The following is a 1,008,982-nucleotide window of genomic DNA, read 5'->3' on the forward strand; positions in this document are numbered from 1 at the left end:
AAAGGTCAATTTGTGTATCCCCTGCAAGAAAGAGTAAAATATTGATCATTAAGATGATGTGGTTTTCATGGTTAAACAGTTGACAGTGGATGTGCTATGTAAGATGTGAGAGTGAAGATTGCAGCAACACTAATCAAGGTGTGTGAGGGGGTGGTGGAGCTTTGCATGGTCAGTATAAGGTCTGACTGATAGACTGTTTGTTTGTAGGTCACCAATGGATTCACTGACCCTGATCACTCAGGAGGCCATTTAGTCTCTTGAGTGTCTTCATCCAAACGCTCAGGGCAAGATTCCTGCCACTGACCCCCACAGAGTTCCACTTTTACTGCCTTGTCATCATTTCTCTGGAGGACTTCTTGCACTATTTCATATGATGTCTGAGCCTGTAGCTGCCATTATACACCTTCCCTTGAAGAGGTACAGATTAGTAACTTCCTTAATAAACAGCGCAGGCTGGCTTTAAGTCATGCTCACTGCCGACAGAAATCATGATAATGAGCAAACAGCATGAGGATGCTGTGCTGACAGTACTACACAGAATAATTAATCATACGTCATCGCCCCTGTGCCTGACCCCAGGAGCTATGCAATTTAATCCTTCAGGTGGAAATCCTCCGATCGATAGAACCACTAAAAGAATCAGCGGAAGTGGAAAACAGGACAGCTTACAGCTGAGAGGACAAAAAGCTGGACAAATCTAGTCCCAGACATCGACCCACACTCGCTCAATCAGCTGCTGGGGAAGTGGGCAGCGGAGGAACAGGAGACAGCTGTACTCCCTGTGGACTGAGAGTAGCAGCTCATCTATGCTTATGGAATCTTTCTTTCGAGAGATATTCAGCCTTCATTCCATCTTTCTCTGCAACACTGTGACTGAAATCAGAAATACCCAGGAGAGTGAGGCCATTGGCCTTCGATCAACCCCTTCACAGTGGTCCAGGAGAAAGAAAGCTTTGTGTCAGAACCCAAGTGTGAATTGTTCCAAGTTGTTTCATTTGTTTTATTCATTCACACGATTTGGGCATCGCTGGGCAGGCCAGCATCTATTGCCCATCCTAAATTACCCATAAAATTCAACCACATGGCTGTGGGTCTGGAGTCACATGTAGGCCAGACCAGGTAAGGACTGCAGTTTCCTTCCTGAAGGGATATTCGTGAAACAGATTGGTTTTTCCATCAATCATCAACAGATTCATGGTGATCATTAGACTCCTAATTCCAGATTGGTAATTAATTCCAATTCCACAATTTGCCTAAAACCAGAAGCTTCTCATCGCATGATATTCATTTCTCCCCACTCACCATTCAAGTACATTTAAAGGATAAAAAAGTGGACCTTCTAAGTTTTGCATAACTTCTGGATCAGGAAACTATTATTTTAATGCCTGTTATCCAGCTCCCTAATCATAGGAAAGGTAGGTGGGGAGCTCACAGCATTGTCACCCGTATCTACACGGGTTGTAATTGTAGCAGGGCTCAGCAGGTGGATTCCATGGCCTGGGGTGACCTCTGTCCCTCCTATAAATAGTATCATTGGGGTCAGCTGGAGAACACCCTTAGTGTTGCTATTGTGGGCATTGGTTAATAAAAGTTGAATTGTCTCCCGGACCATTGCAACAGGCATGTGTATGTGTGAGTTGTGGCAGACATTCATTAAATTATAGACATGCATAACTAATTCTCTCCACAGAAGGCTGTGGGATCTGCAAGTAACCACTTGTAAAACTGATAAGAAGGCAGAGAAAATACGGATATGGGAGAACAATGAAAGAAAAATGGAAAAGTGTAATAGTATATTTATGACACTCGACTGCCCTTTGTAACCCATGAGAGAGCTGCATCTTACTCTTCGCAATTTTAGCAACTAGAAATCTCATTTGTCAAATGTTGACAGCTCTGGTTTCGAGTGGATGACGTGTTGGTACAAGGAGCTGAAAGGAAAGGGAGAAATACATTCAGGCAAAAAGGTGGAAGGATCTGCTCGAGTCACTGACAGGATCTGCATTCTCAACACAGGGCACTCTCTGGTAACAGGCCCAGCTTTCTCCACGTGACACAAAACATGTTCAAGTGCCTGAGGCACCTGTCATCCTCAAATAAGCTCAAAAACACTGAGACAGCTAGTAAGCAGGACTGGTAAGATTAATTGTGAACAGTCCAGTAACAGTTTAAAAATAAATAATTAAATACTCTCAAGGTGGGCGGGGTCTTCGTGACATATTGTAACAATGTAAGAATGTTTGTAATATTCAGTGGAGGAACATTGCATTGATTCCATTAAAATCATTAAAGATTCAGAATATTGCATTACTATGCAATTGAATCCATTTTTTGTACTGCTTTTCAAATGTTGTTGTGATCTCTGGGTGAAACGACAACTTGCACACGCATTTTACTCCCTGGAATTCCTCCACCCATCCTCCTCTCCTGAAGATGGCAATCTAACCTGGGCTGGTGGTTATATGAGCTCTTTGCCTTTCTTTGCCGAACTATTCTTCATCCAGGCCCAGTAACCACGGGCCATTTTACACTTTTATCTGAACCTAATCCTGACTAAACATGAAAAGGGTTTATCCATTCAGAAATATCCAGCAATCTATCCTTTGCAGTTTGCAACTGCCTTTATGTCTAGGTATTGTACTAGCTGGTGAGGAACTGGACTCCATACTGATATTTACTGCCTCTCTAACATTGTATTTACCAGCCCTTGTGTTCTGGATGTCTAAGTAAAGATTTATGGAAGAAAACAGCCTTTAAAATGAGAGTGCTAAGATGTAAACTAAAATTTCCAATCACAGACAGTTATGGATAGCAGCATGAACTCAATTATTCTCCTCACCCTGTAACCAGAGTGGTTTAATTTCAAATGGACTGTGGTGTGTTGCACCCACCTTTTTTTCTCTTAAACTCAATTTTTAGATCAGTTTTTACACTTGCAGCAAACACTCTTTTTTTGTAAAGACTGTAACTTTATATTTTTCATTGCCGGCGAAATGGGAAAAGAATTACTTTTAAAAAAAGATCAAGGTTTGTGGAAGGGATTTTAAGAGAGTTACCAGCAATCATTGAACAAACAACAGCATTAACAACACTTACAATCAGTGGAGAAAGTTTCGTTGCAGACAAACTGGAGCAAGGGTGTGTGTACAGAATAGGACAAACAGAAATCGGTTCTGAGGAAGGGTCACTGGACCCAAAACATTAACTCTGCTTTCTCTACACAGATGCTACCGGACCTGATGACTTTCTTCAGCAATTTCTGTTTTTGTTTCAGATTTCCAGCATTCACAGTTCTTTGGTTTATTGAACAAAATGGGAACTGGCAACAAATGGTTGCCTGTCAACAACAAGTGATTGGCTCCCAAGTAGCTGAACAGCTTGTGGGTATGAATAGCATAGGCATAAGCCTTTGGATCTCTAGAAAGGGAGGCACTGAGCTGGTGTTTATAGTAAAGGTACAAAGCCAGAAGGAAGGAGTTTACTTTCCCTTACAAGTTACTGTAAATTGTTGCTTTTAATCAATATGTCAGAGACTTTGTAAGTTGTGAACCAGTTGCACTGTGACTCCTGCAAGGAAGTGTAAAACACTTAAGGAGAGAGGGAAAGAGACAAATCATCAAACAGCAAGTCCTGACAAGCCAAAAGGATGATCTCAGCAAATGCTGTGGACAGGGACCACTAAGCGATCTTTCCAGGGTTTCCCTCAACCGATAACACCATGTGTCTGACGGCATATGAGTGTAAGAGGGAGTTAGTGTTTTAATTAGTATATGTCAATGGCTCATAATTGTTTACCTGTAACTAAAATCTGCTTATTTGTAATAAATAGCCATTCTTGTTAAGTAAACCTGGTCCATGGTTTCTGTTAACCTGGGCCGAGGTAGGAACTGAAGAATGGACTTAGGAGAGCTAGAAGGGGGCATGAAAAAGCCTGGTGGGTAGGATTAAGGGAAACAACAAGGCGTTCTACACTTGCGTGAGGAACAAGAGGGTGACCAGAGTGAGGGTAGGGCTGATCAGCCATAGTGAAGGGAACTTATGCCTGGAGTCAGAGGAGATAGGGAAGGTCCTTAATGAATAATTTGCTTCAGTATTCACTAATGAGAGGGACCCTGTTATTTGGGAGGACAGCATGAACCTGGCTGATACACTCAAACAGGCTGATGTTAGGAAAGAGGAAGTGCTAGAAATTTTGAAAAACATGAGGATAGTTCCCCTGGGCCAGATGAGATATACCCAAGGTTACTACAGGCAGCGAGGGAAGAGATTACTGCACCTTTGGCGATGATCTTTGCATCCTCAATGTCCACTGGAATAGCTACAATGATTGGAGAGTGGCAAATGTTATTCCTTTGTTCAAGAAAGGGAACAGGGATAACCCTGGGAATTAAAGACCAGTTGGTCTTACATCGGTGGTGGGCAAATTATTGGAGAGGATTCTGAGAGACAGGATTTATGATTATTTGGAAAAGCATAGCTTGATTAGCAGTAGTCAGCATGGCTTTGTGGGGCAGGTCATGCCTCACAAGCCTTATTGAATTATCTGAGGATGTGACAAAACACATTGAAGGTAGAGCAGTGGATTTAGTGTAATAGATTTTAGCAAGATGTTTGATAAGCTTCCCCATGGTTGGCTCATTCAGTAAGTAAGGAGGCATGGATACAGAGAAATTTGGCTGTCTGGATACAGGATTGGTTGGCCAGTTCTGAGGGTGGTAGTAAATGGAAAGTATTCAGCCTGGAGCTCGGTGATCAGTGGTGTTCCGCTGGGATCTGTTCTGGGACATATTGCTCTTTGTGATTTTTATAAATGACTTGGACGAGGAAGTGGAAAGATGGGTTAGTAAATTTGCCGATGACACGAAAGTTGGTGGAGTTGTGGATAGTGTGGAAGGCTGTTGTATGTTGCAACGGGACATTGACAGAGTGCAGAGCTGGGCTGAGAAGTGGTAGATGGAGTTCAACCTGGAAAAGTGTGAAGTGATTCATTTTGGAGGTGGAATTTGAATGCAGATTAAAGGGTTAAAGGCAGGATTCTTGGCAGTGTGGTGGAACAGAGGAATCTTGGGATCCATGTCCATAGATCCCTCAAAGTTGCCACCCAAGTTGATAGGGTTGTTAAGAAGGCATACAGTGTGTTGGATTTCATTAGCAGGGGGATTGAGTTTAAAAGCCTCAAGGTTATGCTGCAGCTCTATAAGTCCCTGGTTAGACCACACTTGGATATTGTGTTCAGTTCTGTTTGCCTCATTATAGGAAGGATGTGAAAGTTTTAGAGGGTGCAGAGGAGATTTACCAGGATGGTGCCTGAACTGGAGGGCATGTTTATGAAGAAAAGTCGAGGCTTTTCTCAGTGGAGTGAAGAAGGATGAGAGGTGACTTGATAGAGGTGTACAAAGTGATGAGTGGCATGGATAGAATGGATAGACAGAGACTTTTTCCCAGGATGGAAATGGCTATCACAAGGGGACATAATTTTAGGGTGATTGAAGGAAAATTTAGGGGAGATATCCACAGAGAATGTGTGTGCATGAAATGCACTACCAGCAGTGGTAGCGTCAGATACATTAGGGACATTTAAGTGACTCTTGGATAGGCACATGAATGATAGTAAAATGAAGGGTATGTAGGTTAGTTTGATCTTAGAGTAGGATAAAAGGTCGGCACAACATCGAGGGCTGTTCTTTGTTCAAAAAGGCAGGTAAACTGAGAAATATTGCGCAGTTTGAAAAAAATCTTTAACCTTGTAATAATTCCAGGAATTGCAGGCCTTGATTTTCAGTGCACTATCCCAGCGAAGTTTGACACTCCTGGATTTAAATCAAACATACTTTTAATTCACATTCAAGTAAATAGAGAGGAATTCTCATGATTGTCAGAGTCCAGAAAGTTAGTGATCAGCTCTTTACTGTGGGATCCCAGTTTCAACATGGCTGACAGTAGGAGGAGCAGACAAAGGCACAGAACAATGGTCTTGGTTATTAGGGAATTGGTCAGCTTTGCAGGTGAATAGAGTAGCTTTCTGGGAAGAGGATTCAAGGTGATTTGGACTTGAAGCAGGCTTATTGCTAGCCAGGAGACTGGTAGTGCTGTTACAGGCAGGTCAGGTTCATAGTAGCTTACCCAAGATCCAGAAAAATACCACATTAAAACTTTCCAAAGGTCAGAGGGTCATGCCATGGACACACTGAAGAGTCAGTTTCAACTGAAGAAGAGTCATATAGGGCTCAAAACATAACTGTTTCGCTGTCCACAGATGCTGCCAGATTCTCTGAGATTTTTCAATATTCTCTGTTATTATTCTTTGAAATTGCTGTTGGAATTTTACAGAATATCATCAGCTTGCACCATATGGTCAACAGCAGCCATGTTTAATGGCCAGAAAGGTTCATTTTTAAATAGACAACACAGTAGAGGTTGATTGAAACAGTTTTTTAAATTTTGTTTGTCTTATCAACATGACAATATCAGAAGACAAATAAAAAGGTGCTTGACTTTGCAACAGCAAAAAGTGATATCCAAAAAAGAAAGCGTTTGTACCTTAGTAATGTGGAGGGCAGCAGGAAGAGGGGTTGACAAGGCATTGTTAGATGACAATGCCATGGAGTGGGTGCAGAGGAGATACGCTGGACATGGGAGGGAAGAGCAAGACAGACTAACATGGTGTACCATGGCAACAACTCTCCTAGGAGAAAGTGAGGATCGTAGATGCTGGAGATCAGTCAAAAAGTGTGGTGCTGGAAAAGCACAGCCAGCCAGGCAGCATCTGAGGAGCAGGAGAGTTGATGTTTCGATCATAAGCTCTCACAGCTCTTCTGACAGGGGTAGGTACAAAGAGTAGTAAAAGCAACAGCTAATGTAGTATCAAGCTGACAGTTTGTATAACTGCCAGTGTATTTCAACTTACATTACTAATTCAGTTCAAAGACTGAAGCTGGGACGTCTGTTTTAACGCTGCATCAGGTATTCACTGAGAGATGGGGGAGTAGGTGTGGGGTTAAGATTGGGGGGTTGGTGCAGGTTTAACATTCTAGAAATTGTCTCCCTTTCCAGGTTACCTCATAACAATAATCACACTTTTGCTTTTGACACAAGAAGTCCATTTCACTAGCAAACTTTCCCAGCCATCATCTTTACACAGCTCAAGGTTACGACTGTGTTGGCGTGTGGCCACAAGGATGTGGTTAATCTTACCTTACAGCACTCCACAACTGTCGTTCACATTGACCCACAACTACTTGGCAGGATTCATAAATTGAGTGGAATTGTCTATTGCTGCCTAGCCTTCACGCAATGCTGTAATAGAACATCTCGGATTTTTGTTTATGTTAGTTCCAGATAGGTGAGTGTAACTAAAAAGACAATGTAATTCACCCTAAATAAGGCAATGGAATTCAAGTGATAGGCAGTGCTGGGGCATAAGTCAATAACCTTCTTTCATAAATTTGTGAGAAATAATAAACCATATAGATAAAATTTTAACCCTCCATTTTACCCACCACAGATGCACAGTGGCAACATTGTGTACCATGTTAAAGCTGGGCTGCAGAATCTCACCAAGGCCTCTTCAGCAGAATTCTCCAAACCCACAACCTTGAGCAGCCAGAAGGACTAAGGCAACAGACCCAGGGGAGCACCACCACCTCCAGATGCCCCTTCCAGGCTGCGCGCACACCATCCTGACCAGGAACTAAAACTGCTGTTCCTTCAATGTCTCTGTGTCAAAATACTGGAACTCCCTAACGAACACCATATCATCTGCAGTGGTTCAAGAAGGTGAGACATCACCCAAAGGCAATTATGGATGGGCAGTAATTATGGAAGAATAAAAAGGGAGAAATGAGAGATAATGGTCCAGATATTCTGAGGAGAGTCAATCACAATCAGCTGCCACTCCAAACCTACACTTTTTTTTAAAGAGTTGAGTTCTTAAACAAAAATCAAGCTGGGAATTCTGATTGCATCTTTTTTAGAAATGTAGAGCATGCCTGAAATCAAACCATTCCCCCATAGTTCAGGTAGACAGGAAACCTCAAACAATGCCCCTTTTCCAGCAGGAAGTGTGCGGTTTTCTGTGATTTAAAAGTCCAGCAGAGCTGGCCTCTTTGCCAGTACCTGTGAAGGGCTATGTGTGTAGTTAGAGGAGCAATTGGTGCTGAGATTAAGGCCCAATGTTACCGGATGGGTTAGGGCTAATTGCATAGGGTGCCAGTTGGGTAGAGTTTCAGGTGACTTGATGCCCAGGTGGATAGAGTGCCAAGTGGATAAGGAGCCAGGGTGAAGCTGGATGGGGTTGGGGGTTTTAGGGTTTTATGCTGGAGGATAGATGGGGTATCATTTGGTGCTGGGGGAAGGGTGGTGGCTTCCTTGATGGAGGGTATGGCTTCATGTCAGATGCAGCAGTGAGCAGTGGAGTTCAGATTCAGTGGCGGGGCAGGGGGTGTCGGATCCTGAGGTAAAGGGCTGGTAGGGAGGGGAGTGGTCAGGAGTTATTGGATTGGACAAGGGCCATGTTCACAGATACCCAGGGTTCAGGCTGATGTGTGAAAATGTTTTCCCTTCCGTCCCTTTTATATCTTTCCACACTCACCCTCAACCTATGCCCTCTAGTTCTGGAATCCCCTAACCCAGGGAAAGACTTGTCTATTTACCCTATCCATGCCCCTCATGATTTTATAAACCTCTATAAGGTCACCCCTCAGCCTCTAATGCTCCAGGGAAAACAGCCCCAGCCTATTCAGCCTCTCCTTATAGCTCAAATCCTCCAACCCTGGCAACATCCTTGTAAATCTTTTCTGAACCCTTTCAAGTTTCACAACATCCTTCCAAGAGGAGGGAGATGAAAATTGCACGCAATAATCCAAAAGTGGCTGAATCAATATCCTGTACAGCTGCAACATGGCCTCCCAACTACTGTACTCAATACTCTGACCAATAAAGGAAAGCATACCAAACACCTTCTTCACTATCCTATCTAACTGAGACTCCACTTTCAAGGAACTATGAATTTGCACTCCAAGGTCTCTTTGTTCAGCAATACAGGACCTTACCATTAAGCATGTAAGTCCTGCCCTGATTTGCCTTTCCAAATGCAGCACCTCACATTTATCTAAATTAAACTCCATCTACCGCTCCTCGGTCTACTGGCCCGTCTGATCAAGATCCTGTTGTACTGATGTACTTCGTTGTCACTACATCTCCAATTTTGGTGTCATTTGCGAGTATACAAACTATACCTCCTATGCTCACATATCATTTATATAAAAGACGAAAAACAGTGGACCGAGCACCGATCCTTGTGGCACACCACTGGTCACAGGCCTCTAGTCTGAAAGGCAACCCTCCACCACCACTCTCTGTCCTACCTTTGAGCCAGTTCTGTATCCAAATGACTAGTTCTCCCTGTATTCCCAGAGATCAAACCTTGCTAACCAGTCTATCATGAGGAGCTTTGTCGAATGCCTTACTGAAGTCCATATAGATTACATCCACTGCTTTGCCCTCATCAATCCTCGTTGTTACTTCTCCAAAAAACTCAATCAAGTTTGTGAGACATGATTTCCCACGCACAAAGCCATGTTGACTATCCCGAATCAGTCCTTGCCTATCCAAATACATGTACATCCTGTCCCTCAGGATTCCCTCCAACAACTTGCCCACCACCGACGTCAGGCTCACCGATCTATAGTTCCTTGGCTTTCTTAAATAGTGGTACAACGTCAGCCAATCTCCAGTCTTCCAGCACCTTACTGTGACTATCGATGATCCAAATATCTCAGTAAGGGGCCCAGCCATCACTTCCCCAGCTTCCCATAGAGTTCCAGGGTACACCTGATCAGGTCCTGGGAATTTATCCACCTTTATGCATTTTAAGACATCAGTACCACCTCCTCATTTTACAAGATGTCACCATCTATTTCCCACATTCTGTAACTTCCATGTCCTTCTCCACAGTAAAAACTGATGCAAAATACTTGTTTAGTATCTCCCCACTCTTCTGCAGTTCCACACATGGGCTGCCTTGCTGATCTTTGAGGGTTCCTATTCTCTCCCTACTTAACCTTTTGTCCTTAATGTATTTGTAAAATCTCTTTGGATTCTCCTTAACTCTATTTGCCAAAGCTATCTCATGTCCCCTTTTTGCCCTCCAGATTTCCCTCATAAGTATACTCCTACGGCCTTTATACTCTTCTAAGGATTCATTGATCTCTCCTGTCCATACTTGACATATGCTTCCTTCTTTTTCTTAACCAAACCCTCAACGTCTCTCATCATCCAGCATTCCCTATATCTACTAGCCTTGCCTTCCACCCTAACAGGAATATACTGTCTCTGGATTCTAGTAATCTCATTTCTGAAGGCTTCCCATTTTCCAGCCGTCCCTTTACTTGCAAACATCTGCCCCCAATCAGCTTTAGAAAGTTCTTGTCTAATACCGTCAAAATTGGCCTTTCTCCAAGTTAGAACTTCAACTTTAATATCCAGTCTATCTTTTGTCATCACTATTTAAAAACTAATAGAATTACGGTTGCTGGCCCCAAACTGCTTTTTCAATGACACCTCAGTCACCTGCCCTGCCTTATTTCCCAAGATTAGGCAAAGCTTTGCACCTTCTCTAGTAGGTATATCCACATACTGAATCAAAAAATTGTCTTGTACACACTTAACAAATTCCTCTCCACCTAAACCCCTACCACCCAGTCTATGTTTACAAAGTTAACTCCCCTACCATAACCATCCCATTACTCTTACAGATAGTTGAGTTCTCCTTACAAATTTGTTTCTCAATTTCCCATTGACTATAGACCTATAGTACAATCTATAGTGCAATCCCAATGAGGTGATCATCCCTTTCTTATTTCTGAGTTCAACCCAAATAACTTATCTGGATGTATTCCCAGGAATATCCTCCCTAATTACAGCCATAATGCTATCCCGTATCAACACCTCCTCACCTCTTGCCCCCATTTCTATCCTTCCTATAGCATTTGCTTTCTGTGGGGGCTTGATGTAGGTTAGGTGAGTTGAGAGGTTGGTCAAGTTAATAATTACCCAGGAGTTAGACTCTGTTTTTAATTGTCTAACTTTTCACGTGTAACTATTAGCTTAACTGAAGTGGAGCCTCTAAATTATCTGCCTTGAATAGAGCTTTTTCCAGAAGGTTCCATATACACAAGAATTGCCCATTGGAAACTTTGCTTTCCCTGACAATTGTCCATGGATTTGGCAGTGCACACAGTCCCTGGGCACAATGCCAGTCTGCATTGCTCTATCTGACTTGTGGAATATCTGAGTCTGGGGTCAACAGCAATCTGTATTTACACAAGGGACACTCACATCCCTTAAAAGTACGAAATAGATCTGACACGTGACCAGGAAAGATTCAAGGAATTTCATTACCATCGTGCTGTCATGTAAATTTCCTTCTCTATTTGTGGGCTGTGATTCTCTTTCTTGTCTAGTTGTACTGAAGGAGTTACTGCCTGGCCTACTCTCTGGGTCTGACGGTGATGGGTAGTATACTGGTTTGCCAGCAGTCACCTGTCGTAACCCAGCCTTGACTCTTCCCATACAATACTCCCTTTCCCCTGCTGAGGGACATAATGTTCCTGCTCAGCAAAGCAGACTGAGAACTGAACAAAATGTCTCTCAAGGTTACATCTTGTCCCTGCTCTGTGCCACCAGGATTAATCTGCTGAAATTCAGCAATCTCAAACAAACAGCTACTCTAACCTGGACTTTGTTACTTGCAGCCTTTTAAATGCTGAATAATTAAAAAGTATCAGCTTTGGCAAAGGGTCAGTTAGACTCGAAACATCAGCTCTTTTCTCTCCTTACAGATGCTGCCAGACCTGCTGAGATTTTCCAGCATTTTCTTTTTTGGTTTCAGATTCCAGCATCCGCAATAATTTGCTTTTAAAAAGTATCATGTCTGGCTATTCCTATGCTTAACAAAATTTAACATATTAAAAATTCTTCAATTAGAAGTGACATTGGTTTAGAAACATTCTAAATTATGTCTCTCTCTCTCACATGATTATCCTATTTGAATTATGTTTATTTTACTTGTTCATTTGTTCCTGAACAGAGTCTAAGGTGAGCTGATTGGGTGAGTAGGGCATTTGCTCATTCCTATACATTTTTGCCCTCACATTTTATAGATTTCTTCCCCAATTTGTTCAATCTTAAATCAATGGACCGAATCTCATGATCAAATTATAGTACTCCAATAATGTTTTGTCGAAACAGTTCACATTTTGCTTCTGGGAAGTTTGAATCAAAATGTAAGAATTTGGGGATTCAACTCTTTGCACCTTTGTCTGAAAAGACCAAATAATGGACTTGTTTATATGGACAGGAACATGATCGCTCCTCAAAATGAAATTCAATCCCCATTCTTTAAACTTTGGTTTATATTTTATCAAGAAATAGTGAGAATTTGTGTTTACCAAACACTTCACATGACTTCAGAATATCTCAAAGAGCCACTGAAGTATTTTGGAAGCGTAGTCCTCATCGTATTGTAGAAAGCATGACAGCCAATGTACACACAGCAAGAATCCACAAAACCAGATAACCCCTTTACACGAACAGGGAATGCTGGGAATACTCAACAGGTCTAGATAATAGCTGAAAATGTGTTGCTGGAAAAGCGCAGCAGGTCAGGTAGCATCCAAGGAGCAGAAGGATCGACGTTAATGCATGAGCCCTTCTTCAGGAAAGAAGAAATGTGTCCAGCAACACATTTTCAGCTCTGATCTCCAGCATCTGCAGTCCTCACTTTCTCCTCGAAGGTCCAGATAATAGCTGAGGAACACAGTTGAAATTTCAAATGAGAGATCCTTCAGATGTAACAGAGGAGAAGAGAGAGGGAAAAGGAGGTGTTGAAGGGAGGACAGAAAGGGAATGTATGACATCGAGTAGATGGCCGGAATGTTAAATAGACAACGTAATCATTAGCAGCACCTTGCAGTCTGTAAAACAGGTGCTGTGGATATGATCCGAAACTGTGGAACTCATAGTTAAGTCTGTGAAGCTGAAAGTATCTCATTAACAGACAAGATTACATTCCTGAATATTAATTGGAATGGTGTGGTAAGGCAAGGACAAACTGCTTGGAGTGGGAAAAGGATGGAGAATTAAAACAGCAAGGAAGCTTCCCACTAAAGGCCACACTTGCAGACTAAATGTAAGTGTTCAGCAAGGCAGTCACCCAATGCATGTTTGGTCTCCCCATTATAAAGAGACAATTTACTGAACAGAAAATACAATAGATGAAATTGAAAGAAATACAAATGAATTGCTGATTCACCTGGGATGAGAGTTTGGGGCCTTGGAATAGTGGGAAGAGAGAGGGAAAAGAAGTGTAGGTGAATCTCCAGTGCTCACATGGGAAGATGCTGTGGGAAGGGCAGTAGGTATTAGGGTGATGGACAAGTGAACCAGAGACTGTTAGAGGGAATAATGTAAAATGAGATAAAGGCAAGATGTGTTTATTTCCTGATGGCAAAAATGATGGCTAATAGGTACAAGGCAGAGACAAGGGGAATATTATTGTGGTTCTGAAAGGGAGAAGAAGGGATGATTATAAGGCAAATTGAATAAACACACTCTGGGGCCCAAGCTGTCAATCTTGAAAAAAGATATCAGAAACACTGTTGTGGAATGTGGGATCATCTCAGCTGAAGCAACACAATGAATACACCAGAAGAGTGGAATTGAATACTTCCAGAAGATGGGATGGGAGGAAGTGTAATCAAGGTAACTGTGTAAATCTGAGTTAAAAAATCACACAACACCAGGTTATAATCCAAAAGGTTTAACTGGAAGCACACTAGCTTTCTGAGCGCCGCTCCTTCATCAGGTGATAGTGGCACAAGGAGCGGCGCTCTGAAAGCTAGTGCTTCCAATTTAACCTGTTGGATTATAACCTGGTGTTGTGTGATTTTTAACTTTGTACACCCCAGTCCAACACCAGCATCTCCAAATCGTGTAAATCTAAGGGCTTGTTTGTTGGTAGTCTATTTCCAAGAGACAGAGAGGTTAAAGGTGGCAATGGAAGAGATAGCTATATGAAGATGAGAGAGAGAGTGGAAATGTGAAGCTATTTTAATTTTTCTTGAGGTGAGAGCAGGATATTCTGTCCTTCTCCAAAGGCGATGAAGTCAGTGACATTCTGGAAAATGATAGCTTGTTGACTGGTGGTGAGGCCTCAGGCAAGTTAGGAGGCAGCATCAGAGAACTGCCATTCAGAGCGACAGTCACCTCATCTTGTCTGGGCATCTTGCCCTCCCACAGCCTCCAATCTCATGTTCCTGAATCTGTTTTTAGCATTGTCTGAGGGATAACATTGACCAGAATACTGGGAAGATCTCTTCTGCAAAATAAGTATTGTGGAATTGTGTGTGACTAGTAAGAGGGCAGCTGAGAGTTTGTATTAGCCAAATGATGACCCTTCTGATGATGCAGAACTCCTCAATGACAGTCTGGAACTGGTGCTAAATTCTCTGGAGTCAGATATAAATCCACTGTCAAGTGCAACTACTAGTAATGAACCATGGATGACACAACACCACCAATTCAGTAAATACAAGACACAGACAATATAGAAGAAACCACAGAGTAAGAAATTGTCAGATTTCAAAGATTGTACACAGCGCCACATTGTTATTCAATATCTTCTCAATTTCTACAGGGTTGTGAATACCTGAGGATGATTGACCAAGAATCAGTTGAGCATTATATTAACACCTCAATCAGACTTTATGGGTGGTTTCATTCTCTTTGGTTGTAGATATTTTTTAATCAACCTGTTCAGAGATGTTATTACACACCTCTGGAGCAGGTGGGACTGGAACTTGGGTGTCTTAGCTCAGAGGTAGGGACACTAATATAACCCAACAACAAATTTGATTAATATACAAGACAGTAACTGTCAACCTCTCTGATAGGCAGTGTCATTTCCACTGAAGCATTAGCTACTGCTACAAATTTACCAAAAACATATTTGCACAGAACCGTCAGTGATTTTGTAGCCTGTTACATACTGTAACATTTTAATTGCCTCAAAATTGACTTTTATTGACTTAATTTCATATTGTCAAACCTTTCAATTTCCAACTACTCTCTACAATAAACCCATTTGACATTCCTACCACTGTATCTCTTCCTGTTACAGACTCTGCTGAATTATGAAAATCAAACATAACATTGTAGTTTGGATTCATGGAAATGAATGTTACCAAATGGCCATACATCACAAATCAAAACTAAAGGCAATCTTTACATTGCATGCCTCTCAAACTATTAACGGAATGGATTTGTTGGGGGAAATATATTTTTTGTTTATAGTATTTCTTATAGTGACATAAAAATATTGGCATCTTAATTTAAAAACTGTAGTGAGTCTGACTTGTAAGTAGTAAGTAGTTCTGAAAACACAGTGCAGTCAATGCATCATATTTTATGCAGAATTCTGCGTAGTATATACACAGAACTTTGACAGATGAGAGCTCTGGCATTTCTAACAGTAGGTATTTGGCAAAGTCCTGTCCTCACCTTTTAGCCTCAGGCTCTTTCCGACTGTTTCTGGGGACATTTCCTAGTCTGACATGTACAAGTGCAACAAGCCTTATTTACCAGACCCAATCAATACAGTAACATTTCCATAGCTAGCCATGAGTCACAGTGTAAGAGATTTTGGGATTGGCAGATGTGATCAGCTTCCTTTGTGGCTTAGAGGATTTGACTCCACTCATCTGATGCTTGGAAGATTACAAGATCAACCAGCAAGCACAGCACCAGTAATGGAGTCACCTTGAATTGTCAAGACCCTAAACCCTGGAATAACATTCCCTACACTCCCCACACGTTGGACCTCTCTTTTCTGCTCTAACACACTCATTAAACTGTCTCTTTCTTTGACCAAGCTTTTGTTGATTTAACTTAATATTGCCATATGTGGCTCAGATTTTAATTATATAATGCTCCTGTAAAGTGCCTCGAGGCATTTCAATATGTTAATGATGCTATGTAAACACAAGTTGCTTCTATTGCCACAGAAAAGGTGTGATTTCATTAAAACCCAGCCAATGTGTGATCATCACAAAAATAATCATTATGCTTGTGCTGACTTTGTGGGTAGTTATCATGATGTATTTTTAATCTGTCAGTCAACCATCACCCCTATCGTTTCAGCTTGGCAGGAATGTTAGTGGATGACTGTGAGGGACTCCATGTGCTGTTGAAAACTGTCTCACAGCATCTCCAAGAAAGGTGACAGGAAACGGACCTTGACCAAAGTAAGTGATTAGGAGGGGAGACCAAAATGTTTACCAAAGAAGCGGGGTTGAACCTGGGGTTGTAAAGGAACAATTGAATTAAAAAGGTAGCGAAGACTCACAAGAATAATTCTAGATTACAGAGCCTGGAAAAATTGAAACCTCAGCTGACAGAAATTGGGAAAATACACAGGAGGCTAGAATGAGATAATGGAAAATCAGAATGATAGGTAAGGGCTGACAGGAGATTACTGAGGTTAAGAGGTGAATTCTTGGAGGCGGTGAAAATCCTTAAAATATCTACATCTGTGAAGAGACAGAGGTAAGTTTTCAAGGCTTATGATCTTTATTTGGAACCCTAACTCTTCTTTTCTGCTTAGGTACTGTTATGGTCCAGACTAAACCCCCTCAAAATATATTAAGAAAATGGCCTAAACCCCAACTTTTTATTATTTTTAAGGGGAAGTGTAAGGTATTGTGCTTCAGATACAATTTGATTGATCTCATCATCAAGCTTGAAGCAAAGCACACTTTATTCTTACACTATAGTTAAAATACTGACAAAAGCATGAAGAATTGGAATAGCTTAACTCTATTGGAAAACTTAACAGAATAATAGATTTAACTATTAAACATCAAATGTTCCAATATAGTGAATCCCATAAACACACCATTGGCAAAGGCAAATTCAGTAAAGCATATTGTCTCACATGAAATTCTCCTGTCCTGGAGGAAAGAATATGAAGAGAAAACTCAGAGAGTGAGCGAGAGTGACAGTGAGAACTCTAATGTTTTGCTTTAGCAGGGAGATAGAAAGCAGCTTCTGAACTCAAAAGCCACTGAAAGCGAAGTTAAAATCCTGGTTCTATGGTAGATTGATCCCACTCACTCATGCTTCTGTCTGCTTTTTAAAATAAAAACAAGGCTAGCTACATTGCTGGGCATGGAGCAGACAGCTCGACTCCAAGCTTATAACACTTACTTTCAAAAGAAAAATGACTGAACAAATCCTTCTTAAAGGGAAATCTCATAACAGTACTGTATGATCTACTGCATATTTCCAGCATTTTCTGTTTTTATTCCCAATTTCCACTAGCATTTTGATTTTTTGGTAAAGTGATTATCCTGATAACTCCAACTGCCCATCAGCTGAGCTATCTCCATTAAGACATAAAACTGTGTTCTGGTTGGGAGAATACAAAACCTCTAAGGTTTTAAAGAAAGTCCAAATGCTAAGGACCGTATTGAAAGATTGAGATGCTCTTGAAAATATAGTGCATGTATTATATACACCTGAAGGTTGTGCAGATTGTATGCCTCAGTTATGGGAAGAAACTGCAAGGTTTGACGAATGCTTGTCAAATTAGTTGCCTATACAATGTTAAACACTGATTAATAGTACACTGGATATACAGTGTTTTGCCCAAAGCAAGCAGACTTCAGTCTGTAATCTCTGTCATAATCACATTGCTAATAATCAACATATTTGAAACAATTACAGTGGTTCCTGCGGTCAGAACCATGTTAGTAACAGACCATTATCTCCCTCCCATGTCGTGACATGTTTGAGACATCAAATCTTTACGATGCAATCCATGATAAATACAACCTAAATGTAGACACAATTATATTAGTTTTCTGGTTTTAACCTACTTTATAAATATGCTGTGAAGTTATCTGATTGGGTTCACCAATTAGGCTCTGTCATGTACCATTAACACATGAATGTACTGGCTCAGATGTGACTTATGTTTCCAAGATGTTTATCTAAATTTCAAGTGCTACCACTAATAAAATGCAGTGTAGTTTTAATTTGTATGGTAATTGAATAATTAACCATTTCAGTTGTGGAACACAATCCTAAATATGTGGCTTTGATTAAATGAGTGCCCTACCACCAACTGCCAATGCAATTTCTTGAAAGTAAGTGCTTTTCTGCATACCTCCATTACAACAGAATATCATTATAAAACCAAAAGGCACAGGAGCACACATAATTTACTCAACCCTTTAAGTTAGCTCTACCATTTGTGGGCGGCACGGTGGCACAGTGGTTAGCACTGCTGCCTCACAGTGCCAGAGACCCGGGTTCAATTCCCGCCTCAGGCGACTGACTGTGTGGAGTTTGCACGTTCTCCCCGTGTCTGCGTGGGTTTCCTCCCACAGTCCAAAGATATTCAGGTCAGGTGAATTGGCTATGCTAAATTGCCTGTAGTGTTAGGTAAGGGGTAGATGTAGGGGTATGGGTGGGTTGCGCTTCGGTGGGGCAGTGTGGACTTGTTGGGCCGAAGGGCCTGTTTCCACACTGTATCTAATCTAAACCATTCAATAAGATCGTGGTTGATCTGATAACCTCCAACTCCACTTTCCCGCTTTCTCCCCCAGAACTGTTGATCCCATTACTGATTAAAAAGCCGTCTATTTCAGCCTTGAGTATACTTCATGACCCAGCCTCAACAGCCCGTTGTGGGAAAGAATTTCACAATTTCACAATCCTCAAATAAAAATTCCTCATCGCTCTCCTAAATGTGCAACCCCTTTTCTGGGATTAGACCTTTCCGAATCTACTCTGTCAAGTCCTCTCAGAATCTTGCATGTTTCATTAAAGTCTCCTCTTGTTCTTCTATATTCCAATGAGTACTATCTTATCCTCATAAGATAGTTTCTCCAATTCTATTATCAGCCTACTGAACCTTCTCTGTACTGCCTCCAATGCTGGTATATCTTTCCTTCGATAAGGAACTCACAAATTGCTCACAGTATTCCAGTTCTGGTCTGACTAGTACCTTGTACAGTTTAGCAAAACCTCCCTACTTTTCCATTCCATTTGATGTAAAGGCCAACAGTTCATTTGCCCTTCCTTATCTCCACTGAACTTCGATGCTAGCTTTTCATGATTCATGGACGAGGACTCCCAAATCCCTCTTTTTTGTACCTTTCTGTAGTCTTTATCTACATTTCCTCTTTAAATTCATACCATGTTTCCTGTAATAGAGATTCAACATTAATTCTCTCTCTCTCCCTCTCTCATTTGTTTACTAGCTTTCCCATTAGGGAAGGAGGGTCATGATCAGGAGGATGTGATAACGTGCCCCTGTTGTGTATTTTTCTTACAAGGCAAAGTAAAGCCAACCACTTTTTATAAAACAAAAATGCTGGTGAACAAAATTTTACTACTGGTTGAGAGTGCTGAATTTTCATCTATGGTTACCCTTTAGTTACAGTTGATTCTCAATCATGCACTCAATATTAAGGTCTTAGAGCATTAGAAGTTTGTCTTAGCAGCTCTGCAGGAGTGCAAAGTCATCTTCACAAGTTGGAAATAAAACTAGAAGACCCGTGTCACTTATCACTAGTCTGTGAACAGATGGTAATGACATTATAGCAGAGATATTAGCTGAGAGCTTTATTGGTACCATGCTCAATTTATAATTAAACATTCAATATAGTGGGTGATGGCATTCCTCAGTGGAAATCACCACAGTCTCAAAGGATCATTAGCTGCTCCCTTATTCGAGAAAGACAACTGTGAGTCAGTTGAATCTTAGGCTCACCATGCTTCAAGTGAGATTGAGATGTGGGATCTTCATATTGACTTCAGCCAGTAAAGGAATTGAAACTGCACTACTGTCCAGCCAACTGAAATAATGTCCCTCTGTAATCCAGCAGATCAGTTAGTAACTGCACAGGTTCAACTTCCACACCATGAAGGCCCTGCATTCTCAAACTCACCCCTTACCAGAGATGTGGCGACCCTCAGGTTAAACTCACTACCAGTTGCCTCTCTCCGTAATGAGACAGCACCCACTGGGTCTATGTGATTTTCACTCTTTTTGATTCTACCTGAGCGGGGAAGTATGCAAGTCCTCATTTTGGATCAGGCTTCTCTGTTAACAGTTCAAATCCTGGATCAGGGTCTCCAACACAATATCAGAGAAACCTAGTGCTGTTTTTGGACCTTTTCCACCCCACTGTTTCCACAGTGCAAGCGGACCTGCTCTTTAAGAGATGCTGTCTACTTTTAAGTGACACTGACTATCTTTAAGTACCATTAGGAAAGTCTGATTTCCTGCCACCTTTTGCCCCTACCAGGCTAACAAATAGCTTGGATAGAATGGTCTGACTGAATCACTATAATGAGGCCCCATTAACATGTGCTGTCCAGCTTGTGCCTCAGTTTTCTGTGGAATTGTTCAAGCAAAAAGTAGTTTCTAAGCCTTAAATCCATAGAAGGTAAAATCAGAGTGTCTTTTAACCCTCTGAAATTGAATTCACATACAGTCTGCAAGAAAATGCACTCACTATAACCTCTTCACCATGCACAGACTTCAAATTAAACTGTTGAATTCCACAGAGTAAAATCAGAATTCCACTAAAAGCTCACTTTACCAGTCTGGAAATTCTCAAAGTATCAACTTGTTATAGATTTATTTTTGTTGTGGAAATTGCCCTCTGGATTAAAAGTGTATTAGATTTATGGAAACTGTTCCCATAACCAATCTGAAGTTACAGTGAAGAGAGCCAGTTGTAGTTATGAAATATGCACTTTAATAGATATTGACAGATCTGAAAGTAAATCCTTGGATCATAATGGTCAGGACTGAATCTACAAGTCTCATACAGCTGGGACTCATTCAATGGTAGCTGGGTTGATGTTGCCAAGGCTACTAATGATTAGTTTTACAGGCAGTCAGCTGGCCATACAATGCGGGTCATGCTTTTTTTTTGTTTTGGGACAACGATTTTTGGTTTGTTTTGTTTCATTAATTTCTAAGATCTTCCTGGAGTCCCAATCCACATCCTGACTGAAAGAACTGGCAACTTACACTCAACACAAACAGAGCCACCCTTAACTAACCTGCAGGAGATCTGGGAGTGTGCTCTTAGACAATTTAATTTGCTATGGCTCACTTATGCCTTCATTAGGATTGCACTTATATTTATCTGAATCTTCTCCTAACGGCACTGGCTAAATTGGAAACTCAATATGTGGGATGACCTACTGTACTAAACAGGAGCTCTAAAGCATTGCCTCACTTATAACCGTCAGTTTTTTAATTTAATTATTTTTCTTATAATTGGTCAATGTTGGCAAGGGTGTATTTACTGTCCATTTGTAGTTGATGAGAAGGTGGTTGAGGTTTTTTCTTCTCGTTATTACATTCTTCTCACAAAAGATTCCAGGGCCTTGAATTGAGTTACAGAGGTAGTAAGATTAGGTAAAAACAAAACAGGAAATAGGGCTTCCAATAAATTAAAGTGTGGCACCTTTCGAAAATGCAGAAATCTTTACACATCACACTGTAATGCCAACCAGGTTTTCAAATATATGTAGTAGCTCGAATCTATAACCATCTGACCTAAATGCAATTGTACTGCGCTTGAGCCAAGTTAGCACAGTAAGGTTTATTATGCAGGCAGAAACAGAGTGGAAGAAAGGAATCCCACTCTTGGCTCTGAATTTTGATCCTTCTCTGGAACATATCTTTCCCGTTGGCTGCCACTTTGTTTCTAGCAGCCCAGCCACCAGATGGGGAAATCACAGGGACAAAGTTACATCCTCACACTCTGCAGTGCAGCAACATGCTGTCTAACTGGATGAATTGCCAGATTATTGCACACAGTTTTCAGCATAAAATGTGACATGATAGAAACAGGTCATTCAGCCAAACTGGTCCATGCTGCATGCTATGGTTCACACAAGCTTCACCTTATTTGAACTTATTGTTCTGACATATCCTTTTACACTTTTCCCCCAGAGCTTTTGCTCTTTCTAGATATATTCATTCCAGAGCTCCCCTAAATCCACCTCTGGTTTATAGTGTTAAAAATATAAATAAGCAATTGTAAAGGACTAATATTGGTTAGTGTTCAAGTCAAGTTTGCAACTTCAACCACTTTAGACTGTGACAATTGCCCAAAATAATTAGTAACGGTATAGCTGGATCAATTTCAGTAGATCTGCTGTACCCAGAGATAGCACCAGTACTGTAAAATAACTGAGCCAACGCTTTTTTAATGTCACTGAAGTATTCAGAAGTGCTAAAATGTGAGAGGTAAATGTGCGTATAATATCTAATCTTTATAAGAAAACAGATATGCCTCAGAACAAACCATTTTTTTTTGTTCTCATTTTTTTCGTAAAGGAGTTAAATCAGTGTTTTCTCCATTAATTTGTCAAATCTGCTGAAATTATACTTCAGAATATTCTGCATTTAAATATTTAAATGGCAGGGTACAGTATATATGAGTAATATATAAAATTGAACTGATAGGAAAGATGGAAATGATGAATTTGGGTCAAATTAATTTTCATTTTAATTTTTATAGACACATTAGCAAATTCATGATTGAGATTGTAAAAATTAAAATAATTCACAAAGCTAAAGTACAATTATTTATTTCTGTCCATGGAGAACAAAAGCTAACAGCACTGTTACCAACTAACATCAACGCGAGTCTGGCCAAATATTAAGTTTGAAAACTTGTAATAATCTTTGTCACCTTGTTGAACTTGCTGTAGTCATTAAAATAAGAAACCCCCCCCGAGTCACACTATTAGCTGCTATCTGATTATCTGTTGATAAGTTTTTAAAAAAAACATTTATTTTAACATCAGGTCAACAATTAAAAACATAAAGGAATTCAAAGGAAAGACTGTCACTGCTTACAATACATTTGGTACAGTCACAGACCATCACCACTCGGGACACTGGCAAACTGTGCAGAGTGTAGATGCATGTTCATTTTAAACAATGGACTTCTGTCTGGGACATTAATGTCAAGGCTTCATGTTACTCAGCCGGATATCTCGTTCCAGCTCAAACTGCCGATGATCGACTCTGTCCAAGAAAGCTTTCCGTTCGATGTATCTGAGGAAAGAAAAGTTATATATTAATTTTACTCATATTGTACATATATAAATGTACAAGGACAGCTCAATAAGATTTCTATAACTGGGTTAGTGCAGAATAAACCAAAAATTGATAGCAGCAGGAATTGCTGGAAAAGCAGGCTGGACAGTGAAGAGAAAAAAAGATGGGCTAATGTTCCAGATACAATCAATGCTGGTGACCCTATTGTGGATTTTCAGCATGTCACCAGGTTTTGTTTTCATTTTCAGCGCTTGTACCTTTCTGTCTGATAAGAAATGCACTTCTAAATCATTTGGCTTCTTTAATCAAATGCTTAAGGCACAAACATCATCTCATGACACTGAAGATCAGTATCTCAGTGTTTGAAACATTTTAATTACACAATATTAGCTACAAATTCAGGTCAACATATTGACTGTATTTTAAATCAGTTTGGATGAGGAGGCAGGTCTGTACCCCCTGTTGACAGACAATAAACATTGTTTCCCAGTCATCCAGCAGCATGCCTCCCCATGTCCAATTAAAACTCACTTCTTTCCCATCCAGATCTGACCACCACCCCTTGCCAGCATCCCATCCTCTTTTCATATGCAAATCAGGCTTTGACTAGGTCCATCTGTTACTTTAACTGGAGTATAAGCAGATGACCTGATGGCGATCCTGACTGAAAACAATAAATTCTGGAGATCACAGCTGGTCAGACAGCATCCATGAGGAGAGAGAATAAGCTAACATTTCACATCGAGATGGCTCACCTGCATCTGCACTAATTTGCTCCTGATGGCTTTTCTGTTCGGTCAAACATATTGGAACCTGGATTGTGACTCAGAGGCAGTCCAGAAAAGGCAAGCTACAAGTCTTTCAATTATCTTTTTGTATAGGGTAATGGCTCCAAAAGAATTAATGTTGAACTCTATTGAGCTCCATTGTCATGCAGTGCTTGGATGGAGAATGAATTAGTCTTGCACAAGGTCCAGATGCAGACAAACATGACAACTCTGGCTTCTGACAGCTATAAATCTGCCTAAGTAATGTTAATGGCACCTATTGCCATTATGTAATACACCAAACCTTTGCTCTTGTGGCAGTATCCCTACCTTTGGATCAAGAGAACCAGATTTAAGTCCCACTTGCTCCAGAGATGTACAATAATGTCTCTGAATGGGTTGATCCAAAAATATCTATCACACCTTGCACATATGGCACCACGTTGGTGTCTCTATCTCTGGAGCAGAAGGTCTAGATTCAAATCCCAAGTGCCACAGTGATGTGTCACAACATCTCTGAACAGGTAGATTAAACACAAATTACCACCCCATTATGTGAAACAAGTGCCTCTTGTTAAGACTCTACAGTGGTCTATTCTCTGTCACTGATGATTAGAGAGGCCTTAGAACGAGTGGACTGTGGAGGGGGTCACAGTACCTGAATATCTGCCCCTGTTCCGGAGTTATGCCTGTGGTCATGTGTTCATTGAGAGGGAGCATGTGGTACTTACTGGCATGATAAAGGCCTTTAGAGACTGGTGGCACTGTAGGGGTTGTCACCCCGGTAACAATACTTTGGTTTGAATTCGATGAGTTTCTGTTTCCATTTTATAAGTTTCTGTCGATCATTAAGATTTTGTTTTTGTTACACTGCCCCACTAGGGGCTGTCCAGCTTGTTTAAGCTGGTTTTAGAAGACTGGAAAAGGGAAATTGGTGGCTCATTTCTTCCTAATGCCACACAAGGGTGGAATCGTATAGGGGCCTTAACAACACAGACTACAGCGGCCCAGTGGTTTGCATGACTGCCTGACAGTGCCAGGGACCTGGGTACGATTCCAACTTCGGGCGACTGTCTGTGTGGAATTTGCACATTCTCCCCTTGTCTGCGTGGGTTTCCTCCGGGTGTTCTGGTTTCCTCCCACAGTCCAAAGCTGTGCAGATTAGGTGAATTGGCCATGTTAAATTGCCCATACCGTTCAAGGAATGTGTAGGCTAGATGCATTAGTCAAGGGAAATGTAAAGTAATGGGGGAGCAGAATGGGTCTGGGTGGGATATTCTTCGGAGGGTTAGTGTGGACTTGTTGGGCATAATGGCCTGTTTCTATACTGTAGGGATTCTATGATATATGCTGGACTCAATAGACATCTTGCCCAATTTTCTCTCGATATTGAAAGCAACCCACTGCATCTTTTATAGATTTACTGAGTGGTGAGGAGAGTTTCTTGCTAGACAGCAGCAACTTGCCAATTAAGGGAGATTGTTATTTACTAAATGCCTTATTAATGGTCCAACTTGCCTCATCAGTATTCCCCTTCCTACGTGACAAAACTTGACAAGCAGGCTCGGCGCCGAGAAGGCTCAGTGTGCAAGTCAGAGTGGGTACACGGCAATTTCAACTTGCCTTTGGCTGTGAAGAGCCTCCATATAGATCAGCACCAAAACAGCAGCTCAGGGCATGATCCATGAGCACCAACTGCATGCACCCCTTGTACTTGGCTAGTGGCGTTTGATATCTTAAGATGTCATTCCAACACCTACAGTATCTACCACTTACCTGCGCGATGGGAACTCATTTTAACATTTCTAAAAATTCGCTCATGGGACATAGGCGTTGCTGGCTGGCCAGCATTTATTACCCATTCCTAGTTGCCCTTGAGAAGGTAGTGGTGAGTTGCCTTCTTGAACCACTGCAGTCCATGTGCTGTAGGGTGACACACAATGCGTTTAGGAAGGGATTTCCAGGATTTTGGCCCAGTAACAGTGAAGGAAGAGCAATATTTTTTCAAGTCAGGATGGTGAGTGGCTTGTAGGGGAACTTGCAACTATTGTATTCCATACATCTCTGACCTTCTCCATCTAGATGAATACGTAGAAGCCAGTGTTGGACTGGGTGGACAGAGTTAAAAATCACACAACACCAGGTTTTTGTCCAACAGGTTTATTTGGAAGCACTAGCTTTCTGAGCGCTGCTCCTTCATTGGGTGATTGTGGAGCATAAACACCCGATGAAGTCGCAGTGCTCTGAAAGCTAGTGCTTCCAAATAAACCTGTTGGACTATAAGCTGGTGTTGTGTGTTTTTAACTTTGTCTAGATGAAAGTGGTCATGGATTTGGAAGTTGCTGTCTGAGGACCTTTGGTGAATTTGTGCAGTGCTCGTTGTAGACGATACACACTGCTGCTACTGAATGTCGGTGGTGGAGGGAGTGGAGGCTTGTGGATGTGGTGCCAATCAAGAGGCTGCTTTCTCCTAGATGATGTTGACATTCTGAGTGTTGTTGGAGCTGCAAGTGAGGAATATTCCACCGCTTGTATAGTACAATCTGCCTATAAAGTATGTAAGACTACACTTTTCACTGTACCTCGATACACTTGACAGCAATAAATCAAATCAAATCACACTCCTGACATGTACTTTGTAGATAGTGTACAGGCTTTGGGTGTGAGGTGGTGAGTTACTTGCCACAGTATTCCTGACCTCCAACCTGCTCTTGTAGTCACTGTATTTACATAGTGAGTCCAGTTAAGTTTCTGGTCAATGCTAACTCCCTGGATGTTTATAGTGGAGGATTCAGTGATAATAGTGCTACTGAATGACGGGTAGCAGTGATTAGTTTGTTTCTTATTGGAGATTGTCATTGCCTGGCATTTGTGTGGCATGAATGTTAATTGGCACTTGTTATCCCAAGCCTGGATATGGTCCAGACAGTGCTGTGCTCCACACAACTACAGCAGGCAATGAAACAATGTGGTGGATGCTGAGGAACTGGGGAATGAAAGCAGGCTTCAAAGGGTGGTAACAAGGACATTGGGGTGGAGGAAACTATCAATGAGCATGATAGAGCTCAGTTGCATTGGGCAGCACAAGCCTGACATAACCTCACTGACACCCAGATCCAGTGGATGAGAACTGGGTGCAGCAGATCATCATAAAATGTTCAATAGGCTTTGGCATGATGCCAGCATTTTGATTTGTGTTGTGAGGGGGTGACGTGAAATCTCTACTCCATTTGTTTGTGTTTAGTAGCTGTGAATAAAAGTCTGGAATTGACCAATTGCTTGTCTGTATGTGTTATTGCCCCTACTGGACAATGACAAGATGCAGGTGTATAGTGGTCATTGGGACCAGTATAGTGTTAAAGTACCCATTCGAGACAGCTCAGGGAATCCCTGATGGACTCGACCTGTCAGCCTCTTTTGGTTGGTCCCAGAGATCGTACTCCGTGGTAATCTGGAATATAAAACTCTTACAGACAGTTTAGTTTAAATTATTACCTTTATTTACCAATGGCATCAATGTTACACAATAACATTGATCCTTATAAGCCAGGCTTGAGTTAAGGTTCTAAAACCATTAGCAGAGTTGCGGTGCCAGCTCTTACCCCAAGGGCGCTCTCAGGCTACTCCCCTTAGTGCTGCAAATAAGCTGTCTTCAAACAGAAATATGTACTAAAATTACATAAGCAGCAATAAAATGGCAAAAGTTTGCAGAGGAAGAGAAACTCATTGACAAGTCTGTGTATACCTGACTGATTAAGCAGCATGCACATCAAAGTGGGAAACCTTGATCCAGTCAGGCCCCAAGTGGCTGATTCCTTTGCCTAAATAACCTTCCCTTTTAACAATACATCATAACGAGGAACTAGTCTAAACTATGTGGAAAGGTCATGAGGTAACCTCGCTCAGCTAACATGTCCAGTATCATTGTCCTACAAAATGGCCTTTTCTTTTAAAATCATCTTGGTTTCCCAGAAAGCAAATTAAATTCATAACCTTGCCAGATCTCGAGCTCCAGGGAACAACACACAAACATTCAATCCATGACAAGCCAGTGTTCACTCAAAATCAGACCACAAAGAGATAAACTTTCCACCAGCATCCATTCTGTCTGTCTCTCTCTTGGTCTCTCTCTCTCTCACTCAGTGTCCCTTGAACTCTTCAGTGAATGTAATTTACAGAAGAATGTTTTCTCTTTCTCACTCACACATAAACATCTTCCAATCTCCTTACTATGTCGTTTCAATCTTAATGTCTTCCTAGCCTGTAAGGGTAATGAGACATTCACATTCCAGAACAGTCAAGATGAGGGAGGTGAGCTTCATAAATTTAAATCTGCTCAGACTGGAATACATGAAAATGTATCAGGATTGTTCTATTACACGCATATTCCACTCAGCTTAGTAAATTACAATTTTTTTTCCTGTTGAGTATGGGTTTTGTTAAGAGTCTTCAATAATAACCAGAATTTTTCGTAATTCAACATCTCACTGTGAAATAAACGCGCCTCCAGCCCCTGGGGTGAGAAGAAAGTACTGCCACACATTCCACAAGTGAACAAATGTTGTCATCTTATTTACACCGATCCATTAACACTATGATCAGTGGTCCCCAAATCTTCTGAACAAAAGCCCCACCCCACCACAGTCAAGCACTTTCTCACATTTCCTTAGCAGATGTGTACCATGTAAGGCTACAAGCGTTCTCAATAGCAGTGATCTAGAGAGGGTGCTTCGAGGGTATGTAGCTGAGAGCAGGTAAACTGTGTGGCGAGTGACTAGGGTGAGAGAACAGGGTTATACATGTGAGGGAGTGTCACTCATGCATGGCTCTGTGGCTGCTGTGTCACTGTGCTGCTGATGAGGGGCCACACCAGACTGCGAATAAAAGAAAAATATTACAGATGCTGGAAATCTTAGTTGTCTAGTTCTGAAGAAGTCATACCAAGCTCAAAACGTTATCTCTATTTCTCTCCACAAAGGCTGTCAGATCTGCTGAACTTCTACAGCATTCTTCAGACTGCAAATGCTTATCAGTTGCATAGCACATTTCAAAGATGACATGGGTGCATAGGACGCTAGTCGTTTGAACAGTATCTTCTAAGTCGTAAGTTCTGAAACGGTGGTAAGATGGAGTTGAAATGAGATGGGAGGGACACCATAGGGGAAGGGCAGGTAGTAATAGTGCCAAGTGTGGTAAGATACAGCAAGAACTCTTGCCAGAACTTCCAAAAAAAGGACACATTTATACTCAGCCACGTTCAGTAAGATTCAAGCCTAAGTCTCAATGTTTCTTTCTTTCCTCTTCTTTTGGAAAGGAAGCAACTCATGTTGCTAGACAAGCAGATCAGCCAAACACAGGAGCCTATAATTCCATATGGTTCCACGGATGAAGACTAATCAGCAATCTGCAGTGGAAACTCGGGTTGACTTTTTCTCTGCCTAACTCCAGATAGATTGATGTAATTGCATCATCCCCACCAGTAGTCCTGATGAGATTAGTTAATTCAGCTGGACCAGTGAATGACCCCGAAATTGTCTTGGCGTGTAGGACTCAATAGCACATCACACGGTGCATTCACTCACCAAGAGCCATTTAACTTCAATTTCTAGGATAATCAACCTCAGTCTGTCAGGTAGAGACTGAAATCGGGCATTATTAGGATTAAGAATGACCTCCATAAGAAATGTTCATGAGAGAGAATGTGATTCAGTAAGTGAGAAAGAATATGTCATGCAGCAGCACTGTGTGGGACTCACATGGTTTTTTTGCCAGTGATTGCACATGCTCAGTAATTAACACATTTCACAGGAGCTTTCTTAAAAGACAAAACCACCATTATTCCCAATATTCAATGTGTGTGCTGTGCTATTGATATGTTTGCGTTCAGGATATAATAAGTTCATCTTTAGCCCTGCAGGAACTGATCTCGGCAGCTCGAATTTTTAGCTACAAGATAAGAATGTTCAAAACATGTATAACAACAAAGAACCGAACCCAAGCAAACACTATAACCTCCTGCTGAGTTAATTAAAGGATATCTGATGATGAAAGCAGATTGAACCAAACAAAAGGGGGTCCAGCAGGGCAAACAGAGGTTGTACAGTGTATTCGAGGCGAGATGAAATTAAGGGCAGCATTTTAAGATATTGAGAGGAGATAGTGTCTTTGCTAAAAATATTTTGATTTCAAAATACAACCCTTTATAATATAATAAAGGGTTTTTTTTAAATGCACAGGTCAATTAAATCTTAAATCAATTCACAATATCACACCACAATATCCATTCCGAAACAGAACTTTCCAAGCAATTCACCTAATTTAATTTTCCCATTCTTTCATTTCAAAGCTGACTAACATTAATTTAATAACCAAAAGACATGCATACATAGTGTGTTCTTGTTCAGGAGCTGACATATAAGCCTGATGTAACATCAATTCATCCTATGGAGAATGAAACAAAACACCTACAGTAAAAACTGGTGTGCAAAGGCAGTGCTTTTGTAGCGACTTTGTTGGCATTTGGCCTTCTCTGGAGCAGCTCCATCCCGGATCTATCACTTGCAAAGACTCAAGCACTTTCCCTTCTTACGGTACCCTCTTATGCTCATATGGCATCGGAGAGGGAAATGGAGCTTTGAAGCTTTTTCAAACCTGCTCACAGATTTGTTTTTATCCAAGCAATTTCTAATCACAAACGGAAGACATTGCTGGTATTTTGCTAAAATTGAACTCCGAAATCCAAAATACTCAGTTAAATGCCAGAAAACTCTGATCACAACTCTCTGCTCTGTAAATTTAACAGAAAAACCAGAGCTGTTTTACTCCCTCGGATATTTTTTCATTTTGCTACATTTAACAAATCACAAAATCACTCCCTCTTCAGGAAGAGAATTGAGATGTTGTTCTATTCCTGAGCTTATGTGCCATTAAACAAATCGGATGTGTGCAAGAGAAAGGGGCTGACCGAGGACTAATCAAGATCTAATTCTTCTTTTAGATTTCCAGATTGAGATTGCAGAATCTCAACCTGACACAGTCCCACATCAAAATACTCAACAGTTCAGAAATGTCCCACCCCTCATCCAAAACAGCAGTGATTAAAAACGGTCTAAAGTTTCTACAGATCCTGACAAGACAGACAAATAAATGGTAAACAGGGACAATGGCATGGATTTTAAAATTATATCACATAACTTTAGGAAGTTAAAAACACAGAAATAGTATGATGCAAGCAGAAAATGGTTTGTGGATGGCACAACAGTTGCCCATCAGCCCTTTACAAAAATCACCACATTTCTACCTTTCCTCTTTATAACCCCCATTGCTTCTTTTGCAAAACACTTTCTAAAGTTAAAAACAGAACAAAGCAGAGCTACCACTGTTGACAAATGAACATCCAAAAATGTAACTAAACTATGCAATGCAAGAAAATTGCAGGTGACTCTCGATCCAAAATGGTTGTTTTCAATAGTAATGATGACAGGTGTAGGATGATTTCCCTCAAATCGTACCATCAACAAAGAGGGGAAAAAATTGAATCAACTAGTCTGCCCACTCCTGATTACTATACAGTGAGTGAATCCTTTTGGGAAACATGCATACTAACAATGGACCAAGGCCAGATCAGGTTTGGCTAGGTAAACCTTCATGACTGAATGGCTTGCTGATATTCATCACCTTGCTTTCTGTATAAACAATACTCACATATGAGATCATGGAAGATTGCTGTCTCCCAGCAAGAAAGAGTGCCTTCGGAAGGAAGAAGATACTTTAAACTATGTAAAGCTATAGTTAACATCATGTCACCACTGTAGAATAACATGATTTGGAGATGCCACAACCACCTGATGAAGGAGTGGCGCTCCGAAAGCTAGTGTGCTTCCAATTAAACCTGTTGGGACTATAACCTGGTGTTGTGTGATTTTTAATGCAGATTAACATAGTCACATAATTCACAACAGGATTATTAATGGAATTATATTGCAATTCTAACTCAGAATCAAAAGGAAATTAAGAAACTAGCATACAATCAACACAGAACAATACACATCAGAAACAACATGAAAGAAACCTGAAAGAAAACAGCACTGTAGATGATTTCTCCAGTGACTTCTGTTCTTGTTTAGGAAACCTGATTGTTTATTTTCATCCTTAAAATCTCTCTTAGTACTCCCACCAAGAGCCTTCAAGTATCAATTTTGAATACATTATCGATAAAATGCTTCTTTTGATGTCTGTGACAAGAAATATTTTTTAATGCATGTATCTGAATACAATTATTGTACATGACATTAGACCTCACAAAATGGGAAGTTCATATGGTCAGGTAATTTCACATCACATAAAAACATTGTGTGTATTAAGTAACAATAATCTGCACTAACAGCAAATCCTCATCAGTACAATCCTAGGGTGGAATTCCATAGCTTCCAGGGCTATTGGCCAAGAGCTAGAAAATGACTTTTCAGTTGTTGCTGACAGATTGATTTTCAGATCTGAGAAGACATCAATAGTTTGCATTTAACACAGAAAAACAGCCTATGATGCTTCACAGAAGACATCATAAAAAATTGTCAGTCACAAAAGGAATTCAAAGGACAGACAGCTGAAAGCTTTAAGATGAGCAAGTTTTAAGGAGTGACTTAAAAGGAGACCGAGTTAGGGAGTTTTAAGGGGAATTCCAGAACTGATGGTCTATGGAGCTGAAGAGTCAACCTCAATGGTGAAGTGTTGAATGTCCAATGCTCATTCTACCCATAAGAAGGTGCCAGTCCCATGAATAGTGACACTTAACCTTGAGAAGAAGGCAGGGGGAAGCTAACAAAATAAATATTTAGATACAACAAAACCGAAACAGAAAATAATATTCTCAGAGATCAATTACTGAAGGTGAATCACTGAACATGATCCTTTGAGGATAGCAGTACATTTTTAGAAGTCTAATTACTTTGTGTAATCTTTTTTGTTTTCAATTAGTTTTTCTTATACTTCTGTTCGAATGATTAAGATGGCCTTTAATACTAAGAAGAGACACAGTTATGAACTGTGGAATGCTCGGACATTTCATGCATGAGAAATGTGTTCATGGCCCATTTGTCGAAAGATTAGAATGGAACACTTCTCTGACTGTATTTTCTAATTTTACACAAGAGTATCAATAGCATATCACTGGCAACACCAAAATATCATAACATTTATTCATGTGTTATCATAGCCTCCAGGGCTATGGATCAAGAGCTGGAAAATGGGATGAGTGTAACCAGATCTTTGTTGACCAGCATGGACATGATGGGGTGAATGTTCGCCTTCTGAGATGTAAACACCTATGACAAACATGTCTATCAATTGGCTCTCTTCATTTATGCTTCCTGAAAAAAGTAAACCAATCATAATAGTTATTGCTCAAAGTTACATGAAACATGAACAATGGGCAACGCACAAAACTTGCATTTTATTTATCGAATTGCTGGTACATTATCCTTTTAAAAAAAACTCACCTACTACATCAGCAAACATTTGATCATCATTGTAGGTGGTCTCTACTTTCAACTTTTGTTTTCCTTCCCTGTCCCTAATCGTTGCAAAACATTTTTCCCCTCAATTCTACAGCACTTGCCTTTCCTGAACCAATGCCTACTGAGCATGTTTACAACTTTGGTCTGGCTGCAGACTTGATAGTTGAAGCCTAATCATTAAGTTATTAACTCTGTGCATGAACATCAATACCTTCACGTCGAGGACAGTAAGGATAGCTTTGTTTCATCAAGTACATCTTGTTGGTGTTTCAACTATCAGCACAGGAAAAACAGGTGCAATGCTCAAAGAACAGCTGGGAGTTTTAATGTTACCCTCAAAACTGGGAAGGACAGAATGTAAGAAAAACAGCCAGCATTCTTCTTTCAATTTATAAGATGTGCCTCCCACTGAAAAGTGCCCATGACAAAACAGTAAGACCAGAATGTGTTCTGGCAACATTGCCCTCCCATTCTCAAGCAGTTAATACTCAGTATCCAAGTACACAGGAGAAATAATTTCTCAGCAGGGTGCTAAGAACACTGGCATACATTGAACAGTAACAGACAGTTCCATGAGATATTTGGGAGAATCGTCAGAGCAAGAAGGACGAAAGCTCCACAAGGAATACTGTAGAAAAGATGGGAAGCTTTAAAAATTGTAAAAAAGTTAACCAGCTCATTCATGACGGCAAATCAGAATGATTTTTAAAATTCGACTTCAATAGAAGTCATCAAATTATGCGGCATATCAAAGCATGTCCCTCCAGGATGAGACCCCATCATTTACAGTTGATAATCTCATCAAATATTTATTACTCAGCAAGCAAAATTGAGTTTCATAATATGCTTCAAATTTATTTTACACTAGTTAGATTTGCTGCTACTGTTTTCATTAACTTTAAAACAATGTTGATTATTTGCCTCATTATTTCATACATCTTGATAATGTCCCACTTATCCTCTCCAGGACAATTTGGGCCTCTCTAACGTTTACACTTGAAGTTGGTCTTTTGTACCTTTCTGTATCTATCCAATGGTGCACTTGATTTCAATGGCATGGCAAGCAGAAGTGAACACTTTACTCCAAATGGAGTCTGAGCAGTACATTGTACAGAGTTAACATAACCTCTGTTGACCTAAGTATACAATATTGTGCTGAAACAACTGGGAGTGAGAACAGTTGGCTGACTAGGAAGAAATAGAATCTGTACTGAAAGATTACAATGAGGCAAAGTTTACTCTAAGGTACGGTGCAATCTGCAGAGTTCATCTCTTATTAACAATCAGTCCAGTAAGCATAAACTTGGGAAAGGAAATCCTGAATTTTGTTTGAGATTATAATCTCCATGGGGCTTCCTTTTCCCAGGGTTTAAGGCATAATAGAAAACTGAATTTTTGGGATAAGTCAATTGAAGGAGAGATGAAAATGTTATCCCTTTGATTTGGCAACTTCAAATAATGATTGTGAAGGCAATTTCTCTTTTTGAAGTGGCAATGTCTGTTGCAACAGACTATCATGTCACAGGCGTGCTTCGAAATGAGTCATAGGGCTGGAAGGCCAAAGATGGGGAGGAGACTGAAGAATCAAGGCTTCTATCTCTTCTCCAAACCATTGAAATTTCAAATAATGAAAATAACACCAATTTACAACAAAAATGTAAGCGAGATTCAATGGCAAAAACTTAAAAGATAATCTTTGTCTTTCCCTCAATTTTTTTCTCAGACTCTTTAGTATTTTAGAGACGTAGAGATATACAGCACAGAAACAGACCTTTTGGTCAAACTCGTCCATGCCGACCAGATATCCCAACCCAATCTAGACCCACCTGCCAGCACCCAGCCCCTATCCCCCCAAACCCTTCCTATTCATAAACCCATCCATATGCCTTTTAATATTGCAATTGTTCCATCCTCTACCACTTCCTCTGGCAGCTCATTCCATACACGTACCATCCTCTGCGTGAAAAAGTTGCCCCTTAGGTCTCTTTTATATCTTTCCCCTCTCACCCTAAACCTACGCCCTCTAGTTCTGGACTCCCCAACCCCAGGGAAAAGACTTTGCCTATTTACCATATCCATGCCCCTCATAATTTTGTAAACCTCTATTAGGTCACCCCTCAGCCTCCGACGCTCCAGGGAAAACAGTCCCAGCCTACTCAACCTCTCCCTATAGCTCAACTCCTCCAACCCTGGCAACATCCTTGTAATCTTTTATGAACACTTTCAAGTTTCATAATATCCTTCTGATAGGAAGGAGACCAGAACTGCACACAATATTCCAAAAGTGGCGTAACCAATGTCCTGTACAGCCGCAGTATGACCTCCCAACTCCTATAGTCAATACTCTGACCAATAAAGGAAAGCATACAAAACGTTTTCTTCACTATCCTAACTACCTGTGACACTACTTTCAAGGAGCTAAGAACCTACACTCCAAGGTCTCTTTGTTCAGCAACACTGCTTAGGGACCTCACCACTGGGGTGGCACGGTGGCTCAGTTGTTAGCACTACTGCCTCACAGCGCCAGGGACCCGGGTTCAATTCCTATCTCGGGCAACCGTCTGTGTGGAGCTTGCACATTCTCCCAGTGTCTGCATGGGTTTCTTCCGGGTGCAGGTTAGGTGAATTGGCAGTGTTAGGTACATCATTCAAAGGGGAATGGGTCTGCGTGGGTTGCTCTTCGGAGGGTTGCTGTGGACTTGTTGGGCCGAAGGGCCTGTTTCCACACTGTAGGGAATCTAATTATTAAGTGTATAAGTCCATCTAAGATTTGCTTTCCCAAAAGCAAAAATGCAGCACCTCATTTTATCTAAAATAAACTACATCTGCCACTCCTCAGCCCATTGGCCCATCTGATCAAGATCCCATTGTAATCTGAGGTAACCTTCTTCGCTGTCCATTTCACCTCCAATTTTGATGTCATCTGCAAACTTACTAACTGTACCTCTAAAGTAGTGGACCCGCCACCAATCCTTGTGGCACTCCACTGGTCACAGGCCTCTAGTCTGAAAAACAACCCTCCATCACCACCCCTTGTCTTCTACCTTTGAGCCAATTCTGTATCCAAATGGCTAGTTCTCCTTGTATTCCATGAGATCTAACCTTGCTAACGAGTCTCCCTTGGGAAATCTTGTCAAACGCCTTACTGGAGCCCTATTCTCTCCCTAGTTACGTTTTGTCCTTAATGTATTTGTAAAAACCCTTTGGATTTTCCTTAACTTTATTTGCCAAAGCTATCTTACGTTCCTTTTTTGCCCTCCTGCTTTCCTTCTTAAGTATACTCCTACTGCCTTTATATTCTTGTAAGGATTCATTTAATCTAGCCGGTCTATACCTGACATATGATTCCTTCTTTTTCTTAATCAAACCCTCAATTTCTTTAATCATCCAACATTCCGTATACCTACCAGCCTTCCCTTTCACCCTGACAGGAATATACTGTCTCTGGTCTCTCGTTATCTCATTTCTGAAGGCTTTCCATTTTCCAGCCGTCTCTTTACCTGTGAACATCTTTTGCATGTTCTTGCCTGATACTGTCAAAATTAGCCTTCCTCCAATTTAGAACTTCAACTTTTAGATCCAGTCTATCCTTTTCCATCACTGTTTTAAAACGAATAGAATTATGGTCGCTGGCCCCAAACTGCTTCCCCATTGACATCTCAGTCACCTGCCCTGACTTATTTCCAAAGAGTAGGTCAAGTTTTGCATCTTCTCTAGTAGGTACACCCACATACTGAATCAGAAAATTTTCTTGTACATACTTAAAGTCTCTCCATCTAAACCTTTAACACTATGGCAGTCCCAGTCTATGTTTGCAAAGTTAAAATCCTCTACCATAACCACCCTATTATTCTTATGGATAACTGAGCTATCCTCACAAATTTGTTTCTCAATTTCCCGCTGACTATTAGGGGATCTATAATACAATCCCAATATGGTGATTATCCCTTTCTTATTTCTCAGTTCCACCGAGGTAACTTCCCTGGATGTATTTCCGGGAATATTCTCCCTAAATACAACTGGGATGCTATCCCTTATCAAAAATGCCACTCCCCCCCTCTCTTGCCCCCCCTCCCTTTCTTCCCTTCTTCTAGCATTTGTATCCTGGGACATTAAACTGTCCATCCCTGAGCCATGTTTCTGTAATTGCTATGATATCCCAGTCCAATGTTCCTAATCATGCCCAGAGTTCATCTGCCTTGCCCTTGGTTCTATTGCATTGAAATAAATGCAGTTTAATTCATTAGTCCAACCTTGTCCCTGCCTGCCCTGACTGTTTGACTCGCTTCTTTTCTCAACCATACCAGTCTCAGATTGATCTCTTTCCTCACTATCTCCCTGGGTTCCACCCCCCACCTTAATAGTTTAAATCCTCCTGAGCAGCTCTAGCAAATCTCCCTGCCAGTATATTAGTCCAGTTCTAATTCAGGAACAATCTGTCCTTCTTGTACAGCTCACTTCTACCCCAAAAGTGATTCCAATGATCCAAAAATGCGAATCCTTCTCCCATACACCAGCTCCTCAGCCATGCATTCATCTGCTCTATCCTCCTACTCCTACCCTCACTAGCTCGTGACACCGGGACTAATCCAGGTATTACTGCTCTCAAGGACCTCCTTTTTTATTTCCTGCTGAACTCTCCATATTCTCCCTTCAGAATCTCATCCTTTTCCCTTCCTATGCTGTTTGTTCCAATGTGCATGGAGCTTCGGAGGCTGAGGGGTGACCTTTTGGAGGTGTACAAAATTATGAGGGGTATAGATAGGATAAATAGGCAAACTCTTTTCCCTGGGGTCAGGGAGTCCAGAACTAGAGGGCATAGGTTTAGGGGGAGAGGGGAATGATATAAAAGAGACCTCAGGGGCAACTTTTTCACGCAGAGGGTGGTACGTGTATGGAATGAGCTGCCAGAGGAAGTGGTGGAGACTGGTACAATTGCAACATTAAGAGGCATTTGGATGGGTATATGAGTAGGAAGGGTTTGGAGGGATATGGGCTGGGTGCTTGCAGGTGGGACTAGATTGGGTTGGGATATTTGGTCAGCATCGACAGGTAGGACCGAAGGGTCTGTTTCCATGCGAAGGGTCTGTTTCCATGTTGTGCATCTCTATGACTCTATGTGTACAATAACCTCCTGCTGGTTGGTCTCCCCCTTGAGGACATTCTGCAGCCTCTCTGAGACAACCTTGATCCAGACATCAGGGAAGTAACACACCATTCTAATGTCTGTCTGTGTCTCTGACTACAAAGTCTCCTAACACAATTGGTTTCTTGGAACGAGACATACCCCTCATTGCATTAGAGCCAGTCTCAATACCAGAAATTTGGCTGTTTGTGCCACCTTCATCTGAGAATCATTACCCCCTACATTTTCCAAAACAGCATACTTGATTGAAATGGGAATGGCCACAGAAGATTCCTGCACTACCTACCTACTTCTCTTACCTTTCCTGGAGTTAACCCATCTATGCGACTTTACCTGCAACTTTTCTCCCTTCCTATAACTGCCATCCATCACATCCCCTTGCTCTTGTAAATTCCTTACCGCCTCTAACTGTCACTCCAACCGATCCATTCGATTTGATAGGATTCACAATCAACGCCATTTATTGCAGATAAAATCCTCAGTAACCTGTAAACTCTCCCTAAACTCCCACATCCAACAAGAAGAGTATATCACTCTATCAAAGGCCATTTTTGCTTCTTCCAATCTGCAGGCCCAGAAAATAGCACCATCTTATTCCTCTACAAAACACTGCTCCAGGCTAACTTAATACTTATGGCTTTTTTAAAAAAAAAGTTTAATCAAGAGACATTTCTCAATAAAATATATAATCAAGAAATAACCCACTCTACACACTACTACAGACTTACAGCAAGGCCACACATACGACTTTTCAACTTATTTGTTTCTGTACTGTGAAATCTCCCAAACAGGTTTCTCCAAGATCAGTTGTGAATTTCACTGTTTGATAATTTTCTTAGACGCACTCCAATGTTCAACAATACATGAATTCAACAGAAAAGGCAGGAACTGTGTACATTCACTGCTGTATTAGTTAGCAGTGTGGGTTTCTTTCTCTCTCCCTCACATGCACAGACCATCTGCTGCCTTTATCTGTTCCTCTCCCTTTTAAAAAAGTGTTGTTATTTTGACTTTTTTATTTTCCCAAAGTTCCAAAACAATGCAACAGCATATAAAAACAGTAATTGCTGCTCATGGAAATTTGAGTTTCAGATTACTAGATCATACATCAATCTTGGAGACATTGAAATGGAGTTCACAAATATAAGACAGGCATGCCAGGTACTTTTGGAGAGTAAGGCTGCATGGATTATATTTTCCTTTACACACACTCCTGATTGGTTGTACCTCTAATACTTTATCTCATACTCTTTCCAAACCCTTGAACTTCTCTTCTGTCTGCCTCTTTTCTCATAGCTCTTCTCCTAGCTTTGTTAACCAATATAAAAGCAGATATTTTTCAGGATTCGGAGATGCCGGTGTTGGACTGGGGTGTACAAAGTTAAAAATCACACAACACCAGGTTATAGTCCAACAGGTTTAATTGGAAGCACACTAGCTTTCGGAGCGACGCTCCTTCATCAGGTGATTGTGGAGGGCTCGATCGTAACACAGAATTTATAGCAAAAATTTGTAGTGTGATGTAACTGAAATTATACATTGAAGAATTGATTGTCTGTTAAGCCTTTCATCTGTTAGAATACAGTGATAGTTTCACTTCTTTCATGTGTAAATCACAAAACCCCTTTTTTTAAAGTTGCATTCTCGGGTTAGCTGTTAAAAATGGTGATAGCTAGACAATATGTTGAACGTGTTAGACCCCTGTGTTCTCTGTCTATGACCTGATGTTTAGATTGATTCTAATCTAAAAAGTGAGATAACAGAGTTTTACATAAATTCATGCAGTTTTTGAGTTCAGAGTTCTACATGAATGTATGTAGTTTTTGAGCAAAGTGCAATGTAACTCTGCAAGTACAAAAAAATTCACCGCACAAAATATATGTGTGCGTGTGGGTCTTTGTCTGTGTGTGTGTGTCTGTCTAAGGTGGGGGTTGTGAGTGTGAGAAAGTGTGTGTGTGTGTGTGGTGAGTGCAGAGTGTCTTAAGTCTGTGAGTGGGTGCATGTGTGGGAGTGTGTGTGTCTATAAGGGTGTGTGTGGGTGTCTGTGTGCACGTCTGTGTGTACCTGTGTCCGTGTGTAGGAATATCTGTGTGTGTGTGTAGTGCAATGGTGAACACCTGTAATGTGACATGAACCCAAGGTCCTTGGGTTCATGTCACATTACAGGTGATCACCATTGCACTACACACACACACACACACACACTCACAGACTATAACGGGCGGCACACTGCTGCCTCACAGCGCCAGAGACCCGGGTTCAATTCCCGCCTCAGGTGACTCTCTGTGTGGAGTTTGCACATTCTCCCCGTGTCTGCGTGGGTTTCCTCCGGTTGCTCCGGTTTCCTCCCACAGTCCAAAGATGTGCAGGTCAGGTGAATTGGCCATTCTAAATTGCCCATAGTGTTAGGTAAGGGGTAGATGTAGATGTAGGGGTATGGGTGGGTTGCGCTTCGGCGGGGCGGTGTGGACTTGTTGGGCCGAAGGGCCTGTTTCCACACTGTAAGTAATCTAATCTAATCTAATAACCTGATGTTGTGTGATTTTTAACTTGATATTTTTCAGATACAGTCTGTTCTGATATAACATGATTGTTCTGTTCCCGTGCGATCCTGTGTTATAAAAAATGATCGCGTAGTAGCAGCACCATTTAAACTAATGGGACCAAAATCACGTAATAATCAATACAGGTCAGGAAAGTTCACGTTCTACAAATAATGGTCTAAATTCTTCGATGGCTTTATAACCAACTTGCTTGGAAAAAACACGCATGATAGCAGAACCAACTGTATCCTGAAAAATGGGGATCACTTGTATGCAAAACTGCAGAGAGACAAAGGCTGGGGAATAAAATATTAAGCTCTGCATCACCTCACTTTCCCTATCGGGCAAAACTCAGACGGGTAAATGATATAGTGACACATTCGTCTGAGAGGCACGTTTAATAAGGATGCTAATTTCAAAATCCATCCTTTTTTCATTGAACTGCTCCAATTCATCTCATTATATCATACAACATGCATTCGCAGCAAAACTATTTTGAGTATCAAATTGGCTGAAGGAAGATACAGACACATTTACATCTCAGGTCCTTTCTGCATCGAAGCAAAACCTGCTTTGCAATCTGATGAGGAGTAGCAGCTGCATGTTTGTAAAATCATTTTTTTTGCTGCAGGCCATTCCACCTTAAACACTTAAAAGGATTGACACTGTACTTGATCATCTTTTTACAAAAAAAGCAACACTCAAAATGTATTTTTTTTTTGCTGTGGTTTATTTCAGGACATGCATTAAAGAATATTTTAAATCCTACCTCAGAATCCAGTTACCATTCTTAAAACACAAGTTTTGCATAAATATTTGATAGAAAAGCTGTGAAAATGGTAAAAGTCATTCAAGACTCAAAGAGCAGCACAAGGTTTAACATCAATTAACCTACTGAATATAATGTAAATTAACTGCATCTGATTAAAATGTCAAATTAATTTTTATGGTCTGTTGAAAACTGCAAACCAAATTATACAAGTAATAAAAGAATTTTAATTGAGAGTTGAAATGAGGGCACTGCTGTTGCTTCCCTTTATGCACTGTTCCCATTGCTCCTCTTGTCCTTTTTAATGTTCAGTTTCCATTGTATCTGGTTATTTACCCTGCACTGCCATCACTTTCAGATATTTGAAATCTGTGCTCCTTCATTCCTCCCAAGGTCATTAGTAATTTTCTCCCTTACACCTGAATTGGTATTCTAAGCAGCAGCGACCATGTGAGGACAGCTTCTGCGATCAGAATTTCTCCTGCTCCCCCAAATAAAGTCACCCACAGATTAGCCCAATTAATTAGTTTGTTTCAGCTTCATCGGCGCACACTGTGATTCCATATTTTGGTCAGGTGGGATGTTGATATCTGATTGCAGCAGCTGAAAATGGTAGTACTATACACTTAAGGAAGGTGACTGGTGGAGAACCTAAAGTGGTCCCTATGCCAAAAAGCGGATGAAACCGCTGCTAAAGAATGTACATCTCAGCAAAATAACTACCGCTGAAACACTGGGACAACCTCCTAATACAGATTCTATGCAATAGGTATATTGAGGTGAACAGAACGAATGAGTGAAATTGCCACTCAATAGGTAGTGACAGAATGTGTGCAATGTGCTTTCATGACTGAGCAAGTGTGCCAAGTGAGCTGGTATAAAAGGCCTCCAATAAAATGTTTACTCGATCAATACACATCAAGCACTGGACACAGAACATATTATAAAGTTAACAATATATTCTGGAAAGCATTGCCCTCAATGCTCACTAACAACATCCTCTCTGCCCATCTCATCAGTGAAACTCCCACTCAGAGATAAAATCCAAAGCTTTTGTTCTACACTTTCATCCTCTTATCAGCATTCCTCTAATTACTTGCAAAGGCCACCTGAAAGTTAAAAATCACACAACACCATGATATAGTCTAACAGCTTTAATTGGAAGCACACTAGCTTTTGGAGCGCCGCTCCTTCATCAGGCAATCACCTGATGAAGGAGCGGCGCTCCGAAAGCTAGTGTGCTTCCAATTAAAGCTGTTAGACTATAACCTGGTGTTGTGTGATTTTTGACATTGTACACCCCAGTCCAACACCGGCAACTCCAAATCATGACCTGAAAAGTAACTTGCATAAATGGTGGATGTTTTCAGCAACAGCCTGTAGGCCAACCAGTGGTGGTTTTATATCAACACTTAGTGAATCAATGGCTGTAATGGGGACACCATAGGGAATTAGACATGGTAATAATCAGTGTACATGCACCATTTTGTATGCATTAATGACCTGTGTACAGTTAAAAATAGTATCTTAGAATATATGGGAAACAACTTCTTCCATTCCAGTGTTCACTCCATCCCAAAATTTCATAGAATACAGAGTCTATTCACCCAATTGCACAAATTTTGTTTCTGCCAACAAGGGACACTCTGATTTACCTCAGGGATTGATGGAAGATAAACTAGAGCATACTTCTAATTATTCAGTGAATTATAAATTAATTATTTTAACACCCATTAGTTTATGCTGGAACACCAAAGTGATAGGCAGTATCTTGGACAGTGTTACCAAGCAGCACTTTCTGAGCAATGGCCTACTCCAGATGCTCAGTTTGAATTCTACCAGGGCCATTTAGATCAAGACTTCAACTCAACTTTGGTCTATCACAGAGCTGAAGTCATATGCACAAACATTCACTCCCTCCAACTGTCACACAGTTACAGCAGTGTGTACCATCTAAAAGATGCACAGGTGAAATTCACCAATGCTCCTTGGACAGAAGCTACCAACCCACAACTATCACCATCTAGAAGGATGAGGGAAATAGCTGCAAGGGAACATGACTTCCAAGACACATACCATCTTGGAATTAGTGGGCCGGGTGCTGGCAGGTGGGACTAGATTGGGTTGGGATATCTGGTCGGCATGGACAGGTTGGACTGAAGGGTCTGTTTCCATGCTGTACATCTCTATGACTCTATGTTTCTCCAGTATGACTGGGTCAAAATTGTGGAACTTCTTCCCTAACACTGTTAGGTTACCTATAAATGGACTGCAGCAGTTCAAGGAGGCAGCTCACCACCACATTCTCAAAATGTTGGCCCAGCCAGTGAAGCCACATCCTATGAACAAACAAAAAAAAAGTGAAGCAAGAATGACTATCATTAACATTGATGTTATACTAAATGCTGCCTTAATGGACCTTTGCAAAAGTTTTGTTAATTAAATCAGAGGAATATTTTCCATTAGTTAGTGTTAAAATTAACACAGATGAAGATGACGGAGGTTGTTAGAGGTCTATCAACTCACCCCAGAACATTATTGTAGAAGTTCCTCAGTGTCATATCCGAGGCTCAAACATCTTCAGTTGCATGAACAATGATCTTTACCACTCATAAACCTTCAGATACTGAAGCAGTTGGTACCTACTGACAAGACCTGGGCAACATTCAGTCAGGCCTGATAAATGACAAGTAGCCTTCAAGCCACGCAAGTGTTATGATCACAGCTGATGATACTACTGAATAACTCAGAACCTAGAATGAAATCTGGTTTGTTAGATCATACATTGTTTTTGTTTTAATGAGATGGCTTTTTATCAAAACACACAGATTGGGCACCAACAATAAGACAGAAGTTAATTGTAAAAAAGAAATGAAAAAATAGAATAAACTGAACTATTTACATCATGTAAGTTTGAAGATTTTTGAACCATATGGTAAAATATAATCCTATTAAACAAAGAACAACAGAGCACATGAACAGGCCGTTCAGCCCTCAAAGCCTGCATCCACACATTTTGCCCTTTCATACTAAAACTGTCTTCGCTCCCAGGATCTGTATACTTCGATTCTTATTCCTATTCATGTATTCGTCCAGGTGCTTCTTGAACTTAGAAGCACTCCTTTACAGTCTCACACCAGAGAGAATTCGCATCTTTAACAAATCTATAGGGCTAAATTTAACCATAGCTTCAATTCCCCTACATTGAGAATCTTAATAACTTCTTCCTTAAGCCTTCATATAACAGAGCTTAGATTTTCTCCACTTCAAATAACCTCTTCAGAATTTTAACCAAACTCTTCTAACTGCAACTTTAAAACTAAATTTACACTTTAGTTTATACTATATCTGAATACTTCTAAACTACCACCTTCCTTCAGGGACAACTATCTTAGACACCCAGCTTTAGCCAAGACGATTGCAAGACTGGGCCACCTGAAAAGTCCAGAAGCACTTCATAGACACGGGCCAAATTCATATTCAAGCTTTAAAATAAATGCTATTAAAATATATGTAAATCACACAACTGAGATCTCACAAGCGCCAGGCAATGACCATATCATGTGAGACAGAATCTAACTGGCTCTCCTTGACATTCAATGGCATTACCACATCAACAATGGCAATGACCATCTGCACATATTAGCTTTTAGTCTGGAAGGGACAGTAAAAACATTAAGTAATAAAGCGATGCAAGTTCAAGCTTAAATGATATCAGCATATTCCATCTGGAATGGAAGATGAATTGTGGTTAGAGACAAAACAACTGCAGATGCTGGAATCCAAGTTAGACAAGCAGGAGGCAGGAAGAACACAGCAAGCCAGGCAGCATCAGGAGGTACAGAGTCAATATTTTGGGTGTATTCCTTCTTCAGGGCTGTGGGTGGATGTGAGGGGAGCTGCAGATGGGTTTTTTGGGGGGTGGGGGGGGGGGTGGTGGCGTGGTGTGGATGTTGAGGTTGTGATAGATGAACACAGAGGGTACAACCTGGTTAGTCGATGTGAGGAATGAATCCAGTTGGTAGCTAGAAGGAAGGGTAGATCAGATGAATGGCTGGCAGGAAGAGTGGCAGGGAGGGAGAGGGAAGGGGCTGGGAAGGGAGTCGGGGTAGGAGGTTACTTGAAATTGGAGAACTCAAATGTTGAGTTCTCCGGGATGTAGGCTGCCCAGGTGGAAGATGAGTTGTTCCTCCAATCTGATTCGTTGTGGCAATGGAGGAGGCAAAGCATATTTATGTCGGAGAGGGAATGGGAAGGGGAATTAAAACGGGCGGTGTCTGGGAAGACAGGTCAGCCCCTAGGGGCCGGCTCAGATGCTCAGCAAAACGTGCCCTGAGTTTAACTTTGGTCTCTCTGATGGAGAGAAGACCACACTGGGAGCACCTGATGCAGTAAACTAGGTTGGAGGAGAGGCAAGTGAACCTCTATCTCACCTGGAAGGACTGTTTGGGGCCTTGGATGGAGGGGAGGAGGGTGATGTGCCAGCGGGTTTTGCATCTTTTAAGGTTGCAGGGCAAGGTGCCTGGGGATTCGGTGGCGGGGGGGGGAGATTGTGGGGAGAGTGGCCCGAAACAAGAACTGTCAAAGGGAACAATCCTTACAGAAGGCAGAGAGGGGTGGGGAGGGGAAGATATTCTTGGTGGTAGGGTCTAGTTGGAGTTGGTGGAAGTGTTTAAGGATTATGCGTTGGATGTGGAGAAGGGTAGGGTGGTAGATGAGGACAAGGGGGACCCTGTCTATTGCGTTTGGGGGGGGGTAGTTAGAGCAGTGGAATGGGAAATGGAGGTGGTGTGACAGTGGGCTGTCTGGATTTCAGAGGGGGGAAAAGCATGTTGTTAGAAATAGGTGGACATCTGGGATGCTTAGGAATGGAATGTCTCCTTGTGTGAGCAGATACAGTAGATGCAAAGGAATTGGGAGAATGGGATGGAGTTCTCACAGGATACTGGGTGGAAGGAGATGTTGTCCAGTTAGTTACGGGAGTCTGTGGGTTTGTAGTAAATGTCTGTCTAAGACTGTCATCAGAGATGGAAATGGAGAAGTAAAGAAAGGGGAAGGAGATGCCTGAGGTGGACCAAGTGAATTTGAGGACAGGGTGGAGGTTGTGGACGAAGTTGATGACCTGCTCCAGCTCAGCCTGAGTGCAGGATGCTGCACTGATGCAGTCATCAATGTAATGGCAGAAGATTAGGGGGGCAGTGCCTGTGTATGTGCTGAAGAGGGACTGTTCAACAAAACCAACAAAGAAGCGGAGCTAGGGCCCATCTGAATGCCCAGGGCCACCCTCTGGATTTCGAGAAAATGGGAAGAGTTAATGAGGTATAAATTGTGCATTGGGAGCAATAACTGGAAGAAAGGAAGTTAAGCCTGACTGAACTGTTCTAAACAGGTTGAAATTGTGTATTTAAAATAAAAAAAATCTGCTAAGTTTGCAACCACAAAAAAACAATTATTTGTATTCATAGTCCAAACCTTTTATGCTTCTAGCATTTACTTCTGATGCAGGATTTTTGCATTTCCAACAAGTTTTAGTTTGCTCCCTTAGGTAAGATTTTCATTAAGCAGCTAGCAAATTGTTAGTAACTTCCTTTATCCAAATGCTTGAGAATGCATTTAATGAGCATGGTAGTTTGTCTCAACTAATATTCACACATCCTTGATCTAACAAATCAAAATAGTGCACATAAACTTAAAAACTTCCATAAACCATGGTGAATAGTGAGGCCCTGATTAGCAGCATGTCTTGACAAGGTCTTTCCCCTGGAGTGGGGAAGTCTAGAACTAGAGGGTTTAGTTTTACGATGACAGGGGAAAAATTTAAAAGGGACCTAAGGGACAATGTTTTTCACACATGGAATGAGCTGCCAGAGGAAGTGGTGGAGGCTGGTACAATTACAACATTTGAAAGACATCTGGATGGGTTTGTGACTAGGATGGGTTTCGAGGGATATGGGCCAAGTGCTGGCAAATGGGACTAGATTATGTTAGGATATCTGGTCGGCACGGATGAGTTGGACCGAAGGGTTTGTTTCTGTGCCGTACATCTCTATGACTCTATGGTACAGAGTAAAAGTAATCAAAACAGTGTTAAGAAAAACATTTGACAGTGTTGTCAAATGTTAATTGTATGGGCCATTAATGACCTGACCCGTGGAAGGAAGGAGCTGGCTTATTTCTAATTATCTCTGTACACTTCCTGTAAAAACAGACTTGCAGGATACAGTTATCTTCTAGACAATGTGTCATATTTTTATTTAAGTATCAAGTGACCAAGTTCAAACAACTGCTATGCAGAAGCCCATTTGGTCATCATCAACTGCAGTTTACTTTTTCCAAATTTTCTTTGCTTCAAGTCCATGGACAATGGTCCATATGGCAGTACAATACTTTGAATGCAGGCAAACTCGCAATACCTACTCACACGGCTATTCTTCATATTCAAACCTAAAGTTCAAGTGCAGCAGGTTGTGGAAGGTTAGTCTATTACAGCTGAACGCACTGCTGGACCCATCAAACCTTCACATGCACATGCTCTTTAGTAAGTGGAATACAACAGTTAGAAAAGGAACCATGACTTGTTTTTCTCTGTCCTAGCACAGGGAAATCAGGGTCAGTGAATGTGGTACAATGAGATTCATGTAAATCATGATGGTGTACCTAACCACATGAATCAAATATAAAAAAAGTTAAAAATCATCAGATTATAGCTGAAAAGGTTTATTTGGAAGTACAAGCTTTCAGATCGCTGCTCCTTCATCAGGCAGTTAGTGGAATAGGATCATAGGACACAGAATTTATAGTAAAAGATCATAGTGTCATACAACTGATGCGATATATTGAATCAACCTAGATTGCTGTTAAATCTTTAATGTTTTAGAATGGGGTTGCAGGTTTGATTCATTAATATATAAATTCCAGAACTTCTTTCAAGTCACATTCCCGCGATAACTTAAGATTTCATTAAAAAAATGTGACATCTCAGCTCAGATAATGCATTAAAGTGGGAGGTTAGGGTCTGTATGTATTACAATCTTGAGTTAGATTGGTTCTATTTCCAAAGTAGGAATTTATAAAATATCACATGGATTATAAAAAAATTTTGACTGCCTACACATTGTGTGCTTTTTGAACAAAATATAATGTACCTGCAAATACAATTCTGTAAATGCAAATTCACCCCCTAGATTTAAGTGCATGCATGTGCATGTTGGGGAGGGGAAAGAGTGAGAATGTGATAGAGTGTGTGTGTGAGTGTGAAGGAGTATATCCCTGTGAGAGGGTGTGCACATGGGTGACAGTGTGGGGGGAGTGTGTGTGTGCTTGAGAGAGGGTCTGTGTGAATGTCAAAGTATGTAAGAGTGTGTGTGTGTGTGTGTGTGTGTGTGTGTGTGTGTGTGTGTGTGTGTGTGTGTGTGTGTGTGTGTGTGTGTGTGTGTGTGCATATAGTGCAGTGGGGTCACCTGTAGTGTGACATGGACCCAAGGTCCCCTTTGAGGCCATCCTCATGGATACGAACTTGGCTATTAACCTCTATATTGTCGCATATCCCGAAGACCACCTTGGAGGACGGTAACCTCCAAGATCCGATGCCTAATGTTCCTGATCGCTAAAGTATTCCCCAACTGGGAGGGAACATCCTTGTCTGACAATCGTTATGTGGTATCCATTCATCCATTGGTGTAGTGTCTGTTCGGTCTCGCCAATGTACCATGCCTTGGGGCATCCTTGCCTGCAGCATGTGAGATAGACAATGTTGTCCATGTCACATGGATATCTGCCATACATGTGGTGGGTGCTGTTCTGAAGGCTGGGTAGTTTGCTGCGAACAATGGTTTATTAAAGATTTGACCGTTATTTAAAGGTGAGAATGGAGGCGTAGGGAAGGCGTAGAGAGGTGCTCATCCTCATTAATAATGTGTTGCAGGCTGGAAAGATCATAGTGTAGTTTCTCTGCTCCCAGGAAGTATTGGACAATGAAGAGTACCCTATCAGTCGCATCCCGTGTCTGTCTCCTGAGGAGATCATTACGTTTTCTCACTGTGGCATGTCGGAACCGGCGATCGATGAGTTGGGCATCGTATCCTGTTATAAGGATGTCCTTGAGCATCTTCAGGTGTCCATTGTGTTCTTCCTTATCTGAATAGTTCCTGTGTATGCGTAAGGCTTGTCCATAGGGAATGGCTGTTTGAATATGTTTCAGGTGGAAGCTAGAGAAGTGCAGCATCATGAGGTTATCCATGGATTTGCAGTAGAATGAGGTACTGAGGTGCCTGTCCTTGATGGAGATGAGTGTGTCCAAGAATGAGACAGATGCTAATGAGTAGTCCATTGTAAGTCTGATGGTGGGATGAAACCTGTTGATATCACTGTGTAGTTGTTTCAGTGACTCCTTGCCATGGGCCCAGAGGAAGAAAATGTCATCAATATATCTGGTGCATATTGCTGGTTGAAGGTCCTGTGCAGCAAGGAAATCTTGTTCAAACTTGTGCATGAAAATGTTGGCATATTGGGGTGCAAATTTGGTCCCCACGGCTGTTCCGTGTGTCTGGAAGAAGAACTGGTTGTCAAAGGTGAAAATGTTATGGTCAGGGATGAAGCAGGTGAGTTGTACGATGGTGCCTGGAGATTGGCAGCTGTTGGTATTGAGTACTGAGGCTGTTGCAGTGATGCCATCAACATTGGGGGGAGAAGGTGATGGTATAGAATGTCAAAATGTCCACTGTAACAAGGAATGTTCCTGGTTCAACTGGACCATGGATGTTGAGTTTCTAGAAGAAATCTGTAATGTCACTACAGAAGCTGGGGGTCCACGGTACAATGGGATTCAAGATGCCCTCGACATAGCCGGAGAGGTTCTCACACAAGGTTCCGTTGCCTGACATGACAGGATGGCCACGTGTGTTGGCTTTGGCCATCTTCAGACAGCAGTAGAAATCCCCTATGTGAGAAGTACATGGGATGAGAGTGCGTAGGAGCTCTAAAGGACTGGATCTAAATCTTGATCAATGTGTTTAGTTCACAGGTGTGTTCTTTGGTTGAATCGGTTGGTAGTTGCCTGTAGTGTTCCTGGCTGTTCAGGTGTCAGTATACTTCCTTGCAGTAGTGCATTATAATCTGAATGACGATGGCTCCTCCTTTGTCTGCTAGTTTGATGACAATGTTGTAATTGATTCTGAGGGCATGGATGGCATTGCATTGTGATCGGGTGATGTTTTGCTCTACCTTGTGAATGTGGCTGATGAATCTGGCGTTTACACATTTCCTGACAGTTTCAGCATACATCAAACCCAGGGCAGTGGCCCTCCAGAGGAGTGTAAATCGACCACGATGGATCACTCTAATGACTGTTCCAGTTTGTCGGTTGTCTCATCTGGAAGAATTCACGGAGTCTCATTCGTCTGATGAATCGCTCTGTGTCTGCACAAGAGCAGCTGTTTCAATACTGGTGGCTTGCCTTGGTTGAAGTCTCACAATCAGAGCAGTTAACACAAAACTCCAAGGTGCAGGAAACAGAGATCTTCAATCACATGGCTTAAACTAAGTAAAACTCATTCCAATCTCAAATATAAGCAAGACAACATGAATCTGGAATGAACATGTGAAGGTAGTAGTATTCAATACTACATTACCAAGCTGTATTTCACAACTTACATATGTAAATAAAGGAGTGTTACAGTAAAGAAGGAATGGAAGAGCCTTATTTATTGATAAGGAGCAAGTAAGTCTCCAAGACAATGTAAACGCAGGCGCTCTACAACCCACAGATACTCTGGGCTGGTATCTCAATGTGCAGTTAGAAGTACTGACAGAACACAAAATAAAGAACATGGCTGTGCAAGTATAAGAAATTACAGTATTAGACTCTCTTCAATCCAAGGAGGACACCACAGTGGAAAAAATACTCCAATTTACCTCACAGACAGAAATCAAGATCCAAAATTAGTCTGTACTGCAAGGAAACATGAAGACTCTTGTGACACTGTCAGATCATTAAACTCCAAGACTGCAATCTCAACCTCCCAAAAACCTGCTAAAACACTGAAAGAGCAGGAATCCTCACCAATCAAATTAGTTTGTATAACATATAACTCCAAATAGGACCACAAACATATCAAATGTTCAGCAGGGGGAGGGCTAAATAATAAAAAGGTAGTCAATTGGGCTAAATTAAAAAGTACTGTAAGTTAACAGCAAAAGTAAAGCAATTTAATCATGCAAAAAACCAAAAAGACATTGCAAAAGGAAAGAGTTTTAAAAAGTCATGGATAAGGAAGAAAAAATTGAAGGCAATTCCTTCAAGTGGTGAAAGACAGTCAAAACAATGTGAAGGCGCAAGGCTTTGGAATTGAATTTAAACTCAACACAAGAGCAGCGTGTAAATCTCAGAGTCAAAGCAGTTAACACAAAACTCCAAGGTGCAGGAAACACAGATCTTCAATCACATGGTTTAAAGTAAGTACAATTCATTCCAATCTCAAACTGAAGAAAATCTGACAAATTTGATCTCCAACAGATGCATTTCATTAGCTTGTACAATCAATAGTGATTCTCAAGGCCCTATTGCTAGATTACTTTTCTTTTTTTAAGAACAGACTCAAATAGAATTCTACGGCTCACTATAAATTGCTCTGGAGTCTCCAAGATATTTCTGCCAGTTCAGAATTGGAAAGATTTGATTTTTGCTTTGAGGATAATTGACCTGGTTATGGTCACCTTTAGTTAAAAGAACACAATGAAGAAATATCTCCACATCAACTTACTATCAATTTACAACATTGCTGCTGGTCAACTGGCAGTAACATCACATAAATTAGCAATGAACGCAACAGGAACTGGAGGATTTAATTGTCCGTTACTTCATTTTATAATAATTTCAGGAGGAAGGGTATGAAAAATCCAAACAGAAATAAAATTGGTTTTATGTTTTTAACTGATTCAGTATGTGAGAGGAAGCTATTACCACAGCTGTCTGTGATTTTGATTTCTATAGACTTGAAGAGATCATCACAATTTTGCAAGGTTAGGGAGTCTAAATCAAGATAATGACATTTTCCATATTAGTTTGACTGCGGAGATGTTAGCTGAGGCAATTATCTGCAGGCAGTCTAATTAAAAATGTGTGGAACCTATAACGCGTATGCTTATCACCACTTCAGCTTTGAGGTGTTGTGGTGAAATTGGCTTGCTCTCCATATTCTGTGGACTTAACTCCTCACTAAAGAACAATAGACTGTGATAGGAGGTTGTATCTTGGATATTAAGATAGGATCAAACCCTCTTGTTAGTATGAGGCATGAGTTGGTTTTAACAGATTAATGAACATCACTAGAATGGATATGATGGAAAGGCAATGGCAAACGTACAAAGAGCATATGGGTGAACTGTCAATAAGTGTTCACTCCTGTCTGGCGCAAAAGCAGGTAAGGTAGCCAAACCATGGCTTACAAGGAAAATTAGAGATGGTGTTAGATCCAAGGAACATGCACAAAAATTGGCCAAAAAAAAACAGTGGAAGCACCTTAGAATTTAGCAAGTCAGGAGAAAGGATTGATTAACAAAGGGACTTGACTGAGAAGGGGAAAGTAAAGCATGAGAGTAAGCTTGAGGAAAATGTAAAATCTTACTGTGAAAGTTTCTATATGTATGGGAGTAGAAAAAAGATTGGTGAAGACAAATGTAGGTCCTTTACAATCAGAAGCAGAGGAATTTATAATGAGGGGTGATCGACTATATACATACTTTGGCTCTTTATTCACAAAGGGGGATGCAAATAACATATCAGAAATGTTGGGAATAAGAGGGTTTAGTGACTGGGAGGTACTGAAGGTGGTCAGTTTTAGTAGGGAAAAGTTGATGTGAATGAAGGCCAGCATTTATTGTCCATAGGGCAGTTAAGAGTCAGCCACATTATTGTGGATCTTGAGTCACATGCAGGCCAGACATGGTAAAGATGGCAGTTTTAACATTGGTTTCACAGTCATCATGAGATCCTCAACTCCAGATTTTTATTAAATATAAATTCCACCATTTGCCATGATGGGATTTAAACCTCGGTCCCCAGAATGGGTGCCTGGATTAATAGTCTAACAATAATAACACAAGGTCATTGCGTCTCTAGTCCTCATATGAATTACTGAAGATAAGCATATAGGTGCCGTAGGTGGTAAAGGTGACATTTGGATGATTTGAGTACAGGAGCAGGGATGTCTTGCTGCAGTTATGTAGGGTCTTGTGTACAGTGTAGTCTCCTTATCAGAGGAAGGATGTTCTTGCGATGCAAGTGCAGAAAAGATCGACCAGACTGATTCATGGGATGGCAGGACTGATGTAATAGAAAAAGTTGAATTGGTTATAGATGTTTATAAAATCACGAGGGGCATAGATGAGGTGAACAGCAAAGGTCTTTTCCCTCAGGTCGGGGAGTTCAATAACAGAGGGCATAACGTGAAGGTGAGGGGACAAAGATTTAAAAGGGACCTGAGGGGCAACTTTTTCACACAGAGGGTGGTTTGTATGTGGAATGAACTGCCAAAGGAAGTGGTGAATGCAGGTTACACTTAAAAACATTTGGACATCTATATGAATGAGAAAAGTTTAGAGGGATATGGGCTAAATGCTGGCAAATGGGACGAGTTTAGTTTGGGAAACTTGGCTGGTATGGACAAGTCGGACCAAAGGGTCTGTCTCAGTACTATTTGCCTTAATGGTTAGGATTACATTCGCTGGAGTTCATTACAGTGAGGGCGGAGTTTCATAGAAACCTTTAAAATTTGAACAGGCCTAGGCAGGGTAATTGTATGAAGTAAATTCCCAATGGTGGTGAGTACAGAACCAGCGGTCACAGTCTAATGGTACGAGATAAGACCATAAGACACAGGAGCAGAATTAGGCCATTCAGCCCATCAAGTCTGCTCTGCCATTTGATCATGGCTGATATGTTTCTCAACCCCATTCTCCTGTATTCTCCCGTAACCCTTGGTCTCCTTATAAATCAAGGTCTTATCTAACTGTCTGAAAAACACAGAGTGGCTTGGACTCCACAGCTCACTGCGGCAGTGAGTTCTACTGATTAACTACATTCTGGCTGAAGAAATTCCTCTTCACCTCCATTCTAAAGGGTCAGCTCTTCACTCTGGTTATGCCCTATGGTCCTGGTCTCTTACACTAGAGGAAACATCTTCTCAAAATCCACTCTGTCTAGGCCTCTCAATATTCTCTAAGTTTCAATGAGATCATCCTCATCCCTCCAAATGCCACTGAGTACGGACCCAAAGTCCTCAATCGCTCCTCAACAGACAAGCCTTTCATCCCAGGATCATTCTTGTAAACCACCTCTGAACTCCCTCCAATACCAGTACATCCTTTGTTAGATACAGGGCCCAAAACGACTCTCAACATTCCAAATGCAATCTGACCAGAGCCTTATACAGCTTCAGCAGTACATTTCTGCTGTTATATTTTAGCCCTCTTAAGCTGAATGCTGAACCTGCATGTTAACCTTAAGAGAATCTTGAACCAGGGCTCCCAAGTCCTTTTGCACTTCAGATTACTGAATCTTTTCCCCATTTAGAAAATAGTCTACACCTCTATTCTTCCTACCAAAGTACATCACCTCACACTTTCACACATTGTATTCCATCTGCCACTTCTTTGTTCACTCTCCTAACCTGTTCATGTCCATCTGCAGCCTCCCCTCTTCTTCAACACTACCTGCCCTTCCAACTATTTTTGTGTCAACTGCAAACTTAGCAACAATGCCCTTAGTTGTGTTATCCAGGTTATTAATGTAAAACATGAATAGTTGTGGTCCCAACACGGACCCCTGTGGAACTCCACTAGTCCAGCTGCCATCCTGAAAAAGACCCCTTTATTCCCACACTCTGCCTTCTGACAGCCAGCCAATCCTCTATCCATGTTAGTCCCTTGCAGCTGACACCTTGGATTCTATCTTATTTAGTAGCCTCCTGTGCAGCACCTTGTCAAAGACCTTCTGGAAATTCAAATAGATCACATCCACTGGTTCTTCTTTGTCTAAATTGCTCATTACCTCCTCAAAGAATTGTAACTATTATCAGGCATGACCTCCCCTTGATGAAGCCGTACTTACTTTGCCCTATTCAGCAGGACTAGTTTAGTTTGGGAACATTGGCGGCATTGACTAGTTAGAACGAAGGGTCTGTTTCTATACTGTGTGACTCTATGATTCTACTTCACAATCTCATCATTAATAATGGACTTAAAACTCTTACTCGGGGGAGATCCAAGATGGCAGCGACCCAGCAAGTCTGAGGCTATTGTGCTTTTCCCAAGACTTGGGCAAAGTGGGGCCACCCGCCTTCACCACACTTACCAAATCATTTAAAATAGTTTTTACTTAATTAGTTGCTCAGTACTAAACTTAAACAGTCTAGTCTCTTGTAAAAATGACTAGGGGGAAAGGAGCCCGCAGTTCTCAGCAGGCAGGAGCCCCTCCCCCACCGCAGCAGAGGCGCCCGCAGCTGCCCCGGGGGACTTACCTACGGTTGCGAGTCTTGCGGAAATAATCGCCAAACTTGACGCCTTCATTGAAGAGTCCAGGAGCAGATGGAATCCACTCTCGCTACAAAAGCGCAACCGAGACATCAAGGAAATCGAGCGCCGAGTCGGAGGGGCGGAGCTAAAGGCCGCGACCTCCGAGACTACAGCAGAATCAGCTGTGGATCGGGTCCGGACTCTCGAACAGTGAGTCTGGACCTTAGAATCACATCAACGACATCGAAAAAATGTTCGTTTGCTGGGCCTTCCCGAACAGGAAGGAGAAGGCCAGCTTACAGCGTTCCTCAAGCAGTGGCTCCTACAGCTTTTAAATCTGGAGGCTGAATCAGGCCAGGTAAGGATAGAATGGGCCTACCGGGTTGCAGTGCGCAGGCTCGGCTTGAACCAGCACCCTGCCCGGTCCTGTTTCGGCTGCAGAGCTACAAGGAGGGGCGGATGCTCTAGGAAGCTTGCAGAAATCTTGGGAAAGATCCCCAAGCCATGATTTATAAAGGATCCAAGATTATGTTATTCCAGGACTTTTCCCCAACTTTGGTCCAAATGAGGAAGGCATTTGATGAAGCGAAGAAGTGTTTAAGGGACTTAAACATTCAGTACTCCTTGCGCTACCCAGTTACGCTACGCTTAAGCCATGAAGGGTCCGTGTACAACTTCGGATCGCCAGAGAAGGCCAAGGAATTTTTGGACTCTCTTAGATAAATTGTAAGAGTTAATTGATGTTGTTTTTCCCTCCCCCCACCCCGGTTTACCCCCTTTTATTCCTTTCATTACCTTACTGTTTAATATTATCTCTGGGGAGGTGGGGAGAGGGGTTTATAGAGTTGTTCTTCACTTAGCGATTTTCTTGCCTTTTGTTTAAAATATATATATATATTAGGGCGGGGCGTCTAGTTAATGTAGGTGGGGGGAGGTGGTTACCTTATCCTATTTTATCTCTGTCTTTAGGAGAGGGGTTGTTTTCCCCTGTTATTTTGTATTGCTATATTTAATTATTATTTGTTGAGACTGTAATTTTATAGTTATATATGTTCATACATGGTATTAACATTATCAAATATAGGTTTTTACCTCATTATCAAATATAGCCAGGTGTTGGTGTGGGTGGGGGGTAGGGTACTCATTGTTAACTCTAGCTCAGTATATTTGCATTTTCTTTATCCTATTGTGGGGTGCCTGGGTCAAGGGTGGGGCACTGGTTGGGAGAGGATATGATGGGCTTTTGGCAAGGAAGTGATGCCCCTTGGGAACAAGGGGGAAAATCTCCTTTTAAATATGTTTTATATTTTTTTATTTCGAAATAGTTTTTTATTATATTGATCTGAGTGTATTAAAGAGCCTTTATTTTTGTGAATTTTATATGCTCAATGCTCGGGATGTTTTGGATAGGGTTTCTTCTCCCGGGGGGTTTCGGACTTGCCCGGTGATTATGGTTAATCAGTCGGTTAAATGGTGCACCTGGAATGTCATGGGGAGTAATTCACCAATCAAAAGGAAGAAAATATTATCAAACCTCAAGAAAGAAAGGGTTGATATAGCTCTCCTACAGGAGATACACTTATTGGATAAAGAACACTTGAATTACGACAGGGAAGAGATTATTTTCCATTCTCTCTTTCTGTGCAAGGAAAAATACTTTGGTAAACTGGGTGGCTGAGGGCCTCCCTGGACTTTCAAATTGACACAGAATAATCATGGAATACATTACCCCTGACTTCCTTACAAACATGGTGTACCAAAAAACCAAATTATTCCATAAAATATGGCAGCCCTTTTTGAATTACACATACACAGATATTTCGGCCATCCTAATAAGGGCTTTTATTTAATTGAATTGGCGAACCTGGCTGGTCCGGGGCCCTTTGAGAGAGGAATCCTGCACGAATACGGGTTTTGTTACGATCTGATGTTAACACATTCCGAGCATGTATATCACTACCCAATTTCGGTGTTATCCGTTGTTTTTTTTTCTCTTGAATAATGTAAGAGATTTAATTATACATTCTAGTTAGTTGTAGGTTAGATGAGTAGTTAGTTGAGTTTTGGGTTTTTTTCTGTTTGATAGATTTTGGTTATTATTTATTTAAAATTTAATTGTATATCAATGTTTATACTTGGGTTTTTTTATTTTTCTTTTGTAAAAATTGTAAAAACATGTTAAATTTTCAATAAAATATCTATTAAAAAACTTACTCGGCGAAATTGAGGACTGCAGATGCTGGAGAGAAGAGTCGAGAGTGTGGTGCTGGAAAAGCACAGCGGGTCAGGCAGCATCCGAGGAGCAGAAGAATCGACGTTTCAGGCAAAAGCCCTTCATCAGAAATTTTACCGATAACCAGGGTTAGGCTAACCAGCATATAGTGCCTGAAGATAGGAAGTAGCGGGATGATAGGCTGGACAACATCCACTGCCATTGTTCAGTATTGCCAAAATCACCCAGACCATGTGAAGGGGTCTGAGAATTGAATCTTTAGGGAGTTTAACTATTGAAATTGAAATTTACTACCTTTGAAATATGCTTTGGCTGTCAATTATGTTTGAATTTTGTTGATGCTAGCTGGTTTGTAACAGGACAACTTTTACATTTTAACTGGCAGTTTCATTCCACTGGCACTACAAAGATTCTTTCAAAAAGTTATACATCGTGAGGGCTTGTAACATAATCAACTATAAAGAAGAATGGTCACTTTGGGAAGAGATTGAAAGGTAAAAAGACCGTTTAAACCACAGAGTCAATGACTTCAGGAAGAAGACCACTTATTAAAAATATATATTTTATAAGATTACATTACAGTGTGGAAACAGGCCCTTCGGCCCAACAATCCACACCGACCCGCCGAAGCGCAAACCACCCATACCCCTACATTTACCCCTTACCTAACACTACGGGCAATTTAGCATGGCCAATTCACCTGACCTGCACATCTTTGGACTGTGGGAGGAAACCGGAGCACCTGGAGGAAACCCACGCAGACATGGGGAGAACGTGCAAACTCCACACAGTCAGTCGCCTGAAGCGGGAATTGAACCCAGGTCTCTGGCGCTGTGAGGCAACAGTGCTAACCACTGTGCCACCGTGTCGCCCTCTATTGTAGAAGGGATCATCATAAATACAAAATACAACACAACCTCTACCTGAAGGGTTACCAAATCAATCACGTTTCATTTCTCATGTTGTTCTAAATCACAATATGTGTGCATTTTCATTCTTCATTATGAAGTAGAAGGAACAATGATTCAATTCTCTGTTTGAACAGCTGTATTGTCTGTACATGTAGTGCTGCAGGGCATGAAATCTCAGGGTGATGCTCCATGCACAGCTTACAAAAGCTTTCAAAACTATTTAAAACTGCTGAGTTTGAATATTTAGACAACATCCAGTCACAGCGGACCTGAAGGTGGTGCCCTAAAATTTTGATAAACTTCCAAAGAGGACTTCTGGGCAGTTAATTAGGAGCATGTAAGCAAAGAGAGAAGAATAAAGGTTCTAGTTACAAGAAAAACCACCGGAAATACTTCCCTCTTGGCAAGTAAACAGCAGCTTTATGACATTAGTTGTTTTTACACATAAACAACTAATGCAGTAAACCCTGAATAAACAACTAATGTCACAAAACCTTCAAGTCCTTGGATCAACACAGGAATGTATTTTCATTTAGATTTGTTCACAGGAACATAAAAATATATCAGGAAGAAAAACAAAGTATTTACATGTTCGCAGAAAACTTTGTAGCTCAGAAATTGTTCCTTGTTTTTAAAACATTTTTTTCGCTTGAGGATTTTTATTTCTGTACAGTCTTGGTAGGTGTTTCTTTATGTTCGGTTAAATGGCATTTATAAAGACAGGAATTATGCACTTTTTTAATGCTTTAAAAATATTAAAGTTTTTTATGCATAATTGTTATGTTATGAAACTTTAAGTTCTTAAATTCTGAGGTCAAAACGGGAAATAAAGTGACCCAGTAATGGAGATATCAAACAACAGTAACAGTGGAAACAAAGTACTGAGATTTTAGGGAAATATAAAGGCAAACAGTTGAGGAAGATGAGTTTCTGGTGGAAGAATCTAATGTGGTAGTTGCCAGGATGATTGGTGGCAAATATCATGTTGCAACTTTACAGAGACTAATATTGGAGGGAAAGTGAGGGGAGGAAAGGACAAAGTCTTTTGGAAAGTATAGACCTAGTGCAGATGCCAGCAGGGTGGAATGGCAGAAGGTAATTTACCCAAAATAACCCACTTCAAAACCCTATTTGAAGGAATAAATAAATGAAGATGCCTCACAGGTTTTATCAGTTTTATTCAGGTATAATTAAAGCTTGGGAAGCTGAGAGCTCCCCATAGTTTTTGCCATGGAAATATCTCAGCCAGGTTTGAATTGCTAACCAATCAATATTCTTTTGGCCTGTAGTATAAGGTGTCAATATCACTTGAAAGTTAGCATTCTTGTGTTGGCCCCGATGACAGCAAAGATAAAATACTGCAAGCAAATGCTGTCTTCTCAGCAATACTCAAGTTGTGTACCACTAAGCGACAATTCTGATATTCTGCTTTGTGTTCACAGAAAGCATGGGTTCAATGTACACAAACATACTTTTACATTTTGTTCTTCCTTTTCTCAACTGAGCACGTGGACAGCAACCTGCCCATTAGCTTCACTTTGGTGATCAGTGTCTGAAAATGTACACAATCAAGTTCAAAGTGCACTTTCAATTTAGTACAACGCAGTAATCAAGACCCTCGCTCAGATATTTGAAATTGCAACAAATTTAAATGAAAACAAATCTTTGAAATATCTCATGCATAATAATAATGTATTAACCTAATTTTGCAAATACTTTATTAGTTTAGTTCTGCAACCAAAAAAGCCTTACACAACAGGGGGATAAAAAAGAGCCTCAAGCAACACAAATAAAGCAAACTAGTGCAGGGTGATAGGAATTCCACTAACTCAGTGTTGTCAGTAGTTCATTAACTTCATGCAGGGTCAACAATTCTAAAATCAAGAACAAGCACAACATGATCAAGCAGTATTAATGCGAAATTCCAATTGGTTTTACACCAGTTGGCTGCAGCAATTACAGCCAGAGGTTGCTCTGCCTCCTTCCAAGCAAAGGAATGCTACTATAAGTCACTTTCCCTGCACGTCCCTTTCCATTATATTCTATTAATTTAAATTTAACTTCAAATAGCTTTTTTTGACTTCTTCCCGCAATTTTGGAACAGAAAATTACAATTAATATCCCAATAAATATTTTAACCATGACTTTAAAATTACTTTTTACAATTTCAATGAGGGATACCAGCAGTGGGGATGAAACATCATCTAGCTCCAGTAAACACGGTCAGACTAAATAAAGTGCTGCCTATTCTTATGTACTTCTACCATATCACACTTGGTCAAGTGGCTTTTCAGTGAGGTTTAGTGTAGAAGTAGGAGAAACCTTGCTTTCAGTGAGTCAGCTCCATGACAAATGGGTTATGACTGTGCATGTCTCATTGTCCACATACCAACCAATACAGAAAGAAGGCTTTAAGATCATTCTCAGCTCTGACAAGACTTTTCAATATTTGTGGAAGTAAAAAAAAATTGAAAACTGATTTTACTGAACAAAACAGCATTCTGAAATCACAAACAATATGTGGTACACTAATACATACCTTTAAACTATCAATAACTTCTGACAGAAAATGTGCCATTATATATAGTCATTGCAATGACTATATATAATGGTTATGACCAGGTGAGGAGGGACAGAATAACACTTGAATTCTCCAACTCCTTGCTTGAACCTCCTTTAAGAGGTTTCAGCTTTGGAATTTAAAAAGAATGCATTTTGTAATTCTGAAAGAGACCCACTATTTATGTGAAGTTGTGAAGAACATACTCAGACAGGTTTCCTCAGGTTAAGTAAAGGAGAAGATAAACTTATTGCTACAATTTTTCTGGCTAAGACTGAGTATTGCAAAACTATTCATATCGTCATACACATTCATCTGGGCCCACGGACACAAAAACATAGTTTTTAGAATAAACTAGGCCTACAATGAGTTTATCGTCCATGAAAGTTACAGCAAGGGCATCTGCGGTGGTGAGAGCAGGCAACTTGAGGTCTCCTGACATCTGTGGCAGCGTGGAGTGTAGGGAGATAGAGCCCAAACACAGAGGAGATTGAACTCTTGTGGGGAATGAGAGCCCAACATGGCTAAACACTTAAGAAGGACTGCAATGTTGAACTTTTACCTTTATTTCTTTATTTTTCTACTTAGGTACCTTTCTACTTAAGATGATGTTGGGAATGGCAACATTGTACACTTTTCACTATACTCCTGTAATTGAGTACATGTGACAATAAAATCCAATTCTAATTCTATACAGTTAGTGGTTTGTGACTGGTGTTGATGCAGTGAGCTCAATGTTGTGGTATTTAGTTCTCCTTAATAAAGTTGCATGGAATAGATTTCCACATTTTAATAGATCTTGGTTCACATCACTGACTTTCTGTCAGGGATGATCACTTTTACAGAAATGAACATACAGCTTCCAAAGAGGGGGGCTGGGGTGCGGTGGGAAGTTTCTCACCTTGTCTTCAGCTTTGTCCTAATCTCTCACATGCTTTGCAAGAAGTGCCTGAAGTATTGCTAATTTGGATATTCCATAAAGATTTAATTGGTTCCTGTCTGCAGCAATTATTGCTTCAAAACAAGTAATTGCATTTAGATACCTCACCTCAGAAACATTTGAAAAGCTTCTGGATGGTATTAACAGTAGGAGATTGGTCTTTCATGCTCCCCAAGGGTTTGACTGTCTGTTTTCATCCTACTTAGTAGAACACAAAATTGTGCAATCTCTAATAATTTGTCTACTTGGTAGCCTGCTTTATTTGAAGTATTGTTATTTGTCTATAGAGGGTTTTAAGTCTTTTCAACACAGGAAAAGGAAAATTATAAATGATGTCTTTAAGACAAGAAAAGAAATCCTTGTGACAACACTCAAAATAACAATTGATTGCTTTATTGGATGACCAATAGTGGAAATTTGTCTCTGATTCTGTGTGTGATGCAGGAATTAAAGCTGGTTTTATTTTTACTACAAACACTCAGAAGGCACAATTTCATTAAATTTCCAAGACACAGTACAAACATTGCTAGCTATAATAAAGTTGCATCTTTTAATCTAAAATTAAATACACAACTAAAAGATAAAGCCTGAAGCCATAGCTTTCAGGCACTGTAAGAGGTAAGCAAGTCAAAATTACTTCAAATAATGAAAAATAACCTTCAAGACAACTCAGAAGTTCCTATTGAAACAAGGCAAAAATTCCATCAGAGATTTGTGTCAAAGGCATATGTAAAAATGTCAAAGTACTTTTCACTACCAACAGTAACTTGTCCTTGTACTGTTCTGATCCTCAACACAGTCAAGCAAGGAAGATTAGAATTAAATACAGAAAGGTTTGAGGATTTCTTTCAATATATGAGGTTTAAACAATACCGAAATGATGAGCATCAAAGTTTATAAAACTCATTAAAAGTTGCTAAGTTTACAATGTGAAAGGAACAGCTTCTGAAACACCTGAGAACAACAGCATTACGCAAGGCAAAATAACAGTGAGGTAAACGTGAGGACTGCAGATGCTGGAGATTAGAGTTGAGAGTGTGGTGCAGGAAAGGCACAGCAGTTCAGGCAGCATCCAAGGAGCAGGAAAATCTATGTTTCGGGCAAAAGCCCTTCATCAGGATGCCCTGAAGGGCTTTTAACCGAAACGTCTATTGTCCTGTTCCTCGGATGCTGCCTAACTTGCTCTGCTTTACCAGCACCACACTCTCAAAAATAACAGTGAGCTAACCCATGGTTTGGATGCACACCCAGGGCAATCGTCAAGTGGGCAGATAGATTCAGGTCAAAACTCCAACATTATGAAATTCTGTTCTTTGTTAACTGTGCAGGAGATATATTGAGGTAATACATATGTCAAATGTAGATGAGGATAAAATAAACTACAGAGCAGATATCAGCCCCACTGTGTCAGAACTTTCCTGGCGATCATACGCAAGGCAAAATGATCTTACAGCACATAAAAACAAACATTGCTGGTTCCAAAAAACAAGTAAGATTTTTAAAAAACGAGGACATTTAATTTCTCCTTTCCCATGACTCTCCAATGCTCCTTAATCTTATTCTGCTCTTATTCATAGTTACACTAATATTGGTGCCATTGCCTGTAGTCTTTCTACTCCAACGTCCTCTCTTTTTGGACAAAACCACCTTTAAGTCATAGAATCATAGAGATGTACACCATGGAAACAGACCCTTCGGTCCAACTCGTCCATGCCGACCATATATCCCAACACAATCTAGTCCCACCTGCCAGCACACGGCCCATATCCCTCCAAACCCTTGCTATTCATATATCCATCCAAATGCCTCTTAAATGTTGCAATTGTATCAGCCTCCACCACATCCTCTGGCAGCTCATTCCATACCCATACCACCCTATGTGTGAAAAAGTTGCCCCTGAGGTCTCTTTTATATCTTTTCCCTCTCACCCTAAACCTATGCCCTCTAGTTCTGGACTCCCCGACCCCAGGGAAAAGACTTTGTCTATTTATCCTATCCATGCCCCTCAATTTTGTAAACCTCTATAAGGTCACCCCTCAGATTCCGACGCTCCACGGAAAACAACTCCAGCCTATTCAGCATCTCCCTATAGCTCAAATCCTCCAACCCTGGCAACATCCTTGTAAATCTTTTCTGAACCCTTTCAGGTTTCACAACATCTTTCCGATAGGAAGGAGACCAGAATTGTACGCAATATTCCAACAGTGGCCTAACCAATGTCCCGCACAACCGTAACATGACCTCCCAACTCCTGTACTCAATACTCTGACCAATAAAGGAAAGCATACCAAACGCCTTCTTCACTATCCTATCTACCTGCGACTCCACTTTCAAGGAGCTATGAACCTGCACTCCAAGATCTCTTTGTTCAGCAACACTCCCTCGGACCTTACCATTAAGTGTATAAATCCTGCTAAGATTTGCTTTCCCAAAATGCAGCACCTCGTATTTATCTGAATTAAACTCCATCTGCCACTTCTCAGCCCATTGGCCCAGCTGGTCCAGATCCTGCTGTAATCTGAGATAACCCTCTTCGCTGTCCACTACACCTCCAATTTTGGTGTCATCTGCAAACTTATTAACTGTATTCTTATGCTCACATCCAAATCATTTGTGCAAATGACAAAAAGTAGACGACCCAGCACCGATCCTTGTGGCACTCCACTGGTTACAGGCCTCCAGACTGAAAAACAACCTCACACCACCACTCTCTGTCTTCTACCTTTGAGCCAGTTCTGTATCCAAATGGCTAGTTCTCCCTGTATTTCATGAGATCTAACCTTGCTAATCAGTCTCCCGTGGGGGACCTTGTCGAACGCCTTACTGAAGTCCATATAGATCACATCTACTACTCTGCCCTCATCAATCATCTTTGTTACTTCTTCAAAAAACTCAGTCAAGTTTGTGAGACATGATTTCCCAAGCACAAAGCCATGTTGACTATCCCTAATCAGTCCCTGCCTTTTCAAATACATGTACATCCTGTCCCTCAGGGTTCCCTCCAACAACTTGCCCACCACCGATGTCAGGCTCACCAATCTATAGTTCCCTGGTTTGTCTTTACCACCCTCCTTAAACAGTGGCACCATGTTTGCCAACCTCCAATCTTCCGGCACCTCACCTGTGACTATCGATGATACAAAAATCTCAGCAAGAGGCCCAGTAATCACTTCTCTAGCTTCCCACAGAGTTCTCGGCACTGACCACTTCCTTGCATCATTCATGATTCACATTCTTATCGCACCTTGTAACTTCAATTCCTTTGGAATCCATTGCTGGGAAGAAACACGTCAAGTGACTTGCAATCTCAACTTTCAAAATTCCCAATATACTCTGAGTACTTTGTGTGAAACCCCTGCAACCTTCAATTTGCTCAACCACTCCATCTCCAACTTTGATGTGCCTGACCCCAGTAAATTTTAATTTCTTCGATTCCAGTTGTTCTTCCTGGTAAAGTCCAAGTCAAGGGGCTAAAATCTACAAGCCCCTTGATTTTGGCAAGTGGAAGGGAGGCATGCAAAGTAGGGTAGGTGTCCATTCCACCACCCGGGGTCCATTATGTTTAAAATGAGATCATTATTGATCAACAGAACTAGTTTAAAGCTATCAAATCTGTGCTCAACGTTTTATGTTATGTGAACCCATCACATTTTCATCTTGTGTTACAGAACAAAAGCAGCCTTAAAGTCAGAAACAAGACACTCTTTGATAATTTCCATGTTACACTATATCCCTGTTTGACCTTTCAGTATTTGGTATGATCATCCTCCAATGTGGCTATGCCATTTCCCAGCCCACTGGAACTCCAGCACCCCCTCCTCTTATAGCTGAATCCATTAACATTGACTCAGCCTATGGGAGCGTTTGGCCATTCCTAGTGGAAGTATCCCTTTAATCTCTGAAGACAACAATGAGCAGTTGTATTCAGTGTATTGCTTGGACAAGGATAAAGGATACAGCTAACTAAGGAAGTGAGTATAGTTGTTGTCAGCACAGTGTTTGACAAGTAAAAAGAAGAGCCATGACAACATCAGAGCACATACATTACTGCTGATAGGGACAGTAAGGACTGCAGATGCTGGAAGTCAGAGTCAATAGATGTGAAGCTGGAAAATCACAGCAGGTCAGACAGCATCCAAGAAGCAGGAAGGTCAACATTTCACGCTGAAACCCTTCTGATGATAACCGGCAGGTAACTAACCTCACTGAGCTGACATGGTCCCTGGGCTTCTCTGAACTCCAGTTTCCCAGCTGCATCGAACTATGAATGCCGCCTGTGGGCTTCCTTGAGCCCCAACTCTCAGCTGCACCAAGTAGCTCTTGGAACTTAAAGGAACCACCACCTCTTCAAAGCTAAGAGCAGCACTTTGGTTGCATGGAGCTACCTTCTCTTGGTCCTGACTTTATCTGCACCCCAATGTTTCTCAGTTACACCAAGCAAATAGAGCTTGTGGGCTTCTTTACCTCTATGCTCTGCTTCATTGAAGGTTTCTGGTGTTTTTGTTAGCCCTAACCCCATAGAGTGCACAGCAGTACACTTAGATGCATGCCATCCTTTTCAGTTTTCTCCTTGGCTGGCCAACTGATCTCTGAATCATTTTCAGTTGGATTGTTTGAGTGACCTATTAACACATTTCCAGGTTCCATTACTAGAGAATCAAATACAAATCAGCAATGATACATCCTGTGCCCGAATGGTACAACGGCTATATTTATTGGGATTGCCATCACGAGGTGGTGCAGCAATAGACCCATGCACTAACATTGCTTGGCAATGGCAAGGCAGGTGGCTGAAATAAAGATGTACTTCCTGTATAATTGCAATGCAAACTCAATAAAATCAACGGACACTTCACCTCCTGCTGCAATGATTGTTAAAACATTTCAAAATGAAACAGAAACTTTGAGAGAGGCAAAACACAGAAAACACAGTGGATCACTGAAAAAAACTTTGGGGAAGTGTAATCAGCTTTCTGGGTGCAACAGCCTGTCTTTTTAGCAGAAACAAACAAGCAGTTTAACAGTGTGTCCATATTTTCTACACTTGTTCAAATGCACCCTGACAAAAAAGGCTGTGTCTTGCAGTGAAATGATATCCTTGGCCCTGCCTGCGAGTAGGTGCCAGATTTCACAGTACACAGGAACACACAAAATGGGTAGGATCATTATTGCAGTGGAACTGTTAAACAAATTCTTCTAATTTTGAATCTGTTGTGACCATTACAGGAGATAACACCATAGTAGTACAAATTAGCAATGTTGTTGTGTTTGTACTTACATTTAACAATTGACTTTTGTAGTTGGAGTAAGTTAAATGAGCAAGAATAATTCCAGAGTAATAAGTTAAATGAGTAAGAGTAATAACACACACACCAAGCTTCAAGTCAGTTAAGATATTACCAAAGACTAATGAACTTCTCAAGTAAATACTAAATTGTGCATGTGTGGATGCATAGCGTGGGGGTGGGGTGTGTTGGAACACATTAAGAAACACAACAATTGATATGAACTTGATGGTGCGTTTGAACTTTGAAATACCTGGCAGCCAACCAAGGTGTTTGATCACAGAAACTGTGCTGTTATCTTTGTCTTGTTCTAGAAATTAGATCACTTTCCATTGGAACTTATTTTCAGCACTCACCCTTCTTTTCCTCGGTTGTAGATTGCAAGCTCATCACCAATCCCTTCCTTTTCTTTGAAAGCTTCCCAGTCGATCTTCGATTTTTCTAGGGTGCTCAACTTTTGTTTCTTTCCCCCAATCTTTCCGAGAACGCTACCTAACCCACTTTGCCTCTTCACTCTGCATTTAGAAGACAAACAAAAGAGAACACATAGTCAGAATACAGCAGCAGTGATGCAAACAGCACATCAGACACTGAAGTAATCATTCACTGTGCACCAAAATATCAGCCTAGATTTTGTGTTCAGTTTGCTGAATTAGGGTTGGAAGCCATAACCCTAACACCTTAAAGCAGAGTGCTTCCTCTAAGCCAAGTTTAACATCCAGCCATAGCCATACTAAATTGAAGATTGGCTCAAAATAGCTACTAAAGTAGCAATTAAGCAAACATAAAAAGAATATATCTCTTGTACCCCTTCATTGCTACCAGCATTACTTCTCAGTTTTTCTTGTTTTTATTGATGGTCTGGCTACTACACTGCAGCATCAATCTTGTTCCTTGATTGAAACAATGTGATCATGGCCAAATACATAAATGTGTCTTATTTAAAATATTTGTTTGATCAATTTAAAGTTTCGCAAGGAATATTAAGTAGCTACAGATAACCATTATGAAATACTTTTAGAAGTTGGCATTAAAGCAACTAACTTAAATCCATTTTATTGAAAAAGTACACCAGGGACAAATCCCAAAAGCATAAAAAAAAACCAATGCCCCAACAGAATAAACAAATTGAACTGATACTTTGTGCTCTGTCCAGGCCAATTCTGCCGACTTCTGTGTTACTGCTTGATGCTCTCTCATCTTAAAATAAAAATGCATTTGTGGTTGGTTCTTGCCAAAAGACACTGTCAGACAGATGAGGGGAAGTACGGGAGGGAATTGGAGAGGTACTGTTCATAATTTTCCAACTTTCCTTATATACAGGGCCAATGCCAGAGGACTAGAGTCATACAAATGTTACATTTTGTTCAAAAAGAAGTGTGTAAGAATAAACTGAGCAACAGTAAGTCAGTCAATTTAGACAACTACAATGTTTATAAAATCATGAGGGCCTTAAATAAGGTGAATAGACAAGGTCTTTTCCTCAGAATAGGGGAATCCAAAACTGGACAGCATAGGTTTAAGGTGAGAGGGGAAAGATTTCAAAGGGACCTGAGGGACATTTTCACACAGAGGGTGGTGCATATATGGAACAAGCTGCCAAAGGATGTAGCAGAGGCGAGTACAATTAGGACATTCAAAAGACATTTGGACAGGTACATGGATAGCAAAGGTTTAGAGGGATATGGGCCAAATGCAGGCAAATAGGTCTAGTTCAATTTAGGAAAGCTGGTCAGTTCGGACAAGTTTGGACAAAGAGTCTGTTTGTGTGCTGTATGACTAAGTCTGTGGGCAAGTTCCTATAACCAATAACGTGGGACAAAATAAACAGTAACTTTGATAAGGGTGAATTCATTAATAAAAGCAGTTAATTAAGGAAAATCAACGCAGATTTGTTAAAATCAGAGTTTGTCTAACTAACTTGAGTGAAATTTTGTTGAGGTAATGAGTTCTAATGAAGTTAGAGTTTCTGGTTATCTGATTTTAATCCACCACAATTTCACTATATATTGCACCCAAAGTAGTGTGGGATCATGTTCAAATAACGATCAGAATCAGTGAGTGGCGAAAACAGACTCTTTTATTCAGAAATCACAGCACTAGAATCGAGGTGGCAATAGAATCCTGAAATACAGTTCTTACAACAGCCACCTTATACAGAGTTCTTACATATATTAAAATTCCATTACTATAGTGTTACTTTTTTTTATCTATAGTACGCAAAGTTTTGAAGGGCTTCCTTCTGATCTGGGAGACAGGAGATGGGTTAAAAAACGTGCTAAATGCTGGCTGTTATTTCTGGTGGGATTAAGGATGTCTGTCTGGTTTGGTTGCATAACCAAGTGGTGTTGGTTCTTTTGTCTTTTAACACAGTAAATGTTAGCAAAAATACTAGGCCAATAGGCTCTAAATAAGTTAGAAATCGTACCTGTACTTAATAAAAGAATAAAGGATATTAAACTGATTATTGCAGCTGGGTTGTCAGATTTATTTACTATTTGCCGGTATGAGTTTCATTCATTCATGCAATTTAATGGAAGTGGTGTTTTGTAGGTTAGTTCCTTAAAGGGATAATGTCCCAGTTAAAAGGTATTTAACAGGTACTTACCAATTGGGGAATCTATTTAGGTCCAGGAGATACATGGTAAGGGCTGATTAATATTACAATATTTCGTGGAGACTTGATGGGGATGGCATTGTTGTGTATGCTACATTTGTTCAGAGGTAAACACAGCCTGTAGCAAGGGCTGATAAGGTATGAAAATGCAGTAAAATATAGCAAGCTGGTGAGTGAGTTAATAAAGATAACCTATAATATATTCTTTCATAACACAAAATCTCACAGTAGTATCCATAAATTAATTTCCAAATGACACCTATTCTTTTCCATGACCATTGTCAGGAGGTGAAATGTCAGGTAAAAAAAGGGTTCTTCCTACGGACTGACACTTTTCTATGATAGCTAAATATTTACCATAGTTTCATGTTTTTGCTTTCATTACAAATTCTAAAACTTTCAGCACCACATAGGACTCTTCAGAATGAGGAGACAACTTAATCATAGCCGCCCACTTAATCCATTTGTTCACTGAGTAAGATCAGTTTTGTCTCACATTTCATTTTATTCCATTTGCCTTCCAACAAAACTAGGGCAAGATCACTAACTCAAAAGATATGGTTACAATATGCATTTTAAACCTCTCTGATTATCTAAAAAAATTGTTATGGGCATTATGCAAATTATGAATGAGTACTATTTATTACTGAATATTGGTCACAAACATAAAGATAATTATTATTTAAACCATGGAAAGCATCCATCTCAATACAGCAGCATTCATGCTCTGAATGAGGATTTTTTTCTATAGCACATTCAACACTATAGCCACTCTGTTCACACATGTAAAAGGGAAAAAGATTTTGTAAATTCATCAGATCCATCTGCTACAACTAATGATTCAAACTAGAACCAATCCATTTGAATCTGATCATAACTTCTAACCAAACTGTCCATTGCTCAGACAGGCAGACCTACTTCAGTGATCAAAGCCAGCCAAAAGATTTTGGCAGCTGACATCCTATGACAATAACTTGTTAAACTATAAGCAGTTATCTCATGCTACATGAATGATAGGACAACAATAAACTACAAATCTCCATTCCTTGTTTGCAAAGATTGTTCAATTATTTGATAGAAAATGTAAGGATGAGAAACAATTTTTAGTATAACAATGATTTTTTTTATTCATATGACAACTTTGTAGGATGTTGTTCAAATTTAATAATGACACTAAAAAGAAAAAAAATACAAAAATGTTTAACTGTACAAGCTAAGTAACCTCTCAAAATGTTTAATGTTAAGTTTTTAAACAAGCTACAGGTACCAATAAACACAATGAATATGCCTTACTTGCAAACATATTTGCAAAGTAACTCTTTGCTAACATTCTAGCTAAATATTATGTCATAATACTGAATTTAAATATAATTCACTATGTTCTTGATGCACTAACAGTGATTTTATTAAACTTGAGATTCTGGGGAAGTATGGGAAGATTTCATTGTAATTCAGTTTATAAAGCACATTACGATTTTGCTACACATGCCATACCAAATAATTCTTCCTATCAGTCACTGGAAACAGCTGTTTGGAAATCAAATAAACAAGGTTTTTTGAAACCCATTAGAATTCTAGAATTACAATCAAATGTCAGCTCGGATCATTTGGTACAATTCTTGCTTTAAAGTCTGAAGATTGTGGGCTCAAATCCCATTCTAACTGTAGTAGAGAACGAAAGGAACACTAAATTATTGGATGTAGTTCGAGTCAACTGTCTTTTGTGGTTTTCCAGGCTGATATGAAAAGGTCCCATTATGAATAGGAGTTTCTTCCAGCATTGTGGATAAAATGCTTCCCTTAACTGTCACTTCACTACATACAAAATGCTGACCTGGTTTGCCTATGTAACAGTGACTGTAATCAAAAGCATTTCATTGCCTATTAGAGGATGCCTTTAGGATGTCTAAGACAATGGAAAAATGTTACATATATGTCAGTTGTGGATTGAATGTTAAAGACCTAATATGGATTCCTGCACCATGAATGCAGTTATACTTCTGCATTCAAGTAATGAGGAAATCATGGGAAACTCTATCTTTCCAAACTATCCCAAGTCCCACAAACTACCCTGAAAATGCACAAAACTTCACTCAGAATCAGAACTGTGGCTCTTTGATGTAACAGGCAACAGACTAGACAAAGGAAAAATGTGACACACAAAAAATACAAAACTCAGCCACTGAGTCAGCATGAGAGTGAAAGAAAAGATCTTGAAACACTATTACAAAGAGTTGGTTTCAAACAGTCAGGATGCAGGAATCATGAATGGCTCCATCCTCACTTATTTATGTAAAACCATCAAGTTAAAGACAGAATCTTAGAAACTAACATATGTTCCTCTAGTTTAGTTAGGGATTGAAAGTTCCACTTTACAAGTATTGATCAATATTCTTTAAGAAACAAACAAGGAAAGTAGAAAAATATTAAGATCCATTGAATAGATTCTCCAATTAAATTAGACCCTTAAGCTGATACATTAAAATGCAGCAAAAGTCTCTGCTGACAATAACGCTGTGTAGTAGCCCCAAGATCTCTGAAATAAGTTGAAATGAAGAATGATAAAGCTTGACAAACTCAAAAATGAAAATATATGGGTGAAGAGAAAAAAAACTGTTAAACAAAGTTGGATTTTTAAAAAACTTTATAAAAATTAAATTTATATTGCCCATGCACTTACGTATTTCAAAAAAGGGCAGAGGTGCGCATGAGCAGTTGTAATTTATCTCGAGCAAACACTTTTTACAAACCAATCCGCATCTTCAAAATATATTTTTTATCCCCCAAAAAAGTCTCAATCTCCACAGGATCAGCTCCTCATCTACCAATTTAACACATCTGCATTCTCAGCACCAGTGCACAGTGGCATCACTGCATATTATCTACTAGATGCAGCAACTCTCCAAATCCCCAAGAGGCCAAAGGCAGGAGAAACACTGGCAACTGCCACACATCTGACTTTGAAATTATATTGCTGTTCCTTCACTGTCACTGAGTCAAAAGCCTGTAACATCCTTCCTAATGACACTGTGGATGTACCTACATCAAATGGGCTATACATGGTCCAAGAACACAGCTCACTACCACCTTCTCAAGGTTAATGAGGAATGGGCAATAAATGCTGGTCTTGAAAGTAATGTCCATATCCTATGAATAAATTTTAAAAAAAACTTTCTCTGGTCTTGCTCTTTTATATCTGCTTTTGTTTTTATCACATATTGCCTCTGGCCATTCACTGCACTGTTTGTTCTTTCCATAACCTTCATATAGAAATCTGTTTGATATAATGACCTCTACAAAGCAGGAAAGGATTTTTCAAAAAACAAAGCAGTAATTTTGATGAAACACATATTGATTTAAAATGGTACATTGTCTGACTCACCATGAACAAATGCCATGAAAGCATAATATACTATACGAACAAGTTAACTCATATCATGCCCACAGGAGTTACTGAAACACTGGTCAAAGAAGTAGCATTTAACAAGGGGAAAGAGACAGTAAGGTTTATTAGGGGAGCTTGAAGTCCAGGAAGCTGAGTGCACATCCACCAAAGGAATGGTGTTTTACACAATGAATGAGTGAAATACCACGCATTGATTCAACTGACAAATCATATCACACATGGAGAGTGAGGAACTGGTCGTAAAATTAAGATATTCAAAATTTTACATACTATGGCTGAGACTGGTCTCTCTACATCAACTGCATTTTAAAAATAATTAATGTTACAGTGGTATGCAGCAATATGGAAGAGCTTTGATAAGTTTAAGATTTACCACGTACCTTGACAGCTGCACACTTAACAATGACAACTAAAGGCTAAATTTCTCATGTGATTCCAAAGTCTGCACAGTAAAATCCATACTCTCGAGAGTAATTTGTGATTCAAAATGTTAAAACCATCAGAAAAGGCTTCATAAGGTAAAACTACTTTGTTACAATAATTCTTCTGAACTACCATTTAATGACTGAACTTTACTCCAATGTCATGCTTGCGATGACTAGATTTGTCCCACTTTCTTTATGCCTTGTTGACTCTTAACAGTGTTTTAGAATGGTCATGGTGCAGAAAGAAGCTTGCTGATTTACATTGAATGTGTTGTGAAAACAGGAGTCAATTTAAAATGATCAGCCTTTTTTGTTCAAACCCTTTCATGGCCTCACCCTTCTAACAACTTGCAGCCCTATAACTCTGGTTTTTTGCCCTTCAATCACTTTCAACCATTGGATCTAGAACATAATTATACATAACTCAATCTTACAACCAGCACCTCGCCTTCCATGTGTGATGTGATTTGTGTCAGTTAGATAGTTGCATGGTATTTCACTCATTCATTGTGTAAAACACCATTCCTTTGCTACACCATTGGTGGATGTGCACTCAGCTGCCTGGATTTCAAGCTCCCTTAATAAACCTTACTGTCTCTTTCCCCTTGTTAAATGCTACCTCTTTGACCAAGGTTTCAGTAACTCCTTCTAGAATTCTCTTTGCTTCAAGTCAACATTTGTTTGATTAATCTTCTGCATGTATCTGGAATGTATTGCCACACTAAAAAACACATAAAATGTTTTTGTTGTTATTGGTTGAAATAAAACAAACTCCCAGAGTTGTTCATGTATTCTCTGCCAACACAAAAAACTCCTGGGATTAAAAATAGACCGTCCCCAGCGATATGTTACTTAGAAGTAGGATGTAGTTTTGGCATTCAAAAGATGCCAAGCAGGTTACTCATATCCACCCTAACTGATAAAAAAAATCAAAGTCAGTGCTATCTGCATCCTTCAGGCTTTCTGAAAAACCATGTCTAGTCATAACAGCAATAGCAAAGTCTGCACATAAACTACACTTCTGCATTCAGTATTGACTTCTGTTTGGGCATAACTCAACTGATGATATCTTGTGGGACAGCACATAGTCAAATGGATTCTTTTTAAGACAAGTAGACCAAATGAAAAACAATTTTTCTTCAAAACATTCTTCCAAACCCAATAAGCATGCGTTTATGTACCAGTCAATAATCTGTCTGAATCACTTTGCTGACTGACACATCAAAGCACTGTCCGGATTATGCTGATCTTTCAAGTTTGTATAGTGTTTGACAGACCATGTAAATGAAGGCAGTGAGCTGGATTTGAGCAAATCTAAGTGATTATGGTGATCTTGGATCTGAAGCCTATTTCACACTTCCCCAAAAATGTATACAGTTAGTCCTTTAGTTTACAAATAGCTGTGACAATAAACATCTGACACAGAGGAAGGCAAGTTAAAATTTGGAATGCATGCCTCAAGGCAAATCAATTAAATCGAAACTGAAAAAATCTGACAGCAGAAGCATATAAAATAATTTTTAAAAGATGTAACCATCTTTTAACTTCATAACCAACTTTTTCATTCACAGGTGTCACATGAAGGACAAATTGATTTTATGCCCATTTAAATGATTCCCTTATTCCATGGAATGGAATCAGGCATAACACTGAATGATTGCCATGAAGAGATTCTAAAGATTGTTTTTTTGTGATCTTTTAAATGATAGATAATATGAAGAGATAGACGGGGATATATTTGAGATGATAGATAATGGACTCAGGATAAATACTGTGTACTTCACTTTACACCCTGGAAAGACTAAACCATTAAGTAAACATGACTCTCATGAGCTACCACAATTCATTCCAATATTTCCAAGTTAAAATACAAATCAATGTTTCAGTTCAGTTGAACACTTCTGTGTAACATTGAAGGAGTGTTACACAGTCAGAGATGCCTTCTTTGAAATGAAATACTAAACTGAGACAATGCCATTCTTAAGAAACACTATTTGAAGAGAAGAATGGGAGTTATTCCTTGTAATCTGACCAGTATGTATTCCTTAGTTAACATTACAAGAACATATCTGATTGTTATTGCATTACTGTCTGTGGGAGCTTACGGTGCACAAGTTGGCTGCTGTTTTTTTCTATATTACAACTGTGACCAGTTCATTTGCTGAAAAGCAGTTTGGAACAGCCTGAAATCACGAAAGACCCTACAGAAATAGAAGCCTTGTTTTTTTACGGGATTGCAATGGTTTCTTTGACAAGCTAGACTTCAAAACTGCCATTTTCAACTACTTATGAAAACAACTGTACTGTTCCAGGGAGTAGCGGTGATCTATAAAACACATCTTCTACAAGTTGACAAAAAGTTCCACTAAGTAATGTATAGTCATTTTTGATTGTTCAGCGGATGTACTGAATGAAAACATATGTTGATATTTCAGATGTTCATCTCATTATATGTTACATTGGTTTCAGGATTTGAACATTATGAAACATTTTGTCATATTGAATACATATTTTATTTCTTTGGGGTTACAAATCTTTTTTCCTCATGCTCAATTCTGATGAAATGCCAACAGATTATATTTTGAAAAATATTTTTGGATGAAAATACTTGCATTTACATAATGTTCTCAGCACTTTCCGTTAATACCTTGTGTCTCAAGATAATTTCTATTGTTTATAGGAATACACAAAATCCCTCAAACACCAAACAAGTGATTAGATAAACTAATTTTGTTGGTGTTTATTGAGGGAAATGTTGGATCAAGCTACACGAAGGACTCTCAGCTCCTATACTTTTAGGAAGATTTATGTCTTCATTTAAATTCTTTATCTATAAGGAAGATCAGTGATTGAGTGGAAGGAGACAGTGTACGTTAACTGGAAGGTAATCTAATTGGCAAGATTAAATTTGTGGTATCGTAAGGGTCAGTGTTGGGTCCTCAAGTATGTATTCATTGCATCCATGGATAGGTTAATTGATAGAATGCAAAAATCACCACTCCAAATTAGCATACGACAAAACACAGGTGGCATTGGAAGCAGTAGAGATGGAATTATAAAATAAGTGTTAATAATAGATTCAATAAATGGGCAAATTTATGGCAAATCAATTTAAAACAGGCAAATATGAGGATATTCGGTTTAAACCGAAAAAGGTGAGAAAAGTGTACTTTCTCAATGGCGAAAAACCAGAAGCAACCAATATTCAAAGAGGCTTGGAAGTCCACATAAACAGATCACTAAAATATAATTAACACGTAGAGAAAACAATCAAAAAGGCAAATGAAATACTGGCCTCTCCATCCAGAGGAACAGAATACAGATATGTAAAAGTCATGCTTATTCAAAGCCCTAGGCAAAAGTGAGGACTACAGATGTTGGAGATTAGAGTCATGATTAGAGTGGTGCTGGAAAAGCAAAAGCAGGTCAGGCAGCATCCGGGGAGCAGGAAAATCTACGATTCCTGATGAATGGCTCCTGCTCGAAACAGCAATTTTGCTGCTCCTTGGATGCTGCCTGACCTGCTGTGCTTTTCCAGCACCACTCTAACTTTATTCAAAGCCCTAGTCCGACCACACTTCCTGTACTGTCAGCAATTCTGAACACACTCAAACAAACATACATGCACCTTAGAAGGAGGGCAATATAGATTCACGAGAATGAGACTGAACTCCACGAGTTAAGTTACTAGGAAAGAAACTAATAGAGTCATGGATATGTACAGCACAGAAACAGACCCTTCAGTCCAACTTGTCCATGCTGACCAGATATCCTAAGTTAATCTAGTCCCATTGGACAGCACTTGGCCCATACTCCTCTACAGCCTTCCTATTCATATACCCATCCAGATACTTTATAAGTTTAGTAATTGTACCAGCCTCCATCACTTTCTCTGGCTCCCTGAACTTAGATGGTTTTGGGATGATTTGTTTAAAGTTTTCAATTAATCAGAATAGACAATTTCTCCATATTTCCAGCTATTTGGAGTCAAGGGCCAGAGGGGTAGCATAAAAATTAGGGCTATTCTTTTGAGGACCATCATTCAGAAATACTTTTTCATACAATGGACAATGGAGGAATGGCTCTTAGTTTCTTTAAAACTATTTTATTTTGCTTAATTTTAAAAATAACGAACACTTTGTTGGATTGATGCCAGCTGAGCACAATTTCTGGAAAATTCTGATCAACAATGCACAAGGGGCAAAATCAAGCATCATCTTCCAGGAACAACATAATCCTTGAACTGGAAAGACTTTTCAGTCAAACCAATACAATGGAACATGAGATGAGGCGACTACTCAGTTAGTTCAGAACAAAGGAAATAACAAAACATTGTACCTGCGACAGTGGTAATAGTCTCAGCACTTAGATCCTAAAGGACACAACAGTTTTTGGTAAATGGCTTCAAAACCACCTTGTTAGCTGAGTACCTTAACGTGGAGCTTCAGATGTATGACTGAAACTGGTTTATTTGATTAGTCTTTAAGTGTACAGCTTCAAGTTTTTTCTTTAGTCTGCTTTTCTCAAGAACAAAGTTGTTTCTGATTTAGATTCCTCTCTTGAATCCGATTTTTGGAAAGAATTGTGTAGTTCACCTGAAAAGTGATCTAATTTCTTAATGCTGGTGTCATATCTGACCAGAGATGAGCTTAGGATCACATTCAACTAAGTCTCAGACCGCCTATTCCTACCTCCATGACATTTCTCAGATATAGCACATAGAGTCATTGAGTCATAGAGATGTACACCATGGAAAAAGACCCTTCGGTCCAACCAGTCCATGCCGACCAGATATCCCAACCCAATCTAGTCTCACCTGCCAGCACCCAGCCCATATCCCTCCAAACCCTTCCTATTCAAATACCTATCCAAATGCCTTTTAAATGTTGCAATTGTACCAGCCTCCACCACATCCTCTGGCAGCTCATTCCATACATGTACCACCCTCTGTGTGAAAAAGATGCCCCTGAGGTCTCTTTTATAACTTTCCCCTCTCACTCTAAACCTATGCCCTCTAGTTCTGGACTCCCCGTCCCCAGGGAAAAGACTTTGTCTATTTATCCTATCCATGCCCCTCATAATTTTCTAAACCTCTATAAGGTTACTCCTCAGCCTTCGACACTCCAGGGAAAACAGTCCCAGTCTACTCAACCTCTCCTTATAGCTCAAATCCTCCAACCCTGGCAACATCCTTGTAAATCTTTTCTGAACCCTTTCAAGTTTCACAACATCTTTCCGATAGGAAGGAGACCAGAATTGCACGCAATATTCCAACAGTGGCCTAACCAATGTCCTGCACAACCGTAACATGACCTCCCAACTCCTGTATTCAATACTCTGACCAATAAAGGAAAGGATACCAAATGCCTTCTTCACTATCCTATCTACCTGCGACTTCACTTTCAAGGAGCTACGAACCTGCACTCCAAGGTCTTTTTGTTCAGCAATACTCCCTAGGACCTTACCATTAAGTGTATAAGTCCTGCTAAGATTTGCTTTCCCAAAATGCTGCACCTCGCATTTATCTGAATTAAATTCCATCTGCCACTTCTCAGCCCATTGGCCCATCTGGTCCAGATCCTGTTGTAATCTGAGGTAACCTTCTTTGCTGTCCACTACACCTCCAATTTTGTTGCTGAGACTCTCATCCATGCCTTAGTTGCTTCCACATTTGTCTATTCAAATGAACTTCTGGCTAGTACTCCCTCTGTAAAGCTGAATACACTCAAAGGTTTGCTGCAATGTCATAGCGGCACTAAATCCCCATTCCTCTCCCACCCCATGCTTGCTGACATGCACTGACTCCCAATCAATGAACAAATGGCTTTTTAAATCTCTCATCCTTGTCACACCCCTGTGCATCTCTGCAATCTGTTGCAACACCATAATTCACGTATCAGCACTCATCTAACTTTGGCCTCCTGAGCATTCCTGATATTAATCTCCCACCACAGGTAGCTTTGCCTTCAGCTGCCTTGGCCTTAAGCTCTGGAATTCTATTGCAAAGTCATCTCCCTTTATTCCTTTAAAACATTGATCAAATAATAGAAATTTACAATATTGAAGGAGGCCATTTGACCCATCATGTCTGTACCGGCCCCAGGAACAGCTATCCAACTAGTCCCACTCTCCAGCCCTATCTCAGTAGCCTTCTAAATTCAATTTCTTCCAAGTATATATCCAGCTCATTCCTTAAAGCCCATCTTTGACCACACCTTTGGTCACATGCTTGAAAATGTGAAAGTGACCTGGTGTCATTTTTGTTTTATTAGAGTACTGAGAGCCATCTTGGGAAGTTTTATTATGCTAAAAGCGCCATATAAATGAAGATCTTTTTGTTAAAACTTCTTTTATGCCGAGCGATTGGAATGTGGAATCTGCTACCAAATGGAGTAATTGAGGTGAGTAACAGGTTATATATTCAAGGGGTAACTAGATGGAGAAAGTTATGTTGACAGGGTTAATCAAAGTAGTGTAGGAAAAAAAGCCTATGCGGAGCATAAATCACAGTAATAGAGCATGTGAAACAAACTCTATTTCTGTGCTGTTAATTCTACTGAGCATGGTCAGTGTTGCCCGAAAGTAGATACCTATTAACATAAACACTTTTGTAATTTGCCAGCAACTGTGATGAGGTACAGCTCTGAAATGAGATGAATCACTTGAAGGACACATGACAATGTAAAATCAATATTTTAATGATCTGATCACAGTGATGTAAGTTTGGGACACGTTATACAATTTAGCATCCAGATAGAGTTCCATAGGTGGAAGGTGGAAGAAGAAGAGTTATGCAGAGTTCTGTTCTCCATATAGAATTGCCAACTGTTCAAAATAATGTGCACCATATGCAGTAAAGAGGGTTAACAAAAATGCGTAAGATTAATTATTAGCTTGACATTTCTGATATAAAGATAGAAAATGCCGGAAATACTTAGCAGATCAGACATTTCGTCAAAACGGAAATCAGAAAAATGTTAGGGATGTAACAGGTTTTAAGCAAACACAGAAGCAGGGAAGGCAGGTAGAAGATCAAATGGGAAGGTTTGTGATAGGGAAGGCAGAAGAGATTGAATAGCCAAAAGAATGGTGGCGAATGACAAAAGATGTTAATGCAGGCAACTGGATGCTCAGGGTCATGTTGCAAATTGAAATAGAGAATGGAGTAAAGCTACCATATCTTTCTATGCTTGGTCTCCCCACAATTGTAGAAACAATTTCTTTGTCAGATAGAAATATAGTTCATTAAATTGGAATACATGTAAGTAAATTGTTTCATCCGGAAGGAATGCTTGGGGCTCTGGACAACTGAAAAAAGTGAAGGCAAGGGTTGCATCTCCTGTGCATCTCAGGAATGAACAAGGTGGGGTCATAGAGGGGTCAGCCCTTTCAGAATGCTGAAAGAGGATAAAGTGTGTTTGTGGTGGGATCACACTGGAGAAAAAGAAATGGCAGATCATAATGATGCATTGATGTGGAAGCTGGTTCGGTGACAGAGGAGGATAAGGGGAATCGAATCTTGGTCCTGGGGCGAGGGGAAAGGTGAGGGCAGAAGCTGGGAATGAGCTGAGTTGAGCAAAATGTAAAATGTATCAGATGGTTTGTCAGATCAGATGTGGAAGAGACAGAGTAAATGGGAGAATGGAATACAAGGAAACAAAGTAGGATAAAATATAAAAGAGTAGGGAGTTGGAAGTCAATGGATTTAGAGTGGATGCGCATTTTAGGATTTCCCTGCAATCTTTGGTTTGCTACACTGCTATACTGAAGTAAATAAACTGGAGGATCAGCATTTTATATTGTGATGCGGTACACTTTTAGATCATTATCACTGTCTTCTTTTTATCAATAGTAGACTGGAAGAACACAGCAAGCCAGGCAACATCATGAGGTGGCGAAGTCAACGTTTCAGGTGCAACCAAAAAAGGGTTACACCAAAACAATGACTTCTCCACCTCCTGATGCTGCCTGATTTGCTGTTTTCTTCCAGCCTCCTGCCTGTCTACTTTGGACTCCAGCATCTGCAGTTATTTTTGTCTCTAACTTTTTTTATCAATAGCAATTGGTAAAGATTCTGCAATTGCCATTTACACCTTCTCTAGATTCATCTTTCAGTTGTTCCATTCATGTTTCTTTTGCCTCTCAAAACTATCACCATTTAATCTCTGCTAGATTCTACTGTTGCACAGTCCTTTCACAGTTTCTGTATTTGCTTAAGTTGTATTTAAGTACTTACCTCAAAGCCAGCGGTCTTTTTTGCAGCAGAGCGCAGCAGGAGCTGGGTGGAAGGGAGGTCGGAGCACAGACTCTGTTGGGAAGGTTAGTGAGTTCTATTTAAGTAGGTGTGTTCTAGAACACACAGTGTGCTGCGTGCATGATGTGGGAGGTGGTCAGGGACACTGGTGGTGTCTATGGCTCCTATAGCTGTGGAAAGTGTGTACACATTCAGCTTCTAAAGGACCACGTTGCAGCACTGAAGAACCAGATGACCTCAGGCTCATCCGAGAGAACGAGAATTCTCTGGACAGGACCTTCAGCGAGGTCATTACACCTAGTATACCAGAAGAGAGAAGAAGGGAAATGCCGATGAGGAAGGAAGAGTTGATTCAGGTACAAGAGACCCCAGGTGAAGTATCTCTCTTGGAAACTGTCAAGACAGATGACACTGCCAGTCCAAGAGGAGGATAGGTCTGCCAATTGAAAATTGGCGTGGAGGCAGAGCTGAGGAGTCAGACATCATGCAGAGCCGTGGTAATAGGGGACTCCATAGTGAGAGGGACTGAAAGGGGTTTCTGCAGCAACAGGTGGGATTTGAGGATGGTGTGTTGCCTACTTGGTGCCAGGATCCAGGACGCCAGCGACAGAGTGCAGGGAATCCTCAAGGGCGAAGGTGAATAGCCAGAGGTGGTGGCGCATGTCGGAACAAATGACGTTGGGAAGAAGAAGAGGGACATTCTACAGCAGGACTTCAGAGAACCTGGAAGGTGGCTGAAAAGCAGAACTTCCAGGGTGGTTATCTCCGGTTTGCTTCCAGCTCCTCCGGCTGGAAAGGACAGGAACAGGGAGATAATGGACTTGAATGTGTGGCTGAGGAACTGGTGCAGGTAGCAAGGATTTAAATTCTTTCATCACTGGGGTATGTTTTGCAGTAAGGATAAATTATACAAGAGGGACAGGTTGCACCTTAATAGGTGGGGGACCAGAATTGTGCAGGCAGGTTTGCCACTGCAACACAGGTTGTTTAAACTGAGAAATGGGGGGGGGGGGGGGACAATCTGGAAATTTAGAAAGGAAGTTAAAGGGAAAGTGAGAATAAGAGAAGTTAAGAAAGACAACAGAATCAATGGAGCAGAAAACCCAAGGAGGGATCACATAGTATGGTAAAGTGAAACAGGGATTGATAGGAAGGGTGAGGGGAGTAACTAATTAAAAATGTTATATATGAATGCACAAAACATAAGAAATAAGGGGGATAAGCTTGAGGCTCAGTTGGAAATTGGCAGGTACAATGTTGCGGAGATAACTGAGACATGGCCTCAAGTGAACAGGGCCTGGGAAATGAATATTCAAGGCTACACATGCTATCAAAAGGACAGACTGACAGGCAGAGGGGGTGGGGTGGTTCTATTGGTGAGGAACGATATTCAGGATCAGAGTGGTGATGGAAAAACACAGCAGTTCAGACAGCATCCAAGGAGCAGGAAAATCAATGTTTCGGGCAAAAGCCCTTCATCAGGAATACAGGCAGAGTGCCTGAAGGGTGGAGGGATAAATGAGAGGAGTGTGGGGAGAAAGTAGCATAGAGATTGAAAGTAGCATGCGAAAGTCGGTATGGTGGAAGGTGGGCACAAGGGGGGTTCTGTCCTTGTTACGGTTGGAGGGGTGGGGTCTGAGGGCGGAAATGCGGGATGTTGACGAGATGCATTTGAGGGCATCTCCAAGCACGTGGGAAGGGAAATTGGGGTCTCTAAAGAAGGAGGCCATCTGGTGTGTTCTATGGTGGAACTGGTCCTCCTGGGAGCAGATACGGCGGAGGCGGAGGAATTGGGAATATGGGCTGGCATTTGTGCAGGAGGTAGGGTGGGAAGAGGCATAATCCAGGTAGCTGTGGGAGTCGGTGGGTTTGTAAAAAATGTCGGTGCCAAATCCGTCTTCATTAATGGAGATGGAGAGGTCCAGGAAGGGGAGAGAGGTGTCAGAGATGGCCAGGTAAATTTAAGGTCAGGGTGGAATGTGGTGGTGAAATTGATGAATTGCTCAACCTCCTCGCGGGAGCACGAAGTGGCACCAATGCAGTCATCAATGTAGCAGAGCAAGAGGTGGGGAGTGGTGCCGGTGTAATTATGGAAAATGGACTGTTCTACGTAGCCAACAAAGAGACAGGCATAGCTTGGGCCCATACGGATGCCCATGGCTACCCCTTTGGAGGAAGTGGGAGGATTCGAAGGAGAAATTGTTAAGGATGAGAACCAGTTCGGCCAAACAAATGAGTGTGTCGGTGGAAGGGTACCATTGGGGACATTGGGAGAGGAAGAAACGGAGGTCCTGGTCATGGCGGATGAAGGTGTAGAGGGATTGGATACACTGCCTTTATTCCTGATGAAGGGCTTTTGCCTGAAACATCGATTTCGAAGCTACTTGGATGCTGCCTGAACTGCTGTGCTCTTCCAGCATCACTAATCCAGAATCTGGTTTCCAGCATCTGCAGTCATTGTTTTTACCTTATCCATGGTGAAGATGAGACGTTGGGGACCAGTGGAACGGAAGTCTTGGAGGAGGTGGAGGGCATGGGTGGTGTCTCAAACGTATGTGGGAGTTCCTGGACTAGGGGGGATGGAAAATGTCGAGGTAGGTAGAAATGATTTCAGTGGGGCAGGAGCATGCTGAGACAATGGGTCGGCCAGGGTGGTCAGGCTTGTGGATCTTGGGAGGAAGGTAGAACCAAGCAGTATGGGGTTCTCATCCACATCCCGCACCTCCGCCCTCAGACCCCACCCCTCCAACCCATAACAAGGACAGACCTCCCTGGTGCTTACCTTCCACCCTACCAACCGTCGCATAAACCAAATCATCCGCCGACATTTCCGCCACCTCCAAATGGACCCCATCACCAGGGATATATTTCCCTCCCCACCCCTTTCCGCCTTCTGCAAAGACCGTTCCCTCTGTGACTACCTGGTCAGGTCCACGCCCCCAACAACCCACCCTCCCATCCTGGCACCTTCCCCTGCTACCGCAGGAATTACAAAATCTGTGCCCACACCTCTTCCCTCACCTCCACCCAAGGCCCTAAAGGAGCCTTCCACATCCATAGTTTTACCTGCACATCTACCAATATCATTTATTATATCCATTGCTCCCAATGCAGTCTCTTCTACATTGGGGAGACTGGACGCCTCCTAGCAGAGCGCTTTAGGGAACATCTCTGGGACACCCACACCAAATCAACCAAACCACCCTGTGGCCCAACATTTCAACTCCCCCTCCCACTCAGCCGAGGATATGGAGGTCCTGGGCCTCCTTCTCCGCCACTCCCTCACCACCCGACACCTGGAGGAAGAACGCCTCATCTTCTGCCTCGGAACACTTCAACCCCAGGGCATCAATGTGGACTTCATCAGTTTCCTCATTTCCCCTCCCCCCACCTCACCCCAGCTCCAAACTTCCAGCTCAGCACTGTGCCCATGACTTGTCCTACCTGCCTATCTTCTTTTCCACCTATCCACTCCACCCTCCTCTCTGACCTATCACCTTCATCCCACCCCCATCCACCCATTGTACTCTTTGCTACCTTCCCCCACCCTCCTCCCCGATCTATCATCTTCATCCCCACCCCCATTCACCTATTGTACTCTATGTTACTTTCTCCCCACCCCAACCCTCCTCTCATTTATTTCTCTACCCTTCAGGCACTCTGCCTGTATTCCTGATGAAGGGCTTTTGCCCGAAATGTTAATTTTCCTGCTCCTTGGATGCTGTCTGAACTGCTGTGCTCTTCCAGCACCACTAATCCAGAATCTGGTTTCCAGCATCTGCAGCCCTTGTTTTTACCTAGGAGAACGATATTCAGTCCCTTACGAGGGGGCACATAGAATAGGGAGATGTAGAGTCAGTATGGATAGAGCTGAGAAATTCTAAAGGTAGAAAGACCCTAAACGGAGTTATCTACAGGCACCCAAACAGTAGTCTAGATGTAGGGTGTAAATTGAATAAGGAGTTGAAATTGGCCTGTTGCAAAGGTATTACTACAGTTGTCATGGGGGATTTCAACATGCAGGTAGACTGGAAGTATCAGGATGGTACTAGATCCCAAGAAAGGGAGTTTGTGGAGTGCCTTAGAGATGGATTCTTAGAGCAGCTTGGACTGGACCCTACCAGGGAGAAGGCAATTCTGAATCTGGTGGTGTGCAACGAACCGGATTTGATCAGGGACCTCAAAGTAGGAGGTAGTGACCATAATATGATAAGATTTAATCTACAATTTGAGAGGGAGAAGGGAGAATTGAAAGTGTCAGTATTGCAGTTGTACAAAAGGAACTATGGAGCTTTGAGGGAGGAGCTGGCCAAAGTTCAATGGTTCAATACCCTAGCAGGGATGGCAGTGGAACAACAATGGCAGGTATTTCTGGATATTATGCAGAAGGTGCAGGATCAATTCATTCCAAAAGAGGAAGAAGGATTCTAAGGGGAGGCGGGGTGGCTATGACTGACGAGGGAAGTTAAGGTCTGTATAAAGATAAAAGAGAAGTATAACATAGCAAAGATTAGCAGGAGGACTGGGAAACATTTAATGAGCAATACAGGATAACTAAAAAGGCAATACGTGGAGAAAAATGAGACACAAAGGCAAACTGGCCAAAAATATAAAGGAGGATAGTAAAAGCTTTTTTATGTATGTGAAAAGAAAAAAATGGTTAAAACTAAAATTGGGCCTTGAAGACAGAAACTGTTGAATTTATTAAGGGGAACATGGAAATGGCAGAAGAGTTGAATAGGTACTTTGGATCTGTCTTCACTGGGGAAGACACAAGCAATCTCCTGGATGTAATAGTGGCTGAAGGACCTCGGGTAATGGATAAACTGAAGGGAATTTATATTAGGCTGGAAATGGTGTTGCGTAGATTGTTAGGTCTGAAAGCTGGTAAGTCCCTGGGAGCTGATGGTCTGCATCCCAGGGTACTTAAGGAGGTGGCTCTAGAAATCATGGCTGCATTGGTAATCATTTTCCAATGTTCTATAGATTCAGCATCAGTTCCTGTGGATTGGAGGGTGGCTGATGTTGTCCCACTTTTCAAGGAAGAGAGGGAGAGAGAAAACAGGGAATTATAGACCGGTTATCCTGATGTCAGTGGTGGGAAAGATACTGGAGTTAATTATAAAAGATGAAATTACGACTCATTTGGATAGCAGTAAGAGTATAGGTCAGAGTCAGCAAGGATTTACGAAGGGGAAATCGTACTTGATTAATCATCTGGAATTTCTTGAGCATGTATCTATGAAGGTGGACAAAGGAGAGCCAGTGGGTGTAGTGTACCTGGACTTTCAGAAAGCCTTTGATAAAGTCCCACATAGGAGATTAGTAAGAAAAATTAGGGCACATGGTATTGGGGGCAAAACACTGACTTGGACTGAAAATTGGCTGGCTGACAGGAGGCAAAGAGTAGTGATAAACGGGTCCCTTTTGGGATGGCAGGCAGTGACCAGTGATGTACACAAGGTTTGGTGCTGGGACAATATACATAGTTTACAATGTACATTAATGCAGTTTACAATATACATTAATGATTAAAAGTAATATTAGCAAATTTGCTGATGACACAAAGCTGGGTGGACAGATGCATGGCAGATGCAGTTTAATGTGGATAAATATGTGGTTATCCACTTAGGTGGCAAGAACAGGAAGGCAGATTACGATCTAAATGGAGTCAAGTTTGGTAAAGGGGAAGTACAATGAGATCTAGGTGTTCTTGTGCATCAGTCAATGAAAGCAAGCATGCAGGTACAGCAGGCAGTGAAGAAAGCTAATAGCATGCTGGCCTTCATAACAAGAGGAATTGAGTACAGAAGCAAAGAGGTCCTTCTGCAGCTGTACAGGGCCCTGGTGAGACCACACCTGGAATATTGTGCGCAGTTTTGGTCTCCAAATTTGAGGAAAGACATTCTGACTATTGAGGGAGTGCAGCGTAGGCTCAAGAGATCAATTCCTGGAGCGGCAGGGCTATCATATGTTGAAAGACTGGAGTGACAGGGCTTGTATACACGAGTTTAGAAGGCTGAGAGGGGATCTGGTTGAGACGTATAAGATTATTAAAGGATTGGACACTCTGGAGGCAGGAAGCACGTTTCCGCTGATGGGTGAGTCCCGAACCAGAGGACACAGTCTAAAAATAAGGGCTAGGCCATTTAGAACAGAGTTGAGTAGAAACTTCTTCACCCAGAGAGTGGTGGATATATGAAATGCTCTGCCCAGAAGGCAGTTGAGGCCAAGTCTCTGGATACTTCCAAGAAAGAGATGCAGAGAGCTCTTAAAGATAGTGAAATCAAGGGTTATGGGGATAAGTCAGGAACAGGATACTGATTGTGAATGATCAGCAATGATTATAATGAATGGTGGTGCAGGCTCGAAGGGCTGGATGGGTCTACTCCTGCACCTATTGTCTATTGTCTAAAACCTGTTGCATCACTGAAGTTTAACAATTCCGATTAAACTCCGTTTTCTCTACACTGTTGCTGTCAAACCTGCTGAATATTTCCAACATTAATCATTCTTGTTTAAGATGTCCAATATATTCACTTTATTGCTTTTGTGTTTCAGTTTCTGGGATTTGGAGATATGCTGTCAAATAAAGCTTCTTTGCCTATAACATAATAATCGTATATGAAATTTTTGAAAAACAGATCTCATGCTATTTGGGCCTTGTGTTCATTTCTACGTACAGCAGAATGCAGGAGGGCATGTCAGGAGTAGCACGAGGCATATCCAAAAATAAGGTGTCAACCCGGCAAAGCTACAACATAAGAGGACTTGTATGTCAAACCGCAGAAGCGGTATGCAGCAACAGGGTGAAGTGATTCCACAATCAATGAATCAGATCTATGCTCTGCAGTCTTACCAGATCCAGGCATGAATAGTGATGGACAACTAAACATTTACAAAAGACTTTAAAATTAACAGGAGATGGACACTCCACAAATATCCCCATCCCCAACAATGGAGGAATCCCAGCTTCATCAATGATCTTCCTTCAATTAAAAAGGGCAGAAGTGGGGATGCTCTGCACAACATTCAGCAACATTTGTAATCCCTCAGATATTGAAGCAGTCCGTGTCCATATGCAGAAAGATCTGCATAACATCCAGGCTTGGGCTAATAAGTGGTAAGTAACATTTGTGTCACACAAGTGTCAGACAATGACCATTTCCAACAAGAGAACATAAAATTTCCCTTTCACATTAAGTGTCATTACCATTGCTGAATACACACTATAAACATCCTGGAAATTGATATTCACCAGAAACTGAACCGGACCAGCCATATAAAAAAAAGTGTTGGCTACATAGGTATGTCTGATGCTAAGAATTCTGCAGTGACAAAATTACCTTGTGCCTTTCCATTGCCTGCCCTCTATCTACATGACACAAATCAGGAGGGTGGTGGAAAACTCTCCTGGATGAGTGCAGCACTAACAACACTCTAAATACGTGACACCATCCAGGACAAAGCAACCCACTTGATTGGTATTATGTCTACCACCTCCAACAGTTGTTCCCTTCACGACTAATGGATCGTGGCAGCAGTGTGTTCTATCTACAAGACGCACTGAAGTGACTCACTAAGGTTTCTGCAACAGCACCTTCCAAATCTATAACCTTTACCACATTGAATAAAAAGGTAGCAGATGCATGGGAACACCACTTCCACCTGCAAAGCCACTTTTCAAAGCCATACACATCCTGATCACTTTTCCTTCACTGCTGGGTCAAAATCCTGGAACTTCCTTCTTAACAAGTGTATCCCTGTGCTGCCAACATTACAGTGGTTCATGAAGGCAGCATACCACCACCTTCTGCAAGGCAATTAAGGATTGGTAATAAATGCTGGCCTCGCTGGTAAAGCTAACATACCACACACAAATTTTAAAAATGGCATTCAAACTTGCATTTCACTCCTTTTATAGCCTCATTTGAAAGAACCTGACAGTACACAGAAGGAAAACGTTACCAAAATGAACTTTCTGTATTTGCTCATTTTCCATTTGACGCAAGAACTTTACTTACTCCTAACGATTAACTTAATGGTAAAAAAATTGTTCCCATTTGTACAGGCATGCATCTCAAATGCACGCAAGAAAGAATCAAAACAGACTAACGCTTCACATCAAGGAGGAGAAGGCAAGTACTTTATGACGCAATGTCATTCCTCGGATAACAGGCAATGCATTGTTTTGCATGTGCGTATTCACAGTTCATTAGAAGGGATATTAAAGTTTACAAAGTTGATTATTGAAAGTAACATTTTAGAACATAGAATCAAAGGGCAAATTTTAATTATTTTCTTTTTCTAGCAGCCCAAATGGCCCATGAAATTAATACTTTAAATGTGTCAATTATAGTTCAATACTAAAATGAATACATTCCACAATGCAATGTCCTTCAAAATATTTTGAATATGAAAGGTTCTGATACAATGTTTTAATTATATTAGTTTACTATCGTTCATAACATTTCAGATTAGAACAAAGATTTAAAGAAATAAAAATCTCAGTACTTAAGAGTTGCAAAAGATTTTTTGTGGATTTTTACTCTGAATTTTACACATATGGATAATGTTACACGATGTAACTGGAATTTATTTTTATAAATGATTACAGATTAGCAAGGGAATGGCAAATTGAAAAGTCAACCCAGCATATTGTAAAGTATGAAAATACTTCTTTAAAAAAAGTAAGAGTATTTAAAAAGACTGTTTCAAAAGCCAACATTCTCAGGATAAAATTGAAGTAAATTTGGTAATATGTGCTTAGGATTTTAGTGAGTAACAAATACAGACTTGGTCATCAATGAAGGAGGTGAAGTTAATTTACTCTGTAGACAAAATTGATATTGTGATTGTTAGCAAATTGAGCAACTGCAGGTCTCAAAAAAAATCATTCTTTGAAACAAATCAGATATGAACTTGTAAAGAAAAAGATTTAAATTGATGATAGATAAATACATTTTTGAGCTTCATAAGGGTCCTTCTAGATCTCTTAAGAATGTTTGGAACCAACGATTATAAGTGATCTTTGATGGTTGTCACATGGAAATAAACAGGGACGAAAAGACCTTGAGCAAGCAAGACGTAGATAACATTCCTCATCAAAAAAGGTGAAACAAAATGTTGCCAGGTTCCTTTAATATCTTGAAAACAATTCTGTATTTACCTCAAGGATGACCTGGGAAGCCAGTCTATAAATAGTTTTAAGATTCTACTAATTTCACTTCAAAATTCCTCCAATGAAATATTTTATTTTGTAATCACTTGAATTTAGTATGTTTTATCAACATTAATGGTTAGAAATGCTTAGCAAGGGATGTTGCAGATCACATCAACTGAACAGCCTCAATCATTGAAAATTGAAGAGAATACCAAGTGAGTCACACGGAGTCTGTAACAAAAATGCAGCTGAGTTCGCACAAAATTGATCATTGTACCCATGATGTCAGCAGACTTCAAATATCTTTTAGGGAAAAAAAAATCTGCCACCCTTACTGGCCTGGCCTACACGTGACTCTAGACTCTCAGGATAGTGTGGTTTACTCTTAACTGCCCTCTTAACTGCAATAAGTCCTGACCTCAGTAGCCGAGCCCGGATCCCATGAACAAATACAAAAATTAATTTTTGAAGATACATCAGGTAGAGTCATAGAGATGTACAGCATGGAAACTGACCCTTCGGTCCAACTCGTCCATGCCCACCAGGTATCCCACTCCAATCTAATCCCACATGCCAGAAGATGAAGTTAAAATTGCCATGGGACTTTGAGAATAACTTACAGGGGCAACTCTAAGCCCTCAAGGTAAAATAGATGTATATGCATGAGGGTATGGGAGGCAGATGATCAACTCAATCTCTGGAAGCATGTCTCCATTGTAAGTACTTTAACAAACCAGTGTGGCTAATATGCTAGTTTCATTTCAGATTCAACATCTTTGCGGCAACTTTCCCAGGTCTTGAAAGGGAGATGGAGAGTCGGAAAACAGCTGGATCCAAAAATTCCTTTATTGCTCATGGTCCAACAAAAGCAGGACTGCTTCCTGAAGCTCTTAATCGCCTCATGACAGTACACCAGTGATCATTCCCATCCCTGGCCAATCTCACTTGTTATTAATAGGGTACTTTAAAGCTTTATGACTATACCAATACCAGATTTACAGTATATTAACCAAATCAGGGACAAGAGTCAATTTAAAAAATATAAGACAATCAATTGGTACAGTAAACATCATGAAGGGCTGGCATTTCTTTCAGCGAAGCTTATATTGATGGGTTCTTTTGTTTAGCAATAACTGCTTTAACTGCACTTTCTACATTCTTGACTATGCTGTTACAGTCTAAATAAAGAAAAAAAAAGTAACAAGAAGTCAGGAGCTTTTACATCTTTCTGAGATGGAGGGGTAACCAGTCATAACCTAGCAATTCGGCAGTCACTGCAGGATCAGTGAAAACCTGAAAAGAAGATTTGGAAGAAGATGGGTGTGACAAAGGGAAAACTGAGATAATATTACTTGATAAGCGGTCACTTGCCAGGTATGAAATGCTAGGACTGGTGTTGCTGATAGTAAAGCTGCAATTCCAAGACAAAGCCTTTTTCATGCGGCATGTAGAGGCCACAGTTTTCACACTGCCATTCAAACAATGTTGAAATCTTCCCTTGATTTCACCTGTCGAAATGATGGTCTAATCATTCATATGCAGATGATTAGTGAGCAAGGAAGAACTCTATTTGCCACTAACGTGGCTTAACCTTCTATGACCTTGCTTAATTTGAATTCTGTTCAAAGCCGAGTCTATTCAAATACTTACAATTGTGCAACTGATTCATCCATCTGAAATCTTTTGCACGCAGGATAAACAAATCACAGTAATTACATGACAGCGAATACATACCATTGTATCTTACATGGTAGCACGGAGATGGACAGAAAGAGGAATATTTTGGACATGTAATTTGCAAGAGGAACAAAAGGAAAGTGCAGTTCACTGGCATATGCAAATGGACCTGTGACAGGCAAGGATGAAGGGTGTGTTGCACAGGGTACTTGCCAACTGCAGCAATCAATCAATCAGCAAAACAATGTACTGCATGATTATTTCAGCAGATCAGATTGTTGCAAACATTCAGAAACAGGATTTACTGTCAGTCATTGGTACAGGGGCCGTAGGAACATTGGGGTATATCTTCCAAAGAATGGTAGCGAGATTGATACCCCACTCGTTTTTCTTACTTTACACAGGAGTTCCACATTTCATGTCTGGACTCTTGAGAAGCATGGGGTATGCTTGTTTTGGGAGTCTGCCATCAAAGCACAGAATTATCATTAAAGATCAAACCACACACCCTTTAGACAACACTAACTGCCAAATTCCAGGGTTTAAAGGTCCGAAATGCGCTTTACAATCTACAGAGAGAATGTAAGTATGAGAGAGCATAGAGTGGCAGTTAAGTAGTTGAATGATAGGGTGAATTTGAGGGTTGGGATGGGGGAGTAAGGGGTTTAGTTTTATAGGAACCAAAATGATAAAACAAAGATCTGCGGATGCTGGAGATCCGAAACCAAAATCAGAAACTGCTGGAGAAACCCAGCAGGTCTGGCAGCATTTGTGGAGAGAAAACAGTTAAAGTTTTGAGTTCAATGAACTTTCTTTAACTCTTCTGAAGAAAACACACTGGACACAGAATGCTAACTCTGTTCCTTCATCAGTGATGCTGCCAGATATGGTAAGTCTCTTCAGCAATTTCTACTTTAGTTGCTAGGAGTTTTAAAATCAGTCCAACTTAATCTGGGTAACTAGCCTAGTAAGTGAGTCAGAACTCTCAGAAGACTCTGACATTACATTGCAGTTAGAAATTTTTGGAGAGTTCAAGATACAAAGTAATTGCCCATTACAAGTTTAAACTTTCTAGGAAATTTCCGTGTGGTCAGTGTATTAGGAACTTCAGAGTAACCCTGGAGCACAACTCTCAATGTACATTCTACATAACTTTTGAAAAGTCAAAAAACCTGGACCAATAAGATTTGAAAGACTGGTTTGGTCTTTTGAAAGGTTCAGGATCACTGTATTTGCTACTCCAACAGTTTTAAGGGGCAGATTTGAGAAAACCTTTGGATGTAGGTTTGCTCGCTGAGCTGGAAGGTTCATTTCCAGACAGTTCATCACTCTATTAGGTAACATCTTCAGTGGGCCTCAGGTGAAGCACTGCTGAAAATTCCTGCTTTCTATTTATAGGTTTGGGTTTTTTTGGGATTGGTGATGTCATTTCCTGTGGTGAAGTCACTTCCTGTTCCTTTTCTCAAGGGGTGGTAAATGGGGTCTAACTCGGTGTGTTTGTTGATAGAGTTCTGGTTGGAATGTCATGTTTCTAGGAATTCTCGTGCGTGCCTTTGTCTGGCTTGTCCTAGGATGGATGTGTTGTCCCAATCGAAGTGGTGCCCTTCCTCATTCATATGTGAGGATACTAGTGAGAGAGGGTTATGTCTTTTTGTGTTTAGTTGGTGTTCATGTATCCTGGTGGCTAATTTTCTGCCTATTCACTATTACGCGATTGACAAATTGGGGACTCTGTTTCTAAAGCACAAACTTTTAAAACATGCATTGGCTATAACGCGATTACATCGCCAACACTTAAATAATGTTTCTAAAGCGCCACTTTGCTATAATGCAGGATTGCACAAGAATGCAATCATCACATTATCGAAGAACTACCTGGTACTGCTCCACAAAAGCCTGATTATCATATAAAAATATCTTTGTAAAATGGCTGAATAGGTTTTTTATCTCAAAATGACTGATCTATTTGCGGTCTTTAACATTATGATGGGTTTGATAGGGTGGAGAATGAAAATGCTGCTATACTCGAAAGAGACAAAAATTAGGGCCATAAAAAAAGTTAAATCGCTAATAAAACCTAATAGGGAATACGAAAGAAAGTTCTTCACTTGGAGAGTAATTACAATGTGAAACTTACAACAACATAGAATATTGAGGTGAATAACAGAGGCATTTAAGTGGAGCTTTTACTTTTCTTTCATTTAAGGGAAGTTAGGTAACCCAATGAGAGAGAAAGGTTATGTAAATTTTGAAAGTCATGCTAAAAAACTTAGATGAAAAGGGAGTGGCAGGAGTCCTATATGGAGCGTAAATGAGTTGGACGAAATCTGCTTTAAATTGTGTGCAACTTGTCATTAACTCTATGTGACACAAAAAGCATGTATTGCTTTGGGAATGGCTGACTCTTGTAGTCTTAGGCCTGTCAGTCAGTAAAGATACATAAAACGGGTGAGTGTATGACAAAATACTTCTCGTTTTCTCGAGGTGAAAGATTCATTGGGGAAGGGAGGGAGTTCTCAAACTTTTAGTTATCAGTGCCCTTTGTAATTGCCTGACCTCTTGAAGAGGAGAACTGGCACTCCACCCTGCGGAAATGACAGTGGAATTCAAACCATCACCACACCCAACATAAGTTGATCTCTTGAGTATCACCAATCTGACAGATCATGCATTTTCACGCATCATTGTATTTCAAAGTTAAAGAACTTTACTTTGCCCTATTTAAGGAGTCTTAAAAAGAACAACTTTGACAATTGTTGCTTTTTAAATTAACGGAGAACCTCAACAAAATTAAAGTGTGCTGCATGTTCAATCTCCTAAACTTGAAACATCTCCATATTTAAAAGTGCTGATATTTAATTTAAAATATTAATTTGCAGTAGCTTGGAAAATTGCATCTGAATTTTTGTGGTAAATTATAAAGACATGGAAGGACACAAAATATTTTGCACCAAAGTTTACAATAAGAATCTCATTGGAACTGATAAGACTTCTTAACACAGTACGATCAATCTAAGAAAAACTCTTTTTTTCCTCTTATTCTATGTTTCTCACAAAGTGCCTTTCTCAAATGCAAAGGTCTAAAAATGCATTTCAAGGGAAAGTCTTGACTCCTATTTTTAAGGTATAGTTTGCTCCCCCGTTTTTGATGTACAATTAACTAACTAATGTTTGGCAGTCAATTTTAACCTATTCCTCATGCCATGTACAAATGCAACAACAGGTTGATGATCCTTCTGCTCTTCCTTCCCTTGTTGGTTCTTTTTACAATAGCAATCTAAGATCAGATATTGAAGCAAATGGAGGGTTACGGACTGAAACTGGTATCCCACATCACTTCTAACCACTGGCCTGATAAACATGCTACACTATGTAGTTTGGACAGGGTGCAGCACAGTTAGAACAAAGCAGAAATATTAGAAATCATTTTAACCTAACTCTTCAAGGGAAGAGTTGTAAACCCAGTTTTGAGTTGGGTAGAACACCAGTATTACTAACTACCCAATACTGCATTCCGTTTGAGATGAAAGAAAAATGCAGGGTGTAAAACAAGTGTTGCACTCTCTGAAGCAGGTCTTCCATAGGATGGTTAAGATTAAAACAAGGGAATTTTTAAATGGAACTGACAATGAAACACTATCAAATACCTTCTGTCTTGCCCATTACTCTCCATGCCCCAAGCCACCATCCCAAATAGCAATTTAGAACAACTTGCTATCCAACTGAAAGTGAATTGCATGCTGAAGGTGGGCTGCAGCACTGGATCAGCATATGAGGTGAAGGGCAGAGGAACACAAATAATCCATTTAGCCCCATGAGCCTGTTCCACCACCCAATGAGATCACTGCTGGTCAGTGATCTACCTCCATACATCTGCTTGTGTCCAATAACCCTTCATATTTTTGACTGACAAAAATCTGCTTTAAAATCAATAATTGGTCCAGTTATCGAAGGCTGATAATGGAAGAATATTCCAAACTTCCATCATGCTTTGTGTGAAAACATGAATTTCTCGCCTGAGAGATCTGGCTGTAGTTTCAGATTTCTGAGTTAGTAAAAATAATTTCTGCTAATATACCCTAGCTGTTCCATTCAATAGCTTGAAAACATCAGTCAAATTACCCTTTAAATTCCAGGGAATACAACACAAGTTTGTCTCATCTCTCCAGAGCTTTTTATGCTTGGGATCCAAACATCATCCATCAAATATATGCTGAGTATCTTCCAATGTGTTTTTGAAGTCACAAAATTACTGTGTCATTCATTACTCAAATGGAGGCATAAAATATGTTCCCAACGTAATAACAGTGATTGTACTTTCAAGTAATTCATTGTGAAGTTTTCTGAAGCATTCCAAGGACATGTTAAGACACTAAACAAATGCAAGTCCATATTTGATTTTCAGTTTTGGTTACCATTTAGAGTAATACAGCATGGAAACAGACCCTTCTGTCCAACTTGTCCATGCCAACCATTAACCCCATTTGCCTATGTTTTGCCTATATCACTCTAAACCTTTCCTATTCGCATTTGAACCCTTAAATGCACATCATAACCAACATTCAATTTGTCAAGAGCGCTCACACAGGATTTAAAACCATGAGGTTATGCCCTAATAAAAACAGAAAATGCTGGAAATACTCATGAGATGTGAGAGCTCCTGTGGGTAAAGGAAAAGAGCTAGCATTTCAGGTCTGTGATCTTTAATCAGGACTCAGAGGTTACGCCAGCCCTATACATAAAGCCAATGGTAATGGTAGGACAAGTCATAGCAAATGCAGTTTGACCATTTTAAAAAATATAAGCAGAAAGAAATAAAAGTACAAGGGAATGCTGTATATAAATAATTGAAATTCAGGACAGTAATTTGTACAGTACTGTATTTCTCTCTTATTAGCCTAATGATATATTTACCAAGAAAAGCATAAGGTCATACTTCTCAATTCACAACTTTGTCTTTCTTCTGCTGTATTACAATGTTTTCAACTAACTTATTCAACATTTATGTCAAACACTAATTATAATTGGATAGTGGATTTAAAAAAACTACAATTGGCCCTTCAACTTCAAAGACTGAAGCTGATCATATAGCTATCTTTTCATTATCAATACATGAAAAAATGCAAGAGTGTGTTAAAGACAAACTAAATTCAATGCGCAAGGTTACATGAAAAAGGCAGGAGATTGGCACTGAGTTAAAATGCTCAGAAAGCTAATTAGACAGCATGGGCAAAATGCTTCCTTCAGCGTCACAGGGATTCTGAGATAAAAATTGAGCAACTTGCAATGAATGGATGATCATAAGTGTCAGAACTGGTGAATTCTAACCAAATATGGAGTAATGAGACAGATATGTGACCTGTTTTATCAATCTGATTTGCCCAGAAAAGGAATTATAAATGAGAACATTCAAAACACACAGGAGAACCAAGAATGTCCACAAGATAAAAGGACAATGGCTACATCAAAGCCCTGTAAACACGATGAACACGATTGCAAGAACAAACATCAAAGAGAGCTTTAGTGATCTGTAATCCAGGTATGCTGGAGAGGGGGTAGGGTAGGAAGAAAAACAAGATTTGAATTCTCTATCTCACAGAATAACGGAAGCTCGGTTTTGAATATGTTTAACACAGAGTATGATAGATTTCTGATCAGGGTTATGGGGCGAGTAAACGGTGCTGAAGTGTTTGATCATTCATCCATGACCATATTGAATGGTTGGGCAGGCTTGACAGGCTGAATGGCCTAGTCCTGTTCCCTAGTTCCGAAGACATCCACACAACTTTTGAAGGGAAAGTGCAGTTTTGAACCACCTAATCCCCAAGCTACAGAAATAGGGTGAGTAACAGAGGAATTCAAATGCAGTCATAGAAGCAAAGAATAATTCTATATAACTAAAATTTAAGTTATTTTCTGAGGTAAGTTGTTTGCAACTTATGGAGATCATGCCAATTTAGTTAAATTAAAGTGAAGGTCTTCCTGTTTGATTCAATAAAGGGATGTTCTTTACAGTCACATGGAAAATACATTCCCAAAAATTATGGATACCATTGAGAGAACTCACCTGTTGTCACAGAATAACAATCAGTTCTTGCTAATGTAGTTACCTTGGCAACAATTTCCCATTATGGACAAGAGATTATTTACATATCATCTAACTATAGAAGAGTTAACTTTAACAAACCATTACACCAACAAACTCATCAAAAAAATGAGATTTTACTTGCACTTGTCACCAACCACAGAAACAAAGTCCTGTGACGGGACAAGCCACCTTCCTGCCAAAATAGCATGTGAAGATTAATAGGTGTGGAAGGTTTGAATAAAGTGGATGAGCAATTTAACAACAATAATAATGTTTAATCTAAACAGGTTTCAGTGGTCTTCCTTTTGCTCTGACATTTACTTTGCCAATATAACTAGAACATAACCGTACAGAACTGAATATTTGTTCTGATCATTTAACAAAGTTCTTCTTTGTTTCAGTTATGATTTGTACCATGAAATACAGTGCATTGTTGATTCATTTGAAAACATCAATTACAGCTATTCCACATCTCAGAGGCAAAGATTAGCTGTGTTACTCGAGGAAGTTAGACTGAGGTTTAAGAGAGAACATTAGGTATTAATTAGTTGCAAAGTTTGGATGTATGTTCCCCATGTTTTCATGCCCAAAATTGTGCCTGTGTTGTACAAGTACAGCTCTGGTACAGATACTATAAAGTTTTGGGTGGATCTGTAGCACTGATGCAGGATTATGTAGCCTGGCAGATTGTGACCTCATGTCAGTGTGCGTAATGCCAATTTGACTGTAGCAATACCATTTTTGAATCTCAAATCATTGAGTGAATGCCCTCTTTTAGTTTGGCACAGCTACAGATGTTCAACTGCAGGAAGAACCCCACCAGCACTACTTAATGGAATCTTCAATTATTTTCTGGTTAGATGCTGAGTGATCTTTAATGGCTGTTTGAGTTACTTGAAGCACTTTGATGGCTTGTCCTGACACTGATAGTTGAAGTCTAAAGGAACTGGTGCAGCACATGTAAAAGGTGTTGGTTTTGACCTCATTGCTCTGTTTAGATGACTTGTAACCAGGCACAGATGCTGCAGTTTCTATCAGTCTTGAACTCCAGCATAAGAACGCAGAAAGACAACATAGAGTAGGCAAAATTGTTGAAAAGTGGGAGGAGGAGGAGAAGAAAGTTTCTGAGCAGGAGAACAGGTCCATATAGTTCTCAGAGATCAATTCTTCTCCCTCAGCAAAGAACAAGGCATCAGAAGCTTCTGCTTCACAGAGGAGATGTCTGCTAAAATATGAACTCAAGCTGTGGCCTAATTAGAGTTTTATAAGCTCTTGCCTAACCTTTCTGCTATTATAGACTATGTCTCAACTGATAAAGGCAAGTATTTTGTATGCTTTCTCAGACATCTTCACAGATCTGCAGTCATCAAGGTCCCGCACTTTCGCAGCATCCTACCATTCACGCTGTATTCCCTTGTTTTATCTGTTCTACCTACATCATTATAACACATTTCTCCAGACTGAGTTCCATTTGTCATTATTTTGCCCACCTGACCAGTCCACTGCCAGCTTACTACAGGTTCCTGCTTTCTTCGTTACCATCAAACACCTGTCCAGTTTTTGTAGTATCTCCAAAATTTGGAACTATGCTCTCCCATTTAAGTCTAAATGTTTTAAATATAACACAAAAAAACAAGGGAACTAATACTGAGCCTGACAGAACCTCAACAGGAACCGATTTCCAGTCACAAAGCCACCTGTTTACCATTGTAATTTGCTTCCCGTCAAAGACTAAATTTTGAATCCAACTTGCCACTTGGATCCTAAGGGCTTTTACTTGTCAAACCACTCTGCTTTATGGGACCTTCTCAAAATACTTGGTAAAATCCATTTTACATGCTGCCTGCATCAGAAGCATCAGGCGCTGGTAAATGCACTATTCCAATGCCTGTTCATGGTCACAAGAAACTTGCTTCCCACTATTTGCTTTGCCCTGTATCCACATGTTGATTCTGAAAGGCTGACGCCTGGAAGCAGATTGCCTCAGCGAAAGGGTGCTGCTTACTGACCTAAGTAGCGATAACAGGAAAGAGCAACAAAACTACTACATTACAAAAGAAATTAAAACCCACAGACCATCTTATTCAGTCGGCTAAGTGTATGAGTATGCAGGGCTCATCAAAATGTTTAGGAGTCTTCAAAACAAGTTACAGGGAAGTCTACAAGTGTAGAATTTCTATTTCTGGGACAGAATACGGTCTTCAAATTAAGATACACCCTAAGCCCAATACCAAGTTCATTAAAAACAATCTACTGACCCCATTTGAAGGCTTCTCTCAGCTTCCTTCTAGGTGCATCAAAGATGCTTTGGCATTGGCAGCATCTGTGAGAAGAAAGGAGAGTTCGAGTCTGGGATGAGTCACCGAACTTGAACATTAATTCTGCTTTCTTCCCACAGATACTGCCAGACTTGCTGAGTGTCGCCAACAATTTCTTGTTTCAGATCTCCAACATCCACCATTCTTTGTTTTATGTCACAGGATTGTCTTCTTCAGTCACTTGGAGCCAATTAGGCTGAATCGCCACTCTCAGTGGCTGATCTGCAGGTTTCATAATAGAATCAGACCAAATGATAAATTATCATTGGCTGTTTTGAAACACTGCAAACCTTGTTAAGTAGCAAAAAAGCAAATCTATCATAAAGACCTGGCTTGGAGCTGAATTTGCATAGCTAGATGACACTTCATGGTGACCCCAGAGATATCCCAGATATCAGCTAAGGATAACTGTCAGTTTGTTTTCAGATATCTGTCAAATATGGAGTGAGCCCTGAGTGGGTAGGCAGTAGGTTAAAAAAATGCATATGTATATAAACATATATAAAAGCCTTTGATTATCTTGGAACATTTGACAGTACGTTACAAGCAAAGTACTTTTTGAAGTGTAGTCACTGTCAAAAGAGTGCTACAATATCTTCACAAAAGGCATGGTAACGAACCTCAAATCACAGTTAAATAGATAGTGCATTATTGTTATCTGCTGACTTTAGTTCAGATGGACAGCATTACCACATCCAATTGGAATTCTACCAGTTGGAAGCACAAAGTTTTAGCAGTAGCTGCTTGCCTTTGTGTAACCTAATCATGGAAAGCAGTGAACCCTGGATAAAGTAGCGTAGGGTCCTTTTTCCAGCCTGAAGGTTACATTGTTCTGTTATTACCATCTCACGTTACTGTTTCCTCTTCAGTCTTATGATGTGCACTCATCTTGAATGTTGGAAGGACCTATGAAGGGCAGTGCACACAAGTACATAAATGCTGATATGGTGAGATTAGACAAATTAGCATTTCAAATGTGGACATAAAGTTGTTTTTGAGTTAATAAAGCCCTAGCTGGAACAGGCACTTACTTGTGTCAAACATTTGACAAAATAAATATTGACTGCAAATGCCCTACACAAATCCAGCTGCTGCTTAAGCAGCAGAATCCACACTAGATTTACAAGCAATGCAATGTGCACAAAGTGTAAGGACAGACTTTGCACATAATACTGATTAACTGTATTCCTGGGTTTATCAGTATGAACATTGCTGTGGTTATCACTGAGGGTGCCTTTTATCTCATTTATTCAATAGTCCTACAAACATTAACACAAATGCATTAATTGCTTACCAGTTTTGCTTTAAAGGTTCCACAGGTAGCTTTCTAAAGGTAGAAATTTCAACTGTATCGGACTTTGTTGTAGAAAAGGGATCCAAGGCAATACACTGTGGATTAGTCCTCCAATGAATTGGTTTGTAGGATTTACAAAAATTGTAGGCAACTAAAACAATAAAACAAATTGAATTTGCTCACACTGTCTCTTTAACATTTGGTACCACATCAACAAGGCCTCAGGTTGATCCTGGAATGTTACATCCCTAAAAGTAGGCATCCCTGTATTAAAAAGGGCAAGGAAAATAAAATGTGGAATTTTAGAGGGAGGTAGTGAGAGACAGCAACTATAGACTATTGTTGCATTTTTTAAAAAAACCCATTAGAGACTTTCTGTAATGCATTTGTGTAATGTGCAAAGTTCTTCGCACAAATGAAATATGCAGCACAGATTCAATGTAATTAAAAGATATGCAGGTCAGGTGAATTGGCGATGCTAAATTGCCCATTGTGTTAGGTGCATAACTTGCAGGGAAATGGGTCTGGGTGGGTTACTCTTCGGAGGGTTGGGCCGAAGGGCCTGTTCCCACACTGTAGTGAATGTAATCTAATCTAATCAAAACTTGTAGCCATTTTGCATATAGTAAGACCCCACAAATAACAATGAAATCAATAAGCAGAGAAAGAGTTGTTTTGGTGGTGTTGGTTGAGGAGAATAGTATTCAAGACACCAGAGTTCTTTGAGTAGTCCCACAGGATCTTTAATGTTCATCTTAGTGTTATACCTTATCCAACAATGTAGGACTGATTCACTAAATGCGTCAATCCTCAAGGAGGGCTTCAAATCAATTTCTGACCGGAGTTTGAGTGTGATTTCCTCAAGCACAGCACATCCTGCATTTTGCATCTGCTCTCAGTGTTCAATTTCATCTCTTAAGACAAGTGGTTTGCTATAAAAAGGTTAAACTCAAAATACAAATACGTAACAGCAAGTTTTGATTGTTGGTTGAAACAAAGCAAAAAAGCAATTTGTTTCATACATAAAGATGACTTATATAAGCTATAATTAATCGTCCTCAAACTCAACAACTAATCAACTCCACATTCTCTGTAGCATAATTACAAAGTGCATAATTAGCATCAATTTCACTGCATATTATAAAAAAAGATCCCCGTCCACTCTGTGCAATACTTTTGAGATTGGAAGTGTTTGAACTGGCAAATTTGATCTACCCGAGTTTGGTACTGGATAAATTAAAAATAAATAAAATCAATAAAGATAAAAGCCAAGCCTCTACAGTCACACAGAGCAGACGTCAGTGGCGAGGGGTGGGGAAGGGGGAGTGGGTACAAATCAATGTCAAGCAACATTAACGCTTCACTGGCTGCAATCTATGGAACACACTCAAGATATTGACAAAAGCAAATGGTGTTAGGAAATTGAAGAGAACCAGCAAGTCCTGCCTCACAATGCATTTCAACGGGAGTGAAAAATAACTTTGTTCCTTCAATGAAATATAATCTACTCATTTTCAATTTACCAATTTAAAATGTCAGCATATTTTCCACCAACTAAACTTTAATACTCAACATAGAACACTTTAAAAATGTCTTTGCCAAGCACAGATTCTGCCATTAATGCATTAAAATAAGGCAAGTTAGATTGCAATGGTATGTTGGAATGTGGCTTCATGTCCAGGCTGTCAATTCACTGATTCAATTCTTTTATGAGAAAGCACAAAGGGTAGAACACAATATCAGAGGAAAGATTCTACATTGGTTTGTTTTTGAATATTTCCAAGCACCCTGCTTTAAAATAGTATAGGAAAGAGGCTTAAGAAAAGGTCATCTGCTGATCAGCCCAAAAATCATTGATGATCATGGGAGAGGAAAACAGAAGTGAAAAGGAGAAAAAAAACGCAAAAAGATAATGTAGAAACACAGGCCAAACAGCAAGTTAATTAAAACAAAGAATCGTTAACACGAAAACTGAAGCTAAAACAGGAATTTTTGGAGAAATTCAGCAGATCCGTCAGCATTTGTGGGAGAGAAAACAGAGTTATCATTTTGAGTTCAATGAAACTTTTTTGGAATTGACAGTGGCTAGGAAAAGGTGGTATATCCGTTGAAACAAGCGGTGTGCATGGAGAAAAAAAGAATGAGCTGGTAGGTGGAGATGGAGACAGAACAGAGGTTAGACAAAGGAATGGAGGCTCAGTGCAACCTGGAAGAACATCCTATTTTTCACCTGGGGATCCTGCAGCCTTCAATACGGACTTCAAAAATTTTAGAACCTGAACACTTTCTTTAATGTCCTTTACCCAACCCCAACCACATCCCCCCGCCCCATCCCAGGTTCTGTCATGACGTGCTGCTTTCAAGACAGCCTATTTATGGCCTACATTGTCAGCTTTTGTTTCTATCTGGTTGACTATCATCCATCACTTTGTCTACCAAACTGGTTCTGTTGTCCTTATCCTTCTAGATGGTAGTGATTATGGGTTTGGAAGATGATATCTAAGGTGCTGTGATGATATTCTGCAGTGCATCTTGCAGATGGTACACACTGCTGTACTGTGCATAGATGGTGGAGGTACTGAATGTTTGTGGATGTGGTGCCAATCAAGTGAGCTGCTTTGTCCTGGATGGCATACTTCAACTGATGTTAGAGCACTCATCCAGGCAAATGGGAAGCATTTCATCACACTCCTGACTTGTGCCTTGGAGATGGAGATGTGGGGAGTCAGGAGGTGAGTTTCCCATTGCAGGTTCCTAGCCTCTGAGCTGCTTTTGTAACCACTGTATTTATATGGCTAATCCAATTCAATTTTAGGTCAATGGCAACCCCAAGATCAATGGGAATAGGTTAACTAGTATGAATATGCGACTGAAGTCTAGGTTAAAACAAGGACTGCAGATGCTGGAAACCAGATTCTGGATTAGTGGTGCTGGAAAAGCACAGCCGTTCAGACAGCATCCAAAGAGCAGGAAAATTGACTTTTCAGACAAAAGCCTCATCAGGAATAGAGGCAGAGTGCCTGCAGGGTGGAGAGATAAATGAGAGGAGGGTGGGGGTGGGGAGAAAGTAGCATAAAGTACAATGGGTGAATGGGGGTGGGGATGGAGGTGATAGGTCAGAAAGGAAGGTGGAGTGGATAGGTGGAAAGGAAGATAGGCAGGTAGGACAAGTCCGGACAAGTCATGGGGACAGTGCTGAGCTGGAAGTTTGGAGCTGGGGGGAGGTGGGGGAAGGGGAAATGAGGAAACTGGTGAGGTCCACATTGATGCCCTGGGGTTGAAGTGTTCCGAGGAGGAAGATGAGGCGTTCTTCCTCCATGCGTTGGGTGGTGAGGGAGCGGCGGTGAAGGCGGCCCAGGACCTCCATGTCCTCGGCTGAGTGGGAGGGGGAGTTGAAATGTTGAGCCACAGGGCGGTGTGGGTGATTGGTGTGGGTGTCCCAGAGATGTTCCCTAAAGCCATCTGCTAGGAGGCGTCCAGTCTCCCCAATGTGCAGGCGACCGCATCGGGAGCAACAGATACGATAAATGATATTGGTGGATGTGTAGGTAAAACTTTGATGGATGTGGAAGGCTCCTTTGCGGCCTTAGATGGAGGTGAGGGAAGGAGGTGTGGGCGCAGGTTTTGCGATTCCTGCGGTGGCAGGGGAAGGTGCCAGGACGGGAGGGTGGGTTGTTGGGGGGCGTGGACCTGCCCAGATGGTCACGGAGGGAATGGTCTTTATGGAAGGTGGAAGAGGGTGTGGAGGGAAATATATCCCTGGTGGTGGGGTCCTTTTGGAGGTGGCGGAAATGTTGTTGGATGATGTGGTTTATGCGAACATTGGTAGGGTGGAGGTGAGCACCAGGGGGTTCTGTTCTTGTCAAGGTTGGAAGGGTGGGGCCTGAGGGCGGAGGTGCGGGATGTGGACGAGATGTATTGGAGGGCATCTTTAATTACGTGGAAGGGAAATTGCGGTCGCTAAAGAAGGAGACCACCTAGTGTGTTCTGTGGTGGAACTGGTCCTCCTGGGAGCAGATACGGTGGAGGTGGAGGAATTGGGAATACAGGATGGCATTTTTGCAGGAGGTAGGGTGGGAAGAGGTGTAATCCAGGTAGCTGTGGGAATCGGTGGGTTTGTAAAAAATGTAAAAAATTGTAAGCACAAGCCTGGATATAGTCCAGGTCTTGATACATTTTGGCATGGTCTAATTCTGGAACTGAGGAGTTGTGAATGGTGCTGAACACTGTGCAGTCACTGGTGAACATTCCCACTTCTGATGATATTATAGAACAAAAGTCATTGGTGAAGCAGCTGAAGATGGTTAGGTCTGGGACACTTCTGAGAAACTCCTGCAGGTATGCCCTGGAGCCAAGGTAACTGACCTCCAACAACCATCTTCTTTTGTGCTAGGTCTGATGCCAACTAGTGGATAGGTTCCCCCAACTTACCATTCACTCCAGATTTGCTGGAGCTGCTTGATGCCCCACTCAGACAAATGTGAGCTTGACATCAAGGGCAGTCACTCTCACTTCCCTCTGGACTTCAGCACTTTTGTTCATGTCTGAATCAAGGCTATAAGAAGTCAAAAATGGAGTCTTTCTTGTGAAACTCACACTGAGTGTCAGGCAGCAGGTTGTTGCTAAGAAAGTGCTGCTTGAGAGAACAGTTCATGACCACTTTACTAATTATCAATAATTGACCAATGGAGCAGTAATTGGGTTTGTTGGATTGTTCAGCTTTTTGTGCACAGAACATATCTGGGTCATTTGCCACTTTTCAGTTAGATGCAAGCATTGAAACTGCGTTGTAGCAGCTTGGTAAGGGTCACACCCAGTTCTGGGGCTCAAGTAATTAATACAATTGCTGCAATGTTGTTAAGAGTCCATTGCAGTATCCAGTTTCAGCAGTTGTCTCTTGATACCATGTGTAGTGAAATGAATTGGCTGACGCATCGGTGATGCTGGCGATCTCTAAAGGAAGCTGAGTTGGATCATGCAATCAGCACCTTACCTAAAGTTTATTACAAATGATATTATGGAACAAAAGTCATTGGTGAAGCCTGATCATTTGCATTGGTGTATTGGGCTCTACCATCATTGAGGATGGGAATAATTGTGAAATCTCCTCTTCCAGTGAGTGTTTCATTATCCACCAATATTGCACAACTGGATGTGCGAAATCTACACAGCTTAGATCCGATCCTGTTGTAGAATTGCTTATTCCTGTCTTGTCATTTGTTGCTTATGCTGTTTGGCACACAGGTAGCCCTGTATTGTAGCCTCACCAGGTTGACATCTCAATTTTAGGTATGCCTGAAACTGCTTTTCATATGGTCTCTTGCAACCTTCAGTGAACCAGGGTTCCTCTCCTGAGATGATGTTATTGGTAAAATGGGAGATATGTTGGGCCATGAAGTTGCAGTTAGTTATAATTCTGCTGATGAGACCCACAGCACTTCTTGAGATTCTAGATTTGTTTGAAGTCTATCCCACTTAGCATAGCGGTGGTGCCACACAACCTGATGAAGGGTATCCTTAATTTGAAGATGGGACTTCATCTCTGCAAAGACTATGTAGTGGTCACTTTTATCAATACTATCATAGACAGATATATCTGCAGCAAGCAGATTGGTGTGGATAAGTTCAAGTGTATTTTCCCTCTGGTCGGTTGAGCAGCACAATCAGTTAATGGTGCAGAGTCATTCTTGGTGAAGGAAACTGAATTTGCCCACGAAGTACATGACAATCAGGAGATTTTCTTGTGCATATCTGATCTGATGCCATGAGAACTCATTGGGTCTGGAGTCAATGCTGAGGACTCCCAGGACAACTCCTTCCCAGTGTACCACTGGGCTTCTGTCTTGCCGGTATGTCAGGATATATCCGGGTGGGGTTGGTGCTGGTGCTGTCTGGGACACAAACATCCTCACAGATTCCTATCTTACAGATAATACCATGCTGCTACTTGACTGGTCTATGAAACAGTTCTCCCAATATTGGCAATAACCTCCACCTAGTATAAAAGAGGCCTTCATAGAGAAATAGGGTGGAGTTCTGTTGTCTACATCAGGATACTTGCCTGGTTTTGTTCCTTTTTTAGACTGACACTTTTCAGGGATTTGATACAACTGAATGGAAAGCATTTACAAGTAAACTGCACTGCTGAGAGTTTGAAGTCACATAGCAAGCCAGGCCAAGTAAGGACGGCAGTTATCCTTTAGGGAAGGAAAACTACTGTCATGAGCAAATTGGATTGGTTTTTATGACAAACAACGTTTTCACAGAAACCTTGTTTTGAGTTCAGGTTTCATCATCTGCCATGAGCATTTCCTGAGTTGCTGGATTTCTAGTCCAGTGACAACACTACTGCTCCATCATCTCGAATGACCAGGTGAAGGGATACATTCAAACAGGCAAAGACACAATAATGGCAAGTTCAGAAATTTGTAAAGTGCAAGGAAATTAGAGATAGGGAGGGAAAAAAGCATAAAAAAATTCAAAACATGGAGGAGAACTTTAATTTGATGCTGCCGATTTCGAAGCCAATGAAGGTCAGTGAGTTCACAGAGTGATTGGTGTGGAGGTCTCTGTTCAGAGTAAGATGAATGGGGAGAATTTGGATGAGGTGAAGTTTATGAAATTGGAGGACGGAAGGTCAGCCCAAAAAGCATTGGAATAGCCTTGTTCAGATGTGTCAAAGATATCATTAAAAATTTGAGACAGAGTAAAGGTACATGAGATGCAAGTGAACAGATCTTTTCAATGCTGAGGACATGGGCCAGAACCTCAGCTCAGCAATGGATTTCTGAGGATGTGAATAGTATACTGCAACCAGAGATAATAGACTGGGAAGCTCAGTGGCAAGAACTTTATGGTAGGGATCGAGAATAAGAAGCTCCAGTTCATTAAAATATTTAACCGAGCGGAATTGTGGCTCATGCAAGACTGGACACCAGATAAGCAGATTCAAAAGAAAAAGCAGAGAAGAAATCCTTTAATATGATATTCTAATCATCATCATGTATGAGTATTCTTTAGGGAATGTGCAGTGTGAAAGGAGAGAAAAATAAAAATAGAAATAAATCAGAAATTGCTGGAATAATAACTCAGCAGGTTTGGCAGTACCTGCAGACAGAAAGCAGAGTTTACTTGTCGGGTCCATTGACCCCTCTTCAGAGCTGGACCTGAAACGTTAACTCGGCTTTCTCTCCACAGATGTTGCCAGACCAGCTGAGTTTTTCCAGCTATTTCTGATATTGTTTCTGATTTTCAACATCTGCGGTTCTTTGGTTTTCTTGACATAAAAATAGACTTGACTTGTCACAATGTTCATACAAAATAAAGTTTGCATGAAGACAACATGAGTGAAGATCCAGCAACACAAGAGGCTAAAATCCATCCAAAGTTAGGCAGTCTGCTTGATTGGCTTGATGTTAATATCCCTCCTTACACCACTGATGCACACATTGGGAGCAGTGTGCACCAGTTACATGATGTACTGCAGCACCTCAGAAAGGCTCCATTAGCCAAACCCATAAACTCTACCATGCAAGAAGGTCAAGGGCAGATGATGCATGAGAACACCATCAACTGCAAGGTTCCCTCCAAATGATAGTACCTTATCCGGATAATAAGTACCTTATTTGGATAATGGTATCATCATTATCCAAATGATAATGACTTGGACCTTCACTGTCAATGGACAACATCCTGGAACTCGCTTTCTATCAGCTGCAAATGCACTGCACCTAAGCTCTGCTGTGGTTTAAGGAGGAGGCTAACAGCCACCTTTCTAAAGGAAGTTAGGGTTAGGCAATAAAGGCTGGACTAAATAGCATTGTCAACATCCCATAATTATATGCAGCAGATAAAGTTGTAAAATATATTTTGTTGTTATGTGGAAGTATTTTTGCAAAAAATTATGTAATTGACATTCTAACTTGCTCTATTTGTCAGTTATGGCAGGCAACTCCCTTCAGCTGAGAGTGAAAGCAGGACCAGAAGCATTTCGGCTGTACATTTACATTTCATATTCAGCCAACAGAAGCACCCTTACTTGTGCAGCGTGCATTTGTTATCTTTTATGCAAGGGTGATTATACAAAACCTCAATAAAGAGTTTCAAAACTCATTACAATTAATTGTTTGACAATAAATTATATGGTGTGTGGGGGGAGGAGGTATCAAAGAGAAGTAGGGTAAATGATGATGGGAAGAATGATAGCTCATGTCTTTAAGCACTCCATGTGAGAAAACTGTTTGTTTGGAACTAATGTGAAACACTGCTCAGTATTCAAGATAAAGCCTGAATGTTGGTACTGCCTTGCAGCCACTGAAATAACATCCCCCAGACAGCAGGATAACTGAAGGTTTGTCTAGGAATGCTACCCATTTTATACATTCATCACAGAAAAGTCTTTACACAAGTATTCTGCTGCACACTGTTTTGTTTAAATTCAGTGGCATGATTGCATTGGACTGTTTAGGCATAAACTTCTGCTTCAATGGACTGGTATTTAAATATAACTAAATCATCTTTTTCAGTAATCCTAATTCTCACGACACTGCTGCTGCTAGGTATTCTTGATTAACATTCATGCTGGAGTCTAAGGTTATATATTGGCATAGTAAACATCACTCCCTGTTCCAGCCAGCACACTTTTGATGAAGGTTGTGGACATCAAGTTGTTGACAACAAGCCAGATTCATACACATGCAATAATGCCAAAGCATTGCAGGCATGTACTAAAACAGAAAAGCCCTTGAGATCTTTTGTAGAGGGCAGAAATCCTACCAAAAGATCCAATTTCAGGTGAGGCAAATTTGGCACAGTGATATCAGTGGAAGAAACTGGGTTCACGAGAAGCTAAATGAAATGTGAACTGCTTCAGATGGGAGGAGAAAAGTGTCCTTAACATGTCCTTAATAAATGAAGATAATGGATATTCAATTCATTGATGTACTTCAGTACTTGTCAATTGAACTTAACAATAAGTCTGAAGAATCTTCAAGTATAATTTTAAAAAGTGGAGTTATAATCTTGATTTGCACTTCTGAAAAGCATTTTCCCTGCACACAATGCAGCAGTGTGTTCTGTCTGCAAAACGCACTGTAGAAATGTAGCAAGATTATTAGTTAGCGCCTTCCCAATTCAAAACCACTACCTCCTTGAAGGAAAAGGGAAGTAGAAGCAAGGAAACACCAACACCTGCAAATTCCCCTCTAGGCCACTCATTAACCTGACTTGGAACGGTACCATCATCCTTTCAGTGTAACTGGGTAAAAATGATGTAACCACCTTCCCAATGACATTATGGATATTCCTACACCAAGTGGGCTAAAGTGGTTCAAGAAGTTAAAAATCACAGAACACCAGGTTATAGTTCCACAGGTTTATTTGGAAGTACTAACTTTCGGAGTGCTGCTACCTGATGTAGAAGCAGCGCTCTGAAAGCTAGTGCTTCCAAATAAACCTGGACTATAACCCGGCGTTGTGTGATTTTTGAACTTTGTACACCCAAGTCCAACATCGGCTCCTCCACATCATGGTTCAAGAAGGCAGCTCACTACCACCCCCTCAAGGCCAACTAATAAATATGTACCCAGCCACTCTACAACTGCATATTATGAATCATTATTTAAAAATTACTGTGGTGACATTTTAAAAATCAGAAACATTATCACCAAGTGCTGGTGGGATCTAGAATGCACTCGCTGGGAAAGATAGTGGAGGCAGGACACTTCACAACCTTTAAAAAGTACTTGGATGAGCACTTGAAATGTCACAATATTTAAGACTAATGGCCCAGTGCAGAAAAGTCAGACTAGTGTAGGTAATACTGTATTTTGGGAGGTTCGGCCCTCAATGGGCTGAAGTGCCTTTTGTGTACTGTATAATTCTAACAATGATCCAAGTGGGGCTTTTTAATTGTTCAATTGAAAGCAGATGGTAAAAATAAGTGCTGCCACCCTGGAATTGAAAACAGCGGATGCAGCATAAAAAGGAGCTAAAGATATTTCTAATTAGTTCAGGTTTTGGTGGTGTATGTTTCCCTATTTGGGCAATGACAGTCAATACAAAGATTCCTAAAGCCAATGCACTGCTAAAGATGTTAGCATTCTGAATGGCTAGGTCAAAGAATCCTCATACAGTTCACAATGTGCAGCAATGCCCAACCAGAATCTCATCAGGATTAGTGAAGGATGTTTCCAGAATAAAACCAACTGCTTAACTCTCTGCAATTCTGGGAATGAAAATAAATCAACTTCACAGAGTCATAAAGTCAGAGAGATATACAGCACGGAAACAGACCCTTCAGTCCAACTCATCCATGCCGACCAGATATCCTAGCCTAATCGAGTCCCATTTGCCAGCACCTGGCCCATATCCCTCCAAACCCTTCCTGTTCATATACCCATCCAGATACTTTTTAAATGTTGTAATTGTACTAGCCTCCACCACATCCTCTGGCAGCTCATTCCGTACACGACCACCTTCTGCATGAAAACGTTGCCCCTTAGGTCCCTTTTATATCTTTCCCCTCTCACCCTGAACCTATGCCCTCTAGTTCTGGACTCCCCCATCCCTGGGAAAAGATCTTGTCTATTTATCCTATCCATGCCCCTCACGATTTTATAAACCTCCATAAGGGCACCCCTCAGCCTGTGATGTCCAGGGAAAACAGACCCAGCCTCTTCAACCTCTCCTATAGTTCAAATCCTCCAACCTTGGCAATATCCTTGTAAATCTTTTCTAAACCCTTTCAAGTTTCACAACATCCTTCCGATAGGAAGGAGACCAGAATTGCATGCAATCTTCCAAAAGTGGCCTAACCAATGTCTATACAGCTGCAACATGACCTCCCAACTCCTGTATTCAATACTCTGACCAAAGGAAAGCATACCAAATGCCTTCTTCACTATCCTATCTACCTGCGACTCTACCTTCAAGGAACGATGAACCTGCACTCCAAGGTCTCTTTGTTCAGCAACACTCCCAAGACCTTACCATTAATTGTATAATGCCTGCGCTGATTTCACGTTTGGAGGTTTGTCTTAGGTCAGACTGTCTGAAAGCTCAATAATTTTCTCACGTCAGTCCTGAGTAATAGTGTACTATGTTAATAAGAAATGTCTTTAAATTTTTTTTAATGGATGTGGGAGGGGTTGGAGTCACTGCTTGGGTGACATTTATTGCCCATGCCTAACATCCCTCAAGGAGGTGGTATTAAGCAGCTTTCCTTGGTGAGTACCCCCACATTACTGGTAGGAAGTGAGCTCTAGGATTTTGATTCAGTGACAACTAAGGAACATTGACATAGTTTTGATTCAGAAAGGTGAGAGACTTGGAAGGCAACTTCGAAGAGCTGGTACCCCAATGCATTTGCTGCTATAGTTTTTCTAGGTGATAAAAATAACAGGTTTGAAAGGTGCTGTTGAGGGAGCCTGGGTGAATTGTCACAATACACCTTGCAGATAGTATAAATTGCTACTATTCACAGTCCATAGTCAGTAATTGAGTGGTGGATTTTGTCCTTTTTGGGGGTAGGTGGAGATGCCCATCAGGCAGGCTGTTTTGATCTGGAACATGTTGAGCTTCTTGAACTTTGTTGGAGCTGCAACCATTCACGTAATTGAATGAACCATTCATTCAATCACACTACAAACTTTTGCCTTGTAAATGTGGACAGGGCTTGAGGAGTGAGGAAGTAAATTGGATTAGATTAGATTCGCTACAGTGGGGAAACAGGCCCTTCGGCCTAACTAGTCCACACTGATCCTCCGGAGAGTAATCCAGCCAGACCCATTTCCTTCTGAATAATGCACCTAACACTATGGGCAATTTAACATGGCCAATTCACCTGACCTGCACATCCTTGGAGTGTGGAAGAAAAACAGAGCACCCGGAGGAAACCCACGCAGACACGGGGAAAATGTGCAAACTCTACACAGATAGTCACCCAAGGTTGGAACCGAACCAGAGACCCTGGTGCTGAGAGGCAGCAATGCTAACCACCGTGCCAAATTACTTGCTGCAGAACTCGTAGTCTCTTACTTTTTTTTTTAAAGCTACAGCTGTCATATGGCAGTTCCAATCCAGTTTCTGATCAATGGTAACTCCCAAACTATTGATAGTGGGGTGGTGGCGGTGATGTTGGTGGAGAGTGGGGAGTGTATTGAGTAGAGGGGGTGGAATCAGCTTAAGGCATTTACATGTATAAAATAAAATGGTCAAGATTCTCTCTTGGCTGAAATGGTCTTTGCCTGGCATTTAAGTAGCAAGTAACATTTGCGCCACACATCAGTCCCTGCCTATATATAACCCAGGTCTTGGTGTATATGAATATGGGCTGTTTCAGTATCTGAGGAGATGTGATTGGTGCTAAACATTATGCAAGCAGAAGCAAATATCCACTTCAGACCTTCGTGAAGGGCATTAAAGAAGCAGTTCGATGCTTGGGCCGAGGACACTATCCTGAAGCACTCCTGCAGAGATGTCCTGGGTTTGAAATGATTGACCAACAACCACAAAGTTTCTTCCTTTGCAGTAGGCATGAGACCCTCACATCCAATTCCCATTGACTCTAATTTTGCTAGGGCTCTTTGATGTCACACATGATTCAAAGCGGTTATGATATAAATCACAGATCACCTCTGCAGTACAGCACAAGTTTTCTTGCCCATGTTTGCTCTGACATGATAAGACTTCCTGAGTTCTGGCATCCATGTGGAGGGCACTCAGGGTAACTCTCGCTTGATTTCATACCACTGTGCTCACCCCTGTTGAATCTTGTGGTTGGGACAGAATGTATCCAGAGATAGTAACGGTGACATCTACAACATAGTCATACCCTCAGAATCATACCTTATAATGTCAAGTTGTTGTTTGACCTGCCTATGGGACAGCTCTCCCAATTTTGGCACAAGCCTCCATATGATGGAAAGGATGACCTTTAGCAGTGTTGGAACTGCTATTGCCATTTCCAGTGTCTGTGTCAATTCTGGATTGTCCATCAGTTTCAATCCTTTTCATTAAAATCTTCATAGTTGTTTTACAAAATTTAAGTGGATAGCTTGGCCATTGGATCTGGAGAGAGCAGAGCATATTAAACAATGAGAGCAGATGATAGCGGATTCATACCACTCAAGCAAATTCAAACCAAGGTCACCTTAATAATATATTCTGGTGAGAATCGAATAGGTTAGGTTGTATTTGAGGTGCAGTAGTTTGTAATTCCTGTCCTTCCCAGTTATCGGAACTCCAGGTAAAATACTGAAAGTTTATTCCTCAATGGACTGCACTAAAACAAACACCTTGAACACTATGGGTGGTGAGCGCTCTTCAGGTAGACTTAAGATACCCACAGCAGTACATAAAGAGAAGCAGGCATAGTGCTCCAATATATCCTGGTCATTATTTATCCATTGGTTAACACCATGAAAACACCATGAGATCATCTGCTCATCACCACCTTGCTGTTTGTAAGACTCCGCTGTGCACAAATTCACTGCAGTGTTTCCTAGATGGTGCCCAAAATCTGTCACTTGTGACAAACAGGAGGAGAAACAATCACATACAGAACACTAAAGAAACTCAGCGGTCTGACGGCATCTGTGGAGACAGAAACAGTAAACAGTTCGAGTTTGGTATTCCATCGTCAGAACAGCTAGAATGAAGCTACAAATGTGAGAGATGGGCTAACTACTATGATTATCCAGAAGCCCTGGATGGAACCTGCTGCTTCCTTCTGCTGCAACAAGGGCAGCTCAGCGTCACTTCCTTTTTGACACAACGGACCAGAAGGGGGAGCATGTACCTATCTTTTATTAGTGATACCTGGCGTTTTCAAGGTCTAGCCACTATGAATGCACCTTGGCTTGTCTTGGTCATTTATCAGAGAGATGATTGGCAAAGTCCAAAGAGAAACTCCTGTTTTGTTGCCCCAATAATTTGGAGCCTAGAAGAGACAACTCATATTTCCCTGGTACTAGTAAAAATATCTATGGGTAGTAACTGATATCTTGATCATGTGTGATGATACAAGATGGGAGGAGGCTTATATGAATATACACACATATAAGCAGGGTAAAAAAAACTTTCCTCTTAGTACAGGGGTTAATTACCAGGAGGCATAAATTTAAGATAAAGGTCAGGAAGGTTAGAGGGGATACAAGGGGAAATATCTTTACCCTTAGATAGAGATTGTGGGTATCTGGAGCTCACTGCCCGAAGGTATGGAAGAGGTGGGAACCACTTAAACATTTAAGAAGTATTTAAGTGAACACTTCAAATGCCACAGCATAAAAGGTTTTGGACTAATTGCTGGGAAATGGGATCAAAGCAGATAAGTGCCTGATGACCATCACGGTCACAATCAGCCTTCAGGCCTCTTTCTGTGCTGTATTCCTCTATGAGTACAAAGCATAAGTGATGTCATAGTCCAGTTAGACTGAATGGACTATTTATGCTGTTACCTCTGTCCAATTCTATGTGAAAACAAACAATAATTGCATTCCTAAAGCACTTCATTGGCTGAAAATGCCTTGGACATCAAGGTTGCAAAGAGTACTATATAAAATCAAAGGTTTTTCTTTTGTTTTTACCTTCAGCTCCTGCAGGCTTTGTCTTCAGGTTTCTAGAATTCAACTTTGCATCTTTTACCACTTTCTCACAGTAACATTGATCATCCCTCACCATCCCACCCTTCCTCCCACAAACTCAGTTTTTCTAATTAGTGCACACACTGTTTTGTAGCACTCCTTCGAAATTTTGCCATCCAGAGTCGGTCAGGAATTCTTTTGGTAGCTTTGCCACGATCAGGAATTCCCACATCATTTTATAAAAACAAATACTTGAGACAATAGTCTCAATAGAGTATAAGTTCAAAGGATGTCGTGGGAAATGTAAGATACTTGCTTGTCCTGCCCCTTTCAAAGCAAGATTAAGTCTGCTTGTCTGGACATCCTGCTGTCATTTCTAAGTGTATTGTTTTTGAATTTGGACACCAGATATGTAGGTTACCAGATTACACATTTGGAACCTGAGGGAAGCCACACCTCATGTGAGGGGCAAGGTTCAGAAGTGGGACCTTCATGACTATCTCAGCTGGTATAGCGCACCCAGTCCGCACCGTTGGTGTCACTCTACATCGCAAACCAGCCATCTAGCCAAAGAACACACACATGCTCCATTTTTAAAAATATACTCCACTGTAAAAGTTTGTCCTGTTAAGTACCTAATAAAAATCAAAGTTAGAAGTTGGGTGGTTTGCAGGAAAGTCACGGAAAACATGCTCAAAACACACCTGTTGATTCACAAAAGAAAATGCAACATTTTTTACACTCAACTGTTTCTTCCTGTCTTACATTAACTTTCCAATCCAGTCTAATATCTGGCACTTAATTTAATAGAAATACCGAGGGGCAAACAAGCATTTTATTGTTCAACTTAGTCTTAAACCAGCAAAAAAGGTTTTACTGGGTTTCAATTAAGTATCAGTTGCAGATGCCCTAAACCATTTAGAGTTACCACAGCTGATATTTTAAGTACAATGACTTCTTAAGATCATAGTACAAAAGACTGATGAGAAACAATGAAAATCAAACAAGTGTCCCTAAGCTACAGAGGAAAATCGGAACCGAAATGTCAATTTGAAGACTTCAAATGATACAGATCAAATTGCAGAAAGTTATGGTTTAGAATTTTTCGTGAATAATAAAGTACTGTAACATGATGCAGTTGTAACTAGATGGATTTCCACAACCCCAGTTCCCATTTCCCAGCTCCAAGAGGTGTTACATAGTGATAAATTTCAGGACAAACTTTAACAGTATGCACCTGACCTTTATCAATTCAATAACAATATCTTCCACTCACATCTAGAAACATTCTAAGAATTAAGCCAATTTATGATCTTCCACATTACAAGCAGCTAATGGAATTCATAAAGCTGTGATTAACATATGGAACAGTTTGGCTGCAGTGAGTTTTAAAGTCGAAATACATTCACTGAGTTCTGATAAAAAAGTGATAAACTACACAAGATTTATGTAAGCAGTATTTACATTGAGATGATATTCTTAAATCATTTCTGTGACAGTGAATTGATCACAATCCATTGGTACCTAACACTAATATCCAGTCTTTAGTACTTCCAGATGATTACAAAGCTGCATAAACAGTCATAACAGTTGTAACAATGAATTTTGAGGAGCATTAGGTAAGAGGATATGTAAGAAATATGCCATAAAACTGATACAAATGGTATTAAACAGAGCAAACTGTAAAATGGGACACTGAGGGCCAATGGTAAATGAATGTTTATGGATTGGTGGGATGTAGGCAGTGAAAAGTCCATGGATTTGGGGTGAGAATGCTTTCATTTCTCATGTATATAAGTGGAGTTGGACATAAGCACCATTAGAGTAATATCAAAGTTTACCAATATTATCATGCTGAGGTGCAAGGAAGAATGACAGAAATTTCAGAGAATGCAGTTCACTGCAGGGAAATGTTAACATAATTCACTTTGAGAAAAAGGCAGTGTAACTGAACAAATGGTTTTTAAAGTTTAAATACGAGTGGGATAACAACATGTGGTCTGGAATATAAATCCTTAATAGATGGAATCACAGGTAGTAAAAGGTAATAAGGAGTCTGAGTTTTAGGCAAATGAGACATTGAATATAAAAACAAGAAAAGTGATGTATAGATTTTACAAGATATTAATTAGGCCACAGTTGGAGTTTTGCTTATGGCTTTAATATTCAAAACAACATCACAACTATGGAAAAAGTGAGGCGGAAAGCAAAATCAGAATAATACCAAGAAAGAGGTATAACAATAAACTGCCAGTCAACTCAAATACTGTTTCACCAGTTACCCTCCAAGAAATTAAAGGCCATTGCAAAAGTGTTCGTACAGCAATTGCAGCCCTCTCCTGTAAAAACTCTTTTATTCCACTTTCTTTGTTCCTTTGCAAATACTTATCCAGATCTACATGAAATTGTGTTAGAATCTCAACATTCATCAACTGATGCAGTGCAGCATCCGATATTCGGATTCACCGGTTAAGTTGGCGGTAGAGTAAGACGTTCCAGCCAGAGCTTCTCTGCTTGCCAGCTCCTCTTCCTCTTCCTTTTTGTCCCCTTTTGCAGCCCCAACAACTTTTAACCACCCCTGCCCCAACAACTTTTAACTTAAAGTACCCTATACGGAGGGATGGAGAACGGAGTCCAAGGGGCCGAGTCTCAGAAGCGAGCTGCAATCCGAGCCAGAGCAGGAACAGAGGGAGCGCGAACCGACATGTGGCCAGAGCACAGAGCAGGAGCAGACCATTGCGCAGGCCGGGCTCAGACCAGAGCCCAAGGAAAGAGCAGCACGAGTGCAGACCGGGTACGGGCCTGAGCCCAGAGCGGGAGCAGAGCGAGCGCAGGCCGGGTTCAGGCCAGAGCCCAAAGCAAGCTCAGGCCGGGTTCAGGCCAGAATCCAGAGCAAGCGCAGGCTGGGTTCAGGCCTGAGCCCAGAGCGGGAGCAGAGCGAGTGCAGGCTGGGTTCGGGCCAGAGTCCAGAGTCGGAGCAGAGCGAGCGCAGGCCGGGTTTGAGCCAGAGCCCAGAGCGGGAGCAGAGCAAATGCAAGCCGCGTTCGGGCCTGGGAAATAAGGCAGGGCAGGTGACTGAGGTAATAGTGGGGGAGCACTTTGGGGCCAGCGAACATAATTAGTTTTAAAATAGCGATGGAAAAGGATAGACCAAATGTAACAGTTGAAGTTCTCAATTGGAGGAAGACTAATTTTGACACTGTGAGGCAAGTACTTTCAAAAGCTGATTGAGTGCAGATGTTCACAGGCAAAGGGACGGCTGGAAAATGGGAAGCTTTCAGAAATGAGATAATGAGAATCCAGAGACAGTATGTTCCTGTTAGGGTGATAGGAAAGGCTGGCAGATGTAGGGAATGCTGGATGACTAGAGAAATTGAGGGTTTGGTTAAGAAGACGGAAGCATATATCAGGCATAGATAGGAGAGATCGAGTGAATCCTTCAAAGACTATGAAGGCAGTAGGAATATATTTAAGAGTGAAATCAGGAGGGCAGAAAGGTGACATGAAATTGATTTGGCAAACAGAGTTAAGTAGAATCCAAAGAGTTTTTACAAATATATTAAGGACGAAAGGGTAACTAGGGAGAGAGTAGGGCCCCTCAAAGATCAGCAAGGCAGCCTTTGTGTGGAGCTGCAGAAGATGGGGAGATACTAAATGAGTATTTTGCATCAGTGTTTACTGAGCAAATAGGGCCCCTCAAAGGTCAGTAAGGCAGCCTATGTGGAACTGCAGGAAATGGGGGAGATACTAAACAAGGATTTTGCGTCAGTACGGAGGAGGACATGAAAGGTACAGAATGTGGGGAAATAGACGGTGACATCTTGAAAAATGCCCATATTAGAGGAGAAAGTGCTGGATGTCTTGAAACGCAGAAAGGTGGAAAGATCTTCCCCAGATATGGACTTCAGTAAGGCATTCGACAAGGTTCCCCATGGGACACTAGTTAGCAAGGTTAGATCTCATGGAATACAGGGAGAACTAGCCATTTGGATACAGAACTGGCTCAAAGGAAGAAGACAGAGGGTGGTGGTGTTTTCCAGACTGGAGACCTGTGACCAGTGGAGTGCCACAAGGATCAGTGGAGTGCCACAAGGATCAGTGCTGGGTCCACTACTTTTCGTCATTTATACAAATGATTTCGATGTGAGCATAAGAGTAAGTAAGTTTGAAGGTGACACCAAAATTGGAGGTGTAGTGGACAGCAAAGAGGATTACCTCAGATGACAACGGGATCTTGATCAGATGGGCCAGTGGGCTGAGAAGTGGCAGTTTGAGTTTAATTTAGATAAATGTGAGGTGCCACATTTTAGGAAAGCAAATCTTAGCAGGACTTATACACTTAATGGTAAGATCCTGGGAAGTGTTGCTGAACAAAGAGACCTTGGAGTGCTGGTTCATAGCTCCTTGAAAGTGGAGTCGCAGGTAGATAGGATAGTGAAGGTGGTATTTGGTATGCTTTCCTTTATTGGTCAGAGTATTGAGTACAGGAGTTGGGAGGTCATGTTGCAGGACATTGGTTAGGCCACTGTTGGAATATTGCATGCAATTCTGGTCTCCTTCCTATCGGAAAGATGTTGTGAAACTTGAAAGGGTTCAGAAAAGATTTACAAGGATGTTGCCAGGGTTGGAGAATTTGAGCTATAGGGAGATGTTGAAAAGGCTGGGGCTGTTTTCCCTGGAGCATCGGAGGCTGAGGGGTGACCTTATAGAAGTTTATAAAATCATGAGGGGAATGGATAGGATAAATAGACAAAGTCTTTTCCTTGGGGTGGGGGAGTCGAGAACTAGAGGGCATAGGCTTAGGGTAAAAGGGTAAGATATAAAAGAGAAAAAGAGACGCAAGGGGCAACTGTTTTTACGCAGAGGGTGGTAGGGTATGGAATGAGTTGCCAGAGGAAGTGGTGGAGGCTAGTACAATTGCAATATTTAAAAGGCATTTGGATGAGTATATGAATAGAAGGGTTTGGAGGGATATGGGCCAGGTGCTAGCAGGTGGGACTAGATTGGGTTGGGAGATCTGATTGGCATGGACGGGTTGGACCGAAGGGTCTGTTTCTGCACTGTACATTTCTATGACTCTATGACCCGATCAGATGTACCCTAGAACTCTGTGGGAAGCTAGGGAAGTGATTGCTGGGCCTCTTGTTGAGATATTTGTATCATTGATAGTCACAGGTGAGGTGCCGGAAGACTGGAAGTTGGCTAACATTGTGCCACTGTTTAAGAAAGGTGGTAAGGACAAGCCAGGGAACTAGCCATTTGGATATAGAACAGGCTCAAAAGGTAGAAGACAGAGGGTGGTGTGAGAGGTTGGTTTTCAGACTGTAGGCCTGTGACCAGTGGAGTGCCACAAAGATCAGTGCTGGGTCGACTACTTTTCATCAGTTAAATAAATGATTTGGATGTGAACATAGGTAGGAAAAAATCTTGGCAGGAATTATACACTTAACGGTAAGGCCCTAGAGAGTGCTGCTGAACAAAGAGACCTTGGAGTGCAGGTTCATAGCTCCTTGAAAGTAGGGTCACAGGTAGGTAGGATAGTGAAGGTGGCATATGGCATGCTTTCCTTTATTGGTCAGAGCATTGAATATAGGAATTGGGAGGTCATGTTGCGGCAATACAGGACGTTGGTTAGGCCACTTTTGGAAGATTACATGCAATTCTGGTCTCCTTCCTATCAGAAGGATGTTACAAAACTTGAAAGGGTTCATAAAAGATTTACAAGGAAGTTGCCAGGGTTGGAGGATTTGAGCGAAAGAGAGATGTTGAATAGGTTGGGGCTGTTTTCCCTGGAGCGCTAGAGGCTGAGGGGTGACCTTAAAGAGGTTTACAAAATCATGAAGGGCATGGATAGGATAAATATACAAAGTATTTTTCCCCGGGGTTGGGGAGTCCAGAACTAGAGGGCATATGTTTAGGGTGAGAGGGAAAAGATATAAAAGGGACCTAAGGGGCAACCTTTTCACGCAGAGGGTGGTGTGTATATGGAATGAGCTGCCAGAGGAAGTGGGTGGAGGTTGGTACAGTTGCAACATTTAAAAGGCATCTCAATGGGCATATGAATAGGAAGGGCGTAGAGGTATGTGGGCCAAATGCTGGAAAATGGGACTAAATTGGGTTGGGCTATCTGGTCGCGATGGACGAGTTGGACAGAAGGGTCTGTTTCTGTGCTGTACATCTCTGTGAATCTATGACATTATGACTCTGTGACCAGCACAGACCAAAGCTGGGATTATCATCAAGTTTCTTAAATTCCAATAACCACTTGGTGTTATTGGAGCAAACCTTACGAGCATTTTACGATATAGTAGGTTAGATTTTGTAAAGATTTACAGAATGCTCAATTCCATCCTCTCCTCTTATTTTACTCCTTACAGATTCCCTAATTCTACACCTCGAGAAGAGACTGCCTGTATTATCCTTAAAAGTCAAAACAAAATGCTTTGTTCCCAAACAGAAACATCCTCGTGTCTATTCAAAAACTGACAAAAACCACTTAAAAATAGAAATTGGCAGAAGGATGGTCTTTGATCCTTGATCAACCTCTATTAAACAGTATGAAGGGAATGAATAGGATAATTATGATATTAAACATTTTGTGAAAAGCTAATCATTTAATTGCCAGTTGGAACCTTAAAAACAAACGCCTACCAAAGGTCACCTGATTTTTCTTGTGCATTCAATTGCAATCATCCAGATGAAGGAACCAGACTGTACACAGTTGAAGAATGATCATTAAAGACACATGAAATTCAGAGATTCGGACAATGTAGCTGAAGCTTATGTAGATGAAAAAATTCACAATTTCACTATTGCCAGCAGGAAGAATTTCTGCAAAGACTGCCGTCTAAATACTCTCTTGGCCTAATAGTTCTGAACAGGACGGGTTGGACCGAAGGGTGTGTTTCCATGCTGTACATCTCTATGACTCTATGAATCTAGTAGAAAGTCTCATTGGGAACAACTGAGGACCAGGAAATCCCTGGATGATCAATCCAGGCCACAGCTCTCAACTGAACTAACTCAACAGCATGACAGAGTTAGGTCTCTCTCTGCCGAAAAGGCATCCAGCATTCTTAAAGTGATATGCCCACAGAACCAGTAAAGAACAGGGCTCGTCACATGTTTTCTGAAGCGTCTGTACCTACTGAGTCACCGTACAAAAGCAAGCTCCAACACATAAACCATTGCAGCTACTAATTCTAAATTCAAGTTTCAACCCCTTCATGTCAGAAAGAGAAATTTCCAAAAGCAACAGGGCTACAATGATCTTTCAGGCTAATCTTTCATCTTACCACACATCTTTTACCCTTAAACTATCCAAGTCTTGGATGAGCTATAATTTAGAGTCATTTAGACCCTTTGGTCTAACCCGTCCATGCCGACCAGAAATCCCAATCCAATCTAGACCCATCTGCCAGGACCCGGGCCACTTTCAATTCAAAACAAAAAAAGAGCACAACAATGGTCTATATCACAAACACCATTTCCTAGCCATTTAGTTCTTCTCACCATTGCTGGCCTCTCAAGCTGAATGTTCTTGGCATTCCATTTGACCCAGAGTTAAGATTCTGAACTTATATACTGCAAATTACAAAGATCACCTAGTTCCACTTTCCTGACACTGCTGGCTCTCTGTCATTATTTCAGTTTTCCTGCTGTTGAAATCCTCATCAAAACTTTTATTACCTCAAGTCTTGACTAACTGATGACCTTCTAGTTGGCCTCTCATCTTCTAGCTTTGCTAAGTATGAGCTGATCAAAACCTTTGCTTCGTGTATCCTAATCTGCACACTAAGTCCCACTCGCCCATAACCCCAGTGCATATAGAGCAATAATAATCCCCAACAACTTTTGAATTTTAAAATTTATGTCCAAATTTCATCATTCTTTCTCTTCCCCACTCCCAACTCTAACATCTCCAGTCTCATAATCCTCCAAACACTTGGCACTACTCTAACTCAGCCCTGCTGTGCATCCCCAAATCCTTCACCTCAGAGTGACTAATCATACCTGCTATATGTCTACTCCCAGAGCTCTCAAAATCCCTCAGTAAAACTTGCTGGTGTCCCAACTACCTCTAACCTTACCACTTTGATCAACATCTCCTCCTTTGACCATCTCAGAATGTTTTCTTACGTTAAGGACCTTGTAGAAATGAAAGTTACGCCTGTTATCATAAATGCTTTGTTTGAAATGTTGATATACAGAACAGCTTATTCAATATTTGTTTTTTTCACTTCAATGGGTGGAACATCATATTTAAACTGAGGTCTATATTAAATTGTGCACATTTGTGATATTGTGTAAGAACTCACTATTTCAAATAGGCAACTTCAAATAATGAAGAGTTTAAAATCAGCAATTCATCAAAAAGTACAAATAAATTATTCTTAACTGCACTCTGGATGCCAATTTTATTGAAGTCTAATGGACAACAAAGGTTTACTCATCATTTGATTAACACTGCATATCAGTGACATAACCAAAATACTTAGCTCACACTCTCTTTGCTGAGTTTTAAACTTGGTCAGGTTATAATACATAATCTTTAATCTCAAAAGCATCGGTCTTACTCTTGAATTAATCACAGGAAAAATGCCGTCAGGGGTCACAGTATGTTTCAAAACAATCAATCTCTGTTTATTTTGGACTTCCTTACATTCAAAAACGGAAGGAACTGTGCTCCTTCTGCAAATTATATGGTCAATATTATTTAAGGATTTGGCTAAAACTTTTCCTTCAATAGAACACTTTAGATTGCCCTTTCAAATTTTCACAATGCAAGGGGATCGACAAAACAAAATGAAGTTTGGTTTTCTGTGCTAATGAAAATTAAAAGTACATGATGCTTAGATAATGCAAATATATATTGAACTGAAGCCATTTTGAACCTTCTGCCTCGAACTAGCAATTTCTTTGACTCAGATCCCTACAAAAATGCAAAAAATAGCAGAGATACTGGCAAACAGTAGAAGATACAAAAAATAGTAAAAGGTGATAGAACTGATAGTAGGAAGTCAAAAATGGAGCATGGAGAGAAACTTGGAAACAAAGAAAAGTGACTGTGCTTTTACAATAACATTAGAAAAAAAGGAGGGTGGTCAGAAGTAAAGTGTAAGTATAGTGATATTGTCAGAGAAAACAAGGAAATGGCAACTATTACATATTACTTGGCACCAGCAATTACACAGTGAAGAAAGAAGACAGCCTACTACAGATTCCAATACTGAATCGGGGACAGGGATTTATCAAAATTAATTTTATCAAAAACAGAAAAAAAATGAATGGCACTGAATGGTGACAAATTCCCAGGAGAGATGACTACCACGCCAAACTTTTAAAGGAAGCACAGTGAAATCTTACTGCTCACATGGGGCGCAACCCAAAGTATGTTGTCATCAGTTGATAAAAATCACTATGAAATTAGCGGACTGTGCAAGTTTTTTTTGCAATTTGTTTACAATGGTGGTTCCAGCTGATCTATCACCTTTTGCTATCCTTTGTATCTTCAAGGAATCACTTCCTTGAACAGCACTGGTGGAAATGTCCCATCATTGCATTAAAAAGAAAAAGAATTGTATTTATAGAGCACATTTACAAAACGTCATCATTACACAGCTAATCAGGTACTTCTGAAATGTAGTCACATCAGTAATCACAGCTACCAATTTTCACACAGCGAACTTCCATAAACAGCAATATGAAAATGACCGGATAATCTTGGATAGTGATGCCGATTTAAGAATAAACGTTAATCAGGACAATGAGAATATCTCCTCTTCAAAATAATGCCAAGAGATATTTACATCCAACTGAGAAAGTAAAAGGGACTTTGATTTGACATCTCAACCAACAGACTGCACCTCTAACTGTATCAGCTTCTCGGCACTGACCTGGAATTTAAGACATGGTTTGTCGGCTCAGGTCCAGTCAGTTGAATTTGAACCCAGACATATCTGACTCAGGCGAAACTGCTGCTAACTGAGTAATGATTGTCATTTTGTTACAAGCATTGGGTTTGATGGATTTCCAATCATTGTTTGGTGTGTTCTTCTTTAAAACAGTAAACACTATAAATAATTTTGATTTGTTGGGATTCATATTTAGGAATTGCAAAATAAATTGAAAAGTTATAGGATTCCAGTTTTCCCAAATAAACTATTTTGAAGAATATTCCATTATTAAATAAAATGCATTTGACAAAGCATAGACTTTCTAGACACTGTAGATGTCTGATGAAGGACTTAGGCCAGTAATGTCGATTATCCTGCTCCTCCGATGCTGCCTGACCTGCTGTGCTTTTCCAGCACCTCACTCTCAACTCTGATCTTCAGCATCAGCAATCCTCACTTTCTCCCATTGTCGAGACCACAGACCAGTTTCATATTGTGTACATAATTTAAACTTACTAGTACTGTTTGTGCATCTTGAAACACAAGCCCCTGTAATTACTATAATGCACTAACATTCCACCATTGGATTTTCTCCAGAAATAACGCAGGTGTCTCAGCCTGAGTCAATAGCAGTTTTATCTTGCATTTGGCAGTAACATAATGTGAACTAAAAGCCACCAGCATTTCTGAAGTTCTGCTCAATGAAAGTACATTCCACTATCACTATTTGGTTTCAGAAGAATGCTTTTGTTTAGAATCCATCCCTCAAAATACTCTTCAAGCAGTCTGGGAACCTGAGTTGCCTATGTTCAGTCTTGAGCGTTCCTTGAATCATAATAAATTGACAAGCTACTTGAAGTAATGTATGAAGTAATAATATTAATGGGATTGCTCCAAAGAAGATTTAGGAACAAATCAAAAATGTTGAGTAGCTGCTGTTATTACCGGAGTGGTTGAAGAAAGCCATGTATAGCAAACTCTTATTTCCTTAAGAAACTTAAATCAAACAGATAAAGATAAATCTATCAACAGGAAAAAATAAAATTATTCCAATTACGTTTGTTTTAAGGCAACTTATTTTCATAAGAGTGGTTGATTACTGCAACACATGTCCCAGAAAGAACCATACAGATAAAATATTACTGAAGTATTAAGAGCACAATACATTCATCCACTTAGTACACATAGGAACATTACAATAAGAGGTTTATATGATTGTTATAAGGAGATCTTGTGGCATAGAGGATGGCAAACTTTCCTCTGAGATAGAAGCCTTGGGTTCAAGTTCCACCTAAGGCTTGATGACCAAAGACAATTAGTTCAAACTGGTTGAGCAACAACTTACAAAATTCTTCCAACATACAATTATAACAAATGGCAAGAGGAGACCCCGAGTCAGCCATCAGATAAAAAGAGAGCTGTTGCCTCTACCATAACTTTCCATAGGTGCGGAATATATCACACAGTAAACTTGCAAGTTGTCACAGCAGCTCAGATCCCTTGAGTGAACTGTAATACACCATTAACAAGACTGTTCTATTTGTGGACTGCATCCTTCAGATAAAATCGAAGGGATTCTGTGACCTGCCACATAGTCTGTTTGACAGCAAGCCTAGATGGTTTGATTGTTAGAGGTTAAGGAGAGCCCTGCTTATTTTACTGCAAAAAATAAAGGTGCAAGACTCTTGGAGGGAATGACAGCAGTCTGTGTGGTAACAGGCTGAAGGGCTTCAAAGTTCCAGAGAAGCACTGAGAATGTCCAGTCTTAAGTAGTTGTGCTTTAAGCAGTCCATTCAGTTCCATGTTAAAAAGAGAGTTCATCTCTCAAGGATAGCTAATTTACATTTCAACTTGGGTACAAGGCCCAAATATTTCATAGAAACACAGAAAATAGCAGAAGTCAGCCATGGGACATGGAAAGGTTGGAAGTAAACCCTCAGAAACCAAGAATCATGTCACGCAGAGGGTGGTACGTGTATGGAATGAGCTGCCGGAGGAAGTGGTGGAGGCTGGTACAATTGCAATAATTAAAAGGTATTTGGATGGGTATATGAATAAGAAGGATTTGGAGGGACATGGGCCGAGTGCTGACAGGTGGCACTAGATTGGGTTGGGATATCTGGTCGGCATGGATGGGTTGGACGGAAGGGTCTGTTTCCATGCTGTACATCTCAATGACTCTAATTCATGATTGGACTGGAGAATTGAACATTTTCCTAAAGGGGTGTGCACGATGTACCTCAAGATGAGATTTTTCAAATGTGCTGAACATTCTCTTCTGTAGATTGAAGCATAAGTTGCCTGCAAAAATAGTATTTAGTTAACAGTACATTTTAGAAAAATGTTCAATTCCTCCCGAATCAGTCCAACATGATTCTTGGTTCCTGAGGGCTTACTTCCAACCTTTCCATGTCCCAGCTTGGAGACTTTTTAAACTCAGAACTGTCTTTGATGGGGTGAGTTTTCCTGAAGACTTCTTCCTCCAGCTAAAGTTAGCTAATATCTTCAACCTCTCTAAAAGTTTGGTGACAGTAAACATTTTAAAATGTGACATTTTATCTCATTCATTCAGTTATCATCTTGAAGTTTGATTTACTTTTTAAAGCACTATAGATATTGTAACAACATGTGGGAATATTCATTTTTTGGATGGAAGGATAGCTAATTGGTTTGATTAAGAACACAAAAACAGAAGGAGGTTATTCAGCTCCTTGAGCCTCTTCCAACATTTAATGGGATCATGGCTGATTTGTGGCCTAGCTCCATATACCTATCTTTGGACCATATCCTTTAAGGCTCTGCTTATCAAAAATGTATTCATCTAATTTACTTAAATTAGTCAGTCTCAGAATTAAAACTAATATAGCATCAAGTGCCATTTGTAGAAGAGAGTTCCAAAACTGTGCGACCCTCTGCATGTGGAATTGCTTCCTAACATCTCCCCTGAACAGTCTAGCCCTTATTATCAGACTAAATTACCTAGTTCTAGAACTTTCACTTCTCATCAGTTCAGGACACTACTTTGCAAACTTTTTTCCAACAGGACCCCAGTTTCAAAATTCAGACCTTGAGAGCTGTTGTGAGCTAATGAGATACTGTTGTCCTGTGGAGTAGGGAGTAGGGAGCATCTCCTGCTCAGCAAAGTGGGTGTTGCTTCAGTTTTTCAGTGAAACAGGATGGCTGTTTCAGTTGATTATTTGATCGGACAGGAGTTAATTGTGTCTCTCCCTTCCTTGTCCAACTACTGCTCTCTTGAATCCTCATTCCCTCCTTCGCACCCATCTCCTCCTCCTTTCACTCCCATTATCCTCAAACTCCATCCCTTCACCCACACCCACCAAATCTACCATTCCTTTCGACGCCACCAACTCCATCCTCCTATCGTCCCTTTTACAGGGCAGTTGTTGAAAAGACAGACAGAATGAACAATGAACATTTCATACAGCTTATTACAAGCATATGAATTAGGAACAGAAGCAGGGCATTCAGCCCTTCAAAACTGCTGACATTCAAGTCGATCATGGTTAATATGTTTGCGTTCCGAATTAGATATTCCCATTTATCTCTGATATACACAGTGGGCAGTTAATTAGGTCATGCTCTCCAGTAGAAAAAGACAAATATTTTAAAAAACAGGCCTTGCAGTTTTCAGGGATTAGTCTGAGCTCAGCAGCAGCCACTGCTGTTTCAGAGACTGTGATTCTAGAATGTTGGCTTGCAGTCCCAACTGGGGGTAACAACCCACAGTTTGGGAAGCCCTCCTCAAGGAAAATTCTGACTTGGCTTTGCATACACCAGGGAACATGTCGTTTGGTAGCAGGCTATATTTGTGACTCGCGCACCATACATCTTATTCCAAACAGTTGACCAGAATTTTAATTTTATCTCGTTTAAAATTACTTGAACTTATTCCAACGGTGTGCTTCAACTGGCACTGGACCCAACACTGATGAAGATTGTGATTCAATGGGGAACAAATTCTCAATTAAGATAATTAATCACAAGTGGAGCAATATTCTTGCTACCCTGTCAAGGTAAGCATTTTGATTGTGCACAGAAAATGCAGACGCTACACCTTCCTGCCCAGCTGCAGCCTAACTCTATTTCCCAGATTGTGTATGGCACAGCAGCAGATGCAAAAGGTTTGCAAGCTCTCTAGCTCAAGTGAAGGATGGCAGGGCCAGACCAACCGTTACCCTGGAGGGACAAATCCACTTCACACAATCATGGAAATGGGGGAGAAAACTGCACATGACTGCATATAAGAGAGAAGAAGAATGTTCCAGAAAGTATACTTTCAATTTCCCTTTGATATCAAAATTTCATCACAATATTGTACAGGTAGGCTACTTCATTTTTTTTTACGATTTTGGTTTGGTTCATAAGATGATGCTGTCTGGAGTTGTTTGGCACATCTTCACCTGTATTGGCTGGAATGCAATTTTGCAAAGATTGTCACTGGACCAGCATTGCATTATTGTTTTTAAAAAAAACTTGTGTTTGTATTGTAGTGTTTTTGCACAAACCAAAAGAGAAATGTTGCTAATTCTCTACCCCAGAAATCAAAGCACTTTCACCATATTAATAGCATTTTCCGGGTACAGATTGGCTGCAGCTTTTCTGTTGCTGACCTCATTGGCAAGCACCACCAGCAGCAGTCATGACCGAACTCTTTTAGTAGCTCCTGGTAATCGGATGAGCGAAGTTCAGCCTCTCTCCTCGGACCTTCAAAACACACTGTGTTGGTTAAGCAGCTGGTTAAACACTCAAGAAGAACTTCATGCTCCACTGAATTCTACGACCTCCTGCAATGCAGAGGTCACCATCAGCTGATTCAAGGAAGAGAAAAATATTTTCTATCGTTTTGTGGTTTCATTCACCTCCAGGCTGACTGAAGGGGGTTTAAAGCAGATAACAGCAAATATTATATTTTGGTCTTTCAACTGGATTTGAAAGGACCATAGGAAAAGATATCCAAAGTGAATAAGTACAAGAGGTTATAGGTCCAAGCTTTGGCACATACCTCAGAAATCCATATGCAACACCCAAGCATTTATGTACAATTTACGGAAACAGTGAACAAAGAGCTCTGTGTAAACAAATATCATTTTGCAGATTACAAAATTCAATTACTTTATTCACATGTTCAAGGGATGTGGGTGAGGCTGGCCAGCCCTGTATTTATTCTTCAACTATAATTGTCCTTGAGAAGGGAGCGCTGAGTTACGTTCTAAAATAGATGCATCTCATACAGTGTAGATATGTTCAGTGCTAATAAGAAGGGAGTTCCAGATTTTTGACCCAGCAATAGTGAAGGAACAGTGATATTGTTCTAAATTAGGATGATATATGGTTTGGAGGGTAGCAGCAATGTTTGCACTGTTGCGCCCAAGGCTGGAGGAGCGCAGCATCTCTCTAGTTCCTCTGTTTAAAGGGTCACAATAAGAAATAAAACAATACCTTTCCCAAATACCAAGACCACCAATTAAATCCCTTGTTTATATCAAATTTTAAACATTATCTACCAACTAGATTTATTAATAAACAGTGATTTGTTTATCAAAACAAAACTTCAACAATAAAGACACATTCAGCAATCAGCAATAGAGAAGTATACATACTTGTCCCTCTCAATATCCTCTAAGCACACTAACACTCACTTTTTAGGAAAGAGGGTGTGGAGGAGAAAAAAAAAGATTTCTCTGCAGACACTGGTGTTGTGAAAAAAAAAGATTTTGGCCAATGGGTTATTCTTGAAGATAAAGGGAAAGGTGTAGGTGTTCTAGAGTTTGTTGCTGGGATGTCCTGGCCCATGTAGCCATGATGGTCTCTGAACTCTTACAGATACGACTTGACAAGATTAAAATCAAAATATACTATCAATCACTCTTTCAAAAGAACAAAGAAGTTTCACCTTGAATGCTTTTCTTTTCAGCAATCGAAGAGATGAACTGTTCTTAGCCAGCTCTAACTCAGTGGGTCCTTTACAGGCTTCTCACCAAAAGAACCAAATAAAATTAGAATCGCTCTAAGCCAGTCACTGTTCAAAACAACCTCTAAAAGAGATATGCAACAAGGTAAGTGTTATCATCAATCATGTGATTTACAAAAAGCCTGATCAAAAATTCTCCAATATCCAGTGAAATTTTAATGACTTCTTTAAAAAGAAACATTTCTCTACAGTCCTTCAAAACCCAAGCATCGCAAGCAATATTAAATAGAAAGTCTCTTTACAACATTACATATCTGCTGTTTGTAGTGTTCACTGGTTTGGAAGGTGCTATTAGTCCACCCTTGGTGAATTGTTGCAGTGGTTCTTGTAACCACTGCACTGGTGGTGATTTGGATGCCAATCAAGCAGGCTTCTTTGTTGAGGATGCTGTTGAACTTCAACTGAGGAGTATAACATCACTCTCCTGACTTGTGCTTTGTAGATGGACTGGCTCTGGGGAGTCTGAAGGTCAGTGCTAGCCATAAAGTCCCTAGCTTCTGACTTGTAGCCAATTTATATCTGTATTTAGTTTCTGGTTAATGGTGATCCCCAAAATGTTGGCAATGGTAATGTCATTGAATATGAAGGGAAAATGCTTAGATACTCTCATGCTGTGAGATGCTCAATGCCTGAAGCACAATATGACTTGCTATCAGCTCAAGTCTGAAGGTTATCCACATCATGCTGAATATGGACAGATTGTTGCAGCCTCTAAGCTTCTCATAATGTATAGTGAACACCCACATTGCTGATCATCAGGAAGATCTTTGATACAGTAGCTGGCAGTACCCTGAGAAACTCCTGCAAAGAATGAGATTACTGACCCAATAAATACAACTATCTGCTTTTGTTTCCTCCACCCCGAATCCCAGTGGTTCCAGTTTTGTTAGGGTTTAACATCATATGCAGTGAACTGCTCCTTTGATAATCATGAGCAGTCACTCTCAACTCACCTCTGAAGTTCAGTTCTGACATCCAAGTATGGACCAAGGTTACAATGGGGTCAGCAGTTAAGTGGCCCTGGCAAAACTGAAACTGATAATCAGTGAGAAGATTATTACAAAGTACTTCTTAATTACACTGTTAATGACTTCTTCCATCACTTTACTGCTGATTGAGAGTAGACTTTGACTGGGTGGTAATCAATGGAGTTGCATTTGTCCTGCTTCATGTGAATAGAGCATACTTGGGCATTTCCACTGGTGCCAGTAATGTAGTGTATTAGAAGAGCATGGCTAGTGACACATGTAGTTCTGGAAGTAAACGTCTTCAGTACAATTGTTAAATATTGTCCAGATGCAATAGCATTTCTCGACATCACGTAAAGTGAATTGAATTAGTTCTAAAATTGGCACCTGTAATGTGGAGACTTTTAGCTCAAGGTGGTTGCAAGTTGTTTTTGCACTGATGGGCTGGGTTTCCCCAAAATCAAGGGGAAGATATTTGTGAAGAGGGCGTTGTAGGGATAATGTCACCAGAATAGTAATTCAGAGGCCCAGACTAATGGTCTAGGAACACTGATTCAAATCCCATTGGTTTGGAGATGTCGGTGTTGGACTAGGGTGTACAAAGTTAAAAATCACAATTGGAAGCACTAGCTTTCAGAGCATCATCTGATGAAGGAGCGGCGCTCCAAAAGCTAGTGCTTCCAATTAAACCTGTTGGACTATAACCTGGTGTTGAGTGATTTTTAACTTCAAATCCCATTATTGCACTTGAAGGAATTTCAATCCCAATTAATAAACCTGGAGTTAAATGCTCGTCTCAATAATAGCAACCATGAAAGCATTATCAATTGCTGTAAAAATTCCATTCACTAATATCCTTTAAGGAAGAAAATCTGCATCCTTACCTAGTCTGGTCTAAATACTCACAACATGACTGACTCTTAAAATTATCAATTGGGTATACTTCCACACATGTAAACTTATTTCTGTATTCTACACTGAGTTGGTCATCAAGCAACTAATTGCATTAAATATCTGAGAATCAGATGCAATCAAGTCTTTTTTAAAAAATTAACCTATTTTTCTAAACAACCTGTTCAGAGATGTTATTAGAAACAAAAACAGAAACTGCTGAAAAAGCTCAGCAGGTCTGGCGGCATCTGTGGAGAGAAATCAGTGTTAATGTTTTAGGTCGAGTGACCCTTCCTCAGAATTCAGAGATGTTATTATTCAGAGGTCCTATCTCTGGAGCAGGTAGGACCCGAATCCGTGCCTCCCAGTCCGGGGCAGGAACATAACCATTGCACCACAGGATGGCCCTAAATAATGCACATTGTTCATTTTTATCAGCAAATAGGGACAGCAAGTCTTGTCCAGATAATAAGGGAACATTGCTGTTTCCGCTCAGTCATTACAGATTTCTACAAATTAAGAACAACTGAATTTCATCTCAGGCAGTGATACAAAATGAACAATATTCAATCGAACAACCATAATACACAGAACGATATTTAGTTCTGTTGAATTCAATGGAACAAAGCAATAGGCAATAAACAAAGCAAGCAACTGATCGAGTGCCACCCATTTTATGCCACAGCTTGAGAGAATTTTTTTACCTCTGCAGACTTCAAAGAGTTCCTTCTCATCACACAAGCAACTCTTATTGGCTCCTGACCAACAGCCTTAAAGGGACCATGGAATCTGTTCCTTCATTACCATGCATGCTGTTATCCAGTACAGGATCAGGTTAGCACATGCCTTTTTGTGTTTAGGTCTCTGTCACCTCAATTTGAGTCAGCTACTAATTGAGATCATCCTATCAGCCACAGCAGCTTCTGCCCAGGGATTCCAGGATAGTGCACACTTTGAGAAAAATTAACACAAGCTACTGGCCAGGGAATTCCCTGCTATTCAAACTAACTGTTCAAACAACAACAGCAGCAGGAGCAGGAGCAGGAGCAGCTTGTGATTTACGAGTTTTCAATAATTCCAAGTATTCCATGCAGAACATGATTTAAAAGTGCCATTCTCCCACTCATTTTATTGGCATTAAAAACCTAACAGCAGCATGATTCAGAGCACCTTGCTTTTGAAATTAATTTGAAGGCACAAAGCAGAGGTGAACATTGTCAAATTAATATTCATAAATTTAAACGTATTAGCATTTTTGCATTCACACCAGCACAGACAAAATTAAGGCATTACACTGGGGAGAAGACAGCCTCACAAACTACAGGAAAATTAACTGGTTTGAGTCCTATTCTATCACAGTTGATTGTATTCATGCAATACCGACAATTAAAGGTGTAATGATATTTCAATACTGAGGGAGTGCTGCACCAGAGGTGGCATCTTTTGGAGAAGAGGCCACACTTGCTCTCTTCAGGTCTATGTGAGAAATCCCAAATAACTTCACAAGCAAGGAAATTCAACCAACTGGTCATGACCATTTTTTTAAAAAGTGGGATCTTACTGTGCATTAAATTTATTGTTATAGTGATGACACTTCCGGAGTACTTAATTTGCCATAAAGTGCTTTAGGTAAGTTGCTGAGATCATAGAAGGTATCATATGCTCAAACCAATGATAACCTAATGCTGGGGGAGGAAAAAGTGAGTACTAATCTATTAATATCCATTTATTTTAGGCAGCAGAGAATATTTACCAAGCATATGTTGAGTTCTTCACTGATGAAAGAGACAAAGCTGAATGCACCATAGACAAGTAGCAAGGTTGTGTGCATTACATATGGTCTAAACTTCCAATCCGAAAGGGCAGTGACCCTAACATAATTTATATTCATACCATTTGTTGCACAATATGCAACCAATTATCAAGCACAAATTTCTTCTCAACCACAATGGATTTAGGTGCAAAGTAAGTGATGGAGTATTTTCCCACCTCTCTCTGACCCTGGGAAATGCTGGCATATATTCTAAGCAGTCTATTTTTGCTATGAAGCAGATACAAAATGTGTGATTTACACATCGACTCTTAAATCAAATATTCTACTGTAGACCTGGGTCCACATCTCAGGAATAGGAGGATTTTTCTTGCAGGTCAGATGTGTTATTACAAATGCTTTTGTCTAAAGCTTGAGCATTAAAAGTGTCCTCTCATTTCACTTGCTTAGAAACAATCAGAATCTTTCCTGTTAATTAAAACTTTGCATGACTTTAGTATTTTGCGTTAAAGTGCTATTACTTGGAAGACATTTTTGGGGAATCAATTTAATTTCTCTGAATTTCACTGAGGTGAGGGAGGCTTTGTTTAAACTGCAGCAGTAGGTTATTTTAGCTCTATCTTAACTACTAACCCACATGGGGAAGCATGATCATTTTACATGGATATAGTTTTATTTTCATTACTTCATATCTGTGCTGAAGGTCAGATAAGGCATTAAAATCCTGATTAATATCAAGACACCTTCCCATTCAACAATCATTGGGGAATATAAAAAGCTCTAAATGTTTGGTTGAATGGAATACACTGCTGCTTTTCTCAGTTTCTCATATTTCCTTATCTGTAGACACAGATGGGTCCCTTCTCAAGCTGTGAAGCATAACACAAGCCTAAAGCGATGAGAAAGTGAAGGACCATTCATTATGGCACATGCTCAGAAAACAGCTGCACACAGGCTGCATATTACATCATTCACAGACATGAAGATGGTACATTTGAACCCTGGGGATGTTAGATTGCACTCTTTGGGAAGAGTTCCTGTCATGTTAGCCCTTTTTTTCAAGGTAGGTTTTAAATACCAGCATTTGCTATCTTCTGGTGTAGCTTAATGGCTCAGTGAACCTTTTAAGAAATGCTTGCTGATGAAGTACTTGTCTAACACAGAACAACATACTCCATTCCTTTACAGTTAGAAAATTAGGAATGGTGGTGATAGGGGTTTGTGAGGGTATGATCTAAAAGTTACAAAAGACACACTCGTCAAGCACATTAAGAGGAATCTAATATTTTGATTAGAATTACTAAATTTAATATTATCATTTTTTCTGATTCTGAAATGTTTGGATTTTAAATTAGATAAAAACTCCTAAACAACTGCTATGTCCCATATCGTCTTACACGCATGCAAACCAGGACTCAATTCAGGATTTACTTAGGCAGAGAAATGCAGTGCACTTACTCCCCATCTTGGAGCAGAGCATGCCTTTGCTCATGACGTGAGGGTGTGTGCAAGATATATTACAATTGCTGTACCACCTAACACTTAAAACAAGAAACAAAAGGGTCCTGGAACGTGTTTGCACAAGGAATTTTCATCATAATAGTCATTAGGTATTTTCAAATGGTAATTGTTGACAATAAAAAGACTAACCAAAAAAAAACTAACTGGAAGGGAGGTTTGTAGGCAGGAGATGCATACAAAAGATCTGTAATTAAAAAAAACGTGCTAACATATCTCCAAGCAAATCATATTAACTCCCCAAATAGAGGGATAAAACAGATTCAAACAGTTCTATACAGTTTGAAGTTACAATCACAAGGTTAAAAATTCCTAGTGGAAAAAAAACATCCTTTTTGCAATACAGCACAACTTTACTTATGACATTGAAGTATTTTGAATGAAAGCACTGTAACTAGTCATTTGATGTCTAGACCTGATCGGAACAATCTGCTACAAAAATATACACAGTTGTTTTAAAGATCATCTCCTCCTAACAGTGCTCCACCACCCTTTGGACATCTGGTCTCTATTTTCAGTGCAGCAGCACAACAAGTTGCATTTTTATTCAAAAAGATGATTTACTATGTCCTTGAGAAGCTTGGGCTCCACTCCTGGAAAATCTAACAACAACCATTCCAGCAATAGTTTTACTTTAAAAATACTTACAGATGCCAAAATTAAGCTTAGCTTTAAGGAAAAGCAAAGAGATATTTGTTCAGATAACAAATTGGAATCCCTGAAAAGGTTCTTATTGATGGAGAAATAAACAATTTTTATTTTATTCTATAAATCAAATGATCTGCTCACATAAATATATGAACTTGCTCCTTGAACGCTCACTACCCGGTTTACCAATTATCTAGATAAGGGGATGATAAATTATTTACTTTTTTTTGTTGAAGCAGAAGTGTGTTGATAGCAAGGTGACTGGACCCAGGTTTAGTACTGTATTTGTTCACAATTAATTTTATTATGATGATGACTCCAAATGAATATGATCAGTAAATAAAGTCTTATGCAAGTTAAAATATATTTTATATTTCTTCATTTGAAGATACTACTGTAATTTTAATTAAAATTTGTAATCTGATTCCAACTTTCAGCACAGCTGTTTCCACCATTCTATTAACGTGGGGAGCAGGGTATCTGCTCGTGAGCTTGGTGCAATACAGTAACAGGAGCAGAGGCCATTAGTTCCTTGAATCTCGATTCAATTTTCAGTTAAATCATGGCTGATTTGTACCTCAACTCCTCCTACTCACATAGAGCCAGATTATTTGTGGCTACCCGTACAGAATGAAACCTGTCAATCAAAGCCATTAGAATTTCAATAATTGGGATTTGATTTTGATTTGATTTATTATTAAAACATGTACTTTGATAAAGTGAAAAGTTTTGTTTTGTGTGCAGTACTGGCAGATCATAACATACAAAGTGCATTAGGATAATAGAACAGAGTGAAGAATACAATGTATGGCCAAAGGGAAGGTGCACAAAAGAGAGAGGTCAACATTAAATTTAAAATTACAACATTCACAACTTTTTGCAGGAGAGAATTTCACATGTTAACTACTGTTATTTAAAATATTGCTTCCTGGTTTCACTTCTGAATTGGCATAGCTCTAATTTTAAGCATGCCCTCTTGTTTTTGATTTCCTAAGAGAAAATGGCTTCCCTCCATCTATTCTTTTAAATCGATTTATAACTTCAAGCAACTCAGGTAGACTGTTCTTTTAATATTGTGAAATCAAATGAATGCAGGAATTGTTTATGCCAACCATCTTCATAAGTTAACCCTTTAAGCCCCGATACCATTCTGATGAATGTATTTTTCCTGACAGGCAGTGCCCAGGACTGAACACAACAGTTTAGGATCAAGTCTGACCAAGGCTCTGTACAACTGAAACAAAGCTTTTTTTTTGTTCGGTGGCCTGTTGGGATGTGAATGGCTGGATTGCAGCCATCAGAATACAGGGTGACAGAATTATAAAAAAAATTAAATGGCAGGGAATTTAAAAAGCTGATGGAATGCTAGCTTTCATCTCAAATGAGTTGGAAAGTAAAAGCCAAAGAACTGTTAATGTTGGAAATTAGAAACAAAAACCGAAATTGTGGAAAAACTCTGCAGGTCTGGCAGCATCTGTGAAGGCAAAGCAGAGTTAACATTTTGGGTCCAGTGACTCTTCAGTTCTGAAGAAGGGTCACTGACCAGAGACACTGATTCTGCTTTGTCTCCACACATGCTGCCAGACTGGCTTGAGTTGTTCAGCAATTTCTGTTTTTGTCAACGAGACAACATTGCTGTTTCTTTACCATATCAAAATTTTGGATTTTGTACATGAAATCTGCTGTCATTTAATCTCTCCCATCCTCTACCAAACCTCAGACCTTCCCTGTTGTTCTTCCTCCCACCATTTCACTCAAAACTAGTTACATTTCTGTATTCTGCTTGGGTCATCAACCTGAAACACTAACTCCCTCTCCACATAGGCTGCCTGACCTGTTAATTTGTTGTACTTTATTTCTGATTGCCTGTCATTTGCTCTTGTACTCATTCAATAACTGTCATGTCCCTTTTTCCACAGGTCAATTTCTTATTGTGCACCCATAAGACCATAAGACACAGGAGTGGAAGTAAGGCCATTCGGCCCATCGAGTCCACTCCGCCATTCAATCATGGCTGATGGGCACTTCAACTCCACTTACCCGCATTCTCCCCGTAGCCCTTAATTCCCCAAGACAACAAGAATCTATCAATCTCTGCCTTGAAGACATTTAGCATCCTGGCCTCCACTGCACTCTGCGGCAATGAATTCCACAGGTCCACCACTCTCTGGCTGAAGAAATGTCTCCGCATTTCTGTTCTGAATTTACCCCCTCTAATTCTAAGGCTGTGTCCACGGGTCCTAGTCTCCTCACCTAACGGAAACAATTTCCTAGCATCCACCCTTTCCAAGCCATGTATTATCTTTTCGTCTCTATTAAGTCTCCCCTTAATCTTCTAAACTCCAATGAATACAATCCCAGGATCCTCAGCCGTTCCTCATATGTTAGACCTACCATTCCAGGGATCATCCGTGTGAATCTCCGCTGGACACGTTCCAGTGCCAGTATGTCCTTCCTGAGGTGTGGGGACCAAAACTGGACGCAGTACTCCAAATGGGGCCTAACCAGAGCTTTATAAAGTCTCAGTAGCACAACGGTGCTTTTATATTTCAACCCTCTTGAGATAAGTGACAACATTGCATTTGCTTTCTTAATCACAGACTCAACCTGCATATTGACCTTTAGAGAATCCTCGACTAACACTCCCAGATCCCTTTGTACTTTGGCTTTAAGAATTTTCTCACCGTTTAGAAAGTAACCTCGCATTTGTTCACGTTGAATTCCATCAGCCATTTCCTGGACCCCTCTCCCAAACTGTCGAGATCCTTCTGCAGCCTCCCCAATTCCTCAGTACTACCTGCCTGTCCACCTAACTTCGTATCATCTGAAAACTTTGCTAGAATTTCCACAGTCCCTTCATCCAGATCATTAATATATAATGCGAACAGCTGTGGCCCCAACACTGAACCCTGCGGGACACCGCTCGTCACCGGCTGCCATTCTGAAAAAGAACCTCTTACCCCAACTCTCTGCCTTCTGTCAGACAGCCAATCCTCAATCCATCCCAGTAGCTCACCTCGAACACCATGGGCCCTCACCTTGCTCAGCAGCCTCCTGTGTGGCACCTTATCAAAGGCATTTTGGAAGTCTAGATAGACCACATCCACCGGGTTTCCCTGGTCTAACCTACCAACAGGCTTGTCAGGCATGACCTCCCCTTACTATAAATCCATGTTGGCTTGTTCTAAGCAGACTCTGCTCTTCTAAGAATTTAGAAACCTCATCCTTAATGATGGATTCTAGAATTTTCCCAACAACCGAGGTTAGGCTAATTGGCCTATAATTTTCCATCTTTTGTCTTGATCCTTTCTTGAACAATGGGGTTACAACAGCGATCTTCCAATCATCCAGGACTTTCCCTGACTCCAGTGACTCTTGAAAGATCTCAACCAATGCCTCCGCTATTTCCTCAGCCACCTCTCTCAGAACTCTAGGATGTATCCCATCGGGGCCAGGAGATTTATCAATTTTAAGACTTTTTAGCTTTTCTAACACTACCTCTTTTGTAATGACAACCATACTCAATTCAGCCCCCTGACTCCCTTTAATTGTTGGGATATTACTCCGGTCTTCCACTGTGAAAACTGACGCAAAGTACTTGGTTAAGTTCTCCTGCTATTTCCTTATCTCCCATCACTAGGCTTCCAGCATCAGTTTGAAGTGGCCCAATGCCTACTTTTGTCTACCCAGTCAGTTTCTTAAAGCACAAAAGTAAAAGGGTTAGGTGCAGGTGTAGACTATTCAGTCTTTCACGTCTACCAATATGCAACAAGGTCATGATCCTTTCTGCCACCTTCAACCACACTCACTTGTATGAAATATTAGATGACATACGTTTATTAAATAATCTTGGATTTTTAAAATTTTACCTAAGCTTCTCACAATCTTATTGGGCTTTTCTTACAACCTCCCCTAATTCCCACCTGCAACATTTGGTTCGGTCCTGGAATCTGTACTCTGCACTCTGCATCCAACCTGTGCCACAACCTTTCCTTTCCTGTTTTATTTTAACCTATTTTTGTTTGCAATCAATAAATCTTTATCTTTAGATGCCCAGTCCTCCCTATTTTCCTGCAAAGCATAACTTAAGCCTAATTTGGTCAGGACGAGTCACCAGAATGTAGCAGTTGAGGGGAGAGATGAGGCGTATAGAAACATGGAGAAACATGGTCAAATGGCAATGAGACAGAATTTGAAGGAAGAAAGAAACAAACCAGATGAACACAGCATTGGAGTATATATGTGTTAATGTGAGGAGTGTTGCAGAACAGGTTGATAAGCTACAGGCAAGAGTTGTCATATGGGGTCATACTGCAGTGATAATGCACATCAATCGTAATTGTGGGCAGGACTGGGAACTAAATATTGTTCGCTACAACATATTCAGGAGGGCGAAGGAAAGGGAAACAACAGCAGTTGATGGAATGCAAAGTGGTGACAATATCGATCAATATCTACAGAGAGAAATATGTTAGGGTGTTCAGAGACAAAGTCAATTTGGCTAGGCTTAAGGGTCAGAAGACAAAAATCACATTTTTGGAGATTTACAGTAGGTCCCCAAATTTTAAAAGGACAATGTTATAATACAGCTGTCATTTCATTGGACTGGTAATCTAAATGCCCAGGCTAATGTGCTGGGAAGATGGCTTCAAATCCTACAGTTTGTGGAATTTAAGTTTAATTAAGATAATCTGGAATTGGAAGCTAATCTCTGTACTGGTGACCGTGAAGTTGACATCAATTATTGTAAAAATGACCTGGTTCACTAATATTGTTTAGAGAAGGAAATCTACCATCCTTACTTGGTCAAGTTTATATATGACTGCAAACCCATAGCAATGTGATTGACTCCTATTAGCCCCCTGAAATGGCATACAAGCCACTTCCTTGTGCTCGGATATAGGGAACCTGACAAGATACTGCTCCTGGATCTAGAATATCTTATAGTAAAATGTTGTCCCCCTCCTATCTACTGCGAGAGTTCGCCTTCATCATCCTGACAGCAGTCTACATACCACCTCATGTCGCTGTGAAGAATGCCCTAGACGTGATCTACACCACCATAAGCATTCTAGAGATGAAATTCCCCAAGGCCCTATTCATTCTGGCCAGCAACATCAACCAAGCCAACCTCAAGAGGCTACTGCCAAAGTACCACCAACACATCTCCTGTCCCCCAGAGGACCAAATATTCTGTACCACAGCTACACAACCATCAAATTTACCTATGGCTCCATCCCCCACCCACACTTCGAAAAATCAGATCACAGTGCTGTGTTCCTCCTTCCAGTTCACAAACTGGAGCTGAACTGGGGGACACTTCACAAAAGGACGGTCTGAGGCTGTAGAAGACTATCCCCAGGATTGCTTGGAATCAGTGAACTGGACCACGTTCTGGTACACCACCCCCATCACGTATTTCGTTAGCAACTGCATGGACTGCGGACCAAAGAAGTCAATCAGAGTGTTGCCCAACCATAAACCTTGGATGAACCAGGAAGTCCAGTCCCCACTGAGGACCAGACATGCAGCATTCAAACTGAATGACCCAAACTAATACAGGAAATCCAGGCATGCTGTCTGAAAAGCCTTCAGGGATGCCAAGACGCAGTACTGGACCAAGTCAGAGTCCCAGACCTCGCAAAAAGACTCCCGCCGCCTATGACAAGACCTAAATAACATTACTGGATGAAGCACAGCAAGAAAGCAGACAAAGACACATCTTTCCCTGATGCACTCATTGCTCTCTATGCTCGGTTTGAGCAGAATGCCACTGGCACAGTGATGCCTGCCCCAACAGTCCTGGACACATCTGTTCTCTCGCTCATCGCTGCAGACACCCGATTGGTCTTCCTGGGAGTCAACCCACGGAAGGCGATCTGCCCAGTCAAGCACTCCGATCCTTTGGGGACCAGATGGCAGAGGTACGCACCTCTTCCTCCCGCAAGCCAAAGTCTCCACCTGTTTCAAGAAGGCCACTGTCATTCCCGTACCTAAAAAATTCACATGCAATGTGGCTTAATGACTATCACCCATGGCTCTGACCTCAATGATCATAAGGTGCTTCGAAAGGCTGGTCATGGCCCACATCAAATCCAGTCTCACAGCCTGCCTCGATCCCCTACAATTTGCCTACCGATGTAACAAGTCCACAGCAGGTGCCATATCCCTGGCCCTGCACTCATCCCTGGATATCTGGACAACAAGAACATCTATGTCAGACTCCTGTTCATTGACTTACAGCTCCATCTTCAACAGCAATATCCTCTTGAGACTGATCTCAAAACTCCGTGACCCTGGTCTTGGCTCCTCCCTTTGCAAGTGGATCCTCAACTTTCTGACCCACAGACTGTAATCAGTGAAAAAATGTAACTGCACCTCCTCCACAATATCACTCAACACTTGAGCCCCCCCAAGGATGCATCCTCAGCCTCTTGCTCTACTCCCTGTACACCCACGACTGTATTACTAAATTCCAAAGGAACACCATTTACAAGCTTGCTAACACTACTACCATAGGATGGATATCTGAGGAAGGAAGATAGAGGGCTTGGTGACATAGTGCAATGAGAACAACCTCTGACTCAACGTCAGCAAAGCTAAAGAACTGATCATTAACTTCAGAAAGAAGGGAGAACACGCCCCCATTTACATCAATGGAACTGAAGTTGAGTGTGGAGAGCGTCAAGCTCCTTGGAGTGACGATAACCAACAACCTAGACTTCCCACATAGATGGGATGGTCCAGACGGCATAACAATGCATCTTCTTCCTCAGGTGGCTCAGAAAATTTGGCATGTCCATAAGGACCCCACCAACTTTGACAAATGCACCAACAAAAGCATACTGTCCGGGTGCAGAACAGCCTGGTATGGCAACTGCTCTGCCCAGGACCATCACGGAAGCCAACCTTCCGTCCACAGACTCCATTTACACAGCTCGCTGCCAGGGAAAGGCTGCCAACTTCATCAAAGACCCATCACACCCTGGTAATGATCTCCTACAACCTCTTTCGTCAGGCAGAAGACACAGAAGCCTGAACACAAACACCAGAAAGTTCAGGAACAGCTTCTTCCCGGCTGTTATTAGACTGATGAATGGACTTTCTAGCCTCAAATAATGCTGATGCTAATGATGATTTTACCTAGCGCACGCCCTATGCAGTGTAACCTGCATGCCTCTAAGTCTTTTTGGATTTGTACATCCTTGCTTATTTTGATCTGCCTGTTCAGCTCATAAACAAAGCTTGTCACTGTACATCCGTACATTTGAGAATAATTCAAATCAACAAATCAGTTCAAGGGCAATTAAAACTGCCCATGCCAACAACATCCTTACCTCAGAAAAGAATTTTTAAAAACCACCTGCATTTTTGAGACGTGGATCAGGAAAGTGGTCAAATGAAAGATCAGGGAGCTCAATACATACCCATCTCCTCACCCGTCTGTTTCCCTAAATGTAGCCGCAAAGGCTGGAGACATGCTTCAGGATTTGACACTGCCTGACAACAAGGTGGACTCATCCAAAGACAGCATGCTATGCAGAAAATGATTACTGAGTTTTTTCCCAGAACCAACTCCCAACTATTTTCAATGCTTTTTGTTGTTCAAGATCAGGCTCTTGTAAGTGTGAGTAAATTGATTTTTTTTCACAAACTGCACTGTTTTCAATTTTCTCCATAAAAAAGGAGCCACAGGCAAATCAAGTTCCTGCAATCGACTTGTGATTTTACTGCTTTTTGCAGAATAATTATATATTTCTGAAGGAACATTGAATACAGCACAGCTTGACATAACTCAAACCTTTTGCAAAATTAAGACAAATAGCAGTGATATAGACTAATGTAGTTTCAAGTTAACTACAACACTTGCAAACTAACCTCAATTAACACATTCATTCTTATTTAGCAATGCTCATTCTTTTATCTCCCAATTAAAGCACTGTTGCATTCTTTTTTGACAGAATACTTTAATTATTTTTTGTAAAACCTCACCAGTTTCAGAAAAGTGACATTTTTAAATAATGCATTTCATAATACATAACATTACCTGCAACCTTCAAATTTTACATAGAGATGGAACACAAAGATCAGCATAATAAACAAAAAATTACAAGTTTGAAGCATGCATGGACTTAACCACAAAGCAGTAATAATCAAATACCTCAGGCAAGGTTGAAAGGAAGAGCATATATGTCTCAATCTCAGGAGTTGGATTGGAGAAATTGGGACTGTTTTCCTTGCAGAAGGTCAAGAGAAGATCAGATAGAAGTATTCAAAATCATGAATTGTCTAGACAGAGTAAATGAGAAGAAGCTGGAAGAAGAATCAAGAAACACAGAGCAACGATTTAAAGATAAGTGTCATCATGCGTTCAAAAGTATTTTCGTGCAGTGAGTAGTTAGGATCCAGAATGCAGTGTGGTGGAGGCAGGTTCAGTCAAGACATTCAAGAGGGAACTCAATTGTTATCTGAAAAAGGCAGGATGTGCAGGACTGCAAGAAGATGATGGGAAGGTCACTAGGTGAATTGCATCTTTAGACAGCCAGTACGTGTGATAACGCAGACTCTGAATGAAAGACAAAGAGTGTCGTTGTACAAAAGTAGTACATTAGGAGAGTTAAACAAGTTGAGTTTTAAAAACTAGCTAACACCACACCATAATGTGACTTATGCTTATTAAGTTTCCTCAACCATTATGTCATCCATATGTAGTTATAATATATATTTTGTAAATAAAGCTAATCTGCATTTAAAATGGTTGCAAAGAGTCTTCCAAAATGGCTCCCAAAAGTCACATTACCACCCTTGTGGATTCAGCTAGTGTTGGAACCAGACTGTGGCTGTCTCAGGAAAATTAAGAAACCATTGAAATTCAAAGAAGATTTCCAAGAATAAACAGAAATGTATTGACAATAGCTTCCTTAGATGTTCGTATCTCACTACAACACTGACAAAATGAGAGCCATTCAAGATAATGACTGAGACCATTAAAAAGTGGCTGCATGCAATCATTTCTGTAGCGATCACAGGAGAATCGTCTGAATATCAACTGGGAGATCACGGAACATATCCAAGACTGCTGTACTGTACTAGAGAACCAAGAGCCAGCACCTTCAGTACCACAGAAGTGGAACAAAGAAGCCTTCACTCATTCCCTGGGTATGTTCTCGACAATCCATTTGAGAACACGACCCAGACATCATAATAGCTGCTGAATGTGACTTCAAAGTTTCGATCCCTTATCCTTGGAAAAGGAATCTTCAAGCAAGCCAGACTTTCAACAATATTAGAAACTGATCACATTTGCAAATTCAAAGATAAATTTTATCCTTAGTTATCTTAAATCAGCTAATAACTATCAGTTTACTTAAACAACTTGAAGTAATATTTGTTATAATCCAACTTTTTAATCTTGTTTAAAGCACAAGTCCCTGCTGCTGGTCATTTTAAATTAAAACACTCAAAAATTAAAAGGCGGCAACATACAAGCTTATACGAATTCATAGCTCATAACTCCAAGAGGGCATGACTGCTGCGTATTTGTAAAATTAACTCAAACTAATAGACTAAATTGAATATGACTGCATTGTCATAATGGTACACATGCAGAAATTAAATCAAGGCCATGCTTGTTATGTTTACAACTGATCTATTTCCCAACAGACAATTTTATAATGTAGTTGAATTTCACAAGACAAATCTTAAACTCATCATTGTCCACGTTTCCTAGAGAACACATCAGGTGCTAGCATATTGCTTTCTACTGCTGTTCTCACCTACCATTTCTTACAGCTGAGAATTAACTGAATGCTATGCCTAGCTATGTGGTACCTAGTCCTGATGGCTCAGCTTTGGCAGCTCAGAGATCTTTATTACATTTGCATATTTATTTCTTATGTGCTGGTACATCCTGATTGAATTTTGTTGCTTGGGCAGTTTTATGATTTTGCATCATTGGTCAATAAATCCTAAATCAATACATCAGACATGGCTGCATTAGCATGAGATATACTTAATCGGAATTTGAATTAAGTTTTGCACATGATCCCTGACAAACCATGGTATGCACCGACACAACTACTTGTAATGCCATTTGGTATTGGGGTTGCTGACATGTATTTGGAACTGACCATTTTTTCTTTTCATCTCAGTTATCTCAATTTGGTGTGCTTTTACAGAGGTTTACTTGGAAGACTATTCTTAGTGTAGTAAGAAACAACAGAAATTTCAAATCGGTACACAATTTTAAGCTATTCAAATAACATGGTTCAGACTAACCTGTACAAAATAAACAAACCACATCCTCTACAAATGATTAAGATATAGTTCTCCACAGGTATAATTAACAATACATCGAGATAATACAATGAGAGTTATAGCTTCTAATGTCCCATATCATGTGGCCATCTTCCACTTACAAATTATCAGAGGTAATTCAACAACTTTCTACCAAACTCAACCTTTTGCACAGCAAATGAAATTGGATCAAACTCAAAGTTAGGGGAAAGTAGATTCCAGTTTTGCTACTGAAACATATTTTGGAGCCTATAGGAGTTTGTGTCAATGCAGCATTAGCCACCAATCATCTTTGAAACTTGTTTGATGTTACTACTTTAATTGATTGGTGTCTTGGCAGTCTCCAAAGCACAAAACAAAATCTGTAAAAGGGCTGATGTCATGTTCATTAGCAGAGGGATTGAATTCAAGAGTCGTGAGGTGATGTTGCAGCTGTACAGGACCTTGGTAAGGCCACATTTGGAGTACTGTGTGCAGTTCTGGTCGCCTCACTTTAGGAAAGATGTGGAAGCTTTGGAGAGGGTGCAGAGGAGATTTACCAGGATGTTGCCTGGGATGGAGAATAGGTCGTACGAGGATAGGTTGAGAGTGCTAGGCCTTTTCTCATTGGAACGGCAAAGGATGAGGGGTGACTTGATAGAGGTTTATAAGATGATTAGGGGAATAGATAGAGTAGACAGTCGGAGACTTTTTCCCCAGGTACAACAGAGTGTTACAAGGGGACATAAATTTAAGGTGAAGGGTGGAAGGCATGGGGGGGATGTCGGGGTAGGTTCTTTACCCAGAGAGTGGTGGGGGCATGGAATGCGCTGCCTGTGGGAGTGGCAGAGTCAGAATCATTGGTGATCTTTAAGCGGCAATTGGATAGGTACATGGATAGGTGCTTAAGCTAGGACAAATGTTTGGCACGGTGGCAAAGTGGTTAGCACTGTTGCCTCATAGCGCCGGAGACCCGGGTTCAATTCCCGCCTCAGGCGACTGACTGTGTGGAGTTTGCATGTTCTCCCCGTGTCTGTGTGGGTTTCCTCCGGGTACTCCGGTTTCCTCCCACAGTCCAAAGATGTGCAGGTCAGGTGAATTGGCCATGCTAAATTGCCCGTAGTGTTATGTAAGGGGTAGATGTAGGGGTATGGGTGGGTTACGCTTTGGCAGGGCGGTGTGGACTTGTTGGGCCGAAGGGCCTGTTTCCACACTGTAAGTAATCTAGTAATCTAATCTAATCGTGGGCCAAAGGGCCTGTTCTGTGCTGTATTGTTCTATGTTCTATGTTCAAAGCTCAAAAATGTGCTTTGAAAGATATCAAAGAAATAATGCTACAGAAATTCACAAATCATTCAAGTGTCAAGAATAATTTATGTGAATGTACACTGCGAGTTCTAGTTCTAGTTCACCAGTTGAAACAGGCTGAAGGTAGATAATACATTAAAGTAAAAAATGTACAACTGGAGAAATAACAATGATGGAAGTTTAACATTTCACATTGGATTCGATGTTATGCATTTCCACAGTGGAAAAAATGTCTCACATAAAACACAGCATTACAAAATTATACTCCAAATTCTTAGCCATATATGGTATACTTCATTATATGCATTCTTTAGAAATATTAACTTGCCACTTAAGGTGCACATGAGAAATGACTTTTGTGATAGAATAATATCTCAATCAAATTTAAAGATGCTAATGAGCCAGAAATGACAAGAGGATGATCCCCTCCACCACAAAACCCTGATGATACATTGCATTCCCTGAAATACAAAATAACTAGAGGGCTAGATTCAATCTTCTGCAAGCGGCTGGACATTCATGAAACATTTTAGGAGTAAATTACTGCAAATGCTGGAATCTATAACAAAAAATGCTGGAAATCACAGCAGGTCAGGCAACCATTCCATAGTTTATCTTTGTGCTATTATTCTTTCACTGTGCTCCCGCCATCTCTAACCTATATACAATACCCAATCTATCAAATGTGCAGTGATTCACCAAAACTGTGATGCTGACAATAAGCAAGATCATCAGTGCCAGGAAAGGGCATCAGGGATCTCGTAGACTCACACTGTCTGCCTTCATTCTTCGTGGTTCATTCAGCTAGCAAGTAATCAGACACACGGTACTGAGGTGATAAAGCATTCTATAAGGTGAATGAGGAGTTGTCATGATTGACAGGTAGTAAGTGCAGCATTTCCAGATGAAATCTGAGGTGGTGTCATCTGCTCTGTCGATCTGCCAAAGCCCAAGTACGAATTTAGCCAGAGGCTTGAATAAATTTAAAGTTCTACTGAATTAAATTAATATAATGGCATTTCTCCAGGTTGTCCATTATAAGCCACACTTGCAGTGTTTTTGGTCTCAGTGAAATAATAAGGCAACTTGAAGCGGTCATAAATCATAGCGTGTGATGGGGTGTTTGGGATAAACTTCCTTTAGCATTTCAGTCAGCCTTTGTTTCAAAATTCCCTACACTGTGGAAACAGGCCCTTCAGCTCAACCAATTCACACCGACTCTCCGAAGTGTAATCTACCCAGACCCATTTGCCTCTGACTAATGCAGCTAACACTATGGGCAATTTAGCATGGGCAATTCACTTGACCTGCACATCTTTAGACTGTGGGAGGAAACCGGAGCACCCGGAGGAAATACACACAGACACAAGGAGAATGTGCAAACTCCACACAGACAGTCGCCCAAGGCTGGAATTGAACCTGGGTACTTGGTGCTGTGAGGCAGCAATTCTAACCACTGAGCCACCCTGCCCCCCCCAAGCTCTCCTAAGTGCTCAGAATAGCTATCCCTTCCAACAGTCAATGGCTGCATTTCTTGGAGATAGATAGGAGTATCTTATTTTGTTAAGGTAAACCTCAAAGTGAGGAATTTTGATACTTTAAAAACAGAATAGTTCCGCAATTTTTTTCTAACAATCAAGCCTTCCTTAGTCAAGTGTTAATTCAGATCATGTCAGAAGAAAATGTTCTGACCATTTTTACCCCAAATGAGATAAATGTCCCATTGAGCATAGTAATAAATTTTCTATTTGTCACAGCAGCTTTACTTTTGACATCAGACTAAAGTTGCTAAGAAATATAAGAAACAGAAGCACAAGTAGGTAACTAAGTCTCTCACGTTTGCTCTGTAATTTAATAATGATCGATCCTTTCTCACCTAATTCCCATACTCCTTGATTCCCTTATAGTCCAAAACTCTAATAATTGCATCTAGTTGAGAAGGCACTCAATGCAGCATATAACTCTGTCACACTGTGCCAATGCTCCATTATTATAATCTCAAACAATTCTTGCTTGAAACTTTTCCCTGTCTGGTTGAGGCTCTGCAATTATAAAGCTAAAAAGAAAATGTATAATTTCATTAAGAGTTCCACTTCACCGAGGATATTGCACATCATTCCACATCTAACAAGCTGATCTTAAAATCTGAATCCCCCAATATGCTAAAACAATCAAAAGCATTCTAAATAAGTCAACCCACAACATTCTAAAAATCAAAGTCAATCACAACATCATCCAATGTTGAAGGATCCTTTAAAAATACCATCCAAGATCCTGATCCCACAAGTGACAGTGCTGACTGAAATGATTGTTTATTGCTACTCCCTTTTCTCGCTTCAACCAATCCTCAATTTTTCCTCAACTTTACAAACCTTTATCTTGTTTGATAAACTTGGTGTCGCACATTACCGAATGTCTTTCAAAATTCCAAACATAAATCTTCTACTGATTTCCCTTTATCTATTCCACAAGTTACATTCTCATAAAATTGAAAAAAAAATTTCAAACATACATTTCCTTTCATAAAACCTGGTCAATCAATATAATGTTAAAAGGTGTCCCGTTGGCATACCCTTAACATTGTTTGAACCACTCCCTGCTGATTTTCACTATTTTACTTTATCTTTATCTCAAAATCCAAATTGGATTTAGAGCTATGAATTGAGAGCTGAGAGCTGAATGTGACCATTGGACCGGAAACAGTTTAAATAAACCATTTTGTGTTCTATAGACACTTGGACTCTGGAGAGTGTTTATGCTTAAAGAGATAGTAGATGATGACTGTTAAATTGGTGGTTTTCCTCTGAGGTCCCAGTTAACAAAGAGAAGCCAGAGTTTGAACTGGTTTTTGAACTGTACTTTAAGTCAGAAGGATCGTCCTGTAGATTTCACAGGCACAGAGGTTTGACTGCTCTGTATTTGTCCACTCACTATCAACTTATTGAAAGGTGAGAATAAAATCTCAGTTATAAAATTAAATAAGCATTCCTCAGGCCTTACTGGAAGATATTTGCACGCACTGGTATCATTGGAAACCAAGCAAAATATAATCATATGTGCTGATGATGTTACAGACGGTGGAATTTGCTTAAGTAAACTGGTTAGTTACATTTCATTTATTTTTCCTTTTATAGTCATAGAATCATACAGCACAGAAACAGACGCTTCAGTCCAACTAGTTCATGCCGATCATAATCCCAAACTAAACTAGCCGCATCTGCCTATCCCCCTATCTCCCCCCCCCCCCCCCCCCAAACACTTCTTATTCACATATTTATCCAAATAGCTTTCAAACATTAAGATGTGGAGATGCCGGTGTTGGACTGGGGTGGATAAGGTCAGAAGTCAGACAACACCAGGTGATAGTACAAAAGGTTTATTTGAAATCACAGGCTTTCAGAGGGTTGCCCCTTCGTCAGGTGAAAAGAGAGAGAAGCACACAAGCACAGAATTTATAGGCGGAGAGATTAAAAGATCATACAAAATGGAGTGTCGACAGGCTGAATAATAGGTCACTGCAGGTGATCAAGAATGTCAGACAGTGTGAGTAAAGTGCCAGCAACTGACTAATAAGCAGAGGGGATGACCTATAATCCAGATAAATGAGGCAGAGAGGTAATTACAAAATAATTAAAGATAAGGTGATGCTGAAGACAAACTAAATGACTGGAATAACATGGTAGCTTGCATGCTCAGGGTCTAAACAGAGCACTAAGTAATCCAAAACTGTACAAACTAATTAAGGTAGAGACATCATAACAATTTACCACGGTGATGGTGTCAAAACAGGACACCAAGGAAGATTTTACAGATACAGGTCAGGTGCTGGGGTCACAGGTAACATGACATGAACCCAAGATCATGGTTGAGGCCGTCTTCATGCATACGAAACTTAGCTATCAGGTTCTGCTCAGCGATTCTGTTGCGTATCTTGAAGGCCACTTTGGAGGACAATTACTCGAAGATCAGAGGCTGAATGTCCTTGACCGCTGAAGTGTTCCTTGACTGGGAAGGAACATCCCTGTCCAGCAATTGTTGCACAGTGTCCATTCATCCATTGTCGTAGCATCTGCATGGTTTCACCAGTATACCATGCTTTGGGGCATCCTTCCCTGCAGTGTATGAGATTGACAACATTGGCCAAGTCACATTAGTATCTGTGTGTATACGTGGAGAGTGGTATTCGCACATGTAATGGTAGTACCCATGTCAATGATCTGACATGTCTTACAGAGGATGCCATGGCAGGGTTTTATGCTGTTATGGTTGATGTTCTGAAGGTTGGATAGTTTGCTGTGAATGATGGTCTGTTTAAGGTTTGGTGTTTGCTTGAAAGGGAGAAGTGGAGAATGATCTTGGCAGGTTCTTGTCATCATCGATGAAGAACATGGTGTAGTTTCTCTGCTTCAAAGAAGTACTGGATGACAAAGGGTACTCTGTTGGCAGTTTCCTGTGTCAGTCTTCTGAGGTGGACACAGAGGATAGAGACAGAATATGACCGAAAGAGTCCCCTTCATTGTACTTCCTTCAAGCAGAGAAACTACACCATGTTCTTCGCAGCCTTCAATAGAGCACCTTGCCAAGATCATCCCTATGCTTTCACTGTTCACCTCCAAACAACTACTAAAACTGTCCTGTTTTGACACCACCACCTTGATAAATTATGATCTCTCTCTACCTTAATTAGTTTGTATGGTTTTTGGTTACTCAGGACCCTGTTTAGACCCTGGGCATGCAACCTACCATGCTATTCCAGTCATTTTGTTTGTCTCCCGCATCACCTTATTTTTAATTTTTTATAATTATCTTTCTGCCACATTTATCTGGATTATAGGTCATCCCCTCTGCTTAATATTCAGTTGCTGACAGTTTTGATCTGACAGTCTTGATCAACTGCAGAGACCTATTATTCAGCCTGTCGACGCTCTACTTTGTATGATCTTTTGATCTCCCTGCCCATAAATTCTGTGCCTGTGTGCTTCTCTCTCATTTCACCTGATGAAGGGGCAACCCTCCGAAAGCCTATGATTTCAAATAAACCTTTTGGACTATAACCTGTTGTGTCTGATTTCTGATCTTTTAAATGATGTAACTTAACCCACAACCAGCACGTCCTTACGAAGTTCTTTCCACACAGTAAGCCCACTGTGTAATTTTTGAAAATCTTTCTCCTCTCACCTTAAAAATATGCCACCTAGTCTTGAAATCCCCTACCACAGAGAAAAGATACCTGTCATTCACCTTATCTATATCCTTCATGATTTACAAAATCTCTATAAAGGTCACCCCTCAACTTCAGTGAAAAAAGTCCGAGCCTATTCAGCCTCTCTTTATAACTCAAACCTTCCATTCCCGGCAACATCCTGTTAAATCTTTTCTGAACCCTCTCCAACTTGATTATATCCTTCCTATAACAGGGCGACCAGAACAGTATAAGGGTGAGGATTTTTTTTGCTCGAAGTATCATTATTCTCTTCCCCACACAGTAGGGAAAGCTGGGTCAATGAATACATTGAAGACTGACTTAAACATACAATTGATCTACAATGGCTAGAAAATGGACACAGTATTTCAGAACAGACCTCATCAATGTCCTGTGCAACCTCAACATGACTGTCCAACTCCAATACTCAGAGGTCTGAGCAATGAAGGCAAGCTGCTAAACCGTCTTCTTAACAACCTTGTCTACATTTGACACAAACTTCAAAGAATGTGTACCTGAACTCCTAGGTCTCTCTGTTCTACAATACCACCCAAGGCCCTACTGTTAATTGTACAAGTCCTGCCCTTGTTTGGTTTAACAAAATGCAATACCTCACATGATTTATTCCTCAAATGTGTCTGTTTGTCTGACTTTGTGAAAGGGTGGGGGATGGAATTAAAGAGAATTGGTTTTAAATCATAGACATTAATTAGTTTACTTTGCTGTTCAACTTTGCTTTGCTAAAGTTACTGTATTGTTAATGAATTGTCGAATGTTTTAAGCTAAACACCTGGTGTTTAATATCAATTATTCACAACATCTGGGATTAGTTATTCAGAGGTCTGGTTAGGAATCATTAGGAACTTCAACATTGAGAGATTATTGTATACAGGGATAGGGAGACCGATTTGATTTGGCTGTTCATCTCCATGTCATAATAACATTCGATTCTAGTACATTCCCAATGACTGATGAAAAGGTTGACAAGTGGAGCATTGTTCCCCATTATCTTTCCCGATTTTGTTGCACAGCAGTGTCATCTTTGTTACGTTCCAATCCAATGGGACCATTCCAGAAACCAGGAAACATTGGAAGATATAACCAGTGTATCCACTATCTCTGCAGTCCAGGTCAAGAGAAATTGTCAGTTTACAGCCCATTAATATCGCCATACTTTCTTTCACTAATATCTTGAGCTCCTCACTCTCATGAGCACCTCAGTTCCCCACTATTTCTTGTATTTGGTCCCAACAAAGAAATAATTTAACAGCTTTGCCATTCCTTGTTCCTATTAGAATTTCTTCTGTCTCAAACTCCAATGGACCTACATTCAATGTTACCAGTCTCTTCCCTTCAATATACCTGTTAAAGCACTTTTGGCTCATTTACTCTCATATCCTATTATTTTGCTCTAGTAATTTTTGGTCATCCTTTACTGTTATTTTAAAGCTTTTTATATCTGCATGCTTACTTCTCTTCTTGACAATATTAAACTTCTTCAATCCAGTTCTGTCCTTAACTTTTTAGTTAGGCACAGGTGGATCTCTTTTCCCATGGAGCTTTTACTTCTTAATAGATTACAGACTTAGTAAGCATTTGAAAATGGTTACTTGATTGTTTCCATTGTTCACAACAATAACACAATTTAACTTCCCCAATATCTTTTTGCCAAAGTGTACCGCTCACAACTTTGTAATCAGCTTTACTAAATCTAGTTTTTGACTTGGGAATTTCACACACAAGCGTAATGTGAAATTCGATTAAGATCACCCTTCCCTTTACAATGTGGTTCCCAACTAACCCTTTACTGTGGTTTTGGGTAATGTTGCCACGAACCAGCATGCAGATGAGAATTAGGAGGGAGAGAAGGTCAGATTCACATAAGAGTAGTAAGAGGTCCTAAATGTAAGTGCTTTCCTAACTCTGATTAACTAAAAGATTAAATTGAGAGCAGTCACACCCGGCTGACCCTTTATCTTTATATGTACCATTAATTTATCCTATTTTCCATAATGCACTATTGCCATCAAATGTTTGCCACTTCATTTTACTGTTTGGCTTTACTCAAAACACCACAACACTCTGTAGTCTTGATGTTTCTCTTCAAATTTAACTATTTCCTTTCACTTTGATGCTATCTGTCCCCCCACCCTTATGTCATCCTTTAGTTCAAATCCAAATCTAAAAGCATGAAATGCACCAGGACACCAGTCAAGACAGTTTAAGTGGAGAAGTGGATCAAATTCTAAATTAATGCTTTCTATGGGCAACTTTGTATTAAGCAGGACTACAGTCTAGACACCCCATGCTAGTCTGTTACCCGCCCTTGATCACTTCATTGCCAATTGTTGCTGTGACATTGACTGCCTCAACCTGTCCACCCCACCTCACCTACTCCATCCTCTTGCCCTTGCAACGCGCAGCCCTCCACTCCAATCCCAACCTCACCATCAAACCCGCAGACAAGGCTGAGGCACAGTGGCAGTTTGGTACATCGACCTCTAAACTGCTGAAGCTAGGTCCAACTCGCGGATATTTCCACCTACCGCCACCTCGACCACGATCTCATCTCTCATCATCAAACCATCATCTCCCAGACCATCCACAACCTTACCATCTCAGGGAATCTCCCACCAACAGCCTCCAGCCTCATAGTCCAGGAACCACGCACCACCTGGTTCTACCTCCTACCCTAAATTCACAAACTCGACTGCATTGGTCGACCCATCATCTCAGCCTGCTTGGACACAAGGCCAGGTACTGACGATCACAATCCAAACCACTGCGGACAAAGCTGCATGTATCTCAGGATTTTAAAAAAATAAACTGGTATTTAAACAATTTCACACACTGGCAGTACTGATTAGTCAGGCAAGCAAATAACATTTTGTCTACATTTTCAGTTCACCTCAAGTTACAAAAACCTCATTTCAGTAAAGCAGTACTTGATTCACAAACTGGGGAACAGTAAAATACTCTGTGGGATACCCGATATGGACTTGACTGGACAGCTGATTTACAGTGCAGTGACACCAACAGCGTGGGGTCAATTCCCACACCAGCTGAGGTTACCATAAAGGACTTTCCTTCTCAATCTCTTCCCCCTCGCATGAGGTGTGGTGACCTCTAGCGGTATATCACCACTAGTTGCCTCTTTCTAATGCGAAAGCAGCCCTATGGTCCTGTAGGGCTATGGAAACTTCATCTTTACCTAGAAAATGTCAACTTAGATACCTTCAACAATAAAAGAATTGGAAGACTGCTGTGCACAAATATGCCACATTTCCCATCGTCTTGCTTCACAGCATGTCTGCAAAAGCATTTAAACAGAGCATCTGTCCTTTCTTTCCAGATGGAACAAAATCAATCGACTTCATGTTTATTCAGACAGTAACCCTCCCTAAAGGTTTTGTTGAAAATTAATCAAAATAAATAAATGTAAAACACATTTATTTTCAAGAGTACAAAAAGATCAACTCAATTTCCTGTTGATCAAGGATTATTAAATTATAAGGACTATCAAGGCGAACGAATAGTGCATTTTTCTGCCTATTCAGGGTTACAGTTCAAATGTCATAAAAATAATTTTTTTGATAATACAACATTAAATATTTTTGAAAGACATAAATGGAAAAAAGTAAGCTTCTTTGCTTTTCCCAACCATATGTTGCAAACCAGACGTTTAGATAGGGTAATCTTTTTAAAAATCTGTTCACAATTTCTATTCTACACTACCTTGGCAAAACAAAAGTAAGGTATATTTTGTTTGGAAACAAACTCAAAATGGAACCTTGAATACTGTACCCTGTTGCAGAGAATGTACTAGTCTTTTTACGATTCAAAAGAAAAGTGGAACTGTGTGCTATTTATTGGTTACACAAGGAGAAGCTGGATTTGATACTTTTGACAGACCCATTAACATCAGGTACTTTACATTATATAAGAAAAGTGTTTATTGGTTGGCAAGTGACTCTGATTGGTAGAGTTAGAATAATGGAAAAGTTTGGTTGGCAAACTAACTTAGTGTGTTGCAGGGATCAGTGCTAGGGATGCAATAATTTACAATTTATGACTTGGATAAAATGACCAATTATCATCAGCCATAAAGGTCAGTAGGAACGTAACCTGTGAGCAGGATACAAAGAATCTGTAAAGGGATATAAATAGATAAATTAAGTGAATGCCAAAAACTGGCACATGAAGCATAACATAAGAAAATGAGATTGCACCTCGGCAAGAATAGAAAAACAGATTGTTTAAAAGAGGCTGTATTTGTGCCAGAGTATGGAGGCATCTGAATACCCTCATACATAAATCATAAAAAGGTGGCATGCATGTACAGCAAGTACTTAGGAACACAAATTAAATCATTTATTGAAAGGAAATGGTGTATGAGAGTAGTGACATCTTGCTACATCAGTCCAAGGCTTTGAGGAAACCGTACCTAGAATAGTGCTAAGTTTTAGTCTCCTCACTCAAGAAGGTATTTACATGCATTGGGAACTGTTCAGAGAAATTCACTAGGCTGATTTCAAATATTCAACTACTGTCCCCCAAGGAAAGGTTGAGCAAATTACACCTACAGCCATTTGAATTAACAATGAAGGATAGTCTTACGGAAACACAAGATTCTGAGAGGAGTTGACAAGGTAATTGCCGAGACGTTGCTTTTCTTTGTAAAGGAATCTAGAATCAAGGGGCAGTTTAAAAATGAAGGTCTTCCATTTAAGGCGGAGTTGATGAGGATTTTCTTTACCACAGGGTCATTAGTTTTTGGAATTATCTTCCCCACACAGTCATTGAATGGGTCAGAGAATGCATTAAGGCTGATGTAGACAGATCTTTGATCTACAATGGTTAGAGAATGGGCAGTGAAGGCCACATCAGGTCATCCATAATCGTATTCAAAGGAGAGTTGGCTCAGTAGGCCAGATAGTCTATTGATGCTGCAAAGCTGTGACTTGTTATGAAGCCAAATTGCTAGGCAAGTAATATATTGAATTAACTGATCTGTTTCTCAACATTCACAAATTTCACGATACTCAACTCAACTAAGAGCAGGATACTTACCTGAAAAGATCCTTTTGTTGTCAGACACAATGCATTGCATAAAATCGGATAGTACCAGTTAAATGAGACAATAAAGTGGTATTATTTAGATAGCATTTCCATTCGAGATGGGCTAATGCCAATTACTTTGGCATTTGTTTCCAGGCCAAGCTTTCCGAAGAAATATTTGCTTATGCACAGTGGAGTGTAGATTGCTAATGTCATGGTCATCAACAAGATTCACAAATTTAGGTTAACATTAGCCTTTCCAATCACCTTCAATGATCAAACATTATTCTATAATTCAGGTTTTTACAATATACTTATAGATCTTTAATTTTAAGAAGAATAAAACACGCGTTTCTATATTCTTTTGTTTATTTGTAAAGGAACAGAAGTCATAAAAAGTAGATCTTCCATCAACTGCATTTATTTGATTCAAATTCTACACACCCCCACTTGTGTTTTTCTATGTCTTTGACAACCCTGCTTTTAACAATGTAAAACAGGACACATCAGTTTCAATATGCAGAAAAAAAAATCTCTTTTCATCTGATAATTGCAGGAAACATACAGGACACAGCAGGTGCCGGAAAAAACATGTTTATAGTCACAATGGGATTGTAGGCACAATGTCCATGGAAAGTATTCCTCTATAAAAAACAAGAACTTAAGGTTTCCAACCCTTCCTAATGGCATCTTCATTGTTCTTTGTTCATTCTTCATATAATCTGGGGACAGGTCTATCAGTCTCTAAAGGTAAATCTCTAGGACATGGCCCTTCCAAGTGTTTCATATTCTGGGATCACAACAACTTACATTTATATAGTACCTTAATGTACGAAGATACCTAGAGCATTTCACAGGCAAGATTATCAAACAAACAAAATTTGATAGAGATATTAGGGCACATGACCAAATGCATTCTGAAAGAGATAAGCTTTTAAGCAGTGCTGTAAAGGAGCAGAAAGAGGGAGAATGGTAAGAATGACAATCCAGGACGTAGGGTCTGGGTAATTGAACATGAAGCTGTCAGGGCTCATGTAAAAGGATGAAATGACATGCATATTTTCTAAACTCTCACAGAACTCAGTGCTATCTGGGGTTGGGTGCAAAGTGTTTTTGAGCAGCTGACTGTTTAGGCAATGCTGTGTGCAATAACAAACAGCAAAAGTTATCAGATCGATAGAGAGAAGGGATAAATCAATCTGTACAAGGGATAAAAACAAAAGTTTGGAATAGGACTCTTCACTTCTAAAGAAGTCATACTGAATTCAAAATGTTAACGCTGTTTCTCACTCCACAGCGGATGCTGTCTGACCTGTTTCTCCAGCACTTTGTTTTTATTTTGGATCTCCTGCACTGTGCTTTCAATCTATAAAAGGCTTGGATACGGTCTCATTTGGAGTACTGTTCATGAACATACAGTAACCTGTGAAGCTTGTACAGAACTCATGAACTATTATGGTGAACTATCACAAGAATAATACTTGCTAAAAGAGAATCCAAGATGAGGTTCTCTTAAGAGAAAAGGTGCCTTGAGAAAGATGTCACATAAGATTAAGCGAATAATTAAATTGATATTACATTCAACATTGCTACAACCTCGAAAAACAAGCAACAATAAATCAAAGCTTCAAATGAGAGGAGATGCATAAATAGGTTTATTTATATACTTCACAGAGGGAGTGGTGAATCTGAAGGAAAAACTACTCCGAGTCAAAGGAGATGGATAGTGTGGGAAAATTTAAAGGAGAATTGAATAGGCATTTGCAGAAGTAAACAATTGATTTGGGAGTGACCAGCTGGACTACCTACTGTTTTCTAGGCAAATTCTTATCTATATTATTGTGTATCGCTAATTTAGCACAAGTTCGAACAGAGCTGGATTTAAGGCTCTGAGGGAACAAGGGCTGCAAATAAAGTCTTAGCAACTCAGAATTTATGGATTTACAAATAACCAAACATCAAACCTCATTCATTTTGCATTTTCACATTTCAAGTGATTTTCATTCAATTAAAAATAAAATCACCTGTTTTCAGATCAAAACATGTTGTTCAAAGGGGCAATCAGTTGGAACTAAAACTTCTCGACAGCATGTTTCCCTGGAAGACTGTCTTATGACTTGTGAACTGTAAAATGGGGGTACAGAGAAAGTTGCCATGACTTCAGCACAAAATCTACAGAGTTCAGGTTTCTGGAGGCAGAAATACAAAGTCAAGGGGACAAGAAAAAATTAGGGTAGGGAGGCATTCACTTCAACAGGTTCTCAACCCCATGATCAACTACAAAGTCAGAACTGCATAATTTTTCCAGTGCAGGAGGCCATTTGGTCAACTGCGTTTGTACCAGCTCTCTGAACAAGCATCTCACTTCAGAGTCATTCTCTTGCTTTCTCCCCATTAAGTGTACATCATCCTTTTTGAATGTCTCGATTAAACCTGCCCCATCACCCACACGGCAATGTTTTCCAGCCCTAAACCACTCATTAGATTGTTTCCATTACTATTTAATTTAAATCTATTGCCCCTCATTCTTGATCATTTCACAAGCAGAACATTTTCTCTCTGTGTACTCTGCCCAGTCCTCTCGTGATTTAAGCACTTCAATCAGATGTGCAAAAACATTTCTCCACATTACAACAGAAGTCTTTTATTGGGATTTCTTGAAGCCATGAAAGGGAACTGTTACAAGTGCTTTCCTCTTTATTATTATTCGTTTCAAAAATTTTCAAACTGAATATTTAGGACTTAGGTTCAAGAGCAAGGGCTTTGACCATTACAAAGCAGATCATGAGCAGTTCCCTGCTTCAGCCATTGCAAAGCACTTATAGTAAAGTGCTTATGCTGACAGCCTGAAAACATAATTACAACTAAAGGAATGATCTCACTTTAGCTGTCTGAGACGCAGAAGTGCTTTGGTGCAAGCAGAGGGATAATTAGTGTCAAGAAATGACCAGACCAAATAATACCTGTGGAGACTGGAACTTGGGACCGACAGGCAATTCAAACACTATATTTACCTTAGTTTCAATTACAAACTGACAAGCTTAATGCAAAAGCAAGAGAAGTTTTAAGAAAAAGCTAATGTTTTATGCAATAAGAAGCAATGTACCACAACTATCAGGATCTATGGGATTCCAGAATGATAGAGTACACTTAACAAAACTATAACACACATCAATATATCTGGAACATAAACATCTTCAAGCTCATAAATGCTATTAGAGGATGCTTCAGATCAGCATTTGTCACTTTACAAGTTTTAACTCAATTCTAAGAAAACTAACCCAGGAATTTTAAAAACATTCAAAACCACAGAAGAATTTTCCCTACCCTGGTATGGGGACAACCACAGACAGAAAAGTGACAAAATTGGGTAAAAATGGAAGGATGTCAGATTTGACATCAAGAAGAACTTTCGATTTCCCCTCAAACCTTAAACGGCAAATACAAAACCTCTCCCTTGATCGGCAACCACCTTATTCCCATGTATTTCAACTTATTAAAGCCCAAGCTTGCCTTATTTATATCTCATTTTTAATTCTCCTCTCCTCCACTGAGGAACTGGATGGTACGAATCTCCAATAGGTAAATCAGATTGGCACCTGAAAACTGCAGTTCATTGAATGCCTGTCCTCGTCTATCGTGCCATGACTTATCGAGAGCAATGTCCCTGCATCCTCTATGGCCATCATACTACTTGATGTTTCATCCATGCAAGTCAGCATCAGCAAAGCACCAGCCTCAATGCATCATCATAGACAATAGACAATAGACAATAGACAATAGATGCAGGAGTAGGCCATTCTGCCCTTCGAGCCTGCACCGCCATTCAATATGATCATGGCTGATCATTCCTAATTAGTATCCTGTTCCAGCCTTATCTCCATACCCCTTGACTCCACTATCTTTAAGAGCTCTATCCAATTCTTTCTTAAAAGAATCCAGAGACTGGGCCTCCACTGCCCTCTGGGGCAGAGCATTCCACACAGCCACCACTCTCTGTGTGAAGTAGTTTCTCCTCATCTCTGTCCTAAATGGTCTACCCCGTATTTTTAAGTTGTGTCCTCTGGTTCGGCACTCCCCCATCAACGGAAATATGTTCCCTCCTGCCAGAGTGTCCAATCCTTTCATAAGCCTATACGTTTCAATCAGATCCCCTCTCAGTCTTCTAAACTCAAGGGTATACAAGCCCAGTCGCTTCAGTCTTTCCGTGTAAGGCAATCCTGCCATTCCAGGAATTGACCTCGTGAACCTACGCTGCACTCCCTCAATAGCCAGAATGTCTTTCCTCAAATTTGGAGACCAGAACTGTACACAGTACTCCAGGTGTGGTCTCACTGCTAGTATGGAGATTACTTCCCCTCAGATTAACTCGGTCACCACTTCAAGCTTTAACAATTGACACTGGATGTCAGTGACACCTATGACTTGCAAGCTTCTTCCAGGTCACTTTGTGCGCAGGAAGAAAAAACATATTTCACACAGCTACACAGTGCTTTTGCACAGACACGGACACATACCTATGGCTCTTAGTTTGCTTTCTTAGGGCTTATTCACTTTAGACCTTATTTGGATGTTTGCAGCCTCCGCCCGATTCACATTGCATTGTTAACACATAATGACCTGAGACTGGGTTTCAGACTATCAGTCTCTGTGTAGTTCACACCGCCTCCTCTGTGCACAAGGTCTTCAGCGTTCAACTACAGGCTGCCAATCTCTACAGTTGATGGGTTTTTTTTAAGCATGGGAGAGAACCAGGCAGCTTGTGATGGCAGGAAGCACTGAACAGTTCGTCAAACAATCAGACACAGAGGGCAGACATACTGTGTGGCACTGTGTTATGTCAACATCAGATCTGCAGCCTATGCCAGCAGTTTGTGGCAAATACACTGCATGAACTTCAAGAAAATGGTGCAATGGGTGAAATTCAAAGTTGAACTGTCTTTGGTTGGGTCAAAGAAGACTACAGTCAGTCAGGCAGCACAACCAAAGTCAGCCAAGGAAATTAACCACTTCCAGTATGGACAGTCAGTCAGGCACTTGGACAAAGTCTAGGGATCCACGTGCCTGGAATCAGACCATAGTCAGTCTTGCAGATCAACTGCTAGTATGGAGATTACAGCTAAGTCTGAGTACAGTTGAGACATTAGTCCAGAAGATGGGCCATCCTCAGTTCTGCCTAGCATGCCAAGTCAGTCATGGTGCTTTCATCATGAACATTCAGGAGCAGACCATAGAGTCCTGGAGAAAATCTGGATATGGGCTTCATTGTGCTGGATCTCTGAGGGGATGGTCGCTGTGATAAGGGAAACTGCATGTACCAGGGTGGGACCTCAGGGAATAGGGGTTCAAATTACTGATGGTAAAACTGGCTTTGACCACGAGTATGAAGGGCCACTAAGCATTTGGGAGGCTGGAGTGGACACATATGTAATTGTGTAAAAGGGCCTAGCCAAAGTTATGGGGATGATTGGGAGCTGAAAATTCATTGTGGTTGCAAAGACAGCAGCAGGACTGTATTCACCAACAATCATGAATCAGCAAATCCACCATTCTACTATCACCATCAAGGCAAGGAATCAACCCTAGTTCAATGCAAGGTGCAACAGCAGGCATACCTCACAACAAGGAGTCACCCCGGTGAAGCTACAGTATAACATTACTTGCACGGCAACAAATTTTAAGCAGGATAACATTTAGATAGCTGAAAGTGATCCTACAACAAACAGATCAGATCAAAACTTTGCAGTCCTGCGACACCCAATTGCAAATGGCAGGGACAATCAAACAATGCAGTGGAGGAGGATCTGCAATTATGCAGTTTCAATAATGGGGGAGAACAACACATTAGTTCAAAAGACAACACTGCAGCAGTGAGTGGATGATCCACCTCAGCTTCCTCTGAGGGTTCAGAGATACCAGTCATTAGCTAATTCAAGTCACTTCATGTGATATCAAAAAAAAGACTACAGATACTGGATACAGGAAAGGCTCTGGGGACTAACAACATCCCAGCAGTAGTTCTGGAGATCTATGCCCATGTATTAACTGCATCCTTAACCAAGTTATTCCAATACAACTACAACACTGGTATCTATCCAGCAGTGTAGAAAATTGCCCAGCTATGTCCTACACACAAAAATGGGACAAGTCCAACACAATTAGTTACCACCTAATCAATCAGTCTACTCTCACTCAGATGAAGGAGCTATTGGTGTGCTATCAAGCAACACTTACGCAGTAATAATGAGGTCATTGGTGATCGGTTTGGATTCTTACAGGACCACTCCATGTGTCACTTCCAAGAACAAAGAGAACAAAAAAAAATTTCAGATCAGGAACAGGCCCTTCCCTCCAAGCCTGCGCTGATCCAGATCCTCTATTTAAACCTGTCGCCTATTTTCTAAGGATCTGTATCCCTCTGCTCCCCGTCCATTCATGTATCTGTCTAGATACACCTTAAATAACGCTATCATACCCACCTCTACCACTCCCACTGGCTATGCATTTCAGGCACCCACCACGCTCAGCTTAAAGAACTTTCCACACATATCTCTCCTAGACTTTTCCCCTCTCACCTTGAACTTGTGACCCCTCATAACTGAGTCCCCCACTCTGGGAAAAAGCTTCTTGCTATCCACCCTGTCTATACCTCTCATGATTTCGTAGACTTCAACCAGGTCCCCCCTCAACCTTCGTCCTTCTAATGTAAATAATCCTACTCTACTCAACCTCTCTTCATAGCTAGCACCCTCCAAACCAGGTAACATCCTGGTGAACCTGATGAACGGCTTATGCCTGAAACGTCGACTCTCCTGCTCCTCGGATGCTGCCTGATCTGCTGTGCTTTTCCAGTATCACCCTTTTCAACTCTGGTTGGAGCTAAACCTAACACAGAAGATGATGGCCATTGGAGGCCAATCATCTCAGTCCCAGAACAACACTCCAACAGTACTTCACGATAGTGTTTTCAGCCCAAACATTTTCAACTGCTTTATCCGTAAAATCAGAAGTGTAGAGGTTTTCTGATGATTGCTTCAGTATTGGACAAGTCATGAATGTGCAGTGTGTCCAAACACAAGATCTAAACAAGATTCAGGTTTGCTCAAGTAATTTTTGCACCACAGAAGTACAAAACAAAGACCAGTGCCAACAAGAAAGGTCCTAACCATTTCTTCTTGAAATTCAATGACAATGCCATCATCAAATCCTCCACCCTCAATATCTTGAGGGCTACTAGAAACCAAACTGAACCACCCATAAAAGCAGGCCAGAAACTAGCAATTCTGTGGCAAGTAAATCATCCATCTCCCAAAACTTCTCCACAATCTATATACAAGGAAAAGTCAAACATATGATGGAATGCTCTCCATTTGCCTGGATAAGTTGAGTTCCAAGAACACAAGAAGCTCAAATGCCAACTAGGATAACATAGCATGTATGACTGGCTCACTCACTATCTGAAAAACCACTTCCTTCACCACTGTTGCTTAGCACAGACTGTCATTATCTCAAAATAAGCTGCAGCAATTCATCAAACCTTTTTCAAAAGCCACCACCTGTGCTACCCAGAAGACAAAGGGTAGCTGAGGCATGGGAATACCACTACCTTCTCCAAGGCATGCACCATTCTCAATTTTTTAAAGTTAAGTCCCATGATTGTTTTGGGGGTTGGGAAGCAATCAGACCAAGAGCGAGAGAGTACGAGTGAGAATGACAGAAAGTGCATGCAAGTATGCGAACAAGAGAAGGATAGTGACTGCGCAAACGTGACAGAGAAATTGTTAGTAAGCCAGCATTTATTGCCTTGTGTAATGGCCCAGACCTTCCTTCTTGAACCATGACAATCTTTGGGGTGCAGGGTTACCTACAGTGCTGTTCCAGAGGGAATTCCAAGATTTTAACTCTGTGACAGTGATTTTGTTCCAAGCTAAAATGGTGCATGACTGGAAGAGAAACGTGCAAGTGGTGGTGTTCCCCTGCAATTTTGTCCTTCTCTTTCTAGACTACAGCATTCTTGGAAATGAAATCTCTTGTCAAAGGAGATTTTAATGAGTTACTGCATTGCATCTTGTAGAGGTCCACTTGCATAATGAAAGTTGAAAGAGGGGGATAGATTGCCAATCCAGCAAGATGCTTTGATTTGGATGGTGTCAAGCTTACAGAGTGTTATTGGCAACAGGCCACCTAAATTCTGTAGTGCTAAGATTCCATGTATGGCGATCAGTGTCAGTATCCTGGAGGTCGCTGCTGGGCATGGAACTCAGAGACCCACTTAGCCAGAAAGCAAATTAAAGGGAACACCACCCATCCAGGCAATTGGAGAGTAGTCCATCACATTTCTAACTTGTGCCTCATAAATGGTAACAAGCAGAGAGAGACAAGAAATGAGTTATACACCACAGAATTTCTAGCCTCTGACTTGCCCTTGTGGACATAGTATTTATGTGGCTTAGCCAGCATAGTTCCCGGTTGATGGCAACTAGATTATTGATAGCAAGGATTTGAAACTTTATCGTCGTTTCTTCACAGTCATGGGGTTAGGTTCCTGGAACCTGCTTCATAATAGTACATTGAGTCAGCCTATACACCAGGGACTGCAACAATTCAAGAAAGTGGCTCACTATCAGCTTTTGAAGCAAAACAAATGTAACACGTCCCATGAAAGAACAAACAGAAGAAGCACTGCTGGTACCAGGTTCCTTTTTGGATTTATTTAATTAACAAAACTTAAACTTGCTACTTGCCTTGGTGCATTTGTTCAAAATAATACTAACCAGCAGCAGTGAAGCAAGAGACCTCTTAGCATTGTATTAAGCTGCTGCTTAATACAAATTGATATTTTTAAGGACCTACAAAATCTAAACTGGCTGGTCTGATTCTTAATTAGGATCCAGATTTTACTATTATCTAAAGATTGAAATACTGCACCATTACTCCTCTGTTGCCCTGTCAGCACCTGGCAAATTTGTTCTTACATATGCAAGAGATAAAAAGAAACAGCATTTTCTTTATAATGAGATTACAGTCACCTATTACCCCGAGCCTTGCTGAATCCAGATTGACTAATTGTATCTTTGGAAATCAGTGACTAAAAATAAAACAAAATGTCCCTGAGAATTGGCAGAGTTTCCAAAAATATGTTGCTTGCATGTTTCACAGTGACACGTACATGTTTGAAGGAAAAGGACCAAAAAATTCAATGGAAAGTGAGAACATGTTGAAAAAAACCCTTGAGCACACAATTTTGTTTTCTTGGCCATTTTTATATGGATGACATTGATGAACAAATCTCAAAAATTATGGTCCTAAATTACAATATAGCGTGTTTTAAACTTATTTTCTCACTCTCCCATTTCATTAAAGCTAGTGGCTCATGAATTCAAATAGCATTTTATAATCCAGGAACTAAATGTGAAGATTTCAGAATAAGGATTTCTAGACAAAAGAAAAAAAAAATCAAAAATATTAAGAATACCAGTACTGGTGAAAATGGTGAAGTAAGAAGAACATTGCATACATTTTAATGATTTGAGCACAATGTCAAATGTATTCAGAGTGTGTGGCTTTATTGACCTGGGAATAATGATAGGCCTTTCTAATTCTTTCCTATAATAGAAGCAAGATCAATTATCTACACAGCTAGAATCTAATTAGTAACTCTTAATCCAATAGAGGATTTGTCAATTACTTAGATTATGAATTAATTTTCTTCCACACCATTTGGACTAAATCAAGCACTAATCTTGCACCACATTTCTGTCAGAAAAGAACTATCAATCAGACTTCCTTCAGATGCTTACTAGCACTGTTTACAATAAACGTCAATTCTCCAGGGAACTTGATATCAATTTAACTTCACCAATAACTTATGTGACCCATCACTCCAAAGTTGTTTTCTCTCCTAACATGGGTTTCAAAAAGGAACAAACTGTGGAAGCTATGCCAATGTGGACATCAGAGAAACAAAGTGGTTGAATCCTGAGTGACTTGGAACCAGATTGAGTACAATGCTTGTCCAAATATTGATCATTGGCTCTATTCTCTGAAGGTAACTTAGAATTCTTGAATTCCTGATCAGATCTCACATTTTCCCACTTCAAGACAGCTGTTGACATCACAAAAGCACATTCATAAATGGTTTTTGGAAATGAGAGTAGTAAGTAAAACTCAGATGAATCTGGGCTGAATTTGGCCACAAATATGGATAAGTTACTCGGTCTCCAGTTTGTAAAAACGGAAGTGGGTCATTGAACAACCAGCATATGTTGCAGAATATATTCATATTTAAGATCTACTTTGACTTGCATCTGCAGAAGCTAATTTCTAATCCTGTGCAACTCATGCGAATCAGTACTTACCCTGAACCTGTAGGGGTTCCAGTTTCTGAAGCTGCTGGTGCCGCAGGCGAACTTTTCTCCTGAACTGCATTCTGATTTTTCAAAAAGGTTTTAGCTTCTTTGGAAGCAGCATCCACTTCTTTAGTAACTCTAAAACAACAAAATTATGAGTGGATTCTAAAGTCCATTATTTTGCTTACGTAAACAGTTCAAGCCAGTGTAAAGAATTATGACTCCAGTACTCAAATAAATTTAAAATATACAGGTCAATCTCAAGCTAGGTTAAAACATTAAAAGTTACATTTATATAACACGTTTCAGAATCTCAGGCTTTCAACGATATTGACAGCCGATTAAATACTTTTAAATACTGGTGCAATGCTGGGAAACACTGGAATCAAATTTGAAAACAGTTTTCTTTGACAAACAACAATTTTTTTTGGAAAGGAAGGTTGCTCGAACAACGAATGTTGACCATGACACTCCAGAAATCTGTTCTGTTTTTTTCAATTGTGTCTCAAGATCTTTTTACATCCACTTGGAGGTTCAAATGGGATGGGGTGTGTGCGTATGCACACATACCTGGCTGTATGTGTGTGTTGGGGGAGAAAAGAGACACAGAGAAAGCATGACAGATACGCACGGAAAGGGAGAGAAAACTACAGAGACACAGACACACCTCATTATTATTGACTTCCTCCTGTACAGCTTTGCCTGTGCCTCTGAGCAAGTAATCCTTTAGTGCTAAATTATGCAACTATTTAAACATCTGGATTAAAACTACCTCAGATTCCATTTTGGATCCTCAATGGTCAAATTAAAGATTAGTATTCATCACATACATCTGAGTTAGATTCAAACTTAATATTTCAACTGTGAACAAACAGCATCCTTACACTGCAATGTCAGTTCTATAAAATTATTATAGAACAGGAAAAGGCCATTCAACCTATCCTGTCTACACCAGGTCTCCAAATGAGTACTTCGTGCCATTTGTGCCATTTTATATTCTTCCCATGATCCTACACACTGCTCCTTTTCACATTAGCATCTAACACCCTCCTAAATGCTTCAATGAAATTTACCTCCAAACTTTCCAACAAAGCATTCAAGAAACTCTAATTATTTGCTGTGTGCAAAAGGTTTCTCCTACCATTTTTGTTTCTTCTGTCAATGGTCTTAAATCTGAGTCCTGTTCTTAATGTGTTCATGAACCTACAACTTTGAACATCTTATTCAGATCTTCTCTTCCATCTCTTTTCTAAAAAATAGGTTTTTTCCCCCATAAATTTTCTAACTGAATTCCTCAACACTAGAACCACACTTCAAAATCTCTTCTGCATTCTCTCCAATACTTTCACATCCTTTTTAAAGTGTGGCACCCACAATTAAATGCAATATGCCAACCAAGGCTGAATTGGAATCATACACAAGCTCAACATAACCTCCTTGTGCTTCTACTCTATAACCCTTGTTAATAAAGGCAAAGATACTGATTGCTTCATCAATGTGCTGTCAATCTGTTCTACCACTTGTAATGATTTTTCCATATAGACACCAGGATCCTCTGTTCTTACATCCCCTCTACAGTTGTTAGCCTTTAGTTTATACTGTCTCCATGTACTGCCTGACAAAACAAATCACTTGACATTTCACCACACTGAATGAAACCTGCCACCTGTCCACTCATTACACCAACTTGATAGCATCTTCTTGAAGTTCTATACTGTCTTTCTCAGAGTTCACAATGCTTCCAAGTTGTGTAAGGTCTGCAAATTTTGAAATGGTGTCCTGTACAGCAAGAAAAAGCAGAGGCCCGCCAAAACCATCCCTGGGGAACTCCACTACAAAATCACCTCCAGCCAGCTGAACATGCGTTAAACAGGATATGTGAGGGGGTAGTGGTGAGCTCACTTTCAGATTGAAGGCACCAAATTCATGAGGATTTATACAAAGCTGGAAGATGAAACTAGCTTTAGCTTTGGCTGGAACTCTTTCATATGGCCCTTATGGTGGTAATCAGTCAGTTCAGGGATGAGGTTAAATCTTTTTAAAAGGCAAAAAGGAGTCAAGCATAGCTCCTCGAAAATTAAGTATGCACTTAAGGGACAGAGAAAGCATTACCACAACAGAGAGATTGTAAAAGTTAAACTTTAATTTAGAGCACAAGGTTCCTCTTACAGGGACTGTAATGAGGTCAGCAAAGTAGGTATTATAAAATGAGTTCGCCAATTGAGGCTGTTAGTCTGGCCCAGTCGGGAGACCTGGCTGACAGATATCAACAAGAGTGTCAAAAGTTCTGTTTGCTCAGAGCTAGCTCTGAAAAAACTGGGTCAGTGGCAATGTATAAATGAAGGGTGACTTGGTGACAGGATACCAGCCTCTGTGGTACTGTTTCATATATGAAATTACATTTAGTCATAGTGGCTTTTCACTTGTTGTTCAGGACACAAATCACAACAAGTTAACAAAAGGTACAGATGGTAAGCAAAGTACATCATTCGGCTATTTAGAAGTAGGCAATGGATGGCATCGGGTCGTGTCTATTATCAAATGAATTTTGTAAACCATTTTATTTGACCTTTAAATGTCAACACCATTAATGGTACTCCTTTGGAATGAATCAGAATGAAGCAAATGGATTTTAAAATATCACTGTACAGTTCAATTCCTCCTTCCAAAAATCTTTACATTTCGTAAACTTAATTGATTTTCATGTTTTCCTCATGACTGCCTCATGTATTTAATACAAGATCTTTTGCTGGATTATCAAAATTCAAGATGAATAACTTGCAGTTCAAGTTGACCCCATCCATAGTTTATGTCCCAATATTCTTTCAGAAGGATTAAGAAGATTGAAGCAAAATTAATATAAGGAGTTTTAAAAAAAGAAACATAATAATTAAGTAATAATGCACAAAGCAGGAATACCAGCAAAAAAAATCCCCAAACAATGCCCACACAGACTCATCTTTCAGTGAGGGTCACAGTATGGTGATCAATCTCCAGACTGCACTCTAAATGCTGTCAGAATTGTATTTGAGGAAAGACAGATTGATTGAAAGACTAAAAACTGTAGGTCAAGTGCTTCAGTCAAGCTTGCCTATCCTCAAATTACAATCCTGGCAGGATCTTATGTCTATTACTGCAATTAAAATCACTTTAAAGACGTTCAGGATTTTATTCCTTTTTTAAAAAATATGCTATATTGTTTATACAGACTGCTGCTCTTACTGGCATTCAAACTGGTCAAAGGCTTCAGTCCACCCCATTCTTCTGCTACGGGAAATAATTTGCAGACAGACCAAGAAGCAATGAAGATAACGAAGGAAGAACAAACAGCCAATGAAAAGCAAAGATTTTGGAAGAGAAAATTGAAAGAACTGGAGACCAAAAAATGCACAAAAAGAAATGACAAAGTATTCACAATGAATGCCTCTTCAGGTGCATAATACCAAAAGTTTGCATTTTGAAATGAATACAACAGGAAATCCATGATTACACAAATTGATTATACTGTTTCTACTATTCTGATAAGCATATACTGTAAAGGGTAAAGGACAAGATACTAACAATGAAATATTTCAATTAAATTTATCTGGGGAGGCACAGTGGCTCAGTGGTTAGTACTGCTGCCTCATAGTGCAAGGTACCCAGGTTCAATTCCAACCCTGGGCGACTGTCTGTATGGAGTTTGCACATTCTCCCCACGTCTGTGTGGGTTTTCTCCGGGTGCTCCGATTTCTACCCACAGTCTGAAGATGCGCTGGTTAGGTGAATTGCCAATGCTAAATTGACCATAGTGATCAGGGATGTGTAGGCTTGGTGCATTATTTAGGGGAAATGTAGAGTAATAGGTGTAGGGGAATGGGTCTGGGTGGGATACTCTTCAGAGGGTCGGTGTGGACTTGTTGGGCCAAATGGCCTGTTTCCATACTGTAGGGATTCTAAATTCGAATTCCTCTTTCACATATCATTAGTTGGTTGGGGCACAGAACATTACACGTTTTAACAGAAAATTAGATCATTATTGAAAGCAGAGAAACATACATGGCTATGGGGAGGCAGCAATAAAGTTGTGGATTACCCCAGAATTTCAGCAACAGAAAAAGAATAGGGTGAAAGTTCCTACAGAGTGAACAGTCAATCCCATTCTTTGTGTCACCTGTAATTCAGCTGGCAGCAACCTCACCTCGCTCTCACTGGACTAGTACAGAAAAATCAAGATGGACATTCTACTGCATTACCGCTACACTATTGGGCATTTTGTCTTTGAGATGAGACTTTAAGCCAAATAAATGTTTGTTGTTTGGATGCAAAGAATCGCATGGTACCTTTCAAAGAGAAGCAAGGGAATTATTCACCAGAGTCATAGCCCAACATTTATACCTCAACCAATTTTTTGACTGTTGCATTGCAGTTTGTTGGAGGGGACTGTTAGTAAAATTGTTGCTCCATTTCCTATTTATAACATCAACTATACTTCAAAGAAGTATTTAATTGGAAGTAAAGCATTAAATGATGTCCAAAGGTTGTGTAACATACTGAACAGACTGAAGCTTTCCTAATACAAATCACTATAGTCACAATAAGCAAGAACATTTAATCTGTCATAACAGGAGAAATATCAATGAATGACTGAACAACATTGGAAGTGTAGAACATAGAACATTCAACAGAGACTAAAAATAAACAAATAGCACTTCAGCCCTCTACAGACAAGACCCAGAATATTCTCTAGGCCGCACGTTAACAGAACATGTTCACGTAACATGTGAACAGAAACTGTCAAAATTTTTATTTTTTTAAATTTTAATTCGAGTATAGTTATGAAGTAATCAGTTCAAATTTTGACACATAGTAAAGAGAAGATAAAATTTTTAAAAAAATTTTGATTTCAAGCATGTCAAAGTGTTTCATCCAGAAGCTATCCAAAGTCAAGCCCAGCTCTTCTGTGGAAGTTCTAGGGTGCTACAGCCTAAAAAGAATCTACAATAAGATTCAAGAGCTGTGCCCAGATTTTCAAAGCTCATAACACAGGAAAACGCAATAGCAATTGGGAATGACAGTGGAACAACATTGTTGAATTCCATGACTGAAATTTTGAAAATTCATAACTTGACTTTAATATTATGCATCATTTACTATAAGATATAACATTTTACTTAGAAACAAGTATGTTTTTATAGAATGTCACATTGACAATAGATGAAAGATCATAGATTGCACTTGATTCATTCAAAAATGGGCTTTACTGAATTAAAGATGGTGCTACAAATCAGAAGATTTGTGCATTAAAAACAAAGCTAAGACCTCATTCTCCTGGAATCTCTTCTACCCTCGACTGTGTGGACATTACAGTTAAAACAACAGAAAAGAATGGTGGGTATTGCATCTCCAAACCAAGAATTGAGAATGGAAAAAAAATGCCATTTGAACTTATTATGCTGCAAATGCACTAATGATCCACCAACTATTTCACACCATGAACAGTTTTGATCAGGAACATTAAAGTTTAACCTCATTATATCTGTGGAGGTCCTAGTACTCTCGGTTATCTCCCAAAGTGAATACTTCACCCCTACCCAAATGGATAGAAACCAATTGTTAAATTGAAGTGGATTCCTTAATGAACCCATTATATGACCAAAGCTACCTTGGTCTTGGAAAAGCTTTGATTACACATTTCTGAATCCTTGCATCAGCCTGGTAAAATGCTAGTCTACTGTTAACATCATAGTCCAAGAATCTAATTAGTGAAGTCACAATCCAGATTCCAGACTTAGCTAAGTTTGCCTCATTTTAAATCTCCTTCAAAAGCTGTAGGTCTTGAAAAAAACTTGCATTTGCCTAAAAAGTGGACAAATTTTACAGACTAACATCACCTTCTGTGCTTTCAATAACTCGAAAAGCAATTTGGCAATTTCAGCTGAAGAATTTACACCTTGCATTTCCTTCTTTTGTTTATTCCATGTGCATGCACGCATGTATGTTTTGACAATCTGATTTGATTGCATAAAAACTCTAATTTTGATTAAATCCAAAAGAGAGTTTGGTGTGGGTCTTTTAAAACTTAGACTTTATAAATAAAGGCTTGGGTGAATGACACTGCAGCGTATTTCAAAAGGGAACCAAACAAAAAATTTAACATACTTGTAATTATGGACAGGAGAAGCCCAAGTACAATCCAATTATCTCTCTTTCCCATTCACAATAAAAATTACCTTGAATACAAAAGGAATTGAAAATACATGGTTTGAAAACCAAATTAAATTTCATAACATCGCCATGATTAATCAGAACCTAAATGAAATAAGACATGAAAATATAAACTATCAGTTTCCACTATTTTCCCCTGCAAGCTCCACATTTATGATCAAATGTGGTACTATGTAGGTGATCAGACATTCACTAATTATTTCCTGAATTCAGTCCAATAGAATGAGTAGTGGTCTGGTATGCACTTACATAAAATACAAAGAAAATAAAACAGCTGGCCTCAATTAATTCAAACTGCAATTACTTTCATCCATATTTCTTCTTCCTCTATTTTTTCTCCACTCCTCTCTCAAACTCCCCCATTTCATGCTTTCTCGTGCTGCACTCTGTCTCAACATTCACTGGTATTCTAGTCTCTTGCACACTTTCACATTCCCAGTTTTTCACTCCCCCTCCATTTCCTCTCTAACACACATACACATACACACAAACCAGTACCTCAAATCATTTATTTATATACATAATCTCCAGTGGCGTGTTCCTCTCTCCCAAAACACAGAAAGAAAGGAAATTGCCAATTCTATTTTATTTTCCAAATAAACTGTAATGGAGAATCCCTCACTATCAAGATCTATTCTCAGGTATCACAAGCTGCAATGCACTTGGAGTACCGAAGTTATCCAGATGTATAACTAAATTTAGTGAACCCTGCTAGGGAAAGATCCACATGCTAGGGACTCAAATACATTTAAGAAACAAGGGAGACTTTCTATTTACATCATGACATATACATCTTTCGGATAATAGCAGCATTGCACTGCATTGACAAAATAAATTTTACCCATAGATGTTTACGTACAGAGTAGTTTTCTTTTTGTTTTCAGTATGTCAGAAATTGTCCATAATGTGTTTTGCTTATTAACTGGAAGGTGAAAGTAACCCTCAGTTATATACAAAGGATGAGAATTTTTTTTGTTTTACAAAGAACTCAAAGCAATATTGGCTCTCCTGTTACCAGAATAACCTCCCGGGTGTAGTAGTCATCAGACTACAATACTGAAAATATCATCAGTCAACCCTGCAATGAAGTGTAATATTAGCATTATTGGCCTCAACAAAAATTCCTATACCTTAAAGGCAGTAGTCTGAAAAGAATGATGCAATTGGGCAATAGTTCAAACATTACAGTCCTCTGAAGTTTAAATATTGAGGTTAATACACTTCGTAGACAGCATGCCACAAACCAAAAAAAGTACAATAAGAACAGTGTTTTCAAACATTAATTTTTTTAAAAATTCCTCACATGAGAGTGTTTAATACACTCTAGGGAAATAATTTGTACAACCGTTCCTCAGCATACGACTAAATGGAACAGAGCTGCCTACCAAACGAAGAAAAGCATCTGCACTAGATGGATTAAAAGTTTTGAAAATATTACAATATTTAATGAGTAAGATGGTGAACAGTATCCATGGAGAGAGAATACTTAAATAAATGGTGCTAAAACCACTTAAATGCATTCAGCCACTTTTTAAAAACATGCAGAGTGCTTGTTTCAAGATTCCCACTCATTGATATCTTTTCTGAAACAGTAATTTCAAATAATGCATGCTTGTTTTACCCAATAAGTGCAGTGCACACTTTATGGTAGTACTTAGTTCTGATTTATTTTATTGAACATATCAAAATAATACACGCACCATTGATTTTTGACTTTTGATTTTTTACCAATTTGAAATATGTATGCAGTACACATTCAATCTCAATGGTTTGCAATGATGAAGATACACATTTTGTCAAAAAAGCAAAAATTAGACAAATTGACTAGACATACCTTCAACTCGAGAAGGCTTATTGACTTCATTCTATCTTTCATTGCATTAGCTGGTTCTGATGGTTTTCATGGGAACTGTCAGTGCCATATGAAGTTATTACATTATTTATGAACCAAGAAACCTAACCCAGTGTTCAGAGATCTCTGGATTAATCAATGATTCAATAAGTGAACGCTAACATCCCCAACCCTGGCCCCAAGGGAAGTGCTATAATTTCAATATTCACAAGGGAACCACAACAGCATTTCATAACATGCCAATCAAACATTTTATGCCTTATTTAAGGGCTTTGTGAAAGCCATCATGCTCTCAGGTCTGCACCATAACTGCCTTTTGGAACAATGCCTCATTTGTGATGCTGATCAACGTCAGCGTTTCAGATATTAGTTTGTATAGTTGTCTCAGATTGTACATTACACAACAGGTACAAGCAGTAAACATGCGCAGGCAAAGACATAGGAGAGAAAGGCTGTGACATTTAGGAACTGGAAACAATTTAAAACACAACAGGTAAGATTTTCTGCTAATGGTGCACCAGCTTCTGAGCTCACCAAATATTACCAGGCAAAAAGTGTCTGAAAACAGGTAGTGGAAGAGCAAAGACAGGTGTGGTGAGATAGAATCAAGTATAATCAAGTAGACTGGGTGACCACTTCACAGAACACCTACATTCTGTCTGCAAAAAAGAATGTGAGCTTTCACTTGCCTGCCACTTCAATACACCACTGGTTCTCTGGCCAACATCTGTCTCAGGCTAGCTACAGCTCAGTGCAAACGGGAAGGACAGCACCTCATTCTCTACTTCGGAACTCCACAGCCTTCTGTACTCAATATTGAGTTCAAAAATTTTAGGGCTTGAAACCCTTTGTCCCAAATTGTTAGCAGCTATTCATTCTCCCAGACTGACCATTATCTAAATCGGCAAAAGTGAGGACTGCAGATGCTGGAGATTATAGTCGAGAGTGTGGTGCTGGAAAAGCACAGCAGATCAGACAGCATCCAAGGAGCAGGAAAATCAACATTTCAAACAAAAGCCCTTCATCAGGAATGATGCTGTGAGCCGAGGGGGTGCAGAGCTAAATGGGAGGGGGAGGTTGTGGCTGGGGGGGGAAGGTAGCTGAGAATATGATAGGTGGATGGAGGTGAGGGTAAAGGTGATAGGTCAGAGAGGAGGGTGGAGTGGATAAGTGGGAAGAAAGATGGACAGGTAGGACAGGTCATTAGGGCGGTGCTGAGTTGGAAGGTTATAACTGGGATAAGGTGGGGAGAGGAGAAATGAGGAAACTAGTGAAATCTACATTGATGCAGTATAGTTGGAGGGTCCTGAGGCAGAAGATGAGGCTTTCTTCCTCCAGGCATCAGGTGGTAAGGGATTGGTGATGGAGGAGGATCAGGACTTGCATGTCCTTGGCAGAATGGGAGGGGGAGTTAAAGTATTCGGCCACGTGGCGTTGGGGTTGGTTGGCGCGGGTGTCCCGGAGATGTTCTCTGAAGCACTCTGCAAATAGGCGTCATGTCTCCACAATGTCAAGGAGACTGCAATGGGAACAACGGATACAGTAAATGACATGTATAGAAATGCAGGTTAAACTCTGATGAATGTGGAAAGCTCCTTTGGGACTTTGGACAGAGGTGAGGGGGAAGGTGTGGGCGGAGGTTTTGCGATTCCTGCAGTGGAAAGGGAAGGTACTGGGAGAGGAGGGTGGGTGGGGCATGAACCTGACAAGGGAAGTCACAGAGGAAATTGTCTTTACGGAAAGCGGATAGGGGTGGGGAGGGAAATATATCTCTGGTGGTGGGATCTGTTTGTAAGTTGTTGTGATTCTGTTCACCGTGCTGGGAATTTGTCTTGCAAACGTTTCGTCCCCTGTCTAGGTGGCATCCTCAGTGCATGGAGGCCTCCTGTGAAGTGCTTCTTTGATGTTTCCTCCGGCGTTTATAATGGCCTGTCTCTGCCGCTTCCGGTTGTCAGTTCCAGCTGTCCGTTGTAGTGGCCGGTATATTGGGTCCAGGTCGATGTGTATGTTGATTGAATCTGTGGATGAGTGCCATGCCTCTAGGAATTCCCTGGCTGTTCTCTGTTTGGCTTGTCCTATAATAGTAGTGTTGTCCCAGTCGAATTCATGTTGCTTGTCATCTGCGGGTGTGGCTACTAAGGATAGCTGGTCGTGTCGTTTTGTGGCTAGTTGGTGTTCATGGATGCGGATCATTAGCTGTCTTCCTGTTTGTCCTATGTAGTGTTTTGTGCAGTCCTTGCATAGGATTTTGTACACTACATTGGTTTTGCTCATGTTGGGTCCTTCGTTCTGGTGAGTTGTTGTCGGAGAGTGGCTGTTGGTTTGTGTACTATTATTAGTCCTAGTGGTCGCAATAGTCTGGCTGTCAGTTCTGAAATGCTCCTGATGTATAGTAGTGTGGCTAGTCCTTTGGGTTGCGGCATGTCCTCGTTCCGTTGTCTTTCTCTTAGGCATCTGTTGATGAAATTGCGAGGGTAATCCGATTTTGGCGAATACCTTGTATAGGTGTTCCTCTTCCTCTTTTTGCAGTTCTGGTGTGCTGCAGTGTGTTGTGGCCCTTTTGAATAGTGTCTTGATGCAACTTCGTTTGGGTGTGTTGGGGTGGTTGCTTTCATAGGTTAGGACTTGGTCTGTGTGTGTGACCTTTGTGGTGAATTCTCCATTAGGTGTTCTCTGTACCATTACGTCTAGGAATGGGAGTTGGTTGTCCTTTTCTTCTTCTCTAGTGAATCGGATTCCTGTGAGTGTGGCGTTGATGATCTGGTGTGTGTTCTCTATTTCTGTGTTTTTAATTATTACAAAGGTGTCATCAATATATCTGACCCAGAGTTTGGGTTGAATTTGATGTAAGACAGTTTGTTCTAACGTTTGCATTGCTTCTGCTAGGAGTCCAGAGATGGGTGAGCCCATGGGTGTTCCGTTGATTTGTTCGTATATCTGGTTGTTGAATGTGAAGTGTGTTGTGAGGCACAAGTCCAGTAGTTTAAGTATGCCGTCTTTGTTGATAGGTTCAACATCTTGTTGTCTATTATGTCTGTCCAGCAGGTTGGCTATTGTTTCTCTGGCTAGGGTTTTGTCAATAGAGGTGAACAGTGCCGTTACATTGAATGAGACCATAGTTTCTTCCTTGTCTATGTGTATATTTCTGATGATGTCCAAGAGTTCCTGTGTTGATTGTACAGATTGTCTGGATCCGCTGATCAGGTGTTTCAGTTTCTGCTGTAGTTCTTTAGCCAGTTTGTGTGATGGTGTCCTTGGTAGTGATACTATGGGTCTGAGTGGGATGTCTGGTTTGTGCACTTTGGGTAGACAGCTAATTATCCATATCCATGAACACCAACTAGCCACGAAACGACACGACCAGCTATCCTTAGTAGCCACACACGCAGATGACAAGCAACATGAATTCGATTGGGACAACACTACCATTATAGGGCAAGCCAAACAGAGAACAGCCAGGGAATTCCTAGAGGCATGGCACTCATCCACATATTCTATCAACAAACACATCGACCTGGACCCAATATACCGGCCACTACAGTGGACAGCTGGAACTGACAACCGGAAGCGGCAGAGACAGGCCACTATAAATGCCGGAGGAAACATCACAGAAGCGCTTCACAGGAGGCTCCCAAGCACTGAGGATGTCACCTAGACAGGGGACGAAATGTTTGCAAGACAAATTCCCAGCTCGGCGAACAGAACCACAACAACGAGCACCCGAGCTACAAATCTTCTCCCAAACTCTGTTTGTAAGTGGCAGAAATGGCAGAGTATGATGCGATGTATATGGAGGTTGGTGGGGTGGAAGGTGTGGACCGGGGGATTCTGTCCTTATTGCGGTTGGACGAATGGGGTTCAAGAGCGGACGTGCCTCAAGTGGATGAGTTGCGCTGGAGGGCATCAACAACCACGTGGGAGGGGAAATTGCGGTCTTTAAAGAAGGAGGCAACCTGGTGTGTTCTGTGGTGGAACTGGTCCTCCTGGGGACAGAGGTGGAGAAACTGAGAGTTAGGGATAGCGTTTTTACAGGAGGCAGGGTGGGAGGAGGGGCAGTCCAGGTAGCTGTGGGAGTCGGTAGGTTTGTAGAAGATGTCAGTGTTGAGTCAGTCACCGTTGATGGAGACAGAGAGGTCCAAGAAAACTTAGGGTCGGGGTGAAATGTGTTGGTGAAGTTAGATTAGATTAGATTCCCTACAGTGTAGAAACAGGCCCTTCGGCCCAACAAGTTCACACCGACCTTCCGAAGAGTAACCCACCCAGACCCATTTCGCTCTGAATAATGCACCTAACACATGAGCAATTTAATATGGCCAAGTCACGTGACCTTTGGACTGTGGGAGGAAACCGGAGCACCCAGAGGAAACCCACGTAGCCACAGGGAGAATGTGCAAACTCCATACAGACAGTCACCCGAGGCTAGAATTGAACCTGGGACCCTGGTGCTGTGAGGCAGCAGTGCTAACCACCGAGCCACCCCTTGAGCCACCATGCCACCCCTCACTGAACTGTTCAACCTCCTTGTGGGAGCATGCTGATACAGTCATCAATGTAGCGGAGGAAAAGGTGGGGAATGGTGCGGAGTAACTGTGGAAGATAGACTGTTCCATGTTACCAACAAAGAGACAGGTATAGCTGGGGCAATGCAGGTGCCCACGGTTACCCCTTTCATCTGGAGGGAAGTGGGAGGATTACAAGGAGAAATTATTGAGGGTGAGGAACAGTTCAGCCAAACGAATGAGAGTGTCAGTGGAAAGTTACTGGTAGGGACAAAAAGAAATGAAGGGCTTGGAGGCCCTCGTCATGGCGGATGGAGGCGTAGAGGGACTGGATATCCATGGTGAAGATGAAGCGTTGGGGGCTAGGGAAATGAAAATCTTGGTGTAAGTGGAGGGCATGGGTGATGTCCAGAATGTATGTGGGGAGTTCCTGGACCAGGGGGATAGGACAGTATCGAGGTATGTGGAGATGAGATTGGTAGGGTAGGAGCAGGCTGTGACGATGGGTCAGCCAGGGTAGTCAGGCTTGTGGATCTTGGGTAGGAAGTAGAACTGGGAGGTGCGGGGTTCTTGAACTATGAGGTTGGAAGCTGTGGGTGGGAGATCCCCTGAGGTGAGGACGTTGTGTACGGTCTGGGAGATGATGGTTTGGTGATAGGAGGTGAGCCTGTGATCAAGGGGGCAGTAGGAGGAGGTGTCTTCAAGTTATCTACTCCTTTGTCTGTCCAACGGTTCTTCTCTCTCTTTGGGTGCTACTCCACCTATCATTTACTCCTTACCCTCTTCCTTTACCCTATCTTTTTGTATAAAAATCAACTTCTTCCTAGCTACCATCAGTTCTGAGGAAGGGTCACTGGACCTGAAACATTAACTCTGATTGCGCTCTACAGATGCTGCCAACACAGCTGAGCTTTTCCAGCATTTTCTATTTTTGTTTCTGATTTACAGCATCCACAGTTCTTTCATTATTTTATCAAGTTTAATCAGGGTTTATGTGGAAACTAATATCACATTTGCATGTAACGGTGGCAAGGGCAGCATGTAACAAGAAGAGGAGAGAGGGTCAAGGATAGATTGTTGGAAGATAGCAAAAGAAATGGCATGGGAATGGGAAGACAATCCTTTGGGTATGAATGCTTTCTTATTTATCCAAATGTAGCCAATCAGGCAAAGGCAATCTCACTCAGGTGAATGATGAATACATGGAAGAGAACAGTGTGCTCAGCACGGCTGGAGGCTGCAGTCAGACTTTTCTAAGTTACTAATCTGTGGGAGCATGAAAGTTTGATTGGAGGGTTTCAAACAGGGAACTTTGGGCAAAACTGGAGAACACCAAAGTCCAAGTCATTAAATGTAGTCCAGGTTAAATTTGACAGAGTTTGGATCTACAAGGGAGCAAAAGGTAAATTATTTTTGTAAGTGGGGGAAATGTGGAGAACACAGAGGAATGCAGAGTTGAGGTCAATATCAGATCAGCCATAATCTTACTTACTGATAGGGCAGGACTGAGGGGCCGTACGGCCTATAATTACTTCTTATGTTATTGTGAAGCAAAAACACACAAGGATTTGAGAATGAATAGATTGGAAATACAGCATGACAAGGAAGGGAATTGGCAGTGTGCATTTTACAAGAGGGACAAACTACTATTTCACTAGACTTGATGCAAGGTTCAGAAGTTTAAAAAAATCTCAACAAACATTTCTGCCAATAAGAAAAATATCCAATATTGGTTTGTTCTAAAAATAAATTCTAACTTTGCCTGTGTGAATGCTTACAGGAAGCCTTAACAGGGCACTTATTTCAGTGACCAAATTATCAATGTGCAATGAAAATTCTTTACAGAGATAGTATAAGTAGAAAGTATTGTTTAATTCAAGTAAAACAAAAATAGCTTTTTCTCAGAAAAATATTAATTTTGGATGTAGGACATGAGTAATGTAACAAGTATGGCAGACTTCAGGAGAAACAAGTGACTTTGAGCCCAAGGTTCCCATGGCTGTTCATTGCCAGCCTTTCCTCAGCTCCTCTTTGGATTTACTGCAAACTAACTGATTGAGATTGATTGCTATTATTTGATAATTCCATTATTACAGCATCACACAAGTACCATGATAAGTGACGAATAGAAGAGGTTAAGGATTGAATGAAAAAACTTGTCTCAGAAGTGATGCAAGTGTTCCAAATTTCAACCTGTCTCGTCTCAATGCTGGTTGTTTCAAACAAAACATGCTGATCATTTTAGTACTAAGCCTACTTAAGCAAAAGACAAGAAATGTTCACTGTGCAAAAAGGGTAAAAGTTCATAACTCTCCACAGAACTGGAATGCTGAAAGCTAACTTGGAGTGATTTCTCACATGGACAAAAAAAAAGCATTCAGTTTATCCATGACAACAACGTAAAAGAACCAATGGTAACCAAAAAACAATTATTTCCAAAATTGTGCTTCAGTTGAATGCTATTAATGACAGGAAAGGAAAAAGAATGAACTTCGAACTACAAACTTCAAGATGATCCTTTATCAGCCGATGTGTTTAGTGTTACCAAATATGAACTTTAAATAAATTTTAAAATAGGTATTTACCTTGTGTCTTTGTTTAACTCAGGTTTATCCTCTATTGAAATTAAAGAAAAATCACAAATGTTGGAAATCTGAAACAGAAAATGCAGAATGGATGAGCCAACATCTGAAAGAGAAGACATTTGATGTTTGAGATTAAATTTATTTAAAAGATCTGATTTGGTTTCTCTTTTAGATGTTGTTGAATCCATTGCATTGTGGGAGTATTTTCACTTTTTACAATAATGAATCATTGTAATGGGGAAGTTATCGCAGATCAGAACAAATAAATTGAGTCAAATGAGAAGACAATCCCATTTTGTCAGTCAATCCCCTTTTTTGCCATACATGCATTATTTATTATGCCTCCAAATTTCACCCCGCCCAATTATACTTATTCTTAGTGGCATTTTAAACCTGACTTGAAAAGTGTGGCACCGGAAAAGCACAGGAGATCAGTCAGCATCTAAGGAGCAGGGAAGTCGACATTTCAGACATAAGCCCTTCTGTGCTGCAAAGGTGTGAACAAGTTTAAAACATATCATGACCTTAAAGGTAGCAGGTTAAAATGAGTAACTCCCCACATCCATAGTTCACCTTCATATCCAAGAGTAGAAGTCAACCCCCATTTCTGAGGATTTTGAGAGACCTCATTAGTAGACTTTTAAGCCAACTCCTACTGCACTGCTAGGGAGTGGAACATTCAGGCTTACAACAGTAGGAGCTATTATTTCCTGATCAAGTACCAAAAATCCTCATTCAACATTTAACTCAGAAAGTATCACTAGTGAATAGGAGGTATTGCAAGTTCCATTTTTGTTTTAAATGAAATTAGTTTCAAATATAAAAACATTACCCATGTAGGAATTTAGCAATGTGAAATATTTTACCGTCTGTATGTATAATATTTTAATATTCCAATTTTTTCTGAGAAAAGAAAAATGCTAAAGCTATAATGCTAAAGCTGTAGTTTGAGTTCAATCCTATGGGAACCAATGTTTCACTAAATTTTTTGTGGCCCTAAAAATCATGACTTCAAATCAATCAATTTAAATGAGGATTTACTGTAAAGCAGTCAGATACAACACATCTGCCCAATTTCAAAACAATATTTCTTATTGCATGAAAATGTCATTGCTCATTTCTCATATCATCCAAACAATTATTGCTAACTTATTGCCAATAATTTAAAGTATTTCCGTGCTATTGGCAAGTATATTGATTGAGACTGGCAAAACTCAAATAGAGACAGTAAAGCCTTTACACGATGCAACTTTAGAAAGTGTAATGTAAATGTTATCTGAAATATTATTTATAGTGTAACTGACAGAACATATATCCATCTTTGACTTTGTGGAAAGAACTCTTTGCAAAGCAAAGACAGTTAGCTGCAGGAGGGGAAAAAGTGCTGCATTTGGAAAGAACATAAGCTGCTTGACTAGAATCACTGAGGTGACAATAATTTCAGAGGTCACATGCCCCAATTTGCAGGTGTGATAAAGTTATTGGATTTGAACACAATGGGAGAGGCCGAGATAACTTGCCTGGCGCAATACCCTTGTGAAAAACCTCTCAAAGTGTGCAAATTGAAAATACACAGCAAAACCTCATCACTGCAAATACAAGCTTCCTAAAGAAAATGTGAAGTCTATACCCACTGTCTTCAGAAAAGCAAATTCAGTCAGTAACAACCCGAAAGACACCATAGTGACTTCAGTTACAGACCAACATTTCGACAATCTGTGAATAATTAATTTTCCTGAATGACTGTTGCTTGGCCAAATTACTTCCAAGATAACACCCTGCTGACTTTTTAAATATATTTCCCCCCCAACAGTCTTGGAGGTTGTGTACAAGATATATACATAATTTGTATATATTTGCATAGTTTAAATCTTTGCTTAATTATCTTTGTTCAATTAAGTTTTGGCTTGCAATAAAGTTAGTTCTTGTTACTAAAAGCATTTAGCAGACTGATTTCTGGTACAGAGTTATATATATTCTGCCATATTTGGCAATATCAACTATCTTATTGAAATCAACCTTTGTTGAGACCAAATGGAGGAGTGGGACAAGGAAAAGAACCAAGATTAGAGTGGTGCTGGAAAAGCACAGCACGCCAGGCAGCATCCAAGAAGTAGGAAAATTGACGTTTCAGGCAAAAACCCTTCATCAGGAATTTGCCCAAAACGTTGATTTTCCTGCTCCTTGGATGCTGTCTGACCTGCTGTGCTTTTCCAGCACCACTCTAATCTTGACTCGAATCTCCAGCTTCTGCAGTACACACTTGCGCCAAGGAAAAGAACTAGGTCACTCCTCCTAACTTGGTCATTACAAAAATCTAATCCTGCATTAGGTCTAATACAGCAATGCCTATAGCATTTTAAGTTCAATTAAAAAAAAGCAAGAAAGAAAGCAAGAATATTCCACTACCTCCTCCCCCCCACACCCCCACATCCAAAGATTTTCACTTTTAATTGAACTATCCCTTTTCTCTCTCCACTTGCTACTTGTACTACATAAAGAACATGAACATCTTTATAAATGATATACAGCTGAAATAGCAAATCATGTGTCAAAGTGAGTTTTTAAAAATAGAAAATGCATTACTTGAAGAAAGAAAGGAGCGAAAATTACATGTGAACAAAAAAACTTCAAAGGATTAAAACACATGAAAGGTAGGTAGTTTTACTTTATCCTTTCATTTATTAATTCGAAACGTACATTAGGACAAAACCACAGCTGGTCTTTCATCTATAACCCGAGTTGAAAACCATCCTTGACTGGTGGGATAAAAAGCAAAGAAAGCCTTTATTTATTATTCTTTAGTATTAATACACTAAAAGCATCTTCTTTGGAAGACAAATAACAAGATGCACAAGATATATAACTGAAGAAGTTTCAAGAATACAATTGCTCTTCACCAAATATCGTTGACAGTACTCTGTTTCACTTGATAAGCTATGATTAGAAGTGCTGGTGTTGGACTGGGGTGGACAAAGTTAACAACACCGGGTTATAGTCCAATAGGTCTATTTGAAAATACAAGCTTTCGGAGCTCTGCTCCTTCATCAGGTAGCTAGTAGAGTAGGTTCATAGGACAGAATTTATAGCAAAAGATAATCGTGTCATACACTGATGCAATACATTGAACAAACCTAGATTGCTGTTAAGTCTTTCATCTTTTAACAAAAGGCTACAGGTTTCGATTCATTAGTATGTTCATCACATGTATACACACACACACACACACATACAAGTTCATGGGGTGAATTTGCATTTGCAGAATTATATTTGCAAATACATTCTATTTTGTTTACAAAGAACACAAGCTGTAGGCAGTCAATATTTTTTACACTCCATGTGACATTTTATAAATTCCTACTTTGGAAATAGAACCACTCTGCCTCAAGATTGGAATACAGACAGACTCTTAACCTTACAGCTGGGATGAAACCTAAAGTTATCTCAGGATTGTGACTTGAAAGAAGTTCTGGGGATTTACATATTAATGAACTGAAACCATAGTATGACACTATGACCTTTTGCTATAAATTCTGTCCCCTATGATCCTGCATTAGCTACCTGACGAAGGAGCAGTGCTCCGAAAGCTTGCACTTCCAAATAAACCTGTTAGATTATAACCTGGTATTGTGTGATATTTAACTTTGATAAGTTAGGCATAGACAAAAGGCAACTCCGATAGCACGTGCAAAGAACACAGAAGCTCAGAATTCAAAACTCAACACAAACACTACAAGTGAAAACAACCATGAAAAAAAAAGAGTATAAGGGTTCTGCTGATGGATGAAGAACTGCCTCTGAGACGGGCTTTCCTTTTGGACAATATGTATGCCACAGGTGTTTTACAGTCTACAGAATTGTAAATACCTTTCTGGAATTAGCTGGAAGTGGATTAGGTTTCTTGCCCTGGGCCTGAAAGGAGATGCTAAATCACTGCCATAACCAGCCCCCCTACATACTGTATACATTTCACATGGTAGAGATTAAAAAAGGTTGGGGGCAAAGCGAAATGTATACAACTTATTAATGACTTGCTTATTCGAGATCTACACAAAAGGATTTGTGGGATGAGATTCCCTTACTAAACCAATAATCATCCTGGAACGCATTTAGACCATAAGATCAAAAGACAGTAAGGCCATTCGGTCCATCGAGTCCACTCAGCCACTCAATCATAGCTGATGGCCATTTCAACTCCACTTACCCACACTCTTCCCATAGCCTTTAATTCCTTGCAAGATAAAGAATTTATCAATCTCTGCCTTGAAGACATTTAACATTCCGGCCTCCACTGCGCTCCGTGGCAAGGAATTCCATAGGCCCACCACTCTTTGGCTGAAGAGATGTCCCCTCATTTCTGTTCTAAATTGACATCCTCTAATTTTAAGGCTGTGCCCACGGATCCTAGTCTTCCCACCTAACGGAAACAACTTCCCAGCATCCACTCTTTCTAAACCATGCATTATCTTGTAAGTTTCTATTAGACCTCTCCTCAACCTACTAAACTCTAATGAATATAATCTCATGATCCTCAGCCGTTCATCATATGTTAGGCCTACCATTCTAGGGATTATCCATGTGACTCTCTGCTGGACACGCTGCAGTGCCAGTATGTCCTTCCTGAGGTGTAGGGTCCAGAATTGGACACTGTATTCCAAATGGGGCCTAACTAGAGCTTTATAAAGTCTCAGAAGCACATCGCTGCTTTTATATTCCAACCCTCTTGAGATAAATGACAACATTACATTTGCTTTCTTAACCACGGACTCAACCTGCAAGTCAACCTTTAGAAAATCCTGGACTAGCACTCCCAGATCCCCTTGTACTTTGGCTTTATGAATTTTCTCTCTGATTAGAAAATAGTCCATGCCTGTATACTTTTTTCAAAGTGCAAGATCTCGCATTTGCTCACGTTGAATTTCATCAGCCATTTCCCGGACCACTCTCCTGAACTGTATAAATCTTTCTGCAATCTACTGCTAATCTCCAATTAATCTACTGAAGACAATAAACAAGCATACATTTATCAAAAAAATTAATGTTTAGAGTCTATGACCTTTCATCAGAATTGGGAATAGTTAGAGTTGAAATTTCATTTATTTTTTCCCAGTTCTGAAGGAAAGCTCACTGACCCGAAATCACAGAATCCTTACAGTGTGAAAGCAGGCTATTCAGCCAATCGGGTCCCTACCAACCCTCCAAAGAGCATCCGACCCAGACCCATCCCCTACCCAATCCCTGTATTCTCCATGGTTAATCCACTAACCTACACATTGCTGGACTCTATGGACAATTTAGCACGGCCAATCCACCAAACATAGACATCTCTGGACTGTGGTAGAAAACCAGAGCACCCAGAGGAAACCCATGCAGACGCTGGGAGAATGTCCAAACTCTACATAGCTGCCTGAGGGTGGAATCAAACCCAGGTTCCTGGGGCTATGAGCAGCAATGCTAACTACTGAGCCTGTTAAACCTGTTTCTCTCTCCACAGATGTTGTCCAGCCTGTGGAGTATTTCCAGCATTCACTTGTTGAAAATTAAACATTTATCATGTAAGGCCAATGATCATGACCGATAGATTAACAATCAGCTAAATCACTCCATCAACATATTCTCCAGGTTAGACAATCACTCATTCAGACACAATCCCTTCTAACTGACTGACAAAGGTTGGGCAGCAAGTATTTAATAACTGCAGCTAAATGCACGGTTGATGGAATCAAAAATAAACATAACAAAAGAAATTTGAAATACACAGAGGGTTAGAATCTGAATTTTAGAATTAAAATCACAAAATTAGGTTGAAATGTCCCTCGGTTCTGCTCAACATGTTATATGACTGCTGTATACTTCATTTGTTATAGATTTCCAGGCTTGTGTATGAATTTGGTGATGGAAACTGTCTTCATGGATAATATATTTCAGTTTTTTGACAATCAACTCTCAACAACATTGTGGCTTGACTCACTTAATGTAGGAAGATGTAACATTGTTTTAAAAACAAGTTAATACACGATTCAAGAGAAATGTTGCCACTTAATGCTTTATGTCATCTACTGTCTTCCAAACAAAAGGGAACTGCAAATTAACAAGTGTATGTGTAACATTTATGGATGACAAATAGAGTGTCAATTAACTCAGTATTAACCATATCGCATTTTATTTGGAGAATTAATTGATAAGGCATGCCATTAGATCTCCTGAAGAGGAATGATACACTCCAGATGTTGTTACCTTTTTTTCAGAAGTTAGGAATGTTTAAGACCAGAAACAAATACTATATGACGATCCAAGCAGACAGTTTCAATAGTCTAGTCCTACCAGATGGAACGTTTACCCTCGAATTTGCAGTCACAATAAAATCTAATGTTCCAGGGAGTTGATTCCATTTCAGAGACTGACACCCACTGGCCTTTAAAAGCAAATGCATGAACTAACCAGCACAATTGACAATACAAATAATAGTACAAAACAAAAAAAGGGATTCTACTGTCAGTCATTTTAAAAAAAAACTCAGGTGGCCTAGATAACAAACTTCAATAGGAACAAACGCCAGTCATGTCCTAAGCCATTCAGACTTAGGACTTTGCTCTCCAGACAGCACAAAGTATAACAGCAACACAGTACAACAGAATGAAAGCAGTTGGCTTAAATAGAATTTGAACTGATTCATGACCTGCTGACAGAAATCAGAAATATACTAGTTCTGTATGTGTTAAGCAGTCAGAAATCATTGGAGTCATTTAAATGACATCATATTCCATTCTGCGTGAAGCTCAACTCATCACTGCAGATTCAATTAATTATTTTCTTTACTTTATGACATTTGCAAAATACGCTACTCAACCAAAAAAAAACTTTGTTTGTAGGAAAATATCATATCACGTAATTAATTTGCTTCAAAATATACCACATATATTTCCCCGTTATATTCTATCTGCCAACTTTTCTCCCCCTTCCCTCCCTTCCATTTACTTGACCTGCCTTAACCCTCTGTACACTGTGTTGTTGTCAACAGAGGGTCATACAGCATGGAAACAGATCCTTGGTCCAATTAGTCCACACCGACCATGTTCCCAAACTAAATTAGTTTCACTTGCCTGTGCTTGGCCCATATCCTTCCAAACCCTCCCTAATCATTTACTTATCCAAATGTCTTTTAAACATAGTAAGTGTACCTGCATCCTTCTGTAACTCCACTATGTGAAAAAAAAACGTTGTCCCTCGTGTCCTTTTTAAAACTAACTCCTCTCACCTTAAAAATATGCCACTTAGTTTTGAACTACCCCCATCCTAGGGAAAAGACCCTTACTATTCACCTTATCTGTGCACCCTGTGATTTTATATAACTCTAAGGCCACCCCTTAACCTCTAATGCTCCAGTGAAAAAGGTCCCAGTCCATTTTTAGAACTCCCCTCTATTCTCAGTAACAGCCTGGTGAATCTTTTCTGAACCCTCTCTAACTTAATGATATCCTTCCTATAGCAGGGTGACCAGAACTGCACACAGTACTCCAGAAGAAGCCTCATCAACATCCTGTAAAAACCCAACATAAAGATGCAACTACTTGCCTTCCCACCTATGTTTGTGACATTCCACAAATTTAGCAATACATTCATTTCCCTCTCCACAGTTATGAATATATAGTGGTATTAGTTGCGGTCCCAGCACTGATGTCTGTGGCACTCCATTAGTTACATGTTGCCATCCTGAAAATGCCCCCCTTATTCCAACAGTCTGTCCTCTATGAGTTAGCCAATCCTCTAAAAATGCTAACATACTACCGCAACATCAGCTGTTAGCATATGAAATTGCCTAATCTGCGTTTTCTTTTAAATATTTATACGTACTGTCCCACTATAAGTATAATTAACCAAATAGCTGCCCGGCAATGCTGCCATATTCTTTTGATTTGTCAGGCAATGTTGCCCCTCTCCCATACAATTCAAGCCCTACACATCCCCATTTAGTTTAATACCTTCAAGTTCTGCACATTTCCTTTTTGTTTGCAGAGAACAGGACCCTGGATACATACGTATGTTTTGTCTGGCAAGAGTAAATGAGCTATCCCATGAAGCAGATTAATTATCTTCAATTCAGAGACTGGACTGTGGATGTAGGTTTGCTCACTGAGCTGGAAAATTCATTTCCAGACATTTTGTCACCCTACTAGGTAATATCTTCAGTGGCCCTCAGGCAAAACACTGCTGATAAGTCCTGCTTTCTATTTATATGTTTGGGTTTCTTTGGGTTGGTGAGGTCATTTCCAGTTCTTTTTCGCAGGGGGTAGTAGATGGGGTCTAACTCGATGTGTTTGCTGATAGAGTTCCAATTGGAATGCCACTGAAGATGTTACCTATTAGGGTAACGAAACGTCTGAAAATGAACCTTCCGTCGAGCAAACTTTCATCCTCAACCGGAGTTAAAAATCTTCTCAAAACTCACTAAGACCCATGAATGCAATTCACTAAAAATGGCCCGAAAATGGGAAACGAATGCCATCCGACAGAGTGCCACCCACGAACAGCTGTACTTTCTGCACAAATGCCTCAGAAAACATGTACTACCTAAATGCCTTAAATACAAACCTCCCCTTAACACCCCACTAGCCAAAAGAATAGGAGAGCAAAACGGCCGCAGAATGCTTAGAGAAATGATTAATGATACCCACAACAGACTCCGTAAATACAACTGGGAAATTTTGCTTCAAAAACCTTTACTCACTCATGCAACAGACTATGAATGGACAGACACAGTACAACAAGCCATAGATATTAGACAGTGACAAACACAGAAAATGAAAAAACTAGACCTGTATAAAAAACTAGACAAACTTACACAAAGTAACAATACTGGCAACACAGAAGCATGGATTAAAAAAAATTATCTGACCGACCCTTAACAGACATTGAAAAAGCTATATTAGTAAGAGGATTAAATTACAACTGCCAGGATGCTGACAAGAAAGATTTCTTAGCAGCATTAGAAACAACACTGAAAGACAAGCAATTCACAGAAGCAACCCAGCAAACTATCTGACAGGTAGTCACATCAACATTAAGCAGAAAAAAAAAGGAAACACACTCAATACGCAAGAAAGGAAAGCACTGGAAAGACTAAACAAAAGATAAAAACATTGTTATCCTACCTGCAGATAAAGAATGCTTCACAGTCATTCTAAATCGAAAAGACTGCATTGAAAAAGCGAACGCATTATTTGCAGATATCAACACTTACCAACAAGTGGTGATAGACCCGACCCCACAACTAGAGAACCGAATCACAGCCCTACTAAAACAACTTCAGAAATCTGGAGAATTAAACTAGACAGACTTCCAAAAAATGAAACCAGATGGATCCAACACATCACACTTCTATGAATTACCCAAAATTGACAAACCAGGAGTCCCCCCTCAGACCCATACTCTCACTACCTGGAAAACCAACTTACAGACTGGCCAAGGAGCTACACCAAAGACTAAAACATTTAGTAGAAGACATACCACTCCATCCACTCGACCTAAGATTTCCTGAAGACCAAAGACCAAAGTTAAAAGAGGATGAAATAATAGTCTCCTTTGATGTAACAGCCTGTTACATCATCATTTATCATCATTATTAATCATCATTAACCTGGCCAAGGAAACACTGACTACACTATTAGAAAACCCAAAGACACATACAGCAAACACCACTAACTTCATCAACAAAGGCAGCATCCTCAAGTTAGTGGACCTATGCCTTACCACACACTTCACCTTCAACAACAAAACCTACAGACAAACCAATGGAACACCCATAGGATCTCCGATATCAGGGTTCTTAGCAGAGACAGTAATGCAGAGACTTGAACAAACAGCTCTACCAACCATCCAACCCAAACCTTGGGTCTGCTGCGTGGATGACACCTTTGTCATCACTAAATGAAACAAATTAGAGGAAACCTTCAAGACCATCAATAATACCCTTACTGGTATAAAATTCACTAAAGAAAAGGAAAACAGCAACAAACTGCCATTCCTAGATGTCGCAGTAGAGCGAACAGCCGATGGGGAACTTCAAACCAGCGTCTACAGTAAACAAAACATACGAACCAAATATTGAACTACAGAAGCAATTATCCCAACATCCACAAAAGAAGCTGCATCAGAACATTATTTGAACGAGCCAACACACACTGGAGCACATAGGAACCATGCAGAGTAAAGGAAAAATCACCTATACTGTGTATTCAAAAAGAATGGGTACCCAATGAACACAGTCCGCTGAATTCTCAGCAACAAACCCAAACAAATAGGCAAAACACGTCCAGAAACCCTACCCACTCTCCCCTACATTAAAGACACCTCGGAAGTGATTGCCAGACTACTCAGACCCCTTGGCATCATAGTAGCCCACAAACACACCAACACACTAAAACAGCAACTAATGAACTTGAAAGACCCTATGCAAACAACAAGCAAAACTAATGTCATTTACAAAATACCGTGCAAGGACTGTAACAAATACTAAATTGGACAAACAGACAGAAAACTAGCCACCAGGATACATGACATCAACTAGTCACAAAAGACATGACCCACTCTCACTAGTATCCTTACATACAGACTTCGACTGGGACAACACATCATTCTTGGACAAGCCAAATAAACACACGCACAAGAATTCCTAGAAACATGGCATTCCAACAGGAACTCTATTGGATTAAGTTGGAACACATTGACTTGGATCCCATTTACCACCCCTGAGAAAAATTACAAGAAATGACATGACCAACCCAAGGAAACCTAAACACATAAATAGAAAGTGGGCCATACCACCAGTGCTTCATCCAGAGGCTCATTGAAGAGGTTACCTAGTACGTCTGAAAATGAACCTTCCGGCTCAGCGAGCAAAGCTACATCCAGAACCTCAACCTGAGCTACTAATCTTCCCAAAGTTCGCTAGATTTAGATCCTATCCACCTTCCTTTGGCAAAAAGAACTGGAAATGACATCATTCACCTTAAGAAACGACAACCTATAAATAGAGAGGTGGGGCATACCACCAGTGCTTCACTGGTGGCTCTCACTGATGATGTTACCAAGTTATGGTGATGAAACATTTGAAAAACCCATCTAGCTCAGTGAGCACATTTACATCCATATCCTCAACCTGAGCTCTAAATCTTCTCAAAAATTGCTAATTGTTCTGATTGTTTAAAATTAAACTTTCTTGCATTGTCCTAATGACCAAAAGTCAAAAAGCTTCTGCAACACATTTCTCTTCTGTAATATTTCAGTTTGTAGTATGAAGAAACAATTTACATATTTTAAATTAAATTCGTAACAGGTTGGGTATGTAAATGCTCCAAGGTCTGGAAGAAAGTATACATTTGATCTAAACACACATAGACAAGTCAAACACATCCTCTGGAAATTAGAAGATACCTCGCAATTTTAATCAGAATCCAACACATGATTTTTTTGATGCTTTTCAAAATATTGATGCGATGCCATGTGACGAGGTATGTCAATTACTGGAGAAAGCACCCAGTAATAGTGCCAGAAAGGCATTTGAACATTTCTGCTTAGTACACAATCTGTAAAACTGAATAGCTGCTACCCTCTTGTGGTCGTAAATCATAATTTATGCTTCAATATCCTTTAACAGAATCAATTTTTAAAAAATGTAGGTCAGTTCTCATGGCACAACAGAATTCTTTTTAAAAAATAATTTGAACTTTATAACCTGCCTCAAAGATTATCAGCTATTTGCTCTTTGAAAAGAAACAAAGGGAGAGAGAACAGGATTCTCCAGAGACATCCAAAAAGCTCTTATGAGGAATGAAAAGCGTATAAATAAAAAAAAATTCTTTATTTAAACTATTCTTTGAATTGCCACATCCAGAATATTTATTTTTTAATAATTCAATGTTCCTTCCCGCTGTACTACCCTTGGCATATGTTGCTAAGTACTGCTTTTCTACCTCATTGTTACCACTTCATCTTGTACAGTCCTAGGGACTGATTTTCATCTAACTTGGTTTTACTATGGCTGTCCCCTTTAGATCAACTATCCCCACACCATTCCATATATGCCTTCAGAACATTCATTCACTCTCACCAATCAGGCTGTTCATAATGATTCAAAAGGTCATTGTGTTGTTTTCTGGCACTGACTGAAACACACAAATGCAGACATTACAATCTTCTCCTTTAAGTGTCTCAGCCATTCCATCAGCAACCTGCCTTTTCTCATTCCTCAGCACCAATGATACCACTCAGGCCAGATTATTTTAACCTGCATTGATTTAATCTCCGCTCACTTTAATGTCAATAAATAAACCAGTTTCACCTCATCACTCCTCCTAATATAATTACCCATATTTATCCTCTCATGCCAGAGAGTGGAAGGCACTACACATTCAAATATGCCTGGCTCAGAGCTAGACTCATCACCATTCACAAGATCTGGTTGAGTACATCAAGCCATATCATGCTGTGTTTTTCTCAAACAAAATAGTTACTCTCGGACCATCCTAGAAAGCAAGTAGATTCCCAAGATTCCTGATAATTCCTTCAACCTGCTGTGGCCACACACCAGTGTATCAATCTTCAAATACACATCACGTCCTCAAATACATAAATATGTTAAAATATCGAGTGTGTAGAAATTCCATGTAGCATGCTGGTCTATTATTCTGCAGAACAACTCAAATATGCTAATTGTAGTACTTTAGGGATAAGACACATAAATGGCCCAAGTTAGTTAGTTATCAGCCAGCCTATTACAAAAAGAAAATAACCTTGTCCATAAACCACTACCTCACAGGGAATTTATTATTTGTTCGTTGGGACAGAATTACTTGGATAGATTATGTTGCTGTGAGTAATTAGCACTTGCATGGAAATGGCACATGTTTAATTGTGTTTTATAATTTAGAAAAATAGTACACAGTGTTCATTGCAGTCAGTCATGTTTTCACTGGAGTTGACATTAGTGACTTGAATAAAATGCCGAAATGAAGTCCGCTCAAAGCCTTTTACAGCATTGAATAAACAAATAAAATTCAAAACCCCAAAGGCAGCCACGTGACAAATATCATGCCCTCCATTAGATTACTTGCAAATCACATTCATGTCAAAACAATTGTTAAAAGCCAAAGTTTTGAATCATAAAATGATTTTGAGAATTTGACCCACTTGAAGGTGTTTAAAAATATATTGATTTAGTTTTTCTGATACCTGCAAGCACTCGGCTATCTGCAAAGTTCCTCTAATGAACTGCATGTAACTGATATCTAAGAACTATTAAAACTATAGGGACAGGGGAGATTAATGGCAAAATACCATAACCATGTATCCCAGTGAAGGAGGAGGATTCCAGGGAAGGGTTAAACGTCACTAAGCAAAGATTACAAGAATGATTACAAGCCAATGAAAGATGACCAAAAACACAATAGAGGGGTAAAATAAATTATGAATATAAACTACTAATTAATACAAAAACAGACAGAAAAGAGCTTCTTTAAAATATTCAAAAAGAAAGACAGGTGCCAAAATGAGCATGGATTCCTCAGAGAGCAAGGCTGTGGAAAATAATGGGAACCTGGAAATGGCAGAGGCTGAACAAATAATTGGCATCAGTGTTGTGGTCCTGTTCGCCGAGCTGGGAATTTGTGTTGCAGATGTTTCGTCCCCTGTCTAGGTGACATCCTCAGTGCTTGGGAGCCTCCTGTGAAGTGCTTCTGTGATCTTTCCTCCGGCATTTGTAGTAGTTTGAATCTGCTGCTTCCGGTTGTCAGTTCCAGCTGTCAGTTGCAGTGGCCGGTATATTGGGTCCAAGTCGATGTGCTTATTGATTGAATCTGTGGATGAGTGCCATGCCTCTAGGAATTCCCTGGCTGTTCTCTATTTGGCTTGCCCTATAATAGTAGTGTTGTCCCAATCGAATTCATGTTGCTTGTCATGTGCGTGTGCGGCTACTAAGGATAGCTGGTCGTGTCGTTTCGTGGCTAGTTGGTGTTCATGAATGCGGATCGTTAGCTGTCTTCCTGTTTGTCCGATGTAGTGTTTTGTGCAGTCCTTGCATGGGATTTTGTACACTACATTAGTTTTGCTCATGTTGGGTATCGGGTCCTTTGTTCTGGTGAGTTGTTGTCTGAGAGTGGCTGTTGGTTTGTGTGCTGTTATGAGTCCTAGTGGTCGCAGTAGTCTGGCTATTCGGAAATGCTCTTGATGTATGGTAGTGTGGCTAGTCCTTTGGGTTGTGTCATGTCCTCGTTCCGTTGTCTTTCCCTTAGGCATCTGCTGATGAAATTGCTGATGACAAGCAACACAAATTCGACTGGGACAACACTACTATTATAGGACAAGCCAAACAGAGAATAGCCAGAGAATTCCTAGAGGCATGGCACTCATCCACAGATTCAATCAATAAGCACATTGACCTGGACCCAATATACTGGCCACTGCAAACGGACAGCTGGAACTGACAACCAGAAGCGGCAGATTCAAACCACTACAAATGCCGGAGGAAAGATCACAGAAGCACTTCACAGGAGGCTCCCAAGCACTGAGGATGTCACCTAGACAGGGGACAAAACGTCTGCAACACTAATTCCCAGCTCGGCGAAGAGAACCACAACAACGAGCACCCGAGCTACAAATCTTTTCACAAACTTTGAATTGGCATCAGTACTCACTGCACAGCACATTGTTCAGAATTTTTGGAATGCTATTAAAGACACAAAACCCAGGGAGAAAATAAAAGCTATGACCAATATTTGAGAAAAAACACTAAGGAAGTAAAGGTGCTGAAGGCCGATTTGGCAACTGGACCTGTGCTGTATCCCAGGGTATGGAAGAGGGTAACTACAATGATGATAGATGGACTGACAGTAATCTCCCATGATTTCTTAGACTCAGAAAAAGTCCAAGATGACTGGACAAATGCTAATGTAACACTTTTATTTAACAACGGAAAAAGAAGAAATAAAAGGCCAGTTTGCTTAACATCTATCATTGGGAAAATGTTTAAAAAAAACTTAAGAGATTACAGGAGACAATTTATAAATGCAGATTATAATTCAGAATAGTCAGCATGGCTTCAATAAAGAGAAAATCATGCCTGACAAATTTATTACAATTCTTTGAGCAGGTAAGAAGCAGGATAGACAAAGAGTAGATGTAATGTGTTTTGATTTCTAAAATGGTATTTGACAAGGTACTCCATGAAGCTACTCAATAAGGTAAAAGTCCATGCTGTTGGGGTTATTCATTAGCAAGGATAGAGGATGAACTAACTAATAACAAACTGAGTTGGGATAATGATGACATTTTCAGGATGAAAACCTGTAACTCGTGGAGTGCACAGGTGCAAGTACTTGTGCATATATAGACTTCTTTCCTCTTTACTCTCTCATGGGATGTGGGCATCCCTAACTAGACCAGCATTTATTGCTCATTCCTAGTTGCTATTGAGAAGTTGGTGATGTGCTACCTTCTTGAACAGCTGCAATCTATTTGGTACAGGTACACCCACATTGCTATTAGGGAGGGAGTTCCAGGAGCTTGGCTCAGTGGCATTGAAGAAATAGCAATATATTTCCAAGTTAGGATGGTGTATGGCTTGAAGGGGAACTTGAAGGTGGTCATGTTCCCATTTATCTGCTGACGTTGTCATTACACATGGTGGTGGGAAGATGCTTGGATGAGAGAAGTGAATGTATTATCATCAAATCTGCAGATGACACAAAATCGGTGGAAAGACAATTGGTGAGAATGACACAAAGAATCTAGGGAGGGATATACACAGGTTAAGTGAGCAGACAGCAACTTGGCAAGTGTAATATAAGGTGGAGAACTGTGAGGTTAAGCTCTTTAAGCAAGAGCTTTTCTTGAGAAGCTGAGTATATGTGAATTGAGAGAGACTGCAGAAAGATACAGATGAGAGATTTGGGAATCCTTGTGTGAATCACAATGAGCTAGCACAAAGTTCACTATGCAACAGGGAAGACAAAGAAAACACTCATCTTTATTTCAAAGGGATGGAGTGTAAAAAATAGGAAAGTCTTGGTAAGAGTATACAAAAGAACTAATGAAACACACCTAGAATACTGTGAGCAGTTTTGGTTCAATATCCAAGAAAGGGATATTGCAGACAATCTAGAAAAGTCCAGGTTGATTCAGGTATGGAGGGATTTTCTTATGAGGTGGGATTTAACAGGTTGTGTTCACTGGAGTTTAGAATAATAAAAGAAACCTTCTTGAAACTAATGGGCAGATGTGAATACTTTTCCCTTGTGGAAAAGTCTAGGACCAGAGGTCTTATTTTGATAGTATGGGGTACCCATTTAAGATAAGGAGGAATTTGCTCTCTCAAAGGGGAGTTAATCCATGGAATTCTTTGCCACAAAGATATGTCGAGACTGGGTCATTAAGAATATTCATGGCCAAGATAGATGCTTTAATCAGGAAGGGAATTTAAGGCTATGGAGAAAAGGCAGGAATGAGAAGCGGAGGATTGTCAGTATCGTCATAATCTCACTGAATGGTGGAGCTGACTCAGTGGTCTGAATGGCCTACTTCTACTTTTATGTTATATGGTCTTACACAATACTGTAAACAACTAGCAGTGTCTGGGTTAGAACAAGTCACTTTCAAGCTTACTTTACTGTTAAATTACAATTTTTTGTTAACACTATCAAATTAAAACAACTTACTTGATTTCTTCTCCAGCAAAATCAAACACTTTTGTGATTGTGACTTTTCCAGGTGCTTTTGGCTTCTCTGGGTTTTTCACCATATCTGCAGGCATGCTCAACTTCCCTTGATCTACTTGTATGCCCTATGGAGAGGAATACGAAAACAGATCACACATGTACATAGGCAGCAGAAATCACGTATGTTAACAACTGTAAAATCAAAACAACTTTGGTAGGAAATACACAACAGTGCAATTGCTGACTAAATTGACAGATCATAAAATGAATTTTCAACATGTTGACCAGCTTATTAATAATTATATTAATTAAAAACATTCCATGGGTTAGTATAATTCAGTTGTCTTGTACTACTACCAGTCATTCACTGATTGTAGTTATAAAATGAACATTAACCAGTCCAATATTCAGTCTTAAAAATAAGGATTGCTAATGTAAAGAATTAATAGATTAGCCATGATTTCTTTGATTGATGCACAGACTTGGTGAGCCAAATGGCCTAGCTATATATCTACATCTTATGGTCTTAAGGCAAACATTGCCATTTCAACAACATACAATTACCTCGTTATAAAATCAACTTTGAAACAAAATAAATTTTGAAAATTTGGAAATGTTTTGCATCTATTTAAGACAAATTTTACTGATTGTTCACATCTACCAAAAAGCAGTATAATTTATTAATATAATCAGAATATTTGTTTAGTGCTGGGGTGGGATTAGTTAGGTTGGCAATGTCACAAAACCCACGCTAAAGACCCACGCTAATTTTATGGGGACATACAACATCACTGCAGCTTTATTTCACAATTCATTTATTTAAGTTCACAAAAGAACTTCAGTACACTATGATGCCAGTTTTGTTCGCCATATGTCCCAACGACTGGCAGACCATATCAAGAACATGGCCTGCTGACCATTCACAGCAGTGAGTATGCTGATCGTGTTCAACTAGTTCATGTTTGCAAGCCTCAGTGAAGTGCGTCCACCATTAGATATAAATCCACAATTGGAAATAAATTATTAAATAATACAGCCTCTGCTAAGAGTCACACCAGAAATCAATTTAAAATCAGTTTGGCTCACAATGTTATGCAATTGTGCTAGTGAGAAGCTACATATTTAAGTATAGAACCCAGTTTTATGTCAAGAGTGTAGTACTGGAAGAGTTCAGCAGGAGCAGGAGAATCAACGTTTCAGACATAAGTCCTTTATCAGGAATGGGGCTTGTGGGTTGGGGCTGAGAGATAAATTGGAGGAGGGTGGGGTTCAGAGGAAGGTAGCTGAGAAAGTGATAGGTGGATGAAGGTGAGGGAGAAGGTGATAGGTCAGAGAGGGGAGTGATGGACTGGTCCGGAGGGCAGTGCCGAGTTGGAGACTTGGGACTGGGATAATGTGGAGGGAGGGGAAATGAGGAAGCTGTTGAAATCCAGTTTTATCCCATGTGGTTGCAGGGTCCCAAGGCTGAATATGAGGCGTTCCTCCTCCAGGCGTTGGGTGGTAATGGTTTGGCGGTGGATGAGGCCCAGGACCTGTATGTTCCTGACAGAGTGGGAGGGAGGGTTGAGGTGTTCAGCCCTGGGGAGTGGGGTTGGTGAGTGCGGGTGTCCCAGAGATGTTCTCTGAAATGATCCGCAAGGTGGCATCCTGTCTCCCCTGTGTGGAGGAGACCACACCGGGTGCAACAGATACAGTGGATGACATTGGTAGAGGTACAGGTAACTTTCTGATGGATGTGGAAGAATCCCCTGGGGCCCTGGACAGAGGTGAGGGGAAGGATGTGGGTGCAGGTTTTGCACTTACTGTGGTGGCAGAGAAAGGTGCTAGGAATGGGGTGTGGGCTGATGGGAGATGTGGACCTGACGAGGGAGTTGTGGAAGGAATGATCATTTCAAAACGCTGATGGGGTGGGGAGGGAAATATATCTTGGTGGTGGGACACATTTGGAGGCGGGCAGGACTGGCGGAGGATGATGTGTTGTATTGTATGAGGACTTTAGTGGAGTTTCAAGGGTGGTGATGCGTGAAGTGAAGGAGATACGCTTGAGGGCATCGTCAACCATGTGGGAAGGGAAGTTGCGATTGTGAAAAGGACAAGGCCATCTGGGACTTTCAGAGATGGAAGAGGTCATCCTGGAAACAGATGCGGTGGAGGTGGAGGAATTGGGAATAAGGTATGGTGTTTTTACAGGAGGTAGGTTGGGAGGAGGTGTAGTACAGGTAGTTGTGGGAATTGGTGGGCTTGTAGTCTGTCTGTGGTTAGTCAGTCGCCAGAGACAGTGATGGAGAGGTCCAGGAAGGGGAGAGAGATTTCAGAGATGGTCCAGGTGAATTTGAGGTCGGGTGGAAGGTGTTGATGAACTGTTCAACCTCCTTGTGGGGGCACAAGGCAGCACCAATACAGTCATCGTTGTATCGGAGGAACAGGTGGGGGGGTGGTGCCAGTGTAACTGCAGAAGATGGACTGTTCCACATATCTGACAAACAGGCAGACAAAGCTGGGTCCCGTGTGGGTGCCCATGGCTACCCCTTTGGTTTGGAGGAAGTGAGAGGATCAGAAGAAGTTCTTGAGGGTGAGGAGCAGTTCAGCCAGCCGGATGAGGGGATCAGTGAAAGGTTACTGGTTAGGATGGCGTGATAGGAAGAAAAGGAGAGCTTGGAGACCTTTGTCATGGCGGATGAATGTGTACAGGGACTGGATGTCCATGGTGAAGATAAGGCATTGGGGTCCAGGGAAACGAAAATCTTGGAAGAGGTGAAGGGCATGAGTGCTGTCACGAGCATAGGTGGGGAATTCCTGGACTAAGGGGGGCAGGATGGTGTCAAGGTAGGAAGAGATGAGTTCTGAGGCTGAGACAATGGCTTCACTGGGGCAGTCAGGTTTGTGAATCTTAGGAAGGACGTAGTATCGGGCAGTGCGGGATTCACAGACAATGAGGTTGGAGGCTGTCGATGGGAGATCTCCAGAGGTGATGAGGTTGTGGATGGTCTGGGAGATGATGGTTTGGTGATGGAAGGTGAGCTTGTGATCAAGGAGGCAGTAGGAGGTGACTGCGAGTTGGCGTCTGGCTTCAGCAGTGTAGAGGTCAGTGCGCAGCCCCCTCCCCCCCACATTATCTCAGTCCCAAGCCTCCAACTCGATGCCGCCCTCCAGACCTGTCCATCTCTCCCCCATCTGACCTATCTCCTTCTCCCACACCTTCATCCACTTATCGCTTTCCCAGTTACCTTCTTCCGAACCCCACACCCCTCCTATTTATCTCTCAGCCCTGACCCACAAACCTCATTCCTGATGAAGGGCTTATGCCCGAAATGTCGATTCTCCAGCTCCTTGAATGCTGCCTGACCTGCTCAGTTTTTCCAGCACTACAGTCTCGAGTCTGAGCTCCAGGATCTGTAGTCCTCACTTTCTCCCAGTTTTATGTCAGCAAAAGAATCTTACACACACATTGCATTTTTTTTCATTAAAAAGAGGTCATGGAGGCAGTCAATTTTTGCATTCCCATGGCAACACCCTGACCAATCAGACCAGGCCAATAGATTCTGAAAATTAAGCTTGGCAGCTAACTGTTCCCACTGCATCTCCAGGCTATGATGGCCAACCAATCAGATACTTCTTCGCAAGCAATATAACATGGCACCCCTTTTTGACAAATCTGTTTCTTATGTCTGAGTTCTAATGAGTGCAGGACAAAACGTTTGGATGTTTTATCTCCTTTAGCAATGTTTAAGTTCTTTAATGCTATGCACTTTATCTAAAGAACATAGATTCAGGATAAGTGAATACCATTTAGGACGCATATCTTGCTTCACCCAAAGATCTGTTCATTTTTGCAAATCTCTATCCCACAGCATTGTTAATACTCAATCATTCAATATATTTAAGAGTGGAGCAGACAGCTTTCTGGTCTCTCAAAGCATCAATAGATATTGAGTGGATGGGTATGTGTGAGATGAGCCATGATCATGCTAAATAGCAGAACCTACTCTAGTCTACAGCATATAGTCTACTCCTGCTCCTGTTTCTTGTGTTCTTGTACTAAATTTCTTCAGTGACTATCTACTGACGTAACCCAGTTTGAATCCAGTGTTAATCTCAATAGAAACAAGATAATGGCCAATAATGACCACTCAAATTGCTGTTTAAATGGACACCCATCAGCCAGTATGCTGCCTCTGATCAAACAAAGAAAACACAGAGGAAAAAAAAAACAAATGAATTATTCTACCTCCAGGTATCAAGATTTTTACTATTTAGAATTGCACAGCATTACAGACAGATATTCTTCTCAGATAAGTTGTGGGTAAGTTGTTGAAGGGGATTCTGAGAGGAAGGATTTACATGCATGAGGAGAGACATGGACTGATTAGAGGTAGTCAGCATGGCTTCATGAGTGGGAAATTATTTTCACAAACTTTACTTGAGGTTTTTGATGGTATGGCCAAAAGGATAGATGAGGACAGAGTGGCAGATGTTGTCTACATGGACTTTAGTAAGACTTTGAGAAGGTTCAACATGGTAGACTGGTTAGTAAAGTTAGATCATATGGATTCAGGGAGAGCTTACCAATTAGATACAAAATTGGCTCGAAGGTAGGAGACAGAGGTGATGGAGGGTTGTTTATTGGACAGGACACCTGAGACCAACAGTGTTGCACAGGGCTCAGTGCTAGGTGTGCTGTTGTTTGTTATTTACATAAACAATTTGGATGAGAATTTAGGAGGCATGGTTACTAATTTTGCCAATGACACTAAAGTTGATGGTATAGTGGACAGTGAAGAAGGATATCTAAAATTACAAACAGGTCGGAATCAATTGGGCTGAGATTTAGCAAATGGTCTCAAATTTGGATAAATGTGAGGTGTTACATTTTGGTAAAATGAACAAGTGCAATTCATGGTAGGGCTCTCTGTACTGTTGTCAAACAGGGAGACCTAAGGGTTCAGGTATATAGTTATTTAAGAGTTGCATCACAGGTAGGCAGAGTTGTTAAGTAGGCATTTAGCACACTTGCCTTCATTGCTCAGACCATTGGGCAGCACGGTGGCACAGTGGTTAGCACTGCTGCCTCACAGTGCCAGAGACCCGGGTTCAATTCCCGCCTCAGGCGACTGTGTGTGGAGTTTGCACATTCTCCCAGTGTCTGCGTGGGTTTCCTCCGGGTGCTCCGGTTTCCTCCCACACTCCAAAGATGTGCAGGTCAGGTGAATTGGCCATGCTAAATTGCCCGTAGTGTTAGGTAAGGGGTAGATGTAGGGGTATGGGTGGGTGGCGGGTCGGTGTGGACTTGTTGGGCCGAAGGGCCTGTTTCCACTCTGTAAGCAATCTAATCTAATTGACTAATTGAGATGTCATGTTCAAGTCCAACAGGATGTTGGTGAGGCTACTTCTGTTGTACTGCTGACCATTCTGGTCGCCCTGTTAGAGGGAAGATATTACTAAATTGGAGAGGGTTCAGGAAAGATTTACAAGGATGTTGCCAGGACTGGAGAGTTAAGAATATGGCAGCATTACAGGGCAGCTATTTGGGTAATTATACTCGAGTGGATATACAAATATTAAAAACAAAAACACACATTAGGCAATTCAATATGCTAACAGCCCATGGTGGAGTAGTTTATTAGCATCGTTAGAAGACAGGCTAACTCAGAGGACAGACATTTGGAATGGGGGAGTATTTTCAGGATGGCAACATGTAACTACTAGAGTGCCACAGGCATCAGTGCTGGGGCCGCAATTATTTCCAATGTAGATATAACCGTTAAAAAGGAATTGAATGTACTGCCAAATTTGTAGATGGCACAAAAATAGGTGGGAAGGCAAGTAGTGAAGTCTATTCTGAAGTACTGTATACAGATCTGGTTGTCCTACTATAGGAAAGATATTAATAAATTGGAGCAGGATCAGAAACAATTCACAAGGATGTTGCCCAGACTAGAGGCTTTGAGTTACAGGGAGAGGCTGGATAGGTTGGGACTTTTTTCACCGGAGGTAGGTGATTGAAAGGTGACCTTATAAAATCTCGAAGGGAATGGATAATGTGAACAGCAAAGGTCTTTTCCCTCGGGTAGGGGTGTGAGGAGAAAGACTTAAAAGGGACCGGAGGGGCAACACATAGGGTGTTTTCACACATAGGGTGGTTCGTTTGTGGAATGAACTGCCAGAGGATGTGGTGGATGCAGGTACAGTTATAACATTTGTAGCTCAGGTTGAGGTTCTGGATTTAGGCTTGCTCACTGAGCTGGAAGGTTCATTTCCAGATATTTAAATCACCCTACTAGGTAACATCTTCAGTGGGCCTCAGTGGGTGAAGCACTGCTGTTGATTCTGGCTTTCTATTTATATGTTTGCGTTTCTTTGGGTTGGTGATGATATTTCCTGCAGTGATGTCATTTCCTGTTCTTTTCACCACCCCCCCCCCTCAGGGGGTGGTAGATGGGGTCTAACTCGATGTTTTGTTGATAGAGTTCTGGTTGGAATGCCATGCTTCTAAGGATTCTCATGTGTATCTCTGTTTGGCTTGTCCTAGGATGGATGTGTTGTCCCAGGTGAAGTGGTGTCCTTTCTTATCTGTATGTAAGGATACTAGTGAGAGAGGGTCATGTCGTTTTGTGGCTAGTTAATGTTCATGTAGCCTGGTGGCTAGTTTTCTGCCTGTTGTCCAACGTAGTGTTTGTGCTTGCATGGTATTTTGTAAATGAAATTAGTTTTGCTTGTTGTCTGTATAGAGTCTTTCAAGTTCATTAGCTGCTGTTTTAGTGTGTTGCCGGGTTTGTGGGCCACCATGATGCCAAGTACTCTAGCAGTCATTTCTGAGATGTCTTTGATGTAGGAGAGAGTACCTAGGGTTTCTGGACGTGTTTTGTCTGCTTGTTTGGATTTGTTGCTGAGGAATCGGTGGACTGTGTTCACTGGGTACCCATTCTTTTTGAATACATGGTATAGGTGATTTTCTTCTGCTCTGCGTAGTTCCTCTGTGCTCCAGTGTGTGTTGGCTCACTGAAATAACGTTCTAATGCAGCATCGTTTATGGATGTTGGGATGATTGCTTCAATAATACCCTTACTGGCACAAAATTCACTAAAGAGGGGGAAACAGCAACAAACTGCCATTCCTAGATGTCGCAGTAGAGCGAACAGCCAATGGGGAACTTCAAACCAGCGTCTACAGGAAAACAAAACATACGAACCAAATATTGAACTACAGAAGCAATCATCCCAACATCCACAAAAGAAGCTGCATCAGAACATTATTTGAACGAGCCAACACACACTGGAGCACATAGGAACTATGCAGAGTAAAGGAAAATCACCTATACTGTGTATTCAAAAAGAATGGGTACCCAATGAACACAGTCTGCCGAATTCTCAGCAACAAACCCAAACAAATAGGCAAAACATGTCCAGAAACCCTAGCCACTCTTCCCTACATTAAAGACACCTCAGAAATGATTGCCAGACTACTCAGACTCCTTGGCATCATAGTAGCCCACAAACCCACCAACACACTAAAACAGCAGCTAATGAACTTGAAAGACCTTATACAGGCAATAAGCAAAACTAATGTCATTTACAAAATACTGCAACAAACACTACATTGGACAAACAGGCAGAAAATTAGACACCAGGATACATGAACATCAACCAGCCATGAAACGACATGATCCTCGATCACTAGTATTCTTACATACAGATGAGGAAGGACTCTATCAACAAACACATCGAGTTAGACCCCATCTACCACACCCAAGAGAAAAAAGGACAGGAAATGACATCACCAACCCAAAGAAACCCAAACATATAAATAGGAAGCAGGAATCATATACAGTGCTTTGCCTGGAGGCCCACTGAAGATGTTACCGAGTAGGGTGACGCAACATCTGGAAATGAACCTTCCAGCTCAGCGAGCAAACCTACATCCAGTTATAACATTTAAAAGGTAATTGGATTGATGCATGAATAGGAAAGATTTAGAGAGATATGGGCCAAATGTAGGTAAGTGGGACTAGTAAGTTTGGGAAACTTAACTGGCATGGCCAATTTGGACTGAAGGTTTTGTTTTCATGCTGTATGACTCTATAAATTACCATAACAATTTCAAGATCAGTTTCAATCTTGTATAATAATGTTAGAATAAACTGTTTCTCCCTTTTAAAACTTGTAGCAGTAGAATGACCATTTCGAAACACTGGCAGTTTGACAGATTAAGATGATGCTTTGATCTGCTGTGACTTTGTTCTGAAATTTATCAAAATCCCTTCGTTCAGTTTGCATTTACATGGATGATGAAATCCCAGCAAATACTGTGGCACCAACAACACTGAACTCAGTCACTGCAGGGCCAAAAATATTTCGCCTGACTTCAGCTTCAAACCTCTATGTTCAAAAGTTCTCCACCCCACCTCAAAAGTTTAAAACCTTTGCCAAAATTACAAAGCTCAATTCTTGAGATCCCAAAATGGAAACCAGCAGCAGATTGACTTTGAGAGATATGACTGCTCAATAACCAAATAAGATCCAATTATTTCAGTTGCAGCATACACAATAATCCAATTGTTATGATATTGGAGTATTGTGGAACCAAAGAGAGCAATATAAAGGATGTAGAAGCTGGGCCTTTAAAAAGAACACAGAGTCTTGAATGGCCTATTCCTATATTCTAATTGCCAGCTACCTGTTTCACACTCAACCCACCTGCCACCCCAACCCCCTCCAATATCGTCAATAAGGCAGACAGAGTGGGACTGTTTGAAACATCAGCATTGTTTGTTACCTTGAATATCTGAGTCCACAGCCTCTCCAAGACTACCTACTCCTGTCTTGATATCATCATCTGTCTCCAGCCCTAATTCAGGTCATCTGTTTTTGAAAGCGTCATCCTTTTGTGGGCTCATCTTGACTGTATCAATACTATTCAGGCTACCTTCCTATCTTCTATTCACCATTAACCCAAAAAGCTTTCAGAGCCTCTTCACTGACATCCTAAATTAAAATAATTTCTGTTTACCCACCAACCTCCTCCAGACCCAGAACACTAATTTGGACAAATTTGTTTCTGGGCATTTCTGTGTTATAATTTTTGTCCCCATGTTCACATCCTCTACAGCTTCATCCCTTTTCAGCCCTGCAGCCTGCTTCAGACCCAGCACTAATTTGGGCAAATTTAGATTCATCCAAGCATCGCACACTTCCTTTCAATTACCATTGGTAACCTTCAACCACCTATGCCCAGAGCTCTGGAATTCTTTAATACGCTTCAAAAAATACTAAGTTTTAGGCTAAAAATTTGATCATCAGTGCTAGTGCATTTTTTACACTCTGTCAATTTTTATCTCAATATGTTCACGAAGTGACTTGGAATATTTTATTCTATTAAAGACATAGTATAAACACAAGCCATAAATATTTGCAAAGCCAATCAGGTTATTATGCAGATCTTCAACCAAAAAAAAAACAAATTCAAAGCTGAAACATTTTCAATATTTTCTTCTATGCCATAAACATACATCCTGTCCCAATTGATTACGTTTATTCTGAGTTTTATGACATAGCTCTGTTTGTTATTACCTCGTTGCTAGAAGTTGGAGTGGTGGTAACAGGTTTAGGCTTGTGACCGACATCACTCAAAAAGCTGGCCCAGAGATCATCTGCTTTCTTCTTCTCTTTCAAATCGTTGTCTACTGTTGTTTCAGCAAGCTCATCAGCCTCTCCTCCTCCCACATCATCACGCTGCAAACACATTCCCTCTTGTTTTCTTTTCCTGTCAAACAAGAGCCTGGAAGTTAAGACTGGAACTACAGCTCTGTTTCACATGAAATCTCTTTTGGGGTTTCTATACAAAGTTGGCTAAATTCAATGAAAGTGCAAAGCTCAGATATTACTTTTCATTCTCAATTTTATCATAATTGATTTATGTACTCAGTTCTTGAATGCTCCAAGATTAAACACAGGCTGCAGAGTAAGGGGATGCACAGCTCACCAAATTGGAGGATGACAAATTGGGTGCAAGAGTTGCCTTTGTAGGCAATACTAAGAGAGGAACATTGCTAACAGAAGGATGTCACAGCAGAAAATAAGGTACGTTGGGCTACAAGCGGTGTGGTATATACTAAGCAGGAGGTAATGAAAAGAGCTCATGGGAGACAAAGATTGGAAGACGTTGCATACCCTCTTCAGGCTAAGAGGGCAGTCAGAGGTAGGGAGAACGAAGACAATCAGAGAAGGGACACGGCATAGGTAAATACGCGAAGGGGGGAGTTCAGAAGTTGTATATTACATTAAAAATTAGCAAGAAAGCTCAGAATCTAGGTTTAATGACAACAAATGGAGAAGTTAAGAAGTGATATACAGGCTCATAAAGTGGTGCACGTGAACTCCAACCTTTTATGAATCATAATATTCAGAGACATTTTGTAAAAGCAGGTAGAGAGATCACACTATGGAGGAATTGGAAAAGAGCATTGGAAAAGCTTGGTGACTAAAGAGACAGATGTTGCAGATAGCAAGTTCTAAACGAAAGAGACATGTTTAGAAAGGGAACTGGAGAGTGGAAGGACCCGCTGGCATTGCCACTGTTGGTGATGGTGAGCAAACCCACTCGAAGCTAGTCAGAAAATTCCAAATGGGTTTTTAAAAAGGGAGATAACATCATCATCAGTACCTGAAGGCTTTGCCCAATTTGCTGTGGCATAATACTAAACCCAATTACCTGGAAGTCGTTCCTCTTCCTGCCTTCTTCAAACATTTCTTTTTTTGGAGTCGTTCATCTTCATCTAAATTATCTTCTTTCACTAAGTCATTGACATCATCTTCACTGTAATCTTCATCTGCTGAAAAACAAGGAGGCTTCACACTTATTCTTTTTGTAATTACCCAATGGATATCATAAAACCAACATTAGATACAGCCACAGCAAACTTACCATTTTATTTGGAAAATGTGGCAATGTACTGTAGATTGACATGCTTCTTATATATTGAAATTGTTATAAGTTATCATTAGGAGAACGTTTGTCAGTGCAATCTCCACCAGTTGCGAGGTGTTGGTTAATCCTGAATAACTGCCATATTGGGTAAAGACTGAGGGCATTCATCTTAACTACAGCTATCAACGACAAAGAATGACTTAAAATCCCATTATACACATGGATTACTGTATTTCAAGAAACTTCAATCAGGACTTTGGACGACGCTGTGGCTCAGCTGTAAGCAGTGCTATCTCGCAACACCATGACCCAGGTTCAATTCCACCCTCAAACAACTGTGTGTGTGGAATATGCACATTCTGCTGGTGTCTGCATGGGTCTTCTCCATACGCTCCGAATTCCTCCCACAGTCCGAAAATGTGTAAGTTAGGTGTTATGTGTAGGTTAGGCTAGACCTTGTGAAAGAAGATAATTTAGCTGAAGATGAACAACCTCAGAAAAAGAAATGTTTGAAGAAGGCAGCGAGAGGAATGACTTCCAGGTACTTGGGTTTAGGCCATGCTAAATTGCTCAGTGTCCAGGGATATGCAGGCTAGGTGGATTAGCCATGGTAAATGCAGGGTTACAGGGATGGTGTGGGACTGGGTGGGATGCTATTTGGAGGGTCAGTGTGGACTTGATGGGCTGAGTGGAATGCTCGCACACTGTATGGATTCTCTACTTCACATCTCAATAAAGGGGAATGACCTTATTAATGTCTATTCTTTATGGACTTCTATAAATTCAAATCAGGTGACCTTTATACATGTTCCCTCCTTTCCAATTTCCTGACTGAAATATTGATAATGATGGTTTATGACAGGTGCAGTGTGGGAGAAACCTCAACATTTGCCTTATCCAACAGACAAGAAGCTGTAAGTAGCGAAGAGTGACAAAGAATATGATAGTAGAAGGGATCATGATAGCCAGGGGAGTTGATGGTGCTCTCTGTGTTAGTCCCTGGGAGTCCCAATTATTATGGGCAAGATTATCAGTGGCGGGCGGGTAAGAAACAGGTTTGGCCGCAATTTAGAAACTGTATTCTTTCAAGGTGTCTCTGGATCCCACTGCCTCTGGAACTTTCACAGGAGGTCAGAAAATAAAGCTGTGGCAGTTCGATTTTAATATAAGCAAGCGCAAGGTTATCCACTTTGTTCTGAAAAAGGATAGAATAAGGGTATCTTTTTAAGACGACACAAAGTTAAATACAGTGGATGTCCAATAAGATTTGGGAACTTAGGTGCATTGCTCTTTAAAATGCCACAAACAGGTGCAGAAAATAGTCAAGACGGCAAAGTGAATGCTGGCCTCCATATCTAAAGGGCTGGAGTATAGGAATGCAGACATTATACCGCCTAGTTAGAGCCCATTTAGAGTACTGAGAGCAGATCTGGGCACCACACCTTAAGAAGGACCTTTTTTGGTCCTGGAAGGAGTTCAATGCAGATTTACAAGAATGCTACCTAGACTTAATTTTGAGGAGAGATTAGATAATTTAGGCCTTTATTCTATAGAATTTAGAAGGCTAAGGGGTAATTTAATCGAGGTCTTCAGGATATTAACAGGCAAAGACATAGTAGATAAAGACAAACTATTTCTACAGTTTGAAGATTCTAGAACCGAGGGCATAATCTAAGAATGAGGGCCAAGCCATTCAGGAGAGATGTTAGAAAACACTTCCACATGCAAGGAATAGTGTAGGTCTGGATCTCTCTTCCTCAAATGGTGGTTGTTGAGAATTTAATTATTAATTTTAAATCTGAGATAGAAAAATTTTTATTAAGCAAGCCTAACAAGGGATATGAGCCCAAAGGAGACATATGGAGTTAGGCCACAAATCAGCCATGAACTTATTGAATGATAGAGTAGATATGAGAGGCTGAATGGCCTGCTCCTGTTACTATGTACAGACAACTCAAAGCTGAATGCTGTCCAGAACACACTTCATTACCTGAGGATTTGTAAATGGATGAACACCATATAATCAAAGTTGCCTACTCCTGATGTAATTATAGAGGGATGATTGTTGAAAAAGCAGCTGACAAAGGCAAGGCTGAGGACATGATGCGATGCTAACCAATAGGAAAGTTTCCTCTCCCACCCCTAATTTCTACCAACTTCACTTTATGACACTTAGACAAATGATACATTGATAGCAGAGGCAGAACCTGTCAACTCACCACTTAAATTCAGTTCTTTAGTCCATATTAAGACAAAAGTATTCTGGGACCCACAGTCAAACTGCCCCAGTGGAACCAAAACTGGGCATAAGCATAAATTATTGTTAAATATCACTGTTAATGATAACATCCATCACTTTGCTGCTGATCTAGAATGGACTAATAAGTGGTACCTGACTGGGTTAGATTTGTTCTGCTTTTGTGGGCAAGATATATTAAGCAATTTTATGCATTGCGAAATAGATACCAGTGTTATTAAAAAATTCATCATGAGCAGTGCCACCAACTGGCTGGGTCAACAATGCTTTGCCCATCCCTAGCTGTCATTGAAGGTAATGCTGAACTGCTTTTTCGAACCTTTGCAGTCTGTGATGTAGGCATACCCATCACGCAAAAGGGAAAGAGTGCCATGATTTTGAAAAATCGATACTGGAGGAATGGCAATATATTTCCAAGCCAGGACGGTGAATGGCTCGATAGAAACTTGTAGGTGGTGGCATTCCGATGTATTCACCACCCATGTCCTTCTGGACAGTTGTGGTTTAGAAAGTGCTGCAGTACATCTTGTACGTAGTAGCAGCAGTGTGTACTGAGTGTTGGTGGTGGACGGAATGAATGTTTGTGGAGGTGGTGCCTGTTTAGAATATTGCATACAATTCAAGGTGCCCTTCCATAGGAAGGATGTTAATCTTGAGAGGGTGCAGAAAAGATTTACATGGATGTTGGCAGGATTGGAGGGTTTGAGAGTTATAGGGGGAGGCTGAACAGGCTGGGGCTTTTTGCCTGAGGACATCGAAGGCTAAGGTATGACCTTATAAAGGTTCATAAAATCATAAGGGGCATGGATTGGGTGATTAGCCAAGATTTTTTTTTGTAGGATGGGGGAAGTTTAAAACTAGAGGGCATAGGTCTAAAGTGAGGAGGGAAAGATTTAAGAAGGAACCGAGGGATTACCTTTTCACGTAGAGGGTGGTGTGTGTGTATGGAACAAGCTGCCAAAGGAAGTGATGGTAGGTACAAATACAACATTTAAAATATATCTGGATACATATATGAAGAGGAAGGGCTTATTGGAATATGGGCCAAATGCTGGCAAATGGGACTAAGTCAGATTGGGAAGTCTGGTCAGCATGGATAAATCGGATCAAGTGTCTGGTGTTTCTGTGCTGTATGCCTCGATGATTCTACACTTTGTCCTGCAAAGTGTTGAGCTTCTTGAGTGTTGTAGGAGCTGCACTCCTCCAGGCAAATGGGGTGAATCCATCACACTCCTGGGATGGTGGACAAGCAATGGAAGTTTGGAAAAGAGTTACTCACTGCAGTACTCATAGCCTCTAACCTGCCCTGGTTATCATTGTATTTATACAATTAATTCAGTTCAACGATAAGCAGAATGTTGTTCGTGCAAAATTCAGTAATGCCATTGAATGTCAAGGAGCAATGGCTTGTTTCTTTCCTTTTGGACGTGATTATTGCCTGGCACTCGTGATATTGTCGAGGTCTTGCTGGATTACACCTCTTCCCACCCTACCTCCTGCAAAAATGCCATCCCGTATTCCCAATTCCTCCGCCGTATCTGCTCCCAGGAGGACCAGTTCCACCACAGAACACACCAGATGGCCTCCTTCTTTAGAGACCGCAATTTCCCTTCCCACGTGGTTAAAGATGCCCTCCAACGCAGCTCGTCCACATCCCGCACCTCCGCCCTCAGACCCCACCCCTCCGACCGTAACAAGGACAGAACCCCCCCCCCCCCCCCCCCCCCGGTGCTCATCTTCCACCCTACCAACCTTCGCATAAACCAAATCATCCACCAACATTTCCACCACCTCCAAATGGACCCCACCACCAGGGATATATTTCCCTCCTCACCCCTTTCAGCAAAGGCCGTTCCTTTCGTGACTACCTGGTCAGGTCCACGCCCCCAACCATGCAAACTCCCATCCTGGCACCTTCCCCTGCCACCACAGGAATTGCAAAACCTGCGCCCATACCTCCTCCCTCACCTCCATCTAAGGCCCCAAAGGAGCCTTCCACATCCATCAAAATTTTACCTGCACACCCACCAATATCATTTATTGTATCCATTGCTCCCGATGCGGTCTCCTCTACATTGGGGAGACTGGATGCCTCCTAGCAGGGTGCTTTAGGGAACATCTCCGGGACACCTGCACCAATCAACTACACCGCCCTGTGACCCAACATTTCAACTCCTCCCTCCCACTCAGGCAAGGAATTGGAGGTCCTGGGCCTCCTTCACCACCGCTCCCTCACCACCAGACGCCTGTAGGAAGAACACCTCATCTTCCGCCTTGGAACACTTCAACCCCAGGGCATCAATGTGGACTTCAACAGTTTCCTCATTTCCCCTCCCCCCCACTTCACCCCAGCTCCAAACTTCCAGCTCAGCACTGTCCCCATGACTTGTCCTACCTGCCTATCTTCCTTTCCACCTATCACCTTCATCCCCTTCCCCACTCACCTATTGTACTCTATGCTACTTTCTCCCCACCCTCCTCTCATTTATCTTTCCATCCTTCAGGCACTCTGCCCGTATTCCTGATGAAGGGCTTTTACCCGAAACGTTGATTTTACTGCTCATCGGATGCTGTCTGAACTGCTGTGCTTTTCCAGCAGCACTCTAATCTAAACTCTGCATTTAAGTAGAGACTGCTTTGATATCTGAAGAGTCACAGAAGATGATGAATATTGTGCAATCAGCAAACATGCCCAGTGTCATTTGAACCAGTCCCCACAGCCTTACCTGGAGCGCTGGATCATAAGGAGAAAGTGAGGACTGCAGATGCTGGAGAGTCAAGAATCGAAAAGTGTGGTGCTAAAAGCACAGCAGGTCAGGCAGTATCTGAGGAGAAGGAGAGTCGACTTTTCGGGCATAAGCCCTTCATCAAGCAACGTTGGTTCTCCTACTCCTCAGATGTTGCCTGACCTGCTGTGTTTTTCCATGCTGGATTATGAGCGCTGGATTAGTGACCATGCCACTATGCAATTATCAATTATCCTTAGCCACAATTTCCTCCTACAGTTAAAACAAACTCAAAGAATCCATTAAGAACCAGAAGGAAAGTAAAACAGGAATATGCATTGCTTCTATGGAGCACTACAAGGTATACAAACAGGTGGGACCTGTATACATCATTCCAGGTTTTACTGGTATTTCCTTCTGGGGTGCAGCACCTCCCCATAAATTTTTTGGACTCTTATTAGCCCTATTTTCACCCTCATTATACTCTTGTTCTTTGTGTTTTTAGAATACGTGGGTTGTCCTTGCTAATAATATTTTGATTGCCTCTCTTTGCTTTGTTCCACACTGTATTACCTTTTAAATTCTCCACTGCACTATCAACATTTGTGTTCAAACTATTCATCTAAAGAGGGTGACCTGACTGTGGACCCCGCTGCTTGAAAAAAGGGTGGCATGTGCTCAACTCTTACCGTGTTTAAATGAAACCGTTTAGTTCCCAACTCTGTAAATTACAGTCTATGCGCTGGAAAGTTGGATGAGCAAGGGGAACGGTGTCGACTGGCAGGCACAGTTATGAAGGGCCAGAGGCCTCCCCTGTTGGACTGTGTGTCCAGGATCCAGGATCCAGGATCCAGGATCAGAACATCATACGGTCAGAACTTCATAAACTGGAGCAGTTCTGTTTGAAACAACAGCAATTCAAATATCTCAACCAGCAGATCAAAACTGCAAAGAGAGGAGAGGACATTTCGAAAAAAAGACACTCCTCAAGTTTGAATTGGAATGCAGTGAGTTGGGAGTTACATCCGAGCCAGTGTGTTATTGGGAGTCTGTGCTCGCTTTAGTTACTGGGATCTGTGTGTGTGCAAGCAAGCGCATTACTGGGGTCTGCAAGTGCATGTTACTGGGGGGTCTGCATGTGTGTGCACATTACTGGCGTCTGTGTGAGTGTGTGTTACTAGGGTCTGCGTGTGTGAACGTGTGTTACTGGGGTCTGTGTAGGTGTGTGCACCTTAGTGGGGTGTGTGCCTGTGTGTATGTTACCAGCATCTGTGTGTGTGCACGTGCAGGTTACTGGAGTCCGCATGCACATATATACGTGTATTTGTTACTGGAGTCTGCAAGCGTGTATGTGTGTTACTCGGGTGCATGTGTCTGTGTCTGTTCCTGGGACCTATGTCTGCGTGTATGTGTTTCTGGGGTACGTGTGTTTGTGTGTGTTCCTGGGGTGTGAGTGTGTATCTGTCTGTTACTGGGATCTGTGTGTGGGGGGACAGGTTTCACCCTCACAGCTCTCTAACTACAGGCAGCAACGAGTGAACTGACAGCAGCCGACAGCAAAGACCCACGATCACCTGAAGGCTCGTAATCCTCGTCCTCCTCCGACGAGTAATTCTCAGATTCGGAATCGGACATTGTTTCCAGCCGGGGCCAACAGGTTCTCGATGCCCGGCCTCCAGGCACGCTCGAGTTCCCAGTCAAACACGGCGGCGACGGCGACGGCGACGGCTCCGGCTCCAGTCACCGCTTCGCTGCGACACATTCAACACAACCGTCAGTGTACCTCAGTACTTCCGGAGCATCACATACTTCAGAGAGGGAAAAAGAAGACCTGCAACATCTCACAAAGGAGACAGGCGCAGGTCATAACACATTTATCACGAGAATATTTGAAATAGAATGCGTGCCGAATCAGCCGATCATCAATCCATGGCCAAGGTAATCCATTTTCAGTTCCACCAGCCTTCTCCCGTTTGTGATACAGTGAGGTATTATTGGTCAAACTGCACGTCAATCACAATGACGTCGAATTGGGTGTTGGACCACCTGTCACTACTTGGCAACGATTGGCTGTGATTCCCCACGTGGTCATGTTTTGCTCCATTGTATTGGTTTTCCAGCTGGCGTGTGTGGAGAGGGCGGAGACGGTCTGTGCCGTATTCTGATTGGCTTTGCCCTCTGGGCAGGTGTGCGGGCGGGTGTCGAGGCGCCGTCTCTAAATGGCGAAGAGGAGTGTCGATCAGGCGGTGTCTCCGCCCACTCGGTTCGTTGTGATGGTGGCGGCGGCGATGATGATGATGATGATGATGTTAATGACGGCGGATCCGGGCTTCCCGTCGTAGTAGATGGTCGGCACTGCGTTGATGGCTGAGCCATGCCATTCGGCGGCGGCTTGACGGTGCATCAGATCCTGAGCCTGGGCCTAGTCCCCCGGGTCGGCAACACGACCTGCTCTGGAAACGTCACCGCATCTTTATGCCATTTCTCCGGTGAGTGTAGGCGGCTCCCCAGGGACGGCTGGATGGTCGGACGGGTGGAGGGAAGGAAGGTGGCCGCACTGATATTGCCGCTTCCTCGCTACCGCCTCCACGACGGGGGGGGGGGGGGGGAGGTCTATCAGTCTGACTGTAGCCGGTCAGGAGAGTGCAGTATCCCGATGCCAGCCCCCGATCTGTTCGGGTGGCTCCAAGGTACACGGCGGCCCCACGGGAGTTGCAGTTCGTTTCCGCACATTCCCCTGGGTCAATGTCTATAATGGACGCCCGTTTTGTGTTTTCTATTCTGCCCTTTCTCTTTCTCCCCCCCGCCCCAACGTCGCCGCTTTCGCTCAAGTATCGGCTATATTATTGGTCTGGGCAGGGGGGATGCTTTGAAAGTGTTCAGTTTGAGAGCTTTCGTGATGACTCGTTGCCATTGAAATGAACGTAAACGAGCAACGGGGTCCAGAAACGCAAAGAGAAATTGCTAGAAAAGCTCAGCAGGGTCTGGCAGCGTCTATTAGAGAGAAATCAGTTAATTTTTCGGATGCAGTGACCCTTCCTCAGAACTATTCTGAGATGCTGCTAGACCTGCTGAGCTCTTGCAGTAATTTTCTTACCCCTGACTTCCAGCATCCGCAGTTCTTTCGGTTTTTATTCAGGAAATCTAAAGTTCGTTTCCGTGTATTTTGCGCTTTGTCTTTCACACCCTTTTTGGAGTCTTTAAGAGGTATCACTGACCGCTGAGGTACGGAACCTGTGCTGCATTTAGATAATTTGACACCTCGACGACTCGAGTTTTCGCTACCAGATTAACCTTCTCAAAGTCGGAATATGCCCCTTTTGAATAGGATTGTATAAGCGATGTTCTACTATTTATTTGCCTGTCAGTGTAGATCCAAACAAGTTTCGGATAACCCTTTTAAAATTTGTTCTTTTTAATTGGTCCTATACTAATGTCACGTTTTAGTTATTTGTACCCCGTCCCCACGCCCCTCAACTTCCTGCTACTCACTATTTTTACAGATCATAGTGTTCCAACATATCTATTTATTTGCATATCGCCCCCTCTGTAATTTTATATTGTGGCATCAGTGTTATTATCATTTAAGGCTGAGTGCACTGAATGCATGAAAGATTGAGCCAGGGCAAAATCCAGCCTGTAATGTTTTCTTTTTAAAAAAAAATTGGGATACCAGAAGCTCTCGGAAAAGCAAAGTGCCTAAAACTAACGAAATATTTTTTGAGGTAGGAAAATGCAGCATGCTCCTCCAACATACAATGTAAGAGTGTCCACGTTTTTTAAAATGTTTTGTGGGGTAAATATTACCTAGAACATTGGGGGTTAACATGTCTGCAGTGCTTTGAAATAGCATCAAGAGTTCTTGCTTGTTTAATTGAGGTGACTGGTGCTTTTAGAGTAAGAGATTTACAGCAGAGGAAAAAACCTTTTTTGTCCCATTATGTCTGTGCTAATCAAAAATAATCAGCATATTCCAATTCTCTTTTCCAGCATTTGGCCAGTAGTCTTGTTTACCTTGGCATTGCAAGTGCATGTCTAAATACTACTTTAAATGTTATGAGGTTTCTGCCACCACAACCCTGACAGGCTTTGGTTTAACTGCCCATTTGAAAGATGGGTACCTCAACAGTGTAACAATTCCTCAGCGGTGAAGTGGAGAGTCAGCCTAGATTTGTGTTCCAAGAATTGAAGAGAGAAATATTGTCACACTTGAACCCACAATCAAATGAGCTTGTTGAGATCTACTACAAGCATGGCTAGCACTGAAGATGTGCTCTAAAACTCAATAGACCTCTTGCCAAATTATTGCAGTGCAACTTATGTGGCTAACGTCCGAACCACAAAGTAAAAAAAATGTCCAGGATGTCCTGTCCACAGTATGGAACAAGTTTAACCCAGCCAGTAACTGTGTCTATTTGGGGTCATTAGCTGTGCAATCAATAAACATTTCCCAATACTCTTCAAGATTTTATTAGGTTCTGTGTTTTGTTTTAAATCTTGCTGTGGATGCCTGTAACTTTTCTGTCTGGCTGCATTTGAGTCTGGTGCACCAAGAAGCTAGAGTAAAATGCATGCCATAAATATTGGGGTAATTCTTCAATGCTTGCTTTTGTGCATAACGCAAGAAAGATGATTGGGTTGTTAGAGACCAATCATCTCATTTTCAGGACATTACTGTAGAAGTTCCTCAGTAATCAATGACCATCCTCCTATCACAAGCCCAGAAGTGGGGATAATCACTGATCATGCAAAGTGTTTGTTTGGTTCTATTTGGAATTCCTCAGTCAACACACTGTGCCCATGTGCACCTGATTAGTAAGAAGTGGCACTTGTGCCATGTAAGTGCCAGGTGATGACTGTCTCTTCAGTGTTCAATAGTAGTGTTACAAACATCAATATCAAGAGGTTACCATTGGCCAGAAACTTATCAGGAACAGCTATTTAAATATCATAGCTACAAGAGCAGTTTAACTGGGTATTTTGTATTGAGTACTTGCAACTGGTTTCTACAAAGCCTTGCCCCCATCTACTATGCACCAATCAAGAATGTGCTGAAATATTCCCCACCTGCCCCAAGCGATGGAACTCCAATGTTATCTTGGCCAAACAGCCCATCCATCTTTTTCGACACTGCCGTCCCACTGCACATACATACATAACTGCAGTATGCCCTGTCAAGATGTACTGCAGAAACTTGCCTAAATACCTGCACCTTCAAGCCCATGGCCTTTACCTTCCTGTTTAGAAGGGCAGTGGGTCTGAGAGGAAAATTAGCACCAGCTCCAAGTTACTTTGCAAATCTTGACACCATCCTGATTTGGCAATGCATAATCATTTCTTTGTTAGAAAAAACATCCTGATTCATCCTACTTAACATAGTGGCATTGCTAGTTGCACCACATGGACTGTGTAGCTAAGATGGTGTCTCATCTGAAAAACTCATGACAATGATAAACTTTTGATTATGATATCTACAGTCTGGTGAAATTCTATCAGTCAGCTTACAATAGTCTGGCAATTTTGACATTTGCACAATAACAAGTGCACAAAATAAGGATCTGCAACCAGGTCACAATTCAGTTCAGTTTTTCAGTGAATATCCATATACATGTCAACTTGTGTGTAAATGTTACACACAACCATTCATTTCCAATGGATTTGTGTGTCACTGGCAAGGCCGTTGGCTGCCTATCTCTAATTGCCCTTGAAAAGGCAATGGCGAGCTACTTTATTGAATGACTGCAATCTATCTGCTGTAGTGTTGATAGTCATGGAGTTCCAGAAGTTTTAACTAAATGACAGGGAATGAATTGCAATATAATTCCAAGTCAGAGTGGTGTGTGCCTTGGATGGGAATTTCAGGTGATGGTTAATTGTCCTTCTATGTAACAAAGGTTTATTTGGAATGTGCTAACTCAGGAGCTTTGAGTTTGTGTCTTTATAAAAGTACACACCATGACTCTGCATCCATGGTGGAGGGAGTGAAATTTGAGGGTGGTGGATTGCTTTTGTCTTGGATAGTGTCAAGCCTTGAGTATTGTTGGAGCTGCATTCTTCCAGGCCAGTGGAAAGTGTCCTCTCACCTCTGAAAGTTCTTGCTATACTGTACACTGAATTGGGAAATCCAGAGCACAAGTTAATTGCCACAGATTTCCCAAACTCTGCCTCCAGTTCTAGCCCCAGTTTTTACATGGCATTTGCAGGTCAATTTCTTGACCATGGTAGTCCCCAGGATGTTGATGATCAGTGGTTCAGCAAGTTCCACCTGTTTGAGGTATGCCATAACATGTCTTAAAAATCCACCTGGAGGAACTCTTGGCCTGGTAACTTGGGGTTAAGACAACTGATCTGACAACCACCACTGTCTTCCTTTCTCCAATCAGTGGGTATCAATGGCATTTGGGGGGAAAACTATCAGGCATGCTAGGGCTTCTTTTTCATTCCTTGGATGTAGGTTTAGTGGCGAGGCTAATATTTATTGCCATCCCTAAATCTCCTGGAGATAGGATGGTGATTTGCCTTTAAAACTACTGTAATCCTTTGCACTGTCTGAGTGACTATGACTCCTGTGAGGGCAGGAGTGCTAGGAATTTGACCCAAAAATAGTGAGGGATTGCAATAGATTTACAAATCAGGGTAGTGTATGGCTTAAAGGAGAATTTGCAGGTGGTGTTCCCAATGTACTGCTGCCCTTGCTCTTCTAAGTGACAGTGGTCATGAATTAGATTGGTACTGTCTGGGGAGTCTTAATGAGCTGTTTCAGTGCACCTTTGTAGATGGGTACACACAGCTGCCATTGTGCATTAGTAGTGAAGGGAGTGACTATTGACTGGCATCCTACCCATCATAAATTCAATTGAACTGCTTTGTTTGGATGGTTTCTGAATATAGATGGAGCTGTATTCATCCAAGTAAATGGAAAGTATTCCATCACTTGTAATTTGTGTGTGATAGAGAGGCCTTGCAGACAGTTACAGAATTCTTAGCCTCTGATTTGCTATTGTAGCGCCAGTATTTAATGGCTTTTCCAGTTCAGTTTCTGTTCAATGTTAGTCCCCAAAGATGATAATGATGGATACAGTGATGGCAATGACATAGAACCTAATCAAAGTTGCTTGGTGTTCTTTCTGATTAGTTGTCATTGTTTTGCACACATGGCATTAATGTTTCTTGCCAGTTAACAACAAATAGGGAATATAATTAAGCACTTTTCTAAAATCTGGTTGTATGGTCATGAATAAGAGAATCTATACATTAATGGACTGGTCACATGGGCAGAAAAATGACAAATTGAATTTCATCTGGAAAAGTTGGGGAGGGAAACCTGGCAAGTCAGACTTTGGTATCAGTCGATTCTGTGCTACCACCAGCCCCACCTCCTTAAATTAAGGCTTGCCCCCCTGTCCCACCCTCACTTATTTTCCAAAAGCTCATTTATCTGCTTAGCTTTTATCTTTTGAGTTTTAAAGTCCAGATCAGCTCTTTGCATTAAGATGTATTTGCATCAGTCAATAGTTAGCCTTTAAATATTTGCTCAATTCAATGTAGAACATGCAGTGCTCAAACTAATGCTTTTGCATGTCAGTGACAGTCCAGCATGAGCTTGTTGGGCACATAGAACAGAGCCACACTGAAAAAGGGGTTGATTATTTGGTACTGAAGCAAGAAGAAATTCTGAGAATCTGTGATTTCTCTACCCTAGAGATCTGTAGATTCACAGGGTTAAGACCTCCTCTATTTACTTTAATTTTAATCGTGAACTGATATGGTTAAAAAGACTGTTTTCCAACAACAGACTGAGGAATTATTGTACTTTTTTTTTTAAAAAGTTACTGAAACTTGCTACAAATTGTGTTCACACTGCTGCTTTGTCAGCAGTGGAGGAAGATACAAGAAGCAATGGTTCAGCTCTGGGCCCTTTTTACCAAGTAAGAGGTGATCAGCTATAGCAAAACAATTTGTGAATGCTGTTGATATGAAGAAAAAAAGAAAATGTTGGAGAAACTCAATGGGTCTGGCAGCATTTATGGCAAGAAGAACAAGTTAATGTTTTAAGTTCAATTCTGGAGGAGAGTATGTCAGGCTGCTTTCTTTCTCAACCGATATTGCCAGACCTACTAAAATCTGTCCAACACCAATTTGTTGATTTAGTTTGTGAATTTGTGACCAGTTCTTGTGCTCACTCATGCTAATTAAATACCTAAAATCTGTGGAAGTTTATTTTCTCCCAGCAGTTACTTCAAGCTCTTGATTTTTAACCAATAAGTTGAAACTTTAAGACACACTTGCTGTTGCTTCCTGTGAAGAAATGGAAGAATTGAGAAACCAAAGGAACTCCTCCATTGCACACTACTTCCCAGCATTTTATTCTCTTCCACTCACAAGACCAATCATTTTTGTATGTATGTGGGAGGGGTTTGAAGGAACTCCTTTTTAATAATTATATTTTGACCACTCACAATTGTTTGCTTCTAGCTAGAATTTTTGTACTTAACAGAATGATTATTTATGACACAAACCAAGGTTGACAAAAAACACATTCTAGGTTTACTAGGGATTTTCCAGAGATAGCGAAGCTTAGTTTCTAGCATGGTACTCTGATGAGGCATCACATCAGTCATTTAGTATATTTCAAGATAGCCAGTGACGCATGCTTAGCTAATAAGTCACTTGGGATAGTGTGGGGCAGTAGTCTTGAGGGACAAGCCAACTGAACCGGCTCGATGGATCAAACGCCTACTCATACTATTTCTTATGCATTTATCCTTTTGAACTAAGATTTTTATTTTTGGTCTGAATGTTATCTTCCTAGAGGGCGCAACACTGTTGAATAGGATCTATGGATTCTCCTCAGCATCAAGTTTGCTTTTTTTTCCCAATCTGGTTTTTGACTTTGGTCTAATTATTTCTTTTTTTTTGAAATGCAGAGATGTGGTACGCAGTGTTCCTTTGGGCGTTGCTGTCCACAGTTTTTATCTACGTTCCTGCTGGATTACTGGCATTTATAATGCTGAGGCGCCACAAATATGGACGATTCATGTCTCTGGGTATCCTGGCTGGAATCTTGGGTCCAATCACTGCAACAGTGTTGACCAGTAAGAGTTTTTACCTTGACTTATTTCATAAATTAACAATGGTTTCTTAATATTTGTTTCTTCTATTCTAAAGTTTCCAAATGGCCAGGTCGGTTCAAGGTATTTAACATCAAGGCAGAATAATTAAGAACTGAGAGAACTGAACTCAGTGGGGTTTCTGGGGAAACTCTCCTGTTTGGAATCCTAACTAGCACAGATTTCCTTGGTGGTGGTGTTGAAGTTTGGTCATCCGAGCCTTAGTGTGCCTGAAGGAACTAGTCAATAAAGTATCCAAGGCCTGACTATCTTCAGCTGTTTCATCAATGGTTTTCCCTCCAACATAAAATCACACTACTGATGTTTGCTAATTGATCAGTTCCATTGCCAACTAACAAGATTATGAAAACAATCCAGTCTGCATACTGCAAGTACTGGACTACATTTTTGTTTGGGCTAATGAATGACAAGTGACACGAGTGTCTCTAACTGCTTTGTCTTGGCAATCAATGACCTAACTCCAACACCACCACCAATCCATATTCTGCAAATCACCAGACTCTTGATGAGACCAGCCAAACAAATATTATGCTTCTCGGAACCGGTTCAAGGTCTGAGATGTTTGTCATGTACTATCCATCTGACTCCTTTTTTTTTATAGCCTGTCAACCATTTATACAAGTTGGGATTGTGATGGAATATCCATCCATGCAAATAGTGTCACTGTAGCATCTTCTGGAATCAGATACATAGATGACACTTTTCTTTATCATTTAAGAGAACAGAAATAGAGAACACATACCAGATCATCAACACCATACTTACAGGGATCATATTTATAAGAGGGGGAAACCAACAATCATCTCCCATTCCAAAGAACACAGAACGGTGAATGCACCAAAAATGTATGGGAAAGCAACACACACTAACCAGGTTCTGAATTACAACAGCAACCAACCAAACACACACTAAGCTGTATTAGGACCCTGTTCAAAATGGCTACAACACACTGCAACACCTTCACCAAGAACAGATCTCCCCACAACTTCATCTGCAGATGTCCAACAGACAAGCAATATGACGAGGAGATGCCATGATCTAACTCACTAGCCACGCTACCTTGTATTTTAAAAAAAACTCTGAACTGACAGCCACGCTCAGACAGCAACTTGCCCAGACCAAAGACCCGATACCCATAGTGTATTATGAGAGTCTTGCACCAGATTCTGTGCAAAGACTGCCTGAAATACTATATAGGGCAAACAGGCAGACCACTAACAATCTGCATCCCCAAACATCAACTAGCCATGACCAGCTGTCCCTAGTAGCCATACACTTGGATGACAGGGACCACAAATTCGATTGGGACAACACAATGATCATAGGACAAGCTAAACAAAGGACAGCCAGAGAATTTCTAGAAGCATGGCACTCATCCATGGACTCTATCAGCAAGCACATTGACCTGGACCCAATATACTGGCCAGTACAATGAAAGACTGGAACCGGTAACTGGAAGCAACAGTAACAGAACCAAATTTCAGAAGGCACAGTACAGCACTTCAGAGGAGGCTCCAAAGCACTGAAGATGTCACCTAGGCAGGGGATGAAACATCTTCAAATCTGCATTCTAGCTCGACAACCATACCCACAACTGCCACATCCATGTAAATCTTTTCTGAACCCTTTTCAAGTTTTACATGCTTCCTATAGCAGGGAGACCACAATTGAACACAGTATTCCAAAAGTAGCCTAACCAATGTCCTGTACAGCCACAACATGACATCTCAACTCCTATACTCAAAACACTGACCAATAAAGTAAGTCTACAAACTATCCTGTCTACCTGAAAACTCTACTTCCAAGGAACAATGAACCTGCATGCAGGGGTCTCTTTGTTCAGCAACATTACCCAGGACCTTAATATTTAAGTGTATAAAGCTAAAGTGATCAAAGGGTATGGGGAGAAAATAGAAACAGTGTACTGAGGTACTTAGACCTTCTGTGGATCTGTGACATCTTTCTGTTTAATGTACGATACAAGTGTAATTTACTTTCATTGACCAAATTTGCTGAGGTTGAAACTTTGTTTGGCTTGTGTCATCAGATCTACTTAGTAATGTTGCTGCTTGGATCTGAATGTTAAATGTATCATTGCCAAGTGACAAGCCACTCAACTGTTTTGCAGGTGCAGCTATTGCTGGTGTCTACAGAGCTGCAACAAAGCAAATGGTGCCCCTTGAAGCTCTGGTTCTGGGAGTCGGACAGGTGTTTTTCATTGTTGCAATAGCCTTTCTGCGGATTTTAGCAACTTTATAGCAGAAGGTGTTCTCCTCATCCAAGAGGACCTGGGGGCACAAGCCTCAGTCTCCTAACTTTCTCCACCTTGTGACTGCATATAGGTTGCACCTATACTCCTGTGGAATCCAAACCAAGGTTCATGCCAATCATTTGCTGCTCAAATAACAGAAATTGGCAACAGCGTGAATGTTGTGGATTGCCAAGCTTGAACAAAGGACATGTGCACTAACTTTTTTTATTGAATATCTTGAGTGCTGAGATTTGTTCATTGTAAAAACAAAACTTAAAGCCAAAAGAAGTCATGGTCCATTTGCATATCTTTAAATGTCATTTTTTTGCACATGTTTCAACTGTACATGACATTTTTAGTCCGAAGGCTATTAGTGTATGCATATTTATTGTAAGAATAGAACGTTAAACTTTTCATTTGCAATATGGAAATTGTATTTTGATTCACCTGCCATATTTCAATATTTAAGCAGTGGGGTAATTACGTAAAGGCAAACTAGACCCTTCCATTTGAAGGTTACCAAAGGTTCGGCAACTTAAGTGTATACGCAAAAGAACTGAAGTATTGCAGCTAATAGCTTCAACAAAGTGAACAAGCTCTACTACACAACAATATGTGGACTCTATTTTGAGCATTTCTTTTTTATATAATTTGCTATTTACAGGTAATTTCAAAACTTCCTTTTTAGGAATAATTGTTTGACAGTGACTATGAAAAACCATCATTCCAACACTAATGTAGTTCATGATCATTTCCAGCCCTTGTTGTGCAATCAACACACATTGGCAAATGTATCCTATTCTTCATTTCCCATTTCTGATTTAATTTTTTTCCTACAATCATTCTATCACATGTATATTGCTGGGAAAACAGAAGGTGTTGGGTTTATTTTTAGTCGCAGTTTAAATCCAAAACTCCACCCCTAGAGCAGCCTTACATTTCTGTAGTAATACATTCTGGCTGCTTCAAAAATATCAAATAAGTGTGGTTATCTCTATGTAAATTTGCTGCTGCAAGTATTTTTGCTGAGCCAATGAACATGAATGTCATCCACATGCCAAGCTAAGCTAATTACTCTGGCGCACAAGTTGAAAATAGGGCATGACTCTAGAAATGAGGTGCAATATTAATGAAGACAGTGTGTGCACTGCTTTTCATTTTGAATCGAAACTTGGAAAGGAATTATTTTTAATGGCTAGCATTTGCTGTCAGCTTGTGTTTTAAATGCAGCACTTACTGTGCACATACACAGTTCAGATGTGCCAACTGTTTTAATTTTTTTTCTATTAAAATTAACCATTTTGGATAATTGTACACTTTTGAGAGAATCTCATTTACATGTTCGGCCAACTAAAGTTAGCACTTAATTTTGCTTGTTTAGGACTGTTTGCAACTGTTTAATGGATCTAGTTTAAAATAGAGAAAAGCAGCCCTCTAACCTGTTTAACATTTGTTCAGATTTCTCCATTTTTGGCATTATTTCCATTTTGGCAAAACGTACCAATCATTTAGTATTGTTGCCTACATGGTGCCCTATTAGCTTGACGTTGGACATCTGAATAAGCATCTCCAAGTTGTAATATTCTAATAGTTTCAACTATTGTTTCTATTTCCTGGTAATATAATTACCAGGGAATAATATTTAACTGTTGTAAATAGTCTAACAATAGTGAATGGGCTACATTTTAACTTACAATGGCTGTGCAGCTGATGAGGCTCTGGACTATAGGCTTAACGAGGAAGTGTTCGGTTATGTATTGGCACTTTAATCACATCTTTCCTGATATCCACCATCCTAAGGAGGTAAAACTCCTAAGTGAAAGGAAGACTCTAATTTGACTAATGCATTTAGGGATTCTAGATGTCAGTGATAAAATGGCATTAAGAAGTTGCTTTCTTTCATCTTACCTAGGATACAGTGAGTGTTGTGGAGGTGAAGAGCCCAAATTTTCTTGACTAGATTCTGCCAGAGTTTTATTTTTACTTTCCCACTGTCACTATTTACCCTACACACAATTCTTTTATTCCTCTTTTATCGATCATTTGATTCTTCCATTATCTCTCTCATTTTACTTCCTGACTTGCATCTTGTTCCCCTTCAGCGCACTCACTACTTCTGTTGCTTTCTTCCAGACTTTGTGCTGATCTAGTTTATTAAAATTTCCATTTGGAGTGGGGGATTGCTTCCTCTTTAATAAAAAGCGTTTTTGGTATCTAAACCTATCCAGTGAGTGCACTTCTGATTTGTGATTTTTGTGGGAAAATAGATGAAAGTCCAGACTAATGTTAACAAAACCACTTATGTAACAAAACCTGACCATACTTGTTGACTTGCCATCAAGCATTAGCCCTGCTGATAGACAATGGAACACTTGATCAGAAAGGTTCCATTTCCTGTTATACTTCCACTTCCTCATTCTGTATATCTCAAAGAGGAGTATTTCCACATTCATTTGTGTTTAATCATCTCAGATTTGCTTGCAATGTAATGCATACTGAAGTGGTGTTATGACCAGAGTACCAGATAGAATAGAAAAATCTGCAATGCTGTACTTAGTCATTTATCTAGTGTCTAATATAGACTGTTTGAAGTAAGTTTGCATGTTAATTTTGGTGTTGGTCTCAAGTTTAAACCACATTAGCAAACATTTAGTAACTAATCATTGTCACGTGCATTCATTGTAAGTCCTGTTCACTTGAGTTAATTGTACCTTTTTTTACATAACACTCAAATATATGTAGTGGAAACCTCTAACCAGTAACTTCTCTTCCTAAATGAGTTGTTCTGGTAAAATCAAAATAAGGGTGATTAAATTTGAATTCTCCTTTTTAAGCATATTAACAATGTGAATCTAAGCATTTTATTATGGGTTTTTACTGCTGTGTAATGATCAAATGTCTGTTTTGAAATTTATATTGTCAACATGGGAAAATCAATTTTTATTTTTCTACTTACATGGCTAATTTTGGTGACATTTGCTGGTAAATATATTTATACAAAAATAAATTTTGTTAAATGGACAAATGTGGTTCTATTGCTTAGTTCTTGACAGATGTAGCATGCTCTGGGTCACTTTTTTTTCTCTCACTTGTATACATCTGTTATGCATTTTGCAGGTTTAGGAAATATTCAAATATACCTGTGGCTTGTTTTTGCTAGTCAGCTTCCTGCAGCTACTACAGAAGATATTGGAGTGGCATTAAGTGTTCACATGCTTCAAGAGTTTATTATCAAGTGAATTTGGAAAACCTTAATGTTCTTGTTTACTACAAATATCTTCGACATCTACACAGTTAGATATAGGGTAGAAGTAGGCTATTTGACTCACTGAAAAGCAGAAGAGATGCAATGATATCATGCCTCATCTAATAAGCACTTCATTTTTCTGCCTTTTCCATAATCATTGACTGACTGTCATAATGATTAAATATATTCAAGGATGAAATAGATACTTGACCCAACCTCGATTAGCTCTCTGGTAAAGAATTCCAGAGATTCACTGCCATCCAAAGAAATTCCTCATTATCTTGCTCCTAACTAGATGATCACTTACTCTTGAGAATGTGTTCTCTAAATGTAGATTTCTCCCTTCTAGGACAACATGCCTGCATCTACCCTTTCAATTCCTTTAAAACTTTTGGATGCTTAAATAAGGTGGTTCTCATGTTTCTGAAGTACAATGAGTGAAGGCTTAAACTACTCATCCTGTTCCCTTTAAAGGAATCCCTCCATCCCAGCAATCAGGTTCATGAACCTTCTCTGACTTGTCTACATTGTCAATATATCTTTTCATACGATAATGGGACTGATTTATTGTTCACACCATTCTAGGTATGGTTTACCTAGTGCCTTGTATAGTTTCAGCACGACTTCCTTATTTTCATACTCCATTTCTTTTTGAAATAAAGGCCAACAGTTCCTTTGCCTTCCCTATTTGCTGAACTTGGGTAGTAGCTTTGTGACTTATGCACAAATTTAAAAATCCTTTTGCAGCCTTGCATCCACTATTTCCCTAGCCCCTTCCTTTTATATCTAGGATGCATCCCATCAGGTCCAAGTAACATCATTGGCTTTTACCCCCATTAGTTTCCCTAGTTTTTTCTTCTGGTGATGTGTCTGTACGCACTTTTTCCTTTTCATTTTCTCATCACCTTTCTTCTCTTCTTTCTCTCTCCTTTTCTCCCCCCCCCCCCCGGAATGCTATTGTAAAGACTGTTCGTTTTAAAGGGTTTATCCAATGCCTCGGTGTCTCTGCCATATCATAGTTCCTCATTATTTCCTCAAACTCGTTCTCTAGGGGACTTTGTGTTCACTTTGGTCCTCTTTTTTTTAAAGTACATAATTTAAGGGCACTCTTGCTGTCCATCTAATAGAATAGAGTTGGGATAAGGGGCCATTGTCAGGTTGGCAACTGTAGTGAGGTGCCATAGGGATCAGACTCAGGACCACAGTTCATTCCAGTTATAAATGATTTGGATGAGGAAAGTGAATGACACAATTAAGTGGGAAGGCAAGTGAGTTTGACAGACTAGAGGGATTCAGATGTACAGCATGGAAACAGACCCTTCGGTCCAACCCATCCATGCTGACCAGATATCCCAACCAATCTCGTCCCACCTACCAGCGCACAGCATATATCCCTTCCTATTCGTATACCCATCCAGATGTGTTTTAAATGTTGCAATTGTACTAACCTCCACCATTTCCTCTGGCAGCTCATTCCATATACGTACCACCATCTGCGTGAAAACATTGCCCCCTTAGGTCTCTCTTTCGTATCTTTCCCCTCACCCTAAACCTATGCTCTCTAATTCTGGACTCCCCCACCCCAGGGAATAGAATTTGTCTATTTATCCTATCCATGCCCCTCATGATCTTCAACCTCTAAGGTCACCCCTCTGTCTCTGACGCTCCAGGGAAAAAAATCCCAGCCTGTTCAACCTCTCCCTGTAGCTCAAATCCTTCAACCCTGGCAACATCCTTGAATCTTTTCAGAACCCTTGCAAGTTTCATAACATCTTCCTGATAGGAAGGAGACCAGAATTGCATGCAATATTCCAAATGTGGCCTAACCAATTTCCTGTACGCCACATGACCTCCCAACTCTTGTATTCCATACTCTGACCAAATGCTGCCTTCACTATCCTATCTACCTGCGACCCCATTTTTAAGGAGCTATGCACCTGCACTCCAAGGTCTTTGCTCAGCAACACTCCCTAGCACCTTCCCATTAAATGTGTAAGTCCTGCTAAGATTTGCTTTCCCAAAATGCAGCACCTCACAATTATCTAAATTAAACTCCATCTGATCAAGATCCCATTGTAATCAGAGGTAACCTTCTTTGCTGTCCACTACACCTCCAATTTTGGTGTCATCTGCAAACTTACTAATTGTACCTCATGCTCGCATCCAAATCATTTATATGAATGATGAAAAGTAGAAGGCCCAGCCCTGATCCTTGTGGTACTTCACTGGTCACAGGACTCTAGTCTGAAAAACAACCCTGCACCACCACCCTCTGTCTTCTACCTTTGAGCCACCTCTATCACAGGCTAGCTTTACCTGTATTCCATGAGATCTAACCTTGCTAACCAGTCTCCCACAGGAACCTTGTCAAACGTCTTACTGATCTACATCAAGCAAATATAATCTGGGAAAATGACAGGTTATGCACGTTGGTAGACAGAATAGTGGAGCTAAATATTTAAAGTAATCAGGAACCTATAGCCCAGGGATTTGGAAGTCCTTGTGCATAAATAGTTGACAGTAAGAAGGTCTCAGCAAGACGTGGATTGGTCAGATCAGTGGCTGAAGGAATTTTGTCTTGATAAACATGAGATGATTCACTTTGGAGGAAGGAACAAGTCAAGGGAGTACTGATGAATGGCAGGACACAAGGAAACTCAGGAATCTTGGGCTGCTTGTCCACAAATTCCTGAAGGTGGAAGGGATTAATAGGATCATTTTGAAGAATGAGTAGTGACCTTATTGAAATGTACAAAGCTCTTAGGGGACTTTAGTTAGATTCAGAAAGGTGTTGTCAATTATGGGAACAACTTGAACAAGAGGACATAATCAGAGAATAATGGGTTTTAAGCCTGAGATGAGGAATTTCTTCTTGGAGAGTTGTGAATTTGTTACCACACAGGGCTGTAGAGGCTCTATCATTGAGTATATTCAAAGCTGAGAGAGATTTTTAGTCATTAAGGGAATCAAAGATTATGGGGAAACAGCAAGAAAGTGGAATTGAGGATTACTAAATCTGCCATTATCTTAATTACTGATGGAGCAGACTCAATGGTTGAATGGCCTGCTTCTGTTAGATTTTGTGGGTCTTAGTATTTGCAAGTTTGCCTTAAGTTTATTTTGTCCATCTTAATTTTTGTCCACTTTTAAATCTTTCCCCATTCTCTGGTTTATCACTAATCTTTGCCATATTGAGAGATAAACAATTACCTGGATAAGCTAAGGTTGGCTAATCCCCTTCCTGGAATCCCTTTTCTTAGGAGGATCTAGCTTGGTTCTGAATCATGAGCTATTTTCCTAAACATCTGCCATTGTACTACACTCTTTTCCTGGTCCACTCCAATCAACTCTGCCTTTATCCCAAGTAATTATTCATTTCAGTTTACCACAGTTGTTTCTGACCTGAGTTTCTCCCTTTGAAACTGAATCTAAATTCCATTTAGTTTATTTACTAAACCTGCCACATTGCCAGATTCAAATAGCCTGATTGTTGGTTCGATCCACAACATATTGTTATAGGAAATTGTCCCAAATGAACTCTCTGAATTCTTCCTCATGGCTACCTCTGCCACTTTGGTTTTCCCAACCTATGTGAACTGTCTTTTATTATACATGTGCACATTATTTCCTAATTTATTCTCTGTCCTAAAGTATAGCTGCTGTTAGACCATTCCCATCAGTGTCTGGTTATTTGAAGAGGAATATTATGTTTTGGATGTGATAAAACATAGCAAGAGATGACATAATCAGGTGATTACCACCTTTGAAAGTGGATAATTTATGAGGGACAGATGAACTCTAGCTTGGGCTGCTAAAGTATGAATGGGAAAATAGGGCACCCTCTGACTGTTCCTAATTTTCATAGGGTGTAGTTGTGGTGCTAGAGTATTGGAAGACTGCTAATATTGTAGCTTTGTTTAAAAAGGTAAAGACTGAATAATTACAGGTCAATCAGTCTAACCTCAGTAGTAGGAAAATTATTGGAATCAATTCCAAGAAGCAATTAAAATAGTCAGTTAGAAATGTGCAAGATAATTGAGGAAAGTTAGTGTGGATTTGTCAAGGAAAATCCATGTCTGATAAACCCTGATTGACTACAATGTACCTCAAAACATTCAATGCAGTCAGTGAGGACTTTAAAGGACTTTAGCAAGGTCTTTAAGGTCCCATGTGACAGACTGGTTAAAAGAGCCCATGGGATGACAGGGAATTTAGAAATCTGATTACAAAATTAGTTCAGTAACAAGGAGAAAAGTGTAATGGCTGAGCATTTTTGTGACTGAAGGCAGTTTTCAGTAAGGTTCTATAGAGCTCAGTACTTGATCTCCTGCTTCTGTAGTAATTATTAATATTGGATGCAAATGAAGGAGGCATGGTCAAGATGTTTGCAGTCAAACACCGATGGCATACGGAAGAGGGCATTCTGAAGATGAGGTTTGCTGTAAAAACAAACGTGTCGGTTCTATTTGATTATAAAAGGTAGAGATGACATGACTGAACTATGTCTGTTTTTTGTTACTATTTGCTGTCATTCTCCACCTGAAGATGAAGGAGACTGGCGTTGAGTCCTTTGGTGGTTGTTAACCTTCCATAACCAGCCAAGTCGTATGCACTCTTTTTTTTAATTTCACTTTGGAGCAAGAGGACACTAGCGAACAGAATGCTAGTCTCAGTTTTCACTCGAGATGATTTTTAACAGGAAGGCAGCGTTCTCCTTGGACTATTGGATAAGGGCTACTTCAGTATCCTTCACTCAGTTTTCAGACTGTGACTGAATCTGGCCTTTGTTTGGATGTAGTCTTAATACTACACTATATAAACTTTGCTTTCAGGGAAGCCAGCTCGGCAGTGTTAAGAGAAAGAAGACGGAATGGGCTTAAATTTGGTGATTAATCTTGAGATATTTGCACTTTTGTGTGTAGTAGTGTCTTTTCATCCTTCACTTTGTTACTTTCAGAATTGAGTAGTGTGCACATGCATGCAGTCCACATCTACTGTCTAAACCTGACAGCATTCAAAACATTCCTTGTCTCCAAATTGGCAGCACATCCTGTTTACCCCCTCATCCTTGTCCTCCTAAACCTACACCAACTCCTGGTTAAGGCAAACCTCTATTTTGAAATTCTGATCCTTATTTTCAAATTTCTCCATAGCTTCTCTCTCTCTCTCTATTTCTAATCTCCTCAAGCCCCGCATCTTTGATTTCTGCTCTCCAATAATATTGGCTTTTGAGAATTTCTAATTTTAATTGCTTTATCATTATGGCCTAAGTACAAAGATCTGGGATCACCTCCTAAAACTCTCTTATATTCCTATCTCATGTTCCTATTAAGATATGCTGTCTTTGCAACTTACCTTGGTGATAAGTCTTTTGGATGTCTTCTATAAAACATCTTTATAAGGTTAGTGTCTCTCACTTTATAATGGCTCTATGAAGAATCTTAGGAGATTTTGTGTTGAAGGCAGTTTATAAATGGAAGCAGTTTTTGTGTTCTTGTGGGAAGTCTGAGAATGTGGCCTCATAATGAAGTGGATCTATTACAGCATTGGTTATGACAGGTAAGGTAATGCTGTTTGAGATGGTGGATCATTTTAGTTCTTAAAAACATGTTCAACCTAATTTCCCCTTGCTGCTGCACTTTCCTCCCTGCTTGCCACTCTTTCATTATTTTTCCCTGGTCAATGTGATGAGTTTTTCCATCTTTGCCTGATTCAATCCCATCAAGCTGGTTGTAAAGCTGATGTGATTGAAATTGAATAAGAGTGCCTGAATGTGGGATAATTTCTGCTCACAACATGTAGTTACATTTAAATCTTGCTTGGATGTTTTGCAGCAGCAGGACGCTGCATAATGGGGACTTGCCCATTTGGTACTATTTTTAAGAAATGTGTTCTATATCCTTAATTTCACTGCTGCGTTGAAGTGGCTATAACACCCAAATCAAATGTTTCAGATTGTAATGTAAACATTTATCTCTTGTAGTACAAAGTGATTAAAGGATATTTATCAGCTAGTTAAATAAACTTGGTGACTTTGGTAAGGATTCGGGGTGTTCAGGAGGCTAGAATTGGCTATGCAGCTATTTTTGAGGGGTGCAGAATTGAATATAGAACAGAGATAGAGAGATTAGGTCATGGAGGAATTTGAAAATGAATGTAAGAATTTTTAATATTCTCAGTCTTACAGCATGGAAACAGACCCTTTGTTCCAACCAGTCCACACCAACCATATTCCCACACTAAACTAGTCCCACATGTCTGTGCTTGGCCCATATCTCTCCAGAACGTACCTGTTCATGAACTTATCCCCAATGTCTTTTAAACATTGTAACTGTACCTGCATCCACCACTCTCTCTGGCAGTTCATTCCACACAGGAGCCACTGTGTGTAAAAAAAAAGTTGCCCCTCATGTCCTTTTTAAAATCTTTCTCCTCTCACCTTTAAACATATGCTGTCTAGTTTTGAACGTCCCCCTGCCTTAGGGTAAAGACCCTTGTCATTCACCTTATCTGTGCTCCTCAGGAGTTTATAAACCTCAATAAGGTCAATCCCTCAACCTCCTACACTCCAGTGAAAAAAAGTCCCTGTCTATTTTTATATGTCAGATCCTCCATTAAGATCAAGATATCGTTTGACCAGCAGCCAATGTAGGTCAGTGAGAAGAAATTGATGAATGACCTTGTTACAGAAGATAGAATGTGGGAGCCCAGTTGGGACCGTGTTGGAAAAGTCAAAGCTCGAAATAACAAAGGCAAAAATGAGGATTTCAGCAGCAAGTGAGCTAAACTGAGGCAAAGTTGGGTGATGTTAATGAGGTGGAAATAGGCCTTCTTAATGGTGGTACAAATAGGAGATCTAAAAACCCATCTCAGGATACAATGATACCAAGTTTGTATGGAAGGGGATGGAGTTGGAAGCAGGGCTATAAACAATGGCTTCAATATTCCCAATATGTAATTTAGTAGAAAATTACAAGACATCAGCTAAACAGTTTGTTAAAGTAGCCCACCGACTCCCACTGTTACCTAGACTAAACCTCCTCCCATAAGACCTCCTGTAAAAACACCATCCCTTATTCCCAATTCCTCCACTTTTGCCACATCTGTTCCCAGGATGACCAATTCCACCTCAGAAAATTCCAGATGGCCTCCTTCTTCCATGATCGCAACGTCCCTTCCCACGTGATTTATGATGCCTTCCAGTGTATCTCCTCCACTTCATGCAGCACCGCCCTTGATCCCCATCCGTCCCAATGTATCAAGGACAGAATCCCTCTAGTCCTCACCTTCCACCCCACCAACCTCCACATACATCACATCACCCTCTGCCACTTCCGCCACCTACAAACAGACCCTACCACCAGAGATATATTTCCCTCCCCTCCCCTATCAGCATTCCGGAAAGACCATTTCCTCCGCTATTCCCTCATCAAGTCCACACCCCCCCACCAGCCCACACCCGATTCCTGGCACCTTTCCCTGCCACCACAGGAAGTGCAAAACCTGCACCCACACCACTCTCCTCTACTCCATCCAAGGCCCCAAGGGATCCTTCCACATCCATCAGAAATTTACCTGTACCTCTATCAATGTACCTTAACTGCATCAGTTGCACCCGGTGTGGTCTCCTCTCTGTCGGGGAAACAGGATACCTTCTTGCAGATAGTTTCAGAGAACATCTCTGGGACATCTGCACCCACCAAACGCTGCCCCATGACTGAACACTTTAATACCCCCTCCCACTCCGCCAAGGACATGCAGGTTCCCCTCCACTGCCAAAACCGTTACCACCCGATGCCTGGAGGAGGAACACCTCATATTCTGTCTTGGGAAACTGCAACCACACAGGGTGAATGTGGATTTCAACAGCTTCCTCATTTCCCCTCCCCCCACATTATCCCAGTCCCAAGCCTCCAACTTGGCACCGCCTCCGGATCTGCCAATCTCACCGTCCCTGACCTACCACCTTCTCCCTCACCTTCATCCACCTATTGCTTTCCCAACTACCTCCCCCCAACCCCAACCCCTCCCATTTATCTCTCAGCCCCGACCCACAAGCCTCATTCCTGATGAAGGGCTTATGCCCGAAACATTGATTTTTCTGCTCCTCTAATGCTGCCTGATCTGCTGTGCTTTCCCAACAACACACTCGACTTGTTAATGTAGCAACATGGAAGAATTGAAAGAGGTGGCCGTGAGAAAGAGCTGTGTGACATTAGTGTATTTATGAAATGTTGTGCTGTGTTTTTCGATGACATCACCACAGAGTAGAATGTAGATAAGGATTAGGAGCAAGGGGCCAAGAGTAGCTCCATAGGAAACATCAGAGGTAACAGTGGGAGGACCAAAAAGAGGAACTATTGCAAATGATGCTGTAAATACAGATTTGCGTATAATTCCACCCAGCTAAATGACAGTGGAGAGGTGTTGACATAGTCAACTACATCAAAAGCTGCAGACAGGTGAGGAATGATAAACAGGACCCAGGGTGCTTTAACTATTAGCTAAACAGTTGTCCACCATACCTTTTCAAGGCTTAAGTCCTTGGATTTATGGGAACACAGATGTGAGCATTACAGAACTACCACACAAGTATCACATTCTATAATGCTTTAAAACATCAACATTTTCATCACATGCAGATAAAATTAAGCAAATTTGAACAAAATGCAACATGTCTACCCATGTGGATCAAAAGTATTGCCTTTTTAAAAGAGGCTTAATATTTAGAATGGTTGTGAGGCTAGTTGAAGGACTGTGTCACAGTATCATTACTCTGCAGTTGAGCTCTACCAGTGTGTGTGATGCTGGCTAGGAAAGAGGATTTAACATTTGGAGACTAAAACGTCATCTAAGTGAGAGAACACAATTAAACCCAATGGGCAGAATCTTAGCATATTTTGACAGTATAATGTTTGTTGAGTTTTTTTCCATGAGGCCATGCAAGATTTGCTGCACTATCATCCCAAATATGCCTCATTAACAATCTACCATGTCCCTATGGAATCCATCTCATCTGATGCTAGCCCAATTTTTCTCCACTCCAATAAGAAAAGCCCATGCAACATCTTTCCTCACACGACCCACCCTGCATAGCTTTGCACTACCTACTCACTTGGACACCTTTCCACCTCCTGCACCAGCTCTTTCAGCTGTGCCATTCACTTTCATCTCACTGAATCCCTCCCATTTTTTCTCATTGCACAAGGAAACAGTTCACAATAGGGCAGAAAGAACCAAGATAGTTGGTGTGGTGCCTGAAAAGACCGTTCCCTCCGCAACTACCTGGTCAGGTCCACGCCCCCAAACAACCCACCCTCCAATCCTGGCACTTTCCCCTGCCACCGCAGGAACTGTAAAACCTGCGCCCACACCTCCTCCCTCACCTCTATCCAAGGCCCTAAAGGAGCCTTCCACATCCATCAAAGTTTTACTTGCACATCCACCAATATCATTTATTGTATCCGTTGCTCCCGATGCGGTCTCCTCTACATTGGGGAGACTGGGCGCCTCCTAGCAGAGCGCTTTAGGAAACATCTCCGGGACATCCGCACCAATCAACCACACCGCCCCGTGGCCCAACATTTCAACTCCCCCTCCCACTCTGCCGAGGACATGGAGGTCCTGGGCCTCCTTCACCGCTGCTCCCTCACCACCAGACGCCTGGAGGAAGAACACCTCATCTTCCGCCTCGGAACACTTCAACCCCAGGGCATCAATATGGACTTCAACAGTTTCCTCATTTCCCCTTCCCCCACCTCACCCTAGTTCTAAACTTCCAGCTCAGTAACTGTCCCCATAACTTGTCCGGACTTGTCCTACCTGCCTATCTTCTTTTCCACCTATCCACTCCACCCTCTCCTCCTTGACCTATCACCTTCATCCCCTCCCCCACTCACCTATTGTACTCTATGCTACTTTCTCCCCACCCCCACCCTCCTCTAGCTTATCTCTCCACGCTTCAGGCTCACTGCCTTTATTCCTGATGAAGGGCTTTTGCCCGAAACGTCGATTTCGAAGCTACTTGGATGCTGCCTGAACTGCTGTGCTCTTCCAGCACCACTAATCCAGAATTTGTTCCTCAGTGCCTATGAGAAGAGGACCCTGACTAGTCTGAGTAGCCAAATGACCGTACCCAAGCCCCTAGGATGATATTTGAAGATGCCATTGTCTTGTTGTGCTGGATCCCCCTCACTGAGGATTACGTCCCTTAGATGTCCAGACATGGCCAATTGTTGGAAGGGTAACCAGTGTGCTTGTCACATATGCTGCTGGAACATAGTGCAGCTATGAGGTTAGCATCATGCTGTCCATCAACAAGTCTTCTATTTTCATTTCATTTCATAATGGATAAAAGATTTTTTTATATTTTCATATGGACTTGCACCTAGATCCCATTGTATATTAATGCCCCTCAGGGTCTTGTCAGTTACTGTATACTTTCCTCTTGCATTTAACCCCCTGACATGCATCACTATACACTTTTCCAGATTAAATTCCATCTGCCATTTCTCCGCCCAACTTTCCAACTGATCTACATTCTGCTGTATCTTTTGATAGCCTTCCTCACTATCTACAGCTCCACCAATATTAATGTATCTGCAAAATTACTAATCAGACCACTTATATTTTCATCCAAATCATTTATATCTTACAAACAGAGGTCCCAGCACTGATCCTAAGCAAAATATTCACAGACCTCCAGTCAGATAAACACACCACCAGAATTACCCTCTGTCTTCTATGACCAAGCCAAGTTTGTATCCAACTTATCAATTCACCATGGATTCAATGTGACTTAATCTTCTGAACCAGCCTAGCTTGCCAAATGTTTTAGTAAAGTCCATGTAGACAACATCCACTCCCCTACCCTCAATCATCTTTGCCACTTACACAAAAACACAAATTTATGACACAAGACCTCCCCCACACAAAGCCAAGTTGACTATCCCTTTTAATGCTTTGCCTTTTCCAAATAAGAGTAAAGAAGTGCACCCACAAAGTGTGCTGAAGCATCATGTAGATTTACAGTTGCCTATATACATTAAAGCAACTTATTATTAAAATATTCATCTACAAACGTAATAGTGAAGGGTTGTTTGCCATTACAGTTTAAAACACATTGTGGCACTGAAACCTTTTGAAATGATCTACAGAATCCAGCACTGATTTTCCAAAATGTGTGTATAAATTTCTAAGTGAGAGATTTTAAATAAAATTATTCTTGGACTCATGTAGTAACTAGTTAATGATGTTGATGAAATGACTCAGGCACAATTAAGGAACACAAATTATGTGAGCTTGCAAAATTTATTACATGATTGCCTAAGATTTTGGAAGACAAACCAAAGTGTTAAAGCACCATTCAAGGTCAATACCACTTTCATGCTTCACCACCACATGACTCAGGGCAAAACAATGGACATTAAGAAACCGTGAAAATAGGCACCCTCATTTTGAATCACATTTTCCTTTTTACTATCTCCAGTAAACACATTTTATGTCTCAATGTAATTTGTTTCTTACAGTTTTAATAAATTACTAATCAGCACACCTGTACATTGACCCTGATAACAATTCTCATCAAATAGACAAGAAACAGATATCCATTTTATACCACTTTACTTAGCACAGAAGTCAGATATTGCCTAACAGGACAAAAACAAGAATACTAAATTCCAATAATCACAATAACATATCCCTATAGGGAAAAAGATGTTGATTGGTTAACTCATCACCTCTGAATGGCCTGAGCACTCTTCTCTCCAATTGCATACATGGTTCTTGTGGTTGTTTGAAACCACTCTCCTTCAGGTGAATGAATGATGTTCAAATCTACCATACCACACAGTTCTCAGGATTCATTATTACTAAATCACCGCAGAATAACACGTAAACAGAATCCAATGTTTTGCTGCTGGAACAGTAGCTCAGATTAGAACATTTTCCAATTTTGCTTGGATATAGAGGGTTCCATCACAATGTTTGCTCCAGCTAGAAAGGGAATTTTGTTGTGGCTGCCTTCTCTGGAGGCAGTTTAGAGGCAGCTAAAGAAGCAGGCAATTGTCGATGTGGGCTGATTCGAAGGCCCACCTCAGACTGAGACTTTCACTCGGCTTTACAAAATGCTGATAGCCCTCAGCCCCACTCATTCCCAAGTCTTGTCCATGTCATGTTACACCCTTTTCCTCCCTTTCCATGCCCCCTCATGCTCGCTGTACCCCTCATCCCACTTCAAATTCTCTATGTTACCCTTATGATTCCTCATCCAGTATATAAATTAGACAGACTTTAGAAACCAATTGGAGTTAAAAATAATTAAACTTATAACAATCTAATAGAGCTCTCTCAAATTCACAATTAACACAGCAAAAAAAACTCTCATTTAATGAAACCTAAAGACTTTAAGTCCCCCTCAGCGGTCAATCTCTTATAAAAATAAACAAACTTTTATTCAGTAATCATTTCAACAAACTTTGATTTAGTAATTATATCAAAGGTACATAACTTTATAATAGCTTCTTTAAATTGTCAATCAAATGTAAACTCAGCTCCTGTGCATTCTGAAAGGACTCAGCTATAATACTAGCACTTAGGAAATGTCAGCACCCAAATCTATTTAAATTGCAGGAATAAATGGTAATGGTTTCTCCTAAGCTATTCTGGATGGCCTGTCAATCATGCACACCAGCATTGTGTACTTTTTTACACTCTAGTCAACAGTTGTAGCCTAGTTTTTTTTTGCTTTTAAAAAGCTGGGGTTTAAATAACTTCAGATCATGGTATTTAAACATACCTTACCTGTCCTTTAAGAGCTATTATGTTTCCTCTACAAATTTGAAACTCTCAATGTGGTTTGAGGCTTAGAAGAGCAGAAACGAAATCAGTTTAAAGTCAACAATATTTTAAAATGGCTCAGCAAAATCATGCTTCATATCTGTGCGGTCTTGCTCCACCCCACCCCAAACAGGTGAAAATTGTAACAACTGGAAATGGGCGTGAGAGACTTCTACATGCAAGCCCTATCTGTTATTTTGAAAGGTCTTTGGAGTCAACCCAGCTGTTCAAAAATAATGCCCAATGTTCAGCTGCTTCTTTTCAATTATCATAAAAATTTCTCTCAATGAGTAACTTTGGGCACTTGAGTCCTTCAACACGTGGAAACAGAATACATGTGCAGACCCAGATATGTGTGTAAAACCCATGAGTATTAATGCTTAAGATTAACCATTTCTTTGCCAGACTTCATGACAATTATGATTAATTTTTTAAAATAGGCAAAAACAAATTTGTGTGTGTTTAACCAATAGCTTTCACTAATTACCAAACTAGTCACATCATTACATGGGGATAGAATGACAAGTTGTACTACCAGTCATTTGGTAGTACAACTTGAGTATTGCTGAAAAAAGATATTTTCATTTTCAATGGCAAGCCTATATCAGAGTCCACTTGTCAATAAACTAGCACTGTTTTCTCATGCAGTATAAAGTGATGTTCACCTTCACATTGGTATTCTTGTGGATTAGCAGAAAGTGAGGACTGCAGATGCTGGACATCAGAATCGAGAGTGTGGTGCTGGAAAAGCACAGCAGGTCAGGCAGCGTCCAAGCAGCAGGAGAATTTATGTTTTGGGCATAAGCCCTTCATCAGGAATGACCTCAAACATCATTCCTAATGAAGGCCTTGTGCCTGAAAAGTCAATTCTCAGGGTCCTTGGGTGCGACCTGACCTGCTGTGCTTTTCCAGTACCATATTCTTGTGGATTGTCCTGGTGAGTATAAGGTAATAAACTTTGATAAAATATATCTTTTATCAGCAATATTTCACTACAGTTGCCATACATCAGCAATAATTTCAGGTAACAGTGTTCTTGCTCAATTTGCTGCAACTGTTCCATTGCCACGATTACATTATATAGTTTAATACATTAAATTTACCTGTGCAACCTATTTCACATCACAGAGTAATGCAACACCTCTTAGTACCCAGTGATCAGGAGGTTGGTTTGTTCTCAAGTCAACAGCAGCAATATAGTTCAAATCAGTTCTCACAGGCTTTTTATAAATTGGACAGGAATACACCAAAGTATCTTTAGAACCTGTAAAACAAAAAGACAAAAACAAAATCACAGAAGTTACAGAGTGTTATAAAGGGATATATAAGAAATATACAGGTTTGAATCAAGCCAATAAAAGCTGTTGTGGAGAACCATTTTATCAATCACACGGAGATATTCTGCTGGAGAGCAGAGGTAGTCTGTTTAAGCTGTTGGATATAATTGGCTGCCTGCCAAATCTAACTGTGATCTCTTTACATGAAAACGTATAAGGTAATGTCAGTTTTGACGAGCCATCACATGAATGCTTTGACACCAATGGTAAGTCAAAACAGAATTGAATTCTGAGATCAACATTGAATGCATTCTTCACCAACACAATATATTCTTCTCTTTGTGGCTGTCTATCCCTTCAGTTTATCTACAAAGGGTGTTTACCAGAACCTATAGAAAACCATTCAGTCTTGCTTGCCTCAGATCCAAGACAAGTATGTGCCAATCCTCAGAGTGGCCCTTTGTAGACAATGCTGCACTAGCTTTCATAACCATTGGACACCTTCAGTGATCAATGGATAGACTCTGTAGTGCCTGTAAAGAGCTAAGTTTGATCATCAGCATCTAAGAGAAAAATATGGTCCAGGAAAGTGCCAATACTGATGGATGTCGATATGGTAATAAGGCACTGGAATTTATTCATAGCTTCACATACATATATTACCAGAGGAATGGCATTTAAAAGTAAGATTGTTTTGCTACAGTTGTATAGAGTGTTGGTGAGGCCACATCTGAAGTACTGTGCACTGTTTTGGTTTCCTTATTGAAGAAAGTATGTAAATCATTTAGAGGTAGTTCACAGAGGTTCACTCAACTGACACCAGGGATGGGGGTATGGGAATTTATTGAGGGAAGGTTCAACAGTCTGGGCTTGTATTTATCGACGTTTATAAAACTGAGAGGTGATCTTACTGAAACATACACAATCCTGAGGAGGTGATTTAAATATCTGGAAAGCACCCAAAGATAATGAAACAGGGATTCCCTTATTCCCACTGGCATTGGGTCATTATAAACATGGAGGGAGCTTAAGGATATAACAGGCAAAACCAGATATCTATATAGAGTTATATCTCTGATTTACATCTGATTGAGGAAATCTTTTGTCTGTATATCCTTCTCTCCATGAAGCTGCCTTCCACCCTGCCTCACTCAAAGACACCTATTCCTCCCGAGAGGATCCTGTTGACTTCTCCCTTCCCTGTGTGGTGCTATCCCTATACAATGCCACTGCTTCTGGAGGTCCCAATGGGACCACTCAAGCTTCTCTACCCTAATTCCTTCCTTGCCATCAACACCAAGTACTGGAAGTTCTGTTATACACTTACCTATTGAGATCTGTTTTATCAGTAACTAAACATAGCACACAGTGACATTTTGCTAAGCAGTTGACTGATTGGCAGGTTCAAATGCACCACGGTGACTAAAATGTTCAGATCCCTATCAGTGGCAGTATTCTCTTCTTGAATCACTCATCTGGGCAAATAATAAGGGTTGAGTGATATCCAGCACTTGCTCAAGAGGACCTTTTCAGCTTCTGTATTGATACCTTCCAAGAGATCCAGGCTCTGTGGTGGATCACCTATATTGGGGTTAGGTCAGTCAACTCTCCAGAGGTCATATGGTCAGTGGCACTTGTTTCCATCTCCTGACAGATCATCCTTGCACCCTTTCTCAGGACAGGAGCAGGCCTCTCCACAAAGGATGCACTCCCTTGATACAGTGCACAAGTCACTCAGGAATCTTCAATATTACCAGATCCTACTTCACTCAAGCCAACTCGCTATGAACACTGCAGATTCTGCAATGGTGTTGAGTAAGTTGCTTCCCTCCAAATCCATAAGACTGCTTGCCTTCAGCAAATCCCCCCACCCCGAGCCATTTTCTGAAGCTGTTCTTCAGCTTTCAGTCCAAATACATAAATATGGCCATCTGTGTCAAATCACATGATGACTCTATGATGTTCATAGCTATGGACAATCCTGTATCTCATTACAACCCCTGAATTCCCATTATGGAGGAATACTTTTGCGCCAACCGGAAAGCCAGTCCTTGTCAGCCTTGTGATCAGTCAATGATTTTCTTCACCATGATTCTCTCAGTCCCCTCAGATACTATCTCACATGCCTGGCTTAGCTTCTTGTGATGTTCAGCTATTCATTCACTGAAGGACCGTCCCCATCTGAAAGTGTGGTGAGCCCAAGGAGGTGACCAGAGGAGGGATTGGATCTTACCCAAAGAAGAAAAATCATTGAAAATAGCCTATTGGTGAGTATAGGAAACTATAAACTAGCTCCAGAAGATACTCAGGCCTCTTTTGTTTACTCTCAGGAGGAAAGGTAAGCAGCTGGTCATGAAGGGTACAAGCGAATTATTTGCATTGTTGATTACCCTCCAGATGCGAAGGAGTGGTATGGCTCATAAACCTCTGTTCTTGTAGGATCTTACTGTCAAAGTTGTGCCAACTGAATGATTGAATGATTGAAATGATTTGAATGGATGATTTTATTGTCATGTGTATTTTACAGTAAGAAAAATAGTAAAATACAGTGAAGTCTTTCCACTGTTGCTGCAATCCAACACATTTTGAACAGTTATAAGAATAAGTTAAAAAAAAAGAATTTGCTTAAAGAGAGTTTATTAGCCCTGAGCAAGTTCATCATCAACGACGCCTGCAACACCATCCCTCCTCCACCGTCTCACTGCCGTCTACACCAGACCCAACCAATGTTGTAGTTGCCCATCTACAGGCACCATCTCTTGCCCCTGGGCAGGTTCTTCTCTGCTATTGCTTTGTGAGAACCCAACCAATGATGAAGTCGTCAATCCTCAGGTACCATCTTTTGCTGCTGGGAATATCTCACCAACATTGCCTCCAACTATGTAGCAGGCACCAATTCCGATGTTAGGTCCCATGCTCACCCTGGAAAACTAACAATTGGTTCATTCACCACGGCATCGAGGGCTCACCACAGTATTCCTCACTGCTGCCGATGTCATCTATGCTCAGGACAAGAGATAAGTAAAGGATGCGAGAAAAAAAAAACAAGAAGAGAAAAAAACAGAAAAGAAAAGCAGTCAGAGTGGACAAGTCTTTGCTCAGGAGCCCAAACAGACCAATCACATGCTATCAGTCTGACTACAGTTTTGGTCACTTTTGGGAATGGCATGCGTAAAGTCAAAGAGATCCCTGATTATGAAAATATGCTCACTCCAATTGTTACTGGGGCCAAGGTCCATCAAATCCATTGTCACAACTTCTAGGGATCTCTTTGGGATCCAGGGATCCCATTCGAGGGTGAAATTAGTTCTTTGTTCGGTCAAAGCACACCTCCCAAAATTTCAACAGTCATGATCACCTTCAGCAGCCATTCTGGGCCATGAGCATCACTGTCTCATCACAGCAACCATTTTTTTCATTGTTTGGTGTTCTGTTCAATCACAAACTACTTCCAACATTTCAGACTTAAGTGTCGCGAAAGATGAGTTGCTTCACTGCACTCTATCAAATCTCCTCTCAATATTCTCCTGCGCTTGAAAACACAGCCCTATTTTCTCTAGACTTTGCTCTTGAAACAAAATTGTTTTACTTCTTTGCATTTCAATTGAATCTGAAGATTATAGTGTTCTGTGAAGCTCAGTAATTGCTATGAAATGAACAATGTAAATAGTTCCCACTACCAACAGCATCCACAGATCTTCAGTTGAAGAGTTTAACTTACAATAAACAGAAGGGCTTGTCCTCCAGATTGCATTTGAGTGACCCTTGCTGAAGGTGCAAGTGTGGATGCTGGACCTCTCTGAAAACCCCAGGGTCAAATAGCACATTATCACTCTCTAGCCCAATCTAGGAAAATGGCTATTAGGGCATGATAAACAGTGATTCAACCAAATCTTATGGACACATTCACCATGTTAGTGAATTACACGATCCAAAGATGAAATTATTTTTCAATATTTTGACATACTGCAACCTAACATTGGATATATGACACAAAAAGTCAATTTGGTCCAACCAGACCATATCAATATTTCTGCTTCTCTCACATTTCCCACCTGTTCTCATACAAATCTATCATAACAACTGTTTGTTCCCTTCTCCTTTATATTCTTGCTTAGCTTCCCTGTAAATATTTGCTTTAATCACACCTTATGGTGGCAAATTGCCCATACTCACACTCTTTGGGTAAATAAATTTCTTCTAAACTTGGTGACTCTCTTATGATGATGGTCTATGCTTCTTCCTCACTAGAGCAAACACTCTTTCTGTATTTACTATATTAAAACCTTTCAGAATATTAAGACCTCAGTCTTCTTTTGGCAAGAAAAAAAGAGACCCAGCCTGTGAATGTTTCCCATTCTGTATTTTCACCCATTTCTGCTATCACCCTTACAGATCTTCTCACACTATCTCCAATGCATTTTCATTCTTTTTATAAAATAGTGATGAGAACCGGTTTGGGACAGGTTTAGCATAACTTCCCTGTCCTTTCAATCCTATCTTTCTAGAAACAATACCTGGTGTTTCTAATGCCCTTGCTTACCTGAGGATCCCCTTTATTTGTACTCCAAGTACCCTTTGTTCCTCCAACCACCTAATTTGATCCTTCCACATAATAAATAACTTCCCTATTCTTTCTATCAAAACATATAACTTCGCATTATCTATTTTATAAATGTTTTTCCACTGCAAGCTTATTACTGTCCTTTAATTTGTAGCGCTGACTACCACAACCCCTGCAACTAATCCCCCACCTCTCTCGCCAGCCTCCCACCAACCCCCATGATTTGGTGTAATCTGTGAATTTAGAAATTGTGTTTTTGTTTCTGAAGATTGAATTGTTTATTGTAAACTCTGAACAGTGGTGCTGTCAGCATAGATCCTTATGGGACATCATTTCTGCCACTCAGAATATCCATGCTCTGCTGTTACTCATTGTTTTCTTCTTTGAAGCTAGCTAACAATTTATCCTGTCACTTATCTCCTGATTCCATATTCTTTGGCATTATTGATTAGCCTCCTATTTGGCACATTATCAAAGGCTTTTAAATATCTAGATAAATTTCATTTACTGCATTACTATAGTTTATTCTCTCAGTTGCCTCCTCACAATTCAATAAGATTGATTAAGCAAAATTTTAAAATCCATGCTGATTATTCATTCTTCTATTCACTCTTCTTGTAACAGTTCCATTATATTTGGATGAATCCTCACAAGATGGTGTAAAACAAAAATGATAGTGTTTTGAGATTGTGAAATATACAGGCAGAGATTTTATAGTTTAGATTCCCTACAGTGTGGAAACAGGCCCTTAGGCCTAACAAGTCCACACCAACCCTCCGAACAGTAACCCACCCAGACCCATGTCCCTCTGACTAATGCACCTAGCACCATGGGCAATTTAGCACAGCCAATTCACTCGACCTGCACATCATCTTTGGACTGTGAGAGGAAGCCAGAGCACCCAGAGGAAACCCACGCAGACACAGGGAGAACATGCAAACTCCACACAGACAGTTGCCCAAGGCTGGACTGAACCTGGCACCCTGGTGCTATGACTGAGCCACTATGCTCAGTGATAGAGAAACTCATTACTCACTGCTCTTTCAACTGTGAAACTAACATTACATAAGGTAAACTGCAGAAACCCATTAAAACACAGTTACAATTTATTCAACAAGACAAAACATTTTCAAAGATTTTTGTAGTGAGACTAAAAGCATAAAAGTGGAAGTTCAAGTGAATTGGAAGATTTCAATCTCTGGAGACTTCAACATCATAGGAACAAGGCATCACTGACAGGAGTTACTAGATATATGAATTTAAATAACATACTTGCTGTGGATATTGGATGAATTACATTAAGATCCAATTGCTGATGCTATAAGACAAATTATAAGTGCAATATATTTCAATGTGTGAGCAACATTTCTGACTTACTGTGGTGGTTGATAGCAGACATATGAATAACAGGCAGAATTTCAAACAGAACTTTTGGCTTTGATTCTGTCAGTCTGTTGTTACGTCGATCCCATCCAGCACCTTCTAAATACAAACCATAGACAAAGACTCCCTCAGAAGGAGGCTGCGTAACATCTTCCTTTGATGATCGAGTGACATCACTGTGAAGCATCACACTGTCCAGAGCCCAGCCCTTATGAAGCCGAGTAACTTCCTGTTATTAGTTAAAAGAAAAGCTAATTTTAATGCAGAATGCACAGGGAAGGTAACTAATTGCATATTGACGTTAAATAGCCACAATTCCTGTAAGATTTCCTCGCTAATTCTTCTCATCATAAAATGTCAAGTAAAGCTGTGAATCTGTTCCAAGTTGACTTGCAATGTTCAGGGTCTCCTTAGAGGCAGTATCAGTCTTTGCCTTTTTGCTAAACATTGTAAGGAAGTCTAATGTTGTACTTTAATCTTCCGGGGTGACTTACCATGTTTTGAAGTAAAGAAGGTCAGCACTGAAAAATGCGAAATCTCCTTCACAGAATATCAAGATTAACTGGTCACATGCATAATAAAACTTTCTCAAATGTATGCATTGTTGTCTTAATTTCTACCTCAAATGCACCCTCACTCTGATACAAAGCAGTTTTCATAGTTCAATTTGTTATAGCAGTGAGCAAGATGCCCTCTCTGAGTTACACAAATTATTTAATGAAGAACGATAAGGTTTGAACTGTAGGTAGAATTTAAATAGACTGAGGCTTTTTTCCCTGGAGCATTGGAGGCTGAGGGGGTGACCTTATATGGGTTTATAAATTCATGAGGGGTATGGATAGGATAAGGTCTTTTTTCTAGGGTGGGGAGTCCAAGACGAGAGGGCAAAAGCTTAAGGTGAGAGGGAAAAGATTTAAAAAGACCCTAAGGGCTAACTCTTTCATGCAGAGGGTGGATGGAATTAGCTGCGAGTGGATGTGGTACAACTGATATGATCACAACATTTAAAAGGCATCTGAATGGGTATATGAATAGGAAGGGTTTAGAGGAATATGGGCCAAATGCTGGCAAATGGGACTAGGTCAGATTGGGCTGTCTGGTCAGTGCAGATGAGTTGGAGCAAGGGGTCTGTTTCCAAGCTGTATGCCTCTATGTTACTGGGGTGATATATCCCAAAATCGTTTCTCATGGGACTTTTGTATTAAAAAATTGCACAGAAAGAGAAATACATTAGCAATGAAATTGAAATTGAAATTGGCATCAGTGTTAATTGTATATTAATTATTTAATTGTATTCAGATGGTGGCCATTAACTGGAATTCAGTTATGCTTCTACAGAGAGGAAAAGATTGAAAACATAGTTGTTTGGTTTGGCAGTATATATTTGCAATGTGCATCGCTGGAACCAAAAGCTTCTCAGTATGTAAAGACTAGTCTCAGGTTCAGCACTACATGGCTATTTCAAGTAAAATGATCAATCAGTTTGATGCCTTCACTCAAGAAACTGTTGGGATAGGAATATTTATTAATATGTTGCTCCAACAAAGGAAATTTAGGACCTTCATTACCGTGGGTCAAATTGATCCAGATATCAACACACGTCAGCAAAATTACTATGATGTACTTTATGACTCAAGCCACATTGAATGGATTTGACATTTTATAACTGATAGATGGTTTAGAAAAATACGCAGAAGATCTGCCAACATCTTTGGAGAGAAAAACATGTTTACCATTTCAGGTTCATGCCCCATTTTTAGAACTCAGAGTACTTCACAGATGTTTTCCAAGGTACCACTGGCCCTCATTTTGTTCTTTCCACCTTTGACCTCATCGCCACTCTACCCGTTACCCCACCACCCATGCAAAACCCATTTCTTTGTCTTGCTTAAAACCTGTTACATTTCTACGTAGTTCTGACAGTGGGTCACCAGTCTAAAATGTTAATTCTGCACTCTTACTAAAAAAAAGTGCTCAATGTTTTCAGAGTATTTTTGGCTATATTTCAGGTCTCCAGTGTCTATTGTGTCACTGTGCTCTGGTAGCATGTGTGGGGAGAGGAACAGGGTTAATGTTTCTTGTCAAATGAGTCGCCTTTTCTGAAGAGTCATGTTCAACTCAAAAATATGAATTCTCATTTTGACCCCAGATACACTGCCAGATCTGATGAATATTCCCAATATTTCCTGCTTCTGTTTCAGTTTACAGCATTCTCAGCATTTGGCTTTAATCATTCAGAGGCGTTCTGCTTTTGTGGACAAATTAATGCAGTTTCAGGACCACACTAATTAAGTATTTGTTCAAGGTGGCATTACTGAAAGTTTGAAGCAGTACTGCTTGAAGGCAAAGTTACTTTAGGACTGGAAGATGCTGAGACTCCTTCATAAGAACTCAACAAGATTTAAGTTAAATTTTACAAATCATTAAAAAAAACTCAGCACTTTCTTCCTGACCTTGTTCTTTTGTAACCAGGTCAGTTAAGCTGGAATGCTTTGATGATCAAACAACTGTATCCTTATACAGGATCAAGAATAATGAAGATATTTTATGTTTTGAACATAAAATAAATCAGTTACTTGGTAGCTGAAATCTTCAGTGTTATAAAAAAAAAGACATAGGGGGTGAATCTTACCTTTTATGACAAAGTGCAAGTTGCATCAAGTTTTTAGGAAGGATTCTCACCACAAAGCTGAGCAAGATTTATCACTGTATCTCAGCAAGTGTGCCTCATTAACTAGCTACCCCATCTCTAAGGCATTACCCATACTCTGTTCTAGTCCATCTTACTATACTCCATTCCTGGAAGAACATGCCACTCAGAGGATATCTGTTGTACAAACAGCATTATTTGCACCTGTGCCATCTTTAAAGGCCCATGGTGTACCCATGCAAACACTATCAGTCCATAGCAGCCTTCCACAATTCCTAATATTTGCCTAGGACATGGTGCCCTGCTTTGTGGACAAGGATCTGGTGGTCCTGGTGGACAGAGTGGTTCATGCACAGGCACCCTCTTCCCCAGGCAGTGGAGCCTCCAACAAGCATAAATAAATCACATTAGGATTATCGGCCAGGTTTATACCACGTCCAATCATGGAATCACATCTAATATTTGACATTATATTTCAGGTTTTTACAAGCATGGGCTAGTTGAGTACAAATCATCACTCTGCCTATTGTAAAGAACAAATAGAGGAGCTTTCTTTCAAAAGGAAATTGCATAAGTGCCTGAAGGGAAATACTTTTCACAGCTATAAGGAAAAATAAGAAAATAAGACAAGCTCAAACGTCTTACAGAAATCTAGCATGGACTGGAAGGGGTAAGTGGCCTCCTTTGATGCTATAACTACTTCATAATTCAATTGTGATTTTACTTCTAAAAAATGATTAAATCAAAGAACTTCAGGACACTTTGAGAGACTCCATCGGGGAAAATACATGTAGAGAAATTCAAATCCCCCATCCATCGCCCTTGCAAAAGAAAGATTTAGTAAACAGAGGCTTTGCCCTAAATTCTTGGTGTACATTTGACTATTTGGCTCATAATTAAGATTAACTGGATGAAAATGATGCACTATTGACTGACCTGTCTCATAGCTGTAAGGAATCCTTGAGGATTGAAGAAACCTGTCATCCAGAAACAGTTTGGCCTCCCTTCAAAAATCCAAGAGTGGAATTGATGGTTCCTTTCTAGTAACTCAGTGAACCAGAATCCCAAAGTACTTGAAGCCCAAGATGCCTTTGTAAAATTAAAAGGAAGAAACTATAATACTATTATACACTGAACACAGATTCAATACAATACTTACAAATGTTTTCTAATTAGAATCTGCATATATTGGTCAAGATATTGCACAATAGATAATTGTATCAGAGATTTCATTTTTGCAAAACATATTTTGTTCCAATGTCACTTTGGATGGTAAGAAGACATTAAGATATGCATGGATATATAAATAAGTATTCATTCAACTTACTGACAGATCTTGCTCAGACAGGTAGCTGGTTTATATAGAAATGATTTCAAAACAGGTTGAAATTCCCTCTGCACCACGTGAGTAAGAAGCTTTATTCATAACCCAAAAAAAGCACCCTATATTGCACCAGAAAAATAGCTGTCTCCTAGACAGCTGACAATGGGTGGCTGACAATGTTTCAGGTATGTTTGAACATTGACTAATTAAGACTATATTGATACTAAGGCTTCAACTTTCACAGGACAGAGAGCCTCACTCTCATTGTGAAAATGGCAGAGAGGACTGAAGATCAGAAATTCTGCCCCTGAGCATCCATCCAACACCATTTTCCCAGCTTCAGGAATGGTGATGAGTCACATTTCACGTATGTGCATGTTGTGGTGGCAGCTGCCAATATACAATGTGTAGCTGCCTCCAATTGCAGGATGGGGGAAATCAAGACTAGGGGGCATGTTTTTAAAGCGAGAGGAGAGAGATTTAAAAAAGGCATGAGAGACAAATATTTCATACAGAGGTTAGTTCGTGTGAAGCATTAACTTCCTGAGGAAATGATGGATTTGGTACAATTACAACGTCTAAAAGACATCTGGATAAGCACATGAATAGGAAAAGTTTGGAGAGTTTTGGGCCAGGAGCAGGCAGGTGGGATTGGTTTAGTTTGGGATTATGTTCAGCATAGAGTCATTGAGACGTACAGCATGGAAACAAACCCTTCAGTCCAACTCGTTCATGTCATCCAGATATCCTAAATTAATCTAGGCCCATATGCCAACATTTGGCCAATATTCCTCTAAGCCCTTCCTATTCATATACCCATCCAGAGGCTTTTTAAATATTGTAATTGTACCAGCCTCCACCACTTCTTCTGGTAGACACATGCACCACCCAATGCATGAGAATGTTACTCCTTAGGTCTCTTTTTAGTCTTTCCCCTCTCACCCTAAATCTATGCCCTCTAATTCTGGACACCCCCAACCAAGGAAAAAGACCTTATCTATTTATCCTATCCATGCCCCTCTTGATTTTATAAACCTCTATAAGGTCACCCTTCAGCCTCTGCTCTCCAGGGAAAACAGTGCCAGCCTACTCAGCCTCTCCCTATAGCTCAAATCCTCCAACCCTGGCAACATCTTCTCTGAACCTTTTTTTAAGTGTCACAGCATCCTTCCAATAGGAAGGAGACCAGAATTGCACACAGTATTCCAAAAGCGGCCTAGCCAATGTCCTGTACAGCTGCAACATGACCTCCCAACTCCTATACTCAGTTCTCTGACCAATAAAGGAAAGCATGCTAAATGCCTTTGTCAGTATCTTATCTACCTGAGACTCCACTTTGAAGGAACGATGAACCTGCACTCCAAGGTCTCTTTCTTCAGCAAAACTCCCCAGGACCTTGCCATTAAATATATAAGCCCTGCCCTGATTTGCCTTTCCAAACGCAGCACCTCACATTCATTTAAATTAAACTCTGCCACTCCTTGGCCCATTGGCCCATCTGATGAAGATCCTGTTATACTCTGAGGTAACCTTCTTTGCTGTCCACTATACCTCCAATTTGGTGTCATTGCAAACTTACTATCTATACCTCCTATGTTCACATTCAAATCGCTTATATAAATGATGAAAAGCCATGGCCCCAGCACCGATCCTTGTGACACACCACGGGTCACAGGCCTCCAGTCTGAAAAGCAACCCTCGACCACTACTCTCTGTCTTCTACCTTTGAGACAGTTCTGTATCTAAATGGCTAGTTCACTCTGTATTCCATGAGATCTAACCTTGCTAACCAGTCTACCATGAGGAACCTTGTCAAATGCCTTACTGAAGTCCATATAGATTACATCCACCACTCTGCCCTCATCAATCCTCTTTGTTATTTATTCAAAAAAACTGAATCAAGTCAGTGAGATATAGTTTCTCACTCACAAAGTCAATTTGACTATCCCTAATTAGTCTTTGCCAATCCAAATCCTGTCCCTCAGGATTCCCTTCAACAACTTAAACACCATCGATGACATGCTCACCAGTCCATAATTCCCTGGTTTTTCCTTACCACTTTTCTTAAATAGTGGCACCACGTGAGCCAATCCCCAGTCTTCAGACTCCTCACCTGTGACTATCGACGATATGAGTATCTCGGTAAGAGGCCCAGCAATCACTTCCCTAGATTCCCACAGAGTTCTAGGGTACTCCTGAACAGGTCCTGGGGATTTATTCACTTTTATGTGTTTCAAGACATCCAGCACTTCCTCCTCTGTAATATGGACATTTTTCAAGATATCTATTTCCCCATTCTGCATCTTCCATGTCCTTCTCCACAGTAAACACTGATGAAAAACATTCATTTAGTATCTCCCCCATCTCCTGCGGTTCCACACATTGGCTGCCTTGCTGACCTTTGAGGGGTCCTATTCTTTCCCTAGTTACCCTTTTGTCCTTAATGTATTTATAAAATTCCTTTGGATTCTTCTTAACCCTATTTGCCAAAGTTATCTCATGTTCCCTTTTTGCCCTCTTGATTTCCCTCTTAAGTATACTCCTACTGCCTTTATATTTTTGTAAGGATTTACACGATCTATACCTGACATATGCTTCTTTTTATTTCTTAACCACAACCTCAATTTCTCTACCAGCATTCCCTATACTTACTAGCAATGCCTTTCACCCCAATTGAACACACTCCATCTAGATTCTCGTTATCTCACTTTTGAAGGCTTAATAATTTCCAGCCTCCATTTTCCTGCAAATATCTGCACCCATCAACTTTTGAAATTTCTTGCCTAATACTGTCAAGATTGGCCTTCTTCAATTTAGAACTTTAACTTTTAGATCCTGTCTATCCTTTACCATTGTGGGGTCTGTTTCTGTGCTGTATGACTCTATGTGTAATTTTTGTAACCCAGGTGTGGGAAGCACAATGTGTGCACAATAGATCTGATGTCTGAACTTTGTGGAATTCTTTGGAAATATGGGGTATTCTGGATGTAGGTTTGGTCCTGAGCTGGAAGGTTCATTGTCAGACGTTTCGTCACCATGCTAGGTAACATCATCAGTGAGCTACCGAATGAAGCACTGATGGCATGGCTCACTTTCTATTTATGTTTCCTTGGGTTGGTGACATCATTTCCAGTGGTGATGTCATTTCCTATTCTTTTTCTCAGGGGGTGGTAAATGGGATCCACGTCAATGTGTTTGTTGATAGAGTTCCGGTTGGAATGCCATGCTTCTTGGAATTATCGTGCATGTATCTGTTTGGCTTGTCCTAGGATGGATGTGTTGTCCCAGTCGAAGTGGTGTCCTTCCTCATTTGTATATAAGGATACTAGTGATAGTGGGTCATGTCTTTTTGTGGTTAGTTGATGTTCATGTATCCTGGTGGCTAGTTTTCTGCCTGTTTGTCCAATGTAGTGTTTGGTACAGTTCTTGCAAGGTATTTTGTAAATGACATTAGCTTTGCTTGTTGCCTGTATAGGGTCAGACCCTATATGTATTATAAACAACTAACCGGACATACAAATGTTGACGTTTGACATACTGCAGCATAGTTTACTGCGGGGTCAGCTTTACAAAAGTTGCCAATAGAAAGTGCCATCAATGCGTACATGAGCATTAAATTCAAATGTCGCCATGACAAGGAAGATGTCTGCGAAATTATGATAGCCAAAGTAATACTGTTGGGCATTGCAAAGTGTACAGAGGTGGTGCAGAAAACTCACCAAATTATCTTCCATATCAAACTAAATGCTGACTCCAGCATAAGCTCAAACTACTGCCCATCCCGTTTTAGATGCGCATGTAGCCTTCTGTAAGTACTGTCTGTCCAAATGCATAATAACTTTATAAAATATATGAATGTTATTTTTAAAAATGTTTCAAAATAACTGTAAAGTATTTACAGGATGTGCTAATTTCCTTTCAGTTCTGACATTATAAAACACTGTTTCAAGCCAATATATTATTTTGAGAGGTGATTTATGGTCTCCAATCAACTTTCTGACACAGACTGGCTCCTAAATGGTATAACCTGCCTCATGTGTGTAATCTCTCTACTTGATTGTAAATCCAGCTATTGAGTTTAACTTTTAACACAATCATAGCATTGTTGCAGATGACCTTTAAAATATAGATTGATTACTGCACTATTATAAGTGACTTAATTCTTAAATGTTAATCATTTACCACAACTACATAGTCAGTAAATAAGCAAAGATTTTACCTTGATGCTATTGTATGTTGCTGAACCAGTGTGCTACATCATAAACAGTGTAGTATAACAATTATCGTAAATTTTTTTTTGAAAAGTTGCAACTTAAATCAAACAAAAGAGTTAATCAGACAAAATTCTGTAAGAAGTTAATTGCCTGGGTTCTAGCAGGAAATGATCTTTTATGATTGAAAGAACTGTGTGAAAATAACAGTTGGTGTGGAAGCCACTCCATCCCAATCACCATTCATATGCATTTACTTATAAAGCATCTATCTTACCTTTAGCCACCTGATAGGTATACGTGCAACATACATGCAGTCCAGTGCATCGCGCAAGTTTTCACTCATTATAATTGAACCGTCTATGGCAAGTTTCAGATCCATTAGTGTGTTGCGCACCAATGAAATCACTTGTTGCATACGATCGATTTCTTGATGGAGGAAGATGTTCATTGGCTGAAAAATACCCATTTGTGCCAACCTTTCTTTAACCTGGAGTAAAGAAAAGAAAACTGAAATACAATATTAAGTAAAGAACAAATAAATCATTATTATGAAGTGAAACAAAGCATTCCATCAAACCTATTGCACGGTAAAATATCAGATAAAATGAGACAATATTAATGAATTATATTTAAATAGCACACTGTTGTAGCTCAGAAACTTCTCAAAAAGCTTTATATACAGCAAATTATTTTGAATTGTTGTCATGCTATAGTGCAGGAAAACCTAGAATCACTTTTACACAAATGCCAAGAAAGATAAAACAGCCAACTCATCTGTTTTTGATAGAATAGGTTGAGAGTGAAATGTTGGTCAGAATGCTTGGAAAATGTTTTGTTCTTCACTAGACAGTACCACAAGATCTTTAAAAATTTGAGTTCATATCTCATCCAAAAGTACCACCTTCAAACATTTAGGACTTCCTCAGTAATGTCAGACTAGAATATATTCTGAAATACTGGAGTGGCTTTCAACCTACAAGCATCCACCTTAAAATCAAAACTAGTAAAAATGTATTTTAAACTATCAGTTGCAAACTTTCTCAATCTGAGTAAAATTACTAATCAACAAAGTAACTCCTAAGCTATTTTAATTAATTTATTCCAATGTTCCTTCTTTAATATAAACTAGTTTATCCTCACCTCACAATCAATCATTTACACCATCAGAAGAAGCTCGAGGGAAATGCTGACTTCAAATAACCTATAATTTAAAGGGAACAGCCATCTGCAAAGTTGTTAGTTATAGCTTTGGAGCAAATGTTAGAAGTAACTATCTCATTCACAATGCAAAAACAACAATCATGGCATCTGCATGTAATTTCCTCCTCAAAAATGAGACAGCATCACATGTTTGACCCTGGGCTGAAATAGAAACTAAAGTGAAGTGGTGCTGGAATCAGCATTCTTTGTTGCAGGGTGAATCATACTAATATTAGCTTATCTCTACCTTGTATGTGCATATAAAAGGTTTGGTAATCTATACGGCCTCACGGTGGTCTGATACTGGTCTGTTTGTTTATATTTTCCTTGAAGGTTTGTGAATTCAAATCATTCTCCCTTCTCTGCAACATACTAAAGTTGCCACTATTTGAAGATAGATGTCCTTCAAGAGTCGAAGTCTGGTACACATTTTATAATTCTAGGATGGTTGGGAGAACAGAAAATCCAAGACATGCAAACGATAGCTACTTTGCTAATATTATTATTTGCTATTATTATTTTAATAATGTACCATTGAGCAATGTTATTGTACCAATTTGTGTTTAAAGCTGAAATCAAAAGTATTATGTTTCAGAAATTAATGTATTTTACAATATGCATTTTCAGTAATGTTGAAAAGCTGAAAACAATGTGGGCATGTATTGCCTTGAAAATTATTTTAATAATGTACCATTGAGCAATGTTATTGTACCAGTTTGTGCTTCATCTAATTCAACTCGATAATGGAATTAAACATGTATAATATTTATATACAACACCTTCATCCTAAAAATCTCAAGTCTACAAATATATCTTGCAGGATGATATTTCAGTTAATCCATGTTTTCAAGCACATGAAACATTTAGGGTTACAATTTTAAACACAGCAAATTAGGATTTTTTACACAACATACTTTATAAATTATGTAATCTGGAGGTAATTTCATCAACATGTCATCAGCTAAATGGACTACTACAGACTCCCGTGTTTCTCCGACCCCAGTTGAGCTATCCTTTGGCTGGATGCTGAGAATTGTATCAAGCACATCCTGGGCTAGTTTCCTTTGATAGGTGATGTCAGCATTAGGGTGGAGGCCAAAGACTTCTGGTGTATCGTATGCTGGCAGACTCTATGAAAAATAAAAATACATTAAGCAGACAGGCATGATTTTATTCTTATTTATTTAGGGTATATACATATTTAGGTTGCAAATTTGAGGAGACGTATCTATAGTCTCCACTAATCTCATAACATTATTTCTTTGGAATCATTGGAAAATCAGCACAAATTGCTTTTTTAGTTATTTATAACATTTCTCCTAACTCTCTTTGGAGAAGTGGAGATCAATATGTGATATGTGCAATTTACATAGATTTTAACATCATTTGTTTTAGAATTTAGATTCTGAAATCAGGGCATGTGGGTTTTAGTCTGTATGCTTGAGGGGGTTTAATGATTAACTTGTGAGCATTTCCAGAACCATAGTTTTTTCAAAGCAGTACGAGAGAGACAATTCCTAGAGAGCTTTGGGATTTTTTTTAGCAATGGGGGAGTCTTACAATTGTAGGGAATAAATATTGAAGAGCATTAGCCAGCTTTCAGTTAGAAGCATCAGGAACTGAATTGATTTGGGAATTTACTCAGCTTGGAAAACCTTTGGCTTCAGTTTGCAGATGTCCTGGTTAAAGTTGGGCATATAAAACAGTTTCTCCTGGAGAGAGGAGTTAGTTCAGAAAAGTTAGGAAATAAGTAAAAGTTTTAGTTTGAAAGTTCCAGACCAGAATTCGTTGGTTGGAACCCTGAAGAGGTCAATTAAAGATGAGAAAATCCCAAATCAGTTGTGTAAATATTAAACGGAGAGGCAAAAAGAATCGTAAAATCTGAAATATTGGAATTGAAAGCAATGGTTAAGTCAAACTTAAAAACAGGATAGAATAGGGAATTCTCTCTGGTGTTTGAGTGTTGTAAGGGGATACTGCTGGGAAAGGTGGACTCTATTTTTGTTTTGTGTTTTGAAAACTTTCAGATGATGTTACATGTAAAAATCTTTGACTCTCAACTCTCAGAAGCATTTTCAATTGCAGCTAATAGTGCAATATATGAAGAAGTTATATTTTTATCACCAGCAATTTCATTCTTAATTGTTGAAATAGCCAAGAGACCTTGGGCAAGTGAAACAAAAACAGAAATTACAGAACTGAAGAACAGTCACTGTACTCAAGATTTAAATCTGCTTTCTCCCCACAGGTGCTGCACGACCTGCTGAGTTCTGCCAACAATTTCTGTTTTTATTTCAGATCTCCAGCATTCACCGTTCCCTGTTTTAGTTTAGACTTTGGCCAAAGATCATTTACCCATTTCGGTGGTATGGGTGGATGGCAACAGACTCCATGGCACTATATGCAGAAACCTGGGAGAATTCCCAGAGTGTCCTTCCAAAATACCATGTACAAGCAAGTTTTTCTTCAAAACCAAATGTGTTGTTTCAAGGCGTTTGCTTTGGACAAATTGATTTCCACATTTCGTTACATCATAACAACAACTCCAGTCTGAAAAGTAATTGATTGATTGCGAAACTTTAAAGAAATAACCAGCAAAACTGACAAATGAGACTTGTCTTGCACATTTCACTTTGAGGCTCCAGTATGGCTAGTATTTTCATTTCCAAGTATCACTTTTTATTTAATATTATGTCCTTTTTTGTGATGGACATGTCAAAAAGCCATATTAATGCTATTAAAACTGATCATTTAAGATACGAACCACTGCAGTCACATCAAATTGATGTAGCATGACTTTACATGTTTTAACTTTTTGCTTCCACATACAAAAGCATTCTCATACATACTCTCATTCTACCAAAAATTATCAAATAATTCTATTTTATTATGTACATAATGCAAACCCATTTGTATTAGCTGTTATATGTATTTGTCTTTATATACAGCAGCAAATATTGTATGGAATCGGTTATGTTAAATTGGATGTCACACAATTAAAATGTGTTAAACTTTGCAAGACATAAAAGATATTTTCTTTTGTTAAAGTTGCCTTAAGAATGCAAAGTTTCACTCAAAACATAATCTAGTTGAATTTTTTAATGGTAATAAATATATAAAGTATACCACTGTTTAGTCTTTCATTATGCTTTAGGTTGGGGGTCAGAATTTGAGATAAAATCTTTATTTTCTTTCTTTGCATGTTACCATTCTTCTGTATGAGAAGTTTGCCTAGAATGAATTTGCCTATAACTAAGCATGACAGGGAAATACGATAAAAGAAGATTTATATGAAATGTGGACATAGATATTTTTATTATTTAGACAGATACAGACTGTTTCCTATGTCGGAATGTTTAGGCTGCTTGAAATTTTCTTTCTTTTTAAATTGTATTATATAAATTAATTGCTTTTAAATAATAACAGATAACAGGCATAGGGTATTGTAATTCCTCAACAGGTTTCTGCACACTATACTCAATTCCAATCTGCAATCTATCAACTGCCATCACCTTGCTATCTCTGTTACCTTCTCCCACTCAATTATCCCGGATTTCTAAACTAATTACAGCTGGATCTCTGAAGTCACAGCAAACCAAATGAAGCACAACTTTATGCTCATAGATGCCTGAACCTACTACTAATTTACCGTGCCCATGGAAGCATTGTCAGGAAAAATTCACAATGCAATCACATATACCATGCAAAAAAATGGATTTTTGAAAAAAAAACAAACCTGTATATGTTGCAAGTATTGTTCCACTGTAGTACAGTTAGGGATGGTGTAATCTTTATAAAAGCAGAAACTTGGTCCAAACATATGCTCACCAAACCACACTTTAGCAAAAGCTTTCAACAGTCGCTTATCGTAATCATCTGTGACACGACCTCCATATTGGATTTCTCCAATCATGTAGTAAACTGTATTCCAAGAGAGGCCCTGGTAAACAGGATCAAGTATATATGCATTCTCCAATTAATCTAGAACCAGACTAAAACTAGGAATGACAGGGTGAAATATGCAGTTTAAGAAAAAGAGCTCAAATGATGAGATGCAATCACACGACAAGCAGATACTATGAATATCACTTTCCATTATGATATAGAGTGCAGTCTGCAGATGATAAGCTTTAACCTTGACAAGGACATAAGAGAAGGTGGACAGCTCCAACACAGGAGGTAGTTGACAAAGCAAAATAACAAAGATTAATGAAAGCAATTCTTGCTGGGAAATAATTTCTACTGATTGGTACCTGTCAATGACAATTTCCATATTAGCTATTTCCTGAAAATCTAAAATTTAAGCCACAGATGTCAATAATGCAGAGTGAGGGAAAATCTCTCATTCCATTGATAATGGGATATTAGAGTCCTGCCTGGAAAACAATGCATGTGGGAGACTGAATAAGAGAATTGAACTTTTGCCTGTGACCATTTTAAATGGTCACACTGACCACTCTCAATTGTGCTCTCAGGAGGAGATATGGAGAAGAAGGAGAAGAACTGAGTGAAAATTTTTAACGATCACTCTCATCCAGCTCTGAGCTGCTGGACATTCAATGCCATAGGTTGAGGCTGGACAGCAGTTCAAGCTGTCTGCATTTTTAATTAGTGCCTACGTGGGTTAACTGAGAAGCGTAAAAAGCATTTTACCTGACGATATGATGATCATCCCAACGCATATTCTCCTTCTCCACTGTTTTATCACCCCTCAGCCCATCCATCCTTCTGGTTCCCTAAGGACTCAGTCAATGCAATGCTCTCCTGGAGGCCTCCTGTTCTTCAGCCACAGTATATGCTTTAGTTTATCCAAACTTTGCTGCCGGTATCCTAGCTCTCACCATGTTAGATCCATACATCATGTCTGTGCTCACCAACTTACAGTGTTTCCTTATCGAGCAGCACCTTTAACTGATAATTATCATTCTTTGTTTAAAACCCCTCAATGGCCTCACCTCTCAATACTTTTGTAACCTCCTTTAGCCCTCTGAAGATGTTCCTCCAATCGTGGCCTTATTTGCATCCCTGATTTTCTTTCTTCCATCTTTAACAGCTGTGCCTTCAGTTTTTTAAACATAAGGCTCTTGTGTTCCCTTCTTAGTAAAGACTGAGTAAGGCTCAGTAAGACTTACCATGTTGATCGAACATTTGGTCACTAATCTACATGTAGCTAGGTGCCAAAACTTTCTGATTAAGCTCTACTGAAAGCTTTGAGAGGTTTTACCTCATTTAAGTAACTACATAACTGCAGTTTTTTTTACAAACAAGATCATTAAAAGGCTGTTCAGTACATAACATTTTCATGGAATTATGTATCAAATATCAGTGTTCTCTACAGCAATATTTCCCTTCTCCAATACTTCATAGAAAACATTATTTTTGAGTTTTGGATTTCTAAGTCTGCCTACCTCTTTTTATACCAACAGATTGCAACTACACTCGAATTCTGGTATTCCCCATCTGTTACAGTGTGCAACATGAACAGGAAAGAAATGGGGACCACTATCAGTCCATATTGCTTCCAATGCACCAGCATTTAGAGGAAATTTGAATTATTTATAATTATAATTACATTTAGTGAAACAAAAACCGAATGACTATAATTAAAAACATGAACTGTTCATCTCAGAGAAAAAGTTTTTGTACCTTTTTGCTGTCTGTATCATCGAGGTGGTTTTGCACAAACTGGATTGTAGCATTTAAATCAGCTTGATTAAACTCATAAGGAATATTCCAGCCGAGAGGTCCAAACTTACGTCTTTCCTGCACGGTGGAATGAAGGAAAGCTATTGCATATAGCATGGGTTTCCAATGTGGTGTGTTATTAATGTCTAGTTGGTCTTGGCTGATACCTTAAAAGTCAATAAAATTAGAATTGCGTTGGTGAAATTCTCTCGACAATCTTTAAATTTACAAGCTTTATTTGATATAAATTTCTGATTCTATGGTCAATTGTCAATTCATCGAAGGCACATCTCAGGTTTAAGCAATGGTCTTGAGGACATTTGAGCATTTGATATAAACCTTTAAGGAAGGCATTAAAATATGTAAAAACAATCCATTGTTACACATGCATTTCATTCAGAAAAACATTTTTATATTGATGTTTATGCTTCTCATCAGCCTCTTTTCAACCTTCAAAATTTAACTGCATCAACCTGTTTTTCTAATCATTTCTACCTCCAGCTTCCCATTATATGCAGTTATATCTTTCACAACATTTATTGCTAAATTAATTCTAAGTTCTAATCATTCTTTAGAGAAAGACGTTTCTCCTGAATTCCCAGAGTGGATTCATTGGTAATTATGTTAAATTTTGTCCCTCAGATCCAATCTTGCCAACATGTGAAAACATCTCTAGATCCACCCAATCAAACCTGTTCATAATTCTAATGACCTCTGTCACGTCACCACTAAATACTCTCTTTCCCACAGGGGAAAACAAAACCAAGCTGATCCAATTCTTCCTGGTAGATGGAGCTTCTCCATTCTTGTATGATTTCAGGCTTTGTTTGGGCCTTCTCCAGTTTTAATTTTTTCAAAATTGTGCTGAAGTGTGGTCTAAACAAGATTCCACATTAGTTTAACATAATACCTCTGTTAGTGATTTTTGAGAAGATTTGTAGCTTAGGTTGATGATAAGTACGTAAATTAACTCGCTGAGTTTGAAGGTTTGTTTTCAGATGTTTTGTTATCATGACTATGTAACATCATCAATGAGAGTCTCCGGTGAAGTGCTGGTGGTATGTCCCGCCTCTCTATTTATAGGTTTTGGTTTCCTAAGGTGGGCCATGTCATTTCCGGTTCTTTTTTTCAAGGGAAGGTAGATGGAAGTCTAAATTGGTGTGTTTATTAATGGGATTATCCCTGATGATGTTACTTAGTATGGTGACGAAACGTCTGAATACAAACCTTCAAGCTCAGCGAGCAAACTTACATACATAATACCCTTGTTTTTCAATATTATCCTTCTAGAAATGAATCCATGTGCTTTGCTTTTTTATGGTCTGATAAATCTACATCTTTACTTTTAGTGGTTTGTAATATCTGCACCTACAGATCCATTTACCCCAATAAACAATTATTTTCCAAGGATTATGTGGCTTATTAAGTCTTTTTGCGAATTCTTCTAACCATCTCACATTTTCAATATTGAAGTTCCTTTGTCAGTTACACACACATTCTGCAAGTTCATTCCTGTCTTTCTATATTGTGTTGCAGTCTTCCTTAACTGCCCTCCTCAAAATGGTGTCATCTGCAAATTTTAAAATTGTACTTGTAATTCTTGAGTTCAAATGATGTATGTAAATGATGAAAAATGGCAGTTCCAGTAGATTCCAATAGTTGATCCTTGTGAAAAATCACTTTCCACCTTTTCCCAGGCTGAGTAGTTACCTTTAATCTCTCTTCTTTATTGTTTTGTAGCCAATTTTCTATACTTTTTACTACCTGTCCCTGACTCCATGGGCTGGATTTTTGAGTATTGAGAGTGACAGACTAAATGTAAACTGCTGCTGAGTTCAGATCCATCATCCTGATACACACACAGCTCTTGTAATTGCTCAGGAAGTTTAAACTGCTGCCAGACTGATTTGAACTGCTCTGAATTCTCTATGACTCTCTCTTACATTGATCTCAGGATTGGGGATTTAGGCTACATAAGGGCCACTGATCCAGATACTTACCCTAGAATTGTTAAACTGTTCAGTATCCAGTGCAATTCAGTGCTTAACAGCAAAACCCAACCCAACCCAACCCAACCCAACCCAAACCACTAGCCCCAAACATGTCCCCCCACACACCCCCATCCCTCCAACATCCATTAGTTTTTCAAATAATCAAATGAGGTTTGTCAAATATGAATTTCACTCTTAGAATCCACTGACTGCTCTTTCCAATACTTTCAGTGTCAAGATACTTCTCTATTACAAATTTGAGTAAGCATTCCACATCTTTCATATTATTGACTTTAAACTAATCAGTTTAATAGAGTTATCATAATAACTGTCCATCAGTTCTTTGGCACAGCTCCCTTTTCCAATATATATAACAATGTTTCTGTAATCTCTTCCTTAATTTGTTTAGTATACAAGAATGCAATCCATCTGGACCAGGGATCTTATCCTCCCTAAAGTTCATTTGGTTATTCAATTCTTTTCCAGACCAGCCATGATCTCATTGAATGACGGAAAGCTTTTGCCTGAAACATCAATTTTCCTGCTCCTCGGGAGCTTAATGAGCCAAATGACCACCTTCTGTTCCCAATTCATAAGTAAGTTCCCTAATTTGATCTTAAACATCATATTGTTTTTAATCCCTTCTTATAATGTCAGGTCCAATATGTTTGGCTACCAGGTAAACAGCAAGAGAGTGTAATTACTGCATATTTCTGCCAGGTTTCCAACCATTACCAATGAGTTTATTGTGTACATCCCTCAAAGAACAATTTACTTATCTGAGACTTTCTTTTGTTCTTCATATATCTGTTCAATGCAAATTAGTTTAATTTTCATTGATAACTTAATCCTGCACTTTGTCTTTCCCTTCCTACATGATTTGTTTATGAGGCTATTATTAACCTTTTGTCAATCTTTCCCTTGTTGTCTATTGAAATGGTGTATGCTTTTTTCTTTAGTTTCAATTTTTTTCATATGGGAGCACTGTAAGAAAGAAAATAAGTAAAGCGAAAACATAAATTATGAGAAATAAGATTTTTTGAATGCAATTTCAAGTTTTTATGTACACTATAAATAGATAGATTGAGTTGACAGTAGAAGAGTAATATTATGTTGCATATAATTCATCAAATTTCAACACACAAAGCTTTATCAGCCACCCAAGTTCACCAAAAAATAAAATGTTCTTAGGGCAAGAAACCTGTTGTCTGGCCTATGTATCACTCCAGTCCTACATTGTTATGGTCGACTCTTAACTTAGAAAGGGTAGTTTCTCTAGTGTGGTTAAATAAATGTTAGCATTACCAGTGATGTCCACACCCTGACAATTAATGTTTCAAATAAGTAGTGCATTCATTGTCAACATTATCAGATCTATATAATACCATTAGAGACTTGGGGTGCACAGAAAATGACGTAAGTCAACATTTTTTTTTGATCACCATATTTCTAAGAGGTGGAGATTTCAGCTTTTTAAAACATTTCCATCTGTTGGGTTCAAACTGGAAAGGCAGAGAGTATTTGATAATTCTCTCGATTGTCAAATATGATCATCTGGGCCAACACAAAGCATGCAAAGTGATAACATAATATGAAGATCAGGTAAGGCTTTGAAATTAAGTTCCAAGTTGTGAGAATACTGAATTTACATCCAAAAGTCCTGAATTGCGTTTAAAACCCTAATGAATTGCCACATAGTAATTCGACAAATGGAACTAGCTGAAACACCATGGTTCACTCACATGGAAACACATGCTGATCCAAAAATAACATTTAATCATCACACATAAAACAATTTTCAAAGTAATTCAGCAATTGTAGTTCAATGTTCAATAAAAATAGTGAGCTACCTAAGGTGTAAAAATCAAGCTATACTTTTACATAGAGTACAGAGGTTAAAAAAATGAGAAAATTACTGAGGCTTAAAAATATAATGCTACACATTATTAAAACACAAGTAGGTTTTCAAACTGTCAATGGAAATAATTGTAGTGAAAACTATTAAAAAGATAAAGAGATTGTCGTAAATGGAAAAAGAGAAAATTGTGCTTAGAATAAGTAGCTTTATAACCATCAGCATAGAAAGTCAAGCATACACACTTTATCAACTGAGCATAGGGTTACTTTAAATTTTCCGGGTAGACTTTGAATCATTTATTTGATGCAGACACTGTTTGCTACCTGAGCTTATGCAGTTTTTCTGTAACTGCCGAAGTGTTAGAAACCTCTTAAATAAGCATCTGTCTCAATCCATGAAAGGTTTACACAAATGCAAATGGCAATGTACACAGCCATGCACTGCCAGTTCAAAATCCAATTTACACTTAATTTTACAAAAATAATTCATTTGGGCAGTTTTAATGAAACAAAAACTTAGAAGCATTTTTGTATAATTTCTGGATGAACAAAGACAATTCATTATTTTTTAAGAGAAGTTCCTGTTGCAGGTCGTTATTAATATTGGAGTATCTGTTGCCAATGTACTTGAACTGCAAGTTGGTGCAGTAGGCAACATCATTGTTAACCCACACCACACTGGACTCAAACACTGGGACCACAAGCTGAAGTATTGCATTGTAACTGTTGCACTTCCCTGGCCATCCTCCTGGCCGCCCTACACACTACTCCATCTTCAACGTCTCACCGGAAGACTCTCCTTGCTGCTCCTCTGACCAGCCCACTAGTCACCTCCCCTTACCATCCAACTGCTCACACCCTTCACTGCTCCTCCCACTACCCCACTGGTCACTCCACCCTCACCACCTCACTGGTCACTCCGCTCACTGCTCCTCTCACCATCCTACTGGTCATTCCCCTCACTCATCCCACTGGCCACTCCACCCTCACCATCTCACTGGTCACTCCGCTCACTGCTCCTCTCACCATCCCACTGGTCATTCCCCTCACCATCCCACTGGCCACTCCACCCTCACCATCTCACTGGTCAATCCGCTCACTGCTCCTCCCACTATCCCACTGGTCACTCCACCCTCACCACCTCACTGGTCACTCCGCTCACTGCTCCTCTCACCATCCCACTGGTCATTCCTCTCACCACCCCACTGGCCACTCCACCCTCACCATCTCACTGGTCACTCCGCTCACTGCTCCTCCCACTATCCCACTGGTCATTCCCCTCACCATCCCACTCGTCACTCCCCCTCACCATACCACTGCTCAGTCCCCTCACTATCCTACTGGTCATTCCCCTCACTGCTCCCCTGACTATCCAACTGGTCACTCCCCTCACTATCCCACTGGTCACTCCCTCTCACTGTTCCTCTCACCATCATTAGTTACAGTATCCCATCCCTCTCCTGCTTACACTCACTAACATTGCTTACATATGAAGAGATTTAACTTACATAAGATGCAATGTAGAGCAGCCAAAACTCATTGAACCATCTATCAATATATTCTGGAGGGGATGGGAGATAACATAAAGGAAGGGAAAGTAATTTTAAATTTTCATCTGGTTTGATGCCTGTTTATGCATGCATGAACACACGGAAACTGGGAAGATATTATCGTATAAAGTTATTACACATATTAATCTAACCAGTGACTTTTCTACCTGTGAATGTTCGCTTCAGACCAGCTTTTAATCCTTGTGGTGGTTCATTGGTAAACTTTATCCCCATTTGCAGCAGCGTAATAGGGAAGAGCCTGTGGACCTCGGTGGTTATCCATAGTCGGAATGATTTGTCAATACTCTCAGTTTCTGTAACTGTGTCCATCAATTCATCCATGAAATCCAGTCCTAAGTGGCAGTTCTGAAGGAGTGCCCAACCTCCCTTAAAATTAAATTTCCCAAGACAATTAAATTCAATGCAAATAAATTTGAAAGCCAACAAAAATCAAAGTTATTATCTAAAGGTGGAGATAAGGAGTAATTTACTCATGACAAGTTTTTTCTTTTAGTTTTACACTAACATCCTGAAGTTGACTCTTTTTCTGAAATGTCCCTTCTCTTCATTGGTTAATGTCTGGGCTCCACTTTCCAAATCACTTCATGAAGTTGCTGAGACCAAGAATTTACCAGTTAAAAAAAGACTGGGATTATACTCAATTCACAGTATTCTCAAGTTGATTGTAAATTGTATGTTAATTGTATTGTTAAAATATACAAGTGAGGGGCATGGTTTAATTAAGAATTTGGGTCACTTATAAACAGAAACTGCTGTAACATTGGTAGGTAGAAGGCAGACATTCACAGTGTTACATTTTGTAAATACACTTATTACCAAGGAAGAGGAATGGTGCCTAATTTCATTCTTCACCATCTGGCTTTGGATTCAATTACCACTATTGTCCTGTGGCAATATGTTGACACAGGATATGGTCCAAATCTCTATAATAGTAGAATGTTTGGAAGATAATTATATTATAAAATTGCACAATCTCAGAAAAAAAATGCTCTTTGAACTAGACTGTCAACTTAAAGAAACAAAAAAAGAGATAAGTGCAGTTTATTTGAGGAGACAGATCTCAGCTTCTGGAAGCACTGGTTTGTACAGAAACTGGAAATTAATGATAATCCTCTTACACTTGACATGGTCTGCTGCAACAATCTGCGTGCATGCGTCTCTTGGCCCTGGCCCATTGAAACATAGCGGGTCTCAATTTTCAATCTCTTTCCAAGAGCAATGATGCGGTCTGTAGGATCAGAGCCCATGGAGAGGAAACAGATGAGAGGTGTCCTGGTGTCAGATTCCTCCCAGCTTTTCTCAAGGTCCAGAATAACACCTTCTGCATACTTCTCACCCATAGAATCAATGATGTATTTGCGGGCCTAGATGTATAAAAATAATTATTCTAGCTTCTGATTTTCAAAGGCAAGCATTTTATTATTATATCTGAAACACATAAAATGTTCAAAGTTATAGCTCGGTGAGAAAGGTTTCTCCATTTTGCACTTCTTACCATAGCTGAATTCAAATGCACTAAGATCAACTTATTAAACTGTGACTTGTTGGTGGTCTACTGAGAATAGGCAGCACCTGACAGGTAACTATGCAATTACGCAAAGTGGGCGGCACGGTGGCACAGTGGTTAGCACTGCTGCCTTACAGCGCCGGAGACCCGGGTTCAATTCCCGCCTCAGGCGACTGACTGTGTGGAGTTTGCACGTTCTCCCCGTGTCTGCGTGGGTTTCCTCCGGGTGCTCCGGTTTCCTCCCACAGTCCAAAGATGTGCAGGTTAGGTGAATTGGCCATGCTAAATTGCCCATGGTGTTAGGTAAGGGGTAGATGTAGATCTAGATGTAGATGTAGGGGTATGGGTGGGTTACGCTTCGGCGGGGCGGTGTTGACTTGTTGGGCCGAAGGGCCTGTTTCCACACTGTAGGTAATCTAATCTAATCTACCTGACTTCAGTCAGTGAGGTCACTCAATTTAAGAGGCAGTTATACTTAGAATAACTGCTAACTTGAACCAGAGAGTGTTATTTTCACTCTTGCCTCCAAATTAGAGGTTCGTGGGCTCAAACGTCTCGACCTCTGTGTTTGTCTACCAGGTGCAAATAAGTAACTCTCAAAAGCAATATTAATTGCATAGGACTCTTTCTTTCTCTTTGAAGAACTGGGTAGTCAATGATTCTCATATTGAGAGACTACACAAAGTTTTAAGAATGGTATTTCAGAAAGAGTAATGACATACAGTTCTTGCTAGATGTGGGAGTTTCAGGTTAACATCAGTTTCTGTAACTGTGTCCATCAACTCATCCTTGAAATAAGTGGCAGTTCTGAAGGAGTGCCCAACGTCCCTTAAAATTAAATTTCCAAAGACAATCAAATTCAATGCAAATAAATTTGAAAGCCAACAAAAACAAAGTTATTATCTAAACAAACATCATCTGAGGGAATTGTCCCAATTGAGATTCTTTAAATTTATGATTACGGAGACAACGCAATACATCAGGGAATGAGAGAGAAATGTCTGCAACAAAAGTTTCAAAAGCAGTCCTCCCATTGAGGAATAGGGTATTGGTAGTTTTTGAAGCACTGGCAAGTATCCAGATGTTAGGAAAGCAAGGAAGGATAGGTTAAAGCAGGAAAGCCCAGAGCAAATTACTACCGCTGTCTGAAGCAATGGTCTCAGGTGGATTAGCTGAGAACAGGACTATCAAATAAGGCAAAGAGAAAAGTGTATTTGAGCCCACAACCAGATCAGGCATGATCTTACTGAATGACAGAGCAGGCTCAGGGTCAGAATGGCCTCCTCCTGCTCCTCTGTCCGTGATTGCAATGGGATCAAACAGTACGAGATTACTCTTGTCAGGGAAGATTGGAAATCCAATTAGCTATGTATTAGGAATGGCAGAGTTGATGGTGTTTTGATAAAATGGAAGTACTGTCATGTTGAAAGTTTGGAAATAAACTGGGTGAAAAAGAATAAAGCAAAATGAGAACAGAGTGGGCCCATAGGGCTAGGACTACTGACTGAGTGCAGGATCAACAGCTACATGGACTGGTTAGATGGATCAGCCTGCCTCTGTTGTATAATTTCAATGTAATTTAATGATAAAGTGATGGCCTTACAGAAGGAAGCTATGAAGACAGTTTTATTTGCAAAAGTTCCACCTGTGCAATTGTTCTGTCTGGACACCAGGATCGGACCAATAAAAGCTTGCCAAAACAGTCCAGAGATTGATGGTAACCATCAGGCATAAGCTCCTCCTCTTCTGGAGCATCTTTATCATACCAGTTTTTCCACTGTTTCTCATTTCGAGCAACCTACAAATGTAATAGATGGCCAGCTGTCAATTACAAGAATATATTACTCTTAGGAAAAGGATTTCTTCAGCAAAATGCCACATTAACAAGTCTCAACTAAATTACTCGAGAGGCTCAGAATTGAAACAGTTAAGTTGATTAGTATTACCTCTCAGAGCTGACATTTCTGATTTCAAACCCAGAGTCCAGCTCAGCCATTTAACAGGTTGCACATCCAATTTTATATTCATTAAAACAAATATCTGGAAAATTAGTGAAGCTGCAATATGACCATACTGCCCTGTAAGAGCTGACACTTTGAGTTGAGCTTCAAATACACAAACATTTGCACCGGGACAACTGATTCATAAAATCTACCCTTGTAATCCTCGATATTTAATTCTGGTCAGATTCCATTTTTTACAAGGTTGAGCTGAATGTCATTTAACAAAATAAATCACCAAGATTATCCAACTGTATTCAGCAAAGAGCACAGTTTTGTTTTAAATGAAGAAAGAGAAAGAAGTACAATATTGGGTCAAAATTAACACAATTGTTTATAATGTGTTGTGGACTCATGATCAACATTATCAACTGTTTTAGATTTTTTACATTTTAGACCTGGACATCTTTGATCCAATCAGATTGTATAGTTTTCTATAGAGCTTCAGTTAATACTACTGTTCATTCAAAGATTCTGTATGTAACCATCATTTTGAAGCGTGGGAGGTTGATGCCTAAAAATTGGAGCCACTCACCTTCCCAACTTGCACGAGGTCGATAGATGTGTTGGGGCACTGCATTCAGATTCGAAGGAACTTACTCCTACTGCTCAGTTCCTCACCATTCCCATCCACATCCTGTTTAGTTTGAAAATATAGCTTCTTTTTCCCATCCATGGGGAAGAGAAGCTAAAATTTATTGCTCTATGCACTATGGGGGGGTGGGGGGTTGTTAGTCTTTATGCACGACCGACTATCTGCCCCACCATTGAGAACACAGACCAGATTGAGCTCCAACTAGCCACTAAAAAGCCACACAGAGACTTGTCCTCCATTCTTACTCCAAATAGGCCTACATTGAGGCAAACTGTGGGCAGCTTCCCAACCCAGCAGGCAGGCCACACTGGTCTCCCAGTTGATAAATCATCCCCTTTTCTCCATTATGCAGTTAATTGGGTTAGTGATGAGTCGTGAAGGTTGTTTATGGACCTTTTTATCCAGGATTTAATTGCTGAGGTGATGAGAAAGGGTGGGTATCATTCCAGCATCAATCTATCCAATTATTCACCCTTCGCGCCACCTTTCTCAACTTCGCCAGGGAGGGGATAGTTGTGCCCAGTGTTCCATTTCAATCCCTCATATTCAACAGCAGGATTCCAGGGAAGAGTTGTGGATACAGGAATTTCAAGATGGTGGTGTGTAGCGAACAGTGGAGCAATATTTTCATTTCTATGGTTGCTGGGAGGCATTGTTTAATTCAACGTTTCTAACTCTTGCCAGGATCTCTTTAATGAGAGATTCTTCTCCAGACAAGGTGTAGGTTTTAACAAGCTCACAGGGAACCTGAGAGAAGTGTGTGAATGTCATGGCTGAACTAAAGAATTGTGGCAAGTTCGTTAACCAAACAACAAGTTCCTGACCTATTCCTGATCCCTTTAATGTGAGTCTATTCAACAGAATTCTGCCCGTAGTGTCTCCTGGAATACCTGGATACTGTATTCAAATGTAACACATTTCAGATGTAGGTACAGTAATTATTTGTGCCTTCCTATAGCCTCAGTCCTGTTATGTCTTCTAACCAGACCTGGGAGTAATGATAACAGCTGGCAACTGCAGCTTGGCTTCTCACTTCATGCACTGAGGTTTCCAGGAGAACCACACTTGATTACACCAAGACTATCAGATGTACAACCACCTTTGGTCATTTATAAACCTGGAAGCTGTATGGATTCTTTCTAAGTGTACTTTGGAATATCAAAGCAACTACTTCAACCACCCGGCACAACCCATCCGGTGAATGTTTATAAAAAGACTTAATCCGTAAATAAAATTCCTTCCATCAGTAATGGGGAAAATCCCCCATTGCTCTTTCACATCTGGGATCCTTGGGCCTGCTCTCTTTCAGTTTTATTATTTATTTAATCACTTCTTATTTCTATATGTGGTTATAGAGTCATAGAGATGTACAGCACGCAAACAGACCCTTTGGTCCAACTCTTCCATGCCGACCAGATATCCCAACCCAATCTAATCCTACCTGCCAGCACCCGGCCCATATCCTTCCAAAGCCCTCCTATTTATATACCCATCCAAATGTCTTTTAAATGTTGCAACTGTAGTTCTAGACTCCCCCACCCCAGGGAAAAGACTTTGTCTATTTATTCTATCCACGTAATTTTATAAAACTCTAGAAGGTCACCCCTCAGCAGCCGACGCTCCAGGGAAAACAGCCCCAACCTGTTCAGCCTCTCCCTGTAGCTCAAATCCCCCAACCCTGGCAACATGCTTATAAATCTTTTCTGAATCCTTTCAAGTTTCACAACATCATTCCGATAGGAAGGAGACCAGAATTACACGCAATATTCCAACAGTGGCCTAACCAATGCCCTGTACAGCCGCACATGACCTCCCAACTCCTGTACGCAATACTCTGACTGAGAAAAGAAAGGTATACCAAACGCCTTCTTCACTATCTTATCTACCTGCAACTTCACTTTCAAGGAGCCATGAACCTGCACTCTAAGGTCTCTTTGTTCAGCAACACTCCCTAAGACCTTACCATTAAGTGTATACATCCTGCTAAGATTTGCTTTCCCAAAATGCAGCACTTCGCATTTATCTGAATTAAACTCCATCTGCCACTTCTCAGCCCATTGGCCCATCTGGTCAAGATCCTGTTGTAATCTGAGGTAAGCTTCTTTGCTGTCCACTACAGCTTCAATTTTGGTGTCATCTGCAAATTTACAAACTACACCTCCTATGTTTACACTAGATCATTTATATAATTGACGAAAAGTAGTGAACCCAGCACCTATCCTTGTGATACTTCACTGGTCACAGGCCTCCAGTCTGAAAAACAACCTCCACCACCACCCTCTGTCATCTACATTTGAGCCAGTTATCCTGTTAGATCTAACCTTGCTAACTAATCTCCCATAGGGAACCTTGTCAAGCGCCTTACTGAAGTCCATATCGATCATATCTACTGCTCTGCCCTCATTAATCCTCTTTGTTACTTCCTCAAAAAACTCAATCAAGTTTGTGAGACATGATTTCCCATGCACAAAGCCATGTTGACTATCCCGAATCAGTCTTTGCCTTTCCAAATACTTGTACATCCTGTCCCTCAGGATTCCCTCCAACAACTTGCCCCCACTGACATCAGGCTCACCAGTCTATAATTCCCTGGCTTGTCCTTACCACCCTTCTTAAACAGTGGCACCATGTTAGCCAACCTCCAGTCTTCCGGCACCTCACCTGTCACTATCGATGATACAACATCTCAGCAAGAGGCCCAGCAATCACTTCCCTAGCTTCCCACAGAATTCTAGGGTACACTTGATCAGATCCCGGGGTTTTATCCACTTTTATGCATTCCAAGACATCCAACAGTTCCTCCTCTGTAATATGGACATTTTTCAAGATGTCACCATCTATTTCCCTACAGTCTATATCTTTCATGTCCTTTTCCACAGTAATTACTGATGCAAGATACTTGTTTAGTATCTCCCCCATTGTCTGTGGCTCCACACAAAGGTTGCCTTGCTGATCTTTGAGGGGCCCTATTTTCTCCCTAGTTACCCTTCTGTCCTTAATGTATTTGTAAAGTCCCTTTGGATTCTCCTTAGTTTGATTTGCCAAAGCTATCACGTCACCTTTTTGCCCTCCTGATCTCCCTCTTAAGTATATTCCCTTATACTCTTCTAAGAATTCACTTGATCTATCCTGTCTATACCTTATGCTTCCTTCAATTTCTTAACCAAACCCTCAATTTCTTTAGTCATCCAGCATTCCCTACACCTACCAGCATTTCCTTTCACCCTAACAGGAATGTACTGTCTCTGGACTCTCGTGATATCATTCTTGAAGGCTTCCCATTTTCCAGCCATCCCTTTACCTGCGGACAATTGCCCCCAATCAGCTTTTGAAAGTTTTTGCCTAATATTGTCAAAATTTGCCTTTCTCCAATTTAGAACTTCAACTTTTAAATCTGGTCTATCCTTTTCCATCACTACTTTAAATCTAATGGAATTATGGTCACTGGCCCCAAAGTGCTCCCCCACTGACACCTCAGTCACCTGCCCTGCTTTATTTGCGAAGAGTAGGCCAGGTTTTGCACCTTCTCTAGTCGGTACATCCACATACTGAATCAGAAAATTGTCTTGTACACACTTAACAAATTCTTCGCCATCTAAACCCTTAACACTATGGCAGTCCCAGTCTATGTTTGAAAAGTTAAAATCCCCTACCATAACTACCCTATTATTCTTACAAATAGCTGAGATCTCCTTACAAGTTTGTTTCTCAATTTCCCTCTGACTATAATACAATCCCAATAAGGTGATCATCCCTTTCTTACTTCTCAGTTCCACCCAAATAATTTCCCTGGACATATTCCTGGGAATATCCTCCCTCATCACAGCTGTAATGCTATCCCTTATCAAAAACGTCACTCCCCCTCCTCTCTTGCCTCCCCTTCTATCCTTCCTGTAGCATTTGTATCCTGGAACACTAAGCTGCCAGTCCTGCCCATCCCTGAGCCATGTTTCTGTAATTGCTATGATATCCCAGTCCCATGTTCCTAACCATGCCCTGAGTTCATCTGCCTTCCCTGTCAGGCCCCTTGCATTGAAATAAATGCAGTTTAATTTATTTATCCTACCTTGTCCCTGCTTGCCCTGACTGACTGACTGACTTCTGTTCTCAACTGTACCAGTCTCAAATTGATCTCTTTCCTCACTATCTCCCTGGGTTCCTTCCCCCCCCCCCCACCCCCCCCCACCTTACTAGTTTAAATCCTCCCAAGCAGTTCTCGCAAACCTCCCTGCCAGTATATTAGTCCCCTTCCAATTTAGGTTCTTCTTGTGCAGGTCACTTCTACCCCAAAAGAGATTCCAATGATCCAAAAATGTGAATCCTTCTCCCATACACCAGCTCCTCAGCCATGCATTCATCTGCTCTATCCTCCTATTCCTACCCTCACTAGCTTGTAGCACCGGGGGTAATCCAGATATTACCACTCCCGAGGACCTCCTTTTTAAATTCCTGTCTACTCTCTGTAATCTCCCTTTAGAATCTCAATCTTTTCCCTTCCTGTGTTGTTGGTTCCAATGTGTAGAATGACCTCCTGCTGGCCCATCTCCCCCTTGAGAACATTCTGCACCCTCTCTGAGACATCCTTGATCCTGGCACCAGGGAAGCAACACTTTTTTGTTGCTTTTGTTGCTTTTTTGTTGCTAGCCACAGAAGCGTCGGTCTGTGCCTCAGACTATAGAATCCCCTAACACAATTGATCTCTTGGAACCCAACGTACCCCTCATTGCATTAGAGCCAGTCTCAATACTAGAAACTTGGCTGTTTGTGTTAAATTCCCCCTTACAATCCATCACCCCCTACATTTTTCAAAACAGCATACTTGCTTGAAATGGAGATAGCCACAGAAGACTCCTGCACGAACTGCCTACCTCTGTTACCTTTCCAGGAGTTAATTCATCTATATGACTGTATCTGTGAATTTTCCTCCTTCCTATAACTGTCATCCATCACATCCCCTTGCTGTTGCAAATTCCTCATTGCCCCTAACTGTCTCTCCAACCAATCCATTCGATCTGATAGGATTCACAACCAACAGCACTTATTGCAGATATAATCCACATTAACCCATAAGCTCTCCCTACACTCCCACATCCGACAAGAAAAGCATATCACTCTACTAAAGGCCATTTTTGCTCCTTCACAATCTACAGATCCAGAAAATAGCACTGTCTTATTCCTCTACAAAACTCTGCTCCAGGTTAAATTAATACTTATAGCTTATATTTTAAATTTAATCAAAAGACATATCTGTCCCAATTCCCAACTTTTCCCTGTCCTCTGATGTTAGAAACATGTCCTCTGTCTTGTTCTTTTGATAAAATCTGTTAGCTCATTACTATAAATATTTTAATATTTGGTATTTTCTGAGACCCAGCTCATCAGAATGATCTGTCTCGCACAATACGAGAGAATATTAAACAGTTTCTTCCCATGCACATCTAAAGAAGGCAGATTCAGCAGACCCAAGAGGAGGGACACTGGGGATCTACCGTGACCTCTTCCAAAACATTTGCTATAACACCCCAATACCTGCAAAGCTTGCAACATGACTACAAGCAATGAGTAAGAGTGTCAATATCTGTTTTACATTTGGGACACATCTGAGACGTTCCTTTTATAAATTTCGCAAGCTGCTCTGGAGCCAAATAGGCCCTGTGGAGAACCTTCAGTTGCATAGCCTGTGTCCTATTACAGATTGAAATCTTCCTCACATTCTTCCAAACATCCTCCCATCCCTCTGATGAGATCTCCACTTCCAATTCCTGAGTCCAGATTCACATAGCTGTTTAATGTCTTTCAAGACACAACCTCCTAATAAATCAAGAGAACATCTGCAGACCGAAGTACTCCCCTCTCCACATCAGACTTATAGGAATTAACCAATAGTGTGATCTTTTTCTGTATAAAGTCACTAATCTGAAAATAACAAAAGAGGTCCCTAGTGGCCAATTCATATTTAAGGCTCAGCTGATCGAAATAAGTCTCCCAGACAGGAAACTCCTCTAGACTTCCATAACTTAAAGCAAGAATCCATTGATTCTGGCCAAAATCCTGGCATTCCTACTATGGGAGTAAAAAGGGAAGTTTTATATAAATTGCCCTCGTTTTGTTGCATCATTCTCCATGCTTTAACCGTGTTAATGCCAATCGGGTTTCTGCAATGTTCCATCACAATCCTCATCCTGTCCATAAACAGCAAATTAATGAGGGGGCATTTTGCCTGGGAGGCCTCGATGTCCAGCCAAATTGACCTCAGGTCCTGGCAAGCACAGACATTCATGTAAGATGATCAAGAACGTATTTGAAATTTCTTGAAACCTGGGCATTCTACCCCTCCTCTATCTCCTGTGGAAGCTGCAATTTAGCAAGCTTAATAAGAGGTCGCCTGCAGTGCAAGATGAAAGAACCAAGTCAACTGTTAAGCCTCTGTAACGTTTGCTGAGGTGGCACTAGAGGGAGCATTCGCATGGGATATAATAAACGAGAAAGAACATTTATTTTAACCAGAGCTATTCTACCCAACCAAGATATTGGTAGAACCTCCTAACGCTGTAGGTTCTGTCTTATCTTCTCAAGCAAATGCACAAAATTAGTTTTATATAATTGATCAAAGGCAGGAGAAATAAAAATGCCTAAATATAGACAGCCTTCCTGTGACCACCTGAAAGGGAATCAGATTACCTTCATGATCGGGTACTCCCACAAGACCCCCCACAGGCATGGCCTCTAATTTCATAAAGTTAACTTTCTAACCCGAGATAAGCGTAAAATAGATAAACATTTTCTTTTAAACGGGGCACCGATATTGTCGGGTTGGATAGAAAAAGAAGAACGTCATCTGCATAAAGGGTGATTTTACACACCCTGATCCCACCTCTGCGGCAACTATATTGGGGTCCCTCCGGATTGCTCTGCCAACTGCTCAATCACTAATGTAAACAGCAGTGGTGAAAGGGGGCACTTGTCGGCTGCCTCTAGCAAAATTAAAATTGTCAGACCTTATGCCATTAGTGAGAACCACTGCCTTAGGGTCGCTATATAATACTGCCACCCACCTGGCGAAAACCCACCATCCCCCCAAGACCAAACCGTTCTTGGACATAAAAAAGGTACGGCCACTCCACCCGACCAAACGCTTCCTCTGCATCCAGGGAGACTACCAAACCCAGAATCAACGCTTGCTGGCACACCCAGACCATATTCAGTGCTCTTCTAATATTGTTAGAGGAGCCCCTAATAAAACCTGCCCAATCCTCCTTTACAATAGAGGGCAATGCCTTCTCCAACCTCAGTGCCAGCGTTTTCGACAGAATTTTAAAATCCACGTTTAACAGTGAGATAGGCCTGTACGAAGGACAGTCCTCTGGGGCTTTCTCTCTTTTAAGAATAAGGGAGATATTAGATTCTCTCATAGAGAATGGGAGGCAGTCCTGACTGTATGAATAACAGAGAGTATGGATAAACAGGTCAATCTCACTTTGATAGGCTGTAATTAGTGGGATATTGCAAAGATTAGTATTTAGGTACCAGCGATAAACAATAAATATCAAGGTTTTGATGCGAGGAACACCGTGGTGGCACGGTGGCTAAGTGGTTAGTACTGCTGCCTTTCAGTGCCAGGTATACAGGTTCAGCTCGAGCCTCGGGCGACTGTCTGTGTGGAGTTTGCACATTCTCCCTACGTCTGTGTGGGTTTCCTCCCACAATCCAAAGATGTGCAGGTTCGGTGAATTGGCCATGCTAAATTGCCCCTGGTGTTCAAGGATGTGTAGGTTAGGAGCATTGGTCAGGGGTAAATGTGAAGTAATAGGGTAGGGGGAAGGGTCAGGATGGGTTGGTGTGGACTTGTTGGGATGAAGGGCCTGTTTCCACACTGTAGGGATTCTGTGATTTGAGTCTATAACAAATGTAGTATTTCTAGATTTTCAGATGATAGAAAACTAAGCAAGAATCTGTGCTACGCAAAAGATTTCAACAGGCTTAGTGAGTAGCTTAGGTCATGATGGATGGCATATAATTTGGAAACATGTGAGATTATCCACTATAGTAGGAAGAACAGATATGCAGAGTATTTCTCAAATGGTAAGAGATTAGTCAGTGTAGATATGCAAAGTGGCCTAGGTGTCCTTATCAATAAGTCCTGAAGGCTAACGTGCAGGATGCAATTAGGAATAGTCACAGAATATTAATTGCAATAGAATTTGAGTACTGGAGTAATCAAGTCTTGTTTCAATTGTATAAGAGCTTGGTTAGATTACACCTGGAGAACTGTATGCAGTTGAGTCTCCTTACCTTAGGAATGATAGAGGGAGTATAATGAAGGTTCACCAGACTTGTTCCAGAGATGGTGGTACAGTCCTATGAAGAGACGGGGCAGACTAGGCCTGTATCCTCCAGAGTCTTGAAGAATGAGAGCTGATCTCATTGGAACCTACAAAGTGCTTACAGGACAGACAGGATATCTGCAGGTAAGATGTTTTGCCTGTTTGGCAAGTTCAGACCTGGGGGCAAAACCTAAAAATAAGGGGATGCCATTTAAGATATGGATGAGGAGAAATCATTTTACTTGGAGGCTGGTGAATCTTTGGAATTTTCTACCCCACAGGGCTGTGGAAACTCAGTCTTTGAGTATATTTGGAGTAGGGCTTGATACATTTTTTATTGTTAATAGCGTCGTTATTGGGGTAGTATGGGTGAAAGGAATGAAATTCTGATCAGCAATAATTGTATTAAATGGCAAAGCAGGCTCAATGGGCTGAATGGTCTGCCTATGTTACAACTAATGTAACGTACTGCTTGTCCTCACCCACCTTCTGTCAATGTAACATATATCATACTGACATTTTCCAAACAAATATGTGTGGAGTTTGCACATTCTCCCCGTGTCTGTGTGGGTTTTCTTCGGGTCCTCTGGTTTCCTCCCACAATCTAAAAATGTGCAGGTTAGGTGAATTGGCCATGCTAAATTGCCCGTAGTGTTAGATGAAGGGTTAAATGTAGGGGAATGTATCTTGGTGGTTTGCGCTTCGGCGGGCCGGTGTGGACTTGTTGGGCCGAAGGGCCTGTTTCCACATTGTAAGTAATCTAATCTAATCTAATCTAAATAAGGTATTCAAGCGTTTCATAGAACATAGAATATCGAACAGTACAGCACCATACAGGCCCTTCTGCCCTTAATGTTGTGCTGGCCTTTTATCCTACTCTAAGATCAGACAAACCTACATACCCTTAATCGTAATAACTTCCATGTGCCTATCCAGTAGTCGCTTACATGTCCCTAATATACGTGATTCTACCACTACTGTTGGCAGTGCATTCCATGTACCTACCACTCTCTATGGAAAGAACCTACCTCTGACATCTCCCCTAAATTTTCCTCTAATTACCTTAAAATTATGCCCCCTCATGATAGACATTTCCGCTATGGGAAAAAGTCTCTGGCTACCTACTTTATCTATGCTTCTCAACATCTTGTAGACCTCTATCAAGTCACCTTTCATTCTTCTTTGCTCCAATGAAAAAAGCCCTAGCTCCCTCAACCTTTCTTCATAAGACATGCCCTCCAGAGGAGATTCAAGATGGTGGTGATCTAATAGGTCTGCCCTGCTGAGCTCTGCACCACAACCCAGGCAAGATTTCAGCATTATAGAGACAAGCAAATGGTATTGGAAGCTTCCAGAACACTGGGGAACGATCCACAGTCTCTGATCTACAAGGGATCAAAAATTATATTATTTTAGGACATTTCTGTGGCTGTGCACTGCAAGAGGAAGATCTTTGATGAAGTAAAGAAGAGGCTGAGAGATTTGAATATTCAGTACTCTGTAAGGTTCCCGGCAGTGTTACATTTCAGCCATGGAGGGTCCGTGTATATTTTTGATTCATCAGAAAAGGCAAAGGACTTCCTGAACACTTTAAATTAGACTGCCTAGTTCAAGTAATATGGACAATATTTTGTGTTTCCTTTATTTTCTCTGTTGTTTACTTGGTTTTGCCCCTTTAATATATGAGGGTCTTTTTTCTTTCTCCCCTCTCATTTTTTATTATTCCCTGTTTTTTCTTTCACCTGGTTTAGGATTTTTTTTGATCAGTAATAACTGGGGTCGATGTATGAGTGGGACAGGCTGAATGCCCAATTCTAATTTCCTTGTTTGTAACATACATGTATTCTTTACTTTTGTTTTGCCTGGGTTTGGGGCGCGGCTTCAGCTAGAAGGAGCCATGGAGGGGTTAGTGGATCGTGTGAGTGCCGGCTATGGGCAAGGGGGAAAGTCTCTTATTATCTGTTTTTTGTGTTGGCTTACTATAGGCGTAGCTTTTAGAAGTTCTGCTTTGGTAGTTCTTATAGATGTATTTTCCAGATTAGACTACTGTTTCCACTCAGCACATTGTGAGTAAGGTTCTTCCTCTTGGGGGGTCATGGCTATGGCTAGTTGCTCATTTAAATGGTGCACCTGGAATATTAAGGGGAGTCACTCACTGATTAAGAGAAAGAAAATACTTTCAAGTCTTGGAAAGGAAAGGGTCAATGACGCTCTGTTGCAAGAAACACATCCAGATAAGGAGCATCTAAGGTTGCAGCAGGGAGGGTTCGGCTGGGTGTACTTCTCGTCTTTTAATTCCAAAAGCAGGGGAGTAGCTCTACTCATTCAGAAGAATCTCCCATTTCAGCTGTTAGACCAAATTAATATGTGCAATTTGTGATCCTCAAAGCTCTAATACATGGAGAGGAGTATGGTACTTTGAATGTTTATTAACCCCACCTGGCACAGCCCCTTAAGTCTTTAACGGATGCACTTTCCAGGTTGATGCCCCTTGGAGTGCGCCACACGATTATAGGGGGAGACTTCAATTGTCCCATGGACCCTGAGCTGGACAGGATGCCTAGGGGTCTCCCAAGCACCTCCCTGCAATTCAACCAACTGGTGGATTTATGTAGGGATTTGGGATTGGTGGATGTGTGGAGCTGCCTTCATCCAAGGGTTGGGACTTTACTTTCTTCTCTAACTCACACAAGTGCCACACAAAGATTGATAAGTTCTTTACTCCACCGGCCTTTTTGGATTTGGTACTGTCCTGTAGAGTTGGGAACATAGCCGTTTCTGACCATGCGGTAGTGTATTTGGAGGTTAAGGTCAGAGGTGATGGGACAGGCTTGCAGCATTGGCACATGGATCCTTTTCTCCTGAAGGGCAGTAAGTACTTTTTGCAAGAGTTTAAAATTTTCTGGGATATTAATTTGGGTACAGCCATTAACCCGTCCGTGCTCTGGGAGACTGCCACGGCCTATGCAAGAGTTTTAATTATTTCCTACTCAGTGACCCCAGAAGTGACAGAGGGAGGAGGAGAAGCGTATGCTTGAGACCCAGTTGAAGGTAGCTGAGACAGCGTACTTTGACAGGCCATTGTGACCAAGTTAAAGTGGATTACAGCTCTCCGGGCTGCTCTGAACTCTGCACTCACTCAGACAATGAAGAGAGAGATCTCCTTTGCAAAACAAAGGCTATTAAAGTATGGTGATAAACCGGATACATACCTGACATACCTGCCCAGGAAGAATCTCTAATCTGTGCAAAGACATGACCACCTATCCCATATGTTTTAATTTTGCTAACCAATCTCCTGTGGGGGAATCCAAATATTCCACATCCATTGAAATGAAAATCTAAATTACTACATCTATTAACTTCCCTTTATCAATACAAACTCAACACTGCTGATAACATTGACTATATTGCTGCTCAATGATATCCTACTATTCATAATGCTTGTGATCTGCTCCCATCTTCTGTAGCATGCTATTGTCTTCTTCACCCAGCTCCCCAACATTCTAAAGCCCCAAAGTTCTCAGCCGAGCTGTTTCAGAGCTTTACTGGTCCTGATACTCTTGACTTAGCTAAGTCTTTGGTCTTAATGCTCTTTAGTGCGTTTTCTAAGTCTTCATGCAAATAGTAAACATCAACGGAAGCTAAAGGCCTTCCAACGCAAGAGTATTCAAAATTGTAAGAAATTGTCTTTGGTTACAACAGGGAACCATAAGGTGTCATTTGGTCGATGCAATACAGGTCAGCATCTCACCAGTTCTTATTCTCTGCATTCAATACCCCCAGCATTTAGTCTGTTCCCAGTTTCCATAAAACACATCACTGCTCCTCTGTTCTGATTTCCCATGACAGCCTGCTGATGTCTGCCCAGCTCCCAAAACATCTGAGTCCTTTTAATTTATTTTTATATATGGGTCAGCCGTAAAGGGGACTTGCAATTTAATTAAGTTCTTTTCCAAAAGCAGCAATTTTAATTCTCAGTTTTATTTAATTCACCAGCTGCTGTCACCTTGCAGCTGATTCCTGACCACTGCACATATATCATACTGTCCTCAGGACAAGTGAATCTCAGCACTTTGCAGATGTTACTGTTTCTGTGATCTATTTTTAAATGGTTAGAATTGTTGCCCTTCTTTTAGTTATATGCACCTGCTACAGACTGCAGTAGCAACCACCAGACATCTGTTAATAAACAGGAAGGATTAACCTTTCAGGAAACCAATAAGTAAGAGACCCAAAATTAAACATATTTGTTTAAAATAAAGTTTTCAGTGACATTCAGTACATCTTCAGAGTAACTTGGGAGTCTTTCTGCCCTATTGTGGGTTGTTCTCCTTCTGCGAACAGCTTATGTGAGGGTGGGACACAGATTGGATGTTATGGATGCTACTGGGGTGGGATAGGCAGTTAGAGTTGGGTTTGGTAACATGTGTCGAAATAACCCATAAGCCCTCACAGAAATCCCTCCAAAAAAACTTGATGCAAGTCGGATTTAGCCAAAAGTGCAGATCTTAACAAGCCCATAGGAAACATGGAAGATGTATATCAATGCCATGACTGAGTTAAAGAATTGGGGCATAGCTCATTGATAAAACAACAGGTTCCTGAGCCAGTGCTGATCCCTTTAATGCAGAGCAGAAGGTAGAAACCCCTTCTCCCCATTATTTGAGAGCTGGGCTCATTGTCAAATGGCCAGTGTTACAAATGACCAATTCATAAGACTGAGGGCTTGCAAGTTTGAATGTCAAAGCTGGGATTTGATGCTCTAACCTTGATTCAAATTTACTATTAGAACTGCTGAGTCAAACACAAACATTTTACATTAATCTCATGCATCAATATTTGTTAAAATATGAATCAAAAATTCAATGAAAAATTATTATTATTCATCACCACAATAATATATTGATGATGCCTTCAATCTTACCTGGACCAGGATGTTGAAGAACTGATTAAGCTTACTAAGTTCAACCAGGTTCAGCCAAGTCATATCAAGAATCCATTTGGCAGGTTTTTGAGGACATGTTTTGAGGTCAAGAGAAGCACCACCTGGAATTTTGAATTTACATGACAGTGTATATAACATGTAGACCACACTCAGAAACATGATAAATTTAGCACTTCACATTTCAATAAGTGTTACAGGATTCACTATCTGAAACCAACTGGCCACTGGTTACAGAGCGATAGCTGCAGAGCTGCTCTCTATACCTGGGAATATTCCCTACAGTTTAGAGAGATCTGAAGGCAGACTTACAGTGATAAATTAAAAGAGGTTTGACATCCCAAAATATGTTTTTTATATATATCCAAATTAGGAAAATTATTTTCTGGAGTTAATGCATTTTACTAGAGAACAGAATAGTAAGTAGACTCTAATTGCTTGGTATATGACACCAGATGGGAGACATATACAGCGCAGCATATTCCTAAAGTAATTACTATTTAGGGTTGTGTCACATATCCAGTTTGGCATTGCTTGATTAGATTCAATTCCCTAAGTGTGGAAACAGGCCATTTGGCCCAATAAGTGCACACCGACCCTCCAAAGAGCAACTCACCTAGACCCATTTCCCTCTGACTAATGCATCTAACACTGTGGGCAATTTGGCATGGCCAATCACCTGACCTACACATCTTTGGATTGTGGGAGGAAACCCACACAGACATGAGGAAAATTTGCAAGCTCCACAAAGATGGTTGCCCAAGATTGGAATTGAACCCAGATCTCTGGCGCTGTGAGGCTACAGTGTTAACCACTCAGCCAACCTCAGAATTGCTGCAAGGCAATTCTGAATATGTGGAATATCAATAGTAGTGCACCTCAAGAGATTGTTGAAAGCACTAATGCCAAGAAATTGAAGTCACCTCCAGGTAGTTATTTTACTTGTCTGAGTTTGCAATATCTTCTACAGTATCACTGCAGTTTCAGTAAAACAATCTTTTCTAATGTAAAGACGTAAACCAAAGGAGAGATAATTCCTGCATCAGCTGTGTCATAAATATTAAATATTTTACTGAAGAAACTATTGGTGATTATCTTGACTTTGCAAGTTTGTGTAAAATCGATGAAAGCAAATAGGTATCTGTATTACATCTCTTCTTACAGAAGAGAATGGAAATAAAAATTATCTCATTCACTTTACACTATCATACAAAGCCAAAATTATCCTTAAAATGCTGAAGAACTATTTTCATTAAGTTTATTAAAATATCTACAACATATGAAGATCAATTTAAGTGTTGAAGACAGACTATCTTGGTTCGTCTGGAAAACAATCTATACCTTAAATGCCTTGAGGGTTTTTTGTCTTATTAACAAATTCCATGTTAAGTCAAATACATTGCCCACCAATATTAAAACTGAAAAATATCACTGACAGAATTATGGTGCAAGTAATTTGTAAAATCCACATTGAATACCAGGATATAGTTTAGTTCGCTGAGCTGGAAGGTTCATTTTCAAATGTTTCATCACCATACTAGGTAACATCTTCAGTGAGCCTCCAGAAGAAACACTGCTGATGACTCCTGCTTTCTATTTATATGTTTGGGTTTCTTTGGGTTGGTGATGTCATTTCCTGCGGTGATATCATTTCCTATGGTGATGTCACTTAGGAAATGACCTCACCACAGGAAACAATATCACCAACCCAAAGAAACCCAAACGTATAAATAGAAAGCAGAAATCAGCAGTGCTTCATCTGGAGGCTCACTGAAGATGTTACCTAGTATGGTGACAAAATGTCTGAAAATGAACCTTCCAGCTCAGCGAGCAAAACTATATCCAGAACCTCAACCTGAGCTACAAATCTTCTCAAAACTCGCTAACACTGAATACCACACGTTTATAAATTCTGTGTCATATGATTTTACTCCACAACCATCTGATGAAGGAGCAGCATTCAGAAAGCTGGTGCTTCCGAATAAACCTGTTGGACTAGAACCTGGTGTTTTGTGATTTTTAACTTTTTCCACCCCAGTCCAACACCGACACCTCCAAATAGGAAGAACAGTATACAGATTGTTATTTCAGTGGGTTGGCTCACATGTGGTGGATTGAATGTCCTCTTTCTGTGCTGTAAAATTCTGTGATTTTATGATGCATTTAAAATTGTTGTATATTTTCATAGAAATAGTATTTATCAGTCATATATCCACATAGCTTTAAGTGAACAATTCAGAGGGAACCTGTCCTGAATTAAATGCACATATGTTTTGCCTAATATCTCAATTGAATCCTCTCTTAGGCAAAATGCCAGAGCCTGTACAAAGCAAACCAAAAAAATTACAAATGGAGAATGTGAACAAGCACATTTTATAAACATTACAAATATTGAGAATTAAACATGATGGTTTCCAAATCATATTATTAGAATGTTAAAAGATCTATGTAAGTGCAAGTTAATACTGATGTGAAGCAATATGACAGACCCTTTGTGCACAGCGAATTCCATTGTCTAATTTAGATTCAAAGTAAAAATGTGATTTTCTTCCTTTTTTTCTCCAAATTAGCTAACACAAAATCACTGTAACAATTTATAAAAGTTCAACTTCATCTACTTATGAACCAACATACCTTTAATGAGTGTGAGAAATTCATCATGCTTAACTTTGTGGCATTGCATATCAATTTTTAAAGTAAGCAAGAGTGTGAAAAGGAACTTGTGTTGCTCATAGAATCCCCGAGCAGTGTAGGTGTAAATTTCATAGGTCATATAATCAATAATGCAGACTATTCGCTTGCTAGTGAATGGACTTTTAGCAGACCTGGTGGAATTACAAATACGTTAAATGTAAAATGAAATATACACAAAATAGAATGCAAAGACATAAAATAGAAATCATAATCAAAATTAGGGTGGATTAAACTGGAACTAAGAAAATAGATCTGACTGGTAAATCCAAGTAAATAGGACATGGTACCAAACCTGACTAGTGACAGGTCAAAAATCCCAAGGAATTGCTTCAGGGAAGTCTGATACATCACGTTCACCATACTCATCTCGACAATTAAGAAATAAAGAATACTGCCTCTTGTAGCAACTGTGAGGAAATAAAATGATGCACAATAAATCATTACTACAATGATAATTTACTGCAACACAAAGTTAATATTACATCCAAACATTTTCCAGCAGTTAGGTCTCCAGTACTGCCCAGAAAACCCTCTTTTGTTTTAAAAAAAGTCATGCCTTTTATGTAACTTCAATTGTGTCTTAAGCTCAAATTGGTTCATAGAACTAGTTTAGTAAATTACATTTCAACTTTCACATTTAAATCAGGCTTTCTGTGGATTAAACTTCTTAACTTCAAACATTCATTTGAGGAAACTGTACTGAATGTTTTAGAAGGATATACTACCATAAGAAAGATATAATATAATGATAGCATAGAGATTTGCTTATTTTGGAAGAGTCATAGGCAGTCTGGAATTTGAATATAGCGGAATATTTTTTCAGCAATTGAATATTGCTGAATATTATTGAATATTTTTTCAAAGCTTTTCATCATGCACTCATCAGAACAATTCACAAGAATTAACACAAGTACTGCAGCACTATGTCATGTCTCTAGACTGTCCACCAATGGGTGAATCAACATTCATTAAACTATGAATTCATATGAATTTAATGATACGTATGTGCAAATAAATAGTTTTTGTTACAGGAACTCTGCTAGACCCAGCTCTTGGAAACATGTTTGTTGGGTTTTATGAGTAACATAACACCTAACCTCTTACCCTTTGCATATTCTGATACATTGATGACACAAAGATGATTTGAAGCTATATAAAGGATCTGTGTACATGTCTTAATGCAGTCCATCCTGTGGCCAAATTCATCTTTGAAATGGGCAGAAAAATTATCATCCTTTCCTTCATGTCTTGGTTGAGAAATCGACTGGGGGTGCCCTACCACAAACCTACATTTACTGGCCAATATACGCGTTATGATTCCTACATTTGCTCGCACAATAATATTGACCTAATTGGCAATCTCATAAATTCGGACCAATAAAGGTTTTCCCTGAGAGTCATAAAGTCATAGAGACATAGAGATGTACAGCATGGAAACAGACCCTTCTGTCCAACCTATCCATGCCGACCAGATATCTCAACCCAATCTAGTCCCACTTGTCAGCACCCAGCCCACATCCCTCCAAACCCTTCCTGTTCATAAACCCATCGAGATGCCTTTTAAATGCTGTAATTATACTAGCCGCCACAACTTCGTATTTGTTGCAAGTTTTCCTGCTGAGTGCAATATAAAATCCTTCAATGTGTCTTTTTTTTCAGCAAAACTTTTAACTAATTAAAAATAAATAATGAAGTAACAATAAGCAGTTCTGAACACTCAAGGAGTTCCCTTATTTAGTTTAAAGCCACAGTCTGATTCTACATATTTTTTTTCAGTCTGATCATTAAAGCCGAAATAAAGAGCGGTTGAATCTGAAAAAATTCAAATACAAAGGTGGAAGCTGAAGTCCCAAGTGCATAATCTATGAAGAAATGAGTTTTGTATACTGATTGATTTGATGCATCAGATTCCACAGAGTTCTGACCTACCTGGTCGGTACTCCTCCCGAGCTGCATTTATTTGCAGTTCTGTCTCAGCTGCTGTCTTTAACTTTTGCGTTACTTCTTCAGCTGTCAGCTTGGTGTTTTGAAGCACTATGATCAGACTCTCATCATCCACCAGGGAACCTTGGGTAGTTGTTAAACGGTAAAGTAGGTTATCTTCTAGCTCCTTCATCTTCCTTTTATTTGCAGTTACATCCTCCATCAGATTCGTTCGCTCTCTCTCCAGTTCCTAAAAATAAATTCAGACACAAAGATCTACAGTTTAATGCAAATATCTACAGCTTAACACAAATACCTGCAGTTTAATACAAATATCTACAGTTTAATACAAATACCTGCAGTTTAATACAAATATCTACAGTTTAATACACATTAAGCTCTACTTCTGGTTTTAAAGGAAATAACTCTCCTACTTGAAAACTTTATACTTTAAAGCCTAAATGGACATTATTTATCTAACAATATATTTTTGAGACTGCATTTACCATTCTCCAACTAAACGTTGTTTCCAGCCTTTTGTTTCAACACTGCAGATTATTTGTCAAAGAATAATTATTACCACAGGCTCAAAATTGTCCTTAACATTGTTCTGAATTCTGCTACAAACCTCAGGATCCCAACACTGGGTTAAGGACAAGGTCCCCAGTTTGCCTAGACCGAACAGCAGGACCTGCAAAGCAATGTTTCTGCGGGAAATGGAAATCCCTGTTTGAAAGCTTTAATAGCACCTTTAGAGTAGATAAAGTGGAACTAGTAGATATAACAGACTTAGAATTCCAAACAGCATTTGATAAGATGCAGCACAAAAGCTTAATACACAACAATACACAAACACAAGATCTCATAGAGTTGAGATGATAAATTAGCATGGATTCAGACTGGTTCATGGGCAGAAAATAAGGCTAAATGGAGTCTTTTCAAACTGTAATCGGTGACTAAAATTGCCATAGTCCCAGAGGACAATAGGGCTGCTCTCTGATTAGAGAGAAACAACTGGTGGGGAGTTTAGCCTAAAGGCCACATTGCCTCAGGCAAGGTGCAAGGTTGAGAAGGTAGAATCTTCTTAGTAACCTCAGCCAGTGCAGGAATTGAAACCCCGCTTTTGGTATCACTCTGCACACAAACCATGCATTCAGCCAACTGAGCTAACTGATGCAGCACAGGCTATGGCTAGTGAAATGCTGGAAGTAACAGCTACTTAAATTTATATTAATGGCTTGGAGGAAAATGGAGAGTTGTGTATCTAAGGTGTGCTAATGATACAAACTAAATGGAACTGCAAGCTATAAGGAAGAACTGAAATGGCTTTAAAGAAATACAGGCAGATTAAGTGACTTAGCAAAGTGGTAGATACTGAGGTGTGAGGTCATGAGAACAGAAAAAACCTTCTTTTAAGGTCAAGAAACTTGTAAATGTTGATGTTCAGCAAGACTTGGGTGTATTGATACAAGGAACATAAAAGGTGAGCATGTAAGTGCAGAAAGTAGTTTCGACAAATGACATGTTGGCTTTTTTTACAAGGGAGTTGAAGTCTAAGAATAATTAAGCAAGGATTTGATGAGACCACATCTAAACTAATGGTCTCCATTAAAAAGGATAAACTTGCACTGGAAGCAGCACAGCAAAGGTTCACTAGATTAGGCTCAGGCATGAGAAGGTTGTCCGACAATGAGAGGCCAAATAATTTAGGTCTGCAGATTGCAGGGGAGCTTTCTTCCTCGCTGTAATTGAGATCCAGGCCACAGCAGCTAAGTTCATTCCACAGAATATTCCTCTTCCTGGTGGGACATGGGTAATGCTGAATAAATTGTGAAAATACAATGAGAATTTTACAAAAAAAAAATCAGGGTATTGAAGAAGTTTTATGGTTTTCCCCTGAAGCTTTAAATGGCCATTCCTGAGCCTCACTCTTCAGCAGCAACTACCCTATTTCCATGCATTTGCAGCTCACTAATACTTCCACTTGCCTTATTTCTATGGCACAAGAAAAAACATTCTCATTATATCCACTGTATCAAAACCTTCCATGATTTTAACGACCTCCATTAATTATTCCCCAGGCTTTTTTTCCAAAAGAAAGGAGATTCAGCCTGGCAATCTTTCCTGAATATATACCCACCATTTTTTTTGGCTTCATTCTAGCAAACTTCTCTGCACCCACTACAGGGCCTCTGTATACTTTCCACCGTGCAGTGACCGGAACTGCACGCAGTACTCTTTAAATATGGTCTAACCAAGGTTTGAGATCGGTTTAGCATAACATTCCTACAATTTTCATTTTTATCCCTCTAGAAACATATCTCGGGCAGAAGTTTCCTCTCTGTTGTGATGTGAGCAATGGGTAGAAAGGTGAGAGATAATAAGAAAGATCAGAATTTCAACATCAAGCAACATTATTGCAATTTTCACTGAAGGATTCTCACTCATATATGTTTTAGTTGTGATTACAGTAACAGTAAGAATGCTACCCAACTTGTCAATATTTCAAATATTGTTATTTTAGTGACAATATACTGAGGAACCTTTCTACATGCATTATTTTATGTTTTAATATACTTTTTTTTAAAAATTGGGCTGTGTTCAACCATAGTTGCCTGCAACTAAGTGTTAGTCTTACTCAATACAAGAAGTAACAGCCTCCACTAACCTGGCAGCTTTTCTGTCCAGCCAAGGGGCACCCTGCCAAATACCAGGGATCCCATAAAATACTGGTAATTTAGGGTCGTGAATTGTGTAAATCAGCTGTCTGTCTCTGCGGATCAGACAGATGATCTGCTTCAGGGAGCACAACTCCCCCGGTGAAGGGACAATGAGGGAGAGCTGTTCCAATGTGGCTCGTTCTACTCTGCCAACCCTCAGCTCTGATTCTGCCACCCAGGGATTAGTGAAAGAGAGGAACATATGGAGGGAAATTTGGCAGAATTGAATGGGACCTGCAAGACATTATTACACCTTAGAGTTAATCTCATTCTAGCAAGTAATTTGAAGGGTCTTGTAACCATAAAGGTGCAATCTAAACATAAGGGTTTTCATTAATAAGAGACCTGTACCTCAGTGAAATGACATTCCTACCACCTCCTATTTATTATTTTCCTAAGGCTTTTTTTAGGCCAGGGAAGGAATGACCTCCAATCCCTGAAACTGTGTGGGAATGTAATTAGTCCTCTATTGCCATTCCAGTCAAGGCTTTTATTCTACTAACTGACTAGGCTCCAGTTAGGATCAAAGAACATACAAACACGTTATTTGCTGCAACCCAATAGGGAGACTTTATCCTGAAGCTTTGCACTTTGCGAGAACTTAGAACAACCAGATCAAGCCCAAGAACACGTTTGATGTCTCACGAGTGTGACTTATCAGTGCTCATGTGACTCACCTTAGAGAGACACTTTTCCAGCATTAACATACCTCAACTATAATGCATAACAGTTTTATTGATAATCACTGAATGAATACATTGTGTAGAAATGGTCTAAAAAGAATAGTCCAAAAACCAAACACTTGATTGAAATAAACTCTGAAATTATTGTGCAGATGATTCTCTATTATGCTCATTCCTATGTTAAGCTATTTTTCAAATCAACCTGTTCAGAGATGTTATTACACACCTTTGGAGCAAGTGGTACTTGAACCTGCCTCTCTTGGTCCAGTGGTCGGGACACTACCATTCCACCACAAGAGAGCCCCACTTCTATGTTAAGTCATTAATTGAATGATTTGCATCACCTGTTTCTCAGTGAGAATGGCTCTTCCCAATAGTTGATCCTCGAGACCTTCAATGGTGACGGTGAAGTCAATAATTGAAGTTCGAGCACTTATCTCCGGAGTATAAGCGGGATTGGCCAGTTTTGTAGTAATGTACAATCTGAAACCACTCAGGACATCCATCTCCTTATCTCCTATCTTTACCTGCAGAAAAGACATCCAGAGTTTTGGTCAATAAATGCTGGTTTACTAATGATGACATAACCCAACAATAAATATTTTTAAAAGTACGTTGATATGTCCACATTATAATTATTACCATATAAATGATGCACTATACAAATACTTAGAAGTCACCTTATGTGTGGACCCAGTTTTGATGAAGTTTTTTTCCAGTACATTGTCCAATGCTGGGTCAAGTTCTTCCCCTACATCCTCAATTAATAATGGTCTTCCCAGTGAAAGGCAGTCTTCCAAGTGATTTCTAAAGTACTTATGATTTAAGGATGTTACCTGTAAAAGTTTAATCACTTATAAGAAAATTTGAAATACACTAATGTTTACTCAGTTCTATAATTATCAGGGTATCATGCGACGACTTGATAGTCACGCTGTAAAGCAGTGGGAAATGATTCTCAAGTACCAGAAACACGAATCGATCGTTGCAGTTCATGCCCACTACCTGAAGTTCATTCTTTGCTTCTTTATTCTTTATCCAGGTCTTCCCCTGAGACTGAGGATCGATCAGGAGTGGAAACCGGGCTGCCTTTGCAACAATGATTCCATTTTGTATCGAGAGGTCATCATTCGGAAGGCCTTGCAAGTTCCACTCTCCAACTGTGGGTCCATCAATAAGCATTTCTGAGACATTTAGATTTACGGTGAATGGAATGTTATGTAATATTATTTCTTGCTGCCAACTGTTTAACAACAGATTTCTAAATTCCTGGTTGAATGGTCCTGCATAAGACAGAAACGCTGTTGCCAGCAAAACATTCCCTGTGAAAAAAAACATAAGACATAGCAAAGCACAGAATGAGAATAGGCAATTCAGTCTATAACGTTCGCTCTTTTCCCTGATCAGTCTGAACAACCATGAACTCTGCCCTCTTGAAGTCTGTGAGATAGAAGATGTCATACTTTCCCTTTATCATGTCTGTTGCAAGGATTAAACAAACAAATAATAAACTGCTAAAATATCATCTGATTATTGACAGAGTAAAAGAACATTGGAAGAAAGGAATTACATCATTCTTACACAATAGCCATTGTCAAGAATGATTTTGCAAACCTTTTCAGATTTCTTCATGTAATGTTCTTTATACAGATACTCAGCAGCCAAACAGCAGTGTGGTGAAATTATTACACAATTATTCTGTCTAACAATTTAATTACATTCTTTCCCAGAAATAATGCTCTGCATTGTTATTTACACAATACCATGTTATACCACCTTAGTATTGTCACAACAACAACTTGCGCTTAATGTAGCAAAAAGTTCCAATGTGCTTTAGATTTAAGGTCGGTAAATTGGCCAAGTTAAATTGTCCATAGTGTTCAGGGATGTGTAGGGTTAGGAGCATTAGTCAGGGGAAATGTTCGGTAATAGGGTAGGGAAATGGGTCTGGATGGGATACTCTTCAGAGGTCAGTGTAGACTTGTTGGGCCAAATCTCCTGTTTCCACACTGTAGGGATTCTATGATAGTATTAGGGAATAAACAGAACATGGAGCAACTTAAGATGGTCGTAAAGCAGATGGATTGCAAAGATAGGTTTTAAAGAATATCCTAAAGGGGGAGGAAGAAGTGGTGAGACAGAGAGGAGCTCTGGAACTTAAAGCAGGCATGGTTGAAAATGGAGTAGTGATTAAAATCAGGGACATGCAAGAGGCCAGAATTGGAGGTCAGCACAGATCTCACAGGTTATGAGGTGCAAAAGGCTACCAATTTGAGAGGGAAAAGCCAAGGCAAAGGATTCTGGGTAATCCAAGATGGACAACAGGAAAAATGTCTGGCTGTAACAGGATGCTTCTTTTTTGAGGTATTTTAGGTATAGGAGGTGATCTCCTTGAATTGCAGGAGCATCAAATCTTGTTTTATATGCTGTTGCATTGTTTTGGAACTTTGGAGAAAAAATAGTCAGAACAACAGCACTTTTAAAAGGGAGAGGACAGACAAAGGTAGCACATGATGAGGTCAGTGCAGGAGAAAGAGAAAGAAACTGACGAAGCAGTGAACCTGCACAGTTACTGCCTTTGCTGTTTGAATTCATGTATCGCTGGACATCGGAGTACGTCTGGGAAAACTTATCAAACAGTGAAATTCACAACTAATCATGGAGGAACCTATTTGGGAGAGGTCACAGCATAGAAACAGAAATGAATATTCAAGTGTGGCCTTATAGTAAGTCTGCAGTCGTGAGTAGAGTGGGTTCTTTCTTGATTATATGTTTTATTGAGATATGTCTCTTGATTAAATTTAAAATATAAGCCTTAACTATTAATTTAACCTGGAGCAGTGTTTTGTAGAGGAATAAGACGGTGCTATTTTCTGGGTCTCTAAATTGTGAAGGAGCAAAAATGGCCTTTAGTAGAGTGATATGCACTTCTTGTCGGATGTGGAAGCTTAGGGAGAGTTTACAGGGTTACTGAGGATTATATCAGCAATACATACCATTGGTTGTGAATCCTATCAAATCAAATGGATTGGTTGGAGAGATAGTTCGGGGAATGAAGAATTTACAAGAGCAAGAGGATGCGATGGATGGCAGTTATAGGAAGGGGGAAAAGACGCAGATATAATCACATAGATGGGTTAACTCCAGGAAAGGTAAGAGAGGTAGGCAGTTAGTGCAGGAGTCTACTGTGGCTATCCCCATTTCAAACAGGTATGCTGTTTTAGAAAACGTAGCGGGTGATGGATTCTCAGGGGAACGTAGCACAAACAGCCAAGTTTCTGGTATTGAGACTGACTCTAATGCAATGAGGGGTACATCCGGTTCCAAGAGATCAATTGTATTAGGGGACCCTCTAGTCCAAGGTATAGACAGACGTCTCTGTGGCCAGCAGCAAAATCTAGAATGGTGTATTGCTTCCCTGTGCCAGGATCAAGGGTGTCTCAGAGACGGTGCAGAGTGTTCTCAAGGGGGAGAGGGGCCAGCAGGAGGTTATTGTACACACTGGAACCAATGATATAGGAAGGTAAGAGTTTGAGACTCTGAAGGGAGATTACAGAGAGTTAGGCAGGAATTTAAAAAGGAGGTCCTGAAGAGTAGTAATATCTGGATTACTCCCAGTGCTACAAGCTAGTGAGGGCAAGAATAGGAGGATAGAGCAGATGAATGTATGGCTGAAGAGCAGGTGTATGGGAGAAGGATTCACATTTTTGGATCATTGGAACCTCTTTTGGGGTAGGAGTGACCGGTACAAGAAGGACGATTGCACCTAAATTGGAAGGGGACTAATATACTGGCAGGGAAGTTTGCTAGAGTTGCTCGGGAGGATTTAAACTAGTAAAGTGGGGGCGTGGGGGGATGGGACCCAGGGAGATAGTGAGGAAAGAGATCAATTTGAGACTGATACAGTTGGGAACAGAAGTGAGTCAAACAGTCAGGGGGGCAGGGACAAAGCAAAGAACAAGGTAGGACTGATAAATTAATGCATTTATTTCAATGTAAGGGGCCTAACAGGGAAGGCAGATGAACTCAGGGCATGGTTAGGAACATGGGACTGGGATATCATAGCAATTACAGAAACATGGCTCAGGGATGGCCAAGACTGGCAGCTTAATGTTCCAGGATAGAAATGCTACAGGAAGGATAGAAAGGGAGGCAAGAGAGGAGGAGAGTGGCGATTTTTGTAAGGGATAGCATTACAGCTGTACTGAGGGAGGTTATTCCAGGAAATGCAGCCAGGGAAGATATTTGGGTAGAACTGAGAAATAAGAAAGGGTTGATCACCTCAATGGGATTGTATTATAGACCCCCCAATAGTCAGAGGGAAATTGAGAAACAAATTTGTAAGGAGATCTCAGTAAGAATAATAGGGTGGTTATGGTAGGGGATTTTAACTTTCCAAACATAGACTGGGACTGCCATAGTGTTAAGGGTTTAGATGGAGACGAATTTGTTAAATGTGTACAAGAAAATTTTCTGTTTCAGGATGTGGATGTACCGACTAGAGAAGGTGCAAAACTTGACCTATTCTTGGGAAATAAGGCAGGGCAGGTGACTGAGGTGTCAGTGGGGGAGCACTTTGGGACCAGCGACCATAATTCTATTCATTTTAAGATAGTGATGGAAAAGGATAGACTAGATCTAAAAGTCAAAGTTCTAAATTAGAGAAAGGCCAATTTTGATGGTATTATGCAAGAACTTTCGAATGCTGATTGGGAGCAGAATTTTGCAGATAAAGGCTAGGAATTGGGAAGCCTTCAGAAATGAGATAACAAGAATCCAGAGAAAGTATATTTCTGCCAGGGTGAAAGGGAAGGCTGGTAGGTAAAGGGAATGCTGGATGACTAAAGAAATTGAGGGTTTGGTTCAGAAAAAGAAGAAAGCATATGTAAGGTGTAGATCGAGTGAATCCTTCGAAGAGTATAAAGGCAGTAGGGGTATACTTAAGAGGGAAATCGGGAGGGCAAACAGGGGACATGAGATAGCTTTAGGAAATAAGATTAAGGAGAATCCAAAATGTTTTTACAAATACATTAAGGACAAAAGGGTAACTAGGGAGAGAATAGGGCCCCTCAAAGATCAGCACGGCAGCCTTTGTGTGAAGCCGCAGAAAATGGGGAGATATTGTACGAGTATTTTGCATCAGTGTTTCCTGTGGAAAAGGATATGGAGGATATAAAATAAATGGAAATAGATGGTGATGTCTTGGCTAATGTGATGCTACTGTTTAAGAAGGGTGGTAAGGACAAGTCAGGGAACTATAGACCAGTGAGCCTAATATCGGTGGTGGGTAGGTTGTTGGAGGGAATCCTGAGGGACAGGATATACATGTATTTGGAAAAGCAGGAAAAGGCAAGGGATAGTCAACATGGCTTTGTGGGAAATCATGTCTCACAAACTTGACTGAGTTTTTTGAAGAAGTAACATAGAGGATTGATAAGGGCAGAGTGGCAGATATGATCTATATGGACTTCAGTAATGCATTGGACAAGGTTCTCCATGGGAGACTGGTTAGCAAGGTTAGATCTCATGAACACAGGAAGAACTAGCCAATTGGGTACAGAACTGGCTCAAGGGTAGAAGACAGAGGGTGGTGGTAGAAGGTTGTTTTTCAGACTGGGGGCCTGTGACCAGTGGAGTGCCACAAGAATCGGTGCTGGGTACACTACTGTTCATCATTTGCATAAATGATTTGGATGCGAGCATAAGAGGTATAGTTAATAAGTTTGCAGATGACACCAAAATTGGAGGTGAAGTGGACAGCAAAGAAGGTTACCTCAGATTACAATGGGATCTTGATCAGATGGGCCAATGGGCTGAGAAGTGGCAGATGGAGTTTAATTCAGATATATGCGAGGTGCTGCATTTTGGGAAAGCAAATCTTAGCAGGACTTATACACTTAATGGTCAGGTCCTAGGGAGTGTTGCTGAACAAAGAGACCTTCGAGTGCAGGTTCATAGCTCCTTGAAAGTGGAGTCGCAGGTAGATAGGATAGTGAAGAAGGTGTTTGGTGTGCTTTCCTTTATTGGTCAGAGTATTGAGTACAGGAGTTGGGAGGTCATGTTGTGACTGTACAGGACATTGGTTAGGCCACTGTTGGAATATTGCATGCAATTCTGGTCTCCTTCCTATCAGAAAGATGTTGTGAAACTTGAAAGGGCACAGAAAAGATTTACGAGGATGTTGCCAGGGTTGGAGAGTTTGAGCTATAGGGAGAGGCTGAACAGGCTGGGGCTGTTTTCCCTGGAGCGTTGGAGGCTGAGGGGTGACCTTATAGAGGTTTATAAAATAGACCCTAAAATAGGATAAATAGAAAAAGTCTTTTCCCTAGGGTAGGAGAGTCCAGAACTAGAGGGCATAGGTTTAGGTTGAGAGGGAAAAGATATAAAAGAGACCTACGGGGCAACATTTTCACACAGAGGGTGGTACGTGTATGGAATGAGCTGACAGAGGATGTGGTGGAGGCTAGTACAATTGCAATATTTAAGAGGCATTTGGATGGGTATATGAATAGGAAGGGTTTGGAGGGATATGGGCCGGGTGCTGGCAGGTGAGATTAGATTGCATTGTAATATCTGTTCAGCATGGACAGGTTTGACCGAAGGGTCTGTTTCCAAGCTATACATCTCTATGACTCTATGAGAGATTTGAAAATAAAAGATGCCAATTTTTAAATCATGACATTGCCAGACCGGGAAGCAAGGCTGATCAGTGAGCACAAGAGTGATGGATGAGCAAGCCTTTTCAAACTTTTACTTATTGTATCATCAGATTGGAATATCATTGACATGGCCATTATATGTTGCCTAATTTTAATTCTTAATTGCCCTTATTGAGCTGTTAAGAGATGTCATATCATAGTGAGCCTGCATGTAACATGCCCAAAAGATGTTAATCATTTTAAATAGTGCCAAAAAAAATACATCCCAGTCAGGAGGAAAGATACTAAGAGGGGGCACTAACCAACCATAGCTAAGCAATGAAATTAAGGCGAGGATTAAATTGAAAGGCGAAGCATACATGGAGGCAAATTTCCAAGATAGCCCTGAAGATTGGAATAAATTCAGTATCCAGCAAAGGAGGCCTAAAAAAAAGGATAGAGAAAATAAACTACAAGGGCAAACTAGTGAGGAATATAAACATCTGGCAATCAGAGCTTCTTTAAATATGCAAATAAGGAAGAGAAAGGTCAAAGTGAACATAGGCCTCTTAGAAAACGAATCTGGGGAGACAGCTATGGGAACAAGAGGAGTTAAACAGCTATTTTGCATCAGCCTTTACAGTGGAAGTTACTCAACATCCTATAAATACTAAAGAACACTGAGGAAGAATTCAATACTGTCAGCATCACTAGAGAAATAATATTAGACAAATTACTGAAGCTAAAAGCAATTATGTCCCCTGGCACTGAAGGCTTGCATCCTCAGATCCTAAAAGAGTAGCCACAGAGATAGTGAATGCATTGATTTTATTTTTCCAAAAGTTGTTGGATTCTGGGGAAGTGGCAGAGGATTGGAAAATTGCCAATGTGACACCCTGTTCAAAAAGCAAGGGAGGCAAAAAACAGGTAACTGATTAGCTGAACATCTATTGTTGGAAAAGTATTGGAATCAATTATTCATGAAGTAATAACAAAATATTTGGAAAATTTAATTAATCGTAGTCAACATGGCTTCATAAAAGGGAAATCTGTTTGACAAATGTATTAGAGTTTCAAGAGGAAGTCTCAACCAGAGTGGAAAGAGGGGAACCAGTAGAAGTATTCTATTTGAACTTCCAAAAGTTGTTCAACAAGGTACCTCACCGAAGGTAAAGTCGTAAGATAACAGCCCATGGTGCTGGAGGTAGTATATTGACATAGATACAAAATTGGTTTTAGATTAGATTTCCTACAACATGGAAACAGGCCCTTTGGCCCAACCAGTCTACATCAACCCTCCGAAGAGTAACCCACCCAGACCCATTCCCCTACATTTACCCCTGACTAATGCACCTAATACTGTGGGCAATTTAGAATGGCCAACTCATCTTGACCTGTACATCTTTGGACCGTGGGAGGAAACCCATGCAGAATGTGCAAACGCCACACAGACAGTCGGCCAAGACAGGAACCGAACCCGGGTCCCTGGCACTGTGAGGCAGCAGTGCTAACCACTGAGCCACCGTGCCACCCCACTGGGCAGAAAACAATGAACAGGGATAGGGGTTCCTTTTCAGGTTACTGACCTGTGACTAGTAACATTTTACAGCGATCAGTGCTCGGACCACAACCGTTTACAACATATATTAATGACTTAGAGGAACAAATCAAATACACTGTCGCTAAAATTGCAGACAGCACAAAAATTGGTGGAAAGGCAGATTGTGAGAGGGATGTAAACAGTTTACAGAGAGGTATTGATAGTAAGTGGGGAAAAGAAACCTGGTGAATGGAGTATAATGTGGAAAAATGCAAAGTTGCTCATTTTGGAAGGGAGAACAAAAGAATAGAGCATTATTTAAATGGAGAAAGCTGCAACATAGAAGGACCTGGGGGTACTTGTGCATGAAACACAGAAAGCTAACACACATGGGAAGTAGGTAATCAGGTAGGCTAATGGAATGTTGGCCTTAATTCAAGTAGGTTGCATGAAAGAGAGGGAAGTCTTACTGCAACAATACAAGATGTTGGCAAGACCACAGCTGGCGTACTATGAACAGTTTTAGTCACTTTATTGAAAGAAAGATATTATTTCATTGGAGGCAGTTCAGAGAAGCTTCAATCGGATGATCCTTGGTCTGGAGGGATTGCCATATGAGCAAAGGTTAACCAGGTTAGAACTTTGCTCAATGGACTTTAGAAGAATGAGGGGAAATCACACTGAAACAAATAGGATTCTGAAGGGGCTTGACAGGGTAAATGCTGAAAGGACATTTCTCTTCATGAGAGAGTCTCGGCCCAAAGGGTTATAGTCTCAGAATAAAGGGGCACCAATTTAAGACTGCGATGAGGAGGAATTTCTGCTCTGAGCAGGCTGAGAGTCTTTCAAACACTTTGCCACAGAGAGCTGTGGGGGCAAAGTCCTTGTGTATATTTCAGGCTGAAATAGATTCTTGGTTTGTAGGGAATTCAACGATTATGGGGAAAGGGCAGGAAAGTGGAAGTGAGCAGTGACAGGTCATCCCTGATCCTACTGAATGGCAGAGTAGACTTGAGGGGGTCAATGGCTTACTTTGGTTCCTATTTCTTAATGTCTTATTTTCTTATGCAAGCCAGACCAAATAAGGAAAGCAGACTCCCTTCCCTAAAGGGTTGTTTTTTTTAAAACAGATGGGCTTTATTAAAACAATAATCTCTAATAATGTCACAGTTACCATTATAGATACTGACAATTCCATATCTTTTAACAGTAGTTAAATGATTAGATCAATTAATTGAATTTAAATTCTGCCAGTTGATGTGATGGATAAATCCATGTCTTTGGAATACCAGCCCTTAGTTTTGGATTAATAGTCCAGAGATATAACCATTACACCATGGTCTTTAATTCAATGTCAGTTACAAGAAACAATGTGATTCGGGTCCATTTTGGATTGCAACACTGCATTTGGGATCAATTCTGCCTTATTTGTTCACAAATAATTAATGATTATTTGTCACTTTTTTTATGAGTTAGTATTTTGCAGTCCTTAAAAAAAAGGAGAGATGTTTCACAGCATGTGATAATTACTTTCTTGCCACTTACCCACAAGTCTTTTCTCCTCAGCAGCAAATTCCTTGCTTTGTTTGGTCCAACGTTCTTTCTCCTCTGACAAACCATCAATTAGACTTGAAGCCATTTGCATCTTCTGCCGGCAACGCTCAGCATCCTCTAGTAACATCTCAGAATCAAGTAATATAATTATATCAATATTCAGAAAACATCAACCTCCCTTTCTATATCATGCCATTATCTTGTTCCGACTTTGCTAGTAAACACCAGTTACTAAATAAGGCAAGTTCAGGGACTGTGGGATGATTCAATTTATATCGAACCTCACTCCAGTTACCCCTTTTGGCACACTGAAATCTTCTTTTGCTGAGACCATTAGCTTGTTTCAAAAATTGTTTTGTCATTGCTAAGTTACACATTCATAAAGAATAAATTCTGCTAAATAATCAAAGAAATTAAAGTTGTCAAGTGGAAGTTGGAGGTCAAATAATTTCTGGCTGCTGTCACAATAATTCAGGTGTCATTATAGTACAATACCTCCAAATTTTAAACTTTCTGACTAAAACTCATGGGTGTCGCAATTCTTCTGGCACCTGATATTGTGCTCACGGTGCTCACGGTGCTCACGGCACGGTGGCACAGTGGTTAGCACTGCTGCCTCACAGCGCCAGAGACCTGGGTTCAATTCCCACCTCAGGCAACTGACTGTGTGGAGTTTGCACATTCTCTCCGTGTCTGCGTGGGTTTCCTCCGGGTGCTCCGGTTTCCTCCCACAGTCCAAAGATGTGCAGGTCAGGTGAATTGGCCAGGCTAAATTGCCCATAGTGTTAGGTAAGGGGTAGATGTAGGGGTATGGGTGGGTTGCGCTTCGGCGGGGCGGTGTGGACTTGTTGGGCCGAAGGGCCTGTTTCCACACTGTAAGTAATCTAATCTAACCTAATCAATATTCTAACAGAGTGCATGTTGGGGCTGACAGATATAGGGAGAACACAAGCAATTTAACAATTGCAACTTATTGTCTCAGTGTGATGGTAGACTTTGCTTGAGTGAGACAAAGACTGAGCGAGTATATTTGGGAACTTACTACAAAGTGGGAATTCAACTGGGAAAGCTTTTTCAAGATATTTTTTTAAAAAGTCAATATCATATTCGGACCTCGAACTAATAGCCTTTCAGTAAGTTAACACAGCTGAATGAAAAAGGGCAGCAGCCTCACAGTGACAGTTATGTATCAAACACCTGAAATCCATTGTCCAAATGTTGATCATTGTGATGGAAGTGAAGTCAAAAAGTGATTCACAGCAACTCCATATAATGGATTTTTAAACTACATCTGAGTGGAGATTTTACCTGAATAAAACAAAGGCTGAGCGAATATATTTGGTTCAAAGTGGAAGTCTGGGACAGATGAAGGGGAAAAAGGTGCTTTGAGTAAGGTTGACTGCAAGAAGTAAGACAGAGTGGTGAGAAACTTCCTTGGGGGGGATGTTGACAAAACAGGTGGCAGTGGATTGGTCATCCATTGTACATGATACTTGATTTCATTTCCTGTCTGACTTAACTGTTACAGATACACATTTATTCTTCAGTGTTACCAAAGGTCAGTGTATCTGTCTGATTATTTACCTTGGCTGTTTGTAGAAACCTGCTCTGTGCAGGTTATTTATTCCATTTCCCTACATTACAACAATGACTATGCTTCAAATGCATTCGGGCTGTTAAGCATTTGGAATAACCAAAAGTCATTAAAAGATAGCATATGAATGCAAGTACTGTCTTTCCTGCATATCAAAACTAAATACTGAAAAGAAATCAGAATAACTCAGTCAAATCAGCAGTATTGTAATTACCTGCTTCTCTCTCATTGCTTGTACATATTCCATCTGCACAATATCAAGCTCAACTTGTTTGGCATCAAGTTCACACTGGGCTTTCTTCAGATCTTCCATAGCAGTGGCCAAGCGGCTTTCCTGTACAGTAAGGTTTGCCTTGACAATATTGAAGCGAAAAGAAAGCTGTTTATAAATGGCAACTACATTGGGTATGGCAGTGTAAAAACATGGAAACAGAAACAAACTAGGAGCAGGAATAGGCCATTTGGTCATTTGAGCCTGCTCCACCAGGCAATATCATCATAGCTAACCCTCCCTCTCAACACCATAGTCCTGCTGTCTCTACAACCCTTGACGCCCATGATATAGAGTCATAGAGTCATAGATATGTAAAGCATGGAAACAGACCCTTCGGTCCAACCCGTCCATGCCGACCAGATATCCCAACCCATTCTAGTCCCACCTGCCAGCACCCGGCCATATCCCTCCAAACCCTTCCTATTCAAATACCCATCCAAATGCCTCTTAAATGTTGCAATTGTATCAGCATCCACCACATTCTCTGGCAGCTCATTCTATACACGTACCACCCTCTGCGTGAAAAAGTTGCCCCTTAGGTCTCTTTTATATCTTTCCCCTCTCACCCTAAACCTATGCCCTCTAGTTCTGGACTCCCCGACCAAAGGGAAAAGACTTTGCCTATTTATCCTATCCATGCCCCTCATAATTTTGTAAAACTCTGTAAGGTCACCCCTCAGTCTCTAACGCTCCAGGGAAAACAGCCACAGCCTGTTCAGCCTCTCCCGGTAGCTCAGATCCTCCAACCCTGACAACATCCTTGTATATCTTTTCTGAACCGTTTCAAGTTTCACAACAGGAAGGAGACCATAATTTTACACAATATTCCAACAGTGGCCTAACCGATGTCCTGTACAGCCATAACATGACCTCCCAACTCCTGTACTCAATACTCTGACCAATAAAGGAAAGCATACCAAACGCCTTCTTCACTATCCTATCTACCTGCCACTCCACTTTCAAGGAGCTATGAACATGCACTCCAAGGTCTCTTTGTTCAGCAACACTCCCTAGGACCTTACCATTAAGTGTATAAGTCCTGCTAAGATTTGCTTTCCCAAAACGCAGCACCTCGCATTTATCTGAATTAAACTCCATTTGCCACTTCTCAGCCCATGGCCCATCTGGTCAAGATCCTATTGTAATCTGAGATAACCCTCTTCGCTGTCCACTACACCTCCAATTTTGGTGTCATCTGCAAACTTACTACCCATACCTCTTATGCTTACATCCAAATCATTTATGTAAATGACAAAAAGTAGAGGACCTAGCACCGATCCTTGTGGCACTCCATTGATCACAACTCTCCAGTCTGAAAAACAACCCTCCACCACCACCCTCTGTCTTGTACCTTTGAGCCAGTTCTGTATCCAAATGGCTAGTTCTCCCTGTATTCCATGAGATCTAACCTTGCTAATCAGTCTCCCATGGGGAACCTTGTCGAACACCTTATTGAAGTCCATATAGATCACATCTACTGCTCTGCCCTCATCAATTTTCTTTGTTACTTCTTCAAAAAACTCAATCAAGTTTGTGAGACATGATTTCCCACGCACAAAGCCATGTTGACTATCCCGAATCAGTCCTTTTCTTTCCTTTTCCTGTCCACCAGGATTCCCTCCAAAAACTTGCCCACCACCGACGTCAGACTCACCCGTCTATAGTTCCCTGGCTTGTCTTTACCGCCCTTCTTAAACAGTGACACCACATTTGCCAACCTCCAGTCTTCCGGCACCTCACCCGTGACTATCGATGATACAAAAATCTCAGCAAGAGGCCCAGCAATCACTTCTCTAGTTCTCGGATACACCTGATCAGGTCCTGGGGATTTATCCACCTTTAACCATCTCAAGACATCCAGCACTTTTTCCTCTGTAACCTGGACATTTTGCAAGATGTCACCATCTTAAAGAAAACCACTTTGTTGAATAAACTCATTGACTTGGTCTCCACATTTTCTGTGATAGTGAGTTCTACAGGTTGTTTCTTCATCTCATTGATGAATGGCTCATCTTTTACCCTGAGGTTTTGACCCTATGATTCAACAACTCCACAACCAAAGAAACCCTCCTCCCTGCATCTAGTTTGTCTAGCCCTGTTAGAATTTTATGTTTCAATTAGAGCACTCCCCCATCTTCTAAATTCTGGTGAATAAGGCCTAGTCAAACCAACCCTAAAGTGTTACCATCCCCAGTATCAGCCTATTGAAGCTTTGCTACACTCCATCTATGGAAGGTATTGAATTGAAGTGTTTTATCGAAATGAAGATCTGCTGTTCGGAAAGGCAGGTGCTCCAACATCCTACCCTGTTAAGGTTCACTGCCTCCGAACACTGCCCAATGAACATTCCCCCAAATAAGGCAAGGTCAGAGAATATCCTCTTTTAGGCAGGGAGAATGAAACTGCATTTAATATTACAGGTATGGTCTTAGTAAGATCCTGTTTATCTGCAGCAAGACATCCCTGCATCTGAACTCAATCATCTTGCAACCAAGGCCAGCATATAATTTGCTTTCCTAATTGCTTGTTGGACCTGCCTGTTGACTGGCGTACAAAGGCACCTAGATTCGTTTGTACATCCATATTTTCTAATAAGTCACCATAAAAAAACTGCCTTTTCTCTTTCACACCAAAGTGTCCAACTTCACATTTATCCATTGCATCTTTCGTGTGTTCGCCCACACACACACTGAACTTGCTGAGACCATTTTCCCAACCACCCCATTTTTGTTTCAACAGCAAACTTGCAAATATTGCATTTGGTTCCCTCACCCAAGTCATTTATACTTATGTGAATAGCTGAGGCCAAAACATGGATCTCTGTGGTACACTACTAGTCACCGCCTACCACTAGGAAGAATACCCATTTGTTCTCACCTTCTGTTCCTGGCCTGTCAACCAATTCTCAAGTATCTTAACTCAATCCTATGTGCTTTAATTTCCCATTTAACTCTTACGTGGGATCGTAACAAAAGCTGTTTGAAATCCAAATATACCATATCTACGCATCCTCCCTTATCTATTCTACTAATTACATCATCAAAAAACTCCAATAGGTTAGCTAAGCATATACGTCTTTGACAAATCTGTGCTGACTTTGTTCAAACCATTAATACTTTCCAATTTTTTCTATGTCACATCTACTGATCAGACTCTAGCAACTAAGCATCTGTCGTGGCAATTTATGACTAGTGATCATAAATCACATTCACTCAATATTTTAAATTAAATCAGCGATAAACCAATGAAATAGACTACGGTTCAATAGCAAATTGCACAACAACTTTAAACAGGTAGATGCATGGATAAACAGAAGTCACTTTTAAGGTTGCACTGCTCCCGGTTAGTTTTGTGAAAATGACACCCAATTTTGTGTCTGTCAAAAAAATATAAGAAACAATATGATACTGATGTAATTCTACTGTGAGATAGCAAGGCTTACAAATGGAAGATGATGTTACATGCCTTGATGCAGCAAGATATCCTCCAGTAGTCATATAATTGTTCATTAAATTACAACAAACCTTAAGTGGCAACACTTCTTTATTTATTCCATAAAAGTATGCCATTGCTTGTGTCCAGGAACAAAGACCTGCCACATTACCACAGACCCGTCTGGCAACATCAATGTTGTAATCTACCATTTCAAAATAGGGACATAGCAGTTCTACAGTTTCCTCGTTGATGCTGTCCTTGGGAAATTGCTGTGAAAACAAAAGATAATTTTAATGACACATACATTCAGAAATGTTCAGTTAGAAGGTGGGTTTTCACTGACTAGCACATCGGTCTCAGGGTCTAATCTCATTTTTGATACAAGGCTCAAATGAAATGATAGATGTAGGTTTGCTCACAGAACTGGGAGGTTCATTTTCAGATGTTTCGTCACCTGACTACATAACATCTTCAGTGGGCCTCAGGTGAAGCAGTGTACATGATTCCTGCTTTCTATTTATATGTTTAGGTTTCTTTGGATTGGAGATGTCATTTCCTGTGGTGATGTCATTTCCTAAGTTTATGTCATTTCCTGTTCTTTTTCTCAGGGGGGCGGTAGATGGGGTCTAACTCGATGTGTTTGTTGATAGAGTTCCAATTGGAATGCCATGCTCCTAGGAATTCTTGTGCTTGTCTCTGTTTGGTTTGTCCTAAGATGGATGTGTTGTCCCAGTCGATGTTACCTAGTAGGGTGACGAAATGTCTGGAAATGAACCTCCCAGGTCAGTGAGCAAACCTACACCTGAACCTGAGCTACAAACCTTCTCAAAACTCGCTAAAATGAAATGACGAACAACATGTGATGAAGCAAGAGGCTGGATTTTCCCGCTGGCGGAGGAAACACAGAGCTGGTTTATTTCTGGGTATCAGACTTGCCCACATGATTTTGCCTGTGATTTTCCCCCCTGGCAGCCAATTAATGGTTAGAAGACTGGTTCACTGTCCAGTTAAGACCAGTGGCTGAGCTCTTATAACTCAAATGCCAATCAGAGGCTTTCCCATTCAAAAGGAGCAACAGGCCACAATGAAAGGTAAGTAAACAAGTGGGATCTTTAAAATGGAGATGCCTTCTCTTTGACATTTACAGCAGGCCACCACTGTGAGAGTTAGGGGATATGTGGTGGAGCCCCCTACAGGGCGATCTGTGGCAGCTCTTGCAAATTATCAAGAAAGGAAGGCTACCTGGAGCTCCCTCGCCAACTACTTGGTAGCTGCTAGTTCTTTATTATCCCAATGCTCCAAACCATCCAGGCTTGTCACTGCTTCCTGGCAATTGCCATTTAAAGCAATAACTTTAAGTAAATCATAGTTTCCATAGGAATCAATGTTAAAGCCAGAGTTAGGTTCCTTTGGACATTTCTCACTCAGAAAAAATTATATATGAATTCAAACAAGGTACCATCACAAACAACACCTCATTCCTAACTGAATTAAAACATATTGCCAAATCCATAAATATTAAAATGACATACATTTATTGTTCAATATTAACCAGTTTCCATCAAGTGACAGAAGTTGGTCAATGCAGGTAGAAGCTGGGTTCCCTCCGCAACTTACACAGTCTGACCTCTGCCACTAGACAGAATGTGGAGCCTCAGTGAGAGTTCAGGAATGGAGCCAGTCATGAAGAGAACAGGGGCAGGAGGTAAGGCCAGAGCAGACCAAGCTGGGAGACAGAGCTGAAAGAGAGATGAGGCTGTGGAAGGGCAATGAGTTCAAGGAGGGTGGCAAGCCCAGGAGACAATAGTGGGTGCAGTAGGAGGCAGTGCTGGGAAGGATGGCTTTAAGTCAAGGATGGCAGCAATGGGGAGAATGTGGGTTGACTGTGGGTGAAGGAGGAAGTGCAATGGGAAAGTTATCTGAGCAGACAGGCCATATAACAGGAAGGTTGGGAAATGATATTAATGTGAAACTGACAATGTTGAACCATTATACTGGCACTAATGTATTAATAAAGTTATAGCAAAATCATGTTAAGTGAACATCAAGGAGGGACTTTCTGTACGAGTAATCAAAGGAATTTAAATCACACAAATGACAGGCTACAGATAATAATAAAAGTCCAGAATCACGAGGAGCAACAAGTTCGGGATTATCACCTTATCCAAATGAAAAGGGCCAGAACCTCTTTCTTCATTTATGACAGTTTTTATACAGTCGATTGGCAGGCTACTGTTCCACTCTATGCAGAAGTGGGAGGGAGAAGCTTTGAAAGTAAAAGGGTTTCTTAATTCTTTCGGATCTTTAAATGTATAGAACAGCAAGACTTTTTTGGTTTTCATTGCTGATACAGCCATTTAATTTATTAAAGGTCAAAACAGATTTTGTTGCTAAAATGATCAGAGAATTCTGAATGGATGAAGGCTGCTAACTTTCTTTGAATCTTTGTAGAACATGGTTCACATTTTCTGACTAAAGATGCCAGTTTACTGTATTCTAATGTGTCACTGGACTATATTAGTCACTAATAACACTGCTACCCAGTTACATTCACCTGTAAAGCTTGTAGAAGGTTTCCTGCCATAAGTTTCAGTGATTCCTGCCATGATGGAGTAACACAGTTCCTTTCTACATCAGGTTTCACTGGGTTCAACTTCCTTTGGAAAAGCAGCAGTACACAGTCCATTATTCTCATAATCAGATGAGGAGGCCGACCGAGTGTTCGTACTAAGGTTATGTCTGCTGGTTTAATTGTCTGCAACATTGAGAGTGAATGGATTAGCATGTTGAGTGTAAGGCCTGGCTTGCATAAATGACAATAATGTGAAGTATATTACCATACTGACTAGTTCACTGCTCCCTACAGCATCTATTGCTCTCCCTATCCAAGGGAGCATGCACTTCCTGCAACTAGTAGAAGTTCACCACTGGAGTTCTGAGCTGGGCATTTGGAGATTGTTGACAGAGGTTGCATTTTATTACTGGGAGTTTTCTGGTTCTGCAGAGATGGGTTGGAAGGTGGAACTATGAGAAGACTCCTAAACTAGTGCATCAGATTGCCCTTCTGATTCATCCCTACCTCTGAGCGATCTTGACAAAGGATGGATCAATGAAGTAGAGGTCACCATTCTCACAGAATTGATTAGGCCCAATTAATGGCTATTTGGGGTAAAGGTGTTGCCAGGATCTTCCCACAGCAGACAGGTCCCTGCTAGGATGAGACAGCGACATTTAACTGGAGGTGGCTTCTTGTGGAGATGTCATGGCACTGTCTGCATTCCTTCTCACTCAACCCAGAATGTTGTGATATGGCACCCAGACCTGTGACTGCAAAACATCCTGAGGAAGTTACACCCTTCCAACAGAATAACCTTACACCTTGGTCATACATATATTTTGTTTCATTTATTCCCATCCTACAGAGAGTACCTCCATTTTGAAGTGCCCCTGTAGTCTCCCGCCTGCCTCCACAGTGGTTGTTTATCCCAGTCGTACTGCTGGCCAGCTATCACAGTAAACCCTCAAACAGGGACTCCCACACTTCCATTTCCCCAGACCATCCATCACTGGATGGGGCTTCCAGAAGAGGCTTCCTAATATCTTCCCATAGGAAGATCATGATCAACCTCTCACCAGAGCCAACTCTGGGTTGATGCCAGGATTGCAACCCAGCTGCGAAAATTTAATCCAACTGTATCTATACTGTCTTTCTATTTGAAAACATCAAACCTTCTCCAAAAACCTTATCAGGATTGGCAACTTGTGATGTGGGTCACACTCATTTCCTATCTGGTTGTGATGCAGCACATTCACAGAAGAAATTAGCAATTTTTAAAAAATAAAAGCATTCAAACACTTCAGCAAGGATGATTTAATTAGAGTCATCGAGCCATGGAGATTTAGGGCACAGAAAAAGGCCCCTTGGCCCATTGCATCAGTGCTGATCCAAAACAACCAGCTAACTAATTGAAGCTAAATCAGATTCACCTTAATGACTCCTCCACCATTGCTCTGGCATACCTGCAAAGCTGCTTCAGCTTCTTCTAGTGCTGGTCTGGCAGCTTCAAGTTTTTGCTCAGCCACTGCCTTATCTGCCGATATGCTGTCCACAATCGCCTGGGCTCGGTCTTTGACATTTTGTACCTCCATCTTCACTTGCTCTGAAGCGTGTGCCTTCAGAGTCACCTCTTTCAATACCTTGCAACAGCAATTATTTAATACCATTACTAGTTATTCATTAGCGTGCAGGATCTGTAACCAGATTTCTTTCCCAATTCATGATGTATCAATGCACCTCATCCCTCTGCAACATTAAACTTATGTCAGTTACGCAGTGATTACAAGACATTACAGCGGATCCAAAACATTGAATGTTCTGATTGAAAATGTGCTGGCATTTCGAAGGCTGCATGGATGTGTAGTAAAGCAGTGAGCATTAGGGTATGATGCTCTTTCTCATTTCTTTCTTTTTAAAATCCTATCCTCCTCTCAGTAACCTATTCTATACCAATTCTTTATGCCTTTTTGGGAATACATTCACTTTAACTGCACAGTACTCTTGAAGTAGCAAAGCAGTTCAAGATCCATCATAAGATTATAGATAAAATGTGACACTGAGCCATAAAACAAGACATAAGAGCATGTAACCAAAGACTTGTTAATGGAGGTAGGTTTTACAGAGGGTCGTAAAGGGTAGAGAAGTGAAAAAGTCCAGGAAGAAAATTGCATGCTTGCACTCTGGATGGCTGAAGGCACAGATGACAATGATGAGGTGAAGGAAGTTGATGATGCACATGGTCAGAATTTGAGCAGTTTCCAGAGGATTAAAATTCTGGAGAAGATTAGAGATAGAGACCGGAGGTCTACACTCAGCTGAGTGAATATTAACAGGCTTTATTAAATGTAACTATTTCTGGGAATAAAATATCTCTCTGGAATGATATAGATGCAGATTCCAGTTGCATATCATCTGATGTCATGGTGACAAAACTCCTTCTGCATATGCTCAGGAGCTATTAGAGTAAAAGTATAATTATTCCATTGATCCACAGAGCATGCAGAATTTTGAAGCTGAGGATGAGAAATTTCAAACTTAGGTACTGTTTCACTTTGAGCTTAACGAGGTTTATCAGCAGAAGGATAATAGATGAATGCATTTGGATAGTGCACAAGGATTTGGAATGAGTTCAGGTTTATAGGGAATTGAAGATGAAAAGCCAACCAGGAGAGGTCAGGAATGGTTTAAAAAGTCAGAGAATTATCTGAGACTCAGACTCAGGTTTACATTTTGCCAATATGTTGTATGTTTGCTGAAAACATTCTAATGCTTCGGTAGATTTAGATTGCAGCACGCTGGTTGAAACATCGGACACAAATCCGAAAGACTAAAATTTATTCTGATGTTTGTTATGAAAGAATTATTGACAATTATTTTGAATGCATTGTGTTTATTCCTGACAAATATTTAAAACTTTCCAAAAGAGAACAACTGTAATAGAATATCCCTTTATTGTATGAAAGTTATGTTAACTATTGGTCTCTGTTACCACTGTAGGACATTGCAGACTTCTTGCAAAAGTAGGTTACAAGCATCTGAATGTAGTCATTAGTCTCCATCATTTAAAACGCTATAAATAATAGATTAATTACTTCCTGCGAAAGTTGCACATTTAGTGCTGATTCAAAATCAGTATTAGAAAATATAGTTGGCAAAGATGATCATTTTCAAATGTGCCATGGATTAATATTTTGAATACGCAAAAATGATATTGATGTATTTTAACCATTTTTCATTAAATGGATTTATCATCTCATTACCATATCAGCCTTGTCATTGGCTATTTTAAGTTCTTTCTCTTTTGTTTCCAGTTCTTTGCTGAGGGCCACAACCGATTCTGAGGCTTCCTTCAACTTCTGTAAACCTGTCTTCATTCTTTAGGAGAAAGAAAAGCAAACATTCGTATCAGTTCTACTTATGCCTTTAACCAACGTTAAGAAAAAAGCCCAACATAACAGTGAAGTCATCATTCTGAATTTTAAACGTAGGTTGTGTTGAATTATGTGTCAGCTGTGGCTCAGTTATAACACCATTGTCTCTGAGACAGAAAGGCAGTGGCATATGTCCCACTTCATAAGATGTGAGTATAAAAACCTAAGCTGAGAGTTGAGTGCACAAATGAAGGACTGCTGAACTTTTGAAGGTGCTGTTTTTGGATGATACATTAAACCAAAATCCTATATGCCTCCTGGAATTAAGTTTAAACTTTCAAGGCACTATTCAGAAAAGAACAGGGACTTTTCATGATGTTTTGGCAAAAAATGTATTCCTTAATCAACATCATTAAGGAACGTATAATCTGATCATTTACTTTTGTTAGAATTTTACAGTAAATATATTGGCTGCCTTTAGTGACTATGGACTAAATTTTGCTATTTACAGGCAATTCCACCCACTGGGCCAAAAGGGGAGGATAGCAACAAGACCTGAGATGGCACATTGCTGGTGACGACACCCTAACCCTGAAAAGCTATCGGCCTAATTAGTGCCACCATTAACTGCTGATCATTGCTAAGGCTGAAAGTTTGGGTGTGGTCACACCAAAGACAGGTTAGTGAGGTTTGAGGCAGTGTATTTGATGTCTTGACATTGTTAAAGGTGTTATATATGTATCAGAACTTTCTTCTGTGATTTTGTAAAGTACACACTATATGCCTTTTAAATGAGCAGAGAATCCATAGTACAGAATAGGTCAGCTTACATTACCTTTCTGCCAGAGTTTGCAGCTCTGACTGTTTCTCATTGTATACAGCTTTGTAATCCTGAATGAAGGACAGGTAGGATTTAGGTGTAACATGGGTTGACCGCCGGAATCTGTTGATACAAAATTAAAGCTGGTTATCCAAGTATAATGAATAAATAGACAGCAGCAGTCTAACTCCTGCATGTCATAGTTCCTGCCAAAAATATTTTATGCCTGCTAAGAAATTCATTTCCCATTAACATTCAGTAATTAACTGAGACTTTTACAGATAACTACAAGTTAATGCCCATCATGTTACATGCTGTGGTACTACAGAGGTCAACTCTATAGAGTTGTATAGAATTGCAGGTATGACATTAGCCAAAACAATACTGAGTCTCCTTCTTTCCCAACCTAATTAAGCATGTGTTCAGGTCAATCCTTTTTAAAACATTATTTTGCTAAAATTAAATGCCAAAAACATAAGTAAGAGCTTATACCAGAAGATTTGTAATAGAAAGGTTTTCCCTGGAGGAGCTTCAATATACATCCGGGAGGAAAAATTAAGACTAAGATACAAAGGAAAAGTTAGTTCATGTGATATTCCTAGATGAAGGATCTATATCAGGTAACCAGACTCCAATATGTAGTTAAACAAAATCACCTAACCAATATAAATTTAAATTTAAAACTGAACATAATCGCGGATACCTCCCAGCTCCAAACATTCTTGGTGAGGCATAAAATCACCACACTGGGGAACTACTCAATGATTTCTAATATTTTGAAAAGACAGTATCACTGACGTATTGATGTTAAATTGGCTTAAGGTATCTCCCCTGCTTGAATTACTGCAGGTTTTCATTTTTACAGGTGGAAAATATTAGAGTGTAAGTGTAACTGTGTCACATATAAGATCCACATTGCAATAAACGATGCTTCAATTAGCAATACCTTGAAAGCCAATATAGCAATATCTCCAGGATAATGGAGATGTTCAAATATTCAGATGTCAGCAGCCTTACATTAAAAATTCAACAGTTTCCCCATCTATAATTTCTCGGAGTTCATAGGTTAATATCAGTGAGTTGGTTGACACACCTTTCAAAGTACAACACACATTTCTCGGCGACACCATCTTGGAAAGTCCCCATGCACTCCACCACTTGCTGTTTTACCTCTTGCGTGCATTCAATCTCAAATGAGGACAAGAAATGGTCGGACACTAAAGAAAAATAAACATATATTTTAAAACCCTGGATATTGTGTCTTGATTAGATTAGATTAGATGATTAGATTACTTACAGTGTGGAAACAGGCCCTTCAGCTCAAGAAGTCCACACCGACCCTCCGAAGAGCAACCCACCCAGACCCATTCCCCGACAGTAACTCCTTCACCTAACACTATGGGCAATTTAGCATGGCCAATTCACCTTCTTTGTTTAAAGAATCAGAATTTCAACGAGTATTTCAGTTCTAACCCAACTTTGTTATCAAACCAGCTGTTAATGGTTGTTCTGTTCTTGTCTGGTGTGCTGACCTCTACCTGGCAGAAGTTCAGTGCAACTCTCATGACATTTCTTCTCATCTCCCCTGGATCTCTGTGGTTTTCAGGACTGTCACTATCCTCATTACCTCTGGAGATATCACCTCCACAGGTTCCCATCTCAGAGTCCACCAACCCTGCACAAACTGTTTTTACTTCTTTCCCAAAGTTCACAAATGTGACTGTCCTGGCACACCTATCCTTTCAGCTTGTTCCTGCCTTGCTGAACTTCCTGTGTTAGAATCATAGTATCCCTACAGTGCCATTTGACCCCTGTAAGGATACCGAGTCTTGGAAACGCATCCCACCAATACCTAGCCACCCCCATTCTATCCCCATATCCCTTCATTTACGTTGGCTAACCTGCCCAATCTGCACATCTTTGGTCTGTGGGAAGAAACCAGAGCACCTGTTGACTGGATTTTTCACCCTTTATTTGGCCTGTTCCCACTTACAGTTGTGTTCATTTGATGCTTTAGTTCAGTTCTGTAATTTCCAGGTTTCTGGTTTTAGCCACCTTTTTTTCATCATAGAGATGTGCAATACCTCTACACATCTGTCCCTCACCAGGATGGTCTGAAAGCTCTCTGCTTCTATCTTGAAAATACCATCCTTCTCCCCACTGAGCTCACTCTCATTTTAAGTTACTTCTCCTTTAAACTCTTCTCATTTTCTGCAAGTCAAAGGTGCACCTACATGGGTCCCAGCTAGGCCTGACTCTTTGTGGCATATGTGGAGCATTCTTTGTTCCAGTTCTAACAGGGGCCCCACCCACAACACTTGCTCAATCTATCAATTAAGTCTGCATTGCTTCTTCCTGCACTCATTCAGAACTGGAAAAAAAATTCAGTTTTGTTTCCAGTTTCCATCCTTCTCTCACCTTTATCGGGTCAACTCTAAATCTCCCTTGACTTCACTGCTTTCATTTCTTAATAGGCAACCCACTATTATCCATTACAAGCCCAATGATTCCTACAGTTACCTCGACTACACTCCCTCCCACCCTGCTTCCTGCAAAGATTCCATTCCATTCTCCAAGCTTCTCCATCTGCATCATATTTGTTCTGATGATGTCACCTTCCAGTGAGGTTCCTCCAACGTGACCTTCTCTTTCCTCAAATGAGGAGTCACCCTCAACCGTGTCCAACCCTACCACTGTTCTCTGCCCCTAACTTTCCTTTCCAGAGCAGTAATGCTCCCTTTGTCCTAACTTTCATTCCGACTAGGCTCTGCATTCAAAAAATCATCTTCTGCCATTTCTGTCACCTCCAGCAGGATGTTACACCTTCCCTTCCACTCCACTGTAGCATTCTGCAAGAAGCGTTCCCTCTATGACACCCCAGTCCACTCCTCCATCACTTCTAACACTTTCTTACCCCTCCCCCTGATATGCTACCTTTCCATGCAATCGCAACAAGTGTTAGACTTGCCCACACACCTTCACCCTCCTCACTGCCCAAGCCCCCAAGCACATTTACTAGGTGAAGCAGCATTCTACTTGAATCTTCCAAGTTAGCCTGCTGTATTTGTTGCTCACGATGCGGTCTCCTTTATATTGGCAAAACCAAATGCAGACTGAGTAACCATTTTGCAGAACACATCCGCTCCACCAATAAGAATAACCCCAACCTCTCAGTTACTTGTCATTTCAATAAACCTGCTTGCTTCATGGAAACATTTTTTATCTCAGGCCAGCTATAATGTTCCACTTTTACAGCCTCTCAGGCTCAATATTGATTTCTGCAACTTCTGGGAGTCTAATCGCATGATGCCTGTGATTTCCATTTTTCTTACATTCTTTCTTCCTGCTCCATGATCTTGTCCTGGTCATGTATTGGGGTTTACTTTGCTCTCAGTAGAGAGGATCCATTTTCTCCCTTTCACGCTTAATCTATACCCATTTTATATCCCTACTTCTCTTTCACCATAATTAACAACTCCTTTGACTTTAGTACTGGGCCTCCACACCATCTGATCTCCTCCCTCCTCCTCTGCCTTTGTCAAAGGTATATCAAAAAAACACTTTCCAACCTTTGCAATTCTGAAGAAGAGTCATATTGGTCTGCAAATGTGAACACTTCCTCTCTCCACAGATGCAGCCAGACCTGCGAGGTTTCTCCAGCATTTTCTGTGCTTGTGGTTCTGACAGCACTCTGATAGCATTTTCTAGGTGCCCAGGTTTCAGTAGCTGGATTTGTTTGAAGTTGGTAGCAAACATAATGGAGCAGAAACAGAAATTACTGGAAAACTCAGCAGGTGGCACAGTGGCTAGCATTGCTGCCTCACAGCGCCAGAGACCTGGGTTCAATTCCCACCTCGGGCTACTGTCTGTGTAGAGTTTGCACATTCTCCCTGTGTGTGTGTGTGGGTTTCCTCCCATAGTCCAAAGATGTACAGGTTAGGTGAATTGGCCTGCTTAATTGTCCATAGTGTTAGGTGAAGGGGTAAATGTAGGGGAATGGGTCTGGGTGTGTTGCTCATCGGAGAGTCGGTGTGGACTTGTTGGGCCGAAGGGCCTGTTTCCACACTGTAAGTAATCTAATCTAGTCTAGTGGAGGGAAATCAGAGTTAACGTTATGTGTCCAATGATCCTTCTTCAAAAGTATTCTGAAGGGTGACTGGCCCCAAACATTAACTCTGATTTGTCTCCACAGATACTGCCAGACCTGCTGAGCTTTTCCAGTAACTTCTGTTTTTGTTTCTGATTGCCAGTATCTGCAGTTCTTTCAGTTTATATAACATAATGGAGCATATGTTTAATGTAAAGACAGGACTGTGTGGCAGTCACTCTCACCAATACTGTCATGGACAGATGATTCAGTGACAGGCGGATTGGTGAGGATGAAATCAAGTAGGTTTTTCCCTCTCATTACTTCACTCACCATCTGATGCTGACCCAAGTTAGCAGCTATGACCTTTGAGACTTAGAATTGGGAATCCAGAGACAGCATATTCCTGTCAGGGTGAAAGGAAAGGCTGGTAGGTATAGGGAATGCTGGATGACTAAAGAAATTGAGGGTTTGGTTATGAAAAAAAAGGAAGCATATGTCAGGTATAGACAGGATAGATCGAGTGAATCCTTAGAAGAGTATAAAGAAAGTAGGAGTATACTTAAGAGGGAAACCAGGAGGACAAAACTGGGACATGAGATAGCTTTGGCAAATAAGATTAAGGGGAATCCAAAGGGTTTTTACAAATACATTAAGGACAAAAGGGTAACTAGGGAAAGAATAGGGCCCCTCAATGATAAACAAGGCGGCCTTTGTGTGGAGCCGCAGAAAATGGGGGAGATACTAAACCAGTATTTTGCATCAGTATTTACTGTGGAAAAGGATATGGAAGATATAGAATGTAGGGAAATAGATTGTGATACCTTGAAAAATGCCCATATTACAGAGGGGAAGCGCTGGATGTCTTGAAACGCATAAAAGTGGATAAATCCCCAGGGCCTGATCAGGTGTACCACAGAACTCTGTGGGAAGCTTGAGAAGTGATTGCTGGGCCTCTTGCTGAGATATTTGTATCATCAATAGTTACAGGTGAGGTGCCAGAAGACTGGAGGTTGGCTAACATGGTGCGACTGTTTAAGAAGGGTGGTAAGGACAAGCCAGGGAACTATAGACCAGTGAGCCTGACGTCAGTGGTGGGCAAGTTGTTAGAGGGAATCCTGAGGGACAGGATGCACATGTACTTGGAAAGGCAAGGACTGATTTGGGATAGTCAACATGGCTTTGTGCGTGGGGAATCATGTCTCACAAACTTGATTGAGTTTATTGAAAAAGTAACAAAGAGGATTGTTGAGCGCAGATCTGTAAGTAATCTATATGGACTTCAGTAATGCGTTCGACAAGGTTCCCCATGGGAGACTGATTAGCAAGGTTAGATCTCATGAAATGCAGGGAGAACAATCCAGTTGGATACAGAACTGGCTCAAAGGTAGAAGACAGAGGGTGGTGGTGGAGGGTTGTTTTTCAGACTGGAGGCCTGTGACCAGTGGAGTGCCACAAGGATCGGTTCCAGGTCCTCTACTTTTTGTCATTTATATAAATGATTTGGATGCGAGCATAAGAGGTATGGGTAGTAGGTTTGCAGATGATACCAAAATTGGAGGTGTAGTGGACAGTGAAGAAGGTTATCTCAGATTACAACAGGATCTTGATCAGATGGGCCAATGGGCTGAGAGGTGGCAGATAGAGTTTAATTCAGAAAAATGCGAGGTGCTGCATTTTGGGAAAGCAAATCTTATCAGGACTTATACACTTCATGGTAAGGTCCTAGGGAGTGTTGCTAAACAAAGAGACCTTGGAGTGCAAGTTCATAGCTCCTTGAAAGTGGAGTCGCAGGTAGATAGGATAGTGAAGAAGGCATTTGGTATGTTTTCCATTATTGGTCAGAGTATTGAGTACAGGAATTAGAAGATCATGTTGCAGCCGTACAGGACATTGGTTAGGCCGGTTGGAATATTGCATGCAATTCTGGTCTCCTTCCTCTCGGAAAGATGTTGTGAAACTTGAAAGGATTCAGAAAAGATTTACAAGGAATTTGCCAGGGTTGGAGGATTTGAGCTATAAGGAGAGGCTGAACAGGCTGGGGCTGTTTTCCCTGGAGCGTCGGAGGCTGAGGCGTGACCTTATAGAGGGCATGGATAGGATAAATAGACAATGTCTTTTCCCTGGGGTCGGGGAGTCCAGAATGAGCTGCCAGAGGAAGTGGTGGAGGCTGGTACAATTACAACATTTAAAAGGCATCTGGATGGGAATATGAATAGGAAGGGTTTGGAGGGATGTGGGCCGGTTACTGGCAGCTGGGACTAGATTGGATTGGGATATCTGGTCGGCACGTACGGATTGGACCAAAGGGTCTGTTTTCATGCTGTCTTTCTCTATGAGTCATGGCAGCATAAGGAAACAATAAATGGTTAGGAATTCCAATGCATGCCTGAGTGTGTGGTAGAGGTAGATTCAATTAAAAGCCTTCAAATTAAATGAGCTAACTTACTACAAAGGAAACCTTTGCTGCGTCACAGAAAATAGATGAGTGAGTGAATTCAGGCTTTCATCTGTGCTAACATTCTATAAATTTTGAATGATCTGAAGTTATTATTTGGTTCGTCCAATAAAATCTGTTGCCTGCTATCTACAAGCTCCATCTCTCTTACTGGCAACAGTATGAAGCTAAATCAGACTGTTCCCAATCAGAATGCCAAGGTGAGCTTTCAATCACATATTAACAACATCACTATTTCTACTTATGTAGCATTGTTCAACTCCAACCTTGCCTCTGTTCATCTGCTGCCGAAATCTTCAAGAAAGCCTTTGCTTCTTCCAAATTTGAGGATTCAGATGTATTTCTGACCAACTTTCAATGTTCTATCCCCCATACCCTTGATCTCATCAAAAACTGTTGTAACGTGTGTCAAGTCTCATTGACCCCCATTTCTCCAATGCTCGCCGGCCCACATTGGTTTCCAATTAAGCAAAATTTTGAATTTGTTTTTTAAAGATTCTCAGTTTTGTTTTCAAATGTCTATATTATTTTACACCTTTCAAATTCTATAACTCCTTCAGCCACACAACCTTCCTAGATATCTGTCTTTTTCTAATTGTGACCCCTTGAACATCTTTGATTTTAATCAGTTCATCATTGGGAACAGTGCATTCAGCCACCAAGACCCTAAATTCAGGAACTCTCCAACTAAACATCTTTGCCTCTATACCTCCTTTAAAAGGCACCTGAAAATCTGCCTCTTCAACAAGCGTCTTATTATGGTACAATGTACCTTTTATGTGACTCAATGTCAAAATTGTCTTATAATGGAATAATTGAAACATCTTGGAATGTTTATTACTATAGAAGTGTTACATAAATAGAAGCTGCTGTTGTTACATCATTTGGCTTACTGTTTCTTCACAATCGTAAAATTATTAAATTTATCCTCATCAATCTCAGATTATAAGATTAACTCAAATAGAAAATAAAAGTCACACTGATGCAGAAAGGGGTTCTCTTTTATGGTTGAAACACAGGCAAATGAATAAGGCAATGTGTTGCATTGGGCTGTACCTGAAATGGAAAATGTTCCTCACCCAACACAAGCATGTATTACATGGATCAGCACAGTAGGCCAGGCAGCATCCGAGGAGCAGGAGAATCGACGTTTCAGGCATAAGCCCTTCTTCAGGAATGAGGCTGGTGTGCCAAGCGGGCAGAGATAAAGGGTAGGAGGGAGGGAATTTGGGGGAGGGGCGCTGGGAATACGATAGGTGGAAAGAGTTTAAGGTGAGGGTGATAGGCCGGAGAAAGGGTGGGGGTGGAGAGGTCGGGAAGAAGATTGCAGGTCAAGAGGGTGGTGCTGAATCCGGGGTTGGGACTGAGATAAGGTGGGGGGAGGGGACATGAGGAAGCTGGAGAAATCTACATTCATCCCGTGTGGTTGGAGGGTTCCTAGACGGAAGATGAGGTGCTCTTCCTCCAGGCGTCGTGTAGTCAGGGTCTTGCGATGGAGGAGGCCAAGGACCTGCATGTCCTTGGCGGAGTGGGAGGGGGAGTTAAAGTGTTCAGCCACGGGGTGGTTGGGTTGGTTGGTGCGGGTGTCCCGGAGGTGTTCTCTGAAATGTTCCACAAGTAGGCGGCTTGTCTCCCCCATGTAGAGGAGACTACATCAGGTGCAACGGATACAGTAAATGATGTGTGTGGAGGTGCAGGTGAATTTGCGACAGATATGGAAGGTTCCATTGGGGCCTTGGAGGGAAGTGAGGGGGGAGGTGTGGGCGCAAGGTTTGTACATCTTGCGGTTGCAGGGGAAGGTGCTGGGAGTGGAGGTTGGGTTGGTGGGGGGTGTGGACCTGATGAGGGAGTCACGGAGGGAGTGGTCTCTCCGGAACGCTGATCCTTCCATATCCATCGCAAATTCACCTGCACCTCCATACACATCATTTACTGTATCCGCTGCACCCGATGTGGCCTCCTCTACATTGGGGAGACAGGCCGCCTACTTGCGGAACATTTCAGGGAACACCTCTGGGACACCCGGACCAACCAACCCAACCACCCCGTGGCTGAACACTTTAACTCCCCCTCCCACTCCGCCAAGGACATTCAGGTCCTTGGCCTCCTCCATCGCAAGACCCGGACCACACGACGCCTGGAGGAAGAGCGCCTCATCTTCCGCCTAGGAACCCTCCAACCACACAGGATGAATGTAGATTTCTCCAGCTTCCTCATTTCCCCTCCCCCCACCTTATCTCAGTCCCAACCCCGGATTAAGCACCGCCTTCTTGACCTGCAATCTTCTTCCCGACCTCTCCGCTCCCACCCCCTCTCCGGCCTATCACCCTCAGTCTCACCTCCTTCCACCTATCGTATTCCCAGCACCCCTCTCCCAAATTCCCTTCCCCCTACCCTTTATCTCAGCCCGCCTGGCACACCAGCATCATTCCTGAAGAAGGGCTTATGCCCGAAATGTTGATTCTCCTGCTTCTTGGATGCTGCCTGGCCTGCTGTGTTTTTCCAGCACCACATTTTTCAACTCTGGTCTCCAACATCTGCAGTCCTCACTTTCTCCTTACATGGATCAGTTCAACATTCAGACACACATTTTTTACCTTTGTGTAAATGAGTAAAATGAGTTTTTCATCCTTGACTAACGGACTCAATTCCAAACACATCACTGACTGAAGTCTAATTTTATGAGGTACATTTTATAACCCAGCTCTATGACTCACTGCTTTATTTTGGAAATATCATTATTCTTTTCTCCATTGATTGGATTCTCAAAACTACTGCCATAAGAGCAAAATTCTTCTCAAATAAATGTTGAGGGTAATATCTGCAGAAAAAGACAAGTTTATCATTTTGAAAATAAATCTAATAATTTTTACATTTTAATATTGGAATATTAAATAATTTACTGGTCATTTAATATTCACAAAACAATCTTTTATTCTGTTTTCTTCTAACAAAGAAAAGAAATGATAAGGTTCATTTAAAGTTAAAAATCATACAATACCAGGTTGTAGTCCAACAGGTTTAATTGGAAGCACTAGCTTTCAGAGCACACTCCTTCATTGTGGAGTATACGATCATAAGACATAGAATTTATAGCAAAAGATTCTGTGTCTTATGATCTTACACTCCACAACCGTCTGATGAAGGAGCAGTGCTCTGAAAGCTAGTGCTTCCAAATAAACCTGTTGGACTATAACCTGGTGTTGTGTGATTTTTTAACTTTGTCCACCCCAGTCCAACACTACCTCCTCACATCATTTTAAATTAGCCAGTTTTCAAATGCAATACTTTACTGCTTACAAATAATTAGTCCAAATGGAGTTTTGTCTATCCATTTAACAAGTAGCTTGAATCTAATTAAGCTGATCAATTTAGTTTTCCAACACAACGTCATTATTTTTAAATAATCATAGAATTGCAGTATTGTCAAAACACATTGCTTCCTTAGAACATGATAAACTAATGTATAGAGTAAAATAGGACTCGATGTTATTTTAACAAGCATCACTGCCAGCATATTAATGTCATTATAAGAATACTGCTTCACAGTCCAGGATCAAACTGAGTTAGTTTATCACTTTAACACTAATTCTGTGAAACAAATTTTGCTTAGTTAAGAAAGTAAATAGTGTCCAAATGTCTTAAGGTTAAATTAGGAGCTTCCCCAGTGATCCAATGAACAAAGGCATCAATTGACCTCAATACCCTAAGTCAGAAGGGTTAAGGAATTTTAGCCAAGATCTTTGAACTTGACCATTCTCCAATTATTCCTCGCTGGAAAGTGTACATTGACAGATGTTGAGAGAAACAGGATACCTCCCAGACCAATTAGCCAAAACATGAGGACTGAATTCCAAATAAGCTAATGGCTGCAATGAAACAATGGGAGAAAAAGGTCAGAAAATGGCAATTAAAAATAAATAAAGTTAGCCAAATGATGGAAACCAAGGTACCTAATGGGTTCAATTTACACTCTGATGTGGTGAAAATAATGGTGAGTGTGTTGAGTTAATCAGATGATCCTCTGTGCCAAAGTAACTTTCACAGCAAAGTTCTATTTTCTTTAGTAACAAATTGAGCTTCTTACCATCAGGTGGAGAGAAGCCTATATTCATGCATTTCCATCTCATTAATTACTTGACTGGGTGTATTGAACTTCCCCTTCTCAATCAACTTCTGCACAATGATGATACTCGTCTGCATAAACCAATCATGTAGCTGGTGACTTTATTTTTCAGCCTCTAGTCCTGGTCAGTACATAGTTTTTGCTGCCTGTACCAAATGTTGCTCAAGAGTCCTTGACTTCACTTTTGCTGTAACCTCTACAAATGCAGTATGTGTCTCCATGGGGACCAAGGATCATGGACATGTCTGCCTGACCTATCTCTCCACATTATAGGAGCATGGCCAGGTACCCATTTCAGCCTCTCAGTTAGCACTTCAGTGGACAGGATCATGCAGCAGTTTTTATATCAGAATGGCACTTGAGCACAGAGGGCGTGGCTGACAGCTTGAGGCTATGAGTGTCACTTCAGTGCAGAAGACAAAGCAGGAGCACGTGGCTGTCGGAAACAGTGAAGCATCAATGTGAAGGGCAGAAAGTTGTTGCTAAACAATAGGGTGGTGTTGCTAATGTCAGAGGTGGCAAATGTGCCAACAGCGCATGTACATAAACAGCTTGGCCATGTGTGAAAGGAAAGAGGAGACATGCTCAGTGGGCTGAGGGTGGACACCGGTCATTTTGGGGGTAGTGCAAGAGTCAATGCAGGAATGGGCTAATTCTAGTCTGGGGGCTGGCCACAGTCAGTCATGCGGTTGGTCCAAAGCATGCCTGGGGTTTGACTCCATTTCAATTGAGGAATGTGGTCATGATCATTTCAGGAATTCAGGGTTGCAATGTAAGGTCACCTAAAGGGCTGTTCCAGTAATCATGGCTTAGATATTTTCGAATCAACCTGTTCAGAGATGTTATCACAACACCTCCGGAGCAGATGGAACTTGAACCCAGGCTGCCTGGCTCAGAGATAGAGACACTAACCTTGTATCACAAGAAACCCTTCAGTAATCAGGAATGCAGTGCTTACACAATGCAGTACACCTGCCTTCAATTCACACTTAATCCACATATCAGTGGTAGTGTTCTCCCCTCACACCACTATTGAAGCTGAGCACCCATGGCCACAGTGATGGATGCAGGTCTGGGCACATATCTGGGAATACTGCTGGGCCAAGGTCTCCCTTTCTTGATTTGATTTATTATTGTCACGTGCTGGGATACAGTGAAAGTATTATTTTGCATGCTTTCCAGGGAAATCACACCATACTTAAGTGTATCAGGGTAACAAAACAGACTGCAGAATATAGTGTTATAGCTACAGAGAAGATGGAGAGAAACATCAACTCTAATATATGAGAGATCTGTTCAGAAGTCTGATATCAGTGGGGAGGAAGCTGTTCTGGAATCTGTTGGTACATGTTTTCAAATTTTTGTATCTTCTGCCCAACAGAAAAAGACACAAGAGTATAACTGAGTGATCTCATGTTGGAGCTAACATAGCAATGACTCCTTCAATCTTCCATTGCAGACCACCAATGCCTGATATGCCCTCTCTCTTTCTGTAGATTGATCATATGATTTATGGTCAAGGACAGAGTCACATCTTCAACATGGAGCTCAGCAAGTGCCTGGTCTCTAGCATTCCCCGAATGCCATGGATATTGAGGGCTTCTTCCTCCACCTGTTGTTCACCAGATTGTATACCCATGTCTATTTCACAAAGATTTGTATTTATGAGATCTCAAAACATCTCACATGCTATGGTACCAGCTGAGGTACAAACAAATGCCCAGCTGATGCATCCTTTTCGGGGAGCAGGGGGAGGGGGTGAGCGGAGGAGGGAAGTGGGTCACAGTCTTTTCCTTAAAGATAATGGTGGCACAAGATAACTCAGGTTGTGGCTTCTTGTATTGGGACTGGTGCTAATGTTTGTAGAAGAGCAGGTAAAGAACTCAGGAATAATATACGCAGAGAAATGTTTTTGCTTCCATGATGATCCAGGAAGAACAGGGAATGATATTACTTACTGGGTCGCTGGCCCATTCATGTCTCCCCACCACTACGGTAACAGTCCTGGTTTTCCTGGCCAGCTCAATGGCCCTTTCTTCAAAGGGGTGAGGAGCTTTATTTTCACAAACGAACCTCGCCATAGCTGTGTGCCAATGTTTCCGCCACTGGGCTAAAGAGAAGGGTTGGACATGATTGAAATGGCTGCAGGAGCAGTTTTTGAATATGAACAAACATAGAAGGTGGAAACCACCCCCAGTAAGTGGGCAGGAGGGTTTAGTAGTTTAAGGGAACGAGGTGGGTCTGAGCCCTTGAGCGTATGTACTGCAGACTCTTGTAGGTTATGGAGTGGCAGAGTGAGAGTGAGCGATGTGAATGTGAGGTAGTGGAAGAAGTTAGTACCACTTAACATTACAGACAGCAGGAGGTTATTCATTGTTTTGTGATACCCTTGTTGCGCAAGGCTCAAAATAATCCTCCTCCTAAGATTGCTTGAACGCTACCTTTTAGGGGCTACTTGTTCAATCTCACCATCTCCTTCATTAGATGACACAGAGTAACAATACCTCTTGTACTTGTGTTGTTATGTGGGGAATCAGACTCTCATAGAAGCAGAATTAGAGGAATTTATCAATATTCCCAACATTTTTCACCAATCCTTCAAACTTAAAGTCAAAACACTCAGAACACCACAGTATTTAAATTGTCACCAAGACAACTGTTACAAATTAGTAACAAATGCTGTTTAAAAAAAATAACTGACACACTTCTGTAAATAAAAAGCTATGACTTTATACAGTGCTGTCCATGGATTGGTGAAGTCACAGCTAAATCATTGTATGTTTCTCTCTTTATGCAGTCACTGCAACTCGAGGGGTTCATAGCATGTGAGATGTTTTGAGATGTGGTCGCAAATAAATGCAAATCTTTGTGAAATAAAACTGTTTCATATTAAGTTCTACCATTTACACAGTGTTCATTAAAATCACATCCATTACATCTCCCCTATAGAGTAGCTCCAGAGAAACACAGAAGATAGGACCAGCAGTAGGCCATTCGACCCCTCAAGCTTGCTCCACCATTTAATAACATCATGGCTAATTATCGAGTTCCATGCCGTAATCCCACTTTTCCCCCATATCCCTTGATCTCTTTAGTCACAACAGCATATCTACCTACTTCTGCAGGACACACAATGCTTTGGCGTCAACCACTTTCTGTAGTTGTGAATTCCAGAGGCCCAACACTGTCTGGGTGAAGAAATCTTTCCTCATCTCACTCCCCTTATCCTGAAACTGTGACCAGAACACCTGAAACTTTAACATTAGGTCGCAAAGGATTAATTAGTTCAGTTGTCTGTTGCCAGTTCAGTGAATATTCTTTTATTTTAAAACTTTAAAACTATACTCTCCCTCTCCCTACTTTTCAGACGCTCAAGCATCAGTGCAGACCCTCTCCCCACTTTCCCCCCTCCCCACCTTTTAGTCCCACACTGGCCCCCTCACCGAACCCATCCCCTTGTAGCCCCACCCCATGTTCAGCTCTTCCAGTTCACTCACCATGTTTTCCAAAGTAACTCATGCAGGATCTGGCTTGCATAGATAATGAGCTGAGAAGCACGCGATTGTGTGGGACTGAAAAGTGGAGAGAGGGGGGAAAGTGGGTGATGGTCTGCACTGATGCTTAAGCAGCTGAAAAGTGGGGAGAGGGAGAGTATAGTTTTAAAGCTCTAAAATAAAAGAATATTCACTGAACTTGCAATAGACTACTGAAGTAATTAATGCTTTGCAAACTAATGTTAAAGCTTCAGGTGTTCTGGTCACAGTTTAAGGATAAAGGGAGTGAGATGAGGAAAGATTTCTTCACCCAGAGGGTGTTGGGCCTTTGGAAGTCATGACTACAGAAAGTGATTGAGGCCAAAGCATTGTGTGTCCTGCAGAAGTAGGTAGGTACGCTCTTGTGGTGTTTATGGATATGAACTAAGACACTCAACATCATGCCTTTAACTTCAAACCTGAAAATCTTGGCAACTGCTTCTCATGTTGAATCTTGGCCAATGTTTCTCATGATGAATCTTGGTTACTGTGATGTAGTGTCCCGTGTGCTGCGTATGTGGTCGTACCTGCAATTAGGGCATCCTTTGGCCATCGGCTGAACCAATCCATGGTACACCCAGAAATCAGCGCTGGGAATTTCAAAGCTCGATTACGGAACTTTTCTCCAACTGGTGAGAAACAAAGCACAAGGTGCAAGTTCTGCCGGACCCGGCTCATAAAGTATTCATACAGGTTCTCATTGGTTGGAGGCCTCCTTGGAAACTCCTGCTTCATTATAGGAGTGAGATCATTATTAACTTCATCCATCTCATCACGAGTAAACAGATTTGAAACCTATAAAACAAGGACAAGTTAAAAACCACTTCTAAGCCAGCTGTCAACAGAAATTACACCTGGGCAAAGTATCCATAGAATCCCTACAGTGTGGAAACAGGCCATTTGGCCCAATGAGTCCATACCAATCCTCCAAAGAGTATCACACCCAGACCCATCCCTCACCCTTTCCCTGTAACCCTGCATTTTCCTATGGCTAACCCAACTAACCCATACATCCCTGGACACTCTGGACAATTCAGCATGGCCAATCCACCTAGCCTGCACATCTTTGGACTGTGGGAAGAAACCATAGCATCTGGCGGAAACCCATGCAGACATGGTGAGACTGTGCAAACTCCACACTGACAGTGGTCCAAGAGTAGGATTGAACCCAGGTCCCTGGTGGTGTGATACAGCAGTGTTAACCACTGAGCCACCATGCCACCTACCTTTAGCAATGGGGGCTTGTCTGGGATCCATTGATTTTAAAGCCTGTTACAACCTCGCCAGGAAGATTAGCTATAGCAAGGTCTGTGCCTGATCAGAAAGCTACACAATCTTTTTTTTGCATGTTCAAGGTGAATGAACAAATACATTCTTCATTGTGTTAGATTGGTTCTTTTCATTCATACATGTGCAGTTATAAACAGCATGCTGGAAGTTAGTTGAGGCAGGGAAGTAGGTGCCCCTTTGCTCGTTCTAACATTTTTATTCTCTGAGTATTGGTTCTTACTCTACGATGAGGGAAAAAACTAGCTACTTGGTAAGCATCTGGTAATAAAGATAAGGTCGTAGGGAGTGTTGCTGAACAAAGAGACCTTGGAATGCAGGTTTATAGCTCCTTGAAAGTGAAGTCACAGGCAGATAGGATAGTGAAGAAGGCGTTTGGTATGCTTTCCTTTATTGGTCAGAGTATTGAGTACAGGGGTTGGGAGGTCATGTTGCGGCTGTACAGGACATTGGTTGGGCCACTGTTGGAATATTGTGTGCAATTCTGGTCTCCTTCCTATTGGAAAGATGTTGTGAAACTTGAAAGGGTTCAGAAAAGATATACAAGGATGTTGCCAGGGTTGGAGGATTTGAGCTATAGGAAGAGGCTGAACACGCTGCGGCTGTTTTCCCTGGAGCGTCAGAGGCTGAGGGGGGACCTTATAGAGGTTTACAAAATTGAGGGGCATGGATAGGGTAAATAGGCAAAGTCTTTTCCCTGGGGTCGTCGAGTCCAGAACTAGAGGGCATATGTTTAGGGTAAGAGGGGAAAGATATAAACGAGACCTAAGGGGCAACGTTTTCACGCAGAGGGTGGTACATGTATGGAATGAGCTGCCAGAGGAAGTGGTGGAGGCTGGTACAACTGCAACATTTAAGAGGCATTTGGATGGATATATGAATAGGAAGGGTTTGGAGGGATATGGACCCGGTGCTGGCAGGTGGGACAAGATTGGGTTGGGATATCTGGTTGGCATGGACGGGTTGTTTCCATGCTGTACATCTCAATAGCTATGACTCTAAGTGATTAAGTTTTATTTTATTCCTAAGGTTTAATATTGATTGAGTGATTGATGTATTGTCACTTGTACTTGTTACAAATACAATGAAAAGTTGTATAATGTTGCCACTATCCAGCCCCATCTTAAAAACACAGAAAATAAACTAAGATGTAGAATATAAAGGTAAAACACTAAACAATTAAGTGAAAAGTTCAACGTTCCAGTCCTTCTTGTTATGTGCTTCGTTTTTGGCTTGGATCTAGGGTCTTCCACCCCTGTGCTGAATCCAACACCAACACAAAGCAGTGGGCCAGCTTGAGTCCCTTCATCACACCGCTGACATTGGAATTGTGTCACTATTTTTCAGCGCCATTTTGTCATTTTGCTGCCATTGGAATTGTGTCACCATTCTTCAGCACCATTTTGCCTCCACCCACATCCACCACCATGAGTCCACCCTGGGCCGATCTCGGCAATGCAGCTGAAGCTGCTGGGTTCAGAACTGGGCCCACATTCGACACGAGGCCTGCCACGCTGAAGTAGGCACCACTGATGCTGTTGGGTCTCGCACTGGGCACTCGGCCCAATCTCACCTCCCTCCAACTTGCTACACATCTCACCCCTGCTGCCAATACCATCTGAGCTCTCCACAAGAAAGCAAGTAAAAAAAAGGAAAAAGGGGGAAAGAAAAAAAGAAGGGGAGAAAAGGAACATTGGATGGAGAGGACAAGTCCTGGGTTCCTGGCCTTAGGAGCCAGAACACTGCACTGCTTACTCCACTGCCATCTTAATGGTGGTAATGGAACTGGTGGTAAGTGTACTATGATATTTGTAAATATAAAATAAATAATTGAATAAAATAATTAAGCAATTAATTAAGACACTTTAAGATGGTAGTGCAGGAGACATGCTTGAATTGTGAAATGTGGGACCCCTCGGATGTCAGTGGCATCCAGGACAAATCTGCTCGCACTAAGTATTTGCAGTGAGTCACTTTGACTCAGTGTTTCTGAGCCAGAGACCAAATGACAGACTGCAACACATCAGAGATGGGGAAAATTACACGCAGACTTTTTTTCTCGGGACGCAGTCACATCCCTGAGGATAGGGTCTCCTAATTTCCTCACTATTCAGGAAGAAGAGGTGTGACTACAAGTGAGGCATGTAAGGGGACCAAAAGGGCAGGATCACCAATCTTTGCAATTGTGCAACAGGTTTAAGAGGTTTATTTCAACTTGTTTGGATAACAATTTGAGTGACATAACTGACCAGGGCGCCATTCCATGGTGGAGCACCAAAAAGGAATTTTGTAGTAGAAGGGGAAAATTTTACGAGGGGAATTAATACTGTTCTGTACAGCAAAGAGTAAAAGTCCAGAAGCCATTGTGATTGGAGAAGCCATTAAGGATGGAGAAGAACATAGAGTGGGAGGGCGCAGGTATGTCAGTATGGATGTAGGTACCAATAATATGGGGAGATCAAGGAAAGAGATTCTGTATAGCTAGTACAAAAAGTCAGGCACCAAATTAAGAAGCAGAATCTCAAGAGTAATGATCTCTGGATTCAAAAAGTGAGAGAGGCAGAAAGAAGGAAACCATATGCTAGTGAGCTTAACACCTCTCAGATGTCAAGATATCAAAGTTAAAAATCACACAACACCAGGTCATAGTCCAACGGGTTTATTTGGAAACACTAGCTTTCGAAGCGCTGCTTTTTCTTCAGATGTAGCTGGACAGTATGCTTTCAGTGGTGTATCTATAAAAGAGTCCTTATGGACAGGCCGAATTTCCTAAGGCTTCCAATTCTCCAGTTTCCTACTAATCTTTACCACATTGTATGTTCTTTCTTTCACTGTTGTGCTGTCCCTGTCCTCCCTTGTCAGCCATGATTGCCTTGTTTTCCCATTAGCATGCTTCTTCTCCCTTGGGATGTGTTTCTCCTGTTCCCCCAGAATTACTCCCAGAAACTGCGGCTCCATCACTGCATACCTCGTTGCTGCTCCACTTTCTTCCCTTCTAGGCTCTCCACCATTCACATGTTGTGCAGTGACTGAGACCAGAGCTCTTCGACTCCTCCACAGTATGCTTCCACTTCCCACTTCAGTGAGGCTTTAGACTCCAATGCAGCAATGAGAAATTTCCCACATCCTCTACATCTTTCTGAGCCATCGTTGAGCAGAAAGGCTTGTGTGGCCTAACAGCTTATTTACTTACAGGATACAAAGAAACCAAAGCAAACCAAACCAATAAGCCCCCACCCCCACCAATCCAGACCACTTTGAGAGCCCCTATCAGGGATCAGAGAAATCAAAATGCAGACTGAGGCATCATTAATCACAGCACCAACCAGAACAGGAGACTCCAGACGTCGCACTGCTCTTTAAGGGACAATGGAGTAGGACAATCTCCAAGAAACCACAGAAGTTGCACAACCCAACACAGGGCTTTCCAGAGTTCCCACCAATATCAAGAACATCCCTTCATGTCACAACTCTGCCTGAATACAAACAACCAATAAGGAAGTGCCAAGGGGAGCATACAACTGCACTCTTTTTGTCACCGAAACAAGGAAATCGGGTACTAGAGCCAAGGGAAAGCAAGGAACAAACTGGCAAACTGGATTGTCAGCAATGTCTGAGCTCTGAGGAGAAACACAAGGTGAACTGCTTTCAAACAACAAGGACCTGTATCACTGAGGGAAAAAAACAAGAGATGAGAGAACTCCTGCAGACCACTTCTTCAGGGAAGAACACTGAAAGGATTACACAGAGATCGAGCTCAGACCAGCACAGATGGAGATTGAGGTAAAGTATTATCATTAAGAGAAGAACCCCTGCCAGTTCACAATAAAAAGGAAACATAGAAATTCGGAACAGAAGTAGAGCATTCAGCCCTTTGAGCCTGCTCCACATTCATTATGATCATGGCTGATCATCATTCTCAGTACCCTAATCCTGCTTTCACCTCATACTTTTTGATCCCTTTAGTCCCAAGAACTATAACTAATTCCTCCTTGAAAGCATTCAATGTTTTGGAGTGAACTACTTTCTGAGGCAGAGAATTCCACAGGCTCACCAATCTCTGGGTGAAGAAATTTCTCCTCATCTCAGTCCTAAATGGCCTACCACATATCCTTAAACTGTGACCCGTGGTTCTGGGATCCCCAGTTGTTGGAAACATCCTTCCTGTATTTACCCTGTCTCATCCTGTTCGAATTTTCTAGGTTTCTGTGAGGTCCCCCCTCATTCTTCTAAATTCCAGTAAATAGAATCTGAACCAATCCAGTCTCTTCATACATCAGTTGTGTCATCCCAGGAATCAGTTCACCAATGAATGCACAAGAGGATGTGCCAGAAGCAGCCCCAATGACACTGAAAAATTCCAAAACATTGGCTGCTCCAAAGATTAATTCTACTGACAAAATGGAATACAACGCAGCAAATGGGTTGTTGGAATATGGCCCTCAACCACCTCTTACACTGTGGCCAAGCAATAATCAATTCACAGGAAGAAGCCCACCCAGATTTAGCCAAACAACAACCGGGAGAACACAACAAATGGTCAATGCCACCAGCAAGAGCAGTATTCTATTATGGCAAAGAAAAAGGTACAACAAATGTTCATCTTAGCTTCTAAGAAGGAAGCATACACCCAGCACCATTCGTGCCCATTCTCCATGGGGGCTGAGAACAAGGTTAACACTGAAGCCTTACCCTCAACAGACTTGGTGGTGAGGAAAAGGGACACAGGACAATGAGTAGAAATTAGATATGGTAATGATGAGTAAAATGTAGGCATATTGATGATGGGAAAGGGGAAACATTAACAGATAAAATGAATACTTGCAAGGAGGTGTAGTATACACTGGGCGGCATGGTGGCACAGTGGCCAGAGACCTGGGTTCAATTCCCGCCTCAGGCAACTGACTGTGTGGAGTTTGCACATTCTCCCCGTGTCTGCGTGGGTTTCCTCCCACAGTCCAAAGATGTGCAGGTCAGGTGAATTGGCTATGCTAAATTGCCCATAGTGTTAGGTAAGGGGTAAATGTAGGGGTATGGGTGGGTGGCGGGGCGGTGTGGACTTGTTGGGCCGAAGGGCCTGTTTCCACACTGTAAGTAATCTAATCTATTAGACAGCAGCTGATGACATCACAGGAAGTGATGACAGATTCACTCCATACCCCATGCAGGGGTCTCTTCCTGCTCTGTACATAATGTAATAAACAGCTCTGTTTACCAAGACCTGTTCCGTGCTTATCTCGAACCATAATACAATTTTTTTTTAACTGGCTTTGCTGTGATTGATGGTTTCCAAACCTGTCTCAGTCTCTGTGAAGTCTCCATAGAATGGTGTACTCTGACATTCACCAGTAAGGACAGGAATAAAACTTAGCATATTTCGAAAGGAGAGAAAATACTATTGTTGGTTTGAAAATATATTGGGAAAGTTGATGAATGCAGCTTACCTCTCCAGAAGAGAGAACATTGTTCAAGTATTCCAGAAAAGCCTCGTCCTTGATATCATTGTCTGTAAAAATAAATGTCACTCCATTTCCCTCCTGTCCAGCTGTCCTGTACAGAAACTTCAAATCCTCCAGCAGATTTGATGCACTGTATGACCTAAGCATATACAAATAAAGTTACATATAGATAGCTCTAGTATCTTTTCTGTTGTGCTTCAGTACTTTCAATTAATTACAATATAAACCACCTAAAAATAAATCTGCTGCAATATGGATTAACCTTCTCACCCCAGTACAATGTTATTACCTTAATTACTCAGTGTGGCTTATTTAACAGTTTGCACTTTAGTAAGGACACATTTCCAAGTACAGAGTGCAGCTAAGGACATTGCTCAAGGATTTAAAAATGACAAAGTTATTGCACACACAAGGATGTTTCTGAAACAGGAGGTCACTTTATGACAGTCTGCTTTATTTATATTTTTGAACTTGGATTCACTTAAGAGATACAAATACCACACAAAGTGTGGGCTGTAGACCAAAAGGAAAATTGTTTCTGCACTTTCTAATTCCACTTTGATATGATGTTATTGCTGTTACTGAGACATGGTTGAGAGAGGGGAAGGACTGACAGCTCATTATTCCAGGATACAAGGAGGTAAAAGAGGAGGAGGTGTTGCAATATTGATTAGAGAAACAATTACAGTAGGAGGGAGGGGTGATATCTTGGAAGGCCTCTTAAAGGAAGTCATAAGAATAATACTTAAAAACCGAAAAGGAACAATCACATTGCTGGGAATGTTCTTTAAGCCCCAAAACAATCAGAGAGCAGCTATGTAGGCAAATTTCAGAGCTGTTTTTTTTTTATTCACTCATGCGATGAGGACATTGCTGGCTAGGCCTGCATTTATTGCCCAGAGGTTAAGAGTCAACCACATTGCTGTGGGTCTGGAGTCACATGTCGGCCAAACCAGGTAAGGATAGTAGTTTCCTTCCCTAAAGCACATTTGTGAACCAGATGGGATTTTCTGACAACCAACATCTTTATATTCTTAATTCTAGATTTTTATTGAATTCGAATTCCACCATCTGCTAAGGCAGGATTCGAACCTGGGTCCCCAGAACATTACTGGGGGTCTCTTGATCAGTAGTATAGTGATACTACCACTAGGGCATCACCTCCCCTGTAAAAGTAACAGGCCAGTAATAGCAGGGGATTTCAACTTCCCCAACATTAAAGACAGTAGACACAATGTGAAAGGTTTAGATAGCACAACATTTTAAAAATACCTTCAGGAGAGCTTTTTTAAGCCACTACATAGAAAAGACAGGGCTTAATTTTAGGCACAAGTGGTTGAACTATCAGTGGGGAATCATTTGCAGACAGTTAAATTCAAGATTGTTATGGAAATGGATATGGCCCATGTCATTCAGGCCCCTGTAAGATTCTAAAATTTTAATCCAAAACTAGAGATATGCATTAGGTAGTTCATCCACGCAATATTAGCTGATCAGATATACAGTTGCTATTATTCTTTGAAATGCTGTTCATACAAAGAAACAGGAATATTTCAGTTGTGGATTTACCGTGAGAGAGTGACTTGGAATGTCTGGTAGCCAGCAATAAATGAAGTGAGTCTTGTCAAGCTCTGTTTGCCTGACCCACCTACACCAACAAGTAAAGCATTACCTCGAGGAGTTCTGATGATACGTGATATCTATAAGTGAATCCCAAGACGAAGGTTAAAATGAAAATCTTATCATTAAAATAAATACAGAATTACAGACAAGGATGTTGTAATGATGATTAAAAATCAATTGCAAAATTTAAAAATTTTTAAATACAATCATCAAATTAATTCAGTTTTCACTGTGTGGATTATGAGCAATCTCAATTTCAATAGTGGTAGCAAAGTTTTATTTTTTTACCGTACAGGTAAAAACAAGGACTGCAGATGCTGGAAACCAGAGTCTAGATTAGAGTGGTGCTGAAAAAGCACAGCAGTTCAGGCAGCATCCAAGGAGCAATAAAATCGACGTTTCGGTTACCGTACACTCTTTCCCCTGAGATATTTTTAGAAAAATGATTGAGGTGCACCCTCTCCTTTTGGCTGAATGTTTTTGATTGTCCCCTTAGCAACATCAGCTGTACATTCTGCAATAGCCTTCTTAAACCCTTCTGTTTAATTTTTCTTAGTTCCTTTAAGACCCTCCTTAAAGCCTATCACTTTAAGCAAACAGTTGGTTGCCACACCACCCCATATCCCAATAACTCTTTTTTTTAAGGTCAAGATTTATCAACGGCTCTGCATTGCACGTTTCTATACATAAGTGATAATGTACACATGTAACTTATTCTATTCAAAGTTGCGCTGAAATAATGTTGCCACCAACTTTAAGTAGAATCAAGAACAGGAAGAGACAGAAGAGATTCAAGTAAATAAAGCTTGGAGAAAAATAAAGTTAAAAGGAGAACTGACTGAGGTCAATAATTGGATGAAGGATATTGGATCATATAACCAGGAAATCTTGGTAGGCCTCAGCCTACTTCTGACAGTATCAGCTATATAAGTGCAAAAATGGGACTTGGACTCCATAAGATGGACTTCCCTCTTCCCTCGCCCATAAATAGCTTGACTTAAGAATGGTGGCCCCTTGAGATGAGGTATATCAGCCTCCAGAAGAGTACAACCTAGTCCTCTCTTGTTTTGAAAAACAGTGAAAAGCTCCAGGTTAGAGTTGAAGCCTGGACTCCATCAAAGTTAAGGTCAAACTTCTTTTTTTAAAATTTTAGGATCAACCACTTAGACAGGAAATCAATGAGTAAAAAGGAAACAGAAGAAGGTTATATCAGAGGCAAAGATGGCCTGGCATGACAGGGCTTTAAGAACAATGTATGAAGGAGAATCTTCTGGTTACATGGACACCCCCTCCCCTCACTGAGTGCTGCTAACCAGCAACTGTCAACAGGAAACAGTTCCAAAGTATTTCAATTAAAATCCTGAATCACCTGCACAACTATAAACGTTCCACTGTCTACTCTTCACAAATGTCTCAGAAAGTGAATTGCATATCTTTTAAATTTTATCTTTTCTTGGATCACTTCTCATTTCTAATCTGTGTATTTGTTGCATTAATTTTCTTTTCCTCACATTTAGTAACAAATAATCCCTATTTTTATTAACTCAGGACAGTTAAATTGGCTCCTTTCAGAACATGAGTTTGGAGTCAGCAAAAGATAAGGAAGAGGATCCTTTGTAAATTAATTTTGTAGCAACTAACTGAGGAAGGCAGTGAATAAAGAAGGGGTGCACTCATCCCTCCTCACCTGAAAACTTGGTAATTTGAGGTATCCCATTTGGAACTGTAATAACTCGAGGAACCTCACCCAGGATCTGGTCATAACACTAGTTTATGTATTCTAGTCTTTGGGTTAAGATTTTAGTCCAAAGTCTACTACTTCACCATCAAGTGAAGCAAGGCTAACACCGGAAAACAATATCCCATCCAACCCTCATTCTTTACTCCCAAAATTCCCAATAGTTTTACCAATTCACTATGAACAAATATTAATCCAAACTCAGATTTATAACAAAAGATCAGAATTCTCAAGTTTCATAAGGTAAATAAATTCTACTCTACCTTGGCAAGGTGAATCATGGCATCTTCAAAGAAGACTAAATCTAAGTGCATCCCACGTACAGTCTCGTTGTAAAGGAACATGAACAGGTTCAACCTCTCTTTCAACATATCTAAAGATTCAATGCTCTCATACACTCTGGGCATCTCGTATTCGGTATCTTCTGGCTCCTCTCCTGGAAATAGTAGGAGAAAGAACAAACTCTTCTGTACATTCTAACACAAAACATAGCAAATGGACACTGGGCATTCTCAAGGAAACAGAAAGGTTAGATATTCCTCCCCTCAAATTTGAATACGAGAATTTAAAAGCAACTCAACCAGCTGAGCATAACAAATGCTAATGGTGTAATTGAGGACATTCTATAATTAGAAGCTTCTCAGAGCAAAGTGAATGCGTGAGATGCGAAATGAAATGCAAAACAATTTTTACAGCATTGCATTTCAGTATGAGTAAAATCAAAGAGAAATTCTTTTCAAAAACTAGCAGGTAGTTAATCTCTGAAGGAAGAACAATTTAAGTTTTGGATTTTAACAGGTTCAGAAAAATTTGAATTTCTCTGGATCAGTATTTTAAATGTTGAATACGGCTCTGAAAGACATGATATTGAATTAAATATCAATGCCATAGCAGTAAATTTTCACAAATCATTTGGTTGAAGGCCAAGAACATATATCTACGAGAGAAAAAGAGATAATCAAATGTCCTATTGTGTGTTTACTCATGAGCAGCTTGAAATGGCAGAGGCAGCACTATTCACAGCTATCCTCTTTCCCCTAAACTGAGAGGTTCAAAGGAGGGCCTAAAGAGGAGAAAATAAGACAAACAGATAGATGTGTGGTCTTGATGCAAACACTTTAAAAAAATTTAAAAGTTAAAATCAAATATCAGGGTCATAATATCACTGATCAATGTGGTCTATCATATGAGCTCAAACTTTAGATACCCATACTCAATACTCTGAGTGTGTGCTACAATCTGTGTGAAAGTCGGCATGCAAATAATGCCCTGACCTGTGGCCTCAGGTGGATCACGCAAGAAATCTACAAACAAGTCTTCACTCTCCACATTGATGACACTCTTGATTTCTTCCCCAAGTTCTTCAGTGGCAACATGAATCAATGTTTGATCAAACCATTCACAGTCTTCAGAGTTTATAAAGCGATCAGCCACCACTCGTGTACATTCATGTTTCCAAAGCTTCAGAAGCATCTATTTAAAACAATATTCACAGTAAAGTCAGGTTTAATATTCAAGTGCTTTTCATTTATTGCCAATTTGTTTCAATGTTTTCTTTGACAAACCATCACATCTACCACTGGGATAATCACAGGTTAATGTGTAAGAACAGTCTTCAGATTAAGAACATGGTGAGACAGTAAGGTGGATTCAACCAACGCTATGAGAGGCAGTGAGTGATATTTGAGGAATCACAGGCACTCGGTGTCTGATTTTCAATTGGCCAATTCTAAATCAGTTCCTGTTTATACCTGGAGGCTGGTGCACTCACTAGATCTTAGTTGTAGTCATAGAGGTCTACAGCACGGGAACAGGTCCTTCGGCCCAACTTGTCCATATTACCTGATTTTCACAATTTAATTTAGTCCCATCTGCCTGCATTTGGTCCATACCCCTCCATACCTATCCCATCCATTTTACCTGTCTAAACATTTCTTAAATGAGGAAATTGTACTCACTTCCACCACTACCTCTGGCAGCCCATTCCAGACACACACCACCCTCTCCTTGAAAACAATTGTCCCTCTGGACCCTTTTGTATCTCTCCCCTCTCACCTTAAACCTATACCCTCCAGTTTTAGACTCCCCTACCATGGGGGAATGCTGTTGGGCTGTCAACCTTATCAATGCCTCTCATGATTTTATAGACCTCTGTAAGGTCATCCCTCAGTCTCCTACGGTGCAGGCAAAAAAGTCCCAGCCTATCCGACCTCTCTTTATAACTCAAACTCAAATCTTGATTTTCCTCTATTCATCTTAATGGACTGCAATTACATGGTCTAGCAATATACAAGGAAGGGTCCTGACCACTGTACTAAAATACAATATTCACCAATGTTCTTCTATAATAATCAGGAAATATTACAGATTCATTCTCTACCTAAGCAAACCAATCAACAAAGAAAATGTACTTTGTTAAGCGCAGTTTGAAATTAATATTGGAGATTTATAGTGAATAAATGGAACACTCCATTGCAGCAAGTCATTCTGATGACACTCTTAAACACACAGGTTAAGTATGGATAGTTCCATTAATAAAATAGTCAACTAATTTTTAAATAAATCAGGCTCTTGCTTCTACATATTCATCTAAAGGTCCACTCAATGAATTAATTTGTGGGCGGCATGGTGGCACAGTGGTTAGCACTGCTGCCTCACAGCGCCGGAGACCCGGGTTCAATTCCCGCCTCAGGCGACTGACTGTGTGGAGTTTGCACGTTCTCCCCGTGTCTGCGTGGGTTTCTTCCGGGTGCTCCGGTTTCCTCCCACAGTCCAAAGATGTGCAGGTTAGGTGAATTGGCCAAGCTAAATTGCCCATAGTGTTAGGTAAGGGGTAGATGTAGATGTAGGGGTATGGGTGGGTACGCTTCGGCGGGGCGGTGTGGACTTGTTGGGCCGAAGGGCCTGTTTCCACATTGTAAGTAATCTAATCTAATCTAAAAAAGAAAGAAGCACTTGCATTTCCATAGCAACTTCCACATTCACAGGAGGTTCCAAACTACTTCACAAGGAAAGCGCTTCAAAAGTAAACAAAATTGGTCTCTTTTGGGCTGAGATTGAGAAATTATAACAGAAAATGAGAGAACAGCAAAGGCTTTAAATTTGTAGTTTCACCCTGTCTGTTATTTGAGTATTCTAATGATTTCTCAGTCAGCTGCATAGGGGTTCCCCACTTACCTTCAATCCTACATTGGCATTGACTTGAGGATCTTCAAGGAGCATTGCATTTAACAGATTGAATGAATCCAAACCTGTCTCCCACTGCCTGGGATATTTCAATCCTGAGATTTCTTTAAACAAGCAGCTTATTTGCTTTCAGTAATATTTGCTGAGGGAAGAAGATGGACCAGGACACTATTCTACCTTGAACAGTATTGTGGGTTCCTTTACTATTAAGTAGAATAGGTTGAGGACTTTGGTTTGCAGCAGCTCTGATACTAGAGCACTCCCTCAGCAGTGGGCTGGGGTGCCATGCTACATTTTGTGTTCAGGTCCTGCAGTGGGAGATGATTCAGGAAACTTCTGATTCTGTGGCTATAATATGGTCCTGCCCACTCAATGTGCTATATGAGCTGTTATATGGCCCTGCCCACTCACTATACTATATGAGCACATTCACAACTAATTACAGCTTATATTAATATGGTAGATATCAGAGACCTTGAGGAGCTCCAAATGTTATGTCTCACTCCTTCATGATCCTCAGTTGTTCTGTCCACAAATCCACATGACTTGATCATAGTAAGTGGTGCTTATGATAGGCCTTAGTATTAACTCTTTCAGACTGTTTCACCAAAGCTAATTTCGCCACATGAGGAACAACCTCCTTATATCGGCTACATATTTCTCTTCAAGATCACTTACAGTATAGTGTTCACTGAAATCTATGCATTTATCATGGACAAGAGGGGATTGAGATGAATTTAAGTTATGATTGAGATGAATTTAAGTTATGATTGAGATGAATTTAAGTTTCCTCTTTTAAGTATGAGACAGCAACGTATTATTTGATGTAATGTTTTTCCTTTTTTTCTTACTCAGATAAGACTGACAACTGTTCCCCAAATCCTGTTTTATTTTTTAGTTTCAATCTGGAAATAAGCCCACAGCAAAATCTTTTAAGATGTAATCAAAGGTAGGGTTTATTAACAATTCAAAACACAGACGAATTGTTTTGCTGTATACAGGTGTACAGAGTAAAAAGAAAAAGAAATGGAAAGAAAGAAGTTACAACTTATGACTTTCTTTAAAAAAAAAGTTGGCATTATTTAACACGACTTAGAGTCCAGTATGTCAATATCTAATTGGGAGTCTGTCAGTTGACTGACCTTTATCAATTCTTCTACCGAGAGTTGAACAGTAGAAGGATGGCAATCACATGTGCAGCAACATTTCTTCTACATGAAGAATTACACTGGTTTGGCAGTTGAAGTCTGGGATTCTTTCTGGGAATGAGACTTTTGAGAGAGACAGGAAGATGTAGAGAGCACGCCTTTCAGTTGCTATAGCTTGGAGATCTCTTCCCCAGACGTTAAGACAGCAACTGACTTGGAATTCCAGAATTATATACTTCAACAAGCAACAAGCTCAGATTCAGTGCTGTGCCAAAGGCATGAGGGCCTATTTCAGTGAACTAATTGGAAAGTAATTAAGCTACCAATGTAGCTTTACTTCCTCTAGTGAAGTTTTCATTGTAAGGTCATTGTTACAGCATTAACGCTTATTTTATAGATTTGATATTTTCCTTTGTCTGGGGCTGCCTGGTCGCAGATGTATGACTTGAAGCCGAACATGCATGATGGGAAATCATTTTAACTTTACATAAACAGCACATCAGTTTGCTGTGAAAGAAGGAAATCAAACCAGATTGCTGGTACAGCAAATGGCTGATGCTCAACATTATTCAATCCCTATGGTTATAAATATAAATATAAAAAAAGACAAATAATAGGAACCATGACAGCAGAGGTCTCCTGTTTACATGACCCTTGGAATCTCAGAGTCATGAAGGTTCTGATCAAAAGATATGTCTTCAAGCTTTCTGGGAGGTTGGAAGAAAAATACATTAAAAAAAAGAACACTGGAGACATCGACATCAACAACTTGTGACCCACCATTGCGAAGATGACACTCTTGAGTTTGGAACTCAGATAAGACTACAATACGTTGGTGTGAACTTGGCCAGTCCATCATGCCTGGTACTGAATTCAGTGTACTGAATAGCATACAAAGTGGTTAAGAATTACTAATATATATGTATGCTATAATTAATTGAAATATTAATAAAAATTAAGTTGTGCTAAACTTTAACTTGAGTGGTCTTTTTGTGCATCACGTCGGCTGACATCTAGTCCAAGGGCCAACAGATGGTTGATGTCCAAGTCCTTTCTGTCAGCAATGGTTAAAATATCTATGCAATGCAGGAATGTCTGGAAATTTAATCCTGCGATTAGCCGCCGCCATTTTATGAATCCAGCAGGGTTTTCCACTTTTAAAAGAAACTGAACTTCAGCATGAAAATATATAAGAGAATAGGTCATAGAGTCACAGAGTCATAGAGATGTATGGCATGGAAACAGACCCTTCGGTTCAACCCATCCACGCCGACCAGATATCTCAACCCAAACTCGTCCCACCTGCCAGCACCCGGCCCATATCCCTCCAAACCCTTCCTATTCATATACACATCCAAATGCCTTTTAAATGTTGCAATTGTACCAGCCTCCACCACATCCTCTGGCAGCTCATTCCATACACGTACCACCCTCTGCGTGAAAAAGTTGCCCTTTAGGTCTCTTTTATATCTTTCCCCTCTCACCCTAAACCTATGCCCTCCAGTTCTGGGCCCCCCAACCCCAGGGAAAAGACTTTGCCTATTTATCCTATCCATGCGCTTCATAATTTTGTAAACTTCTATAAGGTCAGCCCTCAGCCTCCGACACACCAGGGAAAACGGCTCCAGCCTGTTCAGCTTCTCCCTATAGCTCACATCCTCCAACCCTAGCAACATCCTTGTAAATCCTTTTTGAACATTTCAAGTTCCACAACATTTTTCTGATAGGAAGGAGGCCAGAATTGCACACAATATTCCAACAGTTGCCTAACCAATGTCCTGTACAGCCGCAACATGGCCTCCCAACTCCTGTACTCAATACTCTGACCAATAAAGGAAAGCATACCAAACACCTTCTTCACTATCCTATCACCTGCAACTCCACTTTCAAGGAGCTCTGAACCTGCACTCCAAGGTCTCTTTGTTTAGCAACACTCCCTAGGACCTTACCATTAAGTGTATAAGTCCTGCTAAGATTTGCTTTCCCAAAATGCAGCACCTCGCATTTATCTGAATTAAACTCCATCTGCCACTTTTCAGTCCATTGGCCCATTGGCCCATCTGGTCAAGATCCTGTTGTAATCTGAGGTAACCCTCTTCGCTGTCCACTACACGTCCAATTTTGGTGTCATCTGCAAACTTACTAATTGTACCTCTTATGCTCGCATCCAAGTCATTTATGTAAATGACAAAAAGTAGAGGACCCAGCACCGATCCACTGGTCACAGGCCTCCAGTCTGAGAAACAACCCTACACCACCACCCTCTATCTTCTACCTTTGAGCCAGTTCTGTATCCAAATGGCTAGTTCTCCCTGCACTCCATGAGATCTAACCTTGCTAATCAGCCTCCCATGGGGAACCTTGTCGAATGCCTTACTAAAGTCCATATAGATCACATCTACCCCTCTGCCCTCATTAAGTTACTTTGAAAGAGACCCCTCTTTGTTACTTCTTCAAAAAACTCAACCAAGTTTGTGAGACATGATTTCCCACACACAAAGCCATGTTGACTATCCCTAATCACATCTTGCCTTTCCAAATACACGTACATCCTGTCCCTCAGGATTCCCTCCATCAACTTGCCCACCACAGACAACAGGCTCACTGGTCTATAGTTCCCTGGCTTGTCCTCACCACCCTTCTAAAACAGTGGCACCACATTAGCCAACCTCCAGTCTTCCGGCACCTCATCTGTGACTATCAATGATATAAATATCTCAGCAAGAGGCCCAGCAGTCACTTCTCTACATTCCCACAGAGTTCTAGTATACACCTGATCAGGTTCTGGGGATCTCACCCATTTTCTGCGGCTCCACACAAAGGCCGCCTTGCTGATCTTTGAGGGGCCCTATTCTCTATCTAGTTATTCTTTTATCCTTCATGTATTTGTAAAAACCCTTTGGATTCTCCATAATTCTATTTGCAAAAGCTATCTCATGTCTCCTTTTCCTTCCTAATTTCCCTCTTCAGTATACTCTTACGGCCTTTATACTCTTCTAAGGATTCAGTCGATCTATCCTATCTATACCTTACATATACTTCCTTCTTATTCTTAACCAAACCCTCAATTTCTTTAGTCATCCAGCATTGCCATCCCTACCAGCCTTCCCTTTCACCCTGACAGGAATATACTTTCTCTGGACTCTTGCTATCTCATTTTTAAAGGTTTCCCATTTTCCAGCCGTCCCTTTACCTGCGAACATCTGCCTCCCATCAGCTTTTGAAAGTTCTTGCCTAATACCGTCAAAATTGGCCTTTCTCCAATTTAGAACTTCAACTTTTAGAACTGGTCTATCCTTTTCCATCACTATTTTAAATCTAATAGAATTATGGTCACTGGCCCCAAAGTGCTCCCCCACTGACACCTCAGTCACCTGCCCTGCCTTATTTCCAAAGAGTAGGTCAAGTTTTGCACCTTCTCGAGTAGGTACATCCACAAACTGAATCAGAAAATGTTCTTGTACACACTTAACCAATTCTTCTCCATCTAAACCTTTAACACTATGGCAGTCCCAGTCTATGTTTGGAATGTTAAAATCCCTGACCATAACTACCCTATTATTCTTACAGATAGCTGAGATCTCCTTAAAAGTTTGTTTCTCAATTTCCCGCTGACTATTAGGGGTCTATCATACAATCCCAGTAATGTGATCACTCCTTTTTTATTTCTCAGTTCCACCTAAATAACTTCCCTGGACGTATTTCTGGGAATATTCTCCCTCAGCACAGCTGTAATGCTATCCCTTATCAAAAATGCCACTTCCCCTCCTCTCTTGCCTCCCTTTCTATCCTTCCTGTAGCATTTGTATCCTGGAACATTAAGCTTCCAGTCCTGCCCATCCCTGAGCCATGTTTCTGTAATTGCTATGATATCCCAGTCCCATGTTCCTAACCATGCCCTGAGTTCATCTGCCTTCCCTGTTAGGCCCCTTGCATTGAAGTAAATGCAGTTTCATTTATCAGTCCTACCTTGTCCCTGCCTGCCCTGACTGTTTGACTCGCTTCTGTTCTCACCTGTACCAGTCTCAGATTGATCTCTTTCCTCACTATCTCCCTGGGTCCCCCCCCCCCACCGACCTTACTAGTTTAAATCATCCCGAGCAACTCTAGCAAATCACCCTGTCAGTATATTAGTCCAATTTAGGTGCAAACCATTTTTCTTGTACAGGTCACTTTTACCCCAAAAGAGATTCCAATGATCCAAAAATGTGAACCCTTCCCCCATACACCAGCTCCTCAGCCATGCATTCATCTGCTCTATCCTCCTATTCCTGCCCTCACTAGCTCGTAGCACCGGGAGTAATCCAGATATTACTACTCTCAAGGACCTTCTTTTTAAATTCTTGCCTAACTCTCTGTAATCACCCTTCAGAATCTCAACCTTTTTCCTTCCTATGTCATTGGTTCCAATGTGGACAATGACCTCCTGCTGGCCCATCTCCCCCTTGAGAACATTCTGCACCCTCTCTGAGACATCCTTGATCCTGGCACCAGGGAAGCAACACACCATTCTGCTTTTTGGTTGCTGGCCACAGAAACGTCTGTCTGTACCTCGAACTAGAGAATTCCCTAACATAATTGATCTCTTGGAACCCGACGTACCCCTTGTTGCTTTAGAGCCAGCCTCAATATCAGAAACGTGGCTGTTCGTGCTATGTTCCCCTGAGAATCCATCACACCCTACATTTTCTAAAATAGCATACTTGTTTGAAATGGGGATAGCCACAGAACAAACCTGCACGAGGTGCCCACCTCTCTCACCTTTCCTAGAGTTAACCAATCTATGTAACTGTATCTGAGACTTTCCCCCTTCCTATAACTGCCATCCATCACATCCCCTTGCTGTTGCGAATTCCTCATTGCTTCTAACTGTCTCTCCAACCGAATCATTCGATCTGATAAGATTTGCAACCAACAGCATTTATTGCAGATATAATCTGCAGTAACCCTTAAACTCTCTTTAAATTCCCAGAAATTAACACCGTCTTATTCTTCTTTAAAACACTGCCCCAGGTTAGATTAATTGTTAAGGCTTATATTTTAAATTTAATCAGGAGACATATCTCAAAAACATATAATCAAGGAAGAACCCACTCTACTCACTACTGCAGTCTTTCTGTTGGCCATCTAAAACAATGTACTTATCTGATTCTGTGCTCCAAGATCAGTTGTGAATTTCACTGTTTGCTAATTTTCCCAGACGCACTCCGATGTCCAGCGATACATGAATTCAAACAGCAAAGGCAGTAACTGTGCAGATTCACTGCTGTGTCAGTTTCTTTCTCTCTCTCTCTCCTGCACTGACCTCAGCATGCACTTCCTTTGTCTTTTCTTGTCCCTTTTAAAACTGCTGTTGTTATATTGACTTTTTTCCCCAAAGTTCCAAAACAATGCAACAGCATATAAAACAGTAATTGGTGCTCCTGGAATTCAAGAAAATCACCTCCAGCACCCAAACTACCTCAAAAAAAGGAGCCGCTGTTACAGCCAGATATTTTTCCCCTCCTCCATCTTGGAAAAGTTTCTTTGAAATTTCTCTTCATGCTCTCTAGCCATTATACATTTTTAAGATGACACACAAGCTTGGGCTTTACAGTGCTTCTTTTCTAAGCTGACAGTCAAGAGTGGGGTCAGCACTTGAATACCACTGGTGAGAAAAGTACATTTTTCAATCACGGAGTTTATTTTGAGTTGAAGAAGTGATTTACTTGTGCTTCTTTCAATTTTACCATGCCTATTGCCCACTAATCCCCTCTACATTGTGGAAGTAAAATGTAGATTGGTTGACTATTTTGTGAGAACATTTCTGTTCTGTCAGCTAGTTTGTTTATGGTTTCTGGTCATCTGTAATTCAACTCCTCCAACAAATTCGTACCTTGACCTCTCAAGATTTGGCCTCCAAAACTATTGCAATGAAACTTAACATGAACTTGAGAAACAGCACCTCTTCAATTAGACACTTTACAGTTTTCTAGGCTCAGCAATGAACTCAATAATTTCAGATAATAACTTTTTTACTTATCTTTTCAGATAACAGATGTTGATGATGATTTTTCACCCCCTTTAGATCCATTGTTTTGTTTCTTCACTTATCCTATTACTGTCATCTTTTGCCTTGTACCATGATCCCTTTTGTTAGTTAATCTTACCTGCCTTCCATCTTTGAACAGATCTCTCGTGTTCCCTTTCCCCATTCCCATTTCCTATCTTTGTACGTGCTCATAATCTGTTACAGTTTGGTTGTTAGTTGTGACATAAGATATTCAACCAGAAACATTAAATGTTTCTTTCTCTCCGTAGGTGACTACAGTGTTCTTTACTATCATTTCAGATTTCCAGCATCCATGGTATTTTGTATAATGATTTATTAACTTGGACAAGAGAGAAAATGAACCGTAGTGCCCAGGTGTCCATACCCAAACATGCTTATATATAATGCAGTAAAGCTGGGCAGAAAATATGAAGGCTATGAGATGTGCGAACAAAAAGAAATGTAATGAAGTACAGCGCTGTTATTTGAAAGCAGGAATTGTACAGAAAGAGGCTACACTTATAGAATGTCTTATCATGTCCCCTTATAGTCATTTACAGCTAATAAATTACCTTTGAAATACAATCATCATCATTATTACAGAACGAGTACCTCTTTGTAACAAATGACTTCCGCAGTGGCGTTGAGCATGCCCTGCCAAATTCTGGAGAGATCTCGTAAATTAAACACATAATGAAACTTGGCTGGTGTTGGAAGCATTTTAGCTTTGACAATTTGCCACAATTTCCGTGTGATGGGAACAAGCTGAGCTGCTAAGCCTACCACCTCTTCAGTAAATCCTCGCTGCTTGCAGAAATGACCCACTCCAATCACACCTGAAGCCATTAGAAAATAAAGACATAGAAGAGAAAATCTTATGTAATTACATAAATCAATCTACTTTTCTTTTGTAACATTTTTTGTGCCAAAACAGTTATTTCCAAGCTTTTCCTAAATATCGCATTGCCTAACCAAACATAAGTTTTAGAAATGCTGGCCACAACGTTAAATCTATACCCACCAATTATATTTCTACACCCTACTGTGCATAAAATTTACTGCAAATTTTATATTAAGGGTGACAATTGCAATCTGTAAATTATGATACCAATTTGCAAAAAGAAATAATTGGTTAAGAATTACATACCCATAAAGTTTGACTTACCAAAGACTTTGTCAATGGAGATATTAGAATACAGCGTACAGTTAAAAATCGAGAAATGTCTCTTCAGTCTTTGAGGAATGTCATTCTGTCCACCACCAGGGTGGATCATTGCAGCAATAAACTGGATGTCCACAATGTGTGTGAACTCTCCTGGCTTCTCCAGGTTATAGAAGCCTTTCTGTTCTATCAACTGCCTTAAAATCTCATTGGTTACCTTAAATCATAACAAAACAATATGTTACTCATATTTTCCTGTCAGTGGATCGTCCCAACCAACTCTCATTGTAGGAAGTGCCAGTACCAGAACTGCAGAGAGATGCAGTCTCACCATTTTACATTGCTGAAAATTCAGTACAGTTATTTGTAACTTGTGAACTGTCACATAATCATGCACCAGTATATCAAAACACATTAAGAAAATTCAAAGTTGAAAATTTATTTTACCAGTTTAACATTGTGAAAAATAAGTAGCATTTGGTGGCCCTTGATATATTTAGTTCCAAAGAACATGCCATCAGACTTATAGTTCCAATTTTTACTGGTTAAATTTTCAAGAGAGCAATCCATAGTTTCTGGTTTCATCAGGCTGAATTATTTTCCTCAATCCTTATCGGTGTAACATAAACACTATTGACATAGTGTCCTAATGCTATCTGTCTCTTTAGCTTCTTCTAAAAGGACTTCTCATATCAATATTGGAGTGCTGAAAATATAAAATGAGCAACCCATTCTCCACATTCTCCTCTCCCCCACACCTATCATGGTGGACGTGCTGAATCATAAAATGTCCCAACTTAAGCTACCAGCCTCAATAGCGGAAAACTGGCCAATGATATCCTCCTAATTCTTACTTTCCTGCCCTCACACTCCTATCATTGCTCATCCTATAGTTCATTCTTGCAGTGAACTGCCTTTCTGCACTAATCGGAAAGTGAGGAAAGTCTTCATTGCTCAAATGGATAAATCTTGACAATAAAACAAAATTCCCATTGTCAATATTTTTATATCTAGCAAAGAACTGCACTGCAAGAAGATAAAGACATGAATTTTTGAAAAGCCAAACTACCTTGTTCCAGGTCACCTGCAATCGTACCCTGAAGGTTAATCATTGATTCCTGGAGACTTAGAGAAGTCCTGGATGGTTGAGAACCTTAGTATACAATCATATGTATATTTGCTCTCCAACCTCTCCAGACTCTATTGTTTTAGAAATTAACACTCAGAACATTTAACAAGGTGATGTTTTCCTTAAGCTAATGGCCTAGCTCATGCTAAAACAAAATGCAATGGTTAGACAACACTGCCAATTTTACACCTTCTTGGCCACCTGGAATTATATATTGTAAAATACCTTCTTCATTTTAACAAGTGTAGTCTTGTTAGATACAGTCAACAAGATAATGACAATCTGATATGAATTAAGTCAATAAGTAAATAAATGGACTGAGCAGTTGTATTTACCTGATCACCCCACTTGTTGATAATAGGCATGTTTACATCATCTATAAACACAGTCATTTTCTTTCCAGCTTGAGGTCCATATACATTCCCCATTCTTTTGTCCACATAGCTTTCTATAGTCCTCTAATTACAAAGGGAGAATATGTACACTTAAATTGAAAGATGGAAATTCTAATCATCTTTTAGCTTGTTGCATATTAATCAAAGTGAATGAGTTTTTGATCCTATTTGGAACAACATTTCTTGAACTAGTTGATCACAATAACTTTTATAGGAACAGCAGGAAGACATTCAGCCCCTTGAGCTTGTTCTTCCATTTAATGAGATTTTGGCTGACTTGTGGCCTACCTCCATAAACCTGCCTTTGGCCCATATCCTTTAATACCTTTGCTTAACAAAAATGAATCCATCTCAGATATAAAATTAACAACTGATCTTGCATCAACCACCATTCGTGAAAGAGAGTTCCAAATATCTAACTTGCTTTGTGTGTAGAAATGGCTCAAGAAAATCTCTTCTCAATGGTCTCACCCTAATCCTCAGACTATGGCCCCTAGTTCTAAAATATCCAGCCAGTAGGAACACTTTATATTTATTTACCCTGCCTGTCCCTATTAATATCTTGAAGACTGATCAAATCACTCCTTAACTTTATAAATTATAGCGGAAACAAGTCTAATTTGTACAATCCCACCTTGTAATACAATCCCTGAAGTCTAGGTATCACACTTGTAATTCTATGTTGTACTCCCGCCAGGGCCAACATATCTTTCCTAAGGTGTAGAGTCCAGATCTGCTCACAGTACTCCAGTTGGGACCTGACCATTGTTTTGTATAGCCACAGCATAACTTCTGCATCCTTCTACCCATTTCTCTCAATTAAACAGCCAGGATTCCACTGATTATTTTCAGCTTTTGTTCACAACGGCATTTTAAAGATCGATGTACCTGAACCCTTCTACCCTCTCCATGCACCCCGCCTCCCCCCAAGTCTCTTTGGACATCCACTGTATTTAGCTTCAGACCTTCTAGAAAGTACTTCAATCTATCCTTTGTGGATAAATTCACATTGGCTTCTACTGAAATCCATTTGCCCATTTCTCTAATTTATCAATATTCCTTAGTAATTTTATGCATTAATCTACACTGCCATCTAAATTTATGTCAATATTTAAATTTTTAAAAACTGTCTGAAGTAGAGATAAAATAATGACATGAGAGCGTTATTACATGGCAATGAACAGTCACTTGAGGCTCAATGTTAGATTAAACCCTCTAATTTGTTTCTGATATATACTGGCTACAATAGAGTGGGAAATCTGTCAGCAAGGACTGCAGCTGACCTCAAAGTCAATGACACAAGAGGCCATTTATACAAGAGGATTAATAGGGATAATAACTTTATAGTGCATTCACTAAAATGTGCAATAGAACATCGTTAAGTTTAATATTCAATTGTGAATAAGTGAGAACAGCTTCTTATGCCATTATCTAAAGGAGGGACTCAAGTAACATCTTAAACTGCAGGACACTTGAGACACTCAAGTGATTTGGTGATCACTTGAAACCCAAGACTGATGTATAACTTGCGATTCTCGATTAACTGTCTAGTAATTAGTTTCAACTCAGTTCTGCTTCTATGGGCAGGTGTGTAGTTAAGAAATTTCTTGAGGTCAACGTTACCAGTTATAACAAAGTTAAACTGTCAAAGGTGAATGGAAGGGAAGAGGTATGAGAGGAAGGTAAGAATAGGGAGAAGGAAAATAGCAAAAGGGAAGAAATGGTGATAGGGAGAAATTATGAGGTAAGGAGGGAACAAAATGGATGGAAAAATAGGGATTGGAGGAGGGAATGGTGCAGCGGAGGAGGCAGACAGACAAGAACCTGAGAGGGATGTACTTTCCTTCTTACATGGATTACCCTTTCTTCCCATGAAGAGGGAGAAATGACCACAGAACTGTAATGGGTGATGCTTAAGGAAGGAGGTTGGAGGGTTTGTGGTGGAGGAAAAAATTCCAGATTTGGGGAGTGGGGTTATGTTGGGGAATGGCAGTGAGGTGGGGAGGGGGTGCAATAGGAGATGCCCCTTGATGTGAAGGGCTGTGGAGGATTGGAAAAAGGCCAATTTTGATGGTATTAGGCAAGAACTTTCAAAAGTTGACTGGGAGCAGGTGTTCGCAGGTAAATGGACGGCTGGAAAATGGGAAGCCTTCAGAAATGAGATAACGAGAATCCAGAAAAAGTACATTCCTGTTGGGGTGAAAGGAAAAGCTGGTAGGTATAGGGAATGCTGGATGACTAAAGAAATTGAGGGTTTGGTTAAGAAAAAGAAGGAAGCATATGTCAGGCATAGATAGGATATATTGAGTGAAGAGTATAAAGGCAGTAGGAGTATACTTAAGAGGGAAATCAGCAGGGCAAAAAGGGGACATGAGATAGCTTTGGCAAATGGAGTTAAGGAGAATCCAAAGGGTTTTTACAAATAGATCAAGGATAAAAAGGTAACTAGGGAGAGAATAGGGCCCTCAATAATCAGCAAGGCAGCCTTTGTATGGAGCCACAGAAAATGGGGGAGATACTACATGAGTATTTTGCATCAGTGTGTTTACTGTGGAAAAGGACATGAAAGATATAGATTGCAGGAAAATAGATGGTGACATCTTGAAAAATGTCCATATTATAGAGAAGGAAGAGCTAGATGTCTTGAAACGCATAAAGGTGGATAAATCCCCAGGACCTGATCAGGTGTACCCTAGAACTCTGTGGGAAGCTAGGGAAGTGATTGAGGAACCTCTTGCTGAGATATTTGTATCATCGATAGCTACAGGTGAGCTGTAGAAAGTGGCTAACATGGTACCACTGTTTAAGAAGGATGGTAATGTCAAGCCAGGCAACTATAGACTCCCGTGAGCCTGACGTCGGTGGTGGGCAAGTTGGTGGAGGGAATCCTGAGGGACAGGATGTACATGTATTTGGAATGGCAAAGATTGATTAGGGATAGTGTAATGGAAAATTAACACTTATTGTGAAATCTGTAAAAGAATACTTCGAAAAGTCTTGCAGGCAGTCAGAAAAGCAGAGTCAGGAAAAATATAACCAGACTCACAGTAGCCTCACAAGGACAGTCACTATCATATCAACAGTCAAGGAATAAGAAAAACAACTCCACGCGTGGAAAGGAGCTCAAATGTTCCCAGCTCTTGGCCTTGAGATATGATAAGAGTAAGCGAAGTTTAGGATAAAGGCAATATGTGAAAGTTATTCAGGCACCCCTTACATGCGGCATCTTGCCAAGCCAATGTATTGGGTCAGCTCTACAGCGTTTCAAAATAAACTTTTTCTTTGCTCTTGGTAGCATTTGAATTGAGTCAACTTAATTTCCACAACAATAGTCAACATGGCTTTGTGTGTGGGAAATCATGTCTCACAAACTTGATTGAGTTTTTTGAAGAAGTAACAAAGAGGATTGATTAGGGCAGAGCAGTAGATGTGATCTGTATGGACTTCAGTAAGGCGTTTGACAAGGTTCCCTATGGGAGACTGATTAGCAAGGTTAGATCTCATGGAATACAGGGAGAACTAGCCATTTGGATACAGACCTGGATCAAAGGTAGAAGACAGAGGATGGTGGTGGAATGTTGTTTTTCAGACTGGAGGCCTGTGACCAGTTGAGTTCCACAAGGATCGGTGCTGGGCCCTCTACTTTTCGTCACTTATATAAATGATTTGGATGCGAGCATAAGAGTTATAGTTAGTAAGTTTGCAGATGACACCAAAATTGGAGGTGTAGTGGACAGCGAAGAGGGTTACCTCAGATTACAACAGGATCTGGACCAGATGGGCCAATGGTCTGAGAAACGGCAGATGGAATTTATTTCAGATAAATGTGAGGTGCTGCATTGTGGGAAAGCAAATCTTAGCAGGACTTATACACTTAATGATAAGGTCCTAGGAAGTGTGGCTCAACAAAGAGAACTTGGAGTGCAGGTTCATAGCTCCTTGAAAGTGGAGTCACAGGTAGAAAGGATAGTGAAGAAGGCGTTTGGTATGCTTTCCTTTATTGGTCAGAGTATTGAGTACAGGAGTTGGGAGGTCATGTTGCGGCTGTACAGGACATTGGTTAGGCCACTGTTGGAATATTGCGTGCAATTCTGGTCTCCTTCCTATCAGAAAGATGATGTGAAACTTGAAAGGGTTCAGAAAAGATTTAAAAGGATGTTGCCAGGGTTGGAGGATTTGAGCTATAGGGAGAGGCTGAACAGGCTGGGGCTGTTTTACCTGGAGCGTCGGAGGCTGAGGGGGTGACCTTATAGAGGTTTATAAAATCATGAGGAGCATGGATAGGATAAATAGACAAAGTCTTTTCCCTGGGGTGGGGGAGCCCAGAACTAGAGGGCACAGGTTTAACCTGAGAGGTGAAAGATATAAAAGAGACCAAAGGGGCAACTCTTTCATGCAGAGGGTAGTACGTGTATGGAATGAGCTGCCAGAGGATGTGGTGGAGGCTGGTACAATTGCAACATTTAAGAGGCAATTGAAGAGGCATATAAATAGGAAGGGTTTGGAGGGATATGGGCCGGGTACTGGCATGTGGGACTGGATTGGGTTGGGATATCTGGTCGGCATGGACGGGTTTGACCGAAGGATCTGTTTCCATGCTGCACATCTCTATGGCTCTGTGACTAATTATCGGGACAATTACCAGAAATGTAGTTTAGAAGAATGAGATTGAGAAAGTACGTGTATGGATAAAAGCTTTGGTTGGGAGGAGTTACTGGCAACATAGCAACTCTAAAAAGGCATGTAGAGTGAATCAGCATTTGGGAGTATTCCTTCAATAGATGGAAGGAAAGAATTGCTAACCAACTGGGTGTCACAAGTGGGAAGTGGATGTGTGGAAGCATTACTGGAGGATAAAGTTTAAATTGCATGATAAGGTGATAGTTTGAGTGCCTTGGATTTGGGATTTGGAAACAAGTCAGTTGGAAACATGTCAGAGTTGGAAAGGGTTAGTATTGTGCCCCACTCAAAGACAGGGATTTCAAAACCTGTCAGAGTGAAGAGCTGTCAGTAAAGCGCTGAGGTACTTCATAAGTGGAGGAGAGTGCTTTCGTGGCAAATGTGTGCAGAAGGTGATGGGGGGATATTGTGAAAGATAACAAATTGCATCATTAATGGGCGCAAGGTGGAGGTTCCATTCAGGCAATTATTCATTCACTCTTTACCTGTAACATTAAAGGTGTAGTGGCTGAGGAGAAGTTGAGGAGAAGTTTGGCAGATGAATCTCAGTGTTATACTTAGAAAGGTAATTTTTTATGATGACTGTCTTCGCAGTTCCTTGTTCACCAGTCAAAAGCACACCCTATGAAAAGAAATCAAGTTAAATTATTTTGGGTATGAACTTCCTACTGCTCAGGGAGGCACTGCCAGTGTAAAATGGCAAAGACAACAATAAAGGAAGGGTACAAATGTTGCGTAATTGAGATTTAATTGAAGGTGAAAGGCTTTCTAGATCAGGCTCATGTGCTGCAGCCTCTGTCTACTATTCTAGGTGCACCTCCTCCAAACCTTCAAGTTCCATGGTACTTTGCAGTCCCCATCATCAGCTTTGAAACTCTCCATGTTCCCATGCAAATCTTTCATCTTAAATATAATACATCAATTTTCTGCAAGCCTCAGGCCAACCACAGTGATTCAATAGCATTATCCATTGTCCCCCACCAAAACCAGGGTGATGTTGACTTTCAAAGATTCCCCCACTCACCCTCCAATCCCACAGTACTCTGTGACTTCCCATGCTGTATTAGTTCCTACATTTGTATCTAGAGTTCTCTCTCACTCTTTCACTAGAGATTGGTCCTGTTTCTGTCATCAAAGGGATGTTTCTCTCTATATCCTAGCACACAGCATCTTGGCACCAGTCTCTACACTTGAGCTCCCCACTTTCCTCAATGCGGCAATGTCCCCTCCTTCACATCACTGCCTTAAATCCCAGGACTGACTGTGATCCATCACACCAGACTGACTAGAAGGTAAAATGTGCATAAAACACAGGAGGCTAGCACACAGGGGCAGTAGGTAATCAGGAAGGCAAATGGAATACTGGCTCTTATTTCAAGGGGATTGGAGTATACGCAAGGGGAAGTCTTACTGTACAAGGTGCTGGTGAGACCACAGCTGGAATTCTGTGAATAGTTTTGGTTCCTTTATATGAGGAAAGATATCATTTCGTTGGAGGCGGTTCAGAGAAGGTTCACGAGAATGTTCCCTGCTATGGAGGAATGGTCTTACAAGCAAAGGTTAACAAGGTTGGGACTCTACTCAAAGCAATTTTAAGATTGAGAATTGATCTTATTGAAACATATAGTATTCTGAAGGGGCTTGACAGGGTAACTGCAGAGAGAAATGTTCTCCTCATGGGACCAGAGGGTATCGTCTCAGAATAAAGGGCTGCTAATTTAAGGCTGAGATGAGGAGGAATTTCTTCTCTCAGAAAGTTGAGAGTCTTTTGATCTCCTTGCCACAAAAGCTGTGGGGGCAGAGTCCTTGTGTACATTTAAAGCTGAGATAAATTCTTGAGTAATAGGGATAAAGTAGAGGTGTGGAATGTCGGAATAACCATGACCCCATTGAATGATAAAGCAGACGCGGCGGGATCAATCAGCCTGCCCCGTTCCTATTTCTAAGGATTTTATGGACTTGTGAGGGCAAACCTCACTGAGGACAGTCCAGCCTCCTAGCCAGTTTCTCACCAGTGTCTGGGAGAATAGTAAGCTGCATAGAAATTAGGTGAGATTAGCTAATCATGAGACACGAAAGTATGAAAACAATGACCCTCAATAAATTTTGCAATTGGGCAGAATGGTGATTGGTGACTTGAATACAAAAGCACATTGCCGTATCTCAATAGTTAAAAGTGAATTCGTCAGGGTGAAGGATCGGAAATAGACAAAGCAACTTGAATGCTGAATTACAATCTTGAATCAGAAACATACCCAACCCCAAATGTTACTGTTTCACATGAAGACTTAGTACACAACTTTTTCTTGTGTCCAGTATGACCACAGATTTTGTAACCAGCCAAATTTCTCTATGAGCATTTTTACTCTCTGCCATGTTGAGTTAGTTTAACCCAGGTCTAACAATTAACACGTAATGCACTAAAGCATACAGGTTGTAGTGATCAAAATGAGGTCAGCCAGGTGGACATCATAGAATACAACCTCCTTCACTGGGGCTGTTAATCTGGTCTAATCAGGGAGTCCTGGATGACAGATGAAAACAGGAGTGTCAGAGGTTCTGTTCATGCTGATAGCTGGCTCTGAGGGAGTGGGACCAGTGTCAAGGACTCTGTACATGTAAATAAAGGGTGACTCGGTGATGGGATACCAGTCTCTGTGGAGTCATTTCAGGATCCTGAGCATATTCATCATTTGAGAGTTGCTCTTATAGTTCAGGGCCTTGGCCCCTAAAACACAATGCTCTAGATTCAAATCTTAGTCTAAGACTTGTTGGTAATTGAAGAACACAGCCATCAAAGCATATGCGAGTGCCAAGCCTCAACCAGATAATTGGGTAGGATTAATATTAGGAAGGGCACGAGGCTGTAAAACCACCTGCCAAGTTCAAAACTAATGAACTGATATTGAGAGAGCATTGTGGCAACCCCATGAAATATGGGAAAACCTGTGAGTGTGTGTACCCATCAATTCAAGCAATACAAAATATCAAATATAAAATAAAAACAGATGACACTGGAAATACTCAGCAAGTTACAGTGGCTCAGTGGTTAGCACTGCTGCCTCACAGCACCAGGGACCCGGGTTCGATTCCAGCCTCGGGTGACTGCCTGTGTGGAGTTTGCACATTCTCCCCGCGTCTGTGTGGGTTTGCTCCGGCTTCCTTCTACAATCCAGAGATATGCAGGTCAGGTGCATTGGCCATGCTAAATTGCCCATAGTGTTAGGTGCATTAGTCAAGGGTAAGTATAGGTTAGGGGAATGGGGCTTGGTGAGTTACTCTTCGGAGGGTCAGTGTGGATTTGTTGGGCCAAAGGGCCTGTTTCTATACTGTGGGGAATCTAATCTAATCTAAAAAAAAGCCTGGCAACATCTGCAGAGCAGACATTTTCTGTTATTTCCAATTCCCAACATCAGGAGTATTTTGCTTTTGCGTTGTGATGGAAAGCAGCACCGTTAGATCATGTAAAGTACCATTTAGGTTCATTTACTGTTGAAAACTTATATAAATTAAGAGTAACACAGTTAGGAGTTTCTTCCCGCATGAATGAAATGATGAGCCTATCACATCCGCATTGATTTTTAACCTGACTTAACATTCTTTGCCTATTGTGTTTGATTTCCAGTTTTCTGTTCAATTACTACAAACTAATACAGTGATCCACATATCCAGAATGTTGAAAGTACCTTGCCCTGTTTGGCAATATTATGAATAAGAAAATTTGTCCGAACGTTGTCCACATTTGGCACGAGGATCGATCCATATTCTGGAATGGTATTTTCAGGATAAATGTACTCCTCCACCTGTGTGCTCCAGTGTAACCAATTCCCTGTCATAAAAGTTTTTTTTAAAAATTAATAATTCCTTTATGTAAGAAAAGGCAAAACATTTGATCAACAACGAAACAATCAACTGTGATAGTTTGAGTGAAAAATAGTTATCTTTAATTGTATGGTATCAACTTTCCCAAACAACTTGCAGGACAAAAATAATTACTGTATTCATGGTGATGTCTTACAATCACATTATAAACAAGCAGTAGCAATGTAACCTCACATTCATACATACACCATTAAACATTCAACTTGACTCGATATGGGAAACATGTTTGATTCTGTTTCAGAAATAACTAGAAGGCAATAAACACCAGCAGACACCAAGATGTACTAAATATTAAAAAATGAACTTCTCTGCTGGTTGACCTGTTTGTACAAATTGCCAGTTTCCCTTTGTCCTTGCAAAAGCTTCAAAGTATATAAAAACTGTGCGTACACTTGATGAACGGCTAAAAACAGGCTTGATTCTAACTGTTTGGATTCTCCACCTGCCCTTACTCTTTCAATATCAAGGGCATTGTGTTTGGAGGTTGCTCTAAGATTTTGCCAGGACGTAGGTCGCTATATTCTCTTGAAAGGCTTCCCTGGAGTCAGACAACTTAAATTTGGCCTTCTAAATGTCAAACGTTGACAACACTGAGGTGATTAATCTCAAGATGATTGATCACCATCTCTAATTGGAGCACATTTAGTGGGATTCAAGAACTTTATCTTTTCTTCATTCCATTTGAATTTCTGGAGGCCCCATGTTGGAAGACCAAGCCAGCATGAGTCAGGGAAGGACCAGGGACAGTAACTGACCCAGTTATAATATAGGATTGCTGATGCAGCCTTGCTGCTTTCATCAGGCTCCATGTGTTACACAATTGCTTCCATCAAACCATAACTGCAAATTATCAAGCTTTAAGCTCAGCAAACATGTTTGAACATTATTGGAGACTCACCATCAGGGCCCACAAGGTAGTCAAACATTGTTTCTTCGGCATTTAAAGAAACTTCAGGCATATCCAATTTGATACAAGTAAGATTTCTCAGCCAACACTCCATCTTTTTTCTATCATCCAGCTCAAGAATACCACCAATACTCCACATTATACCGAAGATAAACAATCGTTCCACATTCTGGTGGTCTAACTCGCCAATTTGTTCCTACAGTAGAACAGCAATGACAATGCTGAATTAAGTTTGATTTAAAACAGAAGTCTGACTGTACTTCTTGACATCTCCAGATCAACAATAAGGTGGATCTCAAAAAAAAAACTCTGGGTTACTGCTCCAGACATCTCTGGCAGCTTGGGTCACCAACTTTAGTTGAATTCATTGCAAATCTTCAAACTTTACCTGCCCACTCTTTCAAGCAGTTTTCTTCACAGTTCTCTTTTAGTTTATTAATAATGAATCAAAAACTTGAACGAAAAGTAATAAAATACACATCTCTAAGATTTTCACCCAGGTATTTGCAGAAGGGTCATGGAAATTAATCTTTTATTCCTGGGGAGTCCAGGACAATCCTAACAGGTTGACGACACCACTACTCATACAGTCAGCAGTATTCCCTACAGAATGTAGATCTGTTTTAGGGACATAGAAGTCTAAATCTCAATCATTAAAATTGAAAATAGTCATGGCATGAGGAAGAAACAATAAACAAATGCTTATTTGTTGGGCATATATAAGCATAAGGAAATAAGAAGATTGCTTAGATATCTTAACAGCTATAACAATAAGATTATATCCCTTAGGAATTCTTCTTATTCATTAATATTTCTTGGTACTTTATTGCTATTTGGTACTTCTGAATGATGAACACTATATTTGCATGTATGTATTCATCTTTTAAAGCATTTCGAGGAAGATGAGAGTAGTTCTTAAGATTTAGATGACTAACTGAATAACATGGACACCCTGTTAGATCAGAAAAATGTGTTGCTGGAAAAGCGCAGCAGGTCAGACAGCATCCAAGGAACAGGAGGATCGACGTTTCGGGCATGAGCCCTTCTTCAGGAATGAGGAGGGTGTGCCAAGCAAGCTAAGATAAAAGGTAGAGAGGAGAGACTTGGGGGAGGGGAGTTGGGAATGCAATAGGTGGAAGGAGGTTAAGGTGAGGGTGATAGGCCGGAGTGGGGGTGGGGTCGGAGAGGTCAGGAAGAAGATTGCAGGTCAAGAAGGTGGTGCTAAGTCCGAGAGTTGGGACTGAGATAAGGTGGGGGGAGGGGAAATAAGGAAGCTGGAGAAATCTACATTCATCCCTTGTGATTGGAGGGTTCCTAGGCGGAAGATGAGGCACTCTACCTCCAGGCGTCATGTTGCCATGGTCTGGCGATGGAGGAGGCCAAGGACCTGCATGTCCTTGGCGGAGTGGGAGGGGGAGTTAAGATGTTCAGCCACGGGGCGGTTGGGTTGGTTGGTGCGGGTGTCCCAGAGGTGTTCTCTGAAATGTTCTGCAAGTAGGCGGCCTGTCTCCCCAATGTAGAGGAGACCACATCGGGTGCAGTGGATGCAGTAAATGATGTGTGTGGAGGTGCAGGTGAATTTGTGACGGATATGGAAGGATCCCTTGGGGCCTTGGAGGGAAGTGAGGGGGGAGGTGTGGGCGCAAGTTTTGCATTTCTTGCGGTTGCAGGGGAAGGTGCCGGGAGTGGAGGTTGGGTTGTGGACCTGTCGAGGGAGTCGTGGAGGGAGTGGTCTTTCCGGAACGCTGATAGGGGAGGGGAGGGAAATATATCCTTGGTGGTGGGGTCTGTTTGGAGGTGGCAGAAATGACGAAGGATGATAGATTCTTGGCTGAGCCACAGATTTACCACAATGCAGGAGGCCATTCAGCCCATTGTGTCTACACCAGTTCGCTGAACGAATATTTTGACTTAGTTCTATTCTTCTGCTTTTCCTCTATATACTTGCACATTGTTTATATTTAAATGATTATCTAATGCCCTCTCGAATGCCTCAATTGAAACTATATCCACCACATTTTCAGGCACTGCATTCCAGCTACTAACTGTTCACTGTGAGAAAAATTCTTATCTTACCATGTGTGCTCCTTTTGCAAAATACTTTGAATCTCTACCCTCTTATTCTTAGAGTCATAGAGTTGTACAGCACAGAAATAGACACTTCAGTCCAACCTGTTCAGATATCCAAAGTTAATCTAATCCTACTTACTAGCATTTGGCCCATATTCCTCTAAATCTTTCCTATTCATATACCCATCCAGACGCTTTTTAAATGTTGCAATTGTACAGCCTTCACCACTTCCTCTGGCAGCTCATTCCATACAAGCACAACCTTCCATGTAAAAATGTTGCCCTTAGGTCTCTTCTAAACCTTTCCCCTGTCACCTTAAATCTATGCCTCCTAGGTTTGGTCTTGTCTACCCTGGGAAAATGACCTTGACTATTCCCCCTATCCACGCCCCTCATGATTTTATAAACTTCTATGAAGTTCTTGACCCTCTTACAAATTGGAACAATTTCTCCCTATTTACTCTATCCAGAGCCTTCATGATTTTGAAAACCTTTATCAGATCTCCTCTTAGAGCTTCTCATTTCCAATGGAAATAGTTACAACTTCTCCAATTAATCAACGTAACTGAAGTTTCTCACCTTTGGAATCAGCTTTGCAAACTAGTCTGCACTCTTTCCAATGCATTTACGTCCTTCCTAAAGTGGCCACTGGAACAATACACATTATTGCAGCTAAGATCTAACTGGTGTCTTTTAATATATATATATATATATATTCAGCATAATCTCCCTGCTCTTGCACTCTCTGTCCCTATCATGATGTTTAGAATACTATACACTGGAAGTCAGTTTCAGAATTATTTTCACATAATAGGATGCCTTGAGAGATAATAAAGTACCTTTCCAGAAGGGTTAGTTCTTTCGCAACCTTTGAAGTCTGTTAGAGATGACAGTAAAATTTAAACCAGGGAAAATATAAATTAGGGCAGACGTATTGATATCACCCAAAAGTAAAAACAATGCCGAGTCTTTGTAGTTTAACAAGTTACAGAAATACGTTCCACCTTTTTTTAATGTACTCTAACATTAAAAAATGCACAATGCTGGTTTAAAGCAGTCTTTATCTGATTATCATGTCACTTTCCCTTGTGTACAACTTTGCGGCACATGGTTGTGCGAGCATCCAAATCTCCTAGAACGTATTGTATGTTTTAAAATGGGGTTAAGTCTAATTAACACATCAATATCCAATCCTCTATTCCTGAACTACATCCTTTATTGTCCAAAAACATGACAACAATGTCTCAACACAGAATACAATAATCAGCAATGATAATGATTTGAATTTGCAGACGTAAGCATGGAGTGCAATAACAAGGAATTAAGGAGGGATTGCCATGGCATCAGGCTACATGGGTCCTGCTAAAATAGATCCCATGTGGTTATCCACATAATCTGTTTTTCAATCAATCAGATGATTTAAAAAAAAATCCTAGCAAATAGTCTTTGAGATTAAATGGTGTACCTTGGAAGGTAGAAGTCCTTGCAGAATGTTAATACTTTGCATAATTACAAAGGCTTCAAGCACTTTCACCTTTTGATTTAATGACTGTATGCTAAAATGGTAAAGGTCTGAGAACACAGCTGCATACAGCTTCTTGAGAATTTCAGCCTCGTGATGCGAACGTAACTTTAACCAACTCTGTTAAAAGAAAATGATTAACTTCTAAGTACAATTTGCTGTCTGTAATACTCAACAAAGAATTGTAGATCAGATATAGACTATCAGTTTTCCTACAGATGTCAAAATATTAAATGTTGCAAACACTGTTTACTTAGAGTCACACATTCACAAGTCCCAGAGATACACTAAACACTTCATTGAATCACACAGCTCAACAGCTTTAAACATGTCTAAATGCAGTCACCCTATTATTAGAGTACTTGAACTCCCACTTTGCATGATTTCTACTAAGTCAAATATTTGTATTTGGTGTTGAATTTGCACCTTTTTATCATAATGAGCAAAATACACCTAAAATAAGGGCGAAGATTAATCAGTTTTCAATTATTGTATTTGCAGAACTCAGAGAAGTTAGTCATTTACCTCTAAGATAGGCCTCCAGTCAAGCACTGAGGCACTCATGTACACCATCCCATTCCTAGAGACAGTGGCAGGAGATGCATTGTCGATGTTGTGAGGCTCAAAAACTATTTTACAGTTTGGTGCCATTGGGATACGATCTCCATTTGCCAGAGTGAGAGTTTTGTTGTCATCGAGGACAGAATTAAGATTTTCTATCCAAATGGTATCAACAGGACCATCTAGTACCAGCCAAATGTGTTCACCTACACCACATTCACCATAGATTTAAATTTGAAAAACACAGAATAATTAGCACAATGTAACAGCAGAAAAGATAACTGCTGGAATTATGTCTTTCTGAAATAGTTTGAACGTGCTATTTAATCCCAAATACTTGTATGTAATTCATATCGATGTGAATAATTTAAATGTTAAAATATACACATTTAAAAGAATGCATGGTCTCCATGTCCTTAGTCAAACCCCCAAAGCAGGCAACATCTGTAATACCAAGCTTCATAACTTTATTTCATTGGTCTCTAAATTGGTAATATGCATTCTCCCATTTCTCTCATTGACTGTATTCCTTAAAATACTGTGACCTTCTAAGTCAGCAGAGTTCCTGATGTGGATATCTGGCATAGCAGTGGCAAAAATTGGGTAGAGTGCCAGTAACATTGGATTTTAAACCCAAATCTATTTCATCACAAGTTGTCTATGTAGGAAGAGCGACATGCACTGCACAAGACAGTAGTCGCTGTCCAAATAACTGACAAAAGCAAAACAAACAGGGGTCCAGTGGACATGAAATTCACCCTTTCACACATTCTTCTGTTTTGGAGTTCTGAAAATGGATCCATTTGAATAAAAATTTATAATCAAGAAGACAACCTATTACAACAGTTTAAATGACCACCACCAAAAATAGCTTTCAAACTTTGTAATAGATTTGAGAGATCCAATGTCTTTATGATGTGAAATGAAAAATAACTCAATCTCTACAGATAGTGTATATACCAAAAATCAAGTCAATCTCTCCATTAATTACTGTCTATATATTGGATGACAACATATAGATCTCTGTAATGTTTTCTAATACAAGCAAAATTCTTTAAAATGAGAATACTAATTTATAAATCACTCAAATATCTCACATATTTTCCAGACTCAGTCTTATACCTTTCTTGGCCCTGAGAGTCTTCCTCCACAGCGCAGAAAATATTCCATCAGTCCAGTCGTTGGTTGCAACATCGAGACGGCCAAACATTTGAGGGGCTGTAATTGCTTTGGGATTCATTCGCATCTCTCTGTGAGGCTTACCACACTCTGGCCAGCAAAAGGCAACAAGTTAAAATATTCAAGAAACAGCTACTGCCTTTTAGCAATGCCAATGACTACAGCAGCAATAAAATTTAAAAATGCATGTCAGGCAACTAATTGTTGCAGTTGGAGTAGTCTTTGTATCTCTGAGCCCAAAGTGAAGTATCTGCACAAAACAATGTAATTAAAATCCATTTTTAATTTTGCCCACTACAGCAATTCTGACTAAAATCAATTTTGACAAATTCAAGGCAATTTTTCTTGGCAGTAAATAAATTTAAACTAAACTGTCATAATTTGACACCAAATAATATTCTCTTTGGAGAATTGTACATTTTGGAAGTTAAGATTGCAGAAATTGAAAATTCTCTTTGGTGTAGCACGGGTCTCTCTTCTGAAGCTGTTGTAAAGGCTTGTCTTCAGGCATCATGTAAAGAGCGATACTCTACACCTACAGCTATTGATGTTAAAGGACTGCAGATAACATTCATTATCTGTGCATGGTAGTGGGTTCAGGAAGGTGAAGCCATTGTTTGGTCCACCAATTGATGTGCAAGAACTTTCCCAGTGCCTGTGTGGCCATGGAACTTAGAGGGATTATTGGGTGCACAGCAAGATTTTAAAATATATGTATGCAAATCACTGAAGGTAAAAGGACAAATTGAGGGGATTGTTATACATTATATGAGATCCTCGTCTTTATCAGGAGTGGGTCAGCATACAGAAGCAAGAAAGTTATACTGAACCTTTAAAAAAACACTGAATAGGCCCCAGCTGGATAACTGTGTTCAGTTCTGGGCACTACACTTTAGGAAAATACCAAGGCTCGAGAGATAATGCAAAAGAGATTTAGAATGGTATCAGTTATGCAGAGAAACCTGGGGTGTTCTCCTAACAGCAAAGAAGGATAAGTGGAGATTTGATAGGCAGGTTTTTAATCATAAATAGTGCTGACAGAATAAAGGAGGAGAAGTTTCCAGAGGCAGAACAAAAAGACACAGATGCAAGGTAATTGCCAAAAGCAGCTGAAAATGTGTTGCTGGAAAAGTGCAGCAGGTCAGGCAGCATCCAAGGAGCAGGAGAATCGACGTTTCGGGCATGAGCCCTTCTTCAGGAATTGCCAAAAGCACCAGAACTTCATGAGGAAAGTTTATACTGAGTTGCTGTGGTCTTTGAACTCATTGTCAAAAAGGGGAATAGAAACAGACACAATCTTAACTTCCAAAATGTAAATATTATTTTGTATCCACACAGCTGCTGTTACATTACCACAATGACATTTAAGTTTGCAAACAGATTTACCATGTAAACATGCGGCCAACCCAAATTAGAGTTAGTTCATTTCCTTTTATATGTTTCCTTAATTTGCATCCCTACTATGTGGCAGGGTTTTGCCTACACATGTCCACTACACAAGTGTACTGTGGAAAACATCTTACTGAGTATCCAGTGTATGCTCCAGTTGGATCAGATAGCTTCTCAAAGTTTTGTCTCCATTTTAAAGAGAATTTTACCATTGGGGTTCAAATACAGGAACTCACCTATAGTAAAGATCCACTTCATCAATTAATACAGATTCCGTATTCTGTTTGAGGGTATTGTATTCTTTCACACCCTTCCAGAACACTGCTTATGTCCTTTTCTTATTAAGGATGATGCTTCTTAATAAACTGCACAAGGATTGAAATTGTACTGTGCACATTTGGTTACAAAAGTATAAGCAAGTTTGTGTGAAATTCATTAATTCACCATTTAAACAAAAGACATTAATCCACTTTCAATTAATGTGCCACAAACTCACAATAGGGAAACTAAGCACAGGTTGCAAATCATGAGACATGCAGGTTGAAAAATTGTAAGTATCTACTTACACAACAGAAGGAAGCAATACGTTCTTCTCTTATTCATACACAGTATATCAAAAACTTAGTATGCATTGGTTATTTTTCTAATTTAACACAACTAGACATTTCCTCAGTTAGCATCGCAATGTTAAAAAATGTTTGTATCAGGACAATCTTTACCTGTCATAGCCTTCATGAGGGTATGAATACAAGTTGTCTTTCCAGCACCACTTGGGCCCAGTGTCATCATACCATGTCGTACACATTGCGTTTCAAACAACTGGATAACCTTCAGTCTCCACGGTGTATGTTTTACTAGGCTTGCATCCTCAATCTGAAAACAAACTCATATATAGTTGGTGAATAATTACTGCCTCTAAAATTGACATTTAGTAACATTTAATTTTCACTACTTAAGTACACTGAACTTTTCAAAATGTGTTCAGTCAATCCCATTTTCCACTTTGGAATAGTGATTTGAAACTGCCATGCATTCCACTTTAGAAGGTGTTCTCTGTTACAGATTTTGTTAAAAATTATACAAATAGTTCACACCAGTACCTGTTTGTCAATAGCAGCCTCAAACTCAGGATAACCAGACTTATCCAATTGAATACCAGGAAACAAATCTGCTATCAGGCTGAGAAATAGTGGTTCATCCTCATCAATCTGGAACCAGAAGGCAAAGAGTGATAAACACTGAAATACTCGTACTAATACCTCACATGCACACTCTGGGTTGAATATACTACAGCAATTATTTCGGTTCATGTTGTAGACCAGAAAGTGGTGGGGTTGGCCATCCAGCATCAGTGCTGAGGCGACCCCTCCCTCTAGGGTTGACCTCCCACTTCAAATCTGGCATCATAGTTTGATGCCGCATTCCTGATGAAGTGCTTATGCTTGAAACGTCAACTCTCCTGCTTCTCGGATGTTGCCTGACTGGCTGTGCGTTTCCAGCACTACACATTTTGACTCAGATCTCTGGCATTTGCAATCCTCACTTTCTCCTAGCATAGTTGATGGTCAAGTAGAAATTCAGGATCCAAACTTGCTTTTGGGCCTCGTTAAAAAAAAGGCATTACTGGCTGTGTTTCAGGAAGGAAACAACATATTTTTGTGCTTTGCTGTTACTTCATTCCATTGAAATCTTGCATTATGTCATAAAATTATCTTCCCATTTCACTTCGCTAAGTTTTCTTGTTCTGATACAGCAGTCTACAGCTACCAATTTATACTCAGTGATCTTATCAGCCTTCCACGACAATGTTTTCACAATGGTTGTGTCAATTAGCTGAAGTATTTTTGAACCAAAATGATTCAGGTTATATTTCATGAGTTGGTCACATATATTGCCTGAAATTCTTTCATAAAAGTTCTATGGTGCATTCCCCCACCACACACAAAGTGTGTTTGAAACTCACACCTCTTTACACAATTGCCACCATGTTTTACCAACTACCACTGCTTCCCTTTCTTCAGGCTTTGTACCGAATGTCATCACACCCTTTATCAAAATGTTCAACTTTAACTTCTTCATTGTTTCTAATGTGTGCGGAGCCCACATTTCTCACTACCTCAACTTTTCTATTACCATTCAGTTCTATATTTCAAACTCTCATTGCTTCAATGCCTTTGTCCAGCTTTCTTTTACAATTGTTCAGAATATTCAACTCTGTATGTGAAGCTGTGATATTTTAACAATAGACACACAAAAAAACTAGCTTATGGAATAAGATGAGGCAACTTAAAGGCCAGCAAAACAAAGAGCTAGAAAATCAAATGACCAGTTTGGAAAGGTTCATGTCTCGAAGGACTCTCATGACAATTGTAGATTCAGTATCTTCAGGGCTGGCTCGCTTGACAGCACCAAGTGTTCGTAAAACAGATAAAATATTGCGAAGTCCAAAGTCATAATGAACCTGAAATACAGAGACAGTAATCATAGTAGAGGAGAGAAAGTTAATTTCCATACTTATGAATTACACTCAAGATTAAACTTTAGGATATTCTGTTAATACTCTTCAATTTGTATTGTCAAATATGGGCTATAAAACTGCATTGAATTCTCATTTATTCTTTATTTCTACTTTGATTTATAGGCATATTAATGCCATGGATGCTAATTTTGGGGAATTAATATCAGGGATGTTAATGGTGGGGACTCGAACTCTGCCCTTTGCCCAGTTTTGCATATTGCACAGTCAGACTACATACAGTGATTTCTGCTATAACGCAGTAGTTCTGTTCTCGTGCAATCTTGTTATAAGAAAATCACATAATAGCAGCACCATTTGAACGAATGGAGCCCAAATCACATTATAACCAATACACACTTTAAAACTTCACGCTTTAGAAACAGTTTCCCTAATTTGTCAATCGTGGTATGTTGAATTTGTGTTAATGAAACACGTTATAGCAGAACAATTTGCACTGCATAATCAGATGTAAAATTCGATATACCCAACCAAATGCCTGAGCCCCAATCTCAGTAGAGCAACAAGAACTACATCAATGTGGCACTTTTTGTCATTTCCCAAACATGCTAGACCATGGTTTCTGAGTGTAATTGTTAACTAATTCTGAATTAGGAACAATTGAGACTTTGAATGAAACTACTTAGTCTTATTTTACATGGGATCCCAACAGCAACTGATATTTTAGTTTATAGTTACCTCCAAGGAAATAAGTTGAATGAAGAAAACAATACTTTGAAAAGTAGGATCCATGTCAGTATTCAAAGATAGCAGAGAAGTTCTACTGCTTACCTCCACTGCTAAAACATTATCAGGTCATTTATTTCATTATTGTCTTTGGGCATTGCTAAGTATGAAACTGCTGCCATATTTGTGCACTATATTTCAAAGTATTTTATATTATGAGATATATTTTAGATGATGGAAAAATGGAGGTAAGTCAATTATGATCTTATAGACCAGGATGACAGAGGAGGAGGGCAATGGCTGAGCATTTCTCACCTGTCTTTATTAAGGAGATACTTGAAACAGTAAAGGAGATAAAAATTGATAAAGAGGAACTGCTATAGTCTGACTGAACTTACAATTATTAAGCAACCTAGTTCAGATGAGTTGCATCCAAAAGTCATCATAGTCCCAGAAGAACATAGGGCTGCTCTCTCATCGGAAGGAGATGACTGGTGGTGACTTAATCTCAGGGTCACCAAGCCTCAGCTGAGGGGAAAGGTTGAGAAGGAAACTCCTCCATGGAACTACAGCTGGTGCAGGAATTGAAGCCACATTGTTGGCATCACTCTGTATTGCAAACCAGCTACCTAGCCAACTGACCCCCATGATCCAAGGGTAGAAAAGGAGGTTAGGGTGGAAATTACAGCAGCGCTGCCTATAATCTGCCAAATCTCCTTAGAAATAGTGGTGGTTCGAGAGAACTTAAGAACTTGAAAATTGATAATCTTATTCAAAAGAATTAAACTAATAGGGACAGACCAGTCAGTTTAACATCATCAGAAATGAAAACCTGGGACAAGTTTACAGTCAAAATGGTCAAATATAGATTGTTTAAGGATAGTCAGCAGAGATTTTTAAGGGCAAAATCATGTCTACAGTAACTGCGATTTTTGATGAGGTAACAGAGAATGTTGATGTGGGTAATGCATTTGATCTGGTAATACATAGACTTCCAAAAGACCTTTGATAACATGCTAGATAGCAGGCATGACAGCAAGCTAAGAGTCCATGGAATAAAAGGAAAATTAGCAACAAAGATATGAAATTGGTTGAATTACAGGAAACAGGATGCATTGGTAAACAATTAGTTTTCAAACTAAATGAAAACAAAAAATGCAGTTTCCAGGGGCAGGGTTAGGATCAGCTTTTAACTGATCTACATTGACGATCTAGACTTGGGTACAGGACGTCAAAATTTTCAAATGATACAAAACTTGGAACATTGCAAACTGTGAGAAGGATATAATAAACTTCATGAGGATGTAGACAGTTTGGTGAAATAGGAAGACAAGTGGTGGGTGACATTTGAAGCAAAGAAGTGTGTGTGAAGTGATCCATTTTGCTAGGAAGAAGGAACAGAAGCAATATAAGATAAATATCAAATAAAATTGTGGCTTTCAAAAGAATATGACCAATATGAGATGAGAAAAAAAAATTTGCATAACTGTGGAGAAAAAGTGAAGGAGTGGGGCAGGAGTGAGTTGCTCTTCCAGACACAATGGGCCAAGTGGCATCCTCCTTTACTGTAATCATTCTATGATTTTATGATTTCCCCAAGTGATGTGATAAAGCACAATATAATTATAGATTCTTTCAGTCAATAATTTACTTGTGCAGCACATTGACAAGTGTGAAAAACAACAACAAACAAATATGAATACATTTCTTTAGCATAGTCTAGTGACTGGCTCAGTTTAATTCTGTCATGATATGGAGAACCCCCTTAAAGACTAGACAAGATTTCACATGCCTGGCACATAGTGAGCCTGAACTAGGTACAGCTCAGTTCCTGAGTATATTTTCTGGTTCATTTGCAATAAACCAGTTGCCAATCCATGGCTTGCTGTAACAGGCAAAGGACATTTAGTTTTGCTGCCCTACTGAATTTTCAATTTGAATTTTGCGAGTCTGATGCATCAATGAGCTTGTTCAGAATGCTGGTTCTATATTTATATCTTTTATATATTTATGTTTCCAGGAAGCATCATGAGAGCGATAGTCACCAAAAACCCTTGAGAAACTTACAGAACAAAGGTGAATGTTGAGGAGAAAGCTTCAAGATCAACTTCTAAATCCACAGCGAAATGAAAATTTGTAACCATATATTACATCAGTAAGTCGGCTCAACAAAAATGTTAAACATCTTGCAAACATTAACACCACAAGACAAAAGAAATTCCAATTCAACGGGTCAGAAAACAGCCCTGGAATATGTTGCCAGAAACATAGTGCAGCACAACATACATGCAAAAGAGCAGTGTGCTAACAACACTTTATTACTTCATTCGAATATGCAAGGTTCTTGGTTAATAGTTAATCCTGCGCATGAACTAAACCATTATCACCTTCTCCATTCTTGGATAGTGCGGTGTATTGGAAATTTTCCAGTCCAGTGAAAAAACTTCAATTTCAAGAATATTTTGAAGACTACATTAAGTCCTGTAGTACCATTTTCATATCCAAACATGATAGAGGATTGTGGCTAATGCCTCTACTATTCTTTTGAGTTCCTTTGAGAAGCTAATGCATGAGGCATCAAGACATATTGCTTTTAGGGGTAATTATTTCATTACAAGTGTCTTCCTGTCCAATTTCTCCACCTCTTGCTGTATTTCTTGAGTTGTACTGCTTTGGTCACTTGTAAAAACTAAGGTGCAATACTCATTTGATATTCCTGCAATGCCTTCGTCCCATCGCAAATCGTCTCTACCATTTTTTAACCACACATTATTTTTAAATTTGCATTGATAAACTCAATTACTATTTCCCTTTAAGTTCCCTATAAGTCTTAGCTCACACAATCCCCTAGCCCTTTTTGCTTTCCTTCCAAAATATTACTAATATTCTCTTGCATGATCAGCCCTTGATTTGGCAAACGTCATTTTCATTGAATCTCATTTTGATTTCTCTACTCATTCAAGGACCACCGACATGTTCTGCACTATGTTATCTTCTGGGAAACGTATTAGGTTTTTGGGGATTCAGGCTGGCACACCAACCTGTTTGGAGAGCTGCTCCTCACACAATTTGTAAAGCACAAAGAACTTGCAAGCCAGGGCAATGTTGTCTATGAATCCACAGCTTGCCAGTTTGACACGGATGATGATTTGTCGATCAGGTACCATCATAGCCACGGACCGGAAATTAATCTTGAGGTTTTCAGGAAGTTCCTGACGTCCAGCATAACCTGGGTTCTATTGAGTGGAGGAAAGCTTCAAATCTTATTTTCAGCACCAACATATATTTCCTGTTAAATACATTACATTCAATGGTTAAGAAAAACATCATGTCTGTATTAATGGCAATTACATTGTGGAGTTCAGGTTCCAATCAGATAGAAACCCTGTTTCCTTTGTTGACTTCTGCTCGGTTACAACTTTAGCAATCCTATTTAAAATAGGTACTGCATAGGTCCAGACACATTGCATGGCTCCAACACTGACATCCAGTAGCAGCAGTGTACTATCTACAAGATGCACTGCAGAATTTAATCAAGGTTCTTTAGACGGCATCTTCTAAACCCATGAGGACTTCCATCTAGAAAGACAAAGGCAGCAGATACATGGGCCCAGCACACCTTGCAAATTTGCTTCAAAGCCACAGCAGCCTCACTTGGAAAGATATTGGCATTCTTTCACTGCCATCGGGTCAAAATCCTGGAATTACCCCCCAAAAAGCATTGTGGGTCTCTCCATCGCACACGGACTGCAACAGTTCAAGAAGGTCAGCTCACTGACACCATCTCAAGGGCAATTAGGGATAGGCAATAAATAATGGTCCAGCCAGTGCCACGAGTGAACAAACAAAAAGTATCTGGCCAATAAAGAATGTAATGCCAATAGTATAACAGTCACCCACTTGCAGCCAACAATTACTCTATTTCAATTTGTCAATAAAATAAAGTTAGTCACATAACAAAAATGATTGTTTCTCACCATTGTAAGAAAGATGCCAAACTCTGGGTTCATTTCTATTGTCTCACTGTCTGTAAATATGAAATATTTCTTGCGTTCCTTTTTGCAAGTCAGGATAATGGCTATTTGCTGAGCAGCTACTGAAAGTACAGGCAAGTCAATACGATTGAATTCATCAAAACATCCCCAAGACCCTGACTGTGCCAGTCCTAAAATAATGAATAAAAATAGCACATATTAATTCAATTTCATGGTCTATTGGTGGTCACCACTGGTCAGATGGTCATTATCTTACATCCATTACCTTTGAAGATTCGGCCAAGGCCTCGGAAGTCCATTTGATCCGAACAGTTGAAGACAACCACATACTTGCCCAAGCATTTGCCCATGTCTTTAACTGTTTCGGTTTTTCCTGTGCCAGCAGGCCCTGTGGGAGCACCACCCATATTCATCCCCATTGCCTGGGCTAAAGTAATGTAGCACCTTTAAAAACAACATTCACATTATACATTGAATTGAAAGCATTCAGTTCTCAAGGAATAAGCCAATACAGGGTGGCGGAATCCAAAAATTTAATTCCATGGACAAATGAGAATACCACATGTAGAAGCACCAGTCAACCAACTAGAGTTTTTAAAAAATATTTGGTCAAAATGATGGCCCTGAACTTCCTGCAGTGGTCAACGAATACTGAACATTTGAGCAGGCTGCCTGATCCTCCTGTGACAAAGTTTGTTGGAGAGCTGATTTGAATGCTCCACAGTAAGGGTAGCAGCACATCAGAAGTGTGAGAGGTGGCAGATAGCTCTGCACCAAAAAAAGTAATATTTTGCAAGTATGGTTAATTGATCAGATTGCCATTAAACATGGCCAGCATAATTTAAAGTTGGATAAGCATTCTCCCTTTATAGTCCATATTGTGCCGTTTGTGAAATTAGAGTTTTACAAATTGGGAGATGTTCCAACCTGCTACAGCATCATTTATTTAACATAGTCCCAAGATTCCAATGATATTGATCAAAGTAAAGTTTGCATTGGGTCACTCAGAGCAAGCTAAGTGCACTTGTTAAAAAGTTATACAGTTCACAGTACATTTTCATCCAAATGATTAATTGTTTTAAATGATGTATTTTTAATGTTAGTCTTATCTATTCCCAATTTTACTTCTTCATAGTTTTGATATTTGCCACAAAATGTTTGCCATTCCCCATTATGTATAGCAATTTCCAACCAGTTCTCCTTATTCTACAATCTTCAGATAATAATTCTCACCAACCATAAACTTGTTAGTACAACTGCCCAGTACAGGCATGACAGGCCAAATGCCCTCCTCTCATGTTGTTTGATTTTATGATTCTATTCTATAATTCATTTCTTTCATTTGATTTTTGAGCCAGCAGAGATCCTATTTATATGGTGAAAGTTAAAATATTTCATCTCAAGATAATAGAGAAGAAATGCACTTCATAAAAGATCTTGAGTACTTGACAAGATGATTGTTCACAGGATGTATTCCCTTATGAGGAGAAATGTTGTCTCTTGGAGGATCATTAATCTTTGAAATTCTCTTTGCTTGAAAATGGTAGAGACAGAATCATTGAATGTTTTTCAGGAACTATGTCATTCATAATGGCAAAAGCCACTTGCTCCCTAACTTGCTGTGATTTTTTCACCTCAACTTCAGTGAAGATATGTTATTACAATGACTCTAGGAAATTGTTGGCCATTATATCACAATTCCTCCACTCAGAATTTAAATATTAAATATGACATTTTCATATTTTGTAGAAGTTCTTTTAAACAACAATCTGGTTCTGCCAAGAATCACAAGGAACCAATATTAACAGTAAAAATGATCTTGTGTCAATTATTATTTTTTGCAGTGACATTGCAAGTGCAAAAAGCAGCTAGATAAAACTTAATGTTTGTGACTTTTTTTTACACTTAGAGCAATTTGAAAATACTCAACAAAAAGAATTAACATTAGATTCCCTACAGTATGGAAACAGGCCCTTCGGCCCAACAAGTCCACATCAACTCTCTGATGAGTAACCTACCCCCTGACTAATGCACCTAACACTCTTGGGCAATATATCATTGCCAATTCACCTGACCTGCACATTTTTGGATTGTGGGAGGAAACAGGAGCACACCCAAGCAAACACAGGGAGAATGTGCAAACTCCACACAGACAGTCGCCCAAGGCAGGAATTGAACTCAGGTCCTTGGCGGTGTGAGGCAGCAGTGCTAAACACAGCCACCATGCCACCCTTAAAAGTACCAGAGACTACAGTTAAATAGTGCAGTAACCTAATACCTTTAGAATTATGTTTGAATAGTATCAGAGGATTTTTAATAGCTTTCTGCAAAAATAAATTAGTACGTCTCAGTGTCTCATCCAAAGGACAATACAATAATTCCAATTTTCTCGCTGACTCACTTGCCATTCTGTGCCTTTGTGCAATGCTTGGATAATCTCAACTCAGCACTATGTCTGTTAGGGTCAAAAGCACAAAGCAGTCCGTCACATCAAACGGGACACCATGTGCCCTGTATGGCAATAAAGAAATGTATGTGTATAAATGTGTGGAAATAAACAAATACGTGGAAAGAAGCTGTTCCTCAAATCTTAGAGAGGAGCTGGTTGAGGTAAGGTAAGGTTGATGGTAACACATGCTGCTGGACACAATAAATGGAACTTTTGTCTGCTCATTTGGGAGTGTTTGGTAATAGATGCTCAGATTTGGTGACACAACTGGTACTCGCTCTGGCTTTCTGCAACTTCAAGGATGAAAATAAGAGGAAAAGGGAAAAAGACCCATCAGAAAAGGGGGTCAGAAAGTAGAGTAACTGATGTGCCCAGAACAGAAGACTGAAACTGAGTTGTGTAATCTGCTATCAGCTTTGACAGGGAGCTTAATTCTTGGAGCTTAATGGATCAGGGCTTATTCAAAATAAACTACAATCTGAAACCAAATTAATCCATCCACCTTGAACTAGCAAATGTAAAGAATATCTTCTCTTAGAATCGTGAAGAATACCATTCCAAAGTAGTTTGTACTAGATAAATCAGAAAAATTCAGCAGTAACCTCTCAGGGGCAACTAGGGACAGGCAATAAATGCTGGCCAGTGATGCCCATATCTAATGAGTGAATTTTTTTAAAAAAAGGATGGCAAAAGGCCACAACATGACATGCAGAAAAATGTATTTTGGCCATGCATTCTGGTGACACATTCCATCTTTCAACTTCAGCTATTCAAGTGCAAAGGCACAAAATTTGTACCTGTCAGTGAGTGGAGTAATAACCAATCTGTCAGTGCACCCCAAAAACTCATTCTGGTAATGAAAATCCACATCAGTAATTGATATCTGCATCTTGTCAGCATCATCAAGGAAATAGAACCTGCACTGCTTCAACCATTCAAAATCTGTCGGAGATTTTATCTGCATTCGGTACTGTAAGAGATTAAAAGAATGAAAACAGCACTCACTTGTTAATTATTATCCAAACAAGGAAAATTTCTATCACCGTAAAAACAAATTTATGCAGCAAGACTATTTTCATTTGATGCAGCAGTGATCGATGGTCAGATTCTCAGTAAAGGTGAAAGTCATTACCCATTAAATAGAAGTTGAATATATTTTGGCTCTTTTTAGACAGCGGTTTATATGATTCATATGCAAATTCACACCATATAACCTAATCCACCAAAGGCACTGAAGGCACCCACATTTAAATGGACAGAAAATATTCTGGTGTAGAGTAGCAAAATATAGATAAGAACAAGGGACAGGGAAGAAGGGGTAAATAGAATTTTTTTTGGAGCAAAATCTTTTGATTTAAGTATGTTAAAGCTTTTTGATAGGTGATTAAGTGGGAAGAAAATAAAAATTTATATCACTGTTTTTCCCAAATTCATTGTTTGAGAAATTAAATATTCTGCCAATCTTTTGCTTGGAATTCATTTCAGATGACAAAAAGGTTAAGATATTTGTTTTGACATTCATTTATATTCTAATGTCCACCAAAAGTTAATAGATACACAAATTAATGAAAGGAAAAACTATTGCATCTAAGATACAGTAAAATGATTTACCATCTGATCGAAGATATCTCTCTGATGGACATGGATTGTGATTAGAGTCTCATACTTCACGCGCTCATTAAGATTTAAATCTTTGGTTGTCCTGTCAATCAGTATATTAAGAATTTCCAAAAAGTACTGGTTCGTTGTCTGCATGATTTTACGGTCAACCTGTGACAGTTTCAGGGCATCTTCAGCATCTCTCGTCCAAATCATCTGAATTCCAAGAAGGCCAACCTAGGATGAGTATTAATAACAATTTTAATGACTTCTGCATTAACAAACTATTCACTAATAATATGGTTAATGATGTTCAACTTGGTTACTTGGCTGCAGCCGACAAAAGAGCTGAATTTCAGAAGCCAGGTGACAGTGACAGTCCTCGACATCAAGACAGTATTGATCAAGCATAACATCAAGGAGTCCTTATTCCACTAGAATCAGGAAAAAAATTCAATTTCCTGGAGTCACATCTAACACAAGCAGAAGCTGGATGTGTTTGTTGGAGGTTAATCATCTCAACCTCAGGACATTACTGCTACACAAATCCCTCATAACAATGTCCGAGGTTCAGGTATCTTGGCTGCTTCATCAATAACTTTCTGTTCATCATATGGGTAGAATGGGAATGTTCACTGATTAGTGCAGTGTTGAATTTTGTTCGCACATACTGAAGCTGTCCATTGTCCTATGCAGCAAGATTTGTACACCATTCAGGCCTAGCTTGATAATTGGGAAGTAATTTGTGCTACGCAACTGCCATGCAGATGCAAGTGTATCTAGAACAACAACGGTCGGGTGCTGGTCAAAGCCCATTTGTCACATGCCATTGATACTTCCAAACTGAACTTGGGCATCGCAATCAGGTTGAAGTTATCAGCAATAATGGAACAAGAGGTAAGTGCTGTCAGAAGGGGAACCATATTTCATATAACTTTGAAGGATCTTGTGTGAACCAGGTAACTTCAAGTCCTTGTTGGTCATGTAAGCATTTTATTGGCTTGTGCTGAATGCAATGTGTGGTTTCTGTTTGATGTGGAGGCTTGTTTTGTGCTGAGGCCACTCAGTAAGGCAACACCTAGTTATTGCACATGCTGAAACAGAATGTGGAAACAGAATGAAACAAAAGGAAATACAGGAATGTGCCTTGTTAGCTATGTCCAGCAATGTCTCGCTGTGTGATGAAGTGTGCTCAGCCCTCAGCCTGCAGTGTATGCCACCCTGATGAGATCCATGAAACTCTTCTATTCCATCTGCTCTCATTGCAAGTCCTTTCCATTGAGAGTTCTGGGCCCTGCTGCTTGTGATGTGTTGGTTTCTGTGGCTGCCTACCAATAAAGGTGAAGATGGATGCAGGAGGAGCAGGCAAGATGACAAGCCCTGGAACAGCAGCAGGCTGGCACAGAGGACGAGGTGCAGCCAGCTCATGGGGAGATCGGAGCCACAAAGCCTCAGGATGTCTGGGGTGCTCAGGACATCAGAGTAATCTAATCTCAAACCCAGTTCTTGGGCATGAACAAGGCACACAGCCAGCACAACCTTAGTACGTCCTCAGAAATGAGCTGGATGCTGGAACTGAGGGCTGCAGGAGAGTGAAGCCATCCTCTCCCAGTAGCTGTGGAGGTCACAACTGCGCTGAACTTCTGTGCAACTGACCCCTTCTAGGAAGTGACAACTGATCCATGTAGGATCTCTCAGTCATGTAACCACAAAGCATCAGGACCAATACCATAAGTGCAAGATCAGACCAGTTCATTTTGTTCCTCATGATGAGGTCATTTGGCTTCAATAATATTGCTGTGATCCTCCAGGTGCAAGGTACCATTGATGATGGTACTGAGAGGACCATATCACAACGTGTAGAACTCAGCAACAGGGTTCTGTTTGACCAATGTTTAGGTGATCAGCGCTAACACTCCCTGAAAATGTGTTACTGCTACTCTGGCAGCTGCCATGACTCCTACATCCTGGAGCACCCTCATAAACCTGGTGCATTTGAGGGTCCAAGGCCCTGACAAGGTTAGTTACAAGGATCAACTGCAGATGTTCACTTTATATATTAATGATCTGAATAAAGGAACTAGGGGCATTCTGGCAAAGTTCACCGATGATACGAAGTTAGATGGACAGGCAGATAGTACTAAGGAGGTGGGGAGGCTGCAGAAAGATTTAAGGAGAAAGTGAGGACTTCAGGAATGAAGAAGGGCTGATGCCCGAAACGTTGATTCTCCTGTTCCTTGGATGCTGCCTGACCTGCTGCGCTTTTCCAGCAACACATTTCCAGCTGCAGAAAGATTTAGACAGTTTAGGAGAGTGGTCCAGGAAATGGCTGATGAATTCAATGTGAGCAAATGAGAGGTCTTGCACATTGGAAAAAAGAATACAGGCATGGTCTATTTTCTAAATGATGAGAAAATTCATAAAGCCAAAGTTCAAAGGGATCTGGGAGTGCTAGTTCAGGATTCTCTAAAGGTTAACTTGCAGGTCGAGTCCGTGATTAAGAAAGCAAATGTAATGTTGTCATTTATCTCAAGAGGGTTGGAATATAAAAGTAATGATGTGCTTCTGAGACTTTATAAAGCTCGAGTTAGGCTCCATTTGGAATACTGTGTCCAATTTTGAGTCGCACACCTCAGGAGGGACATACTGGCACTGGAGCATGTCCAGCGGAGATTCACATGGATGATCCCTGGAATTGGAGGCCTAACATATGATTAACGGCTGAAGATCCTGGGATTGTGTTCATTAGAGATTAGAAGGTTGAGGGGAGATCTAATGGAAACTTACAAAATAATGCATGGCTTAGAAAGGGACGCTGGGAAGTTGTTTCCTTTAGTAGGGAGACTAGGACCCGTGAGCACAACCTTAGAATAAGATGGGGTCAATTTAGAATGGAAATGAGGAGACATTTCTTCAGCCAGAGACTGGTAGGTCTGTGGAATTCATTGCCACAGAGCGCAGTGGAGGCCAGGACATTAATGTCGTCAAAGCAGAGATTGATAAATTCGTGATCTTGCAAGGAATTAAAGGCTACGAGGAGAGTCCGGGTAAGTGGAGTTGAAACGCCCATCAGCCATGATTAAATGGCGGAATGGACTCGATGGGCCAAATGGCCTTACTTCCATTCCTATGTGTTATTGTCTTATAGACTACTTGCAGTGACCATAGCTCATGACACTTTTGCACAACCCTCTGACTGATGCGGAATGCAAGCTGCCCAAATCTCAACCAGGGCCATAATGGCTCAAACAATAGGGCCTCTGATGATGTAGTTCCACTACTTGGAACAGTCTGGGAGCTCCCTCCAGTTCAGTCCAGACAGAGTCTGCTGCATTACCTTGGCATGCTGTGCCCTACCCAACTGGAGCACGCAAAGAGACAGTGTGATAGATACTGAGGAACTGAGAGACCAAGATCAGTCTTCTAAGGATGATGACACTGGGGAGAAGGGAGCTGTTCTTGTCCATGAAGACCTTAGCTGTGTACAAAACAGACAGAACCTCACAGACACCCTGTTGCAGTAAATGGGGACTGGGTGCAGCAGACAACCACACTCTGTAAAATAGTTGTTGGTCAGGATGCTGAAATCTTTTTGCAGTTTGGGAGAGAAGTTCAACCTCTTTTCGCTTTGTTTGAGTCCCCTTTTGCACATGCTTGTCTTGTTCTTGGCCAATGGTGCACCTGTTTGTAATGTTTCGCTGCTGGATGCAGGTCTACAGCAGGCACTGGGTACGAGGTATCTGACTCTGTGGGTGTTCAGACAGGATGTAGCTAAGAGGTGAAAGGTGTGGCACTGGAAAAGCACAGCAGGTCAGCCAGCCTCCAAAGAGCAGAGGAACCGATGTTTCGGACAGAAACCCTTCATCAGGAATGTCGGGGGTGGGGTGGAGGGCAGGGGAAGGGGAATGGGAGGTCAATAAGCGGGTCGGGGTGGAGCTGGGGGAAAGCTAGCTGGGAAGGCGATAGGTAGATGGGGAGTGATGGTGATTGGTCGGAGGATGGAGCGGATAGGTGGGAAGGAAGATAGACAGGTAGGACAGTTCAAGAGACTGGTGCTGAGTTGGAGGGTTGTATCTGAGATGATGTGGGGGGGAAGGGAGATGAAGAAACTGCTGAAATCGGCATTGATTCCATGCAGTTGGAGGGTCCTAAGGTGGCAGATGAGACAATCTTCCTCCAGGCATCAGGTGGTTAGAACTTGGTGGTGAAGGCAGCTCAGGACTTGGATGTCCTCGGTGGAGTCGGGGGGGTGGAGTTGGTGGTCGGCCATAGTACGGTGGAATTGTTGCTAAGGACAGGTAAAGTCTGTGGCCTGATAGTTTAACATGACCCAGACAAGAGGATATATATACCTGAGAGAACATCAGCCATGCCAGCTATGTGCTATGGGCAGTGTGCTTTTGTGCCATAACATTGCCAGTGAGGGGCAGTGGCAGATTTCCAATGCTTGTTCCAGGTGTACTGTGGCCTTTCAAAGATAGCACAAGTGCAAACAATTCCAATTTTGATGAATAGCTGCTGAGTAGCCAGTTGTTCTGAGAATGGCATCTGGTAAGATGGGGTGGAAATTGGACATGAAGGAGGCCGGATGAATGGTGTAATTAATGTGGCAAGTTGGTACGGTAGGCAAGAGAACTACTAGGCCTCACAGTGAGAAAAGCTTCCATAAAACCTGACGCAACTTGCACTTAGTCAAATAAAATAAGATTTGGCTTAATGTTTTTTCTGATTTTGTTTTTAGATGCTTATTTTTCTGCCACATGCATCTCCACTGGAGCGTTCAAATTAAGGGGTAGCCAATGACTCCCTTTGGCCCTGCTCCAGCAATGTTTTGTCATTTAATATCTCCCGTCTTCAGTCTTATCACAGAGCTTCCATCTTGCTTTTTATCTACCATGCCCCATTTCACCTTGTTAAGAGCAAATACATTTCTATTGTTTCCAATTATAGTGAAAAGACAGCCAGAAATATTAACTCATTTCAATCTTCATGGGTGCTGAGTCTTTTCCAGCATTTTCCATTCTTATTTAAGCTTTCCAGCAAGCTCAATAGTTTGCTTTTGGAATATCTGCTGATTTCTTTGAATAGCATTGGGGTGGGACTGAAGATGAGAGGGTATTCCTTCTACTACAGTACGAACCACATGTTCAACTGTGTGACGTTAAGTGAGGGCAGTAGATGAAGTATTGAGTACCAACACACTACAGATGACTGTTGCTACCCATACTTTTTGCACATGTTCAACATGTGCGCTAATGCCCTCACACACATGGCATTTGGTGTAATGTGCCCCATTTTAGTGCCCATACACAATGAGGAAGTAAGCCTAATTCTTGTCTCTCGGATCTTCTTCAGACAAATAAATAAATAGGTTGTTTCAAAAGGCCTTGGCGCCAAATAAAATGAGCACCTAGAATTCAGTTGTAATTTGTATTTGCAGATTCATTCTATTTTGTTCAAAAAGCACACAATCTGTAGGCAGTCAGTCCATGTGACATTTTATAAATTCCTACATTGGAAATAGAATCAATCTGACTCAAGGTCGGGATACAGACAGACTCTAACCTCGTAACTTCAATGCATTGTCTGAGGCGAGATGTCTTTTTTTTATATATATACTGATAAAACCCTAAATTATCTCAGGGCTGTGACTCGAAAGAAATTCTGGGATTTACATATTAATCAATTGAAACCTGCAACCCCATTTTAAGTGATTAAAGACTTAGCAGCAATCTAGGTTAGTTCAATACATTATATCAGTTGTATGATACTTTGATCTTGTGCTATAAGTTCTGTGTCCTATGATCCTACTCCACTAGCTACCTGACGAAGGAACAGCGCTCTGAAAGCTTGTACTTCCAAATAACCTGTTGGACTGTAACCTGGTGCTGAGTGTCTTTTAACTCAGTTGTGATTACTACTGTAGATTGCACAGTACACCAAAAACTAAATTATAATCTGAATTTTACATTTGTTTCCATTAGCATATCCACTAAAGTCAATGCTCAAAGATCAAAAACCCAATAAATATTGGCCCCAACTACTTGAATCTGAAGCAAAAAAAAAAATCAGCCCCTGCAAACCTATTAATGGATGAGAAAATCATATTCATGGAAGCACATATCAAAAATAAACCACCCCTCTGAGCAATAAATCATGGTGACCAAACCATTGAAGTGATTATCCCACTATATATTGAGAAAGAATTCATTCATTTATAAATTTGGATCACAATTGGCTTTCAAAACATGTATTTTTAAATTGGTTAAGAACAAAATAGCATGCTAATTAATAGATTTCAGAACTTACCTGGGCACAGAATGTATTCAGGAAGTCAATAAGATTAAAATGTTCTTCCTGTATTACATAGGCAGCATTTTGAATAATACTGTGAAGTGAACTTTGAGACTCCTTAAGCAGAGAATTCAACCAAACTTCAACATTTCCTTCTGTTGCAACTGGTTTATCCAGTTCAATTGTGTCCCCTTCTCTGGAGCACACAGCCAATATGCGATCGTAGATCTGTATGTAAAGATGTGTAACTTTGACCCAAAATATTGGATTGTGCTCGGTACCATGTTTAATACCTTATTGCCCAATGCATACATCTGACATCACAATTATAAAATGCATCATTTCACTTAATCTTTTAGAAAGTAAAGTTGCATGCAAACTAATCGGATAAGTATTTGATTGGTAAGAATTCCTCTAGTCATTATGGATGGAATTTAATCCAAGTAAATTGGAGTCTTGCCTACTGACTGATGAGCTAGCAAGAGCCGTTCTGGGAAAGCCAGCGAAATCAGTTGTCAGTTAGGTACATAAGTGGTCAACAGCAGGCCTTCATTAGGATTAAAATATAGCTCTGAGGGGGTAGAAACCCAATTCCCCAAAAGGTGCTCGTCAATTCATCGCTGATAGCTCCTCATTGTCCTCAGTTTCCTGTAACATATCCACCAGAGGCCCATGCCACAGGGAGGGTGGATGGCGGTCACAGGACAGGATTCACTGATTGGCATAGCCAGGGAAGAATAGATAGTTCTCAATGTTTCAGACTTCCACATTGTGACTGCCACAAACAGCTTATTAAATACTCGTGACAGTGATATGGGGCTCTTAATGTCTTTTGCCCACTCAATTAAATATCCTACTAACTGCCCTACTAACTGGCATTGAGGCAGGGCATAAGTTCTGTTCTAAGTGCATGACATTATTCATGTATTATGAAGATTTTCATTGCTGAAATTCATAGTGTGATCATAAAAATGTTTCAAACCTGTGATCTCTACCACTATAAGGACAAACAGGCAGCAGATGCATGGGTACAACACCACCTGCAATCCTGCAATTCCCCTCCAAGCCAAATAATACCCTGACGTGCAACCACATTGCGATTCCCTCACTGTCAGTGGGTCAAAATCCTGGAACACATTCCCTCACAGTGTTGTGGGTCTCCCTGCCCCCAGCAACCACAGCTCAACACTATGGTCCACCACCAGCTTCTCAAGGGAATGCAGAGAAGGGCAATAAATGTTGACCTAGTCAGTGACACCCAGATCCTATAATCAAATACTAAAAAAAATTCTGAAGGTATCTATCTACAACTATTCAATGTAAATAAAAGCCAGAGGGAGTCTTGCTTCAGCACTTTATCAGCCTGATTCAATTAATAGCACGCTCATTACTGGTTCAGTTTTTGTGGTTTCAAGTTCGAGCCCACGGTTTAAGCATACAATTTTGACATTGCTGTGCATTGTTTAAGTTACTGTCCTTTGGATAAGATTTTAAACTGTAGTCCTGTCCAACCATACAGATCTGTTGGCCCTGTTCAAGGAATTGCAGAATGTTCTTTCAGTGTCCAGCTCAACCTTCTTCCTTGAAGCAACATGAACAGAAAAGTGTGCACAAAATAGGCTGGACAATGTATGGAGGGGAAGGTCCCTCATATGTTGGGGGTAAGCTTGCCTCTATTTCACCAGTTTGGCCCCGCTTTAAATTATTCGAGCGATGGCTGTTTAATTAGAAAGAGGCAAGTCTTCCATTTATCTGTAGGAGGATTTCCAGCCTCATACAGCTGAGCAATTGGATGTGGAGAGCTCTGCACACTGGTAGTGCCAGTAGGGGTGGTCAATATTACCATTGCAAGGGGGAGACAAAAGAAGGTAGTGTCAAAGATGGAGATAAACTTTCAGGTACATCTGGGATTGCACTGGGGCAAGACGGAAAGGTCCCGATTGAGGAGTTGAACAGGATGGGCAAGTGGGACACGGGAAGACAAAATTGTGAGAAGGAACCTCCGAGTGACCCTGGAGACTGGCAAGGGGCAGCAACCCACAGGGTTAAACCGAGCAGGCTACATGTTCAAAACTGACCTCTGCTGCCTCTCAGTTAATCAAAATGGGAGTGGATGAGACTCTTAACTGAGAAATAATTGCATCTCTCCCGCTACTTGTAAAAATAAGCGTGGAGTAATTTGCAGATACACATGCCTGTTTTCCTGCCCACAGGTAGCCAATAAATTTCAGCGCTATGTCTCCTAACTTTGCCAAAATAATAATAGTTGGTGTATTTCAATGTAATTAGTTGCACATGAAATGTGTTATATTCCTCTCTCAGACACGATAAGAAATTACATTGATACATGTCTTAAGGACTCTTGTGTTGTGGTGATAGTGTCCCTACATCTAAACCAGGAGGCCTACTTGCTCTAAGAGTAAGTAATAACACCTCTGACAAGGTTAATTCAAAAATATCTAGATACGGGTCATTCCATTTATTAGCACAATCTCAGCAATACTATTTAAAACCACCAGAGGCTGATCATGCACTTTATTAAGAATCCCAGCAGGTTTGAAACTCAGTAGCACATTTTTAAACTCCAAAGTTTTCTAATAAATATGGTGAACTATTCCAAATCACTTTTGCTCTAATCTAATCACTAAAAAGAAATGTTACAGGATTGTGCAGCTCGAATACAAGAAAGGCAGGAGCTTAAACTCTTTGAAAAGCAGTGAATGGTGATGCGCAGATAAGGAATTTAGTTATATATACAGGTAATAAATGTGAAGAACTTTGAATTCAAATATGTGGGTAGCAAAAGCACAGCAATGAAAGTGAAACCTGGAATGAGTGTAAAAACGACAACCAGATAGAAAAACAGATATAGTTGGAAAACATCAGGAAGCCAGTCAGCATCTGAGGAGAGAAACCAGAGTTAACATCTTGAGTCCAGTGACCCTCCTTCAGAAACTCTGTTCCATAGAATCCTCCAGAACCCTGTTCTGAAGAAGGGTCACTGTACACAAAACATTAACTTCTCTCTACAGATGCTGCCAGACCTGCTGAGTTTCCCCAGCAATTTCTCTTTTTGTTAGTTTCAGATCTTCAACACTTTTTTTATTTGTTCGTGGCAATATGGGCATCGCTGGCTAAGCCAGCATTTATTGCCCGTCCCTCATTGCCCAGAGGACATTAGAGGGTCAACCACATTGCTATGTGCCTGGAGTCACCTGTAGGCAGACCAATTTCCTTCCCTAAAGGATATTAGTGGATCAGATGGGTTTTTCCAACAATGCTTTCATGATCATTATTTAACTCTTAATACCTTATTCTTAATTGAATGTAAACTTCACCATCTGTAGTGGTGGGATTTGAATATTACCTAGAACATTACCTGGGTGTCTGGATTAATAGTCTACTGATAATACCACAAGACCAGCCCCTCCCATGTTCTGCAGTTCTTTGACTCAAAATCTAAGTACATACTACAAAGGGAAGAGCTAATTTCAAAGTTTGTGAGGTCAGAAAATGTCATTCCTTCACAGATAGCAGGTATCCATATTACTCAGATCATGATCAGCGTGCCCACCTGGAAAAATCCAATGCAATTTGGCAGCTTTGGTTTTGCATGGCCCCCAAATTGAATTCTTTTTTAATGGAATCATGTATTGCTTCAGAAATCAAAACCACAATCTCAGTTTAGATCGGAGCAAATTACTGCAGATGCCAGAACTTGTACTGAAAACAAAAGATGCTGGAAATCACAGTGGGTCAGGCACCATCTATGGAGAGAGAGCAAGTTAACATTTTGAGTCTAAATGACTCTTCATCGTGGCACTGATTTGGAGGGGACAACATTTATCAGGGGAGGGGGAGGGGGAGTGGGAGCAGTGGAGTGCTGGGGGAGAAAGGGTATTGAAAGTGCAGGTTTAATGATGGGAATGTGAGAATGTCAGAATAATGGTGTATCCAACTGTCAGACTGGAAAGAACAGATAGTCCCTAGTCCCACTTGAGTGGGCAGGGGGTGGGGCTGTGTGTGTGTGTGTGTGTGTGTGTGTGTGTGTGTGTGTGTGTGTGCGCGTGCGCGCGCGCGCGCAGGGAGAGAGGAGATGCTGACAGAAAATACAACCAGTAAAGCTGAGAAAAGGGGGAGGAATGCAAAGGGGAGTTTAGATGCCCAGCTAAGGTTCATTCTATTTTTTAGCATACAGCTCTAATCCTATGATGGCTCCAATGAGAACTAGAAATAGCGTAACTTTCCTATGTTGTGCATTTCTGATAATGGTCAGATTATGCTATTGGCCTTATATGGGGAAGAAAGAGGCTTCAACCCTGACAAAGCCTATATTTATGGTGGGAATGAGTGCACCATAAGTGCCAAAGTGGAACTAATATTTTCTGTAATGTCCACAGTTATTCCATAGACATTGCCAGGCTGTAGATACCACCAACTGTTACACTCAAGGCCAATGACTCTTCTGTGTTGCGAATGATACTGCTATAACCAGAGAAGAGGACAGCACCAAATGAGGCTATTCAGCTTACTGACTGCATCAAATCATTCAAAGAGCCATCCAGTTAGGCCGATTCCCCAACTATTTACCCAACATCTGAAATGTTTTTGTCATTCAAGTATTTATCCAATTCACTTTTTGAGCTACTATCAAATCTGCACGTGATTCCTACCAGGCCGTGCATTCCAAATCCTAGCCACTCACAGCATAAAGAGGTTTCACATCAGGTCTCCACTGGCTCTTTATGCCAATTACCTTGGACTTCTTCTCTCTCCATCCAGTATAGGATGAATAGTAAAGTGGAAATAGCAAAGTGAAATGAATCAAAAGTTTTAAATGTTATTATTTTTAGTTAAATATTATGTCAGAATCATACAAATGCCAGAAGGAAGTGATTGACCTGATTTGTTTATTGTGCCAGTGCTAATTCGATACCTTGGGTACCTACAAGAATCCAAACACCCCCCATCTCCACATGTCTTGCAATGATGCTGTTTTGTTAGATGGAGTTAATTTCATAATAAAAGACCCAGAAGGAATATTTTCTTATATTAGTTATATAAACAATTCAAACTCACCTTCTCGTGGAATAGTACCAATTTAATATTGTCAAAGATATTAAGCAAATGAGCTTGTATCGTATGCGAATCGGAAGCTTGTCCCAGAATTTCCAGCAGAGTAGGGTCTGATACAAAAAAGAACCTTGGGAACATCATGCGCTTCTTTTCCAGATACCTGACATTTAATAGCAACAGGAAAGAAAGGGACAAATGTGTCATTAAAATTAAGTTTTGGTTTGAGCATGCTAAATACTTCCCATTCCTCAATGGGAAAAATAAACAAATAGATAATTTGAAATTCTATAACAAGAAAGAACAATAATCCAAATCAGACAAGAATGTACAAGGCTCCACATAAACCTGTTTACATCCCATCAAACATCAGCATTGTTTGGCAGAAGCCTGGGGTAAAATAATATGGCAAGAACCTGGAAATATAGAATCTCACAGCAGGGAAGGATTGACCCAGCTTGCCCATTTCAGTTATTTGAAGATCTATCCAAAAATCAGTAATGAAAGGGAGAGAGAAGAAGTGCAGAGGACTGAAGACATTCTCACTTGCTTGACAAACAGAGACAGGGTGTTACTCCTCTGTTCTTTGTAGTCTGGCTGTTTATATTAATGTACTCAAAGTCCCAAACCTAAAGATCTCAAATTTTTTTATCACAGTTATACGTAGTAATCTCAAAATTAACACCATTTTCCACCATTACAGCATTTACCCAGTTAATGATTTCTGACACATTTCAAGTTGTTCCAAGAGATGCGGTAACAGCTGGACCATAGCTTCATCTCCTGTACAGCATTGAACCACGTTAGGGATTTCATGGGCTCGGCTCATTATCTTCATCCAGGACTTATCGATATTGGAAAACCTCTTTGCTTCCTGTTGTGACATGGAATATTTAATAGTTTATTTTTATATAAAGGTAATACTTAAACTCTGAAAATCCATCATGTACAATTCTGTTTCTTGTACTGATTTAACTTTGCAATCTATTCAAACTCTTGCCTTATATATGCTTAGTTTTTAACTTTACTTTCATTATGAACATAGAACATAGAACATAGAACAATACAGCACAGAACAGGCCCTTCGGCCCACGATGTTGTGCCGAACATTTGTCCCAGCTTAAGCACAAATCCATGTACCTATCCAATTGCCGCTTAAAGGTCACCAATGATTCTGACTCTGCCACTCCCACAGGCAGTGCATTCCATGCCCCCACCACTCTCTGGGTAAAGAACCCCCCCACTGACATCCCCCCTATACCTTCCACCCTTCACCTTAAATTTATGTCCCCCTGTATCACACTGTTGTACTCAGGGAAAAAGTCTCTGACTGTCTACTCTAACTATTCCCCGATCATCTTATAAACCTCTATCAAGTCACCCCTCATCCTTCACCATTCCAATGAGAAAAGGCCTAGCACTCTCAACCTATCCTCGTACGACCTATTCTCCATCCCAGGCAACATCCTGGTAAATCTCCTCTGCACCCTCTCCAAAGCTTCCACATCTTTCCTAAAATGAGGCGACCAGAACTGCACACAGTACTCCAAATGTGGCCTTACCAAGGTCCTGTACAGCTGCAACATCACCTCAGGACTGTTGAATTCAATCCCTCTGCTAATGAATGCTAATACACCTTGGCCTTCTTACAAGCTCTATCCACCTGAGTGGCAACTTTCAAAGAGCTATGAACATTGACCCCAAGATCCCTCTGCTCCTCCACCTTACTAAGAACCCTACCGTTAACCCTGTATTCCACATTCTTATTTGTCCTTCCAAAATGGACAACCTCACACTTGACAGGGTTGAACTCCATCTGCCACTCCTCAGCCCAGCTCTGCATCATATCTAAGTCCCTTTGCAGCTGACAACAGCCCTCTTCACTATCCATTCTAACTTTGTAAATTCTAACTTTGTTGTTTGGGTGAATGAGCAGGTCTCACAAAAAATAGAAAATATCACATTTCAAACAGCTTACCTAAATCTGGAACAGAGAAACTTGTGTTTATGATGAAAGAATTCTTCCCTAGCAGTATAATTACAAGTAACAAGATTCCTAATATACAGGCAACACTCGAATAACACATGCTTGTTGATCATGATGCAGACATCACACCAGTTTGGGCGACATGTCAATTTCAACAACTTCAGCATCCAGCCAGTACTAACAGGTCTGGAAGCAGTGGTGCAATGTTGCGGGAGCAGACAGGCAAGAAATGATTTGGATCTGGAAAATTTTGAAGAATGACACAACATGGGAAAGCACAAGCCCTCAAGTATGTGGGTACTATTGTGCAAGCTTTGTTGGAGGCGATTGTAGGAGAAGAGGTGTTATCTATTTACAAGTGGATTGGAATCCTTTCAGTCTTATGTTCAGAGAGCAGAGAATCTTAATGGCAGGAGTCAAGTCTCAAGGACCTGATTGTGGTGCTGCAAGAATTTCAATGATCTCATGTGAATTGTCAAAGTCAAAGACTGAGTCTTTAAGTGTCATATCCTTATAGCACCATTAGCCTTACATACTGTTCACTTACCACACCCCCATCACTAATCTGCCAACAATCTTGGTCACTCAGTCTGCAACTTTGACATTCATGTTTCACTATATCCACACACACCTCACACTCATGTCCCACAGCATGCTCACATATGACCAATTATTCAGGCATTATAACCACACCACCCACACAATTTTCACAACACGCAGTGGAACCCTTCCCTGTCTCTTACAGGATAAGCTTCAAGCAACAGGCTGCAGAAGGGCCTAACTAGAGGGGGCAGGTGCAACTATGTACCCTAAATTTCATGGAGGAAATAACTATTATTATGATGTCCATTGTTAAGATTGGGTCCAACGGTGGATCTGAAATCAAGATGATAGTGTTCATCTTTTCATATTGCTCCTGCCCGGTAGACTACAGATAAAGATGGCACAGGTGCCAGCACACCAGAAGCTATGACTGTGTGTGGGTTCTGCTGCAGAAAGCTCATGTGAGGACTCAGATGTAGAACCCTACAGAAGGAAGTTGATGGTCATGCACAGTAAGACATCTATCACCTTGGAAACCTATCAGAAACCTATAGTCAGTATTAAGGAGCTTGGAGGAATGTAGATCCAATTTGGTGCAGAGTCTTTGGCCCATATTTTCCAGGATATTGGTCAACTCTTATAACACAGCATTGGTTCAAACCCTGATGCAGCTGGTCAGAGGGTTGGTCAGAGTTTCCACTGCAGCACAAGTAACAACCACTCAACATCTGACATGCTGCCCTGCAAACCCACAATGACTGGTGATTATAGTGTGCAAACAAGGTGGCAGAGTGCCACAGTGGCTAAGCAAACTGTCCTCCAATAAATGACTAGAATTATTAATGTTACAGTCCCAAGAGAGTGGATCCATGGAGGGTGAATCTCTCAGGAAAGGAGCATTGCTACTCTATTGCCTGTCAGGCAGCCAGGCCAGATTACAGTCATTCATGTCAAGAAAGTGTAGTGTACAGCCAGACCTTCCTGGTTCAGAGCTGCTGGAGGTCTTCCTCCAAGACTATCCAGTCCCTCTTCCACTGAAAGTGAATAGCTTTTCACTCTGTGATCACTGTTAGCACTGTATGAGAACACTTGACAGGCAACATCATATGGAAGACAGGTACAAAAGAATTTTTAATATTCACACTTTCGTTAAGAACCTGGCTCTCAAAGTGACAGTTTTATACTTGTAAACTGTTTCAGAATACTTCCTTTTTTATTGATGTCCTATTCTAACATCTTGTTCCCCACTGACATTCAGGAAGAAAAACTAATGCCTGAACATCCTTTGTAGGTATGGCCACCTGCTCCAAGTAACAACTTCCTCCTCCAGCAGCCTGCAGCTCCCCCCCTCCCCACCCCACCCCCTCGCCCCCCCACCTCCAAGTTAGGGTATATTCCATTGGAAAGGCCTATTACTGCACCGATGTATTAGAGGAACTAGCTTGTAAAGAACTCTTGATGTTAGCAAAAGATTCTTCAGCACCTGGTACACCATTCCCTATTGACTTCTGCAACTTTAATCAACCATTAAAAACACCAAACACTCACAGGAACAAATCAATAACCAGAAAAAGAATCAATCACCAATCAACTTTTCATGAACTCTTTAAATACCAGTAGTGGTGAGGTATGAATATGGACCTCATAATTATATGTTAATTTCTCCAGAGAATGAAACACTTCTGCACTAATAAGCTAATATGAGTGAGGTATTGTTGTTTAAGACACAAAACCTGCATCAATCAACACCTTATAGGTAAAAAAAGTAAGCATGCACTTTTCCACATTCTGCTGCTACTGTCCTTGTCATTAATTAGAATTCCTATAGTGTGGAAACAGACCCTTTGGCCCAACAAGTCCACACTGGCCCTCTAAAGAGTAGCCCACCCAGGTCGATTCCCTTACATTTCACCCCAGACTAATGCACCCAATCTACACATCCTTGAACACTGTGGACAATTTACCATGGCCAGGCCACCTAACTTGCACATCTTTGGATTGTGGGAGGAAACCAGAGTACCCAGAGGAAACCCATGCAAACGCGGGGAGAACGTGCAAACTCCACACAGACAGTCACCTGAGGCTGGAATTGAACCCAGGTCCCTGGCACTGTGAGGCGGTAGTGCTAACCACTGGGTCACCGTGCTTCCCCTACATAACAAAAAAGAAGTATCTGAGAGATATGGGATTTCTCTCCAATTCTCTCTCCTATGCTATTCAGCAATTTCTCCTTCCACTTTCCTGCTTGAAGTAGATCAGTGTTCACAGTAAGAAGGCCAGCAGCCTGAGCAGATATACCCCTACACTAGACACTAAGCATTAACACACACATTCCATTAGCCTATGTCCTCACTTGTTTTCTTAAGACTTGATATTAAAAAAGATAATTTCCCACCAATCGAAAATGTTGTTACTTTCATGCATTTCCAGGCGAGAATTTTATTGTAGGTAAATTATAGCTGACCTTTGGAAGCTGCTTGGCAATGTCTCCACCCACAAACACTGCTTCCAGATATATCCATAGGTTTTGGACAACCAGCCAGCTCTCAATTATATCCGTGGTGGATGATAGTTTGTGTACCCACTTTTGAATGTGTGCTCTGAATGGAACATTGTACCTGAGAGAGGAAATCAGATATATCAGATGAACTCACTTTGACAAACTGTATTAATTTACTGTTTTATTGAATTTTATAGTGAAACTGCTAATGTAAATTTGAGCAATGCATTGGGAATGATGGATACATAATCTTGACATCTACACATTACTAGTGAAAGTGAGGACTGCAGATGCTGGATGATCCTGATGAAGGGCTTATACCCGAAACATTGATTCTCCTGCTCCTCAGATGCTACCTGACCCACTGTGCTTTTCCAGCACCACACTCTTAACTTTACACATCACTGTTAAGTGATGTAAGTTTTATATCTATTTGTCTCGCAATATATTTATTTTAGCAATCGTTAATGACACACAGGAAATTTGATCTAGGTTTTAGCACTGCTAATTCATAAATGTGACAGAACTAATTTTGCATGCACTATTTAAAAAATAAAATAATACTCATGAAATAATAATCTTTGTATTCATACAGCACCTTACCATAAGTAAATTTCTCATTGCAATTTTGACAATATGCCTTAATTCATTTCTGTTTTAATCAAATTATGCAATCACTTAAATTCGTTATGGCGCAGAATGTAAATTTGGATTTTAGGGACAACATTAATCGCAGCAATTTGATCTTTTGAACTGAATATTTTGATGCTTACTTTTTAGTAGATAATTTGTCAAATCTAATTTCATACAGACTTCAAATTCCCCACTGGAGGATTTAGAACAAAAGATCATGATCTCAGAATAATAGACGTTTCAGTCCAAGGTGAGGAGAAATTTTTTCAAAGAATTGTAGATATTTGGAATTCTCTACAGAGAGGACCATGCATGCTCAGTTGTTGAATCTGTTCAAGATTGAGATTGATAGATGAAGAATCATAGAGTTGGACAGCATGGAAACAGAGCCTTCAGTTCAACATGCCCATATTGACCAAATATCCTAAATTAATCTAGTTCCATTTGCCAGCACCTGGCCCATATCCCTCTAAACCCTTCCTATTCATATACCCATCCAGATGCCTTTTAAATGTTGTAATTGTACCAGCTTGAACCTGACAGCTCATTCTATACACGCATCTTCTGTATGAAAGAGTTGCCTTTTAGGTCCATTTTATACTTTTCCCCTCTCACCTTAAATCTATGCCCCCTAGTTTTGGCCTCCCCTACCCTGGGAAAAAGATTTGGTCTATACATCCTGTCCATGCCATTCATGATTTTATAATCCTCCATTAGTTACTCTGATGATCAAGAAAAAAATAGTGCCAACCTCCTCAGTCTCTTGGTATAGCTCAAACCCTGTAAGCCTGGCATCATCCTTTGTAAATCTTTTCTGCACCCTTTCAAGTTTCACAACATCTTCCCTATAGCAGGGAGACCAGAACTGAATGCAGTATTCCAAAAGTGGCCTGACCAATGTCCTGTACAGCCACAACATGACAACCAACTCCTGTACTCAACACACAGACATTCTTCACTTTCCTATCTACCTGTGACTCCACTTTCAAGGAACTATGAATCTGCACTCCAAGGTCTCTTTATTCGACAACCCTCTCCAGGACCTTATCATTAAGTGTGCAAGTCCTGCCTTGATTTGCCCTACCAAAATGTAACACATCCCATTTATCTAAATTAAACTCCATTTGCCACTCCTTCGCCCATCTGATCGAGGTCCTGTTGTACACTGAGGTAACCTCTTTCACTGTCAACTATACCACCAATTTTATGCAAACTTACTAACCATTCCTCCTATATTAAGACATATGGAGAAAGGATTATGTGAGTTGATGGATTAAGATGGAATTTGAGCTATAATATTATATGTGAAGCATTGACAGGATAAATGAACCACTTCTGATTATATTTCTTATGTCAATATTTTAACAACTTAAGAATATTTCAAACAGGATCTTGACAGTTTTCAGACCTAAAGTAACATTTTGTAGTCTTTCTAAGGCACATGTATCACCAACACAAACTCTGCCATGAAGTAGTGCAATGACGATTTTTTTTTATATTATAAGTTCTAACTCGGCTTTTCCTAAAACTGTGAAGCTATTCAGCTTCCTCAATATTCATTACCTTATGTAATCTAGATTCTTAAGATTGAAGCTGTGAAAACTAAATCTCAAATCACCTCACTTTCCCTTTTACTCTTCTCAAATTTGGTTAGTTGGAAACCTGATTCACAATCTAGATTTCTTCATTTTATAAAACATATTATCATTAAATTAAAAATGCAAAACAGCTTTCAGATTAAACCATCCAAGCAGCTCTTCTGTCAACTAGTTACTTGATATTCCAAAGAAGATGGTTTTTCTTTGAATCTTTCATAGGATGTATGGTGTCACAGCTAAGGTCAGCATTTGTTGTCCATTTCTATTCCCAGTTTGAAATGAATGGTTTGCTAGGCCATTTTGTTAAAATTAATTAGGCAAAAGTAAGGACTGCAGATGCTGGAGATTAGAGTCAAGAGTGTGGTGCTGGAAAAGCACAGCAGGTCAGACAGCATCTGAGGAGCAGGAAAATTGGCGTTTCAGGCAAAAGCCCTTCATCAGGAACAAGACTGGGAGCCTAGGGAGTGGAGAGATAAATGGGAGGGGGGTTGGGCTGGGGGGAAGGTAGATGAGAGTGCAATAGGTGGATGGATGTGGAGCTAAAGATGATATGTCAGGGGGGAGGGTGGTGCAGATAGATGGGAAGAAAGATGGACAGATGGGACAGGTCATGAGGACAGTGCTGAGCTGAAAGGTTGGAACTGAGATAAGGTGGGGGGGAGGGGAAATAAGGAAACTGGTGAAATCCACATTGATGCCATGGGGTTGGAGGGTCCCGAGGCAGAAGATGAGGCATTCTTCCTCCAGGCGTCAGGTGGTGAGGGAGTGGTGATGGAGGAGGCCCAGGACCTGCATGTCCTTGGCAGAGTGGGAGGGGGAGTTGAAGTGAAAGGCAACCATGTCATTGTGTAGACCAAACTAGGTAAAGACAACAGATTTCCCTCCCAAACAACACCAGTCAATGAGATGGTTTTTATAACAATCAATGATAATTATCCTGGTCACCATCACTCAATATAGTTTCGTTCCTCAGATTAAAAAATTGAATTCAAATTCCACCACCTACCATGGTTGGGTTTGCGCCCATGCCCCAGAGCATGACCCTGGGCCTCTGGATTACTAGATCATTGATATCACTGCTGTAACATAATCTATGCTATTTTTATTACAAAATGGATAAGTATGTATCACTCAAAACATTTAGGGTTCTTTTAATGCATTCTCTAATTATCGCAAACCAATAATTAAAATGAGCTGAAATTTGATAGAAATGAAAAGGTACACAAAGTTAAGAACAATTGGAAGATTAAACAGCCTAAGACGAATCAGTACCATATCAAAGAAAAATATCTTTTATTCTTACCTAATTTCCCTGTTTTGGGCTTCATCAGCATTTTTAAAATAGCACAAAGTGGACAAAACCATTACATTAGTAATTGTGCACATAATGAAGTCTCACCTATTGTTCAGCAGAGAACCAAGAACCATCAAACTATCTTCAGCAGAAGTGATGATCTCAGAAATGTTGTCGCCACGGAGAAGGAGTTCACCACGTGTTTTGAAGTTAGCAAATGTAAAATATCGATTATCCCACTCCACTAAGACTTGCTTCAGTTTCTGCTCAATATCTCTCTCCTTCACAGCGCTGATGCAAATATCCTAATGTCCAAAAATGGTCATCAGAAATGTATTTTCAAATCTTTGTCATGTCTCAGATTTGTAATGAAACTGGCTAGCCACAAGTAAATGCACCAGAGACTCAATATTTTGCTTACGTAAAACAACAGTTAGACAAGATGATGTGTTATTTCAAGGAAGTAAGTCATGAGAAAAAAGTAGAGAACTGATGAGAATCAGAAAGTGGGTAAAGTAAACTTGATGTTTTAATGATGCGGATGTGTTAGTGTTGGATTGGGATGGACAAAGTTATAAATCACACAACACTAGGTTATAGTCCAACAGGTTTATTTGGAAGTACTAGATTTCAGAGCACCACTCCTTCATCAGCGTTCTGAAAGCTAGTACTTCCAAATAAACCTGTTTGACTATGACCTGGTGTTGTGTGATTTTTAACTTTGATGTTTTAAATGCAGCCTCTTGGTCATATTTTGGGATTTAACGTTAGCTGGGCAAAGAGTGTTTCAATTATAACTTTACTCAGTATTTTCATCAGGTTTCTACAAAGTGATGCAGATTAGCAAATTACATATAGTACATATAGTCTCAAATCACAAAAATGTTGTCAGTCTACCAACTGAAACATTGGAGGAGTGAGAGTAAGAATGCATGGTGTACAGCTTCTGTTCAGTTAATTTGCCCAAAATTATTACCCAATATCAAGCACAGACTAAGCTCCATGAGCTTCTGCACCAAATTGAAAAAGATTGTATTGGAAACAAACTCAATTCACAAAACTGGCTACTCCCACGAGATGAAATTCACACTGGCCTCAAGTAAAGGCCTTCAAGGAGGATCTCAACATTAAATTGGCTCTTTTGGGTACAAGGATATAAATAGGCATTTTTCAAACATTTTGAATGTAATTCTTTTAAATTACTGATGAACTGATTACTGTACTCCAATGTGAATAGCAAACATTTCTTTTCGAAAAGGTATTGAAAATCAGATAATGCACAAGTGTTGGGTTGACCCAATGATTAAAAAAATGCTTTTTTCTGATAAACTTAATTTTAAATATGTTAGTTTTAAAGCATCAAGCTGCCACTCAAATATTCCAAGAAATTTTTAAAGCATTTTTTAAAAAAGGCACTTCAAAAAATTGCCCATTGGCACTGGTTCATGACAGATTTTGTGTTGGCAATGTATATGCTTTGAGTGGCGCTAAAGAAAAAAAAATGTACTCAATTTGTACATGGATCACCAATTGTCATGACATGTTGTTCATTGCTATTACACATTTCAGATCACATTATCATCTGTTATATATTGAGTACTACTGGTCTAACCTGAATTTAAGACACAAGGATTGCTTTTAATTGAACAATAGGAATACTTAAGACAGAATTAAAGATGCTAAAACTTTGTGTTGTGCTTTCAACCTAATGGCATTGAGGCGAAGATCTGTCAATTTACATCACTTTACATCACTAAAACCTAGCCTCACGAAAGTGGCACGCAGCATAAATAAATTGGGTCAATACATAACAATCATTTAAAAAGATGATGTAATAATTAAACACTTCCCATTAGGGGACTACATTTTAGACAACATCTCCCAACTGTCAGATGATTCTTAGCTGTGGAAGTTGATTCAGCTGCTAACATTTTGTGAAACATTTTCTAATTCAAATCACACAGTTAAACGGCAATTCAACTGTTCTTTTCTGGTTAACTTCTACATAATTTTATTATAATCAAAACAGAAATTGCTTGAGAAGCTCAGCAGATCTGGTAGAATCTGTGGAGAGAAAATAGAATTAACGTATCAGGTCCTCTAATTTCTTGTCCAGATATTTTGCATCGACAGTTTTTCGTTTTATGTTACTGTAAAACTTTTATTTATAACTGATCAATTAATAGCTTTGTCAGCTTTGAGAAGATTTAATGCCCAGGTTGAGGAGGTTTTGGATGTAAGCTTGCTCGTTGAGCTGGAAGGTTCATTTTCAGATGTTTCGTCACCATTCTGGGTAACATCACCAGTGAGCCTTCGGGGTTAGTGACCCACTTTCTATTTACGACTCTAAGAAAAAGGATGGGAACTGACATTACCGCAGGAAATGACATCACCACAGGAAATGATGTTGTCAACCCAAGGAAACCTAAATAGAAAGTGGGTCACAAACACCAGTGCTTCACTGGAGGCTCACTGATGATGTTACCTAGCATGGTGATGAAACATCTGAAAATGAGCCTTCCAACTCAGCAAGCAAATTTATATCCAAAATAATACCTTGTTTAAGATGACCTACGAAATATATGCCATCAAAGATTCTTCGTCAACCAGGTTTACTTTTTTAATGGTAATGGAATATTAAGCTTCTAGTATAGGCAATAATTCAAGAGGCATTATTAAATAAATATGAGTATTAAATCCAAACAGACCTATTAGAAGTACCAAACAAGCGTTGCTTAAACAAGAGGAAGGTCAAAGTAAAGAGGGAGCTGTAAAGCTGGAGACTTTTGAGAAATAAATGTTCCTTTATTCGATCATGGGATGATGATGCTTTTGGGAGAGCCAGTATTATTAGCCTAGCCCTAACTGTCTTTGAGTTATATGGCTGGGCTGTTCCAGGGGGCAGCTCAGTGTCAAACACATTGCAGTGGCTCTGGAGTTACAAGTGGGCCAGATTGGGTAAGGATGGCAGATTTCCTTCTCTCAAAGGCAAATGTTTGAAGGTTGTTGCTATGGTCCACATCACTGAGATTAGCTTTAAATTCCACGATTTATTGACTGAATTCAAATCCCACCTAAACCCATGTCTCCATAGTATTAGAATTGGTGAAACATTACCATGCGCTACCACACGGAGACATTTACTCTCAGGAGGCAAGGTGTGCAGACAATCATGCAGAAGACGCTTGAATTGTTGACATTGTATATTACCCTCTGGATGATTAGGAGTGATTCAGTTTTTGGTAATGCCATACACCTGTGGAATCTTACCACTAAAAGTATGTCCCTGATCATGGTGAATTCAATATGGAATACTGAAACAGACAAACCAGTCTTGTGTCTGCGTTTTGGCTATAACTGAGGCCCTTTGGTTACATTTGAGTATGGTCTTTATGAAGTTGGTGAAGGCTTCCATGACTATGAGTATATGCTTTGCCCCATTACTACTGGGGTCAAGTATTGCAAATATATTGCAAAGACGTCTGAAGTCTCCTAGAAACGAGAGATCACATACTGGGCTAAAGTAGCTTCCCTGCTTTAGCTAACATAAACCACTCACAAATTTGACAGTGGTCATAAATATCTGTGGATGTTCTTGGTTGAAGATAAAAGTTTATTGCTGAAGTCAGAAATCTGTTGAGTGTGCTACCCTTTACCCTGACAATGATGAGGGCAACTCCCAGGGTTACTCTAAGTGAACTCTGCTACATATAACACATGATGGTCTAGCAAAGCATGATGCCAACCAGTTGGTGATGGCTGGCATGAGCCTTCAAGAATAGTGATGGTGAGAGTGGGTAATCAAATAGACTGATTGTCTGATAAACAAACAGTTCGAAGGGGCTGTACAGGCCAATACACTTTGAGCACATAGGAGGTCAAAGACGTTCCATCTGTCAACAGTATAATGTATCGCAGTCACCATATTTATTAGGGCACCCTAATATCTCTAAAAATATTCAACTCTAATACCATAGCTATTCTAAACGTCCATACTTTCATTAGAGTATCAATTGGATGATGAACCACCAGAGACCTCACACTATGAAATGCATGATTGAAAATAGAAAGGGGTGAGTGCGATGTCATCATGATTGGTGATTTCCAATCCCTGCATTAAGCTATTGGGGTATCCCACTCAAAGCCAGGCAGTGGGAGCTCTGTCCATCGAGTCAGAGACCAAGTTCCTCCATTCAGCTGCTTGTATTCATAAAGGCTCTGCTTTCGCTGTGTCAGGCTACTGTTGCCCCAAGATAACCCTTGTCAGTACCTCAAAAATCTGCTACAGACTTCTTTGACTTTCTGTACTACTTTGCAGTATTTCCTGACAGGCTTCCCCACACAGAGGTTCCATCAAAAATACTACCTTCACACTTGTGTTGAAGCCACCCAGTTGTGCATCCTCATTCCATCTTCAACTGGTCCTCCCCCCAAATTTGACCAGCCTCCTACTCATTGACAGCCAGAACATCCAGCCACTTCTTTCCTCTGTAACACCAGGGGGTTCCATTTCCTGACTTTGGCCTAAAGTTACAATTTCCTCCAGCCTCAGACATTTCAGCTTCCCTCATTCATCTTGCCAGGTTCAACTCCCCCAATAACCAATCTCATTTAGCCGGCCTTTCAATTTCAGCTGTTGTGACTTGATGCCTGTGAAGTCCTGCTGACTGCGCAGAAAGGTAAAATGAGGTGTAATCACACAGACAGTGGAAAGATCACAAAGCAGGGATTCTTTGCTCCACTGGCATCAGACTGTTACAAAGATGAGGGTAAATTAAGGTTAAACAAGGAAGACATGGTATTTATGTGGAACTAAGTGTGTGGTTTACATTTGATTCAGGAAATCCCATGTCTTTCTCTCTGTTCCTTCTCTCCATCTGCTAATGGCATTCTGTCCTCTTGGGAGGTTCTGTTTGGCTCCTCCAGTTGCCCACCCAGCGTCCTCCCTCACCATCACCATCTCCTGCTGAATGTCCCAGCACAACTGCTCCAGATGCCCCACTTGGTGCCCACCTTCACCATTGCCAGCTGCTGCTGAAAGTTCCATTACACTATTATTCTTGAAATACATTTTTTTTAGAATGAAAATAATGTAGACGGGTTTAAGTGATAAATGATGTTCCAGCATTCTTCCCTATTTTAAACAATTCAATATATAGTTAACATTACAAATTCTAATAGCTATACAAATCAAAACTCACCTCAATCTCCTCTTTGTACTTTAACAATGGGGCTTCCATTATATTGGACAATTTAAATGTTTCACTGTCAATATCAAAGTCATGATCTGTAACTTGGGCTATGCGTTGCCAATGACGAGCCATCATGGCCTTGTTAGACATCATCTCCAACAGGGGACAACTTTCACTGAAGTCATCAATGGTCTGCTTTAAATCAAGATAGGCTGGCCACTCCTTCAAACCTCGAGGTAATTTACGGCATCTGAAATGTAGTAGTTCAGATACTATTAAACTGTAATTGTTCAAAGATAAACTGCACTTCAGACACAGCAGAGATAGAAATTAGACTTTCAAATTTATTAATTACAAAAATAAAACTAAAAGCTTCTGGAAATCTGAAACAGACATAGAAATTACAGGACAAACTCAGCAGGTCTGGCAGCATCTATGGAGAGAAAGCAGAGTCAACATGTGGGTTAGTGACCCATCTCAGCTACTTCTCATTCTGATGAAGGGTCACTGGACGTGAAACATTGATTTAGCTTTTGCTCCACTGATGCGGCTAGAACTGCTGAGCTTTTCCAGCAATTTCTGTGTTTTTTTTCATTGCCGAGTTGTTGGTATGAAGAAAACAGATTATTTTTCATTTATCACTTTTCTGAGCATAGAATAACAGAAAAGTGTTTTTCTTAAATTGTATATGATATTTTTTGAAAATAGTGCATTGGCTGGTTATTACTCACCCTGTTCAATTCCCCCTTCCAAATCAATCAATAAGGAAGGCAGGCAACAAACTAAGTGACCAAATTGTTACTTAATTGTTACCAACCAAGCTGAACAGTAATGATTTAGCAACTGAAACATGCATTGAGAGCCTTCAGGTTTGGTAACAGGTGTTATGCCATGCTCAGTCTGTGCTAGAAACACATTGCATGATGGTGTAAATGTTTGGAAGGATTATTTTGTCTTACGCACTAAGCACCATGACAATGTGTGCAGTGGATTTGGTAAAAGAGAGCATAGGATCTTGAAACACTGAGACCTACCATCCAGGTCCTTCTCATAGCTACTGTAAGAATGTTTTTCATAACAATGTAATTTGTACTTAGTTGTTAACATGCAAAAAAAACAATATTGCAACAATGGCCTTGCCAGAGATGTCCACATCCCTGTATACATAATAAAAAAGTTCTTCAGGTGCTCAGCAGCCAAAGTAAACGTACCTTAAATGGACTGCGCAGGATTGCGTGCAAAAGGCTAGTTTTAATGTTTTAAAATTTGCTTCATTCTGTAATGAGGAAGAACATTTCTGTTCATTCGAATTATACCCATCAATCACTGCTTCCACCATTCCTGATTGGTTCCACACTGCCACCCAGCCCCATCGTCTTGACTTTGCAAACCCTTGGTGACTGTCGAGCTATTTCTGAAGTTTGAGGCTAAGACTAATGATCGCAGTTCACCGATAATGAACAACTGAGGTTGATGAACCAATTTGCATGATTCAGCTATTAGCATTAGGTGTGTAGTACACTGGAATTATGCCATATTTTCTCAGCCAAACTCTTTACTCTGCAGACTAACAGGCAATAGAAAAGAACTTTTGCCCTTCAGGGAAGAAGCCTGCTTCCCCTCACACCTCAGCTCCATCCAGAAGAACCTCTCATCCAGAGAAGACGGGAAAGACTCCCCACTCCCAAATACCCCTTGACCATTTACTCCAGTATTCCCCTCAGAGTAACTAGTGCTGCTACAGTATATGTTTCCCACAACTCTCAAAGAAATAACTGGAAAAGTTAGCTAATTACAAAATAACAATCAGATCCGACACTAAACAACTGTCTGAAGAGTCTTTATAGGTTTCATCACCAGCAGTTAATCAATATTAGCAGACACTGAGCTTAATGCAGGCCATGAGCAAGAACCAGGACAAAGAAAGCTGCCACTGCCCTTTATATTACAATACGATCCATAGTATGCTCAAAATAGATGAAAATATTTTATTCTGTAAGGCTACATAAACAGCAAGACCTCAATAGATCAAAATGCATTGCATCCATACAAAACTGACTGCTATTCAACTCTATACTACAGTTCAAATCAACTTAAACTTTAAGCTTTAGCAACCATGTCAATCAGGTTCACTGAAAGTCATCCTGTTTTCCTTCCACTCCCTTCCCTCTCTAAATGACATTCTTCATCTTTCATGTTCTCTTGACTTTAAAGATTTCATTGTGAAATGACTATAAATTATTTGTTGTGAAACATTGCTAATTGGACACCAATACCAGTGATAAATTAACGATATAGCTTGCCAAAATGATCAATAAATGGGTTTTGTGTTGTATGATATGAAAATCAATCTTGCAAAATATTTCTTGGGTCGATGACATGGATTTATAGATTCTGCGTGGGTTTCCTCCGGGTGCTTCAGTTTCCTCCCACAGTCCAAAGATGTGCAGAACAGGTGAATTGGCCATGCTAAATTGCCCATAATGTTAGGTGCATTAGTCAGAGGGAAATGGGTCTGGGTGGGTTACTCTTCAGAGGGTTGGTGTGGACTTGTTGAGCCGAAGGGCCTGTTACCACACTGTAGGGAATCTAATCTAATCTAATCTTAGTTGGTATTGCCTAACTTCTAATATATGTCCATAAACCTGAAGCCCAGCAAACAAGCTGAAAAATGAATAAGCAAGTTCTGGTACAAAGTTTTCTTAAATATTTTTTTTAAAACTGTCACTATCTTTTCACGCATATTTTATCACAAAATATTTCCTGGTTTGTGTAAAATCAGATAAGAGCTCAAGAAAATGCACACAGCTAACAAACCTGTTTTGAAAATCCAAAAGCTCACTGTTTATCTTTTCTATGTTCACCTCAGACCAGAGAATATCGAAGTAACCATTCACTGTGTTAATAACATTATTGTAGAGACTATAAAGTTTCTGTAAAAGGTTCAGCTCCTTCTTTATCTCCAACAACTGAGGACACTGTGTAACTGGCAGTCCAAAGAGTTCCTCACCACTTGTGTAGGTGATGTATTTGCGATAGAGATTGTCAAAACGATTCTGTAATGATTAGACAGAGCATTATCTAATAAAAACATGTGACCTATACAGCTTAGATCACCACAACAAAGCTCCCACAGTTAGACTGTGTTCATAAGTCTAGTCTTGCAAATAACTTATATTTCCCTTTGAAATCTGCAAGCCAACAGCAACGCCAAAACACATTCAGCCCTTACAATGTGAAAGTCTTTACATTGGAAAATGTGGTTTAAAGTCTGATGTTGGGAAAACAAACGCCTTGTAAAAAGAAAGCTATCTAATAGTTTCAGTTTGTATTTCAGTTAGTTTGCATGTTTTGAAAAAATTTCTCACACCTTTACAGACATTAAAACATTAAGTACAATGATCTTTCATAGAGTGAGTTTGAAAGGAATGGCACTTCCACCCTCTTGAAGAACTGATAATCCAACAAATTACTCAAATTCAGATTCATCTATGCCTTTTGACAAACATTAAGTTACCTGAATAAACCGACATGGTTAGAATCCACTAAATATCTACTTAATTAATTCACTCTGCTTCTCTTTCACTTGGGTCAGGAGTAATGACAGAACTGGATACACAGAGGTTAACTCTCATCAGACTTTCTATAATGACAGTTTGCCACTTTGATCAAATATTGGGCATTCTACTTGAACGTTATAACAGATAAATGACCTACTATCTGTTGAGAAGATTCATCATGAGAGTATATACTATTTTTTAATGTCATGGTTAAAATTATTGATTTTGAAATTATCACCTTCCCCAAATTCTACTTGAGTTAAAAATGAAGAAGATATTTATACATTAACATGACTAAAAACAAAAAGACATGTCTCTCCTCCAAATAATTAGTAAAGCACAAATAAGTTCCATGGTCACTGCACCTGATAGATAACCAATTGGTCATTTGCTTCTTGTGGAGAGAGTCCAGGCTGCATGGGGCCTCCCTGATACAAAGGATAGAAGAGAGTATTTGGCTTTGCAATAGAAAAAGAAATGTACAAAACAGTGAAATTATCCTGGCAGATCTTAAACAATTTGTAAAATAAACAAATGATACTGTAGTCGCAAGTTTTGTTAGGAGTTCCATTAAACTCCCACTTTAATTTCAGTGGGAAACCAGTGAACTGAATGCAGAATGCCAGGGATCTGGATGTACATCTCCACTTTTTCTGGCATTTTCTCCTCTGCATAAGATGAGCACACATTGTTATATTCCTGCGTAATGTGTAAGATGCAAACAGTTACCAAGAACATTTTGATGATGTTAGTGCTGGATAGCACCTTACTGATTTTTGGGAACAACACAATATAAAAATTGGTCAAATCCTCTCTGTAAGATGATTTTACTACTGCTTGATTGTCCTTGCATAAGGACAGTGTTCCATCCTTTCAAGAGAAGCAATAAGGAAAGTGCAGTCTTCACAAAGTTTCTGCACTAATGTTCTCAGAAAGTGCAATGTATTTTAGCTTTCTGGTCATATGAATAATTTCATGATTGCAATCATTAAATAATAATAGATGTAAAAAATTAAAACTGTCAATGTGGAGTTTTGAGACTATTTGATTATTCACTCTTGAATCCCATGTCCATACAATTGTAATTTTTAACTGTAATTATCACAAATAACTCACATTCCTTTTAACCCAGGAATAGAGAAACTATATGGATCTCCTACTGCCAACACACCAAAGATAAGTATTAACCAAATCTAAGACCCAAGATCTCTTGGTTTTGTTTCACAATGGGCGTATTTATCCATCAAGTTAAGGCAGAAGCCGTTTATATCTTGTGCACATTTCAGCTGTATTATCTTTGTTATAACTTTTCCCCTGTCTTCTGTTTTATTACTTCAATTACTGCCCTATGCATTGGGATAGCAGCTGACTTTTCCCAGCTTGTATGCTGATTTGAATACTCCAAGATTGAGAGATAATAATGCAGAGGCTCCAGTGTCATACGTAAAATCAAATTACATTCTGTAAACATACTGTCCTTCCTGTGGGCAATAATTAAAAATTGTTTGTGAAATTTTGCATCCATTCTCTTCCATTATAATGGCACCGACTTTGGTGAGCCTTACTCTGGATGCTTCTTTAACTGATTCACTTTATGCCAGCATCAACTGATATTCAATATGCCCCAAATTCACGTTAGAATGGGACTATTGGAACTGACTGGCCCTGCAGTCAGCAAAAATGGCATCAGATAGAGACCTTGAAAGAAAATGTGATCAGTCTTTATTCTACATCATTTTTGGCAATGAAACGAGGGACAAGCAGAGTTATAAAATCATTTCTAGTTACTTTGTCCTTTGCAGCAAAGCTTCATGGTACAGACACAGAGCCTCATGATCAAAAATAAATCATTAGCACATTTAAATCAATTCATTTTTAATTATGCATGAATGAAGAAAGCCAGTTCAGTAATTTAGTAATTAATTATTTCTCTTTAATGTTTTATAATTGAGAAGATGTCAAGTAATGATCAGAAAAAATAGCATGTGGAACTTTATAATGAAATGTTAATATTACCTTCTCATAGTCGCAACAAAATTTATTTGAATCTCCCATAAATGTTTTAACATTGGTGATCAGTTCCGTACGAAATGAAGGTTGCAAAGAAATGAGATGATTTTGTATTTCCATTCCACGTAAAAGGAGCTTTTCCCATGTGTAACGCAATGTATCTACTCTGTCAGAGTCTTCTTTAACGACTTGGATCTCATATTTATTCAACAAGGTATAGAATTCCTGCATTATTTTAAAATAAAATCCAATAAAGGAAAGGATTTATTTCCTTCCAAAATGGCCTTCGTGTCCTTAGTGGCATGTATAGCTCTTTCAGATTTGCCCCCACATTTTACTGCAGAACATCAATGGTAAACTTGTTAAAGCAAACATGACTTATGTATATTCAAAGTCAAATTGAAAAAATGCAGTATCCAACCATTTTCTGCGCAGACTCCCGGCCTCATCACAGACTCCCACACTCAGCTCGGACTCCCAGCCTCAGCGCAGACCCGCGGCCTCAGCACAGACTCCCAGCCTCAGCGCAGACTCCCGGCCTCAATGTGGACTCCTGGACTCAGTGCAGACTCCCAGCCTCAGTGCAGACTCCCAGCCTCAGCGCAGACTCCCAGCCTCAGCGCAGACTCCCAGCCTCAGCGCAGACTCCCAGCCTCAGCGCAGACTCCCAGCCTCAGCGCAGACTCCCAGCCTCAGCGCAGACTCCCAGCCTCAGCGCAGACTCCCAGCCTCAACGCAGACTCCCAGCCTGAGTGCAAACTCCCAGCCTGAGTGCAAACTCCCAGCCTCAGCACGGATTCCCAGCCTCAGCGCAGACTCCCGGCATCAGCACAGATCCCCAGCCTCAGCGCAGATTCCCGGTCTCAGCGCAGACCCCCAGCCTCAGCGCAGATCCCCGGCCTCAGCGCAGATTCCCGGTCTCAGCGCAGACCCCCGGCCTCAGCGCAGACTACCGACTCAACACAGACTCCCGACTCAACAGAGACTCCCAGCCTCAGTGCAGACTCCCAGCCTCAGTGCGGAGCCCCAGCCTCAGTGAAAACTCCCAGCCTCAGTGCAAACTCCCAGCCTCAGTGCAAACTCCCAGCCTCAGCGCGGACTCCCAGCCTCAGCGCGGACTCCCAGCCTCAGCGCGGACTCCCAGCCTCAGCGCGGACTCCCAGCCTCAGCGCGGACTCCCAGCCTCAGCGCGGACTGCCAGCCTCAGCGCGGACTGCCAGCCTCAGCGCGGACTCCCAGCCTCAGCGCGGACTCCCAGCCTCAGCGCGGACTCCCAGCCTCAGCGCGGACTCCCAGCCTCAGCGCGGACTCCCAGCCTCAGCGCGGACTCCCAGCCTCAGCGCGGACTCCCAGCCTCAGCGCGGACTCCCAGCCTCAGCGCGGACTCCCAGCCTCAGCGCGGACTCCCAGCCTCAGTGCAGACTCCCAGCCTCAGTGCAGACTCCCAGCCTCAGTGCAAACTCCCAGCCTCAGCGCAGACTCCCAGCCTCAGCGCAGACTCCCAGCCTCTGTGCAAACTCCCAGCCTCTGTGCAAACTCCCAGCCTCAGTGCAAACTCCCAGCCTCAACGCAGACTCCCAGCCTGAGTGCAAACTCCCAGCCTCAGCGCAGATTCCCAGCCTCAGTGCAAACTCCCAGCCTCAACGCAGACTCCCAGCCTCAACGCAGACTCCCAGCCTGAGTGCAGATTCCCAGCCTCAGTGCAAACTCCCAGCCTCAGTGCAGACTCCCAGCCTCAGCGCAGACTCCCAGCCTCAGCGCAGACTCCCAGCCTCAGCGCAGACTCCCAGCCTCAGCGCAGACTCCCAGCCTCAGCGCAGACTCCCAGCCTCAGCGCAGACTCCCAGCCTCAGCGCAGACTCCCAGCCTCAGCGCAGACTCCCAGCCTCAGCACAGACTCCCAGCCTCAGTGCAAACTCCCTGCCTCAATGCAAACTCCCTGCCTCAATGCAAACTCCCAGCCTCAGCGCAGACTCCCAGCCTCAGCGCAGACTCCCGGCCTCAGCGCAGACCCCCGGCTTCAGCGCAGACCCCCGGCCTTAGTGCAGACTCCCGGCCTCAGCGTGGACTCCCGGCCTCAGCACAGACTCCTGGACTCAAAGTGAATCCAAGATTTTCTCCTGGCCTTGAGACCATCAAGGTAAAGCTCAGTGTGGTCTGGAGGTTAGGTACTGGCATGGACTGAGTTGGAAAGGCTGTTGTTCTGGACTTTTCATTTCTTTATTTTTATAATTGTTTCCTATGATTTTGTACTTTTATACCTAAGATGGCACCAAGGTCTGTAATGCTGGACTTTTTATTTCTTTACTTTCTGATTTTCTTCCTAAGAATCTGTACCTAAGTACATTTGTACCTAAGATGGCACTGTATAGTGGCGACTTGTAAACTTTTCTCTGTACTCATGAGTACATGTGACAATAAAGCTCATTCTAATAGAGTTTGAAAATACAGTCTAATTCTGTCTTAATCAAAAAGGAGGAAAGTCACATAGTGCAGAACACTTTCTAAACTTTCTTGACCAATATTAGCATAAAATAATCGAAGATCAAGCATAAATATGGGTAAACTATAAACTAAACTGCCCACAGTCCATTAGCACCTGCCTTAGAACAATCCCTGCTGTCAGAAATATGAGTAGATAAATGTTATGGACACTACAGTCACAAGGAACTGGTTCAAACTTGCAAGTTTTCTTTCACATAAATACTTTCTCAAAACAACTCATTTTCATAGAGATTTCACCCAGTGAGTTAGGCCAAGGCAGTTACTCCAGGAGGTGAAAGGTCTAGATGGCATTGAGAAGTTTGCAACCTTTTTGTATCATTACTTAAAACTACTGAGAAGAAATACGATTCTGATGAGCTCTTCAAACAAAGGTTGAAAGTACACCTACCTCAATGGGTCCAATCTGTAAATCGATGTCAATCTGTTTCTCCCGGATATCTTTTAAAGAACCCGTGATAATTCTTATATCATCCATATCATTCACTGAGCAATTTAGCTTCTTTGAAGTCTCTTCTACAAAGCCCAATATATTATCCAGATTTGTTTTATATTTTTCATTGCAGTGATGAGAATATCCAATCATCCAGGCTCTACTTTCTTCAGCCAAGGCTAACTTCAAATCATCTGTTTAAGTAAATATACATACCAATAAAGTAACAAAATTTGATTATTACAGAATCTCTAAATACTTACAGCAGAGGGCTCACCATATGTCCATGGCCACAAGCAATGGATCGTCATGATATTTCCAAAGACATGGTAGGGTTCAAACACCACAGAAAAGTCAATGAGATAAGTTTCTATAAATACTATGAATGTCATTGTGATCTTGTAGTCAATGTCCTATTGTGTTGAGCATGGTGTGTCAGAATGTATGCACTCTCCAGGTTAAGCAGTGTGAGACGAAAAGGGGATCATTGGACTAGGTCACAGAGGCATTATTATTGATTCACTTTAAAGTCATATGTTCTGTCATTATTTTTATAGGTAAAAATCACACAACGCCAGGATTGTAAGACACATAATTTATGTGAAAAGATCATTTGCTATAAATTTTGTGTCCTAATGATCCTGCTCCACCAGCTACCTGACAAAGGAGCAGCACTCTGAAAGCTTGTACTTCCTAATAAACCTGTTGGACTATAACCTGGCGCTGTGTGATTTTTAACTTTGTCTACCCCAGTCCAACACTGGTATCTCCACATTATTTTTATACTTCTACGTTAAGCTTTTGGCAGCAAAATTGTATGTTCCCCAAGAACAGGTTTCAAACACAGTTTCAAAATCTGCATCTGCAAATTTTGGCAAGTGCAGCTCTCTTGTATAGACTATTCTGCTTCCCTTCTTAGATCTTACACATGACTGATGTAATTGTTCCATAATAAGACATATCACTCTCTCATGACCATCACAATTACTTCACAACCAGTGACTCACTACCTGCAGATCCTAAAGTATGCTCTAAATTAGGTGCAATATCAACTTTGGATCTTGTGGCTGCATCTGTATAATTGAGTGACAGTGTTACAACATTATCAATCTTTTCTTCCTCTTCTCCTTCCTGCTTGTGCCTGGCCATTTTGGAGTTCTGTGAGTTACTGTTTAATGTGTGGAGTCCAAGTTGCTTTGGCACTTTTTATTTATATATTGTAGAAAGTGTTAGGTGAGGATCCAATATTCTTTATGACTTATCACTGACCAGGAACCTCTTGCACTCTTAATCAGTGTCCTGGATGTGTGTTGAAACATTTGCATGTTGCAACTCAATTTGTTTGGCAACATTATGAAGAACCTTCTTGGCCATCAAATTTTGTAGCCACACATAAACAGTAACACACAGATGGTCTAAGCATGTACTTTTTAAAATTTCTTCCCAACCCCTCAGCACAACCCAATCCTTGTTCTCTTCTTTTTATCAGCTATCCAAGAACTCCAAAATGGCCAGGCACAAGTAGGAAGGAGAAGAGGAAGAAAAGATTGATAATGTTATAACACTGTCACTCAATTACACAGATGCAGCCACAAGATCCAAAGTTGATATTGCACCTAATTTAGAGCATACCTTAGGACCTGCAGGTAGTGAGTCACTGGTTGTGAAGTAATTGTGATGGTCATGAGAGAGTGATATGTCTTATTATGGAACAATTACATCAGTCATGTGTAAGATCTAAGAAGGGAAGCAGAATAGTCTATACAAGAGAGCTGCACTTGCCAAAATTTGCAGATGCAGATTTTGAAACTGTACTAAAAGCATTCAATATATACTTGAACCCAAAATGGAATCTCGTAATCAAGTGAGCATCATTGAGTCAGAGTTCTCAAAGGCCAGGGGGATTCATTGAATCATTAGGTTAGCCATTGTTGTGGTTATGGTACTTCACAAGTTAAACCTATGCACAGCCACATCATGCTATCATACCAAGACCACATCAAATTTTCATTTTTTACGCAAATTGGATGAGTTAATACTGAAACAAGTCATTTGATGTGCTAAGTATGCTGAAAAATCAGGCCATAATCCATGGAAATACCGAGGAGTTCAGGTGAACCCACTTGGTCCAATTCTGCTCCTATTTCTTGCGATACCGAGAACATTCATAATAAATGTTTAAAAAAAAAGTGTAGGCATTACTATTCTTATACAGGCCAAATCAACAGTAAGCTAAACATCAATTTAATTGTCATACTTTGAGTGACTTCAAATAAAATTGCAATTTGAACAAAATATTGGATATTTTAATATGTTCTTAAGATATTAATAATTTTATCTATTTTTTAAAAATCTCCTTTAATTTTTTTTTCCCCAAATGTCACAGAACATAATCTCATAATCTTGAAACAAATACCTGAACACAATGCAAGAGCACCCAGATACATCACCCGAGGTTCAGCTTGAATTTGGATTTGCAGGTTGTGATAGAACTTGACTTGGAATTCAAACGCAGACAATGAAGGGGAACCTTCTATAAACTTTGCAAGAGTGTTTTCACGGTCTTCTCTCCAGAGGTGACTGTATGTGTTGAACGTTTCGAGAATTTCTTGTAAACCCTAGGATGGGAACAGTAAAATCAAAATATTGAGAATCTAAGTGCATTGAAAAGTTGAGAAAATTACAATGATTTTACTATTTTTGTACAATCATTCAATGATACAGCACAGGAGAAGGCGAAACATATCTGCTTATTCTGGCCTTTTGAAAGACTTATTCAATAAGTTGCATTCCACTATCTTTCCCCATAGTGCTCTAAATGTTTCCTTTACACATTTTTATGTAATTTCCTTATCAATGTCATCACCGAATCTGCTTATAACACCCTTTCAGGCAGTGCATTCCAAAAAATAAGAGCTTACAGCCTAAATGTATTCCTCCTCACTTCACCACCTTAGCTAAATACCTTGACTATGTTCATATTGGTAACTGACCCATCTGCAACTGGATGTAAGCAGTTGCTTACATGTGTGAGCAGTTTTTTATACAATCAAAACTCTTCATGATTTTGAACATTTATATCAAGTCTCCTCTGATTATTCCCTACTACATTAAAAAAAACCAACGTCTGAGATAGAAATGCAATCTGTACTAACATGTCTTGTCACATTCATGTGATCTTTACAATGAGAGACACTGACAAGAGGATTACCACTTTGCAGCCAGTTTCAATTAAGTTAAAAATCACACAACACCAGGTTATAGTCCAACAGGTTTAATTGGAAGCACTAGCTTTCGGAACGACGCTCTTTCATCAGGTGGTTGTGGAGGGCGCACCGAAAGCTAGTGCTTCCAGTTAAACCTGTTGGACTATAACCTGGTGTTGTGTGATTTTTAACTTTGTACACCCCAGTCCAACACCGGCATCTCCAAATCAGTTTCAATGAAATCACACTAAGGGACAGACAGTTTTAATGAGAGCGCAAAAGATGGTGTTAGAAGTGCAGCTGAGATAGTGTTGAAGAGCAATTAGAAAAAAAACAAAGCTGTCAATAGACAAATAAAGGAATATTCAGAGCTGTGATGCAGATATAACAATTGAAAAGTAACAAAGAAACAAGCCACAGCCAAAACACTGAGTAAAACACAATTGCTTTCTCTCCCTCTCTCTCAGCATCAGCCGAAATGAAAGATGACGCGATGTAGAACTGGTGTCATTTCCAAGTGTGATGGCAAAATTATGAAATTTTGTTGGATCCACTCAAACAAAAACAACTACATATCGATACACTCTTAACACTGGTGGGAAAAGACTTTTTCAAAATGCACATCACCCTAAATCTATCAGAAAAACAGAAAAAAAAGCAGACTTTGAAGGCATGTTTTATTCTCAAGTTAATGCCTTTTATCCATACTAACCTCATTATCTTTTACATCACTAATATCAAAACTTGATCAACATCTATCTTAAATATACTCAAAGACTGAGCATCCATGGTCCTCTGGGGTATAGAAATCCAAAGATTCATTACCATCAGGGTAAAATATATTCTCCCCATCTCAGTCCTAAGTGAACTTTCCCTTATTTTTAAATTGCATTCCCCAATTTTTAGATTCCCCAATCAGGAGAAACATCTTCCCAGCATCTCCTTAAGTACTTTCTTAATTTCAATGAGGTTACCTCTCAGTCTTCAAAATTGACTAGAATACAAGCCAGTTTGCTCAATCTCTCTTCATAAGACTGTCCTGCTGTCCTGGGAAAAAATATGATGAAACTTTATCGCACTTCTTCTGTGGCAACAATATCGTTCCTTAGATAAGAAGATCAAAACTGCGCAGTGTATTCTAGGTGTAGTTAATCAAGCTCCTATACAGTAAGACTTCACTATTCCTGTGCTCAATTCTTTTCGTGATAAAGTCTTCCATTAGCCTTCTTAGCGATAAGAGATTATGCGCTGTGTGGGAAAAGCATTGCTCACATTACAAATAATTTTGCACATGGGTGTATGGCTAGAATAATGTACAAAATGTAGGTCTTGTGGAGAGAGTTCAGAGAGATTTGATCTTTGGAAAGACACCAGCTGAACATTCTGATGAATCACTCTACATGATTTAACAGGTTGGTTCAGTCAGATTGATGAATGATGACTTTTAGAAGAACAACAGTCTCATAAAAAGTATCAGATGAACACTGGTGCATCATGGCAATATCATGATCTTCACAGATCTGTACAAAGTAGCCTAACATAGCAATCTAAAAATGAAAACCTCAGAAGTAAGGTCAGGCAATATGATGGCACCATATTTGTATTTAGAAGATAGATTACTCTAAGAGCCCAATGTAATGACAGGGGTAAAGTTGTAGAGTTTGACATCATTGATGGCAAGCAAAAGCTATTGACATCAGCCAGAAAATGTCTGGAGCTTAGACTAGTAGCCCTCAAAATGCCAAATGAAGTTTGCAATGTTACAGCATTCTAAATCATTAGGCATGGTACAAATTCTACAGGAGTACAATAATGTTACATTAATTTACAATAGTGTTACACTTTAACAGGGTTAGGCTATCTTCCTGCAGAAGATCACCTTAAAGTAGGTAAGAGTTTAGGACCAATTAGATGTCTGCTAAGGAAATTTCGAGCTGCTCTCAGAGCTAGCCTGAAAGACAAAATTGAAGAGCCAGGAAAGAAAGCTGTCAAGGAAGTGACAACTACTACAGCATGGATTACAAGCAAAATGTTTGTAGTGAAACAACCTGAAAAGCTGGGTGTATACATTGTCCCCAAGGATGTAAACAAAGCTTTGAAGAGACTCGGCCACCCCATGCCAACCATCAAAGGAATTTTACTACAACTTGCAAAGACAAAAATCTTCACCATCCAACATGTGAAGGAGGGTTGCTGACAGGTGAAGGTGAATGAAAGCATCAATATCCTAATTATAATCTGGTTTGCCTTTAGGAGACACAGATCTTTACATTTACAGAAATGAACTGACAGCCCAAGATGGCGTATTGTACAAAGGAAGTTGAGTCAACACACAAAGGTGTTGAGAGGGCAGAAACTGAATTGCAACATGCAAGACAAGAAGAAATAGAATCAAGTCTGAGGAAGGCAAGAGATCTGTTCTACTGATCAAACATGACCAACAAAACCAACAAGTGCACCAGCCAGTGCAGTGTCAGTAATGAGTACCAAGTTAAGCAGGTTGGAGAACCGCAAATAACATATGACATCCTAGACAGACCATGGATGAAGATGTAAGTAGACCTCTTCATTCTCACAGGAATTGACTACCTTGTCAGCAAAGACTACAGGAAATTTTGCCTACTTGAAATGGACCAGATAACTGCAATGACTACTGATGAGATTGCCAAATGCCTGAAAGCACATTTTAGCCATTACACTATTCTGAATTCAACTGCTTCAAAAGAATTGGGATATTCAACATTATACATCATTCCACACTACCCTTAGGTAATAGGAAAGGCTGAGGTGGCCGTGAACATCATCAAAGAAGACATAAAGAAATCAAGCAAGTCTAGCCTGGATTTACACAAAGCAATTCTTGAGTGGAAAAACAAAAACACTGAAGTATAGAGAGTAGTTTAGTACAAAGATTTGCATCACGTCACACCCAAAAACTCCTCCAATGACAAGGAAGCAGAATCCAGGTGAGCATGAGTAACAAAATCAAGGTGAAGGACTTGTAAACCTTTTCTAAATAGCTTCCAATGTATAAGACTCCTTCTGTTAATATGGTGACCACTACTGTACACAGTAACCCAGATGGCATCTCACCAATTTCAGATGTCCAGCTATGTAATAGTTTGTTGTCTATATAATTCTGTTAAATCTCATTTACATCCTCTCTGAGACATCTTCTTAAATCTGGGAACGTCAATTCTCCAGAATACCTAACTGGTGTTTTATGAATGCTCAGTCTAACACTTCCTTTGCAGCCTGTGCTTCCAGTTATAAAGCTAAGGATCCCATATGAATATTTCAACTTATCCTGTCACTGCCAAAGTCTTTTACATGCATATCCATCAGATTCCTGCAACACCTTTAAAAGTATACTGTTAGCACTGTCTCTCCTTATTCTTCCAATCAAAACAAAACACTTCTGTGTTTAACTTTAATCAACTTGTATCTGCTGATTTCAACAATCTCCATTCAAACCTAAACATATCAAACAAATGAGCTGAGGGGTGACCTTATAGAGATTTATAAAATCATGAGGGGCACGGATAGGATAAATAGACAAGATCTTATCCCTGGGGTGGGGAGTCCAGAACTAGAGGGCATGGGTTTATGGTGAGAGGGGAGAGATTTAAAAGGGACCTAAGGGGCAACTTTTTCACACAAAGGGTGGTGTGTGTATGGAATGACCTGCCAGAGGAAGTGGTAGAGGCTGGTACAATTACAACATTTAAAAGGCATCTGGATTGGTACATGAATAGGAAGGGTTTAGAGGGATATGGGCCACATGCTGGCAAATAGGACTAAATTAAGTTAGGACATCTGGTCAGTATGGATGAGTTGGACTGAAGGATCTGTTTCCATGCTGTACATCTCTATGACTATAAATATTCATACCACGGCCCTCTCCTATTATCCTATCAGGTGGTTTTCCCATTCAATATAAGCAATGTTTCAACCAGCACAATTAGATACAATGGCATTTAAACAAATGATCATCACTCACGGCAATTGTTTTACCTTTCTAAATGAATTGACAGATGATGAAATGAGAGAAACTAGCTTAATTATGTCCTTGTTTTCAGAAATTATCTTGTAGTAATTGTTAGGTTGAGTGTAGGCCAAAATCAAATCTGGCACAGTATCATCTGCAAATGAGGAAAGACATTACATTTTATTTGTATCTTTTCAACAATGAGCATTATAGTCTCTTATATCACTTATGAAATACAAACAAACATCTAAAACAATTTACTTTGATGTGCAATCACTATTGCTATGTACACACAGCGATATCTCACTACAGCACTGAGCTAAAATAATCTGGAATTTTGGATAATCTGGAATTTTCATGTTTCCCCAGAGTTGGGAAAAGGACAGGGATCACCGAAACTTCATTTTTCTCATAAGTTTAAATTTCCTGTATAAAACTGGGTAATATAATCTTATCACAGGCAGGACGAGGTTCAGGTTAGGAATCAGTCATAAGCCTACTTGGCATCAGGGTTAGCACTCACAAAAATAGGTGACCTCTGTTTACCTGTATTTTCAACAGGTCGAGGATGGGGGGAGGATTTGAAAGGCTTTGGAAAACCTGCCTTGTTTCAAAGCTTGTGATCCTTGGAGACAGCCTGCTGAGTAGCAAGGAACATTCTGACAAGTTAGTGTTAAAACATGACAACATCAAGTAACATAAATTAGATGTGTTGTTATTGCAGTGAGTGATCATATGGCTCTGTCATGCAGAACTAAGTTGACCATTGTATTGACTAACATTGTACCTTAGAGTACTCTTCCCATTTGGAATGATGCCATCATGCATTTAAAATCAAAGAAAACTGTAAGGGGAATTCTAATGACATGAGCTGAATTAACCAACATGTCCAACATGTTTTAGATTTGTAAATTAAATGGTCTGCAGCTTTCACTCCTGCGCTAAATTGATTTATAGGTCATCTGGCCTTTTGTCAGGTTCAATAGGTTCCATTCTCTACAGTTGCAAGAGTTTGCTTTTACAATTAAGCCCATTATGAATACTTGGCTGTAAAATCATACATCTCAGCCAAAGGTTGTGTACACAGTTTGTATGGAATGATTAAAGGATGAAAGAATTAAAGGATGGGGGTTGGTTAGCCCAGTTGACTGTCAATTTGTTTTAGGGTGCAGAATGATGCCAACAAGTATGGGTCAATTCCTGGCTGAAATTTCAATGAAGGCCCTCAACCTCACTTGAGACATGCTGATCCTCAGGTTAAACTCACCCCAAGTCACCTCTGTGGAATGAGAAAGCGGCCATAGGGTTCTGAGAGGCTATGGTGACTTTACCTTCATTGAAGGGTTATCTGTATTTCATTTCATTAATAAATAGGTGCTTGTTTGTTTATACAACAAGTGGCCATTTAAGGGGTTTGTTTTACAGGTCTGCATTTTTTTCACTATGAATCATGCTCTTAAGTGACAACTCTATTGGTTTGCTGGGCATGTACGTTTTCATATCCATCTGAAAGATTTTCATTGCTAGGATGTGCCTCTTCACCTCTGGCCACAGTGAATACTGGATCAGCAGTTGAGGAGGATACATGGGAGACATGGCCAATATGAGGGCGCATGGAGGAGACATTGGCAGTCTTAAAGGGCACAACTCCAAAAACCAAGCAGGCTGTTGCTAGGTCAGATAAGTTTGAGCAGAGGCAGAACAATGCAAGCACAGCCAAACCAATCATAGGAGGCAAACTGTTTATTTGAACATTGTAATGAAGTTTATGCGTTTATTTAAACAGTCATTCTGTTTTTCACTCAAATCATCTTCATGCTGAGAAGCTCTAGCAGTTAGAAAGAGGGGAAAAGGGATGAAGTCACAATCAGTTTACAATCCAATTATTTTTCTTAGTTAGAAATCTGGCTTCAGATTCCAGGCGATACTGTGACTTTACAATAAGATCAAACTTTGAGGTAGGTTCTCATCATGTTCCGTATGCATGAGTCTGATGGGTAGATGTTGGAAAACCAGGCACAAGCTCTCTATGACTTCTATCCACTCATTTTAAACACAGGAAAATTTGGCTTAATTTATTCAGAATTTTACAATGTCTTTCTGTCCACCCAATGGGAAGGAAAAGTCAGTGTCCTGCTCTCGGTGAAAATTTAAAGTCTGATGATTTTTTTTGACAAAAATTTGGAATTTTTACCTATGGTTCTTTAGAATCCACTTCCAAAGTAAAATCATGGTGTCATATACAAGTTGGAGCTGGTACTTGAATTGATATATATTGTGAGGAACCTAAGAAGGAGAGGTTTCCCAACCTGATGCCTTCAGCCAGCAAGTTATTTGCTGCAGTTTTTATGTTCTGACAAAATATATTTACCTGCTTCCATTAGTAATTACCTGCAAGGTTTCCTTCATATTTATCAATCAAGGAGTCATCCTGTGTATCATTTCTTTGTAATTCAGCTATTTTCTGGTCATTTGACTTTTTCTGTTAATAAAATGATATATTTATTTCAATCCCTCTAAATAATTGTCAGCTGATGCAGTTCTTTCATTTTTATCAGTGTATTTCTTTAGGTAGATTTCATGGTGCATCCTGACCTATATTTCACCCTTATTACACATTAAAAGTTGAGGCTTATTTGAGGCTACTAAGTAGCTCACTTTATAATTAGGTGAGTAGTTCATGTATACTGGCATTTACACCAGCAAATCTCCACAAATTTTAATTTGTATAAATTTTCACTTCCGCACTTCAAATATGTTCCAACATTATTCTCTAAAAGGTATGAATAAATATTTAATTACAAATAGCTTGAAAAAATTCCACAATTTAAAAATAAATCCAAACTCACCACGGATTAGCTAAGAGTTAAAATGTCCACAATACATACTGTTGTCATCCTTCTCTTGCTCCACATGGATAGTCCTTTGGAAACATTGATAATACTGTCACACACTCTATTCAAAGTATACTGGATTTCTTCCAGTGTTGGACGGAGCATAATATCAGGTATGGCAAGGCAAATGTCAACATGGAGAACTGAACTGAAGTCTTGTTTCTGATAATCTGAATCAGGATCTAAGATGAGAGAATCTGTCAAAATAGAATCCCATGTATTTGCTATGATTGTAACCCTAGATTTGCTCGAGTCTATTTTCTGTAATAATCAGAGCAATAGAAAGAAACAGAGTCCAAAAAATCAGATAAAATGTTCACTACATTTCCACTGTTGCTAATATTTAAGGCCCACATTATTATCCCAATCATTACAATTTTTAAGACCTCACACACATTAGCATTTTGAATACATCTTATACAATCAAATAATCATAAACTGATTTTTATGAATGTGGTGGAACGTGTTTTCCTTTATGGCAGAACACAAGCATGATTTTAATAATGAACTCAGCAGAAAAGGTGACTTTCTTTTAAAATATATTATGGTAATATAATTTATGGTTCATTTCTTCTGGTATATAACTCTTTTAACTTGCAGAATTAAAATTTATGAGCAGAAAATGAGATAAATGTAACTGAAGCACTTTAAAGTCCACCACATTCAAAAGATTGAAGTTATGTTCCTCTAAGAGGTTAATAGATTAAAAAGGTAAAGAAATTAAAATGTCTAAAACAAATGATAATTCAGAAGAATATCCATGGGGACAGCGAGGACTGCAGATGCTGGAGATCAGAGTCAAGAGTATGGTGCTGGAAAAGCACAGCAGGTCAGGCAGCATCCGAAGAGCAGGAGAATTGACGTTTCAGGCACAAGCCCTTCATCAACATATCCATGTTGGTATGACTGTGATGGGAGAAATGCACTGATAATCAAGGCTCACTACTCTACAGCTGTAACATCCGTGCAAATGTTGATTAAATTAGCAAAATGGTCAATTCTTTTCTTTCCTAATGCCACCCAAAATAAATTTACTGCTTTGGAATAAATAGAGAGTTGCCCAGTTAAATGTAAAATGGTCTACTGTTTCTATCAACATTACAGAAATTGAGTTAGGTTAAAATGTATAACAAAAATATAGACTGTTCTGCTCTATTAGTCTTTTCCAGAAAACTTCCTTTTTGGAGTCACACTCAGCAGAAATTAAGAATAGGTTTTTGCATTTTGGATGGGGCTTCAATAGTGAAGTCAAACAGGGATCCTGACTCCACTACTTGTTGGGAGAGGCCAGCTCCCATTAACCTTGCCTGGATTGTCAATTAGTAGTTAGCAGATGCAGTACAAGCACCAAATTAATTTGGCAGATGGATTTTCAAAGCTGGGAAGGTCACTTGGAGGCCCTACATCTTTAGGTTCCTCTCAGCACTTGAAATCCTTTTAGAGTAAAACATGACCACAACTTTTGCATTAATACTGTGGAGGAGTAAACCCCCCCACACAGTGACTGTGGCTAGGTAGCTGACAGATATCTGAAACACTGCCTGTCCAAGCAGTCACTATGCTACCAGTGGTATGGGGATCAGTAAGCTGACTGGAAAATTCAGTCAGTCAATCTTGATCAAGAGCTTTAATTAATTGGTGAATTATCTCTTTTAATCATTCACCAGTTGTAAGTGAATAGCCATTCTGCTCCCAGTCACCAGAATATTTGGCCTAGTCAGGATGGTGTCAGCAAGCCAGCTGTAGATGTGAAATTAGGCATATGTCTTCCTCTAATACTTCCCTAATATTGAGTCAAAATCCTACCCTATATTCTCCAACTCACTCACCAATGGCAATTCCATTCAATATTTAACATTTTATAATAGTCCATCCTCATCAAAGTAAATGTGGTTCTGATCAACAGGCTAGAATAAATTGCAAACTCTTACATTTTTTTTATATATAGAAATGCTCTTATACAGCTGAATATTTTTCCCCATCAACAAATCACTTGTGGGTTTTTTTTCATCTATTAATCATCAACAACTCTTACAATACTTACACAAATTACTTCCAATTATTTGTGTAAATATTGTTGAAATTAATTGTATATCTCCAAATAAAGTGGCAACTTTATATTGCTAAACCAACATCATTTTAGTTATTATGTTCACAGAATTCTGCTTCTTGGATCCTGTTTGAACTTACACACATAAGGAAGATAAGATCCAATAGTACAAATGTGAATAAAAATATTCTGTCTCTGGTGAGTACAACTAAAATCCTGAACACCTCGCATCATTTTTTTAACAGTTATTAGCAAAAAAAAGGGTAAATCCCAATTAGAAAATCTTCATTGGGTACCATGTTAGTGGAGAGACCAGAGAAGCCAATGGGAAAGGGAATATGCATGCAACTGAAGAGCTATGTCAATATCATTAAAAATCTGTGTGGACTTCAGGACAGGCAACAATGCAAAGTGGCCAAGCAGAGGCTGATAGCCAAGTTCAGTACCCATGGGGTTGGCCTCAACTGGGACCTTGGGTTCATGTCACTCTGCAGGTGACCCCACTGCACTGTGCAAACACACACACATTTCTACAGACCCATACACTCATGCAGACCCTCTCTCATACCTACAAACTCTCTCTCATACACTCCCACATATACTCACATGTACACACACACCTTCTTACAGACTTAGACCCCTTTACACTCACACTCATGCGCATACACACACAGACACATATAGGTTTGTGGGGTGAATTTGTACTTTTAGAATGACATATTATTTTGCTCAAAAACTGCGTGAATCCATGTAAGATTCTGTAAATCCTTTTTTTAGATTAGAATCAGTCTGAATATTGGGGCACAGACAGCCTCGCACAGGGCACCTCACACCTTCAATGTCTGGGCTGACATGGCACCAATTGTTAAAGTTCACTTGGGAATGTAACTTTAAAGAAATTCTGGGATTTACATTTGAAAGAACTGAAACCAACATGGTCATTCTAAAAGATGAGAGAATTAACAAACAATCCCTGTTTTTTTCAACATACAATTTAAGTTACATCAACTTGATGTTGGAACTATAACCTGGGGTTGTGTATTTTTAACTTTGCGCACCCCAGTCCAACACCGGCAACTCGAAAGTACGTCAACATCTGTGGTGAAGGACTGTACCTGCAGTGAACACAGCAAATGCAGTGCACATGCATGAAGAGCAATGGCAATGCATGAATGAGGGGGTGGGTGGGTGGGTGGGTGGAGTGCACGATTAACAGGGTGAGAATGGGTTCTTGTCCATTGAGGGGATACAGCCATAGTCACTCCAGGAGTTGGCCCATTTCTAATCCAAGTGATTGTCTATGGTCAGTCAAACAGGTTTGTCCAGTTCAAGTTTGGCTATCATCAATGTTTCAGTCTGGGAAGTGGACCATAATTGGTCCTGAGAGTCAAGCAAGATCAGTCCTGGACTTGGCAGTCAATCTGACAGGGACACCCCAAAAATAAATCTGGGGAATGAGCCGCGCTCATTAACGGCAATAAGTTGTATGTAAACTCGGTGGCAGGGAGAGGTGTGGATGTCTAGGATCTACAGCCCTTTCCACAATCCAGTCGAAGCTTTGGGTCCTCTACATGAATGGCACCTTTTATCACCACGAAATGCAACAAGCTAAAAGAAACCCACAAACACAAACAACATCCTGACTGGTATAAAGCTCACCAAAGAGGAAGAGAACAATAACCGACTTTCCTTTTTGAACATCATGGTAGGACAAAAAGCCAGCGGAGAGCTGCAGACTAACGTCTACAGGAAAGCCACACACACTGACCAGATACTCAACTACAGAAGCAACCATCCCAACACCCACAAACAGAGCTGCTTTAGGACACTATTCAAAGGAGTCACAACACACTGCGGCACCCTATAACTACAAGAAGCCAAGGAGAAACACCTATAAACATATTCAGGAACAACGGGTACCTGATAAGCGCAGTCCGCCAATTCCTGCACAACAGGCCTAAATAGGAAGACACAACACACCCAGCAACTCCAGTCATCTACCATACAAAGACATTTCAGAGATGACTACAAACTACTCTGGCCCCTCGGTGTCATGGTAGCCCACAAACCTACTACAGAAGAGCCTCGATTATCTGAATGAGATGGGCAGGCACTATTTCGTTTGGATAATCGATTATTCGATTAATCACATCAATGCCTTTCCTCTGGGGCTCGGAGTTTTCAGTGAAGTCTGCTCCCCATCAGGAGACACACAGCACACCGCGCGTGAGTCCCCGCCCTACCCCAGCCCTGTCCAACACCACCCCCATCCAACACAGCCCCCCTGCCCTGTTCCCAACCCCGTCAACACTGCCCCAGACTGCCTGCCCCCACCTCTGTGCTCGCCCAAACTCCTAAACCCATTCGCCTCGCGCCCCCATTCCCCCCACCACTGCCCGCACCCCCCCCCCCCAATGCCGTCCAACACCGCTCCATGCCCGCCACCCGTGCACTCTCCCAAACACCCCCACCATCTCTCCAGGGCAGCTGGACTGGACACCAACAACAAGACTTCTGCTGCTGCCTTTTGGGGGGTGAGTCTCCAAATAGTATGCACACGCACACAGACACGCACACAGACACACACACGCATGCGCACACATGCACAGACACACGCACATGCACACACACACGCACATACCCGCACACACACATACACACACACACACACACACATACATGCCCACACACAGCCACACACAAAACTTTTTACATAGGTTCCTCTGTTGCCCTGTACAGGACAATGTTGGAGAGATTATCTGGGGAAGGCGGGTGGGGATCTAAGAGTACACCCATGTGTAGAACGCCAGGGAAAGTGTGGGAGAAGAGAGAGAGAGGGCAGGTGGTCAGTCATGTGGAGATGTTGCCTGAGCTCCCATCAATGTCCAAGACTGTTCTTGGCTGCATTTCAGTAAACTGGGCTCACTTTTAATCACTGTAAACAACACTGTGCGATCAGTGTTGGAAACACGCCTTTGATGTAATGTTTCCTCGAGATCTTCTTCGGATAATCTGATATTAGGATAATTGATATTCAGGTAATTGATATCCTCTGTACCTAGGGTGCTGCAGTATGTTGTGACTCCTTTGAATAGTGTCCGAAAGCAGCTCTGTTTGTGGGTGTTGGGATGGTTGCTTCTGTAGTTGAGTATCTGGTCAGTATGTGTGGCTTTCTTGTAGACATTAGTCTGCAGCTCTCCGCTGGCTTTTTGTCCCACCATGATGTTCAAGAAGGAAAGTTGATTATTGTTCCTTCCTCTTTGGTGAACTTTGTAGGCATCATGGTCGCCCACAAACCTCCTACCACATGAAAACAACTACTGAAGAATTTAAAGGACTCAGTACATACAGCCAACAGAACAAATGTAATATACAAGGACTGCAACAAACATTACATTGGACAAATTGGCAGGAAACTAACCACCAGGATACATGAGCAACAATTAGCCACCAAAAGACATGACCAACTATCATTAGTATCCATAAACACAGATGAAGAGGGATGCTAGTTCAGTGGGAACGATGCATCCATTCTGGGACAATCTAAGCTAAGACACATGTAGGAATTCCTAGATGCTTGGCATTCAAACTGGAACTCCAATAACAACCATATCGACTTTGACCCCATTTACCAACCTCTCAGAAACAGAACCGAAAGTGATATCACCCACCACAACAAACCAAGACACATAATTAGCACTAGAGGCTCATTGATGATGTTACCTAACATGGTGACGAAACATCTGAGAACAAATCTACCACTCAGCGAGCAAACTAACAACCTGATCCACAACTTGAGCTACAAATCTTCTCGAAAATCTCAAAGTGAAGACAACCCAGAGATGGCACAGACAAATGTAGAGTGAGCTAGGTTGAGATGTTTTGAGTTCTTATTATTTCATTTGTACAGTTGGATGTCAGCCTTCAGTCTATAGTATCCACAAGGATTGAGTTGTTTTTCGATTTTATTTATCTGTGCAATAAAATGTTGACTTTTCCTTTCAATGATAATTCTGATCTCCTCACTTCTGTGAAAGCTAATGTGCATGCCATATCTTACTAAAGCACCTGTGATACATTGAGGACTTTCAATACTGCTCACATGAATGAATCCTTGCTTCAAATACATGAGTCACATTAGAAAGTCCACTCCATAGTGAATATTGATGGGTTGTCCCACATCCTGAGACTGCATTTGATGTACCTGACACCTCCCCCCATCCCACATTCCACACCCCCCCAGAATCTCCGTCCACCCCAACTATCACTGCAATTCTGAAGAATACAATGAGTCTTTGTCTTTGCAATGCCTGAACATCCTCACTGACACTTGCAGTACTATGGACAATGAAGTTTTGAGCTTTCCCTCTATTCAGCTCCACAATTAAAAGATAGTTACATGTGATATGGCCATTGCCAATTTCACATACTTAAATATTCCGATACAGCTCTGAAAACCCCAAATATGGGACAGTCAATTACTTCATTAAATTTGTAGATACCTGACAGAGTCCCCATCAACTCCCATAAGATGTGTGTTCAGTGACCATCAATTGGACAATGCAGGCCTTGTTTCCACACCTAGACCTTATCATTGTCATGAGTCTCCTTGACATCTAGACTGCCTTGATATCAATCCCTAACTGATCTGTGTCCCCTGACAGATTAGGCAATTTCTCGTCAGCCACCTTATTGATTATGAGAGAGGTGCCAAGGTATGGCAATTGAAAAGCTGCAATTGGTGAAATGGTGAAAGATTTGCCATGTATTTCATTTCTGTGAACCTTCTCAGATCCAGTTGGTATAATAGTATAGATCAAGTAAACATACATTAACAAACGTGCTTGTTCTATCCAGTTGTTGTTGTGTCACCAATGTCTTACAAGATCATAGGGGCTGCTGTCATTAGAGAGAAGGAACTGGTGATGATTTAACCTGAGGACCACCAGACCTCAGGTTGAGAAGGAGAGTCCTTCATGGTAACGTCAAACCAGTGATGGGAACTGAACCCACAATGCTGGCATCGCACTGCTCTGTGAGCCAACAATCCAGCCACCTGAGCTGGACAGATTCCACACAGTGATCAAATACCTATGGTATCAACGTGTCCTTAAAAGTTTGATTTTAATTCCTCTCCCACCCTTTATGTCTAGGTGAAAGCCAGTCATTCCCAACTCAGATGAAGGGAGCCTGCTGACTTGGACATCCTGGTGATTTTGAACATTCTGATAGGTATCCTCATGGGGCTTGATGCCTATTAGGCACCAGCCTTCTGAGAGTTTTCTGTATGACTGCAGGTTTACCCTCCTCAACTACTGGATGCAATAGGATAACTGGCGGAGGACTGGAGCAATGGCAGGAGATCTCTGAAGTGTTCTGAGAAGAAGCTTCTAAGGTGTTAGTGTGCCCACTCTCCAACCTTCTGTGTGCCTACGAGTACCACCATGTCTCCATGATAAACAGGGACATTTGGACTGAGGAAAAGGTATCTTGTTCCCCTTTCCCCTTGTCATTGATGCTGAGTACACATGGCTAGTGTGATGGAGTGTCAGTGGGACAACATCCTCTTCATCGAGGCAGCCAAGAGCTCATACGCCAAAGCCATCACAATCGTTAGAACATGGTCAGACTCCTCCATTCTTCACTCTTGCCCACTAAGGGCTTCTGCTCAGTGTACCCTGACCTCTCTCGGCAGGTTGAACAGGTCACTTTAGGCCAAGTAGACAGCCCGTTGCAGAAGTTATGCTGAAGAAGGTAGCTGGTCTCCAGCCATCCTCTGAAAGTCAGAGACATTGGGCGTTTTGTCCTCCATCTGCTGCAGAAACAGATCAGTGATGTGCTCACCAGATTATGCCTCAAAGTCTACTCTACCTAACATGTCTTGAGGTGACTCTCGGCTGGTGGATGGTGTAAGTGAACACCTTGCTGGTGCATCCTCTGAGGTTTCAAAGGCATCATCTGTAGAGGTGTTGCTGGTGCTGCTACAAGGCTCAGGTTGTGACCTCCTTCATTTGGTTTGCTCCTGGTCACTGCTCACGCTTGCAGAAGAAAAGAGAAAGAATTACCTGGTGATGAAATACAATAGCTTATGCAAACAGCAGCTGGTACTATTACTCTTAGGATAATCCTGTCTTCCCCTTGCACAGGAACAGTCCAGGATTCCCAGGGTGTCAGGATCTTTATGTCAGTACTTCTCTGGCCTTCTTGGCTCTCTCCACTTGGTTCTGGGCCAACTTTTCCTGTAATAAGTTAAAGGGAAGGATTGAATACAACAACAATGTGTACAGCAGCACTTTGAGCATATGAGGAGGTGAGCCATCACCATTAAATGAACAGGACGCACAGTGCTCAGAAGGGTTAGTAGTTTGTCAGCAAAAGGAGGGAGTGAGCCATTGAGGGCACATTGTAGATGTGATACTCAGGCTTGCAAGTGATAGCCAAGCTACATGTGACATGCCTACAGAGTGGCAGAATTAAACTGAGTGATGCTTGTCTGTGTGTGAGCTCACAGAGTCAAGATCATGCTCCTTACCTTTGCAGAGCACAGAATATCATTCATTTTCCTGCAGGACTGCAGCGCTGGGTGTACTCGTGAGTGCCACTGCTATTTCAGTCCAAGTTTGATAGGATGGCCTCCTGGTACCACTCTCTAGGGAGAGGTCCTCGGTTCTGCCCCTGATTCCATCCAGTAATGGTTGTAACATAGTGTCAATGAATTGATCGGTGACTTTCTGCTTCTTAGAAGGAATTCTGCAGTGTAGAAGGCAACCACCACTGGCTGAGTGAAAGCTCCTTGCAACAGGGGAAGCCTTGTCCATCTGGGCCTCTAAATATGGCACCAGAACCTATTAACCAGACAGTGCCACTAGGGATGAGAACTTCCAGCTTGCTCACGACCAGTGATTCACCAAGTTTTTTGTGAAACATCTTGTTTGCATAGATAATAAGGTGAGAAGCACATAATTCATAGAATCATAGAATCCCTACAGTGTGGAAACAGGCCCTTCGGCCCAACAAGTCCACACCGACCCTCTGCAGAGAATCCCACCCAGACCCATTCCCTATTACTCTACATTAGTCTCTGACTAATGCACCTAACCTACACATCCCTGAACACTTGGGCAATTTAGTATGGCTAATTCACTTGACACACACATCTTTGGATTGCAGAAGGAAACCGGAGCACCCAGAGGAAACCCATGCAGACATGGGGAGAACGTACAAACTCCACACAGACAGTCACCGAGGCTGGGATGAAACCCGGGTCCCGAGCACTGTTGGGCAGCGGTGCTAACCACTGAGCCACCAAGCCATCCCATAATTGTGTGAGATAACTCCCTCCAAACTTTGGTGGATGTGGCACCATCTAAGTCCAACATGGGAAATCTCAGCCTATCATACTTCTATCAGGCCAGGCAGTTTTTGTTGAGAAGTGCATTTCTGGAAAGAGACAAATTGAAAAAGAACTCAGAAAATCTTTCACACTTCTCCCATATTATAGTATGCAGCCACCGTGAGGTGCTCCAATATTTTCTTTAAGGGTGGACTCAAACCAGTCAAAGTAAATTTTACCAGCGTTCAGAGCTAATACTGCTGTAGTAACAACAGACATAGTGTGTTTCTATACACCATATGATTCCCTTAAAATCTTGAAAAATGAATAATATCTTTGTTTCTATCCTTTGTCATTTAACCGTTTGAGTTTTCCAACCACTTTCAATAGTGTGTTTCTTCCATAATCCTGCAAACATTGCCTTTAATGCTATGCTTTTCAATTTACTAATTCAAGCTTCAATGCTCTAATATTTGAATAAAAGACTATTTAAGTGACCAAATCATTCATATTAAAGTATTTAATTTTAGGCCTTAAATTAAGCAGAAGATACCCTCAGACATCAGCAAGCAAAATTGATGAAACTCGGAATCTTACCCTCATAACGAATCTTGTGAGAACTATGCATGCGTTTTCTTAGTGTTTCAAGGGTGTTGCGTATGACCTTAACAAGTGCGTCCACATTTCGACGGCTGAAGTGATTGAGCAACTCCTTTGCCTCTTGCTTCAGAAATTTGTGATCTTTTAATCTCTTTAATGTTGAGATTGAATGAGCATCTGGAGAAATGCCCATTGAGGACTGGAATCGTGCTTTTGTTTCATTATTTTCTGTCATGAAAAATAAAATCTTGTGAATGCCTCCATGCCAATAGCTCATAACCTTGAAATTCAGCCATACAACTCCCAATTCTTGTTGCAATCAAATTTCTTAGACTGAAGCACAGCATCTAGCCTCAACCCTTATCCAACACTCAACAGATGCATGATTGATCTGTAACTCACTGCACCTGCCTTTGCCCCATATCCCTTAATAGTTTTGGTTACACATATCCTATCAATCTTAGTTTTAAAGCAAACAAATGTCCTGATTTCACTCCTGAAGAGCTTGACTCCAATTTAAGCTACCTTTGATTACTGTAGAAACAACAGACATAGTGTGTTTCTATGCACCATATGATTCCCTTACCATCTTGAAAAATGAATAACATCTTTGTTTCTATCCTTTGTCAACTCTTCGAGTCCAGGTCTCATTTGAGCTAATCCAAACTGCACTATCTTCCTTAGGTGCACTGCCCACAGTTGTACTTCAACTGAAGTGGCATAAAGTGGGGCCATTCAGCCCATCACATCCATGCCAGCACCGAAATCCTGTCAGTCCCATTTCCCTGCTCTATCTCTGTAGCCTAGCAAGTTTATTTCCCTCAAACTCCATCCAATTTTCTTTTGAAGGCACCTTCCCAGGCAGCAGGTCATTACCATCCATTGCATAACAAAGTTCATTCTCACACCCCTGGCAATTCTTGGTTGAAACGTTAAATCTTTGACCCCAGTTCTTTATCATCAACTAATACAACTAGCTTTTCACTCTCTGCTTTACCTAAACCTGTCATGATTATGCACACCATATTGAATCTCTTCTTAATTTACTTTACTCCAACAGCTCCAAAGAAACTTTGTAGCTAAAATCTCTAATTTAAGTTTAAGACCAAAAGAATTAGGCCATTCAGCCCATCAAGCTCCATTGTTCGATCATGGCTGACGTGCTTCTCAACCTTATTCTCCTGCCTTCTCCCTGTAACCCTTGATCCCCTTACCAATGAAGAATCTATCTATCCCAATCTTAAATACACTGAGTGACTTGGCCTCCAGAACCCTCTGCAACAAAGAGTTCCACAGATTCACCAGCCTCTGGCTGAAGAAATATCCCTTCATCTCAATTCTAAAGGGTCATCCTTTCACTCTGAGGCTGTGCCCTCAGGTCCTAGTCTCTAACACTAATGGAAATATCCTTTTCATGTCCACTCCTGCCTTTCTGTACTCTATAAGTTTCAATCAGATTCCCCCTCATCCTTCTGAACCCCATTGAATACAGACCCAGAGTCTTCAACTAGTCCTCATATGACAAGGTCTTCATTCTCAGGATGATTCTTGTAAATCTCCTCTGGACTCTCTCCAATGTCAGAAATCCGTACTTAGGTACGGGCTGCAAAACTGCTCACATAATTCCAAATACTGACTGGCCAGAGTCTTCAGCGAAAGTGGGTACAGCAGATGCAGGAGATTAGAGTCAAGATTAGAGTGGCGCTGGAAGAGCACAACAGGTCAGGCAGATGGTGATTCCTGATGAAGGGCTTTTGCCTGAACGTCAATATTCCTGCTCCTCGGATGCTGCCTGACCTGCTGTGCTTTTCCCCCACCATTCTAATCTTGGCCAGAGTCTTATACAGCCTCAGCAGTACCTCCCTGCTGTTGTGGAACATAGAATATAGAACAGTACAGCACAGGAACAGGCCCTTTGGCCCACGATGTTGTGCCAAACCTGTATATTCTAACAAAGTTATGTTGCATCCTTTCAAGCACCTCCTTCCTAAACATTTGAATGTCCAACCAGGCCTGAGTGTTTCTCCAAGTGTCTTTGTATAGCTGCAGCATAATTTCTATCATCATGTATTCGAAGTCTTTTGATATTAAGGCCAGCATTCCATTAGCAGCATTTTTGGTTGTTTTTGTAACTATCCATCATATTTTAGTGATCTATGTACATGGAACCCAAAATGTATTTGGACCTCTATTGCTCCTCATTTTCCATCAAGTACTCTGATTTATCTTTAAAACCTTAAAGTACGATTATGATGCCCATGATCCTTTGAAACAGGATATTATAAAATTGTCATCTTTCCAAACATTCAATTTTTTTTTAAGTATTGAATGATATAATGAAGACTTCCTTTATTATTATGCTTTTTCTTAATGTTACGCTAATATAATTGCTTGCATAGTTGTAGGTTCCCACAAAAATGAAAAGTGAAACAAGTGATATCATTTTAAGCTCAAATAAATCAATAAAATTCTACATAAGTAACCATTTGAGAAATTCAGAAATATTTTAAATCTGTTCAGGTCCCAAAGCCAACACATTACCCAATGATGCATTGTATTAGCTGTGCTCAAAATCTTGTTGTGATATCCCATCAGTCCCTGTTTTACATCCATCAGTATTGACATCTCAATATAGTTAATCACTTTTGGATTTGTATCTCAACAACAGAGGAACATTAATCCTCATTAAAGCAACATGTATGAGGCTCATTCCAGCACTGTTATACCTTCTATATCATCATTTTCATCATCTGAATCCACATCGAGCAGCATGTTAATGAGTTCATTGGTTGCTACTTCTGCCAGCATGCTCTTACTTTGCAGTGACTGGACTCCTTTGATGCACATATCCTATTTAAAAATAGGTGATAGTTAAACATCAAGTTTTCCCAATTTTTTTCAAAATACATTTGCATGTATCATGTTAACAAATATTTAGTGAAACAAAAGAAAGGCAACACAGACTAATTATCACAACAATGAATCAACACAATTCCAATGTTACATGATATTTAGTTGATTATACTAATTTTTCCTAAAACAACCTGAACTCTCCATTCCAACTACACTGGGCCTCTTGTATATCCTCTCTTCCGTCAGCGCTATTCACAGATGAACATTCATTACCTCAAATTATGATGAGTTGACAATCAAGGGAATTTAAGACAGCCTGGGGAATGAGAAAGGTTTGTGGAGTAAGTTGTACAATTACAAATCCTCTTGTGCATCCCTGACATTTGTGTTCTCTAACATGTACACCCTTGTTTCCTACCATCGTGTGGTTGTTGCGATATATTAATTTACGTATTGCAGGCTCCCATTCCTGATGAAGAGCTTATGCTCGAAACATCGACTCTCCTGCTCATTGGCTGCTGCCTGACCAGCTGTGCTTTTCCAGCACCACATTTTTTGACTCTGATTTACAGCATCGGCAGTCCTCACTTTCTCCCATTATACCAGGACTGTCAGCAGTTCAATAAATGACTTTCAATGCTTTCTAGCAGCCTATGATTGGGTTTAAATCTTTGACATGTTTAGCATCCACTTGGTGTATTGAGGCTGTTTAAGATTAAAGGGAAGATTTGCAATTACAAATATCACCAAGGTCAATGCTGATCAGAAATTGCTGGGGGAGGCAGGTCACAAGTACTTTGGAATATTCCTTACATTAATGCACTCAGCCTTTAAATAATGCACTTGTTGTTGCTTAAAGGCTGGGTTTTAAGCAGTCGATAGGAGTGAGCACAGAGGCAGGTGGATGCAGAATTTAGTTTCAGAAGTTAACATGCCAGTTTCCAGGCCATTAATACAAATGGAATGGGGAGGGGAACATAGAGCAGTGGGAAGACCACCCACAGGCAAGCAGCAAGAAGCCAATTACGGCTACTTAATGGCTTATTAAGGTCTAATTTAGAGGTCAAGTAGAATTTTCCCAACAACCTCCAAAGCTTCTCCTCTTAGAACTTTGAGACATGGCTGTTTGACTGAAGCACATGCAGTGTGTTTCGGATTTGTTATCTTGCATACAAAGTGTCCTGGCAACAGGATTGCAATGAAAGGAACTGATTTCTTCCAAAACATAGCATTGAAATGCAGAACCATACTGTGAAATGGAGATGTCCATGGTGAGATTTGTCCATATCAGATGTCAATATCTGTGGATGGGGGGGGTGCTGTGTGTGCTTGTTGGTCCGTGGAGTGTGCCAGAGATGGTAGTGCCTGATATCGAAGATTCAGGTCAGGAGGGACAAGCAGCGAAGTGCCAGGTAACCACATTGACTTGCATGTGGGGAATTGTCACTATCTAGTTTCTACCTGGCAGATGAGGGACATGGAAAACTGCAAGTTAATGAGATGAGATTGGGTAATAATGAGATGTTAATGCATGCAAATACACTTCTAACTACTCATTAGCAAGAAACTCTAACAGACAGACCAAAACCCCATAAAATATATTAAGAAGGTAGCCTAGACCGTAACTTTTTCTTATTTTAATGGTAAATGCGAGGTGCTGTGTTCCAGCTACAATTCAACTGGTCAAGCTACTCGATGTTAAGCAAAACACAATTTATTCAAATATTATATTGGAAATACGCCATGAGAAAGAGGAACTTGGAATAACTTACCCCTATTGGAAAACTTAACAGAATAATAGGTTATTTTACTACTAAATAGTAACTTTTCCAATATAGTAACGTTCCACAAAAGTACCCTTGGCAAAAAGGCAAATTCAGAAAACAGATTATCTCATGTGCAATTCTATTCACAAGAAAGAGATACACGCAGCAGCTCCGCAGAGAGAGAGTGTGTAGTAGCTAGGAGAGATTGTCTGCCTTCCAACTCTGCTGAGACCCCAGCAACAACTGCAGGAAGCTAACTAGAAATCCTGGATCTGTAAGAGCTTGACCACACCCTCTCAAGCTGCTTCGAAGGACTCGCAAGTTGTTTATTTTCTCAAACTACTCAGTGCCTGTCCCCCAATCTCTCTTGAAAGGAAATCAAGACAAAACACACCTCTTAAAGCTACAGTATCTTCACACCATTCAACACGGTTAGAAAATGGGACAGATTGTCTTGCCGACTAAAAGCTCTTTGCTGGATGTAGCACACGATTCTCTCAATTTGCTCGCCATGGTTCCCAAGGTTCAGGGCTGGGAAGATTCTACCTGAAGTATCATCAGAGCTTTGTGTAAAAAAGAACTTGCAACTCAAACCATCATCTGATATTTGAACCTGTGCTTGTATAAATAACCTCAGCCATCATATTGATTTAGAGTCATATTTTAAAGGCATTGTACAATTTGTCTATTTATCTTGTAAGTTGTATGTTTTATGCAATGCTTAGACATTAAATGGTTTAAAATATTCAACCTTGAATCTGCTAATGGTACATGGGCAGCAGAATGGGAGTACACATTATGTAAAGTTTGGGAACCATAGGCCTATACCCACTGGTGGAATCCCTCCTTTTAGACTTGTTTCTTCTCCTGACTTGCTTGAAACCACCTCCTTGACAATACTTTTGGTTGCTTCTCCTAATATCTCCTTCTTTAGTTGAGTAACCAGTTTTGTTTGATTCCACACTTTGGGATGACTTCTAGTGTTAAAGGAACAATGCACATTTTTGACAAGTTTCTTGTCTTTATAACCACCAAATCCTGACTCTCAGGCGTATATGAAGTTTTCCATATACTGTAAACGACTTAGCAGTAGCTCTTGTCATGTAAGTAAACAATGCGACAATTTTACGAACTGTATGCTTCCATTAGCAGTCCCAATAAATGCTTAATGTGGTTTTAATAATGTTTTGGTTGGAGAAGGAAGATGGGTCAGCAGAAGACAAGATGTAATCTTAGAAAAGTGCAGAGAAAATCAGCTTGGAAAGGCAGAAAGAAACAATTCATTGTTTGAGTGATTCAACCCCAAAATCATATGAAATACAAGAAATTCAGGGCCTTAGTACAGCATCACAAAGTGCATGAGAAAAATTCTGTTACATTATGCCAATGTCTACAATGATTTGAAAACTACAAAACCCTAGCCCAACCCTTTTGAAAGGAATAGTGATAGACAAGAGAGAGTCCTGCAATTAACTTAATTTCTGTATGCACTCCAATCAGTTTTTTTTTGGTAATTTGTGAACTTCTTGATGTCAATACTGAGGAACAGAATAACAGTACCCATTAAACCGAAAACTGAAATCCAGCTCTCCTAGGTCAGAAGTATATTCAAACAAATCCTAACAAGAAAACAGATAAAAGGTAAAGTGCATACTGATCCAGTCCCACCAATGGGCTCTGTTTAAGAAGACCCTGTACACACAACAGTCTGCTATACCTGTGTACGTTTTAAAAACTCCTCACACGGCCACGGTGTTCCCTCAGGAAATGCACAAAGTGATGTGGTACTTATATCCTGCAGGATCCGATCTATACGATATTCAATAAGGTCATTAATTCTGCAAACCAGCAAATCAATTTCTCCTTCAAGACAGAAACATTAGAATAATTTAAATAAAGGATGAAAAATTCATAATCAGAAATTTAATCCAAAAATGACAAAAGGAAGAAGAACCATTTACAAATCTAGAAATATTGTATTATTTGATATTGGATTAATAGAACATGTAAATGGGGTATATCTATCATCATAATTAAAGACATGTATGCTCTTATGCTGTTCTAACAAAACAAAACCAATTGAAGTTCAAAAATACTATTTACCTAGTTGCATACAATAATATATTGTCTTTACAAAAATATTGCACAACATTTGCCCTAATTTTGCATTCAACCGTTAAGCGATGCCATTTTCCTCAATCCTCAAAGAGTCCTACCCAAAAAAGACCTGGTAATTCATATTAGATTTCACCTTTACCAATGTTGGTACTTTGGAGAATCTCTGGCATCCAGTAAAAGTGATGTTAACACACAGGCTAAGTCATCAATCACACAGAAAAATTCTCACACGCAGCAAAACAGGCAGTAAAATGCATTAATTATCTTTCAGCTTTTATGTTATAGAGAGAAGATCAACATTAGAACACACATATGGAATAAAAGGTAGACATTAATACATCACTAAATATTAAAAAGTATTTTATTATTTTTAAAGGGCATTATCATCATAGAGAAATTTGACATTACACAAATATAAGTTTATCATGAGTCACAGAGTCACAGAGTCACAGAGATGTACAGCATGGAAACAGATCCTTCAGTCCAAATCCTCCATGTCGACCAGATATCCCAACCTAATCTAGTCCATTTGCCAGCACTTGGCCCATATTGCTCCAACCTTTCCTATTCATATACCCATCCAGATGCCTTTTAAACGTTGCAATTGTACCAGCCTCCATCACTTCCTATGGTAGCTCATTCCATACACGCACCACCCTCTGCATGAAAAAGTAGCCCCTTAGCTCCCTTTTATAGTTTTCCCCTCCCACCCTGCACTAGTCTGGACTCCCCCACCCGAGGGAAAAGATCTTGTCTGTTTAACCTATGCCCCTCATGATTTTATAAACCTCTATAAGGTCACCCTTTAGAAGTAAGTATAACTCACAGAATCATAGACGTGTATAAAGATTAAATTACTTACAGTGTGGAAACAGGCCCTTCGGCCCAACAAGGTCCACACCGACCCTCCGAAGAGCAACCCACCCAGACCCATTCCCCTACATTTACCCCTTCACCTAACACTATGGGCAATTTAGAATGGCCAATTCACCTAACCTGCACATTTTTGGACTGTGGGAGGAAACTGGAGTACCCGGAGGAAACTCACACAGACATGGGGAAAACGTGCAAACTCCACACAGACAGTTGCCTGAGGCGGTAATTGAACCCAGGTCTCTGGGGCTGTAAGGCAGCAGTGCTATCCAGTGTGCCACCATGCAGCCCACTGGTTACAACCCAGAAGAAAGCATTGGCCAGTCACGTCTATGCTAGCCCTCAGACGGAGCAATTCACCTCATGCTACTCTCTTGTGTTTTCCCTGTAGCCCCATATTCCCCCCTTTTTAGAAAAAGGTTCAATTCCCTTCTAAAAGCTTCAATTGACCCTGTCTCCACCATACTGTCAGGCAATGCATTCCAGATTCTTACAATTGGCTATGAAGAAAGAAATTCCTCATGCTGCCAATGCTTCTATGCCCAATATTATAAATCTTTGCCCTTTGGCCTCTTGATTTTTCCACCAATAGGAACAGTTCGCCCCACTTCTTTGCTCCAGACCCCTCATGACTTTTCATACCTCTTTCAAATATCCTCTTAATTTTACTCAAGGCTGTAAATTTGATATTAACAACAAAATAGAGGTTTTTAACACAAAATGAAGAAAGAAAATAAAAAAAACAAGTTATCTAAGTATATCACAGTCTGAAAGATTTCAAACATCGGCAAAACAAAAATCACATCTATTCAGCAACAACATTGCTTTACAGTTAATTAAATCCAGAGAAAATTTCCTTCCCTCTCAAATCTGTGAGTTGACTTAACTGCTTCTTTCCAGTATTGGTCCTGTGAGCTGTGAGACTTTTTCCCTTGAGCATTCACACAGCTGAGAGTTTAGACCTATCCAGTTAAAAAGTCAGACAGTATGGAAACAACCCTTCGGTCCAATTAGTCCATGCCGACAATGTTCCCAAACTAAATTAGTCCCACTTGCCTGCAATTGGCTCATTTCTCTCTAAACCTTTCTTAGTCATGTATTTATTCAAATATCTTCTAAATGTTGTAACTGTACCTGCATCCATGACTTCTCCTGGCAATTCATTCCACACACGAACCACTCGCTGTGTAAAAACGTTGCCCTTCATATCATTTTAAAAATTTCTCCTCTCACCTTAAAACTATGCCCCCCAGTTTTGAGCTCGCCCACCCTAGGGAAGCGACCCTTGTTCTGCACCTTAACTATGCCCCTCATGATTATCTGTTCCATCTAAACACTCCTGCTCTGGAAATTTTCACAAACTACAACCCTAACACTTAGATAATTTATTCCCTTAGCTACTCTGAACAAACTCCTTTTTCCAGGAGTAATTATTCTTTCATCCAACTTCAGTCAAGTCTCTTTCAAACTGAACCAAACAGTTTCCCACCATTTAGATTTTTCTAAACTAAAATCAAAACTTGACTATTTGAAACCCAAAACAACGCAAAACTATTTCAATGTTTCCCCACACCTTTCTCATAAAACTCCACAACATAAACATACTTCCATTGCTCGCTGAGCTGGAAGATTCGTTTTCAGACGTTTTGTCACCATGCATCATCAGTGAGCCTCTGGAGAAGCACTGGTGGTTATGGCCTGCTTTTTATTTATGTGTTTGGGTTTCTTTGGGTTGGTGATGTCATTTCTTGCGGTGATGTCATTGTCTGTTCTTTTTCTCAGAGGGTGGTAAATGGGATCCAAGTCAATGTGTTTGTTGATAGAGTTCCGGTTGGAATGCCATGCTTCTAGGAATTCTTGTGCATGTCTCTGTTTGGCTTGTCCTAGGATGAATGTGTTGTCCCAGTCAAAGAGGTGTCCTTCCTCATCTGTATGTAAGGATACTAGTGACATGGGCATAAACCCTCTCAAAACTCAAAAACTTCCACTAACTCACCAGAAGGCCAGCGGTCATCTGCTGGCTTCCACATTCTGGTTTAAAATTATTGTTCTGTAAAGAATGGCCTAATTAATAACTAAATCCCTCCCAAAAATCAATTGAAAAGTTTAAAGTCAAAACCATAAAAATATATAAATATATAAATCACACTTCTCTCATACATTCTGCATTGTTCCTACCAAATTAAAACTCTTATACTTCTCTGCCTTAAATTTAAACTGCCACTTATAATGTAGGGGGTGTGATTTATATATATTTTAGTATTATTGAGCTTTGAGTTTGAATTTTTAATTTCAACTTATGACATATGGGTTTTCTATGAGTTTGAAGGTGTTTAATGATTAGCTTGAATGTATTCTGTAGCCACAGTGATTGGAAGAAAGTACGCAGAACAGAACATCAGGCTTTCTTATGGAATATTCTGTACTTTTTTTTAAGCTTGGGAGAAGCACCTATTGCTTACAGAGGAATCTTTCAGTTTTAGCTTCAGTTTGGGACTGCTCTGCAGAGTCCTTAGCTGAAGATGTATGTGTAAAGCAGTTGTTCCTGAGAAAGGGAGAAGACCACTTAGATTAGGTTTGATTTGATTTTAAAAATTACATCAGAGTTTAATAAATAAGTGTTTGGTTGTGTCAAAACTCTGAAGGTGTTATTTAAAGTTGTGGAAGTTTAATCTCTTGTGTGAAGGCTCCTGGAAGAAGCTATCAGATTCTCCAGACTGGGAGTTGAAGTCACAGTTGGATTAAGTTTATAAAGGTGATGCAGTAGGAGATTGTCTTTAATGTAAGTACTGTTAGGATATATTTTTGAGATTTGTTAAGGAGTGTTTTTGGGATTTTGTAAGGAGCAATTTGGGATTAATTGGATTACATTTTTACCATGCATTTGAAATCTTTAAATTTTTATTACATGCAAATAATTTCATTTATTCTGATTTATCTTCATTTATTTTGTGTAATAAACACCTACTTTCTTGTTAAAACAATGTCTGCTATATTGCATGCTTGTGAATCAGTGAGAGACTAATTCGTTAAATTAAAAATGAACCAAATATGATCTAACAGGCCAGATTTCTGTATTTGATCTAGTCCAGTAATAATATTAGCTGAGATTATAAGACACTTGCCCACCCATTCCATCAAGCTGTCTACGTTCTTCTAAATTTTGGATGTAGGTTTGCTCGCTGAGCTGAAAGGTTCATTTTCAGATGTTTCGTCACCTATTAGGTAACATCTTCAGTGGGCCTCAGGCAAAGCACTGCTGAAAATCCCTGCTTTCTATTTATATGTTTGGGTTTCTTTGGGTTGGTGATGTTATTTCCTATGGTGATGTTTTTTTCCTGTGGTGAAGTCATTTCCTGTTCCTTTTCTCAGGAGGTGGTAGATGGAGTCTAACTCAATGTGTTTGTTGATAGAGTTCCAGTTGGGAATGCCATGCTTCTAGGAATTCTTGTGCGTGTCTTTGTTTGGTTTGTTCTAAGATGGATGTGTTGTCCCAGTCGAAGTGGTGTCCTTCCTCATCCATATGTAAGGATACTAATGAGAGAGGGTCATATCTTTTTGTGGCTAGTTGGTTTTCATGTATCCTGGTGGCTAGTTTTCTGCCTGTTTATCCAACATAGTGTTTGTTACAATCCTTGCACAGTATTTTGTAAATGACATTAGTTTTGATTGCAACCAATACCAATACTCGATGGATGAAACACCAATACTAGATTTCCATATCTAGGGTACTCAATAGTGTCCCCGACAGTGGAGAGAGGAATTGCTGACAGTTACTTCTCAATTTTTTTTCAGTATTTAATTCTACATGTACAGACTGCAGAAGATGTTATCCATTTCATAAGGATAAGGACAGTGAATGTTAATAGTTTTGTCATCATTGTAACTGCAGACTAAAGCATTAAGTGTGGTGAGAAAATCACTAGGAAAACTTGAGAAAATCTCAAATTATTTATCAACTAACCTGGAATAATTTTGACTTTGAACTATAATGTAAATTATGCCATATCAACACGACCAGCTGATAAACACCTCTTCCATGTTCCTTTTCTATCAAGTTAAAAATCACACACCAGGTTATAGTCCAACAGGTTTAATTGGAAGCACTAGCTTTCGGAGCGCTGCTCCTTCATCATGTGGTTGTGACAACCACCTGATGAAGGAGCAGTGCTCTGAAAGCTAGAGCTTCCACTTAAACCTGTTGGACTATAACCTGGTGTTGTGTGATTTTTAACTTTATAAACCCCAGTCAAACACCGGCATCTTCAAACCTTTTCTATCAAGGTATTTATTTGGTGGCCAAGCGTATGTTATGCATATTGCACTATCTTACAAGCTCAAAATGACCTTCCTTACATCAAACGGGATGCAACTGGTATTGTTAGGAATAGAATTTATTACCTAATTTTGCATTAACCTTATCCACAAACAAGTCATTGTTTAATGATGTCCAGTTAAGTGTTACAAGTCCTGGTTGAAAGGCTTCATCAATCTTGTGCACATAAGGTGCAATAAGGGTCTCATAGATCGGCTTAATTCTTGCACGTAATCTGGAGTTCTCTTCTAGCAAGAGCTGAAAGTAATCACAAAAGCTATTAGGTTGCTTGACTTGCTATTTAATATTCAACAAAAAAATGTCATTAGGTTTAGAGTTTCTTGACATAATCGGCAAAGCTTTACTCGGGCCATTATTTTTAAAATCACCCATTATAAGTAATTGAGGCTAAAAAAAAACATTTATTTCACAACAGGGTTGGATAATGTAACAAAATAGAAATATTATGCCGTAATTGTTTTGAACTGTTCAACAAGACAAAATTATAATCAAGAAATCACTCCTGTCTGTTTTTATACATGCTTGATCTCTTTTTGTGCTTGTGCGAAACTTCAGTGCTGAAGCACAGAATACATTGCTTCTGTTGTAAAGTGTCAACATTGTTGTAATCTAGTAGGGTCAAGCAATGACAATTAAGACTAAATGGAACTTGGAAAAAAGATAATCATATGGTGATTAAGGGATAATTGGGTGAGCACTTGACTGGGTATTATATATATATAAGTAATTAGTGTTGTTGGAGTTTATTCAGTGTGAGTAGAAATAAAGCAAAACTCTGCCTCGATAAATGTGTGCCTCGGGGCCAAATGCTGGCAAGTGGGACTAGGTCCGATTGGAATGTCTGGTCACCACAGACAAGTTGAACTGAAGGCTATACAACTCTATAACCAGCAACAACCTCTGGTATTTAATACACATCAGGTATGGTATACCTCAATAGAGATGAAAAGTCCCTCAAGTTTATGCAAATAATGTACCTAACACCAACTTCAAAACTCACGAGTTATACACATCTCCAATTGTCATTTCAAAGTTACAGCATTTTGTCGTTTTCCTTCTAGTTCAATTTGTCAACAAGAGCGACTCCAAACACCAAGATAACAAAGTAGGGACATCAACATGAACCTAACCTCAAACGTTTAAGTTGGCTTACTTCATAATGTGTGATATTACTCTTTTATGTAGCTTGAGGTTTTCTTTGAACTACAGTTTACGTATTTTGGAGTTGTGGTCTCAGGATAAGGGATCAGTTATTTACAACTGAGATGAGTTGAAAGTTCTTTATTCAAAAAGTTGTGAATCTTCGGAATTCTCTACCTTGGGCAAATGTGGCAGCTTGGGTTGTTGAGCATATTCAAGACAAAGATCAACATAGTTTTGGATACAAAGATTACAAATGGATACTAAATGATTGTGCAAGTAGTTGCAGCTGAGGTAGACAATCAGCCACATTCTTGTTGAATAGGGGCCAAAACCTCCTCCCACTTCTGCTTCCTTTGTTTCAACATAATAAATTCAAACAGCACTTGAATTAATTTGAATGAAGTAAATGCAGAGCAGAACTTTCCCATGTGTTGAATTTTGTTTAAGCATCAGAAAACAGATAATGTGTTTCTGCTGGAATGTTTTGGACAATCATTTTGTACAGCAGCATTCATTTATATACATTGCTGCAACTTGTGGAGTGGAGAGAATGCATAATCCTTCATATATTATCATTGTTCCACTTCAGCAGCCATCATGAATACCTGCAGCTTATTGTACATATTTTTCAAAGAATGCCGCTTATGTAGAAGTGCTTTTGCAGTCTGGGGGATCTCTAAACCCATTCGAGCCATGCACTCTGCCTCTCTTATCAAGACTGTAAGATAAGGGTCAAAGTTCACAAACATTTCGCCAGTGTCTGGATGCTTCACCAATAATGATGCCTGGAGACCAAACTGGACCGTTTCCATCTGAAACAGGTTTGCATAGAATAAAAACATCGAAGCAACACTAAATAATATTACCATATTAGCATAAGCTTTTAATTACAAAATGCATCTAAGTGCAAAGAAATCTAACAGCCCTATTGCACTGACAAAACACTAATTTACAATGCATATCATTTTGAAACTAGATCCTGCTGCATTTAGCATTGAAATAATTTATAGACTTTGCCGTTTCAGGGAAGGCTCACCCATTAACAATGTAAAGGCTGATATATACAGAAAGATATTGCACTGGCATTTCATAAAATTCAAAACAAATCTTTTCTTTTCCATGTCCACACAATTCCACCAATGTATCTATCATGGTGTGGGATATAGGTAAATTAATGTTACTTCTGCAATTCTGCAATTCCATCTTACAAAGTAAAATGAACTCACACCAGTGTGTAATTGTTTTAGCCAAGAGCTGAGTCAACAAGAATGGAAACGATGTGGAGGAAATATATAATTGTTTTTGTATTAGCTAAAACAGTATGTCAGAAGGTAGACATTATGGGCAAGTAGATAAGATGTTGTGAGGGGATGAAGTTAAGCTAGATACGCCTGTACAAACAGTAGATATAAACATGTGCTTCCCACTTTTACAAAAACACAGGAACAAACCCCAATTAAAAGGGTCATAGGGATCAGAACGGCCTCGGGAAAGGCACAGATGAAGGGGGTAGATAATGATGAAGAAAGAATATGCCTAACAATGACCTACAGCAGGATGAGGTCAAACAGCCTTGTGAGACCAGAAATAAGCATTTTGTCACAGACAAGGCCGGATAAGGCAAGAGATAAACAGGGGTAATGGGGGCCGGTCTTAGGGAAGTGGACGATGTAAACAGGGGAGGGAGCAGTGTAAAACAATAGACATCAAATCATATAAATGTTGTGGATGAATTGAATTTAGTGTGTGTATGTCCCTTGCCTTGTAGGGAAGTGGACATCACACCCACTTGCAAGTGTAAAATAAATGGCACTACTGATTCAGATCTTGTCTCGGACTGAAATTATTGAAGTGAGTGGGCTTTGTTTCTCACAATTGGGGGCTGACCGGGATTTTCTTCCATCACCGGGGGGAGTGGCTGGCCTTGGACACTGGGAAGACGCGTCCCGTTCCCCATTGAGGAGCAGTCTCGTGTCCTGGTTTGGTCTGCTCCCTTGGGCGACTGGTACAAATCCCACAAGAGAGACATCTGAATCAGACAGTGATAGGAGCTCAATAGACAATACGGCACAAAGGGGCCAGGCAACTCTGTGCACAGACCAAGGTAAGAAATCTGACTTTTAAGTATTGCCTTGGTGGCCGGGATTGAGTTTTAGTAGTTAATAAGGGACTAACGAAGGAACTCAATATGGGTTGTGCCGTGGGTAAGGAAAAAGCCTCCGGGAAAACAAAAGAAGGAAAAAGCAATGGAATTGGAGGCAGGGTCCCTTACAACATACCTCCAGAAAGTTCTTTGGGGAGGATGTTGTGGAATTGGCAAAATAATACTTGTACAGGGGAAAAAGATGATTAAATATTGTTGCTTCATATGGACTAAGGAATCCATTCTTCGTCCCGCCTCTTTTGGCCAAAATTCAGGTCGGACAAAGACTGGGTTTGTAAATATCTGAATTTATTTGTCAATGAGTGTGAGAGAGAGAGAGAATGAAGAGAGCTGTACAGCTGGTAGAAAGTTTAACCCTTTGTGATTTGGTTTGAATGCACATTTGTTTGTTGGTGATTGAATGTTTGCGTTTTATTCCCTGGAGCTTGAGTTCCAGGACTGTTTTGAATCTGATTCTTATTATGGAAACTTAACATGATTTCTTTAAAGGTTAAGGATTCTATAGAGATTATGAAAAAGAAAAGAATGATACCTCCTGTTCTTCTTACAGGTCATGACTGCCTTACTATCAGTTTCTAACGAATCTCTTTTATCTTTACATAAAAGCGATTTATGGAGGACAGTTGAAGTTTCAGTTCAACATTAGATTGTAGTAAAAACAAGATCCTATGGTTAATATCTGTGACCTGGGATTCGGCCATTGTTCATGCATTAGAAGTTCTTTTTTTAAACTTGAATAGACAAATAATTTTAAGGCAGCTCTGATTATTTCACGACCTATAGTATTGTAATTGAGCAATGATTGGTCAGGACTACTTAAGAAAACTAATTTTGGATTTAAATTAAGGGACTAAAACTGGGTGATTACAGTGGATTTCAAAATTGAGAACTGTATGCATTTTACATTTTTAATATTAAATACTGAATAAATGAATGTAAATATATAAATATATTTACAAGTTTGGAACAGGCTTTAAAGTTAGTCAAGCATGAATTGATGAATTGGTGTTTGAAGTTATGGGGAGCTAGAAATATTGCAATATTTCTTTAAAAAAAAAAGAAAAAGGGGAAGAATGTAATGACTTATCCCCTTCGGGAGGTACCAATAGGGGACAAAGAGATTGGGTTTGTAAGTGCCCCCCTCAGCAGTGGGGAGGTCAGAACATTTAAAAAAAAAAGAAATGAAGGTCCTGGTTCAGGATCCGGTAGGGTTGTCTGAACAAACTGATCAATTTTTGGGGCCCAGTCTGTATACCTGGGCTGAGTTAATGTCTATTTTGAATATACTATTTACTGGGGAAGAAAGGGGACTTATATGGGGAGCAGCCATTAAAATATGGGACAGGGAACACCCCATTGGAGATGGGGATGCTGGACAGGGAGAGGTGAAGTTTCCCCTCAGAGACCACCAGTGGGAAAATCAAAACCCGGAGCATAGAGAAGAAATGAAGGAATTGAAAGACCTGATTCTAAAAGGTATAAGAGAGGCAGTTCCGAAGTCACAGAATTTGACTAAAGTCTTTGAAGTTAGACAGGAGAAAGATGAGACTCCTTCAGCTTTTTTTTTTGCAGAGATTAAGAGACTCAATGTGGAAATATTCTGGAATGAATCCTGAGAACCCAGTGGCACGGGGTCTTTTGAAAGTACATTTTTGTGACAAAGGAATGGCCAGACATACAGAGAAAGATACAGAAGATAGAAGGGTGGAGTGAAAAGCCATTAGATGAATTGTTAAGAGGGCACAGAAAGTGTTTGTAAAGAGAGAGGATGAGAGACAAAAACAGAAGGTGAAAATGATGGTAGCTGCGGTTGATGAGGTAGTTAAGAAAAGAGTAGAACCAATAGTGACCAACCGGAGGGGTGGGTGGCAGCATGTTGGGCAGAGAGGACAAGGGGGAACATTTGATAGAGGGTTCGAGCGACAGGGGCAGAGCTGGAGGTTTCCACAGGCAGGATGCTATTATTGCGGAAAGATAGGGCACTTTAAGCGGGAGTGTCCTGCTCTGAAAAGGGAAGAGAGGGCAATTCCGCTTATGAATTTTGATTAAGAATAGGGGTGTCAGGGGTTCCTGCCCCCGGGGATCCACCAAGAACCCTTGATAAACCTGAAGGTGGGACCCTGTGGGGAAGAGGTAGTCTTCCTAGTAGATACGGGGGCAGCACGGTCATCGCTGAATTTTAAACCAAAGAAAGTAGGAATGTCAACACGGTCAATTACTGTTTTGGGGGTAAAAAGGGGAAGGATTTACTGTTCCAGTATTTGAACCTATGATGATAGAAGGTCCTAAGGATAGGGTCACAGGGGAACTGTTGTATATCCCTGATATAGGAAGTAACTTATTAGGGAGAGATTTAATTATCCTCTTAGGACTGGGGATTGGAATTCAGGAAAAAGAATTAGTTGTACAAAAGGCAATGTTAACAGAGGATGTGGAGAGAGAGATAGACCCTATTGTATGGGCTAGGGAAGGGAATTGTGGAAAACTACAGATCCCTCCCCTTGAAGTAAATTTTAAAAAAAAGGAAAGGGGATGTTGTTTGTGAGCGACAATATCCCATTTCCATAGAAGGTAAACGAGGACTGCAGCCAGTAATTGAAGGATTGATTAGAGATGGACTGTTGGAGCCATGTATGTCTCCTTATAATACCCCAATTCTACCAGTACGGAAATCCGATGGAACTTATCAATTGGTGCAGGATTTGAGAACATTAAATCGAATAGTACAGATCAGGCACCCAGGGTGCCAAACCCCTCTACGTTATTAAGTGAGATCCCTCATGACCACAAATGGTTTAGTGTGATAGATTTAAAGGATGCCTTTTGGGCTTGTCCCTTGGCAGGGGAAGGTAGGAATCTGTTTGCCTTTGAGTGGGAAGACCCTAAGGCAGGACAGCAACAGCAATACCAGTGTACTGTGCTTCCCCAGGGGTTTACGGAATCCCCGAATTTATTTGGACAGATGTTAGAACAAATATTGGAGAAATTTAGCAGCCCCGAGGGGACTACCCTGTTGCAGTATGTAGACGACCTTTTAGTAACAGGAAAAAGAAGAGAAAGAGTAGTAGAAGCCACTAACAAATTATTGAATTTCCTGGGTCAGCAGGGACTGAGGGTATCTAAAAACAAACCACAATATGTGGAGCGAGAAGTGAAATACTTGGGACATTTAGTTAGTGAGGGAAAGCGAAAGATAAGCCCGGAACGGATAGAGGGAATAGTGGGAATGCCGCTGCCCAGCACTAAACGGGAGTTACACAAATGTTTGGGTCTCACGGGTTATTGCAGATTGTGGATTGATTCCTATGCACAGAAGACTAAGAAATTATATCTCAAACTATTAGAGGGGGGAACCAAAATGTCTAAGTTGGGATGATGAGGCAAAAGAGATCTGATCCATGCCCCTGTGTTAGCCTTACCTTCCCTAGATAAACCTTTCCACCTCTTTGCTACCGTGGATAAGGGAGTGGTTTTGGGAGTATTAACCCAGAGGTGGGGAAGGAATTAGTACATGAAGAATTGATTAAACTGGTCTTGGAGTCCCTATTACTTCCCCGAGAAATAGCAGTAGTGCATGTAAATGGTCATCAGAAAGGAAATGAACCAGAGGTTAGGGGAAATAGATTAGCTGCTGAAGTGGCGAGGGAAGCCGCCCTGAACCCACAAGAAGTGGTGATTCATTCCCTAATACCTACTGTCCCAGGTCCTATGGAAGCTCCTATATTTACTGAAAGCGGAGAAAAAGAATTGAGAGATTTAGGGACTGTAAAAACAGCAGACGGGCATTGGATGTTACCTGATGGAAGGGAAATGTTAAACAAAATGATGATGCAAGACATTATGGCTGTCCTACACCAAGGCAGCCATTGGGGAGTACAAGCAATGTGTGATTTGGTTCTTAGGGAATATGGATGTAAAGGAATATATACAATTGCTAAACAAATATGTGAGGGATGTATCATATGCAGAAAGGTAAATAAGAAAGTCTTGAGAAAACAGACCCCAGGAGGAAGAGACCCAGGACTGAGACCTTTCCAGAGTATACAAGTAGATTATACTGAACTCCCCAGGGTAGGCAGACTAAAATATATGCTAGTCATAGTAGATCATTTATCTGGTTGGGTTGAGGCATACCCCCTAGCTACCGCCACTGCGAGTGGAGTGTCTAAAACAATATTGGAGCACATAATTCCCCTATATGGGCTCGTGAACCATATTGATTCCGACCAAGGAACTGACTTTACCTCTAAAGTGTTATGGGGGGGTAATGAAAGGGTTGGGAATTTCCTGGGAGTTCCATACTCAATGGCACCCGCCATCATCGGGAAGGGTTGAGAGAATGAACCAAACACTCAAACGACAGCTCTCTAAACTGATAATAGGAACCAGACTCCCTTGGATCAAATGTTTACCTATAGCTCTCTTGCAGTACGAACAGCCCCAAGGAAAGATTTGGGACTATCCCCCTATGAAATCTTATTTGGATTACCTTACTTGGGAACGAATGGAGAATTGCCAAGTCCCGAAACTAAAGATTTGTTTTTAAAGAAGTATATACTGGGTTTGTCCTCCTCTTTGTCTTTCCTCAGGAAACAGGATTTATTGGCACAGACTCCACCCCTTGAATGCACCATTCATCCCATCCAGCTGGGAGATTGAATCTTAGTAAAATCATGGACAGAGACTAAATTGCAGCCGGACTGGGAAGGGCCATACCAGGCTCTTTTGACCCCTGAAACAGCGATAAGGACAGCAGAGAAAGGCTGGTCTCACTACACTCGGATCAAAGGGCGAGTGGACCCTCCAGTTGAGGAAGAAGTCTGGACAGCCGAATCAACGCAAGATTCGCTGAAACTCAGGCTAAAGAGACTTTGAGTAACTGATTATACAGTGGCGACGCGAGCGCGGGATTATTTCTGTAAGATTGTATATTCAGCATGATGTTTAGAATACTGGGAATGCTGCTAGAGATATGATGCTAGCCCTTTTAGTATTGGGATTTTGTCAAATATCATTTTCATATGTATTATTAACGGTCCCCAAGTCTGATAATCCACAAGTAATAGACGCTGATGTATGCAGCTTAGTAAATTGTGGGGATGTAGATAATCAGAGACAGTACCGCAGCTCTGAGATACATCTTAAGTCCTATGGAGATGGCCTTGGGGATGGTATTTAGTATAATGGTCTCGTCACAGTACACCAGGCCCCCTTCCGACTAGCTCGCGATTGTCCCGATAAAAAGTGTAACCCAATATACCTAACGATAAGGAAAACCACATGGCACGAAACAATCCTGGTGGGGGGGGGGGGGTGCACCTATGACATACAATGAAATGAAATGTTTGGGATAGAAATGAAAGCAAATGGGAAGGATTTCTTGGGCTATTGTTTCCGAATTCGTGTAGGACAGGGAAAACGGGTAGAACTACTGGGTAATAAGATACAATCTTTCACCCCTCCCACTGATCCTAAAGTAGTAAAATTATAGAGGTAAAGGACTTGAAACAGACCATTGAAATAGAAACTGGGTACGGAGATGCAAATGTCTGGGTTGAATGGGTAAAGTATACTGTGAAAAGTCTGAACAAAAGCAATTGCTATGCATGTGCCTCCGGTTGGCCAGTGGCCCAGGTGGTTCCCTTTCCGCTCGGGTGGAAGCGAGACAGGAAGGGCATGAAATGTATGATAGCCCTGTATCAGGATGAGACTGCGTGGAATGATAGGAATTGTACCTCCCTATCACTGATGTTCCCTCCCTTGGAGAAGAAAGATGTAAAAGTTCCCCCCCTGTTTTCTGCCACAGTTGGAAATCACACGTCGTGTGTGCGTAGACGAGGTACAAGTCAGTCGAAAGATTTGGGGGAGCTGAAATTATGTACAGAGATTAAGAATGTAACCGAAATGGAGAAGGGAGGGAACTACTCAGCTCTGAAGGTTCCCCGAGCGGATCTGTGGTGGGACTGTGGAGGCAAAATATTGAGACCCACGCTACCTCCAGATTGGAGAGGGATATGTGCAATTGTACAATTGGCAATTCCATTTACCCTGGCATTTGAGAAGGAAAAGATAGGAGGGAAAAAGGGAAGGGGTAAGAGATTACTATTAGACACTTCTTTCGATGACAGGATTTATCTCGATTCGGTAGGAGTCCCTAGGGGGGTACCTGATGAATTCAAGGCTTGTAACCAGATTGCAGCAGGCTTTGTGTCAGCTCTCTTTTGGTGGGTAACAATTAATAAAAATGATCATACCCTGTATACGAGGGCTCACCCAAAGACTGATTGAAACAGCCTTGATGAAACAGGTGCCCCTAAAAGAAAAATGCAGAAGATAACAAATGGTAATTAAAGAAAAGGGGGAAATTGTGGGATATAGGTAAATTAATGTTACTTCTGCAATTCTGCAATTCCATCTTACAAAGTAAAATGAACTCACACCAGTGTGTAATTGTTTTAGCCAAGAGCTGAGTCAACAAGAATGGAAACGATGTGGAGGAAATATATAATTGTTTTTGTATTAGCTAAAACTGTATGTCAGAAGGTAGACATTATGGGCAAGTAGATAAGATGTTGTGAGGGGATGAAGTTAAGCTAGATACGCCTGTACAAACAGTAGATATAAACATGTGCTTCCCACTTTTACAAAAACACAGGAACAAACCCCAATTAAAAGGGTCATAGGGATCAGAACGGCCTCGGGAAAGGCACAGATGAAGGGGGTAGATAATGATGAAGAAAGAATATGCCTAACAATGACCTACAGCAGGATGAGGTCAAACAGCCTTGTGAGGCCAGGAATAAGCATTTTGTCACAGACAAGGCCGGATAAGGCAAGAGATAAACAGGGGTAATGGGGGCCGGTCTTAGGGAAGTGGACGATGTAAACAGGGGAGGGAGCAGTGTAAAACAATAGACATCAAATCATATAAATGTTGTGGATGAATTGAATTTAGTGTGTGTATGTCCCTTGCCTTGTAGGGAAGTGGACATCACACCCACTTGCAAGTGTAAAATAAATGGCACTACTGATTCAGATCTTGTCTCGGACTGAAATTATTGAAGTGAGTGGGCTATGTTTCTCACAATGGTGTTCCAGAGGTTTTTTTTAATAGAAATTATAGAACATAATTACAGAGTTAAAGGCAGGATTCTTGGCAGTGTGGAGGAACAGAGAGATCTTGGAGTCCATGTAAATAGATCCTCCACAAGTTGTCACCCAGGTTGATAGAGTTGTTAAGAAGGTGTATGGTGTGTTGGCTTTTACTAGCAGGGGAATTGAGTTTCAGAGCCACAAGGTTATGCTGCAGCTCTATAGAGCCCTGGTTAGACCACACTTGGCATATTGTGTTCAGTTCGGGTTGCCTCATTATAGGAAAGATGTAGAAGCTTTACAGAGGGTGCCAAGGAAATTTACCAGGATGCTGCCTGGATTGGAGGGCATGTCTTATGAAGATAAGTTGAGGGAGCCAGGGCTTTTCTCATTGGAATGAAGATGGATGAGAGGTGACTTGATAGAGGTGTACGAGATGTTGAGAAGCATAGATAGAGTGGATAGCCAGAGATTTTTTCCTGGGATGGAAATGTCTATCACGGGGTGGTGTAATTTTAAGGCAATTGGAGGAAGGTTTAGGGGAGCTGTCAGAGGTATTTTCTTTACACTGAGTGTGGTGATCGCATGGAATGCACTGCTGGCAGTGGTAGTAGACTCAGATACCACTTGGGGCGTTTAAGCAACTCTTGGAGAGGCACGTGGAAGATAGTACAATGAAGGGTATGTAGGTTCGTCTGACCTTAGAGTGGGATGAAAGGCTGGCACAACATCAAGGGCCAACAGGCCTGTACTGTGTTCTATGTTCTACGTGTGTTCTATAAATTTAAGTTAACTTGCTCAGTAATTTTTCCTGAGATTAAAAACTTAATGCTAACAAAGTAAATAAAATATCCAGCACTTCTAGGAAAATGGGAAAAGGTTGGACTGGCCACTAATTCAGCATGTAAACAAACAACATTAATTAATTACATATAGAAGAATCAACCTTGAAAGAAGATGCAGAGGTGATCTGATTAAAATACTCAAGATTATAAATAGATTCAATCAGGTAAATAGATACAGAGGGTAATATCTTCCAAGCCCATTAACGACCTGGGCAATAGAAAGAAATTTGGGAAAGTTGCAATCCCGTGAACAGCTTCTCAATGTTAAGAGTATTGTCACATCCAGACCAATACCTGGGTCTCAGGATTAGCAGTCCAGGATAATACCACTAGGCCATTGGGTAGTGGCCAGTGTTGTAGCTGTACTGGAATTAGAGATGCAACAGGTTCTCAAGCACAGGTCTTCAGGATTATGTAACAAATACACTGTATGTGCTTCAATCAAATTAAGGGGGAGGTGATGGCCTAGTGGTATTATTGCTGGACTCTTAATCCAGAGATTCAGATAGCGTGCTGGGGACCTGGGTGTGAATCCCAGATGGTAGAATCTGAATTCAATTCAAATCCAGAATTAATAGTCTAATGATGACCTGTCATCATTACGTTTATGACCTAATGATTTCATGTCTATTGCCAGGAAAAGCCCATCTGATTCACTAATGTCCTTAAGTGAAGTCACTACATGTATCTCTAGACCCACAGCAATATGATTGACCCTTAATTACCCTCTGGGATGGGCTTTAGATGCAGGCCTGGCCAGCAATACCCTCATCCATGAATGAATAAAAAAAAGCCATATCTCAATGTCTAAGGGGTATAGTCCTCAATCAAGTCAAAGGGTGCTTCTCAGTCAGAGATTGTGCATCTCGATGCTGGGCAAGACTAAACTAAGGGCTGGGATTGATGCTGTAATGATGAGAGTAGATGTAATTCCAGGTTCTTTTCGGGAACCTGTGGAGGATCAGTACTGATGGGCTCAACGGATAATGCCAAGAGTAAAGGGACCTGGAGGTTCCAAGCTGAGACTGAGGCTCAGTGTGTTAAGAGTGATCTATGTTGCCTTCCATATTCTGTTGACTCCTAAATGCAAGCTGAGTGGGTGGGGTCAGCTTTTCTTTCTTTTTCAGCACACAGGCTCCACTTGTGAGCAACAGGAGAGACTTCAAGGGACATATGATTGAGCTAGCACCTACACAGTTCAAGTTAAAATAATCTGTAATTAATGCAGCATGCAAGTGAAATGCATGCATTGCGAAACTGTAGTGTGCAAATGCTGGTCACAAACAATCTTCGCCAAGCTGGAGATAATCAGCTCTGTGAAGTTGAAGTAATTAAATACGGCTTTAAAAGTTGCATCTGAGGGCCACAAAGCACAAAGATAAGGCAAGACCTCAAGCTGCACAGGGGCATGAAACTGATTCAGTCTCATAATATAGAGCACAAATGTGTGCTAATGTTCTTAGATGAAATGATACCTTTCTTGGGTGATGTGTCTAGGAGGACAAGATCTTAGTACCTTGAACTGTCTCTTTGTGACATGACAGGTGCTGCAGTCGTTGGAATAAAGCTCTACATTAAAGCTTCAAAGAGGTATCCCAAGGCCCTCCCTGCTGGTGTTTTCCATGTCCCAGTGCATGGCAGAGTTTGCTAAACTGCCATTTAAGTGATGAGAATGCTGATTGCCCACAATACCAGGGACCTGTTCTTATGTTCTAAGTGTTCAGTGCAATCACATAGGTTCATTGCAAACATGACTGATCCAGCTACAGCAGAGGTTATCGTTGCTGTTGCTGTGGTGCAACATAGGAACAGTGGAGGACCAGCTGCTCCTAGAAGCCCAGGACCATCAGGAGCCTCCAGCAGCTGCTGAATAACCCACATGGTGGGATCACATAAAGGTCCCCTCAGGATGCACAAGAGGTACAGGAGGGTCTGAGACGTTTGTCCACGATGTCAGTTCCTCTGGAAGAGTGGGGGCAAGTGTCACTGCAGACGGAGCATGTCCCGGACACTGTCACAGAACTATGCCAGCTGCTGGAGTGAAACCTGTGACATGGAAGCGTGGGTGGCCATCTTATCCCAGAAGCCATCAAGGTGACAGCTAGAATTATGCAATTGTGTCCTTCAAAAGAGCCACTAGGACCTGTGTGAGCTCTCAATCCTCAATAAACAGATGGAGAAAGGTTAGTATAGACACAACTGTGTCAGATCACACCAACTCATCTTGAGGAAAGACATTCTGGCTATTGAGGGAGTGCAGCGTAGGTTCACGAGTCAATTCCTGGAATGGCAGGATTACCTTACACTGAAAGACTGGAGCGACTGGGCTTGTATTCCCTTGAGTTTAGAAGACTGAGGGGGATCTGATTGAGACATATAAGATTATTAAATGATTGGACATTCTGGAGGCAGGAAACATGTTTCCGCTGATGGGTGAGTGCCGAACCAGAGGACACAGCTTAAAAATACGGGGTAGACCATTTAGGACAGAGATGAGGAGAAACTTCTTCACCCAGAGAGTGGTGGCTGTGTGGAATGCTCTGCCCCAGAGGGCAGTGGAGGCCCAGTCTCTGGATTCATTTAAGAAAGAGTTGGATAGAGCTCTCAAGGATTGTGGAATCAAGGGTTATGGAGATAAGGCAGGAACAGGATATGATCAAGGATGATCAGCCATGATCATATTGAATGGTGGTGCAGGCTCGAAGGGCAGAATGGCCTACTCCTGCACCTATTGTCTATTGTCCCTGTGATGACATCAGTGTCACAACCCGGACCGTAGGCTTTGGCCTAGAAGAATGACAGCAGTTTTCCAAGGAGGAAGATGAGGACATTGAATGGGAGGAACATTGCTTTCTGTATGATATAGCACAGTAGCTTTGGCTGTTACAAGCCAGACAGGATTTAATTGACACCGGTTCTAGTAGATCTGAGCTGGGTGCAGTGATCATTCACTGATTGTGAATTTGTTGTTGTTCTGAAGGCAAGCAGTCTATTTCCATTTCCAGTGAAACTTCTGTTTGTTTGTTATTCAGTTTGCCACTGCTGAATAAAGTGAATGCTTCAAAACATTTGAAGCCTTTCCTGTATGTGATGGTCCTACATTGAACAATGATAAGATGCTAGACCTTGGAAGAGGGTGGCACTGACTTAGATGGGCTTGTAAAATGGGATTGGGCCGATTAAATAAGCTGTGTGGCTTGGTTCATAAACAGTGATAGATATGAGAATATGCAGTTGTATGGGCAATCAAGTGTCAGCCATGCTATCTGTGCTCTGAGAAGTGTTAATTTGTGATTGCTCTCCCACTACATGCACAGTAAAGGGCAACTCCAGACTGCATGCTTTATTGGGTGTGCAGCTAGGTTCAAAGATCGTGCCAGTGTCAGGGATCACATGGAAGTGGCAAAAAGGGAGCACCTTAGGGAGGAGTTATTTGGAGATGAATTGCCCTTGCAGGAGAGAACTCTCCATGAAACTCATCCAAAATGATAGCTGCTTTCTTTGATTCAGACAAGAAAAACTATTCCCTTTACTTGGGAGTCAACAATAAGTGGATATGAAGTTAAAATTAGACAATTTTGAAGAAAAATATTGAAGTACTTCCTCAAACAAAGGGCAGTAGGAATATGGAACTCTCTCCCCAGAAAGATGAGAGGACAATTAGAGTTCCAAAGCTAAAGAAATCAAAAGGTTTGAGATTAAGTAATAAATTGAGTGAGGTACAGGTTGGTCATTATGGCTCAAAAGGCAAAAGACTTTTTCTTGTTCCTACTTTCTGATTACAATTTAATATTTGTCAAGGAGCCCTAAGTTGTTTAAAGCTCCTACATTGGTCATTATTCAAGGGGTAAGACCGAATATAAATGTTGTATATGTAAATTTGAACACCATACATGGGATCAATTGGACTACGTTCAACATATGTTACAAGATATATATGTTACCTGTTGCATCCATGCTCTATGATAAAGTACTTCATACTCTACCAAAACTCTAGCTACTTTATTATAGCTGCGGATGATCCTCTTTGCATCGGCACTCTGCAGGACACCAGTCCTTTGCTCAAACAGCAACATGGGCTCCTGTATACGTCTGAAGAGCTGCTGAGCCCAAATTATTTTCCCAGCTACTGGAGGAAAGTCACGTGGTATTGGAGGATCAGCCTTCTGTTTTGTGTAAATTAGGGATACAAGATCGACATCTTTACTGTAGCTGTGCAGAAGTTTTTGAAATTGCTTCTCAATTCCTAGATATGGTATTCCAAGTCTGAAAGACACAGAGGTGATGGCCATATGTTTGAATAAAACACATCACTTCACCAGTCATTACTGAATGAGGTCAATCACAACACAGTCTTTTGAGTTGGCTGTGGCTTACACTCCAGTGTAATCATCACTGCAGGCTCTGAAATTGATCAATACAATGTGCAAAGGATTTTGTCTCAAAAAAGCACTAAGAAATAGAGCTGAAGTCAGTGTACATCAGTCATTCTGTCAAGGATAAAAGTTATAGTTCAGAAAACAAGTCACCAGGCAACTTTCTTACTCCAAACCGTTTCTAAATCAGTGGTTGTGAAAACCATAAGGCTAGAAAGTGCAAAAGGCAAATCTCCATAGTACTTGCAGATTGGGAAGCATTTATTGAATAAGTTATGTTGTCTACAGCACTTTTAAAAGAATATGGAAGGATACAGATTCTTCAAAGGCACAGTGACATGTTCAGACTTACTTTTCAAACTTCACCAAAAATGACAAGGCCTTCTGAGTGGTTGAGATACTGTCAAGAGTGGTATCCAGGAGCTGTTTTATTTCAGCCTGTCAAATTAAAGGTAAGAATGTTGATATAACCTGCACACTTATGTACTTTAAACATATTTCTTTTGTATGCCCATATCATTTACTACACCAAGCAAAGTACAACAACCACATAATCTACTAGACCATGCTTGAGGTGACTGAATCTGGGGACTGGCCACATGGGATTTTTGATCAAATCTTATGCATGCTGAAATTAGCTAGATTTTAAGCAAATAATCTTACACACTAGATTGTAAGATAATTCATCTTAAATGCTTTTCAGAGCATTCTGTATTGTTTCTTAAACTGCTGCTAGGAGTAGACAGCACTGACTTTATTATTAAACCTGCCTCATGCCAATTCACTGGGAAGTGAGTTTAACAAGTAATCAAGTGAAATGTGTGCAAATGTCTTTTTTCTCACTGTGGGATACTGATCTTTAGACATCATTAGGAGAGTGGTCTGAGAAGCGGAACAAGAAAATGATCTTGATTAAAAATCCAAAAATGTAAAATAGACATTGTAAATAATCACACATCAGTACACACACCATGCAGTTACAGTTTGATTTTCTCTGCATGAGGTGGGGGCTTTTCGAGGGGGAGGTGCGGTGGGGAGGTGGTAGGGTTTGGATGGACTTGGCTGCGTGTGGAGGTTAAAGCTCTGAAAAATAGCAGCATGTGGGAAATCCAGGAAGTTTCCATTTTCTTCTGCTTTTAACAGGCACACATTCGGAAGAAAGTGGGAAATTCCCTTGAAGGAGCTAGGTCAGATATATAAATGTTACATAGCAATTAAGTGGCAATTAACCTATTCATCTAGATTTAATTGCATAGACACAGATTTCCTGATTTTTATCAATGTCATTAAGGCTGGGAAAGTGGAATGTCATCGATTACTAAATTGGCATGCTATAGTGTAAAATGGCCTCCAGGTGTTGATAGTAAGAGAAGGGAATCAAGCAGGAGAACTTGAGGGGTAAATGAAGGAAAACATGTTGCCTTTGTACAAAAGAGGCATCATGGAGAGAGGGCGAGACCGAGAAAGGATTTCCTCACCCAGATGTGTGCTCCAGGTTTAATTCCACATAGATATTGATTTTGTAGCTTGATGCTTGTAGGATAAAGAATCTTTACTTCATAATTTTTTACTTCAGCAAATTACAAGAGTACAATTTTTCTGGTATCCAGGACAAGAGCAATTTTTTAAAAGCCATTTGACTTAATTTGCCCATTAGTTACCTTACTGTAAACTCAGTTGACCCCCACCTTCATTGCAGAATGGGAGAGGTTTACGTCACCAATCAATTTCTAATGAGGAGCAAGAGAACTGGCAGAGAGACCAGGAGCAGCAAGCAACCTCTGCCTTTTTAGCAGCCACGTGCCACTCCACAGGCCTGACAGCTAGGACATAGAGCTAGAGTCTGAATGAAGAAATACCCAGAAAACATGTATAGAAAGTGTTGAGAAGATCAGCTTCATTGGCATATTTGAGCAACAGTTGCTTCAGGAGAATCAGGCTCTCACATCAATGTATTTTGGATATTTTCAGCCTCTTGGCAGAAGGCCTCCTGAGTAGGCATGCAAAACACTGGCCTTCAAAGTACCACAGCCCTGAAAGTCTTCACTTCCAACTCCTTCAACTGGGAACATCTGTAGGCCATAATCTGGAGCCCAAGGATCTACTTCCTAATTCACAGATAATTATGGGGTGCTGTGTTGGGATGCTCACCCTGTTCTGCTCTGGAAGAAAACTCAGCAGTTAGCCACTGCCTGTTCACCCATAAAGTTCTGCGAGTAGACTGAACAAGGACGCCCATCTTGCGATCTGCCTTTTAATGATCTTTATTGACTCTTAATTATTTATTTACACATGATGTGTGATCTTCAAAATTCAGTGCCTGCCCAATCACACTCAATTATGGGGGTGAACTCAGAGGTGGGTGCAAAGCCAACACTAAGGACACATATTTGTAACATCCAGCCTGGTATATCCCACTTTGTGCAACATGTGTACTTTAACAGTAACTGGACAGTCAGGCACAAAAACTCTTGCCTTTCTATAGTAGGGTTCAATGGCTCATTGTACAAATGTGCAATCAAGGTACCTTGATAATCCAACAAGAAACCCTGCAGCATTCATCAAATGGAAAAGATTCCATTCCTTCAACATACATATCATTTGTAACTGCTATAAGTTTATTAGTTTTGCATGTGGAAGACTGCATAGCTCTTATAACCTACACTAGTCTATGGTGTGGAAGTGCTCATGTTGGACTGAGGTGGACAAAGTCAGAAGCCAGGTGACACCAGGTTATAGTCCAACAGGTTTATTTGAAATCACAAGCTTTCAAAGCGTTGCCTCTTCATCAGGTGAAGTGAGAGGGACGCACACAGGCACAGAATTTATAGGAAGAGAGATCGATAAGCAGAGAGATAAAAAGATCATAGGCAAAAACAAGGACTGCAGAAGCTGGAGATCAGAGTCTAGATTAGAGTGGTGTATCATTGACTGCAAGGCCTACACCTGGATGTACTTTCCTGATCATGACTTTGTCCATTGGGGAATCAAACTACTACAGCAACAAGGGCAAAGTATGTTAGTGTTTTTTTCATATATAAGTTATTTGAAGGTTTTTTAATGATGTGAACAGAAACAACTATAGGAGATGTCATGGAAAAAGAGGCCAAGTGGAAGTGCATTGAGAAAAGTCTACTCTTGCCTTTGTTCTCTCTGCACACTTTTTTTCCCATGGTCCACTTAAACTTCCTTGCCAGCAGAGAGCTGAAGTAGACAGGCAGGAGGCTGGAAGAACACAGCAAGCCAGGCAGCATCAGAAGGCAGAGGAGGCACGTTTCAGGTGTAACCCTCCTTCAGGACTGGGGATGGGTGTAGAGGAAGCTGCAGATAAAGGTGGGGGCAGGGTGATGAAGTGGAGAGCTGAAGACAAATTTGCTGCTTGTCAGTGTTCTATTCATATGTCATGGAGATGCATCGATTAATGTACTAGAAACAAACAGCCAGAACATCGAAGCTATGTGAGCAGCTTGCAATAAATAGATATCTAAGCAATCCCACACCTGATGGATGAGTGGTCCAGGCACATCCAGTGTGGTGAACAATTAAACAATTCACTGGAGAAGGTGATTCCATCAATGTTCTTATCCACAATGTTGGGAGAGCCAGCACATCAGTGTAAAAAATAATGCTAATGCATTTACATCCATCTTCAGCCAGAATAGTAAGTGGACTATCTATCTCAGGGCCTCAGCCTGAGATCCCTCGCATCATAGATGCTAACCCTCAGCTAATTCAATCCCCTCCACGTGTCGCCTCTAACTGGAGGCTCTAGGTACTTCAAAGCTATGGGCACTGACAACATTCTGGCGATTGTACTGAAGACATTCAATGGCATTAACATTGCTGAATCCCCACTCTCAACATTCTGTGGCATACTGTTGACCGGCCATCAGAAGTCTAGTCGGAATTCTGTGTCAAGTCATCCACCTCCTGTTTCCCCAAAACCTGTACATTATCTTGCAAGGCATAAGTCAGGAATGTGTCGGAATGGTCTCCATTTGCATGGATGCATGCATTTTCAACATCACTCAAGATACTTGATATATTCAGGATAAAGCAGCCCATTTGTCTAGAACTCTACTCATGCCTTTAAACATTCACTTCCTGTGCCACCATGGCAAGAATGTGCACCATTTTGTACACAGCAACTCCACAGCAACTTTGAGAGCACCTTCCAAACTTGCAAACTCTACCATCTCGAAGAACAAGGCTAGAAGATACACTCACCACCACCTTCTTGAGGGCAGTTACGGATTGGCAACAAATGGAGGCCTAGCCAGCAATGCCCACATTTCACCAGTGAATTACAACCATTCCCATGGTATTTACATTGACAAACAGGCCTCCAAATAATTGTTTTCATTTGACCAGAACTGCTACATATAATTGAAGGCTATATTAAGCAATGAAACATGTTCATAGGAAAGGTGCTACACCACCTTATTTGACCACTGACAATTGCTTGCAATACTAAGAAATTTTCATAATAATGACACAACTCTTTCAGAGTCAAAATTCTTATTCCATGAATGCTTTCACCAAATGCCAAGATGATGCATCGATAAGTCAGGTAAAGGGATAGATATTATGTGAAATGCTTTCTACATTACGGAATGAATTCTAATTCATTAATGTAATATTTTAGTATTATTCACATGTCACCCTTATATCCTGTGTGAGTAGCACCTACAATTAGAATACTAAGGATAGTTTATGCTGTATCATTGGTTCTTTGAGGACACATTCCACCTGGAAATGTTCTAAACGTTAAAATCAAGAGGTATTCATCCCATCAGTCTGCCCCAGATTCATTCAAAATCTGTTATAAAAAATAAAGCCAAATATTACAAGGTTTCTCCACTCAAATTTTTAAATGGATACAAACATTCAAGTCACTGATCTGAGTAGTAAAAAGCATGTAATCCACATCAAAAACTGTCTTTTTGTAGTCCAGGATATTATAATCTTGCTTTTTCATTCCAGATGCAATAATCTGCAATATATGAAAGACAGAAAGTGAACTGGTCTATCAAAGAAATTCATTCAATTGGAATCTAATTCTAGTGTACCAAATTTACACCCAAAACATGTCATTACAATGAGGTACAAAATATATCCCAGACTGTCCCTCATGTAATTCTCAAAATACACCAACATCCACAATATGGTATTAGAAATTTTAAATACACAATAGTAGGAAAATCTACTTCTCAATGTCAATCCAAATACTTGCATTGTAATACGGTAAGAAACAGAAATGACATTTGTGTATAAATGAGACAACATAAAATTTATTTTGATTTTGACACACAGTTATATTTCTGACCTGAAATTTGTTTGCCAATTCTTCAGCCCCTTCAATTGTGGATTCTTCGAGGCTGGAGTATATAGTAATAGTCTCTAGTATCTCAATAATCTTTTTTAGTCGTTTCTCAAATGTATCAAACTTCCCAAAGATATACATTTCACTAAACTCAAAAGGTTTTTCCTTTGGATTCTCCTTCATTTTTTGCTTGGTCATGTTATAACAAGACTGATATTCCTAACATTGTAAGAAAAAGGACAAGTTGTTGTTATTAACATCCTGAGAATTATACACATAATGGAATTCAAAAGCTTTATCAATAGTACTTAGTTGTCAATCTTTGAAGCATACTGATGTTCAGAACAGTAAATTTGAATTTCATTTCGACTGCACAATTCATAGGATCCCCACAGTGCAGAAGCAGACCAGTTGGCCCATTAAGTCCACACTGCCCCAATGAAGAACATTCCACCCAGACCAACACCCCCAGCCTATCTCTGTAACCCTGCAGTTCCCATGGCTAATCCACCTAGCCAGCACATCCCTGAACTATGGGCAATTTAACATGGTCAATCCACTTACTCTGCACATCTTTGGACTATGGAAGGAAACTGGAACACCCAGAGAAAACCCATGCAGACACAGGGAGAATGCGCAAACTCCACATAGACAGTGGCCCAAGGCTGGCATTGAACCTGGGTTCCTGGTGCCATGAGGCAGCGGTGCTCACCACTGAGCCACCATGCCATCTCAAATCATTGGTTGCAATATATTGAATTTGTCAGCATGGTCAGCTTTGAGTTACTTCACTGCTTTTGGAAATAGACCATGGTGGGCCAATTTTTGCCAAACCAGAGGCTGTACACCGGTGTTAGGGTAGTAATGGAAGATAATGAAGGAGGTACACCGATCAACCTTATCATCTTTAGAATGCTTCAGATTTGAAGCTGTGGACATCTAGTGTCTGCAAGACCTCTTCAGTAATGGCCACATAGATGTGACCTTCAAGAACTTTACTGTAAGTTTGAAATTTCTTGAGATATTTGAGGAGAAAGAAACCCTGGCACCATTGTCAATCCTTAAAACAAAGTCTCTGTTTATGCTGCAATCACAATGGAACTTTCCTGCAACTGTGCGCTTTCACAACTCCCATCCCCATTATCACTGTGCTGACCTTCCTTGTCAGGTATGTCAACATGATGGAGGACAACACAGAAGTCAAGAAAAGCTTCAGGGTTCGGTTCAGCAAAGAGCAGGTCAAGGTCACTTTGATGTAAATAGCAAAGAAGTGATCCTCCGCTCTCTGTGCTTTGCTTTCAGGGATGCTGGGGCTATCTCATCTCAGTTGGTCATCCAAGAGCTTGTTTCCTGCAGCAAATCTCGCCACATTGTGGCCAACTGTAGTGCCTTCATTTTTTAGGATTACAAGGAGGAAAACCATCATATCAAAAAGTGCAAGTGGACTAAGTGCTGCAGCCTGTATGGGATGACAGGCCAACTGGCCATAAACCAAATGCCTCAGTTACGCACAGGTAGCAAAGATGAACCAAGGGAATGCATACTGAATAGCAAACATGCAACCATCCACCTACCTGGAGCTCCAGTGTGAAGGATGGGACAAAGGAAGCAGGGAGGGATGGGAGGGCTAAAAGATGCAAGGCAGAAGGCTGTTAAACGTCATTCTCCCTGAAACCTCTTACTTCTCGGCAAAGTAAATGAAGGAGGAGCCAACAGAAGGACAATTGCAAGAGTAGCAGCTGGTGTAGAAGTTCAAGAGGTTTAATCATTCCTAAACCAACGCCTGAAGTGACTCCCATCTGACACGGACAATGGGAGCTGCTCATCTTCAGATGGGAAAGGACAAGCAGAAGAATCATACAGAACAGAAGCCCTTCGACCAATCAAGTCTATCTTGCCAAAACTATACCAGTACCTACACTCACTCCACTTTCCCCTTTAGACCCATAGCCTTGAATGTTCATCCCAGTATTTTATAAAATTTGTGAGATTTTGACCTCAACTGCCCTCCCAGGCAGTGCATTCCAGATTCCCACCACCCTCTGGGTGAAAAAGGCTTTTCCTCTAATCATCTGTAAACTTCCTGCCTTTAACTTTAAAATTATGCTCCCTTGTTTTCAACCCTTCAAATAAGAGGACAACTGTTCTCTACTCACCCTGTCCATGCCCCTCATGATGTTATACACCTCTATCAGGTCCTCTCCCAACCTCTCTACTCCAAAGAAAACATTCCTAGATTATCCAGCGTCTCCATATAATCAAATGCTCTATCCCAGGCAACATCCTGGTGAATCTCCTTTGCAGTCCCTCCAGTCCAATCACATCCTTTCTATGATGTGGTGACCAGAACTGCACACAACACACCAGTTTGGCCTAACCAAAGTTCTAACATGACCTCCCTGTTCTGATAATCAATTCCACGACTGTTAAAGGCAAGGATCCCAAATGCCTTCTTAACTACCCTATTAACCTGCCCTGCCACCTTCAGGAATCTGAGGACAAGCATCCAAGATCCTTCTGTTCTTTCCTAGTGTCTTGCCATTCATTGAGTATTCCCTCGACTTGTTCCTTCTTCCAAAGTGCATCACCTCACATTTACCAAGTTTAAATTCCACCCTCCACTGAGCTGCTCAATCTGGTAATATTTTCCTGTAGCCTGATACCTTGCTATCAATTACCTGCCTAATCTTGTCATTCACAAACTATTGATCATTCTTCCCACATTCTCATCTCTCATTTATGAATATTCGAAACAATAAAGAGACCAATGTGGTAGCCCACTGAATACCAGACTCCAGTCACATGAACAGCCTTCTACCACTGTCCTCTGTCTCCTATTACTTAACCAATTCTCTTAAGACATTACGCCAGAAACATGTGCTGTGGATAAAGGGAAAGTGGTGGATATAATATACTTAGATTTCCAAACAGCATTTGACAAAATTTCATATCACAGGTTATTTCAGAAAATAAATGATGTAGACAGCAAAAGAAAGAAGATTGGTTAACTGACAGAAAATGGAGAGGATTGATAAATGGGTCATTTTTTGGTTGGCAAGATGTCAACAAGTAATGTGTTAGAGGGATCAGTGCTGATGCTTCAACTTTTTACAATTTATGACAATGACTTGGATGAAGGTGTAGTTGCTAAATCTTCTAATGACACAAAGGAAAAAGGAAAGTAAGCTGTGAAGATGACACAAGGGAGCTACAAAGCAATAGCTAAGTGAATTAGTAAAGATCAGGTAATATGAGATTTTCCATTTTGGCAGGAAAAATAAGAAAGCATATTATATAAATGGCAAGAATTGCAGAGCATGGAGATGCAGAAGGATCAGGTCATTCTAATTCATAAATCACAAAATGTTGGTGTTAGGCTACAACAATTAGGAGTGATAATAGAATGTTATAGTTTACTGCAAGGAGAGTTGAATGCAGAAGTAGGAAGGTTATGATTCAGTTATGACGACACTGGTAGGACCACATCTGAAATACTCTATATAATATTAGTTTCCTTAGTTAAGTTTGTACATAAATGAAAAGGAAGCAGTTCAGAAAAGGTTTGCTGGACTATTACCTGGAATGAGTGGGTTGTCATATGAGAGAAGGTTAGACAGGCCAGCCTCATATCCATTGGAGTTGAGGAGTGAAAGAGGCAATTTGATGGAAAAACATAAGATCCTGAGGTGACTTTACAGGTATATGTGGAAATGATGTTTCCTTGTATGGAATGATCTAGAACCAGTGGTCATTGTTTAAGAATAAAGAGGTTGCCCATTTTAAACAGAGGAGCAAACTTTTTTCATCATGAAGGGTCATGATTCTTTGGATCCCTCTTCTTCAAAAGGCAGCAGAAGCAGAATCTTTATTTTTAAGGCAGGGGTAGATGGGAATGTGGAGTAATCAGATCGTCTGTGCTAGAATAGCAAGTAGGTCTTTTTCCCTCAAGTTTAGAACGGGATTGTTCATTTTCTTAGACAACCAACAATCAATGAAAAATCAGTGAAGAACAACACACTTATACTGAATGTATCAAATCAAGATGAAGGAGAATGCAACATTATGATTGAGAAAATACAATTAGCATATTGCCCCTAATCCTACAAATTACCTGATGAAGGTTAATACAGGCTCTCAGCTTTTTAACAGCTATGTCTGGAGTCAAGTCCCATATCGTAACAGACCCGTGATTGGTAATGTATGCTTTGCATGCAGTTATCATCTGATTTGTGACCTGAAATAATAATATTTAATACACATTGGTCTAAATGACAGAACAGATCTTTGTAGGTAAATTCAACTGCTAGGACCATAAGACAGAGGAGCAGAAACTCGGCTATTCAGCCCATCAAGTCCATTCACCATTCAATCATGGCTGATAAATTTCTCAACCCCATTCTCCCACTTTCTCCCCATAACCCTTGATCCTTTTGACAATCAAGAACCTATCAATCTTTGTCTTAAATATATTCAGTGGCCTGGCTTCCACAGCCTTTGGTGCAATGAATTAAACATCTTCCCTTTACTCCAAGGCTGTGCCCTCGGGTCCTAGTCTCTTTTCCCAATGGACACATCTTCCCAACATCCACTCTGTCCAGGCCATTCAGTATTCTGTAAGTTTCAATTAGATCCCCCCCCCCATCCTTCTAAACTCCATCGAGTGTAGACCCAGAGTCCTCAATCACTCCTCATAAGGCAAGCCTTTCATCCCCAGGATCATTCTTGTAAACCCCCTCTGAACATGCTCCAGGGCCATTACATTTTTCCTTAGATATGGGGCCCAAAACTGTGCACATTACTCCAAATGTGGTCTGACCAGAGCCTTATAGAACCTCAGAAATATACTCCTACTTTTATATTCAAGTCGTCTCAAAATAAATGCAAATTGCATTTGCCTTCCTAACTACTGACTCAACCTGCAAGTTTACTCAGAGAGAATCTGGAACTAGAACTCTCACGTCTCTTTGCACTTCAGAGTTCTGAATTTTCTCCCCATTTAGAAAAGAATCTATGCCTTTATTCTTTCTACCGAAGTGCATGACCTCACACTTTCCTACATTGTACTCCATCTGCCACTTCTTTGCTTACTCTCCTAACCTGTCCAAATCTTTCTGCAGCCTCCCCACCTCCCCAATGCTACCTGTCTCTCTACATATTTGTATCATCAGCAAACCTAAACCAGAATGTCCTCAGTTCCTTCATCAAGATTATTAATGTTTAAAGTGAAAAGTAGTTGTCCCAACATTGAGCCTTGCAGAATACCATTTGTCACTGGCTGCCATCCTGAGAAGGACCCTTTTATCCCCTCTTTCTGCTTTCTGTCAGACAGCCAAGCTTCTATCCATGCTAGCACCTTGCCTCTAACACCATGGGCCCTTACCTTATTCAGCAGCCTCATGTGCGGCACTTCCTTGACATACATGTCCCTTTGTCTCCAAATGTCATTAAGCAAACCTCCATGCAGCATAAGGCTATGGTGGAATTTTCCCAACCTAATTCATGGCCAAAAGGGAGACCCATTGGATGGTTGGGAACACATTGAATGCTGGACTGCATTTACTGAGACTCTTTGACTGAGGTACACATTAGCCTTTGGAAATCCTGGCTAGTCAAGGAGGGTGGACAGGATAATGCACCTTTTCTGTCAAAGTAAAGGACTTATAATAAAAGGGACAACTGTGTGCTGACAATGGCTCACCAGCACTTGGATTTCCAAGGCTGCAGTAACACAGGAATGGTAAAGACACCTGGGAGGATCTGCTACACGATCAAAAGAGCTGTAATAAGGTCAGCTTTCTCAAAGACAATTAAACAGTAAAGGCAGAAGAAATCAGCAGCACGAGGACAGACATTCCAATCTGAAACTAGTGTATCAAGGCAATCCAGGATCTCAGGACAGTATGACCATGGCTCAATGCTTTCAAGAGCCAAGCCCCAAATGTTGATTTATCCAGGTATTCTCCAGCACAACAGAAATAGTACAACACAACATGTAGCTCTATTCCTTCAGTTCTCTGCAGCACAGCTGTCACATCTCCAGCACAGCATCCAATACTCACACTCACCCTAATCCTACTGCCCTCCTACACCTTTATGAGGTCGTGGTGATGTTGTGGTAATTTTATTGGAAGTTAATCCAGTGACCCTGGCTAATGCTTTAGAGTCACATGTTCACATCCCACTGTAGTAGCTGGTAGAATTTTATACAAAATGCTTCCAAGAGGAGGTAGAGTGCAGGGGTAATAACACAGGGTTGTAATCCATGGATTTTTTAAAAAATGTCCGTTCAAATCCCACAGTGGCTGATGGTGTCTGAGTTTGAGTGGGAGGGTGAACTGTGAGAAGAATGCAGAGGTGCTTCAGTGTGATGTGGACAAGTTGAATGAGTGCACAACTGCATGGCAGATCAAGTACAGTGTGGATAAATGTAAGGTTATCCATTTTGGTAACAAAAACAGGAAGGTAGATTATCATCTGGTTGGTGATAGATTGGGAAAGGCGAGGCGCAGTGAGACCTGAATGTCCTTATACACCAGATGCTGAAAGTAAGCATGCAGGTGCAACAGCAGTGAAGAAGGAAAATGGTATGTTTGCCTTCAATCAGAGAAGATTTGTGAACAAGGAACAGGACTGTCTTGCTGCAATTCTACAGGGCCTTGGTGAGGCCACACCTGGAGTATTGTGTGCAGTTTTGGTCTCCTTATCTGACAAAGGATGTTCTGGCTATGAAGGGAGTGTAACGTTGGTTTACCAGACTGATTCCTGGGCATGTATGGAAGATACACTGGCTCAGTTAGGATTATATTCACTGGGTTTTAGAAAAATGAAGGGGTTTCTCATAGAAACCTACAAAATTTTAATTGGCTTGCCTTCATTACTTATACTTTGAGTATAGGATTTGAGATGTCATGTTGAAGCTGTACAGGATGTTGGTGAGGCTTCTTATGGAGTACAGAGTGTGCAGTTCTGGTCACCCTGCTATATTCAGGATATTATTAAATTGGAGAAGTTGAGAAAATATTTACCAGGATATTGCTGGGAATGAAGGGTTTGAGCTATAAGGAGAGGCTAGATATGCTGGGACCTTTCTCATAAAGTGCGTAGGGAGTTAAGGGGTGATCTGATGGAAGTTATAAAATCATGAGGGGCATAGACAAACTGAATAGCAAGGGTTTTTTTCTGGTGACCCTTCCTCAGACCTGAAATGTTAACTTTGATTTCTCTTCACAGATACTGGCAGTCCTGCTGAGCTTCTCCAGCAACTTCTGTTTATGTTTGAGAAGTGAGTAAAAATTTATTTTAAACTGAAGCATAATGCACTGTCTGAAAAATTCAGTGGTAATTTTATGAAAAGAAAATAATAAATATTTTAAAAAAACAAATATTTGCAAGTCATGGAGAAACAGCTTGAGGATTGGACAAAGTTGAAAGAGACCAACACATTCGGCCAAATTGCCTCCTTCAGTGCTCTGTGGTTGTATGACTCCAAATATGATTCTAATTGAAGCAGGCTGCCTGTTAAATCAGTTTCTTCATTTACAGTTCAGACAATTCACTTTCTGCTAAGATAACCTTTCCTGTGCTGGTCCTTCCTGGTCTTGCTTCCAGCTCTGATGAAGGAGCACAACCCAAAAGACAAGCATGTGGCTTCCTCTGTTCAGACAGGAAAGAATAAAGAACAATTCAGCACAGGAGCAGGCTTACCAGCCCACCAAGCCTGTGCTGACACACCTTTAAAAACTAAAAAACTTCTGTCCTATGCAACCTGTATCTAACCTCACTTTACATAATTGAGTGCTTCTTGTCTCACCGTGAATTCCTGTTACTAGTATCTTTTCTGGCAATAGTCCTTCAGAGGTGCATATCTCCTCATCTTTCAGCATCAAAGATTGAGAAGATCCTGTATCTGTCAATATTGCAGCCTCTTTATCTGCTGATCCTGGCCGATGCGAGTGAGCTCTATCTTCGCAGGCATATGGTTTAAGAAGATCTGTACTCCACATGCACCAGCTCATAATCATCAGCCATTTCAGCTGCTAATCTTGCTGTTTTAACTCCCTGCTCTTCCATATGAGTTCTCATTACTTCAGGAAGTGAAGTTTTGAACTCCAAATAATCATCTCTCGAAGAGTGTCATAGGTTTGTTCTATTTTTAATGCCCTTATCTACCTATCAAAATTACTTTGTTTGATCCTTTCAAACTCAATGTATGTTTGACCAGGGTCCCTCCACAGATTCCAGTAACATCGTCTGTAGACTTCTGGCACAAGCCCAAATGCATTTAAGATGGCTTTCTTCACCTTCTCATTTGCCCCAGATACCTCCTCTGACAGTGATGTAAATACCTCACTAGCTCTACCTACAAAGTTTTGTTTGGATCAACAAAACCCACATGGTCACTGGCCACTGCATTTGTTTAGCCACCTTTCAAATGAAACTAAAAAGGCTTCCACATTCTCCTCATCAAATGTAGGCTGTGCTTGAATATATTTAAACAGTTCCTCACCAGACCCTTGGCTACCATGGGTTTGCTCATCCACACTCTCTTCCTCACTAAGCTTACCTTCAGCCTTCACCTCCATCTTTTTAAACTGACTTTCCCGACCCCACAACTAGGAAACAAAATTACATATCTCCTAAGAAAATTACTACAATTCCGGACAATTAAACAAGACGGAATTCCAGAAAATGAAACCCGACGGGGACCAACACCCCACGATTCTATGGATGACCAAAAATCCATAAACCAGGAGCCCCCCTCAGACCTATAGTCTCACTACCCGGAACACCAACTTATAGACTGGCTAAAGAACTACACGCAAGACTGAAATACCTGGTAGAAGAGTCACAGCACTCCATCCACTCCACCCAGGAATTCCTAAAAATCATCAAAAACACCAAAATAGAGGAAGACGAAGCAATGATCTCATTCGACATAACAGCATTGTTCACCTCCATCAACATCGACCTGGCAAAGGAAACACTTACCACACTTTTAGAAGGGACCATCACACAAACACCCCAACCACCATCAATCACATTACCAACGAAAACATCATGAAGCTAGTGGACCTGTGCCTCACCACCCACTTCACTTTCAACAACATAGTCTACAAACAAACCAACGGCACACCCATGGGATCTCCGCTATCAGGATTCATAGCAGAAGCGGCAATGCAAAGGCTAGAACAAACAGCCCTACCAACCATCAAACCAAAAATCTGGGTCTGCTATGTAGATGACACCTTTGTCATCACAAAACAAAACAAGATAGAAGAGACATTTAACATCATCAACAACACCCTCACAGGCATAAAGTTCACCAAGGAGGAAGAAACCGACAACAAACTCACATTCCTGGACGTCACAGTCAAAAGAAAGGACAACGGAGAATTACTAACCTGCGTATACAGAAAACCGACAAACACTGACCAAATACTTAACTACACCAGCAACCATCCCAACACACACAAACAAAGCTGTATCAGAACACTATTCCAACGAGCCACCACACACTGCAGCACAGATGAACTTCGGAAAACAGAGGAGAACCACCTATACAACGTATTCAAGAAGAACGGATTCTCAAAAAATACAGTGCGCAGATTCCTCAAGAACAAACCACGACAAGAAGACCAAACACAGCCAGAAACCCTAACCACCTTACCATACATCAAAGAAGTTTCAGAAATGACAGCCAGACTACTAAGACCCCTCGGAATCCTAGTAGCACACAAACCCACCAACACTCTCAAACAAAAACTAACAAACTTAAAAGACCCAGTACAACCCATGGACAAAACCAATATCGTCTACAAAATTCCATGCAAGGACTGCCACAAACACTATGTAGGACAAACAGGAAGGAAGTTAGCCACCAGGATACATGAACACCAGCTAGCCACAAAAAGACACAACCCTCTCTCCCTCGTAGCCCTACACACGGATGAAAAAAAACCCACCATTTCGACTAGGACAACACATCTATCCTGGGACAGGCTAAGCAAAGACATACCAGAGAATTCCTTGAGGCCTGGCACTCCAACCACAACGCCATAAACAAACACATAGATCTAGATGCCATCTATCAACCCCTCAGAAAACAAACAGGAAATGACATCACCACAAACCCCAGGAGAAAGATATAAATAGAAAGCAGGAGACAACAGCTTCGCTTCATTTGGAGGTTGCCACTGATGATGTTACCTAGCCAGGTAATGAAACATCTGGATATCAAACCTACAGCTCAGCGAGCAAACTACACCCTAAATCTCAACCTGAGCTACAAACCTTCACAAACCTTGCACTGACTTTCCTGTCTAAGTGCCAGTTTCTGAAATTCAAACTTCCTCTTTTTCTTCCTTTCCTCTCTCTCCTTTTCTGTCTCTTCTCTCTCTTTTTCTTCTGCTTTTAATCATAATTCAAAATATTTCATTTCTGTTGCCCTTTCCTTGTCTTTTGCCTCTAACTCAAGCTGCTTCATTTTCAATTGAACGTGAGCCATCTCTCAAGATTGTGACGGCATTTCCAGCAAATTTAAATGTTGAACTATTGCTGTAATTATCTTTGCTTTCCTCATGGAAGGAGGCAGCTCCAACTCCAGGTTGTCTGCTAATTCCAGTAGGTTGGCCTTAATCACCTTTTGTAAAACCCCCAAAGTCACTTTTTCCACTCCCAGAAAATTCTTGGTGGCTAAAAGAGCCATTGCTAGCCCAAATACTGTTTAAACCAACTGAATTCAACACTTAGAGCAAAAAACACTAACACCTGCCACTCGCAGCCTTTGAGTCCAACAACCTTAACCCCAATCTGAACTACAGAACAAATCCCACAAAGATCCCCAATCTGTTATGGACCAGGCCAGATCCCCTCAAAACATTTCAAAAAAGTAGCCCAGATGCTAACTTTGCTAGCTGTTTTATGCAGGTGTATAGTGGATATTCCAGGAGTGATGCAGCTGTTCAAACCATTTTGTTTTAAACAAAACAGAATTTATATGCAAGATTACCAAATGAAACACAAACAAAAGAGAATAGAATACAAAATAACTTACCCTTTCTGAAAACCCAACAGATTATCCCAATTTAATGATGCTGTTCCAAATACATGCACCAATCCCCATAAACACCCCTTGGCACAAAACTAAAAATGAGACACAGGGTCTTACAGGAGAGATATCAGAGAGAAGGAGGATCAGCAGAGACCTGCTTCTTTGAATCCAGCAGTTTCACAACTGATTGGCAGCTCTAAACCCAAACCAGACCAGAGAAAAGCTGAGCTGGGCAAACAAGCCACTCCTCTTTCATTGCACAAATGTTTTTTTATAACTTGAAAGCCCTTTTCCTGAGGCACTATCTGTTAACTATTATCGATTTGGCCCTAAAACCATCCAAGTCAGACCTCTCGGTAACTCTGCATTTTTATGACCGCTTTGAAGGAAAACCAAGGACAACATAATCTTGCTAAAGAAGCAGCATCATCATACTGTGTAAACAATTTGCTTCTCACATCTTCCTTAACTTTACCTTAAACTTACGTATCCTAGTAATTGACATTTCTACCCTGGGAAAAAGACTTCAACGATCCAAATAATCCGTGCCTCTCATAATTTTGTAAACTTCTATCAGGTCACCTCTCAGCCTCTGACATTGCAATGAAAACAAATTAATCTTGTCCAATCTCTCCTCATAGTTAACACCATCCAAACCAGGCAACATCCTGGTAAACAGTTTCTGTATCTTCTCCAAAGCCTCCACATCCTTACAGTAATGTGGTGACCAGAACTGTAGAAAGTTTCTAAATGTGGCCTAATTACAGTTCTTTACATATCTTGCCAATTATTATACTCTATGCTAACCGATGAAGGCAAGCATGCTATATGTCTTCTTAAACACCTTACCTACTTGTGTTACCATTTTCAGAGAACTGTGGATCTGTTTGCCTAGGTCCCTGTCTATGTTGATGCTACTAGGGTTCTGCCATTTACTGTGTACTTTCCTCCTGCTTTAAATTTCTAAAATGCATCATCTCACATTTGTCTGAATTAAATTCCATCTGCAACTTCTCCACCTAAGATTCAAGCCTACATATATCCTGTTGTATCCTCTGGCATTATTCCTCACTGTTCATTGCTCCCCCGATCTTTGTGTTGTCCAAAAACATTGAATGAGATGTTCTGCCAAATTGTTCCGGGGTTGGATATAAATCCTATTTCATGTCACTTATCATGTGTAAGGTGAATAAAAACAGGAGCAAGAGAATTGGAATTTTGTTTTGTTTTTAACCATAAAAATAGAAATAATTGTAGAAAACACCAACAAATACTTGCAAGAAGACATTTTACCTTGGTAAATAGAGAAGTCATCTTTTCTGATGTGTTGTAGTACATAGAAATTGTATGTATCATCCTGATAACGTTCATGAGTCCTGGAATATCATTAAGCATTCCAATCTGGAATAAGGGGAGAATGATAATTAACTTCTGGATTGACTTTCAATATTTCACATTTTCATATTTTCCAATTGGCCAGATATTCATTTCTGCAGCAGAGTTGGAAATTGCACATTGGAACTTTACGGAATCCCTGGCATAGCAAACTGATCGGGAATTAGCAGAGAAATTTACAATTCCAGTGGACAATTCCCTTGCGCCAGGAATTCTCTGGAAGCATCCTTTTAAAATATGAGATTTTGGAGGCTTCACAGACATTAAGTAAATACTCCTGGGTGACTGTTAAACTGACATCCCAAATTATCACACACACCCCCAATTACATCTCCCTCAGATCCCTTGCATCCCCGAGACGCTGACTTGGCCACCCCCCCCCCCTCTCCACCATGGCCCAATCCCAACCCTGTTCCCCATCACCCCCCATCTTTACCCCAAGTCCTAGGACCCCAACATCACTCCTAGCCCTGCCAAACCTGATTTTTCCCACCCAGCTTGATTTACCCTAAACAGATTATCACTTACTCGGCCCCTTTCCCAACATGTGCTCTGGCCCCAACTACCTACCACCTTGACCCTTTCACAGGAGCTGTGGAAGTGGCTATCTGTGGACATTTAAATCAGAGAATGTGGCAGCTGTGGAAAACAGGGTATGGTTTGCCTTCTGCTGACCTCTTTGCACAGTAAGAGGCCTATCAGAATTAAAGTATGCTCCGCATTTCTCAATGAGCCCTGATTAAAATCTCGTCAGAAGTGCAGAGCTTTTCTTAACAAAAATGAAGGAGTAGTTTGGCAACCTGAGAAAGAGGCAATCTCCTCAGAAAGTCTGGACTACTATTACCAAAGTGGAATAAAAGACTCACAGGGTCACAGTTATAGAGAGGGTCACAAAATCGATCCAGCATGTAGAGATATTTCACATTATCTTTGGCTTCATTAGATACATCTGTAAGCCATTTATCCAACTCCTTCCACGTCTGCAATAAGAAATTCAGATGTTTTCCAAATTAAATCATCCATATTGCATAAAATATTTACCTGAATTCAATTTAATTCAAAGAATGGTCTCAACTTCATTGCATGTATTATAAGTCAAATATGTATCTGAGAGAACATCAGAAGGTTTGTCACTTCACAATTTGACAGACAAATAACATCCACATAGCCATAGAAAATTTCTCAGTGCTAACTGTTATTGCAGAGTATCTAATACTCATCCAGTGAGGAAACATCGACAGAACAGAAGCAGCTTTGAAGAAGCTTTGGCATACACTGTTTTGGTAAAAACATTAGGTTGCACCCATCAGTATGTCACAACAACAAATGATATTAATTGTATTAGCTGTTTGAGGTTTAAGGACAACAATCATTTTGAAAAGATCACAAACCTTTAATTTCCTTCCAAAAAAGTCTACAAATGGCCATTATAAGGCCTACTATTTCAACATAAGACAAAAATATTTAATAATGTATCTATTTCAAAACAAAATTAGTAATCGCTAGCAGTGTGCTTGAATGACTTTATTGTGAGGATGTTAGTTTTCCTCGGGCTATACATTTTCTTCTGCTCCATGAGTCACCACATTAATGTGGTGGAGGGGTTTGGGCCTTCAAAATGCTGTCAGCAGCTCCATGCTCCTAGTTGGGCCACTCGTAGCTATAAGATTGAGGCAAGGATAAAGGGGGAAAGCTGGAGATGGGGATATCAATGGCAGAACAATTACAGTCCTCAGCAGCAGAACATGCAAAAGAAAACTGTGACTGTCATCAAGTGCAGAAATGAAAGAAAATTGCAGTGTTCAAGATCACAATGCCTCAACTCATCACAAAATCCAAATACCAAACATCAGAATTGTGTGATAATGAGAGAGTCCCAAAAGTCCCCACACTAAATAAAGTCATGCACACATTTCTGACAGTTTTTTTTTCATTCATTAGATATGGTCTTCGCTGGCTCGACTTGTATTTATTGCCCTGCCATTGTGATGGTGGAGGTAAGTGTGTGAGAATGTATATGTGTATACCTTTTGCAGCACTGCATGTTGGTACACTAATAAAATCATGGAATCCCTACAGTGTGGAATGAAGCTGTTTGGTGCAGTAAGTCTGCACCAACCCTCTGAAGGACATCCCAACCAGACTCACAGCCCACCATATCCCTTAACCACTCCCATTTCCCATGGCTAACACACCTAACCCACACATCCATGAATGCTATAGGCAATTTAGCATTGCCAAGCCACCTATACTGCACATCTGTGGACTTTGGGAGGAAATCGGAGCACCCAGCAGAAACCCTTGCAGACACGGGTAGAGCATGCAAACTCCACAGAGACAGCCACCCAAGGCTGGAATCTAACCCAGGTCACTGACACTGTGAGGCAAAGATGCTAACCACTGTGCCAGTCCCTTAGAGTTAACTCTCAGAGTAAACAGGATGTCTGACACTCCAGTTTATATCTGTCAGCCAGGGCTCCCTGATCGGACCAGGTTAACAGCCCTAATCAGGGAGCTCCACCTGGCTGATCTCCTTACAATCATTACATCAGCAGGACTCAACTTAGATAAAGGAGGTAATGAAACTTTTCAATGTTGGATTATAAAGTTCTCACTTCCAGCACAAGGGAAGAAAAGGGAATTTTTCCATAGGGTTCTTTTCACCAGGTTTGGCTATGACTCCAATGTGTGGAGAAGATTGCAAATAATGCTCTCATATTGACAATGTGTGCTTAGCCTGGCCTTATTACAGCAAAAACAAATTCAAAATCGCATTGAGGTATTGTACAGCAAAGCAGTGGAATCTCCTAGATTATCTAATTGATCAAGAGTCAGATATCTAAGTGATGACTATATCTTTCAAGTGATGTGGAGCCTGATGTTTGTTAGGCAGACAATCAGCTTTCTTGATTGGTGATGCCCATTCACCTAGCACCAAGACATTGTGAGACCCAAATGACCATCATGAAGCAGATCAATGCCCCAGAATCTTGAGTGAAGACAAGAATTCCAAAAGTGACTCAAGACAATCTGGAAAATCACCACATGATTAACTCAATTCAAGGGCAGTGGAGTCAGATAAAAACAGCTGCATCAAAGTCCTGTGCCCAGACTATTGAGTTCAAGCATTGCTGCCATCAGAAACAAGAACAGAAACTGCTGGTAAATTTCAGCAGGTCTGGCAGCATCTGTGGACAGAAAGCAGAATTAACTTTTCAGGTCCAGTGACCCTTTTTCGCGGTTCAAGACCACAAGCCAAGGAGTCAGTATACCATCGAGGTTAATGTCCCAAGGCAAATACAGAAAACAATGGAGTGTGTGAGAGGAGAACGTTTGAGAGATCTAATAAAAAGTTAAATATATAAAAAACTAAAGAACTGCAGATACTGGAAATCAGAAACAAAAACAGAAATTGCTGGAAAATCTCAGCAGGTCTGGCAGCATCTGTGGAGAGAAATCAGAGTTAATGTTTCAGGTCCAGTTTCGGTTCAGAAGAAGGGTCACTGGATCCAAAACAACCAAATCCATTGATGAATCACTTTGGATAGGAGAATTGCAACAAACAATCGAATGATAAATAGCAAAACCTTTGGCCATTATGGTATTTTAGCAAAGGTCTTCAATGCATTTGCTCACATCAAGACTTCATGCACTCATCTAATGAACTGGAGAAGAAAACCTCCTCCATCCTCACCAGTCATCATAAACCACAGAAATGTAACAATAAGATAGGTAAAGAAGCTAAAGGCATTTGCGACTGAGTGTAACTTGGCAAATTGGATCCCAAATTGTCTTTGGGATAGGAGACAGAAGATGGTGGTAGAAGGTTGGTTGGGTGACTGGAAGTCAGTGTCCAGTGACATACCACAGGGATCAGTGCTGGGCCCCGTATTATTTATGATTTATATGAATGATACATGAAAAAATGCACAATAATGATAGGTAAGCTTGCAAATTATGCAAAGGTTAACCAGGTAGCTGACAGTGAGTTACAGGAAGATGGGACTGGTCAGATGGGCAGATGGAATTTAACTCTGGTAAGTGTGAGATGATGCATTTTGGAAGAAGTAGCAATATTCAACGAATGGCAGAATGCTAGGAAACTCAGAGGAACAGAGAGAACCTGGAATCTACTGCTTCGTAGGGTAATTGAAGTGGGAAACCTCACAAACTTTATAATATTCTTGGATGAGCATTTAAAATATCATAACATTCAATACTATGGGCTAAGTGCTGGGAAGTGGGACTAGTGTAAATTTAGATTAGTTTATTTGTTGGTGCGGACTCGATGAGCTGAAAGGTCTCTTCTGTTCTATATGATTCTATGACAATGTAACTACTTCAAGAAGGAATATACTGGACATACTCATGTAAAAGTTGAAGTTTTTTAGACTATTATTTAAGGATCAATTCATGGGGTTGATTATTAGATTAGATTAGATTACCTACAGTGTGGAAACAGGCCCTTCGGCCCAACAAGTCCACACCGCCCCGCCGAAGCGCAACCCACCCATACCCCTACATCTACCCCTTACCTAACACTACGGGCAATTTAGCATGGCCAATTCACCTGATCTGCACATCTTTGGACATGGATACTACTTTTGAAGGGCTGAAATTCATGCTCCAGCCCAAAATACTATATCGTTAGGAGAAACCCAATTGATCTCTCAACAAATAAAGAAAAAAAACACAACAAATTGTGCTAATATGGCTGTATTCCATGAGTGCTACAAGTGGACTGAGCTCAGCTGAGTTGCACGCAAAGGGAGGTTGTCACATGACGCTGACCTGATGCATCTTAAACTTTCACGCCAAATTGGTGTGAATTGTACATCAAAACACATAGTAGCACGAGAAGAGAATTAATTTCTCAGCATCTTAAACTTTCACGCCAAATTGGTGTGAATTGTACATCAAAACACATAGTAGCACGAGAAGAGAATTAATTTCTCAGCATAACCTTTATGTACAGGATAATACCATGATTCACAAATGTTGATGTGTTATCTGTGAAGAATTAAGGTCGACTTTTACACAAGATATATGGAAAATTCCAGATTTTTTGGCCAGAAATGGGGGGTGGACTTTTATTTGAGATTGACTTTTACTCAAGTGTATACGGCAAGCCTATAAATCACACTCTGGAAACTATTAGATGTTTCCCTCTCCCCCAAAACAGAAAAAGTTTTGACAGTTATTCTCCTGAATTATCTACTTCTTGTGGGTGAGGAAATACTCTCAGAGAGACAATGTGGTTTTAAAGCTTCCAAAGAAAGCATGTCTGTTGTCTGATAAACCAAAGAAAATACCAACACAATACCTGAAAGTCTAGTACATTCACTGTCCTTAAACTCTGTATAGAACTTAAATAGGTGCAGTGAAAATGTTTAATAATTGTATAGGAGTTAAATGTAAATAAGAATACTTTTATTCACACCTTCAATAGCTTTGATTTAGTAGCTGTGAGGATTCCAAGAATGGTTTTAACATCTCCTCGCTGAATCTCCTGGCTCAGGTAATTGAATCTGGTCAGACGGTGCTTCCAGTATTCCAGCTCAACTCGTGGTCCAATGTCATCAGCCTCCTTCCGCACCTGTTCACTTTCAGTAAGTACCTGAGATGAAGAGATTATTAGCAGCAGAGACTATTCCTCTTTCAAACACTCACACAAAAGGACATTTTAGTACCCATTCCAGTTTGGTTTACTACAGATACTTGTTGATCATGTGTTGCATGTTGTATTTTTTTAGGGATCTTAATAGTCCAATGCTGACAAAAGAAAAGCCTTCAGAAATGAGATAACAAGAATTCAGAGAAAGTATATTCCTGTCAGGGTGAAAGGGAAGGCTAGTAGGTATAGGGAATGCTGGATGACTAAAGAAATTGAGGGTTTGGTTAAGAAAAAGAAGGAAGCATATGTCAGGTATAGACAGGATAGATCGAGTGAGTCCTTAGAAGAGTATAAAGAAAGTAGGCATATACTTAAGAGGGAAATCAGGAGGGCAAAACGGGGACATGAGATAGCTTTGGCAAATGGAGTTAAGGAGAATCCAAAGGGTTTTTACGAATATATTAAGGACAAAAGGGTAACTAGGGACAGAATAGGGCCCCTCAAAGATCAGCAAGGCAGCCTTTGTGTGGAGCCACAGAAAATGGGAGAGATACTAAATGAATATTTTGCATCAGTATTTACTGTGGAAAAGGATATGGAAGATATAGACTGTAGGGAAATAGATGGTGACATCTTGCAAAATGTCCAGATTACAGAGGAGGAAGTGCTGGATGTCTTGAAACAGTTAAAGGTGGATAAATCCCCAGGACCTGATCAGGTGTACCCAAGAACTCTGTGGGAAGCTAGAGAAGTGATTGCTGGGCCTCTTGCTGAGATATTTGTATCATTGATAGTCATGGGTGAGGCGCCGGAAGACAGGAGGTTGGCAAACGTGGTGCCACTGTTTAAGAAGGGCGGTAAAGACAAGCCAGGGAAGTATAGACCAGTGAGCCTGACCTCGGTGGTGGGCAAGTTGTTGCTGGGAATCCTGAGAGACAGGATGTACATGCATTTGGAAAGGCAAGGACTGATTCGGGACAGTCAACTGGCTTTGTGTGTGGGAAAGCTTGTCTCACAAACATGATTGAGTTTTTTGAAGAACTAGCAAAGAGGATTGACGAGGGCAGAGCAGTAGATGTGATCTATATGGACTTCAGTAAGGCATTTGACAAGGTTCCCCATGGGAGACTGGTTAGCAAGGTTAGATCTCATGGAATACAGGGAAAACTAGCCATTTGGATACAGAACTGGCTCAAAGGTGGTGGTAGAGGGTTGTTTTTCAGATTGGAGGCCTGTGACCAGTGGAGTGCCACAAGGATCGGTACTGGGCCCTCTACTTTTTGTCATTTACATAAATGATTTGGATGCAAGCATAAGAGGTACAATTAGTAAGTTTGCAGATGACACCAAAATTGGAGGTGTAGTGGACAGCGAAGAGGGTTACCTCAGATTACAACAGGATCTGGACCAGATGGGCCAATGGGCTGAGAAGTGGCAGATGGAGTTTAATTCAGACAAATGCAAGGTGCTGCATTTTGGGAAAGCAAATCTTAGCAGGGCTTATACAATTAATGGTAAGGTCCTAGGGAGTGTTACTGAACAAAGAGACCTTGGAGTGCAGGTTCATAGCTCCTTGAAAGTGGAGTTGCAGGTAGATAGGATAGTGAAGAAGGCGTTTGGAATGCTTTCCTGTATTGGTCAGAGTATTGAGTACAGGAGTTGGGAGGTCATGTATAGAGGTTAAAATTATGAGGGCATGGATAGGATAAATAGACAAAGTCTTCTCCCTGGGTCGGGGAGTCCAGAACTAGAGGGCAAAGGTTTAGGGTGAGAGGGGAAAGATATAAAAGAGGCCTAAGGGGCAACTTTTTCACACAGAGGGTGATACGTGTATGGAATGAGCTGCCAGAGGATGTGGTGGAGGCTGGTACAATTGCAACATTTAAGAGGCATTTGGATGGGTATATGAATAGAAAGGGTTTGGAGGGATACGGGCCGGGTGCTGGCAGGTGGGACTAGATTGGGTTGGGATATCTGGTCGGCATGGACGGGTTGGACCGAAGGGTCTATTTCCATGCTGTATATCTCTATAACTCTATGATTCTAATGAAAATAGCAAAATAAGGAAAAATTATACTGGAATCAGCCTTTTAAACAGTGAACTGAAGTATGTGTCAGGTCAGAGTGCACTACATTTCTCAACCTGGGGAAAATGACAAGAGGCATTTTACATTTGTGGCTCCACACACTTCCCATTTGGTCCTCCTGACATTCTGATATATTGAATCTGGCCCAAAGAAGTCTTCAAATTGTAAATCATTACAATTTCTCACTCAGGGCTGGCCTAAACTTACAAGTGATCTAAGTTTTCAACACGGCCTTAGGTTTTAAGTGGCACCAAATTCACCATTTCTAATGCCAAATAAATGATAGTAAATATTTTTTGGGTTCCCATTTTTCTCTGTAGTGAATGTAGGGGAGGGCTGTGCCAAATTCATAGTTAGGCGGGGGTGCAGAATCCCTCAGGCCAATCCTGCTTTTACTGATATCTGTGTAAAAAGAGCTGCAATCTGTAAGTGCTAAAAGAAATCCCCATTCCTGACCTGCTCAATTTGCTTCATCCAAATTTTCAGGCATTCTTCGGCTTGTTTCAACATTTCTGGAGAAATTGTACCAACATCAGTTGGCCCTTTCAGGTTCCTCAGCTCTTCCAAAACACATTGCTCTAATCGAACCTAAAAACAGCGAAACAAATTCAACGTCCCTCGGAGTTGGCTGAAATTTGCAGAAATTCCAGAACAGCCATATAGCAAGCATTCAACACAAACTAGTGGATCAAGGTTTTTATCACGAAAGAGATCAGTCTGACACTGGTACATTTGGGAAAGGGAGTGATTCAAACAGTCAGGGCAGGAAGGAACAAAATCAGAGAACAAGGTAGGACTGATACTTCAATGCAAGGGACCTAACAGGGAAGGCAGATGAACTCAGGGGCACCATTGGGAACATGGGGCTGGAATATCATAGCAAATACAGAAACATGGCTCAGAGATGGACAGGACTGGCAGCTGAATGTTCCAGGATGCAAATGCTACTGGAAGGATAGAAAGAGAAGCAAGAGAGGAGGGGGAATGGCATTTCCAATAAGGGATAGCATTGCAGCTGTACTTAGGAAGGATATTCCTGGGAATAAATTCAGGGAAGTTATTTGGGTGGAACTGAGAAATAAGAAAGGGATGATCACCTTATTGGGATTGTATTGTAGACCCCCTAATAGTCAATGGGAAGTTAAGAAACAAATTTCTAAGGAGATTTCAGCTATCTGTAAGAAGAATAGGGTGGTTATGGTAGGGGATTTTAACTTTCCAAACATAGACTGTTAAGAGTTTAGATGGAGAGGAATTTGTTAAGTGTGTTCAAGAAAATTTTCTGATTCAGTACTAGAGAAGATGTGAAATAAGGCAGGGCAGGTGACTGAGGTGTCAGTGGGAGAGCACTTTGAGGCCGGTGACCTTAATTCTATTAGTTTTGAAATAGTGATGGAAAAGGATAGACCAGATCTAAAAGTTGAAGTTCTAAATTGGAGAAAGGCCAATTTTGATGATATTAGACATGAACTTTCAAAAACTGATTGTGGGCAGATGTTCACAGGTAAAAGGACGGCTGGAAAATGGGAAGCCTTCAGAAATGAGATAATGAGAATCCAGAGAAAGTATATTCCTGTCAGGGTGGAAAGCAAGGCTGAAAGGTGTAGGGAATGCTGAATGACAAGATAACTTGAGGGTTTGGTTAAGAAAAAGAAGGAAGCATATGTCAGGAGAGATCGAATGAATCCTTAGAAGAGTATAAAGGCAGTCGGAATATACTGAAGGGGGAAATCAAGAGGGCAAAAAGGGAACATGAGATAACTTTGGCAGGTGAATCCAAAGGGTTTTTATAAATACATTAAGGATAAAAGGGTAACTGGGGAGAGAATAGGGCTCCTCAAAGATCATGGGTGGCAGTCTATGTGTGGAGCGGCAGGAGATGGGGGAGATACTAAATGAGTAGTTTGCATCAGTGTTTACTGTGGAGGAGGACACGGAAGATATAGAATGCAGGGAAGTAGATGGTGACATCTTGAAAAATATCCATACTACAGAGGAGGATGTGCTGGATGTCTTGAAATGTATAAAAGTGGATAAATCCCCAGGACCTGATCGGGTGTACCATAGAACTCTGTGGGAAGCTAGGGAAGTGGTTGCCCCTTGCTGAGATATTTGAGTCATCGATATTCACAGGTGAGGTGCCGGAAGACCGGACGTTGGCTAATGTGGTATCATTATTTATGAAAGGTGGTAAGGAAAAGCCAGGGAACTATAGACCGGTGAACCTGACATCGGTGGTGGGCTAGTTGTTGGAGGGAATCCTGAGGGATAGGTTTTACATATATTTGGAAAGGCAAGGACTGAATCGAGATAGTCAACATAGCTTTGTGCGTGGAAAATCATATCCCACAAACTTGATTGTTTTTTGAAGAAGTCACAAAGAAGATTGATGAGGGTAGAGCAGTGGACATGATCGTTTGACAAGATTCCCCATGGGAGACTGGTTAGCATGGTTAGATCTCATGAAATACAGAGAGAACTTGCCAGTTGGATACAGAACTGGCTCAAAGGTAGAAGACAGAGGGGGATGGTGGAGGGGTGTTTTTCAGACTGTCAGACTGCTAAGTGGATCAGTGTCAGGTCCACTACTTTTCATCATTTACATAAATGATTTGAATGTGAACATAGGAGGTATAGTTAGTAAGTTTGCAGATGACACCAAAATTGGAAATGTAGTGGACAATGAAGAAGGTTACCTCAGAGTACAACAGGATCTTGATTAGATGGGCCAGTGGGCTGAGGAGTGGCAGATGGAGTTTAACTTAGATAAATGTGAGGTGCTGCATTTTGGAAAAGCAAATCAGAGCAAGACTTATACACTTAATGATAAGGTCCTAAGGAGTGTTGCTGAACAAAGAGATCTTTGAGTGCAGGTTCATAGCTCCTTGAAAGTGGAGTCACAGGTAGATAGGATAGTGAAGAAGGCGCTTGGTATGCTTTCCTTTGTTGGTTAGAGTATTGAGTTCAGGCATTGGGAGATCATGCTACGGCTGTACAGGACATTGGTTAGGCCACTGTTAGAACTTTGCATGCAATTCTGGTCTCCTTCCTATTGGAAAGATGTTGTGAAACTTGAAAGGGTTCAGAAAAGATTTACAAGGATGTTGCCAGAGTTGGAGAATTTGAGCTATAGGGAGATGTTGAATAGGCTGGGGCTGTTTTTCCTGGAGCATTGAAGGCTGAGGGGTAACCTCATAGAAGTTTATAAAATCATGAGGGGCATTGGTAGAGTAAATAGACAAAATCCTTTTCCTGGGGTCAGGGAGTCCAGAACTAGAGGGCATATGTTTAGGGTGAGAGAGGGAAGATATCACAAGGACCTAAGGGGCAATGTTTTCATGCAGAGGGTGGTATGTGTATGGAATGAGCTGCCAGAGGAAGTGGTAGAGGCTGGTACAATTACAGCATTTTAAAGGCACCTGGATGGGTATATAAATAGGAAGCGTTTGGAGGGATATGGGCCAGGTGCTGGCAAAAGGGACTAGATTAGGTTCGGATATCTGGTCGGCATGGATAAGTTGGACCGAAGGATCTGTTTCCGTGCTGTGCATCTCTATGACTCTATGACTCCAATCAAGATTGACTTTTTTCATTAATTTCAAAATTTTTCTACCACTGGTAAGGACAGCAATTACTCCCGAATTGTCCATGAGAAGGTGATGTCAAATGTAACTGAGTGGATTAATAGGAGAAAGTGAGGACTGCAGATGCTGGAGGTCAGAGTCAAGAGTGTGGTGCTGGAAAAACACAGCAGGTCAGGCAGCATCTGAGGAGCAGGATTCCCCTGCTCCTCAGATGCTGCCTGACCTGCTGTTCTTTTCCAGCACCACACTCTCGACTGAGTGGATTGATAGTCTATTTCAGTAGCCAGTCAATAGACAATCACATTTCTGTGGTTCTCGAGTCACAGACCTGTAAGATGGAAGATTTTCTTCCCTAAAAAACATTATTGAACCAGATGAATTTTTACAACAACCTGTCAGTTTCATAATAGCTGTTAGCAATATTATTCTTTCATTTCAATGTTTTTAAATTAAATTTGAATGCCCTAGCCTCCATGATGAGATTCCACCTGAATCATTTAGTCACAGAGTCATACAGCATCGAAACAGACTCTTCGGTTCAACTCATCCACACCCACCAGACATCCCAATCCTATTTGCCAGCATTTGATTTATTCCAGACTTCTGGATTACTGTTTCACTAACAACCACTATGTTACTACACCCCATTCACTAAATAATACGCAATTTTGGAGAGGACCATAGAAAATTACAATGCAAGAAGTGGATATTCTGCCTATCATGTCCACATCACTCTTTACCAAAACCCATACCCTGTTCTTTCTCCCCAACTGTGGACCTTTCTTTTCCTTCATTATTTGTTCTGCTAAGTGGACAAATGTTTTAGAACAGATTAGACTTTTTACCTCTTTAGCCAGATTCTGCTGTGCTGCAGAGAGTGTGTTGACGAACCCATCCAGTGAATTCAGAAATTCTTGTCTAATTGTCATAGATTCAGGCTTGTTCAACTGTCCCCATCCTTGATTCATATTCTTCAGCACTGGTAAAAATGCATCACCCAACAGTTGTTCAACAGATTTCAACAATCCAATTCTTCCAGCATCCAAGACACTGAAACTTACTTCCTAGAAAATAAAAGATGTTTACTTAAAGTAAAAAAGACACTTATCAACTAGTACAAAAAAAAATGTTGTGACTTTCTGGATAAATGTACTGCACGAAGAGCAAATGAAAGGAGAGTGGGTTGTTCTTTAACAGAGGAAGGGACCGCAAGAAAATAATTGAAAGATCTGGCTATAGATTGGACAATGAAACTGCATGAGCCATAGAGAGGAAATAAAGAGGGAGACAGAATGAAGTACAAACAGAAAGTGAAAGAGAGAAGGAGCTGTACCTTACTATTTTTGACTAATTTACTCAGGCCTCCTGGAGAATGCTCTGTGCAAGGCCCAGCGAGATCTCTTGCTGTATCTTACCAAACATGCCTCATTAACTCCAAAAATGCTGGAGAAACTCGGCAGGTCTGGCAGCATCTGTGGTTTGCTTTCATAACTTCATACCCCACATCTTCGGTGCCTCTCTTACCCGGAGCTAGCCTCAGTCCACCAACACCCCCATGCCCAGAACAACTTCCCAATGCTAGTATAACCCAGGGTTGACTGGTATCACTGGCGCCATCTTTAAAAAAGCTGTTGTGCTGCAAAACAAGTGCTGCTCGTGCGCAGCTGCCCTGCACATTTCTTGATGCTTGTCCCTGAAATGACACAGAGACAAAATCAGTGCCTCGCTTTGTGGACAGAGAACTGGAGGTCCTGGTGGACTGACGGTGCAAAGGCAGGATGTTTCTCTTCGCCAGGACCAGCAAAGGAGGTCAAAAAAACCAAACTGTGCCAGCCTGGTCCAAGGTTGCTGCCCAGATAGTCTCAATTGTCTGGAGAACGATTTGGAAGAAGATCAATGAGCTTTGTCACTAGGTCAGCTTCCTCCATTCTCTCTGTTATCTGAAACATCTTCTCATATTCAGTCACCCACCTCAACCCCAAACGCCAGTAGCCCTGATTGCCCGCATGCTGCCTCCTCATCTGCACCAAAAGTAACGGATGTACCATTGACTTTCATCTTCCTTACCTGTCTCTCTCTCTCTCTCTCTCTCTCTCTCTCTTTCAATTCAGGAGCAAAATAACCAACAATAGGACAGAAACAGTCAAGAAGCCTGAAATTCAGCTCCTCACCACAAGAAGACCCTGACTCTGATCACCCCAAGAAGCTAACTGTGTCCAAGCTCCTGGACTGGTATCAAGGCTATTCTTGACATATTGTGCCAGGACCCAAGGCCAAAGGCTAGCTCTCTTTACTTGACTGAATCCCGCTAACAATCATAACAAACTTCCTGGCTTTGTGTCTATGTTTAATGGCAAGGTATTACAGCCAAACTGTGAGCCTTATATATTTGGCTGATGGTCAAGGCACAGAAAGGCAAGGCAAGGATGCCATGAGCATTCAGGTATGCTCGAAGTGGGAGCACTAAAAGAACAAGCAAACAGCCCAGAGATCCAGTCTGTGAGCTGGGTGTGTGTCCCTGAGCACACAGCGTCCTTGCTGCAACATTTCAGTAGTTCCCATTGCACCCCAAAGTGTAGCACTAAAGTGCTGAAGTGTTCCCGAAATGAATCAGAGATGGACAATGCTGGTTCTTAGAAGCTGGCACATGCCAGATGCCAATGGATGCTGGTGTGCACAGCTGATACCCATGGATGTTGGTGCCTGGTTTCCAACATGGAGGTCCTTTGGAGCAAGCAGCAAATTGAAGTCACCTACTATCCACTCTGACTTTCATTTCAAGAATACTTGGCATTTAGTTTGCTCAGCTGGAAAGGGTGAGATACATCATTACTAAGGTCATTAGCAAACATAATGTCACCAAACAGGCAATACGCCACTGCCCATTGAAAATCTCATCTTGACACCTGGGCCTTGCAAGAAAGAATCAAGTTGTTCCCAATATCAACATAGGCCTCACTGGACTTCTCATGTAATTCTGCCACATTTCTCACCATATGATTTAGGCTCCTATAACATCATACCTGTGGAATGTGAGACTTGGGGAAGTACAGAAAGAAAAATTGAAAGAAAGCGAGAGATGAATTTTATTTTTCTCTTCATTCCCATACAAGGTTACACATCATCAGCTTATATTCTGAAAATATAAAGTAGAAGATTTTTAAAAATCAAAACAACTAATTAGATTGCAAATTCTCCTCCAAGCTACACATCATCCTGACTTGGAACTATATTGCATTTGTTTTATGGATCAAGTGCTGGAATTCTGTTCTGAACAGTGAGTGGACCTAAAATCTCCCCCCTCACCTCTACCCATGTGGTTCAGTGGTTCAAGAAGGCAACTCATCACTGCCTTCTCACAGGCAATTAGGGATCCGTGATAAATGCTGGCCTATCCAGAGACATCCACATTTATTTGTCCACTTGAACAAATAAAAATAAATCAAAACCTTAAAATTTGGGGTCAAAAGATTTAAGTAACAGTAGGGTCAAAATTATTCTCCTTTAGTCTGTGGGGAGAGAAACAGGGTTCATTTTTCAAGCTGATGACCTTCCATTGTCTCTGATCAAAAAGATCAGTCTTGAAGCATTAACTCTGTTTTTCTCTCTATCTGAGTTCAGCATTTCCAAGTTTTTCTGGTTTTATTTCAGGTTTTCAACATTCATAGTTTTTGCTTTTGTGCTAAAATGACTCTCAGCAAGAATCAAAATTCCTCAGAGTTGTTCCCACTCCATTAGCATTACTTTACCAACCAAATAGGATTCAGCTGTGCTTCTGGTGAAGTAACAAAGTAGATAGGCAGGAGGCTGGAAAAACACAGCAATCCAGGCAGCATCAGGAGATGGAGAAATCAACGTTTCCGGTGTAACACTTCTTCAGGACTGGGGTTGGGTATAGAGGGAGCTGCAGATAAAGAGGGTGTCGGAGGCCTCACCCTGAATAACTTTTCCTTTAACTCCTCCCACTTCCTCCAAATCCAGGGGGTGGCAATGAGCACTTGGTTGGGCCCCAGCTATACTTGCCTCTTTGCCGGCTCTGTCAAACAGTTCCTCTTCAATACCTACACTGTGCCCCAACTCTTCCGCCGTTACATCGATGATTGCATCAGTGCAGCGTCCTGCACCCAGGCTGAACTGGAACAGTTCATTGACTTTGCCCACAGCTTCCACCCCGCCTTCAAATTCACTTGGTCCATCACGGACATTTTCTCCGCTTTCTTGACCTTTCCATTTCCATTTCTGGTGACAGTCTCCAGACAGACATTTACTACAAACACACAGACTCTCATGACTACCTGGACTACATCTCCTCCCACCCAGTATCCTGCAAGAACTCCATCCTATTCTCCCAATTCCTCCGCCTTTGCCTCATCTGCTCAGACAAGGAGACATTCCACTCCCAAGCATTCCAGATATCTACCTATTTTGAACAATTTGTTTTTCCTCTCTCTGTCATTTAGACAGCCCTCCACTGCACCACCTCCATTCCCCATTTCATTGCTCTAAACTGCCCCCCCCAATGCAATAAAGACAGGTCCCCCTTGTCCTCACCTACCAACCCACCAGTCTCCACATCCAACGCATCATCCTTAAACACTTTTGCCAACTCCAACTAGACCCCATCACCAAGAACATCTTCTACTCCCCACCACTCCCCTCTCTGCCTTCCTCAAGGACTGTTCCCTTCGACAGTCCTTGGTTTGCACAACTCTCCCCACCAACGCCCCCCGAATACCCAGGTACCTTCCCTGCAACCGGAAAAGATGCAAAATCTGCTGGCACACCACCCCACCCCCACCCCATCTCCATTAGGGCCCCAAACAGTCCTTTCAGGTAAGACAGAGGTTCACCTATCTCTCTTCCAACCAAGTTTACCACATCAGGTCCTCCCAATATGGAATTCTCTACATCGGGGAGACCAAATGTAAACCTTAGGGAATGATTCACCGAGCATCTCAGCCAGACCTGGAGGAGCCAACCAGGTCTCCCAGTCACTGCCCATTTTAATTCCGCTTCCCACTCCCTTTCTGACATGACCATCCTTGGCCTCCTCCATTGCCACAATGAATCAAACCACAAATTGTGTAACAACGCCTCATCTTCTGCCTGAGCAGCCTACAGCCCAGAGGACTCAACATTGAGCTCTCCAATTTCAAATAACCTCCTTACCCTTCCTCCAACTCCCTTCCCAGCCCCTCCCGTTCCCCTCCACTCCTCCCAGCCACCTACCAGATTCATTCCTCCCATTGACCAACCAGGTTGTACCCTTTGCCTGTCTTCACCTATCCCCACTTCACCACCCTGCCCCACCTCCCCTTTTATCTGCAGCTTCCCCTACACCCACCCCTAGTCCTGAAAAAGGGTTACACATGAAATGTCGATTTTTCCACCTCCGGATGCTGCCTGGCTTGCTGTGTTCTTCCAGCCTCCTGCTTGTCTACTTTGGATTCCAGCATCAGCAGTTTTTTTTGTCTCTGATAAAGTAACAGCGGCAGAGAAGGAACAATTCTGAGGAACATCTGAAACACTGATACATTTGAACACAAGTGTCCTCTGCTACGTTTTAATATATCCTTTAGTTATTTAAATTCAATTAATTTATTAAAGTACAGAGAGAATTTTTATATAAGTGAACTAATTTGTTTGCCAGAAAAAATACTGACAAGGATTTCACTTCCACAAATATTCAAGGTGCTGAAAACAATATTCCAGGGAAGATTTAGAATAATTTATGTTTGGGAACATCTCCTTATTTTTTTTAGAGATTTTAAAAAATTATTTTCAGAGTGAGACTAAACTCCAAATTAATTCATAATAATAGTTCCAGTGAATAAATTTTCATTTCCAGCTCCCTTGATATTCAGCAAATATTCAGTAAACCTTCCTACTTGGAGACTTTTCACAAGGTTCCATTTAAATTCATGAGTTCTGCGGGAAAAAAAACTGCTTTACATTTCTGTATGTCAGCTTCAACTCGAATTCTTGTAGAATTAATTAGTCATTGTATAAAATGTCTTTTCATTTTTGCTGCATGAGAATGATGTCTCATCAGTATTTTTCTGTGACTCCAGAGAAACCTGTAAAACTGAATTCACTTAGGATCAGAATGAAATCCTTCAGTGATTGGAGAGGAAAATGATTGTGATTCTTTGAATACAAAATACCTCACCTTATTGAAGGAATCCTTCATGGTAGTGTCTCACACCCAACCACTCTCAGTGCTTCATCAATGAGCTTCTCTCCAGTATAATGTCAGCTGTGAAGCTGTTCTGCCTGATTGCACACTGATACATTATCTGAACAATCTATGCAGCATGCTGCAAAACCTGGACTAATTAACAGCAAGGAATAATTATGCCACATGAGATCTTCCACAACTCCATTTTCCTACCTTTTCCCCATCACCCTTGATTATCTTACTGATTAAAAATCGACTTACCTCAGCCTTGAATGTACTTAACAACCCAATCTCTGCAGTAAAGAATTCCATAGATTCACTACCCTCTGAAAAAGAAATTTGTTCTTATCTCCATCTTGAATGGGCGATTCCTTATTCTGAGATTATGCCCTCTAGACTCTCCCACAAGGGAAAACAGCCTCTTTGCATCCACCCTGCTAAGTGCCGTAAGAATCTTGTACATTTAACAAAGTTGCTTCTCATTCTTGTAAACTCCTATGAGTACAGGCCCATCCTACTCAACCCAATGAATCTTTTATAGACTGCCTCCTATTCTGGTATAAATTTCCTTAGATAAGGGTTCCAAAACTGTCCACAGTATTCCAGCTGTGGTCTGATTAGTGTCTTGTATAGTTTTAAGAATATGTCACTGTTTTTATACTTCATTTCCTTTGAAATAAAGGTCAACATTCCATTTGCCATTCCTAATATTTGCTGTATGCCAGTGTTTTATGATTCATGTATGAGGACTCCCAAAACCCACTGTTCTGTAGCTTTTTGCAGTTTATCTCCATTTGATTAACATTCAGCTCCTCTATTCTTCCTGCCAAAGGTCGTTTTCACATGTTCTTCCGCCTTATATTCTAGTTGCCAAGATTTTGTCCATTTACTTAGCCTGTCTTTTTCCTCTGCAAGAATTATCCTGCTAATTTGCCTTCCCAACTACTTTTGTTTCATCACAAACTTAATTCCAATACTTTCATTTTCCTCATCCAGGTCTTTAATATATGTTGTAAACAGCAATGGCCCCAGCACTGACTCCTGTGGCACTTCACTAGTTACAGGATGCCTTCCGGAAAATACATCCATAACGCCAATTCTCTGTCTTCTTTTAGTTAGCCAGTCCTCTATCCATGTTAATACACTAACTCCAACACCAGGGGCTCTTATCCTATTAAGCAGTCTGATGTGTGGTATCTTATCAAATGCATTGGAAAATCTTGGAATATCTTACATGCATCCCTTCAAGTTGAAGGGTCATATTAGTATTTAGCCCTAATAGTTTCCCTAGCATTTCTTTTCTAGTGATTATTTATTTATTATTTCCTCTCCATTTTGCTTCTTAATTATTTGGCAATTTTGAAATATTATTAGTATCTTCTACCGTGAAGATGGCTGCAAAGTACATGTTCAACTCATTCAACATTTTCTGGTTTCCCGTTATTATATACCTAACCTCCTTCTCTAAGGGACCTATGTTAACATTGGCCTCTGTCTTACTTTTTATATATTTGAAGAAGCTCAGATTATCCATCTTGACATTACTTACAAGTTTACCCTCAAAATTTATCTTGTCTCTCTATTGTATTGGGGTATTTTTGATTTTTTAAGACTTTCACAATCCCTGTATATTTTTCTTTAAATTTGGTGCTAGCCTTAATTTCCCTGTTAATCATGGTTGGCTTATCCCTTTCCCAGAATCCTTCTTTCTCAAAGGGATACACCTTTGATCAGTGACAAGGAATTTCCTAGGTGGACAGTCATACCTGTTAGCCAGTGATTGCTAACAATGATATCTTTGTTGTGAACCATAAACTATTTCTTTAAAAATCTGCCATTTGTTCTCAACTGCCTTTGCCACAAAACAGCTTTCCCAGTCCATTTTAGATAGGCCTTTCCTCATTCCTTTGTAAGTACCCTTATTTAAGTTTAGCACAGTTGTTTCTGACACATATTCCTCCCTCTCAAACTGAATACTAAATTCTTCCACGTTGTGTTCATAGTTTTCTCGGGGATCTTTTATTCTGACATCACTTATTAAATCTGCCTCATTAGACATCACCAGATCTAAAATATCTTTATTCCTGATTGGCCCACAGCATATTGTTCTAGAAAATGTCCCAAATACACTCTATGAATTGCAAATCAAAATATTGCAAAGCCTCTTCACTACTTACATGGCACAAATTAAGAGTGCATTGGAATACTATTCATTGGAGAGAGATGCAGATCCAATAACACTCAGGAAGCTCAACATTATCCAATACAAGGAAATCCTTTTAATTGACATTTTAATCCATAAATCTAAATATGGTCACTTCTATTATCAGTTTACTGTGGCTGTAATTTGTTAGCCACAGAATATATGGCAGTGACTCTTCAAGATTTCTTTGACAGCACCTTCTGAACCTGCATTCTCCAGCATCTACAGGACAAGGCTAGAATGTACTCAGATAGCATTACATTTGAGCTATAAACCATCTTGACTTGGAGACACAATACAGTCACTGTATCAAAATCCTGAAACAATCACAAGACCAGAATGACTTTTTTTTTCAAAATTTACCCTGTATATGTTTTCACATGTGATAGCTCTGTTGGCACTGCCTCGTAGAAAGGCAATACAAATTCCACTCAAAGCAGCTTGCTTGCCATCAGTAAGAAACAGCTTTAACACTTTACCATAGCTTGAAGATCCTGGCATGGGTCCGCTTGCCCCAAGAACAACTAGAAAATAAATTAAAACAATTGTTGAAAACAATGTGTGCCTAAACCTGCCCTGAAATTATTTCATTAGTACTAACAGTGATTCAATACTTAATAATTATTTGATCATAATATTGTTATGACTTCAGTGATAGTGGACAAATCAGATCCCAGGATGAAATCTGGTTTGATAGATGTTTTTTCTGTTGAGTTAGTAACATGATGGTTCATCTCTGAGACATATTCACACAAAGCTGCATATTTTTCTTCATCACAAATCAGAAGTTTATCATAGGAAAAAAAAGTTTAAAAAAAGCTAAAGATAGAACACTCCCAGAAAGATCTCAAAACACAAAACAAGGATTCAACCTGCTCCCCAACACTATCAATTACAGAAACCAAAACTAGGAAATAACACTCCCATCTCAACTCTTTAGGATTCCAGGCTGTTTACAGTTTGTTTATAATGGACTATGAAGACAACTCGATGAGTCTTTTCCAAGAATGCCAACTTGAATTTTTTACAAACCAAGAATCTAAACTTTCTCAGTTCTAATAGCCTATAAGTTTGTAACCAACCTCTCCTGGTTTAGAAATTTCACAAACCAAACACTTCTGCTGAGGCAGACATAAAGTATTTCACAGAAGTAATTTAAGATTTAAATTCAAAAAATAATGAGTATTTATAAAGTATATGCATTTCATCAGAATTAATATTAAATTGTATTACATATACAGATGATTCAAAACAGACGGTTTAATGCTATTGTAAACAATCTGGAATACACCAAAACTTAAATTAAAAACTAGTTAGCCATTCAGCATTTACTATTTAGATTTTATTTAGCTATTTCCATCCTTGAAAGGTTATTTTTCCACATCTCTTTAGCTTTCTCCTTATAACATATTAATTTAATCAGTTCCGTGGTCTCTTATTAATGGGTCTTAAATTGATCGTGAGGGACTATTCAAAAGAAGCATGGATTAAAGCTCAAGTAACAACAATTTGAAGTTATATATCATATTTAAAAAGCCGCAAGGTGTTTCACAGCAGCATTATTAAACAAATTTGACACTGAACCACATAAAGACACATTAGGAAAGATGACCAAAAGCTTGATCAATTAATTAGGTTTTACCAATGTCTTAACAGAGGTAAGAGAGAAGGACAGTCAAAGAGGTTTAAGGAGCGATTTCTGATATCAGAGTCTTGGCAGCTGAAAGCATCCTCATCCTAAAATCCCAATTGGGGATGTACAAACTGATAGAAGAGCCAAAGATCTTGGAGAGTTGTAAGCTAACGGAGTTAACAGAGATTGGAAAGGGCAATACCAGAAAATTATTTGAAAGCTCTGATGAGAATTTTTAAAATCAAAGCATTGCTTAACCATTAGACAACATAGGTCAACTAGTGCCTGTCCCTATACTTTACTGTTCTACATCAAGGTTCAAAGATTAGATTGTCGGTATTTCAATAACACAGCTGTAAATGAAGAGATGGGGAGTGGGGGGGAAGTGAAGAGTTTTTTTTCTCCCAGTGGTGAACACAGAAGGATTGGTAATAGGCATGGGTTGTGAATGGAGGGGCATGATGGCTCAGTGCTTAGCACTGCTGCCCCAAGGAGCCAGGGACCCAGGAATCATTCCACCCTAGGGTGACTGTCTAAGTGGAGTTTGCACATTCTCACAGAGTCTGCAGGGGTTTCCTTTGGGTGCTCCAGTTTCTTCCAACAGTCCAGTAATGTGCAGGTTAGGTGGATTGACCATAGTATCCAGGGATGTGTATGTTAGGTAGATTAGCCATGGGAAATGCAGGATTACAGGGATGGGGTTGGGTCTGGGTTGGATGCTCTTCAGAGGGTTGCTGTGGACTCAGTGAGCTGAATGGCCTGCTTCCACACTATAGGGATTCTATGATTCTCTGGACAGCAACACAATAAAGTGTTTCAAAAGGCATCATCAGTGCCTGAAATAAAGGATGTCGTGAAATGATAAAGTCAATGAGCTAGTTATGTGTATCAGTTGGTAAATTTATATAACAGGAAAAGGAGAACAGGAGGGCAGTGAACTTAGTGGAGAGAGAACCTAATGGAAATCAAAATGACTGAGGCTTGCCTGCTGAGGGAGCAAATCTGTGACGATACATTTAGATTAGATTAGATTAGATTCCCCATAGTGTGAAAACAGGCTCTTCAGCCCAACAAGTCCACACCAACCCATCGAAGAGTAACCCACCCAAACTCATTGTCAGAAATCACTTGATTGCAGACTGCTGTGGTTTTAATGGAAAGATATTTATAATGTAGTTTTTGCAACAGGTAGGGTAACATTGTATAGTCATTGGGTTTGTTTTCAGTTCAGAAGAATGTAAGGTTGAGCAAGTTTTTTAAAATTCAGTTCAGAAGACACCAGAGTTGGGTTCAGAAGCAAGCCTGGTTTCTCTCAGAGAAGAAGTTCAGGGCAAGTTCATGGGAGAAATTTCCCTACTGTTACCCCTGACTAATGCACCTAACACTATGGGCAATTTAGCATGGCCAATCCACCTAAGCTGCACATCTTTGAACTGTAGGAGGATACCTGAGCACTCGGAGGAAACCCACGCAGACATGGGGAGAATGTGCAAACTCCACACAGACAGTCAACCGAGGCTGGAATCAAACCTGGCGCTGTGAGGCAGCAGTGCTAACCACTGCGCCACCGTGCGCCCAGTAGGTGAGGGAATTTTATGATGATTAGATAGGCAGCAGAGAACATGGAATTCAAATAAGTTGTCAGATGACAAATTGAAGTGTCAGGACAAAGTACAGCGGAGTACAAGAACAGATTGTGACTTAATTTAGTGATAAGCTGCTTGGCTAATGTGACAATAAGAGTGGAGCAAATGGTAGAACTATGCCGGTGGTAGCAGCTTAATTTAGTCAAACATTGAGAGTATTGCCATTGGTCCAAAGAATCTGTTTCCATGCTGTATAATTCTACAACTCTGAATGTGTCACCCATATTAATTCCACTATTGAAGACTACACTGAGATTGATCTGCAAATGCCCAGTGGTCAACAGATGTGCAGAGCCTTCCGTGACATCATTCTGTATCACGAGTATCTCAAGCTTGCCAGTATCAATCTATACAAACCCTGATCACGTAACTATGTTTGAACGTTATATCATCATCAAAATTGCATGTCCAGTTTTAAAACAAGGGAGGAGGCATAGTGACAGGATCCTTCATAAACAGGAATGTGGAATAGGAGAACCATCACTTCCACCTTGACCAGCCTGTTCTGCACCACTCCACCACCCCATTATTATGCCCCAACCATTGGAGCCTCTAAGATTTGTCAGGAGTACTCTGGCATTTCCTCACCATGAATGTATGAGCAGTACCATTTTTATCACTTGCTAGTGATGTCACAATGCAATACACTGCATTTGTGCTTGTGCACACAGTACTGCACTAGCACTGGAACTGGCAACAGATGTAACATATGTGGAGAAATGATATCATCTCTCAGCCAGGTATTGGTCCAGGCCATAGTATCAATATAATCATCAAAGATTAACTTTTCCATGCTGAAAGCCATGTCAAAGACAAGTATTGCAGAAAGCAGTGTGGAAACAGCTTATTCATGTGAAGGGCAAGACTGGCTCGAGTAGAGAGCATTAGATAACTAGAAATATTGAGACTCTAGTTAAGGAAAAGAAAGAGCGTATGTTAGGTATAGACAGCTGATCAAGCGAATCCCTTGAGAAGTTTAGGGGTGTAGCAGTATACTTAAGAGGAAAATCAAGAGGGGAAAAAAGGGGACATGAAACAGCTTTGGCAGGTAAGGTTAAGGAGAATCCCAAGAAATTCTAGAAGAATATTGGCAAAAGAGACATAAGGGAGAGAATATGGCCCCTTAAAGATCAGCGAGGACATCTATGTGTTGAGCCATTGTAGATGAGTGAGATCTACAATGAATATTTCACATCAGTTTTAGTGTGGAGAAAGATGTGGAAAGGAGAGAACTCAGGAAATAAATAATGATGTCTTGAAAAGAGGCCACACTACAGAAGAGGAGGTGCTGTAGGTCTTAAAATACATAAAGTTAGATAAATCCCTGAGACATGATCAAATATATCCTAGGACATCGTGGGAAGCTAGGGAATAAATTGCAGGGCCTCTAGCTGAGATATTTGTGTTATCAACAGCCACGGATGAGATGCTGGAAGACAGGAAGGTGGCTAATGCCGTGCCATTATTTAGGAAAGGCTGCAAAGAAAAACTAGGGAACTACAGTCAAATAAGCCTGATGTCAGAGGTGAGTAAATCATTGGAGGGGAATCTGAGAGACAGGATCTACATGCATTTGGAAAGACAAGGACTAATTAAGGATCGTCAGCATGGCTTTGTGCATGGGAAATCGTGTCAAACAAGCTTTATTGAGTCTTCTGAAGACATGACCAAGAAGATAGATGAAGTCAGTGCAATAGATGTTGTCTACATGGACTTTAGCAAGGCCTTCAACAAGGTTCCACATGGTAGACTGGTTAGTAAGGTTAGATAAAATGGAATCCAGGGAGAGCTAGCCAATTGGATACTAAATTAGCTTGAAGGTAGGAGACAGAGGGTGGTGGTAGAGGGCTGTTATTCAGACTGCAGGCCTGTGACCAGCAGTATTCCATGAAGATCAGTGCTGAGTTCACTGTTGTTTGTCATTTATAGAAACAATTTAGATGGCAATATAGGAAGCATGGTTATTAAGTTGCAGATGACACCGAAATTGGCAGTATAGTGAACGGTGAAGAAGGTTATCTAAGAGTATAACATGATCTTGATCAACTGGGCTAGTGGACTGAGGAATGTCAGGTGAAGTTTATTTTAGATAAATGTGAGATATTGCATTATGCTAAGACAAACCAAGGTAGGATTTTTACCAGTTAGTAGTAGGGCCTTGGGGAGTATTGTCAAATAGAGAGATCGAGTGTGTAGGTACATAGTTCCTTGAAAGAGTCACATGTAGGCAGGGCGGTGAATATGGCATTTGGTACACTTGTCTTCATTGGTCAGAACATTGAATACAGGAATTGAGGTGTCATGTTATGGCTGTACAAGGTATCAGTAAAGCCACATTTGAGCACTGCATACAATCCTGGTCACCCTGCTATAGGAAGGATGTTACTAAACTGAAAAGGGTGCAAAAAAGATTTACAAGGATGTTACCAAGACTGGAGGGTTTGAGGTGGCTGGATAGGCTGGGATATTTACCCCAGCGTGTAGGAGGGTCAGGCTGACCTTTTGAAGGTTTATAAAATCATGAGGAGCATAGGTAAGGTGAATAGCCAAGGTTTCTTCCCCAGGGCAGGGGAGTCCAAAACTAGAGGGTATAGGTTTAAGGTGAGAAGGGAAAAATTTAAAACGGACCCAAGGGGCAACATTTTCATAAAGAGGGTGGGGCACATTTGGAATGAGCTGTCAGAGGAAGTGATAGAGGCTAGTACAATTACAACATTTAGAAGACATTTAGATAGGCACGTGGATAGGAAAGATTTAGAGGGATAAGGGCCACTCTTAGGCAAATGGGACTAGTTCAGTTTTGGGAATCTGGTTGGCATGAAGGAGTTGGGCCAAAGGGTGTATGGATCCATCACTCTAACAGATCCAGAGGCAGAATCAGCCAGGTCATCACTCGAAGGAATGCTTTAGATAAAGGATGAAACCAACAAGATTAGCCCCCAGTGGGTGTGCTGAATGTGAAGCTTGATAAGACATAAGCATAGAACAGTTAGGCTTGCTGTTTGAATGGGGGTAATGACAATTGTCTCACTGGGCCCCTCAAAAAAAATCAAGAGAGATATTTAAGGAAGCTATAAACTTATCAGACAGAAATTAAACTTGGCACTATGGCAACACTTTAAAGGAGGCACAGTAAAGAGGAGTTTAGGAGTGGTAAAGGCAAAAGAAAATTTTAAAAAGGGTAGAATAAAAGGTGAAATAGAAACGATGGGCTTGAATTTCTTCTCAACTTTAAGACAGCACGAAGAAATCAAATGATCTGCTTTTAAAATAAAGTAGCAATTGACTATAATGAATGTGATTATTTACATAACTTCAATAATTTGTGAGACAGGATTTTGAATTAAGTGCTGCAAACAATATCATATTTAGTAAAGAATAACCTGTTTCTGGAACGTCCACTTCCTGATAGAAGAACAAAAGGCTTTGTCTACCATCAGCAATAAAAAACTTATCAATTTGTTCCAGCTGAAAAAGAAAAACATAGAATCAAACATCTTTTTGTCTTTAGTCACATGTTCTGTTCTGCTCCGATGTACCATGCATCATCTCTGGCTAAGAATTAAATTATCTGCTCCCAGTCACAAGTTTGAACAGTGCAATTGTATATGATCATTTCTGTGCAGAAACATCAATGTGCACTTAACTGCAATCTCTGCAAAGCCCTCTATATACACATGCACACTATCCTGGCACTAATGATTCTCAGAAGTATTTTAGTTCAGTTTCAACCCAAAAGTCTTCTTAGCAGAGGAATTTTATAATAAGCCATCCCATATTGTGATTTGTTCAATTCTACCTTGCTTCTACCTTTGATTTCTGATAACCTAATTTCCTCTGTTGTTTATGGTCTTTCACATGCTATTCCCACAGACTGTTTCATCCATGACAAAATTGCCTTCTCAAATCTCACACCTTCCAGTGCCAAATACAAACGAGAACACATTAATTCCTTCATCTCCAAGATTGAAATTATCAAGGAACAGCCTCTGCCTGTTTATTTCCCTCCTCTATTTTAGATCCTATATTTGTAATGAAATGTTATGGCTGAAAGTAAGGATGTTAATGCTGAACAAGGGAAATTATGGACAGGTGAGGCTGACTGGAAAGTATATTAGACAACATGACTGTACATAGGTAATGCATATCTTTAATGAATGATTCCATGATGTACTGTAATTGTACATTCCTTCAAGGTTCAAAAACTCAAAAATGGTCAATCAACCCTGGCTAACAAAACAATTTGTGGATTGTATAAGATTAAAAGAAAAGGCCTGTAATGTTGCCAGAAATAACAATCATGCTGAGGATTGGGAAGTTTATTGAAAACAACAAAAGCAGCTCAAGAAGTGAATAGGAAATGTAGAATAGAATTTGAATACAATCTGCAAAACAGATCAAAATGGGTTGTAAAAGCTTCTATAAGAAAGTTAAAAGGAAATGTTTGACTGAAGTGAATGTGGGGCCGTTACTGGCTGTGTCAAGAGAATTTATAATGAATAATAGAGAAATGGTAGAGAAACTAAATGATTTCTTTATGTCTGTTTTCACTGAGGAAGATAACCAGAGAGTTCTTGGATTAATATCTCTGGAGAATGAGGAGTTGAAGGAAATTAGCATTGGAAAGAAAATTTTACTGGAACAATTAATGGGGCTAAAAATTGATAAATCCCCAGGATCTGACAATCTACATGCCAGATTGTGGAAATCTTTTAAAGCCAGTTCATTAGAGTTCATGACTAGCTTGTTCCTATGAAAATGAAGGATGTGAATGGCAAGATTTGGGAACCTTGGATGACAAGAGAAGTTGTGAACTTTGTCAAAATGAAAAACAAGGCATACATAAAATTTTGGTGAACTAACTCCACAGGGCTGGTGCCCCTTCACCAAGTCACCCTTTATTTAAATGTAGAGAGTCCTTGATGCAGATCCAGCTCTCTCAGAGCCAGCTGTTGGAGTGAGCAGGATGTCTGACACTCTTGTTCTTATCTGTCAGCCAGGGCTCCCTGGCTGGACCAGATTAACAGTCCCAATCAGGTAACTCATATTCTGTGAGGTCCACCTGGCTGACCTAGTTACAATCACTGCATCCCTTCCCCTCAGAGTCTTTTCTTTATATAGTTCCTCCTGGGGCATTTTAGCACTGGGTCAGGTTCCTCCAACTCCATATCTGATACAGGTGACGTGTAACGCACAGTAACTCATCTCTTGCTCCTGGAGCATCTCGGAAGAAATTCAATCTCTTCTTCAGGTGGCAAAGACATCGAGGCAATGACATCCATTGTGTCTATCTCAGATTCCAAGGTATCTTCAATGCTTGATGGAGAGGGAGAACCCATGGATTCCAAAACATGGAAAGGTTATCAAGGAGCTTTACACCTGCACTGTTTGCAAGTTTGTAGCTTTCATTTGGTCCATATGTTTGTTCAGGATTGTTGCATGCACCCAAACTTTATACATCACTGGACCTGACCTCATGTTGACCATGCTTCTTAATCATGCAGGGCCATTCACATGATTTTTACACCAAAGTTTGTCCTCTGAATTAAGTTATCTCTCTCACTTAGCCAGGTCTTCTGTCTGGTATTGGTGTTCCTGATGCCATTTCATGTATCCCCCCCACCCCAAGTGCAGAAAGGTCAGATTTAACCTGTGCAGAATTTTCTCCCGATTAGCAACTTTGCTGGAGCTATCCTTGGGGAGTGGTCCTATAATCAAATAGGAACTGGGACACTTTGGTATCTAATGAAGCAGTGGGATGTTTCTTTAAACCTACCTTCAACATTTGGACTGCCCTTTCTGCCAGACCATTGGATGGCATGGAGCTATCTTTATATATTAAATACTATTTGACTTTAGGAAAAACTCAGATTCCCTGCTGGTAAACAATGGCCCGTTATGTGATCAACATTTCCAGGAGTCAGTGTATTACAAAAAATGTTCACAGTTTCTCTATCGTCATCCCCATGTTTGACAAATGAAGTGTGTGTGTGTCAAGCCACTGTGAGTGGGTGCCCACAATGACTTAAAAAATTGAGCTCATGGAAGGATCTATGTAGCCAATATGTAACTGAGTCCAGGGTTTACCTGCCCATTCCCACGAAAGTGGGGGAGCTGCTGGAGGTAAGTTTTGTCCTTGTTGGCAATCTGGGCACTGCCTTACCATCATGGCTACGTCTGCATCTGATCCTGGTCATCTCGCCAACATCTTCATTTTGGAAACTCGTGGATAACCCCCAGTATCTGGCGGCAACATTTGCTTGGGACAATCACCCTTGCTCCCCATAACAATATGCCATCCTCTACCATGATCTGGTCTCTCTGTGTCCAAAAGCTTTTCAATTCTGGTTGTGATGGCCTTTTGGTTTCCCCCAAGCCACCAGCTGTTTCCGTTTTGCCAGGACCGGATCTTTCTGTGTCCAATACCTGATATTGCCAGCTGTGACTGGAAACATGTCAAGAAAATTTAAATCCATTATGACTCTTCCAGTGGTGGTACCACCAGTGCTGTATCTGCCATCAGGCGGTGACTCAATACACCTACATTTGCTACTTGGCCTCCTGGACAGTGTTCCAACATGTAATTATACACACTTAGTATTAGAGCTCACTGCTAAATTCAGCCTAAAGCTATAGTGGCACTGCCTTGTCCTCCTTAAGTAGACCTAACAGGGTCTATAGTCAGTTGTTATTACAAACTTACATCTGTAAAGGTATTGGTGGAACTTCCTGACTCCAGATATGACCACCAAATCTTCCTTCTCTATCCGAGTATATTTACACTCTACATTAACCGAACTCCTGGATGCATATGCTTTTGGGCAATCCTCTCCACTGGGCCAATGTTGAGCTACTACTGCCCCAATGCCTTACTGGGATGCATCACATTTCAATGCCAGATCTTGCTTAGGATCATAGTATGCCAACACCTTAGAGGATGATAACTTTTTCTTCACTTCCCTGAAGGTTATGGCTTGGTTATGTGAGCACTTCCAAGGCTACGGGAAATTAGGAACAGGTAATGACTAAATATTAATGAAGGGATAATTGGTGAGCATTTGGCTGAATTAATAAATCAGCATTGGAGCTGTGAGATGTTTAAGTTGAAATAAAATCCTGACTAGCAATGAATATGCTTTGACTCTGTCTAACTTTTAACATCTGGTGTTTAGCATAAGTCACATGTAGTTTTGCTCTACTTGGTTTACACAGTCATGCTAATCAACATACATTGTCCTAGTCAGTCACATATTAATCATCTTTCATAATGTTGTGCCTGGAACAAATATTACCTATCTTATATTCCCACTTGTTACATAATTTTTGCAATCTATCTCCCAAATACAACATAATCAATATTTATGCAACTACAAAAATAGAGTTTTGCTTACTTGAGTCCCTTCCAGCATGGCATCTTCAACATCAAACCTTTCCAGAGATAGACAGGTAGCCACAGTTTCAAAAATGTATTCGTATCTGCTATCTAGCTGGGTCCGTTTAGCTTCATGGTCTTCTCTTAGTTTATGCTGAAATACAGTTCAACATAGCATAAGACCTTTTTTAACAATACGGGAACTTTCACTTCTTTTGCAGGCGTTCCCATCAAGATAACTATATCAGAGTAAGGAATGGAATACCTTCACCCTGGCGCTGGGACCAGTGTCCAGAAAGCAGGGAAGAATCGATTAAAACCAATTTTAAATACCAGTGGGCCATAGCTGTTTTCTATTGGAATTAACACATCACATCATTTTTAATTCGATTCAACCAGAATAAGTGAACAGGATCATTGGAAACCAGTTGGTATCCCCAACTGAACTTTAACTGGAACTATTTGAATCTTACTGGAAGGCATTGATGTGTTGTCTAGTTCAATGATATAAAACTGAAAAAAAAAGATTCAAAACCAGTTAGGATTCAATTGCCCAGTTGTCTTCAACTGTAACCATTTGAATTTTACTGCAACCATTTGACTTCTGGTTGAGCAAATTGGCGGGACAACCAGATGAATTTGAATGAAGTGGAGCCGGATGAATGCAGATACCTCAATTATTCTTCAAACTGGAAACTATGAGTCAAAGCCATTTGGACTGAGTTAAAATCAAAGGATGGCCAAATGTGCGAGGCAAAAAGTCATTGATGTGTCAATACAAATATTCACATCAAGTTAGCAATGTCTCACAAATAACGCAATGGTATCTCCCCGCTTCACAAATATGAATACACAGATACAAGTTTATTCATACTGTGCATTCAATTTTTTTTGTTTTATGAGCTTGCAACACTTTGGCTATATTTAAAATAAGCTCATTATATCAAAAACCCATCAGAATAATAAAAAATGCCAAAGGATTTTTTTTTTCTCAAGAAGCATGAAAAATTATTGTAGGATTAACCACTCCCTTTAGTTTCCTGACACAAAGTCACTTAAACTACAGTGATAACATTCCATAATAACTCTTGACAGGATTAGGAAATATTTCATATTAAGTATGCATACCAAGAAAAATACCAATTAAAAGCATGAGCTGAAAGACATAGCAAGTACAAGTGGAAGAAAATACAAAGAAATTGACAGTATAAATACAAGAAATTAACATTTAAACACAAGTCTCACAACCACCATGCATGCTCACCACATGGTCAGTGAAGTAGCTTCATGTAGCTCCACAATGATTTAGGTTAAAGCAGACCAGCAGTCAAGCTACTGTTTAAATTGGTTTGATGTCAGTTTATTATAAGTGTCATGATCATAGCTAAAATCTGACCTGATAGTTCTTTTTTTTTATTTTAATGAGGTGGTCTTTCACTGTACATTGTACACACACTGCTGCAGATTTGACTTTATCAGGAAAAGAGAAGTTTATCACGCAAAAGAAATTAAGATAAAACTGAAAAAAAATTATCTATGATGCAAGTTTAATCATTTTGAAACACTTGGTAAACTACAGTCCTATTAATCTCAACAACACTCACTTACAGTGCTCAAACACAAGAGAAAATTGCATTCTCTGTCACACTCTTAGGTTTGACTTACTTGTGACATCAATTCCCAGTTTGGAGAATCTAATGCCTCTTCTTAGAGTCTTCATGCAACTGGAAGTAGACTGTCTCAGCTCTAAATAACTCCTTCAGGTTTCTAACCAAACACTTCTGACCTGGTACTTTAAAAATAAACTCCTTACATTGAGTTAACCTATCCTAATAGTTCTAAATTGTTTCCCCTTTTCAGGAGCAACTGTTTTACACATCCAGCTCCAGCTAAGACTTCTGCAAACCTGTCAAAGTAAAACCAGAAAGTGTTTCCTTTCAAGCTATGGGTATTTCTCCTAACAACTCTCCTGATTTAAACAAACCTCTATTAGCTTCCCAGATCTATCTCTCTTAAGCTCTGATGAAGTGTCACACCAAACTCAATGTTAACTATTTCATTCCATCGATATCGCCAGATCTCTGATCTTTTCCAGCATTCTCTGCGTTTTCTCTTTCTCACATTTTTTAAAAGAAATCACCATGGCTAGAGAAATATCTACAAGTTAGTCAGACACTGAGACAAAAATCCACAATCTGTAGTTGAATAGGTGAAGAATCAAATCTCTAGTAAACTGTTTTCAAGGAAAATTAAAAATCACACAACACCAGGTTATAGTCCAACAGGTTTAATTGGAAGCACTAGCTTTCAGAGCGCTGCTCCTTCATCAGGTGGTTTTGAGGAAAGTCACTATGACGAGAGAAATACATACAAGTTAATTAAATGAGTAAGTTTGTTATCAGGTGGTTGCAGCACAAGCAGCAGCCAGTGACTGCCCATAACCACTGCCAAACAAAAACCTGTTGATCCTGCTTTTACTCCTTGAGTCCTTGATCCCAGGAAATGCCTGCTCCTGCCCAGTTAAGTGTATAATTAGTGCTTAATAACTAATAGGTGATGCAGGACTGTTGCCAGCTTTCCAGCTAACAGGAGTGACTCCTAATGCCTCTGGCCAATCTAACTGGAGCTCACTACAAACATAGGGCTCCTTAAAGATCATCAAAGTTGTCTATGTGTTGAACTTCAGGAGATGGGACAGTTACACTTCAGTTTTTACTGTGGAAAAAGAAATGGAGTCTTGAGAATGCAGAGAAAATAAACATTGATGTTTTGAAAACAGTTCACGTTAGAGAAGAGGAAGTGCTTGAAGTCTTAGAAAACATAAAAGTGAATTAAGCTCTGGGACCTGATCAAGTGTATCCCAGCATATTGTGGAAAGTTATGGAAGAAATTGTGGTGCCCCTATCTGAAATATCTGTATCATCTATAACCACAGGTAAGGTGTGGGAGGATGGCTAATGTTGTGCCTTTATTTAAGAAAGGCTGCAATGAGAAGCCAGGGAACTATAGAACTGTGCACTTGATATCAGTAATGGGTAAGTTGTTGGAGGTGATCCTGAAAGATAGGATTTATGTGTATTTAGAGAGGCAAGGATTGATTAGGGATCAGGGAAATCATGTCTCACAAACTTAGAGCCATAGAGTCATAGAGATGCACAGCATGGAAACAGACCCTTCGGTCCAACCCGTCCATGCCGACCAGATATCCCAACCCAATCTAGTCCCACCTGCCAGGACACGGCCCATATCCCTCCAAATCCTTCCTATTCATACACCCATCCAAATGCCTCTTAAATGTTGCAATTGTACCAGCCTCCACCACATCCTCTGGCAGCTCATTCCATACACGTACCACCCTCTGCACGAAAAAGTTGCCCCGTAGGTCCCTTTCATATCTTTCCCCTCTCACCCAAAATCTATGCCCTCTAGTTCTGGACTCCCCGACCCCAGGGAACAGACTTTGTCAGTTTATCAGATCCATGCCCCTCATAATTTTGTAAACTTGATTGAACTTTTTGAGAATGTAACTAAAAAGATTAATGAGGATAGAACAGTAAATGTTGTTTACTTGGACTTTGGTAAAACCTTTGACAAAGTTCTGCAGGTAGACTAATTAGTAAAATTAGATCACATGGGATTCAGGGTGAGCTTGCCAATTGGATACAAAATTGGCTTGATGTTAGGAGACAGAGGGTGACTTGGTGACAGCATACTAGTCTTTGTGGAGTTATTTCATGGTCCTTAAAGGAACAAGAACAAAAGGGTAGAGATTAAAAGTGATCCAAAGGTATAGAATGTACTATTTGAAAGTGTAGTGGAAGCAGGTTCAATTGAAGTATTCAACTGAGAATGTATAGAGGGTATAAGCAGGCAGGGAAAGAGTTAAGTTCTGAGTTTTGTGAAACAAGAGGTTTAGCTGAGCATGACTGAGATCATATAAGAACTTACAGTTAACAAAGGGGTGCTGGAGGCAAGGGTAATGGGTTAACAAGGTGGAAAAGCAGTCATTTTGTAGAGCAATTTAATAATATTGGAAGCAATTAGTATGCAAGGTCAGCTAACAAAGGGAAAAGTATCGATTGTATGAATCCATTGTAAGAACATTCATTGTGTAACAGTAAAGGGCTTAGTCTCTGCTATTGATACTTATTGATTGTAACGGTCACTAAATTAATATGTTTGTTGCCTGATCTGGATGCTCCTCCCTGTAAAATGACTATATAGTTCATTGAGAAACTGCTGTTCCAGGGAAGACCGAGAACTCATATCTCTGTGCACATGGGTGATCGTTCTCTCTCCCTCCAGGGCCCAGAATAAAGATGAAGGAGGTAAAACTATACTGTGTCTCTGAGCATTTTGCTTCGACCTGGGGGTGGGGGGCTAACGAGACAACAATATTGTCATAGTCAGCAGGATCCAAACGAATAGTTATGATCAGGATAGTTCAGCCACCCGGAACATCGGTGTCTCGAGACGGACGGGCCCACAAGGTAATATTTTAAACCTTTGTCCCTCTCAATTCTCCTCTGTGCCAGAGATGGTCCCCTTGTTCAATCACTCTATATTCTAGTTCAGTCGTGAAACACAGTTTTGCAAGCACGCCGGCAGGCAGAGGTTCGCGCCCACTGTACTGCATTGGGGGGAAGGGGGTGTGATTGAGGTTCGAGTCTTCTGCACAGTACTGGGGTTCAAGTCCCCTGGGGTGGGTTTGGTTGAGGTTCGAGTCCTCTGCGTGGTACCGGAATTCAAGTCCCCTGAGGTAGGTGTGATTGATGTTCAAGTCCTCTGTGTGGTACTGGGGTTCAAGTCTACTGGGTGGATTGATTTGAGGTTCTAGTCCTCTGCACTGTGTTGAGGTTTGAGCCTTCTGTGTTTAAGTGAGCTTTGAGCTCTCTGTGTTTAATTGAGGTTTGAGTTTTCTGTGTTTAAGTGGGATCAGGTTCTCTGCGTTTAAGTGGGATTCAGGTTCTCTGTGTTTAAGTGGGGTTCAAGCCCCCGTGAGGGTAAAGAAAGGGGTTAAAGACCCCCGTGGCAAAATTTGAGGCTCTGCAAGTCTTTGTTCTGGGGGAAGAGAGTGACTTGGATTGCGGTGCCATGTGGTCCACTGTGAGGGCTTTCTCTTTTTATAAATGTAATTTCGGTGAGAGGATGCAAAAACAAAGAGAAACACTGAAATTAACCTAATACTATGGTTGAAAAAGGAAAGTTTCAATGTAGGTTGTGCCATGCTGAGAGTGTTTGATGTTTAAAACTTTTGGTTTGTTAAAATGCTGGCTCAGAAAATCCTTTTAAGTAAATGTTTTGCCTTGTTTGAATCAGGATCTAAATTCAATGTGTTTTGTGGGCTATGTAATAAGGCAGACTTTGGTTTTACATTAAAATTGTACAACATTATGTCCTTTTCAAAATTATCAAACTTGTAACCTTGAAACTAATTGATTGAGTGTCTTCAGCCCCTGATTTGTTTGAAATTCTACAATGCCTGTTTAAGAAAAAACAGTTGGGTCAGTGGTCATGCTGTAGCCAGATGAGAGGATTGTATTAAAATATCTTTGCCGCTGCTGTGTTTTTAATGCAGAGTGTTCACAAAAAGAAGAGTGCATTTTGAGTTTGATGTTTTGCTAAGATTTTAGAGAATATTAGAACTTGAGGCTAAGTTGTTTAAATTCTTTCAATTATTGTTAAGACTTCATTGGCCCCCTTCATATCGCAAATTCAAAGAATATTGATCTCTAACAAAGCTGTCACTGTAATTATGACTGCTTTATTTGGGAAGTTTCATTTGGAGAACGTATTTTAATATATTCAGCATTTGTTTCCCATGAATACTTGAGATTTAAATCTAAACTGAAACTGCCTCTTCAATGGCTAAAGCACAGGGAACATTTTGTTGTTTTCTTGCTGTTCAATACTTTTGAAATACTTGTCCGGACAGCTTTCACATCAGCCAAGTATCAATTTCTTAAAGGAAAATAATTTTGAATAACCTGAATAACCAGACCCAAGTGTTTGATTTGAGGACCATTGATTGTTGTTTACAATTGACTGAATTGTTTAGGCAGTATAATTTAGAAGTTTATGGATTGTATAAAATTTGATGATGTCATAAATAGTGAACAGAGTCATAGACTTCAAGAACTCAAAGAATTTTGAAATAGGCAGACACAATTTAGTGTAGTTAAATGTTTGATTGTCTTCAGACTGATACCCACCTTGGCAGGGAGGGAATGAGAGAGAAAATACAAAGATACTTTCAGCAGTTAACATTGTCTCTGGAGTTTCTCCATTCAAAGGTGGAGCACACTTTTGGACCAGCACCCACCCCTCCACAATCTGATCCAATAGATTCAATCAACTCCTCAGTCATGAGTATGAAAAGTGAAGAAGCTAACAACAGTGAAGAGGAGGTCGGTACGCTTTTTGTCAGTGGCCTTGCTACGGACAGTAAACCACATAAGCTTTGCCTTGTCTTTCGATCACTTAAGGGATATGAAATCATGTCAGCTGATCAAGCTAACATCACAACAGCCAGTTGGCTTTGTTACATTTAACAGCAGAGTGGGAGCAGATGCAGCAAAGAATACTGCATTCACCTAGCCTGCAGTAGCAGCTGCTGCACCCCATACTCAGATGTGCTGGTATTCTCCATTTGAAACATCTCTGCAAGGACAGAAGTCTCGTCAGTTTTATGAAACATTTAACTGCCCTTATCCAAGAAATCAGATTTCTCCAAGGAGTGATGCAAGAATAGACTGGATTTTGTTTTCAGGTTGGGCTTTACTGAAGGAGATTTTGGAGAACTGGTTCGCTTCCACTGGACTTGAAGGGGATGGAGTGGTCATCAAGGACTGTGGATTTAAGAACTTTACTGGTGAATTTCTTTGCACATGGGAGGAGTTTTCAACCTCGAATTACTGTAACAGACTAGTATTTTTTGTTGTTATACTCATTGTATGCTGTGTGTCAATAACCTGCTTAAATACTGGCTGTCAGAGTATTATGAAAGCTGGTGGTGCCATCTCGGTGGTAATCATGAAATGATAAAAGGAGGGAATGAGAATGTGCTTCCACTTTTACTTTGTACTTTTCTGTCTTTCATTTCTATATTTGCTTATCTCACCTTTGTATCCCCATTTAGGTTTCTGTCCCCATATCACTCTTGTTCAATCATCACCTCCCCTCACCCTGCCCATATTGTACTAGCGAACAACCCTGCCAAGATATTGGTCCCAGTCTTGATCCATCCAGCTTCTACAGGTCCCATTTTCCCAGAAGATGGTTCTGATGCCTCAAGAATTTAAATCCCTCCCTCCTTTACCACCCTTCTACAAAAATCGTGTAAGAGTAGCACTATTTTCTTTTTCTGATTTCTCAAGCATGTAACACTGGAAGTAATCCTGAGATTACTACTTTGAGGTCCTACATTTTAATTTATTTCCTAGTTCCCAATATTTTGCTTTCAGGACCCCATTGCTCTTTTCCCTTTTTACCCAATATGGATAATTATTTCTGGCTGTCCTCCCTCTCCCAATTCTTTAAAGTGTCCTGCAACTGCTCAGTGACATCCATGATCCTGGCCTCGGGATGCAACACAGGATCCTGGTGTCATGCCTGCTACCACCGAAACATTGATCTGTACTTCTAGCTCACCCACCACCCAGCTGAGCCACTTCTGGGGCCATAGACTTGGCACTCATTGCATTCCATCAAGAAACCATCAAATCTCCACTAACAGTATCCAAAATGGAAAGTCTGTCAGAGAAGGAGATGTCTCAGAGGACTCCTGCTGTACCCACCCAGTGCTTTTACTCTGTCTGGCAGTCATCCATTCCCTGTCTGCTTGATGTCACCATGTTGCTGTATGGGGTATCCACAATAATCTCAGCCTTGTAGTAGACTACAGAAACTCTACCTGCTGCTCAAAGTCTAATATACATAGCCGCTGATGGAAATACCCTGAACACTGGAAGTGTCCCTGAAAGTAAGAATTGCACAAAAGGAGTATTGCAGCTGGCTGAAATGTCTTGCCATGACATAACTTCAGAATTACACTCTTTCCTTTCACTTCTACTAATTTAAAGGGGATGTTATCTTGTGCCTTATACTTTAAAAACACTTAATTGAACCGAAAGACCAATTTTTACTTTAAAGATAATACAATAGAAATTCTCAATTGGTCTTATTTACTAAGGCCATTACAGTCCCACTTGGTGAGCTTATGTTTTCCCTGCGATGTCCCTTTTGAATGTTTTCAAGCCTCACCCCTCCTTTCCAGCTAATTAACTCCTGGTCTCCTGAAGGCTGAAGATAGAGAAAGGAACGGGAAAAAGACACTATTCCCTTCTAAAATGTTACCGTTCCCCAAACTCACAGTGTTACCAAACTGCACCAAATTAGTGTGACAGAGCACTTAACCTCTCTAATTTACACCATCAGGACTCAGATCACCTCCTTAACAGGCAGTTAAGAATACACAGTTGAACTAGTTACCGAATTGCTTGATGGCATCTTCACTGTAACAGAGGTCTTGGTTTACTTGCTTAGTCCTGTCTCCAAGCTTGTTGGGGACTTTATACTTAAAACTTTAAATAAAATGCTAAAGTGCAGGCAAACTGTTCTAGATTTACACAAAATTAAGCCTTAAAATGTAGCCCTCTTATCTCCCCTTTCATTAACTTATTGACTAACCATTCAGCACCAGGATGTCAACAAGTTGATGGAGTGGCCAAACAGGTGGTGGATAAAGTTCAATGTGGAGAAACGTGACATGAAATTTTAGTCAAATGTACATGAAGAAACAAATTAATATAAAGGGTTTAAAGGTTGTGCAGCAGCACAAAGGTTGCAGCCTTTGATGAATTGCCATACTGAATGAGTATTTACACGAGGGCTGCATCTGCTGACACCCTAGAAAATGCACAGGAGAAGCAATAAACATTAAGACAATTTTTTTAAAAATGTGATTAGAAGTTAACAAACACACAAAAATGAAAAGATTTGACTGAAATTACACATTTTAAAAATGACACTGCCAGCGGTCATGTCAAGTTGTTAACAGTTTTATCAATGATGCATTTTTGTGATGTTTCAGGTTAAGCATTTCACCCGATATTTAGTAATACCTAAGCCATGCCAAGCTTAATAGCTATTGCTAAACTTATATTTCAATTGAATAATATAAACTTCACAAAGGATGTTCATGCATTAAGAAGAATATTAACAAAGATCATTTTAATCATCTCCTCTTGAAGCCATGAAAGAAATCTAATCTTTATATCAACATTCAAACAAACAGCTGATTTAAGACCCTCTAGAGAATGAATACATTTAATGAAATCAAGCTCACTAAACATTAAATCTATTTGTACCATCAAAGTTAGCATTGGCTAATAATTAGTGGAAAATAATGATGATGAATAGCAACTCAATACAATGTGTTGGCTCTTCATAAAACAAAATACCACACAAACAATCATATTTACCATCCATATTTGAAATAAACAATTAACTTGAGAGCTGGGTTAAAGATCAATTCACAAAATTTATCTTCAGATTGTTTTCCAATGACATCTGCAAGAAATTATCTGTGTGTGTGTTTATTTTGCATTTTTATCTTACCTATGTGTGTATGGCAGTGCAGCAGTGGACCTGGTATCTCTGGCTGAGGGGCAAAGTGCAAAAAGGCAAGGCAAGGCAGGGATGTTCTGAGCATCCAGACAGGCTAAGAGTCAGTGTGTGCTTGGTGCCTCTGAATGAATGTAAATACTTTCCTGGAGAAGTATAAAATGCTTTTGCTTTTTGCAACTGTAGAGACACTCTGAGAAATGTTAAAATTCCAATGTCTTATTTGTTTGGTTCTGTCTGAAAAGACTGTGCAGAGCTGATTTAGAATGCTAGTATGTACTTATAGATGATTCTATGAATAAAATATATTTTTGAAATAAAAAAAGAGTGGGTGTGTTATGACAATGAGCAATAAGCCCAGAGATGCATCTGCTCCAGTCCCTGAATACAAAGCATCTCAACTGCATCAATCTAATGATCATTGCAGGCCTTCTAAAGTGTGTATATATTCATAGAAACCACGCTCATTGAACATCAATTCTAATCGTACCACCAAAGTTAATGTTGGACAATAATAAGGGGAAGATTACTGCAGATGCTGGAATCTGTACTGAAAACAGCCAATGCTGGAGATCACAGCAGGTCAGACAACATCCATGGAGAGAGAGCAAGCTAACATTTCAAATCTAGATGACTCTTCATCTGGACAATAACTACATGTGCCCCAAAGTGCTATCTCAAAGTGCAGAAGCATATTATAAGTGGATGCATCATGAGGTTCCTAGAGTCTGGCACAATGTCCATGGACATGGAGCGCATGCAGCCAGTGCCCATTAAACATGCCCTGAGAAATTGGGGCCTAGTGTCCAACATGCAGACTCTTTCTAGCAAGCAGTAAGCTGAAGATCAAAACACCATAAGACATAGGAGCAGAAGTTGACTATTCAGTCTAATTAGTCTGCTCCACCTTTCACTGAGAGCATGGCTGATCTGATCATCCTCAACTCCCGTTTCCTGCCTTATCTACATAACCTTTGATTCTCTTACTGAATAAAAATTACTTATTGTCAGCCTTAAATATACTTAATGACTTAGCCTCGACAGCCCTCTGGTAAAGAATTCCAGATTCTACATAGGGGAAGAGGTCAAAGGAAACACATGAGCAGGATGTAGGCTTTGTCATAACAAACTCAGAGCTCTCAAATGGTTCACAATGTGTTCTCTCTATTCAATTTTCCATTCAAACAGTAATGGTTAAAGTCATGAGTCCAGGCTCCAATCCTATGCTCTACTATAGTAAAAGATGAGCATTTATTTTCAATTTGCCAGCCATCCATCTTCTCTACAGATTTGATATGCAATTTGTTTCTGAAAGATGTTAAGTATGTATTTTTATGTACAGCTGTTATAAAATACAGTCAATGTGCATTTGCAATGTTTCTATGTTTAGCACAATTCAGGCATTAACCTCCTTTTCTTAACTTTTGGTTCATCATATTCCTTGAGTTGTTCTGTTAACAACTTTCATTCAAACCTGTATGCTCTTTTCTTCATAGTATTTTCCTAACCATCCCCTGTTCTTTTTTCTAGTTCTCTACTTTCCCCTATATTCTCCATTCCAATGCTCCCTGAAATTTAGAAGCAGCAAGAATCTCACTGAAACGTATAAGATTCTGAAGGGGTTTGCTGAGGTGGACACATAGGTTGTTTCCACTTGCTGGGGAATCCAGGAAAGAAGGGTACAGTACAGTACAAGGCATCACCTATTTAGGACAGTTGAAGAAAATTTTCTTCACTCAAAGGATTGTTGTCAAACTTTGAGACTCTCTACCTCACAGAGTTGTGAACAATATGTCATTCAGTATAGTAAAGGCTGAGATAGACATATCGCCACCAGGACAGAACCCCACTGGTCCTCACCTACCACCCCACCAATCTCCAGATACATCGTATCATGCTTCGTCATTTCCACCACCTCCAAACAGACCCCACCACCAAGGATATATTTTCCTCCCCACCCCTATCAGCGTTCCGGAAAGACCACTCCCTCCGCGACTCCCTCGTCAGATCCACACCCCTCACCAACCCAACCCCCACTCCTGGCACCTTCCCCTGCAACCGCAAGAAATGCAAAACTTGCGCCCACACCTTCCCCCTCACTTCCCTCCAAGGCCCCAAGGGATCCTTCCTTATCTGTCACAAATTCACCTGCATCTCCACACACATCATTTACTGCATCCGCTGCACCCGATGTGGTCTCCTATACATTGGGGAGGCAGGCCGCCTACTTGCTGAACGTTTCAGAGAACACCTCTGGGACACCCGCACCAACCAACCCAACCGCCCCGTGGCTGAATACTTTAACTCCCCTTCCCACTCTGCCAAGGACATGCAGGTCCTTGGCCTCCTCCATCGCCAGACCATGGCAACACGACGCTTGGAGGAAGAGCACCTCATCTTCCGCCTAGGAACCCTCCAACCACAAGGGATGAATGCAGATTTCTCCGGCTTCCTCATTTTCCCTCCCCCCACCTTTTCTCAGTCCCAACCCTCAGACTCAGCACCGATTTCTTGACCTACAATCTTCTTCCCGACCTCTCCACCCCCACCCCCTCTCCGGCCTATCACCCTCACCTTAACCTCCTTCCACCTATCGTATTCCCAATGCCCCTCCCCCAAGTCCCTCCTCCCTACCTTTTATCTTAGCCTGCTTGGCACACCCTCCTCATTTCTGAAGAAGGGCTTATGCCCGAAACGTCGATTCTCCTACTCCTTTGATGCTGCCTGACCTGCTGCGCTTTTCCAGCAACACATTTTTAAGCTTTAATCTCTAGCATCTGCAGTCCTCACTTTCTTCTAAATGCTTGGCCAATCTGGTAACCTAGATATATGGAGAACATATATGGAAAGTGGATCTGAGTAGTCAGCCAAAATCAAATTGAAATGCAAAGCACGCTCGAGGGTCATCAGGTCTAGGAGCAGAAGCAAGCCCTTCAGCCCATTGAGTTTGTTTTGTCAGAGATCATGGCTGATCTGATAATCCTCAATTCCATTTGCCTGCTTTATCCTCATAATCCTTAATTCATTTACTGATTAAAAATCTGTCTATCTCAAGCTTGAGTATACTTAATAACTCAGTCTCTACAGCACCCTGTGGTAACGAATTTCACAGATTCACTATTCTCTGAGAGAAGAAAGTCCTCTTCACCTCTACTCTACCTTGGCCAATTTCTTACTTCAATATTCTATCCTCTGATCCTTGAATCTCCCAGAAGGGGAAACAATGTTTTCGCATCAACCCTGTCAAATCCCTTAAGAATCTTATGTTTTAATAAGGTTGCTTCTCAACTCCAAATTAAACTCTAAACACTAGAGGCCCAACCTCTCCTTATAATTCCATCCCTCCATACTTAATATCAACTTAGTGAACATTCTCTGGATTGCCTTCAATGCCAGTATATCTGGTACTATTTATTATGCATCCAGTTTCTCTCCTTCTGTTTAGTTACCCTTGTTTACCAATTACTCCAGTCTTATTCCATATTTACCTGCTTCTCCATTGTTTCTATCAGATTGACAAAGAATGGAAGACACGCTGCTTCAGATAAGAGTCGTAAGTGCTCACAGTTCTGCACAGCCAGAACACAACTCAGAACAAGTTCACAACGGCTGCATTGCTGTGATCACTAATGTCCTGTTGGCTTTTCTGAGTCGTCTTCATTCCTGAAGAATTTTGATGCATGTAATATCCAGGATTATCTCATAACTTAGGTTAGGTGATGCACTTGGATCAAATCGTATATGTTGACCTAAAGCAAGTTTGAATTCTCAGCAATGTGGACCACTCCTGCTTTCAGCCTTAGGCTAACTTTCCACTCATAAAATATTTGTGCGGTTAGAAGATATGCTCTTTAGTTGTTTTAAAAGTCATTCAATCCAAACAAAAGCTGTAATATAATGCTTGGTAATGTAGTCATCTGTGAAGCTGGTGGGGTATACTGATGGTAATCACTCAAACAGTCATTTTTTTTAAAGTTTCTTTTTAATCTTCTATGAGCAGAACTCTTAAGACTATAATCTCTAATCAAAAAAAATGAAATAAGTTGAAAATAAATTACTGTAAATAATTGGAAATACATAGGCTACAATTTCACAGAATGTAAAATGAGTTTGATTTGATATGTCAGTGTAAGTAGCAGCAGCAAAATCACATGATGCTACATAATTTATTAACGGATTTCTCAGAGTTGCAGAAAGCTTAGTTTCTATGACACCAGCCAATGATAATGCAGCCAAAGGCTGCAGCAACAAAACTTTAACCAATTCCCATCTGACTAGTCCAATGTTCTGCTGTTTAGTGTACAGGTTTAAGGGAGGGGGTAAGATTTAAAAGGGACCTGAAAGGCAACTTTGTCATACAGAGGGTGGTGTGTGTGTGGAATGAGCTGCCAGGAGAAGTGGAAGAGGCAGGTATAATTATAATATTTAAAAGACATTTGGACAGGTTCATGAGTAGGAAAGGTTTAGAGGGATATGGGCCAAACACAGGCAAATGGGACTAGTTCAGTTTAGGATACCTGGTCGGCATGGACCAGTTGGACCAAAGGGTCTGTTTCTATGCTGTATCACTCCACAACTCAATTCTCATTAGTACGTAAAATTTTGCATCTATTAGGGAGCAATAAAGTTCATCTTGATGCCACACCCCCAAGCCATCCCACTCAATCACAGCAATGGTATGCATTTATAGCTTGAATGTAAAAATCCGAAGGGTTTAAGTCAGAAATAGATGCCAAACCAGAGAAAGTAACTTGGTCCAAGAGATAAGATTTAGAGAAAATCTTAAAGTGTAGTCTAAATGTTTAGGGTCGTTGTTCAAAGATATGGGACCTAAATATATTAAGAAAATGGAATCGATATTGGGAGAAAGGCATTAAAATGCTCAAGAGACTTGAATCTAAAGAACCAAGAGGTCAGCCAGGGCAGGGTTAATTTCAGGACACAGGTCCAAAAGATGTCATGGAACTAGGGAGCAGGGAGTTCACAAAGGGATTTACACCCAAGGATAACAATTTTAAAATAGGAGCATTGGTGGACCATAAGATAATGTAGAAAACAAGAACTGAATAATGGGCAATCAAGACTTGGTATGAGATAGGATACAGAAATCAGACACTGGAAGAATTGACATTTACAGAAAGTGGAGGATGTGAGACTGATTTGAAGCATATCGGATTAGTCAAAACTAGACGTGCAAGAAGATGAATGAGAACTTCAGCTGCAAATGAGAAAGTAGTGATGGCCAATGATTTTACAGAGATGGTAGGAGATTGTGTAAACTCCACACAGACTGTCACCCAAGGGTGCTGTGAGGCAGTAGTGCTAATCACTGAGCCACCGTGCCATCTGATAGGACACCTAAGTTACAACAGTCTGGTCCTGCATGGGTCTGTAACTAAGCATATGGAGTTTGTGGCCAGGATTGAAAACAATGGCCTTAGTTTCACCAACACTTAAAGGGAGACGGTAGTGCATCGAAAATGTCAATGGACTAAGAATCCATATCCCCAGGCTAATGTTTTGGGGACGTAGTTTCAAATCCCGCTCTTTGCAGATGATGACATTTGAATTCAACAAATTCTGGAATTAATAGCTATTCTAAATCTACCTGATTCATTCAGGCAAGACTGGCTGAGACATGATTTCAGGCCAACAGCAATGTGGTTTACTCTGAACTGTCCTCTGGAACAGCCCAGCAAGGCATTCAGTTCCAGGTCAATTAGGGTTGGCCAACTAATGTCTGCCTTACCAGAGATGTCCATATCCCATATATGAATAAAGGTTAAAAAAGGCTGAAGGAAATTATAGCACATCCAAGGCTATATGACAAGCAAACAGAATAGCAGCACAACAGCTACGATTGTTGTTGAAGGGGAAGACCATCATTGAAATGATCAATTACATGAGTCTAAAGGTTTTGCCTCCTTAAATTTATATAGAAAACAATCTCAAATGATGAATGATATTTGTATGCGGAAGATATCAGCTTTAAATTGTGCTTTGACTAGATTTATCCTATATCACCTTGCCTAATAATTAATACATTATTATCATTGATAAATGCTTTTCCACTTCACCTTTGGCTATTTCTACACCATCCATAGTATACTTGTGGCACTCATTCTGGAAACTACCACAGGTAGGATGAGGGGGATTGAACAATGGGGTGGACAATAGGATGAATCAAATATGCACAATCATAGGAGGACTGCCATACCTAAAGAAAAATGGACTAATCTTAAGAAACAGTAGCAGAAGTAAGCAACTAAAACAGCTAAGCCTGCTTGCAAATGGTTAAGATTAAAGCTGATTTGATTGTGGCCTTCATCTCCTTGCCTATGCCCATGAATTACGACTGCAATGTGGAAATCTGGAGACAATACTGGATATAATAATAGAAATGTTAACATTCTAGGGCTGTGAATGCTTTCTAATTGTTGAATGCAATAAATCTATTCAGCTAGGGGACATTATCATTGGCTGGTGGATTCTCCCAATTGGCGGGTGGTTTGTGAGTTTTGATTAAGAAGTGATTTCTGGAATGAGGCTGATTAAAATATAATCAAAAGACTGCAAAGAGAAAAATATTGTACTAGGCCGAAGTGTAGAACATACTGTAAGTGAATTCCATCGTAATTATTGTTGTATATGTTCTCGCACTGTGAATTAAAAATAATTAATCATTCATTTAACTGTGATTGTTCAGTCTTCCTTCATCATAGAGATTGGAACTCAGGTAGATTGCAAAAGATCTGAATGTTCACCACATCAGTCACAAGAGGGTGCATTTGTTACATCACTGGATGTGGAGAAATATAGAATAATTCCCATAACTCAGTGATTAAGCCACTGAACCTGAGAAATTGTTTACACACACTGTAATCCATAATATTTGACTTAGATGGAAGAACATACCATAGCATAAAACTGGAAGAACTGAATGACGTGGATATTCAATTGGCCAATAGTCATCAGATTGGATTTGTGCAAGAGGACTGTGCAGAATCCTAAATGCAGCATTCTCTGTGTTAATTTGTTCTGGAAATTGAAAATTCCGATAAGCAATTCAGCTCTGTCTAGAACCTTCTGAAGTCATTAAAGCCAGAAAATTCAGAGGGTTCTGCTTCTTTTAAGCAAATAATTGCTCAGGAAAAATTAGAGGATGAAAATCCCAGTCCGACTCCTTGGTAACTATTAAGCTGGTACCCTCTCAACATTACAACCAGCCTGACAGCTGTCCCCACTGACCACCACCCCCCTGCTGTCAAATACAAACTCCCCTCCCCTGCTAAAAAAGTCAAAACAATTATGGTTAATAGAAATCAGAAAGAAAGACAGAAATAGGTGGAAAAGCTCTGAAGATCTGGCAGCACCTCCCCTGACAGACCCAGCACACCCTTCTCCTTTGCTGTCAGACCCAGCATCATCACGCCAACCTTGACCTACCTAAAACACTCAATCACTTGCATGGCACCTGAACTGATTGTCAACTTAATACCACACTTATCTACATGGTTATCCTTCAAAGTTGCTGGCTGTGCTGCTGTACCTTTAAATAACAACACAGAACAATGACTGCAATGAAATGGGTAACGTTTGCCTCCAACTGCCCTGCATGACAAGAAAACTGTTGGCTTCAGGCACACACCATATTTCTGAAGAAGTGAAGGTCAGAATTGCTGGATAGAAAAGTGGAGCTAAGTCTTATATATCACACCAATATGACATGGGATATGAACCCAGTTCTTGTGGTTTAGAAGTAGGGACACTATCAATGCACCACAAGATCTCCACTCCCCAGAACAACAGGACTAATGTTTCTAGGTTGCAATATTAAGGTTCTGTAAAATGGGGCCCACAAAGTTTGGATCCTTAGTCCCTGGTTTTTCAACATGTTAAGTGCCATTTTGGCTCCAAATTAGAATGTGCAGGACCTGTGTACACATTTGGTCCAAAACACGCAGCACACTTTTCCCATTATTTTAAATTTTGTAACAATCATATTCGCTTATTCTTGTTGCTTCAAACATTTTTCTGTCCCTTTTGAAAGTTCCCACTGGACATCAAATGAAACAAGAATATTGTCATATCTGTTAAAAGATATTGCCTTCTGACTTCCTATCTCTGATCCATGCCTTCTGACTGGTACCAAAGCTGATGAATTCTTTGCTCTATGCTCAAAGTTTTACGAGTTCTGTTTTCTCTTTTGGTCATTCTCAATTATTATTTTTCTCTTGTTGTCGTAAGAAGGCATATTTTAGCATGGTTTTGCTGTGGCATTGAGATTTGCATTTCTAGCCTTCTACCCATCAGTAACTCTGCTGGTGAATATAAGTTACTTAAGAGTTTTGTTCTGTAATTCAGTGAATCCCAATCACTACTCTTAATCATGAGCATCGTTAAGGTGTTCACCACACTTTCAGCTTTTCCTCTGTCCTGTGGATGAAGAGGAGAACTAGGGACATGATTATTGTCAGATTTTACTGTCATTCTCTTAAGGTATTCATTCACGAATTGTGAACTGCTATCTGAAACAAACTAATTTGGGAACACGTTTGTGGACAAGATTTTCTTCAGTGATTTGATTACTGTTTCAGCTGTTGATATGTAAAATCTGGTAACATCTAGCCATCTGGACTAATAGTCTGTTGTGATCAAATATTCTTTCAATTGAAAGTAGAAGATGTCTAGTCCCAACCTTTGCTTTGGATTCTCAGGGATACTAGAAGTTAATAATTGGTCTACTGGTGTCTGACTATTAATTGTCCATATATGGCATGACAATATGAAATCTTCAATTTCTTCTTAAACTCCTGAGCACCACACAGACTGTCTGCAAAGGCACTGCATTTTGTTACTTCCAACTGACTACCGTAGATTCTATTAAGAATTTCTTCCCTCATAGATTTTGGTATTACTGGCCGGTGATTAAAAACTTTAAGATAATAATGCACAATGGTTAAATGTTTCCTCTATTAATGATACTTTCATAAGAGCTAATTGTTTGGGCTATATTTTGACCAGACCTTTAAGAATTTCCTGATCTAGGTACATTCTACATCTGCCTTTCGTGCTTCTCTGATTTCTAATCATTTATTCTCAAAAACTGAGTAAGAATTTGTTATAACTGACCAAATTTTTATAATATTGTAACACTGATTAAATCTTCTGTTTCAGCTTGATCCATCGAAGCACCACATAATAAGTCAGCTTTCTGTGTTTTTCCTGTGCACAACCATAGTGTAATCATAACTCATTAGACTAAGTCTGAACCTCTGGAATGTAAGGACATATTGGGAATTTGTTTGGAATCCAATAGTGTAACAAACTGTTTCTGATCTGTTTTAATTTGAAACTTCAATCCCATTGGGTAGTCTGAGAATCATTCATGGCCCCACCTTACTCCCAATGACACTTTCTCGATGGTCACATAACATTTTTTCCAGTTGATGCTCTGGAAATGAAGTCATTTTACTTTCTTCTACCATCATCCTAAACTTGAATGAGTACTGTTCCTAAATTTGTTGACAATGCTTGACAATAAACATGGGTAACCTAAGGTTATAATGGGTCAGCCTGTCTGATGAACTTCATGTCTCTTTTATCTTTTGAAATGCTATGGTTTGTCCATTACTCCCAAAACAAACTTTTCGCAGCTCCTGTCAATGTTTGTACTGAAATAACTACGCATATCCCAAAGGAAATGTCATTAAAGCAATGTCACATGATATATATGCACATTATTAGCAGTATTGACAAATAATCTAGGAGTATTTTCCAAATTATGCTGTTAATATAGCTAGGAGAAAGTGAGGACTGCAGATACTGGAGATCAGAGCTGAAAATGTGTTGCTGGAAAAGCGCAGCAGGTCAGACAGCATCCAAGGAGCAGGAGAATCGATGTTTCGGGCATGAGCCCTTCTTCAGGAAGGGCTGAAGATATAGCTGTTAATATAGCTAGCCCAGTAATTACTCGAAACTTTAACTCTGTTTCTCTCTCCACAGCTCTGCCAGATCTGCTGAGTTTCTCCAGCATTCGCTCTTTTTCTTGCAAATTTCCAGCATCATCAGTATTATGCTTTTACGTAAAGCTTTTATGATTATATCGATATTGGAATGAATCTGGTTAACCATTCCCAGAAATCTTTGATCACCTTTGACACCTTATGTTTGAGGGAAAAGTCCCTTACAACTTCCCTTTTGCAAAGGTCTATCATTATTCCTCTTTGTTGGATGGTATGATCCAATAGTCTAATTCTCATTCTTGCAAATTCATACTCCTCATTCAATATAAGAGCTGCATATGTAATGCCTTCAGAACTTCATGAACTCTCTGGGCAAGCTCTTGTCAATGTGTGTGCTGAAATATCTGTGGATGTCCCAAAGGGAAGGCAAATAAAGCAGTCACATTATATACATGATGATTGTTAACATCTTGATAAGGAGTCTCAAAGTATTTGCCAAAATATGCTGCTAGCATCAAGTTTAATGAAGAGCATGCATTTGGTGAGTTTTATCAGACTCTTATCCAATCAAGACATTGGATGGACTTCTCTCTGGGCTGCTTTATTTAATTATATCAGGTCCACGCATAGCCTGAGCTCACCATTAAGCTTACAACTGTCATAAGCCCTAAACAACAATTGTTGGCTCTATCACAGGTGACATTACTCCTCTACATAACATTCTGTCGAACTGTTCTTCAATTTTCTTCAGCAAAGGGTGTGGTACCTTCCTGGGAGTGGATAGATGTGTTAACTTAACATCTTGAAACAACATAATGTGTTATCTTTTCTTGAGCTTACTGTACCCTGAAAGAGCTATGAGAATTCTCAATGAAATTCTATCCTAGGTAGAGGTAAAATCACCACAGTCCTCCCGGACCATAGGATTACTTTTTCATGTGAGAGTGAGAGGCGCGACTGGTCTTGGCTGAACTCAAGATTCACCATGCCTCAAGTAAAGGGAGATGTTGAGAAGGAAAGCCCTTCATAGTAACTTCAGCCAGTATGGCAACTGAACCCCCACTGTTGGCATCACTCTGCATCATAAACCATCATCCAACCAACTGAGCTTAGTTCTGACTTATTGAAGGATTTTGTTTACTTTTTTTTCTGAAGACCTATAAATATATTTTATATGTCATCTATATGCAATTCTGTTCAATAAAACCATCTCTTGAACCTTTAGGAAACAGAAAGTTCCTCACTTTTGCTGCATAGTTTATTCAGCAAAACTGCTTGAAGTGTCCTGTCTTCTGTCTTGGAAATATTCAGGGCTCCCACTGCTTGGTACACTTGCTATCTGCAGTGTTGTGTAGCTTCACAACATAAACACCAAAATGGACTGCTATTTTCTGGTCATGCCCAATTTTCACAGACTTTTAAGTGGTTAGGGCTGCCTTGTTTAGGCCTATCCAACTATTTTATTCCTCAAAAGCCTCACAGCTTCCTCAGATTATTGCCCAAATTAGCACTTTGGCCTGTATGGCATGCTGAACTGTTTATCCAAATGTTAAGTCTTACTTTGAGTCATTGTTGGAGGATCTTTTACAATCAATCACAAATAAGCTCATCTTCAATTCTCCATATTCGCAACAATTGACAATCTTATATGGGTCTGTGTGAGAAACGATGTGATAGATTCCCTTGGCCTCTTGGATCTCTGATTACATCACACTCATTTAATTACAAGGTGCTCTTTTGGTTGAAAATATATTGAATATATTTACTTATCTATGCTACTTAACTCTGGGATCTGCCTGCATTGCTCACAAGACAAAGCTTTTCACTGTGCCTTGGTACATGTGACAATAAATTCAATTCAATGGAATGTAATTACGTTGGATTCAAAATCTGTAGTGATCTCTTCTGCCCCCATCTCAAGAATATTATGAGGAATATATTAACCTGGTGATACGTGGCATACAAATTTGATACTGTTCTACACCTTTGCAATTGCTTCTTCCATGACTAGCAAAGCTGATCTCTCTGAGGTCCTTCTAAGATTTTCAATGGCTGCTAAAGGGCCGGTGACTCCCTGACTAGTGCTGACATCGCTTTCGGCATCCACGTATCTCACTCACTTCACTAGTTACAGGTTGTTAACTTGAAAATGCTCCCCTTATTCCAACTCTCTGTTTTCTAATAGTTAGCCAATCCTGTATTCATGCTAAGATTCCACATACATCATCATGGGCTCTTAATGAGTAGCCTAGTAAATTATACCTTAATCTCTCATGACTCTCAGCAAGTAGTCCATTTTATTTCATCAAGCAGATCACGAAGTTGCCGTGGACAACAGTCCCACAATTATCTACGAGGATGTGTCTGGGGAACTCAAATCAGTGACCTCCATCATTAAAGCAGCAGACAGATGAGCATTTTTTTAACTTAGTCTTATTATAATGTGGGAGAAGTATTGTGATAGTGGAAAAGTGCACAAATGCTTTCATTCTAAAAATCGACAGATTAAGGAAACTGAATTTTCCTTCAGCCTTCCAATTTATTGTTTGTACACAGGGAGGTTGAACCAAACAGTAGCAAGACACATTTTATATTTCTATATTGCTTTTAATAAAACACTGCAAGACCCTTCACAAGGGGCATTATAAAGCATGACACTGAGTCACTTAAGTGAGATATTAGGTCAGATAATAAAAATGTTTGATAATAAAAATGTGGAGTCAAACATTTTAAGGAGTGACTTAAGGGACAAAAGTGAGCTGTGGAAATGGAAAGAGCTATAGGGAGAGGTTGAATAGGCTAGGTCAGTTTTTCTTGGAGCGTGGAGGCTGAGGGGTCACCTTATAGAGGTTTATAAAATCATGTGGGGCATGGATAAAGTAAATAGACAAGGTCTTTTCCCTGGCATTGGGAGTCCAGAACTAGAGGCCATAGGTTTAGTGTGAAAGGGGAAAGATTTAAAAGAGACCTAAGGGACAACTTTTTCACACAGAGGGTGGTGCGTGTGTGGAATGGGCTGCCAGAGGAAGTGGTGGCGGTTAGTGCAATTGCAACATTTAAAAGGCATCTGGATGAATGTATGAATAGGAAGGGTTTGGAGGGATATGGGCCGGGTGCTGGCAGGTGGGACTAAATTGGGTTGCAATATCTGGTCGGCATGGATGAGTTGGACCAAAGTGTCTGTTTCTATGATGTACATCATTGTGACACAATGACTCAATGAAAGTATTCCAGAGCTTCGGCCTGAGACAGTTGTAGACACAGCCATCAGTGGTAGAACAGTTTAAAATCAAAATGTGGAGGTGCTGGAGTTGAACTGGGATGGACCAAGTTAAAAATCACACAACACCAGGTTATAGTCCAAAAGGTTTATTTGGAAGTATTAGCTTTCAGACTGTTGCTCTTTCAAAAGGTAGCTATGGAGCAGGATCATAAGACAGAGAATTTACAGCAAAAGATCACAGTGTCATGCATGCAACTGATACGATATATTGAACAAACCAAGATTGTTGGTAATTGAGAAGGCACATGAGTTTGATTTAGAGGAGTGCCAGAAGTGTCAAAGGGTATAGGAATGCAAGGGTTTAGAGTTGGAAAGATGTAATGCCATGGCAGTATTTGACAGTAAAGATGAGGATTTTAAAATTACTATGTTGCTTCCCAAGAGCCAATGTAAGATCAGCGAGCACAGAATAGAGCAGAATTTGTTTCAAGTGAAGACATGGGCAGTGCATTTTGGATGGCCTTCAAGGTTACAGAGACTAGAATGTGGGACACCAGCCAGAAGTGTGATGAAATAATCAAGTCTATATGTAACAAAGGCAATGGTGTCAGCAGCAGATAAACTGAGACAGAGGCTAGTTCAAGCAATTTTACAGAGGTGAAAATAGATAATGTCAGTAATAGTGTAAACATCTGAAGCTAACTTTATTAAACGTGGATGAGAAATAGGAAGGGGCTAAGGATAAATCATCCATGGGACATCAGAGGTAGTGGTATGCAGCTAGGAAATTATTCTGCTTTTCTTGAATAGAAATAGGATGGTACAGTAGCTGAATGGTTAGCACTAATCCCTCACAGAGTTAGAGACTCAGGTTCAATTCCAGCCTTGCACAACTGTGTGGAGTTTGTACAGTTTCTCCGAGTCTGTGTTTTTCCTCTAGATGCTTCAGCTTTGCCCCCACAGTCCAGAATTGTGCAGGTGAAGTAAATGATTAATTGCTTTGGTTTATTGTCACGTGTACTTAAGTGAAAAGCTATGTTTGCGAGCAGTACAGGCAGATCATAGTAAGCAATGACCATACAGATCATAGGATGGAAAAAACTCAGACAGAGTGAGGCATGCACGTCACACCGCACAGGCCATGTTCAAGGCAAGATCAACCTTAATGGCACAGCAGGCTCAATGGAGTGAATGGCCTAATTCTGCTTTTATATCTTATGAACCTATTAACAAGATCAACAGTATTTGAAGTTGAAGAGTCTATTCATCGGTCGAATAACAGCAGGAAAGCAGCTGTTCTTGAACCTGCTAGTGCATATTTTCAAGTTTCTGGATCTTCTGCACGATGGGAGAGTTGTAGCCATGGGATATGCAGGGTTACAGGGATAGAGTGGGTCTGGGTGGGTTGCTCTATGGAGGATTCGTATGAGCTGAATGGCCTGCTTCCATACTGTATGGATTCGATGATTTTAAAGGATAAGATTGGGACTAGAATACTGTTTACAGTTTTGGTCTCTTTAAGGGAGAGAGAATGGGAACAGTTCAGGGAAAGTTCACTAGGTTTTATTCCAAGAACCTTGCATTTAGGACAAAGATGAGAGGAATTCCTTCACTCAGAGGGTCTGTAATCTTTGGAATTCTGTCGCCCTAAAGGCAAAGGTATCTGGGTCATTGAATATCTGCAAAGCTGAGTTAGACAGACTTTCAATCCACATGTCAAAGGTTAGGAGGGAAGCAGGAGGCGGAAGAACACAGCAAGCCAAGTAGCATCAGGAGGTTTCAGGTGTAACCCTTCTTCAGGACTGGGGGTGGTGTAAAAGGGAGCTGCAGATAAAGGGGGTGGCAGGGACAGAGTGGTGAAGTGGGGATAGGTGAAGACAGGCAGAGGGTACAACTTGGTTGGTTAATGGGAGATATAAATCTGGTAAGTGGCTGAGAGGAGTGAAAGGGGGGGAGAGGCTGGGAAGGGTGTTGGGGGGGTAAGGGAAGGGAGGTTAGTTGAAATTGGAGAACTCAATGTTGAGTCTTCTGGGCTGTTGGCTGCCCAGGCGGAAGAAGAGGTGTTGTCCTCCAATTTGCAGTTTGGTTCATTGTGGCAATGGAGGAGGCCAGGGATGGTCATGTTGGAAAGGGAGTGGGAAGGGGAATTGAAATGGGCGATGACTAGGAGGTCTGGTCAGTCTCTGCAGGCCCAGCTGAGATGCTCAGCGAACCATTCCCTAAGTTTACATTTGGTCTTCCCACTGTAGAGAATACTACATCGGCAGCATCTGATGCTTGAAGAGAGGCAGGTGAACTTCTGTCTCACCTGGAAGGACTGTTTAGGGCCCTGGATGGAGGTGAGGGGGGTGGTGTACCGGCAAGTTTTGCATCTTTTTCGGTTGCAGGGGAAGGTATATGGTGGCTGAGGGGGGGTTTGGTGTGGAAAGTGGCACAAGCCAAGGACTGTTGAAGGGAATAGTCCTTGCGGAAGGCAGAGAGAGATGGGGAGGGGAAGATGTTCTTGGTGGTGGGGTCTAGTTGGAGTTGGTGGAAGTGTTTAAGGATGATGTGTTGGATGCTGAGACTGGTAGGGTCGTAGGTTAGGACAAGAGGGACTCTGTTTTTGGAGGGAGGCGGTTTACTGCAGTGGAACGGGGAATGGAAGTGGTGCGGTGGAAAGCTGTCTCTAACCAAAGGTTAGGAGGGAGCAGACAGGAAAACGGAGTCAAGATTTTGCTCAGCTATGATTTTATCAAATGGTGAAGCTGATTCACGTGACCAAATGGCTTACTCCTGCATTTCTTCTCTTCATCATGTTCTTACAAGGTCTGTTTACCTGCCTCCTTTCTGCAGTCTTGCCCACACACCGAAGGTTCTGCAAGGCACAAGTTGTCTCCACCAGTAAATCTTGAGGCCCACTGGAGCTGGAGGTTATGATTGGAAAAAACATGCATAACTCAGTGTCGGAACTGCAGATGCTGGAATCTATACTGAAAGCAACAAATGCTGGAGATCACAGCAGGTCAGACAGCATCCAGAGAGAGAGAGCATGCTAACATTTCAAGTCTAGATCACTCTTCATCAGAGCTGAAGTGAAGTACAGAGGGACAGCATTTCTGCTATAGCTCATGGGGGTGGGGGTGGCAGTAGTGAGTGTAGTGTGCTGGTGGAGAAAAGATGTTAGCAGTTTACATTGAGTGGTCGGAATGTGAGATTAGCAGAACAGTGTGTCTCCTGTTAGAAAGGACAAGAAGTGGCATGAGGGAGGGGAGGACATGATAACAAGCCAAAAGAAAGGAAAAATATGGTTCACAATTTAAAGGTGTTGAACTTAATATTAAATCCAGAAGGCTGTAAAGTGCCTCAGCTGAAGATGAGATGTTGTTCATCCAGTTTGCGCTGTGTTTCACTGGAACACTGCAGCATGCCAAGAACAGACATGTGGGACGCGAGCGGGACACTGTGTTAAAATGACTGGCTATGGGAAGGTCTGGGTCCTGCTTGTACATATACAGCAAGGTTTCCGCAAAGCGGTCACCCCGGCTGCTTTTGTGTCTCCAATGTATAGTAGGTCACATTTGGTGCAGCGAGTACAATACACAAGACTAACAGGAGGTACAGGTGAAATGCTGCTTCATGTGGAAAGACTATTTAGGCCCTTGGACGATGAGGAAGGAGGAAGTGAAGGGGCAGGTGTTGTACCTTCTGCAGTTACATGGGAAGGTGCTGTGGAGAGGTGGGAGAGGTACTGTTGATTGTTGTGGAATGGACTGGAGTGCCCTGGAGGGAACGATCCCTGCAAAATGCAGACAGGTGAGTGAGGGGAAGATGTGTTTAGTAGTGGCATCTGCTGGAATTATCTGAAATCCCACTGTGGTCTGTGCACAAGCAATACCCTGACTTTCCCATGGCCAGCTCATTTTAACACAGTGTCCTGCTCGCATGACCACCACATTTATCGTTGGTATGTTGCTGTATTCCAGTGAAACACAGCGCAAACTGGAGGAACAACATCTCATTCCAGCCAAAGCACTTTACGGTCTTCTGGACTCAATATTGAGTTCAAATTGTGAACCATTTCTTTCAGCTTGTGATCACAACCTGCCCTCCCCATCCCATTCAACTGTCATTTGAAGTCTATACCGTTGTCCTGCCATTCTCACAATCCGACCACTTTAATGCAAACTACTAAAATCTTTTCTCTACCACCCCTCCCAAACTGTAGCATAAATGCTGTCCTTCTAGACTTCAGCTCTGATGAAGAGCCATGTGAACTCCAAATGTTGGCTTGCTCTCTCTCTCTCTCTCTCTCTCTGTCCCCCCGTGGATGCTGCCTGACCCACTGTGATCCCCAGCATGGGTTGTTCTCTGGAAACATTCGTAACTTGTCGGATAGTCAGTTCGATAAAAGCTTTTCTTTGTTTTGTGTGAGGCGTGAGCACTGTGGAGTTTGCACGGTTGATGACCTCAGCCTGGTTTTGAAAGTAAACGAAGGGAGCCTCACCCCCCACGCGAACCCCCGGGGGGGAGACGGTTGATGACGGAGCGCGCTCGCGAGGATGGGCGGGTGAGACACAGAGCCCGCTTCACGCGCAAACCTGGAGCGTGACAGTGTCTCGTGCCCCCGCCGCTGGGCGGGCAGCTCCGCCCAGCGCCTGAGGTACAGCCTGCGCCGCTCACTCACTCGGAGAGGCCGTGTAGCCAGCGGCGCTGAGGAAGGCTGCGTTATCAGGTAGGTAGGTGAGTGAGTGAGTGAATGAATGACCGACCGATCGTGGTCGTTACTGCCCCTCACCCGCCCCTTCAGCCTCGGTTCGTCCGTTAACCGAGCCCGCAACGCTTTGCTGCGGCCTAGTGTTACTGAAGCCTGGCGCTAGATTTGATCCATTGGGAGGGAGCCCCAGTCGGTCATCCCATTTGCAGGGATCCAGAAAACGTCAGTAAGGCGATCCTGTTTATCCTCGCTCCACAGCCTCCCGCATCTCTTTATTGAAGAGAGAATTTTTTTGGCTTTACTTTTCACTTTCAGAACTTGAAGGAAAGCAGCGAGATCTGCGTTATAGGCGGAAGTGACGACTGCAGATGCTGGAGATCAGAGACTTGGTTAGAGTACAAGGTTAAAAATCACACAACACCAGGTTATAGTCCAACAGGTTTAATTGGAAGCACACGAGCTTTTGGAGGGACGCTCCTTCATCCGGTGATAGTGGAGGGCTCAATCCTAACACAGAATGTATAGAAAAATTTACAGTGTGATGTAACTGAAATTATACACTGAAAAATTGATTGTTAAGCCTTTCATCTGTTAGAATACTGTGATAGTTTCACTTTCATGTGTAAATCACAATCTTTTTTTAAAAAAGTTGCTTTCTCAGGTTAGCTGTTAACAATGGTGATAGCTAGACAATATGTTGAAGGTAAAAACAATGACTGCAGATGCTGAAAACCAGATTCTGGATTAGTGGTGCTGGAAGAGCACAGCAGTTCAGGCAGCATCCAAGGAGCAGCGAAATCGACGTTTCGGGCAAAAGCCCTTCATCAGGAATAAAGGCAGTGAGCCTGAAGCGTGGAGAGATAAGCTAGAGGAGGGTGGGGGTGGGGAGAGAGTAGCATAGAGTACAATGGGTGAGTGGGGGAGGAGATGAAGGTGATAGGTCAAGGAGGAGAGGGTGGAGTGGATAGGTCAAAAAGGAGATAGGCAGGTCGGACAAGTCAAGGAGACAGTGCTGAGCTGGAAGTTTGAAACTAGGATGAGGTGGGGGAAGGGGAAATGAGGAAGCTGTTGAAGTCCACATTGATGCCCTGGGGTTGAAGTGTTCCGAGGCGAAAGATGAGGTGTTCTTCCTCCAGGCGTCTGGTGGTGAGGGAGCGGCGGGGAAGGAGGCCCAGGGCCTCCATGTCCTTGGCAGAGTTGGAGGGGGAGTTGAAATGTTGGGCCACGGGGCGGTTTGGTTGATTGATGCGGGTGTCTCGGAGATGTTCCATAAAGCGCTCTGCTAGGAGGCGCCCAGTCTCCCCAATGTAGAGGAGACCACATCGGGAGCAACAGATACAATAAATGATATTAGTGGATGTGCAGGTAAAATTTTGATGGATGTGGAAGGCTCCTTTAGGGCCTTGGATAGAGGTGAGGGAGGAGGTGTGGGCACAGGCTTTACAGTTCCTGCGGTGGCAGGGGAAAGTGCCAGGAAGGGAGGGTGGGTCGTAGGGGGGTGTGGACCTGACCAGGTAGTCACGGAGGGAACGGTCTTTGCGGAAGGCCGGAAAGGGGTGGGGAGGGAAATATATCCCTGGTGGTGGGGTCTTTTTGGAGGTGGCAGAAATGTCGGCAGATGATTTGGTTGATGCGAAGGTTTGTAGGGTGGAAGGTGAGCACCAGGGGCGTTCTGTCCTTGTTACGGTTGGAGGGGTGGGGTCTGAGGGCGGAGGTGCGGGATGTGGACGAGATGCGTTGGAGGGCATCTTTAACCACATGGGAAGGGAAATTGCGGTCTCTAAAGAAGGAGGCCATCTGGTTTGTTCTATGGTGGGACTGGTCCTCCTGGGAGCAGATACAGCGGAGGCGGAGAAATTGGGAATACAGGATGGCATTTTTGCAAGAGGTAGGGTGGGAAGAGGTGTAATCCAGGTAGCTGTGGGAGTCGGTGGGTTTGTAAAAAATGTCAGTATCAAGTCAGACGTCACTAATGGAGATGGAGAGGTCCAGGAAGGGGAACGAGGTGTCAGAGATGGTCCAGGTAAATTTAAGGTCAGGGTGGAATGTGTTGGTGAAGTTGATGAATTGCTCAACCTCCTCGCGGGAGCACGAGGTGGCGCCAATGCAGTCATCAATGTAGCGGAGGAAGAGGTGGGGAGTGGTGCAGGTGTAATTACGGAAGATCAACAGTTCTATATAGCCAACAAAGAGATAGGCATAGCTGGGGCCCATGCGTGTGCCCATGGCTACGCCTTTGGTCTGGAGGAAGTGGGAGGATTCAAAGAAGAAATTGTTAAGGGTGAGGACCAGTTCAGCCAAATGAATGAGTGTGTCAGTGGAAAGGGTACTGTTGGGGATGTCTGGAGAGGAAAAAACGGAGGGCTTGGAGGCCCTGGTCATGGCGGATGGAGGTGTAAAGGGATTGGATATCCATGGTGAAGATGAGGCGTTGGGGGCCGGGGAAACGGAAGTCTTGGAGGAGGTGGAGGGCGTGGGTGGTGTCTCGAACGTATGTGGGGAGTTTCTGGACTAGGGGGGATAGGACAGTGTCGAGGTAGGTAGAGATGAGTTCAGTGGGGCAGGAGCATGCTGAGACAATGGGTCGGCCAGGGTGGTCAGGCTTGTGGATTTTGGGAAGGAGGTAGAACCGGGCTGTAAGGGGTTCCCGGACTATGAGGTTGGAAGCTGTGGGTAGGAGATCCCCTGAGGTGATGAGGTCCAATATGTTGAAGGTGTTAGTCCCGTGTTCTCTGTCTATGCCATGTATAGGTTGATTCTAATCTAAAAAGTGAGATAATGGAGTTCTACATGAATGTATGCAGTTTTTGAGCAAAGTACAATGTAACCCTGCAAGTACAAATTCACCCCACAAAATATGTGTGCATGTGCGTCTTTGTGTGTGTGTCTGTCTGTCTGTCTGGGTTGGGGGTTGTGAGTGTGAGAAAGCGTATGTGTGTGTAGTGAGTGCAGAGTGTCTTAAGTCTTTGAGGGGGTGTATGTGGGTGTCTGTGTGCGTGTCTGTGTATGTGTGTGTATAGGAGTGCCAGTGTGTGTGTATATAGGAGTGTCTATGTGTGTGTATAGTGCAATGGTGATCACCTGTAATGTGACACGAACCCAAGGTCCTGGTTGAGGCCCTCCCTATGGGTACCGAACTTGGCTATCAGCCTCCGCTCGGCCACTTTTCGCTGCTGCCTGCCCCGAAGTCCACCTTGGAGGATGGTCACCCGAAGGTTGGAGGTCGAATGTCCTGGAGCCCTGAAGTGTTCCCCAACTGGGAGGGAACCCTCCTGTCTGTTGATTGTTGTGCGGTGCCCATTCATCCGTTGTTGTAGCCTTTGCTCAGTTTCCCCAATGTACCATGCCTCCAGGCATCCTTGCTTGCAACGTATAAGGTAGACAATGTTGTCTGAGTCACATGAGTACCTGCCATGTACAAGGTGGGAGGTGTCCCCACGAGTAATGGTGGTATCTATGTCCACATTTTGGCACATCTTGCAGCGCCTACCGTGACAGGGTCGTATGGAGTTTTCCTGAGAGCCGGGCAGCTTGCTACAAACATCGATCTGTTTGAGGTTTGGCAGTTGTTTAAAGGCAAGTAGTAGAGGTGTGGGGAAGGTCTTGATGAGGTGCTTATCCTCATTGATAGTGTTGCAGGTCACGAAGAACATGGTATAGTTTTTCAGCTCCTGGGAAATACTGAACAACGAAGGGTACCCTGTCGGTTGTTGCACGTGTCTGTCTCCTGAGGAGGTCATTACGGTTCCTTGCTGTGGCACGTTGGAACTGGTGGTCAATGAGTTGGCGTTCTTGTGAGGGCATCCCTGAGTACTTCCAGGTGTCCGTCACGTTCCTCCTCATCTGAGCAGATCTGGTGTATGTGTAGGGCTTGTCCATAGGGAATGGCTGTTTTAATATGTTTTGGGTGGAAGCTGGAGAAGTGTAGTATTGTGAGGTCACCTGTGGGTTTGCGGTAGAGTGTGGTGCTGAGGTGTCCATCCTTGATGGCGATGCATGTGTCCAAGAATGAGACACATAGTCGAGAGTAGTCCATAGTGAGTTTGATGGTGGGATGAAACTCATTGATGTCACTGTGTAGTTTTATCAGTGACTCCTCACCATGGGTCCAGAGGAAGAAAATGTCGTCAGTGTACATTGGATAATGTTGGTTGGAGATCCTGCATAGAGAAGAAGTCTTGTTCAAACCTGTGCATAAAAATGTTGGCATATTGGGGTGCAAATTTAGTCCCCATGGCTGTTCCATGTATCTGGATGAAGAACTGGTTATCAAAGGTGAAGACGTGACCGAAGATAAAGCGTAGAGTTGTAGGATGGTGTTTGGAGATTGGCAGTTGTTGGTGTTGAGTACTGAGGCTGTTGCCGCGATGCCATCGTTGTGGGGGATGCTGGTGTAGAGTACGGAAACGTCCATTGTGACGAAGAATGTTCCCGGTTCGACTAGACCGTGGGTGCTGAGTTTCTGTAAGAAATCCTTAGTGTCATGACAGAAGCTGGAGATCCCCTGTACAATAGGTTTCAAGATGCCTTCCACATAGTCGGAGCGATTCTCACATAAGGTCCCATTGCCCGACACGATGGGATGTCCTGGTGTGTTGGCTTTTGTGTACCTTTGGGGAGGCAGTAGAAGTCACCTATACGAGAAGTATGTGGGATGAGGGTGCATAGGGAACTCTGAAGGACTGGGCCCAAAGTTCTGATCAGTGTGTTTAATTCACAGGTGTGTTCTTTGGTCGGATCAGCTGGTAGTTGCCTATAGTGTTCTGGTTGTTCAGTTGTCGGTACACTTCCTTGCAGTAATCTGTTCTTTTTTTTGTTCCACGAATCCTAGTGTAGTATGGATATATTTCCAGTAATAGTCAATATGACATGGAAGGAGTCCAAAAAGATGGCTTCTTTTATAAAAATTCACACTTGAAAATTAAATCTGAATCTTCTGGGAATCTAAGACCACTGTGCGTTAATATAAGACAGATAAGTCTGGGGTATATGGTACATATTTGATGGAATGTTTATGGCTCTAAAAGCCTGATTTGCAGTTGTTTCTGGGCTCGTAATATTGTACTGCAGCATAATGTATATCTTCAGTAAGAAGGTCAATACCGCATGATAGATGTCCATCCAGCAACTTGAGTCCATGTGTACTCTTCATGGACTATGCAGTACACCCCATTACCCTGTTGGTATATATTTACATATAGATCAGTACAAAGGTCTTGGGTATTAAGAGAGGAAAGAATGTTCCACAGAAACTAGAATTGTGAGTGATCTGTTCTATTCTGAATGACATTGGCTCTTCCTTTATCTGTTGGTTTGATGACAATGTGATTGGTTTTGAGAGCCTGGAGAGCATACGTGTCAAGCCCAGGTTGGAGTAGTGCTGCCTGACCTGCTATGCTTTTCCAGATCTGCATTATAAGCTAAGGAACCCAAGCATCTAATTAACTATATATTTAGAGTTCAAATTGTCCAGAAATGTCCGTTTTTGACAACCTGCTGTCTTGGAAAGTCTTGATGAGGTGCCAGGTGTGCAAACTTAAAAATCTCACAACATCAGGCTATAGTCCAACAGGTTTATTTGGAAACACTAGCTTTTGGGGTGCTATTCCTTCATTAGGAGGCTAGTGGGGCAGAATCATAGGACAACTATGCAACTGAGCCAGTCATGCAAACTGATACCATATATTGAACAAACTTAGATTGCTTTTAAGTCTTTCACTTTTTAGGATGGGTTGCAGGTTCTAGTACTTCTTTCAAGTCACGTTCCTGAGATAACTTAAGCTTTTATAAATAAAGAAAGTGACATCTCAGCTCAATCAAGTTTGAATTTATTGTTTTGCCAACATCGAACTAATGAGGCTATCTGATTTTGGAGATATAAAAATGCAAGCATTTTGAAAATTGGAGAGAAAGCAACTGTCGTCAAAAGAGACGCAAGAAATTAGGAAACACTCTCTATCAAAGGTACCTTTTCCGGTGCAACATTCACAGTGGGGGGGACAAAAGGACAACCCAGGGAGATCTTCAGCAGGAAGAAGACAGTCACTCAAGATGACAGCGGCCGTGTGGTTTTGAAATTAAGTTGAAGTAATTTTAATATGTCTTATTGGAACAGCATATTGTTATAGAGTTGGAGGCAGATAATACGCAGTTAAGGGAAAGGGGGCTTAGAGTTGTGAATGGTTGTTGTTGTTTAATGTTCATTTTTAGAGTTAAATAAATTGATTATTTTGTTTAGTGGAATTTGGGAGTTCTCTGCCAGTCATTTTAACAGATTATGAGGTGAGGTGAGCTTTTTTGGGTGTTTGATTTAATTAACAGAAGGGTTCACTGCTGTGTCATAAAAATAATGATGTCAAACTGACCTTGTGTGACAAGTGCCTGAGTTTCTGCTGAAATAAAAATCCAATCTGTGGCTTATGCTGTCATGGAAATGGAGACATTGACTGTTAGATGATGTTGGATCCTCAAGAATACTCATGAAGTTGGCTACCACTTTCACATTGGAAAGGTTGGCCTTTAGGATCAGTACTCTATGTTCCTTGATAGTGTACACAGGTTTTCTTACAGGCCTGCCAGTGCACAAAATATTTGTGTTTTAGCCTATCCCATCAAAGTGCTTGTCATGGTTCTCTGTAGTATAACATGTGTAGAAACTTTCCCTGCAGCAAGCAGACATGTCTTATCCTCATCACCCACCCTGGTTGCAAGCTACTCATTCCCAGTGACTGACCATGTGCAGATTCTACCTTTCAGAAATGAGTACTCATCCTGCGGGTCATAAGTTTCATTAAGGATCTTTCACTGAAGGGCAAATGACCCAAGCACACTTTTTTTTTAACCAAGGTTCAGGTAGAGAATTGTTTCCTGAACACTGGAAAAAGTGAGGACTGCAAATGCTGGAGATCAGAGTCGAGAATGTGGTGCTGGAAAAGTGCAGCAGGTCAGGCATTGAAGGGCTTTTGCCTGAAACATCAATTCTTCTTCCCAGATGCTGCCTGACCTGCTGGGCGTTACCAGCACCACACACTTGACTCTTGAACACCCTAGTCTATCTTTCTTTTCTCTCGCTGTCACTCTCTCACCTATGCACCTGCCATACCAAGACTTTCCTAATTTCACAGAACTCTAGAAAGCACCAGATGCTGCTACAATATACCAACAATTGGTGCAAAATACTCAACAGCTTATCTGAAATTTGTTGATTACTCCTTCTTAATAGTATTGATGGAACATCTTCCTGCTGAACACTTTTCAGCTGTGCATGTTTGAGAGGACACCAGCTAGAGCATTGAGCAAAGTGGCAACATATGCATCAAATACTTATAGATGATTATGAACTGCCTACTCTATATACTTCCTGAGCACTTATAACATTTTCTAATGCGTTCAGTATGCATTTGGCATGGTCTTAAACCTGAAATGCACGTGTCATGAGCACCCCTTTACATCTAGAAATGAATTCAAACTCTCAAAAAAGAACAAGCACAACAATCTTGATTTTTGCATTATATCTCAGCTTGGGCATCCTGTCCCTCTGTTGTGGACCCCTTCACATGCATTCTTAATTCTCTTCTTGAACGGCTGCTTTTGTATATACAGTCAGTCATACAGCATGGAAACAGACTCTTCCGTCAACCGGTCCACACCAGCCATGTTTCCAACCTAAACTAGTTTCACCTGTCTACATTTGGCCCATGTCCCTCTAAATCTTTCGTATTCATGAACCCATCCAGATATCTTTTAAATGGTGTAGCTGTATCTGTACTTGCCATTAAAAGCTGCTGCTGTGATCTCTAAATTGCTCTGTGAACAGCATCCATTCTGCTAAAGGCCTTGATTATTTTATGGTAATGTTGTTAGGCTATATTTTCTATATTATCTCTGTTCATTTTTATATTTGTTCATGGAATAGGTGTGTCATTGTCTAGATCTGCATTTATTGTCCATCCCATTTTTTAAACTGCTGTAATCCTTGGGACATAAGGATACCCAAAGTTCTGTTTGGAAAGGTGTTCCAGGATTATGAGCCAGCAATTTATGAAGGAAGGGCAATACGATTCCAGTCAGGATAGTGTTTGACTTGGAGGGGAGCTTGCAAGTGGTAGTGTACCCATGCATCTTTTGCCTTTGTCCTCCAAAGTTGTAGAGGTTATGGGTAAGTAAGTTGCAATTCAAGAAGCCTGGGTGAGTTGTTTCCATGTAAATTGTGGCTGTGACACATTGCTTCTTCTGTGCATCAGTGGTAAACTAGCTGAATATTGAAGGTTGTGGATAGGTTGCCAATCAAATAGGCTGTTTTGTCCTAGATGATGCCAAACAGTTTGTAGCTGTTTACTGTCAGACAAGTGGAGAATATTTCATCACACTATTGACTTGTACTCTGTATATGGTGGATAGGTCTTGGGCATTGCCCATTGTAGAATTCTCAGCTTTTGACCTAGTTATATTCAGCTGGCTGATCCTGTTCAGTTTTTGATTAATCATAACTCTCAGGATGTTGTCCATGTAGAATTTAATAATGACAGTGCCTGTGAGTTTAAGGGAGACTTTGTTCGATTCTCTCTTGTTTGAGTTGGTCATTTTATGACAGTTGGGACCATGAATATTACTTAGCACATTTAAGCCCAAGCCTAATGCTGAATTTTGATTTGTCATTGATACTGACAATATACTTAAGTCAAAGTAATTGTTGTACAAGATCTTGGATAATTATAATTAAGTTAACTATCGTATCATGTCTACGACAACCAAATGTTAACACTGTTCTATTCTGCTAATTGATTTTGATAAAGGAGGGTGATATACATAGTATTCATAAATTTGCAGAGGATTTCTGATTAAAGACCCCTACAGGAGGTTGGTTAGAACGATTAACGCAGATGGAAAAGCAGGTAATAATTGGCTAACATATGGAAAAGAGTGGAATAAATGGGTGATTCTTGCATTGGCACGCTGCAACAAGTGGAGGACTGCAAGGATCAGTATTTTGCCTCCAGTTGGTCAAATAAATATTGACAGTTTAGACTTGGACCAAATGTAATATTTCCTAATTTATGGATAGTGAAAAGCTAAGCAGGAGTGTATTGTGAGGAAGAGAGAAAGGAGCTTTAAGAGGATTTGTACAGGTTTAGTTAATAGGTTAGAACATGGCAGATAAAATATAAAGTGGATAAATGAGTACTCCATTATTTGTAGCTTGCCACTGCAGGAATCACCCACTATACCACTCTTTTTTTGTTAGCCAATTATTTAGTTCTTCATTATGCATAAATTAGGAAATATCACATTTGGTTCAAGTCTAAATTGTCAGTAATTATTTTGAACAACTGGAGTCAAAGTACTGATAAGTATTTTGTCTATACTAGAAAATGGCAGATACAATATAAAGTGGATAAATCTGAGGTTATTACTTTGGAAGGTGAAACATGGAGTATTTTATAATTGAGATTGAAAACTATAGATGTGCAAAGACAACTAGGTGTCCTTGTCAGCAAGTCACTGAAGGCTATCATGCAGGTGCAACAAACTGTTAGAAAGGCTTATCAAATTTTAGCCTTTATTGCAAGAGGATCAAAGTACAAGTGTAGAGAAGTCTTGCTTCACTTGTATGTGACATTGGTTAGACCACATCTAGAAGACTGTACAGTTTTGGTCTACTTATTTCAGAAAAGATATTGCCATAGAGAGAGTGCCACATTTGTTTCCAGGATGGTGGTACTGTCCTGTGAAGAGAGATTGGGCAAACTGGAATGTACTCTCTGAAGTTTCAAAGAATGAGAAGTGTGATGTCATTGAAATTTACAATGTGCTTAAGGGGATAGAGAGGGTAGGTGCAAGTAAGATGTTTGCTTTGGTTGGGGAGGCATAATTTAAAAAATGAGGGGAATGCCACTTGGATCTGAAATGATAAATTTACCCAAATTTTAAAAAATAATAACTTTTTGGTAATCCTCTTCTTTCTCCTCCTCCCCCATTTAAGCTTCAAGCCTATTGCAGTGTACCTTTGCATCTTACTGATCCATATAATCCTGTCTAGGAAATGTGAATCTAATCTGTCCCTGTCTAATTTTTTCAGAATGATCTTTAAATTCTGTCCAGAATGTGGCCAGAAGATAGAAGCTACTTTTAATTTTTGCCCATCTTGTGGTTTCAAGATACCTAAAGAAGAGACTGAGGAAGAAGTGCAGCCTGTTTCTGTGCAGTCAACAGCATCTCCAGGTTTGGGTTTTATTAATTTCTCCATGGCCCCTCTATCTAAAGTTAGAGATTGCGAACAATGAGATCCCAAGTTCAACTTTGGTTTTGTTGCCTATCAACCAACAGTGATTCATTTTATACCATAGGAAGAGAAACATCCACATAAATAACTTTTTAAATGTCTATTCTTCTGGTTAAGATTTTCTCACTTGTCATATCTGGGATGGATTAAAAAGTACCATTTTCTACAATTGCTGTTCATTTTACTTACCCTGACCCCAGTTTAAATTAAATGTGCAGGAGCACATGCCATGAGCAGCACCAGGCATACCTAAAAATGAGTTGTCAACCTGGTGAAGCTATAAAATAGAACAACTTGCGAACCAAATGGCATTAGCAACAAGTGCTAAACAGTGTAACCAATTCCACAACTGATGACTCTAACCTCTGCACCCCTACCAGACATGAATATTGGTGGATAATTAACCAACTTGCCTGTAGTGGAGGCTCCATAGATAGCCTTGTCCTCAAAAGTGGAAGAGCCCAGTACATCAGTGCAAAAGATGAAGCTGGAGTATTTGCTGCAAATTTCAGCCAGAGCAAATGATCTATCATCCAGGAATCATCATCACACGTGCTACTCTTCAACTAATTTGATCCACTCCACATGATATCACAAAATAGCTGGAGGCACTGGGTCGGCAAAAATGGGCTGTGGTAATATTACAGCTAGAGCTAAAGACGTGCTCAAGAACCTGCTGCGTCGTTAGCTAGCCTGTTCCAGCACAGCTGAAACATTGGCATCTACCCATCAGCATGGGGAATTATCCTGTTCTGTCCTGTGCACGCAAAGGCAGGACAGATAAAACGCACCAATTATCATCCGTTTAGTCGACTCTTAATCATTAGCAAAGTGATAGAGCATATCATTGATGGGGCTTTCAAGCAGCACTTGCTTCATAATAACCTGTTTACTAACACACAGTTTTGATTCTGACAGAGCTAGTCAGCTCTTGACCTCATTGTGGGCTTGTCCAATATGGACAAAAAGATCTGAACTTCAGATGTGAAGTGAAAGTGACTGCCCTTGACATCAAGGCCGCATATGGCTGAATGTAGCATCACAGTGCTTTAACGAAACTAGAGTAAATAGGATTTGGGGAGCACGTTGTATTTGGAGTCACATCTAGTACAAAGGATGATTGCGATGTATGAGAAGATTTATAGCTCAGGTTGAGGTTCAGGTTGTAAGTTTACTCGCTGAGCTGCTAGGTTTGTTCTCAGACATTTTACCTAGCATGGTAATGAAACATCTGAGAACAAACCTACCAGCTCATCAAGCAAACTTACAACCTGACAAAGGAAGATGGTTGTGGTTGTTGGAGATTGGCCACCCAGGTTTGTAGAACCTCGGGAATTCCTCTGTGGTGTCAAAGGCCCAGCTGTTTTCATCTGCTTTACTAATCAGCTTCCCTCCATCATAAGGTCCATGAATTAATATAAGGCAAATCTCTAATCATTCACTGTCTATATCACTGATGGCACACAATGCAGATACTGACCATCTGCAAGATGTTGTGCAGAAAAGACTTCGAATTGATTCCAAGCCATAACCACTATCATCTGGAAGGATAAGGGTGACAGATACATGGGAATACTACCTTCATGTTGGAAGTAAGACTTCTACCATCCTTAATTTGACCCAGTGAAAAACGTATTCAAAACCCTGGAACTCTGAATCCTGCCAAACAGCATTAAGTGTACCCACACCAAATGAAGTGCAGCAGTTCAAGGAAGTAGCTCACCAGTACCTTCTCAAGAACTGCTGAAAAATCCTGGCTGCCTTCTTTCAAAGTTTTCCTGTTTTGAGTCTGTCTTTCCTTCTGAAATGTGCATTGACACATTTTGCCACATTGTAAATGCAGTTGTTAGTTAATTGTTGATAATTGGCATTGTGTGCCTCCAACTCCATTATGTGCTGAAATAAATATTTATCTTCCTATTGGAACTTTGTAGAGGCGAGAAGCAAGTTTATTTGCCTTGATTTCAGTGGCAAGCACTGGTACAAATTGAGCACTTTGTGACTTAAGCTACTTGGTTGTTAATATTTTAAAGTTTAAGTGTTAAAGGATACTTGCAATTTGTAATGTTTTGCTGTAGACTTTAAACTGGTTACATTTTCATTGTGCTTTCAGCTCAGACTGTGCCCAATGCAGAGGCACCCAAAACAAAGCGCACTCCTGTGAAAATAATCCACCCCAAAAGAGAGTTAACTTCTCCAAAGAAAAAACGAGAACTGGAAACAAGCTTTCAAAGTTCTCCTACAAAACTTTCACCTGGTAAGTTCTCATCATGGAAGAGATCCAATCAAATGGTTGTGTTTAAAATCAATATGAATTTGGAAACTATTGATTTAACCTTATTTGCCTGAGGTCATTTTTGATACCAGTTTTGCATGCCTAAGGAAGGCTTCTAACCAGGCATTTGTGTGTTGCAATTAATTTATAATGAAACAGCGAAAGAGCATTCTGTGCAGTACTATAAAGAAAATTTCCAGAGCCTTGTTTTTTTTTTGCTGGGTCTGAATTTTGATGGGTTTCCAAGTCCCAGCTGTGTCAATTTTAGCATACATAAAGAATACATTTTTTCAGTGTACTGGAGGACAGCAACTTTAGAGCTCTTTGTAGCCCTTTGTCTTTTCGTACTCCTGTATATGGAAGTAGTTGAGATTTCCTACACTACATTTGTATAGTACGGTTATGTCCTCTCTTCAAAAGGAGAATAACTGCTCTGAAAATGGACTGTCGTATTTCAAGTTCAGGCACCGCCATCAAAAATAAACAGTGCTGGGCTAAATAAATGTTGTTCCTTGTTTAGCATCAAGAAATGTCAAAGGAAAGCGCCAGAAAATCAATCCATTGGAACCAATTCCAGAACAAACAGTCCTGACTGATCAGAACAGTAAGAAATGGAAGCTTGTTAAGCTTCTCACTCCAAGTGACAGTGAATCTGGATTGCTTTATTCAGGTATTTTTACCGTGTATTTGCAGACTAATAATTGGAATTTATTCTAGATAACAATAAGACTGTGTGTTTTGCAGTTTATTTCATGGCACTTCAAAGCACTTGTATCAAAGCCAGGTTTTTTCAGTTTTTGTAATTGAGTACTTTATATAGCTCAAATTTTTTTAAGTAGGTATTATATTTCTAGGCTAAAGATATCACCATGATTCTTGTTAAATGTGCAAGGATATTTTTCGGTCTTTTCTGGTGTGGAACATTGTGGTTACTTGCAAATCTTTTGCTGTAAAGTATCTTTTTATAACATCTTTTTAAATGTTCATTTAATGATCTGTGAAGAAAGTGGCAGACTAAAGTGCATTTAATTTATAATTCAAAGAAAATTATAATCTTGTATTACTAAAATATATTTTTCTAAAGCTGTAACAGCCATTAATAACAGCAATCTTACTTTATATGACCAATTGTCTGTCACAGATGTCATATTATTATAAATCCTATAGTAATAGAAACTTTGAAATGCAAAAATAAAATTGCTATTTTTGGTCATTTCATGAATGTGGCTGGCAAGACTAGCTTTTATTGCCCAATGCCAAATGCCTTCAAAAGGTGGCCAATTGCTCTTGAATTATTGCAGCTCTGTGATAAAGGTATTTTATAGTGCTGTTTTATAGGGAGTTTCAGAACTTTGTCCCAGCAAGAATGAAGGAATAGCGATATAACTCCCAAGTCAGAATGTTGTGTAACTTGGAGAACAATTGGAGGTGATGCTCCCATTTGCCTGCTCCCATTGTCTTTTTCGATGTTAGAATGCAAGGTCTTGGAGTTGCTGTTGGAGGAACCTTGATAAGTTGCTCCACCGCACTACTGATACTGCTACCACTTTGCATTGGTGAACTGCAAGTCAAGCAGATTCCTTTGTCCTAGCTGATGTTCTTAGAGCTGCACAAATCCAGGCAACTGCATTCTTGCTCCAGGCTTTAATGATGAAAAGATAGAAAGGCCTTGGAGTCAGAAGGCGAGTTATATGCTACAGCTTGCTAAAGCCCATGCCTACTTTTGTAATCACTGTATTTATGTGGCTAGTCCAATTAGATTTCACCTAATTGGTCACTGTCAGGTGATTTGTTTCATCCCTACCAATCATGGTAATGCTATTCAATATCAAGGGTAGGTAGTTAAATGTCTTCTTGGTGAAAGACTTTGCCTGCCATATGTGGTGTAAATTTTACTTAGTGGCAAATCAGCCCAGGTCTGGATGTTTGTCCAGGTCGTGCTACAGACATGGAATGCTTCATTAACTGAGGAGTTGCAAATGGAACTGCACAGTTTGCGGTTAGTGAACAAATCCCTCTTTTGACTTTATGATGAAACATCATCAAAGAAACTGAAGATGATTGGGTCTAGGACACTGCTCTGAGGACTTGTTGCAGCATTCTCTTGGTGATGAGATTGTAGTGCCTCCAACAATCAGTTATTTTTCTTTACTGTTAAATATCAATCCAGCCACTGTAATGTTTTCCTTTGTTTCAAATGGATTCACTTTTGCTATGGCTCCTTGATGCAACATTCATTTACATACTATGATTTTGCAGGCAGTCATTTTTCCTCTGAAATTCAACTCTTTTGCCACATTTGAGCAAAGACTGTATTAAGATGTGGAGCCAAGTAGTTCCAAACTGAGTATCAACCAATAAATTACTTATGTGCAAGAACTGCGTTAAAACATTTTTGATAACACCTCTCTGTATCTTTTGAGAGTAGGCTGATTGAATAGTAATTGCCAAAATTCGATTTTTGTCATGCTTTTTGTGGTCAAGCTGTATCTTCTGCTTTGTCAGTATATATCAGTCAGGTAGCTGTACTGGAACTGCTTGACTCAAACCTAATGTATTGTTTTAAGCCCCTGCCAGTGTCTCCCTCTAGCCATCAATTCCATACCTATCCCTGATATTTGTGAAGCTGGATTAGACTGTTTCAGTCCTGGTTCCCTGTTAAACCTGCATTGAGCTTCAGATGCCACATTCTCCAAAAATGTTTGTTTCTTTTCTCAGAGCATCATCTACCTCTGCCCCTGTCTTAAACCAATTGGTGCCTTCAGCCATATTTTATTTTTACTTTCAGCCTCAAGTTCCGCATGAGCTCTTCATTAGGAATGAGGGGGCGGCTCAAGGGCGTTGAGAAATAAATGGGAGGGGGTTTGGGATTGGGGGGACTGTAGCTGAAACTGTGATAAATAGATGAAGGTGAGCTGAAGGTGCTAGATCGGAGAGGAGGGTGGAGCGGATAGGTGGGAAGGAAGATGGACAGGTCAAGGGGGCAGTGCCAAGTTGGAAGGTTGGATCTGGGATAAGATGGGGGGAGGGGAATTGGGGAAACTGATGAAACTGATGAAATCGATATTGATCCCATGTGGTTGGAGAGTCCCAAGCTGGAAGATGAGGCTTTTTTTCCTCCAGGCATCGGGTGGCTAGAGTTTGGCGGTGGAGGCAGCCCAGGACTTGCATATCCTTGGCGGGGTAGGAGGGGAAATTGAAGTATTTGGACAAGGGTGGTGGGGTTATTTGGTGCGTGTGTCCCAGAGATGTTCTCTGAAACGTTTTCACAATGACCCAATGTAGAGGAGGCAACATAGAGAGCAACAGACACAGTAGACTAGGTGTATGTCGTGAAATGATCCTTTTGGGGCCTTGAACGGGGATGAGGGAGGGGGGAGGTGTGGGCGCCGGTTTTGCACTTCTTGTGGTGACTGGGCAAGGTGCTGGGAGTGGAGGGTGGGTTGGTGGGGGTGCATGGACCTAACAAGGGAGTCGCAGAGGGAAAGGTCTCTCTCTGGGAATACAGATAGGGGTGGGGAGGGAAATATATCCATGGTGATGGAGTCTGTAGGTGGCAGAAATGAAGGAGGATGATGCAGTGTATCCAGAGGGTTGGTCAGGTGGAATGTGAAGACCACTGGGGTTTTGTCCTTGTTGTGATTGGCTTGGTGACAAATTCTGGTTAGTAACTCTCCTGAAAGATGCCTTTGGAATTTAGATTAGATTAGATTACTTGCAGTGTGGAAACAGGCCCTTCGGCCCAACAAGTCCACACCGACCCACCAAAGCACAACTCACCCAGACCCATTCCCCTATATTTACCCATGCCCCTAACACTACAAGCAATTTAGCATGGCCAATTCACCTAATCTGCACATTTTTGGACTGTGGGAGGAAACCGGAGCACTCGGAGGAAACCCATGGGGAGAATGTGCAAACTCCACACAGACAGTCGCCTGAGGCGTGAATTAAACCCAGTTCTCTGGCGCTGTGAGGCAGCAGTGCTAACCACTGTGCCACCGATCCACCCTGATGCCACCATGTCGCCCTGTTCTATGATGTTAAGGACCCTCTATAAATGCTAGTTGTTGGAATTTACAATTCTCCTGGTTGGGTTGAAGGACAAAATTGTTGCTGATAAAATAATTATTATTTTGATTATTCACAAAATGTCTTACCTTTGCAGCACAACAAGGGGCTGGTCATTCACAACCATGCAAATATATTGTTAAAGTGGTAAGTTGTAATCTGCTTGAGTTTTTAGACTTAACATCTATAATCTGATTTGTATTAATATGATAATGGTACCATGTATCTAAATATATTTTCAGGATGCAAAGGATGGCAGAATTTTTAACGAACAAAACTTTCTCCAACGTGCTGCAAAGCAAAGTAAAGGTAAATGGCACTTGTGTGGCTGTCAGTTTAAAAAAGAATGCTTTTACAGGGTACATGGTCAACAAATGAATTACACAAAGATCAAAAAGAATGAAATGGAAAAATCTTGCTATTAACTGCATCTAACTTATTCCATCCTAGACTGTACTCCGTCTGTTAACCTCCTAAATATTCCTGAATTACCCCTAACGAGAATTGATTAGAATGCTAGGATATTTATCCATGTCTCATTTCCATAATACATGATCATTTGCTTGGCTTCGCTAACTGTCATTTTGATTGTGTAGGGTTTTGAGCTACCACAGAATATAGCTATAATCATGAAAAGTGTATAATATGATATTTGGTATTTAGGATTTTAAAGTAGGCAGATGGATGTGTGTCAGCTCTGTGAAGATGTTTTAAAAATCTGGTCAGAAGGTCTTTTGGAACAGTGATCTAAGTGCATCGATTCAGGAAAGCATGTGTACATGCGAGAGAATGGAAGAACCCATGTTGATAGTGGGTGGGATGTTTATGCAACTGAGTTTACGCCAGATCAGAAACTCACTAGTTTAGTTTTGACCTTCAGAACAGAAGGTTTGTGATCTCTGTTCAAAAGAAAGATATGTTTCTCTTAGCAGAATCATCAAAATTTTAGTTTGCGGGAACCCATTGTCCAAGCAAAGTATTATTCGTCGTGGAGCTTCCAAGTCAGGAGAGTTTGTGCAGAAGTCTTCAAGAATTGAGAGTTTGGATCATTATAATTATGAAATCTTCATGTCAGTGCACTGAGAAAGGAATCTTGAATTGTTTCCTCTGTTCAAGGAAAATCAATTAGGAGGAATCACTTAAGTACAAATTAAGCTCTGAAATTGAGTATTCATAAAAAGAGTGGAGAACAAAATGTGTGTGTGTGTATAGTTATCTTTTCCACTTGTGTGGTAAACTTGTGACATAGTGTTAGCATTTGCAGCTTCGTGTGAATATGTTTCAAAGTAACAATTGCAATAACCAATTGTTTCTTTGTGGAATCTGACTTGTCCAGCATTGCCATCAGCTGGGGTCATCATGCTGTCTTTCAACCTTAAATTTCCAATCTCTTTCATACAAAAGCCAAGTTAATTTACAGTCAGTACCCAGCAAAGCATTATTTCATGCCGTCTTTGTTTGTTATCTACAAGCACAAGAACTGCTAGAGTTGTAATGTTTTACGGCTGAACAGAAACTTGCAGAATAAGTGATTGTTTTATTCCAATTATGAGATGTATTCCTACATGAAATTTCCACTGTTGAATTGCTATAGATAATGTCAAACAGAACTGTTTCACCACTAAGTATCCTATTTAGTAATAGCATTGTTAAACAGATATGTTGGTCCACAATTTCAGTTGCTGAAACTTCAAAATTAGCACAGAATTTTATTTTTTCATCAAGTAGGCTGAACATAATGATTATGAGCAAGAGTAGACCATATGGCCTCTTGAACCTGCTTCGCCATTCAGGACATTGTCTGAATATCTTCACTTCTTGATCAAGAAAGCTTGTGTGGGGATTTTTCACACAATGGAAGTTATCTGACCATAGCATACAATTCCCCACAATTGTGCAATTTAATTGTTGATTTTTAAAACCATTATGCTAAATGTTTTGCTTTGAAAATATTGTGAAACTTAGATTAACTACTCAAAATGCGTAGTCATCTTTAGAACAGCAGTTCAAGTAACTTACAGATTTTAAAAAGAATCAAGTAATTTTTTGTGTTAATTTTTTTGTTATTGTAAATGTGCTTGATAGATATCTCCCTTTGAAAAAAGTGGTATTTTGTTTTGCCAATAAATTCAATTTGAATTAGTGATTAGTTTATTTTTTTTAAATAGTGGACAAATGGCTGAAGTCTCATATGATGAAATTTCTGGGAATACCGACATGTGTTGGCTTTGGATTCCATGAAAATATTTGCAGGTTAGTGCATGAATGTGTAGTTCAGAAAAAAAAGGCATTTCTTTAACTGGATACAAAATTACCTTGAAAGAAGAGAGAGGGTGGCAGTGGAAGGTTGTTTTCAGATTGGAGGTTTGTGACAAGCCATTTGCTGCAAGGATTGGTGCTGGGTCTACTGCTTTTTGTCATTTTATGTAAATAATTTGAATGTGAATATAGAAGGAATGGTTAGTAAGTTTGCAGATGACACCAAAATTGGTGGTATAGTGGACAGTGAAGAAGGTTATTGTGAGTGGCAGATGATGCATTTTGTTAAGGCAAATCAGGGGAGGACCCACACACTTAATGGAAGAGTCCTGAGGAATGTTGCCAAACAGACCTTGGGGTGCAGGTTCATTTTTCCTGGAAGGTGGAGTCACCAGTAAATGGTATGAAGATGTTTGGTCAACTTGTCTTTATTGGTCAGTGCGTTCAGTGTAGGAGTTGGGATATTATGTTGTGGTGTTGGGGTTAGAGCACTTTTGGAATACTGCATTCAATTCTGGTTACTAGAGGTTGTTAAACTTGAAAGGGTTCAGAAAAAAAAATTATAAAGATGTTGCTGAGGTTTGAGGGTTTGAACAATAGGGAGCATCTGAATAGACTGGGGCTATTTTCTCTAGAACATCAAAGGCTGAGGGGTGACCTTACAGCAGTTTATATAATCATGACAATCATAGGGTGAATAGCCACGGTCTTTTTCTCAGGGTAGGAGAGCATAGGTTTAAGGTGAGAGGGGGAAAATTTTAGTGGGGGCCTATGGAGCAACGTGAAAGATGCGTGTCTGAAATGAGCTGCCAGAGGTGGTGATGGAGGCTGGTACAATTACACCTTTTAATAGTCATCTGGAAGCATACGTGTTTTGGAGAGGTTTACAGGGATATGGGTCAAACGCTGGCAAATAGGACTTCATTAATTTAGAATATCTGGGTATGGATGAATTGGACCGAAGGAACTGTTTCCATACTGTATAATTCTGTGATGGTCCTGAAGGACCAGAGAATATTTTTCTTCCCACTTAAACTCTTTATAGCTACTAGACTTTATTTATAATCCCATTAATCTCTTCTGTGCCTGACAACCTTTTTAACAAATAATGATTTTGTCAGACTATTGGTTTAGAGGAATTATGCTCAATTTAATTTGAGGGAGCTGAATCAATATTAAAGACATCAATTTGTGAAAATTTCATTATTTACACAATGATTTGGTTTAGCTGCTTCAGTGTTGAGGTTAATAATCTTGTGATGCCTTCTATTCTCCATATTCAACAAGAATTAAGTCAATATCAATACAGTTGGAGTACCTCCAGTATTTTGCAAATATTAGATTGCTGGCGCAGAAAAACAGCTAAGTTTAACTGAATTAAATGTGGAAACAGGTTTTTAACCATGTTACAGCAAAGAAATCCATACAGGAGTTAAAATCCTATTGAGCAATCACAGCCATTTAAGAGCAAGAAGGAAGATCTAAGTTCTTGGAATTCAGGTTGGATAAGGTAAAGAGCAGAGCAAAAACACAAAACTCTATCATATGGCCAGTAGATTTAGAAGGGAACCGCATAAAGAGATTGGATTTGGAGCTTGTAGCTGAAGTGAACAGGAGCTTGGTTCAATAGTCATCTGTATATTGTTACAAATGTGCCACCATTATCGTAGATTCTGATCCTAATCTGACACAAACAGATTTAAGAAGTTCATAGAAGTTCAGATTCAGTGTAGTGTGAAACTAGATTTTACAGCAAATTTAAGTTTGCCATCTTTGGCACTTATGGGAACATCTTTCAAATGTGATGAAATGGGAGCCCTCTTCCTGTGCTCTTTCATTTTAAATATTAGCTTTTGCAAAGACTATTCCATCTGTAATATATTCCTTAATTTCCCAACATCATCTCCTTCAAACAACACCTGTCTTTTTACCCACTCCCCTCTTCTTCACCCTCCAAGATCTGAAACAGCCCTTCTGTAAAAGCAGTCTCCTTTATTTTTGGGAAATGAAACAGCCCAGATGATTAGTCAGCTGAAAACCTCCAATTAGCCTACAAAATGATCCCAAGCTTCCAGCTGCCTGCCTTTTGAATTCTGTGCACCAGCCCCACTCAGTTCTTTCTGCCTTTGGCCTCCTTCATTGTCCTAAGGAATCTCTATATGTAAGTTGCTGCACCTCCTGTTTCTTGCACTTGCGCAGTAGCAATTTCCTGGATTCAACATCCAATTTGCTTTTGTGGTCTCTCCACATCAGAAACTTTTCAGACCCAAGTGTTTCTTGTGTCAATGTGTTAGTTATGCAATTAAAGACATTTTTGCTTGACAAACGTATTGCTGACACTGAGCAGCTACTTTGTCAAATTATGGAGGTTTCCTTGATTGACACGTGCATATTGTGAATCAGTGATACAGAAATTTACATTGTGTGGCTGAGATTGGTAGAGTTCTGTTTGAGTTAGTGAACTGTTCTTTTGTTGGCTGAGTAATGCTGAAGTTGAGATTGACACTAGGGTTGGTAAAGTGTCACTTAAGCTAATAAAGTTGAGGATGGTGTCAGCTGTAGTGACTTGCATTTGCTCTTGTTTGTTACTGTCGAGCCACTGAAACTTTTAGATTACAGGTGTTTTGGTATTGAGATCTCCAAATTGCCAGTTGGGCATTTTCCATTTCAGGGTTGGAGACTAAAATGATATTTTGCAGGTATTGATCAATGACTAAAGGATGGATGCTTTGGATACTGGAATCTTCTGGTGCCTGTATTGACTTTGACTTTGTATCTGCACTGTGGAGAACAGGAGCCATATACCCATTCTTAAAAGCTTTGTGAATGTCAGATGAGCACCCTTCAACCTAGGTAGTGTTACATGGAAGTAGGATGGTCATTTGCATCTTTTCAGGATGTTACACCAATTTAATATATCTTATTTTGTCTCCATTTTGCTTCTGTTTTGTTATACATACGAATACTGTATTGGGCTTATCATTTGGATGTCATTTTTAACTGTCAGATGTTTTATTTTGTAGGTTTCTTGTATTCCCAAATTTGGGTAACAGTCTGCATTCAATCCTTGATAAAACTAAGAAACCCTTGTCTGATAAAGCAATACTTCAGCTGTCTTACCGAATGGTGAGTGTTAGTGAAAATACATATTTCTAGTTTGGGTTCAGTCTTGGACATTAGTTAACATGTTGATTTCTTATCTTCACCAGATTGATGTGCTTGAGTATATTCATACAAATGAATATGTACATGCAGATATCAAGCCAGAAAATATTTATGTAAATCCAAATGATCTAGAACAGGTAAAAAAAAATTTCTCCATCTTGAATAATTTAACCATTGCAGTGACTTATTGTGGTGCTCTTTTGCTTGAAAGCAATACAGTAAGAAACACTTTTGAAGGAATCTGATTGTTTTGAATGTTGGAAAAGGACCTAAGAGTTTGAATCAATTGTAACTTTATTGAACAGTAACAAATACTGGTCCATGCACAAACTAAGCTATGGCTGCCAAGCAGACACAAAGAAGAGCTGGAAGCAAAAGACAATCTGCATACAAATACAGACGTGTTTGCAGTTACTGTTCAAATGGGCCTAAAATGGTCCAAAGTAGACAGGCAGGAGGCTAGAAGAAGAGCAAACCAGGCAGCATCAGGAGGTGCAGAAGTTGACGTTTCAGGTGTCACCCTTTTTCAGGACTGGAGGTCAGTGTGGGGAGCTGCCGATAAAGGCGGTGGTGGGGGCAGGGTGGTGAAATGGGGATAGGTGAAGACAAGTAGAGGATACGACCTGGTTGGTCAATGGGATGAATGAATCCGGTTGGTGGCGGGGAGTAGCTGGGGATGGAGAAGGAGGTTATTTGAAATTGGAGAACCCAGTGTTGAGTCCTTCAGGCTGTAGGAGAGATATGGTGTTATTCCTCCAGTAAGAGCTGTGGTTTATTTTGGCAATGGTGGAGGCCAAGGTTGGTCATGTCGGAAAGGGAGTGGTTGGGGGAATTGAAGTGGGAGGTCCTGAGGACCCGCTGCGATGCTCAGTGAGTCGTTCCCTGTTTACATTCAGTTTCCTCAATGTAGAGAAGACCACATCAGGAGCACCTGATGCAGTAAACAAGGTTGGAACAGAGGCAGGTGAACCTCTGTCTCACCTGGAAGGACTGTTTGGAGCCCGGGATGGAGGTGATGGGATTGGTGTACTGGCAGGTTTTGTATCTTTTTGGCTTCAGGGGAAGGTACCTGGGGGTTTGGTGGCGGAGGTGGCGTGAACCAAGGATTGTCAGAGGGAATGGTCCTTGTGGAAGGCAGAGAGGGGTTAGGTGGTTTAATGACTGCGTGCCCTCAATATCTTCAGCAACATCCGGTTCCCAGGCCCACAGCGCTTTCTCTTCAGTATGGACGTGCAGTCCTTGTACACGTCCATACCCTACAATGCTGGTCTCCAGCATCTTCCTCTTCAATAGACCCATCCAGCTACCATCCAGACAGCCCTCTGCCACACCACCTCCATTCCCTGTTCCACTGCTCTAAACCCCCCTCAAAGCAATAAAGACAGTGACCCCCTTGTCCTCACCGACCAGCCTCAAACACTTGCGTCAACTCCAAATAGACCTCGCCACCAAGAACATCTTCCCCCTCCCCACCCCTCTCTGCCTTCTGCAAGGACCATTCCCTCTGATGGTCTTTGGTTCATACCAGGTAAAAACAATGACTGCAGATGCTGGAAACCAGATTCTGGATTAGTGGTGCTGGAAGAGCACAGCAGTTCAGGCAGCATCCTAGTAGCTTCGAAATCGACGTTTCGGGCAAAAGCCCTTCATCAGGAATAAAGGTTCATACCACCCCTGCCACCAAACACCTGGATACCTTTCCCCTCCAACCAGAAAAGATGCAAAATCTGATGGTACACCAATCCCCTCACCTCTTAACAGTCCTTACATAGAACATAGAACATTACAGCACAGTACAGGCCCTTCGGCCCTCGATGTTGCGCCGACATGTCATATCAATCTGAAGCCCATCTAACCTACACTATTCCATGTACGTCCGTATGCTTGTCGAGTGACTACTTAAATGTACTTAAAGTTGGCGAATCTACTACCGATGCAGGCAAAACATTCCATACCCTTTCTACTGAGTAAAGAAACTACCTCTGACATCTGTCCTATATCTGTCACCCCTCAATTTAAAGCTATGCCCTCTCAAGCTCGCCGTCACCATACTTGGAAAAAGGTTGTCCCTCTCCACCCGATCTAACCCTCTGATTATCTTATATGTCTCTATTAAGTCACCTCTCAACCTCCTTCTCTCTAATGAAAACAGCCTCAAGTCCCTCAGCCTTTCCTCGTAAGACCTTCCCTCCATACCAGGCAACATCCCAGTAAATCTCCTCTGCACCCTTTCCAAAGCTTCCACATCCTTCTTATAATGCAGTGACCAGAACTGTACACAATACTCCCAAGTGCGGCCTCACCAGAGTTTTGTACAGCTGCAGCATAACCTCATGGTTCCGGAATTCGATCCCTCTCTTAATAAAAGCTAAAACACTGTATGCCTTCTTAACAACCCTGTCAACCTGGGTGGCAACTTTCAAGGATCTGTGGACATGGACATCGAGATCACTCTGCTCATCTACACGACCAAGAATCTTACCATTAGCCCAGTACTTTGGTTACTCTGACCAAAGTGAATCACCTTACACTTGTCCGCATTAAACTCCATTTGCCACCTCTCAGCCCAGCTCTGCAGCTTATCCATGTCTCTCTGTAACCTACAATATCCTTTGTCACTATCCACAACTCCACCTTGGCCTCCTCCATTGCCAAAACAAACCACAGCTCCTATTGGAGGAAAAACACCATATCTTTCACCTGGGCACCCGACAGTCAGAGGGCTCGATGTTGAGTTCTCCAATTTTAAATATCCTCCAACCCCATCCCCCAACTCCCTTCCCAGCCCCTCCCCCTCCCTTCCACTGCTCCCTGCCACCAACCCGATTCATTCCTGCTATTGACCAATCAGGGCACCCTCTATCTGTCTTCACCTCTCCTCAGTACCCTGCCCCTGCCACCTCCACCTCCTTTATCTGCAGCTCCCCCCACACCCACACCCAGTCCTGAAGAAGGGTTACACCTGAAATGTTAACTTCTGCACCTCCTGATGCTGCCTGGTGTGCTATATTCTTCCACCCTCTTGCCTGTCTACCATGGATTCCAGCATCTACAGTTTTTTGGTCTCTAAAATAGTCCAAAGCAAGGAAAGCTGTTAGAATAACTTGCATTTAAAGAACTGGGTGTTTTATCCAAACTGCGCAAAGCACAAACTGAATGTTATTGGTCAGTTGGTTGAAACTAAATTCTCGAGACCTACACCATTATGAAAGAATTTGTGGACTTGTCCCTTGCTGATAGTAACTATGCAAATGAAACCTGGAGAAAGCATCCTTTAGATAGGACTGATGGAATATCCTGTGTAGACAAAAAACAGCATGTACCTACACCATGCCATAGTTGCTTAATAGAAATACTTGCAGCTGTGTAAAGCATATAGTTATTGTATTACCTAGCAATTTACCTTTTTTATTTGCAGAATCATTTGTCTGTAATTCATGTTTAATTTGTGTTGCTACTGATTCTTCTTAAGTTAGAAGTGCAATAAGTGAAATCTTGTAATTTTCATCTGGGTTATTCGGTAAATTTGGATACTTTGGTTCATAATTCCCCAACGGGGGTCTTAACAGTTCAGATAACACAAGGACAGGTGTTGCTGAGAACAAGCATGAGGATTGCTCAATAGGTTTTTAAGTATTGAATATTTACTTTATACAAAGTAGGACATCTCATTATGGATGTTTAGGCTGTGCTAAGCTAACAGATCTCAACCTCTGCAGATTAAACACATGAACGCAAACATGATCTAATAGCCATTACAGAAATGTGGCTTCAGGATGATACTGTTTGGGCCTTGCATATTAAGGGAGCTATGATATTCAAGAAAACTGAATAAGAGTGCATTTGTGCAATATTTGGATAACAAACATATCGACCTGGACTCAATATACCAGCCACTACAGCGGACAGCTCAAACTGACATCCGGAAGCGGCAGAGACAGGCCACTATAAATGCCGGAGGAAACAGCACAGAAGCGCTTCACAGGAGGCTCCCAAGATGTCACCTAGACAGGGGACGAAACGTTTGCAAGACAAATTCCCAGCTCGGCAAACAGAACCACAACAACGAGCACCTGAGCTACAAATCTTCTCCCAAACTTAGATCAGGATGTCAAAATAGTCTGGACAGAGATGAAGAATAATAGGGGTAAAAAGTCACTCGGCTGATTGCCCTCTAATCCCTAGCTCAAGGGATTCTTTCAAGGCAGTTTCTTAGAACAACACATTCAGAACCAACCAGCTCTACTGTACTTGCATACTGAGACAGGATTAATTAATGAACTCAGTCATGGCACTGAGTAGCAATGATCACAATGTAATTGAATTTTGCGTCTGGTTTGACCGAGAGAAAATGGGTTTAAGACTATATTTTAAATTTTAAGAACGGTGAAAGTGAAAATTACAAACCTAGTTGCTTCACATCAGCAATGGGGAAAGTTGGAGTCTATAATCAAGGATGGGATTACTGAGCATCTTAAATTTTCAGTTAATCATGGAAAGCCAGCATGGATTCAGGGCTTATAGGTCATGCCTGGCTATCTACTTTGAAGTTTTTAAAGAGATGACTAAGATCGTGGACAGGGAAATGTGTATGAGTGTTGTTTATATGGACTTCCAGAGGGCATTTGATCCAGTCCTAGAAAAGAACTATTAGCTAAGGTAGAAGACCATGGTATTGAGGGCAATTTACTGACCAGGTTGGGAATTGGTGGACTCGCAGGTGACAAAGTAGAGATAATGATTAGGTAGGATGTGACCAGTAGAGTCCTACAATGATCTGTTAGGGCCTCAATTATTTGCATTATTAATGACTTGGATAATGGCATAGGAAGTCATATAATCAAATTTGCTGATGACACAAAGTAAGGTGATGTTGTAGACAGTGTAGATGGTAGTCTATCAATATCTCATTGTAATTTTATGTTAACTGACTATGTAGTGTAAGCAAGTGTAATGTTGTCCATTTTGGACCAAAGAAAAGAGTAGACCAGGGTATTTTCTAGATGGTACAAAGTTAAATACAGTAGATGTACAATCAGACTTCGGGTTCAAGTGTGTAAATCTTTAAAATGTGACAAACTGGTACAGAAAATAATCCAGGAAAGCTACTAGAATGTTTGCCTTTGTATCTAGAGGACTTGAGTATAACAATGCAGAAGGTATGCTGCAGTTGTGCAAAACCCTGGTTAGATCCCATGGAGTACTGTGAGCAAATCTGGGCACCACAGCTTAGGGATATATTGGCTTCAGAAGCAATACAGTGTAGGGTTACAACAATGATAAAATAAAAGAAGTGCTGATGTTGTAAATCGGAAGCAAAAACAGAATTTCCTGGAAAAGCTTCAGTAGGTCTGGCAGGAACTGTTCTGAGGAAGGGCCACCGGATCCAAAATGTTAATTTTGATTTCTCTTTGCAGATGCTGAGTTTTTCCAGCAACTTCTGTTTTTGAAACAAAAATTATACTTGGATTTCATGAATTGAGCTAAGTAGAACGATTATACAAATTAAGCCTGCTTTCTCTAGAATTTCGATGGTTAAGGGTTGATCTGATCAAAACTTTTGAGATATTAGAAAAACAAAGATAAATAAAGATAAACTATTTCCACTAGTTGAGGATTCTAGAACTAGGGAGCATAATCTGAAAATAAAGGCCCAAGACCATTTAGGAGAGATGTTAAGAAGCACTTCTACACCTAAATGGTTGATGTTTGGAACTCTTCCACAAACTGTAGTAGATGCAGGATCAGTTGGTAATTTTAAAGCTGAGAAAGATCAACCAAAAGATATTAAAGGATATGGGCCAAAAGTAGTTACGCCCAGGGGAGAACCCATAATCTGTGATTCACTGAAGTTACTCCTAGGGAAAGCATATGCTATATATACTTGAGTAATAGTCCATCGCATGTAGAAGTCGCTACCTATTTTTGGCCAAAAACTCTGGAATTTTCCATCCACCTTGTGTAAAAGTCGGCCCTCATTCTTCGCAGATAACAGATCAACATTAATGAGTCAAGCTATTTTCCTGTAGATAAATGTCACAATGAGGAAATGTTTTTTTGTGCTATTATGTGATTTGATGTACAATTCATACCAACTTGGTGCACAAGAGTCAGGTGACTACCAACTTCATGGAATGCAGTGATATACCTAATTGAGGTTTTGAAATTGCTTCATTTTGTGTAAAGGTGCCCTCCAGAAAATAACAAAAAACATACAGCAGCATTTAAACTTAGTTATTGAAGTTGCAGAGAAGACAAATAACTGTATAGTAGTAAGAGAATTTTGGTTTGGAGAAACTTGAGAGATTGGCAAAAGATATTGAACCAACTCCAGACAATGCTAAAACGAAAGTGTGTCTACAGGTAAACCTAGCAAGTGGCTACAGTTGGAGGAAAAAGTTGCTGAGTGGGTACTTGAAAATCATCAAAAAAGGAAGTGTGTTAGTCATGAAGCCATTCAAATCCACACAAAACGAGTTGAAAAAAGATGGAATTTCAGATTTTGAGGCTGGATGGTGCACAAGTTTCATGAGAAAGCATGATTTAGTATTTCAGCACAGAACGAAAATTGCACAAAAGTTGCCTGCTGAACTAGAAAAGATTTTCTAGTTTCACCAGTTTATAAACAGAAATCAGCAGAAGGAAAGCTACAAGTTATCGTGCATTGGAAACATGGATGAAACGACATGCCAGAGAATCAAACAGTGAAGCAAAAAGGAGAAAAAAAAACAGTATTGGTGAGAACCATTGGCCATGAGAAAAGTAGATTTACTTTATTTCAGTCTTGTATGGCTGATGGCACTAAGTTAAAACCAATGTCTGTTTTTAAGAGAGAAAGGAAATGCATGCACAAGGCTGGATGAATGTAGAAAATGGATGAAGGAATTTTGGGATTTATGACCTGGTGGACTATGCACGGAAAAGATTTTGCTCGTTTGGGGTCAGTTTAGATCACATCTAATGAAGAATGTTGTTGATAACATCTGATCGCATAACGTTGAAGTAGCTGACGTTCTTGGCGGAGTTACTAGTGTTTTGCAACCAATAGATGTTGGTATCAATAAGCCATTTAAGGACATGATGAGAAAGAAGTGGAATAACTGGATACATAATGAAGAAAAAAACACCCAAAAGGAGGCAGTATGCGGATTCTATCACTACCACTGATCTTTACATTGTTGATTCATGAAAGGAAATTAAAGCTGACCGTTTTCAAATCATTGAAGAAATGTGAAATTTGGAATGCATTGAACAGTACAGAGGCCAATTATCTATGGGATGATTATACATGAAGAAGAAGAGGATGATGTGCTACCGTTAACTATGGACAGCAAGGGTGTAGAGGATCCTGATGATTATGAAGCTTTGTTCGGTATTGTAGATGTTGAACAGTGATTTTGCAGGATTTTAATGAACTTTTTGTATTCGACATGTTTAAGATATAACGTGTACTAGTAGTTGTGATTTTAAAGCTGTATTATATTTCTCCTTCACTTTCTGTGAAGGAGAAAAGTATAAATACAAGCTTACTACTGTTAACTTATTTTTGTTTCTATTGTCTTTATCTGGTAATTACAGTAATTTGTTGTGGGTTTTTATCTTTATTTGTTTAATGATCAGCTGAGCTTCTGCCAATGATACAGTGCGAATTTCAAAAGTAGTATCCATTTAATAGTCGACCCTATAAGTTTACCCTTGAAAACTAGTCTTAAAAAAATTCAACTATCACTCCTAGTATATATGGTAGTTGCGCAAAATTGAACCTAGATCAGATGATTGTCAGAATATAAAGAATGGTGCTGAGAATTGATCAAGGTGAAATCTGGAGAATGAAATTGGAGTACAAGAGGAGGCTAGCTGGAAATAGAAGGCAAAGATTTTTACAGGTATCTAAAAAGGAAAAAAAGTGAGAGTTGGTCCTATAGATATTGAGAATAGTGGGTTAATAGTAGGTAATACAGAAATGGTGGATGAAATGAATAAATAATTTGCTTCTCTTCACCACAGAAAATACAAAAATAGTTCTAAATCAATAGGTGAAAGGAAGAACAGAGCTGGGTATTTATAAAAACTCAAGGTAATTGGGAAGAATCAGTAGGATTTTGTGAAAGGGGAAACCTGATTACTCCAATAACTTGGTTAATGTAGATAAAGGAGAGCATGTTCATGTAATGTACATGCATTTCAAGAAGGTGCCACAGAAAAGGTTATTGTGCAAAATAAGAGCTCATTCTATAAAAGGTAATGTACTAGCATGGACAGAAGCTTGACTGGTTGCAAAAAACTGTGTAAGTGAATCTTTTTCTGTCAGAATGTGACAAGTTGAGTCCCACAGGAGTCTCTGCTTGGACTCAGTATTTAACATTTTATTTCAATTACCTTCAGTTGTGATGGCATGACAGCTAAATTTCCTGATTACCTAAAGATAGATAAGAAAGTATATTGTGAGGGAATGCAGATGGATATTGGTAGGTTGAGTGAGTGGACAAAGATCTGATACAGCATAATATGAGAAAATATGAATTAATTCACTATGGCAGGAAGAATGAAAGAGCAGAGTGTGGAGAATGCAGAAATCCAAGGAGCAGGTGGATCTAGATATTCTATGCATGAGTCACAAAAGCTTAGTACGCAGGTTTAACAAGAAATCAAGACGATGAATAGAATGTTAGCCTTTCGTTATTTTTATATTCAATTCCTCATAATAATGTTCTGTTTAAGTTTGGCAGTACAGTGGTGAGACTGCATCTCTTGTACTGTGCACAGTTATAACTTCCTTATTTGCAGAAGGATGTAAATATCGTGGAATCATAGAGACATATAGCACGGAAACAGACCCTTCAGTTGAATCTGTCCATGCTGACCAGATATCTTAAATTAATCTAGTCCCATTTGCCAGCATTTGGCCCATATCGCGCTCAACCCTTCCTATTCATATACTCATTCAGATGCCTTTTTAAATATTGTAATTTTATCTGCCTCCACCACTTGTCTAGCAATTCGTTCCATATACACACCACCCTCTGCATGAAAAAGTTGCCCCTTTCAGTCCCTTTCAAGTCTTTCCCCTCTCACCTTAAACCTTTGCCCTATAGTTTTGGACTCTCCTACCCTGAGAAGACCTCAGCTATTCACCCTGTCTGTGCCCCTCATGATTTTATCATGATGCTGCAGCCTATTCAGCTTCTTCCTATAGCTGAAACTGTCCAACTCTGGCAACATCCTTTATAAATCTTTTCAGAACCCTTTCAAGTTTAACAAGATCCTTCCAGTAGCTGGGAGAGCAGAACTGAATGCTGTATTCCAAAAGTGGCCTATCCAATATCCCCTACAACCACAACACTGCCTCCCAACATCGATACTCAATAAAGGTAAGCGTACCAAACTCTGCTTTCATTATCCTGTCTACCTGCAATTCCACTTTCAAAGAACTATGAACCTGCACTCTAAGGTCTCTTTGTCGGCAACATGCCCCCAGAACCTTACCATTAAATGTATAAGTTCTGCCCTGATTGCCTTACCAAAATGCAGCACCTCGCATTTAACTAAATTAAACTCCATTTGCCATTCTTCAGCCCATCTGATTAAGATCCCATTGTACTCTAAGGTAACCTTCTTGGGTGTCTACCACCAATTTTGGTGTCATCGACAAATTTACTAACCACGGATGCTGGCAGGTGTGACTGGATTGGGTTGGGATATCTGGTCAGCATGGATGGGTTGGACCGAAGGATCTGTTTCCATGCTGTACATCTCTAGGACTCTATGACTATGTATGATTCTATGGTTCACATCCAAATCATTGATATAAATGACAAAAAGCTGTGGATCCAGCACCGATCCTTGTGGCACAGTGCTGGCTACTGTTTCAACCTAAAAGTCATCCTTTTAGAACCGATATGGGGAGAAATTATTTTTGCAGGCTGTGGTTTTAAAACACTGTCCTAAGGTAATAGATGCAGTTTGATACAGAACTGAGAGGAGACCAAGTAGTTTAGATATTCAAGCTGTCAGTGAGTAGATTTGTTCTCACTCTTAGTCCTGCTCTCATTCCCACATGCTCACTCATGTGCTCTCTCTACTCAAACAATTTGAACAAAAAAACGAACTGCTAGTTCAAGTCAAGAACTAACTTAGATTAGCTTCCAAATAGAGGATTGCCACTGTTAATAGCAACGTGATTTCATTGCCAAAAATAAAAGTATGCAGAAAAGTCACCTCACACCACTCCTTTTGGGTTGGATTCTATGCAGACTTGTGTCTTTTTGATTATAATTTACACCCACAATATTTCTTTTATGAAAAGATGTGCCTCATCTGTCTTATCCATCCCATGTGCGAATGAATATGTATGTTTAGATTTAAAAGGAGTTGAAGTTTGCATATTAGCAATTAATCACTTGTTTTTGCCACATGCTACAGGATATGTTTGCTTTTTAAAAAAAAGCATCCTTGTTCAACGAAACCTGGTGTAAGTTTATTTTCACTTAGTGGTCGGTCAGGCATTGAACAATTCACACTCTCTAGGATGGCTATACACTTGTAATGATTTTGTGAAATCATGGCAATTGATTTCAGCAGACTACTCCCACCAGTTCACTTAACCAGCCTATAGTTTCTGTTGCATCCCCATCTTCATGTTGTCACACACTCATGTGCGTTATTTGGTCTCCTCCTCCACATTATCAATATAGTTTGTAAATAGTTGAAGCTCTATTAATGAATCCTGCAACTTCCCACTAGTCGCAGCTTGCTAGTTTAAAAGTGTCTTGACATATCCCTACACTTCCTGCTTTGCCTGTTAACCAACCCTCAAACAACATTAATATCCCCAACTCCATGAGCCCTGAACTCATGACATTGAGATGTGGGAAAACACTTCTTGGCTTCCTAAAATTGCTAGCACTGCTGTCAGCACTGTATCTGGTCAGTAATGTGAGTTTTAATCTATGATAATATTTTGTCTGATAGATTAAAAAGAAACATAACTTCTGGATCTACTAAAGTAAAATAATCCTGAATTTTCTTTTTCAGGTATATTTGGTCGGTTACTACTTTGCATTCAGATATTGTCCTGATGGTAAGCACGTTGAATACAGAGAAGGAAGCAGAACCCCACATGAGGGCACTGTTGAATTGATCAGTGTAGATGTACACAAAGGAGCTGGTAAGACCTTGCATGTAGCGATCCATTTTTGTGTTGTATTAATTTCTATATTCCTGTTGTTCAAACAGCCCTTCAACTTTTACTGCATTCCTACGTTTTCTAGCTGATCTTGAAGATTGCGTGAACTACCCAAATAGGCTCGATGGTGGTCCCCAAATGCTTATTTCTGTACATTATTTCTAAATCTTGATTTCTAAGGGTGTTGATGCAAGACAAAACTTAACCAGCCTATAGTTTCCATTACATTTTATTAATTAAATATAAAATAGTAATAATACCTTACTGATTAGCTTCCTTACTGCTTTTTCTTTAGTGATTGTTATTGCACTTCTGTCCTGTTACCATTTTTCCTCTTGATTTATTATTTTTGGAATGCTCCTAGACTTCTCTGCCATGAAGACTGATCCAAAGTATTTATTCAACTCCCACTTGCTGGTTTCCTATTATTATTTCCTCAGCCTCATTTCTTTAATAGGCCTATGTTCACTTTAGTCTCTTTTTTTTATGTTTAAATAAATTCTTGCTGTTCATCTTGATATTTCTATTGCAAGTTTACCCTCAAAGTTTATTTTCTACCTTTGTTTTTTTTTTAAAGTTTCTCATCTCTGGCTACTTCTAATCTTCACTACATTGTTTTTGTTTTTTGTTTAAATTTGATGGTATCCTTGACTTCCCTGCTTAACCATGGTTGGCTTATCCCCTTCCTAGCATCCTCCTTTCTCCAGGGATATATATTTGTTATGAGCCATGAAGTATTTTCTTTAAAATTTGCCATTATTCATAAGTCTTGGCTAAATTCCTTTCTCAGTCCACTCGAGCCAACTCTGCTCTGTTTAAGCTTAGCACAGTTATTTCTGACCTGAGTTTCTTCCTGTCAAACTGAACACTAAATTTTATTATGTTATGGTCACTTTTTATAAGGGACCTTCTACTTTGAGTTCATTTATTAAATCTGTCTGATTACATATCACCAGGTCCTTTGCCTGATCTCTGGTTGGATCCACAACATTGTAGGAAACTCTCAAATGTATTCTGAATTCTTCTTTGTGGCTACTTCTGCCAATCTTCAATTATCCCAGCCTTCTTGAAGGCTAAGTCACCTATGATTTTAAAGTGCTACCATTTTTACATGCTGTCTTTATCATCTGATTTATTCAAAAACAGACAAGTTCAGGAAAGTGGTGGAAGGGGATTGTAAAAGAAGTGTATAATCAAATTAAAATTACAAATGAATAAACCATTCCTATGTTAACATGATTTGGAGATGCCGGTGTTGGACTGGGGTCTACAAAGTTAAAAATCACACAACACCAGGTTATAGTCCAACAGGTTTAATTGGAAGCACACTAGCTTTCGGAGCGACGCTCCTTCATCAGGTGATAGTGGAGGGCTCGATCGTAACACAGAATTTATAGCAAAAATTTACAGTGTGATGTAACTGAAATTATACATTGAAAAATTGACACATCTGTTAACAGATGTGTCAATTTTTCAATGTATAATTTCAGTTACATCACACTGTAACTTTTTGCTATAAATTCTGTGTTACGATCGAGCCCTCCACTATCACCTGATGAAGGAGCGTCGCTCCGAAAGCTAGTGTGCTTCCAATTAAACCTGTTGGACTATAACCTGATGTTGTGTGATTTTTAACTATGTTAACATGAACAGTGAAACAAAGCATCACAATAGTTTCTAGGGATTGAAACTTTCTGTTGTCATGAGACTGACTGTCATGTTGTCATGAGTCTGACTGTCACTAGTGGATGAGCCTGGGAGTTCAAAGATGCTTAACTCTGCATCCCTCTCCCTAATAGCTCTAAGGTTGAATCAGCCACTTTATGATTTCAGCTTGGGTGTCATATGTGTCCAAGACGGAAGCCAACACCTAGTATTTCCATCCCTGTATCCATCTGATTTCTCCCTTACCTCAGCTTCTTGTTGCTGAAAGCTCAACTGTGCCTTTAACACTCAGCTTAATAATTTCAGTGCACATTTGACCTTTGTTATCCTGAAGTAATCAAAAACCTACTGCCCATGTTCAACTCACACCAAGTTCTATTTATCAATTATCCATGTATATGTGGACCTATGTCCGGTTCCGATTAAACATGAGTTTTTTTAAAAAATCAATATCATCTTTGATTTTGAATCTTTCCGTGGCCTTGCCCCTCCCAGCTTTAATATCCTCCATCCTTTCATCTCCTCCAATTCTTGTCCTTTGAGCATCTGGGATTACTTAATTTACCTTTTTTGAGGTCAAGGTCTTATGTTTTAGGAATCCATCTAACCTCTCCATCTCTCTGCTACTCTTTCATACAAGAGGTTCTTTAAATCCTATGTTATGATCATATAGTACATGGCTGAGTACCAGATTATGTTCCTGTAACGTGTCTTGCAATGTTTCTTTGCTGTGTTAAGGTTCAATATTAATATAAATTACTGATTGTACTTAATCACTGTGCCTGGTCACTTATGGGGCAAGTGAGTGTATGGTTTTCAGATAACATTGTTGCCTACTGTGTGATTTAACACTAGAGTCAATTGAACAAGTTTCTATAGTTATTAGACACACAAAATCATTCAATAGTCTGAGTAGTGTAGCCTTATGAGATGTATCGAGAAGGACCAAGGACAGTACTGGCATAAGAAAACTCTGAAAGCAAAAGTCAGAATTGAAGTCTACCTTGAAAGATAAATCTTAGTTTTTTTTGTTCAATAAATTGTTGTATAATTATTCGTAACAGATTTTAGTAAACCAGATTCCAAGTCATTAATGGAATGTTTGGGAATAAGTTCTATCTATTAATGGGAAAGCAAATGTAAACATTGAAACTGTGGCAGTGAGAAATCGTACTAGGAAAGGTAATCCTGCATCATTCACTTGGCTAATATATTTAACTAGTTATTTCTGAACCTCTGTTTGGGTGTGTTAATTTCCCTAAAGGAATATCTATAGAGTCTGGGCATGTAAAGTTTAGTTTGCTGCAGTTTGTAGGTTAAACCAGTCTTGTGTAATGCAGAGGAAAGAAGAATTAAGAATGAGAATGAGTCTTGCCAGTTTATAGATTTGCAGACACTGCAAAACATGTCAAGACATTAACCCATCTTCAGATTTAAACACATCATGTGCCTTAATTTTTGACAGTTGGAGGTTATTACTTAGCTAAGTTTTTCTTTGTTATCCTCCTAAAATACTGCAAGTTCCATTATTCTATGTATTTTTCTTTAACAGTAGTTCATGGATTAACAAAGTAAACAAATTCATGTATATGTTATAGGACCTTCCAGACGTAGTGATCTTGAAACACTGGGCTACTGCATGTTGAAGGCGTTGTGTGGTTCCTTACCATGGTCTGATAATGTTGATTATCCCAACTCTGTCATGGAAACAAAACAGAAGTGAGTGAGTGTATATATTTATGTAATAACGTGCACAATCTAAATGTTGCATATATGCAATTTAAGATTGTCTTCAGTTGTACTTGAGCATGGAAAATAAGTCAAATTTAAGATTGCACTATTTGAGGAAACTACAGTGGTTTACAAATTCGTGTTGTATGGTGAAATATCGAAGTGGTTTGATAAAGGTTTCAAATGCTAGTATAGTCAAGAACCAGGAGCATTTTAAACAATGTTGTCATCATAAATGATAGTGTGATGAGTGTTGTGCAGGAGGAAGATTTCAACTTTTTAGTTATTTTGTTTATAAAGTTAATACCCTTCAGTTCTTTTTTAAAAGGAGGACCCTGGTAAATTAAATGATGCTTAGAATGTGAGACTTGATACAAAATTAGGATTTGAAAGTTACCATCCAAAACATTTAAGTTTTTAAATGATTGGAATAGTTACTTTGGCTGACACCAATGCATTGTGTGCCTCCCCGCAATCCACCCATTCTGTTCTTCCTCCTATTATCAGCATTTTGTTCAGGTGCCTTGAAAGTTGCAGTGGAACGAATATAAATGCTTAACATATTCACCTGAAATACCTATGCTATTTTAGCAGGAGTGTGAATTTTTTTTTGACAAAACTGTTAAATCATCCACTCAAATAGCAAAGGAGGAATTTCAGATGAACACAAGAAATATTTCTGCCTGTTCTGCAATTTCATTTCATGGCCAGATATTGCTTAGGCTAAAGTAGGAGATCTTCTGACTTGAGGGTGTGAGGAACTGAAAAACAGGATAAAATCATTTTAAACTGAAATAAAAATATACGGTCATTGCTTACTGTGCTTGAAAATTACGTAGTTGCTGAAGGTGACAGTATTTGAAGGTGCTTTTATAAGCCTTGGTTCTGGTAAGGTTCATGTGTTTAAAACGTTCAGCTGCACTTTCAATTTTTTTTTGTTTTAACTTGTATTCCTCTACTAATTAGGGAGGACGATGAAGACCTGGATGACTAAGTTAGGGCCAGGGGAGCATCATACTGAGAAGTGTGACAGTTTTGATCTCTCCATGGTGGGCTGGCACAAATTTGATGGGCCAAATGGCCATCTCCTCCTTTGCCATGAACGACTAACTCTAAATTCAGGGTCTGTCTTGCTATCAGTCATTTGAATTTAACAAAAATCTGTTGTGTTTTGCACACCCACTCCCAAATTATGCATTAGCCCTAAAGGGAGGCAGCCTTAATGACATTTTGCAGTTGATTTAGAATTTCATCAATCTGGAGGAGTTAAAACATTAATCATCAATGAAGTTCAATGAATTAATTGACACTCAAGGCATGCCCTCCAAATTGAATCTCAAGCACTTTACGCACTGGGATTTCTTCAAGGAAATATTTTCAATGGATTTACAAAACTTTATAGAAATAGCATCAGATAAGAATGCTTAACGAAGTGTGGGATGGTTGTCACCTGACAAATGGAGCATCTGCAAGTGGAGAGAACTGGCAAGATAATCTCTGGTTTGCCATTTTGTCTGCCTTTGGGCTATAAAAATTAACAGGAATCTTTCTCGGCAGAAAGATAGAGAGACTTCCCCCATTTTATCTTTTTTGTAAAGGTAATCCATTAGCACAGCACTATATTGGAGTAAACCAAAAACTTGTAGATTGTACTGTTAACCATTTTTCTGGTTGTGGGCTATATTTTAATGTGACTTCACCTTGTCAAAACTAGCTCATTTTTTGCGGTCTTCACAGTAAGTCAGAGAATGTATTAATTAAAACGACACTGAATAATTTATATTGTCATTTGACAGTACAGAGTTGAGTACTGCTGAAAAGCAGTGAAATTTGTTGAAGTCTTTTGTCTTGCACTCTTAAAGGAATTCTTGCAAATTGTTTTGATGAGTGCAAAGTAAAGCTTTGACAATGGTTTTTGTTTTAGCAATAATCTGTTATTTTGCTGAAGTGAAGGATCCCTACATGGCTGCAAAATATAACACAAATTTTATGTTTCATGGTGAATTTAAAGATAAATTCAAAGATTAATTGTATTTCAGACTGGAGATTGGAATCCCAATATTGAGAGAGGTTAATTGAAAGCCTGCAAAAACTGTCTCCCTAATATTATATGTTCTTGATTAGCTTTTTATTTCCCTCCACAGAAATTAATTCTGCTTCTCCATACTTGAGACAGATGCATATGTAATATTTGATATGTTGAACAAGATGTTTATGTAGACATTAATATTTATAATATGGATTTAATTTTTAAACTGATTTACTCATTTTTGGGGTTTCTTTGTCAGATACAAAGCTGACCTACCAAGTCTTTTCAAGTACTGTTCTGGGAAAAGAAAGTTTCCAGGTAATATTAATTTGAGTTTTCAAGACACGTATGTTATTTAATGTAAAATTAAATCTGCATGAATGTAATAAGAATGTTCAACATAAAAACCAATTACCAGCCTAGGTTTTTAGCTTGTGTGATTATCATTTGGCTAACTGGACCCTTTCCAAACTTAAATGTTTTGGGGGGAGGGTGGTGGTAGAGTGGAGGAAAGAATACTGTACCCAATGCCAAGTTCTAATTATGATTATTAAAACTAAATAAAAATTGAAGTACATAAATTACTATTTATTATTCTGTAATGTTCAAGTAAAATGCTGCAAAGCCTGTTGAATTTTGAACCTAGATTTTTAGAATCTAATTTTCAATTATTTGGAAGTTTGCATATTACATATTTATTGTCAGAATCCAGTGCACACCAAGGAACAGATGATGTGTGCTTTAAGTGTTTCTGTGCACATTTCCAGATGATCTGGTTACAGTTTTTAAAATATACATCTTGGTAAATGTGACTTATGAACAACGGTTTCTGTTGTATCTACAAGCTTGCAAGTGGAATTCTAAGTGTTTACCATATTGCTGAGGAATTTGCCATGAACACTTTAATTAGGAAGCACATAGAGAACAAATCTATGTGAATTACTCTTTTCCATCTTGTGATTGACTCAATTTCAACAGGGTGAGAAGGCTCTGAAAAGTCTTTTGTTACTCTTTGATCCGCTGTTGTACTCTGCACAATACCCTCTCCTGGATCTACTTGCCTGGTTCAGGACATGAAAAGTATAGAATCTCACTTAAAACCTTCTGTCGGCCCATTTACAATTTCCATTTAATTCTGTATTTATGTTAATTTTGTGGTACAGTTTGAATCTTGACTGGCTGTTCTGACAGTCAAAAGCTAGGTTGGCTTTTGACTATTGTCACCATGCAGATACTCCAGAGAATACCAAGGTTAATTATATTGTCCTGCTGAATGTTAAATCAGCACAAAGTAGGGAATCAAAACAAGATGTTCTTGGTTTGCAATGCTCAGTTCTTCACTCAGTTATTCAGCTGTCGTGGAAGACTTTTATCCATTTGATTAGATCACACTTCATAACAGCAACACAGATATTTCTTTCTCTAAATAGCTTAAAACCGAATTTACTTTTTTTCATGGTATAAAGAATACTTATTTTTATATAGTGCCTGATTACCTAGCAAATGATCTCATATTACTTTGCAAGTTTTGTAGTATAATATTTGCAGTAACGACACATCAGCCTAACATCTATCATAAGAAAATTATTGGGATCCATTATTAAACATGTACTTTGTCTGATCATAATTATGATTATCTGATCCAACATGGATTCGTAAAGGGAAATCATGTTCTGACTCTGACTCTAATTAGAGCTCTTTGAGAGAATAACAGCAAAGTGGATAAAGGGGACCTTGGAGTAGTAGTGTATTTGTATTTCCTAAAGACATTTAATAAAATGCCACATCAAAGGTTACTACACATTAGCACATGGTTTAGTGATAGTATATTATCATAAAGGGTTGGTCTACTAACTGAAACCAGAGCATAGAGATAAATGGATCTTGTGCTTGATAAGCTATAACTAATGGAACACCTTGGGGATCAGTACTGCAAAGGTCATTGACTGCAGAGCTCCACAGTACTGCCATATCCAGACATGAGTGGTATCGACCATTAAACTACCAACAGAAGCAGGAGGCTCCACAAATGTCCCCATCTTCAAGAACAGGAGAGCACAGTGAAAGATAAGGCTGAATTATTCGCATCCATCTACAGGTGGAATGTTGAGTTGATGATCTTGGTCTCTTGCTGAGGGTCTCTTACATTATAAATGCCACCTCTCAATCAATTTGATTAATTCCGCATGATATCAAGAAACAGCTGAAGGCACTGCGTACTGCAAAAGCTCTGGATCCTGACAACATTCCAACAATAGTACTGAAGATTGTGTCTCATACCTTCCAATGCCCCTCCCGTGCAATTACAAGACTATTATCCACCTGGCAATGTGGCATGTTGCCCTGGTATATCCTGCCTACAAAATTAGGACAAATCCAAGCTCGCCAGTTTACCACTGTTAGGCTTCTCTTGATCAAGAAAGTGATGCAAAGGTCATTGTCCATACTATCAAGAGGTACAGTAATAACCTGCTCACTGACACTTGGTTTGTTTCTGCCAAAACCAATTAGCACCTGACCTCATTAAGTCTTTGTCTAAACATGGACAAAAGAGCGAAAGCCCAAAGGTGAGGAGAGAAGGATTGCTCTTGACAAGCTCTCGGAACATTGGAGTCAGTGGGAATTTGGGAAGTATGTGCATTGGTTGGAATCATACCCAACGCAAAATAGAACAATACTGCCTTCAGCCGCTTCATGAGTCCCTTCCCTCCATCATAAGGTCAGAAGTGGAGATGTTTGACTATAGTGTTCAGCCCCATTTGTAACTTAGATACTGAAGCAGCCTGTATCCATATGTATCAGCACCTCGATAGTATTCAGTTGTGGGTTAATAAGTCACACCACACGAGTACCAGGCAACGACCATCTCCAACATACAGAATCTCATCATTTCCCTATGGTGTTAACTGGCATATTACCATTGCTGAATCTTCCATAATCAATGTCCTGATTCAGTTGACTCGAAACTGAACTGGACTAGGAAATTAAATACTGTGGCCACAGCAGCAGGTCAGAGGCCAAGAATTCTGTGGCAGGAACTCCCTCCTAGCTCTCTAACCTTTGACCAGTATCTACAAGACGCAAGCCCAAGTGTCGTAGAATACTTTTCATTTGCCTGAATGAGTGGAATTCAAATAAAAATGCAATCTTCTTGAATGGCACCCCATCCATTACTTTGCAAATTCAGTCCCTTCACCATTATCACACTGGCTGCAGCCAGTGCGCCAAGTACAAGGTGTGCAGCAATTCATCACGACTTAGCACCTTCCAAACCCACAACCTCTGCAAACTAGGGTGGCTGATGTATGCAAACACAATATCTGCACATTCACTTTCAAGCCACAAACCCCTTCCTAACAATACCTTAGATGTACCTAGAACCAGCACTTGTCATGGTTCAAAAAGGTAGCTTAAGGGCAATAAAAGTTGGCTTTGCCAATGAAACACTCAACCCACTCGTTTGTTTAAATACAGATTTAAGATTGTATTAGAAGTACTTCCAATGATTTTTGCCCTAATATAAAGCAATTGTTGTAGATTCAAAGAGCAAACGTAATTTGAGTAATTGTCCATTCACTCTCCTGCCTCCCTCCTGGAGTCCTCATGTCTTCAAATGTTTCTGTCATGTCGTGGTAATTAGAACTGAATCCTGTTTCCAAAATACAGTCTGATTTGATCAAGCTGCAGTATGTTTGATGTTTCCTGCCTCTGTCTACTGGTTTGTGAAGTTCATCGTTACATTAGCTTTATCAATTACTGTTCAGTGTTGGTTTGAATGTTAAGCATCCAGGCTACAAAGACGCATAGACCTCTTTACAAAGTTGATGGCATGGTAGCTCAGTGGTTAGCACCACTGTCTCTCAGTGCCAGAGACCCGGGTTCAATTCCAACCTTGGGCAACTGTGTGTGTGGAGTTTGCACATTCCCCTGTGTCTGCATGGGTTTCCTCAGAGTGCTCTGGTTTCCTCTCACAGTCCAAAGATGCGCTGGTTAGGTGAATTGGCCATACTGAATTGCCCATCATGTTCAGGAATGTGTAGGCTCGGTGCATTAGTAAGGGAAATATAGAATAATAGGGGTAGGGAATGGGTCTAGGTGGGATACTCTTCAGAGGTTTGATGTGGATTTGTTGGGCTAAATGGCCTGTTTACACACTGTAAGACTTCTATGATTCTATGACTAACTTCATCAGCTTCAAAACATTTAGGGAGTATCTGTTGCTTTCTTTCATCTGCAATATTCTGTCTATTGTAGATTTTAATCTCCTTCAAGGCGAGTATTCTTCATTCGTCTTCACTGATTAAGATTTTTCAATTCATCAGAGCTCTTCCTTTTGGGTATTGTTTTTAGTTTTGCTCTGATTTTACCTTTAATCCATTTCTTTGTATCATTATGTTTAACTCTGTACTTTGATTCCTTCAAACTTTGTCATCCCTAAAATTGTACCTTTGTTCATATGTATTTGTGCATTTCATACTACTTGAGTACTCTGTAGCAATTAAAACTTGTATAAGTACCAAGGTCACCTCTTATTACAATGTTCACTCATTGACATGTAGTCATTTTAAACGTAATTCAATGTAGATTGGTGCATAATTATTTTAAAGTTTTCACATTGTTACGTAAGTGTAAGCTGCTTTTTGCCCTGTGCTTCAGTCCCAAACCAACTCTATAGCTACCCATAACCCTAGTCTTAGCTTAAACTCGAATTTTTTCTGTTTTTCCCCTCATTCCCTCTCTTTGCTCATCTTATTCGTGAAACCTACCTCCTGCTCCCTCAACCCAATTCCCACTGAACCACCTTTCTGACTGAATCTATTTGGGATGTTTTACTCAATTAACTGTGCTATTTAAGTTGGCCAGACTTTTTCCCAAGCTTGAAAGGCAGTTATTTCAATATAAAAGTTTTTTGTTTCTGAAATAATAAATATTTGTGTATAATGAAATGTTATGTTCCCTTCTGCTTATTAATTTTTAAATCAATTTTATTAACTTACAGAAGAACTGAAGAAATATTTGCAACAGGTCATGTCTCTACAATATGACGAAGAGCCTGATTATGAAGAACTAAAAAATCAATTAAAAGGTGGCCTTGAAAGGCTGGGCATGTCACCTTATGACCCTCTGGATCTTATAACCACTAAATAAATTTTGTGTGCACACGACTAGGTAATGTCAGTTTCCAGTTGAACTTTGACTGTTCAAAGTTGATTCTAGATATCTAGAGAGTTTCTGACACTTGTAGCATTGTACTCCTTTTTGAGCAGACACTGACTCAAACAGACAGCAGTTTATTTTATTCCTTTCTCTGTGTTTTATTAAGGATCCTCCTTTACCCCTACACCTCAGAAGTAGTAGCAGCTGTACCCACTGTTCAATGCTGCTTGAGGGCTAGGGAAGGGCTATGCCGTGAGATGTCCCACTGATAATTCCCAGTCCTTGACCTAACCTTTGCAGGGTCTTTACATCAAATCAGCACTTGAAAAGGCCTGATTAGCAAGATCTGAGCCTTTCCTCCCCAAGAAGGCTGGGGGCAATACTTCAAGATGGAAGAGCCTAGTTCACGCTGGAAGTTGGTCCTTGTATCCCTTTTTCATTCGCACTATCAATTTTTTTTTTGCCCTCAAAATTCAAAATTGATATTCATGCTTCCTACGTTAGTTGACAAAGAGGCATAGGAGGGTGTTTGGTAAGTGTTACTGTTTTAAATTAAAGAGTAACTGAAGTTTTTGGTGCAATTGTAGAGATTATGCTTTGATTCTGAAATTTTCGGCAACAGTCCCTGAAAATGTTGTCAATTTTACATGAAGTATGTACAAAAGCAAAAGATTTTTTTAGGCCAGAAATCACACGGAATATTTTTAAACAATATCAGCTTTTACATGGTCTTGCCAAGGTTTTGTATACGAGACCTGAAAATTTGTGTACAGTCTGAGTTCCAAGGTATTGTCAGAATATTATGGGAATTAATCAGACTATTGCTTACTATGAAGAAATATGGATTTTAAAGCACTTGAGGAAAATTGGTTTTGCTTTTGTTAGAATGGTGGAGATTGACATGATTAGAGGTGTTTTAAAATATGAAGGAATGATCATGAAATAGTAGAATTAAAGCGTGCCAGCAATTTGAGAGGCCCGGAGCTTGATACAAGATTAAATGCAACAGATTAGAATATAGTGTTGAGAAGACCTTTTTATAAAGGTGGGAAATACATTACCAGAATTGGTGATTAAACAGAAACTATGTCAACATTTAAGACTACGTTCAGGTAATTGGTTGAAAGCCATGGAAAGTACGTTAAAAGAACATAAGAACACAGCAGGCGTGTAGAATTCGGACCGCAATTGATGTAAAATGTAAATTATCTGTTTCTGTTCTCACTTTTGTTGTGTCAATGGTTTTGAATGCTACACCGGGGCAGTTCTGTGCCTCTGCAAGTAATTGCTGGAAATGGGCAGAAAATCCAAATGTAAATAAGTTGACTCTTCAGTCTATTTGGTCTTGGCTGAGCTATTCTCAAGAGTCTATTGTTTGGGGTAATTTTGTTTTGATATGTTTTGATGCTAAATAATTGCTAGTAATTGAGAAATGTGTTTGGGTTATCAGTGAGTCTAGTTTCTTTACAGAAAACCATGCCTGCCCTAAATAAATAACTGAAGTAGGAATACAGACGTACTTTCTCCCATGTCGCAATAAAACCATTGACTGCTGCCAAGTGCAAAGCTTTAGTGACATTAGTGGTATTCTCAGAGTGGCACTCAAACTAACATTTTGAATTTTTTTTCTCCACAGATCTGAACAATCAGTAACCCACTGTGAGATCAGTGTTAACATATTGAGGTCGATTTTAAAGCCTATGCCTTGAAAGATGCGCTTTATTTTTAAAATCATGTTTTTTATAGCTCTTTAGCAACAGTTCCATGGTTAAGTTTTTTTTGGAAGAAAAGTGTGTGCTTGTGTGTATTTCAGATTTCCAGGTTTATATTTGGTGTTTTAAATAAAATTGAATGGTAATTTAGAGATGTTTTTAAACTGGAATTTTTATGCTGTTTCTTATCCATGGTATTTTGCTCTTATTTTGATCATTGTTCTAATCGTGATCCCATAGTGGCAACTGATTATCTCTATTATTCCCATCCTCCTCAATAAACTTGAGACGCATTTATCTATAAATAAACAAGTTAAATAGTCAGCAAGCTCTTGCATGAGCTAGATTTGTTTCTGCAAACAGAGAACTATTGCAGAAATCAAAGACAGTTTTGACAGTTTACATCTTCATTGAAATTAGCTATGATAGCTCTTTTGGCAAATACTTCTAACCCATGTTGTTAGTTATCTTTATGAATATAGTCTGTTTAAGTTGAATCAAGTTTATCTGAATGTATTTTGTGATGAAACACAGGTGTAGCAGCATCTGTGGAGAGAAAACAGAGTTAACATTTCAGGCCCAGTGACCTTTCTTTAGAACTCCAGTTCTGGAGAAGGGTCTCCTTAACTCTGCTTTCTCTCCACTGATGCTCCCAGACCTGCTGTGTTTTTCCAGAAATTTCTGGGTTTTTTCCTGATTTACAACATCCACAGTTTTTTGAGGTTTTTTCTTTATTTTGTGAACACTTTTTTAATATGCCGAATTGCTTGTACTGTGAAATTTGTCTTCCAAATAGTTTCAAGTATTATCCATTTGGTTTTGGTTGGGGCTCTTTGCCATTAATCATTAGAAAACTGTCTAAAGTTATAACTTGTTGGCCATGTGTTTGCTGAAAGGGAATAATAACTTTAATGTGAATGACAACACCTCAAACCCCCTAGAATAGTTACTAGCCTTATGAGTTCTATTACAGATCCAAGTCTACTGGAATTTGGAGAGCTCATGTATATGTTCCGTACTTCTATCCAAGGGCACCTGAAGTCAACATCTGCAAGATAAAAATCATTCAACCCAAAATACTTAACTCCGATTAGAGCAGATTACACAGAGGATTGTAAATACAAGGTTAACAGACATTATAAAGCATTCAAAACACATTTTTAATGAGACCCACCCAATGATGTCTGGAGGTTTATGGTTGCTGGCATTATGGCATTGCTGTTTTGGCATTTAAGGTATGCCGTTGCACCATATAAATGACTGAATCCAAAGGCTGGCCCTTTATTTGATGGGATATTATGTTTTCCTTTCTGTCTCCTTTCCTGTCAGACCAGTTTTCTTCTAATTCAAGTATGCGATGTCCTGATTCACATTCAGTAAATTTCTAAATTCCTTCTCTATTTTGTAACTGTAACGTGAGGTTATTGTAGATTTTGTTAGCTTATTAATAGACTTCAGCATTACTAGTTTTTTCATCTTTTTGGGATCGGAGTTTTATTCTAACTTAGATTGCTGGAATGCAGTCTTCTCTTTATTACCATTTAGGTAAAAGTAATGTCACCAATTTCACAGGTGAACGTGGACTCCTCTCTAATCAGAGCGTGCCAACTGGTGTAGTTTAACCTGAGGGTCACCACAACTCAGGCAAAGGAGAGGTTGAGAAGGGGAGTCCTTCATGATAACTTCAGCCAATTGGCAGTGCAGAATGATGCCAACAGATTGAAATTGTACCACAAGGATATTGTACTATAAATCAAGCCCTGCTGTTCCCAAAATCTTACCAAATGTTAAAATTCTTTTAAGGTAAGCATATTTACCTGACTTTCAGATCAAGACTGATAGAAATCCCAGAACAGATTTCTGTACTAAACATGAATTATTTGTTATCAGTAATTAGACTAAAGCTCCAAATAAATAGATAGAAACCCTTGGCATAAAGCGTTAGCTAAAATTCTAATTCCTTTATAAAATCCTCCTCATATGTGCACAAACAAATAGGAAAAATAGATTATTGGTAGAAGTAGATAAAACTGGAAAGTCATTTCAGTGTCTTTGCTTCCTAATTCCAGATTGGAAATGCTTCTATTTTTATCTAGGTCTCTGGTGTTCACTTGTCTTTCTGTCAAAGCTTACACTGATTTACAAGAAATATACTTGACTGATTTACTTGGAAAGCGTCTTAGCGGACAGTGTCTGATCAATTTCAATTTACCAATTGAAAAGTCTCTGCTCACAGTAATTGGTTTTCTTCGTTTAAACTGAGGTTTTACTGCAAAGAACATGCAGCTTCTCCTTGGGAAACAGCACAGCCTTTTATGTATATTTCTATCTGTAATTTGTTTGGTGTTCTAATCTACTCCGTTAGCTAAGGACCAATCAGCTTCAATTGTAAATAATTCCTCAGCTTCTGATTGACTGACTGTCAATCAGAAGCTGAGTTCACAGTAGTTATTGAACTCCATATTGTGACATTAGAATTGGATTTAATTGTCACATACTCAAGAACAAAGCACAATGTACAGTGAAACATGTACAGTATCACCACACAAGGTGCCATCGTAAGTGCAAAGAACCAGGTACAAATCTTTTATGAAAATAGATTAGGTACAAAAATAGAAATAAAGCAAAAAGCTAAAAGTTCTCCATTACGGTTCTTCTTAGTATAAATTAGGAAGATAAAAGAAATAAAGTTAAACGTTACAGTCCTTCTATAGCCTGCAGCGTCTCCACCCTGTGAGCTTTCCACTCGTGGTCTTGCTGTCCCCACACTACTGGGCTCAAGATCTGTGACAGTTTACCATACCAGGCCCTAGTCTGTCTGCTGCTTTGCTCTAGCCCTGCGATCATGCAGACAAATTGGTTAAAAAACATTTGTATAGAAACAGTTCTTTTTCCTTGCAGCCTATAGTTTTAAGGGCACAAAAATTAAAAGACATGGTCCTCACATAATGGATTTTATAATAGGATTTGTCTTGTGCAATTCACTTGAGATACCACACTAGTGTTTCAAAGAAATCGACATGATGCCTAGCTAAATGCAGATTGGATATTTTCTGAACACTGAAAATATGTCAGTTATCTGAGCTGCTGCAAGAATTGAGGGTGAAGTATAATGATGGATAAAGTTAGATGTATTACTGATTTTAACATCACTAATTTTGAAGGTCCCACTGACAGTAGTGCTCACAGTAGCTTGCTCTGTAACATGACTCCCCTGAAAATTGGCAAGGATATGGTACAGCTGTAATTCATAAAAATAATACAAATACAATTGTTTAGCAAGTCCTTTTGAGAAATTGCATCAGTATTCCTTTTGATATGTTTAATTTCTCCAATTGGACTTGGTTCAAGCACCTTAATTGATATTTGTATCCAAACTCTGTAGACCATGCAGATTATGCAAGAGCAGCAAATATAGTTCCTTGCTGATGATACATAAATGCTAACACTCCAGGAGCACTACTACTAAAGAGCTAACAGGAGTCAAGCCCGGCCACATAATATCCTATAAGTATCGCTTGAAAGAAGCATCACAAATGAAACTGGCAACCACAATTTGTGATCTGTATCTTTTCACCATTGTTTACAAAGAAAAGTTTGTATTGCAAATGTCAAGATCAGCAATTCAATTTAAAAAAACAAGCTTTTAAATCATAATGAGGTAAGCAGTTAATGCAGTTACTTTACTTGTTATCAATTGATAATGAGGGGCTAGAGTTTGTGTTTTAATGCAAATATAAATTCATGATAGTCAGTCCAACTAGTCTATGCTAACCATGTTCCCAAGCTATAACACGGCCTGCTCTATAGAAAATCGAGCTGTACAAGATTGCTAGAAAACTGCTATACCTGCTCAGGAGAAAGTTCACGTTTTCTAAACAGCGTCCACAATTTTGTCGATCATGTTGACAAAACGCAAATTATAGCAGAACAATCTGTATCCCATATCCCTCCAAGTCGTGTTTTTTTAAATGTTATGACTGAACCTACATCCACCACTTCCTCTGATAGTTCATTCCACCCATGAACCACTCTCAGTATAAGTTGTCTCTCTTGTCCTTTTTAAGACTTTCTCCTCTCATCTTAAAAATATGCCCTGTAGTTTTCAACTCGCCCACCCTGGGAAAAGACCCTTGTTATTCACCTTAGCTATGTCCCTCATGATTTTTTTATAAACCTCTAAGGTCACCCCTCAACCTCCTAGCCTCCAATGAAAAGGCCTTTTATTTTTATAACTCAAGCCCTCCAATCCTGGCAATATTCTGGTCAATCGTTTATGAAGCCTCTCCAATTTAATAGTATCCTTCCTAGAGCAGGGTGACCAGAACTGCGTGCACTACTCCAGAAGAGGCCTCACCAATGTCCTGTGCAACCTCACTATGATGTCAGAGCTCCTAGACTCAATGGTCTGAACAATGAAGGCAAGAATTTTAAATGCTGCCTTAATCACATGTCTACCTATGACACAAATTTCAAAGAAATATGTAGCTGAATGCCTAGGTGTCACTGTTCTACAACATTATCCAGGGCCCTACCAGTAATTGTATAGGTCCTTAGTTTGTTTTTACCAAAATGCAATATCTACCACTCCTCAGCCCATTGACCTAATTGATCAAGAGCTCTGTGTACTGTTGGATAACCTTCTTCACTGTCCACTATGCCACTAATTTTGGTGTCATCCACAAATTTATTAATTGTGCCTCTTATATATTCTCATCCAAATAATTTATATAAGACAAACAAATGTGGACCCAGTGCCAAACCCTGTGGAATATCACTGGTCACAGGCTTCCAGTCCAAAAAAAACAACTTCTACCCATCACCCTCTGTCTCTGATCATGAAGCTAATTTTGTATCCAGTTGGCAAGCTGACCCTGAATCCCATGTGATCTAACTTTAGCGCTCCATGGTGCACTGATTAGATGTTTATATGGACTTTACTATCACTCTGTCCTCATCAATTTTTGGTTACTTCCTCAAGAATGTAATCAAGTTTGTCAGACATGATCTGCCTCTCAAAACCAGACGATCCCTAATTAGTCCTTGTCTCTCCAAATGTATGTAAATTCTATCTTTCAGAATCATCTCCAACAATTTATCCACTGCCGATGTCACGTTCACATCTGTAGTTCTGAGGCTTCTCCTTACAGCCTGCCTTAAATAAAAGAACAACATTAGCCATGTTCCAGTTGTCCAGCATCTCTCCTGTGATTAGATATAAATATTTCTGGTAGGAGCCTTGTAATGTCTTCCCTAACTTTCCATGATGTCCTAGGGTATATTTGATCAGGACCTGGAGATTTATCCATCTTTGTTTTCTTAAGACATCGAACACATAATCCTCTGCAGGGGATTGCCCTTTGAAATTCAAAATGCCACCATGTGTAGGCAATGCATTTTTAAAATCTTTATCAGCTGTTAACCAGCTTGATGGAGTCTTATTGTTGCAGAAAATGAATGAAAGCTGAATACAATTTTTAGAATTAAAGAATGACTTTAACAGCATATTACAAATGTTTATATAAAAATAATTGGGGATTATTTTATGTGAATGTGTACATCAGTATCCAGGATGGATCACAACTGTGCCAAGGCAACAATGTATTATTTCCATAGAACTTAGAGAACTGGAAAAACATTCCATCGAGTTCCACTATGTGTGATTATTTCAAACTTATGGGTACAATAAAACAATGGGGTGTCAGCAGAAAACATCATATTAGTTCCTGCGAAAGAATGTGAGAAGCTGAGTGGCCAGCTCCAAGGCAATAGCTGTAATGAGTGCATAGCACCAACCCATAATGAAGAGAATGAACCTGCTGAAACAAAACTATCTATGGAATTCATACCATCAATTGGTTATGGACTTAATAAAACTCAACATTCATGGATTCTCACACTCATTGTTACGTTTCCAATTTGGAGACAAACAGAGCTTTAAGGAAACCAATTTACAGTTAAGTAGGTATGGATTGCCATTATTGATTCCCTATTATGTAGTAAGGACTTCCAATTTCAACTCATTCATGTGGCTAATGGAAATATTAATCACATGACTGAAACCTATCTCTGATAACCAATCTTACCTAATTCAAAAACCAGAAGGAACAAACCAGTCTGGAAACAAACAGTACAGAAGATCCACTATATAAACCTCCCTCTTCCTACCTCTTTTTTTTTTACAAGTTCAAACTCTTGAGATATGGGAAACATATAATTTTACTCTTTACTAAACTTTTTAAAATCATTTAACTTGTGTTGTATTGTGTAATGTATTTTTTGTGTATGTGAATATTCGTGTTTTTATTAATCTTTGCTTTGACTGAATGAAGCAAAATGAAAACTATCCTTATTTAAAAATGACAACACAAAAACAGTTAAATACTCACCTAATTAATGGGTAGATCTTATTTGTGGTCAAATAAGGAGTGGGAACATTCCATCATTCCATCAGCTGATCATAGCACTTGGAAGATGGCAGTGAATTTGAGAACAGAATAGAAATGAGATTCATGCACCTAAAATAAATATCTAGATCTGATAGTTCACAGAAAAAAAAATGCTAACCATTCAGGTCAGAAAGAAGGTGAGAAATAAGCCCATGACTATAAAGCTTTAAACTGAAACTCTAAATAATACTAATACAAAAAGCTCATTCCTGAAAGTTTAAAGAAAGTAGTTACCCCAAGGAAGGTGGTCTAAAACCAAGTAATGTCATGCTATTGATATACAATGGAATTGAGTTGGAGGAATATATAAAGAAAAGAACATTAGCTATACAATCTACATCACCAAAACAGACCCTACTATCCTGGGATTGAGGAGCCACTGCTGATCTTTTATGCCATGAACCGAAGGTGACACCAGAGGTTGAAGATTAATAATAATAAATCCATTTAAAAGCATCCCCCAATCAAAAGCAAGAAGGATGATGTCCTTTTGTATCCAAAGTGTTTTAATAAGACAATTGTACACTTTGAAGATCTTGAGTATCATATCACTATGGATCCAACAAGGATTCCCACAAGAACTACCAATAGCACTAAAAGGAAAGGTTGAAAGCTCCAAGAAATGGAGGAAGAGAATGAGATTGATGGAGTTATCTACCAATTAGGTAAATTCCATTCTGGTGACAGATGTAAAATAGATGGTTATGAATTTGCCAAAGATTTTAATCAAACAATGAGGAGAAAACTCTGCTCTATTCCAACACTGGAATAGATCACACATACTGGCAGGGCAAAAACCTTCAGCATGTATGATGCTAGAAATGGCTACTGGAACATGAAAGTTGGCAACATGCAGCACAGATTTTGGATGGTGCTTATTACGGAGTATACCTTTTTGCTTTAAAATGAGCCAGAAAGTGCTCCAGAGAAAATAGATGAGATGTCTAAGGGATATAATGGTACAGAAGATGCAGCTGATTATATCCAGCTCAATGTTATATATAAAAAGACCATGGCTACTATCTGTATGGACATACAATTTAGGAACAGGAGTCGGCATTTAGCCTGTCAACCCTGCTCCATCATTCAAAAGATGGTGACTGATTGTGGCCTAAATTCTACACTCCCACTAACTCTAATAACCTTTGATTCCTTTGTCAATCAAGAATCTATCGATCTCTGTTTTAGAATTATTCAACAATTGTGCTTCCATTGCTTATTCCTGACCTTTACGAGAGAACTTTCTTCTCAAATCCATATTAAATAGAAGAGACACCTTTTTTTTTAAAACTAGGTCCTCTGATTCTAGTACTTCCTACAACAGAACCATCCTTTCAACATCCAGAAGCCACAGCGAGAACCAGGAAAGTTGGGATAAAGCTAAATGCAGACACATGGATTGTGAAGGTGATAGAATCTGAGTTTTTTTAGAATGGTCTACACACCTGATAGAGTGAAGCTGGGTCCTGAAAAAGTGACAGCCATCTTTGAGATGGAAGCTCCCAAGAGACAAGAAAGGGCAAAGAGGTTTCCATGGCTTGATTTGTTACATGCCTCACAAGTCACAACAAACCTATAAAAGTGATCAGAGAAGATGTTGACGACCAGTGGTCAGAGAAACATGGACAGACTTTTTAAGCGAAGTCATGGAAATTGTGTAAATGTGCAGAAGTCTGTCATTACACAACATAAAGAAACCTGTCTGTCTCTAAGTAAATGCTTCTACTAAAGGACTGAGAGACGTGAAGTCAAAGCCATGAAATGAAGGATCAGCATTATATTACCTGGCCTATACAATGAATAATGTTAGTGAGAAAAGAAAAAAAACCATTAAAGACTTCTGAAACATTAAAATTAATTATAAAAGTTAAATTGTTAAGCTTCTTTAGTTTAGATATAAGATTGGATCAACTATATTGACATACAGAGGCATTATATTTTTTAAAGAAATAGAGGTTTTATCCCGATTTGTGCTGGACAGACCATTATTCGTCAACCATAGGTGAAATTTGCACTTAGTTTGAAGTTTTCAAACATGATAGCATAGAGTTTCAGGGATGGTAATTGTTTTAGTAAGTCTTAAACTAAGTTGTTTAAAACACCAACATTCCGTTATTTTCATGCAGATTAGTTTTAATGAAAGATGACATTAAAATAACCCAGAAAAAAAAATCAGAAAAATTCTTCCAAAGTAACAATGTGACTGATGACTAAACATTTTAGATCAACAAATAAAATGTTTAAAGAATTATTTGGGCTAAATGGCCTGTTACCACACCATAAGAATTCTATGATTCTATGAATTAATATTCACAGAAAGGGGTAAAATATTTACAGGACTGGCACAAAGTTATACTTTTAATCATTTGTATTCAGTAATTGCTCCTTGATTTCTCTCAATCAAAGGTATCAATGTCTGTTGATGCCATAAATTCAGATCTCGCAGCAGCACAAGAGTGTAGAGATATTCAGATGTCCACGTTCACTAGATAGTTCAACCTCATGCCCCACCCTCTATAATCACCAGTATTAATAACTGTGAGGACACAAAAACAGATGATCTGCTAATTATTTATGTTTATATGTCATGACAAAGTGAAGTTTGTCAATCTAATTAGTTGAGGAATTCTGTTTAGCAAAGTCTAGGTGAAAACCATACTGATTTACAATAATGAAAAGCCACATCAAGAAGACTCCGCTGAAACCTTTCTAAATTTATGGGGTTGTAAATTCCCCTATGCACTGACCCGTGATATATAAAAATCAGTTACCTATTCCTGTCAGTCAAAGACAATTGATTTGTACATTATGTCAACATTAAGATTCAGCTAGATAGGAGAAAATCAAACAATTGTTGTAGTGTTTGTATCCTGCTAGAAATGTATCTAAGGTAATATAAAAATGGACCAAGCTATTCAAAATTTATATTGATTCATTACTGGATTTCCCAAAGTTTTTTAAGAGTTTTAAAAATTTGAACTATATTTGGTTTTCTGTAATGTAACATCATTCATGGATCATTTATCTCATGTCTTTGTCATCATAGCCCTTTTGCACTCACCTAAAAATTCAGCAAATTTATATTTTGAATTAATAAGCTGTGCAGATCAAAAACATTTGAACTCAGTAATGCCCAGCTATGATACATTCATCGATCTTGGATTTTAATACTGACGTAGCAACAGCCCTCAACATCCTTTAGTTGAGTGCCTACTCCTTAGTACTCTCCAGTTGTCCCTTGTTGGAAATGCATTTTTCTATAATGAGTTGAAGATATATTGGGCTTCAGTTTAAAGCCTCCAGTTGCTTAACTATTCACTAAAAGTCATCATTGTAATAATTATTAACCAATAGTTAACAGGGAGTCAGCGTTTTTAGCAGTGTAAAAGAAAGAAACAAGAATTGCAGAGTAATTGGGCATGAAAAGATTGTTAAAAAGAAAATAAATGTAGCATTTTCCCATATTTACTGCAATAATGGCTTTAACAGAAAGCCAAAATTTAAACTGCTTTGTTCTGAACTCAATGTATCCTCATTTTAGCCACTAGAGCAGTGTTTTATTGCACATGACTAATCCATCATCACATTATTGTTCAAAAGTATTAAGGGGAGATCTAATAGAGACGTACAAAATAATACATGGCTTTGAAAAGGTGGATGCTAGAAAATTGTTTCTGTTAGGCGAGGAGACTAGGACCCGTGGACACAGCCTTAGAATTAGAGGGGGTCATTTCAGAACGGAAATGCGGAGACATTTCTTCAGCCAGAGAGTGGTGGGCCTGTGGAATTCATTGCCACGGAGTGCAGTGGAAGCCGGGACGCTAAATGTCTTCAAGGCCGAGATTGATAGGTTCTTGTTGTCTAGAGGAATTAAGGGCTACGGGGAGAATGCTGGCAAGTGGAGCTGAAATGCGCATCAGCCATGATTGAATGGCGGAGTGGACTCGATGGGCCGAATGGCCTTACTTCCACTCCTATGTCTTATGGTCTTATGGTCTTATTAGTATTGCAATCGTCTAGAGTGAATGGAATATTCTTTCCATAATACATCTCACTCTGTCATCCAATACAACGTTGGTAGCACTTTCACTTCTTGATTTATAATGTTCCTGGTTCAGGTCTGCTTCAGGCTGACGCTGCAATGCAATATTGAGGGAGTGCTGCAGTGTAGAAGGTGCTTTCTTAGATGGACAAGTTAAACGTTGCCCCATCTGGCTATTTGGGTGGATGTGAAAAAACCTTGGCTCTATTTTGAATGTAAGCAGGGACTTATTACTGGTGATCCAGACAATATTTATCCCACAATCAAAATCACAAGTTCTGATTATTGCTACATTGCTCTTTGGAAGTATTTATTACATGCAAGTTGGAAGTTATGTTGCTACATTTCAAAGGGTGTTGCAGGAGGCAGGCTTGTATAGTGGTACTGAATTATGAGGGCCATAGATAAGGTGAATACCTAGGGTCTTTTTCCTAAAGTGGGGGAAACACAAGACTAGGCTGCGTATTTTTAAGCTAAGAAGAGAGAGTTTTAAAAAGAACATGATGGGCAACGTTTTTACACAGAGAATGGTTCATGTGTGACTTGAATTGGCAGAGGAAGTAGTGGATGCAGGTATAGTTACAACATTTAAAAGACATTTAGATAAGTACATGAACAAGTTAGGTCTGGAAGGAAATAGAGCAAACACAGGTAAGTGGTGCGAGTTTAGTTTGGGAACATGGTCAGCATGGACTCATTGGATCAAAGGGTCCGTTTCTATGCTGGATGACTTTATGAATCTAGACTACAATCCAGACATTCAGACAATGGCTCTGAAGAAAAGCAAATTACTGCAGATGCTGGAATCTGAAACCAAAAGAGAAAATGCTGGAAAATCTCAGCAGGTCTGGCAGCATCTGTAAGGAGAGAAAAGAGCTGACGTTTCGAGTCTAACTGACCCTTTGTCAAAGCTGAAGACATGGGTTCATGCCTCAATATCTCACTACAGTAACTGACGGAATTTGAATTCAATTAATTAAGATCTGGAATAAAAAGGTAGTTTTAATAATGGTAACCATAATGACTAACATCAATCCTTTTGGTTCACTGATACCCTTTAGGGAAGGAAATATATCACTCTTATCTGTTACTCCAGACCCACATTAATGTGTTTGATTCTTAAGTGCCCTCTGAAGTAGTCTAGCAAGCCACACAATGCACTCAAGGGCAATTAATGTTGAGCAATAAATGCTGGCCTTGCTAGCGATGCCCACATACCATGAAAGAATAAAACATATTGTTACAATGTACACTTCAAAAGTATTTATTAGCTGTAAAGTGCTCAGTGGCTCATGCAATGTAAATACAAGTCTTCCATTTTTTTCTAAATTGCACCTTCACTTTTAAGTCCTTCCTCAAGGAACTGTTACATTTATCTTTTACTTTTAATATATTGGCCGAAATGGATGATGTTTGTTTTATTCATTCGTGGATTGTGAAGCATTGCTGACTAGACCAATGTTTATCACTTACCCACTTGTGAAGCTGCCTTCTTGAACTGCTGCATTCCATTTGGTGTATATATTCCCACATTGCTGCTTTGGAAGAGAATTCCAGGGTTTGGACCCAGTGACACTGAAGGAGTTGCAATATATCTCTAACTCAGGAATAGTGTGCGCCTTGGAGGGGAACTTGCAGGTGCTTGCACGTATTGGCTGCCCTTGTCCTTCTACATGGTAATGGTCATGGGTTTGGAATGAACACCAAAGAGCTTTGGTGAATTTATGCAGTACATCTTATAGTGGTACACACTGCTGTTACTGAGTGCTCATGGATGTAGTGCCAATTAAGTAGGCTGTTTTGTCCTGGGTGGCTGAGCTTCGAGTGTTGTTGGAGCTACATTCTTTCGGGAAAGTGGGGAGTACCCTACCATTCTCTTGACTTGTGCCTTGTAGATAATGGACAGATTCTGGGGAGTCAGGAGGTGAACTACTCGCTGCAAAATTCCTAGCAGTCCGATCTGGTCCATTAAGTTTCTAGTCTGTTGATTCTGGGGGATTCACTGATGGCCATACCATTGAAAGTCAAGAGGCAATGATCCTTGTTAGAGATTGTCATTGTTTGGCATTTACATGGTGCAAATGTTACTTGCCACTTGTTAGCCCAAATCTGGATATCGTCCAGGTCTTGCTGCATTCAGACAGAGACTATTTCAGAATCTCAAGAATCGTGAATGGTTATGAACAATGTTTGGTTATTCACAAAAATCCCCACTTCTTGACCTTATAACGGAGGGAAAGTGATTGATGAAGCAGCTGAAGATAGTTGGGCCTAGAGCACTACCCTGAGGAACTCCTGCAGAGATATCCTGGAGCTGACATGACTGACTTACCACAGCCACAATCATCTTCCTATATGTTTGATATGACTCCAATCAGAGGACAGCTTACCTTGAATGACACTGTATCTAGTTTTGCTGCATTGGGTAAAATACAGTCTTGATTCCACCAGCAGTCACTCTCACCCCACCTCCTGAATTCAGCTCAATGAGGTCATGACCTGAGTGACCTTAACAGAACTTAAACCTGTCAGTGAGCAGGTTGTTTAATAGCACTGTCGATTACTTAATAAACACCTCCCATCACTTTACTAATGATTGAGTGTAGACATGGGTTGGTAATTGGATGGATTGGATTTGTCCTACTTTTAGTGTACAGAATATACCTGGGCAATTTTCCACATTGTTGGATATATGCCAGTGTTGTAACTGCACTGGAATAGCTTGGTTGGAGAATGGCAAATTCTGGAGTACAAGTCTTCAGTATTATTGCTGGAATGCTGTCAGAGCTAATAGCTTTTGCAGCATCCAGTGCCTCCAACTGTTTCTTGAGATCACATGGAATGAATTGAAATAGTTGAAGACTGGCATCTATAATGCTGGATACCTCTGGAAGAGGATGAGTTGGATCATCCACTCAGCACTTCTGATTGAAGACTGCTGTGAAAGCTTCAGCCTTATCTTTTGCACAAATGTGCTGGGCTCCCCCATCATTGAGGATGGGGATATTCGTGGAGCCTCCTCCTCTAGTGAATTGTTTAATTGTCCATCATCATTCAAGACCAGATGTAGCAAGACTGCAGAGATTTGATTTGATCCTTTGGTTGTGGAAGTACATAGCCTTATTCTATCACTTGCTGTTTTTGTTGCTTGACAAAAAGTAATCCTGTTTGTAGCTTCACTAGATTGACATTTTTAGGTATGCCAGCTGCTGTTCTTGGCATGTCTTCCTGCACTCACCATTGAACCATGGTTGATCTTCTGGCTTGATGGTAATGGTAGAGTGGGGAAATGCCAACCAAGAGGAAGGAGAAAATGTGAAGACAGGGATTTCTCTCCATGAGGACAGTGCGGTGGTCACTCTGAACAAAACTATTGTGAACAGATGCATCTACAGATGGCAGATTGGTGACGCTGATGTCAAGTATGTATTTCCCAATTGTTGGTTCCCTCACCAGCTGCTGCAGATCCAATCTAACAGTTATGTCTTTTGACACTCATGACTGCCGAGCCACTCTTGGGCAATGAGGTCCACCAGGAATGTCATTTCGAGCTTATGCTTGATACATTGACTCTCCTGCTCTTTTGATGCTGTCTGACCGGCTGTGCTTTTCCAGCACCACTCTTTTTGACTCTGATCTCCAGCATCTGCAGTCTTCACTTTCTCCCCATTGAAGTCTATGACCCAAAGTCCATTCTGTGCTCTTGCCAATCTATGCTTTCTCCAAGTAGTTTTCAACATGAAGAATGACTGATTCATCAGACGAGGAAGGGGGAGCATTGTAATCAACTGAAGGTTTCCTTGCCAATGTGTTATCTGATGCTACAAGACTTCATAGGGTCCAGAGTCAATGTTGAGGACTCTCTCCCAGCCATTTACCACTGTGCAATCACATCTGCTGGGTCTGTCCTGTCAGTGAGAGGCTCAGCGATGGTGATGGGGTTAGCTGAGACATTAGCTGAAAAATGTGTTGCTGGAAAAACGCAGCAGGTCAGGCAGCATCCAAGGAGCAGGAGAATCGACATTTTGGGCATAAGTCCTGCTTCAGGAATCTTCTTCAGGTTCCTGAAGAAGGGCTTATGCCCGAAACATCGATTCTCCTGCTCCTTGGATGCTGCCTGACCTGCTGCACATTTTTCAGCTCTGATCTCTAGCATCTGCAGTCCTCACTTTCTCTTAGCTGAGACATTGTAAGGTATAATTCCTACGTCAGGCTGTTGCTTGACTAGTCTGTGGGACAAATTGGCATTAACTCCCAGAGGAAGACTTTGTAGGGTCAACAGAACTTTGTTTGTTGTTGTTGTCGTTGTTGTCGTGTTCTGTACCTTAGTCAATGCCAGGTGATCGTTCAGTTTAATTCCTCAGTGGTGACATGACTAAAAGTTTGGCCAGTCCAGATTTCAGTGAAGAGTCAACCATGTTGCTGTAGGTTTGGAGTCAAATGTAGGCCAGACCAGGTAAGGACAGCAGTTTCCTTCCCAAAAGGACACTCGTGAATCAGATGGATTTTTACAACAATTCCAGATTTCAATTGAATTAGATTTCCAACATCTCCTATGTTGGGATTTGAAGTTGGGTGACCAGAACATGACCCTGGAGTCTTATGGATTACTAGTCCAGTGTTGGTCCTGTCTCTGCCACATTTAAGTCCTGTTCCTGGTTGTCCTAGCTACGTGGTGAACAGGCTTCTCCTTTAATCTCGCATTTTAAAAAAAATCCAAAACTGGCCCACTTCGATCAACCCACTAATTTCTCATTGACTTTAATATGAGGTGTTGTACTCTTCAAGAATTATCTGACGAGATTTTTGACGAAATGTCTGTCCTTCTTTCCCATCTTGACTACGACAAAAAAGAAATAATGTCCATTGGATTTAGATGTTGAATTGGTTTTTCCCGACAGGAATAAGGAGCTGGAGAGTAGGGGGGCGTGGTACATTGTGAGGAGGAGCCCCCTGGTCCTGTGTCCTGCCTGCCCAGTTGATCAATCTCCACCGATTCCTGGCAGATCAGCGTTTGGTTTGACAGCTGCAACAGGGATTTTCTGAAGACCTCGTTTTTACCCTCTTCGCGAACTGGAAAGTTGTGAGAGAGAGGCACCGCCATTGAGCTATTTGTCCGCGGTGACCCCCCCGCCTTGCTCGGTCTGGAAGTGAAAGGTAAGCTGCCTTTTTCAGCTGTGAAAATAATTTTGAAATCATTATCTTCAGCAAGCAGCACCAAAGGTTGCAGGTGGTGACTTTAGCATTGCAGAGCTTTGTACGACACGGTGAATGAGAGTTGGAGGTGACAGGGGAGCGGCTGTAATTGCAGTTTACAAAGTGGTAATTCACTGCTTTGCGTGGAATGGGAGCAGGCAATGGGCAAATTCACTGTGACCAGGAGACACAGCTTTTTGGTTTCCACACACACACGAAATAGTGCCTTAAGCACATCACGTCCTATTTTATATTTTGGCTCGGCAATCTGGTAAAACTTCTCTTTTAAGTCTTTATTTGTTGTTAAGAATTGCAAACTTGAGTATTAACCCACACCCCCGAAGTGTTCAAGGGGTACGTGCAGATTGTCAAAACTAAAGTGTCATTTGTATTCTAGTTGCGATACTTTTTATTCTGTGTATTTTGTTTTAACCTTTTGAACCTTTTTCTAATCCCTTGACGTTTTGCTTCTTGATATTGAGGTCGTCGAGGAAATGTTGTTCTGACTTGAAGTGGAGAGTTTAGTTGCTATGGGAACGAGGGGGGGATTTATCCGGAAACCCTCACCCTTCTGTACAGAATGTTGTTATTTTACCCCGATGTCAGTTTAAGAGTTGCCAGTAAAAGATATTCACATCCGCCGTTCTGCATAAGATTTCTCTAAGAAAACATTTGCTTTCAATAAACCTAGTTACTGTATGAGATGTACCAAAACTAGCCTGTAGTTTTCCCAACTGAATAGTACTTCTATCTTTTACTCTACAAATGACAGTTTGCCATTTCTAAACTGTTTCCTTCGCAGTCAACTTTATTTACCTATTCACCAAACCATACGTTAAATAGCATCCCCCTTGAGGAGCAAGAGAAAATCACAATCTTCACATGAGTTTGTTTGTTTTGTAATGCAAGATTATATTTTTTCTCTTTGAATATCAACTTTGTTTTTTTTTCCAAAGTATTAAATTCACAGTGTAACTTGAATGTGAGCCCTGTACTACTGAGGTTAGTTTGCAGTTTCAATCAGACAATTAACAATCTTCGGGAAGAAATATTCTTTTGACTAAAAGCGAAGTACTACAGATGTTGGAAATCTGAAATAAAAACAGGGAGTGTTCGAGAAACTCAGCAGATCTGGCAGCATCTGTGGAGAGAGAAGCGGGGTTAACATTTTGAGTCCAACATGACTCTTCTGAACGCAATATTCTTTCAAACTCTGCCATTCTGAGGTTTCCTTACCAAAACTTGAAGTAAGCAAGATTTGGAGATGCCAGTGTTGGACTAGGGTGTACAAAGTTAAAAATCACACAACACCAGGTTATAGTCCAACAGGTTTAATTGGAAGCACACGAGCTTTTGGAGGGACGCTCCTTCATCAGGTGATTCATCAGGCGCTCCAAAAGCTAGTGTGTTTCCAATTAAACCTGTTGGACTATAACCTGGTGTTGTGTGACTTTTAACTTTTTGAAGTAAGCAATTTCACTTACAAATGTTCAAATTGAGTGAAAAAGTAGCTGCTTTAAAAAGTCATGCTGATTCCAGACTGATGAGAGCGTTGCCACCATGCTGAGATGGCCTGAGGTAAGGAGAGAGTCTGGGAATTCTGTTGGTATCAAATTACTCTGTGTGATTTGTAGGGCTATGAGTGCTGATGAATGGTTTGTGGGTGATGTATAACAGCATGACAGTTGTAAGACAAATGTTAGAGTTGGAAGATAAGGTACTAGATCTTAAATATTGAAGAACCAGAAATTATATATGATGACTTCACTGTCTTCAGTCCGTTTCCAACATACAGAAAATGGGAGATCGGACAGTAAGTGACTTTTCCTTGGACTCTACTGGGATCAAATTTGATAATACAGAGATCAAATTACTGGACTAGTAGTCCTGAGGTCTGGGCTAATGATCCAATGACTATTTCAAATCCCACCATGGCAATTGGAAATTAAGTTAGTTAACTAACTAACTAAATATGGAATAATTATATTTGGAGCAATTTGAGGGTGAAGGGAAGAGCTGGTTATGATTGTATATTTAGATGAGAAAAAATGAGATCTGGATCGAGAGGCATGTTCTAGTTGAATCAAATAATCTATTTCTATGCTGTATAGTCCTGCATAATGTTAACTACGTAACCACTGGATTGCCTTAAAAACCCATCTGGTTACCTAATGTTGGTTTAGGGGAAAAATCTGTAAACCTATTTAGTAGTGCCAGGATGGATTTGATTGACTGTTAACTGCAATGTTTGAAATTACCCACCCAAGCGGTTCAGCAGCAGCTCCTCCTAGGGTAGTCTCCTTGCCAGTAATATCACACCTCATGACCAGAATTATAAAATGAGGAAAGTGATCCTCCCAGACTCTTCAAGAGGGTTCATCACAGGGGTAATGTGATGTTGTGGGAGACTTGTCACTTTTGATCCCCAGTGTAGTGACCTCCACCAAGGTACATGCTGATGCTGTGGTTCTGGATCTGCCCAAAATGGACCAATTGGTCAGAATATTTTCCATACTATCCGTGAAGCTTTGGCTGAAGTTAAGTCTGCTAGCTTGCTGACCATCTACATGGTGCACCGTGAATTTATTTGTCTCTCAGCCGCTTTCAGCATGCTTAAATTCTGTATCTGCTTCTTTTGCAGAATGGAAGGTGTTCTCATTTGGCAGTGAGCTGGCACTTGTGACAAAATCTTTCTGCCCTATATATTTTTTTTCTACAGTTGTGGGACTTGGGCATCACTGGCTGGCCAGCATTGATCGTCTATCCCCACTTGCCCTTGAGAAGGTGATGATGAGCTGCCTCCTTGAATCGCTGCAGTCCATTTGCAGTGAGTTGACCCACAATGCCAGTAGGGAGGGAATTCCAGATTTTGACCCAACAACTGTGAAGGAATAGCGGTATATTTCCAAGTCAAGATGGTGAGTGGCTCAAAGGGGAACTTGCAGGTGGTGGTGTTCCCAAGTACCTGCTGCCCTTGTCCTTATAGGTGGAAGTGGTCATAGGTTTGGAAGGTGCTTGAGCTGAGGGAGTCACCATGTTAAGATCCCCTTGTAACCTAGCTTCTAAAATGTGTGTAGTATAAATTTCCAAGTATGTGCTTATTAGGGTCCGAACAAACATGATTGTATCTTCAGGAAGTCTGGCCTCTTCTTGAGTGGCTGTTATATCTTCATGGTCTCAACATTTGAAATCAAAGAGAAGAACATGGATTCGTGTTTAGTGAAAGAGTACATTAGGGGAAGAAATATTGTTTGTTATGCAGACCGTGTAGAGTGAGAACTGCAATAACGTGAAGAAAGATTGCCCAATTTCTCCTCCTGCATTGCCAGTCACTAAGACAACATAGAAAAGCCAGGCAAGCAGTATTGTGAATAGTAAGGCTCAGTGGCTTTCAATTTTGAATGTCTTTGCGTAGCTTCAGAGACACCCACCACTCACTGCAGAGAGGCATAGAATAACTTAGCAGTCAGGCTGAGTGCAACATTCAGTTGAAGTGAATCAGTAAAGTTTCCAGAATGAAATGGGACCACACACTGGATATCATAGCCACCCTGTGCACCCAATTTTGGAAGCAACCAAATATGAACTTATTTGAAATGCAAAGTGTTCGGTTTCACAGCATCACACCTTATTGTGTATGTAAAATGTAGGAAATTGAATCATCTACTTTTTAATCTTTCTTTTGACTCTGTTCTTTTGAAGGTGGCACAGTCTGCTGGAAGAACAACTCATGGTCATTTATAATGTGACCTCTTGCTTAGTTGTTGTGCTGTTAGTGTCAGCTGTGTTTCCATGAGGATGCACTAAGCAAACCCAGGTGTTTCCCTATAGGAAGGAAATGAGAGAGAATCAGTAGGAAAACACTCATGGAAAGCTGCCATGGTCAGGCTACAGAGTAATTTTGGCTAATGCTTAATGGCAAATTAGACTCTCTCAGTCAAAGGTAGTGTATGGAATGGGAAACATGAGTGTACCACAAGATGCTGATTTCCTGTGTGCAGTATATGCAGTGTAATCATAAATTAATTTTAAAATAATGATTGTTACAATTTTGAGACACATAACACACAAAAAAACTTTTTCAAGGGGGTCTCCCTTTTAAAAACATTGCTTTCATTGCAATAATAAACATGATTCTTGTAAGGATCTAGTTGCAGTTGTAGATCTTTTTTCAATTTGAACAGTAATACTACTAAGTGACCATTAATATGGAGAATATCTTTCAGCAGGTTGTTGGGGGTTTTGTGGCTATTTTGTAAAGATTCTTAGTGCTTTGCAATGTGTTCAGAGTTGATATTAATCTGCTGAAAATCTGTCTCAGCACCAAATGAGTTAAGGAAATCTCTGTTTTGTCAACTTAACTTCAGAGTATTCTCTGGGCTTAAGAGTGGTCATTGTTACAAAGCTTTCCAGAACTAAACAGTACAGTGGTGACACATTTCAAGGCAGAACAGCCCAGGGCCAGTTACTTGTATATTCTAAATAGATCAGGCCCATTATGGGGAGGCAATGGCCTAGTGATTTTATTACTGGGCTGTTAATCTAGAGACCCAGGTAATATTCTGGAGACCTGTGTTTGAATCCTGCCATGGGTGATGTTGGAATTTGAATTCAATAAAAATATAGAATTAAGAGTCTGACGATGACCATGAAACCATTGTCAACTGTTGGAAAAATCCAGCTTGGTAATGACTAATGTCCTCGAGGGGAGGAAACTACCATCCTTACCTGGTCTGGCCTACATGTGACTCCAGACCCACAGTCATGTGATTGACTCTTAACTGCCCTTTGGATGGGCCAAAAATGCCAGCCTGGCCAGCAATGCCCCCATCCTTTGAATGAATTTAAAGAACAAATTTGGAAAATGATTCTTTCCAAATAAAGTGAGAATTGTTGGCAAGGCCCAGATCTATTGCCTATCCTTAATTGCCCTGCAGAAAGTGATGAAAATGAAACTTTTTCATTGAAATCTTGCTGTAGAGTTGGGAGGAGCAGTGTGCTCAGAGTATCCCTGTCAGCCCCTCCCCCAGTGTGACCACACTGTTCTTATCGAGGTAGATGGCCTGAAGTCAAACAGGTGAGCTGAGGAGTGAGGTGACAGCGTGCTACAAAACCCATTCAAATGAGGCCCAAGGCAAACATTTCGACTGCTGTCAAGTTTCCCGGTTTGAGCCCCTATTATGCCTACATCATCATCTTCACACTAGGAACAAGGATGGGCAACACCGAATTTCAATTTTTGTTTTGTTTTTCAGGTGTTTAAGATTACAGTAAAATGGAGCCCACACCTTCAATTACAGAATGGAAGACAGGAAGCCCTTGGTGCTTTTGATTTATGAATTTATTTTTATTTGTTCATAGGATGTGGGCATCATTGGCCAGCATTTATTATCCATCTCTAATTGCCCTCAAGAACTGGGTGGTGATCTGCCTTTTTAAACTACAGCATTTCACTTAGTGTAGGTAGACATACAGCAGTGTTGGGGAAGGAGATCCAGGCCTTTGACCCAGTGACTTTGAAGGAACAATGATATAGTTCCATATCAAGAGGGGAACTTGAAAGGGATGGTGTACCAATGTAATTGACGTCATTGTCCTTCAAGATGGTAGAGATTGTGGCTTTGGAAGGTGCTGAGCCTTGGTGAATTTCTGCATTGCATTTTTTGGATGGTAAACAATACTACTGGTCAGTGGTGCAGGAAATCAAGGTTTGTGAATGTGGTACCAATCAAGTAGGCTGCTTTGTCCTGGGTGGTGTCTGGCTTCTTGGGTGTTGTTGGAGATGGTCTCATCCAGACAAGTGTAGAGTTTCCATCACTCTCCTCACTTGTGCCTTCTATATAGTGGTGAGACTTTGGAGTCAGGAAGTGAGTTGCTGCCTGCAGGATTCCTAACCTCTGACCTGCTGTTCTAACCACATTGACCAGAAATTGAACTGGACAGCCTTATAGGTAATGTGTCCCTCAATGTTAACTGTAAGGGATTCAATAATAGCAATTCCATTGAATATCACAGGCATTGGTTTGATTCTCTCCTGTTAGACATGGTGATGGCCAAGATGTTACTTGCCATCTGTTATCCTAAACCCAGTTGCAGTCCAGATTTTGTTGCATTTGAACATTAATTGCTTCAGTATCTGAGGAGTTGGGAATGGTGCTGAATGATGTGCATCAGTGAACCCCTCCCCCGCCGCCTTCTGACCTTATGATGGAGGGAAGGTCGTTGATGAGCCAGCTGAAGGTGGTTAGGCCTGGGATTTTACCCTGAGGCCGGGTGCCCCTGGAGAAAGAGCATGTGGTGTCCACCAACACCCTTGGGATTTTCAGGGAGAGATAGGCACTGCAGGGAGTAGAGTGTTTTATTTCCCCCTCCAACTCTATTTTGACTTAATCGCTGCTGCTCCCCTTCACTTTTCTTCACTGTGTCCAATATCTGCGCACACATGACGTGGGTGCTGGGGAAAAATAAGCAATACCATAGTTAGGCAGTAGTGTGGGGAAAATAAGAAGAAAAACATTACACAATTTAAAAGTTTTAAGAAACTTAAAAAATAAGAGGGCCAGACATCCTGGAAAAAAATAACAGGAGTGTAAGAGGTTCTTAAAAAAAATCTCCTGCAGAGATGTCCTGCAGTTGAGATTACTAACCTCCAACAACCACACCCATCTTCCTTTGTACTAGGTATGACTCCAACGATTGGAGAATTTTCCAATTCTCATTGCCTCTAGTTTTGCTCGGGCTCCCTGATGCCACACTGTGACATGTGGCTTTCATGATTGAACTAGGGTTGCAATGAGGTCAGGGGTTTAGTGACCCTGGTAGAACCTAAACTCAGTGTAAGTAAATGGGTTATTGCAAACAAGTGCTTCATGACAGTACTGTTGATGATGTTTTCCAACACTATATGATAAAGAATAGATCAATAAGGTGGTATTTGGTAGAGTTGGCTATTCTAGATTGTCAGATAGAGCTTGGCTGGGGATGCTCCAAGTTCTGAATGACAAATCCTCAGTACTATTTCCAAAATGTTGTCCGGTCCCATAACCCTTCCAGCCTTTTCTTGATATCATGTGGAGTGAATTAAATTAGCTGAAAACTGGCATCTATGATGCTGAACATCTCTGAAGGAGGCTAAGATGGATCTTTCAATTGGCATTTCTGCCTGAACGTTGTTGCAAATGCATCAGTGATGAGCTGGGCTCCCTCCTCATTGAGGTTGGGGATATTTGTGGACCCTCCTCCTCTGGTGAACTGATTCATTGCCGTTGATCGCGATTAGATGTTGCAGGATTCAGAGCTTAGATCTGATCTATTGGTTGTGGAATCACTCTGCTCTGTCTATCTCACGTACCTATGCTGTTTGGCACTGAAGTTATCCTGTTTTGTGGCTTCACTAAGTTGGCACATCATTATTATGTACAGCAGCTGCAGCTGACATACACCATTGAACTCTTCATTAAGCATCATGAATGTTGCATGACACTGGAAGGTTTGAAATGTAGGTGAGAATGTAAGAATTATGTCAGTGGTTGAAAGTAAAGCCACTTGTCTGCCTGCAATATTCAGCCTTATCCAGACAGACTACTTGTGAAATAACCTATGAATTTTCAAAATGATTTTATAGCTATATTGCCAAAACAGATACCACTGATCAGTATGCAGCTATAGAAATTTTTGAAAATGTTAACAAATTGCTACTGTTGAGAGAAACAAATCTGTGCTTTGCCCTTCTCTTTTAAAAATCTCACAACACCAGGTTATAGTCTAACAGGTTTATTTGGAAGCACTTGCTTTTGAAGTGCTGCTCCTTCATCACAACCAATGCTTCCAAATAAACCTGTTGGACTATAACCTGGTGTTGTGTGATTTTTAACTTTGTCCACCTCAGTCCAACACCAGCTTCTCTACATCATTCCTTCTCTTTTGCATCACCTGATTAATTGCAGGAGGCCCACAGGTACTGAGTTGTCTTCCACTTATCTCCTTATCGAGCTGATATGTTGTTCCCAAGCTGTTGTCAACATTGCTCTGAAAAAAAATCTGATAGGTGCAGAAGGAAAGAATAGTCAGAGATGACTCACTGTTTTGATGTTCTCCTGTTTGTTGTATTCTAGGCTTTGGCTTATTACTGTGCAATTCTTGTTAGAAAAAAATCCTGACTGTGACCAAATCTGAACTTCCACCGTGATAGGGTTCAGGTGGGGGGAGTTAAAGTTGTTGGAGAAATCCAGAAAGCTTGTTCCAACACACTGATGTTCACATTTAACTCTGGCAACCTTAGCTGTTTGCATGTAACTCCCTCCCAGCGGACAGGTGGTGTTGGTGTGGGCAGTGCAGGAGTTTCCCAGGTATTCTGAAGCTACACACAATTGAAACTAAGATGAGAAAAGAATGGCAATTCACTAAAAATCTGAAAAGTACACCATTGTAGTGTTCACAGCTGGTTTCGACTTCCCACTATGAAAATCTCTTTTGGTACAAGATTCAAGAACGGAATGAGTGGCACCCGAGGGCTGGAGCTTCATTAGATTAGACCTTGAACAAGGGTCTGGAAGACTGTCAGTGGCCATGTGCTGTAGGACATCAGCAGAGAAGTACCAACTTGTACAGGCAGATGCATGGCTTCCTTCACCTCTTCAAGATTCTAGGTTACCCTGTCACATCTGTTGCCAATTGGTGAAGACCTGCTCTTTGTTGAACCCAATGACCTTGCATTAAAGTGACCACCACCTCCAACTACATGCCCTCTGAGTTCTTCCAGCACACAGACACAAACATATCCAGGATCTTCTAGTTAACTGCACAGGTAGGCCACTGATAGACCATATGCCAGAACTGAAAATTTCAGTAATTTTGTGATGGGAGTCCTCAGAATGAGCAGGCATTTGTGTAATATGCATCTTTAGCTTTGCACATGTGCAGGATGCATATAAGCGGCAATGTTCCATTCCATCAATGGTCTGATCTCACAAGGAGAGACTTCTGCTGGTGTGTTCCAGATTCCCATCGGGCTTCCATGATGCTTTAAATCTGCAGCTAGACTACAAGTTCCATGACCTCTTTGAAGCTGCAAGCAGACTGAAAGGGGGGCTGCTTGGAGGTAAAAGGTTCCACATTTGGCTGATGACACATCCGAAAGACACAAGTGGTGAAGCCGAGAAGTAGTAAAACAGAAGACATATGATAACTGAAAGTGACATTGAGCAAGTGTTGGCAAGATGAAAATGTACTTTGAGTACCTGGTAAATTGCAGTTCCCTTCTTCAAATGCACCTTGTTGAGTTATTATCAGAAAGTTTGTTCTGTGCTACTGGTTATATAGAGGCAATTGAGTAAAACTTGATATTAACTGATATGTGAAGAGAATGTTTCCTCATGGGGCAATAAGGCCATAGTTTCAAGATAAGCAATAGCAGATTTGGAGATAATGAGAACATGCTCCTCTCAATGTCTTCAGTCTGTGGAATTCACTGCACCAGGGTGTAGTGGATGCCAGGACACTGAGTAAATTTAATGGGAGTTAGATTTAAATTCATAATGGGTCGAAGGATTATGGAGAGTGGACAGGAATATGGAATTGAAGATGAGATAAGATCAGCCACAGTCATATTAAATAATAGTAGTAGACTCCAGCTCCTAGTTCTTAATAGAAAACTTTGCAGTTGCCCAATGTGATCAATTTGGACTTCTGATTTGATATGCTTCTGATACGACAGTTCTTAAGCTGTGCATACACGATGTGTTTGTGCACTCAAGCTATTGATACAAATGTTCTGTGCATAAAATCCCATTTAAAATTGTTCTGTTTTGATTTATACTATACAGTATCTGAAGTTTCAATTGCTTTGAATTTTAATCATTGCACAAGAATTTTGTGGTTGGCATGAAAATTTATATTTTTGACTTCCAACAGAAACAACCTACAATTTAAATATTGACTCCTTTAATAAATTTACAATATTTTAAGTTTTTGTAAGAGATTCATGGGTCTTTAGGCCCAAATGGTTGGTCAAAATTCAGTATCTGTTCTTAAGTTTGCAAAAGTTCAGCAACTTATAATAATACGAACGAAATTTGAAGGATATTTCAGTGACACTGAACACAGTGAAAATTTGATTGTCTCCCAAACCATGGACACACAGCCCCTTAAGCCTCTTATGATATTCAAAGAAATTAAGGCTAAATCTCTTTGCCTTTGGTTCGTAATACTTCAAATAACAATAATCTATTCAATCCCAGATTTACAATTTAACAATTAACCAAGCATCCATTGTCATTTGTAGATGAAAATTAAGGAACATTTCCAGTCCTGATCATGAATGAGTGTTCCTTAATTTCATTCCGGAATAGTATGGCTCCAATCTTTGGAACACTGCCTTCAGTTCTAGACTCCCTTACTAGTGGATGTTGTTCCTCCCATGCTCGCCTATTTGTTCTTAATAGCCTGAAAGCTTTGAATGATCCCCCATGATCTGCTAAATTCCAGGAAAACCAAACCTCGATTGTTTAATCGCTCCTCACAATTTAATGGAGCGATGAGACATCTTGATTCTCATGCGTAACCGTGTGATTAAAACAGCAACCAAAAGTCCTCCTGCAGGCCAAATACAAATCAGCCCCTTGCTTGCGAGTGCAAGCATGGGAAAACAAAAATAAAAGAACAACACACTTAAATAAACCACCCATATACTCCAAAAAGAATTAGAGATTGTATTGATTAAGCTACTTAAATTTCCTCTGTCACAATGACTATATTTCTTAAAAAAAAATTAATTGGCTAAGAAAGCATCTTGAGAACTCCTAAAGTTGTGAAGGCTGCTGTATAAGTACATTTTATATTTTTAAAAAGGTGTCTTGAGGATGATTGGCCTGGATTTTGGTAGGAGATCTTTTAATTAGTCTTCTGAAATCAATAGCAGTTCTAAGATTTAGCTCTTGGGAAGATGACCATATCGATCCTGAAATTGCAGTGAATCATTAACAGCTGTGACGTGGGCTCCCCTCCCCAGAAACCCCATAAAATGTTATTCAGTGCTCAGTCAGTATAACTGTTTCTCAGCTGTGATCTGAGAAACAACTGGGCTGAATGACAAATTGGGTAACTTATAAGTTTGGACAGTTCAAGTAAAATTTGACATTGTTTGAGTGTTGTTAAATATCTCCATGATGGTTAGTTCTGACCTATTTTAAAGGTTTTTTTCTTACATTTCAGCTTTTAACTTCATTCCATATTCAAATCCAATTTTTAATTTGTTTTATATAATTTTTAAAAACAACTTAATTACTAATGCTTTTCATTTTGCTGATTAGCTGTCTGTGTGAGTTCTCTCATTGGCTATTTGGAAAAACTTTCTGATTTTCCTGCAATTCCATGCCCTCTTAAGTTACTTGCAATCCATTACATTTCTAGAGATGCATGTTTTCTCTTTGCCATAGAGGTCACTAGATCTCCCAGGATAATATTCTTCAAGGTCAGTAGTGAGCTTTCTTGTTTTGCCACTCGCTGCAAAATCCAGGCCCTTTGCCTGATGTAATCTCATTGATGGACACACGCTGATGTTCATCTGCTTATGTTTTCTTCTATTGTGACCAGCAACGAATTACAGTAATCAGTCCTAGATATGAAATATGAATACTCAATTCATCATGCTGTGAAAATGTCTTTGTTCTAGCTGATGCACTCTGAAGTAGTTTAACTATAAATGTTAAAACTTAGTAAAGTTCAACTGTTCCGTAAAGCTATTGTGCTATCTTTATGTCTCCAAGAGTCAACCTGGTAGAAGTATCACAGCAACACTTAAGTCACGTTTGTCAAACTCCTTTATCATGACTTATGATACCTATCTCAGTCTCATACAGTCCTGTTGCTATTATTTGGCAAGAGGTCCTAGGAGAAGTTGTGCCAAAGCCCTCTGTCATGTCTCTTCACCAGGATGCACTGTTTATTCTATTGGAAGCATAATTCTATTGAAACAAATGTGCACCTCAAATGTTTGTTCCTTCCCTTTTATTCTTCCCTCCCCCAGCTCTTTTTTTTAGAATGTTTATACTGTATTGCACGTACTAATAAATTCAATGACCTGCAAAGGAGCTGATGAACCCAAGCAATTATGAAATGGTTGTTATTGGCAAGCAGCCAACAAATCTGAGCTTATTACATTTTAATTAGAAGTAAACATGCTTAATTGCATCCCTTTTTTTTATTTTAAATTTTCCAGCCATGCAGTGAGTCTTTTAGATTACTGGAAATACCATTGAACTTTTTCACACTGTTTACTATTTGGCATCTTGCAAGAGTGTATTTATCTGCAGGATCTCCTAGACAGGAAACTAATTCCTGACATGTGCTCTTACTGATTGACTTCCTTCCTATCAAAGTAATTAATGTTCAAGGTTTTTGCAAAAACAATTTCTGTAGTTTTGAACATTACTGTTGTTACAGTAAAAATAACAGATTGTAATGCCTCACAGAGAGCCCATGCTTATATTTCTTAATAAATTTGTATTAATATTCCAGAAACAAGATAGAGTTTCAAAGGGTAATGGGACTTGATTTTGCTTGTGGTTTTTACCATTTCTCTACATTGGTATCAGGGACAATGGTGGGGAGAGAAACTGGAGACAGCAAGCAAATGAGTCAAAAGCTGAGTTGTTCTGAGTCTCTCTTGCAGAGCTCCTCATTGTTGGGAATGAAAGAACAGATCATTTCACGAGCTTTTCAATCAAGACAATCTGTGGAGGGACCAATATCAAAAGCAAAAGTATTGTAAAAGGAAAGTAGTGATTATATCAATTGTCAAAATTGGACTTTTACTAATTTCATCACCATTTTATTTTATTTCTTTTCTAAAACATTGGAATAAGGGTAAGGTGTATATTAGGGAAATATTTGTCTTTGATAAAGCAGTTTAAAATAGCTTCAACTAAAATTGAAGTTGTTTTTCACTTATCAAACTTTAAAATGAAGGCTGGGAGAATAACTGTGGATGAAGTTTTTTGTGATAGAAACATTTTGTAATATTTCGTGTTTAAACTGTGAGTGGTCTTTGATTAATGGGAGCATGAGATCAGGACAACATGGAAGCTCCAAGCAAACAGCATCTAGTGCAGGAGCTCATGTCATTGTGACTGACTTCAGATAATGAAACTATTGATTTCAGATACTTTTGGATGTTTTTAAGTGACAGCATAATGTGTCTCAGCCTTGGTCCATCTGAACTGTACTGGGATTTTTTAGTCCCATGTAGATTAATTCCATTTTTATTTGTTTCAAAGTATTACACACTACTGTAACATTTTCCTTATTTCATAATTTGATTTTTCAACCTGTAAATAAATATCAGTTTTGCCATATTGATGCAGTAGTCCAATGGAATATGTCAATGTTGTGTTGTTAGAAGATGTAAGGATAATATGGTGAGTAATCATAGTAGTTGGTAGTACAAATAGAGGATAGTTGTTAATTTGGAGTGTATACAGCAGAGGAAAAAAAACTTTGGTTCTGGATAATAACATAGGTTTAGTTCATTATCAATTTGGAATATTTTTGGTCTGAAGCAGACATGTTGAAGAAATGTCTGAACCATAATAGTGATCAGTCATGGTTCCCTGTCTAGCACGGTGATTAAGTACATCACCCGATATTGTTCCAAATAATCAGACAAGATAGTCCTGGGAATAATTTCTGATCTCTTCCCAGTTTTCCTTAGCATCACAGGGTTACAAATGTTGTTTTTAATGTGATTAATGAGTTGATTGAGTGACAAGCTACACACTGTAGTGTGAAAATCAACCTTTACCTTTCTCAAAAGATTAAAAATTAACTACAATTTTCAGATATAATACTTCAAATAAAGGTCTTGTTCTGTGCAGCTAAGACCAAGGATAATCCTTAATATTTTTCTTGAGGGTGGCACTCTACCCACCGCCCCCCCGCCCATGCATGGTACGTGCTATATTTCATGCAGTAATTAACCATTTAGGAGATCTCCATACATTCCCCACCCATTCCCACCCCCCCCCCCCCACCCCCCACCAATTTATGTGTGGATTTAGTCACTAATCTGTGGATCCAGACAGTTTCTTTAGATCCCAGCCTATAAAACAAACTAATAAAATAGATGTTAACTGTTCAGCGAATGGTGCCCTCACCGGTAGACATAGACGCCAATAATAAATGTTTCTGTTTGCAGTGAAATGAAAGCCAGTACGAAGATATCAAGTTACCATTCCAGTGATTGGGAAAGAATGGCTCATTTACTGACCCAATGACCCCTTTGACAACAGGTTCCTGGGGAGTGTTGCCAAACAAAGAGACAAACAAACAAAGGGTGCAGGTTCATTGCTCGTCCTGAAGGTGGAGTCACAAGCTAGACATGATAGTGAACAAGGCATTTGGTATGCTTTCCTTTATTAGTCAGTGCATTGAGAATAGGAGTTGGGACGTCATTTTGCTGCCATACAGCACAATGGTTATGCCACTTGTAGAATACTGTGTTCAATACTGCTCTCTCTGCTATAGGAAAGGCATTCAACTTGAAAGGGTTTGGAAAAGATTACAAGGATGTTGCCAGGGTTGGAGAGTTTGAGCTATGATGAGCGGTTGAATAGGCTGCAACTGCTTTCCATGGAGCATTGGAGGCTGAGGAGTGACCTTGTAGAAATTTATAGACTCACGAGAGGCATGAATAGGGTAAATAGACAAAGTTGAGAGTGTGGAAGGGCTTATGTCCGAAACGTCGATTCTCCTGCTCCTCAAATGCTGCCTGACCAGCTGTGCTTTTCCAGCAGCACACTCCTCGACTTTGATCTCCAGCATCTGCAGTCCCACCTTCTCCTAAATGGACTTCCCCAAACCAGGGAAGAGATTTTGTCTAAGACTAGAGAGTATAAGTTTAAGGTTAGAAGGGAAAGGGTTAAAGGGGACCTATGGGGCAATCTTTCTACACAAAAGGTGGTGAGTGCATTGAATGAGCTGCCAGAGGAAGTGATGGAGAAACATTTAAAAGGTATCTGGACGGCTATATGAATAGGAAGTATTTAGAGGGATATGGGCCAAATTCTGGCAAATGGGACTAGATTAATTTAGGATATCTGGTCAGTATAGATGAGTTTGACCAGACGGTCTGTTTCCAAGCTTTGCAGCTCTATGACTTTAAGTGTTTTCTTTTCTGTGACCCATTTATTGCACAGCATATTATATTGCCCAGTCAATGTTTTCTAGGCAAAAGTGAGGACTGCAGATGCTGGAAACCAGAGTTTAGATCAGAGTGGTGCTGGAAAAGCACAGCAGGTCAGGCAGCATCCAAGGAGCAGGAAAATTGACGTTTCGGACAAGAGCCCTTCATCAGGAAGGGCCTTTGCCCGAAACGTCGATTTTCTTGCTCCTCGAACGCTGCCTGACCCACAGTCAATGTTTTCTGTATAGCGTATAGTATTCAGTACTAAACTTTTAAAGCTATTGTAAAACGCGATGAGAGAAAACAACAAGGGGGAGAAACATACTTGACTTCATCCTCCCTATCTGCCTGCCGCAGATGCCTCTGTCAGACCGCATCCTTAAGGGTGATCACTGGAGACAAAACCCCATCTTCAGATTGAGAATACCCTCCGTCATGTTGTGTAATGCGAGAATTGTACTAAGCGGATTAGATTTCGAACCGATCTGGCATTCCATGAGGTGCCGCAGTGCAATCGTAGTCCAACACAATCTGCAACCTCCTGCTTGGCATATCCCCCACTCTGCCATTGAATCTAGCTAAAAAAGAAGTGCAGAAAGTTGTGCCAGAAACAGTGCAAACTTACCTACAAATGAGGTGGCAACCTGGTGAATCAGTGGGCCAAGCAGCAAGTGATAGATTAATTACTTAGCTCTGTCTAAAAGCAAATCTAGATTAAATACTTTCTCAGATATCAGCCACTGTGTGGTTCATATGACCAACACAACGTGGCTCATTTTTCTGTTGAGGTAATTTACCTGGTCAATTCCACACATGAAATGCTGATTTAAGCAGATGCTTGACAGCATAGCCCAGTAAATTACCAACCTGTGGCCAACTTGGATGATGATGACTTCCCCCATCTCCACACACTACTGTCATGATGATATTACTGAAAACGTAGCCACCATATCAGTACAATACTTCACAGTTTGTTTTTTGTTCTGAGGAAGGGTGACTCGACCTAAAATGTTAACTCTGATTTCTCTCCACAGATGCTGTCAGACCCTGTTGAGCTTTTCCAGCAATTTCTATTTTTGTCTCTGATTTACAGCATCCTTTTAGTCTTTTTGGTTTTTTGTTAGGATGGCTTTATAATTACATAATTATTTCATATAGAAATATAATTTCATAAGGGCATGTGTTTTTGAAGGATTGTAAGAAAATTAATCTATTCCAAGTGGATTTATTTTTTTAAAAGGGACCAATGGAAAAAACATTAGAATTTCTTTTAAAAAGACTTCAAAGAGACCACATGGCTTCATCTAATTACTTGGACACACTCCTCAGAAATCAATTATCCAAGTTTTGTGTCTTGCGTCTGTAGTATTTTGCTTTAAGATTCTTTATTTGCTTTGTAGCTGGGTGAGTCTACTGAGGGAGCAGGCTGCTTCGTTCTCCCCTCTCAGCTTTCTGAAGTACTTTTGATATTAATCTTGAATTGAATCCTATTGTCCTCCTTGATCAGACTATCTGGAAGGTTCTTTGATACTGTATTTCCTGAGAGAGCTGTATTTGTTAAGACCCTGGAACTATCTGCACATGCCTAATGTCTAGCAGCCAAACAGCCACCTTAACATTCCAACCCTTCATTTTGTTCCCTTTAAAGAACTAGCCATTATTGTTTGAAAGCGTTATTACCCCAACTGAATCTCTGCCGAGAGAAATCTGTTTTCTCACTTTACCCTTTCTGTACATATTTGTCGTGTGCATACTTTGGGTTATTTAGAGGGGTAATCATTTTATTTTCAAGTTGTAAACTGTGTTAACTGGTTCTGCATTTTCACAGGAAAAATTTTTCAGTATGATTATAGTTGTGTGTTCATTAATGAAACCTGACTGGATCGTTATTCTAAGTCTAATATAGAGAAAGTATATAATTGGCCATTTGTAACCTGCTGAGTAGTGAGACTAGAGAGACCGTGTAATCCCATCTTGGTCATAACATTGTGTAATGTTCCCAGTGATCTTTCATTTCTGACAGCTTGATGCCGCCAAGATATTGCAAAGAGGAATATTATATGAAACTTATTTTTATGTAAAGCAAAATTTGAAAAAGGAAGATAAGAGGTAGGAACTGGAGTAGATCATTTGCCGGCTCTGTGACTCAATAATATCATGACTGATCTGATTGTGGTCTTGCCGGTACTTGCTTGCTTGCCCCTTCAGTTTGAATATAGTCAATGATCCCCCAAACTCCAATGCTTCCTGAGAAAAAGACAATTCCAAAGACTTGAAAACCCTTTGAGAGAAGAAATTCTTTCTAATTTCCATCTTAAGAGAATCAATGATGGATTGAAAAGCTAAGGGTCTGCAACTCCTTGATGATAAGGAGTTGCAGCCTCAGGCGACTCTCTGTGTGGAGTTTGCACGTTCTCCCCGTGTCTGCGTGGGTTTCCCCCGGGTGCTCCGGTTTCCTCCCACAGTCCAAAGATGTGCAGGTCAGGTGAATTGGCTATGCTAAATTGCCCGTAGTGTTAGGTAAGGGGTAGATGTAGATGTAGGGGTATGGGTGGGTTACGCTTCGGCGGGGCGGTGTGGACTTGTTGGGCCGGAGGGCCTGTTTCCACACTGTAAGTAATCTAATCTAATAAGCACAGACCCCCAGAATTTCTTCAGTACTATCAGGCAATATACGGACCCAACACATTCAATTCTGGTCGCCACATTACAGGAAGGATGTGCAGGCTTTGGAGATGGTGCAGAAGAGGTTTATCATATGAACTTTCAGGAGAGGCTAGAAAAAACTCTGGTTGTTTTCTCTGGAGCGGCAGAGGCTGAGGGGAGACTTGATAAGTCTATAAAATTATGAGATGCATAGATAGGGTTGATGGTCAGAACCTTTTTCTTAGAGTTGAAATGTCTATTACTAGGGGGCATGCATGTAAGGTGAGGGGAGAGTTTTTCCTACAGAGTGGTAGGAGTCTGGAAAGTGCTGCTGGGGCTGGGGCTGGTGGTGGAGGCAGATACACTAGGGGCATTTAAGAGACTTTTAGATAAGGTCATTATTATATGCAAGGAATGGAGGGATATGAACCAAGAGCTGGGCAGAAGAGATTAGTTTAATTTGGCGTCATGTTCAGTGCAATGTCAAGGGCTGAAGGGCACGTTCCTGAGCTGAACTGTTCTCTGTTCTCTCTCTGTTCTCTTTTTACCCCTTGGCCTCAAAGTGGTGCAGAGTAAAGATGGAATGCTTTTATAGGAACAGAGGAAACATCAGGTGGAGCATTCCTGAGCTTCAAAACCACAATGTAATTATAGATGAGGATAATTTCAAAGAACTCTCCCGAACTCCCCATCAAAGATGACCTTGGATTGGGGTAGAAGTTGAAGCTGCTATTAAACGCATGAAAAATGGAAAAGCCACAGGAGTAGACAGGATTCTAGTGGAGATTTTCAAACTTGAAGGAGCAGTGTGTTATGGTCCAGACCAAACCCCCTCAAAATATATTGAGAAGATAATCTAGATCCTAACGGTATCTTATTTTAAAGGTAAGTGTAAGGCGTTGTATCCCGGATGCAATTCGATTTGTCAAATACCCGGCCTGAAGCAAAACACACTTCATTCATACACTATAATTAAAATACAGGCAAATGTAACTGTTCCAATATAGTAACATTCCATAAACATACCTTTCGACAAAGGCAAATTTGTTTAAAAAAAAGATTCTTACATGCAGCTTTTAGCTGTAACAAGAGAGGAGTAAGAGCTTCGACATCCAGCTTCAAGAGCCCAGCGACTGCTACTGAAGGCTAAAACAAAACTAAAATCCTTGTTCTGTGGGAGCTTGACCCACCCATTCAGGCTGCTTCTATTGTTCCAACATTTTAAAACCCAAGGCCTCACAAGCTGTTTATTTTATTGGCATTTGAGCAGTTTGCTCAACACCTCTGTCACCATCTTTCTTCATTTTTTTTTAAAAAAAGGACAAATTTCATCTCTTTAAAGCCATAGTATCATCACAAGAACTCACCTATCATCTCCATCCGGAAAACCTGGGACAAGGAAAAAAAATTTATGCTGATCTCTAATATTGCCATCACTACTGTCTTCAAGAAGGGAGACAACTGAGTAATCTCTCTCTTCTCTATCACCATCTGAATTCACACACTGCACCTTCTCACACACTGAAGCAATCTTTCCTCAAAGCCATTCTGGATTCCAACCAAACTGTGGAAGTATAGACATGGTTTTCACTGCCTGACAGGTCCAAGACAAATGCCAGGCACAATACCAGCCACACCACATGAAGGCTGTTCACTCAGTTGGGAATTTGTATGAAAAGACCCAGTTGAAGGCCAACACTTTTAACTCTGCTTTTTCTCCACAGATGCTGCCAGACCTGCTGAGTTTCTCTAGCAATTTCTGTTTTAGGCTTTGAATATGAGGCCTTACTGGGAGCAATTGCATGCATTAGTCATCCACTGATTCGGTAATGCCAGCCAGCTGAAATCATATTGCAATTCATTGACAGCTCACCTAGTTTTGCAAAAATGAAAATTACAATTTGTGCCCTCAAGCAGCCATCACCATTACAGAGCTTGCATCACTTTCCACAAGCTTAGAAATCACACCCAGGTTGTCATTTCTTAATCAAATTTAATGGCTGACACTAGAAGACAATGCTTCAACGTTATGTTCTCACACTGAACTGTAACTCTGCAAGTACATGGTTCTGTGATGTTCAAGGATGGCTTTTGTATCTATTTATCCATTGATGGGTAAGTGAAAGAAGTTCCCTCCTCCAATATAGCACTAACACTTTGGTTCTGCAATGTATATCTGGATAAAGTTCATTGCCTGCCGATCCTTGTGGATGACATTGGCCTCCTTATGGAGGTTCCATAACACATTATGTCAGAGCATGATGTGATGCTTCATCATGATTGGGAGTATCATTGCTGATACGCTGTTCTATTTCTGACATTCTGCACACAGTTTGGGTTCGAGCTTGCACTGGAGACCTAGTGTCTCAAACTATGACACACAAGTTCATTCATTAGTGGATATCACTAATGCCATTTTCTTCCGATCCGTGGTGCAGAGGATTTAGCAGTCTTGTACATGGAATTCTTTAACATTGCTGGCTTCCACAGCTACAGACTGCACCCATGAATGGACCATTGGCCTCTTTTAAGATGAAGTTTCAATATTTGAATCACTCCAGTAGGGCTTTGCAGTACCGTTTGGATGAGGTGTGGCATGCTGTGCCTTTCACAGCTGGAGCTGACAAAGTGGGGAAAAGAGGTATTAAGAGCAATCCTTTGAGGATGACGAACAGGACACTGACTGGGAGAGTGATCCAAGAGACTATGATAGTGCTGATTGAGAGGAAAAAGGCCAAACAGAACCTAACTGAAGGAATGAGCTGAGTTTGGAGTTCCTTTCATTGTATCACTCTGTTGTTAATACGGCAAGCAATCCAAGTCAATCCAAAATACACAGGACTAATTATTTCTGCATTTCTTGAATGTTTCTGTTTGTGACTAAATGTTTACTTTTTGAAACATGCTGGATTCTTAGAGGACTTGACAGGGTAGATGTGCAAAGGTTGTTTCCCCTTTTGGGAGCATCTAAGTCCAGAGGGCATAATCTCAGCATAACGTGTCACACATTTAAGAAAGCGATGAAGAGGAGTTCCTTAAAAGATTGTAAAACTGTGGAATTCTTTACCACCGAGAGCTGTCAAGGTTGGGTCATTAAGTATATTCAATACTTAGACAGGTATGTAATAATTGAGGGTTATTTGAAAAAGATAGGAAATGAGTTGAGGATCATCAGTTAAAAATCACACATCAGGTTATAGCGCTCCGAAAGCTAGTGCTTCCAAATAAACCTGTTGGACTATAACTTGGTATTGTGTGATTTTTTTAACTTGGTACACCCCAATCCAACACCAGCACCTCCAAATCCTGAGGATCATCAGATCAGCAATGATCTCATTGAATGGTGGAATGGACCCAATGGACTGATTGACCTACTTCTGTTCCAGTGTCTTATGGTCTAATGGTCTTATTCATCTATATAATTGTCTATGGTATCTTTAGCTGATCCCAGCTTCAGGTATCTGTACAAAACAAGGGCTCCTCAGTTGGGGAGGAAGCAACAGTCACTGAGACAGTACAGTAACATTGCAGGTTGTTGAGGTTAGATGGTGTTTAAGGCTTCAGGCAGCATTTGATATCCAAGAGATGAGAGAAGCTGAATCCAGGCTGAGAGGGTGGCGAGGTTTGGCAGAGTTTTTTAAAAGTTAGAAGTTGATGGAAGTTTATTTATATTGTGGAGTTTTATGACCGAAGAGAGGGAAAGCATTGAAATATTTTACCATGCTTTTGTATTTAGAATATTCAAGTATTGATCTCTGTTTAGAAAAAGCTAGATGTGCGAGTGTTTGGTTCAGTTTGAAAGAAACTTGACTGAAGTAAGACTAGTTACTCCGAGAAAAAGGAGTTTGTTCAGAGCAGTTAAGAGCATAAATTATCTAAGTGTGCTCTGGTTATAGTTTGCGAAACGTCCAAGCCAGGAGTGTTTGAATCGTGCAGATAATCATAAAGGGTATAGATAAGGTGAATAGCAAGGGTCTCTTCACTACGGTTAGGGTGTTCAAAACTAGGGGGCATATTTTTAAGGTGAGAGGAGGAAGATTTAAATAGGATATGAGGAGCAACTTTTTTTTTTGTATCAAAAGTTGTTTGTGTGTGTGGAATGAACCACCAGAGGAAGTGACGGAAGTAGGTACAGTTACAACATTTAAAAGCCAGTTGGATAAATACATGAATAGGAAAGGTTTGCAGGGATATGGGCCAAATGCAGGTAAGTGGGACTAGTTTAATTTAAGGACACGGTTGACATGGGCTAGTTGGACCAAAGAGTCCTAGAATCATACAGCATGGAGGCAGACCCTATGACTCTATATGTGTGATGTCACTGGGAAACAGCCTCACAGGGACCAGGAGGATCCTGCACAAAAATATTCAAGAGTGATATTGCTGAGACAACATTTTAGTAGGGAACCAGCATGGGCTAAATACTGACTTTGGTAAATAGGAGGAGGTGAGTTATTCTACTGTATAGTCTTAAAGTAAAAATTGGCCTTTAGATTGAATGTTTCAAGTATGAGCCACGGGGTGAAGTCCACGGTATACATTTTATTCCTTAAACTGGGAAAGTAAACAGAAAGGGATTAATTTAACAGTAAGTCATGGTAAGGCAGCTCGGCCCAGTTGAATATTCCTGGCATGTAATGTGGGAATTCTGAATTAGTGGTGCTGGAAGAGCACAACAGTTCAGGCAGCATCCAAGGAGCAGCGAAATCGATGTTTCGTGCAAAAGCCCTTCATCAAGAATAAAGGCAGAGAGCCTGAAGTGTGGAGAGATAAGCTAGAGAAGGGTAGTGGTGGGGAGAAAGTAGCATCGAGTACAACAGGTGAGTAGGGGAGGGGATGAAGGTGATAGGTCAGGGAGGAGAGGGTGGAGTGGATAGGTGGAAAAGGAGATAGGCAGGTAGGACAAGTCCGGACAAGTCATGGGGATAGTGCTGAGTTGGAAGTTTAGAACTAGGGTGAGGTGGGGGAAGGGGAAATGAGGAAGCTGTTGAAGTCCACATTGATGCCCTGGGGTTGAAGTGTTCCGAGGCGGAAGATGAGGCGTTCTTCCTCCAGGCGTCTGGTGGTGAGGGAGCGGCGGTGAAGGAGGCCCAGGACCTCCATGTCCTCGGCAGAGTAGGAGGTACAGTTGAAATGTTGGGCCACGGTGCGGTGTGGTTGATTGGTGCGGATGTCCCGGAGATGTTCCCTGAAGCGCTCTGCTAGGAATTCAGGACCCTTCCAGATTTCACATCTGGAGTAGGAGCTGGAGTCATAGTGATGTAAGGGCTTTTGCTCGAAACGTTGACCCTCTGCTCCTCCGATATTGCCTGACCTGTGCTTTTCCAGTGCAACACTCTTGAAGGCTAGGGCAGTGGCAAATTGTGGAGCACAAACTTTCAGTACAATTGCTCAGAGTCTTGGCAGTATCCACTGCCTTCACCTGTTTCTTGACGTCACATCTGGTTGATGTTTGAGGAGAAGCTGGATTGCGTAGGACTATATTCACTGTAGTTTTGAAGCTTGGAGGGAGGTCTCACAGAAACATATAAAATTCTAACAAGACAGGGGAAGGATGCAAGAAAGACATTCCCAGTGACCAGGGAAACCTGAACCAGGGGTCATAGTCTAAGGGTGGTCCACTCAGGACTGAGATGAGAATTTGTTTTCATCCAAAGAGCAGTGAGCCTATGGAATTGTCTACTACAGAAAGGAGTTGAGGCCAAAATGTTGAATATTTTCAAGAAGGAGAAAGATACATTTCTTTGAGCTAAAGGGATAAAGTTTACGGGGAGAAACTGGGAATAGGGAAGTGATTTGAATGGCAGAGCAGGCTTAAATGGCAAACTCCTGGTTAGTATTTTCTGGTGTCATGTGGGCTGAGTCAAGTCGACTGAAAGCTAATTGCTATAGACCTCAGGTGAAGCCAAGACGCATCATCCACTTGGCATTTCTGGCTAAAGATTCTTCAAAATATTTAAAATGTTAGTTATTACACTGCAGTGTGCTGGTCTCTCCCATTATTGAGGATAGGGATCTCTGCAATGTCTTCTCCTCCAGTGAGCAGTTTAACTGCCACCACCATTCGTGACTGTGCGCGTCAGGACTACAGGACTTAGATCTGATCCAGTGTTTGCGACTTTGCATCTGATCAAAGCACTGGTAAAATGACCCAGCAACTGGACTGTAAAACTCTGCCCTATGTGTCTGACCATCTGAGATTTTTCCAGCTGGATATGAACCCCTAAAATGAAATGGAGTCATAGAGAAACAGACCCCTCAGACCAACTCACCCATGCCAACCAGATATCCTAAATAAATCTAGTCCCATTTGCCAGTATTTAGTTCATATCTCTCTCAACCCATGCTATTTCCCAGTATCCATGCCCCTCATGATTTTATAAACTGCTATAAGGTCACCCCTTAGGCTCTGATGCTCAGGGAAAAAAGCCCCAAGCTATTCAGCCTCCTCTTACAGCTCAAACCATCCAGTCCATCAACATCCATATAAATCTTTTCTGCACCCTCTCAAGTTTAACTTCCTATAGTAAGGCAACCAGAATTTATTGTCAAAGCGAAGTGAACTGTCCTAATCTTCAACTTCCAAAGGCCTGGGACCAATTGGTAAGGCACTGAATTGCCAGTGTGTGCTCCCCTCCGGCAGACCCTGAGGGTGCTAGGCCTGGCCCTTCTGGCCTGTCCACGGAGGCAGCCAGCTGGTCACATGACCTATTGCACTGCTGTAGCTTCAGGGCAATGAGGGCCATAGCCTCCAACATCCCTGCTTGCTGCTCCTGCTCTAGTGTGCCTCTGGGTGAAGTCCCAGATTGTTACACCACAGGAGCCCCTCCTACCTGGGGCTGAGCAGGTACCTGGTTCTGCGATTTTCCCCTGAGTGCCAGCGGCTGAGACTGTTTCTCCCTTGGCAACCACAGTGGTGCTCACCAGGCTGCACTGTCTCACCCTCTAAGCCTAACATTGCCCCCTGAGGGGTCAGTATCTGAGCTGGGGTGGGAGGATAATGGAGGCAGCTGTGTCAATTCTTCCTCCTGAGGGCTCAGTGCTCTCATCCTCTGAGATGCAGGAGGGGGCTTTGGGGGGTGGGGTGGGGGTGGGGGGGTGGGAGCAGGTGTTTCTCCACAGAAGGGCTGGATCATCTGTTGGTACCTGCAGGAGGCAAAGGAAGAGAAGGCACTGTGGCCAGTGGTTAGAAGTGATGGGTAAAGAATGACCCTGATAGTGGGGTTACTGTGAGAGTTGCAGTGGGATAAAGAATGGTAGTTACTCAGGAGGTGGGACATGGACACCACTGTATTCCTGAAGGAGCGGTCCCTGTCTTCTGCAAGGGACAAGATTCTCCCCTCATGGATGCGGAATCGAATGTTGGACACCTATCAGACCCTTTTCTGCCCGTGTTGTGGGATATTTTCTCCTGAAAGGAGAGAAAATGAGAACTTGAGTGATGTAGATTGCATTGTAGGTTGCTTATGCTAATGCAGAAAGTTGAAAGATGGTACGGTGTCCTGGGTGAGTAAGGTGCAGGGCAGAGGGCGTGCAGGATCAGTGGTGTGAAAGACTGGGGAGACCAAGTAGTGGAAGATGTTGCATGCAGTAGTGATCTTGGTGGAGTGAGAGTCTTATGTGTGCAGTAGCAGAGAGAGTGAGTGTGAGGTGAGAGAGAGAGAGCATGCGAGGAGTGGGGCATTTGTCCTGGCAGAGTGGAGAAGGTCACTCACCTCCTTATGTAACAGCTGACCATTTCGCCAAACCGCCAAGACTGTGTTGACCAAGGTGATGACCTATGACCAGGCTGCAGGGTCTGCTGGTCCACTGGTGAGAAAACACACTTCCTATGCAACACCCTTTCACCAGGACCTCCAGGCACCTGTCAGGCAATCACAGGTCCCTTCTCCAACACATTCAGACTTTGTCCTTGACTGAACAGGGAGCTTCAGAATGCCAGAGCTCATCCAGGTACACAGTGATTTTTGAAAAATATAGTGTGGCAACAGGGAAAACTGGTCCCTTAGTCAATAACCAGTGAGTGAGGAGTTGTTCCAGGTGCAGCACATGTGGGTAAGGTGGGGACAGAATCAGACCAAAGGTACACCATAAGGGTGGGAATAGGTGGGTCATGAGGTAAAATACAGTGAGGAATCTCACTAGGCCTCACAGTAAGAATCCCTCCCTCTCAACTTGTATTTATGCAAAGGCAAAAGCCTTCTGTCATCTAATTTTGTATCCATGTTGTTAACTGTCCCTTTTATGTGGCACAGTATCAAGTCTTTGGAAGTACCTATGCACCCAATCCATTGTGTTCCTCTTGTAACTTTTCTTTGTTACCCCTTCAAAAACCTCTCACAAGTTAGACACCATTTTCCCATTACAAATCCATCTGGCTCCTTTTGAATTAGCCCATATTTTTTTCCACGTGGCTATTGATCTTATCCCAAACAATTGTTTGTAGAATTATCCCTGCCACTGATAACTGCACCTAGTGCTTTGTTTGAAGCTTATGTTAACTATTTCATAACATTTCTTAGAGATGAATGTAGGATTTAGCGGGGCATTTATTCAAATATGTCATCCAGCCATAAAATTGACAGTATGGACTAGTTTTTGTTTTAAGCTTCGCAGGATTTTAGTGAAATCAATTAAAAATAGAATGGCATGGTTTCTTTGGTGCTAACGGATTCACATTGCCTATTTTAGGATGTTTTCTAATTAACCTATTGAGATATTATTACATACTACTGGAGCAGGTGGGACTTTAACCTGGCCCTCCTGGCTCAGAGGTAGGGATACTTACCACTGCTTCACAAGATCCCTCTAATGCTACTGGTGTGCAGGTTGAAACTCCTAATTCAATGCAGTTCAATATGAGTAATGTGAAACAAAAGCCAGTAGAAGGAGTATGGGCTCACTGTACAGTGAGAGAAATTGAGCAGCGTTTGGGTTAGGGTGGTGAATACAGCTGAGTTTTCATGGTCTTGAGAAGTTCCTGCTCACCATGTAATTAAATAAGTCTTCTGAAAATCCCTAGCGCCTGTATCCATTGAAAAAAAATTAATAATAACCAATCAACGATAGTCAAATACTACAGAACAGAAGTTTCCAGGTTCCAAGACCTGTCTAGAATTTGAGCATAACATCAAGGTTGATACCTTGAATTACTGGCTTTCTGCTAAGGTGTCAAACTGAGGTCCCACCCATCCTCTCATGTATTTTACCTCCTGACCCACCTACTCCCACCCTTATGGTGTACCTTTGGTCTGATTCTGTCCCCACCTTACCCACATGTGGGTGGGAAAGTACATGACACTTTTTGAAGAAAAGCAGGAAAATTATTTCGGGCCAATATTTATCCCTCAATCAACAATGCTAAAAAGAACAGACCATCGGATTAGTACCACCTTGTTGTTTGAGAGTTTTCTGATTGCAAATTAGCTGCTGCACTTCCCACACACAACAACAGAATTGTCCTTCAGAAGTACTTAACTGGCTGTAACAGCAGCCTGGCTCACACCATGTTTGTGGGGAAAAAAATCATAACTACACATGTAAAAAATGTGACACCATGGATTTCATGGACAAGGTCTTTTTCCTAGGGTGGGGGAGTCTAAAACTGGACGGCAGAGGTTTAAGGTAAGAGGGGAAAGATTTAAAAAGGACCCGAGAGGCAACTTTCTCACACACGGTGGTGTGTGTATGGAAAGAGCTGCTCGTAGAAGTGGTGGAGGCTATTACAATTACATTTAAAAGGCATCTGGAAGGGTTTAGAGGGATATGGGCCAAGTGCTGCCAAATGGGAATAGGTCAGATTGGGATGTCTGGTCGGTGCAGATGAGTTGGACCGAAAGGTCTATTTCTGCGCTGTATGACTGTATAAACCCCCTCAGCAGGTCATCGCCGTCCAGACAGAAATACCTCCAGAGTCACCCAACCAAAGCTGCAGGGCAATTGGACAATCTTCCACAGCAGAGAGGTCAATTACCAGGGACACAGGATTAAGGTGATTGGAAGAAGGATTAGAGGTGACATGAGGGAAAAAAAACTTTCACTCAAGAGTAAGTTAGGATTTGGAATGCACTGTCTGGAAATGTGGTCATGGCAGGCTCAGTTGAGGCCGGAGATTAGATAATGATTTAAGTATAAAAATGTGCAAGGTTATGGAGAAAAGGCAGAGGTTGACACTAAGTCAAAGTGCTTAGAGAGCTGCTGTAGATACGATATTCTCCTAGTCTTTGAATCATTCATCCAGACTCCACTATTTCACACAGTTTTAATCAGGTGTATAGAGGCCTGACTGAGCTGAGCAATGACGAGAAATGTGGCAGAGTTACACGAGAAGCCCAGCAAGAATTTCAGTGAGGCCTTTCTGAACACCAGGAGCACTCTCTGCATCTTTTAACTGGGTTCTAGGCATTGATGCAAGTTTCTGACTATGCAGTGACAAGTTCCCAATTAAGGGGGTGGGGTTACTGCTTGTTAACATCCTGATTGATGGCGCAGCTTCCTGTCCTACCATCTACCTCAAGCCTAAACTCAACACTGAGAATTCTCAACATGGAAGTCAGAGTGAGTACCTGGGTAACATCAGCTTGCCACTCATTCCAAAGGACCTTCATGTTTGACACCGGACACCAACATCTCAGGACATATCTCATGAGGACCAGCCACTGCACCCCACGTCAAAAGGCATTGGCATCTGACATGTGCCAGCCACTAACAACTCTCATGGCACATCCGCAATCCACTTAGTGTGTGTTTAGACTTTAACAGCAACTCACGTTGTAATGCAGCAACAAGGACATTGTGTCCTCCAGTACATACACACAGTCCATGGACTGGACCAGGCTATATCTCTTACTGCATCTTCCTCTCTCAGCTCTCGTTCACTTTGAGCCTGGATGCTCACAGCGTTATTGCCTTGCAATACATTGCCTTGCCTTTTTATGCCTTGCACCTCAGCCAGAAATACCGAGTTCACAGTATCTACTAGCCGTGCCTTATTTGGGGCTGTTTTTTTCCTGGAATGAGAAAGAGGCCGATGTTAAGGCAGATGAAAGTGTTGTGAAACAGCTGTTACTTATGGTAGAGATGGGGAGGTGAGTGGGCAACGCTGAAGGCATTTTGGGGCTGGGGTTTGGGCTGGGTGACAGCAAGTGAGAGAAAATGTTCCAGGCAATCGTGAGAATGGTGGAGCACAAGCCTAGGGGGGGAGGTAGTACAATATCAGAGTGCGAGTGAGTGAAGCATTAGAAAGAAGATGGCGGCAGTAACACTAGTTGAATGGAGGTCACTGGCCTTCTTCCTACAGTGCTGGGTGTACTGCAGGCTGGCATGGTCTAGTATTGTGGCCTCCACTATTGGTTGTGCAGGGAGTAGAACATCCCACCTACGAATCAACCTATCCATCAGGACCTCTGAGTACTTGCCTTTAAAGCCAAGTGCCAGTTTTCCATTGTCTGCCATGTCCTAGACACATGTCAGGAACAGTGTAGGGCAGCTCTGGATTAACAACCCATGTCTAGGTGCACAACAGCTTTATAAAGATGGCGCTGGCACCAGGAATGCTGGTCAATTTTGGGATATCTCAGCAGTGGCAAGTTGTACAGTGAGTGGTAGAATGGGGCTAAAATTGGGCAAGGGGGTGCTGTAGGGGCTGGGTGGGTAGTTAATAAGATGAGTTTGATAAGGTGCAGTGGGGAAAGCCCACTAGTCCTACTGGAGATCCCTGCAGCCAAATTGCATTAATATCCCCTTTTATGTTTCATCACAAAACACCTTGGTATATTTTCTCTGTCAAAGATGCTATACCAATGAAGGTTTCCATTAATCTTGTCAACTTTGGTATCAATAATTCCCCATCTTTAATCCATTTGTCAGTGATACAGCTTGGTATGCTAAAAATATTAAGTTTGAATCTCCTAATTTAGCAGATCCTTCTTGATTCCCACTGCATTCTTTTTAGTCACCATCAATCTGGGGTTGTGGCTCAGGTTTGGATTTTGAACTTGGCTTTGGGAGAGAAAGTCAACTTCACAGCTCAATCATGTGCTTTTGGTTTTCATTTCATTGATGGGTGATCTATTTTGCCTGTTTTACACCCAAACACTTAATCAGGAAACTTAATGCTTCAATTAGATATCATTACAAAGTTTCAACCTGAAATAATCTGCATCGTTCACTTCAATAAACAGAACAAGCAAAAATTATTTGGGAGTGGGGGGGAAAAGGGGCATAGTGCAATCATGGTCTATCGAATAAGAAACATAGACTCTCAAGGTTTTGACACAGTTTAGTTTGACTTGGAACAGAAGTACTTCAATCTGAGTTGACATCAGCCTTGCTTATGGAAATGGCATTGGGCTGCCTAAGGGAGGAAGTCAAACAGTGAAGTCTCTGTTTAAAGCCCAGTCTCAAAGCAGCTGTATGCAATCTAGGGTTCTGACTTCCTACTAGCATTAAACTGTAGATAAACATTCATGAAAAATTCTCCAGTTCTGAAAAGTGACTAATACTTGGTGGGAAGTAATGAGCTTAGCCTTTTTAAAAAAAAAATTCATTAATCAGATGCTGCTTCCCTTGTTGCCCTTGAGAGGCTGCAGTGAGACCGTCTCTTGACTAGGTGAAGTTTATCTGTAGGATCTATTCCCATTATGCAGTTAGGAAAGGAGCTTCAGGATGTTGTCATGACAATGAAGAAAAAGTGCAATTGCCCCAAGTGGAGCTCGTTTTATTTTGCTCTTTTCAAACAGAGACTTGTCCCCTGCACATTTCCTTAATTCAGGATGAGTTTGGAACTTGAAATCTGGGGTTATATTGTGTTGCTGAAACACCCATTACAAAGGAGAATTTTTGATTAAAATTTCTAATGTGATCCTTTATCTGGACTCTGCTTTCTCAGCATTTCCCCTGTTATCTTTCAGATTTCATATCCATGAGACAGCAATTTTGAATTTTGCCATTAAAAATGATGAATTGTCTTGTAATTTCTAAAATAAACTGGCCTGGTAATATTGCAGTTTTGGTCTAAAAAATACCCTAATATATGGGTTCTGACATTTAAAGTAGCAATAGCAAACAGAGGTGAACATTCACAATTATCAGTAAACTGACTGTAGAGTTCAGAAGGCAAATATACATTTCCTATGCTTTATTGCTTTACTCTCAGCAGAACCAGGAGTTTGTAGACTTTTTAAAATGGGCGGCACGGTGGCACAGTGGTTAGCACTGCTGCCTCACAGCGCTAGAGACCCAGGTTCAATTCCCGCCTCAGGCGACTGACTGTGTGGAGTTTGCACATTCTCCCCGTGTCTGCGTGGGTTTCCTCCGGGTGCTCCGGTTTCCTCCCACAGTCCAAAGATGTGCAGGTCAGGTGAATTGGCCATGCTAAATTGCCCGTAGTGTTAGGTAAGGGGTAGATGTAGGGCTATGGGTGGGTTACTCTTCGGAGGGTCGGTGTGGACTTGTTGGGCCGAAGGGCCTGTTTCCACACTGTAAGTAATCTAATCTAATCTAATCTAAAATCAGAAAAATGTTATTTCACAACTCTGGAGGAGGTGGGACTTGAACCTCGGCCTCCTAGTTCAAAGATGGAAACTCTATCATTGCAGCACAAGAATCCCAATCAGTAGTTTACAATCCATGGAAGGGATATTCGTTGATCTGCCAATCAATTTGACTCAGGCTTTACTTAAAAATAGAATGATTTCCATTTATTTAAAGGGTCAAGTGAACTTCATGTGGTGAAATATTCTGGATTGCACTGACTTTTGCCATGTAGCCAAGTGCAGTAGTCTTTATACATGTAACTGGACCCATAGACAGCAGTGAGTCATTTGTCCGGTTAATCCAAAGCATTTATGATAACTAAATAAATGGGTGATTTTGCTGTTCCAGTGATTATCTCAAAAATGAGAGGTTAATGTTGAACCTCAATGTCTGTGAGCTGTATCAATTTAAACACACATCGAGGGAAGGAAGTGAGCCAATGTTACACTCCATCCCTCGAGCAGATATTGGAATTCATTCAAAGCTTTAAAAGGCTGTGCAATGTTGACATAGTCTCTGTGGATATATAAAGAGCTATGTTACCTTCTACTGTGTGTCTACATAAAATTTTAATCTATAGCTTACTTAATTAAGGTTCAAGAAATTGCAAAGTCTCAATTGTCTTTGAATTTCTCGTTTACTTGCTATAACAGTTTCTTCCTCCCCTCCCAATGCATCTTCATCATTGTCTTCATGCTATATTACACTGCCTGTTGATTGGAACCAGTCCCTGCGAGGAGACTCCATATTTTCAGCAGCAAACAGCATCTCCAGGCACAATCCACGGTCACCAGTCACATGTACCCCCCCCTCCCCAATCCATGGACATTGGCTTCTAATATGTGCCAACTCTCCACATGACCACCATGGCACCTCAGCAATCTACTTGCAGGCCATATAGAAAGCACAAATCTCATTGCAGGACATGTCAGTAACTAACTGTGAAAGACAGCAACAGGAATGCTTTGTGCATAGGGACAGGCTCCTAGCTCTCAAATTGGACCATGCTGCATCTCACACTGACGTTTCATGCTTTCTTGCTCTCTTCACACTTGCTGTGTTGGCACTCAACAGTATGCAAACAGCATCCATGCCTTGCTTTGACTGCCATGCCTGTTAGTCTTTTCCTCTGGCTAAAGCGCTGTCAGGGCTGCCATATTGATGTGCTGTTTTGCATAGAAATGTGGACAGGCTGCTTGCTGCACTCATCAACAGAGATCTGTCTGGAGAGGGAAACATTTTGCTGTATGACATTGAGTCATTAATCTAATACCCATGGCATTGGCTGGCTGCCTGCACAGCAAACATGCTGCACATGGTTTTCAATTAACTGGCCATGGCAGAAACTGATGTGGGATGGGGATGAGCCCAGGGCTGGGGTCTCTGCTGTCAGTGAGGGTATCCTCATACTGACAGTCATAGTCCAGGAGCTTTACCATGATGATCCAACATCTTGGCATTTAATTTGTGTTGTGGACATAACTGCAGCATGAGCACAAGGGATGCTGGTTTTTTACTGGATAACTACAGAATAGCACATTGTTCCAGGAATGGCACTTAGCACGATGGAGCTGGAATCAAATGTGAGGGACACAATAGGGATAAGGTAGCTAGTTAATGACAAGCATTTGGTAAATTACTTGGGCATAAGACTTTCATCGGGAATGTTTCCTGATGAAGGGCTTCTATCTGAAATGTCGATTCGGATGCTGCCTGACCTGTGCTTTTCCAGCACCACAGCCTCAATTCTGATCTCCAGCATCTGCAGTCCTCACTTTCTCCTCGTAAGATATCTTATTAGGTCTCACGGCAAGAATCTATTCCAAGCGACCCGACTCGATTTGCACTTAGCCGCAAAAATGTAAGGTTCAGCCCAATGTAATTTTCTGTTCTTTGTGTCTTTAGGCTCACTGCATTATAGGAAGGATGCGGAAGCTTTGGAAAAGGTTCAGAGGAGATTTACTGGGATGTTGCCTGGCACAGAGGGAAGGTCTTAGGAGAAAAGGCTGAAGGACTTGAGACTGTTTTTGTTGGAGAAAAGAAGGTTGAGAGGTGACTTAATTGAGACATAAGATAATCAGAGGGTAAGACAGGTTGGACAGAGATCCTTTTTCCTCTGGTGGCGGAGACTAGCATGAGCAAACATAGCTTTAAATTGCAGGGTGATAGATATAGGACAGATGTCAGAGGTAGTTTGTTTACTCACAGAATAGTAGGGGCATGGAACACACTGCCTGCAACACTAGTAGACTTGCCAACTTTAAGGGCATTTAAATGGTCATTGGATTGGCTTATTGACAAGACTGGAATAGTGTGGGTTAGATGGGCTTCAGATTAGTTTCACAGGTCTGTGCAACATCAAGGGCCAAAGGGCCTGTACTGTGCTGTAATGTTCTATATCCTCAGGCTCTCGTTATGAAAGAGAAGATGGTGGCCTGAGTGAGAACAGTTCCTAAAATCACTCCTGATGTTTGTACAGATGTGGAATATGAACAGTTTTAGAATCAAAGTGCCGATTTCGGATATACAGAGGAACCTCGATTATCCAAAGGATATCTTGAGGTCTCGATAAATCTCTCTCTCTCTCTCTCTCTCTCTCTCTCTCTCTCTCTCTCTCTCTCTCTCTCTCTCTCTCTCTCTCTCTCTCTCGTGGGCAGGGTTGGGGGGCAGGCGGGGGGGGGTGGGTCGGTGTTGTATGGGGTTTGGGGGGTAGTGGTGGAAGCTCTCGCGCTCCTGCACTGTGTGTTGCTGCAGTCTCCTGAATGGGAAGCAGGCTTTAAAAACTCCCAGCCCCAGAGGAAAGGCATTTAATCAGTTAACCGGATAATCGATTATCCGAACAAAATAGTGTCCGCCCATCTCGTTCGGATAATCGAGGTTCCCCTGTAGTTATCTTAAAACAATTCAGCACTAACAAAGAGAGCAGCAAGGATGAGGAGAGGTTTAGGCAGGAAGTTTGAATTTGTGGAAGATAATTGGCTTTAGTTCTGGTATTGATGTTTGAGAGTGGGGCTGATTGAGGTCAGGGAGTTGACTGTGCAGAGGAGGTGGCACACATGAGGAGAAGGCTTTTGGGATTTGAAGATGTTGGTAATAATTTTGAAGTTAACATGTTGGTGGATAGGTGTCAGTAAGTATCAGAAATGAGAGCTGAATGAAATATAATGTAGATCAAGGAATCCAGTATTGGGGGCGGCATGGTGGCTTGGTGGTTAGCACTGCTGCATCACAGCACCAGGGTCCCAGGTTCAATTCCAGCCTTGGATGACTGTCTGTGCGGAATTTGTACATTCTCCCTGTGTCTGCGTGGGTTTCCTCCGGGTGCTCCGATTTCCTCCCACAATCCAAAGATGTGCAAGTCAGGTGAATTGGCCATGTTAAATTGCCCGTTAGGTGGATTAGTCAGAGGGAAATGGGGTCTGGGTGGGTAACTCATCGGAGGGTCAGTGTGGACGTGTTGGGCCAAAGGGCCTGTGTCCACACTGTAGGGAATCTAATCTAATCTATTTGGAGCTTTATGTAGAATGGAGCTGAGGAAGTTATTGGAGAAATCAAGATTGGCACTGAGACAAGTGAGGTTGAGGATTTCAGCAAAACGGAGGGTGAGACCATGATGGACTTTACGATGGTCAAGTACAGTCTCCATCTTACACTGGATGTGGAGTTTGAAGCACAACTTGGTCAAACTTCATGTCATCAGGGTGAGCTTAAATGAATATCCTCAGAAGGATACTTGAAGGCAAGGGTTTTTTTGTGTTGACTAAATAAGATTGTTTTTTTTCTTGCTAATGTTGAGTAGCAAAACATTTTTGCTGATCTGCAGCTTAATGTCTGAAATGTGCATTGACAACTGGGCGGCAACTAACTCACAGGGTTAGTGGGCGGCACAGTGGCTCAGTGGTTAGCACAGCTGCCTCACAGTGCCAGAGACCCGGGTTCATTTCCCGCCTCAGGCGACACTCTGCGTGAAGTTTGCACATTCTCCCCGTGTCTGCGTGGGTTTCCTCCGGGTGCCCCGGTTTCCTCCCACAGTCCAAAGATATGCAGGTTAGGTGAATTGACCATGCTAAATTGCCCGTAGTGTTAGGTGAAGGGGTAAATGTAGGAGAATGGGTCTGGGTGGGTTACGCTTCGGCGGGTCGGTGTGGACTTGTTGGGCCAAAGGGCCTGTTTCCACACTAAGTAATCTAATCTAATCTAAACTGTAGTCAAGGGTGGTTTGGATGCTAAGATAGGTTTCATTAACATATTGTGGAAGTCTTCCTATATTTAAGGAAAATTTTGCCTACATAAAGATGAGGAATAGAAGGGGATCTGTGAATGAATTGAAGGACATGCTGAGCATAATTGCACAGGCATACGTGATATACCAGCTCAGAAATGCTGACACTTTTGGGGGAACTTGGAAGAAAACCACTAGGGGGCAGCAGCACAGAGGTGTCACCTGGAGCAGAACTGATTGAAGAGCAATCCTATAATTTTGTTGAATTGAAGACTGCAATGTGTTTGAGAAAGATGTAGGGAGAGTGTAACAGTCACATTTACATAAAATATCTTCAATAACCTTAACCTGGCTATTCTAGTACTCAAAATGGAAAGAAACCAGATGGTACAGATCAAATGGGGAGTGACAAGAGAGGTGGAAATGGAATGAGATTCTGACAACAGATTTGAGAGGGAAGAGAGTTAGGAAACTGGGCCTTAGAGAAGACAACAACATACTGTCAGGTTCTAAAGTATCAGGAACAATAACAAAGGAGCAGGTACATGTCAATGGCACTGGCCTGGGGAGCAGTGATCAGGAGATGAACTCTGAGGGAGCTCAGGAAGGCCGATGTCCTATGGAAGAATTGGTGAGGTCTGTGCTGGAGTTGAGGAGGTGCAATCATGTGTTGAGAACAGAGTTGCATTAGGGAGTGATTGGGTAGCAAAGAAACAGTCAAACAGCCACAATTTTGGACAGAACAAATAAAATGCATGAGCTCCACAATTCAATGTCAGATGTTTGGATGATGTGGGGAAAGGAATGTAGATGGAACAGGACCATTCTGGAGTGACACAATGACTTGCTAGGGAGACAAACATTTTTAAGCTGTTGAGCCAAATTGTTCACCTGCTTTATTTGAGTCAGCAGCTTGAGGATCAAAGGTGGGTCTAGGATCAGCACTTTGCAGGGATGATGTAATTATTCGCTGGAGGAAAGCATCCAAAGCAGATGCAAGGGACTTGCAAAATAATCAGGTGGAGGAACTGGGGTTATGGTAGAGCACAGATGAGGGCGTTTGAGGCAGAACATCAACATTTAAACCCAGGTGTGTGCTACGGTGCCTGTTATAATGGGATATGCAACTCAGATGTGAAATACAATATTTGTTATATCAACTATTAGAATCCCACTTTTTGGCATTCCATGCCACGATAAACAGGTCTCCTTTCATTTGAGTTACATTTTGGCATTGTTGTTGGAAACCTGGAATAACTGCATGGAATATTAACTTGGATTCCAATGGAAGAAGGACTGGATGGAAGTGATTAACCATAATGGCAAAGGTACATGGGGCAGAGAAGATGCAATCGAACAGCAAACATGTTTGTTTTTGGTATACAATTGCAGGCCTATGTGACTATTTGCATTTTGTTAGCCTAACTCTACTATAGTTGAGGCAAAATGTTACTTAGTGCACTATCTTTTTCTGTTCATCCACGTGTGTTAACACCATGTTAACACTGCACTGACCCTTAACAGGGTTGGTCATGCCACTTGACACTAATCTTTCAACTGAATCCAATTTATCTGTTTAATCGGCCTGTTTAAATCTGTGGGAGGATGCAGGTCAAGCTTAACTGAGGAAGTCAATTAGTGCTGAGAGCCAGAAGTCTCATAAAAGCAGACTGTTCAGAATGATGTGCTGCTAATTGAGTTAATGGACTGAGTGTTGAAATAATTTGACATGGTGGCTACAACAATAGCCTCCGTAGCCAAGCAGATCTGACCAGATAAAATATTTAGTTAATGTGGAAATCTGTAGGCACAGTTTCTGTGCTTAAACCTTTTGATAAGTGCTGACCTCTTTCAAAGTATGGTATTGAGTATGAAAATGCTTGGAAAGGTTTTCGTTTGAATTTTTTTGTGGCACTTGCATTAAATTCAATCAAATGCCTTTGTTTTATACTGTAATGAAGTGATAATAGACTTTTCTCACTAACCTAATGCAATATTGTTATCAACTTAACTTGCAGTAATGCTGCAATGTGAATACCCTTACCAATAATTAACGCACACTAGTTGTTGCAGGTCCAGATCTCGAGCAGGAACCCATGGGATTTCTGCATATCTCAGTGAGATTTCCTGCTAAGTAGACAGGCAGCACGGAATGGGAAAATTCCAGGTACAATTATAGGTCGACTTTCAGTTGGAGAAGTTGTTGGGGCTTGGGAATTACCATGCAGAAAAGAGAGTAATAAATAAATCGAACAAAGTTCTTCTGAGCGTTAGTCAATGCCCCTTTACTGGAAGTTCCACATTAGTGGAAAGGATTGTATTTAAATATGAGACTCTTGCAACCCTTCTTCCCCCAATTCTGTAGCCTAATTCACAAAAATTTGGAATCGGCACTTTGACAAGGTGAATGAGAATTGATAGCTCCTGAACCATACTGTGGTTAGACCTTGAGAATACAGAGGGGAAAAAAAAACAATGTAAGTGATGCTAATATCTCAAACTATTATTTCAGACAGTAACATAGTGGTTCCAGATCAGTTAGATGCAATTAAAAATTGCCGTTAGACTCTATTAATCCCAGTTAAAAGATAAAAACGTGTCTGTTTGGAATGTAGCAAACATTCAAAGTAGCATATGCTCTTAGATTAAAAAAGGTTAAGAAGCTATCAAGGGTTAGTTTTGCACATTCATCCACATTGGGCAATATTTAAAGCTGGTCACAAAAAGGCTAATAGTTTAATTTCAGCAATGTCTGTGTCATTATACTCCTGCAACAGGTTTCTTGTCTGTGTACAAGTGCACTGAACTTCTGTGCTCTCTTGATCCTCGGAGACTGGTAGATCAAAAGAAATCAGGTTCTTTTTTTTTTGGAAATGATCCAGAAGAACTATTATTTTTATTATAGACACGTAGTCTGCCGTTTGCAATGTGATTACAGGTTCACCGTAATTATTAAACGATGGCAGGTTAAAGCTTCCCCCATACTCTGCAGGCATCAAAACAGAGGGGGTGTGAATTCTCACTGTTATGATGACAGAAAATTGTGAAAAGAACAAGCTTGTATATTCCAGAAATTGTTATAGAACATTGCAGACACTGCACTGACTCATGCTGACATAGGTTAGGCCATAGGAAAGGTTTGGGTTCCTCAGTGTATTATACACTAAATATTCGAAACATTACAAATATTAGTGCCCCATTCAGTGATGCTAAGAAGGAATTGTGTTCTTCACCCCTAACATGCTATTGTTTTAAAGGCCTTATGTATATTATATATATCTCCTGTATAGAATGAAACAATTACATGATACTGTTGCAGTGAATTGAAAGTTTTGAAGATCACTGTCTTTGTCTTTGTCAAAGATAGTCACTGTTCCTAGCAGTGGCTAGATACACCAATTGTGACTGAGGAAGTTGAACATTCTTGTTGGGTCATATAAACAATTTTGAAATGAGCCTCTCAATATCTAATCATCCCTTCAAGGTTGTAGTAGTTTAGAATGACAGTAATAAACTGCACTAGTTTTGTTGTGATTTATTTAATCTTTTTAAAATGTTTTCTGCTTTCTTCAAACCAATCCTGTAGCAAATGTGAAACGATCACCTAGGCACCTATCAAAGCTGCTGTAAAGCCAGACCCTCAATGATACATGTGAGAAGCCACCCTTCTCTCTCTCCGTCTGTGTTGCACAGCCAAGCCAAGTGAACACTGGGCCCTGATTGTTCCTTGCTACTTCCAGAGCTGCTTGTACTCGTTGATCATTTCTGAGCCTTACGACTGCTCCCAGGTATCTAATTAAGACAGAGACCTCCTTTAGCACGCAACATTATCTGTCATTGCAGTCAATGTTTTATAAAATAACAGGGGATCTGTCCTGTGTATCTGCAGTCCACCACAAGGTGGTGCTGCAGGCAGTGTTTTCTGCCATGTGTTGATTCATAATCAGAAATTGTTTCACAGGAACAGGCTGGTAGAAATTTGTAAAAGCCAATATCAGAACCATTAGAAATGTAAATTGTATTTCCAGCCCTAAGGCTCAAACTGCCAAAAGCTCTGGGATTTAGGATAGACAAGATTGGGTTGTTAATTAAATCCACTGCATTTTTTAAAGTTCCCTTTTCAGTTCAAGTCAGCTGATGTTGAATAATTTTATTTAGGTAAAGAAGATCTGAAAAATCAGAAAATCTGACAGCTTATTCTTTACTCTCTCTCCAATCTTCAGCTTGCCAAGCACTTCAAATCATTAAATCTCTGCTTTCATCTGTCTCTTACAGATCTCTTTATAATTAGCAGTAATTATTGCTGAAACACTTCAGGGCATGAGCAAGCACTATATAATAACGAAAATTCCGAGCTCTACCTAAAGTGTCTGTGTGGCTTCGCTGGGGTTAGCAGTATTCAACTGATCACTGAAGCTGGGCTGTTGCTCTCTGCTCCCAGATAACTCCTGTGTGCAATGTGTAAAGATTATCTAGATAATGTACAGTAGGAAAGATGACCAATTGTAATGTTTAATACTGGGAATATGGGATAATCCTGACAGAAAATATACATTCCACATGTATCATCAGAAGTGCACATTTAAAAGGTTAGTCAGGCTATCTGCTGCAAAATTGAAAATACATAAATGCAGTGCTAGACCTGCTTGGGAGGACTTAAACTCGTAAGATAGTGAGGAAAGAGGTCAATCTGAGACGGGTACGGCTGAGAACAGAAGTGAATCAAACAGTCAGGGCAGGCAGGGACAAGGTAGGACTAATCAATTAAACTGCATTTATTTCAATGCAAGGGGCCTAACAGGGAAGGCAGATGAACTCAGGGCATGGTTAGGAACATGGGACTGGGATATCATAGCAATTACAGAAACATGGCTCAGGGATGGGCAGGACTGGCAGCTGAATGTTCCAGGATACAAGTACTACAGGAAGGATAGAAAGGGAGGCAAGACAGGAGAGGGAGCGGCATTTTTGATAAGGGATAGCATTACAGCTGTGCTGAGGGCGAATATTCCCAGAAATACATCCAGGAAGTTATTTGGATGGAACTGAGAAATAAGAAAGGGATGATCACCTTATTGGGATTGTATTATAGACACCCTAATAGTCAGAGGGAAATTGAGAAAAACACTTGTAAGGAGATCTCAGCTATCTGTAAGAATAATAGGGTGGTTATGGTAGGGGATTTTAACTTTCCAAACATCGACTGGGACTGCCGTAGTGTTAAAGGTTTCGATGCAGAGGAATTTGTTAAGTGTGTACAAGACAATTTTCTGATTCAGTGTGTGGATGTACCTACTAGAGAAGGTGCAAAACTTGACCTACTCTTGGGAAATAAGGCAGGGCAGGTGACTGAGGTATCAGTGGGGGAGCACTTTGGTGCCAGCGACATAATTCTATTCGTTTTTAAAATCGTGATGGAAAAGGATCGACCAAATCTAAAAGTTGAAGTCCTAAATTGGAGAAAGGCCAATTTTGACGGTATTAGGCAAGAACTTTCAAAAGCTGATTGGAGGCAGATGTTCGCAGGTAAAGGGACGGCTGGAAAATGGGAAGCCTTCAGAAATGAGATAACAAGAATCCAGAGAAAGTATATTCCTGTCAGGGTGAAAGGGAAGGCTGGTAGGTATAGGGAATGCTGGATGACTAAAGAAATTGAGGGTTTGGTTAAGAAAAAGAAGGAAGCATATGTCAGGTATAGACAGGATAGATCGAGTGAATCCTTAGAAGAGTATAAAGAAAGTAGGAGTTATACGTAAGAGAGAAATCAGGAGGGCAAAACTGGGACATGAGATAGTGTTGGCAAATAGAATTAAGGAGAATCCAAAGGGTTTTTACAAATATATTAAGAACAAAAGGGTAACTAGGGAGAGAATAGGACCCCGGAAAAGCGCAGCAGGTCAGGCAGCATCCGAGGAGCAGGAGAATCGACATTTCAGGCATGAGCCCTTCTTCAGGAATGAGGAAAGTGTGTCCAAGCAGGCTAAGATAAAAGGTAGGGAGGAGGGACTTGGGGGAGGGGTGTTGGAAATGCGATAGGTGGAAGGAGGTTTGGGTGAGGGTGATAGGCTGGAGTGGGGGTGGGGGCGGAGAGGTCAGGAAGAAGATTGCAGGTCAAGAAGGCGGTGCTGAGTTCGAGGGTTGGGACTGAGAAAAGGTGGGGGGAGGGGAAATGAGGAAACTGGAGAAATCTGAGTTCATCCCTTGTGGTTGGAGGTTCCTAGGCGGAAGATGAGGTGTTCTTCCTCCAGCCGTCGTCTTGCTATGGTCTGGCGATGGAGGAGTCCAAGGACCTGCATGTCCTTGGCAGAGTGGGAGGGGGAGTTGAAGTGTTGAGCCACGGGGTGGTTGGGTTGGTTGGTCCGGGTGTCCGCAAGTAGGCGGCCTGTCTCTCCAATATAGAGGAGGCCACATCGGGTGCAGCGGATGCAGTAAATAATGTGTGTGGAGGTGCAGGTGAATTTGTGGTGGATATGGAAGGATCCCTTGGGGCCTTGGAGTGAAGTAAGGGGGGAGGTGTGGGCGCAAGTTTTGCATTTCTTGCGGCAGGGGAAGGTGCTGGGAGTGGAGGTTGGGTTGGTGGGGGGTGTGGACCTGACGAGGGAGTCACGGAGGGAGTGGTCTTTTCGGAACGCTGATAGGGGAGGGGAGGGAAATATATCCCTGGTGGGTGGGGTCTGTTTGGAGGTGGCGGAAATGACGACGGATGATATGTATATGGAGGTTGGTGGAGTGGTAGGTGAGGACCAGTGGGGTTCTGTCCTGGTGGTGATTGGAGGGGCAGGGCTCAAGGGCGGAGGAGCGAGAAGTGGAGGCGATGCGGTGGACAGCATCGTCGATCACGTCTGGGGGGAAAGTTGTGGTCTTTGAAGAAGGAGGCCATCTGGGTTGTTCGGTATTGGAACTGGTCCTCCTGGGAGCAGATGCGGCGGAGACTAAGGAATTGGGAATGTGGGATGGCATTTTTACGGGGGTAGGGTGGGAGGAGGTGTAGTCTAGGTAGCTGTGGGAGTCGGTCGGTTTATAGTAAATGTATGTGTTGATTCGGTCGCCTGAGATAGAAATGGAGAGGTCTAGGAAGGGGAGGGAAGAGTCTGAGACAGTCCAGGTAAATTTGAGGTCGGGGTGGAAGGGGTTGGTAAAGTGGATGAACTGTTCAACCTCCTCGTGGGAGCACGAGGCAGCGCCGATACAGTCGTCGATGTAGCGGAGTGGTGCCAGTGTAGCGACGGAAGATCCTGAGGGTCAGGATGTACATGTATTTGGAAAGGCAAGGACTAATTCGGGATAGTCAATATGGCTTTGTGCGTGGGAAATCATGTCTCACAAACTTGATTGAGTTTTTTGAAGAAGTGACAAAGAAGATTGAGTGCAGAGCAGTAGATGTGATCTATATGGACTTCAGTAAGGCGTTTGACAAGGTTCCCCATGGGAGACTGATAAGCATGGTTAGATCTCATGGAATCAAGGGTAAAATAGGCATTTGGATACAGAACTGGCTCAAAGATAGAAGACAGAGAGTGGTGATGGAGGGTTGTTTTTCAGACTGGAGGCCTGTAACCAGTGGAGTTCCACAAGGATTGGTGCTGGGCCCTCTACTTTTTGTCATTTACATAAATGATTTGGATGCGAACATAAGAGGTACAGTTAGTAAGTTTGCAGATGACACCAAAATTGGAGGTGTAGTGGACAGTGAAGAGGGTTACCTCAGATTACAACAGGATCTGGACCAGATGGGCCAATGGGCTGAGAAGTGGCAGATGGAGTTTAATTCAGATAAATGCGAGGTCCTGCATTTTGGGAAAGCAAATCTTAGCAGGACTTATAAACTTACTGGTAAGGTCCTAGGGTGTGTTGCTGCACAAAGAGACCTTGGAGTGCAGGTTCATAGCTCCTTGAAAGTGGAGTCGCAGGTAGATAGGATAGTGAAGAAGGCGTCTGGTATGCTTTCCTTTATTGGTCAGAGTATTGAGTATAGCCATTGGGAGGTCATGTTGGTTAGGCCACTGCTGAAATATTGCATGCAATTTTGGTCTCTTTCCTATCGGAAAGATGTTGTGAAACTTGAAAGGGTTCAGAAAAGATTTACAAGGATGTTGCCAGGGTTGGAGGATTTGAGCTAGAGGGAGAGGCTGAACAGGCTAGGGCTGTTTTTCCGGAGCGTCGGAGGCTGAGGGGTGACCTTATAGAGATTTACAAAATTATGAGAGATATGGATAGAATAAATAGACAGTATTTTCCCTGGGATTGGGGAGTCCAGAACTAGAGGGCTTAGGTTAAGGGTGAGAGGGGAAAGATATAAAAGAGACCTAAGGGGCAACTTTTTCACGCAGAGGGTGGTACGTGTATGGAATGAGCTGCCAGAGGAAGTGGTGGAGGCTGGTACAATTGCAACATTTAAGAGACATTTGGATGGGTATATGAATAGGAAGGGTTTGGAGGGATATGGGCCGGGTGCTGGCAGGAGGGACTGATTGGGTTGGGATATCTGGTTGGCATGGACGGGTTGGACCGAAGGATCTGTTTCCATGCTGTACAACTCTATGACTTTAAGTCTGTCATTGTTTATCATATCCTATCTCAGAAACTGCTCAAGCCTTTAATTATTTTAAGATGCTTTGGCAATTGTTATAAAATGGTAAAACGCAGGAGTGGAAGTAAGTCATCCAGCCCGTTGAAGCCACTCTATCCATTGGGATCATAATTGATCTGATAGTCCTCAACTCCACTTTCCTGTCTTGTTCCCTCGCTGACTAAAAATCTGTGTTTCAGCTTTGAATACACTGAACCACCCAGCCTCCACAGCTTCTGCAATAAAGAATTCCACAGGTTCACTGTCCTACCCTCTGAGAGAGGAGGTTTCCCCCTCCCTTTCTGTTTTAAACAGGCAACCTTTTATTCTGAAATTATGCTCCTAGACTCTCCCACAGGGAAAGCAATCTCTTCACATTCACATTCACATTGTTTATTTCACTAATGTTTATGTAGACTATAAATTGCAGCCATTTAGAGAACCAAAGATTCCTTAAACTGCAAGAAGAGGAATGACCATTTAACCTGTTAACTCCAGGGGCAATGATTGCTGTTCTTAATATCATGTCATGGGATACTCAACATTCACTTAAACCACGCATGTTAGATTCCTCATGGGAGACTGGTTAACAAGGTTGGATCTCCGGGAATACAGGGAGAACTAGCTATTTGGAGACAGAACTGGCTCGAAGGTAGAAGATAGAGAGTGGTGGGGGAGGGTTGTTTTTCAAATTGGAGGCCTGTGACCAGTGGTGTGCCATAAGGTTCGGTGCTTTTTGTCATTTATATAAATGATTTGGATGTGAACAGAGGAAGTATAGTTAGTAAGTTTGCTGATGACGCCAAAATTGGAGGTGTAGTGGACAGTGAAGAAGGTTACCTCAGAATACCATGGGATCTTGATCAGATGGGCCAATGGGCTGAGGAGTGGCAGATGGAGTTTAATTTAGATAAATGTGAGGTGCTACATTTTGGGAAAGCAAATCTTAGCAGGATTTATACACTTAATGGTAAGGTCCTGGGAAGTGTTGCTGAACAAAGAGACCTTGGAGTGCAGGTTCATAGTTCCTTGGAAGTGGAGTCACAGGTAGATAGGATAGTGAAGGCAGTGTTTAGTATGCTTTCTTTTATTGGTCAGTACGTTGAGTACAGGAGTTGGGAGGTCATGTTGCAGTTGTACAGGACATTGGTTTGGCCACTTTCAGAATATTGCATGCAGTTCTGGTCTCCCTCCTATAGGAAGGATGTTGTGAAACTTGAAAGGGTTCAGAAAAGATTTACAAAGATGGTGCCGGGGTGGAGGCTTTGAGCTATAGGGAGAGGCCAAACAGACTGGGGCTATATTCCCTGGAACATCAGAAGTGACCTTCTAGATGTTTATAAAATCATGAGGGGCATGGATAGGGTAAACAGACAAGGTCTTTTACCAGGGATGGGGGGAGTCCAAAACAAGGTTTAGGGTGAGAGGGGAAAGATTTAAAAGGGACCTAACGGGAAACTTTTTCACACAGAGCATGGGGCATGTATGGAATGAGCTGCCAGAGGAAGTGGTGGAAGCTGGTACAATTACAAGGCATCTCAACGGATAAATGAATAGGAAGAGTTAAAGGGATGTGGGCCAAATGCTGACAAATGGGACTAGATTGATATAAGATGTCTGATCGGCATGGACAAGTTGGATGAAGTGTCTGTTTTCATGCTGTACATCCCTGATTCTGTGTTGGGCCACATCTGAAAGGCAGCACCTCTAATAATGCAGCAGTCCCTCAACGCTGACGATGTCATTTTAATCTCATGCTTGATCTGAACCATCAGGAGTGCAAAGGACAATAAAACACAGGATGTGTGATTAAAACCAAGTGCAATTAATTTTATTCCAGCAACTGAATCATCTTGCTGGTATAAGGATTTTGATTAGTAAAGATTAGATTCCAGCACTAAGTCAACATGAGATGTGGAATTTGGCCAATGATAAACCGATAATGGGTGACCATTTGCAAAAGTAAAACCGGCATACAGGCTGAAACAGGTCAGCAAGAATTATCCTCACTGTAAACTTATTAATATTCTACTAAAATTAATAGGAAACATTCTGGTTTGCAAACAAATTGAGGCAGGTTCAGGTTGGTCGCACATGATGGTTTGTGTATGTACTTGGTGAGCCACAGGGTGGCAGCACCTGAACCAGTGCTTGTTGGATACCATCCAGGTATCAATTTATTGATGTGTAGAAAGTGAGGACTGGAGATCAGAGTCAAGAGCATGGTGCTAGAAAAGCACAATAGGTCAGGCAAGCATCTGAGGAGCAGGAAAATTGACGTTTTGGGCATAATTCCTGATTAACGGCTTATGCCCGAAATTTTGATTTCTCCTGCTTCTTGGATGTTGTCTGACCCGCTGTGCTTTTTCAGCACCACACTCTCAACCTCGATTTATTGGTGCACAATCAAAGTAAGAAGTCTCCCTATCAGGGAAGGAAATTCATAAAGTAAGGTGTCCAATGTCTGTCTTGCACACAGGTCCAAAGGTCACTTCCTTGCCTTGTCTGTCAAGTTATGATACAGAGAGAGATCTCCAAGAAATGTAAAAGGCTAGTGGGTGAGGTGAAAATTCAGACTTTCGAGATAGAGTGCACTTTCCATAAAGCCTCACCATGTACCAGCCATTGCTCAGGTGTTCAACACTTATGCATTTTAGTCATAAGTTTGTCTGTGTTTGTTATCAATTCAGAGTCATTTTGTCCTAAGGAAGGTTGATGCTTTTTGGTTTCCCAACTTGTAGAAATCCTTTGGAAAATTTACATTGTTTTCACAACAAATTCTTGTTCACAGAAAAGGGAGGTCAGGGCCTTCAGGAATGGTCTAACTTCCTGTAAGGCTGGGCCTGTCTTTACTGACAGTCTGGTCTAAATATAAAATGTGCTCACTGCACTGAAGTGTTATTAAGAAAAAGCAAAGTCAAAAATCACACAACACTGGGTTATAGTCCAACGGGTTTATTTGAAACCACAAGCTTTCAGAGCCCCTGCTCCTTTCTCGGGCAGCTCCTGAGAGAGAACACATCAGACACAGAATGTTTGACTTGTTTCAACCCTGCCCAAGACTGGCACCTCCACATTGAGGAAAAAGCAAGTACGGGAACAGAAAATCTTCCATATTCAGAAAAATATGAACAATTATGTCTCATGAATTTTCAAATTTTATTTTATTATAGCCTTGATTGCAGCTGAATGTGTAAGTTGCTATGTTTCTTTCCCCTCAAGGGGCTCTGGCTGAGCTGGTAAGAGGCTTAAAGGCATTTTAAGAAAAGGCTTTGAAATTTTTCAGTTGGCCTGTTTCCAGATACTCCTAGCTTGTTGCACCCTGATGGAGAATACAATCTGAATTACTGATGGGAATGGGCAGTGTGATGAATGAGCGTGAGCTGGTCACGTGGACTTGCCAATTGCTCACATGTTGTACTTTGATTTATTGGAGTCACATGTATCTAAGTACAATGAAAAGCTTTGTTCTGCGAACAGTACAGGCAGATCTTAACACACAAGGACATACAGATCTTAGGGTGCTCAGACAGGTTGAGGCACACAAGGTTACGGCTGCACAGGAGGTCCACAAAGCACGATCAACATTAGCAGGAGTTTAATTCAGATAAATGTGAGGTGCTGCGTTTTGGGAAAGCAAATCTTAGCAGGACTGAATGGTAAGGTCCTAGGGAGTGTTGCTGAAAAAAGACACCTTGGAGTGCAGGTTCATAGCTCCTTGAAAGTAGAGTCGCAGGTAGATAGGATAGTGAAGAAGGCATTTGGTATGCTTTCCTTTATTGGTCAGAGTATTGAGTACAGGAGTTGGGAGGTCAGGTTGCAGCTGTGCAGGACATTGGTTAGGCCACTGTTGGAATATTGCGTGCAATTCTGGTCTCCTTCCTATCGGAAAGATGTTGTGAAACTTGAAAGGGTTCAGAAAAGATTTACAAGGATGTTGCCAGGGTTGGAGGATTTGAGCTATAGGGAGAGGCTGAACAGGCTGGGACTGTGTTCCCTGGAGTGTCGGAGGCTGAGGAGTGATCTTATGGAGGATTACAAAATTATGAGGGACATGGATAGGATAAATAGGCAAAGTCTTTTCCCTGGGGTTTAGGAGTCTAGAACTAGAGGGCTTAGGTTTAGGGTGAGAGGGGAAAGATATAAACGAGACCTAAGGGGCAACTTTTTCATGCAGAGGGTGGTACGTGTATGGAATGAGCTGCCAGAGGAAGTGGTGGAGGCTGGTACAATTGCAACATTTAAGAGACATTTGGATAGGTATATGAATAGGGAGGACTTGGAGGGATATGGGCCGGGTGCTGGCAGGTGGGACTAGATTGGGTTGGGATATTTGGTCGGCATGGATAGGTTGGACCAAAGGGTCTGCTTCCATGCTGTACATCACTATGACTGTATGACTAAGTTAGAGAGGTCCATTCAGCCATCTAATAACAGCTGGGAAAAAGCTGTTCTTGAACAATCAGGTGTCTGTATCTTTTGCCTGACAGAAGAGAGCATTGTGGGGATGGGAGAGATTTTTAATGATTTAGATGATTAGATTCCCAGCAGTGTGGAAACAGGCCCTTTGGCCCAACAAGTGCACACTGACCCTCCAAACAGTAACCCACTCAGACCCATTTCCCTCTGACTAATGCACCTAACACTGGGCAATTTAGCATGGCCAATTCACCTGACCCGTACATCTTTGGACTACAGGAGGAAACCGGAGCACCCAGAGGAAACCCACGTAGACACTGGGAGAACGTGCAAACTCCACACAGACAGTCACTCGAGGCTGGATTCGAACCTGGGACCCTGGTGCTGTGAGGCAGCAGTGTGAACCACTGTCGGCAACCATTCTGTGGCACCGAGAACTGCAGTTGATTCTTGATCTAGCAGAATGGATAAGAGTATAACAAGCATCCTTTATGCCCCAGCTCATCTGGGAGTTTCCTGACCTATTAAGGGAAATTCGCAGAAAATTCTTGTAAAGAATAATGAGTAAGGATCTTTCTTGCTGACCTGTTTCAGCCTGTTTGCTGGTTTTATTTTTGCAAACGCTCCCCCATTATCGGTTTATCCTTGGCTAGATTCCACATCTCATTTTGACTTGCTGCTGGAACCTAATCTTTGCAAATCAAAATTGTCCCAGGTCTTGGGCAAGTCTCAAACTTGATGGATTTGTGCAAATTCGTGGAAACTCTACAACTTGGACAAAAATGCTTGCATGTGAATTTTGTACATGGAGAATGGTCACTGAAAATGTCCCCCACCGCAGTTATTCTGTGCTGCCTGGTGTGGAAACGAACCAATTGCATTTATACAGCACAACTTAGGGAAGTCCCAGCCAATCGGGTGTTTGAAATGTTGGCACATTTTACTATGGAATCACATAAATGATGTCACAGTTCGAGCATCATGTTTGAGTAAAGTACCAGGAAAAAAGTAGTTTCGCACTTTTCTGAGCCTGGAAGATACAACCACCTTGTGAACTCTCCAAGACCAATTAAACTCGTACAGATCCCAAACTGTGTTTCCATGTCATACTGAAGATTTGTGACCTGGACAATCCCCAGTCCTTAAACAGGATTGCAGCAGAATAGTACTTAGTGTGTTAAAGGTTATAATAGTCATGTCAACATAAACCAGCACCGTCTGACTATCCCTGAGCAATGTCATGGAAAATCTGCTGGTCATTTACAAAAATTACTCAGTGACTTCTTTCATATGCCAGGAAATTGTCTATTTCCTTTTCTGAAATTCCCTGAAATGTTGTGTTTTCCTGCTCACCGGCCACTCAATATGGATATACTTTCAGTTGGCTGGTGTAAATCTTTGCTACCTACGGGGTTCCAATTGGTTCAGGAACTTGCCGGTAACTGAAGATATTAAATTAATCCCAGAAGCCTCTGCTATCTGGATGAAGCACAGCAGCATCACTCTTCAAAAAGTGATGCAATCACAAGTGTTCATTTCCTTTTGAAGTGGATATTATTAACCAGTATTTATTACCCATTGGAGTGGCGATGAGTATATATATTTGTACAACACTACAGTCTATGTGGACCGGGTTAGGTACAGAGTTCAAGAATTTCAACCAAGCGATTGTAAAGGAACAGTGATACAGCTCAATTCATGACGGTATGTGACTTGAAGGGCAAGTTGGAAACAATGACAATCCCATGACTTTGCTCTGCTGAATGGTTTGGGAAATGCTGTCACTGAGGCTGGTGAGCTGATGCAAGGGATCACAGATTACACACTCTGTAGCTGTAGTAGTTAGGCTGTCACTTGAATTAATTGTTGACTAAAGTCCAGCTATAAATCAAACACAGGCTGGAATGTGTTCAAACTTTAGTTTTTAACCACATAAATCTGCTGTCCCTTCAGTGCATCAATAACTTTCTACTTCATCTAATTGCTCAGCAGAGAAAGAAGCATCTGCACAAAATCTAATCACAAAAGAGAGCTGAGGAAGAGGTTTTTGGAAACTCATTTTTCACACCCACTCCTGCTGAAGCTGCGATACTGAATCCAACAAAGCAACTGGACTGTGCCTTTTCAGAGCTACCAATTGTGATGAGAATATGCTCTTCAATTTAAAGATATGTCAAATAACTGGCATCAGAAGTGACTATCTGAAAGTGTTGCAGATTTTTGAGGAAGTGACAAATATACGGGCAGGCAGTCGATGTTATCTACATGGACTTTAGCAAGGTCCCTCATGGCAGGCTGATCCAAAAGGTGAAGTCACATAGGGTCCACAGTGAGCTGGTAAGATGGAGACAGAATTGATTTAGCTATAGAAGACAGAGGAGCAGCGGACAGGTGTTTTTCAGACGCGAGGCCTGTGACCGATAGTGTTCTGCAGGGATCAGTGCTGGCACCTCTGTTATTTGTAATGTATAGAAATAATTTGGAGGAGAATTTAGGTGGCCTGATTAGTATGTTTACTCATGACACAGATTGGGAGAGCTGTGAGTAATGAGAAGAATTGCCAGGGGATACATCAGGATATAAATAGGTGGGAGACTTGGATAGAGAAATAGCAATTGGAGTTTAATCCAGACAGATGTGAGATGATGTATTTTGGGAGATGTAGTGCAGGTGGGAAGTATATAGTAAATGGCAGAACCCTAAGGAGCATCAATATACAGAGGGAGCTGGACGTACAGGTCACATAATGTCATGGAGGTATCATAGTCTCCTTTATTTTTCTTAAACACAGTGAATGATTGTTAGTATAGGAGCTTAGGAAATAGGAGTAGGACTTTCAGCACCTTCAGCCTGGTCCTCACAGTTTACCTGCACAGAGACCTATTTGCATTGCTATGGCTCTATATGCATAGTGGCCCAGTGGTTAGCACTGCTACCTCACAGCACCAGGGACCCGGGTTCGATTCCAGCCTTGGGCAACTGTCTGTGTGGGGAAGGCACATTCTGCCTGTCTGTTTGGGTTTCCTCTGGGTGCTCAGATTTCCTCCCACACTCCAAAGATTTGCAGGTTAGGATGGATTGGCTAAATTGCTCATAGTTTCCAAGGATGTGTAGATCACATGCATTAGTCAGGGAGAAATATAGGGTAGGGGAATGGGTCAGGGCGGGTTACTCTTTGGAGGGTTGGTGTGAACTTGTTGGGCCTAATGGCCTGTTTCCACACTGTGTAGGGATTATGTGATTCTATGTATATTTTTAATATCAGGGATCTAACTACCTCTGTCTTGAATATACCACTGATTAAGTCTGACCAGTCCTCTGAAGCAGTGAATTCCAAGGATTTGCCATCCTTTTAAATGATGAAATTCCTCCTCACTTCTGATCAAAGTTGTCTACCTCTTGTTCTGAAGCTGTGTCCCCTGTTTCTAAACACCCCAGGCAGGGGAAGCATCCTTCTGATATCTACTCCAACCAGCAAGTTTTGAGAAGATTTTGAAAATTGGTCAGGTTGTAGCTCACAAACCCACCAACACACTAAAACAGCAACTAATGAACTTGAAAGACCCCATACAGACAATGAGCAAAACTAAAGTCATTTACAAAATACCATGCAACGACTGTAACAAACACTACATTGGACAAACGGGCAGAAAACTAGCCACCAGGGTACATGAACACCAATAAGCTACAAAAACGCATGACCCTCTCTCATTAGTATCCTCACATACAGATGAGGAAGGACACCAGTTCGAGTGGGACAACACATCCATCCTAGGACAAGCCAAACAGAGACTCGCACGAGAATTCCTAGAAGCATGGCATTCCAACCGGAACTCTATCAACAAACTCATCTGATTAGACCTCATCTACCACCACTGAGAAAAGGAACCGGAAGTGACTTCACCGCAGGAAATGACATCACCAACCTAAAGAAACCCAAACATATAAATAGAAAGCAGAAATTTTCAGCAACCCTCCGTCTGAGGCCCACTGAATATGTTACCTAGTAGGGTAACGAAACATCTGGAAGTGAACCTTGCAGCTCAGCGAGCAAACCTACATCGAGAAAAGAGATCGAAACACTCAGACTACCGAATCCAGTCAGCTCAGTATCTCCTCATCGGACAATCATAATGTGCAAGTCGCTTGCTATTTTGTGGCAAAAAAAGGTTGCTTTCAGCATCATAGAAAGTGGAATCTTTTTCTGTTATTTGGGCTTTTTATACAAAACGATGATATTATCAGAACAAATTGCACCACATGTATGCAGAAATAGTCGTGGAGTTTGTCAAGAAACATTTATCCGGTTCAAAATATTTGGTATATAGTACCCACTTCTATGGTAAATCACTTCTTAACACTAAAGGTCTAATTTATTTATTGTCCTGTGTACCTAAGTACAGTGAAAACCTTTGTTTACGGGCAGTACAACCAGATCATAGTTAGCAAGGACATACAGATCATAGGGTGATAAAGGGTACCCTGAAAATAAGAAAGGGAAGACAGAAAAACACCCATTGTTTTTGGTTCTTGTCTTTTATAATTAAGACCACACCAATTACTTGCCAAACAGTATTTGTACTGGTATTCATATTCTTAATTCTTCATAATCTGAAGGTTAACAAACATAAATGTATTTCTCTTCTGTGATACAGATTGCGAAATGCTGCAGAGCAAGCTAATCCAGTTCATATGTTATTGCTCTGCTGGGCTGTGCCACAAAGCATCCAAATATTGGTATCATCTATGGATTTGCCACATCAGAGTTCCTTAGTTTCAGCAAAGCCTTTGAAGGAGGTCCTGCAATGATTGTCCTCATCCTGATTTACCAGCCTATCTGCAGGTTGCAGACTACACATGCCACTCACTGGAAGCAACAACAGTTCATTTTATTGAAAGTGTTGGTCTGTTTTAATCTATAGCTGTGTTAAAATGCAACTGAATTGCTAGTTTTTAACCCATATCAGTTCCTTTAATGAGAGCTTTAAATTGTAAGGAATCATTGGTACAGAATTCCATATCCGAATAAAATTGGCAAAAAGGGAATAAACAAGGCAAGGCAAATTTTGTAAAGCAAGGAGGGAATTGAGCGGAACATTTCCCAGACTTCATTAACATCTTTGTCTGTCTCTGCAGAGCATCAGCTTTTCAGGATCTTTTGAGTGTTCATGATTCTTTCCACTAAATGGTGACTAAATGGTAATGGATTTTGATATAGTTTTCCTTCGATTACTATTTCACGGAAGGCTGGCCATGATGATTCAAGGTGAAAGGGAAGAGTTGAGGCAATATTCAATTCATAATCTGTACTTAACTCTATTATTCATAAATGTACTACTTTAGGGCAGCTTCAAAAACAGGTATCTTAAACTTCATGAGAAAAAACGCTACTGTGTGACACAACTCAGTTATGTTTGAACAAACATTTTAAAAAATGCCTAACACAGATTCTGAATACAAGCATTTGTACTGTCAACTATTCAATTAACAAACGCCCAACAAAGCAAGTAATTATCTAGGGTTACGATATCTGGTTTCCACACTGCCTCTTGGAAATGTGCTGCATGATACTTGAGAGGTCTGTAATCAAGCTCCATTCCTCCAAAGGAATGTTTAATGGTCAATTTAATTACAAGTGCACCTGATGTTCAGTGTTATGGAAACAAATGCACCACAGTGTTGGAACAGAGAAATGTATAGGTCACAGCTCGTGAATTGATGTAAGTTTACAAGTTGCAGAAAAGTAAAGTATGTTTTGGAACACCAAGGATTCAAACTGGAACCAAGAATTGAAGAGAGAGCTCAAATATAAGAGAATGTCTTTAGCAGTATTAATAATCTATAAAACAACACTACATGAGCAGTTCGTGGTGTCGATAGTAGTCATGATTTGGAGATGCCGATGTTGGACTGGGGTGTACAAAGTTAAAAATCGCACCACACCAGGTTATAGTCCAACAGGTTTATTTGGAAGCACACTAGCTTTCGGAGCGACGAAGCAAACCCTGATGAAGGAGCGTCGCTCCGAAAGCTAGTGTGCTCCCAATGAAACCTTTTGGACTATAATCTGGTGTTGTGTGATTTTTAACTTTGTACATGAGCAAATAAATTGTTCTAACCTTCAAACTCCGATATTTGAGTCAGACAAGTTGTTATCCCCTCTCCCTCCTTTTGACCATTGTGCTTTAAGTATATTTTTTTTTAGAAAGAACTTTCATTAACATTGTGCTACTTGCATTACAGCTGATCAAACCAATTGTCAGGAAGCACATCACACCATTCATTATTGCAGTAATTAGAATATATTTCCAAGTTTTCCACCCGGGTTCCAAGTCAAAACATTATCTTTGTTCCTCTGCAATAGCCCCCACTTTGTATAACTTGGTGACAAGCTTCTCAGACACCAGTTACAATGGTGGTCTGTGGACGTTTCTAGAGAAAGATTTAGCTTTTAGTGCTTCATTGTATTGTTTTAGCTGTGGCTGCAATTTAATGCCCTATCTAAAGGATTCAATGCAAATTCAAAGCAATGAAAACAATGTCAAGAAGTTGACAATCTTTATCTTTGGCCAAGCATGATTAAACAAATGAAAGAGATAACAGCAATTGGATGCTCAATAACCCACCCATTCAAAGCATTTAGGAATGAAATCCAACAATCTTATCCAACCCAGGACCCCTGAATCGTGGAAATATGGCATGATTGGCCAGAATAACTCTGAAGGTAAAAATGAAGTTTCCAATACCATTCAGATACTGGCTTTCTAACTGGAGGTAGAGAAGGAAACAGGTAGGAAAAATGGACGGAATGACCAAGACTGGCAAACTGGTGAATCAGGAAAATAAAGATCACCAGTACAACTGAAAGGGAGAGAAAAAAGAGCAAAGATTGGAATAAGTTAAGGTAAAATAAAATAATAAACTGAAGTAATGCCTGACAGTCAGAACCACAGATACAAGAGCTGTCACTGAGGATGTGATATGGGCCCATTGTAATCTTATCATCTGACTAGATATGCCATGATGTGTCTAGTGTTGGACTGGGATGGACAAAGTGTAAAAATCACACAACAACAGGTTTATCAGCGCTAGCTTTTGGAACAGTGCTCCTTCAGGTGGTTGTAGAGTATAAGATCATAAGACACAGAATTAATAGCAAACGATCACAGTGTCATGCAACTGAAACAATATATTGAACAAACCTGGATTATTAAATCTTTCATCTTTTAGAATGGGATGCAGGTTTTGATTCACTTCTTTAAAGTCACCCTCTCAAGTTAACTTAAGGTTTCCTAACAAAAGGTGACATCCCAGCTCAGACAATGCATTCAAGGTGTGAGGTTAGAGTCTGGCTATATCCCAGTGTGAGTCAGACTGGTTCTATTTCCAAAATGGAATTTACAAAATATTACTTGTATCGACTGCCTGCAGATTGTGCATTTTTTGAGCAAAATAGAATGTATCTTCAAATATAATTCTGCAAATACAAATTCAGCCCCTAGACACGTGTGTGTGTGTGCGCGCATATGCATGGGGGGGGGGAAAAGAGAGAGAGTTTGTGCACATGTGAGAGAGTGTGTGTTTGTATGTGAGAAAGCTTGGTAAACTGTGTGTGTGTAATGGAGTATAAGCTTGTGAGTGTGGGGGTAGGGTATATGAGAAAGAGCGTGTGTATAAGAGAGGGTTTGTGTGAGTATGTGTGTGAGAGGGTATAGTGTAGTGGGGTCACCTGTAGTGTAACATGAATCCAAGATCCTGGTTGAGGCCATCCCTGTGGGTACCAAACTTGGCTATGGGCGTCTGCTTGGCCACTTTGCGTTGTAGGCTATCACAAAGTCCGCCATGAAGGACAGTCACCTGAAGATCTGAGGCAGAATGTCACTGACTGCTGAAATGTTCCCTGACTGGGAAGAAACATCCCGCTCTGGCGATTTATTGTGCAGTGTCCATTCATCCGCTGTTGTCGCGTCTGCTTGGTCCTGCCAATGTACCATGCCTCAGGGCATCCTTGCCTGCAGCATATGAGATGGACAATGTTGACCAAGTCCCATGAGTACCTGCAACATACATGGTGGGTGGTGTCCCCACGTGTAATGGTGGTATCTGTGTCGACACTCTGACGCGTCTTGCATATTTGCTGTGACAGGGTTGTATGGTTAGATTAGATTAGATTAGATTAGATTACTTACAGTGTGGAAACAGGCCCTTCGGCCCAACAAGTCCACACCGCACCCGCCGAAGCGCAACCCACCCATACCCCTACATCTACACCTTACCTAACACTATGGGCAATTCACCTGACCTGCACATCTTTGGACTGTGTTGTGGTTGATGTCCTGAAGGCTGGGTAGTTTGCTACGAACAATGATCTGTTTAAGGTTTGGTATTTGTTTAAAGGTGAGAAGTGGAGGTGCTCATCCTCATTGATAGTGTTGCAAGCTGCGAAGAACATGGCGTAGTTTTTCGGCTCTTGGGAAATACTGAACAATGAACAATGTTGGTTGCAGCACGTGCCTGTCTCCTGAGGAGATCATTACGGTTTCTCGCTGTGGCACATCGGAACTGGCGGTTGATGAGTTAAGCATCATGCCCTGTTCTTATGAGGGGATCCTTGAGCACCTTCAGCTCTCTGTCATGTTCCTCCTTATCTAGACAGACCCTGTGCATGCGGCGGGCTTGTCTGTAGGGGGCGGCTGTTTTAATATGTTTCTGGTGGAAGCTAGAGAAGTGCAGCATTGTGAGGTTATCGTGCGTTTGGGTAGAGTGAGGTACTGAGGTGCCTGTCCTTGATGGAGATGCATATGTCTTAGAATGAGACAGATACTAAAGAGTAGTCCATGGTAAGTCTGATGGTGGGATGAAACTCGTTGATATCACTGTGTAGTTGTTTCAGTGATTCTTTGCTACGGGTTCAGAGGAAGAAAATACCATCAATATATCTGGTGTATATTGCTGGTTGGAGTTCCTGTGCAGCAAGGAAATCTTGTTCAAACTTGTGCATGAGAATGTTGGCGTATTGGGGTGAAAATGTGGTCCCTGTGGCTGTTCCATGTGTCTGGATGAAGAACTTTTTGTCAAAGGTGAAGACATTGTGGTCGAGGATGAGTTGTAGGATGGTGCTTGAAGATTGGCAATTGTTGGTATTGAGTGCAGAGACTGTTGCAGCGATGCCATCATCGTGGGAGATGCTGTTGTCGAGTGCTGAAACGTCCATTGTGACCAGGAATGTTCCTGGTTCGACTAGTCCATGGGTGCTGAGTTTCTGTAAGAAATCCATAGTGTCACTACTGAAGCTGGGGGTCATCTATAATGCCATCTAATTTTCCAGAGTGAGTGTCAAACAATGAAGCTCGTGGATCTCCACCCAACACAACAAAGGCAACCAAAGATCCAAGGAGCTTCATTTTAATGCTGATGCTGGCAGAAAGTTAAAAGATTTTTATGGATCATTTTTTAAAAATTCCAAACAACTATCTTTTTATGACTTTGTGGAGGTTATTGACTTAGCCATGCAATGCTAGGTACCAATTGGGAAATCATCCCATCCAACCACCCTCCTTCCTGCTCTGTGTGTGTGTGTGTGTGTGTGTGTGTGTGTGTCTTTGTTGTTCAGGTGTAGCTTTTGACAGTAATTTATTTTGTGTGGGATATAAGATTGTACTTGGGGCTTGGTGGATTGCATTTGGACCCCTGACACAGCCACGAATGGCTGTGGCCTCACGCTGCAGCCCATGACTCAAGCACATAATCCATTCAGATAGTGTCACACTGTCCCAAGTACCATCTTTCAGATGAGATATTAAACATGTCGTGGAGAGTGTGGTCCTGGAAAAGCACAGCAGGTCAGGCAGCATCTGAGGAGCAGGTGAATCGACATTTTGGGCAAAAGCCCTTCATCAGGAATCAAACCATTACAAAACCATATTAAACCAGCAGCCCTGTTGTGTGGACAGAAAAAATCCCATGGCAATCTGCAAAGAAAAACAGGCTAATTCTACTGGTGCCTTAGTCAAAATGTATTATTCAAGTATATAAATGATTTGGATGTGAGCATAAGAGGTATAGTTAGTAAGTTTGCAGATGACAGCAAAATTGGGCGTGTAGTGGAGAGTGAAGGAGGTTATCTCAGATTACAAAGGGATCTTAATCAGATGGGCCAATGGGCTGAGGAGTGACAGATGGAGTTTAATTTTAATAAGTGTGAGGTGCTGCATTTTGGGAAAGCAAATCTTAGCAGGACTTACACACTTAATGGTAAGGTCCTAGGGAGTGTTGCTGAACAAAGAGACCTTGGAGTGCACATTCATAGCTCCTTGAAAGTGGAATCACAGGTAGATAGGATAGTGAAGAAGGCATTTGGTATGCTTTCCTTTGTTGGTCAGAGTATTGAGTACAGGAGTTGGGAGGTCATATTGCAGCTGTACAGGACATTGGTTAGGCCACGGTTGGAATATTGCGTGCATTTCTGGTCTCCTTCCTATCAGAAAGATGTTGTGAAACTTGAAAGGGTTCAGTAAAGATCTACAAGGATGTTGCCAGTGTTGGAGGATTTGAGCTATAGGGAGAGGTTGAATAGGCTGGGGCTGTTTTCCCTGGAGCGTCGGAGGTTTATAAAATCATGAGGGGCATGGATAGGATAAATAGACAGTCTTTTCCCTAGATTGAGGGAGTCCAGAACTAGAGGGCATAGTTTAGGGTGAGAGGGGAAAGGTTTTCTCGCAGAGGGTGGCATGTGTATGAAATGAGCTGCCAGAGGAAGTGGTGGAGGCGAGGACAGTTGCTATATTAAAGAGGCATCTGAATGGGTATGTGAATAGGAAGGGTTTGGAGGGATATGGGCTGGGGGCAGGTGGGACTAGATTGGGTTGGGATATCTGGTTGGCATGGACAGGTTGAACTGAAGGGTCTGTTTCCATGCTGTATATCTTTATGACTCTATCATAGTTTTATATAAAGCAGATTACCTGTTGTGGGAGTGTCCTGTCCTTCAGTGTTTCCCTACATTACAATAGTGACTCCACTTTCAGGAATGGAAGAATGCTTTGCTTTGGGACGTCATAAAGTCACCTTATAAACACAAGTCCTGCTCTTCATTTTATTAAATGGTGGTTGATCTGTACTGTGAGAAACGTACTGTTTGATTGAAGAAGAATGTAGGGAGGATACACATGAACTAGGATGAAAAATAGTGGTTTGAAGAGGAATACAGCCTTTGAAATATATTGATTTGATTGAACGTTTGTTTCTGCAACTGTGGAACCTCTGCTGCATCAAATTCAGAAATGTGTTGTGACTGATGAGTGTTGACAGATGCAGTAAATTGGATGCTGTTATGTTTTGTACTTTGAAGGTTCCTGGATTAGATCATTGTCGATATCGAGTTTATATGTTTGTTCTTCTGCATCTGCATTGGAAGAAGCTTTCAGTCTTTACCTGCAGTGTATAAAACCTGTTGATCATTCATTATGGAATCTGACTAAGAGATGTGACAGAAAAGAATAATTCAAAGCTCTTTCAAGTAATGTCAGTAAGAGATGCATATGATCTATCACAAGGAGTTGTGACTGATTTGTGTTTATATACATAAACCCTTTGAATGTGTATCAGATAGATATGTTGCTGCGGTTAGGCATGATGGAGTTGAGGTGTGAAATGTAGGTTTGGTAGCACCAGCTGCAAGGGGTGTTGCATAGATAGAACATAGAACAATACAGCGCAGAACAGGCCCTTCGGCCCTCAATGTTGCACTGACCTGTGGATTAATCGAAGCCCAACCCCCTACACTATCCCATTATCATCCATATGTTTATCCAAGGATTGTTTAAATCTCCCTAATGTGGCTGAGTTGACTACATTAGCAGATAGGGCATTCCACACCCTTACCACTCTGAGTAAAGAACCTGCCTCTGACATCTGTCTTAAATCTGTCACCCCGCAATTTGTAGTTATGCCCCCTAGTACAAGCTGACGTCATTGTCCTAGGTAAAAGACTTTCACTGTCTACCCTATCTAACTCTCTGATCATCTTGTATGCCTCTATCAAATCCCCTCTTAGCCTTCTTTCCAATGAGAACAGACCCAAGTCTCTCAGCCTTTCCTCAAAGACCTTCCCTCCAGACCAGGCAACATCCTGGTAAATCTCCTCTGCACCTTTTCTAATGCTTCCACATCCTTCCTGTAATGGGGCAACCAGAAATGTACACAATATTCCAAGTGTGGCCACACTAGTGTTTTGTATAGATGCAGTATGATATTATGGCTCTGGAACTCAATCCCTCTACCAAAAAAATCTAACACACCAGGTATGCCGCCTTAACAGCACTATCAACCTGGGTGGCAACTTTCAGGGATCTATGTACATGGACTCCAAGATCCCTCTGCACACCCACACTATGGAGAATCTTTCTATGGACCCAGTATACAGCCTTCCTGTTATTCTTCCCAAAGTGAATCACTTCACGTTTAGCTGCATCGAACTCCATTTGCCACCTCTCCGCCCAATTCTGCAGTCTATTCAAGTCCCGCTGCAACATCCTTCTACACTGTCCACTACTCCACTGACTTTAGTGTCATCTGCAAACTTACTAATCCATCCACCTATGCCTGCATCAAAGTCATTTATAAAAATGGCAAACAGCAGTGGTCCCCAAATAGATCCTTGTGGCACACCACTAGTAACCAGACTCCAAGCTGAATATTTTCCATCAACCACCACTCGCTGACTTCTTTCAGAAAGCCTGATTCTAATCCAAACTGCTAAATCACCCTCAATCCCATGCCTCTGCATTTTCTCCAACAGCCTATCCATGTGGAACCTTATCAAAAGCTTTACTGAAGTCCATGTATACCACATCAACTGCCCTACCCTCATCGACATGCTTGGTCATCTTCTCAGAAAACTCAGAGGTTTGTGAGACATGACCTGCCCTTGACGAAACCATGTTGGCTATCTGCAATCAAATTGTTGCTTGCTAGATGTTTATAAATCTGATCTCTCATAATCCTTTCCAAAACCTTTCCTACAACAGAAGTTAGGCTCACTGGTCTATCATTACCTGGGTCATTTCTATTGCCCTTCTTGAACAAGGGCACAATATTTGCAATCTTCCAGTCATCTGGTACTAAATCTGTCGACAATGACAGCTCTTAAAGATAAAAGCCAAAAGCTCTGCCATCTCCTCCCTAGCCTCTCAGAGAATCCTCAGATAAATCCCATCCGGCCCAGGGGACTTGTTTACTTTCACTCCTTCTCGAATTGATAACACTTCTTCCTTACTAACCTCGGTTGTTTCTAGTCTAATATCTTGTATCTTATTCTTCTCCTCTACAATATTCTCCTTTTCCTGAATGAAAACCAATGAGAAATATTCGTTTAGCACCTCTCCGATCTCCACACGCAATTTCCCACTTCTGTCTTTGACTGGACCTATTCCTACCCTAATCATCCTTTTGTTCCTCTCATACCTATAGAAAGCTTTAGGGGTCTCACTAAAGACTGCTCATGTCCTCTCTTTGCTCTTCTTAACTCTCTCTTTTAAACCCTTCCTCGCTAATCTGTAACTCCCCATCGTCTCATCTGAACCATCTCGTCTCATCATCATACAACCCTCCCCCTTCCACTTAACAAGAGATGCAATTTCTGTAGTAAACCACAGTTCCCTTAGCTTATCACTTCCTCCCTGCCTGACAAGGACATACCTATTAAGGACACGCAATAACTGTTCCTTAAATCAGCTCCACGTTTCGATTGTTCCCATCTCCTGCATTTTGCTACCATATGCTATGCATCCTAAGTCTTGCCTAATTGCATTATAATTACCCTTGCCTCATCGATATCTCTTGACCTGTGGTATGTACCTATCCCTTTCCATCGCTAAACTAAATGTAACTGAATTATGGTCACTCTCGCCAAAGTGCTCACCTACTAATAGATCAAACACCAGGCCTGGTTCATTACCAAGCATCAGATCCCGTGTGGCCTCTCCTCTTGTCGGCCCTTCGACATATTGTGTCAGGAAACCCTCCTGCACACATTGGACAAAAACTGATCTATCTGACATACTAGAGTTATACCATTTGTAGCCTATGTTGGGGAAATTAAAGTCCCCCATAATGACCACCCTGTTCCTTTCACTCCTACCCAGAATCATTTTGCCAATCCTCTCCTCCACATCCCTGAAACTTTGCGGAGGCCTGTAAAAAAATTCACAGCAGTGTGATTTCTCCCCTCCTGTTTCTAACCTCAGCCCATACTGTCTCAGTAGACGAGTCCTTGTTAGAAGTTCTTTCAGCCACCGTTATATTGTCCTTGACTAACCAGGCCACACCTTCCCCTTCTTTTACCACCTTGCCTGTTCTTAATGAAAGATGTAAACCCTGGAACCTGCAACATCCATTCCTGACCCTGCTCTATCCATGTCTCCGCAATGGCCACAATATCAAAGTCCCAGAGCCTATCCTTGCTGCAAGCTCACCTACCTTGCTTTGGATATTTCTGGTGTTGAAGTAGACACACTTCAAACCAGCTTGCTGTCTGCCAGCACACTCCTGTGACTGTGAAATGCTGTCCATGTTCTCCCTACTCTCATCCCCCTGTGCACTGGAACTACACCTCGGGTCCCATCACCCTGCTGAGCTAGTTTAAACCCACCCAAATAGCACCAGCAGATTTCCCACTCAGGATATTAGTACCCCTTTGGTTCAAGTGAAGACCATCTGGTTTGTAGAGGCCCCACCTTCCTCAGAATGAGCCCCAATTATCCATAAACCTGAAACCCTCCCTCTTGCTCCATTCCTGCAGATCAGAGCTGCTGTCAGTGGGAATCTGCCACCTCCTGCTGGCCCAGAACAGTACCCCATTGCTGGAAAAAGCTGTCACACTGTCAAGCCCTTAGCACTGATCAGATTTTGATACCAGCTATAACACACTGGTTTGACAGACAATTTACAAACTTAAAACTTGTGGATTCATTTGCAGAATCCAAGTTGTACCTGAGATGGCTTATCCTAACATTTTCTGGTGGAAAATCTATAGAAATGTGGTCTCTGATCTTTCTGGATTTATGTGCAAGCCAGCATCTGCCCGTAAGAAAATGTAAAATAGTCAATTTTTAGTTTTCTGAATTCACTTGTGGGATGCAGCACTGCTGACTGGGCCAGCATTTTATTGTACATTGCTGGTTATTCCTTGTGGTGGTGGTGAGCTACCACCTTGAACCTCACCAATCCATGCACTGTAGGTAGACCCATGAAAATATTAGCAAGGGAGTTCCAGGATTTTGACCCAATGACATTGCATATATTTCTGAGTCAGGACAGTGAGTGGCTTAGAGGAAAATTTGCAGGTGGTGGTGTTCTCATGGGACTGCTACCCTTGTCCTTCTAGTTGGAAGTGGTCATGGGTTTGGGAGGTGCTGTCTGGGGAGCCTTGGTGAATTTCTGCACTGCACCTTGTAGATGGAATATGTTGCTATTGTGCAACAGTAGTAGAGGGAGTGACTGTTTACAGATATGGTGTCAATCAAGCGGGCTGCTTTGTCCTGGATGCTGTCAAGTTTCTTGAGTGTTGATGGATCTGAATTCATCCAGGCAAGTGGGGAGTATTCCATCTCCATTCTGACTTGTGCCTTGTAGATGATGGACCACTTCAGGGAGTCAGGAAGTGAGTTACTCACTGCGGTATTCCCAGCCTCTGACTGGATCTTGTAACACAGTACTTATGTGACTAATCCAGTTCAATGTCTGGTCAATGGTTACCTCTGGGATGTTGATGGTGGAAGATTCAGTGATGGGATTGCCATTGAGTGTCATAGCTGATTATTATATACTTAGTGCTATGTCAATCTAAAGCCAAATGAAACATTTTGTCCTCTACTATGTCACCTATGATGCACATTAACTGCCAGTGCCTTGAATTCTTAAGTTGTACTTGGGACTGCCAGTCATGCAGAGTCCATCAAATGGGTATCTGTGAGGCAGGTATGGTGTTTGCACTTGATTACCTTCATCTGGAAGGACGCTATCTCTCAGGGGAATGTGGAATCAAAGTAAGCTTTCACATTAAAAGCGCAAGATATTAGGAATGGTTATTTTTCTGTATTTTTGAGTGCTCTAAAATGACTGTCCTTTAATCTGACTTGCAGTTAATATCATTTTGCACAGTAATTACCACCATGTCAATTCCACTGCTTTGTAAATAAAACACCTGATGGAATTTAGTAGCCAAACCCACCAATGGCTACTTGAAGGAATAGATTTGAGACCCTTTGTTCCATCACATCTAACACCTGAAATTTCCTGTTCAATTCCTCTGATAACTTTTCAGGTTATCTGTGCACGAAGACTGCAACAAGTGTTGGCATAGTAATAATGACAGTGAACAAATGATGCAGAAATCCAGTTGCATGTTCTAGCAGACATGGGTTCAAATCTCGCCATAGCAGATGGTGAAATTTGAATCCAGCTGAAGAAACTCTTGAATGAAAATCTGCCAGCCTTACCTGAGAGTTCAGAGCCATAGCTGTGGTTGACTGTTCTGGGCAGTAAATGCCTTACCAGTGATACCCACATCTTATGAATGAATAAAATGAGGTATTTGGGATATGACAGCTGCAGTGCCTCTGGGCCAGCAGGTCTATGCCTTGCCCATTGCCACGTTGGAGCCCCTCAGTGTGAAACCTTAGCAGATTCTCCTGTGGTTAATGATTTTCACTCAGCCTGTTCAGATATATTATGACACACATCTGGAACAGATGAGACATAAACCCAGCCTTCTGGCCAACAGGCAGAGGCACGACTACTGCACCACAAGAGCTGTCAGTGTTTGAATAGAATAGAATCTCTGCAGTGTGGAAACAGGCCCTTCAGCCGAACAAGTCCACCCCGACTCTCCAAAGAGTAACCCACCTAGACCCATTCCCCTATCCTATTATCCTACATTTACGTCTGACTAATGCACCTAACCAACACATCCCTAAATGCTATGGGCAATTTAGCATGGCCAAACCTGACCTGCACATCTTTGGATTACGGGAGAAAACCAGAATACCCAGAGGAAACCCACGCAGACATGGGGAAAGTATGCAAACTCCACACAGACTATGCTGCCTTGTTGAAGTCCCAATACGACCTGTTGTAGCAAAACTGTCAGAGATTTACGACATTTCCCATTATACTCTAATATTGACGCACACCCCTGACACAGCCAATCATTTGATGTGTCTTTGATCCATGCAAAGCCATTTCAATCAAATATTCCTTATCAGGAAGATTTAGATTTAAGTTAGGGCAACTGCCAGTCACATTGTTATTGGTTCAATATTATGGGGTCATCGCGCTGTACAACACGGAATCAGACCATTCAGTCCAACTCATCCAGGTCAACCAATTATCCTAGATAAATCTAATCCAATTGCCAGCATTTGGCCCATATCACTCTAAACCTTTTCATATACCCATCCAGATCCCTTTTAAATGTTGTAGTCATACCAGCCTCCACCACCTCCTCTGGCAGCTCATTCAATACATGCACCAACCTCTGCATGAAAACGTTGCCCCTGGGGTCCCTTTTATATCTCTCCCCTCTCACCCTAAACCTTTTTAGGGCAGCTCAGTGGTTAACACTGCTACTTCACAGCGCCAGAGACCCAGGTTCAATTCCAGCCTCTGGTGACTGTGCAAACTCCACACAGACATTCTCCCTGTGTCTGTGTGGATTTCCTCTGGATATGCCAGTTTCCTCCACAATCCAAAGCTGTGCAGGTCAGGTGAATCGGCCATGCTAAATTGCCCGTAGTATTAAGTGCATTAGTCAGAGGGAAATGAGTCTGGGTGGGTTATTTTTTGGAGGGTCGGTGTGGACTTATTGGGCTGAAGGGCCAGTTTCCACACTGTAGGAAATCTAATCTATGTGCTCTAGTTCTGGACTCCCCCACCCCAGGAAAAGATCTTGTCTATTTACTATCCATGCCCCTCATGATTTTATAAACCTCTATAAGGTCATCCCTCAGCCTCTGATGCTCCATGGAAAATAATCCCAGCCTATTCAGCCTCTCCCTGTAGCTCAAACCCCCCAAGCCTGGCAACATCCTTGTTAATCTTTCTGAACCTTTTCAAGTTTCATGACATCCTTCCTATAAGAAGGAGACCAGAATTGCACGCAATGTTTCAAAAGTGGCCTAACCACCATCCTGTACAGCCACAAAGTGACCTCCCAACTCTTATACTCAATACTCTGACCAATAAAGGAAAGCATACCAAATGCTACCTTCACAAGGCTATCTACCTGCGACTCTACTTTCAAGGAACGATGAACGTGCACTCCAAGGTCTTTTTGTTCAGCAACACTCCCCAGGACTTTACCATTATAAGTCCTGCCCTGAATTGGCTGTCTAATATGTAGAACCTCACCTTTATCTAAATTAAATTCCATCTGTCACTCCACAGCCCATTGACCCATCTGATCAAGATCCTGCATTATTGTGAAGTAACCTTCTTTGCTGTCCACTATATCTCTAATGTTGGTGTCATCTGCAAACTTACTAACTTTACCTCCTATGTTTATATCCAAGTCATTTATATAAAATGACAAAAAGCAGTGGACCCAGCACCGATCCTTGTGGCACACCACTGGTCACAGTCCTCCAGTCTGAAAAACAACCCTCCACCACCACACTCTGTTTTCTGCCTTTGAGCCAGTTCTATTTCCAAATAGCTAGTTCTCCCTGTATCCTGTGTGATCTAATGTTGCTAACAGTCTCCCATGAGGAACCTTGTTGAATATGAATGACCAGAAGAGGAGAAAAGAATTTCACTCAAAGTTGGAGGGTTCTTAACTAACATGAAGCATTTGTTGGAAGCATTCAAAACTTTATATTGATGTACAAGCAGAAACAGAGCATCCTTTTCTGATTACAGTTAACCTCAGGAAATCGTTTAGAATAATGTACTGTACTACTTTTGGTTTTTTTTTCTAATCAGTAAGTAAGGTCAAAGCACTCCTAACACTTGGGCTGCCAAATTGGTATTAGTAGTTGATGTGCGAATCGGTTTACTGAAAGGTAGGACTTAAAAATCAAGACTTATTATCATCAAAACAGTTTTATTTAAATGTTGATGTATTCTGCAGAACCCTCAATCATAAACGTTGAATTTTTGAAATTTCACAGTTTAATCACAGCAGCGTTGAACTATTATGTTAAACACTAAGGCATTTTCACTGGAGTATACATTCTGTAGGATTGTCTGAAAAACTCTGTACAATGCCTTTTATATCAATTGAATGCAAACGTACAAGATAAGGCATTCTACATATTATGAACGAGTCTGTTCAGATTATGATAGATGAATGCAGTAGACCCTGTTCATTCAAACTCCTACACCCCCAACCCAAAACCACTCATTGCTTTCCTATTTTGAAAAAAAACTCAACACTCAAGTAAAAGCAAAGCACTTAAGTTTGTAGGCAAGCTTTCAATTGCCTTTCCCTTTCCTCCACCTCCCATTCTGTGAAGTATCTGTGAAGGTGGTTTATTAAAGGTGCCACATAAACAGCCTGTAAAAGTAGTGTAGGTATTTCAATCAACCCATTCAGGGGTGTTAGTGACTCAGCTCTAGAGCAGGTAGGACTTGAACCTGGGCTTCCTGGCTCAGAGAAAGTGAGGACTGCAGATGCTGGAGACCAGAGTTGAAAAGTGTGGTGCTGGAAAAGCGCAGCAGGCCAGGTAGCATCCGAGGAGCAGGAGAATCGACATTATGGGCATAAGCCCCCTTGAAAAAAGGCTTATGAAGAAGGCTTAGCAGCTCTCTGATGCAAGTCAGCCTCTTGGCTGTCGTAGCAGCTTAACCTGGCTGAGGCACTCAACAGGCAGCAATACCAGGCCTGCAGAGGCTCACATGCCCTGACTTTTGAAAATGTTCTAGCCAGAGCTAATGTTGCAGTTCTGCACCCCCCCCCCCCCCCCCCCCCCCCACCCACCGTTGTCACAGATGGTACCTGACCTGCTGTGTATTCCTAGTATATTGTGTTTTTTTTAACCTCAGTGCCTCTTTATTATTTTTATTGATGTCAGTTTCCACCTTCTGTTAACTTTAGATTTAACCCACAGCAGGTTAGTTAGCTTCTCTGCAGAGAGGAGAAAGGTAGCAACGCCTAACTATTCTCTAATGGAAACCAACTTCCATGGTTAACTTAAAAAGTTAAAAATAGCATTACATGTAAAGAAAAAGCATACACACAGAATCCCTTAGTGTGGAAGCAGGCCATTTGGCCCATCGAGTCCCCATCAACTGCTACACCTTCCCCATCCTTGCTGAAAGCCCACTTTGCATCCACTGGAATTTTAAGAGTAAGAAGTGACTTGCATGAAACATATAAGATCACGAGAGGGCTTGGCAGGGTGGATGTGGGAAGGATGTTTCTTCTTGTGGGAGTGTCTAGACATGGTTTAAAAATAAGGGGAGTCCATTTTAAAGAGAGATTAGGCAACGTTTTTCTCTCAAAAGGTCACCAGTCTTTGGAACTCTCTTCCTCAAAAAGGCAGTGAAAACAAAATCTCTAAGTATTTTTAAGGCAGAGGAAAGTAGATTCTCAGTAAGCAAGAAGGTGAAAGGTCATTAGTCATACACAAGTGTGTGCAGTTGAGGTTATAATCAGATTAGCTATGATCTTATTTAATATCAAAGCAGGCTCAAGGGGCTAAATGGTCTATTCTTGCTTTTATCTTGGATGTAACTACATTCATATTTTGAATAATGAAACGATTCCATGAAACCTTATTCATGGATGTAGGTTTTCTTGTTGAGCTGGAAGGTTCATTTTCAGATGTTTCATCACCATACCAGGTAACATCTTCAGTGAGCCTCCAGACGAAGCACTGCTGACAGTTCCTGCTTTCTATTTATGTTTGTTTTGTTGGGTTGATGATGTCATTTCCTGTGGTGATGTAATTTCTTGTTCTTTTTCTCGGAGGTGCGGTAAATGGAGTTCAAGTCAATGCGTTTGTTGATAGTCTCGTTTGGAATGCCACGCTTCTAGGAATTCTCATGCATGTCTCTGTTTGGCTCGTCCTACGGTGGATGTGTTGTCCCAGTCGAAGTGATGCCCTTTTTCTGTATGTAAGGATACTAGTGAGAGAGGGTCATGTCATTTTGTAGCTAGTTGACATTCATGTATCCTAGTAGCTTGTTTTCTGCCTGTTTGTCCAATATAGTGTTTGTTACAATTTTTGCACGGTATTTTGTAAATGACATAAATTTTGCTTGTTGCCTGTATAGAGCCTTTCAAGTTCATTAGCTGTTTTAGCGTGTTGGGCTACCATGATGCCAAGGGGTCAGAGTAGTCTGGCAGTCATTTCTGAGATGTCTTTGACATAGGGGAGAAATGGGTAGAAAACTATTTACCAGGATACATGAACATCAACTAGCCACAAAATGACATGATCCTCTCTCACTAGTATCCTTACATACAGATAAGGAAGGACACCACTTCAACTGGGACAACACATCCGTCCTAGGATAAGTGAAACAGAGACATACACGAGAATTCCTAGAAGCATGGCATTGCAACCGGGACTCTCTCAACAAACATTGACTTGGACCCCATTTACCACACCCCTGAGAAAAAGAACAGGAAATTACATCACCAACCCAACGAAACCCAAACACATAAATAGAAAGTAGGAACAGTCAGCAGTGCTTCATCCAGAGGCTTACTGAAGATGTGTATGGTGACAAAACGACTGAAAATGAACTTTTCAGCTTAGCAAGCAAACCTACATCCAGAACCTCAACGTGAGCTACAAAGCTTCTCAAAACTCGCTAAAACCTTATTATCTTGACGTTAAATGAAAGGTTACATTTCGACGTAGAGTGGCAACTTGGTGATGTAGAGCATTGGCGTATCACAATATGTGAAGTAGTTTTGTGCAGTGTGGTTATGCCATGGATTGTACATTGCTGACGATCTAATCGCAGTCACATTATGGGGGCTGTAAGCAAAGCATTTACCTGGTGGAAGAAAACATGGACAAGCTTCTACAGTCATCTCAATCTGAGCTTCACGGGAGGGTGAGCTCCTCACCCACTGAGTTCCGGATGGTGTATAGTTCATGAACGCCAGGTTAGAAAGTAGAAGACCTTTGAACAGGAAGGTCCTCTGAGAAATAGTTAAATAAGATCCAAATTGATTTCTGATATACAGGATTGTGTACTTTGTGTAGTATTAACTTCATGATAAAAGGTGCTGAGCTTTTGATTATATACAGCGATATTGCATTGACTAAGACATTATTTTGTAGAGTACCTAAAGGTTCAGGTTAAAACTAGTCTTGACATGATAGATTTTATTATAAGGCATTGTAGCCTTATTCTACCTTTTCTGAATATGCACTCAATGAATCAAAGCTTTCTGTTTTTTTTAAATCTTTTGATTGAAAGTGCATTTTTGTAAAAAAAAATTAGATTGTCAATTAAAATGATTTCATCCTGAAGCTAATTCCTGCCATATGGGCCTTTGATGAATAACTGCAAAAGAAGAAAAGAATTTTTTAAAAGGTTGTGCAGACTTGTCACCTCAGATTGCTGTTTAGAGAGAACATCATGTAACGTGACAAAGAAACAACAACACTGTCATGACTTGTCTTGTGCTTTCTCAGAAAAATGTGTTTGTACACATCAATGCAGCAAGATATGCCAGCAAAGACAATTCCATTGCAATTTGGAGAGGCCTTTATTTTGGGTCATAGAGTCATAGAGATGTACAGCATGGAAACAGCCCCTTCAGTCCAACCATTCCATGCTGACCAGATATTCCAACCCAATCTAGTCCCATCTGCCAGCACCTGGCCTATATCCCTCCAAACCCTTCCTATTCAAATACCTTTTAAATGTTGCAATTGTACCAGCCTCCACCACATTCTCTACAGCTCATTCCATACATGCACCACCCTTTGTGTAAAAAAAAAGTTGCCCCTTAGGACTCTTTATATCTCACCCTAAACCTATGTCCTCTAGTTCTGGACTTCCCCACCCCAGGGAAAAGACTTTGTCTATTTGTCCTATCCAATTCCCTCATAATTTTGTAAACCTCTATAAGGTCACCCCTCAGCCTCTGACGCTCCAGGGAAAACAGCCCCAGCCTGTTCAGCCTTTCCCTATAGCTCAAATCCTCCAACCCTGACAACATCCTTGTAAATCTTTTCTGAACCCTTTCAAGATTCACAACATCTTTCCAATAGGAAGGAGACCAGAATTGCACGCAATATTCCAACAGTGGCCTAACCAATGTCCTGTACAGCTGCAACATGACCTCCCAACGCTTATACTCTGACCCAGTAAAGGAAAGCATACCAAACACTGCCTTCACTATCCTATCTACCTGCAACTCCACTTTCAAGGAGCTATGAACCTGCACTCCAAGGTCTCTTTGGTAAGCAACACTCCCTAGAACCTTACCATTAAGTATATAAGTCCTGCTAAGATTTGCTTTCCCAAAATGCAGCATCTTACATTTACCTGAATTAAGCTCCATCTGCCACTTCTCAGCCCATTGGCCCATCTGATCAAGATCCTGTTGTAATCTGAGGTAACCTTCTTCGCTGTCCACTACACCTCCAATTTTGGTGTCATCTGCAAACTTACTAACTGCACCTCTTATGCTCACATCTAAATCATTTATATAAATGACGAAAAGTAGTGGACCCAGCACTGATCCTTGTGCCACTCCGCTGGTCACGGGCCTCCAGTCTGAATAACAACCCTCCACCACCACTCTGTCTTCTATTTTTGAACCAGTTCTGTATCCAAATGGTGAGTTCTCCCTGTATTCCATGAGATTTAACCTTGCTAACCAGTCTATCATGATGAACTTTATCAAACGCCTTAATGAAGTCCATATAGATCACATCTACTGCTCTGCCCTCATCAATCCTCTTTGTTACTTCTTCAAAAAACTCAATCAAGTTTGAGAGACATGATTTCCCACGCACAAAGCCATGTTGACTATCCCTAATCAGTCCTTGCCTTTCCAAATACATGTACATCCTGTCACTCTGGATTCCCTCCAACAACGTGCCCACCACCGACATCAGGCTAACTGGTCTATAGTTCCCTGGCTTGTCCTTACCACCCTTCTTAAACAGTGGCACCACGTTAGCCAACCTCCACTCTTCCGGCACCTCACCTGTGATTATCGATTATACAAATATCTCAAGACGCCCAGCAATCACCTCCCTAGCTTCCCACAGAGTTCTAGGGTACACCTGATCAGGTCCTGGGGATTTGTCCACCTTTGTGTGTTTCAAGACAACCAGCACTTCCTCTTCTGTAATATGGACATTTTTCAAGGTGTCACCATCTGTTTCCCTACATTCGATATCTTCAGTGTCCTTTTCCACAGTAAATACCGATGCAAAATACTTGTTTATTATTTCTCCCATTTTCTATGGCTCTGCACAAAGGCCGCCTTGCTGATCATTGAGGTGCCCTATTCTCTCCCTTTCCTTTCACCCTAACCGGAATATACTGTCTCTGGATTCTCGTTATCTCCTTTCTGAAGGCTTCCCATTTTCCAGCTGTCCCTTTACCTGTGAACATTTGCCCCAATCAGCTTTTGAAAGTTATTGTCTAATACCATCAAAATTGGCCTTTCTCCAATTTAGATTTTCAACTTTTAGATCTGGTCTATCCTTTTCCATCACTATTTTAAATCTAATATAATTATGGTCGCTTTTATTTCCCTAGAGTAGGTCAAGTTTTGCACCTTCTCTAGTTGGTACATCCACATAATGAATCAGAAAATTTTCTTGAACACACTTAACAAATTCCTCTCCATCTAATCCCTTAACACTATGGCAGTCCCAGAGAATGTTTGGAAAGTTAAAATCCCCGACCATAACCACCCTATTATTCTTACAGATAGCGGCGATCTCCTTACAAGTGTTTTTCTCAATTTCCCTCTGACTATTAGGGGGTCTATAATACAATCCCAAGAAGGTGATCATCCCTTTCTTATTTTTCAGTTCCACCAAATAACTTCCTTGGATGTATTTCCAGGAATATCCTCCCTCAGTACAGCTGTAATGCTATCCCTTATCAAAAACGCCACTTGAGTACATTGTTGTGAAATGTTAGCATGCCATAGAGTCATGCAGTTGTACATCATGGAGACAGACCCTTTGGTCCAACTTGTCCATGCTGACCAGATATCCTAAATTAGTCTAGTCCCATTTGTCTTGCTTTGTTCTCATTAGATCTGTTTAATATGCTGTCACAAATGCATTACAGTGACAATTGCACTGAAGTCAATGGACTTTGATAGCCACCATGCAGTTATCTGTACCATCATCATTAGATGCTCCTTAATTTGAGGATGCTGTCTACTCACAAATTCCTGCCATTGGTCTTCATATGACTGAACAGGCCAGTTTTAATTCATAGACCATTCAACACAATGCCTCATGCAGCAATATCTGCTGGATTGCAGGATTTGCTTCCTTTTCTTTCCTTTTCAGTTGCCATTCTGTCTCATGCTATTTATAACTTAAAGAATGATGTAGCTCAAACGACAAGCTGCTGTCATTTTGAAAGATTGCATGAGTTTTTATCCAAGTGCCTCTGTCACACATAATGACACATTTAGATCAACCAGCAGTTTATTCTGGAGTAGCTCCAATTGCTCTCTTCAAACACACACACATCCAGATCTTGGGAGTCTTCAGAGTTCAGGATTCAGGATGAAGGGCTTATGTCCTAAACGTCGATTCTCCTGCTCCTCCGATGTTGCCTGATCTGTGCTTTTCCAGCATCACACTCTCAAGTCTTCAGAGTTCAGTTGAACACAGGATGAACATTTCACACGAAACAAAAAAAACAAGGACTGCAGCTGCTGGCCACCCTGGAATTGACTTGAAAAACTCAGCAGGTCTGAGAAGTTCCGAGGAAATGACACTGACCTGAAACATTAACTGTGTTTTCTCTCCACAGATGCTGCCTTGACCTGCTGTGTTTTTCCATCAATTTCTGTTTCTGTTAAATACTTCACAGACCGATGTCAAGTTTTGTAAGAACGCCATCTTCAGACTGTAGTTTTAATTCTTCTGTTGTGGGGTGTAAACTGTGTATGAGCCTGCCTTTATATTTTGTTCAGTGATTTTTTTTTTCTGTAGGCTATCAAAACGTAAAACTTGAGAAATGTGACGTTAAAACTTGACAGCAGTGCCAAAAGTAAAGGTGCCAAGTTGGCTAAGGTCATCAACCACTAAAAGACCAAGAAGCTTGAGATGGCTCCCTGGAGACAATTTCTGGATCAGGCTACACAGTTTCAACTGCCGTTTGTGTTGTCAACACATAGCCAAAGGCACTGGCAGTGCTGCAAGAACCACGACACAACTAAAGCCTTAAAATATCAGTATCTAGAATGAACCTTGGATCCATGATTCTTGATTTTCAGAAACATTTAACAAAGCCTGAGTGGCTCAGTGGTTAGCACTGCTGCCTCACAGCACTAGGGTCCCAGGTTCGATTCTTGCCTCGGGCGACTGTCTGTGAGGAGTTTGCACATTCTCCTCGTGTTTGCGCGGGTTTCCTCCGGGTGCTCCAGTTTATTCCCACAGTTCAAAGATGTGCAGGTTAGGTGAATTGGCCATGCTAAATTGCCCATAGTGTGAGGTGTATTAGTCCAAGGAAAATGGATCTGGGTGGGTTACTCTTCGGAGGGTCTGTGTGGACGTGTTGGGCCGAAGGGCCTGTTCCCATATTGTAGGGAATCTAATCTAATCGGATAGGGAATAAATGTGACAATGATTGTAGACACAGTTTGGAAGAAACCAACACTGTGAACTTGAATTTATGCGTCAGCAGCTGTCCATGTTAGGACTCATCTGACATTGTGGTTGAGGTATATTCATTTAAAATGAACTTTGAGTCATGGCTTTTGAGAAAGACGTCCTGGAGAAAACAAAATGTTTCGCTGTACAGGGAGCAGTGCTGCAATTGGTGTTTAAATGCAGACTAAGAGCAGTGAGAACAGTAGTCACAATTGTTCGAGCATTTCTAATTTACATCCTTATAGGGCCTAGTGAAACCAGGCCCTATAATTGTCCACATTATACTGTTAAAGTGTCAAAGATATGTGGGAGTATATCAAAACAACGATTGGGACAAAAGCACATCTCAGTAAGATTTACTACAGCGTGACTATTTTAGGTGGACTTGTTTTATTGAGAGAACTAAATGTTGGGCGCATCTGACGTCACAAATGCAGCGGAAGCTGTTAAAATAGCCAATCTGCTTTGAAAGTTAAATACTCTCAGGCTGTATACCTGTGGAAAGTGTTGTGTAAGTATTAGGAAGGCAGCTTCCTCTCTAAAAGGGGCAGTTGTGAACTCGATAGGTTTTCGGGAGAAGAGAATGAGATGCGGATCCTGTGACAGGCATTCAGTGTCACTGAGAGGAGTGGGTGAGGTGTGGACAATGTGATAGGCCCTCAATACTTATGCCCTGAGCTAACAAGTCGCCACAAGAACACTCATTATCATCAAAGTGGAGGTTCACCCTCTGGTGACCAGGATAAATTTTCTATGGTGAGCCACATTTAAGTACTTTTGTCAGTAGTATTTCCACATTCTAAGGGGAGCTTGGCAGGAATTGAAACAGCCCCTGGCCCAGACAGGACCACTTCCTCACTCTTTCCAAATTCCATCAATAAAGGAACATAAGTTCCTCCCTTCACTATCTTGCCTTCTATGGGCCTTTTCATTACATTTTGACTTCCCATTGTCTAGTGCCATTAGTGGTTTTTACATGTTGCTGACTTTTCATAGAAATCATAAAATCCCTACCATGTGGAAACAGGCCATTTGGCCCAACAAGTCCACACCAACCCTCCGAAGACTAACCCACCAGACCCATTCCCCTACCCTATTACTCTACATTTGTCCCTGACTAATGCACCTAACCGACACATCCCTGAAAACTATGGGCAATTTAGCATGGCCAATTCGCCTAAGCTGCACATCTTTGAATTGTGGGAGGAAACCGGAGCACCCAGAGGAAACCCACATAGTCATGGAGAGAATGTGCAAATTCCACAGAGACAGTCACCCAAGGTCCCTGGTGCTGTGAGGCAGCAGTGCTAACCACTGAGTCACCGTGCTGCCCATTTAACTTCATTTAAATATGTGTCCCTTAAACTCATATTGAACTTCAATTACACTATTCAAACAATTCCCACGTGGTGTTCATATTTGAATTAAATAGTTTGTCATCTTCCTTTTATACCTGTCAGCGCAATGACATCTGTACTGAGACTGATATGTTTTATACAGCCAACTGTTGTAATACGATTTTTAACGCATTATGTACTGTTATAGAAAGAGCAAAAACAATTTATGATACAGCATGGACATAAATTTTTTTTGTCTGATAAACCGGCTCATACCTGGAAAGCTTTGTTTGCTAAATTCATGAGCTAAGCATGGAGGAGCAGCTGATCTCATCCCAGGGACTGTCCTGTGGGATACTATGCTCTTCACTCAACGTACAGGTTTGAGGGGAGGGTAGCTAAATCTCTGATGCCTTTGCCATTGTCTACATCCCTTTCCCTGCCTGGGTCAAAATTTACAAGGTGGTGGGTAAGCCTCTGGCAGCTTACCAAGCTAAAGCCAGCTCTCACTCTTAAATAGTCCCTTACAGGTTATAGAAAGGCCATTTCCTGCACAAGTGTAATCTTCTTGCTCGCAGCAGCAGGTTGCGAGGACACCTGCTTGGGTCTCCGACAGGAGGAGGAGTGGCTGCCTCCTTCACAGCCTCTTTGATGACCTCACCAAACATTTTCTTTCAGAACTAACAATGGAAACCTACTACATTCTGTTTGCATTGGAATTTCTTTAACCAAGACAAATATTCCATGAATTACATTGAATACATGAAATACACAAGTATCTTGTTTTTCACTTCTCATTGTTTAGAAAAGTTCAAATCATTGATCATCCCTGAAAAACAATATACATACCCAAATATACATATGTACACTCTAAATACGTATATCTAAATATTCCCACTGTTTCACTTACAAATGCTTTCGGAATTTCTCCATCCAATTGTTCCCTTAATGTTTCCACTATCTCGCAGTTCAGTGCTGTGAATGTCTGTCTTCCACTCTCCTTTCATTCTTTAAGAGTACTGTTAAGGGTCCACAGTCATGTCATTTGCCGATTGGAATTGAGATTTCTAGAATAATCTTGGGTGGAAATTCAACTCTGGGTGTGGCACAAAATGGTGGTGGTTATCATATTCAATGCTGGATAATTAGCTCCATTCTGGACTAATTGTTAGCCCTGTGCATTGTCTTGATCTAAGTCATTTTGGGGTAATCACTCTCAAAATTCTACATCAAAACTGTATGCTATGGTGTTTTCCTCCCTTCAAGCTTTTGATAATTTAAATATTTAGTCTCTATGCTGATGCTGCTGATTGCCTCTTGAAGCCAGTCTGTTTTCGCAGATCATCATAGAAACCATGTGTGAGAGATGTCCCATGGAGGACTTCACACACTCTGTCTCCAAAGCTGATGATAGGAGGATGGCACTTAAATTACCATTGCTCGTTGTCATTGCTGCGTTAATTCTGGAAATCCAAAGTCTGCTGCAGTTACATGGTAAGTTTGCAAAAATCTGATGAGAGACTGCTGCACATTGGGCCTCAATTGTAACACTCACCTGACTTTCCTCTTTACATGTTCTGTCAGACCAGCTGTGGGATTGCTTGTTTTCTTATCTTGTTTCTTGGCTTGTAGTTTGTTTCCTTTTCCTTTTTCTTTCTGCTCCCCAGTGCTTTTCTGTCTGAGAGCTGAGAGTGCTCATCATCCTGAATGGACACCAAAGAAGCAAAGGGACTGAGCAAGATAACAGCAGGAAATGGACTTTGTGGCTTAACTGCGATTTAGAAGCTGAAGGTTTATCCCTGAAGTGGAGAAAGCTGTTGTGAAGCAGGGAACCAAATAGAATAAGTGACAGGGCTTTAGCAGAAAATGTACCTTTTGAACCAGATGAACTTTTACCTACTGAAGAACATCAGGATCGCCTCAGGAGCATGCTCTACCTTTCAATCAGATAGTGTTCTTCATGTTCCCTTTCCCACCTTGGATCCAGAGCCACTGATACCTTATGCAACAAAAATTGACCAATCTCCATCTTGAAGATTCCAACAATCCCAATATCCATAATTTTTGTGGGACAGATTTACAGATTTTCACTACCTTTTGGGTAAAACTTGCTTCTAGATTTTTACCATAACTGGGCTGATGTTTGAATCAAGATTGCTGTCCAATGGCTCCTGATCACCTCACTACAGGAAATGGTTTCTCTGGATTTACACTTTTAAATCTTTGTTTTAAACACCTCAATCAGATAACGCCTCAATCTTTGACACTAAAGGAGATACAAATGTACATGTAACCTATTTTCATTTAACCAATCAAAAATATATCATAGTTGATATATTATGCTGGGATAAACGATCTACTGCTTTACCATATAGGAGTATCACTCAAAGAGCACTGACACTTCAGATCAGAGATTGTGACCACATTATATTGTTGGGCAGCTGGCTGACCAATCTTGCCCCACACCATGATCACCAGATCATTGTGACTGAACACTTTCTCTCCTTGTCTTCCTCAGAGTAATATCCCATGACCATAGCTATGGTTAATGTCTCCACTGTATATACATTAATTACTTCCTTGCTCTTTGAATAAAATAACATTTTGCTCAACTGTTTTACTCCAAGTTTCTGTTATTTTGCAGGATAATGGAGAAATAGAGGCACCATGGGAATATTTTGCTAGCTGTTTTAAGAGTTAGCACCAGCACAATGGGCCAAACAGGCTCCTTTTTGTTTGATGTAGAACTGATGAGAATATTATTAAAGTTCACCTGATAAAAGAGAACCTTATTGGAAACTCTTTATATGTGTGAAAGCTTAATTCCGTGTGTGTGTGTGTGTGTACACACAAAAAAGAGCAATTTGAATGTAAAGAAAGTATCTCATTGTTGCTTTGCATTCAAAGTAGAAAGATATATTTCATTTCTAGTCACTGAAATTTACTATGCGTAGCTCACTTTACCTCATGATCATGCTATTCATCAAACAGGAAACCAGAAATGCTGTTGGGTTTTCACAATAGTCATTCACCTGAACCTTGTTCCTACCTGGCCAAAGAACAACTACTCCACCAAATTGATTCTGAGACACTGAATTTTGGTGGTTGTGGGAACTGGGACATGTTTGAAGCAGTTAGATTAGATTTCCGGTCTTGGAATAGAGGAACATTAGTAGAACAAAGCAGAGGGAGCTTTAGTCTGTATCTAACATGTCTCTCAAGTCTTTGAGATGTATATTATAATCTGCTGATGATGAATGCCAGAAATTGGAACTTGTTCCTTTCCAATCAGAGACGTTACAAGATAAAAACATGCCATTTGATTAAACTATTGTCACGCTTAGTAAAGGCATGTGGTATCCTTAACTTTTAAACTGTAAAATAAGCTGTGCATGGTGTGGAATCTTCTGGAATTCACTTTTTTTAAATGGAAATTACATAAGGTGGGTACCAACGTTCACCTGACTCTCAAGTTATGGATTCCAAAACAATGTCCTGAAATGAGAAAAGATGAAAGATGTCACTACCCATCTCCTGAAACCATCCAAAAAGTTATTTCCTGATTTCTGGGGGTTGTTCTGGAACCAAGATGATTGTCTTAAACCCCCAGAGTAAATGCCTGCAAACAATATTCCAGCTGGGACTAACCATCTTAAGTCCAATGCTGTTTTTTTGGAATGGGAAACTATGAGAAAGCACATCATAAGACAGAGAAAAATAATCTCGGAACTAAAAATTTTCAAAAACTACAACATTAGCTATAATTTAGTGCATCCAAGAAACCAACTAATCAGCTTTGGCCTCAGGTTAAAAACGTGCACTTTAAAGATGACTTAAAGACTCTGTAATGTGTATTATTTTAGCTTTTTTTTGTATTGTACATTCTTCCTCTTTAACTTTGTATTTGTGTGGAAGTGTGTCTGTGTGTGTTCGGCAAGAACGGGCCCAAGTGACTGCAAGAAGGCCATATGCTTGATGTTGCATTTATTATTATTTTCCTCAGGTTTAAAAGTTAATAAATTTGTTCGACTCTGGAAAACCCTATGCAAGAAAATGACCTTTGTGACCAACTGAGAAGGTTGAACTAAGGGGAGTCAGTTATCTCTCTTTGTCTGGTTGTAGCAAGGGTACTGAAAATGAACTGACTAGACTCTGTGGCGATACTGTCTGAATGGGACATTGCGGGACTTTTTACCTGTTTATCCCACTCCACCAGCTCTGCTTTACCCACCCAATTTAAGTTGGTAAGCCAGAGGAACGCCCCCATTTCTCCGACTGAAAATTACTGATCGAAGTCTTGTAGCTGCTCTATGTCCAGAACCAAGCTGGCAAAGGTCTGGGTGCAAAGTGTAGATTTTTCTAATCAACCTGTTCAGAGATATTCTTATACATCTCAGTAGCAGATGGGACTTGAACCAGAGGTAGGGACACTAACAGTGTACTGCAGGTGGCTCTAGGGTGCAGAACATATATCCAGCAGTTGTGAAGTTAAATACATAGGAGGAGAGGGCCTTGATTTAATGGCTACTTGATCATATTTGGAGACACAAGAATGGAAAGGAGTCAGGGGATATATACCTATAATGTTTCACTCTCTGAATGCATTTATTCAACGTGAAGACTGCATCAGTTTCTTTTTCACTGACTGACTATCGAGAATATAACATTAAAAAGAGACAGAAAAAGAAGAGAAAGCAACAGACCCATTTCTGAAGATGACTGGGGCAAGTCGAAACAATGTGAATTAAAATTCTCGCAATGATATTCATTTTGTTCTGTGTATTTTAAATGAAAATTTAAGCCGTTTGTAAAATAAGGTAATGTGTAATATCAGGAAAAACAGCCCCCAAGCTGATGTGATTGGGATAATTGAAGATGTGCCTGTTGGTGGTCTGATTTATATGTGAGAAGCACAGTTTTGCTTAGAACCCAGTGGATCTATGGCAATGGAATGTGATTGAAATTGTATGCACAACAAACCAAGCATTGACCTGTAAATAGAATTACAGAAAGAAAGGCTAAATGCAACCTGCAGAGTTAGTCATTGCAACTGACTGGCTCCAGGCCAGCTTTCAAACTGCACTGCCTTAACTGTAGCCTATAGTCCAGTCTTCTCAGGTTTCATACTGACCTTTTCAATACTTTGCAGCAGCCTCCAACTCCTTATTAGGAAACTACTCATAATTTAATGTTGCGCACAAACATTTAAAAAACTGTAAATTATCTAGTCATTTGAATTCAACAAAGCAAAGTGAAATTTTAGTGCACAACATTTATTTTGACTTACCAAATCATTTAAATGAAGCAACTATTAATTAGATTAAACTGGGTGTTGTTTTACTCTGTAACCCATCTGATTTCTCCTTAGCTCATATTTTCAGAAGTCAGCAACCCTCTCCTCTTACTTTTCAAAAGTACTGTCATTATTCCCATCCCAACCCTGTTTTCTTTTTCCAAATTTCCCTATTTCATTTTGAAAGTGCTTGTTTAAAGCTGTGGGACATACCGTCAATCCCTGTTACTTGCCATCAATATCATCACCGATATTCTATTGTGTTACCTCCTTTTCCCCTACCCACGTGCTTACTCTTACAAATTTTTTGACTTATAATTTCCTCTTTAAACGTCTATTCAGGTCTTGTCTTGCTTCCGTTAAAAGATGTCAAAAAATGCAGCTAGGACATTAGTCATTGTTTTTGGTCCTAGGTATGAATGACACTTGACTCAAGTAGATCATCATGAGGTCTCTATCCTATTGCTGACTTACATGGTACCACCTAGCAGCAAGGGGCCTTATTTCCTGAGGACTGGCAATCTTGCACAGATTGTCACCCTGGCTGTTCTTTTATTATATAATCACATGAGAAGTAGTTGAGAACTCTGGATCTGTATTCGATGGAGTTTAGAAGGATGAGGTAAGATCTGATTGAAATTACAGAATACTGTGATGCCTGGATAGAGTGGACATAGAGGAGAGACTAGAATCTCAGGGCACAGCCTCCAGAGTGAGGGAATGACCCTTGAGAACTGAGATGTGGAAGAATTTCCTCAGCCAGAGGGTGGATGAATCTGTGGAATTTATTGCCACAGAAGGCTGTGGAGGCCAGGTCATTTGAGTGTCTTTAAGATAGAATTTTGATTAGTAAGGGATTAAGGATTACATGCTGAAGGCAAGAGAATGGTCTTAAAAAGCATATCATCCATGATTGAATGGCAGTGCAAACTCCGTAGGCTGAATAGCCTAGACCTGCTCCTATGTCTTATGGTTTCTCCATTTCTGAGAGGAGATTCCAATCCAGACTCATTCAGAAATGTGGAATAGTATTTCCATTTTGACAGCTCATTTTTGCAGCATCGGGAAAGGAAGGCAAACCACATCTCCATTTTACAGCAGTCACTTGCTGCATTCTGACATGTAAAGGTCCTCACGCTCACTTGTCAAGGTGTACGTAAGTAGGGTACGTTGAGGTTAGGGTGTTGGGTGGGGAGGGTGTCATGTAAGCAGTATGCCAGGATGATAGGGTGCCATTTGGGAAGTGAGAAAATTGCCAGGGCTAGGATGCAAGATTGCAGATTATAGCATGTCGCAGGGAGGGAACCAGGTAAGTAGGATGTCCACTGGGTGGGGGGTTAGATGCCAAGTGGTGAGAGGGTATGGTGCTGAATTGGTTAGAGTTGCTGTGTCAATATGGCAAGGAACGTCATGCAGTATTCAAGGTAGGTTGGGTGGCTGGAAGAAATTGAGTCCAGTAGAGCGCAGAGTGCGGGTGTGTGGATGTTGGGTTGGTGGATTGGGGGGTTATTGGGTCCAGTGGTTGAGGGAATGTCAGGTCAAGGTCTAGGGTGTGTAATTGGTCTTGCGGTGGTGTCATTTTCTGTATGTGAGGTAAGCATAGGAGTATTTTAATAGTTACCGAGGAGTTAGATTATGTATTTAATAGCCAAACTTTCCTGACTAGCTGTTTTACTTAATCAGAACTCTCCAAAAATCTGAGTTTTACGGTGTAGAGGAATTGCCCAGTGGAAAAATCAATTTCCTAGGCACTTCCTTCAGATTGTGCTGCAGTGGGGGATACTGCAGGATTCCCAAGTGCATCTCACTATCAAGACTAGAATAATGATGGTCTGGCTGGTGAAAAGTCCAGGACAGTGTTTCTTCTTGTGGGGAGGGGGAGCTGGAAGCGGGGTTTACAGGAGGATCTACACAGTTGAGCACTCACTTTTGTCAGCATCCTTCGACAACACTGGAGAAGGATTAGGACATGTTGTGGATTTTGTTACCAATTGGACAAGGCATCTACTGTGAGGGCAAGCGTGTTCTCTTGAGTACTGGGAATACTAAACTGCTGGTGATGGGGATGGGGAAAGTTGGCTGCTTACCAGATTGTCTCAAAGGTTTGGAAACCTTTGGTTGCCCGGCACACATCTTTAAACAATTTAAGCATTCACACTTCTCAGGGGATGCTGGATCAACATTGTACATCAGTGCTTTAACTTTCATCAGGTTTCAGATCACTTTCCTTTCAGTTGTGTTTTCCGGACTGTTCAGCTGAAAAGTCCCTCTGGTCAAATGCAAACAGTTAATTAACAGAAATTGCATCCAAAAATTGTCTCTAACATGTTTTGAGTTGAGAATTCCCTTACGTAGACTGAAAACATAAATGCAAGGAAGCCAGAAATCCATGCTCCTAGCCTCTAAATGTAAGTCCTCAGCTGTGATCTCCCAAAACTTCTGTTACTGAACTCTTCAAAGTTTGCAGTCTCAAGAGGAGGCCACTCTATGAATATTCTATATAGTTAGTCGTAAAGGTTAGTCGTAAAGGTAAGTTCTACAGGCTACTTTTTCCCCCAGTTTGTTTTTTCAAGTTGCATGTTGGGAGTTCCGTTCTTTCCTCTTTTTGAGTCCCACTGCACGCTTATGTTTAGCATTGTGGTGTACCAGCTCTGCCAGTGCTGCACAAAATTGCAATGGCATGGCAGTTGGAAATTCCCATCGTCCTGCAACACTAATCTCCCTGACCCACTCACTCGCTGGTTTCCTGTTTTTGGGTGGATGGAAGTGCCAATCCCTGTAAGACCCAAGTGAACTTCCAGGAATGCTGGAAGTCAGTGTAATTTTCAACTCTTACACCGTAGTCCCGCTAGTGTTAGATCAACAGGGAGTGGAAGAGCCACAGATATTGGACTTTGACTTGGTCAGCAAATGTAACACATCATTTTGGAGCATTCAATTGGTTTACTTCTGAGGTGTTGTTTTTACAGTGTCTTTTTAATCTGGGACACAACCATTTGCAAAAAATGCATCAAACACCAGAGACTGGATCAAATACTTTCCTTGCTGGAAACCACACCACTTCTTCAGTTAAGTCCCTGCTGAAATCTTTCATATTTGTGTTAATTGCTTTGACAGATTTTTGGCTGTTTTAAAACACCATTTCAGTTAAAGCTTCCCAAGTGGTGACCCCTGTGGTCTCTTTAACCTGTGCACTTAGAGATGTCAAGGGAAGGAGAAGTTGTGTTTGAAAGACTAAGTATTTTAAGATGCACAGTAAGTGCAGTTACCACCATATGAAAACTAAGGGTAATCTGCACAAGACCTGCTCTCAGCTTGAATTGCAAGTTTTAACTCTGCTGATGCTTTAACACAGGCAGATTGTTGATATTCAAAGAGACTGGTTTGAACTAAGAGTGGGCCATATTTTCTTCTGTTCATTCTATAATGGTAATAATAAATGGTTGGGAAATTGCACTTCAGCACTCCAGGAGTACACTCCAAGCACATGGCAGGAAATCCTAGACGCACAGTCTATGTTTTTGCAGCCATTAATTTTAGTGGTTGGAAGTTACCAAGATAAAGATTATTAAGGTAGAAATGCTTGGTAGAGTCCAAAGCTGTGCAGGTTAGGTGAATTGGCCATGATAAATTGCCCGTAGTGTGAGGTGAAGGGGTAAATGTAGGGGAATGGGTCTGGTTGGGTTGCTCTTTTGAAGGGTCGGTGTGGACTTGCTGGGCCGAAGGGCCTGTTTCCACACTGTAAATAATCTAATCTAATAGTAATCTAATCTAATAGAGATGTGGAAATTTCCCCTTCTGTGTCGCTCTGGGAACACCTCAGTGGAGTTTGGCTGGCGTGAATGAATAGTGCAGCAGTACAGATCCCAGAGCTAATCTTGTCCTATGCAAGAGTCAAGCTACATCTCTTAAGATTTCTTGCTGATGACTATTGTGATCTTATTAAGGTAGAAATGCTTGGTAGAGTAGCAGCAAACATTATTGAGTGCTTGATTATTCAGATCTCGTGGGTGTTATAGAAAAGGAAGACAAGATTTTAAAAAGGAGTTCAGAAAATTTAAATCTACTGCAGCCCAGTGCCGGAGCACAGAATAATGAAACTAAGAATTTTTTTTTTAAAAGTGTCATATTAAGCTGTCAAGTTGTCATTTAAAAAAAACAGCAGACTGGCTGACTTCAAGAAAGGGAGGTAGCTATGATTCCAGGCCTACATCAATACAACTAACTCTTAACACCCTCTAAAGTGACTGAGCAAGGCATTTACAATATGCAAATACACCCGTGTATGTACGCACATGCAAACAAAGCACGCATACACACCTACATTTCCATCAAATGTATCTAGCGCAATCAGAGTTCCTGTGAAAATCAATAGCCTGAGTTTACAAGAAAACTGCATGTGTATAAAGAACAGATATACATGGGACTGTCAGTGTGTGAATAAGACTGTGTGTAAAGGTACATTTTAATAAGAATAGAACAGCATAAAATTGCACAGATATTCAGGGAGGACATGAATAGCTTCTGAGAGTATAAAAAAAATTGAGAAATGGTGAGGAATATGCTGGAGCCTTGTGATTTTGTGATGACCGTGGATTGTGGGCATTGTTAATACATTTTGATGCAGTTTGGCATGTATGATTGAACACCCTGAATTTTTGCCTTAGTATTTTGTATCATTATTATAAGAACCCATTCTTTCAGATATGCAGAAAATCTGCAGCATTTGAAGTTCTCTTCAAAAAAAACTTATCAGGGGAATTACGTTTGCCATGTGTGATCTGATGGCTTCATATCATTTAACAAAGTTTTGATGGAATCAATATTATTCATGAAAATTGTGTCATACTGTTGTTGCTATTTCGGGCTCCTATTGATCATTGGGCTACCTCTACTTGTGAAATGGGAGGGTTCAACCCACATCTGTCTCCTCCACTGTATTGATATTTGGTAAGAAAAGCAATATTTCTGATTAAATATCCTAATTTAACCATGTGTAAAAAGGAGAGCAGGTTTAGCCCATTAGGGCTATCAATGTTAATCACATATTCATTTAATAGCGGTAGCTAGATCTAAACACGCTGTTTTCTTGAGGAGGGTACAAAAGGAAATGTTACGGTCAATTTCAGAAAAAATCTTTGGTAAATTTGTTCCTGCCAAGCAAGGCTTCAGGTACCCTTAACACACATCTAGACTTAATGGCCTTAGTAAAGGAGGACTGATTTGGATATGATTTCTACCCATTAAACCAGTTCCAAAGTCACAGAATCTCATACTTCACTTTAGTTCTATTGCCCTTCAACAGTGTCAAAAAGCTTTACATTTATAGCACCCTCAAGTTCTATTGGTTCTCTGAGTAGTCACTGCCACCTGTGCTTGTGTGCAGATAGGAAAATCAGAAACTGCTGGGAAAACTCAGCAGGTCTGGCAGCATCTGTGGAGAAAAGACAAAATTAACATTTCCAGTCCAGTGACTCTTTCTCAAACCTGCATGAAGATATCGTATTGAAGCTGCACATTCACCTTTTGCTACCCAAACTTGAATCTGTGTTTGCTTATTCTAGAATTTAACCCAGAGTTTGTGTTATAATCGAAAACAACTGGAATCTTGTTTATTTGTTCCCTTTATCACCCTACAAAGGTCAATAGGATCACAACTGAGTCACTTTCTTATCCAGTGTGAACATCTCTGATATATGTAATTTTCCCTTGTAATTCAAATGTTTTGTTCTTTTATGCTTCACTTGAAAGGCCAGGATGTTGTTGGGTGTGTGTTTCCAGGATATCCTCCAAGTGGAGGGCAGACCAGTCTTTTCTCTAAACTAATTATACTTTCATAGAATCGTACAGCACAGGAAGTGGTCCTTTGGCCCATTTATGCCTGTGCCAGCTCTGTAAAAAAATGATCCAAGTACTTCCTGTTCAATACCTTTAGCCCTGCAATTTTATTTGAGTGCATATCTTTTAAAAGTTACTGTTAAATCAGCAGCCATTATCCTTTTAGGTGGTGACCTATAGTAACAATTCACTGTGCAAAAAAAAGTACTCTTCTTATCTCCCCTCTGGATTTCTTTTTAGCAATTATGTTAAATCAGTGTTCTCTGGTTATTGATTCTCTTCCCAAAAGAAAACCGTTCTCCTATTTTACTCCATTTCTTCTCCTATGCTGTTTTCTGTTAATTGTTCTCATTTATTCAATAAATATATTTTATAATATAAATTTTATAAATATATAATTATTTTATAATTTACCTGCCTCAGCTTCTTTTTGTGTTGTGTTCTCTGTGCTGAAGAACTCCTCTTGTCACTCCAGTGTCCCAAACTAAACTGATCTCACTGCAATTAGAGTGGCCATGTGCTATTTATTTTCACCTACCAAAATTTGATAGAAATGAGGTTGGAGAACTGTTACTATCTCTCCATTCAAATTACTAATATCCATGAAATTATCATTTGGCCCTTGAGCTACCCCCTGTGGTGCCCAGTCACCTCATTTTTATTTGTTTTTCCTTTTAAAAATGTCTTTTTAGCTCAAACAACCATGTGTCCACTTAAAAAGATTAGATAAGATTCCCCTACAGTATGGAACCAGGCCCTTCGGCCCAACTAGTCCACACCGATCCTCCGAAGTGTAACCCACCTCAACCCATTTCCCTCTATCTAATGCACCTAACACTATGGGCAATTTAGCATGGCCAATTCACCTGACCCACACACCTTTGGACTGTGGGAGGAAACCAGAGCATCCAGAGAAAACACACGCAGTCACTGGGAGAACGTGCAAACTCCACACAGACAGTCACCCAATGTGGGAATTGAACCTAGATCCCTGGCGCTGTGAGGCAGCAGCGCAAACCACTGAGCCACCGTGCCACCCCAAAAGTAATGCTTCACCCAACATGGGCTCGAACCCACGACCCTGAGATTGAGTCTCGTGCTACCAACTGAGCTAGCCGGGCCTCTAAAACATTCTTCTGTGTAATCCCCTGTGTGTGTCAAAGGTTTGTTCAGGTTAGGTACTTTAAATGTAGTGCATTCTCCTTTCCAATGAAATGCATCATGGTTTCAGAAAGGAATAAGACTTACACACGTAAAGACTAAATTTACGCGGTTATGGTGAAGCAGCAGGAAATGCCATTATGGAGGAATGAATATGGGGGTGCTGGTATTGGACTGGGGTGGACAAAGTCAGAAGTCACATGGCACCAGGTTAAAGTCCAATAGGTTTATTTGGAATCACAAGCTTTTGGAACACTGACGAAGAAGCAGCGTTCCAAAGGCTTGTGATTTCCAATAAACCTGTTGGACTGTAACCTGGTGTTGTGTGACTTCTGAAAATGGAGGGAATTGCAGGATTTTGACCCAGCGACAGTAAAGGAACAGAGATATATTTCCAAGTTTGGTGACTGACCTGAAGGGAAACCTACAGGTGGTGGTGTTCCAGTGTATTTTCTGCCCTCGTACTTTAGATGGCAGTAGTCATAGGTTTCAAAAGTACTGTCTAATGAAACTTGGTGAATTCCTGCAGTGTATCTTATAGATGGTACACACTTCTGGTACTGAACATCGGTGGTGATGTAATTTGTTGATGTAATAGATCAAGGAAGAACTGTAAATTTTCCTTGCTCTCACACCGTGCTTCTCCTGATGCCCCACTATCTCTTTTTCACTTCCAATGACTATATTCATAACCAATGACAAGCTCACTGCTCTATAGTTTAGTGGAGTATACTTCTGTCCCATTTTTATTAATCCATGGGGATTGTTTGTCTGCTTTTTGTTGTATGGTTCATCAGGGCCAGGCATTTTGCTCTTTGTTTTACTATTCTCCTTCTGTTCAGTTCTCCTTCTGAATATTTTAATACATTCTTATTCTTTGCTTTTTCACTTTAAGTCACAGTTTGACGTGGAGGTGGCGGTTCTTATGCTAATTTGTCTTCATCTCCAAACTGTCGATACCTTGTACTAAACCGCTCAAAATAGCTGCACTCAAAAAGGGAGTATTCAACAGAGCCCATGGACATAGCACCAGCTGGCAGGAGACTGGGGGTAGCCCAGGGTCAGCTTCCTTTGGGAATGTTGGTGAGTTAAGTCTCAATCATACACTTAACTGAGCAGTGCCTGAGAGTTAGTATTGTTATTGGATCCAGGCCAGAGGAAAGTGATAGCCAGAAGGAGGGAGGGGTGGGCTTCTCGTGGTTGAGGGTTGCAGGGGAGTTGGCAGCAAGACTAGGAGGAATGGCTCCTCTTCCTGATGCCAGGTCCCTGGATCGGGTACTAAGTGAATATTTTGCATCAGTATTTACTGTTGAAAAGGATACTGAAGATATAGACTGTAGGGAAATAGATGGTGACATCTTGCAAAATGTCCAGATTATAGAGGAGGAAGTGCTGGATGTTTTGAAATGGTTAAGTGGATAAATCCCCAGGACCTGATCAGGTGTACCCGAGAACTCTGTGGGAAGCTAGAGAAGTGATTGCTGGGCCTCTTGCTGAGATATTTGTATCATCGATAGTCACAGGTGAGGTGCTGGAAGACTGGAGGTCGGCAAACGTGGTGCCACTGTTTAAGAAGGGTGGTAAAGACAAGCCAGGGAACTATAGACCAGTGAGCCTGACCTCTGTGGTGGGCAAGTTTTTGGAGGGAATCCTGAGGGACAGGATGAATATGTATTTGGAAAGGCAAGGACTGATTAGGGATAGACAACATGGCTTTGTGCGTGGGAAATCATGTCTCACAAATTTGATTGAATTTTTTGAAGAAGTAACAAAGAAGATTGATGAGGGCAGAGCAGTAGATGTGATCTATATGGACTTCAGTAAGGCGTTTGACAAGGTTCCCCATGGGAAACTGATTAGCAAGGTTAGATCTCATGGAATACAGGGAGAACTAGCCATTTGGATACAGAACTGGCTCAAAGGTAGAAGACAGAGCGTGGTGGTGGAGGGTTGTTTTTCAGACTGGAGGCCTGTGACCAGTGGTGTGCCACAAGGATCGGTGCTGGGCCCTCTACTTTTTGTCATTTACATAAATGATTTGGATGTGAGCATAAGAGGTACAGTTAATAAGTTTGCAGATGACACCAAAATTGGAGGTGTAGTGGACAGCGAAGAGGGTTACCTCCGGTTACAACAGGATCTGGACCAGATGGGCCAATGGACTGAAAAGTGGCAGATGGAGCTTAATTCAGATAAATGTGAGGTGCTGCATTTTGGGAAAGTAAATCTTAGCAGGACTTAATGGTAAGGTCCTAGGGAGTGTTGCTGAACAAAGAGACCTTGGAGTGCAGGTTCATAGCTCCTTGAAAGTGGAGTCACAGGTAGATAGGATAGTGAAGAAGGCATTTGGTCTGCTTTCCTTTATTGGTCAGAGTATTGAGTACAGGAGTTGGGAGGTCACGTTGCGGCTATACAGGACATTGGTTAGGCCACTGTTGGAATATTCCGTGCAATTTTGGTCTCCTTCCTATCGGAAAGATGTTGTGAAACTTGAAAGGATTCAGAAAAGATTTACAAGGATGTTGCCAGGGTTGGAGGATCTGAGCTACAGGGAGAGGCTGAACAGGCTGGGGTTGTTTTCCCTGGAGCGTCGGAGGCTGAGGGGTGACCTTATAGAGATTTACAAAATTATGAGGGGCATGGATAGGATAAATAGACAAAGTCTTTTCCCTGGGGTGGGGGAGTCCCAGAACTAGAGGGCATAGGTTTAGATGGAGAGGGGAAAGATATAAAAGAGACCTAAGGGGCAACGTTTTCATGCAGAGGGTAGTACGTGTATGGAATGAGCTGCCAGAGGATGTGGTGGAGGCTGGTACAATTGCAACGTTTGAGAGGCATTTGGATGTGTATATGAATAGGAAGGGATTGGCGGGAAATGGCCCGGGTGCCGGCAGGTAGGACTAGATTGGGTTGGGATATCTGGTCGGCATGGACAGGTTGGACGGAAGAGTCTGTTTCTCTGCTGTACATCTCTGTGACTCTATGACTAAGTGATTTTGAATGAAGGGGTTCTCTGTGGGTGTCTGCAAGCATACCTGCTCTTAGAGGTACAGTAATAGCCCAGTGAAGCTCCACAGTTGGCAGTCGGATGGGAAGGCCACAGATATAATCAGGGTAGAGTCAGGACGACTGGGTGTTCCCCATCCACTACCTTTCCATCGGATTAAGTACCCCACCACCAAATTTGCTACAAAAGAGGGTGTTAAATTCTGCCAAAAGATGGTGGATCTCAGCAGGGGGCAGTAGTTGAAGCCTTTAGGCATGCCCCACAGTCATGAGACAAAAATAAATCTGTTGTGTTCCTGCTCCTGATCACTGAAAGTGAACATATGTGGATGTGAGGCAATGATCAGCCTTGGCACCATTCCCCCTGTTATTAAATGGCTTGGTTCTGCATACACTATGGGTGAGCTCTCTCAAAATATCCACTACGTGTAGAACTGTCTTTGGTATTAGGTGGTACTCTTGACTGTTCAAATCTGTCTGTTGTCAACTTAAAAGGTCAGGAAAATCTATTCCACTATACTACAGAACATTGTAATAAGGGAAAAAATGACAGTGCTAGTTTTAAATCCATCTCTCATGTTGGACATGGCCTTGGCTGCACAGTTTTGTTTCTTACTGGATACCTTACTCTTTATAAACAGTTGCTGAATGTTCAGTGTTGGACCACAGTATGGGAAGTTTGTTCCCTCCCACAGTGAAACATGCCACCTCCCAAAAAAATTAATTAGAGATGTCGGAAAACGTGGTTGTGAGGCATAGCTACTTTTTTTTTAATTGTAGTGACTGAACTGACCTTTTTTTGCAGTATTGCTGCTGTAGTGTGGTATAACAAAGATGGCATTTGCTTCCTGTTGTCCTGTTTGTACTGCGAGGAAGAAATGGAGAAATGTTAGTCATCTTAACCTAACCCTAACCCTGCAAAGAACTGATGGGATCACAATGGACATGTGTTTTACACCCCACCCAAACTTACCTTTCAACGAAGACTCTGGATAGTGGGGTCATACACTGGTTTATCAGGTGATTGATCTGGTCTCATCAGATTTGTGCAGAACACGAGATTAAAATGACACCACTGTTTCCCTACAGTCAGGCAGAGACCTTCTTGAAGGATTTCTACAAAACCCAGACTCATCACGTGAGCTTTAAATTATTCCTCATCAATGTTGTGCACTTTTAAGAGAGAAAAATTTGGATTTTGATAAACCTCCCTTCTGACATTGAAAACAGCACCAGGCATTTGTGTGACTTGATACTGATTGTTCTTTTCCCAAATGGGTATCAGTCTCTCCATCAGTTAATGGATTTTTAGCTGAACAACCATAACACTTAGGTCATTGATGTTTGCAGCACTGAGGGAGGCCATCATGCCCATTCTGGTCAACAAAGATCTGATTGCACTAATGCCATTTTTCCATCTCTTGGCCTATAGCTCTGGAGGTTATGGTAATGCAAATAAATATCGTTCAAACATTTATGAGCATTTCTGACTCAACCATCCTTTCAGGCAGTGAGTTCCAAACTCCCACAACCCACTTTGGGTGAAAACTTTCTCCTCAACTCTTTTCTTCGCCTTCTACTTTCAGCTTTATATCTATGTCCCGTGGTGGTTGACCCACTACTAGCAGAAAATGTTCTTTCCCATCCACCCTAGATGCCCTTTATTATCTTAAGACTCCTCTCTCAGGTCTCCTCTCAACAGAACAGAAACAACATGTTACAATTGCCATCCGAGCTTTGGCCAAACCTTTGGGAATAAGAGCCTCTCTATGCACCAATCATCTCTGTCTACAGATGCATGCACGAAGATGTTGGAAAGTGGGCATGGAGCATTTTATGCAACCTGACTTGACCAGATTAGCTTCTGGCTCTCATCTTGTTCTAAACACATCAGATTTAGGGATCACCACTGGGATTGACAATGGGGACAGACACAAAAAATTCGAGGCACCAACCCCTTGATCTAGATCATCCCAACCAGGCTTCTGGCTGTTGCCAATCCCCTGGAGCTGTGGTAGGCTGCCCTCTGCTTCCTTACTGGGGCCTCCTGATTGATGGGTGGATTTCAGCGAGGACTACTCCCCTAAGATTTTAGGGCATGCTGCCTGTTTGTCACGTAAAAGCTGCTGGTAATGATGCAGATATGGAATTGACAGAGCACAGTACTGTCTGTCAAGATGTACCCTCCCTTCACCTGAAACGATCCATTCTGTGCAGCAAGAAATTTAAAAATTGTGTTACTATGGTATTAACTTCCATCATTAAGCTCACATTTATCATCTAATGATTTTCTGAAAGAAGGAACATTACAATATTAGTTGAGTACTCTATGTTTATTCTATCTGTTCAAATGTTTAAACTGTTGGCTCTTGAAAAGCTCAGTGTGGATAGCTTAATAAATTGTTATGCCATTGTCACGGTCAGTGTGTTCTGTACACCAGTAATGTTAGGCCTTCTAGGGTAAAATATCTGGTTGAGATTCTTAGTTTTGCTAAAGAATTTGTTTTAATTTAATCAACAGTTACTATTATAGTTTAATTTTGTGTAATTTGTCCTTGGCAAAGTTAGAGGTGTTTATGCAGGAAACGTGGTTATGAACCAATTTGGTATGTGGCATTGGATTTGTAAGTCTGGAACATCTCAGGATGTTTAATTTGGCACCATGCAAGTTGCTCTGAGTGAATCCTTACACTACATGGAAAACAGATGTACCTTCCACCCTCCCAACCTTTGCACCCACCCCTCCACCTGTAACAAGGACAGAACTCCCCTGGTGCTCACCTTCCACCCTACCAACCTTCGCATAAACCAAATCATCCGCTGACATTTTCGCCACCTCCAAACAGACCCCACCACCAGGGATATATTTCCCTCCCCACCCCTTTCCACCTTCCGCAAAGACCGTTCCCTCCGTGACTACCTGGTCAGGTTCATGCCCCCCTACAACCCATCCTCCCATCCTGGCACCCTCCCCTGCCACCGCAGGAATTGCAAAACCTGCACCCACACCTCCTCCCTCATCTCCATCCAAGGCCCCAAAGGAGCCTTCCACATCCAAAGTTTTATCTGCACATCCACCAATGTCATTTATTGTGCTCGTCGCTCCTGATGCGGTCTCCTCTACATTGGGGAGACTGGACGCCTCCTAGCAGAGCGCTTTAGGGAACATCTCCGGGACACCCGCACCAATCAACCACACTGCCCTGTGACCCAACACTTCAACTCTCCCTCCCACTCTGCCGAGGACATGGAGGTCCTGGGCCTCCTTCACCGCTGCTCCCTCACCACCAGATGCCTGGAGGAAGAACGCCTCATCTTCCACCTCGGAACACTTCAACCCCAAGGCATCAATGTGGACTTCAACAGTTTCCTCATTTCCCCTTCCCTCACCTCACCCAAGTTCCAAACTTCAAGCTCAGCACTGTCCCCATGACTTGTCCTACCTCCTTTTTCACCTATCCACTCCACCCTCCTCTTCCCCCCACCCCCCCCCCCCCCCCCCCACTCACCTATTGTACTCTATGCTACTTTCTCCCCACCCTCACCCTCCTCTAACTTATCTCTCCAACCTTCAGGCTCTCTGCCTGTATTCCTGATGAAGGGCCTTTGCCCGAAACGTCGATTTTACTGCTCCTCGGATGCTGCCCGAACTGCTGTGCTCTTCCAGCACCACTAATCCAGAATCTGGTTTCCAGCATCTGCAGTCATTGTTTTTACCTCGATGTCCCTTATCAGTCTCCTGAAGAAACTGGTACTCCTAACACCTGGTTGAAATTGGTATTTGGAAGGTGAATATGAGAACACATGCCTATATACAGTACTTCAAGCCACCTGCCATGATTAGATCAAAGAAAGATGAGCGGCTACTGCTGAAACTACACCCCTCCACTTCATTGGTTGGGAGGAACTTAGTAATCTACTGACTTGTTTTATGAGGTTCACAATGTTGCTGTTGGGAGTTGATGGCCATTGCATCCAGGGCTCAAATCCATGCTACTCAGTTGTCTATTGACCGGCTAATAACCTCTTGAAGTGGTCTTCAAGTTCACTTGAAGTCTTCTTTGAGAAATGGGTAAAAGGTATTCCATTGGAGTTGAGATTACTCCAAGATTATACGACAGGTAATGGTAGCTCAGAAAAATTAAGTCAGTCAAGGCACCCTAATTTTTATTTGTTGCCTGCCAGTAATTTGGTTAATTGCATAAGTCCTTTTAAATGTTTCCACTCAGTTACACATGCAGTAACTTAAAGAGACTGACTTATGTATAGAATTCTGCTTTTTGCCGAGCCACACAATTTAGCAAGAATATTAAAGTCAGTCCTCTGTCTGATACTTTAACCTAGCAGCCTGCACTACTCAAGGGCACTGTTAATAATTGACTCACCACAACCTAGCTCACAAGTTAAACTTTAAGGTTCAATTTGTCAAAGGGGCCCAGGGTTGTATCCACTCAGGTTTCAGGAAACTCTGTTAATCAAAGCTCCTGTGGCTAATGCATTGCTGGATAAAGATGCATTTGGGAGTCGCACTGGTAAGCTGTACAATATTAGCTACAAAAACACCAGGACTACCATTTCATTGTGGACAATAAATGCTGCCGTAGCCAGGGACACCCTCATTCTGTAATGAAAAACACAATTGTGTGCCCTTAAATTGTGACTCTGGATCTTGAAAAGTGGCTTTCAAGGAGAGGGTAAACATTCCAGGTTAGGCAAATAGCTGACTGTAGTGACTGTGTTGCTGGAAAAGCACAGCAGGTCAGGTAGCATTCGAGGAGCAGGAAAATTGACGTTTCGGGCCGGAGCCCTTCTTCAGGAGATTCCTGATAGAGGGCTTCAGCTCAAAACATCGGTTTTCCTGCTCCTCGGATGCTGCCTGACCTGCTGTGCTTTTCCAGGATCACACTTTTTTTCAACTCTGATCTCCAGCATCTGTAGACCTCACCAGCTCCAAACAGATGACAGTAGCTTCCTCAGTTTAGGTGATGAGTTGCTGCAGATGTCAAACACTTGGGTGACGGAAAGAAACCAAAATTCTCATTTTGTGACTCCAGGGATCAGCATTAAATCGCCGACACTGAGGCTAGGAACAAGAACTTTTCAAGCGTAACCTCATGTGTAGGACTTTGTGCAACAGGTGTTAGGAGTTCAATGTGATGTTTTATCAATTTCCCAAATTAGACAGCCCATCTCGCAAACCTTGGCAATTTTGCCCACCTACAAACTGGATTGAGATTTCTTATATCCTACAGGCAAGACAGCAAGGTGAAGCTGAATCCAAGTCTCAACAATGAAGAGGAAATGTATAATCAAATATACTACTTTGCCCTCTTCTATTCAATCATTTGTTTCTTTTGTTTTGTGAATCCAATTTCTTTTTTTCAATGAAATTTTGAAGTCCGTATATTATCCCCTGTAATTTACATTTTGTATGGTGACAAAAAAGTGAATGGCTCCAGTCATGGAAGATACAGAATGTGGGAAATAGATGGTGACATCTTGAAAAATGGTCATATTACAGAGGAGGAATTGCTGGATGTCTTAAAATGCATAAAGGTGGATAAATCCCCAGGGCCTAATCAGGTGTACCCTAGAACTCTGTGGGAAGCGATTGCTGGGCCCTTTGTTGAGATATTTAGACCATCAAATAGTCACAGGTGAGGTGCCAGAAGATTAGTGGTGTCTGGAAAAGCACAGCAATTCAGGCAGCATCCGAGGTTTTTACCTAGCTGGAAGATTAGAGCTTGGCTAACGTGTGCCAAATATTTATTTAATAAAGATGGTAAGGAAAAGCCAGGGAACTATAAATCGGTGAGCCTGACATCGGTGATGGGCAAGTTGTTGGAGGGAATCCTGAGGGACAGGATTTTTCTGTATTTGGATAGGGAAGGACTGATCAGGGATAGTCAACATGGCTTTGTGCGTGGGAGATCACTAAGGCGTTTGACAAGTTTCCTCGTGGTAGACAGATTAGCAAGGTTAGATCACATGGAATACAGGGAGAACTAGCCATTGGATACAGAACTGGCTCAAAGGTGGAGGGTTGCTATTCAAACTGGAGGCCTGTGACCAGTGGTGTGTCACAAGGATTGGTGCTGGGTCCAATGCTTTTCATCATTTATATAAATGATTTGAATGTGAACATAGGAGGTATAGTTTGTAAGTTTGCACATGACACCAAATTGGAGATGTAGTGGAGAGGGAAGAAGATTACCTCAGAATACAATGGGCCAATGGGTTAAGGAGTGGCAGATGGTGTTTAATTTAGATAAATGCGAGGTGCTGCATTTTGGAAAAGCAAATCTGGACAGGATTTATATATTTAATGGTAAGGTCCTAGGGAGTGTTGCTGAACAAAGAGACCTTGGAGTGCAGGTTCAAAGTTCCTTGACAATGGAGTCTCAGGTAAATAGGATAGTGAAGAAGGTGTTTAATATGCTTTCCTTTATTGGTCAGAGAATTGAGTATAGGAGATGGGAGGTCATATTGCGGCTGTATAGGACATTGGTTAGGCCACTTTTGGAATATTGCGTGCAATTCTGGTCTCCCTCCTATAGGAAGGATGTTACAAAACTTGAAAGGGTTCAGAAAAGATTTACAAGGAAGTTGCCAGGGTTGGAGGTTTGAGCTACAGGGAAAGTCTGAATAGGGTGGGGCTGTTTTCCCTGGAGCATTGGGAAACTGAGGGGTGACCTTAGAGGTTTATAAAATCATGAGGGACATGGATAGGGTAAATTGACAAGATTTTTTCCCTGGATTAGGGGAGTCCAGAACTAGAGGCCATAGGTTTAGGGTGAGAGAGGAAAGATATAGAAGGGACTTAAGGGGCAACTTTTTATCGCAGAATGAGTTGCCAGAGGAGGTGGTGGAGGCTGGCACAATTACGACATTTAAAAGGCATCTGGATGGGTACATGAATAGGAAGGGTTTAGACAGATTTGGGTCAAATGCTGGCAAATTGGACTAGATTAATTTAGGATATCTAGTCGGTATGGACAAGTTGGACCAAAGGGTTTGTTTCAGTGCTGTATGACTCTTTATTAACTACTTCTCGATGCTGGGTCTTTCATAGCCACACCCTGGGAATGTGCTCGGGACAGCACAATCAATTGCCTAGGGCACAAAGTGGTAAACCTTATTGTTGTGTGTGATCTACCGTTTTTGTACTGTGTCTTACGCATATAGCTGTAACTGTTTCTTTTGAACTGTTTGTTTAGAACAAGTTGTACAACTATAATTGTAAGAAAACTTTTTAATAATCAGACGCAGTTATGTTTTGTGATCGGCTAAGTGGATTATTGTATATTTAATTGTTCCATTTCGGTTTTAAAAAATAATCACATTCATCAGGCCAATTCAGTTAATCATCATTACTAAATATATTTTTCTTTTGCTTGTTGTCATGTCTTATGTTCTCACAGTATATTTGAAGAGCAGTTGATTGCATCAGTTGGGTAGGATACCTATGAAATAAAAACAAAGCACTGGAGAAACTCAGCAGGTCTGGGAATATCTGTAGACAGAGAAACAGAGTTAACATTTTGAGTCCAGTATGACTCCTTTTCAGAACAGAAAGGAGCCAGAAAGATTTGTTTTTAGATTAGCGGCAGAGGCTGGGGAGGACCGAGTAGAACAGATAGTCATTGGCCTATGACAAAAGATGGACAGTGATAATGTTGTAAAGGAGAGATAGAGATGTAAAATAGATGTAAATGTTAACTGTGAAAAGGAGGAAATGGGTCTACTCTCCTGAGAGCAAAAGCCAACAAGACACAGACAAGATACAGCTGGGAGAGGGTGGTGGAGTATGAAAAACAGTGTAACAAGGTCATATTCTGAACTTGTGGGATTCAATATTAAGAAAGCTTAATACTAGCCTTTCCTTTTCTATTAATTGGAATACCTGTTTTCTGTATTCCATCCACAAAGGAATTTATCACGTGCATGCAAATCTCCACCAACCATTGTATTTCACACAATAATTGTCTTCAGCTCCATGTGCATGAGAACAATAAGACAATTTCATTATGACCAATTGGAGATGCATATAATCAATTTACTCCAGATTTTGAAATAATCCATTGAATCGTTGACCACACTCCATCCCTTTCACTAATTGATTTCAAAGGGAAAAATAATAGGGGCGTGTAGTTTATCAGTCTGCATCTAGTGATCTACAGCTGATTGTTCACATAATCTCCAAATGTCTGTCAGGATAAAATGGGTCACGGTGTTTATTATTAAATTACATCACTGTCAGCATGCATCATCTATAAATGGTTACCATAGCAACTGATAGCTTGGAAAAGGAGACTTGTTTTCCTTTAAGTTGTTTGGTAATTCTCCATGTAGATGGTATTCAAGGTAATATATTTGAATATTAAGTTACTTCACTGTCAGAACAATGATTTTCTGTTTGGAAATCAATATCAAAGTATTTCTGCTGTCCAGTAAGAATTTAAATTGCTAGACTATTTTATTCCACAAACATTCTTATAATAATGTTGACTATTTTTATGGTCAATTTCATTGCAACAGGGTGAATTTTCTAGACAAAATTAAATTCTGCAGCATCATTATTTTTTCATATTTATAGTGTTGTTGATTTTATGTACAGTTCTAGTGTCAACACTGCAAATATGGATAGATTATATATGAAGTTTTAATGATGAAGAATCACTTTAGCCTTTAAAAGAAGTGCAGTCATTGATGGTTTCCATTGCTCACCATTTCAAAGCTCCATTCTTACTGCAACCATCACTCCCACTAGTACCGGGGTGGACCACCACCCAAAAGGGTGTATATGCAAGGAGCAAAGGGCAGCACTGATAGTACAGTTAAATGGATTCATGCATGGGACCCAACCATGAGTGGTATTGTTGTACACAGTGAGGCTGTACACTGAGAAGCTGTTGGTATTTCTGTGCATTAAGAAAGGAACCTGAGTGATTCTTGCTGCTGTCATGTTTGCCTGATGTCTATGTCAAAGATGTGGCTCAGAGCAAGTGCTCGCTATGTGGAGAATTGCAGAATCACACCCAGCACCTGGCACACCTGCTAAATAGAAATAACAATTTTTTCATTGTTACTTTCGATTGCTGTTCTTAAATTCTACTTTGATGCTTTCCTTTTGTGTGACTGGGTAACAGAGATTATCTCCTTTGCTATTTTGCTCATGGCAATACAGAAGTAAAAGAAGAGCCAGGGAAGATACTAAAATTTTGATTAAGTGACACTGAACTTGTTAAAATACATCCAGTAATTGCACCCTGTACCAGACATGTCACAAGGACAGATAAGAGTTGGAATTTTGTGAATGTTGCTCATTGGAATGTCTATCCAGAAATAGTGATGATACTATTGGTATTGCACTATCAGAAACTCGGTTACATAAAAAGCATTGTTCAGGCAATGTTCCAATTTTTAAAAGATAGCTTGGGGTGTCATCTCCTTTTTCAAACCCAATTGCTTATGGTTGATACTCCTAGGGCATCTGTTGGTGTGTAATTTCTTTCACTGGCTCATTTCTACCCTGCGATGGGAGATGGAAAATAGGAACCTGTTAGTTTCTGAGCAGAGGTAGAAGAGGGCACACAAGACAATCTTCCTATTGTCATCATCTTCATTAGTTCCTGTTGGCAAAAACATGGTAGTAAATAGTCTGTCCCTGTAAATGAATAGGGGAAGAGAGAGAAACAGCGGGAATTGAAACTAACATATGCAATATGCCTTTTCAAGGACATTTATCAGTAAATACAAGTCCCAAGAAGACAAAAAATGTTATAAAAATATTAACAAAAACTTTGTCATTTTGGAATTATTTGCCTTTCACCAGAACAATCTCAGACAAAAGGATGGGTAATTGTATCTAATCTTGCTGTCAGAAATAATACATCAAGAACAGACTTGTGGTTTAACACTGACTTACAGCTTTTGATCGATGATGACATGCTTCTATTCATTTTATGGTGCTCTCATCTCAATGCTGTTAAAGCTTCCATTAATTTCACTTGGTATCTGATGGATATTTTTCAGTTTGTTTTGTATCAGGTATGGTTATAAAAAATTAACATCCCAACAAACAGATATATCTGAATTATTTTCATTCCAATTATAAAACTACCATTCTTCCAGCTGAATAAAGAAAATTTATTCTATGAATGTACAAATTAGGTCAAAAGGTTCACCCATGTTTCAGGGCAGCATGGTGGCTCAGTTGTTAGCACCGCTGCCTCACAGCACCAGGGTCCCAGGTTTGATTCCAGCCTCTGGCAACTGCCTGTGTGGAGTTTGCACATTCTCCCCGTGTCTGTGTGGGTTTCCTCAGAGTGCTCCGGTTTCCTCCCACAGTCCAAAGATGTGCAGGTCAGGCGAATTGGCCATGCTGAATTGCCCATAGTGTTAGGTGCATTAGTCAGAGGGAAATGGGTCTGGATGGGTTACTCTTCCGAGGGTTGGTGTGGACTGGTTAGGCCAAGGGCCTGTTTCCACACTGTAGGGAACCTAATCTAATCAAACAAATGATCCACACACAATGCAAGGTTACAAGGTAGATTCTCTGTCTGATGTGTATTGGCTGATTTCAGCCAGGGTGATAGGGAGTGTCACCATTGACTTCTATGTTCCGTCTCTTCATGAACCCAATGAAGTTTTCATTCTCATGAATGGAATTGGTATGCCAACATGATTTAAGGTCATGGTCAGTGACCACTTATTTGAGGTGCAAAAAGGTGCATGGCATTTAGGAGTTGCAGAACAGCAGGTAGCAACATCTTAAAGAGAGCTATGGAAAAGAAAATCACAAAAATTAACTAAGTAGCAAAAATAAAGGATCATTTAAAGCATAAAAAAGTTTAGAGTCAAATTTCAATAATTTAAGGAAGTAATACGAATGCTGGAGTTTACACAAATGTTATGTTTTAAAATATCTCCTTTAACTTCAGGTCAGATTGGAAATTTTGAGTATCACCGCTGATTGGAGACAGGCCTGTGTGATGTGGGTGCCATTGGGGATGAAATTCCAGCTGATTGTCATTGAGACCAAGTAACAGTTTTTAATCCATCCCTCAGTAACTCAGGTAGAGGAACAGCCGCTTTTGTGAGACACAGACAAAGAGAAACAAAGCAGATCCTGCTGTGGAGAAGTAGTGGGCTTTATAAGAATTTGTCCTCTATTCAAGAGGAAAGGAACAAAGGAGATTTGATAAACAAGGAGTCCCCAGAATTCTGGATTGAACTATTTTTGAAAAACATTTAAACTTGCGACAGAGCTACTGTAGTAATATTTTATTTCTGTAATACTGCACATCTGTTCAAATTTGGTGTATAGCAAAAGGGATTGTAAAACGTAACTTGATTACATTGTTAAATGAATGCAATGAGCCTTTTGTTTTCCCACATCCCTTTCTCTAGTACATCTGTGACTGTATCAGTGCTACTCCTGTTCTTGTTCAGGACTAGAAACATTATACAATTTTACTTTTAATTTTCCTCTTTCTCTCATCTTCATCTAATGCATCTCTAACACTTCCTCTTCTATCCTTAACTTCTCTGTTTCCATATCCAGGAATAGGCTGTCCACTATTATTCATCACCAAACTCCCTGGGCTTCCTCAGCTACCTCCTGCTGTAAGGACTTCATTCCATTCTCCCAACTTCTCTGATCTCCCATTCAATAATGCGGTCTTCCACGATGGTGCCTCTGACATGTCTACCTTTTCCCTCGGGTGAAGATTACTCCCAAAAAACATCCCACCCAACTACCGAGGTTGACAGGGTCCTCAACATTGTCTGACCCATTTCCCACATTTCTATCCTTACCTTTTCCCCTTCTACTTAGAACCATGATCGGGTTTCTCTTCTCCTCACTTTCCACACCACTAATCTCCATCTTTGAAGGATTATCCTCACCATATCTGCCACCTCCAACATAATGCCATCATCAAACACATCCTCTCCAGACAGTATTCCAAGGGAATAATTCCATGACACACCAGTTCACACCTCAATCATCCCCAAAATCTCATCTCCTTTCCCAGGTTACCTTTCTGTGTAATATAATATTTAACCATATATATAAGGGATATAACATTTAACCTTTTACCTCCTTCCTCCTCACTGTCCCAACACCCCAAACACTCCTTCCAGGTTAAGCAACTTAATCCAGCCTACTCTATTTGCTGTTCACAAAGTAGTGTTCTCTATATTTGCTAAGTTGCCACTTGTAAGGCAACTTAATAAGAGCCCATGGTGTTGGGGACTAGTATAGAGTCACTGAGATATACAGTACAGAAACAGACCCTTCGGTCCAACTCGTCCATGCCGATCAGATATCCCAACCCAATCTAGTCCCACCTGCCAGCACCCAGCCCATATCCCTCCAAACCCTTCCTATTTATATACCCATCCAGATGGCTTTTAAATGTTGCAATTGTACCAGCCTCCGCCACTTCCTCTGGCAGCTCATTCCATACACAAACCACCCCCTGCGTGAAAAAGTTACCCCTTAGAATTCTCTTATGTCTTTCCCCTTTCAACCTAAACCAATGCCCTCTAGTTCTGGACTCCCCCACCCCAGGGAAAGGACTTTGTCTATTTATCCTATCTATGCCCCTCATGATTTTATAAACTTCTATAAGGTCACCCTTCAGCCTCCGATGCTCTAGGGAAGACAGCCCCAGCCTGTTCAGCCTCTCCCTATACCTCAAATCTTTCAACCCTGACAACATCCCTGTTAATGTTTTCTGAATCCTTTCAAGTTTCACAACATCCTTCCAATAGAAAGGAGACCAGAATTGCATGCAATTTTCCAACAGTGGCCGAACCAATGTCCTGTACAGCCGCAACATGACCTCCCAACTCCTGTACACAATACTCTGACCAATAAAAGAAAGCATACCAAACGCCTTCTTCACTATCCTATCTACCTGCAACTCTACTTTCAAGGAGCTATGAACCTGCACTCCAAGGTCTCTTTGTTCAGCAACACTCCCTAGGACCTTACCATTAAGTGTATAAGTCCTGCTAAGATTTGCTTTCCCAAAATGTAGCACCTTACATTTATCTAAATTAAACTCCAAGTATATTTTCATGGACAGATAATTGGCTAATTAATAGCAGGCAGTTGTTGGAATAGAGGAGGCATTTTGAGGATGGTACTCAGTAAGTAGCAGAGTCCAACAGCGATTAGTGCCGTGGCTACAATTATTTACAATATATATTGACGATTAGGAGAGTAAATATACTATCACCAAGTTCTCAAATGACACAAAAGTAGGTGGGAATGCAAGAGATGAGGATGACACAAAGGGTCTTCAGAGGGAGATAGACATGAAAAATAAAGGAGCTAAAGATTATTTCGAGACTAAGAGCTAGAGCGTAGCAGGATTTGAGGGGCCTTGTGTATGAATTACTAAAAGCTAGCATTCCGGTTTGGGAATAGGTAAGGCAAATGGAATGTTAGCCCTTGTTTCAAAGGGAATAGAGTATAAAAATAGAGAAGATTTGTTAAAAACTATAGAAAGCAGTAGCCCACATCTGGAATACTGTGAATAGTTTTGTTTCCCCTATCGAAGGAAAGATATACTGGAATTGGAGGTAGTCCAGAGAAGGTCCTCTAGGCTCATTCTAGAGGATAGATTTTCTTATGAGAAGAGATTGAATGGGTTGGGATTATATTCATAGAATGTTAGAGGAATAAGAAATGACTTTATTGAAACGTATACAATTTTATTGGATGCAACAAGGTATATGCACAGAAGTTGTTTCCCTGTGGGAAAGTCTAAGACCACAGGGCATAGCTTCAGAATAAGGCAGCAATGAGGAGGCATTTCTTGTCTGAGGGTAGTGAAACTGTAGAATACTTTACCATACAAGGCTTTCAAGGCTGAAGCAGTAAGTATATTCACTCAGTAAGGGAATCAAGGGTCATGGGAATAAAACAGGAATTGGAATTGCGGATTATTAGTTCTGCCATGATCTCATTGAACTGCAGAACAGATAAATGGACCAATTGGCCTATTTCTGCTCCTCTGTTTTATTGTCTTATGATCTTTCTCTGGAGACACGAAATGCAGATTTGGTAGCTGTATGATCACAACCCTGTGTCTGCGTGGGTTTCCTCCGGGTGCTCTGGTTTCCTTCCACAGTCCAAAAACGTGCAGGTCAGGTAAATTGGTCGTTCTAAATTGCTTGTAGTGTTAGGTGCATTAGTCAGAGGGAAATGGGTCTGGGTGGGTTACTGGTGTGGTTGGGCCAAAGGGCCTGTTTCCACACTGTAGGGAATCTAATCTAATCAAACAAATGATTCACATACATTGTGTTAGGTGCATTAGTCAGAGGCAAAAGGGCCTGGCTGGGTTACTCTTCGGAGGATCGATGTGAACTGGTTGTGCCGAAGGGCCTAATTCCACACTCTAAGGAATCTAATCTAATCTAATTCTGGGTCAATGGCTAGTAATAAAAAAAAACTGACATTCTGACTTTTCTTCCCTAACAAACAATGCTGATGTTAACTTTAACATACTGAGTTATGTACAGATTGGCAATTGAATCTAGGACTTTCTTTACAAGGAGAAACTTAGAGCCATCCTGGAAATTTTACTCACTTAATGGGAATCAGTCTCGACTTTTGACCATTTGTGACCTCTGATTACATCAAGCTTTACAATCAATGCATTCCTAAGTCAACTTTATGGCAACTACAAATGAATACTTAATACAGATTACCTTTAAATGGACAGGCCTGGCTCAGAAATAGTGCAGACAAAACATTGATCTTTATCTCCATTGGGATATGGTTCTCTGAGATAGTAACACAGAGATTGCACCAGGTATCAGAAAAAGGGAGCTTCAGCTTCACATTCTATGTGATTACTGTGTACATAACTATCGTTCAGGAGGACTTTGTATTTATAGAAAATGAATACAAGCAGTGAATTACCAAAGGAATTATTTTTCAAGGTAAAATTAGCTGCATTAAAACTTACTGGAAATTGAACCAGGCAACTTTTAGGACTGTATTTTAATCTGATTTAAAGGATGAATTTGGGTTAGGTGGTGAAGGGGAGGGAGCTAAATGTCTGAGCTATCTACTTTTCAGAATCAAAAGCATCCACAAACCCCACACTTTTGACTCTATCTGATGCAAAAAGGTGCATGGGAGACCACTCAAAGATACATGTTGGAACTTTAAATACGATAATGAGCCTTTATTTTGCAGTTTTGTCCATGCTGGTATTTCCCAGTGTGCTTGGGGGCCTTTCATCACCAGAGGCACCACAGGGACTGAAGGCTTTCTTTGTTAATGGAAATACTTTATATTTTCATTTCCCTTTTGTTCAATTTGGTTTATTAGCGTTGTCTCTCTGAGAAGAGAGCACTTTTCTTAGATTTGGTTGTAGACACCAGGACAACTCTGAAAGGTTTATTATTTTAAAAGGTAGAAAATGTGTTGATGCAGGTGTGTTATTATGTAATTGAGGGAATTTATTGTGGAAGCTATTAATATCTAAGCAAATTTTACAAAAGGCATGAAAATCTGCCAGAAAATGTTATTGTCAAATTTTTGGAAAACTGTTTTCTTCAATTCCCTTTGTTTCAGAATATCTTCAAATTAATTTGGAACTTTACCTCAGGCCTGACTGCATCCAGTCAGTCATTATGCTGGTGGGAACACTGATAATACAGGACAGAGATTCCATGGTAATGAGCGTCATATCAACAACATGTCAACTTTATGTTAATGCAGAGCATCTGTGCTTGGTGTTTGTTTTTATTTTCTGAGCATGGTATGTCTTGTGAAAACCATAGTTTATGGTTAAATTTTATGGTCGTAACTATTCATTGACTATTACAGTTCAACTTTTTACCAGTGGGAGGTTGATTCTTCCATCACCAGAGAGTCTGTGTTATTTCCAGTGAACCAGAGTCATGCCTGAAGGTTTCTGTTTGGGGTTTAGGGTAGCTAAGTTTACCTAAATGTTATTGGAGCAGGAGCACATTCCAGACTGTACCAAAGGAGGGTTGCTTAAAGGAGTGGTCCACAGCACTGAACCCAAAGAAACTGATCAATGAAATATTTGGGAAAAGTTTTGCAAGGATGCTTCATTGCTATATAACTGTAAGTCTTTAAGAGACACATACTTCAACCTGAGTAATCTCTACTCTGGAGGCCTCAGTACTTTGTATAACAAATTAAGTGGGAGGCCATTTAACTGGCCAAGCCTGTTCCTCAAATTGTAGATTGATCTGTACTTTAACTTCATCTACACACCTTGATTATCTCTGTTCATCTGCTCATGAAAACTTTGTTTCTTCTAGATTTAACTATCTTGACACACTTCTGGCTGGCCTCCCACCTTCTATCCTCCATAAACTTAAATTCATTCAAAATTCTGCTGCTGTATCCTAACACACACTAAGTCCTGCTCACCCATCACCCCAGTGTTCACGTTGACTCCTAGTTTAGCGATGCATTGCTTTGAAAATCCTCATCCATATTTTAAATGGGAGCCTCGCTGCTCACTTTCTTTGGACAGTAATCCCTCCAGCCCCACAAACCTTTTCAGATATCTGCCCTTCTCCAATTCCGACCTCATGAACATTCCTGATTTTGTTTTAATTTCAAAAATATATTTTATTCATCAAAATCTTTTGGTATCTGTACAGTTGGTGATGCTATTCATATGTACACATTGCATGTCTTTACATAGATCAGACTGAGTCATTTGTATGTTAACCATCCAGCCTCTTAATGTTTAGCTGAGGTGTCAGTGGAGCCCAATTACTGAGTGGGTCACCCCATTCTTCTTCAGCAGGCAGACCTTTATACAGTGGTCTTTCCCCACTGCGCTTTGGCGGCAGCTGCCCCACGCTTCGGCATGTCCCTCAACACATAGTCCTGGACCTTGGAATGTGCCAGTCTGCAACACTCAGTCAGAGTCAACTCCTTCAGCTGGAAGACCAACAGGTTTCAGGTAGACCAAAGAGCGTCTTTCACTGAGTTGATGATTCTCCAGGCACAGTTGATGTTCATCTCAGTGTGCGTCCCAGGAACAGACGGTAGAGCATGGAGTCCCGTGTCATGGAGCTGCTCGGGACAAACCTCGACAAACACCACTGCATTCCTCTCCAGACTTCCTTTTGCGTAGGTACATTCCAGAAGGAGGTGTGTGACCGTCTCATCCTCTCCACAGCTGCTTCAAGGGCAGCGTGCGGTGGTGCAGAGAGTCTGGGCGTGCATGAAGGATCCCACCGGCAGAGCCCTTCTCACCACCAGCCAAGCCATGTCGTGGTGCTTGTTGGAAAGTTCATTCCTGGTTTTATTATCCCACCAATGACAGCTGTGCCTTCAGCTGAAAATGTGGAATTCTGCACAAAATCTCTCTGCTTCTTTATCACCCTTTGCTCCTTTATGTCACACATTAAGACCTGTCTCCTTGACCAGGTTTTTCTTTGCTTACCTACCTTTAGCAGTACTTACTGTCAAGTTCTACTTATTATGCTCACGTGAAGAAACTGGTGGTGTTTTATTACATTAGAAGGGCTAAATAAATGCAATTATTTGTTATTGGTCCTGTTGTCATCACAACTTGTCCAATAAAATACATAAATCTCAATGGAAATTTTTAATTAATCCAGGCTCACTAACCTTTTGTCAGAGTTCTGGATTTTCACCACTATTCGTGGAAAAAAAAAATGTTTTTTGACATGGTTAAACTGCCAAACACAAATGTCATGTGCCCTTGTTCTAGATTCTCTTGACTGGCTATCTCTCTCTCTACGCGAGCAAAGACTTTAGTTGTTATGAAGCACCTCAATTAGATCACCCTCTAAGCTTCTACACTCAAAGACATACCAACCTTGTCTATGCAATCTGCTGTCAATCTAACCCTTTTAGCTCCCAGGATCACGCCAATAAATCTCGCCGTGCACAGAGCCGAGCCCACTATTCAAAGAAACGGGGTGTAAGCTGAGGTCCCATGTAACTGTACCATAACTCCCTCCCAGTCCCTGTAAGATAAAAGACAACATTCCCACTTGCAAATACATGTTTAACTTCCACAGAATTAAAAACTATGCGTTTCGCAAGTGATTGGAATAAGTATGAATCATGACTGGGATGAAGTGCGTAATCAGTAAACCTCAGTAATGTGGACAAGGCAATATTTTGGTGCAGCATTTTTTTTGCAGTGGCTGTTCATTGCACAGCTGCTTATTGTTCGCTAGATGCACTGAGTGATACGGATTTCGGGGGGGGGGGTTTCCAAGCGTCCGCAGTGGAACGGGTGGAGCCCGGGTTTGCCGCTGGGGCTGTGGATGGAGGGGATCTGCAGTCTGCCCCGGGCCAAGTGGGAGTCCCACACCAGCGGCAGACACACCGAGGTTTGGTGCTTTTCCAGCGGCTTGAGGCTCCTCCTCTGTCAGCTCTGAGCACCAACTGGTGGCTCGCCAGTGAAGAGAGAGAGAGAGAGAGGGAGGAGAAGGGAGGAAGCAGACCTGAAGGCACTGAGTCGGGAACTTCTCTCTCTCTCTCTCTCCCTCCCTCTTTCCTGTGTGAATTGGGACATGCTGCCAATCCAGCTTTAAGCTGTTGCCGGACCGCAGGAATCGCCGCAAAACGTTTGGATTTAACGGTGGGAGCTGGAACTCCCTATATTTGCAGCCATGTAAGAACTGTCTGCCTTTTTTTCCTCTCTCTCTCTGTGCTCTGGCTTCGGTTTTTTTTTGTTTTCCCCCACCCCTTTCTCTCTCTCTCTCTCTCTCTTCCCCTCTCTGTCTCTGATGGAGATTTTCTTGGCATCAAGCTCCCCGAAAGCGCGTTGCTAAAATTGGGTGGAAATTGTGCTGTAACGGAACGTGGTGGCCTCGGGCCCCTAGGGGTTTTTTTTAAAAAATCGTCTTTTGAGCAGAAATGTCTAAATAAAAAATCGCGTTGAGGGTAAAGCAGATCAGTGCAAAGAGATTAAAATATTAAGAGCATTGTTGTACAAGTATTTCCCCAGAAAGCTGCCTTCACATTCAACGGATTAGGAGAAACAGTGTTACCACCAGTCGTCACATTTTAACAGGCGGGTGTTACATTGTCAAACTTTTTATTTTGTTTTGATTTTTGGCCAGAGGGTGGAGGTGATGTCGGTTGATTGTGAGGTTTTCATACCTGGGCCCTCCAGTCTCAGGTGGGGCTCATGGACTCAGCTGCTCAAGGAAGAAATACAAACCCCTGGGGTGTGTCTGTGGAGTAGACCCTACAACAGGCGAGAACCGTGCCCAGTGACAGAAGGCAGCCATCCTGTCCTGCACTGCCCACATGCACAGTGACTTACTCCTCCGTCCCCTGCCCCACCCCCCTCCACTTCCATCCCCTGCCCCACCCCACCCCCCTCCCCTCCCCTCCCCCTCCCCTCTCCCCTCCCCTCCCCTCCCCTCCCCTCCCCTCCATCCCCATCCCCTCCATCCCCATCCCCGAGCTGTCCCTCCCGTCTACACCCCCTCCTGTCTACTCCCCCCCCTGTCTACCCCCCCCTGTCTACCCCCCCCCGTCTACCCCCCCCGTCTACCCCCCCCGTCTACCCCCCCCCGTCTACCCCCCCCGTCTACCCCCCCCGTCTACCCCCCCGTCTACCCCCCCCGTCTACCCCCCCCGTCTACCCCCCCCCGTCTACCCCCCCGTCTACCCCCCCGTCTACCCCCCCCGTCTACCCCCCCCGTCTACCCCCCCCCGTCTACCCCCCCCGTCTACCCCCCCGTCTACCCCCCCCCGTCTACCCCCCCCCCGTCACTCCCCCCCCCGTCACTCCCCCCCGTCACTCCCCCCCCGCACTCCCCCCCCGTCACTCCCCCCCCGTCACTCCCCCCCCCGTCACTCCCCCCCCCCGTCACTCCCCCCCCCCCCCGTCACTCCCCCCCCCGTCACTCCCCCCCCCCGTCACTCCCCCCCCCCGTCACTCCCCCCCCCCCGTCACTCCCCCCCCCGTCACTCCCCCCCCGTCACTCCCCCCCCCCGTCACTCCCCCCCCCGTCACTCCCCCCCCCGTCACTCCCCCCCCCGTCACTCCCCCCCCGTCACTCCCCCCCGTCACTCCCCCCCCGTCACTCCTCCCCCCCGTCACTCCCCCCCCCGTCACTCCCCCCCCCGTCACTTCCCCCCCCCCCGTCACTCCCCCCCCCCCCCCCCCCCCCGCCCCTCCCCCCCGCCCCTCTCCGCAGGATGACTGGAGCCTCTGTACAGTGGCCCTACATTAATTTTAACAAACACTCTGATATCTTCACCTCTGTGTCCTTCCTGCACACTCACATGTCAGCATCCTGCATCTTGTATTTGGGGTGCTTTGAAGGGCCTGTTTCCTCTGCATTTACCTGGAAGAGATGCAGGAGGTTTTGTTGAAGTTCAACTCAAGTAGCTCCATCACACAAGACTGTGTTTACAAACTATTCCCAAGGATTTGGAGATGCCGGTGTTGGACTGGAGTGTACAAAGTTAACAATCACACAACACCAGATATAGTCCAACTGGTTTAATTGGAAGCACTAGCGTTTGGAGCACACTTGATGAAGGAGCAGTGCTCCGAAAGCTAGTGCTTCCAGTTAAACCTGTTGGACTATAACCTGATGTTGTGTGATTTTTAACTTTTAACTTTTGTGGGCGGCACGGTGGCACAGTGGTTAGCACTGCTGCCTCACAGCGCCAGAGACCAGGGTTCAATTCCCGCCTCAGGCGACTGACTGTGTGGAGTTTGCACGTTCTCCCCGTGTCTGCGTGGGTTTCCTCCGGGTGCTCCGGTTTCCTCCTACAGTCCAAAGATGTGTGGGTCAGGTGAATTGGCCATCCTAAATTGCCCGTAGTGTAGGTAAGGAGTAGATGTAGGGGTATGGGTGGGTTGCGCTTCGGCGGGGCGGTGTGGACTTGTTGGGCCGAAGGGCCTGTTTCCACACTGTAAGTAATCTAATCTAATCTAATCTAATCTAATTCCAAGGATGCGCGCAGAGACAACTCGTAGTTTTCCACTATCTGTTAGACTCCTATGTTTTAGAGACTGGGGTGTGCTAAATGAGTGGGGAATCTGCTGCACATGCTCAGTGGGGAAAGGTTACTATGTTCTTATAGCATCTTGAAACTGGTGTAAAACTCCCCGGGCTGTATATTTCAGGCAATATTTAATGCTGTGCAAATGTAGGTGCAATCTGCATGGAGACTGGATTGAGATGCCCTGGATTACTATATATAAACTAAATTGCATCATTTGAATTTCCACCCTTTGAATTCTATTGTAAAGTACCTGAACAAATTTTGTGAATAAAACGTTTTCGAAGGGGAGAAAAATGTTCTGTCTTAAACTGAGGCTGGGGTTGAGTCCTGCAAAAGAAACTGATTGTAATTCAGTCACCAGCCACGCTGGAACAATACCAGTTACTGGGCATAATTTCTTCTGCTGTCTGTAGCTCTGCCTTGTGTTGCCTGACTTGATGAGGATGCAGCCATTGTACTACCTAGAAATCCTGGGGCTTCTAAAACCCCCTTTCAGTCATGAATTCGCCCTGCGCCCCCCAAACCGCATCTCTTTGAAATGCTTATCTGCCTAGCGTCCCACTCCACCTCCACTGAGTGTTGGTGCTGGCAGAATGCTGTAATGGGTGTGGATTAAAGGCTTTGGGAATGTGTAGTATAGCTAATCATTCTCTGTAAAGTAACAGCGGTTGTGCAGACTGCACCACAATGCTGAAATCCATGTTGTTGACCAGTTGTAACTCTTTTTCTGTTTAGTGTCTGTACGCTGGAGATCTGGATTGATGAACTGGGCGGGTTGCTCATTTATTTTGCATTCCCTGTAGTCATGAGTTGATTTCCTGCTTTATGCAATTTTACTATGAAGTACTTGTGCAGCTACAAAGAATAACCTTACTTTTATATACATCCATGATGTAATTATGTATAACTGGTAAAATTGACAGCATGAAAAACTGACATAACCAGTTGACAAGTACATTTGAAATGTCACTGAAAACATGTTAAATTATTACACCATAGTGTAAGATGAGTGGGATTTATATTGAGGCCAGATGAAAGATTTCAGTATTTGTATTGCAGGACAAAACCATGTACAAAAGTGCTATTTCTGACAACCTTGGAAAAACAGGGAGAGTGGCGCTGATGAGAACCTTGTTTATTTTCGGGGAAAGGAGAAATATTAGTTTATGGCTTGGATACTTTTAGATGCTACTGTAATTTTTTTCCTATTCAAAGTACGTATTCATCTCCCGATGGATACAATACAAGTAAATGTACAGACTTCAATGCACTTTTAAAAGGTTCTGTACCTTCCTTCTCCCCCCCCTTTTCTTGCTCTCTCTCTCTTTCCTCTCCCCCGCTCTCTTTTTCACACTCCATCTCTCTCTCTCTCTCTCTTTCTCTCTCCCCTCTCTTCCCCCCGCTCTCTTTTTCACACTCCATCTCTCTCTCTCTTTCACACTCTTTCTGTCTCCCCCCTCTCTTTTTCACTTTCTCTCTTTCTCTCTTTCTCTCTCTCTCTCTTCCCCCCCCCCCCGCTCTCTCTCTCTGCTCCTTTTCTCTCTCTCTCTCTTTCTCTCTCCCCCTCTTTTTCTCTCTTTCTCTCTCCCCCTCTTTTTTTTCTTTCTCTCTCTTCTCTCTTTCTCCCCCCCTCTCTTTTTCACACTCCATCTCTCTCTCTCGCTCCCTTCTCTCTCTCTTCGCCCCACCCCATCTCTCTCTCCTCCCCCGTGGACCCCCCCTCTCACGGATGGGAGTTTGGCCATCAATAAATTGACTTGAAATTCAGCAATTCACAAGATATGTCTATCATAAATCAATCAGTTTAAGGCGCCAAACATTTACTATAGTAATTCATGTGTAATGGATTATTTTAATAATGGGTCACATTCTAACCCCTCCCCCCCAAAAAAACCTATGAATTTGTGGCCTAACTGCTCTAATGTTAGCATAGTGGAGTGAATCTGTTGCACTAGTCACCTTTGTGTTGACTGCACTTATGCCTAGAACTGAAAGTGATATTCAAAAGGACTTTGGAACCAAATATGGAAACACTTTATTAGTTTCGGCCACTCCATTCATACACGATGTTAGAAAATGTCTGCAGTGACCTAAATCACAAGGGCAGCCATCAGAATTATAACTTTATAGGTCCTTACAGTGAAATGTTGGTGATTGAGATGTGTAGTATTGACCATTTTTGGCTTCTGTCAATATTGCCTTGCTATTGATTTACAGGAAACTCACTTCCATGGGACCAAGTACTTGATAGCCCCCACTCGATGTTCCTAGTGTCCAGCATTATTTTGGTTTTGGAATTGTTTATTGTATGTAGAGGAATTGACTAACTATTTTACATATTGTGGAAAAGTTCTGACAGATCTTATGCCAGAACATGATATTTTCATTTTAAAACACTTAACAGAATTAGTTAAGTAATCAGTATTATTTGACTTTGTAAAGTTGCCCTATACATAAAAGTATTTGGTACCATTATTAACCAAGGTAGCTATGATTTAAGGACCAATTTGTAATCCCAAAACAGCCTTTAAAAAGTTTAAATGAAAATTCTTTGTGTCTGAAGAAAACGAAGACCGAGTATATTCTATAACTTTCACTCCTCCTGAAACTGTATTGTTTGGTAATCCTTGTGTCCTGCCACCTACTTTTTAATTTTCAGTAACTTTTTTTCTCATTCACCTTATCCACTGTTGTCCACCTTTTGTCAGGAGAGAAGGGGGGAGAAAAGCCAGCCTTTCTGAAAAGGGACACCAATTCAGTTTACCAGCATGTGAGCCATGAACTGTAGTGAGTAATTTGCCATGGAGTGCAGGCTCTTACACTTTCAATTCGAGGCAGTGTGAATCCAGCTTTGTGCAGTCATTTAAAATGCCAAAAAGCAGGCACAGATTCCAAACTATTGGTGTAATGTTTGAAGAGTTGGCACGTCTGCTTTTTAAAAAGAAATTGTTCTGCGGATGTGGACATTGCCAGCTAGGCAACTGTTCACAGTTTCTCTTGAGAAGGTACTGGTGAGCCGTTCCTTTGAGGTCTTGCAGTCCCCAGGAGGCTAACTATGCCCCCCCCCCCCCGAAGGGTAACTACGCCCCCGAAGGGTAGCCATGCCCCAGTGCTGCTAGGAAGAAAGTTCCAGGGGTTTGATCTGGATTTTTACTGATCTGTTTGGGAACCAGTTGAAAACCTGGTTTAGTTTACCAACACCACAGTACTTTTGGCTTTTTTTTTGGTGATTAAGACCACTTTAGTCCTGTGACAATATCTGTCTCAAAAGTTAAGACATCGATTACCCCTACCTTTCCAAGCAATTATGGCTACAAACAAAATGCCGAATCTGTGTTTGGATCTCCAGCTGTCTTCCTTGCAGTTCAGCTTGCTTCTTAACTAAATGAGCTTTAGTCCAAATAATGTAGGAGAAATGATGGTTTAGAAATGACATTGTCATTTAAACACAATGCTTAGATATTTATCCTGACATGTTTCTGAATTAGCCATCAAAGTTTTGAGATCAGATAACTTGTTGTTACATAATCTGTTGGCTGCAGTTTTGTTTAGTGTCAAAAGACTGCTGGTCAATAGTGTGTCTGTTTGTGTGTGTGTGTGTGTGTGTGTGTATCTGTGTACCCTATTTCTGGAATGTGTTTCTGTAAAATACTTATTATCAAACAATACAATAACTAATGAACAGTAATTAGATAGTTACAGCCATGGTTCTATTGCTTAGGCTGAGGTGTATTCTAATTTTATTGTTTAAATGTATTTTACAAAGTTAGTTAAAAATATTTTTAAACGTTAATTGCAAAATTAGAAACGTTAAGTAGTTTGTTCTGAGACCATTGCAGTTTTTTTTTCACAATTATTAGCCCTAAGTTTGAGTATGCTCTAACATGGCCAAAATAATTGCCAAACTATAAATATTTTCTTCTGCAATTTTAATTCTGAAAGTAAGTTGCAGCTTGTGGTAATGCGAAGACAGTCTGTGTAGCACTGATCCTTTGAAAAGATGATGGTGTAATACTGCTAGGGTAGACATTTAAAAATTGAATTGAAGTGGGTGTAAATAGTATACTGTTATAGTTTTTTGATGTTTTGCAGTATTCAAAAGATGAGGCAGCAAGATTGATGCACAATTTTAAATTAATCAATTGTAGCTTTGCTGATGGGTTTTTAGAACTCTGGTTGTGCATTGTGTAATTTGACCTGCATCTTATCAGAAAGTGTATAAAAGCAGAGGTGGTATTGCCAAAATAGTGCAGGGGATTGGAGACCAAGAAATAATAACATTTTACTATAGCATAACTTTGGCCTTTTGATGTGTAATTTTTCTGAGGAGCTGTTAAAATGTGTTCTTTGAGGAGTGGTTGGTTCGTGGCTAATATAATCTGTTTAAAAGTGGTAGGCCAGAAGTAGTTGTTGCTTGAGTGAATTCTCATAAGAATGCGCAGGTAAAAATAAAACTCTCTTTCATGAAGACCGATGCTGACAGGATTGTTACCTGGGCCATGTGCCAATTGGCGTAGGGTTAAGCAGATTAGAGATTTAAACATTTGGCACAAAGGGTGGTATGAGAAGAATGAGCTTCGACTTACAGGACATTGGCACCGCCATGGATAAAGAGAGAGCTATTCCCTTGGGGTGGGCCCTACTTAAACCAGTTTGGGATCAGTGTCTTGGTAAATTGTATAACTAGGGCTGTGAAAGGGAAGGTGGAAGGTGGGGTTAGATGAAGGCAGACTTAAAAATCTAAAGAGAGAGGTCAAGGTAGAAATACGGTAAAGGCAAGCAGCATGGTACAGCAGGGAAGAAAGATTTTAAATGATAACTGCACATCTACAAATAAGTTCCACGCAATGAATTATGTTATATTGCTGAAGGGATTTATCGAGCTTTGCATTCTGAAGTTAATCATTTGCTGTGAGCATTTGATGGTATCATTGCAGGCATTAAGTCATGGCAGTATATAAAGGAACGACTTGGAATTAGAAGAAGTCTAAGGCTAGGAATGAATGATTGTCACATGTTTCACAGTGAGGAAAACAGAATACAGTGACAAGCTTTTCCAATGTCACCATGATCCAGTGCCATTTTGAGTAGTTTAAGCGTAAGAGAAAAAAGAAGATACCGCTTAAAGAGACTCCATCGGTCCTGAGCATGCCTGCACCATATCCTCCCTCCACTGCCTCACCCCTGTCCATATAGACCCAATCAGTGTTGTAGTCTCCCCTTTACAGGCACCAGCTTTTGCCACTGGGCCAATTCTTCTCTGCCTCTGCCACTGCCTCACTACCGCCTGCACTGAACCCACTTGGTTCAAAGCTAATGATATCTCTCTGCCACCATTTTGGGGTTTATTTTCAAAAAAGTGAGCATGTACGCCCAGGCGACAGGCTTCACATGTTGTACACAATTGTGTAACACTTACAAATAAAATCCCATTTTTTAAAATGAGGTAAAGTTCCAGCCTAAGACTCGGAGATACGTGTGCTCATTAATCATCAAAGACATTCTCACCGTAGCTGTTAACTGAGTTAGTTTTTTTACTTTGTCGGAGACAGAAAGTCATTGGACAGTTTGGAGACAAAAAAATTGAATTCCCTTTTAGTACCACAAGATGTCTCTGGTTTTAATTGTAAAGTTAATTACAGACAATCTGCTGCACCTTATGACAGAAAATCGATTAATTTTTTTTATTGGCAATTTGAAACTGGAGAATATTGTATTGTGTTGAAAGTGCATTGCTTCATGGGGAAGCTGTTGTGAGCATGCCAAAAACAGTAATTTGCACTGTGCCTATTTAATAATATCAGGGATAATTACAGATTTGCTTTGAGGCTTGGAGTATGTTGAAAAGTGGGGTCAGTTGTAGGATGGTGTTGTTCATGCCCACAGCAGAGAGTTTGACACTTCTCATATAGTGCAGCCACAATTTGCCATCCAGTGTTTGTTAGCAGAAAGTAGATTGCAGTGTGCACATGTTTTGAACAGTTGTTTTTGTTATCTGGTTGCGTGTTTGTTCTGAGCTGATCATTGCTTTGATTGCCTTCTGTAAGCCAGAGTTGGACCTGAGTAATGGTTGGTATGCTTTAATGAAAGTTAATGATTTGCATAGATAGAGTCTTTTGATACCTCCCAGCATGTCTAAGTGTTATTTGTACCGCATTCAATGTTCGAACATAGGGAACATGGCAGCCAATGTGTACACATCCTGCAAACAACAATGTGGTAATGACCAGTTATCTTGCTTTGGTCATCTTGGATGAATGATAAGTATTGGACCAATGTGTTCATCATTGGAATAAAGCCATGGCAATTTTATATCCACATGTTCAGGCAGTTGGTTTAAAACTTCATGTGAAAGATACATTTTAGAGTTAGGCTGGATTCTGTGCTAAGGTCTCTGGAGTTGGATGTCAAGTCCTGACTCCGAGATGAGTGTGCTCTCCTGAGATCCAAGAGTGTAGAATTGTCAGAACCTTTCTATCCACATCATGCTGCAAGTTGCCATTTACATGGCAGAGTTATAGGGTCAGAGAGATGTGCAGCACTGACCAGATATCCCAACCTAATCTAGTCCCATTTGCTCACACTTGGCCCCTATCCCTCTGAATCCTTCCTATTTCAAGCACTCATCCAGATGCCTTTTTAAATGTTGTAATAGTACAAGCCCCCACCACTTCCATTGGCAGCTCATTCCATTCACACACTACTCTGTGTGTAAAAAAGCTCCCCCTTAGGACCCTTTTAAATCTTTTCCCTCACCCTAAACCTATGCCCAATAGTTCTGGATTCTCCCTGGCAACATGCTTGTAAATCTTTTCTGAACTCTTTCAAATTTCAGAACATCTTTCTTTTAGGTGGGAAACCAGAATTGCAAACGCTATTCCAAAAATTGTATTGCAGCGATTTTCTTTAACATTAACTTTGCAAGCTCCTGATTTTTAGGTGGATGTTTGTTAATGGGATGGTAAACAGCATTTTTGTACTCCTTCCACTTGGTGTTTGATTCTCAGAAGTGCCATAATTGATGAGTACCATATGTATGCAATAGAAAGCTGCATTCACTTTGGATTTTGTGGCCTTGGATGCAGTTTCTCAAATATTTTGCTCTAAGCTCTGATTAATTAAGATTTGGAGATGCCAGTGTTGGACTGGGGTGTACAAAGTTAAAAATCACACAACACCAGGTTATAGTCCAACAGGTTTAATTGGAAGCACACGAGCTTTCGGAGCGACGATCTTTCATCCGGTCACTATCACCTGATGAAGGAGCGTCGCTCCGAAAGCTAGTGTGCTTCCAGTTAAACCTGTTGGACTATAACCTGGTGTTGTGATTTTTAACTCTGATTAATTAAAGCTTGCACGCTGGTTCATGTTAGATTACCCCGTCTATTGCAAATCGTATTTTGGGGTAGAGAAAGTGACTAAATATTTACAATTGCTTTCGTTAAAAGACACTGTGTATGAAAAATAATTACATTTATATAGTTTCTGATCCCATCGCAAGACCTCAATGTTTCACAAAATGTACGAAATGTTGTGTCTGCTCTCATGATAAATTTTAGCATTCCTTTCTTTGTATAGCACGTTTTTAACCTCAATTTTAAAAAAAAATATTTGTATTGCCATGTTTTGCCATCATGCATGCTCCAAGGGGAGGGAATTGCTGTTTGCTGTCCAGTGGCAAAATTGAACATCTTGTTTACTTGCCTACTAAGTATGCCCAGAGAGTACAAGGATAAATTGCCTGTGGATATAGGTTCACTGAATGAGAAGATGACTTATCTTTAAATGTTTTAAATTGTAATGTGTGGAACGGAGTATATTTTCAAATGGCTTGTTAAAATGTTTGATATAGCAGTCACAATGTCAGTGTTGAAAAATGGTCAGTATTTTGTTTTGAAGATTTAAAGGGAGATCTAATTGAAGTGTTTGAGGTTAGAAGGTTGACAGGAGCAGACTGTTTTGGTGGATGAGTCCAAAATAAAGTACCTAAACCTTTTTAAAGAAAAGGAAATTGGAGCTTGGCAGACTGAAACCATTTGTTTTTTGTTCCCCACTCCAATCTCTGTCCCCTAGCTAGAACTCCTGACTGTTTGCATAATTAATGTCTCATCTGTGCCTCTATGTCCTTTAAACTTGTCAGTTCCAATGCACCCCCGACTGTTCTCCGATACTCTACCCACTGTAAACTTGAGCCCATGCGAAAACTTAGTGCCGTTGTCTTGAGGCATGTGCACTTTTAAATCCAGTCTCTTGTGCACCATTGGTAGTTATTCCATTAGCTCCCTATACCTAAAGCTCTGGACTCCTTCTTACGATGCTCCCCTTCTCTCCATAACTTTCCTCCTATTAAGGCTCTTCCAACAAGCTCTTTGGTCATCAGACCTAATCTCTTTGAGTCATAGAGCTGTACAATATGGATACAGACCCTTCGGTCCAAATCATTCATGCTGACCAGAGATCCTACATAAATCTAGTCCAATTTGGCCCATATCCCTTTTAAACCCTTCGTATTAATTTATCCATCTAGATGCCTTATAACTGTACCAGCTTCCACTACTTCCTCTGGCAGCTCATCCAATACATGCACCACCCTCTGCGTGAAAAAGTTGCCACTTAGGTCCCTTTAAAAATTTTTCTCCTCTCACCCTAAACCTATGCCGTCTAATTTTGGACTCCCCTCCCCCAGAGAAATAACCTTGTCCATTTACTTTATCCATGCCCCTCAACATTTTGTAAACCTCTATAAGGTCACCCCTCAGCCTCCAATGCTCCAGGGAAAACAGCCCCAGCCTATTCAGCCTCTCCCTGTAGCTGAAACCCTGGCAACATTGTAAATCTTTTCTGAACCCTTTCAAGTTTCACAACATCGTTTTTATAGCAGGGAGACCAGACTTGCGCGCACTATTCTAAAAGTAACCTAACCAATGTACTGTACAGCCACAACATGACCTCCCAACTCCCATGCTCAATGCCCTGTCCAATAACGGAGAGCATGCCAAATACCTTCTTCACTATCTTATGTACCTGAGACTCCACTGTCAAGGAACTGTGAACCTGCACTCCAAGGTCTCTTTGTTCAGCAGCAACACTCCCAGGACCTTACCATTAAGTGTATAAGTCCTGCCCTGATTTGCCTTTCCAATATGCGACACCTCACATTTACCTAAATTAAAATCCATCTGCTACTCCTTGGCCCATTGGCCCATCTTATCAAGACCTCATTGTACTCTAAGGTAACCTTCTTTGCTGTCCGCTTCACCTCCAATTTTGGTGTCATCTGCAAACTTACTAACTATACCTCCTATGCTCACATAAATGATGAAAAGCAGTAGACAGAGCACCGATCCTTGTGGCACAGTGTCACACTTTGTTTCTGTGAAGCGCCTTGGGATGTTTTACATTAATGGTGCTATATAAATATAAATTATTGTCCACTGTTTGGGGGAATGGGAATATGGAACTTGTTGCACAAAAAAAGTTGTTCAAGCTTGGGTTAATGGAAAATCCAAAGCTGAGTTTGTTAGATTCTTGTTAGACAAAGCTGCGAAGTGATATGTAACCAAGGCTGGTAAATAATCCTATGTTTCAGATCAACCATGATCTAACTGAATGATGGAATAAGCCTAAGGGATTGAGTGACCTGCACCTATTACTTTGTTCCTAATTGAATTGTGTGCCATGCTGTGGTGTCAGTGTGCCAGCGCAACCCTATCTACCCCTTTGGCTGGATGTAAAACATTCCATGGCACTATTTCAAAGAAGAGCACGAGAGTTGGAAAACTTTTTTTAAAAATTCTTAAATGGCTAAGCAGAATGGGTGCAGAAAAAATGTTTCCTCTGGTGTTAGGGTTGTATAATGCCAGGAACACCATCTCAGAATAAGGGCAAGCCATTTAGGACCGCGATAAAGAGGAACTTTTTCACTCAGGTTGGTGATCTTTGAAATTCTGTACCCTAGAGAGTTGTGGGCGTTCAGTCATTTGGTAAGTTCCAAACAGTGATTGATAGATTTCTAGATACTAATGACCCATTAAAAGATGTGTGGACAGCACAGGAAAATGGCTTTGTGGTGGATGATCAGTTCTTAATCTTGAATGGTTCAGCAGTTTAAAAGGACTGAATATCCTTCCCCTGCTGTTATGTTTCTACCTATCTCTTCTCTTTCGGTTATTCCTAGTGCCCGGCCTATATTTGTCCCTTTAAACATCATCACACCTTTAGCTATTATTGTCAGGTTGGTGGTTGTGGAAAATTGCCATGCACAAATTAGCTGCTGTGTTCCCTACATTACAAAAGGCATCAGAAAGACTTCATTGGCTGTAAGTTACTTTGGAATGTCTTGTGGTCATGAAGTGCAACAGATAAATGCAAGTCCTTTTATTGCTCATTTCAGTACTTTCTCGTGTGATCTCTGCAGAAAGAGGACTTCCATTGCAGGAAGAGGAGGGGATTTGCCAGAATGTGCATTCCTTATTGCCAGTGAGTCTGCAGGTAGATCTGGATACACTACTCAGACTCCTGAGTAACGTGTGTGTGAAGAGAGGGAAAGATGAAGCATGTTGAGCTTTAGAAAATTAAAACCAACAAGGCAGATATATTTAAATATTGAAAGATATGGTTTCATAACTAGCAGAGCCATTTCACTTTGGTTTCGATGTTAGTGATTATTGCAAGGTAATAAAAACTTAATTTTAGATTTTTTTTCCAGCTTCCTACTCCACCCCATTCCCACATTCTGCGATTGAATGCGCTGGGAAAGAAAAGGAGAATTTAGAATTGGGAACAGTTTTTTTTTTAACATTTCTGTCTTTTTAAGGAAGTGGTAAATTGCACAAAATATATTTGGTGTTTTTTAGACACACAATTTTTTTTTATATGTCATGATTTAGGTGGACACCAAAATGTATTAAAAACAATAATGCTTCAGAAAATAAGTCAATGATTAACCAATGAGACCAGCATTTTATTTATGCAAATAACTTTGCAATCTTTTTATGGCTATAGTGAATTTCTAGCTATGTTTACAATCATCCATGCCAACATGGTGTGTTGAAATTGCACTGGATTATGTTAACTGCACAGCATCATGTTTCGTGCTGGTAAATATGTTTACATTGGACAAACATTTAGATAGTTTACATATATAAAAAAATCAAAAGGCACTCTTTGTCAAACAAACTTCAGTGTACTCAATTACATATCTGGCAAATCTAAATTTTCTGATTTAGTATGTGGATGCACCTATTAGAGAAGGTGCAAAACTTGACCTACTCTTGGGAAATAAGGCAGGGCAGGTGACTGAGGTATCATTGGGGGAGCACTTTGGGGCCAGATGGGCCAATGGGCTGAGAAGTGGCAGATGGAGTTTAATTCAGATAAATGCGAGGTGCTGCATTTTGGGAAAGCAAATCTTAGCAGGACTAATACAATTAATGGTAAGGTCCTAGGGAATGTTGCTGAACAAAGAGACCTTGGAGTGCACATTCATAGCTCCTTGAAAGTGGAGTCGCAGGTAGATAGGATAGTGAAGAAGGTGTTTGGTATGCTTTCCTTTATTGGTCAGAGTATTGAGTACAGGAGTTGGGAGGTCATGTTGTGGCTGTGCAGGACATTGTTTAGGCCACTGTTGGAATATTGTGTGCAATTCTGGTCTCCTTCCTATCAGAAAGCTGTTGTGAAACTTGAAAGGATTTAGAAAAGATTTACAAGGATGTTGCCAGGGTTGGAGGATTTGAACTATAGGGAGAGGCTGAACAGGCTGGGGCTGTTTTCCCTGGAGTGTTAGAGGCTGAGGGGTGACCTTATAGAGGTTTACAAAATCATTAGGGGCATGGATAGGATAAATAGGCAAAGTCTTTTCCCTGGGGTGGGGGGAGTCCAGAACTAGAGGGCATAGGTTTAGAGTGAGAGGGGAAAGATATAAAAGAGACCTACAGAGCAACATTTTTACACAGAGGGTGGTACGGGTGTGAAATGAGCTACCAGAGGACGTGGTGGAGGCTGGTACAATTGCAACATTTAAGAGGCATTTGGATAGGTATATGAATAGGAAGGGTTTGGAGGGATATGGGCCGTGTGCTGGCAGGTGGGACTAGATTGGGTTGGGACATCTGGTTGGCATGGATGGGTTGGACTGAAGGGTCTGTTTCCATGCTGTACATCTCTATGGCTCTATGACTCTATAAACAGTCCTTAATTTAAATACATGTTTGAACTGTAACAATGGTTCAAGTAACTTTCTGTCAAAGAAAAATCAATGTGGACAAATTTGGATATCTCCATAGCTGCAAGGGAGTCTGCTCAATGACTTTGAGGTCTCTGAATTTAGCAGCTTACCATTTCTTTCATGAAAGCTGTGGGTTCCTTTGGGAGATGAGAAAGGAGGCAAGCTGACCAAGGATTTGCACAAAATGTACTTTTTTGTAAAAAAAAAGATATGTTTTTGTCCATAAATCTGAGCTCCAGACCATTTTGGACTTCTAGTTGCGTTGTACTGTTCTCGAAACAACTGACTTGCAGTTTTGACTTCTCTTTACTTGTGGGGTATACTTGGACAGAAGGTGGACTGCACTTCAGTTCCTATCCAGGTGCTAGTCAATTTCTCTCACGTTGTATTTCAGATTTGTTGATGTAGTTGCCGACTAAGCATAGGTTCCATGGATATGAATAAGGGGAAACTTCTGACTTGACTGTGACAATTCTTTAATATGATTTTAAAGGCTTTTAAAATCATTCATAATAGCTAATTGATGAAGTTTCCAATTCTAATTTCCATGTTTACTGTGTGGTTATGCCAGACAAAGTAATGAATTACTTGCTCCCTTTAAATTTTTATGAAGGTCATTCACATTTAAAGGCATTTAAAGAATGATTATGCTCCTGAAGTGGTGATCCACTTGGTATGGGTGAGCTGGTGTTTAATGTTTTAGCTCCATAGCACAGTTTAATGATTCATTCTGTGCTCCTGTTCAACAAGCTTCTGCTCTAAGAGTGAAACCTGTTTGAAGTTGACCTTTTTAATTTCATTTCATTTTCTATCCAGCTGTTACTGTCATTGGCCAAGAACTGTTGCTGGGTGGGGTTCCTCTGCCAATCTATGCAACCCACCTTTTCAATAACTAGCTCCTTGTAGACTGGCTGTGCTAGTTGAAAGTGAGGACTGCAGATGCTGGAGATCAGAGCTGAAAATGTGTTGCTGGAAAAGCGCAGCAGGTCAGGCAGCATCCAAGGAGAAGGAGAATCGACGTTTCGGGCATGAGCCTGAAGAAGGGCTCATGCCCGAAATGTCGATTCTCCTGCTCCTTGGATGCTGCCTGACCTGTTGCGCTTTTCCAGCAACACATTTTCAGCTCTTGGCTGTGCTAGTTACTGAGCTCTGAAAACTGCAACCTCGTTAACCTGGAATTAAAAAAAGCTGGCCTAATGGCAACCATATTGATAGTAATTTTAAAAATAAGCTAGTTCACATCACGTTTTTAGTGAAGGAAATCTGCCATGGCTACCTGGTCTAACCTACAAATGACTCCACTTGGTTGACTCTTAACTGTCCCCTGGATAGTTAGGGATGGGCAATAAGTGCTGGCCCAGCCAACAGCAGTTACGTGTTCATCTATATCAGAATAAATAGATTCTCCTGATACATTCCGATGCACTGAGAATCAGAAGAGCCTGTAAACTCTGCTGTTGGTTCAGAGGCACCTGTCTTTGCTTTGAAAGAGGTGCCTCTGTAAATATTCTCCTCCAGAGCTCCAGTACCTGGTTCCTACTCATACCATTAACCATTTGCTATAAAGACGGGGCTCACTGACAGACCTGATTCTGTCCAGCAACACTTCATTTTAAAAAAATAAAAATTCTCACTCTTGATTTCAAATCATTCCGTGGCTTTGTCCTTCAGTAACACCCTCCACCCTGAGTTTCACCAGTTCAGATCTCTAGCGCATGGCTCTGTTTTCACCCCTCCGGCATCCTTTCAGCTGTCATAGAGTCATACAGCACGGAAACAGATCCTTCGGTCCAACCAATCCATGTTGAGCATAACCCCAAACTAAACTAGTCCCACCTGCTTACTTCTGGCCCATATCCCTCCAAACCTTTCCTATCCATGTATCTATCCAAATGTCTTTTAAACATTGTAATTTTACTTACATACACCACTTTCTCAGGAAGTTCATTCTACATGTGAACAACCGTCTCCGTAAAAAAAATTTGCATCATTTTTTTTTTAAATCTCTCTCCTCTCACTTTAAAACTATGCTCCCTAATTTTGAAATCCCCAATCCTAGGGAAAAGACAATTGCCATTAATTCTATTGAACCCTCTCATTATTTTATAAGCTTCTTTCAGATCACTTCTCAACCTCCTATACTCCAGTGAAAAAAGGTCCCAGCCTAACCAGTCTTTCTTTATAACTCAAACCTTCCATACCAGGCAAATTTCTTCTGAACTCTCTCCAGCCTGATGATACTCTTCCTGTAACTGGGCTATCAGAACGGGACTCAGTATTCTAGAAAAGGCCTCACTGATGTCCTGTACAACCTCATCATGAGGCTGAGGGGTGACATTATAGATGTTTATCAAATCATGAGGGACATGGATAAGATAAATAGACAAAGACTCTTCCCTGGTGTGGGGGAGTCCAGAACTAGAGGGCATAGGCTTAGGGTGAGAGGGGAAAGATATAAAAGGGACCTAAGGGACAACCTTTTCATGCAGAGGGTGGTACATGTATGGAATGAGGTGCCAGAGGAAGTGATGGAGGCTAGTACAATGACTGCATTTAAAAGGCATTTGGATGGGTATACAGATAGGTAGGGTTTGGAGGGATATGGGCCAAGTACTGGCAAATGGGGCTAGATTGAGTTGGGATATCTGGTCGGCATGGACATGTTGGACCGAAGGGTCTGTTTCCGTGCTGTACATCTAAATGACTCTATGACTATGACTTCCCAACTCATATACTCAAAGGGCTAAGCAATGAGGGAAGCGTGCCGAATGGCTTTTTAACCACCCTATCTACATGTGGCGCAAACTTCAAAGAAATATGTAGCTGCATCCCGAGGTCCCTCTCGGCTACAAAACTACCTAAGGCCCTACCCTTATTTGTTGTGCCAAAATGCAATACCTCCCATTTATCCAGATTGCACTCCATCTGCCATTATTCACTTCATTGACCCATTTGATCAAAATCCATTTGTAATCTTAGAAATTCTTTTTCACTGCCCACATTGCTACTAGTTTTGGTGTCTTCCACAAAATTACTAACCATGATGTGATACAAAAACCTGAATTCAGCTCTAAAAAGGTTGTCCGTTACCTAATTCGTGAAATAAAATACCAAGTAGGCAGAACAGTGGATAGCGTAATTTAATACAACAAGAAAGTAATATCTGTTCAATAAATGGTAGTTAAATAGGGGTGGAGTTGAAAAAGATTTGGAGGCATGAGTATACTTTCTCCACTCTATAAAATTCCCTAAAGGCTCCCACGACCTCCATCACTTCTTTCCATCAAAGGCTTTTCAAATATCCTTCTTCCCAATGATGCAGAAGCCAGTACAAAAGCCAATGCTGAAGCATTTCCAAGCATCTTCAGTTAGAAGTTACCAAGTGGACAATCATTTCAGCCTCCTCCTCCTGCAGTCCCCAGCATTACCACTACCGGCCCTCAGTTAATTTGCTCCACTCCATATAAGATCAAGAAATGGCTGAAGGCACTGGATATTGCAAAGATTATGAGCCCTGTTAACATTCTAGCACTAGTATTGAAGAGGCAGCTGGTTAATTTGGTCTAGAGGTATGATTCTGGCTTTGGAGTGTGTAATACATCAAAGTGCCAGGGGGGGGGTCTGTGTTCAAATCCCAGGGAAACCCTCATGTGGTGTTAACTGTTTTGACTTCAGAACCTTTTTATCCAAGAAGGTCATTGATTCTTTTCAAGGCAGAGCTGAATAGATTCTTGTGATACACTGATGCCCAGTCTGAATTCTGCCAGTGCCACTCTTTTCTGACCTTATTACAGACTAGGTCTGACATGGGCAAAGCAGCTGAGTTCCAGAGTGGGAGTGAGTGTGACTATTGCCCTCGATTGTGTGTGGCAGTCCATGGTGGGAGTAATCTCTGCCATCTGGAGTCATTACCTAGCACACAAAAAAGTGCTTTTTCCTCTTCCAGCCTGTTATCGAAAGGTCGGATCCTGTTTCAAGATAGTAACATTGACAGCTGTACTGTGATCTATATTTGAGAGAAAGCACATTAAAGTTTTATTTTCTATGCTGCATCACGGACAGCCATGTGCTCAGCTGTCCAGACCTACAGTTGCCTAGCTGTGTCTCTTGCACTTAAAATCTACTGAATTGAATAAGCTTTTGGTAAGCTATCATAGAATCCCTCTTGTGCAGATAGAGCTGATTCAGCCTTCAAGTCTGTACCGACCCTCCAAACAGCATTCCACTGTATCCCCACATTTCCCATGATTAATCCACCTTGCCTGCCCAATCCTGGACACTATGGACAATTTAGCATGGGCACTCTACCTCACCTGCACACAACTTTGGGCTGTTGGAGGAAACCAGAGCACCCAGCAAAAACCCATGCAGATGGAGGGGGCGGGGAAGGGGAGATGGTGCAAACTCCACAAAGTCAGTCACCCAAGGCTGGAATTGAACCTGGGGCCCTGACATTGTGAGGCAGCAGTGCTAACTACTGTGCTGTGTCTTAGTATCTCCTTGAGTAACTTGGTGTCAGATTTTGTTTTCTGTCATGTGAAGCGTCTGGGGCTATGTTACCTTTTTAAGTACATAAAAAAGGTTGCTATATAAATGAATTTTGTTGGAGATCAATCATTCCAAGACATCTCAGCAGGAACTCCTCAGGCTAGTGTTCTAGGCCCATCCATCTTCAGCTGCTTCATCGATGACCTCAGATATATTTACACCCCATGGAGGATAATGGTTCAAGATGGCAGTTCACTATCATCACCGCTAGGGCAATTAGGGACAGGCAATCAATGCTGACCTAGTTTGTGATACCAACATCCTGTAAAAGGTCTTAAAGAGAAACCTTTTTTAATTCAGTTTGTTGGAGATGATATATAACTGCAAGTTATTGAACGTGTCTCTGGCCATATCGGTTTGCTTCTGACAGTGTAAATATTGAAAAGGTACCAACATAGTGGCTCAGTGATTAGCACCACTGCTTCGTAGTGCCAGGTACCCAGCTTCAATTCTACTTGCGGGCAACTAACTGTTTAAGGAGTTTGCACACTCCATGTGTCTGGGTAGGTTTCCTCCCACAGTCCAAAGTTGTGCAGGATAGGCAGATTAACCATAAGAAATGCAGGATTACACAAAGGGTGGGGGGATAAGCCTGGGTGAGATGCTCTGAGGAGGGCTGGTGTTGACTCGATAGGCCAAATGGCTTGCTTCTACACTGTCGGGATTCTCTGATTCTATTCAGTGAAATCACTGCATTGGGTAAGCTTGTTCTCCACATCAAAGCTGCCAAGTTTTGTTTTCAACAGAATTTGTGCTGGAGAGATGTAGGAAAGAGAAAAGAATATGTTGCATTGTGATGCCTTTTGACCTGGAACTATTTGCGTGGTGAAGGATAAAAGCCTATTTGTAACTTCAAACCAATAGTTCCAAACTGGCAGATAGTGTTCTTTGGCCTTGCACACCATTCCCAAATTTCCTCTCCAGTAGAGTTTGGCTGTACAACCCCATGTTTTCACAGTGACAGAAATACTTCAGAACAGCCACAACCATGTATTTAAATAGGGCTACTCCTCTGAAACGCAACATGTTTGCAGCCAAATGTAATTTAAAAACACCTTTCAAAACTGCAGGTTCTGGGTGGGGGAAGCGGAGGAACCTGGACAATTCTTGGATCCGTAATGTGGAAAGGAAAGGCTATTCTAAAAATGTATGGAGGAGAAATTATTTGAGGATTGCTTTCTACTCCCTGCATCCAACCATACCCCTGTTCCCCTTATTTATTGCATCTGCATTTTAATTACAGGATCAGGGCAAAACAATACAAGAGATACACTATCACAAAATAATTTGCATTTATTTGTAATTCAAATATACTGTACTTGGGCAAACTGCACGCAGATAGTCTTTGCAAATTCCAAATGGGGCGCGTGACTCGCGGCTACATTGGAGTTTAGCCAAATGGTTTTTCAACGATCTTCAAGGGTGATTTTTATTTTTATCAAATCGCTGAATACAATAAAACTGAAAAGTTGACTGTGATTAATTTTGGTTGCAGGCATGCGGCCAAATTTGTTTGGTAAGCATTGAATAATCTGAAGATAACTATTTCCACTAAGTTGCTCAGCTGTTCTTGTGAGTCAAAGACTGTGGTGCTGGAAAAGCACGGCCAGTCAGGCAGCATCTGTGGAGCAGGAGCACCACACGTTTTGACTCTGATCCCCAGCATCTGCAGCCCTCACTTCCTCCCAGCTGTAATTTAGCCAAAGTTGGCCACTTGTGCACAAAGTTTGTGGAATTTGAAAGGCAAGTTCAGTGCAAATTGTCTATTTCCACACTTTTCTGCTGGTTTCTAAAGCATCGTACTGGCAGCAGGCCCTGTCCGCAAAGCTAGTCAGGTTCCCACAGCAGAAGCAGAAAATGGATGATCCAATCCATACAAGAAAGATTAGAGAAGTATGTGAGGGGCTGCTGTGTTGTGCCTCCTGCCACCTACACATGAACAGTATTTAGGCAGAGGCTTGATGGTGGGTCTCCAGGTCCTTGTCCACTGTCCCTGCAGTTACAGGAGTCCACTTTAACACAACTATAAACCACTGAACCGTGGGTTTAAAAGGCACACATTCACTTTAGTAGAAACAAGATGAAGCACGACCTCATTTGTTACTCGTGAGTGTCGGTTTAAAAATATCATTTTTTTTTTCTTAAAAATAACACATTTTGAGCACTTTAACTAAGATTGCACCAAGTTACCACCCTTGGGTAGATTGGGTCATATATTTTAATGCAAGATATGTTCTAAAATGTTGCTGAGTTGCCCTGGTTAGTGGAAGGTTTTACATATGGGGATTATGCAAACACATTTGAGTGGAAATTGAGCAAAAAATATTTTGTGTGCAAACTGGCATGACTTGCTCCCAGGTTGCAGATTAGGCCCAAGGCAGAATGTTTTGTTTTAGAACAGTGCACTTTTTTTTTTCTAAAACAAATAAGTCAGCAGCCAGAAACCAGCCTACTTCTTATTTTGGAATTCCCCTCTAGATTCAAGTTTATATAAGTTCATGCAATAGTGACTTTGAACCACAGGTTCTCCAGAGGGAGCGTATCACCTCAAATGTTTCCCACTGAGTAACTATAAAACTGATTAATTTTTCCTCAAAGAGGCATTACTCCCACTATAAAATTTGAGAACATAGTCAAAACTGATATTGCAATGCAGTACCCCGACAATGCTGTACTGTTGAAGGTGCTATCTTTTAGATGAGAAATTAAACTGCGGCCTTGTTGATTCTCTCAAGCAGATGTCGAAGAATCAATGGTACCATTTTAAAGAGGAGCAGGGATGTTATCTAGTCAACATTTGCAATAAAATATTATCTGGTCATTATCGCTTTACTATTTGTCAGCAAGTGAGTAGATGCCCTTCCTTTTTACAACAGTGACCGTGTTTCAAGAGTACTTAATTGGCTGTGAAGATGCTGTCTTATCGAGGAAGACACTTTATAAATGCATTCATTTTTCCCTCTTCTGGACTTCTATCGAAAGGTCAGTTCTCATCTCAGAATAGTAACATTGACAGCTGGCAGAGTCCTTTTAAAGTGGTAGACCATTTGTTAACGTGAGTTCTGTGAAGGACAGGGTAGATCCATCATCTCACTGACTTCACCCGTTCAGAGAGGGAGTCTTTCTGTCACAGAATTCTCTGGTGTTTTTGCTGTCTGGAGAAATATGTCTCTACTTAGAAAGAATGTCACCTAGGTTTCTGTGGATTCAGCTGGATTGTGAGCTATCTTGGAGAGAGAGCATGTTGTTCTGTTATTTTCTATGATTGGCAATCATGTTCAGCTGCCTAGGGCTGAAGCCTGGAAATAGCCCCCCTGAATGTCCCTAATGCTTCTCCTTTAAAACCTAATTCTCAAAAATTAGTTTATTTGGCAGTTTTTCAGGATACAGGATCAACTTTACAAAGTCAGAAACCATGCCAGTGGGGGGATTAGTGGAGGTGCCTGATCTGAAGGATGGAATGCAGTTCCTGTTCAGATGGTCATCAAAAGATTTTTACATTTGGGAATTTTTATTACCCCTGCCTTCCACCAGCTGTATAAAGCTAACTATGCACAATTACTAGAGAGGATGAAATTAGTATAGGTACTCTTACACACTGCTTTTGGTCTGGTTGCAAGATCTGGAGATGCCGGAGTGCCATGGTGAGGGAGCTAAAGGAAATCCTGGGAAGTGAAGTCAAAGTGGACCCGGTACTACTTCTGGGGTTGCCAAATTTGCCCCCTCTGGGGGAACACTGGGAGAGACTGTTTAACATTCATACCCACTGTGTGGGGAAGAACATTTTTAATGAATTGGATGCAGCAGTGGGAGGGATTACCGTTCTTGTGGTTAGGCCAAATAGCCCTGATTAAAATGAATGTTCTTCCTTGCCTGTTGTACCTCATGAGAATTCTCTTATTGTTGCTACCCAGACGAGTATTACGGAGGCTCAGTGGTTGGCTAGGTTCTTTTATTTGGTGTCATAGGTACCCCCTAATTAAATTTACCAAATTGCAGTTCCCTCAGGGTGAGGGATGGACTTTCTGGACTTGAAGAGATATCAAACAAGCGCCCTTTTAGCATATATGGGTGACTGGGTACCGGGGGGATTCAGAGCTGTTTTGGCTTGACGTTGAAAGCTTGCCATGGAGATGTCCCCTAGTTATTATTCATAGATGAAATTAAATCCGTGATCGAGCAGTATAAGAACCCAATCATTTTAAATATGGTGAAAGCCTGGAGGATAATGAGGCAAGACGAGGGCAATTGGCTTAAGACCTCGCCATTTACATCATTGGTGGGAGCCCAAGGATTTAAACCTGGGGCAATGGACTCCAGCTTTACACTATAGGAGAATAAGGGAATCTCTTGTTTGGGAGACTTATTCGAGGGGAAGGTCTTGATGTCATTTAGCCAATTAAGTCAGAAATATGGATTGTCTAATGGGGACCTTTTTCTGGTAATTTCAGATAAGGGATTATATACAGAGGAAGACCACGCTCCTGCCTCAGCCTTATAAGTCAGAAATGGAGAAAAGAGTGCTCTGGTGCGCAGACGCTCTTTTAGTTAGTACTTTATTATTTACAGAAGGGAAGTGTCTTAGGAGATGTGGAGAGACTCTGTAGGACTTGGAATCGGGAACTAGGAGAGGATATCTCACTGGAAGCATGGGAAGATATATGGGAAAATGTTTTTGAAAATCTCAATATGTAACAAAGCGCAGGCTATGCAAATAAAGATTTTACACAGGGCTCATATGGTGCCAAAGACGCAAGCTAAGTTCAAGAGAGGAGTGTCATCATGGTGTCCCAAATGTAAAATTAGTATAGGTACTCTTACACACTGCTTTTGGTCATGTTGCAAGATCTGGAGATACTGGAGTGCCATGGTAAGGGAGCTGAAGGATATCCAGGGAATGGAAGTCAAAGTGGACCTGATATTTCTTCTTCTGGGGTTGCCAAATTTGCCCCCTCTGGGGGAACACAGGAATGGAATGTATAACATTCTCACCCACTGTGCGAGGAAGAACATGTTAATGAATTGGACATTGGAAAAACCCCCAGGTCTTAGTGGGTGGCACAAACTGATGATGGAGCATCTCCCCCAAATATGGTGTACCATGAAATGGAGCAGTTTTATAAGACATGGCGGCCCTTTCTAAATTATGTTGAAGCAGACTTTTCAGCAATATTAATTAGGGATGAGATATAGCTGTGGGAATTGGGGAATTGGCTTGGGCACCTGTGGGGCTCTGGGAGGGAGAAGCTGGGGGAAAGAAAAATACGGGTACAATGATTGGTGCTCCCAGGGGTTGGAGCTTTAGTGGAGATGTGGGGAGTGAAATCGAATAAAGTAATGTGATATAATTTATTTCAAGATAATTTGAATTTGGCTTAACTCAATTTTTATTTAATTTGATTGTAGTTTAGTTTAAGTTAAGTAGATATGTTCGTTTTGGGAAAATAGTAGGTAATTTATCATTAATAGTATTGTGATATGACATTGTACTACCTCTATCTTTTTGTATTTTGGTTTTGTTTTTTATATAGTTCTTTTGTAAAAGATTTGAAGTTTTTAATAAAAATATTAATAAAAGAACCTAATTAACCATGATTTTGGTAAATGGTCTTATTGTCTCTGTAACAGATATGGTGTCAAATTTTGTTTGCTGTCCCTTGTGAAGAACTTCAGAACATTTCACTTGTTCAAAGACACCAAATGAATGCAAATTCTCATGGAGAAGTTAACTTGGTTTCTTTCTGCTACTGCTGCTGGACGTCAGTATTTTTTGTTGTGGTTCTGTTCGCCGAGCTGGGAATTTGTGTTGCAGACGTTTCGTCCCCTGTCTAGGTGACATCCTCAGTGTTTGGGAGCCTCCTGTGAAGCGCTTCTGTGATGTTTCCTTCGGCATTTATAGTGATTTGTATCTGTCGCTTCCGGTTGTCAGTTCCAGCTGTCCGCTGCAGTGATCGCTATATTGGGTCCAGGTCGATGAGCTTATTGATTGAATCTGTGGATGAGTGCCATGCCTCTAGGAATTCCCTGGCTGTTCTCTTGTTTGGCTTGTCCTATAATAGTAGTGTTGTCCCAGTCGAATTCATGTTGCTTTGAGTTCGACTGGGACAACACTACTATTATAGGACAAGCCAAACCGAGAACAGCCAGGGAATTCCTAGAAGCATGGCATTCATTCACAGATTCAATCAATAAGCACATTGACCTGGACCCAATATACCGACCACTGCAGCGGACAGCTGGAACTGACAACCGGAAGGGCAGATTCAAATCACTATAAATGCCGGAGGAAAGATCACAGAAGCTCTTCACACGAGGATCCCAAGCACTGAGGATGTCACCTAGACAGGGGACGAAACATCTGCAACACAAATTCCCGGCTCGGCAAACAGAACCACAACAACGAGCACCCGAGCTACAAATCTTCTCACAAACTTTGGTCAGTATTTTTTATTCTTATTCTATGTGAATGCAAGTTGCATTTTATGAATCAAAGATTGTAGGAGATAACATATGTCAAACAATGTGCATAGGATATGATTTTAATGCCTCTTCTCAATAGAGTGCTTATACAGCCCAACTAGAATATGTTTTCAGTCATTGGTGTTTTATGAGGTGCCTCAGTTACATTTTAATTTCACTAGATGTTGTGCTCTTTATTTTTTTGAGTCATCAAATGCATTCAAAAGTATGTGGTACTTTATTTTTACTTATTGTAAAGAAGATCATCCAGCTGGTTATTGCACACATTTGCACACTCCATTTTGTTTTGGCTTAAATATTTGGTTCTGATACTCCTTTGCCACTGTACTTTCTCTCTCCAGTTGAGAGGCTAAATTAATTTGGTCAACCTAGTTGTGGTACATCTTCCCCCCCCCCCCCCAACCCACCCAACGAAAAGCCAAAATGCTGGCCCTGTTTTGTCCAGCGACCTAGATCCTACAAAACCCCATTGGATGAGAGCACTAGTCTTCAAGTGATATTTTCATTTAGAAATTTAATTGATTGCAACCCGGGTTGGACTCCAATACTGTATTAAAATTGTCTAGTTCCGAGTTCCATGATTTAATATTTTAGAGCTTTAGGGGCTCAAACTGACATGCAAAATCAATTTATTGTTCCAGTTTGTTAAAGCTCAATGCAGTTGGAATGTATTAGTGGTTGCCTTTGAATTTGAATGCTGGTCCTTTATTGAATGCAGGCTGGTTGGGTATAACTGGCCACTGATTGCTGTGGCTTGCATAGTACATAAGCTGTGGTCTGATGTGCAGCCAGATTTATATCTGACCTTGCGTGACGTGAAATCAAGTTGGAAAAGTCATTATATCCCAGAGTCTCTTGAGATTTCTAAATATAGCTCTGATAGAAATTTGTTTCTTAAAAAGTTTTCTTATGGGAAATTGAAATGACAATGCTTATCTATGAAATGCTGTATTCCTGCTTTTAAATTGTTGGTTTTCTACAAGTTTTCTTCAGTCAGTGGAAAAGGTGTTCTGAAAATTGTTGTTCCTGCACTTCTCACCATCAAGTCTTTCAGTCCTTTCTGTGCTTGAGTTGGTTAGATGCTGCTATGTTGGTGGGCAACCTGCAACGATGAACTAAGATGGGCCAGATGGCAGTGATATTCAATAATTATGTGAAGTCTGAAATAAATATATCTGCTGACACATTCACATAATTGTACCAGGAAATTCTTTCACCTAAAAGTTAGTGTGATGGTGTAGCAACGTTAATTCAATGCAAAATGACAAAGCAGAGAAGTTAATAGGAAGAGCTTAACATACCAACCGGCTTTGTGGTTTAATAAACTCAAAGCAAGGGAAGTTTGTTTTTGGCAACTATCTTCTCAAGTTTTTTTTTAAGATTTGTTTCTGGTCTGTGATAGAGTAGTGTTTGCATTTTTGTCATGTTTAACTTTATCTTTTATGCATTTATCTTTACCTAGAAATTTATTCTGCTTCATTCTTAATTGAATAAGTTACGTATACAACCTTTTCAAAATCTTAATAAATTCTGATCTTACTACCCTGACTTAATCACTGCTGGTGATTACCTTTAAAAATTACGGGGTGTGTCAAATGCATCTGTTTCAAAACCATCAGGACTAAAGACTCAATTAGAAGGAATAACTAGCTATCATTTAGAATCTTATCATTGTTTAACGTTGTTGTTATGTTAGTCATTACAGCTGCCTTCTCCTCCCTCTCTGGGAAATAGCAGAATGTTAGATAAAAGCTTATCTGGTGCATACTGAAGTTGCACTTCCTACTGTATAGTTCCTGTTGTGAGAAAGTTCTGGACTGCAGGATGCTGATTGTCATCTTCACCTAACACCACTTACAGCTGGTTAATAGACATAAACTGAATGTATTTGTGTATGTTTGGATAGGAGGGAATGGAGAAGAGTGCAGAATTTTTAAATCAAATTATATTATCTTTTCCACTACCCACCCTATAATGAGAGAAAAAGTCCTGGCAGATGTGTCCCATCCACCTGAAGCCTCCTACCAATTTCCTGAATGAGATCAGTTCGGGATGCACCTGGCTTAACAAGCTGGTCCATAAGCAGAGGCAGGTTGTCATATTTCTATTGGTATGTTTTCTTCACCAATATGAATCAACGTTTTACAGGGAAATCATGAGAAGACGCATACTGTTTTGGCTTTTATTTCAAAGGGAGTGAAGTACAGTATAAAAATAAGGAAGTCTTGTTAAAACTATACAAACACTACTTAGACCACCACATATGGGATATTGTAAACAGACTTGGCCCTCTTATCCTCGGAAAGTTATACTGTCATTGGGGCAGTTCTGAGTAGGTCCACTCTAGTGGATAGAGGGGTCCTCTTTTATGAGGAGAGGCTGACCATGCTGGGCTTGTACTCAGACTTTGAAAAATGGGAGATGACCTTTATTGAAGCATGTATGATTCTGTGAGCTGGCCAGGGTAGATGCTGAGAGGTTGTTTTACCCTGTGGGAGAGTCTAGGACCAGAGGGCATCATCTGAGTTAGGATAGAGATGAAGAGGAATTTCTCTTGAGGGTAGTGAATCAATGGAGTTCTTTACTGCAGCAAGCTGTTGAGGCTGGACCATTGGTTATAATTAATAAAGGAATCCAGGCTTGTGGGAATAAGGAGAAAATGGTATTGACTATTATCAGATTAGCCATGATCTTATTGAATAATGGAGAAGACTCAGTGGGCCAAATGACCTATTTCGGCTCCTTTTGTTCTTTGGTCTTAAACTTGTAAACTTGGAGTTGACTGAACTAAGTTGAAAGCGCAGCACACAAACCGGCATCCAATTTGATCAGCCCGTGCAGCTTCTGTGCTGTGTTGACACGCTCTCTGATCCTGCCTAATCAAACTTTTTCAGCAAAACCCTCAATTCCCTCCTTCATCACATCCGATTTGGCTTCCCCTTAAATGCATCTGTACGATTCACCTTAGTGAGTTCCACTTTCTTACTGCATAAAATCCCAGTCTGCAAGGGCAGGGACAGAAACATAGATCTCAGTGCTTCTGCTTGCCTGGACCTCAGGAGCTGTGGGATGCACCAGAGTTCCTGCTATAAGGAGAACAGCCACAATTTCTTCAACATACCCACATAACTCCAGTTCCTCATCCTTGGAATCCTTCTTCGGCGTCTTCTTGGCACCCTAATTTTTTCACAATTTGTCCTGAAGTGTGGTGTGCAGAGGCGATAAGATAAAAGTGCTGGAGAATCTCCACCTGCGAAACAAAGTTAACGTTTCAGTTCTGAAGAAGAATCTTATTGGAACTGAAGAGGAAATGGAGAAGTGATTTTATTTTTCACACTGTTGAAAAAGATGCGGAGGCACAATTTGAACAAAAGAGACGGTAATGGAAAAATTAGAATGTGAGGGAGATTGGAGATCTGCAGTGTTGCACATCAAACGATGAAGGGATGGGTAATGGTTGTAGAAAGTAACATCGCATTGACCTAGAGGACCAGTAATAGCAGAATGTAAATCAGCTTTGACAAGCAGCAAAATAATGTAAACCAGGCACAGGAGGGGGCAGTGGTGGTCGATTTAATAATTAGAGGATTGGACTAAAGCAGTTGAACTTGATGATTAACGCAGAGACTATAAATAAGGCCTTATTGGAAAATGTGCTGCTATTCCAGCTTTCATTGGGTTTCCCTGGAATGTTGCAGCAGGCCTAGGACACCAGAAGATCAGAGTCAAGCTTGGGTTTGAATGGCGGTGTTCCGCAAAGTGGTCGCCAGCGCTTGCCTTTTCTGTCCCCAGTGCAGATGAGATTGCACTGGGTGTGGTATACTAATTTAAAAAGTAGTACATAAAAATCAGTGTCAGAAGTCACACAATGCCAGATTACAGTCCAATAGGTTTATTTGAAATCGAAAGCTTTCATAGCGCTGCTCCTTCATCAGATGAAGATTGAAGAATCAGCACTCCGAAAGTTTGTGATTTCAAATAAACCAGTTGGACTATAACCTGGTGTCGTGTGACTTCTGACTTTGTCCACGCCAGTCCAACACGGGCACCTCAACGTCATATAAATCAGTGCATCACGTTTTTACCTGCTTCTCCCTCACTGTCCTTCAATCCTCATACTCTCTTAGGTAGTTCAAGGAGGTCTGCCTATTCATCTTAGCTCATGCTTGGGGAGTAGTCACCCTCAAGCTGTACATAACCAATTGGCGCTCTCTAATTGAGTCTAGTGCGGACTATGGGTCCTTAGCTCATTGTCCACGGTCCCAAACATTGCTTTTGGTGCATACTTAGGATGTTTTTTAAAGTTCAAAATTCATTTTGAGATGAACCAAACCATTGATAGCATGTTTTCAGATGTAATATCTATAACTTTAATGGAATATTTTACAAACTGGGCATGGATTTTTGTTTTTGTTTGAAGAGCATTTAATTATATCTTAAAGTTGTCCCTGATTCCCTAAGCTCAAATCCTGTTTGGACAATACAAGGTATTAAAAGAGGCCTGCCTTCAGTTTTATATTTCACTGATGCTTTTCAAGTCATTATAATTTAATTGCTTAGTCTAAAGCACAGCTAATAAGGGCTCTTGAGGTACAGTGTTAAGTCCCTACCCCTGGACAGGAGACCCAGGTTCAGGTCCCACCTGCTCCAAAAGTGTGTAATAACATCTCTGAACAGGTTGCTCAGAAAATATCTGAAGCACAGCTAACTGTGACGGCCTCATATAGGCAGATGGCTGTCACTTTGGTGTTTCTAGTCTGCTCGTCCTCTCGTTTAATCCTATGTTGTAAAACTGATTTCCTTTTCGTTTAGCTATGAGTCCAAACAATGAAATCCAGTGTTTAGATTTCTTAATGCCTCTTTAATCTGGGTATATTTGCCCGTATATGCTGCTAGATAGTTAACTACAATCATCAAAATTGCATTGAGTGATGAGGGATTTGTCGTATGAAGAGAGATTGAACAGTTTAAGCCTATGCTCTGGAGTTTAGAAGAACGAGAGGAGATCAAATTGAGGTATTCGAGATGAGGAAATGTGTGGATAAAATAGACATAGACTGCATGTTTCCTCTTGTGGGACATTCTAGGACGAGAGGTCATAGTCTTAGGATAAGAGGTCGCAAATTCAAAACAGAGTTGAGGAGAAACCAATTCTCCCTATGGGTTGTGAATCTGTGGAATTCGCTACCCCAAAGTGCAGTGGATGCTGGGACAGTGAATAAATTTGAGGAGGAGTCAGACATTTCTAATTGGTAATGGGTTGAAGGGATATAGAGAAAAGGCAAGAAAATGAGGGTCAGGAGCATATCAGCCATGATCGAATGTTGGAGCAGACTCAATGGGCCAATGGTCTAATTCTGCTCCTATATCTTATGAACTTATATTCTGTTTCTTTCGTGAGATTGTTTCATCTTCTGATATAGGGTCAATGACCTGAGGTATTTAATTTGATTTCTCTCTCCACAGATGCTACCTGTCCTGCAGAATATTTCTAGCCTACCTGTTTTTATTTAATATTTTCAGTATCTGTAGTAATTTGTTTTTGTATTATATGCCTGTATTTGATATACTTCTGCTCCTTCCCTCACTCCACTGGTGGTTCATATTAGACTTTTTTTTTAATTTACTCATGGGACATGGTCATTGCTGGCTGGCCAGCATTTATTGCCCTTGAGAATTGTAGGGCAGAGTATTAACTGAGGAATTGTGGGTACTCAAACTGAACCAGTTGTTTAATTGTTTGCTTCATGTACTTAATCATGATTATTCCAGAGCAGTATGTACAAACAAGAAAGCATTAAACTACCATTATGGAAATGAGCGTGAGTTAACATTGCAAGGCACAAGGGGTATGGCTTCTTCAAATGGGCTTTCTAAATATGCTCAGAGAGATCAGACTATTTATGATTATTTCTGTGGATAGAGCTTCAGTTCAATGTTTGGTGAAGGAACTTCATAAACATTTTCACTTTGTCAAAAACATATTAAAAACACTCCTGTTTGGGCACTATATTTTTCCATTATCAAGGAGCTTACAGCAGGATACAGTACTTAGAAAATCATGGTTTGATCAGGTAGAGCCATCATAGCTTTGTAAAGGGGAAATCGTATTTAATGAATTTGTTTTAGAAGTTTTTTTGTCAGGGTAAGATCATAGTAGACAGAGGGGAGCTGGGTGATGTGAAGGACTTAAATTTTCAAAAGGCATATTTGGTAAGTTGCCACATTGAAGGTTGCTGCATCTAAGGACACATGGTGTTGAAGGTAACTTGGTAACATGGATTTAAAGGATTGTATAGCTGACAAGAAACCGAGATTAGGGGTTAAGTGTTCTTCTACTGTGCTTGAATTGGCAAGCTGGATCAGTGCTGGAGCCTCAACTATTTGCTTTCTATATCAATGAATTGGATGAGGAAGATGGCAATGTCTGGAGTCTAAATTTTATGATGGCACCAAGATGGTCAGAAAGTAAGCTGTCAAGGGGCAGTAGAGAGTCTGCAAAGAGATATGATTTAATATAGGCTCAGAGATTTGGGCAGTTAAATGGTTGCATGTGTAAATAGAAAACCAGAGGTGGTACATCACACTGGGAGAGTTATATCATACCAATGCACCCCTTCCTGTAATTCATTAACTCGGCTAGGCCCAGGTATCAAGTTTATTTTCAAGCTCTGAATCGGCCTGTTAAGTTTATGGAAGCATTTTAGTATAGCTGTAATTATAAAAGTTATTGAAATGCAGAAAGTCATTCTTTTAATTTTTGATATTTTTATTAAAATGAAAAAAGTTCCAGATTGTTTGTTTGTTTTAGTGGACTGTTTGAGAAGTTCTGGCAAAGTTGTTTGAAGTGTTAGTTTTGATTAATGTGCTTTGCCTGAACTTGTGTAAGAGTCTGTGCAGTTAATTGTTCAATGGTAGTGTTCACATTTTAATTATTGCAGCCCTAACTGCTCCCTGCACTTAGTTGATACCTAAATTAGTAGCTATCAGTATGACTTTATTGTGGTTTCATGTTCACTGAAGCATTCTGATTTGGTGTGATATTGCAGTACGAGGGAGTACAGTATATTAATAGCACGAGTGCATTTAAAAACTCTATTATTGCATATTCTTGAAATCTCTCTTAATCTCCTTGAAATGATTTTGGGTGTTCATTTTAAAATGCCATTTGTGTCATTGGCATAAGATGTATTTCACAGTGATGACAAATGCACTTTGCTGTTCCCATCTCTCAAATGGCAACAAACTTAGTTTCAGTTTTCTGCCTTTTTCTCCAAAGGCAGAGAACAATGTGCTGGAGTGTTTGGAGTGCCATAAGATCTTACAGCGTTCAAATGATTTTGAGGTTTTTAGATAAGGGAGTGAGCAAGTTCCTATCATTGGGGAGCAGAGGGGTAGCAATTCATTGTAAAGTAACCAGTGTGAGGTATGAAGTTGGATGTTTTTAAATGTTTGTTCCCACTTATAGTTTTTCAGCGAAATTTTATTTTGTCATCTCCCAACTTCTCTTTTTTTGTACTGCTCTTGTGCTTTTTGTTGAATGGTGATATCCTATGCTCTCAGCACTTTGCAAGTAGCCGATAAACCCAGGGTCTGGTTTTGACTCTGAACCACTGTCATATTTAATCAGACGTGATTGGCCCTTGGACTGCTGCTGGTAAACAGGGTATTAGGGAATTAAAGTAAGTTAGTCAGCAGTCTGTAAATCTTAACGTCTGAAAATAATGTATTAAGAAGATGAGTTCAGACACAAGCCATATGCTGCATTTCTAAGTCCATTAGTTCACATTCACATCGCTGGATAATTGTGGATTTTTATTTCGCCAAAACCATTTGGTTGAAAAAACACAAAACTGTTGCTTATGGAAAAAGAGATTCTAGTCCGTCGTTAGGCAGAAACTGATAAATCAGTTTAATGGAAAATGGGTTTAAAGGTTTTAAATTGCAGATGCAATAATGATTGATTGTAGCTCAAGCCAGCTAATCCCCATTATAATTACCAAGCCAGGTATTTACTATCAAAAGAAAGTTGTTTGTTTACTTAGCATTTCCTTGGCCATCAGATGTCTGAGCACTGTACGACTAATTAAATACTATTGAAACGTAATCATGCATTTCATGTCAAAATGCATCACCACAATTTGTGCACAGCAAGCTCCCACAAAAAGCAACCTGATAATGAATAGATTATCAGTTGCTTGTGATGTTGAAAGGAGGATAACTATTATTGACTAGGACATCCAGGATAGCATCCGTGCCCCTCTTTGACATAGTGAGAAAGGATCTTTTACATTCACCTGAGCAGACCGACGTAACCTCTTTTTTTTTAATGTCTCATCCAAAAGATGGCACCTCATGCACTGCAGTGTTCCCTCAGTACTGTACTGGAGTATTTGATTTTTGTGCTGAAGTCTTGAAATAGGGTTTAAAACCAGAACCTGGTGACTCAGTGGTGAAGCTATGATCAACTGATTCTTTTTTCTTTATTTCTTCACACTACATGAGCATTTGTGGCTACACTGACATTGAGAGAATACCCCTGATTGCCCTGGAGATGTTGGTGACGAGTTGCTTTCATAGTCCACCGCAGTCAATGCACTATTTGCTGCTCCTCCTTATAAGGAAAAAGAAACAACAAAAAATTTGCATCAATTATAAATTTTTACATCTCCTGTTACTTTGTGAATGTAGTAGCCAATCAACATGCAGCAACTCCCATAAACATCCAATGACCAGATAACCAGTTCGTTATAATGTTGGTTGTGTGATCAATATTGGCCAAAAACATGGAGTGAAATCCTCTTCTTCACATGGTGCCACAATCTTATTTTTTGATTTCCACCTGAAAAGGCAGATGTACTTTCATTTTAGTATGAAAGGCCTTATTTCGGACATTGCAGCAATCCCTTAATTCTGAATCGATGCTTAGAGTAAGTTCTTAGTGTCGAAAAGCATTTGTCTCCTTTTTGAGTTGTTTTACAAAAAACTAACCGAAAACAACTCTACAAAATGGTAATGGTGTTTAATTTCTACATCCTATATTCTCCTTCTCTGATCCAAACAATGCACGCAGGTATAATCTGCATATGTTCCACAGCCAAGTTAGAGGCCCTAAGTTGAGTGCCAAACTAACTGTTGAATAGAAAATTAATAAAAAGTGTGACCTCTACTTTGACAAGTAATCACGTAGTTGAGCCCATGAGCTGTGGTTCGAGCAGAATTACCATCCATTGTAATACAGTATAAACAAAGGTTCTGGATTAGTGGTGCTGGAAGAGCACAGCAGTTCAGGCAGCATCCAAGTAGCTTCGAAATCGACGTTTCGGGCAAAAGCCCTTCATCAGGAATAAAGGCAGTGAGCCTGAAGCGTGGAGAGATAAGCTAGAGGAGGGTGGGGTGGGGAGAAAGTAGCATAGAGTACAATGGGTGAGTGGGGGAGGAGATGAAGGTGATAGGTCAAGGAGGAGAGGGTGGAGTGGATAGGTGGAAAAGAAGATAGGCAGGTAGGACAAGTCATGGGGACAGTGCTGAGCTGGAAGTTTAGAACTAGGGTGAGGTGGCGGAAGGGGAAATGAGGAAACTGTTGAAGTCCACATTGATGCCTTGGGGTTGAAGTGTTCCGAGGCGGAAGATGAGGCGTTCTTCCTCCAGGCATCTGGTGGTGAGGGAGCAGCGGTGAAGGAGGCCCAGGACCTCCATATCCTCAGCAGAGTGGGAGGGGGAGTTGAAATGTTGGGCCACGGGGCGGTGTGGTTGATTGGTGCGGGTGTCTCAGAGATGTTCCCTAAAGCGCTCTGCTAGGAGGTGGCCAGTCTCCCCAATGTAGAGGAGACCGCATCGGGAGCAATGGATACAATAAATGATATTAGTGGATGTGCAAGTAAAACTTTGATGGATGTGGAAGGCTCCTTTAGGGCCTTGGATAGAGGTGAGGGAGGAGGTGTGGGCGCAGGTTTTACAGTTCCTGCGGTGGCAGGGGAAAGTGCCAGGATTGGAGGGTGGGTTGTTTGGGGGCGTGGACCTGACCAGGTAGTCACAGAGGGAATGGTCTTTGCGGAAGGCGGAAAGGGGTAGGGAGGGAAATATATCCCTGGTCGTGGGGTCTGTTTTGGAGGTGGCGGATATGTCGGCGGATGATTTGGTTTATGTGAGTTGGTAGGGTGGGAGGTGGGCACCAGGGGCGTTCTGTCCTTGTTACGGTTGGAGGGGGTGTAAACAAAGGCCTGTTTCATTTATCAGTCTCAACACAGGCAGAAATAAATTAAAAAGCTTGCAACAATTCGTCTCTCAACCATTCCTCATCAAAGCTTTGTTATGTGGTTTTTATTTCAATTTATATTATCTAAGCACCTAAATCCCAGATTTCCTTACTTCTATGACCAGAACTGCTTAACGTAATTTAAATTTGGACATTGCATCTTAAAGGAGAGCCACAATTTAAACTGAAGCAAGTAAAAGTTAAAACTAAGTGTACCAGGTGCTGGTGAGACCACATTTGCAATACTGTGTGCAGTTTTTGGTCCCCTTATTTAAGTAGGAGAAAGTGAGGACTGCAGATGCTGGAGATCAGAAACATATGTTGCTGGAAAAGCGCAGCCAGTCAGGTAGCATCCAAGGAGCAGGAGAATCGACATTTCGGGCATAAGCCCTTCTTCAGGAATGAGGAGGGTGTGCCAAGCAGGCTAAGATAAAAGGTAGGGAGGAGGGACTTTCCGCCTAGGAACCCTCCAGCCACAGGGGATGAATGTGGATTTCTCCAGCTTCCTCATTTCCCCTCCCCTCACCTTTTCTCAGTCCCAACCCTCAGACTCAGCACCGCCTTCTTGACCTGCAATCTTCTTTGCGACCTCTCTGCCCCCACCCCCTCTCCGGCCTATCACCCTCACCTTAACCTCCTTCCACCTATCACATTCCCAATGCCCCTCCCCCAAGTCCCCCGTCCCTACCTTTTATCTTCCCCTTATTTAAGGCAAGATATCATTTTATTAGAGGCAGTTCAGAGCAAATTGGCTAGGAAGATCCCTGGTATGGAAGGATTGTCTTCTGAGCAAAGATTAAACAGGTTGGGACTCTACTCACTGGTGTTTAGAAGAGTAAGAGGTATTATCATTGAAACACATTGGATTCTTTAAGGGTAAATGCTGAGAGGATGTTATCCCTCATTGGAGAGTCCAGGACCTTAGGGCACAGTCTCAGAATAAAGGGGTGTCAATGTAAGTCTGAGGTAGAGTTGTACAGCATGGAAATAGGCCGTTCAGTCCAGCTCATCAATGCCGACCAGATATCTTAAATAAATCTAGTCCCATTTGCCAGCATTTGGCCCATATCCTCCTTAACCCTTTTATTTATATATCCATCCAGATGCCTTTTAAATGTTGTAATTGTACCAGCCTCCACCACTTTCTCTGGCATGCTCATTCCATACATGCACCACTCTCCACGTGAAAACGTTGCCCCTTAGGTCCCTTTTATATCTTTCCCCTCTTGCCCTAAACCTGTGCCGTCTAGGTCTGGACTCTCCAACCCCAGGGAAAAGACCATGTCTATTCACTCTGTCTGTGACCCTCATGATTTTATAAACCTGTATAAAGTCACTCCTCAGCCTCCAATGCGCCAAGGAAAACAGCCCCAGCCTATTCAGCCTCTCCCAAAAGCTCAAACCCTCCAACCCTAGCAACATCCTTGTAAATCTTTTCTGAACCTTTTCAAATTTCACAACATCCTTCCTGTAGGAAGGAGACCAGAATTGAACACACTATTCCAAAAGTAGCCTCACCAATGTCCTGTACAGCCGCAACATGACTTCCCAACTCATTCCTGAAGAAGGGCTCATACCCGAAACATTGATTCTCCTGCTCCTTGGATGCTGCCTGACCTGCTGCGCTTTTCCATTTTCAGTTCCCAACTCCAATACTCAATGCTCTGACTTATAAAGGAAAGCATACCAAATACTTCTTCAGAATTTCTTCACTGAGGGTTGAGAGAATCTTTTGATACTCCTTACCACAGTGAGGTGTGGGGGCAGGATCCTTGTGTATACTTAAAGCTGCGATAGATTCTTGATCCCTGGGGAAATCAAGGGGTTACAAGGAAAACAGGAAAGTGGACATAAGGAATGTCGATCCTGCATAATCCTATTGAATAGTGGAGTGGGCTATTCATATTCCTATTTCTTATTGTCTTAAATACTCAAGTTCCAATTGGATCTGGAATTGTAATTTAATCCTAACTCACTCACAAACGCATATTGAAAGATTGCATTTCATTTGGTTTTGAAGTACCTTCTTCAGCCCGAGGTATTAATTGAAATTAGTGTAAATTGAAAGCTTAGTTTTGTGAACAGAAGTTATAATCAGCAGTGTGATCTGATCATTATCATTGTTACTAAGACTGAGACAAACACTCTTATTAGCTGGTGAAGATCTGTATCTTGCACTTTTGGCCCTCACTGTAACAACAAGCAGAACTGGGTTACCTTGGTCCTCAATGTGAGGCATTCATAATGGAGTATTGAGCCACATCATTGCACACCAGAGGTCAGAATTTATTTGCAAAAATGTTCTCCTTCATTTTGGCTATACTTCACCTATTTTTATTGATGTTGCATGTTTGATTCCTCTTCTTGACTCTTGACATTTGTTCTACCTATGGCAATGAATATCCAACAGGCCTGAGCTACTTTAGGCTGTACAGTAATAACAGAACCTGGGCAGTCCAACAGGATGCAGTCATGCAGATTGAAACCACAGAACCTGCTTGTCACTAAGTGTTTTTGTAAGATATAATGATTCTGTTGGAGAGCCAGTGAAGGTATACTTATTAGTGTACTTGGCAATAGAACCAAATCCAGTTATGTATGTGCTGTCTGAAAGGGTGGACAAATCGATTCCATAATAACTTTCAAGAGAATGGGATAATTAGTTGAGTGGGCAAAGAGCAGAGGGATGGGACAAATTGGATCTGTTCCTGAAGAGCTGGCATAGGCTATCAGTCACTATTATTGAAAATCAGTATTGTCCTTTTTCTCCCCTCTCTGATCAGATCGTTGGCCTAGTTTTTGTTGCTAGTGATGATCAAGCAGTGTCCAATGTTCGTTCCACTTTCCTGCAGATTTTAATCCTCTGATGACCAAGGCTGAAGGACTGCATAATTGTTCTAGTCCCATTACTCCATAGGCCACAGCATGAAATAAAAATCATTTTTCCAGTTATTGGGATGGTCAGGTATCTATATCCGATTTTTAACAAGCCGATCTATAAACTAGTTGTTTTTAATAGATACAATTCTTGTTTTATTATCCAAACAAAATTTCTTCAATGAGGATGGTGTAATTGGTTAACTTACACAGTAAATAACATAAAGGTATAAATATTTGTCTTTCTAAACATATCCAAACCACATGCGCACACCTCTTCTCTCTTCAGGCAAAGGGGAAAAACAGACTTCTCTGCAAATATTGGCTTTCTACAAGTTGGTCAATGAGTTCTTAATAGCAAGAGGATAAAACACTGTCTGTTCAGAAGTCAGTTGCTATTCTGATGTTCTGGCATATACGATCAAAGTAACTGGTTATCTTTGGAGTCTCTACAGATGCATCTTACTCATCAAATGCAACACGAAGATGTTCTTTAATCACTGTTACAGAAGAACAAGATTATATTACCCTGAACTCAGCAAGAGGTTTCATTCAGAAACAGAAGTGATCAGACAGGCAGTCCTTCCACATAGGTCTTTGAACACTCCCCCCCCCGCCCCCCCCCCCCCCCGATTCATATCAATCTGACGCCCTCAATGAAATCCAGAGCCGGTGAAAACCGGGCAACAATAGTTACTACTTTAACCAAAGAATTGAAGAAAATCAGACTGAGTCACTTGTAATCTGAAGCAGAAACTGTAAGTTATGATTAACTCAGGATCAAAGCATCTACAGTATAAAGTAAACAGCAGAAAAGAAATTGAGTTACTGGAAAGATAACAGATGAGGGAAGAGAAAATTTTATGAATTGCGACTTTTTAAATCTCCAACTACAATTAACACCAAAGGAATTATACGATAAACTTTTGTAAAAGCTAACATTCGTGAGTTAGTTAACTGTTTCTCAGTAAGATTTGTGACTCTCGGTGAAATGGACAGGTGCTACTTTTCTGGCACTTGGGTAAATCAATAAGTGCTATATCTTCACACTGTTTGAAATGTTTCATTGTGTAGTCACTATTTTAAAAAAAAAATCTTTTGAGATATGGCACTTGGATTTATCTTTTCCAGCTATAGAAACATTTATTAATTGTTTGTGTGTTCTTTGGCAACTTATTGTCATTTTCTTTTTACACATCAATTACTTCATCATCCTTTACTAAAACCTAAAATCCTCTCAATCCCCAGGAGTTTTATTCTCAATGTTTTAAGCCTTTTCTTTTGAATGTATATTTACTTCAACTCCTGTTTAGACCCGTTTGGACATTTTCTTGTGGATTTTTTGTGCCTTAAAGATAGGTATATTTGCTGCAAATTATACATTATTTCTTGAAATACTTGCCATAGTTAGTTTGTCCTATGTTTTAATGCAGTCTCCCAATCCACCAGCACAATTTGTTTTGTGTCAATTTAGTATCCTATCTAATTGGATCAGCTCAAATTTCTTTCACATTCTATCAAGCATGCCATCAGCTGTGGTCTCTGAAGTACCCTTCAAACATTCTCCTGTTAAATTTAGTGCCAACCCTTTTCGTACTTGTCTGATCTATTGATCTGCTCAGTGAGAGAATTGATTGATCCGTGATCTGGTCAGTGAGACAACGGATTGGTTGATCTGCTTCAGTGAGAGATTGAGTAACAACACCACTCTCTCTCACTGGGTCCTGTATTTCTGGGCAATCTCACAGAATTAGACAGTCTAGTACTTAAGATTGCATTTGGAAATGTTGATGACAAATTTGGATGGTAAGAAATTGGCATTTTACAAATTTGATTCAAACATTCCCAAAGGCCTTTTTGTGACAGCTGGGTTTCTTTTGAAAGTAAAGAATTATGGACATAATGTCAGAGTGTTTTGGCACAGTAAGTCCCAAAACTAAGGCAGACATCCACATTGAAACATGTGATAGCTTTTTAAAGGTTGGATTTCCAGCAGCTTGTCAGACTGCTCAAAGGAGTGGGTTAATGTAAGAATAAGTGTTGAATAGTTTCTTACTCGGTCTATTCCAGATCCCTTCATAGAACAGAGGCAATGTTTATTTGGAGAACTAGTCATGCTTGCAGTCCAGGTACTACAAATCATTTCCTCAAACTGAATTCTGCCTGTCCTAGATACAATTTGAAAGACTGACAGCCAGGATCAACAATTTCACAGTCCATCAAACTTTTGCCCTTTTGAGATCAACTTTCCACTCCTGTCGACTTTCAGCAGTTTGGTTATGTTGCAATGTCAAAATCAAATACAAACAGAAATTGAGATTTGAACTGAACGTAACTGCACAATTTAGGTTTTACTAAGAAAAGATTTAGCGAACACTGGCCTCGTGTTTATATGATGTGCTCCCACATGCGTTTCTACAGTTGCAAAAGTCAACACAATTGACATTTCACTGAACCTTAGAACACTTAATCCTCTGTATTTTGAATTTTTTTAAAATGAGGATTTAAATAATGCCTTAAATATAGTTAGAAAGTCCCAAGGTGCTTCTAATGATGTCTCTGCCTCAGATGACACAATGGAGCAATCCCAGGTAGAGGGGGCAAGAGTTAGACTGAAGAAATGTACAGAATTTGATATCAAGGTGCATTAGGCGATTATAGCAAATGGGGGTCATTTACGGTGTTTGTTTTTATTTTAATCCATTCACAGGATGGGAGTATCACAGGCCAGCATTTATCTTGCATCCCTAATTGCCCAGAGGGGAGTTAAGAGTTGGAGTCACATGTCGGCCAGACCATGTAACGATGACAGTTTCCATCCCTAAAGGACATTACTGATCCATATGGCTCTTTCGGAAAATCAGCAAATGGTTTAATGGTCGTCGTGACACTTTTTTATTTCCGGAGTTTTTTAATTGAATTCCAATTCCGCCCATAGTGTTAGGTGCATTAGTCAAAGGGAAATGGGTCTGGATGGGTTGCTTTTTGGAGTGTCAGTGTGGACTTGTTGGGCCTGTTTCCACACTGTAGGGAATCTCATTTAATCTAACCTAATCTGCCTTGTTGGGGATTTGAGCCTGGATGCCCACAATATTACTTGAATCTGTGGATTAATTGTCCAGCAATAACACTACTAAGCCATCACCCTCCCACAAGCAGGGAAGAGAGATAGGAAAAAGAGCAAAGGTGGAGAGATTTAGAATTTCAGAATGTCGGGCAAAAGCCACTGAAATGACAGGCATCAATGATGAAATATTTGAAAGCAAAGATGCTGCAGATGCCAGGAAATGGAGAAGTGCAGAGATATCAGAGGGTGGTAAGATTGCAGAAAGTTGCATTATCATGAAGGGATTTGAAAACAGGAACAGGAATTATAAAACCATGACATGGCCGGACAGAGAGGTGATAAAGATCAGCGAGCCCAGGAGTACTGGGTGGACAGGACTTTGTGCAAATTAAGATACAAATAGAGTTTTGGATGAATTTGAGTTTCTGGATGTTGGAAGATAGGAGACAGGCCAAAATGGCACCCTCCCAACAGAACTTAATAAATTCTCAAAATCTAGAATATTCGAGTAATGGTATTGTAATGCAGTAAGAATTCCATTTTTAGATTTCAATCTTTGCTCTTGCTGTCTCGCACACACTGCTCTTGCACTTTCTTTCAGAAAAAAAGTGCTAAAATTCTTTGTTCTTCTATAGCACTTCACATCTTTTCTCTTTTCAGAACCAATGTGCAATAAATTGGAGTTTGGAGAGTTACTTGAGTGCTGATATCATTAATGCCTAGAATTATAGAAACCCTACAGTGCGAAAAGCAGCCATTCAGCCCATTAAGTCCACACCAAACCTCTGAAGAGGGCCCCATACAGACTCAGCCCCCAACCTATCACTGTAACCTCATGTTTACCATGGCTAATCCACCTAACCTACGCATCCCCAGGCAGTACAGTCAATTTTAGCATGGCCAATCTACCTGACTTGCACATCTTTGGACTGTGGGAGGAAACCCATGAAGACACTGGGACAACACCCAAATTCCATGCAAGCATTCAGCCACATGTGGAATTGAACCTGGGGCCTTAGCACTGAGACAGCAGTGCTTTCCATTGAGCTACTGTGCCCACAAGTTCCCATCATCCAAAAACCCCTATTTTACTTTATCAACAGATAAGTCATTTCTTGATTTTTCCCTACAGCATCTGTCAAAAATAATGGGACACAACTCCTGGACTTGTGATCCAAGTTAATGACGTCAGTCGTCAGCACTTGCCATTGAACTTTAAAGTGCACAGCAACTTGCAGTGACCACAAATGTGCATTTAAACATGGAAATCGGGAGATTGCTGTACAAATTGCCCTGCTTCTCTAGAGACATTGCAGGATCAATATCTCAACAAGCTGCAATGACCAAGCAAGTCAGTAAGTTCAAGAGCAATTAAGGATGGGCCATAAATTGGATTAACTAATGGTAATTTTTGGACAAGGAGACCTAGGGTTTTGAAAGGTATAGCTGGAGAGATAGTAGGGTGGATTTGTTTTGACTTCCAGAGTTCCTGGGATTCTAGAATAGTTTCCGGTGATTAGAAGATGATAAACTTAATTCTGCTATTTTGAAAAAATGAGGAATATTAATGGACAGAAAGCGTAATGGGAATAAATGTAATGTTTTAAGATTGGCTGGTTGAGACTAACAATATCACATGGTTCAGTACTTTTACAATCTATATCAATGACTTCTCTCGGACTGAGTGAAATGTATCCATGTTTGCTAATGACACAAAGTTCCATGCTGAATGACTCTAAGTTAGGTGGAAAAGTAAGTGGTAAAGAGGCTACAGTGCATTAGAGGCAGGCTGGGCGAGTGGAAAGGTGGAGTACCAAATGGTGGTGTTAAGTTTTACACGTGGTACAATTCCCACTTAGTGGTGACTTTACATTGAATGTTAGAATAATATGAATTAATAATCTTCCAGGACCAGAAAACCTATCGAATCAGCAGGAGTTGAGTAAATTTTTTAAAAAAAGAATTTTTGAATGAAGGATTGAAATAGTTGCATTTATTCTGTACTTTAATAACAGTTCGTGTGTGGGCAGAGACTGTAGTGGGAAATAGCATATCAGCTAAGGTCACTAAGTCAATGGATACAAGCGTACAAAAAATGTCTTCGACAATTCTCGAAGACATCAGTGAGGCCACACCCGGAGTACTTTGTGCAGTTTCTGTCCCCCTTCTGGGCAGCACGGTGGCTCAATGGTTAGCATTGCAGCTTCACAGCACCGGGGACCCAGGTTCAATTCCAGCCTCTGGTAACTGTCTGTGTGGAGTTTGCACATTCTCCCTGTGTCTGCGTGCGTTTCCTTCGGGTGCTCCGGTTTCCTCCCACAGTCCAAAGACATGCAGGACAGGTGAATTGATCATGCTAAGTTGCCCATTGTGTTAGGTGCATTAGTCAGAGGGAAATGGGTCTGAGTGGGTTACTGTTCGGAGAGTTGGTGTGGACCTGTTGGGCCAAAGAGCCTGTTTCCACACTGTGGGGAATCTAATCACCTGAAAAGCAGACACAGTTGCTCTAGAAACAGTGCAACTAAGTTTAACTAGACAGGATATCTCCCTTAGGCCAGAAACCAATCAGGAAGTATTGAGTCGATTATATCTATTATACTCGGGATTTGGAAAAAATGGGCAGTGATTTATTTGAAATGTAAAATTCTTAAGGGGTTTAATAGGGCAGATGCCAAGAAAATGTTTCCCCTACCTGAGGAATCTAGAATATCAAGTCAAAATAAAGGATTGATTCTTCAGAAATATGCTGAGAGGAAATCTCTTCACTCGAAAGATTGTGATCCTTCGCATTTCTCGACCCTGGAGAACCATAGATTATCGGTCATTGAGTATGTCCAAGCCAGACACACAAGGGTAATGTGGGAACGTAGGCTTGAGGTAGAAGACAAGCCTACTGGAATGGCAGAATAGACTTGAAGAGCCAAATGATCACTTCCTCCTTACATGCTTTGTTTTTATTCCTGATGTAAACTCATTTATGCATGCAATGCATACTCATTTATTTGATTATGTTTACCTTTGTAAGTGGCTGCAGTTCAAAAGTAATTCAGTGGCTGTGAAGTGCTATGTGAGGTTCTGAGGATAAATTTATTTTCAAAATAGAACTTCAATTCAAATTGCTACTGTATACTGTGACTTATATTGAATGCTTCCATAGTGTTAATCACTTTTCAGCGCAAAAGTCTACCAAATTGGCAAGGGTTGAGCAAATGTGGGTCCATTTGTTCTTCTGTGGGAAACATTAGTTAGTCCCATGTGACTTCCTTCGTTCTATGAATCATTTTATGCACACACCATGGTAGCAATTTCTGGTACTGGTCATACCCGCCCCAGTAAGGATGTCCTCCCACAATAGTGAACAGTATCGTGAGTTGTTGTCTGGCTAATTCCCTAGTGATGTCAGTCTGAAATGCGTAAGATCAAATGTTTCAATGTGAGTGCAGTCCAGATGATTACAGCATCTGACAAAAATGTGAAGGCGATTGTGCAACTTAAGATTTCTAATATGCATGAAGTGTTTGTCAAATTCAGTGAAATATCAGTGACCCTGTGCCTGTGTTTTGTCTCGATAAAGTTTTAACAATGAATGCTGAACATTGGAACTAACTACCAAAGAAAGTGCAAGCTGATTCTTTGTTAGTTAGATGGTTTGTACCTGATCTTTGCAAACTGGGAACATTTTAATGTTGGCTTGAATCAGCAAATGTTTGTCTAGGTTCCCCTATAGTTTAGCTTCGCTTGTATGTGGAAAAAAGCTTTGGAGTGGCTGGAATCAACTGCAGGGCTCACTTTTGATTTCTGTTGCTTTAGAAGCTGAAGAATTCAGTAATATTCTCATTCTGACTCAACCACTGGAATTTTTCTTTGATCACAGAAGTTATTTTTAAAACTCCTTCCTATTTAGCAAATAGAAAAATCTCGTTTGTACCACCTTGTGGAAAAATGTGTCATGATTAAGGCCAGTAAGGCCAAATTTTGATGTTGATCTTGATTGTAATGTCCAGGAATGAGCTGCGGTTGAGTTCTAATATTACAGGACTTATTAAAATACTTTGTCAGTAACCATGAGAGACACATTTAAGATTTGCATTTTGTGGATCATCACTAAGGAAATGGATTTACTTCAGCATGTGCAGCAAGAGGCAAAAGCTGGGCAATTGCTTCAGACTCATCATCGCATGCAATCATTTTGATATGTTCTGAGAATGTGCCAGCATCAAGGAGCTGTACAAAACACATTTTTTAATATACAATCTTCTTTTCCTAACTCATCAAGTTCACTGTTGCCATTTAACCAACCTTTCCTCCTAAGCTTCTATCCCTTTAGAAGGTTTCCCTTTAGTATTTGTGAAGAAATGTATAATGTAGTTCCAATGCTATACAGACCTCTACAGTGTTTGGGCAGATTGCAAGGTTTGTTTTGTTCATAAATTGTAATAGTTTAACAAAGGTCAAGGGAAGAAAGCAATGTCCAGAGTTCATGTGATTGTGATTACGCGGAGAGCAGGTTTGATGAGTTAAGCAGCCTCTTTGACTGCTTTGTGACATTCCTCAGAAGTGCTGCACTGGGTTGGCAATGCTATATTTTGAATGAGATGTTAAACTGAAGTCTCATCTGCCATTTTCGAATAAGCTGAAAAGGTCCCATGAAACTGTTTTGAAGAGATGCAGACCTGTTTTCCCTGGTGACATGGCAAATTTCATTTGTCAACTAACATCAATAAAACCTGATTATTGTATAGTTTGTGAGACTTTGATTTTTTTGCGAATTGGCTGCTGCATTCCCTACAATATGACAATGATACAATTCAGTTATTCGTAAAGTACTTCAGGATGTCCTGAGGTTGTGAAAGGCACTATATGACTACACATTTTTCTGTCTTTTAACTTTGAAGTGAAGCCATCTTACTTCACTGTGTGATATCAATAACTGATTGAACATACCGAATATTGTAAAAACCAAGGCCCTGACAATACCCTAACAACAGTACTGAATATTTCTGCATGAGAACCAGCAATGTCTTTAGCCAAGCTGTTCCATTACAGCTGATGAAGGGTCCTGCCTGAAACGTTGAATCTCCTGATCCTCTGATGCTGCTTGACCTGCTGTGCTTTTGCCAGCTCCAAGTATTATTGACTATTGCAACTAAAACACTGGCAGCTAGCGAACAATGTAGAACATTTCCCTGATATGCCCTGTCCACAAAATAAAAGACAAATGGAATCTGTTTACTTTTCATTCCATATGTGTGCTAAATTGACAATTATGACAAGGACGCAGGTCCGAGAATGTGGAGTTGGTAGAAGTTCATCTGTATTCTTGTTGAATGGTGTTGGAGGCACAACAGTTAAATGACTAACTCCAGTTCTTGTTTCTTACATTTAGAATGTGTCTGAGCTAGTGGTAGCAGAGAATGGGAGGAGGGAGCAGAGGGATAAGGATAAACCAAAGCTAGCATGTTAGTAATATTGTCTCAACTGATAATGTTGGCAGTGTAGGGAATCACGGCATTATGTTCAGGCTGCTAAGGTATTTCTGGTTTATTACATTCATTTAAACTCCCTTCAGATAATTTTTGGGAAACTGAGGTATCAAGCTAGGAAGAGAAGCAGCACCTTCTCCAAATTTAACTCTGGCTCCAAAACACTTCCTGGCTGGAGACAGCTATCTTTGGCCTGCCAAGCACAAACTCCTCCCTGGAAGCTAAGCAGACAGGGTGACATGAGGAGGAAGGGAGAGCCCTTCCCCATGACGTACCATGGTTTTGGTATGAAGCACTTGAGCAAACACTTGACAACTTCTACAGCTAATCTATACATGCTGTGAAAATTTTAACACAAATATTAAAGGGACAAATTTATACTTAAGCAAATTTTCTATGTGCAACATAAAATAGTTTTTAAGTAAACATTCCAGAATTTGCATTTAATTTAATTGAAAACTATGGATTGGAGAGAGTCTAAATTAGTGTTTTGTTTCTCATTATAGACTCGAAATGTTATTAAATTTTAAAATATATTGTTGTATTATACTCTTATTAAGTAATATATTACATTCTTGGGTCAGGTTTTGCTCACTTTTTCTACAGTACCTGCGTATTGAATTATTTCAGTATTATCTCTCTGTCCTGAACTAATATTTAATGGGTGTGTTAAAGATGACACTGAGACTATCCAGTACCTGAGCACTTGTGTGCAGTATTTGAAGCAGCTAGTCAGTTTTCAGTTATAAAATACTCTCTACCTAGTTTCTCTATCTGGCAATTGTGCCCTGAAAATTCTGCTCAGCTTCTGAAATTTGTAACCAATTCCAGTGACAAGATAATTCTCAACATTTTAAAACCAGCACCTCATTCTAATTAAAACAATTCTCAATATTCTTTTGTAAAAGCTCAGTTCACCCTAGCTCCAAATGGTACTGGATCCTTTTGTTCAGATCTGGAGATGAAATTTTTAAGTCTGTTCTTCTTTGGGTCATATCCCAACTGTGTCCAAAGTTTAATTAGAATCCTGAGGATGTCACCTAGACAGGGGACGAAATGTTTGCAAGACAAATTCCCAGCTCGGCGAACAGAACCACAACAACGAGCACCCGAGCTACAAATCTTCTCCCAAACTTTAATTAGAATCCATCAATTTAGTTTTTTGAGGGATATCGTTTGCAGGCAAAAACACTATGTCCAGCCACCTTGAGTGGCAGAGATAACGAGCAGAATTTATTAAGAGATTAATCAGAAGATGGCTGGACAACCGACAGTAGTGCTGAGATACTTCCTCCTGAAAGAATCATGCCCCAATATCAGAACATCTTTTTCATGTAGAGCAGCTGATAGTGTGAGGCACAAACTGGATGGACAGGTACGTCATGACCTTCACTAGGAGTTGAGCTGTAATTTGAATACAAAGAACCTCACATTTTGTGTATGTTTTTAATGATAACATCCCCAAAACCTTCTCATTCCATGCCAGGAAGTAAGAGTAATGAGATTAGACAATAGTGTATCGAGGAAGTGACCTTGAGAGTGTTTCCTCCCTGTTTGGCTATTCTGAGGTTTTTATGTACTAACTTTCATTTTAATTTTGAATTGAATTAGGAAGAAGCCAAATCACTCATGATCTCATCGCTTTGAGAAAAAATAACTGATGACTATACTCTCAGCTCCAAAACCCTGGAGTTTGAAAGTCATTCACATCAATTTGTCTTTTTTGTTCTCTTAATTCCAGCTTCAATTTAAGAGGAAGTGTCTAATTGAGATGTTCTTATTTTGTAATTGGATTTGGTGCCGTAAGTGAAAATTTCGGCCATGGCTGCTACTGTTGTTTACTGTCAAGTTACTCGACTGGAAAAAATGTGCATATATTGCAGGACTCTCACTGGCTGCTTAGGTTAATACTAGAACTAGCTGGGAAAGGGCTTAAAAAGAGAGATTGGCTGCCTATTGGTGACCATTGAACAATAAGCATGGCAGCAACTTTGGGAGAAGACTGGTTTTGAAAGAAACTCTTCAAACATAGTCTTCTGGGTGCTTCTTAGAAGAAAGGTTTTTCAGATTTGTTTTGTATGAAATTAATGGAGGTGATTGGAGTTGAGCAGTGGTATTGGATCAATATTCAAATTAGCTCTTTATTTGGAAGCACAGTCATTAATTACAGTCCCTTAGTAGATTAATTAAAGAGAGGAGAATGTACAAGGTCTACTGAATGGGTAGACTTGATGATTGAGTGTTTCTCTTGTTTTTAGAACTGTTCTTTTATCAGATATATCTGAAGTCCCTACACTAAAAAACACAGGTGATTATGGTTTATTATCATTTCAAATTCAGAACAACTTGTTTCCAGAACTGAGTGGCTCTGATTTCCATCTTCCTTTTATGGGTTAAGAGTTCCAGACAGAGACACCTTTTTTTAGGTGAGATTCAGTCCTGCACAAGACTCCATACTAAGGTTGGATCAATATCTTGGACTGTTAAGTGGAAAGTGTGCTCACAGCTTGCAGCTGATCAGTACTGCCCCATCAAAGGTTTGGCAGAAGAAAACTTGCTTCAAAAAAATGGTTTGGATTTAAAAGTTTAATATTACACACTCCTTTTTCTGGTTTTCCTGCGTCAAAAATAGCGCTTAATAAAAAGTCAGTTTGTGGTTTATGTTAAATGACTGTTAACATTAGATGCTATGTTTCAAATGATTAGTTTATCAAGAAGTACCCAAGTGTTTTTGTTTACTCTTACCCCATTTTCTCCCATCCAGTCTTGCTCAAGACTAGATTCTGTTCTTAGTTGCACATGGACATTGGGAATTGAAAGCTGACTGTTCATTGGAAGATTGTTAGGCAAGCCAAATGGTATTGTTAGTAGCCCCCAACTGTGTTTCCAACTATAAAGCATATTCCACCTGTCTGATGGAATGATTTCAAGGAGAGGAACCTTAAAAGCATGTCCTTCCCAGAAAATAAGTAGAGTTGTGTAGCATTCTGTCCCAATTTTATTGGTAGAATTTAGTATCTGCATTGCCATGGCTGTGTGTACCATTCACCTGATGAACTCTATGAACATGCCAACTCCATTGACATAGTTTCCAAGTCTTTCATAGGTACTGACCATACAAGGAAGACATTAATCAATCAGTGATTCTGCCACTGTTATTAATATGAAACCATAATTCATGATTACATAGATTGCTCTATGATGATTAACAATAAATAGACTTGTAGTTCTTATAGACATAATCCAGATTGTTCCTCAGACATTTAGTGTAGTCTGTAAGCTCTTCAGAAATAAAAACAATAGAATTGGGTAGGAAGGTAGGAAGAGGGGTGGGGAGGTCATTCAGGAGCTCAGGGAGTTAAGCTGGAAGCTAAAAGCTAGGACGGACAGAGTCGTCATCTCTGGGTTGTTGCTGGTGCCACATGACAGTGAGGCAAGGAATAGGGAGAGAGTGCAGTTGAACACGTGGCTGCAAGGATGGTGTAGGAGGGAGGGCTTCAGGTATTTAGACAATTGGACTACTTTCTGGGGAAGGTGGGACCCGTACAAGCAGGACGGGTTGCACCTGAACCAGAAGGGCACCAATATCCTGGGAGGTAGGTTTGCTAGCACTCTTCGGGGGGTGGGGGGGGGGGGTTTAAACTAATTTGGCAGGGGGATGGGATCTGGATTTGTAGTCCAGCAAGTAGGTTAGCTGTTTTTCAGGATGTCCAAGAATCTAGGGAGGCTCTGGAGAAGGTTGCACTGACAGGGAGGACTTGCAGACACAGAGATGCGTTCAAGTGTGTATACTTCAACGCAAGGAGTATCAGAAATAAGGTGGGTGAACTTAAGGCGTGGATCGTTACTTGGGGCTACGATGTTGTGGCCATCACAGAAACGTGGATAGAAGAGGGACAGGAATGGTTGTTGGAGGTTCCTGGTTACAGATGTTTCAGTAAGATTAGGGAGGGTGGTAAAAAAGGAGGGGGGGTGGAGTTGCTAATTAGAAATGGTATAATGGCTGCAGAAAGGCAGTTCGAGGAGGATCTGCCTCTGGAGGTAGTATGGGCTGAAGTCAGAAATAGGAAAGGAGCAGTCACCTTGTTGGGTGTTTACTATAGGCCCCCCAATAGCAGCAGAGATGTGGAGAAACAGATTGGGAAACAGATTTTGGAAAGGTGCAGAAGTCACAAGATAGTAGTCATGGGCGATTTCAACTTCCCAAATATTGATTGGAAGCTCTTTAGATCAAGTAGATTGGACGGGGCGGTGTTTGTGCAGTGTGTCCAGGAAGCTTTTCTAGCTCAGTATGTAGATTGTCCAACCAGAGGGGAGGCCATATTGGATTTGGTACTCGGTAACGAACCAGGACAAGTGATGGGCTTGTTAGTGGGTGAGCATTTTGGTGATGATGACCACAATTCTGTGACTTTCACCTTGGTTATGGAGAGAGGTAGGTGCGTGCAACAGGGTAGGTTTTGCAATTGGGGGAAGGGTAAATACGATGCTGCAAGACAGGATCTGAGGAGCATAAGTTGGGAGCATCAGCTGTCATGGAAGGATGTCATTGAAATGTGGAACTTTTTCAAGGAACAGATATGACGTGTCCTTGATATGTATGTACCTGTCAGACAGGAAAGAGATGGTCGTGTGAGGGAACCTTGGTTGACGAGGGAGGTTGAATGTCTAGTAAAGAGGAAGAAGGAGGCTTACATAAGGTTGAGGAAACAAGGTTCAGGCAGAGCATTGGAGGGATACAGGATAGCCAGAAGGGAGCTGCAGAAAGGGATTAGGAGAGCTAAGAGAGGGCATGAAAAATCTTTGGCGGGTAGGATCAAGGATAACCCCAAGGCCTTTTATGCGTATGTGAGAAACACGAGAACGAGCGTAGGTCCGATCAAGGACAGTAGTGGGAGACTGTGTATTGAGTCGGAAGAGATAGGAGAGGTCTTGAACAAGTACTTCTCTTCAGTATTTACAAATGAGAGGGACCATATTGTTGAAGAGGAGAGTATGAAACGGACTGGTAAGCTAGAGGAGATACTTGTTAGGAAGGAAGATATGTTGGACATTTTGAACAACTTGAGGATAGACAAGTCCCCCGGGCCTGACGGGATATATCCTAGGATTATGTGGGAAGCAAGAGAGGAAATTGCAGAGCCGTCGGCAATGATCTTTTCGTCTTCACAGTCAACAGGGGTGGTACTAGGGGACTGGAGAGTGGCAAATGTTGTTCCCCTGTTCAAAAAAAGGGAATAGGGATAACCCTGGGAATTACAGGCCAGTTAGCCTGTCTTCGGTGGTAGGCAAAGTAATGGAAAGGGTACTGAGGGATAGGATTTATGAATATCTGGAAAGACACTGCTTAATTAGGGACAGCCAGCACGGATTTATGAGGGGTAGGTCTTGCCTTACAATTCTTATTGAATTCTTTGAGAAGGTGACCAAGCATGTGGATGAGGGTATAGCGGTGGATGTAGTGTATATGGATTTTAGTAAGGCATTTGATAAGATTCCCCATGGTAGGCTTATGCGGAAATTCAGGAGGCATGGGATAGTGGGAAATTTAGCCAGTTGGATTGAGAACTGGCTAACCGGTCAAAGTCAGAGAGTGGTGGTAGATGGTAAATATTCAGCCTGGAGCCCAGTTACAAGTGGAGTTCCGCAGGGATCAGTTCTGGGTCCTCTGCTGTTTGTAATTTTTATTAATGACTTGGAAGAGGGAGTCGAAGGGTGGGTCAGTAAATTTGCAGACGATATGAAGATTGATGGAGTTGTGGATAGTGAGGAGGGCTGTTGTCAGCTGCAAAGGGACTTAGATATGATGCAGAGCTGGGCTGAGGAGTGGCAGATGGAGTTCAACCCTGTCAAGTGTGAGGTTGTCCATTTTGGAAGGACAAATAAGAATGCGGAATACAGGGTTAACGGTAGGGTTCTTAGTAAGGTGGAGGAGCAGAGGGATCTTGGGGTCTATGTTCATAGCTCTTTGAAAGTTGCCACTCAGGTGGATAGAGCTTATAAGAAGGCCTATGGTGTATTTGCGTTCATTAGCAGAGGGATTGAATACAAGAGTCGTGAGGTAATGTTGCAGTTGTACAGGACCTTGGTAAGGCCACATTTGGAGTACTGTGTGCAGTTCTGGTCGCCTCACTTTAGGAAAGATGTGGAAGCTTTGGAGAGGGTGCAGAGGAGATTTACCAGGATGTTGCCTGGAATAGAGAATAGGTCATACGAGGATAGGTTGAGAGTGCTAGGCCTTTTCTCATTGGAACGGCGAAGGATGAGGGGTGACTTGATGGAGGCTTATAAGATTATCAGGGGAATAGATAGAGTAGACAGTCAGAGACTTTTTCCCTGAGTACAACAGTGTGATACAAGGGGACATAAATTCAAGGTGAAGGGTGGAAGGTATAGGGGGGATGTCAGGGGTAAGTTCTTTACCCAGAGAGTGGTTGGGCATGGAATGCGCTGCCTGTGGGAGTGGCAGAGTCAGAATCATTGGTGATCTTTAAGCGGCAATTGGATAGGTACATGGATAGGTGCTTAAGCTAGGACAAATGTTCGGCACAACATCGTGGGCCGAAGGGCCTGTTCTGTGCTGTATTGTTCTATGTTCTATGTTCTATAATTCCAAAACTGGATGCATCATGAGCAAACTATTAGTTCTGTTTGAAATTACATACCTCGGCAGACACGGTAGCATTGGCAAATAGTTATAGTTAATAATTTTCCAATGATTATAGATTATACCCTTCCTGATAAACTGCTTAAATTTGTTTATGTTGGATTCTATTACAAGGGCCTCTGTAACATTCCAATCTCTGTAATGGTCTTTTCTTAGTTTCTAATGCCTTCTAAGTTGAAACTGTGTTAGTCAGGAGACTAAGATCTCTAGGAATTTGAAAAGCACCCTTTTGACAAATAAAACGGGCTCCAGCATGTGAGCAGAATACTGCATAGGTTTACATTCTGGGAATATTGAATTGGACCAGAGGGAAAGCCAATAAAACTCGTGAATGATGCATACTGGGTCCAACTTGCCTTGTACATTTCAAAATGGTGTTGTAAAGTGACTATAATGCACATTTTTAAGTGTTACATGTTGCAAACATTTTTTTCCTTGTGAGGTAGAAAGCTAGGGTAGTTGCTGTTTGAAGTGAATATAGCATCAGCTTGAATTTTTCAGGAACCATTATTGTCAAAAAAATGTTCCAGGGTGCTTCATGTGAGCGTAATAAGAATAACTTGACACTGCGCCAAATAAATAAGCATTAGGATAGCTTACCAAAACCTTGTCAAAGTGACACAGTTTAAAGACATTTTTAAAGGAAGAGAGACAGGAGAAAAGACACTGCAGCAGGTTTTGTGCACAGCACGATGTCACTAAGAGTGTGGAGGTGAGGTATGCCTGTAGGCCATGTTCTACTTCAAATAACACTACTTAAATCCACAGAATAGATTAGCTCCTTGATTTAATAAAAACAATGATACAGCTGAAGGAAGCTGTTTAACCCTTCATTTCCTGTGCTGGATTTTTGATAGATCTATCCAATTTGTTCCACTCCACTGCTTTTCCCCATAGCCCCACAGTGTTCTTCTCTCCAAGCATTTATCCTGTTGGGACAAAACTGTTGAATCTGATTGCACCAACTGTTCAGGCAGTGCTTCCAGCTGTGTAAAAAGAAGTTTCCTTCAGCCTTTATTTTTGCCAGTTTTCTGAGATCTTGTCCCTGATCATCGAACCTTCTGCTACCAAATACGGTTTCTCCTCATTTTACTCAATTTTAATACCCCTATACCTCAGTACATAGACTTACAAATCACATGACATCAGGTTATAGTCAAACAGGTTTTTTTGGAAGTACAAGCTTTTGGAGCGCTGCTTCTTCATCAGGCAGCTAGTGGAATAGGATCATAGGACATCATGGTGTCCTGTGATTCTGTTCCACTAGTTACCTGATGAAGGAGCAGCAGTCTGGAAGCTTGTATTTCCAAGTAACGTGTTGGACTGTAACCTAGGAACGTATGATTTTTAACTTTATCCACCTCAGTCCCACACGGGCACCTCCACATCAGTATATACAGGTATAGTGTAGTACTGCTGCCTCTAAATCTGAAGGTCCTATGTTCATGTTCTATTCAAGAATCTATTTAAGATTCTCTAAATCCCTTTTTTAGATCAGAATCAGTCTGAACATTGGGGCACAGACAGCCTCACACAGGGCACCTCACACCTTCAGTGCATTATCTGGGCCAATATGGCACCTATTGTTAAAGTTCTGGGATTCACATATGAAAGAACTGAAACCAACATGCCCATTCTATAAGATGAGAGACTTAACAAACAATCCAGGTCTTTTTCAGTGTATAATTTCAGTTACATCACACTGTCAACTTTTGCTATATATTCTGTGTCCTACAAGCTTATACTCCACAACCACCTGATGAAGGAGCGGCGCTCCGAAAGCTAGTGCTTCCAAATAAACCTGTTAGACTGTAATCTGTTGTTATGTGATTTTTAACTTTGTACATTCCAGCCCAACACCGGCACCTCCAAATCATGTATAAATTCAAGTTGGCCTTTATTGTAAAATTTCTACTTGACATTCTCTGTTGCAAGGAGAAACAACCCTAATTTCTCCAAGTTCTCCATGATTCTTGTAAGTAGCTTCTCCACTATCTCTTTCATCCCCCACACTGCCTCCTAATACATGGTGTCCAAAATTGAATATGATGGTCCAGCTGAGGCCTTACCTTTCCACATTATGACCATCTCCTATCCAAGGCAAGCTAATCTCCAGAGTTATGATTCTAACTGGTTCAGTGATTTACCGAATATCTTTGCACTTTTGATTAAAAAAAGTAAACAGTGTGGAATCTGTAATTTTTGCCTGTGAACAGCACAGATGCTGGCCAGATAACTGATCTTTCATTCAGCACCCCCATGGGCTTGGAAGAACAAATTATGACACAAACATTTTTGATCTAAAAGCAAGTACTGTAATTTTTGGAGATCTGAAATAAAAACAAAGTACTGGAGAAATTCAGGTCTGGAAAATCTGAGGAGAGAAACAAAGTTAACGTTGCAAGTCCAATATGAAATCTTTGGAACTGAAAGGGCTGGGAAAGTAGTGGGTCTTTTGTGGTAGAAAAGAAGGGGATGAGCAAGTGGAACAAATGGTAAAGGTGCTCTCAAATGAAAGGTGAGGGGAATATTAAAGCTGACAGTGAAGTGATATAGATAAACAGTTGGTGTTAATAACAGAAAATGAAGTACTCTCTCCACTCGCTTTGATTAGATTCCTTACAGTGCAGAAACAGGCCCTTCGGCACAACAAGTCCACACCAACCCTCCGAAGAGTAACCCACCCAGACCCATTCCCCCCCTCCCCACTAATGCATCTATCACTATGGGTAATTTAGCATGGCCAATTCACCTGACCTACACCTCTTTGGACTGTGGGAGGAAACCGGAGCACCCCGCAGGCGCAGGGAGAATTTGCAAACTCCATGCAGACAGTCGCCTGAGGCTGGAATTGAACCTGGCTCCCTGGCGCTGCGAGGCAGCAGTGCTAACCACTGAGCCACCCTAGCTTTGGGTTTTGTTGGAATGTTGCGGCTGTTCTAAGACAACAATGTTAGCATACAACTAAGGATGGTGTATTGAAATGACAAGCAACTGGAAGATTTGGGTCACTCTTACATTTAGAATGGAGGTGTATAAAATATTTACTTCCTTTTCCTTCGAAGTCTTGATGTTGGTCAGTCCATTGAGTGCTATCTAGGGGGTGGATCTTTTAATTTTTACTTCAAATGCTTAGTGGATTGTGTCATCTGAGCAACCCTCACCACTGACCACTGTTGTACGAGGCTGATTGAAGTATTACTTGCCATGGGGTAGGTCTTCTACAGCTGCTACATTTTGATCTACAGACCTGCTTGATCTAGTATGGTGGAGAAAAGCCTCTAGTTAGTCTAATGAAATGAGGTTGTTATCTTAAAGTTCTAGTTTGTTAGCAATCAAACACAAAAGTGACAGATAGGAGTGACATTGTTACAGAGACTGAGTACCGTGAAAATTCCTATTCCTCTGAGACCCTAAGCTGCTCTTCCACTAGGTCCATGTGATATCATCAGTTAAGGCACCCCTCAGAATTAGCCCTTTCAGACCCTCCTACATCAGACTGAACCTGACTTACACAACCCTAAAAGGTAATGCTGGTATTTCATAGAGAGCTACTTTAAACTCGAGCACTTTTTAAAAATAGATTTTGCCAAATATAAAATGATCCAAGTTCTGCTAAAATTAAGCAAATGAATGCTGAGAAGTGGTGCATTATCTTTCTGGAACCTGATGTGTCCTTCCTAACCATGACAATCATGAGCTGTGGAGAGGAACTGAAACAAGTTGCTGCTATTGCTTCTGCTCAGATAATAAATGGCTCTTCATGTGCTCAACCCGCAGCCCCATTTAGAAATGCCATAGCATGATGGCACAGTCTGAAAAAGAGGCTGCACTCACCAAATCCCTTTGCAGGGCAGAAATAGATTATTTAGCACACCCCAAATCCAATCCCTGCATTTCTCCATAGCTAATCCACCTAGCCTGAACATCCCTGGACACGTTGGGCAGTTTAGCAAATCTACCCAACCTCCACATCTTTGGATTTTGGGAGGAGACTGAAGCAGTTAGTGGGAACCCACACAGACAGTTAGCCAAGGGTGGAATCAAACCTTATCCCTGGTGCTGTGAGGCAGCAGTGCTAATCACTGATCCCACTCAGTTAACAATGTTTCAGTAATGAGAGAGCAAGCAGCAGAGCTCAATGGATATGATGATTGTCCAATAACTCTTGGCTTCTTGTTACAGGGATGTCAGTCACTGTAGTTGTAAAAGTTGAAGTCCAATAACGGGCAGAATTTTGCATGATTAAATATCGCTTTTAGTAAGCACTTCTATCCCCAAAAGGATGGTGGCTTTCTTCATGCTCCTTAGAGCTGCATCCTCACTGTACATTGCCAGAGCGCACACACCCTGAGGATTCTGCAGTACTGGAGCTGGAAGTGACATAAGTTTTGAACTCTGTTAGCTCTTTCTGTGTTTGGATTGTAAACCAAAGACATGACTTAAAAGCTTAACTGGGCTTGCTGAACTCCTGGCACTGTACCAGGCTGAGGTAGCAGACTCGTGAAGTTAACGTGAGCTAATAGTATTTTACATATTATGCGATGTTGAAATGGTCTGTTTTGCCTCTGAGTATAGAATTGGATTTTGAATTATCTAAAGTACTAATTTGATCACATTTAGGCAAGCTGTACATCTAAATACTTTTGTCAAAAATACAGTTTGATTGTTGTCAGCTAATGTTGCTGCTTGTCTAAATAGACTTCTCAGTTCCTCCAATACCTGAATGAGTATAGCATCTTTCATGAATCCATTCAGATTAAATCCTTGTAAACTTCATTTTCATTCAAGATGGGATTGGGTTTAAAAATATGGCTCTTTTGAAATGCAAGATGCCAGAACGCTGCATTGTAAATGGTATAGGTTTTAACAGGGCCTGTAATCTCATCGCTTGAATTCCATTTCAGTAGTTGCTTTTGGTGAAGTGGCTTGAATATAGCTTTGTCTTTCAGTGTGATAAAATTTCCCTCATTGCTCTATACCCCTCTTGTACCATTGTCTGTGGGCTCAGACTATTATTCAGTCAAGCCAAAATTTGCCAAGTGTTGAACTTCTTCCCCTGTACCCCACCATCCCCACCCCATGCATCCCTTGGATGATGTGTCCAAGATGGCAAACCCTTGGAGTGTAGTTTGAATATTTTCCTCTTAAACTTTTTGTTTTCTTCTCTTTGAAATTTAATTATGTAGGGGATTGTTCCATCCAATCAAATAAGGCTCCGAGTAAGGCCCCGCAACAAGCAATCCTTTAATATTGGCCTCTAATGTTTTGTTGGGGTAAACAGAATTAGCACAAACAGCCAGCCTTTTGGTAATTTTATAACTTAGCACAACTATGACTGTGCAGTGGAAGCCAGCCGACCTTCTAAGATTAGTCCATTCTTTTAAAGTTTCCAGAACTGCGTTGTTCTCTTCCTTCTATTGCAGCGGTTATACTGATGAAATCTGACTGGCAAGCTTTGTGCAGTATTTGTGGAGATGAAAAGCACAAATATTGAAATAAAAGAGAACTAGTTTAGAAGAAACCAGAAATAAGATAGACTTCAGATTTTAATGGTTAAGTTGCTGAGGGATTTTGTTCCCTCTTTACCCTCCCTACCCTTTTGGAGTTGTCCTATCTGATTAATATAAAGCTTGGAAATGCATTTAGCTTTGAGGTGTCAACCGGTTTTGCAGGCAGTATTACCTTTCTTGATATAGTGTAAAGAAAACCTAGGCCGAGAGTATTTTAATTCCAAGAATGACTTTAACTTGAGTCTTTTGTGCTGTGATGCACAACAAAATAAAGCCTAGGTTCACCACAGTTTGCAGGTCCTGGAAATAGTTTACAGAACTTAATGTCTGCTGTAGACCACTGATGCCAACAGACTCCAACCAAATATTCTAAACTGGAATGTGGGCATACTTTAGGATGTTTCTGCTTGTCATCTTGACTGATGTTACCTGATCCACTTGATGCTCTGTGGTTTCAAATTTGCGCTGCAGATGGTGTGTGGTCCTGCACCCTGTGGCACAGAGGATTGAACTTGTCCTTTTTTTTTAACTGAAGGTTACAGATTAGTGGGGTTACAGACTAATGCATTGTAAGAAAAGCATGGACTCTTATTACTTAGCAGAACACTAAAAAAGGAAAAGCCAAAGGATCTGTAGCAGTAGCTTAGTCAGCCTTTCTTTTCATCCAGAAGGTGCAGTCACTGTATTCCATTTTATGACTCCCAGACATTTAAATAACCAATTTTTAAATCTCAAATGCTGGATGTATTAATTGAATGTATTCCAGTGTTCAAAACATACACTGAGGACTGATATCAGCTACAGAGACTCTAATGGAGTAGTGAGGGGTATATAGCATTCTGAATACTCAAGCCTATGTGCACATAATAGTTCCCAACTGTTCATTCTATAATATTTTGTAATTATTAAAGTGAATACTACCTGCTTGTGCAGTGTTTAACTCCAGTGCACACTGCTCTGGAGTGGTGAGTTGTGCGTTGACCCTGTGATTTCCCCAGTGTATGTTGGAGCTCCAAGAGAAATTAATTGTTTCGCTAAAAGGTGCAAGCAAATTCAGAGAAGTAAGTCTTGACACTGTCACTCATTTCTGTGTTCCTGATGATGGGCTTTTGCCCGAAACATCGATTTCACTGCTCCTCGGATGCTGCCTGAACTGCTGTGCTTTTCCAGCACTGTTCTAATCTAGACTCTGGTTTCCAGCATCTGCAGTCATTGATTTTACCACACAGTCACTAATTGGTGTGTATGTCACTATACCCCAAATCGCATCGCGATAATAAGTTAGATATTGATGTTTATGTGAAGTTCACTAGGCATCTTGATTGCAATAAAAATTATACATTCAGTTCAACTGAGAAATGTCGTCTTTCATACAAAGCAGCTTCAGTGATTCAGGGTGTATGGAACTTAAGGAGCACAATGTGGGGGGTTGGGGAGAGAGGAGATTTTCCAACTCTCCTTGTCCATATTCATCCTTGCATGAACATCACCAAATAAACCTCTCTCTAATTTATTACAGGTTTGATCTCGCTATGTTTGTCTAGATATAAACACTGATTAAGACCTAATCCTTTAAAGCCCAAGTCTATTAGCTTGAATTATTGAAGAATTTGATTATATTTCATGCAGCCAGTGACTTTGTAATTAACAGAAGCCACCTTTCCCCTTCATTGATATCAATACTCTATGAAGCCTTGGAAGTGAGGAAGTGTATATAAATGAGTTTTCTTTCTCATGAAATTAAAATGTACATTTTGACTTCAAAATTTGATAGATATCCAAAGTTTAAGTCAGTGTTTGCTTTGCAGAATATAGCAGAATGTTAGATGATACTTTGTCCTTAATATTGCTTAGAGTTATGTTTTGAAGGATTGTAGAAAGAAGAATTCATTGTAAATTTTGTGGTTATACCTGGAGTGGTTTCCTCAAAAGAGATCTTTGAAGGTTGTCTGTGGACGCTGTGGAGATTTTTTTTTATATAAAGGATGCTTTGGAAATCTCTGAGAAATGAAAGGACTGGTGACAACAATCGCTTTGCTGAAGACTCTGCTGGTGCTGATTTGATTAGTGACTAACTTGGAAAGATTTTGGTTTTATCTGGTTCTGTTCCAGAGAAGCTTGAGTGCCAACAGACTTGGACGAACACTTACTAAGAACCCACTGCCCGTTTTGAAAATAAAACCCTCTTCGTCATTTAAAGTGAAACGATTTCGTTCTTTTGAAAGAGTAGTTTAAAAGACATCTCAAGTGTATTTCCTGACCAAGACTTTAAGAGACAACTGTACATGATGAGTGGCTTGACCACATATGCCAGAACGTCGGAGCAATAGAGCAGAGAACATTCTCCACTCTACCCCTTTGCCTTTAAAAATAACGCACTGGCCAAAGTGCTTTCTTTTCCCAAAAGCCAATTCCCTTGCAAAGAAATTGTCTGTGTTTTTGAGATATTTGGTGATAAGCATTTTGGCTTTTATATTGCTGACCATGTGCTTTAACCAATTATTACATCCTTGTTGAATAAATTACTGTTTTAATAAACCCATAATTGTATTTGTTATGAAACCTGGTTGATAAATCCAATTATTTGCAGTCTGATATAGTTAAGATGTTTACTTGACCATCCTAGTAACTGGGAAAACTATTTTAATTTTGTGTTGCAGTCTGGAGCAGTCTGACTAGAGCAACTGTGCACTCTTCCAACCTTGGTCATAACCAGCGATAACCCTATACTGTAATTTGTATTCTGTATTTAAACATGTCACTGGTCCTGCTTCTCTGTTGTTCTGAACTAAAGTGGCCCGTTATAAAAGTTTGTGTGTATGTCTGAAGGTCATATATAAGAGTCTGAAGTATTATTCGACCCATTGGGAATCCTAGTGACTCAGTAATTCCACCTTGGTACAGTTGGCTCACATTTAAGTAAAAGCATTAATCAGTGTTTCATATGACTAATGGTTCAACCAATACTGGTTTAAAATGACTCAATATAAAGGCATTCATGTCCAAGTGAAATGATCCGGAGATTCTGAAGTAGAAATGGGATTTGTGCAAGATAGTTATGTAGTTGAGTGATGGAGTCCTGGAGGATGGTCTTTAATAGTGGAGACTTTCTCTCTGGATCATTGGTTTCCATCAGTATTGTATAATTGGTCAGGAAATGAAGAATGACCAATGAAAATAAAAGGCCTGTAATTAAACCCTGTGAACCCTAAAATTATGATAATACATGAGTATTATACATGACACTAATTGCAAAAGGAGAGCCTGCAAATATAAAAAGTGGATTTCATTTGTTTCCCTTCATCCATTTCATTCCTATTTGTCTTCGCAGATCCACTCCTGAAATAACAGTAAACTCATTACTTCCGAAGAGGTCCTCCTTCACATTGTCAGGAAGGATTCTTTTGGCCTAAAATTTTGAGGAGCTTGTAGTGTTTTGTTGGGTATATAGCAGTTTCACTTAAATCATCTTGAAACCTGACTTCTAATAGGGTGGTGCTGTATTGCTCACTGCCTGTGTGTTCTTTATACAATAAAACTATATTTCAGGAATGATTAGGAGCAACAGGAAATGCATGATGTCAGTGTGGGAGGGATCCTTAAAGCTCCAAGGCTTGAGCTTCATTCCCGTTTTTATCTGGTGGACAAAGAACACACAAACTGGAACTGAATGATGTTGACTTAATTGTTGAAACTTTTCAACTTTCAGCTTTTGTGGAGTTGAAGGTAAATGTTCCATTCATTGAATTTTACATTTAATGTGGCTGGTTGATTACAATTGAATGAATAGAGAAGAGCTGAGTAAATGTGGTCACAGCCTCTGTGATATAATGTTGATGAAAGATAAAGTTCTCTTTGGCAGCCTGGCTTAAGCTCTGGTTCCTTCCTGCAGAGTTCAGTGTATCTGATAATGTTGTGACTACTACAGCCCTTCAGGCTATGCTATGCCGTGCCATACCTCTTCCTATACTCCCGGAACTGCTTTAATGCTTTTCTTACCTGTACCTAAATGTTGCCACCTGTGTCATTAGCCTCCTAAATACTATTTCCTTTTCTGAAACCAAAAATGCTTTTCAAACCTATTGAATTTGTGAACCTGTGAACACTCTGGAATTTTAACTAGGTTTTAAATGTTTTCCGTAAAAATATTCTGTTGTGTTGAAAGATTAAGTTGATTAATCACTTTATTGAGAAGTGGAATCTTTGAGAAACTATGCTCCCCTAGTATTGGATCACAAAAGCAAATTCATGTAGTTAAGTAGGGTTTCACTGTTTATTACATGGGCTCTTGTGAAATAATTGTGTGTGTGTGTGTGTGTATATATAGTAGGTAATTTGTGGACCTAAATCAAGTGGCTTAACATTCAGATTTTTTAAAAAATTAGTATTCGTTCATCCTCTCTTGTTTGGGAAACTGGTCTAAGCTGATTTCTTTTGTACATTTAGTTATAAAGTAGCCACTATTTCTGTATGAACTTTGCCCGTGAATGTCAACTGTCTCTTTTGCCACAGGGGCATTACGACTGAGACCAAGACTGACAGTCCTCACAGATTTTCACTTGGGTCTGTTTTTTGGTCAGCAAGAAGTGTACAATCTGGTCATGTTTAAAATTTCTTTTTCTCTTTCCCTTAACAAAAATTGCATAAACCAGTCTGTTGTGTTCTGGCTGCTAGTTCAGTGTAAACCGAGCAAAGTAACCTGCCTAAATAGTGTACTTCAGTCATGGTGTTCAAGGGGCGTTCATTCCACTCTCTAGACCAGAAAGATTGGTTTTACCAAATCCGAATACAATCCTTAGTCAGAGGCTGTCTTAAAGGCCACGTTTGCATATCGAAGGGTGATATTAAGACATAGTTTTATTGCCCAGTAAATCTCACAAGTGACCATTCTTCATAAATGATCCAGTATTGGAAAACTGTTCCAATCAAACCAATCTCTTCCTTTCACCTAATGTCCACTTACTTGCACTTTAGGGAGAAAAGCTGTGCACCATTTTGAAGTATGAAATCTTGCCAGCTTCTCCCTCCCATTCACTGTACTTCTAGTAACTTCATGATGAGCTCCTTGGATTTACTACGCAGGGCTGAAAAATGTGTCGCTGGAAAAGCGCAGCAGGTCAGGCAGCATCCATGGAGCAGGAGAATCGATGTTTTGTGCCTAAGCGTCGATTCTCCTGCTCCTTGGATGCTGTCTGACCTGCTGTGCTTTTCCAGCAAAACATTTTTCAGCTCTGATCTCCATCTGCAGTCCTCACTTTCTCCTTGTTGATTTACTACGCAGGGTTGAGAATCTGATGGTGGGATAATGTCTGGGTCCTGAACCTGCAATGTGTCATCCATGTGGCACTATCTTGATCCAGTAATATCTTAAATGAGCTGAAGGTGATTTTGGTACCCAGTTAGTCGTGCTGAGTGCAACCAGTTGATTACTCGGCTAGGAACTGGCAATTTCTATCTTGGTCCATCTGGAGGCAGAAGGTTTATTGGAATACTCTTAGTTCCCTGCCTGAAAAGCACCAAAAGCAAAGGCAGATGACAGACATGATGAGGTTTACTGTTACTTTGCCGAAGAGAGTAGGCAGCATCCCAGATGTTCAGTGCCCTCCCCAACTTGAGCCTGGCGCCACCAGACTATAAGAGATTCATTGAATTAGCAGTCAAAACTCTGACCTGCCCCTCCCTAGACTGTTAACAGATTCACCTTAATAAACCAATAAATGGAGGTGAATGGATTCCTTGCTTTGACATTTGTTTGAAATCACAATGTATCCTGAAGAGTTGGAATTCAGAAATGCCATCCGTGATTCTTTAACCTCATCCACGCTTTATCCCAATCCCTCCAGCATTTGAAAGCCCAGTGCCAAGTTTCAGGTTAGATTTCTGATCACACCTTTTACTATATGGTATTCTGTTCCCTCATTCTAATCTGAAGCTGTTGTAATTCTGCAATGCCTGAAGACCATAAAACCAAAGACCCAAACAGGCCATTCGCTCCATCAAATCTGCTCTGCTATTTCAGTGAAATCTGATAATCCTCAATTCCATTACCACTTTATTCCCATAACCTTTGGTTCCCTTTCTAATTTTAAAAAAGTCTCTAAATTTACCTTGAATGTACTTAACAACCCAGCCTTCTGTCCTGACCAGGAGAACCAATAGAGGAATTTGCATTGCTCTGTTTACAGTGATCATTCAAGGCAAATTGGTGCCTTGATGTTTCAGCTGTTCAACAGTGTGGAAAATCTATAATAATTGCTATTTGATTTCATTTTATTCCCAAATGCCACCAATATATCAGTTTCATGAGTGGACAGTATGCTTTGGCATATTCTAACAGTTGCTCTGAAATGTATGTTTTTAAAATTCCATTGTTTTTAAAATGAAATTCCTTTGGTGATCAAGTGCTGTTTCTTTGTGACTATTTTGAAATAGTCAAAATCAATGTTTATTTAGTCCATGGTTGAAGAGAGATTAGGTCACTTTTAAACCAGTACAATTTAGTAATATAGTATATGCTTTCAAGATTTATTGCTGGATATCCTGGTTTTATTATTTGTAAAAAGCTGGGAAGTAATTGCTAAGTGAGGGTAAATCCTGAGTTGTTATCATTTGCTGCACTGTAGTCGTATACAAGTACCAATATATCAGTGCAGCCACCAGTAAGAAATACAATTAAAGTTCCAGCATTTTGAGTCTAAAGTCAGATTGTTTCTAATGATAGGGTCAGAAGATATGACTTAATCCCTATGTGTTTGTTTAACATAGAAGAAATATTTAAATTAATAATGAATTGAAAATGCTTACTGTTCAGTGGGCAAGTTTGAAGTACAGTGGTGTACGTCTCTTGCACTGAAGCTCAACTCTGAAGATTACTTTTGGGGAAGGGATGTTTGGATCACTTGTGTGCAGCCTCATTTCTCTGTCTTTCCTGCGGCCTCCCACTCCCAGTTGGACAAAGTATCTCAATTCTTATCTCTCATTACTTTTGACTAAAGCTTACTGTTTTACTGAGTGCTATTTTATTCTTTCTGTGTCCTGCCTGTTTATATGTTCTTTGTCTGAAGAATAATGAGCTGTTTGCTAACTTCTTTGTCATCTTGAGGCCACATTGTTTCCTTCAGTGAAACAGGGATCCCTTTGTTCTCCTCCCTGTTGGCTGCACTTGAATAGATACCAATAAACATAGAGGAGATTATTCACAATGGTATATTTCTCGTGTCCTCAGAGAGTTTGTGTTTTTGGGGCTAATCCAGACTGCAAATTTATTTTTGGCCCCCTCCATCTGTAACCAGTGGATCAGGTGAAATACATAATGGTTCATTCTTTCAACAGTGCCACTACAATACCTCTATGAGCATAACCTCAAATTGACTTTCCAGAGACTAGGGTGCATGAGACCTAGATGTCCTTAGTTAAATTTGACTTGCTTAGTGACTTTTAAACACGAGTCTTAAAGTGATCATTTGTGTACGTGCACATCAGCGAAAGCTATTAATATTAACCTCACCATCTATTGCTTATGAATGATGAAAACAAACTGAAGTAGGTAGCAGGTTTGTTGCAGCAACATCAATGATTGTAGCGCATTACTAAAATAATAAAACATGTTAAGCATTTAGCAGCAGACTTAAAAACAAAATTTGCCACCAGGTTGCATGAGCTATTAGTGGAGATGATCCAAAGCTTAATCTAAGATTATTGAGGAAAGAGAAGTAAAGAGGGAGATGGGTTGTACAAAGCACGCTTACAGGAGTAAAGGCTGATACATTTCCCGAAGCTGGAGGCCTGCATCCTAGAAGGTCATCCACTGACAGTGGATGCATTGGTTATAGACTTCCAAAATTCCCAATTCTCATTGAAATGTAACATTAACATTCAAAAAGAGAGATACAGAGAGCAGGGAAAAAGTAGGCCCAGTAGCTTATGAAGGAAGTAATAGTAGGGCATTTACTAAACCATAATACCATCAGGCAGAGTGAACACAACATTTTGAGAAAAGGAACGTGTTTGACAAACATCTTTGCAGTTCTTTGAAGAGGTAACCAGCAGGGTGAATAGTGGGGTAGCATTAGGTGCAGTGCATTTAAAACCATTCGGTAAGGAGTCTCAAATATTAAGATAAGAGCTCGTGATTAACGTGGATACTGGATTGGCTCACCCACAGTGGGCAGAGCCGAATTAATTTTGGATGAGCAAACTGTAACTAGCAGAGAGCCAAAGATCAGTGCTGGGGTCTCAACTGCTTACAATCTATATTATTGATTTGAATCAAAAAAGAAACAAAATATATTAACAAGTAAGTTGGTAGGAAAGTGAGGAGGTTGCAAAGAGTCTGTCATAGTGATAAAGATAGGTTACTCCAATTGCCCACTCATTTAACCTGAGTGAAATATGTTGTCCACCTTGGTAAGAAGAATAGAAAAGTAAAATATTTAAATTGAAAAAGATTACAGATTGCTTCAGTACAAAATGATCTGGGTATCCACAGCTAGGAAACACAATCGACATGTAGGTATAATGAGCAATATGGAACATGCATTGAATGTTGCTTTTTATTGCAAGGGAGTTGGATAAAAATAGGGGGACCTTTTTTACGACTGTACCAGGGGTTGACAAGATCACGCCTGGAGTATTTAGAGCAGTTTTGGCCTTCATATTTAAGGGAGAAAATACCTCCATTAGAGGCAACTCAGAATGGCTCTAGGCTGATTCCAGAATGAAGAAAGTTTGAGCAGGTTAGTATTACATTCAGGAGTTTAGAAGAATAAGGTTATCTTATTGAAAGACAGACTTCTGAGGGGACTTAATATGGTAGATATCGAGAGTATTTTTTTTCCCTTTGAATCTAAAGTACGTTGTTGCCCCTTAAGGTAGAGACGGAGAATTTCTTTTTGGAGGGTCATGAGCCTTTGGAATTTTGTACGTCAGTGCACTGGAAGCTGAGTCATTGAATGTATTCAAGGCAGAGACAAGTATTTCCAGAAAATAAAGGATGTATCCTGTCGGTATCAGTAGCATTTCCGTCACCATTTCCTGCAGGCACCACTGGCCAACCTCCCATAGCAGGTTTTTATTGATAGCTCTGCATTTGATGCTCAGGATTTTATGTAAGCAGTGCTGATGAATGCCTTTTAGCTGACAGGACAACTTTGCTACGTTTTATTTCTTGCTGCTGTAGTTTGTGGTTAATGCTATGGTTAACTGGGGAGTTACATTTTTGCTCTAGTCTCACTACTTCATGAGTCCCAACATAAAAACACCACTTCCAGTCACCAAGATGACTAAGTAACTACTTTATCTCTATCAGGTTTTAAACAATAAAATCCAACAGCGCAATTATGGGTTTCCTGTCTAAGTAAAACTTTTTGGATAATAAGGTGAATAAAGATATCACAATTTGGGGTTAATGTACAGTCAAGAATATGGAAGTATAAATGTGTCTCTCATAAATATCCCCAACATACATACATACATACACACGCGCGCACACCCCACACACACACACACACACACACACACACACACACACACACACACACACAAATGCCTTCTGCACAAAAAGAGAAAAAGTGAAGTGGGTTTTTCTGCTGGGGTTAACTATTTGAAAAAGAACACTTTGGCCTATGGGTTATTCTTGATGGGGGTGTCGGGGAGAAAGGTTGGAACATGAGATGTTCCAGAGACTGTTATGGTATGTGTGGTCGAGTTATTGATCATATTTGTCTCTGAAGCCTTGCAGACACCACTTGTTCATGAAATACAATGTAGAGGAGACTAAATGCAGACTGGGTGACTGGCTTGCAGACCGTCCCTGTTTTTCTGTAAGAATGACCCTGATCTAACCACCATTTCAATACACCACCTTGCTTTCATAGGCTTGTTTCAGTTTTCCAGTCAAGCCTAACACAAATAGAAAGAAACCCTTCTGTTTCCGGTTTAGATACTTTATAGGGTTCTGAACTCAGCATGGAGTTCAACAGCTTCAGACCATGAACATTGTCCTCAATTTTGATTTCTCTCTTACCCCACCTCTTTTTAAAAAAATACCCACCACCCTCACTGTCTTGTTTGCACAAACATTAATTCTGCTATTAACACCTACCATTTATACCTACTCTTCATTTATAGCTCTTCCTGCCTGCCATAAACACCCTCTTTCATCTTTTTGTTCATGGGCACCCTTACCATCTGTTACATTTTCTTGTCCCCCATTTTCTACGACATTTTTCTCAGCCCCTTTGGGTGTCCTGAAGAAGAATTGATTGGGTCTCTGTTGTTCTGATTCTTTCAACATAGATGCTGAGTTTCTCCGGTGTTTTGTTTTATTTCAGGTATCAAGCATCTTCAGTACTTTGCTTTCATTTTAAGTCAGTTGAGATGTTCTTTCAATTATATTACAAGTTCGCAAGAATAAATCGGTTTTATCCTGAACTCCACAGAGGGGTTTTTCCCCCCCAGGAATGGGAGAGATGAGCTGGGAAGATAATTCCTAGCAAGCTTGCCTCCAAATTGATTGTGGAGTGGGAGACAATTAATGTTTCAATCCAAAGACTCTTCTTTTGAACTAACTCTGTTTCTTTTTGCACACATACTGCCAGACCTGCTAAGCTCTTCCAGCATTTTCTGTTTTTATTTTTGATTTCCAGCATCCACGTTTGCTTTAATTGTTTGCATTTTGTTTTTATTTCCTTTAATTCGTCTGGTTCTTAGACTTCCTTTTAACTGAACCAGATGCCAACAATAACTTTTCCAAGCCAGTCACTATTCAAACAAAACATCCCCAGCAGTGACTACAGAAAAGTAAGCCCTATCCCCAGCTGTGAGACTTATAGGAAGCCTCCTTTTAAAAAAGGGACTCGATGCCACTGTGATCCTTCAATTACCTCTTCAAGAGATATGTTCACCAAACCTACAATGAACAATTTTTTCCACAATCATGCAAAACTTAAATCCTCCAAGCAATTTAACACTACTGTAGACATGTAGAACCATTGTTTTAGATTAGGTTAGATTCCCTACAGTATGGAAACAGACCCTTTGGCCCAACAAGTCCACACCGACTCTAAAAAGAGCAATGTTGAAGGAGTCTGCAATGCCCATTCTGGTTTTGATGCAGCAGCTGATGTCTCCTGATGTAAAACTTTGAAGATGTTAAGATACTGCCCTGGGTTGCCCTACTTTTCTCTGATCTACCAGAGTGTGGCTGCTGATGGGTGATAGTAAAATCCACCTTTAAATTGGGCAAGTTCTTAACAGGAGGCTTTTGATACCCCCATGTCAATGATGTATGTGAGTGTAAACATTTCCCGCAACATAATCTACCATACCAGTTGTTCACGAGAGATATTGTCTACTTCCAATCTGTTGAGGAGCATTGTGCTGAAGACCTTGCCACATACTGACAGTGGCGCTATGCCCCTGCAGTTGTAGTTGCTAAAATTGCATTTTTTTCTGATTGACTCCTAACTATTACCTTGCTTTTGCAGCTGACTGTCATTTTACTCTTCTAATAAACAGATTAAACCAAATTAAAATAAGGTCAGAAGTCACATGTCACCAGGTGAAAGTCCAACAGGTTTATTTGAAATCGCAAGGTTGTGACTTGTGTGACTTCTGACCCTGTCCACTCCAGTCCAACACTTAGAGTCATAGAGATGTACAGCATGGAAACAGACCCTTCGGTCCAACCTGTTCATGCCGACCAGAGATCTCAACCCAATCTAGTGCCACCTGTCAGCATCTGGCCCAAAACCTTTCCTATTCATATATCCATCCAAATGCCTCTTAAATCTTGCAATTGTACCAGCCTCCACCACATCCTCTGGCAGCTCATTCCATACGCGTACCACCCTCTGCGTGAAAACATTGCCCTTTAGGTCTCTTTTATATCTTTCCCCTCTCATCCTAAACCTATGCCCTCTAGTTCTGGACTCCCTGACCCCAAGGAAAAGACTTTGCCTATTTATCCTATCCATGCCCCTTATAATTTTGTAAACCTCTATAAGGTCACCCCTCAGCCTCCGATGCTCCTGGGAAAACAGCCCCAGCCTCTCCCTGTAGCTCAGATTATCCAACCCTGGCAACAGCCTTGTAAATCTTTTCTGAACCCTTTCAACTTTCACAACATCTTTCCAAACCTCCACATGATGTTAAAATAGTAACAGCTCTTTATAGGGGGTAAAAATTCCTTTCTTTGTCAGCTTGACAATTAGTCTTTATCTTCAGTCATGTGGGTATCCTGTACCATCCATGTCTTAGTGAACAGATCACAGGCTCATGTTGCAAAGGTACTCTTGCCATGTTTCATTAATTCTGCTGGTATCTGATTGATCCCAGGTGCCTTGGTGTTCTTTGTGTTTTTGTCAGTTCGTTGGACCTGGATTCAACCAAACAGCAGCAGAGTGATTTGAAAGCTTATGCTTTGAGTTGTCTAAAGACAGACTCTGGCAGTTACTTCAGTGTGAAGTTACCCCCAAGCATGGGTTTGTACATCAGGAATAAAAACAAATTGCTGGAGAAACTCAGCAGGCCTAGCAACATCTATGGAGAGAAAGACAGAATCAACATTTCGGGTCCAATTCTTCAGAACTGCTATGAAGGAGGGTCACTGGGCCAAAGTTCTGACTCTGCTTTGACAGATGCTGCCAGTCCTGCTGAGGTTCTCCAGCTTTTCTGTTCTTGTTTCATATTTCGAGCACCCACAGTTCTTTATTTTTGTTTTGTGTACAACAGCCCCTGCTGAAAATTGTTCCTGGTGTCACTCATCTATCACGGATGTTTACTCTTGCCTTACGCAAAACAGGAATAACTACACTAAATGCTCAAAGGGAGCTGATGGATTTGGTTATCTTTGTTTATCATGCTAGACACAGTGTTGGTTGTTTTGATCGTGAGTGCGTTCTATCAGCGTAGACTTGAAAGCTAAGTTTAGGGCCTTGAATAATGGACTTATTTAGTCATCCTGGCAGTGAGCCAGTCAAATTGATATAAAATAAAACTTGGAAAATGTAACATCAGCTGTACATTTAAACACAAAGACGATCATGACTTTTTCTAGGCTCCCTTTCTACAGAGTATAAATCATCCAAAATTCTTGTGTGTGTATTACTGGATATAAAGGTGAAGGCTTATGACAGTCTGTGTGTGTGTGTGTGTGTATATAATATATATATATATATTATCCTCACTGCTTTACTGACCAGATTAGGTCATCAATAGCCATAATTTCCAAACAACCGGCAGAATCTTGTTTGTTGAAGGAGTGGTGGGCGATGTTTCTAATAGATGAATGTGCTTTTCCGGCGATTGCCTCTTGAATGCTGAAATTTATTTAGTTTATAATTGCTTGGGAATTTTTGGTATATTGGACAACTGCTTCCAAATGGCTGAGTTGTGTCTGCTGCAGTCATATCTCTGAAACTGCCCTAATTCAAATAGAATTCTTACCTGTGCAGTTGTTTTCAAGTTAATGTTTGCCACTTGATTGTAGTGTTGCTGTCTGTTCAGTTGGCAGGACATACTGTGTGCAGTAACCAACCTACATTTATGGTGGAAGGCATTAGTGTTTTAGCTGCTTGGCTTGTTGATAGCCCATGTTTGCAGCCTTTGACAGTTCTGACAGCCTCATATTTAAGATCTCAGATAATGAGACTGAAGCAGCACTTTTTCATTTTTGAATGTGTGTTTAGAAGCTACAATTGCTCCCTGATGGTTCCTATGTTGCTGTGCCACTGTTTTGCCCAAGGGATGGTAATGTTGATTGCAAGGCTCCAGATGAAATGTTGATTGTGGGGAGGCTCAGCCATGCCCTGTGGTATTTCAGTGTGAATTATTTGAGTATTTTGTGTGAACGTTGATTTTCATGGATATTTTTCCTATCTTAGTCATAGCGTTATACAACTTGGAAACAGATCTTTTTGGTCCAACTTGTCCATGCTGACCAGATATCCTAATCTAATCTAGTCCCATTTGCCAGTATTTGGCTCATATCCCTCCTTACCTTTCCTATTCATATGCCCATGTGGATGCCTTTTAAATGTTGTAATTGTATCATGTCTCCACCATTTCTCTGGCAGATAGTTCCATACATGCACCACCCTCTGTGTGAACAAGTTACCCCTTAGGTTCCTTTCCCTTTCCCTTCTCACCTTAAACCTATGCCGTCTAGTTCTGGACTCTCCCACCCAAGGGAAAAGACGTTGTCTATTTACCCTATCTATGCCCCTCATGATTTTATAAACCTCTGTGAGGTCACCCCTCAGCCTCCGCCGCTCCAGGGAAAATAGCCCCAGCCTATTCAGCCTCTCACTATACTCAAATCCTCCAACCCTGGCAACATTCTTGTAAACCTTTTCTGAACCCTTGCAAGTTTTATAACATCCTTCCTTTAACAGGGAGATCCAGAACTGAACGTGGTATTCTAAAACTGGTCTCACCAATCTTCAGTGCATCCGCAACATGATGTCCCAACTCCTATACTCAAAGCACTGACCAATAAAGATAAACGTACCAAACGTGTTCTTCATCACCCTGGTTACCTGTGATTCTACTTTGAAGGGACCAAGGTTTCTTTGTTCAGCAACACTTCCTTGAGCCTTACCATTAAGTGTATAAGTCTTGTCATGTTTTGCCTTTCCAAAATGCAGCACTTCCTATCAGAAGGATGTTGTGAAACTTGAAAGGGTTCAGAATAGATTTACAAGCATGTTGACAGGGTTGCAGGATTTGAGCTATAGGGAGAGGCTGCATAGACTGGGACTGTTTTCCCTGGAGCGTCGAAGGCTGAGGGGCGACCTTTATAGAGGTTTATGAAATCATGAGGGACATGGATAGGGTAAATAGACAAGCTCTTTTCCTGGGGGTGGGAGAGTCCAGAACTAGAGGGCATAGGTTTAGGGTAAGAGGGGAAAGATGTCAAAGTGACCTAAGGGGAAATCTTTTCACATAGAGGGTGGTGTGTGTATGGAATGAGCTACCAGAGGAAGTGGTGGAGGCTGGTTCAGTTGCAGTGTTTAAAAGGCTCTGGATGGGTATATGAATAGAAAGGGTATGGAGAGGTATAGGCCAAATGCTGGGAAACGGGACTAGATTAGGTTAGGATATCTGGTCAGCATGAACAAGTTGGACCAAAGGGCTGTTTCTGTGCTGTACATCTTTATGACCTCACATTTATGTAAATTAAACTCCATCTGCCACTCCTTGGCCCATCTGATGAAGATCCCATTGTACTCTGAGGTAATTTTCTTCGTTGTCCACTACACCTCCAATTTTGGTGTCATCTGAAAACTTACTAACTATACCTCCTATGTTCACATCCAAATCTTTTTATATAAGTGGACCCAGCACTGATCCTTGTGGCGCAGCACTGGTCACAGGCCTCCAGGCTGAGAAACAATCCTATACCATCACCCTCTGAATCCTACCTTCAAGTCAATTTTCTATCCAATTGGCTAGCTCTCCCTGGATTCCATGTAATCTAATCTCGCTAATCAGTCTACTATGCAGAACCTTGCCGAACACCTTGCTGAAGTCCATATAGGCAAAGTCTACTGCTCTGCCTTCTTCAATAGTGTTTGTCACATCATCAAAAAAAATATCAAATCAAATTAGTGAGATAAGATTTCCCACACACATGGGCTATGTTGAACGATCATTAATCAGCCCTTGCCTTTCCAAGTTCATGTAAATCCTGTCCCTCAGAGTCTCCTCCAGCTACTGATGGCAGGCTACCCGTCTCTAGTTCCCTGGCTTTTCCTTACAGCCTTTCTGAAGTGATGGCATCACATTAGCCAATTTCCAGTCTTCTGGGACCCCAACTGTGGCTATTGATGATGTAAATATCCCAGCAATCTCTTCCCTAGCTTTCCACAATGTTCTGCAATACACCTGATCAGGTCCCAGGGCTTTATCTACCTTTGTGTTTTAAGACATCCAACATCTCTTTTGTAACATGGACACTTTTCAAGATATCACTATTTATTTCCCCAAGTTCTCTACTTTTCATATCCTTCTCCAAGTAAATACTGACTCGAAATACTCATTGATTTCCTGTGGTTCCACATGTAGATGGCCTTGTTGATTTTTAGTGGGCCCTATTCTCTCTCTCTAGTTTTTTGCACTGAATGTATTTGTGGAATCTCTTTGACAAATACTGTTAAGGAGATTCCAGAGATATCTCATCATCTCTTTTTTTGCCCTTCTGATTTCCTTCTTGCATATGCTCCTACTGCCCTTGTACTCCTCTAGGGATTTACTTGATCCCAGCTGTCTATACCTGACATATGCCTCCTCCTTTTTCTTGAACAGAGCCTCAATGTCTCTGGTCATCCAGCAGCCCTTACACCTACCAGCCTTGCCTAATGCACGAACATGAACGTACTGTCTCCAAACTCTTGTTATCTTATTTGTGAAGGCCTCCCAGTATCCAACTGTCCCGTTACCTGTGGATAGCCTCCCCAATCAACTTTTGAAAGTTCTTGCCTAATTCTTCAAAATTGTATCTGAAAGAACTGTGGATGCTATAAATCAGAAACAAAAACAGAAGTTGCTGGAAAAGCTCAGCAGATCTGGCAGCATCTGTGAAGAGAAATCAAAGTTAATGTTTCGGGACTAGTGACCCTTCCTCAGAACTAAACTTTAACTTTTAGATCAGATCTATCCTTCTCCATAACTTTTTTGTTTCCTGTTGACAGATATTCACCTCCGACTTCTCAGAACAGGTTTATGCCATTTACCTTTGTGTTAAATGTGGTGAGATGAACACTGTTCAGCTTTCCAGTGTGAACATTGTATCTTGTTGAAGTATCTTGCTTTTGGTACAGAGGTTAATTTTCGTCAAGTCTAATTGAATTAATTCTGTATGTAAAATTCCAGGAGTAAGACTGTTTATAGTACTGAAGTAAACTTATAGTATGTTTACACATGGACATGTTTTATATATTACTGCTGCACTGGCTGTCACTGTTCAATGCGGTTAGTTAATGTCATGCAGAAGTTTGAGTAAACACTAGTATCTGGCCCTGGAGCCTCTTTATTCAGCCCAGTGTGTAATATTGTCAGTAGAGCCTGGAGATCTGTGGAAGAAGCCTGATTGGGACTGTACTGAAACATAGTTTGCTTGAAGTTAGGTTCTAAGTGACTTGTTCATGATGTTTTAAATGAACAGTTATTTTGACTGTTCGATTGACTCATTTAAAGGAGGTATGGTAGCAGAGTATTGAGCAAATGGGACGTTGTCTTTCTGTGGGAACAGTTACTCTGCAGTGGTTAGCCCTGCTAGCATTTTGAATTGTATTTCTCTCCTTTGTCCCTTCACACATTTGAAATTTGAATGGTCTATCTCCGCTTTATATCTGTTGGATAATTTTGTTTTCGGAGTGGGATGAGGCCAGAGGAAGTCCTTCTTTTCCAGGAAGCAAAGAGTAGAAGAAAATTTACTTTGTAGCTTCTACATTGTGCTTTTTGCAACCCAAGGCACTTTACAAGCAGTGAAGTATTGAAGTGCGGTCGTCTGTGTCGGAAACATGACAGTGAGATTAGGAATAGCAAGATCCCAAAATAGTTAGGAAATAAAGATAAGATCATCCTTTATGTTAGATGATGGATAAATACTGAATTCTTCAACTTTTGTTCAAATAGTGTCATGAGTTTCTTTTACATCTACTTGAGAAGACAAACAGGGCCTCAGTGAAATGTCTCTTCAGAAAGATGGCATCCAATCAGACTGTATTCCCTCAGTATACACAAACGTACAAATTAGGAGCAGGCCACTTGGCCTTTTGGGCCTGCTCCACCACTTAATAAGATGATGGCTGATCTGAATACTCCACATTCCCGCCTAACCCAATGAACCTTTCGCCTCCTGGCTTATCAAGAATCTATTTACCTCTGCCTGAAAAACATGCAAAGACTTTGTTTCCACTTTCTTTTTGAGGAATCGAACTCTCAACCCTCTAAGAAAAATGCTGGCCCGGTGGTGTTATCAGCACATTTTGTAAATGGAGTTAGAGCTGAATTAAGCCACACAGTTGAGTGTATGTGGAGTATAGTAAAGGGCTGTCCTGATATACAGCTATTTCTGAGATGTTACTTATATCCACTGTAGTGAAGACTTACATTGAATAGCAGTTCAGTTCATCAGACATCCACTAATTTTTCATTATTATTTCCCCAGACTCACTTCTATAAGATTAACATTTACTTTGTTTACTCTTTTTTAAAAAATCCACAGGAATTTTCATTCTGTTTTAATATTTCTAGCTAACTTCCCCTCTCACTTTGATTCATTCCTTCTTATTAATTTTTCAGTCAATCTTTGTTTTTTAATATTCTGTCCCGTCTACTTCAATACTTGACTGGAGTGCCAGCCTACATAAGTGTGCTCAAGTTTCCAGAGTGGGACTTGAACCTGGAAATTTCTGCTACTGACTGAACCATGGCTGACATCTGAAGTGCAGTGTTGTGAAATGTGTTCTTAAAGAATCGAAAACATCCTGTCTCCCCTCAGCCTGCAACCCTTTTCTTGAATTTGTACAGGTAGGTGGGCTGAAGATGCTGCGGGGCAGCTACATGTTTCGCCTTCCTTCACTGATGTGCCTCTGTGCCCCGTTCAGTGTGCTCCATGGATTAGTTGCATGCCTCTAGGCATGTAAGCATTTTCTGCATTTTGAAACCCTATCTTACCCCCAAGGGTCAAAATAACGTTTCACTCAGTGATGCTCAAATTTCTGCTCATTTAGACTAAATGAATTGTCTGCCTTGTTCTGGGTAAGATCACAAAGCCTGCTGTTGAAATTAAGCATGACCCTTTGATCAGTTTGCCATGGGGTTGGTTCAGGATTCACACCAAGTTTTCTTAATTCTGTGTTCCTTTTCATTCATCTGCCTTTGTAATCTATTTAGCCCTCAAGGCTGTTGTTATTGGAGATGCCATGCCCTTTAAGAGAGTGAGTGATTAAGTAGCATATGCTCCCTGAGCTCTCCAGTGTGCACTGGAGACTGTAAACCCTTGGCTGGAGAGGCAAAGATCAACATAAGTCATTCGGAAAGACTGTCTTATGTTGAACGATGTTCAGTGGTTTGACTGAGACCTAAGCTGTCGTTTCAATGCTGATTCTGATTTATGTAATTTTCTACATTTCTAGTGAATTGCAAACAATTGTTTAAAATTGAATGTGTCACCATGTTTGTGTGACAAACAGCGATGATCTCAGCATGATGTGAGTTTTCATTCATTTATTTGAAATAACCCATCGTGGGTTATAAATATCATCAGATTTACATAACTCTGCTTCTGGGAAAAAAGATGGATATCTTCCACCTATTCTTTGAGGTGCCCAGCCCTTTCCCTTTCCGCATCCCTCCCACCCTTGACCTATTTGAATGGAATATCAAATTCCCAGTGGAAACAAAACAAAGGAATTGTTCAAAATTTCACTGAAGCTAGAAATAATTGGTGGACATAGAAAAAAGGTTGATGTGTGGAGAATTGTAACTTGATATTTCACTCCCTGTTCTTGTGTCCAAAAAAGGTGATGTAGCCATGTATGGACTGTTTGCACTCTGGAGTGCAATCTGTGCTGTGAGAGTTTAACATTTTTTATTGTTCCTCCTGGGCCAAAAGCAGTTTTCTAAAGAAGGTTGGTTTTAATATTGTGTCTTGGCTTCCAACATGCAAAGATATGGGAGAAAAGTAATGTAAGTTTTATTTCCCATTTTCATGAAGTTCACCTGTACCAGATATAATCTAATTCCAAGAAAGACAACAGAGCATTTCCATCCAGGGAAGGGTGTGTACAAATTTATTCTTGTTTACATTTCCAATTGGGCTCCTTAATCCTAACAAGTGCAGATATAAACATGTGGACACATGCCCAGGTTTTGGGCACAGGGTGATACATAATCTGCTGATGTACAGCCTAGTACTTTTGTGACACTCTCCTCGACTCCTACACTTGGGATCGTGGGGTGGGTGTGGTCTAACAAAATGGCCTGAGGACTGATTGGCTTGTGAGTTACCAATATGGGTTAGAACCCAAAATCAAATGACATGTCTTAATTTATACAGCACATTTCATGGTGTGGGATAACATAGAACATGTGATGCCATTCTAAACTACTCCAGAGCACTTTATGATCTGTTAAATACTGAACTGCAGATCATTGTAATACTGACCTTTTTTTTTAGTGATCTTGTTTGAGGGATGAAATGTTGATGGACACCAGACAGAACACCCCTGCTATTGGAATGGGATCTTTTACACCCCCCTGAGAGAGCAGACTAAGGTCCTGATTAATATATTGTCTGCTAGATTGCAATTCGGGTGCTCCCTCAGTGCTTGCTTAAGAGTTCGCTAGCTCTGGAATGAGATTTGACCCATTACCTCCGAAAGAAGAATGTTAGCTTATAATATCAGCAAGTTTCAGCCCTTCATGAAGGGCTAGGTAGGGTGGTTGCAGACTGGACCTATCCCCATGCTGTGCAATCTAAAACCAGGGAACACAGAAAAACTCGCAGGTCTGAGACAAGGACTTGTTTCACTGAGGGTGGGGAATCTTTGGAATACTGTACACTAGAGATCTGAGGACGCTCAGTCCTTAAGTAATTTGAAATCAGAAATTAGTAAATTTAAAGCTATCTGTTGACTTCAAGGGATATGGGAATGGCATGGAAATATGGTGTTGACCAAGATGATCAGTTTGATCTGCAATGGGGGAGCAGGCTTGAGGAGCTGAATGGTCTTCTGCTCCAATAAGATGGTCAGGATTCTGGAAAATAGGGGTGATGATTGCGATAGAGCAAATATAAAAAGCCTAACTTTTCATCATGTTGAACTTTGTCATTGCAAATAAAGGAAATGGATTAAATATTGTAAATGCTGACAATGGACTTGTTGGTAATTAGATTCTTAGAATCTGATCAAATGTTGGAGCGCAGTATTTGCTGTTGTAAATGAGTTGCTGATCTTTGCACAAACCAAGCCAAATCAAATCAATGGGAATGCTGCAAATGTGAAGATTTCCTAAGAATTGGAGTTGTCAACCTGAGATCAGCAGCTTTACTGAAGAGGTACTCTAGATAATGAGAGTAGTTAATGCTTCCCCCCAAAAAATTGACATGGCTGATGAATTGACAGGAAATTTTATTGATTAAAAGTATATCCCAGTCATCAAAATGGGACTCACCACAGCGACATCTGTTTATCCCGCAGTTGGAAATTCTGAAGTGCAGCAAGGAAAGGAGAAACTGGTTACAAAATGGTCCTACAAATTAACCAATCAACAGATTCCCTGAAGCAGTAGTTTCAAAGCAGAGACAGAATGTGGCATTAAACATTGGCAGTCTCTGCTTCATTTTTAAGACCCTCTGCAGCAGGCCACGAGGTGTAGGAGATTTGGAATAATGTTCTCCAGTCCTTTTCAGCCAACTCTGTAAGTTTAAGATGCTAGTTTCAGATCCTAATTGCTCCCAGCCTACCTGAACCTGAAATTATCATGTTCAGATCATTCTTAGCATGAGGATCCTACACTACGTTGTCATGAGTTAATCCTGTCCCATAACACATCACTCTGTCTAAAATAACCAACACCACAGTCCCACTCCATTCTCCAATGGCTAGATAGTCTGTCTGTAGTGTAGTCAGGGTCCTATGGAATCCCAGATATAGCAGACTCTGAGGGATATGCCAAGGAAATTGTAGAATCTGCTGGGCAGTTCCATGAGGGTGGCAGCCTCTGAAAATATACAACTAAATCAGATAATTTGGAGGGTTCAGCTGCAGACTAAAAAGAAATCATCCAACCCAACCAACCTATCCTGAACACTCCATCGTCTATTCAATCCTTTTCCCTACTTGTGCCCTGGCACCATATTTACACGGCATCCTGGGACTCTACCCCGACTCACTTTACGTGCTAACCTTACATTTATCTTATGGACCTAACCTCACATGAGCTATCATGGTGCTTTTCCGTGATGCTGGGCATTTAAAGCATAGGATATAAAAACTAATTCCGTGAAAAGGTGGAGCAGGAGGGCTTCGTTTGACTTCCTCAACTGTCCTTTGCTATGAGGACCTGTCGGATTTCAATTACGCTCTGCATTTCTGAGGAAGAAACCCTGATCGTGTCAAAAATCTGCAGCTCATTCTTGACATAAAATTAAGTAGCAGCAGAGTAACAATCTGACTAACAATCAGAGTAACAATCATTCTTTGGACAATCTTATCTATTGTTCTTAAAATAAATTATTCCAAATGCTCTGTATTAACTCCTCTGTTGCTACATGGACTCTTCCAGTCTCTGATGATTACAGTCTCCCAAGATTGTAGTACTTTTCTTCAAGCCCCCATACTGTATGACAGAGTGTAACTACTATTATTTGGGCCTATAAACAAGTGAATTTTTTTTACTTTTGCTATTTCATCTCTCTATCCAAATTGATTTTGTAGTTTGATCTTTTGGACCAAGATCTTTCTTTACTGTGTGGATCCCACCTGTTATTAGCAGAACCATCCTTTTCTTCCAGCATATCAACTCCCTTAAAATATTCAAATTCCAGCCTTGGGTCATCTTGCAATCAGATCTCTGTAATGACTGTCATATACATGTATTACTATTTGTGTTATTAATTTCTTTGTGTTACAATGCTGCATGCATTCTGAAAAAAATTGTCTTTTAATTCTGTCTTTTTAAACGTTGGTGCACTATGTTATAGTTGTACACTGGCCCTCCTGTGGTTATCATTACCCCAGCACTAGCTAGCACTACTGCCTTCTCGTTTTTCTTTCTGTATCTTCTCTTGCGTGAATCTTCCATCCCCACTATTTGGTTTGGTTTGCTGGACTAAATTGGTGTTGTCCATGTCAACAAAAGTCACAGACAGGGTGGTCAAGAAGGTGTTTAGTACACTTTGCTTTCTTGTTCAGACCTTTGAATATGGGAGTTGGGATGTTATATTGAGATTATACTGGATGGGGGTGAGGCCTTCTTTGGAGTACGGTGTGCAACTCTGTTGCCCAGTTAAAGGAAGAATATTAAACTGGAGAGGGTTCAGAAACATTTTACCAGGATGTTGCCAAGAATGGAGGGTTTGAGATATGAAAGTGGACGAGAAAGGCTGGGAATCTTTTCACTGGTGTGTAGGAGGTTGAGGGGTTGACTTTATTGAAGTTTATAAAATCATGAAGGATATAGGTAAGGTGAATGACAAGGGTCTTTTCCCTAGGGTGAGGGAGTTCAAAACTGGAGACATAATTTGGAAAAGAGAGGAGAAAGCTTTAAAAAGGACAGGAGGGGCACTCTTTCTACACAGTGGTTTGTGGTGGAATTAACTGCCAGAGAAAGTAGATACAATGCTTAAAAGACATTTGGGTAAGTTTATGCATAGGAAAAGTTTGGAGGAATATGGGTGAAACGCAGGCAACTGGGACCCGCTTAATTTGGGAACGTGGACTAGCTGGACTGAAAGGTCTGTTTCTATGCTGTATGACTCTAAACGCCTCCCTTTAATTATGGTGCTCTCACCCAGCCTTGGGGCCTCTCTACTCCCTGCAATGTGCAACATTTGAAGTCGGATCCTTGCAGACAAATTTCTCCTTCGAAACTTGGCACAATTCACTGTCTCACAATGTTTCTGAAATGGCTTATTTGGCAATGGTCTATTTTGTCTTGTACCATCAGTATTTCTTCTCTTGATTCAGAGCCTTTTTTATATATAATTTTTTAAAAGTTCCCAGCTGGATGAAACTTTTTTTTTCTGATTTTCTTTTAAATTGGAAGTAGAGAGCACAGTGGTGATACAATATGTAAAGTACACTTGATCCCATCCCCAAGTTGCAGTATACTGGATGTTGCATGTTCCACTGCAGTATAGTGGCAGAAGATAGGGCTCCATGAGTTTTGTGGGGAGAGAAGTAAATGAAGGGGAATTGTCTCTGGGTCCCCAGCAATGACTTGGTATGGAGCTAACAATAACTTGACCATGTATGTTGCATGGCCTCTGGGCTTAAGAAGTGGTGGGGAGAAACCTTGTATTTTGGACTCTACCCATTTTGACATCCCTGTATTTATTACGTCAGCTTCTGAATAGATGCGCATGCTTAAATTGATTTTCGGTGTCAATGGTGTAACCTTTGTGGAAAGTTGTTCTGAATTGATTTCCGCTCAAGTTTATGTGCAGGCTTCATGTGTTCCTCACTGGTGCTTGAGCTGCATGGTTAGTATTGCTCTGGCACTGTTCACATCACAGGAAACCACTGGGACAGTGTGATATCTGTACGCTTTGACTGGGTGGGGGTGATAGTAGGAGGATGTGCATACTTGATGCACAATTACCTTGCATAATGAGTGCTAGATCGACTAAACAGACTTTTATTTTCAAATTACCAAAGTTACTTTACAGAAGGGTCCATGAATCACTTTCTTTATTGTTTTGGGCCAATTTAAATATTGTGCAGCTTGCAGGGGACCAGTGTGCTTTCTTCAGGCTTGTGCATCCTGGCACAGCTACAGCATTTTACAATGGCAGTGTTTCAGTGCAGCCAACAAAACTGAATGCTCCAGTAACTGAGACTCCAGTGTTGCTGATAATTTATTACACTATGTACATTTGCACTTTCTATCTGGCAGTGGAGAATTGTACGTCCTCTCTGTTTTTAAATGTGTCTCCTTGATTTAAGCACCACATGTCATCCTCCAGCTGAAAAGAGAGGCAGGTGGCTTGTTTCCTTCACCTCTGCCATTACCATCATAACTTATCCCGCAGTCAAGCGGGTCCAAGCTGATTTGTTCCCCCTATGCCTACAACCTTCTCTTCCTTGCCTCGAATATTGTCCCAACAATGGCCCCCAACACCATCAGTGTCCAATAGCACTGCTATTGAAGGATTTGACATAAAGGAAGTCTCCATCAGGCCCAGCATGAGAGCTGATGTTGGAAAAGTTACGTCACTGCACATAATTCATACTTTGTTGCTCTGTATTTCTAATCTAGGCTTTGTAGTGCATCATTTGACACGTAAACAGGTGGCAGGAACCAGGTTGGGAGGAAAGAAGAAAGGCCTATGCTATGCAATGAAGCCTTTTTCTGTTGGGGTTGGTTTGCTGGTCTGAGCAAAGTACTTGGAATATGTATATTCTGTTGCTGGAGGATTGTTATGAAAAAGCTGCACATGTATTCCACGATTACCAAGGGATCTCATGAGCTTTTGACAATTTATCGATTTATCTCCCATAGTTGTTTATCTTCATGGAATTTTGATGAGATTTAGTTGGTTCAAGGGATGTCTGGTCATTTAAATGCGATAGTGACCTCTTTAGGGGTTTGCAAAGGTGCATTTCTAATAAAAAGAAGTACCCCTCACAGATTGTATGTTTGTCTTCCTGCAGTGAGCTCAGTCTTGTTGCTATGGTGAGATTTGTCTCATTTGTACAGCTGACTGCTGAATATCCAATCTTAAATTCAAATCATGCCTTGCTATACTACATATCTGTTGCAATGTACCTTGGGCATACTTATAGTATTCAACAAGATTCAAACGTTGTGTTGATTTCACTGTGGGGGAAGGAACACAACTTCTAGAACAGGTTAAGTCTATAGGCTTAAAGCAATAGCTATCAAATACAATCGAGGTTTTGATAAAGTATTAGCTCAGAGGAAATAGTAAGTAGTTTTTGCAGGACTGATGCCTGTCCTTGCAGATGCATTGAGTGGGGAGCCACTCTAGATTTGGTGCTGAGATCTAAGCTGATCTTAGTCTAAAATGAGAACATGAAAATGTCCCTGAAACACAGTGACTTATTAAGTGTCATCAAAACTGCTGTTTGCCCATGTCTTAAATTGCACCAAGACCCATTTTCTCATCACAGCTGTGCTCACTGACCTACATTAGCTGACCGTCAAGTAATGCCTCAGTTTTAAAATTATAATTCGTGTTTTTCAAATCCCTTTTGTGGTCTTTTCACTCTTACCCACTTTCTGCAATCTCCTCCCACCCCACAAAACTGAGATATCTGTACACTACTACTTCTGACCTCTTAGCCAGGGAGGTTTTGTTTAAATTTTTAAACTAGGCGGGTTGACTCTGATCTGTCAGGATATTGCTCTGAGAAAGGAACCAGCAAATGGTTGTCACTTATTTTGTTGAGTTGATTCGGGCGCAGTGCGTGGGCATGTTCTTTCTGTCTGCAAAGATCATGCCCCTGTGTGTTAATTTATTTATCTTCTATTAAGTGTGAGCCTGACTGACCATCCTAAATTGGTTGTGAGTACAATTCCTTGTACAGTCAAGATTATCCAACAAGTGCTGTCCTATTGCAGATTCATACATAAACTCTCAATACAGTGTTTTAAGATTTTCAAGCCTGGGTAGGTTGGGTATGGTCAGTGTTGATAAAATCTGGACTCTCTTGCTCCTCAGATGCTGTCTGACCTGCTGTGCTTCTTCCATTAGCACACTTTATGGACTTTGACTTCTCCAGCATCTGCAGTCCTCACTATCTTCTGGGTATGGTCAGTACCTTGCTTGTTGAAGCGAGATTCAGTGGGCATGATCACCCAGTTTTTGAGAAGCATGGCCTACATATGGCATCACACCAGCACTAAACTTTTTTTTTAAACTTATTCACCGGATGTGAATGTCACTAGCCAGGCCAATATTTGTTGTTCATCCCTGATTATCCAGATGGTAGTTTAGAGCCACCCAAATTGCTGTGGGTCTGGAGTCGCATGTAGGCCTGACCACATAAGGATGGGAGATTTCTTTCTGGACATTAATGACCCAAATAGGATTTTCCAAAAATTGGCATCAGTTTCTTGGTCATATTAGATTCTTCATCTCAGATTTTTTTAAAAATCCACCATCTGCCATGGCAGGATTTGAACCTGATTCCCCAGAACATAGGTCTCTAGATTAAAAGTATAGTAATATTCATATGCATATTGGGCACAACATTTGTTTTGTTTAAAATTGTGTGACACTGCATGACAGTATCTCAACCAATCAACACACTCCATTCTTGTGGTATAAATGCTGGTTTTCTCTTTGAAAATGTCATCTTATGAAATGCTGATGAATGCAAAAAAAACTTTCTTTTCAGCAATTCTCTGATAGATCTATACTAGACAAAATGCAAAGTAGACTGGTGTAAGATATGTTGATGCTGGAAATAGGAAAAGAGGAAATGCCACAGCATGGTGGCTCAGTGGTGGTGGCACGATCGCTCAGTGGTTAGCACTGCTGCCTCACAGCACCAGGGTCCCAGGTTCAATTCCAGCCTTGGGCGACTGTCTATGTGGAGTCTGCACATTCTTCCTGTGTCTGCATGGGTTTCCTCCAGGTGCTCCGGTTTCCTCCCACAGTCCAAAGATGTGTAGGTCAGGTGAATTGCCTGTAGTGTTAGGTGCATTAGTCAGAGGGAAATGGGTCTGGGTGGGTTCCTCTTTGGAGGGTCGGTGTGGACTTGTTGGGCCAAAGGGCCTGTTTCCACACTGTATGGAATCTAATCTAATCTAATCTAAATTAAGGCCAATCTCCCAAATGTTTTGCATGTTAGCTATAGGAGAGGCTACAGCAGATGATCAGAGAGATGGTGCTTACAATACAAGAACCTCTAAGCAATGCATAACATCAATCACAACACAGAATCCTGAATCTTATTGCAAAACTAACACCGAAGCTCATAATGGTTACACTCAAACAACAGCACTCTTGGTCAGCCCTCTCATTAAATACTGTCACAGATATTTAGGACTTAATTGGTTTGTGACTGATCAAAGTGATATATTTTTAGGAGGGAGTTGAATGACTTTGAGCCTAAGAGAAGATGGGTGAAGTGATAGATGCATTTGTGTCACTTAACAACCATCTAAGCATTTGGGGCAATGTACAAAAGAGTTATCAGTTTGAGCCTCATGTCAGGGAATTTAGGCTCCAAAATGAGAAGAAATCTCACAAAGGAATAAGAGATAATGAGCATGTTTCGCAAAGGTTAATCAGGAGCACTGTATTAAGCTGAACTTTGGATAGAGGGCAAAGGGAAACTTGGGCTAATGTTGAAATGTATCTTCGCACACAATGAGAGTGATGCTGGAATGATGACTTGTCTTTTTGTCCAATTTTAACCCTATTGACTTCGTAGAGGTTACTAAATAGCAATCAGCTGAAAGTGACTTGATTAATCTTTTCTATTTAATTTTCTTTTTAACGCAGAGGCAGTGAAGTCAAAAGTAGCAGTTGAAAAACCAATGATTTATGTCCATGTATTTTTAAAAACAATACAGATGTTAGACTATAAAATGGTAGAAAAACTTTTGAACTCCATTGATTCTGCTTCTGACAGTCCCAGCATTCTTTACAATGTTCCCACATATGTGACCCTTGTGACCTCCTCCCAAGATGTTTCCTCTGATGGAAATAACACTGTGAAAGCTGTTTTTTAACCCCAAGGGCTGCATTGCAATTCCTGCAGTAATGAAAATGGAACCAGCTCTCTGTACAGTGGGTCAGATTCTTTCGTAGTAAAATTTCATTGTCCGAAAGAGTGCAGGAAGATTAGTGCAGGAATGGGGGGGAAAAGCCAACAAATTCTGCATTAGTTCATTGAGATTGTGAGCTTTGCACGGACAACATACGTGATACACTGGTTAACATGGAGCATATTGTTGGTGATGGCAAGATGTTTCCCTTAATTCCTGCCTTGAGCGGTTTTTTTTTTGCCTGTTTTTCAAAAACATTTTCTCTGTCTATTAAGAAGTGCTTTTGTTGGACATCACAAAGGCAACCCAGTGCTTGAGGCGAACTCTATTCAGCAGGCTGATAGCATAGCAATCTCACTTTCCACAGCTTTATAAGCATCAAAATAAATGCCATGTGTAGACACATTGTAACATTGACAGTAGGGCATGACCTCTGCATAGAAGCTGGCATTGGTATTCCAGAACTTGTCTGCACCAGTCACTGACTGTCACATGTTTGGAACGCAATTGGTTTGTGACTGATGCAAGTGACAGATTTGAGGGGGGTTGGTGGATTGGGGCCCCAGGAGGAGATAGAGAAAGTGATAGATTTTGTGTGTGTGTGTGTTAGCTGAAAGCAGCTGTAAGTTTACATATACACATGCACACACAGAAAGTTATTTCTCCTTGATGCCTGCCTAGGAGTAATAAAGGCCAACAGTAAAAATGTGGCTTCATAATATTTAATCTAAGGAATGAAACAGTGGCTGTACAAGTCATTCCCCTCAGTGCTCCTGGAAATGAGAGACACAGAATTATCCCAGGGACGGAGTAAACAAGGTGTGGTCATCTTGCAATGTTTTGCTTTTATTTGTAAGTTACCTCTCTTCCAGGATTCGACTCGACTCTATATTTATAATGTTGAGACTTCTTGTTCAGCGTGAGATTAAAAAGAATAATGGTGTATTTTCTGAGATGTCTACTGTGGAGAGGTACAGAGTACAGCTAGCTCTCTGCTGTGGTGGGTCATTAGTTTGCTGGTGTTTCTGAGTAGACTTTTGACACTGTGTTGATTGAGAATCATTGAAGAGCAAGTTAGGCTCAGGTACATAGTCATCCTTCAGCTGTAACATGAACTGGAATTAATGTGTGGTTGTTAAATGTGATCAAAACCACAGGTCTCAGTTTCAATTAAATAACTGTCTCTGTGAACAATGCACGTGCTGTTAGCTGAGGTACATACAGCTGGGCTTTCAAGCAAAACCAAAACCTTGAATCTGCTGCCTCCGTGAGACAGTTGGTGCTTTAGAGCTGCTGCATTTGCTACTCTGCAGGGCAGTACTTTATTTTTTGCTGCACTGTGGAAACTGTGTGCAATAAGATTATTCAGAAATATCAGTTTTGGAAATCCCCCCCCCCCAGGTCAACTCTTGTCATTTCAGCTATGGCTTCAACCTGGTTCTTTGGGTGTTGCTACATTCTGTTGCAAACTCAAAATATCTCATGGCATCAGTTTCACTCACCTGGCTGCGATGAACCTGCACCTCTTTAAACACCTTTGCCAAAAGGATAGTCAGGGGAGGAATTTGACATTCGGTGTACAGAGTAGGAAGGAGTGTGTGTGGGGAGAAACAAGGCCAAGTACAAAGCAGGCTTACTCCCCGCATTGATGTAAGGGTTTTGTGTTTTTCTTCGCCTCCAGGGGAAGACCACATGTTGACACCAGCACTGGGGAGCTTCTTGAGCTCATGCATAAAGTATCATGAAAGTGTGGAATATGCTAGATGGATCTATCCATCAATTTACTGTGTTCCATAGTTCCAGTTCTTCATTCAGAATGGCTGAAAGTTTCACTGAGAAATATGGTAATTGAGATTCCTTAAGGCCTGCTTGTGTGTAAAATGGTCATTTTAATCAGTTTCTCACATTGAGAAATGTCAAACTCTCACTGCTGGATTTTTATGAAAGAGAGAGCTGTTCAGTTTATGCAGTGCCTTCATGTCCTCAGGACATTCAAAAGCCCTATGTTTCTACTTAATATTGTTTTAACTACAGCCACTTCATGTAGATAAATCATTGCATTGTTTGTTTGGGTGATATGTTTGACGGGTATGTTTCCCAAGGGGTTGGAAGATCACTCTGCTTAACCTTGGGTCATTGAGTGAGATTCATTTGATTAGGCAGATGTGGCCTTTAACTAACAACCCAGCCTTATGGACTGGTCATCCAATAATACAGCACTCCCTCAGACACCAGTGCAGTATAACCTTCTTACTTGAAATATGTGCACAGAAGCTGTGGTGGTTTCCTGCTGAGGAGGCTGAGACTAGCTGATGTCTTGAATGTGAAACATTTCTTTCTGATGCATAAGAAAAGCCCAAGCCTGCCTTAGTGTAAATTTCTGTCCTCTATCCTGACCAAGCTAACTACTAACCCTAACCCTAACTGAGTACCAAAGACCATTCCAGGGTTCCCATTGCTGCCTTCCCACTTGGGGTTGAACGGGAAGCAAGAGGTGTTGAGGGGCTCATATCTCCTGGACCTCCTGCTGCAGAAGGCCTGACGATTTGCCATCTGTTCAGATCCTGGCAGGGAGTTAACACAGGAGCTTTCCTGTTTTAGTTGAAAATATTACTGCACCTTCTTAATGTGAATTAATTTTACAGCATTTCCCAACCTGGTGAAGTCTATAAAGGCTGCATTTTATGGCAGATTGTGCTCTATACAATTTATTGTTTGAGTGATCAGTTGCCTTTTGATGATTCACTGTTGAATATTTTAAATAGTTTCAAGGCTTTGCGTATGCTTTAAAGTTGTGTGTGTGTGTAGGGGTTACAGTAACCATCTTCAGTACTACTCCGTGCAAGTCACAAAATAGTTGTTTAGAATAGTGAATTCCTTTTCCTGCTGTGTTTCTGCAGCTCCTTTCCTGGTGGTATTGACCCCTTGTTACAGTGTGTGTCGATGTGAATCTGCTGCTCAGCAATTCTAACTTTAAAGAGAAGTATGCAACTGATTTGTATGAATTACAAAATCCAACCAAATACTAAAATGGAATTTTATCACTCGGCTACTTTTGGAGGTAACTCTCCAGCAGAGTTCTGACACACATTGACCAACTCTGCCATTCGGTCCAGTTACTCTGTTCTGTTCCACTGTTTAGTGAGATCATGGCTGATATGTGTCTTAATTTCATCCAGCCACCTGGACTCCTATCCCTTAATACCCCTGAACAGCAAAAATTTATTCATCTCCAATTTCTTGAGGAACCATCTGTTGCCGTTTGTTCCACACTTCCTTTTGCATGAGTAAATGTTTTCTCACCTCTGTCCTGAATGGCCTGTCTCTGATTTTGTTTTCTTGCCAAAGGTGGTATTTATTCAACTTCTTTCCAAATCCTAAAAGACCCCATCAGAGTTCTCCTCTGTTTTATATACTGGGAATACAGTCCTATTTTGGCAAAAGTGAGGACTGCAGATGCTGGAGATTAGAGTAGAGAGTGTGGTTCTGGAAAAGCACAGTAGGTCAGGCAGCATCCGAGGGGCAGAAAAATTGACATTTTGGGCAAAAGCCCTTCATCATGTCCTGTTTTATAGATACAGTCCTATTTTGTGTACTCTTTCCTCAGTTTAACCATTGGAGCTCAGATCATGTTTCTTGTGAGTCTGTATTGCACTCTTTACTAAGGCCAATGGATCTGTCAATGGGTAACACACCAGAAGTTCTGTTATTCCTGAAGTCATTGTGATAGTTAAATATTTTCAAATATATTCTCCAGTTTACCTAATTTCCAGGCCTACATTGTTAGAAAGCATGGAGTCAGGTTTCTGTACTTAACAAGAATTGCTATTTGTGCTAAGTAAATAGATCTTAGCTACAGGTAAGCAGTTATAAAGTTAAACAGCATTAAACTCTAATCCCCTTTAAAAACAGTATGTTAGGATGAAAGGAAAGGCTGCTAGGTGAAGGGAATGCTGGATGACTAGAGAAATTGGTCAAGAAGGAAGGAAGCATATGTCAGGTATAAACAGCAGAGATTGAGTGAATCCTTAGATTATAAAGGCAATACGAGTATAACTCGAGGGAAATCAGGAGGGCAAAAAGTGGACATGAGATAGCTTTGGCAAATAGGAGAATCCAAAGAGATTTTAGAAATACATCAAGTGCAAAAGGGTAACTAGGGAGAGAATAGGACTCGAAGATCAGCAAGGCAGCCTATATGTGGAACTGCAGGAAATGGGGGAGGTACTAAACAAGTATTTTGCATCAGTGGAGAAGGACATGGAGGATACAGAATGTGGGGAAATAAATGGTAACATCTTGAAAAATGTCCATATTACAGAGGAGGTGGTGCCGGATATCTTAAAAAGCATAAAGGTGGATAAATCCCCAAATCCTGATCAGATGTACCCTCAAACTCTGTGGGAAGCTGGGAAAGTGATTGCTGGGCCTTTTGCTGAGATATTTGTATCATTGATAGTCATAGGTGAGGTGCCAGAAGACTAGAGAATGGCTAACATGGTGACACTATTTAAGAAAGGTGGTAAGGAAATGCCAGAGAAATGTAGACCGGTGAGCCTGACGTCAGTAGTGGGCACACTGTTGGAGGGAATCCTGAGGGACAGGATTTACATGTGTTTGGATAGGGAAGGACTGACTAGGATAGTCAACATGGCATGGGAAATCATGTCTCACAAGCTTGATTGAGTTTTTTTGAAAAAGTAGCAAAGAGGATTGATGAGGGCAGAATGGCAGACAAGATTGATGTGGATTTCAGTAAGGCATTTGACAAGGTTTGTTATGGTGGACTAGTTAGCAAGGTTAGATCTCATGGAATACAGGGAGAACTAGCCATTTGGATACAGAACCAGCTCAAAGGTAGAAGACAGAGGGTGTTGGTGGAGGGTTGCTTTTCAGACTGGAGGCCTGTGACCAGTGGTGTGCCACAAAAATCAGTGCTGGTCCACTACTGAACGTAGGAAATATTGTTAGTAAGTTTGCAGATGACACTAAAATTGGAGGTGTAGTGAACAGTGAAGAAGGTTATCTACGAGTACAACAGGATCTTGATCGGATAGACCTATGGGCCGAAGAGTGACAGATGTAGTTTAATTTAGATAAATGTGAGGTGCTGCATTTTGGAAAGGCAAATCAGGGCAGGACTTATACACTTAATGGGAAGGTCCTGAGGAGTGTTGCTGAACAAAGAGACCTTGGAGTGCAAGTTCATAGTTCCTTGAAAGTGGAGTCGCGGGTAGATAGGATAGTGAAGAAGGCATCTGATATGCTTTCCTTTGTTGGTCAGAGTATTGAGTACGGGAGTTGGGAGGTCACGTTGCAGCCGTACATGATAATGGTTGGGCCACCTTTGGAATATTGTGAGCAGTTCTGGTCTCCTTCCCATCAGAAGGAAGTTGTGAAACTGGATAGGGTTTTTGATTAGATTAGATTCCCTACAGTGCAGAAACAGGCCCTTCGGCCCAACAAGTCCACACTGACCCTCCAAAAAGTAACCCACCCAGACCCATTCCCCTACTCACGCACCTATCACTATGGGCAATTTAGCATGGCCAATTCACCTGACCTGCACATCTTTGGACTGTGGGAGGAAACCGGAGCACCTGGAGGAAACCCACGCAGACTCTGGGAGAATGTGCAAACTCCACACAGAAGTCGCCTGAGGTGGGAATTGAACCCAGGCCCCTGGTGCTGCGAAGCAGCAGTACTAACCACTGAGCCACCGTGCCGCCCTGTTCAGAAAAGGTTTACAAAGATGTTGCCATGTTGGAGGGTTTGAGCTATAGTGCGAGGCTGAATAGGCTAGGGCTGTCTTCTCTGGAGCGTCGGAGGCTGAGGAGTGACCTTATTGAGGTTTATAAAATCATGAGTGGCATGGATAGGATAAATGGACAAATTCTTTTCCCAGGATTGGGAAAGTCCAGGACTAGAGGTTTAGACTGAGGGGAAAGATTTAAAAGGGAACTATGGGCAACTTCTCCATGCAAAGGGTGGTGCAAATGGAATGAGCTGCCAGATGAATTGGTGGAGGCTGGTACAATTGCAACATTTAAAAGGTATATGAATAGGAAAGGTTTCGAGGGATATGGGCCAAGTGCTGGCAAACGGGACTCGATGAGGTTAGAATATCTGGTCAGTATGGACAAGTTGGATCAAAGGTCTGTTTCTGTGCTGTAAACCTCCCTGACTCTCTAACTCCCCATAATGCACATTCAGATGTTGGAGGGAAAGCTAGAAAAGAAGTTGAGAGTCTTTGCTCACAAGGTCTGTTGGGTTGGTTGTTGCTGATTAAAAGGCTTTTACTTGGCTTTCCTTTCTGAATTCTTTCTGGTTTGCTAGAGTCACAGGGTATTCCGACTTGAAGCCTCCATTCCCTGCTCCTCTGATGTTCCTTCACCTGCTGTGCTTTCTCCAGCTCGACACTTTATCGACCCCAAGAGGCATAGGGTGGATGGTTCACTTGTAAATGTTCACTGATCAATTAACAGTCACAACTTATAGAATCACTAAAAGAAAGAAACTGGTTTTCTAAAGGTTTAATATGGATTTCAACGAAGTCAGAAGTCTCAACACCAGCTTATAGTCCAACAGGTTTCTTTGAATTCCACCTGATGAAAGAGCAGTGCTCTGAAAGCTTGTGATTTCAAATAAACCTGTTGGACTATAACCTGGTGTAGTGTGACTTCTGACTTTGTCCACCCCAGTCCAGCTCTGGCACCTCCACATCATGGATTTTTACTGCAGAGAACAGAGAAACAGCTCCTAAGCTAATGGAGATCTGACCACTTTTCTGTATTTTGTTCCCAGTTCCAAGCTGCTCAGTTACCTAAGAACCAATGTCACAGTAGTTGGCAGACAAAGGGCCCTTTATCATTGATAAAAGGTCACTAGTCTATCGACCAGTCAATTTCTTATTGTCAACCAAAGCTCCATTCATAAAAAGTTCTTTGCTCCAGTCCATTGTGAAAATCACTGTAACCCATAGTTGTGCAAAGTGTTGATTATCAAATGTCTTGCTCTTGCTTTCCAACCAAGTAATCCTTGGTCTTTTAAACCATTCTTCCTCATTTGAGTCCAACATTTTAAAAAGCATAAAAATAAAAATACCTGGTCTTTACATTTCTAAGTTCTAATGTGCAGTCTGTATGCAGTGATCCAGATGCAGTCTAACTTAAACTATAGTACTGCTGTCGCAAAATGTGATTTAACATATACAGACCATTCAAACATCAATGATATTTTTAAGACTATGGTATTTGTGAAGATCTCCCTGTTGTGTTGAAACTTCTGTTTTAAAATAATTATGAAATGAGCTGTGGGCCATCTTCTACTGGCACTACCATTCTGAGCGTAAAAAGGTTTCTAATGCTCAAGTCATAAAACTCTCAATAAGCATTGTATCTGGCAACCTGTATATAGGAGTTGTATTAAGCCCCAGTCAGGATCAATTTCTCTGACAGTGTACCAGGTTGTGAAATAACTTCTTGGTTAAAAGATCCCAGTTTGTGACTAGTCTATTGATCATTCTCATAACATGTTTATTGAGCAGTGGTCTTCAATCAACTACAGTGAACAATTAACGGCAGTTTGACAGTCAAGTGTGAAAAGACTATTTGGACATTGTGACTCTATTATACCTGTAATGTTATCACGTTTTGGTCACCTAACCTAACCATTTTTTTGAGGAGAGGTTGTGCGAGGTCTTCAGTACATTATTCAACCTATTATTGGCTTAAACTGAAGCAATTTATTTCAGCTACATTGAAATAATGTAAACAATTAAAACATAAGATGGGATAGAACTGATGATAGGTAAAGTAAGAACACAACCAATAACCAACATGATAATCTAATTCTGTCTAAACCAGTACTTGAAAGTGTTAAGTTTGAATTGTTGATCGTTGCAGGATTTTAGTAATGCTAACTGACTTTTTACTGTCTGATCTCGTTGGGTGTTTCTTTTGCTAAGTACTTTGATTACTGTGCTTTGTGATGATGTGAGCATTTTGCCATAAATTACCTTCATTCTGCTGCTGGGGCAGGAATGTATTGAAATTCTAATTGCTGTAAGTAAACAGTACGAGGTCAGTTAGAGATTAACTGTTGCGTTGATGGAAATTTATATTCTGCTAGATGCTTGCAAATCTCCAGATGAGGAAAATAACAGCTTTAAATTCTGTCACATTTTTGCATTTTGACACACTGAAATGTTTGTAATTGCACACCTATATTTTTGACTTTTGCAAACATACATTTATGTGTCTCGTGTTTGAGGACTGTGGTTCATCGGTGCCTTTCTCTGTTTCCACAGGACTTCAAGCCAGGAAACCATTTATAATGTCGCTGTCCATGCGGCCTGTGCGCCGCATTTTGTTTACTGGAATTACTAGGAGTCAGTCCTTTGCTGGAGTCAATTCACCACAAGACAAAGCATTCAGGTTAGTGACATTTCCAAATCAAAAATCTATTTCCCCTGCTGTTTTATTTTAAAGCGTAATGTAGAGAATTGATAAATATTTGAGGCTTATGTTTTTATATTGCCCACCATGGCTCAAGGATATATTGGTTAGGATCTCCCACAGTGAATAGCTGAGCTCAGTTGGGAAGGCCAAATGAGTTCTACTGTGGTAAAGTGTCAATCAGGGTTGATGCTGTTGCCGATCACTAACTACTAATCCCTCGGACATGAGGGCAACCTGTTTTTCCATAAAGCTGTGCTACGTCATTCCCACACAGACCAGACCCGTGAGGAGCTGCTAGTTTTACGGACTGTAACCTTGAAATTCAGAACCTCCCTTTGTAATAGCACTGGGTATTCTTGGACCACACGAACTGAAGTGTTTTAAGAAGACTGCTATCACCACCTTCTCAAAGGCAATTAGAGATGGCCAATCAATGTTGGCCAAACAACCAATGAGCACTTCCCACTAAATTCAATAAGTCAATAACGTTTATTCAGCATCCTTCACAACTTCAGGATCCTTGCAGCCAACAATACTTCACTGCAGTAACTCTACTTCCAAAACTATGTAGGAACCATGGCAGAAAGTTCATGTGCAGTAAGGCCCAATTAGCAACACAAATAATGGTCAGATATTCTGTTTGCTCACAAACCAGGAGAGCTCCCTAACTCTTGAAGTAATGCCATTGGTTGTTTTTGTGTTTACTCGAGAGGCAGATGTGGATTGGTTTAATTTTGTCTGATAAACCCCAGCCCCGTCAGTGTCAGGGCTGTCTGGATTGTTTCCTCCAGTCTCTTGAATGAGACTTAACTCCAATCTCAGGGTTGATAGTGCCATCACTTAGCCAATGGTTGGTTGAATGAGGTTGCTTATTTCTCTGTGAAATTATAAGTAAATATGAGTCAAACTAGGAGCACAGTTGAAACTGCATCTTCATTTTGTGTAGGTGGGAATTCTGGTTTCTACAAACATCTAATTAATCTGTTTTCTATATAAGACTATCCTAAGTTACAGGTGTTTGACAGAGTGGGAAATTTAATCATCCAGTTATCAGTTAGCATCTTAAATGCAAATTGACCTGTATCATGTAACAAGTATGAACTTGTTGGATTCACCACTTCTGCCTGCAGATTTACCTGAATGATGCAAAACTGTTATTTATTCAGTGATGGTTTTGGTTTATTGGCAAAACAACTGTGGAAAAATTTGGTTAGATTATTGAAATATGGATTGTTTGTTGATGGTTATTCATTCTCTTTATACAGTTGCTCAAAAGAGAGGATGTGATTAAGCATTGAACGAAATGCGATAAGTTATAGTGAGGATGTTGAGGCTAAGCAGGTACAACCCGAAAACGTGCTTGTTTTTGGCGTAGTGTCTTTCTGGAAAGCTAATTTTTAACTTGCTAGAGAGAGAATGTAGTGCAGTAACAGCTCGTTTGTGCACCTCTGTGTAATCCTGCATGTGACTTAGAATTTTGGCAACAGCATCTAATGTTCTTTGCTCTCTGAAGTGATCATTTTGGCCCAGTAAACAAAATAAAGTTAACTGCAGTCACCAAATTTATCCCAAGGTCATGAACTAGTTGTACTTTCACAAAAGAGGAATATTTTTCCAGCCTATTTTTCTTGCCTTGATTGTGTTTTAAAACTGCAATTTCTGACATGAAAACCCTAAACGTTAATTGTGATTTTGGAAATGTTAGGTCACAATATTTTACTCTACCACACTTATTATTTTGATTGGAAAATGGCCACCACATGCACGGCATCATTTCGCTGAGGATTTGGGTGCTGGTGCTAAGGGTGTGCAGTAGAAGCATACAGAGTATGTGATTATGATCTTAATCAGTTTGTGATGCTGATTTGACTCTTGAACCGCCTTCTTTAACTTCCACTTCAACTGACATACAGAATCCCTACAGAGCAGAAAGAGACCATTCGGCCCTCTGAAGAGCATTCCACCCAGATGCACCCCCCCTCACCCTATCCCCGTAACCCTGCACTCCTCATGGTTAATCCACTTAACCTGCATGTCCCTGGACACCACGGGGTAATTGAAAATTGCCAACTCAACTAGCCTGCATATCTTTGAGTTATGGGAGGAAACCAGAACACCTGGTGGAAACCCACACAGACACAGTGAGTTAAGTACTGTACACAGATCTCTTAATCTTTTACCTTGCTTTTACCCGTATTAATAAAGCTTAGGATGTCACTGTTTTATTCATCACTTTCTTAACCTGCCCTGCCATAATTAATGATTTGTACACACATCTCTCAAGGTTCCTCTGTTTCTGCATCCCATTTAGAATTTTATCATTTAGTTTGTGTTGGCTCTCCTCATCACTCTGCACTTCTCTGAACTAACTTCCATCTGCCACTTGTCTGCCTATTCCACAAGCTTATGTATATCCTTGTTAAATTTATCACTGTCCTTTCACAATTCATAACACTTCCAATTTTGTCACCCACAGATTCTGAAATTGTGCCCTGTACATTCAAGACTAAGTCATTATTGTATTATAGGGATAAAAGGTGATCTGGTACTAATTGCTGAGGAATCCTGATAGCTTCCTCCAGTCTAAAGTACAACCATTCATTGTCCTGCTCTGTTTTCTGCCCCTTGGCCAATTTCTTTTTCAGGCTGTAACTGTCCTGTTATTCTATGGGCTGCCAAGTTTGTTGTAGTGTAGACTGTAATGCAGTCAACTACAGTCTTAACAATGACCATGCCTGTTCTGATAAAGGTTCCAAGTTGTCTTTTGACTCTACGGATGCTGCCTGACTTGTTGAGTATTTTCCACCCTTTCCTTTGATTTCACCCTGCTTTGCATAAAGTCCACTGAAGATGTTACCTAGTAAGGTAATGAAACGTCTGAAAATTAACCTTTCAGCTCAGCGAGCAAACCTACATCCAAAACCTCAACCTGAGCTACAAATCTTCTCAAAACTCAGTGTTCTAATACTGGGCTATCGAATGTAAATTGAAAGTGTTCTTGTTTCTCTTGGAGTAGTTTTAACCGTATGGTTTTGGTGCTAGGTGTGTTAAGCTTCTTCCTGCCAATTGTTGAGGCAAAATTGTGCTCTCGGAGTTTGATCATTTTCATCCTTTTTTTAATTGATGTTGTGAATTCTTATTTTGCAGAAAGCTAAAAGTGTTCAGCACCCCCACAACACACCGGAAAACTGCCTCTCGAGCTGGCAAAATGTTCAACATTTCTCATAAATCACTCCCACCCAAGAACCCTCAGCCTGAACGGTTGGACGAGGTTTATGAAGCTTTAAAAAAGGGCCTAAAGTAAGAAGTTTTGTTTGTGTAGACGTTCTTGAACAAATGGAACCATCCCAAGAATTGTACAATTTGCTTACATTCATTTATAAAAATTAAAAATTTGAACTCAGATTTCTCCAGTTTCCTCATTTCCCCTCCCCCCACCTTCGAGGAAATCCCTTGAACTCAGCACCACCTTCCTAACCTGCAATCTTCTTCCTGACCTCTCCGCCCCCCACCCCACTCCGGCCTATCACCCTCACCTTGACCTCCCTCCACCTATCGCATTCCCAACACCCCTCCCCCAAGTCCCTCCTCCCTACCTTTTATCTTAGCCTGCTGGGTGCACTTTCCTCATTCCTGAAGAAGGGCTGAAGCCCGAAACGTCGATTCTCCTTTTCCAGCAACACATTTTCAGCTAAAAATTAAACTACTTTGATATGTGAATGGGTCCAGTCCTGAGTGGTAAAGATGTGTTTTGTGACTCATGGGTAGTTTTCTGTAGTTTGTGATGTCTGGGGTTTGGCTTTTCTGTGAAGTGTGGTTTGTGTTGAATCCAGCCGATGTGGACATTGACAAATGAAGAGATGAGTACTAGATATTGAAAACCATTAACTCCTGAACGCATGTTGTTTCTCTACCACCACTGGAAAGAACAGTAATTTTGGCTTAAAGTTATTAACTAAATTACTGTACAATTGTCAATGAGTCCCAATACCCATTCTGGTTTCTGTAACTTGTTGACAATTTGTAAACGATGAGAACTACAAACACAGTTCACTTGGGCTAGAAGTGCAGGTCAGTTCTTTTAACAAAAATAACTGGAGTACAATATGTTTACTTTGAGAATGTTTTGGTTATCACTTGTCAGATCTTCCCACTTACCTTTGTCTAAGAGCAGTGCCTTTTTGAACATTCACCTATTGCTTAACTTGCTGATTCACTTTTGACAAATATGTGAATTATGGTTGTTTAATGAAAGAGACCCTACAAATAGTTTTGCTCTACTCTAACTCTGCAGAAAGAGACAATTAAAGATATTCAGACGTTTTTAATATAATTAATAATTAGAAAAATCCAAAATATTTACTTCTGGATACATGTTAATCTTTGCGATTTATCCAGCAAGTAAAGCAACCCTACTCCTTCAACTGGAAATTTGATTGTCCAAACAGAATGGTAGCTATTGTGTTGAAAACAATATTGGATGCAGTAGCTGAAGAGGAAACTCATCTACCATCATAATATTAGATCTTATCAATTTTATATGTTAAAAAAAGGTTGAATTTTTAAAACTTGTAATGCTCTATTTCTGCTGTTGGTAAATAGTTGTGATTGGAGTTTATTCTGGTGAAATGATAGTTGAAGTTGACTACCAAAACTGTTTTATTTATTTTCTGCTTTGACAACTTCATAACAGTTGCATTTTTATGTTTAGGTAATGAACACAGTTTTCTGCGAATGTTCACTAGAAAGATTTTAGATGATGAACACCCAATTCCTGTTCCACTTAAGGCTCAACTTAGTACCAGCTTTCCATTGAATCATAGTTGTGGTGGTCTTTGGGTAGTGATCTTCTATCAAGAAAGCCCTATTTTTGGGGAAAAAAAACAGAAGTTAATATGAATTCTTCTGGATATAATCTTATTTTAAACATAGATCAATGCCAATTTTAACACAGTGCACGTTCATTCTGAAAAAGAGAGTCTGGTTTGGAAAGTAATGTTGGTTACTTTATAAATTTGTGATATAACCCAGCATGACTTTGCATTCTACTCTGTTTGATTCAGTGCTAAATTTATTGATAGGACTGGAGTTCATTTTTAATTGAATATGTCAAATAAATAATTTATGTAATAAAGACTTTCCCTGAGATTTGTCATTCACTGAGCTGACAGACAGGATGAAAGTTGGCATGATGATCAAACTGGGCGCTTTGGCTCCCTCTTTCTAATGGAAAGAGACATTTGGGATTTATAGACTAAATTGCATTCTGATCCTGGCTAAAACAGATGTAAATCTGTGGAATGTTTTAGAGGTAAGAGGAATAATTATACACTGTAACCTAGTTCAAAATCCTTGGTTGAAGGGGGTGTGGAAATTGCAACTTTCACTGCTATCTAAACCTTTTGCACCTTTTCTCTTTAAAAGATTTCATAATTGTAGAGACAAAAGTACAAGGCACAACTGTTGACCAGTTCCTGTCGCCTTTTCACTTCCCAGTTTCACCTTTTCTCCCGAGATAACTTCCCATCATTGGGATAAGTGTTGATGCACTATCCTTGTAGATTTCCCCATCAGTCACGAATCATTTGATATGACATCTAACTTTACAGATTGATTCAAGTACTGGGTCATTTTTTAATTGCGGTTTCTAGTCTTATTGTATAAGGGATACAGTTAATTAGAAGACAGAAGAGCTTTATAGAGTTATAGAGATGTACAGCATCGGTCCAACCCGTCCATGCCAACCAGATATCCCAACCCAATCTAGTCCCACCTGCCAGCACCCGGCCTATATCCCTCCAAACCCTTTCTATTCCTATACGCATCCAAATGCCTCTTAAATGTTGCAATTGTACCAGCCTCCACCACTTCCTCTGGCACCTCATTCCATACACTTACCACCCTCTGTGTGAAACAGTTGTCCATTAGGTCTCTCTCATATCTTTCCCCTCTCACCCTAAACCTATGCCCCCTAGTTCTGGACTCCCCGGCCCCAGGGAAAAGACCTTGTCTATTTATCCTATCCATGTCCCTCATAATTTTGTAAACCTCTATAAGGTCACCCCTCAGCCTCTAACGCTCCAGGGAAAACAGCCCCAGCCTGTTCAGCCTCTCCCTATAGCTCAAATCCTCCAACCCTGGCAACATCCTTGTAAATCTTTTCTGAACCCTTGCAAGTTTCACAACATCTTTCTGATAGGAGGGAGACTAGAATTCACACAATATTCCAACAGTGGCCTAACCAATGTCCTGTACAGCCGCAACATCACCTCCCAACTCCTGTACTCAATACTCTGACCAATAAAGGAAAGCATACCAAATGCCTTCTTCACTATCCTATCTACCTGCGACTCCACTTTCAAGGAGCTATGAACCTGCACTCCAAGGTCTCTTTGTTCAGCAACACTCCCTAGGACCTTACCATTAAGTGTATAAGTCCTGCTAAGATTTGCTTTCCAAAAATGCAGCACCTCACATTTATCTGAATTAAACCTCATCTGCTACATCTCAGCTCATTGGCCCGTCTGGTCCAGATCCTGTTGTAATCTGAGGTAATCTTCTTTGCTGTCCACTACACCTCCAAGTTTTTTGGTGTCATCTGCAAACTTCCTAACTGCGCCTTTTATGCTCGCATCCAAATCATAAAGTAGAGGACTTGTGGTGTCAGACTAACAGTTGTGTTTTTTTTAAAACTACAAAACTAAAGGTAGGGGGAAAGATATTAAACAGGGTCACCATGGTTTGGGTGTGTTGGGGATTGAAAAGAAATGAGGTGTATTTTTGAAATTCTAGTCTAAACACACTAAGCTTCAGTATTTAATGAAAGTGGCATGTATTGGATTAATGATCCTGGACATCAAATGTCTAGGTTTAACAAGACATTCTGGATGGACCAAGGCAAATCAACAACTGGTACTAATAAACTGTAACTGCCTGTAAGTTGAGATGGTTATTGCTCACTTACAGCATGAGGAACTATTTCCTAACATGCACTTACTATTAGTTGTTACGATAATAGTCAAACTGTGTCTGCTACATTTGTTCTGAGAAAATGTTGTTTATCCTATCCTTACAGTGCATACTTGCAAGTTCATCAGCTGGAGCTTGACAACTTAACAGCTCAGCTCAAAGATATGAAAAGAAATTCCAGATTGGTGAGTAATGTTGCTTAAATAACACCTAAAGTTGTGCAAAGGTGTTGGTTTTAATATGCAGTAATATTAGACTCTGTAATGTTCAATTAAAGACACAGTTGAATCTTTATGCATGTCCCAGTACAAAAATTCTGACAGTTGCATTGTATTGTCTGAGTTCAATAATAGCCTGTAAGATGCGAGGGCAAAAGCAGGCCATGCTGCCCATCGGTTCCACTGCACCATTCAATGAGATCAATTCCACTTTCCTGCCTTTTCCCCATAACCCATGGTTCCCTTATTGATTTAAAAATATGCCTATTCCCATCCATGAATATATTTAATGACCAAACCGTCACAGCCCCTGTGCTTCATCACCACCTGAGAAAAAAATTCTCCCTCTTGGAAGGGCAACATGTGTGGGCGCAGGCTTTGAGGGCTGAAGGGCCTGTTCCTGTGTTGTATTCTTCTGTTCTTTGTTCCTTGTCTTTAGTGGGCAACTCCTTTCTCTGAAATTATGCCCTCTGGTCCTAGATTCTCCCACAAGGAGAAATAGCCTTTCTGCATCTACCCTATCAATCCAATTTAGAATCCGATGTTTCAATAAAGTCTCCTCCTCTCATTTATTCTCCTAAATTCCAATGAGTACAAGCTCAAGCTGCTCAGCCTCTCCTCAAAGAAAATCCCTCCACATCCAGGATCAATGTAGCGAACTTTGTCTGGACTGCCTCCAATTTTCTATCCATGCTAATATATCTAACCCCATAGTCTATGTGTGAACCATTATTGAATGCCTTTTGGAAATTCAATATATCTTTCCTTAGATCAGGGATCAAAACTGTTCAATATTTAAGTGTGATCTAACTAGTGCCGTGTGTAGATTTAGCAAGTGTGTCTCGTTTTTATACTCCATTGCATTTGAAATAAAGGGCAACATTTCATTTGCCTTCACTAATACCCACTGGACTTGGCCACCTTTTCTATGTGGTTCATTCAAGATTTCCACCAAGTCTCTCTTTGCTGCAGCTTGCTGCAATCTTTTCTCATTTAAAAAGTATTCTGTTCTTCTCTTCCTGCCAAATGCATAACCTCACATTTTTATATTCCATCTGTCAAATCTTTGGCTTAATCTATCTATATCCCTAAGTAGACGACTTATGTCAGCTTCATTATTTGCCTTCCCGTTTACTTTTGTGTTGTCTGTAAATATGGTGACAGGACATTAACTTCTATGGTGACAGGGTGGCTCCGTGGTTAACACCGCTATCTCACAGCACCAGGTACCCAGGTTCGAATCCACCTTTGGGCAACTGTCTGTGTTGCATATTCTTCCTGTGTCTGTGTGAACTTCCTCTGGGTGCTCCAGTTTCCTCCCACAATCCAAAGATGTGCAGGCTAGGTAGATTAGCCATGCTAAATGCAGGAGTACAGGGATAGGGTCAGGGGGGGTAGATCTGGGTGAGGTTCTCTTTGGAAGGTCAGTGATGGGTCTAATGGCCTGTTGCCACACTGCTGGGATTCTATGAAAATCCAAATGATTAATATACTTTGTAAATAATTGTAGCTCCCACAGATCCCCGTCTCACTCCACTAGTTACAGCTTTCATTCTGACATTATCTCCTTTTATTCAATGTTCTGTCTTCTATTAGTTAGCCAGTCCTCTATCCATACTAATAGATTACCTGTAACACATTGATTGTTATCTTAAGTAGCCTTATGTGCAGTACGTTATTGAATACCTTTCGGAGATCCAAATATGTTATATCTTCTGGTTCCCCTGTATGTATCCTGCTTGTTACCACCTCAAGGAACTGTAGTAAACTTTATCAGGCATGATTCACCCTTCGTGAAGCCATGCTGACTCTCCAGGTTATATTATGTGTTTATAAATATTCTGCTATTACATCCTTTATTTTAGTCTCATATTTTCCCAATGATGTACATTAAGCTTACTGGCCTATCATTACCTGCGTTTTTAAAATTTTCCTCCCTTTTTAAATGCTGTTACTTTAGTAATTTTCCTATCCACTGGGACTTTTCCAGAATCTAAGGATTTTTAGAGGATTATAACCAGTGCATCCACTATCTTTGTAACTAATTCTTTAATATCTCCAGAAGCAGTCAGTCAGGTCCAAGAACATATTGCCTTTAGTCCCTTCTCTAATGATACCTATTGTGTTTATGCTTCCTCCCCTCCCCCTTGATTATCTCGTATTTTGTTTTACTATTTGTAATCTCGATCATGAAGACTGATGCAAAACATTTTTTCAACTCCTTTTGCCATTCCCTGGCTTTCCCTTATTTTCCCAGTCTCATTCTGTAAGGGCTTTATCTTGCCCCTCTTTTCTTTTTATATCTTTAAATAAACTTTTATTGTCTGTTTTTTGTATTATATGCTAGTTTGCCCTCATAATTTATTTTTTTCCTTCCTCGTTATTTTCTGGTCTTTTTTTTGTTGTTGGTTTTGAAACTTTCCCAATCCTCTGATTTACCACTAAGCTTTGCCAAATTTTCTTTCAATTTGATATTTTCCTTAACTTCCCTGATTAACATGAGGTTTTTCCCCTTCTTAGAATCCTTGTTCCTCACTGTGATAGATCTTTGTTGTGAGTCATGAGCTATTTTTTAAAATGTCAACTAATATTCATCAACCATTTTTTCTGCTAAACTTCCAGTACATTCTAGGTAAAAACAATGACTGCAGATGCTGGAAACCAGATTCTGGATAAGTGGTGCTGGAAGAGCACAGCAATTCAGGCAGCATCCGAGGAGCAGTAAAATCGACGTTTCGGGCAAATTTTGTGCTCTTCCAGTACATTCTAGCCAACTCTGCCCTTATTCCCATGAATTGCTCTTATTTAAGTTTAGCACAATTTTTCCTCACTCAGGTTTTTAACTCTCAAGCTGAATGCTAAATGCTACCATTTTATGGTCACTGTATAGGATATCTTTTATTATGAGATCATGTTTTAAACATGCCTAGTATGTTGTAGTATAATTCATGGGAATAAGGGTAGGATTGGCTAGAATGTACTGGGAGTTTAGCAGAAAAAATGGTTGACTATTAGTTGACATTTTTAAAAAAGATAGCCCAATTTGCCATTTGGATCCTCAACAGATTAATATAGGAATCTGTCCCCAATGCACTCTATAGATTTTTCCTCATGGCTGCATCTGCCAGTTTGTCTGTTCTAATCTATATGAAGTCATCCCTGATTAATGTGTGATGTGGAGGAGCCAGTGTTGGACTGGGGTAGAAGTTTCAAAATCGTACAACGGGTTATAGTCCAACAGGTTTATTTGGAAATGCTAGCTTTCGGAGTGCTGCTCCTTCATCATGTGGTTGCCAGATGATTAATGTAATACCTTTTTTATGTGGCCCTTTGAATAACTTGAAAAAAATACAAGATTTGTATTTATATATTGCAGTGGTAAATCTTTTTGAAATTGCACTGGTGTTCATAAACTTGTGTTTAATTAACAAAGGACTTGAACAAACAGTTACTTTGTTAATTTGAAGCTTGGGATACAATGGAATGTGCAGGAACTCGCTGCACAAGTGGATTGGTCTTTCGCTTTGCTTTCAGTCCCAGTTACACATGTCCCATAAATTAAGTTTCCAAATTTCGCAAGACAGAAATATTTTGTAATACATGGTTACTTGACACCAATTCCATTTCAAGTTTTAGAATCAGGTGAGTAATTTATAAACAAGCTTTAAATTTGTGTCTGAGATTTTCATGTTAAAATGAATATTGAAATAGAATTGTGACTTTCCTTTTGAAACAATGATTTTTATTTCCCTTGCATTTTGAATGTCACCAATTTCTACTTCTGTATGTTGCATTCAGTTTATAAGAAGTGTCCATTATAACTCTTCCTTCTTTTTGTTTTTAGGGATTTCTATATGATCTTGACAAGGTATGAGGTTTCAGTATTGCTTGTTTTCTAATGTGAGTTGACATAATGAATTGAATAAATGTGGGTTAGTCCAAATAACCTTGGTTTGGCAAAGGCAAACATAGAATCTTGTCAAGTATGTTTACTTGTTCAAAACAAATGTACAAACAATGACACAAACAGGTCTGTGATTCTTAAATTCTATCTCTTTTGCTCTAGTTACCTGTCTGCACATTGTTCATTGCTGTTCTGCCCAAGACCACCCACCTTGTTACTGAATAAAAGCCTTTGGCATTCAAAATTTTTAGTTAGACTACTGGGGGGGTGGTAGGTGGAGGTTCTGAGTAAAAGCTATTGTAAATTCAATGAAGGACGCTATTTCATGTTAACTGTTGGTAAACAACTTTATTCCTGCTTCATTGCCAATGCTCCTCTTTGACTGGGCTGTTCTAAATATCTAGGGCTGAAAATGTGTTGCTGGAAAAGCTGAAGAAGGGCTCATGCCCAAAACGTCGAGTCTCCTGCTCCTTGGATGCTGCCTGACCTGCTGCGCTTTTCCAGCAATACAATTTCAGCTCTGATCTCCAGCATCTGCAGTCCTTACTTTCTCCTATACTAAATGTCTAACAAAGTGTTGGTCTTAACTGGCCTTTTCTGTTTACTTTTTTTCTCACATTTCCCTAAAACAAACTTTCTTTGAGAACATTCTATCTTTCCCATGCAACATAAATCTGAAATTTGTTTCCAGAATTATGTGTAAATTTGCAGCATTCTGTGAAACGTTTGTGCTTTTCATGATTTGGATATATCGCTGACTGTGAGTACATAGTGAATTATACATACTCTTGTACTGGAAAATATGAATAAAAATTTAGATTGATTTAAGCATAAAGGCATCTCCAGTTTGTTTAATGTGCTTCCAATAAAAGACTTGCCAAGTCTGTTTAACATTTTCTCTCACTCTCTGTCTCTCTCTCTCTCCCCTTTTTGCCGCCTCCTGACAGCAAATCAAGTCAATTGAAAGGTTTATCCGGAGACTGGAGTTTCACGTTAGTAAGGTAAGAAACTACAAAATGGTCAGTTCCTGGCCCCCACTTGGGGTCTCAACCCTCTTTGGATTCAACCTGGCTTGATACCTTACAACAGTTATAACTTGTATACTTTCATCATAATGTGTTTTGCAACAAAATAAAATCAGTACTTGAATGCTTTTCTTATAGCTAAAGGGTTACTATTGTAGCATGTTTTGGCTGGAAATTTTAAATTGTTTACACAGGTTTTCCTTTGACTTTGACATATCAGATAATCCAGCTTGTGTTCTCATCAGCCCAAAAGTTGGCAGTTGGGAAAGCATCTCGTATATATTTATTGGACGCAAGTGTCTTGTGTTCTCACAATGTACGTGGTTTGACTTGTGTTTTTATTATGTTTTTATCTATGAAAACTAATAATGACAGGAGGCTGTACAACAAAAAATGTCTGATGCCGATACAGCCACACTTTGTGCTCACTGCAGGTCACCTTCTCAATGAGCCGTATGTTTTGTAGGTCTTTAACCTGAAGTGATAGATGGTATTTTGTTGGCATGGCTGTTGGGCTTAATTTTAATGTATGCTTATCTGCTTAAGGGCTCCATTTTAAAACAAAGTTGCTTCTTCATTCTGCTGTTTGTTTGTTAACCTCCGGTTATTGTAGATAATTTCTCATCAACCTGTTCGTGATATTATTACATACCTCTAGTGCAGGTCTGACTTGAACTTGGCCTTCTTATGGGCCTGGTCTACTCTTGTGGCCCACTACAATGTGCCACAACAGCCCTTCCTGTTGCATATATTAGTTCCATGTCTATGATAAAGCAATGTGTCTCTAATTAAACAATTGGATAATTGTTAAAGTTGCATTATACTGCTCAACAAATATAAGAAAAAGTTGACCATTCATTGTATAAGCAATGTTATATGGACACTGAAAATCAAGAGGTGGTTTTCCATGTGGAAAGGATTGAATAAGTGGCTAATATCTGTGATTTTAAAAAAGAAAGCAGGTTGTGTTCAGTGTCTGCCATTTTGTGGAATATATTGCGGATGCAACAGAGTCATCCACTGGAATATCATAGGATAAATTTCTATCAAGCTATAGCTATTTGCTTTTGATAATATTGTATAAACATTTTGTACTAACCTTTCTGGATAGGACTTAGACTTCTGAATTTCTGAAAAAGGTCCATTTGGCTTTGAGCTGGCTTATTTACAATTGAAATGTGAAATTTTGAAACTTCCTGCTGGGTATCACTTTGCAGGAGGCCTAGAGCGAAGCTTGGGCCTGGTAAAGCCTTATTTGAGTTTCAAAAGGTTTAGAAATGAAGAGTTTAAGTTTCATAGTCACTTGCTTCCAGTACTGTGTTTGTCCACATGAAATTGTAATTTTAGGAGCTGATCTATTCAGTTAGGCAATTATTCCATGAATCTTGTTTTTCTTCTCATTTTTATTTTGAATCTTGTTTACCAGAGTTCACTGGGCAGTGAGCTGTTTTTGTTTTTTTGGAATATTTTTCTGCCTGTACTTTGGTTGCAGCAGCCAACATTAACAAAACAATGAGGTGGCACCATATAAAATACTGCCAATAAAAACCAGTCTTGGAAGATTCTGGTGCATCGCCTGAGTGTGTGTGCATATATACAAATACATGGGGGGGGGGGGGGGGGGCGGTTCAAAGGAGACTGTGTCTTTACTGGTCAACTTCACAAAATGGACAGTATGCACCTCCAGAGAATATAGATTAGATTCCCTACAGTGTGGAAACAGGCCCTTTGGCCCCACAAGTCCACACTGACCCTCCAAAGAGTAACCCACCCCCCTCTGACTAATGTACCTAATACAATTTAGCATGGCCAATTCACCTGACCTGCACATCTTTGGACTGTGGGAGGAAACCGGAGCACCCGGAGGAAACCCATGCTGACACTGAGAGAATGTGCAAACTCCACACAGTCAGTCACCCAAGGCTGGAATCGAACCTGGGACCCTGGCACTGTGAGGCAGCAGTGCTAACCACTGAGCCACCATGCTGCCCCTACATCATTTATAAGAAGTCCTCGCCTTCCCAAAGAAGTGAGGGTCACCATGTTTTCATGACTCTTGTATGGAGAGCAAGTAGTTTGTGCCATCAGCAGTGCTCCCTCTTGAATTGGAGTGTGTGCGGTAGTCACTCTCAATGAGGAGGACACTTGATCATAGCAAGAGTTTGTCCTTTTCATGTTTTAATCAGAGGGAGGCTGTTGTGTTGCAGCTGCCATACAGTTCCCATTGATCAGGGAACTCTCCTGTTCTTACTGACTGTTACTGGCAGAGCGGAAGTATTGACATATTAATGATCAGCCTGTTTGGCTCCGTTATGATGCACCTTCCATGTCCAATCGGTCCACTGGGAACTTGAACCCAGCGCTTCTGGCCCAGAGGGAGAGACAGTACTTTTTCCCAAGATGAAAACTTTTTGAAAACATAAGTCAAAACAACTACACTTCCAATAAATATTTTGGATGCCTTTCCAATAGCAAGCTTCTGGGATGAGGTGTAAGCATCTGAAAGGATTGAGGAATGCCTTAAGCACCACCCACTATTACAACAACATTCAGACTTGAGGGAGAAAATAGCTTAAGAAGCCAAGTTTTGGTAATGTGACTGGCTCTGCTATAATGGGGGTATGTCAGGTTCCAAGCAATCAATTGTAATAGGGACCTTATTGGTCTGGGGCATGAATGGACATCTCTGCAGCCATCAGCAAGACATCAGGCTGTTACGTTGCCTCCTAGTTCCAGGGACAAGGATGTCTCTATGTGGGTGCAGAATATGCTGAAAGGGGAGAGTGACCAGCAGGAGGTTGTTGTGCACATTGGTACCAACGATATAAGTATGGAACAGGATGAGGTTCTCAGAGACCGTATAGGAAACTAAGCAGAAGATTAAAAACTAGGTCTTCAAGGGTAGTACTGGTCCCAGTGCGAATGAGGGTTTGGAATAGGAGGATAGAGTGGATGAATGTCTGGCTGAGGAGCTGGTACAAAGGGCAAGCATTCACATTTTTGGATCATTGGGATCTTTTCACTGGCAGAAGTGACCTGTATAAGAGGGATGGGTTCCATCTGAATTGGAAATTCAACGTAATAGTGAGAAAATAGAAAAGGCTGAGGTTGGTACAGTGAATATGCAGAGCAAGTCAAAAAGTCAAGGCAGACAGGAGGTTGGCAGAGAATGAGGCAAGACTGATATGTTAAACTGCATTTACTTCAATGCAAGAAGCCTGACAGGTAGGGCAGATGAACTCAGCATGGTTGGGAAAATGGGACTAAGCTATCATAGCCATTACAGAAATGTGGCTCAGGGATGGGCAGACTGGCAGCTTAGTTCCAGGATATAGATGTTATCAGGAGGATAGGAAGGAAGGCAAAGAGAGGAGTAGGAGTGGTGCTTTTGGTTAGAATTAATCTTGCTGCTATACTTAGGAAAGATATTTCTGAGAGATCATCTAGTGAAGTTATATGGGTGAAACCGTGAAATGAGAAAAGGAAGATTATCTCATTGAGATTGTATCATAGGCTCCCCATTAGTCAGTGGGAAATTGAGAAACAAATATATAAATTACGTTCAGAGCTTGGATGGAGGAATTTAAGTATGTACAAGAAAACTTTATTCTTCAATATATTGATGAACCTACTACAGAAGGAGCAACACTTGATTGACCTTCTGTTGGGAAATACGACAGGGCAAGTTATGGAGGTGTCAGTGGGGGAGCACTTTGGGGCAAGTGATCATAATTGTATTAATTTTAAAATAGTGATGGAAATGGATAGGACTGAGTAAAATGTTAAGGGTCTAAATTGGAGTAAGGCCAATTTTGACAATATTCGACAGGAACTTTCAAAAGTAGCTTGGTTAAAGCTATTTGCAGGTAAAGGGAGGTTGGGAAGTGGAAGGCCTTTAAAAGTTAAATAACAAAAGTTCAGATATTCCCATTAATCTGAAGGGCAAGGCTGGTGGCTGTAGGGAAATGATAAATAACTAGAGAAATTGAGGCTCTGGACAAAAAAAGGAGGAAGCATATGCCAGATATAGACAGCTTGGATCAAGTGGATCCCTGGAGGAGTATAAGGGCAGTGGGAGGGAAATCAGGAGGGCAAAGAAATGACACAAGATATTTTTGGCAAATAGAGTTAAGGAGAATCCATGGAAATTCCATAAGCACATTTAACAGCAAGAGAGTAACTAGGCAGAGAATAGGATCCCTTAAAGATTAGTGTGGCTGTCTATCTCTGGAACCACAAGAGATGGGTGAGAAATTAAACTAATATTTCATGTCAGTCCTTACTATGGCAATGGGCAAAGTTAGGGTACTTTGGAAATAAATAGTGATGTCTTGAAAATAGTTCATATTACAGAGGAAAAGGTGCTGGGGGTCTTAAAATATATAGATAAATCCTCAGAACTTTGTGGGAAGTTAGGGAAGAGATTACTGCATCCTTTGAGATATTTGTACCATCAACAGCCAAAGGTGAGGTTCTGGAAGACTGTAGAGTCGCTAATCTGGTGCCATCACTTAAGACAGGCTGTAAGGAAATTCCAGAGAACCATAGATCAGTGAGCCTCATGTCAATGCTGCGTAAATTGTTGGAGGAGATTCTGAGGGACAGGATTTTACATACATTTGTAAAGGCAAGAATTAATTAGGGATAGTTAGCATAGCTTTGAGCTTGGGAAATTGTCTCTCACTAACTTGATTGAGTTTTTTGAAGAGGTGACAAAGAAAATTGATTTAAGGCATAATGGTAGACATCGTCTACATTGACTTAAGCATACAACAAGGTTCTGCATGGCAGACTGATTAGTAAGGTTAGATCACATTGGACCTGGGAGGAGCTAGCCTGGTAACTTTTTTTTTGCAACCTGTAAACTCTTAAAATGTTTCTCCTTGCCCACAAGGGATTTCAGCTTTACTCACAGAACCTCCAGTGTTTATTTGCTCTGAGCCTCGATTTGGGACCTTCCTAAAGTCTGTCGACACTCAGTGCATTCTGTGTGACTAGTGTAGGGTTCCTAGTTCACTCTCCCAGTTGCCTGTCACTTAACAGGTCTGAATATGTTTTTAAATGTAGACTGGAAATTCTGCCTTGATGAATCTTGCAACAAAGTTCCCTTCTGTAGGGTTCTTGAATATTCAGTTCTTCGAGCTGCTGACTGTCTCAATGAGCAGTCTTCTTGAAGCTGTGTCCAAAGATGCCCTGAGAACTCCAACGTTGCTAACTCACAGGAAGCAGCTAAGTGGAGTCTGTACCACTCCGCACCGGGTTATAAGATGAGTCCTCACCACATGTATGGGCTACCTGATGTATTTGTGGCACACTAGCCTGTTTCCTGTAGGGATCTACAGGGCTTTCTTCATACAGCATTATCCCGACTAGCCTAACTAGAAGAGAGTTCAGTCTTGAATAAGACATGGTTTATTGTATAGACAGCAAGTTACCAAGTCACATTAATGAGGTAGATATCGTTACACAGACAATGAGGAGTCCCAGATGGTAGGTCCTCTTACTCCTTCAAGATAGGATCATAGAATTATACAGCGTGGAAACAGACCCTTCGATCCAACTCGTCCCACCAACCAGACATCCTAAACTGACCTAGTCCCATTTGCCAGCATTTGGCCCATAAACCTTAATCATCCCTCTTAATACCTTTTAAATATTGTAATTGTATCCACCTCTACCATTTCCTCTGGCAGCACGTTCCATACACGCACCATATTCTGCATGAAAAAGTTAGTCCTCAGGTCCTTTCCCCTCTCACCAGTTTTTGGACGACCCCACTCGGGGTGGGAAAAAGAGCTTGGTTAAACCCGCCCCCATCCATCCTGCTCATGATTTTATAAACCCCTCCGCCTCCGATGCACCAGTGAAAAGAAATTCCAGCGTATTCAGCCGGTCCCTGAAACTCAAACCCTCGAGCAACATCCGTGTAAATCTTTTCTGCACCCGTCAAGTTTCACAACATCTTTCCTATCGAAGGACAACCAGAATTGTGCACCGTATTCTAAAAGTGGCTTCACCAATATCCTGTACAGCCGCGATATAACATCCCAACTACTATACTCAATACTCTGACCAATAAAGGACAGCATACCAAATGCCCTCTTTACTATTCCATCTAGCTGCGACTTCACTTTCAAGGAACTATGAACCTGCACTCCATTGTCTCTTTGTTCAGCAGCACACCCCAGGACCTTACTGTAAAGTGTATAAGTCCTGTCCTGATTTGCCTTTCCAAAATGCAGCATCTCACCTTTATCTAAACTTCATCTGCCACTCTCAGCCTATTGGCCCATCCTGTCAAAGTTTCATTAAACTCCGAGGTAACCTTGTCACTGTCCACAACATCAACTATTTTAGTCATTTGCAAACTTACTAACTATACCACCTATATTCACATTTATATAAAGAACGAAAAGCAATGGACCCAGTATTGCTCCTTGTAGCACACCTCTTGTCACAGGCCTCCAGACCAAAGATCAACCATCTACCACCATCCTCTGTCTCCTACCTTCACGTCAATTTTGTACACATAAAATTGTATACAATGGAATACATAACAGGTTATTGGAAAGCTGGGAGTATATGATGTTCTTGAAGCTCAGATCCGGTGTTGCCACTGCAGTGAGCAGGTATCATGAGATATGGCTATGATGAAGGAGGTCAGTAACAGGGAAACCATTTATAACAAGACCTGAGAACCTTATAAAAATTCAAGTGATGCCAGGACAATTTAGAAGCTGAAGCAGACAAAGCCTAACAGAAGAAGAATGATAAGGGGGGCTGATGCCACTGAAGGAGTGTATCCAGCAATTAAACTGCAATAGAGGCAAGATGTATTTGTTTAAACTGCACACAGCAGGACTCAGTCAAGAAAATAATTGTGAAAGAAGCAGGACTGTATGGATGAGTTGGGCCGAAGGTTCTCTTTATGTACAGTGAGATGGATCCATTTGGTAAAGCTGTCACTGGGATTCATTCCAGTTAGGGAAACTGAATTTGATACTAAATCTGGGTTTAGTGGAATTATTCTCAAGAAACTGTGACAAAGACAGGAATTGTTTATTCATTCATGGGATGTGGGTGTTACACGCTAGGCAATCACTTATTGCCCATCCTTCATTGCCCTGGAGAAGTTGTGGTGAATTCCCTTCTCAAATCTATGTGGTACTACGGGTGCAGGGACACTGAGTGTAATTAAGAAGGGCTTTGACCCAGCAACAGTGAATGCACAACAATATATTTCCAAGTCAGGATTGTGTGTGGCTTGGAGGGAAACTTGCAGTAATGGTATTGTCCAGGCTTGAAACTTTGGAGGAGGTAAGTTACCTGCTGCCGAATTCCCAACGTCTGACCTGCTGTTGTAGCCACAGTATCTATATGGCAAGTCCAGTTCAGCCTCTGAAGACCCAGGATGATGTTAATGGGGGATTCAGGCATGCTAATAATTGAATATATAGAATGCCAAGAGGCGATGGTTAAATTCTCTCTCGGTGGATGGAGATGGTCTTTACCAGGCACTTGTGTGATGTGCATACTTCTTGCCACTTCAATCTTTCATTTTTCTCTTTTCCTTTTTTTTCCCTCCCTCTTTCTCGCTCTCTGACTCGCTCTCTAGGCTCCTGCTATTGCTCTTGCGCTCTCACCCGCTTGCTCGCTGTCGTGTGCGTGCTCTCTCTCTCTCTCTCTCCCCCCTTCCACCCCATCTCGCGCTCTCTCTCTCTCTCTCTGTCCCCCTCCTTCTCTTTTCGCAGCTCACTGTAAAGATCCATACTCCAGTGAGACATTCCCAGTCAGCAGCATAATGTGTACTGATTGCATCATCCTGCTGACTTCGACAGTGGTAACTGTTAGTAACTGTCAACAGCGTAATGGAATCCTTTTAAAACCAAATGGTTGTTGATTCCTTATGAATAAACAGACCGACATTGGCTCAGGTTATTTTGCTTGTGTCTGTGTTTATGATATCCAAATGAGTTAACCATTTTCCGATACTTTCCTCATTCTGGAATTGTGAAAGTTCTGTTAAACTTTCCATTCCTTAGGACCTAATTCTTTTCAGCTGGGACTTTGGAGCTGCTCCAACACTCGCTCTCAGATGGGCTCAGACAGTTCAGTTATGGTGGCAGCCTCTGGAAGGAATAGCAGGGAGACTGAAACACGGCAAACAAAAGTGAACCTGACACTCAAACCCCTGCTCGTCAATTGTTACATGTAGTTGACCTTTTTTGCTGGATAGCCCCAGATTTTACAGCTTGCAGCTGGAATTCTAAACTGTTCCAGATTGAGCACCCAGTTTACGTGTGCTGATTATGTTCCCTCATTATGGGAACTTGGCAGTTGCAACTGACTCATGTCTAGGACAATGTTTGAGTTATACCTTTATCACTTTCTGGTCTGAACAGTGCTTTTCTTTGCTCTTTCCTTTGATCTGATGAGCCCACCAGATTTACTTCCTCCGGTGTTTGATTTTGAGAGAAATTTGGGGCTTAACATTACATAAGATCAGTGTGCACATGCGTAATCCCATCTTCAGTATCTTCCTTTCAAGGTGGAGCTAATGTAGTGCGGGTATTTTCTCCACAAGCTTGGTGGCCATTACTCCTATCCCCCACAATGTCTGTAGACAGGCTGACTATGGAATATTGCACAGCACTTTCTTTTATTCATTTGTTGGATTGCTTATCCCTGATTGCCCTGGAGAAGGTGATGGTGAGCTGTGGCCTTGAACCAGAGCAGTCCTTCAAGTGTATGGGCACCTATAGTGACATTAGGGAGGGAGTTCCCGGATCATAACTTCATGACTGGGAAGGGACAGTGATATAGTTCCTAGTCAATGTGGCTCAGAAAGTAACTTGCAGATGGTCGCGTTCCAATGCATTTATTGTACTTGTCTTTCGAGGCGATGGGAGTTGTGTGTTTGGAAGGCGAAATTGAAGAAACCTGGATGTGTCTGCCTTTACAGGAGCATTTCATATAGACACCACAGACTTTTGGCTAACATGTACTTTCCTCCTTTCCTAAAAGCCAGGAAATTCTGTTCAATTGTGGAGATCCTACTAGTGCTTTATGTAGGCAAAGATTTCTCATGTAGAAGGATGTAGACAGGATTTGAATATTAGTAATTAGTATCGATATTTTGTCATTAAACCCCTCCCCCCCCCCCCCCCCCACCCAATTTGATAATTTGATTAATAATTGCAGTAGGGAACATAGGAGTGAATGTAAATTAAACATTCCGCTGCTGGACTGCTGAGGGTCGAAGTGGGTATATTCAACCTTGCATTAGACAAAATGGTTTCAACAGAAATGGTGATAACAGTACAACTGTGAGCCAGAGAAGTCATACAAGGAAAATAGTTGAAGCTCCTTGGCAAACTGTGGACAGGTTTCCTTTCCTCTCGAGATCGATTTAAATATCATCAGCAAATTTGGAACTTCCACATCACTAAATTCTGCTTTCTGGTATCCCATCTCCTATATCACAGCAGTAATTACACTTTCACAGTATTTCAATGGCTAATGCACTTCAGTGTGGCCCGAGGCTGTGACATTACATAGATGCTAGTTCTTTCTTTGACCAAACTTTCAGCCTCCCCTCTTAATGCCCACAACTCCTGAACACTGAACTAAATGACAAGTTCAAAAGTTCACTGAAATTTGGATTCACCGCACCTGTTAATTTTCTGAAATGTTACAGTTGTGTTGTCTCGAGTTTTAAATCAGGTTATGTCTTTCAGTAAAACTCCTCAATGTAAAGCTGATATGTAAGCGCAAGCTTCTATTTGTGCAAAGGAAAAGTAATTTTCTTTTAACAGGTAGAATTCTGGTAAATTTAGGAAAGATTTGGAAAATTCAGTCGGAATAGGTGGCACCAGGTACTGAGTTTTCATTGATACAGGTATGACCAACTGCACTTTCTGTGGTTCTATAACGAATGTTTCCTTTGTCCAAAGGATAAAGTGGAGTTGCCTGCTACTGTTTGTAGCCACTCCTGCTGCCAAGGTACTCTTGTCTGTCTTGCACCATCTTCTCTCATCCACAATCATTCATCATCTAGCTACATCTAGATGAATCACTCTTAACGCTGCCCTCCCCTTTGCCTGCTATAAGCAATCTCCAGCTTTTCAGCTCTGATAAAATAGTTGAAATGCTGACATTTTCTTGAAAGAACGTAAGGACTACGAGCAAGAGCAGGCAATTCAGCTTCTTGAGAGAAAGTGAGGACTGCAGATGCCGGAGAGTCAGAGTCAAAAAGTGTGGCACTGAAAAAGCACAGCCGGTCAGGCAGCATTTGAGGAGCATCCCTGACGAAGGGCTTATGCCCGAAACGTCGACTCTCCTGCTCCTCTGATGCTGCCTGACTTGCTGTGCTTTTCCAGCACCACACTTTTCAATTCAGCTGCTTGAGCCTGCTCCACTACTTAATAAGAATGTGGGCCTCAACTCCAATTTCCTGCCCATTCCTAATAATATTTTAACGCGCTAATAATTAAAAATCTGTTCACTTGAATTTTGTCAGCATTTCAGTGTCCACTGCTGTCTGGTAGTGAATTCCACGGATTCACATCCATTGAGAGAAGTAATTCATTCTTTGTTTTAAGTCTGCCAGCCTTTAAACTTTCTTGTTCAAAATTACCCCATAAGGGCAAACATATGCTTTATATCACTTTGTAGAATTCCTTTTGTTCTTACAATTTCAAGTAACTCTTCATTTTTATTCCGTGTATATGAATTTTTTAGCAAGTCCTTTTTAAAAATTCATTCATATTATTAGTTTTACTGGCTGGGTGAGCACCATTTACTGCTGATGTCTCCTTTCATTGTGTTTACTAATGATCAAGAATAGATTAATGGGACAGTAATTGGCCAGGTGGATTTGTACTGCTTTTTGTATACACCATCTGATGTGGTGGGATTTGAACTCTGGTCCCCAGAATCTTACCTGGATCTCTGGATCACTAGTTCATCAACAATGCCACGAGGTCATTGACATCGCATCCTCATTTCTGTTTCCTTCCATAGATTTTCGTGTTTCTGAGGCATCTAGGGGCGTAGATAAAACCTAACATCTAATGAGTTTTTTGCTAACATCTAATAAACTTTTGTTAAAAGTTTAAGCTTTCATCTTGTTGGCACTAATTGACTGAAATTACTTTGGCTACGCCTTTGCGTTCTTTGAGTACTTCACACTTCCCCTAAGGCTGCTTCAAGCACCATTCAGAATGGATCAATTAGCTGTGAAGTGATATAAACAGTGTGTGTTGCTGGCTCACTGGTAAATTTAATTAGATGGTGATGATTTTGCACAATTAGGTGCTCTGTCCTTTGCGTCACATTAAAGACCTGTATCATGGAGCTCTTTTCAGTCAAAATACACTTTCTTAAAGGAGAAGGAAATGGCCAGAACAGAAGCTTTTTGTATAAAATACTCCTGTTTCTTTTATTAATGTTGTGAAGGTGCCAATGTTGGATTGAAATGGACAAGTCAGAAATCACATGACATCAGGTTATAGTCCAACAGGTTTATTTGAAGTCATGAGCTTTCGGACAGTAGCCCCTTCATCAAAAGATCATACAAATGGTGTGAGTTCAATGTTGAATAATATCTCTATGCAGGTGATCAAAAGTATCGGATGGTGTGAGTAAAGTGGGGGGTTGAGAGCATGGAGCTGAAAAAGCACAGCAGGTCAGGCAGCATCTGAGGAGCAGGAGAATTGATGTTTTGGGCACAAGCCCTTCATGAATGAGGCTGCCTGTCCTGCTGTGCTTTTCCAGCACCGCACTCTCGACTCTGATCTCCAGCATCTGCAGTCCTCACTTTCTTCCAGTGTGAGTAAAGTTTCAACAGCTGAAGAGCAAGCAAAGGAATGACCTATAATCCCATTAAATGCTATGGCAGTACCGGTGTTGGACTGGGGTGGACAAAGTTAACAATCACACAACACCAGGTTATAGTCCAACAGGTTTATTCGGAAGTAATAGCTTTCAGAGTGCTGTGCATGATACTGATCTTTTGCTATAAATTCTGTGTCTTATGATCCTACTCCACTAGTTATCTGACGAAAGAGCAATGCTCTGAAAGCTGGCCCATTAAATGAGGCAGAGAGTTAATTACAAAAAAATAAAAATAAGGTTGTGCTGGAGACAGACCAAATGACTGCACTAGATTAGATTAGATTACTTACAGTGTGGAAACAGGCCCTTCGGCCCAACAAGTCCACACCGATCCTCCGAAGAGCAACCCATCCAGACCCATTTGACTACATTTAACCCTACACCTAACACTACGGGCATTTTAGCATGGCCAATTCACCTAACCTGCACATTTTTGGACTGTGGAAGGAAACTGGAGCACCCAGAGGAACCCCACGCAGACACTGGGAGAATGTGCAAACTCCACACAGACAGATGCCTGAGGCGGGAATTGAACCCGGGTCTCTGGCACTGTGAGGCAGCAGTGCTAACCACTGTGCCACCGTGCCACCCTAACACAATAACACAATAGTATCGGATTATAGGTCATCCCTTTGCTTGTAATTCAGCTGTTGACACTTTACTCGCATCATCTGACACTTTTGATCACCTGCAGAGACTTATTATTCAACATTTATATGCTCTTTTGATCTCTCGGCCTATAAACTCTGCATTCTGTGTGCTTTTCTCTCACTTCACCTAACAAAGGGGCTACGCTCCAAAAGCTTGTGATTTCAAATAAACCTGTTGGACTATAGACTGGTGTTTTGTGACTTTTGATTTTATTAATGTAGCACCGTGACCATTGGGAACCCTAAGGTAGCATTATGATATGAAAACATGATTGTGCATTAAAAGGGAAGAGGCCTTCTCTCCTGTTGAGGCAACTCTTGCTGAATAAACGAAGTACAAATGTGGGCCAATCACCTGAAACTCACTTCCTATCAGCACTGTGAGGTCACCTCCACCACATGGATTGCAACAATTTGAGAAGTTTGCTCACCACCCAGGGTAAGAGGGATGGGCAATAAATGCTGCTCTCAGCCTTGACACTGAAAGAGCAAAAAAAAGTCCTAAGCTTGTTGCCTATTGTAACAAAAGGCCTTTCTTTGTACTTTGACTCTTAAAAATTGCTCAGCTTTTAAAACCAGCATTGCATTTCCCCAATCATTTCCAGAGGAGAGTGTGAAAAAGCCCCAGTTTTTTTTTAGTCTTTCTTTCCAGCTGCAACCTCCCCTGTGGCGCTTTATAGTGTAGTCCTCCTATTGATGTGGCCCCACATATGGTCTTCAGCTCTCATTGATGTAAAAGTTGCATTGTTCACACTGAGCTGTGTCTGCAGGGCCAGATGTGCTTTAAAACTAGTGTATACAAACTTGTGTATGTGCCATATAAAATCACAGACAGTAATCATCTGTCTGAGGCTGGTGAGCTCCATTGTGGTTGGGGAAGATGTATATCAACCTGTAGTGCTGGTGATCTGCATGGTGATTCACCTCCTGCCTCTGACTCCAAACTGAATATGAACACTCTAGAATCTGTGCTATGTTAAATTATTTTGTTTGAGTACAAGTTAATATTCCTTGAATTGTAATGTTTTATTCCATTGTTGCATATTCGGTGCTAGGAGTAAGTGGGTTTTAAGGGTCATTTTTACGATTGGCTACTACAAGTGATGTGACCACAATGGACTGCCCAAATCAAGATTGTTCACTGGGAAAGGGATTTGTTTGCATGTGGGCCACAATACACAATTGATGTCTTCTACACTGAAAATGCAGCTAAATGAGTTTTCGGGTGCTTTATTCTTAATCCAAGATAGTTCAAGAAAGATTTTTTGTCGCAGTATTATACGAGCTACAGAGACAAAGTTTTTGCTTGTTTTCCACCAGTGCTCTGTAGTCCATTCAGTAAGTCTGTTTCTTTTCATTTGACTTTGACTGTCTTCATGACTCATTTAGTGTGTCATCGCTCAGAATACATTGATGAGCAAACTCCAGTGGCCAGACATTACTAGTTTTCACAATTAGCAAGTTCACTGGCTGTGTTTTCTTTGGGTTTTTCTGATCCTTTTTATGTTTCTAGGAATCCATGTTAATATATTGGGTGCCCAGTCATTATGAATAAAATTTGAAAAACATTCCCTTGCATTATCCAGCCATGTGAGTTGAAATAGGCGACTGAGCAGCAATTGTTGAATGTGTGACCAAATAAGACAAAGGCGATCAGCTTAAAGAAGATGATGTCTATCCCCTGAATGAATTATGTTTAAATAATTCTGCTGTGTTTTTGGATTATGTCAAGTCTGCATTGTATCAGACTGATCAGTGCTGTAGCCCTGTCCTAGAATCATTGGATAATCTTGCAGTACTGAGACAAGTCGTCGGTCAATATTTCTTTATTAATTTGGTTTGATTGCCATAGTCTTTTATTTGTGGGCCATGAAGTCAGCTAGGCTCCAGTTGCCAGTTGGTATTCCTATGGCCTTCAACACTTCAGATCAGCTCAGAAACTTTAAACAGATAAAGTTTCAAAAGCACGAGCCTTGACAGCTGCCTCAGTACCTGTACTTATGTGCACGAGGAGGGGCACATTCAATCCTATTGGAGGAGGTGGCTTTTCCAGTTTTGTGAGGGAAGCCATTCTGGAATAAGTACTTTGTAGATTAAGGTTGCGGGTAATCTCTAAATGATATCTATATGATCGAGTTGGGCAAAGAATTGAAGCAGAATTGTAGAAACATGGCTGCATAATTAATGTTTGTTTAATTCCTTCCTGTGAATTATTGGTTTCTTTTAACAACTTTGGGAACTGCTTTCTGAGCATACCTGGAGCTTCCCAGATTAACCCATGTATATAATGGCAAACCCAACACAGAAATGCATAAACACTACATCAACAGGCCATTTGATCCAAACTTTCCACATCTCCATACAACCAAGAGTTATAGAGTCATACAGCCCGAAAACCGACCCTTTTGTCCATGCTGACCAGGTATCCCAAAGTGAACTAGTTCCATTTGCCTCTATTTGGCCCATATTCCTCTAAACCTTTCCTATTCATGTACCTGTGGAGATGCCTTTTAGATGCTGTAATTGTACCAGTCTTCACCACTTCCTCTGGCAGTTCATCCATACATGGTTCACCCTCCGCTTCCTTTCAAATCTTTGCCCCCTTCACGTTAAACCTACGCCCTCTAGTTTTGGATTCCTTACCCTGGGGAAAAGACCTTGACTAGTCACCTTTTTCTGTGCCCCCTCATTATTTTACAAACCTCTATACGGTCACCTCCCAGCCTCTGATGCTCCTGGGGAAAAAAGTCACAGCCTATCTAGCCTTTCCTTATAACTCAAACCCTCCAGTCCAGTAAGTATTTTTCTGCACCCTTTATAATTTAACAACATCCTCCCTATAGTTATTATCAAATTCTGCACCCATTTATTCAATCTAATCTCCTGTGTCGGCATGGAAGAGGATTTGTGAACCTCTGTAGCGGGGAATGGAAACAGGCAGACATCAGGCAGGCAAACAAGTAGTGTTGCTGGCTGGCACGTGTGTTAGTTCCCACTCCTGAGCCAGTTACCTACAATTGGGCAGCAAACCTATGCTGTTGCCATTAATTGGCTGTTCTTTGGCAAATCCCATTGTTGCCCACACAGGGTGCCCCACCAACTTGAGTTTGGTGAATGGGGGAGAGGTGTTGGCAAGGGGAGGGGAGAGATAGGTCAGGGAAAATCTACGCTAAGTTTTGTTCAATCAATAAGTCTGGAAGTGAATACTTAACCTTTCAATTCTCTTTTTAAAGATTCTTTTCTTCTCTGTTAAATTGCATACCTGATCCCTTATGTTTTATTTTTAACTCCTTTTATCTTGCTTCTCAAATATTGGTGACCATGACCCTTTTTATGTACTGGTTCCCAACCTTGTATAATTTTAGAACTTCTGTTATATTGCCCTGTAGACTGTAGTCTGTTAACCAATTGAAAATCACCCAATTTTGAGTCTTTATACCTTGTCAGGAGTGTGCAAATATCAATCTGTCATACACTCTCAAAAGCCTTCATATACTACAAACCTGAAGCCCAACAATACATTTATGAGGCTTTATTATGTTTTTATATAAACTCTTCATTTGTTCTTTTTTATGTTCCAAAGCTTTTGTGATAAAACTCTAGTACTGCATTATCTTCTCCGCCCTCTCTGAGACCCTGTTTTAATGTCCTGCAAATCTGCAAATCCCTTTGTCTTTCCACAGTCCCAAGCCTAGGTCCCATTCAGTCTTAATTGCTACAGTTAATACTTTAATCCCCCAAAATGCATCAGCTTCCAATTGCTGAAACTGAATTGCATCCAGCTTCTAAGCCTGTTTTCATTATTTTATCAATGATTCCAATGAATATGAATTCATTTTTAAAGGGTCCACAGAATATTAATCAAAATTACAGGCATTTAATGGTTTTCTTACCATCATCATGAGGAATTTCAATTAAAACAATCTTTCAGCTATACAATGCCCCAAATTCTTAAATGTATAAAGGCAGGTTCTTCCCACTTAGTGTCTTGATCTCATTTTTACATTGTCTGGTTACTGACTCCACCCCACACCCTGATCATTGTTTGTAGCTGAACTAGACCATTCATAACTCTGCTGCATTTGATCTTGTGGTTAACTTTCAATCACATCTACTTTACCACCAAGATAATCTGCTTCTACTGCTGTAACAGCTCAAACATGCTCATCCCTGCCTTTCTAACCTCTACACTGTCCTGAATGGCTTCCCATTTTCATGCTTCATAAACTTGAGCTCAATTGAATTCTGCTGCCTGTACATGAACTTACAGCTACTTCTTTTCACCCATTTTCCCTTTGCCTGCTGAACTACCTTAATTCCCAATATGGCAACACCTGATCTTCAAAACTCTGATTCTTGTCTTCAATCTTTCAATTCGGTTCTTTGTAATTTCCTTGAGATCTTCAACTCTCATTAAATAGTGGTCTTTTCCACCTCTGGTGTCCTGTGCATCCTCCTTTTTAACTGTTTCACTATTAGCCATCCCTTCAGCTGCCAAGGCCCTGAGCTCTGGGATTCACTTGCTAAATCCCTCCACCTTACACCATTTTCAAGAAGTTACTTTAAAATCTACCACTTTAAACAAGCTTTTGATCATCAGTTCTAATATCTCCTTGGATGGCTTGTTATAAATTTCCTATGAAGTGCCTTGGTGGGATTAACTTACCAGGTCAGGGTTGCTCAGTAAATAAAAATTATTGTGAATAATTAAGATTATTAAAAGCTAATTTTAGACATGACTTTTTAAAGTAAAAACTCTCTGCCAATGTTTTCTTTTTGGGAAGGTGCTGACTGTTTACTAGGATATAGTTTTGTATATGCTAGTTCCCTCTGATACTTCATTAAAAGTGCCCATACTTTATGTGCATACTCAATAGGGAGAGTTTGCATGATCACCTGAGGCCATGATCACCTGAAGTCCAATCTGTAAACCTGCAGGAGGAGTTTGAATCCTATTCTTCTGGTAACCAATCTCTGATTTTCCTCTCTGCATGCTGAGTGAGGCAATGTGGCCTATTACGCTGCCGTTAGCAGGGAGGGACAGCTAACACAGCGTGCACCATACCTGGGATTTTCAATTCTCCATTCACTGCCTTGGTTGCTGGAATGGGGAAAAGATGGGTGGGAAGGTGGACATATTAGTTTCTTTTATTTCAGTTACCCTTCAGTGACGCAACAGAATTGTTTCAGGTACACGGGAAGTACTGGCTACTTTCTAATGCCCAATTTCATGATCTAACTGATCTAACCCAATTTTACATCAAGTACTCTTGTATCAAAGAATCGAGGCTTTAATGAAGCTTGTTACCTGACTACTCCCCGGCAACAGTGCAGAGGTGAATGGGCCCAGGCAAACCTCTAACAAGTCCTTATTTACTTTTCCGGGGTGAGCACAGGACCTGGCGTCCGAAACGGTGTTAGTGAGGTAGGTCCAGTGGTGACAGATCACTTGGTCCAGGCAGGTGGTGATGGCAGAGGAGAATCGGCCCAGCAGCAAAAGATGGTGCCTGAGGATCAGTGACTTTGACATTGGTTGGGTTCAGTATAGACTGTGACGAAGCAGTAGAGGAAGGGTGGCAGCGGAAGCATCATTGATGATGAGGAGCTAGTTCAGGACAGATGGACTCTCTTTCTTTCTTTCTTTCTTTCTTTTTTCCCTTAAATTATTCAAAATGGCATTGAATTGTGACAACAAATGAAAGCTTTTCACTGTATTTTGTTGTATTCTTCATGTAAAATACATGTTACAATCAAAATCATACATTCAAAAGGGAGGATCGAGTAAGACCTATCATTTTACAAACCTTTCTCTTTCTAATGCAGGGAATTAAGTGAAGATTCAGATTATTGTCATTCTTTGTCATGCTGCCATTTGATCCCTCTAGTCCCATATTATGGAAAGATTTATCTGTGTTGGTTTTCTTGGTTCTAATTCCTATAAAGTCATAGAGACATACAGCACTGAAGCAGACCCTTCAGTCCAACTTGTCCATGCTGACCAGATATTCCAACCCAATCTTGTCCCACCTGCCAGCACCCGGCCCATATCCCTCCAAACCCTTCCTATTCATATACCCATCCAAATGTTGCAATTGGACCAGTCTCCACCACTTGCTATGGCAGCCCATTCCACCCATGCACCACCCTCAGTGTAAAAATGTTGTCCCTTAGGTCTCCTTTATTTCTTTCCCCGCTCACCCTAAACCTATGCCCTCTAGTTCTGGACTCCCCCACCCCAAGGAAAAGACTTTGTCTATTCAACCTATCCATGCCCCTCATGATTTTATAAACCTCTATTAGCCTCTGATGCTCCAGGGAAGACAGCCCCAGCCTATTCAACATCTTTCCCTATAGTTCAAATCCTCCAACCCTGGCAACATCCTTGTAAATCTTTTCTGAATCCTTTTCAAGTTTCACAACATCCTTCCAATAGGAAGGAGACCAGAACTGCACGCAGTATTACAAAGGTGGCCTAACCAATGTCCTGTTGGCAACATGACCTCCCAACTCCTGTACTCAATACTCTGATCAATAAAGGAAAACATACCAAGCGTCGTCTTCACTATCCTATCTACTTGCAACTCTACTTTCAAGGAGCTATGAACCTGCACTCCAAGGTCCCTTTGTTCAGCAACACTCCCTAGGACCTTACCATTAAGTGTATAAGTCCTGCTAGAGCCAACACCATACCAGGTTATAGAGGACTCATTTTAAGAGAAGGTGTGTTCCTTAATGATGCCCATTACATTTGGGGACTCTTTCACCCAGGAGATGTGTGTCTGTTAACCATTTGTACTCTGTTCCAGTTGTTAAAGATTAACTACATTTGGTATGTTTTTTTTAAAGGAAGTTAAATAGGAATTAGAAAATCTAAACTCTCTAAGTCTGGCCTATTGCAATTTGTATAGTTTGGTTGAACAGCTGGTTAGTAATAAAATGTCTAGAGAGGGGTAAGAACATCAAATTTTCAGATCCTGTCTCCGTTCTATGATACCCAGCACTAGAAAGTATACACAAATTATATCTTTATAATTTATATTGTATATCTTATGTCTTTATGGCCACCCCAGAGTACGTCATAGTAAACAGTTAGTTTTAAGGTGTTATGTAAATAGATGTGGTAACTAGATTTGTCACAGCAAGATCTTGTATGTCGAAAGAAGATAAATGATTAGTAGTTTTGGTTCAAGGTAAATCTTTAAGAAGGGCTCATGCCCGAAATGTCGATTCTCCTGCTCCTTGGATGCTGCCTGACCTCCTGCGCTTTTCCAGCAACACAATTTCAGCTCAGGGTAAATGTTGGTCAGGAAGTGGAGTCAGCTTCTCTAGCCGCCTTTGAATACTACAATGGGATCTTGTACATTCTGCAGGACACAGACACAGGGATACAGTTCAGTGTTACATCTAAAATACTGCATCAGATTAACCTTAATACCACAGTGTCTCCATACAGACTTGTGGTGTCAACTTTGATTTGTTTCAGTCTCTCATAAATATTGAGGAAGGAATCAGTTGTGTCCGACAAAAACCCTTGTCGGAGCATAGTCGGTTGTAATTTGCTGTCCTGCATACAACTGCTCACTTTTGGAAAGGAATTGGAAGGCATCTGGTATTGATGGAATTGAACCTCTATCAATCCATGCCTTCAGGAGAGGAGGGGGAATGAATTGGGGATTTGAGGAAGGTAAAGTTCAGTCCCATTAGGAAAGCATTACTGTCACTGGTATTGTCAATGTAAGTCATGCATATTGACATTCAAGTTCATTGTATCCAGTCCAAGCAGACCCCTCAGTTATGTTGCTTAATTATTTATTAATGAAATGTATAAAATATATAGGCCTTCTGTTGTTAGTTCTTGATAACTAACATTTCTAAAATACGTACAGGAGTTGATTAAGGTGGCAACAGTGTGGCATGTGAGTAGACTCCCAAATGTAAAAATATCATGAACCCTGTTTTGAGAACAAATGTTTTACGTTGTCTGATTGATCAAGCCTGACCATGGTTGCCACTGCAGCATCATTTTGGTAATGCTGACTGGTTTGCTTTTTTTTGCCATTTGTTGCAGATTGATGAGCTATATGAATCTTACTGCATCCAGCGAAGATTACGGGATGGTGCAAACAACATGGTGCGGGCGTATACTGTATCTCAAACTAGCAAAGAAGCAAGAGAGAGCTTGGCTGAAGCTAACAAGGGCTACAAAGAATACACTGAGGTAAAACCAGAAGCTGAAATATTGTAACTGGAAAATAAGGAAATAAAGCTAAGCTTGGTGCATTCTCTTTCCATAGGTTGGGCTGGATCTTTGAAGATAAATAAATGTTGTGTTGCTGAAAAATGTGGATTATAAACTGCCTCTGTTGTTTGCTGATGATAGTAACTACAATTCAAAACTATATAATTAGCTATGAAGTGCTTTGGAATGTCTGTGAGCATGTGCTCTATATGCAAATTTATTTTCTATCTACTACAAATTTCAGTATTAAATATTTATATGTTCCAATGTTATCAACATTTGCTATTATTATCTCTGATGTTCATATGTATCTTGCATAATTAGCAATGACACGGAGTACAGTATCAAAGCATGGTCTGACTAGTATATTGTAGCTTCCTTAAACTTGCATTAGATGTAGCATTGTCACAATCTAAAGAAGTCCCAAAGGAGTGTTTTTCAAAGGTAGTCTATATTGTAATGAAGGAAAATTGCAACTAATTGTGCACAGCAAGCTCCCCAAAGTATCAGTGAAATAAATGACCAGCTAATGTTTTAATCATATTGGTTGAACGATAAATATTGTTGTGGTTGAACTAAACCACAGGAATTCAAAGTGGTGTTATGGGATCACTTGCATCCACCTAAGAAAGTGGATAGCAATGTTCCCTCTAATTTTATTTTGCTACAGGATTTCTTTAAGATTGTAGCACATGTCTGCAGCCCCGAGGACATGTTGGCAGATGAGGTCTTAGTTTAACATGTCAACTGAAAGACACAAGCGCTGTAATACTTCACTCTCAACACTGAAGAGCCACTTTAATCATCTGTTCAAATCTTTGGACTGGGGACTTGAATTTATAACATTTTGATTTAAGAGCTCAAGTGTTGCCAAAGTATCAAGGTTGCAACACCATTTTATATATTTCTACATTCTGGCCCCTGTCTTCACTCTCTGAAACACCAAACAATAATCCTTGGTGGTGCAAGCAAGAATTCTGTTCAATGCCTCTCCCATTCTATAGTCGGTACCTCGGTGAGCACAGCAGGATGCATGGTCAGTTGATTATTTTTTGCCCTGCCTTCTAGGGAGGGTTGGAGAGGTCTCAACAAGAGTCCTTGACTCAGTTTTTAACAGTATCACTGAAACTAAATCTCCCCAAATTGGGAAATTTAAGCATGGAATCATGTTCCACTGCTCCGCAGTGTCATCTGCATTGTGCATATCTGATTTGAATGATCAAAATGATGGCATTTGGTCAGTCTTCCATCATCTCACAAATGCCCATTTGGCAGTGACTGGCCCAGTCCGATCCCGAGAGGGCATCAGTGCAGCCACGAGGAAGTTGCTAGTTTTTTATACCTGTTTTCAATTGTGGCTGATATTTCAATTTGAGAGGGTATAATGAGCATGTATTGAAAATTGTGTGTTTGGAGTTGTCTTTCAATCCCAACACTTCCAAAGTGCAATCAATGTTTCAAAAGAGGGTAGGGTATGGGGCAGATTGTGAACCCACTCAGTTCTATTAACAGGCCAGGAAGAGTCAAGAGGTAAGATCTATATTGGAAATTGTCAAATCCGAAGGGTCTGGTGCAGAGTAGTAGACAGCTGTCAGATTTAATGTGGGGAGCGGCAATTATTTTCCCAGTAGACTGGAGTCAACACCCCCCCACCACCACCCCTTGGTTTTGCTGTGCAATTGGATACTACAATTTGACTGGTCGTTTGGCCAATTCTTGGAGCACTTAGGCTTCTGGATGCCCAAATTCCTGCCTTTCCTTCGAGCTTATTGCCCATAATTCAGAACCAAACTTGCCTCCTGCTCAGTTAAGGTGTTAATGTTTGAAGATTACAGTGTGTGAGCAATGCAGATGCGTTGGGATTTCAGACCCAGGAAATTATCCAGTCATCAAGTTCCAACCACAAAAGAAAAACAAAACCTGAGGAGTATAATGTCCTTATTTAATGACTTTATCATTAATTTTGAAACAGAAGTCTTCTAGTTGTGCCAAACCAAAAACAAAAATCTCCTTTTTCTTACCTAGAGTATGTGCACGATGGAGAGTGAGCTTGAGAACCAATTAGGAGAGTTCCATGTGAAAATGAAAGGTGAGTAACATTCTTTCATTTACTGTAATTCACAAAAAAAGGCAAATTTAATTCTACTTATACTTGGAGATTACATTTATTTGGTTTGGTTTTGGTGCATGCAAAATTGAGATAGGTAATTACAGTGCATAGTGTAGTTTTATAAGCCAATTTGTAAACCTCTTGGTACAATCATAGGATTAATGCATACTGAGTCTAAGGTCCAGATTCTCATGGAGACTGGTATGCTTTATGCACCTTTCTGATGAAGGTTGCGATGCGATTTTTGCCGACAGGGTTTGGAGCATAAATCACTAAAGCGAAACCCAAAATCTGCACAGCCAGTTAAAATTAGCCCTGAGTTCAAACAGAGCCCATGTGTAGGGACCTTGACCTGCAATGTAGGATTACAAATGGATGACATAGATTCAAATATTCTTGAAAGGTAGAAACTGTCGATAACTACCATGATCTGAAGATTTTAAAAATCCTGCTCTTTAAACTCTTTCAATAGGGTTCTTTGCTGACATTTGCCCCAGGTTATTATTATGTCATGATGAATGTTTGAGTTTCAAAAGCTGTGTTTTGAGGTATTGAGAGATTAGAGTTTGACAGTTTAAGGGGCTATTAAAGGATTAATTCTCTTTGCTCTGGGCACTGAATAGAAGTTTGGTCGATTTCTTAGAATGAAGAATACTTGAGATTTAAAGTCTTCAATTGAGTATTACCAGTGGGAGTTATATTCACTAACAAGTATGAATTCGTGAGAAATATATTACATTGTTAGTTTATTTTTTATCTTCATGTGGATTCTGACATGCATCCATGGTGGATATGGGAGTGAATGGCTATGGAAGGATTGAGGGATCGAGGATGAGTTAGTATTGTAGGGTATAAGAAACTGTGAAGTGGATGGTGTAGGAGATAGGAATTGGCATGAAGGATATGGTGGGCCATGAGTGAATGGAGGACGTTGGAGGTGTCTGTGCGTGCGTGCTGGGAATGGGTCAGTTTGGAGGAAGATGAGTGTTTGAAGGCCTCAAACAGTTCAGACAAAATCCAACACAACTGAGGCAAATCTCTTGACCTGTCTGACTTGGCACTCAACTACCCCAGGGCTGCCTGCCCCATTTGTTTTGGGGTTCAGCACTCCTAATTCCATGGTGCCCCAGCCTCCCCAGAGTAAACCTCTGGGGAAATATCCCGACTCAAGCTACTCATCTCACTAACGCAATTCTAAACCTGGATGTTACTTCCGTCACTAAAGTAAATGGTCAGAATATTCCTTGTCTCATCCACAGTCATGTGAACGATACTCCAGATTTGATTTTACTGAAGAGTTAGCTTTGACCGGCCCAAGATTGCAACATTGAACAAACTCTTTGTGCAGAATGCATCCCTACATGTAGTTTTGAATTAGGATATATAAAATAGAACTCATCGTGGGTTCTTTTCTTTTGAATGTTGCACAGTTGGACTCACTTGGTGTTTTATTTCCAAGCTATGTATATCCAGGATACCGTCTTTTGAAACTGCCTTTTGTCAATATCTTCATAGGGCCTGCTTCAAACAAATTTTGGTTCGATGATTTTTTTTTTTGAAAGTATGGAAGTTTTTTTTAAGGAAACTGTTAATGCTTTAAAGGCCATGGGGATTTAGATTAGACCTCAGAGGTATCATCATCACTTAAACTACATGGTGTTCTCTTTTTGTAAATTAACAAAGCATGACACCAGTTTTGACAGATCGTCATTGTATTCTTTGCTGTTGAAGTGATGGGCTCCAGGCTTTGCTCGTGCTTCAAAAGAGTAGAGTTTGCTGCGTACTTCATATGAAAAATAATTATTTTGGAACATCATAGTTATGGTTTTCTTCTTGAAATGCAGCATATGCACTTGAATCTGTGACTTGACTTTATAAAGTGATAACTGCCTGTTATAACACTTGCTGCCGAGGAACAATGTGGAATAGATAAATTACATCACGTACACATGTTCTAAAATACGAGAGTAGAATCAGCAGTACAGTACCAGGCTGCCTCTGGCAGCTGAAACGTGGGTTACTAGGCAACAGAGATAATTACATTATCGTTTGGAGTTGTGGGCGGAAAACATATCCATGGCTAAAGATTACCATATGAGGATGAATAACACTGACAATCATTTCATTTTACTTCTAAGTGAAGGCAGTAGAAAGGATTAATTTGAATTTTACTACAAATCCTATGCTGAAGGAGGAGAAGCCCTGTGAAATATCTCATTGTCGATCTTCAGATAAAAATATCAGTTGCTTGTGAAGTTGCTTCCACGATTTGTGGAAGCTTTTCATTTTGCACTCATCAAGACAATTTGCAAGAGTACCAATTCAAGGAGGAAATTCAACATTTAGGCTGAATGTAAATGATGGGTAGGCAAGTTGACAGTTAGCATCCAGGATTTTTAAAATTTTAAACCCGACAGATTGATTTTGTTTGGTCAGGGGATTGCCATGAGAAAATGAATTAGCAAATGGCTGTCACCTGTTTTGTCGAGTTGAAAAATAGGTGACAAACATTCAGTCAACCGGTCTGGTCTAAGAGTTTAACCAAGTTTGGCAGCTAATTGTCGATCATTGTTAATTACTGTATTCGCCAAGGCAACACCTCTACCAAACAGAGTCAACTTGTCAACCAATCAGCTCTATCCTCTCATGCAGTTTAAATGTCATCTTTTCCCTCAAATTGGTATTCTTGTAAATTATTCTGATCAGTGCAGGACAAAAAACTACAACAAAATCCTTTTCTTCAGTAAGACTTAGGTTCTGTACTCCAAATAACTGTTTGTGAAAAAGTAAAGAAAGCTATAGTGAAAAGAGAATTTCAGTAAAGCTCGGTTCACTTTTGCAATTTTTACCATTTGCAATTTATTTTAATAACAACTGAATATGAAACTTTTTTTTGAGGCTATTACAATCCGGTGTTCCAATTAACTGGATAACTCCTGTGGCTTGTGTTTGTGTAACTGGGAGACCCTGGCTATAGATTTGCACATAACGTGCCTTACACGTGTAAAGAGGGAAGCTCACTCAACCAAATATAGCCTGGCATCGTCTTTATATGCCTTGTATTCGTTTCCCATGAAGTGTAATGTGGAGCTCTTTGAGATAAAACCATTTGACATCTGATATTTCACACAGGAGGCTAGAAGACCACAGCAAGCCAGGCAGCATCTAAGAAGGGAGAAGTTTGACGTTTCGGGTATTAGCCGCCTTCAGGATTCCTGAAGATGGGTTACACCCGAAACATCAATTTCTCCACCACCGGATGCTGCCTGGCTTGTTGTGCCCTTCAAGCCTCCTGCTTGTCTACTTTGGATTCCAGCATCTGCAGTTTTATTGTCTTTATTTGATACTTCAAGGCTAAATGATGTTAGAGGACAAAGTATGCTTTATATTTGTCTCAGCCTTGTTTGTGCAGTAGTACGCAATCACATTGAAAGTTTTTTTAAAAAATCTGGATACCTGATAATGTGTTGTGACTGTAAAATTCATCATGGAAATAGGCTCATGAGACCTATTGAGGTTCTAAGTACAATAGCATCAGTGTTGATTTTGAAATACAGATTTTTGTGATGGACTAATTTGTCCAACCCACCAACTGGTATCAGTCACTGTTTTTTATCAAAACAATTATTAAACTTAGGTTTTTGTCCGTTCTCCAGAAGCTTCTGATTAACAAAGCACATAACTTTCTATTCTGGTAGCTGATAGTTTGACAGATCTGTTTTGCTGCAAGCAACTGTAATTTTAAACCCAATCAGCTAAGCCCAGAGTAGTGATTGTACTTTGTACAATAGACCAAAGTTACGTCATGATATCATTGATGGCTTTTGAATAGGACTGCTGCCTTTAGCTCAGTCAAAAGCAAGACAGCATGATGACTTTGAATAGAACTGTTGCCACGTTGGGAGCAGACTGAAATCTGTCTTCAGTTAGAGGCAATTGGCAGCCAACTATAAAAGTTCTTAGAAGGGTGAGACCAATTGTCCAATTTCTAAGAAGATGATTGGCTTTCCTTTTCAAGAACAGTGTAGATCTTTCAGAGAAGTTGTGTTACTTTATTGCAACAATGCCAACAAATTGACCAGAAGTTTTGTATAGTTAGCAATAGTGTTTTAATTGAACTCAAATTGTTAGCAAATTATTTTTCACTTGCAAAAATAAATTGGGTTCTTTTTAAGCTTTTCTAACTTTGGACTACACTATCATGAGAAGGTTACTTTAGTGCATGAGAACATCAACATTTTTTGAAGTGGGGGTCACATTTTATGTGATATCAGGGAAACATCTGCTCCAAATCTGTAGAGACATTCTTCACAAGAGGCAATGTTAGTGAGAAGGCTGACGCAGCAGGAAGTGGAACAGTGATTCAGCCAGGCTCTGTGTTTTTGTAATTAAGTTCAGCAGTGCAAGATTCTTATAAAAGATTTTTTGGAAACCATTGTCAACTCATCACAGACAGTAGATAGGTCTATTATTGCATCTCTATAATCACTCTTTGTTGTTTTGTGAAATTATGCTCTCTATTAATTTTCGTATTTATATAGATTGACTTATTGTTGAGGTGGAAATACAATAATCAGTGTCCCAAATAAATTACTTAAATGCCTTTTGAACAATTAATCATGTAATTTGGGATCAAGTAAATTGGTATTCCTGGGATGGAAGTAGACACTGTAGACAAAAGGTAGGAAAGGCTTGTTGCCTATCTCCAGTCCAGAATGCTTCAGTACTGAAGCTGTTATTTCACATCTTTTAAGTTCTTTTGTTATTTAAAACATAATTCACTGGTCCACTTTATAAAGCATGTCTGAAGTAATACATAAGTGAAGGAGTTTGGGTAGCAAGTGTTGTGGAGAGTTTCTGTTGCACATGTTGTATTTATGAGAGTGTAAGGAGAATGCTGGAGAATATAAGCATTTCTAACTCTTACTTTATTTGGGATCTCACAACTTAATAAACAATCTTCTGACACCACTGGATTTACCTTGTGTACTTGATCAAATATTCCAGTTATGTGATAGTCTCTAAGTTTAAATGCACAGGTATTTTCAATAACTTGTACTAAATAGAGTTTTTCAGGCATGTTTAGGCAGTAAAGGAAACAGATTCTACTTAACCCACAAAAGGTAGTACCAAGTAACGATGCTGGCTTTGAATAGCCTGAATAAATATGTAGGAAACACTCAATCATTTTATGATTATTCTATTAATGAAGTATTTGATTAATGTTGATTAGAGTTTTAAATAAGCATTTCATGATTAATCTCCTGTTTTGCCACATCTTATTTATGTTGCACTCATTTCTTTGGCTACCCATGTCTAAAAGAGCCACTTTCTCCTGTCCATAATTTCATAGCTTTTAGAAAACTCTGTGACCTGATATTTTACACTACTATTCATTGTGTATAAATAAATATTCAATCTTTATTGCGTATAATTCAATTATCAAAGGAAAGATGATGCTGCCATGAAATTTCGTTTGCAGTTCACTTATTTTGAGTTGGAATAAACTTGAGAAAGGGCTGTGTGTTTGAAATGATCCATTGTGGGTGATAGCACAAAACGTTGAACTGAGGAGTATTTTTGTACGCCTCCTCAACAACTGTGGATATATAATTGGCGGCAATGAGCTATCTTTTCAGAATCTGTCTGCAAAGCACTGGCAATCAATGGGACCACAATGGAAAACTGAAAGTAAGCATTTAGATTCAGACTTGTATCCAAATGCAAATTATGAAAGAATGATCTGATAAATCATAGAAAGGTTACAACACAAAAAGAAGCCATTCGGTGTGTTGTGTCAAGCTGGATTTCTGGAAAAGCTAATTACCTAGACCCGCTCTCCTGTTTTTTCCTGGTAGCCCTGAAATTGTGTCTCTTCAAATAAGAATGCAATTATCTTTTGAAAGCCACAAATAAATCTGCCTCCATCACAATCTCAAGTAGTGCATACCAGATCCTATGTCCTTGCTGTCTGTTGATAATATATTTCCTCATGCCACTGTTGTCATTTACAAATCACCATCTTAAATCAGTGTTCTCTGGTTGTCAACCTTTTAAACCAATGGGAACCGTTTATCCCAACCTACTTTGTATAGGCCCATCACGATTTCTGAGCACCTCAGTCAAACCTCCTCTTAATCTTTTTTCCAAAAGAAACATCTCCTGTTTCTCCAATCAGTTCATTGAAACTCCTTATCTTTCCTGCACCCCCTTCGACGCCACCACATACTTTATAAAATGTCATGGCCAGAACTGTCACAGTGCTCTCAGTTGAGCCCAAATCAGTGTTTTTCTACGCAGGATCATCATAAGTTAATTGCTTTTGCACTCTGTGCCCTGAATTATGAAGTCCAGTATCCCATACGTGTCGTCCACAATTTTTTTCAGCTTGGCATTTTCATTGACTTGTTCACACATACCCACAGGTCCTTCTCCTTTCACCATGACTTGGGTAGCATTGTCTTCCTTGGTGAAGACAGATACAGTGTACCCATTCAGAGTCTCAGCTTCACACCTTACCTCCATGTTTAAATTTCCTTTTAAGGTTCCTGAATGGTCACCATCTTCCTTTGAACACCTATTTTAAAGTATTGATATGCCTACAGAAAAACTGTGGATTCTGTTTGAGGTAGATTCTGTCTTTGCCACTGTGCTTTTTCACTTTCCCTCTGAACCTTCCAGAGTACATTTAAGCTTGGTTCACAATTCTATTATCCAGTTGACATCTATCATATGCACCGTTTTTCGGCTGCGTGTTGCTTTCTATTCCTTTGATCATCCAGAGAGCTCTGAATTAGTTTGTCTTACCGTCCCCTTCGTGGAATGTACTCTGACTGTAAATAAACTACCTCCTCTGTTATGTTTGCCTTAAATGTTGGCTAGATTTCAAACTGCTGAGAATGGCTGGACCTTTAATCACTGCTAACTGGGGAATGGTAACAAAATCGATATGTGGTTGACAAAAAGAATCTATCATTAATACAGCTACTGATTGCTTCATGTTTTGGTCATTCCAACATAAAGAGTACTGGGTGAAGTGAACTCAAGCACACAATGTGTTTGCTTGTCTGGTTTTTCTTGAATAATTTTCTCGATTGCTTCTTCATGTTTTGGTCCTGGCATTATCTTTGCCTCTATGACTGCTGGATAGGAGGGAATGTCTAACCATGAATGTGGAACAAACTTGATGACTCAGTAGTTCATTCTGTTTGCCATTTATGTAAATGCACCAAGGTAAAGACAATAGTGTTTTAACTTAGTTTCCTTTCGGATTAAGTGGTTTGATGTTTTGAGCACAGTATCTCAGGAAGGTTGTATTAGTCTTGGAGAGAGAACAAAGTCAGTTTAGACTTAGAGTCATAGAGATGTATGGCATAGAAACAGACCCTTTGGTCCAACTCGTCCATGTCAATCAGATATCCTAAATTAATCCAGTCCTATTTGCCAGCATTTGTCCCATTTCCCTCTAAATCCTTCCTTGGCTGATCCCATATTGTCTCAAAGGTTAAATTCTAAGACAGTTTGCTTAAACAATGGCTGATTTCTATAAAAGTTAGAGGATTAAGGAGTGATTTGATTTAGGTTTTCAAGATATTGAAGGTAACTGTTAAGGTAGATAAAATTATTTTTAGACTAGAGGGAACAGTCTCTAAATTAGAGAGATTTTTCATGATGTTGGGAAAGTGTTGTAGAAGTTTGCAAATTTTTTTAATACATACAAATTGATGGAGTGTCACTTTTTTATATTAAATCTGAAATTATTTTTGATAAAAGTTAAGGGATATGGAGGTAGGCGATATGGCAGCTGTAATTTCTTTTAATGCTGCAGTTCTAATGACCTTTGTGTTCCCATTTATGCATATTGGGAGCTGTTTTGGTTTGAGTTTGGAGATAACTTGACAGGTTACTGCTGCTTCTTGGGCCCCATTTCCACTATTTGCTGACTATTTTACATCCTTTCCTGGCTCAAGATTGTAAATGATATTTGGTTCCTCAGCCAAGACTTCATTTCAAAAATCACCTTTGCCCATTTTCTGAAAGAAAAGTTGACCTTGAGGCTACCGATCTTTGCTCACTGCCACTCCATTGCTAACCTGCTTTCTCCAAGGTCTGTGAATTTATCTCCTGCGTCTGTCCTCATCTTTGCTCAACTCCATCTTTAAATGTTTTCACTCGTGTTTCTTCGTACATGTTGATAAATCTTCTGCAGATAACGGGTTCAATTCTCATATGTATGCTAATGACACTTGCCTCTTAACCCTTCTGCTGCTGTTGTATAATTAGGCTGCTTATTCAGCAGCCTTTATCCAATGGCAGTCACTTCATCCATCTAAACATTAGCAAAGTCAAAACTAATATCTTTGCGTTGCCAAGATCCCTTGCTATCAATTCAATCTTCTGTCTGGCCACTTGCAGTAAGAACCTGATGGTTTTCATCTTCAATATCTAAGGCACTCCCAAGCTAAGATTTCATTCCATGTCATCCCCATCACAAAGAACACCCATTCAGTGCTGTGACATTACCACCTTCATCTCTCCTTCAAAGCATCTACCACTGGAACACTCATTCATGCTTCTCTCATAGAATCATAGGATTTCCACAGTGTTGAAGCAGCCCTTGCAGGCGGTTGAGTCCACACTGACCCTCTGAAGAGCATCACACCCAGACCCACCCCGACCCTATCCCCATAACCACACGTTTCCCATGGCTAACCCACCTAACCTACACATCCCTGAACACTACGAGCAATTTGCCATGGCCAAATCATCTAACCTGCAAGATTTTGGACTTTAGGAGGAAACCCATGCAGACACTGGGAGAATGTGCAAACTCAATACAGACAGTCGCCTTTTCATATATTCACTCATAGGACACAGGAATCACTGGCTGGCCAGCATTTATCATCTTCCCTGGTTGTCCTTGGTGATGAGCTGCTTTCTTGAACTGCTGCAATTCCAGAATTTTGACCCAGTAACAGTGAAGGAATGGTGTTATATTTCCAAATCAGAATGGTAAGTGGTTGGAAAGGAATTTGCAGGTGATGGTGTTCTCATGTATTTACTGCCCTTGCCCTTTTAGTTGGAAATGACAGTAGGTTTGGGAGGTGCTGTCTAAGAATCTTTGAATTTCTACAGTGCCTCTGGTAGTACATACTGCTGCTACTGAGAGTCAGTGATGTAGGGGAGTGGATGCTTGTGGATGTGGCGGCAGTCAAGTGGGCTGGTTTGTCTTGGATGGTGTCAAGTTTCTTGACTGTTGCAGCAGCACTCATCCAAGCAAGTGAAGGGCATTCCAGCACACTCCTGACTTTAAAAAAATCACGCAACACCAGGTTATAGTCCAACAGGTTTAATTGGAAGTACTAGCTTTTGGAGCACCGCTCCTTCAGGTGGTTATGGAGTACACAATTGTAAGACAGAGTTTAAAGCAAAAGTTTACAGTGTGATGCAACTGAAATTATACATTGAAAAATACCTTGATTGTTTGTTGAGTCTTTCATCTGTTCGAATACCATGATAGTTTCACTTCTTTCATATGTAAATCACAAAACCTTTTTAAAAAGTTACATTCTCAGGTTAACTGTAACAATTGGTGTTAGCCGGATATATGTTGAAGGTGTTAGCCCCTGTGTTCCCTGTCTGTGCCAATAATGTTTAGACTGATTCTAATCTAAAAAGTGAGTTAACAGAGTTTTACATGAATTCATGCAGTTTTTGAGTAAAGTACAATGTGATTCTGCAAGTACAAATTCACCCACAAACGTATATGTGTGCATGTGGGTTTTTGTGTGTGTGTCTGTCTGGGGTGGTGGGGGGGGTTGTGTGTATATGTGAGTGTAGAGTGTCTAAGTCTGTGAGGGGGTGCATGTGTGAGTGTGGGTGTGTGTGTCTGTAGGTGTATGTGGGTGTGTCTGGGGTGGGGGGTTGTGAGTGTCTGTGCGAGAGTGTATATGTGTGTGTGAGTGTAGAGTGGTCTAAGTCTGTGGGAGGATATGTGTGTGTGTGTGTTGTGCGCGCGTGCGTGTGTGTGTGTATGCATGAGTATAGGTGTGCCTGTGTGTGTGTGTATAGGAGTGTCTGTGTGTGTATATAGTGCAATGGTGGTCACTTGTAGTGTGACATAAACCCAAGGTCCCAGTTGAAGCCCTCCGTATGGGTATGGAACTTAGCTATCAGCTTCTGTTCGGCCACTTTTCGCTGCTGCCTGTCCTGAAGTCCGCCTTGGAGGATGGTCACCCAAAGGTCCGAAGTCGAATGTCCTGGAGCCCTGAAGTGTTCCCCAACTGGGAGGGAACCCTCCTGTCTGTTGATTGTTGTGCGGTGCCCATTCATCCATTGCTGTAGCCTTTGCTCAGTTTCCCCAATGTATCATGCCTCCGGGCATCCTTGCCTGCAGTGTATAAGATAGACAACGTTGGCTGAGTCACATGAGTACCTGCCATGTACAAGGTGGGAGGTGTCCACACGTGTAATGGTGGTATCTATGTCCACACTCTTTAAACACACTTTTTTGTGATTTACAAATGAAAGAAGTGAAACTATTATGGTATTCGAACAGATGAAAGACTCAACAAACAATCAAGGTATTTTTAATGTATAATTTCAGTTACATCACACTGTAAACTTTTGCTATAAATTCTGTGTCTGACAATTGCGTACTCCACAACCACCTGATGAAGGAGTGGCGCTCCGAAAGCTAGTGCTTCCAATTAAACCTGTTGGACTATAATCTGGTGTTGTATGATTTTTAACTTTGTACACCCTTGTCCAACACCAGCATCTCCAAATCATGACTCTGACTTATGCCTTGTAGTTGGTGGACTGACTGTGGGGAGTCAGGAGCTGAAATATTCCGTTCGTATTCCTAGCCTCTGACCTGTTCTTATAGTCACTGTATTTATATGCTTATTTCAGTTGAGTTTCTGATCAATGGTAACCTCCAGGATGTTGATACTGGGAGACTTAGTAACACCATTGAATGTCAAGGGTAGTTAGATAGTTATTGGCTGGCATTTATATGGTGTAACTGTTATTTGCCAGTTGACAACCTAAGCCTGATTATTGTCCAGTTTGTGTTGCATTTGAACAGCTTCAGTATCTGAAGAGTTGCAAATGGTGATGAACATTGTGCAATCATTGGTGAACATCCCCACTTCTGATCTTATGATTGAGGGAAGGTCAGTAATGAAGCAGATGAAGATGGTTGGGCCAAGGACACTATCCTGAAGACCTCTTGTCCTGAAGTTGAGATGACTGACTTCCAACAACCACGACCACCCTTCATATATGCTGATGGATAGTTTGCCCCTGCATTCCAATTGATTTCAGTTTTGCTAGCTCTCCTTGATGCCACACTCATTGAAATGTGGCCTTGTTGTCAAGGGCTGTCATTGTCACCTCACCTCTGGAATTCAAGTCTTTTGGTCTGTTGATCTGTTGGTTGTGGGATTGCTTAACTCTGTCAATCACTTGCTGCTTTTGCTGTTTGGTTGCTTCACCAGGTTGACCCCTGATTTTTAGGTTTACCTGGTACTGCTGTTGGCATGCACTCTTGCACTGTCCATTAAACTATTCCCCTTACTTGATGGTAATTGTTGGATAGGGAAAACAGTGGGCTTTGAGGTTGCAGATTGTTTTGGAGTACAATCCTGCTGCCATTGTTGTTTCACAGTACCTCATGGAGTCCAGTCTTGAGGTGAGAGATGTATTCGAAGGATATCTGATTTAGCATGGTAGTAGTGATACACAACACAATGGAGGATATTTTCAATGTCAAGGTGGGACTTCATCTCCACAAGGACTGCACAGTGGTCACTCTTACCAATACTGTCATGGATAGATAAAGCTGCAACAGGCAGATTGGTAATGTTGGTTTCCTCATCACCTGCTACAGACCCAGTCAAGTAGTTATGTCCTTTAGGACCCAACCAGCTTGATCAGTAGTGCTGCTTTTGAGCCATTCTTGGTGGTGGACATTGAAGTGCCATACCCAGAGTACATTTTGACTTTTTGCCACCCTCCGAGCTTCCACCAAGTGTCATTCCACATGGAGGAGTGCTGATTCAGCTGCTGATAGAGTATGTGATATTCAGGAGGTTGACCTGATTGACCTGATACCATGAAACTACGGGGGATAATGTTGATGACTTAGAGGGCGGCTCCCTCCTGACTGTATACAACTGTGACACCACCTCTGTTGGGTCTGTCCCATTGGTGGGATAGGACACATAAAGGAATGGTGATGGTGATGTCCTTGCATTGACTGCTGGGTATGATTCCATGAGTATGACTCTGTCAGGCTGTTTCTCAATTAATCTGTTGAGCTCCCTCAACTTTAGCGGGAGGGTTGGGTGGGGGGAGGTGCAGGTATCAACAGGGCTGTTTCTAGCAGGGTGCACAGGGGTGCTTTTGCCTTTGTCATTTAAGGTGTCTAGGTTGATGCCAGGTGGTCCATATGGTTTCATTTCTTTGTTGAAACTTTGTAGCAATTGTTATTACTGAGTTGTTTGTCAGGCAACCATGTTGCTGTGGAGTCACATGTCGGCTGGACTGGGTGAAATTTTCTTCCCTGAAGGACATTAGTGAACCAGATGTGTTTTTCAGACCAGCTACAATAGTTTCATGGTCATCAGTAGATTCTTAATTTAAATGCCATCATCTGCGGGGGCGAGATTTGATCCTGAGACCCATAACATTAACTGATTTTTTTTCTGGGATTAATAGTCCAGCAATAATTCTACTAGGTCATGATCTCTGTCTCAGAACTGGTCTGTTCAGCCAACTTTCATTTTCCCTAAACTGTGTCCATCCAAAGTCCACTGTCTGTTCCATTGCTTCGTGTTTACAGGCTGATGTTAACTCCCCAATCCCAACAATTCAAATTTACTGATCCCTCAATTTGAATGCCTTTATGGCCACTGTTGTTTAATTCATGTCATTCCTTGTGTATTATGAAAAGGAGCATTGCATTTCTGTTTTTGCACTTTAAAAATGATCCGAACTATTTGAAAATCAAGATGTTTGTATTTGCATTCGCAAATAAATGTTTAAACAGGGGGAGCACTTGTGCTCTGTCAAAGGAACGTCCAAGTCTTTCAAAGCTTGGTGGTACAAAGGGCATAATTTTGCTCCAGTCTTGAAAAGAATTTTGATGTTGAGTATTTCCCCTAAATTATAATCTAGCCTTCCTTTTAGTACTTTATAACCTGTACCTATCTTGATTATATCCTAATATAGTTCACAGGGGCTGTAATCTGTGTTGTAACGATCATAATTTTCTTTCATTTTGTGTGCTAGACTTCAAATGATGTGTCTTCTTCTTTTACAATTTGTGTGTCTTATTTCAGGGCTTGCAGGATTTGCACGTCTCTGCCCAGGAGATCAATATGAGGTGAGAAAGGATTTTCAACATTTGAGACTTTTTTTTAATACAAGCAAACCTCAATTCAAAAGGCTTTTCTTTAACCACATTAAGGAAAGTATCACCTGTTCTGAGCTAATCTCTTATGACGCACTGTTCACAATATATTGAAACACATTGGTGAAAGTTCTTCAACCTTTACATTTAAGTTTTAACGTGTCTTTCAATCTTCCTGTAATTTGGGACCTCTATGCTGAGCTCTCTAACGTTTTGATTTCCAAAATGATAGCATCTTTTTTACGTCGCTGTTGAACTGTCCTCCCTGTCTCACTGGAAAATCCACATTATTTGCTGTGTATATCTTCACTGGTCAACCACTGGTAGACAGTTTGCCCAAGGGACTGTCATTCTTGTGTGAATTACAGCAGTGACCTTGATTGCCAGAAGTATAAGAGCTAAGCTAAGCTAAATCCTGTCCTTGACCTATGTTTACACACGCACTTGCTTTCATCAGAGACTCACCAAGCAATGATTAAAAGTGTAGAATTATAGAAACCATTAAGGACACAGAAGGAGTTCGTTCAATTCAATATTTTCATGCTAAGAGGAAATATCCAGCCTAATCCCACCTTCCAGCTCCTGGTCCATACCCATGTAGGTTATGGCTTCCCATATTTGTTCCCAGATGATGAAACTATCCTATGAAGCCACACTGGACAAGCAAGCCCTGCAGACTCAAGAATTTTATAGAATGCAAAGTTGATCTTAGAACACTTAAAGAGATGGATAGAGTTGTTGCAGGAAATATGTTTCCCTGACTGGGGAGTCTAGAACCAGGAAGCAATTTGAAAATGATGGAGATGCCAGTTAGGACCAAGATTTTCTTACTTGGAGAATTGTGAACCTTTGGAATTCTCTACTTCAGTGCACTGTGGAAGATGAGTCTTTGAGTGTATTTGAGTATATATTCAGGAAGAATTTGATTCTCAATTATATAAGGGAATATGGGGATAGTCTGGACAAAAGGGTTTGAATTGTTCAGTCAGGTTGTGTTAAATAGTAGAGCAGGTTCGATGGGCTGAATGGTCTATTCCTGTTCCTATGTGCTTAGCCAAATGCTTTTTTTAAAACAAAATGAAGGTTTATGCTTTTCCCATCCTTTTCAAGAAAGAGTTCAAAATTCCCACTACCCTCTGAAAAATTTCTTTTCAACTCCTCTTTCAACTTTTACTTGAAATCTGTGACCTCTTGATAGTTGATTTCTTTAAAAGAAATCAATCCTTACATTTCATCTAATCCAGGACGCTTGTTCTTTTATGCTCCCCAATTAAATCTCCCTACAGCCTCCCCTATTAAAATGAAATGACCTCCAAACTTTTGTCATAGCTGCAATTTTCTATCAGGCAACATCCTTGTCAGTCCCCTCTATATCCTCTCGAGTGCAACCAAATTGTGCCTGCAACACTGTGCCTAGACTTGAGACAGCATTCTGGTGGTTTTATGCGGTTCCAGCAAAACCTCCCTCTCTCATTCTCAACGCCTTGACCTCTTGTATCTACTAAAAACACCATTACTCTTTGCTTCTTGCCACTGAATTAATTTTGATCCATCTTACCACTTTCCTTCAAAGTCCATAAACATTTAAAATTCTTTTCTTCATTCTGCTTTTCGAAAATCAATAGAAATAATATCAAACATGGTAGCTTTAAATTTCATTTGGGTTAGTCAAATGTGATCTTTCACTAACAAGTGAGCATAGACTGTCCTTGATTAATTGTGTCTTTTCACTGAAGATTTATTCTGTGCCTCAGAATGTTTTCCAATAATTTGCCCACAGCTGAGGTTTGGCTGACTGATGTCTCTTAATCAGCCTATGCCTTCCTAACTTTTTAAACAACAGTACAATATTAGCAGTCCTCTGGCAGCATGCCTGTAACTTAAGAGAATTTAGAATAGATCGCCAGAACCTTTGCTATTCTTTTTCTTGTTCATTTGAGGTGCCTTTCTTCCAAAGCTGGTTACTTATTCACTTTCAAAGGTATTCAACAACCTAATATTTCCTCCTCCACTAAGGCTTTCCTTTCCAATAGTTCACTTCTATAATTACTGTCTCCACTTCATCTCTTTTTTTGTGAAAGAGAAGCACAGTTGGTTCCTTGGCCTATTTTGGTCTCTTTAACCCAGGTGGTGAGATTAGTTGTAGCACTGCTACTTAAAAAATGAGCTACTTCAGCACAAACTGGGAATCATTCATAAGATTTACTTGTGTTTGGCTTGGCTTCTCACTGGATAAACATGCAAAACCTTTGGGGAATTTGCTAGAAAGCACAGTACAGCAAAGTTTACATTTTTATGAGGAGAAAGTGAGGACTGGAGATCTGAGTCGAAGAGTGTGGTGCTGGACAAGCACAGCCGGTTCGGCACCATCCGAGGAGCAGGAGAGTAGATGTTTCGAGTATAATCTCTTCATTATGAATGACGGTGGTGGCCCAGTGGGGCTGAGAGATAAATGGGAGGAGGGTGGGGCAGGGGCAAGGTACCTGCTATAGATAGATGAAGGTGGGGGTGAAAGTGATAGGTCAGAGAGGAGGGTGGAGCGGTTATGTGTGAAGAGAGACAGGACACCAACTTGCGGAACGTTGCAGAGAACATCTCTGGGACACACGCACTAAACAATCCCACCTCCCTGTGGCTGAACACTTTACCTTCCCCCTCCCACTTCCCCAAGAACATGCAAGTCTTGGACCTTCTCCACTGCCGAACTCTAGCCACCTGACGCCTGGAGGAAGTATGCCTCATCTTCCACCTTGGGACCTTCCAACCACACAGGATCAATGTGGATTTCACCAGTTTCCCCATTTTCCCTCCCCCCACCATCCCAGATCCAGTCTTCCAACTCAGCACCACCCTCTTGAACTGTCCTAGCTGTCCATCTTCTTTCCCATCTATCTGATCCACCCTCTTCTCCGACCTATCACCTAACCCCCTCCCACAACCTTCATCTACCTATTGCATTCCCAGGCACCTTTCTTCCCAACCCCACCCCCTTTCATTTATTTCTCAGGCCCTTGGGCCACCTCCCACCATTCCTGATGAAGAGTTTATGCCTGAAACGTTGAGTTTCCTGCTCCTCGGACGCTGCCTGGCCAGCTGTGCTTTTCCAGCACCACACTCTTCGACTTTACATTTTTATTCCAAACTCTGAATACAAGAGCTATTTGGTAATGGTGCACTATGACACAAACATCTAAAAATTGTAAATTGTAGTTAGAATAAAAGATTTTGACTAACCAATATCTTGATATTATTGCTAAAGGAATATTGCTGTCTGACCATATAGCTTTGATTTTTGTATTAGTCTGAGAAGGGAGTAGGGAGATGAATGTACTTACGATGTGTCATAAATCCTTCTAACATCTGTTGCCAGATATTCATGAAATATGGCCGCCAGCGGTGGAAGTTGAAAGGTCGCATTGAAGCAAATGGGAAGCAAGTGTGGGATGGTGAGGAGATGGTATTCCAGCCTCTCGTTACAGAGTTCCTCTCAATCAAGGTAAAGACTCAAGGCTACTCTCAAACTCATTCACTCACTCACTCACCCATCTTTCTGATATTAAGTTTCGTCAAATAAAATCAGTTTGGAGAGAATAGTGTTCTCAGTGCAATGAGACACCCGACATGACTTTGTTTACCAAACTTTTTCCTGTTTATGGAGAGAACATTCTTCAGCAGGAGGTCAGTTTATGCAAAGATTTGTGCAAGAAACAACTTCAACTCTTATTACCACAGACTGCCACACTGAAAAGCCAAGTACCCTGACCGTTAACCTTGCCCATACTAAAAATAAAATCCTTTTGAGCAAAAATTGGGATAAAACAAAAATTGGAAGCTAAAATTTAAGTTCTGTCCTCACCCTATTCCATGCTGCAAAAGAATATCCAAGCAATCTCCAACCTCTCAAAAACTTTATACGCAGCCTCCCCCTGACTGTCCAGCTGAACCTATCAAATGAAGGACTGCAGTCATTTATCTGATGTTTTCGCTGTATGCTCCCCAATTAAATCTCCCTACAGCCTTGTAAAATATTGTACTCAACTATGTCAAACCATTGCTTCCATTCCAAATCATAAAATGATCTTTGATTGTAAAAATTTTTACTTCAAACTGTGTGGGTAGAGAGATTTAGTGATTTAGTGCCTTTCGTTAACGGTGGACAGAACAAAATGCTGGAGAAACTGTAGAGATAGAAACAGTTAATGTTTCGAGTCAGACTTCCTACATGAGCCATTTCAGACTCAAAATTTTAACTTTCTCTCTCCACAGACACTGCCAGACCTATTGAGTTTCTCCAGTACTTTGTTTTTATTTCTTGTAACTCGTAGTGATCATAAAACATATTGTTAAATTTTAGACATGCTGTAAATTGAAGTAACATAAATAGCTGCTGCATAGGATAAAATTGCTGAGATTGAGCTATACCCGCTGGATTTAATGGGGGCAAAGATCACTCAGTACTTTGCATATTTTGTTATTTTTGATGCAATCATGGGATGTGGATGATGCTGGCTGAACCAGCGTTTATTACTCATCCCTAGTTGCTCTTGAGAAGCTTGTGGTCAGCTGCCATTTTGAGACATTGCAGTGCACTTGGTGTTCGTACACCCACAATGCTGTGAGGAAGGTTATTACAGGAATTTGACCCGAAAACACTAAGGGAATGACCAGATATTTCTAAGTCAAAATGGTGAGTGGCTTGGAGGGGAATTTGCAAGTGTTGATGCTGGCCATGTACCTGCTGCCTTTATCTTTAAGTGGCAGTGGTCATGGGTGTGGAAGGTGTTGTCTGAGGAGCTTTGATGAATTTCTGCAATGTTTCATCATCACTATTGAAAGCATGATGGCAAGCTTCTTTGTTGAAGCTGGAGAAAAACAAAATGCTGGATAAACTCAGTAGGTCTGGCATCATCTGTGGAGATAACTCTGATTCTAACTCCACAGATGCTGCCAGACCTTCTGAGTTTCTCCAGCATTTTCTGTTTTTATTTCAATCCTTTGTACTTTGCTTTTATTTTCCTTTCTTGAAGGTTTTGATTCCTTGTGGGTGAAATGTCACACAATTGCTTACCTGTGGAACTCTCAAGTGCCCCATTCCTCATGTATGAATTATAATGGGGAAAGTTGGGAGCCTATGCAGTTGCATGGTCATCATTGCTGAATCTTATGCTGCAAATGGTCTTTGCAGAATGTTGCATCACTGGGTTGTAAATAAGGGAATGAGAATCCTGTCTGTTCATTTCCATTCTTTCCCACCTGCTATAACCCCAGGACATTGAGTCAAATGCAACATTTTTATTGTCACTCCCCAGGCAGTTTGAATTGATCCATGAATGCTCCTGCCTCTCTATGTTTCTGGTATTCACTGGGTAAACTCATTGCCCAATCACAGGAGCCAGGTCCATGAGATGTGAAGTGCAACAGAATTATGGCTAACTTGGATTTTTGTAAATTTAACAATATTTTAAAATGAGTCACAAAGTTGTTCATCATCTGATGGCCTGGAAAGGCAGTCCAAAAGTGAATCAGTATTTCTTTCATCCCCTACCATTACACAAACCGACGCCAATCCAAAGGATGTAGGAATCATAATCTGAGGTCAGGGGAGAAAGAAGTTTCAAGAGCAGATCTTAATCGGAGTTTCTGCAATGGTAAAGTTCCTTTGTGAGCCTGCCAAAGCTTCTAAAACCTACATAGCATTGCACCGGGTTTTGTTCCAGTTTAACATTGTAAATTATGTAGCACTTAAAGTAATAGCAAACTGTATTGTTACACCCACAATTGGGATGGCATTCGTGAGTGGCATTTTTTGCTCACTGATTAAAAACTGTTCTGCAAAGCTGTGAAGCATCAAGGATGTTAATTGGTTCATTCTTGCAGGTAACGGAGCTGAAAAGCTTGGCAAATCATGTCATAGTTGGCAATGTCTCCTGTGAAACAAAAGATTTGTTTGCAGCCCTGCCTCAGTCTGTCGCTGTGGATATCAATGACCTGGGAACTATTAAACTCAGCCTAGAGGTCGTTTGGAAGTAAGTCTTCAATAGTCTAAAATTCTTATGAGATTAGCCTTTTGTAGTGTGTTCATGAAATGAAAAATGCTTTGTCCACAGCAAAAATTAATAAGAATGTTAGATAATCAAAGGAGCACTTTCATCTGATTACAATAGACCCTTTTATTTGCAATCCACTACAAGTTCCACTGTAAGTTTTACAAGAAGTCTGTCATTCAGAATTATAACACAACTGCATAGGATCTGCTTAGCTCAAGCTCTTAAATTATTAAGAGTTGACTCCTCGTTTGGGCTGTTTTCAGCTAAATAATACATTTATCCGCAAGTCAACAGAAATCTTACAGAACATACAAAGTAATGACAAGAAAATAAATATCAGGTGGTGTCTTACTGTAGCACGTGGTGCAATCTGTGTACATCGTTAAATGCCAACACCACGTCTTTTTTCCTTGGTTGCACAATGTGTTGTAAAATAAATGCCTTGGTATTTTGTGAGTACAGCGAGAATTAAGCTGAAAACTTGAATTAAGAAGGTAATTGATTAGTTAATTTACTGAGTAAATATAAAGCAGGAACAAGTAGCGATGGGTAAAGGAATGTTCTATTTTACCAACCAGCTTCGATCTGAATTAGTATATAGCAACCCTTTTCTTCAGGAAATGAAGCAAGCTCCAGGTGACTGCAGTGGTATCCTTATTCTTGTCAGTTGAACTTCCTTCTATACACGATACACTTTTCACTCTCTCAAACTATTTTTCAGCAACACTTTGCACATTCAATGCAAAGTATCAATTGACTATCTAAACTGGCCACTTATTCCAGTGGTTGGTAGCTCTCTGTGGAGAAGAGGTGATATCTGGCATCTAACACGACTATATTGTTGTGGTTTGTACTGATGCCTCCTCGTTCAACCTCTAGTGAGTTACCCATATTGACAAAATCCAATTCCTTCCTAATTTTAAATATTTTAATCTTAGCTATCAGTCTATATTCTTCCAAGCAAAAAAAAACACATTCTCTTCAAATGTCTCCTACTATCTATGGGTCTTGAATTAAGCAGTCGAGTGACCCTCCTTTTCCAGGACATTGCTATCTCCGTCAATGCGTTGAGGCCAAAATCAGTCCTTTGGCTGCACAAAGTTAAGAATAGCAATGTAGTTTTATATTTAATTGCCATCCGTGTATGTCTTAACATTACATACACTTTCACAACCACGCGGTTTATTTTTTACCTTCACGATGAGCAGCTCCAATAAGAGTAGGACTAGAAAGCTGAAAATATTCGAATGCAAGAGAATTGAAAACTTTTCGGATTAATGAGGTCATGGTTACTTTTCAGTACCTGTACTCTGCAATGAAATCCCAACTGAAGATTAGAAAGGATAACATAAAATCCAGTCAGTTCTGCTATAACACGGTAGTTCCATTCTCATGCAATCAGTGTTATAAGAAAATCGCGTAATAGCAGCACCATTTAAACTAATGGGGCTGGAACTGCATTATAACCGATACACACTTTAAAATTTCACGGTTTAGAAACAGTGTCCCTAATTTGTCAATTGGGTTATAGCAAATTTGTGTTAACAAAATGCAGGTTATAGCAGAACAGGGAGAAAGTGAGGACTGCAGATGCTGGAGGTCAGAGTTGAGAGTGTGGTACTGGATAAGCACAGCTAGTCAGGCAGCATCCGAGGAGCAGGATAGTCTACGTTTCTGGCATAAGCCCTTCATCAGGAATGAGCTGTTATATGGCCAGTACAGGTCGTTATAGTAGAACGGCCCGTACTGGAAAATCTCAGCAGGTCTTACTACATCCATGGAGAAAGAAGTGGCTAATGTTACTGGCCAGTGACTGTTCGTAACATTTTGAAACTTTAAAAAAATCTTCATGATCATGCCCAATCTACTATCTGCAGTGTTTTCTGTTTCTGTGTAAGGTTTTCAACCCTGCGCTGCAGTATTTTGTTTTGAAACAGTTAATGCTTATCCTTGAATAAGTTGGGCTTTTTCAAGGGCAAGTAGTGATTCTGGTTTTATTTGAGGTTTCCTTTGTGCACTTCTTGGGTACTTATGTTTCATTTTTCTGTCATTTTCTGATGCAGTAGCAGAATATGTTGGTTATGTTTGTCTTGTTTGGAAGTATGTACAGCAGGGCTTGAAATTGCGGGTCGTGACTCTGGTCTAGTGGGCCACACGGGCTGCTCCTGCTCCTATACTTGATTCCCACATGTACCCACCTTACAAAGCAGCTTTCTATCCCATCTCTTGCATAGTTCTGATCCATTTAAAACCATAAATTATTGCTGATCATTCGATTTTATTTCTTTCAATGGCTTCATGTTTAACTTCTATCATCAGAACTGTAGTTGTCTAGGTGCAGGGTATATGAAAGATGTTACCACTTGTTCTTTTGATAAATAGTGTAAAATCCCCTCCCCCAATACAAAAACAGTTGCACATACACAGGCATATACACATGCATCTTTGTGATTTTTCTCAATTGTTTGGCGAGATGGTGCCTTCTCTCACTGTTTTGGATGGAAAGGATGAGGTTTATCCCCACGAGTCAAAGAGAAGAGAATATTCATGGATTTAACGATCAATACCTAGTTACTTTACTCATGATTTGGAGATGCTGGTGTTGGACTGGGGTGTACAAAGTTAAAAATCACACAACACCAGGTTATAGTCCAACAGGTTTAATTGGAAGCACACTAGCTTTCGGAGCGACGCTCCTTCATCAGGTGATAGTGGAGGGCTCGATCGTAACACAGAATTACGATCGAGCCCTCCACTATCACCTGATGAAGGAGCGTCGCTCCGAAAGCTAGTGTGCTTCCAATTAAACCTGTTGGACTATAACCTGGTGTTGTGTGATTTTTAGCTCGTTACTTTACTGCTGATCTCAAAAAGCAAGGATGTTAGGTTGCCGATGCTGAATCATAGCGTTTATGAGCGTACTTGTTTATTTGAAAGTTCACTGGTTTTATCGGCTTTTAATCTGAAGTGTTTAGAGTTGTTATTTCAAGTGCAGGTTCCATCCCCCTCTGCATACACAGAGTGGCCTATCTCTTCCTTCTGCTCCTGTAGTAAATTAGGTAAATGGCTAAATCCCAATGCGTGACATAATTCGCTGTGTGAAACCAAAAGCAAATTAATCTACTAATCAACGCCAGTTTAATCCTTTCCTCCCAGGTATGTACTGACTGGGATAGAGGCATTCAGGTTTTTATTTGACATTGCTTTGCACGAGTGCATGGTCAATTGCAGGATGTGGTAGAAACTGTTTGGTTTGTGCCAGTTGTTAACTGGACAGCTGTAATGACACTCTGAAGAACTTTGTCAGCTCTTGGTGAGTGCACTAAGATCAGCATAAATTAATCATATCCCACAGTCTGCATACACTTTTGTATCATATTATGAATTGAAAGCTTGAATTGAAAGAGTGAAAAATTACTGAAGTAATTAGAGTACAAAAAGTAAGGTTTTGGTGAGCTCTCGGTATAATTTTTAAAAATTCAGCAAACTTCCACATGTCTTAGCTCATTTATTCTGTCTCTTTCAGTCCATTTGACAAAGATGATCAAACCTCTTCTGCCAGCACTGTCAACAAAGTGCCCACTGTGAACAAGCGATTCTCCACATACAATCAGAGTCCTCCAGATACACCATCCCTGCGGGAACAGGCCTTTTATGTAAGCCTCTCTGAGAATGTTCACCTGTATATGCTGCCATTGTGCTTTCCATCACAGATGTCATGAATGTGCAGAGACCTTGCCGAACTAACAAACTGCTTATATTCCTTGAAATCTGTATTTTGAGATCATAACCTTTACCATGAAAACAGCAAGTAGCAAATGATGTTTTGTACAATGCAGTTGGTTTGTTTTAATTTTTGTAATCTTCAGATTGGTGCCTTGGTTTAGAGTTGACTTTGTATCCTTTACCAATATATAGTTTGGCATTAATATGGACTTGCTGAGGAATGGGGTCATCAAGCTATGACAGAACGTTGACTGTGCTGTTTAGAAAAGGACTGAGTGTGCACGCTTCTGGAAAAGAGAACAAAGACCTATCATTTTGTATGCCACAAACACTAAAGTCATCGGTATGGCTATCACAGTCTTATTGCCAAGTTGTCATAGTGACAATGAAACTATGGGAGGGAAGGGAAAAGGGCTGGCTTGCTTACAAAGTGAAACCAGTATGGAAGAAGGCATGCTGAGAAAGCTACTTACTGATTGAAGCTGTTAATAAATTACAACTTTCAGGGCTACTTAAGCAACCTGAGGTATTGAAATATGTATAATTCAGGAGGTAGCTAACCTTGTGTTTCCTAACTTTTACCCTCATAACCACAAATTGTAATTCTGTTGGTTTATAACCAGTAATTTAAATTGGAAGGTTATCATTTATTTATTTAACTTGATATATTCACCAGTTAATACTAAACAATGAATCTCTGTTGAAAGTCTATAATATCAGAGGGCTGAAATTTAACATCCTGGTTTCATTCTTCAAATTCCTAAATGATGAAAATGGCGCACCCATACAATTGTATTTACAATGTGTTTGTTCTGTTGATGAACAGGAACATTCCTCTTGTGCTGTCTGGAAAGTACAAGGTAATCAGCAGTGGTCTGATTTAACTGTCTAGGTTATGACCCACACACTGGCCTCTGTTTGCATGTCTATAATTTATTATAAGTTAGGACATAACCTGCCTCCCTGACTTTATTGCCTATTTGTTTCATCTCTTGACATGGTTTGAGAATATTTTGCTTATAGTTTGTTTTAATTTGAGTTTATGAAGTAATTGGTTTCTCTTCCTCCAAGGAATGGTGCATCGTTTTAGTTGTATGGTTCTTCAATGCTTCCACTTTGAAAATGACACATGTTCTGGTAGTTTGCCTGTGGTGGTTAGGTAATAGTCAGCGTATGAGTGTATTAGGTGGAGCATTTCCTCAGTCCACTTCAGTGGCTCCACATTGTACTTAAGTTTAGCACTGTTTTTATTATCTTGTAACTCTTCTGCTGTCCAAAAGATGTCACCAGCCTCCCCAAAGGGGAAAATTAGCAAAAAAAAAGTAACACGTGAAAATGAACATACTAGAACTCCATTTGAACCATAAAAGATGAATCAACGGTATGTGTCATTTGCAAATGTTATCTGGTGGTGATGCTGACACTGATGATTACACCCTCCACTGCCCTATTTCAGCTTCTCCTACATACTAGGGGCTTCTCTGAGCTGTCATTGGTTAAACTTCCTGAAGCACCAAAGAACCCACTTAATTTCTTCCAGGTGGCTCATGCTGCTTTCTGCTCAGTTGCTGAACTTTGTCTATAGAGTATTCTCCAAGTTGACGTGAATAACAAAACTCCTCTTGTACATTGGAGTGACAGGTTATTCCCAGATTATTGGGAATAAACTCAAGGGATTCAAATCAGAGTTTAAATTATGAGGAATTCAGATTTGTTTTAATGGTTTTGAGATCTGCCTGCCAGTTTTGTTCTAACTTTATATAGCATATTTCTGTCATATTTGTGGCAATTAATTTCTTAATGTGACTATACATTTGTAAGAATATAAATTATGTGGGGCAAAAGGCTCTTGAGTTTTTAAACTAACTACTGTGGATATTAGAATGTTGCATGATTTTGGATTGATTTTATTCATTCATGGGATCATTGGCAAAGACAGTATTCAATACACATCCCTGGGTGCTCTTGAGCTGGGTCACCTTGACAACTGAAAGGATTGATGGACTACTTCAGAGGGCAGTTAAGATTCAACATTGCTCTGGATCACATGGAGATCAGAGCAGGGAAGACAGCCAATTTTGTTCTCTAAAGGATATTACCATCAAAGCCTTATGTACTGACGTTGCAACAGTGTAGAAAGCATTTTCCACCCCAAAAACTACAATTGGATATGGTTAGAGAACTATGCTTTGCTATATTTTGTTTTCATTCAGGATTTTATTCAAGTGGAAAATCTAGGCTTTTAACTTCTTCCTGACTGAACGCATGATCCTAAAATCTCTCTTTATAACTTTTAACAGGCCTACTAATCTTATTTTAATATTGTTATTTCACAAGGAAATAAATAACATCTGCAAGCTTTGGAGGATATCTTTGATTCGCTGCATATCCTTTCAATAGAAGAGTCACTTTTTTAATTCCCTGGAAGAATCAGCCTCTGGTACATTTCCCTGCATCTAGTTATAGAGCAATGATGACCCAACTGTGGCAACAGAGTATCAGGTTGCCTTCTTGTCCAGACACTGTACAGTGGATGGTAAAGAGGTTCCTAAAAGAGGTGTGAGAAGCTGAAAATGGAATGCTTCATTCATGATTTAATTATAGGATAAATTGTCTTAATTTACTGTTCAAGAGACCTTGGTAGCCATTGGCAGGTAAGTACAGCTACTCCTTAACGAACATGTTCTAAAATGTATTTTTTTTATGGGTAGAATCAAAGTTATTAGTGCAATGATTCATCCTTCCTGAGGCCTGCCATCAGAAACTAGAATCTAGTGCAAGTCCTGATAGTTATTGCTTCATTGGCTACAGAGTCGATAATGTGATCCTGGAAAAGCACAGCAGGTCAGACTGCATCTGAGGAGCAGGAAAATCGACGTTTTGGGCAAAAGCCCTTCATCAGAGTCAATGTTTCCGGCAAAAGCCCTTCATCACCCCTTCCTGATGAAGGGCTTTTGTCCGAAACATCAACTCTCCTGCTCTTCTGATGCTGCTTGACATGTTGTGCTTTTCCAGCACCACACTCTCGACTGTAATCTCCAGCATCTGCAGTCCTCGCTTTTGCTTTCATTGGATATAACCTTGTTTCCTATTCCTGTGTCTGTGGTGCAGTAACTGGAGTACAGTTGCTTTGTCGCCAGAATCTGCATTTCTTTTTTTTTGTAAATCTTTATTTCATGTCATTTCAGATGTTAGTTAGTATTGGCTAGGGAAATGGTTACTGATTACATTCCGCCCAGTGGAGAGAACTGGGAGATGGTGCAAATCTTATAAAATGATACAGCATAGTCAAATCAATTGACAATTACACCAGTTCCTAGCATAAGTAAGAATAAGGTCAGCTGCACAAGAAAGTTGCAGATGGGATAGTTTTGAATAAAAAGCAGGCCTTTAAGATCAGACATTGAAACACTCAGTCCTGAGTTTCTTTTTGCCTTGGTTTGGTTTGCAAGACTTCACATAGCCAGTAGGAATTAGTTAATTTGTGGAGGTCTGGTGTAATGTGTAAAGGTCACTACAGGCTATTGCAGTCCTTCCTTTTGGTTCGAGTGCTTCTGTTTCCATTGAGAATAGGAGCTGTTTCTAAGGGAAACCCCAAAAGCTATCAGCGTCTTTTCTCAGCTTGGTAGGGTTGCTGCTAAAAATGAACATTGTTGCCGACTGTTGACATTTTGCAATAGATTTATCTTGTTCGCACCTTTCCTTGCCTTAGAACGGGAAAGTGTCAATGCTTTGGGCAGCTGGTGAATAGTATTTGGTTACTATGCCATACAAGCAAATAACCATTTTTGTCTGATTGTTCACGTGAAGCATTTTACAACCAAAAGGAGTTGCAGAAAAATTCATCTTGTTGTTAAGATGGGATGAGTGGCTGATGTATCCGTTAAGATTCACTTGGTCTCTCATCAAGACTTCCTGATGCTATTTCGTACCTTGGTGTGTGACTGTGTGATTGTTATCTTTCAATAATATTCAGTGATGAATTTTTTTGAAGCCTACTAGCTTGTTAATTATGTACCTGATAAAATCAGGAGCAGATTATTAGATGCCGTTTATTTGTAGTAGTTTAACAAAAAATAAAACCCCAAAGCACAATTCAGTTTAGTTCAAATTATCAAACTCTGATTTTAATATGAATGTTGTAAGAAGGCACATTTCCATTAATAAATGGCAGCAGCGCTTTGAACTTGGTTAACTCCATGCTTTAATCTCCACCCCGTTGGCTCACAAGCCTCATTCCTGATGAAGGGCTCTTGCCTGAAACATCGATTCTCCTGCACCACACACTCAACCCTACAGTGTTAGTGTTGAGTTCTTGATTATTTACAGAAAAAACCTAATGAATAGAACAACTTGAATTTATCAGACATCTGCGATATATTAAAATGACCCAACCACTTCACTGAAGCATAATCAGATTAAAATTGACACTGAACTAAAGAAGGCCATATGAAGACCAAACGTCAGACTAAGAATTCAGTTTTGGCGAGGATCTTAAGGGAGTAGGCAGGAAGAAAGAAGGTTATGAAGAGAATTCCAAACTCTAAATAATAGATAATTGAAGGGACAGACAACAATGAATGGTGAGGTGAAGGAAGAAAATCACACAACAACAGCTTTAAAGCCCAACAGGTTTATTTCGATGCACTAGCTTTCGGTGCACTGCTCTTTCATCAGTTAGCTGTGGAACAGGATCCTAAGAAACAGAATTTATAGCAAAAGGTTATAGTGTCATGCAGCTGAAATGATATATTGAACAAACCTAGATTGCTGTTAAATCTTTCATCTTTTAGAATGGGTTGCAGGTTTTGGTTCATTAATATGTAAATCCCAGAACTATTTTTAGGTCACATTCTCAGGATAACTTCAGGTGACACCTCAGCTCAGACAATGCAGTAAAGGTGTGAGATTACACTCTGTGTCTGTATCCCAGTCTTGAGTCAGAGTAGTTCTATTTCCAAAGTAGGAATTTATAAAATATTACATGGATTGACTGTCTGCTGATTGTACATTTTTTGAGCAAAATAGAATGTATCTGCAAATATAATTCTGCAAATGCAAATTCACCCTATAAGCCACATGTATCGTTGCATGCACAAAAGAGTGTGTGTGTATGTGTGTGTGTGTGTGTGTGTTGGGGGGGCAGTGGGGGTGGGGGCGGGGGTGGGGGCATGCTTGGTGAAGTGTGTGTGAGTGTGAAGGCGTATAAGTCTGTGAAAGTGTGTGTGCATAGGTGAGTGTAAGAGTATGTTGTGTAGTGGGGTCACCTGCAGTGTGATATGAATCCAAGATCCCGGTTGTTGCCATCCTCATGGGCTCTAAACTTGGCTATCAGCCTCTGCTCAGCCACTTGCATTGTTGTGTATCCCAAAATCTGCCTTGGAGGATGGTCACCTGAAGTCTGAGGCCAAATGTCCCTGACCACTGAAGTGTTCCCAGACTGGGAGGCTACAGTTGGAGAACCCTTCAGTGGTCAGGGACATTCAGCCTTGGACTTTCAGGTGACTATCCTCCAAGGCAGATTTTGGGATACATAACACAGAGTGGCCAAGCAGAGGCTGATAGCCAAGTTTGGAGCCCATGAGGATAGCAACAACCGGGATCTTGGGTTCATGTCACGCCGCAGGTGACCCCTCCCTCTTTCATTTCTCCCTTTTTTTTGTCTTTTTTTTCTCCCTCTCTTCCTCTCTTACAAACATGCACTCTCACTCTCTCTCGTGCACACATACACTCACATAAGTCTATGGGGTGAATTTACATTTGCAGGTATGTTCTACTTGTTCAAAAACCATACAATCTGCAGGCTGTAAATCCATGTAATAATTTATAAATTCCTACTTTGGAAATAGAACTACTCTGACTCAAGACTGCGATACAGACAGACTCCTACCTCACACCTTTAAGGCATTGTCTGAGCTGAGTTGTCACCTTTTTTTATAAAACCTTAAGTTATCCTGAGAATGTGAATTGAAAGAAGTTCTGGGGTTTACATATTAATAAACTGAAACCTGCAACCCATTCTTTAACAGCAATCTAGGTTTGTTCAATATATCATTTCAGCTGCATGACACTGTAATCTTTTGCTATAAATTCTGTTTCTTAGGATCCTGTTCCACAGCTAACTGATGAAGGAGCAGCGCACCGAAAGCTAGTGCATCCAAATAAATCTGTTGAACCACAACCTGGTGTTGTGTGATTTTTAACTTTGTCCACCCCAGTTAGGTAAGGGATAGATGTAGGGGTATGGGTGGGTTACGCTTCGGCGGGGCGGTGTGGACTTGTTGGGCCGAAGGGCCTGTTTCCACATTGTAAGTAATCTAATCTAATCTAGTTCAAGACCAGCACCTCCACATCATGAAGAATGGATGGACAGTGTTGGAAGAATCTAGAATGTTTTCGAGCTGGAGCAAGTTATAGAGATGAGGAGGGGTTGAGGACATGGAAGGGTTTGGTGATATGGTGGGTCCCATTTTAAAAACCTACAGTCCAGGTACTGAATGTTGCTGGTTATTCCACAGAGGCAACCATCCTGTTTGAGCCTCGTGTGAGATAGTGGGGAGGATCACTTAGTTTCAGTTAAGCACAGAAACTCTGATTTTCTATCCCCTCTTCATGAGAGCTGGGGCATCCATGTCATTATAAAGATTCGAGAAATACCATAACTGAAACATGAATGTGAACTTGATATATAATCAGTCTTCTGTCACATGAGCGTATCTTTTTGGAACCTGATCACAGAATAAAAAGCCACAAAACTGTTTTTATAGTGAAACAAAAGCACAATGCGGCAAACACTGAGCAGATCAGGCAGTATCAATGGAGAAAGAAACAGTTAATGTTTTTGATCACTGACTTTCAATCTGCCCTAATTTACTTTGCTCTCAGTGTTACAATGAAGCCTGCCTAACTGCAAGACCTCTCAGAATTGCCCTTTCCTTTTCACGTTCAGGAGGTGGAAACTGTTAATGAAGTAAAGTTAAAGCAAGATGGGGCATTGTTCTTTGATTTGCCTGACTCAGTTCTGTGTTCTCATTAATTGGTTGAATATTTCTTTACAAAAGCACAGTAATAGTGACTGACTTGCTGGAATTATGTTGATGCTCTTTCTACAGGTTTGAACTCTGTTTGGGACTGTTTCAGTCAGTTTACACATCATCTGCAGACGAGATGCCATATCTGGGGTTTGATATTGTGAAGTGATGGTTGGCTGAAGTCATGCTTTTGGCTACTGAGCAGATTGTAACTTGTACCTTTTTTTTTGTTTTGTATAGAACATGCTGCGCAGGCAGGAAGAGTTGGAGAATGGTGCAGCTTGGTCCATCTCCTCTGATTCTTCAGATGGTTCTTCCAGCCCACAGCTGTCGACCAGCGTTAGACATTCTCAGAAAGCACTGGTGCAGCCAGAGATACAGGGAATGGTTCCTAGAATCACTATAACATTTGCACAAACTGAGGATCCTCAGGCAGCCAGCCCTGAGGTCACCAAACAGCAAATGGAGGAGGCGGAGGAGGAGCAGGAGACATTAAAACATACAATTTTTAATGGAACTGTGCCAGTTTCCCGAACTCTCAGCCATATTAGTGAAGCAAGCATAGATGCTGCACTGGACTTGAATGCATCAACGAGCACTGAGTCAGAACCCCAGGTCATTGCCATTTCAAACTTAATGGAGTCTTCCCAGGTCTTAGATGCAGAAGCAGATCAGCCTGTGACTGAGGATACTGTCAACAAGACACTACTATCTGAAGGTCCACCAGAAAAATCAGAAACCCCTGAAAACATGTGTACGCTGGCACCGGAAGGTGAGACTGTTGTTGCTGCTGTCCCAGTGGCTCAGAGTGCTGCCGCTACAGAAGACAAAACTAAATCAAATGATCCGAAAACTGGGCCCACGGAGGATGCAAAGGTGAAACCTGTGGACCCAGGGATAGAGGAAGCTCTGATAACTTTAAATTCAACACTTGATGACTATCGTGGCCAGTTCCCAGAACTCCAGAAGTTAGAGCTTGAGGTGAAACATTTAGAGGAAGTGCTGATGGTAAGTTTTATTTTGTTTTGTTTAGGATTGTATTATTTGGATGTGAATGGACTGATATGAAATTGTAATTTACAAGCTGTCTACAAAAATCTTGTGTTGGCAGCACATTCACTATACCTTTTAAGTAAAGCTGCCAGAGGGCTGTGCTCTCATTAGCGACAGATGACTGAGGGTTTAACCTGAGGGTCACCACTCCTCGGGCAAGGTTGAGAAATCAGGACCTTTGTGGTAACCTCAGCTGGTACAGGAATTGAACCCGTGCTGTTGGCATCACTGTGCATCCTAAACCAGTCATTCAGCCAACTGAGTTAGCCAGTTATAATGCTATCAATTGGTTGTTGGAATTTTTATCCTGACCCTAATTGAAACATGGCAAAATAAATAAATATGACCTACTGTGGATTGCAGCCATTTTGTTGAAACTTTGGCTCCTGTCCAATACTTTGTATTACAGGGTTGATTAATCTGCTGTGAAGTATTAATAGGATACTTCTATTGGGAACCTCAGGTAGTTATTGTACAATTTCTTGTTCATAGACCTACTTTAGTCAAGGCATTGAAGCAGGAGAGAGCTGAAGGAAGTTTGGAGTCTGAGAGGGTTGATGTTCAGGGAAGTAAAGAGCCAATAATTTGTGCACTGCAGAAAGTAAATATACAACTGGCTGGAAATACAACGATTTTTCTTGGAATTATAAAGCACTCCACACATTTTTATTTAATTCCTTTTTGATACAGTTCAACCATTTCTATTTCTCATGCCTGGCAGTGGCTGAAGGGACGTGGGTGGTTTTCCTGACCTTGGGCACACTTTACCTATGCCTCTATGCTGTAAAGTGAATGAATTGCTTGTCCAGCTCTTTCCACCTTGCAAACAATTAGACTAGCCAGGGTAAGGTATTCTGGATAAGTAGTTGTCTTCAACTCTGCTTGTTCTGCTTCACTCACTGACACTGTTCCTTGAAATCATTTCATACATAGGAATGGTCATGCGAACCCTGTCACATACACATTGTTTATTGTCTACATCGTTGGAGGTTTGTGGCTGCACTGAATGTTAACTGACCAAATTTCATTTTTCAGAGGCAACTAAGTAAAAGTGTGCTTAGCTTTAAATACAGCTGTATTTTTGTAATTAATTTATTTTGTCACATCTGAAAATTTGTGGTATAATTACTTGCATTTGTATAATTCCTTTACTGCATGAAAACAATCCAAGGGACTTCACGTGAGCATTTTTGAACAAAATCTGATACATGAGATATTTGGACAGATGTGAGTTTTACCTCCAGATGTATCACCTCATGAAGTAATCCTTATGTTATCTCTCATAATACCACGTTATCCACGTTTAATTTTGAAAAATCCAACAGATGTCTGTTAAATCTGGCTATTGTACTGATGTTACGTTGACCGTGTTTGTGCTAACGTTGAACTATTACAGCAGAAGAGCATGCTTCTGATTAGCGTCATGCTTCAGGTGATTCAAATTATGGTGGAATCTGAGATCCTTATACCTTACACATCTCTGACATGGTGATGATGTTATGAGCATGTTTCTTAAAAATATACTGACTGTGAGGCATAACATAGCATTCTCCTTTTTCTAAAGATGAAATACTTATCCCAAACAAATACAGATAGTTGTTCATGTTTTGTCATGTGAAATAGTTTATAAGATTAACATTAACATTTTAAACTTGAATGTAACTCTTCAGATGTTTGAAAACTCGTCCTGAACTAGTAATTGTATATCTGTTTGGAGGTGTATATGTTGTTTTCTGTTGGAATTGTTGCCACACCAAATACTGGAGCTAATGTTTTATGCTTTATATTGGAGTGGTTGACTTGTGCAGACACATAGGTGTTTTTGAAGCAGATGCAATTGATTTTGAGCTTGCAGTAGACATGGTTCTAGGCTTTTTGTGGGGCATTCATTTTTAAAAATCGTGACCCTCTGGGGTCAAAGTATTGCAGTAGGCAAGATTTTGCTGTTGAAACCTGCTTGAGAGAATCAAAGACATATTGGTGGTCATCTTTCCACATATAGTGGGCATGCTTCGGGATTAAATCTCTCCGTGGAGATACCTTGTCCAGGAAGTTGGGAGTGAATGGCAGGAGCTAATATAAAAATCAAAGGCAATGTCACAGATCCTTTTTGTTCTGCAGGATGGGTATTTGTTTAACTTCTCAGTCTGGGATTGGGATGGACTCCATGGGCAGAGTAAATGGACCCAAATAAATTAATCTGTCTGGTGACACAGAACTTCATGTTGGGAAAGCCCAGTCCTTGTGTTTGTGTCACTGTCATCAGTAGGTGAAGGGTGTGGTCATATTCTGCCTTTTGTCTTGCCTATGGTCACACTGGCGTCAGCTTTACAAACATTGCCAGTTACATTCATGTTAATCCTATTCGTGTGCTGCTGGAATATATCTTGGCTGACTGGTAGTCCACATGGTAACTATCAGGAACAAGTACCATCCAAATTGTTGTAAATTGAAAGATCTAGGATTCTTCAACAAACCATTACCAATGTTTCACTTTGATAAGGACCTTGCTTTGGAAAATTGAGGATCTAATCATAATGCATCAGCATTGTTTGTGAATACCTTTTAAGTGAAACAATGAGGAGTCTTGGATCTCGGTATAGTTATATGGTGCCATTTTTCTTTACAACCTATATGACAGATCCATGCCAATCTGTGAGATGGTTGACCTTTTGAATTGTGCGTGAATTCATTATGTAAGTATATGCCATGATTCCTTGGATGATCAATAAATAGGCTTCATTATCCCTAAGATGCAATACTGCATCACCCTTAAAATTTCCGTTCGCTTCAAATCAACCTGGATACAGGTATGCGATTATTGACAGATATGATTGTGCCACATGTGGTCTGTTTTGCCACAGTAGAGGTCATTGAATCTGATGAATTGTGACTATACCGAACTCTGTACACTCCAAGAGTGCTGCTGAACCATTGGTATCTACCAGATTTCACAAAACCAAGATAAGGTTGTGTATTAACGTTAAAGTGTGATTGTGCTAATGCGCAGAGTTGGTGATCCTTTATAAGCTGGGAGATGGTACAGGCAATGAGACACTATGTTTCACCATTTGCTGAAGAACATCTCTATCAGAATACATGAACTGGGTCCTTTGTTGATTTAGCTATTTTTTAATTAATTCACAGGATGTGCAATTCACTGGCCAGGCCAGCGTTTATTGCCCAACCCTAATTGCCTAGCGGGGAGTTAAGAGTCAATCACATTGCTGTGGATCTTAATTCTAGACTTCTATTGAATTCAAATTCCACCATCTACTGTGGCAGGATCTGAACCCAGGTCTGCAGACCTTCCCCTAGGTTGTTGGATTAACAGCCAGTGATAATACTACTAGGCCATTACCTCCCCAACATGTGTCATCCTGATACTAGTTGTCTTATACCATTGATTAACATTGCGTGAGGTTAACAATGGAAAGCATAGTCATCACCTGAGACTTGTCTTTCAGTCAGTTAACTCTGGGCCTAATCAATGTCCTTGTGTATTTTCTTTTAGCACTCTCCTTACTGCCAGTTTTGTGGTGCTGTGGTGGTGTACTGCCTTAATGGTCACCTATTTTATTCTGGGTTATGGCTGGGCCATTGAAATCAGATTTCCTGCACATGTGCCCAATGCGCCTTGGTGCCATATGCTTTACAGATGTCGTGAAAAGCTGGACAGCTTTTATTTTACCACATCTATTACAAACTTTTTTGGTTTAGTGCATTTTCTTCACCAAAACAATAGTTGCTATGTCAGCTGTATCTAAAACAAGTAATTGTTGGTCTGTCACTATGGTTTCATATGTGTTGCAGCCATCCTCAAGTACTTGGTCAATATTATGCCCCTTTTTCTTGCCCAGAAGATCCTTCCTGAAGGATTTAAACTGTATAGAGGCAATCACTAATTGAATGAGCCTCTCTGATAATTCCTCTCTGAAAGGTCACATTCGTGGGTCTTTATGACATGAGTTGGGGCCTGAAGTTATTTCTTACTTTGAGCAGATCTCTGAAAACTTTCCAGAGTTTTTCTGGATATTTCTGGTTTTCCATGGACAAACTGAACCTGTTAATTTGTCGAGCCCCTCCATGTTGATGTCTAGCAATGTGTTTGGAACTCTTTCCTGGATCGTCTATCACTTGATCTATAAAATAGAATTGCATATGTTTGAATAGGTGAAGTTCAGTAAGGGTGTCACTGAATGTCTGTCTTATATTGAGGGTGCTGCCTTTTCATTATTTAGCCTTAAAAGAAAAATTGGACCTTTTTTTAAAAGCGCTTGTATTTTGTCAGTGGAAAATAAGACTGTATACTTGGCTTTCAGCTGTCAGTCATGTACAGCACTGTGTTGGCTCAAAAGTGGATTGCAGCTTTTATTTTTTAGTTGACACAACTTGTAAAAATTTCTTGTCTCAAATACTTAAATTCCAACAAAAATAAATTAGCTTCTTTTTTGTGACTAATCTACAAATCTCTACAGCTGTCTGTACTCAGAAACTGGCTCTACTTAAAAGGTGAAAAACTGACCATTTTTCTGTTCAAAAAATGGTCCAAAGCTCTTGCACTGTTGGGCTTCAGTTTGTTTTCCCAAATATCTACCACTGAGATCTTGGAAAATGTTATAGATGGCTAGAGCTACTGACCATGCTTTAGGATTTGTCACCAGTAGGATACATTAACTAATGTAGCAATGCCTATGTTATCCCTTGTAACATAAATGAGGTGTAGATAACATTATATTGAACGATCCAACAGATGTTACAGCTGGGTTTTATGTACAGACATCACTTTCATGAGCAAATCAATATTTGGGATAGAGTTAAGCGGGTACGAGCAGGAGGTCATGCTTTTGTAGCATGTCATGTTTCAAGTGATCCAAGTTAAGATGGAGTCTGAAATCTCTACACTGCGTAAGGTCACATGCTGTGACATAGTGATGATGTCATGAGCATGTCTCTTAAAGATTTACTGACCAAAAGACTCAACACAACATGAATAGTTGACTAAAAAACTTGGAAGGAAGAGAAGAAGAAAGTAAATAGGTTTTAAGGAGGGAGTGATTAAAATTGGAGTTGTGCAAGAGACCTGAACTGGAGCACAGAGATATCTTAGAGTTAACCAAAGCCATGATGGGATTTGACAACAAGGATGGGTATTTTAAGATAATGTTTGGCCAAGTGATTAATGTTGGTTGTCTTATATGGTGGGTGAATGGAATGTATTTTATTAGGATACAGGCAGTAGAGTTTAAGATGAGCGCAAATTTATGAGGATGAACAGCTGGCTAGGATTTCAGCAACTGCAGCTATAAACACATAAATATATCTCATGGCTGGTGGAGAGAATAAATTGTCTCACTTTGCTCTTCACTTGCTAATGCACTGGAGCAAGTTAAGGTGAGAGTACTGTATTTTGAGAGAGTGACGTGAATTGACCTGATGGGCTTAATAACTTTTCTGGGGATTGATTCACTTTCTATTGTGCAGCTGGCAGCTGTGCCTTTATTAAGTTTCTAACCAGGGCAGAATTCCCTCCTTATGTAGAAGCCAATCTTGTTCAATCCAAGCCAGCAATCCCTGCTGTAATGTCGTGAAGAATAAGTTGGTAGTATTCCTGAGTGAACTGACCAAGATGGCTCCCAAGGCTTCAGCTTATATGGTCAACAGTGCCTTGTTTGCTCTGAATGCTGACAACTTCACCAGCCTGTATTGGTATTATTTTGACATTTCTTTTTGCCTTTAAAAATGTTCAAAAGCTACTTATTTATTAAATGAGACCATTAACTTGTGGCTGGAATAATATTTTGAGGAAGTAGCTCTCTGGATGAATGTTTGATTAAACTCAGCAGCATCTGATCATTGAACGAGACTGTTTTAACTTGGATTTGACCATTGCAATGGAAAGGCACAAGTCCATAAACACCCCAGCTGTTCAATGATGATAAGAGTTGAACTAGCTTTTCTCTATGTGAGGTAGCATACTGGAGAGGAAGGGTGGAGAGAAAAAGAGAGAGAGAGACAGGAGCTAGGTGGAGGAAAATGAAGTTTTTACAGTTTCCTCCTTCGTCCTTTTTTCCTCGCTTTCCTCCTTCCTCTTTGTCCCTTTATTCCCTGTGAGAAGGGTAATTGCAAAGTTGATTCACCTCAGGACCATTTACCTCTTTGACAGAGACATAGCAATAGTTAACTGACTTGTTTTCTCCAGAAATAGTAGGGGGTGAATTTATGGAGGAAGATGATTAGGCCCAAGTAGTCCCTAAAGCTGTGATGAGTACGCAGATCAGTCTTTTAGATATACACAAGATTGAAAAAGCCTTTTGACTGATCTATTAGTTGAAAACTTTTATCCCCTGTCGTCATCATCATAAGACTGACCTGCTAACCTACTTCCGCAATTTCAGTGTAGATCCAAACTTGGACCTGTTTTGCTTTCTCTATGACTCAACTGCTTTGCCTTGCTGACTCATCGAGGAAGTAGCTGTGAATTATTCTGATGTTAAGATGGAATGTCTATTTGTTTAAATAATTATATATTGTGTGGGTGATTATTGACCACACAGAGTGTGCTGAGATATGATAACTGGCCCTCCTATGAATCCCCTGAAATGCTTCATGTACCAACTGCTTTGACAGACTGAATGATGTCTTGAGGATGTGAAACCGATTGTGTGGTTTGATGAAAGGCGGCTTTGTGAACTGCAAGACTCTGTGGGTTAATCTACACATAACATCTCTTGAGTGCAGTCAAGGTAGCCAAAACATTTTATGGAATTATCACTATCTTCTTTAGAAAATCCTAAACTGTGACAAGAAAGCCAAATCCTTTTATCACCACTTCTGTTGTTAGATATTTAAAAGATGAGGACATTTTTCAAATCTATTAGAATAGATTTTGAGTGTTTGTTGATCTGCCATCTAATGTGTTCAGGTTCTGTCCAGTATCTGACAGTGGAGGTTGTTGGGAACACTTCAGTTTAGCGCAATGTAACGAAACTGCCTCCTGATGCCACTGACCTCCCCTGGTCAGCCATATAGAGCTTGGTCACCATCTGTGCTGGAGGTTTGCAGGGTAGTGTCCTAGGCCAAACCATCTTCAGCTGCTTCATCAATGACCTTCCCTCCTCCATTAGGTCAGAATTGGGGATGTACACTCATGATTGATTTGATTTATTGTTGTCACATGGACTGAGATACAGTGAAAAGTGTTGTTTTGCATACTCTACAGTGGATTGTACCACACAAAGTGCAACAGGGTAGCAGAACAGGCTGCAGGATAGTGTTATAACCACAGAGAAGGTGCAGTGAGAGAGAGAGGGAGATCAATGTTAACAATGTTCAGAAGTCTGAGGATAACGGGGAAGAAGCTGGTCTTGAATCTGTTTGTGTGTAATCAAATTTTTATATCTTCTACTCAACAGAAGAGGGTTGAAGAGAGTAGTACCAAGAAGTCTTTGATTATGTTGGTTGCTTTCGTGATGCAGCAGGAAGTATAGATGGAGTCAATGATGGAAAGCTGGTTTGCTTTTTGGACTAGTCTGTGTTCATGGCTCTCTGTAATTTCTTGTGATCCTGGGAAGAGCAGTTGCTGTACCACACTGTGATTGCACAATGTTCATAACTATCCGTGACTCCTCAGGTACTGAAGCAGTTCATGGTTAAATGCAACAAGGTCTGGACAATATCCAGGCTTAGATTAACACATGGAAAGTAACATTTGTGCCATATAAATGCCAGGCAATGACTATCTCAAGTAAAACAAAATCTAACCACTACTCTTGATATTTACCACACTGTAAATAATACTCTAATAATCTAATCTTTAATGGTGTTGCCATCACTGAATCCCCCACTATCAAAATCCATTGACCAGACATTCAGCTGCAACACGATATGAATAAGGTGGTCACCTTCCTGACTTGAAATATATTGCCATTCCTTCACTGTAGTTAGATCTAGATCATTTGTCTATAACAGGAAAAGCAATCAGTCCAATACCAATCTCTGGAAAAATCCATTACAAGTCTTCTTCCAGCCTGAAATAGTCTTTTATAATTACTCTGTTTCCAATTTTGCATCCATTTTACTACTGTCCCTTTATTTCATGACCCATAACTAGCCACACATCTCTGCAGTGTGACACTTTATCAAACATGTTTCGGATGTCCACATACGCTGTATCAACAGTAACCCTCTGTTACCTCTTTAAAAAACTCCTGCAAGTTAGACACTGTTCCATTAACTAATTTCATGCTGACTCTTCCAAATCAGCCCTCAATTTTCCATGTGACTATCAATTTTATGAAGAATAATTGTTTCTAGAAGGTTCCTCACCAGTGAAATTAACCTGCTCTGTAATTGCCGGGCTGACCTTTTTTTTGAACAAGGGTGTAATGTTTCTAATTCTCCAACGTTTCAGTACCACTCCTGAATCCATAGAAGTTTGCAAAATTATGGCTAGTGCCTCGGCAATTTAAAATTGATAAATTTAGAACTTCATGTATGTTGGCCAAGGGCGGCAGTTCCTCTAGGTAAAGGCAGATGCAGAGTGTCTGTTTAACTCCTCAATCATGCTTCTTGCCTATATGGGTAACTCCCATTTTGTTCTCTAATTCACCCAACTCCTCTTCTCACATTTTTATTATTGATGCATTTATGAAAGACGTTTTTCATATTCCCTTTCCCAGTCTTTCTTTATTCACTTCCCTTCTGGATGTAGGTTTGCTTGCTTGGCTGGAAGGTTTGCTTTCAGATGTTTCGTCACCATACTAGATAATATCATCAGTGAGCCTTTGGATGAAGCACTGGTGGCATGGCCCACTTTCTATTTGTGTTTAGATTTTCTTGGGTTTGTGATGTCATTTCCTGTGGTGACCTAATTTCCTATGGTATAACCTTTCAGCTCAGCAAGCAAACCTACATCGAGAACCTCAACCTGAGCTTCAAATCTTCTTAAAACTCATTAACTTCCCTTCTGAATTGTCTGTATTTAGCTTAGTTCTCAACTAATGTTTACTACCTGACACCTATATAAGTGCACTTTTTTCTTTATCATCAAGGAGTTCTGTATTTGTTTTTCTCCCTCTTTTGAAGGATCTACTTTGTTCTCAAATCATCATCTGTTTGAAGGTGGCCCATTGTTTAGTTACTGTTTCTCACACCAATCTTTGGTTTCAGTTTATCCAGTCCAGCTCTTACCCTAATTGAAGTCTCTCTCCTCTCGCGGTTTGATCAATCCAGAGTCAGAAGAACGTCATTTTAGACAGTCACTCTCAACTTTATGATGCAATGATGAGTGTCACTTGATCTACTTGGTCCACCCTACTACCAAGAATTAGGCCTCTTGTTGTTTTAGGAAACATGCTGTTTTAGGAAATCCTCCTGAACATAATCGGGGAACACATTTCCCTTACTGTTCCATACGTTACCACAATCCGAGTCAATATACAGGTAATTAAAGTCCCTGATTATAATGATTTGGCGGTTAAAAATTGCTGTAATTTCCTTGCAGATTTGTTCCCCAATGCCCTTCCCACTAGCTGTTTTACTGTGGATTGTACTGAGTGATGAAATTACATCTTTCATAATCCTTAGCTCGAGCCAAAGTAAATCTATCGTTGAACTCTCTGAAACATCCTTTTATGCAGTGATAGTGCAAAGGTCACCTTAACCAAAAGCACCACCCCTTTTCCTTTCCCTCCTTTCCTATCTTTTCTGAACATGTACAGACAGGAATATTTAACACCTAGATCTACCCTTTCTTGAGCCAGGTCTCCACTATTGCCACAACATCATAATCTCAAGATATTCTAGGCCTCTAACTCCCCAACCTTATTAACTATACTCCATACATACATACATAGATAAAGTCGCCATAGTTCCAGAGACCAGAGAGAGAAAGAGACAGCTGGTGGTGAGTTTAACCTGAAGGTCACTTCGCCTCAGCAATGGGAGAGGTTGAGAAAGCGGGATCGCTGTTGTAACCTCGCCACAGTGTGAGAACTGAACACATCTGTTGGTGTCAATCTGCATTGCAAACCTCGCCATTCAGCCAACTGAGCTCACTGACACAGTAGTCCATACACATGCAGTGTAACCATGATTTAGACTTCACTTTGTCCTTTCTCTGATTCCACCTTTTACAGTTATTTTGTTGTAGTGCTCTCTGCCTCTCCTGGTATTACTGTTATTGCTGTGAAACTTCCATTGCTGACATGTTTCTCTCTCTCAAATTCTGATTATCCACCACAACATTGACCCATTGCCTTGCTGCCACCACTTTCTTCCACCCCCTCCCCCACCCTGGTATTCACAAGCTCAGAAAGTGATTGGGCTGGACGTAAAGTTAGAAAATTCCCAATTTCATTCCCTTCTCTTTTAGAGGGAGTTGGTTCATGTTGCAAACAGGACAAGAAAGTCAGCAAAAGTAGATTTTTTTTTCACCCCAAACTCCCCACTCTGTGCATCTTACTCTCCCAACGACGTGAGTGTAAAACATCATAGAGCATTTTCACACAAGCATAAAGTGAGTTTCCATTTAGTGTAGGCAGCTCACACACTCTCCAGTGAATGAGTTGAGTAATATCAGCTGGAGATGACTGCAAACTTGGACATTACACTAGTTGTGAAGTCTTGATGTCAGTGCAAGAGATCCCAATTTGTATGGGCTGTGCTTTAAGTTGAACTGAAGCAGTGGGAGGAATTGAGACAGTGGTGCAGAGGTCACTGAGGCAATATAAAGGATACTTGGGATGTAGTGGCTTCTGAAATTGCAGCTGTTGTGCTGTGACTGTGACTATTTGAAGACTGGATGATAAACTGAAATTACAAGCATCAGAGTCGCAGCAGAAATTTCTGCTGGAATGTAACCAGTTAGTACTTTCTTACAAAGGAAGTCCAGCAGTTTGTCTGACCTTTTCCCATATGATGGGGGAGGAATAGAAAAAACAAAGCTGGCTTTTTCAATGTGCGCTGCTGAAAAGTCTCTCTTTTGGACCATTTTGGAAAAATAAAACATTTCATGGGGTATGGGTGTTGCTGACAAGGCTGATTTGTTGGCCATCCCTGATTGGCCCCCAAGAAGGTATTGAACTGCTTTTCGCCCCTTCCTTATTAAGAATCGATTTACCACTGTCTTCAGAAAAGTCAAAGATACCACTACGGCTGCCTTTTAAAAGGGTTCCAAAGACTCTCTGAGAGAAAAACATTTCTCATCTCTGACATAAATTGCTCATTTTTAAACCGTGAACCCTGATTCTAGATTCTCCTGTGAGAGGAAAATCTCTTTTACGTCACCCTGTTGGGATCCCTCAGGATCTCGTATGTTTCAATCAAGTTGCCTTTCACTTTTCTAAAGTCCAGCAGATAAAAGACTATCCTATCCAAACTTTACACAGAAGACAGCCCCTTTTCATTCCAATGCATTTTTATCCTTTCTTAAGTAAAGAGAAACATGCCGTACATGGTACTCCAGATTTAGCCTCACCAGTATGCTGTATAACTGAAATACTTCCCTCCCTACTTTTGTATTCAATTCCCCTTGCAATAAATTAAATTAGATTAGATTACTTACAGTGCGGAAACAGGCCCTTTGGCCCAACAAGTCCACACTGAACCACCGAAGCGCAACCCACCCAGACCCATTCCCCTGCACTTACCCCTTCATCTAACACTACGGGCAATTTAGCATCACCAATTCACCTGACCTGCACATCTCTGGATTGTGGGAGGAAACCGGAGCACCCGGAGGAAACCCACGCAGACACTGGGAGAATGTGCAAACTCCACACAAAGTCGCCTGAGGCGGGAATTGAACCCAGGTCTCTGGCGCTGTGAGGCAGCAGTGCTAACCACTGTGCCGCCCAATTGAATTACCTTCTGGAATTCTAAGTGCAATACATTGTCAATCTTTACTGTGGCATAACATTGGAAATCAAGCCCTGCTATTCCTGGAGTTATCACAAAAGTTTTTTTTAAAAAATTATCAAAGTACAGTAAGTCTCCACTTTGCCTGTCGGATTGACCCAGGATAACAGAAAATGTGGATTAGCTTCTGTACTTAAGAAGTATAACTCTTTATTACAATTCTAACCACAGGTAATCAACAGTGAACTGCCAATATATAATTCTACTACTAGCCCTGTTCTAAATCTACCCTCCCAAGTACACGTATAGACAGACACAAAAAAATTTGTGTTATGATTGGGGGAAAAAAAAGGACACTGGAGAAGCAGATCGGTGTTGCCATGCCTCAAGATTCAATGGGGGTGTTTGTTTTTGATTCCCAAACCATGTGGTTCTCTGACTTTTCCTTCAGGTTCTTTCACTGTTTTTACAGGAGGCACAAATCAACCAGTGTCCAAATGATAATGGAGAAATATAAATTATAAGTCTCTGACTTATTGTTTAAAAGCAGCAACTTATAGTAACTGGTGAGAGAAAATAACTGGCTTTCTTCAGGCTTTGGGTATCTTTCTGGATAGAGACACTCCCCTTTCTGAAGGCTTCTGCGTGTATTGTTCCCATCCACAAGCCGCAGAGCCAAATGGATAGCTGTCTGGCAGCTGGTCTTTGGCATCTACAACTGGTCACAACTCCATGAATCACTTGTCAAACTGTTGGCGTAGGAATATTGTATATAGGTAGCATTGGTGTGCTATCAACAATGAAAAATTACTAATATTATGAACACTCTTCGCTACATACCAAAGGTGCCTGTACCAAAGAAGGATGAGGAAAAGATATATTCTGGTATTTACAGCAGAGAAGGTTAGGATGCCTTCCAAGGTCTGGTGGCCTCGTCACCCAAAGGATCACACAGGAATCCTGAACACACAATTTGTCTAGTGGGTAAACTGCCAGCTAAAAATCAGGGGCTGAAAGAATTAAAAAATAATTAGATAGAAGTATCTATGTAGTGATATGTTTATTGTGTTTCCACTCTATGCATGATGTAAATCTAAGCAATAGTAATGATGCACTTTAGAAAACTATACACCTCTTATTTGGTATATGTAAACTTTTTGTCACCGAATCCAAGGGTGTAACTGCCTCTATAATCATTATTTCTGGGTCTCCAGCATATTATTTTTAGATTCTCTGGAATCCTTAGCTATAGCTAACTAATAAAAACCATTTTAATATTTTAAATATCTTCGTCAGGTCACTCTCCGTGGATTACAGTTAGAGGATAGTGAGGCTGCTGTCAGACCTTGGAAATTCCTGCAACACCATCGAAACCTCACTTTGTACACAAACTTCTGGAGCTGGGCCATCTTCTACCCCCGTCCTCTACCGCTAGCAAATTAAATTTAAACATGATTTACAACGAGTTTCAATAATTTGGTTTTTTTTTTAAAAAGTACAGCAATTCCTTCCTCAGTCTGTTATAAAGCAGTCTTTTTCCAGTTCAGTCCACAATACAAAAATCAAGTAAAACAAAAAGATGGCTTTTACAACATCCACTCGTTGCCCTTTTTCCACAGTGTATGTCACTTCCTCAAAGAACTCCAATAAAATTGGTGAAACGGGATTTTACTCAAATCTACGTTTATCCTGCCTGACTACCTTGAACTTTCTAAGTAACCAGCTGTAAAGTCTTTAATAATGTCTGTGTTAAATTAACTGGCCTGTAGTTTCCTGATTTCTGCCTCTGTCTCTTTTTGATTAAAGGATTTACATGTCTTGTTTTCCAATCTTCCCCAAAACTCGGGAAATTTAATAAATCAAAACCAAATCTATTAACTGTCTTGCAAGCAACTTCTTTGAGGACCCTAGGATGAAGCTCTTTAGGATCTGGGATCTAGTCTGCCTACAGGTTCAATTTGCTAGTGACTATAATTTTCTTGAGTTCCTCCCTTCCAACCATGTCCAGTTAGCTGCTCTTTGTTTTGGAGATGACGTTCACAGCTTTGGTTAGCTCAGTTGGCTGGAAAGCTGGTTTGCAATGCAGAGAAGTGCCAACAACATGGGTTCAATTCCCATGCCTGCTGAAGTTATGAAGGATGCTCCTACTCAATCTCTCTCCTCGCTTGAGACATGGTGACCCTCAAGTTAAACCACTATCAGTTGCATCTCTTTGATAAGAGAGCAACCCTATAGTCCGGTAGGAATATGGTGACCTTTTATATCTAAGACCGAGTTAATTTGCCATTTTCCAATTTTCCATCATTAATTACCCAGACTCTTCCCTCGTAAATATCTAGAAACTCTCACTATCTGTGTTTATGCATTTTTAGGTTGCTTTCCGTCACAATCTAATTTTCCCCTCCATATTAATCCTTTACACAATGTTTGAATTCCAAGTAGAACAGTTGTTTCAGGAGTCAGGAATGTTACTGCAGTTACAGCTGATTGCTTCACGTATTTGATGCAGCCAATTGAGTGATACTTTTCTTGTCTTCACTCATCTGCTCTTAGAAGATCAGTTCTATTCGAAAGTGATTGCTGCTGTGATCAGCTAAAATTGGAGAAATCCAGAAGGAGCCTTTCTCTTCATTTTGTTTCTTCTCCAACCATGAACGGCCATGTTACTTTAAGGTGTCTCATTTACGGCAATTGTTTAGTCAAGAAATGGGCAGATGTCACTACCTTTTAGTGTTCGTTGAGTGGAAAGTTGAAGAGGCTACTTCACACCCAGGCTTCTGAAATAGGCAGTCTTAAATATAATTGAAAACCCACTTCAGTGTTAGATTTCCAGTAATTACTGTATGCAGGTGTCTGCATTGACATTTTGGCATATGATTTTTTAATTAATGAAGCAGAAATATTACTTCTGGAGTGCTGAAACTAATAAGGCTGGTCAAATGGGTGGCACGGTGGCACAGTGGTTAGCACAGCTGCCTCACAGCGCCAGAGACTCTGGTTCGATTCCCGCCTCAGGCGACTCTCTGTGTGGAGTTTGCACATTCTCCCCATGTCTGCGTGGGTTTCCTCCGGGTGCTCCGGTTTCCTCCCACAATCCAAAAAACAAATGTGCAGGTTAGGTGAATTGGCCATGCTAAATTGCCCATAGTGTTAGGTGAATGGGTAAACGTAGGGGAATAGGTCTGGGTGGGCTGCGCTTTGGCGGTTTGGTGTGGACTTGTTGGGCCGAAGGGCCTGTTTCCACACTGTAAGTAATCTAATCTAACCTAATCTAATTTGTGCCTTTGGTAGTGATTTGGACAGAGAATAGTTTAAATGCATCTTTATTTGGATTCATCCCATGATTTGGGCCTGTGCCTATTCTTATCTGTGTTCCTTAGTGCTGAGGGGTCAGTTAGTTCAGTTGGTTGGATGAATGTTTCGTGATGCAAAGTGATACCAACAGCATGGATTTAATTACCACACTGGCTGAGGTTACCATGAAGGACTGACTTTCTCAACCTCTTCCTTTGCATGAGGCATCATGACCCTCAAGTTAAACCACTACTAGTGTCTCTTTCGAATGAGGCAGCTGCTGTATATTACTAATAGTCAGGTAGGACTATGGTGACTTTTTTTTTGTTGAATTGCATAATATGATTTGTAACCAAATCCATTCTTTATTCTAAGCTATACTTTAACTATCCTCCACTTCTCTGCAGTTCAGGTTCTCAGGATCCCACAATGTCGAGATTGGTGATTACACGTTGAGGAACATTGAGGAATTTAATGCTGCAGAGCAATCTTGATTTTTAATTTGATTTTGAGACAGTGTGTGGCACTAGCAAGACTGAATGTGTTTAGTTGTCTGTAGTTGGGACTGAAAGTGATGCAAACCATGTTTATAGTGTTAAACTAGATAACTAGGCCAGGCCAGCTGCAGATTTCAGATTCCCTTTCCTGAAGGTCATTAATGAGCCAGTTGGGTTTATCTGACAACTGTTAAAAATCACACAACACCAGGTTATAGTTCGTAAACCCAACGGGTTTATTTGGGAGCACTAGCTTTCAGAGCGCTGCTCCTTTATCAGATGGTTGTGGAGTATAAAATCGTAGGACACAGAATTTATAGCAAAAGTTTAGTGTGATGTAACTGAAATTATATATTGAAAAAGACCTGGATTGTTTGTAAGAATGGGCATTCTGGATTAGTGGTGCTGGAAGAGCACAGCAGTTCAGGCAGCATCCAAGTAGCTTCGAAATCGACGTTTCGGGCAAAAGCCCTTCATCAGGGCTGTAAGAATGGGCATGTTGCTTTCAGTTCTTTTATATGTAAATCCCAAAACCTTTTTTTAAAAGTTACATTCTCAAATGAACTTTAACAGTATGTGCCATGTTGGCCCAGATAATACACTGAAGGTGTCAGGTGCCCTGAGTGAGGCTGTCTGTGTGCCCCAATATTCAGACTGATTCTAATCTAAAAAAGGGATTTACAGAATCTTACATGAATTCATGCAGTTTTTGAGCAAAATAAAATGTAATTCTGCAAATATAAATTCACCCCACAAACATGTGTGTCTGTGTGTGGGGGCGGAGTATGAATGTCTGTGAGAGTCTGTGTGTGTGTCTAAAGGGATATAAGTCTGAGAGGGTGCGTGTGGGAATGTGTGAGCATATGAGAGAGAGCTTGTGTATGAAGATGGTCTGCATGATGTATGGGTCTGTAGGAGTGTGTGTGTGTGGGTGGTGCAGTGGGGTCACCTGTAGTGTGACATGAACCCAAGGTCCTGGTTGAGGCCATCCCCACTGTTATCAAACTTGGCTATCAGCCTCTGCTCGGTCACTTTGTGTTGTTGCCTGTTCCGAAGTCTGCCTTGGAGGCCGGTCACCCAAGGGTGACTGGGCCTCTGCCGTAGCCTCTGTTCAGTCTCGCCAATATACCATGCCTCAGGGCATCCTTACCTGCAGTGGACGATGTTGGCAGAGTCACATGAGTACCTCCCACCATGCTATGGCAACGGATGAGTGGACACCGCACAACAATCAACAGACAGGAATGTTCCCTCCCAGTTGGAGAACACTTCAGCTGTCTGGGACATTCAACCTCGGAGCTTCAGGTGACCATCCTCCAAGGTGGACTTCAAGAGAGGCAACAACGCAAAGTGGATGAGCAGAGGCTGATAGCCAAGTTCGGTACCCATGGGGCTGGCCTCAATCGGGACCTTGGGTTCATGTCACACTATAGGTAACCCCACTGCACTACACACTCAGACACTCCTACATACCCATACCCTCACCAGACCCTCTGTCATACACAAACTGTCTCTCATACGTTTAATCATACACTCCCATGCTCTCATACGCACACTCTCACAGACTTGTACCCCTTTACACTCTCACATACACACTGTCTCACAGACAATCATACACCCTCACGCTCATACACACACACACACACACACACACACACACACACACGTTTGTGGGGTGAATTTGTATTTGCAGAATTACATTTTATTTTGCTCAAAAACTGCAGGAATCCATGAAAGATTCTGTAAATCCCTTTTTTTATATGAGAATCATTGGGACACAGACAGCCTCACATAGTGCACCTCACACCTTCAGTGCATTATCTAGGCCAACACAGCACCAATTGTTAAAGTTATATTCTCAAATGAACTTGAAGGAAGTTCTGGAATTTACATATGAAAGAACTGAAACCAACATGCCCATTCTAAAAGAGGATTCTGGGTAATCCAAGATGGAGGACGGGAAAAATTTCTGGCTGTAAGAGCTGCTCCTTTTTTTTTGAGATATCTTAGGTTTTGGAGGTGATTTCCTCGAATTCAGGAGCAGCAATTACTGTTTTATATGCTGTTGCATTGTTTTGGAACTTTGGAAAAAAAAAGTCAAAACAACAGCAGTTTAAAAGGGAGAAGAGCAGACAAAGGAAGCACATGGTGAGAACAGTGCAGGAGAGAGAGAGAACCTGCACAGTTACCGCCTTTGTTATTTGAATTCGTGTATCGCTGGACATCTGAGTCCATCTGGGAAAATAAACAAACAATGAAATTAACAACTAATCTTGGAGGAATTGTTGGGCGAAGTTCATAGCACAGAATCAGATAAGTTAATTGTTGTTTTAATTCTGTCCAAGAGAGAGGCTGCAGTAGTGAGTATAGTGGATTCTTTCTTGATTATATGTTTTTGGAGATAAGTCTCTTGATTAAACTTAAAATATAAGCCATAGCTATTAATTTAACCTGGGGCAGTGTTTGTAGAGGAATAAGACAATGTTATTTTCTGGGTCTGTAGATTGTGAAGGAGCAAAAATGGCCTTTGCAGTGATATGTACTTCTTGTCAGGTGTGGGAGTTTAAAGAGAATTTAAGGGTTACTGCGGATTATATCTGCCATAAATGCTGTTGGATGCAAATCTTATCAGACCAAGTGAATCGGTTGCAGAGACAGATAGAAGCGATGAGGAATTTGCAACAGCAACAGTATGTGATGGATGGCAGTTATAGGAAGGGGGAAAGTCTCAGATACAGTCACATAGATGGGTTAACTCCAGGAAAGGTAAGAGAGGTCAGCACCTAGGGCAGGAGTCTTTTGTGGATATACCCATTTCAAACTGGTATGCTGTTTTGGAAAATATAGGGGTGATAGATTCTCAGGGGAACATAGCACAAACAGCCAAGTTTCTGGTATTGAGACTGGCTTTAATGCAACGAGGAGTACATCACCTTCCAAGAGATCAATTGTGTTAGGGAATTCTCTAGTCCGAGGTATAGCAGACGTGTCTGTGACCAGCAGAGAAAAAGCAGAATGGTGTGTTGTTTCCCTTGTGCCAGGATCAAGGATGTCTCAGAGAAGGTGCAGAATGTTCTCACAGGGGAGGGGAGCCAGCAGGAGGTCATTGTCCACATTGGAACCAATGACATTGGAAGGGAAAAGGTTGAGACTCTGAAGGGAGGTTAGAGAGAGTTAGGCAGAAATTTAAAAAGGAGATCCTCAGGGGTAGTAATATCTGGATTACTCTCAGTGCTACGAGCTAGTGAGGGCAGGAATAGTAGGATAGAGCAGATGAGTGCATGGCTGAGGAGCTGGTGTATGGGAGAAGGATTCACATTTTTGGATCATTGGAATCTCTTTTGGGGTAGAAGAGAGCTGTACAAGAAGAACAGATTGCACCTAAATTGGAAGGAGACTAATATACTGGCAGGGAATTGTGGGCGGCATGGTGGCACAGTGGTTAGCACTACTGCCTCACAGCGTCAGAGACCCGGGTTCAGTTCCCGCCTCAGGCGACTGACTGTGTGGACGTTCTCCCTGTGTCTGCGTGGGTTTCCTCCGGGTGCTCCGGTTTCCTCCCACAGTCCAAAGATGTGCAGGTCAGGTGAATTGGCCATGTTAAATTGCCCGTAGTGTTAGGTAAGGGGTAAATGTAGGGGAATGGGTGGGCTGTGCTTCGGCGGGTCGGTGTGGACTTGTTGGGCTGAAGGGCCTGTTTCCACACTGTAAGTCTAATCTAATCTAAAAAAAAATTTGCTAGAACTGCTTGGGAGGATTTAAGCTAGTAAGGTGGGAGGGTGGGACCAAGGGAGATAGTGAGGAAAGAGATCGATCTGAGATGGGTACAGTCAGGGCAGGCAGGGGCAAGGTAAGTAGGACTAATAAATTAAACTGCATTTATTTCAATGCAAGGGGCCTAACAGGGAAGGCAGATGAACTCAGGGCATGGTTAGCAACATGGGACTGGGATATCATAGCAATTACGGAAACATGGCTCAAGGATTAAGCTTAATGTTCCAGGATACAAATGCTACAGGAAGGATAGAAAGGGAGGCAAGAGAGGAGGGGGAGTGGCATTTTTGACAAGGGATAGCATTATAGCTGTGCTGAGGGAGAATACTCCCGGGAAATACATCCAGGGAAGTTATTTGGGTGGAACTGAGAAATAAGAAAGGGATGATCACCTGATTGGGATTGTATTATAGACCCACAATAGTCAGAAGGAAATTGAGAAACAAACTTGTAAGGAGGTCTCTGCTATCTGTAAAAATAATAGGGTGGTTATGGTAGGGAATTTTAACTTTCCAAACATCGACTGGGACTGCCATTGTGTTAAAGGTTGAGATGGAGAGGAATTTCTTATGTGTGTACAAGACAATTTTCTGATTCAGTATGTGGATGTACCTACTCGAGAAGGTGCAAAACTTGACCTACTCTTGGGAAATAAGGCAGGGCAGGTGACTGAGGTGTCAGTGGGGGAGCACTTTGGGGCCAGCGACCATAATTCTTTGTTTTAAAATAGTGATGGAAAAGGATAGACCAGATCTAAAAGTTGGAGTCCTAAATTGGAGTCCTAGTGGCCATAGTGGAAAGACAACGGAATGAGGACATGCCACAACCCAAAGGACTAGCCACGCTACCATACATCAAGAACATTTCAGAACTGACAGCCAGACTACTACGACCACTAGGACTCATAACAGCACACAAACCAACAACCACTCTCAGACAACAACTCACCAGGACAAAGAACCCGATACCCAGCATGAGCAAAACCAACGTAGTGTAACAAAATCCCATGCAAGGACTGCACAAAACACTACATAGGGCAAACAGGAAGACAGCTAACGATCCGTATCCACGAACACCAACTAGCCACGAAATGACACGACCAGCTATCCTTAGTAGCCACACACGCAGATGACAAGCAACATGAATTCAACTGGGACAACACTACTATTATAGGACGAGCCAAACAGAGAACAGCCAGGGAATTCCTAGAGGCATGGCACTCGTCCACAGATTCTATCAACAAACACATTGACCTGGACCCAATATACCGGTCACTACAGCGGACAGCTGGAACTGACAACCGGAAGCGGCAGAGACAAACTGCCGTAAGTGCCGGAGGAAACAACACAGAAGTGCTTCACAGGAAGCTCCCAAGCACTGAGGATGTCACCTAGACAGGGGACGAAACGTCTGCAACACAAATTCCCAGCTCAGCGAACAGAACCACAACAAAGTAGGAGTATACTTAAGAGGGAAATCAGGAGGGCAAAATGGGGACATGAGATAGCTTTGGCAAATAGAATTAAAGAGAATCCAAAGGGTTTTTACAAATATATTAAGGACAAAAGAGTAACTAGGGACAGAATAGGGCCCCTCAAAGATCAGCAAGGCAGCCTTTGTGTGGAGCCACAGAAAATGAGGGAGATACTAAATGAATATTTTGCATCAGTATTTACTGTGGAAAAGGATATGGAAGATATAGACTGTAGGGAAATAGATGGTGCCATCTTGCAAAATGTCCAGATTACAGAGGAGGAAGTGCTGGATGTCTTGAATCGGTTAAAAGTGGATAAATCCCCAGAACCTGATAAGGTGTACCCGAGAACTCTGTGGGAATCTAGAGAAGTGATTGCTGGGCCTCTTGCTGAGATATTTATATCATCAATGGTGAGGTGCCAGAAGACTGGATGTTGGCTAACGTGGTACCACTGTTTAAGAAGTGTGGTAAAGACAAACCAGGGAACGAAAGACCGGTGAGCCTGACCTCGGTGGTGGGCAAGTTTTTGGAGGGAATCCTGAGGGACAGGATGTACATGTATTTGGAAAGGCAAGGACTGATTCGGGATAGTCAACATGGCTTTGTGTGTGGGAAATCATGTCTCACAAACATGATTGAGTTTTTTGAAGAAGTAACAAAGAAGATTGATGAGGGCAGAGCAGTAGATGTGATCTATATGGACTTCAGTAAGGCGTTCGACAAGGTTCCCCATGGGAGACTGATTAGCAAGGTTAGATCTCATGGAATACAGGGAGAACTAGCCATGTGGATACACAACTGGCTCAAAGGTAGAAGACAGAGGGTGGTGGTGGAGGGTTGTTTTTCAGACTGGAGGCCTGTGACCAGTGGAGTTCCACAAGGATCGGTGCTGGGCCCTCTACTTTTTGTCATTTACATAAATGATTTGGATGCAAGCAAAAGAGGTAGTTAGTAAGTTTGCAGATGACACCAAAATTGGAGGTGTAGTGGACCGTTACCTTAGATTACAACAGGATCTGGACCAGATGGGCCAATGGGCTGAGAAGCGGCAAATGGAGTTTAATTCAGATAAATGCGAGGTGCTGCATTTGGGGAAAGCGAATTTTAGCAGGGCTTATACACTTAATGGAAAGGTCCTAGGGAGTGTTGCTGAACAAAGAGACCTTGGAGTGCAAGTTCATAGCTCCTTGAAAGTGGAGTCGCAGGTAGATAGGATAGTGAAGAAGGCGTTTGGTATACTTTCCTTTATTGGTCAGAGTATTGAGTACAGGAGTTGGGAGGTCATGTTGCGGCTGTACAGGACATTGGTTAGGCCACTGTTGGAATATTACATGCAATTCTGGTCTCCTTCCTATTGGAAAGATGTTGTGAATCTTGAAAGGGTTCAGAAAAGATTTACAAGGATGTTGCCAGGGTTGGAGGATCTGAGCTACAGGGAGAGGCTGAGCAGGCTGGGGCTGTTTTCCCTGGAGCGTTGGAGGCTGAGGGGTGACCTTATAGAGGTTTACAAAATTATGAGGGGCATGGATAGGATAAATAGACAAAGTCTTTTCCCTAGGGTCAGGGAGTCCAGAACTATAGGGCATAGGTTTAGGGTGAGAGGGGAAAGATATAAAAGAGACCTAAGGGGCAACCTTTTCACGCAGTGGGTGGTACGTGTATGGAATGAGCTGCCAGAGGATGTGGTGGAGGCTGGTACAATTGCAACATTTAAGAGGCATTTGGATGAGTATATGAATAGGAAGGGTTTGGAGGGATATGGGCCGGGTGCTGGCAGGTGGGACTAGATTGGGTTGGGATATCTGGTTGGCATGGATGGGTTGAACCAAAGGGTCTGTTTCCATGCTGTACATCTCTATGATTCTGATGGACTTGAACAATCCAGGTCTTTTTCAACATATAACTTCAGTTACATCACACTGTCAACCTTTGCTATAAATACTGTACCCTACCATTTTATACTCCACAACCTCCTGATGAAGGAGCAGTGCTCCAAAAGCTAGTGCTTCCAAATAAACCCGTTGGACTATAATGGTTGTGTTGTGTGATTTTTAACTTTGTACACCTCAGTCCAACACCTGCATCTCCAATCTTATCTGACAACTGAGCTGCATCTGTTTTCTGATGTGTACAAGTGGTTAGATTTATTGAACAGCTTTCACGTAACTGGTGCTGCCAGCACCAAAGGTTAGATCATGTGTCAAACATACCTACGCAGACTATATATTAAACAAGATAAATGGAGTAAGAGCTGGGTGATGCTCATTTCTTGAGGTTACTTTTATCTGGTGATCGTTTTGGATGTAGCTGTTCCTGATCATTGTCCCTGAAGCTGCAGTTTTTGCAGCAGTTCCTGATCAATTTGTCTTGATGCTGCCAGTAACTAATCAACCCTGATGACTGCTTACAAACAGGCCACCAACACAATGAACACTTCAATCTGCAACACCATACATCCTGTAAAATGAGACTAATAGTGGGTTACAGATTACTACTGCAGCGTACTGGCCTGCCCGAACCCTGCCATTCAATGAACTTTCTCCGCAGTAATTGAACGCTGTTTGGAGTACTGCCACACGGCCAGATATCCAAATTTGTCCTATGTTGTTCTGATGTATGTTAATTAGCCTCGAAAGAAATTGCCCCATCATTAGTGGAATTTGGATGCTCTTAATTGATGGGTACTTGGAATAAGGGGCAAAAAACAGGATTGGGATTCAGGCAAAAGCTGTCAATCTGGCTTTCTTACAGTCTTTGATTTCTCTTTAAATTACTGGTTTGCAATCCACTACATATGAACCCTGCACTATCCAGTCCCTGTTTCCCATTTCTCTTTAGTGATGCATTTTCTACCCATTGTCATTATGCTGTTCGTTTTCATTGTGTTTCAAGTATTTTTCAAATGCAACTAGCTGTTCTTGACAAAGAAAAGTTGACGCAGGAAGCATGCCAAGTCTTCCAGGAACAAACCTAAAAGTTCTGTTTGAAAAGCATTTTTGTTGTGATCAACATGGAATTGGCCAACCTCAGTCCTGTACTGCCACCTAGTGCCAGAACTGAGATTTTGGAGAAATGAGAAACCGCCGTCTCCAGAGATGTCAGCTGTAGTATTGACCGTGCTCCTATGATCATGAATACATAGCATGATCATAACAGTTGACTCAATCTTGGAGGTTCAGCCCTGAGATCTTCATTTCATTCAACTATTAAATGGCCATTCTGTTACAGCCTAATGCACGTAGTAGCCAACGAAGGGCAGACACCAAACTAATTTTTAATTGTGCTGCATTTCAATCCCATTTTCTCCCAATAAACGGAGCAATCCTGAGATTTTCTCATCCTTGGACTTGAAATTCAGTGCTGGATTGTGTGAACAAGGAAAATCAACGTGAAGATTAGATGTGGGCTGCTGCATCCCAAAGCTCGGTTTTTGAGACAAAAAAGTGCTCTCCATGGTGGCTGACAAAGAACACCACATTAGTTGGAGGAAGAAATGGAAGTGCAGATTCTGTGATGGTGGATGTTTGTTTGTATTTGTTGAATTTTGAGTGTTGTCTTTTTGCAGCAGAGGCAGGGTGTGACCCGGAGTAGAACCTCAAGCATCAGCCTGACTGTGGAGCATGCACTGGAGAGCTTTGACTTCCTTAACACCTCCGACATGGAGGATTCAGAATTCTCAGAAGAAGAGGCAGAGAAGATTGGAAGGTATGGCATGTTTCTTGTGGCAAGGCCTATGTTGAGGGAGGTGATAGAAACCCGTAACTCACAAAGAGGCTATTGAGCCCATTATACCTCTGGCTGTTTGAAAAAAGTATATATTTTTTTGTGCCACATCTTTGCTTTTGGTCTATAATCCTGCAAGTTCCTCCTCATATCCTTTTTTAAAAAATAATTGAATCACCTTGCACCACTGCTCTGGGTAGAGCATTCCAGATCCCCAATACTAAGATAAAACATTTCTCCTCATCTTTCCCTCAAGGTCCTTGTCACGATTTAAATTCTGGCCTCTGGTTATTGAGCTTCTTACTGATGATAGGAAACAGACTTTCTTAATCAAACCTTTCATCATCTTGTAAATCTTTTTATTAAGTCTTCTAAACTTCTCTATTCCAAGGAGAACAATCCTAATTTCCCAAACCAATCCACATGTTTGACGTTTCCTAGACCTTGTCGTCCTCTGCTGTAGCCTTTCCATCACTCTTTCCTCCTCTGATGTATGGAGGTTGCAGAATTGTTTCCAGTACTATAGCTGAGGCCCATTGTTTTATGAAGCTCCAGATTTTATTGCTTTACATTTGTTGCTCTGCAATTGATATGCTGCTTGATTCATATTATTATTTTGTCCCAGCATGTTCAAGGAATTGTGAAAATGGACACCATAATGTCTCTGGTCATCTGCGCTTTATAACATAATGTCATTTATAGCTTCCCATATTATGCCTCCCAAAATGCATCATTTTACACATGTCTGCACTGAGATCTATTTACTGGACTTCTGCCTAGCTCACTATCTATGCCTATGTCATCCTGAAGCCCAATAATTATTATTTAACTAGCTATCATTGCCTTGCCATTTAACACTGAAACATACTTAATGTATAACAGGTGGTGCTGTGAATGATATGGGTGTAGTAAATTTTGGAAGCACAACAAGTAGTTTTGTAATTTTTTTGTTTGAAGAGGCCTAATTTCATCCCATAAATCTTGGTCCCACTCTCTATCCTCTATTACCTATTCCAACCACCACAGTGCTTTTGAGAGCTGAACTTGATCATCTTCCGCATTATCGTTATTAATTGCTGAACCATTGGTTACTTCACCTACCAAGTTCTTAAGCTCTTTGATTCCCTCCTTAAACCTTTCTATCTCTACCTCTTCCTCCTCCTTTAAGAGAATTGTTTAAAACCTGCATCAAGCTTTAGACAAATCTGCCCTAGCATCTCCTTAATTGTCCCAGTGCCAAATGGTGTTATTGTGTGATGGTGGGGTTTTTGTCTACATTGAAAGTGCTAAAATGTCATCTGTACCTCAGTTGGTAACATGCTGACATTCCACTGAAGGAATACGGCATTGTTGGAGGCACCATCTTTTTGATACAATGTTAATCCAAGATTTAGTTTGTCTTCTCAAGTAGATGCAAAAGATTCAGTGCAACTCCTTCAAAAGTTATCACTGATGATTGAAGGACATATATCAGCTGGAACACCATAACAAAAATTCAAGTTATTTGCTCATTATCACATCACTGTTTATGGGAACTTGCTGTGGGAGATGCTGGAGAGACAGAGTCGAAAAGTGTGGCACTGGAAAAAGCACAACAGGTCAGGCAGCATCCGAGGAGCAGGAAAGAAAATAGTCAACATTTCAGGCATTAACCCTTCATCAGGAATGTGGAGGGGGAAGGGAGCTGAGAGATTAATAGGAGGGTGGGGACAGGGGGAGGGTAGGTGGGATGGCGATAGGTGGATGCAGGTAGGAGATGATTGTGATAGGTCGGTGGAGAGGATAGGCAGGAAGGAAGATGGACCGATATATCCCTACGTGCTGCCCCACCCTGCCCCCACCCCCTTTTTATCTCAAACCACCACCCCTTCACATTCCTGATGAAGGGCTAATGCCCAAAACAAAGCTGTCCTGCTCCTCTGATGCTGCCTGACCTGCTGTACTATTTCCAGTGCCACGATTTTCTACTGTAAAGCACAAAATAAATGCATCTTTTTGCTTTGCTATGAAGGTATTTTTGAAGATTTCACTGTCATGGGCAGATCAGTTTGTCTGTGTAACTCCTGAAAGCCTGTGAAAGTGAAACTGTATCAATCTATTTCTGCTTCTTGTGACAGGCGCAGCAATAATGTGCGGGGGCTAGCTGCAGGGCCCAGTGAAGCACTAACTGAGGATACTGGAGTCGGCAGTGGTTCCGAAGGGAGTCCGGTTCCAATGACAACAGGAAATGAATACTTGGACCAGGTTCTAATCGTACACTTGAATAACTGCAGCAGGCTTCTACTGGTAAATATGTGAGATCTTCTCATTATCTGCAGTGTTGGCAGTTACTGAAACTTTGGGCATTTCACCAAGTTCTTTGTTAAAGTAGCTCTTTGCTCATCTTTGACAGATAGCACAGACTGTCTTTGTGAAGTAGGGTGGTTCCCATATAATGTACTTACTTTGCAATTATTTACAAGTCAAAGGAGACCATGATGTATCTTTTCCCTTCTGTGCAAGTCCACGTACGTAAGTGCAGATTAAATTAACACCTGATAGGAATTGGCATTTTGAGCATTAATGCCTAAGAAAGTACAAGTTTATCAGTGGCTTCCTATTCAATGTATCCCAGAATTCTGTGGGAAACTAGGGAAGTGTTTGCTTGGCCCCTTGCTGAGATATTTGTATCATAAATAGCCACAGATGAGGTACCAGAAGATTGGGGGTTGTCTAACATAGTACCATTATTTAAGAAAGATGGTAAGGAAAAGATAGGAAACTATAGGTGGGGGAGCATGACGTCAATGGCTAAGATGTTGGAGGGGATTCTGAGACACAGGATTTACATGCATTTGGGAAGGCAAGAACTGATTAGGAATAGTCAACATGGCTTTGTGTGTGGGAAATCGTGTGTCGTGAACTTGATTTTTATGAAGAAGTAACAGAGGATGGATAAAGGCAAGAGTGGTGGATGTAAGCTATATGGACTTCAGCAAGGCGTTCAACAAGGTTCCTCATGGTAGACTGGTTAGCAAGGTTAGATCACATGGAAAAGAGAGAGAACTAGCAATTTGGATGCAGAACTGGTTCAAAAGTAGAAGACAGAGGGTGGTGGTGGATGGTTGCTTTTCAGACTAGAGGCCACTGACCAGCAGTTTGCCACAAGGATCTGTGCTGGGTCCACTGCTTTTCGTCATGTATATAAATATTTGGAAGTGAACATAAGAGGTATGGTTAGTGAGTTTGGAGGTGTAATGGATAACAAAGAAAGTTACCTCCGTGTACAACAGGATCTTGATCAGATGGGCCAATGGGCTGAGGAGTGACAGATGGAGTTTAATTTAGATAAATGTGAGGTGCTGCATTTTGGAAAGACAAATCAGGACTTTACATAATGATAATGTCCTGGGGAGTGTTGCTGAACAAAGAGACCTTGGAGTGCAGGTACATAGCTCCTTAAGTGGAATCATAGGTAGATAGGTTAGTGAAAGTGGTGTGCTTACCTTTTATTGTACAGAGCATTGAGTGTGTAGGTGTTGGGAGGTCATGTTGCAGCTCTACAGGTCATTGGTTGCGCCACTATTGGAATATTGCGTGGAAGTTTGGTCTCTCTGCTGTAGGAAGGATGTTGTGAAACTGGAAAAGGTTCAGAAAGATTTAAAAGGATGTTGTCATATTTGGAGGGTTTGAGCCAAAGAGCTAAGCTGAATAGACTGGGGCTGTTTTCCCTGGAGTGTCAGACCTTGAGGAATGACCTTATAGAGGTTTATAAAATCACAAAGTGCATGGATAGGGTAAATAGACAAGGCCTTTTCCCTGAGGTGGGAGACTCCAGAGCTAGAGGGCATACGTTTAAGGTGAGAAGAGAAAGATTTAAAAGGAATCTAAGAGGCAAACGTTTCATGCAGAGGGTGGTTCATGTATGGAATGGGCTCCCAGAGGAAGTGGGTGGAGGCTGGTACAGTTACTCCATATAAAAGTAATCTGGATGGGTACCTGAATAGGAAGGGTTTACAGGAATATGGGCCAAGTGCTGGCAAATGAGACTAGATTAATTTAGGATATCTCGTCGATATGGTTGAGTTAGACCGAAGGGTCTGTTTCTGTGCTGTATATCACTATGACTCTATAAATTCTCTGATTTGAGAGTTGTCCTTAGCCGTTCTGAAATTACTCTGCAGTACTACATTCTGTCAGCAGATGACACTGGCATGCTCTAACTTGATTTCACAAGTTATTTTATCCTTTGCAACATTACCACCTGTGGTGAGTAATATAGTGCTGCAGCCGCTGAATTTAATTTTCAATTCAGGATGTAGGTTTGATACTTTTGGCTATTGTTTAATTTAAGTTTTCCTTAAAGTCGAATGAACAAAACGGTGTAATATGAATGTAGGCAATCCAAATGAAATATGAGGATACTGCTTGCTGGAAAATTAATGGTGTAACACAGCAACCAACATAGTTAAACAATAAGACAAGTCATTTGTTGCAATTATCCTAAACTTGCTGGTCTGTTTCTTACACTTACCATTTTCTCAGCCTAAATGGCATCTTGCCTTTTGCCTCCCTGTTGTTTTTAAGAATTTCTGGGTTTACACATTAATACTTCATACATTTTGGCTCTTAGTTAACAAACTTTATTTTCACAATACGATAATTGTTACAGCAGTGGTAATTAACTTGTCTCAGTATGGAAATAATTCCTAGTATTCAATCTCATTCTTCTATGTAGTCAATTTGATTATTAAAAGCTTCTTTTCTCCAGATGCTTTCTTGCCCCTTCCTTGGTCCATTTTTCCCCTCTTTGTATTTCTTCCTTTATCAGTTTTGACTCTAATTTGCTCCCCTCCACAGTCATCTTCCTCAATTGTAAATCACTGTGATTTATGTTCATGGTATGCCAAACTGCCAGTTGTTCTGTCATCCTCACCATGTTTTAATCAGTTCTCACTCGCTCCAGGTTCTGCCAGAAATCTAGAACTGTCCTGCTCCAGCTAAGTCTAGTCTGTGGTTTAAACTTCAACATTAATCCTGTAAAAATGAGAATTAAATTGGAATAAAATTTTGTCACTTTGATATCTTCTGGGTATTCTAGTCCCAACCTTTTGCTACAATCAGTGGTAACATATGCTTCGCTGAGTCAGATAATTCACAACTCCATTCATTCCAGAAGCTTCAGCATATAAACCAGGCTAAAACTTCAGTATAGACAGGGCATTCCTTCAGAGATGTCATATTTCAGATGAAATATGAAATCTAGAACATGTATGAGCTCTTGAGTTGGACATTAAAAAAAAACTCATGGCATCAATTTGAAGAAGAGTGGAGGTGTTTTGCCACTAACCTGTATAGATACAGGATTTAATGGATATGTAGATACATTCTGAGGTAAACTCTGACGTAGATAAACTGTGATCCCAGTAATCAGAGTGTTTAAAATCACAGAACACCAGGCGTTGTATGATTTTTAACTTTGTCCACCCCAGTCCAACACTGGCTCCTCCAAATCATGCAAAATGTTTAACCTGCCGTCTTACTGTTATGGACACATTGTGTAAATATAACCTGAAGGTCTTGCCTGAGCTTCTATGAAGAATCCATGCAATAATGCCCTGGCCAATATTAACCCCTTAACCATTTGGTTGCTGTTTATGGCATCTTGTGGCACACAAATTGGCTGTTACTACTTAATAACAGTGACTAAAATTTTAAAGTACTATAAAAGCAAAATACTGTAGATGCTAGAAATCTGAAATAAAAACAGAAAATGTTGGAGAAACTCAGGTCTGACAGCATCTGTGGAGAGAGTTAACATTTCAAGTCTGATATGATTCTTCTTTGAATAATTTTCCAGCACATTTTATTTTATTTCAAAATACTTTTTTTGCTTTGATTTGTTTTAAGGCTTACGAAGGTTGTGAAAGACACATCTACCATAATTGTTTTACGCAATGTTGATTAAGTTTTGACCTTTTGTTTAAACATGATGTTTCAGTGATAGAGACGTTCAGCAATATACTTGCTCATCAAAAGAAATCGGTGTTGGGGTGCCTTCTTCATCCTCATCTTCAACAATAAATTGTGAGGGTGCCACATATCTTTGTCATAAAGACTGAAACTATCCATTCAGCTGCCTCTGCTGCATACATTCCTTCACCAGCCTTTTGGGATAATGGAATGTTTTTCTTAATATCATCTTGTTCATGAGACCCAGCTGACTCACTCTGCCAAACAAACCATTGACAAGCCAACTTTACTTCCTCAGTTCAATATTCATTCAGCTTCAGTCTCCATAGCTGCTGTATTCACAAATTCACCTTAAGGAAAAGCTACTCTTGATTTTTTTTGTACCTGACATCTGCTCTCCCAGTTTCAAGCACCCTTTCCTGTTCAAAGTCCTTAAAATTGTTGCTTTTAAAGCTGTGCTCATTTTTCACACAATGTTTTATGTTTGAATTCCTCCAATCAGGTTTCTTGCCCAGCCACAGTATTAAAATAGCCCTTGTTGATGTAAAATAACATCCTACATTATTGTGACTGTAATAAATTGTCCCTTTCATCCTTAGCTACAGTCTTCGACATACAGTATTCTCCTCTGATTTCTCTCCTCCACTCTCCAGCTGGATGGGACATGCTAACTACATTTTGTTTTGATTTAATCAAAACAAGAAAATGGCTTGTAATGCTTCCTCTTCAAATGTTTGCACTGTTACCTCTGGTGACCTATTGTTTCTCATCTGAGAGCTGATTACAATGTGTTCTATCATATCACTATCTCAAAAGACACTTCAGCTGTCTCTGTCTTTCTGCTTGTTGAACACCCAAAACCAAACAAATAGACATTTTTCCCATCTAAATATTGTGAAGACTGAAGTCATTGTGCTTGTACGTATCACAAACCTGGTTCCCTGCCTCTTATTTTCATCCCTGACAACCTTGGAGTTGAGTTGGTCCAGAGAAGAAGTTTCTGACCACATATTTGCACAATTGCCCATACTGTCTGCTTCTCTCTTTTGCTATGCCAATGGACTCTGATCCTGCTTTATCCGTACTGCTGCTGAAAACCCTCATCTGTGCCATTGTTTCTATAGTCTTGTTTATTTCAGTATTTTCTTGGCTGGCCTCCCACCTTCTATGACTTGGGCTCATCCAAAACTCTGCTTGCATCTTAATTCATTATGAGTGTCATTCATACATCACCATGTGTTAGCTGACCCATTCACATTCAGTAACACTTATTTTTAAATCCTTATGTTTTTCAAATCCATCTGCCTTCCCTATCTCTGTTACCTTGTCCAGCTTCAATAGCCCGAAGTTAACTGCGTTCCATTAAATCTGGCCTCTTGTATGTTTCTGACTGTATAGCTGCCTTGGATTTGCCTCTCTAAACTTCTCCACTTAAGGTGCTCCTTAAAACCTATTGCTTGGATCAGGTTTTTGGTGATCTCTCCTCATCTTGCCACTTGTGGATCTGTATCAAAGTTTTTTTTAGATTTAAAATGTTTTTGTTTCTGTTAAGCACCTTGGGGCAGTTTACTGATTTAAATGCATTTTATATACATGCAAGTTGTCAATATCCATTTCACGTTGCAGCAATTGGGTATCTATGGACCACTACGATGCCGGGAGATTTACGCACTGGACAAGCTTCTAAGAGAGGCGCAAGTTCTAGAGACAGTGTCCAGACTGAGTGAGGAGAAAGCCGGGAACATAAACGCTGCTGAGGAGGGTAAGTTGATCCTCTCAAATGAAACGTCATTCGGCATTTACACACTGGCTCTTTGAAGCCTATTCCAGTTGTGCACCATCAATTTTGTTTCTCTCTCATAATTGTGAAAGAGAAATGTCATGGTAACCACTTGCAGAAGTCTTGCCTTTTTGTTTCAGGAATTTCAAGTCCTACTCAAGATTTGTATACAAAACTCCAGAGTCACTCTGCAGTACTAAGGAGTTGATGACTCCTTAAACTGAAGCTCAAAACTATTAAACTGAAGCTCAAAATGTCCTTTGGTGGATGCACTATCCTGTGTAGCTGTTTCAAAGTGTCTTGTCCAATATTTATCTCTCGACTTCCATCTAGAACTGATTTATCTGTTACGTGTCACTAACTTTCTAATGGAGCTGGCTATGTGCAAATTGGCTGCCACCTTTGCTCCAAGATTGCCTGTACTTCATAATATTTGGTTGGCCACAGAGTGCATTATGGTTTCATTTGGTATCTTTCTTATCAAAATAAGTGTGAATGAATTGAGTGACCGTATTGTTCTCTGAATTAATTGGCTAAGTTTGGGTGGCTGAGCTTTGTTTGACTAATGGCAGCAATGGGTTGTGAAATATCTCCAGGAGGTGGAAACCGGTTACAACTGAAGTAGACTTCCAGAAGCCAAGTGTTTCATCACAGATCTGTCAAATATCGTTGAGGGAGGGATCTGTTGTTTATTGTTTTCTTATTTAAAACCTAACCTTGAAAGGAAGTTGGCACTTAAGTTGTTTTTTTTTTGCTATATATGCTTCCCTTCAGTCATGCCACTGCTGAAAGATAAAACAGTCTTTTCTTTCTGGACACACTGTACCGAGGGCCCGAACCTGTTCAGCGCCACAGTCCAGCGCGTTCTGCAGAAGCTAAACTCGAGCTTTGGGAGTAAAGTGAATGAGCACTATTCTGGCCCAGCAGAAGCAGGTTAGTGGCCACGGTCACCTGGACAGCTTCTAGTTGAAGATACCTTTTGCTGGAGAAATAGATAACAATAAGGTCAAGCTTTTGATGTATATTAAGCAGGAACCATAAAAATTTTTGGTAAGACCTTCAATAAGGTACTACATAATGGATTCATTACGTAGTATTTCGAATGGGCAAACACATAGCAGAATGGATAGCAAACTGACTACAGAACAGAAAACAGTAGTGGCTAAGAGCAGCTATAGGTTGGTAAATGATAGAAAATATTGTTCCACTAGGATCAGTGCTGACACAAAAACAAATACTGTGGATGTTACAAATCTGAAATAAAAATAAATACTGGAAAAATTCATAAGGTCAGGATGCATCAGCGGAGAAAAACACAGTTAACATTTACCGTAAATGTTTTGGACCCTAAAGTTGGAGTATAATTTACAACTTTGCAAGTAACACCGATGTGGTTAGTGCAAAGGAAGAATGTGACAAAATATACGAACATGAATAGCCCAGGATCTCTTGAATAGTGACAATGTTTGTCACATTGCCATTTTGTGTATAAACTCCCCCAGCTCAATGCTGGAAGATTGTGAAATGATGGCAGCATTGACAATTTATCAGTTATTTCATTATAGACTAATGTGAGGTAATGCTTCATTATAGACTAATGTGAGGTAATGCTTTCTTCTTTTAGAATAATGATGAGGCCACAAACATATTGCTTGGATTATAAGAGTTTAAATATTTTTACAAAGTCCAGGGATTCGTATAATTACAATGAGCAACTCAGATTGCAAGGTCATTTTAAATTATTTTAAAAATCAAACACTGGGGTTTTGAAGGTATAAATTTGAAAAGGAGAAGCTAAATGATTTTTAAAAATTCATCCATGTGATGAGGATGTTTCTGGCAAGGCCAGTGTTTATTACCTAGTTGCCCAGAGGATAGTTAAGAGTCAACCACATTGCTGTGGGTTGGAGTCACATGTACGCCAGACTAGCAGTTTCCTTCCCTAAAGGATATTAGTGAACCAGACGAGTTTTTCCAACAATCGACAACGGTTTCATAGTCATCATTAAGTTCTAGATTTTTATTGAATTCAAATTCCATTATCTGTCATGGTGGGATTTGAACCCAGATCCCCAGAACACACTATGGGTCTCTGGATTAACAGTCCAGCAACACCACTAGACCGTTGCCTCCCTGAAGTATCAGACCTTAGTTGGCAAACTGTGTGCAGTCCTGAACTCCATATTATAAAAGGATATAGATAGAACATTGAACAGTACAGAACATGATAGGCCCTTTGGCTGTTGATATTGTGCCAACCTTTTATCCTACCCTTAGATCAAACTAACCTACATACCCTACATTTTACTATCATCTATGTGCCTACCCAAGAGCCGCTTAAATGTCCCTAATGTATCTGATGCTACTACCACTTCTGGCAGTGCATTCCACACACTCACCACTCTGTGTAAGGAATTTACCTCTGACATCTCCCCTAAACCTTCCTCTATAATCCCCTTAAAATAATGCCCCCTTGTGATAGCCATTTCCGCCCTGGGAAAATGTCTCTGGTTATCCAATCTATCTGTGCCTCTCATCATCTTGAACACCTCTATCAAGTCACCTCTCATCTTCCTTCACTTCAAAGAGAAAAGCCTCGACCTTTCTTCATAAACATGCCCTCCAGTCCAGGCAGCATCCTGGTAAATCTCCTCTGTACCCTCTCTGAAGCATCCATATCCTTCCTAAAATGAGGCGACCAGAACTGAACACAATATTCCAAGTGTGGTCTAACAAGAGTGTTATAACCTTGAGGCTCTTAAAATCAATCCCCTTGCTAATGAAAGCCAACATACCATACGCCTTCTTAACAACTCTAATCAATCTGGGTGGCAACTTCTCGGGATCTATGGACATGGATCCCAAGATCCCTCTGTTCCTCCACACTGTCAATAATCCTGCCTTTAACCCTGTAATCTGCATTCAAATTTGACCTTCCAAATGAATCATTTCACATTTTTCCAGGTTGAACTCCATCTGCCACTTCTCAGCCCAGCTCTGCATCGTGTCAATGTCCTGTTGCAACCTACAACTGCCCTCCACACTATCCATCACTCCACCAACCTTTGTGTCATCAGCAACTTACTAACCTATCCCTCCACTTCTTCATCCAAGTCATTTATAAAAATCACAAAGAGCAGAGGTCCCAGAACAGATCCCTGTGGAACACCACTGGTCACCGAGCTCCAGGCTGAATTATTTCCATCTACTACCACCCTCTGTCTTCTGTGGACTAGCCAATTCTGTATGCAGCCAAATTTCCCTGTATCCATTGCCTCCTTACTTTCTGAATGAGCCTACCATGGGAAACCTTTTCAAATACCTTGCTAAAACCCATATACACCACATTCATTTCTATACCTTCATCAATGTGTTTTGTCACATCCTCAAATAATTCAATAAGGCTTGTGACGCATGACCTACCCCTCACAAAGCTATGCTAACTATCTCTAATCAAATTATGCTTTTCCAAATAATCATAAATCCTGTCTCTCAGAATCCTCTCCAATAATTTGCCCACCACCAACATAAGACTGACTGGTCTATAATTCCCAGGATTATCCCTTTTCCCTTTCTTGAACAAGGGAATAACATTTGCCACCCTCCAATTATCTGGTACTACTCACTGCCTTTATTCCTGATGAAGGGCTTTTGCCTGAAATGTTGATTTCGCTGCTCGTTGGATGCTGCCTGAACTGCTGTGCTCTTCCAGCACCACTAATCCAGTATTTGATTTTCAGCATCTGCAGTCATTGTTTTTACCCAGTGAGGATGTAAAGATCATCGCCAAAGGTGCAGCCATCTCTTCCTTCATTTCCTGTAGGTTTATCCCGTTCAGCCCAGGGGACTTATCTATCCTCATATTTTTAAAAATTTCCTGCACATCCTCCTCCTTAACATCAACATTTTACACTGTACTCACAAACGACAAGGTCCCTCTCACTAGTGAATACTGAAGCAAAATATTCATTAAGAACTTTCCGTACCTCCTCTGACTCCAGGTACAAGTTTCCTTCACTATCCCTGATCAGCCCTACCCTCACTCTGGCCATCTTCTTGTTCCTCACATAAGTGTAGAACGCTTTGGGATTTTCCTTTATCCTCCCTGCCAAGGCTTTTTCCTGCCCCCTTCTTGCTTTTCTAAGTCCAATCTTCAATTCCTTCCTAACTACCTTGTAACCCTCTAATGCCCTGCCTGAACTTTGCTTCCTCAACCTTAAGTAAGCTTTTTTCTTTCTCTTGACTAGATGTTCCACATCTCTTGTCATCCAAGGTTCCTTCACTCTACCATCACTTCAATGCCTCAGTGGGACTAACCTATCCAGCACGCACAGCAAGTGCTCCATAAACAACCTCCACATTTTTGTTGTGCATTTCCCTGAGAATATCTGTTCCCAATTTATGCCATACGCTTCCTGCCTAATAGCATTGTAATTCCATCTCCCCCAGTTAAATACTTTTCCATACCTTCTCCTATCCCTCTTGATGACAGTAGTAAAGGTCAGGGAGTTGTGATCACTATGACTGAAATGCTTTCCCACTGAGAGTACTGACGCCTGACGTGGATCGTTGACAAGCACCAAATGCAATTTGGCCTCCCCTCTAGCTGGCCTATTGACATATTGAGTCAGGAATCCTTCCTGGATGCACCTGACAAAGTCTGCTACATTGAAACTATTTGCACTAAGGAGGTTCCAGTCAACATTAGGGAAGTTGAAGTCACCAAGACAACAATCCTGTTACTTCTGCACCATTCCAAAATCTGCCTCTCTATCTGTCCCTCTGTGTCTCTGTTGGTCTATAAACGATCTCCCAATAAAATGACTGCTCCTTTCCTGTTTCTGACTTCCACCCATAATGGCACAGTAGACAAACCCACCTCGATGAACTCTTTTTCTGCAGCTGTTATACTGATAAGCAGTGTTACTCCTCATCTCTTTTACCTCCCTTCCTATTCCTTTTGAAACATCTAAACCCGGAATATTCAACAACCATTCCTGTCCCTGTGATATGCAAGTCTCCATAATGGCCACAACATCGTAGGTCCAAGTACTGCTCCATGCTCTAAGTTCATCACCTTAATTCCTGACACTAGTTGCATTAAAATAGGCACACTTCAACCCATCACATTGACTGCAACTTCACCCTATCCTTACTCAGAGATGAAGAGGGAAAAGTGCAAAAAGATTCGAAGGAATGATAACATAACTTGGTGGATATATTTTTAAGCTGAAAACGTGTTGCTGGAAAAGCGCAGCAGGTCAGGCAGCATCCAAAGAGCAGGAGAGTCGACGTTTCGGGCATAAGCCCTTCTTCAGGAATGAGGAAAGTGTGTCCAGCAGGCTAAGATAAAAGGTAGGGAGGAGGGACTTGGGGGAGGGGCGTTGGAAATGCGAAAGGTGGAAGGAGGTCAAGGTGAAGGTGATAGGTGCTGAAAATGTGTTGCTGGAAAAGCGCAGCAGGTCAGGCAGCATCCAAGGATATATTTTTAAGGCCACATGAAGAAAGCTGAGTGTATTTTTTTTTAGAAAGAAAGAGAAGGCTGAGGAGTGACCTGGTAGAAATTTTGTTTCCTATTTATTTAATTGCTGGGTCAGTATTTATTTCTGAGCTGAAAATGTGTTGCTGGAAAAGCGCAGCAGGTCAGGCAGCATCCAAGGAACAGGAGAGTCGACATTTCGGGCATCAGCCCTTCTTCAGGAAGAAGAAGGGCTGATGCCCGAAACGTCGATTCTCCTGTTCCTTGGATGCTGCCTGACCTGCTGCGCTTTTCCAGCAACACATTTTCAGCTCTGATCTCCAGCATCTGCAGTCCTCACTTTCTCCTCAGTATTTATTTCCCATACTTTGAGAAGGTGGTGTTGAGCTGCCTTCTTGAATCACTGGATAGATCCACAATGCTGTTAGGAAGAGAATTCTAGAAGTTTGACCTGATGACACTGAAGAAATGGTGATATACTTCCTAATCAGGATAGTATGTAGCTTCAAGGGGTATTTGCAGGTGGTGTTGTACCTATGTATCTGCTGCCATTGTCCATGTAGATGACAATGGTTGTGGGTTTGGAACTTGCTGTCTAAGGAGCCTTGGTGAATTTCTGCAGTGCATCTTGTGGATGGTGTACACTGTTGATACTGAGAGTTGGTGGTGGAAGGAAGGGAGTTTGTCGAGGAGGGTTTGTCTACTGAGTCATTATGAGTGGAAGTCAGAAACAGGAAAGGAGCAGTCACTTTATTGGGAGTTTTTTTTATAGACACCCCAAAAGCAACAGAGACAGAGGGACAAATTGAGAGGCAGACTTTGGAAAGGTGCAGAAGTGGATGTGCCAATCAAGTAGGCTGCTTTGTCCTGGATAGTGTCAAACTTTTTGAGTGTTGTTGCAGCTGCAAATAGAGGGGATTCCATCACCATTTTGGAATTTATGATATTGAAAGAGTTTGAGGGGGTGACTGTAACAAAAATTCTTCCATTTATGGAGGAATCAAAAACTCAAGGACATAACATGAGTGTCACTAAGAAAACAAACAGGAAATTGAAGAGAACTCTCTTTGTTTAGAGAATGATAAGAATATGGAACTTAATAGCATATGAAGAGCTGAGGCAAATTGTATGGATATTTTTAAAATGGAAAGCTAATAAGCCCATGAGAGAGAAATGAAAGGAGGGATTATACTGTTAGAGGGTGGAAGGAGTCACGTGGAGCATAAATGCCAGTGTGGGCCAGTTGGGCTGACTGGCCTGTTTCTTACATTAGCTTGATGTAATTTGATCTGTTTTAGCCTAAGTCTGGTTGAAAGGGTTTGAGAAAGGAATGCAAGTTGAAAGTCCACAGACTCTCCTGCACCATCCTAATTAATCATAAATTACAATTAAAGCAATTTTATCAGTCTCCACAGACATCGATATAATGCAATGAAGATCTTTAAGAACCATAGCTTTAAAGGCAGCTGTTTATTTCAAACTCTCACACTTACTACTCAAAATATCCCAAAATGTTTTCTGAAATAGATTAATTGAAATTGCATTGATTAGAACTAATTGCTTTCATCATCTTGCTAGCCTGTTTTTACAGGTTGATTTTAAAGAAAATTCTTTCCACACATTAGTTTCACCTTTCAATAATCTTTTTCTGCATCATCTGCACAATTAACATACAGGTAATCATACCTTGTAATCCAAACCCCACATTTCCTGAATTGCTCTGGATACTCCTCGATAGCTGTGGCAACTGGAACAATAGTTTTCTACTTTCGTCAGCACCAGTGTTTTATGAAGCATAGCACGATCTCCTAATTTCACCTCAATGTTGAGCTTTTAACTCATCCCAATATCTGATTTTTCTTTTACTTGTTACCACTGAACATTGTTGCAATTGTTTCACGTTATTATCACTAATGACCCTTAGATTAATCTCATTGTCCATTAACAAGATCCTTTTAAGTAAGATTCATTTCTTGGATATTTTTGATGTGCTTTCCATTTGTCCACATTGATTTTCATCTGCCACCTTTCTGTTCGATTGCTAAATATATCCCACTTGTCTTGTAGATAATTGCTTGTTGTCCAAGGGGGGTGCGGTTTATCAAGATGACTTAACTTCACCCAACTAAATCTGTGCAGGTTGCAATCAAAGATAAGCTTTAGAGAGAAACAAGGTTAGCTAGCTAGCCAAATTCTGAAGAGTCGTATTAGACTTGAAATGTTAACCTTCTGTCTCTCTTCAGGGATGCTGAATTTCTGCAGCACTTTGTTTTTGTTTTAGATCGCCAGCATCCACAGTACTTTGTCTTTATTAATTAGGTAGCTGCTCTATCCCTGTCTTGGGCTCACATTTTCTCCAAGTTCACTGGCACTTAGAGTCCCAAAGATGATATTACACTGCAAATAGGCTGAGATTCAGCCACCTGTAAATGAATGTTGGCAGGTGTAAGTGAGGATAAGCCGTGTATTCTATCTGATGCGCCACTAGATTCAAATGGTTTATTTCAACTATGTTCCATTGTGCCATACTGCCTAACTCCGAAATTAAACAGAACTGACCATTTGAGCAATTTATTTTGCTTTCAAATATGATCAATTTAACTATAAAGCGATTTTGAAAAAGAGAACTATATTCAATAAACATTTCAGCTTAGACTCTGCTGCAGACTGAGGCACTTACAATGCATACAGATTTTAATCACGCGTTTAGTAAAACAATTCGGTCATTTAGTCTGCTCTTTGTTAACAGTTTTTATTAAACTAGTGGAGAGGTTTTTGGACAGAACATTGCCAAAACGTGCTCGAAGTGGAAATGTGGAATTCCTGACTATCTTCCAATACTTGAATCACATTGAGGAGCAGAATGTGCCCTCCTTACCTGCCTATATCATGGAGGTAGCTGATGAAGGTACTTTTCTAATGTTCTTTTTGCAGCTTTCACCCCTAACTCCAGCCTCGCATTAGTAATTCTCTCCTTCTAGTGCTCCTCCATTTTTGTGTCAGCAAGTCTCTTTCTGAATCTCACACTATTCAGTTTGTGCAGCAATCAGAATTCTGCAATATAGCTTATCAGGTGATCATCCTGGCAGTCACTGCTGACCATCCATACCCTCTATATGAGGAAGAAAACATTGGACTTGGTAAGAAGGATTGCATCTCTGTGATATTCCCCCATTGATCTCTGAGCTCTGGAGGTCAGTGGAGGGATAATGAATACAGTAAATTGGCATTGTGCCCACAGGAACCCTTCCTATAGCAGCATTCTGGACTGCCTGGGTGTACACTGTTTTCATTAATGCAGATCGACTTTGACATTATTGGGGATATTATCAAGTTGCTATCCCCAGTGCTTTGGATAGATTTATGTAGGGTCCTGTTAACCATGGTGAGTGCATTTTGCTTTCTAGAATTAATTATCAACTCAGAAACGTCTCAATACAGTGACTTGTTCCTGGAATGATTTCCATGTTTATGAGATTAATAAATGTTCCCAGTTAGGGTTGACATTTCTTTTAAATGGTTGCTGAGGGTTTAGAACAACACAAAACAGCCCTGATGTTAGTTTCACAAAAGTCTTTGCCTGGATTATACTTCTATGTGGTTTTTGTGCATGCCTATGTGCTGCAACTGTATGTAGACTCATGGATTGTCCCCCTTGTCTTCACCTACCACCCCACATTCATCGTATCATCCTTAAACATTTATGCCAAGTCCAACTAGACTTCACCACAAAGAACATCAACCCCTCCCCACCCCATCTGCCTTCCTCAAGGACTGTTCCCTTTGCCTTGGTTTGCGCCACTCGCATTTCTCTCCCCACCCCCCAACCCCCACAAAAAAAACCCCAGGCACCTTCCCCTGCAACCGGAAAAGATGCAAAACCTGCCAGCCCACCACCTCCCTCTCATATCCATCCAGGGCTCCAAACAGATCTTCCAGGTAAGACAGAGGTTCACTTGCCTCTCCTTCAACCTAGTTCACTGTATCTAGTGCTCCCGGTGTGGTCTTCTCTACTACTAGGGAGACCAAACGTAAACTCTAGCGCACGTTTCACCAAGCATTACAGCCGGGTTCGTAGACCTGACCTCCCAGTCACCGCCCATTTTAATTTGCCTTCCCAATCCCTTTCTGACATGACCATCCTTGGCCTCCTCCAATGTCACAATGAATCAGACATAAATTGGAGCAATAACACCACATCTTCTGCCTGGGCAGTCTACAGTCCAGAGGACTCAACATTGAGTTCTCTAGTTTCAAACAACCCCATCCCCAAACTCCCTTTCCAGACCCTCACTCACCTTCCTTCCTTCTGATCAACCTTTCCTCCAGCTACCAACCAGATTCATTCCTCCCATTGACTAAGCAAGTCATACCCTCTACCTGACGTCACCTATCCCCACCTCACCACCCTTCCTCCACCACTCCCCTTTATCTGCAGCTCCCCTACACACACCCGAAACATTAACTTCTTGACCTCCTGATGCTGCCAGGCTTGCTGCTTGTCTATCGTGGATTAAGCTTGGCTGCAAAATCTCTGACTTAGATGAGGCATTTTCTTCTTCCTCCCCTCTCAACACCCCCACCTTGATTGCAAACAAAGACTTAGAATGCCTGTAATGATGTGGGTGTGTGTAGGTGTGGGTACGTAAAGCATCGAGTTTAGGCTTACCTCTCAAATAAGCACCTAACAATCCTGTCCTGTCACATACTGCATAGCCACTCAAGTGAGATATCAGGTTGAATTTTTTCTACTGATGAGATTGAAAATGTCCGTGACTATTTTGTGATTTTTTTTTTTCTCCCCATCACCTCACTCCCCATTCCTCACAGTATTCTTGGTTCAGAATCTACAGTCCTCTGATAGGGATGTGGTATTGAAGAATCTGAAACATCTCTCAGGGACCCAACTCCAGAAAGACGGTCTGAAAGCCATGGGTCTGCTTCTATTGGAGGACAACACCAAGATCGGCAATACAGCTGCCTCTGTGCTGAAAAACCTGTCAGAAGACTCCAAGTTCAGAGAGAAAGTTAGTAGCTAAGTCTAAAGGCAGTTGCTTTGCTCACGGCTAACTTGGCTGATTAGGTCCAACAACTTTGGTATCTGTACGGGTATCTGTATTTGTCTTTTATTTGTCAACTATGGAGCAGTGTTTGAAATTAATATGAGGACCAGTATTGTAACTGAGCTGGTGAGGCTGTTATCGGAGCTAGTGTTTGTACCCCAAGTAGGTTAGGTTGCCAGTAGTGAGAGTGCATTGTCCCTAAGTAAGTGAGACTCTAATAGTACCAAAGCAATACAATTGCAAAGTGGTTTCATTGATAGTAACACTGTGTTCCCTTGAATATAGAAAATGTATCATGATCTAATGTAAAACTTTAAATTCTCTAAAAAATTTGTTTTGTTTATGAGAAACTATTTTCTTTATTTGGACAACAGAGAACGATGGGCAGTAATCTTAAAATAGCACTCAGCCATTTTGGATTGAAATCATGAAACATTCTTTTCTGTACAGTAGTAGAAATCTTGAACTTTCCAATAGTCTGGTTGTTGCATCAAATTGACTTTGAAGACTTGAAATTAATTGTTATTTATTATGTGGAAAGTATTGCACAATGTGGAGCAAAGGCTGTCAAATTAAATTGCAGTACAGATCAAACATAATCTAATGAAATGCTGGTTCATTCTTGAAGAGTTGAATAGCCGACCCACTGTTCCTAATGTCTTGTTGTGGGTGTAATGTTATTTCAACCTAAATCTTGTTTGAGTCCCGCCAGACATCAGAATGAATTAAAAGTCTCTGGTGGCTTAATACCATTGTCACAAAAGGTATGTAAGTATTGTGGGTCCTCCACCAAAGTGCAGAGATTCATGGATTTACAATGCCGGATCCTTGTTAGCACTTCATCAATGACATGAAAAATGGTTGTTTGTGCTTAAAATATCTGGACTTAGATTCTACCAGCATTAATCTGAAATCTGGTAGACAGTTTGTTTTGTGCAATGGACTAATCATGTGCATTTGCTTTTAGGCTCTGGTTTGTTACTTGGAACTGCTTGAGGATGAGGATGGACAGCTGAGAAAAGTAGGATGCACAGCACTGGCACATTTAAAGGTGAGCCCTTCAGTTTAAGTTAGTCAAAATAAACACATTTACTACCATAGAAATGGTACAACACAGAAGGGAGCCTTCAGCTCATCTTGTAAAAAGCCACTCAGATGCCCTATCTAGTCCTTGCAAATGACCCCTAGCCTTGCAGCTTACAACTCTTAAGGTGCAGATCCAGGTACCTTTAAAAGGAGTTTAGTGTCTCTGTCTCCATCACCAATTCAAGCTGTGAATTCCATACACTCACCATCCTCTGTGTAAACAAGCTTTTCTTCACATCTTTCATCCTTCTGCCACATAACCAGGACACAGATTCAAGCTGTCGAACTCTGTGCTGGGGAAACAGGTTTCTCCTGTCTACTCTCTTTGAGGCACACACAATTGTGAAGAGTAATCATGCCATCTTAAGCCTTTTCTGTTCCAGAGAAACCAATCCAGTCTCTCCTCGTAGCTATAATTCTCCAGCCTTGACAACATTCTAGTAAATCTCTGCACTCTCTCCAGAGCAATTACGTTCTTCCTGTAATGAGGTGACCAGAACTGCACACAATACTCTAGTTGTGTCCTCATCAGTGGATATACAGTCTCAACATTATATCCCTATTTTTGTATTTTATTCCTCTGTCAATGAAAGAGAGTATTCCATGTGCCTTTTTTACAACCTTGTTAACCTGTACTGCTACCTTTAGGGATCTGTGTACTTGCACACCAAGATCTCTCACTTCAACTACTCCTCTCAGCATATTCCCATTTATTGTGTATTCCCACTTACTGTTTGACCTCCCTAAATGCAATACTTCACATTTACCAGAGCTGACCTCCATCTATCACTTTCCTGTCAATGCCATCAACCCATCTACAGAATATAACTTCGGGGCTTATAGCAATCCTCTACACTATCCATTACATGGCCAATTTTTGTGTTGTCTACAAATTTCCCAAATGTGCACCCCATGTTCAGGCCTAAATCATTAATGTATAAATCAAACAGCAGGGATCTCAACACTGAGCCCTGCAGAACACCACTTGAAACAGCTTTCCATCTGCAAAGGCAGCCATCGACCATAAGCCTTTGTTTCAGCTTTGAATCCAATTCAACACATCAGCCTATATCCCTAGGCTTTTACTTTTCTGACCAGTCTGCTATGTGGAACCTTGTCAAATGCCTTACTAAAATCCATATAGATAACAATCACTGCAGTACTCTCATCGATCCCCTTGTCATTTGCCCAAAGATTTCAATCAAATTTGCCAGGCATGACCTTCCCTTAACAAAGCCATGCTGACTATCTCTGACTTGTCCATGCCTTTCTAAGTGACAGTTTATCTGAAATCTCAAGGTTGCACTCTAACAACATGTCCATCATTTAAATAAAACTGACTGGCCTATAATTGTTTGACATTTCCTTTGTAAGTACCCTTAGAGCCATAATGATACTGACTCAGCTCCTCTGAAAATGACAATAAATGAAGACTGAAAAGTAATTTTGCCGCTGTCACTAATTCCTGAATTACTGTGTAGATATATCAGGTTGTTTACTGATCAGCTTTAAATGCAACAGAAAAAGCTATCCTCATACCTGACCCAGTTCTCAATATTGCATGCTCCTATTATGAATTTTTAAAACAAGAATGTGATTATTTTTCAAAATGTCTTTCTGGGATATCAACCTGCTTCTGCAACCTCCAATGTATAACTCAGTTTACCACTTACAATATATACATGTTTGTAGTCTTGTAAAATAACTGAATTAGATTAAAGGACAGGAGCAATTCATAAAGTATCAACATTATGCCACACGATTAAGAGAAACAGTTGAAGTTTCAGGTCATTTAAAAAAGAATTAAGCAAGTTACTGGTCTCTATCATGATCGTAGATTATAGAATTTTCTCTCCAGGATGTTTGGCTGATTATTTTTAGCTTTTCTTCAGTTTTCTTCTTTTTGGGAAGTGATAGGACCTTATAATATTTTTGAATTCTAATGGGCAATGAGTGAGGTATACAGCTGACCAGTTCAGTATCTATAGTATAGAGACAGTTTTGAGTGAGCACCTTCCATCAGAACTGAAAGCAAAATTGAACAGAAAGTTCAGAAAATTAATGCACTAATGAGAGAAGAACTTGACAAATACCTGCAAATTGCTCTGTAGGAATGGGAAATATAGAAGACCATCACTAAGACTCTTTTGATGAGCAGCAATTCAGCAAAGGAATGTATTCTACAAGTACCTGCCCTGAGCAGAGGAGAGGAAGGCACTACTTGTGCATTGTAAATGAGAGTACCTATGTCCTGTAGGGTTGACTGACGGTGCTTATAAGAGTGAATGCCCTCTCATCCCTCTCCTAAGTTAACTGGGGGCATACAGTAGTGCAAGTGAGCTGAGTGGTTGAAGTTGATTCATAAGATAATGCTTCTAAGGGAGTTCATGACAATATTACAATGGCTACACCCATTCCATTGATGTCACACACAGGACAAATTCTACTATAGAGAGACAGCTGGATCCATACCAGCTTTCTCAAGTCCTAGTAAATTTATCTGAACAAATGTAATAGTAAGTATGACTATTATCATTACAATAAACCAATAAATACAATAAATCTAAGAATAGTGCCTGTTCTGTAGCTGTTTAGTGTATCTTCTACCACTAATCATTATGTAGGTCCAAGACAAAACAAGGGAGAATTGGGTGGCAGCAAAATACTTAAAACAAGAAACCTTGCTCAGTACCACATACTGATAGAATCAAAGAAAGTAGGAGCAGGGGCAGGGCTATATGGCCCTTCAAGCTTTCTGAACCATTCAATGTGATGATGGTTGATCATCCAATTCAGTAACCTTTCCTGCTTTCTCTTTAGCCCTGAGAACTTTAACTGACTCCTTTCTGTGGCAGAAAACTTTACAGGCTCACCAGGCTTTGGGTAAAGAAATTTCAGACCTAAATGGCATATTGCATATCCTTAGATTGTGACATCTAGTCCTGGACTACCCAGCCATCAGGAACAGCCATCCTGCACTTACCCAGTCTGGTCCTGTTAAAATGTTTCTGAATTCCAGCGCACGCTTCTCAATGCCAGTGACTATCAACCTAACCAATCCAGTTTCTCTTCATATGTCATTTCTGTCATCCAAGGAATCAGTTTGTTGCACTCCCTCTAGAGAGAGAATATCCTTCTTCAGATCAGACCAAAACTGAACATAATATTCTCAGTGTGGCACATCAAGGCCCTGTATAATTGCCCAAGATGTCCCTGATCCTGAATTGAAATCCTCTCGCTATGAAGGCCAACATACCATTTGTCACCTTGACCGCCTGCAGCACCTGACCAGCATGTTTACCTTCAGTGACTGGTGTACAAGGACACCTAAGTTTTGTAGCACATTTTCCCCCCTCAATTCATAGCCATTTGAATAATTGCCTTGCCGCTTTTTCCTCCCAAAGTGAATAACTTCACATTTATTCACATTATACTGCATCTACTGTGTTTTTGCCCTCTTGTACAGCTTGTCCTAATCACACTCCAGCATCTCTGCTTCCTCCTCACAGCTCATCCTCCTGTCAGCTTTTTATGTGGGACCTTATCAACAGCCTTCTAAAAGTAAACCATATCCACTGGCTCCCCTTTATCCATTCTACTAGTTCACCTTTGGAAAAATTTCAGTAGATATGTTGAACGCTATTTCCTTTTTGTAAATCCATGCTGACTCTGCCTGATCAAGGTACTTTGCGGTATTTACCACCTGTATCAGGATTGGTCATCGAGGTAACCAGATTGTTTGAGTTGGTGCAGATTTTGAGAAGTATAATGAAATGGGTAATTAGTACTTTTCTACTTATGAATTTGTTATTTTCATCAGTTTCCCAGCTATCTAATTAAACTCCTTTACCCATAAATAGTCTGCTGTTTCTCCTGGCTTCCCTTCAGTCTTTTCAGTTCATTTCTGATGAAAAGTCATACCCAAAATCTCCTATTTGCAACAAATGGAAATGGATTATAGAAAACCATTTGAGTTTTGAAAATTATCTTGGCAAAAGAAATGGTAAATTGATTAATTCTAGGATTAGTAAAGATCATGAATTCTGCTGAGATTTTTCTTTTAACTTAATTTGTTTTATTCAGGCCAAAGAGAGTATCGATCAACTAGTCTACCTTTGTCAGACTGATAAAGAAGTTCGTGATGTTGCTAAACAGACCCTCCTATCTTTTGGTAAGGTTTGTAGTTGTTATTACAAATTCAGTACTTGCATGTTACGTGAATTTAATTCTGTTCAGTGTCTATTGAGACAAGTTACTGGGTGCTTCACCTTTCTGTGTATCTCTTCAATAACTGGAGGAGATCTATGAACTGCTAAATTAAAAATACATACCTAAGAACTTACACATTTTTAAGATTTAATATGACCTTTGGTCAAATTGGAAGCGAAGTTACCTTGAGAGGTCATCACTTTTGTGACCTGCAGGGAAATTTCTTGATTCCGTTCTTTTTCCGCCTATTCCTATTTATCCTCAGGATCCTTTCCAATAAATGAGAATGTGATGTTTGGTGATTTAATAGGCCCTGGTTCTCAGACCAAACTCTGATCATCAGTAGAACTACGTGGATGTCTGAACAGGTTCTAATAATACAAATCTAGATCCAAAATGTGCCCACAATGTGAATCATGGAGCACAGTTGTACTTTTAACAAAAATCAGGTTTGATTGCCTCACTACCTGAAACACACTAAGCTTCATTCGGAGGCTCACTGAAGATGTTGCCTAGTATGGTGATGAAACACCTGAAAACAAACCTTCCAGCTCAGCGAGCAAACCTACATCCATACACTAAATTTTTAGAAAATGGCCCAATGTTTTGGAACAGATAGATTCACTGATACCATGACAATGATAAAAATATACTCACATTAAGTTCTCATAATACTCACCCTCAATTGATGTTCATGGACTGTACTTTTTGGTTAAAGCATTTTCTTTGATGAAACTGGTACTTAGTCCATCTTGAAAAGCAGGAGATTGGTTTTTCAAGTATGTTTCATAGTGCTATTTTAAGCATAATGGGCTGAATGGCCTCTTTGTGTGCCCTAACATTTCTGTGATTCTGTTAAATCCAATGTCCATGCTCAATCCTATTTCTTCCACTGTATCCGTTTATTCACTGCCAGTGTTATACATACTTAAATTATCTTGGTTTTATATAAGCTTTTTGTTTTGATGAGTCCCATATGATGATTATATGGGACTCATCAAAATCTTGATAATACAACCAAAGAGGGGGAAATAGAGTGAACGAGGTTGTTGGGGAGGAATTCCACAGCATTGTTCAAGGTGTCCACTTTAGTTTGATAAAACAACTGAGTGAGACAACATTCTTTGAATCACAATTTAAGAGCATGATCAAAATAATGCAGTCCTAATATTCTGCGAAATTGCTGTACTATCTGAAATGCTAACTTTCAGATGAAACATTAAACTGAATGACTGTCTTTGTCAGATGAGCACATTGAAAAGCAGATAAGTAGCCCAGAAATAGTGGGAATAGGCCATTCCACCCTTTCAGCCTTCTCTGTCCTTCAATATGATCATGGCCAATCATCCACAATATTCTGTTTTCTCCCCATACCCTTTGATCTCTTTAGCCCTAAGAATTATATCTAACTCCCCCTTGAGAATAGTCAATGTTTTGGCTTCAACCACCTTCTGTGAACCACATTGGTTCACCACTTAAGGTGAAGAAATTTCTCAGCTCAGTTCTAAATGGCCTTCCTGTATCTTCAACTGTGACCCCTGCTTCTGGACTTCCAAGCCATCAAGAACATCTTCCCACATTTTCTCTATCTAGAATTTTATGGGCTTGTATGAGATTACCCTGCATTCTTCTAAATCTAATAAATATAATCCCAAAAGATCCAATCTCACTTTGTACATCCGTCCATTCCCATCTTACCTACAGTTACTGTGATTTATGTATTACTGTTCTTGTCATCTATATAAACAGTGACTTTTTTTTTCCCCAATACTCTGACAGGTGAAGAAGGTAAAGTTGCCTACAAACAGATGGAAGAGTCATTGGATAGTATGCACATGCTCCTGGGATCAGTCAGTATGGCCAGTACAGCTTTCTAACTGGGGGCACTTAATGTTTAGCAAAGAAAACGGCCAGCGTCTTCCTGAAAGGAGCTTCTGAAGCAACGTGGCTTTTGTTTCCAAACCATCAAGTAATCTAAAAGCTAAGCTACATCTGAGTTTCCAATATTTCAGATGTAGCAGCATTCGTAACTTTTCCTAGGTTTGGGAGTGGGCTTGGGGGGATAAAGGGAAATGCTACCATTTGGAAAAGTCACTTTCAGCAGTTTCCCAAAGTATCTGGGAAACATTGGCAAAGCAATGCTAATTTATCACGTATGACAAAAGATATCCCAAAAGCCAACTTGGAGGAGATCTCCTGGTAAAAGAAACTATGAACAAATTGGGACTCGGTGGAAATGCACTTTGAACAATTGAATGTGTGAATGATCCACATAAGAGTGGTTAACCTTGACAGAGGAAAGATCCTGGCAGACAGATTACTCCAAAAGCCACAGCTGAAATATTTACCTACAATCCTGCATGTCTTGCTTCTTGGAGGCAGGAAACTAAAGTGCTGCTTCACGACCAAGTGCCTAGTGTTAAGGTGGAGAGCATACAAGTATTACATGTACAATAAAAAGGTCCAGTTTTTTTTATTTAATATTGAATTAAATTGCAGTAAGAAGATAAACTGCAATTTTGAGTTTGTAAACCTGTCTTACTATTTTCCACGTGGTGCAGTAAATAGATATACTTTGATTTTCTATATAAATGTATTATGTAAGTAAAAGTGAATTGTGATCATAAATAAAATTTCATTAAATGCAATGCTGTAATATCCTAAAAGTTCAAATCATTTTGTTTGAGATTTTTCAAATAGCAAGATATAGCTCCTTATTTATACCCTTCAAAATCTTGACTCAAGCATTTTAAAGGGTCTTAATGCAACTATTTAGAAATGCAATGTTTACACTGAACCATCAATGAAATGAAAGATGAGTTGATATGCTTTTACTGATATTAGCTTAGGAAAGCATAATTGCCAAGCACTGTGAGAAACCATAAAAATTGAACATACTCCCAATCTTGTTTGTGTCAAGTGAGTGATGGTACTGCTGAAAAGGTAGAATTTAGGAAGAGGCTTGAGCTTCTAGAGCTAATGAAACTGAAGAATGTACAATGTGTCAACGTGTGATATTACACAATACATTACAATGCCAATGGATTATACATGGCAAAGGTTAAGAAGTGACATAGTTGTGAGTGGCCAAACTTGAGCTTAACACCTCTTTGCAATATTAGTTCTAAATATTATTTTTACTCATTTAAATGTTCCATTGCCTTGTCTTAATATTCTGGATTTGCTTTGTCCATATTTTTAAAATGGAAATGTGAATGACTTGTCTGTCTCTGCTTTGTTAACTACCATCTGTTCATGCCGTAGAACTTAAACTTAACTTGCTCGTATCTTATCTCTACATTTTGGGTCAGTTTTGCTGCTGCTGTTTGCACCTGCATAAATATATGTGTGGGCTTCTAGTGTGGTGAACAAGATTTAACCAAGCACTCAGTCTTGCATGATTATCGTAATCAACAACTCCTTGCAATTGTTGTGTCATGAAGGCAAACACCTAATAAGGAGGAGCAAGAATCAAGGAGAATATTTAAGAAGATATAATTTATAAAGGGAAGGTACCTGTTACTACAAGCTGTTCTACATAAGTAAAATAGTTAACAAGTATTAATACTCCTTCACAACATTCAGTGGTAAAATATGCATGGAAGTACTGGAAATGCCAAACCAACTTTGTAAAACTTATGTAAGGTGCTTCCCAGAGATGCTTTTAGCTATGCTTCTGGACATCTCACTGCGACTTTGCAGTTGTTGCTGGGGTGGGATGGGATGGGATGGATATGTCTATTAACGTTAATCCTGGACTCCTGATCAATTTCAAATCATCCCCAGGATGTTACTGGTCCTCTGGTCTACAGAGGTCTTTAGCACACTTCACCACTGGGTTTCTTTAGACACCCTTCACTGGAGGAATGACTGATCATCTTACCAGAAAAGTGACAGGATGAGTTGGGAAGACACCTTGCAGTCTTTTTGCATTCTCACTCCTGTGTCTGCACCAACTCTAGGTATATATTCAAGGATATAATGGAAAAGCCCTGCATAATCTGGGGCAGCTAACAAAAGATACTGGAACCTGTGTCATTTTTTTTAATGCTGTATCTGATAAAATTGTGCTCTCCTGGTACTCAAAACATCCATCCCCCTAAAAGTAAAACTTTTTTTGTTAAAAAGGTTGAATTGCAGAATTTGCTTGACTGCACCATACCTGGGATTTCAGCTTGCATGCAACAAAATTCGGTTGAATGAAACCATTTCTTGTCAAGTTACAATTGCATTTATATATATATATAATATATATATATATATAATATATATATATATCTTCAAATCAACTTGTTCACTTGTGCTGTTACACTCCTTTGGAACAGATATGACTTTGATCTTGTGAGGATGCTACCACTGCACCACAAGAATTCCACAATTGCATTTATACAGTGTATTTAATGTAGTAAAACATTGTGAGGTGCATCACAGGCACAATCAAATAAATTGACTGAGACACCGATATGATGACAGATAACCACATGTTTTAAGGAATGTCTTCAAGGAAGAGAGAGAGAGACAGAAAGGTTTAGGCAGAGAATTCAAGAGCCTCAGGCCTTGACAGCTAAAACGCATGACCATCAACAGTAAGGCAGCAACAGGAGTGTATGCAGAAGGGACCAGTGTTTCAGGCGTTGAATTTTCTCAATGTTGCAGGGCTGGAGATTACTGACCGTAGAGCGAGGGGCAGTGGGAAAGCATGAAGAGATTTAAATGCAAGAGTTCAATCTTTAAAATCAGAATGTTACTTAATTAGGAGATACGTAGATCAGCAAACACAGGGGTTATGGGTCAATGGAATTAGGCTGGAAATGGAATGCAGGCAGTAGAGTTTTGGATAAGTTCCATTTTGTAAAGAAAATAATGTGAATATATTCTTGCAGCACAAATTTCAATTAGTCATTGAGTGAGTGAATATTTAATTCCAACTGGTAGATTAGTAAATGAAAACTTATCACTGTCACGTATGACTGGAATAATCTCAGGCTCAATTCCAAACTGAATTGCGTGGTGTCCAGAGGTTATACTCCTAGATGGATTTAATGACCAATTAATTGATGTTATGTTATTGTCTAATGATGGGTTGCATCTGACATGCATTATGAAGATTCCAGACACTAAAATTATCATAGAGACAAAAATCTGCAGATGCTGGAATCCAAGATAGACAAGCAGGAGGCTGGATGAACACAGCAAGCCAGGAGGTGGCGAAGTTAACATTTCGGGGCCCTGAAGAAAGGTTACACTTGAAATGTTGACTTCATCTCCTGATGCTGCATGGCTTGCTTTGTTCTTCCAGTCTCCTGCTTGTCTACCTACATAAAATTATTATGTCAGCATTACTCTTCATCTTTGGGAGGAAATGGAATTTGTAGGCAATCAATTATTAACTGTCCATTTCAGCCACTATTACTTTTCACTGTACTTGGGTCCAAGTGACAATATTAACCAGATCTGTATTAGACTGCATCAGACTGTTTCTGACCACATAAAATGCAAATAAAGTGTGGATACTGGAAATCAGAAATAAAAACTGAAATTGTAGGAAAAGCTCAGCAGATCCGACAGCATCTGTGAAGAGCAATCAGAGTTAATGTTTCCGCTCCAGTGACCCTTCCTCAGAACTCTAACCTAAATTTGACTGGAAACTCTGCTTCATAACCTGATGTCTTCCATGTCGCAAAGACAATCAACATCTACCTCTATAACATTGCCTACCCTGATCACTGCCTCAGCTTATCTGCTGCTATAAACCTTATCCATGTTTTTGCTACTGGACTAGATCAACACTTGTTAAAATGGGAGCAACGACAACACCATCTCATGACTGATTCATACTCCCAACACGTTATTGGGACAGTCTATGCTCAATGTTGCCCAGACTGGCTGGGTCTGCCTTTAATCATTAGAAATTAGGACAGACAGTTTAGCAGAATGCAAGTTTGAAAGTTCTAAGTTTCAGCAGATTATTCCTGCAGTAAGAGCTAATGTGTTTAATTCCATGACAAATGCATTTCTAAGCTGACATTGCTTTATTTGCTGTGTTGAATTCCTGATATAGTTCAATGGGACATGAGTATGACACTGAGAATTCCAGAAAATAATGATATGGGTGATGCCAGCCTTTATGACTTAGGACACATTCCAGATACTAAAACTGAAATGTGGCAGAGAAGTGTGTGTGCGTTGGATGGAGAGAGGCATATGTGGAAGCTGAGCTGGAATAAGGCTGTCATTTGTTATTTTTCATCAAGGCCATGGGAAGTCCAACTATCGCCTGAAATCATAAATTACTCAGTCATCCTGGCACACTTGCTAGGAGACAATAGCTGACTAGATAGAAGGATTAGTATGAGCTGTATTTAGAAAGTAATGAGCTGGACAATACATAAACTGGACAAATCACAGATAAGCAGAAGAAGGGGCATGTTCCCTGGAACAGAAATGAGGTAAAGCAATTATCCCAGAATGTAACTTAAACATTGTTCCTGCTAAACGATTCAGGACACAGTCTTGATCCTGTGCAATGAGTGCTGAGGCTAAGATTTATTTTAAGTAAATATCTTCCAAAGCTCTCTCACTTTACTCCATCCTCCTTTATGCCAGATTTAAATTAAGTTTTAGATATTTGATGATTCAAGGATGTTCCACCGTTAAATAATAAGTCAAGATAAAAATTCAGCAAGTAGCACATCGACAGACTACACAAAATGCTCTGAATCCTTCCCTTCCCTATTGCTGTCTATGGTATCAAAATAAATCAAGCAATTGACTGGTAAACATCACATAATGAGAGGGGGTTAGTTCAACGTGTATTGTTTTTGTCAATAGCAACCTTCAAAGTTACAGGGGAAACGTATTAATTATCAATCCTTAGCCATGCTGGAAGTAGAAGAATCCTTCATGTTTATGTGATTATGTACAGGTACAAAGAATCCATACATGTGGAAACAGGCCATTCGGCACAACGTGACCCTCTGAAGAGCACCTTACCCAGACCAATCCTCTTACCCTATCCCTGCATTTCCCATGGCTAACACACCTAACCTACACATCCCTGGACACTATGGATAATTCAGCATGGCCAATCCATCTAACCTGCATATCTTTGAACTGTGGGAGGAAACCAGAGCATCTGGTGGATATCCACGCATACATAGGGAGAATATGTAAACTCCACACAGGCAGTCGTCCAAGGGTGGAATCAAACCTGGGTCCCTGGTGCTGTGAGACAGCAGGGCTAATCACTGAGCCGCTGTGCAGCCCACAAAGAGTTACAACATGACTCTTTATATACTGGCTCATGGGTCTATAACATCCCTGTAGTTGCAAGGGTTTATGTTTCATTTTATATGGGTAACATGGACTCACAATCGTGTATCTACTATCTTGCTTATTTTAAAACCAAACCTGTCAGTTTTAGGTATCAAAAAGGCACTCATTAAGGTCAGCTCGTCTACCAGGACTGCCCTCAACAATTGTGATGCATGAAGCATGGTGATTTATCACCACTATTTTTATGAAGTTGAAGGCATGTACTGTACCTTTAAGAAATAGTGAATGCTATTTTGCACTGAAAGCTTACAAGCACCTGTCATATGATTGGCTAGTGTACTGGAAAATTGAAAATATGTAACATTTGGCTTTGAGATAGATACCTTGAGTTCTGGTTGCTTTTTGACAATAATTTGAATTTAAACAATCAGCTTAAATTATGCCCCAGGATACTAAAACCCAATCAATTTTGAATTTATTGTTTTTGCCAGCCTCAAACCAATAGGATGATCTGATGTTAGGGTTATAAAGAAGAAGGCATTTTTAAAAATAGAGAGTAAACTGCCATTTGGAGATAGACTGCCATTCAAAACACTCTCTATCAAAAGTACCTTTTTCGTAAGAAACACCTTTGCAGTAAAAGACAGAATATGACACAGGGAAATCTTCAGCCAGACACCGAAGACAGCCATTGTGTGATTTTGAGCTTAAGTAGCTGTAATCTTAATCAGGATTTTTATGGGATCAGTATATTGTTATAGAGTGGGAAGCAAATAACAAATACTTAGGAGAAAGGAGGCTTAGAGTTGTTTATGTTCACTCTTAGAGTTAAAGAATATGGTAATATGTTTTCTTTAAATAATGGAATTTGGGAGTTCTCTGTCACTCATACTTTAACAGATTATGAGGTGAGATGAGCTTTTCTGGGTGTTTGGTTTAATTAACAGAAGGGTTCACCACCATGTCATAACACAATCCATCAAGCAGCTATATAATCTAGGAGAGCAAATAAACATTTTTAAAAATCTGTAAAATTTCTGTCCGACTCCCTTCAACAATCAAAAGCTTGACAACCCTATTGAGACTGTATTTCTAAACACCAATCGGTTCTGAGGAAATAGTGATCAATTCAGGGTTATTGGGATAGGATAGGGGGCTGGGGCTAGTTGGGATTCTGTTCAGAGGGCTGGTGTGGACCCACCGAGCTAAATGGCCTCTAATCACACTGTCGGGATTTTGTGAATTTACTTGATCTATTACTTTTCACTGTACCCATTCAACATTCACTATTGTTTTAAATGATGCTAACTTCCATGTTCATCAGGGTTAGCAGATCTGAAGTATTTATCTGTCACAATCTTTTCTTAACATGAATTAGTTCTGGTGTCTCAAATAAATAAGCTTTGTAGAAACATGCTTTAATGGAGAAGAGGAGATTGCTGGCAATGATACAATTAAATAGGCATGTGAACAGTGATGCCATTTGCAACCCAAGAAAATATTTTAAAAGGTATTTAGCTTAAAATACTGACTTTGAAGTCACATATTATCTTCTGGTATATGCACTGTTTAGATCAGAGTGATGCTGGAAAAGCACAGCAGGTCAGGCAGCATCCGAGGAGCACTGGCCTTACTAAGTGTGAAAATAAATCTCTGCATGGTTACAAAGTACCTCTTTAATTGACCTGTCTATTTAAACAACTTGCTATATGCCTCATTACAGAAAAGTAATGTTTCAAAGGGTAACAACATCAAATTGCATTGGCCAGCCACCAAGGTACAACAACTTTAAATCATATTGGACAAACTGTATCATTCCCTAGGAATTCTAGGGAATTCCTAGAGGCATGGCACTCATTCACAGACTCTATCAACAAACACATCGACCTGGACCCAATATACCGGCCACTACAGTGGACAGCTCGAACTGACAACCAAAAGCGGCAGAGACAGGCCACTATAAATGCCGGAAGAAACAGCACAGAAGCGCTTCACAGGAGGCTCCCAAGCACTGAGGATGTCACCTAGACAGGGGACGAAACGTTTGCAAGACAAATTCCCAGCTCGGCGAACAGAACCACAACAACGAGCACCCGAGCTACAAATCTTCTCCCAAAAATTGGACAAAACATTGCATGCACTACAAATGTGAAGCCCTAGTAAAGAAAAAGATAGAAATAGTAGCGGCCTCAGATCAATTTTATTCTGTGGTAGTCTGAAATTCAATCAGGTTACAATCTCCTAAAGAATAGTTCTGAAGACATCATATCAGACTCAAAAATATTAACTCTGTTCTGTCTCCACAGATGCTGCCAGACCTACTGAGTTTTCCCAGCATTTTCTGTATTTATTTCCGATTTCCAGCATTTATAGTATTTTGTTTTTATTCTAAAGGATTGTATTTACTCCATAACTCATATAAGATGGGATTCAGAAAGCTGCTGTGTGGCAGTGGTGGATCTGAAACAGAGTATTGATTCTCAGCTTTCCAGTTAAGGAATATAACATGTCAATTTAATTATGTCCTGGCCTTCGCTTGGCACCTCCTGGCCTCCGTTCAAATCACATCTTTAAGAATAGTTGATGCTCAATCTTCCCACCTTCACTCCAATGTGCAATAACACTTCCCTACCCAATCAGGTAACAGTTCTCAACATCTTGAGCATCCAGGTTTACTTAAAGTGAAAGTCCAGTCTCACTACTTACTTAGCAACAATTAACATTACAGATTTATAGATTCTGGAATGTTAACATTGTATTGTCTATATTGGCCTTCATTATACAGGTAGATTATGAATCATGGAATAAAAAGTAGCTTGGATTGCATGCCTAAAATGACTATTTGTGAGTGTGATCTACTGTGGTTAAGTGTCCTGTGGTAGCCTGAGAATAAAATAGGATTCTTTTGGGTTGAAATCGGACATTACTGTGTTTGTTTGAAATTTATTTGTCCACTGTGTCAGTTAAGATATTAAGTAGATAAATTTATGTTACTCATATTTGTGCATCAGCTTTGTTCTATTTTTGGGAAATCATTTAGATTTATAAAATGCGGGATCTCCATATTCAATGACTTGTTATTGTTTTATGTTTTGAGGAATCTGCCATGACTTCAAGTTGTTGACCCCAATCCCATGCTTTATTTTACTCCATTTTAGCCCTGCATAGCCAAGAGCTACTTCCATGGCCTGTTAATCTCTTGATCAGCATTTGCCACATATGGGGAAAGTTATATTCAGCCCTATGACAGAGCAAAAGAGGGTGAGGGAGAGATTCACCTACACAACATGGAATTGCCTTGTAATATTATTCTAATATTATTATAATATTAGAATAAATTTTGGGTGCAGTGAGGAGTCACAACTTACATTGGACAATAAATGCCATGAAATTCCAAAAGTGTAGATATTTTGTTGAAACTTTTAATGGTCAGAATCTATCTGCTATGACAGGTTCACAATATCTAATTATAAGGGTTCTTGAAGATATTTTATATATTCATCATATCTAAACTGAAAGATTACAAATTATAATTGAAAATAACATAATAGTTGAATATATATATATATATATATATATATATATATATAACTTCATGTATATAGTCACAGAGCATTATTGCAGCATTACAGAGTGCCACCATGTCAGCACTGGTCACCATTATCCACCTACTCTAATCACATTTCCCAGCACTTTACCTGTAGCCTTGGATGCTATAGCATTTCAAGTATTCATCTAAATCCTTATAAATGTTGTGGTGGCTACTGTCTCCCACCCTTTCAGGCCAGATCCCACCACTCTCTGGGTGCATTTTTTTCATTAAATCCATTCTAAATTTCCTCCTTAAAACTGTTTATGGCTCTCTACACTAAAGAGCAATTTCCTATTATGCCCCTCATAATTTTGTAAACCTCAATCAGGTCCCCCCTCAACCTTCTCTGCCCCAGTCTATCTAATCTGTCTTCATAACTGAAACACTCCAGTCCAGGATTCTGATGAATCACCTCTGCACCCTCTTTAGTGCAATCACACCCTTTGAGCAGTTCTGGTTGCCATATTCTCTAATCAGCTGCAACCTACCTAACGTCTTGTACAGCTCCATCATAACCTCCCAGCCTTGATTGGTAAAGGTAACTATTGCTTTCTTACCCACCCTTCCTCACTGCCCTATTGCCTTCGAGGGTCTATGGATGTGCACACCAAGGTCTTTCTGATCCTTAGTCCTTCCCAAGTTCCTACCATATCAACATTTATTCTTCATTTTGTTAGTGATCCCAAAATGCATCACCACGTTTCAAGATTAAACTCCATCTGCCATTGTTCCACCCATCTGACTAAATCGGTGTGTATCATCAACTCAGCCAACTGATTATGTTCAATGAATATGTGTAGGTAGTAACCATCAATCAACCATTCAACTATGAAGGGTCAATATATCCAAGATCAATCCTATCCTCATGACCCTTCCAACATAGGATATCAGTTAGGGGTCAAGAATGAGAATGCAGGCTGATTTTTCTTCTCCCACCTTGCACTCTCTTAGCCCAGGAAATCAGAGGTTAATTATCTACAAGTTAGTCATACAAAATGTAAACAGAAAACTCTTCTGCCTGTTCCAATAGTTCTGACAGATATAGAAGTCCCAAGGTTTGCATTTACTGTTAAAGGAACAATGTATAAAAGTAGAGAAGCGTACAAAACATGAGTGAGAATGCGCCTGGAGTATTGTGTACAATTTTGGACCCTTGAGAAGGGATGTAGTTACATTGGAGGCCATTCAGAGGAGGTTCACTACATTGATTCCAAAAATTAGGAGTTTGTCTTATAAAGAGAGATTGAGCAGTTTAGGCCAATGCTCTTTGGAGTTTAGAAGAATGAGAGGAGATCTAATTGAGGTATATAAGATACTAAAGGGATTGACAAAGTAGACATAGAGAGAATATTTTCTCAAGGGGAACAATTGAGAACAAGAGGTCATAGTAGGGTGACATGGTGGCTCAGTGGTTAGCACTGTTGCCTCACAGAGCGAGGGACCCCGGTTTGATTCCTGCAACGGGTGTCTATCTGTGTGGAGTTTGCACATTCTCCCAGTGTCTGTGTGGGTTTTCTCGGGTTTCCTCCCACAATCCAAAGATGTGCAGGTTAGGTGAATTGGCCCTGCTAAATTGCCCATAGTGTTAGGTGCAGGGAATGGATCTGGGTGGGTTACTCTTCAGAGGGTCAGTGTGGACTTGTTGGGCCAAAGGGCTTGTTTCCATTCTGCATGAAATCTAATTTAATAAGGAGTAACAGATTTAATTCACAGATGAGAAGAGATTACTTCTGTCAAAGGGTTGTGAATTTGTGGAATGTGGGGGAACCAGGACACAGAATAAATTTAAGCAAGAGAAAGAGAGATTTTTAATTAGTAATTGGTTGAAGGGTTATGTCAAGTAGGCATGTGAAAGTGAGTTGTGGCCAAGATGAGATCAGCCATGATTGTATTATGGCTCAAGGGTTGAATTACCTACACCTGCTTTTAGTTCTTTTGTTATGTGCCCATAACAATAATAACTGTACTTCAAAACAAATAATTGAAATAAAAACTGGAATATTTCACAACTGAATACTTGAATTCAGTTGCTTCCTTTTGAAATATTGGGGATAACTTTAATTGGGGTTGAGTCAGGTATGATTTTTTAAAAATCTAAACTCAAATCTGTCCACTTCAAGTTTTAAAGGCACTCAGAGGAATGGGGGTAGTGGGTAAGGTACAAGTGTGCAATCGACCCATTCCACAGATATATGTAGCTCAATTAAATATCATTCTACCAGCTTTATCACTGGTTGGCTTTGAGAAATCTAGCTGAGAGAGGGAGACAGGTACTGCTACATGGAAGAAATGTTTAACCAGTCCTGCTTGTGGGGCATTGGAGCAGTAAGCACCCCCCACTTCAGTCCTCCAGGCTTGTTTCCAGGTGGCAAACTCGTTGAAAACATGCACTTCTTCCTGACCAGAACTTCTTATCGAAGTACCATCTATGTAAAAACTGAGATCATAGGCTACTGTTACTAAGTTAAGTTTTGAAACATCAGTTCAGCATTTCCCCAGGACAAATATCTTAGAAATAATTTTGTCAATATATACTTCTTCAGGATCGGGACATATCACAGGACATAGAACATTACAGTGCAGTACAGGCCCTTCGGTCCTCAATGTTGTGCTAACCTGTTGAACTAAACTGAAGCCCATCTAACCTACACTATTCCATTCTTGTCCATATGCCTATCTAATGACCATGTAAATGCCCTTAAAGTTGGCGAGTCTGCTACTGTTGCAGGCAGGCCATTCCACACCCCTACTACTCTGGGCGGCACGGTGGCACAGTGGATAGCACTGCTGCCTCACAACGCCAGAGACCCGGGTTCAATTCCTGCCTCAGGTGACTGACTATGTGGAGTTTGCACATTCTCCCCATGTCTACATGGGTTTCCTCCGGGTGCTCCGGTTTCCTCCCACAGTCCAAAGATGTGCAGGTCAGGTGAATTGGCCATGCTAAATTGCCCGTAGTGTTAGGTAAGGGGTATGGGTGGGTTATGCTTCGGCGGGTCGGTGTGGACTTGTTGGGCCGAAGGGCCTGTTTCCACACTGTAATGTAATCTAATCTACTCTCTGAGTTAAGAAGTTATTTTGTTTTATTCATTCATTGCATGAAGGCATCGCTAGCAAGGCCAACATTTATTGACCATTCCCAATTGCCCAAAGGTCAATTAAGAGTCAACCACATTGTTGGACTCATATGTAGGTTAGACCAGGTAGGGATAGCAGATTCCATTTATTTTGTAAACAGCAAGTTTCATTATTTTTCAAGTGTTCCTTGTCTCTTCTTCAATAAGGCCCCTTGTCCCATGCAAGACAGCAAGCAGCATGTCTCTGTCACCTTCCACCCACATCATCCACTGTGTCCATTGCTCTCGATATGGTCTCCTCTATATCAGGGAGGCAGAATGCCAACTCGCAAAGTGGTCCAGGGAACATCTCTAGGACACATTCACCAAACAACCCCAACACCCTGTGGCCAACCAATTTAACGCCCCATCCCACTCCTCCAAGGACGTGCAAGTCCTGGGCCACCTCCACTACCAAATCAAAGCCACCCGCCAACTGGATGAAGAATGCCTCATCCTCTACCTCAGGACTCTACATGGCATCAACATTGACTTCCCTAGTTTCCAAATCTCCTGTCCTCCCAGATCCAACCCTCCAACTCGGCACCACCCTCTTGACCTGTCCTACCTGTTCATCTTCCTTCCCACCTATCTGCTCCACCCTCCCCACTGACCTATCACCATTATCTCCCATCTGCATCCACCTATTGCCTGCCCACCTACCTTCCCTGCAGCTCCACTCCTAACCCCCTATTTATTTCTCAGTCCTCCTTCCCCCTCCACATTCCTGATGAAGGGCTTATGCCCAAAATGTTGACTGTCCTCGGATGCTACCTGATCTGCTTTTCCAACACCAAACTTTTTGACTCTGTCACAAGCCCCAGTCCATCACAATCTCCTTTACTCCAGCCCAATTAGTGCCCCACTCTAGAAGATCCTCCTTAAATGTCATATTTAAGATATCAGTACCATACTAAGGATGCTTACTTAGACCCAGTCTCAAATCTTATTATGCTATAGTTTCACTGTATTATTTAAATTCACTAGTTTTTAGATTAGATTACTTACAGTGTGGATACAGGCCCTTCGGCCCAACAAGTCCACACCGACCCGCTGAAGCGCAACCCACCCAGACCCATTCCTCTACATTTACCACTTCACCTAACACTACGGGCAACTTAGCATGGCCAATTCACCTAACCTGCACATTTTTGGACTGTGGGAGGAAACTGGAGCACCCGGAGGAAACCCACGCAGACACAGGGAGAATGTGCAAACTCCACAAAGTCAGTCGCCTGAGGCGGGAACTTAACTCGGGTCTCTGGCGCTGTAAGGCAACAGTGCTAACCACTGTGCCACCGTGCCGTCCAGTTTTGATGAAATACTCTGATATGTTTAATTGACATTTGTGTTCTTGGAAGATGGTAGTGATATTATTGCTAGACTATTAATCAAGAGACCCAGCTAAGTTTCTGGAGACCGAGGTTCAAATCCTGCCATGGCAGATGGTGGAATTTGAATTCAATAACAAAAATCTGGGACCCACAGCTCCTATTGGAGGAACAACACCTTATCGTCTGCCTGGGAACCTACAACCTGGAGGACTCAACATTGAGTTCTCCAATTTCAAATAACCTCCCTGCCCATCCCCTGACTCCCTTCCCAGCCCTTCCTCCTCCGCTCCACTGCTCCCTGCCACCAACCGGATTCATTCCTTCCATTGACCAACCAGGTTGTACCCTCTACCTGTCTTCACCTATCCCCACTTTACCACTCTGCCTTGCCACCCCCTTTATCTGCAGCTTTCCCTACACCCACCCCACAGTCCTGAAGAAGGGTTACATCTGAAAAGTTGACTTCTGCACCTCCTGATGCTGCCTGGCTTGCTGTGTTCTTCCAGCTTCCTGCCCATCCTTACCTAGTCTGGCCTACACGTGACTCCAGATCAACAGCAATGTGTCTGAATCTCAACTGTCCTCTGGGCATGAAGGGATACACAATTAATACTGGTGTGGCCTGCGACGTCTATGTCCCCTGAATGAATTAAAAAATAAACACAACAGTTAGAATTTCAGAGAAGGAAAGGGCACATTGTGCAGTAAAATTGTAATTTCCTGACCAGGGTTATGACCGATTGGACAGGTGTATTGTTTTCTTTCCCCACTCCTCCACTGGCTACAACAAATGTTAAATTTCACCAGATTGTTGCTGGTGGCCAATTATATAGGTCTCACACTGTCAGGTTCAGTATAAGAATAAATTAGTCAAGATTCTTTATTCAGCAATAAATAATTGGTGCATTACCAAAAACAAACTTACTCAAAGATGCAAAGATGATTGGCAAAGAGATTGCATTATGCAAATATATATATATGCACATGTATGTGCAAAGAGAAGGGAAACAAAAAATCAAAATTCTGCAGTGTTTACTTTGAAGTTCTTTGGCTAAGTGACTATTAAACTCATGTCAAAAAGAATTATTCATACATTGTTCCAACTTAGGTTCTGATTCCAAACTAATTCCACACAAAAAGCTGGCATTGGGTCACTTTATCAAACAGTGGTGCATGCTGACCACTTCCTGATGGACTTATGGTTAAGGTGTTTTTCTTTTCAAATTTCTCCACAAATGATAAATGACATGGAATGGTCCAAGTACTTGGAGCATCCAACAGCAATGAGACCAGTCCCATTCCTTCACAACACCACAGACAGGTAGAACCTCAGTATGTAATGACACTTGGTATTTGCATACCAAGAATCTACACACAGCTGATGTAACTGCACACAAATTCACATTGCCATCAGGATGAGGGTGATGTATGGTATGTTCCTTGCCCTCCCCCGCCCCCCATATCCAGAGCTTTGTACAAGGTTAACCTGCAGACACACTCCATCCCAAACCTCCAGAAGAAGTGGAAGATGACTCGGATAACTGCAATGGCACAGAGTCTGGGAATCGGCCAGACCTGTGCCATGTACAACAACAGAGAGAGTGTCTCACACATAATGACCAGATGTTTACCTTCAACAAAGAGGGAGTGGTGCTCCCAAAAACTCAATTTCTGCTTCACCTTGGCGAGATGCTTCTCCCAGGTTTTTGCTCCTGTCCCAGCCCCTCCAAACCACATTCCCAGCACCTTCAGGTAATCTGTCCGATGGTGAAGGGGATAAAGAATCAGTCGACCCAGTTCCAAAAGAGCACGGCCTCCTTTTACATCAATTTACCTTGGCTCCCACGGCCAGTTCAAAATGGTCATAGATGCTCATGAGTCTGCATACTGACAGTGGATCAAGCAGAAAACAGCAATGTCACCCATGTTCATGGAGGCTTTGAACTGCAGGCCTCTGCTGCCTGGACTAATCACCCCTCTCAGGCTCCCATCCTTTCTGATGAGGCTCAGCATAAGGCCCTATACAGCATAAAACAAGGCAAGAGAGAATGAGCAGGCCTGCCTGACTCCAGATCTGATTGAGAAGCTTTCTGATAAATTGAAACTGCACTAGAGATATTGGTGTAAAGCAGTCTCTTCAAGTTGTGGATTCCCTCCCCAGAGCCCATTTCGGACAGCACATCCCATATGTAGGAATGTGATCTCCTAACAAAGGCCTTCTAGTCCAGGCTGATGAGGTAGGTGTCCACTTCCATCCTCCATGTAGATGTTTGTATCCCTGAGGAGCACAAGGCTATCAGAGATCGTCTGACCAAAGCACAGACTTTGCCCAGATGAGTCACCAATCCCAGAGCAGAACTGACCTGGTTGGCAATGACCTTAGACAGTATTTTGCAATCTGCATTCAGCAGTGAAATTGGTTATTAATTTCCTTCCCTTCTCCCTTCCACTTGTAGATGAGGGTGATGATACCTTTCTCATGAATTCGCCCATATTGCTTGCCAGAAGCATATTATTGTCCACCTCCTGCAGACCTTGGTCAATCAGATTTTACAGAGCTGAATACAACTCAGCCAGTGAGCTGTTGCTTACAGGATTTAAATTTTTTTCTAAGGACTCGAGTGCCTTGGTCAGCTCATCCAGAGATAACGGGTGGTGCAGTCTTTCCCGCGTGCTGTCGTCTAAGACCTCCTTGATAGAGGACAGGAACGACTGGGAGGCCACGCTGTGGGCTTTGTATCATGTAGTCAGGCATAAAAGGCTTTGTTGATCCTTAGGATGTCAGACTGAGATGACATTACTGAACCATCTTCTTCCTTCAGGCAGTACAGGGCCTGCCTGTGCACCTTCTGGAAAAAGAAACGTGATCACCCCTCATCCTGCTCCATGATGTGAACACTGGACCAGAAATTATCTTGGAGACCTCCAAGGCAGAGAGCAAGTCTGTTGGCTGGCTGTTCACCTACTGGAGATCCTCTGTGACATTGTCTGCAGCAAGAGTAGGCTCAACATGCTTTTCCCCATCTCTCTTTCACCTTCTGCTCATCTTTGAGGATAAAGAACCCCTTAATATTCCCTTTGATTGTTACCCACCAAAGAGATTGGAGACTTAGAGGGCAAGGTTTGTGAACGTTTGTAGCTCAGGTTGAGGTTTAGGGTGTAGGTTTGCTCGCTGAGCTGTAGATTTGATATCCAGATGTTTCATTACCTGGCTAGGTAACATCATCAGTGGCCACCTCCAAGTGAAGCGAAGCTGTTGTCTCCTGCTTTCTATTTATATCTTTCTCCTGGATGGGACAATACATCTATCCTGGGACAGGCTAAGCAAAGACATGCCAGAGAATTCCTAGAGGCCTGGCACTCCAACCACAATGCCATAAACAAACACATAGATCTACATGCCATCTATCAACCCCTCAGAAAATGAACAGGAAATGACATCACCACAAACCCCAGGAACCCCCATCCAGGAGAAAGATATAAATAGAAAGCAGGACACAACAGCTTTGCTTCACTTGGAGGTTCGCCACTGATGATGTTACCTAGCCAGGTAATGAAACGTCTGGATATCAAACATACAGTTCAGCGAGCAAACCTACACCCTAAACTTAAAGAGGGCTACACAGTTCTCCAACCTGTATAATCCCTTTTGAGCTCCTCAATGTTTTCTGAGGTCAACATTTTCACCTTCAGCTTCCACATTCCCTTGCCAAACTGCTAGTTGGTCTATAGGTGACAGTCGGCCAACAGGAGACAGTGGTCAGAGAAAAACACAGGCTTGATATTGGTGGAACTGACCAAAAACATTCAAGACACAAACAGGAAATCAAAGTCATTTGGCAGAATGCCTCATTGTCAGAACTTTCCAACAAGCAACAAGACATTGCTTGGCTGATGGTGAGAATGGCATTTCCTGTGAGATCCATTATGTATACCTGGACTCTGCATCACTGCACTCTGCCTTTGAAGCAGCTGCATGGGATAAAGACTGTCAAACGTCTCCTGTTGGAAGGTGCCTTTGAAAAGAAAGTCTGGAGATGCAATGACTTGTGTCCAGTTTGATCCCAAGCAGCTCTGTGATGCAGGACGCTGTGCTCTACGGTCTGTTCCCTTGGAAACACATCAAGACAAACATTGACTGCATTTGGAGGACCTTCAACTCAGTGGAAGATGCTCTCTGGTCTGTTCAAAACTTGTTGGTCTTCCAGGCAAGTAGTTGACCCAACCGACTGTTGTAGAATATCACATTCCAAGATCCAGGTCTACGTTCTGAGGGACACACTGAAGCTTGGGGCAACTGTCACCAAGGGGCAGTGGGAAAAGACCACCATCTGAGGTCTTTCTACCTAAGTTAATTGGCACCAGTTATCAGACCATCCTGATGCTTCAAATGCATGTGAATATAGTCTTGGTTAAGTAAGAAATTTTCTGGATTTGTTTGTTCCACATATGTAAAGACAGTGTACAAAATCGAACTGCTCTAGTGACTATGCATGTATCTAAAGTTTTTTTATGAATAAATTATATTTTTGAAGGAAATAAAAAGAAACAGTGGTAGCTGGCTGAATTCCCTTTGCTGGGGATGTGGGGAAGATCCAACAAATCTTTTCCAAGAGTCCTCCAAATGTGATAAAGATTACTTCTGGTAGGTTTTATTTGACACATGTTGCTGAGAGGAGTTGCAAAGAGAGAAAGAGAAAGCAATGGGCTGTCGCTTCTCGAACAGAAGACAGATCTCAAATTCTCTCTGGCTTCAATTCAAACATGCTATAGTCTTATTCCATAAACAAACTGGGTCACATAGCCTCTCTCTGAAAGCCCTCCAGAATGTATGACTCCATCCAAACTCCCTGCTCCTTGCAGGTGCAACATTGTTGCTGTTTTACTGTCTCTTTTCCTTAGCAAAGCTTCCGTTGTTTAAATGTTCAAGATATATTTATGTGGAAACACACCCATTTTTAATAGTAATATTTGGATCACATCTTTTCATAACACCAGATATTTTCTATTGTTATTAAAAAAAAGCCAAAATCCATAACTTGTCAACATTGGAGATCAAAGTGCCTATAAAGAACTTTCTAAATATTTACAGGAACATATTTTCCTTCTCACAATGTTTAAAGAAACTTTCTGCCAAATGCTTAAGTACGCTGGGTACTCCTTGCCAAGGCACTTGAAAAAGTTCATGAGTGAAAATCAGTTACTTATTTTAAACAACAGTTTATAATAAAGTTCTAGAGAAATGTAAATATTTTGGTACACTAAATCTATGGAACAAAACACAATGATTGATTCAGATATTTGAACAACAAACACATCAATATATCAACCTTTTCAATGGAAGAAATCAAATTTCTATTCAATCTTCATATTCTTGAACATCTGAGGTCCCAACCTTATCTAAATAACATTCCGATCTGTGACCATTTAGCCAGCCAAATTCATCTATGCCAAAAGAATCTACAGTTTTCCACTACCAACATTCAAACTGTCTCTTAAATTATTCCAATTTTTTTCCCCTCGATATTGACAGCACTGATATCTTGCAGTGGGATCGTAGAGTTCAGATGCCAGGATGCAAATACTCAGGTCTAGTAAAATCTCTGCTCAAGTTTCAGCAAGATGCTACTTCTATCCGAATCTAAAGGAGCCGCTATTTGACTGGTAGTTGGGAGTGGGAATCTGGCTGGCCATCAGAGATTCACAGGAATGGTTCCCGGTGCAAAGTAAATTAATTTTGGATGGCTCCAGAAAGGGACTTCTAGCCTACCAATAATCATGGAATCAGAAGAGAAAATGGAAAGCTACAACTAAGTATCATCAATAAATTATGAAAAATTGTCAAAATGATCAAAGCACAATGGCACCCTAAGTTCCCTCTTCTGAGGAAACAGAAACTGAGAAGGAAATCATGTTTATGGCAGGATTCAAGACTGACCCTGCAAAGGGAATGAGAAGCATGCAGCAACAGCAGAATGCCCAGTCTGTACAACAATAGAATAATGACCTCTGGTGGTCAATGTAAGCAAATGCATCTGTGTATCACATGTCGCAATCACCTCCACATACAGCTTGATGGACCATTGTTCATTCTGCAACACTCTTTGATACTGAAGATTCATTCTTAACAAGCTTATACTACACCTCACCCTTGGACATTGTAGGGATTTGAATGGACCAGGCCAGACCCCCTCAAAATATTTTAAGGAGGCAGCCTAGATCTTAACTTTTTCTTATTTTAAAGGCAAATGTGATGAAGTTGGTCAAACCACTCGGCTTTAAGCAAAATACTACAGTTGAAACACAGACGAAAGAAAATAAAATTTAGAATAACTTAACTTTTGGAAAACCTAACCGACCTGATGTAGCAATTGTTACTAATTAACTGTTCCAGTATGGCAATACCTTATAAACAGAACCCTTGGCAAAAAGGGAAATTCAAACACAGATTCTTACAGGCAGGAGGGAGCAACATCCAAAGGGATTTAAGAAGAAGATCAAAGCAGGACTCACGCATCTTGTGACTGCTACATCTAAAAGCAAACTAGAAAAGGCTGAATTGGGAATCCTGGCCACTCACCTTCCATTGTTAAACTAGACCCTTCCCAAACTCTTCAGCACCTTGCTTTTAGACCTCTTTTCAAAAAGGTCTAAAATATTTTTTTTAAAGTGACAGCATCATCACAGGATTTGGAGGCTTTATTAAACCTGAATAACAACATTCTTGTCAAGGAATAACCAAACTGGCAACTTTCAGATGTCAACTGTAATGGGATATTCTTCCGACCTACAACTTCTCAGTTTACCTTGTGTTGAAGTGACATAGTTGACTGTTGTCTGTTGCGTATTCTCTATCTTTCTCTTTCTTAAGGCAATCTGTCTGTACTTCCATCTCAAATACCGGAGTCTTACAGCAATCCTCAGACCTATGAACTTTAGTCAATAACCAAGTCGAATGTTGGGATCTATTGGCAACCACTCAACCTATTACAAAAAAATCTGTCGACCGACAGTGTGTTATAGAAATGCTAACTTTTTAGCCATACTTCTGAGTCTCTCTCCTGATACTGGCTTTTGTTTACGACCAACAAGCTAAATTTACTGGGGCCCAAATTTGTCCTAGCTAAAGCTCCATGTGTTTTTTTATTCCCTTAACATTACATCACTGTATCTGGTACCTAAAGAGCTGCCAATTTTAAGATTTTGTTATTAAGACATTCCAAATATCCCATTAGTACATACATACTAAGGCTTTTCATCGCAAGTTTATGTGCAGTACATTTTATAATTCAAGCTTTATTAGTTATGCAAATAAGTGAAGTCATACCTCATCACACATCTATTCAACTATAACAGGCATCCCTAAACACATTGACACACAATCACTGACAACTTGCCCTTCCCTTTGTAGAATAATATGGTGTACACAGGTGGAAGAGGAAGAGGACCTGTGAAGGACAGGACAAACATCCCTTTAGTGCCTTGGAGGAGATGGCTCTGTGGATCATGGGTAACAATTCTACTAACATTGGGTGCAACTTGAATAATTGCGGTTGCTGCATTCTGCACCTTCTTCACTGGCTCCTGATCCATGAAATTTAAATGACCATTGGATTGACTGTTGACGTTCTGCTTTCCTCTCCATCCCATTCTCTACCCCCATGCTTTTAGGAAGCCAGAATCTGTTGCCTGCTAAGCTCCGTCAGAAGCAGATCAAGGATCAACTTAGTCTGTGGAAATAAAACAGCACCGTCACTTGATGTAGCATTTTCATCCAACAGCTCAGATACTGGCACAGTGTATAGTCTAGATTCATTATATGCCTATAATGAATCAGTTATTTGGCCTGAGTAGGCTGCAGCAAGCAAGCAAGAACAATTAGTTAGTTCATTTACATATTCCCTGTTCTACTACAATGGTTCAAATCTTGTTTGTGTAGGCTTTGGGAAAATCTTGACGAACATGAGCAACGTGCTTGCATTTACAAGCCTATTAGAGTCACAGGCTATACATATGGAGGAGAATGGCTTCACAGTGGCACAGACAATCACATGGAGAGTAGGGTTACTTTAATAGCACCAACACTAGACCAATCTATACACTGTCGCAGCTTCCATGGCAACACTGCTGGACTCCTGCTGATGCGTCAGTACTCTAGCAGAAGCTCAGGAAGTGGTCATGACATCCTTAAGCTGCATCTTGTCTATGTTTGCTGCCACCTAGACATGGACATTCGCCATCATGAATATAGACTTCAATGCTCGATGGGTTGGCGGGCTCCAACAGAAATCCTGTAATCTGCTCCAACCGATGATAAATAGTGCTGAAGTGCTTTTCTCAGGGGAGTGGCAGTAGTTCTGTGTAGTAGAGACTTGCTGACTTCCTGTATGATGACTGCATTTGTACTCCCACGTCAACCACTCTGCCTGTGCCTGAAGCCAATACTCAAGCCCACCTTCCAAGGCCTCTTTAGTCTCCACTATTGAAAGTTACCAGCCATACTGTTAACCATTGGGGTGGCATTACATAGAAGCACTCAGCCAGGCAGAGTTGTGCACAAGACAGACAAGAAGGGAGTGTACAAAGGTGATTGTACATATTCTGTGTCTTTTTGTATTATTGATAAAATTGTTGAAAGGTTGTTGCTGTTGGAAATTATTGATGATGCAGCCCACGGAACTTTGTCATGGAGACTCTGAAGTGGACATTTTGTAAGAGGATGATGGGTCCATGTTGAGAGTGGAGATATTCGCTTTAACTGAAGTAAAGCCTCACTATGTAGTCACTCTTTCTCCTTCTTGTTGCCCCTGATGTATATGGTCTCCTCACTGCCTCTTCCTGACCTTCCCAAAGTGCCCTCTGTATTCCAGGAGGTAGTTGCTTGTGATGTTGTGGAACTTACAGCACACACACACCATCAGCCAAGTATTGCAAAACTCCCCTGTGCTAATTAGAAAGAAAATTGTCTGCTTTCGCAGACCGATGTTAATTCACAGTTTTGCACGTAGCTCCAGGCTTTTGTTGAAGGCCTACCAATGTTTTGCAATGTAATGGCTGAAGAGGATCATAAACCTTGGATGGGAGGATCCAAGCAGCCATCCTGTTCTCTGTCTTGGAGGCCCACAAATAGTTGGTAATAGACTGCTGAAGAGTGAAAGCATCATCTTTGCCTCCAATAACAAGTCATTCTTGCTGTGTTCACACACCAACAGCACATTTACTGACTGACAGTTCTGGCAGTTACAATGCCCTTCCCTTTCAAGTTTGTGTGCCATGTGTGAGCAGTTGTTACTACCCAGCGCTATCAGAACGCCCGATATTTGCCCTTTCAACCTGATCTTCCCTCAGGTGGAAGAGGATGAAGTCTGCTATCTATGTGTACAGGGGCTTTGTCACCTCCTGGATACTTCAATGGACTTTGGACTCTCACCCTGGTTTAAGGCTCTAGATCTTTGTGAGGATGACACAACCCAATCAATACCTTCTTAGTGAAGTGAAGCTTCTTGAGGCATTGTCCTGGCTCACCCAATGTCAGTCTGATGCCCAAGAAGACCAAGTTCTAAAGAGAATAGTTTAACCCCTCCCGTCCTGCATTGGTTCCATTTGTACTCCCTTTTCTGCATATATGGCTCTGCAATTACTGTCAGCACAGTAATGCAATACATGTAATTCTGTCAGCCTGTCTGTGGTCAACAGTAATCTTCAAATTCCACAAGCAACTCATCACTATGTTTCCACTAGTTTTGCCTGAACAGCTCAGCTGCAACTTATTGGGTGGTTTTGAAACAGCTCCAAAGCTAGATCCATCTTGCTGGCTAATCTTTGTTGCTCCATATATAAGGAAGGTATTCTCTACACATTCCAATTTTACCATTTTTGTGTTGCATCAGCCTGATTACGTATGTACAGTCTTGCACTTTTGACCACATGCAGGGGGTGCACCTAAACGTACCCCTCCAATTGCATTAAGTTCACATGGAATGCATGGAAGTAGGCCTGCAGAACATATGAATGAATTTCATAACCTTTGTATCTTAATTATTGAGGGTAAAAAAAAACAACCTCATCTGTTACTGTAGTACTTTTGTAAAGTTGTTTTTATCAAACCTCGTACTACTGGCATCTAATACACAAATGTTCCACATCTGTCCACAATATCAATCTAAAGTCTTCAGACTTTATAATAAAACTTCAGCGGATCTCACTGTATGGTGCTCTTTTGCTTTTGGCCAGCAAAAAATCTAGCTTGACAGTAACAGTAGCAAATCTTGGCATTTACAGCATGATTTATAAATATGTGGTGTACTTAGATCAAGACATTACTTGTTCTTGGTCTAACTGGAACGCTCCTATATACTTGCACACTGGCCTAGATGTAACAACCAGTTTGCACATAATCAAAATACCAGGTGCCACTTTGCAGCCAGCTAATGGGGGAGACTAGCTGAGTTCTTTCATATAAATGTAAGAGTGACATGTTTAAGACATTCTCCGAGGACCTATAACATAAATACAGCTTAATTCAGAGGATTTCACTTACTTCCAGGTTAGCAGGACTGATAGCATAAGTTATCCTAATGATCCCAACATGAAATCTGTGAAACAGGTTTAAAGTGACTAGTTTTATTTTGTTGCCTCTGAACAATATTCATTTATGCATAGATTATTTAGGAAGATAAAGTAATTGCTAAGTTACGAATAGAATGGCAATTTGTTGTCATGAGTATTTTTACAAAAAGAAAGTGAAAGTTACATAAGTTGCTAAATCACAGTGTCTAAATTAATGACATAGTCATAAATAAGAAGAAAAAAAGGTACAAGTTCATCACAGTTCAATTAATGACTCCTGGGTTCAGGGTATGCTGTAAAACTGGGCCAAATTGCCACATAGGGCTGGGCCAAGACAAACACGCTGAGACAAGATCTCTATGCTGGACCATCGGAAGACCCAGATGCACCTCTGAAGCAAGGACGAGTCCACCACAAAGTCGAGACCTTCACACCGAGCTGCTGGAATACCCAGAAGGTGCCGAAGTCCTCCAAGACCTCCACAGCAGGACAAGAAGGCACTCCAGGCTGACACCGCCCTCTTGGGCAAGACTGCCTGCCAGCCGCCAGGGCTATACTGCCATTCCAAGCTGTTGGAAGCCACCTTGTCGCTGGGCGTGGGCTGGGAGAAGATGTCTTCTGCTGAAGTGGTTAGAAGAATTAAGGTGCCATAATAAATGGAAATATTTTTTAAAAAGCATAGAAAGAAAAAGAAGCCAACGGAGTAGACTAGCTCTGGGATCCTGGGCTGAGATGCTCACATGTTGTGCTGCTACTTGGTCACTATCTTGAAAAAGGACGGTTTATAGAGATGCCAACTTTGTAGGTTCAATTACACACCACCTGAGACTACCATGAAGGACTCTCCTTCTCAATTTCTCGCCTCCACTGACATCTCTTTCTATTTAAAAAGCTGTCCTGTAGTCCAGCAGCTCTATGATAACTTTACCTTTTAATAATCCAGAATCCCAGGCTAACGCCTGCATTCAAATCTCTGCAAAGCAGGTGGTGAAACATAAATTCACTTAAAGAAACTTGTCTAATGACGACCACATAACCACCGACGATTGTTATAAAAACCCATCTGGTATACTAATGCCCTCTAGGGACGGAAATCTGCCATTCTTAACTTATCTGACCTAGATGTAACTCTAGGCCTACCACAAGGTTGACCCTAACTGCCGTTTGCGCAATTAGAGATGGGCACAAAAGGCTAGTCTATCCGGCAACATCCAAATCCCAAGAACAAACTTAAAAAGAAATTATAAACGGAGAAATTTAAGGAGGGACAGTCTTTTTTCAAATGTTGTCTCAGCAACACCACGTCAATGAAAATTGTACCAGTGTGTTGCTTCATCACCAAAGCATAAGGAGATAGAAGACAATTCAAGTTATGATTCAACTGCCTAAAATACACTGCTGATAAGGCTCATACATGAATGACGACAGCTTGGGTAGAGGTTAACATAACACTGTTAACTGTGGAAGTGTCTCCCAGCAAGATTCAAATATCTTCCAGAGATGAAAGATAGGTTAAATGCTGATGTAGAATATAACTATAAAACAAAATTATTGCATCAAACTTAAGTCTGCAATTAACCTGTAATTAAAGCTCTTCTTCACTTGCCTTTTGTGTACATTTGTTTCAATCTCTGCTGGATTTATGTATAATTATGTTTGCAATTTTCTTCCATTCTTCTGTGAAGGTGTGGATTTATGCCAGAATTTAGTTTTATTCACTATTAGCACAAGTCTGTTGCCCAAAATGTCCTCATTCACATAAGTGACCATGAACTTGGTAATGTATTCATCACAGTACACCACAGATAATTCATTAGTATGCACTTTCAAGACAGATGACTGAATAGTAGTTAGGAATATGAACCTACAAGACCTTTCCTTTCCTAATCAATAAATGTTGTAAATATTTATAATGTATAGCATTTTGGCTGTGATAAACTCATAATTCACCACAAATCAAAACCAAAACTGGAGACCTTCCTGATCTGTACATTCTATCACTGTGTGGAGGTGCCGTTGCTGGATTGGGGTGGATGAAGAAACACCGCTCTGAAAGCTTGTGATTTCAAATAAACTTGTTGGACTATAATCTGGTGCTGTATGACTTCTGACATTGTTCTACCACCATTCAACACTTGGAATTTCCTTTCATTTCTCTCTCGTCTAAGTGAGACTTATACTGATTGTAAGTGTCTACTGGTGGAACTACAAAACAATTGCTGGAGAGTGGGGTTTTACATCTGTAAAATTGAGAAGGCAGATACCAAATCTACCTGAATAAGATAAACTGTATAAATAATTTAATAAAATGAGAGCATTGGTTTTATTGATATTTTTGGGTGTCCAGTAGCTGCAGAGCCATAATCTACAATGAGACTTTAAGAATGAGAGAATTATTAAATAAAAGAGCAAAGCAAGCTTGGTTAAGGATTTGGATTTGATTCCAAACAGTATGAAAACAGGCCCTTTGGCCCAACAAATCCAAACTGTCCTTCTGAAGAGTAACCCACCCAGCCCTTACATTTACCCTTGACTAACGCACCTAACACTATGAGCAATTTAGCATGGCCAACTCACCTGACCCACACATCTTTGGATTGTGGGAGAAAACCCACACAGACACAGGGAGAATGCGCAAACGCCACACAGACACTCATCTAAGGCAAGAATTGAACCTGGGTCCCTGGTGCTGTGAGGCAGCAGCTAACCACTGAGCCACCCCAGGGAAAAAAAATTAAAAACAATCAATGAGGGGATAAAGTTGATGTAACTATCAGTATACCACTCTACCATTATAGTGGTATTAAGGGAAACTACTTCTAACATTTTCTTTGAATACTATATCAACAATTGAGCCTTTTGTTCATTGTACATATGCCAGCTCTTTGATAGATTTTTAAACTTAGTCCTGCTTTGCTACATACTCCCTTACGTTTGGCAATTTTTCATCCATTTTCCATTTGAATTATATTGAATCTTCTTCCACCCATCTGACAAGGCAGTGCATTCAGGCCATAACAGCTTGAAGCATATAGTATAAAACTGACTCCTCATTTTATTTCTGCATCTTTTTCCAAATATCTTAATTCTACATCCTTTTATTTCAGACATTTATATCACTGGGAACAGTTCCTCTTTGTTTTCTTGTATTAAAAACCTTCGTGATTTCAAACACTTCTGTTAAATTTCCATTTAGCCTCCCTACTCTGAGAAAAAAAACACCTCAGATTCTGCAGCCTTTCCAGTAACCAAAGTTCACCATCCATGGTTCCATTCTAGTGAATCGCCTCTGCAGCTTCGCTACAACTAACTGAGCTAAACCAATTCCTGGTTCTTAAACCAATTCAGGAATTGGTTTAGCTCAGTTGGCTGGATTGTTGGTTTGCTGAGAAGTGTAACACCAACAGCATGGGTTCAATTCCCATTACTGGTTTGAGGTTACCATGAAAGACTCTCCTTCTCAACCTCTTCCCTTGCTCGAGATCTAGTGGCCCTCAGGTTATATCACCACCAGTTACTTCTCTCAAATGAGAGAAGCCCCTATGGTCTGGTAAAACTAGAGCAACACAACAAATTCTTAAAGCTTACAATATTCCAGTTGGGGCCTTACAAACAATTTGTCAAGATTTCACATAACTTTGACTTTGTACAATGCTTCACTTTATAAAAACAAGGAATTCTGTATGCCTTGAAGACCATTTTCTTAACTTATTCCTCCACCTTCAACTTGTGTACACACCCTCAAAGTTTCTGTTGCCACACCTCAGAACAATACTGTATAGTTTATGCCATTTCACACATTCCTCAATCTTCCTACTAAAATGTGTCACTTCCTTGAATAAATATCATCAGTTTATTAGTTCAAATATCAAAAATAGGGATAAAAGACTTGGTTAATGAAACCTCAAGGAAGATGTGGCACCTCGATGTTTTGGGCAAAATCTCAATGGTTCTGCCCAAAAAGGCCAACACCGTTTATTTGTATTTCCAGCAGTTGTGTTGTTGCCTTTAATTGCAGAAACGTAATGTATTTAACTTATCCATTAAGTTAGTTTACACATAACAGCATTTATAAAATGGTCTGACAAAGTCTACAGCAACAGGTACAAACAGATTCGATTGGGGAAACCACTTGGCCTGTTTATTGCCAAATCATGCCAGAGACACCATGTTGTTCCCTGTAGACGTCACCTCCGGGATGGCGGCCTCTCGACCCGGTCGTCGCTCCCTTGCAACCGTTTAAACCGTTTCTTTTTGAAAGCGAAAAGTTCGCGCGTTTTCAGTCTACTACCCACAGTGCCCTGCGCATGTCCCCACAGTTGTGGCGCTGCCGAGCATGCGCAATCAGGGAGGGCGCCGCCATTTTCTCTTCTCTGCTCTAATGGGAACGTTTTAACCGATTGGTGCCGCGCTTTCACGGTGTTTCGGGTGGCCGGGCGCCTCACGCGGGCACGGGGAGACACCGAAAGGGAGTTTTCTTGCAAGAAAAGACGGTGAAAATGTAAGTGAGAACGGTTAGAGGGGCCAAATGCAGGTCCTTTGTGCCGCCTCTAGGTGTCACGATGGGGCTTGTCGGCGCTGGGTGTGTTTGTCTCCCTCTATCGTTATATTCAGACAGAAAAAATACTCGGGGAAAAAAAAACTTGCAATCCTGTAGCTAAAGAAATCTCCCCAAAAGGCGGCCCCGAAAAATAAAAATCACCTCGCCGTCCGAAGGCCCGCTTGGGGGAGGGGCGGCTGCGGCGGCTGAGTCCTCTCTGGGGCTGGTTGCTGGCATGCGGGAGGTGAGGCCGGGCCTTTCCTCTTTGTTCCCGCGGCTCGGCTCCCCGGCTGCGGCCGCTCCACAGCAGCGCCTGCCTTCCTTCCCACTCACTTCCCCTCCCCCGTCCGTCCGACTGCCAGTGCCTTCCTCCCTCTCTCTGTGTCTATCGCCAGGGCCCGCTCGGTGGCAGTAAATTGCAAAGAGCTCCCTCTATAACCGGGCTGATCGCAGGCGGCAGGGCAAAGTGGCGGGTTATTTCTAACGGGAGATTGTGGGTGGGTTGGTTGTGGGGGGGCAGAGAGGGAATGGAAACACATCGCTCTCGCCCTCCCCATCCCGTCGCCATTTTAAGCAAACCAGACTCATTTTTAATGAAGCTTTGCAATCTTAATCCAACAAACGATGGCAACCCTACCACCCACCCCGCACAATACCTACCTTCCAAAAACTTTTACTTCTAGTATGAATCAATCTAGATAAACAAATCCATTATTTGCAAATGCAATATGTCAAGTGTCTTTGAGAAGGAAGTAACACATAGTCTGGCCTGACACTCTCGCTTTGGTGTTAAGCCTAACCTAAGCAAATTTACTGTAATCAACGTAGCGCTTAAATCAAAAGATTAAATAGTCATAATGGTTTATAAATATTTTACATTAATTAAAAGTAGTGAGCTGTCATTTTATGCAAAATATTCCACATTTTAAATAGGAAGTATAATTATTTTAAAACTTGTTAAATTATGCATTTACCATAACTATTTCTCAACTATTATAAATGTAAAAGGTCTAGCCAATTTTTAATCTGAACTTTTTAATTGAATTGTAGCCATTCAATTAAGACTGCAAGAAGTCCTGCATTTTCTCAGAATATGGCACTTGACTGAACTTGGGGTTAAAAGACAGCAACAATTGTACTGTCAGCAAATTTTTCTAATCTCCTAAAGTTGTTTTTATATATCTCAAGTGGATGTTCCATGCACTTTGAGGAAAATGTATTCTTGTGAGTATTGGTAGGATGTGCTGAATACTTTTTTTTAGCTGCACAGCTCCTGATTTGAGAAACCCAATACTGTGTAACAACATCAGGATCATTGTTTTGGAATTGCAAAATATGAATCTTGATATAATGCTTACAGACCTAAAAGTGCAATCTGACTTAACTGAAATGGGCAAAGTGTAGCATTTGCAGCTGTTTCTGAATTGCTGTCAAGTTGCTATGCTGAAATAACTCTTAAAATTTGATGGCAGTATTAATAGAATAATTTGTCTATCTGTTTGTTCAGTGCAACTTGATCATAGGTAACAGTGTTTGGAGGTTTAGTGCACCATTTAACTTTATTTATCATGGAGTGGGTTTGAGGATATTTCACAACTACTTGCAAGTTTCATAAGAATTTACATGCCACTTTTTTCTTTGAAATTGAAAGAAAATTGGAGTTTTCCAAACCTGCATGGGTAAAGTCTGTTTCCACATCAACTGAAGGAACTGAACTAATGGTAACTTTATGCTGAACATTTGATGTCAAATTCATTTCATGTTGCTTGAATTTTAAACAAAATTTTTTGATAAAATGTAACTACCTATGCCAGATTGTAAAGTTACAACCACATCCATGGAAACTGGTTGTGCTGAGATGATCTCTTCTATTGATTGGAGCTTACTAATGTGAGGTAACTTAGGTGCTTGTTAAGAGGAGCCACACAAATACCTAAATTAATAGGTGGGAAGTGGTGGTCGCCTAGTGGCATTATCACCAGACTGTTAATCCAGAGGTCCAAGTGATGTTCTGGGGATTCTGGTTCAAATCCTGCTAGAGCACCTAAGGGAATTTGAATTCAATTTGTGGTAAAAATAATTCTGCATGCCTGTCTTTCTCAGTCAAAACATTGAGTATAAAATTTGGCAAGTCAATTGCAACTGATTTTAGTAAGGTCACGTTTGGACAATTGTGTAAAATTCTGGTTGCCACCATGTAGGAAGGATATAGAGAGGGTGCAAAAGAGATTTATCAGGATGTTACCTAGCTATAAGAGGAAGTTGGACAAACTTAATTGTTTTTACTAGAACATTGGAGGCGGAGGGGTGACCTGATAGAGGTATATAAAATTGAGAGGCATGGATAGGGTGGATAATCAAGCTTTTTTTCCCCCAGAGGTGGTGGCAGAAGCAGATATGTTAGCACAGTTTAAGAGGCATTTCAACAAGCATGTCAACAGTCAGCGAATAGAGGGATATATACCATGCGCAGGCAGACGGGATTAGTTTAGAATGGCATTGTGATCGGCACAGACCTGGTGGACTGAAAGGCCTGTTCCTGTACTGTACTGTTCTGTGTTTTTTCATAAACAAGATTGATAGGGACCTATATTGTGAAGGTGTGGGCAAAATCTGTTTCCACTGTTAGGTTTAAACTGAGGCATTGTGCTAATCAGATCTGTCACTCAGTCTTCCTATGCAGTATCTTGGTTATTTATTGATAAATGTATAGGACAGTAGTCTTTAATGTCTTTGTAAAAGTGACCAAAAGTTATGTGAAATAGTACAGTGAGTTAAATAGAATTGTTGACTTCTCCTGAGGCATAGTGTACTTAATTAAATTTCCAAGATAAGTCAGAGCTTGCTTTGTGATTTCATTCCTATAAAGTGATACAATGTCTGGAATTGGATGGTTACATGTGAATTTGACATCAGTATATTCTTTTATTTCATTAAATCCTAGTATTCCAAAAGCTTTTGGAATGCAGTATTGCATTGAGTTCCGGTCTCCCTGCTAGATCAGTTTACCTACAGTTTGGAAAAGGCCCTTCAGCCCAACAGGTCCACACTGACCCTCCGAAGAGTAACCTCCCCAGACCCATTGCCCTACCCTAAACGTACCCTGACTAATGCACCTAACACTAAGGGACAATTAAGCATGGCTAATTCACCTAACCTGCACATCTTTGAACTGTGGGAGGAAACTGGAGAACCCAAGGAAACCCACACAGACATTGGGAGAATGTGCAAACTCCACACAGTCGCCCGAAGTGGGAATTGAACCCAGGTCCTTGGGGCTGTGAGGCAGCAGTGCTAACCACTGTGCCACCCATGCTGTAGGAAAAATTTTGTGAAACTTGAAAGGGCTTAGAAAAGATTTGTGACGATGTTGGCAAGGTTAGAGGGTTTGAGCTATAGGGAGAGGCTGAATAGGTTGGGGCTATTTTCCCTGGAATGTCTGCGGCTGAGGGGTGACCTTATACAAGTTTATCAAATCAGGAGTATGGATCGGGTAAATAGCCAAGGTCTTTTCTGCAGGCTAAGGGAATACAACACTAGATTTAAGGTGAGAGGGGAAATACTTTTAAGGGACTTAAGGATCAACTTTTTGATGTAGAGAGTGGCGCATGTATAGAACAAGTGGTGGAGGCTGGTACAATCATAACATGTAAAAGGCATCTGGATAAGTATATGAATAGGAAGGGTTTGGACGAATACCGGCCAATGCTGGCAAATGGGACTAGATTAATTTATCTGGTAATAATATCTGTTTGGCATGGATGATTTGGACTGAAAGATCTGTTTCTGTGCCGTGTATCTCTATGACTGTAAATCTTAAGATATGTTGACTGAAGTCCAATTGAGAACTGGCTATAGGTGAAAAAGCTGGATGACTATTTTATAATAAATTTATATTTTACGCTGAGTTTGAGAGTGAATGTAGAATTGTGATGTAACCAAGATTTTAGAAAGAATTTTGACTTATTTGGTCACAAATAAGTTGCGATATTTATTTATAAATTCAAATAGTCTTTCGAGGGTATTGGTGAATTTGGGAGGGTTGAGAGGACTGGAACTTTCCAAAAGGCAAGTTGAGGGACTTAGGTGTTGGGTGATGGCACCAAGCAATCAAAAACAGGATGAGGTTGATACAAACAAGTGATCAGGGAGTTATGTCAAAGCCCAGGAGATGTCAAAATTAGTTTTGCAGCTGCTGCGCCAGTAGAATGGCATATCATTTTAGTTGCAACTTGAAAGCAGCCACCTGCTACTTAGAAAATTCATAAATGATGAGCAGAATCACTACTGTGAAGACATTTTCCTTGTAAATGAAGACTATAATATGGTAGAGAAAGTAAACCCAGAAAAGATGATCATGAGGTGCGATGATGTACATGCTCGTGGTTCTGAGAGAGAAACTTAGGATATGTCCAGAAATATTTGTTGAGATTGTGTGATTATCAGCTGGCTGGGTTGCCTTGAATGACATTTGAAACCAAGACTGTTTTGCCACTGTACTGCAATTGTTTCCTGAGGGCATGGTTGGAATGCTAGAAGGGTGAAATCAAGTGAACAGAATGGTCTTCATGTGTATTGACTTATGAATATTAAAAAGACATTTAACTGCTGCTTTCTCCTGAGTGACTTTCAAAAATTAGTGTAGTTGAGTGGGTGGAGAAGTCACTTAGAAGTCATGTTTTCCATTACAAATAACAGTAATTAAATTATACTTACTGTTTGGTGATGAGCTACAAAGTTAAATGTTTTTAGTCTCATTTGGCTTCACCCTAATGGGGGATAAACAACTGCCATAGCAGATCATAGCTTTTGAACTTGACCACCTTGTGGAGTTGCAAAAAAAAGTGTTATTAACTGGAATCGGGAATGAACTAATCCAGGTGTATTAGCTTGAAAACTGTGATGAAAATCATTGATTAAATAGTCAGGGGCTTTCCCACTGAAGGGACTTAAGCAGAGGAGATACATTCCCATGGGGCTGAAAGAAAGAGCATCCAACGGTTGAGCTCCTTGAATGCAATTAAACTGAGATCAAGAAAGGAGACTTGGCATAACTAACATTAAAAAGAATTGAGCTGAGCATAAAGATATAGAGATCTAATAAAGAAGTAAGTAGGGGGATGAGAGTGAGAGAATAGAATAACAGCTAACATAAATATTTTTAAAAAGTAGTTAGTGGCAAAGTAGGGCTGATTGGGGATCAATTAGAAGGCATTCTTGTGACGATGTTGCTGAGGACCAAATGACTACTTTTCATTTAGCTTCACTAAAGGAAAAGAAAATGCTGCATAAGTAACAATATAGGAGTAGTGACTGGATAAAATGAAATCTGATAAATATATTATTAAAAGTTTGGTGGACTTCAAAATAGAGATGTTATCTGGTTAAGATGGATTCCGTGCCCTGGTATAGAACAGAGCCCATGAATTGTGGCTCTAACCACAACTTTCCAATTCTCCTTCAATATGAGGGTGATGCCATGAAATTGATGGATTGCAGATGTGACAGGCTTTTTTTTAGAATTGGGGAAATAAACTTGGCAACTACCAGCCAATTTGCCTAAGGTCTGTGGAAAACTTGCATAATGAATTGAAAAAAATTAATTAGTATTTGCAAAAGTATATGCCCATAAATTAAAATCTGTTTAGATTTGTTAAAGGAAATTCATTTTTTTAATTGTTTCATGATTTTGGTAGGAAGGTTGTGGAGAAGCAGTATTTGTGTGCACTAAGGCAGTTTTTAAAAAAAAGTGTTGGATCTTTAGCTTTATCAATAGTCGCCCAAAGTGTGAAAGCAAGGAAATTATTATAAAACACAAGTAAACTCTCAGCTGGAGTATTGTTCAATTTTGGGTACTCTGCTTTGGAAACATTTCAAGGCATTTTGAAAGAATGAAGACGAATCTTTCTAGTATTATTCTATGAACAAATTCATTTGTATAGACAGACTGACAAAATTGGAGTAGTTCTACTTTGATAAGAGAAGATTTTAAAAGGACATCTGATCAAGATTTTTAAATCAAGAAGGAATCTTATGAAAGTTTGCTTGTTGTAAATTTCAGAACCCCACGCTGCCGTAAGAATATAGTGTTTTAAGATGCCTTATCCATATTGCATCAAGGATTGGAGCCTGTGAAAGTTCTGTCAGGCAGTACATTTGATAAGTAATAAACACTGTAAATATTGATTATCATTCTAAAATGTATTGAGGAATATTAGAAGAAACAGATTTATCACTCACTTGTATACAGTGTCGATATTGGTCATGTAAGTAATGTAAGTTTTGAAGGTACTACATTTTTGGAAGAAAAATGAGAAATAATTTCAAGTGGCAGAATCTGTGAACATAGATGTGAGAAGATTGGTAAAAAAAAATCCAATGGTAACACAAGGAAACCATGCTTTTGCATAAGCTCTTGTTATATGGAATACTTAAAAGGTTGATGGCAGTAGAATCAATAGTAATCTTCAAAAGAAAAGGGTAAATATTTGAAGAGGAAATTAAATTACAGGGTTAGAACAAAAGAACTGTGGTCTGGTACTTGTGGAATAACTCTATCCAAAAACCATCACAAGTACAATGGAGTGAATGGCTTCCTACACTGACACATTCTGTACTTGAACATTAATCTATGAGAACAGCTTCAAAACTACTCCTTGCAATATTTGTAAATCCCAGGTTTTTAGTCTCATCGAGCTAGATGGACATGTATGAGACTTTTAACCTGGAATTGAGTGGCCCATATAAAAAGTCATTAATGAACTAAGTTTTTGATACCAAGTATATATAAATGAAATAAAGATGGCAATTTAGAGTGTCTGTTCTCTTCATTTTGCAGTTTTCTGGCCTATCTTTGAAGAAAGGGAGAGTGGAATCAACACTGTTACAAACATTACATGATACTGCTATTATTTTTGTTCATTTGAAGTTTTAAACCTAATAATAGATGGTATAAAACCAGAAAAGTTTAGTAATTGCATGCTTTTTCTCTAATAGAATTTTATTGAATTATTTGAAAACCAGGTTCTATTTGGTGACATTCACAGTAAAAACAAATCTGGTGATTTTACTGTTTCTAAAATGAACTTTAAATTATATTGAACTGATTTTATAAACTGTAAAACGCCACAATAAATGTTAACTTTTTGTTTATGTTTTAGCTGCCATGGCGACTGAATCGGAAAATGTGGCTGTGGAAGAGTCAGAAATGTTTACGAAGGTCAAAGAGCACAAAACTTATCAAAGGCGACGAGAAGGTGGACAACCAGAAGATGTCGATGGGCAACAGAAAGAATCGGAGGGTGGTGAGGTAGCAGCGCAAGATATGAACAGCAATGTGCAAGTGGTGATGATGCAGCCATTGGACCCTACACTACTTCAAATGAAGCAGCCAATTGAGGGTGGAGCTCATGAGTCAGACACTGTAGATGACACACAGATTATCACATTGCAGGTTGTGAATATGGAAGAGCAGCCAATAAATCTTGGGGAGCTGCAGCTTGTGCAGGTAGCCCAAAGCAGCATTGATGAACTGCAAGGAAACTATGAAAATGAAGCTCCCAAGGATGGACTTCAGGAAGGAGATCCTGTAATCTGTCATACTCTTCCCCTACCAGAAGGCTTTCAGGTTGTGAAAGTAGGTGCCAATGGTGAAGTGGAGACAGTGGAAGATGGGGCAATAGAAGTGCGAGAAAATGAGGATGCTTCTGCTGCCTGGCAGAAAGATCCTGATTATCAGCCACCTGTAAAAAAAGTCAAAAAGAAAAAAAATAAACTACGTTACAAGGTGGATGATTCCAAAGATGTTGACTTATCTGTATATGATTTTGAAGAGGAACAGCAGGAAGGTTTACTTTCAGAGGTTAATGTAGAGAAGGCAGTTGGAACCATGAAGCCTCCAAAACCAATGAAGATTAAGAAGAAAGGTATAGTAATGTTACAGTGTTTCACTCCCAAATTTTACATATCGATTGCACCTCTTCAAAGTAATTTATTACTGCATGTATGGAATATTTGTGAGGGATGTGATGAAGCTCAGGATATATGCCTTTCTTTCATTTGGGTGATATTGGTAGATGTGACAGTGGGGTTTGAATAATTGCATAAGATCTCTTAAAATTGTGCAGTGCTTAGTTTGATCTTAGAGTCTTGCATTTAGTTTTTTATTATGCAAAACATTTTCCCTTAGGTTTTTTTTGCCTCTAAACACTCTCTATTCCTCTGGACCTCGTAATCAACCTGAGTTTTAAGTCATGTAACAATATTGTAGTTGAATTTGTTACTACATGATTTTGTATATCAATTGCTGTCTTTGGGGTGACCAATTCAGATGTGACTAATCTGTTGTAAGTAACAACTTATTGTTTCAAATAACAACCTTGCATCAGTAAATAACCTTGCTTGTTGACAATGCCACGTGATAAAACTGTGGGATAAATCCAGTCAAATAGTAACTTTCATGTGCATTGGTCAGTATGAGAGGAAACTATCCCTTTCCCCTTATCTATTGGAATTGTGTTTAACTGCTGCAGCATGCAAAGATTTTGTTTTTTAATAACCCTCCAAACATTAAACGTTATCCAAGGCAAGTGCTCAACAGTTGGGTTTCCAATTCTTTTTAGCAGATGTACTATTTAAGGATGTAATGCCATTAGTACTAGTTGACAAAAGAAATGTTTTGAGCTGTATCACCTTTGCTGTCCAGATATTTGGTTAATTTTCAGCTTGAGCATATATTTCAGATTTTCTTTGTGTGGAGAGTAAATCTGAGATGCGAGGTTGGGAAATCTGTTTTGTTTCATGATTCTTAGGCTGCATTCAGACTAGTGTAAAACTGAGAGCAAGTCACCTAGCAAAATGGAGAGCAGCTCAAAGGTGATGAATCTAGCAACCTTGTCTTGCCACAGTTCTACGAAGATCAAAATTTTAGTGATGTGATTGAACTTCATATAATCTGGAAGTACTGGATAATCGTGTAATGTTCCTCTGCTATTTGAGTGCAGGAAATGCTTTAACTCAGGGAGAATAGCAACTTGTTCAAATATTTATTAATGTCACGAACAAAAAATATTAAAAATAAATACAGCTCTTTTTACTGTTAGATGTTTTGATTGAGAGAATTGCGAGTTAATGTGATCTCCACATTTTTGTAATTAATATGCACATAGGACCACATTAATAGCTTGAGAAGGGAATGGATCACAATAGAATTTTCTGTCTTGTTTCCTAAATTATTATTTTCCTGAGAGAATGTTATTAATCCTTGTTGCTTCAAATGTCTCTCTGTGCTGGACCCTGCTGTTCAATAGGGAAATGTATAGTTATGTATGTGTTTAAAGTGCTATAACAAAAGGGAATACCATTTCAAACAGATGTCATTGTTTTATTCGTAATGGTCACATAATCATTATTTTATAATAAACAGTTCTGTTTGGAATCATCCACTGATACTTAACTGAGATGGTTATGTAAAAGGTAGAAATCACCTGAGATGATTTGGCTAGATAAGTTACAATTAAATTGCTAACAAGAATGAGATGAGATTTATATGGCTGATACTTCTTGAGATGTACTGTAATACCTGTGTCATTTCTAATGTTAACCCTTTCTTTAAACAAAGGTTTCCTCTTTTAAAGTTTTCTTGGGCAGACTTCTTAACGGAAATGAAGGTTCCTATCTGTTATCAAATACATTAATCCTCTTGCCTCCACATGTAACTTCTTTACATGTTAAAATTACTTTTAAAAATGGCATCTGACACTTATAATTTTATGGGATGGACCAATTTGTTTACAAATTTTTAAATGTTTTGACTTGATATTGTTAAGTTTGGACATTAATTGCTTAAAAATGTACACAGTATTATAAATGTCCTGTAAATTCATGTGCAGTATTCTTAATTTTGGCAGATTTTCGGAAGTTGCCATGCAATTTCATTCCTAAGTAGATGCGAAATGGAATGAATAAGGCATCTCTGTGTGCACAGCAAGTTACAAAGTACTGGGGTTTTTTTTGCTTCTTGAACAGCAAATTGAAGTTTTGAGGAAAGCATAGATTACAGCTAATTGTGAAGTAATTTCAAATAATATTTTATATTAAGCAGTTTCTTGTATCTTAGCGGATCACACCAATGCTTGTAACAGAAAATCTATTTTCATATGTCGTGTGATTTTATTTTAGGGGTGAAGAAAACATTCCAGTGTGAATTGTGCAGCTATACTTGTCCCCGGCGTTCTAATCTAGACCGGCACATGAAAAGCCACACTGATGAGCGACCACATAAGTGCCACCTTTGTGGTCGAGCTTTTCGAACAGTGACGCTTCTGAGGAACCATCTCAACACACACACAGGTAACAGGATATTAAAAATTTGAAGTGTCACGGTATTGTCTAGTGGTTTTGGGTGCAGTTTTAAAAGATTTCCGACAAAAAAAATCTTTAAATTTCAAAAAATTTCGAGTAACGTTTTTAGTTTCAAAAAGAATGTGTTTCTTAGCAAACACATATTTCATTCATCACTAATTTTTTGATACAAACAAACATTTATACTATATCAATGTGGGGAAAGTAATGAAAGCTTCACAAATTCATCCTGCGGCCAGTTGTCAACTTAAATAGACTGACCATACTGGATACAGTTCTAAGAGGATTTTCTACCTTCGTACTCCATCCTATGTGAAATGAAGGCCAATGTGCCATTTACCTTTAACATGTTGCAATTCATGTAAAAGGACATGTTCTCTCTGTACTACAGCATATTGTAGTCTGTCTTCAGGTAAATAACTACTTTTTGATTCTTCCTGTCTCAATTGCTAACAAGAATGAGATGAGATTTATGTGGCTGATACTTCTGTGAATAATTTCTAATAGCAGGCTGAAAGGCACAGCAGGTAATTTACAGGAACCCCTTAAAGATGTACTGTAATATCGGTGTTGTTTCTTATGTTAACCCTTTCTTTAAACAAAGGTTTTCTCCTTTAAAGTTTTCTTAGGCAAACTTCTTTAACTGAAATGAAGGTTCCTATCTGTTATAAAATTATATTAATCCTCTTGCCTCCACATGTACCTATTGCATTTTCCACATTTTTCTTCACTTGCCAATTTGTTCCTTCACTTAACTGTATATCCTTTTACAGACTGTCTCCCCCTAACATTTTGCTTTCCTACCCACCTCTGCATCATTACAATATAATATAGTCATCCAAGTCACAAATAGTTTAAACTCAAGCACTGGTCCCTGTGACACTTCATTAGTTAGAATTTAGATTAGTGCTGAAAGAGCCACAGCAGGTCAGGCAGCAGCCGAGGAGCAGGAAAATTGATGTTTTGGGCAAAAGACCTTCTTCATTCCTGATGATGACTCTAATCTTGACTCTGATCTCCAGCATCTGCAGTACTGACTTCCGACTAGTTAGAATTTGCCAACCTGCAAAACTATCAATTTTTCCTGAGGCATCTTATCAAATGTCTTTTTGAAATCTAATATGTATATCTGCTGGTACACCTTTATCCACCATACTTACTACTCAAAGAACTCTAATGCATTTGTCAAATGTGACTTCCCTTTCAGAAATCCATGTTGAATTTGTCTAATTGTATTATGATTTTCTAAATGCTTTGCTATTATTGCTCTAAAAATAGATCCTAGCATTTTCCCAATGTCATGTTAGAAGAGCTGGCCTATAGTTACCTAATTTCTGTCTCTCTCTTGGGTAGTGTATTATGTTTGTTGTTTTCTAATCCTGACACCTTTGCAGAATCTAGAGCATTTAGGTGGATTGCCATCAGTTATGATTTCAATTGAAATTAGGTGGACAGTTGAGCCAAATAAACCTTCAGGTGTGCAACAGTAGAGTGGGGAAACAGTACAGACAACTAGCACAGACGTGATGGGTAGTGGTCTCCTTGGATACAATAATGACTCTACAATAATACAATAATGTCTCTGTTATCCAAATTCAGGCACCCAGAATTCTCATGTAATCAGCATCGAGTCGAAGAGTGTGGTGCTGAAAGGCACAGCTGATCAGGCAGCATCCAAGGAGCAGGAGAGTCGACGTTTTGGGCATAAGATGAAGGGCTTATGCACAAAACGTCGACTCTGCTGCTCCTCAGATGGTACCTGACCAGCTGTGCTTTTCCAGCACCACACTCTTTGATTCTGATCTCCAGCATTTGCACTCCTTCCTTTCTCCTCATGCAACTAACATCCACGATTCAAAAGGGGAATGCTTACATAACATCAGTTGGAGATTTACAGCCTCTAACACAACAGTAGCACCTTTTTTTTTTGCTTTTTATATATTTGTAGAAGCTTATGGATTACTTATTTTTCTCTATACTCTCAATTTTCCATTTATTTATTCATACTTTAGTATCGAAAATGTTCCATACCTTTTGGCCTGTTAATATTCTCTGCATCATTGCACGTCTTTCAATTTGATACCATCCTTAATGCCCTTCGGTAGCTAGGATGGTGGGTTCTGTTTGTAGAATTTTTATTTATCAATAGAATGTTTTCATTGACAGTTCTGAATATCTGAAATATGTGTCACTGCTACGGTACCATTTTACCTTTTAACATATTAACTCATTCCAGTTTAGCCAACCTGATCTTCATATTTCTGTCATTACTTTCATTTAAGTTTAAGGCACTTGTTTCAGATCTGCACATCTCATCCTCAAACTGATTGTGAAATTCCATTATGACATGATCACTCTTGCCAAGAAAATCCTTGACTATGAGGTCATTAATTCAGTTTGATTACACATTGAGATCACATAGCTTGTTCCTTGATGCATGGTAACCAGTTTACCATGTGCAGCTGTGTACCATATACTGCACATTCACCATGTGCACTAAGGAGGGACAGTTTCTTGGATGGGTTTTCAAATGAGTCTGTGTGGGAGAATTTAGGAATAAAAATGGAGTAGTCACATTGGTGGGAATGTGCTATAGCTCCCCACCCCCCCAAGCACTCAGCGGATATGTTGGCAGTTCAGTGAGATGTTAATAACAATAGGGTAATTACATTACATTATGTTAGTGAATTTCAACTTCCTGAACATTAATTGGGACAGTGATAGTGTAAAGTGTTTAGAGGGGACAGATTTCATGAAATATGTTCAGGAGAGTTTTTTTTAAATGTCTACATTTAGAATGCCATCCTTTGGGCGATGTGTTGAACATAAATCTGGTGAATGAATGTGGTCGAGGCGACAGTGGAGGAGCAATTTAATAATAGCAACCACAACGCAATACGATTTTGGGTTTTGTGGAAAAGGGAAAGTTTTTTTTTGCGAAGTGTTTTGATTTGGGGAAAAGCAGACTTCATTCAAATAAGGCAGGATCTGCCCAAAGTAGACTGTGAGCAGTTGTTGGGAAAATCTGCAGAACGGTGGGGAGCATTCAGAAATGAAACGGGGAGGGTGTGGGAGCAACAAGCTCAAAGAGCTCATGATGTGTAGGGATATTTGGGACTAGATAAGGAAAAGAAAGATTTTTAGCAGGTGCAGAGGGGAATAAATCAATGGAGGTTTTTTTTAAATATAAAAAGTACAAGGGGAACTTAGCCATGAGGACCATAAGAAAACACTGTTATGATTAGTGAAAATCCCAAGATATTATGTATGTATATTAAGGGAAGAGGAAACCAGAAAAAGAGCAGGGCCCACTGGCAACAAAGGAAAGAACCTGTGTGTAGAACTGGACAATCTTGGTAAGGTGCTAAATGAGTACTTCACTTTTTTTCTGTACTTGGGAGACAAAGTATTTAGATATAGAATTTATGGAGAGATTATTGAGCAGATTGACGTAAAGAATGAGGAGGTATTGGAGGCGTTGGTAGGCTTAAAAGTGGATAGATCCTCAGGTCTGAATGAGTTCTATCCCAGACTGCATGGGAGATGAGGAAGGAAATTACAATAGCTGTGATCCAGATTTTTACTTTCCATATGGCTAGAAAGAAATTATCAGTGGACTGGGGAACAGATAATGTATTCCACTTCGCAAAGGTGGTAGAGATAAACCATGGAATTATTGACCTCACATCAGTGGTAGAATTATAGAATCCCTACAGTGCAGAAGCAGGCTATTTTACTCATTGAGTTCATGCTGATCCTCCAATGAACATCCCACCCAGACCCAACCCCGGTCCCTGTGGCTCTGCATTTCCCATGGCTAATCCATCTAACCTACACATTTCTGGACATTATGACAATTTAGCATACAGGATGCTTGTCTTTATCAGTCGTGGCACAGGTAAGAGTAAAGAGGTTGTGTTGGAGTTGTACAAAACTTTGAATAGGCCACAACTGGAGTGCTGTTTGCAGTATGGCGAGGATGTGATTGCACTGTAGAGGGTGCAGAGGAGATTCATCAAGAGTGTTTTAGCTGTGAAGAGAGACTGGACAGGCACAAATTATTTTCTTTAGAGGAGAAAAGGCTGAGAAAGGACCAAGTAAAGTTGTAGAACATTGAAGTGCTTGGCAGGAAACCATCTGTACCCTTGTTGAAGACCAGATAGTGTATATTTTGAAGGTGAAGGTGAAGGGCAGAAGGGCAGGAGGCTGAGAAGGGGTTTGAGGGATTTTTTTTCTACCAAGAGAGTAATTGTATTCTGGAATGCACTGCCTGAGAGGACAGTAGAGGCAGGAAATCTCCACTCTTAAAAGGTGTACATGAGCTCTTGAAATGTTGTAACATTCGGGTCTATAGGCCAATTGTTGGGAAGTGGGATTAGTTTAAATATTTTAGCTTGGCTTCAGTGGATCAAAGAATTCTTCCATGACTGAATGCAATTCCAACTTAGAGGTCATTGGTTAATGCAAGAGTGGTGGAAATGTTATCAAATTATTTTCTTCTGTGTCTTTCACTCACAGGCTGTGGTTTGCTGGTGGTTCAAAGCTATAAAATTGGGTTGACAATGGTCCAACAAAGGAGTTGAAGGTGTAATGTTATCAGACCTTCTTTTCAGTGGGTATTTAGCATTCTGGTAATATCATCCCTCGGATACCAAAAATCCAAAGTGGTTTTCAACTGTTTGACACACATTTCTCAATGGGAAGTAACTAACAGAGCAAAATCTATACTAGCTGTAGGATCTTATATTTTTCATGGTAGAGCAGAATCATGTAATGTTTGTATGTATTTTCTGGGCCTTGATGCCTAACTTTGGAAGCCAGAGTACTCTGAGAGGATCATTTTATAAAGAGTTTCTTGTGGGGCCAGGAAACACAACCTTGGCTTTCCTGCATCTAACTAGGAAAATTATGAGTGAAAACTTTGGAAAATGCTTGATGGGTGATGTGTCATTTGGGCAATTTTGTCAGGGGAGAATTATAGAATTTAAGAATAGAAGGTAGATGTCGATGCGTAATCATTCAGTTGAGATCCTCCTAGGATTTGTGTCTGAAGTTCCTTCTAATGCTGTCATCTGGGGTTAAAGAAAATGGATTCGTTTGAAACGACAGAACGCTTCCTTTCGTTCAAAGTGGATAAAATTCCAAACGTCATGCAACCCTTTTATTTTCTCTTATTGAGTGACTCTTTCTTAACTGGTTTCGTTATTGCTTTTTATTTGTAGAAAAATACTGATGATGTTACAAATTGTAATTAATTTACATTACATTGAAAGTGTAACAGCAGAGTGAATTTTAATTTGGTAAATGAGACTTATCTTTCAAATCTCAGGCCACTTTTAATGAGTTTAGTGGAGAAAAACTTTCTGATGTGAAAGTGGTAATGGTTTCAAAACTGTAATTTTATTTGTATAAATGATTACTAGCTTGAATGTTTCTAAACTCTTAACGAAAAGAAGTTCCATGCTAGTTACACGAAATCATGAAATTAATATCATCTTTATAAATTTTGTAGGTACTAAACCACACAAGTGTCCTGATTGTGACATGGCATTTGTGACCAGTGGGGAGTTGGTGAGGCATCGTCGCTACAAACACACACATGAGAAGCCATTCAAGTGCTCTATGTGTGATTATGCTAGTGTGGAGGTAAGAGGTTAAATGTTTGAGTTTGTATTAATTTTAAGTGACAAACACTAGTTTAAGGTTCAGTTTATTAGAGGTAGATTCATAAGAATGGTTAATGATATTATGACTGCATTCCTTTTTTGGGAATTTTAACTAGGAGCACATAATTCAATTGTTGTTAACTTGGTTGAGCTGGTATATCTATATTCTTTTCTTTTTAGAATCACTGACATCTGCCTCTGACATTAGCTGTGCTTTGGGTGAGGATTGGTAATTTGCTGCTGAAACTCTCATCCTTTAGCAATCACTGGGCATTGGCTCCCAGGTGTCATTCCAATTTAAATGTTTCACCTGTCTATTTAAATTCCTGAGCTGTGGCACTCATATATTTCTATCTCAGTGCAATAACCCCATTCCAAATTGCGTGATCCCAACCTTGCTACTTCCTTTACTTTGGTCGCCAGTGGTCAGGGTGTTAGTGTGCAATACCAATCATTCCAGTGCTCTCCCACATTGCATCCCTCATCAACTATAGACATCTAATTTACATCTTGTCTGAATGAATGAAGTCTGAGTGCTATTAGAAAGTTGACCTTTGACAATATAGAGTAAATTCTATAAACTGGGCAACTTTGTGGCAGAGTAGATAACTGTTCCATTATCAATCTGATAAATTCTTTCAATGATTTTGCAGGGAGTGGGGACTATGTAGGGTGAAATTTTCAAAGTATATTATTGGGCTACTTAAAACCCTGACCACTCGTCATCGAGGGAAGTATTAAATAGAAATGGGATTATTGCATGGAAATAGAAGTCTGTGTATGCCATGGCTGAAGAATTCAAACATGTGAAATCATCTACCCTCTCAGAAATTTGAGGTAATCTAGAACATTTAAAGACACCCAAATTTGCACCTATTCCAGTTCACCCATGATCTGTTCTTGCTATCCAACATTGCTTTAAGTTCAGCAGTGTTGCTATTTTAAAATTCTGTTCTGTGGTTTGAAATCCACCATCACAGTCTTGTTACTTCCTATTATTTGTAGGCTCCTCCAGCCCTGCGACCCTCATATCTGTGTTCCTTCAATTTTGTCCTCTTGAGCATCCCCAGTTTTTCCGACTCCATTGATAGCTGTGCTTTTGGATCCTCTGCCCCAAGGTCTGGAATTCCCTCCCAAAACGTATCTGCTCTTTTTATTTTCCTTCTTTAAGGCACATTTTTAATTGTTTCTTTGGCCAAAGCACTAGCCATTAACTTGATTTCTCCTTTTGATGGCAAAAACTTTTTGTTTGAGATGAGCATTGCTGATAACGTCGGTATTTATTGCCCATCCTTAACTGTACTCTGGAGGGAAACTGATATTTGATACTGCTGATGTAAATGTTTTTTGGAATGTTGTACTGTGTTAAAGGCGCTATTGAAATGCAACACTATTTGTCTGAAGTTGGTCTGTATGCACAGAAAGCTGTTGACTGTCTAGGAGAAAGATGATATTGTTGAAGCTCATGTTGCTGATCTTGTGGCTATTTAGTGGCAGAATAAAAGAATAGCATGTGCCAAAAGCTTGGTTAAGGAGGGTTTTGTTTTAAGTTGGATTAGGGTGTGCAGAGGTGGTTGCAGTGAAAACTTTGTTTGCAAACATGACCCTGACCTTGCAGTTGCTTTCCCTGTTGTAACTCTCCCTGCTGTGATTGTTCTGATTTTTTTTTCTGCATAAATATAGGGTGCAAGGGTGTTTTTTTTAAGGCATGATCCAGCATGACACTTGTGTTCTTAGAACTTTACAGTCTCCCTAAAGCATAACTGCATGGTAAGCTTGGTTAGTGTTTAGAATTTTGAACACTGCTTGATTTCTTTACAGTGTAATTTAATTTTGTAGTGCCTTAATTTCTATATGAGTAGAACCAAGGATGAACATCCATTGAAGCAAGTTATTGGGTACACCTCATAATTCCTCCAGTCCTGAACAAACAGCTTGTTTTCAAACTTCACAGTAAGACTGCCCCAGTAGTCCTATTGTTTTGGTCTGTTGATGCCCTTGTTTCTCTCCCTACCTACATCAGGGTTTTTGATGCTCTGTCCCTTCAAAAGTTTCTTATTTCTCTTCCCCAGTATTTTTCTTTACGCCTTGCACCTCTATCCCCACGATGATGACCTGAGTGCTTTTTGTTTCTTCCCTAAATGGAGCATTATGTGCTCCCTTCCCTTGATCTGTGTCCATTTTTTGCAAATAAACTGTCGACCATATGCACTATGAGCACATTGACGATAGCAGCTATCTTGACTGTCCTTCCTCGCACCTACTTTATTTCATTTTCCCCGGTTTTCCTATGTTGACTTTTTTTTCCCCCACTCTCTAACTTTTCCAAATTCTGTTTAGTCACCAACTTGAGTAATTAACTCTTTGTGTCTCCACAGTGTTACAAGGCAGGAGTATTTCAACACTTGCTGTTCTTAATTTCTAGTATCTCCAATATTTTACTTTTGTATAAAACTTATTTCAGCCTGTATGCCCACAGCTATCAAAAACATTGCATTTCCTCTACATGGTCAATATATAATTAATGAACATTTTTGTGTACTTGCATTGTTCTATCAACTTTCTGCTTCATAAAATAAGTAGTGGACTGCTTGTTTTCTTAAAAAAACATTTGCAGGCTGAGTTGGATTTGCTGATGGGCTAGCACTTTTCTATCACTTTACTTACCATTTGGATAAAAGTATAAATTGTTGTGCATACTTCAGGGAATGAGGAAGATTGCATAGGAAATTCCTTACCTAGTGTTCCTTGAGTTGATGAGCCCTTTAAAATGAGTTGAGTGCACTGACTGCTTAACAAAAATAGGATGCAATGAATCCCATTTATATTCGGCTGATGTTTGTCAAAAAAATTCTTCTTTAATTTGAGCAAATGCTCTGAAAACCAGCTTATGCTTAGGCAGACCTCATGCCAAAACTCTTGATGATAGCAAGGTTGTTTTGTTGTTTGTCTATTTTATTTATTTACTACATTAAACAGTGTTTAAAAAAATGCAATTTCAAAAGTCAACACACTGATGCAGAAGATAATCAGGAACGTTAATGAAATGTTGGCCTTTATTTCAGGAGTGTTGCAGTGTGAGTAAGGAAGCCTTAAACTGCAATTGTGCAAGGGTCAGGTGTGATCATTTCTGGTGTATTGTGAGCAGCTGTGGTCTCCTTATTTAAGATATTTCATTAGAAGCAGTTCAGAGACCGTTCACCAGGATGATCCCTTATATGGAGACTGTTTTTTGAGTAAAGATTAAACTGGTTGGGACTTACTGAAGCACACAGATTTTAAGAGGCTTGACAGGGTAAATGCTGTGAAAATGTTTTCCTGTCATGGGAGAGTCTAGGACAAGAGGGCTTCGTGTCAGTAAAGTGCCAATTTAAGGCTGAGATGGGGAGTATCTTCTCTTGGGAGATTGAGTGTCTTTGGAACTCTCGCCACACAGAGAAACTATGCAGGTAGAGTTCTTGTGCCTATTTAAAACTCAGTTTAGATTCTTGATCAGTAGGGGAATCAAGGTTACAAGAAAAGGATAGGAAAGTGGATGTGAGAAATGTCAGATCAGCCATGATCCTGTTGAATGCTGGAATATGTTTGAGGGACAAAATGGCCTACTCTTGTTCCTATTTCATATGGTCTAAGAGTTTGATAATGCCATTTTACCACTTACAAGGTAGCCTGCTAGAAATCGAGCTCAGCTATTAAGAGTTATCACAAAAGAGATTTTTAAAAGTACGCAAAAGTTCCCCAACAGCTTTCTGTAGTTAAAAAGTAGTATTTATAATCATGCTTGTGGGACGGATCTGAGAAGAACACTGCTCAGCAGCGCTTCTCAGAAGGCTCCAAAGCACTGAAGAGGTCACCTTGACGGGATGAAAGGTCTGCAAATCAACTTGCAGGTTCAACGAACATACCCATAACCATGGCAGCCAGCACCAGAGTTACAAATCTTTACGCTAGCCATGAGTATTTATTATGAATGAACAGCTAGAACCCCTACTTCCCATCTGCTGTTTTTGCGCAACTTCATCCAAAAGCTGTCAGTTTCCACATGGCATGCTGGTACTTTTCTTGACCTCCCCCATTTCCTGAAAATTGTCAGACTGCTTATTCAAGCAGAAATGCCCCCTACCTGCTGCCACCTTTAATAAAACCTAAATATTGGGACAATTTAAGCCAATGTCTCTGCTTGCTGCATAATTTTCCCATCATCAGATTTCATTGTTCTCCCTGACCACTGTCTGAGCCTGCACAGGTTGTTTGCAGTCTTAGACACTATGTTTGACCATCGGGTTAATTTCCAATCACACATTAGGTTTCGAAGAAGACTAACTATCTTGTGCAGAATTTTGTTTTTATTGTATGGGGGCACTAATACTGCCAATTTCCACCTACATACTATCAACTAACTCCCACCAACATCATTTTATCCGTGAAACCCTCATCTGTGCCTTTTTTAAAGCCCTGGACTTGACTGTTCCAATGTACTCCTGGCTAAACTCTGATATTCTACTTTCTGAACTTGAGACCATCTAAAACTGTGCAGCCTGCATCTTAATGCTAATCTATTCACCTGTTACCCTGTATTTGCTTAATACGTTGTCTTTCTTTTAAATAGTACCTGGACTTAAAAATTATGATTGGTTACCTTACCCCTCCTCATCTCTAAACTTTTGCAACCTAATAGCCCCCTCATGTATCGGTGTTCCTTCAATCCTGGCGTCTTGAGCATCACCAATTATACTTATTCTATCATTGCTGGCCATAACTTTAGTTGCCAGTGCCTTAAAGTCTGCAATTTCAGTCTTCAATTCTCTCTTCCTTTGATTTTGCAGGTTAGTAAGTTAAAGCGTCATATTCGCTCTCACACTGGAGAACGTCCGTTTCAATGTAGCCTGTGTAGCTATGCTAGCAGGGATACCTACAAGCTGAAAAGGCACATGAGGACCCACTCTGGTAAAGTAATCTGCAGCTTATTCTTATTTCCACTGAGTTCCAAGCTATTTTTGACATGTTTAGGGTGGATCTATACAATGACAGTTGTGCATTTTGTAACAACTAGATAGCTGGCATATATATCAGTTTTGTCCTCTACAGAGGAATTATGGATATTTATGAATTAAGGCACTCGTGTTGTAATGTAATGTCATGACGATACATTTAGTCATTATAGATTTAATGTTTATAGCAGTATTCTTTAGTTATGTGTTGCAAACGCAGTTCAAAAGAGAAATTCGCATTTCTGGTTAATGTCCCATTTTAAAGTGACTGTAATAAATGATTAAAACACATTTGACTAAACGCTATTTTCTTTTCATGCTCAACTTGTACTTTAAACTACTGAAAAGCTATTCCCTAAATTTAGCACTGCCAAAAATCTCCTCCTATAATTGTTATACTATCTCTTAAATAGACAGTCAATTTTGCAGGAACCAGTCTTAAATTATTCTCTGCTCCCAAGGGCTTTCTTTTTAATTTACCAGCAGTTACCTTGTAATCTCAGATTTGTCCTTTCCTGTAAGAGTTTTGCTGTAGGTTTCTTTCTGTCGCTACAAGATAGGCAAATCTTCAGCCTCGCTTAAATGCCCTCTAACTGCTTCAATGTGACCATAAGCCCCCAGCAATTTCTCTGTGCTGCTTTAGGTGCTAGCCTCACTGCTTCCATCTTTGGCTCTCTTACCTCCCAAATGGCTACAGCCCAGACAAAAATGCTGTGTTTGTGATCATAGAATCCCTACAGTGTGAAAACCGCCCATTTGGCCCAAAAAGTCCACACCACCCCACCGAAGAGTCATCCATCCAGAGCCATTCCCCCTACTCTACCCCTCTCCATTTACCCCCTAACAATATGGGCAATTTGGTATGGCCAATTCACCTAACTTGTACATCTTTGAATCACTGGTGGAAACCCACGCAGATACAGGAAGAATGTGCGAAGTCCAACAGACAGTCGCCCAAGGCTGGAATCGAACACAGGTCCCTGGCACTGTGAGGCAGCAGTGCTAACCACTGAGTCACCATGCCACCCTGTGATGCTTTTAGGTTTTCAAGATGACTACACCCTCATTTGAAAAATGTTCCCTTCTAAATTTTACACTTTTCCCCATGACAACGGGAGCACATTTGTGTTCAAGAAGAAATGCTAATTATCTGAAACCTTTCATTGTTTAAGTTATTGCATAGTTTACAGCATGACTACTTACAAATAGATATTGCTGAAGTTTTTCTGGGACTTTGAGAGACTCCAGGTTTCCTCCTGGTGTAAATGTAAATATCTTGCAACACCTAAGTGAAACAATCAGAAACTTTCTTTGATCTCCAACAATCAAGCCACACCGGTATATTTTCATATTGACTGCAGAACAGGTCAAAGGTCTCCCATTTTTCCAGTCTAAATTTAAAGACACTGTCCCAGACTTGACCAAAATGCATGGTTAGTGATGATTATTAGCCTCCAAGACCACCAGCAGCAACTGGGGAAAGTCAGTAATAAACCATTATGGGGAAGGCCAGTTTTCAGTAAATTCCTGGAAGATTTGCCTTGATGTTGCCACATTCTGAGAACAGATGGTTATAAAACTATATAGAACTAACTTAAAACATATGTAGTTCTGAAAGTCAGCAGACCATCTATTTTTCACAAGAAAGCACAGGAGAACATTAAATTGAAGACAAAAACACAGGCATTGCTGGAGAAACTCAGCAGGTCTGGCAGCATCTGTGGATGAGACACTTCAGAAGAAAAATTAAGATCATCTTCTGAAGAAGAGTAAACTCAATAAGTTAACTCTTTCTCTTTCCACAGATGTTGCCAGACTGACTTATTTCTCCACCACATTGTTTTGACACTGATAGCCTCTTTATTGATGGGAAACCAAACATTGAACATCTGCAGTCTCTGATTTGACAGCATAATTTAGGAAGCTATGATTGAAAGTTAATATTGATATTCTTTTACAGGAATAGACTTCGTACATTTGCAGCTCGTCAATGTCTGCTCAAAGCTGTTACTTGGATTTTATAATGCTGTTTTCGTTTTCACTTCCTTAATGTTAAAGCAAATCATGTGTGGGGGGGGTAAAATGTCAAATACTTTTAAAAATGTATCTCATGTTGCCTTTAATTTTTGAATTGCACTCATCAATAAATCCACCCATAATAATTCAGTGATCAGGATGTTCTAAAGTATGGATTTCTAAAATAGGTGAGAAACCATATGAGTGCTACATCTGCCATGCTCGCTTCACTCAAAGTGGAACAATGAAGATGCACATTTTGCAGAAACATACAGAAAATGTGGCGAAATTCCACTGCCCACATTGTGACACAGTTATTGCTCGGAAGAGTGATTTGGGTAAGTGCAAAACTTTAAATACATAAAAATTAACAATTACTGCCCCACAAGTCTGAATATGTCAGCATAATTGGGCTGCAGTTTAAGTAATGAAAGTATTGCTGTCCAAAAGAAATCTGCAATTAAGAACCACAGAATCAACTAAAAAACTAATAGTCTGCCCTATTTAATTTGTTATAGAGTCTAAAATGAGTCTAGTGCAACTGATGTCTGTCTAAAGTATCATATTTCAAATTTGAAGTTGGATGGTGCAGGCATGCTATTGCTTTTTACTTCTCATTTCTTTCCTCCAGTGAAGCATAAAAATATATGGAGTGGCAGAGAAAGAAGTTTGTGGAAGTAGATTTAGTAGTTTGCAACTGAATGGTAACAACAGAAGCTTAGAAGTGACCCTAGGACATCACAATGATCATAGGTTAATACCTTAATCTCTCAAACCTGAATTATGACTGAAAATGTCCTTCAAGTGTTGTTGTTCTAATGAAACTTAGATTTGTTGCTTGACTGCATGGAAATATCTATATTTTTAATCAGCATGACTTTCCCTTGCCTCAATTTTGACAGGGTTTTTTTTTGTTCCACTTTTTCTTGCTTACTCAAATTTCAATTTGAGTGCTTGCTTTCACTTGAGGTGAGGTCTGTTTGTGGTCAATGAAGAGTGCGCTTCAATTTGTTCCACCCATTGTTGCCTCAGTCAAGTATTTTTTTTTCTCAAATGCATGAAACACTGACCACAATATCTGACTATGTACTGGCACTGCAAGGGGTGCAGGGGAGTTTGGGGGTTGGCTTATGTGAAGAAATTGAGTAGACTGGGACTATACTCATAATTTAGAAGAATGACTGAGGTTGTTATAGAAACATAAAATTATGAATGAGTGGATAAGATCGACACAGGGAGGTTGTTTCCACTGGTGAGTGGAACTAGACTAGGGGGCATAACCTCACAATAAGGGGGTGCACATTTAGGACTGATTTGAGGAGGAACTTCTTCTCTCAAAGGATTGTGAATCTTTGGAATTCCCTGCCCAATGAAGCAATTGAGACACCCTCATTGAATGTTTTTAAGGCGAAGGTAGATTTTGAACAGTAAAGGAATTAAGGGTTATGGTGAGCAGGTGGGTAAATGGAGCAGAGTCCATGAAAAGGTCAGCCATGATCTTATTGAATGGCAGAACAGCTTCAGCAGGACAGATGGCATACTTCTTCTATTTCTTAGAGTCATAGAGATGTACAGCATGGAAATAGACCCTTTGGTCCAACTCGTCCACGCCGACCAGATATCCCAATCCGATCTAGTCCCACCTGCCAGCACCTGGCCCATATCCCTCCAAACCCTTCCCATTCATATACCCATACAAATGCCTCTTAAATGTTGCAATTGTACCAGCCTCCACCACATCCTCTGACAGCACATTCCATACACGTACCACCCTCTGTGCGAAAAAGTTGCCGCTTACATTTCTTTTATATTTTTCCCCTCTCACCCTAAACCTATGCCCTCTAGTTCTGGACTCCCTGACCTCAGAAAAGACTGTCTGTTTATCCTATCCATGCCCCTCATGATTTTGTAAACCTCTATCAGGTCACCCCTCAACCTCCGACACTTCAGGGAAAACAGCCCCAGCCTGTTCAGCCTCTCCCTATAGCTCAGATCCTCCAACCCTGGCAACATCCTTGTAAATCTTTTCTGAACCCTTTCAAGTTTCACAACATCTTTCCAATAGGAAGGAGACCAGAATTGCACGCAATATTCCAACAGTGGCCTAACCAATGTTCTGTACAGCCACAACGTGACCTCCCAACTCCTGTACTCAATACTCTTATGTTATTGTGTTGCATAGCAGCTTCAAATATAATCCTCCATTGTATTGACATCAAACTTCCATTTCTTTTGCCAGTTTTTGTTTAGTGTTTTAGTTGTAGCAGACTTGTGCCATAACTAAATACCTGCACAGTACATCCTAAGTTGCATGTATCTATGATGAAATATCATTTACATCCCTTGTGGTCTGTAAATGGAAAGCATTAATGTCCTCACTGAAGGCAATTCAGAAGTTGAAAGGGTGTATTTATATTATTTCAGTTAAATGTTGCAATTAATAGTACTGTAAAGTCTGAGTTCAGTCTCTACAGCTTAGTTTTCTTTGCAGGTGTTCATCTGAGAAAACAGCATTCCTATCTTGAGTCAGGCAAGAAGTGCCGTTACTGTGATGCAGTCTTCCATGAGCGATATGCCCTCATACAGCACCAGAAATCTCATAAGAATGAGAAACGTTTTAAATGTGAACTTTGTGATTATGCATGCAAACAGGTATTACATTTAAACAAATATCATTCATCTCAGTGTGGATCAGTGTGTTTCATAAAGTTTCCTTTTTGGAGGGGACCATAAGATTTTTTTTGCTGAATTTTGGGTAAATCCTGAGAGTTACTTTTGTGTTAACCTGATACTTGTATAAACAATTATGTAAAGTTAAAATAATTTGAAGTTTTCTATGACGTGTAGAATTAACATTGAAGAATATAAACCAAAATTGCTAGTATTAGAATGAAGTAGTCATTAGATATCAGATATCTAATCTTAGTGTGGAATATTTATCATAGGTTCTACAAAGGTCTATTAGTCAGCTTTGGTTCTGGATGTAGGTTTGCTTGCTGAGCTGGAAGGTTCATTTTCAGACGTTTTGTCACCATATTAGGTAACATCTTCAGTGAGCCTCCAGATGATACAATTCTGGTGTTTCCTGCTTTCTGTTTATACATTTGGGTTTCTTTGTGTTGGTGATATCATTTCCTGTTTCTCGGGGGGTGGTAATTGGGGTCCAAGTCATTCTGTTTATTGATAGAGTTCTGGTTGGAATGCATGCTTCTAGGAACTCTTGTGCGTGTCTGTTTGGCTTGTCCTTGGGTGGATGTGATGTCCCAGTTGAAGTGGTGTCCTTCCTTATCTGTATGTAAGGATACTAGTGAGACAGGGTCATGTTGTTTTGTGGCTAGTTGATGTTCATCATCTCAAAACTTGCTCAGTTGTTGATACTTTTTCCTCAAAACATCCATGGAACGTATTCTGTGGAGTTGCCAGGGATAAAATACAGTTGATTCTTTAGGAGTCTTATTCTTCAATGTGAGGATAATCGTGTCTTAAATCCTGTCTTATCCATAAACACTTAGCCAAGTAATTTAGTTTTTAAGCTATATTTTGATTTTCCTGCATTTATGTTTTTTTAATATCTATGTATATTGTTTGTCTGTGAAAAATTGGGGGACAAATGCAGTTTTTCACCTTGTTTACTATTTGCATATGATTACCACTCCTTGGGCATTCTTACTTCAAGAGCTTTGTGCATAGTGTAACTGTCATAAGTAGTTGACTAGCTCTCACTTGTTTAAAATATATATCGCTGAGTTTGATATCTGTCATCATTTAGGTTGTCTCCCAAATCATTATTCCATACACTTCCTATATTGCATCTTTAAGACTAAAATTCAAAAAAGCACCTCGTTAACAGTGGGTTCATGTGCTTTGGAGCATGCAGAATTTGTAAAAGGCACTGTATCAGTGTATATCTTTTTAGTTGCTGATAGGATTTTTATTTTTATGAGAAAGCTTTTCTTAGTTGTTGAGTCAGAGCAAAACCAACATTTCTAAGCCATTTCATAGTAGGTTTGCTAAGGTAGGATAAAATCTGGAGTGAGGCAGAAAGGAGAACAAAGAGACAGACATGAAATGATTAATCAAAGTCGAAGCTCTGCCCATTTTTAGGTTTAATAGCCATGAGGCAGAACTGAGGGAGGTACTACTTGGATGCAGTCCCCTGATGGAAATGCAGGGTACTACCTATTCCAAATGGTAGTAGTTAATATACCTCAGTGTTTATGTAACCTGAATGTTGTTAATTAAATGTAATAAACTTATTAGCTAAGGTAAGTGCCTCTTTCTTCTGAGACTTGCTTGTGGTCCATCCTCCTAGACCATTGACCAGTATAGAAGGAAGGATTGGTGGCAGCACTGAACCATCAGTGTAAGCTGGGTACCACATATTATAACATTCAGAATTGTACCTTTGCCAAGCTATGGGAAACTGAATTTTTGTACTTATTTGAGATTTTCTTCCAAATCACCAACACCATTTGACTCCACTAACATTTATTATACTTTGGTCCTGGCTTAGTGATGTTTATCTCAATTGTGAACCCATTCCAATGCTTGACAAGATGAGAGAAAAAAGATGATACATGCTGTGCGTGTGAAATGTTTCGAGTTCCCTTTAACCTTTGACACCTTCTCGAGATCTTTATTTGGTAAAAGTACTCTTGCCACTTTTTAGTATGGATATCTTCAAGGACAAAGACTGTGGTTTCTTGATCTGCCCAGAAGAAGAGCTCCATCTAAAGTTTCATTTGGAAAAGCTACTGCAAATGAGACCCAAACTTTGGAATGTTCAGGTCAAGATGTGCTCCATATTGACACATTCACAGAGAATAGGCATCTGGTTTCTCTTGTGTTTCCATACTTAACGACCAATTTATATCCGGTGCGCCTTTTGACCAGGATACCCAATTGTTAATAATGTCTTTACCATTTGAAAAATTAATTGTGACTTGTTCTGTTTTGATTCAAGTTGGTACTAAGACTAAAAAGGAAAAAGCATAACTTCCTGCTCAATTCACCAAACGACTGGATTTGTTAAGATAGTTGCCAGAGCATTAACTTTATTAAAATAAATTTCGTGACTATAGTTGCATTTGGTAAAAAAAAATCCATTTCTCTTTAGAATGGACAAAAAACCTTTGCAGGCTAAAAGGCAGATTTCAACAATTGGAGAAAAAGCCAAAAGTTCAAAATCTCAAAGCACTGGAGCTCAGCAGAAACTGAGAGAATTAAACGTGTTTGAGGAACAAACAAGAATTTCACATTTTTTGCTTGCATGTAAGCATAATGGTTCTAGTTTTGCAGCAAAAAAAAAGCAGATATCCACAGAAGTGATGAGTTATTGTGCAGCAAGAGGCCGTTGATAAATTGTTATCTGAAAGGGAGCACGTAATCGGTTTAAATCTGGGAAATAAGTAAGCTCCTTCCAAATGAAAAAAATACACATCAGTTCTGTTGACTGTGAACATAAAAGATAGGAGCAAGAGTAGGCTGCTTGACCCCTTGAGCCTACTCTGCTATTCACAATGACCATGGCTGATAGACTAGCTCAATAACCGAATCATGTGCTGTCCCAATTCCTTGATCCCTTTAGTCGCAAAAGCCATATCTGTCTGTCTCATTGAAAACACACTGTTTTAGCCTCAGCCATTTTCTGTGGTTATGAATTCCACATTCTCAATCGAGTAAATTCGCAATTGTCTTGTGGATCCTGTGTATCAATGATGAAGTCACAGATAGATCAGAGAAGGCCTAAAGTTACAGTCATTAAGGCTTAGCAATATTGTACAGCATCTATGCTTATACTCACCTTGGGAAGAAATCTCAAGACATTTTGAATTTCAACTACTATTTCCCAGGGTAAACAAAACTCAATGGTTCCCTTAAAGTGTGATTTGCTCCTCCTAGCTCATTTTAATCTGACAGTAAGGGTAATCGAAGCCACTGACCAAGACAGACTACGGTCTGCGTCTGAGGTTTGCCCAACCCAATACCTAATCTGGAACGATGATTGATTCAGTTATTCAGGGATAGCAGAAGTTTTGAGTTTTGATGTGTATCAGCTGAACTGTGAGCAAAGCTGCTGAGAAGAACTCTTGTAGGAATGCATCATCAAGCATAGAATTCATCTGCTGTTCTGCCACATATCCAGGCAATCTTCAAATGCTGTAACAGCAGCACCATGAGAAACAAGAAGCTACTTCCTTTTTCAAATTGTTTGGAATTCCGTATGTTGCCAGAAAGACTCCAACCAGTACACTACAGAAGCCACTGCAGCTGATAAATCTTTACTTAAGTTTTCATCCCATCACTCTGCAAAGATGGTAGTTTTAAGATTCAAAGTCTTGAATCTATCTCAGAGGCTGAACTAACTTTATCCATTAGAAGGATCTTAGAGTTAATCTTTGTATCGGTTTTTTTAAACTAATGTCCTTTTTCATTTTTACTTAGCTTTTAGTGATAGTTGTGTAATGAGCTAACCTTTATCTGTTTAACACTAAAGAGGCGCTGCTGGTTATTTTTAAATTGAAGCTAAATGAGTAAAATTGGCATGGTAAAGGGTACGTGGATGTGGGATTTGTTACTGAATTGAAAAGGTGTGGCTGAGTTTTAAGCATATTGGGTTTTATGGAGGGAGAAAGATAAACATTTTAATCACTTCAGTAGGTTATCATGAGTTTTCTGGCAGAAATGGGAGTTGCATTAATTTAGGTATGATGGTGGTTGGAAAGTGGGAGTTTTGAATATTGTAATTAGATCTCTTGATGTGATTTTGATCAAATCAAATCCATTGAGTGGAGTTTCATGATAGGTACCAATAGTAATTACTTCATCACCTAAACTTTGACTATTTGCTTCATTCCTTGCTGTGTCTTTGATAATGTTTGTTTTCTCTTTTCTCACTGAAGGAACGTCACATGGTGATGCACAAGCGAACTCATACTGGAGAGAAGCCTTATTCCTGTAGCCAGTGTGACAAGACGTTTCGGCAGAAACAACTATTGGACATGCACTTCAAGCGCTACCATGATCCTAATTTTATTCCTGCCACTTTTGTATGCACAAAATGTGGCAAAGCATTCACTCGTAAGGTACGTGATTTTATGTTTGGATGAAACTGCTTATTATTTGATGGTGCAAACTTGTATTTATCCTTTTAATTTGGCCTTTAATTTTGAAAATGTCTTAAAATATTTGAGACATTATAACAAAAAATATGGCAATCCAGTAAGTTTAGTAGGGGTCATCAAAGACAATTATTTTAGGAGACTTGGAAAAGAAGAATATAGAAAGACTGATGGGAACTTGCAAAGACTGGGACCTCGGCAGCTGAAGTCATTTATACCAGTATTGCAGAGAAGGAAGATGTGTGTAAAAGGCTGTTGTTGGAGGATCGAAAAATTGTCATAGTTCTTCAGGGTTGTACGGGTGGGGAAGAGGCATGTTTGTCGAGACATTAAAAGATGAGTATAAGAATATTAAATGCGTGTTTGTTCCAAAAAGGCCATTTTCAGTATCCTTATATAAACTTAAACTGAATGAATTGACATTTATTGGAAGTGTAGAATTTTAATATTTTGAATTTGTGAATATTCATTACATCACTTTAAATTTAACAGAAATTTTTCCTTTTGGTCAAAAATAACTTGAGAATTTAGATTATTATTACATAACAGCCACTAAATAAATTGGAAAGGGAAGTCCAACCCCCTCTGCCGCTGCCATCACCAATACCTTCTACATAGCTGCGGATTTCACAAATAGTTGGAGTTGGAAGCGAGAGACAGAAATTGCGTGTTCTTGTCTGCTGCTGTGATGGATTACTTGCCACAAAGCCAATCTTGGCATTTGTGATTTTTAGTATAAACCACAAAGAATAGCAAAGTCACAGTGAAGATAGAGGTGATTTTGAGAAACTGCCTCTGAGAAATGAGTTCTGAGTTTGATAGTGTGAACAGTATCCTGATATTTTATTCTGATTTATAAAAGTTGTTTATTGGTCACTCAGTTTTGTGAAGGTACCATAAATCTTTAGGGTGTAGGTTTGCTCGCTGTTTGCCCATAGTCTCACTACCCGGAACGCCAATTTACAGACTGGCCAAAGAACTACACGCAAGACTGAAGTACCTAGTAGAAGAGTCACAGCACTCCATCCACTCCACCAGGAATTCCTAAAAATCGTCAAAAACACCAAAATAGAGGAAGACAAAACAATGATCCCATTCGACGTAACAGCACTATTCCCCTCCATCAACATCGACCTGGCAAAGGAAACACTTACCACACTTTTAGAAGAGACCCATCTCACACACCCCAACCACCATCAATCACATTACCAACGAAAACATCATGAAGCTAGTGGACCTGTGCCTCACCGCCCACTTCACTTTCAACAACATAGTCTACAAACAAACCAACGGCACACCCATGGGATCTCCGCTATCAGAATTCATAGCAGAAGTGGTAATGCAAAGGCTAGAACAAACAGCCCGACCAACCATCAAACCAAAAATCTGGGTCTGCTATGTAGATGACACCTTTGTCATCACAAAACAAAACAAGATAGAAGAGACATTTAACATCATCGACAACACCCTCACAGGCATAAAGTTCACCAAGGAGGAAGAAACCGACAACAAACTCACATTCCTGGACGTCACAGTCGAAAGAAAGAACAACGGATAACTACAAACCTGCGTATACAGAAAACCGACAAACACTGACCAAATACTTAACTACACCAGCAACCATCCCAACACACACAAACGAGGCTGTATCAGAACACTATTCCAACGAGCCACCACACACTGCAGCACAGGCGAACTTCGGAAAACAGAGGAGAACCACCTATACAACGTATTCAAGAAGAACGGATACTCAAAAAATACAGTGCGCAGATTCCTCAAGAACAAACCACGACAAGCAGACCAAACACCGCCAGAAACCCTAACCACCTTACCGTACATCAAAGAAGTTTCAGAAATGTCAGCCAGACTACTAAGACTCCTCGAAATCCTAGTAGCACACAAACCCACCAACATTCTCAAACAAAAACTAACAAACTTAAAAGACCCAGTACAAAGCATTGGCCAAAACCAACGTAGTCTACAAAATCCCATGCAAGGACTGACACAAACACTACGTAGGGCAACAGGAAGAAAGTTAGCCACCAGGATACATGAACACCAGCTGGCCATAAAAAGACACAACCCTCTCTCCCTCGTAGCCCGACACATGGATGAAAAAAAAACACCATTTCGACTGAGACAACACATCTATCCTGGGACAGGCTAAGCAAAGACATGCCAGAGAATTCCTAGAGGCCTGGCACTCCAACCACAACGCCATAAACAAACACACAGATCTAGATACCATCTATCAACCCCTCAGAAAACGAACAGGAAATGACATCACCACCAACCCCAGGGACCCCATCCAGGACAAACCTGTAAATAGAAAGCATGAGACAACAGTTTCGCTTCACTTTGAGGTTGCCACTGATGATGTTACCGAGCCAGGTAATGAAACGTCTGGATAGCAAACCTACAGCTCAGCGAGCAACCCTACACCCTAAACCTTAACCTGAGCTACAAACCTCCGCAAACCTTGCAAAAAGTACCGTAAATCTGTTTGGTTATTTACTTTGTGTTACATGGCTTTTTTAAACTTTGTGAAATAATCAGCTGAAAATGTAACTTAATTTCTTTATCCAAGGATGCTTCCTGGCTGAACGTTTCCAAAATATTATGCTTTTATTTCAGATTTTCAACACTCGCAGTATTTTCTTAATATTTTGAGTATCTTGCCATGTAAGCATTTTCTACATAAGTGTTTTACCTTTGCTATGTATTCTGCAGAATACAATGACAAAACATGCTGAGAATTGTAGTGGGCCAGGGGGTGAAGAAGGAGATGCTGTAGAGCGGAAGAAGAATAAGGGACGTGGGAGGAAACGGAAAATGCAGTCCAAGAAAGGAGACTCCACTGACAGTGGTAATGTATTCTTTTGGTTTTTAATTGCCCTGTATTTAAAGCAGCTACTTGGCTGGACACCTTTATTGCAGAATCTGTGGGAAGTGAATGAGGTGATTTTGGACATGTTGACTTAATTAAAGGAAGCCAAGATGATTTGTACTTTTTTGATGACTTAACAGAAGATTGATTGGAGGGAATATGATGAATGATAGATTTTGAGGAGTTTGACAAAGTACCCCAAAAAGCTCATTATCAAAATTGAGGCTCATGGAATAGGATGGTCTTTGGTCAGCTTGGATTAAAAATAATGGCTGAAGGACATCTATTCTTGGTTTTTAAATTGGGGGATTGTTCTGGTGATAGACATTAGTGTTCTCCAAGCTTTGCTGCTAGACCCATTGCTTTTTCTTACACATAACTTGTATGTTGGAATCGATTTTAAGATTTCAAAAGTTGTAAATCATCCAAAATAAGGATGAAGACAAAAATTACAACAGGATTTTGATCAGCTAGCATAATGGGTAGACAACTGACAGATAAAGTTTTATTTATTTTCGATTAAGCGTTTTGGCAGATAGGATGGAGAAAGAATGATAGAATGGGGACAGTATGCACTTGAAGGAACGGGTACTAGCCTCGCAGCAATTCCAGATTATAATGAAGATCAAGACCTTGAGTATAATGACAGACTGGGTTAGTTTGGGTTATTCACCAGAATTGAGTAGATAAATAACAATGGGAATTAAACTATGTGAATAACCCAGTCATCATTTGTTCTTTTGTTGACTTAGTGTATACTTCATCTGTGTCCCGCTTTGTAAATTGTAGATGCATTTGGTGAGGAGAAGAATTACCTCATGGCATTTCCTCCATTATGTCCTATTGCCCTCCTGCAGGTCTTCACTTGTCTGAAGCAGTTGCTGAAAGTGGCCAGGTGACAGTAGTGTTACATCACCCAGTTATGAGTATATTGCCTACTACCGTTATTGGAGAAAATGTTAACGATGTTTCTAGCATAATTGGTGAAAGGAAATGTAGTAAAAATCAATTGGGATTGATAATTTATCCAGAAAGAATGTTTTGAGTATATAAATTGTAACGCATCTGAAAATTATAGGTGTAGAATTGTTTGACACTTTTGAAAAGGGGATATACACTTGAAGTAAGGATATTAACCCAATCAATAAAATTTTTTGAGATTGAGTTAAAAGGAACCAGTATGAATAAAAAAAGTAGTTATTTTGAAAGCTTGACTTAAATATCATCTTATTTTATTCTCCCTGGTGAAATCTTGCCACAATATTTCTTTCCTTGTCTCATCAGCTTCACAGGTGATCAATGTTAACCCACTTATGTTGTTTTAATTGAAGTTTGGGGGTGGGATTGGTATCCCTGAATAATTTAATGTTGATCAGGATTTACTTAATGTGGTTAATGACTTCACTTGTTTGTTTGTTTAATGTGAAAAATTGAAGTGTACTTGGGGACCATTTCCGCTACCCCTTACAGTGAATGATAATGTCATACTGCATATGACTAGGAAAAGCGTTGAGAGAGAGGTGATTATTAAAGAACAAAACAAACTGTTGTATGATGAATGAGCTTGTCCTTATTAACAATAATGATTTGGATTCTGGGTAGGTAAACTGCCAAATTTTGATACTGAATGGTGTTTCCATTTATTTTTGTAGATGATGAGGATAATGCTGAACCTGAATTAGATGGTGATGAAGAGGATGACACTGTTGTGAGCAAACCTGAAGAAGAGGAAGAAGAAGAGGAGCAGCCTATTGCAGAAGTCATCCCTGTACCAACACCAGCCAAAAAGCGAAGGGGTAGACCACCTGGCAAAGCTAATCAATCCAATAAAAATACTGGTAGTGTAACATTTTATACATTAGAAGTTGTAGGCTTTCAAAAGTCCCATCCCCGTTTTAGGTGCACCTTTAGTCCATCGCATGACTGCAACAGTAGGATCATCACTACTTGCGTTTACTACGTGCTCAATGTATTTTCAGTAAATATCAGATATCGGGATTCTTAACAATGGCTAAATGTTATTCTATGCATTTTATTATTGCTAGCATAGTGTCTCTAAAACCCAGTATAGTGCAATACTGCTGTTCCAGATATCATGGCTGATCAAGATGGGTCTACTTTGTTTGGTTCATTAAACCAGTGCAATTATCCATTGAGCTGGGCTAGAAATGGAACTCTACTTGATTTTGATTTGTAAAGCTTTGTGTTTTAACTAATTTGTTATTGGGCGATTCTGTTGTGCAGTGTTAGTTTGTAATCTCAGCTGTTGAGCAGTTTCAGGTGAAATAAGCATTCTAATCCATGATTCTGGAACCATATACTGTTTTTAATATGTTTAAGTGCAAAAATATAAACTAAAAATTAGTGCAGCAGTGAATAATTAACAGCTTAAAATTTCCATGATTGGTAGAATAATGGAATCCATTCTCATGATTGGAATATTGTATAACTGTATCCTTAATAGAAAGGCCGAGCTTAGATTTTGATACAGTAATAATTCTGAGGGGCAAATGTAGTAGAGCTTGTTTTTAATCCATTCATGGCCTTTATTGTCCACCCCTAGTTGCTAAGGAATTGGACTTTTACAGCACTGCAAAAACCACTTTGGCCCATTGGTCTCACATCAATAATCAAGCGGGCATTGGATAAGCATATGGAGGTTATTGGGCTAGTGTAGGTTAGGTAGGCTTCGGTCGGCGCAACATCGAGGGCCAAAGGGCCTGTACTGCGCTGTAATTTTCTATGTTCTATGTACTCTGGTCCCATTTCCAAATGCTTTGCCTGTGGCCTTGAACAGGTGATATGCTGTAGTATGATTCTAATTACAGGTACTTCTTAAATACCTGAGGGTAACTGCCTCTACCACCCTCTTAGGCAGAGAGTTCCAGAGGTCTACCACCTTCTGGATCAACAGATTATTAATTAATTCCCCTCTAAACCTCCCACCTCTTCGCTTGAATTTGTGACCCTACTTATTGATTCCTCCACTAAAGGGAAAATTTTTTTCCTATTTATCTTCTCTACGGCCTCCATAATTTTGTTGACCTCAATTAGGTCTCTTCTACCTTCCATGCTCCAAGGAAAACAACCCCAGTCTATTTAGTCTCTCTCTTCATAGCTGAAATGATTCAGCCCAGGCAACATCTTGATAAATCTCTTCACCCCCTCAAGTTACAGTCACGTCTTTCCTTTTGTGTGATGACCAGAACTGCACACAATAATCCAGCTTCAGCCTAACCAACACTATATACAACTCCATCGTAACCTTGCTACTGTGATATTCAGTGCCTCTGCAAATAAACACAAATATACTATCTGCTTTCTGAACCACTTTATTCATCTGTCCTGTTGCCTTCAAGGATCTGTAGTACTCCCTTGCTTTGTTAGTCGTCCCAAAATGCATCACCCCTCACTCTCAGAATTAAATTCCATTTTCATTGTTCTGCCTGTTTGACCAGCCTATTTCATCCTGTAATCTAAGGCTTTCACCTTCCTATTTACCACACTGCCAATTTTCATGTTCTCTGCAAGTTTATCAAACTTACTGAATGCTATGGTACATCACTAGGCACAGGCTTCCAGTCTCAAATGATGTTTGACTTTCACCCTCTGCCTCCTGCCACAAAGTCGTTATGGATTCAAAAAGTCCTGACAGCATGGACTCTAACTTCCTTGACCAGTGTACAATGCAGTACTTTGTCAGAAGTCTTACTGAAGTCCATGTAGACTGTATTACAGTTCATATACACACTGAGTAACCTCATTGAAATGTCAATCAAACCTGTCAGACATGACTCCCCCGAACAAATTCATACCTAACTATCCTTGATTAGTTCTTGCCTCTTCAAGTGGAGATTAATTCTGTCCCTCAATTTTTTTCCTGTTTCCCTTGCCACTAAAACTCAATTGGCCTATACTTCCCTGTTTTTTTCAAACCTTTTCTTGAATAATAGTACATTTTTCAAGGAGGACCTATGGTTTGTGTTGAGCTAAATGATTTCTGCTTAGGATGACACCAGAGGGTGTATAGTTGGCATCAGCCTCCTTGAGCTATGCAGTGCGAGTTCATCCAGTCCTCTGTCCTTCTGTCCTCTGGCACCTCTACTGTGTCCAGAGGGTTTGATAACTAACGTCAGGGCGACTGCACTCATCCTTCTTGCCTCCCATCGTATCCTGGCATATATTTCATGTGGCTAGGAGACATCCAATTTTAAGCCCACTAAAACCGCTAATACCTTTTGTACTCTGAATTGTAATGTTTTCACAGTTCTTTTTCCTTTATTTCGATACATACATAACTTTCTCTGGATTATGGGTGCAAAGTATATCTTGCCACTCCACACAGTTTGTCTGTTTGGTCCTAAATGGGCTCTACTCTTTTCCTGGATTTCCTTCTTGACCCTAATATACTTCTTAAAATGCTTTTGGATTCTCTTTGTTTTACTTAAGAGTGTTCATGTCCCCCTTCACTTTGCTCATTTTTAAAATTAATCCCCTGCTTTTGCTATACAACTCTAGGAATTCATGTTTTGGGCCCTAATATTTAACAGGAGTTTGTTTTATTCCTCAACCAATCCTGTACATTCCTTGGGCATCCAAGATTCTGTGAGCATCTTTTCCACCCTTCATCTTTAAGGGCTCTGCATGCTCACTGTTTCTGTTTTTTGAAAGATTCCCAGTGGGCTGACTTTTTTTTTCTACAGACAGCTGTTTCTTGAACACTTTGTCCAGGTTCTGTCTTGTCATATTAAAATCAGCCTTAGCCAGTTTAGAACCTTCATTCTTGTCCATGTTTATCCTTTTCCATGATTACTGGGAAAGGATCCCTGTCCCCAAAATGCTCTCCCACCAATACTTCTACAACTTGCATGGCTTCATTCCCTAAAGTTAGCTTCAGCATTGCCCCCTGTCCTTGTAGGACTTGTTACATGCTGGTTCAAAAGCAGTTCTGGATATTTTTTATAAGAATTATGCCATCTCTCAGCCTATCAATATTTGTCCATGCAATGGGTGGCACGGGGCTCAGTGGCTAGCCCTGCTACCTCATAGCACCAGCGACCTGCCTGTATCTGTGTGGAGTTTGCACATTTACCCTCTGTCTGCATGGGATTTCTCTGGGTGCTCTGGTTCCTCCACAGTCCAAAGATGTGCAGGTTAGGTGGATTAGCCATGCTAACTTGCCCATGGTATCCATGGATGTGCCTGCTAGGTGAATTAGCCATGGGAAATGCAGGTTTATAGGCAGAAGCGAGCAGGTGGGATGCTTTTCAAAGGGTCGGGTTGGACTCAGTAGGCTGAATAGGGATTTGATAAATACTGTTGGCGAAGTCACAATCCCAACTATTATTATCCTAATTTCTTTATCTCCCTGAATGTTTTGGTGTCCTCAAATTGATTATAATTTGATCTTTGGGAAGCCTTGGGCTAACTTGAAATACATGCAATAAATTGCAAGTGAGAACTGAAAGAACTACAGATACTATAAATCAGAAACAAAAACAAATTGTTGGAAAAGCTCAGCAGGTCTGTCAGCATCTGAGGAGAAAGCAGAGATAATGTTTCTGGTCCATTGAGTCTTCCTCAGGATTCTGAGGGTGGATCATCAGACACGAAACATTAATTGATTTCTTTTCGCAGATGCTGCCAGACCTACTGAGCTTTTCCAGCAACTTCTGTTTTTGCTTCTAATAAACTAAAGGTACTAGATATTCAGTATCGAGCATGAGGCTTATTACATGAAGTGGTTTAAATCAAATACGAATCTGATACTTGCAAAGTAGAATGTTTATGGAGAGCCTAAAAAATTTGATATTTGTGGCGGCATGGTGGCTCAGTTGTTAGCACTGCTGCCTCACAGCACCAGGGTCCCGGGTTCAATCCCAGCCTCGGGTGACTGTGTGTGGAATTTGCGCATTCTCCCCCTGTCTGCGTGGGTTTCCTCCGGGTGCTCCGGTTTCCTCCCACAGTCCAAAGATGTGCAGGTCAGGTGAATTGGCCATGTTAAATTGCCCATAGTGTTAGGTGCATTAGTCAGAGGGAAATGGGTCTGGGTGGGTTAATCTTCAGAGGGTCGGTGTGGACTTGTTGGGCCGAAGGGCCTGTTTCCACACTGTAGGGAACCTAATCTAATGTTGTTTGTTTCTTATTTGCCAGTCCTCAGTTGAAAAGGAGCATAATTGATCAACATAGAAGTCCCTGCACTCTGTTAAAAGTGCATTTCTGATTTTTCAGTTTATTTAACATTGATATTTTTACATTTTCTTCTTAGGAGCAGTTCAACAGTTGCAAGAATCAGGGACTACAACAATTGAAAACATAATTGTTGAAATAAAGAAAGAGCCTGAGGCTGAAGATGTGCAAGTTCAATCAGGAATTGAGGCTCAAAATGGAGACATCACACCTGAGATGATCCTTAGTATGATGGACCGGTGATGGAGGAAGGCATGCTAATAATGTGGTCCTGCGAATAAGATTACATGTATTTTTGCTTTGACACGTGCTTCTATGAAATGATTTAGACCATTTAACCTTCTGAATACTAGAGAGAATTTCTCATCCAGGAAGCTAAAATGAGTTTAGACTAGGTTCCCTTTTATAGCATAGAATGCTATTTATGAATCAGAAATTGTTATTTTATTTGTTACAAAAATTATACCCGATACAATTTTTCTGAATTTTTTTTCAGAATCAAAATGAAATACCATGAGATGCTTTGTACATGTTATGTACACCTAGCAGTAAAATAGTTCCTGCCCTTAAAGAAAAAATTGTGTACAGTATCTGTGCCGTAGCTCTTTTTGCATAAGAGGAATGTTTCCCAATGGCACAAAACGTTGTGATATATATATATGTTGCAAAGAACATAGGCTATTTTTAACCATAACACCCTGCTATACTCGAGCTGAGCAGGTGGAAATTTGACTTGTAGTAAACTTTAAATACAAAAGAATTGTGAATTTTTGAACGTATAGTCATGTTTTTGTGCAACCCAATTGTAAATGATAATACACAACTTTTGGTTTCTTCCGCTACATTAGGGCGTCTCAGAATGCAAATCACTGATTGATTGAAAATCATTGTGTTACTGTTAAATTAAGTTCAAGCCACGTGAATTATTTTACAACTGACCATCCATAGTAACACTGTTCGTCGTGTGTTTTCCTTTTTCTTTGTACAGGGCATCTCAAAAAATGGTCATGCTTGTTGTAGATAAGTTTTTTACATTTTAATCTTTTCTAGTGATTATGTATCAAAGTGCAGGAGAGTAACATTTTAACCACTGCTTGAGACGTTTACAAATTACATTTGTCACAAAGAGTCAAACTCTTCAGTGTTTGTGAATATGTGCAGAATCATGTAAAAATTAATTTGCAAATTGAGCTGTTCAGAGCAGAAAATGTCAAATTGTAATGAGCACATTCACAGCATACTACAAATCCCTTTAAAGTTGCAGATTTTAATGTTGTAAATTTTAATTACTTATATTTCCACTATAGGTTGGCTATCTCCCACCTAACTATATTTTTTTTTGCTTCTCTGAACTTCATTATGTATCTGATGTATTTGTAAGAGGGCATAATGGAATTAATCCTTTAAAACTAGGATGAGGCAAAGTTTTGAAGAGTAAGTATATCCATGTGCTTTGTGTTGCAAAATAAAGTAATGTGAAGTTTAAGAGGTTTGCGCTGTTGCAGATATGAGAAAGTTGTGCCACAAGGGTATGTCAGAAGCTTTATTTGCTGACTCAACATGAAATTCTTTTTCTGTTCTAGGTGAATTGCAATTAAATCTGCTTTCTGCCCCCTTTTTAGCTCTGACTGGGTTGATTTTGTTTTTTTTATATTTAGCTGTACTGTTTGTGAAGGAAAGGGAGTCAAGCTGATGAGGAAACAATGTAAAAATACTCTTTAAATGGGGTTACGAAAGCTAGGGTAAAGCATTTAATTAATGTAGTGCTGTACAGCTGGTAAATAAAAGATTTACCTGCCTTTCATTTGTGTGTCTTCATTAGTGGAATTACATATGTAAACTCATTAATTTACTTGATATATCTTTTTAATCCGAAGTTATGTTTGAGCACTTATTACATGACTTGAAACCTATTTTCATAATGGATCATAAAACATTAAATAATATTTCAATGTCGGCCATATTTGTTTATAAACAAGGTACCACTGCTACACATTTGGAAAAAATGTGTAGGTTGAAACTGAGACTCTAGATTTAAGGATGTTTATACCAGTTGACAGTTTTGATTTCTACTGAAAACTCAGAAGATATTTGAGAATGTTCCTATGACTGAAAACTGGTTAGGGAAATGATTTTTGAGAAATGTTTTGTAAAAGCATCGCATACTTAAATTTTACATTTAAACTTGCATTATTAATCAGAGACAACTAATGATTGGTCTTACTGTACACTGAGAATTTAGTGTGTATAAATGGAAAGAAAATGTGTATGAGCAGTTGGTGTGCTTTGAGAAAGCTTAATAAAATAAAGACTTGCTTTAAATTTGCAAGGGGTTGGGGGGTGGAGGATGACATATGTCAAGTTAAATTTTCTCGAAAGGAAACAAATGTTATCGGATGTTTAGAAAACCTACAGTTTGGTACTCCAGTTCCAGCTATAACCGATTCTTGATTCTGCGCTTTAATTCAATTCTGATCAGCACCTACGCATATTGACCGAAAGGAATAATGAATTGCAAGTTAAAAATGTTTTTGTGCTTCCAACTCCAAAATCTATGTTTAGCACACTAAGTAGCTAGTACTGAATGATTAATTTTTCGCCTCTCTCTTTAGAATTGTCACATTATAAAGGCATTGCAGATGCATTGTTTTCTTCCTAAAGGTAGTAGTTGGGTTATCCTTCAGCTTTATCAAGAAGACTTTTATAAAAGGCTAAATCTGAACATCTTTATAGTACTGCAAAACTAGGAATATTTTTGGATTGGGAAAAGAAATGAAAAGTATGACCCTGGTGACTGCTTTGCAAGATCTTTCAACTTGTATTCAATAATCCAACACTGATGATGTATATATGACTGCCTACAAAATCAGTCATTGAAGTCTTAGAGCCTTAATTAATGATGCTGCCATTGGTTTGAAACTATCCTTCTGGAGACCTGAGGTTGTTGATACCAGGACTTGGCTGTGTAATTGTCAGATATTTTTATCAGAATCCTTTCATTCTAAATAACAGCAATAAATATTGATTATCTCTAGAGAGAGAGAAAACTAATTTGTCAGAACGGAAGATAAGCTCCAAGAAAGCTGTGACAGTAGGCAAGTACAGAAATGGGAGGAGGTATAAGTACAAATGGGAAAGTCTGATAGGGTGAAAGGCAAGAGAAATTGCCTTCCATCTTATAATAGGGAACCGATCTTGTTCTCTCGCTTCCAGTGCTTAAAGGTTATTGAACTGAAAGATTTCATTCCTCACTTTCTGCATAGATGCAGTCTGACCTGCAAACTTCCATTAATTTTCTTTGTTTGGTTTTTGACACATCCATGGTATTTTGCATTTCTGTGCGTGTTTTAAACCTTGCAAGGATTGAATTCTGTCCACATAGTAACTTGCGCAATTTGCGTTGTCAGCTGTAGGATGTTATATTTGGAATGAAGCTGGTGTTTATTTCATTTTGTGTGTAGATCAAAATTGTTACGACCACCTTAGAAAAATTTATTTTGCCACTGAATTTTAAACGAGGTGATTCCAAGATCTTTGGCTTCAAACAGAATAATTAGTGTAGGTACTTTGTGTATGTGTTGATATTTTTTCAGGTTCTCCTATTTTTCTGATAAGCCTGTTCAAACCCATCTCTGCTGCAGGTAGGACTTGAACCCAGGCCTGAGATTATGAAAGGTGCTAGGTAAATTATTTTTCTCATTGTTTTAACCCAGATTAGTCATGTGTGCTTACAGCTAAATCAGTTGTCTCAAAGTCTGACTATTTGCTTTGCAAAGGAACAAAAGTAGAATATTCAGCCCTTTGAGCCTGTGCTCCCATTCAATATGGTCAATACTGACCCAAACATCAAAGCTTTTTACTCTCCCTGTTCCCATAATCACTGGTAATCAGATATCCATCAATTTCTACCTTATCCATCCTCAAGACTGAGCCCCTACTGTTCTTTGTGGTAGAGAATTCCAAAGGCTGTCAACCCTCTGCTTTTTTTAAAAAAAAAATCCTTATTTCAAACCCAAGTGGCATCCTGCCTAATTTTAAATTGTGTTCCCGTTCTTGAATTTAGCAGGAACATCTTACTTGCAATAGTCCTGTTTACAGTTTTAATTCTAAAAGAGATTATCTTTTATTCTTAAAATAGCCCAGCTTGCCCAATTTCTTCTCTTAGCACAATCATGTCAGGAACAAGTCTGGTGAATCTTTGCACTACATAGATAGAGTCATAGAGATGTATAGCATGGAAACAGATCCTTCGGTCCAACCTGTCCATGCTGGCCAGATATCCCAATCCAATCTAGTCCCATCTGCCAGCACCCAGCCCATATCCCTCCAAACCCTTCCTATTCATATACCCATCCAAATGCCTTTTAAGTGTTGCAATTGTACCAGACTCCACCACTTCCTCTGGCAGCTCATTCCATACATGTACCACACTCCGCATGAAAAAGTTGCCCTTTAGGTCTCTTTTATATCTTCCCCTCTCGCCCTAAATCTATGTCCTCTAGTTCTGGACTTCCTGACCCCAGAGAAAAGACTTTGTCTATTTATCTTATCCATGCCCCTCATAATTTTGTAAACCTGTATAAGATCACCCCTCTGCCTCCGACCTCCAGGGAAAACAACCCCAGCCTGTTCAGCCTCTCCCTATAGCTCAAATCCTCCAACCGTGGCAATATCCTTGTAAATCTTTTCTGAACCCTTTCAGGTTTCACAACATCTTTCCAATAGGAAGGAGACCAGAATTGCACGCAATATTCCAACAGTGGCCTAAACAATGTCCTGTACACCCTCAATATGACCTCCCAACTCCTGTACTCAATACTCTGACCAATAAAAGAAAGCATACCAAACGCCATCTTCACTATCCTATCCACCTGCGACTCCACTTTCAAGGAGCTATGAATCTGCACTCCAAGGTCTCTTTGTTTAGCAACGCTCCCTAGGACCTTACCATCAAGTATATAAGTCCTGCTAAGATTTGCTTTCCCAAAATGCAGCACCTCGCATTTATCTGAATTAAACTCCATCTGCCACACTTGGCCCATCTGGTCCAGATCCTGTTTTAATCTGAGGTAACCCTCTTAGCTGTCCACTACACCTCCAATTTTGGTGTCATCTGCAAACTTACTAACTGTACCTCTTATGCTCACATCCAAATCATTTATGTAAATGACAAAAAGTAGAGGACCCAGCACCGATCCTTGTGGCACTCCACTGGTCACAGGCCTCCAGTCTGAAAAACAACCCTCCACCACCACCACTCTTTGTCTTCTACCTTTTGAGCCAGTTCTGTATCCAAATGGCTAGTTCTCCCTGTATTCCATGAGATCTAACCTTGCTAATCAGTCTCCCACGGGGAGCCTTGTCGAATGCCTTACTGAAGTCCATACAGATCACATCTACTGCTCTGCCCTCATCAATCCTCTTTGTTACTACTTCAAAAAACTGTCAAATTTGTGAGACATGATTTCCCACGCACAAAGCCATGCTGACTATCCTTAATCAGTCCTTGCCTTTCTAAATACATGTACATCCTGTCCCTCAGAATTCCCTCCAACAACTTGCCCACCACTGAGGTCAAGCTCACTGGTCTACAGTTCCCTGGCTTGTCCTTACCACCCTTATTAAACAGAGGCACCACGTTTGTCTTCCAGCACCTCACCTGTGACTATCGATGATACAAATATCTCAGCAAGTGACCCAGTAATCACCTCTCCAGCTTCCCACAGAGTTCTCGGATACACCTTATCAGGTCCTGGGGATTTATCCACCTATAACCATTTCAAGACATCCGGCACTTCCTCCTCTGTAATCTGGACATTTTGCACGATGTCACCATCTATTTCCCTACAGTCTATATCTTCCATATCCTTTTCCACAGTAAATACTGATGCAGAATATTCATTTAGTATCTCCCCCATGTTCTGTGGCTCCACACAAAGGCTGCCTTGCTGATCTTTGAGGGGCCCTATTCTGTCCCTAGTTACCCTTTGGTCCTTAATATATTTGTAAACACCCTTTGGATTCTCATTAATTCTATTTGCCAAAGCTATCTCATGTCTCCTTTTCGCCCTCCTGATTTCCCTCTTGTATACTCCTACTTCATTTATACTCTTCTAAGGATTCACTCGATCTGTCTATACCTGACATATGCTTCCTTTTTAACCAAACCCTCAATTTCTTTAGTCATCCAGCATTCCCTATACCTACCAACCTTCCCTTTCACCCTGACAGGAATATACTTTCTCTGGATTCTTGATATCTCATTTCTGAAGGCTTCCCATTTTCCAGCCATCCCTTTACCTGCAAACATCTGCCTCCAGTCAGCTTTTGAAAGTTCTTGCCTAACACCATCAAAATTGGCCTTTCTCTAATTTAGAACTTCAACTTTTAGATCCAGCCTATCCTTTTCCATCACTATTTTAAAATGAACAGAATTATGGTCGCTGGCCCTAAAGTACTCCCCCACTGACACCTCAGTCACTTGCTGTGCCTTATTTTCCAAGAATAGTCAAGTTTTGCACCTTCTCTAGTAGGTACATCCACATACTGAATCAGAAAATTGTCTTGTACACACATAGGAAATTCCTCTCCATCTAAACCTTTAACACTATGGCAGTCCCAGTCAATGTTTGGAAAGTTAAAATCCCCTACCATAACTACCCTATTATTCTTACAGATAGCTGAGATCTCCTTACAAGTTTGTTTTTCAATTTCCCTCTGACTATTAGGGGGTCTATAATACAATCCCAATAAGGTGATCATCCCATTCTTATTTCTCAGTTCCACCCAAATAACTTCCCTGGATGTGTTTCTGGGAATATCCTCCCTCAGCACTGCTGTAATGCTATCCCTTATCAAAAATGCCTCTTCTCCCGCCTCCCTTTCTATCCTTCCTGTAGCATTTGTATCCTGGAGCATTAATCTGCCATTCCTGGCCATCCCTGAGCCATGTTTCTGTAAATTGCTATGATATCCAGTCCCATGTTCCTAACCATGCCCTGAGTTAATCTGCCTTCCCTGTTAGGCCCCTTGCATTGGAATAAATGCAGTTTAATTTATTAGTCCTACCTTGCCCCTGCCTGCCCTGACTTTTTGACTCACTTCTGTTCTCAGCTGTACCAGTGCATCTTTCATTTTGAAATAATATGACAATAAGGACTGAGATAAGGAGACTAAAACTGCACACAATGATATGACCAAGCTCCTATGCAATTGAAACAAGAATTCATTACTCCTGTACTGAAATTCTCTTGCTTTAAAGGCTAACATTCCTTTAGCCGCCTTAGTAGATTGCTATACCTGCATGTTAGCCTTCAATGACTTATTGGTAAAGGCACACTCGTCTTTTTGTACACCTATACTTTCCAACTGACCTTTTAAGAACTACCCTGCACATTTATTTCTTCAACCAAAATGGATAATGTTACATTTTTCCACATTATATTCCATCATGTTGTGGCCAATTGTCTTGTGTTTACCTCACAATATGCATTCCCGTTTAGCATTCTATCATCAGCAAATCTGGAAATATTACGGTTCTGTTCGTCGAGCTGGGAATTTGTGTTGCAGACGTTTCGTCCCATCTAGGTGACATCCTCGGTGCTTGGGAGCCTCCTGTGAAGAGCTTCTGTGTTGTTTCCTCCGGCATTTATAGTGGCCTGTTTCTGCCGCTTCTGGTTGTCAGTTCCAGCTGTCCGCTGCAGTGGCCGGTATATTGGGTCCAGGTCGATGTGTTTGTTATAGAATCTGTGGATGAGTGCCATGCCTCTAGGAATTCCCTGGCTGTTCTCTGTTTGGCTTGTCCTATAATAGTAGAGTTGTCCCAGTCGAACTCATGTTGCCTGTCAACTGCGTGTGTGGCTACTTGTCCTATATAGTGTTTTGTGCAGTCCTTGCATGGGATTTTGTACACTACATTGGTTTTGCTCATGCTGGGTATCAGGTCCTTTTGGTCTTAGTGAGTTGTTGTCTAAGAGTGGCTGCTGGTTTGTGTGCTGTTATTTATGAGTCCTAGTGGTCGTAGTAGTCTGGCTGTCAGTTCAGAAATGTTCTTGATGTATGGTAACGTGGCTAGTCCTTTGGGTTGTGGCATGTCCTCACTCCGTTGTCTTTTCCTTAGGCATCTGTTGATGAAATTGCGGGGGTATCCGTTTTTGGCGAATACATTGTAGAGGTGTTCTTCATTTTGCAGTTCTGCTGTGCTGCAGTGTGTTGTGGTCCTTTTGAAAAGTGTCTTGATGCAACTTTTTTTGTATGTGTTGGGGTGGTTACTTTCGTAGTTCAGGACTTTGTCTGTGTGTGTGGCTTTCCTGTATAACTTTGTGGTGAATTCTCCGTTCAGTGTTCTCTGTACCATCACGTCTAGGAATGGGAGTTGGTTGTCCTTTTCTTCCTCTCTAGTGAATCTGATTCCTCTGAGTGTGGCGTTGATGATCGGTGTGTGTTTTCTATCTGTGTTGTTAATGATTACAAAGGTGTCATCCACATATCTGACCCAGAGTTTGGGTTGAATTTGCAGTAAGGCTGCTTGTTCTAATCTTTGCATTACAGCTTCTGCTATGAGTCCAGAGATGGGTGAGCCCATGGGTGTGCCGTTGATTTGTTCAAATATTTGGTTGTTGAATGCGAAGTGTGTTATGAGGCACAGGTCCAGTAGTTTGAGTATGCAGTCTTTGTTGCTAGGTTCCCCGTCTTGTTGTCTGTTCTGTATGTCCAGCAGGTTGGCTGTTGTTTCTCTGGCTAGGGTTTTGTCAATAGAGGTGAACCATGCCATTACATTGAATGAGACCATAGTTTCTTCCTTGTCTATGTGTATATTTCTGATGATGTCCAAGAGTTCCTGTGTAGACTGTATAGTGTCTGGATCCGCTAATCAGGTGTTTCAGTTTCTGTTGTAGTTCTTTAGCCAGTTTGTGTGATGGTATCCCAGGTAGCGATACGATGGGTCTGAGTGGGATGTCTAGTTTGTGCACTTTAGGTAGTCCATAGAATCTGGGGGTGGTGTTGCTTTCAGGTTTCATTCTCTGTAGGTCAAACCTGGTTACCTGTCTGTTTTTTTGTAGATTCCTCAATGTGTTGTTTATCCTATTGGTGAGATGTGGGGTGGGGTCAAACTCCCTCTTTTGGTAGGTGTTGGTATCTGCAAGTAGTTGTTGCACTTTCTGGATGTACTCTGCTTTGTCCAGGATGACCGTCATTCTGCCTTTGTCTGCTGGTAGTATGATTATGTTCTTATCATTTCTTAGTGTTTTTAGTGCTTCCCACTCCTTGGTGTTGAGGTTGTGTGTTTGTCTTTTCCTTGTTATCAGGGGTACGATACTTTGTCTCACTGTTTGGACTGACAGAAGAGACAAAACATTGAGTGTGCATTCTAGTGCTGCTAGGAAGTCTGCTGTCTTGGCTATAAATGCCGGAGAAAACAACACAGAAGCGCTTCACAGAAGGGTCCCAAGCACTGAGGATGTCACCTAGACAGGGGACGAAATGTCTGCAACACAAATTCCCAACTCGGCGAACAGAACTACAACGAGCACCCAAGCTACAAATCTTCTCTCAAACTTTGAACTGGAAATATTACATTTGAATCCCATCTCCAGCTCATTGATGTTTATTGTAAACAGCTGGGGTCTCATGTACTAATCCCTGTTGTAAACCACAAGTCTCAGCCTGCCAATGTAAGAATGATCCATTGTTCCTGTTGTTTTATGACATACCCAATCATTAAAGCACACAGGATAAGAGGTAATGTATTGAATAATATTTGAAACCAGCCTTCTTTGCGGGGGATGGGTGGAAGAAAACAAGTCAAAATTCTTCTGTACCTCTAAGTATACTATTGTAGGCTTTTTTAAAATCAATGTTATTTATAACAACTTCAAAAAGTTCCAAGTTCTTCAACCACAAATTCCCTTTTGCAAATCTATGCTATGCCCAAGTGCATTTACACAGTCTTTATATTTGAGTAGTTTCACAGATTGTCTGGTCCTACCTTCAAAGTAGGAACATAGTGCAGATCTCTCTGTTCAGGTAATTGGTCTTTCACTATGAAAATGAGACTCAAAATAGGAATAGAATGGGTGCTGTACTCCAAGTATGTGCATGATTTTCTATGGATAGAATTGATCCACCTGTTAAAATAGGCACATTGTCAAAATAACTTCATTGGCAGCTTCGTAATCAATATTCTGTATTACTTTTAAAGACATCCTGTTTAAATTAGGATGCTTTTTGATTGTTGGAGGATAATTAGGGAGGGGGAGTCTCTCAAATGTCTTTCAGTAACAGAGGAGCAGGTGAGAGTAGGCCCCAGAAACATAACCAGCAGTACCCCGAAGGAGTGGGTAATGTGAGGACCCTAAGGTGGACACTCAGCATCAGCTTGAGGAACAGATGGAAAAAAAAGCACCCAAGTTCGGCAGGAGCAGGACGAGGTTTGTTGGAGATGACTGGGGAGTAATTTTGAATCCTGCTGTCTCATGTCCATTCTAAAGCAAATAGTAGGCAACCAGTATGTAAGAACAGCTTGGCTATGTAGAGTGCCTATCCTATGCTATATGGTGAGTCACAGATACTTTGTGGCCCAATCACTTATGTATTGAGCGTCAACTGCTGCAAAAGTTCAGTCGCAGGTTGTTTTTGAACTCGAGCAGTGGCTTGAGTTTGTAGTGCAGCTGGAAAGCTGAGAACCATGTGGATTGCATTTTGAAGTGATCACATGACAATCTGGGAAAGGGTGACTAGTAGTTAGACATGTCGTATATGAGTCACCTGAGCCTATCTCTCTCTATCCATTTTTTTCATTTTGGTTTCTGGTGAGGCTAATAGTTTATTACTGGAAAGTACAGCAGCACAAGTGGTAGAGGTGAAAAAGAATGGAAGGGAAATAGTATGCAATTTGATAAGGGATCAGACAGGCTGCAGACAAGACACCATAGTGTTGTAGTTGTGGGTATATTTGCCGAGCTGGGAAGTTGATTTGCAGATACTTTGTCCCCTGTCTAAGTGGCATCTTCAGTGGTTTTGAGACTCCTGTGAAGCGCTGCTATACTGTGTCTTCTGGAATTTATTCGGTTCTGTGCTGCTACCAGTTGTTACTTCTAATGACAGGTATATTGGGTCTAGGTCTGTGTTATGGAGTATCTGGATGAGTGCCATGCTTCTAAAAATTAGATTAGATTCCTTACAGTGTGGAAACAGACCCTTCGGCCCAACAAGTCCACACCGACCCTCCGAAGAGTAACCCACTTAGATCCATTTCCCTCTGACAAATGCAACTAACACTGGGCAATTTAGCATAGCCAATTCACCTGGCCTGCACATCTTTGGATTGTGGGAGCAAACCAGAGCACTCAGAGGAAACCCACGCAGACACAGGGAGAATGTGCAAACTCCACCCAGACAGTTGCCCAAGGCTGGAATCGAACCAGGGACCCTGGTGCTGTGAGGTATCAGTGCTAACCACTGTGCTGCCCTTCTCTGGATGTCCTCTTTTTAGCTTGTCCTATGTATGATCTGTTGTCCCAGTTGAATTTATGGTACTTGTCATCTCTGTGAATGGCTACCAGGGACAGATAGTCGTGGCATTTAGTGGCTAGTTGATGTTGGTGGATGCAGATTGCTAGTTGTCTGCCTGTTTGTCTTATAGTGTTTTGTGCAGTCTTTGCATGGAATCTTGTAAATTAAATTAGTCTTGCATATGATGGGTGTAGAGTCCTTCGTTCTGATGACTTGTCTGAGCATGGCTGTTGGTTTATGGGCTGTCATGAATCCAAGTGATTGGAGAAGTCTGGCTGTTGATTCAGAGATTTTTTTTGTGTATAAGGTAGCTAGTGGGACGTGGCATTACCTTGTCACGTTGTTTGTCTGCTAGGCATCTGCTAATGAAGTTGCAGGAATATCTGTTCTTTGTGAAGACTCTGTCGCGGTGGTGTTCTTTTCTCAGGTTGGGAGTGCTGTAGTGTGTTTGTAGCCCTTTTTAACAGGGTCCTGATGCAGCTTCTCTTGTGTGTTTGGTTGATTGGTGTTGTAGTTCAGGATCTGGTCTGTGTGTGTAGCTTTTCTGTACACTCTCTTTTAGTGCATTCACCATTCTGTGTTCTTTCCACCATCACATCCAGGAATGGGAGTTTGTTGTTACTTTCCTCCTCTCTCGTAAATCTGATCCCAGTGAGTATGCTGTTGATAATCCAGTGTGTATTCTCAATCTCTGTTCTCTTAATAATTACAAAAGTGTCATCCACATATCTAATCGAGTTTGGGTCAGATTTGTGGGAGGACTGGTTGATCCAGTCTTTGCATCACTGCTTCTGCTATGAGCCTAGAGATGAGTGAGCCCAAGGGTGTCCCATTGATCTGTTAATATATTTGGTTGTTGAATGTGGTGTGTTGTCGATCACACGTCTGTGCTGTGTTGCTGCTCTAATGCTACAGTAAAGGATGTACTATTGGGAAGGATTTAAACTTGTTTGGGGATGGGAACCTAAGAGGAAATTCATCGTAGAATAAAATCAAAGCTGCAGTAGAAAAGTAGTAATTAGCAGATGCCAGAATCAAATTACAAAATAGAGTCAAGACAAATGTAAAGTCCTATCTGAAAGTGCACATCCATCACAAGATGGATGAATTAATTGCACTTTGTAAAAGTAAATTGATATAATTTTAATTGCAATTCCAGACTCGTGGCTTCATGGTAACCAAAGCTGAGAACTGAATAGTAGAGGATGTGTGT

The 1,008,982-nt window shown here is 40.6% G+C and overlaps 6 protein-coding genes across 13 annotated transcripts; 4 read left to right on the forward strand and 2 right to left on the reverse strand.

Moving 5' to 3' along the window:
- Positions 1–22,664: 22,664 nt before the first annotated feature.
- cfdp1 (craniofacial development protein 1) lies at positions 22,665–221,750 on the reverse strand. Of its 3 annotated transcripts, none has more exons than XM_072547428.1 (7): positions 221,369–221,747; positions 214,596–214,713; positions 213,455–213,647; positions 203,889–204,013; positions 172,046–172,174; positions 68,692–68,850; positions 22,665–23,152 (listed from the first exon to the last, which is right to left on the reverse strand). In XM_072547428.1, the coding sequence occupies exons 1-7, from the start codon at positions 221,427–221,429 to the stop codon at positions 23,062–23,064; spliced, it is 876 nt and encodes a 291-aa protein (XP_072403529.1). In that variant the 5' UTR covers positions 221,430–221,747; the 3' UTR covers positions 22,665–23,061. The 3 variants fall into 3 exon arrangements, with proteins under 3 accessions (XP_072403529.1, XP_072403528.1, XP_072403530.1); XM_072547427.1 differs by having other exon boundaries at positions 214,596–214,716; XM_072547429.1 differs by lacking the exon at positions 172,046–172,174 and having other exon boundaries at positions 214,596–214,716; positions 221,369–221,750.
- Positions 221,751–221,970: 220 nt separating this feature from the next.
- On the forward strand, positions 221,971–234,179 carry tmem170a (transmembrane protein 170A). The gene is made up of 3 exons (XM_072547430.1): positions 221,971–222,283; positions 228,722–228,889; positions 231,054–234,179. Exons 1-3 carry the CDS (start codon positions 222,169–222,171, stop codon positions 231,182–231,184), a joined length of 414 nt encoding a protein of 137 aa, XP_072403531.1. The 5' UTR covers positions 221,971–222,168; the 3' UTR covers positions 231,185–234,179.
- Positions 234,180–248,199: 14,020 nt separating this feature from the next.
- LOC140453242 (dynein axonemal heavy chain 5-like) lies at positions 248,200–542,032 on the reverse strand. Its single transcript, XM_072547816.1, is given in 81 exon segments — positions 248,200–248,524; positions 254,479–254,713; positions 258,071–258,223; positions 262,947–263,159; positions 264,787–265,002; positions 267,609–267,812; positions 269,519–269,724; positions 275,123–275,342; positions 276,095–276,340; positions 278,129–278,281; positions 292,330–292,451; positions 294,982–295,172; positions 295,334–295,448; positions 296,971–297,214; positions 300,712–300,894; positions 301,048–301,203; positions 301,373–301,689; positions 310,091–310,226; positions 311,908–312,045; positions 315,492–315,671; positions 317,957–318,157; positions 319,423–319,599; positions 321,220–321,334; positions 322,166–322,273; positions 323,244–323,367; positions 336,882–337,149; positions 343,086–343,239; positions 344,670–344,800; positions 346,725–346,897; positions 347,736–347,934; positions 357,439–357,662; positions 357,992–358,205; positions 359,453–359,575; positions 364,678–364,719; positions 364,722–364,814; positions 367,879–368,021; positions 368,973–369,177; positions 372,517–372,693; positions 373,099–373,340; positions 374,257–374,403; positions 376,422–376,575; positions 376,803–376,910; positions 378,029–378,163; positions 381,946–382,140; positions 382,882–383,069; positions 383,165–383,343; positions 386,146–386,318; positions 386,960–387,184; positions 393,257–393,469; positions 398,321–398,477; positions 399,025–399,188; positions 403,309–403,462; positions 406,975–407,174; positions 412,071–412,311; positions 414,879–415,117; positions 415,987–416,049; positions 417,638–417,856; positions 420,525–420,760; positions 422,983–423,184; positions 427,787–427,914; positions 430,152–430,242; positions 430,649–430,836; positions 440,635–440,865; positions 443,364–443,487; positions 446,974–447,119; positions 452,649–452,820; positions 454,332–454,538; positions 467,772–468,093; positions 468,556–468,641; positions 473,089–473,196; positions 473,488–473,745; positions 477,638–477,760; positions 485,870–485,977; positions 486,838–486,951; positions 491,412–491,588; positions 494,129–494,260; positions 498,102–498,320; positions 506,001–506,161; positions 512,300–512,384; positions 516,308–516,442; positions 541,919–542,032. Coding segments are annotated over 81 exon segments (13,914 nt in total). The 3' UTR covers positions 248,200–248,372.
- A 1,621-nt stretch (positions 542,033–543,653) lies between these two features.
- On the forward strand, positions 543,654–589,477 carry vrk3 (VRK serine/threonine kinase 3). Of its 2 annotated transcripts, none has more exons than XM_072547431.1 (14): positions 543,654–543,814; positions 553,875–554,017; positions 556,192–556,335; positions 556,874–557,023; positions 560,522–560,571; positions 560,667–560,733; positions 562,593–562,677; positions 565,707–565,809; positions 565,893–565,985; positions 576,883–577,015; positions 580,297–580,417; positions 582,718–582,776; positions 587,458–587,627; positions 589,252–589,477. In XM_072547431.1, exons 2-13 carry the CDS (start codon positions 553,876–553,878, stop codon positions 587,604–587,606), a joined length of 1,296 nt encoding a protein of 431 aa, XP_072403532.1. In that variant the 5' UTR covers positions 543,654–543,814; position 553,875; the 3' UTR covers positions 587,607–587,627; positions 589,252–589,477. The 2 variants fall into 2 exon arrangements, with proteins under 2 accessions (XP_072403532.1, XP_072403533.1); XM_072547432.1 differs by having other exon boundaries at positions 543,681–543,818.
- A 15,291-nt stretch (positions 589,478–604,768) lies between these two features.
- ripor1 (RHO family interacting cell polarization regulator 1) lies at positions 604,769–929,255 on the forward strand. Of its 4 annotated transcripts, none has more exons than XM_072547436.1 (22): positions 604,769–604,975; positions 811,970–812,096; positions 815,268–815,420; positions 819,196–819,274; positions 823,152–823,175; positions 824,159–824,212; positions 844,850–844,999; positions 847,046–847,109; positions 860,477–860,520; positions 863,918–864,043; positions 866,425–866,573; positions 870,121–870,250; positions 877,592–878,359; positions 902,871–903,010; positions 905,146–905,314; positions 910,607–910,742; positions 911,535–911,693; positions 918,989–919,147; positions 921,070–921,266; positions 922,270–922,353; positions 926,472–926,559; positions 928,377–929,255. In XM_072547436.1, the coding sequence occupies exons 2-22, from the start codon at positions 811,996–811,998 to the stop codon at positions 928,472–928,474; spliced, it is 3,072 nt and encodes a 1,023-aa protein (XP_072403537.1). In that variant the 5' UTR covers positions 604,769–604,975; positions 811,970–811,995; the 3' UTR covers positions 928,475–929,255. The 4 variants fall into 4 exon arrangements, with proteins under 4 accessions (XP_072403537.1, XP_072403536.1, XP_072403538.1 ...); XM_072547435.1 differs by lacking the exon at positions 604,769–604,975 and adding an exon at positions 715,336–715,709; XM_072547437.1 differs by lacking the exon at positions 604,769–604,975 and adding an exon at positions 778,783–778,914.
- Positions 929,256–956,818: 27,563 nt separating this feature from the next.
- Positions 956,819–998,059, forward strand: ctcf (CCCTC-binding factor (zinc finger protein)). 2 transcript variants are annotated; one of them, XM_072547438.1, is made up of 11 exons: positions 956,819–956,984; positions 964,184–964,948; positions 967,203–967,373; positions 972,898–973,031; positions 977,878–977,998; positions 980,247–980,396; positions 982,550–982,710; positions 986,961–987,143; positions 989,910–990,045; positions 991,719–991,904; positions 996,335–998,059. In XM_072547438.1, exons 2-11 carry the CDS (start codon positions 964,189–964,191, stop codon positions 996,496–996,498), a joined length of 2,166 nt encoding a protein of 721 aa, XP_072403539.1. In that variant the 5' UTR covers positions 956,819–956,984; positions 964,184–964,188; the 3' UTR covers positions 996,499–998,059. The 2 variants fall into 2 exon arrangements, with proteins under 2 accessions (XP_072403539.1, XP_072403540.1); XM_072547439.1 differs by lacking the exon at positions 956,819–956,984 and adding an exon at positions 957,106–957,267.
- Positions 998,060–1,008,982: the final 10,923 nt, after the last annotated feature.

The sequence above is a fragment of the Chiloscyllium punctatum genome, chromosome 26, assembly GCF_047496795.1.
Source record: "Chiloscyllium punctatum isolate Juve2018m chromosome 26, sChiPun1.3, whole genome shotgun sequence".
NCBI classification, from domain to species: Eukaryota; Metazoa; Chordata; class Chondrichthyes; order Orectolobiformes; family Hemiscylliidae; genus Chiloscyllium; species Chiloscyllium punctatum.

Excerpts from the sequence above, each read along its gene's own strand:
- ripor1 (XM_072547433.1), top strand. The coding sequence starts at position 804,396 with ATGAAACAGTGGCTGTACAAGTCATTCCCCTCAGTGCTCCTGGAAATG. Across the intron at positions 812,097-815,267 it reads CCACAAGACAAAGCATTCAG|AAAGCTAAAAGTGTTCAGCA; the intron begins GTTAGTGACATT and ends CTTATTTTGCAG. Across the intron at positions 905,315-910,606 it reads ACTGCAGCAGGCTTCTACTG|CAATTGGGTATCTATGGACC; the intron begins GTAAATATGTGA and ends TTCACGTTGCAG.
- tmem170a (XM_072547430.1), top strand. The coding sequence starts at position 222,169 with ATGCCATTCGGCGGCGGCTTGACGGTGCATCAGATCCTGAGCCTGGGC. Across the intron at positions 222,284-228,721 it reads ATCTTTATGCCATTTCTCCG|AGATGTGGTACGCAGTGTTC; the intron begins GTGAGTGTAGGC and ends TTTGAAATGCAG. Across the intron at positions 228,890-231,053 it reads CACTGCAACAGTGTTGACCA|GTGCAGCTATTGCTGGTGTC; the intron begins GTAAGAGTTTTT and ends ACTGTTTTGCAG.
- ctcf (XM_072547438.1), top strand. The coding sequence starts at position 964,189 with ATGGCGACTGAATCGGAAAATGTGGCTGTGGAAGAGTCAGAAATGTTT. Across the intron at positions 982,711-986,960 it reads GTGATTATGCATGCAAACAG|GAACGTCACATGGTGATGCA; the intron begins GTATTACATTTA and ends TTCTCACTGAAG. Across the intron at positions 991,905-996,334 it reads TCAATCCAATAAAAATACTG|GAGCAGTTCAACAGTTGCAA; the intron begins GTAGTGTAACAT and ends TTTTCTTCTTAG.
- vrk3 (XM_072547431.1), top strand. The coding sequence starts at position 553,876 with ATGATCTTTAAATTCTGTCCAGAATGTGGCCAGAAGATAGAAGCTACT. Across the intron at positions 560,734-562,592 it reads TGCTGCAAAGCAAAGTAAAG|TGGACAAATGGCTGAAGTCT; the intron begins GTAAATGGCACT and ends TTTTTTAAATAG. Across the intron at positions 565,810-565,892 it reads TTCAGCTGTCTTACCGAATG|ATTGATGTGCTTGAGTATAT; the intron begins GTGAGTGTTAGT and ends TATCTTCACCAG.
- cfdp1 (XM_072547427.1), bottom strand. The coding sequence starts at position 221,429 with ATGTCCGATTCCGAATCTGAGAATTACTCGTCGGAGGAGGACGAGGAT. Across the intron at positions 213,648-214,595 it reads GGAAGAGGAACGACTTCCAG|GAAAAGAAAACAAGAGGGAA; the intron begins GTAATTGGGTTT and ends CTTGTTTGACAG. Across the intron at positions 204,014-213,454 it reads CTCCAACTTCTAGCAACGAG|GGCATACAAGTAGATCAAGG; the intron begins GTAATAACAAAC and ends TCCTCTCCATAG.